The 1,123,624-nt window shown below is 43.5% G+C and overlaps 6 protein-coding genes, 8 long non-coding RNA genes and 1 pseudogene across 54 annotated transcripts; 8 read left to right on the top strand and 7 right to left on the bottom strand.

Moving 5' to 3' along the window:
* The first annotated feature begins 36,422 nt into the window (after window positions 1–36,422).
* Window positions 36,423–108,981, top strand: RANBP9 (RAN binding protein 9). The gene is made up of 14 exons (XM_025265889.3): window positions 36,423–37,323; window positions 51,276–51,387; window positions 76,036–76,088; window positions 77,005–77,172; window positions 81,361–81,383; window positions 86,404–86,588; window positions 89,075–89,187; window positions 90,468–90,576; window positions 92,297–92,487; window positions 93,609–93,753; window positions 96,643–96,764; window positions 98,380–98,531; window positions 105,668–105,779; window positions 107,989–108,981. Exons 1-14 carry the CDS (start codon window positions 36,732–36,734, stop codon window positions 108,117–108,119), a joined length of 2,208 nt encoding a protein of 735 aa, XP_025121674.3. The 5' UTR covers window positions 36,423–36,731; the 3' UTR covers window positions 108,120–108,981.
* A 569-nt stretch (window positions 108,982–109,550) lies between these two features.
* Window positions 109,551–113,787, bottom strand: NOL7 (nucleolar protein 7). Of its 2 annotated transcripts, XM_006057789.4 has the most exons (8): window positions 113,459–113,780; window positions 113,301–113,361; window positions 112,656–112,714; window positions 111,215–111,246; window positions 110,763–110,844; window positions 110,335–110,456; window positions 110,183–110,260; window positions 109,551–109,728 (listed from the first exon to the last, which is right to left on the bottom strand). In XM_006057789.4, the coding sequence occupies exons 1-8, from the start codon at window positions 113,719–113,721 to the stop codon at window positions 109,652–109,654; spliced, it is 774 nt and encodes a 257-aa protein (XP_006057851.3). In that variant the 5' UTR covers window positions 113,722–113,780; the 3' UTR covers window positions 109,551–109,651. The 2 variants fall into 2 exon arrangements, with proteins under 2 accessions (XP_006057851.3, XP_044783238.2); XM_044927303.2 differs by lacking the exon at window positions 110,183–110,260 and having other exon boundaries at window positions 113,459–113,787.
* A 4,084-nt stretch (window positions 113,788–117,871) lies between these two features.
* SIRT5 (sirtuin 5) lies at window positions 117,872–140,341 on the bottom strand. 5 transcript variants are annotated; one of them, XM_006057786.4, is made up of 9 exons: window positions 140,184–140,341; window positions 134,146–134,295; window positions 132,362–132,495; window positions 130,868–131,093; window positions 129,086–129,173; window positions 128,249–128,302; window positions 126,813–126,936; window positions 126,173–126,288; window positions 117,872–118,181 (listed from the first exon to the last, which is right to left on the bottom strand). In XM_006057786.4, exons 2-9 carry the CDS (start codon window positions 134,258–134,260, stop codon window positions 118,106–118,108), a joined length of 933 nt encoding a protein of 310 aa, XP_006057848.3. In that variant the 5' UTR covers window positions 134,261–134,295; window positions 140,184–140,341; the 3' UTR covers window positions 117,872–118,105. The 5 variants fall into 5 exon arrangements, with proteins under 5 accessions (XP_006057848.3, XP_006057849.3, XP_025121667.3 ...); XM_006057787.4 differs by having other exon boundaries at window positions 134,146–134,278; window positions 140,184–140,339; XM_025265882.3 differs by having other exon boundaries at window positions 140,103–140,338.
* Window positions 140,342–154,545: 14,204 nt separating this feature from the next.
* LOC112579428 lies at window positions 154,546–171,871 on the bottom strand. Of its 3 annotated transcripts, XR_006544063.2 has the most exons (4): window positions 171,776–171,871; window positions 170,748–170,833; window positions 167,220–167,351; window positions 154,546–154,823 (listed from the first exon to the last, which is right to left on the bottom strand). It is a non-coding gene; the product is annotated as an uncharacterized LOC112579428 (long non-coding RNA). The 3 variants fall into 3 exon arrangements; XR_006544061.2 differs by lacking the exon at window positions 171,776–171,871 and having other exon boundaries at window positions 170,748–171,095; XR_006544060.2 differs by lacking the exons at window positions 170,748–170,833; window positions 171,776–171,871 and adding an exon at window positions 167,743–168,418.
* Window positions 171,872–180,600: 8,729 nt separating this feature from the next.
* LOC123328234 lies at window positions 180,601–180,814 on the top strand (annotated as a pseudogene).
* Window positions 180,815–190,981: 10,167 nt separating this feature from the next.
* Window positions 190,982–288,146, top strand: GFOD1 (glucose-fructose oxidoreductase domain containing 1). Of its 3 annotated transcripts, XM_044927288.2 has the most exons (3): window positions 220,326–220,900; window positions 276,355–276,421; window positions 285,338–288,146. In XM_044927288.2, exon 3 carries the CDS (start codon window positions 285,394–285,396, stop codon window positions 286,255–286,257), a length of 864 nt encoding a protein of 287 aa, XP_044783223.1. In that variant the 5' UTR covers window positions 220,326–220,900; window positions 276,355–276,421; window positions 285,338–285,393; the 3' UTR covers window positions 286,258–288,146. The 3 variants fall into 3 exon arrangements, with proteins under 3 accessions (XP_025121651.2, XP_044783223.1, XP_044783220.1); XM_025265866.3 differs by lacking the exons at window positions 220,326–220,900; window positions 276,355–276,421 and adding an exon at window positions 190,982–191,957; XM_044927285.2 differs by lacking the exon at window positions 276,355–276,421.
* An 11,900-nt stretch (window positions 288,147–300,046) lies between these two features.
* LOC123328983 lies at window positions 300,047–302,371 on the bottom strand. Its single transcript, XR_006544051.2, has 4 exons — window positions 302,241–302,371; window positions 301,981–302,106; window positions 301,218–301,394; window positions 300,047–300,471 (listed from the first exon to the last, which is right to left on the bottom strand). It is a non-coding gene; the product is annotated as an uncharacterized LOC123328983 (long non-coding RNA).
* A 5,557-nt stretch (window positions 302,372–307,928) lies between these two features.
* On the top strand, window positions 307,929–337,705 carry TBC1D7 (TBC1 domain family member 7). Of its 15 annotated transcripts, none has more exons than XM_044927261.2 (12): window positions 307,932–308,229; window positions 310,473–310,598; window positions 310,750–310,829; window positions 311,127–311,194; window positions 312,022–312,169; window positions 314,287–314,406; window positions 315,686–315,766; window positions 323,020–323,207; window positions 326,860–326,997; window positions 334,417–334,562; window positions 335,764–335,893; window positions 336,914–337,705. In XM_044927261.2, the coding sequence occupies exons 6-12, from the start codon at window positions 314,295–314,297 to the stop codon at window positions 336,998–337,000; spliced, it is 882 nt and encodes a 293-aa protein (XP_044783196.1). In that variant the 5' UTR covers window positions 307,932–308,229; window positions 310,473–310,598; window positions 310,750–310,829; window positions 311,127–311,194; window positions 312,022–312,169; window positions 314,287–314,294; the 3' UTR covers window positions 337,001–337,705. The 15 variants fall into 15 exon arrangements, with proteins under 15 accessions (XP_044783216.1, XP_044783196.1, XP_044783183.1 ...); XM_044927248.2 differs by having other exon boundaries at window positions 307,933–308,229; window positions 310,483–310,598; window positions 314,250–314,406; XM_044927215.2 differs by having other exon boundaries at window positions 307,933–308,229; window positions 314,250–314,406.
* A 26,748-nt stretch (window positions 337,706–364,453) lies between these two features.
* Window positions 364,454–883,334, bottom strand: PHACTR1 (phosphatase and actin regulator 1). 18 transcript variants are annotated; one of them, XM_044927143.2, is made up of 15 exons: window positions 882,940–883,328; window positions 881,037–881,191; window positions 854,366–854,512; window positions 560,142–560,306; window positions 459,987–460,067; window positions 436,712–436,879; window positions 434,606–434,812; window positions 422,559–422,880; window positions 405,321–405,571; window positions 402,790–402,946; window positions 378,389–378,444; window positions 373,753–373,814; window positions 369,237–369,377; window positions 368,367–368,443; window positions 364,454–367,536 (listed from the first exon to the last, which is right to left on the bottom strand). In XM_044927143.2, exons 2-15 carry the CDS (start codon window positions 881,137–881,139, stop codon window positions 367,521–367,523), a joined length of 1,953 nt encoding a protein of 650 aa, XP_044783078.1. In that variant the 5' UTR covers window positions 881,140–881,191; window positions 882,940–883,328; the 3' UTR covers window positions 364,454–367,520. The 18 variants fall into 18 exon arrangements, with proteins under 18 accessions (XP_044783078.1, XP_044783082.1, XP_044783096.1 ...); XM_044927147.2 differs by lacking the exon at window positions 882,940–883,328 and adding an exon at window positions 882,649–882,803; XM_044927161.2 differs by lacking the exon at window positions 882,940–883,328 and adding an exon at window positions 882,301–882,438.
* On the top strand, window positions 369,318–372,199 carry LOC123328979. Its single transcript, XR_006544041.2, has 3 exons — window positions 369,318–369,451; window positions 371,398–371,595; window positions 371,802–372,199. It is a non-coding gene; the product is annotated as an uncharacterized LOC123328979 (long non-coding RNA).
* On the top strand, window positions 604,702–609,607 carry LOC123328978. Its single transcript, XR_006544040.2, has 3 exons — window positions 604,702–604,762; window positions 608,810–608,970; window positions 609,355–609,607. It is a non-coding gene; the product is annotated as an uncharacterized LOC123328978 (long non-coding RNA).
* On the top strand, window positions 674,536–680,514 carry LOC123328976. Its single transcript, XR_006544038.1, has 3 exons — window positions 674,536–674,675; window positions 677,713–677,855; window positions 680,392–680,514. It is a non-coding gene; the product is annotated as an uncharacterized LOC123328976 (long non-coding RNA).
* Window positions 847,013–880,581, top strand: LOC112579401. The gene is made up of 3 exons (XR_003103798.2): window positions 847,013–847,164; window positions 869,954–870,077; window positions 879,849–880,581. It is a non-coding gene; the product is annotated as an uncharacterized LOC112579401 (long non-coding RNA).
* Window positions 883,335–887,928: 4,594 nt separating the features above from the next.
* On the bottom strand, window positions 887,929–916,896 carry LOC123328956. The gene is made up of 3 exons (XR_006543991.2): window positions 915,643–916,896; window positions 889,448–889,480; window positions 887,929–889,235 (listed from the first exon to the last, which is right to left on the bottom strand). It is a non-coding gene; the product is annotated as an uncharacterized LOC123328956 (long non-coding RNA).
* Window positions 916,897–1,063,143: 146,247 nt separating this feature from the next.
* Window positions 1,063,144–1,075,274, bottom strand: LOC123328233. The gene is made up of 4 exons (XR_006543045.2): window positions 1,074,997–1,075,274; window positions 1,074,131–1,074,222; window positions 1,064,700–1,064,818; window positions 1,063,144–1,063,954 (listed from the first exon to the last, which is right to left on the bottom strand). It is a non-coding gene; the product is annotated as an uncharacterized LOC123328233 (long non-coding RNA).
* Window positions 1,075,275–1,123,624: the final 48,350 nt, after the last annotated feature.

The raw sequence follows: 1,123,624 nt of genomic DNA, 5'->3' as shown, positions 1-1,123,624 counted from the left end.
CCTCAATAATACTATTTTGCAAAAATGAGAAGATGGAGATCAAGGTAGCAGTTTGAAAATGAATGAAATACAATGTCTGGAAATGAATATAGGGGTTTCCTTAATGGCTCAGCAGGCAAAGAATCAGCCTGCAAGGCAGGAGACAGAGGAGATATGGGTTTGATTCCTGGGTCAGGAAAATCCCCTGGGGGAGAAAAATGGCAACCTACTCCAGTATACTTGCCTGAAAAATTCCACGGACAGAGGAGCCTGTGTGGTCCTGAGGAGCCTTGTGGTCCACAGTCTGTGTGGTCACAAGGACTCAGATACAACTGAGTGACTGACCCATGCTCATACAGAAATAAATATATAATATTTGGAAATATCTATGGAGGATCTACTATATGTTAGCAAGATGTTAGATGCTGTCGAAGAAGACAAAAATGGCAACCATAGAGTAGAAAAAGAGCTGGACTTAAAAAGCCAGAGTTGTAGCACCTGCCCAGCTCCCTGTGTCAGCAGGTCACCTTGTCTTTCCTCCTTGAGCTTCAGCTGCCTCGCCAGCAACATGCGGGGGATGGACTGGTTCACACCCAAAGGCTCTTCCGGTGCCAACACCCTCTGCTTTTATGTCCAGTGGGGATTTACTTTCTTACAGAGTAAGAGATGGGAAAATGAAGATCCAAAGCTTGGGTTAGACCGACGTAGGGCATTGCAGGTGGCGCTAGTGGTAAAGAACCTGCCTGCCAATGGAGAGGTAAGAGATTCTTCAGTCCCTGGGTCAGGAAGATCCCCTGGAGGAGGGCATGGCAACCCACTCCAGTATTCTTGCCTGGAGAACTGCATTGAGAAAGAAGCCTGGCAGGCGTTGGTCCGTAGGGTCGCAAAGAATCGGACACAACTGAAGCGACTTAGCACGCATGCCCAAAGAATGCTTTAAAGACGTGAACGATATTTGCATTCATGAAAAAAATAATTTGTCTTAAAGAAGTCATGCTAGTTTTTTTTCAATTAACTTTTATTAAGCACTCATGGTTTATCCCAGGCTTCTCTCTGTCTTTTCTCTGACTCTCTCTCTCCTGCCCTCCCTCCCTCTCTCTGATTTTCTTTCTTGTGACTCAAGTGTTAGCCGCTCAGTCGTGTCTAACTCTTTGAGACCCCATGGACTGTGGCCCACAAGGCTCCTCTGTCCATAGAATTCTCCAGGCAAGAATACTGGAGTGGGTTGCCATTTCCTTCTCCAGGGGATCTTCCCGACCCAGGAATCAAACCCGGGTCTCCTGCATTGCAGGCAGATTCTTTAGCATCTGAGCCACCAGGGAAGAATCAAACCTCCCCGAAACCTGCTCTACCAAAGGTCACAATGACCTGCTTCCTCATTGCCAATTCCAAAGCACTCTTAAATCTTTATTTTACCTGAGTTCTTGGCCAAACTCAACACTGATAACTCCTCCAATCTAATAAAACTATCTACTCCTGGCTTCTCAGCTGCCGGTCTGTCTGCATCTCCGCCTGTAACCCTGACAGCACTGTCTCAGCCTCCTCTTTTTCTCTTCATCCCAGATTTCAGGAATTGACAGATGTTTTCCATAAAAGGAATGATGGTTCATATTTTAGGTTTCATGGGCCACAGGGTCCCCACTGAACATTCTTTGTTTTTTTTTTTGTTTGTTTGTTTGTTTGCCTGCTGTTGTTTAAAACCCTGTCTAATGATAAAAGCCCTTCTTAGATAAGTGTTTCTGCTCTGTGTGGGCCCGCCCCCCCTCACTGAGGGTTCTTCGTGGACCACTCCACCCACTGCCATTGTTCCAACACCTGTAACCCAATGGCCTCAATAGCAATGCCTTTTAAATTCCATCTTCCCATTGAGGGATATTAAGGATGTCCCATTTTCTGCATTCCAATAAAAAATTACAGTTGTGCAAAAGAGAAAAGTACACGAACAGATGATTTTAAGCATATGAAGACTTTCAACCTACACGATAGAAGAAAGACAAAGTCAAACCACAATGAGATGTGGTTTTACAATCTTGCAGACTAACAGACATGGAAGAGTGATAAGGAAAGTTGTTGATGGGGTATTGGAGAGACAAGCATCATCCTTTTCAGTGGGAAGTTTAGCAATATCTTTCAAAATATGAAACGCACACCTCTTTGGACCCAGAAGGTGTATAGGTGTATAGGTGTATACCATGTATAGGTAGTTATATGAGAATGGCAGAATGGAGAATACCTGGGTGCAGGTTACTACTTGTATACGGAAGGTATGGGGACAACAAATGCATGTACAACAGATTGTTAACAGTGGTTTGGGTGGGGCAGAAACTGGAGTGGAGGAGTCAAGGGTGGGGGAGAAACTGACTTTTTCACTGCTGTAACTTTCTGTATTGTTAGAATATTTTGGTCTTAGGCATATAGCATTTTTGCCAAAAAATTAACATAAATAAGTGAGAGGATAGATAGAAGAATCTGATAAACAAGAAAAGGAATAGTTGAGTTAGAAGGGGCCTTTGTTGTTGTTGCTGTTCAGTTGCTAAGTCGTGTCTGATTCTTTGTAACTCCATGGACTACAGCATTCCAGGTTCCCCTGTCCTTCACCATCTCCCAGAGTTCACCCAAGTTCACGTCCATTGAGTCACTGATCCCATCCAACCATCTCATTCTCTGCTGCTATCTTCTCCTTTTGCCTTCATTCTTTCCTAGCTTCAGGGTCTTTTCCAATGAGTCAGCTTTTCATATCAGATGGCCAAGTATTGGAGCTTCAGCTTCAGCATCAGTCCTTTCAATGAGTACCCAGGGTTGATTTCCTTTTAAGATTGACTGGCTTGATCTCCTTACAGTCCAAGGGATTCTCAAGAGTCTTCTCCAACACCAGAGTTCAAAAGCATTGATTCTTCGGCATTCAACCTTCTTTATGGTCCAACTCTCACATCTGTACATGGCTACTGGAAAGACCATAACTTTGACTATGCAGAACTTTGTCAGCAAAGTGATATCTTTGCTTTTTAATATGTTTTCTAGGTTTGTCATAGAAGGGACCTTCAGTTCAGTTCAGTCACTCAGTTGTGTCCGACTCTTTGCGACCCCATGAATTGCAGCACCCTAGGCCTCCCTGTCCATCACCAACTCCCGGAGTTCACTCAAACTCATGTCCATTGAGTCAGTGATGCCATCCAGCCATCTCATTCTTTGTCGTCCCTTTCTCCTCCTGCCCCCAATCCCTCCCACCATCAGGGTCTTTTCCAATGAGTCAACTCTTCTCATGAGGTGGCCAAAGTACTGGAGTTCCTCAGTCCTTCCAATGAACACTCAGGACTGATATCCTTTAGAATGGACTGGTTGGATCTCCTTGCAGTCCAAGGGACTCTCAAGAGTCTTCTCCAACACCACAGTTCAAAAGCATCAATTCTTCGGTGCTCAGCTTTCTTCACAGTCCAACTCTCACATCTATACATGACCACAGGAAAAACCATAGCCTTGACTAGACGGACCTTTGTTGGCAAAGTAATGTCTCTGCTTTTGAATATGCTATCTAGGTTGGTCATAACTTTCCTTCCAAGGAGTAAGCGTCTTTTAATTTCATGGCTGCAATCACCGTCTGCAGTGATTTTGGAGCCCCCCAAAATAAAGTCTGACACTGTTTCCCCATCTATTTCCCATGAAGTGATGGGACCAGATACCATGATCTTAGTTTTCTGAATGTTGAGCTTCAAGCCAACTTTTTCACTCTCCACTTTCACTTTCATCAAGAGGCTCTTTAGTTCCTCTTCACTTTCTGTCATAAGGATGGTATCATCTGCATATCTGAGGTTATCGATATTTCTCCCGGCAATCTTGATTCCAGCTTGTACTTTTTCCAGCCCAGTGTTTCTCATGATGTACTCTGCATACAAGTTAAATAAGCAGGGTGACAATATACAGCCTTGACGAACTCCTTTTCCTATTTGGAACAAGTCTGTTGTTCCATGCCCAGTTCCTGACCTGCATATAGGTTTCTCAAGAGGCAGGTCAGGAGGCCTGGTATTCCCATCTCTTTCAGAATTTTCCACAGTTTATTGTGATCCACACAGTCAAAGGCTTTGGCATAGTCAATAAAGCAGAAGTAGATGTTTTTCTGGAACTCTCTTGCTTTTTCCATGATCCAGCGGATGTTGGCAATTTGATCTCTGGTTCCTCTGCCTTTTCTAAAACCAGCTTGAACATAGTTCACGGTTCATGGTTCATGTATTGCTGAAGCCCAGCTTGGAGAATTTTGAGTATTACTTTACTAGCGTGTGAGATGAGTGCAATTGTGCGGTAGTTTGTGCATTCTTTGGCATTGCCTTTCTTTGAGATTAGAATGAAAACTGACCTTTTCCAGTCCTGTGGCCACTGCTGAGTTTTCTAAATTTGCTGGCATATTGAGTGCAGCACTTTCACAGCATCATCTTTCAGGATTTGAAATAGCTCCACTGGAATTCCATCACCTCCACTAGCTTTGTTCGTAGTGATGCTTTCTAAGGCCCACTTGACTTCACATTCCAGGATGTCTGGCTCGAGGTCAGTGATCACACCATCGTGATTATCTGGGTCATGAAGATCTTTTTTGTACAGTTCTTCTGTATATTCTTGCCATCTCTTCTTAATATCTTCTGCTTCTGTTAGGTTCATACCATTTCTGTCCTTTATAGAGTCCATCTTTGCATGAAATGTTGCCTTAGTATCTCTAATTTTCTTGAAGAGATCTCTAGTCTTGCGCATTCTGTTGTTTTCTTCTATATCTTTGCATTGATCGCTGAGGAAGGCTTTCTTATCTCTCCTTGCTATTCTTTGGAACTCTGCATTCAGATTCTTATATCTTTCCTTTCCTCCTTTGCTTTTCGCTTCTCTTCTTTTCACAGCTATTTGTAAGGTCTCCCAGACAGCCATTTTGCTTTTTTGCATTTCTTTTTCTTGGGGATGGTCTTGATCCCTGTCTCCTGTACAATGTCACAAACCTCATTCCATAGTTCATCAGGCACTCTGTCTATCAGATCTAGTCCCTTAAATCTATTTCTCACTTCCACTGTATAATCATAAGGGATTTGATTTAGGTCATACCTGAATGGTCTAGTGATTTTCCCTCCTTTCTTCAATTTAACTCTGCATTTGGCAATAAGGAGTTCATGATCTATCTACTCCAACTGCACTTTTTGCAGATGAGGAAACTGAGCTCAGAGCAGTTCTGTGACTTTCCTAAGATCTTCCTGTTACTGGCCAAGCTTGAACTTGAGTCCAGGCCTCCAAATTCCAATCTGGCCCTGATCCTTCTACTCATACTGCATCACATTTCTAAGTTGATCCCCTTGATTCAGGAAGTTTATCTACATAATTTGAACATGACAGAGAAATCAGGCATTTATAAAATTAAACATTTGCAATGTATATTCTTTAGAAAGTCCATTCTTGTATTTTATGATTTTCAAAGTACAGTACTCATTTTATTGCCTTTTGCATGCTTGTGCTTCACAGATACTTGGGTGTGTGTGTGTTTTACAGATTGAAGGTTTGTGGCCACCCTGCATTGGTATTGGTGCCTTTTTTCCAACAGTATTCACTTGCTTCAAGTCTCTGTGTGACATTTTAGTAATTTTCACAATATTTTATGCTTTTTTGTTACTGTTATATTTGTAATGGTGATCTGTGACCAGTAATCTTGTACTATTGTGAAAAGATTGACTTGCTGAAGGCTCAGATGATGGATTTTTTAGTAATAAAGTATTTTTAAATTTATATTTAAATAAAGATTGAAGGCAAAAGGAGAGGGGGGTGGCAGAGGATAAGATGGTTATATAACATCACCGAATCAATGGACGTGAGTTTGAGAAAACCCCAGGAGACAGTGAAGGATGGGGAAGCCTGCTGGGCTGCAGTTCCTGGGGTCCCATAGAGTCAGACATGACTTAGCGACTAAACAACAACAACAATTTTTAAATTAAAGTATGTACATTGTTTTTAAAAGGCATAATCCTATGGCACACAATAAGACTACAATGTAGTGTAAACATAACTATTATAGGCACTGGGAAACCAAACATTCGTGCTTTATTGCAATATTCACTTTACTGCAGTAGTCTGAAACTGAACCTGTTGTATCAGTTCAGCATTCAGTCATGGCTCTATTAGATGATTTAGTATCTAGAAAACTGATAGAAAATTTAGATATTGCAGAAATATATTGTAGTGTTTCCTCAGCAAACATTCCAGCCCTTTCCCATCAAGTGGCAGCCATGAGTGATTTGCATGGGACTGACCCTACTCCCAATTCCAGGGGACACTCTGATTGATCTAGGCAAGCCTTCTTGCTACATTCATTTATTTAGAGTATATAGGCCTTAACCAATCAGCATTTGCCATTCCCCTGGCCACGGGAGTTCATTCAGGATTGGTCCAATCAGTGTCAAACCTGAAGAGCTTTACTGAGAATCATGGGACACAAATACATTCTTCTTGTGGATACCATGGTGTGTATACAACAAGCTTGGAACTGCTGCAAACTTTTTGCTATAATGAGGGAAGCTTGACTAAGAATTCAGAGGACACAACAGAAGGCAAAGTAGAGAGAAAGAAACCAACTCCTTGAAGACATTATTAAGTTGCTAAATCACACCAATCCCAGCATTGTCAACCAGCCAACTCACATCAGACCTCTGGAACTTGTTACATGAACAAAATTCCCCTGTGTATATTATAGCTAATTTGATTTCAGTTCAGTTCAGTTGAGTCAGACTCTTTGTGACCCCATGGATTGCAGCACACCAAGCTTCCCTGTCCTTCACCAACTCCCAGAGCCTGCTCAAACTCATGCCCATTGAGTTGGTGATGCCATCCAGCCATCTCATCCTCTGTTGTCCCTTCTCCTCCCACCTTCAATCTTTCTCAGCATCAGGGTCTTTTCTAGTGAGTCAGTTCTTTGCATCAGGTGGCCAAAATATTGGAGTTTCAGCTTCAGCATCACTCCTTCCAATGAATATTCAGGACTGACTTCCTTTAGGATAGACAGGTTGGATCTTCTTGCTATCCAAGGGACTCTCAAGAGTCTTCTCCAACACCACAGTTCCAAAGCATCAATTCTTTGATGCTCAGCTTTCTTTATAGTCCAACATTCACATCCATACATGACTACTAGAAAAACCATAGCTTTGACTAGACAGACCTTTGTTGGCAAAGTAATGTCTCTGATTTTTAATATGCTATCTAGGTTGGTCAGAGTTTTTCTTCCAAGAAGCAAGTCTCTTTTACTTTCATGGCTGCAGTCACCATCTGCAGTGATTTTGAAGTCCAAAATAATTCTCTCACTGTTTCCATTGTTTCCCCATCGATTTGCCATGAAGTAATGGGACTGGATGCCATGATCTTAGTTCTCTGAATGTTGAGCTCTATGCCAACTTTTTCCACTCTCCTCTTTCACTTTCATCAAGAGGCTCTTTAGTTTTTCTTCACTTTCTGCCATAAGGTGGTGTCATCTGTATATCTGAGGTTCTTGATGTCTCTCCTGGCAGTCTTGATGCCAGCTTGTCCTTCATCCATCCAGTACATCAGCATTTCTCATAATATACTCTGTATATAAGTTAAACTTTGTTAACAATATGCAGTTTTGACAAACTCCTTTCCTGATTTGGAAGCATTCTGTTGTTCCATGTCCACTTCTAACTGTTGCTTCCTGATCTGCATACAGATTTTGCAGAAGACACGTCAGGTGGTCTGCTATTCCCATCTCTTTAAGAATGTTCCTCATTCTGTTGTGGTTCACACAATCAAAAGCTTTGGCATAGTCAATAAAGCAGAAGTAGATGTTTTTCTGGAACTTTCTTGCTTTTTCATTGATCCAACGGATGTTGGCAATTTGATCTCTGGTTCCTCTGCCTTTTCTAAAACCAGCTTGAACATCTAGAAGTTCATGGTTCATGAACTGTTGAAGCCTGGCTTGGAGAATTTTGAGCATTACTTTGCTAGTGTGTGAGATGAGTGCAATTGTGTGGTAGTTTGAGCATTCTTTGGCATTGCCTTTCTTTGAGATTGGAATGAAAACTGACCTTTTCCAGTCCTGTGGCCACTGCTGAGTTTTCCAAATTTGCTGGCATATTGAGTGTAGCACTTTCACAGTATCATCTTTTAGGATTTGAAATAGCTCAACTGGAATTCTATCACCTCCACTAGCTTTGTTCGTAGTGATGTTTCCTAAGGCCCACTTGACTTCACATTCCAGGATGTCTGGCTCTAGGTCAGTGATCACACTATCGTGGTTATCTGGGACATGAAGATCTTTTTTGTATAGTTCTTCTGTGTATTCTTGCCAACTCTTCTTGATATCTTCTGCTTCTGTTAGGTCCATACCATTTCTATTCTTTATTGAGCCCATTTTGCATGAAATGTTCCCTTCTTATCTCTAATTTTCTTGAAGAGATGTCTGTTCTTTCCCATTCTATTGTTTTCCTCTATTTCTTTTCATTTATTGCTGAGGAAGGCTTTCTTATCTCTCCTTGCTATTCTTTGGAGCTCTGCATTCAAATGGGTATATCTTTCCTTTTCTCCTTTGCCTTTTGCTTCTCTTCTTTTCTCAGCTATTTGTAAGGCCTCCTCAGATAACTATTTTGCCTTTTTGCATTTCTTTTTCTTGGGGGTGGTCTTGATCACTGCCTCCTGTATAATGTCATGAACTTCCATCCATAGTTCTTCAGGCACTCTATCAGATCTAATCCCTTGAATCTATTTGTCACTTCCACTGTATAATCATAAGGGATTTGATTTAGGTCATACCTGAATGGTCTGGTGGTTTTCCCTACTTTCTTCGGTTTAAGTCTGAATTTGGTAATAAAGAGTTCATAATTGGAGCCACAGTCAACTCCTGGTCTTGTTTTTGCTGACTGTATAGAGCTTCTCCATCTTTGGCTGCAAAAAATAAAATCAATCTGATTTCAGTATTGACCATCTGGTGATGTCCATGTGTAGAGTCTTCTCTTGTGTTGTTGGAAGAGGGTGTTTGCTATAACCCGTGTGTTCTCTTGGCAAAACTCTGTTAACCTTTGCCCTGCTTCATTCCGTACTCCAAGGTCAAATTTGCCTGTTACTCTAGGTATCTCTTCACTTCCTATTTTTGCATTCCAGTCCCCTATAATGAAAAGGACATCTTTTTTGGGTGTTAGTTCTAGAAAGTCTTGTAGGTCTTCATAGAACCATTCAACTTCAGCTTCTTCAGCATTACTGGTCAGGGAATAGACTTGGATTACTGTGATATTGAATGGTTTGCCTTGGAAATGAACAGAGATCATTCCGTCATTTTTGAGACTGCATCCAAGTACTGCATTTCAGACTCTTTTGTTGACTGTGATGGCTACTCCATTTCTTCTAAGGGATTCTTGCCCACAGTAGTAGATATAATGGTCATCTGAATTAAATTCATCCATTCCATTCCTAATTGGTGATTTTAGGAATCACCAATTCCTAAAATGTCGATGTTCACTCTTGCCATCACCTGTTTGACCACTTCCAATTTGCCCTGATTCATGGACCTAACATTCCAGGTTCTTATGCCATATTGCTCTTTATAGCATTGGACTTTACTTCCATCACCAGTCACATTTGCAACTGGGTGTTGTTTTTGCTTTGGCTCCATCTCTTCATTCTTTCTGGAGTTAGATCTCCACTGATCTCCAGTAGCATACTGGGCACCTACCGACCTGGAGAATTTATCTTTCAGTGTCCTATCTTTTTGCCTTTTCATACTGTTCCTGGGGTTCTCAAGGCAAGAATACTGAAGTGGTTTGCTATTCCCTTCTCCAGTGGACCATGTTTTGTCAGAACTCTCCACCAGGACCCATCCATCTTGGGTGGCCCTAAACGGCATGACTCATAGTTTCATTGAGTTAGACAAGGCTCTGGTCCATGTGATCTGTTTGGTTAGTTTTCTGTGATTGTGGTTTTCATTCTGTCTTCCCTCTGATGGATAAGGATAAGAGGCTTATGGAAGCTTCCTGATGGGAGAGACTGACCAGGTGGAAACTGGAACTTGTTCTGATGGGTGGGGCCATGCTCAGTAAATCTTTAATCCAATTTTCCATTGATGGATGGAGATGTGTTCCCCCACTGTGGTTTGACCTGAGGCCAAACTATGGTGGAGGTAATGAAGATAATGACTTCAAAAGGTTCCACGCAGGCACTGCTGCACTCAGTGCCTCCAACCCACAGCAGGCCACCGCTGACCCAAACCTCTGCCAGAGACTCTTGGACACTCATGGGCAAGTCTTGGTCAGTCTCTAGTGGGGAGGCTCTATGGTGGGGTTAATGGTGACCTCCTCTGGTATGCTGCACCCAGAACTTCTGCCCCTGTGGCAGGCTACTGCTGACCCATACCTCTACAGGAGACACTCAAGCAGTTCTGGCTCAGTCTTTGTCGGGTCTCTGGGTCCTGGTTCGCACAAGGTTTGTTTGAGCCCACCGAGCGTCTCTGACAGGTCTGGCAGGTATGCAGTTTGATTCTAAACATGATTTCCCCCCTCTTACCATCTTACTGGGGCTTCACCTTTGCTCTTGGACATGGGGTATCTTTTTTTGGTGGGATCCAACATTCTCCTGTCGACAGTTGCTCAGCAGTGAATTGTAATTTTGGAGCTCTTGCAGGAGAAGATGAACACACGTCCTTCTACTCCACCATCTTGTGGTCCCAAGTCACCTAATTTGAGTTAGGTGTTCCATTACTTCTATGCAAAGAAATAGAGGAAAACAATAGAATAGAAATAGAATGGGAAAGATTAAAGATCTCCTCAAGAAAATTAGAGATACCAAGGGAATATTTCATGCAAAGATAGGCTCGATAAAGGACAGAAATTGTATGGACCTAACAGAAGCAGAAGATATTAAGAAGAGGTGACAAAAATACACAGAAGAACTGTACAAAAAAGATCTTCATGACCCAGATAATCACGATGGTGTAATCACTGACCTCGAGCCAGACATCCTGGAATGTGAAGTCAAGTGGGCCTTATAAAGCATCACTACGAACAAAGCTAGTGGAGGTGATAGAATTCCAGTTGAGCTATTCCAAATCCTGAAAGATGATACTGTGAAAGTGCTACACTCAATATGCCAGCAAATTTGGAAAACTCAGCAGTGGCCACAGGACTGGAAAAGGTCAGTTTTCATTCCAATCTCAAAGAAAGGCAATGCCAAAGAATGCTCAAACTACCGCACAATTGCACTCATCTCACACGCTAGCAAAGTAATGCTCAAAATTCTCCAAGTCAGGCTTCGACAGTTCGTGAACCGTGAACTTCTAGATGTTCAAGCTGGATTTAGAAAAGCAGAGGAACCAGAGATCAAATTGCCAACATCTGCTGGATCATCGAAAAAGCAAGAGAGTTCCAGAAAAATATCTGGTTTATTGACTACACCAAAGCCTTTGACTGTGTGGACCACAACAGACTGTGGAACATTCTTAAAGAGATGGGAATAGCAGACCACCTGACCTGCCTCCTGAGAAATCTGTATGCAGGTCAGGAAGCAACAGTTAGAACTGGACATGGAACAACAGAATGCTTCCAAATCGGTAAAGGAGTTCGTCAAGGCTGCATATTGTCACTCTGCTCATTTAACATATCCAGAGTACATCATGCGAAATACTGGGTTGGATGAAGTGCAAGCTGGAATCAAGATTGCTGGGATAAATATCAAGAACCTCAGATATGCAGATGATACTACATTTATGGCAGAAAGTGAAGAAGAACTAAAAGAGCCTCTTGATGAAAGTGAAAGAGGAGAGTGAAAAAGATGGCTTAAAACTCAACATTCAAGAAACTAAGGTCATGGCATCTGGTCCCATCACTTCATGGCAAATCGATGGGGAAACAATGGAAACTGTGACAGACTATTTTTGGGGGCTCCAAGATCCAAAGACCTTTTCACTGCAACATTTCACTGCAAATGGTGTCTGCAGCCATGAAAGTAAAAGACGCTTGCTTCTTGGAAGAAAAGCTATGATCAACCTAGACAGCATACTAAAAAGCAGAGACATTACTTTGCCAAGAAAGGTCCATCTAGTCAAAGCTATGGTTTTTTCAGTACTCATGTATGGATATAAGGGTTGGACTATAAAGAAAGCTGAGCACCGAAGAATTGATGCTTTTGAACTGTAGTGTTGGACAAGGCTCTTGAGAGTCCCTTGAACTGCAAGGAGATCCAGCCAGTCTATCCTAAAGGAAATCAGTCCTGAATATTCATTGGAAGGACTGATGTTGAAGCTGAAGCTCCAATACTCTGGCCACCTGATGCAAAGGACTGACTCATTGGAAAAGACCCTGATGCTGGGAAAGACTGAAGGTGGGAGGAGAAGGAGAAGAGGATGAGATGGCTGGATGGCATCACCAACTCGAAGGACATGAGTTTGGGTAAACTCCAGGAGTTGGTGATGGACAGGGAAGTCTGTGTCTTGCAGTCCATGGGGTCGCAAAGAGTCGGACAGGACTGAGAGACTGAACTAAACTGAGAAAGGCTTTATAGTGCCCATCCCTGGGGGTTTGTAACTGTGCCCACAGCTCCCCCTTCTGTGTGCCACAAGATCTCAACGTAGAACATGCCTAGGGCAGGGAGGATGTAGGTCTCCAGCCCTCAGTTAGTTCAGTATTTACTGAGCTACTGAGCGTGGTATTTAGCTGTGGAATACAGGAATAATACAGGATATGGAAACAATCAAGTTCCTGCCCCAAGGATGCCTGTATGGCAATGGAGGAAGTGACACACAAAATTCCTTTCCCTAATGTCTGATTAACCATCTACCTTCACAAAACATTTAAATATAGATACTGGGGCTTCCCAGGTGGCTCAGCAGTAAAGAGTCCGCCTGCCAACGCAGGAGACCAGGATTCAGTCCCTGGGTCAGGAAGATCCACTGGAGAAGGAAATGGCAACCTGCTACAGTATGCTTGCCTGGGAAATCCCATGGACTGAGAAGCCTGGCAGGCTATAGTCCATGGGGCTGCAAAAGAGTTGAACATGACTTAGCGACTAAATAACAACAGCAATAACAAATGAGGTTGACTAGGTAACTTTAGCATTCCAGAATTCTACCTTTAATTTCTCTTTGTATCCCACGCAGCACAATGTCTAACATGCAATGGTGTTCATGAACAAAGAAATAAATTTTTTTACAAGCATTCACTCTTAAAAATGACTACATGTGCTAAAAATAAATGTTTCTACTCTGAAACTTCTACTTTAGCTTCCCTGGTGGCTCAGACAGTAAAAAGTCTGCCTAGCAGTGTGGGAGACCCGGGTTCGATCCCTGGGTCAGGAACATCTCCTGGAGAAGTAAATGGCAACCCACTCCAGTATTCCTGCCTGGAAAATTCCATGGACGAAGGATCCTGGCAGGCTACAGACTATGGGGTCACAAAGAGTTGGACACGACTTCACTTTCACTTTCACTTTAAAACTTAGATGCAAGAAATAGCTAAGCTTGAAACAAAGAAAAACCCTGGACACATTTTTTACATCTGAGGATGCATATATTAAGAGAACCTTATGAGGACAAAATCATTGGCATTTGGTTAATCCTGAGCAGTAGATGCTATTAATTATGGTTGGTAAGAAATGTCACTGAACTTCCATATTTCTTGACCTTTCCTCTCTGTCTTGGTTCAAGGAAGGGAGTCTTATATTGGGTTCAGTTTAAGGGTTTAAAAAAATGTTAGAAGGAACTCTCCGGCCATCCAGTGGTTAGAACTCCAGTGTTTTTAAAACAGTATTCTGATTAATATAGGTAGAATTTAAGTAAATCTCATAACTGGAGAGTATGATATCTAGCCAAAATCTTGGCTAAACATAAAAACTCACCACAGAACCTCTCTTGAACAAAAGCTTCTCGTTTCTCCTTCAGTTTCCAGCTAGAGAACATTTTCAGCTGCACGTGCATCTGAGGAAGTTTGTGCTGCCTGCTAGGGTCCAGCCTCCTTTTTTCAAGGGGTCTCCTTCCCATCACGAGAGTGTGTTGATTTAAAATGGTAGTTAAACAAACAAAAGACTCAGAGAATCTCAAGAAAATGTTCCTTGGAGAGCTCACCCTCTCCTAAAACTGCAGCCTTTCCCTTTGTGCTTCTCAAGGAACAAGGACACTCAGAGGCCACCACTGTGGCCTCTGGTACCCAGAACAGAGTCAGAATGTGGGTTGCATTTCTTTAGACATCCCCTGGCCAACTACATGGGCAAGTGGGGGTGTGTGTGTGTGAACATGTGTATTCGATTACCTTATAAAACCAGAATCAAATGTTCTGTTTAAAAAAAAAACACTTTTGAATTTGCTGGGGAAAAACCTCTAAAAACAGTCATAACTAGCACATCTAAAAATTCTGTTTCTTTCTCCCCCGTGATGTCTCTTGTGTCTTGTTTTTGCCAAGGAGAAAGGGCTCTGTTTACATTTCGCATCTCCCTCTTCACGTGTTCGGGATCCTCTTCGCCAGGCTCATGGGTTCTGGCAGCCCGCAGGCATTCTGTCTTGCTCCCACCCCTTAAAGGAGCCTTGTGCAGCCGTGTGGAGTGGGGGCTGTCACCCCGGCAGGCAGCAGGAGGGTGTGCTCCATGTCCTGATTGCACAATGCTATTCTTTGGGTCTGTTTTGACTAGCTGAGTGCTAGATCAGGGTGATTAGGGAAGACTTGATAGTATCACTTGACTACCAAGTAAATACAACCCAAAGCCACTGTCTTATTCATGATGAACACCAATAAGGGAAAAAAATAGATGATGATATCCACAAGGCCTCTTGGAAGGTGTTCCGGTCACAAGGTCAAGATTTTCCAGGTCTGATGCTTTTCAGTGACTTGGGTCAAACCAGTTAACATTTCTGTGGTGGTGACTCATGTTCACCCCCTACACAGTTACTAGGGATTTTATTATAAGAAAACCTTCTGGTTTGTTATTATAAGTCTGAAAATCAAGTCATGTGCAGCTCCGAAGTCTCCACAGGAAGCAAGTGCCTTAAACCCCGTGGCTGTGACACGGTCAAGACTGAGGGTGCATGTCACGCCAGAAAATTGTTCTTATTACTTTTTAATCGCAATCAAAGCTGCTGCTTTTCTTAACTCAGACTGTGTCGGAAGATGATCTGACTCTTTGATCCCTCTCTTTCAGTGGTTTGCAAATGTAATTGTGCATCCATGTTCAGTGAGACTCTTTAAATTATGGTGCTCATGTTATATATGGGGTCCTGAAAACCGGGGATATGAATAAAACCATCCATCCAGTTTTATATGCATGTTACTGACCATAAAGAAGGCTGAGCACCAAAGAACTGATGTTTTTGAGCTGTGGTGCTTGAAGACTCTTGAGAGTCCCTTGGACTTCAAGGAGATCCAACTAGTGCATCCTAAAGGATATCAACCCTGAATATTCATTGGAAGGACTGATGCTGAAGCTGAAGCTCCAATACTTTGGCCACCTGATGCCAAGAGCCGCCTCATTGGAAAACACCCTGATGCTGGGAAAAATTGAGGGCAGGAGGGGAGGGGGACAACGGAGAATGAGATGCTTGGATGGCGTCACTGACTCAATAAACAGGAGTTTGAGCAAACTTTGGGAAATGGTGAAGGACAGAGAAGCCTGGTGTGCTGCAGTCTGTGGGGTCACAGGGAGTTGAACAAGATTTAGTGACAGAACAACAACAATACTGACCATTGTCCACCAACCACTGGGGTAGGTGAAATATAATGTATGTGGCTTCTGGGGTCCACATATTCTGTAGGGATAGTTACTGCATGTACTAAATTCTAATTCATATTTATTTAACTTTTTGATGCTGTGCTTGCCTTCAGCCTGGAGACAGAACTAAACAAAGGAATAAGAGATGAAAGAGCTAGTGGCCATTCTTCTGAAAAGATTCCCATCTTTCTCACGTCAGCCCAGTAGCATGTGCCTACCCAGGGCGGCTGGTATCAATCACTCAACAAGCATGTGAAAGACAGAACGAAGTAGATCTTTTAGTAACTTACTACCTAGTTTAGGAGAAAAGATTTGTCTACATAAAAGAGCTAGAGATCAATGCAACATCATACAGAATCAAGCAATGGAGCATGATGACAAGGACAGGAGCTGGATGGAATTTGAACACGGGATAAATTGGCTGGGCTCAGGTTAGGGAGCGTCTTCCATGGAAGACGGAGCCTTGGGAGCTGGCCCTTGAATGAAGTGAGGAATTGAACTAACACAAAGGACAGCAAAGTAGGCTTCTCTGGCTGGAAGAGAGATGAGCTCAGGGAAAGCCTAGAGCTCAAATGAAAGGGCCGAGCATCCTTGTTTACCTTTGTCCTTCTTTCATTTTTTTTTGTTTACTGCTTCACACATTAGAGTTCCTCCAACTCCAGCTAATAGGCTGCAGATTTATAGAATAGCCACCTGTATTTTACACCAGCTGTTCAGGGAATGTTTTGTACCTATTCTCCCACCTTTTGGGGGAAGAGAGGAGCATCACATCTGATGAGGAAATAAAGAATCATTGAAGAGAAGTGGCTCTTTTCCTGTCTGGCCCTTCCCTTCTCTTCCCAAATGATTCAGTCATCCTAAAGTATTAGATGGGGCAGAGAGAGGTGGACATTCACGGTACAGGAGAGAGTTACCTGTGGTGTGTTGGCACCCACCCTAGGTAAAGAGGGCCTCTGTGCCAGGGGGAAGTCTGATGGGGGGGTCAGAGCCCATGAGGGTGGGGGCATCCACAGACAGGGTGGCTCCACGTGTGTGTCAGAGTGTGAACACAATGACCAAGTCATCCTCGTGCGAGAGTGTTGGAGCCTGAGCAGAGAGGAAAGCATCCATAAGAGGGAGGGGTGGAGGTGAGCCCACGGAACTGATCGGATAAATAAATCTATGAAGGTCTCTCACGCTCGAGAAAGGAGTCACAAATATGGAAAGGGAGAGAGCCAGAATGGACATGGTGGTGTTGGACTGGAACTGGACGTATGAACATGAACCATGATTTTCCAGATAGAAAGACAAATGATAGACAGATAGAGAGACTAGATAGTTAGAAATACAGGCATAGCTGTACATATGCAAATATGCACTGTAGCTTCTGGACTCCCCAGTTGTGCACTTTAGGAGGCCTGGGCTTCCCCCTTGCCTTTGCCTCTTATTAAGGTGATTAAGGTTAATGACTCTAAGGTGGTCCCTAATGATCCACCCCTCCTGGAGCTCATGCCCTTGTGTAATTAATTCCCTCCCCTTGAGTGTGACATGACCAGTGACTTGCTCTCAACCAACAGAATACAAAACGATAGGATGTCATTTCTGTAATTATATTGCATAAGATCATGTCTGTCTTGCTTGGAGACTCTCTCCCTTGCCAGCTTTCATGAAGGACGCTGCTATGTTTGGTCACTTGTCCTGTGGAGAGGCCCACATGGATAAAAAAAATTGGAGGCAACTTTATTCTTTGTGTTCTTACCAAGAACTGAGGTCCTTGAGGGTCCTCAGAACAAGAGAGGGTCCTCTTTGACCCTCCCAATCCCATAACAGAAGGAAATGGCAACCTTCTTATCTGGAGAATCCCATGGACAGAGGAGCCTGGCGGGCCACACTCCATGGGGTCACAAGAGAGTCAGACTTGAGTGAGCAACTAAACGGCAACAACCTCTAGCCAACAGCCTCCAAGAAACTGAGGCTCTTTGTCCAACAAATCCACAAAGAACTGAATTCTGCCATCACATGAACTTGGAAATGGGTCCTTCCCCATTTGAGCCTGGAGACAAAAACACAGCCCCAGCTGACAGTTTTTGGGACCGTGATGCAGAGGAACAGCTAAGCCATGGCTGGACTCCTGACCTCAGAAACCAAATGATAATAACCGCGTGTTGTCGTAAGCTGCTAATGTGTGCAGCTATAGAGAACTGACGGAGGAGCCTGGCAGGCTACAGTCCACGAGGTTGCAAAGAGTCGGACACGACTGAGCGACTACTCCTCAACACTCAATAGAGAACCGGCACAGCAGTCTATGTACCTTAGTGCTCCCTGAGGATGCCTAGGGGCCAGCACTCCAGCAGCAGTGAGCACCCCTGGGCCCAAATTTGGACTTTAAGGCCACTTTCAACTGAAAGGAACCATGGCTCCTTAGAGAGATGGCTGATTCCAGGACTGCAGCAGAGAAAGTACAAAATGAACCTGGAGCATTTTGTTGTGCCAGAAAATAAGCAAATGCTCAAAGAATGACCAGGGCATGTCAAAAGGATATAGAGGTTGACTTGAAAGTGTTCCCACGAGCCAAGTCAGGGATAATTTGAACATCAGGGTAAATGATCATAGGAGCAGATTATGAATCTGTTGAATAAAACGAGAAGCCACGTGTCCATAGAGACACAGGTAAATAATACAATGAATAAATTGAAAATTTGACAAGAAGTGAGATATTTAGATCAGCTCAAAATACTTCTTCACATAATAACTATTAATGACAAAGAGAGAAACGTGGCAGATACCACCTTTATTACACAAAGGAAGTTCACCTTGTCATTAACAGGAGAGACTGAAATTGTGTAGCCTGAGAGGATACACTGAAAGGAACACAGAAGCATCCATTTGAGATTCCTGCTCAAGATACATAACTTGAACCTACTCATGAGGAAATAGCAGATCAATCCAAATTGGGGGTTGCTCCAAGAATAACGAGTCTGTGACCTTCAAAAGTGTCAGGGTCATGAAAGTCAAGGAGAGACTAGGAACTGTTCATGACTATGAGACATGACAAGTCACTGAAATGCATGATTTTGAACTGGATCCTTTGGCTGTAAACAATGTTATTCGAGCAGTTTGCAAAATTTGAGTAGTATGGAAAGACTGGGTGGTAGCAATGCATCAGTGTTCCTTTCCTGATCACAATGGTCATACTTTGGTGATGTAGCAGAATATCTTGGTTTGTAGGAATTCCACACTAAAGTTTTAGAAGGTGATAGGTTGTGATGTCAGCAACTTATTTTCAAATAGGTCAGTTTTTAAAAAGGCTTTTTGTCCAAATAAGCTGGAAATAATTCCAGCTTCTTTGTTGTTGTTCAGTCACTAAGTTGTGTCCAACTCTTTGTGACCCCATGGACTGCAGCATGCCAGGCTTCCCTGTCCTCAACATCTCCTGGAGTTTGCTCAAACTCATGTCCATTGATTCAGTGATGCTATCCACCCATCTCCTCCTCTGTTGTCCCCTTCTCCTCTTGCCTTCAATCTTTCCTAGCATAAAGATCTTTTCTAATGAGTTGGCTCTTCACATCAGGTGGCCAAAGTATTGGAGTTTCAGCTTCAATCCTTCCAATAAATGTAACTTCTTCGTAACTTCGTGATTGCTTCAAAAATTTTTTTAAATTCTTTAAAAAAGAAAAATTCCAGTCCAGGGATTCCCAGAATGTATTCCCCAGAATAGAAGCAGCAAGCCTACCTGGGAACTTGTTGGAACTGCAAATGTTGGGTCCCACCCTTTAGGTGATTCTGAAGCACTCTTAAAGTTTGAAAACCACTGTACTAAACAGCATTCAAAAAGCCAGTTTTTATCTGAGTATAACTCGAACTGTTGACTACAAGTAAGATTGGTCTTTTTGAATTCCTTTCTCTCTTTCTGGGCCTCCCTGTGGCTCAGATGATAAAGAATCTGTCTGCCATGTGGGAGATCCGGGTTCAATCCCTGGGTTGAGAAGATCTCCTAGAGAAGGGACTGGCAACCCACTCCAGTATTCTTGCCTGGAGAATTCCGTGGACAGCGGAGCCTGGTGGGCTACAGTACAAAGAGTTGGACATGACTGAGCAACTAATACTAACTAACCTCTCTTTCTGTTAATGATCCATTATGAAGCTGGCAAACTTGATACTAAGTAAGGAAAGTGGAATACTACAAATAGATTTTAAAGCTGTTTTGGAAAAGGAAGAAAGGAAGTACTATCTACTGAGAGGCTGCCACATGCCAGGTTGCATGCTAGGCTCTTTCCAGTAGGAAAGAAAATCCATATTTTCCAGGATAGCCTCCAGAAATTTTGAAAATTGATCAGAATCTCCTAACCCAATTCACTGAATATTCTAGGTTTTCAGAAGTCTACTCAAGATTTATTCATTAAGCATCTTTTGATCACCTACCATATACCTCAGAGTGAGCAAAGCATTTAAAGTTGTATTAGAGTTCATTCCTATGCACAAAACCCTCCCTAATACATATAATCTTCTTTTAAATTACAGCTTTATTGAGATATATTTCACATACCACAGAATTCATCTGTTGAAAGTGTACAATTCAATGGTTTTTAGTATATTCAAAAGTTGTACAACCATCACACGATCAATTTTAGAACATTTTCATCATCTCGAAAAGAAACCTTATACTATTACTAGTCACTCCCCAATCTCTCCTCCCCTCAGCTCCTGGCAACCACTCATCTACTTTCTGTCTCTATGGATTGGCCTACTTTGGACATTGCATATAAACAATCATAAAATACGTGGTCTTTTGTGACTGGCTTCTTCACTTAGCAGATTGTTTTCAAGGTTTATCCATGGTGTGGCATGTGTTAGAATTTCATTTCTTTTTACTGTTGAATGCTGTTCCATTGTATGGATGGACTTCCATTGTATGGATGTTCCATTGTATGGATATACTACTTTAGTCCATGGAGTTGCAAAAGTCAGACACAACTTAGTGACTAAACCATACCACCCCCACTACCTTATTCATTCTTCCATTGGTGGACATTGGGACTGTTTCCACCTTTTGACTATTATAAATAACGCTGCTATGATATCTGTGAACAAATCTTGTTGTTGTTTTCGCCACAGTGCTTGGCATGCAGGGTCATAGTTCCCACGGAAACACGAAGTCCTAAACACTGGACCATCAGGAAATTCTCTGGACACGTCCTTGTCATTATTCTCATCGTTCATAAAAGTATGGCTTAATCGTAAGTTCCATGGGCTATTGGAAAACCGTATATTATGTGTTAATTAAAGGAGCAAACATCAATTCAGATCCTTCTGGGCATAAGTGTATATTTTAAATTTTATAGTAAAACAAACATTCTTTTGAGTAAGATTTCTCCATATTTTCAAAAAGATACTGTTGAACAAATCTTATAGTGAATTTCACATGTGACCTTATTTTTCAGTAAATACAGTTGTGAAGATTGAGTCAGACTCTTTCTTTAAAAAATTCTCCCCTTAATACACACCACTGTGATTGGTCAAGACAATATGGCACATAAAGGCGGCAACATCTAGACATACGCTTTCTTTCCTTTTGGGAACAGAAGTGGGATTTCTGGGTCATATGATTACTCCATGTTTACCCACTGCATTCTTTTTCAGAGTGACTGCCTCATTTTTCATTTCCACCAGCAGTGCACGAGCGTTCCAACTTTCCACATCCTCACCAACACACTACCCGTACATGTAATCTTTGCATCATAATAGACTGAAAAACTTCATGCTTAAAATAAAAGCCACACGGTGGATTAAAGACGTGGAAGCAAGTATTATGAAACTAGCTTGTTCGCGCATCAGGAAGTTTTTAAGGAGGGCCTACTCAATGTAGGGCACTGTAATAGGAAATGGCTCTTTTGAGGTGTTTCTTGCAGCTTGTTAAGTAAATGGGACACCTATGACTCAGATTTCCCTGGCAAGCCAAGAAGTATCTCAAGATCACCTCTACATCTGGTTTTACAGGCAGAGAAGCGTGACTGAAAACGCTGGTTCTTCCAATCACCCATGGGGCAGTGGGCAGAGGCAAATGTAACAGTTTCCAAAAAAATGTTTAACTTTCATACAATTGTAAAGGTTACTTTCCATTTAGAGTTGTATAAAATACTGACTATATTCAACCTATGGTACAATAATACATCCTTGAGCCTGACTTATAGCTGATAGTTTGCACTGCCCCCTCCCCGGCCCTATATTGCCTCCTCCCCTCTGGTAACTGCTAATTTGTTCTCTATCTGTGAGTCAGCTTTTTTTATGTTATATCCACTAGTTTGTTGTAGTTTTTAGATTCCACACGTAAATGATGTCATACGGTATTTCTCTTTCTCTTTCTGACTTATTTCACTAAGCACAATGCCCTCCAGGTCTGCTCATGTTGCTCCAAATGGCAACATCTTGTTCTTTTTTATAGCTGAATAGTATTCCATCGTATATATGCACCACATCTTTTTTTAATCATTCAGCTGTCGGTGGACACTTAGGTTGCTTTCATGTCTCGGCAATTGTAAATAATGCTGCTATGAACATGGGGGTGCGTGTATCTTTTTGAACTGATATTTTTGTTTTTTCTGTTCATATACATAGGTGTGGAATTGCTAGGTCAGATGGTAGTTCTATTTTCATTTTTTAAAAGAAACCTCCATACTGTTTTCCACCGTGGGGGTGTCAATTTACAGTTCCACCAACCATTCACGTGGGTTCACTTTCCTCCACATCTTCGTCAACATTTGTCATTTGTGGACTTTTTGATGATAGCCGTTCTGACAGGGGTGGGGTGATATCTCATGCTGGTTTTGAAATAATAATAGTTTTTGACTCTTCAGGGAGCCAGACAAAAGTAAGACAGCAGAGCCCATCCAGGACATCTGTAATTGGCCTGATTTTCCAGCTCTGAGCTCCAATCAGCCTTTAGGCCACTAACTGGTGACATTTTAACCAGGTCTGAGCCACAGAAGTGTTTTGTTTGGCCCGTGTTGTGTTTCAAGCTTTCTGATTTGAATTCCTTTACAGTCTCTAGTCTGTGACAGCTCCCACTGATCTCTACTGCTTTATGCACCATTGGCTTCGCTCTTTTACACTGCCTGTCTGGTTCCTGGAATTGTTTGGTGTGGGCATCCTGCTTCGGAGGCTGTCTTAGTCACATGGTTAAAACCTGGGCAATTATTAAGTAGAAAAAAAAATTATTAAGTAGAACACTGTTGCCATCATCCCAAAGCAAATAGGGCTTCCTGGGTAGCTCAGTGGGTAAAGAAACTGCCTGCAGTGCAGTAGACCAGGGTTCAATCCCTGGGTCAGGAAGACTCCCTGGAGAAGGAAATGGCAACCCACGCCAGTATTCTTGCTTGGAGAACCTCATGGACAGAGGAGCCTGGCGGGATACAGTGCATAGGAGTCACAAGAGTCAGACATGACTTAGTGAGTAAAGAACCACCACCAAAGCAAATAGTCACATACCTACACTGTGTCATCAACAAGAAGCAGTAATTAACCAGATAATTGTGCAACACTAGAGAACGATACTGGAGAAGGCAATGGCAACCCACTCCAGTACTCTTGCCTGGAAAATCTCATGGGCAGAGGAGCCTGGTGGGCTGCAGTCCATGGCGTTGCTGGGAGTCGGACACGACTGAACGACTTCACTTGAAGGAAATGGCAACCCACTCCAGTGTTCTTGCCTGGAAAATCCCAGGGACGGTGGAGCCTGTTGGGCTGCCGTCTATGGGGTCGCACAGAGTCGGACACGACTGAAGTGACTCAGAGAACGATACATACATTGGGACCTGTCCCCACTAGGACCTTATAGACTAAAATAATCTACACTGACACAGACAGACATGCACGTGGCCGACAGACCATGAAAATAAACATGATGGAACTCAGCCCTGGCCATAGCAGCACAGCCAAACTTGTGACTGGGCTCCTGCTTACACGCGCGTTCTAACAACCGACTTCTTTACAAAAGACGCTCTTCCTACATTATTCCTATTAAGATTTGAAAATATGTGCTGATCGTGTCTCCATAACATGATTCAAAAGACTCATGAAATTCCAATAATCTTTCGTAATGCAAGCATTTTTTTTTTCTTTCAGTGAGTTCTCTGATAGCTGATGTGGCCACTAATATGATCAACCGTGTGATTAGAGACGCAATCTGAAGCAAAGTCCCTGCATCCTTGGACTTCCCAGTGGTAAAGAACTCACTGCCAATACAGGAGACTTAAGAGACTCGAGTTCGATCCCTGGGTCAGGAAGATCCCTGGAGGAGGGCATCGTAACCCACTCCAGTATTCTTGCCTGGAGAATCCCATGGACAGAGGAGCCTGGTGAGCTACAGTCCATGGGGTTACAAAGAGTTGGACATGACTAAAGCAACTTAACATGTACACACTCTGCATCCTTCGATGTAGCTGATACCCTGATCAGTTCCCCTTTACCTGCTGGTGTGCCCATCTCAGGCTGCCATGAACACTGGTTACCAATGACTCACACCACGTCCTTCTCCAGAAGGCACCTCCTTGCCCAGAGATGCTCAAGATGCTATGCTTTCCCTAGGAGGAAGGTAGTCTGCAGCTAATGAGTGATTAATACAGGTTACAAAAGTCCTGGACTCTTGCCGGGGGCGGGGCATGGAATTCTGTAGTGCTACTCCCACTCCAGCTCCTTAGACTGAAGCTAGACTTCCCCGAACTTTCATTTTTGCCTGACTTTTTCCCCTGCGTTCTCTTGCTTCCCTTATTCCCTAACACATTTCACTTGCGAGCATGCTCCTCCCAAAGTCACTTGATTCAGAAACTCCATCTCAGAGTCTGTTGCGGGAAACCTGATACAAGACCCCTGACCTATCCTATAAAGTTATCCTCATAAAGTCAGATGTTTAAATGGTTGTTAAAGGATAACACAGATGATATTTAGGCAGGTAATGGTTAAAAGGTAACAGCCCTGTTTCCCTGGTGGTCCACTGGTTAAGAATCTGCCTTGCAATGCAAGGGACACTGGTTTGATCCCTGGTCCAGGAAGATTCCACATGCCACAGAGCAGCTAAGCCCATGTGCCCCAGCTACGGAGCCCATGCACCTCATACCTGTGCTCCACTACAAAACAAGCCACCGTGACGAGGAGCCTGAGCACTGCAACAAAGAGAGGCCCCTTCTTGCAGCAACTAGAGAAAACCCACGTGCAGCGATGAAGACCCAGCACAGCCAAAAATAAAACAAATAAGTAAATCTCAAAAAAAGAAAAAGAAAAAGAAACAGCCCTGAACTTTGCAGCCATGGTGACCCACTAGCAGTGTTCCTAAGGTAGCATTATGGCATTTATGTTTCTGCTCAGTGGAAGAGTAATTTCAGCTCATATCCTAATCAAAAAATTACTTTTCCATCAAACCAGAGTGCTTATAACCCCCTTTTTACTGAAGAGTGGTCAGAACTCAGAGGGAGAGAAATCGAGAGAGAGAGAGAGTAAACTATAAAATTATGAAGACAAGTAGTGAATCTAGATTTGCCTTTATTGACGCATAAAATTTATATAACATATGAGCTCTGCATCTTATAAAAAAGTACATTCCAATAAAAAGCATTGCAGTTCTGATGGGGGAAGAGATGCAGTGCTATATCACTGTAGCTTCCACAATCCACTGGTACTGTTGATCTTTTTAACAACTTTGTACAACTCCTTTTCCCAAGACCTGAAAAATCTGAGCAGTATGTGTGTAATAGTTTCCTACAGCTGCTGTAACAAATGACCACAGTCTTGGTGGCTTAAAACAACAGAAGCTTATTCTCTCGAGTCCTGGAGGCCAGAAGTCCAAAATCAAGGTGGACTCCCCCCAGTTCTGTGGGGGAGGATCCAGTCTTTGTCTCTCCCAGCATCTTGTGGCTGTTGGCATTCCTTGGCTTGTGGTTCCATCTCTCTGCTCCATTTTCACACAGCCTCCTCCTCCTCATCTGGCTGTCTCAAATCCCCTTATTCTTCCCTTCATAAGCCCCTGGATTCAGGGCACACTGAGATAATCCATTATATCCACTACTGTGGGCAAGAATCCCTTAGAAGAAATGGAGTAGCCATCACAGTCAACAAGAGAGTCTGAAATGCAGTACTTGGATCCAATCTCAAGAACGACAGAATGATCTCTGTTCGTTTCCAAGGCAAACCATTCAGTATCACAGTAATCCAAGTCTGTGTCCTGACCAGTAATGCGGAAGAAGCTGAAGTTGAACGGTTCTATGAAGACCTACAAGACCTTTTAGAACTAATACCCAAAATAGATGTCCTTTTCATTATATGGACTGGAATGCAAAAGTGGGAAGTTAAGAAACACCTGGGGTAACAGGCAAATTTGGCCTTGAGTACAGAATGAAGCAGGGCAAAGGCTAATAGAGTTTTGCCAAGAGAATGCACTGGTCATAGCAAACACCCTCTTCCAACAACACAGGAGAAGACTCTACACATGGATATCACCAGATGGTCAACACTGAAATCAGATTGATTATATTCTTTGCAGCCAAAGATGGAGAGGCTCTATACAGTCAGCAAAAACAAGACTGGGAGCTGACTGTGGCTCAGACCATGAACTCCTTATTGCCAAATTCAGACTTGAAATGAAGAAAGTAGGGAAAACCACTAGACCATTTATGTATGACCTAAATCAAATCCCTTATGATTATACAGTGGAAGTGAAAATAGATTTAAGGGACTAGATCTGATAGATAGAGTGCCTGATGAACTATGGACGGAGATTTGTGACATTGTACAGGAGACAGGGATCAAGACCATCCCAGTGGAAAAGAAATGCAAAAAAGCAAAATGGCTGTCTGAGGAGGACTTACAAATAGCTGTGAATAGAAGAGAAACAAAAGGCAAAGGAGAAAAGAAAAGAACACCCATTTAAATACAGAGTTCCAAAGAATAGCAAGCAGAGATAAGAAAGTCTTCCTCAGCGATCAGCGCAAAGAAATAGAGGAAAACAATAGAATGGGAAAGTCTAGAGGTCTCTTCAAGAAAATTAGAGATACCAAGGGAACATTTCATGAAAAGATGGGCACAATAAAGGACAGAAATGGTATCGACCTAACAGAAGCAGAAGATATTAAGAAGAGGTGACAAGGATACACAGAAGAACTGTACAAAAGATCTTCACAACCCAGATAATCACGATGGTGTGATCACTCACCTAGAGCCAGACATCCTAGAATGCAAAGTCAAGTGGGCCTTAGGAAACATCACTACGAACAAAGCTAGTGGAGGTGATAGAATTCCAGTTGAGTTATTTCAAATTCTAAAAGATGATGCTGTGAAAGTGCTACACTCAATATGCCAGCAAATTTGGAAAACTCAGCAGTGGCCACAGGACTGGAAAAGGTCAGTTTTCATTCCAATCCCAAAGAAAGGCAATGCCAAAGAATGCTCAAACTACCGCACAATTGCACTCATCTCACACGCTAACAAAGTAATGCTCAAAATTCTCCAAGTCAGGCTTCAACAGTTCATGAACTGTGAACTTGCAGATGTTCAAGCTGATTTTAGAAAAGGCAGAGGAACCAGAGATCAAATTGTCAACATCTGTTGGATCAATGAAAAAGCAAGAGAGTTCCAGAAAAACATCTATTTCTGCTTTATTGACTATGCCAAAGCCATTGACTGTGTGGATCACAATAAACTGTGGAAAATTCTGAAAGAGGTGGGAATAGCAGACTACCTGACCTGCCTCTTGAGAAATCTGTATGCAGGTCAGGAAGCAACAGTTAGAACTGGACATGGAACAACAGACTGGTTCCAAATAGGAAAAGGAGTATGTCAAGGCTGTATATTTTCACCCTGCTTATTTAACTTATATGCAGAGTACATCATGAGAAATGCTGGGATGGATGAAGCATAAGCTGGAATCAAGATTGCCAGGAGAAATACCAATAACCTCAGATATGCAGATGACACCACCCTTATGGCAGAAAGTGAAGAGGAACTAAAAAGCCTCTTGATGAAAGTGAAAGCTGCTGCTACTGCTGCTAAGTCGCTTCAGTCGTGTCCGACTCTGTGCGACCCCATAGACGGAAGACCACCAGGCTCCCCCATCTCTGGGATTCTCCAGGCAAGAACACTGGAGTGGGTTGCCATTTCCTTCTCCAATGCAACTAAGTGAAAATGAAGTGAAAGAGGAGAGTGAAAAAGTTGGCTTAAAGCTCAACATTCAGAAAACTCAGCTCATGGCATCCGGTCCCATTATTTCATGGCAAATAGATGGGGAAACTGTGGAAACAGTGGAAACAGTGGCTGGCTTTATTTTTGGGGGCTCCAAAATCACTACATTTGGTGACTGTAGCTATGAAATTAAAAGACACTTACTCCTCGGAAGGAAAGTTATGACCAACCTAGACAGCATATTAAAAAGCAGAGACATTACTTTGCCAACAGATGTCTGTCTAGTCAAGGCTATGGTTTTTCCAGTAGTCACGTATAGATGTGAGAGTTGGACTATAAAGAAAGCTGAGTGCTGAAGAATTGATGCTTTTGAACTGTGGTGTTGGAGAAGACTCTTGAGAGTTCCTTGGACTGCAAGGAGCTCCAACCAGTCCATTCTGAAGGAGATCAGTCCTGGGTGTTCATTGGAAGGAGTGATGGTGAAGCTGAAACTCCAATACTTTGGCCACCTGATGTGAAGAGCTGACTCATTTGAAAAGACCCTGATGCTGGGAAAGATTGAAGGCAGGAGGAGAAGGGGACGACAGAGGATGAGATGGTTGGATGGCATCACTGACTTAATGGACATGAGTTTGGGTAAACTCCGGGAGTTGGTGAGGGCAGGGAGGCCTGGCGTTCTGCAGTCCATGGGGTCACAAAGAGTTGGACACAACTAAGCAACTGAACTGAACTGAACTGAACTAAGATAATCCAGGATTATCTCATTTCAAGATCCTTGATCACATTTGCAAAGACCCCCACTCCCAAGAAGGTCATGTGCACAGATCACAGGTGAATCTCTTGAAGGGGCAATTTTGGGTCTGTCACAGTGTGTACGTGTGTGCTGACACAATTACGCCGAGATAAAGAAAGACATTGGAAGTATCTGATCAGGGCAGAACTTGCACACTTATATATAAGTACTTACATACTATATTGAACACCCACAGTCTTTAGAAGCAGTCCAGAAAGTTCTTGATGTAATTCAGGTTCATAATTGTGCCCAAGCACAAACTGCATCACATGTGTGATGAGGTTAGTGCGTGACTTGGAAATACGCACTTGGTCATTGAGTGATTTAGCCAACACCACTCAGTGGCCACGTGTCAGTGTGACTTTGGTGTTCTCTAATCATGTAGATTAGTCTCATTATATTTATTCAATTTTATGGGGTGGCATAATACACTATGGTAGAATTAGGAGTTTGAGGATTTTGGAAAGGTCTTGGGCCTCTTAAGAACAGCCAAAGATCAATTACCTGTGTGCGATTCTCAGGTGGACAGTAGCATAAGGCATATTTGAGGGACTGAGACTGTTGATGACATTAGGAGACAGACAAGTAATTCCACAGCAAACGCGACTCCTCTTTAAACAATTGATATCTGTTTCTAATTTGAATATTCTTAGGATAATTGCAGTCGAAGCAGAAAAAGACTAAGAAGTCTTTGAAACAGTTTTCAAGATACAGATGTTCTGACATCTTTGAAATAGTAAAATTTTTAAAAGCTTCACATATTGCTGGGCATATTTTTCCTTGCATATCTTTAAAGGCAGTTAAGGGGAAAACTAGCAAAAATGCTTAAAAAATTAATTACCAGGCATAAAAGGACATAGAATCATGATGAAAGACAGTGAATTGTGAAATAAATCACTTCACTAAATTACTTTCTTCTTACATTTACTGAGGCTGCAAATTAGGCTTTGTACCTTCTTTGAGGACTATAATGATGAAATATATATATATATATGTATAATACTTTGGCCACCTTATGCGAAGAGTTGACTCATTGGAAAAGACCCTGATGCTGGAAGGGATTGGGGGCAGGAGGAGAAGGGGACGACAGAGGATGAGATGGCTGGAAGGCATCACTGACTCGATGGACATGAGTTTGGGTGAACTCCGGGAGTTCACCTCAGGGAGGCCTATGCTATACTATGCTAAGTCACTTCAATCGTGTCCGACTCTGTGCGACCCCATAGATGGCAGCCCACCAGGCTCCCCCATCCCCGGGATTCTCCAGGCAAGAACACTGGAGTGGGTTGCCATTTCCTCCTCCAGTGCATGAAAGTGAAAAGTGGTGTGCTGCAATTCATGGGGTCACAAAGAGTCAGACACGACTGAGTGACTGAACTGAACTGAACTGAATATATATAATATATATGTATAAAAATATATATATATACTGTAAAAAGTAAGTGTTAGTCGCTCAATCATGTCCAGCTCTTTGTGACTCTATGGACTATAGCCTGCCAGTCCATGGGATTCTCCAGGCAAAAATACTGGCATGGGTTGCCATGCCCTCCTCCAGGGCATCTTCCTGATCCGGGGATCGAACTCAGGTCTCCTGCATGGCAGGTAGATGCTTTACTGCCTTAGCCATCAGGGAAGCCCATATATACATATAGTTATCTCCATGCTATAACGGATACAAAGAAACTCACACTGGAAAATTCATTTTAGTGATTACGGGTTCGGCTGGAGAATTACTTTTCCTTCTCCTGGGATGTTAGAAAATAGCCCTGGTGAGCTTTGTCTCTATTGTGGCTCTTTTCATACTCCACCCTGAAAAACTGGTTGTGGAAGTAATGTTTTTTTCCACAAAACTCAAGGAGCTTAAGTTCTTTCTCTCTCTCTTTTTAATTTCCACATGCTGCCTGGCATTGTGTATTGCATAGAGGAGGCACTAAATAAATGATGACTGATGTACAGCCCACATGTCAGGAAATAGGTGCCTAACTCACAGAAGGAAGGCCAGTTATAGCCTCTGTTTCTAAAGAGCTTCCCCTGTTTCTCTAAGTGCTTGTTATTCAAAGGATGGTCCATGGACCAGTAGCAGGGACATCCCCCGGAAGCCTGTTAGAAATGTAGCATCTCGGCTGCCACTCAGCAAATGCCCACCTGCAGATTTGAGAAGCCCTGTTGTTAGTCAGGGGTACTACTCTTGCCTCTCCAACTAGATTCAGTTCACTGAAGGCACAGATTCCATATTGCTTTGTTTGTCTTTGTAATCCTTCTTCATTCTTTCCTGACTCTGTGCCCAGAACCTAACACAGGGTTCCAAACGTAATAGGTGCTCAATAAATGCTGACTGAGCATTACTCCAAAGCCCTTCCTGCAGCAGCTTCCTAGCATTGTTCTGCCGTTTGCCATCCAGTTCAATTCGCCACACATTTGTGGCAGAAACATCCCGACTCCGTTCATGTATGGCATCAGTCATGTCCAGGACCCGAGGGTGAAGCACAGGTCATTGGTCATAAAGTCAACTTGCTGCCTTCTGGGATTTCATTGCTAGTGGCTTGGTCTTGGCATTTAGTACTGAGGATAGTTTATCAGAGGTGTTTTCTAGAGCTGGGATCACAGTCTGTAGACCAAGTTCAGCCTGCTGCCTGTTTCTTGAAAGTGAAGTTTTATTGGAACACAGCCACGCCCATTGGTTTACGTATTGCCTGTGGCTTCTTTTCATCCACAAAGGCAAAGTTGAATAGTTTCAACAGGTGCACGGAATCTAAAATATTTACTACACAACCCGTTACAGAAAAAGTTGGCCAATTCCTGGTCTGAGAAGATATAGTTGATGTGTGTGTGGCAAGTGCAGTCTCCCTGGGTCACTGGAAGTTGTAACAGCCCCTTAAGAGGCAGTTTTCAAAGACACCCTACAAGGAAATTCCCTGCTGTCTGGTATCCATGCCGTTGTGTCAAACCCTCCCCTTAAAAGTAGGCTGGACCTAGTGACTTACTCTGAACAAAAAGATTGTGGCCAAGGTAATGGATGTCATTTCTGTGATGCAGTTACTAAAGGCTGTGACTTCTGTCCCTCGGCTAGTACTTCCTTGGCCGGCATATTTCAATGAAGCAAGCTGCCATGCTGGAGAGCCCCTTGTGGCAAAGAATAGAGGGCCAATATCCAGCAGGTAACCAAGGCCTTAGACCAATGGTCTCTAGAACAGAGTCCTGGAGAACAGAGACAGTCCTAGAACAGAGACAACCGTGTGAGTGAGCTTAGATCCTTCCCCATCGATCCTTCAGCCCCAGCTGGCACCATGAATCCCCATGAGGTTTCTTTCCCACCCTCCCACTGCACCTCTTGGCATGTGGGATTTTAGTTCCCAGATCAGGGATAGAAGGCATGCCCCTGTCATGGAAGCTAGAAGTCTTAACCACTGGATCTCCAGGGAAGCTCCTCCACCTCCCCCACCCCCCCACCTCATGAGCTTTCTGACCCACAGAAACTGTATGATAATATTTTAAGCCACTTAGTTGGGGGATAATTTGTTCAGCAGCAATGGATAACTAATACAGACCCTAAAACCACATGACAGATGGCACAGTCTGCCATTCCATTTTCCAGGGCCTAGAAGGATACTCTCATGGACATTTACGGAAACTGACGGGCCAGGGTCTGAACCTCTTTCTTGGTACTGGAAAATCCTCGACTGTGGACATCAGTGGTCCCTGTCCCATTAGGGCAGTGTATTCTAACCTCTCCATGTCATGTCAAGCAAAGAAAATGAATTAGATGTGTCAAGTTCTCTATGAACTCACATGACTGCTCACTGCCAGAAGGTGCCACAGCCTCTAGCCACTCCAGTCCCACCCTGAGTTGAAGGTCTCAGTAACTTAGCACCTCTATAAGCTAGAACTCTCTACTCATTGGTAGCCCTTGGCAGGAGGTTGCAACTTAGGTTTGGCCAACTTTGAACGTTGAGTGAGTGATGAAAAGATTGGGGGTCAGAAAGGTGGCAGAGGCAGCATCTGATGGTGGCTGATGGAACCAGTGGTGGGGCTACTCTATTTATGTTGCCTGGCCCCTCTTGGTCTTGTTTTAGGCCTGGTTGTCTAGCCTTCTGGTTAATCCTGAGACCCACCCAATATGTTTCCAATGAGTTCCTTCCACTTAAGACAGTCAGAATTGGCTCCTAATTGTTTACTACTGAGAACCTCAGCAGATATGTGTGTATCAGTATCATAGCAACACATGGGAAGGACTGAAAATATAGGTGTAAAATGATTGTGGACAGGTTCAAGGCTAATAGGTTTTTACCATCTAGGTCTCTAAATGAAAGTCTCATATTTTTGTAATAAAACTTTAAATTATGGCTTCCCTGGTGGCTCAGACGGTAAAGTGTCTGCCTGCAATGCGGGAGACCCGGGTTCAATCCCTGGGTTGGAAAAGATTCCCTGGAGAAGGGGATGGCAACCTCCCACTGCAGTGGGAAGTGGCAACCCACTCCAGTACTCTTGCCTGGAAAATTCCATGGACTGAGGAGCCTGGTAGGCTGCAGTCCATGGGGTCGCAAAGAGTCAGACATGACTAAGTGACTTCACTTTTACTTTAATTATGTATTATAATTGTGCATGGTAGAAGAATTTTGTGATTTTTTTTCCCTCCTGTCTTTCTGGTAATAATTTTGGCAAATTATTGTATAGCCTTTTTCCATTTAGAACATCAGAATCACTTTTCTGTGTCTTCATCTTTAATAATGTATATAGCTACTTCAGGCTGTGCTTATGCAAGAGGCCTGGAAGGACTGGGTACGAAACTGTGTCCTGTATCCACTGGCTGATTCAAGAGGAAGGCGTGCCTGTTCTCTCGTTAGCTGTCCACCTTCTTTTGGAGATTCCACTGCCCAGGCGGGATGCATTAAAAAATTTTTTAAAACAAATTTGCTAAATATGCTTCTGATTCCCTTGAGTGGAATCTCCTCAGCTAGTCCCTTCATGTTGGCCATTTAGCTTGCTCCCATGCTTGATCTAGCAGTATTTCCTGTTGAACTTTTTTAGGCCTTCATTTTTTCAACACTTCATGTTTTGCTACTTGGTTCTAATTTTTTGGTGGGAATATGTCAAAAGGCATGAACACCTTTATGTCTCTTTATAAATATGATGATGCTTCCCTGGTGGCTCAGCTGGTAAAGAATCCCCCTGAAATGTGGGAGACCTGGGCTTGATCCCTGGGTTGGGAAGATCCCCTGGAGAAGGAAATGGCTACCCACTCCAGTATTCTTGCCTGGAGAATTCTAAGGACGGAGGAGCCTGGCGGGCTGCAGTTCATGGGGTCGCGAAGAGTTGGAGACGACTGAAGCAACTAAGGATAGCACATAAACACGATGAATTTGTGGCTTTCTAAAATGATGTTGCTGTTTTCTGAAACTTTCAGGATAAGGAAGGGCCTGCTTTACAGAATCCTGAAATTTACACAACTGAAATCATTAATTTCTTGAGGCTGCCTGTTTGGTAAGTAACTAGTCACCCCTATAAAAAACTTCCAATATAATATCAGCTACTTTTCTTCTCTCAGTTGTTCCTAAGCATATGTAAACTTCTAAATGGTTTCTCAGTGTGCCGACAGGAGAAAATACACCTTCGTAAATAAAACCTTGCTGACTACTTTAAGCAAGTTGGATGAGACTTGGAGCTCACTTATTCTACCTTGGCTGTTGCTGCTGCTAAGTCACTTCAGTCGTGTCCAACTCTGTGTGACCCCATAGACAGCAGCCCACCAGGCTCCCCCGTCCCTGGGATTCTCCAGGCAAGAACACTGGAGTGGGTTGCCATTTCCTTCTCCAATGCATGAAAGTGAAAAGTGAAAGTGAAGTCTCTCTGTTGTGTCCGGACCCTCAGCGACCCCATGAACTGCAGCCTTCCAGGCTCCTCCGTCCATGGGATTTTCCAGGAAAGAGTACTGGAGTGGGATGCCATTGCCTTCTCTGCTACCTTGGCTAGCCAATATTTAAATAAAGCTTGGCTTACAATTAACTCCTTACTGTAATATAAATGACAATCTTGGAACAATTTAAATACAATGACTTCATGTAATTTAAAGTGCAGTGGCTTGAAAAAAGTCATCAAGTGTTAGGTTAGAATTATCAGATATTTTTATTAAAGAGCAACAGGGCATCTAGTGGCTGGGCAATTCAGGGAGAAATTAGACTGAATGACTATTAGTTCTGGCCAGCCCTTGAGGGCCTTCAATTAAGTCACCATTTATCTACTCTCTTCAAGACAAATAATTCTCTATTCAGCAAGGAATGTTCTTTGCTTATTTGGCCAAACAATTACCATCATATCTTTGGAAGCAAACAAAACACTATAATTTATATCGTGTAGATTACACACTGTAAAGCTCGATTTTGCCAGCTAAGTAAAGGATAATTTAAGGAGAAGTGGTGAAAACAAAATAGTAAGGTTGGGAGGGGTCGGAGAGCAACGCTTGACCAGTTGTGCCAATCAGTCGACCAACCAAAGCACTGTTGGGAATTGCAAAGTAGGAAGTCCTATTTTTGACTCTGCTGGCCTCAGTGAATAGTTCCTTGTTTTAAAAATGGGCATAATTCATTGCTACCTAATAAAGATGTTTGTTATGAAAATTAACGAGTCTGCAAAGTGTTTGGACGCCTCTAGAAGCCCTTCCTGGAGAAGGAAATGGCAACCCACTCCAGTATTCTTGCCTGGAGAATCCTGTGGACGGAGGAGCCTGGTGGGCTGCAGTCCATAGGGTGGCACAGAGTCGGACACGACTGAAGCGACTTAGCATCCATGCATGCATTGGAGAAGGAAATGGCAACCCACTCTAGTATTCTCGCCTGGAGAATCCCAGGGACAGAGGAGCCTGGTGGGCTGCCATCTATGGGGTCGCACAGAGTAGGACACGACTGAAGCGACTTAGCAGTAGCAGCAGCAGTAGCAGCATAAGCCCTTCCTAAATACAACTTGTAATTTCGTGTTCCTGCTCTCCGATGACATGCCACTCTTTATTAGCACTCCTAATAAATTAGTGACACCTTCTGCCACCAGAGGTTCACTTTTAAGGCCTCATAAAATTAATTAATAAGACGCTCCCTGGTTTAAGCGGGAGACTTTCCCTTTAGAAATGGGTATTAACATAACTGTGAAGGATGCGGAACAGTTGGGTCATCAAGAGGGAGGCGGCAAACAGGGCCCTGTCCCGGGGCACGAGCTCGAGCAGAACCCGGGCAAGCCCCGGACGGCTCACTCACGGACCCGATTTGGGCTCCGGGAGCCGGGGCGGTCCCGCTGGTCTCGGGGGTCCGCCGACCGGGCTCGCGGCTTTCCCAGCGGGGCTCGATTGCTTTCGCCTGGATGGGAAGCGGCCGGGCCGCGCCAGAGGCGACCCTACGGTGCCGGGGGCGGGGCGACGGCAACAAAAAGAAGTCAGGTAGGAGGAGAGTGTGCCGGGCGGGCGGGGCTCCCGGCAGAGGCGGGGACGCCAGCGGCCGGCCCGCCGGCAGCCCGGCGACCCTCCTCCGACCGCGCGCGTGCCCCTAGCAGCCCGAACCCGGCGCCTGGACCCGCACGGGCCCGCCCTCCGCCGCCCGCGCGGCCCCGCCCCTCTCCCGGCCCCGCCCCCTCGAGCTCCGGTCCCGCCCCTTCGCTGCACCGCCCGCGCGCTTCTTCTCGCGCTCCGGCCCTGCCCCCTCGCTCGGTCCCGCCTTCCGCGCCGCGCTCGCGCTCCGGCCCCGCCCCCTCGCAGCACCGCCCGCGCGCAGCGTCTCGCGCCGGCCGGGCCCGCCCGCAGGGAAACAGCCGCGAGAGCAGCGGCCGCGGCGGCCGGCACCGCGCTCTCATCCCCCGCCCCGCCTCGCTGCGGCCTCGGCGCCTTGTTCCGGGCCCGCGCTCCGGCTAACGTTCTCTCGGGGGCCCGGGGCCCGCCGCCCACCTACTGCCCCGGCTGCGAGCTCCCCAACCGTCGCGCTCCCTCCGTCTGGGCGCGCGGCCGGCCGCCTGCTTCCGGGGCGGGCGGACTGGGCGCCTGGTGCCGGCGGCCGCCGCCACAGCGCCCCCGGGAAGCGGAGGAGGAAGGAGAGAGGAGGCGGAGGCGGCCGCAGGCTGAGTCGCGGCCGGGATGTCCGGGCAGCCGCCGCCGCCGCCGCCGCCGCAGCCACAACAACAGCAGCAGCAGCAGCTCCCGCCGCCCCCGCCGGCGGCTGCGGCCCCCGTGCCCGGAGTCCTGCCGGCGCCCCCGGCCGTCAGCGCCGGCTCGTCTCCGGCCGGCTCTCCCGGCGGCGGCGGCGGCGGCGGCGGCGGCTTGGGGGCCGCGGCGGCCGCCCTGCTCCTGCACCCGCCGCCGCCGCCGCCGCCGCCGCCGCCCCCGGCCACAGCAGCCCCGCCGCCGCCGCCGCCCCCGCCGCCGCCGCCACCCGCTTCGGCGGCCGCCCCCGCCGGCGCGACCCCCGCTCCCCCGGGCCTCTCCGCGGGCTCCGGCCCGGCCGGAGGCGCCCCGGCCCCGGCCCCGGCGGCGGGCAGCAGCGCCGCGGCGCCCTTCCCGCACGGGGACTCGGCCCTGAACGAGCAGGAGAAGGAGCTGCAGCGGCGGCTGAAGCGCCTTTACCCGGCTGTGGACGAGCAGGAGACGCCGCTGCCGCGGTCCTGGAGCCCGAAGGACAAGTTCAGCTACATCGGCCTGTCTCAGAACAACCTGCGGGTGCACTACAAAGGTGCGGGGCGTGCGCCGGGAGCCGGGGCCCGCGGCTCGCCCGCCGCTCCGGGGCCGGGCTCGGGGTCCGCGGGGGGCGATCGAGGGAAGGGGTGGTGAGGGTTAAGGCTCCCTGCGTGTAGAGTGGGAGCTGGAAATCCCAGGCCGGGAGCAGGACACCTCGGGGGAATCCAGGATGACAGGACATAACTCGCTTTCTGATTGCCTTTTGAGATAAATCGTCGGGCCGGGATGGAGGAAATCTGTGGGTTCTCAGTTAGGTTTACATTGTTCTCCAGGTGGTGGTGGGTCAGGCGCTCTCTTACGTGGGGGGCGGTGGGAGGGGTGAAGAGAGGCACGATTCTGGGGTATTAATTTCTAATCAAGGGAGAGCAGGGATGTATAGGGGGGGAGGAGTGATCCGTGGGGGGGTTTGCCCCAAATTAGGCCAGAGATTTTCTAGGGGAGACGACAAAAGGACCGGCGACCGAAGTTTGTCGTCCGTGTTATGTCCATAAAAGCAACTGGAGGGTGAGAGAGGTTGAAACCTCAGGAAGACGTGTTGTCTTGGGGGAGCAGAAACGTACCACTACCGATTGGAAATGCCCTATATTTGTATGTTGGCGTTATATAAAGTCTCTTGGAAAACAGGATTTTTTTTTTTGTTTTTAAACACGTTTTTTAGTGTTTTAAAGAAAATTGGCTTCTGTTTTCCACCTGCAGTTAAAAAAAAAAAAGGCCTTAGGCTAGTGCTCTTGTGTCCCTCCTCCCCTCACCTATCTCTCCTATGTAAAACAAAGCTTTAAGCAGATTAGTTGTATATAAAATTATTAATTGCCATGGGAATTTTTGAAATGTAGCCCAAATTAATAGCATGCATCAAGTTTACATGTCTGGGGGGGGGGGTCGGAAATCAATCCATTATATCAGTCAATCTGAAAACAAATCCAGTTTTTTAGGCCCCAAACCTGCTGCTTTTACATTCAAAGCAGCCTCATTTTTGATTGGCTTCAAAGGGAGGGTCTTACTCAGATCCTAGTGACATGGATATAGAGGGTATAAACAACCATTGTGGTGAAATTCTTAAAGTTTACCGGACTGAAATTTGAGAAGAACCTTGATAAATAAGTTACTATTTAATCAGAAAGGAGAAATAGCCACAGAAATCTTCCAAATGATTTGGCAGCAAAGAATATGCACAAAAATAGGCCTTGTTGAATAGTTCTTCCTTTTATTCATAGATCCAGAGAACTTTCAATTTTAAATGCTATCTCTGGCTCTTAGTCTAAGTGACTGAAAATTTCAAAATACCAGACCTTTGTTTTTTTTATGTTAGGATGTTTTATTAATACCCTCCTCTGAAAGCTATTACTTTTGTGTTTTGTGTGAACATTGCTGTAACGAAGTGTTCGCTTCTGATCAGACTACCAGAATGCTTTTTGTTAGACTCGACAGAACTTGAAATTTTATGGTTGATGGTTGATAGTTAGCTTATAAAATCAGAGACAGAAGATACAGGGTATTATTGAACAAAGAATTCTAGCTTTCTGAATCCTGGCATCGTTTGTGATTTTAGGCATATTACCAGACAGGGCCTCAGTTTCTTCCTCTGAGTGATGAGACAGTTGAACTAGGGTTGGTAAGGAAATTTCCAGCTCTGAATTTCCATGGTATCTGAGATTTGTGATTATAGTTTATTTCGCACTGTAACATGCCTTGACTAGTTTGACTAACTCCTTTGACATAAAATTGTTGATTCAGGTCAGGGAAAAGTACAGCTTATGTGAAATTGGTTGGAGTTGGGAATATTTATGACACTGCTGTCTGGATTATTTTCCCTGTTGGCCTCTTGATTGCTTTCTGTTGTGTAATACTAAGATTCACTTTCTGAAACTTCACTGTTTTGTAAACATAAACCATTATTTTTGGAAAAAAAGATGTTGCTGTTGGTCATCTTTGCTCTCCCTTTCTCCTCCTCTCCTTTGTCCCTCCCTCCCCCTTGTCACAAGTGCAGTCCCTTCCCCGCTCTGCTTCGTCCTTGTTATTTTAATGTGTGCATGTGTGTTTTCCCTGTTGTTTTTCTGTGTGCCTTCTGAGTGGACCACGCGAGAAGTTACTGGGCATCTTAGCAGAGGAGAGAGGTGTCATAGGCAGTGGTAATCAAACTTCAAGGCACAAAATAACATTGAAAACTACTGTTCATAAAGTATTTTTTGCATGCTGTAAAATTTCAAAAGATTGAAGGTAGTTATTTTCCAGAATGGTGAGAATTTTCCCTACCTTTGAAAAAAGAGATCTCTTTTGCTCTGAATGTATTCTGGTTTGAAGATGTCGTTCTTCTCAGTAGGAATTAACTCTTTTTGGAAGCTGTGGGGTTCCTTAAGTGATTTGAGGGAATTGATGTTAAACAATGCCAGCCATGCAGACAAAGTTGATTAGATTGCAGGGGAATTGGGTGTGTTTACTCTTAAAATTTTTAAAAAGACTTCTTGTTTAGCAGTCATACCCCAACTGTTGAAATCCTTAAACATGGCCCCTTTTATTTTTAAAATTCTTGTTAGCTTTGAATAAATACAAATATGACAAGTTTAGACCTAGTTATAATGCTACGTTTATTCCAGCTAAAGCATTTTAACAAGTATGACAGAAGTTCTGACTGTTCTGGATGTTTCGGTTGCAGGTTGGATTTTTGTTTGTGACGTTACCACAGTCTGGATACTTTGCGAAGCTTTTTGATACATACACCAAGAGCATCTTACTGGATTTGGGTAGAGTGGTAGAGCTCTCGTTTAAGGCACGAGGCAGTGGGAGCACCTGGAAGCACCGCTCCCCACCACAGGCAGGCCGGGAGCGGAAGCTCGCGTTCAGACTCTGAACTCACTGTTCTTCAGTGTGTACGAGACGTAATTGTCTCAACTAGACAAAATCCAGTGATCACATTTAGAACTTTCTGGAGAACAGTTGACTTTGAAGAATAGTTGATGCTGAAAGTACTTCCTCTGGGGAAAGTGCTGCCGGGAGCACACTAATGCCATGGAAAAGTCCAGACACCTGGATTATACTGATTTAGGGCAGCTTAGAAGGAATGTGAAAGTTGGGAATGACAGGAAGAAGTAAATAGTGAGTGTCACCTTCTAATTGAAGCATTATTAACAGTAAGCAAATGGGTTGGACTTTTGGTTGCCCAGCTCCCCTCCCTCAGCATCACCAGGCAGCAGACCTCGAACACTCCCTAAATTTAATCGCCTAGCTAATTTCTTGCGCTTTAGGTAGAACAAATATCTCAACACATATTTGCTTGCTTACCAATACAAATGTCTTTTGAGATTTATGGGAGGTGATACAGAAAATGTTCTTTAAAAATCAAGGAATTTAAAAACTGAGTTTTTCTCTCCAAAAAAAAAAAACTTGCTTTGCCAAAATTTTGCTTTAAGAATGCTAGTTGAGGGGACTTCCCTTTCCATTGCAGAGTTGGATCCCTAATCTGGGAGCTAAGATCCCAGATGCCTTAGGGCCAAAAAGCCAAACCATAAAGAGAAGCAACATTGTAACAAATTCAATGAAGACTTTAAAAATAGGTCCACATCAAAGAAAATCTGTTTTGTTTTGTTTTTTTTAGGAGTACTTGTTGATAACTGCAAGAATTAAGTAATTCTGATAATCATATATATTTTTTTTTGTAGTGATGATTTATTAAGCAATTGATGTATATAGTGCTTGTTGAGAAGAAAATGGCACCCTACTCCAGTACTCTTGCCTGGAAAATCCCACGGACGGAGGAGCCTGGTGGGCTGCAGTCCATGGGGTTGCGAAAAGTCGGACACGACTGAAGTGACTTAGTAGCAGCAGCAGCAGCAGTGCTTGTCGTGTTTAGTCACTAAGTCATGTCTGGCTCTTTTGCGACCCTGTGGACTGTATAGCCCACCAGGCTCCTCTGTCCACAAGATTTCCAAGGCAAGAATACTGGAGTGGATTGTCATTTGTTTCTCCAGAACTACCCAACCCAGGGATTGAACCCACATCTCCTGTACTGCAGGCAGATTCTTTACCACCGACCCACCTGGGAAGCTCAACTGTCTATTTATTTAGCAAGCTTTTAGTGAGTATTTACTTTGTGCCAGGTTCTGAGCACTCAAAGGTGAGTAAGACACCGTCTTTGAATTCAAAGCGCTCAAAGGGCTTTGCGCAGTGTGCATATTGGGGAGGTGTGTTACCCAGTGCTGTGGAAGATGGGAGGGGGGTCCACTGCAGGCTGCGTGGGCAGGGGTGAAGCTGGTGGGTGAGGGACAGCCTCTTGAAGGGGATGAGGCCAGTGGTTAGTCTTAAAAGATGGATATGATAAGGGGAGGAGGAGGGGCTGCACATTACAAGGGAAAAGGCATAAACGACAGTGTAGAGGCGAGAATGATTCTAAATGTTTGGATCTGTAAGCAATATGGGGTTGTTGGAATGTAAGTGTGTGACAAGGAACAGCTGGGAAAAGATCCAGCAGGGCCTTACAGAATATTTCATTGAGCTTGGATCTTATTTTGTAGGAGATGAAGAATCATCAGAAGATTTTAAATAGGAAGTGACTGGCTCATTTTCATCTTTGTCAGATTACACAACTAATTGGAAGATGGATTCAGGGGCCATAAGACTGGAAGTAGCAGACTCATTCAGAAGGCTGTTGCAGACCATAGAAGAAATAAGGACCTGAATTGGTTAGTCAGTGTTGGGTGTAGAGAAAAAAAGACATACCTGTGATCTGTATTGAAATCACCCTGACAGGATACAATGGAGTGATTTAAAAAAAAAAAAGCCAGTGCTGGGTGTCTGGCCCTATTAGTTTTTTGCAGTGAATCGTGAAGTAAATGTTGATGGCAAGGAAATATTACAGTGTATTTAGAGATAAGTAAAAATGTGAACCTCAGCCATGTGATCTGACTTCGCGTAAACCAGCAGAAGCCAAAGAAACAGCATTAAAGAAAGAACAGCTAGTGGTCTTCTGGAGCCAGTGAGGCGCAGTATAAGCACGCAGCTGGAGCTCACGATTTCCCCTTGATTGTAATGTTAGGTGACTCAGCGACAGTGCTGGTTTCTGGTTGTTTTCTTCTCTTCCCTACTAGCTGGTTTATCCTTTTTCCTGTTTTAAACTCCCAAGAGCCTTTTCAGGTTGGCCTAGCTAATGGCCAACATTCCCAGTTGGACAGATCTTTTCATTATATGCTGTGGTGCGAATTGGTGGCCTTCTCGTGGGTGCTCGTCTGTGTTGAGTCACCTGCAGGGGTGTGATGTTGTTACGAAATGTCCTCCTGGCACAAGGGGAGTGTGGGCCCCCCTTGTTTCAGTAGGGACAGTGTGGGGGTCAGTTTCTCCTCGGAAGGGCAGGCATTACCACCATGGACGGGATCCTGGGGGAGAGGTCAAGGTCATGACCGACTTGGGAGTCACCGCTAGCTGGTGGTTGGAACTCAAGTGTCTGAGAGAGAAAGTAAAGTGAGAGGAGCAGTGGGCTGAGCGTGGAATCCTGAGCCAACAGCAACATTGAAAACTGGAGGGAGCCCAAGGAGGAGCAGTTAAGAGGCACCTGCACAGAGGGGAGGGTTGTGTCACAGAAGCTGAGCAGAGGAGTGGAGTGTCAGAAATGAGGAAGTGAACTTGAGCGTCAAAGGCAACAGACGGGTTTAGTGAAATAGGCACAGGAGAGTTTCCACTGGATTTGGAAGTTAGGTCACTGTGACCTTAGGCAGAGCAGTGTGAAGTGGGTGACAGGGGCAGAAATCAGGGTGAATAGAAGGGACCAAGCAGAAAGGATGGTGAATACAAATTATTCTTGAGGAATGTAGACGAGGAAGGAGATTAGGTGGTACCTGGAGGGGAATGGAGGATAGGGCCGATTTTTTGTTTTTTCTTTGATGTGGCTGGTATTGTGACTCACTGATATCTGAAAATGAGCTTGTAACGTCAGCATATACGATGAAAATCCACATAATCAAAATTATCCCCGAGAATCCTTTGGACAGAACTGTGTTAGAGACTACTGTATCATTTCTAAGTAGGTCTCATTTTACTCTGGTTGTGGGTATAAAACTGAAGTGACAAGTTAGGTGACAGTAGTAAATGTCTACAGGATTTAATGTGTTTTAACAAATAAGATAAATAGTAATGATACCTGGTTTTATTACCGTAAAGTTAGGGGAGAAAGGTCATTGTGCTCGCCACCAGCCCCCGTGCATCACTCACAGTGCTTTGTAACACAGAGGCATATGGTTTATGGAACGTGTATGCATTTTGGGGACACTGTGCCCTTATAGCTTGAAGGGAAGGAGAGTAAAGAGGAGAAAGGTGAAAATATGAGCTTGGGAGGCTGGCAGAGTGAGGACATGGAGGGAGGAAAGTGGTTCAGAAGCTGAAGATGCTTGGCCTTGAAGAAGGGAGAAATACGTACTGGCCCTTCGATAATAGTGAGAGAGGCCACCAGTTAGCAGTAAGGCAGCGGAGAGGAGAACGTAACCACGTATAACGGTGGAGCCCCACTTAAGTCCCGTTTTGTGAGACAGGAGGCGAGGCAGTTTGCTCACTGAATTCAGATAGAGGACTTAAAGCCTAAGGTGAACGGTGAGGGTGTGAGCCATGTCCCTCATTCTGAAGATGTCTGTGTGCTGTGGATATCGGTGGGGGTCCCTGCTGACATCATTTGTTCATAGAGGTGACTATTTGCAAGATGTTTGGACGTGTATTTGGCAAAGGCCAGCCGCCTGGTGCACAAGTGGGGAAGATGGCTTGTAACATTGATTTAGGCTGTGGTTTTGCTGCCTGTGATGGAAGGGTAGGCATGTGAGGGAAATCAAGACATTTGAGCGCTTTAAAATAATTACCATGTATATTGTCCTGAAAGAGGAAAAACAAACAAGAAAGAGTTCAGTGAGCCGAAGTTCCCTGGATTTTGAAGTGCAGAAGTGAGTTCTTTAGGAAGGGGAGAGGATAGGAGGCTGTGTCCTGGGGAAGACGTCGACCTTGCCGCTGTAATGCCAGAATTCAGTTGCTGGGAAAACCTCATGTTTTCCACAGAATTGCACACTAAAAGTAACAGGGCTTTTGGGGAAAATAGGGCTGGGGCAGACCACTTAAAACCTGTGGAACTTTGTAACCAGAGCACTACAAAAATAACAGTTCTAATAAAATACAAGCCTGGTTAAATTCCCACTCCCATGTGTGCCTGATATCACAGGCTGCTGATCCCTCCTGGCGTTCAACCCGTAGGCCTGGTCTTCCCTGTTAGCGATGTAAGTTCCTGTTTAATCAAAAGTAAGCAACTGGGGTTTCCCTGGTGGCTCAGTGGTGAGGAATCTGCCTGCCAATGCAGGAGACACGGGTTTGATCCCTGATCCAGGAAGACCCCACGTGCCTTGAAGTAACTAAGCCTGTGCACCCCAACTCCTGAGCCTGTGCTCTGGAGCCCGGGAGCTGCAGCTACTGGAGCCTGAAAGCTCTGGAGCCTGTGCTCAGCAGCAGGAGAAGCCACTGCGGTGAGAGGCCCTCTCACTGCCGTGAAGAGTGGCCCCTGCTCTCCGCAGCTACGGAAAGCCTGCGCAGCAATGCGGACCTGGCACAGCCAAAAATAAATAAATTAAAATTATTATTTTTTAAGGTGAACCTTAATACATGCATTCCCCCCCCAAACTTTCAACGTTTTATTTTGTACTGGGGTATAGCCAGTTGACAGTGTTGTGATCGTTTCAGGTGACTGGCAAAGGGACTCGGCCGTCCATACACATGTATCCATTCTCTCCCACCGCCCTCCCATCCAGGCTGGCACATAACATTGAGCAGAGGTCCACGTGCTGCACAGGAGGTTCTTACTGGTTATCCGTTTTAAGTATCGCAGTGTGTACATGAGCGTCCCAAAGTCCCTAACTATCCCACCCCTCATGCTGCAACCAGAAGTTTGTTTTCTCAGTCTTTCTGTTTTGTACGTAAGTTCGTTTGTATCATTTCTTTTTAGATTCCACATAAAGGGATATCATTCAGTATTTCTCCTTCTCTGTTTGACTTACCTCACTTGGTATGACGCTCTTTGGGTCCATCCATGTTGCTGCAGATGGCATTATTTCATTCTTTTTAATGGCAGAGTAATAGTCCATTGTATATGTGTTCCACATCTTCTTTATCCTTTCCTCTGTCGATGGGCATTTAGGTTGCTTCCATGTCTTGGCTGTTGTAAACAGCGCTACAATGAATACTGGGGTGCATGTTTTTCTTTTGGATCACAGTTTTCACTAGATCCATGCCCCTGAGTAGGGTTGTAGGTCATATGATAGCTCTATTTAAGGAACTTCCATATTATTCTCCACAGTGGCGATACCAATTTACATTCCCACACAGTAGCAGGAAGGTTCCCTTCTCTCCACACCCTCTCCAGCATTTGTTATTTGTGGATTTTTTGATGATAGCCATTCTGAGCAGTGTGATGTGATGTCTCATTGTAGTTTTGGTTTAGTACATATTTTTAAAAAATTACTTGAGAGAAAGGTTGGGGGGATCCCAGGATAGAATGTGAAATGTGACAAAGCAGTCTAACTATACTGCAAATATATGAAACAGTCTCAGGAAAGGAGGGAAAAGGTGCTGACAAGTTACTGGAAATCAGTGGAGTCTATAAAACTAAAAAAGGTAAATGAAAGTAGATAAGCGCCAAATTCTTGTTGATAAGCTGTACCTCAGGGGGATATGGGTTAACAGTTCTGATACTATTATCCACGTAAACTGGAATTTAACGATTAAATCAATGGATGGTGGACAGTAGGAGCTAGGTTTCTCAGCATTGAAGTGGTTAGAATGATCCATGTGGTAATGGATTAGAGTTGGTTGTTTAGTTTAATATTTACACAGATAATTACATAAATTATATAGATGTGTATAGCGTGTATACTGAAGTGAAAGTGTTAGTGTCCGACTCTGCGACTCTGTGGACTGTAGCCCGCCAGGCTCCTCGGTTCATGGGATTCTCCAGGCAAGAATACCAGAGTGGGTTGCCATTCCTTCTCCTGGCGTCTTCCCAGCCCAGAGATTGAACCCATGTCTCGTGTCTCCTGCATTGGCAGGTGGATTCTTTACAGCTGTGCCTGGGAAGCCCAACAGTGAGTGTACCTAGTATCTAGATCTCGGATTCTAATGCCATTTGTCCATAAAAGGAGCCAGGGCTGCTTAGAGAAATGACTGATTCTAGGACTGGGGCAGGAAATCAGCCAGATGAGCTTCCAGCATCTGCATAGCCAGAAAGTAACAAAAAATAAAAAAACACAAATGGAGGGGTATCAGAGCGCCAGAGCCGCCAACTGAAAAGCGCCCAGTGGCTGAACGGGGCACAGCTGAGGAGCAGGAGACACGAGCTGGCCTTGAACGGTAACCCGAAGTGTAAAACAAGTAGGCATGAGATGCATGAATCCATACGGATATAAACAGAGAAGTATTGCAGCACTTTTGGTCTGTGCTGCTGTTGAATTTTTCCCAGATGGCTTAATATGGTGGTTAGTATAGCAGTTTCTGAAGCCACCAAACACCAGGGACAATAGGAATACACTTCTGTAGGAATCCCAGCTCTTTTGATTTAGGTCCTTTTGTATATTGCTGAAATTTTCCCTTTAATTCATTAATGTACTGGGGAAAAGCTGTTATGAACCGAATGACTTCTTTATTCTGCAATCATTCCCGTATTTATCAAGTGCATGTGAGCTAATTTGTATTCAAGAAGTGTGTTCAGTAGCAAGATAGACTTTATTAGAATTTGATGTTTCTGCCGTGGAGTAGTTTCAGGTGATGTCTGAATCCAGAGCATGGCTCCAGGAAGAATGGTCAAAATTAGAGTGGAAGTCCATGGGGAAAAAAGAGGTCCAGGAATTGAAATGCAGAAACAATAAAATAATCACATATGAGTGTTATGTGTGTGAATGTTGTATGGAGGTCCTGTAAACAAGGTTAGACTGAGTCAGAGAGATTAGAGAAAGAACAGTTGAGGAAGTAAATCTTCAGCTGAGATAGAAAAGCTGAGAAGGAAGGGCACCGCTCTCCAGTTCGAGGGAGTTGCGTGGGCACTGCCTGGCCTGGCCAGGGTGGCTGGAGCCAAAAGGAAGAGGTGGGAAACGCAGAGGGAGGGAGAGGTCAGACGGGGTTTTCAGGAAGTTTATCTTTTTCTCGGCTGAAAGGGAGGACGTTAGTCGTACTGGAGGCTAGTGGTACAAGGAAGACTGAGGTATGTTTTCAGAACGGCACTTGGCTGCTCGTTGGAGAGCCGTGGGTTCTAGGGGTGGGGGCTTTATTCAGAACTGTCCAGTTAAATGCAGTCAGCAGATGGTGTGCAAGGGAGCCTTAGAATCCTGAAGCAACACATGTGTTTTCTTCTTGAACCATCTAGAAAACACTTAACCTTGAAGACTGTGGTTTTTAAAATGTGCACTTGGGTAATGTGAGGTTGTACTTTGGTTACCACAAAATTTAAGGTAATATACTTCCGGCCGACAAATGTTATTAGAAACAGGCCCTTTGCTATGATATTACTAGTCTCACCTAAAAATAGTATGCATCCTTTTAATCTTACATCTCGCCTTTCTCCTGGGTCTTTACCTTTTAAAGTTCATTTTAAAATGAAGCAAATCCTTTTAACCTTTACAGAATTTTTCTATAGTGTCTTGGTAAACCATAATATACTAGTCTTGGAGACCTAAGATTGTGTAATTCTTTACAGTTATTTTTGCACAGTAGTAAAATGTAGGGGATTTTAATTCAGACATGGATTTAATGCATGATTCTACCAATTTGGGGCAAGTTATATTACCTCTGTAAGAATTTCTTCATTTTTAAAAAATGAGGTTGTTGCTGCTGCTGCTAAGTCGCTTCAGTCGTGTCCGACTCTGTGCGACCCCATGGACGGCAGCCCACCAGGCTCCCCCGTCCCTGGGATTCTCCAGGCAAGAACACTGGAGTGGGTTGCCATTTCCTTCTCCAATGCATGAAAGTGGAAAGTGAAAGGGAAGTCGCTCAGTCGTGTCTGACTCTTAGCGACCCCATGGACTGCAGCCCACCAGGCTCCTCGGTCCATGGGATTTTCCAGGCAAGAGTAATTGGAGTGGGGTGCCATTGCCGTCTCCAAAAATGAGGTGAAATTATACCTATTTCACAGATGTTGAATGAGAAAAAATCTATACAAAAGCACCTAATGCTTTGAGAGATTGTTTACGCTCAAATATTAGTTTTCTTTTTCTTTTCTCATAGAAGTAGCTTAAATAGGAAGTGGGAGTACTTGTGAAGTGATCCCAGAATGCCATGGTAACTAAATCCTTCCTGTGGGTTCAGGGCTTGCTCTGGATCAGGCTGCTTGAGTTTAAATCCCGGCACAGATCCTGGTTTGGGACTCTCAGTCAGCAGTGAGACCTGAGTTTCTTCCTTTGGCTTCCTCAAGTGTGAAATGGTAATAAATAGTACCTACTTCATGGCTTGTTTTGAATATTAAATGAGCTAATAAACACAGTGCTTTTATTTGCTTATTTACCATTTTCAAAATCGAAGTACAGTTAGTTTACATTGTGTGTGTGTGTGTCAGATGCAGCATGGTAATTCAGTTACACATGCATATAGATTTTCTAGATTCTTTTCCATTGTAAGTTATTACAAGATATTGAATATAGTTCTCTGTGCTGTGCAGTAGGTCCTTGTTTGTCTGTATAGTAGTGTGTGTATGTTAATCTCAAACTCCTAATACATCCACCCCAGCCCCATCCCTTTTGGTAACTGTAAGTTTGTTTTCTATGTCAGTACAGTGCTTTTAGAATGGTGCCTTTCACGTAGTATTAAATATACGTCATCTGTTATCACATACTGTTAATAAGTATAGTTTCAGATTCCCTTATCCCTAAAAGTTTTGAGCACGTCTCTTCAGAAAAGCCAAAACCAAAATAAAGCCTGGTCGATTTAGGACTCCTGGGTTAATTGGGGTTTTCTTTAGATTTATTTTTAGCTGTCTCAATTCTAAAAATGGTTTTCCTTTACATGACCTTTTCCCAGGCAGCTCAATTATTTGAACATAATTTTACTGTAGAAGATGTTTTGCTGAAACCATAATTTATAAAATTTCAGTTTTTAAAAAGTGATTAGCATATCATTCTTCAGATTTGTGCTGTTATATTTTTGTTCCACTTCAGTTCAGTTCAGTCGCTCAGTCGTGTCCGACTCTTTGCGACCCCATGAATCGCAGCACACCAGGCCTCCCTGTCCATCACCAATTCCTGGAGTTCACTCAGACTCACGTCCATCGAGTCAGTGATGCCATCCAGCCATCTTATCCTCTGTCATCCCCTTCTCCTCCTGCCCCCAATCCCTCCCAGCATCAGGGTCTTTTCCAGTGAGTCAACTCTTCGCATGAGGTGGCCAAAGTACTGGAGTTTCAGCTTTAGCATCATTCCTTCCAAAGAAATCCCACGGCTGATCTCCTTCAGAATGGACTGGTTGTGCTGTTACATTTTACTTGCACTTAGCTCAGTGTAAATATTACCTACTTATGTTAAAGCAGTTATATCAGCATCTGTACATTGCCACTTCCATTGTTATCTTCCTAGCTAAGTTTATCACCTCTCAGTTGTCCTGGGCTGAAAACTTGTGTCCATAATATGTATACTTAAGACCTCTTTGAATGGTAGTAGACGAGAGTGGCTGAGCTCATTCTGCTTCTTTTAGGCCGTGTGACCATGTGCTAATTGCACTGCGAGTGCACACTCAACTGTTTAATGGTAGGATATGCATTGATATTTGACAGAGCATGTGGTAAGAAAAGATAGGATCTCATTGATGTGTGATGGTTATTGTATAGCCAGTATAGTTTTTGACTTAAAAGAAGGGTTTAGTTTTAAAACAATCATGTTAAATTTAAGAAGGGGAATTCTGCTACCCATGAAGGTAGTGGTATAGTATGACTGAAAGATTAATGACTGTACTGGGTGAAGCATATCTAACTGGAACACCTGAGTAATGACTTAGAGCTTTATTTCTCATCAGCTCTTTTGGGGATTGTGGGGCTTGTCTCATTCACTCTGAGTACTTTCTGACAGGCTGCTTCAGCTTCTGTCTTTACTCTTCTGGTGGTTTGTTTTTTTTTTTCTTCTGGTGGTTTTATGGGCATATTTGGGCATATTTTCTCTTGCTCACATGGTTTTGTTCACACGCTGGCTTTCAAGATAATTTGTGTCTTGGGTGATAGACATAGTGGGGGATGTGATATTAGTGAATAAAATTCTCTGCGATTAGATTGAGGAATAGCTAATATGTAAAAGTTTAAAAGCCATTGTCTGGTTTTGTCAGCAATAGTATGGTATATTCATTTCCTTTCTTAAAAAAGAAAAGACAACTGGAGGGCAGATATGCTTCTCAGTAGGCTGTGATTGACTACAGAGCTTTTATGGATCAGCCTCTGTATAGAATTAATGATCAAAGTATGTCAAAGAACAGCTTTGTAAATTCTTAAAGTAAGAAAGCTGTTTCACCAATTCAATCTAATTGTATATGTCAATGATATAGATGCTTCTGGTTTAAAAAGGTCATTTGGCAAAAATGTGTTGTTTAGGAATTTTACAAATTATATGCAAATTTAGATATAATAAAATGAATCTCATTCTCATCATGTTCTTAAAGTGTATCCTTTTGTCTCTTAAAAGTATTGTTTACCTTAAAATATTTTTTTAATTTGCAAAAAGGATTACTAGGTTCAACGTGCTTATTAGATTCTGAAATTTCACCAAAACTAGTAACTGTGAAGAGTTCCGTGTTTAACTTGTGCTGTTTTGCATATTGGATTAATTGTAATTAGAGTGTTACTAACTCTTTGATTATTTGTACTGATGAGAGTAGAAATGTATATATCATTCAAAAGCTGTGTTCGTTCCTGAGTTAAGATTTTCACTTGAATATCTGTCTTGATTGTCTTTCTTCCTGTTCCTGATGCAGGTCATGGCAAAACCCCAAAAGATGCGGCATCAGTTCGTGCTACGCATCCAATACCAGCAGCCTGTGGGATTTATTACTTTGAAGTAAAAATTGTCAGTAAGGGAAGAGATGGGTAAGTGTAAATTTTGGTGGGAAAAATCTGTTTACGGGTAATTATTTTTGTTTTCATTCATAACCGTTTATGATGTAATTGAGAAATTTGAATTTTTTGGAAAATTTTGGTAATTGAAAGAGTGGAATCTGAATATTCTAGTATAGCAGGTTTTATCTGGTTCTGCTTAAATAGTCATTGAAGTTAACACTTGAGTTGATAAAATTACCAGATTTTTCTGGTAGGTTTCTTGTTAAAACGGAGAATTGGAATAAAACAATAGAAAGTTAATGACTCATTTTCCATGCCTTTCTTACACTGCCATTTTCTGAATTCCACTGAAAAGTTAAATCCTCTCAAAGATAGTTAACCAAAACCAAAAGGTGATTCACAGATATTTTATAGGGGTAGAGACTCAGAATTTTAGGTTGAGGTCAGGGAAATGTATGTTAGTACACTCTCAGCTAGTTGCAAGGATTAAGATATAGTGTAGAAGGTTCCAGTTGACAACTTCATGTAGCTGCTGGAACTAACTTTTGTATCATTGCTTTTCAACTTGGGATCAGTGGTGTGTGGTGTGTACACAGCAGAGTACACACCTGTGATGTGTACACACAGTATACACACCACTCTGTGTGTGTATACACATCAGAGTCACTTAGGGGACTAATAAAAATATAGTAGTTTGAGTCTTACCCCCCAAATTCCTTAACCAGTATTTTCAGGTGTAGACCTTGGACATGATGGACACTTTGAGGACACTTCACAGGGAATTTCGGTGCTTACCTCTCTCTGAATGAGAGCTGATTATATAGACTCATTGGATCAGTCCTGTGGTATTTCCTGATAAATTCATTGTGGTATCAGAGATCCTTTAAAACATCTCTAGAGTTGTTTGTCCAGCTCTCAAGGTGAAGTTACTAGAATGTGTAACTTTACCTGTATTTGGAGTGAATCATTTCACCCCTTTTAGTGCTTCTTAGGGAGAAGGCAATGGCACCTCACTCCAGTACTCTTGCCTGGAAAATCCCATGGACCGAGGAGCCTGGTAGGCTGCAGTCCATGGGGTCGCTAAGAGTCGGAGATGACTGAGCGACTTCCCTTTCACTTTTCACTTGCATGCATTGGAAAAGGAAATGGCAACCCACTCCAGTGTTCTTGCCTGGAGAATCCCAGGGACGGGGGAGCCTGGAGGGCTGCCGTCTATGGGGGTCGCACAGAGTCAGACACGACTGAAGCGACTTAGCAGCAGCAGTACCCTGACGAGTCTCAAATCTGAAACTGCATCTCAGGATATTCCCTTGAGCTCTGGACCAGATGTTTGTATTTGAATGTCCCATAGGCATTTAAATTTAGCTTATTTAAAATCTTTTTCTCAACCGTAGCCTGGCTCATGGTTTCACTTTGCTAGAAACTTGCACATTTCCTGCCTTTAACTTTCTCTGTCCACGTCGACAGTGTCTGCCCGATCAGGTGTTGGTCCTTTGTGCCCTGAGTGACTGAGACCCCCCAGGGGCTCCCTGTTTCGCTCTCACTCCAGTCTATAAGGAAGGAGTCCACCTTCCTCCTGGTACAGAACTGAAGTGTCTGTCCCTCCTTTAAGATTGTTTAATACACTGGTTACTTTGAGAGTAAAATCTAAAACTTCTTAGGATCCTTCACGATGTATGACTAATGCCTTGCTGATTTTTTAGTCTCATCTTTCTGTGGCCAGAATTTCTTTCATTTTTAAAACTAGGTATATTTTACATGTAATAAATCTTAAACTGTTTTAGCGTGCACGTCGATGAGTTTTGACAGATCTGTACAGTCTTGTAACCATCACCACAATCAGTATAGAAAACATTTCCATCACCCACCAATACCCAGATTCCTCCATATCCCTTTTCAGGCAACCTTTGCCCATCTCCAGCCCCTGGCAACCACTGATTTGTTTTCTTCCTTTATAGTTTGCTGTTTCTAGGATGGTATATACATGGAGTCATGTAGTGTAAAGAGTATAGTATCCTTTAAAGCCCGACATCTTTCACTTAGTATACTGCATATGAAATTCATCCCTGTTGTTGTATGTATTGGTAGTTCAGTTCTTGTTATTGCTGGTTGTATGGAGGAACCAACCACAGTGTCCTTACTCACTCTTCAGTTGAAGGACATCAGATTATTTCCAGTTTTTTTGACAACTAGGAATATAGCCGCTAGAAACATTTATGTATCGGTTTTTGCATAAACGTGAGTTTTCACTTAACTTGGGTAAATACACAGGAATGGGATGGCTGGGTCGTTCGTTAAGTGTCTCTTTAACTTTATAAGAAACTGCCAAGCTGTTCTGCAGTGTGGCTGTGCTGGCTGCCGTGCCCACCAGCAGGGTGTGGGGCCCGGGGGCGTGCCTCCACAGAAGCCCTGGGTATTGTCAGGGTCGTTTTGTTTGTTTGTCTTTAATTTGCTGCCATTCTAATAGATACCTAGTGGTTTCTTGTGATTTTAACTGACATCTCCCTAAGGACCAATGATGTTGAAGAATCATTAATTTTCATCTGCCCTTTTTTTTTTTTTTTTAAATAAACTTAATAATTCTTTTAATTTTAAATTAATTTCTTGTCAACAACTAGGGACATGGTTAAGAAAGGACGTAACGTATATTTAAGAATACTGAACTGACGAGCACAATTGAATGCAGTGCTTCTTAGGGCAAGTCTCATTTTAGCCTTCACCCTGATTAAATTTAAGGTCCTTATTTCTCCTCTCTTTCCTGAGCTGCGGTGGCGGGGGGCTCAAAGTGGGGCACCCAGTTTCTCTCCATTCCCACTTTCCTGCCAGCTTGGGCTTGGAGAGGCAAGCCCCAGAAGACAGAAAGTAGGGTGTTAAACAGAGACGAATCAATATAAAGTGACTCGACAGGAGAGGGATGGGATACACTTTAGGTTAGAAAATGTTACCTAACCACACTGGGGTCCACTTGCCCAGCACCCAGCAATGCCAGACTGCCGACACCGGGTTGTGGTGAAGAGCAGTGATAAGTGCAAGCACCAAGCCAGGAGGATGGGCTGCTTACGCCCCAAGACCAAACTCCGCATTGGCTTCCGGGGAGGTTTTCTAAAGGCAACATTAGAGGTGAGGGCTGCAGGGTGTATGCTCAGCCTGTGGGCTTTCTTCAGTTGTGGTGAGATAACGGGTGATGCTTTGGGAATCTTAATCATCAGCCTTCTGGTTCCAGCCTGTCCAGGGTCAGCACATAGTCCCCATCCACCTCCTGGGAGGGGTGGGGGAGGTCTTAGTTTCCGCAGAACAACTCAGAGATACTCGTCAGATTGTTGTGTGTATCCCTTGAGGGAGATTGGGGCTGTTTTGTCACTGAACTAGCAAGCTGTCATTACTTTTTTTGAATGACCACTTTTTGTTTGTTTCTGCATTCCCTCACTTGCCGAATTAGTAACTGCTTGAATCTGCTCTTTGGAATTCAGGAAACATGGAAGGGCTTTCGTGCCCGGGAAGGCCTCACAAGGACCTCCTGGGTTTCAGTCTCCCTTTTTCTGATACGTCTCATTCTGGAGGGGAAGTGGGGAGAGAGGAGAAAGGGAATCAAGTTTTGGATAGAACGGTTAACCATCAACCTGGCGAGAAAGTAAAAAATGAATTTCTCTTGTCCCTTTCCCCATTTGCCAAGCTTATTAGCTAATTTAATACTCTTTCGTTGCTAGTTTCCAGGTACGTTATTTTGGTGGCACTTTCTCCTTCCCAACATAAGACCGTGCGTTTACCTTGCTCCTTCCCTTTGAGGCAGGCAAGTGGCGGTGCCTGCGCTGCTGCGGTCGTCACTCACGGACCCAAGGCTCAGGCACGGGGTATATTTCTGTATTCCAGGCCTTTATGTTTAGTCGGCCCTCATATGAATGAACGAATGGATAGATGAGAAATAGCACCTACCGCCTGTATCAGATGAGATCAGATTAGTCGCTCAGTCGTGTCCGACTCTTTGCGACCCCATGAATCGCAGCACACCAGGCCTCCCTGTCCATCACCAACTCCCAGAGTTCACTCAGACTCACGTCCATCGAGTCAGTGATGCCATCCAGCCATCTCATCCTCTGTCGTCCCCTTCTCCTCCTGCCCCCAATCCCTCCCAGCATCAGAGTCTTTTCCAATGAGTCAACTCTTCACATGAGGTGGCCGAAGTACTGGAGTTTCAGCTTTAGCATATTCCTTCCAAAGAAATCCCAGGGCTGATCTCCTTCAGAAAGGACTGGTTGGATCTCCTTGCAGTCCAAGGGACTCTCACGAGTCTTCTCCAACATCACAGTTCAGAAGCATCAATTCTTTGGCGCTCAGCCTTCTTCACAGTCCAACTCTCACAGCCATACATGACCACAGGAAAAACCATAGCCTTGACTAGAGGGACCTTTGTTGGCAAAGTAATGTCTCTGCTTTTGAATATGCTATCTAGGTTGGTCATAACGTTCCTTCCAAGGAGTAAGCATCTTTTAATTTCATGGCTGCAATCACCATCTGCAGTGATTTTGGAGCCCAAAAATATAAACTCTGACACTGTTTCCACTGTTTCCCCATCTATTTCCCATGAAGTGATGGGACCGGATGCCATGATCTTCGTTTTCTGAATGTTGAGCTTTAAGCCAACTTTTTCACTCTCCACTTTCACTTTCATCAAGAGGCTTTTGAGTTCCTCTTCACTTTCTGCCATAAGGGTGGTGTCATCTGCGTATCTGAGGCTATTGATGTTTCTCCCGGCAATCTTGATTCCAGCTTGTGTTTCTTCCAGTCCAGCGTTTCTCATGATGTACTCTGCATAGAAGTTAAATAAGCAGGGTGACAATATACAGCCTTGATGATCTCCTTTTCCTATTTGGAACCAGTGTGTTGTCCCATGTCCACTTCTAACTGTTGCTTCCTGACCTGCATACAGATTTCTCAAGAGGCAGGTGAGGTGGTCTGGTATTCCCATCTCTTTCAGAATTTCCCACAGTTTATTGTGATTACACAGTCAAAGGCTTTGGCATAGTCAATAAAGCAGAAATAGATGTTTTTCTGGAACTCTCTTGCTTTTTCCATGATCCAGCGGATGTTGGCAATTTGATCTCTGGTTCCTTTGCCTTTTCTAAAACCAGCTTGAACATCAGGAAGTTCACGGTTCACATATTGCTGAAGCCTGGCTTGGAGAATTTTGAGCATTACTTTGTTAGCGTGTGAGATGAGTGCAATTGTGCGGTAGTTTGAGCATTCTTTGGCATTGCCTTTCTTTGGGATTGGAATGAAAACTGACCTTTTCCAGTCCTGTGGCCACTGCTGAGTTTTCCAAATTTGCTGGCATATTGAGTGCAGCCCTTTCACAGCATCATCTTTCAGGATTTGGAATAGCTCAACTGGAATTCCATCATCTCCGCTAGCTTTGTTCATAGTGATGCTTTCCAAGGCCCACTTGACTTCACATTCCAGGATGTCTGGCTCTAGGTCAGTGATCACACCATCGTGATTATCTGGGTCGTGACGATCTTTGTTGTACAGTTCTTCTGTGTATTCTTGTCACCTCTTCTTAATATCTTCTGCTTCTGTTAGGTCCATACCATTTCTGTTCTTTATCGAGCCCATCTTTGCATGAAATGTTACTTTGGTATATCTGATTTTCTTGAAGAGATCTCTAGTCTTTCCCATTCTGTTGTTTTCCTCTATTTCTTTGCATTGATCTGATTTTGTTTATTTCTGGTAATCTTTCTGACTGCAGTTTTAGGTCCAACCCAGTGCTTTTGGAAGCGAAGAACAAACAGTTCATTTATGGAACAAAAGCAAGTCATGTAGCTTATTTTGGCCAAGTAAGGTCTTTCTGGAGATACATTGAACTGTTATCAAGAGATACAAGAACTCCTTCCTAAAATCCTAACATTGTTGTGAAGATTTAACCAGAAAGAGCAGCTGTCAGTTTTCTTTCGTTTGCAGTGATTTATGTTCATCTGAGAGTTTATTATATTTAATTAATTAATTAATTAATTTAATTATATTTAATTTAAAATTGACTTTTTTTAAAGCAATGTGTTTATCCAAGATAAATAAGTGTTTGGATCCAAGATGGCAGTTTTCTTCAGAGAAACTGTCGTTGTAGCAGGTTTTTCCTAAAGCGGCAGGAGTTGGGTATGAATTGCCCTTCGGTCTATTTGTAACATGCGTGGCTTCTGGGCTGCCTTGGAAAATTAGGAATATGCCTGTGATGATTATGACTTGTATTTCTTCACTGCCTAAGAAGTGAGGCTTGAAGGAAGCTCCTCTTATTGAATAAAACAATATGTTTTGCTTTCTGCCTTGGATTTTCATTTATTTTCAATTTCATTTAAATGTTTATTTTCATTTAACGTAATTTTTTTTTGTATGTTCAGCAAAATAAGCTTACTTTATTACGACAAAATCACCAGTCTAGATTGTTTAATTTAAAAATGAATTTCTAACACATGTTGCAACCAGAAAATTAAGTCATATTATCTGCATAAAATCATGTTTTAGGAGACATATTTAAAGGGTATATATTTACTTTATGTTCTTGTTAATTCTTATTGACAGTTAAGATGAATTTTAATAGACTTTGTCTCATGAATGTACTTTCAGTTCAGGAATTTCATTCAGGTTTTAAATTATGCATACTAATAGAGGCAGTGGAGATAAAGTTAATTATAAATGTGAGAGATAATAAAATTTTTATTTGGAAATTTTTAGAATAATTTATTATGAGTGTGATATTTTTAGCTCTTCAAACAAAATATTGATGCCATTCTGCCAGTGTGATTCAGGAGAAATCAGCAAGTAATCCAGTCTCTGTTCCTAAATTCTGCTGATAATAAAATGTAGTCTTCAGAACATTCCTTCTGTGCTTCCTCACTTTTCTGGATTATTTCCTGGGGGAGTAGAAAAGAAATCAAAGGTCTTTTTCCCCACCTAGCTTTAAAAGGTCTTTTCTTCTAGTTTCTGTCAGTGATAGCAGTAAAGGGAAACGCAGCCGGAAACTGTGAAAAAGACATCAAATGAGCGGTGTATCTATTAACGTAGTGAATTTAATGAATTGAACAAGAGTGATATGTGGTGTATCAGGCACTCTCAGCACCTGAGTGAGTTTAAATAAGAACTTATTTGTCTCTGCCTTCTCCCTGGATTCTAGTAGAGAGCCTGGCAGCAGAAGCCCAGTGAATGCCTTGAGTGAACCGAATGTGGGTTCCTGTCCTCAAGGAATACAGAGTTCAGTATATGGAGGGGACAGTGGTGCAGGGCAGGGAGCGGGTATGTGCGAATAACTCTAGATGAAGACATAATACATTAAGTACTTAAAGAATGAGCGACAGTATGGGAAAACTGAGGAGATGATGATTCTAGCTCCAGGAAACAGATTTATAAAGGAAATAGTATTTGATAGGCCTTAGAAAATGAGTTAGGATTTGAGACACTTTGTTGGGGAAGAATATTCCAGACTGTGCCAAGTGGGAGGAATGGAACCATTTGGTGTCTTTGGCTGAGGTACCTGACCCAGTATTGGTGGCGACTTGAGGGCTTATAGTGAAGAGTTTACAGAAGTGTGAGCGGAGTTGGAATCGGGTGTTGGAGAGCCTTGATGATAGCTCTGTGGGCGAATACTCTGTAGGTAGAAGGGGGCCTTCAGCCTTCTTGAATCAGGCAGTGATATTTTATCTGTTTAGAAAAACAGTACTGGGTGGGGAGGGGATACAATGTGGAAAAGAGCCAGAGATGGGAGTGAGGCTCTGAGGGTGTTGCCTAGGATTGAATTGTGATAGAGATTAAAAAAAATAGAGGAAGAAGAGGTAGTTCCCCTTGTTGGGCACCTCTTGTGTACCAGCTACTCTGCTAGGAACCTAGGGTTTTCAAGGATGTGTTGGCTGAGACTGGGTCCCTGCCTTCCAGACGTGTGTCGATAAGATGAGAAATGAGCATGGCAACACATTATAACATTATAATAATAGCTGTATGAACAAAGTAGAGAAGTGTGGTGGAGAAAGTGACCAGCTCTGTTGGAAGATGGGGTGGCAATCAAGGAAGCCTCTAGAAAGTGTGCATGTAGTTACGGAAGAGGAAGAAAGCCGAACACAAGTCTCTCTCACTTCCCTGTCCTTCAGCCACCTGCTCACCCTCCTTAGACCAATTTCCTAGGAATCCCTCCAGAGTTTGTTCCTGAGCAGAGTTTTCAAAGACAAATAGCTGCTTTAGAAGCTGATTTAGTTACGTTTGCTAAAATACAGTGAAGTACTTTGGGATTAGAAAGACGGAGATTTGGATATTGGCTCTGCCACTAACCGGGGCTTCCTTGGTGGCTCAGACAGTAAAGAATGCCTGCAATGTGGGAGGCCTGGGTTCGATCCCTGGGTAGGAAAGATCCCCTGGAGGAGGGCATGGCAGCCCACTCTGGCCTGGAGAATCCCATGGACAGAGGAGCCTGCTGGCCTACAGTTAATGGGGTACAGAGAGTTGGATTCACCTGAGCGACTACATCACTTTCGCTTTTCTGCCACTTACTAGTTCTGTGTCCTTGTACTTTTTGACAAACTTTTTTTCCCTTTTCTGTAAAATGGAAACAGTGCCAACCTCCTAGGATTGTAAATAGTTCAGGGAAAGCAGCTCTTGCAGTGCCTGCTGCAAATGCTTGATGCTGCTGTTGCCGATGGAGAAAGAGAAACACGAAGGTCTGTGGCAGCTTTAATGGGGAATGATAACAATTGGATTTGCATGTTGGGACAGTTCCTCTGATAAAGAAAAGAGAGGTCTGAGAGACACAGGATCAGTTGGGCCATTATGATTTTGAATTGGCTTAATCTGTGTGGTGGCTTTAGTGACAAAAATAAATGGATTTGTTAGCTCTTTAGGACTTTAAAGAAAACGAAAAGGCTTGATTAGGAAGTGGGAATAGTAAGGGTAGCTGTTAAAAAGCAAAGAATGAAGGGTGGTGACTGGGACAGTCAATTAGATAGATGGTGCTGTGACTGAATATAATAAAGAATACTGGAGGGAAATGGAGCTTTGAAATTGCAGATAATGGGAACAGTGTGAGACATCCAGATGATGAATTAATAGTAGGGCTTTGACTAAAAATAAATGGGATTTAGGAGAGAGAAAAGCTGTCAGTGGATTTTGGAGTTATCAGAATGTAGGTTGTTGAAGCCATGAGGATTGATATGATCATCCAAGTATGTGGCGTAAAAAAGAGGAGGCTGGAGGATGGACATCTGAATCACCACATTTATAGGAAATGTAGAAGGGTGTTAATAGCTAAGAATTCTGAGTAGGGATGGTCAGAGTCAGAACGAAGGTCGTGGAGAGTCCTGGGTGTTAGAAGCCAAGGAGGTCAGTTAAAAGGAGAACTGAAGTGTCTGCTGGTCGGTCACTGTGGAGGTGGTTAATCCTTGTTCTAGCAAATTCCTTAAAGTTGGGGTGGGAGTGAGTGCAGTGTGTTAGAAAGTTAGAGTATGGAACGGAGTTAATGGAGCCAGAGGGCTGCCTAGCTGTGTGGCTGTTATGGGAAATAGTCATTTTCTGTCCCTTCAGAAAAATAGGAAGAAAATTACATCTTGTATAAATTCTATTAATGATTCAGCTTGTTTCCTTCCAGTGTTTATATATACACTTTTATTACACAGCTCTACTCTTCCTTAAACAGTTTTATAGCCTATTTTTATTATTGACTTAACTTACTATGTATTTTTTAACCTACTTACAGGTGTAAGCCTTTTGCTATAAGATTAAAAGCTCTGGTCATCTTTCTTCTTTTTGCTTTGTTTTTTTTTTTTTTTTTCCCCCTGAAGTATCATCTGTTTTGAAGTAGAATTAATGTGTCAAAAGAAGGAGTATGTACACTTTTAGATACATGATGCAATGGCCAAATTACTCTCTAGAAAAATGAGTTCAACTTCTGCTTGGGCAGGAGAAGCTTGGTCATATGTGTAAATTAAGGAGAGGGAATCACCGGGGAATCCAAGGCAAGTTGAGGAAACAAGCTCCTTTGCTGATGGAGTGGGGTTGAGGGGTTAAATATAAGTTAGGAATGTGGGCTGGAATATGCAGTTGATTAGAACAGAAACATCTCTGCTTTGGGGAGCCTGTCTTGACAGCCTTTGCACCTCCAAACTAGGTTAGACTCCTCTTTTATCTGATTACATAGCACTCCTGTCCCCCGTCATAGCATTTCATCATATTCGTAATTATTTATGTAAGATCTGTCTTCCTTGTTAGAGTGTGAGCTCCACTAGAGCACAGACTTCTGTCTTTTTCACAACTTAATCCCTGTTGTCCCACACACGGTTACTTAGTAAATATACATTGATCAGGGAAGCGAAAATGTTGAACTGTGAGATCTAAAACCATGAATTTGTTGTGACAGCAATTTACATATGTAACATTATTTTTCACTCTGTACTCAGCTGGCCGGGGAGGAAAGTTGAATTGCATGATTGATGCAGAATGGAAAATTACAGTTTAGGAAGTTAGAACAGTTGTAGTAGTTGAGGCTTACTGGTGAAGGAACTTTCAAACGGACAGTTTTAGTTCAGGCTGGGTGAAGGAGAAATGAAATCAGTAAAGAGCCAGCAAAAAAGTAGGCAGGATGGAGACATTTGAGGATTGCTGCTTCTCGTGAAGTTTGAGAAGAGGCGTGGTGGGATTTCTGCGGTGGCGTTCCTGGAGCTGCCAGGCAGGGTGCGCCAGTGACAGAGGGCCTGCGTGAGGAGGGGGAGGAGGGCTTTGGGGACGGTTTTTTCACTCGTGCGTCTTCAGTGCTCAGAACAGTGTCGGGCACAGAACCAGGGGCCTGGGTGCAGGCGGCAGGAAGAACAGCTTTCCCTCTGCAGACTCCGGCCCTGTGGCACGCGCAGAGTACAGCTGTTGGTGTTTATAAAATGGGACAAGGGGAAGCTTGGGTTTTGGATACTTCTTTCCCTACATTTTGAAACCACCAAAGATGCTTGGGAGCTGCATTTTTGATGGTGAGGAGGAAAGTGTTATTTAACAAGTGCCTAGTGAATGTGGGAAAAGTGCCCTAGAGATATATAACCACCACGTTTCTTAGATTATTCTTGAGTTGGTTATCTGTCTTCAGTGTTGTTGAAATCCCAAGTCAACTCTATGCCTGCTCCATCTCTTATTTTATGTCCAGCAAATGCATGTGGATTTTTTTAAAGAACATTTTCTCCAGTTGTAAGGTAATGTATTCTTCCAAGGAATATATATATATATATGTGTGTGTGTGTGTGTCATCGCATGCAGCATGTGGGATCTTAATTTCCTGATCAGGAATCAAACCTCCTTCCCTTGCATTGGAGGCCTATTGGAGTCTTAACCAGTGGACCACCAAGGAAGTCCCCTGCTAGTGTATTCTTATGCAAAAGAGAAAATCAGACAAATCCTGTCAAGGAGAAAAAAGCATAACTACTTTAAAGAGCATTTTCAGTCCTACCACTCATACTAAACTACAGTTGATATTTGGGGATATATTCGGATATATTCTGCCTTTTTCCCTTCTATTTAAACAAATTTTAACATTAGTCTAAGAATGAAAATTTGGTTTAAGATATATGCGAATCATGTATACCACTACCTATACTTAATATGAGTTTAGTTAAAAATTTAGAGAAAAATCCCATTTTAATAACGTCTTGAAGATACCCACAATCTTTCAGTATAGCATTAAGGTTGTATTTGTTGTTGGTGTTTGGTCCCTAAATCGTGTCTGACTCTTTGTGGCTCCATGACTGTAGCTCTCCAGGCAAGAACACTGGAGTGGGTTGCCATTTCCTTCTGCAGGGGATCTTCCCTACCCAGGGATCAAACCCAAGTCACCTGCATTAACAGGCGGATTCTTGAGCACAGAGCCACCAGGGAAGCCTGTTAAGGTAGTATAGCTTTGCCGTAATGAGTATGTTATTATTTAGTCATATTTCAGTTATACAGAATCAGAAAACTGTTTGTAACCAGTCCATTTATGTTTATTTCAGATGTATTGCATGCTTGCTGTTTGCCTACTGCTGAAATCACTTACATAAAAGTAAATGTTCCAGAATAGAGAGACGTGATGTGTTAGTCCTGGACCTTCTGATTTTCTGTGGGTGATTTGGCACTTGGATAGGTTTTTCAGGAGGGCCAGTTGAGATGTTTAAAGTGATGACAGAGTAGTAACTGTTTGGGATAGAAGCAGAGGCTGCAAGGAATTGTCCCTCATCCTAGGGCTGCCCTCTCTATGATTTAGATGGTGCGGAATCTCAGCAGCTTTCTTTGTGTCAAGAAAAGTTAATACAGTGAACACCCACATGCCACCTTAATTTTAGAGTTAGGATTTTGCTCTATTTGCTTTATCCCAGATCTGTCCATCCAGGAATACTTTTTTTTTTTTTCCTGAGTGCACTTCAAGGTCAGAGTTTCCAAACCAGTTTTAATTCTCCAGTTTTACACTGAGTCTCTCTTTCCTTACTCTGAAAATCTTGTTTCTAATCCTATTGACATGATTTGCTTTGTCCTAGAGCATAACTATACATTTCTGAACGAACATACCGATACTGTTACTAAAAGAATGTTGAATACCACATGGATTTTTTACAGTTCCACACCAATTGACATTTTATTAGTTTCACTTGTTTACATTTATCTTCATTTATAGGGATTGCTTTTTTCTTTTTGATTTTGGTTTAAATAACACATCTGAACATTTACATTGTTCACAAATTAAAACTGTACAAGAAGGCCTTTCACAGAAGGCCCCCTTTACCCTGGTCTTCCCCCATAGGTAACCATTTTCACTGATTCTTGTTTTTTTCTATTATTTCTTTTTGAACTTACAAGCAAATATGCCAGAGAAGACGATGAACGGATCTCACAAGTCACTGGTGACACTAATTGCCTGTAGATACGGGGAAGTGGTTATAGGTGGGAATAGGAGCGAAAGGAAACTGGAAGCATTTTCGTCACGTTTGAATTTTGTTTTTTTTTAATATGATGTGGTCTGTTTGCCTTTTTTTTTTAAAGGTGGGGCATTAGTGTATTTTTACATTTAGAAAATTACTTTATAGTAATAGCTGTAGTCTCCTCTTTGAAGATATTCTCTGTTGTGAGCAGTGGTGAGCAGTAGTGGAATTAATTACTAACCTCTTTTGGATCTTCCCTTCCTGCTTTCCTAGAATCTTTTTGTTGAGTTTTTCGGATAACCAGCCTTTAGGTTTCTTTGCTGAGGGGCAGGGTGGGAATCTTTCCAGTCCTCCTCTTTATTGATTGAAGTATAGCTGCTTTACAGTATTGTATTAGTTTCAGATGTACAGCGTAGTGATTGAGTATTTTTATAGGTTATACTCCATTTAAAGTTACTATGAAATATTGGTTATACTTCCTCTGCTATACAGTATGTCCATGTAGCTTATTTATTGTATACATAGTAGTTTATACCTCTTAATCCTCTACCTTTTCTTGTTTTCTGTATCTGTGAGTCTGTTTATGTTTTGTTATATTTATTCCAATAACATTTATGCCAAAAAATGCTCAAACTACCGCACAATTGCACTCATCTCACACGCTAACAAAGTAATGCTCAAAATTCTCCAAGCCAGGCTTCAGCAATATGTGAACCGTGAACTTCCTGATGTTCAAGCTGGTTTTAGAAAAGGCAGAGGAGCCAGAGATCAAATTGCCAACATCCGCTGGATCATGGAAAAAGCAAGAGAGTTCCAGAAAAACATCTATTTCTGCTTTATCAACTATGCCAAAGCCTTTGTGTAATCACAGTAAACTGTGGGAAATTCTGAAAGAGATGGGAATACCAGACCACCTCACCTGCCTCTTGAGAAATCTGTATGCAGGTCAGGAAGCAACAGTTAGAAGTGGACATGGAACAACACACTGGTTCCAAATAGGAAAAGGAGTACGTCAAGGCTGTATATTGTCACCCTGTTTATTTAACTTATATGCAGAGTACATCATGAGAAATGCTGGACTGGAAGAAACACAAGCTGGAATCAAGATTGCCAGGAGAAATATCAATAACCTCAGATATGCAGATGACACCACCCTTATGGCAGAAGGTAAAGAGGAACTCAAAAGCCTCTTGATGAAAGTGAAAGTGGAGAGTGAAAAAGTTGGCTTAAAGCTCAACATTCAGAAAACGAAGATCATGGCATCCGGTCCCATCACTTCATGGGAAATAGATGGGGAAACAGTGGAAACAGTGTCAGACTTTATTTTTCTGGGCTCCAAAATCACTGCAGATGGTGACTGCAGCCATGAAATTAAAAGACGCTTACTCCTTGGAAGGAACGTTATGACCAACCTAGATAGCATATTCAAAAGCAGAGACATTACTTTGCCAACAAAGGTCCGTCTAGTCAAGGCTATGGTTTTTCCTGTGGTCATGTATGGCTGTGAGAGTTGGATTGTGAAGAAGGCTGAGCGCCAAAGAATTGATGCTTCTGAACTGTGATGTTGGAGAAGACTCTTGAGAGTCCCTTGGACTGCAAGGAGATCCAACCAGTCCTTTCTGAAGGAGATCAGCCCTGGGATTTCTTTGGAAGGAATGATGCTAAAGCTGAAACTCCAGTACTTCGGCCACCTCATGCGAAGAGTTGACTCATTGGAAAAGACTCTGACGCTGGGAGGGATTGGGGGCAAGAGGAGAAGGGGACGACGGAGGATGAGATGGCTGGATGGCATCACTGACTCGATGGACGTGAGTCTGAGTGAACTCTGGGAGTTGGTGATGGACAGGGAGGCCTGGTGTGCTGTGATTCATGGGGTCGCAAAGAGTCGGACACAACTGAGCAACTGATCTGATATTTATTCCTTTTATATTTTAGATTCCATATATAAGTGATAATATATAGTATTTGTTTTTCTTTGTCTGACTTATTTCGCTGAGCCTACTACTCCCCAAGTCCTCCATGTTGTTGCAAGGGGCAGAATTCTTGGCTGCATAGCGCTCTGTGTGTGTGTGTGAGATCACATCTTCTTTATCTGTTTGTGTGACACTTAAGTTGCTTCCATACCTTGGCTGTTGGAAATAATGCTGCCGTGAACACTAGGGTGCATGTATCTTTTAAAATCAGTGTTTTCATTGTCTTCAGGAGTGGAATTGCTGGATCACACGGTAGGCTGTTTTTAGAACTATTGTTTAATTGACTGCACCAATTTACATTCCCATGAACAGTGTACAAAGGTTCCCTTTGCTCCACGTCTTTGCCAGTATTTGTTATTTGGGGTCTTTGATGAGGGCTGTTCTGACAGGTGTGATGTGATAGCTCACTCTGGTTTTGATTGCTTTTCCCTGATGACTAACAGTATGAAGAACCAGCCTTTGGGTTTTTTATTTTCTCAGGTTTCCTGTTTTCAATTTCATTGATTTCTGCTCTGGTTTTTATTATTTCTTCTCTTCCTAGGCTTATATTTTTCTTAATTACTGATTTCCTAAGATAGAAGGATAAATTATTGATTTTAGATTATTATAATGTTCAGTAGTATAAATTTTCCTGTAAGTACCTTTTTTAAGCTGCATCCCACAAATTTTGATAGTTATGTTTTCATTTTTATTTAGTCTAAGATATTTAAAAATTTCTTTTGAGAAATCTTCTTTGTGGCTTTAGCAGTGTGATGCTTAATCATTAAATAATTGGAGATTTTTCAACTTTTGATATCTTGTTCAACTTCATTATTGGTTTCAGAGTGTCCCTTGTATTATTTCAGTTTTTAAAATATGAATCTGATCTTTCCTGGTCAATGTTTTTTGTGAACTTGAAAAGAATGTGTATTCTGATGTTTTTAGATGTGGATGTCAATGAAATCCAGTTGACTGATGGTGTTCTCTATATTCTTACTGGTTTTCCTCCTGCTGTCTGCCAGTTACAGATGTCTCCAGTTATAATAGTGGATTTGACTATTTTTCTGGGTAATTCTATCAGTTTTTGCCTCACATCTTTTGACATTTTGTTACTAGGTGCATCAACATTAAGAATTGTTATGCCTTCTTCAAGAATTGACACTTCACATAATGCTTCTCTTTATCCCTGATAATTTTCCTTGTTCTGAAATCTGCTTTGTTTGAAACTAGTATAACTAGTCCGGCTATCTTTTGATTAGTATTAGCACAGTGTACCTCTCTCCATCCCTTCATGTTAATCTATCTGTGTCTTTATTATAAAATAGGTTTCTCGTAGACAGCATTGGTGGGTCTTAGTCTCTTACTTTTGTTTCTTTTGGTTGTTGTATTTAGACCTCGCACATTGAAAATGACTTGTTATAGTTGGGGTGGTATCAGCCTTTACAGGTGGCGCAGATGCTTTCTGACAGATTATAACCAATCGCTCCTTCTCAGCAGTACCAGCTACGTCACCGCTGCTTTTCCGCTTGCTTCTGAGCACCCTTGACATAACGATACGGTACCCAGAAGCACGACCGTGTACGCCAGACACATGAACTAACGTACGTGCCTGGACGTGTGAACGCACGTTTGCATCTGAAAGTTCGCAGCTTGAAGATTCGTATGTAGGGGGCTTACTGCACATACTGCCACAGTAAGCTTCTTGTCCATCAAGTCTTCTCACTCTGTCACTGCTGTTGAGTTTGAGCTTGTATTTGTATGTCATGCAACACCTCAGACAGCTGCCAGCTGTCCTGGTTCACTCCTGGTTGTGAGCCACAGCCCTGCACATCTGGTGTTGCAAATCTCCCCTGTCCAATAACTCCTTCCACCATTCGCAACTCACAAGCTTCAGTTCTATTTCACCAACTTCCCCAAGTTACCTTTAGGTCTTTCTCAGTGTAAGGTGCCGTATTTATTATAGTATTTATGTATTTCTTGACAATTCAGCATGTGTAAAACCATTGTTACTGAATTTTGGTAGTTTTTAATTGGATTTTTACCTTTTTTAAAAAAGATAGGATGAAGTTTTTGAATGTTGTGCTCTTAAACCCATTTGCTCCTTAAGCGCTGTGGTTTTTATTGCATCATGTTGTATACTGCAATGATTTTAAGGAACTCGGATGTCATGATAATAGCAGAACTGACTGTAATTGCTGTATCCCATATCTACCCATTCCTCTGTCCACCCAGCCATCCATCTTATTTTTTAATGCATTTTGAAGTAAGCAGACTTACATCCTAATGATTATGGCATGCGTAGCGTTAACTAGAGTTTGGTAGTTGCTTACTGCTCTTTTAAAAATTATCATAAAAGTTACGTACTGTGAAGTCTGAAGTGTACCATTTGATGAGTACAAGTGTTTCCTCCTCCTCTTTCCCAGTTAGGCCATGTCCTCACTGTCTCACAAGTGCCATCACTTTCCTTTTGCCGGTTCCAGAGCTTCATATACAGGCAGACTTTAGAGAAACGGCCGGTTCAGTTTCAGACCACCACAGTGAAGCAAATACCACAGTAAAGCAAGTCACATGAAGTTTTTGTTTCCCAGTACAAATGAGTTATGTTAACATTACACTATCATCTGTTCATTGTGCAATACATAATGTCAAAAAAAAAAAGTATATCCCTTAATTTAAAAGTACTTAATTGCTAAAAATGCTAATAATAATGGAAATCGTTGAAATATTACAAGAATTCCCAAAACGTGATAGAGACGCAAAGTGAGCAGATGCTGCTTGGAAATCGGTGCTGACGGACCTTGTGGACGCAGGGTTGCCGCAGACCTTCACTTGGTTGTTTTAAAGCTGTATCTGTGAAGCTGAATAAAATGAGGTATGTCTGCAAAAGGCGTCACACAGCGTAGACCCTTTTGTAGATTTCTTTGATTCAGGATTGCATTTTTTAGGTCATCCATGTTGTGTGTATCAGTACTTCGTTTTCCATTTTATTTCTGAGTAGAACATGCCACAGTTTGTGAATCCGTTCACTTGTTGATAGATACGTGGGCTGTTTGAGTTTTTCCTCTTTTGTGAAGAAAGTTCTCAGGAGCGTGGTTAGACAAGTGTCTAGGCGCACGTGTTGCCTTCCTTTCTCTTCTGAGTGGAGCCGCAGGGTCTGGGGGTAAGCATCCACTCAGACGTACGAGAAACCGCCAGCCATGTTCCCAAGGAGTTGCCCCATTTTACGTTCCCACCGGCAGTGTGTGAAAGTTATTATTGTGCCAAGTTCTTGGCAGTGCTGGTGTGGCCAGTCTCGAACTGTCACCATCCTGCTGGATGTGTGGTGGTGCCCCGGGTGGTTTAATTTCCCTTCTGTGCTGACTAATAGTCACTGAAGTGCAGTGCTTCCACGTGCTTCGTATTTATTTGCAGTTTTCTATGATATTTTGTGAAGTGTCTATTGAAATCTTTTGTTCGTTTATAAAAATTAGATTGTCTTATGTCTTTGGGGCGGAGTTTAATTTTGCTGATGTCTGACTTACGAGTTTGTTATTTTATGTTTCTTGCTTTCTGTGTCCTAATAGGTATTTGCTTTATCCCCATGTAAGTAAGATACTTTTACATGTTTTCTTTTAGAAGCTTTATACATTTAATCTTTGTGTTTAGGACTGTGATCCATTTTCAGTTGAGTTTTGTATATCGTGTGAGGTAGAGATTAATGTCACTGTTGATAGAAAGACCTTCCTTACTCTTTTGGACTATTTTGGCAGTCTTGTAAAAATGTTAACTGATTGTCTAAGTGTGGAACTCTTTTGGGTCTCTTTCTGAATCCATTGCGTTGATTTGTTTGTTGATTCTTAATGCCAGTACCACACTGTCCTGATTACTCAGGTTTATGCTAGGTGAATCTTGAGGTCAAATGATGTAAGTCCTACGTCTGTATTCTCTTTCATACTTTCTTTTGCATATTTTAGATCCTGTTTATTTCAAACGTTAGAATAAGCCTCTCAGTTTTATAGAAACCTCCTAGCATGAGTATAATTGGATTGCATTGACTCTAGAGATCAATTTGGAGAGAATTGTAGCCTTAATAATATTGAGTCTTCTAGTCCATAAATGTGATGTATCTCTCCATTTATTTACATCTTCTTTAATTTCCCCATCATTGTTTGGTAATTTTCAGCTGAGAAATTCTACATGTCTTTTGTTCAGTTCTTAAATGTTTTATGCTTTCTGGTCCTTTTGTAGATGTAATTGTTTTTAAAATTTTATCTTTTTAGTGTTTGCTGCCAGTATATACAAATACAGTAGATACTTTTATACAGTAATTCTGTATCGTGCATCTGTATTTAAATTCACTTATTAACTTTACTGATTATTTTGTGTTTATCTTTTGTTAAAGTAGTGTTATTTACAAATAAAGTCAGATTTATTTCTTCCCCTTTTTCTTCAATAGGATGTTTTTATTAGATGAATATATTTATCTGTCTATATTTAGCTTTTAGCAATAAGCTATGCTGAACTCTAAAAATGTCATACCATTAATTATGCAATATTTTTTAGTCAAACTAACCATTCATTTATTCGTTCATTCGAAAATGTGTGTTGAGCACCTCCTCTGTGCCAGTCCTCCACTCTGCACGGAGAATAAAATGCTAATAGTCACAGTAACACAGTCCTTGTTATAAATTTGGCACACCTCTGAGTTGTTCCTTGCGTGTGAAAGCCAGTGAGGTAGGTTTCGTTATTATCAACATAATGTTAAAATGAGTAACTTGGCCAGTAAGTTCTCTTTACTCTTGACTAGGGTCATGTTATACTGTGTCTTTATATGTCAGGTAATTTTGAATTGCATGTTGTAACTGGATTATAATTTTTTAAATTAACAATATTTTTTCAGTAAGTTTAATGACATTTCATAATTTTCTTTGCTAATTGTCATTTCTTTGTCTCACACATTTCCTTCTGGTTTCACTGGACTTCCTCCTGAAGTCTGTTCTCAAATAGTTCTTTCGTGAGCATTTGTGGACAGTAGAGTATTAGCTTCATTATGCCATAGAATGCCTTGTTGTGCCCTCCTTCTTGGATGAGGCTTTACCTGGGGTGAAGTGCTGGGTTGACAGTTCTTCACTCTCAATGCTTTGTGCCGTTGTTTGCTGTCACCAGCCGCTGCTGGAGAGAAGTCGGCTTTCATTTTAATTGTCATTCCTTCTGACATGATCTGACTTTCTCTTTGGAAGCTTTTAGGATTTTGTTTGTATCGATAGTCTATAGTGTGTTTGTGTGTGGATCTATTTTTATCTTTCTCAGTGTGTGTGATGTGCACTTTCAACTTAACCAAAATATTTTTTAGTTGTGGAAAATCACTAGCTAAACTATCTCAGTAAATATTGGTGTTCCACTGTACTTTTTAATAATGGTGATTCCATTTTTTTTCTTTAACATAATCCTAAATGTATGTATTTTTTAAATGCTTCTTTTTTTTTAATCGTACTCTCCATTGATGTCTTCTAGAATGAATTCATGTTCCAATTCTGTATTTTGTTGGTCTTATGTACCTTTCTGGGGGGCTTCCTGTGTAGCTCAGCTGGTTAAGAACCTGCCGGCAATGCAGGGGACTCTGTTGGATTCCTGGGTTGGAAAGTTCCCCTGGAGAAGGGATAGGCTACCCACTCCAGTGTTCTTGGGCTTCCCAGGTGGCTCAGACAGTAAAGAATCTGCCTGCACAAGAATATACAATGGAGAAAAGACAGTCTCTTTAACAAGTGGTGCTGGGAAAACTGGTCAACCACTTGTAAAAGAATGAAAGTAGAACACTTTCTAACACCATACACAAAAATAAACTCAAAGTGGATTAAAGATCTAAATGTAAGACCAGAAACTATAAAACTCCTAGAGGAAAACATAGGCAAAACACTCTCTGACATAAATCACAGCAGGATCCACCTCCCAGAGTAATGGAAATGAAAGCAAAAATAAACACATTAAACTTAAAAACTTGTGCACAATGAAGGAAACTATAAGCAAGGTGAAAAGACAGCCTTCAGAATGGGAGAAAATAATAGCAAACGAAGCAACTGACAAAGAATTAATCTCAAAAATATACAAGCAGCTCATGCAGTTCAATTCCAGAAAAATAAATGACCCAATCAAAAAATGGGCCAAAGAACTAAACAGACATTTCTCCAAAGAAGACATACAGATGGCTAACAAACACATGAAAAGATGCTCAACATCACTCATTATCAGAGAAATGCAAATCAAAACCACAATGAGGTACCATCTCATGCCAGTCAGAATGGTTACTATCAAAAAGTCTACAAACAGTAAATGCTGGAGAGGGTGCAGGAGAAAAGGGAACCCTGTTACACTGTTGGTGGGAATGAAAACTAGTACAGCCACTATGGAGAACAGTGTGGAGACACCTTAAAAAACTGGAAATAGAACTGCCATACGACCCAGCAATCCCACTGCTGGGCATATACACCGAGGAAACCAGAATTGAAAGAGATGTGTATCCCAGTGTTCATCACAGCACTATTTATAATAGCCAGGACATGGAAGCAACCTAGATGTCCATCAGCAGACGGATGGATAAGAAAGCTGTGGTACATATACACAATGGAGTATTACTCAGCCATTAAAAAGAATACATTTGAATCAGTTCTAATGAAGTGGATGAAACTGGAGCCTATTATACAGAGTGAAGTAAGCCAGAAAGAGAAACACCAATACAGTATATTAACGCATATATTAGAAAGATGGTAATGATGACCCTATATGCAGGACAGCAAAAGAGACACAGATGTAAAGAACAGACTTTTGGACTCTGGGAGAAGGAGAGGGTGGGATGATTTGAGAGAACAGCGTTGAAACATGTATATTACCATATGTGAAACAGATCGCCAGTCCAGGTTTGATGCATGGAACAGGGCATTCAGGGCTGGTGCACTGGGATGACTCAGAGGGATGAGATGGGGAGGGAGGTGGGAGGGGGGTTCAGGATGGGGAACCCATGGCTGATTGATGTGAATGTATGGCAAAAATCACTACAGTATTGTAAAGTAATTAGCCTCCAATTAAATACATTTTTTTAAAAAAGAATCTGCCTGCATTGTGGGAGACCGGGGTTCAATCCCTGGGTTGGAAAGATCCCCTGGAGGAGGGCATGGCAACCCACTCCAGTATGCTTGCCTGGAGAATTCCCATGGACAGAGGAGCCTGGCGGGCTACAGTTCATGGGGTCGCAAAGAGTCGGACCCAGTTAAACATGGTACATTTTTGGTGTATTTTAGAATTTTGTTTTTGTGGCATTATTTTAATTAGGAAGGTAAACATTTTTCTTCATTTTGTTTATCTAGTTCTATACTTTTCTCTTTATTACAGTTTATAGTTGCTTTCTAACTCCTGGGCCCCCAGTCGAAAGCCTGGTCTGCATTAGGGTTTCCAGGTTCTTTATTCAGGGTGAGTGTTGCAGGCTGAGTCACAGATGGAGTCAGTAACTTTGTCCAGCTCTTAGCTGCTCCTTCTCCCTCCCCCTTAACTAGGCCACAGTGTCAGATGAGCTTTAGCCAAGGCCGCGGGTGGTATCTGTGTTTTCTTCCCTTCAGGAGGGGACCCTCTTCCCTGTGGGCTTTAAGCAGTGAGCAGAGCTGATGATCCATTGTGGAGCCCTGTTAGCCTTGGTGGCTCAGGAGGAGCTCCTCCCCGTTCATGGGTGTCCGCAGGCCCAGAGCTGTCCCTGCTTACTTTGTGCTTCTTCTTGGAGGCTCTCTTGTAACTCACTACTTTCTTTAAACATAAATAATTACATTATATGCTGTATTTTCAACAAAGGGGCTGAATCAGAACACCAACTTAACGAGTCTCGACTAGACATCCAACATGTTTCTTCTTGTTTTGTCATTGTTGTGTCCCTTGACACATAACTCTTGTTGGTCATATTGCACTTGTGAATTCCATTATCTGTGAATGTTAATATCTAGTAGGACAAACACTAAGTTATCTTTTATTTAACTTTGTCTTGATCAAAATTTTCTATTTTTACATAAGAACTTTAAAATCACCTTGTCTAGTTTTTAAAAGATAGACTCATTTGGAGTCTTGAACCTCAGTACACATATATATTGATTTTAGAAAAATTGCTATTCTTATGCTGTTATGTTATCCAGATACTAAAATACTCGTTTATTATCACTTTTAAGATACCATTTTTGAGCTTAACTTGAGCTCTTTATTCCTATTTTGTATACGTGCATGCTAAGTCACTTCAGTTGTGTCCGACTCTTTGCAACCTTATGGACTGTAGCCTGCTAGGCTCCTTTGTCCATTGGATTCTCCAGGCAAGAATACTAGAGTGGGTTGCCATTTCCTTCTCCAGGGAATATTCCTGACCCAGGGATCGATCCTGTGTCTCTTAAGTCTCTTGCTTTGGCAGGCGTGTTCTTTACCACCAGCATCACCTGGGAAGCCTCCATCCCTAATGATAGCCCTGTTTTCTAGTGTCTGTAGTTATTATGATTGGTATCTATAGATTCTACTTCCTTTCTCTAGCTGATTATTACTAGAAAAGAAATTAAAATATTTCTCTTACATTCAGTCATTTTCCAAAAGTGTATTAGTTGCTCAGTTGTGTCTAGCTCTTTGCGACCTCATGGACTGTAGCCTGTCAAGCTCCTCTATCCATGAAATTCTCCAGGCAAGAATACTGGAGTGGGTGTCTATTACCTTCTCCAGGGGGATCTTAAATTTTCCCAAAATACCTAGTTAATTCTAAAAACTTATATTCCGTAGTTTCCGAGGTATATAATCAGAGCAACTACAATTAATATAATTTTATATCTTGTAATATTTATACTTGTTATCTAGTTCTCTTATTAAACTAAAACCTCTAAAACAATGTTGAAAAGTTGTAGGCATCTCTAGGCCTGATTTTATTTGAAATGACTTAAGTGTTTCACTGTTGAATACCTTGCTTGTCGCATTCAGTTCAGTTCAGTTCAATCGCTCAGTTGTGTCCGACTCTTTGTGACCCCATGAATCGCAGCACGCCAGGCCTCCCTTCGATTTGGCAAAAAGTGTGTCTTATTTAGGTACTTCCCTTTTATTTTTATTTGAATTTTTATTAGGAGTGGTAGTTGAATTCATCAAATACCATTTTAAATCTTGCACAATTAGCAATTTAACTAATTGTTAAATAATGGACTCACTTTGCTTTTTAAAGTTTTTAAAATGAATTGCATACTTTAATGATTACCTTTTGCTCTAGTATTTCTTTTGTAGAGATAATTTTGTTCTTGTGTTTTATACATTAATAATTAAGGCTTTCATGTTTAAGTCCATATCGTCAATTTGCCTAAATACTTTCGGAAAACCAATACATAGTTACCCTGTAGCACATACTTTTTAGGATATTTAGGTATTGCAGATGCTCTTATCTGAATCGGATACTTTTTCAAATACGTCTCCATGTCTTTGTTGAGGGAGGGGAGGAACTAGATTTTTACTGTGTCCTTTTAAAAGCCACATGCCCCGCTGTACTTTTTGTTAGAATTCTTAATTCCAAATATGTATGTGTAGATAAGTTGGAAAGATTTTTATAATTGTAAGAATACATAAGTAATTCTTTGGGTATGTTTATGAATGATGCTATAGGAATGTACTGTGAGTCTGGGTTTTGTTGTTGCTTAATATTGCCCTTTTTGCTTTTTCATGAATTCTAAGAATTTTTTTGTAGCTACCCTGTGCATTTCATCTTGGGCTTAATTCTGATAATATTTGGGAGTGTTGGGTAATTTATACATATCTATAACTATAATCAGCTTTTCTTTCTTCCTTTTTTTTTTAAACAGTTACATGGGAATCGGTCTTTCTGCTCAAGGCGTGAACATGAACAGACTACCAGGTACACTTGTAATTGAATTACAGTGCGGTCTTATGGCTAACTCTGGCTAAAATGTCAAGTAATAACTCAAGATAGTTAAGTACATCAATCTTCTATATTTTTAATCGCTTTATGAGTTCAGAGTTGAAGCTAAATGGTTTTAATAAATTTTATGCTATTTTGCAAAATATGCCATGCCTCATTTTGTTTTGCTTGTTTTTGTTTTGTGTGTTGGTATTTTGAACTTGTAGTACATAGTGATATCAGCTACTTTAGATGTTTTAATTGGTTGGTTCTGTCTCCTAACCCAACACATTCCTGACTTTTAGGAATTCCCCATTTTCAGTTGTTTAATACTCTGGGTATCTGGACTGATGTTAAAAGTAAACTAAGGAGAAAAAAAGCAAAGGAAGGAAGGTGTGAAACACAGTGGTAGACTGTTTTCCTAAAACCATTAATTGTACCAAAGTGATTCTTCGATTATATTTTCTGATGTTCTGCTTACTAATGTTAAAAATTAACTTTAGAGGAAACTGCTTGAAAATTGAGAGAAAAATCTTGTGTGTTATTTTAAACTCTGTGTGTGTTTAAACCAAATCAAAGCAAAATTCCTTTGGTCTGTTAGCAAAGGAAATATGCAGGAGACTGCGTCTTGCTGTTTGTTTGCTTTTTCTGTTAAGAGTCCTCTCTGAGACATAGTTTAGCGTTCTGTGTGGCAGATTTATTTTTGTTAATGTTGTAAGCAGTGTTTTAATACAGAATTTATGTACTGTGATTGTTGAGAATTTAAATGTACTGTTGGAAATTTTACCTTTGTAAAGGGGAAATTTACAGAGATTGTACTATTCTTGCTTGTCTTGTTATAAATTTACTGAATAGTTCTAGTATGGGGGAACCTTACTTTTCACTGTAAATATACTGAAACTTTCTCTTTTAGGCTGGGATAAACATTCATATGGTTACCATGGTGATGATGGACATTCATTTTGTTCTTCTGGAACGGGACAACCTTATGGACCAACTTTTACAACTGGTGACGTCATTGGCTGTTGTGTCAACCTTATCAACAACACCTGCTTCTACACCAAGAATGGACATAGTTTAGGTACTAAAGTAACCAGATGTTATGGTTATGTACTTACAGCATGGTAGTAATGGTTATTATGTAATTCTCCTTTATGAGTAGATGCCTCTGGAGATTATTTCTTTGTTCTTTCTAGGTAGAAGCTGAGAAAATGGTGAAAATTTAAATCTGAAGTATTATGTAATGGGCACATATTCAATTAAAAATCTTAATTTTTTACATTGAAGGCCACATTATATCACACCTGTGGGACTAACTAGAAATAACTGCATGCTCAGATATTTATTCCAGTAGTGGAAATGCTACATGTTTTCTGCTCTGCTTTGAATAAAGCCCTTCACAGTATGATCCAGTTTTCTAGATACCGGGTGCCGAGAAAAAAGCCATCAGTTTTTAGTATAATATGAGGGTAATGACAGAGCATGGAAAAGCTTATGCTCCCAGCAAAATGAAGGGCATTGACATACTGAAAAATCAGGCCTGCTAACAAAAAATTAACAAAGATTGTAACTATAAGCTAGTTCTGCAAAAGGGAGCAGAACTAAAATGAGCAAATGATAACAAAACTTCTAAAAGACAGCTGGCAAATAGATAGATTAGTGAAAACATGAGAAAATCACTCCGCTGTAAGACTAACAGGAAATTAGGGGTTTTGGTTGAATATCTGTACTACTTCAGATTTAATAACTTTTATGCTCCCTTTTCTTAGATTTTTTTTTGTCTTTATTTTGTATTAAAGTAAGTATAAAGGATAGCAAGGTTGATGCTTTAAAAAAAGTTTCATATTTTTAACTGTTTAAAACATTCTTGATTTATAGCAGGTTATTTCTGATGAGATCAAGTGAAAGAAGGCATCAATTAATCCCCAAAGGCAGAAAATTCAGTTTGCTTATAAACAGTATTTAAAAATTAAACTGCAGATAGTATGCTTAGCCATATAATAAATATTCTTTAATATAATGCAAAAACTATTCTGTAATTTAATAGTAGAGAATTCTAAATTTTGGGCTATGTTGGTAATAGTTATTTGGGTTTTTTAGTGTCTCGACATACTCCTTATATAATGTTACTGTCTTAGTCATAGTTACATTTGGCTTAAAACTTTTCCTTCTGATTATTACTGTTGATTCTGAAGTTCTGTGTTGGCTAACTTAAAAGCTCTCACAAGTCCACAGAGACTCTTAACATTCTTTCAGTACAAGACCGTTGATAAAGGATGCCATGTATGGTGCGTGTATTTGTGATCTGATTGTTATTGGCAGACTGGTTTCCAGAAGGACACAGCCCTTCTGGTTTGTTGTTGCTCTTCAGGCTCTGTCTGACTTGTCAAAGCAGTTAACTGGGATAGTCTTCATTGGCTTGGCTGCTTAAGGTATTTAAGATCTTAAACCAGAAGTCTGCCTTCAGGTAGGACCTTTGGTTCAGTAATGCAAAGATGACATTTTTAAAACCAAAATGAATTTTTTTATAGTTTGCAAAAACTTTATTTCAGAGAAGAAATTTTATTTTGGGACTTGAGAAGATCATAGGTGATGTGATATTATTTTTTTTCCTATTAGATTTTCACAAGCATGTACATTGAGATTTTCTCTTGCGTAAGGAAGTTGTTTTTAAAACATGTTGTTGTTGTTCAGTCCCTAAGTTGTGTCCGACTCTTTGTGACCCCATGAACTGCAGCACGTGAGATGCTGTTTAAGAACAAGGGTACTTAATGGAATCATGTTCTAAAATTGTCAGTTTGAAACAGTTGGCATTATTCATTCATAAACCTAATATGTGTTTATCAAGCACATGGAGGGTCAGGATAGCAGTGGTCAGTATGGGAGTTCAGTTGTCTGGGTTTATCTCCTGGCTTGGGCTTGTGACCTTAGGTGAGTTACTTACACATCTGTGTGCCTCAGATCATAAAACCAGATCGCTGTAACATGTACCTGTTGAGGTTGCTGGGGCGGACTGAAATGATGCACGTGAAGCTAAGTGATTGCCATACACTTAGTGAGCGCTCAGTAGGTGGTGTTCATTGTCGTTTGCCAGACTCTGGCCCAGGTGCTGGGGATGCAGTGAGCAAAAAGTATTCCTCTGGAGCAGAGGTCAGCAAGCTATGATGGCCCACGGGCCAGATCAGTCTCGTGTCTGCTTTCTAAGTAAAGTGTCACTGAAACCCAGTCACCACCACCCCCACCCCTGGTTCATTTACTTTCTGTATGTGGCTGCTGTCCTGCTGCTGTAGCAGAATTAAGTAGTTGAAACAAGCCTAGAGAGCTGACCCCTTACAGAGTAATGTGTTTCTCTCTGGACCAGATTCTAGCATCTAGAAGGTAAAATATTACTCAGCTACTTTTCCCTTGTATTTCGCAAAGTGGATAATTTGTGCCCCAAAGCTTGGTACATCCTTAGTTTCTGTCTCATGGAGGTTTTCAAAATGTATAATTATTTACTGTATAAAGAGAAACGAAAAGGGTTTTGAGGAAATAATTAAAGGAGAAACATTTCAGTATGCAAGTTAATGCATTTGAATTTTTAAATTTTGTTATAATTCCTCAGTTGCCAGTTACTTTTCTAAAAGTCTCTTGATAATCAGATTAGGAAATACGGAAAAAATTGTTTTCTGTGTAAAACTTAAATAATTGTTCAGCTTGTTAAAGTGCCATTTTTGTGGTCTGAATATGTATAGGTTGTGTTTAATATATTTGACAGTGTTCAAAAGTGTTATTCTATAAAATTAAGTTGGATATTTTATTTGAGATTTCGGTAAAGTGAGGAAGGATCTCAGTAATTACTGACAAAAGTAAATTTTTGCTTAAATGATATAAATTTAGACATTTATATCTATATCGATAGACATTTTTGAGGGAAAGTGATTAGGCTGCTGTTTTATGAAAGGTGGTAAAATTATATATGGTCATGTTTTATTTATTCTTGTTGTTCTCTCTGTTCTTTTTAGTTTTCTGAAATTTTTAGGATAAATTCTCACATTTGTTTGGCCCACAATCACTTTACTTTCTGTTTATTAATGAAACTAAAGGTAATCTGAATGTTTTCACTTTTGACAAGTTAACATATGCGTTTACTGGTTTTTAAAAGTCATAAAAACAGTATTTTAATTACAAAGCACTATTTTTACATTTATTTCAAGGCATATATAGTAGAGATTTATAGTCAGTTTGCCTTTTAACTTTATTACTTTAATGAATAGAGTCAGATGTATTTTCTGGTGGTACAGCACAACTGTAGAGCCACAGACTCGCAACTGGGAAGAGATCTTAAAGATGATGTTTCAACAGGAGGGCCCTCATTATTTTAGGTGGTGGTCATCACCATAGAGGGAGGGATGCTGGCATGGTTTGACTTTGTCTTAGTGTGTGTTTAAACTGAAGAACTGCGATTAGCCAAGTCACCAGTACCACCCCCTCCCATTATTATAGAGCTCAGTCTTTTTAAACATATGACTGAGGTCCTATAGAAATATCTGGTTTGTGTATTATCTTATTTGCAGCTAAGTAATCTGTTTGGATGTTTAAAGGGTGGTCACATCATCACTTGGGGTGTCGGCGGATTTATCCCAGTGATGCTGCCATTGTTCAAGTGTATTTGGTACAACTGTTGAAGTTACTGTCAGAGGGCATTTAAGAGAAATCCTCAACTGTGTCTTTGTCCTTTGAAAGAGGAATTAATTTTGTTTTCTAGAGTGATCAAAACTTTGTATTTTTATGAGAATTTTTTAAAGTAAACAAAGCTACTATATTTTCTATTCACCCCTTTTTGTAACAGAAAATCTTTCCTTTTCCCTTAAAATTATTTAAAAGCTAAATCTAGGTAAGGAAGATTTAAATAACAAGGCCAGATAAAGCAGCTTAGGTGTCAGTCAGAAATTAAATGTAATTATTTTGCAACCGGTTTTCTTTTGTGGTTCCTCACATAGCTTTGAATATTTATCTGAAACCATTTCAGAAATCCTGGAGGCAGCTACCATACCCCAGAAATAAAATTGGCGTGTCCCTAACAAGGGTCATGAGCTTGAAACAGGATGGCATTCACTCAGACCTGCATAAGTGTTATTGAGAGAAAAATTAGTCTTGTTATTTTATATTTAGCTTTTTAATTTTTTTCTTCCTTTGCTGTGTTTTCCCTTCTTTTTGGTGAGAAATTCAGCTTGTCACCATACTCGGCCTGAAAACAACTTCTAATGCCATTTTCTTTTCCTTTTAGGTATCGCTTTCACCGACTTACCGGTAAGACAGACTTTCTTGTAAAAGTAGTTTTGTATTTTTAATTAAAAGAAGTATATAGAAACTAGTACTACTCACATTTAAAATGCAGTCTTATTGATGATTAAGTTTATACGCCATGCTGCACGTACACCAGAGCGCCTTTCTTGAGCTGCCATTGGTGCGGACCGTCGGAAAGGAAGCCCAAAATTGCACTGGGCACCATTGCCCAGGGGAACTTAGCTGTGGCTGAGAACCAAATCGGAAATGTTTATTTAGAAGACACTTTTTAGTATCACTGTGGATTCATTTGAAATATGTTTCTATTGTTGGGCTTTTTAGTAAGTGGCTGTATGACAGTCATTTACTAATTCAGCGTCTATCGAGGCCACTGTGTGGCGAGTTCTCTGCTTGCTTTTATTCAACAAAACAGATGGAGGCCTCTGTCCTTTCGGAGTATTCAAGTTGAAGACCTTAATAAATAATGCATTAAAAATATTTTTAAAAATTTAAATACTTTTTAAAGGAAGAAAAACAGTAGTGCTTGAGAGGACCAAAGACAGAACCCAGGTGGTACAGTTTGCTCACCGTTGTTCAAGGTAATTGCTGAGCAGAATCTTTGGAGGAAGCGAGGATACGAGGATACGGGGAACAAGAACGTTCCAGGCAGAGGGAGCAGTTAGGGGGCGGGCACTCAGGCAGGAGCGCGTGGGGCGTGTTTGAAGAGCATGCAGGGAGGTAGAGAGACTGAGGCGGGCCGAGTCAGACCGGAGGGTGGGGGCCGTTGCCAGCACCTGGGCGTTGACTCTGTGTGAAGGACACTGACAGTGCAGAGCCTTAGCTGTTGTGATGCACCGGATGGCAGACAGACGGCAGCGGGGGGAGTCAAGACAGAAACAAGCTGACTGTGAGGGGCTGTTGCAGAAACTCCGGCAGGAGATGCTGCTGACTCAGCCTCTGGAGACATAAGGAGTGGTTCCATTCTAGACACCTTACATCCCAAATCTAAGCCTCTGTCAGTTGTAACATGCATCATATATAGCCCTAAGGGGAGTGGGGACTAATAAACTCTGATACAGCGCTTTCTTATCATTTAGGACTGATAGTTTATATTCACTGATCTCTTCAGATATTTAAATCTATTAATAAACTTTTGATTGGTATCACTTATTGTATGCCTGAAACAGGACTTTAAGAAGCAGTGACCAGTGAGTGGGGCAGGAGGAGGACTAAGAATTGGGTGTCCTTCTTCAGAGCCAACTGAAGAAGATCTGTCCGGAAGGAAGGAGAAGCCAGCGTGTAGGATGCCGCTGTGATGTATCGCGTCACACGGGCTGAGGATTGACCAGCGGGCTTATTGTCAGGGTTAGCAGGGTGTCTGCTTGCTGTTGAGAATGATACAGTAGCAAGAAAAACAGAGGATGTTGTATATCCAGAAGGAAAGTAGCCGTGGACCTGCCCTTGAATGGACAGGGGGTGATCCCGTGGGTGAGTGGAAAGGAGAGGCTTTTGAGAAGAGTGTCTGGTGGGGGCAGCTGGGTGTTGGTCCAGGTGCAGGTACGAGGGCCCACGTAGCTCAGTCTTGTTGCAGACGTTTTGCTCAGACTCCGTGTCACATGGATTTGGTGAAAGGGCGTATGTAGCTGGTTTGATTTTTTTTTTTTTTTTTCTTTTTTTCTTCCCTCAGTTTTTGTGGCACTAAGCAAGTAAAATCAACTTGTCAGTTAGCAGATTTTGTTCCTTACTGATAGATAGTGGTGATCATTTTAAAAAGGCGTAGCTAGTTGTAGATATGTTGACTGTTTGGGGTTGCCTTCTGATCATTTTTTGTCCCATTTTAGAATCACCAGTTATATTTTTTGCCTTGTCTGTAATTAGCCAAGGGTGATGTTCATTTCTACCTCAGTGGGTAAAGTGGTGGTTAGGGTGGTGGTTGTAAGTTTTCTGTTAATAACACAGTGGTTCTGAGAGCTCTTTATTTTTGTGACTGTGAGATCTTCTGGGACTTCCACACACAACATATCATTCTTCTACTTAAAAAGGAAAGAAAAAGCCTTTCTCTTAGAGTCCCCACCACCTGTGATCCTTCACTAGCCAGTCATAGCAGTCAGCCTCCGTGGAGGGGATGTTTACAGAAAAAAAAGCTTACCTATTATGGAACCAGAGGGTGCTTTACATCTCTGAAAACTGGAGATGTTTTTCAAAATGACCATTCTTCCCCAATTCACCTCACCATCTTTAGATATAATGATTGTGTTGAGTGTATGCCCTTCTAGATCTGTTTTAAACTTACGTTAGCCAGTATGTCCGTAACAGTCGGCTGGAGGAAGATGGGTCATAGTTGAGGCACTGTTCTGGTAGCTTGCTTTCTTCATTTAGTAATGTGTATTGTGCCTCTTTCTGCGTCAGTATACACATTTTTAACGCTTTCTTTTTGCTTGTTTTTATAATATCTTATTGTAAGATGCACTGCAACGATTTAAAGATGTATATTTTTGCATATTTGACATTTATGAAATGGGGTGTATCCTAGAAATCCATGGCCTGTCACAGTTTAATGGACAGTGTTTCTTAGACATAAAATGATGGTAGATCTTATAGTCAGTGCGGGCTGAGCTTCCCTGATTGTGGTATATAATACCACCTGTGAATGGACATTCTTTTTAATTTTTTATTTGCTATTAAAAATAATGCTGCAGGACATATATCTTTGCACATGTTTGTTTTTCTGTAGGATTAATTTCTTACAGGAAAAAGACTTAATTACCAGCAAGGAAATTGAATCTGTAATTTCAAAATCAGACAAGAAAAAGAAATAAAAGCAATTCAAATTGGAAAGAAAGAAGTAAAGTAAAATTGTCTTGTCAGTTTTAATAGATTTTGCCAAATATCTTTCTTACAAGGTTATATTGGTTCATATTTCTGTATACAGTGAATGAGAGAGCTTATTTTCTCAGCCTTCATCAACACTGGGTATTCTCAGCTTTTAAAATCTTAATCTGTTGTGCAAAATAATCTGCTTATTTTAATTTGCATTTAAGAAATTCAATTCATATCTCTTTATATTTTTAATCATCATCTTATGTTTCTTCAAATTGCCTGTGTATCTATTGCCAATTAAATTGTTTTTAACTAGTAATTTTGTTTGTTAATTTTTTGTTTTGTATTGGGGTATATTGTGATAGTTTCAGGTACACAGCAGAAGGGACTCCGCCATACATATCCATGTATCCTTTCTCCCCCCAAACTCCCCTCAAATCCAGGCTGCCACGTAACATTGAGCAGACGAACTAGTAGTCTTTGTTTTCCTATATACTGAGATTATTTTTTCATATTTAGAATATTGGTCCTTATAATGTGTGGCAGATTTTTTTTTCTATAAATTTCATTTTTCTTGACATAAGAGTTTTTGGCTTAAAATACTTTTGTTTTAAACTATGTCGCAATTTTGTAATGGGCTTTAATGAAAAGAATACTGTGCTCAAAGTAGAGCCATGAGTTTCCCTTTCTGCGTGTCATTAACAAACTGGTGCTTTTGGAGACACTGTGCAAGCTCTTTAAATCTCCGTTTCTCATTGGTGAAACGAGAAGGTTATAATGAGCTTCTCACTTGTCTTCACCGTAATGATTATTAAGAATCAGTACACGTGTGTGTGTTGTGTTACCACTTGTTTCCCTCACCCAACGTGACTGTCTTTCTCAGTATATTACCACAGTACTCCTTCTGTTTCTGATTTGGGTCGCTTGATTGGTCACCTGAGTTTAAAAATACCTTCTTAGCTTTTTGCAGTGACATCTATCTAAGCATCTTATATTTACACACATTATATTCTCTTAATCTTTACCTGATTTTGTACTGAAAATACCTGTGATAATCATTAAAGCAAAGCAATAGGCATAAATACAGAGACTGAAGATGAAGTAGGGTTTGGAGTTACAGAAAGGTACACTGAGCTTAGATTTTGGTGTTAAATAAGCCTGTGTCCAGTCCCAGCTCTGCCGTGGTGTAGGACAACTGTGAGCACGTTAATTTACCCCAGTCCTCAGTTCCTCTGTCTTCATAATGCAGATAATCATAATGATGATGACTTAACAGGGTAATTATAATGATTAAACCCGGACCTTTAGAGGACACTCAGTAACTTATTCTCCCTTCAGATGTGACAACAGTGATGGAGCCGATAGAAGGACTTCTGTATTTTTTGTACAAATTTTTGAAGCTGTTGAACTTGTTTCACCCTCAAGTCTTAGAGTATATCTTAGAGGAAATGCATTTCTTTATGAATTTGAATGTTTAAATCCTTTCTGGAAATGTGTGCATTTTATTTTTATGTAAAGAATCTCTATTCTTAAAGGCACTGTTTTGCTTATAATTAAGTTCTTATACCATTCCTTAATAAAGGCATCCCAGATGTAGAGAGAATAGAAATTAGTAAACTTAAAATAGTGTATGCCCGGTTAGGATGTTCTTCTATGGTAATCAGCTTCCATGTGTACTTTCTAGAAGCACATCGCAGTATCATACTTCAGAGGATAAATATGAGTTATGCTTGAATCTCTCTATTGTATGACATAATCTTTTTTTTTCTTTAAATTTTTTAATTGAAGGATAATTGCTTTACAGAATTGTGTGGTTTTCTGTCATACATCAACAAGAGTCAGCCATAGGTACACCCATGTCCCCTCCCTCCCAGACCTTCGCCCATCTCCCTCTAGCCCACACTTCAGCCTGTCAAAGAGCCCCTGTTTTAGTTCCCTGCGTCTGTATGACATATTCCTAAGAGCAAGAATTTATTTATTAGAAGTACCTTCATTTATTAGAAGTATAATGCCCTATGGTCTGAATAAATAAGTAGCTTAGGTTGCTGTATATTTTTCTTGATCATTTGCTTTATTTCTTCCTCTATTAGTTTCTGATTGAGATCTAAAAATATTTGTGGAGCAAATTTGCAATTCTGTTATTTTAAAGGTAGCATTTGAAAGAATGAATTTTCTTTTTTAACATAAAAGGGATGGATATTTAGTGACCTGTGTTGTCTTACAGCCAAATTTATATCCTACGGTGGGGCTCCAGACACCAGGAGAAGTCGTCGATGCTAATTTTGGGCAGCACCCTTTCGTGTTCGATATAGAAGATTACATGCGGGAGTGGAGAACAAAGACACAGGCACAGATAGACCGCTTTCCTATCGGAGACCGAGAAGGAGAGTGGCAGACCATGATACAGAAGTGAGTGGGGAGATGCGCAGGGACGTCTTCAAAAGTGCGTTTTTTACAAAACATTTCAGCCTTTTGGTGTGAAAGACTGTTTATCTATTCATATGTGTCCTAATGATCTTAATGTATTAACAATGCTTGATTTGGTGACACACGTCCGGAATTGTATTTTAATCTGATTTATTGATTTGCTGGAGGAAATAAAGTGACACTAGATCGCGTAGGTTAATTCATTTGCCATCCTTAGTAATGGGACTTAACGGTTTCCATAAGTTACTTGATTCAACTGTTAATAGTGGCGGTGCAGAAGATAAATTCAGAAAGATAATTTAGATTGTAGAATTCACGTTGTGGTTTTGGCACATGAACTTCACTGTGTTGTTCAGCAGTGGTATAAACACTTAGGAGAAAAAATAATTACTGCTTAGTAAGAATAAACATCAGAATAATAGTGTGTTTTATATCCTGGAATACAGACATGATGTGCTCATTGCACCTTTCAGGATTTAGCTAAATTTTTCCAGTGAATGGGTAACTGTGTAAGAATAATATCAGCTATATTTGTTTACTTGGATCCCTTTTTTGTCTGACAAAAAATCTCCAGCCTAAAGAATTTTCAGAAGTCCATTTACTTATTGTATATTCTATTAGACATTTAAGAGGAGGTAAGGGGAATACAAATCAAGAGACAGTGAGTGCGGAGCTTGGATTCCTCAGTGCAGTGTAAATGCTTGCGAGTCAGTGTAACAGGCGGACAGGCAGCAGCAGAGCAGATGGCGGGCGTTAGTGAAAGCACTGTACGCGGATGACCTTTGTCTCAGCTCACTCTTTACCCCCAGTTTACAATTTGTTTTATTAGGCAGCTTTTTATGAAAAAGTAGAATTTCAACATGGGAGTCAGTAGGACAATACAAGCCCTGTGACAGTCACCTGTTTTAGACGACTCCTTTGTTTGAAAGGCTCGAGATGACATGTGAATGTCAGTCGTACTGAATAACAGGAGCTCTTAAAACTCCAAATAGTGCAGACTTCAAACTAAATACTGTTAAGTTTAAGTAGTCATTTTCACTATCATAATCGAACCCAAGAAAATTCAAGATACTCTCAGTCTGACACAGTTCATCTTAAATGTCTGTATAATTGAACAGTCTTAAATTTGCAAATCTCGTAAAACTTGTCATGTTTTTTGGAGGAGATAATTTGGGGCAGGATGATGATTCCGGGAACGAGCGTCGTCCCCGGAGCTGTTATCAGAGTCTCCACACTAGTGTTTCTGTCCTGCACAGTTGGAGGAGTAGTGGCTCTGACTCAGAATCCCCAGGTCACCGTGAGTTAACTGCGAGCTGGGCTGGACTGCTCTCTGGGGTCCCGTCCCTTAATGCTCTCCAGTGGTTCCCGCTGAGCATCGTGGCGGGTGGCTATAGAGGAAGCATTACCTATCTTAGTCCTGCAGCCAGGGCTCAGGGAGAGCACCCTCCCCTGCCCCATTCCTCACAAAATAGATCCTCACTGGGGGAAGTTCATGTTAAAATGTTCTCCCCTACCCTCTTAAATTAATCTAACATTTAGATGAAATAAAATGAAAAAAATCCGTTTGTTAGAAATTTCCCCGTGCCAGCCCGGTCCCCTTCCTGAACCACTGCTTCATACCATTTTCTGTTGGGCCCTTGGTAGCGCCAGATGGAGGCAGGTTCAAGAGTTGAATATTTATAGACATATTGGGTATTTCAGTTAATATTGTTTAGTCAACAGTTTTTCTAACATTTTGTCATTAGATCCGAATACCATACTTGTAAATACCACTTGGTTTTTAAACAATCAGTTTGCTCTTTGGAAGTGTCACTTACTCAGTCATATTTGAGGAATTCCTCTCCTGTGCGTGAACATACTACCTGATTTAGATTAGAAGGCTGACTCCTCACGGATTAATATTATCATCCTCATAGACTTTGTTCCGGAAGATTCTGTCTGTGGGGTCACCTTCGTGTTTTTTGTGTTCACACCTTGTGACCCGTTTTATGTAATTGGTGGACAGAACTGCAAAGAGTTAAACTACAGAACAGAAAGAGTTAATCTATTTTTAAACTTTTTATTTTACATAATGCCAGCACTTTACTAGGGTAAGTCATATGATAATAGTAAAATAGAAATTATGGTTAGTACGGTTGAGTAAGGGTGGGAAATAATAGGAAAGGACCTGGGGATAATGGAGTGCTAAGAATCAAAGTTATTTCGTGTCCTTGATTGTCTGGTAATACTTACTTTTAGTCGGAGTAGACTCACTATAGCATTTGAAGTTACCTTTTTGGAAATAACTCTGTGAATAAGACAAAATGATGTTTTGAACTGATTTTGAACCTGAGGTAATTAAAGCCTTCATTGTTCCCAGGGCATAGATTGGTTTTGTAACATCAGGGTAGACCTTGTGTATGTAAATTGTAGTATGAAGCATGTATTCTCTTGACTAAAAGCTGTGTGTTTCTTCTTTTTATTTTAAGAATGGTTTCATCTTATTTAGTCCACCATGGGTACTGTGCCACAGCAGAGGCCTTTGCCAGATCTACAGACCAGACCGTTCTAGAAGAATTAGCTTCCATTAAAAATAGACAAAGTAAGGACCCGTGGTGCATGGCTAACACGTGTTTTCAGATTATAGGTTTGGTTACATTGACTTTTAGAAACCTGATTTTTTCATGAAAGTTTTTTTTCAAATTTATTAATTTGAAATTATGCCTCTGAAATTGACTTTTACTGACATTTTTGAAGGTTACCTTAAAAAATTCACAGGACTGTAGTAGTATTCTGGATGTAGAAAGATGGAATTGTGGTGAAATTTTTGTTAAAATGTTTGCCACTTTTTCTTTAAAAATGTTTTCTTGAGCTTTCAGAAAGTAAACATTTAATAAGAAGTGTGTGTGTATATGTTTTTCAACAGGTAAAGTAGTCCCATGATTATTAGATGTTAGTGGAGATACTGTGTGAGATGTTTGCACTTAAATTGCTATCTAAATTGAAGATAGTACTGGTCTTAAGTATTTATTGCTTAGGTCCCAGTGCTAGTGACCAGAGCTGTGGGCCCTGTTCCAACAGGGGCAAATCCAGTTAGCCGTCCTCAAATCGGTGCCGTTAGTCCATCAGGGAGAGCGTGGCTTGATGAGGGTGTCAAGACAAAAACAAGACAAGAGGGATGCAAACAGAACTTTCATAGGTCAGGTTGTTAGAAAACACTGATGACGCTGTGCTGTAGCTGGTGGTGTGCTTGTCTTTTCTCACCACGTTGTACAGGCTGTAGCAGACAGGAGGTGTCGGCTTCCTCTTTCCCTGTCCTCATCGTCTACCCTTCGGGGCATGCTCATTCAGTGGCTGCTGAATTCAGATCTTACTCAAAGGCTAATTTTCATTTAGTACTGGGTTCAAAAGGCTATATAGTATTTGATAAGACATTCTGAATATTACTTCTTTCATATCTCCTATGATCTTTTCTTTAAAAACCACTTTATTGAGGTATGGTTGACATATGAAAAACTATGCCTATTTAGGATATACAGCCTGATGAGTTTGTATATATCCATGAGACCATCACCACAGTGTATATGGCATAACATACCCATCTTTTTCATCTTAGTGTTTAATACGTCAGTATTGCTTAACAGCTGTTTTTCCTATATTACTTATAAGTTTGAATTTTTTTAGTAGTTTATTAAAGTATTTGTTTTTATAATCGGTTATTTTGTCTGAAAATATTCCTTAAAATAGAAACTGAGTTAGAAAAATAAGTGCAGACTCATCACAATTTAAAGACTTTTTTTTTTTTACTAATTTTTTGAGGGTCTACTAAGTTTCCTTTTCCATTCTTATAAAATTTACCTTTTGCTTTCTCTTTCTAAATAGGAATTCAGAAATTGGTGTTAGCAGGAAGAATGGGAGAAGCCATTGAAACAACACAACAGTTATATCCAAGTTTACTTGAAAGAAATCCCAATCTCCTTTTCACATTAAAGTGAGTTTAATAAATGTTATATTAATTATATATGTGCATTACATAACCAAAATTATTTTCTTGCTTTAATAGTTTTAATTTTTGTTTTACCTCGTTTCAGGTATTTAGATATAATTTTGTAATGTAGCACATTTAAGCAGCGGGTTGAGGAATACGCTTTTGTGTTGAGGACTCTTAAGTAGAAGGCATTTTTCTACTTTCTGTTTGCTCTTCTGTCATTCTATCCCTGTATTTAAAAAATGTGAAACTCTTACTTAGAAGATGGGTATCTATTTTTTCTCTTGTAAAATACCTTATAGTAAGTTTGCATCATTTTTTAAAATTGTGGTAAAAATATATGTGAAAGTCGCTCAGTCGTGTCTGACTCTTTGTGACCCCATGGACTGTATAGTCCTGAATTCTCCAGGCCAGAATACCGGAGTGGGTAGCCTTTCCCTTCTCCAGGAATCGAAACGGGGTCTCCCGCATTGCAGGTGGATTCTTTACCAACTGAGCTAACAGGGAAGCCCGGTAAAAATACACATATCATAAAATCTGCCATTTTTACCTGTACATTTTTCTGATACTCACCTTGTTTCTGGTACACTCACAATGTTTCTCAGCCACCGCCAGCCATCTGTTTCTAGAGCCTTTTTCATGATCTCAGTCTGAAACTTGGTACCTGTTAAATAGTGACTCTGCATTTCTCTCTCTTCCTCAGCTCCTGGCAACCACCATTCCACTGTCTGTCTCTGTACACTTGAATTGGAGTACTCTGAGTACTTCATGTAAATGGAATCATAAAATGTTTGTCCTTTGTCACCGCCTTACTTCCCTTAGCATCATGGGTGTTCACATCTGTGTCGGAATTCCTGCTTTCATTCTTTTGCATATATGCTCAGAAGGGGATTGTTGAATGTAGGATAATTCTGTGCTTAATTTTTTGAAAATTAGTCCTCACAATTCCATAGCCCTGTACAGTTTTCCGTTCCTGCCAACAGTGGCAAGATTCTAGTGTTTCATCCTCACTTACACTTATTGTTTTCTGTGTCTTTCATTTTTAAAAAAATAAATAATAGCTATTTGGCTTTTTTTGTTGGTTGTATGAATCTTTGTTATCTTAAAATTCAGCTGTTATTAAGTTTAAGATTTAAACTTTTTAAGCATCAGAAATGCTAAAAAATGATCAGAAATGATCATAAAAATTGATCAGAAATGCTAAACCCGATGACAGAACTACTTTGCTTTAGAATAAAAGTTTAAATGTGGCCCGTTTGATTAAGAGGTTGCAGATGGGACTAGGGGTGAGGAAGTGTGGGGAGTAGGCTCTTATTTTGTGTGAAGGTAGGTGTGTACATAAAACTGCATCAGGTACTTCTTAGGTACTATTTGATTTGCGTCCAAGTGCAAATATAATTTTGATTATTTTAGGTTAAAAAAAAATGAGGTCCATTTTGGTTTACTATAGCTACAGACAGATTTTCAGTTTCTTAGTAAATCTTGATTAAAGGTGATACAATGTCTTTGCATTTTACTCTCATTTTTCAGGAAATTTTTAAATAATATTCTAAGCAGTACAGTATATGGAGCCATATTTAACATTTTTAGTATACTCTCTAAAGGCAAGACTTACTGATAAATACAAATTATTAACGTATTTCCTGGTAGAAGTCTGTTGCTATTAGGTAACTAAACAGTAATCTGGAGATGATGTAAATAAATTTTTGTTTTCTCTTTTTAGAGTGCGTCAGTTTATAGAAATGGTGAATGGTACAGATAGTGAAGTACGGTGTTTGGGAGGCCGAAGTCCGAAGTCTCAAGACAGTTACCCTGTTAGTCCTCGACCTTTCAGTAGTCCAAGTATGAGCCCCAGCCACGGGATGAATATCCACAGTTTAGCATCGGGCAAAGGAAGTACTGCACATTTTTCTGGTGAGATTCAGTCTTACATTATCTTACAATTTTTACCCTTCTTCATGATTTTGAACAAAAATAAATTAAAAAAAAAATGTAGACATTTCTACCAGCCATTTTGCACATTTGTAATTTGATCTCAAGAGATTCTAGAAGAAAAATTGTGGGCGAGTCAGATTCGTGTGTTTTTGGTACCAGAAAGTAACTTCAAGATGAGCTGTTTCTAAGAGTGGGTTACTAACAGATCTCCATAAATGAAGGGCAACATTCGAGTTTTGTCTCTAGAAGTCAAATCAGAGATATCTGGTAATGAGAAGGCAATGGTGTGTTTTAGTTAAGTATACATGTAAAGGCAGTGACGTGGCCATGGTGTCTGAAGCCCCCGACCCCACACCCGGCTCCCGGCCGGGCTGCCTCTCCCTCCTCCCTTCCCAGCCCGGCTGCTGGCAAGAGTCAGGTCTGCCTGTCCGCTTCCTCCTGGACTCACTGAGGCTTTTGGTGAGGCTTAATTAAAGTTCTCTCCCTTCTTGGCTTTTATGACATCTTCTACAGATTTATTTCTGGTCCTTCTCAGTCTTCTTGCTCTGCTTGTCTCTTTCTGTTTTTCCCGAGGTCTTACCTTTCCTCTGTATGTTTAACTTTGTAAAACCCAACTCAAATACTGTTTCCTGTGCTTTCACAGAGTAGAGCAACACCTTTGCTGTTTCTTCCTCAACACAACACCTTTCTGCGTTGCTGCCTGTCAGCTCGTTCACATCACCATCCTGCACAGTGTGTGGGGGTCTCCTGTTTGTGTCCTCAGTCGGCGCCCCTCGGACACCGTGTGTCCTGTCAGGCTGGGACAGATCCTTGGTCTTGCTGTGTGCTTACGTAAAACGGGGTTATGGTAACACTGGGCCTCATGGCAGGGATTAAATGAGATGCATAATTAAGCCTTCAATAAATACAAGAGGAGATTACAGCTCACAATTAAGTATCCTGATGTTCTTTCGAAGAAGTTATCCACTTGTTTTCTATTTAAGTAGTCCACTGACTTTCCTACATTATAAAAGGTTTAAGTACATCATCAGAACATGGTAGATCTGTTGCAGCCTGATGTTTCTTTTTTTAGAAAGTGTCTGTTCTTCTTTTCCCCCCAGGTTTTGACAGCTGTAGTAACGGTGTGATACCTAACAAAGCACATCAGGCCTACTGCCCCAGCAAGCACCAGCCGTGTGGCCTGAGTGTACCGGAGCTGAACAGCTTAAACTCGTCCAGGTCGCAGCAGGTCAGCAGCTTCACCAGGTAATGAGTCCCCTGGCGTTGGCATCACTGTGAGCAACCCCGGTTACGGGTGGCATCGTCTGAAATAATTTGGAAAAATGGAGTTAGATGGCCACAGTGGGGGTCTGCGGGAATGAAAGGGTGAGGAGTCAGTTCCCTGGTGCTGTCCCTTCCTCTTCCGCTGCACCCCTCTCCCTCTGGAGGGGTGACGAGGGCAGATCCAGGCTCTCTACTGCCTTCCTGCCACCGCAGACCCCTACGGTGGTCACAGAAACGTCATTTGTTAATGTTTCCAAGTTAAGTCACTATGGTGTATTTAAGCTCTGGAATTGACATATGATACATATACAACTATTTTTTTCTCTTTGTGTGGGTTTTTCAGTGTGAGGAGTGTTTCCTGAGTTGCAAATAACTAACTTTACAAAAAATATTTGTTGATGAGAACCTACCTTTAATTTGAATAGCTTGCATATAGCAGATAGTTAAGTCATTTAGTAAACATACAACACAAGGAGAGGATTGAAAACTTGCTGGGTGTCAAACACTCTGCTGCTAGTGTGGTCTCCACTCGAAGAGCTTTGAGAGGAGAGATGTTCCCGTCATGGTACTCTGACATACTCAAGTTTCTATTCATGAAACCTAAAGGTTCGTGAAATATAACCATTTGAATTAAATGCTAGTGTGTGAGGGCAAGTTCTTATGGATTTTTATCAATTTGATTGATGTTGGTTTGGTCTTAGAGCATGAATTGAATTGATGGGTCACACTGCGTTTTGGCTGAATATGCATCAGTGCAAAATTCCCCCATTGAAGGAGACAGCACCTAATGTTTACAGTGAGTCTCAGTGTAAATATGATTCTGGAGAAGTGCATGTAAAAAATCTGTATTTATAAATTTGGAGATTAATCAGAATTTCCAGGTTATCTATTACAAATGACAAATATGTACTGAAATAATGGTATTATGTGGTACAGTTGTGGAATCCACAAAAATGATCCAAGAACAGCAGTAGGAAAAGGGATTGTTTTGCTGAGGAGGTCAGGGTAGGCAGTGGAGACGACACACTAAAATATGAAATGAGAATATCGTAGTAAAAATTTTGTATGGAGATGTAAACAATTAAGCCTTTACATCATACTTTATAGTATTTATTAACAGTACTTAATGATTATTAGACGGTTCTACCATAGTTTGAAGGTAGGATTGCAGTTACTTTGTTGAGTTTTTCACTTAAATATTATGCTCATGGCAGGAAGTTGCTAAAGAGACCTGTAATTACCTGAGTTGAGGGAAGCAAGCTGAACGGAAGGGGTTGATGACACAGCATCCTCTTCTGGGTGCAGCTTAGAAGAAAGTAAGCTCTTAGACTGCCTTAAACTGTTAAGCAGTAAGTTATTTTCTAGTTGGTAATGGCTTTCCTTGTGACAGTGTTGTGAAGTAGGCAAAGATGGTATTAACCAACTCTGAAAACCATTTTACAGATGTAGAGCTGAGTGCCAGAGAAGTAAATGGCTTTTTTTTAAAGGTGAAAATTAGTAACTAGTAAGTTGCAGAACGATGACTACTTCCCAGGATGTCTGACCTCTAGACTCGCGCTTTCTTCATTAGCCTCCCCATGAGAAATGCTCTTCTCCCCACCTCCTTCTCCTCCATCCCAGATTCTACTCAAGCTGTAAAATTCTCCTTCAGTTGTTAACCTCTTCCAGGATGATTTCTTATCAATTCTCAAATCTCATGAAGATAACTACACCAGCTTTTCTAACTGACGGCGATGTGCTGGGGCCACGCCCTGTCCTTATAGACCTCTGTGTCCTGTACCTTGATGGTCTTACGGACGGAAGTGTGTATGCACCCACTCACCCAGGCTGGAAACCAGTGGTTGCCTTTGCTGGCATTATGCATAAAGTGCAATTTTTGCTTCTCTGCATTCGATTTTGTTGTTGTTGTTGTTTTCCTACAAATGAATATACATTGCTTTTTTAATGATAAATAATCGTTTTTATGTATTTAAATATTTTCTAAAGTTTCATCAAGTGTTTCCTTCTGGATTGTATAATCATTACCTAGATCTTCATAGGAGAAATCTGGAAGGTTAGATATTGTTGCTTGGGGTGTGGATGGTATGAAGGGCAAACGTTGGCAACCTCAGCGTGGCCACTTAGAGCTGTTGGCACGTGTTATTCATCCAGTCAGTGTGAAATGGGCGAGTTGGAAACACCTTAGGTATCTCCAAAACAGCATTTCAAAAATTCAGACTCTGCAGTAGGTTTAGAATCTTCAGCTAATAAGAAAGTCTGTCAGAGAAAAGTAGTGTTGGGTTCTGAAAAGGGCTGAGGGATGAGACTGAGTAGTTGTTTTTCGTGTTATCACTTACCTTTGAGAAGGAGTATAATTTTGAGTAGTAAGGACAAATGCCCAAACGCCAAGACTGTTAGAGAAAAAGTAGTCTAGAAGCAAGTTGAGTATGAGGGCAGGGAAGAGGCGAAATGGGGTGGGTCCCAGGAGCAGTTTGTTTCATCAGGGAGGTTTTTGCCTTACATGCTTGGGGCAGGGAGGGTGGTATTTTAGGGCAGGAGTTGATTAAATGAAGTGCAGATCTAATTCTGAAAGATAATGGGAAATATGTGCTGAAAAATGATTTCTCCATAGTGATAGGAAGTCTTAAAGCCACTGCATTTTAGTACATGTATCTTTTTCCTTCCTTATCTCCAGGACTACAAATTCGTTAAAAGTTAGCTGCATCTTTGGCTTTGAATACATTCAAGATTTAACTAAATACCTTTTTTCCAGATTGCTGTTGCCTTATGAAGTCAGTTTTATAAGTAGGCTCTGTAGTTGAGTACTAATTGATATTAAACTAAGCTGCAAGTGTGCTATTTCTAAAATTAGGTTTGTTTTTTCATTTTCAGTAATGATGTAGACATGGAAACAGATCACTACTCCAATGGAGTTGGAGAAACTTCATCCAATGGTTTCCTAAATGGTAGCTCTAAACATGACCACGAAATGGAAGATTGTGACACCGAAATGGGTCTGCAGTGATATTTCTTACGTTTTTAATAAAAAATGATGACTCAAGGTTATGTTTTTACTTGTACTGATTCACAGCTGATGAACATAAATCAGATTTAAAGATGTGTGTGCCATTGGATTTGATAGTAACATATTCTCTTAGGAGTCCCTGAGAGTGGATTGCTAGAGAGAGTAGAGTCTAATTTTTTAGTATCTGGCGTTTTCTTTGCTGAACTGTTTCTGCACAACTGCAGGGCTCTCAGTAGCACAGCAATGCGAACTTAACTAGCGCTCACTGTCCTTTGAAAGGATGGGTAAGGCTGGAGGTACAAAACATTTGTGTACCTATTTCAATATAGCCAATATAGATAGGCCACATGGGTAGAGATGATTTAATAAATTCTAATCAAATTTTCTTTAATTCATTTAACCTGAATATATGCGACTATTCATAGTTCAGTGCCTGGCAGGTAGTAGGTGCCTCTTTTGACACCCTCCCTTGGTTCCTTCCCCCTCAAAATTATATGGCTGAGAAACATATTAGCGTGCATAATTTTACTTTGTGGACAACTTGTGTAGTAAATTGTGCCATAAAGTTAAACAAGCAGCAAACGTCCCAATCAATTGGAGAGTGCAAATTACTGAAGCTTATAAATTTTTATTTGATTTTATAATATTTTGATATTAAAGGGAATTAAAATTGCTAGAAACTATTTTATAAATGCAAACTTAATATTACTTACACGACCACCTTGTTTAGGATCATGTGTTCCAATGTGTAATTCACTCTTTCAAGCAAGGAGTAGGACTGAAAGGCAGCCTCGTTTTATCCTATCAGATATTAGCAAGCAGCCTCAACATTCCAAGAATAGTTTGTGTCTAGGGATAAAGAGCAGGAGTTCTAGAGCCGGATCACCTGGATTTGAATTCTGCAACTGCCACTTACTAGCTGTGTAACCTTGGGTGAATTACTCAGGAGCTCTTTGCCTCAGTTTCTTCATCTGTAAAATGGGTGTAATGATAACTGCCTGTAAGTGCTTCATAAACATTAACTGTTACCGTCGTGATTAGTGATTTATATATTGTTAACTAGTGATGTACACTTTTTGCATTGTTGATCAGTGATTATTGTCAGTCAAGATATATAAACTGAAAAATTTTTTCCTAAAAGTAGTGTAATTAACCCTTTTGATTAGGTACAGTATCGCCTGTGTTTTTATTGGAGTCATTTATCTTACCTTCAGACTGCTCTATGTCAGTTAAAGTAGCCTGGGAAGTAGTTACTTTTTCCTTTTCTTTTTTTGCAATGTTGCTATATTTTTAGAAAATTGTGCTTAATTTTTCATAACATTTTCCTTGAGACATGTACATCATAACACTGAAAGCTTGTCACCTGACTTTCAACTCCAAGCTAGATAGATATTGGATCTTAGACTCTTGAGCCCTAGAGAAAGTATTCCTTGTAGCTACAAGGTTCTGTATTATAATAAATTAAAAAGAAACTGCATATTTAGGTAAAATATTAGGAAGTAGTTACTATATGAAATGTTCAGAATGTTGTCAGCAGCTTATGTTTGTTTCTCCACTGTCTCCCAGATGTAAGGTAGTGAAATGCCTGTCTGTTTCGCTTACAGAAGTTGATTCAAGCCAGTTAAGACGCCAGTTGTGTGGAGGAAGTCAAGCTGCCATAGAAAGAATGATTCACTTTGGAAGAGAGCTGCAAGCGATGAGTGAACAGCTGAGGAGAGAATGTGGCAAGAACACAGCAAATAAAAAAATGTTGAAGGTAAATTTGTTTTCCCTTGAAAAGTTATAAATGTGTGGATGAAACTAGAATGTCGTTTTGTGAAACACTGAGCAGTGCTGGGGTTACTGTTGGGAAGCTTGGACACGAGCTCCTCCCTGGCTTCCTGCCCAGTCGAGGGTGAAAACGTCCGACGGGGTGAGGTAGCCAGGCTCTGCTGGAGAAAGCGCTGGATTTCAGGAAAACACGTAGGTTAGACCCCGGTTCTGCACTTCCCAGTGTCATGCGCCTCTTATCAACTTGCTTTCTTAGTTTTATTTTCTCAGCTGTAAAATTGGCAGAGTTATTAGGAGAAATGTGAGTATGCTGATCAAACTATACATGTGAGATGTTTTGATTTTAGGAAACGTTGCTTGGGGTTGCAGCCAACTGAATGTACGATGTGTGGCCTTTGTTTTGATGGTGGTTGGCGAAGGCGTGGCTCGTCTTCCACGAAGAGTGAAGACACATTCTCAGGTCCCCTCTGGATTGATGCTGCGCCGGGTGGTGATAACGGGCAGAGTGGGAACACTTCAGGTAGTTAGCCGCAGCTCTGTGTAGCAGCTGAAGCTGGAGTTTTGCCTCCCTTAAGCCAGCCCTGCAGTCAGCCAGGGGTGAGTTTTTCCAGTCACAGCAGTGCCCCCAGCCCTGTCGGCTGTGAACAGGAACCTAGCCGTTGCGGCCCTGTGTTTTGTTTTGTTTGCCCTGCATCAGGTTGGGCTCGGTGTCAGTTTGTTAAAACACTTTCTTCTCAGTGTTTTAAAATAAGTCCAGAAACTGAAGGAGAAATGGCACATGGTGGCGTTGACACCGAGACTTTGGGAACTGAAGGAGAGGGCGAGACTCGGGACTCCCGCCATCCCTTCCCGAGCTGAACTGAGAGGGCCGGTGAGCAACCGACTAGCACTAAGTATGTGTCAAGTCAGGGGGAAATAACCGTCCCAGCTTCCTGCACCAAGAGCTTTAGTACAGCACCTGTGTAGGCAGAATGTACCTCTCTAGGAAGGTTCAAGAAGCCGCTTTTACACTTCCAGTAAAAAGGCACGCATAACTGGATTTATCCAGATTGCAAATTTTCATCATTCTATTAGATTGGTGCAAAAGTAATTGTGGTTTTTCATTGTTGAACTTTGCCATGTAATACTGGAATACATTCTTAAATAAATGTGATTGTTATACATCATTTTAATGCGCATTTCTCACTTTGGTTTTTTTGCTAATTAATGATGTTAGACAAAAAGAAAATGCGATCGATTTTTTTCTTTGAGTTCAAAATGGGTCATAAAGCAGTGGAGACAACTTGCAACACCAACAACCGCATTTGGCTCAGGAAGTGCTAACGAGCATACAATGCAGTGGTGGTTCAAGAAGCCTTGCAGAGAGGACAAGGGCCTTGAGGATGAGGAGTGCGGTGACCGGCCCCTGGAAGTTGACAACGGCCAGTTGCGAGCCATCGTTGAAGCTGTTCCTCTTAAACTACATGAGAAGTCGCCAAAGAACTCAGCATCGATCATTCTATGTTCATGTGGCATATGAAGCAGATTGGAAAGGTGGAAAAGCTTGAAAAGCAGGTGCCTCTTGAGCTGACCAATAATCATAAAAATTGTCATTTTGAACTGTTGTCTTCTCTTATTGTATTAAACAACAACGAACCATCTCTCGATCGAATTGTGACGTGACAAAAAGTGGATTTTATATAGACAGCTGGTGACAACCAGTTCAGTGCTTGGACCAAGAAGAAGCTCCAGAGCGCTTCCGAAAGCCAAACTTGCCCCAAATAAAGGTCCCGGTCACTCTTTGGTGGTCTGCTGCCCATCTGATCCACTGTGGCTTTCTGAGTCCTGGTGGAAACTGTTACATCTGAGAAGTATGCTCAGCCAATCGATGAGATGCCCCCAAAACTGCCATGCCTGCAGCTGACATCGGTCAACAGAATGGGCTCGGTTCTTCTCTGTGACAACGCCCGACCGCCCGTTGCACAACTTAACACTTAAAAAGTTGAACGAGTTTGGCTACAAAGTTTTGCCTCATCTGCCATCTTCACCTGACCTCTTGCCAACCAACCACCGCAGCAAGCACCGCAGCAGCTTTGTGCAGGGAGAAGGCTTCCACGGCCAGCAGGAGCAGAAGATGCTGTCCAAGAGTTTGCTGAATCCCAAAGCATGGATTTTATGCTGCAGGAACAAACAGGCTTAATTCTCGTTGGCAAAAATGTGTTGATTGTAGTGGTTCCTACTTTAATAAAGATGTGTTGGAGCCTCGTTATAATGATTTAAAATTCACCATCTGAACCAGCAGTTACTTTTGTATCAACCTAATACAACTTTGTAGAATCTTTTCAGCTATCAACAGTGCTAAGAAACTTAACTTCTTAGGCTTTATTATCGCTTCCTATATCCAAAGCTATCCATCTGGGAAACTTCCTTACTAGGTACTGGGTTGTTTTAGGGCAGTGGTTCTCATCCTTTTTGGTATCTAAACCCTTTAAAACCGATTAAAGATTCCTAAAGGGCTTTTGTTTGTATGAGTTATATTTATTGATTTTTATGTACTAGAAATTAATACTAAAATTATTAATTCACTTTAACAAATCATTACATGGGTATTTTTCATAAAAGTGTTACTTAATCTTTCTAAAATAAAACAATGAGAGAGCGGCATTGCTTTACATTTTTGTAAATCTCTTTAATGCCAGGTTTGATAAAAGGTAAGCTGGATTCTCGTCGCTACCTCTGCATTCAGTCTTGTATGAGCTCACACATTGTGTCGCCTCTGGAAGGCCCCACTGGGAGAGTTGTGAGGGAATAGGAGTGAGAAAAGAGCCAGTACAATCTTAGTTTAGTATCAGGAAAATAGTTTGGACCTCACTAGAGCCCATGAAAGGGTCTTGGACTCTGGTTGTCCCTGGAGAGAACTGATGTTTTAGGAGATATTTTGGAGATAGGAAATGTTTTTTTAAAAAGAACTCGTAGACATTTTTACACCAGGTCATCTGTTTTCTTGTTAAAACTTTATGCTAATTGAGTATCCTTTTATGTAGTCCCTTTGAAAATTTAACATTTCACTCCATGGCTTATTCTTGATTGTAATTTGTGTGAAGCACAGAAAAGGGCATTACATGGCCTGTTCTCAGAGATACTCTTTGATTATATGTTGAAAGAAGTAAAGAGGTAATTTATCATCTAAGGAACGTGGTTGGCTTTGATTTTGTACCTCTGACTTCCGTGCAGATGCTGACTACTGTCTCAGCATTCTGAGCTGCTTCTCACCCTCCCCAGGCGTAATCTCCTCCCAGGTAGACGTAGACCCGAGTGACTGACCCAGTGGTGTCTCAGCACCTAGGGGACAGAGCTGGAGGATTTGTGTTGGAGGTGGACACAGAGAGGACTTTTGTTTGCCTTGGTTAAGAAGGATTAGAAATTAGTGCTTTTTTCTTTTATTCTTCACTTCAGGTCATGGGTAGCTGAAGTGGGTTTTTTTATCTTTAATTTTTTTTTAATTTGCACAGACTTCTGAAGCGTATATACGTATGTAGAGAGAGACAGAGTTAGTAGAAGCTGAGGTGAGGTTTACCTAAGTGGCCATAGGGCCCCTGGTGTTCTGCTTCTCCTCAGTCGTGGAGTAGCAGGCATGCGGCAGACCCTTGGAGTAGCCCACTCCCCGGGGCTCGGGTTGGGGGTTCCTGCTGCACCAGGGCTCGCTTGACCTTTTCCTCATTTTCTCAGTCTTCCTTTCCTGTTTTCCTGTTGTCTTTGTTTTTCTTGCTTACCTGCCTGAGTCTGCCAGTGGCTCCCGAGAGAGTGCCCTGAATTGTTCAACAGCTGTGTATTGAACCTTGCAGAGCGGAGCGTCAAGCGGGAGGGCTGGGTGGGTCAGGTTAGAATACTCAGCCCCAGGCTGCAAGTAGCTCTTAAATCTCATAACTGAAGCAGAAATTGAATCATTTAGGCGCATGCTACTGAGAAACTGCTACTGATTTTAAGCCAAATATAAGTACAGTTTGAGAATCCTACCTAAATGTCGTATTTCCCTCAAATTATTTCCACTGAGGTAATTTTTTTTCTAAAATAAAAAGTAACCCATAATACCATGATATTTTACAGGTATTTTCCGTTGCCTGCCTTAAATGCATGGGCATATATTAATATTTTGTCTGGTTGGTACTTGTGGTTATCCTATTTCGTGTTGCACTTACTGTCATAAAATGTTTCCAGCTCCCAGGTGGTGCTAGTGGTAAAGAACCGGCCAGCCAGCGCAGGAGTCACGGGTTCAGGCCTTGGGTCAGGAAGAGGCCCTGGAGGAGGGCATGCAAGCCACTCCAGTGTTCTTGCCTGGAGAATCCCAGGGACAGGGAGCCTGGCAGGCTACAGCCCATGGGGCCCCAAAGAGTTGGGACACGACTGAGGGACTAACCAACTCCTATTGCTATACTGGAAAGAATTGAAGTTTTCTAGGGTGTTTTAGGGTCTAAGCTTAGACCCACGGCTCCCACCATCCAGGGCTTTTCTCTCCTCTCAGCCTGTGTCTGGCTGCTGCGTGTGACACAGCACACTCTGTTAGTAAGCAGTACCCCGTGCGTCACTGCTCACACATCTGCCTTCCTCCCAGGACTGTGAGTCCTTGGAACAGTGACGAGGCCCTGGTGATCCCTTGGTCCAGTAAATACTCATTCAACTGTACTGAAAATATGGGGCCAAAATCTTAGACTTTTTTGCTTGTAATATTTAGATTGGTAATTGAAAGAAACTGTTTTTACTAAAAGAAGTACAGGAAGTACTAGCTGTGTTGGTAACCTCTCACGGCCTCAGTTTGCTTCTAAGTGAAGTGAAGTGAAAGTCGTTCAGTCCGACTCTTTGCAACCCCATGGACTGACTATACACCTCGTGGAATTCTCCAGGCCAGAATACCAGAGTGGGTAGCCTTGCCCTTCTCCAGGGCATCTTCCCAACCCAGGGATCGAACCCAGGTTTCCCACGTTGCAGATGGATTGTTTACCAGCTGAGCCACAAGGGAAGCTTCTGAGCCACAGTTTGCTTCTAAGATAGGCATAAACATCTGGCTCCTAAGGTTACTGTGAGGATTAAATGAGATGGTACACGTTAGCCCTTGAAACACTGCCTTGCACAGTGTTAGCGCACAGTAAGTTACTACCATCATGATCTTTTTCTGTTAATGTTTTAAATACCAGGGGGTGTAGACAGAATGGTCTTGATGGGAGATTTGGGACTGCAGCATCCCGCCTTTCAGGGAGCAAGTCAGGATGTAGATTCAGGAGCATAGTCTTGTGCTTAAGTTTTATGTAGTGATTATTCCTTGGACAGACTCTTCAGTCTTTTAAAATTTATCTGCGCTATAGGGATCGCAAAGATTTAGACACAACTGAGCAACTGAACTGAGCTGAACTGCACTATAGGGGTGGCACTTCATGAGATGGATGTGGGTAGGGTGAATCAAGTCTTGAGCAAAGCTCAGTCTTTAGGAATAGTGATTGATCAGTTAGCTTCACAGGATAATCAGATATCAGTACTTTCTCCATGAATAAATTTGGATTGGGAGGGAACCAGAAACAATATAGTAGCTTTGTGGGATGCAAAAGATACTTAAGTACTGTGAAGCAGGCCTTGCAATCAACAGGTATGTGAAGTCTCTTCCCCCCCCCCCCCCCACCTGTGTATCCAGCACCTTGAGTACTGCAGGGGATCAGAATAGAATAAGTTCTTCAAAGAACTTTCATTAATAGCTGGGGCAAGAGGTCTAATGTGAATGAAATGCTCAGCCGTATAGAACAGTAGATGGGGGAGCCTGTGTATTCCTGTTGTCAACCCCAGACCACACAGCTCTGCTTAATGGGCAGTTCTTCTCTAGTCGCCACAACACAGAGGCCAACTCGGATGAGAAAGGACAAGGACAGACTTGACCAGGAAGCCTTCTCCCACTAGCAAGATGACTCAAGGGGTGCTGGAGCAGTTTCCCTGGAAGATAGTATTCTTCAGGAATTTGTCTTCCACGTTTCAGTGACCGGCGTTTTGAGTGTTGTTACCCAATTCACTGATTTAGTTTCCTCAGCACTTCTCCACGTACCCCATGTGAACCAGGAAAGTGTCCTATGTCTAACTGTCTATATCTGTATCATAATATTATTCTGGATTGGGCTGTTGATTTCTGGCAAAACAGTAATTTATCATTCATTGAAAGATTAGCGTGAACTGACATGGCTAATTTCTTTAGCTCAGTGAGTCCTCATAAACTGAAATAGGACCTCTTATAATCCGTGATGTGGGGGGGGGTGTGCTCAGTCGTGTCCGACTCTTTGCGACCCCATGGACCATAGCCCTCCAGGCTCCTGTCCTTGGAATTATCCCAGCAAGTATACAGGTTGCCATTTCCTCCAGGGGATCTTACTGACCCAGGGATTGAACCTGCAGCTTCTGTGGCTCCTGCGCTGGTTAGCGGATTCTTCACCACTGAGCCACCTGGGAAGCCCAATCCCCATTGTACAGATGATGAAACTGATACTTAGGAAGGTGGTTCTTGCCAAAGGCTACACTGGTGAGGCAGCTCCGCTCGAGGCCGGCGTCGGAAAGGTTGTAGTTCTGTCCTCCACAGAAGGACAGGAGCCGTCGGCAGAAAAGCATGCTGCATGTCAGTTACTTCAGGAGGGGCAGTCTAAAGATGGTTCCTGAAGGGGAGCTGGTGGTTTTTTTGATCACTGAGTTTGAGAAGACATCCAGTAAGATGTGTCCAGTTTCCCCCATCTGTTTTTTTAAAAATATATGGCAGGTCATATCCTTTTAACGTCACATTCGTATCAGTGGTCATTAATTGTAAGGCATCTGAATGTTTTGTCTTTAAACAGTAGTAGCCCATTCCACAAGACTGAGTTTTTTCCGTTTTATTTCTGTCCTATATGTTGTGTAGGTATAAGTGGTGGATGGTGAAAATGGGTGTTTGTAAAAAATAGGAAAACAGATTAGACTTTGCTGCATAATCTAGTTGTTAAAAAAGTCGCATATCACAGGGGTAAATGAGTTTAAGGGTTAATTCAATGCCTTAAGGTGTACTTGTAGTCTCTCAAGTTGAAGCCATAGTGAGCACAGACACTGAACTATCTGACTTAATCACATTGCTGTTTTCAACAGGATGCATTCAGTTTACTAGCCTATTCAGATCCTTGGAACAGCCCAGTTGGAAATCAGCTTGACCCAATTCAGAGAGAACCTGTGTGCTCAGCTCTTAACAGTGCAATATTAGGTAAGTGAAGCCAGAAAGCACAGCTTCAACCAGTCTCTTGAGTATTTGAGACAGTATTTGTGCTGGTATTTATCCTTTGGTAAAATCTTAAGGGAGATGTTTTCTACATTAAAAAAAAATTACCTCACAGTATAGAAAAATTCCTGTTGTCTCAGTCCCAGATTAAATGGATTCAAATGGAATAAAAACAGTACATTGGGGTGTATCTTGTGCTGTCTAGAAAACAAGTGTCTGTGTGAGTGTGGACTCAGCATTCCTGACCTCAACTGCCGTGCCCAGGCTCGCACCACGCTGAAGACGCTGGCTCGGGGCCTCCCGGGGGCTCTTCAGTCAGCCCCAGCTCTTGGAGACGCAGGCTGTGTGCAGTAAAGTTCAGATTTAACTACATGCCCTTACCAGGTGAAAGGGGGAGGGGGGAAGAGCAGCAATACGTAGGCTTAGCCAGGGGGAGCCCAAAGTGGGAAACGGGGACTTGCTGTCCCCTGACTCGTGGCCATTCCTGTGAGCAGAGTGTGGTGCTTATAAACTGAACAGATGCTCTTTAAGTGAATTCAGTGACTGCACATTTTATGCATTTATATATAAACTACATTGGGTTGATTATTTACATAAAAGGACATTTTAATATCTGGGCAATTTTCTCCAAAGGGAGTTTGGATGAGAGTGACTTTTCACCTTCCATTTTAGAGTGTAAGTCCTCCAGAAAAATGGTCTACCAGTTTGGTCTGTTGTGCTGTCTGGCCTTAGGCTTGGGAGCTTTGAGGAGCAGGTGAGGCACAGGTGAGGGCAGGTGAGGCACAGGTGAAGGCAGGTGAGGGCAGGTGAGGCACAGGTGAGGGCAGTGCGCACGCAGTCAGTGCAGGCAGGAGACTGGAGCGGAGGCCAGGGCTTAGATGGCTGGAATGCAAAGGGAGCGATTTCGAGTTCTGACATGGGGGCCTTAATCTGCTTCTTTGCCCTTATATAAAGTTCATTATTAATTAATTGTGTTGTGGCTTAATACTGAAGTTTCGGCGTAGGAATTGGTATTGTGTTATAATTTTCTCACATTTAGAATTTGTATGTAATACTGTGAACTTTCTTTGGTTAATATACAAAATTAATTTAGTTCTACCGGTAAAAAATAAGTATACTCAGTAGCACTGCTAGGATTGTAGGGCAAATTATAGTTTACTGTAACTGTCTTTTTGAAATGACTATATTATAGGTAATCATGAAGCCCTAATTGCTTTGTATCTGGGTAACACTCAGACCCGAAAAGAATTTTTGAAGAAAAGTGACCAGTTTTCATATGACAGTTAAGAATCGTGCATTCTCCAGGGGAATTAAAATTTCAAGTAGTCAATTGCTTAGGACCATTATCCAGGAGATAGATAGATAGATAGATAGATAGATATATTGCCCTAAATTATGTGGTTCAACTATAAATAGTGCTTGAAGTTATTAAATCTATATAATTCCTGCAAAAGAAATGACAGGACTTGAACTGCTGTGGGTGTATGTGTGCATGTTTATAAATACTATGCTGTATTATAGAGCTTCAAGTCTCAACAGTGCTTCAAGTTACATTACTGGTACGTAATGCCTGCAAGTTTTGTATTCCAAAAAAAATCTAAAGGACAGTTATAACTGATGTGCCTTCCTTGGCCAAAATAAAACTGTAACAATGTGCTTACCAACCCAAAGAGCATTCACCACCGTGCCCTGGAGAGGAGTAGGTGGCCTCTGTTGGGCCGTATCCCCAGAAAGAGGAAGAATCCATCAGTGAAACTTCACTGAAAGCCTGGTGCCCTTTTCTCTGACCTTGATCAAACCTTGATCAAACTTCTCTGACCTCTGGTGCCCTTTTCTGTTTGACCTTGATCAAGCAGAAGAGAGATACTAAATGTTCCTTACTCCCCAATGCAAACATTAGAAAGAAATTACATCATTCCCATCATAGTAAATATGAAAGTAAAGGTTTTTGAATATCTAACAAAGTCTTAATTCTGCAAGAATTTATTACTACTTGAAAACCCAGTGAGCACAGTACCTTGTCAAAGTAATGTCCAAGGCGTTGTTTGCTTAAAAACCACCTTTGCTACTTAGCTCGTTAAGTACAGTACAGGCATTGGTAATTTTGTAAGCAATGCAGTATTTTTGTGATTGAGAGATGCTGTTTAAAATGTCTTGCTAATTGCCGTTTCCACTTTTAATCATTTTTCCTCAGAAACCCACAATCTGCCAAAGCAACCTCCACTCGCCCTAGCCATGGGACAGGCCACCCAGTGTCTGGGACTGATGGCTCGATCAGGAATCGGATCCTGTGCTTTTGCCACAGTGGACGACTACCTACATTAGCTATGCATTTTCGGAGCTCACACTTACATTGTGGCATATAGACAACATGGAAGTAGACCAGCTCTGCTGATTTGAAACTTAGATTTTTTAATTATGTACTGGGGACAGGTTTTTGTCGCTTTACATTGCTTCCTAGTTTACAGCATGATGCAAATGATTTTCTAACTTAGTGTTAGGAGCAATTATTTTCCATCTTTAGCCTCTTAGTTGTCTAAGAGTTAAATATTACTGAATTCCAGACATTCAAATTGATCATCACAAATCCTCTAAAACAATTACCTAAAAGAAACCAAAAAGTCCTGCCTTCTTTGTTGGGGGGAGAGAGGGGGGAAGGAAACGGAACAAGTTGTGTTTGTGTTAGCATGTGGGTGATGTAAACTTCAAATTGGGAGGTATTCTGACCCCCGCTCCCATATAAGCATTCAATCAGTGTAACTTGCAAAATGCATAAACATCTGACAGTTTGAATTTATAGTGTTGGGAAGAAATCATTTTTAATGTGTACTGTAAAACTTGAAATACTCAGGAGCTGAGTGGATATGTTTGTTGCTACTTACAATCCCGACCTGTTAGTCCCAGTAGTTTTGTTTTAACATGGTCTTTCTCAACTTTGTTTCCTGTTTAACTACAGATGACTTCTGTTGTAGACTCACAAGTTGAACTGTTGTATTATAACAGTATTACATGTCAACAGTGTGGTTATGACCTTTATTTATATAAAAACCAAATATTTAGTCAATTTACTGTGTCTTAATTTAATCTTTGTACACCTTCCATTTTTAAGTGCTTAAAATGAGTACTATATTGCAATAAAAAATGTAGTGATATAATTAACCAGCCATTAAAAATTTACTTCTACAGATGCCAGAGTGTCAATTGAATTTATACATTAGGAACTTGCATACTTATGATTAATGTAAAGTTAGAACAAGTAAAATGAATGGTTGCTACTATAAATCTGAGCTCTGCAACCTAAGACTGCCTGGTATTTACTGGCCTCCCTGGATTAGGGCCAAACCTGATACTATAGGTGATACAGAAAGCAGGCAATTAATCTTATTTTCATAATCATCATGTGGCATGTGACTTGGCCACTTTTAAAGCGAACCCCCAAACTGGTTAAAAGTAAAACACAAACAAGCTCTGCAACAGAATGACCATATCCTTTGGTTTGGCAAAGGTGTCTGTTGGCTGTGCACCAAGTCTTAAGCCTTCTTTTAAAAGGACAGATTATCCACACTTGGACACTGTGCTCTTCCACGTATTCTGTGAAATCTCGTCAGTGGCACCAAAACACCGGAGACAAACACATCCAAGAGCTTCAGTGAGGCTTTTATTGCCACACCGAGGGGTTGGGTTATACGCCAGGTGGATGAAGTGTGACTAGGTACTGCCCCTAAGAGACTTGAGATTCTTATAATGACTCTTCAGAAGGATTTATAAGTGATTTATTTTTTTTCCCAGAAAAATTACATTCTTAAAATAACTAAGTTCTATACATACAAAGTACTTGTTCTTCATCTAGCTTTGATTTACGTCTTAGGAGTTTTCATCTTTCTGATCATCCAGCGTTTTGTAAACCTCTTGGCATTTTGTTTTCTCTGAGATGCTAGAATAAAAGGTTTTGTGCAGTTAAGAATAAAGAAATAAAATTCCCAAGAAACAATTCACAAATTTCCTATATCATTAAAAATTGTTATGTGTACACATATACTGGGCTTCCCTGGTGGCTCAATGGTAGAAGAATCTGACTGCAATGCCCGAGACACAAGTTCAATCCCTGGGTCAGGAAGATCCCCTAGAGGAGGGCATGGCAACCCACTCTGGTGTTCTTGCCTGGAGAGTCTCATGGAGAGAGGAGCCGGCTGGGCTACAGGCCCTGGGGTCACAGGAGGTGGACACAGCTGAGCACACTTGCACATATGTACTACACTGGCCTGCTCTCTGAGCAACTTTCAAACAGAAACAGAGCCACTGAAGGAAAAAAGATATACTATCTCCTTAACAAGAAACATTATTCAATAGATAAAACTCAGATTCAAGAGAATAAAGCCAAATCTTACCCCAAGTATTATTCAAAAACTGGGCTGCAGCCTTTTTCATCGGTAACCTCTTATTTTCAAGAGACAGGAACTTGTTTACTAGGAAAGAGGATTATCTGTCATTTTTTTTGTTTAATTCACAGAAAAGAAGAAAAACAGTCTAAGGAAATTACCAGTAGTTCTGTTGGTTCCAGGACCATATAAACAATTTTGTATGAAGGCTTTGGCAGCTTCTTGCCTTGAATCCCTCAAATCTTGATCTTTTAGCCTTACAGCCATGTAGCTTTTATTCTGGCTGGCGATCAATACAAAAAGAGAAAATGAGGCCATGCTTATTTTCAAAATAAAGTATTTCTGTTAGTTGATTCAAATAGTGGAGAAAAATCCCCCAATCCTAATTTTGTATAAGCACAGGTTAGATGATAAAACAAAATTATAGGGCTATTTTACAACTAATGTTTACATTTTAGTAGAGCAAATACTTTTTAATATAAATATCCAAAATGTTCCACAGAGGATCCAATCTGAAACCGCTACTAATTGAGGTAATACCCCCCTCAAAGGTCACCTTTACATCCTACACACAAAGAAGACTTCTTACCCAACAGTCTGTACTTTCTGCACTTTAGCTTTCTTAGAGTCACTTCCTTTCTCTCGTTCTTCATTTTTCTTTTGCAAATTAACTAAAAAATTGAGTTAATATTTCTCATTAGCATTTGTGCACAAATAAGACTATATACTGGAGTTTAAATATCCACTACACACCAATTTGTATGTGATTGTACAAAATAAGCTAAAATTTAAGGCTGTGCTCCCAGTGCAGGGGGCTCAGGTTCAATCCCTACTGGGAGAACAGATCCCACATGCCAGAACTAAAGGATGTGCATGCACAACTAAGACCCAGCACAGCCAGATAAATTATTTTTTTGAAAAAAAGAAACAAGCTAAAGCCCACCAGGCCTGTTTCCATGCTCCTTCTCAAGGTCAACAACATTTGCAAGTATCAGCAAATGCCCTTGACACTTAATGAGACGTTACGTAAATAGTTCATACCTTCTTTCAACTTTCCCGGTGATTTCTTCACACTAAGGGAAGAACAAGCAAAACACTGATTGGGATGGCCGAGAGCAACAAAGCCTCAGGTTATCACAAAATTTCAGCTGGTTTTACAAATAAGATAACCCCCTTTTACTACCACCATTCTCAATTTTTATCGAGCATCCTTAAAGACACTCCCCAATGCGCTGTCAACAACTCCCAATCAACAGACTGTACCAGGCTAGGAGGATCAGAATTTAAAATCTGAAAGTATATTAGTAGGCTTCCAAAGAAGCAGATTGTTGTGACTGATGGAGTTACAAGTATTTAAGAATTATGTAATACAGTATTTGAAATATGAAGTGAAAGGTGGTAGGCCTGCCTGCCTCACTTTATGTGGAGAGAGCTGAAAGGATTAATTGAACACTTCAGACACAAGAATGGAGACAGACAATGGTAGTCTCAAGAGGTGTGGTCTAATGGAGAGAGAGTCAAAGGCCAGAACACAATGAGATGTCTATACAGAAGTGGAAAAGCTAAACCTCGGGGGCAGTGATGGGATAGAGGGAATAAGAAGGGACAGGTGACAACTCGGTTTTCAAAGATGAAAGGGACTTTGCCACCATGATGTATTCAGAAACTGAGTAACTCTTTGGAAAAGTTCTTCTACGGAAAAAGAACGACTGTTCTAGCAGGGCTAAGCTAAATTTAAAGCAATAAGAGGAGACAAAGGGGAACAGGAAAAAAATAGCAAATATTTAAATTTAGTACAGTATAGAATCCTGATGCCATAGCACAGAGGAGAAAGAGGAGCTTTAAACATACGGTGGATGGCAAAGCTACTAAATGAAAAGGGGAACAAGGAGGGAAAAATTATGTGGCTCAGATGGTAAAGCGTCTGGCTACAATGCGGGAGTCCGGGGTTCGATCCCTGGGTCGGGAAGATACCCTGGAGAAGGAAATGGCAACCCACTCCAGTACTCTTGCCTGGAAAACCCCATGGAAACAGTCCACAGGGTCGCAAGGAGTTGGAGAGGACTGAGTGACTTCACTTTAACAAGGAGGGAGAACTAGGTAAGGCAAGCACGGGACAAGCTGAGTTTTAGGAGCCTATGGATAATAGACTAGTACTCCACACCCCACTAAAGATGAACTGCAAAACGCTTTCATTCACACCATCTATCCTGCCCCTAGTCCACTGACAGTGGCCACAGCTTACTGCAGGAACTCACTGAGATCAGCAACTCAGAAGCTAGAGCTACCCACGGGAACAACAAAAAGAAGAAACAGCCACAGACGGAAAATAAGCGGAACACTTCCCTCCACCTGTCCCACCAAATTCAAATATCTCCTAGGTAGCTTTTTAATTTAGACTTTAAAACTTGAGTTCAGACAAATGTACCAAGACAGCATTAAAACACTGTATGTAAACAATAAAACGACACCCACCACTTACCTAGTTTGTGAAGCTGTAGTTAACTTATCTAGAATAGTATCTGGAAGGAGTTTTCTTTTCTTTAAGACGTTAAAAAAAAAAAAAATTCAATAAAAAGTAAGCAACAGGAGAACACGCCTTGAAGTGCTTTTGAAATTACCATTTTAACAAATAAATGATCCGAACACTGCCCTCCACTACCTGTGAGCTGTGGGAAGACTGGGGCCCAAGCAACTCAGAACCTACTCCTACTTCACTTGGAAGACGTGAAGGCTGGAAAGGGTGCCCGCTTTATTCCAACCCTCGGGTCACGTTATACACCGAGGGCAGTTCACAGGCACGTCCACCTGCGGCCAATCTCCGGAACAGCAGAGCGCGCGAACCAAGCATCCTCTGCACGGCCCTCCGTTTACCCAGCGCTGCCTCCTCACAGAGACCCAGGTTCACATAAACCACCTCCGCCGCGCGTCAGAGGAGGGTCTGGCTCTACTTCACCTCTTCCCAACCCTATTCTAAACTGGTGGACAGCGAGGAGCACTAACACGCCGATGCCAGTGCTGTCGGAAGAGAGCACCACCGGGGCTCTCCTCCACCCCGGACCCCTGCAGCACTGAACTCTTCCCCGAGCCGGCCCGTGAAACGGCCCCCTCTTTGCAAACCTCTAACCTTCTGTTCGATGAACAGTTCCTCGCGCCGCTTCCTCTTCTCCTTCAGAAGCGCTTTGTCCCTGGAAGAGACCGCGACGAGTCAGGGCGGGCGGAAAAGAGAAGGGGGACGGTTAGGCGGCGCTTCTCCCCACCGGCTTGGCCCCCGGGGCTCCGAACCTGCGCACCGTCTCCCGAACTCGCCGCTCCTCCTCCTTCGCTTCGGCCTGGGCGCTGGCGAAAGTCAGCTCCTCCGGGGCCTCGTCGTCGAGCTCGTCGTCCCCCTCCTCGTCTTCCTCCAGCGGCTCGGCGGCCGCGCCACTGCTGGGCTGCCCGAGCAGGAGCCCGTGCCCAGCCTCCTCTTCGGAAGCGGGCTGGCCCTCGTCCACCATCGCCGAGGCCGACGCCGGGGCGCGGGACGCGCGCGGCCTGAGCTGCACCATGACCCGAGCTGCGGGGACCCGGCGGCCGTCTTGACCTCTGACCCGGAAGCCGCACGCACGCGGTCAGTGACGCAAAGGGCAGGCGCGGCCGGGGCTCTGCCGCCCTCTGCAGGTTCGGAGGCCCCACCGCGCGGTACGGAGGCGCATGCGCAGAGCCGGGAAGTGGGGCGTGGCCTAAGGAAAGCGCCGGGCGTTCCCTTCCACCCGGCCCGGAGCCAGGATGCCCGGTCCCCGCCCACGGTTACGAGAGCCGGTGGACTTGGGGGCTTGTGTCCAGGCAGGGCCGATCCGTGCTGCTGCCGCCTTAGCGGGGATGCCGAGAGCGTTGTTGCTTGGATCCCCGCGCTCCTCGGGGCGGGCTGGTGCGGGTCACGCCGCCCGGTGCCCAAGAACCCGGGGACCTCGAGCCCCTATCGCCCTGTCGCCGCCTCTTTCCGCTCAGTCGTATCCGACTCTGCGACCCCATGGACCGCAGCATGCCAGGCCTCCCTGTCCATCACCAGCTCCCGGAGTTTACTCAAACTCATGTCCATCGAGTCGGCGATGCCATCTAAACATCTCATCCTCTGTTGTCCCCTTCTCCTCCCGTCTTCAATCTTTCTCAGCATCAGGGTCTTTTCCAAGGAGTCAGTTCTTCGGATCGGGTGGCCAAGGGTGGCCAAAGTATTGAAGTTTCAGCTTCAGGATCAGTCCTTCCAATGAACACTCAGGACTGATTTCCTTTAGGATGGACTGGCTGGATCTCCTTGCAGTACAAGGGGCTCTCAAGAGTCTTCTCCAACACCACAGTTCAAAAGCATCAATTCTTCAGCGCTCAGCTTTCTTTGTGGTCCAACTCTCTCATCCATACACGACCCAGAGAGCCGCTGGGTCGATCTAATAAATTCGGCTTCCTCCACACCGCACTCCCCGTAAAAGTGCCATTTCTAAAGGAGGACGTGCGGCATAGCAGCGGGACCCCGTGCCTTGCAGTCCTGTTGTCACTGAGGAGAAACAAGGTGGACAGACCCACACGTACATCGATCTCGGCACCAAGCGTGCGGTGTGACAACCTCGGCCGCCCTGTCGCAGGCATCCCTGCCCAGCCCCCGGCCGCTGCCAGTTCTTTGTCCGCACAGACTCTCTCCCTCCAGACTGCCCCTCCCCGCCCCCCCTCCCCCCACCTCTCCCCCCCCCCCCACCTTTAGAACGTGAACTCAGTGAGAGCAGGGACCCCCGCTTCCCGGCTGTGACCCCAGGACCTTGCCCAGTGACTGCCCGTTGCACCTCCACTAAGTGACCAAAACCCGGGTACCGTGTATTTTTATGCCCCGCCCCGCCCCCACTACACCTATTTCATTTCTTAGCGTATGTGGCCATTCGGTAATCTTTGTGTTTATTTTCTCCCACCTGCTCAGCCAGTAAAGAAAACGCCTGCAATGCAGGAGACCCTGGTTTGATCCCTGGATTGGGAAGATCCCCTGGAGGAGGGCTTGGCAACCCACTCCAGTGTTCTTGCCTGGAGAATCCCATGGACAGAGAAGCCTGGTGGGCTACAGTCCATGGGGTCACAGAGTCGAACAGGACTGAGCAACTAAGCACACACCCATTATACAACAGCAAATGATTCATCATTCTCTGAACTGCCGCTGCTGCTGCTAAGTCACTTCAGTAGTGTCCGACTCTGCAACCCCATAAACGGCAGCCCACCAGGCTTCTCTGTCCATGGGATTCTCCAGGGAAGAGTACTGGAGTGGGGTGCCATTGCCTTCTCCGCATTCTCTGAACAAACCAAGCTACTTCATGCTTACCTTGCAGTTGGACATGCTCTTGTACACAGTCCTCACTTGGAACTCCTATTTATAACTGAAAAACCCGCACCCAGGCTGACTTCCTCTCAAAGCCTTTCAAGCACCTTAATGTCCACCCCATCCCCACCCTGCTGCTGCTGCTAAGTCGCTTCAGTCGTGTCCGACTCTGTGCGACCCCAGCAGGCTCCCCTGTCCCTGGGATTCTCCAGGCAAGAACACTGGAGTGGGTTGCCATTTCCTTCTCCAATGCATGAAAGTGAAAAGTGAAAGTGAAGTTGCTCAGTCATGTTCGAGTCCTAGCGACCCCATGGACTGCAGCCTACCAGTCTCCCTCCTGCTACTGCTACTGCTAAGTTGCTCAGTCATGTCTGACTCTTTGCGAGCCCATGGACCACAGCCTACCAGGCTCTTCCGTCCATGGGATTTTCCAGGCGAGAGTACTGGAGTGGGTGCCAGGGCCTTCTCCCAGGCTCCTCCCTACTCATCTCTAATTGCACTCTCCTGTGAATCTTTTTCTGTGACTGTAGCTTCCGTGATGTGTAACAGTTTCTGTGCCAGTGGTCCCAACCAAGTTCTTATGAACTCCTTGAAGGAAGGTCCAGGCCTCTTCTTAATCACTGTATTTCTAATGTCTATCATAGACTAGATGTTTGATAAATAGTAAATTGAATAATCCCTCAATGATTAAATGATCAAATATTAAATGAATAATCCCTACATAAATTTTGCAGTATTTTCAATTTGCTTTTCCTTTTCTCTTGGAAGCATCTCCTAGCTTAAAAACAAGAAGACCAAAACATGAACAAAAAGTATGAAACGGAACCAAAAAAAGCTACAGGAACCAATGGCTTAGTAGGAAGAGGTTTACAAAGGATAGTTCTGAAATATCTGGGCCTTGGTCAGATAGAAATTACAAATTAAAAATATAGTCAGGCTTCCTCCACCAGTGTACTGGCTTCCACCACTGCTAACACCAGGGCAGTGTATATAGAATGCTCTTTTGAAAAGCTCAACAACAAACCTATTAGAAGGGAATGATGGTATATTATGTACAAAGAAGTGTTAACTGTTAGTTGCTCAGTCGTGTCCAACTCTTTGTGACCCCATGGACTGTAGCCCACCAGGCTCCTCTGTCCATGGGATTCTCCAGGCAAGAATGCTGGAGTGGGTTGCCATTCCCTTCTCCAGGGAATCTCCCCAACATAGGGATTGAACCCAGGTTTCTTGTGTCTCCTGCATTGCAAGCAGATGGCAACCCACGCCAGTACTCTTACCTGGAAAATCCCATGGACAGAGGAGCCTGGTAGGCTACAGTCCATGGGGTTGCAAAGGGTGAGACACGACTGAGCAACTTCACTTCACTTCACTTCTCTACCATCTGAGTCACCAGAGAAGCCCCATTTTACATACCAAAACTACATTATAAGTATTATGAGTCCCCTCCTACCCATGCAAAGGATCCTTGGCATTTATTAAAAGGTGTGACTTGCAAATGCAGCACAAACCTTTATGTCACCATGTGGCTTCTCCGAAAGCCAAGAGTGTGAGAATAAATACACTTTTGTAAGGGCCGGAAGTGATGTCACCCAGCTGCATAATCCCTGGGGAGCCCACCTGGTCTAAGGGAGTTAGATCTGTCCGACCTACCCACACTGGGTACTGACAGCCACTCCCCACATCGGTCTCTGGTGCTTGCTGACAGCGGGCATCCCTGGGTCTGCGTTAGGTGGGGGGAGTTGAAGGGGGAGCTGTGTTCTCCCTACTTTACACAAAAGGTACTCTGAGCATAGACTTTGTAAGTCCCATGGGAAAAACTCCCTTCCAGGTTCCGTGTCTGGGGAAGCTTGGCAGACCCCGCAGGGTGTGTGTTTGTAACAGTGAGATGTGCTTCCGTGTATATGATGCTGAGAAGCAGCCCACCATCGTCTCTCCCTTTCCCCTTGGCTCTGCTCTGTTTTAGGCAGCTTTGTTTGATGCAGCTATATTAGCGTCATTCTTTTTTCTCTTCCTGATTTTCTACCTTGCTGCTCATTTTCTCTTCCATCCTTGCATGAGTTCTTATTGTAAGCTATCCCCGCCCCAAACTTGAGGTAAAGCAGTCAAACAGATAAACACTGAAAAGAAAATGTCCTAAACAAAGACAACTCTTGGGCTAACATTTTTGTACAATAAATTACCTGCATAGAGAGTGATTTTATTTTCCACCAAACCTTGCGCAACAATCAGAAATACCCACATTATACCCCTCTATTTCTGTCTTTGCCCAAATAGCAGAAACACAATCAGGAGAATCACTTTGTTTTAGACAATCTAATCACAAAGTTACCCAGTAACCAACCAAATGCATCAGACTTATGTTCAGGATCAAACAAAATAACAGGAACTGACTTCAGAAGTCCTGTGACTTCTCCTTCTAAACACGGTTACTACTGTTGCTTCCAAGTCCCCATCAACCATCAGCAGTTTGGATTCCAGCCCAGCAATCAAAAGATATTTTCAGACTTTCCAGTATTTGGCTCACCATCCACAAGACTGCCTCCCCTGCTGGTGGCTTGGTACTTAGATGCGCTGAGATTTCTTCTTCCCCAGGATGGCTATGAAACAGTTTCAGTTTCATGAGGAGCGAGGGCTTCGGGAAGAGTCGTCCCACACGGCCCCTGGAAATGAAACCTGAAACAGAAGGACGAACACAGCAAAGTTAAGAGCAAAATGAGCATTCTGCTTCAGCAAGTCAACTTTCTTAGTTACAGCCAGAATAAAATCCAGATTCTCACAGGAGTCTTAGGCATTTTGGAGCCCAGTTCTTTCATCGAGTTTCTGACAACGCCAAATGCAGACACTTCAGTATGGGTTGGCACCCTCATTCCCAAGGGAATTTTGGAAAGCAATTGCTTAGAATTTCAGTTCAGTTCCATCACTCTGTTGTGTCTGACCCTTTGCGACCCAATGGACTGCAACACTCCAGACTTCCCTGTCCTTTACTATCTCCCAGAGCTTGCTAAAATTCACGTCCATCAAGTCAGTGATGTCATTCAACCATCTCATCCTCTGTCGTCCCCTTCTCCTCCTGCCCTCAATCTTTCCCAGCATCAGGGTCTTTTCCAGTGAATCAGTTCTTTGCAACAGGTGGCCAAAGTATTGGAGTTTCAGCTTCAACATCAGTCCTTCCAATGAATATACAGGACTGATTTCCTTTAGGATGGACTGGTTGGATCTCCTTGCAGTCCAAGGGACTCTCAAGAGTCTTCTCCAACACCACACTTCAAAAGCATCAATTCTTCAGCACTCAGCTTTCTTTATATTCCAACTCTCACATCCATACATGACTACTGGAAAAACCATAGCTTTGACTAGACGGACCTTTGTTGGCTATGTAATGTCTCTGCTTTTTAATATGCTGTCTAGGTTGGTCATAACTTTCCTTCCAAGGAGTAAATGTCTTTTAATTTCATGGGTGCAGTCACCATCTGCAGTGATTTTGGAGCCCAGAAAAATAAAGTCTGCCACTGTTTCCACTGTTTCCCCATCTATTTCCCATGAAGCAATGGGACCGGATGCCATGATCTTAGTTTTCTGAATGTTGCGTTTAGAATTTAGGTGCCTATAAATGAGAATTTTATTTTAAGGAGGAAGGAGAGACATGATTGTATTTTGTGACTGTTTTGCCAAACCCATAATTGTAAGTTTTATAAACTCTTATACAACTACATAAAAGCACCTTCACTGGTACTAAGGACAAGAGAAAATGAACCTCATACACCATGCAGACCATAAGGATCTTAACTGAGTCAGCTGGCTCATGCCAATCACTGAAATTCACAACTAGCCCTGACTTGTAGTTAAAAAGTAGGAAAAAGAGAAAGATCAAAGAAAGAAGAGGGAGAGAAAAGAGGAAAAACCAATGATTTCTGCTTCCTTCAAGGGAAAACACTTATGACAGGAGGAAACAAAGAAACCAACTAATTCTACTGTGTTATTAATAAATGAAAACCAGCTGAGCACGATTTAAAATTAAAAAAAAAAAGCATCTGGTCATATTACTTATTCTTGATACAACACAGATCAAGAATGTTCCCTCTATGCCATGAATGGACGGCCCTGAGCAACTGGCATTTCTGATCCTTCTGCCTCCCCTCCTGCAGTCCCACCCCATCCCCACCACCCCCAGCACGAGGAAGGCTGCCCACTAGAAAGCTCCTCCCAGCACAGTCCCTTGAGGACTTACCAGGAAACACAACTAGGCAGAGAGCACTCAGGGACTTCCCTCGACTTGCACCTGTTCTTTTGTGCGCCCCTATCCACATTCATCCTCCTCCCGTTTACCAAAGCAAGCTGCACCTGACCTCACCCATCCCAAATCTTACATGGTGCCTCTTATCCCAGAATGTGAAAACTTAACCGGCTGCCAAACCAAGGGATGTTTGGAACACTGCTGTGGATCTGAGAAAACAAATGGTTTCTAAAGACTGGGTGATATATACAAACAGGGCCACTTCATTCTTGCTTCCAGTAAAACTGAAAGAGGCTCTTACAGAATTGCCAAACAGATCACTAAAGTCGATTCAGGAGGACTCTGGACATTTCAGCATATAAGATGGAAGGTGGTCCAAAATCTGAGTGGCCAGAACAAAATTCTTTCATGCCTGGGGTTTATGTGGCCCAGGTTTCTGAGTATTTTATGTATGGTATTGTTGTTGTTCATTGCCAAGTCGTGTCCAACTCTGCGACCCCATGGACTGCAGCCTGCCAGGCTTCCCTGTCCTTCACCATCTCCCAGAGCCTGCTCAAACTCATGTCCATTGAGTCAGTGATGCCATCCAACCATCTGGTCCTCTGTTGTCCCCTTCTCCTCCTGCCTTCAATCTTTCCCAGCATCAGGGTCTTTTCCAATGAGTCAGCTGTTTGCATCAGGTGGCCGAAGGACTGGAGTTTCAGCTTTAGCATTAGTCCTTCCAATGAATATTCAGGACTGATTTCCTTTAACATGGACTAGTTTGATCCCCTGGCAGTCCAAGGGACTCTCAAGAGTCTTCTCCACACCACAGTTTGAAAGCATCAATTCTTTGGTGCTCTGCCTTCTTTATGGTCCAACTCTCACATCTGTACATGACTACTTAGTTTTTGCTTTTCTCTATAAAAAGAAAAAACTAAGAATTACAGTTGACATTGAAAAGGTAAGTGTTTAGCTTGGAAAATCTGGGCTGCCACCCCTCAGACCGGAAATAGAGACACAGATACTCAAAACACAATTCCCCCCGCCCCACTCCAGGACAAGCTGCACAGGGTCACAGCAGCTCCCTTCTTTGAGCGACCACTGCTTTGATGCTCACTAAAGAAGTCTGTCCTCTCAAATCACACACTATCAGACACTTCACTGTTGGAAATGACGGCAGGAAAGAATGAAAGACTCCCATGCCTGCAGGACCTCAATCACTTGGCCACAGAGAAGCAGCCTGACTTCCAGCCCAGGTGCGGAACTCCAGGCGAGGGGTGTCCGGGCCCAGTGTTTCACGTCCACCTCCAAGGTCACAGGACCCTGCAACCACATTGCAGCCAGAGTGGATCTAACCCCTCTCCACACACACACACATGCACACACACAGTCCTGCTAGCTGCTGAGTTGATCAAAAACGGCTTCACTGAAATTTCACCTAAACTCAACCCTCCTTCCACATCCTACAGTAACTCCATCTTTTCCTCTGTTTGGAACACGCAGCAGGGCTCTCTGGGGTCCCCTGCGCTGCGGTGAGTCAGGAAATTTGATCTTCATAGGATACAGGTTTGTTTCCCGTGACCACAGGCCTATTAGGACTGCAGCATCATGAACTCTAACGGTGCGCAGTACTCAGATGGATGTGTGTGTCTCTGTTAGTCACTCAGTCATGTCCAGCTCTTTGCGACCCCGTGGACTGTAATGGTGCGCAGTACTCAGATGGATGTGTGTATGTCTCTGTTAGTCACTCAGTCATGTCCAGCTCTTTGCGACCCCGTGGACTGTAAGTCGCCGGGCTCCTCTGTCCACGAGATTTCCCAGGCAGGGATACTGGAGTGGGCCGCCATTCCTTTCTCCAGGGGATCTTCGCAACCCGGGAATCGAACCCAGGTCTCCTGCATTACCAGGCAGATTCTTTACTGTCTGAGCCACCAGGGAACCCAGTGGACACTTGAACTAATTAAAAAACCTCATGCTCCATGCATCTACTAAGAGATGCACTTCCCATAGTTTGACTTTTATGGAATTATTAACCGACAACTACAGACGATAAATTACTGCAGTGATAATTCCATCTAGAGGAGCTTTTCCGTGGAACAATTTCTAAGTTTTAAGGAAACTGAGAATAAATAATTCGTATACTTTGAAGCAGAAGTATAAAAGGATAGTCAACAAAATATTTTCAAGCATAAAAATACATTAGTAAAAATTTCTGTGGTAGAAATAGGATGGATGGGGATACAAGTTCAAAGAGAAAAAGAAAAAAATGTGAAGGTTCTCACTGTGAAAAACCCGCTTACACATTTGTTTTGTAAATAATGATGGTGGGTGTCAAGTTGCTGCGTCATTCAGATTCGACAGGATACAATTAAAACCAGGACAACAGCAGCTTTACTTTTAAATGTCGGTGTTCTATTTCTAGGGCTTCCTTGGTGGCTTAGTGGTAAAGAATCCACCTGCTAATGCAGGAGACTCAGGATAGACCTTTGGGCCAGGAAGATCCCCTGGAGGACGTAGCAACCCACTCCAGTGTTCCTGCCTGGAGAATCCCATGGACAGAGGAACCTAGTGGGCTACAGTCCATGGGGTCGCAGGAGTCAGACACGACTGAGCAACTAAACCACCACCACCAGGAGGATTAAGAGTATGATTTATGCAACAAAGGTGACCCCCAATATGCAGATTCCTACTCAAAGGCCTTTGGCTCTATCAAAAAAAAAAAAGTAAATGAATGCCCATTTATGCTTTAAATGAAAATGAGATGCTTATGTGTCCTTTTTTTACTCTTCTTGCTTTAAGTGACTTTTTTGGTTAAGGGACAACTGGGGCCCCACTGCATGGACTAACAGGGTCCTACCAGCTACCTGATGATCTAGGCAGAGCACTGGCCTTCCCTATCAAATGCGGCCAACCGTAAATTACAAGTAACCTCTGCACCCTCCTGAGGAGTACAAACATAAACAAGAAACCATCCATGAAGCTGTTTTCTAGCTAAGAGTTCCTGAGAGTTCTAAACTCCGCCTGCAGGGCGCTGTCTCTGGGGACACGTCCCCCGCACACAGGTTACGTGCCCTCCACACACACTACTGACCACTTCCACCTCCTGGAGCCCCCCTCCCCGCCCCTCTCCACACACACTGGCTCCTTGCTGTCCCTTGGGCCTCCCGGGCTGTCTGCTACCTTGGGGCCTTTGCCCAGGTGGTCCTGGCACCTGGCAGGCTCTTGGCCCAGAGATCTCCTCAGTGAACTGCTCCTCCTCCTCTAGTGTTGTCAGACCTCTTCTCTCTGAAGCCCCCCACCACCCCATGGATCCCGCACCCGCCTGCTCCCCCTGCCCGCTTCTACCTCTGCTTTTTCCCACAGCCCGATCCCACCTCTCATGGGCCACACAATTTGCATTTATTATCTTATCGTTCACTGTTTGCCCTTTGCGGCTAGGAGGCCATCTTCACGTGGTAGGATTTTTATTTTGTTTACTAATATATCCTATCCCAAGCACTCAGAACAGTATCAGTAGTAAAGAATCTTCCTGCCAATGCAGGAGACACAGGTTCAATCCCTGGGTGGGGAAGATCCCTTGGAGAAGGAAATGGCAACCCACTCTAGTATTCTTGCCTGGAAAATTTCATGAACAGAGGAGCCTGAGCCTGGTGGGCGACAGTCCATGGGGTTGCAAAAGAGTTGGACACATCTGAGTCACTAAACAACAACAAAGTCTAGGACATAGTAGGTGCTAAATAAACACTTGTGGACTTGGACTAAATTCCAAAGTTTAGAGAAATGGAAAGCTGCACGACTGGGGGTTGCACGGCGTGGGGAGCCCACTGTCTTTGGAAAGCCTTGCACACCAGTCCCTTGGGTACACTAATCCCATTTCTGCTTCAACAAATATACAGATCCTTGCATGCCAAAGACCCCTGGGGTTGAGAAACAGTCAAAACCCTGATGCCTAAATCCCCAAATACCTAGTCTAATGGTTTCTCAGAAAATCATCCAAGATAACCATCTGGGACAGGGGAAATGACAAAAAACAAAACAGGAACTAATTAACACCTTGAAAATATTAACACATTTCGATGGGAGGCAAATACCATGACTCTGTTTCTAAATTAGAATTGGGGCAAAGAATCCAAACAACTTGTGCAAGGTCGAAGGAGTCTTGCAAAATCCAAATTGAAAATGTAGGCAGAAATAAATAAATACATAAAATGTAGGCATCATTTCCTGCAACCTATTTAGGTAACAAAGAAATCAGGTGAAAAGGCAGTATTATTTCAATTTTCATTTTTGCTACTAACCTAGAGCTTGGGCTGGCAAAATGTTTTCTATAAAGAGTCAGAGACTTACTATTTCATCTTTGCAGGCCAGACAGTCTCTGCTGCAACTCATTACTTCCATTGTTTAAGTGCAAAAGCAGCCACAGACAATATAGGAACATGTGGCTGTGGCTGGGTGCCAATAAAACTTTATTTACAAAAATGTAGTGGGTGAGTTCGGAGAAGGCAAAGGCACCCCACTCCAGTACTCTTGCCTGGAAAATCCCATGGACAGAGGAGCCTGGTCAGCCACAGTCCACGACGTTGCAAAGAGTCGGACATGACTGAGCGACTTCACTTTCACTTTTCACTTTCATGCATTGGAGAAGGAAATGGCAACCCACTCCAGCGTTCTTGCCTGGAGAATCGCAGGGACGGCGGAGCCTGGTGGGCTGCCATCTGTGGGGTCGCACAGAGTTGGACACAACTGAAGCGACTTAGCAGCAGCAGTGGGTGAATTTGGCCTACAGGCAGTAATTTGCTGACCTCTGACCTAGGCTAGAGTTCAGCCAACATCCGTTACATGTGAGATGTGAGAAATTTCGGCCTTTGTTAAGACGCATGTTTAAACCAGCTTCTCAGTCACTCTGGGTTTGGTTCCCTGTTTGAAAACCCAAGTAGGATGAGAAGATGACCACCCACGCCTCTTCTAAATGTCAGCTTTGATGACGCCCAGATAAAAGCATCGCTAGCTTCACTGGTCAGTTACACTCATCTGGGAAAATTCCCAGACGTGGTGGTACAGAGGGTCTTGGCTTCCGAAAAGGTCACTGAGCATCTGTTGTGGGTCCTGCGGTTGGTGCTGTTCAGATCTGATCAAAGTCTCAGACCAGAAAGAGGCCTGTTTATTTGAACAGAGACACTGCAGGTTTTCAGGATGGGAAGCTGAAGAATTTTTGTTGAAGACGAGTAGCAGCTGAAGCAGGTTTGTGGTTTTGGGAGGCCCAACTTATGAAGTGATATCTTTACACTCCAAGAATTTCGTCTGAACTTGCAGGGAAAACTGCCAAGTTCATTATCCTTTCACGTGAAGAGTACACAATGGATGCATATCAGAATCACCCAGGAAGCGTATAAAAGAGGGGGCCCAGGCTATACCTCACACCAGTTACATCAGAATCTCCTGAGTGGTAGGTACCCAGTCATCAGATTTTAGAAAAAAAATTTTTTTAAGATTTTTTTTATGTGGATCATTCTTAAAGTCTTCATTGAATTTGTTACAATATTGCTTCTGTTATGTTCTGGTTTTATGGCCAAGAGGCATGTGTGATCTTAGCTCCCTGACCAGGGGTGGAACCCACACCCGCTGCACTGGAAGGCCAACTCTTAACCTCTGGACCACCAGGGAAGTTCCCAGTCATCAGATTTTTAAAAATACGTAGTTGAGGTAAAAGTCACTGACTTAAGTAATGACAAGATGCTTCAGTAACATTTTACATTTTACTTATTCATATTGATGTATTAGTTCATAGTCTACCTTATTCTGGGAAGGAAATTAGACTATTAAGAATATATAAACTACATTAAAAGGGAAGACAGAAAAGCAGGGGTGGAAAAAAAGCAAGCAAAACAAAGGAGATGTAAACTAGAGCCTAGACTGAGACAACATGTGAATATCCTACAATAATCTATACTTCCCACACAGATTTGCGGGGGCAGGATCAATATCATTACATGGCCACAGGTACAAACATTCTTGGCAATAAGACCAGAGAGGATTTGCCCAGGGAGCCCCACGGAGAATGGTGGGTGACGAGTTGTGTGTGGGTGTCTCCCTGGCTTGCGTGCTGAGTCTTCAGCTGACCGACATCTAAATGCCATTACTATACTTAGCTTCAACGCATGAATAAAAGTAAAGTCTAAAGCATCAAAGAAGAACTTTCAAAATGTGAAAAACAAAAGCCCTTTGGCAAACTCCCTGTAAAAAGACATTACCTCAGTCTACAGTTAATGTGCTTTCTTCCATCAATCTACAACTAACATGTTGTTTTATTCCATCAAAGCAACTGCAGACCAAATAAGAAAACACAAACTCTGTGTTACAAAACCAGGACAGCAGGTAAAAATCTGCTTGGATGACCACGTCTAAACCTGCTCAGCACTGTCCACCTCCCACCCTGGTAACCCCGTACCTGAATCTTTCGGTGGCCGGGGTGGTTTCCATGTTGAATTCGGCCACCGGCATGCCGCGGGCTGACACTTGGGGGGCAAACATGGCCGCGGGATAGACCACGGAGGAAGTCCCCACCTACCGAGCAACGAGACAGAAGCGGACAAGTGACCACACGGTGGAGAAGCAGCGTCTTTGCAGAAAACCTTACAGAAACTCAGACCAGTTTGTGGCTGCTGGTGTGAGGGAAGGTAAGCTGGGCGGGATAAATGGAGAATGTCTGGGGGACAAGAAGGGTGGGGGAGGCTCCCCTTTGGCTGATCCCTAGAATTTAGGAAGGATTTTTTTCATGTTTAGTCACCAAGTCATGTCTGATTCTTTGCAACCCCATGGACTGTAGCCCTCCTGTCTCCTCTGTCCATGGAATTTCCCAGCAAGAACACTGGAGTGGGTTGCCATTTCCTTCTCCAGGGGATCTTCCCAACTCAGGGATCAAACCCACATCTCCTGCCTTGGCAGGCAGGTTCTTTACCACCAGTTACCTGGTATGAAAAACAGAGCTGAGCTCGTGGCAAGAGTGGCAAAGAAATGATCTGATCATCACCCAAATTAGTTTTAGTTGTTTCTGCTCTTTGAAAAGATCAGGGAAGGCCGTGACTTACCACTAGACACAGGTCACAGAGGGCCAGCTCTTTGTCCACCTCCTCCAGGATGGCAGGGTCCAGGTTTTCTCCAAACCACACCACGTGAGGTCGAAGCAGGCCCCCACATCCTGCCTCTTCACACCTGTAAGAGTGTCATCCTTAACTCACTCCCAAGACCTACTCTTGGGAAGGCCTGCCTAGGTGGATCGGGGGAAATCATAAAGTCTCTATTGTGTCTGGATGCACTGGGGTGATTTGTTGGTGAATGTGTCTCAGCCAACCTTGAGAGAGATAGCTTTCTCTTTCCCAGTTACTTCCTTCCACTTAGGCACAGCCGTGCTCACGGTTAGCTGGACCCAGGAGGACTACTGGACTCAGACTTGCCTTCAACACACAAACCACTTGCTAATGTCATCAATGACCTCCCTCATCTTCTCTCAAATTCACCTCTCTCTTGCCTTGTCGGTAGCCAAGTTCTCCTGTGTCAATTTCCCAAAATCTCTCATCTTTCACTAGCTACTACCCTAGGTCATCTCTAGTTAACCTATTTATTTACGTTCTAAAATAATCTCCCTCAAACTCCATTTTCATCATATTAATTGCCTAATCAAGTTTATTTTAGATCAAAACTTTAGAATTTAGTCATGAAAACTTACTCTTTTAGGTCAAAACTCTGATTTTAGTAATGAAAATCCTTATTAAGAAAAATTCAAAAGGTTAAGTAAACCAGGGAAATGTTAGCATAATTGCTCCTTAGGGAGTAATAATGTACTTTCACACATTCAGTGCTCTGAGTAGCTCTGCAGCAAAGCAAGACGCTTCAAACTTGGTTCACTCTAGTGGTTCCATATTTATCTGGGCATGTGGCATCTTTTTTCTCCGAGTAGTGCCTATCAACATCACGTGGATCTACTGCCTTATGAAACACTTTGGGAAAGGCCTTTTTAAGGTCAAGTTTTGAAAAACTGACATAAAAATCTTTCCAGGGTTTTTTGCTATTGCTAATCTGCACAAATTTTGCTCGGTCCCATAACTTTACCTCTGTGAGACCTCCTACGGCCTCCATAGCCCTGGATTAGTAACACTGACGAGGAGGAGAAGGGGAGGAGGACAGTAGCTGAGGCTTCCTGACCAGTTAGGTCGGGATGCCAGCCACTATGCTCCACACACGCCGGGGGAATGTCTACAACACAGCAGCTTCTGAAACGTTCCAGACCTCAAATGATCCCACCACAACACAGAGGAGAAAGGGACAGGCTACTTCTCTTAAGCCTGGTTTGGTTCACCCTTTGTCCTTTCACCCTTGACCTCATGGGTCAGGGCTGGTTTCTGCATTGGCATGTTTTCAGAGGCATCTCACCAAGTGAACTTAGATTTTGACTCGTACTAATTTTCTTTCTTTTTTTTTTTTCCAAACTGGAGCACCAAACACAGATCAAAGTCTTTTTACTCACCGGGGCAGTTTCTCCACTGGGATTCCGGCATCTTGAGTTTGGGGGTCTGGAGCCCTGAAGTAAATAATATGAGAAAAGGAAGAATGTCACTGGTGTCATCAAAGAACATAGAAATAAAATAACCCAGTAAGATTGTCTCTTTGCCTGGCCATGTATGGCACAAAACTCCTGATGAATACACACTGGCTTATAAGAGGATGAGGAGGGTAGACACAAACAATTGATTATCAGTGGTTGTACCTCAAGAGAAGGAAGATGTATGGGAGAGGGGGGTGTAATACTGTTGTGCTAAGGAGAGTTTCATGATTTGCATCATATATGTCACTGCAATTTCAATCACCTGCAATGATATTAGATTAATAAGTTACTTGTATAACTTATACCAATGGCTAGGTAGAATTTTTCTCAATATTTTGAGTCTACTCTTAATTTTTCCCCCAATTGTAAATTTACAATAGTAAATGTTCATCATAGACATGTTGGAAAGTTCAGAAAGATATAAAAAAGAAATCAAAATTGCCATACTACTACTGTCCCTGTTAATATGTTGTTGATTTTCTTCTGGACGTTTATCTACATACAGATACATCAACATGGTGAGGGTGGATGTGTGTTTAAATACAAAGTTGGGATCATAATGTATAGAGTTAGAGCCTGTTATTTTCACTTATTTTAACCTGTGAGCAAAATATTTCCCTTACAATACAGCTGTACTGTCTCTAGCTTTATGTCTCATAAATATCCATGGGAGTCATAGATAAATGTTCAATTTCTTCATGTTTATAGTCAACTGAAGAGACAAAACAACACACCTATTCCAGAGTGCAGTATAATTACCCTTTTCCTGATAAGGCTGGACAAATTGGACTCTTATAGTTCTCAGCCACAACTCCACAAGAGGTACATCGAGTTTTAAATAAGCTACCTGAAAAACACAAGTTGAACAAGACCGAAATTCAGTATAATCGGGAACAACTGACTCCACGTCTAAAAGAGTACAAAATGATTTAGTTTCTACACATCACTTTAACAAATGCACCCATCCCAGCTTTCATGGGAAACATCAAGGCATGTAGTGAGATGGAAAAAGCCAGAACACATGCCCTCCTGGACTTCGTAATCTGGAGCAGGGGCAGGAAATAAGTTACTGCATGACCAAGGAGCTCTCTGATCACCCCAGTGTTCAGGTGGAATTCAAATGTGCACCAGGGCAGAAGAAGCCAACCTAAACCTACGGGCAGGATTTACTGAGAACATGCCTGATAGAGGCTCAGTAGCTTGGGATATGTTTTACAAAATCTTAATTTTGACTTAGTAAAGCTTGAATCTTTTCTACAAAAGCAGCTCAATAAATAATCAACTAATAAATGAAGAAAATAATCATTAAAACTAGCAAAGACTTACTGAGCTTCACCCATAAAAGGTGACCTCAGTTCACCGCATGGTCACCGTGTGCCCAGTGTTGAGCAGGTCACACAGCCGGGGACACATGCTGGTCCATTCTCTCCAGGGCTCCTTCTTTGAGAAACCACCCCCTCCTCCGTCCCACGCCAAGCTGATGGAGCTGTCAGTCACGTTCCCCAAATACAAGCTGGGGCACAAGTTCCAGACTGGTCTAATTGTGGCATCCTGTCCTCCAGCAGGAGTGTTTGGTCTAAAAGGATAATGATGGTCAGGCCATCCAGAGATTTATTTTCTGAGGAGATGGTTAAACTGGAGGAAGGGAGCGTGGAGCCCCACTGGGTCACTGCTTCTGGAAATTCTGCGATTTGAAATGCATTTCTTTGGACTGATTTTTTGTAGAGTATTAAATGGCTTCTATGGATGGCTCAGCAGTAAAGAATTTACCTGCAGTGCAGGAGATGCAGCTTCAGTCCCTGGGTCAGGATGATCCCCTAGAGAGGGAAATGGCAACCCATTCCAGTATTCTTGCCTGGGAGAGCCCACAGCCAGAGGAGCCTGGCGGGCTACAGTCCAAACGGTAGCAAAGAGTTGGACACAACTAAGCGGCTCAACACAGCATCACAGACTATCAAATGCCCTTGGGAAGAAATTCTGGCATACCCATTTATGCTCTTGTGTGAACAAATTTATTTGATTTTCAGTGAGAAGAGGGAAGAGGCAGGTGTCAGTGAAAGCAGAGAAGGGAAACCAGAGGGACCCCAGACAAGCTCCTCGGTGTCACAGACCTGGTGGGCTCCCAAGAGGGAAGGTCACTAAGCTGGCAGCCCCCTTAAGGCTCCAGGGTGGAGGAGGAACACAGCCAGAGCAGACAGTGCCCATGGTGCGGGGTGGGGCAGGGACAGTAAATGGATCTCCCAGGGATGCCAGGCCTTCGCAGCCTGAATCCTGCTAGAGCCCCAGCCGTTCAATGGCCCAAACCTCCCGCTTCCCAGCGCCCAGTGGGGGCCATCTGGGAGCACAGGGCCCCCTCAACAGGACCCCCAGGGAGGGGAAAGCACGCAGGGATGCAGACCTGCATGGCCAGGTGGTCTGCACACCAGACCCCAGGGTCCTGGCACCATGCTGCTCTGACTCGGTGGACCCAGCTGGGCCCCAGCAGAACGTGTGTTTTCAAGTCTGGTTTCCCCTTCCCATGGAAGACTGAGGGCCTCTCACCATGGATTTCCAGAAGGTTCTTGGTGCCAGCCTTGCGGTGCAGCTCGTCGATGTTCTGGGTGATGACCACCACCTGTCGGCCCTGCCTGTGCAGCCGGGCCTGGCACTCAGCGATGGCCAGGTGCCCGGCGTTGGGCTCCTTGCTCTGCACCACCTCCCGCCGGTAGTGGTAGAACTCCCACACCTGGGACGGGTTCCGGGCGAAGGCCTGCGGGGTGGCCAGGTCCTGGGGGGCAGGCAGGAAGCGGGGGTCAGGGGGGAAAGAAGGGCTGATGCTCCGGAAGCCGGGCCATGCGGGCACTGGACTTGGGTGGGAGGACACTCCCGGGCGCCCTTGGCTGTGGGCAGGCAGGCACACAGTTCCGGGGGGGTGTCAAGGGAACACACCCATGTAGGTTCACATGGGCGGGGCCCAGGGCTCCTGAGGGGCCCTGGAGAAATTAGGTTTAATTTCCCCAGCAAAATCGTAACCTGTCCCATCTTCCACTCAGGTGAGCTACGAACATAGAGCAACACATGGGAAGGTAACTTAGGCTGGAAGCCACGTTTTCCTGGAGCTCCACGTGACATGACAGCGATCTCATTTATCCAGGAAGAAAAGTAAAATGCAAAACACTCAACTGAGCTATAATGGCCATAGTGGGAAAACTCGGTTTTTATAACTACAATTATAGGCACGCACATACAACTACACATTAAAAAAATAGTGTATACATTATAGTAATAGGATATATAAAATATACATTTTTAAAAGTACGATTCCTCCAAACTTCCCTGATGGTACAGTGGATAAGAATCCACCTGCCAATGCAAGGGACATGGGTTTGATCCCTGATGAGGGAACAAAGATCCCGCCTGTGCACAGTGCAGCCAAGATAAATAAATAAAAATAAATACTTGACAAAATAAAGTAAAAAAAAAAAAAAGAAATGTTATACACCTTGACTGCGGTGGCGGTTGTACCACTATATATACATCTGTCAAAACTCACTGAAATCGCTTAAAATTGGTGATTTTTATTGCATGTATATCTCAATAAAAATTGAATTTTAAAAACCCCATGCCCCCAGAGAACTTATATTCTAATGACTTTTGTACAAAGTTTTGAGCATCAAGGCCTAAGCCTTTAACAACTCAAGACTGGTTTTCATTTGGAAAGTCCACAGGAACTCTTAAAAAATGTGTAATTCTTAATTTCAACATGAATAGAGAAGTAATGAATTATGCTAACCAAAGTGTCCCGGTTCCACTTTGGTTACTAGAGGAAATCCAATTGTTATCTGAATAAGGATAATCAATACACGCCGAGAAAGAAAGAAAAGAGGTGGCTTTGCTGAGGTTTTAACCCTATGGACTTTGTGTCTATGCCAAAAAGAACAGGATAAAAGGGTCACAGTAAATTTCAAAACGTTCCCCTCTGATAGAGATTCTGAGTCAAACTGTTAAAGGCTTCATTCAGGAAGAGCCTTTCAGAGTTCTGGAAACATTACCAACCTGGGCTTTCCATTTTCTCCAGTAACCTCCTGCTCCTCTGAACGTTGGAACCCCACTCTCAGCACTGATGCCAGCCCCGGAAATGACGACTATGTGCTTGGCTTTTGCAAAACACTTCCGGAAGTCAGCCATATCTAAACAGAGGAAAATCTTGGTCAATCCAGTGTTTCATTTGGACATTTACGTCCCAGTTCAAATGCCTATATTTTGAAACTTGACCTTGCGTGAAATTATACTTTTAAGATAACCAAATAAAAATCTTCCCATGCAATGAAGATGGCCCTGTGCACCTAATGTGTGAGAGTACGGTGTCTGCAGAAAGGGGCGGGGGTATGGGGTGAACAGCCTGAGCTCTGAGCCCCACGCTGCCCACTCCCCACCCCCCACCATCTCCCACGAGTGGGATCCTATGTGAACCGCTGACCCTCTGCTGTCTGGGTCTCCTTAGCTGTTTCACGTGCACAAGCGTGCTTTCCTGAGAGAGTGGTGCTGCTGTGAGGATTAAAAAAGGCTTCCCAGGTGGTGCAGAGGTAGAGAACCTGCCTGCCATGCAGGAGACGCAAGAGGCGTGGGTTCAATCCCTGGGTTGGGAAGATCCCCTGGAGAAGGAAATGGCAGCCTGCTCCAGTCTTCTTGGCTGGGAAATCCCATGGACAGAGGAGCCTGGCGGGCTACAGTCCATGGGGTCGCAGAGTTGAAACTCACTGAGCGCGCGCGCACGCGCACACACACACACACACACACACACACACACATACACACACAATGAGTGGGAATGTATCTTCCTTCTTAAAAGTAAAAGCAAGCTTGTGTGGTGTGAGGGCTGACCTCAGGCCCACTGGACCCCAAAAGCTGTCCCTTCCTCCCCAAATTCACTTCCCTTGGAGGATCCTGCTAATTCCAGCTTCCCTCAGCATCACTACCAGGGTGAGGATGAGAGCCCCTCCCCATGAACAAATGCTCCGTCCCACTCTGGACACACTCTGCTTTACAGCTCAAGGGAGACTTGGTCTTTTTAACAAGACGGCCCCGGAGACCTGGGGTAACAGAAGGAGACTGAATGCACAGAATGACACGGCAGCAGGGAGTCGTGGTCACAGCCTGAAGCTTGCGCCCCAGGACACAAGGGCTGGCCCTCCATCTCCAGGCATCCTCCTGCCCAAGCTCAGACCCACAGGGGCGGCAGCTAGCCTTCCATGAGGGCTCCCTGTGTCCAGGCTCTGTGCCAAGCACTTGGGCATCACAAGGTGGCCTGAGCCAAATATCATCATCCCAGGATAAGGATGAAGAGCCAGATTGGGAACTGCCATTGTCTCTCCTGGCAGCGGAGACTGGGTCCTGGCACAGCCTGTGGCTCCCGCTGTCCTGGGCACTGCAGCTCTGCAGCCCTTGTGCGCGGGATAAGGAAAGGTTGTGTCCCAACCAGCCAGGCCTGAGTGGTTCACAGGCTGTGGGAGTCCCCCTCCACTCCCTGCGCCAGGAGAAGCCAGTGTGGACCAGCATTGCCTCTGGCTGGCCCAGACCACCCAGTCAGGGTCTGCCAGGCACAGGCCATCTTCCGGGTGCAGCCAATCCGTGCTAAGGCACTGAAGGTTTGAACAAGACCAGAAGCAGGTTACTCGGTTGATGGAGCGGGCTCTCTGGTCTCCCCGGGAGACAGTGGCGACCAAGGCTAACTAACTCCTGGACGAATCAAGAGCCCCTCAGACATGAAACCAGTGATGGAGAAAAGGAAGAGAGTGGGCTGCAGAGGGAGGTCATGTCACCGTGTATGAAAGACCTACTTGAACTTGGACGAGCCATTGTTAGGCAAATCTTGGTTTGTGTGGAGATTGGAGACTTCAGTCCACAATACAGCTGGGAAAACAATCGGTTCCGGATGATCCAGAGAGGTGGCATCAGGTTTTCTGTGTTGCACTAACAATTGAGATGGACTTTAGAAAAATCACAAAACAAACAGAAACAATCAGAAAACACTCATATTTCTACAAATACACACACACACACACACACACACACACACACATGGGCTTCCCAGGTGGCACTAGTGGTAAAGAACAGGCCGGCCAATTCAGGAGCTATAAAGAGGTGTGGGTTTGATCCCTGGGTCCGGAAGATCCCTAGAGGAGGGCACAGCAACCCACTCTAGTATTCTTGCCTGGAGAATCCCCATGGACAGAGGAGCCTGGTGGGCTGCAGTCCAGTGGGTCACAAAGAGTCAGCCACAACTGAAGCGACTTAGCATGTGTAAAAACATACACATATATATAAAAGAATAGCCTTAACAAAAATCTTCAGTAGCAATCTTCATGGTGTTCACACAAACACCATCTAAACCGGCTATTTACAAAGTGTACTCTTAAGTGTTTTGGATCATGGAAAAAGGAAGAGAGTTCCAGAAAAACATCTATTTCTGCTTTATTGACTATGCCAAAGCCTTTGACTCTGTGGATCACAATAAACTGTGGAAAATTCTGAAAGAGATGGGAATACCAAACCACCTGACCTGCCTCTTGAGAAACCTATATGCAGGTCAGGAAGCAACAGTTAGAACTGGACATGGAACAACAGACTGGTTCCAAATAGGAAAAGGAGCACGTCAAGGCTGTATATTGTCACCCTGCTTATTTAACTTCTATGCAGAGTACATCATGAGAAACACTGGGCTGGAAGAACCACAAGCTGGAATCAAGATTTCTGGGAGAAATATCAATAACCTCAGATATGCAGATGACACCACCCTTATGGCAGAAAGTGAAGAGGAGCTAAAAAGCCTCTTGATGAAAGTGAAAGAGGAGAGTGAAAAAGTTGGCTTAAAGCTCAACATTCAGAAACGAGATCATGGCATCTGGTCCCATCGCTTCATGGGAAATAGATGGGGAAACAGTGGAAACAGTGTCAGAGTTTATATTTTGGGGCTCCAAAATCACTGCAGATGGTGATTGCAGCCATGAAATTAAAAGACACTTACTCCTTGGAAGGAAAATTATGACCAACCTAGATAGCATATTCAAAAGCAGAGATATTACTTTGCGAACAAAGGTCCATCTAGTCAAGGCTATGGTTTTTCCAGTGGTCATGTATGGATGTGAGAGTTGGACTGTGAAGAAAGGTGAGCGCCGAAGAATTGATGCTTTTGAACTGTGGTGTTGGAGAAGACTCTTGAGAGTCCCTTGGACTGCAAGGAGATCCAACCAGTCCATTGTAAAGGAGATCAGTCCTGGGTGTTCTTTGGAAGGACTGATGCTAAAGCTGAAACTCCAATCCTTTGGCCACCTCATGCGAAGAGTTGACTCATTGGAAAAGACTCTGATGCTGGGACGGATTGGGGGCAGGAGGAGAAGGGGACGACAGAGGATGAGATGGCTGGATGGCATCACTGACTCGATGGACGTGAGTTTGGGTGAACTCTGGGAGTTGGTGATGGACAGGGAGGCTTGGCGTGCTGCAATTTATGGGGTCGCAAAGAGTCGGACATGACTGAGCGACTGAACTGACTGACTGACTGACTGACTGACTCTCAAGTGCTCTGAGGTGCCTGGAACAGTGGTTTACAAAGTATGGTTCCCAGACCAGCATCATCCCAAGATCTCATCAGAAATGTAAAGTCATAGGCTCCACTCCAGACCCACTGAAACAGGAACTCTTCAGGCAGGGCCCCCATCTGTCTCCAGGTGATTTTGATGAACACTCAAGTTTGAGAACCACAGCCTTAGAGGTTTAGGAAGGAATTAGATGGGAGAATTCATTTGAAAAACAGGTTCTGATACTTTTAAAAAGATAGGAGAGCCATTGGCTTGACTTTGAGTCAAAATACAGTTTCTATGAGAATATAAATTCTAACTGAGAACTGAATGAGGCCAGAAAGGTATGTACCATAACAACAAATGGGATTAAGATGAGATCATGTCAAAGAAATCTGTGAGTCTTAAAGCACACTGACTAAATCTTTATCTATCCCTGAGGAGTTAGACAGGGATAATGGAGAAAGATAAAGACACAGAGAAAGGCAATATTCAGATCCATGACATCAAAAGGGTAACTGACATATCTGACTTTTACCTAGTGGAAGAACCCAAATTGTTGGAAGAATTCAGGATTAAAGGTCTGTAAGTATAGGAAAGGGAGAAGGCAATGGCACCCCACTCCAGTACTCTTGCCTGGAAAATCCCATGGATGGAGGAGCCTGGTGGGCTGCCGTCTATGAGGTCGCACAGAGTCGGACACGACTGAAGTGACTTAGCAGTAGCAGGTATAGGAAAAATAGAAAAATAACACATTTCCCAATATTTTACAATCCCTTTGGGGGACAACTTATCAAAAGTACAAATGCACTTTCCCTTTGACCTAGCAATCCTGTCTGGACATTTTTACAACAGTGAGACTTGCACACATCCAACATGACATATCTACAGGGTTGTTCTTTAGACTACTGTGATTAATAGGAAGAGACTAGAACAACCTACGTGACCATCTGCAGGGGATGAGTTCAATAAACAAGGACACATTCACAATGCACAGCATGGTTGCTGTAAAAAAAGAATGCATGTATGATTCTGCCTCTATGACATTCTAGAGTGCAAAGAGTACTTATTTGCATGTGTTTAAAAAAAAAAGGAAGAATTCCCAAGACATTAGTAACAAGAATGAGGATGAGAATCAGGATGTATGGAGACGAGAGCGGAAGCAAGGATTTTCAGTAGATGTGTTTCTGTGCTATGTGCATTGTCAGTGGTCTCCGGTGAAAGTCTAGGAACACACCTGCAGCTGAGCAAGTGCGAGGAGGGAGGAGCTCACGGTGAGGAGCTGCAGGCATATTGGTGACTTATTGGTGACGTTGGTGGTGGTGGCTTAGTTGATAAGTAGTGTGTCTCTTGCAACCCCATGGACTGTAGCCCGCCAGGCCCCCCTCTCTCCATGGGACTTCCTGGCAAGAATACTAGAGTGGGTTGCCATTTCCTCCTCCAGGGGATCTTTCCAACGTAGGGATTGAACCCGAATCTCCTGCATTGCAGGCAGATTCTTTACCAGGGAGTCACCAGGGAAGCCCATCTTGATGAAGTTAGGACTCAGAAAAGGATTTGGGCTTGTTTTGGGTCAGGCTAGGGAGAGTCATGGAAGGAGGCTCTGATCTATGCAGGATGTTGTCTGGGAAAAGTTTCCTTTTATTGGATATTTCAATGAACATGATCTAAAGAGGAGGGAGTGAAGTAAAGCTTGAGCTGGGATTGGTCAAGAGGCAACAGGCCCTCCTATTAGCCAGGATAGGAGGGTGTTTTGTCATTTTTGTGGTTTAGAGAAAGTTCGTATTTATATCTGGTTTCAGACCTAATTATGAAGTCTTATTTCTGTCCTGATTTATCATGATTACAGTGTAGCCTTGTTTGATGTTGATGTCTTGTGAAATTATTTACGTTCAAAAGACCTATCAGATAGTAGCAAGTCAAAAGCTAGAAGCAAAACAAAGGCCTATCAATTTATGAATGGATAAACAAACTGTGATTCATCCATAACAGATATAGCTCATCACTGGATGTATTTCATCCAGGGAAATACTATCCAGTCTTGTAGTTAAAAACTACAAATTTAGTTTAACTAAAAGTATAAGTTTTAGTTCTATAGTTAAAACTTAAAAAGGTACTAAAACGCTGGAGTATTTCAAACTGCTGCTGATTGCCAACTGGAAATTAGATAAAATTCTAAATTGTAATATTAAATAAAAAACATTTACAAGACAAAAAAATCACGAGTTTTTTTAATGAATGTGAGAATTGTTTTGCTAAATTTTCCATTCATTTACAAGATATTCTCCAAGTCTCTCAGTAAATGTGAAAACAAAGGAGAGGTTTAAAAAAAAAAAACTTAAAAAAATTTTTTTAAAAAATAAACACTGTTTCAGAACAGTGCCACCTGAAATTTATCTCCAGGGTTTGCAAATGCTCAGAACAGAAGTCTATTTTCAATATGCTTTGTTGCTGCTGTTTAGTTGCTCAGTTGTGTCTGACTCTTTGCAACCCCGTGTATAGCCAGCCAGACTCCTCTGTCCATGGAATTCTCCAGCCAAGTACTGGAATGGGCTGCCATTTCCTTCTCCAAGCGATCTTCCCGACCCAGGGATACAGCCAGCGTCTCCCGCATTGGCAGGCAGATTCTTTACCACTGTGCCACCTGAGAAACATTTTCAAGATGCTGCTGCAAAGTATTCATCAGAAGAATCCTGTGTCAATATTTATGTGCTTTTCTGGGGGATCAGAGTGGGCAGTTCTAGCTGCCACAAACTCACAACCCAATTCAAACGCCAAAGCAAATACCCGGAGGGTAAGAAGGCCCCCACTGTGCCAGTCAGAGGAGGAAGACATCAGTTTATCTGGTCCAAAAGCCCTCAGGGTGAAAACTGCCCTGGGTAAAGCCTCCAATTATCCTGTCCCAATTTGACTTTCAGGTGGCAAGTAAGGCCTCAGGGAAGACAATAAACTCATTCATCGCAGTCATTGGGAGCTTTCTGAGTGCAGAATAGGTTTCCAAACACTGATATTAGTCTCGGTGAATGGCAATCCTCACTTAACCAGGCTTTTTTCGGAAACCTGAAACTCACCTACCCAATTAGAAAATCAGAAAAATGTCTCTATGTTCCCTGTTGAGAAAGGGGGCACCCCACCAATTCTTAAAAATACAGTAATACAATAAATGTAAGGTTATATGAGGAATTCGAGAGAAAAAGCATTTACAAAACATTAATTTAAAGTACATCGCGAGAGAACTACAAAAACTCCCACGGGTGTTCAATAAATACTTTTTGAACACCTATGAGCCAAAGAAATGCAAAGTATCAGGTCCAGCTATCAACACTTGGAGACTCACTTCCTCTCGCCAGTCCACCGCTCGCTCTTATCTAGGTCACCATCCCGCTCCACCTTGCTAAACCCAGCGGTCCACCTGGATCAGGTCCAGCCTCTGACCCCTTGATCACCTCTCGGGGAACCACTCGCTGCTCCCGGTTTTCCTCCTACCTCGCTGGATCGCCCACCCTCCCGGGGCTTCACCACTGCATCCCGCCTCGGATGTCCAACACAAGGCTCCCAGCTCACAGTCGAGCTTCAACTCTTGAACGTTCCCCAAAAGCCTTAGGTCGCCATCCTCCTTGGCCCCCACTTCTCCCTTCGGCTCACGTCTCACACCCACACAACCCGATAAACCCCAGCAACTGTGTCCCAACCCGGCCGCGCCTCCCACGCCCATCACCCGGTCCAGGCCGCCCCATGTGCCACCCGGCCTCTACTCAACGGGGACACCCTGCCCCGAGTGCCCCGGGCCACCCCCTCCTTCACGGCGGCCTACCAGGCCCACCCGCCCCGGGCGCCTGACTTTCCAACCTCGTTTCTGGTCCCCTCCCTCGCCTCTCCGGCCGCAGCTAAGACCCCCGCGCTGTGCCGGGAAGACCCCCGACCTCCGGCCTCCGCACGCGTGTCTGCCGGCGGGGTGGGGGGCTGCCAGCTGGATCCACCCGAAGAAAAGGGGTCCGCACCCCTTCCCTTCCTCGCCCTCCCCCTCCCCCCTCGCCCTCCCCGTTCCCCATCCCACCTCCCCTTTCCCCTTCTCCCCTTCCCCTTGACCCCTTCGCCTCCCCCAACCCTGACGGACCCCGGAACCGGCCGAAGCAATTGATCCGCGCATGCGCGCCGCGGTGGGCCGCACCCACCACCCCTCGCCCGCCCCGGGAGCCCCCCTCCACGGCGCCCACCCGGCCCCGCTGTGCTCGACCGCGACCCTCGGAGTCCATGGAGGCGGCGGAGAGCAAGGCCCGGCCCCGGCGCCCACGCACCTGTAGGAGGCGGGGACCGCGGCGGATCCCCGGCGCGGGGGCTGGACAACGAGCCTGGGGGCGGAGCGGCTCGAACCACCTGCTCGGGGCTGCAGCGGCCCCTACCGGAGGCCCACACCTGATCTGGCTCCCGAGCCCTGGAGGCCCTTCCCTGGGCCTGCTCTTTGCACAAGATTGTTTCTTTGCATTTCTTTCTTGGAGGGGGGCGGGGCGGCGGGGGAAGGGACGGGCTGTTGCTTAGTCTTTGTGAGCTTCCCAGACGTGTCGTGAAAGACGTATGAGCTGCTTTCTTCTTTGAGACTGCAGCTGGACCGCACTACTTGGCCACAGAGCATATGAAATATTGGGGCGGCTTTCCCCGAAACGCTATTTCCAATGAAGGTTAGCAGGGGTTCCCAGGCCTGCCCACCAATGACGAGCGCTGATGCTGAGATCCTTTCCCTGCGTCGGAAGGGACCAGTTTCCAGGCCTCGAGTACTCTGTGATCTCCGTTGCTCCCCGGGTCTAATCGCCCTTAAAAGCAGTCGTCTTTCTTTGTCTTTGATTCTGTCTTACCGCCAGAACTAATTTTCCGAGAATAGAATTGTTTCTGGACTGGCCAGAATCCTAAAGGGAGGTGGTCTGAGAACTTGGGTGCATAGAATGTGATGTTAGCATTTGTTTTTCCAACTCTGACCTCAACCACCCCCCTCAGTTTGACTGGAAGTCCTGCCCGCTTTGGGACTCCTCTTGCTCCGGCAGGTTATATCAGTCTCCGGGGGCCCTATGGGGTCCAAGAAAATTGGAGAAGGGTCTTATGTCTGGCTGCTACTTTTTCTGTAACATGTATATGGCACTTTGTACCAGACACCTCTAAGTCTTAACCAGTTAAAATCTTCCCCACCCAATAAAAGATATACAGTTATTCCCACTTTATAAATAGGGAAACTGAGGCACAAGGCGGTCAAGTAACTAGTCAAGATAGGCTGTTGAATAGCGCAGCTGGGGTTTGAGCCTAAATGCTTTGGCTCCAGCCACAAGGGTCTGCGCCACACTCTGTACTGCCTCTCATTGACGTGTTAACCTGCTTTTTGTGGTTTTGATGTTAGTCATCAGGTGTCAATCCTTGTCTTCATTCAGACACTGTGGGGAGGGAGGGCACACTGTTGGGGAAGCCCTGTGCCTGTCACTGCAACCTTCCATGGCACCACCCACAGGTTGGATCCCTTCTGGGACATCACATTCTATCAAGGCCCAGGGGTCACCATCCACAGCTACCCACTACATATCCCTTAAAAACCACATACCTTCTTCCAAGCTTAGAAAAGCTGACTCTTCTGCCAATATCAGGCTGCTTTCTCTTCTTGAAACATCAACCACTATCCTTTCCATCCTTAGAGCAACTCAGGCTTAATTTCTTGATGGTCTTGTCCTTCCAAACCAAAGGCCCTCTTTCCAGAATATTCATTTTTCGTTCCCTCAGTAGTAATGTTGCAGGGAAAAGTTATTTCTTACTCCATGCTGAGACTGTTTCTTTGATTTGCTTTTCGTTGCTTTTGTAATTGTAATTATACATAATGGCCTGCCTCAGAGAATCCTGCCCCTCTGCTACTGCTAAGTCACTTCAGTCATGTCCGACTCTGTGCGACCCCAGGGACGGCAGCCCACCAGACTCCCCCATCCCTGGGATTCTCCAGGCAAGAACAACTGGAGTGGGTTGCCATTTCCTTCTCCAATGCATGAAAGTGAAAAGTGAAAGTGAAGTCTCTCAGGCGTGTCTGACCCTCAGGGACCCCATGGACTGCAGCCCACCAGGCTCCTCCATCCATGGGATTTACTGTAAACTAAAGTGCCTTTGTTTGGAACCCTGTCCACCTGTAGACTGCAGGATGGAAGAAATTAACACATCCCCTGCCTGAGGTTTGCCATTCTAGGAGATATTTGCTAGATAAATGGCCTTTTTACTTTGTTCATGCCTCTCCCCTCATCTCTGATCCATAAAAATACCTGGCATCCAGACCGCATAAAGATGATCATTTTGAAACATTAGTCTACCATCTTCTTGGTCAGCTGAATAAAGTTGTAATTCCTTGCCTCAACACCTCCTCTCCAATCCATTGGCCTGTCGTGCAGCAGGCAGAGCAACCCTGGACCTGGTAACAGTAACTCCTTTCTCACCCTTCCAGTCTCAGCTCAGTCGTCACTTCCTCAAGGGGCCTTCTCTGACCCCATCTCCCCCTGCCTCCACTAGGTAGATTCCTTGTCCTGATGCAGGCTCGTAAAGCACCATAGCAGTTATCCCAATGAAGACTTCAAATGTATTTCTGTTCATTTGATTAAACTTTATCTGCCCACCGTGCTGTGAGTTTCCCTGAAGATGACCCTTTTGTCTTTGTGTGCTCACAGTGGAATTTCCAGTGATATTTCCCTCACGGTGCCTGATAGGAGATGCTCTATTTATGAATTCATTCAATATGTATTCAATAAAAGAATGAGCAACCTCACAGGAAAAGCAGCCCAGAAGTGAGAGGATAACAGCTTGGCTATCTTTACCAAAATGAAGGTAAAGCAAATAAATTTTCTTCCACGCTGCTTATGGGTCCCTAGCAGGACAAAACAATTAAAAAAATACAGAAACAAAAATGTTTATTAATAACTCACCCTATCTACAGAGGGTCTCCTGGCATAACCAGGTAAGAGATGTAAGAGTTTAGGAGCACATATACTGGGAGTTGGTACTGCCTCCTTCCTTTAGTGAAATGCAGACAGGCCAAGCTTTACCTCTGGAAAGACAGTCTCCCCCACCCTGACTTTTCCCATCCTCTTGGGGCCACTTGCTTTGCTGGCTGTCATGCTGCCCCTCGGGGTTGGACTGTCCTCTTTAAGCCTCTGATACAAATATAAACTTGGACATAAACCCCTAGGCTTGATGTCTTTCATTGATTGATTGATTTTGACATACTAGGAGAAGGCTAAAACTTTCTAAGGGAGAATAAGAAGAAAATAAGGATCAAGATCATAAAACTGCAAGAGACACAACACAATCCAGAAATGTGCAAAAGCCCAGCCCCACTCGGTTCTATTCTATTTCCCAGCTCCAACTTGTGTTCACGAGACCATGCCAAGGTAACATCATCGCCACATGGCCACGCCCAACAACTTGTTGGGTCCTTCTTGAAGGAAGGCAAGAGACCAAGGCCCTCTCTGCACAGCCCCTCAGGTTCTTTGGGTTCCAGTATGAGTTCTGAGTGGGTAGCCAACACCAAGTGTGATCCTGTCCTAAGAGGGATCCATGCACACAGCACTGTGGCTTGTGGCTTTTACCCCCTGCAGCCGGTCGGTGCGTCTGCACAGGATGTGAATGCATATATTACAGCAACCAAGCACACAACTCAGGCTGAAGAAGTAACATTGACAGGAGGAGCTGAACTGAGTGGTGGTGGACAAGAAATGGGGTGGCAGGTGTTTGCAGGCTCTGCAGTAAGGAACACAAGGTAATGAGACCAAGGCTGCATCAGATAGTCTGGAGCAATGAGAAGAACAGTCTTTCAGGGCTGGAAGGTGGGCTGTGGAGGAGCTCATACCTGTATTCATAACACCCGAGAGTCTCGCCCTTTCTTTTGATGTTTAAAACATCCAACGTATTGTTGGTTTTTTGGTGGGTGCAATAATTTTTATCTTTCTTAAAAAATTGAAAGAGTGACCACACTCATGCAAAGAGAATTTCCCCATTGTGTCTTTTCCTTTCCACCTTTATCTTAAGATATAACTCTCCTTTATGCCTCCATCCATCCTCAATTAGATGTCTGAATTCTCCATACTCATGAGTGCTTACTGCCGAATGGAAGGCTGTTTACACTTGTTGAGTAGGGGGAGGAGAGAGTTGAGTGGAGAAGGTCCATGCTTGAGGACCCGTCTCTTCTGAGACCTCTCCACATTGCTACTTAGCCTTCTGATTCATTCTTTGTATCACTTCTTCAGTTTTCAAAGTCTGGTGTAGGTGCCTCTGCCTGCCATGCCTCCGTCCTGTAGTCGTCCTTTGGGAAACCAAGTAGCTTTGCATTTTCGCCTTCTAGAGCAAAAGCAAACTCTACCTTGCACCAAAGCCTCTAAGGCAGGAGGATTCCCCCAACATTGGAATGGGGAACAGACGCTGAGTGGCCAGAAAGAATGACATGTCCGCTGTGACAGTGGGTACCATCTCTTTCAAGTGTTGTCTTAAACTGGCCTCTTTTGGTCTAGAGATTCGTCACATCCCAGTACAGGAAATTCTCCACATTTACTTCACAAGGGTTTCAGTTCAGTTCAGTCACTCAGTCGTGTCCGACTCTTTGCGACCCCACGAATCGCAGCACGCCAGGCCTCCCTGTCCATCACCAATTCCCGGAGTTCACTCAGACTCACATCCATCGAGTCAGTGATGCCATCCAGCCATCTCATCCTCTGCCGTCCCCTTCTCCTCCTGTCCCCAATCCCTCCCAGCATCAGAGTCTTTTCCAATGAGTCAACTCTTCGCATGAGGTGGCCAAAGTACTGGAGTTTCAGATTTAGCATCACAAGTGTTTACTACACGTCAAAACACTAAGATGCTTGACAAGATATTCACTTGTCTGCCCATCTCTTCTTCCACATGCTCCACTACAGTTTCTAGACAAACCTTTGTATGCTCCAAACCTGTTAGCATTTTCTGTTCTGACGTGTTTGAGAATAAAGGCTCTGCGTTCTACCTAAACAACCAAAAGCAATGAGGAGGCCCCAGACTGTGTGGCACAGAAAAAAGTCTTTGGGTCACGCCAGATCATTACAGAACAGCCACAGGGAAATATGTAGAAACAAAGTTTACAAGTGTCCATTACTTTGATCTAATTTCCCTTTGGCAAAAACTTTGTGGTGGAAAAGGGCTATCTTCTTTTGTTTAAATGTCACAGAACACCAAAATGGCACCTAAGTGGTTCATTTCCACTCTGGCAACTGGCTCTCGTGCTTAGCTTATGCTATCCGTGTATTACTGCGGAAGGGATTTTTATAGTCTTTTATACGTCCTAAGTGCTCTCCAATCATTAATAAGTTATTCCTTCCTGAATCTTCAGGTCAATGTTAACATCTTCCGTTTTAAGAGCAGCCACCTGGGTGTAGAGAGTAAGTGCCTGGCCCAAGGTCAGGGGGTGAGGCACTGTCAAACCTGGGACTGTGTAATTTAATAGAAAAAGAATCCAACACTATATCATTCATCAGAAGAAGGCTACACTTAACCCAGGCCACTCTAACAGTCAAAAGAGAGATAAATTAAGTGCTGAGCTGGTTTGTTTCAAAGCTTGCTTAGGGGAGTACCAGCCAGGGAAGGGTCACTTTGCTGTGATAGGACTTCTAAATCAATCCAGTTCAGCGCCTTGACCGCAGACACTAAAACTGTCACTTGTGATGGCTCTCCCCGTGTTTTTAGGTATTCACAGTCATGTTCTAAAAATGACCTTCTGAGGGATTGATGGAAGAGCTGATTTAGATCCAAGGTCACTAAAATTGACAATAAAAGAGGGAATTTTAGCTTTATGTAGTAGTCATTTCTTAAAGGCTATGGGTAGCTGATATTCTATTTATTTTTTCTTACTAGTAGGGTCAATTTAAAATATATTTGGCAAGAATACTGTACTGTTTTGTAGGACTTTTCAGCAAGGGAAGGTTAAAAGCACTAAAAGGAATGCTCAGGCGTTGCCAGGCAAAATCGATAGCTGCTTCTTCTGGGCTTCAGCATCAGAGAATTGCCTGTCTTCCAATTTTCCCTTCTTACATTCCTCTGAAAGGCCGAAGGAAAGCTCTAGAAGCAAATTCAAACTCAGTTTCCTTGACTTTTCAGAGATCCCTATAATTAAGCAATTGTGATTTAGTGAGAGAATCTAAGAAAACGGATTCATTCTTCAGTCTCAGTAGAAAAAGCTTCTGCCTGAACTAACTTCTTTGTTCACTCTTGCCTCTGTCCTCGCAGGTACCTATGGATTGTCTCAGCTCTTCACTGTGAGTTATTTGTGAAGCAGCATGAAGCAGTTTTTCTAGAGAAAGCAAGTATGTGGCTATTTGATCCCGAGAAGGTGGAAACGGAGTCTGATAAGTGAATCACGGGGACCAGGGGGCTGGAAGAGGGTAGTCAGGCAGACTTGGGTCACATGTCCTCCCATGGCCCAGAGAGGTAGATCAGCCCATCTGAGTCACATGTAGTAAATAAGAATGGAGGAGGGTGACCACCAGCAGAAAATTAAAACGCTATTAGAAATCAAAGGAGAATTAGATGCTCGGCAGACAAAAACAACAGGTGGCACTACAGAAATTCATTTTATATATGAGGAAAATAAGGCTCAGAATGTTTAAGAAACTTAGTTAAGGCCATGTAGGTAGTGGTTCATCCAGGCTTCAAACAGCTTTGGAATCAGACATGTTGGCTATGTGGTCTTGGTTAAGTTACTTAATTTTCTCTGAGCCTTAGTTTTTTCTTCTCTAAAGTGGAAATAATAATACATGTTTCATAAAATTAAATAACACATAAAGAATTTGTCAGGGCACTTTGTACACAGAAGGCTGGTGGTAATAATACTAGTTACAATGTTATTACAATATTATAATTTTGGCCTATCTTCAGAGCCCATAACAATCACAAAATATGAGTAAAGTTTGACAAGAGTCATTAGTGAACTTAGAAATGTATAAATACTAATGTTTTAGGATTCCAAGACTTTAAAAATAAAGGTTAGAAGTTTAATTAATTCTGATTGCATTCTTTCTCCTGTTTTCTTGTGACCATCTTCTGGTGAAAATATTGCATATCTTTTTCCTGATTTCACTTTGAAACCTTTTAAAAACTAGGATCTTACTGCTGTGTTTATAAGCAGCCATAACCCCAGAGTGAAGGCATCAACTTCTTTTTGGCTTCTGTTGGGGATTCCTTTCACCTGTGACCAAGATTTCTGCACAGTTTCTAAGCTCGTTCAGTCTGCCTAGGTGGCTCAGTGGTAAAGAATCTGCTTGCCAATGTTGGAAATGTGGGTTGGATCCCTGGGTCTGGAAGATTCCCTAGAGATGGAAATGGCAACCCACTCCAGTATTCTTGCCGGGGAAATTCCATGGACAGAGGAGCCTGGTGGGCTACGGTCCATGGGGTCACGAAGAGTTGGACATGACTGAGCGACTAAACAACAACAACATTAGAAAGAGAAACTTCTGATGATTTAAAATTCAAACCATATACCATCCGTTTTGAAGTAAAACATTGGATGTCAGTCAAGACACATCTTTTTTCCAATCTGTAGCTCTTTTATTGCAAAATAGTAGTGATAACCTCCACCATCTGACTGTGCTGTGCTGTGCTTAGTTGCTCAGTCGTGTCTGACTCTTTGTGACTGTAAGAAGTGTAGCCAAGCTTCCCTGTCCATGAGGATTCTCCAGGCAGGAATACTGGAGCGGGTTGCCATGCCTTCCTCCAGGGGATCTTCCCAATGCAGTGGTCAAACCCAGGTCTCCCACATTGCGGGTGGGTTCTTTACCATCTGAGCCACAAGGGAAGCCCATCTGACTACTCAAATATAAAGTGACACAGAGACAAAGCTTATGACATGATCATTTTTATTAGTATGATTTTTTTTCTTGAGGATATTTTAAGGACGGGGAATGCATGCCAGTCTCAGAATATATTTTAATCATTTTGAGAGTTACATAGAGTCATTAGGACACTCTTTACTATATCATCTTGCATCCATGACAAATATTTTCACTGCTTATGACAATGTTATTGTTGAAACTGGCTAAAATTCAATTTAATGCCAGCTTGTGAGCCAGACATCCTGGAATGTGAAGTCAAGTGGGCCTTAGGAAGCATCACTATGAACAAAGCTAGTGGAGGTGATGGAATTCCAGTTGAGCTATTTCAAATCCTAAAAGATCATGCTGTGAAAGTGCTGCACTCAATATGCCAGCACATTTGGAAAACTCAGCAGTGGCCACAGGACTGGAAAAGGTCAGTTTTCATTCCAATCCCATAGAAAGGCAAGGCCAGAGAATGCTCAAACTACCACACAATTGCACTTATCTCACATGCTAGTAAAGTAATGCTCAAAATTCTCCAAGTCAGGCTTCAGCAATACATGAACCGTGAACTTCCAGATGTTCAAGCTGGTTTTAGAAAAGGCAGAGGAACCAGAGATCAAATTGCCAACATCTGTTAGATCATGGAAAAAGCAAGAGAGTTCCAGAAAAACATCTACTTCTGCTTTATTGACTGCCAAAGCCTTTGACTGTGTAAATCACCACAAACTGTGGAAAATTCTTCAAGAGGTGGGAATACCAGACCACCTGACCTGCCTCTTGAGAAATCTGTATGCAGGTTAGGAAGCAACAGTTAGAACTGGACATGGAACAACAGACTAGTTCCAAATAGGAAAAGGAGTACGTCAAGGCTGTATATTGTCACCCTGCTTATTTAACTTCTATGCAGAGTACATCATGAGAAACACTGGGCTGGATGAAGCACAAGCTGGAATCAAGATTGCCGGAAGAAATATCAAAACCTCAGATATGCAGATGACACTACCCTTATGGCAGAAAGTGAAGAAGAACTAACGAGCCTCTTGAGGAAAGTGAAAGAGGAGAGTGAAAAAGTTGGCTTAAAGCTCAACATTCAGAAAATGAAGGTCATGGCATCTGATCCTAACACTTCATGGCAAATAGATTGGGAAACACTGGAAACAGTGGCTGACTTTGTTTTTCTGGGCTCTAAAATCACTGCAGATGGTGATTGCAGCCATGAAATTAAAAGACACTTACTGCTTGGAAGGAAAGATATGACCAACCTAGATAGCATATTCAAAAGCAGAGACATTACTTTGCCAACAAAGGTTCGTCTAGTCAGGGCTATGGTTTTTCTAGTGGTCATGTACGGATGTGAGAGTTGGACTGTGAAGAAAGCTGAGTCCCGAAGAATTGATGCTTTTGAACTGTGGTGTTGGAGAAGACTCTTCAGAGTCCCTTGGACTGCAAGGAGATCCAACCTGTCCACCCTAAAGGAGATCAATCCTGTGTGTTCCTTGGAAGGACTGATGTTGAAGCTGAAACTCCAATACTTTGGTCACCTGATGCAAAGAGCTGACTCATTTGAAAAGACCCTGATGCTGGGAAAGATTGAGGGCAGGAGGAGAAGGGGACGACAGAGGATGAGATGGCTGGATGGCATCACCGACTCGATGGACATGAGTTTGAGTGAACTCTGGGAGCTGGTGATAGACAGGGAGGCCTGGTATGCTGCCATCCATGGGGTCTCAAAGAGTCGGACACGACTGAGCGACTGAAGTGAACTGTGAGCCACAGTTAATGATTGTTCATGCCCAGCTTTCTTGGACTCGAGGGCTCAGCTCTGTCCCCAGGCAGCCCTGTTCCTTCTGGCCTTACATCTTTGACTTAGCCTGCAACTATGCCAGGGCGGAAAATGTGCTTAAGGACCCACCACATCGCTGGGTGAGCCAAACTGCCAGTGAAAGTGCTAGCGGCTCTCAGCCCACCCCTGAGAGCTGTGGGGCAGGGGCGACCCAAGGACACAGACTTTTCTGTCTCAGCTTGGAGACTATGCTTCAAGAGGGCCGGGAGCTCCCAGAAGGAAGAGACGCAGAGATGCTACAAGGGGTTAAAAAAAAAAAAGTTATTAGCTCATTTAACTTGGACAAAGGAAGCCTGAGAACAGTTCTGATTCGTGATGTTAAATATCAGCTTTAACCCAGAAATATTTACCAAGAGCCCACCGCACAAGTGGGCTGGTGCTACTCACGAGGAATCCTTGCCTGAAACAATGTCCCGCTTGTTCTGTCTCCACTGAGGATGGAACAAAGGAAACGGACTGCGTGGAAGAAGAGTTTCAAAGTAGCTGTAATGGAGACTTTTTGACATCACATAATGCTGCTGCTGCTGCTAAGTCGCTTCAATCGTGTCCGACTCTGTGACCCCGTAGACGGGAGCCCACCGGGCTCCCCCATCCCTGAGATTCTCCAGGCAAGAACACTGGAGTGGGTTGCCATTTCCTTCTCCAATGCATGAAAGTGAAAAGTGAAAGTGAAGTCGCTCAGGCGTGTCTGACCCTCAGGGACCCCATGGACTGCAGCCTTCCAGGCTCCTCCATCCATGGAATTTTCCAGGCAAGAGTACTGGAGTGGGGTGCCATTGCCTTCTCTGGACATCACATAATGAGCGTCCATTAAACCCAAGCTGGCTTGCCAGGGGGATGGCAAAGCCCAAAGCATGCCTGGGGCTGGCTTGCACGAATCAGTTCTGGCTGGTTTGAGATGCGAAGTTTACAGCAATCAATTGTCCAAGTAAGGCTAGGGTTGAGATAGGATGGTGTTGTTTTCTCTCTGTGTTATTTTGAAACTTCATTTTTATAAATACTACCGAGAAACCTCTCAGAAGAGTTAAAAACAGGTTACTTGGAAAAAAGAGAAGTGAGTAGCTAAACTTTACATGAAGGATGTTACAATGGAAAACACCCAGAGGTTTAAATAAACATTTTCAAGTGTTATGAAAAAGGTATTCAAATGTTAAAGGAAATAGCAATCTGAGGACAATACTGAGACTATGACCAATGACAAAATATTTGCGGTCTAATTGTTCATTGCAATTGGTTAGAAAAACATTACAACCCCAATAGATAATTGGATTAAAAATTCATTAAAAAGGTTTATATCTGGCCAACAAATGAATGAAAAAAAAATTTTGACCTGATTCCTTATAAAGCAAAATTCAATATAAATAATGTACTATAAGTCAACTATAAAAATGTACAATGTACTATAAAAAATCAACTATTTTTTCAATAATAATTTCCATTGCTGATGAGAAATTAAGTAGCCCATTTGGACATCAAGGTGACTCTTATAGGCAAGAGCTCCTTTCAAAACATTTTTAGTAGTTTTATTTCCATTTTTGGAAGTCTATCCTTAAAAACATCTAAATCCAAAAATAGCTTTGCTCAAAGATATTCATTGCCTTATCCATAGTCACAAATAAAAGAAGTTCAACATTACCCATAACCACAAGAAACTGGACATAACCCAAATGTCCAGTGGTAGGTGAATGTTTCGTAAATTGGGATATAGCAACTCATAATACTGGACAACAATGGAAAAGAAATTTTAAGTAGAGTTTTAATATGGAAAAGATCATGCTCAATGTTAAGTGGAAACAGTAGGATATACCTTGTTTGGCTGCTTGCTATGTGGTGAGTAACAGACTCAGTTTCTCATCCATAAAAGAGTAAGTAACAACAGTTATCTTCTTTATCAGGTTTTTGACTGTTAAGTGGAATTATGTACATAAAGTACTTAGCCAAGTGACTAGCAAATAGTAAATGCTCCATAAATTATAGTTTTTATTTTTTGAACACAAGATATAACCTTGGGTTTAAAGAGTCATCATCACAAGATTTTAAGCCAAAATCTAAGGTTAGAATGAAACCTGGAAAGAAATAGGTAAAAAGCAAGGGTTATCTCTGTAAGTATTCAATTATGGGTCAAATATAATTCAATTATTATTTTCTCTCCTTTTTACTTTTTTTGTATTTTGGAGTTCCTCCCCTTGGATATTGCTCCTACTTTTATAATGGATTAAAAAGCCAGTTTTTTAAAAAACTAATAATTTAGTAATGGAATATTACTCAGTCATAAAAAAGAATGTAATATTGCCATTAGCGGCAACATGGATGGACCTAGAGAATATTATACTAGGTGAAGCAAATCAGACAAAGACAAATATTATACACTATCACATGTATGTGGAATCTAAAAATAATACAAATGAATCTCTATACAAGACAGAAACAGGCTCACAGATATAGAAAACAAACTTCTGGTTACCAAAGGGGAAAGGGACAGGGGTGGGATAGACTGGGAGTATAGGATTAGCAGACACAAGTGAAGTGAAGTCAAGTCACTCAGTCATGTCCGACTCTTTGCAACCCCATGGACTGTAGCCTACAAGGCTCCTCTGTCCATGGGATTTTCCAGGCAAGAGTACAGGAGTGGGTTTCCATTTCCTTCTTCAGAGACACAGACACAAACTACCATATATAAAATAGATCAGCAACAAGGATTTACTGTGTAGCACAGGGAACTATATTCAACATCTTATAATATACAATGGAAAATATTCTAAAATATATATGTATATACCATGTATAACTGAATCTCTTTTGCTGGACACCTAAAGCGAATGCAATATTGTTAATCAACTATACTTCAAATAAATAAATAATTTAGTTTGTAATACTTTCCAGAAAGAAATACAGTAAGTCACTAAAACTCGGAGAGAATTTACAGACATTAAATTTGGCTTTACTGGACCAAAACTGCATGAATGGCCAATGAGAACATCAGGTTGCCATTGCCTCCCACCCAGCCCTGACTCCTCAGTCTCCCCATTTTTTTGTTGAGACCATGCTAGGCCACATCTGAAGCTAACCGGGTATCTATAAAACTGTCTACCCGGCTCCTCTTCTTATGTTTTGTTTCTTGCATTCTTTTCTCCAGCAATCAGAGAACTGCAAAGACAGATTTTCCATAAAGAGCCAAGTTTTTATACAACCAAAAGCCTGATTCATCTTGCTTGACTTAATGAATACCCGAATGGAGTTTTATTTTTAAATTCTCAAAAAACCCTGTTCTCTCTCCTTGAGTCAGCAATTAGTGGCTTAAAAAAAAAAAAAAAAGTTTTTTCTATTCCTTAGGTTAAAAGTTAATCAAAGAACCTTCCAGCAGTTTTTTCCCTAGGGACATGGAAGTATGTAATTTGGATGGCTAAGTGTGCGTGTTCATTCTTTGGTAAATACACCAGCACGTGTGACACGTGGGTCCCTGGGGAGAGAAGGGAATGAGGGCTGGTTGTTGCAGAAGGAGCGATGACCCCTGAATGCTAATGCTCTGGTATTCATTTCAGGGACAACTGTGAATAGGACTTGGGATAAATATCCTCAGATAACCTCCCGCAAATTTATACACATCTCATAACCAGAACTTCCCCAACCCGTGTGCTTCCTTCCTCTCCTGCTCTTTTAAAAGCTGTTTGATTAACAGCCACGTCACACCATCCCCACCTTCTGCTGCCAGCTCCCTCCCATCCCCATCCCTGGGCCCTGCAAAGAAAGAGTCTCTTCATGAGACGTGCAGCTGCATGGCTCCCAGGCAGGAAGGTGCAAGTCTGGCCTGAATGAGATGGATCGGGGCCCTCGGCACCCCCACCCCCAGCTCCTCAGGGCTGCTTTGTGAGGCTGGCCCTGCACTGGGGCTTTCCCAAAAAGGGGCTCAAGGCACAGCCAGGCCCTCACACATCCCTGAACTGAACATAAATGCTGTCTTATCTTGGCTGGTGTGTCCTTGGTCTGCTTGTGCGCTATAGAAGAAAGCGAAGAGGAAAGAATGCTTGCGTCTCTGCTGTGAACGTGGGTAATTGGGTAATGGGTCATGCTGAGATGTTAAAAATAAATGAATGTGCTCCCACTCCGGGCACAAGATGTCAGGCAGGAGTCTTGAGCTTTATTTTCTGGGGAAGCTGAAAGGAAAAGGTTGGCCCTAGAGCAGGATTTCTCAGCCTTGGCACCACGGACTCTTTGGACCAGATAATTCTTTGTGGTGGGAGACTTTCCCGGGCATGTAGGATGTTTAACAGCATCCCTGGCCTCTACCCATCCCAGTTGTCACAACCAAAAACGTCTCTAGACATTGCCAGCACCATCCCCTGGGTGCCACCAGGTTACCAGATAAAATAGAATGCCCAGTGAAATGTGAATTTCAGATAAATAATGCAGTATTTGGAACTGACTTATACTGACAAATTATTTGTTGTTTATCCCGAAGTTCACATTTGACTGGGCACCCTGTGTGTTTTATTCACTAAATCTGGCAACCCTCCCTGGGGAACAAAAATCAAGCCCAGTTGAAAACCACTGCCTTGAAGATACCAGCCACTGGAGGCATGATCTTGAGGCTTGGGGTTTTCATCAGGAACTGATTACTTGATCAATCTGGGCGCCTGAGAAGGAAATAGAAATCAATTACCACAGCACTCTGTTTACTATGTCAGAGGATAGGGGAGAATTCCACTCTTTCTTTTCAAGAAGTAGCATTAAAAACATCCCTACTTTCTTGCAAAATTAATTTCTCAGTAGAAGCAGGTTCCCAAAGAAACATGCACACAACTCACAGATTCTTGGGATTAACTGGTTCTCTCCCCTGCTTAGGTTGACAACAAGAATTTCTCTGCCCTCTTTCAACACTCAGCGGTCGATGTCATTGGCAACATCAACACTATGTTTTCTTAAACATAATTTTTGCCTGGATAACTGCCCTAAGGACCACAGTTTTGCTTGGATTTTTTTGTGTGTTTATTTTTGCTTTGCCAGTGAGTAGGTGTGGGGCCAGGGCCACCCACAGCCTTGCCTCTGGTGAGCGCTTCTGAAAAGTGCTGTGATGGATGATGTTCCGGATATCCTGTAGGAACATAATCACTCCAGGCTGGCATTCCTAGGGAACAAATATCACTCCCAGTTGAAAACCACTGCCTTGAAGATACCAGCAACTGGAGGCATAGTCTTGAGGCTTGGAGTTTTCATCGTGGAACTGATTACTTGATCAATCTGAGAGCCTGAGAAAGGAATAGAAATTAATTACCATGGCAATCTGTTTACTATCCTAGGGGGTAGGGGAGAATTCCACTCTTTTTTTCAAGAAGTAACGTTAAAGGCATCCCTACTTTCTTTACACAAGAGCCATACCATTCCTTGGGTAGTCTGTCCATCTACCCAAGGCACCAAGATTCTCTCCAATTGGAACCGAGTAGAAGAAACTGGGGAAAGACTGTCATTTATTTTAAAATTAACCTAACGAATTTGAATTTTAGGCTTAACTTGAAAGGGCAAAAATATTTGATTAATTCCTTTGAACTTGAATTTTAAAATTTTAGATTTCAACTTTGAGATTTTAACCTTCAGACTTCAGATCCATGGTGGACATTATGATAGGAGGAATGTGTTATTGGCATGTTTTTATCATTATGATACCGTTTGAGCTCATGATGGAACCTCTAATAGATGACATTGAATGACCGGACTGATGACTTAGGATGGGAACTAGACCAGGGAAAGGAGTTTTTAGCTTTCCAGAATCTTGGAGTTAATTGGAGAGGGGAACAGGAAATGAATCTAAGTTTTATGAGATTCTAGGTTCAAAATCTAGGTTTTTTGATACTTATATAATATGTGACTCTTTTTAGAAAAAGAACAAAATTGTGAATATGAAATTATACGTGAAAGTATATATGTATTTAGAATGAGAAAAGAAATCATAAAAAAATTATAATTTTAAAAAGCTTACAGGTACCTCAAATATCACAAATCCAGAAATCAACATTATTTTTAATCAGTTGCTTGATCCTATATATATATATATAATTTTTTTTTTTTTGCTACCTACTCTTTGTTTTCTCCACAATGTTTTCTAATATTTTGTGTAGCAAGAACAGAAAAGTAATCCAGTCTTTCTTCTGGCATGGTTAATTAAATTTTCCTCAGTTGCACATTTTTCCTCAGCAGTGAAGCATCATTTGGAGATGTAGAGCTTGACCTTGAATTATATCTAAAAAGGAGAATGCTTTCTGCAGGAACTCGGTTTCCCAAAGAAAAAGGCAAAGGGATGACTTCTAGAGTCACCGATCTGATGAGTGACTGCTCCTCCCCTGAGGATGAATGGGTGAGGGGAGAAATGGAAAAATCCCTCCTCTTAGAACCAGAAAAAATGGCAGTGTAATGAACATTGTCCCCTACCTGCCTCAGCTTTTTATTCCTGTAACCTGGAGGGCTTAACCATTCAGTCTATGATCACAAAGAGTGGGGTTGGCCCCCTTCAAGGAGAAGACCCAACTGATCAGGGAAGACCCACTCCCACCTTCCTTCCAAACCAATCCCTCCTCTTCTGTAGCTCCTCTGAGCAATGCTAGTGAGCAGCCTTGATTTTGTCCTCAGAATAGTTTCCAAGTGGCTCAGAAGGGCAGAGGTGGACTGACCTTGAAGCTAACAAGATCTAAGCTCCAGGGTCCATAAGCTGTGCAGGTCTCTCTGGGGTCTCACATATTCTGTGGCGCCTGCAGTGGGATCTTTATTTGCCTTCTCAAAAACTAACAAAAATCTGGGCTTTGCATTACCCAAGGCATCTTTTTGCTTTGGGGAAATTGGAAGATGTTACAGAATTAATAGAAAGACAATGCTTCTGACATGCCAAGTAGGATTATGCTTCGAGATTTCAGCCCTGGGAAGCAGGCTAGGGTCTTAACGGTTGACTTTCTCAGGGCCTTTATCCACCACCCTCTCCCCTCATCCTATGTCTTCTTCCTGCTAAATTCCTAGTGCTTTCCTAGGTCCTGAGGTACCGGCTGGCACTCAGAGTGCAATTGCACATCAAAGGATACTATCAAGAGAAGGAAAAGACCACCCACAGAACGGGAGGAAATATTTGCAAATCATGTATCTGATAAGGGATGGACGTCAGAAGAATGTGTATAAATAATGTTCACAACACAAAAGCAAAAGCAAAAAGCGTGCAAATAACTCAGTTAAAAAACGGGCCAAGAGGGAATTCCTTGGCGGTCCAGGACCTTCCAATAAGGGAGTTTGGGTTCAGCTCCTGGTCAGGAGCTGAGATCCCACCTGCCTCAGAACCAAAAAAACCAAAACATAAAACAGAAGCAGTGTTGTAACAAATTCAATAAGGATTTTTAAAAAAAATGGTTCACATCAAAAAATCTCTAAAAAAAAAAAAATAGGCAAAAGACTCAAAAAGACCCTAAAGAAGATACAGAAATGGCCAATGAGCAATGAAAAGATGCTCAACATCATTAGCCATTAGGGAAACACAAATCAAAACTACAGTGAGACGTTACACCCATTGTGGTGACTATAACCAAAAAGCAAAATAACAAATCTTAGTACGGCGTGGCGCTATCAGAGCACTCACACAGTGCTGGTGGGAATGTGAAATGGTGCAGCCACTGGGGAAAACAAGTTTGCAGGTCTTCAAAGAGTTAAACACAGAATAATCACAGGACCCAGCAATTCCACTTCTGGGTAGATACCAAGAAAAAAAAAATGGAAAGAAGGGACTCAAATAGATATTATTATATCAATGTTCATTGGAGCATCATTCACAATATCCGAAAGATCAAAGCAAGTCAAGTGTTCATCCACAGAGGAATCAATAAATAGCACAGTGGTGTAAACATACCACGGAATAGTATTCATCCATAATTAGGAAATTCTGGCACATGCTACAGTTTGGATGAACCTTGAATATGTTATACTCAGCGAAACAAACCAGAAACACAAAGGACAAATACTGCCTGAATCCATCAATAGGAGTTATCCAGAACAGAGAAATTCCTAGAGACAGAAAGCCGAATACAGGTAATAAGGAGCTGAGGAAGAGGGCAACGGGAACTTGTTCCATGGATGTGGAGTTTCTGTCTGGTGATGATAAAGTTCTGGAGATGGACAGCAGTGATGATTTGACAACAATGTGAATGTACTTAATGCCAGAGACCTACCCACTTAAAATGGTTCAGTTCAGTTCAGTTCAGTCGCTCAGTCGTCTCCGACTCTTTGTGACCCCATGAATTGCAGTATGCCAGGCCTCCCTGTCCATCACCAACTCCCGGAGTTCACTCAGACTCACATCCTTCGAGTCAGTGATGCCATCCAGCCATCTCATCCTCTGTCGTCCCCTTCTCCTCCTGCCCCCAATCCCTCCCAGCATCAGAGTCTTTTCCAATGAGTCAACTCTTCACATGAGGTGGCCAAAGTACTGGAGTTTCAGCTTTAGCATCATTCCTTCCAAAGAAATCCCAGGACTGATCTCCTTTAGGATGGACTGGTTGGATCTCCTTGCAGTCCAAGGGACTCTCAAGAGTTTTCTCCAACACCACAGTTCAAAAGCATCAATTCTTCGGTGCTCGGCCTTCTTCACAGTCCAACTCTCACATCCATACATGACCACAGGAAAAACCATAGCCTTGACTAGACGGACCTTTGTTGGCAAAGTAATGTCTCTGCTTTTGAATATGCTATCTAGGTTGGTCATAACTTTCCTTCCAAGGAGTAAGTGTCTTTTAATTTCATGGCTGCAATCACCATCTGCAGTGATTTTGGAGCCCCAAAATATAAACTCTGACACTGTTTCCACTGTTTTCCCATCTATTTGCCATGAAGTGATGGGACCAGAAGCCATGATCTTCGTTTTCTGAATTTTGAGCTTTATGCCAACTTTTTCACTCTCCTCTTTCACTTTCATCAAGAGGCTTTTTAGTTCCTCTTCACTTTCTGCTATAAGGGTAGTGTCATCTGCATATCTGAGGTTATTGATATTTCTCTTGGCCATCTTGATTCCAGCTTGTACTTCTTCCAGCCCAGCGTTTCTCATGATGTACTCTGCATAGAAGTTAAATAAGCAGGGTGACAATATACAGTCTTGACGTACTCCTTTTCCTATTTGGAACCAGTCTGTTGTTCCATGTCCAGTTCTAACTGTTGCTTCCTGACCTGCATACAGATTTCTCAAGAGGCAGGTCAGGTGGCCTGGTATTCCCATCTCTTTCAGAATTTTCCACAGTTTATTGTGATCTACACAGTCAAAGGCTTCGGCATAGTCAATAAAGCAGAAATAGATGTTTTCTTGAACTCTCTTGCTTTTTCCATGATCCAGCGGATGTTGGCAATTTGATCTCTGGTTCCTCTGCCTTTTCTAAAACCCGCTTGAATGGTTAGTGGTAAATTTTATGTTATGTATGCATGCTAAGTCATTTCAGTCATGTCCGACTCTTTGCAACCCCATGAATTATAGCCCGTCAGGCTTCTCTGTCCAGGGGATTCTCCAGGCAAGAATACTGGAGTGGATAGCCATGCCCTCCTCCAGGGGATCTTCCCGGCCCAGGAATCAAACCAGCATCTCTTACGTCTCCCGAATTAGCAAGCAAGTTATTTACCCCTGAGCCATCTGGGAAGCCCATGTTATGTATATTATACCACAATTTAAAAATGAAAAATAAAAGATTCCGGAAGCCACCTGGAAACAAAAATCCAATCCTGTTGGTTCTATTTACACCTCTCTCAAGTAGATACCAGAGAAGGCAATGGCACCCCACACCAGTACTTTTGCCTGGAAAATCCTATGGACGGAGAAGCCTGGTAGGCTGCAGTCCATGGGGTCGCTAAGAGTCGGATACGACTGAGCAACTTGACTTTCACTTTTCACTTTCATGCATTGGAGAAGGAAATGGCAACCCACTCCAGTGTTCTTGCCTAGAGAATCCCAGGGACGGGGGAGCCTGGTGGGCTGCCGTCTATGGGGTCGCACAGAGTCGGACACGACTGAAGTGACTTAGCAGTAGCAGGAAGTAGATGTGCTTTTTCCTTCCTTAAGGCTGCTGGGAAAGTCCAGCTCCCCCTCGTGTTTACCTAGATTATTGTAGTAGCCTCCTTGTCTGTCGCCAGATGTTTATTCTTACTCTTTCTAATCTGCTCTCCAAGGAGCAGCCACTTCTCGTTTGTTGTTCAGTCGCTAAGTTGTGTCCGACTCTTTTGCAGCCCCATGGACTGTAGTCTGCCAGGCACCACTGTCCTTGGGATTTCCCAGGCAAGAATACTGAAGCGGGTTGCCAGAGGGGCCTTCAAAAGTATAAACCCAACTGGGTCAGCCCCCTGCCTACTAAGCCAGCACACGGGGGAAGGTTGGAGGATTTCAAGCAAAGGGGTACCATAACCACCTTTATACTGTTAAAAAACATTGGCTTCTGTGGCGGGGAAGCTGGATTTGTAAGAATTCAAGAGAAGAGGTTCTCAAACTTCAGGGTCACCAGCTGAAGGGCTTGTTAATACCCAGATAGCTGGGTCCCAGGGTTCTGATTCAGTAGGTCTGGTGTGGGGCATCCCAGGCTAGGGTGAGGAATCTGCATCTCTAATAAGCTCCCAGGTGATGCTCTGATCAAGTTGCTTCTGGTTGATTTCAAACCAGGGAACATACTTTGGTAGCCCCTGGCCTGGAGTGAACAAAGCAGGAGAACAAAGCTCTCTGTGGCCTGGCCCTTCTCTCCCTCAAAGAGACTGCTTATGGAAATTCTTCTATTTTCTTAGATGCCTCGTGTTCAGGACTTCATTCTCACAGTCCCATCTGCCTGGAACATTCTTCCTTTTCTTCCCTTTCCTTTCTCTCTGAACTCCCACTTTCTGCCTGGTTAACCATCATCCATCTTTCAAGAATCTGCTTATATAATGTGCTTTTTTTTTTTTTAAAGCAACTTTGAACTCTAATTCACATATTATCTAGTTCACTCACTTCACACACACAGTTCATCAGTTTTTAGTATAGTCACAGATATGTGCAACTATTACCACAGTCAATTTAATTTATTTAAGTAATTATTTTTTAACAGTAGAAGCATCCGTTTTACTGTATGACAATTACAAAATACAAAATAAAAGAATAAAAAACAAAAATTATTAACATAAAAGTCAGAATAATGACACTTCTGAGAAAGTATGAGACAGTGATCATAATGGATGCAAAGGAGTCCCTAAAGTCCTGATAATATTTCTTTCTTACTGAACTATAGTTGATTTACAATATGGCGTTAGTTTCAGATATATAGTACAGTGATTCAGTTATATATATACCTGAAATACATACAACCTATAAGGGAAAATGTTATAGCCTATTACCTATAGGTTATAAGTTATGACTTGTAAGGGAAAAAGATCTTCCCTGATAGCTCAGTTGGTAAAGAGTCTGCCTGCAATGCAGGAGATCCCCTGGAGAAGGGAAAGGCTACCCATTCCAGTATTCTGGCCTGGAGAATTCCATGGACTAGAGTCCATGGGGTCACAAAGAGTCAGACACGACTGAATGACTTTCTCTTTCACTATAAGGGAAAAGAATCAGAAAAAGAAATACATATTTATAAATATAAATATATATATAATAAAAATAAATATATATTTTTCTTTTTCAGATTCTTTTCCCTTATAGATTATAACAAAATATTGAGTATAGTTCCCTGTGCTATAGAATAGGTCCTTGTTTGTTATCTATTTTTATATATAGCAGTGTGTATATGTGAATCCCAAACTCCTAATTTATCCCTACCTCCTTCCTCTTTGGCAATCATAAGCATTTTTCTATGTCTGCGAGTCAGTTTTAGACTAAATAGAAATCTTGTACTCTTTAGCCACCTCCCTATCTCCCCTTCTTGCCCTCTAACCCCCAGTAGATCCAGGGAGGGGGGTCTGGTAATTTGCATTTCCCCTGGGTGATTCTGTTACACAGCAAGTTGAGATTCTCTATTTAAAATAGTCTGTGAAGGCAAGAACCACACTTGTCTTCCCAGTATTGTGTCCCTGCCCCCAGAAGGGCAGGGCAATGGTACTGTGCATGGATTAACAATCAATGAATTTTGTTGAATAAAGAAGTGATGCAATTTGACCAAGGTCACATAACCAGGAGATGAAATCTTAGAACCGTTGCGTTTTTGCCTTGTCTGGTTTATCGTGTGAGGTTGGTAAGACTATCCCAGTCCATTCAACAAGCATCTGTTGAGGAATTACTACCTACTCAGCATTTTTCAAAATTTGGCCAAATGTTCTAGCTTTGGTAATAATCTGTGAGGCATCCATGGATAGCTCTTAAAGATAATTAGAAGCACTTGGAGTCCAAAAAGAATTGGGGAAAACTGGACTTTATTAAACACCAGGGGGAGCTTTGTTAAGAAAGTACGGAATAGCAGACCACATTGAAGGGCAAGTCACCCCAGCATAAGGCACTTATTATTTTTAAGAATAAATTTGTTCAAAGTTGCCCATACTGAATTTTTTAATAGACAACCTTTTCCCCCACTAGACTTTATTATCAGGATATTTTCATTTCCTAGGCATAATAAAAATCACTTAAGATTGAAACAAGTTTTTAAAGAACACATTTATGGAAAAACAATTTTATAATTTCCTGAAATAATAAAATTCAGTTAATCACAAAACAAATGCATGGTAGCTAGGGCTACTTCCATTTTGCAGAATAGTTTCAAGTTCTAAAAGGGAAAAAGTGAAAGATGAAACAAACACACTGTTCTTCCAGAATTCTGAGTGGTTGTGTGGAGTTCAAGAATGTCTATGTCAAGAATTATTAGAACGGTGATGCTTTTCTGATAAATCTTTGAGAATGTTGGAAGTCTAATCTAAAAAAATATTAGGCACAGTAGAAGGAAACCACTCCTGTGAGTTTTATTAGCTTACTTTAGGGAAGGCGAAGGTTATCATTCTAGAGGAAATTGAGTTATGTGGAAGGGAGAACACACTTTTCATGGCCAAGTTCATCATCCACTCATAGAGCCTCATTACTAAGGAAAAGCCTTCCTCAGTCATCCAACTTGAATTCGACAACACTACTTTAGTAGAAGTTCACACTCTTCTGCTTTATTGGAAGTAGATCTAATTCTGGGAAAGTGCCAATACTTTGCAGATGTCCAACAAGCAGCAAATGAATATATGGAATCAGCCACAAGTTTTCTCTTGAACTTTCCAAGAGCTGTAACCGTGTTCAAAGGTTCAAAACCGTGTTCAAAACCTACCTGTTTTGCATGAATTGGTTGCTACTAAAGCAAGAAATGGACATGAGTCTGGGTGACCTCCAGGAGTTGGTGATGGATAGGGAGGCCTAGAGTGCTGCGATTCATGGGGTTGCAAAGAGTCAGACACGACTGAGCGACTGATCTGATCTGATCTGAAAGCAAGAAAGATAATACAAAGCGAACACAAATTTAAAGCTACAAACGATGGACTTTCAGATCTAAGCCCAGTGTCCAGCCAGTCATTCTGGAAATATTACACTATTCGATAAGAAAGGTTATTCTTGAAAAATTTAACTGTAAGTTGTTAATTAAAACAGAGACTGAATGAATGGATGGATGGACTAAAGTGATTTTAGGCAGATTACTTAGCCCACCCATGCCTGTTCTCTGATTCTGAGCATGCAGATAGTAATAATACTTACCTTGCAAAGTTTCTGAGAGAGTTATGCATGCCCAGAGCTTTGCAGACATGTGGCAAATATTCACTGTTCAACAAACGTTCGTTATTATGTACATACACTTATTTCCTTTGATGTTCCGCTCCACAATCCTTTATCTGCAACTCCCCCAAATGTCTGAAAACCCCAAATTTAGTGGTACAACCATGCCTGATGATGAAAGGCTGATCTGAGGCTTCTAGACCCATTTAGTGAAAATATTAATATGTTTTGCTGCTGCTACTATAATGTACATAAGTTTCTAAAATCTCGAAACTTCTCAATTCAAAGCTGCTTAGTCCCTCGAGGTTTCAAGTAAGTGACTATGAGCCTCAAACATGATGCTAACACAATTCAGAGAAAAACCAACCAACCTCTGATTCACAACCTGGCTTTGAATCCAGGATTGGTCATAACTTTGCATCCTCAGGACAGCTACTTGACTTCTTTAAATCCTCAGTGGTTGGTGGATGGATAATTCCTTTTATTGCACAAGATGTGAAACTCCTCAAATTCCTGCACCTCCCCACTCCACCATGTATCTTTCTCTTTATTCATCCTCATGAACAACCCATTTTTAGAGACTGCTGCATGCCTGAGTTGTTCAAGGCCATCCTCCCCCTACACGCCTCACCAACTGAACCACAGGTGGATGGCATATGAGCCAAATGAGAAAGTTCTATGGAATTTCAAGAATTAAGAGAATGGTTCAGATGAAGGATCTGGGTTGATTTGTCAGTGTTTTGTTTTTTTTTTTCTATTTGTCCTTCTCTGACCTTCTGCCATTAGCAATTGATGAGTTAACTTCCCAAAGGGCTGCTGAGCTACAGCATAATGCATAAGGGCATAAATGGTATAAATGCATAAAAGTATAAATGTCTAACAGTTTAAGGTGGTGCTGGTTTTAATTCACATATAAATTAGAAGGAGGAAAAAAAGTTTCACCTCCTATCATTATTAGCTACAGAAATCAGAAATAGAAAGTTGGAGGATGTGCAGGAGGCAAGATTCAAGATGGGTTCATTGCCAATCAACCAACCAACCAACAAGTTTGCCTGAGCTCCGTGTGTTCCACAGAAGCCAGTTCCCATCAGAGTTACAAGTGAGAGTTTAGTAGTGAGCTCCGGTATGTGCGAACAGAGGAGAGGGACATCTAATCCAGGTGGGGGTCCAGGGCTAGAAAAGTAGGCAAGAAGCCTTTCCAATAGAGGTCACCGTGAGCTGGGTCCCAAGGTTAAGTGGCAATGAACCACATGAGGGCCTGGGGCATACAAGACAGACATTCTCAGTTAAACACGAAACAACTAGATTGGGAGGGAGGGATGGCTTCTTCCAGGGATTGCAGAGCCTGAAATTCAAACCTTGGTTCCATTACTTCTTGACACAGGACCTTGAGAGGGGTAGGCGGGATCACGGCTCCCTAAAGACATCCCTGCTTAATATCTGTGTCCTGTGACTATGTTATCTTACCCGGCAAAAGGGACTTTGCAGATGTGATTAAGTTAAGGATCTTGAGACAGGAGATTATCCGGGATTATCCCGGGGTGCCCAATGTAATCACAAGGGTCCTTAGAAGGGGGAGCAGGAAATCAGAAAAGAGAGAAGGAAAGGTGATGATGGAAACACAGGTCAAGCAATAAGGTCAGGAAGCAAGGAACACCAGCAGCCTCTAAAAGGCAGAAGAGGTGAGAAAAAGCAGCACCTCTGGAAAAAACGCTCTGCTCCTGATGTCTTGATTTTAAAACTGATTTTGGACTTCTGTCCTCTAGAAGGGAGGGCAATGAATTTGTGTAGTTTAAACCACTAGGTTTGTGGTAGTGTATTACACAAACCAGTGTTTGATTAGCTCACCTATACCCTTAAGTTAAATAACATAACAGAAAGTGCTTAGAACACTGCCTTGCATGTGACAAATATTCAATGATTTTTTATCACACTAAAAGTTATTTTATTCAGTGTGAAATAAGGAGATACAGGAGCATTTTAACCAATAAAATGACATAAGCAGGTTCCTATTGTGCGTGCATGATCAGTTGCTTTAGACTCTTTGCAACCCCATGGACTATTGCCCATCAGGCTCCTCTGCCCATGGGATTCCCTAGACAAGAACAGTGGAGTGGGTTACCGTGCCTTTCTCCAGAGGATCTTCCTGACACAGGGATGGAACTCATGACTCCTCCAACTCCTGCATTGCAGGCTGATTCTTTACCGCTGAGCCACCATTGGGGAAGCCCAAGATTTGCATTGTAGGCAGATCCAATGGGACAATGTGAAGAATGGGTTCATGGAGTAGGTGGAGGAGAGGGAAGGTCAGTGGCTGGAGGTCCAGTTAGGAGGATACAACCATAACCCCAGCCAGTGCAAATAAGGTAATATCTAAGGCAGCCTTTCCTCACCCCTCTATCTTGTTACCCCATTTAATTCTGAAATGCTCTTTATATATTGTAATCAACACAGCTGGCTCCCAACCCAGAATTTGCTCCCCTACTCTTCCTTCCTGAAAAGAACCCGAATTTTGGTCCAATAGATCCTCCCACACATCCCTTTGGGGCAGAGACTCCCTCCTCTTTGATCTAAAGTTAATTCCATTCCTCTCTGCTAGTCTTGGTTCTGGAATAGGCTGGTGACCCAATTATAGCCAATGAGATATGAAGGAAGTTTAGAGGGTGGTGGTTCTAGTGAAGGGTCTCTCTCTCTCTGGAGTGTCACAGGAGAAGAGCCCTCTACTCCCTCTGGCTTTGGTAAAATCTGGATGTGATGCTTGGGGTTGCTAAAGTCATCTTGCTTCTGGCTTTAGGATAAAGCGAAACAAGGTGCTGGAGCAGAAAGATGGAAAAATCGCAGGTCCTTGATGACACTTTTGAACTGCCGATCCTAAGTCCCTGGAGACTTCTCCAGAACGGAAATTAAGCCAGTTTCTTATACCCAATAGACAAAAACAGTTTGACACACAGTCTGAGATGACTGTTTATATATTGATTACTGTCTCACCTGATAAGATGGCAAGCTTCTTAATGATGAAGTCCTTATGCCTGCAATCCCCTCCACTACCTCGATTGTGCTGGGCACATCATAGGTATACAATAAATATGTTTTATTTGACTTTTCAGTCAGACCCGGTGATTGTTGGACTATGAGATATTGGGGAAAGCAGTCCAAGATGACTTCTTGGTTTCAGGCCCATGTGACCAGGCCAAAAGCCCTGCCATGAATAGAGCAATACTGGAAATGGAGCAGCCCAGACTTCTGACACCACTGGGCATCTTTCTAGGGACTTTTTTGGCCTCTACCTCCACCACATCCCTGGCTGTTACCATGGATGCTTTGTGAAAACAGTAAGGGAAAATAGGTAGGACCCCCAAGACCAAAACAAAGAGACACGGCTTGGCTATTTACAGTCCCTTGTCCCTCCTTTCGCCACACCTGTACTTGGGACTTGAGTATGTTTCCGAATGGGTCTCGTCCTGACCTGCCATTTTGTAGAACCATCCTCCACTGGAGAGACGCTCTTATCAAAACTCATCAGGTTTCTGATCTTCCAGGTGCCATGGGAAAATCTAACAGGGGTAAGAAAACCTCCTTTTCCCACAATTTAAATAAAATCCATCTTCATCATCAAAAAAAGAGATACAATACAAAAACTCCCCTTCCAACCTGCCCTTTCCCATCACCACACAAAGGTTTCAAAGCAGTTGCCACTCAAGCTTTGAGATTCTGAAATCTCCAAAACAGCTGGACCAGGTACTGGGAGGGCCTTAGGGTCTGGCCCCAAGCACTCCCTCTAAAGTGGGTATTTTGAATTCAGGCCTTGGAGGTTGCTTTCTGCTTTGACGCTTGTTTCTCTCTCCCTTTTCCTGGTTATCAGGAGAAAGTGCCTCCTCTCCTCTTTCCCGGGTAACACTTAGAGCACTTCCCACCTTCCCCTCCCTCCCCTCCTTCTCACCAGGAATCCTTAGCAGACGCATGTGCCTTGCCCTGTCGCCTCTGTCCACAGAGGCAACCAGGGCCTGATGTCCCACGACGATGTAAACACAGCCAGTCTGGGAACTGATCTAGTCTCTGTTGCTTCCTTTCTCTTGAATTAAATTAAAAAAAAAAAAAGTGAGAGAGAAACCAAGGGTTAAGAGACATGCGCAGAGAAGAAAAACAGCTCTTAAATGCTGCTTCGCTCATCCTTGAGAAGGTGGGGGAGACCGGGAAGAACGCTCCTTTGTTTAGGGGAAGCTAGGCTGGAAGACTCTGCTGAATGAACCCCGCGGGCCTGTCCTCGACAGAAGAAACACAGGCGATGGTGATGCTCCCTTTAATATTTGGTCCACTTAAATAGGTGCGAGTTTTTGGCTGGGTTAAAGAGGCAGCCAACAGTCCCGGGGTGGGCGGGGCCAGACGAGAGTGGGCGGGGCCAGGATGAGACGAATGGGCGGGGTCAGGACTAGACGAGTGGGTGACTGGCTGATGCTCCTCACCTGCGTCCCCCGCCCCTTCGTCTTCTGCCCTCCTCTGCCGTGTGGTTGGGGGCATCTACAGGGCAGCCTCACCGAGGCCCCTCTGTCCCGGGGATTCCTGAATTTTCTGCTAAGGGGAGACACCAGCAGGAGATGGAAGGGACCAGGCCGTCCCATGGGTGGCCGCAGCCCCCTCCCTGGCCCAGCGCTCCCTGCCTTCTGTTGACCCGGTCCCTCCACCATCAGCCTGCCAGTCCTAGAGGTGGTGACCGCTTCCGGCATTTGTTGTTTCCGGGGCCTCATCGCCCCACGCTGCTTCCTTTCATCCGCCTGCCCTTCTGTAAATAGTCCCTCCATTACATTTTTTTCAGCTGAACACTCTGGATTGTGCCATCTGTTTCCTGCCAGGTCCTGGCTGATACTGTCAATAAACCTTCTCTCCCTTAGGCTTAAAATAAGTAGGTGTCGCCTGTGTACCCAGAGTCAGTAGCTAACACCTGTAGCAACTGACTGCTTGTGGGCTGAATATTTGGCTGTGCACCCCCTGTCTGGCTCTGCCTTTCCTATACTTCCTATTTGGGTCATTATCTGCTGATTAGGTAAAATTGTAGGTAGCTATAGGATAATGTGGTATGATGTTTGACCTTGGGCAATGATGCAACTCTTTGTGCCTCAGTTTCCCTCATTCCTAAAAATGGGTATAATAATAGCATTGTCTTATAGGGTTTTCATGAGAGTTAACTAAATTTAAGTGAGTATGGCACATACGATAGGGCACAGCACAGAGTAAGTGCTCAATAATTGGGAACTATTTTTATTACCTTATTAGAGAAAGGATTTTACTTGGAATTAAATCATGAGGTTTGAATTCCAGTTCTGTCACTAAGTGGGTGACTTTGAAATGACCACTTAAACTCCTCAAGTTCAAGTTTTGAGTTCAGAGCATGGGATTCACAAGAATTGCCTCACTCGATGGGAAAGGTTTTCGTAAATTTGAAAGAACTACACAGATATGAGGTAGCCTCACCACACGGTGGTAGAGGATTCCCTCTGTTATATGTGGGTCTTTGCTCTGGTCCATGGGTTACCGTCTTTCTAGGAGTGTCTCTCCAGAGAAAAATGTGTATTTGTTCCCCATCCAGTACTTGTGGGAACATAGTTTTATCCAGGGCTTCCTGCTGCTGCTGCTGCTGCTGCTGCTGCTAAGTCGCTTCAGTCGTGTCCAACTCTGTGTGACCCCATAGACAGCAGCCCACCCGTCCCTGGGGTTCTCCAGGCAAGAACACTGGAGTGGGTTGCCATTTCCTTCTCCAATGCATGAAAGTGAAAAGTGAAAGTGAAGTCGCTCAGTCGTGTCCGACTCTTCGAGACCCCATGGACTGCAGCCTACCAGGCTCCTCCGTCCATGTGATTTTCCAGGCAGGAGTACTGGAGTGGGGTGCCATTGCCTTCTCCGTCAGGGCTTCCTAGGAGGCCCTAATGATAAAGAACCCACCTGCCAATGCAGGAGACCTAAGAGATGTGGGTTCGATCCCCACGTTGGGAAGATCCCCTGCAGGAGGGCTGGCAACACACTCCAGTATTCTTGCCTGGAGAATCCCATGGACAAAAGAGCCTGGTTGGCTATAGTCCATGGGGTTGCAAAGAGTCGGACATGAGTTATATCTAAGGAAGAGAAGAGAAAGGCAGGGTGATGGTTATGGAGGGAATCTGTAAGGGGTATGGTGGGGTGTGTGTGTGTGTGTGTGTGTGTGTGCGCATGTACTCTTGTGGTACTTTTTCTGTTTTTCGAGGAGCCATATTCTTCAGGAGCCCAAGGCCAGCTCTCCTTGGCTAAGACTGAGGATGTGTCTGGAAACCTGAGTGACTAGGAAGGAAAAGACCCAGAAAAGACATGAAATATTTGGCCATCAGGAGAGAGAGGGTGCAGTCTGGCTGGAATGGATCAGGCTACAGGGACCACTGCTGGTTCCCCAAGAGTCCAGCCCAGTGGAACCCTGAGACCCCATGGGAGCCTCAGGTGGTCACATGACACTGGAGTCTGCACTTCCTCTTCTCTGGGCCTGTCTCTACCAACCAGTCCTGATTTTGGACTCTGCTTAGCAGATAGACCCTGGTGCTGGGAAAGACTGAAGGCAGGAGGAGGGGATGACAGAGGATGAGAGGGTTGGATGGCATCACCAACTCTATGGACATGAGTTTGAGTAAACTCCAGGAGTTGGTGATGGACAGGGAGGCCTGGCATGCTGCAGACTCTGGGGTTGCAAAGAGCTGGACATGACTGAGCGACTGAACTGAACTAGCAGATAGATCCTCCCCTCTTCTCCTCAGAGCGGTGCTTTCTTGGTCTCAGGCATTTCTGGTACAAAAGTGCAGAATGATAATGCTGTTACTTCGTCTGAGGTTGTCCCCCGACTGTGGGCCTGGACCACCTCCATGTAATATGTCCGGTGCTACTTGCTCTCGGTAGTTTCTGGAAAATCCTAGTAGCTCAGCGTCAGCAGAGCCTGCATGGCTCCCCTGTGACCTTGCCACTGCCTGTGGTTTTGCCTGAGGCCCGGCAAACTGCAGAGCTCACAGCCGGCCCTGCTGCCCTGACGCAAACGCTCCCCTGGCCGCAACCCAAAGGCTATTTCTGAGGCTCTCCCGGCATCTGTGTCCTGAGGGCTCATGTGCCAGCCATTGAAGGACCCGCATTTCTCCGTCTCCAGGCTCTGCTTCCCTCTCCCGTTGTCCTCTTTTTCTGGCAAATGCGCTCGTCTGTGACTTTGACTTGGTCGCCCTGCTGTGATGGGTGTTTCTCTGCCCGGACCTGGATATTTGTTGATGCTGTCAGACTGACCCACTCCTCCTTTGCAGAGGGTTTTGTTTTTGTTTATTCAGTTGGCAGAGACTCCCGCAGGCACTGGTGTCCTGTCTCCTCGCTTGTCACGCAGCCCTGTGAGTCTACAGTGTTTGGGCTTCTCTGGTCAGGCCTGGGAGACCCATGGTGCCCACGCCCCTCCCAGCAGCCCAGGTAGACTCACCTGGGACCTTGCGACATCTCAGGGGAAGCTTGACTTTCGCCTTGCCCAGCCCACACCTCTCAGCACAGATAAGGACAGTCAGAGGTCTGGAATTCAGGATTGAAACATCACATCAGGGCACCAGGTTGAAAAGGCTCTCGTTATCTGTCCAGATTTCCCACCAAACAACTTCCCTAAAAACGTGATTTCTACTTTCACTTAGAAATCATTTTGCTGAGTCCCGTCCCTTAAGCCTGCTTGGATCCCATTGATGAATTATTCAGGGAACAGAACAGATGGGAATTTCTTCCTTTCTGTCCACTTCAACAGGTTCTCTGACCTAGTTCTGCCTATACTGAAAAAAATATAATGAATTTTTTTGTTTGCATTTTCCAATATACAGTATGAGGTTTCTGAAAATGCCTATTCTTAAAGTATATTTATTATTAGGTGAAAAGGCTCCTGTTATTCTTCAAAAAAAAAAAAAGATCAAAGATCCTAAATACTTTGTTCTGGCGCTTTAAAAAAAAAAAACAGATGAAGCCACTTAGCATTCCTTAGCTGAAACAGATATATAGTCAGAGGAAGCAGGTTGCAAATATTTGCATTTATACACAATTTTAGTAGGAAGTATGTGGCTCAGCTGGTAAAGAATCTGCCAGCAATGCAGGAGAGCTGGGTTAGAACCCTAGGTTGGGAAGATCCCCTGGAGAAAGGGAAAGGCTACCCACTCCAGTATTCTGGCCTGGAGAATTCCATGGGTTGTATAGTCCATGGGGTCACAAAGAGTTGGACATGACTGAGTGACTTTAACTTCATTTTATTCTAAACTTTTCCAAAGTGTGAGAACTACAGAAGCATAACAACGATATTGAATACATTTCAAATTTGTAACAGGGATTTACATGATAATGTGGTACATTATCTAGATCATTAGAAGGCAAATCTGAAAAACCTTCTTCAGCTACTGGGCTTTTTCAGTTGCAGGAAACCCTGAATGACATGCTCTGCTGGAGACAGAGAATTTTTTTTGACAGCGTTCTACCCACCATGTGATATGATGATCATTTTAATGAACTCCATGTCCTTGAGTCATATCTTAATGAGAACTTGCTGGCTAAATACGAAAAAGGAAGCTACAGATTAGAGCTGGACAGAAGTACTTAAAGAATTTCATTATTAAAACATTCATCTTCCAAAGAATAAAGAGGGTGTGTGAATTCTTCCAGTCACTATTGGGTTGGGACTCAGTAGCCTCATGAATATTTCTTTTAAGTGGCTCGTGATAGAAAATTTCAGATAATAATATAATGAAATTCCACTTCTCCAGCACCTAGTTTCGACAGTTATCAACATTTTGCCAATCATATTTCATCTATCCTCCCTGGATTATTTTTTTAATTAAAAAAATTGCTTTCGAGTATTTTAAAGTAAACTCGTTAATATAAATGCTTGCATGATGATTAATTTTATGTGTCAGCTTAGATGGGTCACTGTATTAGTCTGCTAAGGGTACCATAAGAAAATACCAGAGTGGCTCAAACAGCAAAATTTATTCTCACAGTTGTGGAGGCTGAGTCCAAGATCAAGGTGCCAGCAACAGAGGTTTGATGCTGAGGCCTCTTTTCTTGGCTTGCAGGCAGCAACCATCCTCCTGTGTGCTCACGTGACCTCTCCTCTGTGTGCACTTCATAAGGCCTGTAATCCTATTGATCCAGGCTCCACCCTTAATTTAACCGTAATTACCTTCTACAGTCCCTATCTCCAAATCCAGTTATGTTGGGGGTTAGAGTTTCAACATATGAATTTGGAAGGTGGAGGATGGAGGACACAGTTCAGCTCCTAACAGCCACTGTACTCAGCACTTTGGTCAGATATTATTCCAGATGTTTCTGTGAATGTATTTTTCTAGACACAAATAGTATTTAAGTCTGCAGACTCAAAGTAAAGCAGATTGCCCTCCATAATGTAGACAGGCCTCATCCAATCAACTGAAGGCTTTAATAGAACAAAAACTGAATTAGAGCTCTTTGTTAAGCCCTGTGTTCTCATTTGGGGCTCAGACTATATGCTCATCTCTTAATAGAATATGGTGCATTGAATGGTCAGCTGGATCATTTGACAGTAGGCTTTGTTCCAATTCTCCTCACCCATTAAGCTTATGGGCATTTGCCTTCCTCTGTGGACCACTTTATAGGGAAGGGAGTACATTGACCAATAGACATGAATATTTCAATTCTCCAGGCAGTTGCATTACTGATAAAATTATATATAGGGATTTTGATTTATACATCTGTTTTCCATAACTTTGGTCAATGTGAGTCAATCCCCAGAATCTGATTGGCTGAATAAAATGAAAGAAACTGAATTGCTTGATATTCTCAGGTCGAACTCTGGATTAACAACTCCACCAAGATCCTGTCATTGAGGGAAGCCCTGCCTGCAAAGCCTGCCTACCTTTTTTCGAAGTAGCAAGTTATTTTTGTCCTCTTGGGAAGAGAACCTTTCACCATCAAGAACACTGAATGGAACATTAGCCTTGTTTTCTTTGATTCTAATCACTTTAACTTTTCCCCCTCAAAGGGCTCCGCTGTGTGTACTGTGCCTTGCATTCTTCAACCTCATCGCCCCATGGTTCCGCCTCAGAGACCCTGCCCTGCTGTTTCTTCAGTCTGGAGCCATCTACCACCTCAACACACCCGAACATAATTACCTTTTATTCATTTTTCAGATCTCAGCTCAATTATCACCTTCTCGGGGAAATCGTCCCCAGTCCTTAGACTAGGTGATATCCTTCTGTTATATGCTCTTATGGCACACAACACCTTTCTTCCCTAACACCTGTCACTGTTTGTAATTAAACACTTATTTGTATAATTATTAGATTAGCGTTGAGAGATAAGGACCACTTCTGTTGTGCTTACCTTTGCGTCTTCTGTGCCCATCACCGGCCCAGCACAACAGTAGGTGCTGATTACCGACATCAGTGACTAAATGAATGACTGATGTCTCCCCAGGAGAGGACAATGAACCCAGCACTCTAGGAATCCAACACACTTGGGCGCATATGATGGGTAACCTGCTTCACCCAGACTCCTTTCCTCACCTGCAGCTCAGCATTCCTCAAACCTGGACCAAGGCCAGACATCTACTAACATCCTCAGATTCACCAGTTGGCTTAACCATGGAGTGTAACTCTTCATCCTGGGTTAGTCAGGGGCTGTAGGCTGGTGTGGAGTGTGTTCTCAGGGGTACCCCTCCTCATGCAGTCTTGTATTCACGCCATATTGGTCCTGGTTTCTGACCAACTTCCCTCCTTAAACTCCAGTTTTCTTCTGTGATGAGTTCAGTTCATTTCAGTTGCTCAGTCGTGTCCTACTCTTTGTGACCCCATGGACTGCAGCACGCCAGGCCTCCCTGTCCATCACCAACTCCCAGAGTTGTCCATTGAGTCAGTGATGCCATCCAGCCATCTCATCCTCTGTCATCCCCTCCTTCTCCTGCCTTCAACTCTTCCCAGCATCAGGGTCTTTTCAAAAAAAGCACTCTGTGATGAGTGCTCTGCCCCAAATGCCAGCCCCCTTGATGCTCTGCTTAGCGTCCATAGTTCTGTCCCTCTAGGAGACTGGCCCACTGTCACAGGACTGGCCCATTGTCAAATCTGTCATGTACTGGCTCTGTGACCTTGAACATGCCATATCAGCTCTCTGAGCCTTAGTATCCTTAATGAAAATATGGGCCAACAGCCTGGTCTTCTACAGTGCTAGAGGAAATAATTAGAAGAATACAGATAGCAATGCTTCCTCACCGAAAGTAAAGAAGAGAACCTTGCAAGTCTGGATTTGGGGAGAGCACCTGTAAAAAGGAGACACTTGAGGTGAGATGGGAAGGACAAATAGGAGTTTCTGAAAGATATAAGGTAGCAATGATGACAGATTAATTCATTTCAATGAATATTTTGGGGAGCAATTGCTATTTCTCCAGAATTGGGTTATTAGTTTGGAGAATGCAAAAAAGGCATAATATGCTCCTGACTTTGTGTTGCTGACGATTATGTTATGGTGACCACATATTCACACAGACCAGGGACTCTCAACCACAGTATTTTGTCCCTTAAGGAGAAAAATCTGGAGACATTTTTGCTTGTCATGCCTGGAGGAAAGAGATGTGCTTATTGGATCTACTGGGTAGAGGTCAAGGGTGCTGACAGACACCCTATACTGAGTTCACATCCTCGCAAAGGCTCTTAAACAATGGGCCATAAGGCTGGTTCGGGACACCTGGGGGTGGCTTCAAGGCTGAGATGTGAGATGAATCTTGAAAAATAAGTTGGATTTTAAGAAGTGGAAATGTCTGTAGCCTCCACTTTGGCACCTAGTGATGTTTATCATCGTGTTTTGGATAATAGCTTTGGTGGGGTCAAACCAGGCACTCAACGCTATGAAGGTTTGTGGCAATGACTGATCTGGCAGTATAGGCTGGTTAGCAGCACCCTTGACCTTACTGATCTTGGCAAGAAATTGCTTAAGGAACCTAAGGGGCACTGGCGAGTCCATTCTCTTACAGTCCTGCCAGAGAGTGAATTCCAAAAGCCCTGGGAAGAAAGACAGCTCTACTCTGAATAATCAAGTTGGCAGGGGACAGCCCAGTGGGCCTTGTAGTGTCCTTTGAAAAACTTCTTTGGTTTCCAACTTCATTTGTCTGTTTCTGCATGTCTTCCATATCAGGGAGAACAAAAACTCCAAACTCAGAAACTTTTTTTTAATCTTCAAATCTGCCCCACTTCTTGGTGGGGCTATGGCTGTATTGAAAATGTTTGCTTATTTGCTTAAGTTCATGGATGTGATATTGGTTTTGTATGGGGATCCTAGTATCTATTGGTTTTGCTTATTTGTGGGATTTTCCAGGCAATGATACTGGAATGGGTTGCCATTTCCTACTCCAGGGGATCTTCCCAACTGAGAGATGGAACCCAGGTCTCCCGTGTCTCCTGCCTTGCTGGCAGGTTCTTTACCCACGGAGCATTCAGGGAAGCCTGTTTTATTGAAAACCCCAGGTCAATATCAGGTCAGAAGCTGGCCAGCCCAGCTGTGGGTGATTTTGAGTGAGCAGCTGGAATTACTTTTCAGATATTTTGGCAACAGGGAAATCCCAAATGTATTTTGCCCCAAGCACTTTTACACTTATTTAAAAAAAAAACATTTGTAGTGTAGAAATAAATTTAATCTCTGAACACTTAATTACTTTAAACTTGACTCATTCAAATAGTGTTTATGCTTAAAAAGATGTTTTGTTCCAAGAAACCTGTAAGACATTAAAAATCCTACCCACTCTACTGTTGCCAGAAATAGAAAAAGCGTGACTGCCAAGATTAAATGAAACTTTACAACCACTTCGTAAAACTGTTTGGCATTATTTCACAAAATTGAACATTCATATAACCTATGACCCAGCAATTTATTCTTAGGTGTATACCTAACAGAAATCCCTGAAGTATATGCATTAAAAAGACATGTACCAGAGTGTTCAGATGAGCACAATTTCTAACAACTCCAAACTGTAAGCAGACCCAAATATCCATGAATAGTACCGTGAGCAGATAAATGGTTGTATAGTCATTTAATGGAATATTACACAGCAATCAAATGAATGAACTACACCCTGGGTAACTCTCCAAGACAACATATTCAATAAAGGAAGTCATACCAAAAAATACACACTATATTATTCCTTTTATATAAAAAATTTTAAAACTAGCAAAACTAATCTTTGTTAGAGGTGAACTGTGGTTAGCTTTGGGGGGTGGGGGAGTGGTGATGGTGATAGAGAGGGTTAGCAGGGCCTTTCTGGGGTGCTGGTAACATTCTACTTATCAACCTGGCAGGTGTTACATAGACAAGAGTACCTTGGCTATGTTGAGGTACCCAAGAGTACCTCAGAGTACCTTGGGTAATGCACTACCCACTTTTGAGTAATGAACTTTTTAATAAGTTTTTTTTAAGTAAAAAAATGCATTCTAAATCTCATAACTTTTAATATCTTACGAACACAATCTAAATCTAAGAAAATATATTCTTTTCCCCCAAATCTTATTCCCATTGCTTTACCTAATTAGAAGGGTAGTCTCCATTATAAGTAACTAAAGAGCTTCTTGATGAAAGTGAAAGAGGAGAGTGAAAAAGCTGGCCTAAAACTCAACATTCAAAAAACTAAGATCGTGGCATCCGGTCCCATCACTTCATGGCAAATAGATGGGGAAATAATGGAAACAGTGAGAGACTTTATTTTGGGAGGCTCCAAAATCACTGCAGATGGTGACCGTAGCCATGAAATTAAAAGACGCTTGCTCCTTGGAAGAAAAGTTATGACCAACCTAGACAGCATATTAAAAAGCAGAGACATTACTTTGCCAACAAAGGTCTGTCTAGTCAAAGCTATGGTTTTTGCAGTAGTCATATATGGATGTGAGAGTTGGACTATAAAGAAAGCTGAGCACCGAAGAATTGATGCTTTTGAACTGTGGTGTTGCAGAAGACTCTGGAGAGTCCCTTGGACTGAAAGGAGATCCAACCAGTCCATCTTAAAGGAAATCAGTCCTGACTATTCGTTGGAAGGACTGATACTGAAGCTGAAACTCCAATACTTTGGCCAGCTGATGCAAAGAATTGACTCATTGGAAAAGACCCTGTTGCTGGGAAAGATTGAAGGCAGGAGAAGGAGACAACAGAGGATGAGATGGTTAGATGGCATCACTGACTTGATGGGCATGAGTTTGAGCAGGCGCTGGGAGTTGGTGAAGGACAGGGAAGCCTGGCGTGGTGTAGTCCATGAGGTTGCAAAGAGTCGAACATGGCTGAGTGACTGAACTGAACTGAACTCCATTATAAAGTACATAACTTGTATATTTGAATCATTTGGAATACCTAGAACGGATATCAGTATAACATTTTAGGTTAGAATGAAAATAATCAGTTGGTCTTCTAATTATACAGTAGATAAAGAATCCCATAGGTCTCTTTACAGATAAACCACAGTTTTCTTATAATTCACTAAAAATTTCCATGTCTCTATTAGCTAAAGGAGAAGGCGATGGCACCCCACTCCAGTACTCTTGCCTGGAAAATCCCATGGACAGAGGAGCCTGGTAGGCTGCAGTCCATGGGGTCGCGAAGAGTCGGACACGACTGAGCGACTTCACTTTCTTTTCACTTTTATGCATTGGAGAAGGAAATGGCAAGCTACTCCAGTGTTCTTGCCTGGAGAATCCCAGGGACGGGGTGGGCCTCGTGGGCTGCCGTCTCTGGGGTCGCACAGAGTCGGACACGACTAAAGCGACTTAGCAGCAGCAGCAGCAGCATTAGCTAAAAAGAAAAAAAGGAAAAATGTTTCACTTAAAGAGAGCTCAGCTCTTTTCTAGTGCAATATAGCTTTCTGAATCTTGAAACAATTTTGACATGGGATTGGAACTCAAGCATAGGAACAGAAAACTTTCAAGTATGCAAATGAGCAGGTCAGGAAGCAACAGTTAGAACTGGCATGGAACAACAGACTGGTTCCAAATAGGAAAAGGAGTACATCAAGGCTGTATATTATCACCCTGCTTATTTCACTTATATGCAGAGCACATCATGAGAAACGCTGGACTGGAAGAAGCACAAGCTGGAATCAAGATTGCTGGGAGAAATATCCATAACCTCAGATATGCAGATGACACCACCCTTATGGCAGAAAGTGAAGAGGAACTCAAAAGCCTCTTGATGAAAGTGAAAGTGGAGAGTGAAAAAGTTGGCTTAAAGCTCAACATTCAGAAAACGAAGATCATGGCTTCCGGTCCCATCACTTCATGGGAAATAGATGGGGAAACAGTGGAAACAGTGTCAGACTTTATGTTTTTGGGCTCCAAAATCACTGCAGATGGTGACTGCAGCCATGAAATTAAAAGACGCTTACTCCTTGGAAGGAAAGTTATGACCAAGCTAGATAGCATATTCAAAAGCAGAGACATTACTTTGCAAACAAAGGTTCATCTAGTCAAGGCTATGGTTTTTCCAGTGGTCATGTATGGATTTGAGAGTTGGACTGTGAAGAAGGCTGAGTGCCGAAGAACTGATGCTTTTGAACTGTGGTGTTGGAGAAGACTCTTGAGAGTCCCTTGGACTGCAAGGAGATCCAACCAGTCCATTCTGAAGGAGATCAGCCCTGGGATTTCTTTGGAAGGACTGATGCTAAAGCTGAAACTCCAGTACTTCGGCCACCTCATGCGAAGAGTTGACTCATTGGAAAAGACTCTGATGCTGGGAGGGATTGGGGGCAGGAGGAGAAGGGGACGACAGAGGATGAGATGGCTGGATGGCATCACTGACTCGATGGACGTAAGTGTGAGTGAACTCCGGGAGTTGGTGATGGACAGGGAGGCCTGGTGTGCTGCAATTCATGGGGTCGCAAAGAGTCAGACACGACTGAGAGACTGAACTGAGCTAAACTGAGCTACATGCTCCTGCTTAGAACTGTTTGAGTTCTTTTTGAAAAAAATTATTTTATTAAAGTATGGTTGATTTACAATGTTGTGTTAGTTTATTTGAGTTCTTGAAGGATTAAAACTACCCAAGTGTTCTTTTCAAAGCTCTATAGCATATCATGAATGTTAATGGGATTGGCATGGCATCCATTATGGGCATATTTGGATATTAGGTTTTCATGCAATGGATGTAACATTGTTCTCAGAGAAAAATGTGGTTGCCGAGTTTTGGAGGCAGTTTTCAAGGAGTGTTCTACTTTACAAAACCTACCCACAGGTATTATAAAGACCACGCTATAGTTAAAGGGAGTCACAGGGAATAAAAGAAAAGGCAGCCTCTGCCTTCTAGATCGGAGAAGGCAATGGCACCCCACTCCAGTACTCGTGCCTGGAAAATCCCATGGACAGAGGAGCCTGGTAGGCTGCAGTCCATGGGGTCTCGAAGAGTCGGACACGACTGAGCGACTTCACTTTCTTTTCACTTTTATGCATTGGAGAAGGAAATGGCAACCCACTCCAGTGTTCTGGCCTGGAGAATCCGAGGGATGGGGGAGCCTGGTGGGCTGCCGTCTATGGGGTCGCACAGAGTCGGACACGACTGAAGTGACTTAGCAGCAGCAGCAGCAGCCTTCTAGATCCTTCTAGATCCAGACTTGGACTGGTCTGTAGTTACACCCAAGTCTACTTACTTGTGTGGGCATTAAAAAAAAAAAAATTCTATTGGACCAGTTACTTTTCAGTTTCTCTTCTTTTCCCCTATGGCACAAGTACTTCTCCAACGGCCCAGGGCAGTACCTGACAGGCATTAACGGGCTCTTGGAATGAATGGGTACAAGATGACGAATACTATGCAAACTAGAGTGGGACCGTGGTCACTAACACATTCCTCACTTTTCAGAGGAGGCATCAGTGCGCCCTTGCTGATGGTGACAGGTGGAGAAGACTGCAGGTCCTTCTCCATCTTGTCCCCTCTTTCTTCCCCTCTGGCTGGTAAGATAGGGCTGCTCTTTGCTGCTCTGTGTTACAGAGCTTTGGGTAGGGAAGCTGATCTGAGAATTAGAGGCCATAACAGCAGCCTTCTTAAATCTTGTCACCCCACTGCCCACTTGTCCATGGTATAGCTGGCTTTTAAAATCTCTTACCTCCTCTTTCCATTCCCTAGGGCTCTACCTGAGCCTCTATTTCCAAAGCATGACGTTTAAGTTTCCTGAGAGGGAAACTTGTTGCCATCAGAGTCCCACGCTTGGGCTTCCCTGGTGGGCCAGTGGTTAAGAGTCTGCCTTTCGGAGGGACAACTTGGATTCTATTTGGAGGCTTCTTTGGGCTTGCCGGGTAGACATCACAAGCAACGCTCACCCTCCCAAGATGAAGAAATTTATGGACAAGATGTTATCATTGAAATTAAATGGTGGCAGACATGTCCAAGGGATATTGTGGGGACTTGACCCTTTTATGAATCTTATGACGTATGAATGTGTGGAGATGGCAACTCATGGGCAACAGAACAGTAGTGGAATGGTGAATACGAGGAAATAGTATCATCATGTTAGAAGCCTTGGGACGAGTATGAACCATGACTGTGTTCCCCAGAGAAATCAGCTGCTTCCATGTGTCCCCTCTTCACATTTTACTATGAGAAAAATTGGGTCGTGTACATTTTCTTACTGAACTTTTTGTTAAATAAACTTTTGAAATAGAAAAAAAAAAAAAAAGAAAGGGAATCTGTCTTGCAATGCAGGGGATATGGGTTCAATCCCTGGTCTGGAAAGATCCCACATGCCTCGGAGCAACTAAGCCCATGTGCCACAACTACTAAGCCCATGAGTTGCAAGTACTGAAACCTGAACGCCTAGGCCCCGTGCTCCGCAACAAGAGAAGCTGGCGCACCACAGCTAGAGAGCAGCTCCCGCTCTCTGCAAGTGGAGAAAACCCTTGTGCAGAGCAGTGAAGACCCAGTGCAGCCGTAACAAGAAAAAGTCCCACACTCATATTGCTACTGAGAGTCCTAAATAAACACTGGGGTTTCTATTTGACAGCTTATCTATCTCCATTCTTGTGTGTGTTTTCTCCCCAGTGTTGGACAGGTCCTAAGAGGCTTCAGCAGCTCCTCTGAACTATTCTGCTGCTGCTGCTGCTAAGCTACTTCAGTCGTGTCCGACTCTGTGCGACCCCATAGACGGCAGCCCACAAGGCTCCCCCGTCCCTGGGATTCTCCAGGCAAGAACACTGGAGTGGGTTGCCATTTCCTTCTCCAATGCATGAAAGTGAAAAGCGAAAGTGAAGTCACTCAGTCGTGTCCGACTCTTAGCGACCCCATGGACTGCAGCCCACCAGGCTCCTCCGTCCATGGGATTTTCCAGGCAAGAGTACTGGAGTGGGCTGCCACTGCTGGTTCTCTTTACAACATTCAACAAAAATGTGACCTCATTTATGTTTCTGCAGTGTAAGCAAGAAGAGGCAGGTTACCTCCTCAGCACTCAGCCCAGGCAAGAGTCCTTTGCAAGTGGAAAATAACTGAAAATAAGAGTTATCCACAAAAGGAAGAACAGGTGAACGCCAACTCATTAACAATGAAACTGGCGCCGCTACTTCTGGAGCCTCTTGAGTAACAGGGTAATGCCACCACTGGGTAGACCCTTGCCTCCAGCCTAGGTGCCCAGCAGTCACTGGTTGACGAATCCTGCAGAGGTGGGTCGTGGTAACTTACACTGATGCCACCTTCGAGTCCTGGAGCATCCCATGACTTCATGAATGCAGGTCTCACTTCATAAAGGGGCCAGAATCTGGTTAACAGTTCTGGGTATCATCACAGAATATTTGAAATTAAAATATGTGGCTCCCAAGAAAAGAGGAAATTCTGTTCATATAAGGTGAAATAGGACCTGAGGACCACCCATATATATATGGCTTCCCTGGTGGCTTCTCTGGTGGCTCAGACGGAAAAGAATTTGCCTGCGGTTCAGAAAACTTGGGTTCTATTCCTAGGTGGGGAAGATCCCCTGCAGAAGGAAATGGCAACCCACTCCAATATTCTTACCTGGAGAATTCCATGGACAGAGGAGTCTGGTGGGCTACAGTCCATGGGGTCGCAAAGAATCAGACACGACTGAGTAAATAACACGTTTACATTCATATACATATTAATGGTATTCTTGGATTGATCCCTTGATTATTAGGTAGTGTCCTTCCTTGTCTCTTGTAATAGTCTTTATTTTAAAGTCTATTTTGTCTGACATGAGTATTGCTACTCTAGCTTTCTTGTGATTTCCAAAACAAGAGGATTGGTTTGTGCCTATGATATACTAGATATTAAATAATTCTGTTGTCATCCCTGGGTGAGTGAATGGCCTTGGTTTCTCTCTACTCCCGTTGTGCTTGAGTTGCATGACATGTCCTTTCTGCCATGATTGTCCCAGGCCACACTTTGTCCCTCTGTCTCTCTACCCAAGAACAAGCCTTGGGTCTCCCAGCCCTTCAGGCCATGTACCTACAGGGCCAGAGTCTACATTATGGTATCTCTGTCCAGATATGCATTGTTCAAGGGCTTGATTTTGGGGTTCTATGCTCACTCACTAAGTCGTATTCAACTCTTTGTGACCCCATGGACTGTAGCCCACAAGGGTTATCTGCTCATGAGATTTTCCTGGCAAGTATACTGGAGTGGGTTGCCATTTCCTTCTCCATGTTGCCTGTAGTTCAGCTGGTAAAGAATCCACCTGCAATGCAGGTTCGATTCCTGGGTTGGGAAGATACCCTAGAGAAGGGATGGGTTACCTACTCCAGTATTTTTGGGCTTCCCTACTCCAGTAGAATTGCCCGGCAAATTCCATGGACAGAGAAGCCTGGCAGGCTACATACAGTCCATGGGGTCACAAAGAGTCAGATACCACTGAGAAACTTTCTCTTTCTTTGATTAACAAATAGGAGAGAGAGGGACGTCCCTGGTGCTCCAGTGGTTAAGACTCCAGACTTCCATAAGCAGGGGGCGTGAGTTCGATCCCTGGTCAGGGAACTAAGATCCCACATGTTGCATGATGCAACCAAAAAGTAAAAAATTAAAAAAAAAAAATAGGAAAGACTTATTTAAAATGGAGCATATATTGTTTTATGTGCTAACCCTTTAAACTAGAAACTGTTCCTAAAATTTGAGTTGCAAAGGCTACATCATTCTTTTCCCAATAGTATTTGCTTTCTGCCAGACTGTTACAAGGGTTATTTTTCTGGTGTGCTAATCTGCATATGTAAGCAGTGTGTTAATGATTTGGGATGATAAATAGTTTTCCTATGAACTTATTGATCTGTCTGGATAAAAGCACACTGCATTCTTTCTGTTTATTTATGGAGCAATTACACCACCTGCCCCCCATGCCTTCTCATGTTGACCGAGAGAGCAGAAAGTTACACAGAAGGGCATTATTCCAGAGAAATCATGGGTGTGAAGAAGCAAAGGGCCCTGAAGGTTTTTACACATCAAGAAGAAAAGTTCTGTATTTTTCCCTTAACCTTGTGATGCCTAGGCCCCTGGGCATTACTTGAAAGCCATTCCTACCCTTTAAAGCCATTTCCACCCTCCAAGAGACAGAGATTTGTTGATGGTGCTTTAAAGGGTGCCTGAGCTTCTCTTGCCTTGTTGAGAGACAAAAATAAGAAATCTGTTGTTTAATCACCTGAGTCAACTATGCTTTTTGGTATTTCAGAGCACTTGTAACTAATTAGACACGTTTAGTCACTTTCACTCACTTTTCAGGCTTCTTCCCTCAATGAGTTCACTTACTCAGAGTTGGACCTGGAGATGAAAGAAATTTCTGAGCGTGTGACCAGACCTGTTAGGTCATTGAAATGTTTACATTTTTTTCTTTTCTTTGTATTTTCCTTTTTTTCTTACATTTAAAATAGACAGTAAAAAGTAGCAGATTTCTTTTAACTTCATAGGTGATGTTTTCTTAAAAATATGTAGTTGAATGCACAACAATCTGAATGTATTTAATTCCATTGAATTGTATACTTAATGATGGAAATGGAAAATTTTATGTGCATTTTACCCCAATGAAGATGAAAAATATATATATTTGTAGTGCTACTATATATGCAATATTGTTTTGGCTTTTAAACATAACATTGTGCTATAATCATTTTTCCATGCCACTATATGATATAAGAACATTTTACTATCTATGTGGTTAATCTATTCACTCAACAAAAATTTCTTATGTATCAGTGAGGTACCAAGTACTGTTTTAGGTCATGAAAATATAGCAATAGATGAGACCACCAAGAGCCCTGGGCCCAAAGAGTTTATATTCCAGGCAGGAGAGTCACATAGTGGTCAAGAAAGCAAACTCCAGAAGACTGTGTAGTGGATGCATGGAATTAAGCACAGCAGTGTTGGAAAGCGGGCTTTCCCAAAGGCTCGGTGGTAAAGAATTCACCTGCAATTCAGGAGACACAGATGAGATGCGGGTTTGATCCAATTCAGGAATATCTCCTGGAGGAGGAAATGGCATCCCACTCCAGTATTCTCCCTGGGAAATCCCATGGACAGAGGAGCCTGGGGGGCTACAGTCCATGAGGCCGCAGAGTCAGATGCAACTGAACAAGGCCGTTCTTTTCTTTCTCTGATTACTTAACAGATCAGAGGTGTCAAGAGTGGGAGGTTTGGGCCTTCCTGGTGCTATTGTTAGTCACTAAGTAGTGTCTGACTCTTTGGCGACCCCACAGACTGTAGCCCGCCAGGCTCCTCTCTCCATGGGATTTCCCAGGCAAGAATACTGGAGTGGGTTGCCATTTCCTTCTCCAGAGGATCTTCCCAACCCAGGGATCAAACCTGCATCTCCTGCTTTGTAGGTGGATTCTTTACCGCTGAGGCACCTGGACCAGGTGGCTCAGCGGTAAAGAATCAACCTGCCATTTCAGGAGACATGGGTTCGATCCCTGATCCGGGAGAATCCCGCAGGCCTCAGGGCAACTGGATTGGTGCACCACAACTATTGAACCTGCGTTCTAGAGGCCGGGAACCACCACTAATGAGCCCCTGAACCCTAGAGCCCGAGCTCTGCAATAAGAGAAGCCAAGGCAGTGAGAAGCCCGTGCAACTAACAAGGAGCTCCCGCTTGCTGAAACTAGAGAAAAGCCCTGGCAGCAATGAAGACCCAGCACGGCCAAAGGGAAATATAAATAAATAAAAAAATTATTTCTTAAAGAAGAGGGGGAGAGTCAGTCCTGTTAGGAGGGGACTGTGGGCTTCCTGGGGTGGACAGTCCTGTCCCTGCCCTGCTCCCCAGGAGCAGCAGCGCCATGGGGCACCTCACTCCTGGGCTGGATGGCAGCACTAACAAAGCCCTTCTCGGGGATCACTGGCTCTCTTTTAGGGGAACAGAAGAAAGACATCACCATCCTCTGTAGAGGCCCAAGGGCCCCATTGTCGGGGGCAAAATAGAGACTGTTGTATTTAACCGTAGTTACAGCCCACCCAGGCTTAGAGGTTCCAATGCTATGATTTGTAGAATCAGGGGGTTTTAGTCAAATGCTCGCCTTTATGACCACACTCAGGCAAATTACTTTTTTATGTAGTGGTTTCTTTATTTGTAATAATGGGGATAATTTTACTTATCTGAAAAAGCTCTGAGGAGTAAATGCATACAGCATGCTTAGTTTATGCCTCATATATAACAAACACCCAATAAACGGTAGCTATTAACAGTAACAGTAGGACTTCCCTGGTGGTCCAGTGACTAAGATTCTCTGCTTCCAAAGCAGGAGGCCTGGATTTGATCCCTGGTCAGGGCACTAGATCCCATATGCTACAGCTAAGACCTGGCACAGCCAAATGAATAAAAATAAATATTTAAAACAATAACAATTCTCCCTCCCCTGAACTGAAAGTATAATGGTGACTAGGCATTTTAAGAGTTTACTAATGAAGATAAGTTTGGGAAAAACTTTCACCATGACACATATTAGAACTGTTTAGAATTGCTCTAGAATCGTTGGCAGTCATAACTATGCTAGTTTTTCAACTTGGCAAAGCTCTATTTCCACCAAGTGCAAAAGGATTTCATTCCACAAATACTAAGATTCATAAGGATATTGAGTATTTATGGATAACTCAGCTAAAAATAACCAAAGCCTGTTTCTACTTTGTATCAAAGAAATTAACAGATTTAAATAGCAAGGCTTTCTCTTTTTCATCAAAGTATTTCCAAAATTGTGGAAGTGAATAAACCAAATTATTTACAGGAGCTTTGTAAGGGTAGAGAGATTAAGGTGGATGTCATCCTGTTTTCTGAAATTTCTGTAATGTGTGTAAGTGATTTTTATAATGAAAACTATTTAAACTTATCATTAAAACTAAACTAATATGATAAAAATTCCATTTCATAATCATGTGAGGGCTATGAATAAAAAATAAATCCTTTCTATTTTTATTTCTAAAAGAAGGTTTAGGATGCTCTGTTTGGAGTCACATGACAATCACGTGAAATGGGCCTCAAATCTTCACCCAAATGCAAACAGTAGAGGCTGGCAGGTAATCCACAGATTGAGGGGAAAGAAAATTCTAGGTCTATTTTCAGAACTATATTAAAATGTCAGGTTGTGCTGGGATTCAGGATCGAAGTGCGAGAGGATTTTGCGAGCAGATATGGAATAGCCAGAAGATGTTTTGGAGGGTATCATGGGTATAAGCACGGAGGTTCAAAGGTCAAAGGTCTGTGTTATCAGAAGCTCAGAATCGATGTGTGACCCTCCCAGCTCAGTACTGATCAAGCCTGCCGAGCTGGTGAGAAACAAACGTCCACCCAGCCTCTCCACTCTCCCAGGACAGGAAGTTGCCCCAACTGCTTCTCACGTACTTCTGCATCCAGTTAGCAAGGACGCCCCGGAGATTTCATTCCCTAAGGAAACGGCAACCCACTCCAGTATTCTTGTGTGGGAAATCCCATGGACAGAGGAACCAGGCAGGCTACAGTCCATGGGGTCACAAAGGAGTCAGACACGACTTAGTGACTAAACAACAATGGCTCAAAGTGCCTGTTTTATCACAGGCACCCGTGGCCGCATCTCCAGCCCCCTGCCTGCTGCCTTCAGTTAATCCCTTCCTTCACTCGCTGATGACTGCAGTGGTCTCCTTGCAGGGCTGTGATGAGTACAATCTACCCTCCACTACAGAGCCTTGAGCAACGGTTCTCAAATGCAATGTGACTGAGCACTGTCTGCTCGAAGTCTTTCAGTACTTCCGCATCACATCTTGGCCTCCTCCACACACCCTCCCATGTTGAGTTAGCTTGTTTTCCACCTCCCTCTGTCTGGAATCTCCTCCCCTCTTTCTTCTAGCTAACTCCAGCAAGTCTTTCAAAGCCTGGGTCCAGCCCACTCCCCTCTCTGCAAGTCTTCCAAGGCTTCCCAATCTGATTTCAAAGCCTTTCTCTGCTCCCAAGTGATCCTCTGCAGGCCCTACCTTGGCCCGGGTGGTTATATTGCCATGTAATTCATGTTCCCAATCAACAGGCCACCAGGGGCAGGAGCATCATGGTCCTCAGCCTTACTTCCCCAGGGCCTGAACCATTCTTGCACATGGCACTTGGCACAGTTCTAAAGGGTTTATAAATACGAATTTACACAATCCTCATAATAGTACATGGTTATTAGAAGAACCATGAGTAAACATTTGTCCAACAAATATATATTGTCCAGCAGAAGCCAGATACAAATTTTAGGCACTGGGGGATTCAGCAATGAACAAGACACACAAGCTTCTAATCTCAGTGAGTTTAATAGTCTATTGAGACAAATGGATGATAAACAGATAAACAGGGATCTAATACAATGCGAGGTGGTGAGAGGAGCTATAAAGTAAAATACAGCCAGACAAAGGGATGAAACGTGACAGAGGTCATCTTAGATAGGATGGTCAGGCAAGGCGACTGAGGAGGGGACATCTGAGACGAGGCCTGGGTAAAGTCAGTGAGTGGGCCATACGGATATGTGGCGGAGTGGGGGGTGTGCGTGGGCAGAGGCATGGTGAATTCAAAGGCCTCGGGGAAGAGGACAGGCTGTCTGTGGAGAGCACAGTGGGGCAGCAAGTGTGCTAGGGTGTCGGGTGTGGGGCAGAAACTGGCAGGAGACAAATGGGGCAGGGGGGTTGGTAGGTGAGTCCGGTAGAGCTTTTCAGGTCATCCTGAGGCCATGCGAGATGTTGAGGCCATGGGAGATGTTAAGCCTGGTGGGAAATGATCTGACTCATCTTTTAAAAGATCACTCTGGCTGCTAAGCGAAGCATAAAATGAGGAGCAAGAGTAGAAACAGGTAGAGCATTGAGGAGGCAGATGGCGTGGTCCAGGTAGTGATGATGAGGAGGAATCAGGTTTCCCATGATGGCAGAGGTGTGGTCAGACTCTGGAAGTGCTGTGCAAGAAGGGCAGACATGTGCTGATGCTTGGCTGTAGAGCGTATAAGAGAGGAGTCCTGAATGGTTCCAAGGCTTTTGGCCAACTGGTGGGCTGGCAGCGCCATTTGTCGAGATGGGGATAATTGAAGGAGCAATAGTTTGGGAGGTGGGTTGGAAACGAAGCCTTCTGTTTTAGACCGTAAGCTTGAGTTGCCGCCAGGATTCAGTTTTATCTTCTGTGAAATGGGGGTCGTGTTTATTTTACATGTTTCTTATGAGAATCAAATGTGATCATTTTCTTTTCATTTCATGTAGATGGAAGGTTTATTTTTATTCACATGGCAGCTAGGGATAGACTTCCCTTTAAAAGAACAGAATCACAACTCTTTTTTATTGGCTAGATGTTGCTGCTCATGTACAAGCATCTCTCACATCACATCAAGGAACGATGTTGATAAAAGACCCACTCTCCACATTCATTTAACATTTATGTAGCACTAAGGACTTTATAAAACTAGCTCATATAATCCTCCCAAATCCTTAGCAGTCTATACCATGATTACTCCCATTTTACAGAATCTGGCCCAGAGAGGTGAATTCCTTTGCTTCATAGCTAATTAATAGCCCAGCCAAGTGCCAACCCCAGGTGCTCCAGTTCTGTTTCCAGCCCCAATGCCAAGCCCCATGTCCCCTGTTCCCTATAAGTGGTTCTATCTTTGATGAGTGACCTGGCCTCTGGGTACTGAGCTGCCAGGTCACTCAGTCTGTCTCCTGTCTAACCTCAATGCCTGCCTCCGTGGGCTGCCCCCCCACCTCCCCGGCATGCCTGCCTCTGTTCTTGGAAAACCTCTGCTCTCAAGAAGCCTGACAGTATTGATGGCCACACCGCTTTCTTCTCAGCCGCCCCAGCCCTGAGGCCTGCATGCATTTCTTCTAATGCCCTGAGGTCAGCCTCCTCCCTGCATTGTTACAAGCTTTTTTTTTTTTTTTTTTGGTATCCTGCTCTCTCCACTGCGCCCCGCCTCACTGCCAATTGTTACAAGCTGTTTTTAAAGCTTCCGAGTATTATGCTTTTCACTCATGCTTTCAGGCGGACCTTGTGCCACGTTGAGTGCTGAAGACGAAATTGACAGGATGCCCGACCTTTCCAGAGACTTTGAGCTAGAGGCCAGGTCCCATGCCTTTCAGCTTGAGTCAACCCTCCTAGGACCAGGTGGGCGCAAAGCGGGCATTCAGTGAGCATTCATTCATTCATTTACCAAATGTTTATGGAGCGCTTACTACGAGCCAGGCAGGCCGAGTGAGGGGTGTCGAAGACAGGGCAGGAAACCATACACGCGCAGGGTCCCCACCGCTCGTGGGACGCGGGATCAGCCTCGGCCTGCCCGCCACGGCTATTCCACGAGGGCTCGGGGAGGCAGCTGAGGGTTGAGGTGGGGGGACAAGCGAGTGGAGGGCCCGGAAAGTGATGGTGAAAGAGCCAAAGCGCGAGGCGAGAGGCTGACGAGTCCTCTGGCCGAGCGACCCCCTCTTGTCTCCAAACCCAGAAGCGACATACACGTGCCGCAGCTGTTTCGGGGACCCCTTTCTCCACGGTGGGCCGCTGGCCCCCCTGGGAAGCAGAACTTTTCAAGACGAGACTGTCTGGGAGGCAGGTGGCTGGACCTTGCGTGCGCGGCCCGGAGAGGGTGGTGCACGATCAGAGGCCCTCTTGGAGAGGGGAACGCCCCCGGCTCGCCGCCCAAGCTCCGGAGCCGGGATTCCAGCTCCAGGCCTGTGGTTTACCTGTTGTGCAACTTTGCGCGAGTCCCTGATTCTTTCCAGGACTCAGTTAGATCATCGGTTTTATGGGTTTCCCTATAACTTTAGGATTGGTGTGGGGATTAAGGGAGCATGCAAGGAGAGCTTGTCCAGCATCGTTCCCGGAGCGGAGGTGGTAATGACTCGCTGCTCACACCTGGCCGCCTCCCCTGGCCTCCCCCCGAGGCCCCGGCGCCCTCTGCTCTCTTCCAAGGCACCGACGACTAGCCTGATGGGGCGCGCCCTGCCTCGATACACTTATTTTGGCTTGTTCGGGGCGGGGTTTGGGAACAGGCGAGGATAGGATGAAGGAGGTGGCGGAGGGTGAAGAAAGGGGAGATGAACGAAGCTGGAGGCGAGCGAGGCGGGGCCGGGGAGGAGCCGCGCGTGTGCTGGCCGGGGCGCAGCGCGCACCCCGGGCCCCGGCGGCGCGGGGGCGGGGGCGGCGCGCGGCGGCCAATGGCGAGCGGCGCTGTAGCGGGGGCGGGGCAGGCACCCCCCGGGCCCCGCCTCCCCCGGCCGCTGACAGCCAAACTCACCAACTCCGCCCTCGCGCCCGCGGGAGCCGGGAGCCCGGAGCCCGGCCTCGGCGGCCCGGCGAGCGAACATGGCAGCAGCATGAGAAGGCTGGCGCCGGGTAGTGGCCGCCGCCGCTCTGCCGTTCCGCATCCGCGCCCGGCGCCCTCCGAGCCTCCTACTTAGCCGGCCTCCCGGTGGCCGCCGGTTTATTTCCTTTGAAGCGGCGGGCAGCGAGGACTGGGACCCCTATCCCCCCGCATCCTGGCCGGTCGGGTTGAGGCTTGTGCGTGCGACTCGCCGGCTGCGGTAAACGACGCGCGCGGGGGAGAGAGCCGGTCCCGGCTGCGGCGGCGCGGGCGCGCGGGGATGAGCCGGCCATGGAGCGGCCTCGGCGAGGCGCACGCAACCGGCCCGCGCTGCCGAGGGGGAGCTGCCTGAGCCCGGGTTCCGCGGGGCTTCGGGGCCTTGGGCTCCCCGGCGGGGTGCCTGCCGCCGCCTCTGGGAAGGACCGGAGCCTCGCGTGGCGGACACTGCAGCGGTCAGCGTGCTGAGACGCCCGAGCCCGCTGCTCCTGCAGCTCGGTGCGTTCTTGGGCACCCGGGCGCCCTGCCCAGTGCACGGTGGCTGGCGCACCGCGGCGAGCCGGGTGCCAGACTGTCTAGAGGGGTGTGTGTGTGTGTTTGTGTGTGGTGTGTGCGCGCGCGTGTTTGAGCGGAGATCCCGAGCTAACGCCGAACCAGGCGGATCGGAGCAGCCATGCTTCCCGGGGTAGGCGTGTTCGGCACTAGCCTCACGGCCCGTGTCATCATCCCGCTGCTGAAAGACGAGGGCTTCGCGGTGAAGGCGCTGTGGGGCCGCACGCAGGAGGAAGCGGAGGAGCTGGCCAAGGAGATGAGCGTCCCCTTCTACACCAGCCGCATTGACGAAGTGCTGCTGCATCAGGACGTGGATTTGGTGTGCATCAACCTTCCGCCGCCCCTCACCAGGCAGATCGCCGTCAAGACTCTGGGTGAGCGACCCGTTCCCACCTCCTCCCAGCCCCTTCTCGCCTTCCCTCCCCCGCTGCTTTTCTCCCCCTCGCCCCCTCTTCATCCCGGAAGCTTACATGGCACCTACGGCGCCCCCGGGGACCCGAGATCCCACATCCCACTCGGAGCTTTCGCCTCCGTCATCCCTGGCCTTCCCCACACCTACGCTTCCCTCCTCCCTTCTGGCACCACTCGGGCGCGCTTTCCCACGTGCGTGGCGCTGAGGCTGGAGGAGGCGCGGGTTCCGGGGAAGTCGATCAGGCGGAGGAAATGCTTAGGACTGGGGATGAGCCGCTCGCAGGAAGACAAAACTAAGTCGCCAGCTGTGTGTGTAGCGCCCGAGTGTGTGTGTGTGTGCGTGCGCGCCTGCGAGAGGCGGGTGCGCGCCCAGGAACGGCTGAATAAAGGGCCGCACACGTGTCTCGGTTTTTCCTGCGGGCAATAGATTACCTGATTGTCAGCAGCTGTGGCGCCCTGCTAGGATAGTTTGTTTCTTTCTGCGGCGTTGTTAGTTTAGAGGGAGATTAGAGATGTGACAATCAGAATTATTTCCTCTTTGCGAGTATGGTGGGAGTGGTGGGATGGGGGTGGGGCGCGTATCTTTTAGGAAGTCTGGGAGTTACTTGATAAAACCAAAAAGACTTAACTTTCAGGTGCTGCTGCCCAATAACTGACTTCTGCGCTGTTTTGGAGTAGGATCTTAGTAATTTAGGGCTTCCCAGCTGGCTCAGTGGTAAAGAATCCACCTACCTATGCAGGAGACTTGGGTTCCATGGAGGAGGAAATGGCACCCCACTCCAGTATTCTTGCCTGGAAAATCCTTTGGACAGAGGACCCTGGTAGGATGCAGTCAGTTCGGTTCAGTCGCTCAGTCGTGTCCTGCTCTTTGCGACCCCATGGACTGCAGCACGCCAGGCCTCCCTGTCCATCACCAACTCTCCGAGCTTGCTCAAATTCACGTCCATCCAGTCGGTGATGCCATCCGACCATCTCATCCTCTGTTGTCCCCTTCTTCTCCCACCTTCAATCTTTCCCAGCATCAGGGTCTTTTCTAGTGAGTCAGTTCTTCGCATCAGGTGGCCAAATCCACTGGATGGCAAAAGAGTCGGACAGGACTTAGCGACTCAACAGTAACAGCTTAGTAATTTAGGGATGAATGAATGCAGTAGTTCCAGAGGCTGCCAGTGTCACGTGGGAACATGCAATGGTCCCTCCTTAATTCCTGGCAAGAGTCGTTCCAGGACCTGGTGACAGGCATGTTGGGGATGAGTTTAACAGCCATCACCGCCGGTTTCCCCTACCTAATCCAGGCAGACTGGACCATCTCCGAGCAGAGTATCAGAGTCCCTGCCATGCCCAGAGGAAGCAGTGCATGTTTTGTTGTCTATCAGCAGTTCTTATATGCACCTGGATGGTTGCTCACTCCTTTGTTGTTCAGTGGTGTCCGACTCTGTGCTCGCTCCTTAGGGCCTAAGAAAATGTCATTGCCCTCCCTTAAAAGTTGGAATTTTTGTTGGCCAGGAAAAGAGACGCAGCTTAGGGCTCAGGACGCCACGTTAGGGAAGAGTTGGAGGAGAAGCCCTGGGAAGGAGCGGAGACAGCATCCAGAGACCAGTGGGAATTTATGCAATCTTGGAAAGAATGTTTTATTTTTAAAAACAGGCATGGACTTAGGGTTGGTGACATGTACATATATTTTAATTCTATCTTTCCAGAACTATGATCAGATGTAGAACACGCTCTCCCTAGAAAACCACTTTTATCAGGCCATTCTTTTGTTGACTCAGATGGGACATCTGATAGGATATCTAAGGAGGCTGTCCACGGCTGTCAGTTTTCACATAAATTTTATTAAGCTTCTGACTTTTGTTGCCTGGTTTCTTTGGTTTTGAATGTAATGTCATAGGGTTCTGGCCAATATTTCTTTTCTGTTTGATCTAATATATATGTTGGGTAGCTAGCCTCTGTGCTCATGATGGAGCTGTGCATATTCAATAGATGATAACTGTCTTATAGCATAAATCTATAGGGCAATGCATATAAAACAGATCCGTCTTGAGCCCTGTCTCTGCTCAAGGGCTTATGACTGATCACATCAGAAAGACCTTGTTGTAACACTGTTCCCCTGCCCCCCCACCCCATGGCAGCTCAGCCCTGAAGGTCAGGCCCACAGAGCAACTGCAGAGCATGGCTCCTGGAGGGCAGCAGTTTGGGGAACAGGGATGTTCCGGTTTTCTGGCTTTGAGAGAAGTGGCACAGATGATACATTTCTGGATACTTCTTCTGTTCTTATTTTTAAAAATCCCTGTGATTTTTTTTTTCCTCAACAAGACAGAGATGGGTTACCTTTTCAGAACGAAGTGTCAGAGGCGAAAGAAATAAGACCTGGTTTAATCATGCCTAAGGAATAGGGGTTTGTTCATATTTTCATGGTAAGTCTTGGCCATTTAAATTATTTAAAATTCCTGATTTCACAGGTAATCAGACCACCGGCTTTTGATTGTAGGCAATGTGGAGGCTCTGGATTTAGAGCTGACTGGACTTGGGCTCATTCGAGGCTTCATCTTCACCGGAAAATCGCTAGACCTGACTCTTCTTTCCATTGTACCTGCGCATGCCCGATGGGCTGGTCATCTCGGCTTGCTGTGCTGTCACAGTTAGAGGCTGAACGCAAGCAGCACAGGAAGTGACAAACCCCAAACAGTTATGGGGCCGGCCTGGCCATTGAGGGTTTGCAGATATTAGTGTTTGCCTGGAATTGAAACAAGCCAAGCTTGGTTGGTCCTGGCCTCCTCTTGTCCTTCTTTGAGTTGCTTGCCCAGCAATGGCAAGAGATCTGTGCCCTCCATCCATACTGGTCAGAGGTGAGGGGCGGTGGCCAGGATGGAGACGCAAAACTTGTGATCGATTGAACCACAGCATCCTCCACTGATTTCCAAAAATTGGCCTGAAATCCCTACCTTAGTGAACTTAGCATTTCTTTGTTGGAGACATTTTTCTACAATGTATAATTTCTACAGTGTCTGGGGCACAGCGTCTGGGGCTGCCTCTTGTCACATGCCTACTATGTGCAATGGGGTAGGTGCGGTCTATGACATGTTTTGTTTCATGACGAAAATAATCCTCTAGGATGACTATTGGCCCTATTTTACAGACGAGGGTGGAGTCGAATTTTTCAAGGACATACAGCTAGAGATGTGAACCTACCGCTGTGCTTCCCCCACCTCCCTGGAAATAGTCATGCCTTCCTCTCCCATCCCCTGAATTTGCTCCTTTGCCTCACTTCCTTCCTAGAGAGTGGCACCTTGTACCTCCATCAGGTGAGATGGTTGGCGTTATCCTTTATTTGTGTCTACCCCTCTGACGGAATCAGTTCCTAAATCTGGTTGATGCCGACTCCCCACTGTTCTCATGTCTGTTGCCTCGTCTACGTCATTGCTTCCCCCACAGAAGGAACTAGGCCCTTATCTCATCTGAATTAGGCTCCAGTCTGCCCACCTCCAGCCCTGCCTCTGTCCACCTTCCACACTGCTGCTGGAATTACCTTGAAGAGTTGCAAACCTGCTCATGTTACTGCTCCCCGCTTTCATCACTTCTAGGAAAAGCCCCAGCTTCTTGGCACAGCAGGCAAGACCTCGCCTCTGTCCAGCCTCATGTCCTGCTGGTGGTTCTGGAACCCCACGCCCTGCAACTAAACCAAACTGCAGGTGTTTCCTGGAAAGACCCTTTTTTGTTCCTGCATCCACACCTCTGTCAGGAACTCCCTTCTGCCTCGTGTATGTGATGGATGCCTGTTTCACCCTTCCAGGTTCAGCCCCAGTGGTACCTCCTCCTGAAATCCTGCGCCTTCCTCAATCTTGACCCAACCCCCAGTCCCCGAGTCTCAGCACCGTGTACCTCCATCTTTTCTTGCACTCACATTAAAGCATCTGTGTAAAAAGTAGATTTAATTCAGTTATTTTACGTAGGTTGTATATTCAGATGGTACAAATTTCAAAAGCTCTAACACATTCAAAATAGTACACAATGAGGAGGAAGTGTCCCCTAGTCCCTGTCAACTGGTGGTAATCATGGTTATAAGTTTTTATATCCCTTTTGAAGATTTTAAAAGTCTGTACTAGACTTCCCAGGTGGCTCAGTGGTAAAGAATCCACCTGCCAATGTAGAAGACACCAGTTCAGTCCCTGGGTGGGGAAGATCCCCTGGAGTAGGAAATGGCACCCCACTCCAGTATTCTTGCCTGGAAAATTCCAGGGACAGAGGAGCCTAGTGGGCCACAGTCCATGGAGTCGCAAAGAGTCAGACAGGACTGAGCAACTGAGTGTGCACACACACATACAGGTGTATATGGAAAACTCAGAAGGTAAAAGTCCTGTTCTTCCTGCTTTTGGCTGCATGGCATTTCACTGTATGGATAAGCCAGAATTTATTTAAGCAGTTCCCCATGACTCAACATTTCGGTTGTTTCCTACCTTTTGCTTATACAAATTTGTAATGAATAATCTAGCGCATAACGGCATTTTGCTTGCAGGCCAGTGTGCTCAAAGGATAAATCCATGGATTCTTTGTCAAAGGTGGTGATAATCTCTTTTATGTGTTTGCTTATTCTTCTATTTGCTACTTGTCTCCGCAGTTAGAATGTTAGTTCTTTGAGGTGGTAGGGCCTTTGTTTGCTTGACTCACCGGGTTGCCTTATCTCCCCTAGACAGTGCCAGGCACTGAGTCACATCATAGGCACGCTATAAATATTTCTTGATTGCCAAATGAATGCCTTTCATCGGATGAATGAATGCTCTGCTTATCAACAGGATGTGTCAGTAAATACAGAACATTTTTGTCCGGTGTGCAGTAGCCTGGTACCTTGCAAACATTAATTTGTGGTTGGGGATCTTGTCAAAATGCAGATTCCAGGGTGGGACCCAAGATGCAAAATTTCCATCCAGCTCTCAGGTGGCACGGATGCTGGAGCAGCCAGACACAGAGGTGTGACGGTTCTCTGCCTTTGGGAAAACAAGGCGTCCCCCACCATGAGTTGTTAAGCTGGCAGGGGAGCTGTGTTAAAATACCGGTTGCCTTTATGTGTCACAAGACAACATCTGTTCTCATGGTCCCTGCCCCGATTTTTAGAGAAAACAGTGCAGGCTTCCTTGGGGAGGTCTCCCCCTGGGATGGATGCTGCTTTGAATAAGGCTGTAGGGTTTCATTGAGCCTTGAACTTGCTCCACTCTGATCTTGCCCCAACTTGTTTGGCATCATTAGCTGTGGACTGGGAGCACTGTGTCCTTTTCTGCCCTACTTCACAGTGTCAGCAAATTGCTCAAGGTTGAGGAGGGCTGCGGGGACAGGCCTGAGAGAGCGGGGAGGAAACAGGGCCCCCTCGGTCACCGTTGCCACACGAGCAGAGATACGGCTGCAGATAACCACACGGTGTACTTGGAGTTGATAGTAACCGTTCTGAAACTCCAGCAAACCCTGCATTTCCTGTTCTTCCTTCAAGGTCTGTTCTCCGTCTATTCCTGTCTGAAGACTGTAGTAAAGGCAATTGCATTTTTCTCTGAGTGTCTGCCCCTGAGCACAGAGAGAAATTATTTCGGTCTATTGATTTGGTGTAGAGTTGAGAAAGCTCTGGGGCTTTATGTAAATGAAAGAAATGACTCTATTTACTGTTAGGAAAAGTCAAGCATCACCAGCCTCATTTCATCTAACTGAAATTAGGTTCAGGTGAATAATGGTTGATGGTATCTGGCTTTGCAAATGTACAGTTCTGCAGAAGTTTATTTTGGAGTGGGGAGAAGCCAAATGAAGAAGTTGGACATTTTGATACCTGAAACTGGGAAAGAACAACAACAACAAAAAAAAGTGAAAGTAAATAACGTGTTTTAAAGGTTTCACTGAGAAAGACATAGGCAATTAGTTCTCTGTTTTGATTCAAGGACATCCTGATCCATCAAAGAGCCTTATGATTTAAGATGTGGTGATACATAAAAGTAACCAATGTTGGGAAAGGTTGGCAGGTTACAACTGTGTGGCTTTGGCAGAGGTAACATCCTTTGTGAGCCTCAGTTTTTTCATCAATAAAATGGAGTTAAGGATACTATCATATACAGTTTAAATGTGGGAGGCAAGATAAAGACCTAGTCCATGCTCACTGCCCTCCCTCCCCACACCCTGCTTTGTCTGCATCAGCTCAGTAAATGTTGGTTCTACCTCTCCCCAGTGTGGTCAGTAATTTAAACAGTCCCAAGTGGTATTTCTGGAGATACTTTCCCCTTCATTTTCTGATGAGATGACTCCTTCCTGCTAGATTCAAAAAGTAGAGTTTGAAGTTTCCTTATTTTAAAAAGGGAATGTGCGTAAACTAGGCTTCTGATGGCGTCCGTGCTGAAAATCCAGTCCTGGCTTCATAGATACGCGGTCTCCAAAGTGCTGATGGTGTGTTTCCAGGTGCTCACCGTCCTCTGGGAAGATTTAGCATCACTTGTGGGAAGGATGCAGGGCACCTCATGGAGCTCGGGGCAGGGATGTTGCTGGGTCTCCGTAGGTACCTGGAACCCACGAACTCCCGGAATTTCACCATTTTGAGTTCTGCTTTTCTCCGCGCGTCGCCTCTATCAAGCATCTCTCTTTCAGGCAGCCTCCTCTGCCTCCTGCGCCCGTGTGGTGGGCGGAACATTGTCCACATGCAGCTCCCAAACAGAAAAATTACTTGTCTCGCCGCCTGGAAAGGGCAGTCCTCCCCGCCCCCAGGTGTTCCTGTTCCTGCCTGATGCTTTCTCATGACCCAGCCTTTTTGGAGGTTCTCTCACAATGTGGGAGATACATCACAAAATGCTGCAGGGACCAGTCTATTGCAGGGCAGAGGTGGAGGGATTAAGAGTGGTCATTCTGAGCCAGTCCACACTGCACACAGGTGCTGATTATAAGAACACAGACTTGGTTAAAGATTTTACAGCTGCGGATATTTCTTGATGATAGAGGTTCTTTATCTACTTTGTGAAATTACACGTTTGGCATTTTGGCACTGTTGCAAGGACCATGGTAAAACAGTAGAGAGAAAAACGTATACAGGGATCACATGATGCCAACCTTGTCATTATTACTACATTTAGGAATGCACATGGGTTTTAAGTAGGTAACGGGAGAGTAGATGAACATGACCATCTCCATGGAGTTTTATGTGGGTTTGCAGGTCTTTACGGAGCACCTGTTGCATGGTGTGTATCAGCAGAGGACCACCAGGAGGCAGAGACCCTTTGAGTTCAAGTATTAGCTTAAGGCCTCGAAGGAGTCAGGAAAGACTGAGGCCCCCGAGAAAGGAGCATTTCTGCTTTCAGACCGCTTTCCTATTGGAAATGGCAACATCAGCTCTTCTCCAGTTTCCAGCCTGCTGGCCTGTCCTATAAATTTTAGAACTTGCCAGTCCTCTTCATGGCATGAGCCAATTCCTTAAAATTAAACCTCGCTCTCTATTTATCCATATTCTATTGATCCTGTTTCTCTGGAGAATCCTGACAAGTACAGATTTCGTCTGGACCAAGGCCACCTGGCCAGGGGAGCTGGGCAAGGAGACGCCTGGCAGACCTGGCCAGGACTGTGGGTCTAGAAAGATGAGGAGAAGCCGCTCTGGGGGACTCAGCTGATAGGTGTGGGCCCCTGGGGGCTACCCAGGTGATGCTAGTGGTAAAGAACCTGTTTGCTAATGCAGGGGACATAAAAGATGCAGGTTTGATCCCTGGGTCGGGAAGATTCCCTGGAGGATGGCATGGCAACCCACTCCAGTATTCTTGCCTGGAGAGTCCCAGGGACAGAGGAGCCTGGCGGGCTACAGTCCATAGGGTCACAAAGAGTTGGACACGACTGAAGAGACTCAGCACACACGCATTCACTGAGCCTTGCTCGGAAGCTGGAAGATGTTGGGTGGGTGAGGGGGAGTTCCTTTGTGTTTCGGGCTCAACCCAAAGAGAGTGCTGTGAAAAGACTTTCCTGCACTCCCACCTGGGAGTCTCATGGACCCCTCTCCCTGACAGCCCTCGACCTGTCAGCAGGGCTGTGGGGGAACTGGTCTCTCAGGTTTGGGCAAGTCTGGGATGCCTTGGGGTTTAGACTTTATTTAAAAAAATGTTTATTTATTTGGCTGCACTAGGTCTTGGTTGCATCATGCAGGATCCAGTTCCCCAACCAGAGATCAAACCCAGGGCTCCCTGCATTGGGAGTATGGAATCTTAGCCACTGGATCACCAGGAAAGCCTCTAGACTTTCCCTGAGAATTGTTAATGAGTATGAAAAATTGTGGAAAAGTAACTTTACATTAAATGATACGAATTGTTTTTTAAATTTCCAATTCCTGACTAGAATAGCCCTTAGGGTACTGAGATGCTCTATTAGTTAGCTTTAATATCCATAAACTGAAACTATCCAGTTTTGAAGCCCCAAATTAAGTTGGTTTGCAGCTTTAGCATTATTCTTTACTGAGACATGCTTTATATTTAATCATAAATTCACCGTTGTATGTGATTTTTAGTAAACATAGGTGCTTGTGAAACTATCACCACCAAAAGCTTCAAACACTTCCAACATCCCCCACATTTCCTCATGCTTGTTTTTGGCCAATCCCCCTTTCCCATCCCTAGCACCAGGCAACCACTGATCTGCTAACAGTTTGCCTTTCCTAGGAATTTCATATAAATGGAATCATATAAATGTAGTCTTTTAAGCCTGGCTTCTTTCACCTTGCATGTTTTTGATATTCATCATTCTGTTGCATGTATCAGGAGTTCATTGTTTTTTCTAATTGCTGAATGATATTTTATTTTATACATAGAAAACATTTTGTTTTATCCATTCATCATTTGATGGGTATTTGTATTGGTTCTAGTTTTTAGCTATTATAAATAATGCTGCAATGAACATTTGCATACGAGTCTTTTATAGACCCATGTTTTCATTTCTTTTGACTAGATATCTAGGAGTGAAATTGATGGGTTACCTGGTGGCTCAGACAGTAAAGAATCTGCCTGCAATGCAGTAGACGTGGGTTCCACTCCTGGGTCAGAAATATGCCCCGGAGAAGGGAATGGCAACCCCCTCCAGTGTTCTTGCCTGGCAAATCCCATGGACAGAGGAACCTGAAGGGCTGCAGTCCATGGGGTCTCAAAGAGTCAGACACCACTGAGTGACCAGGCATGCATGCTTAGTACGTATATTTAACTTAAGAAACTGCCAAAGTATTTTCCAAAGTAGCTGCACTGTTTTATATTCCTACCAGCTATGTGGGAGAGTTCTAATTTCCGTACATCATCACCAACACTTGATATTGTCAGTCTTTCCACTTGTTGCTGTTACAGTCAGTGCATAACGGTATCTCGTGATTTTTGATTTGCATTTTCCTAATGACTAATAATGTCTGGCACCTTTTCATGTGCTTATTAGTCAGTCATATATCTTCTTTGGTGAAATGTCTATTCAGATCTCTTGACCATTTTTAAATTGGGTTGTTTGTCATCTTGTTATTGAGGTGGAAGCAATGGTTTTATGATTTTCTTGTTAACTTAGGGGTAGGTTTTGGGTTTTAAATGCTACTCTTTATTTTTGATTTTGAAACTAGATACAGCTGAACTAATTCTGCAACCCAAGTGAAATTAGCTTTGCCAAATATTCATTGAAATGGTTCATTATTTAAAACAGAGAGACAATCATGTGAGCAGATGCTGATGACGAGGGCTCCTGAGTTTCCCGGGGCCCTGATGGTACTCTAAACATCCTTTAAGGACCCTTCCCAATTCAAAGATTTTTTTTTTTTTTTTTGAGAGGTGCCCCAGGACCTTTCAATCATTTATTTTGCCCAGTGTCTGGAGAGAGAGTCCTTCCCCCTTCCCCATTTCTATTTAATAAATGCCTTTGAATGCCTGTAGGTGTGGTGAGCAATACTCTAGATAGTAAGATACAATCTTTGTTCTTGAGAGAAGATAAGCTTTCGCAAGGACACAGAAATGCAACGAAGTATGTGATTAAGTACAGAACGAATCGTTACCCTGCAGCAGCAGGAAGTGTTTGCTTCAGGCCCTTGAGTAACCCCAAAATATCAGCACGGGATTAAGGGCTGGCCACCTGGGTAGCTTGCCAGTGCCAGTCTATAAAGGGTGCTAGAAGAAAGGGGAAAAGTGGAGGAAGTGTTTGAAGAGGATTCTCTTCATAGAAAGTGTGGTGTGGGTGGAATGGGAGATGCAACAGTGAGACTTGGGAGGGACTTCCTCTCATCGGCGATGAAGTCCTGCTGTCTTCTAGAAGCGCTGGCCCCAGTTCACTGATGAGCTTTTGTTTGGCTGAGGGAGGAGCTTGAGTTTGAGGTTAGAGATCAAATGCACGGAGTGGTGAGAATAGACCACACTGGTCCCCAGTGCCCTTCCCCTTGGGCAGCCTGGGTCCCCAAGGAGGTGGCCTTGCAGATAATGGATGCTGCCTGAGAGCTGAGAACTGCAGATTATTCCTGAGGGTGAGATGGTTTGGAAGAACCTTTGGAGGAGGTGGGGCTTATACTGGACCAAGAAGAGGCTGTTAATTGCTCAGTTGTGTCTGACTCTTTGTGACCCCAAGGACTGTAGCCTGCCAGGCTTCTCTGTCTACGGGATTTCCCAGGCAAGAATGCTGGAGTGGGTTGCCATGCCCTCCTCCTTGGGTTCTTCCTGACCCAGGGATCAAACTGGACCTCCTGCATTGCAGGCAGATTCATTACCGTCCGATGTAAATAACTAAAAGGAAGTTGTAGAACGCTCCATGATGTAAAATCCTCTTCAAGGAACCTCTTCACTTGGCTCTGTAGCAGCACTCAAGCCTCTTCGCTTGGCTCTGTAGCAGCACTCTGGGAAAAATTGTTTTTTAAGTTAAATATACGAACTATGCATCTGAATCAATTGCCTCGGAGAAAGAGTGGTTTAAAAATGTCCAGAATTTAAAAAATTTTCTTACCTAGAATTAAATATACATATAGTCAGCAAGTCTTCCCCATGCACTGTCCGCAGTAAGTGCCTCTTGCCCTCGGATCCCAAATAGTGACAGTCAGGGATGATACAGCTCTGGGGGAGGCAGAGGAAGCAGCTTGGGGGGGCGTTGGGAAAAACCCCATTGAGAGAGACCCAAGGGGTCTTAAGGGGTGTGAAGCCCCCTTAAGGGGTGTGAAGCAGCTGGAAACCTTGTGAGGCCGGGTGCTCTCAGTGTAATGGGACTCTCTCTGTGATGGAGTGGGGCGGGGCCTTGCCGTGAGTGGGGGAGTGTCAGCAGAGGGGAAGATGGAGCTGGCCGAGCTTATCTTCTGGTTTTGTGCTTGTGTCGGATGGTGATGTCTTTCTTCTTCACTTTTTTTTTTTTAGCTCTAACTTGCTTTAGTTTTTATTTTTTTTAATATATATAATTGGTATATAATTGCTGTTACAATGTTCTGTTAATTTTCTGCTGTACAACCATGTGAATCAGCTGTATGTACACGTCTATCCCTTCCCTCTTGACCTTCCCATCCCACCCATGCCGGTGATCACAGCACCAGGCTGAGCTCCCTGCACTGTATAGCAGCTTTGCACTAGCTGTGTGTTACACACATGGCAGGTAGTATAGATGTCAGTGTTCTTTCTGCCCCTTATGGTTAAGAGCTTCCCTGGTGGCTCAGATGGTAAACCATCTGCCTACAATGCAGGAGACCCGGCTTCAATCCCTGGCTCGGGAAGATCCCCTGGAGAAGGCAATGGCACCACACTCCAGTACTCTTGTCTGGAAAATCCCATGGATGGAGGAGCCTGGTGGGCTACAGTCCATGGGGCTGCAAAAGAGTCGGACATGACTGAGCGACTTCACTTTCTTTCTTTATGGCCCAAGGGGTGAGGCAGGCCTGGGGCTGTGAGTCACTGGGTGAGAAGGGATGAGTGATCTCCTTGGAGAAGGACACTTCAGTGCCTGAGAGGTGGACAGGTGTCACAGGCTGTCACCTGTCAGCCTTAGGAGGTGAGAACCTCCTATGACGACCTACAGAATGACCAGGCGGCAACTGCAGAGGAGCCGGCTGTCATGGGAGTTGATTTTGCGGAGCAGCCCCAGTGGTGGGATGCACCGTTAATTCTTGACTGGGGACCCAGGAGGTCCTTGCTCAGTGGGTGCACTGTCTGGCTAGGCTCTTAAAAGATGCCCAAATGTGAAACACTGTATATTCATTGCTCCGTTTCAAAAGGAAAAATTCTTTCCTTTTCCAAGTTTCTAAAAAAAATTGTTGAATCTGGTGTCATACTGTAGAAATTAAAGTGAGGTATCGGAATGCTTTTGTCATCAGTGGAAAAGTTGACTAGTTTTTTAAGAGGCTGCCTGTCCTTCTGTGTGGGATTGAGTCTTGGCTTTTACTACATTTTACGTGGCTGGGGCTCCTGCACTTTTCTTAGCCTCCGTTTCTTTATCTGTAAAACAGAGATGATAAACATACCTAACTCAGAAGGTCGTAGACTTAAACAGGGATTTGTTTACAGTGGGTGCTCAAAAAGCATGGGAATCCTGCTTAATCAGGACTTAGGATGGTGAGTTAGTGTCCGTTCATTCTTCCCTTGAGCCAGTCTTTATTGAGCACCAGCTGTATATCAGATGGGGCTTCCCTGCTGGCTTCAGATGGTAAAGAATCAGCCTGCAATGCAGAAGGCTCAGGTTTGATCCCTGGGTTGGGAAGATCCTCTGGAGAAGGGAATGGCTACTGGCTCCAGTATTCTTGCCTGGAGAATCCCAGAGCTTGGTGGGCTCAGTCTATGGCGTTGCAGAGAGTCAGACATGACTGAGCGACTAACACTGTATACCAGGCACTCTCCAGATCTTTGCATTACTGTAGTCCCTAATTATACATGGCTCTTTAACTTTGTATAAATTAAAACTAAATAAAATAAAGAATCCGGGTCCTCAGTTGCTGCAGCCACGTTTCAAGTGCTCAAAGGCCACCAGTGGCGGGATGCACCGCTGGAGGCTACTGTATTGGACAGTGCAGCGTAGAACATTTCCATCATTGTAGAAACTTCTGTTGGACTGGGAAATTTGGCTGTGAGCAAAGCAGTCATTTATTCTTGATCTGAACAGGGGTTTTTGAGAAATCCAAACTTTTGCATGTGTTTCCTTTTCTCCCAGGAATGAGGTGCTAATGATTAGTGGATGTTTAATGATGTGTAGGTACCACCTCCTCTATTTGTTAGTAAGGACCCTGTTATTAATAAGAAGTACTGGGGTAAGTCTCCTAAAATCTTCTTTAGAGGTCAGAAATGGGCAACCAGAAGTAAGTGACATAACTCCCAGCCTTGGGGGTCCTCTCAGGGACTTTGGGTGGCAGGTGTCCCCAGAGGAGGCTGAGTGACACCAGGGCAGGAATGCAGGTTCCCCTCACAGGAGACGCTTCCTGAAGCCTCTCAGCAACCCTCTGAGGTTTTTCTCGCCTTTGGCCAATGAAGAGCCCAAAGCAGAAAGAAGCAAAGGGACTTGGGAGTTTGCATCTAGTGGTTGGGGAAAGGGCAAGATTGATGGCCCTCGATCTCATGAGAACCCTGCGGGCCGGCCTGGGACTGGGTTGGGGAGCATCCTGCCTTCCCCCTCCACAGCCTCTGCTCTGCAGCTCTGGTGGGGACGTGGTTTCTGACTGTTCCTCCTCTCCCTGCTCCCTCTGTCCTATCTCCATCCAAGGGCAAAGGCTACACAAACGCTCAAGCAGATACGCCTCCACGAATAGGTAATTGCTATTTCGGTAATTTTTATTGCTTTCTTCCCCTTTCAAGTCCCATTAACTTTGTGAAAGCAATACCCATCTGTGTGAGCGTTCCTTAGGGAACCGGGACTGTGAAATTCCAACTAATTGGAGCTTGGAGGCAGCAGTGGGTGGCTTTGTGATGTCTCTTGACTCAAGTCAAGGGCGGCATCAGGATTTCAGATGACTTGTCGTTTAAATTTGTCATTGGCAGTGCCTCTCTTCTCCTACCTGACTATGAATAATCAAAAGTGGGTGGTAGGAAATTAGATTGTTTCCCTGCCCTTTTCCAGAGGCACTAGAGGAGAAAACAGGAGCTGTAAACATTTTGGGGGAAAATCCCCCCATGCCACACAGTCCTGTTTGTCTGAACTGTTCTCCTTCCAGCATCACCCACATGGGACGTTTGTTTACACGCACAGTGCAGTCTCAGAGAAGCCTGGGGAGAGGTTGAGAGCCCCTGGGGACATGGCCTGTCTGACTTCGTTGCACAGCCGCTCGCATCCACGGCGCAGAGGCAGCCCAGCTTTCCCCGGGAGGCCGAGGTAGCACAAGTGCCGCGCTTGTCTGTGGACCTGAGATGTAGGCGCAAGAGCCAGCCCCCGTGCAGTGGGCTGCCGTCCACAGCCTGCCCGCGTGCGAGTTCCATGGGGGATGTGTACCTGCCATCTGCTCTTCTCCTTTCCAGCCCCCATGACCCAGGATGATACCGAGAGATGCGCTCGACCCTGACAGGTCCTGCGGGGGCCAGGGGACTTGCAGCGGCCACACCCTCCCACAGGGGTGCCGCACGTGGGCATACACCAGCTTTCAAACTAGTTTATGCTGTATTCACTATCCATCTATTGGATGCCTAGAATGTGTATGGCCTTGTTCTAGGTCATGGAGGGCGTTGAGAAGAGGCCGAAGACATGTGAGATATGCTCGCTGTTCTGAAAAGAACATATAAGGACTTTTCTAAGAACGTCTAAGAACGTCTAGACTCTATCTAGAACCTACCCTCCCCTTCTGGAACGAGAGGAGGAACTGACATTTTCTTTTATTGAAATTTAAAATGTTTTGTATTTTTTTTTAATTATGATAAAGTATGATAACAGATTTGCAGGAGACTTGGAAAATACAGGACAAAGTTACGTATGAGGAGCTAACATGTTCTCAAGTACTTTGGACCAGGTCCAGGGCACAAGCGTCACTTCATTCCCACCTTAAAACCAGGCTTTCCGGTCGGGCATGTAATGTCTCTGTCTTACAAGTGAGAAGTTGCACGGGAGAGAGCTTGAATATCATGCCTCGTTGACTTACCTAGGACTCATTTTTTTCCCCACACTTATCATCTAAAATAAGGAACTGACTTATAATTGATGTCAGGTCATAGTTTAATTGGCAGCAGCTTTTCTTTCTTGGTAATAATTAAAATCACCATTGGTCTTCACGGCAGTGTCTTCGAGTCCATGAAACAGGCTATTTTGTCAGGTTTCACCCAGCAGAGGAGAAGTGGAATCGCAATTCAGCGTGGGAGCGCCTGACTCCAAAGCTGGCGTATCTACCAACACAATATGCTGCCAAATCCACGTGCCGTATGCGCACAGGCCATAGGGCTTTCACAGACGAAGGATGAAAAGGGGGAAACGGTGACTAAATTGGAGCGCACGTCATCTGATTCCATCACTGGGGGGACAATAGCTGGGGAGCTGCAGGTGTTAAGCAGGATGCGGAGACCCTGAGAAATGCTGGTCTCATTGTCTTCCCTTCTCTCCTGGTTATTTTTTATTGTTTAAAGAGGACAGAAATAAATGCAAACTCTGGCGTAGACAAGATGCAAACAGGAGTGTGTGGTCCTCCGTCGGTTCCGCGTGCTCTGGGCTGAGGGCCATGTTTGCACCTGCATGGATCCCCTGGGGGTGTGACTAGGGCTCACAGTGGCCTCTGCTGTCCTCGAGAAGTCTGATAGGAGACTCGGGCCAGCTCCATCGCCTGCACGGCGGGATTCTGGGAAGCCCCCAAGTGCAGGCCTGTGTGTGTTTACCGTCGACACAGTGCCCTCTGGTCAGCACACTCAGGTATGAAACGAGGGCTGTCCGAGTCCACGGCTGACCTGGATTCAGCGCCAAGGACTCGGGGGCGGAGGGAGAAACCGACACTGCAGCTGCCACAGTTTGCAAGGCCTGGGCTTGGACTGCAAGGCCCCTGCCTGTTTAAACAATTCTGATGTCATGATGAGCGTAGACCAGGTCATTCTCCTGAGCAGCTGATGTGAAAAGCAGGGAGACAGGTGGGTGATTTGTTGTCTCCTGGGAGGCCGTGTGGAATGGTGGACGGAGACACTGATAGTCTTGGAGGGCCGATCCACTAACACCCAAGGGAAACTGAGTCTCAGAGGAGTTGAGCGGCTGGTTGCTAGTCTCACGGCTAATCGTTGACAGCTGAGTCAGGATGGAACTGGAGTCCCTAGAGGCTGTTCGTTTTACCTTATCAGACATTTAATCACTCCGCGCCTGTGTTTCTCCAACAATGAAAAAAAAATGGGAGATTGACTTCTGGTAAGCTCCCCGAAGGAAATAACTTCAAATAATAACTCTGCACGCACAATAGGGTTCAGAGAAGCCTTATTTGTGTCATGAAACACTAGGAACAAACATAAATGTCCCAAAGTAGGAGAGCAGTTAGGTAAATATAGTTGATTAAATACTAAATAGCCTTTGGAATTATGTATGGGAAGACTATAGCAGCATGGGGAATTTTTTTGATATAACCATAGGTAAAAGGATATGAAAATAATTGTATATGATGATGATAGCCTTGCTTAAAATACACACTGGCCCAGAAAATTAAAGCCTGGTAGGTAATCAGCCAAAATCCTAAGGATGGTTATTATGGGCCCATGGGATTGTGGATTTTTATTTCTTCTTTAAATTTTCAGTTTTTCAATGGTCTTAATAGAAAAAAATACATTGATTTTTTTTTTTTCTCCCCCCAGAGGAAAGAGACCATAACACGGGGAAGATGTTTGGCTGAATTGACTCTCTAGTTCTTATATTCTGTGATCCTTAAAATCTGGGACAGTTGTCCCCAGGCATGTGCAGACGTTTGTGATGTGTAAAAACTAGTCCAGCATTGCCCAAAGGGGAGAGATGGTCTTCCAGGAAGTGGAAGTGGATTGTTGAGGGCCTAAGAGCTCTACTGTTGTTCAGGAAGGTAATTGGAAGTGACTGTGAATCTGGGGAGAAGCCACAGGCTCTCGGTTGTAGGGTGATTTCTTTGTAATTCTAACCTTGTGCAGCCAAAGCCCAAACACTGCGGGAAAGAGCTGGGGCAGCTCCGTTGTTTTTGTCTTCCTGCTGACCTGGCCCCGGAGTGGGAAGTGAAGCTCCTGTTGGCTTCAGCCTTCCAGAGAAACACAGAGGTGGTGCGGTGGAAATATTTCCAGTTTTCACTTCCCTTTTCTTTGCAGAAGTCATGCCTTTTAGGCAAACCTGAGCTGGTGTAGCTGGTGCACAGCTTCAGAACCTTTGTTCTGGGAGCTTCATCAGGGTCTGTGGGAATCCCTTCCTGGGCTGTGGTTGGAGACGTGAGCAACCAGAGGGTGTTGGCCTGGGGGCCTGGACAGGTGATTCTTATCCCGACAGCACAACTAATTAGCTGTGACCTTAGGCAAGTGACGTCACCTCTCTAGACCTTTCATTACCTTCATGGTAAAATGCAGACGCTGGAGTCAGTTTATTAAATTCCCACCTGCAACACTTGCGTTCTAACAACTCACTTTAAAAGCTTGGCCCTGACCGGACAAAGTGATCTGTATCTGTGTTAGTTGCTCAGTCATGTCCAACTCTTTGTGACCCCATGGACTGCAGCCCTTCAGGTTCCTCTGTCCATGGGATTTCCCAGGCAAGAATACTGGAGTGGGTTGCCATTTCCTTCTCCAGGGGATCTTTCTGACCCAAGGTTCGAACCTGGGTCTCCTGCATTGCAGGCAGATTCTTTACCATCTGAGCCACCAGGGAAGCCCAGTGACTTCCTTGTGGAAGTGATCTGGGTCTGGTAGATATTTTTAAGTGCTGTTTTTATTCCTACTGTGGTCATGTGGTTGGTTACCCTGACCTGTTGTTGTTTTGTAATCTGTTAGACAAACACAGCTCTCTTTTATACCAGGAAGATAAAGTCTCCCCTTTATCTGCAAAGGAGGAAATGTGTTCTGGGGGGCAAAGTGGCCTGACTGGTGTGGCTTAGTGGGAAGGCTATTTGCCTAGGTTTGTGTGTGTGCACGCATGCGTGCCTGCCTGCCTGCCTGCCCTCCCGCCTGCCCACATGCATTGTGCCGTTAATGGTGTGGTTTTTTTTTTTTCCTTTAATACCACTGCTGAGAGCTCATCTGCAGGGGTGGCTGCCACTACCAGCTGTCAGGCTAGTAATGCAGTGGGGTTTGGTATGATTTCTGAGCACAAATTTATCGACACAGTGGGTGTTTGGGGTTAGCTTTGTCTGCAGGTGCCTCATTAAGCAGATTGTCCTCCATGGCACTAAGAAAAGATGTAGTTTTGTGCAAGAAGAACTCTTGCATTGTCAGCAACAGATCAAAGACATATTCCATACTCCATCAAGCAGATTCATGTCTCTTCTCCAAAGACATATTCACTCCAGGTCAGAACTTGTTCGGGGGACAGCTTATAGGAGGTGGTGACGGAGAACGTCACCCTGTCACACGTGAGCAGTCGTCTGGATGCAGCCACTTTTCACAGGAGGGTCTTCCTGGGTTGGCGCCCGCTGCATATTAGGCACCCTTCCTAAAACATAAAGCATATGATGGGAGTGACCGGGCGGAAAACCTGGTGTAACTGATCATAACCCTGGCAGGGGAGTTAGTGGGCTTTACCTGTTAGCGTAAAGGTAAATGCAGAGAGGGTTTGAAAGGAAAAGAACTCTGTTTACTCCTCCCATCTTTTCTCCCTGTTATCTCCTACCTTCAGATGAAAAATCTGTGCCATGGTAACACTAAGCAGCACAATAATATCAGCTTGTGCCTTCCACAGGAATTACATAAGCAAATAAGCAGGGGCCAGGAGAAGATCAAGGCACCAGTAAAGGCGGGATCTGTGTCTACATAGGACGTTTTTGGGTCACCCTAGCCCACGGTGGCTCCTGTCTTTCCCAGCACTAATTTTACACCTGGTTTCAGTGTTTGACAGTCATTAAAAATGGGAAGGGTTCCTAAGATCCAGCCTAGACTGAGTGGTTCTTTGTGTTCACAGAACCTGTTCCTACTGGTTTGCTTTATAGAGGAGACGCTTGGTGTCATGACAGTGTTGTGTGTTGGATGACCTAGGTTTCGTTTAAAATTTGCTGAGAGTGCCTATGGATTTTTTCCCCTCTCTCCTTAACATTTTTAGGGACACAGGAAACTTTGGTGGGGTCCGACATTAACTCACTTTGTAGCTTGACCTTCTCTTCACTGGTCTCATTTTCTCTTATAAAATGAGGGGTTCATTTACAATGGTTCTCAAGCTTAGCCACATGGTAAGAACCCTTGGGAAGATTTTCAGCATCCTGATACCCAGCCTGCATCCCAGACCAATTACATCAGAATCTCTGAGGGTGGCAACTGAGTGTTGATATTTTCACAAGCTCCTTGGAGTTCAGGAGCTTTGTTCAGAAACAGTGCTTCTCAAACTTTAATGTGATATGAACCACCTGAGTATCTTTTCAAACTTTCAGATTCCAGTTCCCTAGGTCTGGGATGGGGATTATGCATTTCTTTTTCGTTTTTTTAAACTTTTCAAATTTGTTTATATTTATTTTTGGCTGTGCTGGATCTTCATTGCTGTGCTTGGGCTTTCTCTAGTTGCTGTGACTGGGGGCTACTTTTCAATGCAGGCTTCTCATTGAGGTGGCTTCTCTTGTTGCAGAGCACAGGCTCTAGGCTCATAGGCTTCAGGATTTGTGAGTCATAGGCTCTAGAACACTGTCTCAGTTCAATTCAGTTGCTCATTCGTGTCTGACTCTTTGCGACCCCATGGACTGCAGCACACCAGGCCAACTCCTGGAGTTTACTCAAATTCATGTCCATTGAGTCAATGATGCCATCCAGCCATCTCATCCTCTGTCGTCCCCTCCTCCTCCTGCCTTCAATCTTTCCCACCATCAGGGTATTTGAAATGAGTCAGTTCTTCGCATCAGGTGGCCAAAGTATTGGAGCTTCAGCTTCAACATCATTCCTCCAATGAACATTCAGGACTGATCTCCTTTAGGATGGACTGATTGGATCTCCTTGCCGTCCAAGGGACTCTCAAGAGTCTTCTCCAACACCACAGTTCAAAGGCAAGAGCGCTGGCTCAGTCACGTGCTTAGTTGCCCCTCGGCATGTGGAATCTTTCTGGATCAGAAATCGAACCCGTGTCCCCTGCATTAGCGGGTGTATTCTTATCCAGGGGACCACCAGGGAAGCCTGGGAGTCTGCATTTCTAACAAGTTGCCAGAGGATGCTGATGCTGCCAGTTCGTGGACCAAACTTTGAATAACAAAATTCAGAACCTAAATCTTAATCATGGTACAAGGCACAAGAATTATGTTTGCAAAAATGTGGCACAAGGAATAGACTACAGAAACGAGCAAAGAAGCAGCAATCGTTTTGGCAGAAGAAATCGGGGGTTGCTGCACAGAGGAGGTGACATTTGAGAGACGAGAATGCCTGGAACCGTGAGGAGGCTTTCTTGGGATAGAATATGAGTGTATGTTCGTCTGAGCAACTTGTTTCTCTAGAGAAGCAAACAATAGGATGTGTGTTTGTGTGTATATGTGCAGTTGCCGCTTGAACATCATGGGGTTTAAGGATAAAACCTCTCCACAGAGTCAAAAAAATCTGCATATAACTTATAGTCGACCCTCCATATCCATGGTTCCTCTGTATCTACAGTTTTGTCTGCATGGATTCAGCCAACAGTGGATTGTGTGGTATTGTAGTAGTGAGTATTGGGGAAAAAACACAAAAACTGCCTGTAAGTGGACTCACACAGTTCAAACCTGTAATGATCAGGGGTCAACTGTATGTGTGTATGTATTTATGTATGTGTGTATGTTCACATATGTATATATGAATGAGAGAGATTGATTTTAAGAAATTATCTTCTGCAGTTGTGGACACTGGCGAGTCTGAAACCTGCAGGGCCGGAGAGCAGGCTGGAGACCCAGAGAAGAGCCAATGTTGCAGTTCAAGTCTGAAGGCCACCTGCTGGCAGAATTCCCTCTTTTTAAGGGGAGATCAGTCTTTTTCTAGTAAAGGTCTTCAACTGATTAGACAAGGCCCACCCACATTATGGAGAATATTGTGCTTTCCTCAGAGTCTGCTGATTTAAAATGTTAATCTCATCTAAAAAATACCTTCTCAGAAACGTTTAGAATAATGTTTGTTCAGATAACGGGGTGTCGTTTCCTAGCCAAGTTGATGCATAAAGTTCCCAGTAAGGGAAAGTGAGTCACCCAGTCATGTCTGACTCTTGGTGGCCCATGGACTGTAGCCCTCCAGGCTCCTCTGTCCATGGGATTCTCCAGGCCAGAATAATGGAGTGGGTTGCCATTTCCATTCTCCAGAGGATCTTCCCAACCCAGGGATTGAACCCAGGTCTCCTAAATTGTGGGCAGATTCTTTAACATCTGAGCCACCAGGGAAGCCCAATGAGGGAAAGGGTGTTCCAGTTTCCTTTGGCCTCTGGGGACAATAGAACTAACAGCTGAAGCAGGAAGAGTGCGTGGTCCAAGGCAGCAAGGGTGATTTCTGGGCATTTCTTCATCTTTACTCTGTTCGGCTCTAGATATAGCAGAGCCAGACTTCACAAGCCACAGAATCAGTGTTGGCCAGGCTGTGGGTCTGTCTGCCCAGCCTCCCCTCTGCCTCTGCCCGTGTGTGGGTCCTGGAGCCCAGACAAGTGTCTCGGTCCTTCCAGTTGCCTGGCTCTGTGCCCAGGGGTAATGAATTAACAGGGAAGAGCACACAGAGGAAACCAGGTGTGCAAGAAAACCCACGTATGACGCTATGGTGCAGACACTCGGCCTCACTCCCTCGTGATTTGAGTCATCCTGGAAGAAGGGAAGGTGAGCGGGGGCAAAGGCACACACACACACAGAGTATCTATAGGCCAGGAGCACGCTCTGGTGCAGAGGGTCTAAGTTTTTCTGACCCTGACAACAGAAAGAAATATGTTGTACATCATGGCCAAGTAGATACATAACTATGTTGTTCAGTTGCTCAGTCGTGTCCAACTCTTTGCGACCCCATGGACTGCAGCATGCCAGGCTTCCCTGTCCATCATCATCTCCTGGAGTTTACTCAAACTCATGTCCATCGAGTCAGTGATGCCATCCAACCATCTCGTCCTCTGTTGTCCCCTTAGATATGTAACTATAAATATATCGATATAGAGAACATGCATGTATGTGTCTCAACAAAGTGGAATCAAGTTGAAACAGTTTTATCCCATGACGCTTCCCCTTATGTCACTGGCACATGATATTTTCTATTCTCTGCTGTTTCATGAAGAAGAAAAGCTGGTCTGTCCCACTGACCCAGTTTTACAGCGCTCCATAGAGGCACCTGCAGTAAAAGTGAGACCGAAACCCGGGTGGAATGGAAAGAGCTTAGGGAGTCTTGTGACCCGAAGGGATGCCGTCCAGTAGAATTTCTGTGCTAATGGAAACATTACGTGCTGTCCCATGTGGCAGATGCTGGCCCCATGTGGCTTTTGAGCACGTCAGACGCAGCCAGTGCAAATGAGACACTGAATTTTACATTTTATTCCACTTTAATTAATTGAAATGAGAGTCTTCTCATGTAGCTGGTGGCTCTGGTGGTGGACAGCACAGATCTGGGGGACTGCCCTGCCCCTGCCTCTCACTAGCTCTGTAGCAGTGAGTCCTCATGATCACCGCGACCCCAGGACACCCACCCCCACAGGCTGGCCACCTGCACCTTTCTGGAGTCTGGTGGTTAGGAGAGGCCAGCTTGATGGGGGCACATGGTTAATTAAGTGCCCGGGGCGGTGTTACAGATAACATGCTTTGCATTTTTAAATGGTCCTTAAGAGACCTTTCCCTTCTTCCCTTTCAGTTGCTTGATTGCTCACCTGTGTGACTTGTTGGTTTGAAAAGAGAGATGCTTTCTGCTTAATGAAATCTTAGCCCATCTTCACCGACTTAGTGGCATTTGCGACCTGAACACAAGGTGCTTTTCTTTCATTGTTTGCTTGCTTGACTTTCTTCTTCCCAAACAGGTGTAATAGCCAAAGGAAGAGGCCAGTGGGAATTGGGAGGCAGAGGTTAACCATCAAACTGGGTTCTTTTGCTGTTGTTGTTGTATGTAGTTTGCAAAGCTGGTGATGACATTTGAGGTTTGGTGGACAGATTTTGTTTAAATTCTAGCAATTAGAATTGGAAAACATCCATTACTCCACTAACCTCAGGGCTCTGATGGAAAAGATTAGGGGACCCAGGAAAGGATAGGGGAAGGGTGACTTCATCCTCACTCTCCAAAAAGTTCTGGTAATAAGAATCAACCTTGACTGAGCTGGGGTTTGACAGGATACATATGTCAGCTTATTTTACTTCACAGAAACCAGTTTCTTCTCAAGCAGGGCCTCACAGTTGACCAGACTGATGGTGAGTTGGGTGAGAAGCTCAAGCCTGTTGCTTACTGTTGAACCCAGAAGTGAGCTGAGATGCTCTGCCAATTCATTTTGGCTCCAATGGGAGGGGTACAAAGAGGGATAGAAATTTAAGTGCTAGTTGCTCAGTCGTGTCTGACTCTCTGTGACCCTTTGGACTGTAGCCTGCCCTGCTCCTCTGTCCACGGGATTTCCTAGGCAAGAATCCTGGAGTGGATTGCCATTTTTTTCCTCCAGGAGATCTTACTGACTCAGGGATTGAACCCAGGTCTTCTGCATTGCAGGCTGATTCTTTACTGTGTGAGTCACCATGAGTATAGAAATTCTAGGAAGAGCCTTAACTAAGACATTCAAAGACTGGGGACAAAATAACCAGCCCCCGAGTTGGAATTATTGTAAATGGCCCAGGCCCCTAAGAGCCTTATTTACTTGTTGATAAATAATATAAATAATGTTTGCATTTTTAAATGGTCCTTAAGAGACCATTTATACAGAGACTCTCTGTATAAATAATGTTAAGAGTTAGTCGCTCAGTTATGTCCAACTCTTTGCGATCCCGTGGACTATTGCCCACAAGGCTCCTCTGTCCATGGAATCCTCCAGGCAAGAATACTGGAGTGGATTGCCATGCCCTCCTCCAGGGGATCTTCCTGACCCTGGGATTGAACCTGGGTCTCCCCCGCTGCACGCAGATTCTTTACCATCTGAGCCACCAGGGTGTAGATAATGAGAGGAGTTTTAAACAGGTCCAATGATAGCAGTGAAGATGAACGATGTCAGAAGCCACTGCACAGAAATGCAGCCCTTTTTGTTAAAAGTATGTTTGTCATATGCCAGGCATCTCACTTAATTCTTAGCACTGCGTTTTGAAGAAATGACGGTTTTCATTTATAGATGGAGAAACAGAGGGGTTAAGTCACTTGCCCGATGTTACACAGCTAGGAATCGGCATTCGGCACCTGGATCTGCTGTTGGGGCTTTAAGCTTCAGGCCTGACAGGCTGAAGGTGGCCCCGCTGTGTCCCAGAATTTTGGTGACTCATTGGTACACACGGATGCCCCGATGGTGTACAAGAGACTTCCTGGATGACCATCACTCCTGGAGCTGGGAAGACCGGTCCTCTGCTCGCTGGCTGTCTTGGTAGAGACAGCCCGGCTCCCATGTGTTTCTGAGAATAGCCGATTCTGGGGCGAGGTGGGGGTGATGGACTTCTCTCTAAAGTCAGAGAGAGGGAACGCATGGTGAAGAAGAGCGTGCACCCCATGCATACCAGATACGGTGGCGGGAGAGAGCCGCTGGCCCTCGCGGATTCAGCTGACAGGAAGCAACTGCTGAAGGAGGGCTGGCAGTTCGAGGGCAGAGTGGCACTGCCCTGCCCTGGAGGGTGGAAGGTGTGAGCTGACAGGGGATGGAAAAACAAGAGGGGGAGGCGGCCCTGGGTTGCTCACCGACCATGGCTGCGTTGGAGGAATCGCAGCTGTGGTGGCTGACTCAGGAGGCCCAGCGCGCTTTCCACGGCCTCGTGGCGAGGGTCTGTGCAGGGCCATGCCTGTGACGGCAGGTGCTTCCTGCCCCCTCGGAACCGGGGTGTCCTCCCCCCTCCCCAGCGGCTCTGGCTTGGTGACACAAAGAGATACCAGCCTTTGGGGCGGGGGGCGGGGGGCGAAGGGGGCTGCCTGTCGTCATCATCATGGGAGCGGCACTGAAGGAGCCTTCCATGTACCTACAAGCTACTCAGCCAGCGGCTGCAAAGGAGACTCAGAGTGTGATGAGATGGAGCCCCTGCTTCCAAAGAACCAAGTTGGGAGATGAAAAATAGACTCTCTACAAAAACAAAGGGCTTCCCTCATAGCTCAGTCGGTTGAGTCTGCCGGCAATGCAGGAGACCTGGGTTGGATTCCTGGGTGGGGAAGATCCCCTGGAGAAGGAAATGGCAACCCACTCCAGTATTTTTGCCCCGGAAATCCCATGGACAGAGGAGCCTGGTGGGCTACAGTCCATGGGGTCGCAAGAGTCGGACACAACTGAGTGATTAAACCACTAAAACCATCACATACAAAAACAGGACAGAAAAAAAAAGAACAAGACTGAAACTCAGAGACAAAATTTGAACTTGCCCTTTGGCCCCTAACACGGCTCTTCTGAGTTGCCTCTCAGCTTCAAGCATGACAGGTTTAAGGGGACTCGCTGTGCCCGATGGAATTTGTGACTCCTGGTGTACCCCTGATGTCCCTGGAACCCGTAGATGTGGGTGGCATCAGTGTCCCCCATCCAGAGAGGTGGGAAATGAAACCTAAGGTAGATTCTGGGTGAATTCCCAGGACTGATAGAATTCCCATTTTCTTTCCAAAAACTCTTCATTCAACACTGGTCATCTGTGGCCTCTGGGGAGGCCCACTGGAATTGCTGAAGTTCAGCTCAGCAATAACTCAACAAAGGTTTATTTTGAATCTATTGGAAGCAAGGGAGTGGGGTCCCTGTCCTCCAAGAGCTTGCAGTCTCTTGGCTTCCAGGACGGGGTAGGCTGCTGGGAAGGAGAGAAGCCACCCCCATTTCAACCACTCACCTCAGTCCGAGCTCCAGGAATCTCCTCTGGAGCCTCTGCTGTTGCCTGGATAGAAAATGCTCCTTGCTTTTGACTGAAGGCCATTGCTAAAGGAGCCCCGCAAAAGCTCCAAGCTCACTTTTCTAGCGACAGCCACTTCCAAAGAACACACGTTGTAGAGTCCAGTTTAGAACTACGTTGAGGATGTCTTGCTGACCTTGAATTACAGCCAGCTGCAAGCATTTGAGATGGTTGCTGACAGTGGGAAATACCTGCTCTCCATCAATAATCAATAATGCTCCTGGCATAAGGGAAGTATCAAGTGTAGCGTCATCCAGGCTCTAGTCCCAGCTCCAGCATTCCCTGGGCTTGTGCCTTTTTCTTTTTCTGCGTTAGTTTTTCAGAGTGTTTCTGTGGATCTGTTGGGGGTGCACGAAGGACTTGTTAAAAGTGGAGACCCTTGGGACTTCCCTGGTGGTTCAGTGGTTAAGAATCTGCCTGCAAATGCAGTTGGAGTTCAGTTGCTCAGTCGTGTTAGACTCTTTGTGACCCCGTGGACTGCTGCACACCACGCTTCCCTGTCCTTCACCATCTCCCGGAGCTTGCTCAAACTCATGTCCATTGAGTCAGTGATGCCATCCAACCATCTCATCCTCTGTCGTCCCCTTCTCCTCCTGCCTTCAGTCTTTCCCAGCATCAGGGTCTTTTCCAATGAGTTGACTCTTCGCCTCAGGTGGCCAAAGTATTGGAACTTCAGCTTCAGCATCAGTCCTTCCAATGAATATTCAGGACTGATTTCTTTAAGCATTGTCTGGTTGGATCTCCTTGAAGTCCAAGGAACTCTCAAGAGTCTTCTCCAACACCACAGTTCAAAAGCATCAATTCTTTGGCTCTCAGCCTTCTTTATAGTCCAACCCTCACATCTATATGTGACTATTGGATAAAGCATAGCTTTGACTATACGGACCAATGTGCCAATACAGGGCACACATGTTTGATCCCTAGTCTGGGAAGATCCCATATGCCAAGGAGCCACTAAACCCGAGAGTCCCATGGTGGCTGTCTGAAAATGTCTGCAGAAGGCTGACCAGGCAGATGTTACACGGTGACCATCTGGGGGAGCAGGTGAGGCTGCCTGGGAGAGTCAGCATCCCTTCCCCGTGAGAGCAGGTTCCAGCAGACGGGTGGACAGACGCAGATGTGCAGAAAGGCCACGGGGCAGTTTGACCTCCTGTGCTCCTCCTGATCGAATGTGGTGCTTTGTGTGGGTGTCTGTGCTGAACGCCGGAGAAGGCAATGGCAACCCACTCCAGTACTCTCGCCTGGACAATCCCAGGGACGGCGGAGCCTGGTGGGCTGCCATCTATGGGGTCACACAGAGTCGGACTCGACTGAAGTGACGTAGCAGCAGCAGCTGTGGTGAACGCAGCTGAGACCTTTCCGCACAGGCTTCCCTGCTTCCGGCAGGAGGCAAGGGGGCCCAGGCAGGGCCTTGACGACGGGCCGTTAGCGGGACCTCTGGTTTGTCTTGTTAGGGCTGAAGGAGACCTCTTTGTCTTCAGTTTCAGAAATTTCCCGTCAATCTGTGGGGCAGTATTATGAGGGTTTTCTCTTGACAAATAACCTGTGTTATCATCTCTGGCATTTCTACAACCATTTTCAGTCCAGAGACAAGGTTGCTTTCCCTACCTGTGGCAGCCTCCCTGCCTGGGACGATTCTCCATGGCTTCTGTGAGCTGGGGCCACAGGAAACAAAACCCTGATGGGCGTCTGGAATTACCACGGTGATGTAGTGATAGGGACCTCTGAGAGAACCAACCCTCAGCGTAAAACTCAGTCTGGATGGAGTCAGAAACCTGACCACCATCTCAGGGTGTACTTGCTCATTGCCAAGCTTCCAGAATCCCTAAGGATGCTGGCAGGGGCAGGGGCCTGGGCGGAAGGCGGGCTGGGGTGGGTGTGTGTGTGTGCAGGACCCCAGTGTGATGGGTGCACATGCCCAGAGATGCCGATCAGGGAGCCTCAGATGACTAAACCCTAAACTCCACTGGGAGCCGCAGTATCGGATGGTATAAAATCTCACCCCAGTGCATGGATACTCTACTCGAGGTTTCACGTCGGGGTAGCAGATAGGAGTAGCAACCAGAGGATGAAGCCAGGTTCTGGGGTCTCCCCATCTCCCTCTTCCCCCAACTCTACTCTGGTGTCCCATGTGGGGGCCACCTCTGTCTCTGCCAGGCAACCCCCAGAGGGACCAGGAGGTGTTGGCATCTGTCCCCAACTGTCATTTGTCACCTCTGAATCACCACAGGCCGAGCTCCGTGGGAGGTGGAGAGTGAGGCAGTGTCTTATGCAGTGGCTAGGGAAGAGCTGCTTTGTGGCGGGGGGTGGGTGCGTGGGTGTGTACAACTACATGTGCTCATGGACGGGGTGGGTGTGGGTGAAGGGGTGAGTGTGCTATTGCTCATTCTGGGGAGCAACTGGGTAGCACAGAAATGTCTTTTCTTGGTTTGATTTTAGAAGAAGTAGTCACTGAGTGGCCAGGAAATAGGATTTAGGGACATGCCTGTGAACAAGAAACCCCACAAGCATCCTGTATCTGTCACTCTCTGGTCCAGCATGCGTGCATCATGGTGTCAGTAACTGTTACTGCAGGACAGTCTCTGAGAACGAGACGTCAGCCTTGCTGGCTCCAGCCTCGTTTTATTAGCTTGATGGGCTTCTATTAGCTTCCCGGACCTGCCCTACCAAGGCTCAGCTGGGCGGTGTAAACAACAGAACGTAATTTTCTCACAGGCCTTAGAGGCTGGAAGGCTGAGATCAAAGGTGCCGGCAGGGCTGGTTGCTTCCAAGGGCCCCCGGGAGCACCATTCCAGCTTTGTCCCCCAGCTTCTGGTGGGTTGCTGGCCATCTTTGTCATTCCTTGGCTTGGCGAGCATCCACCCATCTCCGTGTTCATGTTCAGCGGTGTTCTCCCTGCATGTGAGTCTGTGTCTAAATGTCCCCCTTTTGATCAGGACGCCAGTCATGTTGGACTAGGGCCCCATTCAGTTACCCCATTTTAACCTGATGGTCTGTGAAGACCTCCCTTCCCAATAAAGTCACCTTCATAGGTACAGGGTTGGGACTGTGTCTTTTGTGGGTGGGGGTGGACACAGGTCAGCCCATAACAGGGGCAAAAGGGGTTTTGTGCTCACCTTACGGGCGAGGCCATGGGAATGTGTGTTATAGGATTTGATAGTCTGTGATTGACAGCTGCCACTTGGTAGCTGTGTGTTCCTGAGCAAGTTATTGGAGTTATTGGCTTGCTTCCTTTTAGTAAATTGGGCGACTTAAAAAAAAAATGGTTGATGGATCAGATAAGTTAATACACGTAAGGTTCTTTAAACAAGACTTGGCACATTTAGCTTTCACTAAATATAAGTTGCTTCTGCTATTACCTCTGCTATTCACTTGCTTGTTTTAAAGTTGCAAGCCTTTTGTGTTTTTGAAGATGTTTTCAAAAGGGTGAATTGAAAACGTTTCAGATGTTAGCACCTGAATTTCTAGGTTCTCACATCTTCAGATGATGAAGTAATTGTCCCCTCCGGGGAATTTGCAAGCATCCATTGTGTTTTGAATACTGAAAAAAAGCTGTCTTTGAAACTAGGTTTATTCACTTAACAAACATTTATTCAAGCCTTGCTATGCGCAGAACAATTTGCTACGTGCTAAGGTGGGTAAAAACATGACTAAGATGCTATCTCTGGGTTTTAAGGAGCTTGTAGCCAGTGAGAGAGAGACGGAGCAAGGTAGTCAGGCGGGTGGAGGCCTTCTGCAGAGCACTGTGCCTGGATTAACCAGGTTATCCTCCCAGTGAGCTGATGAGGTGGATTCAGGGCTACGGTCCCTAATCCTCAATTCTGGGGAAAAAAAACAAAACCAAAAACTCAACTCCAAAAATCGAATGTTTTCTTCTGTTGGTGTAAACTCTCTTGATTACAGTACCTGAGCTGAACGAGTGTGAAGCAATTCGTTTATTTTCTCACATCATGTGCATATTTGCATGTTTCGCTGCAGGAAAGCATGGGGGTGATATGTAACTTCCAGCAAACACATCATATTACCTTTTTAAAATCTGGGAATCTGGGACCGCAGATTTTGGGAAAGGACTGGTGGGCCTGTACAGTCAGACATTTTACAGACAAGGAATGCAGAGGGTTGGTTAACTGTGTGGTCAGGTCTGAAAACTCCGAAGGGATGCAGTCTGTCTTCAGCCTGGCTCCAGCACCCTGAGCTGCGGACCAGGCCCGGGGAGGTGCTGAGGGTAGATGTCTCACCCGACGGGCCCAGCCATCCCTGCCCCTGGGTCTCCAGACGCCTTTCATCTGGACCGTTCCCACAGCCTTCCTTTATCATAGTGAAGGAGCGAAGTCTGGTCAGCTACCTGCATTCCTTAAGCCTGTGTTTCTTGCAGGTCCCAGAAACCAGCTCCAGGAGTGGATATAACAGGGCTTGGGTGGCAGAGCTGTGATTTGGGGATACGGTGTCTGCGGAGCCCCAGACGGAGGGGCCGTGGCTCAGCCTTGGGAAGGATTCTAGCCAGGCCCCTAGGGTCTCTGTCTCATTTCCCATCAGAGCTTCTTCTTTGACTGTTGCTTTTCCTGTTTCCCAGTCTGCACATTAGAAAGCAGCTGCCACCACCCAAACCTGCCTTTGCTGTTGTGGTTTAGTCACTCCGTTGTGTCAGACTCTTTTTTTGACTTCATTAACTGTAGCCCACAGGGCTCCTGGGTCCATGGAATTTCCCAGGCAAGCATACTGGAGTGGATTGCCATTTCCTTCTTCAGGGGATCGTCCTGACCCAGGAATCTAACCCATGTCTCCTGCATCTCCTGCATTGCAGGCAGATTCTTTACCACTGAGCCACCATGCAAGTCCAAACCTGCCTTTCTATTACCTCCTCGATTTAAGAGAGTAGCCAGGCAGAGCTAGGGTCTCCTTAGTCTTCCTCACATTCCCATGTGTCTGCTTCTCTTCTGTGAGTGAGAATGAAGAATTGAGGTTTTAAGAAAACAGCATATAGGTGCCCTCCTTCCAGGTGGGTTTGATCTGGGATGATTATCAATGACCTTGGGGGACCACCCCCTGACCTTGCTCTTTACTGCTCCAGTCTGGTGTTGCTGGTCCCGTTGCTAATTCACATTTCAGCTGCTTTGGGATGACAGTCCATTTGCTTGGGGCCAAGGGACGCTGCTTGGCCTTTGGCTGCCCTTGACCCCCAAGCTCCTGGCCTCAAGCCGAGGAACCCCTGGAGCTGTCAAACCACTGCCTGCCTGATAGCTGCTCGGAAGGCTCCACTGATGAAATCTCAGGACACTTGCAGGCGGGCCTCATGTGGATGGGGATGCACTGGGCTCGATGAGCTGCATGCCCCGTGTTCACCAGGACTGAGCTGCTAGGCAGCCCTCCCCAGACCCCGTCACACAGCCAGGCCGCTCCCTGGGCCCAGCCCTCCACGTTGCTCATCTGTTTCTCATTTCTTCAGCCTGTGGGTCATGGCTGAAGGCTATGGATCAGGGCCTGCTCAGTGTCAGAGGCCGGGAGAGTCTGGCAGAAGAAGACAGGCTTTCAGAGGTAGGCTTATTCTGGGCACTTACCCTCCCTAAGGGTCCCTTTCCTCATCTGTATCCTGAGGGAAATGAAGCAGTGTTCTTTCAGGGCCCTTCTGGTTCTGAGAAATTTTGTGATGTCCATCAAGGACTCTGGCCAGAGCCGCCAAGGCTGCACAAAGAGTGACCGTCACAGCTGATGGAGGGGAAGTCCTGTGTGTGGAAGCAGCCAGCCTGCTGGTGTGAACCACACTGACATCAAGGCGGGTGGGAACCTTAGTAAGGAGGATACTGGGTTGCTGGGGTCTGGGATGCACGTCCCTTGGGCCGAGTCTTGGTTTACTCGCTGCACAGGCCTGAGTCTGCTCCGCTGAGAAGGGCTGGGTTGGGAGATTGACCCTTGGCCGGCATCTGGGAGCTTGACTGGTAAACAGTTCCCTGTGCTGTTATAAAACCTTCCCTAAGAAGTAATCAGAGCCCACTGCCTGTTTGTGCAAACAGTGTAGTTTATACTGAACACCAGCTTGTTCCTGGAAGTCTGAGATGTTGGCACGTGCCAGGCAGAGGGTGCCTATGTGACCGGTCTCCAATAAAACCCTGGACACCGAGTCTCTGCTGGGTTTTCCTGCCTGTGGTCACAGTTGGCTGCTGGAGGAATAAGGGCATCCCGTGTGGCTCCACTGGGAGAGGACTCTCGGAGGCTTGAGCCTGGTGTCCCCCAGACGTCACTCCACGTGCCTTTGCTTTTTGCTGGTTTTGCTTAGTACTCTTTCCCCGCAGCTGTGGGTATAACTATATGCTGAGTTCTGGGGATCTTCTACCAGTTCACCTCCTTCCAAGCCTGGGAGTGGCCTTGAGGAGTCCCGCACTCATAGACTTGAAAGTGATTGAAAGCCAGTGAAGGCAAGCCCCACATGGCAGTGTCGTCCCCAGTGTTAACTCATGGCATCTAGGTTCCGGGTTCCTCTGCTTGCCCTAAGAGGAGCTTCAGGTAAGTTAAAATCACTGAACATTGCCTCCCTAGCACTGATGTCCCCACCAGCCACACGGAGAATCTGGTCGTCGCCCTGTCCATGGAGAGGCCAGAGCACTTGTAGTCCAGGTGTAAAAAATCAGCTTGACTTTCCAGAATAAAGAGGGAATTTTCTGAAACAATTTGGCTGGCATGCCTGCTCATCAGGGCAACTCTGGCAGCAAGATTCTTTATCAAATAAGGTTATAGTTTCTCTGGAGCCAAGTCAGGACAGCCAGTTAGTCTGATATAAGTGAGAAAAAATTTATGGATGGGGGAAAGATCATTGGAGAGGAAATGCAAGGTCTTAACCTTAACATATTTAGACTGTTTATGTGAACTTTGAATAGAAGCCACATGGCTTTTCCTGAATGCTGTAGGAAAGCATTCTGTTGAGAATAGAGTTCTCTTCTGGGGAGGTCACGTCTTACACCCTTTGTGGCAAGAACCGTAAGTGGAGGAGAGTATGAACTCTTGTGTTTGGCTGTCGTATCTTTCACGGGCCGTGAGAACCCAAGTCACAGATTTGTTTGTCTAAACGTCTGTGTTTTCTGCTTGCAGGTGGCCTGGGTTGCCCGGGTGGTTGGGTATTTGGCTCCCTAAGGGCAGAAGATCACTCTACCACGTTTCATGTTCCAGCATTTAAAATTAGCCCCTGTGTCCAGAGCAGCCCTTTTGGCTCTGTCTCTAGAGGCAGAGTTGGAAGTCAGCAGCTGCAGGCACAGAGCTGTCTCAGGAGGGACTCCAGGCCTCCAGCCCCTGGAGGGCAGTTACTAGAAGCATGGCCATCAGAGGCTGTTCTGAGAGCCTGTAAATCCCCTGACAGTTCAGTGGGGTGAGATGCTGCCTTTACCTACATGTGGCCTAAGCGTGTTTCTCCTTATCCTTCAAGAGCCGCTGCCAGGCCCTGAATCCTGCAAAAGGCTGCCGCAAATAACATGCGAGGAGTAGGCAGACCTTCTGCTCCTCGTGGCTTTGGTGAGGAAGTCTGAGTGTTGCTATGGGATTTGGAAACTTTTGTTTTCTTTTCAGAATTGTTCACAAGATCCCTCTTTGGTAGAAGACCAATAAGAACACCCTTTCCTTGGGGCTAAAATGGCAGAAAAGAAGGGAACCCGCTGGCCAGTGCTTTTACTGAGCATCTCCTTTGAGTGGAGAACTGGCTGCGTCACGTGCCTGCTGGGCTGGGCGACGGGCTCTGGGGAGACCCGTCTTCTCCTCTGCCTTCTAGGGCTTCCCTTTGGGCTGAGTGAGGGGGCAGCCTTTACCTGAGTGCAACGATTGGGCACTTGCAAAGCAAAAGTATCAATTAATAGAAAATACCTGTGTATGTGAACGCGTTCCCCTGAGTAGGATGGCTTGTAGCCAGAGTCAGGGGTGGCCAATTAGAAAAGTTGTTAAGAAAGACGTTTTTGAAGGAACCATTAAAACACACTTTTATTCAGAGGCATCTCCTCTTTCCTGCTAGGCCAGCTTCCTTTCCTGCCTCTGTTCAGTTCAGTTCAGGCACTCAGTTGTGTCCGACTCTTTGTGACCCCATGGACCGCAGCATGCCAGGCTTCCCTGTCCATCACCAACTCCCGGAGTTTACCCAAACTCATGTCCATTGAGTCAGTGATGCCATCCAACCCACCGTCGTCCCCTTCTCCCACCTTCAATCTTTCCCAGCATCAGGGTCTTTTCACATGAGTCAGTTCTTCGCATCAGGTGGCCAAAGTATTGGAATTTCAGCTTCAATATCAGTCCTTTCAATGGCTGTTCAGGACTGATTTCCTTTAGGATGTACTGGTTGGATCTCTTTGCAGTCCAAGGGACTCTCAAGAGTCTTCTCCAACACCACAGTTCAAATGCATCAATCCTTCGGCACCACAAGCCCCTTGGGCTCACACTCTTGAGACTTGGAAGTCACCCTAGGTATCTCTCTCCCTTATCCCCCCATATCCTACCAGTCACCCCAGAGTTTACTCTTCTGTGTGCTTCATTCATTGCTGCCAGTGCTGCTCCAGTTCAGGCCCTCAGCATCACTTCCCTGACTTTTTACTTAGAATTAATTTCAAGCTTACAGAAGAGCTACAGGAATAAGAAAGAGTGCAAAGAACACCATTGATCTTTTACCCCAATTCATCTGCTGTTAACACTGATCACTTGTGTGTTCTTGCTTGTGCTCTTTGTCTACACACACGCCCATGCCTCTTTTTCTCTTTTTAATCGTATAAGGGTAAGTTGCATACATCATGGCCCTAACTTCCTAAATATTTCAGTATGTATTTCCTGAGAACTGGAGTGTTCTCTTCTGTAGCCACCACACGTGGATCAACTTTGGTGACTTTAATCATTGATACAGTGCTTTCATCTGCCTCCCGTATTCCAGTTCTGCCAGGGGATCTGGTCATGTCTCCTGTTTCCCCCACTAAACTGGATCCAGCTGAGGGTCAGGCACTGCGTTTAGTTGTTATATCTCTTTAGCCAATGTCAGTTGCAATGTCTGGAACATGGTCAAGCCTTTCTTGGCCTTTTGTGATGTGGCATTTTAGAAGAATATGGTTTCTTCATCTTTAAAAAGAATGTCTCTTGTGTGGGGTTTGACTGGGTCTTCTCGTTGTTAAATTCAGGTTACACATTCTCAGTGGAATCACATCAGCAGATCTCTGTCCAGCATTGGTGGTCTTAGTTTTGATCACCAGGTAAATGTGAACCCTGTGCGTTTCTTTGAATAAGGCCGCCATACTCGCCTGGGTCCCTGGAGTGGTGCTGTGTTAAGCGATCGGACCTCACTCTGGTGTCCAGCCCGAGAGGCTTAGGAGGGGCAAGGATGGACGTGCAGACCATGCGACTCAGCCAGACGGACTGTGTCATGTGTGGCCTAAGGCTGCTGGTCTCTTAAAGATGAGACATGTCGTCGTTACACTGGTGCATCCTCTGGGCTGCAGCATTAGAGTGTTTCCTACTGAGTACATCTCTTGATTCTGCTGGAATAAGGGAGAAATGTTACCTTTCTTTGGAAAGCAAACTTGTTAGGGATAACAGAGATGGCAGACCCAGCGGTCATTCCTGATGGTTCTGTAGGCAGAGGAGCTTCAGACTGTGGTTTTGAGAGGATCGAACCCAGGCACTGCCAGGGAACATGATCTGCTTGCTTGGCCTTTGAGAAAAATGTCAAAGGAGAGTTTTGTTTTCCTAAATCGTTTGAATTCTATGGCTATTCTGGCAGGGCAGGTGGGTTTGGAGCTTGGCCATCTTAAATTCAGGGCCTGGTACAAGCGCAGAGCATTACCATAGGGATCAAACAGGGGGTTGTGACCGGGCAGTCTTGAGATCTCATTGAGACGCATATTAGCTCCTCGATATTCACATATGAATAAAGTGGTGTTCCATGAACCTCAGGAGATCTGGCCCTTTAGAGGGATGGAGTGACAAGAGCTTGGATGGCTGCCGGCTGTCTCTTCCACCAGAATTCTGCTTCCCTCCCCAGTCTCCCTCCATTTCGCCTTCTGCCAGAGGCTGAACGGCTTCTCTGCTGTGTTTAGTCCCCTCGCCGTGTGCAGAAGACAGGATGTCAGCACACTGCTGGTGAGATAAATGGGCTGTTCCAGGAGGACTGTTGTTTGTGTTATTAACTTAGTGACCTTTGGGGGAGGGCCTCACTCAATAATTAGAGATTGCTTTCTATAGTGGAGCTGAGAAGATTCAAAGGTAAAGTCTGCCTAAAGTGTGAAATTGAAGAGAACTCTGAAACATTTGCCCCTTGGTCCTTGGAAACATGTGCGTCTGTGATGAGGGCTGAATTTCGTTTGAAAGACACCCATCGTTTACAGTGATCTCAGATTTGCTGTTTTCCAAGAAGCTTTTCACCAGAAGCCTCACTGGTTCAGAAAGAGGAGGTGGAAGCCTGTAGGATGTGGCGGCAACAGGCATGTCGGGTGGACACAGGAGGAGAGCAGACACCCACGCTGGTGCCCACGGACCGGCGGGGCTGGAGGGAGTCTCGGAGTGCTTCAGGAAACTTGGGCTTTGGGTTCTTAGGTAGCTTGAGGTCACAGCGGGTGGAAACCCACAATAGTTGGTGAGATAAACCTCCTGGCTTCTCAGCCCTGTGGAGTCCATGACACCATGGGCTTGGCTGGCTCCCCATGAACAGGGTGCAGCATATGAACCCAGGAATGGGCAGTACTGGTCTGGGCTACATCCCCAACTCACCTCCTCATCCAAGGAGCTGACATCAAATGTGTTTCTCTTCAACACTGAATGCACATTGCTGTCCTCACTCTGGAGGAGGAGGGCTTAACGCTAAACGCTTACCATGCAATGAAATAATATCAACACTGGCCGTTGTGGATCATGGAAGGACTTCCCTGTGATGGTCTGATTACTTTCTGAATAGCTGATGCAATCATCAGTGCATCAGGCCATATTCCACTCTTTATTCCTGTCTGTCTGAAAATCCAGAAGATTGCCGTGGTCCCCGTCGTCATATGGGGAAGATCTGTAGAGAGGAGAAGAGGAGAGAATGTTTTGAGAACAGGATGGACGGATGCTGGGACCGGTTTGGCAAAACTGAAGCTTTGTTAGAAGATGACATCAGCGCTTATTTTAAAGTTTTTAAAGGGCTTTGCATTTTTTTAAAAAACGAAGTAGAGTTGTATGGGTAATAACCCAAGGACTGTTGACATAGAAAGCTGTTCTCTAATTTAATAGGAAACAGATCTGGTTTTGATTTTGGAAAACATTTGTTGGTAGAATTGCTTCCAGAAGACCAAGCCAGTCCGGGGATGGGAAGAAGTCTGAGCTCTTGGATTTCTAGAAATGAGGAGAGCTGCCCAGGGAGAGCTCTGAGAGCAGATGTCTGAAGACTGATTGATTCCAGTCTAGGAGGGAGGCATGGTTCACAGGGAACCCATGTTAATCCTTCAGTTGGAAGGCCCAAAGCTGGATGGAAGACCTGGGCAGCCTGGATGGGAAGAGTCGATCTTGTTTAGATTTCTTGTGACGATTATTATTGTTACACATAATGGTCTTCATTTCACCATGGGGGCTTCCCTGGTGACTCAGATGGTAAAGAATCTGCAATGCAGGACACCCGGGTTCAATCCCTGGGTCAGGAAGATCCCCTGGAGAAGGGAATGGCTACCCACACCAGTATTCTTGCCTGGAGAATTACATGGACAGTGGAGCCTGATGGGCTACAGTCCATGGGGTCGCAAAGAGTTGGACACGACTGAGTGACAGACGCTTTCACCGTGGACAGTCCTATAGGAAAACAGGCTCTAGAATCAGAGAGAATGGGGTTTGGATCCTTCCTCCTCCATTTACTTGCCCTGGTGCTGTGGTTCTCAGTCTTGACTGCATGTTAGAATTGCCTGGGTAGCTCTTAAAACTCTGGATACCCAGGGTACATCCTAGATCATAAATGGGCATGGAACACAGGCACAGATTTTTTTTTTTCAAGTATTCTTCTTCTCCCTGTCGTGGGTAGCCTTGTTGAGAACCATGGCTCAAATAAGACCGTGGAGAAGTTTAGAGCTAAGGAGCTTTGTTTCCTTGCCTATGAAGTGGGGCTAACATTATCTAACATATGGCTCCTGGGAAGATAAAGAGAGATAACACAGCCCAGTGCCCAACATATCATTGGAGCTCAGTAAAGGACAACTTGTATCACTAGCTCAGCCATTCTGCTTGCCAAGAGTACTCTTGAGATGCCGATGTGACATTTCTCGAATCCATAGAGAAAGGCTCAGAATGACAGGTCTTGCATTTATTTGAGACAGGCAGGCGTCCTCTGAGCTGGCAGAGGTCGCTGGGGAGGGTTGAGCACCGGAGCCCCCTGGATTAGGTGTGCACAGGACAGCCGTACTTCCGTGGTCTGACTTTCTCAGACCTGCAGGCATACCAGCTCCATTTGAAATCACAGAAACCCATATTCTTCTTTTATTTCCCGTTGTTTATTCTCTTCCCTCTTCTCTGCCTCGGCATCGCGATGACTGCTTAAAAACCAATCCTATGATGTGTTTGACCAGTGTCAGTCTCCAGAAGGCCAAATATGAGGCGAACATCTTAACCTCTTTAAGCGTCAGCTTCCTTAAGTGTGTCAGTCAGGCTGTGACTGTTAAACAGAGTTAAGCTCATACAAGGTTATAGTGCAAGGACTGGAAGTAACTTTTTGAAAAAGTTGGAAATCGAGACTCCTTAGGGTGGATGTTCTGATGGGAGGGAGGGGTCCTCTTTGGAGAGGCGAAGGTGGCAGTGGTGGAGTTTGTAGCTATCCTGGAAGGTGATGAACTTAATACACAGGATAACTCTTTTCTGTTCTGCTCTTTGAAGAAAGATGCTCTGTACCAACCCACTCAGTCCATTTCATGACACACTATTGTGTTGTGCTCGGGTCTGGTTCTTCCAGAAAGTTCTGGGCAGAGAGCTGTTTTTAAGAAGCCCAGTGTCTGAGTTAGGGGCCCAGGGAAGCACCTGATTACATGTCTCGCCAAGCTTTTTGTATCAGCAGTATCTGAGTGACTCCAAGATCTTGGCCAGCAGGAAACACCCACCTTTCTGCTTGCTAGGACCATGGACTCTATCCCTTGTAGTGTCTGAAACCTTCCTCATTTGCATCCCAGAGGCAGTTGGGCAGTTTTTGAAATATCAGCAAGCTAGCTGAATGTCCTGGTTGATGGTATGCGAAGGGACCAGCTCCCGAATGCAGCCACCCTTTCGTGTCGGGGCCATGCAGCCCTTTGGGAGTGCAGCGCCTGCCATGGAGGGATCAGCTTTTCCCTACAGCCTTTTTGTCACTTCGCGGCCTAGGGCAGTGACTGGGAGGCGGGTTGTGGCCGGCCAGGGCCTCTCATTTTGCATGGAGATGCCCCTGCTTTTGTTTCTTTCCTGGAATGAACAGACCCTCCCTCCGCCTCAGTCCCTCCTGGGTCTTTCCTCCGTGTTTCATTTGTGAAGCACCCGTGAGCACTTCTTTGTAAGGTCACATCTGGGCTCATGTTCTTAGGATCTTGTCTGGGTTTCTACCAAGCTGGCATCCCACACTCTTTACCAACCCACTCAGTCCATTTCATGCTGCCCTATAGTGTTGTGCTCGGGTCTCATTCTTCCAGAAAGTTCTGGGCAGAGAGCTGTTTCTAAGAAGCCCAGTGTCTGAGTGAGGGGCCTAGGGCAGCACCTGACTACATTTCTCACCAAGCTTTTTGTATCGGCAGTACCCAAGTGACTCCACCAGGGACCCTGGTGCTCATTAGAATGATTGTCTCCACATTTGGGATGATCGAGAAGATGGATGTCTTAATGTGGTGCTTGTGAGCCACGTCAGGGAAAAAGCAGAGACGTGGACCTTGTGTATTAAGTAAATAATTGGAGAGTCCTCTGCTCCTGATGCTGGATGGCAGGGACCCTTTCAGCTCAGAGCTGTTGGAAGAGGCAGGCATAGACAGTGCAGATAATGGAGAGCAGGGCCCCTTTCCCTGCCCCAGGAGGAGGCCGGGGGATTCCCTCAGAGAAAGTTCTAGGTGCTTCTGTTGGCTATATAGAGAGAATTCTGCTGGTTAATCAGCTTCTTGATTTAAACACTTGAGTCTTTTTTTCCTTTTCCTTGAAGTGGTCTCACACGTACCGGGTGTGAAAGGCGGGGGAAAGAAGAAGCAGGCGCTGTCTCCCTGGGTGCCGGAGATCAGAAGGTGACAGGAACATGACAGTGTCAAGTTCACGTTTCCACCACTGGCCGCGGGCTCCCGCGGCACCTCCTCCCCCTCTGCTTTCGCATGCTCCCCACTTCCTCCCCAGCCCCCGGCTTTCACACCACTCACTGATGAGTGTCACCCCGGACCGGGGCTCACCTTCTAGCCCAGGAAGCACTGAAACCAGAGCCAGGACGTTCAGCCAGGCTCGGGAGCTGGGGAAGGGACAAGCCGTCTACAGAGGCAGGGTGGGCTGGTTGCCTTCTAGCACTAAGAAGAAAAGGGAGTTCAGCGCTAAAACTTGGCTGGTAGCAAGGGCAGCCTGTTTCCACCTGGGTTTCCCGCCTGTTTGGTGCCCCCAGGATTCCCCGCCCTGTGCGTGTAAATGTCGATCGTGCTGCTGTAGGTTCGTGTGCTCCCAGACCTCTGCGCTCGGCCCGGCCGGAAGCTGTCACCAGCTTTCCACTGGGGACTGGTCATTGTTCTCTCTGGGCAGAGCTGAGCTCCAAGTGTCGTGGTCCTTTCCCAGGCTTGGGGGCTGCAGCATCCTGAGGCTCATCTGGTGTCCAGAGATGGAGTGGTGCCCATCAAGGCCCCCAGCATCCCCAAGGTGCCTAGTCCAAGGGCTCCTGGCCCAGCAGGTGGTGGCACCTGCCTTCCTTTATTATCAAACGTGATGTGACATCTGTGAAATGCAAGTAGCTCATGCATGTGTCAACCGAGTGTCCCAAGGACATCGGAGGAGTTTGCTAAGGAACAGTACTTTTTGTGTCTGTTGGCATATCGCTGATTAACGATGTTGTGATAGTTTCAGGTGAGCAGCAAAGGGACTGAGCCGTACGTATACATGTACCCATTCTCCCCCAGACTCCCCTCCCATCCAGGCTGCCCCGTAACACTGAGCAGAGTTCCACGAGCTGTACAGTAGGTCCTGTTGGTTATCCATTTTAAACATAGCAGCGTGTACATGTCCATCCGAAACTCCCTACCTGTCCCTTCCCCTGTTTTTCCCCCGGCAACCACAAGTTCATTCTCTAAGTCTGTCTCTTTCTGGAGAAACAGTACTTTTAAAAATCGCGTTTTTAATCTTAATTCAGTCTGGTCTGTTCATCCCTTGAGCCTTGCAGGTTGTAATTTGGATTTTTTGCAGTTATCAGGTTTTCTGCATAAATGGCCAAAGCCGCCTCCTTCTACTTCCCAGGCCTGTTTTCTCTTCCAAGGCTTGAGGTTGTGGGAGACCCATGGCCTGGGTCCTGGGCGGCCCCCCAGAGTGTAATGTCAGGAAGATGAAGGCAAACTGGAGAAACTCCCTGTGCTGTGAGCCCCTGCAGTGTGAGTGTGTTCTTTGGGTTCCCACATCACAGGACGTCAGGGCCCTTTCCAGCTTGCTGTGGTTTCAAACCCTGCTTTCCCAGGGTCTGCTCATCACCACAACTGCACAAAGTAAATATTCTCGTCCTGCTTTGCAGGGGAGAAACCTGAGGCCCAGAGAGGGTAAATAACCTGCCCTGAGACACGGAATAAAAAGAAATTGTTGAACTTAAACCCCAGACCCTGGCACCAGTCTCCCCAAGAGACTCAGCCGCCATCCCCAGAGCAGGAGAAAGATCCAGAAAACTTGTTGCCTTCAGTGGAGGGCTCTCGGTCCCCCACTCGAGCTTACTTCCAGTCCCGTCAGGCTTGTCAGGTGGGGAGTGGTCCCTCCTGGGTCTGCCGTGCCCGTCCACCCGGAGCTTTGGGGGCTCTCTCCTGCCTGCTCTGGGCTCTGGCTGTGACCTGCCCTCTTGCATGCCTGCAGGACATGAGCTGAATGTTCATTTAGCATCAAGAGGGGCAGTACGCAGCTTCCCATGCTCTAAAGGGGCAGATGGTGCCCCCGCGATCCTTGGCTGCTTCAGGAAGCCGGAGGAAAGGTGGCAGTCATTTTACTGGGAGCTGGCGGGTCTGTGTCTTGCCCCTAGTTGGAGCTTCCATGCCACCTGTCACGCAGAGAACACAGTAGGAGCTGGGGAAGAGAGATCCAGGGTCTGTGGGACCCTGAGCCCCATCTGTGGCTGTTTCTGTGGCTTCCTGGTGGTCGTATCTCCTGTCTCGTAGGAGCAGGCAGGCCAGCCTGAGGCTTGCCTCTGTGTCGACTTCTTGGTCCGGAACCCTCACGCAGGAGGCAGGTGGGCGGGAGCCAGCCTGACTCAGCTGCCCCCCTCATCAGATGGCGCCCCTCAGACTCGGTGCCTATGCCCACAGCTGTGTGAGTGCGGTGGCCCAGACCCTTTTCCTCATTTCTGGGAAGGCGTGGTGAACACGGAGGTCTTTTTTATTTCAATTTCTAGAAGAGCCACACGGAGCCTCTTCCTGGTTGGCTTTCTGTTGGTAGGGGCCAGGGTGGGCGTGCTCAGGTTGGGTGTACTGGTCAGGAGGTTGCATGGCGTGGAGATCTGCAAGCTTTCAGACCCAAATGAGGACTGTAGCCTAGTTTCTCTCTCTTGGAGCAGCCCCACAGGCTCACAATCTTCAGATGGTTTTTATGCATTTTGATTTTTCCCCCCAGATATTTTAAAATTGTGGTAAAATATGCATAATGTAAAAATTACCATCTTTACCGATTTAAGTGTACTGTTCAGTGGTATTCACTAATTCATAATGTTGTACAACCATTACCACCAGCCATCTCCAGAACTCTTTCATCTTGTAAACCTAAAGCTCAGTTCAGTTCAGTCACTCAGTCATGTCCAACCCTTTGCAACCCCGTGGACTGCGGCACGCCAGGCTTCCCTGTCCATCACCAACTCCCGCAGCTTGCTCAAAGTCATATTCATTGAGTTGGTGATGCCATCCAACTATCTCATCCTCTGTCGTCCCCTTCTCCTCCCACCTTCAATCTTTCCCAGCATCAGGGTCTTTTCCAGTGAGTCAGTTCTTCACATCAGGTGGCCAAAGTGTTGGAATTTCAGCTTCAGCATCAGTCCTTCCAATGACTATTCAGGGCTGATTTCCTTTAGGATGGACTGTTTTGATCTCCTTGCAGTTCAAGGGACTCTCAAGAGTCTTCTCCAACACCATAGTTGAAAAACATCAATTCTTTGATGCTCAGCTTTCTTTATAGTCCAACTCTCACATGTGTACATGAAAACCATAGAAACTACTAGAAAAACCATAGCTTTGACTACACAGACCTTTGATAACCAAGTAATGTCTCTTTTAATATGCTGTCTAGGTTATTAAACTAAAGGTCTGCCCCTAGTAAGCAGTAACTCTCCATTTCCCTCTCTCTCCAGCCCCTGGCAACTACCAGTCTACTTTTTCTCTGGTTTTGCCTACTTTGAGCACCTCACATAAGTGGAATTATATAACGCTTGTGCTTTTGTGACAGGCTTACTTCACTTAGCAGGATGCCCTCCAGGCGCCTCCATGAGGGCAACTCATGCTTAGCATGTGTCAGAATTCCATCTCTTTTTCAGACTAAATAATATTTCAGTGTGTGTATGTGTGTATATCACATTTTTTAATCTATTCAGCTGTTGATAGGTATGTAGCTTGCTTGTACGTGCGAAATCAGTCTGTACAAGGCACTTCAGTCGTGTCCGACTCTTTGCGACCCTATAGACCACAGCCCGCCAGGCTCCTCTGTCCATGGGATTCTCCAGGCAAGGATACTGGAGTGGGTTGCCATTTCCTTCTCCTGAAGAGCAACAGGTTGCTTGTACCTCTTATGAATAATGCTGCAGTGAAAGTCAATGCGCAAATACCTCTTCAAGACCTGGTTTTCCATAAATTTGACTGTATACCCAGAAGTGGGTCAGATGAGCTTCTGAGCCATTTTCTGCTCCTCTGAATCCTATATTACCTCAGGTCTGGTGGAACATGAGCCTTAGAGTCATGGCCAACGGTCTGGCCCCTGACACCAGACTGCCTGCATTTTAATCTTGGCCCTGTCTCTTATGAGTTTTGGGGCTTTTGGCAAGTGACTTAATCTTTCCAACCTCACTTTTCCCATCTGTAACATGATGACAATGCTAATATGTAACTCAGAGGGTTGTGAAGAGGATTGAATGTGTTAATATGTATCAAGTCCCAAGAATGCTGCTTGGCCTGTGGTAAGTTATTTAAGTTTTAGAGCTGCTACATTATTGTTATTATGCTTGTTATTAATATTATAATCTTCATACGGGTGTGCTCACAGGTAGTTCCCTAGATTGGATGGTTACATCTAAAACATTTAAAAAAGAAAAACTTTGTAAAACTTCAAAATGCTGCACATATATAAAAGGAAGACATTTTTCTAATGCTCTCTGAATTAATCAGAGGTGATCACAATTTTCCAGCAGCTCAGTGGTAAAGAATCCACTTGCAATGCAGGAGACCCAGGTTTGATCCCTGGGTCAGGAAATACCCGACCTAAGAAATGTCAACCCACTCCAGTATTCTTGCCTGGAAAATCCCATGGACAGAGGAGCCTGGTGGGCTACAGTCCATGGGGTTGCAAAAGAGTCGAGCATGACTTAGGGACTAAAAACAAAAAAGGATCACATTTCTTCTTTGTATTTCCTTCTATACATTTTCAAGACTGCTTTCAGCAGACCTGCTGTGAGGGGAATGGTGGCCCCTTAGACACCACTTTTTTGTGAGAATCACATTTGTTCCCATGCATGTGCTTCATCTAGGAGAATCTATATTTTAAACGGCATTAGATGTAGGGCAAATAGCCAGTTAAAGCAAGTTGTATGTAAACTAGTTCCTTGGGTAAAATCTCCAGTCATACTCGTTCACACAGATCGCCCTGTGAGCTGACTGTCCGGAACTGTCAAATCAGGGAACAGTCTTCCCACCAGAGCACCTCCTGTTTCCACCAAGAAGAAAATTCTTGCTAAGAACCCTTGGCCTCTGGTTCTCTGAAGCTTTCAGGAAAGCCTTTTGTTTAAACAAAGGAACCAGCCCACTGGTATCTGGGTGAACACCTGCTTCCTTCTGAGATGGAAATGATCTGAATCGAAAGGAAGGTGGCTTTCTTTTCTCTTTCTGTGTTCACATCCACCTGGAGCAGCGCGTGACTTCCTTGTGGAAGGTTGCGGTGTAGATCTGGACATGTCGCTGCTTTTTGGGGAGCGTCTGCTTCTGTCCAGGGGAGCCATTTAAACTAAGTTCTGAGCCAGTAGGGAAGTGAGAGGATGAAGGGGGGTGTTTATTGGGTGGCTTCTGGGGTTGGAGCTGGGGAGGACATGGGGACTCTGTGATGTATCTTGGGGACACTGAGCATCACTTGCTAAACCTCAGCACCCTCCTCTGTGTTGGGGGGCGGTCTCTCCTGTCCCTTCTAGCTATGACATTCTCTGCTGTCTTTTACTCTTCAGAGCATCTCACCGGGTGGCATGAGTTCCATGGACCTCTGGTTCCACCTGGGCTTTTCACAGCATCACAAACCATAAAGATGAACTTAATGTTCTTTTTGTTGTCATTTCAACCTAAGGATTGAATCGCAGCCTTAAGTGCAGGAGGGCATGGTTAGTGAAAGTGAAGACTGTGCATGTGTGTCTGTGCACATTGTGCGTTCAGCTGTGTGCTTGTGTGTATGTTTGCCGGTGTGTGATTGGCATGTTGGTGAGTAGGTCTCTGTGTATGTGTGCACATGTTCCTGTGTGTATGTGCAGAGGTGACGGAGGAGGGTCCCAGCCAATCCCTAGTTTTCTGAAAGCCTATTGATTTGTGCCTTTCCTTCCTTGGGCAAGAATACTGGAGTAGGTAGCCATTCCCTTCTCCAGGGCGATCTTCCCAATCCAGGCATTGAACCCAGATCTCTCACATTGCAGATGTGTAGATGGACTATTTACCATCTGAACCACTAGGGAAGCCCATTTCTCCTCAAGGAAAGTATGCCTTATAATTTCAGATTTTGCCCCCTGATATTTCCCAGAGGAAGAAACCTGTCGTTGATTGTCTCACTGCAGGTTGCTATGTCTGATTGGTTGACAGCCCTGGAGAAAGGCTATACTTACCCAGCAGACCTTCTGGACTCTCACTGGAGACCCTCTGCAGACAGGAAGGGCTTCTGACCCAGTAACCTATTAGTCACTCCTGTGACTATTTCAGTGAAGGCACAAATGCGTTAGATGCTAAAAATGCCGATTGAATTGTGGAATGATTTTTTTTTTATCTGCCTCTCAGAGGGAAGGCTAACAAAGACTGATAAGGCAGCAGCACAGGTAGAAGGGACAGAGCTTGTGGGTGGACAGCCTTTTGTGCACTTGCAAATCCAGGGCTGGGGGAGGTAGGAGAAGATAGACGGGGCATCTCTGAAAACACAGATGCATAGACTGTCTCCTGCTGAAGGGTAATTGTCTAGTTTTCTTTTCCTTGGATTTTTATAGGCACGTGACTGCACCAATATGGGGAGGGAAAAGAAAGCTTAAAGTATTCATCCTATAGTGTACCACACTTTATTTACTCACAATAAGATGTTATATATATATATATATATATATATATATATATATTCCTTATGGAGCACTTCCTGTGTGCCAGGCACTGGGCTAAGAACTTTTGTTTTTATGATTTTTGAAAAATGTTTCTTTTATATTAGTTAATGGGTGTTTTTATGTGTATTTGGTCATGTCCAACTCTTTAGACCCTATGGACTGTGGCCTGCTCAGCAACTCTGTCCATGGGATTCTTCAGGCAAGAATACTGGCGTGGGTTGCCATTCCCTTCTCCAGGGGATCTTCCCAACCCAGGGATTAAACCCATGTCTCCTTTGGTCAATGCAGGAGCATTGTCTACCAGGGAGTCACCTGGGAAGCCCTATTTTGAATTAGAGTATCATTGATTTACAATGTTGTATTAGTTTCAGGAGTATAGCAGAGTGATTCAGTTAGACATAGATTGTATCTATTCTTTTTCACAAGCTTTCCCCATTTGAGTCATTACAGAATATTGAGCAGAGTTCGCTGTTGGGCTAAGAATTTTATGTGAGTTATCAGTCCTAGGTTGTTTCCAGCTTTTTTCTATTATAAATTGTACTTAGATGAATATCTAAGCAAAGAGCTTTTTGCCTGGTTTGTACATCCTGTTTAGAGTGAATTCTTCTAAACGCAATTACTGGGCATGGAATTTAAAAAAAGCTACTCTTAAAACATACTGCTGTGTTGCTGTAGTGCCGTGTCACACTTCCACGTGGAGGAGGGTGGCCCCGTGCCTGCTTCCTCCTAAAGACTCGGAAAGTCAGCCCCTTTGTTGAAGGAGAGGTATGTCAGCCTGCTGTGTAAACTCCTAAAAGTTTAGATACCTGACCAAGTTTATTCCAGAGACTTAGAGCGCGCAGCTCTTTAACTCCATTTCTATGTGATACAAATCAGTGGCACGCGCTTCTCTGGTGGCCCAGTGGTTAAGAAGCTGCCTGCCAGTACAGGAGATGCGGGTTCAGTCCCTGGGTTGTGAAGATTCCCTGGAGAAGGAAATGCAACCTACTCCAGTATGCTTGCCTGGGAAAATCTCATGGACCGAGGTGTCTAGCGGGCTACAGTCCATGGGGTCACAAAGAGTGGACACCACTGAGTGACTGAGCACAGCCACGTTGGAACGAGAAAACACACACACCCTTGCTCTCACGGAGTTGGGATGTTGAGCCCCGGAGGCCCTGCCCCTCCGGGAAGTCAAGGTCCGATCTCACCCCCTTGGCCTCTCCCCCAGGCCTTGCAGCCGTGTTCCCTGTGGCTTGGTTGTGACCCTTCAGATGCAGGGCTGTGTGGACAGACGGAAGGGTCTTTATTCGGAAACAGGTCTATGAACCTAGAGGATCCAACTGGCCTTGGGTTCTCCAGTAAAAAATGGTCTTTTCTTCATCCAGACCTAGTTTTTTTTTTTTTTTTTTTTTTAAAGATATGGATTCAGTTCCATGCAGGCCAATAAGCCTTCTGCATGCTGGTTGTTGTCACTGGAGACGAGACAGCGGACAGACCAAGTCCTGCCCACTTGGAGCTGAGAGCTGCCAGTGGGGGAGGAGGAACCCGGGGGAGGAGGAACCCCGAAGGGCTGATTGCAGCCCCTCAGCCGGGATGGGTGCCTTGTCTGAGATCAGAGCGGGGAGGGGTCAGTGATGGGGCCATGGGGATGCGGGTGGGGCTGGCTGCCTTGGGCCCTCTGACCCTCGAGTGGAGATCTGCAGGAAGCCAGACCGGCGACTGCCTGGGTACGTTCACAGGTTGGATGCCGCGGGTGGGGCACAGCCAGCACAGAGGGGTGGGAGCCAGTTTCAGATGCTCCATGACAGGGGAGCCCAGGGGGGCAACAAGGGAGTGAGCAGTGGGGAGAGTCAGAGGAGGGGGGTCGGCTCTGGGGGAGGGAGGTACCGTGGACGCCCGGGAAGCCATGGCAAGGACTCAGATTCCGTGTTAGACGCCCTGCAAAGCCGCCGGAGGGTCAGGATGGTGACATGACCTGGTGCCCTGCTTCACGCCCTGGGTTAGCCGACGGCAGGGGCGGAAGCAAGGAGAACGACCGCTCCTGCCACGGTCCTGGGGGCAGAGGATGGTGGCAGAGTGGGACGTGAGGAGTGGTCCCAGGCAGCACACCAAGGAGCGAGTTCAGACGTCACTTGCCTTCACTCCATCCCTCGGAGTAGACCTCCGGAAGCTTTCCCTCCCCGCCCCGGGGAAGAGCAGGAACTTCTAAAACTATCTGTTCCCTCTTCAGAATCATCATCTCCAAGCCTCAGCCACATCCCTTGCCTTTTGGAAGGACACCTTTCTCTCAAATTGTCACGAATCTTTCTTTCCAAGTTCTTTCTTCAACAGGAAATGCAGGAGAAGTCCAACATAGCAGCCCAGGCTTGAGTCTGAACCATCTGTCTGTTTCCCCCCATGCCAAGCCTTCTGCTGGATGGGAACTTAAGAAAACACCCCACAAAACCAGGAACCACCTGCCAGAGCTCCGTAACTATACAGTCCAGCCAGGAAACACACAACAGACAATCGTTGGGACGCATTTTGAATGCCCCGTGAGCTTCAGCACCTGTTGGGCTTCCTCCTAGGGCTCTGCATTATTGATGAGCTTAGTAGAAAGCGCTGAGAAACAGTTCCCGGTATTCAGGAAGATATCATAGAACAGGGCTCAGGAAACCTTGCTGTTCTTTCCAGCTCTGCCAGATGTGTGCCTTTCGAGCATCATCCTTGCCGGGTCTGCTCTTTCATCTTGAATAGGAGTCCTGGACAGCTTGGTTTCTAAGATACCTTTCGGCTTTAACATCTTTTGATTCCAAGGAAGCTTTGAATAAGAAACAAGAAGTGGTGGTGACTGATGAACCCAGTATTGTGGACTTTAGGAGAGAGAGTCCTTCCAGTGGTGGTATGGGTTTGAATTTAGGCAAACTTCTCTGTGCCACTTTTTAGGGCATCCACATTAATAATTTTCAAGATGTCAGGGGCTGCCTGACTTGGCTTATTCTGTTAAAGGAAGGATGAGCAAACTGAAGACAAGGGTTAAAAAAAAATTAAATTTCTTCTGTGCGAGGGGAATCATCCACATGGCTGCATATTCCACAGAAAGACCTAATTTGATCAGCTTTGTGTCAGTCAGACTCTGTGTCTGGGTTGGACTTCTGCATCTCAGAAGAGAAATTAATGAGACAGGGATAATTATCCACCAAGAAGTGACAGTTTCCTGCAGTTCCAGCCTTCATTTTTTTTAATTTTCTGTCCATTTCCCTATTTTCTTATTTATAGTCTTGCCTGTCTCCTGCAGTGGCTTTGGTGTAGATTTTAGAGTAGGTGAGTGGCTGGCTTCTAAAAATGACAGCCTTAGTCCAGGTCTGTGGCTGCCAGATCAGGGAAGCCCGATTGATGCCTTTCTCTCTCCTTGCCTACAAGTCAGACCATCCTGCCAGGCTCGAGAGGATGGGGGACCCAAGGCATTTGTAGGAAGTCCCTTTCTCTTCTCCCCTTTTTTTCATTTCCTCATTGTGCCTGCTGCTTACTGTTGTGAAATTAACCTGTATGTTGACAAGTGTGGTCCACCTCTTCCCAAATGCATCCTTAATAAAATGAGTGTGTGTGTGCTCCACTGAGGATGGGTTATACTCTTTCAACTTAATCATCTCCCAGCAGGCTCCCAAACCAGACACATGTTATTGTTTCAACAATGATGTGGTGATGGATGGCATTATTCAAGCTGTGCTGGAACTCCATGTCCCAGGATTTCTTTACCTGCTGCATTTATGAGAAGCCGTCCCTGGGCTGACGGCTTTGCTGCTGTTTTGAGCTGACCTTGTCCCGGGTCTTTGTCTGACGGGCTGAGTAACGCTGTCTGTATCAGTGGCATCGCTGCATTGGTAACAGCGCTCGTACTTTGTGCCTCTAGGTTTGTCTCCTGGCTTTGTTCTTGGTTGTTGTTGATCAGTCATTAAATCATGTCCAACTCTTTGTGACCCCACGAAATGCAGCATGCCAGGCTCCCCTGTCCTTCGCTATCTCCCAGAGTTTGCTCAAATTCACATCCATTGAGTTGGTGATGCTAACCATCTCATCCTCTGCTGCCCCCTTCTTCCTTTGCCTTCAATCTTTCCCAGCATCAGGGCCTTTTCTAATGAACTGGCTCTTTTCATGAGGTGGCCAAAGTATTGGAGCTTCAGCATCAGTCCTTTCAATGAATATTCAGGGGTTGGTTTCCTTTAGAATTGATTGGTTTGATCTCCTGGCACTCTCAAGAGTCTTCTCTAGCACTACAGTTTGAAAGCATCAATCCTTTGGCACTCAGCCTTCTTTGTGGTCCAACTCTCACATCCATACATGACTACTGAAAAAACAATAGCTTTGACTACATGGACCTTGGTAGACTTGCCCTTGGAGCTGCCTTAAATCAGTTGGACTACTGGGCAGTTGTCAGGTTGTTTTGGAGACTATTTCTAGTCTCGGCCATCGGCAGTAGGAATACCCAGCATGGAGTCCTAGAGTACGCTGGAGTGCAGGGTGACCTAGCCATGCTTCTTATTGAACACATTATCCTTCAGAGTGTCACGTCTATAGTTGGTGCTTTATAAACAAGTTGACTAATTGAGTTAATCTTGTCCTTTGGTGAAATGACAATCGTGGAGATGATAATTACAATCGGGTAAGTAGTTGGAGAACTACTGCATCGGCCGCGTCTGAGCTGGTTTCTCCCCTGGGCCCCATTCATCCTACCAGCGAAGCCTGACCGCTCTGGACTCTCACGTACATCTCCAGCCTGTCCACCTTTCTGTCCCCTAGTACCCATCATTGCCGTATTGCTTAGATAATGCATGTAAAACTCTTACTGCAAAGCCTGGCACATGTGGAGTACTCAATAATAGATAGATAGAAATGTTTGCTGTGAATAATTGAAGAAAGTATAACACAGCTATTAAAACCTTTCAGAGCCTTCCCATCGCCCTTAGGATCAGGACCAAACCTCCTCCTGAGGCCGACAGGTCTATCTGCCGCCCGCTCTCCCCCTTCACTTAGGGACACTTTTCCTCCCTGATGACTTAACTTACTGGGCAGATTGACCTTCTGTCATGCTGTGGACCCGCCACGCTTCCACACGCCCCAGGACCACCCTGTGTGCTGTCTGTCCTCTCTCTCTTTTTCTCATCCTTAAGACTTTAGCTTAAATGTCACTTCAGCGAGGGCTTCCCTGGCCTTGCTACTGACAGTATGTCCCCTCTCATTACTCTCTGTCACAAACTGCGTTTGACTACTTCCCAGACCTTCCACGACCTGAAATGCCATCTCTTTCTGTTTACTTGTTTCTCGACTGACTCCCCAGCGAGACCCTAAGTTCCAGGAGGAAGGACAGGCACATGTTTGCCTGGCACATGGTTGATGCTAGACACACAGGGTCAGTGTTTGTCGAATGAATGAATGAATAGAAAACTGAACACTGAGCCTAATAAACGTACAGATAACGACGCGAATGATGGGGTAGGCGAGCGGCCTTCATGTGCCAGACGCTAAACTGCGTGCTTTGCGTTCATCATCTCGTTTAGCCCTTTCTGTGGTCCCAAACAGAGCTTTCTTTGCCTGCTGAGGAAGTGAACCGTCAAAGTCAACTTTCTCAGATAGTGAAGCCAAACCACGCAGGTTCTGGTCTGTTACTTAAAGCCACATCCTCTCTACTCCATTGTGGTCCCAGACGTGGGCAGATGCCCCACCTCGAGGGAAGATGAGGATGGGAAGGTGTCCCAGGTCTGCATCTGCCTGCAGGGCTGGACCACCCCTGGTGGCATCCAGGTGCGGAGAGCTTTGTGTTGTGTTCTGAGCTTGGGTGGCCAACACAAGGTGGGTGGAGGGGGTGGCCTGACTCCACCATGCTGCCTTCATGTCCAGAGAGAGAACGCCCTCCCATGGGGGGGATGTCAGGGATGAAGGTTCTCAGTGGGTGGAAGGGCAGGGCAGACAGGCTGCAAAGAAGGTCACGTTTCCCGTAAGCAGGCATGTGCTAGAGCGATCTCGTGAGGAGACACGTGTGTTCAGGTTCTGGGAAGAGTGGAAGAGGGTTGGAGGATCAACTCTTAACAGGACATGAGAAGGGAGGGTGTCTGGGTCCAGCCCCTGAGGCGTATTTTAAGTGTCCTTCCCAAGAAGGGCCACAGCACGGGGGAGCAACCTAAATCCAGGCCATGAAGAGCGAGTCCTTGTAGTAGACAGGTGGGCTCCTTCCCTGCCGCTGGGTGTCCTGGGACATCATCCCAGTGCCCTTTCCCTTCAAGGCTGAGTCTGTTTCCTGCTTGGACACTGCAGCCGCTGGTCACCCGCGGGCACAGCAGGCGGCCTTCTGCTTCTAACCACGTGAGCTGGGGTGACAGTGGCCGACACTCTGAGTTACGGCCTTTTCCGGCTAACACCATATTCGTGGCATTCTAGGGCCTCTCCCTCCCTTGCCTTTTTATTAAAAAAAATGAAATGTAGTTAATTTACAATATTATGTTAGTTTCAGGTGTACGGCAAAGTGATTCAGTTATACATATATATTTATTCTTCTCCACTGTAGGTTATAGTAAGAGACTGAATATAGTTCCCTGTGCTATTCAGTAGGTCCTTGTTGTTTATTTGATACCTACTGGTGTGTATCTGTTAATCCCAAGCTCCCGGTTTATCCCTACCCGACTCCCTTTCCCCTCTGGTAACCCTGGTTTATCTTCTTGACTTGGTTTTCTATGTCTGTGAGTCTGTATCTGTTACATAAATAACCTCCCTCCCTTGTCTTGTTTAAAAATAAAATTCCTTGCTCTTACTGAATCTGTCTCCCACCTCAGACTGAATATCCTGATTGCTGGCATCAGCCGCGGGGCACCGTGTACAAGTCCAGGCCCATGGTCTTGACAGCTGACGTGTATCAGGCACTTCCTGCGTGCCAGGCCCTCTCCACGACCACCAGTGACGTGGATGCTGTTTATCCGTCTCCACGGACAGCTGGGGTTGTGGAGGCCCCAGGGATCCTGTGAGAAGGGCCTGAGGTTACGCACATAGCGAGTGGTGATTCTGGGGTTTCCTCTCAGACTCGCTTTCCCCGACCCCGTGCTGGGAAGGGTGTCCGGCCAGAGACAGCCGTGATCACCCTGGGCTGCCAAACACCCCTCCCACCCCGTTTCAGAGCAGCAGCTTGGCTGGTCGGCCTGTCCTGTCTCTGCTGGCTAGCTGTGTTTAGCTGGGTGGATATGCGGCGGGGCTGGCTGACTCGGGCGCTCTCCAAATTCTTAAGCACTGATGCCTGTGTCACGCGATCTGGGCCTCCATCCTGTGTGACCGCACTGCCATCTCCAGTCATTCCCAAATATGCACATGCCTTCTTCCCGTCCACAGGGCAAGATGCTAATGAACAGGGCCATGCTTTGTCTTTCTCTGCTGGTCTCCCCAGAGCCCCTGGCATATTAGGGCTTGCTTAGAAATGCTTCGGTGCCAGTTAGCCTGACCAGGGGACAGAGAAGACTCCTCTTAGGTGGAAGGCTTCTACAGGTAGACAAAAGTTGCATCGGACTGGTATTAACAAGTCCAGTGGTATTAACAAGTTTTGGGACTGGTATTAACAAGTCCTTCTCTGTTTGTAGAACAAATGTGGTTTGCTTTGGCAACTGTTAAGCAGAGGAAAACATCACCTGTAGAGCCCAGAACCTGATTTCTGGGATGTTTTAGGGGCTGATCCATCTCATGCCTTTTCTTTTTTTAATTAAAAAAAAAAAAAACAAAAAACTTATTTGGCCACACTGGGTCTTAGTTGTGGCATGTGAGATCTCATTCCCTGACTAGGGATGGAACCCTGGGCCCCTGCATTGGGAGCATGGAGTCTTAGCCACTGGACCACCAGGGAAGTCCCTCTTATACCTTTGCTACTGGCCTCTTTGTAGTCAGCATCTTTGTGCTGCATAATTCCCAAAGGCACTTCTGTTCTCAGTAATCTGTTCGAAAGACAGAGCCAAACTGAACTCTGAGATTGAACCTGGTTTGCTCAGCGGAGTCTTGGGGGCTGATCCTCCAGTTTGTTTGTTCGCTTCTGCAGTGGGTTGGTTCACCCATGTGGTTGTTTGAGGGGAGCGCAGGCTGTTGGACGGGCAGGGCGGTGGGAGCTGGTGTGGCCTTGATGGGAGGGGACAGTTGCATGCTTCAGAGCGGTGTTTTCCTTCCCACCCCCAGTTTGGCCAAAGAACGCTCAGACATTCTTTTCAGGTTGCCTCACCCTTGGCTTACTTTGGATAACGAGAGTAAAGAGCTGAATTCCGGCCATGTGGGAGCTCCCAGCGCTTCTGGACTCAATGCCTCTGTGGGTACTTCCATTAGAAAAGATTTTGATCATTTGTCTTGGACCAGACCTCTTCTTTTGATTATCCTTGGCTGATGAATGCATGGTTGTCACTCTTCATTGTCCTGGCAGATTCTGGCCAGGCTCATGTACCTTGATGGAAGGAGAGTGGAGACCACTGACAGCTAAACAGTCCCCAGCAAGCGGTGACCTACGCCCCCCGCCACCTGTCCCCGGGAAGATTTGTGAGCCTGAACGTTTGCCTCTGGTTCCCTTCTCCAGCTGCCCAAGGGAGTGTGAAAGGGTCAGGGCACCGCGGGCGAACGCCCCACCAAACCATGTGGCTGGAAACCTACAAGAGAGGGAGAGCATGCCAGGAGACAGCAGAACGTAGTCTCGGGGGCAGACTTTGGGGGGACGTGATGGCCAAGGCTAACGTGATGACAGAGCCTGGGGCGGGGGGGCCATCAGCCTGGGTGCGCTCTGTGCTCTGGTACAACTTCTTGCCCAGTTCAGATTTCCCTGGGATTCTTGTGCCTACGGTGGCTGCCACTGAGGCTGCCAGGACTGACCAGTGCCCAGCAAACAACGTGCTTGTCGTCATAGCAACTGTGTCACATCCCTCAGATGCTACACTCTTTGAGGCAGACAGGATCCCAAGGGCTTCTCAGATGTGGATTTGGTGGCGGCCTTGCTCGGAGGAGCCCCCTTCACCTCTTCACTGTTGCAACTTTCATGCTTCAAAGAAAGGAGGAAGACGTACTCAGATGTTGCAGGGCTCTGGGCTGTGTGAGCCCAGAAGAGGGGGTAGGATGAGGCGAGTGGAAAGCAGACACGTTCTCGTTGATTGTGCATCCAAAGGCTGATTCTCTCACCAAAGGACTGGCACCACTGGGATAAGACTAATAAGAGGTGGGGAGGGGCCGAATGTTAAAAAGGCTTTATATCTGATATCACCAATCAGATGCAGTACTGACTCTGCTCCCACGTGGGTTCACATGGGCTGAACATCAGTTCTGCTAAAATAATGGTCAACCCTTGTGTGTCTTAGTTTGCCGGGGTCGCCATGACAGAGTGCTGTAGATGGAGTTGCTTCAGCAACATTTATTTCCTCACGGTCTGACGGCTGTAAATCTGAGATCAAGGTGTTGGCATGGTTGGTTTCTTCTGAGGCCTCTGCCCTTGGCTTGTAGACAGCCACCTTCTCCCTGTGTCTTCATGTGGACTTCCTTCTTTACACGTCTGTGTCCTAATCGCTCCATCTTTTAAGGGCACCAGTCATGCTGGGTTAGGGCCCACCCTTGTGACTAATTACCTCTTGAAAGACCCTGTCTTCAAGTGCAGTCACATTCTGAGTCCTGGGGGTGAGGACGTCCACATCTGAATTTGCAGGGACACAGTTTGACCCATAACACGTGTTATGGGCTCCGTGATATTAGTGGTCTTTGTGGCCCTTCCTGGGTCCTGGAACTGTGCTCAGGACTCCTTGAGGACCTTCTCCTCTCATCCCTGCAATAGCTCTAAGGTAGCTATGAGTATTCGCCCCATTTTACAGAGGAGGAAACAAGGGCACGAAGAACTAGAGAACGCGGCAGAGCCAGAACTGGGCATCCTGGTTCTAAAGTCCGTATGCTGAGCATCTCTGTGCAGCCTCGGAAACAAAGGCTTAGCCCAGCTCTCTGACCAGAGGCTGTCGGGGGAAGTCTCACTTTAATTTGTTGGGAGAAGAAAACACCGAGATGCTCTTTCACCCGCAAGCGTGGTTCCTCCCGCAGGCTGGGAGGACAACCCTTTGTGCATGGGGCCATCTGCCGACCTTTCTGTGTGGCAGGAGGTCAGGGGAGAACCGGCAGCCGGGGTGTCTGTGCATCCTCACCCCGTGGAGGACGAGGCGGGCCGACGGCCAGAGGCCAGCCCGGAGCTGCTGCTTTCACAGCTGACTTCTCTGGTCCTAGGCGTCCCTTTGCCTGGAACCTTCTCTCTGTTGCTCCTTGTTCCTTCTGGCAGGGCTGGGAGGCAAGGCCAGTGGCTGAGAGGGCTACAGGTGAGCTTGGCTGTTGGGAGGGTCCTAGCTGTGCCTGGTGAGAGCTTGAGGCCTTACTGTGCTAGAGGGTACGAGGCCCTGGTTACTTTGAAAGCATTTCCGCTGTCACCTTCAAGTCAAGGTGCTTTGAAGAAAGATGAGCGCTTAGTTGCCCAGACAGAGGGTGATGGGTGGGGTTTCAGGGTAGGTAAGGTTTTGGTTCTCAGTGTCAGGGCAGCCAGACATGTCTTTTCTTCCCACCGTTCTCTTCCTCATTCGCTCTTTCTCTCCTTTTTCACCCAGACTGGTCAGACCTCCTCCAGCCTCTCCCGGGAGCCCCTGACACGAATCCTGAGCTTTCATACTATCCCCCACTTTCCTCCTGCCAGCATCCTCGGTGACCAGCACCCTCCTCTCCACCTTCCTTGTTACTGTCAGAGTTTACCAGCACTGCGTACATGCTCCCTTCTTCAGAGGTCAGCTAATCCACCCAAATGCAGGGTGAACCACCCTGGGTATTAGAGCCTAGCCCTGGGGAACTGAATCCAGAGCGCGCCTCCCTTATCTCGACCGAAGGGATGTCTCCAGAATGTCAGGGCAAAGAGTTCAGACCTCTTAGGCCCTGGGATTTTACTTCCCTGAGTTACCTACCTTTTTAAAGAAGTCCCTGATGGCTCAGTGGGTAAAGAATCCGCCTGCAATGCAGGAGACACAGTTTCGATCCCTGGGTCAGGAAGATCCCCTGGAGGAGGAAATGGCAACTCACTCCAGCATTGTTGTGTGGAGAATCTCTTGGATAGAGGATCCTGGCAGACTGTAGTCCAAAGGGTCACAAAGAGTCGGACATGACTGAGTGACTAACCACACACCTGCCTTTCTGATGTCACTTGCCTCAGTTGGCCTTGGACACCCATCCTGCCTTCAGAATCCTGCCAGGCTCAAAACGTGAATCTTTTCAGGAACTCAGCAGGTTCTGTTTCATTTCAGTTTCTTTCTTATCTGTCGAGTTCCAGTTCTGGAATCCTCTTTACTAAAGCTGCTGTATGGTAAACTCACTCTTAAGCTACTTCTTACCTATAAATCTACCCCTCTTCCTACATAAAAACACTGGATAGCGGTCACGTAACTTAGTGATGGGTGTTTGATGGGACTCAGAGTTTCATTTTCCTCTTAGGGTTTTTCTGGGTTGTTGACAAAAACAAATTAATAAATATGTGCCATTGCTCCAAAAGGCTTTAGAAAAGCCCCTGATGCTGGGAAAGATTGAAGGCAAGAGGCAATAAAGTCATCCCCAGATAAGCAAACATTTCAGTAAGTACATGTGTCAGCCCAACGGAGGTGGACACTGAAGACGCTGAAGGTGAAGAGCCCGAGGTCTGTGCCGGCCTCATGCTGTCTGCCGTTGATGACATCTCTCGTTTGCTTGTCGCAGGATTTCATTCCGACCCACTGTCCTACTTCCCTTCATTTCCTGAGTTACTCTTCTGAGCTCCTTCTCATGGCCGCCTTCTCTTTCCTCCCTGCCAGGTTCACATGGGCAGATTCTCACAGGCAAATATAAACCTTTACTGGAAGAAAAAGTAACAGTAGACAAAATACCTTCTCGTCACAATTAACAGTGGTTTTTCTTCTTTTTTTCATGTAAGCGAAATGTGCCCCTTATCAAACTTCTGCTTCAAACCAGAAGGAGAAACCAGAGGAAGCTGGCTTCGCTGCCCGAGATAAGGTGCTTGCTGTGTTGTGCAGCAGAAAATGTAATTAGGCACAAGCAGATGATGGGCCCTGCCTGCCTCCAGCCCAAGGAGGAAAGGCAGTTAACCTCCGCCTGCCTAACTGGGGCCCAAGGTCATGTTCAATTGTGTTCTGACCGGGCAGCTATTTCCCCAGCTGGAGAGCGAGAAACTGTCAGTTCAGAAACATTCTCTACCTGGAGACAAACGCTCCTGGGGGGCGCTTGGCGGCTCTCCCTTCTGTGGTGTCGGATAGCAAAGGGCACGCTTCTCGCATACCTTTGCTGGATCACAGTTTATCTGGGAGCGAAGCCAAGCACTCCATCCTTTGGGAGCTGACCCAAGAAGAGAGCTTCTGTGAACTTCTGCTCTCTGGTTGGGCAATCTTGGAGAGTCGGTTGGGAGGGTGTGAGGAGGGAGGGAGTCGAGTCAGAGTCACCCTATCTATTTCATCACCAGCCACGTTAGACAAAGGGTTTGTGTCTGCAGGTCTCTCCTGGTGGAGCTCAGTGACTCAGGAAAAGCTGTCTGACAAATCCTGTTGCAATAGCTTATCCTCTGAACCCCATTGGTTTCATCATAATTTTCCTCCAAATTAATGTCCCCCCAGTTTTCCTTTTGCTACATAGAGCCTCCTGGCTACACTGAAGGTATTTATACAAAACCCAACTTCTGCTTTGAGAAGGTTTTGATGCTAAGATAAGTCATCTGAACTTGGCCATCTTGGACAGTATTCTCAGCCATTGCAACAGGGTGTTGCAAAGATACTCCAAAGAGAGGAGACAAACGGCTTTGTTTTTAATATGATTCTTTATTCAAGTGTTTAAGTCAGTCTGGCCAAGAAGTGCTGCTCTGTGTCCAGCCTGGAGTAAGCAGCGTATAGAGGGAGGTGGAGACAAAAGTAAGTGAGGGAAAAAGATGTATCTCTGCATCCTAGGAGCCTGTAATCTTGTCAGGGATGTGGGATTCTTCAGCAGTAAGAGAGGTAGGAAGAGCCAGAGGCTGGCTTCTCAGAATGAGAGCCAAATAGTGGCTGTATGAGGGTTCTCTGGAGAATCAGAACTGATTGGAGATAGATTTATATCTGTGTCTATACCCATCTATATCTCATAGTATGGTTTAAGTAGACAACGCCTTGTCTGTTTCCCCATTGACAGGATCACTTATTACACACCACTTTTATCTCCAGCTTCTGGAGATAAAAGCCGTGTCTCAGCCCATGGGTCTCAGCACATATTATAGGTGTAGCACAGACCCCTGGTTATTCCTTCCCTCCCCCAAGTCAGTTCTCTCCTTCTTCTCTAGTCACAGAACCATAAACTTTTAGCCGGACCCATGGTTGCCAAGAGTTAAAAAAGAGATGGCTCATAGGAGATTAGGATACACAATTACAGAGGCTGAGTCCCAAAGCTGCAGTCAGTAAGCTGGAAACCCAGCAGAGCCAATGATGTAGTTCCAGTCCAAGTCCAGTGTAAGTTCTAGTCTGAAAGCCAACAGGCTTGAGACTCAAGAAAAGCTGATATGTGAGTCCAAAGGCAGGGAATGACTGAGGTCTCAGCTCGGAGAGTCAGGCAGGAGGAGATCCCTCTTACCCAGCATTCAGACTGAGGACTTCAGTTCATTAGGTGAGGCCCACGCACATTAGGGAGGACAATCTACTTTGCCCAGTCCAGTTTAGAGGTTAATCTCATCCAGAAACACCCTCCCAGATACCTCAGAATAAACTTTGACCTCATGTCTGGGTGCTCTGTGGCCCAGTCAAGTTGACACATAAAATAACCATTGCTGTGGGGTTCTCTGTTTTAGGGGTATTGTCCTTTCTTTTCTTCAACAAATCTAAGCATGTAATTTTAGCTGCTGCTGCTGCTGCTGCTAAGCCATTTCAGTCGTGTCCGACTCTGTGCGACCCCATAGATGGCAGCCCACTGGGCTCCCCCGTCCCTGGGATTCTCCAGGCAAGAGTACTGGAGTAGGGTGACATTGCCTTCTCTGGTAATTTTAGCTACCATAACCCAGTTTTCCAAAATAACAGTTTGTTCTTGCACAGCAGCCCCTCTGAAAGAGGTCTGATGCTCCACACTGCCTCTGTCTTTTTGCACCACCATCCCTGGGAGTTGTCTTTGGCTTCGTGGCCCAAGATGGCCTCACCTCTGTCAGTATTCACACAGGAAGGGGCGAGATGGAGAATTGCACCATGGGAAATTTACACTTTACTTCTACTCATATCCTGTTGGCTGGAACTTAGTCACATGGCCAAGTTCCAATTTAGTGCAAGGGATACTGGGAAACAGTTTTTATTCTTGGCAACAGAGGAGCCTGGTAGGCTACAGTCCATAGGGTCACAAAGAGTTGGACATGACTAAGCACTGCACACGGGTTTTGCTGAGACCCCTGCTTGGGGCTGGAGATAGACGGGTGAGTGAGATACAGTCCTGCCAGTGGTCAATGGGGAGATGGAGCATGTTGTGTATTAAGTCCTACCACAGGGGTAGACCCACGCAACCCAGCTAGAACATGGCAGTCGAAGAATGCTTCCTAGTGAGCCACTGCATGTCATTTTAAAGGGCAATTGTGTTAGGCCTGATGGGTTGAGAGTCCATTTTCTTAAACCCCAATTTCAGATGGATGTGTATTTTTCCCTTCTTTGCCAGTCAGAAGTCTGAATTCAGAAGGTGAGGTTCAGATCTTGGCATGTCATGTCAAATGAGGGGATCAGAAATATTCCTGGAAGTGTGAATCAAAAAGAAGTAGGATTCCTTCCTTTTTCCATCTGTCTCTGTCTCCTTGCTGCCTCCCCTGACCCCCCGCATTGGTTTAGTCTGGGATGAGGGAGTTCTGCAGTCCCAGAAGGAATGCGGGGGTCCTCTCTGTGCACGGGGGGCTCCTGCTGGCTTTGTGCAAGATGCCCTGTAAAGGGTTTCAAGGTGGGGGCTGGGGTAGGAGTGGTGGGAGTGAGAATTCTTACATAACGTGGTAAACAAACAGAAAGTGGACGTTTTGTTTTCCGTTAGCCAGGGAGGCATTTGTTTCCACTAGAAATGGGAGCAGACGTGAAAGCAATTAGTGTTCGTGGCTTTACTGTGATGTCCCTGGAGCCAGCACAATCCTGGGGCCAGATGTCTGTGTTTTCCTGATTCCTTGTTCAGAGAACATTCGTGAGTTATTTCCGCCCCTGCCCAGCCCACCTCCTGCCAAAAAGACCCAAAATATCACAGTTGGGAGAACATAATATTCCTTGAAGAGCAGAGGCAGAAGGGCTGCTTTTGGAGCTAGAGAAGGTACCTCAGAAGCTGGGGAGGGGAGGTCAGAATCAGTAGGAAGATCCTCACCCCCAGGCTGTTCAGGCCACTGCTGAGTGGGGCCCCAAGCTTGAAGCAGAGATGGATAATAGGAGTGGTGATCGCTCAGCCTCAGCTACTCTTCTTTGCTTTTCTTTCGACCCTGTCCCGTCCACCCCCGACATGCATGGAGTTGTTGTTTGTTTAGTTGCTAAGTCATCTGTGACTCTTCAGTGACCCCGTGGACTATAGCCCACCAGGCTCCTCTGTCCATGGGATTTCCCAGGCAAGAATACTGGGGTGGGTTACCATTTCCCTTCTCCAGGGGATCTTCCCAACCCAGGGATTGAACCCTGAGTTGGCAGGTGGATTTTTTGCCACTGGGTCACCTGGGAGTAGGGAGGATGGAAGTAGAAACCATAGCAGAAAAGAAAGCTCTGAATATCCTCTCTTCCCCTGTGCACTGGAATCATATGATCTCAGGTTCACTTCATCTCAAACTTCAACATGACCCTTGTCACCACTGTGACCACCAAAGACCCCGAATCTGCCACTTAAATAGTTTCTAATGTTGATGTTCTTTTCCTGTATAACCCCACTTCTTCCTTTAAGGTCTCACAGTGCATGGTTTGTCATTGGTTTTTCCAATTCGCAAGCCACTGACCATGTGTGGCTGCTGAGCACTTGAAATGAAGCCATTCCACATGAAGATGTACTATAAATGTAAAATACATACCAGATTTCAGGCACTTCATTTGGAAAAAGAATATAAAACATGTTTCTTTTAAACTTTTTTCATGAGACTATTAGAAAATTTAAAATTCCACAAGTGGCTTGCACTTATAACTTGTGTGATACTTCCATTGGGACAGGGCTGGTCTGTGTTATCTTTTAAAATATTTTAGAAACATATTTTTAAGTTATTGAAAGTATTAGAACTTTAAAGTCTTCCAAAACTTTAAAAGATGAGGCTTTCCAGACATTTGTAAGAAGAAAGTTGGACAGTCACCAAAAATTTCTCTGCATTTGAGATAGAGCATAGAAACTTAATCACCCTGAAGGACCAGACAGTGATGTAAACAAATGAGATATGCCTGAGGTTGTGCAATAAAGGAGGGCTTCCCAGTGGCGCAGTGGTAAAGACTCTCCCTGCCAATGCAGAGACGCAAGAGATATGGGTTCGATCCCTGGGTCGGGAAGATCCCCTGGAGAAGGGAATGGCAACCCACTCCAGTATTCTTGCCTGGGAAATCCCACGGACAGAGGAGCCTGGTGGGCTACAGTCCATGGGGTTGCAAAGAGTCAGACACAGCTGAGCGTGCGCACACACATGCATTAAGGAATGGTGGGGCTTGTGGTTCACTGGGATGAGGTACCTCATGTGAAAACATCCAGACTCAAAAATTTTAAGTGCTGGTTGCTCCATAGGCAATGTCTTCAGGTAGAATTTGACTCAGAGGACTCCAGGATGCTATTCTTGGGGCCTTTGAAACAAACTGTTTTACACTACAGATTCCATCAAAATTACCCATTGTGGAGAATTCAAACCAAGTTTTGTAAATTGGAATTTCTTTTTTAAATCTTGAAGTGGCCTTTTACATTTTGCACCCAAGTCCACACGTACACTCAGTAGGTTACATGTTCTTGTACCAAGAACATGGCTGACAGTGAACTCACATGGCCTGAGTTCATGTTTTGGGAGATGCCAGTGTTGCCTCATATAGTTTTTTTTAACAACCCCATGAGGCTGATTGTATCTTCATTTTCAGTGAAATTCAGCCAAATTAAGCCATCTGCTTGGCCATAACAAGGAAGTGACAGAACCGAGGTTTAAGTCCATGGAGTTTGAATGCCATGGTCATATCCTGCTAACATAAGGGTTAGTTTTAGCTTTTATACTTAGGGCTTTGATTCATTTTGAGTTAATTTTTGCATGAGGTTAAAGTCCAACTTCATTCTTTTGGATAAGTATATCTAGTTTCAACATCACTTGTTGAAAAGACTGTTCTTTCCCCATTGAATGGTTTTGGCACCATTGTTGAAAACCAGTTAACCATAAGTGTGAGGGTTTATTTCTGAATTCTCAATTCCATTTCATTGATCTGTTTGTCTGTCTTCATGACAGTACCACACCATCATCATTACAATAGTCTTAAGTTTAAAATCAGTGTATATCTTCCAACTCTTTTTTAAGATTGTTTTTGCTCTTCTGGGTGTATTTTCATATGAATTTTAGGATCGGCTTATAAATTTGTAAAAAAAAAAAAAGAGGGAGATTTTGATACAAATTGTGTTGAACCTGTACATCAGTTTGGGTAGTATTGCATCTCAGTAATATTAGGTCTTCTGATCCATGAACATAGGATATCTTTCTAATTACATAAGTAATTTCTAATTTCTTTTAGTGGTTTTTTGTTTGTTTGTTTTCAGAGTACAAGTTTTACATTTCTTAAATGTATTTCTAAGTATTTTATCCTTTTTGATACTATTATTAAGACTTGTTTTCCTAATATAATATTCAGATCGTTCATTTTTCAGTAAAATTTTAACTATTTAAGTAGCATCCAAAGTACTGATATGACAGTCTACCTATAAATACCTAAGTTAGCATCTGTTAGTTCCCTCCTTCCCTCACTTTCCAATTAGCCACCAGGCCACTATTGGACTGATAATAATTAACAAGAATTGCTTGCTCTCATTTACTACACAACCCAGATTGACATTTCTTTGATTCTGTCCAGAACGTCTCCTCATGGCTGGCCTTTTCAAATCAGGATTCAAACAAGTCCTCCCCTTAAGACTGGCAATCGTGTCTTTCAAGTTTCCTTCATTTTCTAATGGCTCCCCTTTTCTCTTTTTCTGGAATTGAGGATTTAAGTCTATCTAATTCACACAGTGAGTCTCTGACCTTATACAAGGCTAACGTCTACAGTCAGATTGTTGTTGTTTAGTCACTTAGTCACGTCTGACTCTTTGTGACCCCATGGACTGTAGCCCACCAGGCTCCTCAGTCCATGGGAATTTCCCAGGCAAGAATACTGGAGTGGGTTACCATTTCCTTCTCTGGGGAATCTTCTCCACACAGGGATCAAACCTGCATCTCCTGCATTGGCAGGTAGATTCTTTTCCACTGAGCCACCAGGGAAGCCTAACATCTTCAGTCAAATAATCCTCATTAAATGGAACCAGAACCCTCCTGCTTCATTGCAGATAAAGAAATTTGAAACAGAATTATTTCCTCTGGCAGTAGGTCCATGGGTCTTCACAAGTGTGCGATGTTGTTGTTGGCTCTCCAAGCACCTGTTGAGAAATAATCCCTACTGAAGATACTGGACATACCACCATTGTTTCCTACCCCTCCCCCCATACTTGAGCAACAAAGACTAACTGTTCTAGGGGGTGATACAGAAGGCTTTCGCTCATCTCACTTTACTTATTAGGATAGAGAGTTAGATTCCCTTGCCCTGGGAAAGAGTTTCTTGCTCAGGGCCTCTTGTGTTCCCACTTTTCCTCCCTGGCCTCCAGTTACCAAATGTGGTTTTCTCTCTGTTCTTCCAAGTTTCTTGCCTTTTCTCATCATTTAAAATATTGGTCTAGAAGGGATTTCCCTGGTGGTCCAGTGGTTAAGAATCTGTCTTCTGATGCAGGGAAGGTAGGTTCAATCCCTGGTCAGGGAACTAAGATCTCACGTGCTCTGTGGCGTGGCCAAAAAGTAAAAATTAAAATATTGATCTGGGAGTAAGACACAAGTCTGCATTTAGGGTCAAAGCAGGGCTCACAAGTGGAAAAATCCCTTAAGAGTATGGCATGTGGCTAAAAAAACAAAATCCTGCTTTTGTGTTTTTCCATTGGCAGCACTCCATTCTGACCAAATGTGTGTGCTTTTAATCATTGTATGTTGGTGGATTACTCCTGACTCATACCATTCCTGTGGGGGAGCCATTAAAATATTCCCCCATCCAGAGTAGTCAGGCACCAGTCCATCAGCACAGAAGCCACCTTGGAGTTTGGCTGTGGAGCTGCCAAGCCTTCCACTTGCTGGACCTTCGGAAGGTGGGAAAGGGTGTGGTTGGGGAGATACTCAGAAGGTGGGAAAGGCTACGGATGGGGAGATACTCAGAAATCTCAAGGCAGACGCTAAATTTGCGTGACTATGTGCTCAGTCATGTCCGACTCTTTGAGACCCCATGGACTGAAGCCCGCCAGGCTCCTCTGTCCAGGGAATTATCCAGGCAAGAATACTGGAGTGGGTTGCCTGGGGATCTTTCTGACCCAAAGGTCAAACCCTTGTCTCCTGTGTCTCCTGCATTGGTAGGTGGATTCTTTACCACCACACTACTTGGGAAGCCAACTGATAAATACATGTTTTAATTTTTTCCACCTCTAATTGGCTGTGTACTGGCAAAATATTGGCCCCGGCATCATGGCCACTTCTGTGTCCTAGCTTGCGCTGTGTCTGTTGTAGAGCCTCCACTTTCCATCACGTCTTCACACTCTCTGCAGTAGATTAGGAGACCAGAGGTCTCTCCTCTGCATGAAAATCTGCATTCTCATGGTTTCATAGATGATAATGCCTTTAGGGTGAAACTCAGCTTCTTAGTGATAACTTGATTTTCTGTGTAGAGGATTTTAGAAGAAAGAGAAATGATGCCTTGGCCTACCCAACAGGGAAAATGCCGAAGACATCACACACACATCCTTCTCTTTGTCCCTCTCTGTTTCTCTCTTTACTTAATGGATGTGTGCTTTACATACAATAAAATGCATTCATCTTCAGTGTGTAGTTTGAGTTTTAATAAATGTATGTGCCTATGTAACACCACCCCAGTCTCAGAATATAGAATATTTCCATCACTCCAGAAAGCTTCAAGTGACCTTGGAGTCCATATTCCACACTTCCAGCCCCAGCCTAGTGCCCATTGCTGTGCTTTCTGTCATGCCAGCTTACTTTGCCGATTGAACAGTCTCAGATAAATAGTCCTAGAGTGTGGACCCTTTTCCATCTAGCTTCTTCCACTCAGCCTAGTGTGTCTGACATTTCTCCATCTTTCTCCATGTCTCGGGAGCTCATTTGTTTTTTTTGCTGAGTGGATTCCATTTTATGGGTGTACCGCAATTTCTTTATCCATTCAGCCACTAATGGACATTGAGTCGTTTCCAGTTTGGGGCTTTTGTAAATAAAATTGCTATGAACGTTCATGTTCAGGTCTTTTGTGTTGCTAGATGGTTTTATTTCTCTTCGGTACATTCCTGGGAGTGGAGTTGCTGGGCTTTAGGATTGATGTATGTTTTACATTCTTAAAAAATCTGCTTGCTTTCCAAAGTGCCTGTGTAGACCTTTTCTTTCAAATGCCTGGCATTATTACTCACTGGCTCATGCTTTGCGCTAGAAGAAATAAAGAGAATGAGCAGAGTCGACTAATGTCTGCCGCCTTTTTGTCAATGGAGAGATTTTTTAAAAAGACTCTGAGTCTCTGAATGACCCTTGATGGTTCTTGTTCTGGGGCGCTGGTCTGAACTCTGGCTCCTCTGAACCCTGGCTGGCAGGAAAGTGAGAAGTTTCCATTAACTGAGAAGCTGAAGAGGGCTAATGTTTTATATAGATATATGTGTGTATGTATATTTATATATATATGTATATATAAATGCATACATATATAATGTATATTATATATAACATGTAATATGTAATATTTAATATTATGTGTTATATATACTGTATATATTGGTGTTGGAGAAGACTCTTGAGAGTCCCTTGGACTGCAAGGAGATCCAACCAGTCCATTCTAAAGGAGATCAGCCCTGGGATTTCTTTGGAAGGAATGATGCTAAAGCTGAAACTCCAGTACTTTGGCCACCTCATGCGAAGAGTTAACTCATTGGAAAAGTGATGCTGGGAGGGATTGGGGACAGGAGGAGAAGGGGATGACAGAGGATGAGATGGCTGGATGGCATCACTGACTCAATGGACATGAGTCTGAGTGAACTCCGGGAGTTGGTGATGGACAGGGAGGCCTGGCGTGCTGCGATTCATGGGGTCGCAAAGAGTCGGACACGACTGAACGACTGATCTGATCTGATCTGATATATACTATGTATAATAAATGTTATGTCACATAATTTATAACAATATAGTAGCTAGCATAATACAGCTAGTGGCTGCCTACGCCAGGAGTCAAACACAGCTGTGAAGACTCTAGCGCTGGCAGGTTTTCCTAAACCCAGCTTCTCGGACTTTCTTTTGAAATGTTTAAGAAAAGGGAATGCATCCTTAAGGAGACAGAGGGAGTATCTGGGGACATGGTTTCTAGGGAGACATTTCTTCTTCTAAAAATTAATACAAAATGTGTATTTGTTTCCACATGTCTGTGATTATTTTGATATAAGATATACTTAATATAAAAATGTTCATACCCCACCTCCCCCCACAAACGGTGCAGTCAGAACGCTCCAGGGAGAGGCACATGGGCCAGTGTGTCCTGGCACGTCCCCTGCGGGAGCCGCATCTTCTCGCAATGCGTCCCGCTCAGGCTGAGTTGTGCTTTGGCCAAGTGTGTTTCCTGTTCCCCACCTGCTCTCCTGGTCTGCCTTGTGGCTTCTGACGGGGCGGATGGAGGCGAACGTTTGCCCTGCCAGGTGCTGTCAAGGCCCGCAGTCTCTCCTGGGTCCTCTCTGGGTTTTATCATCTGTTCTGCCTCCCAGCCTGCAAGCTATGGCAGGGGCTGCCCCGAGATGATGGAGGGCCTGGGAAGTGAGGAAGTGAAAGCAGGCAGTGGCAGGGCGGGTGAATTTCTCACAACGGGCTGGCTATCCTCCGGTGGAGAGCAGAGAGGCCTGAAGCCGGACGCCCCTCTTTCCCTTTGAGGCCGGCTTCTGCGGGGCCCACAGTCCCCAGTCACTGCTGGCTTCTCCCCTGGAGAATTATTCCTGGTCCGTGCCCTGAGCTGGTGACGTGATGGTTGCAGGCACCCTGGTCCTTGTCTCAGCGCTTTTCTCAGCGGGCCTCTCTGTGCTCTGAAGGTGGGTCTCCCAGTGGATCACTGCACACCTGTGATCACTGCCCGTCCAGAGCATTTCCCCTCCTCCTGGGAGGTAACTGTCCCTCCCTCTGACATGAAACATCGGGCGTGTGCTTCCTAAGGCTGCTGTAACAAAGAGTTCCAGGGACTCAAAACAATACAGAGTTACTCTCAGAAGTGAGACATCTGAATTCAAGGTGCTGACAGGGCTGCATTCCTTCTAGAAGCTTCAGGGAGAATCCTTTTTTCCAGCTTCTAAATGCTGCCTTGGTCGTATTCTTTGGTAATGACTTTCTCACATCCCTCTGACCTCTTGATTCTGTGACATGTCTCCTACCACGCATTCTGATCTCTTTCCTCCTATGGATAAGGACCCTATAATGACATGAGGCCCACCTGGATAATCCAAGCTAGTTTCCCATCTCTAGATTCTTACCATTGTCCCGTCTGTCAAGTCCCTTTTGCCATCCTATAAGAGAATGGTCATAGATGCTGGGGATTCAGATGTTGACCTTCAACCTATCACAACAGGAGACAGCATCTTTGGTACTAATTCCTGGGAAAGGCTATGTGTCCTGTAGGAGACCATGCTCCTGGTACACCCTGCAGACTTGCAGTGTGGCATGCACTTTGAGAGGAGTGTTTGAAAGCAGGTGGCCACTCAGACCGGAGTTGACATCCTGACCTGTGACCTCTTGCAGGTGAAATAGACTATCTCTGAGCCTCCACTTGCTCATCTGTAAAATGGAGGCAGTCACCTAACTTTGCAGGGAAAAGTAAAGATAAACATCTTTACTGTGGCCAGCAAACAGTAGGTGCTCAATAAAAGATGCCTAAAATCATTTGGAGAATTTCTAGTGAACTGCCTAGAACAGGGACCGATGCTGCTCCTCAGCTTGGTTTCCATGTTGAGGAGTTTCATAGGTATGTCCGTCTGTGGTTGTGAAAAACGTACCAAACATATAAATGCTGTTCCCCAGGCTCCCGAATTCTAAATCCACTTCTGTACGTTTGAAGCAGGCAGGCGATGGTGACACCCTAGGATGACCTTCCTGCGTTCCCCTTACTCACCCTAGGGTCAGCAGCTGGCACATTTAGTCCCAGAGTCAGATTTTTCTAGAATAAATGAACCCCAAGCTCGACCTGGAATTGTCCCACCGCACCCCCGCCCCACCACCACCCCATGCCCAGATCCCAAGGGATAACGCAAGCCGGAGAGGGCCCACCCCAGGGAAGGTCCCCAGCTTCCCTGCTTGTGACTGTGCCCTTGCTCAGCTGGGAGTGGCGCTGGCTGGTATTTACACCCAGAAGTTTCTTTTGGGGGAGCACAGCCTAGGGACCTCAGGATGGCTCCCCGCCGCGGTGGTGGCTTCTGGGTTCTTTGTTGCTCATTCATGAGTGAAGACCGGCAGCCGGGCACTTTCCACGACTTATCTTTATTTGCTCCTCGGGGTATTACTGCCTGCATTTTACTGATGAGGAAGCTAAACTCCTGGGAGGCTGACGCTCTTATCTGAGTTTGCACAGCCACTAAAGGGCAGGCCTGGCATCTGCCCAATGCCTAAGCCCGTCAAGCCTGTAACACCGCTTGCAACCTGAATTTCTGGATAACTCCTGAATCTCTTCTATTACAGGGAAGGAAAAACAAAATTCCTCTATCAGAGGCCAGGCCATGATATGTGAGTTTTATCAAGTGATTTATAGGCTCCTTATCGCATGCCCCGTGCCTCTTGGCAGAGGGCCATGCCCAAGGCCACGGCTGTGCCAACTGCTGGGTGAGTCCCTATTGAATCTCTCCTGACCCTCCTTCTGGAGCTTAGGCCCCCACCTCCATCCAAAGGATATTGAAAGGGTTATTTTTTTTTTTCCTTTTCAAACAAAAATCCTGATTTTATCTAGTCCTCTTAAAATTTGTGATGCACTTAAAATTCAAAGAGAACAAAAGCCAATACTCTGAGAAGCCGCCCTCCCATTTCCTGCCCACAGGCCCCCAGTGTTACTGGTCAGGGTTCCCTTCCAGAGATATTTTACATAAATACAAGCAAATATATATAGTTATCTATGTCTTTCTATACAGATGATATTATACCAGGCATATTTTTCTGCATCTTGTCCTTTTTGTATAACTTTCCATATCCTGCATGAAGAGCTGTCTCATTTTTATGTGAAATATAAAATTTACATAAAAATTGTGAAAAAGATCATGTTTAATGATAAAGTAAGTCTTTTAAAAATAGGCTACATGTTTATCAGTTAGCCAGCTAGCAAAATACCTATATATTATTCCTTTAAGAAACTGGCCAAGGAAATTCATGTACTATTTTGTAGAGTCCAAATTAATTGAGTAAGTAATGATGCCCACAACACGAAAAGGTTGTTTTGAATCAATTTCTTAAAAAAATTTGAAATTCAAGCAGCACAACTTGGTGCTTATTATTAAAAAGAAATGCTTTAGTAAGTTTTAGTGTCATTAGATTCCAGAGAAACAAGAGAGGGAGAAGATGGTGTTTGGGGGAGCCCCATTCTCCACCTGGATGGAGAGCTGTGATGCAGCTGTGTTCCCGCAGGGCTGCACAGGACTGGTCCATGGGGGCCTTTCCACAAGGAAAGGGTTGCTGAGCCAGGGAGTATGGGCACAGAAAGCCCGTGTTGCTTCTTTTCTTGACTGAAAAGCTCTCTGACTTCTGTTCCTATTGGTGGCTCAGACGGTAAGAATCTGCTTGCAATGTAGGAGACCTAGGTTCGATCCCTGGGTCAGGAAGATCCCTTGGAGAAGGAAATGGCAACCCACTCCAGTATTCTGGCCTGGAGAATCCCATGGACAGAGGAGCCTGGCAGGCTACAGTCCACGGGATCACAAAGAGTCAGACATGACTGAGTGACGAACATGCTCACCATTTTATCTACTCACCCCCTCCCCAGTATGAAATGAGTCAATTATCTGAGAAAACCTGGGGCAAAGCGCACTGACCAATGTCCACGCAAACATTAATGGCTCATAGAAGTACTGAATCAGAGAAACCTTTTGCTGATGGAGAGGGTGATTGCAGCTTCTACTTATTGTGTGCGGTGCCTGGGTAACAGGGTGCTTAATGTTTTAAAACCATCAAAACAGATCCACACGGCAGCACACGGGATGAGGGGTGGTGACCGGCACACTGAACCTCTGCCAGGACAGTGGGCAGTGAGATCTAGGCTGGAGGTGAGGATGGAACACAGGGTTGAAACTGTTTTGTGTTTTTAACAAGCACTTCTTGCCCCTAGAATCCTTTTCTCTTGCTCAGCTCGGACATGAGGCTGAAGCCCCATCCCTCATTTTGTGGATGAGGAAGGAAATGCACAGGGGCTGGGCTGGGGTCTGGGAACAGGATCCACATGAAGTCTCCACCCACTCCTGTCCCCCACCTCGTACCCACAGACACTGACTACTCACCCCTGACAGCAAGGTGTGTGTGGAAGGGGACGCTGCCTGTGAAAGCCATCGGGCAGAGCAGCAGCAGGTGTTCGGCGAGAAGGGCTTTCTGGGGCTGGCACACTGGTGGGGGAGTGCGTGATAGCCCCCAAGCGTGGCTTCTGCCAGGTGAATGATGCTTCTGCTGGCTCTGGGTGGCAGGCGACAGCCCCGTGTCCCCCAAGGAGTACGAGGCTCCTCTGCAGTCTGGCTGGGGCCACTGCAAATCAGGTCTCCAGACAGTGGCCCTGGAACTGCTAATTCTCTCCAGCACAAAAACAATGCAAGTTTGTTTGTCTGAGCTTAAAAATGGGAATTGGGGTGAGATGGAGGTTCCCTGGACATCAATGTAATAACCTTTTTGGGCCTGGGAATAAAAGGAGGACAGAGGTCCATAAACACAAAGCTCTTGTTTGAAAAAATTAAAGGATAATTGCGCAAACTCACTACCCTAAGGTAACTGATAAGAGTAGAGGCTTATAAACTGCTGTTTGATGGAAATGGGGCATGAAAAAAAATCTAAAGGAGACATCAGCTGCACAGATAGGGCAGAGATGACTAAGGAGGGAATAGTTCATGACTTTATTCTTGCATATTATTGTTTATTGTTATATTTGTTATTTATTATCATTCTGCTCTATGAGTGCTTTAACTTCACAGAGACCATTCTTCAGGCTTTAAGCCTTTGAAGAGGCTGAGTGGCTCTTGTTTTAGACACGGTTCTTTCCCTGCCCCTCACCTATATGACTCTGCTTAATACAATTCTTCCCTCTCTCCTCTCACTCACCCCCAACAGAAATTGACCTGCTTTCAAAAGTCACTCACCTATTCAATGAGCTAACAGGACAGTTCACAAGTTCTACTCAGAAGCCCCTTGATGACTATTTAAACTTAATACACCTAAAGGAAAGAAAAATTCTGTTATTTCCTTTTCCAGCCTGGCAGGAATGCATGATTGGAGACTTCTCTGAGCCCCATCCCGCTATCTTCCTGTCTCTAGCGCCAAGCAGGACTTAGCCACCCTTCCTTGTTGCAGAGTGATCGGTCTTAACAGAAGGTCCCCACCATCACCACTTGCCAGTTTTGTTGTTGTTCAGTCACTAAGTTGTGTCCAGCTCTTTGTGACCCTATGGACTGCAGCATGCCAGGCTTCCCTGTTCTTCACTATTTCCTGGTTTTGCTCAAACTCATGTCCATTGAGTCGGTGATACCATCCAACCATCTTCCTTCTCTGTCTCCTCCTTCTCCTGCCCTCAGTCTTTCCCAACATCAGGGTCTTTTCCAGTGAGTCAGCTCTTTGCATCAGGTGGCCAAAGTATTGGAGCTTCAGCTTCAACATCTGCCCTTCTAATGAATATTCAGGGTTGATTTCCTTTAGGGTTGACTGGTCTGATCTCCTTGCAGTCCAAGTTTTAAAGACCATTTAAAGAGAGTTCCATGCGCTCCAAGAGGGCATTTTTAGCTTGCTGATGTCATCCACAGTTAGTTAGGACCAGAATCCTGTGGGAGTGAGTGCCTGGGTGGGTCCTCTCCTGCTGGGCCTCTCTGGAGATGCTGGCACGGGCCTGAGATGAGAATGTCAGCCTCACCATGGGCCCACGCCTCCTCTGCTCTACCCCCACCCCCTCCTGTGAAGCGGCTGCAGCTGTTGCTAAGCAACCAGTTTATCTGTGCTGTCCTGGTCAGCAGATACAGAAGCAACTCCTGCTAGAGAGTTCCATCTGGGAGACACCCAGGCGCGGGAACGTGAACTCTGCTAATGCCCACCACCTCTGACCCTCCCCTCTGTGCTGAGAGCCCCTCCTTCCTAGAGGTGTGAGTTTGCCTTTGGAGACTGGAAAAAAAAAATGATCTAGATCATTGATGTGCTAATAGATTCAGCTTAATCTCAGAAGTTTAAAGTGATTTATACCTAAAGTTTATATCTTCATGTGTCTTCAAAACCCTTAAGAGGCAATTGATTGTATTACTCTGCATCAGAGAGTTCAGAAAATTGTGTTTATTCTCTAAGATCAAGAAGGTGCCATGCACGACTCTGCCCGCCCCAGCTGGTGGGACCAGCTTGAAATATCCATAGCCCCCATTTCACTGTGCTTCGCTGGACCTCTGTGGACCTTTAAGGGCTTCTTCAGGTCAAGTCCAGATTCTTCAGATTCAAACTTTTATGAGGATCAGGTACTAAAAAGTATATACAACAAGCCACTTCTATGCCAAGGAGAAACCAAAGTAGTGATAAGATGGCTTCTGCCTTTAAAGAACTTTTTTTTTTTTCCTTTTTCAAACTTTAGACTTCTTATTTTGTATTTGGGTATAGGCGATTAATAATGTAGTGGTCATTTCAGGTGAACAGCAAAGGGACTCAGCCATGCATATGCGTGTATCCATTCTCCCCCAAGCCCCCCTCCCATCCAGGCTGCCACGTAATACTGAGCAGAGGTCCATGTGCTATCCAGTAGGTCCTTATTGGTTTTCCATTTTGAATATAGCAGAGAACTTCTAATCATGGGTTGAGGAGGGACTATACAGAATGCTCTAGAACAAAAGTTCCCCAACAACATTCTCCATTCATGGTGCCCTTAATGTGTCAGTAATTTTTTCATGGTGCTCCTAGCACTGCCTCCTGGCAATTCCATTTAGTAAGTCCAAATAATAAGACAGATTTGTCCCAGATACTTGAAAAAAATAGCACCTAAATTGAAGGAATAAAAATATTTGCACTTCATTCTTAAATGATCAGATTCAGTTACACTGAGATGTGAGTGCATCAGGTACCACAGAGCTTCTCAAACCACAGAAGCAGCTAGAACACTGCACCCTCGTTTCCCAGCCTGCCCTGAGTTTTGGCTGATGTTTTTGATTGTTTGTTTGGCTTTTATCACCACGACTGCTGAAAGCCAAGCTTCACAGAGGTGGGATGCCATCGAAAGGCAGATAGTGTAATTCAGGATTCAAACTGTGAACCTTCTGAGGAGTAGCTCCCGCAGCGTCCAACAGATGTCAAGTACCGTTATTATGTTTTCCTCAAAAATTAAAAATACACTGCCGTTCCCCTGCAAGTTCAGTCTGGGACCGCAGGATACCTTGGGTCCCGAGACATTCAGGCTGGGAACTATGGTTCTAAAGCACAGACAGTAGTCGTGGAAACTGCAAGACCAGGCAGAGCCTGGGCACTTCCTCCCATTGCTTCCTCAGGAAGGCCCTCAATAAGTGTTCTTGGGTTAAATGAATAATTACATGAAAATCCATGACGACAACTGGATTCCTCTGCAGTCGTGTTTTACTGCCTATGAAGTTGGCTTTAGAGTTATAATGTACTTTTGTTTTTCCTTTTTTTTCAGTTTATGAATTTTTTAATGTATTTTTTAATTGAAGGATCATTGCTTTACAATATTATGCTGGTTTCTGCCATGCATCAACATGAATCAGCCATAGGTATACATATGTCCCCTCCTTCTTGAAACTCCCTCCCGCTTCCCACCCCATCCCACCCTCTAGATTGTCAGAGAGCCCAGTTTGAGTCCTGAGTCACGCAGCCAGTTCCTGCTGGTTGTTTAATATGTGGTAGTGTGCGTGTTTCTGTGCTACTCGCTCCATTTGTCCCACCCTCCCCTCTCCCCCGCCCCCACCTGCCCCAGGCCCACAAGTCTGCTCTCTGTGTCTGTATCTCCTCTGCTGCCCTGAGAACAGGTTCATCAGTACCATCTTTCTAAATTCCATGTATATGCGCTGCTGCTGCTGCTAAGTCGCTTCAGTCATGTCCGACTCTGCGTAACCCCATAGACAGCAGCCCACCAGGCTCCCCCATCCCTGGGATTCTCCAGGCAAGAACACTGGAGTGGGTTGCCATTTCCTCCTCCAATGCATGAAAGTGAAAAGTGAAAGTGAAGTTGCTCAGTCATGTCCGACTCTTCGCGACCCCATGGACTGCAGCCCACCAGGCTCCTCCGTCCATGGGGTTTTCCAGGCAAGAGTGCTGGAGTGGGGTGCCACTGCCCTCTCCGTGCATATGCACTAATATACAATATTTGTTTTTCACCTTCTGACTTACTTCACTCTGTATGTTAGGCTCTAGGTTCATCCACCTCATTAGAACTGACTCAACTGCATTCCTTCTTATGGCTGAGTAATATTCCATTGTATGTATGTACCACAGCTTCTTTATCCATTCATCTGTCGATGGACATCTAAGTTGCTTCCATGTCCTAGCTATTGTAAATAGTGCTTCAATGAACATTGGGCTACACATGTCTTTTTCTGTTATACAGGGTATATGCCCTGTAAGTAATGGGATTGTTGGGTCATATGGTAGTTTTATTCCTAGTTTTTAAGGAATCTCCATACTGTCTTCCACAGTGGCTATATCAATTTACATTCCCACCAACAGTGCAAGAGTGTTCCCTTTTCTTTGCATCCTCTCCCAGCATTTATTGTTTGTAGATTTTTTGGTGATGGCCTTTCTGACAGGTGTGAGGTGATATCTCATGCAATGTACTTTTTCAAGATGAGTCACAGGCACGAGGAGGGAGCCAGAATATGGTTTGAATCCTGGCTTTACCACTTACTGGGGTGTGAATTTGGGCATCGACTCTTGAGGGTTTGGCTTTGTGGTTCGTGACACGGTGATGACAGTCACTCTCCAGGGCGTTGGGAGGAACTGACGAGCACAGCTCCACCTCACCAGGTGCTTTGTACCTCGTAATCCTTTCAATCAGTACGTGTAGTTGTTTCTATAGTCCTTCTTCCTGGGGTGGACAAGCAGACTTCAGTGTGATCAAGCATGACAAGCTTTTCTCAGGGTGAGGTGGGTGAGACTTGACTTGGAGGAGGGAAGGGAACAACCCACAGCTGTCTGCTCTCTAGAGGTCTTAACGACACCCTGCCCCACTGTGGAACAGAGCGAACCAAGCCTGGGTCTCTGTTCCTATTCTCTGTCTGCATCTGGCACATCTTTAGAGCTTCTGCTATGTCTTAGCATCTGGGCACCCCCCGCCCCCCCCGCAGTCCGGTACAAGTCTGCTGAGTGGCCAGGTGTTCAGGAGCCCCAGGCCAGGCTTATTCCAGCTCTGTGCCCTGCAGAACCCTCTCTGGGGGTCAGTGAGAGTCCCTTGCACTCAGGAGCATCCACAGGATTATGGAGAGCCTTCAGAGCCTTTATCACCTGTACCCCCGCCTCCTTCAGGGTCTCACAGTAGAAGAGAGAGTATTAAGACTTGACTCAGCCCACTCTTTCTTCTGTAAAGTGGGGTTTCCACCTGACATCACCAGGCAGCCCACGAAACTTCTAGCTTATCAGGCTTTCAACTAGCATTGCTCAGGCAGACACAGACCCAGACGCACCCATTTGGAAGTTGCTGCCAACTAGGTTTTTGCCTTTAAAAGAGTCTGCATTGTTTACAAGTTGTTGCCAAAACAAAACAACAAGACCTCCAAAGCTCTAAGACTCACCCTAGCCAGCACCTGGGCCTTTCAGCCATGGTTGGCTAAACCTGCTGAAAACTTCATGGGCTCAGTGCAGGGGGTTGTCGACTGGTCCAGAGATGAAAAATCGAACACTATCTCTTTAAGAGAAAAGGCTGGGGCAGGGAGGATGTGGCTGGCATCTGGGTTGCTCCAGGGTGGCCTGGATCTCTGTGCCCAATTAAAGGCATTGTAAACTTTCCCCTGCCACCCTCACCCTCTCCAAGTCTTGCCCATTTCTAAGGTTCTGAGCTCTGTGGACAAGACCCTTATCCTAGTGATGATGGGAGCACAGATGCGTCCAAACATCAGCAGCAACCAAGGGTGAGGGGCGGTTCTCGGGAAAGAGGGGTTCTGATCCACAGCCTAGATCACCGCTGAGCTTCAGTTATTTACAGGAGCAGCTGCTAAGGTGCTCAGCTGAATGTCTCACACTGGCTTTGCCTTTCCGTTTGCCTGTCCTTGCCTCCCTGGGCCTCACACATAGCCAGTAATGCCAGGGGTGTGCCCAGTGTCAAGTGAATCAGCACCCCAGCCGGTGCCTGTCGGCTCTGCCCTTTGTTTTCATTCACGAGAGCGCCTAGCATCCAGCCCCGGGATTCCAGGCAGAGAACGATGCAGCAGATTTGTTTTTTCAGGGGACACTTTTCTACTGCATCTCAGCAGTAACTTCATTCTTGAATTAGGTTTATTTCTTCCTGCAGACTTTCCTAAGTACTATTCATTTCCTATTCTCATCAGTCCTATCAAACTGGAAGGGCCAGATGATTGTTGTTGTTCAGTCACCAAGTCATGTCCGACTCTTTATGACCCCATGGTCTGCAGCATGCCAGGCCTCCCCATCCCTCACCATCTTCCGAAGTTTGCCCAAGTTCATGGCCATTGAATTGGTGATGCCGTCCAACCATCTCATCATCTGTCACCCTCTTCTCCGTCTGCCTTCAACGGGGCCAGATATCTGCCGCATTTCAAGATGGTTTGCACATGGCATCAGGGGCAAAGCCAGACTTAGGACCCATTTTGACTTCAAGTCTTGGCACCTTACCCACCCCCTTTGCTGCCCTGTACTTATCTCCCTGCCCACCCCATCTCTTTGAATTTTTGTTGCTTTCAGAGCTGACATGGGCAGCTTTTATCTGGATGCGTTATTAAATTCAGCTGACATTTATGAGCCCTTTTCATGTGTCAGGATAGTACCTATATGTCATTTCACACTTAAGGCAGCCTTGTGAAAAAGGCGTTATTATTCCAATTTCATAATAAGGGAACTGAGCTCACTCAGTGTCAGATGGCTTGGGTCACACCGTTCCAAATGCCAGAATCTGAACTTCAGTCTGCATCCCCTGACCCCCATTCCACTTCCTCACTCCAATAAATCACGTGGGATCTTGGGCTGCTTTATTTATAGACTCTCAGTGCTTCCTCTGCGCTGAAATCAATCTCAGAAAGAAGTCCAGAAAGCTTGTAAACCTGTTGTACTAGAGAAGCATGTTAACTGCCAACCACAGAAACTGCCTGGCTGATTTTATCAGAATGGAATTTTTCAAAAGGACGTTAATGCATCACAGAAATGTTCACGAGCCGGGGAGACAGCCTTGGAAAACAAGAAGAACAAAGACAGACTTTGGCAGCTGGAGTCGGGCCAGAGGACACAGAGGAGCCCCACCAATGTGGATGGACCTGGTTGCTCGCATTGATGCTGGCCCTGGGCTGCAGGGACCGTCATCGGTGTCACTGTCACTGCTTTGGAAGTTGAGGTTGCTGTCCCTCCTGCTGGCCTGGACTCTCCACACTTCAGCTTCTTTGGGTACCAGGCCCAGGTAGTGTCCCTGGCTGGCCAAACGCAAGTGTGCCTGTGCTTTTGCTGCAAAGGCTGCTGGGAAACAACCCCCGGCTTGGCTTCCATAATGGGAAGATGCTCTGCTTCCTGCCAAGACGCCCAAAGTGGGAAATTCCCACGTGGAGCAGGCTGATGTGGGTGCGTGACAGCCCCTGAACGTCACAAATCTGTACTACTCCGCCCTAAACGCACACAAACACCCTAGTTCATTCTAGATTACTTCTCTGTTTCTAATCCTCACTACCCTCCCCACCTCTTGTCACAGACTTGGTCTAAGACCTGGAGAGTGCTTTGGGAAGTGGTTTGTGAATGATTATGCTGACCTGCTAGTTCTCAGCCCTGGCTCTGGATTGCCTTCTGGCTGTGGGAGGGGTTTCTTATCATCGTCTGGTCCCACGAGTAGAAACAGGAGCTCTTGAATTAAAGATGGCCTACTTGTTCCCTCTGCTTCTGGCTGAAGAGTGAGATCCATTGTTTCAGGGTATTGAGCTGCTTTCCTTTCCTGGGCAGCTTTCTGGCTATATTTATTGTTTATTTCTGGAGGTGTTTATTCCTCCAAGGATCTGTGTTCCTGGGCTTCACAGCATGGCGGGAGTGTGGCCCCACAGTGGTTTGGCTGCTGCCTCTGTGTTTCTCAGGGCTGAAGTGTGTGGCAAGGCCGATTGCTGCCCAGTCCCTTCTGCCAAGATGTCAGGTGCCTGCGTGCAGAAGGCTGAGGCCCTTGAGGGCTTCCTTTGTTCAGTGTGGGAACCCAGTCACCATGTGGCCTGTTCCCTCAGCCTCTCTCCTCCTGATCATATTCCTTCAGTTGCTCTGCAAGTTCACTGCTGTCGACTAAAAAAAAATAAATAAATGTCCAACTCCAGAGTTGTGAGTTAAGCTTTGGGGCAAAATGAGGACTGCAGCCTGGGAGGCAGCATCTCAGAGAGCTCCGAGAGCCTGCTCCAAAGCGGCAGTGGGGGAAAGTCAATATATAAGGTTTTGGAGAAGGGGGAGTTCAATACCCTGAAGCACTCATTTTACAAAAGGGTTTCTGTCAGTCATGAGGGTCTGATGTCACCATGAAGGGATTTAGCGCTTCTCTAGACATGAGGAGATGCAAGGATTGAGATCACACATCCAACTATCTGAAGACCTGTGCTCTCAGATTCCCTGGAGCACCAGTGCTCCCCTCCACCCTGGACTCCCTCAGGGCTTGTCGAAGGTCAACAGCGATAGCAGCTGTTCAATCTCCGTAAAGGCAGATGGCAAATGCCTTTGTTGTTCAGTCGTTGGCAATGCTCTTGGTAAGTGCCACTTTGTAGTTGACACTGCCCAGGTGTATCTACCTGTCCAGGACGACAGTGGCTGTGGTCCTCCCAGGCGGAACCTCCAACCCGCCCCCTCCAAGCAGTAACTGGCTTCTGCCATCCCCCCATTGCCTTCCCTGATGGCTTCTCAGCTCTGTGCTGGGCTCTGGCTGGGCCCAGAGGGCTTGGGCTTCTTTTCTCAACCCACCTGGTGCTCTGAAGTTCAGTCCTATAAAGCTGCTCCCACCCTCCCATTAGTAGCAATTCCCAACATGGAAAATAGAAGACATAGAGCCTTGGGATCACAGAACTGAATTTGCAGGCAGACCAGCCGCCTTTCTATGGTCTTGGGCAATCCCTTTTAGCCTTGGTCCTCTATTCTGGACAAATGGGGATAATGATGCCCGTGTGATGCTTAACTGAGCTGACGGGAAGCCTGAGCACCTGGTGAGTTCATAACTGTTACAGCTCTCCTTTCCTTCCTTGTGCTTTTTCTGGCCCCCCAGAGGCCAAGTCTGCCACCTTCCTGGCACTGTTCCTATTACCGCTGTCTACAGGGAGCCCTGAATTGAGGACACCATCTCCGTGGTAATGAGCAGACTAATAATAGATTGTAAAAAGCCTAGAGTAGCTCACCAAGTCCTATTTGATGGAGTAAAAACTACTGCAAGAGCATAAAAGCAAAGGGAGGTCTGGAAGGAATGTGGGCACGTGTCTGAAGCCCTTTGCTTGGAAAATACTTGAGAATCTTTCTCTACTTGGGTCTTTCTCGGGCTCGCAGGCAAATGAAGGACCTGGGATGGGGACATTTGAGTATGACCTTTGCCCTGATCCGGGTGGACCTAATCTCATCATAGGAGTCCTTTAAGGACAGAGTTCCCTCTAGCTGGTGGCAGAAGGGGAAGCCAGAGAGATTCCAAGCGTGGGAAGAATTTCCTTCCACGTGATACTGTTCCTGGCCTGAAGATGGTGCCTCTAGAGGCTGCAAGGAAAGCAGCAGCGACCTCAGGCATGCAGCCCCAAGGAACTGAATTTGGCAGACAGTCTGAGCTGGGAAGCCTGTTCTTTCCAGGAGCAGCCTTGTGAAACCCTAAGTAGAGACCCAGCTGCGCCCGCCTGGACTTCTGATCTAGAAAACTGTGAGACAGTAAGTGGGTGCTGCTTTCCGCTGCCACGTGTGTGGTCGTTTTTAGGGCAGCAATAGAAAGCTAACATAGCCACGCTGTAGGGATTGGTAGGGACTGTGGCCTATTGCACGTGCATGACCACTGTTCAGCTCCAACTGCTTGTTGGTGTGCAGGAGACTCTGGGGGAAGAAATCCAGTGTTTCTGGATCTTTCTATCTTTAAAATAGTGTGAAGTATACTGTTTTTTTAAAGTAAAAAAATATCTGCTGGGTGAATATACCTATGATCCCTTCACTAAAGCATAACTCCTCTTAGATGGAAAACGTTTGCTACTTTTTTTTTTCCTTTGAGAAGTTGCCTAGTTTAAAGTCTTGTCTTCCGTTCATATACATATTACATATACAGTGAGGACAGTATTTCTCTGAAGAGTGTTGACTTGCTGTCGACAATTAGGGATTGAGGTTTTGTTGGGGACTCGGGGGGAGGTGGCTTTGGGAGCTAACAGGCATGTCCCACGCTTTTGGGTGTGTGGAGAGAACTCCTGCTATAATTAGGAGGAGGAAGTACAGATTTCTTTATTTCTCTGCAGCTATCCTGATCGCCATTCTAAGCCCCATCTTTAGGGAGGAAGGTAGGAAGTAGAATGATAGTGAATCTGGTCATCTCACCCAACCTGATCACTTATATTTTCTTTTAAGTACCTTGGTCTCTTTACATGAGTCTGGTGGCCCAGTAGTTCAGCACTCTGCCCTTTGCTCGCCACTAACTGCAGAATGTGACTGCTTCTATGGTGAAAGTGAGGCTTAGGTAACTGGCTGTATTCCCTGGATCCAGATGGTGCCTCTGACTCCTGGCTTGTCCACGTGTGTGGTGGTGGTGGTGGTATAGGCCACCCCCCAGAATAATAACCACTGATGTGCGGTACATGTCATTTGGCTCTTTGGGACCAACACAGCAGGACCCATGGTCCTGGCCGTTTCCCTTTGTCCCCAGGTCCTGACCATTGCAGCCACTGCATCCAGCCCCAGACCTCTGTCCCCCCAGGGACCCTCTTACCACCTCCCTGCCCCCCTCACTTGGGTGTCTGCATGTGCCACCTCTAGGCAGGGAGGTTGGGAAACTTGCCTCTAGCCTAGAAGGTCTCTGGCTCCCACCTACCTACCTGCTGTTTCTAAACCTCTCCTCTTGGTCCCCTTGGGCTAGAAGTGGTGAGCTTTTCTTTTCTCTCCTGGGGATGTCCAGGCTGGAAGGAGCTAGAAGGAGCTGGCTAGAAACTTCCCAAGATTATCTCCTCAACCTGTATTAGCCATAGTATTGGTGTACATGTTCATGCTCAGTCCTGACTGAGACCGAACTGATTGTGTCTGACTCTTTGTGACCCCATGGACTGTAGCCTACCAGGCTCCTCTGTACAGGGATTTCCCAGGCAAGAATACTGGAGTGGGTTGCCATTTCCTTCTCCAAGGGATCTTCCCAACCTAGGGATTGAACCCCCATCTCCGGAGTCTCCTGCATTCTCAGACGGATTCTTTGCCACTGCACCACCTGGGAAGAGATGTGTGCAACTGACCAATGAAAGTGAAAGTCGCTCGGTCATGTGCGACTCTGTGTGACCCCATGGACTATACAGTCCATGGAATTCTCCAGGCCAGAATACTGGAGCAGATAGCCATTCCCTTCTCCAGGGGATCTTCCCAACCCAGGGATTGAACCCACGTCTCCCACACTGCAGGCGGATTCTTTACCATGTGAGCCACCAAGGAAGCCCAAGAATACTGGAGTGGGTAGCCTAGTCCCTTCTCCAGTGGATCTTCCCAACCCAGGAATCAAACAGGGGTCTTCTGCATTGCAGGCGGATTCTTGACCAGCTGAGCTCCCAGGGGCCAATAAGGAAACCCCCAATTAGAAGTGTGTCAGGAGTGCTCTCCCTGTTGTGGATATTATAGGAGCTATAATTAGAATATACCATTGTATGCAAAACCATCTGGGAAAATCTAACCCCTGACGGGTTCCTGTGCAAGAGGAAGACTGACGACAAGCCAGAATAGTGGGGGAAAGTCCGTAAGAGGTTGGTGGAATGTGGGCTGGTCTGCAAGGGAAGGTTTTGTACAGAACAGCACTTGAACATCTAATTCAGTTCAGTATCAAGTCCCGTCCATATTAACCCACACTGACCTCCTTTCCTTGGCTTCCCCCCACTCTTTCAGAGCCCACTGACAGCATCCTTGACAAAAGGAGCTGAAGACGCATCACCCTGACCCATTTCCATCTCAGGTTTGAAATTAGAAGTTGCTGTGGGAGACTTTGCATCGTCACCCAGCTGGGCATTGGGCGCCCCTGGCACCCCCACCACTGTTTCCCAGTTTCTGGTGCTCCCCGCAGCCAGTTGCACCACCTCCTGGGAGCCCCCTCTGTGGTGCCCTGGGCATTGCCCCTCTGTGACAGGCACATTGGGCCAGCCAGAATGGGAGCACGTGTCTGGGGATCAGATCCCAGCTGTTCTCACCATTGAGTAGCGGTGCCGCAGGCAAGTAGCTTCCCCTTGCAGAGGCTCAGTTTTCGCATCCGTGAGGTGGGGACAATGTGCGTTTCTGCCTCGTGGGGTTGTGTCCATGAAAAAAAAAGGAAGGGTGTGTAAAATACGTAGCCTCTTCTGGCACAGAGCCAGTGTTCCGTGAATGGTGGAGGTTGCTGTTTTAAATTCTGTTGGGAGTATTGAGAATGCATCAGATTAGGGCTGTGAGTCAGGAAGTCGTTTGTCAGGAACTGTCATGGGGATTGAAGATGAAGGATTTAACCTCTCCAAGGAGGTTCTGCTCCCAATTTATATGGAGGAAGGCCCAGAGGGCAGAGTGGGGTTTAGATAGGTCATTTCTGCTGATATGCATTCTCAACGGAAAGAAAACGTGTGTGTGGGGTGAGGGGGAAGGAGATATGGCCATAGGATGGGAATAAGGAAGGAAGGGACTGAGCTGGACTAAGTGGAGTGTCCCAGTCAGAGGGTGGACCTGACCAAAGGCCCGTGTCTCTGGGTACAAGGAAGGTAGGATTTCAAGTAGCCCTGTCTGTTCAGATACCTAGTTCGGTTGAAACCAGAGATTTATCCTGATCTTTAAAAACTTTTTTCTTCACTATAAACGTTAGCTCTGCTTGATTTCCTTTGAATTAGAGACCCTTTTAAGACTCCACTGACCCTCTTATTCAGAAAATTTAACATCAGGATACACACAATTTTTTGTAAGTAGTCCAATTTTTGTGGTTTCTCAGACCCAGGTTAAACATATTTTATTTTTTTTAACAGTGAAAATCTTGTTTAATTCAAATTGCATCGCAAAAGAATTTTTTTTAAAAAACACTCTTATTTTAGACCATTTTCTAAATGAGACCCGAAGCTGCGGAACAAACAGGTGAACTCTTACATATGCTTCAGAACCCTGCCCAAATGTCCCCTCTCCAGCAGAGGTTTGTGTCATATCCAAGTCAGTTAGGTAGCCCCTCCTTCTGCTCTCATTGTTCATCCCTCTATTAGACCCTATACTCTATTAGATCCCATAATCACTCATTTCCTGGTTTGTTTCTTCTTCTAAACTGTGAGCTCCTTTTCATCTTTTTTACTCTTTTTTTTGTGTGTGCCTAACACAGAAATATTAATGGAATGGAATATAAAGGAAGAGAATGAGTTCCCCATTGGAAATGCAGGGAAAGCCCTCTCTTATCTTGTGTGAAGGGGAGAGAGAACTAGGAAGCCATATCCTATGGGACTTCTCGTGGGGGCTCTGCCAGCCTGTAGGACCAGCATCCACTCTGTCTTTCAGAAGATTAGGGGCTGTCAACAGAAGTGGAATCACCAGGAAGAACTGGTGGAAAAGGAGCACTGGCCTCAAAGATCAGATAAGATAAGGGAGTGTGTGATTGGAAATGTGCTGGGAGAGAGGGTTGTTTTGAAGTTCCAGGCTGATTGTGCTAAAGAAGGGCTCTAAGTGGCCGGGTGGCAGCGATTTTCGGGGCATCCAGGGATAACCTACCTGATCCAGGGCAGGAGAGCACAGCTGCTCGGTGGACAGAAGAAAGCATGTGTCTTTCCCCAGAAGTGTCAATGGGGAACCCCTTACCCCACTCCTGGGGGCAGGGTCCCTGGGATGGAGTATCAGCTCCCATAAAAACTCTGGTCTCTGGTCTATGGGTTCACAGCCATAGTGTGGAGACCCTGGGCTTGGAGGGTGTGATGGCGCAGCTGCCTGAATTCTACTTTAGGGTCCGTTGGTTGGAAACTCCTTCCCTGTGGCACTGAGTCTTCCCAGGGTGTGGATGTTTAGGATCAGTTACACAGCACACCTGGGGGCTTCCCAGGTGGCACTAGTGGTAAAGAATCCACCTTTGGATTCCATGCAAGGCAGGAGACGCAGGAGACTCGGGCTCGGTCCCTGATTCTGGAAGATTCCTTGGAGAAGGGCATGGCAACCCACTCCAGTATTCTTGTCTGGAGAATCCCATGGATAGGGAAGACTGGCCAGTTACAGTCCATAGGGTTGCAAAGAGTTGGCACGACTGAAGCGACTTAGCACACACGCACACAGCACACTCTCAGCAGAAAAACTCTCCGTCTCCCCACGAAGGACTTCAGGATGGTGGTAAAACTCCCGCAATGATTTCATGTAAAGGCTCCTAACAAAGAGCAGGCATACTGCCTTGCACATGGTACCTTCACCTTCCAGAAATTTACCATCATCTCATTTTCTCCCCAGCTTTAGCTCCGTGACTTGGGTGAGAAGGCATTAATCTCACCACTTTAAGCACTGGGAGCTCTTGCTTTATTTGCTGACAAGGGGACCTTGAACTTGATAAAGTAAGTTGGTTCCAATCCAAAGGCTTCCAAAAGACCCAACTTAAGATCTTTGTCCTCATGGAAAGGGGCAGATGGTTTTCGTGGAGGTGGGTTAGGAAGACTTTCCCACAACATCCGGGCCGGTTGCTGTGTGTTTTCTGCCACCCACCAGAGTCACGTTGTACCCCCTGACAAATACAGCAAGGTTCTTAGACAGCTGCTTTTGGTCACAGGGCCCCATGTGGAGTGGGCTGAGCATGGGGCCCTGGTATTGCTGGAGGGAACAGCAGGGTGACCACCGACTGCCATCGTCATGAGTGTCAAGAAAGCTCCCGCTGTTCCTCTACATCACTTTGAGCACAAATGTTGTTGTTCAGTCGTGTCTGACTCTGTGACCTCATGGACTGCAGCCCACCAGGCTTCCCTGTCCTTCACCATCTCCTGGAGCTTGTTCAAACTCATGTCCATCGAGTCAGTGATGCCATCCAACCATCTCATCCTCTGTGACCCCCTTCTCCTGCCCTCACTCTTTCCCAGCATCAGGGTCTTTTTCAATGAGTTGGCTCATCACATCAGGTGGCCAAAGTATTGGAGCTTCAGCTTCAGCATCAGTCCTTCCAGTGAGTATTCAGGGTTGAAACTCTTCCGCTGCTCGGCAAATGTCTGTGGTTTGGCCAAGTACACAGTGGTTTTCCTTGGGCACTTGGGATTGTCCCCAGTCCATTTCACACCGCCTGTTTATTCGGAGTGGAATCAGGTCCATGTGTTTCAAGTCCCTTTGTTTGATTCTCTGCTGCATGATTTTTTTTTTTATGTTTGTTTTTGTTGTGGTAAAGCTCAATATAAAACATATTATTTTAACCATATTTAACTGTACAGTTCATATTTAACTAAGTACATTCACATTATTGCACAACTCTCCTCATTATTCTCTCAAATTTTCCACTTTCTAAACCGAAACTCTGTCTCCAGTAAACACTGAGTCTTCATTCCCTCTCCCCACCCTTGGGGCCTCTGTCTGCTGCGTGATTTTTCCTAAGATTGTTTGAGGCCCTAAAGTTTTGGATGTTTTGCTTTAGAAGGACGCATCTCACCATAAGACAATAGGAACCCCAAACCTAAAGGAAGTGTGTGTGTGTGTGTTGCTCTCAGAGACGTGTGGATGCAGGGCTGTGGGGCCAGCCCTGCCGTCCTTCTGGTAAAGCTGTGTGCCCTGGAGTGCCAGGGCACAGGCTGTCCTCTTGAGGTTTACAAAGTGGAGACCAGGTGGGTGCTTTTCCTGTTAGGAGTCAGCCATGGCTGCCTTGGCGGCGGGCAGCCTTTGAGGGCAGGCAGCCCTCTGCCTTTCCCTGACCTCCTCAGTTCCTGTCTCCCTGGGAGAATCTACTTACTTTCACAGCAAAGGAAGGTCAGAGCCTTGGGCTTAGGGAGGTGCCTCTACTTATTATTTCCTTTCTAACACAAAATGGGGAAGGCTTTTCTCTCAAGAGCCCACCCCAGCACTTTCTCTGGGAGTGGCAAGAAAGTGAGGTGCTAAGTCATGAAAATCAGGAAGGCACCAGGGACCTACGGTATTTCCGGAGAACCAGACCCGAAGCCCAGGCTGACAAGGGTGATTTGGAGGGCAGGGACCTGTCTGCTTTCTTTGGGAAAAATCCCTACACAGTCAGTGGCATCTGACACACCAGACTGTGGGCTGTGCCACCCCTCTGCATAGATAACGCAGGCTCCCTTCACATGGCACATGATTCTGGGGGTGAGAGGAATGCTCTGCGCCACATGGATGCACACACACACACTACACAAACACAGAGTATATGATGACTGCAAGTCCACGGTTAGAATGGTATTCTTTCAGCCTGTGTCCTCAATTCTTGTTAAACTGTTAAGGACATTGGAGTTTCAGGTTCTGGGCATTTTGGAAGGGCAGACTTTGATGGGGAAGAAAAGAAGGCCAAGAAAGCCTAAGGACTTTGAAGGCGGGGTCCCAGAGTGGACTTTTTAAAAGCCCCACCAAGAAGTAGAGTTGAGGAAAGATTGTGTAAAAGAGAAAAAATAAACTGTGCTTTATAGATATGTGAGGGGTCTGCTAGCTCTGAGTTAGGGGTTCCCTTGAAGTTGGAAGCAATATCTTGTTTTTTTAAACAATACATTAATCCAGAAAAGAGCGGATATATGTATACATATAGCTGATGCCCTTTGTACAATAGAAACTAACACAACTCTGTAAAGCAACTATAGTCCAATAAAAAGAGCCCAGTACGTTATAAGGGTTTCCACAGGGCTTCCTGGGTAGCTTAGCTGGTAAAAAATCTGCCTGCAATGCAGGTTCAATCTCTGGGTCAGGATGATTCCCTGGAGAAGGGACTAGGCTACCCACTCCAGTATTCTTGGGCTTCCCTGGTGGCTCAGATGGTAAAGAATCCACCTGCAATGCAGGAGATCAGGGTTCAGTCCCTGGGTCGGAAAGATCCCCTGGAGGAGAGTGTGGCAACCCACTCCAATATTCTTGCCTGGAGAATCCCATGGGCAAAAGAGCCTGGTGGGCTATAGTCCATGGGGTCGCAAAGAGTCAGACACGACTAAGCAACTAAGCACAGCACAGGAGTTATCTTATAACTTACGATGGAGATACCTATCCTGCAGAACCCTAGGGGGCCATCCATGAGCTAGGGATGTGGGTACAGTTTTGTGAATTGATCTTATTGAGAAAGTACATAGCCATCACCAGGATCATGAAGTCTTGGGAAAATGGACAGGAAGACCTGGCAACGAAGCCTGAGCCTCCACAGCATCACAAGTTCAGGGTCGGTGGGGCTTCTCCCAGCTCTCTGGGCACAACCGGGGCAGGTCCGAGAGCTCTGGGACCTTGGCTTTGAAGGGCCCTTCTGCCATCACATGAAGTCTTTATGACTCCTTTGGCCCTAAAAAAACCTAATGTTTCTCTGACCATAAAAATACAAACTTAGAAAATGGTAGTGAAGAAAATAAAGATCAGTCTTGATGTATTAATTAATTAACCACCGTAAACATTTTGATGTATTCTCTTTTTTTTTTTGTCCTTTTAAGAGAGAGTTGAGATCATAGTATGTCTATGAATAGAGCCCTTTCACTTAACATGACCTCATAATCATCTTGCTTGTCATTAAAAAGTCTTTATGAGCATCGCTTTCAATGGTTGCACAATCTTCCATTATGCGGCTGTATTACAGCCTACTTACACATTCTTCTATCATTGGGCACTTGCATTGTTGTTAGCTTTTCACTTTAATAAATAATGCAGCGAGAGTCATCTTTGGGCAAGAAGCTGTTATCGCATTTTAGAAGATTTCTTTATGACAGATTCCTAGAAGTCTCTTCTGATTTTTGAAGATACAGTATTGTGTGCCAAGACGTTGCCAAGACCTATCTGTAAAGTGCGGACGTTGAAAAGGACGGTAGGCAGAGACATGGGGCCAGGCAGCAATGCTCACTGGTTTCCGGCACACATGTGCATGCCGCTCAAGTGCTGTGGGCATCGTGGAGACCTAAGAAATTAGAATGCCCAACCTTGTTCCTTGAGGAAGCTGCTGTCTCTTGTGGGACCACAATATACTTAAACAGGCAAAGGAAGAGATGCCTGTGTCTCAGAATCTTGGGAGACCCATGCATGCATTTTTCTGGAAAGGGAGTCAATAGCCTTCATCAGTATCTTTTCATCTACAGAGCCTCAAAGAATTACACATGAGTTGATTGCTTCGGGTATGTGGAGGGGAGTGGATTATTTTTCTCAATTTATGTTTTCTTTTACTATTTTATCTTATCATTCTTATAGTAGAAAAATCAGGTAAACTTCTTTTTTCATGTGTCATTAATATGACTGGTAGCTGAGAAGATGGCCATCGGGGATCCTGGTTTTGCAGACCATGAGGTAGGGTATAGGAGCGGCCACAGCCTGTACCCAACAGGTGTGAGGCAGATTTGGGCAACGTTTTGTCACCTGTACCTGTGTGGCCTACTAATCTGTTTACATAGAAATCTGCTCCTGCCAGCAGGAGTCCAGTGCCGATAGGATCATATTATCAGAACACGATGTCACACAAGTGCACAGGACTTTTGGTAACACAACCCAGTGTTTCCTTATCCCTCTGCTGGAGCCTCAGTCTTCACCTGGTTGCTCAGAGTTCAAGAAGCTTCTTACTGCTCATTCACAGTCATCAGGAAAGCCAGTCCAACTCGGCTAATGTAGAGGAGGCCAGGAGGTGGGGTTGGTGTATGGGCTCCATGCCTTTCACTAGGGGCCAGAATTTGATGTACGCTTGGAGACTGACAGCCACCGATTGTATTTATTTTCTCCAACCTGTGCCGGGCACTTCCATTGCTCCGCTTGCTCTTCCAATGGGAAAATGAGAGCCCCACGTGCCTATAGCCTTGCCCAGGCATTTCCACCGGACAGACACAGTTGTAGGTCTTCCACAGGACCCTCTTACCTCAGCTGGGGGGCAGTGTTCATGGATTTTGTCAAGTCAGGTTCCCATGGTCAAGACAACCGGATCTCATCGCGCCATCTCCCTTGTGGCCTGTCCCTTGTCTGTGGCTGGAGTGCTCCATAGTGGGGGTCTCTGTGCAGAACATGACTGCACAGCAGAGACCTCATAGGAGGCAAGGTGCCTTGTCTCAGAAGCTTCCCAATCTGGCTTGCTAACAAATCTGTATAATTTTTTAAATTATTACTTTGTTTTTTTGAGTCCCAGATGACTGTTTCTCCAGGTTCAGCTGAGTTTTTCTTCCCTGACCCTTGACTTTATCTTGGAGTAAATCCTCTTCTCCCTTCACTCTCCTAGCCTTTGATCCTTTGTCTTCTCTTGACCCAGAACAGCTTATGGATCTTACATACTCAGTATAGTCATGGTGCATGCACGCTAAGTCACTATAAGCATAATTCTTACTTGGTCTCAACTCCATTGTCAGAGGCGCCAACACCCCCAGTCTCCAGGGCTGAGTCACCGCCCATGTCTCAGATATAAGGAATATCCGCTCTTCCCATAAGGAACTGGAAAACATTAAACAAGCACATCTGTGACTGCTGCCAGCCCTAACCCATAATGCAAAATAAACAAGAAAACACACAAAACATAATCCTTTGTTGGTGGTTGTAGGGGAGACAGGTAAAAACTTAGACTTTTGAAGTATGCGATTAAGAAATTCTTCCTCATACTTTATCAGATTTACATTGGCCATGATTTCATCTTTATTCCAGTTCTGTCCAGATAAAAATACTATTCTCTTCACTACACATATTTTTAATAAAAATTATATTTTACAAATAAAAATATGTAAAACATTTCACATGTAAGATAACTTTTGACAAAATATATTTGATATGTAAAACCCATATTGTGTACTTTAATAGAACATTTTATATTTAAATATTTTAATTTTACAAATAAAACTATATATGAAATGTTACAGATTAATATAAATAAAATATTAAGTGAAACACCTGATATTGGCAAACATTTAAAAATATTTGTAAAATATAGGCTAGTTAAATGTATGAAAATAAATCTTAATATTTAAATCACTGTGATAGTTTAATACTAATTTGACTTGAACATTTAAAGTAATGCTGAAATATATAGAATGTTATTTTTGTATAAATAAAAGGTGTAATAAGATGTTTTAAAATTGTAATAAGAGTAGTTAGTCATACAGAGAGGTCAACCCCTAGGGGGTTGGGATGGAGTGGGAGGTGGGAGGGAGGTTCAAGAGGGAGGGGACATATGTATACCTATGGCTGATTCATGTTGATATTTGGCAGAAACCAACACAACTGCTGTAAAGCAATTCTCCGCCAATTAAAAATAATAAAAATTTTAAAAGATAAAAATTTTTAAAAGGATAATAGTAGTTGAGCTGGTAAAGAATCTGCCTGCAATGCAGGAGACCCCAGTTGGATTCCTGGGTGGGGAAGATCCCCAGTGATAGGCTACCCACTCCAGTATTCTTGGGCTTCCCTGGTGGCCCAGATGGTAAAGAATCCGCCTGCAATGCGGGAGACCTGGGCCCGATCCCTGGGTCAGGAAGATTCCCCTGGAGGAGAGGATGGCAACCCACTCCAGTATATTTGCCTGGAGAATTCCATGGATAGGGGAGCCTGGCGGGCTACAGTCCATAGGGTCGCAAAGAGCCAGACACGACTGGGCAACTAAGTGTGCACACACAATAGCAACTACCAAAAAAAAAAAAAAATAGTCCCATTGGCTTCCTGGTTCATGAACGGGGACTGGAGGTGGGGGGCGGGGTGGGGGTGGGGGGCGGCCACAGCGCCCCTGTCTGCCGCTCGGCGCCAGCGTCCTGATGTGCTGTTTGTCCTCCGCTTGCAGGCATCGGCAAGAACGTCATCTGCGACCGCGCGGCCACTCCGCTGGACGCCTTCCGCATGATGTCGGCCGCCCACTACTACCCGAAGCTCATGAGCGTCATGGGCAACGTGCTGCGCTTCCTGCCGGCCTTCGTGCGCATGAAGCAGCTCATCGAGGAGGGCTACGTGGGCGAGCTGCTGGTGTGCGAGGTGCAGGTGCACAGCGGCAGCCTGCTGGGCAAGAAGTACAACTGGAGCTGCGACGACCTGATGGGCGGCGGCGGGCTGCACTCGGTGGGCACCTACATCATCGACCTGCTGACCTTCCTCACTGGCCAGAAGGCCGTCAAGGTCCACGGGCTGCTCAAGACCTTTGTGAAGCAGACCGACCACATTAAGGGCATCCGCCAGATCACCAGCGACGACTTCTGCACCTTCCAGATGGTGCTGGAGGGTGGGGTGTGCTGTACCGTCACCCTCAACTTCAACGTGCCAGGCGAGTTCAAGCAGGACGTGACCGTGGTGGGCTCGGCCGGGCGCCTCCTGGCCGTGGGCACGGACCTGTACGGCCAGCGCAACAGCGCCCCCGAGCAGGAGCTGCTGGTGCAGGACGCCACGCCGGTCAGCAACTCCTTGCTGCCCGAGAAGGCCTTCAGCGACATCCCCTCGCCCTACCTGCGCGGCACCATCAAGATGATGCAGGCCGTGCGCCAAGCCTTCCAGGACCAGGACGATCGGCGCACGTGGGACGGCCGGCCGCTCACGATGGCTGCCACCTTCGACGACTGCCTGTATGCCCTGTGCGTGGTGGACACCATCAAACGGTCCAGCCAGACGGGCGAGTGGCAGAACATCGCGGTGATGACCGAGGAGCCCGAGCTGAGCCCCGCCTACCTGATCAGCGAGGCCATGCGGCGCAGCAGGATGTCCCTGTACTGCTAGCCCGGACTGGGGGAACCCGGACTGGGGTACCCGGACTGGGGACCCGGCGTGACCCAGGCCTCCAGCCAGAGGATGGGGGTGGGGAACAGGCTGGGGGGTGGGGGTGGGGGGAAGGGAGAGGTAGCCTCGAGGAGTCTGGGGGCCGGGAAGTGGAAAGGGGCAGTGTGTGGGAATGGGGTCCGGGAGGCCGAGCCCCTACCCGGATGAGGGGCCCCAGTCGAGACTGAGTTGGGAGGCTGCCTCTCCCTGCCCTTCAACTGTGAGCAGCCGGGAGGGATGGCTGGCCTCTGCACCACATCCATCGGGCCACCAGCCCCCGCCCCCCCCAACCCCGTCTTGGCCTTCTTTGCAAGCCAAATGCCCCTGTGCAATCAGGGCCCCTGAATCCAACAGGCGAGCGCAGCGGCAGGAGAAGGTGCATTGTTAGGTGGCCACGCCAGCCCCTTGGTCTGGGGAGAGGTGGGGATCGGTGGCTAAAGAGAAAGTTCTGATTCCAGGAAGCCACTTACAGGGTCTGCGGGGGATAAAGTACTTGGTAGCAAAGTATACAGCTTTCTTGAAGGTTGGGCCCCTGAAGCTGGAGGGAGGAGGTGTCTTCCTAATTGACTTATTGCCCTTTTCTTGGCCTGAGGCCAGGTCAAGGAGTGCCAGGAAGGGCCAGCCGAGAATCGCTTCCCTGGAGCCAAAAGGTGAGGGCAAGGGCACCAAAATAGACAAGGCGGAGAAGAAAATTTCCCTTTGGATGTGTCAGGATTAAAAGCCCACAAGGAGCCACCTTGTAACTATTTCCAGTGCAGTATTGACCGAGGAGACAGCAGGACGGAGGTGTAGGTCTGACCACAGGCTCCTGGGCTGTTGTCCAGGCCCCGGGGCAGCCGTGAACCCCAGGCTCGCAGGGGCAAGTCCCCAGCAGAAGGGAAAGTGAAACAGCCCTGCACCTGTCTCTCCTAGCAAGCTGGGGAAGGGCTCCTAGGAGAGTCCCCTGCTTTGTGGATTTTAAAAGGGAAGCCTTCAGGTTCACACAGATATAATCGTCTTCCCTTTGGGGGAGAAAAATGTCAAGGCTCTTTTCCTTAGTTTGGACCTTTGTTCTTATGCATCAAATAAGTGAAAACTTTTGACTAGGTATTAAAACAAAAGGACAATAAGGAACATTATCGTCAGTATTTCTAAATGGGGTTCAGAAGCCTGTGAGGTGTATACTTTGCTTAGGCTTGAGAAAGCTAATGTAGGAGAAAACATCTTCTCCCTCCCCTGGTCTCCTATCCCTCTTATCTTAACGCCCTCTGCTTACTGAGCTTTTACAGGAGATGGCAAATTGCAGGCTTGGAGCAGGCGGTGCCAGAGGGAACAACCAGAGACAGACAGACAGACAGACACGTTTATAAATGCTCTCTACCGCCACTGTCACTAAAATCCCTCTTGGGAATTCAGACCTGGTCTTGAAAGAAAACTTAAGTCAAATACATTTTGAAAATGAGGACTTATCCTATTGTTTCCTTTTCTTAATTCTTCACCACACATAGGATGTTTGTTGAGGTTGACCGTTGAGAGGGTTACTTGTAAGTCTACGGAGTCTGTTCACAGTCACAGAAACCCTCTGTTGTCTTTGGCACACAAGTAACATTTGGAGTCTTTTCAGATGGGCTGCAGTGGAACTGGAAGGGAATTTAAGGGGCTGAGAGTGCACCCCAGGCTCTGAGCAGGCAAAGTCTCAAAATGAACTAACTGTCCGATCAGTTGCCCCTCCATCCTCATATCCTATGCATCCCAGGCTGACCCTGGGTGCAGTGGCACCAGGTCCAAACATTCCCCGGGAATGTTGGTATTTTCTAGCACAGAGGAGTAGGAATCATCTTCCTAGAAAGAATTTCCCTGCTTCCCGGGCCTTCCTGCCATGTGGGAAGGTTAGTCGGCTACAACTCTCCATCACATGATTTGTTCCTTCTCCGTTGACAGAATCAGCATGCCAGCTTTTGTAGCTAACAGCTCAAAACTAGAAGTTTGGTAGCATGGAAGTCTTTCAGTGAGAGTTTGAGTGGAAAGCCATGCCATGGACTTTTGGGGTTCAGATTCTCCTAAATTCCTCTCTGGATAAATAGCTTTTGTAGAAGCTGAGTAGAAAGAATTTTTTTTTCCTAGCTGGCCCAAAGGGTTGGGATCGAGGATGAAAAGCAAGGAAACCAGTGACTCTATGGGTCTCGTTTTTCTAAGTCATTTATAATCTAAGTAGGGCTGTTCCTGGGGGTTCAGTTTTATTTCTGTACTTTAAATACTTGGAAGTTCTTTTCCCCCCAAAGATCTCTGAGCTCTGTGATGAATATTTAGTGTCTAAAACAAAAATTCTCATTTGAGGCTGGGGTATATGGAAGAATATATATTCTTAAAAAGCATCATGAAAAATAGTACGTGTACCCAAATTTTTATCTACTGAAATGCATGTAATAGGTAGATGCAGAAACAGGTGGAAGAAAAGGCCTAGATGGTTCATTTTGTTAATAGAAAAGCTACAGTAAAGGGCTTCATTAGTGCTCCTTTGACCCCAGTCCTGTCACTTGCAAAGACTTTATTAGGAGCCACAATATAAAGTTGAAATCTCCAGCTCTCAACAACATTCTCTAGGACTTTGTCCCAGCCCAGCACCCCCAGTAGTACCCTCAGGGGACTGGGTACCCTTGGCTGGATTGGAGCTTAGATGAAGCTTCTGGAGTCATCCAGCCCCTCTCTCTGCCTTGTTGAATGTGTTTCAAGGGTCCAGCATCATGGAGGCTCCGTTTCAGGGTCATCATAGTCCCCACTCGCCTGGTTTGTCCCCATCATTGTTTTGGGGGGCCTCTGATAATTGGATGTTTGGCTTGTGCCACTGCTGGCCTCAGAAGATGTTCCAGATTCTGAGAGAGGGTGTAAGGGGTGCTCACCTGGTGCCCACGACTGTTTGCGATTGCTTTGTGCTTATTTGGAAGGTTTGGGTTCTCTGAGTTTTCTCCTGGAAAGTTGGTGACGCCTGTCAGCTCCCCCTATGACTCCTCTTCACCCCCCTGGGAGCTGTGTGGCAGGGGACCACAGGGCCTCCTCAGCCCATCTTGGGCCTCTCAGGGCAGTCTTGGCCAACTCCAGCTGAAGCGGAAGTTCTCCAGGCCCTTTTTCCCTCTGCAGAGAGCCATCTCAGTCCGCCCTGTGTGCCCACATTTCCTGATCATCTGCTGTGTTTAGGGTATTTTAAGTGTGGTGGTTTAGTCGCTCAGTCGTATCTAACTTTTGCAACCCCACACACTGTAGCCCACCAGGCTCCTCTGTCCATGGGATTTTCCAAGCAAGAATACTGGAGTGGGTTGCCATTCCTTTCTCCAGGGGATCTTCCCGGCCCAGGGATTGAACCGGGGTCGCCTGCATTGCAGGTGGATTCTTTGCCAACTGAGCCAAGTACATCCTCTTACTTAATCCATAAAACCACCCTATAGTTTTGGGGATTGTTAGTCCCATTTTACACATGAGAAAATTGAGGCTGAGAGGATGAATCACCTGCCCAGGGTCACAAAACTGTGAAGTACAAGGGGGGGTCGCCTGAATCCAAAAACCTTCCTTCTCCTCCAAACCTCATGGCTTCCCACGAAGGAAGGTGTGCACCTCTGCAGTTCTTTGCCGGGCAAGAAAGCACTCTTTGTTGAACGCTGCTGGGGTCTGTGGGCCACAGTGATTCGACACTCTGCCCTGCGTGGGGCTCCCCTCTGCGGCTGTCAACACCTCCCCGTGGAGCCGGGTGTCACATTTGCTGTTCTGCCAGAAGTTTCCTTGTAGAGCTGCAAATAGAAGAGTTGATTTTTCTTCCTCTTCCAAACTGGAAATATCACTCAGCTTCTTTTAAAATTAACTTCCTAAGTTGATTCTGATGGCAGGCGATGCAGCCAACCTCAGAGCTGGAGATTTTTGAGAAGTTGTTAGCTGATTGTTACAACGGTGTGCTCTCGCTGGTCCTGATAACATAGGAAAATGTCTCTTCTCGGGGAGCGGGGCGTTGACAGTGCATCTGACTTGGATGTTAGCTGTGCGTGGCATTTGTACCTTTAGACTCTCTTAATTCTTGATCTTGTCTCATAGCCGCAGCTGTTGAATTGGACCTGTGGTCAAAGATGAGGTTTCTAATTGCATCGCTTTTATCCTGGTGGGTATGGCGGAATGGGGGAAATTCAGCATGGGTAAGGGTACCCTGGGGAGAAAGTAACTCCAGCTGCAGCTGAAGGGACTTCAGAGCCAATATATTCAGTAGTTCCTTTTGCATCCCCAAGAGGTTGTTGTCATTCAGTTGCTAAGTCATGTCCAACTCTTTGCAACCCCATGGACTGCAGCACACCAGGCATCCCTGTCCTTAGCTATCTCCCTAAGTTTGCTCAAACTCATGTCCATTGAGTTGATGATGCCATCCAATCATTTTGTCCTCAGGTCACCCACTTCTCCTTCTGCCCTCAGTCTTTCCCAGGATCAGGGTCTTATCCAATGAGTCAGCTCTTCACATCAGGTGGCTATAGTGTTGGAGCTTCAGCACCAGTCCTTCCAATGAATATTCAGGGTAGATTTCCTTTAGGATCAACTGGTTGATCTCCTTGCTGTCCAAGGGACTCCCAAGAGTCTTCTCTAGCACCCCCAGAGGCTAAGTAATGTAAAAAAAAAAAAAGGAACTGAATATGCCACTTCTCAGCCAGGACTGGGACCCCAGTTTTCTGACTCAGAGTCCCATCCTGCCTCCCGCAGCATTTCAGAGCTCTCAGGTGGGGAGAGGGAGGCCCACAACGGTGACGTGACTTGCCCGAGGTCCCAGGGCTCGTTGGTAGAAGAGTTGCAGTGAGAACTGGGGCCTTCAGCTGCCTGTATTCCCTGGGCTCTTAAGCTGAATTCACTTAAAAAAATTATGTCTCAAATGTAGTCCGAAGACTAGCTGTTTAGAATTTCCCATTGTGACTGTAATGTGAACAGTGGTCTAGAGTTTGTATTGTGTCTGGCGAGGGTGGGGAATGTACATTCAGATGGTCACCTCTGAGATTGCCTGAGGCCCTCTCTCCTAGGCCCCGCCCCATGGGTCCAGATCTAGGCCTTGACCAGCTTAGGACTCCTCTTCCACCACCGTCTCTCCGTTTTCAGGCTTCCAAAGCCTGCACGTCACGGGCCAGAGACCACGACCCTGGAGAGTTTCTTTTTTTGAAATCAACTCTCAGAGCCCCGCACTTCAGTTCCCTTCTGGGGACAGCGAGACAGGTAATGTGACAGTGCTTCTCTGCAGCCCCCAGGCGCCTGCCCAGCCTGCCGCAGCCCCGGCAGAGAAGTGTGCAGGGCCGCGCCCCAGGTTTGAGGGGACAACCCTGAACTGGCCTTTGGGACTTCTCCCAAGAGGCGTGCAAACCTTCAGTGCTGCTCTCAGAGGCGACGGGCTCCGTGGTGTCGTCAGTTTGGAGGTGAAGTCAGTAAGCACCGCGGACCTGAGTGACCACACCAGTTTTAGCAGCAGAAGGCGGTGGCCTTCTGACTGTCTCTCTGCTACATTGCTGTTCCTATTTGCTGGAGCCCTTGAGAGGGCCACCCGAGCGTCTGGCTCTCAGTCAGGCTGCTACAGCCCTGCACTACTGAATACTCTTGAATCCGTTGCCCTCGTCTGTTCACGGCAATAGTGAGTAGAGGGATGACCAGACCATGTCACGTGTAGGGGCTCCGTGCTTGGCGTGGCAGCCAAGCTTGCCGGGGTGGTGTGAACAGGGTCCCCAGAGCAACCCTGGTGTCCGCGGTCTTTCCCCATCTGGGTCTCTGCTGTCCCCTGCAGCCATCACAAGGGCTATGTTGTTGTTGGCGGAGCCCTGAGGTTTCTCCCCATAAACCCGATGACTGCTTGGTAATTCTTGTCCGCGGCTGGGAAACAAAACCCAAGCTGGCGACCTAACCCGTTCCTTTGCTGCCCTTTTCTCTGTCCGGCGTCCAGCCGTGTTTAGTATTCTGGCTCTGTGCCTTGCCCAGGGGAGGCAGAAGTTTCTAGTGATTATGGCTTTCTGTTTGTTGCCTGGTGCTTTTACTGTGTTTTATTTTTTAACCAAAATTGCATCTGTTTGGTTGTCAGTGTTGAGTATGTATTTATTGTGTTTTACAAACATGAGTATATATATGTATGTATATGTATAAAAAACTTATCTATGAAAAGTCAAGGCATGTAAACTAGATATTTTAAAGAGCTATTTATCAAGGGGAAAAAAGATGTGTGTTATAAAGTAAACAGAGTCTATATTTTATATATAATGTAGATAGCAAAACATAGCTTATAAATTATAGAAGGTTTGGGTTTTCTTTTTTTATTATTAAAGCAAAAAAAAAAAAAAAAAAGACAATGAATGCAACTGTTCTTAGTGTTTTACAAGCTGAACTGCTGTGGGTGGTGGCCTTCCCTCCCAGGCCCTCGGGTTGAACAGTCTGTGCTCTGAGCCTGATGCCTGTGTTATGTCTGCGATGCTCTGGGGGCCACGGCTTACCATCACCCCACCAGCTGGCATGTGCCACTTCAAATGTGGCTTCCTGCTGTCCTCCCCAATTGACGTTGGTGGGATGAAGGAATGGAAGTAGCAAATAAAGATTGAAGAGAAGATGTAACTCCAGCTGCTTTACTGTTTATTAGGCCCGGGTCCTCTAGCTGATGAGCTAGGTTCCTGGTCGAATTGTGGGATGTGAAGCAAGAATGGGGGTGGGAATCACTGGGGTGTGGGGGTGTATCTAGGTGGGGAGTCGGGGATCTGTTCTGGTGTCGGTACCCATGACGCTGAGCAGTGGAATCCACTCTGCTTTTTTGATGGTAGATGTATTGGAAGCTAGAACTGGAGGCACTTTGGAACATCTGGCTCAAATCCTGGTTCTAATTTTGAAAATGTGGACATGGAAGGGAAATAACCTGCCTAAAGCCACTCAGAGTGTGTGTGTGTGTGTGAGAAAGCCCAAACCAGGCAAACAAGATGACAACAGAGACCTTAGACTGGGGAGCAAATTTTAGGATTCTCTGGTATACCAAGATCTTAACACCTCCCACCAAGCTCTATAAGACACATTCAAACAGGCTCCATTGACTCTTTACAAGAGCATCTTTGCTTTGTTCTTAGCAGCATTTAAGGGCCACCATTGTGGACTGAGGTCAGCCAAATCTGAGATTTGTGTGGATGAGGTCTCTCGTGGATAGGCTGGTCTTTCCACCCTCTACTGTCTTAGAGACACAGGTAATTCTTCCGGTCCATGCTTTCCCTTCATGTAAAAACAGGAAATAGGAAGAAATATACAGAAGCCGAGATCTCATCGTTCATTTCTTCATGAGCAGGTCATGATGTTAATGCATTCAGAACACAGCCCATCCATTAAGACAAAAAGGTGCAGCAAATGCCTGTGTTCACATGGATCCTGACGATACACGTGTAACATCTCATACTTCGGACAGTGCAGTAAGTCTGAGATCGGTTCTGAAGAAGGCAGTGAGAAGGGCTTCTTTATCAAAGCTGCAAGTGCCATGTGCCCAACTGTAAAATATTGTGCCGTGGGGTCCAGTTCTCCAGTTCTTCTAGCCACGTGGCCTGGGAACCAGCCCCTGGTGAAAGACTCCACGCTCCTGAGCATTTATGTACGTTTTCAATCCAACAGCAGGTTGTTCCTTCACAGGTTTGGAATTTCTTTGTGATGCTGGTTTCTCTCAATATAAGCTTATTTCTTGTTACAGAAATGGGATTCTGCTGTGTCCTACTGAATCACAGGATGTGATCACAGTGCTTTCATAGTCTCTGGACTGTGGTTTAAAAAGAACAGTTGCAATTACATTGCAAGTCATTCAGGTTGTAGCTGATGGATCAAACAAAGAGCACTCTGTGTCCCCCTGTGCCTGTTGGCCTCCCCTCCCCCGCTGCCCCCCCCACCCCACTTTCTGTTTTTACCTCCTGCTTCTTTTGTGTATTTTTAGTGCCTGTTGTGACAAGTTTGTGTGATACAACCTGAAACACAGAATGACTGCTACAATTGTTATGAGAATAAAATGCACATCTACCAAGTATGCAGAAGTTTGTATAGAAATGAAAAAATAACAATTCCAGCTCACTCTAAGTTGTAGGCTCCCATTTTATCATCCTGTGTGCATGCTAAGTCACTTCAGTTGTGTCCGACTCTGTGCAACCCTATGGACTACAGCCCTCCAGGCTCCTCTGTCCATGGGGATTCTCCAGGCAAGAATACTGGAGTGGGTTGCCATGCCCTCCTCCAGGGGATCCTTCTGACCCAGGGATTGAACCCACATCCCTTACGTCTCCTGCATTGGCAGGCGTGTTCTTTACCAGTAGCGCCACCTGGGAAGCCCTTTATCAGCCCACACTTAACCTTAATCTTGCCTAAGCAGAAAAGATCCCTCTGCCTAGATAGATATTCCTAGCCAGTGCCTACATGCTCTGGTCAGTAGCAGCGCCCCCTGCTGGAAGGTTGGCCAGGAAGTGCAGGACTAGAAATGGAACCAGACACCACCTCATAGAGTTTGAGCCATGTCATGACCTATTAAGACAGCGTGACAGCTTACTTGAACCAAAACTTCGACAAAGAAGCTGATGCGAAACATTCAGAATTCTTTGGCTTGTTCATTCAAGCTCAGGTCTCCTTTTGAAGCCTATCTCTGAGTCTCCAGCTGCTGGTGAATTCCTGAGAGGTGACTTGCACTACGACAGCCTTTGCAGGTTTGCTGTGGTCCAAGCACAGCTCTCAGGATGAACTCACATCTAAGCTGGTGGTTGGACTTCCTCCAGAAACACCCCAATGAAGGGAGCACCTTTCTCTCCTAAAGTTACACAGATTGTGATCACCTGAGGTCCAACCAGACTCTCCCTTTTAGCCACAAGGGAGGATGAAGGACTAACTTTAGGAGTGACTTCTTGGGCAGTTACAGATTCATTCCTTTCTTGATTGATGGTGTGTACACGGATGGGGCTCAATCTCAGAATTACTGTCTGGGGTGTACACATTTGGAAGTCCCATTGTCTCTGACCCATTCATCATTGGCCATCAGCGCCTTGGAAGAAGAATGCCCTGGGGAGGAAGAACCCTAAGAGGGCTATGAGCAGCTGCAGTGGATGTGGAGATGATGTCTACAAGCCCACGAGGCCCCAGGGAGTCCCCAGTCTGGCAATTTGCCCCCTAAAGTCACTACCTCCCTTTTAGAGTGCACTGAGAGGTCTAAATCAGGCAGAAGCCAGACCAAAGCTGTTTGAAGCTGCCTGGGGAATGGTGACTCACTCCAGACTCTTCAAAACCAGAGACCAAGCAGGCATAATAGCTGGTGAAACTACAGGCAGGGAAGCAAGGTCAGAGGCCCTGCTGTCTTTCCAGACCTTCTGAGGCAGCTTGTCGGGGATGCGGTGGCTAACAGGCGAGCCTGGAGCACCGGTCCATTTAATGGTGCTGAACTCAGGGATCTGCCTTGGCACTCAGGTTCTGCCGTGAAGCAGAAGGAAGCCAGCCTGGGACAAGCAGGTCTGCGTAGGCTGTGAGATGCTAAAAAGCCTGGATCACTGAGGAAGCAAGGGGGTGGGGAAGTATGGGGAAAAAAGAGAAGGAACTGGGGTTATGGGATTGGCTGGGCAGCAGGGGGAATACAGGGCAGAAGCAAGAGTGGATACTGATGCCAAGGGTAAAAAGAGAGAAGAGGGAAGAACCGGAGACAGGTCAGAGGCATGCATTTGAGATATGGAAAGTTCTGGAGATAAGTAAAGGGTACATGAGATATCTGAAACGCGGTTGCTCTGTGGCTGACAGGCCTGATCTGTGCTCTGAGAACAGCTTGGATGAGGAGGAGGACAGCGGATGAGAAAGCATGAGGGCGGAATTCTTACAGAACTTGGCAGCGTCCGGCTGATTCACTTCTGGAGCTGTGCACGGCGATCCAACAGTCAGCATTTGCTGGAACAATTTCCATACCCGCCTCTGTTAAGTGAGCACCAGACCCCAAATGCACCCTGCATCCCTTCCTCCGCTCATGTTGCTTCTCCTGTTTGCAATCCCCACACCCCCCGCCTCAAACCTGAAGTTGTCAAGGATTCACTAGTTGCCATTTCACCCTGTCCTTTGACACATTCAGGAATCTTCCAGATAGCCTTTTTTTCTGAACACACAGAATCTCACATCCCTCTTCAGCTTTCAGAGACCCTGCGCACCAGGCCATCGCTACAACCTGCTTTCTCCTCTCCCGCTGGAGCTTTTCTGACGACAGTCTCCCGAGGGAGCAGGCTTGGTCCAGCAGGACTGATAGCCGTCAGCTGCACCCAGCCCTGGCCTCTGTTGTGAGCCCCACCTCAGTCCTCGGATCTGTCCCGGGTCTCGTCATGTGGACATCCAGGCAAAGGCTGATTCCTTTCCCTCCTCCGGCTGTGTCTCAGCCCTTCCCAGCCTGCTCTCATTCCCCAGCTGGACTCTCTCTCTGTCCACTGAGCTCTCCCTTCATCCTTCAGTTGGGCCAGAGTGTTTGAACTTGGATAGAAAGAAAAAAAACCCAAACCAAATCAGCAAAATGCATCTTTATCTTCACTAACTCTAACTGAAACTTGGCATCTTCTTCAATTGTGGCATCAAATTCCAGTCGGATGAGCAGTGTCTGTGACTTTACCCCCACTAAGAATCACATATATCTTCAGATCTCATCATTGGATTTTGCAGATATTTTGAAATACCATGTATACTTGTCACTTCTCTAAAACTATGGAAATCATTAGACTATCACCAGATCTTTTAATTTATTAATAATACTTCAATAAAAAGCCCATACATTGGCCTATCACAAGTTTTAAAAATTGGGGGGATAACTATGACAATGTAATTTGTTACTTTGTAGCCATAGGTACCTTATTTTATACATTCAAAAACATTATTCCGGGGGTTAAACACATTATCCCAAAAAGGGATCCATCGGCTTCACCAGATTGCCAAAGATATGCAAGACACGAAAATGCTGAGAACTCCTGCATGTGGCAGAAATAGCCTTGGCATGACCCTTATTCTTAACTATAAATTTTTTCCATGGTTATTGAATATGATTTAAACAATACACAATTAATTGAAAAGAGATGCCTGAAATCTGAAGACCCCTTCTGGGTGTCCAAACCCTTGTCTTTAGGAAGTTCTTGCTTCAAAGCCCTGTTTCCCAAACAAAGCAGAGCATCAGAACCAGAAGGGTGCCCTGCACCAAAAACCACCTGAACTGATCTGGGGGCAGAAGAGATTTTTAAAAATGTGAATGACGCAGGCATCTATTAAACAGCCCACTCTGTTCAAGGAGGTATTATACAATGAAAGTTAAAATCTGTTTCATCCCAGGCCCTCATTCCACTTTTTAGAGGTAACCCCATTCACAGGGCTCCCCCAGTAGCTCAGTGGTCAAGAATCTGCCTGCCAATGCAGGGGACATGGGTTTGATCCCTGGGTCTGGAAGATCCCCTGGAGAAGGAAATGGCAACCCTTGCCAGTAATCTTGCCTGGAGGATCCCATGGACAGAGGAGCCTGGCAGGCTACAGTCCACAGGTCTGCAGAAGAGTTAGTCACAACTTAGCAAGTAAACAACAACAACCCATTCACAATTTATACCTTTCCCTGAAATTATCCCAATACACACACCAATATTATGTGTGCTGTACACACGGTGGCATCTTGTTCTTTTTTTCTTAATGTATTTTTGACCTCTTTCCACAGTAGCCTGTATCATTGACTTCATTCTTTTTCATGGCTTTGTCGAAAAAATCTACATGAAAAATTCTAACTAAAAAATTTTAAGGCTCTGAAGACAGATGGTAATGGTTACATAATCATGCGAATTTCTGAGAACCACTGACCCACCCACTTAAAGATGGTACATTTTGTGTTTTGTTGGGGCTTCCCTGGTGGCTCAGTGGTAAAGTGTCCATCTGCCAATGCAAGGGACATGGGTTCAATCCCTGGGTCAGGAAGGTCGTGTGGAGGAGGAAATGGCTACCCGCTTCAGTATTCTTGCCTGAAAAAATCTCATGGAGAGAGGAGCCTGGGGTCCATGGGCTCACAAAGAGTCAGACATGCCTGAGTGACTGGGTATGGCATGTATATTTAACCACAATATATAAAAAGGTTAAGCTCTGCAGGTAATGTAGCCGCAGCCCCCCAGTTCCTCCCCAACCTCCCCTCAGGTCAGCTAGCTCGACATCTTGGAAACGCCTCCTCTTTTTTGCCTCTTTGCTGCCATCCAGAGTCCCCTTGTCCCTATTTCTTTTCAGAAACAAAAGCTCCCTTTTCCACAGGTGCCTGTTACCAGAGTGAAAGTGGATGAAAGTTTCTCTCCTAATCCTGTCAGAAGTCAGCAGACAGCTGGCATGGCCACGGACAGTCCAGGCTCTGGTGGGGACAGAATCCTTTTCAGCTCTGGAATGCCTTTCATCCTCGTGTTGAAAGCTTTGCGGAAATGAGGCCAGGGCTTGTGAAACAATTCAAGCCTGGTCGCAAACAACCCCCAGAGTCTACGCTAATGCTTCCTCGTATTTTTTTTTCAGTGGCGTTTTGACATCCTTCACCCAGCTAAAGGGTTCGGAAAAAGCCTTTTCACGAGGAGCCTATTCAGATAAGTTCAGTTCGGTACAGTCACTCAGTCGTGTCCGACTCTTTGCGATCCCATGGACTGCAGCACACCAGGCTTCCCTGTCCTTCACCAACTCCCGGAGCTTGCTCAAATTCATGTCCATTGAGTCAGTGATGCCATCCAACCAACTCATCCTCTGTCGTCCCCTTCTCCTCTTGCCTTCAATCTTTCCCAGCATCAGGGTCTTTTCCAACGAGCTGGTTCTTCGCATCAGGTGGCCAAAGTATCAGAGTTTCAGCTTTAGCATCAGTCCTTCCAGTGAATATTCAGGACTGATTTCCTTTAGGATGGACTGGTTGGATCTTCTTCCAGTCCAAGGGACTCTGAAGAGTCTTCTCCAACACCACAGTTCAAAAGCATCAATTCTTCGGCACTCAGCTTTCTTTATAGTCCAACTCTCACATCCATACATGACTAATGCAAAAACCATAGCCTTGACTAGATGGACCTTTGTTGGCAAAGTAATGTCTCTGCTTTTTAATATGCTGTCTAGGTTGGTCGTAGCTTTTCTTCCAAGGAGCAAGCGTCTTTTAATTTCATGGCTACAGTCACCATCTGCAGTGATTTTGGAGGCTCCCAAAATAATCTCTGTTTCATTGTTTCCCCATCTATTTGCCATGAAGTGATGGGACTGGATGCCATGATCTTAGTTTTACATGCCCTGAAATTCAGCACCATGTGGGGGATCTGTAGGGTTTAAGGCATTCCCATTGATCTGTGGACGCTGGAGCAGTTAAGATCAGAGGGAACAAGAGCTGGCCCAGAGCACAGCTTCATGGACCTGTCATTCCAGGCAGGTTCTCCCAGAGGGTCCGTCCATAGGTGTGACATCAAGTCCATGGGAAGTGTTGCCTTGGCTACAGATGGGCGTAGGGTACCAAGGTACACAACTTATTTTAGTCACCTGGAGGAGTTACTGAGGCACCAAATTCTTGTCTCTCCCTGTGCAGGGATCCCTTAAACTCCCATTTTTATTGTAAAAGCCTCCGTGCCTCCTTCCCACATTCAGGTGGCCTGGCTCTGGGAGTTTGACCCAGCCTCATCAGTAGGTCCTACTGTGAGGTGACCCTAGTGAAGAGGAGGGTTTTCCCACTGCTCTGTCCCTCCCTGGAGGGCTTAACCAAGTTGCTGCAGACACCAGCATTTCAACATTTTGGAGAAGGAGGTTTTGGTTTGGTGAGGCATGGCCCTGAACATGTAAGTTCATTGGAGATGCTTTTCAATTTTCAACTCCCTACGTCATTACTAACACCTGCTTCTCTGGAAGGTCTCATTGGGCGTCACTTGACCCGACCACCCCCCAATGCCCTCAGCACTGCCTGTCCATCTGTTCATGAACTCTGTTCCATGTGCCCCCTCTATCAGACTTTTACCAGCTCACACGTCCTTTCTATGAGCCACTGTGGCCTCAACTGGTCCGGGCAGAGATCATCTTCAAGACAGAGGATCCATGGAGCCGCAGAGGTCTGGCTGGAAGGCTGGCCCCACCCATGGTGTTTTCATCTCACTGATGCCTTTCCTCTGAGATCAGATGGTTCTCAGACCTCATTCTGTGACTGAGGTCCTGGCCATTACCCTACAAGGTGAAGTAAAGGAGTCAGGGCAAGCCCCACCAGAGGTCAAAAGACATCCTCCTGGCAAGCTGGGGTTTTTGAGATAAAGCCCTTGCTCCCGGTTGCTGGCTTGCCTGGGTGCCTGATAATAGACCATTTCTATCCATTTTAGGACTATCTCCTGAAAATTAAATAGTTCTAGGATGAGTTTCAAGAGACTTAATTTGCAGCTAAGGAAAGAAATATAAACAGCATTCGATTCTGCTTTGTATGTTCTGGGTTGCTAGTTGGCAGCATTTTTCTGCAGGACTCCTGAGAGATGATACCACTACGATGGGAGCTCTGTGATCATTTTTGTTGGGATTTTAAATCAGAACCACCCTGTCCATGTCCTGTGCTCCCTGAGCCCACTCTAGGGGGTACAACAGACTCTCTCAGGCTGGGGAGAGTTTGCAAAGTTACCTGTAGGGCAGTGGTTCTCAAAGTGTATTCCCTGACTCAGCAGCATCACAGGGTGGGAGGGGAGCTTGTTAAAAACACAACTCCTCAGTCCCATCCCAAACCCTAGAAACACTGGGCCCGAGCCCAGCAAGCCCTCCAGGCCAGCGTGAGGGCATGCTCACTGCATTGCAGTCCTTGGTGACTCTTTGTTTTCTATTATCTCCATTAAGAATCATGGTTCTGGACAATGGGTCTGAGCCCTGGCTGCATCTTAGAATTACCTCCTGCCCTGCCCAACCCATCATCCCGAGGTTCTGATTTAACTCACCTGCCGGAGGACCCAATCACAGCTCTTCGAGTGATTCTAATGGCCAGCTGGGCCTCAAGAACCATTCCTGCTGTTCTCCTTGTAGATTTCAGCAGCCTTGTGGGTGACCACCTGTTTATTCCTCACGCCCTCCTCCCAGCACAGAAGGAATTTATTCCTTGTAATTCATTGTGATCACTCATCAGCCAAAGAGACAACAGGAGGTAAGACAGAGCATTGCCAGAAGGGGACGCTTGGATTTCTAAGCCCTACTCCACCTCACTTGCTGCTGGACTTCAGTAAAGTTAAATCATTTTGTCTTTCTAGGGCTCAGTTCCCTCGTCTCTCAAACTAGATTCAAAATTCCTTCCTTTCTTCAAGTCAGAGAGCTAGCTGATAGTCTCTTAAAGTCTTTCCCAGCTCCTCCTCCCCAAATTATCTTAGATTCTAAGAGCTTTTAAAAGGTTGGAACGGCTCTTCAGCATAGAATTGCTAATATTAATGTTTTGATTTTACTTCCTCCAGGATGAACCAACTCCAGATTGTGAGCTAGTCAATTTTGTGTTTTTGTAGCATTCACAAATATGAGTCAAGTCTAAAAGAACCTGTTACTCAAACAGGTGCCAAAAAGGAAGCACTACAGTGATTTGCATTCTTTCTTTGCCCTGTAGTGCTCCAGTGGGCACTCAGAAGTCCATCTGGAGGGCAGTCCACTTGCAGGTTCAGCCCAGTGCCCCCACGTTCATGGATCTCTGATTCTTTTCACTTCTCCTCAGCTGCTCACCTTTCCTCCTGACTCCTTCTCTCAACCTCCACTTTTTTTTCCTGACTCTGCACAAATGGTACAACAACCAGGCTGCGATGAATCTTCACTGGGCTCGTCCACCCCACCATGCTGATGTAAAAACTCCTGTACAAAAGAACAAACAGCAGAGTGAGCCAGGGAGAGAGTGTTTCCTGAGTCAGTTGCTTATTTATTTACTTATTTTGGTATGCTCACTTTCTTCTTCCCAGAAAACAAGGTGTTTTCTCTCTCCCTCTCACCTTCCATCCTGAACAGTGAGTGATGAGATTAGGAGGCTGAAGGAAGATGGGGAAATGGTTGCCAGGTGATACCAGTATATCAGCAGTACTATGTAAACAGTGGCAGAGCTGCACAAAACGGCCCTGGAGAAAGCCATCCGTGAGGGGGTGTCTGGTGCCGCTGCCTGCCAGGTGCTGGCATTGGCTGTCATCCACTGCAGGAACCGAGCTCTGTAGATGGCATGCACAGGGCAAGTGACCGTTCAGAAATGCTCACCGAAATCAGGAGAAGAAACCCTTTTGTGTTGTTGTAGCGTCCTACCAGTGCTCTCTGCTAAGGATGCTCAGTATCATGCCAGAGAGCAAAATAAAAATGTTTACAGGGCTCAGCTCCATTGTCACAGAGCAGGCACTGAAAGGTGGATTTGGAGCTGAGAGGAGCTTCACTGACATCTCCAGACTTGTGACCAATCATCTACGTCACATTGCCGCTTGGATGTCTGAGAGACATCTCAGAATCACTAGGTCCAAAGTTGACCGGTGTCCAGATCCTCCTCCCAAGCCTCTACCTGCCCTCTTCCCCATTCTTGCCGGTGCTCAGGCTCAAACCTCCAAGTCATTGCTGACTCTCACTTCTTGCAATTAATATGACATGGATGGGTGTCTCTCTCTGCAAGTCCGGGCAAGTACTCCTGAGTCAAGGCAGAGCTGAGCATTTCCCCCCTTGATTTCCTTAAAGAAGGAAGACGTCTGCCAGTGAACAAAGGACATTGTGTTTTCTCCCTCTTCCCCTCTAACACACTCCATGGCTCCATTTAAAAGTGTTATGTCTGCCTTAACAAGCTCTTGTTTGTCTCTGTTTTTGTTTTCCTCTGAGAAATGCCACTTCTCCTAGAACTCTTCTCCCCCACATTCCTAGATAGCAACTTTTTGATGCTGAAGCTTGAAAGAGGCCAAGGGCTCTTCTTTCACCTGAAAAATCAAGTATTTTTCATGATAGGTGACTAGGAATAAATCAGTGTGAAACCTGGTTATTTCATGGATGTCTGGATCTTTTGCTGTATCAAATGTATGTGTGAAAGATGCTTCAGCAATACCTAAGGGCAGGTGTTGAACAAAAAGATTCCACACGCCATCTGTTTCTTTATAATTGTGTGTTTTTCCTGAGTCATTATCAGAAGTGGGGAGGATGCTGTTCTTCATTAATAAGACTTAATAATAAAAGTTTTATTGAGCTTTTTCCTCCCCCCTTCTCTCCATCTTCATTATTCTCCTCCCTCCTCTACTTCTACCTCCTCCTTCTTCATTATATTTTAATCATGACCATCAGGGGCGCTGTTGGAGCATTTACCGGGATAACGCCTCCATGTTTTAACCCTTGTGCTGTGTGTTCATATCCCCGGGTAAAAGGAACAGATCTAAAATCCTACAGACTTTTATGCCTGTGTTATGAACTCCACTGCTCTCATGCCGTCTTTTGGCAAAGAACCATTTTTTTTTAAATTCCTATCTGTTGTGGACTTATGTCTTCTCAAATGCAATAAATATGAGTTACTAGATAATGAAATAAATATGAAATATAAAATTGAAATTAAAAAGACATAAATACAAGCCCTCAATTTTTATTATTAGATTCAATAGGCATAAAATGACTCTCTCCAACTGGTGTCAGTGTCTGAGGGTATGCTCTAAATTTCTGTACTTACTGGGTTGCAGACCATCACACAGTCCACAGACCAGCACTAGAAGATCAAAAACACCTGCAAGTTCCTCACCTTACCCTAAATCTAAACAGCTGACAAAAGCTATGCACCAAAGAGTGCACACACACACACACACACAGGTTAACACAATGTAGGTTAAGTGTGCGGACTCTAGAGCCAGATAGCAACCATTTACAAGTTGCATCCACTTGAATTTATTTCCTATAAGATATGGAAGGTAATAATAACACCAATTGCTTCCTTTTTTAAAGATACTAGTTATTGGACATAGGATGCATACAGCTCTCAGAACATGAGGCACTCAATGCATTTAGCTATGATTCTTTTTACTTGAAGGAGTAAAGAGGTCTTTGTTGCCTTGCTCAACCTTTCCATCGACACAAAAATAGATCTGTGGTCTACCTGACAAGCGGGGGTCCATCTTGCCTTCCCCAGCCCCTGGAAAGCTAGACCTTGGTGGAAACCCAGCAGAATCCCAATAGCTGCTTAGGCATGAAGTTCCCCTCGGCTGAGTGAAAAGTATCCCAACCGCCTGCTCTTGCTGCCCTCTGCTGTTTCTACTGAGAATTGCACTGAGCAGAGTTTTCACTGCAGAAGACGAGCAACACCTCACCCCGAGTGGGGGGGAGTTGTCCTTCTGTACCTCGTGCAGGATTTGATTGAATGTCCTAAAGTTTGTTCTTCACGGTGCCTTTAACCTCATAGCTTTGCATTTTCATATGGCATGCAGCCCACTCCAGTATTCTTGCCTGGAGAATCCCATGGACAGAGGAGCCTGGCGGGCTATAGTCCTTGGGGTTTCAAGGAGTTGGACAAGACTGAACCGACTTAGCACGCACACATAGAGTCTATAACTGCTTCTGGACTTTCCATCAAATGCAGACTTGTGTTGCCTCAAGCTCTGCCGATTTTTAAGCAAGTGTGACCAGTTGGCCAACCTGCTCCTGGCTAACTCCCTCATTTTGCTTCTTCATGCCCCCGCATCCCAGGTTCGCTCTGGAGCCCCAGGCTAGCTGTGGCCTCTCTGATCCTCTCAGCTGCTCTGCACCTCCAGAGAGAGGCCCTCCTGCCTCCAACTCTCTCCCTCTCCAGGTCTCTGACACCCATGGTTACCAAGTCTTTCTCATCTGGTCACCACTCCACCAGCCACACTTGGTCCCAGCTCTTGGACCGTCTCCATCTGACCCTTCCTGCCCTCAAGCCATATCTCTTGTGACACCCACACAGCTACCTCAGGTGTTGAGTCCTGCCCCCAAGGCTACCTCTGAAGCTGACTTCTGAAGCTGACCCTTTGTACCCGCTGCCAAAGACCCCTGGTCATTACAAACTTCCTGACCCCCAATTAGGCAAAGATGCCCACTCCCGCAAACATTCTATAGTGCCCGAACCAAACAATCACCTAACGCCAACCTTCCAGCAGGAATTTTCTTTGTCTTGAGGCTTTAAAACTTGGCTATTAACCCACGAAAACTGTCGACCCTCCTTGGTCCGTTGGGAGATCGGCTCACTGTGCTCGCAGTGCCCACGTTATCTCTGCTCTTTGTTCTTAATAAACTCACTCCCTTCTGAAATGCTCTGTATCTGGAAATTCTTTTCCAACCTGCGCTGGGACTGACTCAACGTTAGGCCAGCTCCCATTCTCCACAGACACACTGTCATTTCCTTTGTGGTTAGCGGGTACTGTTTTGTTAAAAATACCCTCATTTCTACAAAAATACTACTCAGCTCAAATGTCCTTCCACCCACGGTGTCTTTACCTACCGCTGCACGCAGCAGTGCTCAGTGCTTCGGCCTTTCTTCCATGCTACTCAGGCTGCCCTTATCAAACCATGGTTACTTGGGTAAATTTCTTCTTAAACTAGTTTTCTAACAAAACTTTTTGTTGAAATTTGGAGACTTAATCAAGAAAGTGATAAGATTAAAAATAATTTTGGGCCCTTTGCCTCCAACTGAGACACGGAACAAGGAGGACAGGTTTATCTCCCAGCCACGATCTTTTCTGACCACAGTGGTATGGAACTAGAAATCAATAACAAGAAGAAAACAGAAAAAAAAAAGCACAGTTATATGGAAATTAAGCAACACACTCCTTAATAATCAATGAGTCAAAGAAGAACTCAAAAGGGAAATCAAGGAATATCTTGAAACACATGAAGATAAAAACAGCATACCAAAACCTATGAGATTCAGCAAAAGTAGTTCTAATAAAGTTTACACTGATGAAGGTCTACACTGAGAAAAAGAAAGATCTTAAATAAACAACCTAGTTTTACACCTAAGGGACTAGTGGGAAAAAAAAAAAAACACACACACACACCAAAAAACCAGACCAAATCCAAAGTTAACAGAAGAAAGGAAATAATAGAGATAAGAATAGAAATTAATGAAATGCTATGCTATGCTAAGTCACTTCAGTCGTGTCCGACTCTGTGTGACCCCATAGATGGCAGCCACCAGGCTCCCCCGTCCCTGGGATTCTCCAGGCAAGAACACTGGAGTGGGTTGCCATTTCCTTCTCCAATTAATGAAATAGAGACCAGAAAAACAGTAGAAAAGATCAATAAAACTAAGATCTATGTTTTTTTAAAGATAAAACTGCCAAAACTTTAGCTAGAATAACAGTAAAAGAGAAAAGACACAAATATTATAAAATCAGAAATGAAAGAGAATATTATGAACAATTATATGGCAACAAATTGGACAGCGTAGAAGAAATGAATTCCTAGAGATATACAACCTACCAACCTACTGAAGCATAAAGAAAAAGAAAATCTGACTTTATGTGCCATCTTGACACAAAAGGGCCAAAGATTTATGCAAAATATAAAAGAAGGCAAAGGCCAAATAATCACCAGTGGTTAATAGATTCATTATTTGTTAAATGAACCCATAGCAATATCTGACCTCTGACCAGGGATTTCCATATACCAGGACAGTACTGGAAGTCTATAATCAGGTCTATGTAATAATATGCTACATTTTGACAGGTAAAGTAATATCCCCTCCCTCTAACAGAACAGTTCTGTATACAGTTATATATCCAAAAAAAGGGTCGTGAAACCACACCACCAGTGCCAAATGATGCAAGAATAAGATAGGCAAAAAAGAACAAAAAAAATAAAGTAGGCTTTGTGTGTGTTAGTTGCTCAGTTGTGTCCGACTCTGCGAGCCCATGGACTGTAGCCACCAGGCTCCTCTGTCCATGGAATTCTCCAGGCAAGAATACTGGGGTGGTTTGCCATTTCCTACTCCAGGGGATCTTCCTGACCCAGGGATTGAACTCAGGTCTCCCGCATTGGCAGGTGGATTCTTTACTGTCTGAGCCACCAGTGAGGGAAAAGTAGACTTTATTAGAGGAAAATTTTACAAGTAGAAAATAGTGCAGTGTATGCAATTCTATTCCACAGTTTAGGTGAGGCTTAGAGGTGAACAGGCACTGTGGCCAAGATTGGAATCAAGTGAAGCGGGTGGGTGTGGGGAGCCGTGCCCTTAATTTTTCGCAGATTTATAGTGATGGGGTTGGGGTGAAGCACAGATCTGCTCTGATGCTAAGGGGAGCCCCCTGGTCAGATAGGGGAGCCTCCGGGCCCTTTAGCTGGTGTCTGCCTATGTGATTAGCTAACTCAGAACTGCTGAACAAATTCTCCACCCAATAGCCAAAATGAAGGCGAAAATGAGCCTCCAGAACCATCCAGATTTGTCCCTCTTCAGATGTTTTGGAGATGTAATTTGATTTGTCAATTACCTGAATTCATATGTTCCCCAATCATGCTTTAATGGACTTTTTTTTTTTACTATCTTAATGTTGGTTACTGCTCAAAATGAAGACAGTTGTCTTAGAGCTGTAACCTCACTGGGTCTCCATTGCCTTAGCTCTTAAAAAAAAGAAGGGGCAGGTGGTTGAGGTTGATGGTAACTGATAATTACTGCCCTACCACAGGTGAATTTAAAATGATGTGATGCCGTTCCTGAACACTTTCTGCTGCTTCCATACCCTGAAGTCTTAACTCTCAGGCCCATCATATTGAATGGAACAGGCTGACCTCCAAGTCCCTTTTGATCTTGAAGCTGGATTGTTCTGTGCAATTATTTTCATTGTTTTAGTAAGAACAATTAACCACCAGAGGGCAGTCAGGTTACAAGGCAGTAAGGGGTGAGGCTGGCAAGGGATCCATTTAAACGAAGTGCACCTGTGACTTTTAAAATTCTTCTTCCAATCCCACAAAATCTTACTGCGTTGCTTGTGAAGATTAAGATCAGTGCAGCAGAAGAAAGGAAGAGTGGAGGTGAGTGTGGGGAGCTTGAAATTCTGGTAATGGGTTTGCCATTTTGGGGTAGGGTGGTTGGCATGGGACTTTGGAGGGGATGTTTGATCAAAATTGAGGTGAGGGAACAGGCTGCTGTGGCTCTCTGGGGACACAGCATTTGCCCAAGGAAGAACGAATGCGAGAAGGTCCTGACACAGTAGGGTCCCCAGTATTCAATAGGGTAAGAGGAGGCAGATGCAGAGAAGACTGGTCTTTGCTCTGAGCCAAATGCGGACTAGCACAGGATACTGAGCAGAGGATGGTTGCTTTTAAAGGGTCACTCTGGCTGCCGGGTGAGAATAGCCTCCAAAAGACTTCATTCCTATGTATGTGTATATGGTCAGTTGCTCAGTCATGTCTGACTGAGGCCCCATGGACTGTAGCCCACCAGGCTCCTGTGTCCATGAAATTTTCCAAGCAATTAGACGGGAGTGGGTTGCCGTTTCCTATTCTAGGGGATCTTCCCAACCTAGGGACTGAACCCGCGTCTCCTGCAGCTCCTGCCTCAGCAGGCGGATTCTTTACCACTAGCGCCACCTGGGAAACCCATACATTCCGCTTATCAGCAAACAGCACAGCAAATAGACCGTTCAAGGCTGCCAGGTTCTGTCACCATTTAACTAATAGCAGATGATTCCCAGGCACCGTGCCAAGCATCTTACACACCTTCTTATTTCATCCTTTCAATACCTCTATGATGTCATCACCACTGTCAGCTCAATTTTAAAGGTAAGAAAAAGAAGATTGTAAAAGTTAGTGACAGGTCCAAGGTTGAGACGAAGTACACGGAATTCTTAAAAGCTAAGACTTGAAGGAGCAAAGCTCCTTCTACTTGCTAATGTGAAGAAGCACTGCCTAAGCAAGGCTTAGGACCCCAGAGCTGAAGAACTGAAGATGGTGATGGTGGAGGGTGGAGCATCAATGTTTGCATTCAATCATCACACGCTTCTTTAAAGTTCTGTGTAGCCCTTACACTACAAGCTGGCTGACCCTGTAACTGGACTGACTTTTGCATTGATGATTTCTAAGATGCCCTCTAGAGCTTCTAATCTAATATTTTATCTAATCTTCCCTCCTAGCTGTCAGTAAAGAATCTTCCTGCAATGCAGGAGACCTGGGTTTGATTCCTGGGTCAGGAAGATTGCCTGGAGAAGGGAATGGCAACCCACTCCAGTATTCTTGCCTAGAGAATCCCATGGACAGAGGAGGCTGGTGGGCTACAGTCCATGGGGTTGCAAAGAGTCAGGCATGACTTAGCGACCAAACCACCTCTAGAGGTTGGCCCCTGTGTGTTCTGCTGTGTACATATTTGGGCTCTTAGGGAAGCAGCTCCCTTCATGGGACTGACTCCTCTTTAGTAGTAATGAAGTCGCTCAGTTGTGTCCAACTCTTTGCGACCCCATGGACTGTAGCCTACCAGGCTCCTCAGTCCATGAAATTTTCCAGGCAAGAGTACTGGAGTGGGTTGCCATTTCCTTCTCCAGGGGATCTTCCCAACCCAGGGATTGAACCCAGGTCTCCTGCATTGCAGGCAGACACTTTACTGTCTGAGCCACCAGGGAAGCCTGACTCCTCTTTAGGTGGACTGAAATCATGGGTCAAATCTGTTTCACCTGTCTTCACTTTTCAAGGTCGTTTTAAGGCCTGTGCCTCCTCTGAGCATCACGTGGCCCAAATGATGACCTATTGGGGCCGGGCAGGCATGTGGTCCTTCGTGCATGCGCAAGACTGCCAGTGCGCGGCTGTTAGAGGTTCCGCTCTGCCAGCCGTCAGTATTGCGGTGGTCCCTGGGGCAGCGGTCACCCTGAGTCTCAGTCCACAGGACCAGGTCCCCTGTTTAGGGGTCCTGAGGAGTCTGAGGGCCGGCTGGGTGCTGGGCACCTGGCTCCCTCAGAGATGACGGCTGGGCAGGGCCTGGGGACCTCGTCATGGGGGCACAATCAGCTGAAAGCTTCCCCCTTAGCTAAGCCTGGGGACTGGCAGGAGGACCCAGACTGGGTGCTAGACAAATGCTCCCAGGCAGGGTACACAACCGCGCTGGGACCCCCTCCTGTTAGCCAGGACCTGGACTTCAGAGGGCGAAAGTGGAGCCTTGGGACCTTGAACAAGAAAAATGCAGGGTAATGATGCTGCTTTACTTACGGGTCTTGTTACCTTTAAAAGTGTTATACCTTTAGATAAAAAGTTGTAGGACAGGATAACTTTTGTTACCTACCTGATAGAGGTTTACAGGAACATCGAGACCTGACCTGCTTGGACAACTGCAGGAACAAAGGATCCTACACTAAGAAGTTTTCCACAACGAGCCGCGTCCCTCCCTCACCTTCCCTCTAAAAGCGCTTTTTAAGGTATGAGCCACCTGTGTCTTTGCATGCCCCTGCAATAAACCTTTCTCTGCTTCAAACACTACGATTTCTATATTGTCTGGCCTCACTGTGTACTGTTGGGCACACGGACTTGTGTTCTAACAGTAAGATGTTTGCCCGAGTTGTTTTGTAGGAACTTGGAGTCAGCTGTGTCTACTTCAAGCTGAGGTGGTTAAGATTGGATGGGACCACCGACCCTCCAACTGGGAATGTGTGAGTGTCTGCCCTGTGATCTTTTGAACGTGCAAAGGCTTATAGCTTAATTATACCTGGGCAGAATAACCGTCCCACACCTTTTCCCAATCACCTTTCCCTACGTTCCCCACGTCTCAGTCCACCTTGCCTCTATTTTTTAGCCCCTAGGCACCCCAAGCCTCTTGCTTTCAGGGAAGCAGTTTGAGACTGGTGCTCCCTCTCCCAGCTGCACACCTTGGTGTCTCAGCGTTTGGCTTGCTGAGTATTGAGCAAAACAAACCTGGCTCAGTAACAGTTCCTCTCAAACCCAAACAGTTAAAAAACCCACTCAGCGGGTGCTGCTTACAGGGGTGTCCCGTAAACCAGTGCTGGACTGTGACAAGGTAAGCAGAGAAAGTGTTTATGAACTTTAATAGCTATATTAAAGAGTAATTTTGTCTGTGGAGTCTAAAACGTTGGCGTTAGTTTACCTCGTTTGTTACCTTCATTTTTCATATAATTCACTTTTATAGTGTTTTATCTGAGAGCCAGAATATACAGACCGTGGTCCACCATATATAAAAGCAGAAGGAACCCACATCTGCCTAGAAAAACCAGCCCCTTAACTACAACAAACCTAGGAAGTCAGCCTAACTGGTAGCTTTCCTTACAAGCCAGGAAGCTTAACAATAACTACTGTTAACAACTGACCTGGACTTGATTAATAACTTACAGCTTCCCTAATCTGTATCCTTGCTTTCAATTTAGTACTAAACAGGGAAAGCTGGTCGGTAAAGAATCTGCCTGCAGTACAGGAGACCCGGGTTTGATCCCTGGGTTGGGGAGAGCCCCTGGAGAAGGAAATGGCAACCCACTCCAGTATCCTTGCCTGGAAAATCTCATGGACAGAGGAGCCTGGTGGGCTGCAGTCCATGGGGTCGCAAAGAGTTGAGCACGACTGAGCGACTAACACTTATTTAGGGAAAGCCAGGCATGGCTAACGGGGGATCACACAGGAGGCCCGGCTTCTCATCTACTTGCAGCTCCCCCGTGCCTACAGCTTCCGACGAGAGCGCACCTGGAGCCTTCCCCTTTTCCCACTATCAGCCTTTCCCCTCCTGCCTTTGTGTTTCTGCCAAAAGAGAAGCAGCAGTGGGGACGACTCTCTTGTACAGCAAATTCTCAGGAAGCTGCTTTGCACGTCTCATTTGGTGGGTCATTTTATTTCCAGATACAGGGAAGAAGGAAGTGACAACAAGGCAGGGGTCTGCCGCTGCAGACACATTAAGGGGCACCATCCTGGGGCTCTGCGATCACCTCCAGCGCAGGGTTGGAAAGAAGCATCCCCGGCACGCACCGACTGGCACAGCGGGAGGAAGGTAGACGACAGATTCTCCGGACTAGAAATGAGTTGGGGGAGCAGGGGGGTGCCGGGGCGGGGAACGGTGTAGCGGGCGAGGGGCTTGAGCTATTAGTCGGACTTGCACCTGCTCTTTTCCGGGTCTAGGGCGCAGGCTACTGCCCTAAGGCGTAGGAGGAGCGGCGCGGTGCTCTCGGCGCATGCGCGCCCTCGGCACCGCCCCCTGACGCCGAGGTAACGTCACGTCCGGAGCGGCGGCGGCGACCTCGGCTCACGCGCACTCTCGGCACCGCCCCCTGACGTCGAGGTGACGTCACGCCCGGCGGCGGCGGCGGCTGCGGGGGTTGGGGGTTTTGTCTCTCAGACGCAGGAGTTCCTGACGTCTCCCTCCGCTCGGCCCATCGGGGCCGGCCCCCTCAGGTCGCCGCTTGCCTGCCGGCCACTCAGCGGCCAGGCTTGGGTTCCGCGGCCTCCCCGGACCTCTTAAGTCTCAACCCGGGTGTGGTTTTCTACTCCTAGAGGTGAAGCATGTTAGGGAGAGTGGGACCCGGGGTCTTGGCCTAGGGTGTGTTTCTTTCATCTCCTGTCAGGTGGGCGCTCCTGGGCGGGAAGGAAACTTAAAAATTATTTCGTCCCGGAGGACGCGTTTGCTGTTGCATTGCAGTCGGAGGATGGGGGTCCTTAAATGGCAGGCACCGGATCGCCTTGCAGCTGTTTGGATGCTGCTTTTAAATAAATCCCACCTCGTATAGCGTTTTAATGCTTTGGAATTCTGCTCTTAAAAAACATTCATTTGATAATAAAAGCTCAGAACCATTTAGACTTCCTCAACTTGCGCGCATGCCAAGTTGCTTCAGCCTTGTCCGATTCTGTGCGACCCTGTGGCCTGTCGCCTGCCAGGTGATTCTCCAGGCAAGAACACTGGAGTGGGTTGCTGTTTCCCTCTGCAGGGGAGCTTCCCGACCCAGGGATCGAACCTTCGTCGCTTATATCTGCATTGGCAGGCGGGTTGGTTGGTTTGTTTAGTTTTTTTGAATAACCACTAGCGCCTCCTGGGAAGCCCAATTTAAACGAATTCTATTTTTTACTGTGCCCCAGGCGACTCAGTGGGTATCTTGTCAGTAAGGAAGAACTTGGCTGTCTAGCAATTCAACGCTCCCCTGGCCACATCTCAAAATTTCTAAAAACCTGAGGGTTATATTTTTGCGCCAGTGCTTTAAGCATTTGGGTCGTGCAGTGTTACACGTTTTGAAAACTGTTACATCCACTCTGTTCTTAAAACACAAACCTAATTTGACCATTTCTTGATGACTTCAATCGACTGAAGGTTATTGTGGAAAAACCTGGAGACCCCTGGACTTTTTTAGTTCTAATGTCAGATTTTAAGTTATTTTGTCTCTAACTGTGGAATCGCGTGTCAACCAGGCTACATTCCTGCCCCTCTTCTGGTTTATAATTTGATGCTTAATCTGTTGTGGGTTTTGAATTTTGACAGTTACATTTGATAGAATTGTGTTTAAAAGAAAAGTGAGTAAGGAACTTAGGTTTTTCCTTTTTTTTTTTTTTTTACTCTTTTTATAACTTAGATTCTTGTTTTACAAAACACCCATTTTAGAAAACACGGCTAAGCCAAAGAAAATTAAAATCATCTGGAATCCTGCTGCCTGAAGATAACCACTGTTAACATTTCAGAATAGTTTAATTTTTTTAAGTACATACTATTTTTAAAACATAAACCAATTGTGTATATTTGGTAGTACACTTTGTGTGACATTTTGTCTGTCTTCCTATTTCACTTTTTTCTTTGAACATGTTTAATGGCTGCAGAATATACCATTGTGCTAGGTTCTCTCCTAAGTCATGTAGGAATGCTAAGGCATGAACCTTGTACCATCTATTTGAGCAGCTCGGGGGACTTCTGTTTCATATCTTGGTTTTGGGCCAAGATGCATAGGTGAGGTCATATTAGGGTTGTGTAAACAGGAAGGTTTAATATTGGGTCCTATGCAAGGGCAGACCATTTATCATAGTGTATCAGATTCATGGAAGAGTTGGAGAAAATCATGGAATTTTTCTCAATTCTTATTTTTTGTTTCTAGGCTCACTTTTTTTTACTCCCTATTCTGTCTCTCCAAGAATGAAACATGACTGAGGACTCCCAGAGAAACTTTCGTTCAGTATATTATGAAAAAGTGGGTTTTCGTGGAGTTGAAGAGAAGAAATCATTAGAAATTCTCCTAAAAGATGACCGTCTAGGTGAGTTTTATAAGTTAAACCTATTGGTTCTCAGTCATCCCAGATGTTCTGAAGTATTCACTTAAAAAATGTCCAAGGACTTGAGTCCCTCGCCTTTTGTTGGCTTCCCCGGTGGCTTGCATGGTAGTCCAGTGCTTAAGATTTTGCCTTCCAATGCACCGGTTGTGGGTTTGATCTGTAGTTTGCAGGGGTTAGGATTCCATGTGCCTTGTGGCCAAAAAACCAAAACGTTTAAAAAAAAAAAAAAAAAAAACAGAAGCAATATTGTACCAAATTTAAGAAAGACTTAAAAAGTTAAAATTTCCAAAGGTATGTTACCTGCTGTATGTGTGTGTGTATATATATATATATATATGTATATTTATTTTAGTAATAGAATGATAGGAGAATGGTATATTTTGGGAGGAGCTAAGGACTTTTCAAGTTTATACTTGACTGAGTCGGAGTCAGACCTTTTTGAAAGTCCTCTTAAGTTAGTAATATTTTTTCTCTTATTAGACCCATATATTTTCTTAATTTTTATAGGTGTCATCCTAGCTTTTGGGTAAATTTGTAGCAACTCTTGCCGTAATTTTCTTTTATGGAAATACTGAGACTGCATGATGGATTAACATTTTTATTTCTACTAAGCCAATCATAATAAGGTCTTTAATGTGTCTAATTAAAGTAGGATAAACTGAACCATAGTTAAAAATAGTAGTTTAAATGCATAGTGTTTTTAAAGTTTCAAAAACATTTCCCACCTGATCTTTGATCCTCACTATTCAGTCTGTGCTTTTTAAGTATTACAATTCTCACTTGACAAGTAGGGGAATTGAGGTCCAAGATGTGGTTGAATGTGGTTAATTGGTGAATATGGGAGTTTGCAGGCTGGCTGTGCTCCTTGCCAGTGATGTTAACTCAGTCCTGTCCCTTAATCTGGTCTGAGCTTCAGTTTCTGCATCTTTAAAACAATAACTGCCCAACAAGCTTGCAGTGTGCATAAATGAAGTAAGTTCTATAAATAGTAAATACCACTGAGGTTATGGTGAATGTAGTAATAAGTATGCAAAATACATCTCCTCCGCTGTGAAACACTGATTGTTTTTGAATAGCTAGTTGGAACACCTGGGCTGGAAATCAGTCTAGTGTTGCCTTTTCTGGATTTGCTGACTATTCAGCAACCTTCCTCCGAAGAGATGTCTTTACTCTAATTTCAGTTTTAAAAGATAAAATGCGTTTTTACGTATCATGATCAGCATGAAAAGCATCTAATTTTTTTTTTTTTTCCTTCCTCCAGATATCGAGAAACTTTGTACTTTCAGTCAGAGGTTCCCTCTCCCATCCATGTACCGTGCGTTGGTCTGGAAGGTGTTACTCGGTATGATTCCCAAGAGTTGGGAACTTTTATCTTCAAAAATGTCGAATTGATGGGGTCATTGGTATCTTATCAGTCAGAAAAAGAATTTTTTTAGGATGTTTACTGGGCACTAACCTCAGAGCCTGAATCCCCACTCACTCTGAAAACTCTGGAAGAAGGTGACTTCAGCACAGAGCCCTGAGCGTCACTCTGAGAGCATCAGGGCAGCAGTTCCCAGCCTTTTTGGGACCAGGGACTAGTTTCATGGTTCTTTCCACAGACTGGGGTAGGAGGCTGGCCTCTTGATGATTCGGGTACGTTACTTTTATTGTGCGCTTTATTTCTAATCTGATGCCGCCGCTGATCTGACAGGAGGTATGGGTCCACGGCCTGGAGGTTGGGGACCCCTGATATAGGGGCGTTAGAAGAGACAGGCAGACTTGTTTCCTTGAAACAAGTTATGGGAAGAGCACTGAGCTGGGAGAAAGGAGAACTAGTCTGAGCTTTACTGTCAACTGGGTCACCTTGAAGACACCAGTAGGCCTCTCTCTCTCTCTCTTTTTTTTTTTTTTTGCATCTGTAAATAAGAATATTGAGTTAATTAACTCTTAGGGTTGAGCTCTTGATTTGTTATTCTGTGACTTCCAGCTGCAGAGGTATCACTTCCTAATGAGTGCTATCAGAGTCAAAAAAGGAAGTGTTTGCTTTGAGAGTGTTTACTTTGTTGAAGCACAAATAACTTCCAATGAGGATGGCTGAGAGAGAAGGAAAAAATGACCTTGCTCAGTTTCTTGTGAAAGAAAAAGTATATTAGGTGCCTGAAGTGACTGGCAGCATCCCTTCTGAGCCAAGGATCCTTTTTTTTTCCTGTTATCTCTGAGACTGTTAACACCAAAAATACCCATCTAGTACCACCCTCCTTTTCTTTCTTCAAAAAAAAAAAAAAAAATCCTGAAATTCCCTTGTGAGGCAAGTATTAATATTCCAATTTTACCGATGGGGGAAAAAGACTGAGGCTAAATAATTTTCCTGAGGCTTTTGTAGCCTGTAAATGGCAGAGCTCAGGTTTGTAGAAGCCTTTTGAAGTTAGGCTGGATTATAGACCTTGTTTTCTTTCCACAATGTACTGTATTTTCAGGACTTGAAAAATCCTTAGAACCAAGTCTGATTATGTAATGAGGAGGTAGTGAGGGAATGCATGCCATGCTAGAGACCACTGACTGCACGGTGCCTTTTCTGTTGTGTATCTTGGCCGTCTTTGTACACTTAATTTCTAATAGGTCACTGTGCAGTTAAAATATAGAGAATTTGTGAAAAAGATCGCAGTTTTTCCCAGAGCATTTCTTAAATCTTAGTGTTTCTAGTATCCAGCGAAATAAATGCCTTCTAAGTACTCTTGCCTGGAAAAATCCCATGGACGGAGGAGCCTGGTAGGCTGCAGTCCATGGGGTTGCTAAGAGTTGGACACGACTGAGCGACTTCACTTTCACTTTTCACTTTCATGCATCGGAGAAGGAAATGGCAACCCACCCCAGTGTTCTTGCCTGGAGAGTCCCAGGGATGGTGGAGCCTGATGGGCTGCCGTCTGTGGGGCCTCACAGAGTCAGACACGACTGAAGCGACTTAGCAGCAGCAGCAGCAAGGGTGCCTTTTAGGTGGCAGTGCCTGTAGTGTTTATTTCTGCTGGGAAATAGTGTGTCTTATTAACCAATAATGCCTGTGGATTCATGTGAGATGGACAGTAATACTTTGCAACTGAGCGCCAAGGCCTGTTGGGCTGCTCATCAACTCTTTTTTCCTGGCTTACTTTATTAGGTTCAGTTCAGTTTAGTCACTCAGTTGTGTCCGACTCTTTGCAACCCCATGGACTGCAGCACGCCAGGCCTCCCTGACCATCACCAACTCCCGGAGTTTACTCAAACTCATGTCCATTGAGTCGGTGATGCCATCCAAGCATCTCATCCTCTGTCGTCCCCTTCTTCTCCTGCCTTCAATCTTTCCCAGCATCAGGGTCTTTTCCAGTGAGTCAGCTCTTCGAATCAGGTGGCCAAAATACTGGAGTTTCAGCTTTAACATCAATCCTTCCAGTGAACACTCAGGACTGATCTCCTTTAGGATGGACTGGTTGGATCTCCTTGCAGTCCAAGGGACTCTCAAGAGGTTAAGTCTTCCTTATTCTTTAGTTATGGTGCATGGGTTTAGTTGCCCTGTGGCTTGTGGGATCTTAGTTCACCGACCAGGGATCAAACCCACATTCCTTGCATTGGAAAGCGATTCTTAACCTCTGGACCACCAGGGATGTCCCATCTTCTTTGTTCCTGAGGTTAATGCACTGGAGATTTAGAGCTGCCATGCTGTGTTGGAGTTCTGGTTCTAACATTAAACTGGCACCAAGCTCATCCAATTGTGTTTCCCAGAATGTTCTTTAGAATACTGGATCTGTAGCTGTTTGCAGCAAAAAGAGCTCCATGATTAAATATACTAGCTAACACTTACAATAGCTTAGTATGTGCTATGTACTGTGAGTGTTTTATGTATATTAATTTGTTTATTCATCATTACAACTGTGTGACATGGGTGTTACTCTTCCCATTCTTCGGGTGGAAAAAGTGAGGCACAGGAAGAGCAAGTAAGTTACTGAGGCTCACCCAGCCAGTTCACTCGAGATTCACACCTGGGAACTTTGACTCTGGAGCTTGTGCTGCAAAACAGTTTCTTTTTTTTTTTTTTTTTAATTTTATTTTATTTTTAAACTTAACATAACTGTATTAGATTTGCCAAATATCAAAATGAATCCGCCACAGGTATACGTGTGTTCCCGATCCTGAACCCTTCTCCCTCCTCCCTCCCCATTCCATCCCTCTGGGTCGTCCCAGTGCACCAGCCCCAAGCATCCAGTATCGTGCATCGAACCTGGACTGGCAACTCATTTCATACATGATATTTTACATGTTTCAATGCCATTCTCCCAAATCATCCCACCCTCTCCCTCTCCCACAGAGTCCATAAGACTGTTCTATACATCAGTGTCTGTTTTGCTGTCTCGTACACAGGGTTATTGTTACCATCTTTCTAAATTCCATATATATGCATTAGTATACTGTATTGGTGTTTTTCTTTCTGGCTTACTTCACTCTGTATAATAGGCTCCAGTTTCATCCACCTCATTAGAACTGATTCAAATGTATTCTTTTTAATGGCTGAATAATACTCCATTGTGTATATGTACCACAGCTTTCTTATCCATTCATCTGCTGATGGACATCTAGGTTGCTTCCATGTCCTGGCTATTATAAACAGTGCTGCGATGAACATTGGGGTACACGTGTCTCTTTCCCTTCTGGTTTTCTCAGTGTGTATGCCCAGCAGTGGGATTGCTGGATCATAAGGCATGTCTATTTCCAGTTTTTTAAGGAATCTCCACACTGTTCTCCATAGTGGCTGTACTAGTTTGCATTCCCACCAACAGTGTAAGAGGGTTCCCTTTTCTCCACACCGTCTCCAGCATTTATTGCTTGTAGACTTTTGGATCGCAGCCATTCTGACTGGTGTGAAATGGTACCTCATAGTGGTTTTGATTTGCATTTCTCTGATAATGAGTGATGTTGAGCATCTTTTCATGTGTTTGTTAGCCATCTGTATGTCTTCTTTGGAGAAATGTCTATTTAGTTCTTTGGCCCATTTTTTGATTGGGTCATTTATTTTTCTGGAGTTGAGCTGTAGAAGTTGCTTGTATATTCTCGAGATTAGTTGTTTGTCTGTTGCTTCATTTGCTATTATCTTCTCCCATTCTGAAGGCTGTCTTTTCACCTTGCTAATAGTTTCCTTTGATGTGCAGAAGCTTTTAAGGTTAATTAGGTCCCATTTGTTTATTTGCAAAACAGTTTCTTTAGGTTTAGTGAAGCCAGAATAAGTAAAGATGTTTTTCTTTAGAGCAAAACTTAAAGCCTTAAATTCATTGTTGCCACTTCACAAATCGGTTCAACTCTGGTACCCTTTTTATCATGGAGACCTCAAGGGCCCATGTTCTGTGGAGAACATTTGGGGAAATGCGTAACCATCCCATTTCCCGCCTCTGGCAGAGGAGGAGACAAGTGCCGGGAGAGATGTCTGAGAGAGTCTGGGTGTCCTAGTTGACTGAAGGCCCTTCCGCTGCTCTTTCCTCCATGTTTTCTCCATGCCTTTGTTTGTTCTTGCCCCAAAGTCTAAATGTATTAATGAATATAGAATGGCATTGAAATGTAAGGTCATTTCATCAGTGAAAATTGGAGGTTTTTGTTCTCGTAAAGGTAGGGTATTTTGTGACCAAGTTTTAGTTGTTGGCAAAGGAAAGGATTTGACCAGTTGGTGGTGGTTCTGAGATGAAGGGGGCTTGTTGTCAGCCAGGGCTGCCTTGAAACACCACAGACTGAGTGGCTTAAACAACAGTTTACATTCTCACAGTTGTGGAGGCTGGGAAGTCCAAGACCAAGGTGCTGGCTGATTTTGTTCCTGGTGAAGTGTCATCCCCTGGCTTGCAGGTGGCCATCTTCTTGCTATGTCTTTGCATGGCAGAGAGAGACAGCTCAGTTCAGTCACTCAGTCCTGTCCAACTCTTTGCAACCCCATGGACTGCAGCATGCCAGGCCTCCCTGTCCATCACCGACTCCTGGAGCTTACTCAAACGCATGTCCATGGAGTCAGTGATGCCATCCAAGCATCTCATCCTCTGTGGTCCCCTTCTCCTCCTGCTTTCAGTCTTTCCCAGCATCAGGGTCTTTTCCAATGAGTCAACTCTTCGTGTGAGGTGGCCAAAGTATTGGAGTTTCAGCTTTAGCATCAGTCCTTCCAAAGAACACCCAGGACTGATCTCCTTTAGGATGGACTGGCTGGATCTCCTTGCAGTCCAAGGGACTCTCAAGAGTCTTCTCCAACACCACAGTTCAAAACCATCAATTCTTTGGCACTCAGCTTTCTTTATTGTCCAACTCTCACATCCATACATGACTGCTAGAAAAACCGTAGGTTTGACTAGATGGATCTTGTTGGCAGAATAACGTCTCTGCTTTTTGACAGAGAGCATGCTAATTCCTGTGTTCTTCATTTTCCTGTAAGGACACCAGCCCTATTGTATTAGGGCCTCACCTTGTGACCCCATTTAACCTTAATCATGTCCTAAAGGCCCTGCCTTTGGGGATGAGGGCTTCAGCATATGAACTGTGGGTGGAGGGGGACAATTAGCGCACAAGCACAGAAACTGGAGATAGGCTTCTAGGAGCTAAGGGTGGCCCCAGGATGACAATCGTAAACTTGAATTAAACTATACTAGTTATAGTAATGATTTATCTTGAATTTATGTGGCATATTTATTCAAAGGCTTTATGATGTCATTTCATGCAAAGATGGGCACAATAAAAGGCAGAAATGGTATGGACCTAACAGAAGCAGAAGATAGAAGAAGAGGTAGCAAGAATACACAGAAGAACTATCCAAAAAAGATGTTCATGACCCAGATAACCATGATGGTGTGATCACTGACCTAGAGCCAGACATCCTCGGATGCGAAGTCAAGTGGGCCTTAAGAACCATCACTGCAAACAAAGCTAATGGAGGTGATGGAATTCCAGTTGAGCTATTTCAAATCCTGAAAGAGGATGCTGTGAAAGTACTGCACTTAATATGTCATCAAATTTGGAAAACTCAGCAGTGGCCACAGGATTGGAGAAAGTCAGTTTTAATTCCAATCCCAAAGAATGCTCAAACTACCACACAATGGCACTCATCTCACACGCTAGCAAAGTAATGCTCAAAATTCTCCAAGCCAGGCTTCAACAATATGTGAACCGAGAACTTCCAGATGTTTCAGCTGGATTTAGAAAAGGCAGAGAAACCCAGAGATCAAATTGCCAACATCCGTTAGATCATCGAAAAAGCAAGAGAGTTCCAGAAAAACATCTACTTCTGCTTTATTGACTATGCCAAAGCCTTTGACTGTGTGGATCACAGCAAACTGTGGACAATTCTTAAAGAGATGGGAATACCAGACCACCTGCCCTGCCTCCTGAGAAATCTGTATGTAGATCAAGAAGGAACAGTTAGAACTGGACATGGAACAATAGACTGGTTCCAAATAGGAAAAGGAGTATGTCAAGGCTGTGTATTGTCACCCTGCTTATTTAATTTATATGCAGAGTACATCATGAGAAATGCTGGGCTGGATGAAGCACAAGCTGGAATCAAGATTGCCGGTAGAAATACCAAGAACCTCAGATATACGGATGACACCACCCTTATGGCAGAAAGTGAAGAAGAACTAAAGAGCTTCTAGATGAAAGTGAAAGAGGTGAGTGAAAAAGTTGGCTTAAAACTCAGCATTCAGAAAACCAAGATCATGGCATCTGGTCCCATCACTTCATGGGAAATAGATGGGGAAACGATGGAAACAGTGAGACTTTATTTTTGGAGGCTCCAAAATCACTGCAGATAGTTACTGCAGCCATGAAATTAAAAGATGCTTGCTCCTTGGAAGAAAAGTTATGACCAACATAGACAACATATTGAAAAGCAGAGACGTTACTTTGTCAACAAAGGTCCGTCTAGTCAAGGCTGTGGTTTTTCCAATGGTCATGTATGGATGTGAGAGTTGGACTATAAAGCTGAGTGCCGAAGAATTGATGCTTTTGAACTGTGGTGTTGGAGAAGACTCTTGAGAGTCCTTTGAACTGCAAGAAGATGAAACCAGTCAGTCCTAAAGAAAATCAGTCCTGAATATTCATTGGAAGGACTGATGCTGAAACTGAAACGCCAATACTTTGACCACCTGATGCAAAGAACTGACTGATTGGAAAAGGCCCTGTTGCTGGGAAAGATTGAAGGTGGGAGGAGAAGGGGACGACAGAGGATGAGATGGTTGAATGGCATCACCAACTTGATGGACATGAGTTTGAGTAAGCTCTGGGAGTTGGTGATGGACAGGGAAGCCTGGCATTCTGCAGTCCGTGGGGTCGCATAGAGTCAGACTCAACTGAGTGACTGAACTGAATTGATGTCATTTCGTTTCTCATTGATTATCAGTGATGCAGTTGCCATCCAGATATTGATTATATTGATAGTTAAAATTTATTTTATAGAATAAATTTCTAAAACAATGTGTATAGTAACTAAATACTTGTGACTTCTACTCTAATTGTGGCAGGCAGCATCTGACAGGATTCTTTCATAGAGGAGGGGTTCAGATTGGTGCCTCTGTATTTTACTATCTTTATCCCCCCCCCCCCCCACCCGGGTCTCTATAGGAATCTTGCCTCCACACCATGAGTCCCACGCCCAGGTGATGATGTATCGCAAGGAGCAGTACTCTGATGTCCTTCACGCCTTGAAAGTCATCCGCTTCATCAGTGATGCCACCCCTCAGATTGAAGTCTATCTCTACATGCACCGGTTAGAGTCTGGGAAGTTGCCTCGAAGTCCCTCGTTTCCACTGGTCAGTGGTGCTTTTGTTTGACCCTTGGCTTGACTCTCGACTGCTCCGTTGGCCAGCCTTCGATCACGTCATGTTTTGCGTTTGAACCTTTCAGTGGCTCTTCTTTGTAGAATAAAAGCATAGCCCTGTACAATCTGACCCAGTATCCCTAATTTTTTAAAATTTTATTTTGAAGAAGTAATTTCAAATTTACAGAAAAGTTGCAAGATTACTACCAATAATTCCCATTTAACCTTTATCACAGTTCCCTAGTCATTAACATTTTACCACATTTGCTTTGTCATTTTTCCTATATATGTATACCTGTTTTCCCCCCAAAGTATTTGAGAATAAGATGTAAATGCGGCATCCCATTATTTCAGATTCTTGCAGTATATGCTTGCTAAAGATGAGAACACTTCCCTTGGTGACCGTAGTTCTGTCATCAACACCAAGAAGTTGACATTGATACAGTACTAACATCTAATCTTCACTCTATTTCCGCTTGACCAGTTGTCCCAATAATGCTCTTTATCATAAACAATAAAAGTCTTGGTTCAGAACTTATCAGACTTTCAGCCACTAGTTTTACCATTTGTTGATGATTTTTAAAAAATTTCCTTATGTTTGAACTCGTCAATTCAAAATCATTTTAGATGTAGAGAAAACTTACATAAAGAAAGAGTAGTGTTCCCATTTACCTTCACCTAGCATCCTTAAATGTTAGGTCTCAGTTGTACTCTGGTTATTGTCAAAACCAGAAAGCTAACATTCATACGATGCTGTGAACTAATCTGTAGCTGTTTTGGAAATTTTGCTGACTCTCACACCAGTGTCCTTTTTCTGGCCCTCGATCCAATCCGGGATCCTGCATTACACTTATTCTTAGCTGCCTTTAGCCTGGATCAGTCCCTCAGTCTTCGTCTGTCTTTCATGACGTTGACAGTTTTGAAGAGTACTGGCCAGTAGTGTTTCTCATTTATTTCCTCCTGATGGAAGTCTAGTTGTGAATTTTTGGAAGGAAAACCACAGAAGTTGTGATACTGCTTTTGCTGCTTTGATCACTGGGTTAAGGCAATGTCTGGGAGGCTTCTCCTACATGGTTGCTTTTTTTCTCTTTGTAATTAATAAGTAACTTGTCAGGAGGTACTTTGAGGCTGTGTAAATATCAATCCTTAAATAGTTTTCACTCTGCTGATTGCCAAATGGTGACCTTCTGACTCCTTCATTCCTTCTGCATTTATTAGATGGCTTTTTGATAAGGAAGAGTTTTCCCTTCTCTTTTATCCATATGAATTTATAGATTTCTCTTTTATTCAGTGGCCTATGTCATTACTGCCACTATTTTGATGTTAAAGTTGTCCCAGATTGGGCTAGTGGGAGCCACTTCAGGCTGACTTCTGTGTCGTCTGGACAAGTTCCCATCATTTTGAGCACTTCCTCACTTTTTGGAACAATAAGATACTCTAGGTTCATCTTACACTATTCCCCAAACCTGGAATAATCATCCTTTTATCCTTTTATTTTAATTTTTAAAAACTGTCATTAGAAACCAAGAACAGGGGGCTAGATGTGCTCATTGTGCTTGATGTGTCATTGCTTGCAGGCTCCCTCAGCAGACAGAGCTGGGAAATACACACACGCATGCTTATCACTGTATTAAACCCGTTAATGCTAGTTAATTAATGTTAGTTAATGCTAATACTGCCAGTAATCACAAGTTTATTCTCGCTGTCACCCTTTCTATACTTGCTGCTTCCTTCTCTGGCAGTTACAACGAAGCTAACGGAAACCTCTTATTTGTATTTATTTCTTTGCTCGTTCCTCTGTCTGTAACCAACATGGTCAGCCACATCTTTGGCCCTAGCCTGCAGGCCCCAGAGGCCTTGTGGTCATTGACTGCCTCTTGGCCTCAGTTTCACAGGCTTGATCTTTGACAGACTGCTCGCTCTAGTTACTAGAATTGCTTATTGTTTATAAAGGGAAGAGAAGGGGAAAGTGGAGGAGGGCAGGCAAAGTAATGACTACAGCTCTTGGGTTTTGGCTGCAATTCACATAGGCATTTTAACTTTTGGCTGAAACAGAGTGAATTGTTATGAATAGGGATTTGTCTGCAAACTATGCTATTCTATATTTTTTCATGGTGGTTGTAGATTTCAACCTGCTAACAGCAGTGTGAAGCTTTGACTTATTCTTTCTCTCTTTAAAACATTTATTTTTATTTATTTGGCTATGCTGAGTCTTGGTTGTGGCATGTAGGATCTAGTTCCCCAACCAGGGATTGAACCCGGGCCCCTTGCATCAGAAGGAAGGAGTCTTAGCCAGTGGACTACCAGGGAAGTCCCTTTTTCTTTAATTTTTTGAGATTGCTTTGGGTCCCATGGACAGATCTTAGGTTTTTCACTTTTATAAAGCTTATCAAGAAAGAACATCCCAGGAAATAGTTGGAACCCTTGAGTGTCTTTAGATTTTATTTCTCATTGACAAAATGCAGTTAGTTGATGGTACTACACAAGTTCCCAAACTATGAAGTTAGGTTAGATTATCCATTAGCTCGAGGTCTAAATGTTTCCATTGGCCTTGGGCAGACACGCTGTCCCAAGTATTCATTTTAGGTGCGTGTCTCCTTGGCCTCCAAGCCCCAGTCAGCTGTATTTTTCTTATCTTTTAATAAGACTGCATAGCAGTGCTGTACCCACGGCTGGGAACATAGAAGCCAACTTCAGCTGAAGGGCGCTGGTCCTCCCAGCTGCGTCTCAGAGAAGCTGGGCGCAGCATTGAGCTGCTGGATTGAGGAGCACAGAGCCCAGGGCCAGGCAGGAGTCCACGAAAGAAGCCTTTCTGCTGCTCTTGACATGTGGAAAGTTAGTGGAAAGGAGGCCTAAAATGCAGTTCTTCTATTAAAACAGGAAGTTTGATTTAACTTGGGACTTCTTAGAGGAGTAGAAAGAAACTTTTTCAATGTTAAAATCCTTTAGCTGTTAAATCCTAGATGAAAACGTAAAGCTTTTGGTATAAGGAGCAGTGATTGAAAACAGATTTTCCAAGTGGATTCCAGTTTTTATGAGACTTCTTTCGAAATTTTCTTGAAGGTTTACTTTCATGTTCTGAGTGTTGACAAAAGGCTTGAGAAATGCCATTCTTCTGATTCCTAAAATTCTGATTCTCGGAGCAGTTTTAGCTTTATAAGTGCTTAAAGATAGAGCAAAAATGTAAAGATCTGTATGAATGTTTTGAAATAAAGAAAATGCTTATTAGTCCTTTTGGGGTCATTTTTGCAAATTACCGTATTGACAATAATTGTCTCTAATTATTATTTGTGCTGTTTTATCACATCTGTTTGAAAGGAATTCTCTTCCAGCACTGAGAATACTTCTGGGTGGAGAGTCGTCCTTTGCTTCAGGTTTACGTTGACTCTTGGGGCTTAATGTTAGAAGCTGGGAAATCTGTGAATGTTTAGCCTGAAGCCTGAGTGTTCAGAAGCAACACTGCCTCAGATTCCCTGGTTACTCTTCATCTCCCCTCGGTTGTCTTTTTAGTGATGGACTGGGTGCTTTTGGTCCCACTTTGACTTATTTTGGCTCCTTCAGAATTTAGGGAGTAAGGCTTCATTTTTATTAAAGAATCCTCTGTTTTTCTCTCTTGCCTCCTTGAGTTGTTATTAATTTTTCAGGAGCCAGAAGATGAAGTATTTCTTGCCATTGCGAAGGCCATGGAAGAGATGGTGGAAGATAGTGTCGACTGTTACTGGATCACGCGATGCTTCGTGAACCAGCTGAATAGCAAGTACCGGGACACTCTGCCCCAGCTGGTGAGGGGTGACGTTATGGCTCTTGTGGGCTGGGGCTGAGCAGTGGTGGTGGGGGCCTCAGGAAATGCCTTTACCTCCCGGCGGCACTACAGTTACGAGCGGACCCTCTGGTGGGGGTCAGCAGTAAGAGGCCAGGTAGTGAAGATCTCCAGCTTGTTGGGCCAGGTGGTCTCTGTGTGCCTGCTGCAGTCACACAGCTTTCCAGGCGGCTCAGTGGTAAAGAATCCACCTGCTGATGCAGGAGATGCAAGAGGCTCTGGTTCAGTCTCTGGCTTGGGACGATCCCCTGGAGAAAGTGGTGGTCAACCCACTTCAGTAATTTTCCCTGGAAAATCCCATGGACAGAGAAGCCTGGAGGGCTACATACAGTCCACGGGGTCACAGAGTCAGACACGACTGAGTGACCGAGTGTATACACACACGCTGTTGTCACACAAAATAGTAACACATAAATGCTTGGTCATGGCTGGATTTGGCCACTGCAGGCTGTAGCTTGCCCACTCCAGCTCTATAGTATTCTCGATCTGATCTAGAATTATCACTCAGTACTAAGGTTTAAGTTTGGCTGTATATAATGGGAAGCCCAAACAGTAGACGCTTTACTGTCTTCTCTCATGTAAGCAGAAGTCCGGGGCAAGGCAGCCCAGGGCTGGGCCGTCCCCGTCCTCCTGCTCTAGCGCTCCTAGGGGCGACTGTCCTCTCGGGATCATGTGATGGTGCTGGAGAGACAGGCCTACATCTGTGCTCTGGGCAGGAAGGGAAGGTAGAGGAGGAAAAGTGCCAAGCCCGGCCAGCCTGCCTCCCTTTACAGACTTCCGTTCTGCATGACCGTTAGTGAGGAGGATGTCCCCACGTTGCCCTGGTCTGCAGGGGAGCCTGGGGAATGTGGTTGGTTGCTTTTGAGCCGGGCATGCTGTGGTCTCACATTGGAACAGGGACTCTGTTCCTGAGGAAGGAGAAGGGAGTGGACGTGAGCTGGGCAGCCGGTGGTCTGCCGCACTGACTGGGCAATCGGGAGAACCAGCACTTAGGTCATCCTCGTATCGGGTCCTTTGCTGTTCTCTCTCCTCAGCTTCCCCTCGCCCCCTCCGCCGCCATTTCTCTTTTTATAAAAACGAGTCTTTTTTCTTAAGTCATTGAACTGTCTCATTTAGAAATTCTGCTGAAAGCAGTATCCACGGTCCAGGGTGCAGGGTCAGGTGCGGGGCACAGGCTGGCCGTGCCCTGGGGAGCCCCGCAAACCCTGCGGCGGGCCAGACCCTTCAGCCCTCAGCTTCCCTGAGCCCTGAACAGGAGTGCTTTTTATGTGTTTCCATTAGGTAAAGTTCGATTCTTAGATTTTAAAACTTAACTTCACTTAATCTCAATAAAGCATGGCATTGGAGCATATGTGGATGGAATGTTAGCTGCCTAATTCAGTCAGGAGGTCCAAACTTGTACCGTGGTTTCATCAGCCTTTCTTAACATTGGAGTGAATGCAATCGCATAGTGATGGATTGTTTAAAAAATTCATTCTTTTTAAGAACACAAGTAACAGATACATTCTGGGAGGATTAAATGATCCAAATGAATCCACAGTCGTCAGCCCGCCCGCATGCTTCCCCGTCCCCCACGTTCTAAGGTGCAAGCTCTGTCACCAGCTTGGTGTGTGTTCGTCTGGTCTTCATGCTGTGCCTGGACTTGCTCTAGTTGTGGCGAGCAGAGGCTCCTCTCTAGTTGTGCTGGGGCGTCTCATCGTGGTGGCTTCTCTTGTTGTGGAGCGCAGGCTTCCGTGGTCGTGGCGCTTGGGCCCCATAGTGCTGGCTCAGCGGTTTTGTCACGAGCTCGGTTGCTCTGTGGCATGTGGAATCTTCGAGGACCAGGGATTGAACCTGTGTGCCCTGCCTTGGTGAGTGGATTCTTAGCCACTGAACCATCCAGAAGTCCCTTGTCTAAATCATTTTATGTGCATTAGAGTGGATGTGGGTGTGAATGCATACCCGTGGACACGTGTGTGTGTGTGTGTGTGTATACGTCTTATACATATTTTTACATATATAATTTTTTTAATGTATTATACTGTTCATACGGCCCTATGATTCTGTTTAAAACTTCATGTGGTGAAGTTTTTCCACGTCACTACACATGGGTGGTTTTCAACCCTGACTTCCTGTTAGTACCACCTGAGAGTTCTCAACAGTGACCAGAGCAGTGAAATCAGAGTCTCCCAGGGTGGGGCCTCAGAATTCTAATTTTTTAAAACTCAGTGATTCTGAAATGAGGTTAGGGTTGAGAGTCACTCATTTAGAACCACTTAAAAAATTCTCATGGGGTGGCAAAGAGTCGGACACAACTGAGCGACTGAACTGAACTGAAAAAGTTCTCATAGTCTTTCTTGTTAAGAATTTGCCCTAATTTAGTGTAATGGTTCCATGATGACAGCCCTCTCCGTGTACGTGACATGTTCCCGTGTGTGTGTGTGTGCGTGCGTGCGTGCGTGCTTCTCTAGGGTGGGTTACCTATATGTTAAATGCTCTAACGCAACAGACATATTTAAATGTGTTAGCTACCAGGTTACTCACCCAGAAGTTGGACCAATTTTGCTTCCCCCACCAGTTTGAGATTTCCTGTTTTCCACCCTTTTGCCAATAATAGTATCAATCTCTTAAAATTTTGCCGACCTGATACTGAAATGGTAGCCCGTTTTAATTTTCATTGCCTTAATTTTGAGTGAGGCTAAGCAGCTCTGGAGATATGTTTATTGGGCATGTTTGTCTACCTTTCTATTTTGTTTGCATCTTTCCTTTTTGGGTAAGAATTATTGCTATATGCTGAATGTTTATGTAAATTAAATATTTTCTCTGCAAATATTTCTTGCTGTTGTATAAAGATATGAAGGTAATACCATTGGTCTTATCAGTATTTCTTTTTTTTTCTCTTGTATCTTAGTTAGAAAGGCCTTTCTAACTCCAAGATTTTTGTTTTAGAAAGCTTCTAGCTTTTAAAAATTTTTGAACATTTAAAATTTTAGTACTTTAGCTGGTGAGGGGCTGAATCTTTGTGACTGGTATGAGATGCAGACATGACTCTGTTCCTTTTGTGGTGAACTGTGACGCAGTTTCAGCCAGCAACCACCCCACTGCTCCCTTCCCCCTCCCTGCTCTGGTTAAGCTCTAACAGTTTCACACAGTGATGTTAATCAGTTCAGTTGCTCAGTCGTGTCTGACCCTCTGCGACCCCATGAACTGCAGCACTCCAGGCTTCCCTGTCCTTCACCATCTCCCAGAGTTTGCTTAAACTCATGTCCATTGAGTCAGTGATGCCATCCAACCATCTCCTCCTCTGTCGTCCCCTTCTCCTCCTGCCCTCAATCTTTCCCAGCATCAGGGTCTTTTCCAGTGAGCTGACTCTTCACATCAGGTGACCAAAGTATTGGACGTTCTGATGAATATTCAGGGTAGATTTCCTTTAGGACTGACTGGTTTGATCTCCTTGCAGTCCACGGGACTCTCAAGAGTCTTCCCCAACACCACAGTTCTGTATCACTCTCTAAAAACGTATTGATATATCATATGTCAATAACGTTTGTGTAAGAAAAGATGTATTGGTGATATCTCCAATCAATAATGTGTAAAGAAAAGAATTTTAGAACCAGCAAGATACTCAGTGTCCTTATGTCCCCTAAACCTTAATTTCATCATCATCAAAGGATTTTTCACAGGTACATTATTGTGTCTAGGACATAGTTTTTAATAGTTGCAAAAGTTCTTTTTAAAAGTTCAGAACGTATTAATATAAGAAAAGCTACATATCCTTTGTGTTGCTATTTCATGTAGCCATCAAGTGACTTAAAAAAACTTTTAATATTTTTTAAAAATTTATTTATTTGGCTGTGCAGGGTCTTTAGTTGTGGGGTAATGGGGTCTTTTAGAACTTTTTAGGAGATATTTTCATACCATTTTTTTTCCTGTCCTTATTTAGGTGGTTATATCCTTTTTCTCCTTAGTTTGTTAACGTTATTGCATTGTTGCTATACATAAATTTTCTTTCATTTCTTTTTTAAAAAATTGTTTGGCTGTGCCAGGCGTTGTGACATGTGTGATTCTAGTTCCCTGACCAGGGATTGAACCCTGGCGCCTTGCATTGGAAGTGCAGTCTTAGCTGCTGGACCATCATGGAAGTCCCAACTTAAATGCTTAAAGTCAGGTTTTTTAAAAAAATCCTTTAGTTAAACCTTGTTAAATCTAGCTTAAAATTTTTGTTGCTGTAGTTGTATACTAGATCTCTTCTGCCCAGCTTTTTGTTAGTTTCTGAAATCTTGTCTGTCATCTTTTCACATTTTTGTGGTTTTTACCAAGTTTTTATCGCAAAGCATATGTTGTTTCATAATCCTAGGGAAATGTGCATGTGCTGCACAGTGATCGACTTTTGACATCCAAAGAATATTTCTGGCGATGACGCCTTTATGTTGTAGTGTTCTGATGTATAGGAGAGGGGAGCTTTTCTCTCCATCAAGCTTCTGGAAGGTCTTTTTGATGAGGCCCCTGATTGCCAACGAAAGTGGAGGCCAGCTTCAGTGGTGTGACGTGGGAAGCCTCTGTTAATCTCTCTTCAGATCAGACTGTCTTTAAGCCATCTCAGTCTTAACTGTGTTCAGTCATTAAAGCGTTCTTTTTTTTTTTCTTGCCATTGACACAATTTTTAAAAGCTGTCCTAAAGAGAGGGTGTTTTTTTCCTCTTAACACTATTAGCAGCCTCTTTCTAAGTTTAGTATAAATTCCTCAGTTAAATCTCTTTTGTCAGATTTTGCCTTTTGTTGAGGTGTGCTTTCTTGTCTTTTTTTTTTGAAAGATCTATTCATTTATGGCTGCGCCGGGTCTTGTTCCTGCACGCAGCTTTCACTAGCCGCAGTAAGCGGGGCCCGCTCTCTGCTGCGCTGTGCAGGTTCCACATTGTGGCGGCTTCTCTGGTTGCGGAGCACAGGCTGTAGGGTGCGTGGACTTCAGTAGTCACAGCACGCCGGCTCAGTCGTTGTGGTGCATGGGCTTAGTTGCCCCATGGCATGTGGAATCTTCCCAGACCAGGGATCGAACCGTGTCCCCCGCATTAGCAAGTGAATTCTTTACCACTGAGCAACCAGGGAAGGCCACTTTATTTTCTTAAAGTAAGAACTGAAGGTCATGGAAATATTGGAAATAACCTAAATGTTTTACAGTAAAGTATAAAATCGGCTGCTTCCCAGGTGGCGCTAGTGGTAAAGAACCTGCCTGCCCATATGTGAGAAACATGAATTCAGTCCCTGGGCCGGGAAAATCCCCTGGAGGGAGGGCATGGCAACCCACTCCAGTATTCTTGCCTGGAAAATCCCATGGACAGAGGAGCCTGGTGGGCTACAGTCCATGGGGTCACAAGGAGTCAGACACAACTGAAGCAACTTAGCATACACACAAAAATAATATCACATCTACCATTTGCTGTGTCCTCAAAATTTCATGTAAATGTCATCTTCCACTAAAAGAAAAAAAGCACACATGGATATGTATTTATACTCACCCTGTTAGATTTAGCACTAGCATCTGATACACATTTCTCTTCACCCTGCCTTTTTTTTTTAACCTGATACATGCTGGGGTTTCTTATGCCATGAGCAGTGTATAGAGACCTTCCTTATTCCTGTTCATGGCTGCATACCACTCCATCCTAGTTTCTTCAGCCCTTCCTTTAGTGTTGGCTGTTGGAGCTGTTTTCAGTCTTCTGCTGTTATACAGTGTTACAGGTGAAAAGCTTTGTGCATGTATCCTTTAGTGTATTTGGGGGATAGACTCTCTAGAAACGAATTGATGAGATCACATGTTACTAAGTAACACGTTACTTAGTAGGTCTTTTCCGATTCCCCTCTGCAGCACTCATACCACCCTTTGCATCCTCGTGACCGACAGCTGCGTACCTGTTTCCCTGTAGCCTCGCTGACCTGATGTGTTCTTGCCAGCCTGATAGGTGAGAAGAGATGCCTCAGGATAGTGTTAGGTTGCGTTTGTTTTGTTCTAGCCAGCTTGAGCATCTTTTTGTATGGGTTAGAGCCATTTGCATTTTCTCTTGTAGAGTTTTTGGATTTTTTCTTTTTTAGAAGCTCTTTATGTAGGGCTGTTGACCCTTGAAGCAGGATCAGATATTACTCTGTGGTCCTTTTTGCCCAGCCAAATTGTGTCCCTGCTCATCGTGGGCCAGCTCAATCGTCAGCTCTCCTGGGAAGCTGGTTCTGGGTTAAGATTTCCGCCTGGATGTTCCCAGCGTCTCGTGCTCATTCCCGTTGTAGCTTTATTGCAGCGTGTTGTCGTCAGCCTTTTGCAGGTCTGTCCCAACCAGGTTGGAAGCTCCTTGAAGGCAGGGATGCTGTCTTTACCTTTTACTCCCTTTCCTGTATGGAGCACAGTGTCTGGCTGCAGTGGACATTGTAAGGGTCATGAATTGCCTCTTTGGTGGAAGTAGAGGTGCAGATATTAGGTTGGCTGAAAAGTTTGGGTTTTTCCATAAGCCTGAACGAGCTTTTTGGCCAACCCAGTATTTAGTTAAAAACAACAAAATATTTGCATTTGCATGGGTGATACATTGATCTGGTTGTGTCCTTCTGGATGGAGAGTGCAGGCTTGAGGGCTTGACCTGTAGGGTCCATGCTTTGCCAGAGGACCCTGTAAGTACAGCAGTCCCGTCTGGGAGCCAGCTCTGGTAGCTCCCAGTCTTTCAGTGTGGGCTGCTGTGGAACCTTCCATGGGAGAGGCCTCCAAATGGGACCCCGGAGCTTTGTTCCCCTGTGTTCTTGCTGTCGGCCTGGAGTTCTCATGCACATCTTGTTAGGGACAGCGCTCCTCCTCCAGACGCTCCTGTTGGCTGACCCTCCCTGCCAAGTGCAGTGTGCTCCACGGGGTCAGCGGGGGTGTGACCGGTGACTGCTGGGCCCTGTTCACCTCCTCTTTCCCTAGTTCCCTCTCTGCACCTAGTCCCGCCCTGTGTCTTTGGTCTTAGCCTGCTCCTTTCTGTGAACCTATAATCTCCGGCCCTGGAGTAGCCAGCACATGGACCTTTCTTGGCTCCCCAGATCAACTGAATTTTGCTCTGGACTTTTGTCTTAGGTTGTTGAATCTGCTTAGCGCAATTAGGACTAACCAGCGTGACTGAAGCAACTTAGCAGCAGCAGTAGCGTGACTTAACTGTTCCATTTAGCCAGAGACTGCCCCAGAAAAACTGTTCCGTCCTGGACAGTTGGTTACTCTGGTTAGTGCTGACCTGGGAGACGGCAGCATCACCAGTGGCTTGAATGAATCTGAAGCTTTGTTTCCTACACTTCCTGCTTTCAGCACGTATACTTTTTCGTCATAGCCTGTAAGATATGGTAACATTAAGTCACAGGAAGTGAGTAACCTCTTCCCCTTTGATCATCAGCCAAAGGCTTTTGAACAATACTTGAATTTGGAAGATAGCCGACTGCTGAGTCACCTGAAGGCCTGCTGTGCGGTGTCCACACTTCCCTACGAGTTGTGGTTCAAGAAGTGTTTTGCCGGGTGCTTGCCCGAGTCCAGCTTACAGAGGCAAGTGTTTCTTTCAAATATGACTGAATGCACAGAGTCAGAAAAATCCCATTTTTGTTGTTGTTTTGTTTTTTTTAACGTGATCATCTCAGAATATAAATTTGCTTTAGAACCATGCAGTCATTTGATGCTAACTTCTCCAGGAGCTGACATAGCAACTGGTGATTCTGCTTATTATATATACAATTAGAAGTGTTAGAAATATTGAGTATTAAAATAAATATAAAAAATGTTAGGATATACGGTTAGAGAAATAGAAGGCCCTCAATGTGTTAGATGCTGTTGAATATTCACATCTGAAGTAGTCTCCAGGAGTATATATGGATGTGGACTTTTCCAGAAATGGAGCAGATCCTGGAGAAAAAAGTTTATTTCTTAGACCTCTTATGACATCATTAAACTAGCTGAAGGCTAGACTGGAGACTCAGACTCAGCTCTTCCATCAATTTCAGATGTGTTACGGGTATTTTGGAGTCCCGTCCTGCTCCCTCCAGGACTTAACACTTGAGGAAAAAGGCAGTACACACAGAGTATTATGGGACAGTGCTTAGTAAGCATAGTGAGAATGATACTGTAAGAGCTATTGAGGTTATCAGAACAATGATTTTAGAGTATATTTAATCTAGAGTATATTTAATAGCTCCTTAATTAAGGAATTTACTGGGAAATGAAACTGAATTTAATATTTCATTCCCCTTTTTGTTCTTGTTCTTTAGTCTGTAATGGTTATCTTAGCATTACAGAATGTTAGTAAACTTGAAGCTTTGGTTTTTAGGAACTTCCTGCCCTAAAATGTCAATTTTGAGAGATTAATTGGAGGACGTCTTCCTGGAGGACCATGTCCTCATTAGCTCTTGTCTGAAGCGTATGCAGTCAGCCATCTGTCTCCACAGTTGCACATCTCTAGAGTCGGCCGATCCCAGATCCTGGGCTGTGTTGACACTTGTGGCTGGTCGAATCCTTGGTTATGGAATCTGTGGCTGCAGGGGGCTGACTGCACCACCTCACTTTATATGAGGGACTTGAGCCTCCCCGGATCTTGGTATGCACAGCAAGTGAGCCCATGAACCACTTGCCTGGGGATACTGAGGGATGATGGTACCTAAAAGAAAATGTAATTTGATTTAATTTTGAAACTTGAGCTGTTTAGGTGTAAACATCAACTTCAGACTTGTAATTTGATTACATCTTTCTTTCTTAGGATTTGGGATAAAGTTGTAAGTGGATCCTGTAAGATACTAGTTTTTGTAGCTGTGGAAATTCTTTTAACCTTTAAAATAAAAGTAATGGCGCTGAACAGTGCAGAGAAGATAACGAAGTTTCTGGAAAACGTAAGTGTGCTTTGCTTCACTTGAACTTTGAATCTAGAAAGGAATTCAGTTTACCAAGCCAGATTTTTCTATGGCATTAAATTATTTCAGAGACAATATAGTATATTTTTACATTATAAGAAATGATTTTCCCCAGTATAAGTTTCAGCTTGGTCGGTGGATTATAGTCCACATCCTTTGTTTGGGGGTCACTGGTCTGAGCAGCAGGTCTGTCTCCATGAGTGTGTGTACCCGGGACCAGAGCGGCCACTAGGAGGCCGTCGGGAAACGAGGAGGTGAGATCTGTCACTTTAGGGCAAGCGAGGGATCCCTGTTAGTGGAAAAGGAACGTTTTTGTGGATTTTGCTCATAAGCCCTTTCATTTCTGTTCCTATATCTGGTGGAGTCCCAGCTGAATTTGTTAATGTGCTGAAGTGTAAACTTGAGCATGTTGAAAAAGGTCTGAATGAACCTGTTTTTCCCTATCTTTGTATCTTAGAATACCCTTAACCAGGCAAGAAGAGGTCAAAATAGACTTAGGCTTGACTGAATTTCCCTGGACCCCAAGTCTATTTTAATCAGTCAGTGTTAACAGCGGAACAGCGGCCTGGTAGATAAGTGCCCAGTGAGTGTGCGTCGGATCAGAGAGCCCTCTCGTTGTAATGAATAGTGGCACACACTGCCAGGGCCCCTGCTAAATACTTTTTTGTGAATTGCCTCCTGTAACCCTGTAAAGAGCCCTGTGAAGTGGGGCTATCATTTGCCCCATCTCAGATCTGGGGATCTGAACCCGGGGAGCTTAGGTAGCCTGCCCAGGGCTCCACAGGGAGTGGGCAGGGCAGGATCCAAACCCAGGTGGGTGACAGCGCACTCCTCACTGTGGCCGCGGTGCCACGTGGCCCATCTGGCAGCAGCCGCCTACGTGATCGCTTTCTGAAAAGCAGCAAAAACGCCGGTGGACACGAGTTTTATGCCACAGTGAATGAGAGAGAGGCTGAAGTCAGAATCATGCCTTTCAGAGCCTGGTCTGCTTGTTCACAGATCCCCCAGGACAGCTCGGACGCGATCGTGAGCAAGGCCATCGACTTATGGCACAAACACTGTGGGACCCCGGTCCACTCTGCCTGAACATTCCCGACGTTGTGGACAGCAGCCAGGCCTGCTCAGCGCCTTTTTTTCCCCCCTTGGGACGTGACCTACTGAATTGATAATGGGGTTCTTGCTTTGGTGCTCGAAGTGTAATTGTTTTTCCAGTAAAATTGCTTAAGATAATGTCACTGTGGAGTCACTGTGTTGTGGAATGGCATCTTCTGGTTACACAGAAATACAGGGCTCAACTCTGAATCGCATTTAGAAAAACGTTTATGGAGGTGTAGTCAACTTACAATGTTGTGCTCATTTCTGCCTTATAGCAAAGTGATTCGGTTGTATATACATATGTATCCTTTCTCGTAATCTTTTCCTTTATGATTTATCACACGATATTGAAGATAGTGCTACGCAATAGGACCTTGTTCTGGATAGTAGTTTAAAAGGGTTGTTGGAAATAGCTCCCAGCTTGGAAAGCAGTTGAGTCAGGGTGGGTGGGTGCGCCAGTGAGCTGTGTGTAACCAGGCCTGAACCCTGCAGCGCTTTAATTAGTACCAAGCTAGTTACTTGCTAAGGTCCATTTCTAGAACAAAGAACAACTTCCTTTTGTTGATGACTTTTGTTGTTGATGCAGTACCTGTCGAAATCTAAGCTGACTTTCTAAATCTTTTGAAATCTAAATCCACTTTCTGATACTTTTGCTAGATTGGTTTAAATAAAGGCCTTATTATGTTTTTTCCCCTCTTTGTGCCAGTTGGAATGAAATATTACTGAACATAAATGTGTCTGCATTTACCTGCTGAGAGAGGACTTGTTGATGCTTTGCTGAAACCATGCTTTCTCCTGATGGGTCATTAGATGTGGGGCGGGCGTCCGAGGACTCGGCCACCCCCGCAGGCACGGTGGAAAGGGCAGGTTCCGGTATATAGCTGGGTGGGCGTCAGAGAGGACTCTGCCATCCCCACAGGCACGGTGGAAAGGGCAGGCTCTGGTTAATAGCTTAACGCCTCCCCCACAGCCATGGTGTCCCCTGATGGTAACTTGTTGGTTGGACAGTTGCAGGCTTTGAGACGGGGCCCTTTGTCTGAGACTGACTCACTCAGCTGCCAGACCTGCAGGCACCCGAGTGGTGAGCTGCGTTCTCCACCCCCACAAGGAGGAGATGATGAAACTATGGGGCCATCACTCTGAGAGTTGAGTCCCTGCCTGACGTGTTCAGAGTGCACCAGAGTTGCTGAAACTGGGTGGCGGTTGTGACAGTAACATGTCCACGAGTATTTAATTTCTTCTCTTTTGAACTTTTTATTTAGTATTGGGGTATAGCCAGTTAGTATTATGTTGTGACCATTGCAGGTGAACAGCAAAGGGCCCCAGCCATACATACACGTGTATCGACTCCCCGCAACCTCTCTCCCCTCCAGGCTGCCATGTAACGCTCAGCAGAGTTCCCTGTGCTCTACACTAGGTCCTTGTTGGTCATCCAGTTCACATATAGCAGTGTGTGCATGTCCATCCCAAATACCATACCTATCCCTTCCTCCGTCCTTACTCGCCTGGCAACCGTAAGTTCGTTTTATAAGTCCATGAGTCTCAAGAGTATTTAATTTTCTAAAAACACTCATAAGAAAACTTCTTACAGCAAACTCTGCTTACAGCTAATACTTTACATTTATCCAGCGATCACCTCTGCCCCTGAAGAACTTTGACTCCAGTAGGGGACGTGAGCAAAAGTGCGTGAGAAGGAGTTCCCGCCACCGTCGTCTGCTGTCCAGTGAGTGAACGTGGGGCTTGAGTGAAACCCACGGAAAAGTCATAGACATTTCACTTCCGTCTCATTCATGAGCCACGTACCATTATGAACCATATAAGTTTGTACAACTTTTCGGTATAATAAAGATTATAAATAAAGTCGAGTGATATCAGTGAGTCCCGGCTCCAGAGAGGAGGAGGAGCGGTCTCCCCACAGGAGGGTGGTCAAGGTAAGTGCTCCTGCCGCCTCCCGCCGCCGCGCTGGGAGAAGGGGGCGCAGGCCCCGCAGAGCAGGGGGGCGGCGGGGAAGAGGGTGCCTGGGGCTCCTGGGGAGGAGGGGGCTCCAGGGGCTGGGGTTCCTCTGAAAATTCTGGTGAGGGTCTCAACGAGTGGAAAGGGAAGACAACGGCCCTACTGCTAAGGGGTCAAAATTAAATGCTCTGCAAGTATATTCTGTCTAACCCTGTTTGGTAAAGCCTTGCCTGCTATATAGGGTGTCGTTTTGGGCTGTGGGGTTTGTTTTTTTGAGTCAAACGGATTATCAAGAAGTTTTCCTTACTAGAAAGCAAAACGGCTCCCTCTGGAAACAGCAGAGTTTAAGACCGACTGGGGGGACACAGAGTTGGTGAGGATCCAACTTCCTTTTAATATCAGAATTTTATATTACTGAGAGCTCAGTATTTTGAAAATGTTTCTGTCTGCTGCATCCTGTGAGCATCACAGCCCCCAGTGAAAACACCCATTGAAAATATCCCTCTGTTCCCTTTTTTCAAGACGTTTTGTCGAGATCGTGCAGAAACCTGGGGTTTTGGTTGTGACTAATACGTGGGGTTTTCCCTCTGCCTTGGAAAACCGGGATTTAACGTTATTACTCTGAGTTCCTGCTTGGTCCCTCCTACAGTGTCGCCTGAACACCTGGAGGTATCCTCCAGGTCTGAGGGGGGGAACCGCTGGGGTGGGCATGTGTGGCTTTTGCCTGATGACAAGGGGAACTGACGGATGGTACCTACGCGGGCTTGTGTGTGTGTGTGTCTGAGACCACTTCAGGAAATGAGGTCAGGGTTCATGAGAATAAAGGGCTTTTTTTGTTGTTGTTGTTAACGGAAAGTTTGCCTGCAAACTGTCATAAACCCTCGAATCACATGGTGTGTGGAAGGCCTGCGTCCTCTTTCACTCCGGGTGTGAGAAGCTGGCCTGGTCTTGAGTTGCTGAGTGTCCGCCCTCGACTCTGACCGGCCCGGTCATGTGGTCAGCTGGTCCCCCTGGGACTGTGGTTCGGTCCCCACCCCCCCGAAAGTGTGGGACGTGGAAGGACATCCATGCAGGTGGGAGGGTAACGATGGAGCCTACGTGCCCAGGACTAGGTCCCAAGTGGCAGCCTCTGCGGGTGGGTGGGCACCACGAGGTCTGGGCAGGAGCGGGGAGGGGTGCCTCGGGGAGGGGCGGGGGGCGTGACAGCCCGCCAGAGGTCCCAGAGAAGTAATTTTTATCATCAGCTGGGTGTTCTGAAACTAGAAGGGCCAAAAGCCCCTTTTTTCTGCCTTGATGGGGAAGAGGGCGTTTTTGCAGCAGGACCTGGTGACTTTCCCTCCGGTGGATGGAACAAAGCCCTGTTCCTGCTTTAGAACCAGTGCCAAGTGAAACCGCCCGTGGCTGCTGGCCGGAGGCCAGCTGGAGGGGGTTGGTGAAGGCAGGGGCCAGGAGGGCAGAGGGGAGGAACTGTCCGGGAGGCCTGCAGGCCAGGGTGGGGCCGCGTCTCCGCCTTCCTCAGCAGACCCTCCCTTTCCTCTCTGGTCTGCCAGCCTTTCCTTCTGGAGGTTGTAGAGTGAGTGGACAGTTCGTCACTAGCTGAGGTGACAATTCCTCACTCCTGGGAGCTGGCCTTATTGCAGGGCCACCACCTGGGGTGGGGGTGGAAAATGTGTTTGAGAGGACATGGAAAAAAATCCTTCGAGAAGCTTGTCCTGACCAAAGAGAACTCCCAGTAGAATATCAGTGTTCTAGACCTCAAAATCACCCCTACAATGTAGGGATCACTTGGGAGTTTACCAGGAACTTATACACACATGCTCGGGCCTGCTGGAGCTCACGCTGACCTCTCACCTCCCGTTTGGACTCTCTGGTCATCTCTCCCATCACCCTTCTTTCCCTGGAGTGTTAACAAGGAGCAGCCGGGTGTTGCTGGAAAATGTTAGCACCTCTGCCTTAACCCCCTGCTGCCCTCTGGATTTAATGCCGAGAGGCTTGTGAGGGTGGCAGTGAGGAGGAGAGCTTTGGGTGGTTTGCTTCCCACTGTCAGAAGACAGCATCCTCACCTTCCATCTCTTCCCCCTTGTGTTCTGTGTGGTTCACTGGTTCTGTTTGTTCTCATTCGATCGTGAAGTCCATTTGAGCACCCTCCCAATTATGGCCCAAATACGAGCACCTTCCCAATTAGTGGCCCAGCTTAATTGCTGAGGAAGCCGTATCTGCTCCACTGGAGCTCGTAAGCCCACGGGAAAGACAAACATGGAACAATACATGTTTTGTCTTCTCCGTCTTGAGGCCCTCTCACTCCTGAGCTGCCACACAGGGTGGAGGTGGCCTGGGTTCGCCCAGAAGGTCCTGAGAAGTTACTCTGCGATGCATGGTTCTTCATTCCCTCCTCTTATTCGTAGACGAGGTAATGAAGGAGCCTTGGCAGGGATGGGTGTTGGGGAGGCTCTAAACCTCTGCCCCCAACTCATCAGTTCTGTGACCCAAGGAGACCACTCAGTCAGTGTCTGTATCCCCATCACCAAGCAGGAAAGTACTAGAATGGCTGAAGTCCTCACCTTGCTTGTGAGCATCAGATGAGTTTAATGTGAAAGCACTTCAAGAGGCACAGAGCTTTTTGACATTTTGAACAGCCTGGTTTATGAGAGTGTGGCTCAGGTTCCGCTTCCGTCTGCATCGGCTCTGTGCTTCCAGGCCTGTCTCCGCTCTGCCCGCTCTGAAACGCATCCTCTCGTCCGTGTCCTGGCTGCAGGTGTCTTTTTCTGCCTCTGAGCTTCTGTAGTCTTTCACGCGTGGTTGTTCAGAAGTCTTTGGTTAGGTCTCGAACTTAGATTCTGCTCCATGTGGTTTCTCTCTAAAAAGCTGGCTTCTTGCTTGCAAAAGGGCTGTGTTCCCTTCTGCCCACGTCTGCTTCACCTAGTAGAGTTCCTCACGGGTGTTTTCTCCCTGAGACCACGCTGTGTCCCCTCCCCCGAGTCCCCAGCAGCAGCAGGGCATGCTGCTGTCCTTGTGGTTGGGAACAGTCTCCCCACTGCAGGGCTGCATCCTCCCATGTCTGTGATCCAGCTCAAGCACCCCCTCCCCCAGGAAGCCCTCCTGGCTCTCTGCCCCTTGGCTTCTGCCCCAGGCTTGTTTCCTTCCATGGTACCCTGTGCCCTTTTCAGCACATTTAATACATTGATTTATTATAACCTGTGTATATCCCACACTTAGCTTCCCTAGTGGCTCAGTTGGTAAAGAATACGTCTGTAATACAGGAGACTGCCTGCAGGAGACCCAGGTTCAATCCCTGCGTCAGGAAGATCCCCTGGAGATGGAAATGGCACCATACTCCAGTATTCTTGCCTCGAGAATCCCCGGACAGAGGAGCCTGCTGGGCTACAGTCTATGGGGTCGCAAGAGTCGGACAGCACTGAGCAGCTAAACCACTGCCACATATCCCACACTAGCCCGTGAGCCCCTGGAGGGTACGGATTGTGTCTTTTCTTTTCCTTTGGTGCCAAGCACATCTCAGCCTGCCTGACCTTCCCCTGAGTGACCAGGTGAATACATGAATGCCTGGCTCCTCTGCTGACAAGTGACAGAATCTTGGTTCTGGAGCTAGCTCACTTAAGGGGACTTGATCACAAGGCACAGGGGTGAGGCCCAGAACCTGCTGGAGTGGGGCAGGGACCTGGGATGGGACTCCAGCACACACTGGCTATGTGTGTGCTCACTTCTCTCTCCGCAGTTGAGATTACTCTGGTGGAAGATGCCTCCCCCTGCGGTCCTAAGTGTGTGGTACCGTCCAGCCTTGGAGACGGGATCTTGGCCCTAGTTTATAAATCCCTGGGAAAGGGCCTGTCTCTGTCTTGGGTCTGGTGCTGGCTGTGGATCAGTCCTTTGTCACCAAGGAGACAGACTCATAGCCACCAGGAGCCTCGGGTGTCCATGGCAGTGCAGGGCTTGTGAGTGAGGGACGCTGCCCGGGGCCACTGTGACAGGGAGACACTCCTTGGCAAGTCTGCTGACCGGGCTGTGTGCCCTGCAGTGGTGCCAGGAGTGTACAGGCACCTTCCACTGTGAGCTGAGTCTGAGCGGTCTTCCTTCACTTCTTACTGCTGGGTTCTGCCAACCAGTCTGAGGGTGGCATGGTCAGCCCTCCCAGATGAGGTGGGTAGATTGGTAATAACCCCACAGGCAGCTTTGGGAAATAATGTCTGGCATGGCCAGGTGTTTCCTTGGGAACATCTATTAAGTCTAATTCCGGAGGTCTGCAGGAAGTCGGCTTTGCCTGCCTCCTTCCCCTGCACCTGAGTCCAGTTGGGGTGGGTGGTGAGCGTGGCTGGCAGCAACTGTGTTTATTTGCCTCTGATTGCTCAGGAGGAGGTATGTGGTTCTTTGGAGCATCTAGCATCTGGGTCTCTGGACCCAGATGGGCTCTGGCCAGACCTGGCGGCCCTTGGATGAACCTGATAAAGTCAGGGTTGGTGGCTGCTAAGGCCGACTGACTTCAGGATCGGGGTCGGGGAGGGGAGGGGGGGGCGTGTCATGCTTAGACTTGAGGAATGCCAGCTGGAGGAAAGCCTGCCGGTCATCCGGTCGACTCCCATCCCTGATACGCAGATAAGAAAAGTGAGGTTCTGGGTGGTGACGGGGTGGTGGGGTGGGGAGGGGCGCGTGTTATGCAAGGTCACCACTGGTAGCTGAGCAGCCTTTAGAAAGAAAGATCCCAGGCATCCGGGCTCCATCTCTGTCTAGAGTGTGCTCCACTGATGCAAGCTTCTCCCTCCTCCTAAACTCTGCCCCTGCCTGTCCTCTTAACACCCCTTCGGTGCCTTCCGGGTGGGCACCACGGGGCAGTCTCCTCCCATGCAACATGGTAGAGACAGCGGCCACCTTACAGAACTGTTCAGAGAAGTAAGTGCAGAAGGACGCACAGGCCCTCGCCTAGTGTCTGCACAGTAAGTGCTTACTAAATGATAGACGTTACTGCGTCATGACCATTAATAGTTAAAACGTGAGCTCTCGTTGGAGCGAGGTGACACTGTGACTCACAGTCTCACTAAACACTCAGCATCTTAGAGGCGATGCTTCCTGGGAAATGTTCTAGGAGATCAGAGGGCCCATTGCAAGATCTTTAAGTCATATGTTTGAGTGTGGCTTCTTAAACATGCATGGGAACCCCCTGGGGCCCCTGTTAAAATCCCGATTCTGCTTTAGTAGCTCCGGGGTGGGGCTTGGGTCATGTGTTTCTAATATGCTCCATGATGATACTGGTCCTTGGGGACCAGACCTTGAGTAGTAAGGACCCCAGGGAGTGTAGATTTCACGTTGCAGCTAGTCCGAGGCCTAACCCTGCTCGCTGAAGAAAGAAGCCACAGGCATGCTACCTGCCTGTGCCATTTCATCATTTTAGTCTGACTTCATTTCTAGGTGATGGGGATATTGCCAAAAGCTTATAAAGCACACGATCAAAATCTCAATATAATTAATTCATCAAAACCTGAATCTCAGTCCTGAGATGCAGATTTCCTCTGTGAATAGTTCCCTCTCCTTGCTGGGTCAGAAGTGGTTTCACTCTAACCTTACCACAAATCAGTACCAAGAATAGCTCTGTGGCAGCCAACCAACCATATCCATCCTCCCCTTCCTTACTAACCAAACCTTAATTTCATTTGAGGCAGGAGTATATTAGTAACACTTCATTTCCCAGTCTCTTGGGCAGAGAGGAATGCACAATAAGATAGACAAAGTCATTAGTTAGGACTTACATAAAAGGTTTTTATTTAAAGCGGATTTAAAAGGTAACCTGTCTCAGCTGGCAGGTTACCTTTTCTTTTACTTCTGCCTGGAATACATAAATAATGACTGGCACTCCAGCAGCTATCTTGGAACATGAGGCAACCTCAAGGATGGAAGTCACATGGTGAGGATGATGGTGCAAAAAAAATAGAGCTGTGCCACATCTCTGGTGCCACAAGCCCTTTCCTGCTTTACTCCAGACTTCCTTTATGTTAAAAAACCAACCAAACAAAAAAACCCAGTTGTTTCTATGACTATTCGGCAGGTTTCTTATTGTGTGAAGGCTGCTGAACCCAATGTTAACCGACCCCACCAGAGCAGGTGCAGTTTAGCAGAGCAGTGCTGAGTTGCTTCAGTCATGTTCAACCCTTTGCTACCCCATGGACTGTAGCCCACCAGGCTCCTCTGTCCATGGGTATTCTCCAGGCAAGAATACTGGAGTGGGTTGCCATGCTCTCCTCTAGGGGATCTTCCTGACCCAGAGATCAAGCCCACGTCTCTTATGTCTCCTGCATTGGCAGGCAGGTTTCTTTACCACTAGCGCCACCTGGGAAGTCCTTCGCAGGGCAGACATGTGTTTAAATCTGTCTACAGCTCTCATCCTGAGCACCCTTCATGGGATTCCCTAGTCATGTAGAGGCAAGGGAACTGGATTGAGGGTTAGAAACCCGGGGTGCTCAGCTTAGCTTTGCCATTTCCTAGTGGTTTGATCCTGTTCCTTCAACCTCAGTCCCCACACCTGTAAAATGGGATGACGGATTAGAGAGTCCAACTTAGTGCGAGGTGTGGAACTCATTCTGCTGGTGTTAGGGTAGAATGGGGCTCAAGGATGATGGGGAGGTTGCAGAGATGCTGGTGTGAGCAGCAAGAGGCCATGGGGGGTGAAGCTTGGAGACAGGCACCGATGCCCATTTCAGTGCTCCCATTAGAGGTGCCCCGAGGGTAGCAGAGCACCGCGGCTGCTTCTGGAACCAGAAGGGCTTGGACTCAGGGCTCGAGCAGCATCAGCGAGAGTCTGGTTTTGTTCACAGGAAGGGCGACAGCAGAAGTAGCTTTCAGCTGGGCCTTGAGAAGCCTGCCTCAGCCTTCCTCTGCCAGCTCATGACCCCTGAGCTGAGGCCTGCGAGGTGGCCCGGCAGCATCTCTGTGCCCCCACTGCTTTGCAGTTGAAACCCGGATGACTGCACCCCAGCTCCTAGCTTGGAGCAGCCGGATGGGCTGGGGGGTCAGCGGTCAGTGTGCGTTCTCTCTCCTGCTGCCTGGAACCTACAGGGAGGTGTTTCCAGCCACCGCACAGCTGTCCACTCCGCTTTCATCCGAATTGGAGCCCCTCTTTGCTGTGGATTTCTCTCAACCATCTTCCAGACCTGAAGCCAGCACTCTGTCTTCCCCATCCCGGTTCCCTAGTTCAGCACCTGCTCCGTGTCCACTCAGCGGGGCCAGCTGGTCCCGGGAGGGCACAGACCAGGTCCTGACAGTGAACGGAAACTATCAAAAGGCATCTTTTCTCCCAGCACGGAGAGCAGAGGTGCAAATAGGAGTGCTCAGGGGGAACCTCTCACTTCTGGGCCCTGGGGGCAGGGGGGTCCACTCCTCTGACCAGCTGCTGCTGCTGCTGCTAAGTCGCTTCAGTCATGTCCGACTCTGTGCAACCCCATAGACGGCAGCCCACCAGGCTCCCCTGTCCCTGGGATTCTCCAGGCAAGAACACTGCAGTGGGTTGCCATTTCCTTCTCCAATGCATGAAAAGTGAAAGTGAAGTCGCTCAGTCGTATCTGACTCTTAGCGACCCCAGGCACTGTAGCCTACCAGGCTCCTCCGTCCATGGGATTTTCCAGGCAAGAGTACTGGAGTGGGATGCCATGGTCTGAAATGCCTGCATTTCCTCACTGTGGCCTGTTCCTAGATTTTTTAATTTGATATGATTGAAATAAGGTCTGTCTGGGCGGATATGGTACTCATGGGTCAGTTCCCTTGATCTGGGATGAGAAAGGTAACCAGCACAGTATGTACTTAAAATCCCCTGCCCCTTTGTAAAACAATGTAATTGTAACTAAAGTGTTTAAGGGGACAGGGCTGTGTGCATGTGGGCATAGAAGGCAAGCAGGACAGGAAGGTATGGGACTCACAGCCAGTGTCCCCCATCCTAGCCCCAAGTCCCTTCTTCGGAAGCAGCTCAGACGTGAGTGTGGTGGTGCATGCATTTTCTGATGAAAGGGACACCACGGGGGTGAGTCCTGCCTGGCGTGGGGCTGTGATAACCAGGTTTGGGGGGGAGAACTGAGGAAGACCCAAGACATTTAACCTGTGATGAGGGGTATTTTTCCTCTGTTGCCCTGGCTGGGAGGGTCTGGAGCAGAGAGGTGAGGCGGGAGCTGGTGGAGGTGACAGGAAGCATGTAAATGCTGGCTTGGAACGGTGTCCCTGCCACCCAGCATCAAGGCAGCACATAGTGTGTGAACGAGGCCAGCCCCCAAGGCCTTTTTATCCTCTTTGTGTTGTGCGGGGAGTTTCTGAGATAATTAGCTCATGTGTAAAACATTTTTATTTGTGTAGCTGAAGAGACGGGCTTTCCCTCTCCTGGGTGGAGACGGCTGAATCACAGACCCTGTAAGGATGTACCCTCTTGGGGACCTGTGAGATGCCTGCTGGACAAGGTGTCAGTGACGACCATCCTGCTCCAGGCTGGTAGTATAAACAAACAGAAGGGAGTTTTCTCCCTCCCTTCCCTCATTTGGTCTTTGCTGTTTTTTTAATTTAACAACAACAGCAATGACATGGTATCACCATGTGGGAAACAGAACCTCTGAGATCATGAGATGTAAAGTCTATTTGGAGAAAAGCAACGGGCATGTGGAAGTCCGGCTCAGAGCAGCAGGTGTCTTAGCTGGTTGTCACAGCCTGGGAGGAGAGTCGGTAAAATTCTGCTTTTGGGGTTTACTCTCCCTTTCTCTGCAAACAGGATTCAGGTGTTCGGTGTTAACCTGCGGTGTTGCCCCACGAATGGATGATCATGGCTTCCTATTATGAAATGAGAGCATTTTTTGATCAGTGGCACGTAAAGAGCTGAACCGTTTTCTTTAAAATCAAGACTGGATGTCCATCAGCAGATGAATGGATAAGAAAGCTGTGGTACATATACACAATGGAGTATTATTCAGCCATTAAAAAGAATACATTTGAATCAGTTCTAATGAGGTGGATGAAACTGGAGCCTATTATACAGAGTGAAGTAAGCCAGAAAGAAAAACACCAATACAGTATACTAACGCATATATATGGAATTTAGAAAGATGGTAACAATAACCCTGTGTACGAGACAGCAAAAGAGACACTGATGTATAGAACAGTCTTATGGACTCTGTGGGAGAGGGAGAGGGTGGGAAGATTTGGGAGAATGGCATTGAAACATGTAAAATATCATGTATGAAATGAGATGCCAGTCCAGGTTCGATGCACGATACTGGATGCTTGGGGCTGGTGCACTGGGACGACCCAGAGGGATGGAATGGGGAGGGAGGAGGGAGGAGGGTTCAGGATGGGGAACACATGTATACCTGTGGCGGATTCATTTTGATATTTGGCAAATCTAATACAGTTATGTAAAGTTTAAAAATAAAATAAAATTTAAAAAAAAAAAAAATCAAGACTGGCACACAGGAGAGGGCCTGGCTGCCCACCCATGAGTGATTTAAGGGTCCGATGTGTTCTTCCTCTGTGGAGCAGGCAGCACGCTGATCTTGTCCTGCCTTCCCCGCAGCTCAAGGTGGACCCGTGCTGTGCAGGTGCAGGGGCCTCGTTAGATGTCAATTCCCTTGCAGGAAGTCATAAACGCTGGCTGACTGTCTCACCGGGGGAGGTCCCCACTGGTGGGCACGCAGGCAGTGCACAGCAGCAGGGAGGGAGGGGCCGCGTTAAGGAAACAGTGTCTCCCTACCTGGCGGCTGGGAGGCAGTTGCGTATCTTTCCTGGTCTGTGATGTCACCTGTGTCAGGGAACTGGGGTGATCGGATGGAAGCTGAGGAAGTGTGAACTCAGCAAAGTGGAGGCGAGGCGGTGTGTGCATTGGCCCAGCAGGGAGGGCGGATGATGCTTTCGAGTCAAACACACTCGGCTTTGGAAGCCGCGAGGCATCGTGAGGATTAAATAAAACCGTATGTGAACAGGGAGCTGAGCTCGGTGCTCTGTGACGATCTAGAGGGGAGGGATGGGGGTGGGAGGGAGGGGATATGCGTGTACCTATGGCTGATCCACGCTGTCGTACAGCAGAAACTAACATAAGTTGTAAAGGAGTTATATCCCAATAAGATGATAACACACAAAATTGTGCATGAAAATTGTGCAATGTGGTGGAGCCAGAGGTGTAGTGAGTGTATTTGGGAGCTGAGGGAGGCAGCGGCAATCAGGAATCAAGCGCCCAGACAGTTGGAAACGAGGTACCACAGGGCACAACTCGTGCTGCACACGGCTTGTTGTTCTGTTGGTGCTTATGCGTGAGTCGTCTGGCTCCTCGTTATGGTTCTGCAGTCACCAAAGTGAGACTTCTCTTGGACTTCATTCAGGGAAGCTTCAGTCCACATCAACACCTGCCTCAAAGGTGAGTCACACAACCCATGGGGGTCAGCTCGCAGACCCCTAAGCAGAAGAACTGGCCACGCTGACTCCGAGGATGGTGGGCTGGAGATCAGGACTTTATTGCTAAGACAGCAGGCCCCTGCAGACGTCAGACAGGAGAGTGGTGCCCAGAAGCTCGTGTTTGGCCAGGGGGCTGGCATCAGGACTGCAGACCGTGGCTGTGCACGCCCCGGCAGGTGAGGCCCTTAATCACAGAGCAGTGGAATAGCTTCTGGAACTAGTCAGCAGGTGTTCACGGTCCGCTGGAAGGTAATGCCATTCACTGAGAAAGGAAGGAACACAGGAGGATGTGGCCTGGGGCAGGGAGGGATGGGGTTTAGAAAGCAGGCAAACAGGAGTCTGGGACAAATGCAGTTAGAGGTGTTCTGAGATAGATGCCAAAAACAAGACCCGGAGCTGACTGTGGCTCAGATCATGAACTCCTTATTACCAAATTCAGACTTAAATTGAAGAAAGTAGGGAAAACCACTAGACCACTCAGGTATGACCTAAATCAAATTCCTTATGATTATACAGTGGAAGTGACAAATAGATTTAAGGGCCTAGATCTGATAGATTGCCTGATTAACTATGGAATGAGGTTCGTGACATTGTACAGGAGACAGGGATCAAGACCATCCCCATGGAAAAGAAATGCAAAAAAGCAAAATGGCTGTCTGGGGAGGCCTTACAAATAGCTGTGAAAAGAAGAGAAGCAAAAAGCAGAGGAGAAAAGGAAAGATATAAGCATCTGAATGCAGAGTTCCAAAGAATAGCAAGAAGAGATAAGAAAGCCTTCCTCAGCGATCAATGCAAAGAAATAGAGGAAAACAATAGAATGGGAAAGACTAGAGATCTCTTCAAGAAAATTAGAACATTTCATGCAAAGATGGGCTCGATAAAGGACAGAAATGGTATGGACCTAACAGAAGCAGAAGATATTAAGAAGAGGTGGCAAGAATACACAGAAGAACTGGACAAAAAAGATCTTCATGGCCCAGATAATCACGATGGTGTGATCACTGACCTAGAGCCAGACATCCTGGAATGTGAAGTCAAGTGGGCCTTGGAAAGCATCACTATGAACAAAGCTAGTGGAGGTGATGGAATTTCAGTTGAGCTATTTCAAATCCTGAAAGATGATGCTGTGAAAGTGCTGCACTCACTATGCCAACAAATTTGGAAAACTCAGCAGTGGCCACAGGACTGGAAAAGGTCAGTTTTCATTCCAATCCCAAAGAAAGGCAATGCCAAAGAATGCTCAAACTACCACACAATTGCACTCATCTCATATGCTAGTAAAGTAATGCTCAAAATTCTCCAAGCCAGGCTTCAGCAATACGTGAACCGTGAACTTCCTGATGTTCAAGCTGGTTTTAGAAAAGGCAGAGGAACCAGAGATCAAATTGCCAACATCTGCTGGATCATGGAAAAAGCAAGAGAGTTCCAGAAAAACATCTATTTCTGCTTTATCAGCTATGCCAAAGCCTTTGTGTGGATCACAGTAAACTGGAAAATTCTGAAAGAGATGGGAATACTAGACAACCTGACCTGCCTCTTGAGAAATCTGTATGCAAGTCAGGAAGCAACAGTTAGAACTGGACATAGAACAACAGACTGGTTCCAAATAGGAAAAGGAGTACGTCAAGGCTGTATATTGTCACCCTGCTTATTTAACTTCTATGCAGAGTACATCATGAGAAATGCTGGACTGGAAGAAACAGAAGCTGGAATCAAGATTGCCAGGAGAAATATCGGTAACCTCAGATATGCAGATGACACCACCCTTATGGCAGAAAGTGAAGAGGAACTCAAAAGCCTCTTGATGAAAGTGAAAGTGGAGAGTGAAAAGTTGGCTTAAAGCTCAACATTCAGAAATGAAGATCATGGCATCCGGTCCCATCACTTCATGGGAAATAGATGGGGAAACAGTGGAAACAGTGACAGACTTTATTTTTTTTGGGCTCTAAAATCACTGCGGATGGTGACTGCAGCCATGAAATTAAAAGACGCTTCCTCCTTGGAAGGAAAGTTATGACCAACCTAGATAGTATATTCAAAAGCAGAGACGTTACTTTGCCAACAAAGATTCGTCTAGTCAAGGCTATGGTTTTTCCTGTGGTCATGTATGGATGTGAGAGTTGGACTGTGAAGAAGGCTGAGTGCTGAAGAATCGATGCTTTTGAACTGTGGTGTTGGAGAAGACTCTTGAGAGTCCCTTGGACTGCAAGGAGATCCAACCAGTCCATTCTGAAGGAGATTGGCCTTGGGTGTTCTTTGGAAGGAATGATGCTAAAGCTGAAACTCCAGTACTTCAGCCACCTCATGCAAAGAGTTGACTCATTGGAAAAGACTCTGATGCTGGGAGGGATTGGGGGCAGGAGGAGAAGGGGACGACAGAGGATGAGATGGCTGGATGGCATCACTGACTTAATGGACGTGAGTTTGAGTGAACTCCGGGGGTTGGTGATGGACAGGGAGGCCTGGCGTGCTGCAATTCATAGGGTCACAAAGAGCTGGACATGACTGAGCGACTGAACTGAACTGAGACAGATGCAAGCAGTGAAAGTGAAAGTCACTCGGTTGTGTCCAACTCTCTGTGACCTCATGGACTATACAGTCCATGGAATTCTCTAGGCCAGAATACTGGAGTGGAGTAGCCTTTCCCTTCTCCAGGGGATCTTCCCAACTTGCAGGTGGGTTCTTTACCAGCTGAGCCACAAGGGAAGCCCCATGTCAAGATTAGAGCTAGCATTTAAAGTTTTTGGTGCTCTGTGCTAAGTTGCTTCAGTCCTGTCTGACTCTGGGCAGCCCTATGGACTAGAGCCTGCCAGGTCCCTCTGTCCATGGCATTCTCCAGGCGAGTATACTGGAGTAGGTTGCTCTGCCCTCTTCCGGGGGACCTTCCTGGGTCTTTTACGTCTACCTGCCTTGGCAGAAACGTCTACCAGTTTCTTTACCACTGGTGTCCCCTGGGAAGCCCCTTGAAGTTTTTTTATGGAATATCAATTCATTGGAAGATTATATAAGATGAAAAAATTAAACTGTTCACGTAAGAAGGCTCACTGGAAAAGTAGAATGTAAGTGTAAGCACATTGGAATTAATAGTTTTGAAAAATAGAGATGGTAGAATTTGGTAGACAATGAACCCCCCTACTATACTACAAAGCTACAGTCATCAAGACAATGTGGTACTGGCACAGAAACAGATACAGACCAATGGAACAAGACAGAGAACCCAGAGATAAACCCATGCACCTATGGGTACCTTATTTTTGACAAAGGAGGCAAGAATATACAACAGGGCAGAGACAGCCTCTTCAATAAGTGGTGCTGGGAAAACTGGACAGCTAAGTGCAAAGGAATGAAATTAGATCACTCATAATGCCATACGAAAAGATAAACTCAAAATGGATTAAAGACCTAAATGTAAGACCAGAAACTATTAAACTCTTAGAGGAGAACGTAGGCAGAACACTTGACAACATAAAGCAAGATCTTCTATGACCCACCTCCTAGAGTAATGGAAATAAAAACAAAAATAAACAAGTGGGACCTAATTAAAAGCTTTTGCACAGCAAAGGAAACTACAAACAAGGTGAAAAGACAGCCCTCAGAATGGGAGAAAATAATAGCAAGGGAAACAACTGACAAAGGATTAATTTCCAAATCATACAAGCAGCTTATACAACTTGATACCAGAAAAATAAACAACCCAATCAAAAAGTGGGAAAGGGACCTGAAGAGACATTTCTCCAGGGAAGACATACAGATGGCTAACAAGCACATGTAAAGATACTCAACATCACTCGTTATCAGAGAAATGCAAATCAAAACTACAATGAGATACCACCTCACACCAGTAAGAATGCTGCTGCTGCTGCTAAGTCACTTTAGTCGCGTCCGACTCTGTGCGACCCCCCAGACGGCCTCCTACCGGGCCCCTCTGTCCCTGGGATTCTCCAGGCAAGAACACTGGAGTGGGTTGCCATTTCCTTCTCCAATGCATGAAAGTGAAAAGTGAAAGTGAAGTCACTCAGTCGTGTCCAACTCTTAGCGACCCCATGGACTGCAGCCTACCAGGCTCTGCCATCCATGGGATTTTCCAGGCAAGAGTACTGGAGTGGGGTACCATTGCCTTCTCCAGTAAGAATGGCCATCATCAAAAAGTCTACAAACAGTGCTGGAGAGGGTGTGGAGAAAAGGGAACACTCTTGCATTGCTGGTGGGAATATAAACTGATACAGCCACTATGGAAGACGGTATGGAGACTCCTTAAAAAGCTAGGAATAGAACCACCATATGACCCAGCATTCCCACTCCTAGGCGTATACCCCGAGGAAATCAAACCTGAAAAGGACACGTGTACCCCAGTGTTCACTGCAGCAGTATTTACAATAGCCAGGACATGGAAGCAACCTAGATGTCCATCAGCAGATGAATATACAAAGAAGCTGTGGTGCATATATATGATGGAATACTAGTCAGCCATAAAAAGGAACACATCTGAATCTGTTCTAATGAGGTGGACGAAACTAGTGCCCATTATAAAGAATGAAGTAAGTCAGAAAGAGAAATATAAATACCGTATGCTGCTAAGTCGCTTCAGTCGTGTCCGACTCTGTGCGACCCCATAGATGGCAGCCCACCAGGCTCCCCCGTCCCTGGGATTCTCCAGGCAAGAACACTGGAGTAGGTTGCCATTTCCTTCTCCAACGCATGAAAGTGAAAAGTGAAAGGGAAGTTGCTCAGTCATGTCTGACTCTTAGCAACCCCATGGACTGCAGCCTATCAGGCTCCTCCATCCATGGGATTTTCCAGGCAAGAGTACTGGAGTAGGGTGCCATTGCCTTCTCCGAAATATCATATACTGACACATATATATATGGAATCTGAGAGATGGGGCTGATGAATTTATTTTCAGGGCAGCAATGGAGAAACAGAGAGAGCAGACCTATGGACAAGGTGGGAGGAGAGGAGAGAGAAGGGGAGATGTATGAAGAGAGTAATATAGAAATTTACAATACCATGTGTGAAACAGATAAGCAATGGGAATTTGCTGTATGACTCAGGGAACTCAAACAGGGGCTCTGTGACAGGCGGGGTGGGGAGGGAGGTGGGAAGGAGGGGACATGGGTGTACCTGCGGCTGATTCTTGTTGATGTATGACAGAAAACCACAAAATTCTGTAAAGCAATTATCCTTCAATTAAAAAAAAATCTGATGGGAAATTACAGATAATTGTTTTTTGGTAGGTTTGCTTAGTGTTAGAAATTTTACCTTATTTTGTAAGGAAGTCATAAACCACAGTTGCTAAATATAAAATCGTTTGAAATTTAAAATCTAAAGACTTTTTTCTTTTTATAGTCAAGAGACTCATGTCTTTGAAGATGGATTAACTTTTGGTACCTCTCAACCTCCCAGTCGCTCCTCTTCTCTCACCCCACTGGTAACTGCTGCTGCTAAGTCACTTTAGTCGTGTCCGACTCTGTGTGATCCCATAGATGGCAGCCCACCTAGTGTGCTTACTCACTTCTGTTAGCCTGTTCTCTATATCTGAGCCTGTTTGTGTTTTGTTATATATATATATATATATTTAAGATTTTACATTAAATCATAACATATATTTGTCTCTTATTTTATGTTACCTTTTGGGTCCATCCATCCATGTTGTTACAAATGGCAAAACTTCACTCTTTTTTATGGCTAAGTAATAGACTGAGGAGCCTGCTGGGCTGCAGTCCATGGAGTCGCTAAGCGTTGGACACGACTGAGCGACTTCACTTTCACTTTTCACTTTCATGCATTGGAGAAGGAAACGGCAACCCACTCCAGTGTTCTTGCCTGGAGAATCCCAGGGATGGGGGAGCCTGGTGGGCTGCCGTCTATGGGGTCACACAGAGTTGGACACGACTGAAGCGACTTAGCAGCAGCAGCAGCAGTAGTCTATTATATATGTATACATATATAAATATACATATATAATATAAGTATACATGTGTATATAAATATACACACATGTATGTATATACAAATATACATATATATACACATACATATACACACACATATTTACATATTATCTTTACCCATTCATGTATTGATGGGTATTTACATCGCTTCCATATCTTTGCTATTGTTAATGATGCTGCTGTGAACATTGATTGGGTTACATGGATCTTTTCAAATTGGCATTTTCATTTTCTTCATATAATTATTTCATATAATTTCATATATGATTTCAATTATTTTATATGATATCAATTATTCCATTTCAATCATAGAATAATTCCATTTCAATCATATAATTATTCAATCATATAATAATAATTATTCCATTTCAATCATATAATAATTTCATTTCAATCATATAATAATTTCAATTATTTCATATAATTCCCTACCTGGGAGTGGAATTGCTGTATCATATGGTAGTTACATTTTTAATTTTTTGAAGAACCTCCACACCACAACACAAAGTTATGGCATTTTTCCACAGTGGCTGCTGCTGCTGCTAAGTCGCTTCAGTTGTGTCCGACTCTGTGCGACCCCATAGATGGCAGCCCACCAGGCTCTCCTGTCCCTGGGATTCTCCAGGCAAGAACACCGGAGTTGGTACACCAATTTAAATTCCCACCAACCATGGACTAGGGTTCCCTTTCCTCTACATGCATGCCAACATTTGTTATTTGTGGCCTTTTTGATGATAGCCATTCTGATGTGTGTGAGGGGATATCTCATTGTGTTTTTTATTTGCATTTCTCTGAGGATTAGCAATGCTGAGCATCTTTTCTTGTGCCTGTTGGGCATTTGTATGTCTTATTTAGAAAAATGCCTATTCAGCTTGTTTGCTCATCTTTTACTCAGGTTGTTGCATTGATACTGAGCTGTATGGACTGTGTACATATTTTGGATATTAACCCTGTACCAGTCATATCATTTGCAAATGCCCTCTCCCATTCCTTGCTTAGGTTGCCTTTTGCTTTATCAGCGGTTTCCTTTGTTGTGTGAAAGCTTTTAAGCTTAATTGGGTCCCAGTGCTTTATCTTTGCTTTTGTTTCCTTTGCCGTAGGAGATAGATCCAAAAAATAATGCCCATTTTATATTAAAGAGTGTCATGCCTATGTTTTCTGCTAGTTTTACGGTTTCTGGTCTTACATTTAGGTTTTTTAATCGATTTTGAGTTTATTTTTGGAGGTAGTGTGAGAAAATGTTTTCATTTCATTCTTTTACATGCGGCCATCCTGTTTTCCCAGCACCGTTTACTGAAAGGACTGTCTTTTCCTTGTTGTATATTCTTGCCTCTTTTGTCAGAGATTGACCATAACGCATGGGTTTATTTCTGGGCTCTTTTCTGTGTCTGTTTTTGTGTCAGTCCCATGCTGTTTGGATTACTGTAGCTTTGTAGTTTATCCTGAGATCAGGGAGTGTGGTACCTCAAGCTCTGTTGTTCTCTCTCAAGATTTCTTGGATTATTCAGGCTCTTTAATATTTTCATTCAAATTTCAGATTTTTTTCCAGTTCTGTGAAAACTGTCTTTGGTATTTTGATAATGATTGTATTTGATCTGTAGATTACCTTGGGTACTTTAATTATTTTAACAATGTACTTCCAGTCCATGAACACAGGATAATCTTTCCATCTGTTTGTGTTTTCAGTTTCTTTTTTCAGTGTTTTATGATTTTCCAAGTACATGGGTTTTACTTCCTTAGATCAGTTTATTACTAGGTATTTTATTCTTTTGGATGCAATGGTAGATTGGATTGTTGTCTCAATTTCTCTTTGATAGGTTGTTGTTAGTGTATATAAATTCAGAAGATTTCTGTATATTAATCTTGTACCTTGTAGCTTTACTGAATTCATTGATGAGTTGTAGTCATTTTTTGTTTTGGTGGCATCTTTAGGATTTTCTAACTATAGTGTCCTGTCATCTGCAAAACAGTTTTAGTGCTTCCTTTCCAATTTGGATTTCTTTTATCTTTATTGTCTGATTGCTTGGCTAGGACTTTCAATACTATGTTGAATAAAAATAGTCAGAGTGGGCATTCTTGTCTTATTCCTGATCTTAGAGGAAATGCTTTCAGCTTTTTACTGTTGAGTATGATGTCAGCTGTGGATTTGTCATGTATATCCTTTATTATGTTGAGGTATGTTTCCTTTATACACACTTTGAGAGTTTTTAATAATAAATGGATGAAGAAGTAAATGGTGAATTTTATGCATCTATTGAGATCATATGATTTTTATTCAGTTTCTTGATTTTAGAATGAACAGTTTCCTGGTTGATTATAGGATCATCTATTGAGGTGATGATGTGGTTTTTATTCAGTTTTCTAAATTATTTTAGGATGTTGAACCATTCCTGCATTCTTGGGATTCTTGCAAATCCCACTTGATCATGATGTATGATCCTTTTAAGGTGTTATTGAATTAGTTTGCTAATATTTTGTTGAGAATTTTTTGCATCTGTGTTCATCAGTGATACTGGCCTGTACTTTTCTTTTTTGTATGTGATATTTCTGGCTTTCATATTGGGATGATGCTGGCCTAATAGAATGAGTTCAGAAGCATTCTTTCCTCTGCAATATTTTGGAAAATTTGAGAAGAATAGGTGTTAATTTTTCTCTAGGTATTTGTAGAGTTATCTGTTCCTGGACTTTTGTTCACTGGGAGTTTATTACTCAATTTCATTTCTAATAATTGTTCTGTTCCTATTTTCTATTTCTTGTTCATTATTAGAGTGTGTATTTCTAGGAATTTGTCCATTTCTTCTAGGTTGTTTTATTGTCATGTAGTTGCTTGTAGTAATCTCTAATGAGCATTTGCATTTTTGTCATATAGGTTGTAACTAATCCTTTTTCATTTCCGATTGTATAAGTTTGGCTAAAGGTTTAGCCATTTTATCTTTTCAAAGAACCAGCTGTTAGTTTCATTGGTCTTGTCTGTTGTTTTTAGTCTCTATTGATTTCTGCTCTGATCTTTGATTTTTTCCCCTTCTACCAGCTTTGGGTTTTCTTTGTTCTTTTTCTGGTTCCTTTGTGTGTAAGGCTAGGTTGTTTGAGATTTTTGTTTCTTAAGGTAGAGGTGTATCACTATAAACTTCCCTCTTATAACTGCTTTTGCTGTATCCCATAGATTTTGGATTGCTATATTTTATGTTTTGATTTGTCTTGGTAATTTTATTTGATTTTTTTCAGTGATCCATTGTTTGGTAGTGTATTGTTTTAGACTCCACATATTTGTGTTTTTTTTTGCATTTTTTTTCTTGTAGTTGATTTATTTCATAACATTATGGTCAGAAAAAAATGTTTGATATGAATTTCATTTTTCTTAAATTTATTGAAACTTATTTTGTGGCCAAGCATGTCATCTATCCTGGAAAATGGTCCATGTGCATTTGAAAAAAATGTGTATTCTGCTGCCTTTGGATGGCATCTATAAAGTCTTACCTGTTTTAATGTGTCATTTAAGGCCAGTGTTTCCTTATTTTCTTCTAAAAATTTTTTTATTGGAATATAATTGCTTTACAATGTTGAGTTTCTGCTGTACAATGAAGTGAATCACTATATGTATACATGTATCCCCTCCCCCTTGGACCTCCCTCCCACCCTTCACCCTATCCCACCTATGCAGCTCATCACAGAACACCGAGCTGAACTTCCTCTGCTTTATAGCAGCTTCCACTATCTGACACGTGGTAGTGTATATATGTCAATCCTAATCTCCCAGTTCCTCCCACTCTCCCTTTCCCCTCCTGTCCACATTGTTCTCTATGTCTGCATTGGTATTCCTGCCTTGGAAACAGGCTCATCTGTACAGTTTTAGTAGATTCCACATATATACATTAATGTACAATATTTGTTATTCTCTTTGACTTACCTCACTCTGTATGACAGACTCTGGCTCCACCCACATCTCTACAAATGACCGTTTCATTTCTCTTAGTGGCTGAGTATTATTCCATTCTGCATCTGTGTCACATCTTCTTGATCCATTCCTCTGTGGATGGACATTTAGGTTGTTTCTGTGTCCTGGCTACTGTCAACAGTGCAGCAGTGAGTATTGGGGTCCATGTGTCCTTTTGAATTACGGTTTTCTCAGGGTATATGCCCAGAAGTGGGATTGCTGGGTCATATGGTAGTACTGTTTTTGTGCCAATACCATACTGTCTTGATTACTGTACCTTTGTAGTATGGTTTGAAGTTGGGGGTGCCTGATTACTCCAGATTACTGCTCTGATTTTTATGATTTCTTTCCTTCTACTAACTTTGGGTGGGTATGTATTGTATTTATTGCTATTCTTTTAATCATTTTGAGGCATTTTTGTAGTTCTTTGTTCCTTCTTTTCCCTTGTGATTTGATGATTATCTTTAGAGTTATGTTTGGATTCCTTTCTCTTCTGTGTGTATCTGTTACAGAGTTTTGGTTTTTGGTTACCATGTGGTTTATATATAGCAATCTATATGTATGTAATTAAGTTGCTGATCTCTTAATTTCAAATACAGTTTAACAACCCGGCATTTTTACTCCCCTCTCCCACATTTGCTGTTTTTTGCATCATGTTTTACAACTTTTGTGTCCCCTTAACTACTTATTGTAAATATAGATGATTTTACTACACTTCTTTTAATCTTCCTACTAGTTTTATATGCGGTTGATTCACTGCCTTTACTATAAGTCACTGCCTTTACCAATGAGTTTTTCCTTTCTTAATTTTCATGTTTTTAGGTGTGGCTTTTTCGTTTTTGCTTAGAGAAGTCCTTTAACATTTCATGTAAGGTTGGTAGGGTGGTGCTGAACTCTAATCTTTTCTGTGTAACTTTTGATCTCTCCATCAAATCTGAATAAAAGCCTTGCTGGGTAGAGTATTCTTGGTTATAGATTTTTTTCCCTTTCATCACTTAAAAAATATTATGCCACTCTCTTCTGGCATGCAGAGTTTTTGCTGAAAATTTAGCCGATAGCCACATGGGAATTCCCTTGTACATAACCTGTTTAATTCCTCTCCTTTTATATTCTCTAATTTTTGCTGTTTTAATTACAACATATCTTGATATGATCCTCTTTGGTTCCGTTTGGAACTCTTTGTGCTTTTTGAAGGTAAGAGGCGTTTCCTTTCCAGGTTAGGGAAGTTTTTAGTTATTATGTCTTCAAATATGTTCTCTGCCTGCCCCGCCCCCTTCCTTCTGTCATACAAATGTTAGCTTATTACTGACTGGGGGGATTTTTGCAGAAACTAATGGCTGTGGCCGGTGAGTTTTATTTTGGCTGGCCTCAAATTCTGTCGTCTCAGTGATGTTTTGTGGGTTGTTACATTTGACAGTTACACCTGGCACAGCTGGAAAGTCTTCTCCAGCACTGTGAGTTTTTTACTTTCTATATCAGAATCAATCAACTTTTTTGAAGCCCACCAGGCTCCTCTGTCCGTGGGATTTCCCAGGTAAGAATACTTGTGTGGGTTGCTATTTCCTTCTCCAGGGGTTCTTCCCAACCCAGGGATTGAACCCACGTTAACTGCTTGGCAGGTGGATTCTTTGCCACTGAGCCACCTGGGAAGACCCTCTGGGGGTATGGGTCTTGACTAAACCAGACTCTGTCCCTCCTAACCATCTTGTGCTTCTTTCTTTATATTTTAGTTGTAGAAGATCTTTTCCTTTAGATTCCAGTCTTTCTCACCAATAGTGGCTCTGTACAGAGCTATAATTTTTGGTGTGCCCATGGGAGGTGGTCAGGGTCTTCCTATTCCACCATTTGGCCAAGTCCTCAAGAGCTAACGTTTAGTAAGGCCTCTTATGTCAGACACTGTGCTGAGCACTTTACACATTTTATTTAATCCTATCAGGCTTATAAAATAGGTGCCATTATTCCCATTTTAGAGATGAGAAAGCTGAGGCACAGTGAGATTAAGTAACTTGTCCGACGTTGCTCAACTGGTGAGCGCTGGAAGAGCCAGGGCTTCTGCCCAGGGCATCAGTTTGACCCCCACTGCTGCTTTGTGACACCTGGACCACCTGGGTCAGGAGCTCAGGGGGATCTGGGTTTTAACTGTAGATATGGAGTCATCTGAGGCTGGGATAGCACTGAGGCCTGGGGAGCCAGCCAGGGAGCATTCCGGGTGTCAAACTTGTCCTTGGGTGAATAATCAGGAGTAAGTGCCCACATCACTGAGGTGCCCTTGAACTTGGGGTGCTGTAGGGGACAACAGACTGTATCTGAGCATCACGGCTCAAAGCTCCAAGGCCCCTCCAGGGTCCTTGGCCCAGAGGAAGGGGGAAGCGGGACAGTGTAATATGGTTGAGAGCAGCTTTAGGATGAGCCCCCACGAAGACACCTGAGCACGCAGGTCCCAGTGCCAAGCAGGCCCCCAGGAGCCCAGCTCCAGGCAGGGAGGCATGGCAGGTGTGGTGTCCAAGCTGTTCCCCAAGAGCCTTCCCCAGCAGGACTTATGCAGAGCTCACTGGTCCCCTCTAAGGACTAAGCGCTGTAAAAATTCAGGTAACCCGAATCTTAGCTGATGTCCTTAAGGACACTACAGGACCTGTAGAGTTCAGTGTCCCCACTTTCCACATGAGGATATCGAGGCCCAGAGAAATTAAGTGACTCGGCCAAAACTGTTCAGTTAGAGGTAATGGTGGGTGTTGGGGGCCAGAGTGAGGCACTCGGCCCATTGCAAAGGTCATGAGGAAGGAGGCTCGACATATGCAAAGGCGGGATCGAGCCTCAGGAGTCCCCCTGGAAATCCTCGAGCATCTACCCCCATAACCAGAGCCTGCCTACTTTACTACTTTGTGCTCTCACCTACACCTCTGACTTTACGGGGGGCTGTCCCCCACCACCTCTTTCGGAGAAGGAGTTAACTTAGAGCTCCAGTTAATAAAAAACTCCTGGGCGTGACAAGAGTGTTTTAACCTACAAACTCCTCTGAAGGTTCTCTAGCCTGCCTGACAGGCTTGTCCGGCCACATGTGATTGCTCACAGCCTCCCAACTGTGAGAGGCACGAGATGCTTTAAACCTTCTAAAAACAGGTTCCTTAGAAAAGTTAGAAAACCATTAGTATAAGTATAGTGGGCTGATTAGAAATTGTATTGATGAAGGGTTTTTCATTTGTTGAGCCAATGTTTGTTGCTAAGTCTCCACATCCCCTGCCCTTACACACATTAATGAATATATAGAAGAAATAAGTATTAACCTTTGATATAAATCATATTGACCTTAGGCTAAGTAAATTCTTTCCTTAACTAAAACCCACTACACCCTCACCCTATAGGAATGTAACTTTATTTGGGTGGCGTCTGTTTTGAGAATAATCACCCCTGGAAAAATAAGTGTCCTGGTTGACTGACCGCTGTCACAAGGAGAGGGTCATAAATTGTCAGCAGGCCCCCTGGCCAGAAGATGACGTAACACCCCTAAGACCTCTGTATACATTTGTATGAAGCACCTGACTTTGGTAAAAGTCAGGACTGCTGACCCCTCCTGACTTTTGCATAACATCTCAGTGTATAAAAGTAGACCACGGAAAATAAAGAATTGGGATCAGTTCCTCAAAAGACTGGTCTCCCCATGTCTCTCTCTCTCTCAAATTCTGGTTGAGTCTCCATCTGGAGCACGGAACCCGCCATGCTTACTAATTATGCCTGGGCTTCTAAGATCCGACCAGGGAGGCCTCAGTGTCTCCTCTCCTTCGGGAGAACGGAAGGACGCCTGTGGCCTACGTAAGTGGTGCAAACTTCTTGTCTTTAAGTTTTATTGGTCTTCCGCGTAAACCAAGCTACTCAGCCTCTTTTCTCCACTGAATATTCCTACTGAGCTATCCTCATTCTATTACTCTTTACATCTCTAATTAATATCTAATTGAAGCTATTGTATCCTGATCCTCGCCAAAGCCGTCCCCGCTTTGAACTCCCTGGATCAGCCAGGGCTGGACCCCGGCAGGTGGGGCCATAATTTCTGTCCTATGATGACCAGAGGGTGGACACAGCAGGCCCTCTACCTATTGAGAATGTGTAGTCATGACCTTCTTTACTTTGTAAAGGGCCCTCTTCCTTCTGTCCTACAGGCCAAAGCTTGTTGGAGCTTTTCTTACTCTAGTCCTTTTGCTCCCCTAGGTAACTACCACCAAGTTCTGACTTGTTAAGATCAGAGAATTCTGGAGTGAGGAAAACAACAGAATGACAGAGAGGCTCTTGGCCTGCAGTCCTTTCTGTAGACGACTCAGCACCGCTGTCTGCCAGGGCCTTGGCGTTCCTCTTCCCACACAGGTGAGGGCTTGTCCAGACCCCTGCCATGATCCTGCTGACCTCCAGCAGGGCCTTGCCACTGCTGCTCAGCATAGAAACGAGCAGTGCCCCTGTTCCCCTGGCCCACTGAGGATGGAAGCTCCCAGGCAAAGGGAAGCTGGCTCCCTCTGGATGGATCTCTGAAGCCCTTGAAGTTGCTCAGAAGTGTGATGCCTAGGCCAGCGGCATCAGCATCTGCACTAGGAAAGGACACCCCAGTGATCCCTGGCAGTGGCACAGGGGGACGGCACCGTGCCAGGTCGTCTTCCCCAAACCACCTTCCTTTGTTAGCAGACCAAGGGCGCCTTTGGCGGTGTCAGCACCTAAAACGCAGCCGGCAAGCCCTGCAGCCCTTTGTGCTCCCCCAAAGCCTCCAGAAAGACACACTGGGACCAAAAGCTTAAGCGATAAAAGGCCTTGGCTTTTTTTACAGGATAAACACTCAGGCTGCTCAAGAAAGGAGATAGATGTATATACTCTCAAGAGCAAAGTCACCTGGGGCTTTTGCTTGGGGACAGTACTTTATCATTCCCAGATTACTAAAGGACAGAAAACTGGAAATACATTTAGATATTCTTTAAAAGATGTTTAGAAGAAAAAAAAAAACTTTTGTGTGCTAGAACTTACCTAGAAAGTTCATTTATGTACGTGCAGCATTCCTTCCCTTCCCCAGCAGTACCAGCTACATGAGGTGGTTCTGTGTTTTCATAACTCTTGCTCTTTTGCTGATGAGCTGACCTACCACTCCCCCCAACCAATCTAATAAATTTTCGGTGGTTCCTGCTGGTTGTCAGTAAAAACACACAGGAGTCAAGGAAATGTTTTTTTTTTTTTTTTTTTTGGTTTGTTTTTAAAGAAACTGCATACATCATCAGAGACAAACAATAATTTAAATACCATGCAGTTTCTGTCTGTACAAAACCTAGGCCATAGAGCTCCAGTTTAATTTGTATTCTATTTACATTGTCTTCCTCATACAGCCGTCGTCTGTTAAAGCAGAACACGGGAGTGTGCTCCGGTACAAAGACAGACTATGTACAGACACCCGGGAAGCAACCAGAGGAAAGCAACCATGTGGGGGATCAACAGACAAATGGGAGGAAAAAGTCGTCTAAGGTGACCTTCGCCCACTGACTCTGCACAGGGGGGCCTGAAGTTCCATTCACCGAAGCACACAGCACAGGTTTCACTCACCAAGTATAAATACACGTTCATAGGCAGGAGAAAAATAAGCTCGGAGGTTTTCATCACATCCACCGTCACATCGTTTGGTTTCTCTAACCTGACATAAAGGCTAAAGTTTTACAGAGCTTTGAGGGCCTTTGGGGAGGAATAGGTCAGCGATTTCCAAGGAGCAGGTAGGCCCATGGCAGTCTCCTCAGTCCTGGATAGGGTGGGGACCTCGGGCAGTGTTTGATTGATCAGAGGGAAACGTTTTGATTTGAGAAATCTCAGGTTGTTCTTGTGCTAATGCAAATGACACAAAGCTCAAACGGTAGCTTTTTCAGAAAAAGAGGCGCACTATAAACCAGCCAGCCTACCTTTTTCCCACCCCACCCCCACCATATCAAATTGTCATTTTGGAAAGAAACACATTTTTTTTCAGTTGTTTTCACAATGTGGCAAAAAGGAAATTTGGATAGATTTCTGTAAACACCTCAAGATTTCAAGAAAGGAAAGACAGCAGAAGGTCCATCCTGTGACCTACAGAGGTTGCTGAGCCGCTTCCAATGGGCTCGGGAGAGCCTAGCTTGGGGCAGTGACACGGGAGGGGCACCCTTCAATTTGTAGGGAGTTACTTCCGGAAAAAGCTACTCTGCAGGAGAAGCAGAAACTGTGTTCCGTTTCTTCCACATGCAAAGTGGCTGCAACAATGGGGCACTTTGGGTGGGAACCCGGAACCCCTGGCAGGCGGGCTGCAGGGAACTGGACTGAGGCATCATGTTCCCAAGAAACTGAAAGGCCTGGAACCCAGGCCAGCAGAGAAGCCCCTGGCCTGTGTGGGAGGCGTCCAGGCAGGGGAATGAGGTCCCTTAGGACTCGCTCTTGGGCCAGGAGAAGGCTGACCATCACAACACTAGAAGCCCAGGCTCAGACCCTGGCCAAGGTGGGCACCTCCAGGAAAACATGCCCACGTAGAGGAGTTACACGGAAGAGCCCCGTATCCTTCACCACACCATCTGCACATTCAAACGTCAGTAAGTCTTTTGGGAAGACACTGTTTACAGCCACGCTAAAATCCTGGCCACGTTTTCCCTGAACAATGCCTCTACCCACAGCGGTTAACTATCCGGATTCAACATTCAAAGAAGAGAGGAAGGGGGTGACGCGTCTTCCCAGGGCTGGGCGCCAGGCGCTGCAAGGAAAGCGTGTGCCAGCTTGGTACCGGCCGGCGGGCACCGCCTGGAACACCGCCGGAGCTCCCCTGCCAGGTGCATGGTGACACAGCCCCAGGGAGCCATGAGTGCCAGCGGAGAAGGAGCCTGCCCTCACCCATGGTGATGGCGGGGCAGCCCCAGGGTAATGTGATCCCATGCGGCTTGGGGTGGGAACTGGTTACCTCTTTTTTTTTTTTTTTTTTTTGGTGAAGGCTAAGCTGGCATCCTCCAAAAGCCTGGGCCTGTTTGGTAGGGCTTGAGCCATCACCGGGAGAGCTGGTGGACCAACCAAGATCACAGCAGGAGGCCAGGTGGAGCTTCACGGCCATAGCCCGGAGGGGAAGGAAACCGGAAGTAGCTCAGGTGGCCCCGTGCGGAGAGCGGTAGGGGTCTGGAGAGGTCCCCCCCGCCACACCCTGTCACCGCTCTCCTGTGATCACAGGTGAGGAGGATGGACAGAGATCCGACCTCTGTCACCCTCACCAGCCTCCAGAGGGAGAGGAGGGATGCTCCCTGGAGAAGCAGGTACCTCCCGGTGGGCGGGGCCGGTGCCTGCCCCCACCCTGGGGCTTCTGCACGGACACCTACGGGCGCGGCCAGCCTGGAAGGGCCTCGGGTGGTTGTGGAGGACCTGCTGGGGGAAGCCAGCCGTTCAGGAATGGATCCTGGCCTGGTCCTCAACTCAGAGGCGATTAAGGGCCCGGCCACCCGGTCCCCAGCCCTGGGGTACACGCAGAGAGAATGAACATCAGCCAGGCGGCTGGTCACCCCAGCCTGGGTACCTTCCACAGCGGCCTTACGCTCGCACACGTGATGCCACTGAGACAGCAGAGGCTGCTGGCATGCGTAAGATCCCCCGAGACTCTGGGCTCGTCTAACGACAGCCTTCCCCTGCGACACCAGAGCTTCCTGGAGGGCAGCCGGCTTGGCCCGAGGGGACAGGACAGGCACTCGTGCCAGCCTTCCACACCTGGAGCGCACGCACTCTGAGGCCAGCCCAGTGACCACAGGCTCCCCGGGGAAGGGCTCTCCCCGTAGTTCACCGCGTGGGTGGTGCGGCCTCCTTCAGCAGCCTCCTCCTGATCGGGCGCCACCCCTGGGCCGCCTGCTTCTGCACAGTCGTCCCACGACAGATCCACCGGCTCGGTATTCTCTGGACTCAGGTGACAGACACTTGGGCGGTACAGGCTCGAGGGAGCCTCAGCGAACGTGGTACCTGCCGGCCAGAGGCCCAGGGCTGCTCTGAGCACGGGCAAGTCTTCGGTGCCCCCGGCCCGGGACGGGGCACGGTCCCTTATCCTGGGCAGCGCTGGCAGCTGAGCCGTAACCATCACGTTTTTGCAAACAGAATCCTGTGTTTCCTTTTCTTTTTCTTCTTTTTAAAAAAAGGCAGTTCATAAGATTTACATCATAATGGGGAAGTGAATAAATACCAGCACTTATGGTTCTTATAAATTTATGTTTTGAAGACAGCATAGCACTCAAGAGGAATTCGACTGTTAAGGTCGGTGAAACCTAGGAATACAAAACAACTCAGTCAAGACCCAGCGGCTGCCCATGGTGTTGGACCTGACAAGGCCAAGCTCTCCAGCCTCCATCCTTGTTTGTGATAGCCACAGGGAGGCTTAAATCTCCAACCAAAGGCAAATAAATCTCCACAGGACCCCTGGAGAACTTGAGGCCCATCCAGTGCACCCCTGGTTTTGGAGAAGTTTAATCTGGAGCTCCCAAGGGGGGCCGCAGCCCAGGTAAGGACTCAGCAGCAAGGCGGGGACCCCCAAGCTCCTGTCCTGGAGTCAGGCACTCAACGTTCAACCAAGGAGAGAGGCAGGAGGAAGGAGCTGACGGCCTGTCGCTAACCAGCCCCATGACCTTGTGTAAGCCCCTCCAATCTCTGTCTGCTTCAGTTTCACCAAGAAGCACCACACAGGACTGTCTGGGAAAAGGACACCGAACCGCAGGCGTGACCCCCACATCGGAGTACCACGAGGATCTGGTACCCTGGCCAGGTTTGGTCTCTGCTGTAATCAGCAACGACCTTTCCTCCTCAGCTTATGTTTTCATAAATGCCCACTCCATCGTGGTCCGGCACTCAGCGGATCTTTAGGCTGCAGGCTCTGAGAAGCCTACATTCAGCCCAGACCTTGCACACACTCCTCTATTTTCAGTAACCACGGTGGAACCTGGATCCATCCATGTGGATCTTTCTTTTATCTTCCCCCCTCACCACACCCACCACTGCACAGCACTTGTCCTCCAGAAGTGGCGAGGATAGTTCAGTCCAGGGGTAAATATTATAATTTGAAGCGGGAAAGAAAAAAAAAAAGAAACCTCTTGACACTAACCTTGTTAAATGCCTACTCAATTCGTGAACTTCCATTTCAGTGCTTTTAAATTCATTCAGCTCCTTCCGAATGGCAGCCTAGAAGAAAGAGAAGCCCGTGGGTGTGCGGAGGAAGCAGACAGCTCACCTTCTATTTTATTCCTGAAAATGTCAGGAAACCTCTTCAACAAAGTCAGACAGGTGCGTAAAGTAGATTCTCGCCACTGGGAGAAACAGAGTCACCCTGAGATACTCTTTAAAAAGTGGAAGTGTTAGTTACTCGGTTGTGTCCAACTCTTTACACCCCTGTGGACTGTAGCCCACCAGGTTCCTCCTCGGTCCATGGGATTTTCCAGGTAGGAATACTGGAGTGGGTAACCATTCCCTTCTCCAGGGGATCTGCCTGACTTGGGGATCGAACCCGGGTCTCCTGCATTGCAGGCAGATTCTTTACCATCTGAGCCACCAGGGAAGCCTCTTTAGAACCTACAATCCCCTCCCCTCCAAATCTAAGATGCAAACAGTTTGATTTGGGGTTCTGCCTGGAGCTGTTCATCCGGGCAGCGAGAGGGCCCGTCCACCTGGCCCACATCCTGGGGTCCCTGGTGCACACTGAAAGGTCAGCCCCTGGTCTTGCTGCGGTGGATCTAAGCTCAGAATGCACAGTGACACCTCAGGATGGGTCCTTCCAGAGCTGGTGGGTCAGAATCCCCCAACCAAATTAAGGGAAGGAGAGCGGCCCGTCCCCGGAGCCTGCCCACCAGGCCATCTGCCTCCAGTGCCCACCCAGGCACCCCAGCTCTGCTCCCGGGCTCTGCGCAGGCTCTCAGCAGCGTGCTAGAGACCCAGCGCCTGGCTGCGAGGCCCGGGCATCCCTCCCCACCCCTCTTACTTTGTCGGCAGCGGTGAGGCGGGTCCAGGGCTTGTCGGCCCTGCGGTCATAGTCCTGAGCGTCGGCCACCTCCACGTAGTCGCTGAAGCGGATAAGGATCTTCCGTTCCCGAAGCTCCTCCACTGTGGGCCTCTGGCTGAGCTGCGGGAGAGAGAGACACAGATGCGGTCAACCAGCCACATTTTAGATCACTTGGTCCACCTGTGAGTGTACAGGTGAGAACCCGAGGGTCAGAGGCGCAGCTGATGCATCACACACCAGTGAGGGCAGGGTCCCGGGGACCCAGGGCTCCTGATTCCTGGACCTGGGGCTTCTCCAGACTCTGTGAAGGAGTTGACTGTCTCGTGAGCCGCCTCCAGGACTATTCAGACAAGCGGCCAGGCTGCTGAACAACACTGCAGCATGTCTCTCTGTGTGGGTGTGGTGGGTCTTCCCACATGTACCTGCCTTTCCCATCAGGCGAACCGAAACCTTACACAACAGGTTTGTATTATTTCTGGATTCGTGAACTGACCTGGTGTGTCAAATTTAGTGCTCTCTGCAAGATGGGTTTGTAATCTTTGTGTTTTAGACACAAAAAAGTACGTGCAAACTCTGGGGTGTGCAGGAATTAGGAGTATGTTGATTTATGCGATCATGGAGACCCTGCCCCTCACTAGCTCAGATGAAAGGTGCGCCCACAAAGGCAGAGCGAGGCCGCGCTGATGCCCAGGAAGACTTGGGACGGGTTCTCTAGAGAAGTCTGCGGTGAAGGAATGAAGCAACTGAGGCATTTCACCACCTCCCGTGTCACCTGCTGGCATCCTCCCTTTGTACTTTCACAACTCGAGGCCGACGTTTCTATTATCTCTTCCTGTCACTAGGTTTATTTCTTCTGGAGCAAACACAGTTGCTCTCTCTTTAGGATGCTGTCAATTCATGTTCAGCCAATGTTATTTAAAAGCAATTTTTCTCTAAGCCTTAGACTGTGTTTAATTCTATTAATAGAAGATGCAGTCAAATAGAATCTTAGCACAAAGGCCTATAAAACAAACACATGCAAGCAAATCCAAACCACCTCTGGCTGTTCTGACTCTATCTTATGCAGCTGCCATACACCTTAGGCTGGTGCCAGAATGTTCCAGCTTGCTACCAACTGGCCTACAATGGAAGAACATAATTAGATGACTGCCTGGCTGGCACCGAACAGAAAGAATGGTGACACTGACTGCCAGGCTCCAGATGGGACCCAAGCAGCCTGCTGCTACCCCTCAGCCAAGGGAGGAGAGCCCTGGGCATCACAGATGTGTGGGTGCGACTGGTCCCCGGTCTGGACACTGCAGCTCCCCCTCCGAGTGGCTCCTGTCTCTCCTGGTTTCCCAGGCATTTTGGTGTCGGCGGTGGCCTCTTGCAGGAAACCCAGAGGTTTCCCGGGCTCGATGGTCAGGGTTTGCTGTCAGCAAAAATGGGGGTCTATCCTGACTCAGAAATGAGTGCAGGGAGCTTCGTGGTGTCATTATAATACTAAGGGACATTTACCATAATATGCTCAGTTGTGTCCGACTCTTTGCAACCCCATGGACTGTAGCCCACCAGGCTCCTCTGACCATGGGATTCTCCGGGCAGAATACTGGAGTGGGTAGCCATGCCCTCCTCCAGGGGATCTCCCCGACCTAGAGATCTAACCGGGTCTCCTGCGTTGGCAGGCGGATTCTTTACCATCTGAGCCTTGAGTACTTCATTATCAAGGTAAATGCCTGTCTGCATTATAAAGACTCCTACTCACAGCCCCAGTTTGTTTCTAACCAGTAAGGTTTACCCTGGGGTGGCAGACAAACAGTACCGTTTGTTCAGTGTGCCATGCAAGCATGGAATTTCTAATTTAAATTTCTGGAAATCATGGGCTGGATTTTGCTCATAGCCTGTCTATGGTAGAGTCTGGAGTGAACAGAAATCTAGAGATTGGCTCTGAAGGTAAGGGACTCTTTTTCATGCCTGAATCTGATGGGGATGAGGAACTGGGCCCAGGTGCTACCAGGGAATGAGCGAGGAGGGCCCTGGGTTTTCCTGCTGGGAGAGTCTAACCAACCACCGGGATTCCGGCATGAGCAAGGGCTCACAAGCCTAGCCATGTGGGCTGAGGAGAGGCGCTTTTGGCTCACGACTGGCTCTCACCTTCCAGGTAAAGTGAACCCAGGTTACCTGCCTGGATGCTAAGGAAACAGTCTCTGCAGCCAGAGTTGGTTTTCCGGGAATGACGGGCTGCAGAGGTTGGCAGAATTATGTTTCCATCTACGGCAGCAAAAGTGTCAGTTGCAAACGCTCAACAAAAGGGTACACGTCAAGATCCGAATCCCACTACTAATACAACCTGACTGAGGTAAAGTTCTTCCCTGCCTGCCTTCCAGCCAGCCTCCCTCCCTTCTTCTCATCCATCCATCAGGCTAGCTAGCAATTTTTTGGAAGTGGGAAACAGGCACCTACTAAAAGATGAAGCAATGATTTTTTAGGTTCGTCTCAATTTGGCCGAAGAAAATGCCTGGTCTGTGGCGATCAGCATCCGCTACTGTGTTTTCTATTTCTCAGGTCTTGATGGAAGGATATGGAGGCAATGCTGGGGCTGAGGGAAGGTACGCCGGCCTGACCCTGCCCCCCGACCTCGGGCATCTGGTCTTGCTGCGATAAAGGCTCCTGAGGAGCAGAATGTGTCCAGGGCCAGGAGGTGGTACAGATTCCCTACCAGTTGCCAGGCCCCACACCTCTGTTCACAGAGCCAGATGTGAAAGCTACTTTTGGTCTCTCCCTTATAAAAAGCAGCCTAGCCCTTCCTTCAAGCTCATTATCTCTAATTCCCCGAGCCAGTCCCAGGGGATGGCAGATGCTGAAATTACAAGGCACTTTTCCTGGGAGAAGAGAGAGGTAACTGGGAGGAGGAAGAGGCATTTATCTTGAAGACTTGCAAGAACTATGGGTATTTGGGGACCCCACCCGCTCGCTCTCCCAGGGGAGATGGGTGTGGGAGGAAACCCTCTTCTCTCACCCCTTCCTGCCAAATTATGCAGTTAGTCAAGTTTTCCCCTGCAAGATCGTATACTTTTTTTTTTTTCCAAAGAGAATTAACTTCATGTCCACGTTTTTCCGTATTACTAGCTTTTAGCAAGAAACCCTCAAGTTTAGGAGAATTGGGGGTGGGTACCAGCCGTCAACTCCCATGAACGTTGCAAAAATCTGATTAAACGTTTGTTTCTGAAGGTCTAGACCTTTCTGTATCAGAAACATGGGGTCATTACCAGTCTCCTTTTGATACCCTCATCATTTCAAGGACCCACTTAGAACAATCTAATACACCTCCCCTGGTCCCCTTCGCTGCTCAGTCTCAGGAAACAGGGTGCCCTGCGTCCAAAGGCTAGGTGATCTTAGGGATGTAAGAACCAGACCTGGACCAGGGTGAGGGCACTTGGGTGAAGTGAGGGCCCGAGCTCTTGTTGTGGTTTCCCACCAGGGGACACCAGCTCGTCACCGGCTCTCAGGCCCTTGCTTATCTTACTCCTTTTAACTGGGATGGCCTTTGGCTTGTCACCAGATGTTTGGGGTGCTCTAAGGGGGAGAAAGCGTTGAGAAACAAATCATCACCTTAGTAACTGGTATGGTATTTCAGGATCTCTGAATTTCTTCTGTTGCATAAAATGTCCATGGAGAAAAACCATTAATAAAAACTTTAAAAATTAATTTTGATGTGCCTCTGAACTGTCTTTAAGCTTTGAGTATCTTTCTCTCAAGATGGTCACTGTAGGAGAGTGATTAAAAACACTCTAGTCAGACAGAATAAAGTGTTTTCTGTGCCATCAATTATTAAATTTCTCAACATCCCCCAAGAATAGCCTCAAATAAAGAGCTTCGTATCAAAGAGGTTACTCCAAATTAGATCTGCCTGTGGGTCTACACTGCATTGCCAAGCCATCTATTTTGGGGGTTTTTATGGAAAAATATATGAAAATTCTATCTTCCTGAATTTTATCTAAGTGCTTTTCAAACATCTCCATTAGTTTATCAATATATTTGACATTTTCCTAATTAATTGGATTTAGCATAATAAATAGTTCTTGGGTAGTAGGTCAGGAGCAGAATCAGGGGAGACAAGGAAAACGTGCATTTTCCAGGGTCATAGCAAATAACTGATACATTTTGAACTATTGATGTTGATAGTGAATTTCCAATTAAGAAATGGGATTACAGTGAATTTTTACCACAGAATATTTACTGTAACTGCAAATATAATACACCTGCCATCAAGTTGCTTGGAGGGGTAGGCCGCCGTCACAAAACGAAGCAACCTAGGATGTCACCAGCCACCAGGACCGAGGGTTGTGAAGCTGTGACCACTGGCCCCTGGAGAGTCGAGAGAGCCATGTGTCCTGACACCCGAGGAATGGAACCACTGACGTCACCTCCAACAGGCCAGGCAGCGGGCAAGGCCCACACCCGAGGGGCGGGCAGCCTCCTGTTCCAGCCCCGTTGGCACAGAGAACCCTCTCACCTTTCGAGTTAACCTCCTCTTGATCTCTCTCTTCTCCTCTTGTTCCTCTTGTTCATTCCGAGCTGAAAGAAACGAAGAAGCTTTAGGTTTTGGCTGCAGTGTCCCACAAGCATGTACTCTCTGAACCTCGGCAGGTTCTAGGCCAAGCAGCCCACAGTCTCAGGAGGAGAGTTCCCCGTCTGGACTGCAGCCACCCTTCTACTCCTGGGGACACTCTCCAAGTGCCCGCACTGCTTCAAACGGGTGAGCAGGTCGACCTTACTTTGCTTTCTTCATGTCACTCGGGATTCCGTCCGAGTCTGCAGGCAGAGATGCTGGATCAGGAGGTGGGTCCTGAAAGAGCGGGTGCTGCTCACAGTGACAGGCGCGTCCTCGGGGCGGGGAGGCGCCCTTCTCTGCACAAGACCTGGGCCTCGCTCAGCTCTGCCTCAGGCCTCACAGTGACCTAAGGGGTCTCATTGTGAGGTGGTCCGGGGCACCCAGTGCCCCGCCTGGAAGGAACAGAGGCCAGACCCCCACAGAAACAACACGAGGCGCGGCTGATGCCAAACACAGAGGCTGGATCTGCAAAACGCTCACTTTTCGCAAGCACTGATTCCATCAATTCTTTAACCCTTCCAAGAAGTCCACAGAGCACGTGGGAGGCCACAGTGTGGGGTACAACGGCCTGCATTTCGACTTTTAAGGAGCGTCTTAGAGCAGACTTGAGAGCTTAAACGTTCTCAGCGTAATATGGGGGGTGACTTAGCATTAGGTGTGTGCAGGTAAGAGGGTCTGGGGAAAGGAGCAGAGACGTGGCAGACAGAGAATGTGGGCACATCTAAGTAACCGGATGATGTGGGTACCTCACTTTCCTCCCAGGCCTTGGGATGGAAGGCCAGATCGCAGCCCAGTACTGTCTGACTCGAGGAAAACCATGAACGTCAGCCTGGGCCCAGTGCCCCTGCGTCTCGTCTACTGAATTGAGGATGACTTCAGACAGAGGCCACCACGGCGACTTGACTCTGGCACCATCTGCATCGGGAGGGCCCGTTTGAAAGCACTGATGTAAACGATGTTTCCATGACTCCACTGACTTATCATATCAGGACGCACTTGTCAGTCAGTGGTCTCAGTAGAGCCCAGATCTTTAAAAGTGTGACCCCCTAGTGCCTAGAAGTGGGGTTCCCCCACCCCTCCTTGCCAGCAACCGCAACCCTCAGCCAATTCACACTGCAAGGGGCAACGCCTCCCACCAGGAGGAAGAAGGATGAGTCAGAGCATGACTCAGGCCCTCGTGCGACACCCCCCAGGGACACGGTGTGGCCACGCTGACCACCTGTGAGGATCAGGATCGTGAACGGGGCAGCGCCAGAAACGCCCACATCCGGCCCTTGGCTGAGGTCCCCAGGGGTCCCCGTGGTCCCAAACCCCACACCAGAGCGCCTTCCTTTGAATTGAAAGGTCCTCCCTCCCCTTCCAGAGTTCCTTTGAAAAATGTGAATTTCTTCAGGATTAAAAACCCATTCAACTAGTCAGCCATTACCACCTTTGTATGAACGAATCTCTCCAAGATAAACTGGGAGGCAGCCAGTTAGACCCAGAAGAAGGGTGTCCCCACCCCCACCACCGACAGTGCATTTGTGGATGGGAAGGAGGACAGACGGAACGGTCTAGAGTGGATGGTGAGTGCCCAGGAGGCAGCTGGAGGGCACTGGGTTAAAATGGACAGACTCACAGCGTATTAGATCCCGCAGCGGCCCAGGAGACCACCTAGGCTACTGCTCTTTGGCTTGGAAGTTGACAGACAGGCCCAAGGGAACTGAGGGGCGGGCTGCACACTCCAGGGCTAATATGTTAGACACACGGTCCAGCTCTTTCTCTTGCTCAAACACACCGCCTCTTCCCAATCCGATTTTGCTTGGGGGCCAGCCCTTACTGGTTACTTGCCTCGGACTCCACTTGGGGGCCTCCTCATCCTACAGGCCCCCTCCTGGGCCATGAAAGTCAGCACCCTGCCCTCTCATCTCCTACATGTGTTCCTGAGGTCCCTCTGGTGGGTGGGGGCCCCAACCTATCACCAGTGGCATCTAGACCTTTAGTTCAAAGCCATTTACAAACTCAGGGTCATGAATTCTCAGGCAGTGGGTACCAAGACAACCCCATTAGGCAAGTGGAAAAAGGGAGACCAGGAAAAGCCCTCGCGGTCATCACTGCCGCGGCCACCAGACCGCTCACTGTGTGCTCAGACGGGCCTGATGTCTCACTGGCTGCCCCCAGTGCAGCTAGTACCACCCACAGGGCCGGGCAGGCGGGGGCTCTCAAAGCTCCAGCACCACCCCTCCACCCCAGGCCGCCCACGCTGGTGGCCCACCTCCTGCAACCTTAGAGACATGCTGCCTCCTGTGACTGAAAGCCCAGATGATAATTCTCAGAATACACCATTTGAGGGTACCTTCTGATGCCACAAAACATTTTTTGTTTCACAATCACAATAGATTTTAAAAAAGAAAAAACCCTATTTCAGAAAACAAAGTTTCAGAACGTGGGAGAAAGCAAAGAACCAGCAGGAAAAATAAATCTCCTTTCCAAAAAGTTTTGAAAGTGCAAAATGATGACCCTGTTTGAATTTGGCCAATGGTCCTTCAGTTTGCAGCTATTCAAACAGGACACGACGGAAGAGGCCAGAGAATGAAAGGGAACCATGGGAGCAGCTGGGTGCTCTTTGCTCCCCTGAACCTGAGCCCACAGGCTTACGCAACACAAGCAACCACCTCTAGGACCCCAGCATCTTTCTGGAGGGTGAGAAGAAAGCAACTTGAGGACCTGCTCATCGTCTATCAGGGATCTGGGCAGATGAGACTTGGGAGCTGGTGCCTCTAGGGAGCCAGGTGAGCTGGGGACTCCCTGCCTTCTCTTTCCAAAACCTCTGCCCCCGCCGACAGAAGCACGCATCTTCTGAAACCTGAACAAGTCCCCAGAAGGGTTCAGCTTCTTCACAAGTAAGAGTTGGGTTAGGGACCGAGGTACAGTGTAACCCGCCAAAGCACAGTCCTTCGGCTGACCACCGAGGCGTGTGAGGCGGGTGGCGGGGCAGAGGAAGGAGCAAGCATGCTCACTGGATCTCTGAGTTTAGAAATCAGTGGCCACCTGTTTGTTCTTCCCTCTGATGCGGACGATTTTTAGCGGGTCAGGTATCAAGTGGGGACAGAAAGGGAGACACAGAAGCCAAAAGTTTCCCCAACCAGGGAAGTCATCTGAAAGAGTTCTCAATCTGTTTCAGCTCAAAGTAAACTCTGGAGAAACTCTGAAAGGCACCCCTGTGTTAGGAAGAACATAATCATATACGCAACCTCCTAGAGATCTGGGGAATAGATTAGGTGCCCTGAGGCCCGAGGAAGGTCAGGGCTCAAGGTGCCACCCTGGAGGGGTGAGGGAGTGGCCATAGCCGAGAGCAAGGGGCAGGATGTGGGCTCAGGTACAGCGCGCAGAGGGGATGCTCTGGGCCACACCCCACACCCCAACAACACAGCCTTCCCAGGGGAAACTCAACAGCCAGCCACACGACACTGACCAAGTCACAGGACCACAATGAGGAAGGCAAGAAAAGTAAAATCAAGAACATTTTTGTTTGGTTGTGGTGGAAATACCCAGTCACTCATGCAGAGGCCTCACGTGACTCATGTGTGTGTGTGTGTGTGTGTGTGTGTGTGTGTGTGGTGTGTGTGTGCGCTTTGTAAAACTGCATAGCATATATTTCTCTTCTGGAGAGAGAAAGGGATGGGTGTGTGGGGAGAAAGGGTCTGAATTAAACTAAAAACATCTGTTGACCATCTAGAGGGCAGTGCTGATGAGAGTATCCTGCAATGAAGCAGAGAGGTTTTATTTTTCAACTATTGAATATCTCCCCCCCTAAATTGAGGAATGCTGGTTTGTGTCTGTGAGATGATTTCTTTTAGCATTTTTAAAACAAATATTTTAAGCACCACATAGATTTTCTCTACATACTCAAATTATCTCTGTGTCCTAAACCAAACAAGAAGCTCGTTCATTTTTTTTCTGTCCACAGATAAGAGTGACAGTGAGACTTTCTAGAAAGAGAGCTTCAGCAGCTACTCCAGCAGCTGGCTCTGGGAGGCCCAAGACGAGGCCAGAAAGGATTTCCACTGGGAAATGCTTTCTTAGACTTTCAACTGACTGCTCAGAGGGAGGGGGCATTTTATCAGCAGCAGCCAGCTGCAGCAGAAAGTCATATCCTCTGGTTCTAGTTTTCAAACGGCTATCTGCCCTATTCTAGCCATCAGTATCATATTTGCAGTTTTTAAGCCAATTTGGCTTTAAAGGCAACCCCAGCTCTCATTTAACAAGAAGTTATCTTGCTTGAACTTTCCAGCTTCTCTGACTCTGCAGCCCACTCAAGGGCAGGCTTTTTCTTGGAGACCCTGAGCTCCTCATGAACCAAGTGGATTCGAAGTTGCTTTCTCTGTGAGGAGGCTGTCTCGGGGGGTCTAACACACAGGGGTGAAGCCTCCAGCACCAGTGAGAGTCTCGATCCTTTCCACACAAACACATGGGAGAAGTCCAGTGGCTTGCTGTGATATACCATAACCAAAGCGATCATGAAACCTCAGCGTTTGCCACGGGCTCTGTCACTTACGTTTCAAAATGTTCCTCTGCTCCAGCTCCTCCGCAGTCGGCCTCTGGCTCAGTCGCCTGCGGAAAAAATCCAGGAAAAGTTTTTGGACCATGTCATAGCCTCCCTGGGTCATTAATCTCCCCGGCCGTCGCAGATGCAGGAGGCAGAGGCAGAGGCTGGGGTGCCTGTTCCATCCTGCGCTCTCAGAGACTGACGCTCACCACCAACGTCGCCTCAGTTCCTCAATTTCAAGCCCAGGAAAGCCACTCGATGTGATGTCACGTGGAGCTGACCCTCCTCCCTCCAGCGGCCCCTCCCCTGCCCTGCTCCCCCGGCCTCCAGGCCCGTGAACTCTCATCACAGAAGTCTCATTCTTTCGCTGGGGCCTCCTAACTTTGAGATCATGGCCTCTGCCTTTCTCCCCTGACCCTGAGGCTAGAGCTTGCCTCTTGCCATGTCTGTGCAGACTCAAAGTACAAAGAGGCTCATGGCCCCGGGGAGTCGGGAGAGAGCAAGTCTGTCTGCAGAGAACAATAGCTGGTCTTCTGGTCCCCACCCATCGCCACCAGAGCCTCATTAGACACGGGATGACAAATGAAGAGGAAAAGGGATGACACTTGGTGCCGGCATGTAATTTAGCCATAGCAAGTGAGGCATCACAGCCAGGATGTGAACTGGCTATGATGCAACAGCAGGGGGCGGGGTCGAGCAACAGGCGGGTACCACGCAGGACAGAGACTGGGAAGGACACCAGCGAGCAGACACTACATGTTGTTAGAGATGCTTTAGTGGATCTGACTCCAGAGGCAAGGGACACAAAAGCAAAACCAAGCGGGACTACCTCATCCTAGAAAGCTTCTGCACAGCCAAGGAAATCATCATCAAAACAAAAAGGCAACCTACTGAGAGGGAGAAGATAATTGCAGATCATATACCCGATAGGGGGTTAAAATCCAAAATATATCAAGATCTCATACACATCAACAACCAAAAAAACCAAACAACTTGATGAAAAAATGAGCAGAGGAGCTGAACAGATATTTTTCAAAGAAAACACAGGGATGGCCAGCAGGTGCATGAAAAGATGCTCAAATCAGTGGCTACCAGGGAAAGGCAAACGAGAACCACAGGGAGGTAACACCTCACACACGTCCGGATGGCTATCATCGGAGAGACCACACAAAGCACATGCTGGCAACCGTGTGGAGGAAAGGGGTGGTGGCACCCTGTTGGTGGGAATGTAAACCGGGGCAGCCGTTATGCCAAACAGTACGGAGATTCCTCAAAAAGTCAAGAATGGAACTACCATACGACCCAGCTGTTCCACTCATGGGTCTCTGAAGAACACGAAAACACAAACTCAAAAAGATATCTGAGCCCCTATGGTCTCTGCATTATTATTTACAGTAGCTAAGATATGGAGCCAACCTCAGCGTCCACTGATGGGCGACTGGATAAAGAAGATGTGGCGCATACACAGTGGAATATCATCCAACCATAAAAAGTATGAGACCCTGCATTCATGACATCATGAAGGCAGTATTCTAAGTGAAATGAGTCACACACACACTGTATGATTTCACTCCTATGTGGAATCTAAAAGACTCCCAAACAAATGAACACACACAGTAAAACAAAAACAAACAGATACAGAGATCAGAATAATGGTTACCGGGGGGAGGGGACTGGGGGCGGGTAGAATGGGGAAAGGGGGTCAACTGCACCATGACGGGTGGTCACTAGACTTGTGGTGGTGGTGGTCGCTCTGCACTATATACAGATGTTGAATTATAATGCCGTTTGCCTGAAACTTACATTAAAAAAAAAAAAGAAAGAGGAGGACTACATGTCCAGATGAAGTTCCAGGAAAGAACACACAATGGGCTTCAGCATCACAGATATGTTGGTATTTTTGAGACTCTTGGAAACTATTTAACAACCCTGCAATTAATTATTCAGTTTTCTGCTTCCCTCATCAGGATGAGGTGTGTGTGAGATGAGAGCACTGTGGAAGGAGTCTGAGGCCCCCTGAGTCCTTCCAGTAGAACTAAGGGGTAGAAAACAGCGCTGTTCTAGCAGCAGAGGTCATAGTCCCTCCCGAAACATCAGCAACCGGCGTCTAGAGTTGGCAAGATGTTTACACCACGGGGGCTTCCCTGGTGGCTCAGGCAGTAAAGAATCCACCTGCAATGGAGGAGCCCTAGGTTCGATCCCTAGGTGGGGAAGAACCCCTGGAGAAGGGCATGGCAACCCACTCCAGTATTCTTGCCTGGAGAATTCCAGGGACAGAGGAGCCTGGCAGGCTACGCTCCATGGGGTCGCAAAGAGTCAGACATGACTGAGCGACTAACATTTTCACTTACATCTTGAACACTAAGAGCGACACAGATTCAAAATAAAGTCCATGGAGTTGCCAAGTATAACTGTTTTAAACCCAGTGCTCACTGACAGCTGATTCTATGATGCTCCAATATCACTGCCATATAGGCTGCACACAGGGAATGGGCCTCAATGCCAAAGAAAGGAGTTTTGATCGGATATCTGTCTTCAAGGTGCTTGGGAGGACCTTGGAGACAGCTGGAAATGGTTAATCCCAAAGAGTTCTCAAGTTTATAAGAACATTTTCGCATCTATTCTTCATTTTCTAAAACATCCCATGAAGGTATTATTTATCTGCACTGATAAGGGCCAGCTCCTCGAGGTTCTAAATTTGGACTCAACAGTCTTCCCGTCCTTTCTAAAACAGCATTCTCCAACTGCAGGGGGGGAAGCTGAGATTACACAAGTGAGCACGTCGGTGTCATAGGGCTGGGATGTAACTCCTGACTCCACTTAGAATGAGCTTCTTAGAGGCTCTCCCTCACTTTTCTGTTTATCTCTCTGCCAAATACTAGTTTCTTTTGTAGGTACGCACAGCCATCTTTGTGGGACCGTTTTGGAAAACCAAGGTTTCACAGGAAGCTAGGATTTGGGGATAGTATGTTCTGAAGAAGCCCTTCCAGATTCAAGGTGGAGCTTGCACCTTAAAAGTGGGGGTCAGTGTTTTAGAATCTTACGCCCAGAAGTGTCTGCAGAAGGTTTGCTCACTGGCTTGTGCTACGCAGCCCATGGATCCCATGACCAGACGCCTTGCCTGGTTCTTTGATGGCCTTTCTGCTTTTGTTTTTCTTACGCGTCATGTTTGGTCGGGACGAAACAATGAGTGACTGAACTCTAACCAGAGAAAATTCTGCTATTAACTAGGCAGCCTTATCGTTAAATACACATGATTTCAAATGAGGCCCTCTATTCATATTTCATTTCTCTTGAAAGGGTCTGAGAATAATATCCAGGCTAATCACACACAGCTATAAAATGCAGCTAAGTCCTCCCAAAGGGCATGTGCTATAATCAGTTGTTTTGACTTTGAAAATGAGATTTGGTAGGAGAATGATATTGTGGCTTAATGACAAAGTGCTAAACAGCTCAGGAGTTAGGGGACCAGGGTTCTACTCCTGGCTCCGCACTGAACCCACCTGGACAAGGTAATGGACCCATTCAACTCTGTGTTTCTCCCTCTACAAACAATAGGAGTAACCGAATAAGCTAATGCTGACTTAACGCCTAAAATGTACAGGCAGGCTCTAAGAAGCACGCATACTAATTCATTTAATCTTCAGGTCAGCCCCTTGAGATAGCACCACCAGCATTTCCACTGTACAAAGCAGGAAACCAAGGCAGAGAGAGCTGCATAGCTTGCCCTGGCTGGGTGAGGGGATGACGTTTCAGATTTGCAATATATCACACTGTTTGTTGTATAGAGAATGGGTTGGGAGATGCAAGAGGCAGTCTGAGTAGGAGCCCTGGAGGCTACTGCACGCCTGGTATTGGATGATGGGCACTTGGGCTAGGCTATGGAGGTGGATGTGCAAGCTCTTTAGGAGTCGAGTTGACAGACCACAGAGACACAGCGTCTGTGGACACTGGGGAAGAAGGAGGTATACTGCCTAGCTCTCAAGTTCCGTAACTTACACGGCTCGATGGATGGTTATGCCATTCACTGAGAAGGTGGGGAACACTGGAAGGAAACCGGGGCATTTGAGGATGGGGGGAAGGATGGAAGGGGACCATGAATCTGACCTGAGACCTGTTGAGTCAGAATGATTGAGCAGCATCACAGTGGACGTGTCCACTAGGCAGCTGGGTCTACTGAGCTCGGCGGAGAGGAGAGGGTCAGGCCAGCGGCAGAAATTTCTGGCTAGTCTGCATAATAGATACTCTCTGAAGCCAGGGGAATGGGGAGAGCATAGCATGAGAAGAGGAGAGGGCCTGGGTTGAAGCCTTACGGAATTCCAATAATTTAATGCTCAGATGAAGGAAGACAAGCCTGCCAGGGAGTCTGAGGAGGGGCAATGCACAGACGCAGGATGCAAACTAGAAGCCTGGCACCGTGGAAGCAGAGGGAGGAGACGGGCATGGCCAACCGAGTGGCTGGCACGCCAAGAGGTCAGACGAGGCCGGAAGAGCCTGCCCTCGGGGCGGAGCCCCAGGGAAGCCACGAGCAAGCTCACCCAGAGCTCTTTCGGGGGCGGTGGGGACGGGAGCCAGGCTGCAGTGGGTGAGAAGAGCGGTGAGGAAATGGACCCAAGAGGCACGGGCGACTCTGCCACGAAGCCGGCTCTGAAGGGACCAGAGCTGGGAGGGGAAGCAGGCTCAGAGGAGGTTTATAGTTTCTAGTGACTAGAGACTGCCTGTGTTTAATGGAAAGAATCCAGGTTAAGAGGGAGTGGTGTTGACAGTGAGAAGCTAAGCAGGTAAGGAGGGAGAAGGCTCTATGGACAGCGCAGGAGTCCGGGAAGGCAGGAAGGGCTGGGGTTTTAGGGGCAGAAAAGACCTTATCTTTCAGGTGGAGGAGGGACAGCTCTCCACTGTGGCAGCAGGATGTGGGAAGGAGTGGGACGTACGGAGGTTTGTATGTTTCGTATCAGAATTAAGGGCATTGCCAATTGACAGCTTTGACTTACGCTTTCAAGTTGGACTATAATAAGGGTGACTCACAAGAGTTTAAAATATTACTTTTCCTTGAAAGGTTTGTCTTTGAACAGAGCCAAACTCACAAAGCAAAGGGATAAAGTCCTAGCTTCAGAATTCATCATCGGAATTTTAGGGGAGTCCCCCGGGCAGCCCACCATCTTTACCAAGTAAAGCACCCATCTGCTTGGTTCCTCTTAAGACCAAGCTTGTGTAGAAGTGTTGGTTAGTAGCAGAGCACAATTACTGTGCTAATGAAGAGGTCAATTTTATGAATAATCCCGAGGAGCTAATTTCAAGAAAAGCAGAGATGCCCTCTGAATGCACTGAGTCTCTTACACTAACCTCACCTTGAGAGTAGATTAAAGTAATTTTATCTGATTTTAGACTAATATTAAACTAAAATTCCTCCTGATATCTAGACATGACCCTTCATATGCTAGATGACACAGAAAAACTCCCATTTGGGAAGTTAAACTTTTATACAAAATGAATTATCCAAAAGTTAAACTTTAATGTCCTTTTCAGTGATCTATTTAATCAGCTCTATTATATAGGTGACCCTGGTTTATACAACATCTCTGAGCAGCGACATTGTTTCCACACCTCAGATGATTTCCTCTTTGCCATGGACCACAGCTTAGAGATCGCCACTTACCGTGAACTGAAAAATCACCAAAAGAAAGTGAAAGTGACTCAGTTGTGTCCGACTCTTTGCGACCCCATGGACTATACAGTCCATGGAATTCTCCAGGCCAGAATACTGGAGTGGGTAGCCTTTCCCTTCTCCAGGGGATCTTCCCAATTCAGGGATCGAACCCAGGTCTCTCGCATTGCAAGCAGATTCTTTACCAGCTGAGCCACAAGAGAAACCCACTTGAAAAACCACTGATTCCCATTTAAATGTCGCTTGCCATCCATTGCCATGTATGAGCCCTCTATTTTCCTTAGAAATATAAGAATGGATATTATTATTTTTTTATCAATCTGAACAATTCCATCTTTATCACCAACCACAAGAGAAGAGCAAGCAAACTAACATTTTTCTGTGAAATAAACACACCCATCCCCAAACAAACGGCATTCGGTGTTGGCCTTGGAAGGAGGACACTGCCAGCAAAGTGGCGAGATGCTTTAATACATGCAGAGCAGCATGACAGCGTTCCCCAGAGCAGTGACACGGGCCTTGGAGGTTTGGCCGGTCTGACGCCATCGAGGGTTTGTTCTGCGTCCCAGAGCTAATGAGTTTTCCACAGGCTTTGGAACGGCAAGGTCACAGCTTTCATTAGTCTTTATAACCGCTTATTGTTCTGCGGGCCCTGATTTTAAAGCCTGGATTTCGAAAACTGTATCTGCATTTCAGGGCTGGTGGGGAGCTGAACTGACTTTGGTTTCTTTGCTGCATCTCAGCAGCGGAGGGAGGCAGCTGCCTTTTCAGACAGATGGAAAGAGAAAAGGGCAGAGGTGCTTGTGGAGAAGGACAGAAAGCAGGGCCCTCTTTCCTGAGGCAGGAAGGAAGAGATGGGGTTTCCCAACAGAGGCCCAAGATGGGACACAGGACAAGTGGAGACAGGCGTGGTGGGGCCAGGGGCAGGGGAGAAGCTCTGAATCCTGTCCCCTCGGAATCTATGTCTCTCGAAATCTTTCTCTAGCACTTGTCAGCGCCATGTGGGCTGGGGCATTTCTGTCTGGGGCCTGGTCATCACTCCGTCCCCAGTTCCTAGGCGAGGACCGAGAACATATTAGGTGCTCATGTAGTCATTATTAAACCCAGATTCGCCCACACATGCTCCTGATGATGTCGTCAACACTCACGGCTTCACTTAGCATCCACACGCCACTGACTCCAGACCCGACGTCCCTAACCAGGTTTCTGAGCTCCAGATCACCTTTTAAATTGCCATTTTAGATTCCTACAGGCCGTCAAAAGTAACGGGTCCCCAAAGAATTAATTTATCTTCCTCTTCTGGGCAGGTAGTTTTGCCAGCTGGATAAATTATTTTGTCCACCAATAAAATCCCCCCTCCCGCCACAGTGAGCTACCCAGGAAACTAGCAACTATCCCCTCTCTGCACTTCACCCTTGGTGGCCACTCAAGCCCCAAGTCCAAACCATCCCTCATCCCATCCCAGCACCGGCCCCTCCGGAAAGCAGGCCACCAGCATCCGTCTCATGCCGCCAGCCTGTCGAGAATGGCCTTTGTGAGGGGTAAATCTGATCACCCCACTCCCCGCGTGAAAGCTAGGCACGCCTTCCTGGAGTCTAAAGGAAGGACTCAGAACACGCAACGTCCCATAACGTTCTTTGTGATCTTGCCACTTGTGGAGAATCTCCCCCATCCTGTCCTTTAGACGTAACCGCCTCCTCTTGGCTCCTTCCAGATTTGCATGCCTTTCCTTATGTTTGAACATTCTTTCTCTTCCTCTTTGTCTGGCTAACTGGCAGTAATCCCCAAGACTGCAGCTTAAACCTCAAATGTCTCTTCCTCTGTTCACCAGCCTTTCGGTTAAGGTGCTTCCACGGCGTGTGACAATAGTCTTGTGTCTCCTGCTGTACCCTGGTACTGTGATTCTTCCATTTATGCCCACCTTGTCTCCTGCAGGCCAGGGCTGAAGCCTTGGGAGGCGGGACCACGTGCCCCACTCACCAGCTGGACTGCGTCATGAGAGTATAACCTCGAAGGGGCACAGAAGCCCCCACTCAGAAGGGTCCTGTGCTAGACAAGACAGATATAAGAATACAGACTTCTTCATCCACTCATTCATTCACAAAATACTGTGGGTCCTGATTCCCCCAATGCTCTGCTTTGGTGGGCCTCAATATACAACATACACAACGCTTGGTTACTCTTCAAAGCGAGGTGATGGATGCAAAGCTGGAGGTCGGCCCAGGATGCCTCTGCTCGTGCCTGCTCTGATGAGACACCTGCGTGACTCCAGGACCCACAGGGGTCTGTGCAGCTCACGCTCTTTTCCTGTTCCCCCCAAAGGGCCCCCGTCATCTGCGGCACATCAGCACCTCCCGGGGGGAGGCTGAAGGGCCTGGCTGACACAGAAGCTGAGAGGCAGGTGCCAAGCACCCCCGACCTCCTCTCTCTTCCTTCTCCAGGACCACAGCTATTTTCCTACCTCTCGGGGCCCCCTCTGAGCTCCTATTTCTGGAAAAAATCACAACTTGAGTTCAGATGAGATTTCATGCTGTTTAGAAACCTGGAGATGGAAACACAAAAACTCCCCAGGGAATCTCAAACGTTCAAGTGGAGGGGATTTCAGTCACCTGATTCTGCCAAGCCTTTTCTAATTCCCCCTTTGTTAAAAGTCTCATTTCCATAATGTTTCCTGATCTGTGACGCTACAATTTAAATGTATAGCTTCATTTTAAACCAATAGCTCTGTTGAATTAAAGACTAGTAAAGAATGTAGGTATTCTTATTAAATTATAAGTGCTTTCCTAAGGCTTGACAGTATTTCACAAAATACATACAGCTTCCACATCTACCTATCTTTTTCGATCTATCATATATATATATATATATATATATATATATATATATATATTTATTTATTTAGAGAGAAGAGAGAGGTGATGTGACAAAAACATGCTCCCCAACCCTGTCTTTTTTCTCCCAGCAGCATGGTAGATTTCAGGAATGTCTAACCACTTTGGATTTGCCTTTTTGCACTTTTTGAAAATCTATTTGCTAATTCAGAAAGAATCAGAAAAGACGGAGTTCTAATCATATATATGCATGTTCAGTCGCTCAGTCGTGTTCAACTCTGCCACTCCATGGACTGTAGCCCACCAGGCTCCTCTCTCTGTCCATGGGATTTCCCAGGCAAGAATACTGGAGTAGGTTGCCATTTCCTACTCCAGGGGATCTTCCCGACCCAGGGGCTGAACCCATGTCTCCTGTCTCCTGCACTGGCAGGCGGGCTCTCTACCACTGCACCACTTGGGAAGCCCAAGTTCTAATCAAGGAATGGGTTTATTTTTCTAGGAATGGATCTACCAAATGGGAAAGGCAAAGAGGAAAGAGAATGCAAAAACGGAATGTGATATGGTTGCTTCAACAGGCTTGACCTTGACCATACAGGAAATGAATATCAATGCTTTTACTCATTTCTTGGCCTGATCTACACAGTGGATTGGGAGATAGATCACTTGTAAGAGAGTATATATATCCCATCTAGTATGTTCCCCAAAACAGACCATGAGTTCATAGCACATGTCGACCATAGCATCCTCAGCTCCCAGCCTGGGGGACAGCAGGCCTGTCTTTTCTCTCGCTCTCGTGTGTGTGTTACACACACATACACATGTCCTGTTTTTTTTTATTTCCTTGCATTCTGTCCACATCAGATATTCAGCATACACACACATCACCCACACATGCCCCTTCACTTGGACGTGTGAGAGCGGAGGGAAATCACAGGATCACAGAGGCACCAGCCCACAGGCAGGGAGGTCCTCAACACCAGCAGGCCCCGGGGGAAACCTGGACGGAATCCACCAGCAGCTTTGCCCATGACTGCAGGTCTGTCACCGGAAGTGCCAGCAAAACCAGCTCCTGGGGCACAGAAGCGGCTCCCACGTCCATCCCAAGGGAACTGGCTGACGACGACCCTTCCCCTCAGGGAGGCATGATTTTCTCCTCCCAGCAGAGCCAGACCATGGCCAGCAGCCTGACCATCATGTCTTTAAAGAGAGCTAGCTGTACTTTCTGAGCTTGTCTGGAAGCAGAATCCTATACACGGCGGACAGAAACACTCAGAGCCCTGAAAGCCATCCTTCCCAGCCAGACCAGTGTCCCCAGAGAAGCAGGTGGAAGGCTCTCAACCAGAGCCAACCACAGTACCCTCTCCAGAAGACAGACATTCCTGACGTTGTGTGTCTGTGTGTGTGCGTGTAGAATACAGATGTCTTTTCTTCATGCAGTAAGCGTTGTGTTTACATACGTCCCGCACATCCACAGTTCTGAAATCGGCTGGGACCGCGGCCACAATATCCCTTCACACATGCGTGATGCTCGGTTCGGGTACCACCCTGTCACCTGTCCTGAGGCTAGCGATGGGTGAGGCCGGTCCGGCAGCCCAGGAGTCTGTGCTACTAGTTGACTTTCACTGGGGTCCCTCTCACTAGCCCCCAGCTCCTCCTGTGGGGCTTGGAGTTTAGCTACAACAGCGGAAACAAGAAGACACTCATCAGCCCTGTTGACACTGATGTCCAAACTAGGCCGGCCTGGCAGGGCATGTGGCCTTCCTTTCTTGAGGCCAACACCCATCTTCTGCTATAAAATGATTCCCTCTGAACCCTGTGTGGGGCCAGCCCTTCCACGCTGGCCACCAGTGGAGCGACACTGCTTTCGATGCTACCTGGGTGTCCTGGAAGTAGCTTTTCTCCTTGTTCCAGTAGGAAGTAGAATTTAAAAGAAAGGACTTCATCCCTGGTATAATTTCTAGCATAATATGGTGCTTCAGGGGCTTCCCTTGTGGCTCAGCAGGTAAAGAATCCACCTGCAATGTGGGAGACCTGGGTTGGGAAGATCCCCTGGAGAAGGGAAAGGCTGCTCCACTCCAGTATTCTGGCCTGGAGAATTCCATAGACTGTATAGTCCACGCGGTCACAAAGAGTCGGACACAACTGACCGACTTTCACTTTCACGGTGCTTCAGACTTGGACAAGGTTGTATGAATTTACAGCTTCTTCATGGGAAACACCTGAGCATTCCGAGTGATGCTGTTGACTGTGGGGTGAGAATCAGATTTCACAGGCTGTGGCCCCAAATGGCTACTATGTGTGATTGAAAACTGTCAAGAGGGAGCACAACACGACAGAAATGAGATGGAATGACGCTCCGAGGACTCGGCAGGCTCCACCGCACTCAGCTCCCATGAACCTCAAGGAAGCACCTACCGGGTCACTCAAGACGGCGTGCCCAGGGCTTCCCTCGGATGCGACATTGCCTGGGCTGTGAGGGGTGGAATATGCAGATGGCAGACTCATTGGTTCAACCAAATTTGGGGAGGGCAGCTCTGCAGAGTCTCATTTTAATGAACCTGGCTCAACATCTTTCAAGAGGGAGCCTAATAAGTTATAACATGAAGATAAGCATCCCCCATGGCTCAGTGGTAAAGAATCCACCTGCCAATGCAGGAGACATGGGTCTGCTCCCTGGCCCAGGAAGATCCCCTGGAGAAGGAAATGGTAACTCCCTCTAGTATTCTTGCCTGGGAAATCCCATGAACAGAGCAGCCTGGTGGGCTACAGTCCACAGGGTCAAAAAGAGTTGGACACGACTCCAGAGACTAAACAACAACCACACAAGGAATCACCACTATCCAAAGCAGGGCTGCGCTCACTGCGGGCAGAATTCTCTCCAACATCCCGATTACCTGTCAGCACCCCGTGTTTATCCGTCTGCCTACTTTTTTTCCCCAAAGGCACTAACAAGGCTGCCCGTTTTGAAGAACTATTGTTTTAATGGTTCACTGGGCATAGAACATAAAATTTTCATGATCACACTTCCTAAAATAGAAGCGCATTCACTTGTATTTCAAAGGAATTGCCTTCAGAATCAGAGGGAAAAGTGATTTTCCAGGGTTTGGGTCTTTGGATGGTGATTTTTCCTGTTTATATTCTGTCAAAAATTACCATTTAGTTATTAGCATATATGCAATTTTCAAGGCTATTATAAAAAATCTTTGCATTCGAAACCAAGAAGAGGGAAATGGATATAATGAAGATAAATAAAATGAATTACTCTTATTAGCATTTTGCATGAGAGGGTTTTTTTTTTTTTTGCCAGTAAACAAAGACGGTGCGGGGACCCATGAAAAACTGGTATACTGCAAACATCTCAGTTGTAATCCGCTTCTGCTATTTAAATATTCAGGATTACGTGCCAGCACTAATAGGAGAGCTGCAGAAAAGTCACTGACAGCCAAACCGGTGGCCAGATTTGGTGGATGAGGCAGAAAGAGGGCTACACACCATGGAAATTATTCTGGAGACCAGAAATGCCAACTTCACCACTGAAGCAAAGAACAAAAAAATCTTCTTAAGTATAAATGACTAGAGCTTCATTTATCATCTGAATGCCAGAATCGCTAGAATAGACCAACCCCAAACTAAGGCATCAGATAGCGAGTCTTCTCAAGTGCCTGCTCAGCCTTCAAAGTTACTAATGAGACTTTCCCAGCTGTGAGTAACTATAAAGGCAGGGACCTCTCTCTCTCACATGGGCACTTTATTTAAATGTTCCTTTAGCAACATGGGACAGACCAGGAAATGATGCCTGTGAAAGAAACCACCCATGAGATAATTCAAGGATTCCTTACTCATGGGCTTTCTGATTTCTGAAGATGTTTCTTAAAGATTTAATCCAAAACTTTTGAGTCATTTCTCTTTCAGACAGGAATTGAGAAAATCAGCTAAGGCCTATGACTTGTTCTACTTTCCAACAAATAACTGGCTTGTTTCTTCCAGTGAGAAGTGAATTCATTTCTCCTCTTCCTGATGGTATTAATTTTAGCACTGGCTGGGGTCAGAGGTCTTGGTTTCAGATCCCAGTAAAACCAGATACCTATGTGAACTTGGCTAGCAGCTTAATTTCTTCTCAGTTTCTGTAACTGTAAAATGAAGGATGTTAGAGGTGGTGATATGTGAATGTCCGTGGCAGCTCTAAAGTGCTATAATTCTATATTTCTTCACATCCAGAAAATACAGTTGTGAAAGGAGTGAAGAAACTCACAAACAGGCTCCTTGTGATACAGGTACAAAGCCCATTGTGGGAAAAAAATGAGTCTTGTTCTGCTTATTGGACTAGGAGAAGTGATGGGTGTATTGACGATGCTGTCTTCCCTGGCTATGGAGATGCTGGAGCCATGGATTCTAGAAGCACGTGACGAATATATGGATAGAAGCTACCTGACCCATGTTAGGCTTTACTCCAGTGAAACATACACTTTTAATGGCTTAAACCACTGGAATTCAGGCTTTGTCTGTTAGGGCAGCTAGCATTACTTATTCTGAATAATAAGTCTAGCATAATACGGCATTCAACTTCACAATGAGAGAGAAGGGACTAGCATTCATTATCTACCACAGTGTGGAGAATTACTCATTTAGTGCTCCTAGATAACGGTGAGTGGAAAGTCAGTCTTACAGGGAGAGAAACTAAGGCTCGCCAGGAACCTGACTAGTTAAAAGATGGATGGAGCTGTCCCTCTCAGGCCTGGCTTCACAGTCTTTGATTGCTCTCTACTGCACCACTGCTTCCCAGACTGTGGTGTGCACCAGAACCAAGCTTGTTAAAAAGCAGATTTCTGGGCCCCATCCTCTGATTCAGAGTCTGGGTGGAACCTGAAAACCTGAATTTTACCAGGTGATGCTGGTGAGCCAGGGACCATGCTGTGGGAACCACGCACACTGCTTCTCACACTGCATCAGGTACCAGTGTCTTGAGAGCCAAACCTCAATGTCAAGTGTTTCAGGTCTTCCTACTCATTTCAGGGAAGCCCCAAGAATCCTGGAGTGGGTTGCCATTTCCCTCTCCAGGGGATCTTCCTGCCCAGGGATTGAACCTGAGTCTCCTGCATTGGCAGGCAGATTCTTTACCATCTGAGCCACCAAGGAAGCCACTTATTATGGACAGAGCTACTGAAATGCAAGACAAAGCCCAGTTCAATCCAAGATGGAAGAACATCTCCTATTCCTTCTTCTTTCCATGGCTTATCTCTCCCGTGAGCACGTTTGCTCCAATGAGCCTGAGCCACTGGTTCAGGACTCCACCTTACCACACAATCCCCAATCATAGGCACCCACCGCTACACAAAAACCAAACTAAACTAAATGTTGTTCTCACCATGTTGGCTTAAAATAGAAGGTTCTGGATTTGGAAGGTGTGTTTCTCTTTACTGCTCACTATCTCTAAAGTTCACAGCTCAGTTTCCTCACCTACAAGAACAGAGTCCCAACTGCAGCCACGTTGGCAGGGTTGGGGAGAAGGTGGTCAGATGAAGTGCAGCTGGGAGAGCATTTTCTCAACAGCAAAGGCTCCAAAGTCTTAGACGATGTTATGTCAGGACCATCACCCCGAGGGGTCGTCTCTAAACATACATATCTCTTTCTTAGCCAAATATTCTGAGAAACAGGGTCTTTCTATCTGACATTGGCTAAGATGAACAACAAACAAGAATCATCATTGCAGATGACCCCAGTCACGAGCAGGAGGAAAACTCATGGAGAACTAAAAGCCCTTCCTTTATCTAACTCTTCCAGGTGAAGAGAAACCTCTTAAAATGTGACCGTCAGCAGCCTATTTGAAATATCAACAAAATGCAAATGACACCACTCTAATGGCAGAAAGCGAAAAGGAACTAAAGAGCTTCTTGATAAAGGTGAAAGAGGAGAGTGAAAAAAGCTGGTTTAAAACTCAACATTCAAAAAACTAAGATCATGGCACCTGGTCTTATCACTTCATGGCAAATAGATGGAGAAAATGTGGAAACAGTGTCAGATTTAATTTTCTTGGGCTTCAAAATCAATGTGGATGGTGACTGCAGCCATGAAATTAAGACTCTTGCTCCTTGGAAGAATAGCTATGACAAACCTAGACAGTATATTAAAAAGCAGAGACATCACTTTGCTGACAAAGGTCCATACTATAGACAAAGCTACGGTTTTTCCGGTAGTCATGTATGGGTGTGAGAGCTGGACCATAAAGGCGGCTGAGTGTCAAAGAATTGATGCTTTTGAACTGTGGTGCTGGAGAAGACTCTTGAGAGTCCCTTGGACTGAGAAGAGATCAAACCAGTCAATCCTAAAGGAAATCAACCCTGAATATTCATTGGAAGGACTGATGCTGAAGCTGAAGCTCCAATCCTTTGGCCACCTGATGCAAAGAACTGACTCAATGGAAAAGACCCTGATGCTGGGAAAAATTGAGGGCAAGAGGAGAAGGGGATGACAGAAGATGGGATGGTTGGATGACATCACCGACTCAATGGACATGAATTTGAACAAACTCAGGGAAGTAATGAAGGACAGAGAAGCCTGGCGTGCTGCAGTTCCTGGGGTCGCAGAGTCAGACATGACTGAGCGACTGAACAACAACAAAGCAGGACGACTACTACTACTGAGTCCTACTCAGGACTCACCCCTTCTCTGCTTGGTCTGCAGCTGAAGACAGCTGTATTCTTCCTGCCCCTTTATGCCCTGAATTTGAAAAGCCGCTAGAATAATCAGCCATTTAAAAAACATATTAAAAAAAAACAACAACCAGGGACTTCCCTGGTGGTGCAGTGGTTAAGACTCTGAGCTTCCAATGCAATGACTCACACCTTCCAATGTGCAGGTTCAAGCCCTGGTCGGGGAACTAAGATCCCACATGGTGCATGGTGTGGCCAACACCACCCCCCACCCCCCCACCCCCCCCACAAAAAAAACAACAAAACAAACAGAAAAACCCAAGACTCCCCATCCTCCAACGATGGCCACCTTTTAAAAAAAAAACCCTCTGCAAGTTTTAAACACTAATTTGGATTCTATTTCTGCTGGACAAAAAGCAGCTCCTTGGTCCTACACACTTGCTGTATTGCTGGAAACTGCACAGGTGACCAGGGCAGCTGCGAGTCCTAAGTGCAGAGCACTGGAAGGGCCCTACAGACGTGGCTTTGTTTCTTGACATCCAGTGTGGAGCCTGCAAACTGACTCCTCCCCTACACACACACACAGAGGCACACTGTCAGGGCTCATCTCTGGCAACAGGATGGCAAGAACTCAGTCTTCACTGCATGTCTTAACAACTGGAGGCTGAGACAAGAGGGCAAGGCTGCAGATGTCTCTGCAAGGCTCTGAGACAGGTTCAGCAGCTGTGGGTCCCTGTGAGACCAGCTGGGACCTGCGACCCTGTAACCGAGCGCTTGCACTTACACCTGGACAAACATCTCCAGCAACAGCATACAAAGAAACTATCAGGGACTAAAAGTAACTGCACGCATGCTCAGTTGGGGCAACTGTGAACAAGATGCAAAAGGGTCATAAATCAACCTCCATCTCAGAGGCACTGGGAGCCCAAGCAGGATCCTGGGTGTGATCCCTGCACACAGGACCATCATGAGGGTAAGTAAACCACCTACATCACTCCTCTCGTCCAACCTACCCTCATCCCATTTAAGGAACCAGCTCGGCCCCACTTTGGCACCTGTTACTTGTTTTCGCTCCCGTGGGTGCAGCATGAGTCCCAGTAAAGCCTTGCCTGAGCCTCTCATCTGGCCTCTTAATCAGCTTCTATTGATTACAGAATTCAAGGACCCAAGTTGGCAATATTTATGATAGGTGTGGCTTCCCTAGTGGCTCAACTGGTAAAGAATGTGCCTGCAATGCAGGAGACCTGGGTTTGATCCCTGGGTTGGCAAGATCCCCTGGCAAAGGGAATGGCTACCCATTCCAGCATTCTGGCCTGGAGAATTCCATGGTCTATGGGGTTGCAAAGAGTCAGACAAGACAGAGTGACTTTCACTTTTCATGATGGGTGTGGCTCACGCCTCAATGCCACAACCTCTACCCACACGGTCCTGAAGTTTTATTCCACCTCCTCTCAACACACCTCACTTAAATCTTTCTCAGGACAATGTTTGAACCATTCATTGAAACAAACATAAAACCAATGTGTAGCTTCCCTTAACTTTCCATCGTCCGGTTGTGCTGTAGCCTTGACTCAATTCAGCACCTTTCAGAAGATGTCAGCCTTTCTGAAGGGCTTTTAGAGAAGATTTTCTACTTTGCACAGTGAGTTAATGGGAGGTGTCAAATGATCTGAAAGCAGCTGAGCTGCTCGAAGATTCCATGAGTTTGTTATGCAAATGCTGCAGGATTCAATAACTCCATTCCCATCATGTTTTGCCCAGATTTAGCTTATTCCAATTACTCAGTTGCAGCTTGGTGGCTGGTATCTAATTTCAGTTTTGTTTACAGGAGGGCTCAGAATCCACAGAAAAAGCCCACCAACCCGAGCCATTCCCACCCATGCATTGCGGATGTGAAGGCGAGCGGATATCCATGCCCTCTTCCCGCTCCCCTGTGGTCCCCTCTCCACTCTGTCCCTCATCACAGCCCAAGTGGTGAAGAGGAGGATGAGACTGCTGCTGCAAGGCTGCAAGGCCAGATGCATGAGGAAGCTCCTTCAAAACTTCACTCAAGTCTATTTTCCTCCCCTCTTTCTATCAAGTGATTCACAGGGATGTGTGTTTAGGGCACCCTCAAGTCAGCCAAAGTTGAACTGAATTCCTAGAGCCTTTGATTGTTATTCCTATTTTTAGAAAGTGTTTTTTTTTTTTTTTTTTTTGCAGCAATTACCTGGTCTGGGAAGGTACCAGCTTACACTCGGCATCAGCCCTTAGGTCTGGGGGAGATGCCATTTTCCACCTTGGAACTAGACTCCTAATGCTGATTTTCCCAAACCGTAAACAGTATGCAAGCTCCAGTCAGAAGGCAGGATTTAATACTGCTTTTATTGCCTGTGCTACGAGTATGAAAAATGGATTTCAAGTTTCTCCCTTGAACATTATATGACGATTTAAAGCTGCACATAATCCTCTGTATATATTATTTTATATTCTTCCTGTAGTGTGAACTACTTAGGAGCATAAAATACAGATTTAGAATACTCTCTTTCTAGCATATTAAATTCTACATGAGAGAAAATAACACATTAGGTTTCATGGGAATGATCAGGACATTATTCCCCACCTCCCCTATCTCATTCCCCACGCCCCTGTCAGTGTAAAGACAACAGCTTTTTAAAAGAGAGCAAGGATTTCGCTGGTGGTCCAGTGGCTAAGACTCCGTGCTCCCAGTGCATCGGGCCTGGGTTCAATCCCTGCTTCAGGGAACCAGACCCCACATGCCACAACTAAAGATTCTGCAACGGAGATCAAAGATTCTGCACACTGCAACCAAGACCTGGGGCAGCCAAATAAATAAATAAAAGGAAATAGTAAAAAAAAAATTAAAAAAGAGAGAGAAAGAGAGAGATGACAATGGTAAGTACCAAGCAGGAGGCAAGAGGGAGAATTCTGGTAATTTTCAGAGGGGGCTCCTACATCTGATGCCCCGTGATGCATGGTACTGGATCTCAGGCCGTAGGCACAGATTCAAACTGTCAACAATGACCAGTGCTTTACCCTTAAATCCTTCTGATTCTGAGACTCATACACATTAAGGAAAAAAAGCAGCTACAGCTATTTCAACCAATTTCTTCATTCATCTTAACGTATTCTTCCACAGTCAATGACAAATATTCTGAAAACCAACTGACTACAAAGTCCTGAAAGAGAGAGAGCTGGGTCAAAAGGTTTTTTAGGGATACAGTATATTTCTTTAATGATTAATCCTCATAACCCCATTCAAATTAATTGAGATCCTAGAAGATGCTAATTCCCAGTTGCTACAGATTTGGAACAATGAACTAGTTCATAACTGGGAAAGGAGTACGTCAAGGTTGTATATTGCCACCCTGTTTATTTAACTTATATGCAGAGTACATCATGTGAAATGCCGGGCAGGATGAAGCACAAGCTGGAATCAAGATTGCTGGGAGAAATATCAATAACCTCAGATATGCAGATGACACCACCTCAATGGCAGAAAGGAAGAGGAACTAAAGAGCCTCTTGATGAGGGTGAAAGAGGAGAGTGAAAAAGTCTGGTTTAAAACTCAACATTCAAAAAACTAAGATCACAGCATCCAGTCCTATCACTTCAAGGCAAAGAGATGGGCAAAAAATGGAAACAGACTATTTTCTTGGGCTCAAAAATCACTGTGGACAGTGTGGACTGCAGCTATGAAATTAAAAGACACTTGCTCCTTGGAAGAAAAGCTATGACAAAGCTAGACAGCATATTAAAAAGAAGTGAAAGTGAAAGTCACTCAGTCGAGTCTGACACTTTGCAACCTCATGGTCTATACAGTCCATGGAACTCTCCAGGCTAGAATACCGGAGTGGGTAGCCTTTCCCTTCTCCAGGGGATCTTCCCAACCCAGGGATTGAACCCAGGTCTCCCACATTGTAGGCAGATTCTTTACCCAGCTGAGCCACAAGGGAAGCCCAAGAATACTGGAGTGGGTAGCCTATCCCTTCTCCAGCAGATCCTTCTGACGAATCGGGGTCTCCTGCATTGCAGGTGGATTCTTTACCAACTGAGCTATCAGGGAAGCCCATTAAAAAGCAGAGACATCACTTTACTGACAAAGGTCCGTCTAGTCAAAGCTATGGCTTTTTCCAGTAGTTATGTACGGATGTCAGATTTGGATCATAAAGAAGGCTGAGCACCAAAGAATTGATGCTTTTGAACTGTGGTGCTGCAGAAGATTCTTGAGAGTCCCTTGTACTGCAAGACCAAACCAGTCAATCCTAAAAGAGGTGAGTGAAAGTCGCTCAGTTGCATCCAACTCTTTGTGACCCCATGGACTATACAGTCCATGACATTCTCCAGGCCAGAATACTGGAGTAGATAGCCTTTCCCTTCTCCAGGGGATCTTTCCAATCAAGGGATTACATCCAGGTCTTCTGCATTGCAGGCGGATTCTTTACCACTGAGCTATGAGGTAAGCCCATCCTCAAAGAAATCAGTCCTAAATCTTCATTGAAAGAACTGATGCTGAAGCTGAAGCACCAGTAGATTGGCCACCTGATTCGAAGAGCTAACTCATTGGAAAAGACTCTGATGCTGGGAAAGATTGAAGGCAGGAGAAGAAAGGAACAACAGAGGATGAGATGGTTGGATGGCATCTCTGATTCAATGGACATGAGTCTGTGCAAACTCTAGGACATAGCAAAGGACAGGGAGGCCTGGCATGCTGCAGTCATGGGGTTGGCAAGAGTTGGACATGACTGAGTGACTGAACAACACAGACACACACACACGTCCACATTTATCACACACTGAAGAATTCAATCTCATGTCATCAAAGTGTATAGTGCATGCCCATAGCATTTAGGACTATCCTGTAGACAGTAAAAACTATGATTTCCAGGTCAGAAATTAAATCCAGGGGCACAGGCTGAGACATGATACTGGGGCTAAATTTAATCCATGCTCAGTCTGTACAATGTTAAAAAAATTTGAAATTTTCATTTAAAAAAAAATTCAGATGTTTTTTCATAATATCAGATAAATGGTTCTTCATTTCTCCACAACAACCAGGGGCTGAAGCTGAAGAGTGGCAACCCCTTTTGATAAAGGGTGGACTTTTCATCTCACCCCAGTTTCCAGCACACCCTGATAATATTAGAACTGCCTGCTTTCCTTATGTTCAATACCTGCCTGGCTCTGGGCATGCATTTGAGTTTCTGGCCCCTTTTCTAGGTAGACACACTTGATGCTTCCCCAACTGGTATGGTTTGAATTGCATTTCCCCAAGATACAAATGCTGAGGTCCTGGGACTTCTCTAGTAGTCCAGTGGTTAAGATTCCACCCTGTAGTGCAGGGGACTCGGGTTCAATCCCTAGTCAGGGAACTAAGAGCCCACATGCTGTGTAGCAATTAAGTCCACAGGCTACAACTACAGAGCCCAAGCACTCTGGAGCCCAACTGTGCTGCAACTGCTGAACTACTGAGCCTACACACCACAACCAGAGACCGCAGGCTGCAGCTGGAGAGTCTGTGTGATGCAAGGAAAGATCCAGCACGAGGCAATGAAGATCCTGCACGCTGCGGCTGAGACCTAACACGGCCAGATAAATACACTGAAAACACAGCGTTGAGGTCCAGGTCCAATCTCCAACACCTCAGAGTGTGAGCTTATTTGGAGTCAGAGTCTTTTAAGAGGTAATCAAGTTAAAACAAGTTGATGAGGGTTAGGTCTGAATCTAAGATGACTGGTTTCCTTCTAAAAAGGCGAAATGTGGACAGACACACACAGCAAGGGAGAATGCTGATGGAAGATGAAGGCAGAGATCAGGATGATACATCTATAAGCCAAGGAAGGCTAAAGACTGTCTGTGAACCACCAGAACCAGGGAGGGGTCTGGAACAGATTCTCCCCCACAGCCCTTAGAAGGAACCAACCCTGCTGACACTCTGATTTCAGACATGTAGGCTCCAGACCGTGAGACCATACAGTTCTGATGGGTAAGCCACTCAGCCAGTGGTACTTTGTTACGGCGGCCCTAGAAAGTGAATACTCTCAGTGGCTGAAATAAAGTCAGTATCTCCTTTAATCATTGGGAAGAAGCATAGGTGAGTGGCCTGAATCACCAGCTACTCTGGTTTAGGAAAAGCACATCACAGGGAGAAACATCCTTTCCAAACCCAAGCAAGGTTTCCAAGGCTTCCCTAAAGGGATATTCCCTAACGGTGATATTTTAAGGGTGAAGAGATGTTTTAGGGGAACAAGTGTCAGAGAGGCAGATTGCTCAAATCTTCATTTATTCTTGAGGTTAATTTCGTGCCTACGTATACTGCAAGGCACCTCCCATTTTATTCTTCTTTCCAGGCTTTTTCTCCCCGTATATGATCCAAAGCTTGCAGAGGTGCTGGAGGGGACTGAGGAAGTGATCTCAGTTGGACAGCAATGGGCAGGTGGGTCTGAAAAGCTGGCTGTTCCCCAGAGGAGGCCCTGAGTAACTATGAACAGATCCTGTTTCAGAGTCTGAGCTCCTTTCTCTTAAAATCAGTAGTCCTTATACGAGGTACCTAGAACAGTCAAATTCACAGAGTCAGAAAGTACACTGGTAGACGCCCGGGGCAAGAGGGGAGGGGAGAATGGGGTATTCGTTTTTAAGGGGATCAGAGTTTCAGTTTAGGAGGGTGAAAAAGTCAGGAGATGGATGATGGAGAGAGTTATACAACAATGTGAATGTACTTAGTGCCAGTTAAATATGGTTAAAATAATATGTTATATACAAAGTGACTTGTACCATAATAAAAAAATTTTTTAAAAATAAGTAGTCTTGGTGACTTATGGAATGATTCACTTTCTAAAGTATGTTTCTGAAGCAAAACAATGACTCCTTCAGGCATCAAACTTCTATGTGGTCCCTCAAAATCCCGTTCCAATGGGCCGGAGAACCACCTTCTAGGTGGCAGACGAGGGGAAGTTTACTTCAGTCAATCAACGCTCCAAGCTGGGAAGTGAAGCAGGGCCAGATCAGCTGTCCTCTGGCTGATCAAGAGGTCACCCTCACTATGAACACGGAGAAGCATGGCTCCACGTCTCATTTTTTAAATTATGACTTTTTTTGGGGGGTGTGGAGTGAGGTAAGATGGATTTCAAATAAATAAAATGGAAGTATGTGGGCTGACTACTAATCTTAGGGGAGTAAAAAGCTTGGTAAATGAAGGGAACTAAAGGTGGACTGGATAGCCAAGATCACGCAGGCTGACCACGTCCTAGGGTTCAGGTTGAAGTGCCTAGACCAAGAGAGAAAGCAGTGGCACCGTGCATCTGGGGGCTCTGGAGGGGAGAGGGAGTGTCCTGAGGTCTCTACATTTCCACGGACTAGAGGTTCCTGGAGAAAAAAAGACCTGCTCATGTGGCTGTGAGACGGGACCCTCAGACCTGCGGATTTGAACCTTTTCAGTTCAGTTTAGTTCAGTCGCTCAGTCGTGTCCAACTCCCCATGAATCACAGCACACCAGGCCTCCCTGTCCATCACCAACTCCCGGAGTTCACTCAAACTCACGTCCATCGAGTCGGTGACGCCATCCAGCCATCTCATCCTCTGTTGTCCCCTTTTCCTCCTGCCCCCAATCCCTCCCAGCATCAGAGACTTTTCCAATGAGTCAACTCTTCGCATGAGGTGGCCAAAGTACTGGAGTTTCAGCTTTAGCATCATTCCTTCCAGAGAAATCCTACAGCTGATCTCCTTCAGAATGGTCTGGTTGGATCTCCTTGCAGTCCAAGGACTCTCAAGAGTCTTCTCCAACACCACAGTTCAAAAGCATCAATTCTTCGGTGCTCAGCTTTCTTCACAGTCCAACTCTTACATCCATACATGACCACTGGAAAAACCATAGCCTTGACTAGACGGACCTTTGTTGGCAAAGTAATGTCTCTGAACCTTTTGGAGAACTCAATTTAATTTTTAAAGCACATACCCCCACATATGCTATTTCTTTATCTATAAGTTATGTATAAGTACTCCTGCATGATATATACGGAGAAGGCAATGGCACCCGACTCCAGTACTCTTGCCTGGAAAATCCCACGGACAGAGGAGCCTGGTAGGCTGTAGTCCATGGGGTCGCGAAGAGTCTGACACGACTGAGCAACTTCACTTTCCCTTTTCACTTTCATGCATTGGAGAAGGAAATGGCAACCCACTCCAGTGTTCTTGCCTGGAGAATCCCAGGGACAGGGGAGCCTGGTGGGCTGCCGTCTATGGGGTCGCACAGAGTCGGCCACGACTGAAGTGACTTAGCAGCAGCATGGTATATATGTATAATACAGACACAACTGACTCAAAAGAAGAATGATGTAAAATAAATTTAGGTTCCAGCTCTATTTCATCTACCACATACCCCAGTGGATGGCCATGTTGTCCCCCTGGTTCTCTGCACCTGGCTCAAGTCTGTATACATAAGGCAGAGCAACACACACCCAGCTGACTGTGTTCACCTCTGAAGTGCAGCCCACACCTCTCAAATAACGGTTAGTTGAGATAGTTATTCATTATCAAAGCATTCAAATGACTGAGGTTTAGGAGAGTCTGCCCAATAGCATCAATGAGAAAACATTTTTAGAAGAACAGTATTTTTGCATTTTTAGGTAGAAACTCACATACAGATGTGAGAGTTGGACCATAAAGAAGGCTGAGTGCCAAAGAATTGATGCTTTTGAATTGTGGTGCTGGAGAAGACTCTAGAGAATCCCTTCAACTGCAAGGAGATCAAACCAGTCAATCCAAAGGAAATCATTCCTGAATATTCATTGGAAGGACTGAAGCTCCAGTGCTGTGGTCACCAGATGTGAAGAGACAACTCACTGGAAAAGACCCTGATGCTGGGAAAGACTGAGGGCAGGAGGAGAAGGGGACGACAGAGGATGAGATGGTTGGATGGCATCACCGACTCAATGGACATGAATTTGAGCAAGCTCTGGGAGACAGTGAAGGACTGGGCAGCCTGGCGGGCTGCAGTCCACCGGGTTGCAAAGAGTCACACATGACTTAGTGACTACACAACAGCCTTAACACTGGATATCATGTTATTTGTTTCTGCCCCCTTCTCCCAATTTGGGATTATTCTTGGAGTGCCACCTTATATTTTTATGCTATTAAAACTGTCAGGATAAAATTATGTTTTAAATCGTGCTCACTCCATGAGGACCGCAAACATGGCCACAGGCTTTTCAAAGAGAGTGAGATTTCGAGTGCACCTCAAACAGTCCAAGGGAGCCCCTGACCTACCTGGTGAGCTTGGTGCCAATCTGCTGCCGCAGCTCCAGTCGCTCCTCGTCTGTCTGCCGGGGAAGGATGTTCTTTTCTTCCAGCTCTCGCTTGGAGGGCCTGTTGCTGAGCTTGATGGCTAAGGAGTCCTTCCTGCATACCTTCATGGCCAGGGAGCCTGCAGGAGGGCAGAGATGAGTTAATAAAGCCATCGCCAACCTGGGCTCCGGGCTCCCCCAGAGTCAGCTGTGGCCCACAGGGTGCAAGACAGGGAGACGGATATAACAGCCCAACTCCTGAGGGTGGTCAAGACCTCAGTCAAAGGAGGAAAGTGACTGTATGTCACTTTCATGGTTTCTGCCATCAGCATGTCCTGTCTACCTCCCAGTGTGCTGAGCATGTGAGGAGCACATGGGCAACCTGTGACGGGATCTCTGCTTCCCCAGGAACTCCCCACCTGGTGGGAACATCACAAAGGAGGGTAGGACAGACTGTGGAGCATAAAACAGACCACGAAGGACGGAGGACGAGGGGCTGGCACGTGCAGGATAAATGAGACCTACAGGCAGCCGGCTGGAGTGCACCTGCCTGTATGAAGGCTCAGAGGTGATGTGTGATAAGCCAGGGAATCACAGGAGACAAGAGATCAGCTACAGCGGGGCTGGGGGTGCGGAACAAGGTAAGGCTGGGCAACATGGGTCAGTGTGGGGTGGGAGGGAGAACAAATTCATGGAAAGGCAATATTCAGGCACTGCTTTTCAACACAGGAGGTTCTGAGCACCTTCCATCTGGAATAAATCCATGCTTCTCAGCCAGGAGAGATTTTTGCCCCCCAGGGGACATTTGGCCAAGTCTAGAGACATTTTTGGTTGTCAAACTGGGGTCTGGTGGAGAGGCTGCTACTGGCATCCAGTGGGTAGAGGCTATTCAACATCCTACGATACACAGGGCAGCTGCCATGACAATCACTCATCTGGCCCAAGACGTCACGAGTGCTGAGGTTGGGAAACCCTGGTATAAATGCTCCATCATCTGGGCAGAAAGTGATGGGCAGAGGCTGGACAACATGGGCCTTTGGCTGCCCCTCCATGGTTCTTTCCGCAATAGCAGGACTATTTCTAGTGCTCAAGTTTATTTTGCTACCTGAAGCCCAGTATGTGAGGCAAGAGGAAAGGCCTGGGAAGCACCAAGTTTGGGGGATCCCTTTGGATTCTGCATAGTAAGTGCTTGTCTTCTTTTTTCTGCTGCTGGTTTTAGAACATGGGCTTTGGAGTAAGGCCCAGGCAGCTTCAGCTCTCAGCGCTGCCTCTTAGCAGATGTGAAGCTCTGGGCTGCTTCATTTCCTTCCCTGCCCCCCACCCTCATAAAATGGGGCAGGAATTTATGCCCCTGGGGGTTGTGAGATGTAGATAAGAATGAAATCTTAGCCTATTGTCAGGCACACAGTAAAAGTTTGCTATTATTTAAGTTCATGCATTAAAGGTTGATCAAATATCAGTCAATATTCATTCAATTGAAACATTCATTTTTTGTAACCAGAATGACAGATTTTGAACTATGCTTTCTTCATTTTTTCCCTTGTTTCTTAGCATACTGAAAGACCTTAAAGAAGAAATTTAAATTCAGGCCTTCTGAAGTGGTTGAGGTATGCTTAAAAATGAATTTGTTCCATATACAACAGTTAGTGCTTTAGTGTATTCTGTATACTGGAATTGAATTTTAAAGTGCTTCCTTCTCTTCACCTTTTTTTTTTTTTTTGGATGGGGGTTTCCCTGGTGGCTCAGATGGCAAAGATGGCAAAGAATCCGCCTGCAATGCAGGAGGCCTGGGTTCCATCTCTGGGTTGGGAAGATCTCCTGGAGGAGGGCATGGCCCACTCCAGTATTCTTGCCTGGGGAATCCCCATGGACAGAGGAGCCTGGTGGGCCACAGTCCATGGGTCGCAAAGAGTCCGACACGACCGAGCAACTAAGCACAGAACCGCACATGGCATCCCACAGGAAGCAATCAGAGAAAGAACGGACATCTAAAGAGGTAAGAGATGGCAGCATGATGCTGCAGTTTCTAGAGTTCTGATGTTGTTCAGAAGATCGTCACCCTTTCATTTTACTCATGAAAAAATAGTAACACTGGACCTCAGATTTGAATCCACAGAGGTGGGCAGCTCCTCGCTCCGGCCACGCCCCCACCATGCCCCCAGCGCCCGCCACGCCCCCGCCCCGGCCATGCCCCCCTGCGTCCGTCCCGCCCCGCCCCCAGCGCCCGCCACGCCCCCGCCCCGGCCATGCCCCCCGCGCCTGTCCCGCCCCGCCCCCAGCGCCCGCCACGCCCCCGCCCCGGCCATGCCCCCCTGCGTCCGTCCCGCCCCGCCCCCAGCGCCCGCCACGCCCCCGCCCCGGCCATGCCCCCCTGCGCCCGTCCCGCCCCGCCCCCAGCGCCCGCCACGCCCCGCCCCCAGCGCCCGCCACGCCCCCGCCCCGGCCATGCCCCCCTGCGTCCGTCCCGCCCCGCCCCCAGCGCCCGCCACGCCCCTAGAGTTTAGAAGTACCTACTGGTATACAATGAACTGTCGTCATCCTCATCCTCTTCCTCCTCCTCCTCCTCTTCTCTTGTGTACAGGCAAGAAGAGTCTTCGTAGTCTGACTCATGAGGCACATTTTCTTTATTGTCATCACATTCAATCACAACAGTTGGCACTTGTCTGATTTCCGGAAGGCCCAGAGGTCCTGCTTTCGTGACACTGTCACCCGAGTGCAAACCAGAGCTGTGGTAAGAAGTAGAACAGGGGACCCGCTGCTCAGAGCTGTTTAAAAAGAAAGAAAAGAGGACATTCCTTCCGGCTAAGGTGTCGTATAAATGCATGAGAACCTGTTAAAACCCTGGCCGTCCTGCACTCGGAAGCAAAAGGTCTACGGGGCAATCCGGGTCCCATTCCTCACCTACAGCTCGACGTGCCGGGACAGCAGAGTGACCTGGTGGTGGCGGCATCCGCTCTCTTCTGATGGTGGGCAGACTGTTCACTTTTCTGAGCCTCAGTTTCCTTGGATGAAACTGGGTAAATCCTATCTTTTCAGCAGGTCTGGTGCATGTGTGCCCCACCGGCAGGGCCTCAGAGGAGCCCCACACTTGTTATTTCTAGAAAGGGCCCTCCAAGTGGTTTCTGGACATTGTCCATATCAGTCTGTTCTCCAGGACAGCTTTTGGAAACTCAGATGTGGCTATCTCAACTGTTAGAACCCTGAGTGTCTTCCTAGTCTACAAAACCAGTGCTCCAAGACTGATACAGAAAAGTTGTCAAAAATCCACACTGCAGGCTATACCAGTCATAGCAAAGAACTAAATTAACTGAAACGTGGCTTCTTATTACATCTTGCCTCCACCTCTGATGGCCAAGGGTAGGAAGGGAAAGACCTTCTGGAATGGTGTGGTCACTTAGAAGACCTGCTCTAAATGAAAGGTCTCACTGCCAGAGGAGAGGGAAAACCATTAGCCTGGAAGCAGCAGTTTAAACACAGCCTGACGTGCAATACCTCGTATCATCTGCCCCAGCCTCGTCCCCCTACCTGTCCCCACACAAGTCACCTCGTTCACATGCAACAATGCACTGCACACTCCTGGCCTGGGGTATGCTCCCATCTCACCTTCACCTTGCTAATTTCTGTCGACCTTTCAATACTCGTCTTGGGCAACACTTTGCACAGGTTCTCGGGAGATTCCACAATTTTGAGAACTGGGAACATCCATTTGCTTACTATTTGGGGAGGAGTTGCCCCTGCCAGCCAAGTGCTAGATACCTCCAGGGGCAGGGACTGTGCCCTCTTCACATCTGCAGCAGGTGCCTGGCACCGTGGCTGACAGTAAATGGGCACTCAGTCCATGCTGATTGTCTTTGCTGGGCTGGAATCCCTGACATTTAGGTGCATTTAAAATGGGTGATGAGTCATACTCAAAAGTATTAGTGAAGAGATCAGTCTTCAATTTTCAGGGAGTATTTTTAGTGTACTGCAGAGCTATACATGCCCCTGACCTGACTGGCACTTTTGGTAACGGCTTAACGACCGAGTCAAATATGTGGAAGAACTGAGGTAGAAAAGCAAAAAGCGAACATTTATTGAATGTGTCACCCCCTGTGCTGCAAACTTCCATATCCAGTATCTCATCACATTGTTAATAACAACCCTGCAGGAGAGGTGTCAGATATCCTCATTTTAATAAGCAGGAAATGGAGGCTCTGAGAGGGTAATTAACAAGCCCATGATGGCACAGGTGGTCAAGGAGCCAGTTAGAATTTGAACTTGCTCTGTTTCAATATGCTGTATCCAAACACTGAATTGTGATACTTGTAAGATTGTGTATTTTGGTTAAACACAAACCCTACTAACCATGCACACATATGCATTCAAGGTGGAGAAAACATCATGCTTTGTCAACAACACATGTACCAAGCAGGCATCGTGACTCTGTAAATGTTTTAGATGTTACTAACCAGGGTAAGTAATAGTGTCCCCGCTCCTTCACGGTCAGGTCACAGGGCATTGAGTTTAAAGGATACGTCTTAAACGCTGGGTTTAGAATGGTCAGGATGGGGAAAGGACTCGAATGTTTACCTACTGTCACAACGACCTTTGCACCAGAATGGCAGTGTTGAGAAGCTGTAATAGAGCCTCAAATCTTCACTATCCATTCCCCACCGCCTTCCCACCCGCCATGGTTGTGCAGCATGTGAGATCTTAGTTCCCTGACCAGGAATCAAACCCATGCCCCCTGCACTGGAAGCATGAAGTCTCAACCCCTGGACCACCAGGGAAGTACCAACTGTTCAGTTCTTTACAGAAAAAGTTTCCTGACCCCTGATCCAAATGAATATTTCTAACCTCTATCATAAGGGGACGACAGAGGATGAGATGGTTGGATAGCATCACTGACTCGATGTACATGAGTCTGAGCAAGCTCTGGGAGTTGGTGATGGACAGGGAAGCCTGGCGTGCTGCAGTCCGTGGGGTCACAAAGAGTCGGACATGACTGAGTGACTGAACTGAACTGATCATCCCTCACCCCTTAGCTTTTCTGTGTGAGCTATATTTGAAGTCCACAAGTTTTATGTTGACTTCCCTCGTGGCTCAGACCCCGATGCTGGGAAAGACTGAAGACAGGAGGAGAAGGGGACGACAAAGGATGAGACGGTTGGATGGCATCACTGACTCAATGCACATGAATTTGAGCAAGCTCTGGGAGTTGGTGATGGACAGGGAAGCCTGGCATGCTACAGTCCATGGAGTCGCAAAGAGTCGGATAAGACTGAGCGACTGAACTGAACTGATGCTGAAGCTTCAATACTTTGGCCACCTGATGCGAAAAGCCAACTCACTGCAAAAGACAGTGATGCTGGGAAAGACTGAAGGCAAAAGGAGAAGGGGACGGCAGAGGATGAGATGGTTGGATAACACTGCCAACTCAATCGATGTGAATTTGAGCAAACTCCGGGAGATAGTGGAGGACAGAGGAGCCTGGTGGGCTATAGTCCATGGGGTCGCAGAGAGTTGGATGCGGCATAGTGACTGAACAAAAACAATAATAACAACAATTAAAACTTTTAAAAAGCTTGTCTTAAACTCCATTAAGGTACCACCAATGATGTGTGCATATATATATATATATATATATACACACACACACACACACACACATATATACACACACCATATTTTGATTAAATGTGTTGGGCTCGACCAGAGTCTCTCAACCTTGGCGTGGCTGACCTTTTGGACTGGGTCCTTCTTTGTGGTAGGGGGTTGTCCTGTGTGTTGTAGGATGTTGAGCAGCAAACCTGGTCTCTACCCACTAGATGCTAGTGGCATCTCCTCTGGTGGTGACAACCCCGAGTATCATCAGATATTGTCCAATGTCCTCTGGGGGGCAAAGCTGCCCATTTGGGAACTACTGGCCTAGAGTATAGGGCTTCCCCGGTGGCTCAGACAGTAAAGAATCTCCTGCAATGCAGGAGAGCCAGGTTCGACCCCTGCGTCTAGAGTATGCAGACAGCTCTGCAGCCTGCTGCATCCTCAGAGTTGTACCACGTGAGTCTCCTCTAATGCAGCCTGGGTATTAGTGCTCAGGAATCTGCAGTATTCGCTGAAGGGTGAACTGCTCAGATCCCTTGACCTGCTGTGTATCAGGCTGGCACTCTGGGGGCGGTACCAGCCCATCTGACATCGTGACAGTTCCGCTGAGCGCATTATCTCTGCTCCTGCTGTGGTCCCAAAGCAGTTACCCTGTTAACACAGGCGCTCTGAACCCGTCTGAGGGAAGCAGCTTGGCTTGTTATGTGGCCCAGATGGGTGAGTTACAAAATGACACTCCAGCAGCCTGAAAGAGTCACCACACCTTCCAGAGTACCTGTCAACGTCCCCGAGGCAAAGCTGACTCATGTAAGCAGATCTATTCTAGACCACTCAGGTCAACACTCTTTGGGGATTAAGCACTGAGTTTGCTCAGAAGTCAAACGGATCTCATTTTGAAATAGAAATGTGTATTTTAAGTGCTGCTGCTGCTAAGTTTGCTTTAGTCGTATCCGACTCTGTGCGGCCCCATAGACAGCAACCCACCAGGCTCCCCCGTCCCTGGGATTCTCCAAGCGAGAATACTGGAGTGGGTTGCCATTTCCTTCTCCAATGCATGAAAGTGAAAAGTGAAAGTGAAGTCGCTCTGTTGTGTCCGACCCTCAGCGACCCCATGGACTACAGCCTACCAGGCTCCTCCGTCCATGGGATTTTCCAGGCAGGAGTACTGGAGTGGGGTGCCATTGCCTTCTCCATTTTAAGTGCTAATGAAAGGTAAATGAAAAACACTTTTAAAATGTGTGCAGTATACTTATTTTCTCTAAAAGAATCATAATGGAAGTGATTTATGAGCAAGCTGGTTTGGTCAGACATTATACAGATTTTGGGCTTCCCCAGTGGCACAGATGGTAAAGAATCTGCCTGCAATGGGGGAGACCTGGGTTCGAACTCTGGGTGGGGAAGATCTGCTAGAGAAGGAATTGGTTACCCACTCCAGTATTCTTGCCTGGAGAATTCCATGGACAGAGGAGCCTGGCAGGCTACAGTCCATGGAATCGCACAGAATTGGACACAACTGGGCGACTAACACTTTATAGCAACTTTGATATACACAGAATGCTTTGTTCTTGTGGAATTCTCTCGTTTAACCTGAATTTACATTCCATGGTGATAACATGGTAAAGTCAAAGTGAAGTCGCTCAGTCGTGTCTGACTCTCTGTGACCCCATGGACTATAGCCTACCAGGCTCCTCTGTCCATGGGATTTTCCAGGCAAGAGTACTGGAGTGGATTGCCATTTCCTTCTCCAGGGGATCTTCCCAACCTAGGGATCGAACCCGGGTCTCCCGCATTGTAGACAGACGCTTTACCGTCTGAGCCACCAGGGAAGTCAACATGGTAAACACAGTATCATTAAAGTAGGTGAACACACACACAAGAAAAAAATCATCCCTGGGTTGTGTTCACTGTTTCTCCTCCAGGTGGGCGATTAGGAACTAACACTGGAGGTGACCATGGAGCCCTTCACCCTGACCTCATAGCGGGAGTCTCCCTAACTCTCCCTGGACCACTGCCTGTAACGGTGATGAGAGCTGATGCTTTCAATGCTCACACGGCACCAGCATAAATCCATGTAAGCCTCATAGCCACCCTGTGAGATCAGAATTACTGTTACACTCTCATTTTAGAGAGGGAACGTGAGGCCGCCAGGCACGGTCACAGTGAGAGGGGTGCAGGCATTACTGAACTCAGGCAGTAGGGCTCGTAGAGCCTGGTCTTGTACTGATGTCACCTGGGCAGCAGCAGAGCCCTACAATGGCTTCAAGATTTACTTTTTCCAGAACTTTCTCTCCTTCTCACCACCACCCACACAACTCTTTGCTGCTGTCAGACAGGTCTGAACATGACATTCCTCAATTAAAAGACCTTTCAAGGGTCTCATTGTCAACTGGACAAACCTCACCCTCTTTGGAATGGACGAGGAGGTGCCTTGCCATCTGCACCCCTCATTCCTTCCAATCTGATTTGTTATTGTTATTTACCATGCACCCCGATTTCCAGCCACAGAGGCCTTTTGGCTTCTGAAGCATACCGTCCGGTTCTAAATGTTGCTTCTCGACCGGTATACAGATTTCTCAGGAGGCAGGTCAGGTGGTCTGGTATTCCCATCTCTTTAAGAATTTCCCACAGTTTATTGTGATCCACACAGTGAAAGGCATTGGCATAATCAATAAAGAAGAGATAGCTGTTTTTCTGGAATTCTCTTGCTTTTTCTATTTTGTCAGTTAGAACGGGACATGGAACAATGGACTGGTTCTAAATTGAGAAAGGAGTATGTCAAGGCTGAATATTATCACCCTGCTTATTTAACTTACATGTAGAGTACATCATGTGAAATGCTGGGCTGGATGAAGCACAAACTGGAATCAAGATTGCTGGGAGAAATATCAATAATCTCAGATATGCAGATGACACCACCCTAATGGCAGAAAGGAAGAGGAACTAAAGAGCCTCTTGATGAAAGTGAAAGAGACTGAAAAAGTTGGCTTAAAGCTCAACATTCAAAAAACTAAGATCATGTCACCTGATCCCATCATTTCATGGCAAATAGATGGAGAAACAATGGAAACAGTGACAGATTTTATTTTCTTGGGCTCCAAAATCACTGCAGATGGTGACTGCAGCCATGAAATTAAAAGACGCTCCTTGGAAGAAAAGCTATGACCAACCTAGACAGCATATTCAAAAGCAGAGACATTACTTTGCCAACAAACGCCCATCTAGTCAAAGCTATGGTTTTTCCAGTAGTCATGTATGGATGTGAGAGTTCGACCATAAAGAAAGCTGAGCGCCAAAGAACTGATGCTTTTGAACTGTGGTGTAGGAGAAGACTCTTCAGAGTCCCTTGGTCTACAAGGAGAGCCAACCAATCAATTCTAAAGGAAATCAGTCCTGACTATTCATTGGAAGGACTGATGCTGTAGTTGAAGCTCCAATACTTTGGCCACCTGATGTGAAGAACTGACTCATTGGAAAAGACCCAGAAAATGGGAAAGGTTGAAGGTAGGAGGAGAAGGGGATGACAGAGGATGAGACGGTTGGATGGCATCATCGACTTGATGGACATGAGTTTGAGCAAGATCTGGGAACTGATGAAGGGCAGGGAGGCCTGGTGAGCTGCAGTCCATGGGGTCACAAAGAGTCGGAAAAGATTGAGCAACTGAACTGAACTGAAGCACACTTTGAGCTCTCCTGCCATCACTCCACCTCAGAACAAGCCCCTCAGAGTTTGGTTTCAGCAGCCCACGCAACCTCAGGGAGAGCCTTGATGCCATTCTTTTGAGCAGCCTTTCCTGATTTTTCAGTGGAAACCAGCCCCTTCTGCATCCACAGCCTCTGTTCCCACCTCTTTTCTAGCACCTGTCGGGTTATATTATAATCACATATCTAAGCATTTACTCCCTGCCCCCAAAGACTACAAGCCTTTCAAAGACAGAGGCTGATTATCATTCTCTTCATGTCCTAGCCTCATTTTTGTCCACATTTTAAGAACTGATGGAAAAGTCAATCAAATATTTGAAGTCTCTAGGAGTCACAGTAGTCAGAATACAGTTCCCATCATTTAATTCACTAAAATAATCATCCTCGACCCTTAGACAGTCTTCCTGTGTAGAGAAAGTGTCCTATGAACAGAGAATTACAGATGTGGAAATAGCGAACTAGGGTTCTTAAGAAGATAACGCAAAGAGATAAGGCAGAGAGATCTGTGCAAAGAAGGCGGCCAGGGTACCCAGGACAATGTGAGCATAGAAGCACAGAGAGCTTATGGCCACCACATTTTCCCCAACTCTACACTCACAGGTTCTCAGGCCCCTTCAGTAAGATTGTCCAGAGTCAGGCTGCGTTGTATGGTGAGCTAGTCGGGCTAGAAGGTTTCTTCTCATGTGACATTCTACAATGAATTTATATTAACACCTAAGGGCCTACACTATTCTCCAGGGGGGAAAAAAAGAGATTCTGTGCCCTCATCTTGAAGGCTCCAAATGATGTAACTTTTCTGAGATGTGTTACGAGTAAGAAGAGATGCAATGGGTTTCTCGGTGCCGCAGTGAGGATGCAGCTCCCGGAGGATGGAAGGGCATCACTATCGTAGGCGATGCTCACTCCCCCGCTTCGCGCCTCCTCCAGTGTATGGATGTAGGTACACAGCACCTAACACATTCACTGGCGTATCACCTGCCTCCTCCAGAGAAAGGCAAGCCTGGGAGGATGTCCACTGTTTTGTCCTCACTTTCTCCCCAGACGATGGAAGTGCCTGAGTACTTTCCTTCATGAAACAACTGAATAAGCCAGAAGGAACAAGCAGAAGTTTACCTAAAATAGGAGGCCTGCTATTCACAAGAGACACACGAAAATAGGATTCAGGAAGCTTGAGAGTAAAACAGCAGTCCTAAGTCAGTAAAAAGCAGGCACTGCAAATTCTCTTCGCCTTCTCTCTGTCCCCATGACATGTCAGGGAAGTCCAAAGCTGTTTCTTCTCCCTTTGGTGCTGTCTCCATCCAAAACAACACTTAGCCAGTCTTCTTTTTGGAAAATCCAACTCTCCGTGTGGGCTCTACTAAAAGAAGTAGGGGGCTTCCCTGGTGGCTCAGTGGTAAAGCATCTGCCTGCAAATGCAGGAGATGCGGGTTTGATCCCTGGGTCAGAAGATCCCCTGGAGAAGGAAACAACAACCCAGTCCAGTAAGTATTCTTGCCTGGGAAACCCCACAGAGGAGCCTGGTGGGCTATAGTCCATGGGGTCGCAAAGAGTCAGACATGATTTAGTGACTGAACAACAACAAACCAAATAGGAGACATGTAAATTTAGAACACAGGGAGCTTCCCTGATGGTCCAGTGGCTAAAACTTCATACTCCCAATACAGGGGGCCTGAGTTCAATCCCAGGTCAGGGAACTAAATCCCACATGCCACAGCCAAGAGTTCTCGTGATGCAAGTAAAGATCTCACATGGCGCAACGAAGACTGAAGACCCCGTGTGCCACAACCAAGACCTGCTGCAGCCAAATTAAAAAAAGACAAAGAACACAATGGCACCCCATCAGGCCCCCATCCCTCCTCACCACTTTTCCCTATCATTTAAACAGTCACATGTTTCCAAGAAATCCACAGACTTTGAAAACTGAGACTGTTTCACCTTTCCTGTTCATGACTGGGTGAAGGAGAGGCAGCTTATTTTTAATAATTCATTAAGAAATGCATGCCAAGACATCTGTGACAACCAGGGTCATTATGCAGTTAGCCCCCTTTCAAGGGAGCTTAATAACCATCACTGTATCTCCATCACATGATAATAGGGAGATGCATATACAGCACTGTGAATAATCCTGGGCATGGGATTACCCGTCATCAAGCACCTTTGATACTCTCCTAGGAAATCAGGGGCAGGTTTTGAAATTAAAAATCACTGACTATTTTAAATCCTTTATCTTCCCTGAGAATACCTGGGAATCATTTCACCACTATTTTTAAAGAAAAACGTGTCATAAAGGGACACTGCTTTCTGGCATCTGATTTCATATGAAACCATTGTTAAAATGCAAAAGGGAAAAAAAAAAAAAAAAGATGACATTAACCTCCTGAAAGGACAGAGAAAATTTATTCCCCTCCAACAGGATGCTGAAAATGACATTAAACTTCAACAGGAATGGCTTTTGTCATTCAGACCGCACAGACTCATAAAAGGGAGTTTTCAGAGAGAGTTTTCAGTAGGACGTTTCTCCTTGGAGCCCAAAAACGTGTGAGAAATTATGCTACAGATGGCAGTGCCTGAGGCTGGAAGATGACAGAAGTAACCACTAACACCCTCAGTTCAGTTCACTTCAGTTCAGTCGCTCAGTCGTGTCCGACTCTTCGTGACCCCATGAATCGCAGCACGCCAGGCCTCCCTGTCCATCACCAACTCCTGGAGTTCACTCAGACTCATGTCCATCAAGTCGGTGATGCCATCCAGCCATCTCATCCTCTGTCGTCCCCTTCTCCTCCTGCCCCCAATCCCTCCCAGCATCACAGGCTTTTCCAATGAGTCAACTCTTCGCATGAGGTGGCCAAAGTACTGGAGTTTCAGCTTTAGCATCATTCCTTCCAAAGAAATCCCGGGGCTGATCTCCTTCAGAATGGACTGGTTGGATCTCCTTGCAGTCCAAGGGACTCTCAAGAGTCTTCTCCAACACCACAGTTCAAAAGCATCAATTCTTTGGCGCTCAGCTTTCTTCACAGTTCAACTCACATCCATACATGACCACAGGAAAAACCATAGCCATGACTAGACGGACCTTTGTTGGCAAAGTAATGTGTAATGTCTCTGCTTTTGAATATGCTATCTAGGTTGGTCATAACTTTCCTTCCAAGGAGGAAGCGTCTTTTAATTTCATGGCTGCAGTCACCATCTACAGTGATTTTCGAGCCCAAAATATAACGTCTGACACTGTTTCCCCATCTATTTCCCAGGAAGTGATGGGACCGGATGCCATGATCTTTGTTTTCTGAATGTTGAGCTTTAAGCCAACTTTTTCACTCTCCTCTTTTACTTTCATCAAGAGGCTTTTTAGTTCCTCTTCACTTTCTGCCATAAGGGTGGTGTCATCTGCTTTTCAGAGGTTATTGATATTTCTCCCAGCAATCTTGATTCCAGCTTGTGCTTCTTCCAGCCCAGCATTTCTAGAAAACAGTTTAATCAGCTTCCCTGGAGGAAAGCAAGCAGGCATTGTGGTGCTTATCACAGCTTTCTAAGATAAGCAACTCCACTGGAGATCTTGTGTTTCTGTGGGACTTTAGTCAGCAGGAAACGATGCCATTCTATATATAGAGCAGGAGACTGAGATTTCCTGAGTGGAGAATGTGTTTTCAGTCTTTTTTTCCAGTGGTGGTAATGAATGCAAATGAATGCATTTACATCCCTTGTTCTGTCCTTCTAGGGACCAATGACTCACATTTCTGAGATGGTGTCTGGGGTCAGGATGTGGTGAATAGAACCATATGACACACCCAGAGTCTGACTGAGAGCATTCTCCATCTCTCACGGAGGAACCAGACAGCGGTGGTTCTTCCACATGACTTTGTCCCTAGACGTCAGCCCATGTCCCAGGTCATGCTTGTCTGGACATGGGGTCAGGAGGGCAGGACCTGGAGTGAGGACCACATTTGGGTCCCAGCTGAGCCACTCATTAGTACAACATCTTGCTTTTTCAGTTCCTCATCAGGTAAATGGAGAAATGCTTCTATCAAACTCACAGGCTGCTGCAAGATCAGAGAGTAATGACTCGTAAACATCAATATTGGTAGTTGCTGTTTCAGCAAGGGATGTACTTAAAGCTCAGCAATTTATCATAAACCAATCATTATGGATATTATCCATTAGTTTATTAAAATACTTCCTTTAGCCTTTTCAATATCTTTGGCCTGCACAGTCTTTCTAGATAAATGGTTTCCAAGAAGATCAAAGAATCGATACTTTTTCATCGGGCAAATGAGGGATTTCTACTGATGCACACATAGGAAAATTCAGTGGCAGATTCTCTTCTGAAAAATATACTTCCTTTTTTTAATCCCTTTAAGGCTTCGAAAGATGTTAATGAATCATCTAGTCTCATTTTAACCTTCCTCTGACCAGTTGGCTCACCAGCCTTGTAGGAAAGGATCTGTCTTGCTCAAAGTGACATTACCTTGCTCTGCAATCTCATCCTACCCCTGAAAATAGCAATTATACTGCAAGACATTATCTACATGCAGCCACTTACAGATGATAAATATATGCTGTAAAACTGAAGTACTGGCCTAAAGTAAGAGATTGATAACTCTGGCCTCAAAGGGTCAGAGACAAATGTCTCACCAGAATTGCAGAAGATTTTGAAGAGATGGTCATCAGTGTAAGAAAGAGATGCTTTCCCTGGAAACACATTTCATTTGAAAATATATGCCATTTGCTAAATGATGAGCAAAATACCAAACTGCTTCAAATAAATGCCACTTCACAAATCAGATAACATGGGTATTCAGAGGTTCATTTTTGCTTGGTATCACGGCATATCTGCTCACCATCACATGAACACTCTGACTTGCAGGTGGAAACACTGACAGAAATCAGTGCAGTAATTATGTCAGACTGATAAAGCTAGAAGAAACCCAAGGGCCCGTCTAGTTCAGGACCAAGAGTTACTCTTTTCCCATGACCCTGGAGGCCACATAAAGAAAAGTAATTGTCACCTCGAAATGTTTTAATACTAAGATTATAAATGAACTGTGATCTTTGAAGAGTCTATAGATAATGATAGAATAATAGAATTAATGAAGATTGAAGGGATTTTTTTTGGGGGGGGTGGTTACTGATCTCAATTTCTTCTGTCCAATATTGAAACTGTCCCTTTTTCAATAATCTGGACAGGTAGTAATGTAATCCCTAGCTAATGTATGCAGTACTCAGTATTTTACTGAGTAATAATTTTACATTATTATTGTCCTCATTAATAAGAGTTCAAGATGGTTCTGGAAGCCTTTTTGGGTCTGGTTGGTCATCGTTGGTCTGGACTATCTATATTAACACAGATAAACAACTCCTCTGGGAAAACCATTCTATTTCTAAAAATACTCACATTAGGGTTAATTTCATGACATGGAATTAGAGGGTTGACGGGGACATCAACAGACGATCTCACCTGAAGGGTTTTCCTTTATGAAGCACACGAGTAAACCACTTGGGACAGCGGCCGGCCTGATCTTTTAAAAAGATCTCCTGTATTCTCTGCAAAGGTTCCTAGGCTCTCCTTAAGACAGATGACAATCTTCTGTCATTTCCTTCATTCTTGATGATTGGTCCTCTAAGAACCTGCTGAATAACGGTCAACGTCCTGCCTTTTCTTATTAAAAATCTCATCGCCCAGCTTGGAGTATCACTCCTTCCTTTAATCTGCCTAGAACATTCATTTTCTCATTCCTTTCCCCTCTTCTCCCGGTTCTTTCAGTCTCTTAGATTTCAGTTTAAATGCAGCTCTCCAGAGAAGCCCACCTGCGGACCCCCTGCCCTGCTCCCCGGGACGCCCCCAGCTCCTGCAGGTACTGGCCGGCCAGTGTGTGCTCCCAGCAGACTCCAAGCCGCTGTGAGGGCAGCACCCTTTATGTTTTGTGCAGGGATGTACCACCAGCAGGGCAGCAAGCTCTGAAGATTCTGAGGGTAAGGAACTCAGGAACACTGGAGGTGGAGAACAGAGGGAAAGAGACCCAGAGGTCAGCCTCCCTCCCACCTCCTGCAGGACCACAGTCACCAGGGTCACCAGGGTCTGGATGCTCAGCGGCTCCTGGCTCCCAGGGCAGGATGGGGAGCTCCGAGCAGAGCTGGGCGTAGCGACGGTCTGCCGTCTCTGACTCACTGGGCAGGCGCACCACGTGCCCCAGCAGCACCTCTCCATCCCCGCCAGGGCAGGGGGAACACTGGTGGGCAGCAGCAGTGGGAGCGGGGCATCTCGTACCACATACACCTCCATCCCCCCCAGCTCCTCTGGGATGGGCTCAAGCTCTTTCCTTGGGGGGAGGAAAAGCAGCTGACAGTGAGGCTCCCAGCCAGGCTCACACCTCAGTCACTGTCGAAGAAAAAGGACTAGGACAGAAGGGGTGGACCTGGGAGGCAGCCACGCTGCTGTGGAAGGAGGCCCTGGGCCACCCTGTGGAGTCACCTTCAAAAACGATCTGACTCATCAGTGAAGAGAAAATAAACGAAGATGATCTAATGCTGGAAAACCAACCCAAAATTTCCAACAAGATTGGATCAATTTGCAATATGCCTTCTAGGGGCACTCAAGGTCGATTTTGTGTGTGGTAGAATTTTGCTTAACTTTCACCATCATTTATTTACAGACATTTACTGTATGCTGTGTAATAAGACAACTGATATGGACTGATCGTCATTTGTTCCTCATGAACAACCCTATCGAGGTTGGTGGTGGTATTATTAACCCTGTTCTAAAGATGAGGAATCAAAGGCAAAATGAAGTGTGATCTCTGAGACTGAAACCCTAGCGTTTAGATTCTGGAGCCCATGTACTTAGCCGTGATGCAGGGACTGCCTCCAGCCTGGCCACGCCTCCCAGCGACTTCGATAAACACAGAAGATGGTCTCCAGTTCCCTCCCCCAAATCTCATGAGCCAGCACCACATCACTTTGCTTACAAAGATCCATCTAGTCAAAGCTCTGGTTTTTCCAGTAGTCATGTATGGATGTGAGAGCTGGACCATAAAGAAAGCGGAGTGCTAAAGAATGGATACTTTTGAACTGTGGCGTTGAACAAGACTCTTGAGAGTCCCTTAGACTGAAAGGAGATCAAACTAGTCCATCCTAAAGGAAATCAACCCTAAATATTCACTGGAAGGACTGATGCCGAAGCTGAAGCTCCAATACTTTGGCCACCTGATCCCAATGAGCGGCTCAGTGGAAAAGACTGTGGGAAAGGCTGAGGGCAGGAGGAGAAAGAGGCGACAGAGGGTGAGAAGATCAGATACCATCACTGACTCAATGGATATGAGTTTGGGCAAACTCTGGGAGATAGTGGAGAACGAGGAAGCCTGGAATGCTCAGTCCATGGGGTCACAAAGAGTTGGACACGACTTAGTGACTGAACAACCACCAAGCGCTATAACTAAAGTGACTTTAGTCTCATCAGGCATAGGTTAGGGTAATGGTTAAGAATCTTCATTCAAATCAAAACAGATTTAGAGTAATTTTGGGAGAACAAGAATAAGATAGAAAAGGGTCTAGAAACCATCTCAATACATGATTGATGAAATTTTTAGCCTGAAAGGGACAAACTACGGATAAAGGGAATATTATCTATCTTCAAAGATTTAAAAGTCTCTCATAGGAAAGGAAGATGAGAAATAAGACTGGGACAAGGGAATTATAAGAAGGAAGAAATCTGCAGTAATCAGACCTTCTGGACAATGGGGTGAGTTACGCTGGAATGCATCCTTCTTCTGATCTCATCCACCTGCAAAACCCCAATATCTCCCTCCTTCCCCACTTGCTCTCTGATTCATTTCAATAAAGAACTTGATCTGGTGTAGGTCCAACAGACCTATTCATTGGGCTACATGCGACTGAAATATTCTACAAAGACACAGGGAAATCAGGAATGTCTCGTAACTTATTGGTTAGCACTTTTAATGGAGACTTTTTAAATGGCATGCTTTAAGTGGAAATGTACCTAGCGACATCCTACTAGTATGCTGGGTGAGCATCTTTTTCAGGTGGTCAGATCTTTCCGGAAGAGATGCAAAAATGTTCTCGGGGTTACAGGAGATATGAGGAAATTGCATTCACTGCCAGTGGTCGGGTTTTTTTGAATTTTTGGATGTGAGGCATTTTTAAAGTCTTTATTGAATTTGTTACAATAGTGGTTCTGTTTTACATGTTTTAGTTTTGACCCCAAGGCATGTGGGATCTTAACTCCCTGACCAGGAATCGAACCTGTACCTCCTGCACGCGAAGTCTCAACTACTGGATCACTTGTCTTCTTTACGAAAGCAGTTGGCAAATTGCTATGAAACTATCTACAAGTTTGGTCTCAATTTCTGTACAATTTCTGCAGATGGGCAGCAAGTTTGTGGACTACTCTTTTGAGTAGCTGGTATGGGGGAATCCAGCCTTCTTTAGGTTCTTTCCTGACTTAGTCTCCCTAAGTGGTGTGAGGGTTAAGATGATAATAAAGTATGTAATAGACTAAAAAATGCCATCCAAATTTTACAATATTATTGTCCTCATTAACAATAATAGCAGTAGTTGAGGGACTTCCCTGGTGGTCCAGTGGCTAAGACTCCACACTCCCAATGCAGGGGGCCCAGGTTCGATCCTTGGTCAGGGAGGTAGATTCCACTTGTCACAACTAAAGATCCTGCAGGCTGCAACTAAGACCCAGTGCAGCCAAATAAATAAGTAAATACTTTAAAAATATGAGACACATTCATTAAAAGAAAAGAGAGAGAACAGTAGTTGAAAATGCTGGCAATGGGCCAAATATAATTTTTTTCCCCAGTGAGGGGTGATATTAATGTGAACCAATCAAGTCAGAATTCTCAGTGATAACAACTTCCCTGGGAGTCATTAATATCCCAAATGTAGACTACTTGGCTGAGACAGAGGTAGGGAAAAAGCCACTGAGAGGCAGGAAAAACAGAAAAGTGAAAGTCGCTCAGTTGTGTCCGACTCTTTGAGACCCCATGGACTATGGCTCCCCAGGCTTCTCTGTCCAGGGAATTCTCCAGGCAAGAATACCAGAGTGGGTTGCCAGTCCCGCCCCTGGGGACCTTCCTGACCCAGGGACTGAACGGGGCTCTCCTGCACTGCAGGCAGACTCTTCACTGTCCAAGGTACCAGGGCAACTACAACAGAAAGCTCCCGACTGTGTCCATCTCGCCCCCAGCTCTCTGCCTGGCGATTGGCCGGGCTTTCGAGGCTGAGGCCCAGTTGCAGCCCATCTGCAGGACCTAGGTGACTAGCCTGGGGTGGGCACTCGGGGCCCCAGCCCAGACCAGCCTCACGCAAGAACGCAACACTTTCTTCTGGTCACGCCACAGAACAAAGTCAAGCAACACCTTGGAACCACACTGGGAAACAGCCACCTCTTGGGCACAAGCAAGGTGGTATTTGAACACATTGCAGCTACTGCTAAGTCGCTTCAGTCGTGTCCGACTCTGGGCGACTCCATAGATACCAGGCTCCCCCGTCCCTGGGATTCTCCAGGCAAGAACACTGGAGTGGGTTGCCATTTCCTTCTCCAATGCATCAAAGTGAAAAGTGAAAGTGAAGTCGCTCAGTCGTGTCCAACTCTTAGCGACCCCATGGACTGCAGCCTACCAGGCTCCTCCATCCATGGGATTTTCCAGGCAAGAGTACTGGAGTGGGGTGCCATCGCCTTCTCCGCACACACATGAGCAATTCAGATCCAGCAGGAGAGCTCTCCCTGGGTGGCGGAGGGTTAGGGTCGCTTCTACAGGCCTGTCCTTGGATTCCCCCTGGAGGCAGAATCTGATGACAGAGGAGACTTCCGTGGTTGCAGGTACTTATTCAAGGCTCAAGCTCGTATAATCAGACTTCATCTGCCGCTTCCTCTATCAGTGAAAACAAGGTATAGCTCTTCCCTTTCTTTGCTTTTCTAGCACTGCTCTAGCCGTGATCATCTTTTCTTATTCTATATCTGCATTGCTTTTCATATCATAAAAGTAATATACACAAAATCAAAAATTAAGCAGTACAGAAAGAGATGAAATATAAAAGATTTTCTCCCATCTCCCCGCCCTTGGGGTTACCACACTAATAATGATGTGTATATATTTCCAAAAGATGTTAATGCCTACAGAAGCACAATATGTACTATCCATCCATCCATGCATCTATTCACCTATCCACTCACACACACACACACACACACAACCTCTTGATAAATGTGATTGTTCTAGTCTGGCAACTGGCAAGATGGTTTTTTCCTCCAAACTTCTCTTGACATTCAGATTTTGGTCTGATTTCACTTTCAAGCCACCCTCCCCCTGACCTCCTGCCCTATGCTGGCAGGAGTGCCAGCCCTTGAGCTGGTCTTCCTACCCCTTGGCTGTGGTCAGATGCCCCAATCCCACTCGGCCACCCCAGAAAAGCCCTCCCCCTCCCACCCTCCCCCCTGCCCTCCCTCACCTTTCCAGCCTCTGCATGGTCATGGCCAGCGTTTTGTTCAACTCCTCGATCATCCTGCAGCCCGAGGGGTGCAGGGGCAGGGAGCCAGTGGTGGAGGGGAGGTGCTGGCCCAGGCTGCCATATTGCAGCTGATGCTGGATCTGGGAGGGCAGGACGGTGTGGTGGTGCTGGGCCCCACCCTGTGGGCCACTCTTCTGGGCAGCGTAGGATGCCAGGGAGAGCTCTGGCCCCCCTACAGGCATACAGATCATGACTTTCTTTGGAGGTAGCGGAGGCGACAGCTTCACTGGCAAGCAAGGCAATTTCACGGGGGCACCAGGATCTGCAGCGGAAGGAAGGCGAGAGGCAGACGTGAGTTCAGGGGCATCAGGACAAACCTAGAACACCACGGGTGCCCACCTGGGCCCGTGGCCCTCGGGATGGGGCCCTGAGATGAAGTGCATCAACTGAAGAACCCGCAGGTGAGTGTCACTCAGCGCACTGTGTGAGTGGCACTCAACCACCGGCTCTCACTTCCTGCTCAAAGCACACTGGGACCCAGGTGGGGGGGCATGTGCCACCCTGCTGTCAGACTGAGGCTCACCAGCAGGAAGTGGGGACATGCTCTTCTGTGTATGGAAACCCAAGGATCTTCAAAGAGACCTTTTTTCAGGATATGTGCAATGCCGACAATTTTGGCACTGTACTGGGAAAACAGCCTCTTGGCTGGCACTTTCTAATAGGCATGGGATTAGAAGCCAGGCTGAGGTTCAAGTCCACTAAGAGCATGTCCCTCCAGAGGTGATTGTAATGCTACCAACCTTAATTCCTGCCGCTGGGGACAATCAGCCCATGCTTTTTAGGGTTCAAGGTCACAGAGCATGGCCAAGAAGCCCTGCTGCTCTGCTAAGACATCCCCTGAGCCTCAGTTTTCCCACCCACAGAAAGAGAGTACTGTCCACCCTCTAGGTCCATTATGAGAAGTAAACAGATTCACGTCTACACCATCTCCACGTGAGGGGATGAGAGGGTTGAGTCATCCCAGAGGAAGGGGCAGCTCTGCTTAATCAATTACTCCAAAGGACACTTTTTAAGAATTTCACAAAACCCCCAAACAAGTTAGCAGAGGGCTGGAGTATCAAATACACCCAGTATAGCCCTTGATAGGTAATATCTACTTGCTTGCTTAGTCATGTCCGACTCTGCAACCCCATGGACTGTAGCCCACCAGGCTCCTCTGTCCATGGAATTTTCCAGGCAAGGATACTGGAATGGGTTGCCATGATAGGTAACACATGTTATCTTAATTCATCCTGAAAAAAATATATACTAGGCTTCTCCTATGGGTTGTTGTGAGAGTCAGACAAGATAATGTGGACATGCTTATAAACTGCAAAGCATGACATATATCTGAGTCCTATCATGAAAAGACTCATGGCCGCCCCTGTGAGAGTCCACCTGGCCTGATCCTTCCCAGCCTGGGAGGCAGAAGATAGAAGCTGAGAAAGCAACAGAGTGAGTGGTGTTTAATTATAAGTAGTTCAGTTCAGTTCAGTCGCTCAGTCGTGTCTGAGACTCCATGGACTGCAGCACACCAGGCGTCCCTGTCCATCACCATTATAAGTGACTTCCCGGACACCCACTGTAAGTAAGTGGGTGAAAAAAACCTGGTGACGGTGAATCAGGTAGCAGAGCACAGAGGTTTCCAAGGCACCATCCTACAAGTTTTCCAAGTCTGTAACATGGCCCTGTGGGAAGGGAAATGGCAAGGTCCTCCAGCTTCCAGTATGCTGTTCCAATGTGCACAGCCCTGCATTAGTACTGAGACCCCGTGGGAAGGCTGCAGAACCAGGAGTTAGAAAACCTGGATGCTCTGCTATTAACTGTGTGTGTGTGTGGCGGGGGGTAGTTGCTCAGTCATGTCTGACTCTTTTCGACCCCATAGACTGTAGCCCGCCAGGTTCCACTGTCCATGGGATTCTCCAGGCAAGAATACTGGAGTAGGTTGCCATGCCCTCCCCTCCAGGGGATCTTCCAGACCCAGGGATGGAACCCTGGTCTCCTGCACTGCAGGCAGATTCTTTACCATCTGAGCCACCAGGGAAGTGCTCTGCTATTGATTGGCTAAGAAATATATCTATACTTCTTGGGACCCAGGCACTTTTATATCTAAAAATCCAGGGGTTAAAAAATGCCTCCTTTATCTTGCCAGCATCTCCCTGAACACGACACTTTGCATCTCTCTGATGCATGATATTCATGGGTGATGATGGGAGGACACATAAGACCTCCTGCACTGGTAACAATAAATGGGGTACAGGCAAAGCTCTCTGCTTGCTGACTTAGAAATGGATGGGTCTTCTGCAGCCAGACTGATGGAGACGCAGTATATTCATAAATCTGTCTCCGCTGATGGAGTGGAAAGAGCAAAACCCAGTTCCAGAGAACAAGGAAAATAAACCCCAGCTATGTCACAGAGCTATAAAACCCAAGAGGACTGTATTTCCAAACCTGACACAGCTCTGGCTTATGACTTCAGATAAGAAAATGAAAACCCCAGATGACTTCTGTAGTGGAGCCTGGCGTCAGAGCACTGCAGTCTATGCACAGAACGAGTCTGCGCTAAATGGATCCACCCTGAGCCTCTCCCCTCACCTTTTCAGTTTGCACCAGCTGTAGCACCTACAGAGGCATTTGTAACCGCTTCTGTATCAGACAGCGTCATCAATGATAGTAGCACTTAGCATCCTAATGAACAAAAGGGATGCAAGAATTTCTCAGTCATTTGCCACCTGGTTCCAGTGACTCAGAATCTCCGACCTCCTTTCGTGCATACAGGCATCCATTCAAAAACACGAAGAGTTTATAAGAAGCATATTTAAGTTGATAAGAAGTGTTCAGAGTCCACTATCACAAACCAAAAGGCAGAGCACCAAAGAACTGATGCTTTCGAATTGTGGTGCTGGAGAAGACTCTTGAGTCCCTTGGACTGCAAGGAGATCCAACCAGTCCATCCTAAAGGAAATCAGTCCTGAATATTCATTGGAAGGACTGAGGCTGAAGCTCCAATACTTTGGCCACCTGATGTGAAGAATTGACTCACTGGAAAAGACCCTGATGCTGGGAAAGATTGAGGAGAGAAGGAGAAGGGGGCGACAGAGGATGAGATGGTTGATGACATAGCTAATGATTCAATGAACATGAGTTTGAGCACACACCAGGAGATAGAGAGGGACAGGGAGGCCCGGCGTGCTGCAGTCCATGGGTTTGCAAATGGTCAGACATGACTGAGCAACTGAACAACATCACCAACTACTGAATCAGATTCCCTGGGCTGCAAGAACGGCTCCACTAATTCTTTTGGGCCACCTTAGGGATTGTAAGGTAGTCTGGCCCTTTTTTGGTCAAATGCCTGGAAAGGCCAAAATGTGTTGACTGACCCCTCATGGTGAGAGGGACAGAAGAGTAACAAGTGATGAGGTTTAAATGCCATCAGCCTGCATAGGTCTCCTGAACCAGCCTAGCAGATGGACAGCACAGTGGGCACCTGACATGGTGAGGACCAAGTCCAGAACCTGCCAAAATCCTAAAAGAAGGGCCATTATCACATAGGCACCCCCAGCCCCTGACTTTGTTTCAGAGCCACTTTGCAAAGATACAATTTTGTTTTTAAGTGGATCCTTCCTGTCATCTCCCCAGGTGGCCTCCCTGAGATGCTGGTGGCACTGGGCAGTGGAGGGGCTGCTCACTAGCCACCTGGGTCACTTGGCACATCGGCTCTCCTGCAGCTATACTCGATCTTGTAAAAGTCATGTTACACATCAGGAAAGTGCTCTCAAAGAGTCAGAACTGCAGATGTCTCTATAATCATGAGAACACACATTTGTTCCTAAGATCAGTATTTTGTTGGAAATGATTTTTAAGTTATGGATAAAAACACATCCTCTGGTTTATTTTGGCACCAATGCTGACTTGTGCTATTGCTCCCAGGGAGACCAGGCAACGAGAGGGCCAGGGAATTGCCATGTGGGTGGTTGAACCCGAGCTTTCCACATGACAGGTGTAAAGGAAGGAGAGAGGGTCCGGAGGTGGGCAGCAGAAAGGAGCCTGCATTGGATGTGCCCGCCAGGGAGGACTGCTGTTTGTGACCATCCAGGCAAAGGCTAGGAGGGAGTCAAATCAAAATCACAAAGTCCTGGAAGCAAACACACATATGCTGGTCTGGTCTCAGAACCCTGGAACCAGGGGCTCTCTCTGTGAGGTTCAAAGGCAGTAAATTTAGATCACAGACAACAAAAAACTACATAGACTATCTCCCTATTAAGAGGTAGTACAGCAGAAAGTAACCCCATTCCCTGACGGCTCAGATGGTAAAGAATCCGCTTGCAATGCAGGAGACACAGGTTCGATCCTTGGGGCAGGAAGATCCCCTGGAGAAAGGAATAGCAACCCAGTCCAGTATTCTCGTCTGGGAAATCCCATGTACAGAGGAGCCTGGTGCACCATAGTCCATGGGATCTCAAAGAGTCGGACATGACTGAACAACTGACTACACACTACACATCAGAAACTAACATAACATTGTGAATCAATTATACTCCCATTAAAAAATATGTATTTGTGGATGGAAGATAGGATATCTGGGGTTTGATTCAAAATAATCCCATGGGAGAAGACTGTCAGAGGGTTAAAAATGAAACAAGACTGGTCTAACCAAGGGGTACACAGAGGTTAACCATAATAATCTCTTTACCCATGTACATGTTTGGAAGTTTCCATTACAGAAAAATTTTTAATAAAGAAAAAATAAACACTGCTTGAAACATGAAAAAAAAAAGAGGTAGTATATTCAGGGTTGAACTAAGAAGTTCAAGCTAGATCCATGTTTTAAGAAGGAGAGATGGGGATGGCCACAGTTCATCTCTAACTCTCCATCCATCTGATGTACGATATTTATTCACCGTCGAAGGACATGCTCAGATTTCTTGCATTTATAGTGATCGCGGTGGCTGGTCTAACCATCTGCAGAGCATCCCCACTCCCCCATGCGATTCCCAGTGTACTTGCTGACACCTAAGGCTGGACCGCAGGTTTGCCTGATGGATGACTCTGATGTTTAACTGCTGCTCTCAAGAGGGGTGGCTTTTCTACCTATGCTATCACATTTCCTTTAAATACTACAGAACGCATGAGAATTAGATTTCATTTTCAGCAGCACTCAGAGATGGAGAACAATGTGCACCGATTCTCCTGAAGAAGAAAATAACCTGCTATGAACTCTTCGGCAAACGATCATCGAGCTCCTCCTTCAACACCTCTGCAATGGGCCGCTGTGCCTCTCACAGCCTCCTGTCCTGCTGCTGAGGGGCAATGGCCAAGGACCCTCAGGGAACACAGCAGACCAAATGCCCACTCGGAAGGGAAACCTGCCGCTGGGACATTTGAACAATGTCCAAGAGGAAGATCCAAGGGCAGCAACTCTGTGTCCTCTTCATTTTCAGGGAGACACTGGATAGCCTCAGTCACATTCATCCATCCAGTTGTAAATCCACCCAACAGCAGCAGCATCCATTTTATCCAAGCAACGTCAAGGAGACAGGCTTGGATGAAATCAAGCAATTGCAGCTAACCGTCCTCAAAAGATGTCCACTTCTTCCTCCAAAAAGTTACATCCCTCACCACAGCTTTCAAGGTTCTCCAGTTTCCTTTCAACCCACTGCTGGCCTGATCTTTCTTGATTTCCCTAGCAGAATCGCACTTTCCGGCCAAGCTGAGCCATTTGCCATGTCATGAACACCCTATGCCTCGTATGCACGAGCCTCTCTGAACCCTGCTTCCTACTTCCTGGCAACGTCCCCTCCGATCCCTACTTGTCTTGTTCATCTCTAAGGCCTGTCTTCAATACATCCTTTTCTACCATGCTTTTCCTGACTCTTTCAAAAGGATTTGATCTCTTACTATTTGAATTTCTTTAGAACCATGTTTATACATCTTTAGATTAAACATTTTCTGTAGCTTACAACCATCTACAACTCTGAGAGCTGATTAGAGAACACTTTTTGTAAACTGTGTCAGGGTTGGAAGAGTATTTTGCTCATAGTGCAAAAAACACACAAAGTATAAGCACCATTCAGACTTAACAAAAGACAGAAATCCACGAGAGCCACAACGTGGATGAACCCTGAGGATAACACGCTAAATGGAAAAAGCCAGCCACAGAAAGACAAATTGGGCTTCCGTGGTAGCTCAGACGGTAAAGAATTTGCCTGCAAGGCAGGCGACCTGGGTTCGATCCCTGGGTGAGGAAGATCCCCTGGAGAAGGAAATGGCAACCCACTCCAGTATTCTTGCCTGGAGAATCCCATGGACAGAAGCGCCTAGTAGGCTACAGTCCATGGGGTTGCAAAGTATCGGACACAACTGAGCAACTAACCGCAGTGAAATTCATATAAACAAGGAGTAAAAAGGTGGTTACCAGGGTTAAGGAGAGATAAAGGGGAGACTGTTTAATAGGCAGAATTTCAATTTCGCAAGATGAAGAAGTCCTGGAAATCCACTACACAATGTGATTATACATAACATTACTGACTGTACATTTTAAAATGGTTAAGGTGGTAAATTTTATATGCTTTCACCACAAAAAGAAAAGTGCCAAGTGAATTAAATCTGTACCCTAACAGCATTACCAAAAAACAAAAGGTACTCTGCTGCAATCTTTGCCTTGATCACAGAGGTCAGAGCAGAAAGCATCCTTTTAAACATGTTTCATCAAAAGACAGTCCTTAGATTCACTAAGAAAATAATTTCTGTATTTTGAGAAAAGACAACCAGGACCAGAATACTAGGGAGAAATGGGTATAAAGATTAAACTCAGGTAAATTTCCCATTTCTTCAAAGTATCAGTTATCCAGAGACGGTGAACCCTAACCTTCTTTAGGAGGCTTCTGAGTTACTATCCATTTTTTTCTGTTTAAAAGCACAGTTGAGGTCCAGGGTCCCGATGCTCTAATCATTCATTTTCTTGCACTTTCTGAATAGAAAGCCAGGAAGGAAGGCAGGGACAGACATGAAAGGAGCTGGATGATTTGGGAGAGCTGGAGAGGAAGCTGAAAGAGGAGAACAAGGAGGGTGGGATGGGATATTCTGGGGGAGAAACGGGGCCAGAGGGTCAGACAGCGACAGAGACATACGATGAACTGTCGGATCAGAGTGTGATTGTAGAAAACCCACGGTGGACACTCTCCTCAAAACGAGAGAGGCAGGCTCTAAATAGAAACACTGGTTCTACCTTGACAAGCCCTGGATAGAGGATTCTCATTAGACACCTGCTGGGGCTGAAAAAATACCACAGGGCCTGGATGCTGTCTGGCAGGGAAATCTGCAGCTACAAGTACTTCGTAACATTGAAACTAGCAATCAACCAGTTCTGGTTATACAGTTAAGTTTCCCTGTATTTCAGGCTCTAAAGACAGTGCTACAAAGTCACATTAGCAGAAGGACTTGTTTTTGAGGATCAGGAGGAGTTCCCTTTCTTTGCTGAATTGTGTGTTTCCAACGGTGGTCCAGTGCTTCCCACGCGATCGGCCCCATTCTTGATCCTCAGACTGTCTCGTTCTAGCACCTGCTTTGAAACCCAACTCGACTACTTTTTCTCTTTATAGTCAACTGCCTTTTAAAAGTTATTTTCAAAGGGCTGAATTTTTTTTTGTCTTTGAGTTATACAAAAAAAGCACATTTTCTAATTTGTTAAATAGATTAAAAAGCAAGGGAGCCAAAAAAGCCAACCAAAACAAACAAAACCCGAAGAAGACTAATGACTTCATTGTCACAAATGTTAAGAATAGGTATCTTAGTGGAGATAGCGTAAACTAACGGTGACAAGTGAGGACTCTGGGATAAAACGAAACAGAGTCTATCTAGCTATGTCACCATGACTAAGTTATTTAACTTCTCTGAATTTCATTTTCCTCCTCTATAAAAAAGAAAGAATAAAGATGCTAGTATTGTAAATTTTTCCAAAAATGGCACCTGCCATTATTACCTAAGTGTGATTGTCAGACTGTGAAGCTCAGCTAGCACATAAATTGATTATCCTTCATTGCAATGGCTCCTGTAGGGTACCTAATCGCAGGTACCTTATGCAGAAGGAATAGATTATTCAGGCAATGTTTAGCATTTGATTTCTGGAGCCAGGATGGCTGAAGAGGTGACTGACAAAGAAAAGTAGGAGACAATATTTTTTGCTTCTACCCCTCTTTTTTCCTGGGGTCAGCCATCCTTCTAAGAAGGATACATTTGGAAAATTATTCATCTCAGATCATATTGGTTACGCAACGAGCTCTGCTGGGCACTGTGTCCTTCCAGAAAGGAAAGGAAGTTAATGCCCAGCAATTCCTGATCCTATATTACATCCTCTGTGTGCATACTGATGTTGGAGATAAGCTGGATGAGGATAACAACAAGAGAAGAAGAAAGTTTGGGAGAGCGAGCGGGCTTCTATCTACTGGCTGAAGAACAGAGAAAATGCATGAGACAATCTCCAAGTTAATTATGGTTTTCTGGATTAAATGGAAGCAAATGCCAAAGCAGAGGAATTTCTGCATGTCTTTCCCTGCATGTTCCCAGCTGTAGTCCAAGTCCAGGTTCACGCTTCCTCCAGCATCCACCGGATCATTAACCACTGTCACTTCCTATTAATCACGCATGGTGTCTTTCAAACTGTTGTCTGTTTCCTTTTAAAAATGTCAACAGAACAATAGATACTGAGAACACGCTAAAACTCCTAAGTCTCAATTTAGAGTTCTGCTAGAATTCTCAGTTTATTAATTCCTTCTGACACAGCCCAGATGTCTCTAGAGTAATTAGTAACAGAACAGGGTTAATGTGGCTGCTTCGTGGTGATGCAGATTCACTGTGACGGATGGTTCACTTACAAAAATGAAGCAAGTTCAGTCAAGTTTAATCCTGAAGGGGAAGCACCACACTTGCCCCCTGTACACATCTGTGCCTATCTTGTCATCATCGTATTTAAGTGGCTACCAGGTACAGTACGGTCAGAGATCATCAGCTTTCACACATTTTTTTAATCCATTTGCCCTAAGCTCTATAGAAGTGAGATGTGCAGATAATGGGTAAAATTCACTCTCTTGGGGAAAGAACAAGGGGGAGCCAGAGAGACAAGGCTAACAGAGCAAGAGAGCCCTGTAAATGCCAGGCTTGTGGCTGAAGTTCTTAATTAGGCAAATAAATTATAGGGCAGTGTTTGTTTTTAAAAAAAATACTGCCAATTCTTTTTATTTTTTTTTTAAGTCTTCTGGTGTGGGCCATGTTTAAAGTCTTTACTGAATTTGTTACAATATGACTTCTGTTTTTCATGTTTTGGTTTTTTGGCCAAGAGGCATGTGGGATCTTAGTTCCCTAACCAGGGATTGAACTCACACCCTGTGCCCTGGAAGGCAAAGTCTCAACCACTGGACCACCAGAGAAGTCCCTGTTAATTCTTCTTTTAAAATGTCTTATCTACTCATCCATTCTCTCTCTTCCCACTGCCATCAGCTGATAATTTTAGCTTCTGTTTCAACAAATGGAGCGGCCTCTCAAAGTGTCTCCCTGCCTTAAATTGTTCGATTTAATTCAACTAATGCTTCTGGAGAATGAGGCATACAGGTGGCTTCACTGGCTTCTCGGTTCGGCTGTCAACCTCCTCTTCTTCTGGTTCATTTTACACAATGACCCAGGAATGTATTTTAAAGTCCAGTTTTCACCCTATCACTCACTCCCCAGCTCAAAATCCTCCAAAGGCCTCCACTGCCTAAAATCGAAATTCTCACATGGTAGGTAGGAGTAAACCCTCTCTCTCAACACAGCCCAAGAAGGCCCCTCCATCCCAGCTTCGCCTCCTTGTCACTGGCCTGAAGCAGGGCCACCACTGAGCCTTTCCTCATTTTCTTTAAGTCCTTCATGCCTTAAGGGTGGGCTCAAGTTTCAGGCTCTCCAGGAGCCTTTTTAGCAGACTGTGCTAAACGGCAAGGATTACACCTGATGGTAGTTATTCTGGCATTCTACTTCTGGAAATTTAATGAGGATATATTCACAATTGTATATATATCATGTACATATATACTGAGCTGTCATATTTTGATACCTAGCACAGTATTCTGCCTACAGTTAGGTGTGCTGAATAAATATGTACTATATACAGGAGTTTACTTTTTTCAATATTTAAGCTTTCTCAAGGGAAACTTGGCCTCTCAGTCTTAAAATGTACACAGACCTTAAAGGTACATAATTTAGTTCTAGAATCAGAATGAGCAATTCTCATACCAGGAATAAGTGAGGAAAAACTCAGAAATGCTTATAAAAATACATGCACATTGTGGAGATATTGAGTTTTTTATAATAAGGAAGATAGAAACCCCTGAAGGGGTCCCTCATTTAATTGGGATCCCCTACAATGTAGCTAACAAAATCACTTTGTGGAATATTTTAGTAACATGAGGACCAGTTCATAAGACATAAGTGAGGGCAAAGAAAAAGTAAACTAGTATTTCACTTTTTCTGTTAGATAAATGACAGACAGTGGTTATCTTTTCAGGGAGGCTTAAGAAGGCTCTTTTCCTTTGTGGTTTTCTCTGCATTTAAATTTGGGAACAGTAAAGTGTTACTATTGTGTTGAGCAGTTTCTTTAATTGGAAACTTGCTCTTTTGAACCACAAACACTGACTTGGATGGGTATGTACTTTGATAGAGGAGCTTGACACAAACTTCTATTTGAATTGTAATCTAATAAGCCTCCTCATCATGTGAGAGACGTCCTGCGACCATGGAAACAACAGTGATTGATTTAGGAATAGGGAAACACAGGGTCTAATGTTGGCTTTACTGCAGAATTCCCACCAGCCCTGGAAAAGTCACTTCTTTCCTTGAATCCCAGTTTTTTAATGATAAAATAAATGGATATTCTTGCATCCTCCTTCCATCTTACAAAAATGTATAGGGATCAATTAGAAACTATTTATCAAAATAGCAAACATATAAAAAGGAAATCAGTCAGTATCATGTGGGATTATTGTCAAGGTTGGAGAAACATCCCTCTGAAATCTTGAACCTCTGATTATACCACAACTTTAAACCACTAAGTGGTACCCGGTTCACGTGCTAATGTACAGCAGTGCAATTCCCTAAATGCCCAATGGACGATTCACGTGCTAATGTACAGCAGTGCGATCCCCCTAAATGCCCAATGGACGATTCACGTGCTAATGCACAGCAGTGCAATCCCCTAAATGCCCAGTGGAATAACTGTAGGTGCGTGTGTTAGCTAACAGTGAACAATGAATTTTAAAGTCATGTCAGGTTATTACAAAATATTGAACACAGTCCCCTGTGCTATATAGTAAATCCTTGATGCTTATCAAGCTTATCTATTTTCTGTAGAGGTTTGTATCTGTTAATCCCACGGATAATCTGAAAAAATATATATAACTGAGTCATTTTGCCATACACCCGATTAAAACAGTATCATAAATCAACCACACTTCAATTAAAAAGCAGTCATTTTAGGACAACATTCCTCTTAAAAGTATTTTCCACAATATTTTGCAAATTACTATCGTTGCCTTTTTTTCCCCCCCAAAGAGAACAGTACAGGTATACAATTTAAAAGAAGAAATACACTGGGTTTCAGATGAAGTATTCGGAGACAAAAAATTGAATGCTTTAGCAAACTCATGATGAAGAGAACGGGTGCTCCTCTATCTCCACGAAGATTTGGATGGTGAATCTAACCCACCTAGACAGGCAAACACTCTTAGCCACATCAATGCCAACGGACATACTTACCGGTGCACACGACTGGAGGCTCTGAGCACGTGGCTGGCAGGTGTATACTGCATGCCTCGGAACACACACATACAAACCCAGGTCACAACGGCGTGTACCAAGACACACACAGAAACACCGAAGTGTCCCACAGGGCGACCTCGCCAAAGGTTCTCAGGTAAAAAGCAAGAAAGGATCCCGTGAAGGGAAGGCAGGGCAGCGGGTCCCCAGAAGGCGTGCTGACTCACCTGGTAAGTGGTTGCCAATCCTGGCAGTGGGTTTGGGAGGCAGGGCGGGGGGCTGCTTGAGGAGAGAGAGCTGCTTCACGGGGGTGTCCTCGTGGTCTCCAGGGGAAGCAGCAGGTTTTTTGGGGGGCAGGAACAGGACTGGTTTGGCTGAAGGATCTTGGGACAGGAGGGCTCCAGACTCACTGGCAGAGGGACTCTCTTCGGACACTGAGGGGACAACCACATGACACACGAGGACATTACACACACGCAGCGCGGGTGGGGCTGGTGGCAGCCGCGGGGGCGCAGCGCAGGCCAGCGACACGGCAGAGCATACAGTGCGCACTCCACGGGCGCGCCAACACCGAGTCACGGACCATGGCGACAAGCAACAGATGGGCAGGCACAGAGGAGCAAGGACCAGGAGCCCCTCTGAGCCTCCTTGGGGTGTGTTTGCCCTTTGCTCCTGGGTCTGAGGGCAGCCTAAGGGCTGACACTGGGCAAGCAACCCCCATATCCTGGGGCGGCTGCTCCTCCAGGTTCCGGGCCGTCCAAGCTGTGTCTTAGTGTTCAGGGGGCGCTCTGCAGTTTCAGGGGCACTGGCTCCTATTGGCTCCTATACACCTGGACAAGGTGAAGGATGCTCCAAATTAACATCCTTTTTGTTTTCTCTGCTCCTGTCTCCTACCCTCACCAGAAGCATGGTTTTCTTGTTTGGATTCTGCCCATTCCTTATTGTTCCAGGCCTGCCTCTTCCTCTCCCCCTGGGGGTGGGGGGGCAGGACCCAGACCAGCTCCAGTTAAGAGCTGTCCTGGGTGGTAGCAGAGGTCCTCCCATCAGACTGGTGACCTAGCCGAAGACTGAAGGAGACTCTACGACTTTCCAAGGGCGACAGATCTCAGGACAACAAATCAAATCTGTCTGATCCCAAGGAAGGGGAAAGCTGGAGAGAAATCTCAATTTACGGCTTTAGTTGGAACAATCTCTCCAGCTGGGAGTGGGGGAGGTTGGGAGAGAAATGCAACTCAGATGCGTACTCCCCTCTACCATCACTGCTCCAGTAAGAAAGCCTGTACAAGAGTGCTCCCCTGCCTCCTCCTTCCTCCCTAATCTGGGCAGCAGTGTTCCTGGCAGCATCAAAGCCTTGCACATCATCCGCAGGAGAACCAGGTTCTCCCCTGGCTCAAGGGACACCGGTGTTACCAGTGCGGACATTGATGGAGCAGCGACTCACAGGGTCCCAAAGTGAAGCAGGGCACCGACTCTCTGAACCGCCATCACTCCCGCCTCCCGCCTGAGCTCCGTGTTGCAGACTTTGCACACGGTGTAGACAGAGGAAGGACGTGGCCTCCCTCCCCAGACTCCAGACATTCCCAGAGGTCCCTCCCGGGAGGCTGGTCTCCTGATAGCAAGGGCCTCTTCTTACTGGCTGTCGGGAGCGCGCCACCATCTGGCTAAAGAGGACCACTCTGCAGTCCTTCTGAGGGACTGAATATTGGCGACTCTGGACCAAAGAGGGAGTGACGGTCAGATGGCATCACAAATCATCTGTCAGCAGGATACAACTTAACCGGTTAAGTTGTAGACAATTAATACATCAATTTTATACGGTAAATTGGTACAGTTCGCTAAAGTGATGTAACAGTTCACTGTTATATTGGGATGAGGATTCAAAGGCATACCAGGGCTTTGTGACCAGGTGACTTAGACAGACATCCTACAGAAGCATGGGGCTCAGCGTTAGCAGGAACGAATGTTAGAAAACAAAACAATGACGTTTTAAATCATCTATATTATAAAACAAGATGTATCTTCTTTAAAGAGATTAAGGTTTTAAAAGTGTTTTTAAAGATTGTAGAAAAATAAATGGATATTTCCTCCATATTTTTACACTCAGCATGTACTGGGTTGGCTGAAAACCTTGTTCAAGTTTTCTGTAACATTTTATGGAAAAACCCAAAGGAACTTTCATGACCAACCTGATACTAAACTGGTCACTTCCATCCTCATTTCCAGGAGATCCTTATGTTCAGGGGGCTTCAGAACAGAAGCCCAAGTCCATCCAGGCTGAAGGCCCGCCACACCGCATGCTGGGGACCAATTCAATGTCTGTCAGGGGGCATTACCTGTCCCATCCATGATGTCAGCAGGCTGGAGCACCTCATATGAGCAGGGATCCCTGGGCATCGGGACTGGCTCCATTTCGGACAGGGCAGGCAGAGACAGCTGGCTGGAGCTCAGGGACTGCCCGTTTTCCAGGGAGTCATCTTCATTTGATATGGAGAGCTCCCCATCTGTTGGAGCGAGAAAGAGACCGCAGAGTTAGATATGCCTGCCTTGCAGGAAAGAGTGACATTTATAGCCTGCTACCTGAGTCTGGATGCTTTTGAACAATCTTCATCAAGACCAGACACAAAGTCTGCACTTGTTATTTTGCTTTTAAGGCATCTAACCATCAGGGAAACTATTTCCAATGATCTTCAGTAATGTGCCTGTTTTCTCTCCATCTTTCTAATCATCGACAGATGAATGGATAAAAAAGATGTGCTGTGTGTATGTATGTATGTATGTATGTGTATATACATATATATGGAATATTGTGAAAGTGAAAAGTCACTCAGTCATGTCTGACTCTTTGCAACTCCATGAACTGTAGCCTGCCAGACTCCTCTGTCCATGGAATTTTCCAGGCCAGAATACTGGAGTGGGTAATTGTTCCCTTCTCTAGGGTATCTTCCCAACCCAGGGATCGAACCCAGATCTCCTGCATTACAGACAGATTCTTTACTGTCTGAACCACCAGGAAGCCCATATGGAATATTACTCAGCCATAAAAAAGAATGCGGGAACGCCAGACACAGCAACGTGAACCTAGAAAAAAACCCTAGAAATCATCACACTAGTTCAGTGAGCCAGACTGGGAAAGACAAGTATCATATGATATTGCTTATGTGGAATTAAAAAGAAAAAGATATGAATGAACTTTTTTTTTTTTTAATAAAACAGAGACTCACAGACATAGAATGCAAACTTATCGTTACCAAAAGAGAAAGGGAGCAGGGAGGAATACATTAGGAGGTTAGTATTAACATATACATTCTACTATATATAAAATATGTAAATAACAAAAAAGAACCTACAGTATAGCACAGGCAACTATATTTTTGCAGTAAACTATAAGGGAAAAGAATCTGAAAAAGAGTATACACACACTCACACACACACATATATATGTATAACTGAGTATCTGTGCTATATACCTGAAACTTACACAATATTGTTAATCAACTATACTTTAATTAAAAATTTAAAAACATTTACAAAAGTTTTAACATTTTAAAAGTGCTAAAAAAAATCATAATATACCATGTTTTATATTTGTTCTTTAAACAAAAATAAAAATCAAATTTTCTTCATAATTTTTGAAAACCTGGAAACACTGAGCAGGACTCAGAGATGGAAAACGAGGTCAGAATTCCTACTTCTGGGAGCCAAAGGCTTCAAGCGCTCAACAAGCATGGGGACCTGGGACGTCAAGGCATTAGGAAAGACTCACCCTGTCTTCTCGGCACCTCTGCCCACATCCAATGTCTCCAAGTAGACACGTTTAGGGGTCTCTGAGCTCCAGCTGCAAGGCTGCAGCAGCCCAGAGTCGCTGGGAGGTGCCAGGATTCTCCTGGTGCCCATCAGTGATTCTGCCGGGCAGGGTGTACACTTTGATCTTGTCAAAGCTCAGCAAGACAAGGAGCAGCCAGTTAACACCACGGTGGAGGATCAAAGTCTCCTACACAACGGCCGTTTGTCAAATCAAAACTCCCTGGGTGTGATTTCCTCCTAGCCCAGGGGAGTCCTAGATAGCTAGACATTAAAGTCAAATTAATTTTTAAAGAGGACTGAAAGCTGTTCCAGCCAGATGAATAAATATCCAGATGAAAGGCTCTAAGTTATGTTTGGGCAGAAACACAGAAACCAGCAAAGCAATTACCTGCCTTACAACGAGAAGATAGATGATTTACTTGAAGAAATACAACAGTGAAATGGCTCCATGGTTAATCATGGATAAACAAGCTTTTCCTTTTGCTGTGTTCCTCCCAAGGCTTTAATTTTCTATACAATGATGATACGGCAGCAAAAGATTCCTCTACCTACCCCCTTTCCTCCTCATTTAGAACTGGCCTGATGAAACGCATGCTCAACAGAGCAATTTATAAACTGACAGGCTTTAGGTAGCATATGGTTCAAGGACTTAGGATATTTGACCTGAAATTTTATACACATAGAAAAAAAAAATATAATGTACACCAAAAAGTCATTTGAAGCAGATAATTTAAAGCACTAATTTTTGAAGACTGTGGGTTTATTTTTTCTTTCTTTTCACTTGGCCTTAAAAAAATTTTTTTTTAATTGGGCTTTTGTTTGCTGTTGGTCATGCTGCTTAGCATGTGCGATGTTAGTTCCCCAACCAGGGATGGAACCCATGCCGTGTGCAGTGGAAGTGCAGAGTCTTAGCCCCTAGATGGCCAGGAAAGCCCCTCACGTGGCCTTTTTATATGTCTCGAATGGAAGCAGTAGTCACTATAATCGTGATTAACAATATGGCTATGACGTCTCATTCCTAAGAGCAGAGCAGACTGCCAGGCCAAGGCTACTTGGGAAACACTCAGCTGAACTGAGAGTACCCAGGATGGGAAGAGCCGAGATTGTGAGCGTTAACGCAGCACCATCCCGTAATGGACAGTCCCGGGTCCTTTACTTCGTCTTGTTCAAACCGACAACATGGGAAGCACCTCTGCCTCGGGTTCCCAGGTGGTGGGATAATGATCGCACTGCCGTCAGGTTTACTGCATCTCTGGGAAACCATTCTGATTTTGGATGTTCTGGCACCCCACTCCAGTACTCTTACCTGGAAAATCCCATGGACGGAGGAGCCTGCTAGGCTGCAGTCCATGGGGTCGCGAAGAGTCGGACACGACTGAGCGACCTCACTTTCACCTTTCACTTTCATGCACTGGAGAGGGAAATGGCAAACCACTCCAGTGTCCTTGCCTGGAGAATCCCAGGGACGGGGGAGCCTGGTGGGCTGCCGTCTACGGGGTCGCACAGAGTCGGACACGACTGAAGCGACTTAGCAGCAGCAGCAGCAGTATAGTAAAAGTACTGGCTTAAAACAGCCAGAGGAGGAGGGGTTTCAGGGTTGTTGCCATATTTTGCTTCTTTGGGGCAAAGATGTGATGGAATGATCGCTACATATTTTAGCTACTTAGACTACTTACGTCTAAGAACTGCAGATGCAACATTAAGGGGAAGAAAAGACACCACAGCAGGAGCGCTAGAGGTCTTGGTGGTTACGGGGAAGCAGTATTGCTCACTCCTCTTGGGACAAATCAACTCTCAAAAAATTTAGCTCCCTACGGGTTAAAAAGTACCTTTGCTAAATCACAAAGGCCCAAATCATTTGGGAGAGGAAACAATCTGGTGAATTCCACCACTGCAACTCCTAAACACACATCTCATTTAAAAACGAAATTAGAAAAAAGGAGAAATATGACACGAATCATATTTCTACCCTAACAGAAAAGTTCTTTTTCCATACGTAGTTGTGTGTATCAAATTTTATTTCGTCTTGTTTTTTTAAAAATTTTATAAGCATTATAATTTGCATAGTTATCATCTTAATGATTATCTCTCTGTAGTTGGTCACAAAGGGATTTCGAATGTTTTATGCTGTACTCTTGCCTGGAAAATCCCATGGACGGAGGAGCCTGGTAGGCTGCAGTCCATGGGGTCGCTAGGAGTCGGACACAACTGAGCGACTTCACTTTATTCACTTTTCTCTTTCATGCATTGGAGAAGGAAATGGCAACCCACTCCAGTGTTCTTGCCTGGAGAATCCCAGGGACGGTGGGGCCTGGTGGGCTGCCGTCTGTGGGGTCGCACAGAGTCAGACACGACCGAAGCAATTTAGCAGCAGCAGCAGCAGCATGCTATTATGAAAACAGAAATCTCTGCCAATTACCTTCTGGTATAAAACCTTCTCTGCAATTAGAATTCTCCCCCTTTAGAAGAGAGTCCGATAAAGACATTTATGTGTATTAATATTTTAATGTCTACTGACACAGACCTGGATATCGTTAAGTTGTTTTTCTATAGGGTTTGTCAATTTACACAGCAGCAGATTTCTGGGCTTTTGGTCATTTCTTCAATATTAACATTGATAACCATGTTTTAGCTATCGACATACCTACTTACCTACATATATATGCACACATCTGGTAGAAATAAATTAAAACCATGCAATAAGTACACATTCATTATTGATATCACTTATGACTAAGATAGATGATGACAAAAATAAAATCTGATTTGGATTCATATAATACGGGGATTAAAAAGATGCTGCTGTTAAAGTAACTGTTATTTTTAAAATTCTTATGTTTTCAAATGTACACAAAAGGTAGAAGCATGAAGGTAATGAACTCAATGTTCTCATCATCAAGCTATGAGGAATTAGCTGGGAATGCCTAATGCTTAGTAACTTCAAGTTTGATTCATCTAAAGACTAATTTATTGATGAATAGTTGATTCACAAGGTTGTATTAATTTCTACTGTAAAGTGATTCAGTTATTATATCTAATATACATGCACATGTGCATATATACACATATATGCGTGGATATATACACACACGTATGTGTATATACACACATATGTATATATACACATACACAGGTATATATACACACACATTCCTTTTTCATATTCTTTTCCATTATGGCTTAGCACAGAATACTGAATATAGTTCCCTGTGCTATTATACAGTAGGACCCTGTTGTCTATACATCTTATACATAATAGCTTGTATCTCTGAAGACTGTTTAGGCTCTCCATGTCTTTTTACTATTTACCAGTTCTGTTACCAGCACATTACTGCTGCTGCTGCTAAGTCGCTTCAGTCGTGTCTGACTCTGTGCGACCCCAGAGACGGCAGCGCAGCAGGCTCCCCCATCCCTGGGATTCTCCAGGCAAGAACACTGGAGTGGGGTGCCATTTCCTTCTCCAATGCATGAAAGTGTAAAGTGAAAGTGAAGTCGCTCAGTCGTGCCCGACTCTGTGCGACTCCATGGACTGCAGCCCACCAGGCTCCTCCGTCCATGGGATTTTCCAGGCAAGAGTACTGGAGTGGGGTGCCATTGCCTTCTCCACAGCACATTACTACCATTTTTAAAATAAGCATCATTAGAAAAAACTGTTTTCCCTCCCAGGAAGAATTTAACTCTCCTGAATAAAGTGAGTCTTATGGAATATTTCTACTTTCATCTATCAAGATCATCACAGTTTCTTAGGTATTTGCTCTTTTTGATACAATGGTAAGTGGAATTGCTTCCTGAATGTCTCTTTCTGATCCTTCATTGCACAGTCTCTTGTTACTATAACGAGCAAAAGCTCATTGAGTATTGGAAATCATTTTGATGTTTCACATACTGTAATTTTCAAAATGGTACAATTATCTCCAGGTATTAAGACATTTCCTACTAGAATTAGTAAAGTGTGGAAAGGAGGAAGGGAGAAGGCAGGAGGAGACGAGACAGGCTAAGGCAGTGGTTCTCAAACTTTCATGGGCATCACAATTTCCTGGCAGGCAGTTAAAACACAGATGACAGGGCCTCACTCCCCGAGTCTCTGACCCAGGAGGTTTGGGGTGGAACTGAGAACACACGTGTCTAATAAATTCTTGGGTGATGCCAAAGCTGCTTTTGCTGGTCAGGGTTCCACACTTTGAGAACTACTGGACTGGAGGGAAGGAACTGGACAAGCAAGAGAACCCAGAATAGCAACAGTGCCTTTTCATGATGAGGTTTAGGGCAGGAAATGTCGTTCATGGGGCTAACACGGAACAGAGGCGGTTGGTTTAAATCTCAAAGAGAAAGCAGGAGGTTGCGTGGTCTAACCATGGATTATGAACTTGTCACGAAGGGCGATGGGACTGGAGAGAGCACCAGGGTGGGGAAGAAAAGTAAAAGATGAGCCAGGTGCAGACATGCCTAACGGGAGCATCCGGTCACAGAAGCGAAGAGAAAAGAATGCAGAAGAGAGTGCAAGTCGGAGTCAAGACAAATGGTGAGACGTAGAAAGCAATGGATTGAGAGGGAGACCTGGCCAGTCACTGTCTTTTCTTCCTTGTGAGGCACAAGAATTGAAGATGCTGATAAGTCAGGCTTATATCAAGTTAAGGAGAGTGAAGGGAGAGGTGCTGCTGCTGCTGCTGCTGCTAAGTCGCTTCAGTCGTGGCCGACTCTGTGCGACCCCATAGACGGCAGCCCAGCAGGCTCCCCCGTCCCTGGGATTCTCCAGGCAAGAACACTGCAGTGGGTTGCCATTTCCTTCTCCAATGCATCAAAGTGAAAAGTGAAAGTGAAGTAGCTCAGTCATGTCTGACTCTTAGCGACCCCATGGACTGCAGCCCACCAGGCTCCTCCGTCCATGGGATTTTCCAGGCAAGAGTACTGGAGTGGGGTGCCACTGCCTTCTCCCAAAGGAGAGGTGAAGAGTGAATGAATTCATTTGACTGACAAACACCTACTGAGACCCTATCATGAACAATGTGGGGTCACACCCACCGAGCCTCACAAACAGATCTGCTGTTGGCTCCTTAGGATACCTGGAGAAATGACTGTTAGGGCGGCTGCCTCCAAAGGCCTGGAGCTGAACCATATTCTGCCCTGCCCCTGCTGCCACAGGCCAGGCATTGTGCTAAATGCTGAGGAGGAAACAGACATCCCCTGTGGAAAGAGTGAGGCAAGACAGGGTGCAGAAATGCAGACAGGGAGGAATTTGGTGTACACGAGCTGGGGTGAAAGATGAGGAAAAGAAGCGTGAGAAGTTAAGCCCTGAGAAACAGAAGAAAAATGAGAGGCGAAGGAAGGGAGTAGATATATGTTCGGAACAGATGGAGAGTCACCTCTTGTCTTGCATAAAATTTTTCTTAATGTTCTAAGAGTACAATCTACTGGTTGGTCAAAAAGTTCATTTGGGTTTTCCCATAAGATGGTACGAGAAACTGGGATGAACTCTGTGGCTAACCCAATATATAAAAGCTGTGTTCCAGAGAGTTGGCTTGAAAGATGTTTTAAAAATATATATTTTTGTTCTAATATAGTTTATTTAGGAATGACATCTACCTATAACCAGAGGTCACCTATGCGACAATATTAAAAAAATTTTGTTGTTGTTGTTTGTTTTGCTTTAAGATACCCTCTGGTTTTAGGGTGATTGACATATATACATACTCACAGACATATTTATTTATTTAGGGTGCATAAGAAGGAAGCCAGAAATGTATTAACTTACTCATAAACTTTTAGGTTTTTAATTTGCAAAATAAAACACTGTACAACCAGTATAAGGGAGAAAAACCAACATGATGGGGAAATATGAACCACACATAGCTATAAAAGAATGGCTATTCCAAGTATGCGGAGTATTTGTACAAATAAATAAAAATTCAGTTCCAGGTGCTCCTTGTGAAATGCACAGCCTGGCTGGGAACGAAAGAAATGCAAGTGAAATGACCCTGAGGGTGACGCTGACCCCTAACCGTGTGCTTGAAGCAACGTCAAGTGCAAAAGCAGGAACGGAGAACGAGAGGCACGGGTTGCTTACCATGCCCTCGAGAGGAAATACGCAGGCACGCTGCAAAGTGCTAAAGTGAGCTTGGTATGATATGAGTAGAGCTTGCTGCTGCTGCTGCTGCTAAGTCGCTTCAGTCTTGTCCGACTCTGCGCGACCCCATAGACGGCAGCCCACCAGGCTCCCCCGTCCCTGGGATTCTCCAGGCAAGAACACTGGAGTGGGTTGCCATTTCCTCCAATGCACGGCAGTGAAAAGTGAAAGTGAAGTCGCTAGTCGTGTCCGACTTTTCGCGACTCCATGGACCCACGGAGGACCCACCAGGCTCCTCCGTCCATGGGATTTTCCAGGCAAGAGGAGTGGAGTGGGGTGCCATTGCCTTGCCACTGTTTAGTAACCCACATAGGTGTCATTTCCACAACAATATAGACAGCTTTGAAAAGCTTCTATTAATCCCAGTAATCTTCTAAATCGCTGTCCTCAAAGCCAGTGGCTGCTCTCATTGTCAGCCAAGTGATGTGCCAGCAACCGCAGCTCTAAGGATTTCACTGAAAGATGAAAAGCTCTCAATCTAAGCTGGAAATGGCTCCATGGTCATTAGGGTTTGCTTGAATTCAAGGAGTTGAAGTCATTAAACTAAATGGTGCTACAGATATCATCGTGTAGAATTTTAAACATATATTGAAAGCAATACATTTCTATTAACACTGCAGATTTACTCACAATACCTAATGTTTTTGAATCTCGGGCATTGAAAAAGACAAACTGAGAGTCTTATTCACAAAAACTAAAACTACACTGTGTGTGTGTGTCTCTCTCTCTCATGTCTGGTACATTTTCTTTTCCAGTGAAGAAAAGTCATTGTCAGTGGGTGATCGTGTGTCTAAAAGTATCTATATGCCACCAGAATTGTGAGCGGACATCGCAGGACTTTATAGGATCACTAAACCTATATTTTTGGAATCCACATGTCAGAGATTCTTCTAGTTTATCTTTCGTGTCTATCTGCGGCCAGAAGTCTCTGGATTATTCAGACTAGTTTATATGGAAGAACAAATGTGCAAGAGGCATGAGGTTTCTTTGCATCTGACACAGGCATCTCGGTAACTCACAGAATCCTTTCGACCCTAATAGCTTGAAACCTAAGCAAGATGGATTTCAATCTCAGAATCTAACTGATTCCGTGATACTGAGACTGGATGACTTTAAACACAGAATGGAATGGTACATGTTTTCCTGCTTGGAGAATCACCTTACTTTTTAAAAAAATAGCTGCTATTGCTCTGGATTTAATATTTCCTGTCTTGTACAGAGGACTTTGCCGAAAACCCTGCAGTGTGTGAGTTGCAGTGACTTCCTATCACAAAAGTGGCGTTGACTAAAACAAGCACGTAGCTTGTTTCAGTTGCACTTCCCTGTTGCTGTTCCCTGATGGATTTATCAGCGTTTTCTGCCTTTTACTGGACCGCACAGTCAGCAAACCACAGCTCACATGGCTTCTTGGTGGCTTCCTCATCGCAAACACCTCCTCGTATCAAACCGTGGTGTCTGTCTCCCAGAGGTGTTTCTTTCATCTGCCTGGGTACAGTTATGCCTCCTCAGCAGTCTTTATACCCGAGCCCATCGGTTCTTTACATCATCTATCCTGATGAGGTACGATGGTTCTGACCACTATTTCCAGATAATGACTCTTGACTCCAAGGTCTGCAGCAGAAAGAGGATTTACCATCTTGCTATTCCTAGGCATTCTGATATCAAAAATGCAACTGGGGCAGAGACTGAATATAAAATGAATGGGATGACACAGTTTCTCTCCTATGCTATTACACAAGAGTGGAACTCTCACAGAATCATATATCGTTGTGTGGTGGGCCCTTCACAGTTAATAGAGAATCCAAGATTTTTAAAAAAATCTTTAATGGCTAGAGAAGGAAAGTCATAGGGACTTGTCATTGCAAAATTTAAGCAGTTCTGTTTCTCTAGCTGAGCTGCTCTCCAACATATGGTTATGGTTTAAGTTAGTTAAAACTAAATAAAACCTAAAACGCAGTTCCTCGGTCAGCCTAACCACATCGGAGGTGCTTGATGACCACACGTGGCTGATGGCTGCAATGTTGGCTGGCAAAGATGATGGAACGTTCCTGTTATCGCTGAAAATTCTACTGGACAGCCCCGCTCGAAATAGACTTAAAACTCACAATAACGGGCCTAGTGGAGTGAAGTGAAGTCGCTCAGTTGTGTTCGACTCTTTGCGACCCCATAGACTGTAGCCTACCAGGCTCCTCCGTCCACGGGATTTTCCAGGCAAGCGTACTGGAGTGGGTTGCCATTTCCTTCTCCAGAGGATCTTCCCGACCCAGGGATCGAACCCTGGTCTCCCGCATTGTAGGCAAATGCTTTACCATCTGAGCCACCAGGGAAGCCTAATGAATATGCAAAAATGAACCCATTACTGGAACTGGGAGATTCAGACAGATGGCTTTGCTAACCTGGTCCATATCACAACAAATGGTCAGTTCAGTGGATATTTGCTTTAAAGAAGCTGCAGTGGTAGGAAGGAAGAGGCACAGGGAAGAAAGATATCTCTGGGGCACGTGTGGATGGTGGGACCCAGACAGCAGCAAGACACAGCTCCAGAAGTGGGCGTGGCCTGTGGAGGAGTCCTAAAGCCTCCTGATAGAATCTCAGCTCTTCTGGGTGGAAGCAGACAGTCTAGACTTGGGTGAAGGGGAACCGGGAAAGGGAGACAGGCATCAAAGAAGAGCAGAGAAGTCCAGGTCACATGTCTGGTGGAGACCCTTGCTGACATTTACTGAGCGCTTTCTCTGGGCAGAAAAGGCCGTAAAGCCCAAACTGGATTACGTCCCCTGATCCTCCAGCAACCCTCTGGGAGGACAAGCAAGGGCAGAATGGAATTGAAGAGTACACATCCAGGGGGGGTTCCCAGAGCCTCCAGGAGGACCAGCTGCTTGGTAACAGACTGTCTTCAAGCGAGCAGGCTGGAGGCTGGGAGCGATGAGAGAGGATGGAAGGCAAGCATGGCTTTGCTGGCTGGAGCCAACTAGGATCCTGGGGGTTCACTGAAGCAGAAAGCAGAGTCTAGGGAGATAAGAAGCTGCCCTGTACCTTCTACAGACAGAAGACGAGGGAGCTGGGACCAGCACTTAGGGATCCGAGGAGAATGTGGTTGTTTTACAGATATTTGTGTGGGGTTTAAGGCTTCAATACACCTGCAACGCAGGAGACCCAGGTTTGATCCCTGGGTCGGGAAGATCCCCTAGAGAAGGGAATGGCTGCCCACTTGAGTACTGTTGCCTGAAGAATTCTATGAATTGCCTGGTGGGCTACAGTCCATAGGGTGGCAAAGAGTCAGATGCGACTAACACTTTCACCTAAGGCTTCAGTGCTCCACCGACCTAACTCTACATGAATCCTAGGCAAATGTATGAAGTCAGGAAAGCTTTTCTAAGTGTGACTAGCGTCCCTTCTATTAGCTGTTACCTTCCAGAGTTTGACTTGTCTCCTCATTACAAGTGCAGGTCAGCGGCTGAGACATGATCAGGCATCAAAAGTGGGCAGGGATGCTCGTCATGCCCAGGGTACTGTGCCCTGCCCTGGCTTCATTGGTGGGGTCTAAGATAGGCAGTTGGAAGGGCGGTATTGTGGTGGGTCTTCCAAGGATAACTTATACTAGGTAGCAGCCGGAAACATCTGTCAAAATTAGGGGAAAAGGTGAGTAGTTATCTCTTAAGAATTCTGGTCCATGAGAAATGAGAGGAATTCTGGAGAACCTCTGGGGCAAGGTTTTCTTGCTCTTAGAAAGCAACACCAAGAAGGGAAACAGGCTTGTCCCTCCCCTCTGGACGTTGCGCCTGCATGTAATGCTGGACCTGCTGCAGCCACCTTGTTAGCATGAGGGCTGAGAGCCTGAGGATGGCTTCCTTTTGCCAGGTTGTTGAGTTATTGAACTAACAAGTCCTGGTGCTGCTCCACCACTGGATTTTATGATGTGGAATTCATTCATTCACTCACTCACTCATTTATGCAATAAATAGTCAATGAGCACTGACAAACGCCAAGCATTGCTCAAAAGGCATGTGGGATAGTTTAGAGGATAAAACACAGGAAGATCTTTGGCCTAAATTTTCTTACTAGTTTAGCCTCCTTGAATTAAGTTTTTTGTTTTCTGAAACCTTAAGAAACTTATGGTTTAAGAACCATTAGTTCTTAAGAGCCATGTTAACTTACACCCTGATGACTGCACACTGGTTTCACAGGGAGCTAAAGAGCCTACAATTAATAGCGTAAAAATAATCAAAAGGACATGCCTTATGTGATGTGTCTGTAATTGATGCTTTGGAATCATTTTTCTCCCTGATCTGAACCACTGTCTCTTGGCTGCCATAATGCTACACATTTCTGGCTTACTTCCTATGTTCCTGTCCACTTCTGAGTTCTTGAGTGCTTTCTTATTCCCAGATCATTTTGTTTTAACTTCCAGATCGCTCAGTGCTGCAGTACCGAGGGGTTTTCTATCAGGGACGCTTACTTTCTCATGCTACATCTTCTCGGAGAAATACCATCAATCCACATGTCTTCATGACCATGTATCCATGGACAATTCCTAACCTGCCATCTCCAACCCAGCTCTCCCTCTTGAGTTTCAAATCTGTACAGTGAGCACTCTGCTTAGACATCTGGATATCTCACACTCAGTGTGGTCAAACCATCGTGATATTCCCTTCTCTATACTTGCTTCTCTTCCACTCCCAGCTTAGCAGACAGGCACCTGCCCTTCATCCCTGTCCACCAAGCCTCCAAGCCAGAGTGCTGAGTGTTGGCCGTGCCTTCACTGCCCAAAGCTAAGCTGTCACGGGCCCTCCTGACTCCATCTCCTGTAATTCTCCAGCCTCTCCTCCCCTCTCTCGCATTCTTACCACCCTCATTCCTGCCCACCTGCCATCACATCATCCAAATCCCAGCGACAGTCCACTAGCTGGACTCCCTGACTCATGCCTTGGTCTCCCTCCAAGTCCTTCTCCCCTGTAGGCACAGTGATGAGGCTGCATATCTGATCATGCAGAAAACCCTTCCAGAACTCCTCACTGCTCTTGGGACAGAGAACAAACAGCTAACATCATTTTCCTGCCTGTAAGCTCTGCCCCGACTCTCCCGATCATACAGACATGCTCTCTCTTGCATTATCCCCAACCTGTGCCTCCCCATGTGTGGGTCCCTCTACTTAGAACATTCCCCCAACCCATCCCACCTTCTCCATGACAATCCTCACCATCCTTCAGGTTTCCTCGAAGACACCATGCCTTCCAAGATGCTATCCCTGAGTCTCCAGGCCTGGATAATGCGTCCAAGACACCCCACCCCCGAAACATCTTGTACTTTCCTCGTTGCATCCATCAAGCACCTGAACTCATTCTGGGACTATAAGTTCTATTAGTTAGGGGAGCTCACTTGCCCCTCCTGGTATTCATGACACCCAGAATGATGCCTTCAACATAACAAGCATTCATTCAACAAACACACAAGAGATGAATCCACTTGCTGGGGAACGTCTGCTCACAGCTATAATAAAAACTACTTTATTAATTTTTTTTCACTTGGGATAGTGATTTCCCGAAAGAACAGTGATATCTGAAGGAGAATCTAGAGCACAATTTCTCTTCATTCTTGACCATTTAATCTGCTTTCCATTTACCCCACTGGGGCTATCCACTGCATTAGGTGCCAAGGTGCTACATAAATGATTTTATGTCACTGAGGCCAAAGTAAACATTCTTTTCATTTTCACACAGTTACTCCAAATCACAGCTTCCAGAAGATGCCATTTTTAGGTGAGACATCAGAAACAGCTAAAAATTGACAAAATACCAGTGCCTCGGAAAGGCTGTGAAAAGCACTTCTTCCCATAAACCTCACGGCTTTATAAGTCTATGCACCTGGGACGCCAGAGAGACAACAAGACTTAAACGGCGCAAACTGACGAATCCGTCTCCTCTGATACAGGAGAGAATTGTTATTTTTATTTTTAAAAGACGACGACCTTTTCATTTAAATACCAGGCTTTTTTGTCATGATTGTCTGAGAGTTGGGGGAAGAATATAGACTCCGCATAAAAGAGTCATCCATTTCAAGGAGGTTCTGTTTGTGTTGATAATTAAAAATAACACCTTCCAAAATGTTGCTCCAACTCGATGAAGGGAAAAAAAGCACCTCAATGCACTTTATTATGTGCCGTGAAATGTTATCGCTAATTCCCAGCACACAGGGGAAAGGGAAGACTCTCATTGGCACATGGTCACTACTCCCTCTACACCGCATCCCAACCTTCTTTCTGCGCTGGTGGGATTATGTATCTCCTCCCCCAGGTCTTGGTGTGACTGTAGCGAGCGGTCGCCTAGTGACCAGGGACTGACTGCATCGGCCTCAACTCCATCCTTGCACACAGCCGCACATCCCAGCTCCCTGCTCCTGTTTGGGGACTGGATGCATGTAATATACGGGGATAAGAGTATGTCATTTCGTGGAGAGAGAGGGTCTTCTTTCCCTCTCCTCCCCTCCTGATCAGTGATACAAACTCACTGATTGCGTGAGTGAAACACACTCACCCATTACGAAGCATGTGACAGGACTGTGATAGAACTGAGGTTTCATCGCAAAACCCAGGGTTGAAAAATACAGAACATTTGCCACTGTTATCCTGAATGTTCTTTATATACAGCAGCATGCTTATTTGTAGAGATCATCTGCAATAACCACTAGGAGCAGTATTTATCAGTATCCTCTGATAACCAATAGGTAATATATTACAGTTTTGTGTGTGTTCCTATAAATTCCAAGTGCTTCCCAAGAGGCTCAGTGGTAAAGAATCCGCCTGCCAATGCAGGAGATGCAGGTTCGATCTCTGGGGTTGGGAAGGTCTCCTGGAGAAGGAAATGGTGATCCATTCCAGAATTCTTGCTTGGGAAATCCCAGAGACAGTGGAGCCTGGTGGGCTATAGTCCATCGGGTTGCAAAGAGTTGGACATGACTTAGTGACTAAATAACAACAACAACATAAATTCCAAACGAAGGACAGAAGGTCTTAGTAGAGTTTTTCAGAGTCTACATTCACTGGCTGTGAGCCCTTAGGCAAGGCTGTAACCTCACTGGGCCACAGCTGCTTCATTTCCACATTAGAAAAACAACAGAGGCCAGGCCAGGTGACCTCATGAGATCCTTGCTAAGTCTGAGAAAAATCAGCGCTATTTCACTAATGGCCAAACAGCTCACTGTTTTCAGGATATTCTTCTCCGTAACATTTAGAAGGCACTATTTGTATGTAGAGTGTTTGGCATCCATATATATGAATATAGGAGCTTCCTTGGTAGCTCAGATGATAAAGAATCAGCCTGCAATGCAGGAGACTTCAGTTGGATCCCTGGGTGGGGAAGATCCCCTGGAGGAGGGCATGGCAACCCAAACCAGTATTCTTGCCTAGAGAATCCCACGGTCACAAAGAATCAGATAATCAGACACGACTGAGAGACTAACACTTTCTTTCTATACATGAATATACACCCAAGATAGTGTTTCCTATTTAAATAATTGGCAATAAAGTTTCATGTATCATCAGTTCAGTTGTGTCCAACTCTTTGCAACCCCATGGACTGCAGTACTCCAGGGCTCCCTGTCCATCACCAACTCCTGGAGTTTACCCAAACTCAGGTCCACCGAATTAGTGATACCATCCAACCATCTCATTCTCTGTCGTCCCCTTCTCCTCCCTCCTTCCATCTTTCCCAGCATCAGGGCCTTTTCAAATGAGTCAGTTCTTCGCATTAGGTGGCCAAGGTATTGGAGTTTCAGCTTCAACATCAGTCCTTCCAATGAATAACAAGGGGGATCAGACCTCTAGGGCTCTGGATTTTGCCAACACAGGTGAACAGACCAAGTCACATATATATGCAGACAGTCTCAAGCTGGCATTTGTTGTTCTTTTCAGCAAACATGTACCGAGCATTGACTACGTCCCAGCACTGCTGCGGGCAGCAGGATGCCTATAAGGTCCATGAACAAATCAGACAGAGATCCTGTCCTGCCTGGTGGAGCTCACATTTCAGTGTGGAGAGACCGATGAGGAAAAGGCTAACACAATATATATGTAATTTATAGACTGCAGGTGATAATAGACAGAAGGAAAAAAAGAGAGAAAGAAAGAAAGAACACAGTGGCGCAAGGTCAGGGGACTATGGACCTATGGGAGGAGGCGACAATTTAAAATCCAGAGCTTCCAAGGAAGGTTCGTTGAGAAGGTGGCATCTGAGCCAAGAATTAAAAGAGCAGTGAACCACGTGGATGGATGTCTCGGGGAAGAGAGTGCTGGGAAGACAGCGCAGCCAATGCCAGTGCCAGGGGCTGGAAGCAGGCGAGATGTCACAAGAGGAAGTTATAAGGAGGTACCCCAGGAACTGAAGCAAACTTAGGGGCTGGAGGGCAGATCACAGAGGGTTTGGGAGGCTGCTAGAGAAACCTGGAACTTCTCTGAGTAGGGGATGACATGTTTGGATTTACAGAGAGAAGCAAATGCAGCCCAGAGGCTTTAATGAACATACCAAGACAACTTAAGGGCTCAAGAATTCGGTTACACGTCGTTTAGAGTTAGTAGTAGGACCAATGCGCCTGTTTCACGGCATTTAGGTCTCTGTGTAAAACATCACCTCCTCCAGAGGGCCTCCATGATTGCGTTTATATAAAATCATGCCCCACCCTGAGTTTATCTCCTTACACTACTGCTTTGTTTGCCTTCATAGTATTCATCACTCCTTGACAGTATATCATCAGTTCAGTTCAGTCACTCAGTCGTGTCTGACTCTTTGCGACCCCATGAATCGCAGCACACCAGGCCTCCCTGTCCATCGCCAACTCCCAGAGTTCACCCAGACTCACGTCCATTGAGTCGGTGATGCCATCCAGCCATCTTATCCTCTGTCGTCCCCTTCTCCTCCTGCCCCCAATCCCTCCCAGAATCAGAGTCTTTATCATATGCTTATTTAATTATCTCCTGACTCCTTTGGAAGAATGTAAACTGAGGGTGAGGGTTTTACTCTTTTGGTTATCACTATAGCTTGATACCTGACCACCTGGCTCAGGATGGGGAGTCAGTACCAATTTTTTGAATGAATGAACATTCTAAGAGTCTAGGAGAACCCTTAAGTTCTCATTCAAAAAAAAAAAAATAGATTACGAAATTGGTGAATAGTTAAAAATAAGCTGTCTACAAAATGACAGGTTATTTTCCATCATTAGTTGGTTTCACATTTTTATTCCTCAGATTGATGATGGTTCACTGCAATGTTTACGTTGTGCTTTTCACAAAATTGCTATATCCATATTGTGAGAAATGTGGGAAATGGAGGAAAAGGCATTTAACATTTTATGTTCCTACTCCATCATGATTAAACGGTTTAAAATTTTCTTCATAGTTTTCAAAGTTTGCTGCATTTTTTATATGGCCTTGATAAATCCAGAGATCAAACATTTTTTTGATTTTTAAAGTTTTATCTAAACTTTCTTCTGAACTCTATACTTCCATGATTCGATAGGGAAACCAATAAAAAATATGAGCCATCCAGTAGCTCCTGCTCGTCACACCTGCATTCCATTAAATGAAGGATTCCTGAGCTAGTTTCTACAGATATTGAGAAAATCTCTGCTCTTCAATCCAAGCTCTCATTTTGTCTGACTTAAATTTAGTGACCAGTTTGGAATTTTAGACTTCCCCAGCGGCTCAGACGGTAAAGCATCTGCCTACAACGCGGGAGACCTGGGTTTGATCCCTGGGTTGGGAAGATCTCCTGGAGAAGGAAATGGCAACCCACTCCAGTATTCTTGCCTGGAAAATCCCATGGACGGAGGCTACAGTCCATGGGGTCGCAAAGAGTCGGACACGACTGAGGGACATTTACTTTATTTACTTTTACTTGGGATTTTAACCTGCTAAGAAAAATATACTCCAGTATTATATATGCAGTATAAAAAGAACACTCCAGTATTCTTGCCTGGAAAATCCTATGGACAGAGGAGCCTGGTGGGCTGCAGTCCATGGGGTCGCAATAGTCAGACACGATTTAGCGACTAAACCAAGAAAGAATAAGATAAGGAATTTCTAGGAGAACTGTCAGAATAATCCAAAGTGTTAGTTGCTCAGTTGTGTTCAATTCTTTGTGACCTCATGGACCCCCTGCTAGGCTCCTCTATCCATGGAATTCTCCAGGCAAGAATACTGGACTGGACTGCTATTCCCTTTTCCAGGAGATCTTCCTGATCCAGGGATAGACCTGGGTCTTCTGCATTGCAGGCGGATTCTTAACCATCTGAGCCACCAGGGAAGCCATAACAAAACCTCAGTAATTCTGAGTTCCCTCTGCCCAAACAGGTGCACTTCTCACAGTTTATCTTTACACTTTCTATAGACAAGTAAGGTGTTATTAAGCAAAATCAATAACAAAGAGTTGGAAGAGACAAGCTCAGCTACTAAAGACAAACCGCTTTCCGCATTAGCAATGCTGCTGCTGCTGCTGCTAAGTCGCTTCAGTCGTGTCCGACTCTGTGCGACCCCATAGACAGCAGCCCACCAGGCTCCCCTGTCCCTGGGATTCTCCAGGCAAGAATACTGGAGTGGGTTGCCATCCAATATCATATCCAAAACAATGTAACTGCAGCGTGAACCCAGGCCGGCCCTGGCAGACGTGCTGGCAGTCACTTCAAACCACTGGGCAGCTGTAGGGGACTGAATCTCTGGTGGACAGCGCTTTGCTGCCAGATGACCAGACCCAGGTGCTAACACAGGAGGCAGTGCCAAATGAGGACTGACCAGCCAGGCGACGAGGAAGGACGGCTGAACATCTATGAAATTAATCTCTGAAACGAACAACTTGGAAAAGGATGAGAGGCTCTTGGCCCCTTGCTGTTCACTCAGGTTGTGGCAATCAAAGTTTGTCTGTCCTACTCCCTAGGCTCTCAGACACAGCCGCTGAGTGATGCTGTAGGAAAGGGAAGGCTGATGACAAGCAAACGACGTGTTTAGAGGCTAAGAGGACGAAAGGGGAAGGATGAGAAGGCAATGAATCAGACATCGAGGGCCTGGGTTCTCGGCTACCCACATGGTAAGACAGTCGTGAAGGGGGCTGAAGATTCCTGAACATAAAAGGGGACAACGATGTCCCTTCGTAACACTGAAGGGGGCCTGAGCTAGGAAGAGGCATGTCAAGGGTATCAAAAAATACAAAGGGTGATGACGATGAGATTATTACCAATAGAGGTTAACAATTTCTCAAGGATTTATGGAATGACAGCCGCCAGTGCACTCTGCACGTTGTTACAGATGGAACTGCATCCGTCCCCGCCGACGGTCCACATTTACATGTGAAGCCCAAACATCCAATGGGACTGTATTTGGAGATGAGGCTTTTAAGGAAGTAATGAGGTTAAATGAGGTCCGAAGAATGGGCCTTGGTCCAACAGGACTGATTTTCTTGTGAAAAGAGGAAGGCACGCCAGGACTGTGCACGCACAGAAGAAAGACCACGTGAGGTCACAGGGAGCTGGCAGCCATCTGCAAGCTGACAGTCGGGCACACCAGAAACCAGCCCTGCTGGCACCTGGATCCTGGACTTCCAGCCTCCAAAACCATGGGGAAACGCATTTCTCTTGTGTAAGTTACCCAGCCTCTGGTTATTTTGTTATGGCAGCTTTGACAATCTAATGCAGATATGTGATCTCATGTCATCCACATTATATTATCATCCACACTTTCAAATACAGAGACAGAAGCACCAGAGACGTTCAGCAAGTTGACTAAAGTTGCACAGCTCTTGGGAAGTGGAACTAGAACTGAATCCAAGCAATGATTTCAGGACTCACATTCCTAACAGCTGATGAAACACAATAAAAGGTCATGTGATTAATATCTACAGTGACAAAAAAAAAAGAAAAATAACACTTTTATCAGAAAAATCTACAGTAAATACAATTTACTTGGCAATTTTACTTCTCTCCTTCGCATTGTCCAAACAGTAAGTATTCTGGTGAGTAAGCCTGTCTCAAGCTTCTCTATCTGAGGCTCGGGAGGTCTGGCAGCAAGCCTATGAGGTCCATGTTCTCCTGGAGTTTACGTGCCAGTGAGGAAGGCCAGTCAACCACCGAACGGAAAAAAGCAGACACTGATAAGCGCAAAGACAAAAATGAAACCGGAAGTTGTGATGACAGATGGGGGCCAGACCGGCCCTTTTCTCCACAGCCAGTGACTGAACGTGTGCCATGAGATGACCTCAAACAGGCCTCAGCTCCTAATTCTGGGGCAGCTCCTAGTGTGGGCTGGCAGCCCCCAGACTCAATGCACCCCCCATTTCTTCCTCTATAAAGTGGGCCTTTTGCTCTAATGGTCTCAGTTCAGTTCAGTCGCTCAGTTGTGTCCGACTCTTTGCGACCCCATGGACTGCAGCATGCCAGGCCTCCATGTCCATCACCAACTCCTGGAGTTCACTCAGACTCATGTCCTTTGAGTCAGTGATGCCATCCAACCATCTCATCCTCTGTCGTCCCCTTCTCCTCCCGCCTTACATCTTTCCCAGCATCAGGGTCTTCTCTAATGGCCTATGGTTTCCTTGATTAAGTCAGGAAGTTATTCAGGCAATATTTACCCTAACTCAGTTATTAAGCAGGAGAAGGCAATGGCAACCCACTCCAGTACTCTTGCTTGGAAAATCCCATGGATGGAGGAGCCTGGTAGGCTGCAGTCCATGGGGTTGCTGAGAGTTGGACATGACTGAGCGACTTCACTTTCACTTTTCACTTTCATGCACTGGAGAAGGAAATGGCAAACTACTCCAGTGTTCTTGCCTGGAGAATCCCAGGGACGGGGGAGCCTGGTGGCCTGCTGTCTATGGGGTCGCACAGAGTCGGACACGACTGAAGCGACTTAGCAGCAGCAGCAGCAGTTATTAAGCATAATGGAAATTATAAAGACTATAATAAAATGTATTCTCTCCTTTAGAGGATTCCTGAAGTCTTCTAGGGAGAGACATAAAGGTTGCAGGAACAACGGAGGGAAGGATCACTGAACTGGATTGAACAGGCTTTATTGCTGACAGTATTAGCCCTTGGATGCTGACTGTGGAATACCAGACCTGTAGTCAGACACTTCTCATCTTCACTGGGGAGGGAATGTGGAGAAAGGAGTTTGAGATGAAAGAGGGAAAGTTAAGATCAACAAAAGGGTGGGTTTGGGGGACCTTAAAGAAGGCTGTGCACTGAAGATTTGATGTTTTCAAATTGTGCTATTGGAGAAGACTCTTGAGAGTCCCTTGGACTGCAAGGAGATCAAACCAATCAATCCTAAAGGAAATCAACCCTGAATATTCATTGCAAAGACTGATGCTGAAGCTCCAATACTTTGGCCACCTGATGCAAAGAGCCAACTCATTGGAAAAGACCCTGATGTTGGGAAAGACTGAGGGCAAAACAAGAGGGTGACAGAGGATGAGATGGTTAGATAGCATCACCGACTCTACGGACATGAGTTTGAGCAAACTCCTGGAGATAGTGAAGGACAGGGAAGGCTGGAGTGCTGCAGTCCATAGGGTTGCAAAGAGTTGGACATGACTGAGCGACTGAACAATAACAAAGTAAGACATAGGATAAAAGTGACAAAGTTATGGATTCTTTTTCTCTGGAGAGCCTAATCAGCCAAAGAAACTATCTCTTGGCATGGCTTGCTCAGAAGTAGAAGGCTAGCATGGCTCATCCAGGAGGTGCCAGAAGGCTATGATAATTAATGAAGAATTAGTCACTCAGTCAAGTCCAACTCTTTGCTACCCCATGGATGGTAGCCTGTCAGGCTTCTCTGTCCATGGAATTATCCAGGCAAATATACTAGAGTGGGTTGCCACTTCCTATGCCAGGGGATTGTCCTGACCCAGGGATTGAACCTGGGTCTTCTGCACTGCAGGCAGATTCTTTACCATCTGAGGCACCAACTAATCCAGGAAACATGAAATAATACAACTTCACACCCTACCAGTGAGCGGTGGTGCAGATTTCTTGTGTATTTAGTAAAATATATGTGGGAAGATCATGTGTGTGTTTGGGGGTGTGGGTATGATTGTTGATAGGGTACACTTGAACTCCTGGTTTGCCTGAATGAAAATATTCCAGAGGCCTTTCCAATATATTCATGATATATGACAACTTAGTTTTATTCAATAAACTTTACTAATTCAGATTCACTTTTAAAAACCCTTAGATTTAGCTAATAATAAAGACTGAACTTTAAAATGTGTTAAAAATAGACGGGGTTTTATTTCATTAGTTTTAGAACACTCTAAATTGACACAGATTTTTCACTCTAATTGTTGCCTAGGAGATCTTATTATTACATACAAGGCCCTTACGACTTGCAGCATTTCAGAGTGGCAAAGTGTTCTAAAAATACTTTACAAGCGCCGTCAGGATGCTCCATGACAGGGGTGAATGAGGTGAGTTGTACCAGAGGAATAAGGACCAACTCACTGAGGACAGCAGAATCAGAGAAAAACACCCAGGTTAGAAACACACCTGCCTTTTGGTGTCAGGACACCAACTCAGCACGCAGAAGACCTACGAAAATGTGTGAACTGTAAGAATTACAAGATCGCTGTGATGATTAGGGTGGATCTTTAAAGGAGAGCGTGTGATTTAATAATGTGGCCCAACAAACAACGCTGGCGTCAAACAGTAAGACCTGAAGAGTATGGACGACCGTAACAAAGCTGGAATAAGAGTTTGTCATTTCTCCTAAAGGACTTCCCTGGTGGCTCAGAGGTAAAGAATCTACTTGCCAATGCGGGAGATGCAGGTTTGATTCCTGGGTGGGGAGGATACCCAGGAGAAGGAAACAGCAACCTACTCCAGTATTCTTGCCTAGGAAATCCCACAGAGGGACCTGGTGGGCATCAGTCCATGCAGTCGCAAAGAGTCAGACACGACTGAGCGACTAAGCACACAGCACAGAGACTAAACAACGTTTCTCGTAAAGCTTTAAGTGAAGGGTGATGAGGGGAAGGGTGGAGAGGGAGGAGAAGGGTTGGCGGGGGGCTGGTGATGACTAGTAAATATGCTATGTAAACCACTGTGTACCTTTGTCTCTAAAGGCAGTAGTTCAACCAGCAAAAGACACGTGATAAATCACTGGCGAACGCTTGTGGACGCATTCACAGAGCATTTGTAATCATTGTAAATATTATCGTTTGAAATCTCTTACGTGTGCATTTATATTTTATCATTTTCTCCACTTTGATTCTCCTAATGCTGGGAGATGGACTGCCCAAAAAAAGCTCTTCAGGATATTCTAGACGCTTGTGGATTTTTAACATTTGTCTTGGGAATCCCTGGTGCCTGAAAGAACTGAAGCAATTAAATTTACCCCAGCTGTGTGTGTTCAGACACCAACAGGCTCACCCCCAGTACTGACACCATTCCTGGGGCCCCATCACTTTTCTTAGCATCCCGTGGTTTGATTGCAAAGCTGAGAAAAAGGGAGGGTTCACCTTCACGACAACACCAATCACTTCAGCGCTGTCAGCTCCATTCTCTGATCTCTCCAGAAGTGTCTGGACTTCTACACATTCAGACTCTGACAAAGCAATGCAGAGAACGAAATCCTACTCTGGGAAACACACACACACAGATTCCAAGCATGGCTTCTTTCTGGCCCGTGGAGCCGGGAGTGGTCCCCTTACCTTTATCATAGATTTCCTTCAAGACCCCTCGTTTTATCAGCTCCTCTCTGCTTTGCCTCATGGATATTTTCCTTTCCAGGGCTGCAAGCAAAACACAGAGAAGCAGGTGTGAGTCGGTAACAAAGACGATTTAAAAAAAAAAAAGCATATTTTAAGATGTGCTAAAATATAACGTATGGAAAGCGTCTGTAAATCATACTTGACTAATGTCAGCTAATGACACCAGTGAACAGCTACTATGATCGGCATCTTAACCTGCTTATTTCATTTCATCTTCAAGACAATCAAATTACCTATGGTGTAGGCATTTTCACTTTATTTAATTGTGATATATGGTTGAGGAAACTGTACCGCAGGGCAGCTCAACCACCTCTCAGAACCACACTGGGAAGAGGATCTAGGATTCGAAGCCAGAAATGCTAACTTCATCCTTGGCTTAACTTCTGCATCACATAGCATCTTCTAGAGTGTGACCTTTCCTCAGAAAGGGATTCCTCAAAAGGGATTCCTCTTTGAATTACCTAGTTCATACAGATCATGTCTTATTGTCTTATTGAAGATTTAGTCACTTCTCAACTATTAAAAAATGGTATGAAAACATCTCTTCTAAAGGTCCCTGGATTGGTACCCAGGTTCCTGAGGAGAGACTGAGGGGGTGGGGGGAGACCTCCGTAGGACACCCACCCATCTCTCTCGGCTCCCAGTGAGGAACGAAGGAATGGTTCAGTTCCCAAACGTCCCTCTACAAGGACCCAGCCTCTCACCTGAGCCAGCTGCTCAGGCAGGTAGGGGCTGGAGGAGGGAAGAGGAAGCATTTCCTTGGATCAGTGGTGTGATGGAGGGCAAGTCAAGTGGGAACAGAGCCCGCGAGTGGGGAAGGGGGGCGCAGCACACAGGGCAGGCCGGTGGCTCCAGGCAGGACGGGGTGGGGGGCAGGGGGGATTGGCGGAGCCCGTAGAGGAAACAAAGCTCTTCCAGCGCTGACATCCAGGAAGCACTGAGAGGAGGAGGTGAGAAGTGGTTGTGGTCCCTTTGGTCAGTTTGAGATTCTTTGCATGCTTTGGTTACACAGTCATCCGGGAGCGGTGGGTGGGGGGGCGGTGGAAACATCATTTATAAAATATGAAAACAATTTCATGCAGATAAATTTAGGTACAGATAATTAAACACACACAAGTCTCAATTGAATTTAATGCAAAAAAATTATATGAGTAAGAACTAGAAAGAAAGCAAGGAAACAAGAATTGTGATTGAACTCTGTTACCCACTAGCTGTCCGATCTTCACCAAGTCACTCTGCAGGTCTGGAAAGACACTGATGCCTCCCCTGCCGCCATTTAAGAGGTCCAGCCTGGGACCCGACAACTGTATGACAGTAAAAAGCCCTCTGGGTTATTCTCAAGCATATCAGGACTGAAAATCCCTGATTATCCATTTTGAAACTTATTATTTTAGAGATGTATTCTAACACCCTCCCTTAGATTACAATGAATTCAGTGGTATGAGAAGGAAAAATAAATGTTAGCTCTGGCAGATAGCTTACTGAGAACATATTAATAAGAAGATGGATGTATATAAACCTACAGCCCCCAGAAGTGAGGGCAGGAAGTCTGTATGGAAGGACAAGGGTTAGAGGTGCGTGGGGAAACTATTGAGCAGTGTTCGCTTTGGGAGGTGAAGGAGTTTTATGTCCTGAACCAAAGGACAAGATATGGTGGGAAGAGGGCAGAAAGTGCTCTCGTGCAGAAAGGGGATACCCGGGGAAGGGGAAGAGAAGTGTGTGCCATTAGGTCAGAAAGTTCTGCCTGATTTTAAAAAACATTTGCTCAGCAGCACAGTAGGAAAGACTGAATAGGCAAGATGAAGTGGGGGTTTCAAGGTAAAAGTTTATTAGCCACCTTCTGGATGAATAAAGAAGTGTTACCCTGGCCTGAACCATGTAAATGAACAGATTTCCCTTCAACAAAACAAGTTTCCCAGGGGCTTTTCAAAACCCTGGAGTAAAGTGGGTGAACCAGAGCCACAGACGGAAAGGAAGGTTCTGCAGGCAGGCGGGCAGAGCCCTGGACACAGAGGTCCGAGAGCTCCAGCACCAGCAGAATATGGATGCTCTCAGGCCAACCGCTGTTATCTGGACTTCAGCTGTCTCTCCACACTCAGTCAACAACTGAGGACCAGCTGCCCACAGCGTAAGGGACTCCATCAGGGGCTGGGGATAATGGTAAGCAGAGCCCCTCCCTCCCAGAGATCACAGGCTAAGGTGCGATTCAGTCATCAAAGGAGATGCCACCTCATCCATGATTGCAAATTGAGATGGGCCTCAAAAGAAGACATGCTTCCATCAGAGCAGATGCTAAATAACCTCCTCCATGGGGGAGTTGGGGCTTCCCTGGTGGCTCAGCGGTAAAGAACCCGCCTGCCAATGCAGGAGACTCGGGTTCAATCCTGAGTTGAGAAGATCCCCTGGAGAAGAAAATGGCAACCCACTCCAGTATTCTTGCCTAGGAAATCCCATGGACAGAAGAGCCTGGCGGGTTACAGTCCATGGGGCTGCAAAAGAGTCGGACATGACTAAGTGCCTGAACAACAGCAACAACTGGCGAATAAGTGGAGGGTTTTCTGAGGAAGAGACCCCCGAGTTGGGTCTGGAAGCTGAATGTATGTTATCTTAGCTTAGGGCAGTCGGGGAGGAAGTGGAAAACACTCCAGACAGAGCAAGCTGGGGGGATCAGGGTGCCGTGGACAAGCAGAGAGGAAGCCGGTGTGACTGCACAGCCAACACCAGTTTGGAGGATGATGGTTTGAGATGCAGTCAGAGGGGCAGGGGGCGCTGGGCCACGCAGGGCTTTCCTGACCACGTTCTTCTAAGGGAAATGTGAAGAAACCGATCGGGTTTGAGTTATTTGACAGACCAATGTCCGCTTCAGCCTGGAGGATGGACTGGACGGAGGCCAGTTACTGGATGATTGCAGAAGCCTGAGCAGAAGATGAAGGCAGATACACAAGAACGCTGAAGATAAACATGGAGTTGTTAAGAAATGAAAAAAAATAGCGACCACAAGAGCAAAAACATCAGTTAAAAACAAAAATAGTAAATCTAAGCAGATGATGATTAAACTTTAGGCCACAGTGAACAAGAGGGCAGCATTAAAATACAAAGATTAGATATACAGCATATGTCTAAAGATATATGGCGAAGATATCTAAAGATATAAAGGTGAACGGGCTTCCCCAGTGGCTCAGTGGTAAAGATTCTGCCTGGAACACAGGAGATGCGGGTGTGATCCCTGGGTTGGGAAGATTCCCTGGAGGAGGAAATGGCAATCCACTCCAGTATTCCTGCCAGAAAATCTCACGGACAGAGGAGCCTGGTGGACTACAGTTCCCAGTGTTACAAAGAGTCAGATATGACTGAGCAAGTGAGCATGAGCACGGGCACATAAAGGTGAATTTCTAAAACCAATTATTTTAACCTCTAACACAAAAGAACCAAAAAGAAAAAGCAGGAAGCTGACTTCCCCCATCAAAATGAAAATACAGGTTGCTGATGCTGCTGCTTCTGCTAAGTCACTTCAGTCGTGTCCGACTCTGTGTGACCCCATAGACGGCAGCCCACAGGCTCCCCCGTCCCTGGGATTCTCCAGGCAAGAACACTGGAGTGGGTTGCCATTTCCTTCTCCAATGCATGAAAGTGAAAAGTGAAAGGGAAGTCGCTCAGTCGTGTCCGACTCTTAGCAACCCCATGGACTGCAGCCCACCAGGCTCCCCCGTCCCTGGGATTCTCCAGGCAGGAGTATGGAGTGGGGGGCCATCGCCCTAGGTGGCAACAATACAGTTCCTTGGGTCTTCAGAAAAGAATCCAATTTCTGGGCTGCAGTAATGCAGTAAATGCAAAACACTGTAAAAGGCTTTCAACATAGTCCTGTGGCAACTGAAACACCAAATAAAGTTGCATAAACAAAAAAATGTGCAAATGCTAAAGCAGCGACATCCAGTCTAAAATTCCACACCAACATATGAAACAGCCTAAAGAGGAAAAGGGGGGAAATGACTGATTGGCTTTTATAGACCAACAAAGAACGAGAAGAGTAGATCCAAACACCTTTTAAAAAGCTTCACATATCCCCTGTTTCTTGCCTGAAATGAGTGAGAGAAGGACTTCTCAGTTACTGTACCCAATACAGCTCCCAAAAACATATTAAAAGGTTAGCCCATCTAAGGAAGGCTCTCTAAGCTTGTCATTAAACAAAATATTAATGTAAAAGTCATCCAGGAAACCTTGAAGTGCATAGTTATCCTTGCATCTTTATCAACATCTATTGATCACATCTTTTTATTTTCCATTTCTTTGATCTGTTGATGTCTTGGGGCCACGCTGATCCTAGAGTTGGCCCCTTGCAGGGAGCCTGCCTTTCCTGTGCAAACTGACCAATCCAGAGCCCCACCCTCAACCACCTCCTTCACAGAGTTCTTACAGAAAATAGGCCACTCTTTCTCTGCCCTAATCACCACAGGGCTAGGTACCAGACAACCGGAGACACTCCTTAAGCCCCAGAGTCCACTACAACGATTCAAACCAGCTAGGTAAGCCCATTTATCCTGTCCTGCCCATTGCTTCTTGTGGAAACCACGAAAAAGGCTCTTGCCCACGTTTTCCTCCCATTCTTTCTGTCTCCTGAATAACCCGCTTTGGCCCTCCATGGCCTGGCACGCCCTTTCCCTTGCAAGCTGTGAGGATAACAAACTTTTCTTTTTTTTTATTTTTAAACTTTACACTATTGTATTGGTTTTGCCAAATATCGAAATGAATCCGCCACAGGTATACATGTGTTCCCCATCCTGAACCCACCTCCATCCTCCCTCCCCATACCATCCCTGTGTGTCATCCCAGCGCACCAGCCCCAAGCATCCAGTATTGTGCATCGAACCTGGACTGGCGACTCATTCCATATATGATATTATACGTATTTCAATGCCATTCTCCCAAATCATCCCACCCTCTCCCTCTCCCACAGAGTCCAAAAGACTGTTCTATACATCAGTGTCTCTTTTGCTGTCTCGTATACAGGGTTATTGTTACCGTCTTTCTAAATTCCATATATATGTGTTAGTATACCGTATTGGTGTTTTTCTTTCTGGCTTACTTCACTCTGTATAATACAAAAAACCTCGAATAGCCAAAGCTATCTTGAGAAAGAAGAATGGAACTGGAGGAATCAACCTACCTGACTTCAGGCTCTACTACAAAGCCACAGTCATCAAGACAGTATGGTACTGGCACAAAGACAGAAATATAGATCAATGGAACAAAATAGAAAGCCTAGAGATAAATGCATGCACATATGGACACCTTATCTTTGACAAAGGAGGCAAGAATATACAATGGATTAAAGACAATCTCTTTAACAAGTGGTGCTGGGAAAACTGGTCAACCACTTGTAAAAGAATGGAACTAGAGCACTTTCTAACACCATACACAAAAATAAACTCAAAATGGATTAAAGATCTAAACGTAAGACCAGAAACTATAAAACTCCTAGAGGAGAACATAGGCAAAACACTCTTCGACATACATCACAGCAGGATCCTCTATAACCCACCTCCCAGAATATTGGAAATAAAAGCAAAAATAAACAAACTCTTTTCAATGGCAATCGTCTCTTGATCTGTTGGCTTCACCATATCGGAATAATAAGAAAACCTACATTTAAAAACATACCTATCATTGCACTGGTTTGTAAACAAAGGTAAAAAACTAAGGTTATTATTTTCCACAGCTTTATGTTCCATTCTATTGCTTGGAAGTCTGTTTACAATTGAGTGAAAGATTTATAAATAGGAAATCTGGTGAAAGAAAGACTCTCAACAGTCAATTCCATGAAAGCCCAGAGACCAGCTCTGGGCACGGAAGGACAGCAGCTTTAATCGCTTTTGTAAACTTTTTTGAGCCAGTTACTGCAGTCTATGCCATGTTTACTAAAAGCCAGTTCCCCATCACCTCCAATTAATTTCTTCAGTTTCCCTATACATTCGGATTTGTGCTAAGCCAAGGAATCCTATGCTTCTTTGACATAGAAGAATTAAAACTGGCATCTTGGAAGGGCTTGTTCTTGCTTAGTGAATGCCTGGGCTGGATCAATTTGTTAAAAATAGCTTGAACATTCTCTTTTTATTTTCCGCATGTGCACACATGCATGCTTTTTTTTTAATTTATGGAAATAGATGAAGCATTTTAACAGTAAATAATTTAAGAAATAGAAAACAAACTTATTTTTCATCGTCCCTCCTTCCAAACACCCAGCTCATCACCTCTCACCACTGCCTTTCTTTGGTAACGTCCTTCTCTCTTTCTGCCGTCTCTCTCTGCTCCTTTCCCACACACTCCCACACTATATAAATACAGTTTTTAAAACCACAAATGGGCTCATTTAGCTCACATTATTCCACAATTCTTTTTTTCCTCCTCTCATTTGTGAATATGTTTTGGAAATCTTCCAGTTGGTACATACAGAAAACACCTCATTCTTTTTGAGTACCGCCTACCATTACATGGATCTAAGTGCCAAATTCAGACTTAAATTGAAGAAAGTAGGGAAAACCACTAGACCATTCAGGTATGACCTAAATTAAATCCCTTACGATTATACAGTGGAAGCGACAAATAGATTCAAGGGATTAGATCTGATAGAGTGTCTGAAGAACTATGGATGGAGGTTTGTGACATTGTACAAGAGGCAGGGATCAAGATCATCCCCAAGGAAAAGAAATGTAAAAAGGCAAAATGGTTGTCTTAGGAGGCCTTACAAATAGCTGTGAATAGAAAGGAAGTGAAAAGCAAAGGAGGAAAGCAAAGATATACCCATTTGAATACAGAGTTCCAAAGAATAGCAAGGAGAGATAAGAAAGCCTTTCTCAGCGATCAATGCAAAGAAATAGAGGAAAACAATAGAATGGGAAAGTCTAGAGATCTCTTCAAGAAAATTAGAGATACCAAGGGAACATTTCACGCAAAGATAGGCACAATAAAGGACAGAAATGGTATGGACCTAACAGAAGCAGAAGATATTAAGAGGTGGCAAGACTACACAGAAGAACTATACAAAAAAGCTCTTCACGATCCAGATAATCGCGATGGTGTGATCACCAACCTAGAGCCAGACATACTGGAATGTGAAGTCAAGTGGGCCTTAGGAAGCATCACTACCAACGAAGCTAGTGGAGGTGATGGAATTCCAGTTAAGCCATTTCAAATCCTAAAAGATGATGCTGTGAAAGTGCTGCACTCAATATGCCAGCAAATTTGGAAAACTCAGCAGTGGCCACAGGACTGGAAAAGGTCAGTTTTCAGTCCAATCCCAAAGAAAGGCAATGCCAAAGAATGCTCAAACTACTGCACAATTACACTCATCTCACGGCAACCCACTCCAGTGTTTTTGCCTGGAGAATCCCAGGGACGGGGGAGCCTGGTGGGCTGCCGTCTATGGGGTCGCACAGAGTCAGACACGACTGAAGTGACTTAGCAGTAGCAGTAGCAGCACATGCTAGCAATGTAATGCTCAAAATTCTCCAAGCCAGGCTTCAACAGTACATGAACTGTGAACTTCCAGATGTTCAAGCTGGTTTTAAAAAAGGCAGAGGAACCAGAGATCAAATTGCCAACATCCACTGTATCACAGAAAAAGCAAAAGAACTCCAGAAAAATATCTATTTCTGCTTTATTGACTATGCCAAAGCCTTTGACTGTGTGGACCACAACAAACTGGACAATTCTTAAAGAGATGGGAATACCAGAAGAATACTCGAGAAATCTGTATGCATGTCAGGAAGCAACAGTGAGAACTGGACATGGAATAACAAACTGGTTCCAAATAGGGAAAGGAGCACATCAAGCCTGTATACTGTCACCCTGCTTATTTAACTTATATGCAGAGTATACCATGAGAAACACTGGGCTGAATGAAGCACAAGCTGGAACCAAGATTGCCAAGAGAAATACCAATAACCTCAGACATGCGGATGACACCACCTTTATGACAGAAAGCGAGGAACTAAAGAGCCTCTTGATGAAAGTGAAAGAGGAGAGTGAAAAAGTTGGCTTAAAACTCAACATTCAGAAAACTAAGATCATGGCATCTGGTCCCATCACTTTGTGGCAAATAAATGGGGAAACAGTGACAGACTTTATTTTTTGGTCTCCAAAATCACTGCAGAGGGTGACTATAGTCATGAAATCAAAAGACTCTTGCTCCTTTTGAAGAAAAGCTATGACCAACCTAGACAGCATATTGAAAAGCAGAGACTTTACTTTGCCAACAAAGGTCTGTCTAGTCAAAGCTATGGTTTTTCCAGTGGTCATGTATGGATGTGAGAGTTGGACTACAAAGAAAGCTGAGCGCCAGAGAATTGATGCTTTTGAACTAGGGTGTTGAAGCAGACTCTTGAGAATCCCTTGGACTGCAAGGAGATCCAACCAGTCCATCCTAAAGGAAATCAGTCCTGAATATTCATTGTAAAGACTGATGTTGAAGCTAAGACTTCAATACTTTGGCCACCTAGTGCAAAGAACTGACTCATTGGAAAAGACCCAGAAAATGGATAAGATTGAAGGCAAGAGGAGAAGGGGATGACAGAGGATGAGATGGTTGGATGGCATCACCAACTTGATGGACATGAGTTTGAGCAAGCTCCGGGAATTGGTGAAGTACAGGGAGGCCTGGCGTGCTGCAGTCCACGGGGTTGCAAAGAGTCGAACATGACTTAGTGACTGAACTGAAGTGGCAGAACTTATTTCACCATCTGAAACTGAAGAAGTTTAAGTTGCTTCACCTTTTGAGCCCATAAACATTGCCACTGTGATTATATCTGTTCAGGCACCCACATGAACAGGCATAAGAATTTTTCTAGTATGTATCACTAGACTTACTGGGCAGAGGGTGTTTTTGATGTGCTCCAGTACTGATGGAAGAAAGAAACTCTTATATTTCGTAAAATGAGGAAATGGGGGAAAAAGCAATATCAATTCTTTGTAGTCATCTGCTTCTTCTCAGAGTACCAGGGCAGGGAGCTATTCGTATAGTTCTCTAGGATAATTTATCTTTGTTGAATTCTCTGCGCAACTGCTTTAAATTACACTCTGTATGGGACAGAAATTTGAAGGGGAAAAAACAATTGATAAATGATAAAATCTATAGTAGCTTACTGTGGAGCCTTATGCCTTCAGTGGTTAAAACAGTCAGTCTGCAAGTACTGGGTTGGCCAAAAAGTTCATTTGGGTTTTTCCGTAAGATGGTGTGGGGAAACCTGACTGAACTTTTTGGTTAATCCAGTAAAATCTGCAGCCTTTATCCCTTTAAAATTTGACAATTTCAGTGAAAGTGAATTTAGGCTAGAGATCTACAAGTAACAAACAGAATGAGCCTCCGGAACCTGGAATCTACCTCTACTTCCCATATGACATCATAAAAAGGAGGATTATTAATATGATGCAACAACTACAGCCTAGAAAAACCCAACATGAAACAATCAACCCACACTTATATTATTTCAATCTTCTTTAAGATGAAGAGACTCTCCAAGTTAAGTGTATACAAACAATATATAAAAGAGGAGAAAGAGAAGCAAAGATTTGGAGGAACAGAATAAACCCAGAGGTCTTCCATTTTGAAAGATTAGAGAGCCAATGCCAGTTATCTCTTATTTCATAAGAAAATAAATGAGAAAAGCAACAACACTGTTGATCTAAGTGGAGTAGGAAATGGCAACCCACTCCAGTATTCTTGCCTGAAAAATTCCATGGTATACAGTGTGGTATACAGTCCATGGGTGGCAAGGAGTTGGATACAACTGAGCACGCATGTCAATCTAAATGCCGTGTTGAAGAAAGAATTAAAAAAAAATTTGATCCTAAATGCTTAGTTTTAGACAGAATGGTATGATAAACACACTCAAGAAGTTCTGTTAATCTAGAAGCAATCTGTGTAAGCACCAAATTTTTACCAACTCAGATGATTTCAGGAGTCCTATGCATATCTAGTACTTTGGCCACCTCATGCGAAGAGTTGACTCATTGGAAAAGACTCTGATGCTGGGAGGGATTGGAGGCAAGAGGAGAAGGGGACGACAGAGGATGAGATGGCTGGATGGCATCATTGACTCGATGGACGTGAGTCTCTGTGAACTCCGGGAGTTGCTGATGGACAGGGAGGCCTGGTGTGCTTCAATTCATGGGGTCGAAAAGAGTCAGACATGTCTGAGTGACTGATCTGATCTGATGCATATCTAAACATTTTGCTAAGTGTAGAGTCACTAGGCAAGAAGGTTTTTCCATTGATTATCCATTGATTATCCAAAGAAAAGCTTACTGAACCTAATTCAAGATGAAAAACATCTTTTAAAATATTTCATAATTAACATCAAATGATCCTCAAAATCAGAGACTGAACAACAAGGTCTTACTGTAAAGCACACGGAAGTAAATTCAATACCCTGTGATAAACCACAGAGGAAAAGAACACAAAAAAGAAGGTGTGTGTATATATATATAAATAAATGAATATATATAGTATATATATATATATAAATGAATCACTTTGTTGTACAGCAGAAATCAACACAACATTGTAAATCAATTACACTTCAAAAAATTAAAAACAAAACAAAACAGAGGCACTATTGAAACTCTTTTCCCTCTAAAATCTAAAGCATGGGAAATTCTACCTAAAGGGTAGAAACTAACATTTCAGTGTCTTCATCACGTAAGCACAGCTCCATATTTCCCCCCATTGTTACAATATGAACTTCAGCGACAGTGCAAGGGGAGTGAGTACGTGAATGAAGTTCCTCGTTTCCAGTACGGCAACCCACCCACTGTACTTGGCCAACACTGGTAGCTAGCTTAGATAAACTCTTCACAGCCCGTGAGGCAGGAGATGAGATTGTTTGTTTACTGTTGCTTGTGATCACACCCAAGTCATAGTGTGTATAGTAACCCCCAGAGATGCTCTGTGGAAAGGGTTTGGGGACAGTAATTTTGCTAAATGCCATGTACCACTAGAGAACCATTGTATTCATTAGCAGGAGAGGACCTAAAGAAACCAGTTTAACCCAGTGTTTCTCTCAAATTCATTTGACAATATAACCCTTTCATAGAGGACCACAGGGACTTTTATTCTGAGGAAAATCTTTTGGGAAACACTGATCTAAATGTCAGGCTGGGACTTTCCTGGTGGTCCAGTGGTTAAGAATCCGCCTTCCAAGGCAGCGGACGTGGGTTTGATCCCTAGTCAGGAAACTAAGGGGTTTCCCAGGTGGCTTAGTGGTAAAGATTTCGCCTGCCAATGCAGGAGCCATAGGTGCCGATCCCTGGGTCAGGAAGATCCTCTAGAGGAGGAAATAGCAACCCCCTCCAGTATTCTTGGTGGGATAATCCTGTAGACAGAGGAGCCTGGGCAGCTACAGTCCATGGGGTCACAAAGAGTCAGACACGACTGAGCATGCATGCAGGGAACTAAGATCCCACATGCCAAGAGGCAACTGAGCCTGTGTGCCATAACTAGAGAGTCTGAACCACAGCGAAGGATCACCCACGATACAATGAAGATCCTTCGTGCCACAGCTGGGACCCAATGCAGCCAAATAAATAAATATTAAAAAAAATAAAATAGATGCCAGGTTGCAGGAAGCGTATGTTGTAAAAAGGAGCCAGGGAGGTCAGCTCTTCCAACACAGCAGGGACACAGAGTGGCCAAGATCTTTTACAAAGACCTTTCTGATCAAAGTTTGAGTCAAACAGAACTGAAAACCCGAAGTCCTGCCATATTAAATGAGCAAGGCGTGACCAACCAGAAAGATCCGAACAGAGCAGAGTGACCAGCCATCCACCTGTTTGTCCTGCAGTCCTGGTGGGAATTTCAGTTGGGAGACATCCGTATTCCAGCGGTCTCCCTGGATGGGCAGCCCACTATCCATCTCCCAAATAAGTAAAGACTAGACATAGCCTTGATCAGCTCAATACTACAGAGTATATGTCCAAAGTAACAGCTTGGCTTTGGATATAATTGGTTTTCTGACAGTAATGCAGACAGTATAATTTCCTCTGGAGTCAAGGAGCATGAAAGTTGGACATGTCATTAGCATAGACGAGGCGATTTATTCTCCTCTTACTGTGGGAGAAGTGCCTGCAGCCAGGCCCCACCAGAGCCTTATCTACTGATGAAGTGTGGGAGAAAAAGGATCACAGACTTGTTTTTAAACTGTAAGTTGTGTTTCTAACAGCACGTTTCTCATGGATCTTGATTTGGATCCTGGTTTGAACAAACTAGTTGTAAAAGTGTTTGGGGGAGCCAGTTGGGAAAATATAAATATTAGATGATATTGTGTTGTACTTAGTCGCTCAGTTGTGTCCGACTCTTTGTGACCCCCATGGACTGTAGCCCACCAGGCTCCTCTGTCCATGGGATTCTCCAGGCAAGAATACTGGAGTGGGTTGCCATGGCCTCCTCCAGGTGATCTCCCCAACCCCAGGGAGTGAACCCAGGTCTCCCCCCTTGCAGGGGGATTCTTCACCATCTGAGCCACCAGGGAAGTTCTAGATGCTATTAGGGAATTACTATTAGTTTTGCTACCTACGATAATGGTCTTGGAGTGATACGGGACATTTTCCTGAGTTTTTAGTTTTGCTACCTACGATAATGGTCTTGGAGTGATACGGGACATTTTCCTGAGTTTTTAGAGATGAATGATTAGAGATGTCTGTCATTTATTTTGATTAAAAAAAAAAAACCATGAATATGGCCATATCTTAGTAACTCTTAGGTGATGGCTATATAACTACACAATTGTACAATGATATATGATTCTCTCATGTTTGAAAATTCTCAAAATAAAAAGTTAACACACAACAATGAACGAATCCTACAAGTAATGCTGAGTTAAAAGAGCAAGACAAATGAACATACATACTTTGATTCCATTTACTCAAATGCTGGAAAAACTAAATGTAAGGTTTAGAGATGTATGTCTCTAAACTTCAAAACTACAAAGAAAGGCATGATGAAAATACAGGACAGTGACCACCTTTGATGGGGAGGGAGACTGCAATCAGAAGGCACATTAAGGGATTCCCAGATGCTGTCTCTCTAGCTTTCTCTCTCTCTCTCTATATATATATGTATATACACAAACACACACAGAGAGACTTGGCAGCAGTTATATGATGTTCGCTTTAAAACCATCTGTTAAACTATATATTGAGGTTTAATGAATTTTCTCAATGTATGTTTTATTTTCCAAAGCAAAAACATTCAAAGGACCTTCTTACTAACTCTGCTTCTCTTTTTACTGATTCAATAGTCTCTGAAGGGGAATAATAACCCTAGCCACCATATAATGCAATTATACAGCTGGTCAGAAGACTAGAAAGAAAAGGTGATCATAAGACAATAAAAGCCACAAGTTCTTTCCTGGTCATTTCTTTAAATAGTTCAGATATCAACAGAGAATGATTGCTCTTAATGCCTTCCAGTATCTGGATAGCAGGAGAGAGACCTTTAGTTTTGGGGGGAAGAAAACTGATAGAAAGTTTTAGAGCTGAGTAGTTTTGCAGAACTTAGAATTCAGATTTTTGAAAATAGGGTAGAGAGTTCCAGAAAAACATCTATTTCTGCTTTATTGACTATGCCAAAGCCTTTGACTGTGTGGATCACAATAAACTGTGGAAAATTCTGAAAGAGATGGGAATACCAGACCACCTGACCTGCCTCTTGAGAAACCTATATGCAGGTCAGGAAGCAACAGTTAGAATTGGACATGGAACAACAGTCTGGTTCCAAATAGGAAAAGGAGTACGTCAAGGCTGTATATTGTCACCTTGCTTATTTAACTTATATGCAGAGTACATCATGAGAAACGCTGGGCTAGAAGAAGCACAAGCTGGAGTCAAGATTGCCAGAAGAAATATCAATAACCTCAGATATGCAGATGACACCACCCTTATGGCAGAAAGTGAAGAGGAACTCAAAAGCCTCTTGATGAAAGTGAAAGTGGAGAGTGAAAAAGTTGGCATAAAGCTCAACATTCAGAAAACAAAGATCATGGCATCTGGTCCCATCACTTCCTGGGAAATAGATGGGGAAACAGTGGAAACAGTGTCAGACATTATCTTTTTGGGCTTCAAAATCACTGCAGATGGTGACTGCAGCCATGAAATTAAAAGACGCTTCCTCCTTGGAAGGAAAGTTATGACCAACCTAGATAGCATATTCAAAAGCAGAGACATTACTTTGCCAACAAAGGTCCGTCTAGTCAAGGCTATGGTTTTTCCAGTGGTCATGTATGGATGTGAGAGTTGGACTGTGAAGAAAGCTGAGCACCTAAGAATTGATGCTTTTGAACTGTGGTGTTGGAGAAGACTCTTGAGAGTCCCTTGGACTGCCAGGAGATCCAACCAGTCCATTCTGAAGGAGATCAGCCCTGGGATTTCTTTGGAGGGAATGATGCTAAAGCTGAAACTCCAGTACTTTGGCCACCTCATGCGAAGAGTTGACTCCTTGGAAAAGACTGATGCTGGGAGGGATTGGGGGCAGGAGAAGGGGACAGAGGATGAGATGGCTGGATGGCATCACTGACTCGATGGACGTGAGTCTGAGTGAACTCTAGGAGTTGGTGTTGGACAGGGAGGCCTGGCATGCTGCGATTCATGGGGTTGCAAAGAGTCAGACACGACTGAGTGACTGAACTTAACTGATTCTTGAGGTCCATCCTGGAAGCAACATGTAAGAAGCAATTTAGGGGAGTGTTGCAAGGCTCAGGCTCAAAGCTCTGGGGAGGGCGCTAAGGAAAGTTTGTTACAGTTTGCAGATTCCATGGGCTCTCTCTAGCTCTACTCCAATTTACAGAGAAAAAGTTCAGACCAAATTATAACAGAATAACCATCAGTTTTGTCTTCTGAGATTTATAAGACACAGCAGAAATAATTCTTTCTCCATTTAAAACTAAGATCTGAAAAATAATGTATGTTAAGCCCTGTTTACAAGCTTCACTTCATCCTTTCACCTATAGATCACCCACTATAAGGGATCTTTTTCATTAAATGTGGAAGAGGTGGCCCAACAGTGATCGAGAATGCAGTGGAATGAAAGTATTTATGTTAGAAATAAAGGTTTGATGCTTTAGGGTTTGTTTCTATTACTCAGAGGGAAATATGTCAGAGGGAAATACGTCCCAACATCTAATTTTTTTTGATTGTGTACAAAGCTACAATTCACATTTCCACCGGGTTCTCTGCTACCTCTAATACCTCCCTGGCCCTCCCAGGAATAAAAAGAAAATTCATTGATTTTGAGTTAGTTAAGTGAGTTTCTCTTCCAGATGTAGGGAGCATAATGCTGCACTATATTTCATTCCAGACACCTAATTATTATTGATCGCTTTATGATTGAAGAGTACTGCCCAACGCACTGAAGACGGAAATCTGAAATTCTGCCCAGAATAGTTTAATACCCCCAGCAACCACCTGTTACCTAAAAGATAAGAGGGCACTTGTTCAAAGGGCTGTGTGGCGCCAAGTTAATGGAAATAGGTTTGCCTACTTCCCTGCTTGTTTTTCCACTCATGGTCTGATCAACTCTGATGCAATGAAGTTTCCAGAAGGCAGTGCTGAGATGTAAATCTTCCTTCTCTAATACTTTCTAAGACAGAGATGACGGTGTTAGATTGAAGGCTTTTATTTGTTCTTATTATCTAGTCAGAACTAAAGTCAACATTTTTGAACAAAAATTATGAAAATACTATGTATAGTTATGTCAAATGTCTATTCAGATGAATATTTTGCCTGAAAGGGATATTTTTATGAAGACTCGATTTCTCCTTTCCATTGCCATGGTAACACTCATACTGTATAATATTAGGAACTACTCATTTCCATGTAGTACTTCATTGTCAGTCTCAAAAGAACTCTAGAGACGTGGGACCATTATCACTATTTTGCAGATAAAGAAGACGTTAAGCAACTTGCCCAAGGTGCAAAACTGCACTCGACCCCAAGCTGCACGGTTCCAGCGTGTGAAAGCTTAAGTGTGGTATTACACTGCCCATCCCAGGCTCTCAAAGCCAGGATATGCCTGTCAACTTACCCAGACTATCCATAAACAAACAACTGTGTACAGACAGGCTACAGTGCATACATAAAAGAACAAAAGATGTAACATTTGCTCACTTCTGGCCAAAACTTTGTCGCTTGTAAGATCATTTCTCGAATCATCTTATTAAAGCTTAGCTGTGATTTAATTGTCATCAAATGAGGTTTCACAAAAGAAGACAAAAGCATCCTGTCTTGCACATAAAACTCAATAAACTATGATTGTTTTTAGGATCCCGTTGAACTTTAGGAAAAAGTTAAACATGCCAAAGGAAATACAGGGTCACACAAAAATTTATCATTTCACTCTTTTCTTTGATATGAGTACGATAAACGATGTTCATGTTTAGGAAAGTCAGCATCTACTCAGTTACTTCTCATTGGTCACTTCTGATGGAGAGAACTATACAGGTAAGAAATGTGTGGATTTGCTATGTCCTTGAAAAACTGAGTTACATAAAGACTTTTATGCCAAAGCAAAACAGAAATGCTCATGAAGAAGAAATGCATAATAATCACATGTATTAAATAAACAAAACCTTGCAAATATAAGAGAAAGTTGAAGTAACTTAGGACTCTCCCTTCCTATTCTGCACACCAAACGTACTTTCTCATTTCCATTTCAATCTTTTGCTCTTGCAAGGTAAGTTGCTTCACCCAGAAACAAACTGGGTTTGGCTACCCTTTTTCCAAGCATTCACCAGCTAATGATAAAAACAATATGGCCAAATAGCCATGACCTTCAAATAGGAGAAGAGAATTATTCATCTGTATTAGGAGGGGGGAAAAAAAATCAACCTTCAGTACCTAGATACTATTCCCTTAAAAAAAAAAAAATACCAGACTATCTGAATAGCAGGTGTGTGAACTGAACATTTACCCAGCAGCAATTGGAAAAACTGAAAAACATAAACACTGCCAAAAGAAGAAATCTCAAAATAAATGCAATGAAGAAGAAAGGTCCAGAAGCATGGGGCCATTCAGAGTTTTCCCTGAGGCTCTGCTTCTTACAGACACTGTTAGTGCCCCCCCGTAATGACAAGCCAGTGAGATGTGACGAGCAGCATGGTGCGCCCTTAAATGAATGCTCAGCCTTCTCCATTCATCTTTTGTGGTTCCAACTTCTGAGTTTTGTTTCTGATGGGTATTTTTGCACTCCTTTTGAAGCAACTGTTACATGAACAGTGAAAGCTGACAAACGAGCAACCTCTAATTCACCAATGAAAATAGCAGAATTCAATTTCCTTCTTTGCTTGGGACTGATTCTTTATGACATCATACGTGGATCTTTTTTCCCACATAACACTGTCTAGCAGTTTCTCATTTCTAGGGATTGACAGTCAATGATGAGATGATTTGAGGAAATGTCTGGGCCAGGGCAGCAATTTATTTTTTATTATTTATTTTTATTTTATTAATTGGCTGCCCCAGGTCTTAGTCGTGCCATGCAAACTCTTAGTTGCGGCATGAGGGATCTAGTTCCCTGACCAGGGATCAAACCCTGGCCCCCTGCATTAGAAGTGTGGAGTCTTAGCTCCTGGACCGCCAGGGAAGTCCCCTAATAGTCAGATTTAATGATTGTTAGTTCCATCTCGGGCTTCCCAGGTGGTGCTAGTGGTGAAGAACCCGTCTGCCAGAGCCAGAGACGTAAGAGATGCCGGTTCGATCCCTGGGTCAGGAAGATCCCCTGGAGGAGGGTTCCAGTATTTTTTGCCTGGAGAATTCCATGGACAGAGGAGCCTGGTGGGCTACAGTCCATAGGGTTGCAAAAAGTTGGACACGACTGAAATGACTTAGGATGCATTTACGCAGCACCATGTCAGCTTGAGTAAGTGAGCGGATGAAGTGTTTGATCGCCGTGGTCCTGCCAGGAATCCAGCTGACCTCAACCGTGCTCACAGGCCAAGTAAATCATCACCCCCTTTTTCTTTCTCCCTCACAAACCCACAAAGTGGTTTCCCTGGCCTTGTCAGCAAGTTAATAGCAAATCTTGCTCAACGTTGTGTCTATACAATATTACAGGAGTGAGCGCTGAAAACAGGTCAGTCAGCTTGATTTGATTTCTTTCCCTATTAAAACATCCTGTCACCTGACAGAGCTAACGCGATAAATTAACCGCTGTGAAAGCACGAAGACAGAGCCGGAACAGAAACAGTCTGGACTTTGTCACACTTCTGTCAGAACTCTTAGCTCAGGGACTCCATCAGCTTAGCCTTATTTAAATTGCGGTAACATACATGTTACATACAATCGACCATCATAACCACTTTCAAGGGTACAGTTCGGTAGTGTTAAGTATATTCACATGGCTGTGTAACCGATATTGTCATCTTGTGGAACCGAAACTCTATACCCATTAAACAGTAACTCCCCTTTCTTCTCCCTGCTGCACAGCCCTTAGCAGCCACCATTCTACTTTCTGTATCTGTCAATCTGACTCCTCTGGGTACCTCGTATACATGAAATCAGACAATATGTCTTTTCTCTGTGACTGGTTTGTTTCACTTAGCAAGGTCCATCCATGTTGTAGCATCTGACAGGACTTCTTTCTTACAGCTGAAAAAATATTCCATTTTATTTGTATATGCAGTGCATTCTGTTTATCCATTCATCTGTCGACAGGCCCTTGGAGTTGCTTCCACTTCTTGGCTATGGTGAATAGCCCTGCCGTGAGCATGTGTGTGCAAATATCCTTTGAGATCTTGCTTTAGTTCTTGTGGGTGCATATCCAGAAGTGAATGCCGCGCCATGTATGTGGTGGTTCTGTTTACTATTTTTAGGAACCACCATACTGTTTTCCAGAGTCACTGCACCATTTTACATCCCCACCCAAAGTGCACAGGGCTCCAATCTTTCCACATTCTCACCATTTTTGCTTTTTTAAATGTAGCCATCCGAAGGGGTGTGAGGAGATGAGCTTAGTTTGAAGAGGTCAAAACTCAGGGGCAGGAAAATTATAAGAATCTAGTATCTAATATCTGGCTATGAGCTTAAATGCTTTTAAAAGCTACCATTTATTCACCTCAGGGCACAGAAATATTACAAGCTAAAGGCCTCCTTTGACCCTCTGGGATTATAAGGCTTGATTTCGTTATAGAGGAAATGTAAGGATACATTTTATGGAAAGGATGAATAAGAAGGAAGGTTATATTTTTCAGAGACAGAGATAAAGGTTTCATTGTTATTGTCATCTTTATTTTCAAAATAGAAACTTATCCAGAAATTTCTTCACAATTCACGAAGGACAGTAACTTCACTGCAAATTCTTATCGCTCTCCACTGTGTGTGATGAAAGTCTTTATACAGAGTCAACATTTCCAGTTTATGAGGAAACCTGGCTACTTGGTATGCACTTATTCTCTTTCTTTGAAACTTCTATGGGCCTTGAAACAATGCTGTCCACTCAACCTGAGTTCCTCAAATAAAAATTTAGGAGGAAATACAATTGCGTCCAAAGGTAGCAAGTATAGATTTTGTAAGGTTTTCAACTCTACGCCTCAAACAGATGGAGAATATATTTATAATGAAAAAAGAATCTGTGACTATGTAAAACAGGTATTGACCAACTTTTTCTGTAAAGGGCCACAGAGCCACTGTCTTTATGGAAACTATGATACTCAACTCTGTCACAGCGGCTCTAGACAGTATACAAATGAATAAGGCGGCTGTGTTCCAGTAAAGCTTTATCTACAAACACAGGACTGGAGATGGATTTTCCCTGTGGGTCATAGTTTGTTAACCCCTGCTCTAGAAGACCCAAGAAAAGGAACTTTACAGTTCTCCTGTCCGTTGAAAGAGGAAGAACAAATCTTCAAGCACTGTGGCAAAAAAAAAAAAGGACAAACAGCAAAAGAAACCTTGACAACATTTCTTTCAAAACTAAGTACAAAACTGTGGCTTTCCCATAAAAAATGTACCTCAGGGCTCCAATGTTACTTTCACACCTTTGATCCTTGATCTAAAGAAGCTTATCATACATGAGAATCGACATAACCTCAGATGTAGAAACCTGAAATCCTAAGTTGCTCAAAAGCTAGAGTTTAACTTTACAAAGAAGAAATGGTCCGATTCATCACAAGTCACTTAAATTCTTGCTGTCAGGAGAAGGAAATGCCATTTTCCTCATGAAATACGATTGGAGGCTCCCAGGTAACCACTGGAAGGGAATGTTGGACCATTCCTGCCGGCTTAACTGGAGCTGTAAGCTAACTCTTTTTTCAGAGAGAGGTAGTGGGGAACAGCCCCCCGTAAAGTCAGAGGTGTAGGCGAGAGCAGAAAGTAGGCAGGCTCTGGTTTTGGGGGTAGATGCTACAGAATTTCCAGGGAGACTCCTGAGGCTTGATCCCGCCTTTGCGTATGCCAAGCCTCCTTCCTCATGACCTTTGCCACGGGCGGAGTTCCTCACGCTGGCTCCCAGCAGTGATAGAATTCCAGTTGAGCTATTCCAGATCCTAAAAGATGATGCTGTGTAAAGTGCTGCACTCAATATGCAATATGCACTCAATATGCAATATGCTGGCTCCTGGCACATTCCCTCTCAGGTCCACCCATTTTCCCCTTGCAGTTGGCCCAAAGTGGTGACAAAGACTCTCTCCTTGACCGAACCCAAGTCTTAGTCTAGAGGTTTTCTCTGAACCTCTTGCTGACCTGGGCTCCACCTTGGCCTGTGTGTTAGTTACTCAGTTGTGTCCAGCTCTTTGCGACCCCTGTGGACTGTAGCCCGCCAGGCTCCTCTGTCCATGGGATTTCCCAGGCAAGAATACTGAGGTGGGTTGCCATTTCCTTCTCCAGGGGATCTTCCCCACCCAGCGATCGAACTGGGTACCCCTTATTGCAGGCGGATTCGTCACTGTCTGAGCCTCCAGGGAAGCCCCACCTTGGCCTGGAAGAACTCAATTTTCAACACAAACGATTTTGTCCACCCCGCCGCCCCCTCACACTAGGAGACTTGAAGAAACACACAGTTTCCAGCAGCTCAAGGCGTTGTCCTTGGGGTGATGACTCTAGGCCCCCAGAAGTGCCTGACTGAAGCTCAATGCTGCCAAACGAAGGGACTGCTTGTTCCAGGCAAAACCCGACACAGGCTCCTGGCTCCCTTTTCTTAGGGCATTTACTTTAGGAAACTGGCAGGAGTAGGTCTTTCTCTGCGCCTTCAAGACAGACACAGATGTACATGTGCCGCCTTCTACAACCCAGGAGCGTCTTTCTCAGGGATGTGGAAGCCAGGCCTTTGAAGCCTAATCATGAAACATGACAGAACCCCTGTCTCCGAGGCTCTGTGGGAGGCTGGGAGCCAAACTTCAATAACAGCCTGCGAATAGACACAGACGGCCTGCTCACAGCGCTGACCAGCTCCAGGGCCTTTAGCAAACCCCGTGTTTAAAGGCCTCCAGCCTTTTGTTTGCATGAAGCTGAGCTCAGGTCACACTGGGTGCTACCACTGCAATAGAAAGGACTAACATCTGTCTCACTGCCTGTAACTAATGTCCAGCTTTCTCTGTGGCTATGGCTACTGCTCCACATTGCCTTCAAGAGACACGGTTCCATCTTTAATGCTCAGGCCCCAAGAAGGACAGGCCTCCTCTTCTTTTTGTTAGCAGGTGGGAGACACAAGGGGCCCAACCAGCTTCACAGGCGAATCCAAGAGACGTATTTTCCTCTCCCGCCACCTGGAGCCTGCTCTCCCCGTTTCAGGTTTCTAGAGAGACCGGCCTCCTTGTCCAGGTGGATGACAACAGGAACAGACTCACCAGTCCCCGTCCCCACGTGCAGGGACCACCTGTGCAATATAACCATATCTCAGTACAATACAGCATCGTAGAAGTCAAACCACAGGAATTACCAAATACAGAAACCAGACTTGCTTTATTTGTATTTTGGACAAATAAGAGGAGGGGGAAAGGAATATGGATGACTTAATCCCAACGATGTAAACCTACCAGCGAGACAACTTTTGCAAGTACCGCTGTATGCAACACCTCTGAATTCAGATGGCTTGTGCTCAAATCTAGTTCACACGGTTATTCATTTATTCAGTCACCAAAAACTGAGTATCTTTATAGTTAAGGCACTGGACTAGCTTCAGATGGTAGGCGCATTCCATTAACTTTCCTCAGTACACCCTGAAAAATTAATTTTTGTCTTCTGTACTTTCTAAAGAAAAAACAAGAGTATATACACTGGGGTGCAGACACAGGCACCCCAATGCCAATGAAGCAGTATTTACAATAGCCAAGACATGAAAGCAACCTAAATGTCCATCAACAGATGAATGGATGAAGAAAATGTGGTACAAATACACAACAGAATATTGCTCAGCCATAAAAAAAAGAATGAAATAATGCCATTTGTAGCAACATGGATGGAACGAGAAGTATCATGTTAAGCGAAGTAAGCCAGAAGGAGAAAGACAAATACCATGTGACATCACTTAAATGTAGAATCTAAAAAATAATACAAAAGAACTTATTTACAAAACAGAAGCAGATTCACAGACATGGAAAACAGACTTATGGTTACCAAAGGGGAAAACTGGAAGGGGAGGGATAAATTAGGAATTTGGGATTAACATAGACACACTACTATATATAAAATAGATGATCAACAAGGATCTACTGTATAACACAGGGAAGTATACTCAATATTTAGTAATAACCTATTACTGGAAAAAATCTGAAAAAGAATATTTATATATATATAAGAATACATATAAAACGGAATCATTTTGCTGCACAGCTGAAACTAACACAACATTGTAAATCAACTATACTTCAAAAAAAAAAGGCTCAGGGAACTCAAACCGGGGCTCTGTGACAACGTAGAGGGTTGGGATGGGGTGGGAGGTTCAAGAATGAGGGGACATATGTATACCTATGGCTGATTCATGTTGATGTATGGCAGACACCAACATAATATTGAAAAACAATTATTTCTCAATTAAAAATAAATTAAGAAAAAAGAAAAAAGAGAGCAGGACAAAACCAAGCCAAAATCTAACATCCCATACTTCCAGACTTTGCAAAGAAGATTTCACATCTAGAATGCCAAAGAGTATCCACTGATTACCTTGGCAGCCTCAACTGCTAATTTTCTGTAGTGCTTCCAGAAGACAGTGATTCCCTTTTAATAAAATAGATTGTAATCACCATTACTACATCATCAGCCATGATGTCATGGACACCTGTCAATATTACTACGCGTGGGCTGTGGAGGGTAGTGGGAGGCCTCAGTGTCTGCAGAACGTGCAGGGCAGATGAGGGCACAGGTCTCTGGGCAGAGTTTTCAAGCTCAGGGCCGAGTGAGGGGGGGAGACAGCAGGGGATGCTGTGCGTTCAGAGGAAGGACGAGTCACCGGGTAGGCGAGCCAGGTGGGACCCTGGCTGGGATCGGACGGGAAGGCAGAAGTCAGTTCTGTGAGAACCCGAGCTGGGAAGGTCCGCTTGTTAATCAGAACTAGAACAGAGATCTCAACCAGTTCGCCCACCAACTGATTGTAACCTCTTCTGAGTTAATGATTCAGAGAGGTTCTTTTCAGAAGGTTACCCACACGAACCTCTACTTTAATAGAAGAAATTGATGCATGTGATGAGGGGCCATTTGAATTTATTTTCTAGTTTCTAATTGAAGTATAGTTGATTTACACTGTTGTGTTAGTTTCAAGTGTACAGCAAAATGATACAGTTGTACATATCCATATCTACTTCTTCAGATTCCTTTCCCTTATAGATTATTACAAAATATTGAGTCTAGTTCCCTGTGATACACAGTAGGACTTTGTCGGTTATCTATCTTATATTGAATTTCCTTCCTTAAAAGGGAGTCTAGTGTACTATCTTACTTATAGTGGTTCTTGGAAAGGATATTAGAAAGAAAGGAGATTAGGGAATTTCAAGAAACTCAAATTTTGAATGACATCTGAGTTTAAGCTTCTTTTTCTAAACTTCTTGCTTTTTAAAAGCTCCTTCCAATATTACTAAAACAACATGGGAAAGTTGTATGTTTGTATTTGAGGTTCAGTCACATAACTGAAATGAATCCCTAAAAAAAACAAAAACACAGGTCTACACAACAGATCTAACAAGCCAAGGAAGCTTTTAAACTATTTTATCATTTTAAAAGCAGAGTGCTACATGTTACCAAATTAAATGAAGTTAAAATTCCACAAACATTTGAATAGGCTTTTGAAATGGAGATATTAACTGCAAGGATTTTAAAATAAACCTTGTTCTTGACTTAACTGAGAGTTATAGGAATTAAATGTAGCATCTACACAGCTTGTAACTAATGTCATTTTTAGAGAAATGCAAGGTGAAATACATCTCACTGAATGGGCTCAATCTCAATGGAAGATTCACCCCAACCAGAAGGCAGATTCTGCTTGGCCTTCCGTGCCCAGAGACTTCACAGGATTCTATACTAACAGGAAGGACTGCCAAACCTCAACTGTCTGCTCTTCTTCAAGTCAATGAACAATTTTTGAATATTTTATCTGTGGATTTCATTCATCTTTTTTTCCAATAATGTTTCTTGTTATGTTTTGATTTTAGCCGATCCTATGTTCCAGGCATACAGGCAGGCACTGGAAACAGGGTGGAGAATAAGGCATCTAACCTGGTCTTAAGAATCGTGGCTGATCCTGCTCTGCCCAGGTATTCTGATTTTGGAACCCCAGTGTTAGTAACTGAGTCCTTTTCTCAGTTTCATCTTAGAACTCTGTTCTAAGGGACTAAGAGTCTGTTTCTTCCACTTTGGCTAAGTTGTTGTTTTTCCCCTGAGTATTTCTGCTTGGGAATGCAATCCTGAGTTTGAATCAACAGGCCTGTTCCTATCTAACTGTATTCAGATAACTTTCCATTACCTTTTCATTCTCCAAGTGATGTAAGCGCCTAATTTCTTATATCAAATCCCTTCCTGCACTGAACTCAACTGATGCCCCAATCCTGATGGGGAGGTAAGGAAGGGGTCTGACTTTGGGCTGGGGGTGAGACAGGTTCGTCTTTTGAATGAGTTAGGATATCCCAATGATATATCATGTATATCATTTTGATGTACATGATATACAAAATGATTTGACATACATTTGATATGTATGTCAAATGAAACATATGCAAACTGGAGAACTGACAAGAAATCTGAAGCAAAGGGACAACCAAACAAGTCTCAGTATAAAATCAAGGGAGAGAACGGGCTTCACGGGGAAATGAAATTGGACAAGAAACCACAAAAGAACAATGAGTGAGCCTTAGAGACAGACACAGGGATGCAGTGGAAAGAGACACATTCAGAGAAGTGAGAGGGAAAAAGCAAAGCTGCTGGAAAGTGGGCAGTAACAAATTTTAGGTATTTTGAAAGTTATATGTAAGAAGTAGTATTACTCTATTTCCCAGAGGTCCTCTATTTCATGTAGGGGTTGTGTAACTATTGTTTGAACAATACCTTAAGGATTTCCTATGTCAATCATAATCAAAGTAGAATTTTTACCATCTTAAATATTCATGATAAAGTTACCCTCATTTCCTAATTTGCATAGCTGAGAGAAAAGCACTTTAACTTTACAAATAAGAAAATTACACCTTCAAAACTGATATGTATCCACCTATGAATGGGTTTCCCTTGTGGCTCAGATGTTAAAAAATCTGCCTGCAATGCAGGAGACCTGGCTTCAATCCCTGGGTCGGAACGATCCCCTGGAGAAGGGAATGGCTACCCACTCCAGTCAATCCTAAAGGAAATCATTGGAACGATTCCTGAATATTCATTGGAAGGACTGATGCTGAAGCTGAAGCTCCAATACTTTGGCCACCTGATGTGAAGAGCTGACTTAACAGGAAAAGACCCTGATGCTGGGAAATACTGAGAGCAGGAGGAGTTGGGGGGCGATAGAGGATGAGATGGTTAGATGGTATTAGCGACTGAATGGACCGGAGTCTGGGCAAACTCTGGAAGATACTAAAGGACAGGGAAGACTTGTGTGCTGCAGTCCATGGGGTCATACTTAGGGGCTAAACAACAACCTGAAATTGTTTTAATCACTAAGTTGTGTTAGACTTTGCACCCCCATGCACTGTAGCCTGCCAGGCTCCTCTGACCATGGCATTCTCCAGGCAAATACTGGAGTGGGTTGCTATTTATTTCTCTAGGGGATCTTCCCGACCTAGAGATTGAACCCGGGTTTCCCGCACTGCCGGCAGATTCTTCACCATCTGTGCCACTGAGTATTAGCCTACAACTGATTTATTCAGTTACAGAGAAAATTCAGAGTTGCATTCTCCTACCAAGACCCCCCCACAATAAGAAACTCACTTGAAGAGTAAAAAAGGTTAAAAAAAAATCTAAGTCTCAGCTTACAAATTTGAGGTGGGAATTTTATAGAACTAGCTTAGAGCATACCAGGCTTTGGTCATTTAGAATACACCTAAAAGGTTATTTTCAAATGCACCTATCTAAAATCACAGGTTGGATGAATTTCCTAATGAGGTCATTAAACTATTTTCAAGTCTCATGTTGCCAGTTTATGAGAAGGTTCAGCTAAAATTTTAACTTGCCTCAATGGAATTGCAAAAGTTATACTGGGCTCATGGTTGGCTCAGCAAAAATATGCAAGAAGAACAAGGCTTTCACGTTGTGAGCTGAAGCTGAATCTTCCATACCTGTCAATTCCTTCCCAGTTTAAAAAAACCACTGGAATAGCAGGCGAGCCAATTAAATGAGTATGAATCTGAAACTCAGGTAATACTTGTTTCTTTATACTGATGTATTTTAACTTAGAGAACTTTCACCTTTACTAATGATTTGAAACAAATTCAACGAACTGTCCTCCTCTTGAGAATCCAGGCATTACTTTGAAAGAGTTGTTAGCATTTTAAGTCACCACAGCATTCACAAATCTAAATTGAAGTCAACTTTCCAGCCAGCAAGAAGCCAAAAAAGCAATGCAGCCAGCAGAAAGGATGGCACAAATCCATGCATTAAAATTCATGCAGTTAAATCATTCTGAGGGCTCCCCAAGCTCCGACTCCCAGCTAGTTTACTTTAATTTTAGTTACAATCTGAATGGGCTTGGTAGTCTGGTTTCTTAGACCATAGAAACATAAATCAGAAAGCAAGCAGCAGCCAGATAGAAGTAGCATTATAGAGAGATGGAGATGGGGGAGGGGATTTTAAAGAAAAAAGACCAAATGGTTCTACACCGTTTAATAGCCCCTGTGAGCATCATTATTCAGGGCATGCATAGTAAGAAATGTTTTAATAAGGACCCTGAAGCATCCTGAAAGTATAAAATTAGGCTTACTGTACTCTGAGGAGAAATGGGAAAGCACATATTTCAAAGAGAAATTGATTTTTTAAATTCTTTAAGGCATTGAAGAGAGACTCTTTTGGTAAAATGACTAATACAGAACAATAATTTCCTAATGCTTAACGAAGTGTTACATTATTTCCATAATGATGTCAACTGACATAAATCACATGGAGACAGGGTTATGTACACAGCTCAATAAGGCTGTGGGCCTGTACTTGGCTAAAAATACTGAAGAAATTAATAATGTAATAAAGGCATACTGATGTTATTGTTTTCTAAGCACTTCAACAACCTTAATCTGTATTTCTGAAGTTCAGAAAACACACATTACACCTTCAAAGTGACAAAGCCATGACACGGTTCTAATTCTATAGTATAACGCTTATCAAGCCTGCTGCTGCTGCTAAGTCGCTTCAGTCGTGTCCGACTCTGTGCGACCCCATAGACGGCAGCCCACCAGGCTCCCCCGTCCCTAGGATTCTCCAGGCAAGAACACTGGAGTGGGTTGCCATTTCCTTCTCCAATGCATGAAAGTGAAAAGTGAAAGTGAAGTCGCTCAGTTGTGTCCGACTCTAGCAACCCCATGGACTGCAGCCTACCAGGCTCCTCCGTCCATGGGATTTTCCAGGCAAGAGTACTGGAGTGGGGTGCCATCGCCTTTCAAGCCTAGTTTGTTTAAATCTAGATTCCTAGAGGCCAGTGGGAATTAAAATTTCTGGGTGCTGTCACTAAAGCCATCTACCATTTAGAAAGTAAGAAGATACTTTGGGGGGATCCCACTGGTCTCTGATTCTGAGGAATATCTTCTTTGGTCAAACACAAAAGAATGCAAAAATGGCTCCAAATAAGCCATAATTTGTATAAGCCATTCAACCCAAAGACGGGACAAAGTCTAGCACAGGAAAAAAAACAACAACCCTAAAACCATCGCCTTCAAGCATAACGAATCATCCACACAATACATCAGGGGTACATCTACATTTATATTCTCATACACATACGTTACTTTCAATTTTTTCTATAGGTTATAAACTAGCGTATGTATTTTCAAGTTGTATGCTGCTGCTGCTAAGTCGCTTCAGTCGTGTCCAACTCTGTGCGACCCCATAGATGGCAGCCCACCAGGCTCCCCTGTCCCTGGGATTCTCCAGCCAAGAACCCTGGAGTGGGTTGCCATTTCCTTCTCCAATGCATGAAAGTGAAAAGTGAAAGTGAAGTCGCTCAGTCGTGTCTGACTCTTCACGACCCCATGGACTGGCAGCCTACCAGGCTCCTCCATTCATGGGATTTTCCAGGCAAGAGTACTGGAGTGGGTCAAGTTGTATGAATATATGACAAATATCAAAGAACTAAGGAATCAAATATTTTTACAAATGGATGAGAAGTCAAGGACTTTCTAATCTTCTAAGAGACAGAAGCCGGAAGAGATTCCAGTGATATATGCACTCAACGCTCACAGTAAGTAACTAAATCCAAAAGCTGAACTCTCAGATACTTTCAGTCACATGGAGAATCAATGTCAGGAAGATCAGATGCATGTCATACACTAACCTCTCTTACTTTGCATTTTCATTCCTTGAGTCTTATTCCCTCAAAACAGCCAGATACACACTTCATATTGACCTTCTATCAAGGAGTCAGGTGGGAGAAATGGAAAAGGAAGGATTTCCCAACGGTTAACAGTTAAAATTTCTGCAGGTAGTCAATATCTGCCAAAATTTAAAAACTTCTGGTCAGACGATTCACAGCTATAGTCAACTTCTATATGATTCTTTAGAAATAGTGTCAATTGTTTGCACTGTATAGAACATTAAAAAGTATATACATCAATTTATACTTCAGCACCTACTAGAGAGATAAAAGGCAAATAAGAATATTGACACTTATCTCCAACAATTCAAACTCAAATCCACAAATACAGGTTGATACATAAAGTTTTAACATTTGGTAAGGAATACAGATTTTGGAGTTCAACAGACCTGAGTTCAAACTGCATTTCCACCGTTTACTAGCTGTGTGACCCTAGACAAGTTACTGGGCCTCTCTGAGCCTCAGTTTCCTTGTTGGTAGATCAGAAACGATGATGTGTGCCACATAACGTGGCTTTGATGTTTAATGAGCAGGGAGATACCAAACACACGCTGGACATTTAGCTTAGATACTACAGTGGGTTACACATTTTGGTTCTAGGGCTAAAAGGCTTATTCAAGGCCATTCCAATCTTTAGTGGGAACCAGGCTTCAGTCTCTTGGTATAATCCAGTCACCCATTCTCTTACCTTGAAATCTAACCAGCATTTAACACACTTAAAATTAGCAAGTAGTCTTTTATAGGCATCTGTGGTTATTTTCTTTCCTGCTCATTTGAAGAATTGAGTAGTTTCATTCCCTTTTTTTTCTCTCCCTTTGCCTTTTTTTTTTTTTAACCTCCCCCACCCTGCCCAAAACACTGATCTGGTACTTACTAGATTCAGGATACATTGATACTTATTATTACTTAAACATAAACACAATAATGTATCTTTACCATTTAGTAAATTGAGATAATTTCTAATTCACATACACATATAAACAGAACTCAGTCATAGCATTATGTTCCTTTTGTGTCTTTTTTTTCTTCCTGCATGGTTATATGGTGGTATGAATCTCGAGAAGGAGGTCTTACTTGAATAAGAAAAATGTTTCTTAAACATTATTAAATTCATAATATTAGACATTAACCAGACACAGATGCAGAATCTGGACATTTTCCACATGGAAATATCTTCACACGAAAAGCATTTATTTAACCTGGCCTATGTTCAATGCAGTATTTTTTAAAATACAAGAACTATGCCTCTAAATATTGGGATTTTTCTCTTTTAAATCCTTAGCCACAGACTCAAATTTTGATGAACTTTTAGGAATGATATATTTCTCCCTTTGTTGGATGGAGATAGTCCTATGAATCCATAGGACTAGCAATTACAAATGATTTTTCAGTGGGTTACTTCCATTGACAGATGGAGAGAGAAGATGAAGCCATAGGACTAGCCATTATAAATGATTTTTCAGTGGGTTTCTTCCATTGACAGTAACATTAAAAACGACTGAAAGGTGGATTTCCCTGGTGGTCCGGTCATGAACAATCTGCCTGCCAATGCGGAGGACTCGGGTTCAACCCCTGGTCTGGGAAGATTCACATGCTATGAGGCAACTAAGCCTGTGCACCACAGCTACTGAAGCCCACCTGCCTGGAGCCCGTGCTCCACAACGAGAGAGGCCCCTGCAAGGAGAAGCCGGGACACCACCGCAAGAGGCAGTCCCCGCTCGCTGCAAGCTAAGAAACCGCAGACAGCAACAAAGACCCAGCACAGCAAAAATAAATAATAACAGTTTTAAAGAAAACTGCAAGGTAAACTGGAACACCTCAAAAAGCTGCCAGCCTTGAAAACAAGATAAAATCAAGGTATGAAGGTAATCATAACAGAAAGACTGCCACTGAGGTTACTAGTTACTAAGAATACAAATCAGAGCAGAGCAAGTACATAAGAATGTTCAAGAAGATTATGCCTAAAAGTACCTAAAACTACAACGGCAGCAGGAAGCAATTACAGTCAATGCCCACTATTTGCTATGTTCTCTAACACTGGTAAGAATACCAGATTAACGAACACTCAACCATTTCTCCCAGGGGAAACACAGGGTTAGGTTCCTTCGAGCCTCGGGTCACAGTACTTTTGTCAAGGGATCAACACGTAATTTTGTTTCACATGTGTTTCTGTTCTTTTTTTTTTCTTCCCCAGTTTTATGGAGGTGTAATTGACAAATAAAATTTTAAGATATTTAAAGTACACAAAGCGGTTGATAACATATACAGATAGTGAGAAGATTTCTCCATTACATTAATTAACACATCTATCACCTCACATATTTATTTCATGTTGTTGACTCATTAACCTTGAACTCTGCCAACAGCACCATGACTCCTGCCTGAACAAAAGCTTATCAAACACATGCATTTCCTTCATATGGCACAGCACAACCTTCCTGCAGTAAGAAACACCAGACAGCGATTCAACACTGTGTGTGGGCATCATTTTAAAAGGAGAAACCACCAACAAAAAAACCTGAAAACAGAAAAGACACGGCACTACGTAGACTGCAAAAGGGCACTGAGTCACCATATGAGAACCGAAACAAGAGGGCCGATGATTGCCTTGTTTCGTCTCAGCAAGGAAGGTGCACTTTGTCAGCGAGCTCAAATTTTTCACTGCTCTGCAGATGTCTGCAGATGACTGCAGAAGTGTCCCAACGCTGATGTTGGGGTTACAAGTAAATGGTAGCGAGCAGGTGAATTCGGAGACATCAAATCTGTGAACAGTTCTTAACTCTATTCTTGTTACAAATGAAGCCACGGTAGATTGATAATCAAATTGCCCTAGTGCCTTAGGAATAAGATTTGGAAGGAATTGTGCCTTTTTTTTGTGTAAGACGAAGCCCAAATCTATACCCACATAAATATGAACACATGGCATCGGCAACCCAGATGTAGGATTACTTACTCATGGACGGTGTTACACTGATGCAAAAATATGGAAATCCAGCTGTGGAGGCCAGGGTTTGAACATACGGAATTAGAATAAGATCAGTGACCTACACAGTAAGTGTCTGTCTGGCAGAAAGAAAATTCCTCAGGAATTGTCTGGTGGGTATAAAACTTAATACCACTGCTTCAGTGAAAATTGAGGCCAGAACCTTTAGAAAAACAAAATCAAATTCTCAGTTTTCCTGGCTCATGCTGTCCATTATGGTAGCCCCTACCCACCCACCCCCAACCCCACGTAACTTTTTAAGTTCATAAAGTGAAGTGAAAGTCGCTCAGTCATGTCTGACTCTTTGTGACCCCATGTTCTATACAGTCCAAGGAATTCTCCAGGCCAGAATACCAGAGTGGGTAGCCTATCCCTTCTCCAGGGGATCTTCCCAACCCAGGGATTGAACCCAGGTCTCCTGCATTGCAGGCAGATTCTTTACCAGCTGAGCCACCAGGGGAGCCCAAGTTCATTAAAGTCAAACACAAATACAAACCCAGCTCCTCAGTCTTACCACCCACATCTCCAGTGCTCTGTGGCTGGGGTCACTGTACTGAATGGTGCACAGTGAGGGGAGTATCAGGTGAGGGGCTTCAGGTGGAGACCCCTCTGTTTAGTGGAGGATCCCAGACTGTCCATATCTGGGAGCTTTCCCAAGGCCTGAACACATTCCCTAGTTAAGAGTCCTCTAGTCTCCTTGGGAAACACAAGCCTTGGCTGCTGGCATGCCTAGCTCTCAGGGCAGGGGTGGGAGAAAAGATGGGCCTCATCACAGGTCAGCAAGCAGTCATACATTATTCATTATGGAGTCCCATGACCCCAGTGGGCATGGCCCACGTGGCCATAACCACATTGGTTCAAGCTCCACAATGGCTGAGCTCCACTTCTTTTGCCAGGATTTGAAGCAGGGAGCAGTTGCTTCTCTGCATGGGGTGCATAAGGGGATCCAGAGATCCAACTGCTTCTTACATGATCTTTTAAAGCACCTACCTTTTCCAGCCCCACCTGCACCCCCAACCCTGTCTTTAGAGCTGCCTGAAGCCTCTGGCTCCTGAAACTTACTGGGTTTCTGTAGCATGAATTTTCTGGCCCATGGCTCCCAAAATGTGAAGAGTTAGTTTTCACCTTTCTCTGGTCTGTTCAATCTGTTCATCCACTTTTCAGCTTTGAAAGTGTTGTTGAATTTTATTTCTATTATTCTGCTGTTATTTTCTTTGTCCTAGCAGCTTCATATGTCTGTTGTCCCTTAATATCACTCACCGCTGTCTCAGGAGGGCGTGGTGACAGTCACGGATTCAGTCCACCATATTACCTGAACGCCCTTAAGGTGCGCTTCAAGATCTGGGTCTTGACGTGGACGAATATTTGTATCCCCTCCATCCCTCCGCAAGTTTGTCAATGTGATGGTTTTCGGAGGTAGGCCTCTGGGAGGTAATGAGGAGTAGATGAGGTCATGTGGGCAGGGACGGTCCCCATGATGGAGTTAATGTCCTTACAAAAAGAGGCACCAGGAACTTTGTCGTGCTCTCTCCACCACGTGAGGACCCACCGAGAAGGTGGCCGTCTGCAAGCCAGGAAGACAGTCCTCCTCAGAACCCAACCATGCTGGTACCCGGATCTCAGACTTCCAGCCTGCGGAACTGTGAGAAAATAAATTTCTGTCCGAGTCACCCAGTGTGTGACATTTTGTTATAGCAGCCAGAGCTGCCAAATACAAGATCCTGTCTTTAATCAAAAGGCCTCTCTAGACATACATGAGACAGTATTTGACTAAAAACTGAACTGCAGTAGTGCCACGAGGCACAGAGGAAACTGGGGTCCCAGCGACAATAAACTGACCAAGAGACCGAGTCATAAAGAGCCTGCACGCTGGGCTCGCACGGACGTGTGCTTGAATGGCCTCAAGCGGTTTCGTTTCATAGAGAACACACAACTATTTCATCAAGAAAATACATGGTAACAGGCATTACAACTGCCTCTAATGAACTGAACCCCAGGGAATACTACTGGTCAGGGAATTCCATGGGATGGGGAGCCATGCTCTGATTCTTCCAAGTCGGCTGGAGAAACCCCTGCCCAGCCATGCACACCACCAGGTCCCAGTGGTAATGTGTCTGGTTAAAACTTGGGGAGAGGGAGACCTCACAGATGCTCACAAATGAGCTCTCCGTGGCTCAACACCCCCAGACCCTTTGACGAAAACCCTGCTCAGCCTTTAAAATCCTGGGGCATTTCCTTGGGTTGTTTGAAGATGGGAGGACCGGTTCCCCTTCTTGAACCTGAGACAGGAAGCTTTCTTGCCCCTTTGAGACTTGGGCTGTCTGACCTTCAAGCACTGCCTTCATTGGCAAATCAGCAATTTACAACACTGCCCCTCAGGGCTGTCTGAGCCCCCCAGTCCCTGACCACATGTCACTGTGATGGCCTGAATACAAAGTGACCTCTACCCAGCGTGGGATGCAAGTAACGAAGAGGGTGTGATGAGGGCCAGCATTTCTAGCAACACATACAGATGTCATTCATAACTATTTTCTTGATTTCAACTTGATATTCTTTTATCTGTTTTAGAGGAATGCCTAGGGATGCTGGAACTCTTGTCAAAACTTCAGCGATGAACAACGAAACACCCCACCTAGATCCAACCAACCCTCCTCAAACCAGCAAGGACAGACAGAGGTCGGCCAATGTGATGTTTCCCCACCAGAGCTGGCTGTAGGATTTAAATTTAAGTGGCCTTCCAGTTCTCATTTTAAGAGACATGCACCCATTATAAGCGCCTAAATGTTTCCTGCTTTGCACCTGGGGAGAGAGAGGCACGAGCTATTAAGCTTCTCTCTCCTTGTCTTTCATTTATTTTCTGGTGACAGCCCCCTCCAGGGCTCACTATTCTTCCAATCTTGAGAATATGCAGATTTGGATTCTCCCAACATCTTTAGCATGTTCCCACTACTAAATCTGATCCCTTGGGAGCTCAGCTGTACTCTGGCCACTCAAGAAAAAGGCAGTAAAGCTCTGTTCTAAATCATTATCCACACCCGGGAGCTGGGGACAGGCTGAGTTGGCTTTAGGTGAAATTAAGTATCAAAACTACCTTTAGGTCCTTTTTTTCTCCTTCCAAGATCTGGGAGCCACCGTCATCGGGCAGCTTGCTAAGTTCTTTATCTTTAGGTCACTTTTTCAATGTTCATCCCATGAGTTTTTTCTTGAGAGGCCTAAACGTCACACCTCTGGCTTCTAAAGGAATCTGTTCATTAAACAAATGAAACAAACCAAAGCAAACTGCTGCTGTCTAATGAATACTTCTGGAACACTGGGTAACTCACAGGTTCATTTTCAAAAGGGCTCAAGGCATGACCTTCACTGATGGAGTTGCTCAGCCTGGTGGGGACATCATTAGGCTGAAAGGATAAACGGTCTTCTCCAGTGGCCTTAAATCATGCCATATTCTGTCTTAAGAATGGTTCCTAACAGCATCTTCTAATTCCTCTCAGTGTAATTCTCCTTAGAAACCAAAGAAAAAATAAGAGATTTTAAAGGCATTTTAAAGTGGAGAAATTAGTACCATGTAGCCCCATCTGGACTTCCCTGGTGGCTCAGGCGATAAAGCGCCTGCCTACAATGCCGGAGACCCGTGTTCAATCCCTGGGTTGGGAAGATCTCCTGGAGAAGGAAATGGCAACCCACTCAAGTATTCTTGCCTGGAAAATTCTATGGACAGAGGAGCCTGGTGGGCTACAGTCCATGGGGTCGCAGAGAGTCAGACACAACTGAGCGACTTCACTCACTCACTGAGCCCCATCTATGCATTCCCTGTGTTCAACAAGTGGCACTAAAATTCTTACCAGGTTGATAAACAAGTCAGCACATCTCTGGAGTAAAAGCCCCATACTTGAGTAGAGCAATAGTTTAACACTGTCAGGATGTCTTAACCTGTAAGTGCTATGTTGATGTACATGAGCGTACAAGTTGTTAAAGCTTGCCTGCTTTCTTCTGACAATTATAAAGTTCTTTTTAGATCAGGTGTGGAGGAAGCTCATCACACCTTCTCTTCATTAGTCTAATTAGAGACGGAACTGGAATATGTATTTGGGGGTTAAATCAGTCACAAGTCATGCAACTCTAATGAAAAGTAACTCATAAACACACAAGGCACCGAGACGCGAAAAACAAGTCCTTATGCGCTGAAACTCTTCAAAGGGATTTTTAAGGCATCATTTTAATTGTCACTGGATTTTTCTTTTTCTTTACTATTTAGAAAATGCTGGCAAACACTTGGACGGGAGATGAGTTCTTACAGAAGAGGGCTGGCCCCAGGGCTCTGGAACAGGCTGCTCCTCTATCACACTGAAGCAAACACACGACCACACCATAGACACACGGCAGGCCGTACCACTGCCTATAACTTCTCTTACAACACTGCCTCTGTATATGGACACATATACACACAGACACAAATGCAGATACATTCATAGATGCCCATGGGCTTCCCAGGTTGCATTAGTGGTAAAAAACCCACCTGCCAATTAGGTAGATGGAAGGGACTCGAGTCCAATCCCGGAGTCGGGAAGATCCCCTGGAGGAGGGCACGGCAACCCACTCCAGTATTCTTGCCTGAGCATCCCATGGATAGAGGAGCTTGGTGGGCTACAGTCCATGGGGTTTCACAGAGTCAGACACGACTTATGTGACTGAGCATACATGCACACAGAGGCACATACACACATATAGGTGTGTGTGTGTGTTAGTCACTCAGTTGTGTCTAACTCTTTGTGACCCCATGGACTGCGGCCCGCCAGGCTTCTCCATCCATGGGATTTTCCAGGCAAAAAGACTGGAGTGGGTTGCCATTTCCTTCTCCAATGTAGGCATTTAAATATACATATTTAAAGCCCAGAGTTGCCTTGAACTTCATGCTGCTGGATATAAATCTGAATCCACTAAGTTCCCCACCACCCGCTTCCCTCATCTGCTCACTGTGGAATCCTGTTTCTATGATCTCCATCACTTTATCCATAGCCTCATTCCAGGCAGCTCTGATTACCATCGTTTTCACACCCTGTCTGGACAGAAAGAGACATCTGACGTGTCTTCCTGTTCCCAGTCTCACCCATTCTCACCCTCACACTGCTGCCAGAATTATCTTTTAAAAATCATGTCAGACCACATAAAATACACCTCGAGCCCCTTTTGAATCTCCCCACTGCTTACAGAATAAATCGACATGCATCAGATTGGCATATTAGGCCCTGTGCCATGGAACCTAAAGTTATAACTACAAACTGTTATACTATATGTGAGGAGGGCAACCCACTCCAGTATTCTTGCCTTGGAGAGTCCCCATGGACAGAGGAGCCTGTGGGCTACAGTTCAGGGGGTCATAAAGAGTTGGACACGACTGAATGACTCAGCACAGCACATACTATAGGTGCATTACATAAAATTATAATTATTACATATCATATGATCAGTAAAGTAAGATCCATGATACATTAGAGTGCAGACTCTACAACAACTCTATGAAGGAGGTACTATTATGTCCATCTTACTGATGGGGAAACAAGCACAGAGAGGTTAAGTAACTTTCCGAAGGTCACCCAGCTATGAAGTGACAGAGCCGGGAGCTGAGCCCAGGCCATCCAGCTCTGGAGTCCGGGCTCTAACCACCACTCTCTCCTGGCTCCCCACCCCCCCTAGGTCTTCCTCTCGGCGCCTCCACCCCTAAGCCAGTCATTCTCTCTGAGCACAAGGATCTTCTCTGTTGGCACTGCCTCCCTCACCTGGGAAAACATCCAGTGTGAGTAAAATTTCTTTGGCCAGGCTCCCCCAGACCTGAGTTAGCCTCATCCTCTCCCACTGAGAGCTCCCCAGCTCCTCTGAACCTTCTCTGCTTCTGTCCTGCATTGCCATCCACTGCACAACTGTCTGAACACCCCACAACGATCCGTCCTTTAGTCTGGGGGGAGCTTGACTTATTCTTTATCACTTGGAAGACTGGCTCTCGACTACTGGTTACTAATTTCAATTATAAAAAGGGGAAGAAATGGGATGACCTCACAGGCCACAATGCTGGGTAAGTTTTCTCCCAAAGCAGCAAATGCAGACTTTAAAGTCATGTGGATAACAAGGACTACATCAGTCCTGACAGAATGTGTCTTATCTTTCCTCCAGCCCTGACTGCCCCACAAATGACTGGATGGTGCCAGGAAGACAGGCCGGGCAGCATGTCCTGAGCTACCAAGGCCATCTGTGTCCTGCAGGGTTAAACAAGAGACGCACACAAGAAGGCCACGCCACCCTCCCACGTCCCTACCCCATGAGGACAGAAGCCAGCCAGCAGTCCCAACTCTGCGCTGAGCACACTTCACGTCAGCATTTTCCTATGAACCCCCTACATGAAGGAGCATCTCTTGTCTCTCAGAGGCGTGGGTGCAGCTTGCCCCAGTGGGGACACCTCATCACTCAGCTTTGCCGGGTTTCCCGTTCCCCTAGTTTGTGTAAATGGATTAATTTCCTTTCAGGAAAGGAGGCCAGAATAGAGGGAGGGAGGAAGAGGTTCTTTGAAAGCACTGGACTGTAGACCGAGAGAGGAGCCCTTTATTCTGTTTCTGCATTTACCCTTTATATGTGCGAACAATTCTTGAAAGATCTGTACAGCCCTGAGGCACTGCCGGGGGCAAGTGCTTCCCCCACGGGAACGGCAGAAAGAACCAAAACTAAACAGGAGCTAGGATTAGAGACGGGTCACGCGCCCTGGACCCCAAGCCGGTGTTAGCTGCGGACCGTGTGCACTGTCACTAAGCAACCTCCTCATCAAACGGAGGTGGGGTTTGACTTGGGTGCCTCCGTACAAGGAAGACCCTTCAGCACACTTTCCCACTTGGGGTTTCTGTCTCTGAGTCTAGATTCCTGAGATGACACGGGCAATAGTGAGAGGGGAAATGAAAAGCACAGGTCAGCTTTTCAGGGAAATGTCAGTTCTGCTGGAAGCGTTCCCGTAGCTCAGGGTGTGGTATTTGAGGTCACCGGTGCTAAAACTCGAGCACACGCAGGCATCTGAGACTTCTCTGTGGGAAGCAGAGACAAGAACGCAGCCAACCATGTGCTCCAAGCTGTTGCTCCTGCCTTGATCCAGGGGACCAGAGGAGCCACCATGTGCATCAGACAGCATTAACTTCCTCTGATTTCAGGACCATTCACTTTAGCATAAGATACGCAGGACTCTCCAGGAGCCTTCCAGCGTTAGGAGAAAAATGACAGATGATCGTGAAACTGCTCATCTTTATCACTGAAAAAGCTCAAGTCATTTCCAAAGTCAACCGGTGTTTTCCAACAGCATCTCAAGCTAAACCCAGTTTCCCAACCAGCAACCCATCTCTAATCCCATCAGGTTATCACAGACACACTGCAGGACACTGGGCTTTCACTGCAAGAGACGTTCTTCCTCCCACGCACAAGGCCCCATCTGCTGTCTTCTCCTATATGGATAATAAGCTGTGGAAGAATAAGGGATGTTGAAAAGAAGCACCTCACTTTGTTCCCAGTGAGTCAGAAAAAAAACAAAACAAAACAAAACAAAGAGAAAGCCTGAAAAGGGAAAGGAAGTTTCTTATAAACTCTCCAATAAGGGGAGAAGAACAATTTGTTCAGAGCCTATTTATGCTCTGTGTGTGTGTGTGTGTGTGTGTGCACGCGTGCTTAGTCATGTTTGCCTCTTTGCGACCCTATGGGCTGTAGCCGGCCAGACTCCTCTGGCCATGGAATTTTCCAGGGAAGAATACTGGAGTGGGTTGCCATTTCCTTCTCCAGAGGATCTTCCCCACCCAGGGATGGAGCCTGCATCTCTTGCGTCTCCTGCGTTGGCAGGCGGATTCGTTACCGCTGAGCCACCTGGGAAGCCCTATTTTGGGCCAGGTGCCTTTAGTTCACAGGTACCCTCACTACCACCATTATAAGTGCTCTAGCTCCCACTCTATGGACGGGGCATCTGAGGCTCAGCACTGCAGGAAAGGTGGCAGAAGACTGAGTCTCGAATGTGTCTGGCCAGAGGGGCAACCCTGGTGGTTCCAGCGCCAGTGTGTGGGTTCTTTACTCTGTACCACTGTCCTCTCTGAGAATGGGCCCTGCTGGGGCATGTATCTGAGCAATGGCCTCCTGGAGAAGTACGAAAAGCCACCAGGACTTGGGTAAAAAACCCAGGCAAGTGGCTTCATGGGTTGTTGCTTCCATGAGGCCAAATGCCTCAGTTCCGGCCTTCCAAAAGAATGGAAAGGAGCCGCAGTGCTTGAGTGTAACTGATGGAGAATATGTAACTCTTCATCCACATTCAGGAAGCCTAGGTGCTTCAGGGCAATAAAAATGGACAGAACAGAACAATCTATCATATCTTCAGTTCATTTTTTATTTTCCATGTTAGAAAAGTTTAAAATACTTCTCTGAAGTTCTGATTCATAGAAACTGACTGAATATTGAATTTGATTCCGTCCAGCTTCTAGGGCCAGCACTGAGGGCTGCATCCTGATTTAAGGAAGAGGGTAATATGAGAGTCTACACACAATATCAATATTCAAAATTCTCCTCCCGTTCATAAAAAAATCAAGCACTGAGTGGAGAGGCTCTGGTGTGCACTAATTTATTTGAGACATCTGTTGAGTGCTTACCAGGTGCAAAGCTCTGTGTGAGCTGTTAAAAGGGTGAGGAGAAAAGGTAGGGAAAAAGAAAGTTGCTAAAAATGATTACAATACCCAAAGGGTGACAGAGGGTTAAAGTGCTAGAATCATCGATGAAAACAATCGAGAAGTGCTGTGATGTGCGTGGGCTAAGATTACAAGGTGAATTATGGAAAATTATGTTATATGTCAATTTCAAAGCCCACCCCGGTAGGATTTCAAATACATTTGCACATTCACACATACCCCATCCTCCCGACTAAAGACCACATTTTTGTTAAACTCACACACTAACTAGTCACCAAACAGATGCCAAATACAAGCTTGCTTGATTGCATCAAGCATGTCAGATGTGACTGGCATTCAAATTTTAGCCCTTTAAGAGCTAAGGATGTATTTTAATTTGATATTTAAACTGCCCTTTATTAACAGTCATCTGAGATTATTCAGATACCCATTTCACAAACACAGCCACGTGACATCAGTATGAAAGAAGAGATCATCTGAAAAAAATGATCAGACCTGACACAAGATGGAAAGGTTACTAACTGAAACCAAACCCCAGACCCATTCAATATGGCACCCTGCTCCGGAAGGGGGTCAAGTCTGGAGAAACTAGATTAAGGGGTCTCTTGTCTTTGCAACTACAATTAACTAGTAACTTTTAATTTAAAGGAAACCCAAGAGATGGAGAAGAGTGGCTGGTTTCTGCAGAAAAATGTCAGCTGCTCTGAAAGAACATGGTGACCAACTTCTTCCATGGGGCACTGGGGCCCTTTGCTCTTGTCCCAGTGGAGCTTTGAACACAAGCTACCTGCTCTCCTTGCTTGGTCCTGCAATAAACCTTTCTCTGCTCCAAACCCTGTCTCAGTTTGCTTGACTTCACTGCGCTTTGGGCACATGAACCGTATTCAGCAGTGTGACTTGGGACAAGTAATTTGATCTTTGTGCGCCTCGGTTTTCTTACTGGACAGGTAAAATAATAGTGTCACCTAGTTCAGAGGGTGTTCCAAGGATGAAGTGAGATAATGCAAACAGCAGCCTTACCTGTTTCTTACTATTATTCTCTCCTCCACAGAAGCTATAATTTTTGTATCTAGTCATTAAACAAATGTTTAATATTTTAACCTTCTTTCAATTGCAAAAGGTCATGCAATTTTAATAAAAGGTACATACAGCATGAATGTACTGCATATTACGCAGAGCACATCTCTGTAACCACCACTTGGAAATAAGAAATAGAACCTTGTCAGCTCCACAGGAGATCCTCCATGGCTCTCCCCCAGCCCAAGTGCCTCTATGCTCCCTGAATATACATTTTCTAACTTACTACCATACTCTCTCAAGGTGGCCTTAACAGACTTAATGCACAGTAACTGCTCAATACATGTTGGTCGCTGGTTTTTAAAGAAAATACAAGGTACGCTCAAGCAGATTTCTGCTTCCTTCTATCTCATTCCAAAGTCGCACTATGTAATGCCTCTCGCCCAGCCTGTCTCAGGACATAGCCAGGCTGCATCTGTCATTCTGAATATGGCTTTCAGACTTCACAGCACGCCGGGTTTGTAAAACTGTATTAATTTAAAGCACATCCCTCCAATTTCGGTCTAGTTAAGTACTATCCTCAAGAGCAGCCACAAGGAAATGGAGTCTTAATGACTGCCTCTTGTTCATTGGATTTGTCCAGAACTTTTTCAGAAAAACCAGATAATTCCAGCAGCATTTTGAAAGAAAAAGGAGAAGAGATAATGTATCCAGAAGAAAGTCTGCCTGCAGTACACCAACCACACAGGGACCCATCTGATCACATACCCTGAGAGCTCCATGGTACACCAGCAGGCCTTTTTCTATTTATCGGAAGCAGAAGAATAATCAGGACTTAGTGGAGAGATTACTGTGCCTCTGCTGCTCTGTCACCGTGCTTGGTGAGCCTTTCAGACGAAGTGGGTTCATAGCCTTGGGCCCAATTCTGAATTCAGCTGTAGCTGCAGAGTACAGTTCCATGTGAACTCGGGCCCAATGTCACCGAAACAATCCCTTCTCAAGGGTACACACTCATCTGCATCACCACACTCTGTCCCAAGCCATTTATGTTCAGCCCAAGTGCAAGGGCAGCTTGAAATGGGTGGACCTAAAGCAATGGGCACAGGAGCTCCCAGTGCCCACACTGGCAACCCAGTTCAGTTCATTTGCTGAGTTGTGTCCAACTATTTGCAACCCCACAAACTGCAACATACCAGGCCTCCCTGTCCTTCACCAACTCCTGGAGTTTACCCAAACTCATGTCCATTGAGTCAGTGATGCCATCCAACCATCTCATCCTCTGTTGTCCCCTTCTCCCCCTGCCTTCAATCTTTCCCAGCATCAGGGTCTTTTCCACTGAGTCAGTTCTTCACATCAGGTGGCCACAGTATTGCAGTTTCAGCTTCAGCATCAGTCCTTCCAATGAATATTTAGGACTGATTTCCTTCAGGATGGACTTGTTGGATCTCCTTGCAGGCCAAGGGACTCTCAAGAGTCGTCTCCAACACCACAGTTCAAAAGCATCAATTCTTCGGCGCTCAGCTTTCTTTCACAGTCCAACTCTCACATCCATACACGACTACTGGAAAAACCACAGCTTTGACTAGATGGACCTTTGTTGGCAAAGTAATGTCTCTGCTTTTGAATATGCTGTCTAGGTTGGTCATAGCTTTTCTTCCAAGGAGCAAGCATCTTTTAATTTCATGGCTGCAGTCACCATTTGCAGTGATTCTGGAGCCCCCAAAGAAATGAAGTCTGTCACTGTTTCCCCATCTATTTGCCATGAAGTGATGGGACCGGATATGGGACCAGATGCCTTAGTTTTCTGAATGTTGACTTTTAAGCCAACTTTTTCACTCTCCTCTTTCATCTTCATCAAGAGGCTCTTCAGTTCTTCTTCAGTTTCTGCCATAAGGGTGGTGTCATCTGCATATCTGAGGTTATTGATATTTCTCCTGGCAATCTTGATTCCAGCTTGTGATCCAGTAGCATTTCTCATGATGTACTCTGCATATAAGTTAAATAAGCAGGGTGACAACATACAGCCTCGACGTACTCCTTGGCACCCCAGTAACGTGCCTTAATATTGGCTTTTCTTCCTCTCTGACTTTGCCTCATTTCTGAGCCCACCTCCCAAATAGAATACCTGCACCCAAACCCCTGCCTCAGGTTCTGCCTTCAGGTTATCCCAAACTAATAAACGGGTGGAAAGGGAAAGGAGAAAAAGCTTCAAAGATATTCCTTTGTGGTGACGGAATCAAGTGCCATACAGATGGATACTTGGGCATGTGCGATGGGGTGGGGGAACTTTCTCAGTTCCACCTTTAACCAGCCTCACGGCCTTACAGGGGTCACTGTAGGTTAAGTCAAGTATTAGGACAACAAGATCTTCCACCAAACAGATCTCCGGCAGCACACAAAAAAACAACTCCAGGTAAACCTGTCCAGTGTCATGAGAACATTTAACTACAAGGACTGACCAAGGAGCAAGCTTACATTAGAATCCCACACTGGCCCTAACCCAGGAGGCAAGCAAGCCTCCTTAGAAGTTCTGGCCAGAGGGTTAGACACATCAGTCTGAATTTCAACTTTATCTTTTAGTCATTGGGTAATCTTAAAAAAATTATTAAATCTCTTTAAGCTTCAGTTTTCTCATATGTAAAACAGGAATAGCATCTTCCTCACAGGACTAGCTGCAGAAGTTCCACGAGAATATACACAGGATTTACTTAGCCAGTGTCTGGGATACAGTAAGTGGTTACTACACGTTCACAGTTATTATGGTGATGATGGTTTAGATTTATAACTTTTGGAGGAATTGAATTATAGCAGGGTTTCTCAACCTCAGCACTACTGACATTTTGAGGAACATCACTGCTTGTCAAGGGCTTGTGTTGTAGGATGTTTAGCAAGATTCCTGGCCTCTACCCATCAGATGCCAGACGCACCAACGCCTACGGCCACCACCCTCTTGAACCGTGACAGCTAACAGTGTCTGCAGACGTTGCCAAGTGTCCCCTGGGGGCAAGAATGCCTCAGTTGAGAACCAGAGCTAGAGAAATTAGATTCTAATTCTAAGTCTGTTGATTGGACTTCCCTGATGGTCCACTGGTTGGGAATCCGCCCGCCAATGCAGGAGATAGGGGATCGATCCCTGATGTAGGGAGATTCCACGTGCGGCGGGGCAGCGAAGCCCATGCACCACAACTACTGAGCCTGCTTGTTGCAGCCACTGAAGCCCACGTGCCCTAGAGCCCGCGCTCTGCAACAAGAGAGGCCACCGCGATGGGAAGCCTGTGCACCGCAACTAGAGAGTAACCGCCACTCGCTGAACTAGAGGAAGTCCAGCGCAGCAATAAAGACCCAGCACAGCCAAAAGTACATTTAAAAAATAAACCTGTTGACTACTGATTATGAAATTTATCATGTAACAAAATGTCTTCTTGCTGTGTGTGGGTGTATATATATATATGTTTATTTCTTAACACTTTAGTATTCCGCTTTCCAAATACTGTACAAATGTCAATTTTTATTGAAATATAGCTGACATAAAACACTGTATAAGTAACAACATATAGATTTGATTATTCAGATTGCAATGTGACTGCCCTTGTAGCCTCAGCTAACAACACTATCGAGTCACATCATTTCATTTGTTCTTGAAGTTGTTGTTGTTTAGTCACTAAGTCATGTCTGACTCTGTGACCCTATGGACTGCAGCCCGCCAGGCTCCTCTGTCCATGGGATTCTCCAGGCAACAATACTGGAGTGGGTTGCCATGCCTTCCTCCAGGGGATCTTCCCAACCCAGGGGTCAAACCCGGGTCTCTTATGTCTCCCACACTGGCAGGCGGGTTCTTTACCACTAGTGCCCCCTGGGAACAACTAAGATCTAGTCTCTTGCATGTGCGTGAAGTCCTATCAGTTGTGTCCGACTCTTGGCAATCCCATGGTCCATACTCTTAGCAAGCTTAATGTTTATAATACATTTTAATACTTATAGTACCTTGATTCTCTCATCCTCTAATAGAATATCATTTCCAGGGGCAAGGGATTTAAGTAGATGCTCTAGATCAAGTCAGAAAGGAGCATCTGAGTCTGGAAAGACCGAGCAATTACTCTTATGTACATATCAATACCAGGAGCTTTAGGGATGAACACAGACCAGATGCTTTCCCCACTCCAGAGACTGCTATGAGATGTCTCAAGGGAGCAAGAGGTTTTGGAAAGAACTGTAGTCTTTCCTGTTCTTGAGCGAATCCACAAGAGTAGCTAGAACAGGTCCTGGAAGAGGGAAGAGAAACTGAAGCCATCTTAGCTTCAGTTCCAATAGCTGATGGAACTATTGGGGCCTTCCTGGTGGCTTAGATGGTAAAGAATCTGCCCGCAATGCAGGAGACCCAGGTTTGATCCCTGGGTCCCAAAGACCTCCTGGAGAAGAGAATGGCAACCCACTCTGGTATTCTTGCCTGGAGAATCCCATGGACAGAGGAGCCTGGCGGGCTACTCATGGGGTCGCAAAGAGTCAGACATGACTGAGTGACTAACAGTTTCACTTTAATGGAACTACAGGGCACAAAAGCCAAGCCTGGTGGTACCAGTTACCTCTGCCTGGGCTCAGCTACCTTCAGGATCAGACATTTGAGCTGTGTGTGGCTGTTAGTGAAATGTTTTTGTATATCTTTTTATTTCCATTCTGGATTTCCTTAATATTTTTGTTTTTCTAAAATTAACGGAGTTTTAAATTGCTTTTTATCTAGCTGAAACCGGGGTACTTACAGCTTCTCGTGCTCAAAACTTTTATAATTTCTAGTAATTAGTCTAGAAACTTCATGTCTGTATGTGTGCTTACCTAAACTATCGTATAATCTGCAAGTAATGACAGTTTGCAGCCTTCTTATCCTCATAATTTTAATATAATATTCTTACTACAGTGACTGAGGCCACTGGCACTGATGAAATAGAAGCCTGAACAGTGGGCACCCTTGCCTTTTTCCTGATTTTAAATGCTTTTTAACATTTCAGCAAAGGAGAAGCACATAATTGAATATGCAGAGAGTGGCTGTTTTCATTGTAAGACCTTCTCCACTATTTGATGCTTTAAAACATGTAAGAGAATGTAACTTGATGGCATTTAAATTAATAAATGGCCAATAGGTATTATGCAAATTCAAGCATAGTAATAATAAAATAATGAATGTCCAGATGAATGACTTTTCAATAATAAGATATCAATTTTTATTTAAATTGAAGATTTTTTTAAAAAATTTTAATACCCAGCACTAACAAGGTCATGGGGATATGCACAATCTCATATAAGGGTGCTGGGTTTAAGCTAAAATAACCTTTCTGGATGGCAATTACATAATCCATGCAAAGAACCATGAAAATATCTACTTCTTTTCACATAATTTCATTTTATCCTATGGAAATAAAATATGTGCATTAAGTACCACAATTGGGGCCAATGTTCTTATGTAAATTATGGGGGATTCTTATGTAAATGATGGTATATCCACTAGAAAAACTGTTCTCCAGTCATTCAAAAGAGAATTTCTGAAAAGCATGGAAAATATTTCAAAATATAAAGGGAGAGAGAGAAAAAAATAGGATACAAAACTCTGCAGAAAGGGCAGAATTTCAGCTTTTAGTTAGACAAGACAGAAAAATCTAACTTGACCTTTGACAGTAAAAAAACAGAAATCTGCATGGAATTTATAAAATAAATGTTTCAGATAGTTAAAACACACTGACTGGGATCTATGAGAAAAGGCAAAAAATCCCAATGAGATGAGCCCTGTGATCTCCCCCAGCTTCCTGTCTGGAAGCATTTTACATATGTGGTACTGAGATGTGGTATCAAGTATTGCTCAGCAGTCCTGCTGAGTTGAAGAGACAGAAATTGAGGCAGCTGGAATACGGAATTAGAGTACCAGAGATGAAAGAGCTACAGAGTAGAGGTGCAGAAATTTTCTTGAGTTTTTAGCTGATATTCAAAGCTTTGAGCAAACCACAATTTCTGGGGCAAGAAAAATTACTAGAAAACCAGATTCATTTAAATTCTGATTATTAAGAATAGGGAAAATTCATCGAACACTGGCAGCATTCTGTATATACTACATATATATGTATGTATGCAGAAGGGCTAAACTAGCCCTGGAGGGGGAAAAAACACCCTAGAATCAACCAAAGCAAACTGTGAAAACAAGCCATGGAAAAACTGTGCAAATGACTGCGAGCTAGGACAAAATTCAATACTCTGTAACGGAGTAAAACAAAATCCAGAGTCTACAATGTGATAACACAATGCTCAGTATTCAATCAAAAATTACTGGGCAAAAGAAAAAGTGGGAAAAAGTAAAGTAAGGCCAGGAGAACAATCAACAGACACAGACCTAGAAATACTGGAGATAATGGGATTTACAGACAAGTGCCCAGGTGATACTACTTGTAAAGAAGCCACCTGTCAATGCAGGAGACACAAAAGACACAGGTTCGATTCCTGGGTTGAGAAGATCCTGCAGAGGAGGGCATAGCAACCCCCTCCAGGATTCCTGCCTGGAGAATCCCATGGATAGAGGAGCCTGGTGGGTTACAGTCCATAGGGTCACAAAGAGGCAGACATGCCTGAAGGACTGAGCACACGTGCACAAACTTAAAACAACTATTTTATTTACACCAAGAATTGAAAATTAACTATGAATATAAAAGAAACTGAGAAAAGAAAACTTGAGATCTAAAAAAGCACCAATAAAAACTTGTAAGTTAAAAATACTATATCTGAATGAAAAGTTTCACTGAGTGGCTTTAACATAAGATTGAACAAATGCAGAAGAAAACATTAGTAAACTTGAAGACACAGAAATAGAAATTAGCCAAACTGAAGAAAAGAAAAGAGATTAAAAAAAAACTTGAACAGAGATTAGAAGTCCTACAGAGCGATTTGAAATGTCCTAGTATACATAAGAATTCCAAAAGACAAAAATAAAGGAGAAGGCAGAGACAGTTTTTATAAAAATAGGGTTAAATTCTTCCACATTTGATTTTAAAAACTATAAAATATTAAAAAACTCAACAGCCCAAGCAGGGTAAAATAAGGTAACACCAATATACATTACAATCAAATTATTGAAAATTAATTATCAGGATAAAGTCTTTTAAAAGTAGCCAACTAAGGAGATATATCAGATACAGGCAAACAAAAATAAGAATAACCTCTTAACTTCTTACCAGAAACAATGCCATCTAGAATTAGACAATGGATTAATACCTTTAAATTAAAAAAAAGAAAAATATTCTACAGAACTGAAGGTAAAATACATTTTCAGATAAGTAAAAGCTGTATAAATTCATTGCACACAGGCCTCCACTATAAAACATATTAAAGGAAATTCTTCAGGATGAAGGAAATTGATATCAGACAAAAATTTAGATTTACACAAAAGAACAGAATGGAAAAATGGAAAAGATTTCTTGTTCTCAGTTTTAAATTATTTAAAAGGTAAATACCTATGAAAAAGTAATAAAAATATATTGTGAGGTTTATAATATATATAAGATTAAAATGTACTTCAACAATAGCATTGTTGGAGGATTGAGGTGAGAAATGACAATTTACTGTTTTAAGGTTCTTACATTACACATAAAGTGGCATAAAGGTAGTTTGTAAATATACTAAATCCCAGAGCAGTCAAAAATAATAAAACAAGGGAATATAGCTAGTCAGCAAAATTAATGTTAGAAACAAACTCAATCCAAAAAAAGGGCATAAAAATGGGACAGAGAACAGATGGGAAATAAACAGCAAGAATGGTAGATTAAATCCAACCATAATGATAATTCCACTAAAATAACATGCTAATTAAGAGGCAGAGACCCACTATACGCCATCAACTACAAACAAAACACACTTTAAACATAAAGACAAAGATTGGCCAAAAGTAAAAAAATGAAAGAAAGATATATTATTCAGACACAAATAGTAGGAAGCTGGAACAGCTACACTGCATCAGACAAATAACATCCATGACAAGGAAGAATGTCAGATATAAAGAATGCCATTACATTACAATACAAGTCAACTTTTGAAGATGACATATTTAACAATCCTAAACAGCAGAGTTCCAAACTACATTCATCAAAAGTTGACACTATGATAGACAAATCCATAATTTTTTTGAAAATTTCAAAACTCTGGTGGCCTTATTTGCTAGAATAGATTTACAAAACAAGCAAAATATGAACAACACCATCAACCAGTTTGACCTGTCATTTATAAGATGTTTTACCCCAGACTGCAAAATGCATTCTTTTCAAGAGTATGTGAAACATTCTGCAAGATATTCTATATATGGTACTATAAAGCAAGTCTCAGTAAATGTAAATCAGCTGAACTCCGACAGAATGTGTTCTGTGATCACAATGAAACTAAATTTTCAGTCAAAACAAAAAATATTTTAAAGTAGTTTTTATACAAAATTAATACCAATATATATAACTGATAGGCCCAAGGAAAAAATCATAAGGAAAACCAGGAAACATTAGAAACTGGGTAACGATGAAAATATAGCCTATCAATCTTGTGGGATGCAGCTGACACAGTGCTTAAAGGGAAAATAATAAAACTTAAAAAACTTAAATTATAGGAAAAAAATCAATGACATAAACTTCACATTTTAAAGGAACTGGGGGGGGCAAAACTGAACTGAAAAAGTAGAGGAAAGGAAATAATAAAGACTGAAAATCAGTGAGGAAAAAAATGAACAACAGACAAAAATCAAAACTAAAATCCAAATCTTTGAATAGACTGGTAAAATTGGTAAGTCTCTAGTAAAACTGATTAAGAATAAAAGAGAATTTTATAAGTTATCAATATCAGGGATGAAAGAAAAATTAAGGGACATCAGTACAGATACTATAGACATTAAAATACCCAAAGAATATTGTGACCAATTTTAGGCCAATAAATTCAACAACTTACATGAAACAGATAAACTGCTTTAAAGACCAGTCATAACATATAAGAAGAAAGGAAAAAATGCAAACAGCCCTATATCTATTAAAGATTGAAATTGAAACTGAAATCTTTCCTACAAAGAAAACTCTGGTCCAAATAGCTTTACTGCTGAATTCTCTAAGACATTTAAAAAGGAAATTAATAGCAATTAAAAAAAATTATAAAATAGAGAAGGAAACCTTTTTCAACTCATTTTATAAGATCAGCTCGACCCTGATAATAAAACCAGACAAAGACATTTCAGGAAAATTACAGGCTAACATCTCTCAGGAACATAAACATGAAGATCCTTAGTAAGTACAGGAGTATCTAAAAAGTACAAGACAGCATGACCAAGTGATATTTATCCTAGGAAATGTGAGGCTGCTCTAACATTCAAAAGCCTTTAAACTGCAGTCTATCATATTAACAGAACAAAGAATAAAAATCAAATAATTATCTCAAAAGATGAAAAAAAAAGTGACAAGAAGAAACATCCCTTAATGATATTTTTAAAAAGCTCACACAAAATTATGGATAGAAGGAAACTTCCCTAATAAAGGGCATTTTCTTGCCTGGAGAATCCCAGGGACGGGGAAGCCTGGTGTGCTGCTGTCTATGGGGTCGCACAGAGTTGGATACGACTGAAGCGACTTAACAGCAGGAATAACTTACAGCTAACATCCGAGTTAATAAAGACTAAACATATCTCGTCTAGGATCGGAAACAGACAAGGATGTCCACTGTCACTATTTCTATTTAACACTGTATTGTATTATAAAATGTGCTTCAAAATATCCTAGGTAGCCAGTACCACAGAGGACAAAAAACTAAAAGGAGTACAGACTGGAAAGGAAGAAATAAACCTCATTTGCAGGTAATATGATTGTATATTTAGAATATCCCAAGGACAAGGTCAACATGTAGAAATTATTTGCATTTCTGGCTTCCCTGGTGGCTCAGAGGTTAAAGCGTCTGCCTGCGATGTGGGAGACCTGAGTTCGATCCCTGGGTAGGGAAGATGCCCTGGAGAAGGAAATGGCAACCCACTCCAGTATTCTTGCCTGGAGAATCCCATAGACGGAGGAGCCTGGTGGGCTACAGTCCACGGGGTCACACAGAATCAGACATGACTGAGTGACTTCACTTTCACTTTCATACTAAAAATAAATGGTTGGGAAATGAAGTTTCAAAAACATGATTTGCAACAGCATCAACATTAAGTACTTGGGGTAACTTAACAAACTATTAAAAAAAAACTATAAATTAAGCTCCAATACTGTATGTATACAAGAATATTTAGTGGTATTGTCATTGTGTGAGCAGGACCCTGTGGGGCTCCTGGGCATGGAAGCCTTTCTGTGTCCCCTGTTTCTTGTCTGCAGGGAATAGACTTCAGCCTCCATGACGTTCCTGGAGTTCCAAAGAGCAGGTTCAAACAGCTGTTATCAAGGAAGAGAGGATGCAGAGACGAGGGAGGAGCAATGACAGCAAGGAGATCCAACCAGTCCATCCTAAAGGAAATCAACCCTGACTATTTGTTGGAAGAACTGATGCTGAAGCTGAAGCTCCAGTACTCTGGCCACCTGATGCAAAGAGCTGACTCATTGGAAAAGACCCTGATGCTGGGAAAGTCTGAAGGCAGGAGGAGACGGGGACAACAGAGCATGAGATGATTGGGTGGCATCTCCAACTCAATGCACATGAGTTTGAGATCCTGAAGGACAGGGCAGCCTGGCGTGCTGCAGTCCATGGGGTTGCAGAGAGTCGGACATGACTGAGTGAATGAACAGCAACACGGGTGCCTGTGTGCTCAGTTGCTGAGTCACGTCCGACACTTTGCAGTCCCATGGACTGTAGCCCGCCAGGCTCCTCTGCTCGTGGGATTTCCCAGGCAAGAATACTGGAGTGGGTTGCCACTTCCTACTCCAGGGGATCTTCCTGGTCCAGGGATCAAACACATGTCTCCTGCATTGGTAGGTGGGTTCTTCACCACTGCACCACCTGGGAAGCCCTAACCCTCATAGAACCGTAGTCCTAAGTGCTTTCCTGAGTTCTGTGAATCCTTCAAGAAAATTACTGAACTACAAAGGGGAACCCCTGGATTTGCAGGCACTCGGTAAAAAGTACAGGTGGTGGGTCCCACTTGCTGCTGGCCTCTGAAGTCAGGCCAACCGGGTGGATGGTGCCCTTAATTTGTGAGGTCAGAAGTAAGTTTGGGGGGTTAATTCAGACCCGAACTGGAGTACCCTCAGTTCGTATCAGAATAGTTCAAACAGAATGGAAGAATCAAACAATGTCTGTGGAACTGGGGTGTGTGTGTATCTCCGTTCCACAGCTGTTTACTAGAAGAGGCAGAATTCCTCCAAGTTTACCGACTGGGCTGTGTTCATGACCCTCGTGCATGCAGTGGCTGTGGTGGGGGCAGACAGGCTAGGCTAAGAGGAACAGATCACTTTAGGAATGGTCCAGCTGCTCTCCAAAATCGTACTTTAGTAACGACTTTAACCTTCTCATACAATAAAAACCTATTAATTTGAATCACTAATTTGAAATTTGTAGAATATGAGCAAGATTTTGCTGTGATTTATCTTCGCTTAGCCAACACTTTTTTTTACAATTAAAAAAAGGTAAGATACATCTTAGGGAGAATATTTAATAAAAAAGTTATTTTTTGAAGCTGAAGTAATCTACTACAGTTATGCTAATTATAAATTAGCCTTTCCTGTAATAAAAAGATCCCCTAGACAACAATTAGAATGAAAAATTTGTATCAATTTAGAGCTTTCTAAAACTAGTGAAATAAAACCCAATCTATCTTTAATATATTTTAAAATTAAAATACAATCTTTATTTTTAGCCAAACCTTAGTGGGTTTTTAAAAAATTAATCTGAATCAGTAAAGTTTATTGCATAAAACTAAGTTATCATATCATTAACATTTTGGAAAGGTCCCTGGAATATTTTTGTTCAAGCAAAACAGAAGTTCAAGTGTTTCCTACTCAATGATCACATCCACCATCGAAAGAAAACACACACATGATCTTCTTATGTATATGTCACTAAATACACAAAAAAATCTGCTTTAAGATACATTTTTATGAGAAAGACAAATGAATGCTATAGAATACAGGAGACTAAAAGAGAAATATCAACTCAATTCAACTTGATGGCCTAGACAAAATCCAGAAAAGAAAATCAAATTAATGGAGAAGTAGCTGAACTTCAATAAACTGTAGGTTGATTAATAACATGACACCAATGTTAATATCCTCTCCCTGACTGTGTACTATGGTTATATAGAAAGTGAGTGAAAGTATTATTCTCTTAGTTGTGTCTGACTCTCTGTGACCCTGTGGATTGTAGCCTGCCAGGCTCCTCTGTCCATGGAGTGGGTAAGCCATTCCCTTCTCTGGGGATCTTCCTGACCCAGAGATTGAACCTGCGTCTCCCACATTGCGGGCAGATTCTTTACTGTCCGAGCCACTAGGGAAGCTCCATGGTTATATAAGATCCCAACAGTAAGTAAAGTGAGGAAGGATAAGATATAAGGAACTGCTGTGTGTGCTCTTTTTGCAACTTTTCTAGAAGCCTAAAATTAGTTAAAAATTAAAAGTTCAAAGCAAAGAAGCATTTCCACCCCATATTAACATTTTTTACAGCTTAAAATGTTCAGTTGGTCTGGAATGAGAAAAATCCATTTTAGGAAGCTACTATAGGTCCTGGGGGTGTCAGAAAAATAACAGTAGTCCTATAAATTGTATCACTTGCTATTTCTACCATGATTTATTATGAAAGTCATATAATCACCCTTCCAACTTAGTGAAAAGTATTTGTAAGTTCTCGCAACAATTAACCAACCACTGCTAGGGTTGTGCTTGCATCCCTCCAGTTTTTCTTTGGAAAAGAACTCAGACACTACCTCTAGTCTAAAGCTGGTATAGATCTCGGGTTCACAGTGGTCACATCTAAACTATAATATGCAGCTAATTAGGTCTACTGCTTAACACTAATACGTTTGCCAGAAAAGTAATAAAATTAACAGCATGGAACTTTTTCCCAACAGGGCAAAATAATTTACATAGAATGTTTCCAAGCCATATGTGTGATAAACCTTAATAGGCAGAGTTAAGTAGAAATTAATGTTTTTTTTTGTTGTGTTGATGGTGTCAAAAATGAATTCCAACCACATTTGAGCCTGGGCAGACTGAGCCGCTCCATGAAGACATAATATAGCACAGTATGGACTGGCCTGCTAAGTTAAGGTCATGAGCTCGTTTAGCGATACCCTTCTTGGATAGAGGTTGACTGGCCAAAAACTAGGCAGTGGGTGTCCGCCCATCTGTCACTTTAGAGATTGCTTTAAAAGGCACGGTTTGCTTATGAGTCATGTATAATGAAACATCAATTACATTCTCTGGGTAGTATACACTGCTATTGTATCAGGATGTTGTGTGAATTTTTCAAAATAGGTTTTTGCTGCTAAATGCAAATATACATATGGAAACTTTATTTTTTCCCCTCCAACCCAATTCTGTACAAACTCAAGGTTGCACTCAGTCTATCCAGACATCTACAACGCATGTGGCAACAGCTTTGGTTGCTCTGCAATGTTCTTAAGCCAAAAAAAAAACGAAAAAGAAAACATACATACTTCTCCATGTAAACACGGTGAATGAATAGGCTATGCTGTTAAATACTAAAATTCTCCCTGCTTATCCATTTTAATTACAAAACTTACTGCAGAGATTACAATTTTTATTCAGTCCATTTTTGATCCTTTGAGAATAAGAAAATATTCCAAATTGCTGAACCATGGTTTTTCACACTGTAGATGACCCTCACCACCAAACCCAGAAACTCCCATACTCCAAGCCAAGGAGAGCAGTTTTAATGAATCACTGGAACAATTCAGTCAATGTTGAATTCTGATGATTAGTTTGAGGCTTAATTGTACTTGCTTTTTCCTCCAGCCCAATCAATAGCTCCTTGCATGGGGCTTGTTAGAGGCTGCTTGTTAAAGACTTGGCAACTGTTTCACCCCCAGGGAAAACAAAGGAAAGTGCTAGTCTGATTGCAGAGGTGCAGGTCTGGGTCAATGAGCAATACCAATGTTTCCCCAGCTAGCCCGAGTTTGACAAGCATCCTCTAGCTGGTGTGGAAAGCCTTTGCAAAGGCTCTCTGGGGTATCAAGGGAGTGGACATCCACCTCTCTGAAACATGGTGGTTATTAACCCATGGGCAGCAGGGAACCCCCTCCCCAAGAAAACTGAGCATTCTAAGCATCTGACTTTACCCAAGGAAGACCCTTCAAGGATAGGGTGGGCCTCCAGTGGGTTCAGAACTCTTTGTTGATTTTAAGCATCATCATTGAGCCTTACCATGGAGTTTGTGATTGGCATTCTTATTGCAAAAGTCAAGCGACATTTTTTTTTTAAATCTCTTCAGAGATATCTTGTGCTTTCCCAGCTACTCAGATTTCTGGCAATATACTTTCTGCATCTGGATATACAAGTAGTTTCCTAGAGATCACCAGGAAATAGCATTGTTATTCAATGAAGTGAAAGTGAACATGTAAGTCGCTCAGTCGTGTCTGACTTTTTGTGACCCCATGGACTATAGGCCAAGAGGCTCCTCTGTCCATGGGGATTCTCCAGGCAAGAAAACTGAAGTGGGTCTGCCATTTCTTTCTCCAGGGGATCTTCCCGACTCAGGGATCGAACCCGGGCTTCCTGCATGACAGGCAGATTCTTTACCATCTGAGCCACTGACAAACTCATCGCTATTCAATACACTGTTTTAAATTCCATGTCCCCATATTCTGAGCACACAACTCTGTGAGTTATATAACTGGAGGTTCTCTTAAGTTTTCTCAGCTCTTCCTCTTCCTCTTTTTAACACAAATGGATTGCAAAGGTAGCCAAAAGAATGGATAGAGTGCAGTGGTATTGCCAGTGGCTTCAGTCGCCTCCCTTAGTGTGTGTGTGTGTGTGTGTGTGTGTGTGTGTGTGTGTGTGTCTGCGTGTGTGCATGCGTGCGTGTGTATGCGTGCACTAAGATGCTTCAGTCATGTCCAACTCTTTAGAACCCTGTGAAATGTAGCATGCCAGGCTCCTCTGTGCATGGGATTCTCCAGGCAAGAATACTGCAGTGGGTTGCCATGTCCTCCTCCAGAGGATCTTCCCGACCCAGGGATGGTACCCGCGTCTCTTATGTCTCCTGCATTGGCAGGCAGATTCTTTACCACGAGCTCCATCTGGGAAATCCTGCATTACTGTAGCCTCCTTTTATTAATTTTATTTCTAGTCCCTCATCATCAGGATTTTATAGCACAATGTTCACTTGTTTAAATATAGTTGGTTATTAGATAGAGTAAAACTGACCCTGGTTGTGACATTAAATCAGCCACCCTTCCTAATGTACCATCTTCTGAAAGACTAAGAAATTACAGGAGACATTCACTGGGGCAGGTGCTAATTTTCAAATGTCTGTTTTATTTCTTTTCCCAATTGAAAAAAAAAACTATCATGATAAACTAAAAACTGAAAAATGTGTTTACGCATGAATAGCTTTTGTGGAAAGCTATTGCCATTTTACTGGGTCAATATACGTATGTTTGGATTTCAGCAGATAAGTTATCTTGCATGCCTATTTAGAAATCCTTAAACACTCTTCAGAGGCAGAAGGTAAAAGGGTTCGCATGTAATATATAAACAGATTATCTCTATCAGGAGTGATTTTTGATGAGAAGCAGGAACTCTCATGACTATACCTCAGACACAGCATCATGGGAACAGGACTTGTTCCGTCACCAGCAGCGTCAAAGGCTCCAGTGTGAACCCCTGGTGTCTAGGTCACTTCCGTGGGGATGTTTCTATTCATCACTCACTGATTCATTCAACAACTACCATTGGGCACCCATTACATGCCAGGAACATCTAGGACTGAAGAGACAGAGGGCCTATAGCTTGTAGTCTACTGGGGGTGGCAACTGTTAGGTTATTAGAAGGGCAGACATGGCAGCAAACTGAGAAAGCTCCCTTGAAACAAAAAGCTCTGATGAAGAGTCGTGACGGGGTGCCTGATGCAAGCTGGAGGGTATCTGAGCGAGGCACACGAGACAAGACTAAAGGGATACCTCAGAGCTCACTTGGATGAAGACCAGGACGACGTGTGCCAAGGTGATGGCAGAGAAACCAAGAGCACAGGGTAGGCTGTGTGGCCGCCGTGATCGAGTGAAGGGGCGCAGAAGGCTTGCGGGCATGGCGAGCTCAAGCAGGGCCTTCTGGCCACACCAGGACTTGGGTCTCTATAAGTGTATTAGAAGCTACCAAGATGTATTAAAGAGGGAATCTGACCATATTTTTACTTTTATATCATCGCTGTAGTTAGAGGGCAGAGTTGTTGTTGTTTAGTCACTAAGTCTTATCCCATTCTTTGAGGACCCCATGAACTGCAGCATGTCAGGCTCTTCTGTCCTTCACCATCTCCTGGAGTTTGCTCAAACTCATGTCCATTGAGTTGGTGATGCCATCCAACCATCTCATCCTCTGTCAGCCCCTTCTCCTCCTGCCCTCAGTCTTTCCCAGCATGAGTCTTTTCCAGTGAACTGGCTCTTTGCATCAGGTGACCCAAGTACCGGAGCTTCACCTTCAGGGTCAGTCTTTCTAATGAATATTCAGGCTTGATTTCCTTCAGGGTTGACTGGTTTGGTCTCCGTGCCATCCGAGGGACTCTCAAGAGTCTTCTCCAACACAATTAGAAAGTATCAATTTCTCGGCGCTTAGCCTTCTTTATGGTCCAACTCTCACATCTGTATGTGACTACTGAAAAAAATCATGGCTTTGACTACATGGACCTGACTACTGAGTGCCAAAGTGTACGCAGAAATAGACCATAGGAGGCTATTGTGAAATTCCAGACAGAGAACACAGTGGTTGGCCTAGGAAGCAGGCACTGGAACTAGATAAAAGTGAACATGACCTTCAAATAAATAGGAGCTGAAATCAACCGGATTTACAGACTGACAACGTGAGAGCATTGTACGTATTAATTCCCATCAACCTGGATACAATTTTCTTAGAAACAAATCCATCTGTAATAGGTACAATGCTGCCCATTCTCTATGGAAAACATAAAAAGAAATCCAGTAGAACATTTGGAGATTTAGAAACAGCATTCCTTGGCTAGAATCCCAGCAGAGCTCAGGGGAACTCAAATTGACCCCATCTGCAACCTTGTGGATTGCAAGGAGTTAATACCTTTGTTCTGGAAAAATGGTGTGTATGCCTCACTTGTCTAAATTTGCATTGATAGGAAACACAGTTTCGAAGTATGAATGCTAATGACAATGCAGAGGCTTTCTTTTCTACTGCATAATATCACATTAGTTCTTCCCTGTGCATCTAAAACGTATGCTATCCTGCCTTTATCTGCCATCCCTGCTTTTTCCTTTGGAGCACAAATGCAAGAAAGGGTCTTTTCACTCTTCCAGAGGTCTTCCAGAGGTCACCCGTGACATCAGGGAGAAACCACATGCCTCTTGAAACTATTCACAGAAGAGATCCAACCTCCTTGTTATGTTTCCTGGCACCTCTACCTCTGCACCCCTTCCCTAAAAGTAACATAAAATCTACACTTAATAAACAAATCTGTCACAACACTGACTTATACCCCAGATCAGAATATTTTAGGAACAAGTAAAAATGAACAAGCTGTACAAGCTTCAATTCTCTCGGTTTCGACACGTCCTCATATCTTTGTACTTGTTCTTTTCCATGCAGTGATCATCTGTTTTTTTTTTTTCTTTTACAATGTCCACAACCTCACAAGTCTAATTACTAACATTAATTTACACCCACGGTGTCATCATTTGATTTGTTTTCCCAAGAAACTTCCTAAACAGGATCTGCCTATGTTAAAGAGTAAAAATGATGATACATACGTAGGCAGCCTTCCCTCCTCAGGCTCTGCTTTCTAAGGGCTGTCTAACGATTTCTAATAACCTGTGTACTCGAAGGATCTGACACATCAATCTCCAGCCAGAAGAGGAATTTTTACTTTAGATTCTTGTGAAGGAGCCCATCACTTATTTTCTCTTAGGCTAACAGCATTAATATCAGGGGAGTGGAAAAGACATGGCTATATTTATTTCTTTAACTTATCAATTGATTTCTATCCAGAAAAGCATGTTGGTAGAAAGAGAGGGAAATAAAAGTGTGGGTCAGAAACACTCTCATTTTAACCTCTGGAGGTAGCCTAATCCCCTGGCTGACTGTGGAGTGGCATAAAAAAAACTCAAATGTTCACATCATTTGTGGGGATGAGTTTTAAAACAGAGAGGGCACAAAGGAAAAGAATGTCACCTGCCTCTGTGATTATTTCAGACACTGGCTATCAGAAGGCACACGGTTCAAAGAAAGGACATGCAGATCAGAAGATTTGGCCCTTCTATTTACCTTTTGAGTTTCAAAAACTGATTGTTCCTACCCACTCAATTTCTTGTACTTACATGACTTAACGCACAGACATGAAAGAAGATATGCCAATAGATAAGACCTAATTCTTCTTGATAAGTCATCCAGTTATGTTTTAAGTCTTTGATCTAACAGAAAGCTTCAATATGATCCGTTTGAACTGTTGACGTTTAGTATCAAGCATATTTCCAAGTTAAGTTCAAGGTCAGATCTTTTCCTCTACTCTTCACCTGCATCCTCCATGCACAGAAATCTTTGGATGACCTTCCCCCTTGGGGGTAGGTTTATTTATTTATTTATTAGTCTCTCTATTCCTGCATAGGAATGCCACAAAGTCAGGATATTCTGGAGACCCTGTACCTAGGATCTCCTGTTTATTCAATGACTAAAATAAACCAAAACCCAAAGAAGGCAGAGCCCATGCCTGATTTAACTTACACCCTGTAGACTTACCAGAGCATCACCCAAACTGAGCCAGAGTGTCGAGGGTGGTATTAGACCACTCATGCTGAAATACGGTCAGTTCTTTGTTTGCTTATTTAAGGACTTCAACATATGAATTTGGAGGGACACAACATTCAGTCCACACGGAGAAGGGATGAAACAACGCTGCAGACCTCTGTGGTACATGATTATCATCAGATGCATATAACTTTATACTCTCATCTGTGTCAAAACTTCGCAGTTGATTTGTGTTCTCCAATACACGTATCAATTTGGTGCTTAATCTCTCTTATCTTTAGCCTTTTTTTTCTGGGCTCCTTACCTCATCCTGATCCCTTCTCTAAACCACAAAGCTACATTACCATTTAAAAAATATAATCATGGGAAAAAGTATGATGCAATTAACATGTTTTAATTTTAAAATTAAAAGCTTGCTCAGCTAACTTGAATCTAAAATAAAAACAGCAGACCCTGCTGGAAGAATGGCTCTTCAAAATCAGATTCCGCCTTGCCCCCAAGCCTATTTACTGGGGCATTTTAATTTCCATTCTGGTTTTCTGTCCATGGTTTGTCCTTGCCTCACAGAAGTGCTATTCATCAATGTAACATTAACAGAAGAACCTGACTGTTACAGACTACAGTCAGGATACTGACTGGAACACAGTCAGTGTTACAGACTGGAACACAGTTTAGCCACAACTGAATTAATCTGAGGCATAGAGACCCCTGTTTTCAGTCTGTTAGTTTAATGTCTTATTTCCACTAAGTTGGACAAATTAGCATTGAGGGTATAAAGTGAAGTCGCTCAGTTGTGTCCGACTCTTGTGACCCCATGGACAGTAGCCTACCAGGCTCCTCTGTCCATGGGATTTTCCAGGCAAGAATATTGGAGTGGGTTGCCATTTCCTTCTCCAGGGGATCTTCCTGACCCAGGGATCGAACCCAGGTCTCCTGGATTGCAGGCAGATGCTTTACCCTCTAAGCCAGAGTAAACTCTTCACCATTGAGGGTGTAACTGCTAATAACTAAACTGACCTAAAACATGCACGTAACTGTGATTTCCCTGTCATAGTGCTTGGTGTGCTGTGCTGGCTGGAAGGGCAATAACAGGGATGTGTGTGCGTGTTGGTCCCTCAGTCAGGTCCGACTCTTTGTGACCCCATGGACTCTAGCCACCAGGCTCCTCTGTCCATGGGATTCTCCAGGCAAGAATGCTGAAGTGGCTTGCCAGTTCCTTCTCCAGGGGATCTTCCCAACCCAGAGATCTAACCTGGGTATCCCACACTGCAGGCAGATTCTTTACCATCTGAGCCACCGAGATAAGGTGAATAAATGATTGTAATAATCGGGTATGGACCATTTCTAATAACTGGAAAGACAATTTGTTCACATAACTTTTAGCTTCACTGTCTATTTATGGACTTGGATACATTTGGTATTTTTCTGGCTAAATATACCTAGATACTAAACATTTCCTTAAGCTGTTGCAGAAAATATATAAACATAAGACCACATGGCTGGCTCAGAAAATACCTTGTCTTTGTAATTCATATGAATATACTATGAAGTAAGTGTAATACAAGTGAGCTGCTTTTGATTTACCTATTAATATATTTCACCCAGAGTTCCACAAAAATCTCACAACATTGTTCACCACTGTACCACCAGTTTCTAAATAACAAAGTAGATGCATATTGCTCAGTATCACCAAGCACTGTCAATCATAAAAAGGTAATCAAGCTCGGACAGACCCTGAGGGGTTCCCTAAGTTTATCACTCAGAGATACGAACAAGATCCTGGCTAAACCACCTTAGGCTAAAGGGTCTATTTTAAAGCTCAGCAGCTTTAAAAATAGGAGACTATTCCATAATTTCCTCTAGATTTCTATTTCTAAAGCCTTTTAAATATGGAAATGTTACTTCTCATGTGAGTCTTCAGGCTGCAGTTCACCATTTTCTCAATGAAGGCAGAAACCGTTGGCCGTATGCAGTGACCAAGCATCCAGCATCTCCACCGTGGTTTGCTAACCAGTAGCGTTCATTTGTTCACTCAGTCATTCCTTTCCTTTCTCTCTCTACAACTTTATTAAAGTACAGTTGGTTTACAATGCTGTGTTAGTTTCAGGTATACAGCTCCAGACTCTTTTCCACTACAGACGGTTAAAGATACTAGTTTCCCATGTGCTATACAGTAAATAGCACATTTTTATTTATTTGTATTTGTCGGAGAAGGCAACGGCACCCCACTCCAGTTCTCTTGCCTGGAAAATCCCATGGATGGAGGAGCCTTGATAGGCTGCAGTCCATGGGGTCGCTGAGTCAGATATGACAGCGACTTCACTTTCACTTTTCACTTTCATGCATTGGAGAAGGAAATGGCAACCCACTCCAGTGTTCTTGCCTGGAGAATCCCAGGGATGGCGGAGCCTTGTGGGCTGCCATCTATGGGGTCGCACAGAGTCGGACACGACTGACGTGACTTAGCAGCAGCAGCAGCATTTGTATTTATTACAGTAAATATGTGTTGTTTATTTTATACTGTGGTGTGTAATAATTCCATAATCCTAATTTATCCTTCTTCCTTCCCTTCCCCCTTTGGTAATCACAAGACATGGAAGTAATCTAAATGTCCATCAACAGATGAATGGAGAAAGTAATATTCTACTGCATGTGTACACACACACACACTGGAATACTACTCAGCCATAAAAAAGAATGAAATATGCCATCTGCACAACAAGGATGGACATAGAGATTATCATACTAAATGAAGTCAGTCAGGTAGAGAAAGACAAATATCTGTTATCACTAATATGTGGAATCTAAAAAAGTAATACAAATCAACTTATTTACAAAATAGACACAGACTCAAAGACATAGAGTTCCTTTTTGTTTCTTGCTCTACCAGGGGCTTCCTAGATCTCAGTTCAGTTTTTTCACACACCTCCCTACCCTCTCGAAGGTCTCATATAATTCTCCCCAGTAGACTGGAAGCTACTTAAGAGCAGGGACTGTATCTGCCTTGTTTACCTCTCTATTGCTAGCTCCTAACACAGGACCTAGCATATACCAAATTATTCAATAAATACTTGGTGTAAGAACAATCAATATAAAATGAAAAGAGATTCAAGCTATCTTCCTCCTCCTCTTCTCACTTGGCTAAAAATACACTCAGTGAAATACAGCTATAGCTTTGAAGAAGGAGCAATGGCTGGTCTGTGATGCCAAGTTGGATCCAGTATAGGATCCATGGGGGATGTTACTCTGGAGGGCTCTCTGAAGGGATAGGATGGATTTTAAAAGAAGTCAACAATGCAAAGCTATTTCCTTCCACTGTATTACTTGGTTTCTGGCATTTCAACCCATCTGATAGTCCACTGGTGCCCACTTCTGATTCTAAAAGACATAACCCATTCATCGCATGGGAATTTATTATTTCACAATTAGGAGAAACTTAAATTATGTAGATGCTGCAGAGCATATGGGTGCATTTTCCTCTGCCTTTCCCACATGAGTCCCTTCCACTGTGGCTATAATATACAAATTTTATTCACTAGCAACATAGTTTTTGCTAAAAGCCAAACTATTTGGAAAGCATTCAGAAACTATACTGATAGGCACTGAACACAGAGCTAGAAGGACAGGAATGAGAAATACACCATCTGGTCTCTGGAGAAAGACCTGGTTTTCTAATACGTGTTTAATGCTGACTACTGGCAAGTCAGTTCATTTCTCTGGCCTTGGTTTCCTCAGTTAATGAAAAGTCTGGATAAGAAGGTCTCTTCAAGTTCTTACATGTTATGATTATACCTAAAAAGATGGCAGTGCATTGAGTCAGAATTCTTCAGGAAACTAGTTGATGGATGCTTGTTGCAGGAAGCAGAGAACGCCTGTCCTAAGCCTGGTGCCCAAGAAGAACAACTCTGCTCCTCCCAGGTAAGCTGTCTGGGCCAAGGGAGTATGTCCACCTGAAACCTGCATCACCATTTAAACCACACTCTGGATACTGGGTACTTGGGAGCATTTATTTCCTTGTCCAGATGGCCAAGATCTTCTAGAGGATGGGTCTTGAACAGGTGTGCTGGTGGGTGTCCACACATGTGCCTCAGAGGCTCCTTGTGGTTGGGGGGATGGGCCTTAAGTAGGACGAGGAGTCAAACTCAGGGCCAAGGGGGAGGGCGGCTGCATTTGCAGTCTTATCCAGTCCTGGCAAATTTCAGTGGAGGGCCTACTGGAGGTCACTTTATGATTGAACAGTGACCGCGAAGGGAAAACAGATAGAAGGGATAAAGCAGCACCTTCCCTACCTGCTTGTGGAGAACCTAAAATAAATCACTCTGTTTTCTGGTCCTCTGAAGTTCTGTATAATCTGCTTAAAAATATAATTGGCACCGTGTTTTCACAAGACTCTCTGTTAGGCTCAAGCGATGCAGAGTTGAATGGTGTCACGCTGCCCTGGCTCTGCGAGCACATGAGGAAGTATTTTATTATCTATTGTGTTGTGTCCTCTGTCCTCCTGCAGACAAGGCAGTCATTTAAACGTTGAGTTGAGCTTAGAGGCCTTTTTCAGGATTACTGTGGGGACAATATTATGATATCCAAAAGGCTCAGAATCAAAGGTGGGCAAAGTTTGGGAGGAAAGACTGTTACACATAGAAAGTGGGGTCACAACAATGACTATTTGATCCATGTTTAGAAGACTCTGGAGAACAGACGTAGAGAGGAACTTTTCTAGATCTAAAAAGGCGAACTTGTTAAATAGGTGCTAGACAAAAGTAAGTAACATAGTGAAAGTGAAGTCGCTCAGTCACGTCCGACTCTTTGCGACCCTGTGGACAGCAGCCTACCAGGCTCCTCCATCCATAGGATTTTCCAGGCAAGAGTACTGGAGTGGGGTGCCATTTCCTTCTCCAGGGGATATTCCCAACCCAGGGATCGAACCCGGGTCTCCCACATTGTAGGCAGACGCTTTATTATCTGAGCCACCAGGGAAGTCATGAGTAACATAGTAATTACTTTATAAAGGTTTGGGGATAAAATCAAAGGAGTCAATATATCCACATACAGGGCACAGAACCTGGAAACAAGTTATTTGTAAAGTCAGAAGATTCAGGTCCTTTAGGGGTGAACTAGAGAAGCAACTACAGAAACCAGAATCACAGGTCCCAGTGGTTTTGAACCTTGCAAAGAATAGAATCTTTTTAAAAATTATCATTGTATTCTCTTACTACTTTTAGCTGGTATGTATGACCTCTATTGATTACATAGTAATATTATATGACCTCTATTAAATACACACCTTATTAATCTTATATTCAGCAATCTTGCCAAATCTTCCAATCAGTTCTGAGTTCTCTACAGAGTCTCTTGCACATAGATTCTCTGTAGAAATCATCATCTCATTTCTCTAGGTAGGACCCCAAGGCTAGGTTAAATAGAAGCAGTGAGAGTGAACAGTCTTCTCTTTCAGCCATTATCATAAAAAAGTTCTTTCGGTGTTTCACCATTAGCATGGTGTGTTCTGTAGGTGCGTTTACCAGGTTAAAGAAGTCAGCTTTTATTTGTAACATGCTACCTTTTTTCTTTCTTTAATATCATGAATAGATATTAAATTTCATCAAATGTTTTGCTTCTTCTTTTGAGATAATTATAAGATTTTCTTTTTAATATGGTCATATGACAAATTACATTAATACATGTTAACCAATGTATCTAATGTTAACCCATCCTGGGATAGATAAACCCTAGGATGTGATTTTTTCCCTCAATTACTGGATTTAGTTTGGTAATATTTATACCAAACTTTAGTCTGGTAATATTTATTCCAAATAAAGTAAATTTAGTTACTTTAGTTTGCAAGTAAAGGTGACCTACAAATTTTCCTTTCTTACTTACAATGTGTTCTTAGCTCTGTTCATGATTATACTATGAAATGATTGGGAGCTTTCTCTCCTTTCTGTGTTCTAGAATAATTTGCAGTTGTTTCTTGAGAGTTTGGTAGAATTTATGTAAATAACCATCTAGGTCTAAAGATCTTTTCTATATTTTAAAGAAAGGTAACTATAAACTACTATATGTAACCTTTGAATTGTAACAAATTCAATAAAGACTTTAAAAATGGTCTACATAAAAAAATCTTTAAAGAACAAATCATTCTGTATCCTCAGCAGTCAAAAGAAGGTTACTGCCATCTAACTTTCTTTTTTAACTTTTAATTTTGTATTGGGGTATAGCCAATTAACAAACAATATTGCGACAGTCTCAGGTGAACAGCAAAAGGCCTCAGCCATACACATACATGTGTTCATTCTCCCCCAGACTACTGCCTGAAATTTCTATCCAGAATATATAAAGCAATCTGAAAATTCAGTAATAGAAAAACAAACAGCACAAATGGTTAAAAGATTTGAACAAAGATATAAAAATGGTAAATAAGAAGATGCTTAACATCATTAATCAGGGAAATGCAAATCTAAACCACAGTGAGATGTCATTCATGCCTATTAGAATGGCTTAAGCAAGAGAAGGGCTTCCCTGGAGGTTCAGACCATAAAGTATCTGCCTGCAGTGTAGGAGACTCAGGTTTGATCCCTGGGTGGGGAAGATCCCCTGGAGAAGGAAATGGCAACCCACTCCAGTATTCTTGCTTGGAGAATCCCATGGATAGAGGAGCCTGTTGGGGCTACAGTCCATGGGGTACAAAGAGTTGGACAGGACTGAGCGACTACCAAACAAAAGAAGGGACAATACCAAGTGTCAGTGACAATGCAAAGCAACCAGAACTCATTACTTTGCAAATGGTTAAGGCAAAATGGCACAGCCCCTTTAGAAAACAGGGTGGCAGTATCATATGACATTAAACACACCCTTAGCATACGGTCCAGCAGCCTCACATCCAGTGATTAGAAACATGTTTATATGTAATTGTCAAAAACTAGTAAAACAAACCCAAAAGCCCTCCAATTGGTTCAGTGAATAAAGTGTGGCAAAACCATGTAATGGAATACTGCTAATAAGAAAAAAGAAACAAATCACTAGTACACAGCACAACAGAAATGAATCCAAATGCATTTTAAAAAAGCTACAAACTTTCTATTTATGTAACATTCTGGAAAGGACAAAACCATGAGGACAGAAAACAAATCAACAGTTACTGGGCCTGGGGTGGGAGAGAGAGTCGTCTAAAAAAGGGCAGGAGGAAAATTGTTAACAGCAATAAAGCTGCTCTATGTCTTCATTGTGATGGGGTTTATATTTCTATACACAGTTAACTGAACTCATTGACCTGTACATAAAAAAGGGTGAAACTTACTCTATGTAAACTATATCTCAATAAAAAAGTTTTAGAAAAGGATGATTTTTAAACCACTGATTTAATTTGGATACTGGTTATTTTGATAGTTTATTCAGATTTTCTATTTCTACTAGCTCCCATTTTGGTAATACATATTATCTTCTAGGAAGTCTCTTTAATTTAGGTTTAAAATTTTTGGTATGAAATAGTTAATTTTTTCTTCTGAATAAAAAGCTCTGTAGTTATGTTCTTTGTATTTCTGATATTTAAAAAAATGTGTGTCTTTATTTTTATACAATTACTTTTGTTAGATTTTTATCTATTTCAGAGGTCTTTTGTTTTTAGGTTTTATAGATCTTTTTACTGTTTCATTGTTTTCTGATTCATTAACTTTGGCTCTTTTCAACCTTTCTTCTTTTCTAAAGTTTGCAATTAAGGTTATATATTTCCCTTTACTGCTTTAGCAATGTTTCACATATATCTGTCATGCAATATATTTTCAGTCAATTCTAAATATCTGGGATTCCCTGGTGGCTAGGATGGTAAAGAATCTGCCTGCAATGCAGGAGACCTGGGTTCAATCCCTTGGTCGGGAGATCCCCTGGAGAAGGGAATATGGCTACCCACTCCAGTATTCTTGCCTGGGAAATCTCATGGACAGAGGAGCCTGGTGGGCTACAGTCCATGGGTTTGCAAAGAGTCGGACACAACTGAGCAACTAATACAAATATTTAATAGAGGATAATTTATTCTTTCATCTATAAAACAAAATTTTATTTAATCCAAAAAATATAAAACATCTAATCCATAAAATAATCCATGAAATATATTAAATTTCAATTTCTAAACTTAAGATGGGCTTTGGCCATCTTACAGCTTGTTAATAGTGTATTTTTGTCTTCTACATCCTTCTTTTTCGTTGGCCTAACCTATCAATTACTGATATACATTAATAAGTTTATTCATCTATCTTTGTGTTTGACCAACTTTTACTGTATATACTTTGCGACTATGAGGTTAGATATATATTTTGAATTGCTATATCTTCCTAATGAACAGTTCCTTTCATCAATACATAATGATCCAACTTTATACATGTTTCTTGACTTAAAATATTTTTGCCTGATATTAATGTATATAAATAAGCAGGGTGAAAATATACAGCCTTGACGTACTCCTTTTCCTATTTGGAACCAGTCTGTTGTTCCATGTCCAGTTCTAACTGTTGCTTCCTGACCTGCATATAGGTTTCTCAAGAGGCAGGTTAGGTGGTCCGGTATGCCCATCTCTCGAAGAATTTTCCACAGTTTATTGTGATCCACACAGTCAAAGGCTTTGGCATAGTCAATAAAGCAGAAATACATGTTTTTCTGGAACTCGCTTGCTTTTTCCATGATCCAGCGGATGTTGGCAATTTGATCTCTGGTTCCTCTGCCTTTTCTAAAACCAGCTTGAACATCTAGAAGTTCACCGTTCACGTATTGCTGAAGCCTGGCTTGGAGAATTTTGAGCATTACTTTACTAGCGTGTGAGATGAGTGCAATTGTGCAGTAGTTTGAGCATTCTTTGGCATTGCCTTTCTTTGGGATTAGAATGAAAACTGACCTTTTCCAGTCCTGTGGCCACTGCTGAGTTTTCCAAATTTGCTGGCATACTGAGTGCAGCACTTTCACAGCATCATCTTCCAGGATTTGGAATAGCTCAACTGGAATTCCATCACCTCCACTAGCTTTGTTCGTAGTGATGCTTTCTAAGGCCCACTCAATAACCTCAGATATGCACATGACACCACCCTTATGACAGAAAGTAAAGAGGAACTAAAAAGCCTCTTGATGAAAGTGAAAGAGGAGAGTGAAAAAGTTGGCTTAAGGCTCAACATTCAGAAAACTAAGATCATGGCATCTGGTCCCATCACTTCATGGGAAATAGATGGGATAACAGTGGAAACAGTGTCTAACTTTATTTTTTTGGTCTCCAAAATCACTGCAGATGGTGATTGCAGCCATGAAATTAAAAGACGCTTACTCCTTGGGAAAAAAGTTATGACCAACCTAGATAGCATATTAAAAAGTAGAGATATTACTTTTTAACAAAGGTCCATCTAGTCAAGGCTATGGTTTTTCCACTGGTCATGTATGGATGTGAAAGTTGGACTGTGAAGAAAGCTGAGTGCTGAAGAATTGATGCTTTTGAACTATGGTGTTGGAGAAGGCTCTTGAGAGTCCCTTGGACTGCAAGGAGATCCAACCAGTCCATCCTAAAGGAGATCAGTCCTGGGTGTTCTTTGGAAGGACTGATGCTAAAGCTGAAACTCCAATCCTTTGGCCACCTCATGCGAAGAGTTGACTCATTGGAAAAGACCCTGATGCTGGGAAGGATTGGGGGCAGGAGGAGAAGGGGACGACAGAGGATGAGATGGCTGGATGGCATCACTGACTCGATGGACGTGAGTTTGGGTGAACTCCGGGAGTTGGTGATGGACAGGGAGGCCTGGCGTGCTGCAGATCATGGGGTTGCAAAGAGTCGGACACGACTGAGTGACTGAATTGAACTGAATGCATATAAGGGCTTCCTAGTGGCTCAGACAGTAAAGCGTCTGTCTGGAATGCAGGAGACCCGGGTTAAACATTCTTCTTAAAAAATAACTGATTGGTGTGTCTTTTTGTTTCCTTTTATTATAAACTCTTTCATATTCTTATGTTTGAGGTATGTTTCATAAAGAACTTATATCTTGATTTTGCTATATACTTTTTAGCAATCCCAATCTTTTAACTAGTATATATAGACCATTAACACAACTGAAGCGACTTAGCAGCAGCAGCAAGCATAGACCATTAATGTTTACTATAATCACTGATATTTGGGCTTATTTCTACTCTTATTTGTACTAATTATCATGATTTTTCATTTTTCCTTCTTTATAACCTTCTTTTAGACCATGAGGTTTCTTTTCTTTTTCATTTTCCCTCTAAACTACTTTAAGCTATGTATCTACTTCTATTCTTTTAATGGCTAGCCTTGAATATTTAATATGCTTACTTGACTTTGAAAGTTCAAAATAAATCCTTATCCTCGCCTTCCAAATAATATAGTGAGGTTAGACATCTTTACTCAGGTCTTATCATTCTGCTTTATATGCTGTTATCTAATATACAAGATACAGTAGACAGATTTTATTTTCTTGGGTTCCAAAATCACTGCCGATGGTGACTCTAGCCATAAAATTAAAAGACACTTGCTCCTTGGAAGGAAAGCTATGATAAACCTAGACAGTGTGTTAAAATACAGAGATATCACTTTGCCAACAAAGATCCAGAGAGTCAAAAGCTATGGTTTTTCCAGTAATCATGTACGGACGTTGAGAGCTGGACCATAAAGAAGTCTGAGCGCCAAAGTACAGATGTTTTCAAACTGTGGTGTTGGAGAAGACTCTTGAGAGTCCTTTGGACTGCAAGGAGATCAAACCATTCAATCCTAAAGGAAATCAAACCAAATACTGGAAGGACTGATCTGAAGCTGAAGCTCCAATATGTTGGCCACCTGATGCAAAGAACTGACTCATTGGAAATGACCCTGTTGCTGGGAAAGATTGAAGGCAAAGCGAGAATGGGGCAGCAGAGGATGAGATAACATCACTGACTCAATGGACGTGAATCTGAGCCAACTCCAGGAGACAGTGAAGGACAGGGAAGCCTGGCATGCTGTGGCCCATAGGTGTGCGAAGAGTCAAACACAACTCAGTGACTGAACAACACCAGCAACCTAGTATACTAGTTCTGCCTTTATCTAATTAACCCTCCAATGATTAATAATTTTTACTATTTTATAAACAATAGGCACTTAAAAGTGTTACCAATTTATTTGATCATTATTGCTTCCAACATTCTATTCTTTTACTTTCTTTTTCCTAAATTATATTTTTTTCATTTCTTTTGGGATTATCTGTTTGTGGTAAACTTTTTTAGATTTTTCTCGCTCAAAATATTTTAATTTCACTAGTTTACCCAAGTACAAAATTGCTGGTTAACAGTATTCCTCCTCAGGACTCTAAAGATACCATTGAAAACTTTATACTCTTAAGATACGATTTGCAATAGTCAGACATTTCCAGCATGTTGACATAAAGCAAATTGATGCTTTCTGAGAGCCATCGGTGACTGGTGGAGGAGAAGGAAAAAGTGGAGAGGATGGCAGATGAAGAGGGAGGGAGGGAGGGAAAGAAGGGCAACCTTAGGACAAACAGGGACAAGAGGCAGAATAATGTGGGGTGCATGACAGAGGGCTGTCGGCGGCATCCCCACAAGTCTGTGCCTGGGCCTAAAACAACTCTTTCTTGGCTCCTAAGGGTTCTTTTAAAATAACGTCTGCTGTGGCTCAAAAGACAAGGTGGTAAGAATGATCTTACCTGCAATTCTCTATGAATTGTTAGTTACTCTAGAAAAGAACTGCGAGTGAAGCGGGTCTTCAGGTGTCATCATTTCCCTGCATTCCCTGTAAGGGGAGCTACAGGGCCAAACCACGCTTCTTTTCGGCTTATTTACAGAAGTCTTCAGATAACATCATATACAGCCTTTTCCAGCAATTATAGCCTGAAACAGTGGCTGGGGAGGGCGTTGTGCAGGAGAGAAATTTTGCTAACAGAACGGGTAAATCCTCTGTTCATCATTTTTCCTGTTACTATATTTGACTGCAACAGAAAACTTCATAAACTTTGACATGTTGTTTCCGTATGTGCTGATTTAAAACCAAAAAACATGAGGGCTGGCAGGGGCCTCAGGGACCATCTATTCTGAACCCTTCACTTTATGAACTCTTTCATCCAGGAAAAAAAAAATCTAATTCAGGAAGGAAAATGGGGATACACCAAGGACATCAAATGCTGGCACAGCTTCACTCAGAATAATCACTGCTATATATATATTTTTAATTTTCAACACTTTTGGGGTACATGAAAAGAGCGACACTCAGGACTTTCTGACCCAGCTATTTTAAATACTGCACGCTATACCTACCCTCTCCTCGGGGGGAGAAATAATCCATTGCTATTCAACACATTCTGATTTAATGTTGATGTAACAAATTGTCTGTACTCCCAGTGCTTGCTGTATTTTTCTAAAAATATTCTCATTTTTAGCTCAGCTTGAAAACTCCTCTGGTTTTCTATTAGTCCGGGAAGCAAGCCATCAAAAACTTTTTTCCTTTCATAAAAAGTTCTAACCTAAGAGGACATAAAATTTAAGTGGAGACAGTTCTAACATCACTGAGCTACCCAATCCCTAATCCTTCCTCAGCCTCTTTCTACCAGGTTTTCTGTTGATGTTTTCTCTCTCGTGACACATTGTTGATTCTCCTCAAGGACAATATAAGGGAATTTGTTTTCAGACAGCATTTCTGGCTCCTGATCAAAGGTTTATTCCCAAGATAATTACTTCTAGACATCAGATATAGGCAGTGCACGGTGACGAAAATAGTGGGGGAAAAAAAGCAGTTATCCTATTTCATTCACCGAGCATTTGAATTGTTAGTTCTTAGAGGACTACCTGTATATTCAGAAGGTTATCTCATTTTAGAGGACTTCGCAGAAAGAAACCACAAGCACTAGACTTAGTTTCGCATCCTGAAAGGCTTATCCGTTTGGACCCTGAACACACCCCAGTTCCAACGAAGACCGTTGGTGAAATTTCCAATAAGGTTAATTTTACCAGTGTAGCAGGTTTGTGCTTACTAAGACTGCAGGCTTATTACAGAGGTCTCTGGCCCACTCTTGTCCCACAGAACCTTAAATTCTAGCATTTTATCTACCTTTTAAAAAGGTCCCTAAAGAAAAGTGTTCAGTCTTCTAAATCAGGAGGGAAGGCTGTGTGGGCTCCAGGAGGGAGGAGGGCAGGGAAGGTCAGGATTCTCTGTGCAACGTCAAGACAGCTGGCGATGGAGCTGTTCTAACAGGACGGTTTCCATGGGTCACGTTTCTTACATAAAGCTGGATGCCAGAGAATATTTTAGCCTTCCAACACATAGATTCTGTTCTTGGCTAGAGTAATGGTGACAGGGAGAGAAACTGGTGAAATGATTTTCTTTATACTCAGAGAGAAGAATGCCCAGCTGCTGTCAAAATGGGAGAAGGCTTAGATGTAACAGACGCCTGGATGTGGTCCAATCTAAGCCTCACATGTTGAAGACGAAGAGATAAGGTTCAGAGAGGTGAAGTCACTTGTCTATGGTCACACAGTTAGTAACAGTTGCTAATACAGGGCATTGCTACTCTTTTTTTAACTTTTTATTTTGTATTGGGTTATAGCTGATCGACAATATTGTGATAGTTTCACATGAACAGTAAAGAGACTTGGCTATACATATACATGTATCCATTTCCCTCTAAGCTCCCCTCCCATCCAAACTGCCATATAACATTGAGCCGAGTTCCCTGTGCTAATATACACTAGGTCCTTGTTGGCTATCCATTCAGCACTGTTACCCTTAACAATCAATGTTTTTAAAAAGAGCAAATTAGTGCACACCATAATACTGGGATATAGTGCAACTTTCCCAAGGACTAATGGGAACCCCATAATTAGAGTACCACCAGGTCCTGGGCATTTCACTTGTCAAAAGTCTCTGGAGGTATGTTGCTGAAACCTACTGCTGGTGCAGAAGGAACTCGCCAAGCATTCGCTGGCTTGCAACCCCAGTGCTGTGTATCTGTGCGTCTCCCGCAGGGAGAGGAGTGAAAAATCAATGAGGAGCTCAGAAAAGCTCATTTTCAGGGCTACAGATATTGGAAGGGTAATGAAAATTGGAAGTGAAGGGAAAGGTTTAAGCTATCAGCCTCAAGCTCTGGCAAATCATACAAATGGAGAGTAAATGTAAATATACCAACAGAAAAATGGAAAACCACCAAAGAGTCATTTAGGGAAGGACTGGATTGGAATTACAAACACCCAGGGCAGAGCTCTTTGAGATTCATTCCTGGGTGTCCATCCATCTGAGATGCCCAAACTCATGGCCATTGGACATACAGGCACAGCCCTGGTCTCCTTGGGTCGGCGTTTCATGAGGAAGGACCATGCGTGTTGATCCAAAGGTGTTTTTCCTCTCATCCTGCTTGGGCACAACAGCCTATAAGCCCGATGAGGATGAAGGTGAACTTGGGAAAACCAGGTACCTTAAAAACTTTTTGGAGGATTTTTTTTTTCCTAACAATGTGATATAATTCATTTTCCAAGGAGAAGAAAATCTGAGTTAAAACCTATATGTGATTTTGTTGACAAAGTTTGATGTCCAAAGCAGAACAAAATGGGCAGAAACCACTTCCTATTGGGACTGACTGTGGGGCTCTCTTTACACCTGAACACCCCAAGTCCTCCCAGCTGGGGCTCTGGTTCTCACCCGTCCTTTTTCTGGAGCAGTTTATTCCCAAGTGAGAATACTGCAGCTATCAGTCTTGTGCTCCTTACGATGAACTACTCTTCCTGGAGAAGGACTTGGAAGAAGGGCTGTCACTGCTCAGAAGGGCTTTAGAGCTGAGAAACCAGGAGGATGCTAGTTCATGGGAATAACTAACATTCTTCTGCTGAATAGAAATATTTGCAAGCCCAGTAAGGAGTCACCACGAGACCTCAGCTCTGATTGACATGGCCAAAAATAAAAAAGTTCACGCCAGTAATAACTTGCTCACAGACCTCCAGAAGAAGAGAAACCTGGTTATCCTTTGAGAGCAAGAAGGCCTTCATCTTATGCACTGTTGGTGTGGGTTTAATTGTTAATCCCGTCCCCTACTCCAACCAAATTCACATGTCGAAGTCCTAACTCAGTATCTCAGAATGTGACATTATTTGGAAATAAGTCCATTAAAGATGTAACGAGTTAGATTAGGATGAGGAGATGCTGGAGGCAGGATGGGCCTCTAATCCCATCTACCCAGAGTCCTTGTAAATAGAGGAAATTTGGACACACACACAGAGACAGCATCACGTGAGGATGAAGTCGAGAACAGGGTGATGTATCTGTAAGCCAAGGAATGACAAAGGTTGCCAGCAAACCACCAGGCCTAGAGGACAGGCAACGGGCCAGAGCCTCTTTCACGGCCTTGGAAGGAACCGACCTTGTTGGTTGTGTTGACACCTTGATCTCGGTCTTCCAACCCCTAGAACTGTAGGACCATAATTCTGTCCTTTAAACTCACTTTGTTGTGCAAGCGCTAGTAAACACACACCACTGCCTCGTGCAATTAGAACTGTGCTCTCTTTCGAGACACAACAGAACCCAGCCTGGGCTCCGCACAGTCCCTGGAGATGGCCCCTGCTTCCTTGTGTGACGGAGGCCTCGAGGAGTCTGTCGAAAACAGAACGCCCGGGACTTCCTTGGTGGTCCAGTGGCTAAGACTCTGTATTCCAAAAGCAGGGGACCCAGATTTGATCCCTGGTCAGGGAACTAGATGCCACATGCTGCGACTAAGACCCAGTGCAGCCAAATGAATAAATATTAAAAAATAAAAAAAAGTAATTGTTAACAAAACAAAACAAAAAACAGAATGCCCCATCTCTCATCTCCTAAACTGAACTCTTACCCATTCCTGTTAAAAAAACAAAAGAAAACAAACAATGTAGTCATGAGTCACCCAGGGTCAAAGCTTCAGTGCTGCCTGTGGTCGCTCCTCTCCCTCTCCCCCACATCCTGTCTCCCAAGTCTTGTCATTTCTACCTCCTCCGTGTCTCTCAAATCCCTCCTCTCCTTTTACCTCCTGATGCCACCAGCCCATGCAGGCTCCAATTATCTCTTGACTAGCCTGTTACTAACTGGCCAGCCCTCACCAGGCTCCCGACTGTCCTGATTGGTTATATCTGTAACTGCCAGGGAGTCACTCAAAGGCCAGCTGTGACTGTGTCACCTCCTTGCTCAAAAGTCTGCAAGGGAATAAAAGCTCAGCTCTGCAGTCTTGACTCTTTTCCACAATCTAATCTTAGCTACGTCCCAGCACCTGCCTATTAGAAGCCCATGCTCCAACTAAGTCAGACTTCCAGAATGCACTTCTGATTTTCCACTGCAGTGCCTCTGTTTAATCCCATTTGCTCTGTTTGGAATATTCTCTCCCTTCATTCCCTCTATCCAGAGTCTAGCCACTGTTGAAGGGCTGTGGCTGCAGTGCCACGGTTACGTTTTCAGGCTCTGCAGGGTGAAGAGCCAGCTCGATCTTGGCCCCATACACACGGAGATACGACATCAGCAAGATACTCAACTTCCTCCTGCTTCCCTTTCCACAAATCCAAAATGAGGAATGTAATGCCTCGTGGGGCTACATCGAGAACTAAACAAGAAAGTGCACAAACCACATCTAGAATAGTAGCTAGCAGATTAAGCACCCACTGAAGTTCATCTAGGATTCACACTTTGGTGGGAGTTAACGGCAACAGCATTCTCCCCTGACCTCGCCGAGCATTCCACCTCTTCTGCTCCTGGGACACTGAAGTTTCTTTTATCGTTTCTTTCGGACCTGCCTCTCCACAACTTTGCAGCATTTCTTCCTGTATCTGGAAAATCTCTTCTCTCTTACAGAACTTCCACGCCAGTTCCAAAGTCCTTGAAGAATCTCTCTGTCTTCTTGGCTCCTCTGTGTTCATTATAATTTCTCCTCCTGTACCAGTGGGGCGAGGCCTGAGTCTCTAGGGGTAGGAACCAGATTTTTCCATCTTTCTGTCCAAGTCAGCACTTCACAGTAAGTACAAAATAAATGCGCACAAAACAAACACAAGACCAGATGTTGGGCGCCTTGAAGAGTGAACATCCCAGTGGGCTGTTCTCTATCATACTCTTCTCGTGTAGCTCTCAGTGCTTACATTTTTACATGTTACATAAGTGTTTGCTGCATACGTGCACACAGAGGTAAAGGGCTGAAATCACCCAAGTATTTCCCAATGGAAACTTCTGGTCATTTCCCCAAGCAGTAATTCTCAACTGGAACTAAATTAAGAGTCAAGGAACTACTTTTTTTGTGCTTCCAAACACTGTGTATATCTCATGATCACTAATCTGGCAGCCTTGGAATTACTGGTTGCCAATTCTCTTTCTTCCACAGGGTATGTTCAGCGTGGGCAGATTTTTGTCTTATTTAACTCTCAATTTTCTATGCCTGGCATTTAGGAGATCTTAGGTAAGTATTTGTTGAACAAAGGAATTTTCAGGAGAAACCTTAGCTACACAACAATGGGGCACCGTGAGCCATTGAGTGAAAGTGAAAGTCACTCAGTCATGTCCGACTCTTTGTGACCCCATGGACTATACAGTCTATGGAATTCTCCAGGCCAGAATACTGGAGGGGGTAGCCTTTCACTTCTCCAGGGGATCTTCCCAATCCAGGGATCAAACCCAGATCTCCCACATTGCAGGCAGATTGCTTACCAGCTGAGCCACAAGGGAAGCCCAAGAATACTGGAGTGGGTAGCCTACACCTTTTCCAGCAGATCTTCCTGACCCAGGAATCGAACCAGGGTCTCCTGCATTGTAGGCGGATTCTTTACCAATTGAGCTATCAGGGAGGCCTAAGCCATTAAGTAGCACTGGACAGTCAAAAAAGAAAAATGACCCCATCCTTGTTTTCTTAAATACTCTATTGCTAAGAAGCTATACCTGGTCAGATACTTCTGTGATTTCCGTGACACAATTTTGAAAAGAGTGAAACTCTTAAGATTTATTTTTCTTATCTCGCTGGCCCTGGACCTAGCTTAACTTACAGTATTTTGTTTTCTAAGCTTGAAGTAGGCAGTCAGAGAGCGGAAAGACCCTTTGGCATGTGACCTTGAGTTTATAAAGCTATGGGGCAGCCAGGAAGCTGAGGCTGGGAGCCTGCAGCATGAGATGATAGAAGACAGATGTGAATGTGTCCTAGCCCATCTGTTGCTGGGGACTCACAGCATGTCTGGAGGGGATAACTCTGTGGATTTCCCTTTCAGAGAGCAAAACCAGGCTTGATAAAGAGGAAGGAGGGGATTCCCACCTTATGTGGTGGCCTCAGTGCGGCAGATGAAGGCTGAACAAATTCTGCATCTGAAAAAGAGGTACTTGTTGGAACAGAGGCCAGAAATGACTTCAATCTCTTAACAAATAAAACTGTTTATAGGGACTGAACAAAAAGAATTTCAATTTGGTAACCATCAATGGTATCTATGGGTTCCCAGGGGCTCAGTGGTAGAAGAATCCGCCTGTCAATGTAGGACTTGGTAGGAATTTGGTAGGAATATATCCTTTGTAATTATTCTCTGTAAAAGTAACACATACCTGTGGCAATCAATCAAATGCAAAAAAAGGAATACAACGAAATGCCAAGCTCGCCTCCTTCATCTAGCCACAATATCCAGTTCTATTCCCCAAAGTCCATTACACTTCTGCTCCTTCCGTATTTTTGGCAGAAAAAATTTTTATTCAGAAACCAACCTGTCTACATATAATCTATCCCTTAACAATACTGTATTGAATACTGAAAATTTGCTCACAGTAAATTTTTGGCACTCTTATCACACAAACAAAAAAATGGTAACTATGTGAGACAAGTTAACTAGCCTGATTGAAATAATCACCTCATTACATGCGAATCATGTCGTACACCTTAAATATGTATAATTTTAAATCTTAAAAATAAAATCAAGATGAAATGTAGGGGCTTCCCAGGTGACGTTAGTAGTAAAGAAACTGCCTGCCAACGCAGGAGACGTAGACACAGGTTTGATCTCTGGGATCCGGAAGATCCCCGGAGGAGGAAATGGCAATCCACTTTCAGTATTCTTGCATGGGAAATCCCATGGACAGAGGCTCTGATGGCCCACGGTCCACAGAGTCGCAGAGTCAGACACAACGAAACAACTTAGCGAGCATGCAAGACAAAATCTAGAAGTAAAAAAACACAATAATCATGAATAAGATAATACACCTATTGTTTGCATCTCACATGGCTTTCTGAACTTACCTGTACATCCTAAGGTTCCCTTCATATCTCTTCAGAGATGTGTTTGTGTGTGTGTGTGGCGCATTGGCACGTTTTGTAAAAAGACCACGATTTATATAACCAGCCGTCCACTGCAGGCTTTTGTCTTATTTCCGGTTTTCTGATATTATAAACAATCTGTAACGAACAACCTTACATATCCATCTTACTGCAAGCATACATGTGGGTTAAGCCCTTGGAAAAGTACAATTCCTCCTGTGCCTGCCCCTCCTCAGATCTGTAACTCTGTAGCATCTTCTGTCTGCAGTGTTCTTCCTTGCTTCACCATCCTCTGGTAGGATGATGAATTGTAAGGTCTAGGGTAAGTGTGTTTAAAATGTTGACTACTGTTGCCAAACTGTCCTCTTAAAAGCTTGCACTGATTCATCCTTTCACCCACAGCGCATGGGAGTGTCTGTTTCATACTCTACTCTTGCATCAGCTGACTCAGCGTGGTTCTCAATTTCTTCTCTCTGCCAAAATTATAAGTGAAAAAATGGTAGCATCTCACTCATTTCAATGTGTGTTTCTTCAATTATGAATGAGAGTGATATGCTTTTATATTTATGGGACATTTATACTCTTCTTTGATTTGCGAGTGACTTCCTTTGCCTAGTTTGTTAAGTTGAAAATACAAACTGTGTTTGAAACCCTGATTAAACCCTTTAATGGTGACCCACTGCCTACAGGACAAAGTCTGGAATCCCTATTATAACACAGAAGAGCCTGTGTTCTGATCCCTCAGAAGCCGCCTCTCTCACGTACTTGCTTCTCTTGCCTAAAAATTGAAGATCTAGTAACACCCAGTTGCTTGTGGGTCCAAACCCATATCATATCTTCTTTGGTAAAGACTCCTGTGACTGGCTGAAGGAATTCCCCTTTTCATACAATTCACCTTAGATAAAGAACTATTACAAAACATCCAACTATTTCCTGGAGCATTATTTTTTTCCTTATTAATCCCATTATCAGAGACCATTTGTAAATACTGTGCCTGTCACGGTTTCTGCTGTTTATACTGGTAATATCTAGATATCTTCCAGCCGGCTCTCACTAGATTCTCACCAAAGTCCCATCATTCTGATGGGAAGACATGCAAGGCATGCACTCCACACACGAGTGCAATGCAACATTCACACCAGGAGTGTAAAATTAGCCACAAAAGAAACTGGTCCAAACGGAGGCCAAAGATCCCAACAGCTCACCCAAGGGCCACTCTGGACACACTGTCCCGTGCTGGAATATCCTAGATACACACCCTAGCCTACTCTTCCCTGCCTGATTTCTCCCTGGCCACACTTAGAACTTAACACCCCTACACATCCTTGTATTCCAGCCCTGCTGAGGGCAAAGTCATTACCCTCCACACCACATTACAACCTTTCTGGAATGCAAGAGACAAAAAATATTTACCCACAACACATTGAGCCCCAGAACCAATTCTCTACCCTAAAGAAAAAAGTACAAAATACAGAAATGCTACACAAACAGATATCGGTGGCAGGGTTATTTGTAACGGCACACACTCAGGGAAATATCTTACAGTCATTAGGAAGCTGTCATAGCTATGAGCAAGAGTTCTATGATGACCCAACATTAAGTTTAAAAATTAAAATGAGAGTGAGATAAAAATTAACTCCATATTAGATTTTTTTTCTTTAACCTTCGCATTCTATTGTTTTTTGCTTTAAGGATGTTGCCTGAAATACACATAACATTTTTTTCCATTCATATAGAGATTAAAAAGTTCAGCACAGAGAATAACATTTGTCTTGTTGGAAGTTTACAGGACCTATGTGGACAGCTGCAAGAACAAAGGATTCCCACACCAAGAAGTTTGGGACAACCAACCACAGCCCTCCCTCACCTTGCCTTTAAAAATGCTTTGCTGAAACCCTAAAAGAGTGTGAGGTTTGGGGGGGCATGAGCCACCCATTCTCCTTGAATGGCCCTGCAATAAACCTTCCTGTGCTCCAAAATCGTATGTTTCAGTTTGTCTGGCCTCACTGTGCGTCAGGCACATGAAATTGAGTTCGGTAACATTTATATTTTGATTTCATCTTTGTGAAGTTACTTTGAATGAATGTGAGCAGATATATATGTAAATGAACATAACTGATAAGCACGTAGGATACAGGGTGAATTTTCAATTTTCAAACTTTAATGGAAATTTTTATTGAAAAAAAACTCTCAAGCTTATTTAGAATTCAGACACAAAATTATGACACTAATTTCCTTACATGGGGAGACAGTTTGTGATAATACCATAAGTCGACTCTTTTTAGAGATATTTATGTGTCTTCCATTAGCATTCAACACACAAGAGCCCACTGGTCTTTACAGAACAACCAGCAACGGATGTGGCCATCAGGAAGGCCCGTTATCATGAGCACCTCTGTAAATACTGACCTGACCCAAATCTATCAAGTGAAGTTTTAGTCATTCATGCAGCAGGCAAGAAAGATCCTCATCGTAATGGCAAATTTTCTGTTAATAAATCTTTCCAGTTGTCCATGCATGAAATAAGAGTTTTGTGCCACGGTGGAGAAATTGTATAATTTTTTTTTCCCCACTTAGGAATACATTATTGTAAAATGATATTGTAAAATGCCAGTTCATAATCGCTTCATAGAATCTTCACAGAAACACCTGGAAATGTAATTAGCATGCTGTTCAAACTACTGCATTATACAAGCCCTTCCTGGAGGCTGGGAAGCATTCAAAGACCCTTTCTACGGGCGCCCTTGACAGCCAGGTGCAGGGGTAGCAGGCAGCTTCCTACAATTGCGGAGCCTCTCACGGCTCCCAAGAAGTCAGGCACTATAAACCCCAGACCAACGAACAGAGCAGCCTTTCCAAGGACACAGCAAGGCTGCTACGACCACAGAAGGGATATTCATTCTCTTTAGAAGCTCACACTGGGCTAACTGGAGGACAAAAATAGACGAAATGTTACAATAGTCTTCTTCTGTGCTGATAGGACATCTGCATCTGAACATCATCGGCTCTCTTCCCTGACTTCTACCCCACAAAGCCCTCTCAGAGCGCTGCTGACTAATAACTCACTGGGACTAGACAGGGAAGTCCTCTGTGGCATCTGAGGTTATCACCCACAGCCTCCTTCCCCAGGTCAGACTCAAGGCAGGTTCTTGGAACACACTGCTTCCTTTCATTCACAGGATTTCATGAATAGTTAATACATGTTATAGTCTTGCAATGCCCCCACCCCAACTCACCCCTGAGATAACAGAGAGAAGGAAGACCTTTAAAACTGACCTTCAGAAACGATTCAATTCATGCGTGGGCTCACCATCTATTTTCCTATTAAGGTTATTTGAAATTTGTTTTAGTCAAACGAGCCCCAAATCATAATTGATCCACTGCCTAATGTCATTCCTCTATTTCCTCTAACTGTACAAGGAAAACCAACGCCAGTACAAATCAACCAACACATAAGAAGTCATGTTCTTTTGAGACAAGTAAATATATATCATATAAGTATCATTCTCTGCTTAGGAACGCCAGCATTAATCACTGAATCACCAAGTCTTCTTTTTCATATTATTTTGTTTTCTTAATGGGTCCTGCTTCCTGAATTCAAGTGTGTTTAACACATCTACCTAGATATACGCACATCTCAACCTTTTCACTCTTGACTGCTTCAAGTCACCTGTAACAGTGATATTTCTGAGCAAAGAAAGCCTAGGTGACTTCGGCATTAGACGGACTTGCATTCAAACCCTTTCAGTTCAGTTCAGTCGCTCAGTCGTGTCTGACTCTTTGCAACCCCATGAATTGCAGCACGCCAGGCCTCCCTGTCCATCACCAACTTCCAGAGCTTACTCAAATTCATGTCCATCGAGTCAGTGATGCCATCCAACCATCTCATCCTCTGTCGTCCCCTTCTCCTCCCACCTTCAATCTTTCCCAGCATCAGGGTCTTTTCAAATTAGTCAGTTCTTCGCATCAGGTGGCCAAAGGATTTGAGTTTCAGCTTCAGCATCATATCCAAAGAATATTCAGGACTGACTTCCTTTAGGGTAGGCTGGTTGGATCTCCTTGCAGTCCAAGAGACTCTCAAGAGTCTTCTCCAACACCCTTTAGGGCTTTACCATTAATCAGCCAAGTGACCAGGGGAAGTCACTGACCCTAGGCCTCATATTATCTTTATCTATAAAACAAGTATTAGCAGTAACTGCTCAGTAAGTGCTCAAACAGATATTAGGAGTAACTATTGAGGCTTTAAGAGCTGTATCACAGCTCGTTGAGTATTTGCCATGCAGTGGGCACTCAACTATTCTCTGCTACCACTGTTATTGCTAGTGCTAATACATTATTACTATGTTTATAGTGAATAAAAGTCCAAGGGGAAAAGGTTAAAGAATTCTGGGGAAACACAGAAGATGAATATCTACAGGCAGACCTCAGAGACATTGTGGGTTTGGTTCCACACTACCGCAATCAAGGGACTATCACAATAAAGCAAGCCACATGAATTTTTTTGGTTTCCAAATGCACATAAAAGTTATGTTTACACTATCTTGTGGTCTATTAAGTATCCGATACCATTCTGTCTAGGAAACAACCTACATACCTTAAAGATACTTTATTGCTAATAAAATGCTATCATCTGAGTCTTCAGCAAGTTGTAGCATAACATCGAAGATTCCTGATCACTATAACAGATAAAAAAAAGTTTGAAATACTGCACAAATGAGCAAAGTGTGACACAGAGATACAAAATGAGCAAATGCTATCAGAAAAATGGCTTCAATAAGACTTGCTCGATGCAGGGCTACCACAAACCTTCAATCTGCAGAAAATGCATCATCCTCAATGCACAATAAAGCAAAGCATGATGAAATGAGGCATATATTAAAGCGATGGTGCAGAAAGGAGACACGCATTGTAATTGGAACGGATAAGGAACTAACATACAGGCTGGATGCAAAGTGTCCCCAAACTGAATGGTGATTCATCGCATAGTCAAGGTACTTCTGGACTGGAAGCCTGTTAGGGAAGAAATGAGGCATCTGGTGCCCACGTACTTATTTGGGAGTAAAAGTGGGATGGTCCAGCTGAGGGCTGGCCTCATCAGGGTGGAGGATGGACCTGCCAATGGAAATGTGAGTCCATGGAGCCAGCAAATGTCTGAGAATGTAAGTGAACTTAAGAGGCATCAGAGCTTCAGAGGGGACAAATGAGAGCTTCCAGAGGAAAGGATGAGGAGGGAATAGAGCTGAGGAAGGGGAATAAAGAAAGAAGAATGTTCTGAGCACAGAGGGGAAGTGCTCGGGGCCAGTGGAGCACGCTGTCTGGTCCAGAGAGAGGCTGCAGCAGAGCGTGAGATGCCTGGAGGGGCTGGAGGTGGGAAAAGCGTCCTTGAGCCTGCTGGCCCAGGAGCTGACGACAGGCACAGTCCAGCACTGCGGGGAGAGGCGCTGAAGGACGAGAGAATCCGTGATTAGTGGAAAAAACTGGCCCTGGGACAAAATTTCCAATCAAGACATTCAGAAGCGCCGAAGAAAAGAGACACAGTTGAGGGCTGCAGACAGACACTGAACTCTGCAAAGATGCGGAGACTCCGTGACCACTGACGAATTCAACTGAAGTGGCAGACAATGAGGGCCGTGTGCGTGTTCTAAAGAGTTTCAGTCCCAGTGGCCCCTTCCACTCTCCCTTCAAGTTAACTGGCACGTCTGCTGTGTTTGCACGGCAGAACCGGTCTCAGGGCCTGTAGCTTCTGTCCAGGTGGCTTTGCACAGAGTCACTATGCTCCCCAACTTGCCTGGCACAGACCCACTTCATGCTTGCTGTCCTGGCTGAAGTAGTAATGACATCTCATTTTACTGTCAAAGGTGTCCAGGTTTGGAAAATAAAGTACACGGTCGGTATTCCTTCCTATGTCTTTGTCTACTTTTGAGTGTCTAGACTTGCCACAGAGATCTGATTTTCAGGAGATTACACCTTCATTGTTTTTCCCCCAAGAGTACCTCATTATAATCAGTATTTCTGCCTGTGATGTAGCAGAGGAGAAACCGGATGAAGCACTTCCTCGGGGGCCATTGTGTGTGTTCACTTAATTGTAAATTCACAGAGAAGAGGAAATACTTGAGTGAACTAACCTATGGGCACCTAGGAAAACGCGGGGTAAACTTCAGCTGTGTGGAACTGTACAAGGTGTCTGAAAGCAAACTCTTACACCCAGTACCCAGATAAACATTCCCTGGTGGTTCATCGGTAAAGAATCCTCCTGCCAATGCAGGGGATGAAAGAGATGTGGCTTCGATCACTAGGTGGGGAAGATATCCTGGAGAAGGAAATGGCAATCCACTCCAGTATTCTTGCCTGGGAAAACTCATGGACAGAGGAGCCTGGCAGGTTACAATCCATGGGGTCGCCGAAGTTCAGACACGACTGAACACACACACACACATGTCTAAGAGGAGCTCATCACAACTGTCGTCTGACACATACATCGTTCAAAAGCTGAAACTATGAAATAACTATTTCATTACTCTTGGATGTTTCTTTGCTTTCTAAAGCACTTCTAGGAAAAAAAAAATAATGGCAGATAAAACTTACAAAATACTTACTATGTTCAAGATATTAGCCTAAGAGCTTCCACAACTCCCTTTTTCAATCTTCACAGCTTTATGAAGTGTTGGGTTTATTCCTATTTTAGCTGAGGAAACTGAGGTCAGAGACTGCAAAGTACTTTGCTGAGACACCTAAGCAGAGAGGCTACAGGGTCCGTGCCTTAACCACTGGTTCACACCACCTCGTCACAGGGACCTTCTGATTACCTTGGAAGGCAGTGCCGGGCAGACGCCTTATCACAAATGCTGTAAAGCTTGTGTCCTTCCAGAATCAGTTCTGTGGATGTCCAGCCCTCAAACAAGCACTTGCTCCAGAAGCTGGGCTGTCAACGACTGCTTACCTAATCCAGGATCTTTTGTTTCTAAGTGCCCTATAGCAGAAAGATGCCATGTTCCAGGGCAAAAAGAAATGCGATGGTTTTGAATGGTATTTTCTTGGAGCCAGTTCATTTTTTTAGTCAATAAACAAACCATCTGCCATGTACATGACACTGAGCTAGATACTGTGCGATGCAAAGATGGGTAAGTTGTTAACCCCTGCCTCTAAGGGCATTCAAGAAAGAAATCATGATTTCCAGTGTCAGTGTTTACTGATGAGATTCTCTTCGTTCACATTTCAGCTTTCTAGAGATAAGTAGGAAAAGGAAAGGATCCTGTAACATCACTTTAGTGCAAATGAATGGTATGTTTTAGCATCTAAATTATGAGTTCCCATATTCATGGACCCAAAATGCAACATAAGTGACAAGACGCCAGGCTTAAGTTGCTACCCTGCCATTTCTAACTGAAAAATATTTAGCTGCTTTAAGCATCACTTTCTCCACCTGCCAAATGGGCCTAATAACACCATGCAGGTCTGTTGTGAGAGTAAAGTAATACGGCATGAAAAGGGTCGTGCATATTTCACATTCACAGAAAACCCAATAGATTATAACAATTTCCCCTGTTATCAACAAAACTGTTACAGCCCATTATACATGGAAAGAAGGGAATAAGCAGCACTTGCAGTTTTCTTACACCTTGACAATGGAGGTTGCTGGCTTGCAAAAACGGCACCCCATGAACCATGCTCCTGGTACTCACACTCTTGTTTGGTTTGCTTCAACAAAGAGTCTGGGCTGCTCCGGTGACTTGTTTTTAAGCAACAGAACCCTGCAAATGAGATACTGGGCCAACTCTGGACAAGAGTCTTAACTGGCCTGGCAGCTTTTACTTTTGCATTCTTGGGGGCCCTGAGTCATCCTGCTGGACAAACCATAGGAAGAGACCTCGTAGAATGGCTCTGAGAGGACCCGGAGAAGGAGGGAGGCCCCGGGATCCTCCAGTCCCATCTGTCTGCAAACATGTGAGAGGCCCTGGGGGAGACCGGCTGAAGAACCATCCAGCTGAGCCCAGTCACAGGATGTAATACAACTGAGTTTGTTGCTTTAAGCCACTAAGTTTTGGGGTGTTTCATTCCAAGCAACAGATAACCCAAGCAACAGTATTGCCCAGATAACCTGACCTATGAACTCTGATAAACTGAAAAGAAATCATGGAAGTCCTTCCAAGGCGGGGACCTTCTGGCTTATGCTTCAGTCACTGCCCTCACCTCTCCACTTTCAGACTATTAGAGGACCTCAACAATTCAGTTGGCCAACCACTGCACTTGGGTACCCAGTATGTCAGGTGCTCTACCTAATGCTGGGGATCAGAGGGGCAAAGGCAGGCAGGACTGCCATCATCAAGGACTTCACAGTCTTGACATGTAAGCAAAGCGCGCTGCATAAAGTTCACTTCAACAGGAAACAATGATTTCTATACAGTCTCCACTCCAGATGGGGGCTGATTTTCACAACCTTTAGCCTGTCCCTCCTAGAGTTGTCCTTTAAAGATAGGACCACTAAGTCTACTTTGCCTTCTAACCCCTAGATGTTCCCTCTCTGGGCCATCATGGGTATGCAGGAAAGAAGATTCTGTACCTGTCCATGCTCAGCCTTTGTTGTTGTTGTTGTTGAAGAAACTGAATTTTCCAGTCATACAAGGAGAACTGTGATCCAGCCAGGTGCTGAGAGCTACGCAACTTGATGATTTCTTATTAAAATCAGATGCTCAATAGTGCTCTGATTATTTGCATGTTTGTTTTTCCTCGTCAGGAGACTTGTCATCACTGAAAAATGTGTGGAGACACACTTAATCTGCCTCCACAGTCACTGCGCTGATGTTTCTGTTTCCCCTGGAATGCTAAAGCCACGTGAAGGCGAACTCTGCATCTTGACACAATCCAATCAATCTGAAAACACGCTTCCCTTAAGCTCATACCCCTTCTGGTGATTACTCTGTAGTTCTCCTTCTCCCTTCTAGCCAAACTCCTTAAAAGAAGTCGGCTTCCTCAATGCTCATTTACACCTTAACCATATGCTTTCTAAACTCCAAGCCATATGGATTTTCTGAAACTGTTCTTCCCAAAGACACCAGTGATGAGCTGTCACTGAACACAACAGGCACTTTTCAGCCCTGACTATCTCGTCAGGTCCTGGCAGACCGGAGCCCCCTCCTGTCTTGAGATCTGGACAAGGAAGCCAAGACCCCTCCTGGTTTTCCTCCTAACTCTAGCGGGCCTTGTCTACCTTCTCCGTAGACTCCTCTGTCTGTGTTCCTGACTTACAGGTCAGGGGACCTCAGGGGGCTCTGAAAGCCCCTCTTTGCTTCCCATGGAACATTCTCCTTTGGACTTTTCATTCCATGGCTTCAACGAATATCTAGGTCCCACAACTTGCAGATCAGCATTTCCAGCCAGACCTCTCTTGATTCCAGTCCTCTGTATTCAGTATCTTCCATCTATTTTTAATATCCCTCCAGCATGCCTCCAAATATATGCTCAATTTTCCCCATAAACCCGATGTAGTAAGTGGTACCCCCATCCACCTGACTGGCATGGTACTGCTCAAGAGAGAAACCAAAGCATGCTCTTTACTCTTTCCTTACTCTTCCCATCCAAGCTGTAATCAAGTCCTGCTCATTCTGTCTCCTAAATATCTCCAGCAACTGTCTTGGTTATCTTCATTTCTTGCTCACAGTATAATCAACCACCTGCTAACCAGTTTCCTTGTTACCAGAACCAGAGACACTTCATATTCCTTTGGTTGTGACAGCAATGAGGTATCTTGATTCTCTCACAAGCAAATCTTCTCTCATTACAAACACAAATACATAGAAGAAGCTACATTAACAGCATTGGGTACTCCTGCAAACTTTCCCCATCATATAGAAAAGGAGCTTTCAAAAAGGCGGGTCTTCCGACAGCTTCCTTAGGACAACGCATCGGGAAAAAGCCTGATGAGAACTCCATGATGTTCTCATGAGGACCTCTAAGAGCAGACCCTTGCCCACCTCTTCTTCCTCATCTCTCACATGCTCTGAACACCTCTCAGCCAACAGTCCTTTCCCAACCACCACCTCTCTGCAAGCTGTAGACAGCCAATCTCTCCTGTCCTCTTTTCCAGGCTTCCTTCCACTGGGAGAGAAGATTCCTTCACCCCCATTGCCTAACTCCTTAGCTAAATGCCCCTTTCTCTAGGATACCTTTCCTGGCAAGTTAAGAGTGCAGTTGGCTTTGTCTCCTTTGAGTTCCTGGAGCTCTTGTGTGTCTCCCATCACCTTCACTGGGCTGACCAAAAAGTTCATTTGGATTTTCCCATACCATTTAATGCAAAAACCGGAATGGACTTTTTGGCCAACCCAATGCTTTGTTGTAACTATTGACTTCATTATTTGGTTTTCCCTTAAGGCCATAACCTTTGGGAGATAGGGGGACTTGTCTGTCGTCACTGTTCCTTTTTTAGGCACAGTGGCAGTGCTTGGTACATATACATAGGTGCAACATGCCAAGCTGGTATTATTTCTAGACTTGCTATGGTTTACAGAAGTCTGAAATTCTAACCTCTGGCCAGGTGGATAATATCACTTTGTCAGCTGGGAAAGCGCGGCTACAAGAGAACATTAAAGTTAGGGCACAAAGTCCTAAACCAGCTCTCTTCCAAGCACACATGTGTCTATTCATGATCACTGATGTTTTCAATCTATCAGTTTCAGCTCTCTGCCTGAATGGGAAGAAAAAAAACTTCCAACTCAAGAGTGCCAGTGATGATCCAGAGGGTCTTCGTAGTGAACACAGCCAGTCTTGTGCTGGATCTGAGGCAATGATTCCACTTGTGAAAGGGATTTTCAGTTCTATGCCAGAAAAGGATGTCACGGTAAGCCTGGAAGAAAAGTTTAGAGTTTCATTCTCTCTTCCAGGAATTGCAGGTGACCTAAGTCTTCCCTGGAGACTCAGATGGGAAAGAATCTGCCTACAACTCAGGAGACTGGGCTTCGATCCCTGGGTCAGGAAGATTCCCTGGAGAAGGGAATGGCAACCCACTCCAGTATTCTTGCCTGGAGAATTTCATGGACAGGGGAGCCTGGCAGGCTACAGTCCATGGGGTTGCAGAAGAGTCAGACACGACTGAGCAACTAACACTTTACCTCAATCACAGAGCATGCTAGGGATCCCTAATAGACAGGAATCAGCAAAGTGGGGCTAGCAGGGGGGCCAACTGTCCTGGATATCAGTGACAGACTCTCCCTTCAGAGCCAGGAAGCCAACACACCAGGTCCAAAGGCAGAATCCAGTTTACACTGTCTTCACTATCTTCCCTGGTGGCTCAGAGGTTAAAGCGTCTGCCTACAATGCAGGAGACCTGGGTTCGATCCCTGGGTCGGGAAGATTCCCCTGGAGATGGAAATGGCAACCCACTCCAGTATTCTTGCCTGGAGAATCCCATGGACAGAGGAGCCTGGTGGGTTACAGTCCACGGGGTCGCAAAGAGTCGGTCATGACTGAGCGACTAACACTTTCCCTCAATCACACAGCATGCTGCTGCTGCTGCTAAGTCGCTTCAGTCGTGTCTGACTCTGTGCGACCCCAGAGACAGCAGCCCACCAGGCTCCTCTGTCCCTGGGATTCTCCAGGCAAGAACACTGGAATGGGTTGCCATTTCCTTCTCCAATACATGAAAGTGAAAAGTGAAAGTGAAGTCGCTCAGTTGTGTCTGACTCCTAGCGACCCCATGGACTGCAGCCTACCAGGCTCCTCCGTCCATGGGATTTTCCAGGCAAGAGTACTGGAGTGGGGTGCCATTACCTTCTCCGACACAGCATGCTAGGGATCACTAATAGACAGCAATCAGCAAGGTGGAGCTAGCAGAGGGGGCCAACTGTCCTGGATATCAGTGACAGACTCTCCCTTCAGAGCCAGGAAGCCAACACACCAGGTCCAAAGGCAGAATCCAGTTTACACTGTCTTCACTATCTAAGCGGTTTTATTTGAAGAAGAACAATTCTAGAGACATGGGTTACCCAGGAAGGGACTCCTTGAAGCTAGCGGTTGCTAAAGATATCAGTAACTCTGCATGAATGGATGGAAGAAATAAAGGAAGTAGAGTCTGGCCCTGAGGGAAAGGGGCGACTAGAAAGCTGCTGAAGTAGGTACAAGCCAGGGTTCAGGGTTGGCTCCTGCTCTGGGGAGGGGCGGTATGAGATAAGCAAAATCTACAGCTGAAGGGCAATCAGTCCGGGGACCTAATGAGAAGGCTGGAGCTCCGTGCTCGTGTGAGTCCCTAAGCATCTCCTACCCACAGTTGTATTCATGTCATGCTATACAGAAAAACACTGGGCAAATCATGCAGACTGTTCTCGGACCCTCTTATTAATATGAACGGAGCTCCCAACACATTTCAGGCCTGGCCCTTCATCCCTGCTGGCAGTTGGATGGGGCTGGAGCCAAGTAAGCCAGCGCTAGGGGTGAAAAAAACCCGTCTGCCAGGAGACATAAGAGACGTGGGTTCAATCCCTGGGTTGGGAAGATTACCTGAAGAAGGAAATGGCAACCCACTCCAGTATTCTTGCCTGGAGAATCCCATGGACAGAGGAGCCTGGCGGGCTTACAGTCCATGGGGTTGCAGAAGAGTCGGACACGACTTAACGACTTAGCACTCACAGAGCAAACAAAACTCAGGGGTTGGTGCTCAGGCTCCCAACTGTGTGCCAGGCGGACGGACCGCCCATCACTCCTGCTTGAAAGTCGCTGCCTTGTTGCGACACAACTTGACCTGCGCTGGATGAGGGTTTGTTAATAGCTGGAGTAAACGTTTAAAAAGCAACCTTTGATTTTCTATGAATTCAACTGCAGTACTTTACTGGCCTGAAATTATTATGGGCTGAATCATCTCAACTGGAATAAAAGAAACAGAATCTTTCCAAGAACATATCAATGAGCAATTAGTTGAACAGCAGAATCAAAGGACAGTTCCTTCCATTACTTGATTGAAAATAGGAAATTAAATCAGCACAAGATTTTGCGATAAGAGAGATACATAGGGTGTTTGCCCTACGTATGGGACAGGATCATTTCTCACATTCTAAATAACTTCCTGACCTATTCCTCCACCTCAGCCACCCACTTCCAAAGCTTTGGTCTGCATTTTGTCTCCATAACTTTGAAGATCGCAAGTTCAACAACGTGGTTCTGAACCCATGAGCTCCTGTCCTGCCAGCTTGCTTCTGGCAACCGATCCCATTGACTGTCTTAAAATTCTTTGACTTCTTTGGAACTTAAAGTCACTTTTTATTAGAATTATTTTGATATTTGGCAAAACTAATACAATATTGTAAAGTTTAAAAATAAAATAAAATTATAAAAAAAGAAAGAAAAGAATTATTTCTTTTGTTTAAATTACACAAATTTCAAATATACAGAAAACTGTAGAGAATAACATTCACAAACCCACCACCCAGGATACACAGTAATACTGGACCTTTTTGCCTCATATTATTTAAAAGAAATAAAATGTTACAGTTTCTGTTGAAGTTATCAGGAATCCCTCCCATCCCCATTCACTGTCTTCAGGGCATAAATAATGCCATAAAAACTACAACGTATCTCACTCTGTACATCCTTCTACAATTTGCTTCCTTCACTCATCAATGTCTTCAAGATTGATTTTTTAAAATTCCTTTCAACCCACTGGACCTCTCCTTTCCTATCCAATGTAAATTCCAGGAGCACATTGGGATGAATTGTATTCCCTCAAAAGATGTTCAAGACCTAACCTTCATCAATGAACCTTACTGGGAAATATGGTCTTTGCACACGTACTAAGTTAAGGATCTCTGGATGTGGTCATCTGTCTCAGACAGCTGAAAGCATCAGTTCTTCCGCGCTCAGCCTTTTTATGGTCACACTTTCATATCCATACATGACTACAGGAAAAACCACAGCTTTGACTATGTGAACCTTTGTTGATGAAGTGATGTCTCTGCTTGTTAATATGCTGTCTAGGTTGGTCATAGCTTTTCTTCCATGCAGCAAGCATCTTTTAATTTTATGGCTACAGTCGATGCTTTTGAACTGTGATGTTGGAGAAGACCCTTGACAGTCCCTTGGACTGTAAGGAGATCAAACCAATCAATACTAAAGGAAATCAACCCTGAATACTCATTGGAAGGACTGATGCTGAAGATCCAACAATTTGGTCACCTGATGTGAAGAGCTGATTCACTGCAAAAGATCCTGATGCTGAGAAAGATTGAGGGCAGGAGGAAAAAGGGAATGACAGAGGATAAGATGGCTGGATGGCATCACCGACTCAATGGACATGAGTTTGAGCAAGCTCCAGGAGATAGTGAAGGACAGGGAAACCTGGTGTGCTGCGGTCCATGGGGTTGCAAAGAGTTGGACATGACTGAGCGACTGAACAACAATCCTGGATATGGAATGGATTCTTCATGCAATGTCTCCTCTTTCCTCCTAAGAGAGAGGAGACTGAGATTTGAGACAGAGAAATCAGGTGGGATGAGGACCATGTGAAGACTGAGATTCGAGTCTGGCAGCTACAAGTCAGGAAACACTTAGGGCTGCCCAGTAGCCACCAGAAGCTACGAGAGGCATGGGATAATTCTCCCTCCAAGCTTCTGGGAAGAACCAACCTGCCAACACCTTGATATTGCACCTCTGGCTTCCAGAATTATGAGAGAAGAACTTTCTGCTCTTCTCAGCCTCCAAACTTGCAGTGATTTGTTACAGCAGCTGCAGGAAACTGACATAAATAATCCCCTTTGTCTATCTTGCCTTTTTATCCATCTGGCAGAACTCCAGCCATGGACAGACCCAGCTATCTGCTTTATCCATAGCTGTGCTCAGACAGCCATGCAGACTCATCACCATCGACCTGAAGTGGGCCTAACTCTGCACATCTTCCTCATCTCCTCCCTGGTAGGAGATGATTTTATTTATCACCTAGGAAGACTCAGGGTCACTTCCAACTTCCTACCTGACCAGGAAACCAGGCCCTCTGATTCCCTTGCTTCACCGGAGGAGGCTGTTTAGCCCTTTGCGGATGCTAACTCTCCCATCGGTGCTCTATATCCAACTACCCCTGTCATCTCAGCCCTCTTACCCTTTTGGTTTCATATTTTCTAACTCTTTCTACTGGATTCCTCACACTGGCTCCTCCTGCTTCTGCCCCCTTCAGCATAAACCACCAGCAACAAATTAGAAGGCACACACACAGTCCCTCCCAAGCAAAATGTACACGTACAAGCCCCTGAAGACACATTCGTGTCCTCCACCATCCATTCTGGTCTTGTCTCTCTTCTCCACTTGACAGCCAGACATTTTGAGAACTTATTCTTCCTTATTTCCTGCTAAATTCTCACTCCACACTCATTTGGCACCTACTCCCAAAGAATCCACCTCTGGCTAAGTTAATCAGTGAACTCTAGACGACCAGAATCACTGACGCCAACAGGCATTTTTCTGTACCTCTTTCACTTGACTTCTTCATGGCAATGAACACAGGTCATCATTCCCCACACCTTGAAACATTTCTTGTCTCTTGGCTCCTGTCTTCACATCCTTCTGGTTTTCCTCCTACATCTTTCTTCCTCCTTCACAGGTTCAGGCCACTCTGTCCAGTCACTAGCGATGACATTCTTCCTCTGTCTACAAGACAGTCTTCAGCCCAGTTTTCTTCCCTTTCCCTACTCACTCCCTCACCAAGCTCATATATGGTCATCGCTCTAATCAACACACGATCCCAAAGTAAATCCAGAGCAGACCTCTTCTCTGCCTTCTGTATATTCAACGCCAACACTGGGTATCACAAAGTTGACTCTAACAGAGACTTAAAATTAGAACCATTTCCCCTGCACTTCCCTGCCCTGCCTCCGCTCCTCCAAACCTGTCACTCTCCCAAAGGACTCATTTTTAAGGCCACGCCATATACCCTAGGATCAACATTAGAGTGTCAAATGTGACACTTCTCTCTTCTTCCGCCAACTGATCTGTTGCTAATTCCTGTCACTAGTTTCTTATGACATCTCCTAAATCCACCCATTATTCTATCACCAAATATTAGTCCAACCTACCAGCACCTGCACAGCGACCTCCTAACTGGTCTTCCTGCAGCCACGCCCACTCTTGTCTAATTTTTCCTACAGGATACAGGACCAGCGAGGCTCCGGTCTCTGGTAACCATTCCAGCCTCCGTCCATCCCATATGCCTTGCTTTCCATTCTCTAGCCACTGATTTTTGCTTTCCTAGCTTGCTCACTCCTGCTCTGTCCACCACAGGACCTTTGCACATGTCATTTCTGCTACCTGGAATGCTAATTTTATAAATTTTGACTTCTCCTTCAGATCCCAGCTCACATTTCTCTTTCTCAGGAAAGTCTCCTTGCTCCCTCAAGCTCCCCCTTCTCCACCATTCTTTTGAGTACCTTCCCTTCGCTGTCCTATCACAGGTGTGATCTTAACTGTAACTGTGACCTTAACCTTTACTCTTGCAATTTGATCGTCTGCCTCTTCAGCGACACCACGCATGCCAAACCCACAAGGTCTGGTTTCCGCTCACGCTCATACCCCACGGCCAGTGTCAGTATGTGGATGGCACTCAGGACAAGGTTTGTATTATTTTTTTTTATTGTTGTTCAAGCCCTAGGGATGCAGGAAAGCTTTAGAAGCACAAAGGGAATTTTGGCACATGGTAGATTTCCAGGGCCAACTCCTGCAGCTTATGATTTTCTGTCAAGAGGAAACAAAAGCGTAATTCGGTGGCATCTTCACAGTTTATTCCTGCCAGTTCTGCTTTTCTATAAATACAGTCCTCATTTTCAAGGGATCTGGAGAAGATGGCTGCGGTTGACTACTCTGGGGGAGGCCCTCTCGATTTCGGAAGGGATGCTGTCACCTGTCTCTGCCCCTGGGGCAGGGGTGGGGTGTGTGCTGGACACCTGTTGCTGATTCTACAGAAGCTGGACCTGTCGGGCTGAGTGCATCACAGGACCTGGGCAGGGCACCTGAGGGCAGGCCTAAGGGCATGTCAGGATCATCTCCACGAGGACCCGTGATGTGGTGTTCTATCCATTCCTGTTTTATTCCTACCCTCGTGTAACCCCGGATGCTTCTGAGAGAAGCTCCCTGTCCTGTTGGGCTTTCCCCACCATCCAAAGTTCAGTGCTTTAGACCTTTTAAGGACATCAGCCTTCAGCTTGGAATACAAAGATGTTTGAGCAGCATGGAACGTGGAGCTAGGTCTTTGATAAACTCATGTAATTGTTGATGCCAAGACTGAGGAAAATGTTGAGCTCATCATTTTCCAATGTGGTTCTCTTATTGCTAATACGGCTTACAAAGCCATATTTCTGGATGCACCTTTGAAAATGCTGTATACACAGACACATGCATTCTGTAACTTGAGTTACAGGGAAACTACAGTATAGCTAATTCTGGCAAATTAGAAATGTAACTCACCGTGGAAATAACAATAGGCCAAGTATCCATTGTATTAATGTCCTTTGGTGTAATCAAGAAAGCACACAAATTTAAATGCAAATACATAATATAAATATAATATCTGGGCTTATTCTGTGTATTTAAAATTGTGGAAATTGTTTTACATTACACATATGTACACACACACACACACACACACGACAAATATTTGCATAACAGTTAAAACTGATCAACCAATTAACAGTCCCACAATCAGTCAATTCTCTTGTACATTTAATACTTGACGCTTAGCCACGCATAGGAAAGTCTGTACTTCAAAGTACTATTTGATCATACACACAATTTATCATATTAAACATCCTTCAGTTGTCATTTTTTTCTCTGTGAAGCTAAGAACTAGCACAGGAAGTCTCTCCTTATTTACAAAAATCAGAAATAATATTTCTGAATCCAGTTAAGAACAAAATATACTACAGTGCATGCCACTGACTTAAACTAAAAACCAGATTAGCTGGTTACAGCATATAACCCATCCATTTATCATGGTTTACAGAGAGCCCACAGCCTAGCTTCCGTTTTCTCTAACTCAGGAGCTGACTGGCCTTTAAAATAAAGCCACACAGGGACTTCATTGGTAGTCCAGTGGCTAAGACGCCACGCTCCCAATTCAGTGGGGCGGGGGTCGATCCCTGGCCAGGGAACAAGATCTCACATGCCACAACTAAGATCCCATACACTGCAATGAAGACAGAAGGTCTCACGTGCCATGACCAAAACTTGGCACAGCCAAATAATAAATATATTTTTAAAAAATAAATAAAACACATGGAAATATTATATTCATCTGCCAAATGAATCAGTCTGGCCACTGAGGTCATGATAACTTGCTAAGAAGAGCTAATACTAAGAAAGATTAAAGTTGCAATTTTGCCTATCTCAGGTCTTAATTCTCTCTAAAGTTTTAAACGAAAAAATTTTCAGACTTTAATGGTTCATGAGTAGTCTGATGCCACTGGATTTGCATCCATCAAAGCACGGGTTCTCTGACACCTTAAAGAAGTCAGCACAACGGTTCAGGTGCCTTTTTGCACAAGAAGCATCGGAGCTTCGCCCCATGGTCTTGCCAAATGGACCAAGCCAAGCTCATGACTGTCCACAGGAAATGCATCCGCTACAGCATCGTTCAGGAGTTCATGCTGATACATGGCAATTATTTATTTATTTTTTTTTCATGGCAATTATTTAAATGTATTATATAGGATTGTTTCATTATAAGCTGTTTTCATAGCACAGTCAGGAGGACCACAAAGGAACCTGTGGAATCTTATTTTTTTCCAGTGCTTCCAGAACATTCCCTGTTTCTTTCCTGTTCACATCTGACCCCTCACTTTGCCTGAGAATATATTTCATTTAGATTTCTCTTCTCCAAGGCAATGCTCTAAGTGCCCTTTTCTGTTGCACTCTGGGGGGATATAGGAGAGTCATCCCTTTAGAGTTCTGCTTGCATGAAAATCTCTCAGAAGTGTTGAGAGATATGTAAATGACCTACACGCTTTATGACACCTCAACAAGCCTGTGTAATGATCAAAAGCCAGGGAGAACGCATTCAGGTGGAGAGACTGTCAGCGGGGTGACAGTTTAGAGACTCATGCAATTCACAGGTTCACTCTAATCTCAGGACTGAACAAGTGATGGCAACAGGACGTGGAGGCTCCGCCTCAGAAACAAGCAGCGCCTGGGGATGGCTACACGGAAACTGGTACAGATTTCCAGACTTGGCAACTTCCCTATCTCCTTTCTCTTTCATTCCTCAAAGCAACCAGCATGAAAATTCTCAGATCTGTAGACAAGGTACGAGAGGCAGATTGCCTATTTCACACTTTGGGAGTGAGCCACAGCGGGAAGAAGACCAAGAAAGCGAGAAGGTGATGATTCTGAGGAGGAGGGAGAACAGGACATGGGGTAAGAAGGAACTAAAAGCCCCAGAGTGGCCCTGGATGACCTGTATACTTACGTATCAAAATCAGAATGAATCTGCATGGCTCCTCCATCATCTCATCTCAAACCCAACACAGTGAAACCAGAACTCTTAGCATCTTTCCCTACGCATTTCTCTCTGTAATACTCTTACTTATTAAAAAAAATACACACATAAAGTGCCACCAGGAACATCCTACTAATACTTAGTCATGTAAGGTACCATTCTCACCCCATCTCACAAATGAGAAAATTGGGGTGCAAGGTTCAATCAACCAAGGTCATGCAACTAACAAGTTTCAGAGCTGAACTTGAAGCTAGGTCATCTGACTCCAGAGCCAGGGCTCGTTAGACCCCAGCCACGCTGAGTGTCCCCAGATCCCCTGCTGTCGACTACGCTATGAACTAGACTTACCTTTGTCCTTTTACAATGATGCTTCACTTATTTAAGATTTTTCCTCCATAAAAAAAACCTATTCCTATCTGCCAACAACCATATACAACCTACTTCCTGCTCTGTGTCGATTTTTAACCAGAGAAGGGAAAATAAGGATGAAAAATAAGAAATGGATTGTCAACACTGGAATGAAAGCATTCAAGTATGGGCAAGGTGGAGTGCTAAGTTCAGATATTTATAGATCAAATCAAAGTGGTGGTTGTATAAACTGAAAAGCAACAACAAAAAACCCGAGACTCGTGAAAACACATAGGATCTAAAAGCCATTTTCAATCACACTGAAGAATTATTCCACACGAGAGCAATTCCAAGGCTTGATTTTTTTTTCCCTTTGGTTCAGGCAGCCAACTGTAATTAAATTCTACTAACAAACCTGCCGAGTTGAAGTCAACAGATGCCCAATGAAAAATCAAGGCAAACAAATAACCTTACCTGCAGACGTGTGTTTGAACTTTTCGCTTTTCTTCTTCCTCCATTTCCAAGGCTTGAAGATCCTCCCCAGGTTGGCAAACTTACTTCTCCTCCGGATGGGTGGGGTGTGGGTACCTGGGACGAGGGAGTCAGAACGCATGGCCGCCAGCCTCTCCACTTCCTCAGCTTGTTTTCCCGAGGAGGAGATGGAAAAAGGAGAAAGAAAAGTGTTAAAACGGGAGCCTCACAGATGGCCAACGTTTTCCATGGTTACAGATAACAGAAACCACATGACCGAACTTCCGTTTCTCTTTTTGCCTTTTGGAATGGGAGTCATACCAACATGTTCTAAAGGCTGGTGACAGTCAGCCAAAGACTAGGGGATCTGGAGCACCCAAAACGGATTTGGCCAACCTTAACCTAGGCTCGAGAAGGAGGACGAGGAGGAGCAGAGCCCTCCTGACACAGAGACTCCCAACAAGGCGAGGACAGGCCGTGAGAATAGTCAGATGACAGTTAGTGTAACTACTGGTCCAGCACTTTCTCAAGTAAGACTTGGCAGACGCTATCACTATAACACCGTCTGCTGAGAAAAGAGGGAGAAAACATTTACCAACCGTCCATTCCAATGCCAACACGTTCCACCACCCACAATGCTCTTTCCTAGGATGATGCTTCACCCAGACGGGCAGAAGCACTAGACTCTACTGAATGAGTGGCTCCACCTTAAAATCCAATTGACTGTTTTCAGAATCACACTTCAGTAGATCTTATCATTGCTTTAATTCCTCTAGGTCTTTTTGTTCCTGGTACTTTGCTTTAATAAAAAATTCTTAGAAACTGAGAGTTGAGAGTGACATTAGGTACCATCTAGACTCATCCCACGGAGAAGGCAATGGCAACCCACTCCAGTACTCTTGCCTGGAAAATCCCATGGACAGAGGAGCCTGGTGGGCTGCCGTCTATGGGGTCGCATAGAGTCGGACATGACTGAGCGACTTCACTTTCACTTTTCACTGTTCATGCTTGGAGAAGGCAACGGCAACCCACTCCAGTGTTCTTGCCTGGAGAATCCCAGGGACGGCAGAGCCTGGTGGGCTGCCGTCTATGGGGTCGCACAGAGTCGGACACGACTGAAGCGCCTTAGCAGCAGCAGCAGACTCATCCCAACAACTTGACATTTGAGGACATGAAGACCTTCAAACTCATAATGCCTCGGGGACCCTTTCTTAAGGGCCACAATCTCTCTGATCCCTTTTACCACTTGGGACAAAACTCTTTTCCAGTGTACTTGAACATCCATAGATCTCAGGGAGGTAAAGAGAAAGTAACCTTGTAGGCAAAATCAAGGCAGGAGGGAGGGGCCTGCCTTTCCAGAAAGTCCAGTTACATCTAGAGCTGAGGCAAACGCAGAACCACTCTGCTGAGCCTCTAACATAATCCTTCAGAAAAACTCCTGGACTTCGCAACACAGGCTGATCTCTGAAGCTCGGTCTTACAGCCTGATGTTTTACCTGCTGTCATCCAGTATGGATTGAACTCAGGAGATTCAATTATTCAACAGAAAGAGAAAGAACAGCATTGAAACATACACACTGCCATGTGTGAAGCAGATACCCAGTGGGAATTGGCCGTATGAGGCAAGGAGCTCAAAGGGGACATACGTATGCCTATGGCGGATTCATGTTGATGTATGGCAGAAACCAATACAATATTGTAAAGCAATTATCCTCCAATTTAAATAAATTAAAAAAAAAACAGACCTATATATGGGACCTCAACCATGTGCCAGGCAGTGTTCAACAGTGACAGATGATGGCAGGTTGGTAAAGGCTGTGGGCAAGGCTGAAAGGAAGTAGATGAATTTTAGAGACATCTGGGAAGCCAAGTCAACAGGACCCAGGACTGACTGGGTGGTTGAGGGGGAGGAGGCAGATCATTCCTGATGCCCCATGGATCATGTCAGTGGAATGGCCCCCTCCATTCATGGAATCAGGGAACACTGTGGGGCCATCAGTTTGGGGGATGGTGGTGAGCACTCAACAACTTGAACACGTTGCATGGTGAAAGCACTTAACCCTTTGATTACAGGGTTCAGTGCATGGGGACCCTCTCTTCCATCACTGTCTTACGTGACCACTTAATAGTGAGCCAGACACTGATCTTTCCTGGAACAGATACACTGAAGAACTGGACATGGTTGGGCAGAGTCTAGAGGAGGAGACAGTGGCATCAGTGTAGAAAATTCCACTGTCAGAGGGAAACTGCCAAATTCAACAGAGGCAAAGAGGACAGAGGGGTGGACTCTTCTTTATCACTGGAGAAGACCCCAGGGTGTGCCATTTGGGGCTGGATTTTAGAGAAGGAACTGTTCTCCCTACATGGGGAAGAGGAGAAGTGGATCTCTGGAAGGAGAAAGAGACCCAAAAGGAACAGAGTAGGCTGAAAGAATACAGCATTGCCTGGGAGCTGTAAGAAACCCAGGAAACCAGCGGAGTCAGCTACGCTGGGTGAGACGGGGAGTCAGTGCTGAGAGGCGGGCATGGGTCCAGAGTCAGACTCCGCAAGCCTTTGGAAAACTGGGTGTTTGGGTTTCATCCTATTTGCAGAGGGAAATGGATGGGAATCTGAAAATGGGAATTGACATTACTATGTTCAACGAATACTTCCGGAATGCTCACTGCGTACCAGACACTTGGGCAATGTCAGTTAACAGAAGATAAAAATACCAACTGATGGAGCTTACACTGGGGGTAGGGTGGAGAGCAGACAACGCACAGCAAAACCAAGTAAACCGCACTGCATGCTGGGAGACAGCCGCTTGAGGGAGAAAAGAAAAGGTAAGTACGACAAGTAAATGACATCAAGAGTGTCTAGGTGGGGGAGGGACTCAGCCTTAAATAGTCTGATTGAGAAGACATACGACCAGGACACAATCAGATTTGTTTCCGAGAAATATTATAGTGACAGGCAAAGGCATCTTGAACTGGAGTGTGAACAGACAGGTGGTGGAGCGTAACAAAGGAGGCCTCCAGACACATCTGGAGGGTAGTGACAGAAGGGACACGGAGAAAAGACGTGATCCAGCAGAGAGAGAATCAGCACATCATGGTAATTTTCTAGATCCACATGGGGGAGGACAAGAAAGCAAGAACGAAGTTTTCGCGTCCCACGACCAGGGAGATAATGAAGACTTTACATGTTTTAATGAACTCTGACTAGAAAGGAAAGAAGCAGAAAAGAATGGCTGCTCAAGGACAAGGGCTTGAAACCAAGTAATGAAGTCTTTTTTTTTGTTTTTTTCTTTAGGGGGTTGGATTTTATTTTATTTTATTTTTTTGGATTTTATTTCTTAAGCTCATGGAGAATTACTGAAGAAAGTTTGTCAGGAAGGGATGGAAGACAGGATCACATTACTAGGCTGAGCAGCAAGCGCCAGTGGAGAGCAATAGACTGAAGATGCAGGGAAGAGATTGAGAAGTTTGTGAAACAGGGTTCTTAGGGAGAAGAGGTGGGATCAAAAGTACTTACAGAAATCAGTCATCAAAGACTTTACTCTGAGTTACGAACATCTGAACAGAGGTCTGTGATCACAAATGGCATGGATCAGATGTGAGCCTCAGGAAGATGAATCTGGCAGCAACGGATAAAGTGGATTACTGGGGACTGAAGAGACAAAGATAAAGATGGAGGAGACTTTAAGTAAGTCTGGGCTACAGAGAGGCTGAGCAGACTGGTTTTAAAAAAAAACAACTGCAATGAGGAAATAGAAGCCGAATGGAGCAAGTAAACAGCCTCTGGAGCAATACTGATTTTGGAAATTATTCTCTTTAAAGGGTACCAGCTGCTTGAGTTGGTACCCTCTTGAGTGTGCTAAGTTGCTTCTATCATGTCCGACTGTTTGCAACCCCCTGGACTGTAGCCCACCAGGCTTCTTGTCCATGGGATTCTCCAGGCAAGAATACTGGAGTGGGTTGCCATGCCCTCCCTCCTCCAAGGGATCTTCCCGACCCAGGGATCCAACTGGAGTCTCATGTCTCCTGCACTGCAGGTGGATTCTTTACCACTAGAACCATCTGAATGCAGCTCAGCAATGCCCAACAGCTGGGAAGAGGCACACGCTGACAACTGTGGGAAGCCGCAGCAAGGAGGGTGAGAATCCAGGATGGGAAGCAGCTCCCGACAGTGTGGTGACCTCCTCCCACAAGGTCACTTTCTCTTTTGTAGCTATCACCTTTTAAAACTTCTTACCTTAGCTGATAATCTCAGTGTGTCCCGACTTTCCACCTATCTTCCTAACCTAGTCTCCTGCCTTCAAACTTACATGTTACACTGTTGCTAGATTACTTTTCTCAGAAATTTCCAATGGCTCCCCATAACTTAGAGTAGAAAGTTCTAGTTTCCTGCTTTGCCCTTCAGGAATCTCCATCTGAGTTCCTGCCCAGAATGATCTTCCAGTACTCCTCTAAACAGACTTTGCAGCCCAAATGAAACGCTGCCTGGACCCAACAGACTTGGGGAGTGGGAATCAAACCACTGAAATTATATGCAAAATTTCATGTCTATTTGAGTATCTGCATTTGGCTTGGAGGAGTTCCCATCGTTTGAGTCTCCAAACAGTCTAAGACACAAAAGGTAAAAAATTTAAAGCATCCAGGGGCTTTCCTGGTGGCTCAGAAGTCCCTGGTCTGGGAAGATCCCACATGATTCAGAGCAACTAAGCCAATGCACCACGATTACTGAGCTTGTGCTCTAGAGCTCGGGAGCTCCAACTACTGAGCCCACATACCACAGTTACTAGAGCCCTGGAGTCTGTGCTCTGAAACAAGAGAAGACACTGCAAAGAGAAGCCCGCTCCCCGCAACTAGAGAAAAGCCTGCGCAGCGACTAGGACCCAGCACAATTCAGTTGCTCAGTCATGTCCGACTCTTTGCGACCCCATGATCTGCAGCACGCCAGGCCTCCCTGTCCATCACCAACTCCCAGAATTCACTCAGACTCACGTCCATCAAGTCAGTGATGCCATCCAGCCATCTCATCCTCTGTCGTCCCCTTCTCCTCCTGCCCCCAATTCCTCCTAGCATCAGAGTCTTTTCCAATGAGTCAACTCTTCACATGAGGTGGCCAAAGTACTGGAGTTTCAGCTTTAGCATCATTATTTCCAAAGGAATCCCAGGGCTGATCTCCTTCAGAATGGACTGGTTGGATCTCCTGGCAGTCCAAGGGACTCTCAAGAGTCTTCTCCAACACCACAGTTCAAAGCACAGCCAAAGATAAATAAACAAAATTATTATTTTTTTTAATTAAAGCATCCAGGTTGAGGCCTTTATGAGTTTAGCCAACTTAAATCATCTTCTGCTAAGGAGTAAAGGGAGAGGGTATACACTGAAGCCAAAAAAAAAAAAAACAAAGCAAAAAAACCCAGATACGAGTTATTCAGGATTGCCACGGAGTTCGCTCTCATAGTTGGTGCTTTCTAATGGTCTGTTCAGCCAGTAAATATATGAGGGCACTGATCCCACTCATTCACACCATCTTGAGAGGTATGAAACTCAGCATCCCTACTCGACTCAGAAAAATGCACCGCGAGGACCAAAAAGCTCTTTCACAATCACAACTTCCAGAAATGAATAAAAATCATTCTGAAATTACCATGCTAAAATAATTATAAGAAATTAGGAGTGCCTTTGAAAAATTTAGAGTGGAAAAGAGCTGACAAAACATTACAAAGGCCTAATTATAACTCCATCATTAAATGAATCCTTATGAAGTATATTATTAAACCCAAGATGTTTAGTCCTTAAGTCTAGATTTTTTGAACAGATGGATTACTTTAACTGTTTATGTTCTAATCATCACACGACTTCTTCCCCCCGTTCATCTGATGGAAGGGGCTAGCTCTCAACCTGTTTTGCCCCTAGACAATGACCCTGGAAGGCTTGAAAGTGAAGAAAGAGACCAACTCTGAACACAGTTTGAGGAGGAAGAAAAACAAGAAAACAGAACACGGCTCAGAATACAGTGGCCTCTGTCCAGCCAACCCCAGGGACAGGAGCAAACAGGATGGAGCCGAGTAGGTGAGAAAGGCCTGTTTACGAAAACAGCCTTCTTTTGAAGCACATCAAGAAAAGGCTGCTTTGCCCAAGCCCGCTGCTCTCAAAGGTGGTTTCCTCTTGCTGCTGAGAGAGGAGACAGCTGTCTGGAGAAAGTGCTCCACTGAGACACAAATCAGCTCGAATGTCAATGGCCAGAACTGAGAACACTGACCCCCGCAAGGCGGGAAGCTGGGCAGCTGAGCCCATTCAGAGGGAGGAGGGGAGGCCTGGATCTCTGGGGTCTTCCCTGCGCATCTATCAAAGACCCCCTCCTAATAGACCAGGTGGGCTGGGCTCCCTTTCAGGACATGACTGGGATGGACTGGCTTTATCAGACAGTGGGGCCTGTCTGAGGAGGTGGCTTTTCATTCTCTTTAGCAAAGCAGGAGACAAAACACTGATGGATGCATGATTTTAACACATTATTGACCAGGGGATTTTTGCAGAAGCTAATGCCTGTGGCTGGTGATTTGTTATGTAAGTGAATATTGATACAGTCCAGTCAAAAACGTTCAGGGTAACAAATACTTGAGCATTAACACCTCTCTGGTCAATAAGTTGTTAATTACCAAGAACCCAAAGAGCTGTGTCTGTGTGTGCTCTGGAGTCACACACCACCGCCCCCACCAGCTCTCCGGGGTGGCCAGGCTGCTCCTGGTGGGCTCTTAGAGCCTGTGGTGGGTGGGGCACAGCAGGGCACTTCAGCGGGCATTCCCTTACGTTGGTTATTTCTTATGGTGGCTCAGCTTTCAAAAGGCTTATCCAAAGGAAACACCAGCTTTGGCATCCTGCTGGCCAGGAATGTGTTAGTCATTCAGGGTCCCCCTGAGAAGTCTGGACAGAAGGGAGCCACAGCGTCTGTGTTGTCTGATGTCTAGTCAACGGACGAGGCAGAGGGGCCTGGACATCTGGGGCCTCCACTCTAGATCTCTCTACGTGCCAAGTGCTCTTGGAATTTCTGAACAACTTGAGAGGCTCCCAGGTTGGACTCTTGCTTCTCAACCCAAAGCGAACCCCAGAAGAGAATGCTTATGTAGCAGGATCCGGGAACATTCACTTCCCCTTCCAATAAGATTGCGAGGGGTTCTGTTTTCATGACATCTCCCCAGCCTAGGAATGGGAGCCCAAGATGGGGGTGGAGAGCTGTCAGTCAAGTACACTGAGCTGCCCAGGGCACAAAACTGCCGCCGTTCTGCCTCAGGCAGGATGACCTTTGCTTACAGCTGCAAAACAAGGTCACACAGGTCCCTGGCCAGTTAGGAAGTGCTCAACAACGATCGCTTTCCCCTTTTAAAAATGCAATTTCAGTTCCAAGAGACACCTTATCACAGGGACATGGAGAATGGTTATGAAGCACCAGGCATAAGAGGGCCGAGGTTTCCCTTTTTCACTCAACTATCATAGCACAGTCTCCTTTAGAGGCCAGATCTCTTTCGAAGAGTTTCTGTCTAACCTAGGACTGATCTGTGTTAACTACCAGGTGTGTTTAAAAAAAAAACAAGAGTGATGCATTTTTATTCTAAAAATCAGGACCCACTGCCTAGTTCCAGGAGGTGCTGAACGGGAGGGCTGGACATTAGAGGGGGCGGCCATGAGGGTGAATGGAGGCTCCAATGCCCAGAAAAGGTTTAGGGAACACACAGGAGCCTGTAAGGGCTGGGAGGCAAAGCAGAACTGCCACATTGCCCCCCGAGAGCCTAAAGGGTTCAGTGCAAACACAAATGTGATTCCTGAAAACACGCCGGTGTTAACATCGCTGAGGACAAAGATCTGTGGTGTTCACACCTCTTCTCGCTCTAGCCTTCCCTTGACCTTCACTGTCCTTACATGTTCTTCCACCCTCTATGTACCACCTGCCTCTTCCTCATCCCTCACCAGCAAGTCAAAAATGGATTCAACATTAGAATTAAGGTGCGAGCACTGATTCAGGCATGTGCTGTGTGTTTAGTCTCTCAGTCGTGTCTGACTCTTTGCAATCCCATGGACTGTAGCCCTGCTGGCTCCTCTGTCCATGGGGGTTCTCCAGGCAAGAATACTGGAATGGGTTGCCATGCCCTCCTCCCAGGCATCTTCCCAACCCTGGGATCGAACCCAGGTCTCCTGCACTGCAGGCGTATTCTTTACCATCTGAGCCACCAGGGAAGCCCATGAACACTGGAGTGGGGAGACTATTCCTTCTCCAGGGGATCTTCCTGATCCAGGAATCCATCTGGGGTCTCCTGCATTGCAGGCAGATTCTTAACCCGCTAAGCTACTAGGGATACTACTAAGCTTCACTGAACAAAGGCTTTCTCTGTCTTAATCCAAAGGCTGGTTAATCTGAGGGATGCAGGCTCCAGTGAGGAGGGGACGGAGCTCTGGAGCCCCTTGGCTACTTAGACACATAGGTGGCTGCCTTTTTTACCTGGGACTCCCCAAAGGAAAAGCCAATCACATGGCCACAAACTTCACCCCAACTCCAGATGCAACCATCACACACCGCTCAGCCACTGTGCCTCTGGAGAGATAGAAAAATGTTCATATTCAGAAAGCAGCTAATCAATAATCCTGTTACAGGAAGGGTATTCCTCCCAAGGGAAGAACCAATAGGGGGTGCGCCTTACAGTCCTGAGGGCTAGAAGCAGATAGAAAAAGTCAATTAGGCTGCATGTGCTGCTGCTGCTGCTAAGTCACTTCAGTCGTGTCCAACTCTGTGTGATCCCATAGATGGCAGCCCACCAGGCTCCCCCGTCCCTGGGATTCTCCAGGCAAGAACACTGGAGTGGGTTGCCATTTCCTTCTCCAATGCAGGAAAGTGGAAAGTGAAAGTGAAGTCATTCAGTCGTGTCTGACTCTTAGCGACCCCATGGACTGCAGCCTACCAGGATCCTCCATCCATGGGATTTTCCAGGCAAGAGTACTGGAGTGGGGTGCCATAGCCTTCTCCGAGGCTGCATGTACCCAGGCCAATAAAAAAAAAAAAGTGAAAGCCTGTTGCTAAACCGTGTCCAACTCCGTGTGATCCCATGGACTGCAGCCCACCAGGCTCCTTTGTTCATGGAATTTCCCAGGCCAGAATACTGGAGTGGGTTGCCACTTCCTTCAACCCAGAGTTTGAACCTAGATCTCTAGCTTGGGAGGTGGATTCTTTACCACTGAGCCAGCGCCAGGCACTGGCCAACTTCCTTTCTGGCTCCAGAGATTTCTGCCTGGCAGGGGGCTGTGCCACCCACTGGCGGGAGCTGGTCTTAAAGGGCTTTCCCAGGCTTGCCACTGTCTTCAGCACTCTGAACAACCACCCTTTACTGGCACCTTGGCAAAGGCACACCAGGACGCTATGACAACAGGAGGAAGAGAGAGGAGAATTGATGGATCTCGTGGGACCAAAGACGACCCAAGACATGTTTGTGTTAATCTGCTCTTGAAGCAGTAGTTGAAATCCAAGAGGAAAAGGAGACTATCCCTAAATCCTAGGCCCTAAATGTACTTTTGAAGATGAAAAGAGGGTAGCTTTACTGGTTCTGAACTTTAGAGGTCATTGTATAAGCAGCTATATGACTAACATGAACTCTGCAGACTCTGAACAGGATACGAGTTCCTTGTAACAGGAAGAGAGATTTTAATCAGGAGGTGCTTCCGTAAGTATTGATGTGAATGACGACCATGATGATGATGGTAATAGTATTATAACAGTGACCAGTTTTTAGACACAAACTCAGCCAGGCACTTAACCTAAGCACTCGATACATAACACCTTACACAATCTTCACATTAATCTTATGAGTTACTGTTATTATTCAGTCTCCACTTCACAGGTGGGAAAATTCAGAAACTGATGAATAGGAAGATGTGATTCTCAGCAAAGAGAAAAAACCCAGGCTTTAAATGAAGATTTGTCTATTTTCAAGAATACCTTCCCACACTATGAAAATCTGGCTCTTCAAATCTCTATGTTAGTGACTAATATAATAGGGATTCAGTGATGAGGGAGAAAACAAGCCTCTTTTTGAAAAGGCTACAAAACAGATGCCAGTATAAGTTAATCTATACAGCATATTAAAAAGCAGACATTACTTTGCCAACAAAGGTCCGTCGAGTCAAAGCTATGGTTTTTCCAGGAGTCATGAGGAGTGAGAGCTGCACCATAAAGAAAGCTGAGTGCTGAAGAATTGATGCTTTAGTCCCTTGGACTACAATATCAAACCAGTCCATCCTAAAGGAAATCAGTCCTGAATACTCACTGGAAGGACTGATGCTGAAGCTGAAACTTCAATACTTTGGTCACCCGATCCCAAAGAACTGACTCACTGGGAAAGACCCTGATGCTGGGAAAGACTGAAGGCAGGAGAAGAAGGGGACGACAGAGGATGAGATGGCATCACTGACTCGACAGACATGAATTTGAGCAAGTTCCAAGAGTTGGTGATGGACAGGGAAACCTGGAGTGCTGCAATCCATGGGGTCACAAAAAAGTCGGACACAACTGAGCGACTGAGCTGAGCAAAAGAAAAGTGGTGTCATTGGTCTTATCCTAAAATGTCATAAAACGTACACATATATAAAATGCACATGTATATAATATAAGCAAACATGCCCTGGAGGATACCCACCCAAAGTCATTAGGACACACAGAACCAGTAGGATGTTCTCCATGAAGCCCTTGTGCCCCAGGCTACAATTAGGAGCTCAGCAGGTGCCAGTGTGGCCTGAAATAGGCTCAGATCTGCTTTACTTAGAAAAGGCTATACACGTGTATGGTGGCAAGAATCTCAGTTTTGAAACCAGGAGGATGTGGGTTCAGATCTGGAATCTACTGCCTACTAGCTGTAAGATAAGGGTTCTTTTTGGCTTCTGGGCAGGAGGTCTGGGTTTCCTGATTTTCCTCCGGAGAATCACCTCTCCTCCACTTCCAGTCCTGGCAACTCAGGAAAGTGCTATCTCACTCCTGAGGCCAGAGGCGGGCATGTGACCCAGCGCCAGCCAATCAGAACACTGCATTCTCCACCCACCCTCCTACCCATAGTCATTCATTCAGGGATGAGGAAGTTAGCCCTGCCAGGCAATGAGACTAAATTATGGATTTTGTTGGGGCTATTGATAGGCATGTGCTCTCAACTGGGATTGCCTATTAAGCCTTAAGCCTGGTCAAAGCAGGGACCATAAATTTTAAAACCTTCTCTCAGACTTGGTTAAAAAAAAAAAAAAATTTCTAGGGCACAATGGTAATTCACATGCTTTGGAAGAAAACAATTCTATTAAGTCGAGTACTTTCTATTTTCAGAGTTCTGTGCTGAGAGGATATTCACATTCCAGGGCCACAGACAGTCAATGGACAAAGAACATTGCTAACAGACTAGACAGGAGGGGAATTTAAATTTATAGAGGTGTTTCTATTCATTGAGATAGTAGATGTTATCCACAAAATTCTTCCTGAGATAGTCGAAACAAAGTTCCTGTTTCATCTCCAAGGAATCTAACCTTCAACCACCAAAGAATATAACAACTACAAAAATTTATAACACATTCTATTGTTCCTTTAATCTACAAATTTGTGCTGGGAATGGAGCCTTTGCACTTAAATCTTAGAAGAACTCTCAAGTCTTTTGTTAATCCAAAGGGACAATCTAAATAATGTAAGTTCTGTGCTCATCCTAAAACCTCAGATCCTTGAGTCCCATGCTCTTGAATAACTACATAATGCCTCTCACAGCTTTAAATTAGACCTCAACGAAACCTGGTTTCTCCTGCAGGGGTCAGCAAACTCTTTCTGTAAAGCCAAATCATAAATATGTATGTTCAGTTGCTCAGTCTGTCACGACTCCTTGTGACCCCAGGGACTCCAGCCCGCCAGGGTCCTCTCTCTGTCCATGGGATTCTCCAGGCAGGAATACTGGAGTGGGTTGCCATGCCCTCCTCCAAGGGATCTTCCCAACCCAGGGACTAAACCTACATCCTCTGTGTCTCCTGCACTGGCAGGAGGGTTCTTTACCACTGTGCCACCTGGGAAGCTCCAATATGGGCCATTCACTTCTGCTGCAAATACTCAATTCTGCTGCTGCAGCATGAAAGCAGCCTCAAACAAATGTACACAAATGGACATGGCTGTGTTTCAAAGACTCTTATTTACCCAAACAGGCAGCCAGCCTTTGGGACCATGTCAACCCTTGCCCTATAGCATGGAGTTGCTGGTAATCTTTCTGCCATCTCGAAGGAAGAGCCCGCCTGAGAATTGGCTCAATTCTCAGCCAACAGAGAAGAAAATAAAAGGTTGAGGGTGGTATTGCTCAGGTTAGCCCCTGAATCATTTGAGGCCCTGGATCCAGCCATGCCTGAAACCATTCTAAACCCAGACCAATGAATTATATGAACCAATGAATTATCCTTTTCACTTAAGCCAGGGTGGGTTGGGTTCACTTTCACTGGCAACCACAAGAGTTCTAACAAATTAACTGTGTGATCACCAGCTTGCTCTCCTATAAAACAAGGACAATATTGACTTGCAAGGATTAATAGGTATGTATTTAAAAGTCAGGCAGACCACCTGGCCAATGAGGGTTCTTCTAGGGGTACAATTCCTTACATCTTCACCCTAGGATGTTCCTTAAGGAATTAGATGGGTTTTTTGTTTGTTTGTTTGTTTTTGTTGAGTTTTGGAGGCTCTGAACTATGCTGAAACACTCCAGGCTGATGTAAGAATCAACTGAAGTACCAGTGCAATTTTTTAAATCGCTGGTTTGCATCTTAAACCTGTTAAACCAGAATGTGAATGTACAATAAGCAGCCCAGGGATTTCTGATGCCAGAGTTCTGAGAATCACATGTGGAGAAACAGACTAGACACGGAATTCCTACAGAAACCTAGAATCCTACTCCCATCTCCCCAGTTAAATCTATAGCCTTCAGGAGGCTGGCTAAGGAGGACCATCCCTAGTGCAGAAAACTAAGTCATGCTTCAGTACTACCAGCCAGCCCCCAAATCCTCAAATCACTAGAATTTTTTGCTTGCATACTAAGTCATGTCCAATTCTTTCTGACCCTATAAACCACAGTCTGCCAAGCTCCTCTGTCCATGGGATTCTCCAGGCAAGAATACTTGAGTGGGTTGCCATGCTCTCCTCCAGGGGATCTTCCTAACCTAGGGGTGAAACTCATGTCTCTTATATCTCCTGCATTGGCAGGCAGCTTCTTTACTACCAGAACCACCTGGGAAGCCCAAGATGCTTAATGTTCATAGAGTGCTTTATTCTTTCCAAGTGCTTGTACCTCTGTCATCTCATTAGAATTTCAAAACCTCCTTTTTATGCAGGTAGGGCACCAAATTTCTTAACTTTGTTTCCCTACAATGATGATTAAAATCCTATTTTCTCAAATATCACAATTTAGCCTTTCTGAGACCTAAGAAGGTCCACAACAAACATTTTAATCCTTTATTTCCCAAGCTTAATTTAATCACAAATATCACTGTTTGGTGTTTCCTGGTGGATCATGATTTCGGTCTCATCAGAGACTAATGTTCACAAGAACAAAATTTGCAAAATGCCAAGGCAGTGTCTTTTAAATGTCCCCTTTTATTGTTGCATGAAGTTAAGACATTGAGGGGTCAACTGACTTGCCCAGAATGCACCAGCTCAGAGGAATGAAAGTGGTCCAGGGCTTCTGAGTCTAGAGATGGTCAATTGTCTTGTACATCTCTTATCTACTGGATGGCTCGAGAATGCTCAAGACCAGGATGTGTAGGTTGTTGATGTCTTTCCGTCCATTAATACTGTCAAGGTTCACACACTTCTCGACATTTTTCCTCCCTAGAGCTCATTCTAAGATTGCATAAGAATAGTCACTCAGTTATTACTGAATACAGGATGACAGACAGCCTTAGAAACCCTCACATTCCACTGAAAAGAACCATTTCTTGAGTCTACTTTCTCTTACGCTCAGATTTCTCATTCTCTTCCTCTGATGATGTTAGCTTCCTTATTTGCCTCCCATTAGTTCACAGACCAGCCTCTCAGTACCGTTTGTCATTTGGGCAGTGATTGTGTGAAACCTACACGTTCCTCTGGAAAACACATTTTTGCAAGAATGTTGCTTCCTTGCTAAAATATGTTTTCATTCCCTTTCCCTGTGTGTGTAATTCCATCAGTAGCTCTAACTTGGGCCTTGACCGTTACTCAGAAAGTAAGAAATTTTGCTTATATATTTTTTGAGACTTTCACAGGGAATTCTTTCTTTCACTTGCTTCAGAAAACAGACAGTAAGCGCCGTTAGTCTTTTTTTCACAGGTAAACGTCCTATTTTGCTTGTCCTCAGTAACTTCTTTGGGGCTCTTTTATTCTTCTTCTCCAAGAAAGACGTTCCATTTTTAAAGAGATCTCAGCAAGAAAAGTCACTGGTTCATTTTCCCCCATAAGGTCAGAATTCACATTTAATTTAGTTTATTTTAAAATTCTTATTGTTTCATATGACTACATATATTGACCTCAGAGCCCTAGAATTTGGACTCTGAAACCACAGTCTAAGTGCCAGATGTCAGTTTGCTCTGGGACAATGGCAAGTTAATTAACCTCTCATAATTACATTTCCTTCATTGCAAAATGGGGATAATACCTACCTCTCTGGTTATACAATCGTTATATTGATACATATAATGAGTTTAACGTATTAGACTCTAGAATAATAACTGGCACTTACTGTGTGTTCATTACATACTTCTTAACTTCAAGTCTAGGGGTTTGAATGATTTCAAATGATTTGGTCTGCGACTCTCTGAATTCATTCGTGGCTCCATTTGAAACTCATCTGAAGGTGAGGAAAGGTGGAAGGCTGCTAGGTCTTAGCTGGAGGGTAGCAGAAAGCCGAGTTAATGACTATCAAACAGGACTCCTGATCCAGAACAAGGAAACTAACTGGACAGAGCCAGGTCTAAGGGGGAAGCCTCAAGTTCCTCAAGTTGAATCATTAGAATTTTGACCTAGACTATGTCAACCATTCTCTCCCCCACCCCCACTCTACTTGCAATAAGTGATTTTAATTGATAAGCTTCTTTTCAGTTTGCCTTTGAGGTTATATAATAAAACTTATCATCACTAAATTAACTCTAATGGTGCTAGTCTCTCTCCACTTTCCAAAGCTGTCTAGGCATTGAAGGAAAAGCATCAGATCCGGGAAAGGAAAAAAGGGATGTCATAAGATACAGACCGAGCTCAGGCCTCTCTCCTGTCTGTCCCTTCTGGCACCTGAAGAAGCACCAAGGCCCGTGAGCATGTGAAGTTACGATGCATTAACTCAGCAAACATTCGTTACACATGCATCACACAACTCAAGTCGTGGGATGGGGATTTAAGGAACAAGAAGATGAAGTTCCTACTCATTAACACCCTAAAATGAAAAGTAGTCCACAAAAGCAAACCCTATTCCATTTTTAGAGGAATCTGAAATTGATATGGACATATTAAAGCACATACAGAATCAGAGATAATAGAAATTCCTTGCTTCGTGTGACAGAATCATCTTAAAGGTCATTATTTCGTGCAAAAGTGTCATCTATTTCTGGACTCAAACTCAAAATATAAAAAGCAGAGCAACACTCACAGATAATTTCTGACCACCCTAGATTTTAACAGGAAAAAGGACTTACTTGCTTTTATCTGTACCTGAATCTCTGGGTACAAAAAGCTACAGTATCATAGCCCTGCTATTTTTGCATTCGGTTTCTTATATGATCATGGCAACTAGTATCTGAATGATAGAGCCATTCCCTTAAATGCATGAGGCACCTCGGGCGGAATCCTCATTATATTACAAATAAGTCAAAATAGGGAGGACCAGGCAGGTTAATGACATGAACTGCTGTCCCCACCGATCACTCTGATTTATCAGACAGCATTCCTGGATAGAATGTCCAAGCATTCCCTGGACAGTGCATGAATTCAGCAGATACCAGGCAACACTGATAAGACATTTTGCTGCAGAGCTAATCAAATATCAGTCTTGCATAGTCTGAAATTGATTCTGAAAGCAAAGGAAAGCTTTGCCATTGGAATGCAAGATGTGTAGAAAAATTCACACTTCCTGCTTCTGAAACTAACAAAGCAGCGGAAAATCTTAACTGGTTTCAAGATTTTCTCATCCAAAACACAAAAATCTACTGTGTGCAAGAGGAGTTAATGGTCATTCTCACAGCAACAATTTGAACAATGTTTTATCATTTATTAAGCACTTGCCTTTTATCACATCATATCCCTACAACAAGCCAACAAGAGGTAAAGTGAATATTTTATTGCCATTTCACAAAAGAGCAAATTGACAGTGGCAGAGATGGCTGGCTGCCTGGTTTCCCTTCCTCTTTAGTGAAAGCGTCTTGGGGTTTTGCCCAGCTGAAGACTGTTTCCTAGGCTCCTCTGAGGATAGGTGTCGCTACATTATCAAGCTTTGACTTGAGCTATAAGCTAAAGTCGGAGAAGGCAATGGCACCCCACTCCAGTACTCTTGCCTGGAAAATCCCATGGATGGAGGAGCCTGGTGGGCTGCAGTCCATGGGGTCGCTAGGAGTCGGACATGACTGAGCGACTTCACTTTCTCTTTTCACTTTCATGCATTGGAGAAGGAAATGGCAACCCACTGCAGTGTTCTTGCCTGGAGAATCCCAGGGACGGAGGAGCCTGGTAGGCTGCCGTCTATGGGGTCGCACAGAGTCGGACACGACTGAAGTGACTTAGCATAGCATAGCATAAGCTAAAGTGTTGCGAGCAACTTCTGGGAAATCTGCTTGAAGGGAAGGGATGTGCCATTTCTTTGGTCCACTTTTCTCTTCATCCAATTTCATGAAGCAAAGATGTGATGACTGGAGCTTGGCAGCCGCTATGAAGACAAAGGCCACCTCCTCATAGTAATGAAGGAGCAGTAAGCTAGGTGGCACCATGGGCCTTAAAATCTCTGCAGAGCCATCATACATAGTAGCTGTGAACTGATTGCCTCTGCACTTTTCTGTAAGAGATACATAAGACCCGATCTTGTTTAGTCACTACCACACCCCACTCCAGTACTCTTGCCTGGAAAGTCCCATGGACGGAGGAGCCTGGTAGGCTGCAGTCCACGGGGTCGCTAAGAGTCAGACACAACTGAGCGACTTCACTTTCACTTTTCACTTTCCTGCATTGGAGAAGGAAATGGCAACCCACTCCAGTGTTTTTGCCTGGAGAATCCCAGGGACGGGGGAGCCTGGTGGGCTGCCGTCTATGGGGTCGCACAGAGTCGGACATGACTGAAGTGACTTAGCAGCAGCAGCATTGAGTTTGTGTGTTTTATGCAGCTGAATCTAATCCCAATACAAAGAATAGCTTGCAGATGTTTATACAAACTATAGTGTTAAGTGGCAGAACATCAAGTGCTTACATACATGTTCTCATTCCACACTCTCTGGTGGACCAATCTTAGAACCTTTTATAACTTGTTTCTTGATTTATAAAGGAACCAAATCCTTTCACGATTTTTAACACTAATACTCATTTTCCAAAGCCAAACTAGGGACTTCCCTGGCAGTCCAGTGGCTAAGACTCCATGCTCCCAATGCAGAGGGCATAGGTTCAATCCCTAGTCAGGGAACTATGATCCCACATGCCACCCAGTGTGGTCAAAAATAAATAAATGAATAAAAAATAAAAAGCCAAAGTATAGGAAGATGTTCCTCCTCCCTGCCCCCTTTCCTCTCTCTTCTATTGTATTTTTGTGTCTCTCAGATTTTTTGATTTAAATCATTAGATTTCCCCAGGGCTCAGCTCTCCCTAGACAATGTCACTTACTCTCGTGGCTTTAATTAGCATTGATAAGCTGAATATTTCTAAATTTATATTGCATCTGAGAAGGCTCTTCTAACAGACACCACATGTACTAGCTGTGTACCTCTGGCCAAGTTACTTAACTTCTCCGGGTCTCAGTTACCACATCTGTAAAATGGGGATAACGGCATCTACTTCACTGGGTTATTGGGAAAACTCAATTATTTTACACAAATAAAAGGTCGTGAATGGCTCCTGAAGCTACCCTCTATTGTTACTACTCTTCCTCTCCAAATAATATTTCACAGGACTTTATTTAAGATGAATGATTTTCATCCTTGGTCTGATCATTCTTCAGTAATGGCAATGCCAGTCACCTAACTGCTCAGGGAGAAATCCATGAGTCAGCCTTGACACCAATGCTTCCGTCACCTTCCCCAGATCTAATTCATCACCAAAACAGGTCAAAACTACCTCTTAAATTACGTCTCAACTCTCCCCACCTCTCTCCTCAGGTCAGCCCATTTTCCACATCACCAGTTTCTGTGTTCTAATTCCTGCCCATCACCATCAGAGGTCCTTCACACAGCAGCCTGGGAAGCGCTCATAAACATCAATTAAAGCATGACACGGCTTTGCTCTAACCCCCAGTGAGTCATCCTGCTCTCAGGACAAGGCCCCAGTGTCTTCACATCAGCTCAGAGGGACCGTCCGCCCAGCTCACTACGGGCTCCAATCCTGCTCATCTTTTGTTTTCTTCAAACACAAGAAACACATCATTTCTGCAGCAAGGCCTTTACACAGGCCATTGCCTCTGCCTGGATGGTTACCTGCTGCACTTCTGAATGCCAGTTTCCCCTTTAACAGGGAAGGTTGCACCCCTTTCTGCCCATCTTCCCTCCTAACAGAACCCAGATCATCAAGCTCACCTGTCTATTCCTCTTCCACAAGATCACAAGCTTCCTGGAGGCTGGCCCCGCTCCCAGCATTAGTGGCTGGATCTCTGATCAGTTATTAAAGCGTGGGTAGCCCACCCGTATCTGGCCATTGAGCTATGTAAGGGGTGCCGGTAAGGTGGTCAGGCTTCTAAGAACCGCTTCTTTTCTCCTAGAGAAAGACACCAGGAGGCGGTCCTGTTTCTACCTCTCATCATCGTGGGGTCAGAATGTAAGGCCTGAATAGTAATAAGCATCTCACAACCAGCCTGGGAATGGAGTCCTGAAGCAAAAGACAGCAGGGGAGAGAACCTCAGGGCAATGGATTCGGGCTTGAGCCTGCCTCATTTAAGGATTTATGATGTTAGACAATAAATGATCTAATTATTTAAGGCCAAGATGTCCAGGGTCTTCCCTTATACTGCAGCCAGAAGCATCATAATTGACCTGTCCATACTAGAATCCTGGAGACCCGGGTTCAATCCCTGGATCTGGAAAAATCCCCTGGAGAAGGGAACAGCTACCCATTCCAGTATTCTTGCCTGGAGAATCCCATGGACAGAGGAGCCTGGCAGGCTACAGTTCCTGAGGTTGCAGCGAGTCCAACACAACTGAGCAACTAACATTTTCACTTTCACTTTTCCATACTAGATTGAGAGCAGGGACCATTTATGACACATAGGAAATGATCAATGAATATTTTTGAGTGCATAAATGAATGAATGTTTCTCAGGAAAAGATAAGATAGGAAATATATATACCCAAACCAGAGTGTTTCCTGAAATGTTCAGAGTCAGGAAAAACAACTGTGGTTGAGACTCCTTCTTTCGTTACTTGTAGGCACAGCCGTGGCTGGAGGCGCGGCTGTTGGTGCAGGAGACCGTCCACCTCTAGGATGTAAGAAAGAAGTGACCTGGTGAATTCTCACATTTTCAGCAACTGAGAGAAGAGAGGTTTTCTTGTCTCTTAGAAGAGTTGTTTAGTCCTTCAGTGTTCTCCCAAATCTTCCTGAACTGAGACTTGGTTTCAACTCAGTCACTGCTTTTCACAAAAGTTTGTCCCATAGGCCAAATATAAATAAGAGATTTGCTGACCTAGATTGAGTTTCATACATTTTTGAAGGGTGACATCACAAGCTAAACTCCGTTTCTCCATTTGCAACTCAACAGCATTACAAACACAGTAACTCAAATGGTCCAACCAAGAGGGATTAACTAAATTAAGGGATAATCATTGACCAAACAACTGTGTGGCCATTAAATACAATGATGGACATCTCTAACTATCAACATGAAAATTGCCATAGTTTCTTGTTCAGTGGAAAATAAATTGCCAAATATTTTATGTGGTATAATTCGATTTTTCTAAAAGAGAAGTTTTCTACTGAAAAATGGAAGTACAGTCTTTATAGACTAATAAAAATCAAAAAACACACTAGCTGGTTAATAATACATAGTTAAAACAAACTTTTGTCTTGGGGAAAATAATGTGAGTTTTTAATCTTAGCACTAAATTGACCACAAAAGCAAAGAGTAATTCAAATATATTCTAACTGTTATGCAAGGCTCAAAGCAAGCACTGCATGCATCCTTGGAAGGCTATAGGGGTGTATATGTAAATAGGAATTGCCTGAGACCTGGGGCAGATTCACTAAGCCGAAAGAAATCTGACACCATGAAGTCAATATTTTCACAGGCTTTCTAACATTATTTGCTATTTGTTGAACTATCCTTCAAGAAACATTGAGGGTAATTTCTTCATCTATTTCCTGTCTCTTTGCTTCCCAGAAAAGTAAATGTTTTTGCCATTCATACTGGCTCAAATGCAAATGTAACTGTTCCCTTTTATGCTTATTTAAAAATTCGATGCAGTTACAGAATTGAACGGATCTGAGAAAGTCAACTCAGGAGGACAAGCCAGGTGAAAACAATACTTATTTGCAAACGGAGAAGACTTAGGATATTTAAGTCTCACAAAGAAATCCTCTCTGTAACACTCAAGATACTCACAAGCACAACCCCAAAGCCAATAACAGGATTTTTTAAAAATATTATCAGGAGAACTCAGCTACATACCCACTGGGGGAAAAAACAACTGTTTATTTTTAGCTCTTTCTCAGCAATAACTGAACTTGTAAGATAAAATATGAGGGGAAGTGGTTTAGAGGGGAAAAATTCTATTTTAAGGACTTTAACAAAAATTGGTTTCCCCATCAAACCACCTTTTATGAATTCAATTCACCAACATTTATCAAAAATCTGCACTCTCTGCAGCTTTGTGAATTAGACCAAGAGGAGTCTCTGCTCTTCAGACATACTTACAATACTGTAAAACGCACAGGGTCATCTAATGACTTAGACAAGACATGGAGAAAACAATTTTCAGGTTTTCTTGAAGATAGGATCATGCAGAAATGTCAGCAGAAACATTTCTTGGGAGCATTTTTGCTCTCATATTCAGTATAAGGTACACACAATTTTATTAAAAAACAAACTATTAATACCACTTTGTTGGACATGAGGCAGGCATGAGCTCTATCTTTATAGCACCAAGAAAGTTCTTTTCTCAACAATTCAAACAGGACAAGTTGAAGAAGAATAAAAGTCAGATTTATATGAATTAAGCTTCAAAACTTCTGACAGATTGAACCAATACCATATACAGGATTTTTCTGTCTGGTTCTGGGCTTGACCAACGGTGTTCAGTGCAGAATGTATCTCTTTAATAAGTGGTAAATATAGGTGGTGCCAGTAGTAAAGAAGGCAACGGCACCCCACTCCAGTACTCGTGCCTGGAAAATCCCATGGACGGAGGAGCCTGGTGGGCTGCAGCCCATGGGGTGGCTAAGAGTTGGACATGACTGAGCGACTTCACTTTCACTTTTCACTTTCATGCATTGGAGAAGGAAATGGCAACCCACTCCAGTGTTCTTGCCTGGAGAATCCCAGGGACGGGGGAGCCTGGTGGGCTGCCATCTCGGGTGGCACAGAGTTGGACACGACTGAAGCGACTTAGCAGCAGCAGTAGTAAAGAACACGCCTGCCAATGCAGGGGACACAAGAAATGCAAGCTTGGTCCCTGGATCAGGAAGATCCCCTGGAGGAGGGCATGGCAACCCACTCCACATTCTTGTATGGAGAATCCTATGGACAGAGGCGGCTAGCGGCTGCAGTCCATGGGGTCGCAAAGAGTTGGACATGACTGAAGCGACTCAGCACAGCACAAACATAGATTAGGCCAGGAAAAATTTTACAAAATTATTCCCAAGCTATATAATGTCAGAAAAATTAATTCATGGGTAATTATTCTACAGTATTAGGTAAAAATAATGTATTCCTGAATTCCTTTAACCTGATGCTGAAATCTGATATTGCATTAAACTAGTAGACTATTCCATAGGTCTCAGAATAGCAGTACAGAAAACTATATACATGTTCTATCATAAATATTTTCAAGCCACAATCTTAAAACTGACACCTTTCTCAACATCCCCCTATAACATCCTATTACAGGTTAAACAACCTCATAATCATGTAGAACTTGGTGTAAGATTAAGAAGTGCAAACAATGATTTCGTTTTTCTTGCCACCTTTGCTTGGGCAATGGTGAGTTAAAAAGAAAGCCGGTAGTTTTTGAAACTTATTTTAAAGGCATGAGTAATGTCCACACATGGTATGCACCCTAAAAATAAATGAACCTGCTTCAGGTGATATAACCAACGTGCCAGAAATTACCTGGAAAGGTATCTTGGTAGACAGGTAAAACAATCCTTTTCTCACACACTCCAAAAGACTGTCCCCTCCCAGCCGCACATAAATCGGACTAAACCTTAGCTTTAAGGCTTTACCTCAAAAGCTAGCACCAACATGGGGTGGGGGAGAGACCAAAACATTGTACTGCTCTGCTTCTTTAAATGTCTAAATGAAATCTGTTACAATTAAACTAACAGTGGACTTCTATCACTCCAGGATACAGTAACATTCTATGTCCTTCACCTGTACAAAGTGCATGGATTTGCCAAAGCAGAAGACTGAATAACAGTCTTCAGGGGAAACAATAAACCTGTTCAAACTTTGTGTGTGCTCAGTCGAGTCAGACTCTTTGCGGCCCTGTGGACTGTAGCCCTCCAGGCTCCTCTGTCCATGGAATTTTCCAGGCAAGAATATTGGAATAACTGCCACTTCCCACTCCAGGGATTGTCCTGACCCAGATATCGAAGCGAAGGCTCTTGTGTCTTCTGCATTGCCAGTCTGATTCTTTACCACTAGGGCCACCTGGGAAGCCCCATTCCAACGTTAAGGGCCAAATGAGACAAACATCCGTAGGGACCATCACCGTATTTCCAAATTTAACATAATTTGCTGACGTGAGAATATTTGAAATTTAGGCTATCCTGAGAAATCAGGCCTGTATAGGAATAGGTTATTACTGCCTCGGTATGTTGGCCTTGATGTCTCTAGGCGCTGTTTGACCATCAGTCTACACTCGTGGTTCTCAGCTGGGGTGAGGGAGGGAGGGACTTGGGGGAAGACACTGGTAATATCTGGGAGCTTTCTGGTTGTGGCACTGGGGTGGGGCGGGGGGGTGCTACTGGCATCCAGTGGGTAGAGGCCAAGACGCTGCTAAACACCCTCCAATGCACAGGGTAAGCGCCCATAATGAAGAATTATGCGGCCCTAAGTATCAGTGGTGCCAAGGTGGAGAAGCCCTGTTCCCTATAATTCAGAACACATGACTCAGAAGGAGCCAGGCCTGTCAACAAGCTCTGCCTTCACCTCTTGTACGTATTACTGTTGGGTTATTGGCTCAGCACATCTGTGCCTGTTCACTGGGACTGCCCCCAATATGTAAAACAGACTGTGCTGCAGGACCAACAGACAGCCGTTTTGCTTGTTGTGACCTACCTTGTTTGGCTATAATATAAACAGATTGTTTGGAAAAGCAAATGCCTTGACTGGTTTTAAAGTTCCTAGTTTATGAACAATGGATTCCACTTTAGGAAATCATTGATTAACAGAGCCAAGCAATTAATTGGCTCCAAATGTAAAAAAAAAGAAGTCATTTACGTATGCAGAATGCTAAGATCTCCCCCATCAGAATTCCTATTTAACTGAGATTCAGCATGATTCCTAAGTAATTAGTGAGTTATTTTATATTCTTTTTCCTTCTTTTAATTTAAAATTTTATTTTAAAACCTTACATTTTCAACTTTTCTTCCTATTAGCTACAACATATCGAGTGCCACATCCCAGACACTGTGTAAATTATCACTACACGTGAAGTCTGTACTTACAACAATCATTGTAGGTAGAAACTGCAGATACCATTATTATTATTATTAAACTCCAGAAGTCTACAGACAGAAAAAGAGGGCTGCAAATAAAACATGTGACCATAGCACTCACAAGCATGAATTCATTTCTTACAATGCAGAGCAAAAAGAAAAAACCAGGAGGATATAAAGAATAGTATAATAATTGCAATAATGGACACTACATATTGAGTGCTTGCTTACTGTATCTAGGATCAGTGCCAAATGCTTTACTTATACTATCTCATTGACCCTCCCTCCAGTCCTAAGTAGTGGATGCTACCGGAGTCACCATTTTAGAGACGTAGAAATTGAGGCTCAATCAGACCCTCAGGAAGTGGCCCAGCTGGGAACTGGGCCCAGTCACGCTTGAGAGTCTACACCAGGGGTTGGAAAACCATAACCCTTGGTTTAAGTCTGGGTTGCTGCCTGTCTTTTTCAATAAAATGCGACTTTTCGTTTATACATTGCCTATGACTTCACTTTCACTTTTCACTTTCATGCATTGGAGAAGGAAATGGCAACCCACTCCAGTGTTCTTGCCTGGAGAATCCCAGGGACGGGGGAGCCTGGTGGGCTGCCATCTGTGGGGTCACACAGAGTCAGACACGACTGAAGCAACTTAGCAGCAGCAGCAGCATGGCTGCTCTGGGACGACCACAGCAGAGGCGAGGGGTTGCAACAGAGATCGTATGATGAAAGCCTAAAATGTTTACTGCCTGGCCCTTTATGGGAAAAGTTTGCCAACACCATCTAAACTCTTCAACAGTAAGTCACATCAACTCAACATTTGTGCTCATACTCTGAGGCATGGAAGCCCTCTGCTTTCTACTGTCTACGTAAGAAGCTTCCCTTCCTTTCGATAGGACCTTCTAGATCTGTTTTTGTAGCCATCCTGAAGGCTCAAACTATGCTTTTCTTCGGGAAAAGAGTTTACTCGAATCATGGTAATGTTATGCCAAATGCAACTTATGAAATCTGATTTTCTCAGTCTGAAGTCATTAAAAAACAAAAACAAAACAAAATTATTGATCTTTTACTGGGAACACATTATGTGCCAGGAATACAAAAACATATAAAACAGCATCTTGCCCTCAAGGAGCTCAGAGATGCGGGGAAAGAGAGAGCAGAGTGGCTTCCTGTGCCTGGGACTTCAAGGAGAGGGTCTCTCTTCCTGGGCCAACCAAGGTCTCAAAAGGAAAACATTTGAAAACCCATTTCTTTTAAAGAATAAAGGTCTCCATTATAATAAATAACAGAACTAGGTCTGATTTGCCTAATAAGTAGAACTATCGTTCAGACACAGTGTGACAGAGATAAACAGGATGTATAAGCTTAGCCTCTGCAGGTCACAGGTGAGAAAACCAAGAAGTACATAAGTGTACCCAGTGATGAGAGGAGATAATGATGCCAAAAGGCCTAGCAGCTGAGTGTCGATAATGTGCTCCAGGAGCTGCAAAGCTGAGTACTTGGTGACTGGCACACATTTGCCATATTTGTGGCAAGATAATGAATCTTTCTAAGCCGCAGTTTCCTCATCTGGAAAATGGTGACTGCATTCAGAGGTCACCATGGGGAATGAGCTGATGTATGGAAAGTGCAGAGAGCAGAGCCTGGATCGTTGTCAGTATAACAGAAGTATGCACTATTATGAAAACTAAAAATGAGGCATGGAGAAGTGTCAGTCGCTCAGTTGTGCCCAACTCTTTGTGACCCCGTGGACTGCAGCCTGCCAGGCTCCTCTGTTCATGGAATTCTCCAGGCAAGAATACTGGAGTGGGTTGCCATTTCCTCCTCCAGGGGATCTTCCTGACCCAGGGATTAAACCCATGTCTCCTGCATTGCCGGCATATTCTTTACCATCTGAGCCACCAAGAAAACCATGGAAATGAACGAAATGAACCAAAATCTTTAAATGGGCCCATATTCTACCCTGTTCCTAAGAGCCCAGCCTGACTTTCTTTTACACCCAATGCCCTTCTCTGTTGCAGAGAAGGCCATGGGAAGGGAGCACCGGTTTTCCAAGCTTTGTGTTGGACACTGTGGAGTAACTCTCTTCTTTATCCCTTCAGCCTTTATTTGCTACTGTCAAGAAACATCTCTGCACCCCTTTCTGCTCCAGTCCTATTGCGACTACCCTTGGCCAAGTACAGATCATCACAACTGTATTGTTCGATCCTGTTCAGCACCACCCCACCCCACCTGCAACCCATTTGCTCATGCCTGCTGCAGAGCTGCAGAGAAGGAAATGGCAACCCACTCCAGTGTTCTTGCCTGGAGAATTCCAGAGACAGAGGAGCCTGTTGGGCTCCTGTCTATGGGGTCGCACAGAATCGGACACGACTTGATGCGACTTAGCAGCAGCAACGTATATACTCACGCTTCCTTCCCCTCCTTGTTCCTGCTCTCTGAATCCTCCCACTTAGGATTTCTGCCTTCCTGACTTCTGCCAATCCACCAGCCCCCTTCACACAGATGCCCCTCCTGGGCTTTAGTCCACGCTGATCTCGAGCTTTGGTGACCCCACTCAGGCTTGGTACCCCTCACACCCTGGCCCTTCATCAGTGATTCCTTTTTATTAAGATTTTTTACATGTGGACCATTTTTAAAGTCTCTATTGAATTTGTTACAATATTGCTTTTTTTTTTTTTGCCTCTTAGGCATGTAAGGGTCCTAGGTCCCTGAACAGGGGAGCCCCCTGAATTACTGGAAGGCCACGTCTAAACCACTAGATCGCCAGAGAAGTCTCCTTAATCAGTGACTCTTAACCCAGGAGCAACTTTGCCCTCTTTCCCCCGGGGCTGGGGGGCAGACATTTGGCACTGTCTGGAAACATTTTTGGTTGTCACAAGTGGGAAGTGGGTGTATGAAGGCTGTGTTTAAATATTTTCTGTATTTGATGATGCTCTGCCATCCTGGGGCCTGGAGAGACCGCCCCTCCCAGAACTAGCTAATTCCTAGAGATAGTAAGCAATTTGCCTGCAAGAGCACTTTTCCGAGGCAAACCTAGTAATCAAAAGCTTATCCCCCAACCCTCTCCTGGATCTAACTCTCACACACCAAGTGAATATTTCCTCTGCCCTCAATCACCCCAGGGCCAGGTACTGAACAACTAGAGACCATGGTTATAACCATGAGCCAGTCAAAATCATTCAAACGAACCAATCCTAAACTCGCTCAAATTCACCTACCTTGATTCGCCCGTTCTTTTCCAGCAAAAAGCACGATAAAAACTCTGGGCTGTAGTATCTCTGGGTCCTGCCTCCTGGCCCTCCCTGTGCGTCCCCGGGGACACCCTGCATGGTGCGTGGCATGCTGCTTGCTTTCAGCAACTCTAATACTCCGTTCTCTCAAAGGCAGTTACCTTCTTGTCTGTCCTCCTACCAAATTAAAAGTCCCAGGTGCATCTGAAGATGTTAGTGATGGATGCTACTGGTACTTAGTGGACAGAGGCCAGCGTGTGTGTGCTCAGTCGTGTCCAACTCTTTGCAATCCCATGGACTGTAGCCGGCCGGGCTCCTCTGTCCATGGAATTCTCCAGGCAAGAATACTGGAGTGGGTTGCCATTTCCTTCTCTAGGGGAACTTCCCGACCCAGGGATTGAACCCACGCCTCCTGCTTGGCAGGCGGATTCTTTACCACTGAGCCACCTGGGAAGCCAGAACAGAGGTCAGGAATGCTGCTAAATATTCTACAGTGTACAGAATACCACTCCCCGCCGCCAACAAAGGCATATCCAGTCCAAAATGTCAGTAATCATGAGGCTGAACAACATGGACCTGAAATGTTCCACATATGGAGACCCAGATCTCTAGAAGCTCCAGCCCTGCTGCACAGTTCAACCTTCTAGCCTAACTTGGGAAACTGAAAAAGTACCTAATTGCTGGACTCACTGAAACGAAGGTATAATAACTTGCATTCATAGCTCTTTTAGTCAAAAATCACTGAATAATACATGTTCAGCAAAAGTGAAAGTATTTCTTTGCAGTTAACATGAAGCTTAATGCCAGTAGCTTCCGGTCAGAAAGAAAAATTCATGACCGAAACTCATTGTTCTGTAGGATTCTGTATCTTTCGCAAGAGGGAAGCAATCCATCAATGTAGCATTTCTATGGGAAAATTCTGAAGCCACACATGAATTCTTCTCTAGGACATTCATCACCTGTGATCCTCCCCACCCCCCAAGGAAAAAAACAAAACAAAACAAAACAAAACAAAACACTGTGTATGATGAAATCAATCTGGGTAAATAAGTATAAACACTCTGTTCTTGAAGTTTCTCTAAGCACGTGGGCACACCAAGGCTCAGAGATTAAACCAATCTACTTAACTTTGTTCAGCTCAGTTTTTTTCCAAATTAGCTTGGTCTTGAAATTTTTTACATACCATCTATTACCATCCCATGGAGCATGTGTTCTGTGGAACACATTCTGGAAAACATCTCATTAAAACTGACAACAATTCCTAACACTGAAGGTCAGGACTTGAGTGCTAAAGTTTCTCACGCTGTAATCAGAGCTGCTTTGAGAAGTTCAATAGCAGAGGTGCGTGAGGCAGCCTCCTTTACAGGCGGAGGTCTTTGGCAGGAAGTTCAGTGGTTCTGCGGGTCTCGGTTGGAAGGGCACAGACCCTGGAATCTGGATGGACCGTAATTTCCAAATGGCAAGGGAGACCTTGTCTTTTCTGCCTTATTACCGTCTAAAAAGGATGGACCTCAGTATGCGTGTGCGCCAGGCAGAAAATGTATTATTTTCCCACAAGCGATACAGGTAATTTAAACTTTTGTGTGTCAGAAAAAGTGAATAAAATGGACCCTGCATATCCATAAGGAAGGAAAGGGAGTAAATTAAGAGCCAAGGCGGAGGTACCAAGCACCCTGATTAACCCATCTACTTCCTGACTAGTCCATAATCCCCACTCTGACCGCTTTTTATCCCCAAGTCACAGGCATATTTGTGCACTTAAAAGTCTGTGATACCTACGGATTCAGCGGGACAGCAGAGGACTGCATTCTGAAGAGGCTCCTTCTCCCTAGGGGCCTTGGCCCACCCCTCTGGCCTGATGGGAGAGCCTTAGTCTTTTGGGGGGACCAGCCGTGGGTAAGGTGCTGGGTCTACGGATTCAGCGGGACAGGAGAGGACTGCATTCTGAAGAGGCTCCTTCTCCCTAGGGGCCTTGGCCCACCCCTCTGGCCTGATGGGAGAGCCTTAGTCTTTTGGGGGGACCAGCCGTGGGTAAGGTGCTGGGGTCTCTGGCCTAGCCTTCAGGAGCCTGCTCTTCTGAAAGCACACTGCTCTGTGACCTGCAAGTCTGCAGAGGGCCCGGCTGGGTGTGCGGGAGGCCACGCACAGCCGGAAGCAGATGGCAGAGTCATCTGTTCATGGAGCTCAGGGAAGCCCTCTGCTCTTTCACCTTGAGAGAACGTGACAATGGTTCTCCCCGTCCCGCAAGCTCCTCAGCCTGTCTGGCTCCGCATCCTTCCACCAACCATCACCACGGACCCCAGAGAGAATACAAGGAGAAAAGACAGACGCAGGCCCTTCATCCCTTTTGAATGTGGGAGCTGGCACCACAGACTGAAAACCACAACACCGCCCCCCACCCCTGCCGTGTTTTCTATTCTTGAAAAATTTCCAAAAGCCTTCTAAAGATTCTCAAGACCCTCTGGAAGAGCAAGCATGATCCACCTCTCCTTTCCCCGCTTTCACAAGGAGCGAAACCGAGGTCAAGACTGAATTTGTTTGAGGCCAGTTTGTATCGAGGCTACTGGCACCAGGACTTAGGAGCTGGGTTCCCAGAGGGTGCTTTGTTTTCCTAACCCTCCCCTGGAGGCTGCTAATTCCTGCTGTCTGGAAAACACTGCCAGGAATTGCACTCTTAGGATTCTGCAATAAAAATAAGCCGTGTTTGCTTTCTAAAAGCATAGTGGAAACACTCCCAGTTAAATCTCACAATAATTTATGGCTATGATATTTTCAAAGTAACTTTGTGTCATTTCATTCATGGTGAACTATGTACTTTGAGCGAGTCACACACTGACCCATCTACTTACGGTTTAAATGCTAAGTGTCATTCCTATTTGGTCCTCAACATTTGCTTATAAATCTAATGGTGAATTTCAACAAGTTTCCATCAACAGTGTTAGAGACAGATACGTGCTCAGTCGTGTCCAGCTGTCTGCGACTCCATGCACTGTAGCCTGCCAGGCTCCTCTGTCTATAGGATTTTTCAGGCAAGAATACTGGAATGAGATGCCATTTCCTCCTCCAGGGGATATTCCCAACCCAGGAATCAAACCCATGTCTCCTGAGCCTCCTGCATTGGCAGGAAGATTATTTACCACTGAGCCACCTGTTAGTTCAGTTCAGTTGCTCAGTCGTGTCCAACTCTTTGCAACCCCATGGTTTGCAGCACTCCAGGCCTCCTGGAGTTCACTCACACTCATGTCCATTGAGTTGGTGATGCCATCCAACCATCTCATCCTGTCCTCCCCTTCTCCTCCCGCCTTCCATCTTTCCCAGCATCAGAGTCTTTTCAAATGAGTCAGTTCTTCACATCAGGTGGCCAGAGTACTGGAGCTGCCTGTTAGAGAGGAAGCAAAAAGGACTGGCCACCTGGTCCAATTTCATTTTCAGCAGTTGTCTTTTTTACAGAGGTGACTATTAATGTCGACATGAAATTAAACATTCCTCTTGAAATAATCTGAAGCTAAAGAGTTTCTATTAGAACCCATTTATACATGATGCCATGCAAATCTTCACCAAATATATACATCTTCCCCCAAATTAACTCTACTTTAGGGTGGACCATACACATACACACACGAAAGAAACCGATACCTTATCTGGTTATACCTTATTTATGTCAGAAGCTGCTCTATTAGCTGTTTCATCATCTTTATAAGATAAAGTTGAGCATATATAATGTCCCCAGTTATGAGTTGATGTTTATATTCTAAAAATGCAGTAATCGCTCTACACTGTATCTCATCTAAACGGAGCAGAGAACAACTTTTAAACGGGAAAGCTTGGAGATCCCCTGGTGGTCCAGTTGTTGAGACCTTCCCTTTCAGTGCAGGGGGTGTGAGTTCCATCCCTGGTTGGGGACCTAAGATCCCACATGCCTTGGGGTCAAAAAACCAAAACATAAGACAGAAGCAATACTGTCGCAAATTCAATAAAGACTTAAAAAATGGTCACTATCAAAAAAATCTTAAAAAAAAAAAAAGTCAACTGGAAAGCTTTAGGACTCTAGGACACTCTGAGAGGGTAGCCCTGCGCAAACCAGAGCCATCCCCCCTTTTATCTGGTTTATACATGAGGGTCTTCTAAGATACTCACAAGTTTCTTCTTCCAAAGGGTAACTCTCGTCCTTATGTCCCTGGTCTTTATTTTTAGCTCTTGAACACAGATGCTCCTTTTCCTACGTATTCCCTCTTCTGTATTCTTGGAAAACGCTGAAAAACTGACCGAGGCACACAGCCCAATGACTACAACACTCGCCAGTAACCCAAGTTACATCTGTCGTCTGACCACAAGACACTTGCATTCCTGTTCACGATTCCGCCTCAAAGACAGGGAAGAAGGATGGGAGGGGTCCCGTGGCTCATTACTTCTGCTCCCACTGCAAAGGGCGCTGTCGGCTGCAAATATGAAAACCTGCTCCTCTGTCTTCCGTTTTACTTCAGGCGGTGGCGTTCTGACCACAGGCTGCTTCTAGGGCATGAATAATTCATACCATGGCTAACTGGAAATTGTAGCGTACTCTTCAATGTGGATACGCAAATAACAGGGCTCTGGGCCAGCAGAAAGGTTCACTGTGTGTTCATCTGGGGGGACGATAAGCTTCTGTCTGGGGACTGTTTGGCTTCTTTAGGGACTCACGGATCAGTGACTCACTGAGATTTGGAGAGGGCGAGTCTTGAATATGTAGCAAATCCATCCTAGCACCCATAGCCAAGATCAGCTTCTGGAAACAGCCTTTCATCATGGGGAGTAGCCGAGTTCATCAGATGAGTAAGTTTCCAAACATATAAACATTAACCCCAGTATCTGCTGCATATGGCAGACAAACACTTGCCCATAAACAGACTTAAGTCTCTCAAGAAATAACCCCCAGTTCTGCTCTGTGGCCAGCTTGTCAGTGATGGACGGTCATTAACTATGTGGCAGATTGCATTCCTCGCTCTGTGCCAGGGAATCCTGGTGCCAACTCTCACTGAGAGCACCTTCAGAATCTGGAGGTCTCACTACAGAGCAGCTCCCCAAAATTCCAGCCCAAACCAGGTATGGAGTGTGGTAGGCTGTGACACCCTTTTAAAAGTGGATTTCCTACCACTGGAAGGATTAAACCAGCCTTCACTTTTCCCTGTTCTTGCTTGCTCCTCTTTCTGCTCATAACCTTGGAGCAATACTACTGTTTAAGAAAGCCACCTCAAGGGCAGCTGGTGCGTCACTGAAGACTGAACTTGACGTAGCAGTCAAGACTGAACTTGACATAACACAAAAACTGAGGTAAATGGGCAAGAGAGGTAGACGGTGACAGTCCTAAAAATGAAAACTGAAGAACGGAGCTTCATTCCCCTCCCAAGAGTCATCGCTGGGGTTACAGCTTGTTTAGAAGCTAATTATTTGATTTTATAATTACTTTTGTGGGTTGCAAAATAATTACCGTGGAGGCAAGTCTCCATGTGCCAAAATAGCAGAGGCGATTGTTCTAAAGTTCACACCGAAACAATAACAGCGTCAAGACAGCATGCTGTTAGGTGGGGATTAGAAATACATCCCCTTTGTCACATGCGCTTGCCTGAAGCCCACATAAAGGTCACGGTGGGGGTGGGGAGCGCAAAGATACTCCACGAACCCAATTCGGATGAGTTGTTTCTTTTTAGGTTGATTTTCATTTTAAACCTGTCCCTCTGCCTACACCAGGACATCACGGAGCCTTTGAAAAAGAGTAACACTGCAGTTCTGGTGAATGATATAGACAAGTGATTGAGTCCCTTTCAATCCTAAGATTAGACATGTTGTTAAGATGGTCAATAGCAGTACTTCCTAATTACAGGAACGGTGATGTATCAGGCATTGGCAACATTCTTCTGATAAAGGCCAGAGCAAATATTTCAGGGTCTGCAGATCTCTGCTGCAGCTCCTCAACCCAGCAGCTGTGCGACAAAAGCCATGCACAATCACGCATGGATGAGCTCCAACAAAATTTTATTTATGGACACCGACATCTGAATTTAGTGTAAGTGTCTTACATCATGGAATAGTCTTTTTCTTCTGATTTCTGTCAGTTGTTGTAATTGTAAAGAAAAAAAAAAAACCCTTCCTTCTCTGCTGTGAAAACAGAGGGCTCACAGACCACAGTTTACTAATCCCTGATGTAGTTGGGTTTCAGACAACTCAGCATCTTCAGGGAGGAGAAATAATGATCTCACAGGTGGAAGAAACCCAGGTCAGAGGTGACTCAAGAGCAGGTAGAGCACAGATATAATTATCTCTCTTAATAATCCTCCAGGGCGACTATCATCCAAAACACACATAACTTCCTCTTTTGCTTTTCAATGAATTCAGTTTGTTTTCCATGTTCTTTTTCTTCCTGAATTTTCCAGAAGCAATCACTTTCACATTTCATTAATCACTTTAAGAAGTGAAACTTCACTGGCTAGAACAGTAGCCTCGTGTGTGTGTGTGTGTGTTTCTGTTAGTCACTCAGTTATGCCTGACTCTTCGACCACATGGACTGTGGCCCACCAGGCTCCTCTGTCCATGGGATTTCCCAAGCAAGAATACTGGAATGGGTTGCTATTCCCTTCTGCAGGGGATCTTCCCGACCCAGGGACTGAACCCGCATCTCCTCCATCGGTAGGTGGGTTCTTTACCACTGAGCCACCAGGGAAGCCCAGTCTCCTCTTAGAAGTTCACATCTCAGAAGGAGCCAACCAAGGCTGCAGAGGTGGAAGCAGAGGGCTAGCCCAAGTACAGCAGCATCAGCAGGTGACGTGGAGGAAGACATGACCACTGCTGCTGTTTCCTCTTCCCTAAGATGGGCACAACAGGATTTCCAACCCTAAAATGTTCCCATGATTACAAGAAAATAACATGCGCAAACTTTAAAGTGTAACATAATGTATGTAAGTGTCTAGGTTTTCTCAACTTACTGGCTTTAGCTGACTGAATCAACACTCTTCTTGACCACCGAATCTCACTTCCTCTCTTAGTAATCCTCCCGAGTGACTATAATCCAAAACACAGATAACAGCAACCATTGGAAAGATGTAGTGGAATAGGACTTTATCTTCACTGCTGTCGGAATGTACAAGGGTGCAGTCACTTTGAAAAAGAAACGGGCAGTTCCTCAAATGGCTAAATAAGGTGTTAACATATGATCCAGCAATTCTAGTCTCAGGCATATACTCAGAAGAAACGAAAACAGACGTCCACACCAAAACATGTGTGTAATGTTCGAAGCAGAAGTTTTGATCACAGCCAAAAAATGGAGAGAACACAAATCACCATCCACGGACTGGTGAATAAGCAAAACGTGTCATATCCATATAATAATTCGGTGATAAAAAGAAATGAAGTGCTTATGCATGTTCCAGCATGGATGAACATGAAAATGTTATGCTACGTGAAAGAAGTCAGTCAAAGAACTACATATTGCCTGATTCCATTCATATGAAATGTCCAGAATAGGGAAAGCTATAGAAACAAAAATAGATTAGTAGTTGCCTAAGGCTAGGGGAGACAAAATGACTGGAGAGATTCACTGAGGGGAGCAGGCTTTCTCTTGGCGGTAATGAAGATGTCTCAACACTGCCTGTGGTGACCGAGAACCACCTTGTGAATCTGCTGCTGCTGCCGAGTCGCTCCAGTCGTGCCCGACTCTGTGCGACCCCACAGACGGCAGCCCACCAGGCTCCCCCGTCCCTGGGACTCTCCAGGCAAGAACACTGGAGTGGGTTGCCATTTCCTTCTCCAATGCATGAAAGTGAAAAGTGAAAGTGAAGTCGCTCAGTCGTGTCCGACTCCCAGCGACCCCAAGGACTGCAGCCCACCAGGCTCCTCCGCCTGTGGGATTTTCCAGGCAAGAGTACTGGAGTGGGGTGCCATTGCCTTTTCCAAAAAGCCATCAAATTGTACACTTTAAATGGGTGAACTTTATGGTGTGTGAATCATATCTCAATAAAGTAACTAATACTCCAATGACCTTTTTCACAGAAATGAAAAAAAAAAAATCCTGAAACATGTATGGGACCACAAAAGACCCCAAATAGCCAAAGCAATCTTGAGAAAGAGGAGCAGAATTGAAGGGACACTTCGTGATTTAAAGCGTATTACAAAGCTATGGTAATCAGAACAGTACAGTACTGTCACAAAACAGACACAGATCAGTGGGACAGAACAGACAGCCAAGAAATAAATGCATGCATATTTGGTCAGTTAGCTCACGACAAAGGAGCCAAGAGTATACGAGGAGGAAAGGGCAGTCTCTTCAATAAGTAGAAAACCGAACAGCTACATGCAAAAGAATGAAACTGAATCCCTGTTTTACGACCTACACAAAAATGAAATCTTCATGCCCCCTCTCTGCCATGTCTTAAAACTCTAAACACCTATTCATGCCCGAAAACATTCTCACCATTAATATCAACTACAGAAATGAATGTTGGGGACTAGCAAATAGGTTCTGAACCTTGCCCTCTCAATAAAGTCATATGTATATATTTTATCTATTGATCTTTTTAAAATCTCCTTTAGATATATGGGTATATTTTAAGCTATGCTGCTGCTGCTAAGTCGCTTCAGTCATGTCCGACTCTGTGCGACCTCAGAGACGGCAGCCCACCAGGCTCCCCCGTCCCTGGGATTCTCCAGGCAAGGACACTGGAGTGGGTTGCCATTTCCTTCTACAATGCATGAAAGTGAAAAGTGAAAGGGAAGCCGCTCAGTCGGTCCGACTCTTAGCAACCCCATGGACTGCAGCCAACCAGGCTCCTCCGCCCATGGGATTTTCCAGGCAAGAGTACTGGAGTGGGGTGCCATTGCCTTCTCCAATTTTAAGCTATAGATTTTTACAAATATTTTAAAAATATCTTCTAAGCTGAGTGAATATTTATAGATGTCTGTGAGTCAGAAAGATATTAGAGCAGGAGAAATTAGCAAAACTACTTACAAGTTCAAAGTCATGCTGAAACGAAGGCAAACTGAATTGCTGGTACTTGAAACGTTTACGGGGCCTTTGTATGCATATACCAGAATAGCAGAGTCTTGGTCTTTTGACACTTGCTGCTCAAGGTCCTGAAATGGCCATTCTTGGTTATGAGCGTCGGACCCAGGTCCCTTCTCAACCAGTCCCTGCTTAACCTCTGCCGGCAACACCCTCATAAAACGTATACAAATTTGCTTCAGTATAATGCAGGACTGGGGGAATACATGAGGAATCTATACAGATCATTATCCTCTTCTGTCCACACTTGTATGTGTGCAGTTTTTCATAATCGTTTTTAAAAAGGTAACTCCATCATGCTACCTCTGCTTAAAAATCCCTGTACTACCTTCGGTGTTGCTGACCTAAAACAAATAGACTGCTGGTAACTTCTCCAGCAAAAAGATAGATTCAGTCAGGATCAGCAGAGAAATTCAACTGGAAGTCTACAACCCGTGAAAGTCCCAGAAAGGGGGCCACTTTTACAAAAGGGAAAAGGAAGTTGGGAGGACTTAGCCAACAAAGAGTCCATGGCTTTTCACTGGCTGAATCCCCGCCAGGAAAGAGTCTGTTTTCTCCCTGTTGGGCTCTGCTATCCTCCCAGGGTGTGACAACGCCCCAGTTTGGTCTCCCAACTCTATGTCATTGAGACTTCTGTTTATTAATAAATATTTTTACAGTGCTCCCTGGATGAAATCTGAACTCCTTCGTAAATTGTACGAAGATTTTCCAGATTTCTCTCTTGCCCAAGTCAGGCCTGACACCCTCTACTTTCTGCCTCCAAAACAACACCTGCCCTTCACATACACTTTTAAAAACTTCTTTGCATCTGTCTGTCTACCTATTGGAGAAGGCAATGGCACCCCACTCCAGTACTCTTGCCTGGAAAATCCCACGGATGGAGGAGCCTGGTAGGCTGCAGTCCATGGGGTTGCTAAGAGTCGGACACGACTGAGCGACTTCACTTTCACTTTCCACTTTCATGCATTGGAGAAGGAAATGGCAGCCCACTCCAGTGTTCTTGCCTGGAGAATCCCAGGGACGGGGGAGCCTGGTGGGCTTCCATCTATGGGGTCACACAGAGTCGGACACGACTGAAGCGACTTAGCAGCAGCAGCAGTCTACCTATCTCCCTGTGCTACATTATAAGGTCTTTGACCACAAAGACCATACTGTCTCACTGACTTTTATATTCCCAATGCTTAACCTGGCACATAAAAATGCTGCACAAATATATCACTGGGAAAAAATGAACTGCCCCAACATATGTTTCTGGACTACTGCATGTCATTTCTGCCACATTCCACTAATTCTACCTGTTGAACCTCTCCCTGTTTCTGAGTTAAGTTATGCATGCATGTGTGCTAAGTCACGTCAGTCGTGTCCAACCCTATGGACTGTATGTAGCCTGGCAGGCTCCCTTGTCCATGGGATTCTCCAGGCAAGAGTACTGGAGTGGATTGTGCTCTTCTGTAGTTTAAATCATTTGCACATTGTTTTCCTCACCGACATGCCCTTCCTTCTTTACCTGAGAAAACGCCTCCATTAGGTTCTTGTCCAAATATCACCTCCTCCAGGAAGCCCGCCTGCCTTACTTACACAGTTAATGGCTTCCTCCAACTTAGCCGTTTATTTTCCTGTTGCAATATTTGGTTATTGTACCTATTGGTATCTGAAAGGGTCTATCACTTTCAACACACATATGCTGCTAATTTCATAACAAATGTTTAAGAGAATCAATCAATAGTTCAGTTGGAGGAATTCAGTCCACCCTCTGTATCACAGATGTAAAACCCACAGGTGTGGAAAGCAGATTGCATTTTTTGCCCTAGGCCATTTTATACAAGGTACTTGAGCATCCCTGGATTGTGGTACCCATGGAGGGTACCTGAAACCAATCCCCTGCAGATACTGAAGGATGACTGTATATGATACTTTTAACAGGATTTTAACAGCCCACCTTTGTTAGAATTTCCCTGCTTTGTACACCCCTTCCTAACACCCCACTAAGTCCTTTTTCACTTCTCTTCACTACTGTCTCAGCACGTGCCTTTCTTTTCAGGATTCCAGCCTTTATATAACCTGCCCAAGTTAGAGCCTTTTCCAGGCCCTCCCGACTTTAAGGAGGCAGATTCCCAACTCTACCCCTTGCTTCAGGCCATCCCATAGCTCTCCCTTTGCCTCTGAGCGTCCTTCCAGCCCATGTCAATAGAATTCTGCAATAACTACTTCATCCCGCTGTTCACGTTTCCTCTTCAAGATCTCACCTTGCCTATTTTTTTTGATTACTCTACTGACCAAAAAGTGCTCAGTCATTGTAAATTTAGACATAGGCATGAGCCCTTTCATCTAGAACGAGCGGGTCATGATTGTTAAAACTCTAAAACCACCACAGCAGAATAATTTTGAAGTGCACAACGCTGAAGGGGGCTCTTCTCCAATCTCACTTTTCCTTGCTTTTATTAGAAAGATACGTTTTCACTGTTAAATACAGAGTAGAAATGATGCTTTCATCTTGGACCCAATCCAGGGATGTTTAATTACAGAAGAGACCAAGGAATGCACAATAGCAGGAGGAAAAATACAAGACAAAATTGAACTTGGCGGTAACAATACAGATGATAGTAATCACAGCTAATATTTTTCCAGCACCTTCTCTCGCCAGGCACCATGCTAAATGCTTCATACCAATTATCTCATTTAATCCTCACAACTCCATGCAGTAGATAGTATCATGGCATCCTAAAGTCACCCAGCTAGCAAGGGGAGGAGCCATTATTTGAAAACAGGCAATGAGGTTCCACGAGTCAGCTCTGGACCACTATTAGAAATTTCGTGCTTCATCAAGGGACAGGTACTGTTAGCAACCCCAACACCAAATGGTTGGATCTCGGGGGACTGCTCACCTCATCTTTATGCACCTCAGTTTCCTCATCTGCAAAAGGAAGGATTTGACCCACAGAAACTAGTAAAGCACTGCTTTCCAAAAGGCTGTCTTACGGAATGAAACTTACAGAGTAACTCAGAAGTATTAGGACAAATTGTTTTTGTTCTAAAAGTTCACACTAGAAGCCATTAGAAGACATGTTAAATATTTCTAATCCCCAAAATAAAGTTTGGAAATTCATCTAGTAAGTGACTGGATTAGTGATTTTATGTACAAATATTTGAAGAATGGAAATCATATTTAGTGAAGTGAAAACAACCTTGAAATATTGATCCATCACATGCAAAAGGCACGGAGTAGCAGTTACAATCAATGTCTTGTTTCCAAATCTACTATTTATCATTTGATTGCTTTGTAAATAGGCCACTATAAGACAGAAGTTTCAAAATATTTTTAAAAACTCTTCAAAATGTTTTATTTCTATTGAAATTATATCTTAATACACAATTATTAATGGCATAATTCTATAATTCCTCACTAACAAACTCAAAAGGAATTCAAAGGAGAAAAGAAAACATGTATGAAATTATATAGTATAGATCCTAGATTTCCCCCCAGAGTTTTTACCTATTTGTAAAATCAAATTCTCCTACTGACTTCCAATAAAAGTTCAGTGATAAGGTAGCTATGTCTCTTGGAGCTTTACAAAATACAAAACTTATAATATACTCATCTAAAAACTTCTCCCCCTCTATTCCTACTAATGGCAGCCTAAGTAGGAAAAGCAGGTAAAATTAAATATGCTAGGGAACTATACAATTCCTTTCAGCTCAGTATCTTAATAAACCTGGCTTATCGGGACTGTACATGTATATAACACAGGCACACACACATCACGGTACTTAATTTCCTACATTCGGTATAGGTGCCATTAAAAAAATAATCAACTTGAAGGCACAGTGGGAAGCATTCCAGTTTCAAAGACAGACAAGAAATTTGAATTTTTTCCTACCATTCACCCACTTTTGGCCTTTACACCAAAGTACTATGGTAGCTTGTTTCCACATCTGAAAAATGGCTTCAGTATTGAACCAAAACAGCAAGAATGAAAGAAACACAAAATACCTTGGGCCATTAAAGGTGAACTACATTCTACAATTTTTAAAGTCATTTTCTATTTAATAATAAAGTCAGCCAAACATCTTTAGTTCTAGTCAGTGGATACCAGGAGCTTAAAAAAAAAAAGACAAACTCTTTTAAGTAAAAGGGCAAGTGCTGAAATGCAATTTCACTTTTTATATATGTTCACTGAGCCAGGGATCTTTTTTTCTTTTAAAGTTTATTCTCTATCAGCCAAATAGTTTTATAGATTGTCTTTAGACTGAGTTATAAAAATGTTTAAATATATCTTATATATGAGGAAGTTAAGATTGAGCCTCAGTAGGCAATATCTCTATAAAATTCTCCCTGTGTAAAATTTCAGGTAAGGACTTTCCACTTGGACCAGAACTTTCCTTGGTGGCTACTAAATGACCTCCGTGGCGCTGGAGGAGAAACCAAACACATATAGAGTGCTGGCCACAACACAGGCACACTCCACCATAAGAAATGTCCTCCTCTGTCAAGTCCTACCAAATCTGCTGGCCTCACTACAGTCTTTACTACACACTTCCGTTAAAATAGCTGGCTCTTCCTGGCATACACAAATAGATGACTCAAACTGAGAAACAGCTGCTGGAGAACTTCACTCGCAGAACCTCCACTCATGACGACGGATGATTCAAGGTCAGTCTCAGCAGAAAGTGAAATGTATCTGAACTTCTTTCCTTCACGGTGGGCAGCGCTGCTTTGGGTTCTGGCACTTAAAGGAGAAGGGTGAGGCTCCTGACCTCATTTTCTCAGTGACTAAAGAAGCACACCACACACACTGGAAGGCAGGATTAGCCGGGGGAGAACTTGGCAGAAATTAAGCACCCACACATGAGGCTCCCCCTGCACAAGAATCCTTCAAAATGAAAGGCTTTAGTCCCATCAGGTGACGTGTGAACATCCACAAAGACAGCTCCGTAACACATTCTGGAGCATTTGAGGTTGTGGAGATGACGCATATTGTAAGCAGAAGCATCGTGTTCATAATTACACACATGAACCCATATCCTTGAGTGTGGGTACAGACCTTTCCTTACTGCAGTAACATTCAGAGATCCCAATTTAAATCAATTCCCCAAGGTTGTGGAAGTAGCCCATTTGGGAAGCAATTCAGTCAACAGAATGACTCATTTAATAAATATTTTAGCCTGCATCTCATGCTCTATTATAGTAGACAGTAAAAGACCGGCTTTAGATCATCTCACTAATCCATTTATATATCCCATAGGTGTCATCAGCTTATAGAGTAACCAAAGGACCAAACACATGTCAGTGTGTGGATATCCTCCCGCAGACCTACCAGGAGTGCTGCCTCCTGTGCTGTGTGCCCGCCTTTCTCCAGCATGGTTTTCCTCCTGGATGCCTACTGCCATCCGGCACAGCCTCTCTTGCAGTTTCATCAAAGAAAAGTATAATTATGTTAGCAGACTCTTAATTTTGATAAGACGTTAGCCAAGCCAGTCACTTCATTACGCTGCACTTCAGAGGCCAGCAAGAAACCAGAGAAGGCCCTAAGTAATGAGTGTTCTTACAAAGGGAACAAGCGAACCCCGCTTGGGGTTGGTAGCAGAAATCTGCCTGCCCAAGCAGGTGTGTGCAGCACCAGGCGATGAGCTTCAGCCTGGCCAATAGCTAATGCTTTCCCTGCAAAACCCCGCTGCCTGAAACTTTTTCCAGACCCTCTGGAGTCAGCTCTGTGAGCTGCTTCCAACTGCCTGGGAGATGCTGGACCGTTACACAGGCGCGCCCACAACTGCAGAGCTTTCTGCCCGTGCAGGGCTGTCCCTCCTGCTTGGCTCCTTCTGCCCAGAGTCGCTGAGGCCCGGTACCCTTTCACCGCCCCGCTCGGATCGGTTTGGGGGGCGCTCTTTAGCTCGAACAGGCTCACCTGGAGGAAGCCGCTGCCGTCTCTTCCCCACCTCCCACATTTGGCCACTAGGCATCATTCCAGGAGGGACCACCAGCGGCACTCCAAAAACCACGGCCATGTTTTACTCCGAACGGACATCATTCCACAACTCCACAAGTCTCCAGGGCGCAGGGCGCTGGGGCCGAGGCCAAAGCACCTCTCCAGAGTCAACCCACCCGACGCCCACATCTGTAACGCTGCCCAGCAGAGCTCACATCCTATCATCACGCAAGGGTGAGAGAACCCTAAGAAGCCCAGAAAGCAGGGAGAGCAGGTGGAATCGTCTCTTGAAAGCTAATAATGTTGCCCCTGATGAACCCCCTAAAGCCCCACCTTCCCCCAGAGTTGCCCCTTTAACGGTTTCAAACCCCTCGTTTGGGGGGAGCGTTTCCATCAATGGTCTAAGCACGGATGCGGTCCGGGTTTGGCTCTGGGCAGCGCTCCGCAAAGTGCCGGCTGGGCGGGCGTCACGCCCGGTTAGAAGGCGGATGTCCCCGCAGTTCTCCGGGTAGAGCCGCCCGCGGCGCCCCCAAACTGGGACCGGCAGGGCCGCCTCCTCTCCTCCCGCGTTCGCCGCCGCCCCGACGCGCCCCGACACTCACCGTCCCGGGCGTCCTCCCCACGACTGCAGTTGCTGCAAATGTGTTTGATCTCCTTGCCCAGTTGACAATGGATCACAAAGGACACGTTGTTGTTGTTGTTGGGGGCGGGCTCCTTCAGGGGCTTCATCCTCAGCAAATAAAAAGCTTTCCTTTTGGGTCTCTGGGCGTTCGCGCCTGGCACCGCGCCCTCCCTGCAGCGCGGCGAGCGGAGCGCAAACCTCCCCGGCTCCGCGGCGCGCGTGGGCTCCGCCATCCGGTCCCCGGGCGCCCCGGGCCGGGCGCCGCTCCGGCCCCCGCGCGCTGCCCTTCGCGCCCCGCCGCCTGGCCAGCATGCCCCCGCCACGCCCCGCAACCCGCGTCTCGACAGCCGCTCAACCGCGGCAGGGCGGATCAGAAGAAGGCGCCGAGGGGGTCTTGACCTTGCCGACCTCCCCGCCCGAGCCAATCGGGATCCCGAGGCCGAAGGAGGGTTTCCGGAAAGCACTCCCCCGTCCCACCTGGGATGCTGCGCCCCCGCCTCCCTCGGGGCCTCACGCGCTCATCCTCGCCGGGCAGCCCCACCCCTCCGCGCGTCTCAGCACCAGCCTCTGGAGCCTGCCGGGTTTTGCAGCTACCTTCACTCTCTCGAACTGCAGGGCAGAACGCCAACCTCCCCCGCCCCCCGTTTCCTCCAGCCTCTTGCTGCCTATTGAAAGCAAGATGGGCCACACCGAAGACCGCTGTGTTGGGAACCCTCGAGGTGCACGCACCTCTCTGGGGCCAGAACACGTTACCATTCTCGGGCGGATCCGCCCCCACCAAGCCCTTGACTTTTCACTGGAGTCGACAACCTGTTACAACGAATTGATGTTTTCTCGTTCGATAGAAATTCCCCGACCTGAAGAAGGCCTTACACCCATGTCATCAAAACTTAAAGAGCGAAAAGGAACAGGAAAGGTTGCTTTTATCAATCCTCAGAAACAACAACTTGCAACTTTGGGGACAAGGGCTAATTTGGGTGAAGATTCTCCAGCTGAGTTAACACAGTTAATAAGGCTCAGCAAGGCAAATGACATCAACTTGAGATCTCTAAAGAAAAGAACAGTATCTTCAAGAAGGCAAATCCATGGCTCAAGAATAGTAACAGCTACAAGTTTATACAGCCTTTGTTTGATCTACCTGTTTGTTGTTGCTGTTTTTTAAATGACATTATATGGATACCATAATCCTGACTCCAGGTATCATGAATCCTACCTCACCTTTTACAGAGCTAACGCTAAGAGAAGCCTCACAGCACAGTCACCTTGTGTGTTTATTTTAAAAAGAGCCTTTTGACCCCCAGCGGAGAGATCCTGGTTTAGTAGCTCAGTGAAAGGACCGGGAATCTGAACTTTTAACAAGCTCCCAGGTGATCTCGATACAAAGCCTAAGTGGGCAAATGTTTTTACAGCCAGGTGTGTCTGACTCCAAGCTTGTTTTTCCCTCCACGCCCCATTCCCTGTGAGCCCTTGTCCTCTTTTCTGGCCAGTGAAAACAGTATCAGCTAAAGGATTCGTTACCACCACCCATTGTTTCCAAGAACTTCTCCAAAGTGAATTTCATAATACCCTGTGTCTTGCATGCATGCTCAGTCACTTCGGTTGTGTCCGACTCTTGGCGACCCTATGGACTGTAACTCACCAGGCTCCTCTGTCCATGGGATTCTCCCGGCAAGAATACTGGAGTGGGCTGCCATGCCCTCCTCCAAGGGATCTTCCCCAACCCAGGCAGGAATCAAACCCATGTGCTTCCTGTGGCTCCTGAACTGCAGGTGGGTTCTTTACCACTGGGCCACTGGGGAAGTCCCGCCCTGTTGTCTTACACCACCGCAAAAGACAGGTCACTGGGCAAATTCTCGCCACATACAGCTCACCTCATGGGGAATAGGGTCCACCACCCACTGGGGATATTAAATTATTGTGTTATAAATATGCTTCTGATCACACCAGCTCTCCCACTCATTTATACTACTTCTCACATGCAAAGCGTTCTGTCCGAGTCAGCATATTCCGAGCCTCATTTGCATTCTGTACTTAGGAACACCAGGTGTCCAGCTGCCATGGTCTGCTCTAGAAGGAGATCTCAGGGAATCCTCAGTTGGAGTTCTGTTCTCTTTAATTATATCACAACCCAGGCTTCCCTAGTGCCCACTGAGGCTTTCAGGGACCCCTCCCTTCTCACCTGGATTACCAGTCAAGTCAGCTACAGGTAAATCCTAGTTTCTTTTCCTGTCATATTCACATCACGTGGTCCCTGGCTGACTAATAGCCTTATCTTGCTGCTGCTGCTAAGTCACTTCAGTCGTGTCCGACTCTGTGCGACCCCATAGACGGCAGCCCAACAGGCCCTGCCGTCCCTGGGATTCTCCAGGGAAGAATACTGGAGTGGGTTGCCATTTCCTTCTCCAATGCATGAAAGTGAAAAGTCAAAGTGAAGTCGCTCAGTTGTGTCCAACTCTTAGCGACCTCATGAATTGCAGCCTACCAGGCTCCTCCGTCCATGGGATTTTCCAGGCAAGAGTACTGGAGTGGGGTGCCATTGCCTTCTCCGAGGTGGCCAAAGGCTTTTCAGGTGGCTCAAAGACTGAAGGCTGAAAGCGTTAGTCGCTCAGTCATGCCTGACTCTTTGCAACTCCATGGACTGTAGCCTACCAGGCTCCTCTGTCCATGGGATTTTCCAGGCAAAGTCACTGGAGTGGGTTGCCATTTTCTTCTCCAGGGGATCTTCCCAACCCAAGGATGGAACCCAGGTCTCCTGCACTGCAGGCAGATTCTTTATCAACTGAGCTCCAAGGGAAGCTCTTCCCAGGTGGCGCTAGTGGCAAAAAACAAGAACAAAAAACCCACCTGCCAATGCAGGAGACATAAGAGACATGGGTTTTATCCCTGGGTTGGGAAGATCCCCTGGAGGAGAGCATGGCAACCCCCTCCAGTATTCTTGCCTGGAGAATCCCACAGACAGAGGAGCCTGGGCTACAGTACATGAGGCTGCAAAGAGTCGGACACGACTGACGTGACTAAATATGCACAGAGGTGGCCAAGGAGCCATTTGCTCTGCTGGAGGAGTGTATGAAGGAATTTATTGCATTGTGTTATGGGTCAATATTTGTTATTCCCTTTTTCAAATACTAGATCCCTCTCCCAAACTGTGTCACCTCTCTAAGTATCTTCTGAGCAAAAAACACAGCTTTTTAAAAAAATAAATTTTAAAAATTGCAAGCCTTTTCCACCTTACTCTCTGCCCACAGATCAGAATAACAGAACTGCACAAACTCTACATGGTCTTATTAAAACAGTGAAGCCCACAGCAAACTTTTATTTGCCCACTGAATATGAAACCAGACCCAAGAGCTCAAGTGTCTCTGTCTTAATTGACCAAGTTATCAATACATTGTAATAGAGAGAATACCGACATGACCGCCAGCTTAGTCTCAGGGTGATGCCCTGCAGCTGTGGGGGCTCTTTTTTCAGGTTTAGTGTGCAGAGGCCTAAGGGGAACCTCAGACAGCTATTCCCTTGTTCAGTGGTTCCTTTTCCTAAACAGTCTACCCTGAGTTTGAGCTTCTAACTGTGCTGGCCAATAATGGTATCAACTAGCTGCACATGGCTATTTACACGTAAATAAATGAAATGAGATTAATTTTGGTGCCTCGGTTGCACTAGCCACACTTCAAGTGCCCGACAGTCACGTGCGCACGGTGGCTACTGTATGAACAGTGGTAGAACACTTTCATCTGTGCTGAAAGTTCCACCAGACCTTACTCTTCTCAGCAGTTCCCCGATGGCTCAGTGGGTGAAGAATCCGCCTGTAATGCAGGGGAGATGAAGGAAACGCGGGTTCGATTCCTGGGTAGGGAAGATCCCCTGGAGGAGGGCATGGCAACCCACTCGAGTATTCCTGCAGAGAATCCCATGGACAGAGGAGCCTGGTGAGCTACATACAGTCCATGGGGTCGCAAAGAGTTGGACAGGACTGAAGAGACTGAGCACGCACTCCTCTTAGAAGATATATGAATATTTGTGTCTCAGGCTGAATATGGAAGCTGAGACGCACAGTCATTTATTGTTAGAAGGTGGGTAGAGAGGGGACTGGGATGGAATACACCTCGGTGCTGGCTGGAAGAAGATGCTGAGTGTGATGTCTGCTGGCACCCCCTTTCCTCTGGCCCCTGGCAGACAGCAGAACAGGTGTGCACACCCATCTGGCACTTTTCTAGATCCTGCTCTGTGCCCTGAATGCCACATCCATGAAGCCGCCTTCTGACACCCATTACTCTAATATCCCTACAGCTCTCGATGCCAGGACACGTCTTATACAGAGTCTGTGTTTGCCTCATCCCATAAGATGAACCTGTGTTTCATTATGATCCTTGTAATTATGGCTCAGCTCTGTTGCTGCCTTTGATAATCATCTCCCTGCATTGTCAATGAGAGAAAATGATCATGCTATGGCATTCTTGGAAAAATAGATAGTATTGTGGGACTTTATTTTCTTACCCACTTTTAAGAGGAAGGAAAGAACCACTGAAGGGAAAGATAGTCCTGAGCATTTCTATCACTTACATCAGGGTATCTCAACACAGATCCAGTGCAGCTTGAGTGAGATGTTCACCTAGATGATCTAAATGGGAAAGAAGAAATGCAGCCTGTCATGCTGTACCCCAGAATCTGCATTTGAACAGGACTGCCAGGTGATTTGGGGGCACTTTAATGTTTGAGGAGCAGCAGCCTGGGAAGAGTATTAACTGCCTACCAGTAGAGAACACACTTTGGTTTTGAAGAGAGCACCAGACAGGACCCTTGACCTTGCAGGGCTTAGAAGAGAAAGAAAAGTGAAAGTGTCAGTCGCTCAGTCCTGTCCGACTCTATGCGATCCCATGGACTGTAGCCCACAAGGCTCCTCTGTCCATGGGATTCTCCAGGGAAGAATACTGGAGTGCATTGCCATTCCCTTCTCCAGGGGTCTTCCTGACACCAGGGATCGAACCTGGATCTCCTGCATTGCAGGCAGATTCTTTACTGTCTGAGCCACCTGGGAAGCCCTAAGAGAAGAGAGGATGCTCTCAAAACACAGGCAGCTGAAAACACCTGTGTAAACTTGTAATTCGGAGTAGCCATAGAGAAATATGCATTTGCTATCTGAGTGGGAGCCGTGTGTAAAGGTAGTTCTGCAGTGATGAACGTGGCAGAGATGGGCCTGACGAGAGAGAATTTCCCTGGGAAAGTTGATCTGCAGCCGCTGGGGGCAGAGAGGGGGTGGGAGAGGTTGTGGCAGTGAGGAGAAAACAAGCTCATAGGCTAGAAGGAGTTCACGGTCAGCATGGGGATGGTCATCAGGCTGGTGGGAGAGTTACACCCAGCAAGGCAGGGCCTGAGGACTGAGCTTTCCAGGAGACGTCACCAGAATGATGATATGACGCAACTGCAGACATTGAAATTCCATGGCGTCACTTGGAGCTGAGATTTTGTTCCGATCCTACTTTGAACACTTAACAGCTCTTAGGCTCAAAGGAAGTCTGAATCAAAGTTAAGGGTAGAAATTTGGAAATGCTCATATAGTGCTTTAACTCTTATAAAAAAGAGAATCAAAATACAAAACAGTAACATTGATACAAGGCAAAGTGGCAGAATCATTCAGAGAGAGGTGTACTTAGAAAAATCAGATCAGATCAGATCAGTCATGTCCGACTCTTTCAGTACTACACATATTTGATGTAAGAAAAGATTAAAATTTTTTTCTTCCTCAATTTTTTTTCTTTGATTTAAACTCAACCTATTTGTTAAATTTTCTTCCTTTCTTGTTCCTATCGTCCCTATAGTGGGTTGAATGGTGGCCCCCAGAAGATATGTCCATGTCAAGTTCCTGGAACCCGTGAATTGATGTTATTTGGAAAAAAGGTTCTTTGCAGATGTCATTAAGTTAAGGATCTCAGGCTAAGGATATCTTTTTGAATTACCTGGGTGAATCCTAAGTCCAATGGTAAGTGTCCTTATAAAAGACACACAGAGGAGAGACAGAACTCTTTTCCCAAACAACAACAGGACAAATGTCTGTTGTATGCAACTAACTTTCTGACAATTTATTACAGCGGCCCTAGAAATCTAATGCACTCCCTAATTGTTCACTCACATGTAAGAAGAGCCTCTATTATTTTTCTCACAGAACGGCATCTATTTTTTCTAAGTTTGATCTAAATGTGTACTATGTTAAAGTCAGAATTGTAGGCTAATCTACAAAGTACACATTTAAGAACAGCATTAGAAATTACTTCCAAATGGTTCACCAACCCAGAATTGTGCGGCACTACTTCCGTGTTTGCGTGTGTGTTGTTTTTGCTCATGTGTTTTGTTTTCATTTTGGCAGATGCTGGAATGGAGGCATGAAATGGAATGTGTCATTTCAGAGAGGGATACAGCTTCCAGGCTTTCTTATATTTAGCATGAAGCATTTATATTCTGAGCAAGAAGACGTGATCAGAGCTTGCTGTGGGAGGCTGTGGAAATTCTTTAGGCAATTCAGTCATGTATCAGCAGAGCTCACATGCAGCTCTTGTGCGCTGGCACAGCTGTATGGATTGTTTATGGCTGGCATCTGTTCTAATAGGCCTTTCTGACTCTTGCAACTCTAGTTATTAAATATTTTGAATGTCATTCCTGCAGATAAAGGTTAGAAACCAGCTGTACAATTGGCAAGCCTTGATTCTCCTCGTAGAAAGGCTTTCTACCACATGTTTTCCTTCAAAATGTGTTTTAGAACCCATAGCAAAAGTTATTTTGCCCCAAGCTTTTATCTTATTATTTCTTAATCCAACCTGACAGGTTTTTGGTAGAAGAGCCAGGGAGTGGTCATTGGACAGTAGGTTTGAAGAAACAATTTCACAGCTGTTTTTAGAACTAACGTTCTTAAAAATATAGTTGAGACATCTGAATGATGTGAGCCGGTTTTTGGTGTGTTTTTTATTTTAATTTTAGCTAAGAATTTGCTTTTTTCTTCCTCCTAAAACTTTGACTAGAAAGCAATTTTACTTTTAGGTTATGCTTACTAAGGGTTTGTTCTGTGCAAATTGTAAAAACACTTGGCAGATAACAATGTGATGGGAAGGGGTGATTGGAAGCAGTTACACAAAACAGGTAGAGAAAGAGGTGACTGAGGGAAACCATCTGAGCAAACTCCTGTAGTTTCTTGATAGCACTTTTGTTCTGGAATGTTTCTTTTCCTGCGTTACCATGAATGGGAAGAGGACTGGAGTGCTCCAGTTCTTTTGCCCAAATAACAGAATCTTCTCCATAACAGGCCGTGCTTTGTGGCCCGTGAATATAATTTTTGTGACTGTGATTAAAGACGGCAGGAAGTTTTCTGCAAAGTCTTGTCTATGTCAAGCATCTTTAAAATCTCTATTGCCAATGGTCAAGGAAGGCTCTTGGTATAAATTTCAAAATTTGGGATTGAATATTCCAGCTTATATCCATGGTAAAAGAGAGGATAGATTTGGTAGAGGTTGTGGGTCATTAAAGATTAATAAATGAGAGGTCTGTTGTTCCAAACTATTTAGTTTCTTTACATTTTGCCTCAAATGACAAATCCCATTTAAATTGAGGTTTATAGCCTTATACACATATCCTTTGGAGAAGGAAATGGCAACCCACTCCAGTATTCTTGCTTGGAAAGTCCCATGGACGGAGGAGCCTGGTAGGCTACAGTCTGTGGGGTTGCAAAGAGTCAGACACGACTGAGCGACTTCACTTTCACTTCACGCATATCCTTATGATTTCCTTTCTGAACCAGGTGAATCCTGGCATATTTAGATATTTCTGGATATTTATTTTATAGTAATAAAAGCCCTAGAGAATAAAGACATTATAAATATAACATGGGTGTGTTTATATTTCAATGAAATAAAGTCCAGCAATAAAGAAATGACTGCCTAAATTATAGTAGGTATATAGTACAATGCCACTGAAGTAATGAGTTATATTTAAACAAGTTGACTTGGAAGGATTTCCACAATGCACTGTTAATAAGAAAATTAACATTCAGAGAACTGACATAATACTGTCTCATTTTTGTAAAACAGATATTGTAGGCATTAATATTGTTCTCCAAATATTTCTGATCTCCTATCTTCAGGTACGTGGTAGAGCTGCAGTCTGTACGTCTAGATCCCCTGGAGGTGGGTGGAACCAGGTGACCAACTCTGATCTATGTGTGATAAACTGAAGTTCAAGGTGATGGCTGCTGCTTCCCTTTGGGTTCTGGAGTGAGCCAAATCCACCTGCTGACACACCAGGCTCATGTAGTTCGTGAAATGAACTTGTGTTGGTTTAAGCCACCAAAATCTTGGGGTTGTTTTTTATTTTTACTGAAGATTAATCTAGACTATCAAGACTAATACATCAATGACAAATGTGTGTGTAGCTGTGTGGGGATGCATTTGTATATTATAGATCACCTTATTTAATCATCACAGCAACTCCATAAGATGGAACTATTATTTCCATTTTATGCTTCAGGAAACAGAAGCACAATACAATTAAGTAAATTCCCCGGGTTACGCAATTAGCATTCTGCCAAGTAGAAATCAGATCCAAAGTATGTTTAATGGCCAAGCGCACCTCTCCTCCAACCATCCCACTGACATGCAGAGAACTGCTAGGCAGTTTTTCTTCAGAGGACCCTCAATACTATTTTAGGACAGAAGCATATGGCATCATGAAATCCAACCAAGAAAGGTTATGAGACTGTGGGCACAGGACACAGAAACCTTGCCTGCCGTGCAGAGCTTAGCTGCTGGTGGTAAAGAGAACAGGGGTAAAAATAGGATGCACAGAATCTTATCTATCATTTCTACTGGCACATTCGTGCCCTTTCAATCTTGAAAACAGACGGCAGCTGATACTCACTGTTATCCTTTTAGGGCAGGATGGTATTAACAGTGTAGTGAGCCCCTCCGGGCTGTTTAACAAAAGCTCACGATCAGCTTAATGATAATTGGCCATTAGGACAGAGTCACAGTTGTGTTTCTACAGAGCAGGTGCAGGAACAAGGTAACAGGATAACGTACCACTGGCAAGAAATGCAGGTTGGCCCTTTATCCAAGTGGGAGAGCTTCAGTGATACATGAAACATCACTGAGTGTGCGGGGGTAGCTGTGAGTAGCCAGCGATGGGGAGCTTGTAAGTGGGTATCACGGGTGTATAACTGTGTGACATGCAAATTACTTCTCCCACGGAAAAGAAGATGGCCTAATTCACTGAGGGAAGCATTACAATACGCACTAAGATTAGTGAAGTGAATGATCAAAGGGATATCTTTGCTTCTAACAAGCCAGTTTGTACTCATCTTCCCAGTACGCCAGGATCATGTTATCTCAGGAGTTCCAAAACAGTTTTTTTTTTTTTTTTTTAGTAGTAGAGAAGCCTGCTGAAGAGGAATTCTATTTATTTCTATACATTTTATATCAATAGAGCTTTTTCTTTTGTGATGCATATTTTATCCATACAAATTATTGTATAATAACAACAGTTTGTTGCCATCTTACATGTAAGAGGGAATTTATTTACAGGAATGAAAGGGGAAATTAAAAAACTAAGAAGAGTCTAAAGAAAGGATCATATTACAGTGTGCTATTGGAACTTACTGGAGGAGGGCATGGCAACCCATGCCAGCATTCTTGCCTGGAGAATCCCTGCGGACAGAGGAGCCTGGCGGGCTACAGTCCGTAGGGTTGCAAACAGTGGGACATGACTAAGTGACTAAGCTCAGCAGAGCACAGCATTGGGACTTAAGAATAGAATAGATGCACAGTATATATAGATAAAGATATGCTTTAAAACCCATTCACTCAGTGTCACAATGATTATTTTGCCAGGGAAGACAGTCCATTGCAGGCAGGGAGGCAGAGAGGGACATATCACTTGGTGAGCTTCCAGTGTGTTTAAGAAACTCTGCTGGGCTTTTTACTGATGGGTATATTAAATGTTTATAAATATGCATTTATTTGTAGAAACTCCAGTATTCTTGGCTGGAAAACTCCATGGACAGAGGAGCCTGGCAGGCTGTACAGTCCATGGGGTCGCCAAGAGTTCGACACGACTGAGCAACTGAGCACACAAATATATTAAATATTATCTATGAAAATTATAGGTCACATAAATTATATATATGTATTTTTAACTAAAAAATTAGCATTGAGTGCTGACAATAATTCTAAAAGTTGAGGTGTTCTGACCACCACCTGACAAGAAGGCAGAGAGAGAAAGAAGTGGCCCAAAGCTGTCGGATGTGGACCAGGAAGAGTCCAGACCTGAAATGAAGGCAGACTGCCCCATTCAGAGCCCAGTCACACACCACGATTTCATGCTACTGTCCAGAAATTTGCACACAGGAGAGAGGCTATATTGAAGGTAAAAATATCTTTCCAAGCCAACCTTGGAAGAAATTCCTGGAGGACTGCTTAAAGGGTGAAGGGCAAACCTGTAACATTTACTAGGATCTACTGATTTACAAAGGAAGTAAATCTATCTTTCCATTTTATGGGTTAAAAAAGAATTGCTGAAATGAACATTCTTTCATTTTCCAATCTGTAAGTAATTTATTTTTAAGACCATGTAAAAATCATGCCTTTTTTTCCCTTTGAAACTCCACAGGTGAAAAAAACAGAATTAAACATACCTTGACAAAAATGATTAGTGTTAAGCAAACATGTGAGTTATGATAAAAAAAAATCAAGGAGATATTCAGAATCTATGAATATTAAGTCAGTATATTTTTATATTTTACTAAACCTAATGAATAGAAATTATTTAAAATGAATTTTGCAAAAATTTTAAGTACATGAATTCCTTTTTTTTCCCCCACTCCCTTTCTCTTCCTTTTCCAAAATTGACAATACGTCAAGGGAGCCCTGGAGCTCCCAAGTTAGTTTTCCCTGATTTCAAGAAAACAATGACAGGGACTTTTCTGGAGGTTCAGTGGCTAAGTCTCTGCACTCCCTATGCAGGGAGGCCTGGGTTTGATTCCTGGTCAGGGAACTGGATCCCACCTGCCACTGCTAAGAGTTCACATGCTGCGTGCCGTGTCCAGTCGCTCAGTCATGTCTGACTCTGTGACCCCATGGACTGTAGCCCACCAGGCTCTCTGTCCATTGGAATTCTCCAGGCAAGAATACTGGAGTGGGTTGCCATGCCCTTCTCCAGGGGATCTTCCCGCCCCAGGGATTGAACCCATGTCTCCTGTCTGCATTTCTTGCATTGGCAGGTGGACTCTTTACTACTGGAGTTCGCATGCCACAACTAAAAGAGTAAAGATCCCCCATGCTGCAACTATGACCCGGTACAGCCAAATCAATAAATACTTTTTAAAAAGAAAAATGGGCTTCCCTCATAGCTCAGTTGGTAAAGAATCCACCTGCATTGCAGGAGACCCTGGTTTGATTCCTGGGTCAGAAAGATCCCCTGGAAAAGGGATAGGCTACCCACTCCAGTATTCTTGGGCTTCCCTTGTGGCTCAAGCTGGTAAAGAATCTGCCCACAATACGGGAGACCTGAGTTTGATCCCTGGGTTGGGAAGATCCCCTGGAGAAGGGATAGGCTACCCACTCCAGTATTATGGCCTAGAGAATTCCATGGACTACACAGTGCAGCCAAATAAATAAATATTTTTCAAAAAGAAGAAGACAAGAAAATAACCATGTCTTCTCATACTTGTCCACCCTACCCCCCAAATCTGTCAATTCCTTAAAGGCAAAGAAGCCTTCTGCTCTTCTAAATCCTGACCTCAACTTTACCTTAAAAATAAAACACTCTTGCTTTGCTTGCAAGAGAATGGTAAAGACATTGCTCTATAGCCTACTTGATGTTCTAAAATTCTCAGAAAAGCTCAAAGGTATCTAATGCATATGAATTGCAAACTTCAATCATACAGCTTTCCTGCTAATATATTCCTGAGCTTGTCATACAGAGCACACTAGCATATTTGTATATTAGCATCTGATAATTTTGTTTTAAATGGTGCATATTAAGTCAACCCGTGTTCTTCAGAACATTTTGCATACAGTTAGGGAACTATTACCCATCATTCATTTAGAGTGAACGCCCAAGGCAAGCACTGGCAACCCTAAGGTTAGTTTCAGTCTTTTTTTACTTAGTTTTTGACAGCTGCACATGATGAACCAATACCCAACATAGCTTCAGTCTTAGGGATCCTTTCCATCAGAGATAGGCTTTGTGATTTGTCTCACTGTGTTTTTAAGAATGAACATGAAACACACAAGGCTCGCAGGAAATACTTTCTGCTCTAATTTCCCTTCAAGTTTTGATAATAAGGAGACATACAGATATTTCCACAAGTAATATTGGAATCAAAAGAGAGCTGAGCTTTTTTTTCCTACAAATAAATATTGGCAACTAACAAGGAAAGTTAATAGAAATGTATAGAATGCTTTGTAGTGAATGGGGGCATTCTGCTAAGCCAAGACAGAAACTGGATCGCTAACTAAAGCAGTGAGCATTTTTCCTTGATCTGAGACACTGTGTTGGTTTGCTAAAGATGAGCAGCGTGCTGCTGTGTCCACCAAAATGACCTTAGCTCAAAATTGTATCAAAGAGGAGAGAGATCGGTAACCCAGGAAGGAGTGGGTCCATTATCCACAAATGTATAGTTTTGGACGTTAGTTATAAATACAAGCGTAAATTTGATAATGTGAAGAGACAACCCAGATTGCTGAGATCACTAACTGTTGGGGCAAAGAAGGAATGAGTCAATAAAATCTTCATCTCAAACCAAGATTCATGCTACTCTCCACATTAATCACCTGTCAGGGTCACCTGGGAAAGACCCTGATGCTGGGAAAGGTTGAAGGCAAGAGAAGGGGATGACAGAGGATGAGATGGTTGGATGGCATCACTGACTCAATGGATGTGAGTTTGACCAAGCTCCTAGAGATGATGAAGAACAGGGAAGCCTGGTGTGCTGCAGTCCATGGGGTCGCAAGGAGTTGGACACAACTGAGCAACTGAACAGGTGTCCCCTGGACCACTTCTTCCGTGATGGTAGTTTTATAAATTAGAGAAATTCTGCACAGACATTTTGATTTATATATGGCTCGGGCATGACATTAAGGATTAGAAAACAAAGATTTCAGACCAAAGTCTGAGAGAAGACCAGAAACAAGAGTGCACTTCCCGGAAGTGAGGATTTCCTATTTAATGGATTTCACTAGACTGCCAAATTTTTCTTGAGAGACAGAATCTGAATCAAGAAAAGGAAGTGATTGTCCTTTTATGGCAGAAATCGTATTTCAGAACATTACAGATAATCCTTGAGAAAGACCTGATGATGTTTATCTGAGCTATTGTAAGCTGTAGTGCTGGGGAAGGGGTATGAATCATTGGGGTGTACAGTCATATTCTGAAATTCAATAGCCTGAACTCAAACCATTCTTGTTGCCAACTCATGCAAACTGCAGCTCCTTCCCAGGTCCCCTGCTCCTCACAGTGACCTGAACTGGAATCCTCTGTGTGATCTACGATCTTCATATTCTACATAGAGTGACCAAGGCTTACATTCTTTGTCTTAATTCTCTCATCTATGATAAAAAAAAAAAATCCCCAAAGTTGGGAGTAGAATGAAATGTACCCCACCTCATTCTTCAGCAAATGAATTAAAGAGACTTTTTATTAATTTTCATAATTAAGAACCCATCAAAATAATTTATTAAGCATGCAGCTTAGACAGTATATTAAAAAGTAGAGACATCACTTTGCTGACAAACGTCTGTATCGTCAAAGCTATGTTTTTCCAGTAGTTATGTATGGATGTGAGAGTTGGACCATAAAGAAAGCTGAAGGCTGAAGAATTGATGCATTTGAACTGTGATGCTGGAGAAGACTCTTGAGAGTCCCTTAGACTGTAAGGAGATCAAACCAGCCAATCCTAAAGGAAATCAACCCTGAATATTCATTGGAAGGACTGATGTTGAAGCTCCAATACTTTGGCCACCTGATGCAAGGAGCTGACTCATTGGAAAACACCCTGATGTTGGGAAAGACTGATGGCAGGAAAGGGGGGGTGACAGAGGATGAGATGGTTAGATAGCATCACCAACTCAATGGATATGAGTCTGAGCAAACTCTGGGACATAGTAAAGGACTGGGAAGCCTGGTGTGCTGCAGTCTGTGGGGTCACAAAGAGTCGGACGTGACTTAGTGACTGAATAACAGCATTCAGCACACATCTATATATATCACAGTATGACTTTCATGAAATCTTCTACCAATGAACAACTTCTCTGGACACAGCCTTTCCCCAGATTCTTCCCTAAATCTGCCCTAGGAATAAGTTCTTCCAAAAAGCCAACTGAGTTAACTTGGGTTGCAAAGATGAAAACTTTCAGAGTGGTTTGTCCTCCAAGAGATCAATACATTCTTTGGTGGATAAAACGAAAGGATTGGACTAGTAGATGATTGCTAAGGTCATCGAAAAATGCGGTTCTTGTACTCTGCTACTGCTACTGCTAAGTCACTTGAGTCGTGTCCGACTCTGTGTGACCCCATAGACGTCAGCCCACCAGGTTCTCCTGCCCCTGGGATTCTCCAGGCAAGAACACTGGAGTGGGTTGCCATTTCCTTCTCCAATGCATGAAAGTGAAAAAGTGAAAGTGAAATCACTCAGTTGTGTCCGACTCTTAGTGACCCCATGGACTGCAGCCCACCAGGCTCCTCCGTCCATGGGATTTTCCAGGCAAAAGTACTGGAGTGGGGTGCCATTGCCTTCTCCGTCTTGTAGTCTGTTGCTGCTGCTGCTGCTAAGTCGCTCAGTCATGTCCGACTCTGTGTGACCCCAGAGACGGCAGCCCACCAGGCTCTGCCGTCCCTGGGATTCTCCAGGCAAGAACACTGGGGTGGGTTGCCATTAAATTGCAACAACCAGAAGAGTGTCTTGAGGAGGAAAGAAACATAAAGAACCGATTATGTTCTTGATATAGAAGTAAGAGCTTTTAGTGAACATTTAAGCTTTCTAAGATATCAAATCTCAGCTGACAGCTAAGACAGGTCTGATCTGTAGGCACATCTTCTGTCGCCTTGTGTATCTCCTGCCACTTCGTGGTCAGCTACTCCAGGGCACTCACAGCTCCTACAGTTCCATGCTGTCTCCTCCTGCTCCTGGACCTTGCCCTCCCCCTCCAAGGAGCCTCTTTCTCATTCTCCGCATCACAGCATTAACAATGCTCAGCACTCGGCCAGACAGAACTACCTGCTCATCGCTCAGTGCTTCCTCGGAAGCTACTGCTGATTGAATTCTCACTGTAATATCCAATAAATGTAAGTTCTTACTTGTGATGTAGTTCAAAGGTACAGAAAAAGATAGTGGGTACTATACTGTCCAAGTGTGCATCATTCAGGGTTTAAAATGTTAACACTCTATCCCAGGTGTCTTAGTGCTTTAAAAAGACTATAAAGGGATAAAAATTAGAGATATTGCAAAGACCATCAATCTTCCTCCCCACTCCTTTTTCCCAGAGGCAACTACTATCCTGAAATTGATGTTTGTGTATCCCATCTGTTTTTTATATTTTCACCATACATTTGCAAGTATTTTGCAATACTGATTTATGGGTTTCCAGGGTACATAAGGGGTTATCTCATTTTAAGAAGCATTTTGTAATATTCTATATTTAACTCAACATTATGTTTTAGGATTGTTGCATGTGGACTCATGTACATCTAGTCCATTCATATTTCCTGCTGGTATTCCAATGTTAAGATTATAGTTTATGAATCCCTCATGAAAGATTATTTAGCTGGTATCTAAACTTTTGGCAATTACAACAATTACAAACAATTGTTTGAATTACAAACAATTCTCCATTGGGCATCCTGATAAAGTTCTCTTTTGTGCTCTTGTGCAAGTTTCTCTAGGAAATATAACTACAATTGGAATAGCTGTGTCATAGGATATGCACATCCTTAGCTCAACTAGATATTAACAGGTAACTCTCAAGATGATTGTAACAATTACCATCTCACCAACAGTATATGAGAGCTTCCATTTCCACATCATTGTCACTTGGTATTACCAATCTTTTGTTTTTCAGTATGCTGGTTGTGATTTAATCACTATATCCTGACTACCTGCTATGTATTCAGATTTCTTCTTCTGCAAATTGCTTGCTCATATTTTTGTCCATTTTGATCAGTGGTTTATGTTTTTTTTCCTGTTTTTGGAGTTTTAAAGAAATTATTTCCTATGAGGTTGTACAACTGTAACCTGTGTTCTCTTTAAAATTCATATTATTTGGGCTTTCTACTTGTCTTTGTACTTCTTGGTCTCTGATTGATAGATTTTTCTTTATTCTTCTCCCTTTCTTTGGTTTGGAAGTTGTATGCTTTATTTCTATTTTCTTTATAGCAACCATTAAATATTTAATATATTCTGGTTTTACCTATCAGGCCAATATATCTATCAGGTTGATATATCCAGATGGCTCAGCAGGTAAAGAATCTGCCTGTAATGCAGGAGACACAGGAGATGCGACTGCCATCCCTAGAAGATCTCCTGGAGTCGGAAGTGGCAACCCATTCCGATATTCTTGCTTGGGAAATCCCCTGGACAGAGGAGCCTGGCGGGCTCCAGTCCCAAAAGAATAGGACACAACTTAGCAACTAAATAACAGCAACAAACTGAAAAAATATCCAAAGGCTTGACTCTGATCACCCCTCTCCATCTTCCATGTTATTAAAGCCTTGCTTTTACCTTGTTTATAATCCCCCTTATTTAAAACACATTCAGACATTCCAGCATTTTTGTTTTTGTTTCACTTTTACAAACATACTGTCAACTTCACATCTGCTTCTTGAATTTCATTCTTTCTATCTTGGTTCAATTTCTTTCCTTCTGAATAATATGTGATTAGTTCATTTAGTAAAGGTCTGTGAATAGTACACTCAGGGTCTGTCTGAAAACATCTTTAGTTCAACATCAATCTTGTATAATTGAATTATAATTATCCAAGAAATGCATGTAAATAGCTTACATTTTTAATGGTGCTAAATGCAGTCATCTCATTTCCCTGGAAATAACCATTTTCAACTTTTGAAAGTGAAAGTCGCTTAGTCATGTCCAGCTCTTTGCAACCCCATGGACTGTAGCCTGCCAGGCTCCCCTGTCCATGGGATTCTCCAGGCCAGAATACTGGAGTGGGTAGCCGTTCCCTTCTCCAGGGGATCTTCCCAACCCAGGGAGCAAACCCTGGTCTCCCACATCACTGGTGGATTCTTTACCATCTGAACCACTAGGGAAATTTGGGGGGAGAATTATCCCTTATGGTATTTACCTCCATGTTTTTAAATAGTGTGCTTATAATACTCTTTTAATTCACTATAATATTTTTTATTAATGACCTACTATGGTAGACATCAATTAAATACTAATGGTTTATCTCAAAGATACAAAACCAGGGTTCTAAGAGTGAGAAAAGGGAGGAATAAGGCAAAGAAGGATGGGAAGTGGTGTTAAATAATGCATTACCACACTGGCTACTGCTTCCCAATAAGCCAAAGATAGTGCAGGTGGATCCCAGGTGAGTATGGAGAAATGGGGCTTTGGAACACTTCTTTGGGAAGAAGATGCCTGGTTCCCTCCTCTCCCAATTCCCATCTCTCAACTTTGCAAGAATTTTCTCATCTGTAAAATCGGGGCTAGTAATAGTACCTACCACAGAGAGTCATTATGAACCTTGGAAGAATTAAAAGATAGATAGAAAGATGGAAGTCGCTCAGTTGTGTCCAACTCTTTGCGACCCCATGAAATAGTCCATGGAATTCTCCAGGCCGGAATACTGGAGTGGGTATCCGTTCCCTTCTTCAGGGGAATCTTCCCAACCCAGGGATTGAAGTCAGGTCTCCCACATTGCAGGCAGATTCTTTACCAGCTGAGTAACCGGGAAGAGAAGCAATATGAAGTGAGCCTGGTATACAGTAAGGACTTAATAACAATTAGGTATTATTGCTATTTTCCATGTCTCTTAATATCATATTTTTCTTATTCCTCTGGGCTTCCTTCTGAGTGATTTCCTCAGATCCTTCAGTTTTTTAATTTTCTCTCTGGCTGTGTCCACTCTGCTGTTTAATCCAAACACTCAGGGCTTACTGTCAGTGACTATATTGATCATTCACTTCTAGATGTTTTATTTCCTTTTCTAGTCTGTCTTCTGTTTGCTTGTTTTTCATAGGGGTCTCTTCTTCCATGATGGCTTCTATTATTTAATTTTCTTATTGTAAGCATCTATATGCAGAGTACAACATGAGAAATGCTGGACTGGAAGAAACACAAGCTGGAATCAAGATTGCCGGGAGAAATATCAATAACCTCAGATATGCAGATGACACCACCTTTATGTCAGAAAGTGAAGAGGAACTCAAAAGCCTCTTGATGAAAGTGAAAATGGAGAGTGAAAAAGTTGGTTTAAAGCTCAATATTCAGAAAACGAAGATCATGGCATCCGGTCCCATTACTTCATGGGAAATAGATGGGGAAACAGTGGAAACAGTGTCAGACTTTATTTTTCTGGGCTCCAAAATCACTGCAGATGGTGACTGCAGCCATGAAATTAAAAGACGCTTACTCCTTGGAAGGAAAGTTATGACGAACCTGGATAGCATATTCAAAAGCAGAGACATTACTTTGCCAACAAAGGTCCGTCTAGTCAAGGCTATGGTTTTTCCAGTGGTCATGTATGGATGTGAGAGTTGGACTGTGAAGAAAGCTGAGCACCGAAGAATTGATGCTTTTGAACTGTGGTGTTGGAGAAGACTCCTGAGAGTCCCTTGGACTGCAAGGAGATCCAACCAGTCCATTCTGAAGGAGATCAGCCCTGGGATTTCTTTGGAAGGAATGATGCTGAGGCTGAAACTCCAGTACTTTGGCCACCTGATGCAAAGAGTTGACTCACTGGAAAAGACTCTGATGCTGGGAGGCACTGGGGGCAAGAGGAGAAGGGGACGACAGAGGATGAGATGGCTGGATGGCATCACTGACTTGATGGACATGAGTCTGAGTGAACTCTGGGAGTTGGTGATGGACAAGGAGGCCTGGCGTGCTGCGATTCATGGGGTCGCAAAGAGTCGGACACGACTGAGTGACTGATCTGATCTGATCTGATCTGATATTTTATAATAACCTTTAGATTTTTCTCTTATTTCTAGCTCTGCCTTTGCTGCATCTGCTGGTTTTCCTTACTGTGGTCTCTTTCTTCATGTGATTTGGAACTTGTCATTGTGAATTTATGCTCAACAGAATGGGTTTTCATTCCCTACAGAGTGGTTTTTCATTTGCTTCTATCAATATCTCAGTGATTCCAACAGTCCAGGGAAAAAATGTTACATTCACTTTTGGTGCTGGGTTTCCTGAACCCTATCAGCAGGATATATTTGAATCCCACATAAACAGTGGCACAGGCTTGCCACCTGAATTTCTCCCAGGGTCCTTCCTCTCTCTACTCACATCCTAAGGATGTAATTTTCTCACTACCTACCTGCCCTTACAGGCAGAGTTTCCTTGTCTTTGTTTCCCTATTCCCAGTTTAAGTGAGGCCAGACCCTTCACTTCCCTTCCCTTCAGCAGAGCCTTCCCTTCAGCAGAGTCTTAGCTCATTGCTTCAAGCAAAGCAAGGACACTTCTCATGTCCCTGAATTGGGCATTGAGACTCCAATCCTCAGCATCTAGGGTGTACATCCAGGTCAGACATCCCAGAGGAACATCAGTGTGGCCAACTGTGCTGCTAGAAGTTCCAGTTAATTCTCTACATCTTGTCTCCCTCACTGGTCAATAAGCATCTCTCAGGCAAGGACCACAGTTTATCTCCCAATCCCTTTGCTCTGCTCTGCTCTCTCAGCTTCTAGCATAGTTTTGGCACTTGGTAAACAGGAGCTTGGTAAATATGGGATGGGTAAATGAGTGAATGAATGAATGGCTGTAATTTAGGTCAGTTTAACAGCTACATAAACATTTCGTACAACTTGTCTCTTGAAGCACAAGGTAGACTATTTCCAACACACAGATAAGAGACGTATCTGAGAATTCGGAGGACTGGAGACACTTGGAAATGTATGTGGCACTTCTTTGTCCTGATGGGATCTTCAACTAGCTGTCTTCCTCACTGTTTGAAACATTACTGAAATTAAATAACTGAAACTGTATTAAAACCCAAGAATGGCACTCAGGCACTAGATATATCTTCTGGCTACCTAGTTACATAGTGCACTGAAATGAGGCAAGAAGCTTTTTGGCAATTTAATTAACATCTTTCCAGATCTTCAGTTTCTTTAAAATACCAGGATGCTTCATTTTTGAGCTGCTTACAGTGCAAGAGGAAGACACTCTGATTAGTCTTTCCATATCTATCATTGAGAGGTTGAGGCAGGGAATTGGAAAAGGGAGAAAGAGGGAAGAAAAGCCTTGTCCTTTATTAACGCAGAACATGTCTTTTTCTTGAATTTACATTTTGAATATGGTAAATAAAAATTCATGTGTTGTCAGCTAATTTTGGATGGCAAAAAAAATAGCAAAAGTAATTAGGATCAAAAGACCTTTAATGATAGCAACACACACACACACACAGGAACATATGTGTGTTCCTGTTTCTTTCATGAGAAAGACCATGCATTCTGCTGTGAAATTTGCAAGGTTTATCACGTTAGTGTCAATACTTGATGTTTTTATTATCTGAGATCCTGAGCAAGCTTTTAATGAAGTATGTGTAGAAAATATTGTTCTTGTGATTCCCTTCCCTTGGCTCCAATATGATAGTTTAATCTAATTAAACTAAGTTCATTTCCTTCTCAGGCTCACCCTAGAGTGCTGGCCACTTTTGATAATATGCCTTGTCATCCAAGTCTCGGATTATTCCTCTGAGGCCCAGCCAGCTCCATATGGCAACAAAATGCTGATGAAGTAGTTTGAATTCTTTCGTTATAGTTGTTTTTTTGTTTCTGTTTTTTAGAAGAAGAAAAAGATGTACAAACAGGACTGTGTCAGAGAATAAACCAAAGAGCCAAACAGAATATTCGTAATGAGATCAGAAGATTACTTTTCTGGATTGTTGGCCTCTTCAGAAAGTATTCTGTTGGGCAAGTATTTTTGTCATAATGGAAAGAGCTGTTGTAATTACTGGGCGCTGACTTACTGGTCAGCTCTGTAAGTGGATGATTTTCCCGTGTGGGGCAGGCGTGTGAAGACAAATGCTATTGTCTTGCAAACCATGGCCATCTCTAGAGCATGCAGGGTCCTTGTCTTAGAATCTATTGGAGTCACTCCAAATCAGCATGTCAGCACTGGTCTCATCTGATTCACAAAAGAAATAGCTGGCCAGGGGGAGTGATCTGCTAGATAGGCCACCCTCCTGGAACAAGGGACAAGCCACAGGGCCTACCACCCACCCATGAATGGGAGTTTTGAGCTCCTTGGGACATCTGGTCAACCTCACATGCCAGGCATATGGTGGGATGGAGTTTGAGGATTGGAAAATATACCAAAAAGGAAAAACAGGTATCTAGGGCCACATGGATTCTGGTCTAGGCTCAGGGCTCCCCATTCAGATAGCTGCTACCCCTCCAGTCCCAGTTACCTAGTGAGGTCTTAGAAAACATCAATAAAAATGCTCCAAGGAGGGGATCATGGGATAGGGGACTGAGGGGATTCTCCTAGGATGGAGGACGTGAGTCAAGAACCAGGAATTTCATCTCTGTAAAAAGTCCACACTCCTAATATTCCATCTAGCTGTTCTCGCAGACACTGGCATGACCGGCAGCTCAGAGGTCATCTCCCAGCTGAGACTTTCCTGCCCAGGTAGACAGTGATTCATTCTTTCCTCTGTGTTCCCACAGCATCTTCTTCATGCCTCAGCTATCAGTTGGCTCTGTGATATGTGGTTCTCTCTCCCTCTCCCCTTGTAGGCTTGGAGACTCTGTGGAGAATAATTACATATTGTGTTTCTTTATGTCTGCAGGGCCTGGACACCTGGATGAGCAGGGATGTTTGGAAAATGAAGGAATGAATGCCTTGCCCACCTGCCAGTCACCTCATGTAGTGTGTATTCCATGTGCTGATTGCGAATTATGTATAGACACAAAACTATGGCAGGCATTGTGATGCTATGTTAAATATTCATACTAAGTGATTAAAAACAGGAGTTTCCTTTTTAGTCTTTACTGCAGCAGAAGGCTGAGCCACAAGCACATTGTTCTAGGGTATCAATATTCCTCAGTGGGCTGTGGGGAAGTTCAAACATGTATATGGGAGCTTTCCATACTAGTCACACTGATGGTGTCTTGAATTTGAGCCCTGCTTTCACCTCCATTATCTCCGTGATCCTCACAAAACCCTGTGAGATGGGTAGGCTCTTTTATTTCACAGGAGAAGAAAGCAAGACAGACTGATTAACTGATGCATCTCTGGTCCCCAAAATTTCCGACATGACTGTCTTGACCAACTTAGATCTTTTTCCCCACTATGCATTTGCTGTCCTGATGCTGGCCAAATCATTTAACCTCTCATTAATCTTTTTAGACTTCTTATCTAAAAAGAGGGAAAATGTACTCTGTATAGTGGGGAGGTAAGATCAAGGAATTAAAGGGATGCTTAAATACTTTGTAGATATTATTTTGTATCTTAGTGGTGGTGGTGGTTGTTTAGTGCTAAGTTGTGTCCAACTCTTTGCAACCCTGTGGGCTGTAGCCTGCCAGGCTCCTCTGTCCATGGGGTTTTCCAGGCAAGAATACTAGAGTGAGGCGCCATGTCCTTTCAAAGGGATCTCCCCAACCCAGTGATTGAGCCATGTCTCCTGCTTCGCAGATGGATTCTTTCTGAGCCACCAGGGAAGCCTATCTTGGTGGTAGTTTTCTACAACTGTTTCATGGACATGAGATCCCAGGTGCCACAACTAAGATCTTCTGCTGCTCAGGTGCTTCAGTCGTGTCCGACTCTGTGCGACCCCATAGACGGCAGCCCACCAGGCTCCCCCGTCCCTGGGATTCTCCAGGCAAGAACAATGGAATGGGTTGCCATTTCCTTCTCCAATGCATGAAAGTGAAAAGTGAAAGTGAAGTCGCTCAGTCATGTCTGACTCTTAGTGACCCCATGGACTGCAGCCTACCAGGCTCCTCCGCCTATGGGATTTTCCAGGCAAGAGTACTGGAGTGGGGTGCCATTGCCTTCTCTGACCTGGTGCAGACAAATAAATAAGTATTTAAAAAAAAGAAAAAGACTAGACTTGGAGATATGCCCTGTTATCATATAGGTTTGCACTTTCCCATGGTCATAGGCTGAGTGACGCTTTGCACCCTGGGCCACCAAAGGGCCTCAGCAGGAGAAAGAGTGGCTGACCCGATCCAGCACAATTGCTGAAAACATCCAGGACATTCAGGCTCACATTCTGGGGATGGGTGTTGCCCCTTTCATGTGACTGGGACACTATGACAATTTCTAGCGATCTTCAGGACTCGAGCATTCTGTTCTCCAGCGACAGCGCCGTGAGCCCTCTGCTCGCGTTCAATCTCTAGCCAGTCTCCACCCATTCAATTGATTTTTAATTTTAAAACATGCTGTCTCTGCTGCTCCGTTCCTACTGCCGCCACTGTCATCACCCGCGTGGAGATTATCTGTGCTTCTCCCACCCCTTCTCCCTGAACACTGCTGCCGAATGAGCCTTATTTGTTCAAGGACTATTTTTATCCCATCCTTCTCCTGCTTTAAAATCTCCCTTGGCTTACCCAATCAAGTCCAAACCCTGCCTTCTGGAACTAGAAGCTGTCTTAATCTGCCGTGAGTTCACCTATGTAGCCCAGATCTCATTATTTCCAAACAGAAACATTTGTCCTCATCACTTTGCTTTTGCTCACACTTCACCTTAGCCTAAAATGTCCTCTCCCCTGTTTTTTTTCCTCTGTCTAAACATTACAAATCTTTTCAAGATGAGCTCTGATTCCCTGACTTTCCATAAAGCCCATCATTCTGGTCCGCAATGCTCTTCTCTTATCTATATCATACGTGGATATAACACACTTTGAAGTTGAATCAAATACTGTTCTGAATCATTCTCCGTTTGTTTCACTTTACTTCCCTAGTGGCTCAGATGTTAAGGAGTCTGCCTGTAATGCGGGAGACCTCAGTTCAATCCCTGGGTTGGGAATATCCTCTGGAGAAGGAAATGACAACCCACTCTAGTATTCTTGCCTGGAAAATCCAATGGATGGAGGAGCCTGGCGGGCTACAGTCCATGGGGTTTCCTTTGATAATTTGCTCTTCTTAAAAGGGCCTTTCTCATTTCTTATTTCCCTATAGAATAAAATCCAAATCTTTAGGAGTATGGATCCTTCTTAACCCAGTTACAACAGATCACTGACTGTGATCCAATATTCCAAACCACATTCCCTTAAAAATCATATATACAGATCAATTTTTTTTTCCAAATGTGAAAACAGTACATTCTTATTATAGAAAATATGTAAAGGATGTGTATGTGCCTGCTAAGCTACTTCAGTCGTGTCCAACTCTTTGCAACTCTGGACTATAGCCCACCAGGCTCCTCTCTCCATGGGATTCTCCAGGCAAGAATACTGGAATGGGTTGCTGTGCCATCTGCCAGGGGACCTTTCCAACCCAGGGACCGAACCTGCATCTCCTGCAGCTCCTGGCTTGCAGGCAGATTCTTTACTGCTGAACCACTGGGGAAGCCCTTGTAAAGAATAGTCTTAAATAAAGAAGTAGGAAAAATCAACCCCTCCAAACCAGCCCCGTTTAGCACTTCCTCTGAAAGATACAGTCCTGCTAGGTCCTCTCAAATGAGCGTGACTCAAGAACTGTCCAAATACCACCTCACCTGTGAAGCTTTCCTTAAGTCTTATCCTCACAGGCAAGACTAACCCTGCTTCCCCACCTCGATCTCCCACGGGTTTCTAACATACTGGCATTATGTTGTTCAACTCAAAGTGACTTGGCAGTTACTTGAACCCCATCTTTGGCCACCAGATATGAAGAACAGACTCACTGGAAAAGATCCTGATTCTGGGGAAGACTGAGGGCAGGAGGAGAAGAGGACGACAGAGGATGAGATGGTTGGATGGCATCACCAACTCAATGGACATGAGTTTGAGCAAACTCCAGGAGATAGTGAAGGACAGGGCAGCCTGGTGTGCTGCAATCCATGGGGTCGCAGAGTCAGACATGACTGAGTGACTGAACAATGACAAAATTGTTGGCATCCCTGGAATCCACTTTCCTGCATCTATTGGTCTCTTTTATCTTCCCAAATCTCAGTAAGCCTCTTTTCCTGATGGTCTTTGAAAAGAGATTAAATGTTGCTTATTAACTTTCAATATGATCGCTACTTTTGATTTTTTCATTCTCATAGACACTAACCAGGTTATACCCTTCATTTATAGAATATTAGCTAAAATTAGTTTCTAAATATGCTTGTATATCTCTATGGAGGTGATTAGCATATTGAAAGATACTTTTTTGGAACACTGGGAGGACAGATCAGATGGGAGCAATGACATGTTTCTAAGGTTAGATCTATGAACTTACATTCAATCCTGACATGGCATGGTCCTAACATTTGCCCTCCTCTCTCCATTACCACTATCTATACCCTTTGGCCATTTCAATCCAACCTAGACCAAATTTTTAGGTATTAAATTATCTCATATCCCCAGCCTCTTTCAGTATCCGAAATGCCTGTCCATTTACCTAAAAGGCCAAAACTCTTGATGATTTGGCTCCAAACTGTTTATGTTTTTAATCTAGAATTTAGACATATTTCCGTAGAAATTCTAGGTTCTACTTAACACTAGTCTCTTTTATGGGCTTCCCTGGTAGCTCAGAAGGTAAAGAATCTGCCTGCAATGTAAGAGACCAGTTCACCCCATGCACTTTCAAGGCTGTGGTTTTACTTTGGGATGTACCCACTGTCCCCTTCTTCTCCATGTATCCAAACTTTTCAAAACATCAAGACCCCATTGACATACCATCGCCTCCTTGAGTTAGGATGCTATGCTATGCTATGCTAAGTCACTTCAGTCGTGTCCGACTCGGTGCAACCCCATAGACGGCAGCCCACCAGGCTCCCCTGTCCCTGGGATTCTCCAGGCAAGAACACTGGAGTGGGCTGCCATTTCCTTCTCCAATGCATGAAAGTGAAAAGTGAAAGTGAAGTCACTCAGTCGTGTCCGACTCTTAGCGACCCCATGGATTGCAGCCTAACAGGCTCCTCTGTCCATGGGATTTTCCAAGCAAGAGTACTGGAGTGGGGTGCCATTGCCTTCTCCGTGAGTTAGGATAACTATACGCAAATGTTTCCCTTATTTAGCACTTCCTTCATCCTGCCTTGTGTGAGTTAGCTGGTGACATATTTGTCTCCCCTATTTGTTCATGATCTTTTTCAGAGCAGAAACCAGGCTTTCTTTCTCTCTGCTCAGTGCCTAAGTTGGTTCCTTGCTGTGAGCACTAAATAAATTTGTATTTATTTGAAACCTCAAACTTGGAATATTGTTGAGGAAAAAACCCAACGGACTGGAGATTCGGGGGCATGAATTTTGTTCTTAGCTTCAGTAGTAACTGTCTTCTGATTGTGGGATCTTGGGACACCATTTTTCTCAGCTGTAAAATCAAGAAATTGGTCTTCATGTTTCCCCAGTGGCTCATCGGGTAAGAAATCCACCTGCAATGCAGGAGACGTAGGAGACAATGGGTTCAATTCCTGGGTCGAGAAGATCCCCTGGAGGAGGAAATGGCAAGCCACTCAGTATTCTCACCTGGGAAATCCCATCGGCAGAGGAGCCTGGTGGGCTATAGTCCATGGGGTCACAAAGACTTGGACACAACTGAGTGAGCACGTGCACGCACACACACACACACACACACACACACACACACACATATCTTTAGGGGTCCTAACTTTAGTGATCAAAGAAGAAATTTGAAACTCCTCATTTACACTGAATTTAAGCTCTTCACTTACACTGTTCCTGGGAATATACCCTTAATTTGCTGCAGAGAGGAAGGAAGAACGTCTTTTGAGAGTCATGAGTTGAGCCACTGGACAGATGAGAAAATAAAGGCTCTAACGGGTAAAATCTGGAGTTTGGGCCCAAACTGGTTGATTTCAATTCTACTGTTTTTTATGCAGGTAAACTCTCCCTTGAGACCAAACCTAAAAAAGGAACCTAGATAAATTAATATTTGAAATGAATAAATAACTGACAGGCCGTAGGAAAGTCATCATTCATGCCTCAGAGGAAAGAACTAAAAATAGATTTAAGCAGTGGTTGGAAAAAGTTGTGTTGGGGAATGAAATCTACTCATTCCAGGAAGGAGAATATAAGGTGTGTGGTTTGCAAAAGCAGCAACATATAGCGAGAAGAGGCCAGATTCCTGAGGGGAAGATGCACAAGGAAAAGGCTTAAGAATAAGGATGCTGGGGGAACCTAGACACACAATATAGAGAATAGATAACCAACAAAGACCTACTATATAGCACAGGGAACTACACTCAATCTTTTGCAATAGCCTACAAGAGAGAAGAATCTGAAAACAATAGATATATGTGGACGTATAACCGAATCACTTTTCTGTACACTGAAACGAACACGACATTGTAAATCAACTATATTTTAATTAAAACAAAAGAAAAAAATAAGAATAGGGATGTTTGGACCTGCCACTTAGATGAAATATGCCTTTTCAGTCACCTCAATTTCAAGTCAATATGCTATCATTTAACCTCATTTCAAAGACAATCAAGGAAAGAGGCTTATTGACATTTGGAAAGAGAGAGGAGAGGCCAATTATACGTAGGAACATGAATGCCAAGGATGCCCACAATTTGATGGGGGTCAAATAACTGCCAGATTGTTCTGACCTGGACAGGGCCCTGGGAGTAAAACACACAGAACTAAAAACTATGTAGATAAACATATGTCAAGACAAGTTGAGGTCCACGATAGAGCTACCTGCTAACTGTCTATTTACATGTGGTTTACAAATAGCTGTGAAAAGAAGAGAAGCGAAAAGCAAGGAGAAAAGGAAAGATATAAACATCTGAATGCAGAGTTCCAAAGAATAGCAAGAAGAGATAAGAAAGCCTTCTTTAGCAATCAATGCAAAGAAATAGAGGAAAACAACAGAATGGGAAAGACTAGGGATCTCTTTAAGAAAATCAGAGATACCAAGGCAACATTTCATGCAAAGGTGGGCTTGATAAAGGACAGAAATGGTATGGACCTAACAGAAGCAGAAGATATTAAGAAGAGATGGCAAGAATACACAGAAAAACTGTACAAAAAAGATCTTCACGACCCAGATAATCATGATGGTGTGATCACTGACCTAGAGACAGACATCCTGGAATGTGAAGTCAAGTGGGCCTTGGAAAGCATCACTATGAACAAAGCTAGTGAAGGTGATGGAATTTCAGTTGAGCTATTCCAAATCCTGAAAGATGATGCTGTGAGAGTGCTGCACTCAATATGCCAGCAAATTTGAAAAACTCAGCAGTGGCCACAGGACTGGAAAAGGTCAGTTTTCATTCCAATCCCAAAGAAAGGCAATGCCAAAGAATGTTCAAACTACCGCACGATTGCACTCATCTCACACACTAGTAAAGTAATGCTCAAAATTCTCCAAGCCAGGCTTCAGCAATATGTGAACCGTGAACTTCCTGATGTTCAAGCTGGTTTTAGAAAAGGCAGAGGACCCAGAGATCAAATTGCCAACATCTGCTGGATCATGGAAAAAGCAAGAGAGTTCCAGAAAAACATCTATTTCTGCTTTATTGACTATGCCAAAGCCTTTGACTGTGTGGATCACAATAAACTGTGGAAAATTCTGAAAGAGATGGGAATACCAGACCACCTGATCTGCCTCTTGAGAAATCTGTATGCAGGTCAGGAAGCAACAGTTAGAACTGGACATGGAACAACAGACTGGTTCCAAATAGGAAAAGGAGTTCGTCAAGGCTGTATATTGTCACCCTGTTTATCTAACTTATATGCAGAGTACATCATGAGAAACGCTGGACTGGAAGAAACAGAATCTGGAATCAAGATTGCCGGGAGAAATATCAATAACCTCAGATATGCAGATGACACCACCCTTATGGCAGAAAGTGAAGAGGAACTCAAAAGCCTCTTGATGAAAGTGAAAATGGAGAGTGAAAAAGTTGGCTTAAAGCTCAACATTCAGAAAACGAAGATCATGGCATCTGGTCCCATCACTTCATGGGAAATAGATGGGGAAACAGTGGAAACAGTGTCACACTTTATTTTTCTGGGCTCCAAAATCACTGCAGATGGTGACTGCAGCCATGAAATTAAAAGACGCTTCCTCCTTGGAAGGAAAGTTATGACCAACCTAGATAGCATATTCAAAAGCAGAGACATTACTTTGCCAACAAAGGTCCATCTAGTCAAGGCTATGGTTTTTCCTGTGGTCATGTATGGATGTGGAGTTGGATTGTGAAGAAGGCTGAGCACCGAAGAATTGATGCTTTTGAACTGTGGTGTTGGAGAAGACTCTTGAGAGTCCCTTGGACTGCAAGAAGATCCAACCAGTCCATTTTGAAGGAGATCAGCCCTGGGATTTCTTTGGAAGGAATGATGCTAAAGCTGAAACTCCAATCCTTTGGCCACCTCATGCGAAGAGTTGACTCATTGGAAAAGACTCTGATGCTGGGAGGGATTGGGGGCAAGAGGAGAAGGGGACGACAGAGGATGAGATGGCTGGATGGCATCACTGACTCGATGGATGTGAGTCTGAGTGAACTCTGGGAGTTAGTGATGGACAGGGAGGCCTGGCGTGCTGCGATTCATGGGGTCGCAAAGAGTCGGACACGACTGAGTGACTGATCTGATCTGTACTCTGAAGTTCCCTCCTTCTGTAGTTCAGGAACTTTCTGGTTCAATCAGTTCACTGGTCATGAAATTCCCGAATGAGGACTGGAAGTGAACTTGGGTCAAGCCAGTTATCCAACAGCAAGATTCTAAACCGGAGAACTCCTAACCCTTTAATTGGGAGCATAATGTCTAGATGTTAAATAATATGTGAAGAGAAGCATCTATGCCTGGAGATGCTTTGAATAATTTTTCCTACATAACCAAAAGAGCAATCTTTCCAAGGTGAGTTTTTTCCAGATGGCTTAGATTCTGTCAGGAGAAAGAAGGGATACATAAATCATTTCTTTTAGTCTAGAGGTTTTCCTCCTCTTCAAGGGAAGAACCAGGAAGAGCCAAATCATGGAACAATAATAAGGCGTGGCTGAACAACTCGTCTTCGTCTGCTTTGCAAGGGAGGCTGAGGCGGGGAGTAGCCTTGATGGTACAGTCTTTAGAATCCTCATTCAGATTACTTTTTTTATGAGTACTTTATGCAGTTAGAGTCACAAAACCTGCTTGAAAAATCACAGAGTTCTTGGCAATTCCAAAATTAGCCATGGAAAATGCCAAATATTGACACTATTTTCTAAATGTAGCTCTTATGCAGGCCCCACTGTTGCAGGTTGTGGCTGAGGACTCCCAGTGTGTAACCCTGCTGGGTCAGCATTCCCACCAGTAACCTCAGGGGAAGCTGGCCAGGTTTCCGTCAAAAAGAATGGAAGCACTTCCCCAGACATCTGTATAACCTGCCCACAGCTCAGAAAAACGGGAGGAGGAGTAGGTGGAGCTATGAATACTGATGCGCAAGTTTAATTTTAAAGAAACTGTGTAGGCAGATTCAGTCCTACATGGGAATTTCTGAAAAATTAAAATAAGACTAAGGAAAACTATTTTAAAGCATATAAATGACAGTAAGACGATCTCCTGGCCACCTTTATCTTTGGTCTGTACCATGTCTCTAGGAAACAGTGAAAAGAATTTGTGTAAGACTTAGGAGACGGGAGTCTCAAATAGACAGCTTTCACAGAAAGAGACTCACAGACTTAGAGAATGAACTTACGGTTGCTGCGGGGGAAGGATGGGTGGAAGGGATAGTTAGGGATTTGGGGATGGATATGAGAAGGAAATGGCAACCCACTCCAGTGTTCTTGCCTGGAGAATCCCAGGGACGGCAGAGCCTGGTGGGCTGCCGTCTATGGGGTCGCACAGAGTTGGACACGACTGAAGCGACTTAGCAGCAGCAGCATGTGTACTCTGCTGTATTTAAAATGAATAACCAACAAGGACCTCCTGTATAGCACAGGGAACTCTGCTCAATGTTATGTGGCAGCCTGGATAGGAGGGGAGTTTGGGGGAGAATGGATACATGCATATGAATGACTGAGTCCTTTCTCTGTTCATCTGAAACTATCACAACACTGTTAATCAGCTACACCCCAGTAGAAAATAAAAAGTTTAAAAAAATAGGCAATTTTCATCCACTCCAGTATTCTTGCCTGGGAAATCCCATGGACAGAGGACCCTGGTGGGCTGCAGCTGGTGGGGGCTCAAGAGTTGGACACAACCTAGCCACTAAACCACCACCACCACCCGCAGACAGGTGGTGAGTATTTTTTTTTTCCAATCTGCCCACTTCATCCCATCCCCCTACCACCAGCACACCTAGAAGTCATTCTGTTTAGGACTCAGAAATGGCAAGTCCAAACTCACCACAGTTTCAGCCCCTAATGCCTAACTACACGCTCCGTCTAATGTTTCCAGCGCACAACTAGATATATACCAGGCACGGCATCGTGCTCTCTGGTGGCAGAACCTGGGAAGGCTCATTCCCTCCCAGAGTGTACAATATTAAAATGATAAAGCAACCAGTAGAATAACCGCAGTGCAAAGAATGGCTATGATTAATTAGCATTGTAAGAAAGACCCGAACTGACTGTTACTAGAGGGAAAAGCCTCTGGCTTGGAGCACATAATCCACGGGGAAGGTCACACTTGGACCTGGGCCGGCAGCATGGGAAGGAGGGCAAGGGGATTCTAAGTGTGGAGCAAAGAGTAAGCAAAAGTAGAGAGGTCGCCAGGCACAAGATATCCCCTTCTATCAGTTCACTCGCTCAGTCATGTCTGACTCTGTGACCCCACGGACTGCAACACACCAGGCCTCCCTGTCCATCACCAACTCCCGGAGTTTACTCAAACTCATGTCCATCGAGTCAGTGATGCCATCCAGCCATCTCATCCTCTGTCGTCCCCTTCTCCCGCCTTCAATCTTTCCCAGCATCAGGCTCTTTTCCAATGAGTCAGTTCTTCACATCAGGCGGCCAAAATATTGGAGTTTCAGCTTCAACATCAGTCCTTCCAATGAATATTCAGGACTGATTTCCTTTAGGATGGACTTAGGTTTGATCTCCTGGCAGTCCAAGTTACCACCCGGCTACGGTCAGTACCTGGCTCTGCTGCCCGGGGTACCGGGGTTAGAGGGAGGGTGAGACGGAGGAGATGATGAACGGTCCGCTCAGCCTGCTCACCGTAAGGCCTCTGAGGGGAAGGACATGACAGAGCAAAGAAAGTGAAAGAGGAAAAATGATGGACCCTTCTAGTCTTTATCTCACTTGCGCATGCACACACACACAATTTATGTTTTTTTTCTATAAGCTTGTAGAGTCCCCAGTGTTTTCACACTGTAACAAGAAACTCTGTTACAACAAGGACTTCTCCCACCTTCCTTTTGTTGTGACACAAAGCAACTCTCCATCATCTGACCAGGATACCATAATCATATTACCATTTTACCAGCAGTCCACTGAACACTTCTTTCTATCTCGCCGCTCGCGGCTAAGGAATCAAGCTAACTGAAAATCATTTCACTCCTGGGCAAACAGAAAGGAACCACTTGGAAAGTTCTCCTCGGAAGGAGAAACAAGTCTGAAGTCAGTCATTTCCAGATCAGCTGTATTATTTAGCAAGGATTTGCTATATAGGATGGGCGAACTTTCACCCTTTGATTTGTCTTGGAGAGATTCAGAGTGTCTTACAGAACTGGCAGAATACACTAACATGAGTTGGTGGGCTTTTTTGGTGGGGGTCATTTACTTGAAAGGACAACTGGCCGTCTTGGACCTCCTCCATGCACAAACATAGAAAGGGAATGTTTCTTCAAACAACAATGCCTTGTGTGAGGCTCCCAATGCTGCTTAACTTAAGTCAGCACAACACAGCGTAAGCAAGGAATGCGTGCAGGTGTAGCCAGGCTGGATCCACTGCCGGTCTCTGGGCAGGCGGGTGGGCAGAGTCTCTCCCCACGTCCGAGGACCGACCGCCAGCTGCACAGCAGAGCTCAGGAGGGCCCCTGGACCCCGATGACTTCTCTCTCAAACACATGTGCACTCTGAGCTCCCAGGGGTAAGATCCACGAGCTGCTCTGGGTTCTTAGTTTGTGCCTAGCGCAGCATCGCCACCTTGAGAGAGAGGCACTTATTGGATTCAGAAACACATTTGATGATTATCAGAGTGATTAGAAGGAACCAGGGCAAAGGGAGAAACTCAGGGGCAAGGAGAATTGCTCAAGTAGCAAAAAAAAAAAAAAAAAAAAAAAAAGGCTCAATCTCCGTCTTCGCCCACCTGCAGAAAAAGAAATACAGCATCCTTGGCCATGGCAGACCCCGGTCACCCAGGAACAAGGAGCTCCATGGCCGGGCTGGAGGTGGGGAGGGGAGATGGCCCTCTGTCTCACCGTTCAGGTGAGATATCTCCAGGCCACTGTCTACTTCAGCTTAACTCCTGTCCTTGAGCTTTGCAGGGGGTGAGATGGCGAAGCTCATGGGAGCATTCAGGTGTCCCAGAGCGAAGACCCGTGTGTGTAAAGGTGAGGGCAGGAGAGGCCACCTCTACTGGGGGGGAGGTCCTGGAGAGCCTCCACCAGCAGGTGATGTGGGAACAGGACAGGCAGGTATGGAAGAGAAGCTCCAGAACCCGACAGGCATGGAGGCAAGAGAGCCTGACCTGCTTCAGGAAGAGCGGACACTGCGGATGGCTGGAGAAAGTACAGGAGAGGCACGTGAGACGGGCTGGGACCTGGGACCCTTTGCTGCAGGGCCTGCATCTGGACAAACATCTCCTCCAGCAACCGAATGCAAGGAACCTACAAGGGACTAAAAATTATGGCATGCATGTGCAGTTGGGGCCCATTATGAATGCCAAGATACAAAAAGACCAAAAATCCAACTGTCACTTCTGGTGGGGTTTGGGGAGCAAAAGCAGGGTCCTGTGCATGATCCCTGGCACAGCACCACTGAGGGGGTGGGCAGACCAACTAAGCCACCTCTCCACCCCTACCGTCACCCCATTTAAGGGGCAAACTCACCCCCGTCTCAGGGAGCAAGCATGGGAAACTACTGTTGGCTTTTGCTCCCTGGTGTGGCAGCATGAGTCTCAATACAGCCTTGCCTGAATGCCTCATTTTGATCTCTTTCTTATCAATTTCTATTGTCTAAGAACCTGGGTCAGTAACACAAGGGCTGGCTCCTTTTGAGGGCCTCGGTGCCTTTAAGGAATTGTGGCTTGTCTTTAAGAAACTGGGGAGTCAGGGGAACTTCACAGGAGAGTGTGACACGATTTGATTTAGATTTTGTAGACTTACTCAGGCAGCCAGTGGGAGAAGGACCCCTGAGTGGATGCCAGGAGGGGACCAGGCAGGGCTGCTGGCATCAACCAGTAAGGCAGAATATGGACAGATTTCCTGGAGTAGAGGGGAACATCTTGGAGGATACCGGGACATATGGGCAGATATATCCTGAAGGTGATGATACGCTTAAATTAGGCACAGGCCCCTTCTGCAGCCCTGGGAAGGGACCCAGCAATGTGTTCACAGGGACATAGCATCTCCTCCATTTCCCAAGTCAAACATTTTAGCATTTTTTTCTAAGAAATACCCCTTCAAAACAAGAGGTATCATTCAGACACAGGGAGACTGAGGTTCAAAGATGTTGAGGACAATGACATTGGAGCAGGTCAGGGAAAGAGAAGCAGGATAGACGATACAGAAATATCATTTTTTTAAAACTAAATGTTGTATGGTATACAGTGGAGATCAAACAGAGACAAGGTCTAGAGAAGACGGTTTCGGTGAAACCAGCCCCTTCATCGATCTTAGCCGCATGCTCCTTCAATCTCTGTCCTTACGTAACCGTCAATTATTTTGTTCTCAGGGTTAAACAGATTCCACAGCACAAATCCTTGCAGACCTTATCTGACTAGAGATTTCAGTGTTTGAGGTTTATCACCATAAAGCCAAGGGCAACTTTATAACTTTCTTGGGGTGTGGGTGTGAAGCTATTAAATGTGGGGGTAAGGTAAAAGAAAGAAATCCTAGATAGCTGTCCTTTCAAGTTAAGCGTTTTGTTGTTTGAATGAACTTCGTGTGCGTGTGTGCGTGTGTGTGTGTGTGTGTGTGTGTGTGTGTGTGCATGTAAGAGAGAGAAGGGGGGAGGCGGAGAGAGAGAGAGAGGCATGTGGTAGAATGGAAAGAACACTGGATGAAGTATCAGAATTTTGTTGTCCTTCAGTCCCTAAGTTGTATCCAATTCTTTGTGACCCCATGGACTGCAGCACGCCAGACTTCCCTGTCCATCACCACCTTCCCAGAGTTTGCTCAAACTCATGTCCATCGAGTCGGCGATGCTCCAACCATCTCATCCTCTGTCACCCCCTTCTCTTCCTGCCCTCATCCTTGCCAGCATCAGGGTCTTTTCCAGAGCTGGCTCTTCACATCAGGTGGCCACAGTATTGCTGATGCAGCATCAGTCCTTCAGAATACTTGGGTCCATAGGCTCGGTAATCCTGACGATGAATCTCGGAACTTTCAAGGTCTTGGCTTCTTCTTGAGTCAAATGAGAGGTTTGAATTAGATGCTCTAGAAGGTCTGTTCTTATTCTAAGATTCTAAGTTTCATGCAAGTCAAATTTTATCTAATATTCACGCAAGGAGTTCCACTTTTTAACCAGATTGACTATTTCCTTAAAGGGTTACACCTATACTTGGCTTTATCAGAATATTCAATATGCCGCTTGCATACTGCCTCTCAAAGGAAATCTAACAGTCAGCAATCCTGCTCTCTTGTGCTGAAATACAAAATGACTGAAGCTTAGGGATGCTTGGCCAGCCTCCCTCTTCCATCACCTCCTCCCCTCATGATTGATTGCTCAGCCTCCTCTATATTTCATAGATGTTGGCAAGTCAGGTTCTCAGAAATAAAGTTCAGAAGGGGAAGAATGAATTAAATTCTCCTATTCCTCCCATCCCACATATTTCTAAGAGCATGTCTGAATGCTGCAGGTCTTTAGGAAGCAATGGATGATCCCAGAACCAACTGGCCCATTTTACATAGAACACTGGCTTCACACTAAAGGAAAGACCCACAATACAGAAGGGAAGGCTCTTGGTCGCTGAACCTTTGATACTAAGTAAGTAAAAACGAGTTCCTTGTTAGTTACGTTGTCACAGTACTATAAGGCTTTAACGTGTTTTCCTTAAAAATGGGTAGGAGAGGAAATGTCACTGCAGATTTTCTATGTAAATAATATTAAAGCATCCATAATTTACTAACATACACCCTTTTCACTCTGGGTAGTATTCTGATGAGCTGTTCTTGAATGTTTCTGACTCTGTCACCCCAGGGACTGTAGCCCACCAGGCTCCTCTGTCCATGGAATTTTCCAGGCAAGAACACTAGAGCAGGTTGCTCCTTCCTTCTCCAGGGGATCTTCCTGACCCAGGGATCGAACCAGCATCTCGAGTCTCCTGTATTGGCAGGTGGATTCTTTACCACTGTGCCATCTGGGAAGCCCTCTTTAACGTTTAGCTCCAAATTTATTCTCTGGTCCATGCCCGCCTTGAAGGACATAGCACGCACACACTGCTAAACATTACAGAAACAATGGCTTGGAATCTCTGAAATCTTCACGGCAAGTTTAAAAGGAACCAAAATATCAGACCGGTGCTTTCTCTTTTCCCAGTTGACCGTTTCTTTCCCATGCTACCCCACATCTCTCACACGCATTGTGACGTAGTCAGCACCCCACCCATATCCTATTTCCATAATAAGAAAGCTTTCTGGGCACTGGGAATGCCAGCAACTGTACACAGAGGATGTTTTTTCTGAATAAAGGAAAAAAGGAGCAAGAAGTGCTGCAGAGACAAGACCTCAGACCGATGATGGAGACGGAGTCCACGAATATGCAGGTTCCACATCTCTCAACTGGAATAACTTGAAGCTGTGTTGCATACGGCTGGAGAAGGCAATGGCACCCCACTCCAGTACTCTTGCCTGGAAAATCCCATGGATGGAGGAGCCTGGGAGGCTTCAGTCCATGGGGTCGCTGAGGGTCGGACACGACTGAGCGACTTCACTTTCACTTTTCACTTTGATGCATTGGAGAAGGACATGGCAACCCACTCCAGTGTTCTTGCCTGGAGAATCCCAGGGACGGGGGAGCCTGGTGGGCTGCCGTCTATGGGGTCGCACAGAGTCGGACACGACTGAAGCGACTTAGCAGCAGCAGCAGCAGCAGCGTTGCATACGGCAGTAACTGGCTTGACAGTAACTTTCATTGCCTTCCTTCTCTTTTCTGTCTTATTTCCCCACACCTCTACCAGTATTTCCTGAGCACACCTCTCAAACTACTGGTACTCAAAATCTTGTCTCTGGGTCAACTTCTTGGAGCCCCCAAACCACTATCTAACCCATGGCTCCCATAACTACTAAATGTTCTGAGCTTCTGAGATATTAGAACTGAAAGGCACCTCACATCCTATTAGACTACCCTGATAGGTTTGGCTTTCATAAAAACAAAAACAAAAAAACTGAGGTGATCCAAGGTCACCTAAGCAGTCAATGGCAAATGGCAAATACCTTGAGTGCCCCAGGATTCTATCAGAGAGTGAGGCTTAAACCTGGCTAAGGATTCAGGACAGTTTGGAACCAAAATACTACTTTTAGCAGAAGTCTGTCATGGGATTTGAATTGAAGAGTAGAAAAAGTCCATGGTGATATGCTGACTATAAGAGACTAAAAAATTAAGATAATATATTCTGTGAAGATGACAGGAGTTATAGAGAAAGGCATCATTATTAGTCAAAGAGAGATGAGAATATATAGGAAAATCTTTCTAAAGCGCTAAAGGAACAACCCTACCCTCTTCAACTCCCAAATTCCTACCATTCAATATTTTGAATTTACATTGAAAATATGATAAGATTTCCCACCTTCGGGAGAACAACCCCTCCAAGCTCTGGACCATTGGGTAATAGTAGATAAAGCCCCTTTTCTATACTCTGCTTTTGATCAGTGGGGGGAAGGTTTTGCTCTTTATCTTCTGTTGTAATTTGATCCTTGACTTTGACAATTTCAGATGTTGCTGTAGGAAGTAAAAACTAGAGCAACATAGATACACAAAACCTTTAAAAAACAAGACCCTGACCTTTTAAAAAAGTGCCTTATGAAGCACATAGTTGTCTTAAATGACACCGTAGAAGACAAAGCATGCCTCAGAAAAGTTTATGAGCAAGATAAATACTCTCCTACACGTGCGTTTGTTCTCATTTGTCCAAACATCCACATTCCTTTAAAGTGAAATCTCTCTGAGGGCTTGACATATTAAAGTAATACTGCAATTTATCGACTAATAATACAGCTTCAAAGGAAAGTAATATTCTTAATGGCACCTCATCAAGTCTATTATTTATTTTATTCCTCTAAAGTTTCAAGAGACAAATTGGAGACATACAATGAGTACTATTTGATTCAAGTCTTGATTTTGGTTGTTATGAATAAAGAGCAGCTTTTATGTTCAAGGTCAAAATATGGAAGGCTACATTTATTCCAAGACTTCTTTCAAACATAGGCTTCTAGAGTGGGAGTATGGTAGGCAGAATAATGCCCCTCCCAACTAAATTCACATTCTAGTCCCCCAGCCTGTGGATATATTACCTTATACATAGAAGGGACTAGGGCTCTTGAGTTGAAGAGATTATCCTGGGTTATCCAGATGGGCAATGGAATCACAAGAGAGGGAAGCAAGAGGGTGAAGTCGGAGAGGAAGATGAGGTGCCGACAAGCAGAAGTTGCAGGGATCCCATTGCAACGAAAGAACCAGGGGCCAAAAACACTGGTCTCCAGAAGCCAGAAAACACAAGAGCCTGGATTCTCCCCAAGAGCTTCTAGAAGGAACCAAGCCTAACTTTAACCTATTGAGATTGATTTTGGTCCTCTGATCTCCAGAACTAGAAAAGTATAAATTTGTGTTTCTTTAAGCCACTAAATCTGTGGTGATTTGTTACAACTGCAACAAGAGACTAATCCAAGGGGTGTGTGAAAGTATTAATGCTGGCCAGTCTACCGGGGGCTTCAATCCCAAGCATCCTAACTGTCCCCATCTCAGGGCAGCAGGGGAGAACAGAAAGAGCAAAGGCTCAGATGCGTCAGACAGCCCTTGAGTTCCGACCCTGGCTCTGCCACTTACTGTCTGTGTGCTTTGGGGAAGTTATTTCCCCTCTCTGAGCCATAACTGTTTCAGAGGTAAAGCAGTGGTTGTCTGCATTTCAGATCCGATCGAATTACATCTCTATAGCAACAGCAATAAATCATCCAGCTAGAGTAAAGGTATCAGTAGGTTGCCATGAGGTTTAAATGAAATGATGTGTCTAAAGTGTCTGTGCAGCGTTTATCGCCCAGCAGACGCTCAGCAGAGGCTAGTTTTCTTAACCTCACCCCATCTTGCACAGCAGCGGTGTGTATAATCCTGCAGGGAGCTTGCTAAAATGCAGGTGGTGCACGAATCTACACCATCAATACCTTCCTGCCTCACCTGGGAAAGCATCAAATCTTCTTAGCAGGGTTTGTAAGATGCCTTTTTAACGGCTTTATTGAGACATAATTTATATACCCTAAAATCCATGCATTTTAAGCATACAATTCAGTGACTTTCAGTGTATTTACAGAGTTGTACAACCATCACCACAATCTAATTTTTTAACATTTTCAACATCCTAAAAAGCAAACAAGTGTCCCTGTACCATCATTCCTTGTTCTCGCCCTGCCCTATACAACCACAACCTGTATTTCCTCAGATGGATTCCAAATGCAGTTCGCCCTTGCTTCAAGAAAATACAAAATTTTAACAAATAGACACCCGTGAGCTTACTGACCATCACGTCAAAATTCCACGTCAGCTTTTCTTTTCTCAAAAATGAAAACAGGGTCTACCTAAACAGTTTCCCTGAAGGGAACTGGGTTTTATTGGTCAGAAACTCCAGTATTACCGGAAAACTGAAATTTAAAGGGTACACTTTCAAATCATGATTTTTAAGGATGTACAAATTTAAATGCTCCCCTTCTCCTCCTCAATCCCCACTCCAAACCTCCAGTCTCGGTGGTGAGAAGACCCACTGTTATAGAGATGCATATCAGTTCAGTTCAGTTCAGTCGCTCAGTCGTGTCCGACTCTTTGCGACCCCATGTATCACAGCACGCCAGGCCTTCCTGTCCATCACCAACTCCCGGAGTTCACTCAGACTCACGTCCATCGAGTCAGTGATGCCATCCAGCCATCTCATCCTCTGTCGTCCCCTTCTCCCCCTGCCCCCAATCCCTCCCAGCATCAGAGTCTTTTCCAATGAGTCAACTCTTCGCATGAGGTGGCCATACAAATGGACCCAAAGTCTGGGGCAGGGTGACAGGTGGGGCGGGAATCGGCTCCCCTAGTCTATGGAAGCTGACTCCCAGCCCCCTTTCCCTTCCCTCCATACTGCCTGGGTGTCTTCAGTGATCTGAGTGCCAGATCCTTTCCATTTTGCTTACCCCAGGCTTCCCTGGTGGCTCAGATGGTAAAGAGTCTGCCCGCAGTGTGGGAGACTCAGGTTCGATCCCTGGGTTGGGAAGATCCCCTGGAGAAGGAAATGGCAACCCACTCCAGGATTCTTGCCTGAAGAATTCTATGGATGGAGGAGCCTGGTGGGCTACAGTCCATGGGGTCATGAAGAGTCGGACACGACTGAGCGACTTCACTTCACTTCACTTCTTCCACCCAGGCTTCTAAGTGGTCTGGTGCATTGTTGCTGATGGGCGGCTAAAGCTGTCACCATGGGAGTGGGATCCTTGGGGATAAAGTTGGGCAGGAAGTTTCTCACCAGGACTGTAGGGTGTGTCATAAGTGATAGGGTGGCCAACCCTGCGTCTGTGACAGACTCTGAAATCTAAGTACTGACAGGAACACAGGTTAAGTGTGGTTGTGCAAAGAGGCCAAGAGATGAGTTTCAGGCCCCAGCTACTGGGAGCTGCAGGTGAGCACTGGAAATGCTATTGGAAATTAATGAACTCAGAAAAGAAACAAGTGAAAGTGAGACAGGCTGAGACCTACCTGAGACCCTTGGATGCAATGCTTCCAGGAGCAACAAAATACCAAGAAACTTTAAGGGACTAAAAAATAACTGCTTGCATGGGCAGTTGGGTGGAATTATGGACAAAAAGAGGAAAAACCCAACTGCCACTTCTGAAAAGCCATACAAAAGCAGGTAAGGAATGAGGTTGCCCTCCCTTCCAGAAGCAAGCAAGCAAGGGAAACTGTTACTTGTTCTCGAGCTCTCCTGATCAATTTCTGTTGATTGAGGAAGCCGAGAACCCTAGTCAGTAACAAAAGGTTTCCCAAAATACTTCCTCTCGCACTAGCTGGTTAGTGCTGCTCACCCAGGAACATGAGCGCATTGAGTTAACTCCAAGGGAAGAGCCCCTGGAGGAGGGCATGGCAACCCGCTCCAGGATTCTTGCCTGGAGAATCCCACGGACAGAGGAGCCCGGCGGGCTTCAGTCCATGAGGCCACAGAGAGTCGGACATGAGTGAAGCATCTGAGCGCACGCGCACACGGGCCAGGGTGGAGAGCACAGGGGCTCACGTCAGCGGATGCGCTGCACCAAAGAGCGTGAAGCATCTCTTCCTGCCTGTTCCAGCCACCTCCTTTCTGTTCCTTCTACTGATTGTTACCACACAGTTTCAATTCATGGAGATACGGTTAAGAAGACAAGTTTTGCAATGATCATTGTTTCCTTCATTCTTAGATTCATGCCCATGAACTACTCACAGCATATAAAGGGCAACATTTACACGGCATCCAAAATCTTCATGCTTTATAAGCCTGTCATCATAATACTGCTGGCCAAAAAACTGAGGTGGGAGAAGCATGGCTTTGGGGAGGATTAATTTGACTTCTAAAACAGGCTGGGCACTTAGGTTCCCTTCTTTTGGGTTTAACATATAAGTAGCTTGATACAGTTATTGGGCAAATTGCTTCTGTATCCATCTACCACAATAAACAAAGATATATCCATTTCTATCTTGCCATAGTTTTTTTTTATTTTTAATCATAAATAAGAGAACTTCAGAAGAAACAGCACCTGTTGGCTAATTACTGTGAGGAAGAGAAGTTCAGCATCAACTAGGCTACAACTGAAATAATTGTATCTGGCAGACAGTCTCCAACGTTTAAGTATACAAAATTTAATTACCCAACCACAGATAGCACATTCAGCTACTTACGGGCACACTTTGAAAGTGACTCATCCAAAAAGATCCACTGGGGTGCAGTTATAACCAGAATCAGATGTTCCACAGAAGTCAGATTATGTTTATTTTATGCTGGGAGACAAGTGGATGGTAACATCTGCTCTTGACATCTTTAAAGCAAAATTTTCTCTGTGTGTGTGTGTGTGTGTGTGTGTGTGTGTGTGTGTGTGCAGGGTTCTGAGTTCTCAAAGATATGTCTAAGTACTCAAGCATTTTTGTGGTGTATCAATGCTGGTTGTACCCCTAGTTATATGTTATATCTGTAGCTCACTTATAAGAGTAAATGAGGAAGCTAAACATTTTTTTAAATTGGAAAAAAAAAAAACAACCTGTGTGGAAGAAAAGACAGTAAGAATGGAGAACCTCTGTGGCGGGGGCGGGGGGGAGGAGAGAATACAAGAGCAGTTGCTAAATTTTCAGAGCTAGATGCTAACTCTGTCTGTAGTCAACACAACAGGAATGTAAAGCATTTGGCTCTTTCTTTTATCAGCAACATAGAAACAGGCACTTCAGCCTCTTACTAGAGAAGTCAAGTATGAATTCACCGCAGTCTGATACTCACCAAAGACTCCAGCAAGGCATCTGACTTTGAGAGAGGTGGCCTAGAAATAGAACTCTGCTTTTCCAGGTGAGAGCATCTCAACGCTGGCTACAAATCTGAATCACCTGGGGTGCTTTAAAAACAACTATGCCTGAGTCCTAGCCAGCACATCTGATTTAGAATTTTTCAAAGGCTTCCCTTGGTCGTGAACCACTACTCTAGAACCTTGCTTTTCAAGCATTAGCATCTTCTGGAGGACTGTTAGAAACGCAGTACCTTGAGCCCCACTCTAGACCTGCCCAATCAGCGTCGGCTCTTAGTAAGATTCCCAGGTGATTCTAATGTATGGTGAAGCTCGAGAACCCCTTCTAACAAGGAGGTTCTATGAGTTCTTCGTATTGTCAGCTCATCACAGAGTAGCACACCTCTCTGCTGAAATGCCTTCACTGAACCCAGCTTCTTGATTTGCCTGAAGATCAGTATAGTCAGTCTCCATTACACAATTCTCACTGAAGACATTTTCCCCATGATACGCTCAATATACTTTAACCAATTGCATTTAACTATGCAATGAAAGTTCTCTTACATTTTAATGACAGAAAAAGTTCACATCACCAGATGCGTTTAGTTCCTACTTACATATCATTTTAAAGCCTGAAGACATTCTAATCCACGAAAATCTCTGAAAACTGTAGGTATTCTATATATGTTGGCTTGGTGGTACTCCTATTTTATAAACTAAATCTTGTGGAGGCCAATTACATAAACTACTTCATTTCTTCAGCCATGAACAATGATCTACAGGAATTTATGTAGATAGTATCCTTGTTAAGTCCTTGAAACACATCCTCAAGTGACCATTACTGGATGCACCTGGAATGGGCTCCACTTTCACCTCTGCTTTAATCTCTCCTTTCTACTCAACACTCTTGGGCTCCAAAATCACTGCAGATGGTGACTGCAGTCATGAAATTAAAAGATACTTGCTCCTTGGAAGAAAAGCTAGGATAAACCTAGACATCATATTTAAAAGCAGAGACCCTACTTTGCCAACAAAGGTCTGTCTAGTCAAGGCTATGGTTTTTCCAGTAGTCATGTATGGATGTGAGAGTTGGACAATGAAGAAAGCTGAGTGCCAAAGAATTGATGCTTTTGAACTGTGGTGCTGGAAAAGACTCTTGAGAGTCCCTTGGACTGCAAGGAGATCCAACCAGTCCATCCTAAAGGAAACCAGTCCTGAATATTCATTGGAAGGACTGATGTTGAAGCTGAAACTTTGATACTTTGGCCACCTGATGTGAAGAACTGACTCATTGGAAAAGAGCCTGATGCTGGGAAAGATTGAAAGCAGGAAGAGAAGGGGATGACAGAGGATGAGACAGCTGGATGGCATCACCGACTCGATGGACATGAGTTTGAGTAAGCTCTGGGAGTTGATGATGGACAGGGAAGCCTGGCGTGCCGCAGTCCATGGGGTTGGAAAGAGTCAGACATGACTGAGCGACTGAACTGAATTGAACTTCCACTCAATGGTGAGCCAGTGGTGAGGACTGGGAAGAGTGTAATGGTTCTCCAAGTGGGGTCCCAAGACCAGCAGCATCAACTGGGCACTTGTAAGAAATACAAGTTGTCAGGTCACACACCCAGACAGACTGAATCAGAGACTCTAGGGCTGGAGCTCAGCGGGAAATCACTGAGACCCTCAGTGACTCTGACATATGGGTAGTCTGAGAACCACTGGGAGCAGTCAGTGTGAGGTGGGCTCAGAGAATCTTCATTTCTAACAATTTCCCACGTTAAACTGATCGGGAAACTTACTTTAAAAAACCACTGAGGAAGAGCAATGAGAGGAAAAAACCAGCATAAACATTATGTAAAGCCCCTCTAGGAGGCTTTAAAAAAAAATTCTTGAGAATTTTAGTTTTTTTTTTTAAAAACTTCAAAATGAAGAGAAAAAGTGTTTTCCTATTAGTACATACAATGGCTCCTTTGAAGCTGCTGTTTTCTAAGAAATTCGACCTTCGGTTTTTAAAGACGAAGATCCTAATATAATTTTGGTAGAGAAGTTACCTCCTGAATTATTTAGCAAATGGGCTTCCCTGGTGGCTCAGACAGTAAAGAATCTGCCTGCAATGTAGGAGACCCAGGTTCGATTCCTGGGTCAGGAAGATCCCCGGGAGAAGGGAATGGCAACCCACTCCAGTACTCTTGCCTGGAGAATCCCATGGACAGAGGAGCCTGGTGGGCTACAGTGTCTGGGATTGCAAAGAGTCGGACACGACTGAGCGCCTAACACACAAATGGCATACGGTGAAAAGGGCGTGAAAGAGAAAGAGTTTGAGTGGAAATCATGGAAGCCTACAGTCCCCTTCCCTCTTCCCCTTGGGTTATCACCCCTGAAGGATTTCTTTATTTCTAGTGAGTGGAGACACCACACAGCACAGACTCCACAGAGGCAATATGGAGAGCTCTGCTCAGGCATCTGCTAGTTCTTGGCAAAACAGGGCTTCCTGTTTTCAAGATCATGTTTTAAAATGGCTCATAAAAGGTTTCTTGGACATAACCAGTCCCTGCAAAGCAATATTTTGATGATTAAACTATAAATAAATCAGAAACATATGGAGCTAATTTCCCTGGGGTTTGGCAAAATACTTTGGACTTTATTCCATCCAGAATATTTGAAGGATGGTTCAAAGTGTTCGTGGAATCAAACATGGCTTCATGTTTCCCCAGTTCCCTTTCACGCCCTGGCAGTTTAAGGACAGGACCAAGATTCCTTAAGGTTTCTTTGTCTTTGCCTTTGTTCCGAAATTACCAGATCTCAATACAAACACAGAATTTGCTCACCTAAGCGTCACAGTTGACTGCGTATATAGCACAGTTCGCCATTAGCATTGCAACTCGCTCTCTCTGGGTTTCAGAACAGTTCAGGAGGTTTGTTTCTAATTTACAAAGGAAGGGTTTCAGACTTGAGTTATTTCAAAGAATAGCAGCTCCTTTGTAGGTGAACTCTTTCCCACTTACCTACAGAGATTCAAGCTATCTGTTCTTACAACCTCCAGCCTTTGAACTCTGAGCACAAATGTTTTGATGGAGTTCACAGCCCTAGGGGGCATCTTCCGTGTGGCCAGAGAGAAAGCCCACCTTCTGGATATCTGAGGGTGCATTTTAGAAAGAGAGAATGAGCCCGAAGATTCTGACAGGAGTTTTTTTCCCTATTAGATGCTGTTAATATGTTTGCTTGTTTGTTTTTTAACATAATAAACAGCTCTGGCACTTTTTAAAAGAAAGATTCTGTTTTTGGAAACTATTCTATCTCCAGGCACAGTACTACTAGGAGTCCTGTGGAAATAACGCTTAACACCTAAGTGTTAAGGGAAGGGTATAATTTCTTAATATCACAAGGACATAGGCAAGTGAGTCTTGGTGATACAGATTTGGGAAACTTAATGAGAGACTCTGTGTCTTTAAAAATGCTCAAAGGTATCTGATATCCAAGATGAAACGCAAAATAAGGAGTATGTCATTTTATGTCAGGTTAATCAAATCTAATACACAAACAGCATAATCATATTTCCCTATTAATGAGAACATCTGTAAATAAACCATAACACTATTAGTGTGAAATGAAAAGAGTGATTAGAAGAACAATTCTTCCTTTTTAAATGGAAGTATAATTGACTTACAATATTATATTAGCTTCAGATGTACAGCATAGTGATTCAATATTTTTATACATTGCAAAATAACCACCAGGATAAGTCTGGTTACCATCTGTCACCATGCAATGTCATGACAATATCATTGACTATATGCCCCATGACTTATTTGGTTTATAATTGAAAGGTTGTACATTTCATCTTCCTCACCTTTTTCCCTCACCGCCCCACTGCTCTGGCAACCACCAGTTTGTTCTCTGTATCTAGGAATCTGTTTCTGTTTTGTTGTGTCTGTTCATTTGTTTTTTAGATTCTACATGTAAGTGAAACCATGGGATATCTGTCTTTGTCTGACATTTCACTCAGCATAGTACCCTCTAGACCTACCCATGTTGTTACAGATGGCAAGATTTGATTCTTTTTTATGCCTGAGTAATATTCAGAGAATAATTCTTAAGTAACATATATTACATTCTAGGAAACCTTGAAATGTTAAAACTTTTAAAATTAAACAGCGCAATATAACATAAAGCGTTCAATTCCTGCACCTACCAAATAACTTGACCTCCTTGCAACATTAAAAACAAAGAAGAAGAAAGAAAGAAATCTAAAAGCTTGGAGAGAAGAAGAGCATTCTTGGGGGAGAGAAGAATTTGAGCAAAAAAACATGGAAAGTAGGAAACCACGCAGTGTAAAGATGGGATATTGGAAAAATTAAAATTAAAAAGAAGAAACTAGAGAACAAGATAAGTACTATTAACATTAATGGAGCTCTTTCTCCAAGATCTTAAACTACAAAACTTGTCTCTGTAATTACAACTTCCAGGGTCACTCTGCCTGGCTCTGAAACCTCTGCTCTGTTTTTTATAAGCAGGGTGTCCTCGGGCAAGTGACTTTCCTTCTTTGAGCCTCACTGTACTTATCTGTTAAATGGGCATAATAATCTCTGTCTTATAAGGCTGTTGTAAGGATTCAATGAGATCATTTAGCTAGACCCTCTTAACAGTATCTGGAAAATAGTGAGTGCTTCAAACATAATTGGCATGTCTGTTTTCAAGCCCGATCTTTAATCCCAGCTCGAGAGATAGCAAAAGATAGGGAAGCCTGGTATGCTGCAGTCCACGGGGTCACGAAGAGTCGGACGCAACTTAGCGACTGAACAACCACAATAATCACCACATTATTGTGAACTGGTTTTGTGCCGGCTACTACATAGCCTCGGACAAGGTCGTTATCTCGTCCAACCCCAGTTTGCACCTCTGTGGAAAAGTGATTCCCAGTGTCTTTCTGATGTGTACAGTAGATCTATGAAGTCACTGTACATACCGAATTAGTGAAACGCTAAACTGCTGCTCCTAGGGGCGTACAGGGTTAGGTTCCTGAGAGGCTCCGGTTCCAATGTTTTCATCAACTGATCATTTATTCCTTGTCTTAGGTGTGTTTCTGTTTAAAGACCTCTTGTGTGTGTGCAAAGCCACTTCAGTCGTGTCTGACTCTTTGCGACCCTATGGACTACAGCACATCAGGCACCTCTGTCCATGGGATTATCCAAGCAAGAATACTAGAGTGGGTTGCCATTTCCTCCTCCAGGGGATCTTCCTGACCTAGAGATAGAACTGATGTCTCTTATGTGTCTCCTGCAATGGCAGGCAGGCTCTTTACCACTAGCACCACCTATATTGTTGATCCATTAACTTTGAACTTGTGGCCAACACCACTATGACACGTCTGAACAAGGCATATGTAACACACAGACTGTCTCCACAAAGCACATCACAGCCCTCGTGCACTTAGGAACACTAGACACACTTCAATACTACACATGGGGACTATTTTAAATAGCAAGATCCCCCAAAAAACCAACAAAACCAACAACAAAAAGCGTAGAGCATGAGCCTAAAGAGACCACAAAAATGACACTTGTTAACAGTATGAGCTGAAAAAAATGGCAGCTAAAGGGGCCACTGCAAATGGGGAGGGGGTGCGATGGGAAGGGGCACGCCCACCCTTATCTGTGTACATCTGTGGATCACCCACTCTTCCCTGACTTTCTGCTTCAAGCCTTTTCAGGCCTGAGAATTCAGAAAAGGCATCAGTTCCCATATGAGCTGGGCTCCATATCGCTTTCTCTGAAATCAAGGATCTGAAATTCAGAAAGGAAGTAATGTGTACATATCACTTACAAATCATCTTCCTCTCTACTCACAAATTCTGTTTGTAGGATAAATAAAGGTGTGTGTGTATGCACATCTGTGTACACTTCAGGCAATCATGTCACTGAATATCATGGTTCCTACTGAATGGGACCTGGGAAAGTTGGAGACTGATTAGGGAAATAGTGAAAAGTACACATGACCAGCTGGGCATAGTAGAAACCCAGGTGGTGGGATAAAGCTTTGATTTCCTTAAAGAGACAGAACATTGAAAGGAAGTAGGATGCTGAGACCATGAAATGCCATAATACTTTTGACCTCAGAGGAGCATCCAATCCCAAACAATGTTAAATCCATCCTCCAAGAACAGCTGTCACTGTAGACATGTAGCCCTGCCAGCGACAATCCGCTAGTTCTTTACAGAACACTCAGGTGGAAGTGAACAACACAAGGTCCTCGTTCTCCCTCTTAGTTGAAATATGCCAGGGAGGGCCAGCTTCTCTTGACTCTTGGCTCCGGTCTACCAGGCTGTCTTCCAAGGCATGGTCCCCCTATGGCAATTAAGACATCATTTTCCTTTTGAGAGATGCCATCTTCTTTTATAAACCTGACAAATTCCTAGAACAAGAATATACCTTTTAATTGATAGGTGTTATGCAGATGATGATTGCAGCCATGAAATTAAAAGACGCTTACTCCTTGGAAGGAAAGTTATGACCAACCTAGATAGCACATTCAAAAGCAGGGACATTACTTTGCCAACAAAGGTCTGTCTAGTCAAGGCTATGGTTTTTCCAGTGGTCATGTATGGATGTGAGAGTTGGACAGTGAAGAAAGCTGAGCACTGAAGAATTGACGCTTTTGAACTGTGGTGTTGGAGAAGACTCTTGAGAGTCCCTTGGACTGCAAGGAGATCCAACCAGTCCATTCTAAAGCAGATTGGTCCTGGGTGTTCTTTGGAAGGAATGATGCTGAAGCTGAAACTCCAGTACTTTGGCCACCTCATGAGAAGAGTTGACTCATTGGAAAAAACTGATGCTGGGAGGGATTGGGGGCAGGAGGAGAAGGGGACGACAGAGGATGAGATGGCTGGATGGCATCACCGACTCAATAGACATGAGTTTGAGTGAACTCCTGGGAGTTGGTGATGGACAGGGAGGCCTGGCATGCTGCAATTCATGGGGTTGCAAAGAGTCGGACATGACTGAGTGACTGAACTGAACTGAACTGAACTGATGGGGATGAATCATGTTCCCCCCAAGTTAATATGTTGAAGCCCTAATCCCCAGTACCTTAGAATGTGACTGTATTTGGAGATGGGGCCTAGAAAGAGATAATCAAAACTAAATGAGGTGAGAAGTCGTCTCTGGTGGTCCAGTAGTTAAAAATCTGCCTGCTAATGCCAGGTACACGGGTTCAATCCTTGGTCAGGGAACTAAGATCCCATACGCCTCGGGGCAACTAAGGCTGTGTCCTTAATCTGAGTCATCAATCAATCAGGTCATATGGGTGGGGTCCAAATCCAATAGGATGCTGAGCGGGGGCTGGGGGGGGTGGTGGCAGGGGGAGCTTCCCAGGTGGCTCAGATGGTAAAGCGTCTGCCTGCAATGCAGGAGACCTGGGTTCAATCCCTGGGTCGGGAAGATCCCCTGGAGAAGGAAATGGCAACCCACTCCAGTACTCTTGCCTGGAAAATTCCATGGACGGAGGAGCCTGGTAGGCTACAGCCCATAGGGTCGCAAAGAGTCGGACACGACTGAGCAACTTCACTTTCACTTTTTCACTTTCCTGATAAGAGGAAAAGACACATGGGTGTTCACAGAGAGGAAAGGCTGCGTAAGGACCCAGCGAGACAGTGACCATTTTCAAGCCAAGGAGCAAGGTCTCAGGAAAAAACAACTCTGCCAACATCTCGATGTTGGGCACTAGCCTCCAGGGCCGTGAGAAAATAAATTTCTGTTGTTTAAGCCATCCCAGCTAGTGGTATTTTGTTACAGAAGCCCTAGCAGACAAATATAATGGTTACCGGTTATTCATTAGCTATGGATTATCTAAAGTGATTTTTCTTCTGCATTATTGAGAAGGAAACTCTGTTTCTTAGTAACACAGAAACTATATTAGGTGCTGCTCTATTCACATATTATTTTATTTAGTTCCATACAACCTCCTAGGAAAGTGCTTCAGTATCCCATTTTACAGAGGAAGAAACTAAACCTTAGAAAAGTCAAGAAACTGGCCCAGGCTCACTCATTGAACAGGTGACAGAAATGGAATGAGACCCAAGTCAATCTGAACACAAAAGTCTTATTCTTTTAACCAAAGCATCTATATTTCTTTGAGGACGAGATTTTCAAGAGCTTTCCAATTTTACATCTTCTGACCAGCTGTCCCATAAACTATTGAACTGTCCCAGAAGTGGACATCTGAACTGCAACTTGGCATCTGAACTGCATTTTCCAAACTGTCCTTATACTGAAAGCACTTTCTTACAAAAGTCCTTTGTAAGACTACAAGCCCTGGTTCTTGGTGTGGAAAATGTTGTTTGTTGTTTAGTCAGTCATGTCCGACTCTTTGTGATCCCATGGACTGTAGCCCACCAGCCTCCTCTGTCCATGGGATTTCTCAGGCAAGAATACTGGAGTGGGTTGCCATTTCCTTCACCAAGGGATCTTCCACCCAGGGACTGAACTTGAGTCTCTTGCTTGGCAGGCAGATTCTAGCCTGTGAAAAAGTAGGCACTACAATTTAGGCAGATTACCAAATTTTAAAGAATTAGAGAAGAAGAAAAATGCACTCAAAACTGAAACTATTCAGAGCATGCTGTTCTCTTCTGTGATTTGGAAGGCGCTGATGGCTCTTGCAGTGTCTGGAGGTCATCCTTAGCAAATTCCACCCTCATTATATTATTGAAGTGCAGAAATGCAGATTTCCAGCAAGTTTCAACCAAGAGAAATCTTGATAAAAAAGAACTCAGCGTGCTGACATTAATTATTTAAGTGGTGCTTTCTTGAGGGACTGCCATGGCTTGCAAAAGTGGCTCCATAAGTTGTTTTCTTCTATTGTGAATATTTATAATATTATGCTATCGATCATATTTCCAAAGTGGGCTTTAATTAGAAACCTCATTATGCTACGCCGTTTGGCTTTGTTGTCATTGTTCAGTCTTGTTTGTTGAGCATCAGAAGATGGGTGTCAGGGCCACAACAGAGAGAGGAGTCTAGAAATTCATCATCAACTAAGTCTTTTCAATTCCCAAATATGGTACATAATGTCAAAGATTTAAGAACCACTGGCTTGGGAAGGATGGTGTGGGATGAACTGAGAGAGGAACATTGAAACATACACATTACCATATGTAAAACAGCGTCAGTGGGAATTTGCTGTATGATGCAGGGAGCTCAAATCTAGTGCCCGGTGACAACTTAGAGGGGTGGGTGGGGTTGGAGGAGGTTGGGGTTCAAGAGGGAGGGGACATATGTATACTTATGGCTGATTCATGTTGATGTATGGCAGAAACCAACACAATATTGTAATTTCCTCCAATTAAAAATAAATTTAAAAAAGAAACCACTGGCTCAAGATCATTTTTATTCTAGTACCCGAATATCCTTTTGCAGTGATAATTGTATCAGTCAGGGCTGCCGTCTCTGGGGTCACACAGAGTCGGACACAACTGAAGTGACTTAGCAGCAGCAGCAAGGAGTTTTTATATGATACATTCAAATCATATAATCTGCCCCAAACTGGGAGTAGGATGGAGAACTGGGGAAGGACAACAGAAACTTGATAACATCTCTATAGGCATTATTCTAAGCACACTTTCCCTTTGGTTCTGACATCCCCATATTTGGCTTAGCGCATCTCCTGTGGTCAAACAAAATAGCAATTAGTGATGAACTCTTCCAAATTCACACCCTGCCTATTACTCAGGTTCTCTAGAAGTCAGTGGGGTGTGGGGGGAGAAGATCTATTGTAGCATTTCTTATTCATAACAAGTGAGCTGTTATCAGTTTGCTTATTGATTTTTATCTCTATGCTGCAAACCTCAAAATGCCACAGCCCAAACTGGGATCCCACCAAACCTGTTCCTATACTCATCATTTCATTTTCCCAGTCATCCTTCTTTTTGATCCTTGACAACCCTGCACCCACCTTCCTGGAATTAACTGCCGGTTCGATTTTTTTTTTTCCTTTCCTGTCTCTTTAAATCAGAAACTTCCTGAGGTTCCTAAGAGCTGGCTACCTCCGCAGGCATCCAGGTCTCCCAGCAAGTCTCCATGGCAGTGAGATTTGCAAATGAATCCCCCCAGATCTGAGAAAACAGCAGCAGTTGTCTAATCAATCTCTGATTTCCAGGCATCTACCAGGGCACCAGTGGGTTCCAAGAGAGCCAATGAACCAAAGTCCGAGGATTGAAAAGCCCAATCAACTGATACTGGCAGCTCCAGAAAGGAGGAAGTCCCCAAACTGAACAAAATATAAAACCAATACTAAATCCAATTAACAAACACACAAACGGCAATTAAATTATTTATGATTCAAATGCCTACCTTGCAGATTTCCCAAGCTCTCTGCTCACACATGTATCTTCCTCTGCTCTCTGCCTCCCCAAAGGCTGTGCTTTCTCAGCCTGAACAACAGCCTTCTCAAGAGTCAGGCTCTGAAATACACATGCTACACACGCCCAGACAGCCTTTCGGTGCCAGGCAGCCCCTTCTCCATTCTTCCCAGCCCCAGGCCAGCTCATGCCAGCTCCCAGACAGGCAGACCAACTCCTCCATGGGATGGAACTGGGGCAGGGGAAAAGATCAGACAGGAGTTGGGGATGAATTTAACTCATCAAGGACCGGGTGGCCACCCATCCAGGCGGGAAGGGTCCATCTTCATCCCTTTCCTAACCTTAAAACCCTCACAGACGGTTTCTCCAATCTCCTTCAGATCCCAGAACAAGTTATCAGACTCCTCCTGGCTGGTTTCCTGCTCGCACCCAGACCGCTCCCAGGAGGCAGCCCCCAGCCCGTCGCAGATAGCTTCTTACCTTCGCAAAGCCCCGGTTCTTAAAAGCCTGGCTGGCGTCTCCAAGGAGTCCTGCGTTTTCCTTGACATGGGGAGCCACCAGTTTCAGAAACAGGGCACATTTCGAAATGAAACAGAAAGTAACCCGGTGATCCAGACCGGAGCCCCCGACCTGCACTTGGCTTTGGCTCTCCGCAGCCTTGGGAGGCCTGGGACTCTGCCAGCTCGCCCAGCTGTTTCAGCTCAGAGAGAATTCAGAGGAAGCTGAAGCTTGGAAGTCTGGAACTCACAGCCTGGGCTCTGCTTTTTTGTTTTTTTCTTTTTTCAGAGTATTTGTTGAGCTTTTTAACATGCAGTTTGTCTCCTTCTGCAGGGAATTACTCAGTGAGCCTGTCACCTGACTCCCAGCGGCTCCATTATATAATTCAAACAGTGCCATTTGAGTTGTGATCAGAAATCCACACTCCTTCCTACCCCCATGACCTCCCTCTCCCTTCCTTGGAGCGGAGGGCAAGACACTCAAAACACCAAACAAAGACGATCACCCTTTCTTGCAACTTCAGCAGAGCCACTGTATTTCTGTAGTGTATTTTTTTATTTCCCCTGAGGTTTGAGTTTTCTTGGGCAGTGTGCGTGCTAAGTCGCTTCAGTTTCGTTCAACTCCTTGTGACCCCCTGGACTGTAGCCCGCCAGGCTCCTCTATCCATGGGATTATCCAGGCAAGAATACTGGAATGGGTTGCCATTTCCTTCTCCAGGTTTAGGACCTTCTGAATGTCAATGCTGAGTTAGGGGATTTCTCAAAATGTAACATCTTGAGATGTAGCTGTAACAGTATCCTTGATTTTCATTTAGGGTGGTGGTTTGTAGATTAGATGAATCAGTGAATGGATTTGCAAATGACAGAGCTCATCATCAGTTGAACAGCTTCACACAGATTTAATGACACCTGTGCAAATGAAATCCAAAACCTAGAATGTTTATTACTTTAGCCACAATATCTAAGTTCCTTGAAATCTCAAAGGGGTAGATTGAGTGGAGAGGTCTTTAGCGTCTTCAGCCAAAACCCTGCCCCGACCCTGATCATCAACATCCCTCCTCCAGCTACCTCAAAGAAGCATGACATCCAACTGAAAACTGCAAGCTTGATGTGCAAACACCACTTCATGGCCAAACCCCCAGCCTCTGCTATCAAGCGCGTGGAAATTCTTAAAGCCAGTCTATAGAAATATTTGGAGACAGCACTGTCCTGGGTGAAGGTAATAAAGATCGGTCCTAATTTCTCTTTCTTAGCATCAGTCATCTCTGTTCAGATGATGTCTATTGAGTGGCAAGTACGTTAAGACAGAATTGACCCAGGAATGAGAGATCTTTGTTAAACTTGGGGGGCATAAATGAGTATAACACTTCAAGTGTTCATTGCTCAGTCATGTCCGAGTCTTTGCAACCCTATGGACTGTACCCCGCCAGCCTCCTCTGTCCATGGGATTTTCCAGGTGAGCATACTGGAGTGGGATGCCATGCCCTTCTCCAACGGAGCTTCCCGACCCGATCAAACCTGGGTCTCCTGCATTGCACGCAAATTCTTTATCGTCTGAGTCACCAAATGATCAACATTAAAAAAATAATAAATACTCCAACCTGTTTGCTTTTTCCTTGTCAAAGCCAGATGAACTGTATACAGTGGTGGCTCTGGGCTCCTAGTCTCCCAGCCAGTGGAGACTTGTTGCTGAAGATGGGAAATGCTCCAAAAAGACTGTTAAAGTCTAGGGAACAAACGCTAACATTGGCCACCTCCTTTTGGCTTTTCTTGGTCTGACCTCTTTTCTTTCTTTTGCATTTCCTCACTCCTATCGGCCAAAGGAACCTCCCCTGCCCTTCTTGCCTGCCTGCAACAGTGTATTAATAGTTGATACCATGGCTATACTAAACTATGTGACATTAGACTGATTCTCTGCCCTAAGAATGGGACTTTCCCAGGTGGCACAGTGGTAAAAGAATCCACCTGCCAATGCAGGAGACAGAAGAGATGCAGGTTTGATCCCTGGGTTGGGAAGATACTCTGGAGAAGGAAATGGCAACCCACTCACTCCAGTATTCCTGCCTGGGAAATCCCATGGACAAAGGAGCCTGGTGGGCTACAGTTCCCGGGGTCGCAAAGAGCTGGACACGACTGAGCATGCTCCTGCCCTAAGAATAGTTTGCAAAATTCTTTGTAACTACCCACATATCCCTCTGAAGTGGGCATGGGGTAATTATTCTTCTTATCCAGACCCAAAGAAAGCCAGTGACACAGATGGAAATTAGAAGTCAATTTTCCTACACTCAGAGCTCTGTTTTGCAAAGGAAGACCCAGATATACATTAAAAAACATAACTGTATAAACATGAATGACAGATTGATGTCTGTTTATATCTCTCCCTCCAGGTGTGGTAAATACAGAGTGTTGTGGCCATTGCTATGGTAACTACTTGTTTATTAATGAGAATAAGGCTACATAGTAAAATATTAGAAAACATCAGGTGGTGAGGAAGAAGCAATAATGCAAAATAAATACTTGGTCTCTGTACACTCCCTCAACACTGACACCACAAAACTCCAACTTCCTAGACCAGTGTTGTCCAACAGGAAAACAACGTGAGCCACATATGTAATTTAAAATTTTCTAGTTGTTGCATTTAAAAAGAAAAAAAAACTAGTGAAACTGATTTTGATAATATTATCAGCTTGACAAACACCAGCTGTCCAGCTGAGAGGCTCATTCTACCTCCTACTTCAAATCCAATATATTCAAAATATTATTTCAGCATGTAATATTATAAAATTATTAACAGAGCATTTATGTTATTTACTTCAGACTAAGTCTCTGAAGTCTGATATGAATTGTACGTATTTTACACTCACATCACATCTCAATTAAGAGTAGTATCTACATCTCAAATGTTCAATAGCCACAAAGAGTCAGTGGTTAACCACATTAGATGGCCAAACTTCAGACGATATTTGGTCATTTTGGCTTGAAATTTGTTCTCTGAGTACACATTTGTCTGTCCCTACTTGGGACTTTTAGAAAAACGAACTGAATTCATTTGGCTCTAGCTTTATGGCATAATTCAAGTGGTGTTCTCTTGGGTGGAGCAAGAAAATATCAAATAAGCTTGAAACTGAAGTATTAAAGATTCAGCTTCTTTCATGCCACCAGAGGATCATGAAGATTAAAAAAAATAAATCTCAGGTTTATAAAAATTCCTTTCTTGGTTTGTCCCATTCGCCCAAATTACCAAGAACCATGCTTGACTACACTTTCTGTGTGCCCCTCTCTTTCTGCCCTCTCCTCTCAGCACCCCTAACAGACCGCTCAGTCATAACAAGCCTACCTGTCACCTCTTCTTGAGTCTGGGGACCTCTGCCTGGTCTCCCTGCCTCCACTCTCCACCCATTACATTCATGTTGTCTCCTGCCTTCAGCACGAGCATGCGTTGAAAGCAGACGTTAATCATGGAGCTTCTCGACTTAAAGCTTTTAATAGCAACCTATTACCTTTTGAATAAAATCCATACTCCTTGTCCTTACACACTAGGCAATCATCAGCTGGCCTTTGGGGAACTTTCTGGCCCATCTCCTGGCTACCTGATCTTTGATTTTACATTCTTGACTATACCATCATCTCCATGACTTTGTTTAAAGTCTGTTCCCTCTGCCTGGAATGTCCTTCCTTAAAATACCCACCCCTCACCAAACAGCAAAATCCTTCCAACCTAGTTCCAATATTTACTGTAGCTTTTTTTTTGGTGGGGGGGAGGGTGCCCTATAGACATATAGGATCTTAGTTCCTCAACCAGGGGTCAAACCTGTGCCCACTGTGGTGGAAGTGTGGAGTCTTAACCACTGGACCACCAGGGAAGCCCCGATTGCAGCTTTTCTTGCTCTTGTAAGCTTAACAGCCAACTCATCTATGTTCTCAGGCCACTTTTATAAATAGATGTGCTATAACATTTATCATGTTCGATTATAATTATACGATAATGCTAGAAAAGGATTTCCCCAAGAAGGGGAACCACATACCATTTACTTTTGAGTTCACCTTAGGACATAACAGGATCTCAAGAAATGCCTGAGGAATTCCAATACTCTTTTCTTTCCAGCTCTCTTTCTTCTAATTGTTTAACCACTTGGTACAATTGGAACCAAGCCTCAATTTTTTAATAGCTATGGTATCTCAAATGCCATTTCATTCAACAGGTGTTTTAAGGTCATTCTTATAAACTCTGGTTATGACAAGTAGATATACAGGTATGCCTCTAAAGAATCAAGATTACATACTTGTTTGTTAACTCCTTTGTCAACAGGCTAATGTCTGTGTCTTTGGTTTTACAGTTTCAGTCTCTCCATCTCTTCAAAGCTTTCAGTTGTTAGCAGGTGGGGGAAACAGAACACCTGTGTTTTGTGCAGAATAAGAGTACAGTGGCTTTGAGTAAGGGCATAAGAAACACTGCCCCATCGATCACAGGATGTGGCATTCAGTTTTGTTGCTCAGAGAGTCATTTTTGGCTTTATGTCTGGCTCTTTAATGGTTTCCACACAATTAAATAAAGTTGTGGTTTAAAAAGTAGAGGAATCAACACCAAATGCTGCTAAGGACGTGGAGCCACCGGAACTCTCGTTCATTGCTCCTGGGACTGCGAAGTAGCACAGACACTTTGGAAGAGGGAGTTTAATGGTTGCTTTCAAAACTAAACATAGTCTTGCCTTCATCTCAGTTCAGTTCAGTTGCTCAGTTGTGTTCAACTCTTTGCGACCCCATGGAATGCAGCACACCAGGCTTCCCTGTCCGTCACCAACTCCCAGAGTTTACTCAAACTCACGTCTGTTGCGTTGGTGATGCCATCCAACCATCTCATCTTCTGTCATCCCCTTCTCCTCCTTCCTTCAATCTTTCCCAGCATCAGGGTCTTTTCCAATGAGTCAGTTCTTCGCATCAGGTGACCAAAGTATTGGAGTTTCAATGTCAGCATCAGTCCTTCCAATGAATATTCAGGACTGATTTCCCTTAGGATGGACTGATTGGATCTTCTTGCAGTCCAGGGGACTCTCAAGTGTCTTCTCCAATACTGCAGTTCAAAAGCATCAGTTCTTTGGCACTCAGTTTTCTTTATAGTCCAACTCTCACATCCATACAGGACTACTGGAAAAACCATAGCTTTGACTAGACAGACCTTTGTTGACAAAGTAATGTCTCTGCTTTTTAATATGCTGTCTAGGTTGGTCATAGCTTTTCTTCCAAGGAGCAAGTAACTTGTAATTTCATGGCTGCAGTCACCATCTGCAGCGATTTTGGAGCCCAAGAAAATAAAGTCTGTCACTGTTTCCACTGTTTCCCCATCTAGTTGCCATGAAGTGATGGGACCGAATGCCATGATCTTAGTTTTCTGAATGTTGAGTCAAATGCTGCTAAGGACGTGGAGCCACCGGAACTCTCATTCATTGCTGCTGGGACTGCAAAGTGGCACAGACACTTTGGAAGACAGTTTGGTGGCTGCTTTCAAAACTAACATACTCTTGCCTTATAACCCAGCAATTACACTCCGAGGCATTTACCCAAATGGACTGAAACCAAATCCACACAAAAACCTGCACATGGATGCTTAGAGTAATTTTATTCATAATTTCCAGAACTTGAAAGCAACCAAGATGTTCTTTGGGAGGTGAATGAATAAACTGTGGTGCATCCAGGTAATGGAATATTGTGCCATGCTAAAAAAGAATGAGCTGTGAAGCCACAAAAAGACAGGGAAGACCCTTAAACGTCCATGACTAAGTGAAAGCAGTCAGTCCGAAAGACTCACACGGCATGATTCCAGCTATATGGCTTTCTGGGAAAGGCACAAGAATGATGACAGTAAGATCAGTGGTTGCCAGCAGCTGGGAGGGATGAGTAAGTGGAGCGTGGGGAGATTTTTCAGGCAGTGAGACTGCTCCATATAATACGATAATGTAGGTCATTATACATTTGTCCCGACCCACAGAGCGGACAGCGCCAAGGATGAAACTTTATGTAAACTAGTGACTTTGGTGACAGAGATGTATCGACAGTGTAGTACTGTGTCAATGTGGAGTCACATAGTTGTAACACGTGTAGCAGTGTGGTTCCTGATGCCAATTGTGGGGGAGGCTGTGTGTGTGGGAGGCAGGGAGTATATGGGAATTCTCTACTTCCTGCTCGATTGTGCTGTGAGCTAAAACTGCTCTAAAATATAAATCTCTCTCTCTCTTTTTTTTTTTTTTAATTGGAGGGACTAGAGAGTGGCTTGCCCGTGGGTGCCCAGGGACTCTGCTCACTGGCTTCTGGCTTGATGTACAAGTTGTTTTCCTGCTAGGTTGTCAGTTGCTCAGATTTATTCATTGCTTTCTCCACTTTGTTACCAACACATCACTAAATAAACGGCATGTACTTAGGGACTAATACATTCTCATTTAGATGAAATGAAGGGAAAACACACTTAAGGCTTCGAATAATAAACACATATTTCCACCCACAGACACAGCATAATGGCCTTAGTGTCAACAGAAAAACTCTCACTGAGACGGTTTCTGGAGGCTCTGGAGCCTGGGACAGTCTCAGGCTTGGACGAGGGGTTTCCTTGGGAGGCCTGCTGGGGCTAGAAGAGCCGCTGAGATGGGAAAATTTAACTCTCTCACTTTGACTCAAGCCTGGACGTGCTTTCTGTGCCCCCAGGGACCAGCCCTTGGTCACACAACCTGGCGGATTTGCCAAGACGCTGCTCAGAGCAGGGCTAACACCATTGTGCAAAGCACTTGCCCCAGCGAGCCTGTCTCCTCATCTGTAGGGGGGACGAGGATATTGGGGGTTATTGCGGGAGGCCATGTCTATAGCCACCCTGACGCGGGGTGATAGTCTCACCTGCTGGGCTGTGCTTATTCTTAGTATTACATATTACTAGATATCACACGATACTGGTAAAGCATTGGCGAGGCCACGAGGGAGCTCAAATCATGACAGTGCCCATGTGAACCCCTCTTCTGCTATCTCACCACACTTTCGTTCTACTTCATTTGCTGTTGGCACATATGAAGATGGTGACTTTACTGGCTTTTATGACCTCTGTCTTCCTCCCTTCTTTGTTTCTTTTTTCTTCCTCTCCCACCTCTTCTCTTTCTTTCTCTTTTTCCCTTTATTATTTTTAAAGTGAGTTTATTTGGTCCCTTGCTATTCTTGGCCAGACAACTAAGACTCTTTGTATCGAGGTCTTCTTGCCAAAGCCACATTAGGCTCCCCAGGTTGCTAAACTTAGGCCAGCCTGTCTCTGCTCTCTTGGAAGGCCTGGGATGCCATAAATAAGAGAGGGAGCAGGTCAAAGGGTGCTTGTTCACAGCAAAGGGGGCTGCTTCACACAGAGCTTCCCAGAAGGAAGACAGAGCCTGACAGGAAGAAGAGCTCAGACCTCAGGCATCATCTATATAACAGAGCAGTTAATACCCCGCTCCCTGCCAAGTCACGGCGACTGCCGATCTCAGAAGCCATCATTCAAATTGCTTTTTGGCCAGTTCAGCATTAGCGTCCCCATGAGAGCTCTACTCTGGGAGAACAAGAGAAAAAGGCAGTTTCCCAGAGGAGAAGGCGGCTTCCTTTTCTTTCTATGAGACACATAGCCTTTATTTCTCTCCAAAGCACATGTGGAAGTTATGTGATGACCTGTGTCCAAGAAAGACACAAGAGGGGAGATGGGGAAACACAAATGGCCCTAATAATGGGCAAGTGAGCAAAGTTTTGAAAGGCGGAGAATGCAGCGGAGACCAGCCCTGGGACTGAAATCTGGTCCTGCCCACTGCTCACTGGAGGCAAGTTAATTGGCCTCAGCTCTTCCTGCATGATATGCTAATAGTAATATTAAACTGGGGAGGGGGGAGTCTGGGGTGACTTTGTTAGCATCTGTCAGGTGGCCTGGTGTACAGCAGGTGGAGAATGACCTGGCCAGGTGAGTAGAGCCTCCATTCTTCATGCCCAGAGTGTAAAGAGACTCCAATGTCCCCTTTGCTAAAGTTCTTTGATGGAAGTTAAATGAAACCTCCAGCAAAGGGTAAAGACCAAGTGTCTTCCCACTTACAGCCCCACCCCCGGCCCCCCAGTCCTCCATGCTGCAGACATTTTCCCCAAAGATGGACACAAGTGTGTCTCCCATCCCCCATACTTGTTTAGAGCCTCGCCACTCCCCTGTCAAGTGGTGGGATCAAATTCCTCTCCCTCCGAACCTGGGTGAGCTTGGAACCTGCTTGCAGCCTCTGCAGCAGAAGTCATTCTGTGGACCCCAGAGGCTAGGTCATAAAAGGCAACGTATTAGCTGGAATCCTTGCTCTTGAAGCTGGCAGGTAAGCAGCTGACTGCACTGGGGCTGCCATGTTAACAAGGAGGCCTGACCTGGTCCATGTAGAAAGACCACAGAGAGAGTTCCCAGACACCACCCCCCACGTCCATGTCACTGTCTGTCTGCAACCTCAAGAGAGACTTGGAGCCAAAACCACTCATCTGAGCCCTTGCTCAACTGCTGATCTATGTCAGTGAAATGTAGATGATGAAACACGACAAAACCCAGTTGGGGGGCTTCCCCAGCAGTCCTGCAGTCAAGTCTCTACCCTTCCACTGCAGGTGGCATAAGTTCGATCCCTGGTCAGGGAACTAAGATCCCACATGCCTCATGGTGCAGCCAAACAAAAACAAAAAACCAACTGGAAGAGAATCATAGCCTCTGTTACCTTCTGCTAGAGCACCATAAATGGGGTTTAAGGCTCAGACCTGGGGAACCAAGGAGAACCAGGGTTTAAATCAACCCTACTGCTTCAGCTTGTGACCCTAACAAATCCACATGTCTAAAAAAGTGATAAATATAATGCATAGGTCATAGGATTATTATCAGGGTAAATGAGGTGGTTCATGTCGAGTACTTCGCATCGTGACTGGCACAGAGCACACACATCTTAGACAGTCGTTTGTCGGCACCCTTATCACCACCACCAACTCTGTTTCAATCATTACGATGGGTTTTGCTTCCAAGACATCCTAGCTGGCTGGAATATACCCCCCTTTTCTTTAATCACACTTCCTTCTATTTAGACAAGTTTCCTTCAACCCATAATCTGTGTTTGTCAGCCTTCAGGCTAATGTCACAATCATGAGCAATTGTTTCAAAAAATCCAATCAGTCTTAGCTGCTTCATCCGGCTCACCCACAATCAGCCATCACTTTGCCCTCAACATGTTTGGCTGTCTTACTCATCATCACGTACGAAAGGCCAAATATTCTGCAGCAGAAAGTCTGCTTTGACTAAGGATACAGAACCATCTATCTAAGTCTGTTGGGCCATTCAACTCAGCTTTTCCTTTAGTGATGTGGAAGGGCTCCTCAAGTACCTACAATGAGCCAACAGAGGAGAAAATTAAGGCTCAAGAAGATTGGAAACAACATTATAGCTTCATTGTTCATTCACTAACCTGAGTATTCATTTCATCATTCAACAAATAGCTATTTAAAAAAAACCAAACAGCTATTAACAGCTTACTCTGTGCCAGCCTCTGGACATACAAACATGAACAGTCACACTACTTCTGATTTTTATTTTCTCCCAAATCATTAATTCATCACTCATTCAAAAGTAAACATTTTGTTTTTCCATGTGTTTTCCCCCTCCATAGTCTCTGCTGCTATGAAGCTTATAGTTTTGCCTGAAGGGCAGCCTAAAAACATGCAACATGCAACAACAGTAGCGTGTGCTAAGAGCTATGTGAGGGGAAACAGAAAGCTGTGCTTACTGATAGGACTTAGTTTGAGGGAAAGCTTAGGGAGGGCTTCCTGGAGGAAGTGGTTTTATATGGGGACTGAAGGAAAGGTGGGAATTAGCCAGATGGAAGGTGGGCAGAAAAGGAGAGTGATGTAGGCAGGGTCAACTGCTTATGTGGAAGTCCTGAAACCAGAGTGAGTGTGGAAATGACTGACGAACTAGAAAAAAAATCTCAACCCAATATCCACCAGGAAGTCTTCAATATGGCTTTGAAATCCACTCCCAGAATTTTCGTCTGTCCTCCAACTCTATCTGGCTTACAAAGTGCACGTTTAATAAATGCTTGGTGAATTGATATTTCCCTTATCATAATCCTTTTTTAAAATCTTTACTGAATTTGCTACAATATTGCTTCCATCTTATGTGACAGTTTTTTGGCTGTCAGGTATGTGGGATCTTAGTTCCCCAACCAGGGATTAAACCGGCACTCCCTGTGTTGGAAGGCGAAGTCTTAACCACTGGACCTCCAGGGAAGTCCCACCCTTACAGTAAACTGATAGAACTATTATTTTAGGGAGACAGATATTATTATTTTAGGGAGACACACACCCCAACACTTTTAATAAATTCAAAATATGGGAGTTATTATCAGTTCATATAGTTTTTAAAAGCTCATGTTTATAGATGTTGTTATCTTAATTCTACTCTACTTTTTAATTAAAAAATAATTTTCTTAATTAACTCCTTTTCTGTTTAATCCTCTTTAGTATGTTTTCCATTTCCAGGCAGCCTGCTTTTGTGCTTTTGTCACTGAGCAAATAGGTAAAACTGTAATTGGGCAGATTGAACTAGACGCTTAGAACTGAGTGTGTCTAAGAGCTCAGAAGTTGGCATCAGCCTGTCTTCTTAAAGCCACTACATTGGGACTTCTGCTCTCTATCGCTACCTTAATTCCTAGACACTGTGATGTCTACCTTTCTGTGGCTGCTCTCTGGTAATAAAAGAAGAGATATCCCCTTTGTCATCTATAGAACAGAGGGTAATATCCCTTAATTAACGAAAGGAAGTGGTGCAATGTACTGAGAACACTGCAATTGTTTCCAATTAATCCCACATGCAGTTTGGCAAAGTTAATAATCCATAAAATGACCTAGGATCTAAATGTGGAGAACAATCAGCTTTTATCAGTCATTTTTCTATATTTCCAGCACCAGCAAGAAAATTCCAAGGCCAGATGCATAGCAGGTCTACAGATTTACAATACCATATGTTCCTGAATATAATCTCAAATAGAAAAGAAACTTACACTTGCCATTCAGATCTTAAAAATTCCCCAATGTTTTGCAATCTCAGTAATTCACCACATATTGACAGATGCCAGCTCAATTACCAATGGAGCAGTTATTTGACTGTTTATATCATAGGCACCAAGGCAAACGAAAACATGAAGGTCATAGTCATGGAAGAGCGTGGTATTTTTCCATCTGATACTTTTCCATCTGATATTTCTAAAACCTTCTAGGACAGAGAAGGCATCACATGTACCTACGAACACCTAAAAAATGTCTCATGGAGCATCTTACCCCAGCTCCAGATCTTTTTTAAAGAAACTGGGGTAAAATACACATAACATCAAACTTACCATTTTAACCTCTTGAAGGTGAATACCTCAGTGCCTTTTAGTACATTCTTAAAGCTGTGCTACCATGACCTCTATTTCAGTACTGCTGAAATAGTTTAATCAACCAAAAGGAAACCCTGTACCCGATAATCACTCACTCCTCATTCCTCCCCCCCACCCCGCCTAGTCCCTGGCAAGCACTGATCTACCTTTTGTCTTTATGGACTTCTCCACTCTGGACATCCCATGTAAATAGAGCCATACACTGTGTGGCCACTTGCGTCTGGCTTCTTTCCCTTAGGATAAAGTTTTCAAGGTTCACCCATGCTGCAGCTTGTATTAGTGTCTTTTCTTTTTATGGGGGAGTAATACTCCATCACATGGCTATACTACATTTTGTTTATCCATTCGTCAGTTGATGAGTACCTGAAGCATTTCCAGAATTTGGCTGTTGTGAATAACATTCACAGCCTTCAATGAGAATGCTGTTATTGAACATTCTCATACAAGTTTTTGTTTGAACACTTATTTTCCATTCTTTTGGGTCTCTACTTTGGAGTAGAACTGGGAAGTCATATAAAAATTCTGTGTGTAACGTACTGCCACCTTACCTGCCTCCTGAGAAATCTGGATGCAGGTCAAGAAGCGATAGTTAGAACTGGACATGGAACAACAGGCTGGTTCCAAATCAGGAAAGAAGTATGTCAAGGTTGTATATTGTCACCCTGCTTATTTAACTTATATGCAGAGTATATCATGAGAAATGCTGGACTGGATGAAGCATAAGCTGGAATCAAGATTGCCAGGAGAAATATCAATAACCTCAGATATGCAGATGACACCACCCTTATGGCAGAAAGCGAAGAAGAACTAAAGGGCCTCTTGATGAAAGTGAAAGAGGAGATTGAAAAAGCTGGCTTAAAACTCAACATTCAAAAAACTAAGATCATAGCATCCAGTCCCATCACTTCATGGTAAGTAGATGGGGAAACAATGGAAACAGTGACAAGACTTTATTTTCTTGGGCTCCAAAATCACTGCAGATGGTGACTGCAGCCATGAAATTAAAAGTCACTTGCTTCTTGGAAGAAAATCTATGACCAACCTAGATAGCATATTAAAAAGCAGAGACGTTACTTTGACAGCAAAGGTCCGTCTAGTCAAGGCTATGGTTTTTCCAGTGGTCGTGTATGGATGTGAGAGTTGGACCATAAAGAAAGCTGAGCGCAGCAGCGCTGATGCTTTTGAACTGTGCTGTTGGAGAAGACTCTTGAGAGTCCCTTGAACAGCAAGGAGATCAATTAGTCCATCCTAAAGGAAATCTGTCCTGAATATTCATTGGAAGGACTGATGCTGAAGCTGAAGCTCCAATACTTTGGCCATCTGATGTAAAGAACTGACTCATTGGAATAGACCCTGATGCTGGGAAAGATTGAAGACAGGAGGAAAAGGGGACGGGGGAAGATGAAATGGTTAGATGGCATCACTGACTCGATGGATATGAGCTTGAGAAAGCTCCGGGAGTTGGTGAAGGACAGTGAAGCCTGGGGCTGCAGTCCATGGGGTAACAGAGTCAGACACAACTGAGCGACCGAACTGAACTGAACTTACTGAGGAACCCATAATAATTTTTTTGTGAATACTATCAGAATTCTACAAAGGTTGAATCGGGTTGGAAGGGAAAATTCACCCCTGATGAAATGCCCTGATGGAAGTGCAACAGGGCATTGGAACATACATGCTTACATCACAATGGGTCAGGAAGACGTCTGTGGGTATCTCATCTCTGTGCTGGCCCACAAGCTGCTTTTTTTTCAGTCAAGTTTTGTTGACAGGCCCTTGGGCACTGGAGTTGGTATGTCTCTTTCAGTGCCAGGCATGTATGACCTAAACTAGTTCCTTAAACTCTAAGAGTTTCATCATTTGTAAGTGGAAGTAGGTGTAATCTACAATAGGATTATGATAACTTTATTTCCCCCTCCCCCATTTCTCTTTTTTTAATAATATGTATCAAAAATATTGTATAAATATAATAATATAGTATTTAACATTTAGGGATTGACATAACCATTGACATGGTTATGATAACTTTAAATAAGGAGGTATATTTAAAAGACTTAGTATGGTGGTGGTTTAGTTGCTAAGTCATGTCCGACTCTTGTGACCCCATGGACTATATAGCCTCTGTCCATGGGATTCTCGAGGCAAGAATACTGGAGTGGAACGAAATACTGCCATTTCCTTCTCCAGGGGATCTTCTGAGCCAGGGCATGTGTAGCATGTGTATTTCAGAGCCTGACTCTTGGGAAGGCTGTTGTTCAGGCTGAGAAAGCACAGCCTTTGGGGAGGCAGAGAGCAGAGGAAGATACATGTGTGAGCAGAGAGCTTGGGAAATCTGCGAGGTAGGCATTTGAATCATAAATAATTTAATTGCCGTTTGTGTGTTTGTTAATTGGATTTAGTATTGGTTTTATATTTTGTTCAGTTTGGGGACTTCCTCCTTTCTGGAGCTGCCAGTATCAGTTGACTGGGTTTTTCAATCCTTGGACTTTGGTTCGTTGGCTCTCTTGGAACCCACTGGTGCCCTGGTAGATGCCTGGAAATCAGAGATTGATTAGACAACTGCTGCTGTTTTCTCAGATCTGGGGGGATTCATTTGCAAATCTCACTGCCATGGAGACTTGCTGGGAGACCTGGATGCCTGCGGAGGTAGCCAGCTCTTAGGAACCTCAGGAAGTTTCTGATTTAAAGAGACAGGAAAGGAAAAAAAAAAAAATCGAACCAGCAGTTAATTCCAGGAAGGTGGGTGCAGGGAAACGTTGTCAAGGATCAAAAAGAAGCATGACTGAGAAAATGAAAGGATGAGTAAAGGAACAGGTTTGGTGGCAAGATACCTAAGGTATCTTGATTGCAACCTTATTACCAACAGTTCAAGTGTATATCACGAATATCAAGCAGAGAGATAGAAAGTGGTGAGAGAGCAGAAGCAGCATCCAGGTCTCTGGCAACTCTAAAACTCACCTCTCCTTCTGTTTAAGGTCGGAAGTGCATCATGAATTCTAAACTGAGTTCAGATAAGCCATCTCTAAAGCAATTTTATCTCTACTGAATATTTCATCATCCGAAATAGAAACTCTTCCTGCCTATTACTCTGTTATTTAAATTGTTACTAAAGAAAAGTCGGGTGTTCCCAGGCGGTGGTAGTGGTCAAGAACCCGCCTGCTAATACAAGAGATGCAGGTTCGATCTCTGGGTCAGGAAATTCCCTCAGAGGAGGGCACAGCAACCCACTCCAGTATTCTTGCCTGGAGAATCCCATGGACAGAGGAGCCTGGCAGGCTACAGTCCATGGGATCACACAGAGTCAGATGTGACTGAAGCAACTTAGCACACACACACACAAAGTCACTCCAAAACATATATATTGAGGCTTCCAGGAGTTAGAATGCAAACCTCTTACAACTGTATTCTGTATGAGAAATTCATCTTTTATCACCAAAAGATGAAAAAGGCAGTTTTATGAAGCCCAAACAGTTCCATCCTACACTATGAGTTACTTACTTGTGGTAGGAGCACATGTACCCAGAATCACTCCTTAATTAGTCTCAGCATAAAACAGCACTTGTTACATGTGAGACTTGAGTTGATGCAGTGGGGTGAGCTTATGCCATCATGTGGCAGAGACAGCCAGGCTTCTCAGGCTTTATTTTTAAAGTTCCGGTAATTATAAATTTAAACCAACAGCAGAGGGGAAGTGAATCATTGATTTGTCTCTCTTAAACAGTTTCTTTCCCACCAAAGTGTTTCCTTTTTTGTAGCATTTACCTAGCTTGCGAGGTGTTACTCTGTGTCCTGAGGACTTCAGCATCTGCACTTTGATCACAAATTGTATAGTAAATGTTCCAGGACAATATTGCCAGTCTAATTCATAATAAAATGGGAAAAGAAACCACACTCCTTTCATCTGGTACTTTGTTTATATAAAACTTGAACAGGGAACAAGCAGCAGTTTGGGGTAGAAGAAACAGTTCTGCACCCAACGTCAGGACACCAACTCGGGCCACCCCGCCTCTCACTCCCTGGGCCTTGGGTTTCTTCCATGCTTTCTCTGGTTGCACACCGCTCTGAGATGCTGAAGCAGGACATAGATGGGCCCCAGGCTGAGCAGCTGGAGTTGTCTGCTATGGACAGATACTCCAAGATGAACCACATATTTCTCATTCTTGAAATCAAGGAGACCTTCTCAATATACATGTGCAGAAAGGCTCCTTGAAAATGGGGAGTGACGTCAAATGGGGAGTGACGTCCACCTGCTTGGGCTTCCCAGGTGGTGCTAGTGGGAAAGAACCCATCTGCCAATGCAGGAAACATAAGAGACACGGGTTCAATCCCTGGGTTGGGAAGATCCCCTGGAGGAGGGCATGGCAACCCACTCCAGTATTCTTGCCTGGAGAATCCCACAGACAGAGGAGCCTGGTGGGCTACAGTCCATAGGGTCACAAAGAGTTGGACATGACTGAGCACGCACACACACACAAGTCCATTAACAGGTGAATGGAGAGACAAATTGGGGTGTATCCAATACAACAAAACAGCACTCAGCAAGAACAGAGAACTGTCCGGACCTGTGACGTGGATGAATCCCAAACTAATTACGCTGAGTATAATTAGAAGCTAGACAAAAAAGAGTTCATACTGTAGGATTCCATTTGTACAAGATTGGAGCAAACGCAAGCTAATCTATAATGTCAGCAATCTGGTTGCTTGGAAATGGGAGTGTGGAGAGGGGTGGATGAGGGGGAGGTTAAAAGAAGGCACGAGGAAACTTAGGGCAGTGAGACTCACGTTCGTTATCTTGACCATATGATGGTTCTGTGCATATACACATATGCCAAAGATTCTCAAGTTGTATGCTTCAAATACGTGCAGTTTATTGTATACCAATTATAAACTCAATTCAGCTATTGCAAAAAAAAAAAAATAAACCCCTCAAAACCTCAGGGGGCCTGGAGTTGAAACCCAACTTCATGATCTACTAACTGTGTAACCCTGAGTGAGTTACTAACCTCATCTCTAGGAGGAGGGTGATAATCATTTCTACCTCACAAGGCTGCTGTGAGGATTAAATGAGTTAATCTTTGGAAGGTACTTAATACAAACTAGCTCTTAGTGTTGTTTTCTGAGAACCACCAAGAAAGGATTCTGTTTTATCTTTAGCATCTCATTCCCATAAGATTTGAATTCATTAGTCTACTTAAGGTATATTAAAGGCAGGCTCATTCATGCAAATTTTTCAGATCTCTATTCAGCACTCGTTGGGGAGCTTTTTCCAGACCACATTCTAATAAAAACACACCCCTTCCCCAGTCACTCCTGAGACCCTCCCCTGGATTTCTTCTCCTTCCTGACACTTATCATCGTCTGACTCTACCTGATACACTTCTTTGTTTATCTGTTTACTCTGTCTCCCTCCACTGGAACACAAGTTCCCTGAGACCAGGCACTTCTTTTGGGTTTTTGACACAAAAGTCACTCAATAATTATGTGTTGAGTGTTGAATAAGTGAATGAGTGCATTATCTCCAAGTGCCTTCGCAGATGATGGTAGCAGGGAGGTGGGAGCTGGCCCCGTCACCACGGCACTGGGGATACTTGCAGTGGGCACACAGGTCCATGTCCCCTGTGACCGGTGCAGCGGGTCTAACCCCCAGAGAGAGCTGGGTCCAGGGAAGGTCTGAACTTGGTCAGATCAGCGAGGTCCTCATCTCATGTCATTCCTGGCTCTGCAGGCATAAGAGACTGCAGAGACCGATGAGGGTATTTGAAAAAAATAAGATCAGGGCCTGGGACTGTTACTAAAATGATAAAGAATAGAAATCTAAAGCTTTAGAAAGTCACGAACATGTAGGCTTTGATGGGATCCATCCCTAGACTGTTTCTTGATTGTCAATAAGAAGACAAATTGGATTAAAATTGGGTCCAAGGTACAAAGTCACTCCCCTGCCTTCCAGGTGCCCTGTAAAGTGAAACCAACTGGGTTTCCCGAAGTGAAATCAGCTGGCTTCACTTTGGGAACTCAAGACCTGCCCAGACTGTCTTTCGTCCCCCTTCTTTAGAACTCCATGAACGCAAGTAATATAGCTAAGCCTCAGAGAAGTCAAGGGTTGACTGGCTTCCGTTTGCCTCTCTTGTCCTCCTGCTGCTGTGTGTCCTGAAAATGCTATTTCTGCAAGTTGGACACTTTCAGGGAGGTGTCAACATGGCATTAATATCAGTTCGTGTAGCATCTTCTAAAAAGACTCATCTAAACAACACTGAGGATGGTATGCTTGGACCTGCAATTGTGCTGCAGTCCATCCTCATGTGGGTACGTTTATTTGCTGCCTTTGTGTAAGTAGATCACGGAATGTATTCTGCTGTGAACTCTCTCCTTAGGAAATCTCCAAACAAGGCCTCATAAATAAGGAGCACACGTTTCAATGCATACAAAAGACTTCTTGAATTAGCATTTGTCATCTTTTATGTTTTAATTATCTCATTTGATCTCTTTATTGTTGCAATTACATTCTAATTTTGTGTGCAGACACTCAAGTGCCTTGGGCTAGATTAATCAATTAATATTATAATAATTATGATAGCAATAGAAATATAAGTGGATAGGTCACTCCAGTAGTTCCAGATCCACTTCTTGAACTCTGAATAAAGGGAATCTGGCTGTGAGAAATTTTTTCAGACTATTTTGAAGTCAAAAAAGCGAGATTTTTCCTTAAATTGTAAAGGCACAGTAGAGGTCTGGATTATTTTTCTGGTTTTGTTTTAGTTCTAAGCCAACACTTTTTTTTTTTTTTTTTTTTGGCTGCAAATATGCATAGTTCTTTAAGGAACAACACCACTGTCTCTTTGTCCTGTTTTCTACAACCCTGAGTCTGAATCACAAGGCAGAGGCTTTGACCAATGGCTCTCAAGGAACAGGGAGTTTGAGCAGGTGGTCAGACTTTGTGGTTGTTCAGTTGTGAAGTCATGACAGACTCTGCGACCCCACGGACTGCAGGATGCCAAGCTTCCTTTCCTTCACCATCTCCCAGAGTTTGCTCAAACTCATGCCCATTGAGGCGGTGATGCCATCCAACCATCTCATCCTTTGTCATCCCCTTCTCCTCCTAATACTGGGCTTCCCTGGTGGCTCAGAGGTTAAAGCATCTGCCTGCAATGCAGGAGATTTGGGTTCGGGAAGATCCCCTGGAGAAGGAAATGGCAACCCACTCCAGTATTCTTGCCTGGAGAATCCCAATTCCCATAGACGGAGGAGCCTGGTGGGCTATAGTCCATGGGGTCTCAAAGAGTCGGACATGACTGAGCGACTTCACTTTCTTTCTTTCTTTCTCCTCCTAAAGTCAGGAATTTAGGGTCTAGGAATAACTTATCACAACCATGGGGTGACCTTTCGGCTCAGGGTATAATTCTAAGAGATTTCCAGAAGCCCATTGCCTCTCATCAAGGCACACAGGCTGGCAGACACCATGAGTGCAGGGCCCAACACAGAACTGAGTTCATTCTTGCAGCTTTGCAGGAACCCTATGGTTAGATTCAAGCAAAAGGAGGAAGACAGGGTCCTACGATCTTTTTCCATCCCAAGAAAGATTTCATCCTCCAGATTACTGCTCCTCTGTCAAACTACCCCCAAACCAAACACACACATACAGAGTTACCACATCTACACATTTACATGCAAATACATACATGCCATAAATCAGATAAGAAATCAGTATCAGAGGCTCCTTTGCCTCTGTCTGAAATTCTACAAGATCAATATATAGCATGCTGTGCTTTTGGTTATTATTTGTTCTCTAAACCATGGATGCATTTTGTTCACACATTGGATTGAAGTCACAGGTAACATTTACTGAGTCTTTGCTATGGTCCACACAGTGACTCTTATCTCATTTAATCCTTGTAGCAACCCTGTGAGGAAGCTGCTGCAGATAGGGAAACTGGGGGACAAGAGGGGTAGGTAACCTGGTGAGGTACGGACGGGTTTTGTACATCTTGAGGGTCCCGCAAAGAGCAGTCCAGACACACACAAGGTGACCAGCAGGAGACCATTGACTATAGGAAGCCATGTAACTACAGATATAATCAAGTTAAAATGAGGTCATTAGAGTGGGTCCTAATCCAATCTGGTGTCCTAAAGGGAAGAGAAGAAAGCCAAAACAGGCATGTGCAGCGGAGAGAGAACTCGAGACCCACAGGGAGAAGGCCATGTGATCATGGAGTCAGAGATGGCAGTGATCCACCTACAAGCCAAGGAACACCAAGAGCAGCAATTTGCCACCGGCAGCTAGAAGAGGCAAGAAAATTTTCATCCTTAAATTCTTCAGTCAGAGAGCAAGGCCTTTCTGGCACCTTGATTTTGAACTTCAAGCCTCCAGAACTATGAGAATAAATTTCTGTGGTTTTAAGCCACCTAGTTTGTGGAAACCAATATATACACCAACCCATATTTTCACTTTTTATATAAGATCAAAGAGTAAAAGTGCTCTCTGACTTCTAAAATCTCCTTTACAGGGCTCATGCTGAGTAAAGAATTGCTCAGCTGCAGCTGGGGCCCCAGCAGGTGTGGGCTAATGTAGTTTATGTAGGAGCTCTCTTGAGGAGTCCATGGTTTCCAGGGAATGCAACTCTAGTTGAAGGATCCATTCAAGGTTTGGCACTGTTGATCCTGAAACTGAGCAGGAACCTGTGTGGCTCCTGGGCACAAAACCTTTCTGTATCCACATGTCTTGATTACAGGAAGTAGGCTTCATCCAGCCTCCCTTACCTTCCTGAGTTCCACTGAGCAAGTTCAATTAGCAGTTGTTAATTAGGAGCACCAAAGAATTTATGCTTTTGAACTGAAGTGTTGGAGAAGACTCTTGAGAGTCCCTTGGACTGCAAGGAGATCCAACCTAAAAGAAATCAGTCCTGAATCTTCATTGGAAGGACTGATGCTGAAGCTGAAGCTGCAATACCTTGGCCACCTGATGTGAAGAACCAACTCATTGGAAAGGACCCTGATGCTGGGAAAGATTGAAGGCAGGAGGAGAAGGGGAAAACAGAGGATGAGATGGTTGGATGGAATCACCGACTCGATGGACATGAGTTTGAGTAGGCTCTGGGAGTTGGTGATGGACAGGGAAGCCTGGTGTGTTGCGATTCATGGGGTCGCAGAGTCAGACATGACTGAGTGACTGAACTGAACTGAAATAGGGAAGGCAGGGGATGCAGAGACAAGGAGCAGTCCAGAAACAATAGTGCAGCCTTGGGGCAGGAGCCTCCCTCCCCTGAGGGATATACAGAACAATACCTTTGAGCTGTTTTACAGAAACCCCCATCACGTGGGTGAAATTAACCTTATCTATCCACAGCACATAAATCCCAGGACAGTTGGAACCAGGAGGTTGATGATGCTGACTCCTGATTACCTCACCACCAGCCAATCAGAAGAATGTCCATGAGCTCATCACATCTCTGAACCATCCCTCTCAAACTCCTCACTACACCTCTCCAGGTGGGGCACACAGTTCTGAGTGCATTAACTGGCTGAGGCTGTCTTTGTCTTGCAGAGCAATAAAGTTATTCTTTTCTATCAATACTTCACCCCAAACTCTGTCCCCAAGATTTAATTTGCTGTCTGAGTACAGAGGCTGGATTTGGCTTTAGTCCCCTCCTTGCTTCATACATGTTCTCCAAAAGGGAAAAGTCTGGACCTTGTGAGAACTTGAAGATATTAAGGTGTGAATCTTGATCAGGGGGAGAGAAGTTATCCCAAGGTGTAGTCAAGTATGGAAGATCCTAGCATGAACTTCATTTGTTGGCTCTTTCTGATTTGACTCAGGAGTTCCAGACATTGGCTTGTGCTGGTTCCTTAACAATCTTTACAGACCTTTAAGAAAAACAGCCCCTTGTGGAAAATAATTTTTTTTCATTCTGAGATTATGCCCTATTTTTATTTTTTTTTAATTTATTTTTTATATTTTTGTCTTGTCATCTCTTAACTGATTTTTTTAAAATTTATTTTATTTTTAAACTTTACAATATTGTATTAGTTTTGTCAAATATCAAAATGAATCTGCCACAGGTATACATATGTTCCCCATCCTGAACCCTCCTCCCTCCTCCCTCCCCATACCATCCCTCTGGGTCGTCCCAGCGCACCAGACCCAAGCATCCAGTATTGTGCATTGAACCTGGACTGGCAACTCATTTCATACATGATATTATACATGTTTCAATGCCATTTTCTCAAATCTTCCCACCCTCTCCCTCTCCAACAGAGTCCATAAGACTGTTCTATACATCAGTGCCTCTTTTGCTGTCTCGTACACAGGGTTATTGTTACCATCTTTCTAAATTCCATATATATTCTGAGATTATGCCCTATTTTTAAAATATTAATGTGTCATTTGTTTTGTGAAGTGAAGGTGAATCTAAATAGTAAGGTTTTCTTTTTTCTTTTAATATCCTTCCTGAACAAAATTAAGTTGGCATTTCTATGTCAATCCCTGTTTTGGTTCTCAGACTTGAGCATGAATCAGAATTTTCTGGAAGAAAAGTTAGCACAGATTTCTGGGCCCCTATCCCCAGAATTCATGATTCATTAGTTCTAGGGGTCAGGCCTGGGATTGGCTTTTCTCAAAGTTTGCAGAGGACGCTGATACAGCTGGTATGGGGACCAGAGAAAGGGATTCCAAGAGGGGAAGATGCCTATTGTCTGAGTGATGTCTGAATGCCAGGGTAGTGGCCTGGGTCCCAGCTCACTGAATCTCTCAGTGATGAGAGGCTGTGGTCGCCATCGAAATGAGTGAGCAGCCCTCTCCTCTCTGTCCTTGGCACACCCCTGCCCACCTCTGCTGGCCTGCGCTTGGCAGGAAGTATACCAGGGCAAGCCAGGATGCACACTCCTACATCTTGGTGCTTATGTGAATCCATCTGTGTGGGATTCTACTTTGTGAATATCACCCCTATTTAACAGAGTCTCTGGATGCTCACAGGAGCGTTTCATTTCATTCATCCCTTTACTCATTCACCCATCAATCCAGCCTTTAAACATGTCCTCAGTGTTTACAATGTGCGTAGTTCTATGCTGTGTTGATTTAGATTCCACTTCCAGTCTTCTCCTGGATTTATCTGGGGTCTCTGGACATTTATACTAACTTGCTATGGTAGACACCGCTGAGCCCTTTCTTTAAGTAAGAGAATCCCCTGAGTTTAGTAGGACATATAGCCATTGTGCTCAACACCAAGTTTGCCAACCTTCCATGTAGCTAGGTTTGACCATGAGACTAAATTCAGGCCAAAAGAGGGATGAGTCAGAGTAATGTGTGTGGCTGTGAGGTTATCCTCTCTAATGAGAAAAGTGCTTGTCCAAACTTCCTCTCTCCTGCCCCACTGTCTGAAAAGTAACAGTGGCTAGAACAGCTCTGGAAGCCACAGATCGAAGACGGCAGAGCCACTCCCCCAGCCCTGGGCCACTCCTTCCTAGGCTGTTATGTTGTTGTTGTTGTTCAGTCGCTAGGTCGTGTACAACTCTTTGCAACCCCACAAATGCAGCACACCAGGCTTCCCTGTCCTTCACTATCTCCCTCGGCTTGCTCAAACTCATGTCCATTGAGTCGGTGATGCCATCCAACCATCTCATCCTCTGTCATCCCCTTCTCCTCCTGCCTTCAATCCTTCCCAGCATCAGGGTCTTTTCCAATGAGCTGGCTCTTCACATTAGGTGGCCAAAGTATTGGAGCTTCAGCTTCAGCATGAGTCCTTCCAATGAAGATTCAGGGTTGATTTGTTAAAAACAGATTTCTATCTTGCTTAAGCCATTGTGTTTCGGGACCTCTTCGTTATAGCAGCTTAGCCTTTACCTTAACTAATACAATGGTGTTCATGACTGTCTTTAGCATTTGTCTGGATTCAAGATTCAGCTCAAACTTCTAGAGTCATGATACTGATACATCCTTTCTAATACCTAGTACTGGCCTTAAATTGGTATTTGTTTCCACTCCTTCCCATCAGAGTCCCAGATTGAGTTTTTTGTGTCTCCTCTGCAGTGACTTACAACCTAGAGGATTTGTCTGAGGGAAAAATAAATGTTGAAGGACAGATGTGTCTGGCAATCCTGATACACAAAAGCTTCTATAAAAATCCAAGCAGACAATGATTACCAAGTACTTGAGTAACTGAGGCCCGATCATCAGCTCTCTTTCTTTTTGTATAATCCTATAGAAGCCCTCCAGACACACAAAGAAGCTCCATCTGAAGGGAGTGTTTGGAGTTTCACCCATTGATTAGAAAGTCTTTTATACTTGCAGCATTTTGGAGATAAAATATTTTATTTAAAAAACAAAAGGCTGTGCAAAAAAAAAAAAAAAATTAAAGGGCGGCAAGAGACATGCTGGTGACTCAAACGTCATTGTCCTCTGTATCAACATTTTAAAACAATGATCACTCAGCCAAGAAGTGTCATGAAGGCATCTGTAGAAAATTAAAATGATTACTGCTGACAAGCTTGAATGAAGGAGCAATCTCAGTAGAGGCTGATCCGTCAGAAACTATTCAAGAATATCATCTGGGGATCCTCGATATGTTTTCCTAAACTAAGACTAGTGAAGGAGTTGAAGAAGGCTCTGGCTGTGAATAAACAGTCCTCAAAAGAGGTGTGCTTGGCAGGTGTTTATGTGGTGTGACATGAGTCACCAGTCCTTCAGATGTGCCTGTCTCACACGGGAGAGTCACTGTGTTGCCTCGGTCTTTCTCGGATGAAGCTGCTGTCCTCCACTTCCTTCCAATACAGGGACAGGGCATCCTTTGCAGATAATATTTTGGGTCCATACGTCCTCTGGCTGGGAAATTTTATCAACACCACCCTCGCTACCAGTAAATCCACACTGAGTGTTATAGTGGATATTGGAAGGATTGGAAGATCAGGAGTCAGGGACCCCACAGCAGAGCCCAAGTGGGGTTTCAGGCATGGGCGACTTGCTAGGTGAATGCTCTCAGAAGAAAGATGGTGAGCAGGGGCTTGCCTGGTGGCTCAGATGGTAAAGAACCTGCCTGCAATGTGGGAGACCTGGGTTCGATCCCTGGGTCAGGAAGATCCCCTGGAGAAGGGAGTGACAAGCCACTCCAGTTCATGGACAGAGGAGCCTGGTGGGCTACGGTCCATGGGGGTCACAAAGAGTCAGACACCACTGAGTGACTGAGGGGCAGGTTAGGGCTGGGAAAGGGTTAAATGCAAGGCTATGACCTCAGCCAGAGGGCAGTGCCATCCTGACCCATGACCCAGGAAGCTCTGAAGCATGGATTGCTCTGCAGAGTTGGTCCCACTTTTAGGCCAGGGGGCCAGCCCTTTGTCCCCTGGGCTAGTCATTCATTCACTGGCTGCCAGCTGCTCTGGGTAGGACATGACTGGAGGGTGAGTGGGCATAACCTCCCAGATGAAGCCTGTCTGCATGGTTTAGGGTGGGTCTCCAGAGCACTGCTTCTCACACTTTGCTACACATTGGACACTCCTGGAGATCTTTAAAAAAATAACCACTGTACTTCTTTCATAATCAGACCTCATGATTTAAAGCACTTCCGCCTGAAACTCCCTGATGTCCCCCTCTGTTCCTGCAAGCCTCACGCACCTTCCTTTGGGCAGCGGTTCTGCAGCCCTGCCTCAGACGGGGAAGACACATCAACTCCGCTCTCTTCCAGCCCCTCCGCCTCTCCTTGTTACAGGATCCATCACCCTCTATGGAAGAGGTCTTTCTACCCATCCACCTTGCCCACTGGGCCGGGCTCTCCCTGAAGGATGTGGACAGTTTTAATGTGTCTCTCTCATGGCTCCTATCCCACTGCCTAGCACAGAGGACAGTGTTAGCATTTGTTACGTGAATGAATGGATGGGCACAACTGCAGCGCTTCAGATGGGTGGTACCGACACAAATGCTCCAGGGTCTCCGAGCCGGAAGTAATCCTTCAGGGATGGAGCAGGCTTTGAGGGAAAGGGGGAAATTAAACCAGGATTCTGAAGAAAAAAGAAAACCAAATCCCTGTAATTTCCTAGTTCTCCATCATTCTAGGACCCTGGGGGCTAATTTCGAGTCAGCTTTGGGGGTAGGTTGCAGGAAGGAAGGTGAAAGAACCAGGCATTTCAGTGCTGCTCTCTGCTGCCTGGCCGAAGCACTAACCATGGTTTTCAACACACGGAGAGAAAAGTGCTTTGGAAAGAGATCTTGTCCTTTCCCCATGGTCACCTGAAGACGATCACTCACCCATCAGTGGGCCTTCCTCTCAGGAGGCATCTGTCCTTCTCTTGCTCAACATATTAAAGAATTCTGGGTGAAACAGTGGTGTGTGTGGGCACGGAGCCATCCCCCCCAGCAATGATCAATGGCTCTGCGGTCCCTCCTCATCTGAGCCTGACAGAGGGGCTCTGAAGCGTCCACAGAGCCTGCAGGTGGCCAGGACTTGAATGAGAGCCAACATCCCTGCTGAGGTTCACGACTGGCGAGAGAGAGATGATGCTCAAGGCAGGGACAGAGCAAGAGACACCTGCCGGCAGCATCAGAGGTCTCACTCTCTTAACCGGGAGATTTGCTAACCTGCCGGGATCACGTTCCCTGGAGACGGCAGAGGCTGTGCAGAAAGGTTACATCTGCCTTCTTACAGGTGGGCTTCTGGATGTCGCTGGGTTTGCTTTTCATCACACTGCTCTCCACAAACACACTTTACATTCTCCAATGGTCCTGAGTCCCAGGCTTTGTCATCAGGGCATTTGGTGTGTGCATGCCAAGCTGTGATACAAGGTGATGTTAGTGGTAAAGAACCCACCTACCAATGCAGGAGACATAAGAGACATGGGTTTGATCCCTGGGTTGGGAAGATAGCCTGGAGGAGAAAATGGCAACCCCACTCCAGTATTCTTGCCTGGGAAATCCCATGGACAGAGGAGCCTGGCAGGCTACAGCCCATGGGGTTGCAAAGAGCTGGACCCTACTGAGCACAGAATGGCACATCCATGATACAGTATAAATGCATGCACCTGTTCTATCCACTGTGGCATTTAGGTCTAGAAGCAAGCCTGGACTCAAATCCTGGCTGTGTGACTAAGCAAACACTGAGTTTCTTTGAGTCCCAGTTTTATGGTCTCTATAATGGAAGTAATAATAGTATCTTCTTCATACTAAAAAGTGTGTTAACTAAGTGAGATTATCAAAGCGAAAACATTTAGAGTTGTTCCTACAACAGAAGAAGGGATTTAAAATGCCGATGAGTGGGACTTCCCTGGTGGTCCAGTGGCTAAGACTCTGTGCTGCCAGTGCAGGGGGCCTGGGTTCAATCCCTGGTCAGGGAACTAGATCCCACGTGCCACAACTGAAGATTCCACATGCTGCAACTAAGAATTTGCATGTTATAACTAAAGAATGCCCGAATGCCACAACTAAGACCCGACACAGCCAAATAAATAAAAAAACTTTAAATGTTCATAGTATTTTTGTTATTGTTATGATTAACCTTACAAAATTGACAGCCTTTAAAAGTCTATGCAAGAGATTGGACTATGCATTGAGGACAAAAATCAAAGTCTTGAGACCTAGTTCTAAAGAACTCACAGTCTAAAGGGGCAGACATATTGCAGAGCACTAAACAGAAGTTCCTGTTTGACGCGGGGTCACCACTAGCCTATATTGCACCTTTATGTGAATTAGAAAAATGGATGCTCCTTCCTGCCAGGTGACTGGATTTTAGACCCTTGCCCTCTTGACCAGGTGCCCTTGCTCAATGAGCAACCTTAACAACTGTCCATAATGATTATGTATATATATATATACAGACTGGCTCCAAATAGGAAAAGAAGTACATCAAGGCTATATATTGTCACCCTGCTTATTTAACTTCTATGCACAGTACATCATGAGAAACTCTGGGCTGGAAGAAGCACAAGCTGGAATCAAGATTGCTGGGAGAAATATCAAGAACCTCAGATATGCAGATGACACTACCCTTATGGCAGAAAGTGCTGCTGCTGCTAAGTCACTTCACTCGTGTCCGACTCTGTGTGACCCCATAGATGGCAGCCACCAGGCTCCTCCATCTCAGGGATTCTCCAGGCAAGAACACTGGAGTGGGTTGCCATTTCCTTCTCCAGTGCATGAAAGTGAAAAGTGAAAGTGAAGTCTCTCAGTCATGTCTGACTGTTAGAGACCCCATGGACTGCAGCCTACCAGACTCCTACATCCATGGGATTTTCCAGGCAAAGTACTGGAGTGGGGTGCCATTGCCTTCTCCGATGGCAGAAAGTGAAGAGGAACTAAAAAGCCTCTTGATGAAAGTGAAAGAGGAGAGTGAAAAAGTTGGCTTAAAGCTCAACATTCAGAAAACAAAGATCTTGGCATCCGGTCCCATCACTTCATGGGAAATAGATGGGGAAACAGTGTCAGACTTTATTTTTTGGGGCTCCAAAATCACTGCAGATGGTGACTGCAGCCATGAAATTAAAAGACGCTTACTCCTTGGAAGGAAAGTTATGACGAACCTGGATAGCATATTCAAAAGCAGAGACATTACTTTGCCAACAAAGGTCCATCTAGTCAAGGCTATGGTTTTTCCAGTGGTCATGTATGGATGTGAGAGTTGGACTGTGAAGAAAGCTGAGCGCCAAAGAATTGATGCTTTTGAACTGTGGTGTTGGAGAAGACTCTTGAGAGTCCCTTGGACTGCAAGGAGATCCAACCAGTCCATTCTAAAGGAGATCAGCCCTGGGTGTTCTTTGGAAGGAATGATGCTAAAGCTGAAACTCCAGTACTTTGGCCACCTCATGCGAAGAGATGACTCATTGGAAAAGACTCTGATGCTGGGAGGGATTGGGGGCAGGAGGAGAAGGGGACGACAGAGGATGAGATGGCTGGATGGCATCACCAACTCAATGGATGTGAGTTTGAGTGAACTCCAGGAGATGGTGATGGACAGGGAGGCCTGGCGTGCTGCGATTCATGGGGTCGCAAAGAGTCGGACACGACTGAGCGACTGAACTGAACTGCACTGATATATATATGAACTATATATATATAGTTGACATATATATATGAACTGCACTGATATATGATATATATATATATATATATATATATATATATATATATATAGGCTTTGCCAGCAGCATTAGCAAAACTCTGATTATTAGATTTGGGGGTGGGAAAAATAAAATAAATTTTCACAGGCATGGTGGTATCTGAGCTGCATCTTAAACAATGAGTAGATTTAACAGGGCTTGCAAAATTTGCTAGAAAGAGCAGGGAAATAACAGCATAGAGGCATAGAGGACGTTGGTGACTTCCTAGGCTAGAAAGCCTCATGGGACCAGAGTGTGAAGAGACTTGAATTCCACGAAAAAGAAAGGTTTGTCTTTTGTCTCTAAGCACTGTGAGCTCATGATCAGCTCCGTGTGAGCGCAGTGCCTGCTGGGTATTTGTGATATGGATTTGTGAACAGAGAGTAGAGAAGCCACTCTACAAATCCTGATAGGAGGAATGATGGCCCAAAGCAGGTTGTGATGGAGAAGTAACCAAAGCTGGAAATGCTGAAAAGGAAGAATCTTCAGGATTTGGTAAGCAAATTTCTTTGGTGATAATGAATATGAGTCTAGGGTGAGTCTAAGTCATCTAATCCAGAAGACTTGATGGATGCAGGACAGGGCAGGAAGCAGGGGGTGCATGGATTAGGGGCAGGCAAGGACTTGGGTCTGGAGGAGTATAAAGTTTGAGGCACCTGTAGTAAATCCAAATGCAGATAGCGATCTGGAAATTAGGTGAAGATCAGGGCATAGATTTGGAAGTCATCAGTTCATGGGGCAGAACTGAAGCAATGGGAATAAATGAGATTCAACAGGGACAGTATACAATGAAAAGAGAAGATGATCCAAGACAATATCTTGGAAACAGGAATAAAGGACTAGAAGGGAAGAAAAGAGACAAAGTTGGGGAGGAAGTGGATCCAAAATGGTAGAGAAGATCCAGGAGAGAGATCAGAGGGATGAAAGACATCAAAGTGGACTTGAAGCTGGTTCACTGGGACAACCCAGAGGGATGGGATGGGGAGGCAGGTGGGAGGTGGGTTCAGGACGAGGGGACACATGTACACCCGTGGCTGATTCATGTCAATGAATGGCAAAAACCACCACAATATTGTAAAGTAATTAGTTTCCACTTAAAATAATAATAAAAAAGACTAGAATTTTTTTTTTTTAAATGAAAGTGTTAGTCACTCAGTCATGTCCAACTCTTCGCAACCCCATGGACTGTAGCCCACTAGACTCCTCTGTCAATGGGATTCTCCATGTAAGAATACTGGAGTGGATAGCCATACCCTTCTCCAAGGGATCTTACCAACCCAGGGATTGAACTCTGGTCTTCTCCATTGCAGATGGATTCCTTATCATCTAAGCCACCAGGGAAGCCCAGGGAAACTTTAATTCTAGAAGAAATTAGGCTGATAGGGTTAATAGCTGCAGAGTCCTAGCAGTATGGGGTCAGATAGCATTTAGAAATTCATGGGGACCCAACCAAAGATGCTTCAGGAATGAAGTAAGTCAGAAGCCACACTGCAGAGGGGATGACATGAACTTAAGAGAAGAAAGTGGAGGAAGCAATACAGATGGTCTTTTCAAAGATATTAGTGAAGAAAGGAAAAAGAGACAGGCGACAATAGCTAGAAGGAAGGTAAGGTTTCTTAGGATGTCTTTGAAGATAGAGACAGAGTGTCTCCTAGAAATGGATTATATATTTCTGCTCTGGGTGGCAGAGAAATGGGAGACCTTTTACTGGAAAGTGGAGAAACAGGTCGTTTTTTGGTTTACCTTTGGATTTCAAGTCTAGGCTTCTGTAATTCCCATGCAATTGCAAGACAGGATGCTATTTTCATGTGTTTTTCGAGTGGGAACAGTTGTCAGCCAACTCTAGGACTTTCAAAATCAACTATGAATTCTAAATTTTAAGGAGATTAGGGAAAATATACCAATATTTATTGAATATATGCTAAATCCTACTCCATGGGCTAGAATTTTTATGCACATTATCTAATATAGTCTTCAGAATCAAAATCTTCTATGGGGTAGGAATTTTCCTCTTAGAACAGGAGTTCATAACTTACAGATACATTTCATTAAACTTTCTGTGGACATGTATATGGTACTCAGAAGAATGCTCATAGCATTCACGAGATGACCAACAGGGTCCAGAAAACTAGAAACTGTTGACTTATCCCAGAGTATAACATAGTAATGAACATCATTTCTTCTTGTTTACATTGATATTCTTCTAGAGTAGCTACTATATCCTATACTCCCTTCGGTACCCTGCCTTCCACAGTCATGAGCAATCAATACACTCTCACTGCTTACTGATTAATTAATAGACTCTCATGTTTACTCAAATATATTTATAATCTGTAGGAAAAAGAGAAAAATTTCACTGTTAACCTACAGCGGATATCACAATTTAACTGTGGTATATCAATGGGTTAGTTGAGGCCTCAATTGAAGGGTAATAAAGTTGTTGGGAGCTATCTGTGTTTGAAATTTGCATCACAAATTTCCTATGAGATATTTGACTGTATATAAAATAAAAATGACATCTGCCATGCATCTGTATTAGTAGCTACCACTAAGAAACCATATGCCAAGATAAATAAGCAACTTAGATGATGGATCTTAAAGAGAATAAAACCCAGAGAAACAACTCATGCTGGCATAATGAGCTTCTCACAGATGACTTCATCATAAATGGTACATTTTGAAGGGTAATACAAGAAAGAAATGGCTTGAAAATGTCTATTTCCATTGTGATCATCAACTTGTAATATAAATACATAATAAAAAGCACTTTTGCATTTTAAATATGGGTCCAAATGAGTGTAAGCAACTGCTAAACATGATGACTTACTATAATTTAAGAATTTTCATTTCACTTTGTATCTCATTAAGAATTTATGGAAATTGGTGCATTGTCAAAAGCTTGGCAAATCAGTGTTAATGAGAAATTTAACAAGTTGAGTGTGGTTGTTTATAGAAACACACAATAAAACCAATAATGAAAACTTATATTTTTATTTGTATATGGCTTAAATAACCTAAGTATGAATGTACACAGGTTGGTATATATGTGTGTATACTCATATACACATCTGTATCTATCCAAATCCATAAAAATATGTGTATATATATGTTTATATACATACACATAATCTAGAACATATAGTTTCAATAATCTACATTATTGGTCAATTTAACCTGAAGGATAAATCTTTTATATATTCTAAAATACTTCCAAGAAAATAGAAACCATAATTTTTATTTGGTGATTATATCTTTCAAGATTGAATTAATAAATTAAAGAGGTGCTCCTTATTTAAGACATCTGGGGTGTAAAATTTCAGGAGGAACTCACTCTCCAATGGCAACTGACACAAACCTGAGAACTGGTGCCTCCTTAAATTTTGCACCTGAGGCACCTCATCTGCCCCTGCTTAGTCCTGGTTTGGACCTTGGACAAATCCTTCATTTCTCTAAGCCTCTTCTGTAAAATTAGCCAAACTCAAAATGCCAAACTCGATGTCAAACTCAAGGAGACACCAAGTATTAAGGAGTTTCTCCGCTTTAAGGAAAAAACACTGTTACCCCAAATTGGTAACAGTTAGTATTAGGGATACTATTTTCAGGTTCCTTGGACTTGAAAACATAATTCTTCCCTCCTTAGATTTCATAACACGTCCAACAGGAAATCAACCCTGAATATTCACTGGAAGGACCGATGTTAAAGCTGAAGCTCCAATACTTGGCCACCTGATGCGACTCATTGGAAAAGATCCTGATGCTGGGAAAGACTGAGGGCAGAGAAAAAGGGGGAAACAAGAGATGGTTGGCTGGCATCACCACCTCAATGGACGTGAGTTTGAGCAAACTCCGGGAGACAATGGAGGCCAGGGAAGCCTGGCATGCTGTAGCCCGTGGAGTCACAAAGAGCTGGGCGTGACTTAGCAATTGAACAACCCATATGTTTTAGGCACTGGCCAGTCAGGATCTAGGGAGCCTGCTCGCTGATGACACTGGAGCATGCTGTCTTATGCTCAGAATGACATCACATAAAATTAATAAAATCTTAAAGTACAGTCAGACACCCTCTACATGCCAATGGAGTCATGATAGATAAGCTGTGAGAGCTCTCATAAAACACGGCTAATTTTACGTACAATAGCAGAGCAGTGTCAACAAACAATTATAAAAGCGCTGCCAAAATCTCACTCAACTCCTTTCACTAAGTGCAGGTGTAATTATGCATAAAACAAATAGTGTTTGCAATTTAATGTTATGGATTTGTGCGCGTGAGGACAATGGCTACGGCGTGAAAAGTCCTTCTGGGCTGTTCAGCAGGATGATGGGGCATTTTCAAACATCAACCCTGTGTTTCCTTAGCGCCGTCTGACAGTTCCTAGATGAGGAGAGGAGAGGATTCTTGGCTGGGTCAAAAAGACAGCCTTCCCACTGAGACCCTGAACAAGTGCTGTCTGGTGGAAGCCACTCTGGTTTCTGGTAGAAGCGATTTTCCTGGACTGACTTATAAAAGTGATCTACTGTGCAGTGCACCCATTTGGCTGGGGGTAACAGGGCACACAGCGAGAACATGGAAGGAAAGCTCTGAGCAGATGTGCTGTTCTCCTCTTGCACCTGATCCTATCACAATGGGTGATGCTAAGCTTCATGCCCCACAAGGCGAGATCATGTTTTTGTAGTTTTTTTGCTTCCCCATCAAGCACAAAATTGAATTCTATTTTTAGTGCTGCCATCAGAATAGTGACGCCTGGATTGCCGGTCACCTCCGCGTCCCTGAGGTCTGGGTTCCTGAACACTGGCTCAGTGGGTGAGGGTCGGTGTTGAAATGAGGGGCAACTGTCTTTCATTTGTGGCTCTGTCCTTGGAGTTGACCAAAGGCAGCAAGTTCACAACGAGCATGGATGAGTCTGCCGTGGCTCAGTCCCTCCTTAGGGTCGATCTGAAGGGCTGTAGGTCTGAAGGTGGGCTCCAACCTATCCTGCGCGGTGGCATTGACCGAGAAAAACCCAGCCCTACCACCCATCTCCAGGAGACAAGTTCACTCAAGAGACTTATGAGCACTCTCATTCATAGGGAGGCTGATCTGAAAATAATACACTGGCATGCTACCTGAAGAACTATCCCTGGTCATGGATAAGGGGCTGATTAAACCAATGTGAGGGTTAAGGAGGGAATCCATGTACAGCACCACGTTCTCGGCACACATTTTTATAAACTGAAGTCTAGTTTATTTTCAGTGTTGCGCTAGTTTCCGGTTACAGCAGAGGGATTCAGTCACACTCTCCAGGCAAGAATCCTGGAGCAGGTGGCCGTGCCCTCCTCCAGGGGGTCTGCCCGACCCAGGGATGGAACCCACGTCTCTTGCGTCTCTTGCCCTGGCAGGCGGGTTCTTTACCACTAGCACCACCTGGGAAGCCCCATACTTATATACATATGTATTTATCTATATTCTTTTTAAAAGTTACTTTCCTTTATAGGTTGTTACAAGATAGTGAATATAGCTCCTATGCTGTATAGTAAACCCTTGCTGTTTATCCAGTTTGTATATGGTAGGGCGTATCTGTTAATCCCATACTCCCAATTTATCCCTCCCCTGTCCCTTACCCTTTGGAAACCATAAGTTTGTTTTCTATGTCGGTGCATCTGTTTCTGTTCTGTAAATAAGTTCATTGGTACTACATATTTTTTAGATTCCACATCTGAGTGATATTATATAATATTTATCTTTCCTGTCTGACTTCACTTAGTATGATAATCTCTAGGTCCATATATGTTGCTGCAAATGGCATTATTTTATTCTTTTTATGGCTGAGTAATATTCATTATACACACACACACACACACACACACATATATATATATACTCACACACACATCTTTATACATATATACCACATCTTTATCCATTCATCTATTGATTGACACTTAGGTTGCATCCATCCCTTGGCTATTGTAAGCCTCTGGCACCCTTATTATCAGTGGAAGTTAGAATTATAATTACAATTGTACGTACATTCTGCTGCTCATTGTCCCCTAAACTGAAAAAGGTAATAGAACTAAAACCACACCGTGGGGAAGTGTTGCCGCAGCCTCTAAAGCTGAGACGTTGAAAGTAAAAACCACGAGTCGCTTTATCACTTTGACAATTTATTCTACTCAAGAGCCCAGGAACAGACGTATCCAAGTCTCCAGAGATTTATGAGTTATTAATCATTTTGAGTTAATAATTGTAAACTGACTGACTGACCATCAACATTATACTTTTATTAAGGGTGCATAGACAGGAATGCCTAGCACTTTGATTTGGGCCTGTTATATCCCCCCCAAGATACATATCCTGACTCCATAAATGATATCGCTCTCCCAACTGCACAGACAGGGCAATGAACTTGTCATGCAGACTCTTGATGCTCTTCTCATCATCTATTCATTCCCCATTCATCATTCTACAAACATTTATTGAGTGGTCACTCTGCCCCAGTCACTGTGATAGGTGCCAGAGATAAAGAGCTGAATAAGAAACAGTCCCTGCCCTCTGGTTTGGAAACAGACGACAAAGGCTGACATGTAAATGGATAATTTAAAATACTGCCTGTGAAGAAATAAAAGGAGAGCAGAGGGAAATAAACAACTGGATGGCCCTGTTGTCTGGAAAGGTTTTTCTGAGAGTTGACATCTGAGCTGAAACTTAGAAGGATGAGTAGAAATTTTCCAGGGGAAGGAAGCAGGAGAGGAAATCCACACAGAGGTGGTGCCCTGTTTTGAAGGAGAGCTGGGGAGATTCAGGGCTTGGTATGGAAAACTCAGTCTGATGAGAGCGGAAACATGAGGCTGCCTGACATGAAGGCTGGGGATGACCTGATGACAAGAGAAGGAGTTTGGCAAAGGAGGGCCACGGGGGTAGTTTTTTTGGGGTGGGGTGGGGTGGGGTTACTATTTTATTAACATTTAAAGTTCAAGAGTTCAAGTATATGTTAGCCTTATGTTCAGATTTTTTTTTTTTTATGTTCAGATTTTTTAAACGAAGATTAAAACAAAGCTTTAAGGGTGCGATGTATTGGACCAATGTATATTAGCCAGCTAGACAACCCAAGCGGTGGAGTAACTGTTTAGGAGCACACGTACACGGAACTGGAGGGAAAACCTGCCGTCAGTTCCTGGCTGTTGACAGAATCTTCCCTTGACTTCAGAGGTGACTTCAGAGTTGAGATGAACCCAGGAAGTCTGTCTGTGTACAAAACCCACTGAATTCAGGACCAACAGTAGCAGGATAGATTGGCCAAAGCCGATTCGGATTGTGGGGGCCCAGGGTTGGCTGGAGACTGGGAAATGTTGCAATCAGAAGTCCAGGATCAGTAGAGAGCAGCCATCTTCTGAAAATCACTGATTTCAAACAAGTTCCTGAGATGCTTTTCAGAAACAGGGCACAGAGGTAGTTTTTTTTTTAAAGTTATTTGTTGCAGTTTTAGTAAACTGAGTAAAAAGTACAGCAAATCTTCATATCCCCACCCCAGCACTTTTTCCTGTTTTTAATATCTGGCATCAGCCAATTAGCTGCAGAAGGGATAGGCTACCCACTCCAGTATTCTTGGGCTTCCCTTGTGGCTCAGCTGGTAAAGAATCTGCCTGCCATGTAGGAGATCTGGGTTCAATCCCTGGGTTGGGAAGATCCCCTAGAGAAAGGAAAGGCTACCCACTCCAGTATTCTGGCCTAGAGAATTCCATGGGCTATACAGTCCATAGGGTCGCAAAGACTCGGACATGACTCAGCGACTTTCACTTCACTCTCTATCAGCCAATTAGGCACCAGAGGTTTGGAAGCAAGAGCGTAAGGATGCTTTTGTGATTTTAGGAAGACACCTTGTATCTGTGTGCTGATGGGACTGGAGATAGGATGTACCAGTGGTAGGAACACCAGTCACAAGGCCATGACCAAGGTCCATGTAGGGTGAGGAGAGGATGAATCCAGGTGGAAGTGTCAGGGGTAAGAAGGAGGATGGATTTTATCCTGGAGACTTTTACCTGCTAAGCAGCTAGCAAGATGTGCCACCTGAATGTGAAGGAGTGAGTGGGAGGGGGGAGTCCAGTTCAGGCAACCATTCCAGCCATCCATGCATTCCAGTCATCCATGCATCGCCTCTGTGCTCCAGGTTCACCTCCAGTACTGGCCGCGGCAGAAGGAACTGGCCTCTGTCTGCACTGCTCCTTTAGCATGTGAGTGGAGGGTGCCGGATCGACACTGCAGGAAGAAGGAAGCTACTCTTCCTGATGTGATACGCTGAGCTGTGCTTTTTCTTCCTCTTGTCACATGGCTGAGCCATGGTACAGAGATATGGGGACATGCAATGGCTCCCTGCCTGAGATACACGCCCGAGATATGCAGTCCCTGGCTTGATCTGGTATCATATTGCTGTGGTCCTCCCTATGCACGCATGACCATGCTCCGGGTCTCATGCTAGTCATGGTCTCCTGAATCTCTGTGATCTGCCATCAGATGGGGCACCCCCACACCCCAGAGGGTGGATTCCTGCTGCCCAGTGACTGTCAACAAGCTCTGCCATGGACACCTAGTCAACTTCTCCATCACCCAGTGGGCTGCAACCACACCTTCTCCAGTGAGATCTGAAACCCAACCTAGGGAGGAAGACCTACTTCCAAATGTGTCCTTCTGTGCATACTCCACCCGCCCCTCCCCACATGCCCCAGCCTTAAGTGCAATTCAGAGTCCTCTTTACATTTTATAATTGCTCAGAAGACCGCCTGCAATACAGCGGATGCAGGTTCGGTCCCTGGGTCGGGAAGATCCCCTGGAGAAGGAAATGGCAACTCACTCCAGTATTCTTACCTGGAGAATCCCATGGACAGAGGAGCCTGGTGGGCTACAGTCCATGGGGTCACAAGAGTCAGACACGACTTAGTGACTAAACTACCACCACCTCTACCCGAGTTTAATAATTCTTATATCAAGCTTCCTCCCTTCAGTTACTCTGAGGATTTGTCTCGTGACTGGAATCCACCAGTGGAGCCACTGAGCGGATGGTGGCCCTAAGGAGACCGAGGAAGAAGAACACCTTTTGGTAGTAAAGACAGTGAAGTCATATTTGCAGTTGCTGCATTTCAGGCGCTTGTGGGACTACCAGGTGGAAAAATCAAATGGCTGATTGGGACAGGAATCTGGAACTCAGGCAGATGTCTTGAGCACATATACAGTGGATGAAGTGAAATCATCCAAGACATGGAGAGTCTCAAAGGTCAGAAAGACCAAGAGTGGAATCCTTAATTTTCCCAACATCCAAGGAAGAGGCAGAGCCAAAGAAGACTGAGGACCGGTCCTAGAGGAGGGAGAAGAACTAGCAGAAGCCAAGGAAGAAGGCTGTGATAAGATAATTCAGACCACTTAACAGAACCAGCTCGTTTTCAGAGTTTGCTTGGAAGTTCAGGATGTTCTCAGGAACAGCATCCCCGAGAGGGTCACAATGTATAGCATGTAAACCTGTCGCCTCCGTGAACACCTCCCGCTTGCTAAGAGTGAAATGGCATCAAGAAATGCTGGTGTGTGGCTGCCTTTGCTTCACTGGGAACGCACCCACAGGCTCACAGGTCGCAGTGTCTCTGGACTCTAAACGTCATTCAGATCCCTTAGGGCCCGACACCCTGAAAGCCCCTCTGACACTGAGAAGGCAGAGGAAGGCGAAGCATTTTGCTCCTGCAGAGGTGGAGTTTAACAAGGACACCAGAAAGATAATTCCACCCCTTAGGAGTTTCCTTGGACTTGAGGGCATGCAGGCTGGATCTGGAGCCAGTTGGGGGCCCCTGGCATGATCTGAGAACCGTCTGATCGTTCAGACATTTCCTGGGGAGATGCAGCCTTAGATGGAAGCTGTTGGCATTTGATCAATCGCACCAAGTTCTAAGCTGCCTGGTGCCTAAGTGGCAAACGGCTCTTGGATTTGTAACAAGAGGGTCTTGGCACTTTGAATGCTAAAATTTGCATGCAGTTTTTGACATTTTATGTGCCCGTGGGACACAGTAAGAATTCATGGTCCATTCGCCTGGCAGGCTTGAGGCATACCTAAATCACCTGACAAGTCTCTGGATCTAGCGCTGGTCTGTATTTCATATGATCTCTTTCCATTGACAGCTAGGAAATCATCTTCTGTGCTCTTATGAGATGGGGCCATCTGATTTTTATGTTTTGGTCATATGTCTGCATCGGGTTTTTCTGTAGGATGTTCAGTACCTAACCTGATATGACAAACTGTGCTTCCCAGGGACTGGGTGGATAGATATGAAGCCTTTTGAAGTAGGATGGATCCATCCTATGAAACATATTTAAGATGACTCTAAATGCCATTTAAAAAAAACTGTCATTTCTTGACACACAAGGACTAAACAGAAACTATCTAGTAGAGAAAGCCAGTTATTGGGCTGGGGGAGGTTGAAGGTGTGGCCGAGATGAGCTGGGCATGGACACTGTCTTCTTCCCTAGAGTTTTCTTTCTTATATGGGCATTTCCTAACTTTATAGACACACGTAGAAACACACGTAGAAATTACAGCCGCTCTTGCTTGTGCTCCAAAATCACTGCAGCCATGAAATTAAAAGATGCTTGCTCCTTGGAAGGAAAGCTATGACAAGTCCAGACAGCATACTAAAAAGCAGAGACGTCATTTTACTAACAAAGGTCTGTATAGTCAAACCTACGGTTTTTCTGGTAGTCACATATAGATGTGAGAGTTGGATCATAAAGAAGGCTGAGTGCCAAAGAACTGATGCTTTTCAACTGTGGTGTTGAAGAAGACTCTTGAGAGTCCCTTGGATGGCAAGGAAATCAAACTACTCAATCCTAAAGGAAATCAACCCTGAATATTCATCTGAAGAGCTAAGGCTAAAGCCGAAACTTCAATACTTTGGCCACTTGATGCAAAGAACTGACTCATTGGAAAAGACCTTGATGCTGGGAAAGATTGAGGAAAGAAGGAGAAGAGGGGGAAAGAAGATAAGATGGTAGGACAGCATCACCAACTCAGTGGACATGAATTTGAGCAAACTCTGAGAGAGTGCAGGACAGAGGAGCCTGGCGTGCTACAGTCCATGGGGTCGCAAAGAGTCAGACACAACTTAGTGACTGAACAACAACAACAACAAAAATTACAGCTGACAAAACCCTTTTCAAAACCAAACAACAGATTCTCTCTTTGGATAACACAATCTATGTATGTACCACAAATAATGAAATAAAATCACTCACAGGGAACCTCTGATTAGTTTTAGAAATGAGGTCCCCTAAAAGCCTACCCTTGTCAACTCTTGAGAGTAAATGCTTGTTGGGGAAACACAAGACTCATAAAATGTCTCTTTGCCCTCACCGTACGCTTTCCTTTGACCTTCCTCTCTCATCTGTTGGTGTTCAGGCCGTTGAGTTAATAGAGCTTTGAGGTGAGCATTTCACAGCTGGGGGTGGAGAAGGTGAGGTGCCTTGAATCCTGTTGAGGTTACTGTGTGAACATGTTTGCAAAAGGGACAAAAACAGTAATAAAGGTGTCCACTGAGAAATGGCAAAACACCAAAGGCTACTGTTTTTCAACTGGGATCCTGATGGGCTTCATGGATCTGTTTTTTAAACAACAACCTATTTGACCATCTCAGAGGCTCTGGCCCTTGCATTTGAACTAAAATCAAACCAACCCACCAACCAAAAAAACAATATAAAAGCAAATTTGTGTCATTTCCCAGAAAAATAACCACATTATTATTTAACATACACTGCCCTCTAGTAGATGATTCAGTATTGCAAGCATTTTACTCAGAATGTTTTTCCTTACCAGCTCTCTGGCATACATATTACATCTGTATTGTAGACCTCGAGCTGGTCTAGGAAGAAGTGCAGAAGAGCATCTGCCCTTTTAGCTAGCCTGGGCTCCCAAGTGCTCGGTACAAAGGCTGGACTGGGCTCTAATCCACGCAGAACTGAAGAGCAGATGGGCACATGCTAAGGATGCAGGCCAAGTGAGATTAAGCAGTTCCATTCTACAGAACTCACTGCCATGACCCGTGTAAGGGCAGCACAGCTTGCCAGGGCAGGGCTGGATGGATGCTGAAGAAAACTGGCATCTTAGGATGAAGGACTGGGAAGGATCACAAACAGTTGCTTGCTTTGTTAGAAGTGGGGGGCTTCACGGGGGTCCTGACAATGGGCATGCGTGAGTGGTGAGGTTAGATGCTACCGAGCCTAACTCCTGGGGAAATTTCACGTATGTTCTGGGGATGTCTGAGGGAGTGCCCCCAAGTCTCAGCAGGTCGACCAAGATGCCCTCTTGCTTTGGGCATTGGTCCATTTTCAAAGTGACTCTCATGAAGACTCCACATGGCCAATGCACTGAACAGTCACTGAACCTGGAGGCAATGCATGGGTTATTGTACCTACATCGCACTATTACAGGTGAGCAAGGTTCATTTCAGTTACTGGTAATACTAATTTCTTCAATCTACTGATTCTGAAGATACTGCATCAGGCTCAATGCCATGCCCTTCATATTTTTCAATCCACTTCCATGTTCAATTAACATGATTACAAAAGTAAATTTAAAACTAATTATGCCTGCATATAATTCCATCACTTACAACTCAGCATTTGCAGATACTGGAAGCCATAGCTATTATGACAATAGTTCCTAACAGTCTGGAAATGTGACTTAATTGCCGTTTAAGTTGACACCGTGATATGAGTAGCGACACTGCTATCATTTCGGGATCATTACTCTGTGAGGAAGAACAGGGTGCAATCAAGTTATGGTGGAAGGGTCACGAGGTTGCATCAATATCAAGACAGTAATGGAAGTTGGTGAGGAGATGGGAAACAGTATGGTGTGGAGCGGTTGAAACGGCTGCAGTCTAAGACATGAAAATCTTTCTGAAAATGCATTTTCCTGACATCCAGTTGGTACTGGGTCCCCAGGATTTTACCTGTGTGATAAGCTGGGCCCTGCCTTGCCTCTCCATCCCCATTGCCTGGGTACTGCCATCTACAGATCCTCCTGCCTTTCTCCCAGCCCTCCATTCCTTCTCTCTACACAACCATCTGTCACATTTTACTAAAGTGCAAATCTCACAGCATCATTTCTCTGCTAAAAGTCATTCAGCAGCTCTTTGTGACTTGAAAGATAAGAGATTCTCAGGTCGTCAAGCAAACCTATCAGGACCTTGGAGACGCTGCTTCCTTTGTATCGTGTAGCATGTCTTTCCTCCCTTTCCTACCACTCAGGTGCGGACTTGCAGCTGCATGAAAGCACTATCCTTAACCCCACCTGCCCCGACCTGGGACTGCATTTGCCTGTGCACCCTCTCTGTGGAGAGGCGTGTGTGCTGAGTCACTCAGTCATGTCCCACTCTTTGTGACCCCATGGACTGCAGCCCCCCAGGCTCCTCTGTCCATGGGATTACCAGGCAAGAATACTGGAGTGGGTTGCCATGCCCTGCTCCAGGGCATCTTCCCAACCCAGGGATTGAACCCATGTCTCTTATGTCTCCTGCATTAGCAGTTGGGTTCTTTACCACGAGCACCACCTGGGAAGCCACGTGGAAAGGCAGCCAGACTCTTTTCCCAGCCAACCTCCAGCCCATAGTCACCTGCCCAATTCTTATCTGCCTTTCAAGACTCAGTTCAAACTCATCTCCTTGCTGATGTCTTGCTTGACTCCTCCAGGAAGCGTTATCTCCTCCGTCTTACTATCACAAAGCATCCTGTTTTTAATCTCTGCAGTTGCACTTATCATATTTTTAATTCATTTAAATTATGCATTATGTCCTTCACTAAACTATACACTGTTAAATACAGTCACCAATCTTTATGCCAGAACTCAGCTCACTGCTTGATCTATAGGCAGTCTCTATAGGATGTTCAATTCTATTTTTGATAAATAAAAACTCTTGCCTAAAGAAGAGATGGTCGAGGACCTGATAACTCTCTTGCAGTATCTGAAGGGTTGTCTTATAAAGAAGGATTTGGGCTCATTCTACCTGGTCCTGTGTGTGAAGCTTGGTCAATGCATGGAAGATACCATGAGACAGACAGTGGATCAATATAAAGAAGAATATCCTGAATGTCACCTGCTCAAAGAGAGAATCAGCTATCTCTTGCGACGGGGAATGAATACCTGACAGCTAAGACATTTAGGCTAAACTGGAAATTTTGTAAAAAGTACTCAAGCACCAAGTGGATGAGCACACTTGCTGTGTTTTTATTTTTTGATATAACGATCAAAACACGGCATGGACGTTCCATTATCCAAGTTGTCTTTATCTCAAAGATAATAAAGCCATAAATGAAATTGTTGGGACCCAGATCTGTCTATGCCATTCACCTGAGATGCTTGATACTAATTACTGAATATTAAAGATATCAGTACTTGTTTTTACCAGGATATTCACTGACTACATGATGCCAATCCAGAAAGGTTTGTAACATACTTTAACATTTAAGATTTTGACTTTTTCAAAGGACATTTCTTGTTTACTGGGGGGTGGTCTACTGATTCTTGAAGATGGAAGTGAAAAGAAAGTTTTAACTCTCCTAACTTGATTCCAAAATAGCATCAAGATTGTGGTTACAGTTTTTATTTTCAATTAATAGCCTGAATTCATTCAAATGTTATGAGTTCACGTGTATATTTTGAGAAATAATACTAATTTATACCATGAAGTTTCCAAAGACTTCATTACAGTTGTGAAAGATCCATTACTATGCAAGATTTCTTGTATTGCATCATTTTATGCTGCTTTTATTTTTTTCTGCAGCAGTATGAAATGGATAAAATCATTATGGTGAATCTGAGATGCTGGATCATAATGGTAGTACGAAGCTAATTGATCATTTTTCCTCTTTTTATAAACTCCAGTTTTATTGCAGCAGCCAAACCTTATCCAGTCCCAAATTAAGCTTCTTTATATTATTACAACCACATAAGAACAAATTTCTATTACCTAAATAAAGCCCCAGAGGAAACTTGACTCACACTAGTTGGAAAGTATCCTTTTAAAGATGCCTATGGCTGCTTGAAACCTGATGTGCCTGAAAATTCATTTTGCCTGCAAATTATGCAAAGTCCTTCAAATTAAGCTCAGGACAAAGAAACTGGCTTTCTGAATGAAGTTTGTTGCATTATTGAACAGAACACTAATTGTGTCTTCCCGTTCTCTAGTCAATCTAGTAATATACCACCATACTAGAGAAACATCTCTCAAGAATCTGAATCTGCCAGATCACCAACTGGGCACCAGCCAGATGGTGGCATTTGATGTTTACTTCACACCTCCTGACCTCTAGGAACACATGATTCCTTTGTGCCACCACTGATGAGTCTGACCACAGTCCAACCAGCAAGAGAGATGCCCATCTCAAGTTCAGGGCAAGTACTCAACAGAAATGTATGAAAGTGGCAGGATGTTAAGGCTTATTTTAGGGCTTCCCTGGTAGCTCAGCTGGTAAAGAATTGACCTGCAATCAGGAGACCCTTGTTTGATTCCTGGGTCAGGAAGATCCCCTGGAGAAGGGATAGGCTATCCATTCCAGTATTCTTGGGCTTCCCTGGTGGCTCACATGGTAAAGAATCTGCCTGCAATGCAGGAGACCTGGGTTTGATCCCTGGGTTGGGAAGATTCCCTGGAGGAGGGCATGGCAACCCACTCCAGTATTCTTGCCTGGAGAATTCCATGGACAGAGGAGCCTGGTGGGCTACAGTTCATGGGGTCACAAAGAGTCAGACACTCCTGAGTGACTAAGCACAACAAGGCTTATTTTAGGAAAGGTTACTATGAAGATGTATCAGGATAGCTTGTGATTTTGGTAGGTATGTGAAGTGTTAAGTCCTTTTCACCTGTTTCTCAGTTTCTGTAAGGTTCTATGTGTCACTCATAAATCTATTGTCTCATGAAGTGATTTGCAGTTCTTTGTACTTGCTTCTCCATCATGCCACCATTAAAAAATATTTATGCAACAAAGTCCAGATGCTATTTTAAGTTGTATAACAGAAAGGTTTCACTGGGTCAACTAGTTAACTAGGTGAAATCCATACATGAAGAACGGAATCAGATGTATATATTTTGCATGTAGCTCAGTTGGTAAAGAATCTGCTTGCAATGCAGGAGACCTGGGTTTGATTCCTTGGTCGGGAAGATCCCCTGGAGAAGGAAATGGAAACCCGCTCCAGTATTCTTGCCTGGAGAATCTCACGGACAGAGGAGCCTGGCGGGCTATAGTCCATGAGATCACAAGAGTCCGACACGACTTAGTGACTAAACCACCACCACCACATATATTTTAAAGGTTACTCTCTGTCTAGCATCTATCACCTATCTATAGTCTAATCTCCTTAAAAATGATCTTTTAAGGCTAAAATTGGAAAAATAGTGTCCAATTGGTTCCATTATCATTTCTAAAGAAGAACACACCAGCAGAAGGGATATAGTAGATGTGAACCTTAAAAAAAAAAAGAATTAAGAAAAGGAGAAATTGAGAGTTAAAGAAGGTTCCCTAACTAGATGGCTTAATGATCCAATGGATCTACAAAGAGGATAGAGAAGTATCAAACTGGTCTAGACTGACACTACTGACCATCAGGATTATCCTGGGAGTAGGTCTTGCTAATGTTTCATGCCCTCCGAGTGACACTGAAATTAAAATTCGGCTTCTCCTAGAAATTTCCTCCGAGAGAAATCACTGACTATCCTTTCTCTTTGAAGGACCACTGCAGACAGCAGTACTGTTTCAAACATTAATTGAGGACTCACTTAACTCTGTACCAGTTTCCCAGGCTAGAAGTTCATTTTAGATTGACATTTTGAATGTGGATATTGACTTATCTACTTCAGTATGAAGAACGGGTTAAATAAGGAGGAAGGGCTGAGTCAGGATATCAGAAAATAGAACCATGGTCTGGATTAGAGATCATGAGAGTCTGTATACAGTAGAGGCAAAAAAGAGAGGATGAAACTGCAGGGTGGGGGGAGAAGGGTGGGGGCAAGTATTAAGAAGACAGAATTAGGAGGACTTGATCAACATGGATATACACATGAATCAGGGTTTCAAGAAGACTCTCAGGTTTCTTCTGTGAGTTTGGTATTACCCAGATTTGGAGATACTGATAATGCTTGAATGTATTGGGGGAAAACAAAATTTGTGGATCCTCAAAGCTGAAGACTATACTTGGACCAAATTTGACTTTCCCAAGGTAGTTCTATCACGTTAGACATGAATGATTTTTAAACCGCAATAATTATGTGTTAGCTGCTCAGTCATGTCCAACTCTTTTTGACCCCATGGACTGTAGCCCACAGGCCCCTGTCCGTGGAATTCTCCAGGCAAGAATACTGGAGTGGGTTGCCATTTCCTACTCCAGGGGATCTTCCTGACCCAGGGATTGAACCTGGGTCTCCTGTATTGCAGGCAGATTCTTCACTTTCTGAGCCACCAGGGAATACAAATACAAATATATTAACAACCTTTCATAGAAGTTTTATATAATGAAGAGCACAAAAATAAAACTGTTTATAAGTTTCAACTTTATCTCTTTCCTTCCCACAGGTAATTAGGTTTGGTTTATTTTTAATTTATAAAACCATAATTCTTTTTTTCTGATATATCAGTTCTATGAACTACTAAGAATGTTCTCATTAAATAAATAACCAAAGAGTTTGTCATGTTATAGAAAAAAGCCTATTGTTCACTGAAAACAAATGTGTCAGTAGCTGAAAGGATTTTCAAAAGGGAAGAAGTCCCACTAAGTGTAGGAAATTTTTTTATTGGATCTTTGTTTTTTACTTAGTGGAAATATTAACATTTTGGAGGCAGAACAAGAGAAACACTATAATACCATGGTCACCAGTAATGGTCATCTGTCAACTTGTCTTTCCCCAAGTCATTTCTCAAGGGAATTACCCTTTCCCCTTCATTCTGGTTCTGGCAGGCGGGTCCATCAACGATCCTATTTCATCACAGTGGTGGAGCCAAGGATAAGTCTGAAAACCTAATTTCCCTAGACACTGTGATTGGTTCAGAGTAGGCACATGACCTAACCAGGGCCAATCAGGGTTCTTTTTGGGACTTGGAAGTTTTCTGGAGAGAGTTTCTCTTTCAGAGACTATGAACTGTTTTTATCTAAGGGCTTTGGACCAGGCTTCCCTGGTGGCTCAGGCAGTGAAGAATGTACCTGCAATGTGGGAGACCCAGGTTCAGTCCCAGGGTCTGGCAGATCCCCTAGAGAAGGAAATGACAACTCATTCCAGTATTCTTGCCTGGGAAATCCCATGGACAGAGGAGCCTGGAGGGCTACAGTCCATGGGGTTGCAAAGAGTCGGACACGACTGAGTGACTAGCACACCAACAACTCTCCCTCTGTGTAGACATACATGGCTAGGGAATAAAAGAAACTGAGAGATGAAGTGACCCAGACAGCCTTAATGATATCAATTCAGGGCCTGCATTCATCTTTGCCTGAACTATTACTGTCTCCTGGGCCAACAAATTCTCCCATTTTTTACAGTTTAGTTTGAATTTCAAAGCAAAGCATACTGGATACGTGCGCACCCTGCACTGAATCGTGTTTTTCAGCTCTCGAAGTTATAACATACAGATTATCCGAGGGAAGGAAAGGTCTTAGTTTATTACCAATAGCACTTCTAATTTACAGATCTGAAAGCATCGTCAAACATGGGAGGGAGTAAAAAGGACCCCTGAGTAACCTAACAATGTGATAAAAGGAAAAGAGAACGTGGAAACAGAATTTATGTGGATTTTAAGTTGAGTACTAATTCTGCAATGCTTTGATGTCCTTCCCAATTCCTAAGTTCAATGATTTATGGTCAAACACCACTGAGCATGGGAAGTAATAAATATTTTTTAAATCATTCTGACTAAATGGTTAAAACCAGAGCTGTCAATAGGCCAACTGTCTGGGAATTGATTTTATGCTCAGGACACAACTGACCTTTCCCCTCTTCTGTGTCATATACAATCAATGAATTCTTGGCACATAAACGCTGTCTTCATTTGTCTATCAGATAAACAAAAGTATGGGAATAGAGTAAGAAAAAACAGTTTGCAAAGTCACTCTACCTGTGTTCTAGGACTTTGAAAGTTAGAAACAATAGAGTATAATAAGACTGCATAAGAGTGTTAGTCACTCAGTCGTGTCCGACTCCTTACGACCCCATGGACTGTAACCCGCCAGGTTCCTCTGTCCATGGGATCGCCCAGGCAAGAATACTGGAGTGGGTTGCCATTCCCTTCTCCAGGGGATCTTCCCAGCCAACAGATTGAACCTGGGTCTCCTGCATTGCAGGCAGATTCTTTACCATCTGAGCCACCTGGGAAGCCCCAGAAACAATATTAGGAATCATTTGTTCAACTTTTAAAAACTATGTCAGGATATTGTCACACATATTTCCTAGGAAATTGAGTTAATGGGATGTTGTTGGGTAGGGACTTTCTAAATCCTTATTTTTCTACTGCTATCCCAAATGTATAACAGGTGTCCACAGAATTACATGAAAAACTTTAAAACAAAGCAATATTAATCTGTGGTTGTGATATGAAAACAACCGACTCTCCTTCCCACCTGTGCCACCAACATCCTGTCTTTGGACCTCTCCTACCCGTTCAGATGACTTCCATTCATCCCTATCGTCTCCTCTGGATATGCTCTCAGAGCCTCCCCTTCCCTAGTTCTGGGTCGGTGGTCCTTCCCCAGAGCTCACTGATGTGGGGACATTATCACACACAACTCTCACTGTCCTTGGCTTTCTCTGCTAGGCTGGAAGCCACACGAGCCAAAGATTGTGTCAGACTGAGTTCTGGATCCCAGAAGAACAGCACAGTTCCTGGTACATACATTCAATGAATTATGTGTTTGAATGAACACATGAACGATGACTCTGGCTCTAAAATCATCACTGAAGTTCTTACTTAAAAGATATTCAACACGCTACGTGCAAATGGATCTCACCATGAAACTGTGCTTAAATGGCTGTTTACCACCAAATCTCTGACTTAACAGAGTGTGAGGACATTAGGTCTTGATCACCTGTTAATTCTGTAGTTATTAGCCCTGAATGGTCATTAGAATCCCCTGGGGAAACTTTAGAAACGTTAGAAACGTATAGATCCATTGTACTCATTTACACCAGGCTCCCTGGGGGTGAATGCCAGGCATCAGAATTTTTCAACAGGTGGCTAAGTGATGTTAACCTTTAGCCAAGGGTTGAGACATGCTGAATTAGCTAGTAGGTGGGAAGGCTCCCTACTATCCAATCTGCTTTCCTGTGACATTCCTGCTGTTTCTCTGGAGGTTACTGGGATCAGGGCCTAACAAAGGGCATGGACTGAGGGCTCACCATGTGCCAGGCACTTTCCATACATTATCTTCACCAAATCCCAACTGCTTCCATTTATATTAAGTAAATGAGGCTCAGGGGGTTACGGAGGAACAGAGCCTGAATTGGGATACCCTTTTCTCAGAAGCCAGACTATGTCCTTTATATAATAGTACATCATGCAGCTTGGATGGTATTCTGATTATGCTCGACAGAACTGGTCGCTGACCTCAGGTATATAATTGGTTCACCCTATAGGTAATGAGCTATTTATTCTTCCCTGGGTCAAAGAGGTGTCAGAAAAATGAAGATAGAAAGTTTGATGTTCAATGTGATTCTCATGCCAGCAAAACTACGCTGATGGGCAGGTTCTTTAAAAGAGGCTAGCTGAAAAAGCACAGCACCAGCAAAATAAAACCCAAGCTATGGCTTTTCTTCTTGACTTGCTAATTCCTGTGTATGTTTTATTCATTCAACAAACATAAATGAAATGTGTTCTTTGTTGCAGATGCCGTAATACGTGCTGAGAATATAAAAAAAGAATAGCTTGATTATCTCCTCAGTCTTAAAATAAATGTAGGTATTCTATTACTTAACAAACTTTCCTTTTTTAAAAATACCTATCTGAAGGTTGAAAGCAAGATTTTATTCTTAAAAGTCTGAAGGCAGTTACCTCCTTCAAAAGATGTTAAATTATGAAAACATGTGGTATCATCAGGAAATGAGAAGAAAACAAAAGTCCATAGATATGACAACTGAATTCTTGACCTATTTAGAACTGTTAAGGAATGCTAATAGGCTGAAATCTCTCTTCATTCACTCCAGGCTTTTCACGCATTCTAAAACCCAGCTGGGGGAAAAATATCACAGTGGCCAAAGATTTTAAAACTCTTTTGTTTTATATGAACTTTGGGGATAGCCGAATTTCTTTCCATTAATAAAATAATTAGAATTTTCATTTGTGGTTCAGAAAAACAGATGTGCTGAGTTAGAAGGGGGAAGCCACGTGCTCCCCTGGGGCCAAGGGAGTCGGTGCTTTAGAAAAAGGCATTGGGAAGCTTAGTGTACACAGTGTCCTTGTCCTTAAATAGCAAAAAGGAAGCAGAATCGACGGGAAGTAGGGAAGAGTCCAGTCCCATTACCCTTGTGAGGAAGTGAAACTCTCAGCTTTGCACTTGACCTTGGAGAGGGGTAACCTTTCATCGTGCTGAGCCATTCGTAATGATGCTGCCCAAAGGAGGTACTGGCGACAAGAACGCTCACTTCCTGGCTACTGGCTCGTGGCACAGCCTCCGCCTTGACCCAGCTCTCCAGGCAGTGGTCGTGACTGCCCTGTTCTAAGCTCCGCCTGGTCCTGACTCACTGGAGCCTCATGGGGACCATGCAAGAAGTCTCCACTTTACATACAATGACGCCGAGGCACAGATGGGCAAAGGAATGTGCCCAAGAGCTGGGCGAGGATGGCAGGTGTTCTAGCTTCAGAGCCCACATACTTCACTCCAGCCTCCATCTCTTCCCACTAGGATCTCTGCTTCCTCGCATGCATGGTCCCTTAGCCAACTTTGCCTCAAACCTGTGAACTGAGTGCATAGAAGCTGGGGCTCTTCAGAGCTGGTGGAAGAAAGTAGTCACAGAAGACCTACTCGGTCTGGAAAAACGGAGCCATGGTCCTTAGGAAGCTCAGGGTTCTCCAGGGCTGGGCTGCTGGGGACAGACCCACTGGGATGGGCAGTGGGTTTATTGGGCTCTCGTCAAAGCACAGAGGGTCCGTTCTGTGCGGTGAGAAGACTCTGTGTTCCCCAGGAACACAGTGAGAATAGGTTGATTGGACTATGTATGTCTTGAGAGGAAGAAGCTGATGCTGGGCAGAGAAGGTTGGGGTCTAAGCTCCTTGGCCTGGGCAGGCATGTGGAGAAATAATCTGTAGAGAAATAAGAGGGGCCCTGGGGCATTCGAGACATGGCTGGGTGATGGAGCCGACACTGTGTTCACTAGAGGGGACTTAGAGGGGTGGGGGCGGTGGGAAGCCGTCAAATGGGAGTGAGGACAAGTCCTGCAAGATGGGAAGAAGATCGTTAGTTAAACTGGCTTTTGTGTGAGGTTTCCCAGCCTCGAATCTACTGGCATTTGGGGTGGGGTGATTTTCTCTGTGTGTGGGGAATGTCCTGTGAAGTGTAGGGGATTTAACAGCACCCTGGGCTTCTCCCACCACCAAAAATGTCCCTGGATATTGCCAAATGTCCCCTGGGGGGAGTTCCATTCATGTCCCCCTCCCCACTTGTTGAAAACCACTTCCTTCCAGCCTAGACACTGGAGTGTAGTTTCCGGGGACTAGGTCCATCTGAGGTCCTGACAGTCTTTTTTCTCTCTTAGGCTGCGCAATAAGAAGCTTGATATAAAAATTCTTGAAACTTCATCTTTATTTTTTCCCCTCCCTTCAATCCTTCATTCTTCCTTCCTTTGCATTGGGCCACCTCCCCCATCTCATTTAACATATTATCATCTCTGGGGGAAGATTATAAGAGTAGATTCTTGTCCTTAGCCCTGGAGAGGGAAAGGGCAACCCACTCCAGGACTCTTGCCTGAAAAACCCCACAAACAGCCCTGCAGGCTACAGTCCACGAGGCACAAAGAGTCAGACATGATTGAGCGACTGAGCTTACTTGCCCTTAGGTCTCCTCGACTTTCTTCACTTCCTATGAAGACAAGGTGCAGGGCTCTAAACCGAAATTACCTATATTCATGTTCTTGGTCCTGATGTGTAGATATTATTGCAAAGTGAAAGTGAAAGTTGCTCAGTCATGTCTGAATCTTTACGACCCCATGGACTATACAGTCCATGGAATTCTCCAGGCCAGAACACTGGAGTGGGTAGCCTTTCCCTTCTCCAGGGGATCTTCCCGACCAGAGATTGAACCCAGGTCTCCCTCAGTGCAGGCGGATTCTTAACCAGTTGAGCCACAAGGGAAACCCAAAACTTCTCTTATAAACAGAAAACAGAACCTCCATTAGTTAGCTTCCCAGCTCGGAGTGTCGGGGTCTCCGAGAGCCCCTTCTTTGCCTCACTCCTGACTCAACAACCTTTCTGTCTTTATTCATGTGAAAAACGAAGTGAAGGGGAGACGCTGGCCTGGACTCCTGCTGCCCTTCCCTCTGCCTGGGAGAGGGCAAGCACTGCGCTTCCTCTGCTTCCAAGCGCAGGGCAGCCTTCCGATGGCCGACTTAATCACCACGTCTCTTGTATTGCTCTTTGTAAAATAAGAGGAAAAAAAATAACAGTTTAAAAATAAAAGCAGGGGCTTCCTTGGCAGTCTAGTGGTTAAGACTCCGTGCTTTCACCGTGGGAAGTGCAGGTTTGACCCCTGCTCAGGGAACTAAGACCCTGCATGCCCCGTGGTGTGGCCAAAACAACAACAGAAAGATATGAATATATAAGTAAATAAAAATAGAAGATAATGCTTGTCTGAACAGTATAAGAAAAACACAGGAAAGCAGACTTACGGGTCAAGTTGGCAAGTAAAATGTTGAATTACAATGAAAAACACAGACAAGAGTTAGGAATGATTAACGAGAAGTAGACAAAGTAAGAACAAGGTGAAGAGGCCATTTTTGGAGTCAAACATGAAAAACTGGCCTTCAACTGAAAAAAATCGATAAAATAGTAATAATGTGAGTAACAGGAAATCTAAAGGATGAAAGCCTTGTAGGTGAAAAGATGAGAAGTCAAAATAAGGTTAAAATGATAAGTCACTAGATAAAGTGATCAGAAACAAACAAACAAAACGGAAGAAATAAAGAATGAGGGGAAAGGAGTGCCCCAAAACAATTAATAGAAAGTAGAACGAGGACTTCCTTGGTGGTCCAGTGGCTAAGGCTGCACTCCAATGCAGGGGCCTGGGTTCAATTCCCAGGCAGGGAACTAGATGCCACACGCCTCAACTCAGACTTCACATGACAACGAAGACCTGGCACAGCCGAATAAATACATATTTCAAAAATGAAAGTAAAAAAATGAACTAAGAGCAAAGAAAGGGGGAGGGATTAAAACAACACATTTTCAAAGGTCCAAGCAATTTAAGAGACTAGCAGTGAACTTTAAGAGAAAAAAAATCAAGTGGGTTGAAAACTTGAAGCCAGGCAGCATCAGGTGACCAGAAGGTGGTCCCGCTGAGTCTGTCAGAGATGCGGCGGCCAGATCAAATATTTCCCAGAGAGTTGCTAGATCGAGCAACCAGTCCTCTAAGAGGGCCAGCCAAGGAGAGGCCCCCGACTTGATTTTTCAGCTGCCAAGGCAGAGGCCACTGTGATGAGAGGGTGAGGACTGTGTGCCCAGGGACAAGGGCTGTGTAGGGCCCCCTGGAAGCCCACACCTCTCAGCTGGAGGGACAGGTGAGCTCTGGGGTGCAGACCAGGGAGGGGGCTTCCTGCACAAAGAGCTCGCTGGATGCCACAGGGCAGCAAGGTCTCCTGACTAAGGGTGACATTGCACACTTTCCTCCCCCAGTTTTCAGCCACTCCTTCTCATCTAGAAAGTCAGAGTTGATGTGAACCTAGAACCATGCTTTTCGGTGGGTCCTAGCCGTTCCTTTGTTGTTTTCAGTCGCGCAGTCATGTCTGACTCTTGTGACTCCATGGATTGTAGCCCTCCAGGTTCCTCTGTCCATGCGATTTTCCAGGCAAGAATACTGGAGTGGGTTGCTATTTCCTTCTTCATGGGATCTTCCTGACCCAGGGAGTAAACACACGTCTCCTGCTTTGCAGGCGGATTCTTTACCACGGAGCCACCTGGGAAGCCCCAGGGAAGCCACCAATCAATCATTCCTTTTGGAGTCTTTTCCACACTTAAGCTATTCTCAGTCCATCCAGAAGAGGGCGCAGTCGTACACGCGTTTATCCCTAAGAAACACTAGCCCGCCTCCTTCCCCCACTTGGTTATCAACTGTAGTGTCAGAATTTTATGACGAGTTGCAAGTATCTACATAGAGAAACACCTTTAATTACAATCTCACCCACTTGGGCAAATTAAATGAAACATATTCGTTTGGCTATTTTAGCAGTTAATGGCATACAGACAAGATGAAAAACTACATTAGGGTAACAGGAGAAGGACTGATTTGTCATCTCTTTCATTTTTGTCTTTAAAATGATCGTTTCCATCAGGATTCCTCACACTATCCCAGCACTAGGAAAGTAAAATAATGCTGCATTTATTCGTATGATATTTATCCAGCATTTACTGTACATCAGTCAGAGGACAGACTTTGTGCGTGAATGAGATTAAGATTCTACCTTGGGACTTCCCTGGCAGTCCAGTGGTTAAGACTCTGCACTCCCAACGCAGGAGGTGGGGGGGCCGGGTTTGATCCCTGGTCAGGGAACTAGATCCCAAGGGCTGTGACTAAGACCCAGCACAGCCAAAGAAATAAATAAATAACAATAAATATTCAAAAGTCAAGTGAAGGAAATTAAAAAAAAAGACTCTATGGAATTTACAGTCTTGTTGAAGTAAGAAGACGCAGAAAAAGAGCCCATTTCAGCTCAGTGTAATAGATGATGTGGTAGAATGGCGCATGCGCACGCGGGGTGAACACAGCAGGTGAAGATCACAGCCTTGGGGAGGAGGGGAGGCTTCACTGGGGAGGCTACAGGTGAGGATATGTAGCCTGCAAGTAGGCAAAGCCTAGGATGGATGGGGAGCTCTGCTGGAGGAGGTGTTTCAGGTCCAGGAATAGCAAATGCAAAGGGCTTGAGACGAAACACAGCAGGCAAGCGCCTGAGTCCCCAGCAGGAGGCAGAAGAGACGCAGGTACGATCCCTGGGTCGGGAAGATCCCCTGGAGGAGGAAACAGCAACCCACTCCAGTATCCTTGCTGGAGAATCCCATGGACACTGGACCCTGGCGGGCTACAGTCCACGGGGTTACAGTCACACATGACTGATGTGACTTAGCCCGTGCACGCACATGAGATCCCAGAGAGCTCCTTCATCCCTTCCATCATGTGAAGTTGTTCTGAAAAGATGGCCATGCTGAGACCTGGGAGCAGGCTTCCACTAGATATGGAATCTGCCATCAGACTTGATCTTGAACTTCCCACCCTCCAAAGCTGTGAGAAATAAATTTCTGTTGTCTTATAAGCCATCCAACCTTAGTATTCTGTTATAGAGGGATGAATGGACTAAGATAGGAGCTAAAATGAAGAGAGGAGTTGTGTCTGAGACATTTAGGAAGTAGGCTTGACAGGAAGGGTGGTTTTGTCCTCAAGAATGATTGCCAGGTTTCTAGTGTGGCAAGTGGGATCTTGGGGTCGTCCACTCACAGAGACATGGGATGTGGAAGTGAGCAGGCAAGTCGAGTTTGGGACCTGCTGAGATCGTGGGGTCCAGCGGATACACGGCTGTGGGGCACAGGAAGATGATGAGGGCTGAAGGAGAGTTTGAAAGACATCAGCTCCCAGCTGGTATTTGGAGGTGTGGGGTGTAGTGGGGAATGGAGCCCCCAGGCAGAGACCCTGCAGAGAGAAGACAGAAGCATGGAGGACCAGTCATTGAGGAACCACACGATGCAGGGGGCATAAGGAGGCACAGGGGGCAACAGAGGAAAGTGGGAAGGAAGGTCCTCAGAGAATGGCCTGAAGTTCAGGAAAGTGCTGTTTCAAGGGGAGAGCGGTCCACAGCGCTCGATGCACTGGAAAGTCAAGCAGTAAAGACCCCACAGCGCCTGCTACATTTTGGAACAGGGACAGAAGGGGTGGTTTGGGTGGAGACGACTTAGAGGAATGATAAAGCCCGAAGCCAGATTGAGGGTGTAGCTGATGAAGGGTGTAAGTGATGAAGGATGTAAGGGGGGGAGGTGGGCACAAAAAATTAGGTGAAGTGTGTGTGGAGAAGGAAATGGCAACCCACTCCAGTGTTCTTGCCTGGAGAATCCCAGGGACGGGGGAGCCTGGTTGGCTGCTGTCTATGGGGTCGCACAGAGTCAGACACGACTGAAGTGACTTAGCAGCAGCTGCAGTGCGTGTGTGTGGGTGTGTGTCTGTCTTGGGTAGGGGTAGTTAGGCTGATAGCCCATGGCATTAGTAATAAGAGGATGGGGGGTTGAAGGGGGCTTTATATTTAGCATAGGAGGGACCGGGCAAGTTTAATGCAAATCTTCTAGAAGAAAGGAGTCAAAGGAGAGGTTGTGAAATATTTTCCGAGTCCACTGTGTAGCAAAGGGACATGGCTGGCATGACTTTCATTTATCATTCAGTTCAGTTAGAGGCTGTTCTCAGAAATGGCTCCTTTAAGAAGAATATACGTGATCATCTTGATTTGAGGACTTGTATCTGAATCCAGCTTTTCCACATCTGCTGCTCATCCAAGTGACTGGATTTAGGTGAAATTCACCGTGACAGCCCAGTGCTCAGGAAGGCATGGTGGGGCCTTACCGTTCAACGTCAAGAAGGCATCAATAGAACTTTCCGCTACTTCCCTTTGAATTCTACCCTTAGCCCCCAGACAGGCTCAAAACTGACCTTTCCAATTCTCTAGAGTGATCTTCCCATCACTCCCCCAAAACACAGGAGCGGTTAAAAGACAAGAAAGAACTGCAGAGATCAAAACCAACTGTGTAGCCACAAAAACATATACAGAGCTATCGGTTTGCTGGAGTTTTAAAAATCGAGACTTTTATTCCCTAAAGAAATACGGTTAGAACTGTTTTCAGCACTGAAGAATGTTTCTCCACTGTTTGCTTTTATTTTTAACTACAGTCTCCCAGGGAGTACAGACTACCTCCAATGCCTTTATCTCGTTTTGTCCCAGGGGACTCTCTGGCATTCTGTTGCCCTGTGAAGTGTTCATTGGACCTTGGGTGGAGCTGGGGGTGGGGTAGGTGACCTGGGCCTGCTCAGTTCAGAAAGGGATGCTCAGAAGTCTGGTACATGTAAAATAAGAACAAATAGTAATCAGGCCAAGAGAATTGTGCAAGGAATATGTGGTCCCTATTTCTAAGGAATCAGAGAGGAGAAATTTCCTCATAAATCTACCAAACGGTTCTAAACCAATTACAACCTATGTGCCGCGTGCAGTTTCAGGGTAATTTCCTCTGCCTTGAGACTGCAGCCTGCGTTAATACTCATGTTGAGTTACATGGATGACGTCTGTGGATGGGTTTACTACATCACAGTGGAGAGATGCAGTCTACATCTTTACCTACACAAGGGTCATGACTGCGGCACGTGAAATCATTGTGGTATTGGAGGTTATCTAAGACATATGTACTCATCTTGCATCATTAATATTCTGTTAATTCCCTTAAATAGCTCTGAATGGCTCCAATTAACATGAGGATGTAGAACTTGCTGCCTTGTCTCTGAGGAATGATAAACGTCACGCCAGGTGGTCTGGGTTCATCTTCAGACACACACTTACGGAGGGCTTCTTTTTATTAGGCCGTCTCCCCTCTCATGAAGTCTCCCTGACATGAACTCTGCGGGTAACTCCATTTAAAGTAGAGTTTTTCTCCACCCTGGCTGCACATTAGAATTACCTTGGAGTTTTGGAACATATATGAATAAGATCCACCTGAGACCAATTAAATCACCATCTCTGGGGACTGGGACCTGGGCATTCTGAGACTTGAAAATCAAGGATTAAAGTTGAGAAAAGGATGCTCTCATGTTGATGGGGAGAGCTGCATGAACACAGACTCTCCTGAACTTGTATTTTAACAAGGAAACAGTCACCACCATGATGGAGGCTGGTTGGCTGAAGGAACCTTTTATCACCATCAAGTAAAACTCAAAACTCCACTGCTCCTGCTTATTATGGTTGTGCTCATAATAAAAAGACACATTATTAGATGAGAGTAAATAAATAGAGGGTAGCCCCAAAGTGGAAGGTTATACAGGTGTTAAAAGTAATTATACAAATTGCTTATTGATTTTCACTTATTTAACAACTACTTTTGAGACCCTATTTTGTGTCAGATATTGTTCTAGGCTCTAGCTATTATAGTGAGCAAGAAAGAGGCATTAATAATTTTTAAAAAGGAGTATAAAAACAGCATTCATGTTGTGATTCTATTGTGGCATACAGGCATAAAAATACTGGAGATCTACATTAAAATGCTAATTGAGATAGCTATCTCCATGTCATGGGATTAAAGATGATTTTAATTTTCTTTCAGGTTTTGGATTTTTTTCTATGTTGGGGATTTATCTCTTATGTAATTTATGTATATCAGGTATATTCCATTCTGTTTCTCAGCCCACAAATCTAATGGGAGCACGTTAATGACTTGTCACACAGCAAGACTTGTTCTGTCAAGTTGACAACGTGGCTGGGCTGAGGTCAGTTGGAGTTTACAGAATTTTGATATCTCTTTAAACCTGATCATGCAAACCTGACTGCTGAGGTTTAAAGCATATTAAACAATAATTTCAATAATAATCATAGGCTTTCTGACTCTTTACCTTTATCAGCTTGCTTTTCTGTGCAAATGTCTGAGATACTAGAGGCTTAAAGTACCTGTAATCTGCAATATTAAAAGGAGCCACGAGATGGCGATAACATTTAAAAAGTAAAAACTCAAGGGTTTTTCAGTGGAAATTCTGCAAGTCAGGAGTGGGAGATGTGTTCCCAGGCAAATTGCCATCAACATGAGCTAATTGTCCCATGTACTACCTTTCTGTCTGGGGTCTTCCCTCCCTTGCTCCAAGCTGGGCAGAGGGCACAGCTGGCCTCAAGTAACTAGGAAGGTGGGTTCTTGAATCTTCTCTGCCTGGAGCAAGGGAGTTGCTTTGAGGAATCTGGAGGGTCTTGTGACCTGATTTGGAAAGGGGTTTTAGCCTCGAGTGAGCTGGCTGTGTAGAGAGGACCTCAGCTATTTTGTCCCCAAGGCTGGAGAAGGTGGAAAGATTTCTCTGATCAGCCTGAGGCTGGAAAAAAGAGGCTGACACTGGGTTGAAAGCTACCGGTGTTCTCATCACACAGGCTGCAGAGGCCCTGGGCACGGCAGGTCACAAGCAGGAGGGATGAGGGAGACCCCAAAACAGTTAAAAATCATGTACATAACAATGAAGGGTTCCAAGGGCCATCTTGACATAACTACAACCTGTCCAGGGATCAGCAGACCAGTTTATGACATATCTCTCTACTTATATATCTTACATATCTCTTAACTTTGGAGCCATTCTGTTGTTCATATCATCCTGGTAGCCATTCCTATGGAGAATCTGGAAAGGTAGGGAGAACCTAAAAGCAGCCGTTTTCTACAGCTGATGAATCCAAGTTTGTTGAAAGATAACAGCAAAGTCACTGTATATCCCTGAGATAGACATAGATAGAAATACAGGTGTAGCCTCATCCATCTAGCCAAATGGGCTTACTGACAGCCTGGGAGTTCAGAAAACCTTCCTTTCCTCCTCCTTGTCCCCTTACCGGTGGGAAGAGGACATTCCCACCCCACGGATTTTAACCTTGATGTTGCAACCTGCCTGGGACAATGAAATGTGCCTATGGCACGCACCTCGTGGAGGCACTTCAAGAGGCATTGCGTGTTTCTACTAGTCCTCTTTCTCTCTCTCAAAAGATCAGCAAAGCCCAGACACTTTCACCATGGGTTCTGCAATCAGAAGACACGGGGAACAGAGCTACAGCTTATAAGAGAGCCCACACGTAGCATGAGTGAGAAATAACTGTTTCAAGCCACTGAGATCTTGGCATTACTTGTTACTGCAGCCAGACTGACTAATACAAAGTCATTCTGGAGGAGTTCATTTTCTAGATAGCTAAAGGGTTTATTTCTTAGAGTGAAAACCTAATTAAAAACACACGTTTTATTCACAGCCTTCAAAAGGTGTCAAAGGGCTGAGTTAAAGAAAACTCCTTTTGTGAAAGCTTTGGGTTTTTAAACTAACTTTATGATTAATTATAATGTGCTAACCTAGATATAGTTGATTAAAATTTTGATTTCTGTTCAAAACTTTCTATTAAATGAGAGATTTCTTGAGATTAGGAGTAGGGTAAGAGCCATCTGTGTCTCTCTGGCATCTAATTTAATGCCTGGCACATACTGGACCCCATACATGTTAGTTAAAAGCACGAGCAAATGGATGAAAGAATAATAATAAAGAGCTGACGTCACGCTTTCAGTGCTGGAGAACTGCTTCACTTTCAACTAGAAAGGACGGTGAGAATCCTTTCAACTAGCCATACAGGACGATGAGAGTCGAGAGTCGGTGACGTAGTGGAGGAGAGAGGGCGGGGGTGCTGAGCTTTGCTGGTGGGTTTTGGATTAACAGAAAGACTTGGGGCGAGGAAGAACACAGCATGTAACTGCAGTGCGCAGTTCTAAGGACTGAGCGGCTCCACTGTCTGCAGGCACTGGGCATTCTGGCATGGCAGTCTCTTCCTTCTTCCTGTTGGTGCATGGTCAAAGAGCCCAGAAGTCCAAGAGGAGAGGGACAGGTGGACATGAGCTTAGGGAGCCCAGAAGATGGCTTGATTTCCCAAACTTGGAAGGAAGGAACGATTAAACCACAGGAAAACCCTGGGGAAATGATTCACGAGACAAACCCCATAGGAGGAGAGGCAAAGAGACAAGGAAAATGCATCCCGGCCATTTATAAAGCCAGACTACAATTTTAAGCCTTCAAGTGAAACAAAAAGGCAAAGCCCCAAACACTCCCATCCCAGCTTACTAGGAAACCAATTTCCCAGATAATAGGAATCCTGTGATCAAAGGCAAACAGGCATTTCCCATCAAATGGGTCAAACTGCTTACATGAAACACCCAGATTCATAATTCTTCAGCATTCTGAGAGTCAGGAAGGGATTTGGACAGCTTGAAGGCAATCGTCCCCTAAATACTCCCCCAAACAGCACCAGATGAAATAGGCTACTTGAGAGCAGGATGAAAGCATTTCTTTAGCACAGGGCTGTGTGGTCCTGACACGAGGAGATTCCAAGGAACCTCCCTGAACTCCACAGGGACGTGTGGTTCTCTCGTGCCGTCTGTGGCACTAGCGGTCACTGCAGATTTGCATTGTCCCCAGGTGAGTTGAAGGATGCTCCTGTTCATCCCTCAGGACCAATGCTTAGGTATCAAGGGAAACCCAGTGGCTCCTTTATCCACCACTTTTGTTAGAATATGTCAAATCATCCTGTAATTAATTATGTATGATTAGTCTTTTCTTGGGCTTCCCTGCTAGTTCAGCTGGGAAGAATCCACCTACAATGTGGGAGACCTGGGTTGGATCCCTGGGTCAGGAAGATCCCCCGGAGGAGGGCATGGCAACCCACTCCAGTATTCTTGCCTGGAGAAGCCCATGGACAGAGGAGCCTGGCGGGCTACAGTCCATGGGGTCGCTGAGAGTTGGACATGACTGAAGTAACTAAGCACAGCACAGCAGAGTCTTTTTTAAAAAAAATGAAACCGAGTTACTAGAGAACAGGGATGTGTGTGTGTGTGTGTGTGTGTGTGTGTGTGTGTGTTGGTGGGTGTGTGTCTGTCTGTACTCGTGTAATGTGCAGTCTAATGTGTAGTGTGCACAGCGCCTGGAGATAAGAGGTACTCAGTGACGTTGAATGAATGAATGATACATTGGTGCCATTTTGAGGTATACGAATTTCCAAGAATTTAACAATCTAATTCTGTAACTTTCTGGAATGAGTCATGAGGCTCATCTCTGTGTGCATATGATCCCTTTAATGAGTGTTGTGCTAATTCACAAATGTATAAAAAGAAATGGAAATAAGATCCATAACGATTTCTATCTGTCTGGGCATAGCACTGTGCCAGGTCCCGGAAGGTAAAGATGTCTGGCATAGGTCCCTGCCTGGAAATGCTCACGATCAGCCATGAGAATATGTGCAGCTGAAAACAGAGACAGTGACCTTACAAGACAGGGCATGATGGGGCCAAAGGACGGGTACAAATGAAGAAATAAAGATGAGATTTAGGGGGAAAGCGAAGGGAGGAGGAGAAGATATGGAAGCAGAGAGGAAGAGTGGGACAGGCTCGCCATCAAGATGCCACAATCCACCAGGCCTAATGCCCCAGCTTCATCAACCTGAGCCAGGGCTATCCTTGTGGTGGGGGAGGGGCAGCAGGAAATGGACCACCCTCCAGAGCGGGGAACTCTGAGAACTCAAATCCCTTGCGGTCTGGAGTTTGGGGCACTTTTTTTCTCTGTTGCGCACATTTTTTAAAAAAGATTCTGTACTTAAAAAAAAAAAAAAAAAGCCTGACATTCTTGTTTTGGTTTATCTGAGAATGCAAGCTCCTGAGCTGGCTCTCCCTCGGGCAAGTGCTGGAGTGGGTGTCCTCGGTCAGGCTCCGTCTCCGTAACTGATCTGGGTAACCTGGGAGGACCCGGCGGCCTGCGGAGCTGGATCCCTGCCCCCGGGGCAGCAGCCTCCCGCAGGAGTCATTAATGCTCCCGCTGGTCCAGCGCCTCTCCAAGCAGGTGCTTTCAGAGTTCTTTGCAGGAGGCTGCTGGGGAGCCATCAATCACCTCTCAGAGGGCGCTCACAAAGCTGTCCTGGTACTCCTGGGATAAGAAATCGCTTCTAGGCTTTTCTGCACCAGCTCGCATCCACTTAGAACATAACGCTAAGGGCCTGACAGTGCCTTACGGCGTATTATTTTTCCACTGAACCTATGTAAAAACCTTTCAAGGAAGGTAAGAGACCGGAAACCATCCTGTTTTCCAGAACGGATGGCCACAGCTCCGGGAGCCTGAGGAGCTTGCATCCACCAGGAAATGCTGGCAAGAGTCCTGGTATTTTTCTTTCCTTTCTTTATTTTGATTATTTTCTTTTGTCTTGAATTGTTTTCTCTGTTCCTGAAGCCTGATTTTGTTCCCTAATTTTAAGCAGGTGAAAATGTTGCTTTCCACACAGCAAAGGCTGTGGTTAGCATTTGCTTTTATGTATCTTCATATTTCTTTTCAGAGGTCTGACTCTATGGTAACGGGACCAATCTCCACAAGTCATAAACAGGTCACGACGTGGGTTTTGGTAGTCAGTTTCATGGACCTGCTCAGTCTGTCTGCCTCCCCCGTGGGGAGACATCCTCTTCTTATCGCTGTCCCTTCCTCTTAAGCATCTTCAGTCTGTGGGGAGACATCCTCTTCTTATCGCTGTCCCTTTCTCTTAAGCATCTTCAGTCTGTCCCCTTTGATGCCTGATTCTCTCCTGTCTAGGAACTTCTGCTTTCTCTTACAGTTTTCTCCCACAAAGCTACTATCTATCTTTTCAACCCTGTTTCCCATTCAAGGATTCCCAGGGATTGGCAAGTAGCAGGACCTGCCTCCCTTCATCACACTTGTCTCCCCCCAACTCAGGTGTGTGCACCAGTCAGTGGGGCCCCAGCCCCCAGGAAATGCCTTGTTCTTACAATTCATTTTCTGTGACACCTCTGCAGCATTTGACCATGTTGAATTTTGTATCTAGTTGGTGGAGAGGGGGAACATACTGGGTCCTTGGTCTGCAGGACACTTCTGTATCTTGCTTCTTTTCCTCTCTCTCTGATGTTCGACTCTGTTCGGACCTCATCTCTGCCTCCCGCATCGCATCATGGATATTTCCAAGGGATTGGGTTGTAACCATCTGCTATTCCCTCTCTTCCCCCTCTGCCTTCACCCAACACTGTAGTTACATATACTCATTTACTCACATGTTTGTTGTTGCTGTTCAGTCACTCAGTTGTGTCCAAGTTTTTGTGACCCCATGGACTGCAGCAAGCCAGGCTTCCCTGTCCTTCACATCTCCCGGAGCTTGTTCAAACTCATGTCCATTGAGTCAGTGATGCCATCCAACCATTTCATCTTTTGTCGTCCCCTTCTCCTCCTGCTTTCAATCTTTCCCAGCATCAGGGTCTTTTCCAATGAGTCGGTTCTTCACATCAAGTGGCCAAAATATTGGAGCTTCAGCTTCAGCATCTGTCCTTCCAATGAATACTCAGGATTGATTTCCTTTAGGATTGACTGGTTTGATATCCTTGCTGTCCAAAGGACTCTCAAGAGTCTTCTCCAACACCACAGTTCAAAAGCATCAATTCTTCGGCACTTAGTCTTCTTTATGGTCCAGCTGTCATATCCATATACGACTACTGGAAAAACCAGAGCTTTGACTATATGGAATTTGTCAGCAAAGTGAAGTCTCTCCTTTTTAATCTGCTGTCTAGGTTTAACAGTGTTTAATATTGTTTACACTCACAATTACACAATTACACTCACATTTACACAATTGCACTCATCTCACATGCTAGCAAAGAAATGCTCAAAATTCTCCAAGCCAGGCTTCAACAGTACGTGAACCATGAACTTCCAGACGTTCAAGCTGGATTTAGAAAAGGCAGAGAAACCAGAGATCAAATTGCCAACATTCATTGGATCATCAAAAAAGCAAGAGAGTTCCAAAAAAACCTCTACTTCTGTTTTATTGACTATGCTAAGCCTTTGACTGTGTGGATCACAACAAACTGTGGAAAATTCTTCAAGAGTTGGGAGCACCAGACCACTTGACCTGCTTCCTGAGAAATCTGTATGCAGGTCAAGAAGCAACAGTTAGAACTGGACATGGAACAACTGACTGGTTCCAAATCGAGAAAGGAGTACATTAAGGCTGTATATTGTCTCCCTGCTTATTTAACTTATATGTAGAGTACATCATGAGAAATGCTGGGCTGGAGGAAGCACAAGCTGGAATCAAGATTGCTGGGAGAAATATCAATAACCTCAGGTATGCAGATGACACCACCCTTATGGCAGAAAGTGAAGAAGAACTAAAGAGCCTCTTGATGAAAGTGAAAGAGGAGAGTGAAAAAGTTGGCTTAAAGCTCAACATTCAGAAAACAAAGATTGTGGCATCTGGTCCCGTCACTTCATGGTAAATAGATGGGGAAACAGTAGAAACAGTGTCAGACTTTATTTTTGGGGGCTCCAAAATCACTGCAGATGGTGACTGCATCCATGAAATTAAAAGACGCTTGCTCCTTGGAAGAAAAGCTATGACCAACCTAGACAGCATATTAAAAAGCAGAGACATTACTTTGAAAACAAATGTCTGTCCAGTCAAAGCTATGGTTTTTCCAGTAGTCATGTATAGATGTGAGAGTTGGACTATAAAGAAAGCTGTGTGCCAAAGAATTGATGCTTTTGAACTGTGGTGTTGGAGAAGACTTTTGAGAGTCCCTTGGACTGCAAGGAGATCCAACCAGTCCATTCTAAAGGAGATCAGTCCTGAATATTCATTGGAAGAACTGATACTGAAGCTGAAACTCCAATACTGTGGCCACCTGATACGAAGAACTGACTCATTTGAAAAGACCCTGATGCTGGGAAAGATTGAAGTTGGGAGGAGAAGAGAACGACAGAGGATGAGATGGTTGGATGGCATCACCAACTCAATGGACATGAGTTTGAGTGAACTCCGGGAGTTGGTGATGGACAGGGAGGCCTGGCGTGCTGCAGTCCATAGGGTCACAAAGAGTCGGACACGACTGAATGACTGAACTGAACTGAATACTATTTACTAAGAATCCTGAGTCTCGTTGCCTCCCAGACTCCTCTCTAGGCCCTGGATGCAGTGGGGATGGGACTGAGCCTGCTGCATGGAGCTCACACCCTCCTGGGGCCGCAGACTGTGAACAAGTAAACAAACACATGGCAGCCGGCAAGAGTCCTGAGCTACGTAAAGCAGGTTACGGGGTAGAGAGAGAAGGGACTGCTCTCCCACCTTCAGGCCAGGGAGGGCTCCTCACATCTGAGCTGAGCCACGAGTGATAAAGGAGCTGTGGGCATCTCCAGGGGAAGGAGGTAGAGCAAGGACAGACGACATCTGTACAGATGAGCCCGAACCAGGGCCACGGTTCATTCCCTCCCTCCGCGCCTCCCGCTGCCTCTCGGCTGTCCCTGCTGTCACTGCACGTGCCGCTTGTCTGGGACCAAGTCAACTCTGCACAAGAACGGGCGCTCTCTCTCCTGATTCCTGTGTCTCTTCTTCTAGAGCCAGTCCGGCTGGTCGCTGAGGAGTCACCCAGCAGAGACCACCGCCCTCTCTCTAGTATTCAGTGTCAGTAAGCGTCCCCAGTGCCCTCTGCTTCCTCACCCTCCACCCGTCCATGCAGTCCCCTGACGTCAGGTTCCTTCCTACACAGCTCGGCCCGCGACCACAGGCAGACGAGTAAGCACCGTCTACCGTGAACTCAACAGTATTCCAGGCATGGGTGGGCACTTTGCACACACTGGCTCATACCACCCACAAGGTAGTCTGAACAGCTCTCTTTTACAGATGGAGAAACTGAGGCTTAATAGCCCCTAGATCACGGCCTTCTCTACGTCTTGTCTTTTCTTTTTTTTAAAAAATAATCCTCGTGGAAAAGACCACATTTCCTAGCTGACAAATAAAGGCCCCCAATTCCCTATTGAACCACAGCTCTCCCACTCTTCTCAACATGAAATCTCTGACCCTCCTAATCAATAAATCTATTTCTTTTTCTTCTGTCATGTTTTCTTGCTGTGCCTTCCGTGTCTGACACGCTTTGCCCTTCTCACTTTGCTTGTTCACATCTTTCCTCCTCTTCCCTCCTCTCCTCAGTGATACTTTCTCCACTCACTTAGGCCACAAAAAGGGGAACCAGTTTTATCAGTTGTTGATTGCACATAAATTTCCTCACAGTACCTGTGAGCAGACAGGTCAAGACAGAGCATGATGCGTGGAAATGTGAACTCTGCAGACAGTCTCGGGGTTTGAATCCCAGATCTGTCCCTGAGGAGCCGCACGATCTCTGGGCTCCACTTCCTCATCTATAACCTAGAGCTGATGCTGGCAGTCCCGCCTCAAAGGGTGCGATCAGGTTAAATCGGCGAATGCACAGAACCGTGTGGTTAGTCTGGCATAGAGCGCGTGCTCAGTGTTTGCATCCCAGACTAGCGTGGTATTTGGGGGATAATGTGGCCTCAATGAATATCTTTTCAATATTGATTCATTCAAATCAATAAATATATGCTTGTGTGTGTGTTTTGTTGCTTAGTCGTGTTCGCCTCTTTGCAGCCCCATAGACTGTAGCTCTCCAGGCTCCTCTGTCCATGGGATTTCCCAGGCAAGAAGTGGGTTGCCATGCCGTCCTCCAAGGGATCTTTCCAACCCAGGGGTTGTCCCAGCATCTCTTATGTCTCCTGCATTGGCAGATGGGTTCTTTACCCCTAGTGCCCCCTGGGGCAGTCTTCTAACTATTAGTACTATGAAAATGGAGAGAAGTATAAGAACAGAAGAATTGACGCAGGGGACCAGAGTCATCACCCACTATTCATGGATGAAGTGGGAGAGTAATGTGGGGATTGTGGGTTCTAATCCTGATGCTTTACCTCTGTGTCGCTTGGTTTTCCCATCTGAAAATTGGGGACAATAATAGTATCTGCTTCAGAGAGTTCCTGTGAGGACCTTGTGACAATGATAAGTGTAAAATACTTCGTGCTCACTGATCGCTGGTTCTCGGTATCACTGTGGTTGAGCCAGCCCTGCACACGTCTCTGACACGGAGGTTCTGAGGTCAGGGTCACAGGTCAGACTTGAAGGAAGTCAGGAGGAAGGAAAGAATTAGAAGCTTCTGGAGGAACCCAGGGGGTTCTGGGAACCTGGGAAAAGTGAGGGGAGGATGCAGGAAGGAGCCTCCCCGTCACTTGACTCAGAGGCTTCCTTGCATGTCTTACATTCAAGTGTGCTGGGAAGCCTTGGACAAGGACGCTCCTCTCAACCCCGCCCTCCTGCTCAATTTCCACATTCAACTGGATGAAAGAGACTTGGGCTCTCTCCCCAGAGAACTTAACCCTCTCCAGGTCTCTCCTCTACCACCTGCCCACCGCCACGGCCTTGTTTCTGATCCATAGTTCAAGTTTCTTGTTCAGACGATCACTCCAGATCCCGACTCTCTATGGCCTCCAGCCACGCCTCTGTAATCCTCTCTGCACTTGAGTAAAGTTAACCTGCACGAAAACCATGACTGCAAGCAAGAACTGTATTAAAATACTGAAACCGTGAACCACCGCATGGCGTCTCCAGACTGTTATTAATAACAACCCCCAGCTGTTGATGATGACTCATGTCATCTCAATGCTGTCGACACAAGAAGAGGCAGAGGTGAAATTTCAAGTGGATGAAAGACTGATTGCACGGAGCCATAAATTCCAAATGAGTCCATGGAAAACCGCGCATCTGAATCTGTCTCAAACCTCTTTAACCACCACCTCCTGTTTTAGACAGTGGTTCTAAAGGATAATATATAATACTTTCAGGACCCAGGGAAGTTAAAAGGGAGAGAAGACTGTGAAATGAAGCTGAGCAGTACCCGTGTGGTTTAAATATTTCTGAAGTGATTCAGTTCTCAGGGGTTCCCTCTAACATCCCCAGGGCAACCACGTTACCAGGCTGAATTCCAACTGCACTCGTACGTGTTGGCTCCCCACTCAGCCCCTGGTTACACACAGTATTCCACGTGTAAGTCAGCTCGAGTCCTGTCCCTGCAAGATGGTAAGTTCCCCAAGGACGGGAGACTTACTTTCTTGTTCTGCCTCTCCTGTCCAGTGCCCTATGACCCTGGAAATAATTTCAATTTCCCTTATATTTCTTAGATACAGGGGTTGAATTATCTCTATAAGCCCCTGGTAAATAGCAGTGCATGCTAAGTCACTTCAGTCATATCTGACTCTGTGCGACTCTATGGACTACAGCCTACTAGGCTCCTCTGTCCATGGGATTCTCCAGGCAAGAATACTGGAGTGGGTTGCCATGCCCTCCTCCAGGGGATCTTCCCAATCTAGGGACTGAACCTGAGTCTCTTATCTAACCTGCATTGGCAGGTGGGTTCCTTACCACTAGCACCACCTGGGAAGCCCATGGTAAATAGCAGAGGTCTTTCATAAATCTCTATAATGGTGATTTCCAATCTCAGCCCAGAAAACAGAAGAGCAACTGAACAACACTAGGGGATGTATTTAAAGGTCAAGTTGGACCAGGCTGCTCCTGTTACTGACCAGTCAAGCACAAGATAATAAATAGATGGTTTCTATTCGTTGGGGCAGCACAGAACATTGAAAAAAGCCCTTGACTTGGGATCAGAAGGCTGAGTTTGACCCTTGGCTCTGTGTGGCTCTGGGTGATCTTGGCTAAATCCACCAGATTCTGCTCTTAGAGCTAGAAGGGGCCTCAGCAGTCATGGTGCGGGTATTGAGGTGGTGAGTTGAGGTGACTTGCCAGACATAACTGACTTAGTGACAGAGTGGGGACTCTCACTCTTGGCTCTTGGCTCAGGGCTCTTGGAAAACCAAGAACCATTTGGAGTCTTGACAAGGGATAAATAATTTTTCCAGATAAATTGTAACATGCACTGAGCACACTAAAGTCCATGTGTAAACGTTTGTGGGAATTCAGTCCTTATGCTTCTGAGTCATTTGGTGTTAAATCATCTACATGCTATTCTTCTGAGAGCTATTGATGTCCAAAGTGCCCTTTAAGCTTGGTTCTTTACTTAAGTCTTTTTTTTTCTTTCTTTTTTGATGAGAAAATAGGAAGCTCTCTGCCAGGAATAAACACATTTGAATGCCAGATGATTTAAATTTTTCTTTCAGAATTAATATCTGCCAAATCTGAGTTAGTTCTAATGCTCTATTTTAAAACACGAGGAGGGTAGGGGTTGTTCCCAACTTCAACCATCAGAACATCAAGCTGAAATTAGTAAAGCATAACTCAAGTCATTCGAGTAAATGTTCTTATTTTAGTGTAATGTTTATAAGGATTTTGGAAAGGGGCATGCCTGGAGAATCCCCAAGGACAGAGGAGCCTGGTGGGCTACAGACAATAGGGTCGCAGAGAGTCGGACACGACTGAGTGACTAAGCACAACACAGGTAGATATAAGCATTGTAATTCTGCTTGTTATGGTTCAAAGTAGAGACCCACTGGATTTGCTTTTCTACTGGTTTACAAGAGGTCCTTTTACTTTGATACTACATTTGGGGAAACGTTTGGGCACCATATTATTGCAGCCAAGAGAGGGATGTAGATGGGTGGTCCAGTGGGGATGAAGTGCATCTGTGGGGTGGGGGCTTATGTGACCCACAAATGAGATCTTTAGCCAAAAAGGAACAGAAGTGGAAAGAATGGATGCAGGCACAGGGTACTCCAGCGTAGCTTTGTTTTCAGCATGAAGAAAGACATGATTAATGACCACTGCTTTCTAAAACTCTTCTTCTAATAGTTTAAACTGTAGTTACTGAAACAGAGCTTTGCATCTCAGTGAACTGCAGTGAGTCAGTTGTATCCAGAACTGAGGCCAGCTCTGTCCATAGCCTCAACTCTCAGATGCTTTCTGATGGACTGTCCTTCCAGAAGAATAAGCCCTGAGAATCCTGAGCCTCTCTAGACCTTTGCTACTCAGAGTGTCTCCAATTGTCTAGCAATGTTGGCATCACCTGGAAGCTTCTTAGAAATTCAGAGTTTTAGGTCCACTAAATGTCCATCTAGTCAAGGCTATGGTTTTTCCTGTGGTCATGTATGGATGTGAGAGTTGGACTGCGAAGAAGGCTGAGCACCTAAGAATTGATGCTTTTGAACTGTGGTGTTGGAGAAGACTCTTGAGAGTCCCTGGGACTGCAAGGAGATCCAACCAGTCCATTCTGAAGGAGATCAGCCCTGGGATTTCTTTGGAAGGAATGATGCTAAAGCTGAAACTCCAGTACTTTGGCCACCTCATGCGAAGAGTTGACTCATTGGAAAAGACTCTAATGCTGGGAGGGATTGAGGGCAGGAGGAAAAGGGGATGACAGAGGATGAGATGGCTGGATGGCATCACTGACTCGATGGACGTGAGTCTGAGTGAACTCCGGGAGTTGGTGATGGACAGGGAGGCCTGGCGTGCTGCAATTCATGGGGTGGCAAAGAGTTGGACACGACTGAGCGACTGAACTGAACTGAACTGAGCGCTATTGAATCAGAATCTGCATTTAGACAAGATTGCCAAGTGATTTGGGCTTCTCTCATTGGAAAAGACTCTGATGCTGGGAAGGACAGAAGGCAAAAGGAGAAGAGGGTGGCAGAGGAAGAGATGGTTAGATAGCATCACTGACTCAATGGACATGAATTTGCACAAACTCCAGGAGATAGTGAAGGACAGACAGGGAATCCTGGCATGCCGCAGTCCATGGCATTGTAGAGTTGGACACAATTTAGCAACTGAACAACAAAAAAACAACCCAAGTGATTTATATGCACATTAAAGTTGGAGAAATACTATCCGGAAAAGAGGTGGGGAAACTATTTCTGTAAAGGCCCAGATAGTAAACATTTCAGGCTTTGCACCCCAGAAGGTCTCTGATGCAAATGCTCAACTCTGTCATCACAGTACAAACAAACTGCAGTGGCTTTGTCCCATCCACGTTATTTACAACACCAGGTGGGGCTGGATTTGGCCTGGGGGACTGAGAGTCACAGGCATATGCTGTTACAAGCAAAACAGAAAAGCACGTCTCTTCCCCTCTTTGTCTGTTCTTTCTCTCTGCCTATGCGGCCCCACTTCCCTCTCCCTAAATAACCCCCTCCTCTTCCCTTGATTCCATTCCCTTTCACTGACTGGGGAATTCCCACCCATGTTCAAGGCTCATGCCACACACTACCTGTTCTCTAGGCTTCTATTCTGTGCTTCCTCAGAATTAACTGGTCCTCCTTTATGTTTCAAAAACTCTTTACAGGAGCTTCCAATGCTGTACTTGTACTTAACATAGAAACTTTTTTTCCCCTTCCACTAGCTTCCAAGCTACTTAAATACTGTGTGCATCTATTGGTTTACTTGCCTTTCCTTCCCCCGAAATGTACTCTCTTTGAACAGGCACTGTGTTGTGTTTCTGTTTGCACATCTGGTGCCTACCACAGTGATACGTGTGCTCGGTCGTTAAGTCGTGTCTGACTCTTTGTGGCCCATGGACTGTAACATGCCAGGCTCCTCTGTCCAGGGAACTCTCCAGGCAAGAATACTGGACTGGGCTGCCATGCCTTCTCCCAGGGGATCTTACCCACCCAGGGATCAAACCTGAGTCTCCTGTGTTTCCTTCTTGGCCGGCAGACTCTTTACCACTAGCAGCACCTGGGAAGCCCACAGTGATATAATGTGTACCAAATAAATATGAACTACTTTCTTATCTCTGACCTACACTGGTCTTACTTTAAGAAATGTATTTAGAATTAAAGAGAAAAACTGACCTAGAAGAACTGCACAATCATGGGAGTGCCGAGCCCTGAAGATGCAAAGCCGTGTATCTTCACAGCCCACCTCGAGAAAGCTGTGGTCCTGCCCACCTCGAGGCTGATGGATTGCGATTTTTCCATCAGCCATTATGGGAAAATCCAAACGAACTTTTTGGCCAACCCAATACTTGGATCCAGCACATCTAAAGAACCACAGTGAAGAACAAGAATGATAAAGGACTTCAGAGGCATCTTCATAGCATCAGGGAAAGAAGTTGAACTAATAGAGTCATAGGATTGAAACAAATCAGGCTCACAATTCATTAGTGTATAATAGCGGCTTCTCCTTCGTAAGGATTAAAATACATCTTGTGTCCCCCTACTCTCTTCCTTGTATCAAGATCCTGGGAGAACTGAGTAACTAAGATGCTCCATGGACATGAAATGAGAAAGAAAAGTGAAAAGGCAGGGGTGTGGGTGTGTGTAATATAACCTCTTTACAAAACTTTTTATCATGGAGGTGTTCAAACATCCAGTAAAAGTGGAATAAATAGTATAAAAAGCATGCCCATCATTCACTTACAACAATGCTTTCCAAACTTTTTTTCATCCCTCTACTTACCTGTGGCGGATTCATTTTGATATTTGGCAAAACTAATACAGTTATGTAAAGTTTAAAAATAAAATAAAATTTTAAAAATTTTAAAAAAAATAAAAAAATAAAAAAAATAAAAAGATTTAGGATCCTTAAATCCTAGCTACCATGTCACATATCACTAATATTAATACTACAGTGAGAACCTTTAACAGATAAGTTTTCTCTTATTAATAATGTACCCACAACACCCTTATGTATCTCCTAGCTCTGTCCAATGATAAAGCTTAGAAACAATGAAGATCCAGTGGTAACAAGCACCCCTAGCATCCAGATTGTGGTTTTTAAAATCACTTCCCACTTAAAACGGGGTGAGGGCTCCTTGGAGAGATGGATGACACTGGGCCCAAGATGGGAAATGTACAAACGAGCTATGAACATCTTATCGTGCCAGAAAGCAAGGATGCTATCAGACTACCGGAGCCAATTCAAAAAGCACACGAGCTAACCTGAAGGGCTTCCTACCGGCCAAACATGACACAGTTTGAGCCTCAAAAGGAATGATGACGGCAGTGAATTAAAACACGCTTGGTATGTTAAAACTCATGCGATCATAATGGTACAAAACCCACTGGTCACCAGCTCATTATTCTGACTACTTCCCTAGTAGCTCAGCTGGTGAAGAATCCACCTGCAATGCAGGGGACCGTGGTTTGATTCCTGGGTCAGGAAGATCTGCTGGAGAAGGGATAGGCTACCCACTTCAGTATTCTTGGGCTTGCCTGGTGGCTTAGTTGGTAAAGAATCTGCCTGCAATGAGGGAGATCTGGGTTTGATCCCTGGGTTGGGAAGATCCCCCTGAAGAAGGGAATGGCTACCCACTCCAGTGTTCTGGCCTGGAGAATTCCATGGACTATTCCATGGGGTTGCAAAGAGTCAGACATGACTGAGCAACTTTCACTTTCATAAATGAAAAATAATGAATCATATCACCTGCCTTTCATACATCCTGAAATTATATTTTGGAGTAACCAAATGTTTGATGAGGGAACAAGAATCATTAATGGCTGTTAAAATATTTAGATGTAAGTTTGATGAATAACTTCAGAATGGATGACAATACCTAATAATACCTGACAACATCAGGCTGACAGTACCTGAGCCGATTAATCAATCTTAACATCAGTAGAAGTGGGACAAGCAAGTATTCTATGACTACCCATGAAGTCCTCTTTGGCAAAGGACTGAGCCTAAATCTAATCGAGCCTGTTTACAGGAGATGTGGGGAACAAAGCAACATGTTAACTGATACTATGGGGCTGAAATGAACTAAATCTAGCATGTGGGGAATTCTACAGATGAAATGACCTGATTAGTTCCACAATGAATGCAATGATAAAGAGGGGATCTTATGGGTGCAATGGGACTTATACACCAAAGGCAATGAGAGATTTTTTTTTTTTTATCTTTTTCTTTGTTTGTTTTGGGTGTTTTTTTTTTTTTAAGAATAAATCAACAGCAAAAACAAAATTTGTAAGGCAGTTAGGACATTTAAACACAGTGAAGAGTTTGAGGCATTTTGCTGGGGGAGGCCCGAGGCATGAAAATGCTGGAGTCCGGTGGTGTCAGATCTATCGACTCACGGGCAGACGTGCACTGGAGCTGAGTGAACGCTGACCAATTCTTCATCTGTCCCCTTTCGCTTGAATCTGGCTTCCCACCCTCTGTCAGGACGCTGTTCTTCTTTGTCAGGCTTCAGCTTTGGCGGTGGCTGTCATGTGTCTTTGACTCCTCTCTGGAATGAGTCAATGTGGGTCTCTGCATTTCAACCACATATTTACTGACAGTCTCGGGTGACTTTTGGGACCTCTTCACAAACCTAAGTTCATTTCTTATGGATGATAATTACAGTTCTGTTCCTAAGATGGCAATTTTATTTCCTGAGTCTAAGAACTCCTTTTCCTCAGGTTCAGATATTAGCAGTGGGTTTGATAATGAATTGGTAAAGAAAATCACTTCAATAAAGATCTTTAGAAGCTGATAAAAGCCACCTTCCAACTCTCCCATCATGAAATGAACACACGTTGCTCTTTACTTTCAGACAGAAAGGAATGTGTGTGTGAGGAGGTTGTAGGTGTTATGAGGATGGGGTTCTGAAGCCTTGATGTACTCAGAAGGGGAGGCCTTGTGCTTCCCCATGCAAAGAAGGAGAAAGAGAAGGATGCATGTGTGTGTGTGTGTGAATTACAGAGGTACCTGCTGTAGACCCTCCAAGTAAAATTCCCAAGGAATCAGGCTCCAGCGTGTTTTCTGGATGATCATCACTTTAAACTTTCCAGAGGCTGACATTTTCTAATAAAAATCATTCTACCAATTCCCTCTCCAAAAAGGGGATTGATAAAACCCTATTGATGAAACATGTAATCATACAATAACGAATCTTCCATTTAGATGAATTGAATCAGGCTGAACGGCAACACGCTGAATAAAAAGGGGGAAAAAGAAAGTGCAAAGCATTCCAAACAAGATACATATTTCTCTGAAAGCAGTGTGTCAACGAATCTCTTTGAATTGATAGAGCAATGTGTTATTACACCTACACACGCTGCCACAGTCTCTGACATCTTATTGAAGAAAATGTGTATGTTTTCTTTGAGCCAATTAGGGATGCTGTTGATGCATGGGACGTGTTAGAGTTTTTGCTATGCCTCTCTTCAGCTACAGCGATCATTCAGCCAGCTAATTTGCTTTCCCCCTTTCATTCTATCCAACAAAATGTCCTGAGGATCTGTTACTGGCACTGGCCAGATGCTCCAGGGGCGTATAAATTATCAGACTATAAAATAAGGTCATACATGGCCATGTCTTAGTCATCTTATAGTCCCAGCCCCTAGGACAATCCTTAGCACAGAGGAGGAGCTCAGGGACTTTTTGTTAGATGAATCTGAGGCATTGCGGCCATGTTCCCCTTTCCCACTTACCCACTCCAGTATTCTGGCCTAGAAAATTCCATGGACTGTATAGTCCATGGGATCGCAAAGAGTCAGACACGACTGAGCGACTTTCACTACTCCTACTACTTGTGTATGTGCGGAAGAGATACAAGAATGCATAAAATGAGAAAAATAGAATATACTAAATCCTCCAAGCAAATAAGTAAGAAGAGCCACAGATAGAGAAGGTGAAAGGGGAAATTTTGATCCTAAAGAACTCATGCACATGGTAAAATTTCGAGAACAGAAGGTGTGAAGGGCATTTTAACGGAGTAAACATTATTAACAAAGGCACCATAGCTGGCAGGAAGGAGGAGGACAGGTTTGCTATACAGCGAAGAGTCCAGTTTAGTTGTCCTGAAGGCATAGGGCTGAAACTCAGGTAGAGTTTCAGGGGATGGGAGTTAGGACCAACAGGTGGAATTGAGGTAGGACCATCACTGTGGTATAAGAGGAGGAGGTGGGGCTAAGCAAGAAGAGAGAGCAACAGGAGTGGGAGGTGGGCTGGGCTCTGGGGCAGAGGTGCAGGGGGCTGCAGACAGGGCTGGATTATCGGAGAAATGTGCAAAGGATGGAAATAGCGCTGGACCACCAGGGAGAGGTACAAGGGCTTGAGATGGGGCTGGGACATTAGGGGGAGGAGATAAGGTGTAGGGGGTGGGAAACAGGACTAGGTGATTAGGTAGAGGTCCTGAGAATATGAGACTGGCCTGGACTATTAGGCATATGGCTCAGGGCTGGGAAATAGGGCTGGGAAATTAGTAGTAGTAGTAGTGAAAGTCGCTCAGTTGTGTCTGACTCTTTGCAATCCCATGGACTATATAGTCCATGGAATTCTCTAGGCCAGAATACTGGAGTGGGTAGCCTTTTCCTTCTCTGTGGGATCTTCCCAAACCAGGGATCAAACCCAGGTCTCCCACATTGCAGGCAGATTCATTACCAACTGAGCCACAAGGGAAGCCCGCTGGGAAATTAGGTGGAGAGAGATAAGAGAAGGACCTGAAGGTCACAGTAAATTTGCTCCTCATTCTGGACGCCCTGGGAAAGTGCTGTCAGCTGCAGATCGGGACTAGATCATACCCTGTGAGTCTCTCTCCTGGCTCAGAGTGATGACAGCTGAACCCCAGTCACGGCTTCAGATCTAAAGGAGGTGGATGTGGATCTGAAGGAGATGTGGGTGGCGCTGGGAAGGGGCTTGCATGAAGAAGGGAGTAGGCTGGACCCTTCTATGACTATATCATGAATTCATGGCACCTGTTACTCGAGACCTGGATCTTAATAGGAGGCACATTCTAGGCTACTTTTACTTTAGAGAGGTTCTAGATAGTCTGTGGGCAGGATTGAGGTGCCTGGCCTTCAGTGAGGGGCCACTGAGAGATGCTTATTTCTCACTGCTCTAAATGGACGGGATGCCTGCCTGGGGTCTGGATCCTGGGCACGTCTTACACTGTCCTTGTGTTTCCATCCACCGTTTCTAACTCTCTGCGTGGTCCTCCGGGGACAGAGCAGGACATGTGCTTCTTGCTATTTTTAGGATGGTAAGAAAGAACGTGATAGCTTTCTTCTCTTTTTCCTCCCCTGCTTCTTTCTCTCCCTTTCAAGCTTTATTTCTATTCCGTGCATCCATTATCTGCCCTGGTGCTATGTTGGTGAAAACTGGTGAGAACGTCCTCACCCACATGTCTTGTTGACTACAGACTGCCCCCACTCCCTCAGGGTTTCATGGCTCCTCTTCTCCACCTCTCTACTGAGTTTGCCATATCCAGAAATGTCTTTTCATACAGAATACAACTTCAGAATGTAGATTCTGTTAGCAGCATGAAAAAAAAAGAAAAAAAAAAAAGATGGTTATCATTCTTTGAAGAATTATAGAGATGAGGAAATGTTCCAGGGGTCCTCTCTTGCACATGGGCAGCATATAAACTTATTCCCACCAAATCTGTCATCTGAGATGGGAGCATTTGCTGCTGTGGGCTGTGTGAAAATGTTAGTCTGAAAACAAGAGGGCCTGGCATACAGACTCTGCCCTGCCTTCAATTCCACGTGAATCATGGGCCAGTTCTTCGTCCTCCTCCTTCTTCTTTAATTCCTCTAATAATCTAGCTAAATCAAGCAAGAAACAAAAGGAGTGGAAAAAACAAAACCAAACCCTGTATCTCTGTTTTTCCCTTTTTGCAATGCAGGTAACTATGACTCCAAAGCTCTTACTGTGGATAATGACTGTGAATTCAAGTTTTGTGAGGAGCTCCTCTGTGCCAGGCATTGGAAAAGGGCTGAGATAACTGGGTGTCTTGACGGATCTTGCTGAGGTTAAAATTCTAACTCCTCCATTTCCTAGTAGCTTGTTCAACAACACAGTAATTAACCTCTGGTACTGGTCAGTTGCCCTCTTTGTACCTCAGTGTCCTCATCTATGAAGTGGGGACAATGACCGAGCTGGAATCATTACTGTTCCCATGAGGATAAGTGACTTAATGCATGTTAAGCACTTAGAATTGATGCTTTCGAATTGTGGTGCTGGAGAAGACTCTTGAGAGTCCCTTGGACTGCAAGGAGATCAAATTAGCCAATCCTAAAGGAAATCAACCCCGAATACTCTTTGGGAGGACGGATGCTGAAGTTGAAGCTTCAATACTTTGGCCACCTGATGTGAAGAACTGACTCATTGGAAAAGACCCTGATGCTGGGAAAGATTGAAGGCAAAAAAGGAGAAGGGGGTGGCAGAGGATAGGATGGTTGGATGGCATCACTAACTCAATGGACGTGAGTTTGAGCAAACTCCAGGAGATAGTGAAGGACAGTGGAGCCTGGCGTGCTGCAGTCCATGGGATTGCAAAGATTCTGACACAACTTAGTGACTGAACAACAACAAGCACTTCGAAGAGAGCATGGCAAAATGGAAGGCTCAGTAAGTATCTGCTAAATGACTTTTCATCTAATCCTCGAAAGAGCCTGACCTGTTAGGTATTGTTACTTCCGGTTTGCAATGAGCCTGGGGAGATTTGGCTTTCCTCTGGCCCCTGGAAGAAGCCAGCACCACAGACCCCAGCAGACATATGGGGTAGAGCATGCCCATATGAGTGGAGAGCTGCACACAGGATATGTGAACTACATTTGGATCTTGTCCTCCAGACTGAAGACCAGAGGGCCACCAGTACAAATGCCCAGACTGATGGCCAGAGGGAGCCCTGGACCAAACATGCTGCAAACTGCCCCCTCCTGGAGGTCTGGTTTTGATTTTGTTTTTCCACCAGTTAGTAGCTTAGTAGCCTTGCAGTTGCTCTGTTGGTAATATGTGAGTCCAGACAAGCCGTGAAATCATCCCTAGATTCTCCTCTCATTTCACGTATAAAAGCTGGTGGTTAAACTAGATTACTGTTGTTTGAGATGTGTCCATCTCTCTGTCTTTACAGACCCCATGGACTGTAGCCCACCAGGCTCCTCTGTCCATGAGATTCTGCGGGCAAGAATATTCAAGTAGGTTGCCATTTCAAGAACTCTCCCCCTATAGAATTCTCTCCCAGGGATCTTCCTGGCCCAGGGAGCGAACTAGATTACCTTCCTCCAGCCTGTTACTTACGTAAGTCAAGGTTAGTACTTCCTTCCGGTTTACATCCTGTCTACCCTGCCCAGAAGGGCTGTCCCCACAGAGGTCATCCGTCATCCCCAGAAGAGAGGACATTTGTGTCCAGGTCTCGTTCGCTCTCCTTTCTTCTCTCTCTTATATTTTTCTCTTTTTATCTCTACATCTCTTTCTTTCTCTCTATCACTCTCTGTATCTTTATTTTCCCTGTCTCTACCCCTTTTTTGTTCTCTCTCTGTGTATCTTTCTCTTTTGCTGTTTTCCCTCTCTGTATCTCCATGTTTCTCTTCTCTCTCTCTGTATCTCCTCCTGTGTCCCTCTCTCTTTTTCCTGATATCTCTATATCTGTATCCTATGTTCTCTCTCTCCGCTACCAGTCCCTAACCATTAGCTACACTCAAGATTCATTAAACACCACAGACAGTGGTGGGGGTGGTGGGGAGAGGAGAAACAATAGCCTTCTGCAAAGTGGGACTGAAGCCCAGGAACCCGTGAGGGACCATATGTTTCCTTTGAAAGCTCTATTTTAGCTCAACAGCAATGAAAAGCAGAAAGACTAGTTCGGTACCCACGACCACTTGACTCCCAAGCATACAAGGCTGCAGAAAACACCTCCATCTATTGTTGGTGGCTCGTGTCTGTCACCAAAGCTCAGAATCTCTTCTCAGCAAGGCAACTTGCAGAATGTTTTATTTGCAGAGGGAAGTTAGGTGCCCTGCGGGGGCTCCTTAGCCTCCGTGAACACAAATGGAACATTCCGAATGTGCCTCTTCAATTGCCCCAGCTCAACCTGCAGAAAAGTGGCAGGTGTGTGGGAGGCGAGAAGCTGAACAGGCTGAGCCTTTCAGGCAGCAATTCTTTCAGCAAGAAAGAATAGCAGTCCTGGGCTGTAGGGGGAGAATTCTTGAAACTTTTCCACTCTCTCTTGGGGAGAAAGGAACTGATGAGAGAACTTCAGAGTTGCAGGGAACCAATCCTTCACGGAGGATGAGGGTGAGAGAGAGTGGAAGAGGTTAAAATAGCCCAAGAGTGAACACTGAAACGCAAGCAAAATATTTTTCTAATTTCTTTCCTTCCTAGGAAAAGCTCAGGTTTCACAACACATGAAATCTGCTGGCCTGATACACCATTTGTTCTAGATGAGAAGAAGTGGAAGCTTTGAAGTCTGCGGTCACGAGCCCCACCCTCAGCTTGAATTACTCAGACATAGCAAGAGTATACACTCCTGGTGTATTTATCACAAGGTTTCTTCCCCCAAACAGTTGCTTAGGCTGAAACTTGCTGGGTACAGTGCCTATTCACAGATGACATAAAGCAGAATTGAAAGAGCTGTGTATCTCCTTCATTCAATCGGAAAGAGAGTAACTCAGAGCCCCCAACCCCGCCCTGCCTCAATTTTCCCGAGAGTGCCTTTCTTAGGGTGACGCTAGAGGAGAGAAGGGGCAAAAACTAAAGGACCGAAGGAAGGACCCGGAGTTCAAGTTCTCCCACTGAACTTCATTACTGGGTCATTTGCATTCCTTAGGCAATAGGATCATAAGGTTTTATAGCTGCAGGAAAACAAAATAGCAAACTTCCCATGCCCAAAATTGCTCCCCCACAATGTAACCCTGCAAGGCTATTTGTGGGGACAACTTAACAAGGTCTATGAAAGTGGAACCATCCTGGGAAATCAAGGAGTCAAAAACTTGAATTTTATATCTTTGCAAACTATGATATTTTAATTGTACTGATAATCAGAGAACGAGGACTCTGCTTTCACAATGCGCTTCACAACAGCTAAGACTACCAAGCAACAACTGCCTGCAGAACAGCATGCGGAGGTGCCCATTAGAGACAGCAAAAACCCAGGGGGCTGAAAGTGAGAAAGACCCGGAGACGAGGGGCTGTCGATTCACACGTGGACCCATTAAGCAACTGCATGGTATTGCAACAATAGCATCACCCTGGAGTCCAGTCGGAAGGCAGCAGGCATGACCTTGCTGGTATTTGTCAAATCAGTTCATCGGTGCTGAAGGATATTGTCCTGCTGCCATGACACCATCGTCAAAGGGTTTCACCAGTCCACAGCAGCAATACTGGTATAATGGTGGGATCAGTCATCATTATCTTCCCTTTTCCCCACCCTCCCCAAGGTCACTGGCAAGCTTCTGTTAGTATGACCAACCGTCCTAGTCTGCCTGGGCTGAGGGGTTTCCTGGGATGGGTGCAGTCTGAAAAGCCTCCAGAACTGTAAGCAGCAAATGTCTGTTGTTTGATGCACTGATCTGTGTGCCAGCCCTGAGATGACGGACACACACGCAGCCTCCAGACCAGCTCAGGTTCGTCTGTTCTCTTCTGTGGAGAACAGGATGTCCAGTTGTCTTGCAGATATGGCAGAGCCAAAACTGCAAGTGGTAAGCGGGGTATGGCCGGAGGAGGGAAGCTTCAAGTAACACTCAGAATCCACAGTTCGTGCCCACGGAACCAGGAAAACTGGAGCAAGACCCTGAACGCTTTCAGAAACTAGGCTCTATTATCCAGAAGATCCAGGGCTGAAATCCACCATCCCATACCTCACTGGCCAGATTTAAAGCCCTCCATTCAAAACTTGCCCCGTGTATCTGCATTCCAGCCTGTCCTCCCTAACTCATAAATACATGACTGAATACCAGATCCAAAAGACAGATTTGAGCCCTGCCTCCTGTTTCCTTGCCAGGCAACCTTGCCATAAAACTTCTTCTTTTCCTAAAAGCCAATGCAATAGGGTTGGCATCTAAGTGATTTGAATGCAAGCCCTTGCTGGGTAACCCATACGGTATAGGTTCCACATTCATAACTTCTCTACCTACACTGGATGTTAGTAAATGACGCTGACAGTGTTAAAACTTTAGACTTCATGAAGCCCTTTCATGGATTATTAAGAGTCTCCATTTAATGGTTAAAAAAATGGGGTTCTTAGAGCTGAATGACTTGATCAAGGACACAGATGATAAGGGGTAGCTCTAGGGTGGAACCCATGACTTTAGAAGCAAAGGTCACTGTTTCATCCACCACAAGAGCTGTTTCAGTTGCATATGGTAAAAAATATATATTAGTGTCTATTATATACTAGTATTGATATGATTGATATGTATATATATGTGTGTAGCATTTATGTAAAGTATAATTATATATACATTCATATATATTTACAAATGTGTATTTGTATGCACATATTACATATTTTGGAGAAGGCAATGGCACCCCACTCTAGTACTCTTGCCTGGAAAATCCCATGGATGGAGGAGCCTGGTGGGCTGCAGTCCATGGGGTCGCTAAGAGATGGACACGACTGAGCAACTTCACTGTCACTTTTCACTTTCATGCATTGGAGAAGGAAATGGCAACCCAGTCCAGTGTTCTTGCCTGGAGAATCCCAGGGATGGGGGAACCTGTTGGGCTGCTGTCTATGGGGTCACATAGAGTCGGACATGACTGAAGCGACTTAGCATTACATATTTATTTCAAATTGATTTAATCAAAGTTAGCTATTATGGTATAGGGCCAGTTTTTGGCTCTGGTCAAAATGTGCATTTGAATTCTGGCTTGCCATGAAAGATGATGTTAGTTCTCATACTTATTATGTGTACATCGAAGAGGATGGTTAATTGTGGGTTTAAAGACAAGGTAAAGAAAACAACTGGGAAGGAAAGCTTTTATAAACTGCACTTTTATAACTGACTTAATAAAACAAGGGCTTCCCTGTGGCTCAGATGGTAAAAAGTCTGCCTGCAATGCAGGAGACCCGGGTTCGATCCCTGGGTCGGGAAGATCCCCTGGAGAAGGAAATGGCAACCCAGTCCAGTACTCTTGCCTGGAGAATTCCATGGACTGAGGAGCCTAGTGGGCTACCGTCTATGGAGTCGCAGAGTCGTACACGACTGAGTGACTTCACTTTCACTTTTAATTATCAAAAAGGGCAACTGTATGTATGTTCTTTGCATACAGCACAGATCCCCTATTTTCTTTCAATGCTCTTATTCCATTCACAGCAAAATAGCTCATTTGTCTAGAACAGTGCAGCGAGGGGAACTCACTGGGTAAAATGCTTGCTCAGCTTCTCTGCTTTTTCATTTCATCTCCATGTATATTTTACTACAAGTGGCTAAAATGCTTCTTTCAACTTGAGGTTTGTGCATCAGCCGTTCTAGGCTCAGGAAGACTGGAAGTTGGCCTTATTATCATTGTTTTCCTGTGTTGGTTTAACAGGAGCCGTGAGCAGTCCAAATGAGATCCCCATCAGCAGGTCACAAAGCACGCTGCATTTCCTCTCCTGCACACAAGAGCTCGGTGACCATTTTTCAGCCTCTACATGAGGGACTCATCTCTAAAGAAGTCAGAGCCACAACATTTACTCAATGGGCAGGTTCCTGAAGCTCAAGAAGTTCAATGTGAGACAGACTGTGCCCACCAACTTTATTTTTAAACTCCTTGTTGCTATTTAGTCACTCAGTCATGTCTGGTTCTGTGACCCCATGGACTATAGCACACTAGACTTCCCTGTCCTTCACCATCTCTCGGAATTTGTTCAAACTCATGTTCATTGATTCGGTGATGCCATCCAACCATCTTATCCTCTGTTGTCCCCTTCTCCTGCCTTCAATCTTTCCCAGCATCAGGGTCTTTTCCAACGAGTCAGCTCTTCGCATCAGTTGGCCAAAGTACTGGAGCTTCAGCTTCAACATCAGTCCTTCCAATGAATATTCAGGGTTAATTTCCTTTTGTTTTGATGAGTTTGATCTCCTTGCTGTCCAAGGGACTCTCAAGAGTCTTCTTCAGCACCACCATTTGAAAGCATCGATTCTTTGGCACTCAGTCTTCTTTATGGTCCAACTCTCACATCTGTGCATGACTCCTGGAAAAACCATGGCTTTGACTTTACACGATCAAAAATGTTGATGTTTTGAAAATTCATTTCTAATAAGTTGGGGAGGTAGCTTTCAGTCACCAGAATGTCAAAAGTATGCGTCATGTTTGGGGAAGAGAGGCATGGCCCCCTGTGATGGGCTTCTGTGGACCACATGTGCAGGGCAACTCTTTGTGAGTGACCTGGAACTATAAATGTACTTTATAATGCTACCTTCCTTGTCCAACAAAGCTGGTATCCTTTATGTAATGCATCAACATCTGATCTTGTAATTGTCAAGCAATCCTTATATCATAACCTTGGGAGAATGGTGCACTTAAGATACGATTCCTAGCCCACAGTCAAGAATTTTTATAGCAAACTCAATGGTGCCTTAGTGATTGTTGATATCTCCTAGCTCTCAAAGCTGGATCTAATAATACCAGTAACTTTTAAAAGGGTCCGTCGAGAATTACTATCTGTTGTCCTCATGTATTAGACTCTGTGTTAGCTAATAATGGTGAACACATTGGTTCTGGGCAAGGGTACAGAGAAATGGTTGATGGGAAACCATCCATAAACAAGAGGAGAGCTCAATCAGCATTTGTGGGGCAAGCAGGCTACTTGGGTGATGCTCTAATTCAAAGCCCTGCTCCCTAAGAATGAACACTGCACCCATGGTTCTTAAAGTATGTTGGTTGCTGCTGTAAACCCTAGATTGCTATTGTCTCACTGCCCCTGGACTTCATGCCTACATAAAACCCACCATAGCATTGGATTCAGATACCATTTAGTATAACACTGCTACTGAATTCCTAAAGTATGCTTGAAATATACAAGCCATGGCAATGCCTCACCAATATATATCAAGCAGGAAGGAAAAGCTCCAAATCACAATATAAACTGTATGTGTGTGTGTGTATTCGGTTGTGTCCAACTCTTTGGGACCCCATGGACTGTAGCCTGCCAGGCTCCTCTGTCCATGGGATTCTCCAGGCAAGAATACTGGAGTGGGTTGCCATTTCTTTCTCCAATATAAACAGTGTAGATTCACCATATACAATACATATATTGGCTGTAGATACTATTCACTGATGTAAAGCAGGCATGGGACAGCTTTTTAATGGTTATATCTCAAGTGCTATATATTTCTGTAGGCAAAAAAGTAGGTGCAAGAGCCAAAAAAATAATAGCCAATAATTATGACAGTATTCTTGCCACCTCTTCTTAATATCTTCTGCTTCTGTTAGGTTCATACCATTTCTGTCCTTTATTGAGCCCATTTTTGCATGAAATGTTCCCTTGGTATCTCTAATTTTCTTGAAGAGATCTCTAGTCTTTCCCATTCTATTGTTTTCCTCTATTTCTTTGCATTGATTGCTGAGGAAGGCTTTCTTATCTCTCCTTGCTATTTTTGGAACTCTGCATTCAAATGGGTATATCTTTCCTTTTCTCCTTTGCTTTTCACTTCCTTTCTTTTCACAGCTATTTGTAAGTCCTACTCAGACAGTCATTTTGCTTTTTTGCATTTCTTTTTCTTGGGGATGGTCTTGATTCCTGTCTCCTGTACAATGTCACAAACCTCCATCCATAGTTTATCAGGCACTCTGTCTATCAGATCTAGTCCCTTAACTCTATTTCTCACTTCTACGTATAGTCATAAGGGATTTGATTTAGGTCATACCTGAATGGTGTAGTGGTTTTCTCCACTGTCTTCAATTTCAGTCTGAATTTGGCAATAAGGAGTTGATAATCCAAATAAGAATAAGAAGAGGTAGCAAGAATACACAGAAGAACTGTACAAAAAAGATCTTCACGACCCAGATAATCATGATGGTGTGATCACTCACTTAGAGCCAGACATCCTGGAATGTGAAATCAAGTGGGCCTTAGAAAGCATCACTATGAACAAAGCTAGTGGAGGTGATGGAATTTCAGTTGAGCTATTTCAAATCCTGAAACACGATGTTATGAAAGTGCGGCACTCAATATGTTAGCAAATTTGGAAAACACAGCAGTGGCCACAGGATTGGAAAAGGTCAGTTTTCATTTCAATCCCAAAGAAAGGCAATGCAAAGAATGCTCAAACTACGGCACAATTGCACTCATCTCACACGCTAGTAAAGCAATGCTTAAAATTCTCCAAGCCAGGCTTCAGCAATACGTGAACTTGCAGATGTTCAAGCTGGTTTTAGAAAAGGCAGAGGAACCAGAGATCAAATTGCCAACATCCGCTGGATCATCAAAAAAGAAAGAGAGTTCCAGAAAAACATCTATTTCTACTTTATTGACTATGCCAAAGCCTTTGACTGTGTGGATCCCAATAAACTGTGGAAAATTCTGAAAGAGATGGGAATACCAGACCACCTGACCTGCCTCTTGAGAAACCTATATGCAGGTCAGGGAGCAACAGTTAGAACTGGACATAGAACAACAGACTGGATCCAAATAGGAAAAGGAATACGTCAAGGCTGTATATTGTCACCCTGTTTATTTAACTTATATGCAGAGTACATCATGAGAAACACTGGGCTGGAGAAAGCACAAGCTGGAATCAAGATTGCCGGGAGAAATATCAATAACCTCACATATACAGATGACACCACCCTTATGGAAGAAAGTGAAGAACTAAAGAGCCTCTTGATGAAAGTGAAAGAGGAGAGTGAAAAAGTTGGCTTAAAGCTCAACATTCAGAAAATGAAGATCATGTCATCCAGTCCCAACACTGCATGGCAGATCGATGGGGAAACAGTGGAAACAGTGTCAGACTTTATTTTTCTGGGCTCCAAAATCACTGCCTATGGTGACTGCAGCCATGAAATTAAAAGATGCTTACTCCTTGGAAGGAAAGTTATGACCAACCTAGACAGTATATTAAAAAGCAGAGACATTACTTTGCCAACAAAGGTCCGTCTAGTCAAGGCTATGGTTTTTCTAGTGGTCCTGTAGGGATGTGAGAATTGGACTATAAAGAAAGCTGAGTGTTGAAGAATTGATGCTTTTGAACTGTGGTATTGGAGAAGACTCCTTAGAGTCTCTTGGACTGCAAGGAGATCCAACCAGTATATCCTAAAGGAGACCAGTCCTGGGTGTTCATTGGAAGGACTGATGCTGAAGCTGAGACTCCAATACTTTGGCCACCTCATGCAAAGAGCTGACTCATATTAAAAGACCCTGATGCTGGGAAAGATTGAGTGCAGGAGGAGAAGGGGAAGACAGAGGATGAGATGGTTGGATGGCATCACAGACTCAATGGACATGAGTTTGGGTAAACTCCAGGAGTTGGTGATGGACAGGGAGGCTTAGAGTGCTGCGGTTCATGGGGCCGCAAAGAGTCGGACACGACTGAGCAACTAAACTGAACTGAACTGTGAGAGTAGTGTCTAAAACCAGCAATTATTTTCCTCAGTGTTCCTGTCTCTTGCCACATCCTATTAAGTCATTCTTGTAAAGGTGTTTGCAGTTAATAAAGTTCTCGCAGCATGTTTTAATTATTTCGTGGGACACTGTACACTTTGTCTGTAACACCATGGGTTTTAGAGTAGCCACCCCATAAAATTGTCTGCGAAGCTGATTTGTTGTGTGATCTTGAATAAATTATTAAAATTTTCTATGCCTCGGTTCCCTCTTTTATAAAATTGGGAAAATACTATCTGCATTTTAACCCAGAAGAAACGAACGAACTACATAAAGACACTGAGTAAAAGGGTGCACATCTAGGACTTCCCTGTCAGTCCCGTGGTTAGGATGGTGCGCTTCCAGTGCAAGGGGTATGTGTTCGATCCCTGCTCAGGGAACTATGATCCCACATACCTTGCGCTGTGGCCAAACACTTTTTTAAAAAAGGATGCATGACAAGCACTTAGTTCATATCTTGATAGCTAGACTTGGATTTCCAAACCTAGCCGCATACTTAAGAGGCATAGAGGGGCTGTATTGTTATCATTATTATTGCTATGCTGATGGATAAGAAATTAAGGTGTCAGGTGCGATTATCCAGTTCTTTAGGCAGTTACTGGTTTATGTGTAAAATAACACATAATTTTTGTGATTCATATACTTCAGCCTTCTCAGAGTACAAACAGCAGGTATCAGTTTCCCGGACTCTGATGGGAATAAGGACTGTGACCAGAGAGAATTTCTAAGCCTGTAATGGTAACAGTGACATGCAGACTGTTGGCGAATTTACCAGTATTGTTGTTGCCTTCTAAGGCCCTTTAGAAACTCCTCCCAGACTTCCTAAGCTCACTATGTGTCTCCCATGCCAACTTCTATAACCTCTGTTATTTTAACTCTCATATTGCAGGGTAATTGCATATCTGCATCTTCGCTCTACTGTATATGCATTGAGAAAAGCCTATATCTTTTCATCTTTGCCTCTCAAATGCCTAGAACAGCAGCTGCAGGGAAGAAGCACTCAGTACTTGTCTGTTGAATGACTGAAACGACCTGACCAAGATTACAGAGAATAAATGACAAATTCAGGACTTAAACCCGTATCTTGTGACTACAAATCCCTTATATTGTTTCCGTGGACTTTAGCTAAAGCAGGGTGATTGAGTCTCATGTCTTAAGAGTGGGAGATTCTACCTACTCCTCATAGAAATTAATCCCAGTAAAGGACAGAAAGATACAGCCTAGGCTTGACAATATTAAAACCCCCAAAGTACAAACTCATATTGTTAGCAGATTCAGTATGATTTTTTTTTATATCACCAGCTGAGTACTATTCTTGCCTAGGAAAATGCCAGTGTGTAAGAGTGTGTGTGTGTGTGCGCGCATGTGTGTGTGCGCATGTGTGTGCATGTATGTGTGTGCATGTGTGTGTGCATGTGCGTGCGTGTGTACATGCTTGCACGCATGCACATGCGCAACTACACTAATCTGGCTCCAAGCGCTTTAAGTGTAATTTATAATTCTTTCTCTTATGATAACATTTGACCTAATTTTTGTCTAAGCAATAAATTGCGAACTAACAGTGGCCCTATAGGCAGGAAATAGCTAACAGAGCAAAGAAATACATTTTTTGAATAAAATCAGCCTGTCATCTTCCTCATACACAGAACTACTCATTGAGAATAGGAGACTGTTTCCAGGTTCTGTGTTTCAGAAACATACTTTGCTCAGTTGGCTCCTAGGTCTGTCTGAAAAACAATATTCCTCAAACAGGCGCATTCTCAGTTTCAACAGAGAATAAAAACGGCTCAGTTTTCATAGGCTGAGAAGGACTGTGAGGTTTCATTACTCCCACCGGGCCCTTTCCTGAGGTCCCACTGCTTAGGAGAGCAAGTTCTCTGGTTACTAGTGAAGATGAGACTGCTCACGGCCCTTGGGGCTTATTTCTCATATAAACACAGCATTCTGTTGAGAGCTTGTCCAACCGTGTGCCCTGCTCTTTCCTAGATGCTCCCATGAACTGGTCGAGGCAAACAGCCAAAGCAGGTGGAAGGTGGGGTCGATAGAATAAAAACCCAGCAGGAGACGGGATCTTGGTAGTCACAGGAACATCTCTTGCACATCTGGGCAATCGGAAAGGAAGACTTGCATTTGGTTGTGCGGGTTTCTTTTTAAGATAATTCAAGAATGAGTGAACTTTTGAATTAAACCTAAGTAAATGGCGACTTAATGAGTTGAAAATACTGAGCAGTTATACTCCCCTGGGGATCCAAGAAGATAGGGCAGTAGTTGAACTCAGATTAGCTGAGCTTTTCCACTAATAGCTTCGCATCAAACCCTCATCATTAGGGATATATATTACCTTTAGTCACACTCTTAATCCAGTTTAGCAGCTTTTGATTGTGACTATTCATTCCACGCTTTACTAAGTGCTGGTCTGTAAGGCTCTGGAATTCGGAGAAATCAAGAATCTACCGTAAACCACTCTGCCAGGAAGCAACCAAAGTGATAAATGTGTAACTTGTATCTTCATTATCATGTCACCTTTGTTCTCGTGTCACTTTCAGATTCTGAGCCAAACTTTAAAAAATTAGGTATTCAGGAAGCCCTTGGACAGATGCCATCCATCACACAGCGACGCTTGCACAGGTTCACAACAAAGCCCTCTATCACGATTCGATAGAAAGAAGGAAAATGATAACAGGGCACAAATAGCCTTTGAGACAAACAGGTCAACCCAAAATACATCCTACTAGCCTGACCTACAACCCTACATCTGCGGAAATGAAATTAAAAAAAAAAAAAAAAAGAAGCATACACTCTTCCATGGCAAAACTTTAGGTAGATTTTGGAGGATCCTTGCATTTGATTGCTCTTTGGAGAAATGGGTTATTCTGATATTTATGGTCCTATTTTAAATGAATTGATTAAAGTAATATGTTGTTATATTCCCTCAAAACACTGCCATTATTTCAGAAAAAAAAAAAAGTTAAAACTCCTAAGACACTAAAGGTCTTCCATGGCATGACTCTAAGTTACTTTTGGGTTTCTACTATATCTTTATATTGGAGAAGGACCCTCTCCAGTATTCTTGCCTGGGAAATTCCATGGAGAGAGGAGCTAGGCAGGCTACTGTCTCTGGGTTCACAACAAGTCGGACATGGCTTAATGACTAAACAACAACAATATATGTTTATATGCACCCAGTCTTATGGAGAAGTCAATGTACCTAGTTCCATACACATGCCCTATAAGCTTTGGTTCCTGATGTCATCCCAAGCTCGAATGTTCATGTACCAAACATCTGTCCACGGACATCATACTCATTCTGGAAAGTCTTAAACACTTTCTCTTATTTGAAATTAATCTCAACTTAGCATTAAAAAAAAGTCATCTTGGAGACTTCTCTGATGGTTCAGTGGCTAAGACTCCATCCTACCAATACAAGGGGCCCAGGGTTTGATTCCTGGTCGGGGAATTAGATCCCACATGCCACAACTAGGAGTTCACATGCCTCATCTAAAGCTCCCACATGCAGCAACAAAGATCAAAGATCCTGCGTGCTGCAACGAAGACCCGAGAAAACTAGGTAAATATAAAAAAAGAAGTCATCATGAGTCATTACTGGTGATACCCAATAGCAGTTAACAAGTAGATCTTATCTCCTACGGCAAATCTATCAACGTCTTTTGCCTGCCTAGATGTTGTGTTGGGGATTCTGAAACTGCCCACCAGTGGGAAAAAAAACAAAGTTAGTGGTTAATTAATAATGTCTGCAAGGGACACTGGCGCAGGGCAGCCATAGTCTTGCCATTTCTGCAAAAGACAAATCCTGAAAGATGATGCTGTGAAAGGGCTGCACTCAATATGCCAGCAAATTTGGAAAACTCAGCAGTGGCCACAGGACTGGAAAAGGTCAGTTTTCATTCCAATCCCAAAGAAAGGCAATGCCAAAGAATGCTCAAACTACCGCACAATTGCACTCATCTCACATGCTAGTAAAGTAATGCTCAAAATTCTCCAAGTCAGACTTCAGCAATACATTAACCGTGAACTTGCAGATGTTCAAGCTGGTTTTAGAAAAGGCAGAGGAACCAGAGATCAAATTGCCAACATCCGCTGGATCATGGAAAAAGCAAGAGTTCCAGAGAAACATCTATTTCTGCTGTATTGACTATGCCAAAGCCTTTGACTGTGTGGATCACAATAAACTGTGGAAAATTCTTCAAGAGTTGGGAATACCAGACCACCTGACCTGCCTCCTGAGAAATCTGTATGCAGGTCAAGAAGCAACAGTTAGAACTGGACATGGAACAACAGACTGGTTCCAAATCAAGAAAGGAGTACATCGAGGCTGTATATTGTCTCCCTGCTTATTTAACTTACATGCAGAGTACATCATGAGAAATGCTGGACTGGATGAAGAACAAGCTGGAATCAAGATTGCCGGGAGCAATATCAATAACCTCAGGTATGCAGATGACACCATCCTTGTGGCAGAAAGTGAAGACGAACTAAAAAGCCTCTTGTTGAAAGTGAAAGAGGAGGGTGAAAAAGTTGGCTTAAAGCTCAACATTCAGAAAACTAAGATCATGGCATCTGGTCCCACCACTTCATGGCAAATAGATGGGGAAACAGTGGAATCAGTGGCTGACTTTATTTTTCTGGGCTCCAGAATCACTGCAGGTGGTGACTGCAGCCATGAAATTAAAAGATGCTTGCTCCTTGGAAGAAAAGTTATGATCAACCTAAACAGTGTATTAAAAAGCAGAGACATTACTTTGCCATCAAATGTCTGTCTAGTCAAGGCTATGTTTTTTCCAGTAGTCATGTATGGATGTGAGAGTTGGACTGTAAAGAAAGCTGAGCATTGAAGAATTGATGCTTTTGAACTGTGGTGTTGGAGAAGACTCTTGAGAGTCCCTTGGACTGCAAGGAGATCCAACCAGACCCTCCTACAGGAGATCAGTCCTGAGTGTTCATTGGAAGGACTGATGCTAAAGCTGAAACTCCAATATTTTGGCCACTTGATGCGAAGAGCTGACTCATTTGAAAAGACTCTGATGCTGGGAAAGATTGAAGGCAGGAGGAGAAGGGGATGACAGAGGATGAGATGGTTGGATGGCATCATCAACTCAATGGACAGAGTTTGCGTAAACTCTGAGAATTGGTGATGGACAGGGAGGCGTGGCGTGCTGCAGTCCATGGGGTCACAAAGAGTTGAACACGACTGAGTGACTCAACTTAACTGAACATTGTAGGCACCATCTACAAAGTGATGTGAGTTGTAGTAAAGAAGCATATTCCCTGTCTTGGAAATCCTAGCCAGAACAGTCACTGATAATTGGGGGGCAGTTAGATTAAATGTGCTTTGAGACATAAAAAAAAAAAATCTCCATTTCCTTGGCATTTTAGTGGTTTTAGTGAATGTGTTTTGACTTATCCTTTAGCTATTAATCCAGAATCTTATTGCACTTTTTTTACAAAACATTTTTTTTTTGCTTCCTTTAAATTGGGTGGATTTCTTTCTCATGAGAGTTCATAAAAGTGTTTTCTGATAGAAAGCAGAAAGCCATTTGAAAATAAGTTTGGAAGCAGAAATCTAGCTATTTTCCTCATTTCTGCTGAACTTCACAGGTTTGGTTTTCAGAGTGATCTGTTACACGGAATGTTTATAAGGATGTAGAAAAGAAAGCTATTAAACATCATTTAAAGTGAGATAATCCTCAGGCGTGTGGCAAACCAATTGTCTTAAGAGACCTTTTATTAAACTCCACCATCACTCTCCTTTCGAAATGAACTGCTATTAAATTTCCAAATCAATGTCTCTACCAGTTGCATTACATTTTTAATGGAAATGAATTGACACCTTGATTCAGTCCAATGGAGCCTGAACTAGCTTGGGGAAAGGAGATGGTAGAAGAAAAGAAAAACGAGACTGCTCTTATGTGTGTTTGTGTAGTGGCTCAGCTGGTAAAGAATCCGCTGGCAATGCAGGAGACCTTGGTTCAATTTCTGGGTCGGGAAGATCCCCTGGAGTAGGGAATAGCTACCCACTCCAGTTTTCTGGCCTGAAGAATTCCATGGACTATGTAGTCCATGGGGTCGCAAAGAGTCGAACATGACTGAGCGACTTTCACTTTCAAAATTTTATATGAGACAGTTAGATAGCATCACTGACTCAATGGACATGAATCTGAGCAAACTGTGGGAGGTGGTGAAGGACAGAGAAGCCTGGTGTGCTGCAGCCCATGGGGTCACAACGAGTTGGACACGACTTAGTGACTGAACAACAACAAAATCTTATGTATTTAAAACACATGTATGTACATCTATGTATAAGACCACACAGAGAAAATGGACACAGCATTATCTTCATCAGTGAGAGATTACAGTTATAGATAAACATGTGAACACACAAGCCTGATATCTGTGTGAGTGGGTAGCTCTACACTGTTTATAACCAATATGTGCTATTGGTTTAGCTTAAAGTTGAAAGTGAAAGTGAAAGTCACCCAGTCGTGTCTGGCTCTTTGTGACTCCATGGACTATACAGTTCATGGAATTCTCCAGGCCAGAATACTTGAATGGGTAACCTTTCCCTTCTCCAGGGTATCTTCCCAACCCAGGGACCAAACCCAGGTCTCCTGCATTGCAGGTGGATTCTGTACCAGCTGAGCCACAAGGAAAGCCCAGCTTAAAGTTATGAGTGGATTAATGAAAATACAGGTGTGCTGTAATAATTATTAAGGATAATTTATTGTACTTTTCTTCCTTTTGTATATAATGTATGTATAATAGCATCACCCAATGATTAGCTGTTATTCCCGGGAAGTGTTCTCCTATCCCCATTAGGATGAGGAGATATATCAAAGTTCAAATAAAAGGTAATATATAGAAAATAGTGAATACTATTTTCAAAACCTCAGATAAATGTTGTTATAGAGGAATATTGAAGAATGCAACTTTGTTCCTTTAAAACCTCACTTCAGTTATTTAAAATCAATTTTAGAAGGAAATATCTCCAAATATATTAGCTATTTCCATGCCTTTGAAAACAGAATACACATCCTGAATATAAAATAGTGCCTTAAAAACAGTTTCTTACCGTGATAATCTGCCACTGAAACATCTTGGGACAGACTTCGTAATTTTTCCTCTTACACTACATGCTCTCAGATTGATGTTCTCATTGAGGTTTTATGCTTGTTTTCATCATTTTACTGTTTCTTTCTTGCCAGGCTAGTAAACCCTGGCCATTATCAATATCAATACTAACACTGATACCAATAACCAAGTCTGTTAGAACCGTACATAAAATAAAAGTAATATATCATGATGGAGTACTGAGAAGTACTTAATATGACTAAGATACATGAGCTTTGTGTCACCGAGTTTGGCTATTAAAAGCTCTTTATTCTTTTCTTGGTTTTTGACTCATCAATTTGTCATAGATAAGGTTGCTGTATGTTTGATTTCCAAACAGTTGAGGGGATATTATTTTTTCATAGCTCTTTACCTATATTTGTTAATATACACACATATATCTTTGTGACCCAGTGGACTGTAGCCCACCATGCTCCTCTGTCCATGGGATTTTCCAGGCAAGAGTACTGGAGTGGGTTGCCATTTCCTTTGCCAGAGGATCTTCCCGACCCAGGGATTGAACCCAGGTCTCCTGCATTGTAAGCAAGATGCTTTACTGTTTGAGCCACCTGGAAATCCTATACATGTATATAGCTGAAGTTAAAAATGACATCACTTAACGTGATTATACCAGAATTCTCTACAACTGTGCAGATTATGCAGCAACATAAAATGCTTATGATGGAACATTATCTTAAAAAAAGAAAGCCAGATGCTGAGTGGTATATAAACTATAACAGGAATTATCAAAAATTCTCTAAGGCTGTGTAAAAAAGGCCAAAGAGAAATAAGTGAAAAGAGGCATCCATTATTAGGTTAGGGTGATGGCATTATACTTTTCTATATTTCCAAAATTTCTGCAGGGTTGTATGTTCAGTCACTCAGTCATGTTTGCATCTTGTGACCCCATGGACTATAGCCTGCCAGGCTCCTCTGTCCATGAGATTCTCCAGACAAGAAGACTGGCATTAGCATTGCTAAATTAATTAAAGAAGGAGGTCATCAGCGTGAGGTGGTTCTCATACCTTAGCAGTCTAACTAAACAAATTAAACCTAAGCCCAAAGTGCATCACTGGGATGCTCAAAAAAAAAAAAAAAAAAAAAACTCTTAAAATTTTTCAGAGGCTTCAGTTTATCTTTCAAGAATATCATTTCAAAAGTTAACAAGCAATGGTATAACAGAAAAGCCCAGCAAGGGGCCCACAGTTCTGCCACACCCCCCTCACGGGACATTTGGTTTTCATCAGGAAGCAGCAGTTCATGCCTCGCAGCTCTGAATCTTGGACCCGAGGTCTACGCAAGGCTTTGTTAGAGAAAGCATCCTCCCATTAGGTTCATTTACCTAGCAACAGGGATCCCTACAATGTGAAAGGAAATTGGACTTATTAGAGAACAGAGTCCTTAGCACTCTTTTTTTTAATTTTAAATTTTGGCAGTTACTGAGGGATCTCTTTAGGGAGAAACCTATATGCAGGTCAGGAAGCAACAGTTAGAATTGGACATGGAACAACAGACTGATTCCAAATAGGATAAGGAGTACGTCAAGGCTGTATATCGTCACCCTGCTTATTTAACTTCTATGCAGAGTACATCATGAGAAACGCTGGGCTGGAGGAAGCACAAGCTGGAATCAAGATTGCCGGGAGAAATATCAATAGCCTCAGATATGCAGATGACACCACCCTTATGGCAGAAAGTGAAGAGGAACTAAAAAGCCTCTTGATGAAAGTGAAAGAGGAGAGTGAAAAAGTTGGCTTAAAGCTCAACATTCAGAAAACTAACATCATGGCATCCAGTCCCATCACTTCATGGGAAATAGATGGGGAAACAGTGTCAGACTTTATTTTTTTGGGCTCAAAAATCACTGCAGATGGTGACTGTAGCCATGAAATTAAAAGACGCTTACTCCTTGGAAGGAAAGTTATGACCAAGCTAGATAGCATATTCAAAAGCAAAGACATTACTTTGCCAACAAAGGTCTGTCTAGTCAAGGCTATGGTTTTTCCTGTGGTCATGTATGGATATGAGAGTTGGACTGTGAAGAAAGCTGAGCACTGAAGAATTGATGCTTTTGAACTGTGGCGTTAGAGAAGACTCTTGGACTGCAAGGAAGTCCAACCAGTCCATCCTAAAGGAGATCAGTCCTGGGTGTTCATTGGAAGGCATGATGCTAAAGCTGAAACTCCAATACTTTGGCCACCTCATGCAAAGAGTTGACTCATTGGAAAAGACCCTGATGCTGAGAGGGATTGAGGGCAGGAGGAGAAGGGGACGACAGAGGATGAGATGGCTGGATGGCATCACCAACTCGATGGACGTGAGTCTGAGTGAACTCTGGGACTTGGTGATGGACAGGGAGGCCTGGCGTGCTACAATTCATGGGGTTGCAAAGAGTAGGACTTGACTGAGTGACTGAACTGAACTGAACTGAACTGAGGGATCTTAGTTCTCCCACCAGCGATGGAACCCAGGCCACAGCTGTGTAAACACCAAGTCCTAACCACTAGATTGTCAGGGAATTCCCAACTATCACTATTTTTGAAGAATATTTGCAATATAATCCCAAGTGGAGTATTTCCTGGCACCAAATTAAAACTTTGCATTTCCATAACATTTAAGAATACATTTTGCATTTAATATCTTAACCATTTAAGATCCCCATCTCAGTTTTGAACATTTATCAGTCCATTCCAACAGATCAGATCAGTTGCTCAGTCATGTCCGACTCTTTGCGACCCCATGAATCTCAGCACGCCAGGCCTCTCTGTCCCTCACCAACTCCCAGAGTTCACTCAGACTCATGTCCATCGAGTCAGTGATGCCATCCAGCCATCTCATCCTCCGTCGTCCCCTTCTCCTCCTGCCCCCAATCCCTCACAGCATCAGAGTCTTTTCCAATGAGTCAACTCTTTGCATGAGGTGGCCAAAGTATTGGAGTTTCAGCTTTAGCATCATTCCTTCCAAAGAAATCCCAGGGCTGATCTCCTTCGGAATGGACTGGTTGGATCTTCTTGCAGTCCAAGGGACTCTCAAGAGTCTTCTCCAACACCACAGTTCAAAAGCATCAATTCTTCGGCACTCAGCTTTCTTCACAGTCCAACTCTCATATCCATACATGACCACAGGAAAAACCATAGCCTTGACTAGACAGTCCTTTGTTGGCAAAGTAATGTCTCTGCTTTTGAATATGCTATCTAGGTTGGTCATAACTTTCCTTCCAAGGAGTAAGCGTCTTTTAATTTCATGGCTGCAGTCACCATCTGTAGTGATTTTGGAGCCCAGAAAAATAAAGTCTGACACTGTTTCCACTGTTTCCCCATCTATTTCCCATGAAGTGGTGGGACCGGATGCCATGATCTTCGTTTTCTGAATGTTGAGCTTTAAGCCAACTTTTTCACTCTCCACCTCCACTTTCATCAAGAGGTTTTTGAGTTCCTCTTCACTTTCTGCCATAAGGGTGGTGTCATCTGCATATCTGAGGTTATTGATATTTCTCCCAGCAATCTTGATTCCAGCTTGTGTTTCTTCCAGTCCAGCGTTTCTCATGATGTACTCTGCATATAAGTTAAATAAACAGGGTGACAATATACAGCCTTGATGAACTCCTTAGTCCATTCCCTTAGCATGCATTAATTAAGGTCTTACTGTGTGCCAGGCAGTACAGCACACACACTGAACAATACTCAAATAGCAACATGGGGCTAAATTCATCCTTCTGTATAAAAGTCTTCATTCCACAGTTTAGGCCTCAGTTTTGTTTTGTAAAAAATAGCTTCAATGTGGGCTTCGGTCCTCTCCTTTCCATAGTTCTCCCTTTTGCTATCTGCTAACAAGTTACATTTTGGAGAAGGCGATGGCACCCCACTCCAGTACTCTTGCCTGGAAAATCCCATGGATGGAGGAGCCTGGTGGGCTGCAGTCCATGGGGTCGCTAGAGTCAGACACAACTGAGCGATTCCGCTTTGACTTTTCACTTTCATGCATTGGAGAAAGAAATGGCAACCCACTCCAGTGTTCTTGCCTGGAGAATCCCAGGGACGGGGGAGCCTGGTGGGCTGCCGTCTCTGGGGTCACACAGAGTCAGATACGACTGAAGCAACTTAGCAGCAGCAGCAGCAGCAGTAGCAAGTTACATTTAAACTCTTCACCTGTGGACTTGATTTTGGAACACAGTAGAAGAGAGAGAGACAGACTTTCCACAGACAGATGAGGTCTGCTCACAATTAATTGCTTACTTTGTTGGATGAAATTTTAAGGACAATACAAGTGCTCTCTTAAAGAAGTCAAAGTGACTCTTACAGACTAAGAGAACTCTGCCTTCTGGTGAAGCAAATGGCCTATTAAAAGGAATAAGATAACGTTTATTCCAAGGATGCATGTGAACAATTCCATATCAGAGCCAAGAGAAAGAACTCAGTAAGTTGCAAAGATCTAGTATTCAGGCATGAGGAGAGCATGCTAAACAGATGCATTAACCTCAGCAATTATCTTCCTTTCAGAAGCATTTTTTTTTTTTGGTAAACAGTACAAAAAAGCCATATATATGATAATAATCTCAGCACACTAGACCTTCTCCATGCTGAATAGAAATACTAATTCCCGAGGTGAAATAGCTGCTGGGCTGTGGATGACAATACGGCCATCTGATGCTACAAAGCCGCAGAAGTGATGCTCAGCATTAAGGGGGATTTGTCACACTGATAGCTTTGCACTCCACTCCATTTTCCCTGCAAAAGGATGAGCAAGCACCTGGCAGCAGAGACTCAACTGCAAAGGAGAGAGTGGGGAACAACCTAGAAAAGATCTGAGGGCATATGTGATGGGAAGAGCTATGCAGCATGGGAGCTGGTCAAGAAGAAAGGAGACTAAAATAACTTGGGGTATTTCTGCGCTTTCCCTCATAGAGATCATGCAAAGATGTATAAACACATCAAGCACAAACTGTAAATAAAAAACCACAGTTTTGAGAAAGACTCCCAGATGCAGCTGTATGTAAATATGCAAACACACACACACACGTCACACATACAATATTATGGTTTTATTTAATGTTTTTTTCTTAAAAATCTTATCCTAGGAGAGAATTGAGACAAAACAGGTGTCCCCTTTTCTGTAACCGTTTGTGGTTGCCTGGCAGGGGAAGGGGCTCAAGTCTTGAGTGTAGTTACTTTTTTCCACCAATAGAGGGCTAACCATTTCCCCTCTGGTGCCTTAACTGTGGTCCCAATGCCCTCATCAAGCCACTTCCCCCCTGGTTTTTCCAGGAGTACCTTCTGCTGCGTTTTTTTCCTCTCTTTCACATTGCTTCTTTCCTCAAGTATTTATTGAACCATCTCAGGCTCCAGAAGGCTGATATATAGTATTGTACATCGCTCTACATTGGGGTTTTGCATATATTAATAAATTCTATCATTTGTTGAACCTGCTTATCAATGTATAAACTAAGGGGAAGGGACTGGTCTATACGCTTCACCTCTGCCCTCAGTGTTTAGAACAACGTCTGGAACGACGTAAAGGGCACTAAGACCTGTTGCTTTTGTTGTTGTATCAGTCTCTTGGCAACCTCATGGACTGGAGCCCACCAGCGTTCCCTGTCCTTCATTATCTGCTCCAGAAATGATGAAGCAGCTGGGCCAAAGCAGAAACAACATTCAGCTGTGGCTGTGTCTGGTGGTGAAAGTAAGTCCAATGCTATAAAGAACAACATTCCTAACCTGGAATGTTAGGTCTGTGAATCGAGGCAAACTGGATGTGGTCAAGCAGCAGATGGTAAGATTGAACATCAACATTTTAGGAAGCAGTGAACGGGACTGGAATGGGCAAATTTAATTCAGGTGACCGTTATATCTACTACTGTGGACAAGAATCCCTTAGAAGAAATGGAGTAGCCCTCACAGTCAACGAAAGAATTGGAAATGCAGTACTTGAGTGCAACTTCAAAAACAACAAAATGATCTCGGTTTGTACCCAAAGCAAACCATTCAACATCACAGTAATGCAAGCCTGTGCCCCAACCACTGACACCAAAGAGGCTAAAGTTGATCAGTTCTATGAAGACCTACGACATCTTTTAGAACTAACACCAAAAAAAAAAAAAAAAAAAAAAAAAAGTCCTTTTCATCACAGGTGATTGGAATGCAAAAGTAGAATGTCAAGAGATACCTGGAATAACAGGCAGATTTTGCCCTGGAGCACAGAATGAAGCAGGGCAAAGGCTAGTAGAGTTTTGTCAAGAGAACACACTGGTCATAGCAAATACCCTTTACCAACAACCCAAGAGACAACTCTACACATGCACATCACCAGATGGTAAAGAGCAAAATCAGATTGGTTATGTTCTTTGCAGCCAAAGAAGGAGAAACTCTATACAGTCAGTAAAAACAAGACCTGGAGCTGACTGTGGCTCAGTCATAAGCTCCTTATTGCAAAATTCAGGCTTAAATTGAAGAAAGCAGGGAAAACCAATAGGCCATTTTGGTATGATCTAAGTCAGATCCCTGATGATTATACAGTGGAGGTGACGAATAGGTTCAAGAGATTAGATCTGGTAGACAGAGTGCCTGAAGAACTATGGATGGAGATTCATAACACTGTACAGGAGGCAGTGACCAAAACCATCCACAAGAAAAGCAAATGGAAGAAGGAAAAGTGATTGAAGAGGCTTTACAAATAGCTGAGGAAAGAAGAGAAGTTAAGGAAGAAAGGAAAAGATACACCCAAGTGAATACAGAGTTCTAGAGTATAGCATGGAGAGATAAGAAGGTCTTCTTAAATGAACAATGCAAAGAAATAAAGGAAAACAATAGAATGGGAAAGACTAGAAATCTCTAAGAAAATTGGAGATACCAAAGGAACATTTAATGCAAGGACGGGCACTATAAAGGACAGAAATGTTAAGGACCTAACAGAAGCAAAAGAGATTAAGAAGAGGTGGCAAGAATACACAGAAGAAAGAGTTCTCAATGACCCGGATAACCATGATGGTGTGGTCATTCACCTAGAGCTAGATGTCCTGGAGTGTGAAGTCAAGCGGGTCTTAGGAAGTGTTACTACAAACAAAGCTAGTGGAGGTGATAGAATTCCAGCTGAGCTATTTAAAATCCTAAAAGATGATGCTGTTAAAGTGCTGCACTCAAAATGTCAGCAGATTTGGAAAACTCGAAGTGGCCACAGGACTGGAAAAGATCAGTTTTCATTCAGTCTCAAAGAAGGGCAATGCCAAAGAATGTTCGTACTACCATACAATTGCGCTCATTTCACATGCTAGAAAGGTTATGTTCAAAATCCTTCAAGATAGGCTTTAGCAGTACGTGAACCAAGACCTATGCATTTGCCTATATGATTGTATGATCACTAATCCTCATAGATGCAGAGTTGATTTTTATAGTCAGATTTTTAATCTCATTTTACATACAAGGAATCTGGAATTCAGAGACACCAACAACTTTGCACAGGGTCACACAGCTATTGAGGATAGAACTGATTTTCAGACATACATCTCTTTGACTTTGAAATATGTTTAATTTCTACTACAATATACTTATTCAAAGGAAGAAGGGGCTTTTATGACCATAGAATATTTTATACAAATATAAATATCGAGTTGCCCTCTTAATGAAGGACAAAGGGAACTTTGCCTATTGGTTGTCTTACAGCTATCATAGCCAGTATGGAACCTGTCACCTATATTACCTCCTCCACTCAGTGTCAGGTCTTTGTTAACCATCTTCTGAATGTCTGCAAATCTCAGATGCTCTGGTAGGACTGAAATCCTTAATTTTATTCTCATTGGCATTGGAAAGTAGTTGTGAATTTATGATGCATGGTTTAAGACATCACCTATAAGGAATCAATGGTTTCCCAGCAACTCCTCAGGCTTCAAAAGATGTAGGTGTTTCTAAATAAATCCCGCTGAATGTGAGTCTATACGTGTGTGTGTGTGTGTGTGTGTAAGTAACTGCTGTCCTCCATTCTCCTTGCCCTGCTCTCCCCACCTGCTACCTACCCACCTTACAGCATCTTCACCAAATTCTATGGCTTTGCATTTGTGCTCCCTCTTTTCTTCTAGGCATCCCTAAAATTGCCATTGGAACAGAAGCAGTGAAAATAAGATGAACCAAAAGACTAGCAAAATCAAACTTTGCTGTCCAAATTCCCAGAGCTAAAATTCCTAAGAGCTACAGAACAGACTTTTATTGTAATGTCTTCAAAGACTCAAACTAATTTTGCTCTTGGCGAGTAACAGGGAAGTTTTGAATATTCTTTTTGCTATAGGGGATTTTTAACAAAAGAAAGGGTGCCACCAGCTCCAACTTCAAGATATGTGGACCATCAAAACATCACCTTAAACTCTTTCTACATTTCAGTGACCAAAAGCCCCTGAAAACGTTTATTTGCGATCGCATATAAAGAGGAGCTGCTGCTGCTGCTAAGTCGCTTCGGTCATGTCTGACTCAGTGCGACCCCATAGACGGCAGCCCACCAGGCTCCCCCGTCCCTGGGATTCTCCAGGCAAGAACACTGGAGTGGGTTGCCATTTCCTTCTCCAATGCATGGAAGTGAAAAGTGAAAGCGAAGTTGCTCAGTCGTGTCCGACTCTTCACGACCCCATGGACTGCAGCCTACCAGGCTCCTCCGTCCAGGGGATTTTCCAGGCAAGAGTACTGGAGCGGGTTGCCACCACCTTCTCCAATATAAAGAGGAGAAGATACATCAAATTGTAACCCAGAAAACATATACAACTATGTGCTAGTTGTACACCTTATGGTACACTGTGAAAGTTGCTCAGTCCTGTCTGACTCTTTGCAAACCCATGAACTGTCGCCGGCCAGGCTCCTCTGTCCACGGAATTCTCCAGGCCAGAATACTGGAGTGGGTAGCCATCCAGGGGATCTTCTTAACCCAGGGATTGAACCCAGGTCTACACTGCAGGCAGATTCTTTACGGTCTGAGCCACCAGGAAAGCCCTATGGTACACTGAAGTTCCTTAAATTATCAGTAAGTACAGTACATTAATGTTGACTTTTGAAAAATTCAGAGAAATACCTTTACTGTTTAAATGCACTTATTAAAATGTGTTTTACTATTTAAAATTATCTCAAAGATTTAAAAGTAGATCCCTTCCATTTAACAGACCATCGTTAATTAATGACAATGAACCACTGTCAGCCTCAAATAGCCCCCTCCTGGCAACAGTGTCCTTACAAGAAAATGGGACACAGTTCTTATGATCTACTTCCCTCAATAACATGGGCAAGGCTGAAGCCTATTTGTGTAGTATATAATACTAAGAAACGTGATGTTCATATGTCATGACATTATGCTTTAAATAATCAACTAAACCTGAATAAAGAAAATTGATTATCGGCTTATTTTCAGAAATTTTTCAATTACACAATTACATTTAAGGGTAGAACACTGAACAAACAGCATTTTTCCTAGTCAAATATAGTTTTTCTTGCTGTTATTTTACATACGTGCTTTTATTTTTTATTTGTATATCTTTCTTGTTAAAGGGTAGAAAAAGAGTTGTCAGACACCATTGATGGAGCACACAGCCTACACACATGCTTATCACAGAATAAAACTTATTTCTAGTAGCATAAAAATAACCACTCATGATTGCTTAGATGCCAGATATATGAAGTAGACGGTCAATAATGGTGGTGGTGGTTTAGTCGCTAACTTGTGTCTGAGTCTTGTGACCTCATGGACTGTAGCCTGCTGGGCTCCTCTGTCTGTGGGATTTCTCGGGCAAGAATACTGGAGTGGGTTGCCCTTTCCTTCTCCAGGGGATCTTCCGGACCCAGGGATTGAGTCTGTATCTCCTGCATTGCAGGCAGATTCTTTACCTACTGAGCCACCAGGAAATAATAAGAGATTCTTAAGAGAACTTTTTTATTTTTAAAATAAAGGTTTAAGAAGCCCTCAGGCAACTGAAATAAGCTGCTTAATTAAGTGATAATATCAGGGAAAATAACAGGGTCAGAGTCTAATGACTCCCACAAGAGATTCACCAGGTACAGCCAGATAATTCCCAAAATGAATTTTGGTATAAAATTGAGCTGTTTACAGGACTCCTTCTTGGCCATTTCTATTTAATTCTTTAAATAGAGTACTTATTTTTAAAACCATCATTTTGAGTTTCCCTTTTTGGGAGTTGGATGGCTACAGTAAACAATGAAATGCTAAATCATCCCTCTTGGTTAACACGTCTTCCCAAGCATGATGGAAATTCGATTTTAATCTCGTCATCAGCAGATCAAAATTAATCTTATTAGCCTAGTCCTATAACAAAATTTTGATATCTGATGCTCTCATATATATCATGCTCTGCTTGTAAGGAAAGCGTGCAGAGATGTGAAACTGTGAAGTTGAGCCTGTTTTAATTTTAATGATAGTCTCCTAGAAGTTGGCAAGTTCAAAGTAAGTAGCCTCTCCTATCATTCTAGGAAAATATTGCAGGGGTGCGTTCTTGATCTTCAGTAGGATGACAGCGTGCAGCGAAGGAGAACATCAAGGAGGTAACACACTGGCCTCACACAAAGTGGGGTCAGTGCCTCATCTGACAACATATGAGATGTCTGACCTTGACTGTGTCACGTAACTTCTCCAAATCTCAGTTTCCTTCTCTCACACCCCAAAGACTTGTAAGAATTAAATGACGCAACTACATTTAAGAGCTTAACACAGAGCCAACTATGCAAGACAGTAAAACAACAAAGTTAGTTCTCATCATATTTCTCAGTATAATTCACTCTAGCGAAGCCAGGGTACCCTCACCTAAGTGTCACCTGTTGAAGGTCCTGTCTGAGCATGGCTGAGCGAAGGACCATGCCATCCACTCAGTAAGTTCAGCTGCAGAGCCTGCAGCATTATTTCCTTAGCAACTCAATGCAACAGCATTTATTAAATGCTTTCTGCATGCACAGTGCTCTTTTCATAGCATAGAGAACACCTCTGGAAAATTTTTTTTAAGGCCAAAAAAAAATGGTCACTGCCTTTGAAGATACATAAACTTGTGAGTGGAGGGTACAGACTTCTGTATTTTATTTTTTGGCAGAAATAGTGATATAGAAAATATAAGCAAGGGTATAGAAAACCCATGCCTATATTACTCATTGTGTGTGTGTGTGCTAAGTTGCATTAGTCGTGCCCAACTCCTTGTGACCCTTGGGGCCATAGCCAGCCAGGCTCCTCTTTCCATGTGGTTCTCCAGGAAAGAATACTGAAGTGGGAAGCCATGCCTTTCTCCAGGGGATCTTCTCAATGCAGGAACTGAACTCACATCTCTTATGTCTCCTGCATTGGCAGGCAGATTCTTTACCACTAGCGCCACCTGGGAAGCCCATATGACTCATTAATATAGAGGATTTCTCTCAACTCTGCATTCTAAGGGAGTACAGAAAGTTCCCTTGCTGCTGATACACTATTGTTTCTCTCTGTGGCTGAGGAAGCAGGTCCAAGCAGCAGTGCGGAGACCTCTTTGCATGTTCAGCTGTCTGAAAGTCTGCTTCTGCAAGGCAGTCCCTGGACATAAGCTTTCCTGGCCCCTTTCTCATGCACAAAAGCTTCTTCTCTGTTAGGCTTAGATTGTGAGCATGATGGAGCAAGTTCATGGAATGAACAGCCAGTATTTAAAGAAAACAGATTAGACATGCCAAAATAATCGCTTGACTAAAATCAGTTCTTCTGCATTTTTAGATCAATTTCTATAAAGGTCTATACCATGCATTCATGAAGGAATTAACAACAAAAAGAACAGAACACAAGCGTTTAAAAATAATGTTTTAAGTTAGTGAGACAGAACCGGATCTCCGTGAAGTCTCCTACAGGACACCCACACAGAAACTGTGTGTGTGATTTCTCATCAATATATATACATAACTCCTCTACTTTGGGGCTGGGAGTAAACTCTGGTAACAAAAGTCTCAGGTAATGATCCCTTGTTCTTGCTTGGTAGTTGAACTGCACCTACATTTTTGCCAAAGCCCTTTAATGTTTCCTTTTGCACAGCCTGCCCTCACCACACCTGACTGAGGTGAACCGCCCGGGATACTGCCAGCTGGTCTTACTTCTTTCATTTCCGTTTCATGAGATGAGCATCATGTGACAGGGGTTGCTCAGTAGTAAGGAACCCACCTACCAATGCAGGAGACACAAGAGGCGAGGATGTAATCCCTGGGTCGGGAAGATCCCCTGGAGAAGGAAATGGTAACCCACTCCAGTATTCTTGCCTGGGAAGTCCTGTGGACAGAGGGGCCTGGCAGGCTTTTGTCAACTGTACCCGACTTTGGTTTCAGGTGGGGAGGCTGAGGCCAGGTCTAAGTGTAACCTGAGTACACACCCTTTGGGCCACTGGGACAAGGTAGAAGAGCCCATAGGACCCATGAAGTATCAGTCAGTTCAGTTCAGTCGCTCAGTTGTGTTTGACTCTTTGTGACCCCATGGACTGCAGCATGCCAGGCTTCCCTATCTATTACCACCTCCCGGAGCTTACTCAAACTCATGTCCATGGAATCAGTGATGCCATCCAATCATCTCATCCTCTGTCATCCCCTTCTCCTCCCACCTTCAATCTTTCCCAGCATCAGGGTCTTTTCCAATGAGTCAGTTCTTCACATCAGGTGGCCAAAGTATTGGAGTTTCAGCTTCAGCATCAGTCCTTCCAATGAATATTCAGGACTGACTTCCTTTAGGATGGACTGGTTGGATCTCCTTGCAGTCCAAGAGACTCTCAAGAATCTTCTCCAACACCACAGTTCAAAAGCATCAATTCTTTGGCTCTCAGCTTGCTTTATTCATGAAGTATTGAGAGGGGCCAAAAAGGGCCCTGGTTACTCTGCTTGCTGACTCTTACTGAATCCTACTAAGGACTTCAGATGCAGTCCTGGCCCATTCCCTACTGGCTGACTCTGACAGAAGGGGTACCAGCTTGCTTGCAGATGCCAGGGGTCACATTCTCAGCAGCCAGGATGGGGTGAGAGTCAGAGCAAGGGTTGACATCATTCCTCAGTCACAGGCACAACTCTTATCCACTTTCAACAAGACAGTCCTATAACATTTTGAAGAGAATATTTGGGTCCACCTTCAATCTTCTTGATTGTATCTTAAAGCTCTTGGTTTTTCACAGCCAGTTCAGAGGTTCTGAGATTGGACTTTTCTATGGTTAGAATCCAGGCCCTGGCATTTCCTCGACACATGATCTTAATCTCTCTAAGGTTCCTTTTCTGCATTTGTGAAATAGGGTTCATGAGAGTCCTTTCTCACAGGGTTGTATTAAGTTGCATATACAAGCAATGCAGATTAACTGGCATGTGATAAATACACAGGAAATGCTAGCCATCACTGTCAGCAGCAGCAGCCTCATAATCATTAAAATCCCTACCATCTTTGGATGACTCCAGTGCCCAGAGACTGCAAAGACCGGAGATGAAGGTAGGCCTCACCAAACATGGCCAAGCCACCCAGGACTGCTAATCCCTGCACTGATGCCATTCTGCCTTACGCTGGAGTTTGTGGTTACTTTTAACCACATTTAGGAGAATTAAATCCACAGCCGTTTCTAGGCTATTGAGTAGAATTATTTTTCTAGTGCCCATGTTTCATGAGCGCTTTTGTACTCATTGATTTAGACTTGCAATTATTTTCTGAACACACTCCAGCAAAATGGCATCAAAAGCATAAACAAACAGGAGAAAACAAAAGGCCTTTTGTTTTATGAAATTTTACTTAACTATTCATTTTACTGAATACAATTTCACTTGTTAGAAAACACTGATTTTAATATTTTCCATTGCAGGTTGTCTTTTTCTATCTCATTTCTATGAAATCCTAAAGTACTGTCTAGTTACTTAGACAAAGAAGGTTTTGATGAGCTGCCAGAAGTCATGGTCTCCTCACCTAAGAATCAAAAAAAGGAAGAAATGCTATGATAGGCAAGGAGGAATTGGGTATTGCACACTGTGGTAGGCAAACCCTGATTCATGCCTTCTTGTTTTCACACCCTGTGTGATCCCTTCCCCTGGAGTGTGGGCAGGAACTGTGACTTGTTTTCCTCAATAGAACATAGCTGAGGTGACGGGATGTCATTTCTGTGATTGGGAAACAGGGAGATTCTCACCCTTGCTTGTTCGATAAAGTATATAAACTTTGTTGGGGTGGCCCACATGGCAAAGAACTGGGGGTGCCCTCTGGGAACTAGGAACTGAGGATCTGTCCGTCAATAGCTAGTAAAGATCTGAGCCTTTCAGTTGTACGACTACAAGGAACTGAGCTCTGCTAACAACCACATGAGCTTGGAAGTGGATCCTTCCATGGTCAAGCCTTCAGATGAGACTGTGGCCTTGGCCAACACAGCTTTTGCTGTGTTTGATTGCAGCTTTCTGAAACCCTGCAGCAGAGGACCCAGCTAAGCCAGGCCTGGACTCCTGACCTCAGAAACTGTGAGATAATAAGTGTGTGGAGTTTTTTAAATTCAGTTTTATTGTTTATGGGAGTATCATTGATTTACAATGCTGTGTTAGTTTCAGATGTACAGCAAAGTGATTTAGTCATGGCTGACTCTATGCAACCCTATGAACTGTAGCCCTCCACACTCCTCATCCATAGGATTCTCCAGCCAAGAACACTGGAGTGGGTTGCCAAGCCACTCAATTATACATATACATATATCCACTCTTTTTCAGATTCTTTTCTCATACAGGTTATTACAGAATATTGATTAGAGTTCCCTGTGCTATACAGTAGGTCCTTGTTGATTTTTAATTCACACTAAAAGTTGTGTTACTTTGCCCACCTGAAGCAAAGAACTGACTCCTTAGAAAAGCCCCTGATGCTGGGAAAGATTGAAAGCAGGAGGAGAAGGGGATGACAGAAGATGAGATGGTTGGATGGCATCACCAACTCATGGACATGAGTTTGAGCAAGCTCTGGGAGTTGGTGATGGACAGGGAAGGCTGGCTTGCATGGGGTCACCAAGAGTCAGACACAATTTGGTCCATGGGGTCACCAAGAGCCAGACACAACTTGGTCCATGGGGTTACCAAGAGTCAGACACAACTGAGCGACTGAACTGAAAAGTTGTGTTACAGCTTAACTTGAAATTTTTCTTTTTAAAATTTCGTTAATTTCTATTTCTTTCTTTTTTTAAATTGGAGTACAATTGCTTTACAAAGTTGCTAGTTTCTATTGTAGAATACCATGAATCAGCTTGATTGGATTGGGATTGATGGGATTGATTGGATTGGATTGGATTTAATTTTTTATTTAAGTTGACTGATTTCATTTGGTTTGGTTTAGTTTGATTTGGTTTGATTTTATGTATTCAGTTTGATTTGACTGGATAGTAAATAGGCCTTTAGTGATGTGCTGGTGAGTTGTGGGGGAGGGGAGGCATTCTGTGGGCCTATGATGAGGACTCAGTCTTTAGAGAGCTCAAGCCTTTGGACTGTGAATTTCACAAGTTTCTGTGTTTTTCCCCTCCACTTTCAGGTGAGACAGGATGGCTAGATTACACTGGCTTTGGGAACAGGCATACGTACCTCAGAGACATTATGGGTTTGGTTGCAGACCACTGCAATAGAGCAGATATTTTAATAAAATAGTCACATGAATTCTTTTGGCTTCTCAGTGCATATGAAAGTTATATACACATATCCCATCCCTGTGTGTTCTTTTAAGCCACTAAGTTTGAGATAATATTGCTATGCAGCTCCAGGTGACTAAGACTGACATCTATTAGTGCCAGTCACTGGATTGTTACTTTCACATATATAGCTTCACGGTACTCCCGATAATTCTGCAAAGATGGCTTATTCATAATTTTAGAGAGAGAAAATTGATGTTTAGGGATGTTAAATAACTTTCCTAGGGCTATTCAGCTATACTGAGCTAGGGTTATAATTCATAGAGAGAAAGAGATTTGTGTGATTTGTTTGTCTTTTTTATTTTGATCAAAATGTGCTAAGTTAGGTAAGGGGTGTCTCTTACTTTTATTCTTCATAAGTAAAATGAAAAGGATTTTAAAATATCTGTTCCATTAGAACTAGTAGGACTGATGAGATAATGCTTTCAAGAAACTCCTTGCTCCTTGGAGTAAAACTTGTAAATGCAGTTAAAATATTTGAAATAACTTTAAAAATGCTAAATTATAAGTGAACTACTGAGGAAGTACTTGCTTTCTGAGAACATTTATTTCTTCTTTGTAACTAAAAGATGGTGACTTAACAAGAATGTAATTTAGACTCTAGCAATATTACACAGAAAGTATTTCAACTATCATTTCTAGGAATGGACATGGAAGGTAAATGAGTCCTTTTCTGACACACACAGAACTTCTTTTTATCGTTCTTTATGGCATTTGCTCTGGAAAATTTGCAAAAATGATTGCTTATTTAGTACTTGAGGATACTTCTTTACCTTTCCATTCTCTAAATATTGTTGGAGACTTTCTACTCTTATATTTAGCCTAAAATCTTGCACATTGAGCTAACATTATTGGGTTCCAATAGAGGGACAGAGAAATAGATAAGAGCCAGACAACTAGGACTCAAAAGAAAAAAAGGTTTTGACTTTGCTTTTTAAAATTCACCAAACTGTGCTGCCGGAAGTATCCAGATAAATCATCTGGTCAATGGAGGAAAGTAAGATATGAATAGAATCATTCAGTAGAATGTAAATATAATATTTATCCTATCTGCCTTACAGGGTGTTGATATCATAACAAGAAGCTATGTTAAAGAATAAAAAAGTAAAGTGAAAATGTTAGTCACCTAGTCATGTATGACTCTTTGTGACCCCGTGGACTATAGCCCACCATGTCCATGGGATTCTCCAGGCAAGAATACGGGAGTGGGTAGCCAGTCCCTCCTCCACGGGACCTTCTCTGACCGAGGGAGGAACCCAGGTCTCCTGTAGTGCAGGCAGATTCTTTTCTGTCTGAGCCACCAGGGAAGCCCATGGTAAAGAATAAACCACTATACAAAACATAGTGTGTTTTAAATATTCAATCTCTCCCCAATCATGTATCTTTAAAGTGGGGAATCTATAAAATTTTTATATCATTAGTTGGCTGGAAGAGATTTTTTTCATCTTCATAGCCTTTTGAAACTTTTGAATTTTGAATGATAAGAATGTCAGGTCTGTTCAAAAATAAGTAAACAGCGTCCCAATGTTCACTGCAGCACCGTTTGTACAACAGCCAGGACATGGAAGCCACGTGCCACATAAACGTCCGCCAGCAGAGGAATATACACGATGGAATATTATGTATTGTTTGTGTGCATGCTCAGCTGTTTATGGACTGTAGCCCATCAGGCTCCTCTGTCCATGGAATTTTCCAGGCAAGAATATAGGAGTGGGTTTCCATTTCCTCCTCCAAGGGAGCTTCCTGACCTAGGGATCCCATTCAAGTCTCTTGCATCTCCTGCATTGGCAGGAGAATTCTTTAGCACTGTGCAACCTGAATATTACTCAGCCATAAAATGGAACAAAACTGTGCCATTTGCAGAGAGATGGGTAGACCTAGAGACTGTCACACAGAGTGAAGTAATTCAAAAAGAGAAAAACAAATATCGTATGTTGTTGTTATTTAGTCACTAAGTCTTGTTTGACTCTTTGAAACCCCATGAACTGCAGCATGCTAGGCTTCCCTGTCCTTGACTATCTCTTGGAGTTTGCTCAAACTCATGTCCATTGAGTCAGTGATGTTATCTAACCATCTCATCTTCTGTGTATTGACACATATATGTGGAATCTAGAAAAATGGTACAGATGAACCTATTTGCAAAGCAAAAATAGGGACACAGACATAGAGAACAAATATATGGACACCAAGGAACCCAGGAAGGGAGATGGAGGTTAGATGAATTGAGAGATTGGGATTGACATATAGGCACTAACGGGCTTCCCTGGTGGCTCAGAGGTTAAAGCGTCTGCCTCCAATGCGGGAGACCTGGGTTCGATCCCTGGGTTGGGAAGATCCCCTGGAGAAGGAAATGGTAGCCCATTCCAGTATTCTCGCCTGGAGAATCCCATGGACAGAGAAGCCTGGTAGGCTACAGTCCACAGGGTCACAAACAGTCGGACATGACTGAGCAACTTACTTTCACTTTCATGTATAAAATAGATAATTAAGGAGAACTTACTGTACCGCAAAGGGAACTCTACTCAATGCTCCGTGGTGACAAAGAGGGGATATATGTATAGATATAACTGATTTACTTTGCTGTACAGCAGAAACTAACCTGACATTATAAAGCAAATAAACTCCAATAAAAAATAAGTTAAGCAAAATGAAAGCCAATAAAAGTTTAAAAGAATGTTTCCTCCAGTTCCTTCCTTGAGGCTTGGCAGGCTGCAATAGTCACCTCCTAGATAGAGGGTAAGATAACCTAGCAGTGCAAACCTCCTCTACCTTATACTTGCCTGTCCCCAGAGTCTCATGCCTCTTGCTCTGACACCAGCATCTCCAGAACTGTTTCATTTTCCTTTGGCCAGATTCCCTCGATCGGTTGAAAAGAAGAAACGTCTTCATCATTTGGCCTGACCTGCTCTACCCAGCCCAACTTCTCACTCCTCTAACAGGCGTACTCTTCCTTCCAGCACCCACTCCAATCAGGCTCTCCTCTGCCCACAGATTCTCTCCACTGAGTTTGCTCACCTACCCGCCCCACCCCCAACTCCCAGCTCTTCACATGTCCTCTAGACCCAAGCTTCATGTCATCCACAGAGCTTTTCCCCCTAACTCACCACTCCCTATTTCTGAATTCCCTTGATTGCTAGCTAGTAATGAGGCAACGGGAAATCATTTCACCTTTTTGAGGATCAAGATTTTTGGGAAGCTGGTATTTGAAGAAATGGAGATGCTTCCTCTGCTGATAGCCCATCATTCTGTACTAGGATGCTCTGAGTTGTCCTAGCAACCGATTAGAAACCAGTCACTGTCAGGAGCTTGATTCAATCTATTTGCTTCCAAGTGGAAAACTTTATGACTAGGACATTCTGACTCATTCTGTGGTCTTATGTATTATCCATTGTGCCAATGGCCCCTTAATTGTTCTGACTCATTCTGAAAACAATATTAAGATAACCATTTATTTTGACTTCTGATTTTATAATCTCATTTCCTCATGGCTCTGACCATCATATTCCTAAAGCAAGAATAAGCTCTGAACTATGTTAGTATTATGTTTTGCTTGAATTACTAATGTTTTTGTTTCCATCCATTATTCTAGTTATCTGGATTTAAGAGTGTACTGACAATGTTTTTTTACATCTGTGTGAATTCTCTGTCTGAATCAGATGCCATTTGCATCTGGTCTGTTCCTGGGTGCTTGAGAGGTATGCGTACATACTGTCTCTCAGTCATGTCCAACTCTTGAGAACCTGTGGACTGTAGCCTGCCAGGCCCCTCTGTCCAGGCCCCTCTGCCTGGGTTTCCCAGTCAAGAATACTGGAGTGTGTTGCCATTTCCTTCTCCAGAGGATCTTCCTGACCCAGGCATGGAACCTGCATCTTTTCTGTCTCCTTGACTGGCAAGCGGATTCTTTACCACTGAGTCCCCTGGGAAGTCCCTAATTTGCAGATAGCTATATGTGATCTAAAGGTGTAAGTTACATTATAACACCTTATGACCTCTATTTTAACTTCTGGCTTAACACAATCCCATCTCTCCATGATTTTAAACCCACGTAACTCTGCCCAATCTGCAGAGGGTTCAATTTATAGAACCAGATGTCACTAGGTCAGGCCTCTTCCGGGAAGAAGGTTGAGATGTTTCTTCTAGTATCTATGGTTCTACTACACCAATCAATTCCCAGAGCTGTCTAAAATAAATTAATTCAGCCAAAGGGAGCATATTTTATTCTCTCAAGTGCTTAAAAAATACTAATAGAGCAACTGCTATGTGCTAGGCACTGTTCTAGTCATACATCAGTGGAAAACAAAAAAGCAAATACTTCATTTCTGGGTAGATGAGAATAAAAGAGGCAAACAAGTGGATACATACAAAAATATGATGCTAAAGCTGTGGTGGAACTAAAGCCAGATGACCAAGTGGACAGTGACTAGGGGATACAGTCAGGATGCGTGGATTAAGAAAGGCTCTTTGAGGAGAGTGAGCAGAATTCAGGCTGTGACCTGAGACACAAGATGGACCCAGGCATGTGATGTTCGGGGAAGATTATTCCAGATAGAAGAAGCCATTCCTGAAAAAGCTCTAAGCTGAGGATGAGCGCAGTGTGTTTGAGAAAAAAACAGAAAAAAAGCCAGAACAACCAGGCCAGGTGAAAAAGGGCAGGAGAACAGGAGGAGAGGGAGGCAGGGAGCCGGTCGCGTAGTATCTTTTAGGCAGTCTAAGGGGTTGGGACTTTATCTCAAGTTAGCAAGAGGTCATTAGAGGATCTTTACATAAAAGTGCTCACTCTAGTTAACATATAGTGAATAGATTGTGTGTAAAGTTGTGTCTCTGGGTGCGTGTATGTGCAAGAGTAGAGGCAGAAGATCAGTAAATAATTCAGAGGAGACAGGTGGTATTTTCAAACACAATGATAATGGTGAAGATGGAGAGAAGAAGACACATTGAGATGTTGTTATTCAAGTAAGAGAAGTTCCTAGAATAGGGATTAGCTGGTATATCAAAAGGCATCTTAGATGTGCCCAGCTTTAACACACATAAAAGGAAGCAGAAAACCAAAGAGCATGTGGAGGGTTACTTTAAAGCAGCATTTTCAAGGTAGAAGAGATCTCAAGGCACTTAACAGATGAAAATACTTCGATCCTTATACATAGACAACTTCCTCAAGGACATACAATTAAGTGACTCCAGAACAAAGACTACATCTCTTCATAATCTCTCTTTCTCACCGTATACAGGCTCATTGCTAATTTGGAATTCTTCATTTGTATCACTATACAGAAGTTGATATTATAAAGCTGCAAGTTACTTAAAATCTCGGAAAGACCATTTATATATAAGCACCTCATATGTTCTAAGACCTTGATCAGTTGTGATCGAAAATAAGCCAAATTTCTTTGCTCGGAGAGAGAAAGTACTTTAGCATTTAGCATAGTCAGAGATCTGCCTATCTTTCTACATCCCTGAGTCTATTTCTGGTACTTCCGTGTGCCTGAAAACAAAAGAATTTTATTGGTCTAATAAAATGAATTTTGTGTATTCTCTTCAACTTTATAGAAGCATTTGAGAAGGATTAATATTAATTCTTCTTTACATGTATGGTAGAATTCACTGACTCAATGAACACGAGCTTGAGCAAGCTCCAGGAGTTGGTGACAGACAGGGAAGCCTGGCGTGCTGCAGTCCATCGGGTCACAAAGAGTTGGACACGACTGAGCGACTGAACTGAGAACTCACCAGTGAAACCATCTAGTTCTGGGCTTTTCTTTGTTCAGAAGTTTTAATTACTGATTCAATCTCCATCTCCTCATTCATTAATTTTAGATTTAATGAATCTGTTTAGGTTTTTTATTTCTTCATGATTCAGTCTTGGTAGGCTGCATATTTCTAGGAATGTACCCATTTCTTCTAGGTTTTCCAGTTTGCTAGGAGGATTACATGTAATTACTGTGAGAACATTAAATATTGATGGTTTTAGATCATATGGTGGTTGCCAATCTTATGTTAAAGGATACGATAGAACATAGAATAAATCCAGACCCTAAGAGATGAGAAACACTTCAAAGCACATGTGGAGCAGCCAATGTGAATTTAAACAAGGGGCAGACATCTGATCTATGTCTCTGTACCCAATTATGGATATAAAGTTAGTTTTGAGATGACAGACAAAAACTTCCTCCTATTTTAAGGATCTCATCACCAAAGTGCAAGCCATGTAAATATGTATGTGAACTTTCTGGATGATTCTCCTCATTTTGGTACCATGACACTCTCTATTCCCTAACAAACTTCATGTTTAAAAATTGCAAAGATTGCATTCCTAAGTGTTCACATAGTTTTAAAAAATGCACCATAACTTTATTTGCTCATTTATCGAGTTATTCGGTGGATATTTGCTGAGCACCTACTATGTGCAGTGTAATAGATTTTTAATCAGAATATATGGAAAAACATTTCAACTTTATTTCCTTTCTCTGGAGGAAACTCATATATAACAGTTCTTTTATATCTTCATAAGATGGCCTCCTGGCCACCTCTGTCTCCTTCCTCCCTCTTCTCTTCTCTGTATAACTCTGTGAACATCTCTGAGCGGTCCAGTTGTGGAGTGCACATAAGGAAGTGATTACTGGCTAGCCCACTCTCTCCACTATTGATTCCACCTCATCTCATTCGGGTCACCTCTAACTCCATCCTCCCTCTTCTCTTCTCCATTTAATGCTGTGAACCTCTCTGGGTGACCCTCATGGTGGAGAAACTTTTCATCTTTAACCTAGATGTTTTATCAATGGTGCTGTATAGAAGGAGAAGTTTTGAGACTACTGTAAAAATAAGACTGAAAACCGGAAGCAGGAGGCTTAAGTCCAAACCCTGACTCCAGGGAACTCCTGACTCCAGGGAACATTAATTGACAGGAGCTCATCAAACGCCTCCATACCTACACTGAAACCAAGCACCACACAAGGGCCAACAAGTTCCAGGGCAAGACATACCAAGCAAATTCTCCAGCAACACAGGAACACAGCCCTGAGCTCCAATATACAGGCTGCCCAAAGTCACACCAAAACCATAGACAACTCATAACTCATTACTGGACATGTCATTGCACTCCAGAGAGAAGAAATCCAGCTCCACCCAGCAGAACACTGACACAAGCTTCCCTAGCCAGGAAACCTTGACAAGCCACCTGTACAAACCCACACACAGCGAGGAAATGCCACAATAAAGAGAACCCCACAAACTGCCAGAATACAGAAAGGATACCCCAAACTCAGCAATATAAACCAGATGAAGAGACAGAGGAATACCCAGCAAGTAAAGGAACAGGATAAATGCCCACCAAGCCAAACAAAAGAGGAAGAGATATGGAATCTACCTGATAAAGAATTCCGAATAATGATAGTGAAATTGATCCAAAATCTTGAAATCAAAATGGAATCACAGATAAATAATCTGGAGACAAGGATTGAGAAGATGCAAGAAAGGTTTAACAAGGACCTAAAAGAAATAAAAAACAGTCAATGTGTAATGAATAATGCAATAAATGAGATCAAAAACACTCTGGAGGCAACAAATAGTAGAATAACAGAGGCAGAAGATAGGATTAGTGAATTAGAGGATAGAATGGTAGAAGTAAATGAGTCAGAGAGAAAAAAAGAAAAACGAATTAAAAGAAATGAGGACAATCTCAGAGACCTCCAGGACAATATTAAATGATACAACATTCGAATCATAGGAGTCCCAGAAGAAAAAGACAAAAAGAAAGACCATGAGAAAATACTTGAGGAGATAATAGTTGAAAAATTTAAACTTTTTAAACTGCTGTTTATGCCTTAGAAGAAATAAGTGATCAGTTAGTATATACTGCTACTAGGTGATAATATTTGGTGGCCTAAAATCCATGCGTTTCGTTTTTTAGTTTTTGTCCTTTCTCTTTGTGTGTCTCTATCTCTGTTTCTCCATCAATTCATTATTTTTATTTACATATTCAATACAGAAATGATCAATGTCAGCTTTAAATATGTTGATCCCCCAAAGCAGAAATTTAAAGAAGCAAGTATCTTACTATCAATACCTTTTTCACAGATTCTTTTTTTCTAAGACCAGTGAATTCTGTTTTAAGGACAATCTACAAACAGAATAAGATTCTAGGAAACCTGGTCAGGAATGTATCAAACTTAGAGTTTTTAGTTTATTTCCAGTTTTTAGATTCAGTCAGTTCTGAAGTAAATAAATGGTGTGTCTTAGATTGAATGAATTAAGGACACCTTTAATTTTCTTTTATAATCTTTTATTCATCTCACTCACACCACTCATAAAACTAGAGCCCAAATCAAGATCTCTTCTGGGCCATTGTAAAGAGTCTCTACACTTTAAACTCATTCTTCTATTACTTCATCCCCCAAGCCATTAACCCAGGCTTGCAGATTAATTTTTCTAAAGTATAGCACTAATATTATCACCCATCTACTCAAACACTTCCAAATTCATTCTCATTACCTCCTAAATCAGCACAAAACTCCTTGGTCTTGTACTTAAAGCTATAATATAGTCCCAAATTCTTCTATTAAACCTGCTAAGAGTCTCTCAAAGCTATATTAGGCCAAAATTCAACTGCATGTAAATAGTTCTCTCCACTCCAAGAAAGGCACCACCAGAAGAGCTTTTTCTCCAATCCCTAAATTTGTGCTTTACCTTTTTTTTTTCCAGAAGCCCATCTCATACTCCTTTAAATCAGGCATCGTCTTGCCTGGCCTCTGTAATGACTCCCCCTAGCTAAGGGCTGCCATGTAGGTCTTGCCTCTATTCCAAATTGCTTTTTAAAAGGACTAGCACCTTTTACAATAGAGCATTATTTTATCCCCCAAATGAAGTTTCTTTTGTTGCTCTTTTGCTCATTACAAAAGCAATGCATTTCCATTACAGTAAAACTGGAAAACAAAGATAAAGGAACACTGGGAAATAGAAATCACCCATAACCCTACTTTTCCAGAGATAGCTACAGTTGAATTCTCCTGTATTTCCTTCTCCTTTTGTAAGAATATTACTCTTTACAAAGTTCTCAAATGTAGATTTAAGGTAATACTAAGACACCAATGGTTACAAATAAAAGAAACAAAAATGAACAGGAATTCCAGCATAGAGTACCCATGATTATCTACTTCTCCTGGCTATTTTCTTATAAAAAGAACACATCCCCATAATTTTACATCTTTTTATGCAAACTAAATATACTTCAATCTCTAGGTTTTCTCAAGTGCAATGGTTTTGTGCTGAATACTTACAAATATGCTACAGAAAATGTACATCAGTTCTAATAACATGTAAGTAGGTAACTGCAAAAACTCAGTGGCAAATCTTAATGAGTAGGAGAATAGAGAAACATAATGTTCTACTTTAAGCTGAGAATTTCATGATGTTCTATAAATAAATCTTTGGGACTCACTGGCATCATATGTAGCAAAATCAGAATGGCAACTCTATTGCCTACCACTCAGTCAGCAGCGATTGGCTAAAAAGTAACGGAAGCCCACAGCTGGTTACTTCTTTGTATAGATAATTCTAGCTCTGATTAACCTGACAAGCACATTCCAAAATGAAGTTTTCTGCTGGAAAAAAAGACATTAAACAATTGTTTGAAACCAAAATGACTGACGAGTACCAAAAACGTCTGATTATTACATCATAATAGATCCTAACTATTCTATTTATTGCAAGACCTGCTCCCTCACAGAAGACAGAAAATAGAGATCTTTTTACTTTGATATTGTCATACAGTGTGGATGGAAGGTTATATTAGAATCCACTTCTGCCTCTTTTATATCCTTGGTATGCTTGCTGAGGGCTAGTCTTCTCAGGAAGGGTGGACAGTTTTAAGCTGGCTTTTGCTTCCATGAAAATACTGTATTTTGGCAGCTTCAGGATTATTTCAGTCATAAAAATGAGGTTCTGTTAATTCCAGTAAATCGGATCTTCATCTATGAAGGTATTTATGTTGCGTTTCATGTGAACGAAAGTACCTTTACTGTCTGACTATTGACACTGACATGCAGTCATTTCCAATTAATTCCAACAGCAAGATTTTCCTCATGGATGCTCTCATTTCTGTGCACATATCTTAAATAATCAGAGCTAAGTTAGAACAAATGGAATCTTTGAGTTAGAGGGCCTTTGTGTAAGCTCTAGGAGGATCCACAAAAATCTCCAAAATCACAAATAAAATTTAATGTTAAGAATCTTGTGTGCTGTTCTTGAGAAGGGGTCTATAGCTTTCATCAATTTCTCGAGTCTGTAACCCCAAAATATCTAAGAACCTTTGCAATACATTAAATACAAGTGACTGAGTCTGCTTTCATGTTTATGTAGTAAAGTTACAGCAGCTATTTGGATAGTACTTTCTAAAGTGATTAATCAAAAGATATAGGAAAAGTTTTTCAAGAAAAAATGTAGGAATTTTAGCCTATAACATTATTTCAAGATGTGGCAGTTTCCTACATAATTGATAGCTTAGTTGCCATCAGTTTTATGACCATAAAGAGTTAAGACAGATGACAAGTGGTGAAATGTAGGTGTCCCACAGAACTGCCTTTAAATAGGTGTTTATTAGAATATTATTGGGCTTCCCTGTTGGTTCAGTGGTAAAGAGTCTGCCTGCCAATGCAGGGGACGTGAGTTCCATCCCCTAGAGAGGGAGATGGCAACCCACTTCAGTATTCTTGCCTGGGAAATCCCATGGAAAGAGGAGCCTGGCAGGTTACAGTCCATGGGGTTGCAAAAGAGTCGGACAAGACTTAGTGACTCAGCACAGCACTTATATATTTACATATATAGTGAAATGATCGCCGCAGTAAGTCTAGTTAACCTCCATCACTATACATAATTACAATATTTTTTCTTGTAATGAGAATTTTTAAGAGCTACATTCTTAGCAACTTTCAAACATACAATACAGTACGGTGAACTACAGTCAGCATGACGTACATTGCATTCCCAGGCCATATTTATTTATAACTGGAAGGTTATACCCTTTGACTACCTTCACCCACCTCCCATCCCTACCACTGGTAACCACCAATCTGTTCTCTGTATCTATGAGGCTGGTTTTGTTTTGTTATTTTAGATTCCACAGCATGCCATTTTTAAGGTTGTTAAAATAATTAGTCCAAAGGAACTTCTTGATACTTATGTTACGATGTCATGGAGAAAGCTAGTCACTGCATCAGAGTGAGTTCATTTCAATGAAAAGCCCCAGGAGAAATTCCCACTTGACCTTTGTTTCAAGATTAATTTTCCTTAACTGAGTCACTATTTCCTTCATATTGATTTATGAACACTGAGAATTGTGCAAACCTGGAAGTTCTCTAGCACAGTATGTTTAAGATGTATTGCAGGTGATTTTGATTAGTAATATTAATGTAATTAAGTTTATAAATTATGTACTTAATAAATAAATTAGAGAAGATTTAATGATATCCCATATCACAGTCATGTAAAATTCCTATATATTTTCTTCTTGAGTGACAGAGAGAATAAATAACAAATAGCAAACCGGCTACCACGGGGTCCATCTTTCCTATAAGTGGGGCTTCCCGGCTGGCGCTAGTGGTAAAGAACATGACTGTCAGTGCAGGAGACATAAGAGACGTGGGTTCGACCCCTGGGTCAGGAAGATCCCCTGGAGAAGGGCACGGCAACCCACCCCAGTATTCTTCCCTGGGAAATCCCATGGACATGAAGCCTGGCGGGCTACAGTCCACAGGGTTGCAAAGAGTTGACACAACTGAAGCGATTTACCTTGCTCTGTAAGTCAATGCAGAGAATACATTGGGAATGTTACTAAATCTGATCAATTTCCCATTTTTCTAGCCAAATACATAAAGTCACCAGCTGAGGTCACAGAGGTAGTAAGTGGGAATGGAGCCCAGATTCAAGCCCTGGTACCCTGGTTCCCGAGCTTGTGCTTTCATAATCACTATGGTATGTGATTTATTGAAATACACATGGACACATGTATATTAATGCTAATACTCTGAAATATCAAAACTCAAGTATATTAACAGACTGCCTTATTACATGACCAAGAAGGGATTCAGTGTGCAATGAAAATAGGGCCAGGAAACAGGACAGTGTCATCTATTTCCTGTCCAGCCTCCATGTCTGCATTCACTACCCCTCCAAACCTTCTGAATTCCATCCATAAAACCTTCTTCTTCCAGAGAAGTAGACTGAGAATGAAAAGTATTTTATATGGTTTATTTCTTCTTTAATAGTATGCAAATATATAATCCCATTAGGGATACCAGGCAGGCAGCAGAATTTTCCTTTCCCTGGAAGGAAAAATGAATAACTTTTGCTCAAGTTATATTCTGCGGGTTCACTTTTCACTTCCTTTTCCTTGGAAAGAAAATCTGACAAAGGTATTTCAGGAATGCATCAAATGAATAGTCATGCCCCAACGAAGCAGCAAATGACCCCAGTAGGTAATGGATTTAGCTTGTATTTGTCTGCAAAATAAGGAAAGAAAACAGATATGATGAATGAACATTAAGTAAAAGCTTCTAAAGTAGTGAGAAACGATTTTGATGTATTGTAATAGCAGTCAAAAGCCTTGTCAGAACCAAAATAGAGAATGAACCTTGAAGTTTCAGCTGAGAAAGAGATTTTATAAAACTCAATTACTGTAAGTCAATACAACACCGTGATCTGCAAATGAAAGTGGGTCAGCCTGCTTCCAGGAAGTCCACACACATCTCCAGTCTTTCAAAAACCAGCAGGACAGATTCGTCCAAATCCAGAGGTGCACTCACCATGCCCATAGTAACTAACAAAATAAGTTAACTCAATTTTTTTCCCCCCAGGTTACTCAAAAACTTCCATGCTTCTTATTGGTATTTGAACTAGTGGAACATTTCTTATATTTTATTATTTTTAAACTCATTGCTGACTTAAGGAATGGATGCTTTCAAAATTAACTTATTGGGTTCACTGTGCTGATTTTGGGATTCCCAGGTGTTTCAGTGGTAAAAGTTTACCTGCCAACGCAGGAGACACAGGAGATGTGAATTCGATCCTGGGGTTGGGAAGATCACCTGGAGAAGGACATGGCAAGCCATTCCAGTATTCTTACTGAAAAAATCCCATGGACAAAGGAGCCTGGCAGGCTACAGTCCATGGGGTCACAGAGGCAGACATGACTGAGCATGCACACAACTTGCTAATTGTAATTAAGTTCACTTAAAATACCAAGTGCTTCACATGTGTCATCAACTCTTCTAAGCACTTTAAATGTTTGAACTTATTCCTCTCCCAAATCTTATGAAAAAGTGACATTATTCCTTCCATTTTGTAAAATGAACAATCTAAGCCTAGAAAACATAAATAACTTGCCCAAGGTCATATCAAAGCCAGTAGGTGACAGAACCTGTACAATCAGGTAGTGTCCTAATTGTGATCAGATATGAGGTGATCTGTATGCAGGTCAGGGAGCAACAGTTAGAACTGGACATGGAACAACAGACTGGTTCCAAATTGAGAAAGGAGTACATCAAGGCTGTATATTGTCACCCTGCTTATTTAACTTCTATGCAGAGTACATCATGAGAAACGCTGGGCTGGAAGAAGCACAAGCTGGAATCAAGATTGCCGGGAGAAATATCAATAACCTCAGATATGCAGATGACACCACCCAGAAAGTGAAGAAAGTGAAGAAAGAACTAAAGAGCCTCTTGATGAAAGTGAAAGATGGAGTGAAAAAGTTGGCTTAAAGCTCAACATTCAGAAAACTAACATCATGGTGTCCGGTCCTATCACTTCATGGCAAATAGATGGGAAAACAGTGGAAACAGTGGCTGACTATTTTTGGGGGCTCCAAAATCACTGCAGATGGTGATTGCAGCCATGAAATTAAAAGATGCTTACTCCTTGGAAGGAAAGTTATGACCAACCTAGATAGCATATTCAAAAGCAGAGACATTACTTTGCCAACAAAGGTCCATCTAGTCAAGGCTATGGTTTTTCCAATAGTCATGTATGGATGTGAGAGTTGGACTATACAGAAAGCTGAGCACTGAAGAATTGATGCTTTGAACTGTAGTGTTAGAGAAGACTCTTGAGAGTCCCTTGGACTGCAAGAAGATCAGTCCTGAGTGTTCACTGGAAGGACTGATGCTGAAGCTGAAGCTCCAATACTTTGGCCACCTGATGCAAAGAGCCGACTCATTTGAAAAGAGTCAAATGAGTCTTTCCCTGATGCTGGAAAAGATTGAAGGCAGGAGGAGAAGGGGACAACAGAGGATAAGACGGTTGGATGGCATCACCAACTCAATGGACATGAGTTTGGGTAAACTCCAGGATTTGGTGATGGACAGGGAGGCCTGGTGTGCTGTAGTCCATGGGGTCGCTAAGAGTCGGACACGACTGAGTGACTGAACTGATAAGGCAATCAGATATAAGCCTATCTGATGGGACTCAGAGATGCCCATTACCATAATATTGTTCAGTAAATCCACTGCCAAGTCACCATGAGGTTTCTTTGTTGATGAGCCACTCCTATCCCTGACCGAAATGTTATTGTTAAAGAAGGACTTGAGGGAGGACTCAAGGGTGACATCAAGGCGCTCCCCTCCCCACCCCACAATCGCTCTTGCAAATGTTCTCTGTGGATTCATGCTCATCTACCTCCTCAGAGGTAACGAACAAAGCAAACATATCTTTTTCTCACTTAAACCTTGAAATAGTCTCTATTCTAGAATTAGAATGTCTGGTCTGGTCTATTATCCACACGCTGAACATTAGTTGAAGTCAAAGCTATGGGCCAGGGCTGTTGCAGACGAGAAGCCTATCCTGGGGAACAGAGGCTTATCTATTTTTCTTTTCTGAGTTGAGTTTTTGGTGATGATAATCATTTTTTCATAGACAGTTTATACAGGTAGTTATCATATTGTAGCATTTCATTTCCTATTCTTAATTGAAAGAAGTACATAAGAATATATTTTTAAGTTTAAAAAAATAAAGAATTCAAATATTAAATGAAGTGTTTAGATCTTTGAATGGGCTTCCCTCATAGCTCAGCTGGTAAAGAATCTAACTGCAATGCAGGAGACCCCAGTTCAATTCCTGGGTAGGGAAGATCCCCCAGAGAAGGGATAGGCTACCCAGTCCAGTATTCTTGGGCTTCCCCTGTGGCTCAGCTGGTAAAGAATCCACCTGCAATGAAGGAGACCTGGGTTCGATCCCTGGGTTGGGAAGACCCCCCGGAGATTGGAAAGGCTACCCATTCCAGTTTTCTGGCCTGGAGAATTCCATGGACTGAATAGTCAGTCGGACATGACTGAGTGACTTTCACTTTCACTTTGTAGATCTTTGATCTCAAATTAATTTCAATTTTCCCCTGCCAAAGTGGAAGCTGTTCCTTTGGAAATCTCTCTGGCAAGCAACCCTTCTGTAAGGGTATGGTACTCAAAGATTGAAGTGGAGGTAGGGGAAGGAATGGAGGAAAGGAAAAGCATAGGTATGAGGATTAGAGGGGTATTGTATAAAATGTCTCTTTGTTCTGAAACAGATTTTTATTGTCTTTGGAAACATTAAGAATACTTGTTTGCTGATGACATCCTGACAGAGTGAACTTGATCCTGTGTGCCAAAAGGGTAGGGAGATATAACGGGTAATTTACCCTCACAGGAAATACTCATCCCTGCCCCATCCCCTCAGATATTTAGGTTCTCATTGCTTGCTTGCTTTCCCATCTCTGAAACAAGTACGACCAACATGTAGAGTGGTTACCCAAGAAACAAGCTGCTGCAAGTTTAGGCAGCAACTGAAAGCAAGTAATCCGTCATCTGGATAATTAGTCTCTAAATAAACCGAAAGTTCTGGCACTATGAAAATCCCAAGAATACACTGAAAATACCAAAAGGCAGTAATGGTGTGTGAAAAATCATCATCTTTAGACCACTACACGAGTATGTCTAAACTTCTCCTTCTCTGTCGATAAGAGAAATCACATTACCACCATATTTTAGGCATACACACATACATACACACAAGGACACACACACACACACACACACACGTGCTTGCCTCACTTCTTCTTTCTCTTCCTTCTTCAGTATAAATTATGAGTGTCTCCTGAGTCACTGTGGTTTTTGTTTTTGTATTTTCTCATGGCTAAACCCAGTGGGAACGCCCGAAGCCCTTTGACACTTTGGTAACACACCCTTCTGACTACCCTTGTTTGTTAACAGGATTGGGATGATTTTTAAAAACAGCAACAACAACAAATCAAACCCTCTTTGGGGGCTGTGGCTATGGCAATCTATAAAGACAAAAACAGGTTAATTGCTTCTGAAAAATTGTACAATAGAGTTGTGAGGCTAGAAAAAAGCTGTCAGACATGATTTCCCTGGACAATGACACACAGAGATGTCTCTAAATCACGATGTAATATAACGCAAGGACCCAGGAACAAACGTGTCCTGTCTAAGAGTGCTCACTCTCCCCTGGGGAGCTAGCTTAATCAGGCTTTATCTCTCCTGGACAGGAAACCCAAGGCACACACCCACAGAGTTTAATTATATAAGTCTAGAAGACTAAAGAGAATGACTGAATTTACCTTAGAGAGAACTCCAGACTAAGAGAGGGATAAAATGTTTAAGCGATGACATCCATTCTTTGAAAAGAATGGTCTGATGAGACATCTCTCATAAGACAGTAAGTGTTTCATCTCTCTTTTGAATATAGCAAGTGCTATCAAGTATATTAAGAAGTTGACAGCTTCTTCATGTAAATGCCAATGTTCATGAATCTCTAAGTTAGAAACCATTTAGTTGCAATTCTGCATTGATATGGAGCCATTTAAGGTAGCATTGGTGGAAGGTTCTAGAATATAATAATATTTAGGTTGTTTACATTCCCAATAGGGCCCACTCTCAGGGGTGAAGAGATGTGCTCGCTCAACTTTCTTTTGTCCTAGCCACACTGGAGAGATTCTTCCCCTTGGACATTGAGCACTGGCTCATGACAACTGATATACACAAGGAGAAGGGAGCTAACTTTATTCATGGAAACCTTACATTCTTGAGGAAAGGCTCTGTGTACTGTTAGGTAATAGAAGTAGGCTCAGCCAGAAAAGAGACAAAGGGACAAAAGAGACAAGAAGACAAATGAAGAAAAATAAATAAATGAAGGACAATTAAAGGAATTTCTCATTTATTACTTCCCCTAAAGACTGGTATCCTGTTTGGGATGTGAGCTGAAGTTTCTGGAATTTGAAGGCTGAGCGCGGAAGAATTGATGCTTTTGAACTACGGTGTTGGAGAAGACTCTTGAGAATCCCTTGGACTGCAAGGAGATCCAACCAGTCCATTCTGAAGGAGATCAGCCCTGGGATTTCTTCGGAAAGAATGATGCTAAAGCTGAAACTCCAGTACTTTGGCCACCTCATGTGAAGAGTTGACTCCTTGGAAAAGACTCTGATGCTGGGAGGGATTGGGGGCAGGAGGAGAAGGGGACGACAGAGGATGAGATGGCTGGATGGCATCACTGACTCGATGGACGTGAGTCTGAGTGAACTCCGGGAGTTGGTGATGGACAGGGAGGCCTGGAGTGCTGCAATTCATGGGGTCGCAAAGAGTCGGACATGACTGAGCGACTGATCTGATCTGATCTGATCTGGGAGAAGGTGAAGTTGAGTAGATTGTTTCTGCATCTCTGCCTCCTCCTTCCCACACAACTGCCAACCTACACTCAGCAAAAAGGAGAGAATTATTTTCTTTCTTTTCTAAACCACAAGGAGTTAAGAGCAATTTCACTAAACCTGGGAACAGATTAATTTGTCACATTCGCTGTTCAGTAGCAGTGACCTGGCTTTAGAGAGAATGATCAGAATAGGTACGTTCTCTCAAGGTGCAGGAAGATCCAAGTGGAGAAAATTCCAGAAAGTACATACAGTTTTCAATGGGTTTCCCTGGTGTCTTAGTGGTAAAGAATCTGCCTGCCAGTGCAGGAGATGCAGATTCAACCCATGGGTAAGGAAGCTCCCCTGGAGAAGGAAATAGCACCCACTCCAGTATTGTTGCCTGGGAAATCCCATGGACAGAGGAGCCTGGTGGGTTATAGTCTATGGGGTCGCAAAGAGTCAGACACGACTGAGTGACTAAGCAACAGCAACAACAAAACAGTTCTCAGTTGAGAAGGGACTCTTGGATAGTATGAGGGGAGAGGCAACCCTGGGGCATATGAATAGAGAAAAAAGAAATTCTGGTCACTAAGGAACGCTACTCTTTAAATCTCCCTTGAGAGGCTTTGGAGAGAAAAAGCAGTGTCTGTAGGTTGTTAAAATTTTTCTGACATTGCAAACAAAGCGTGGTGGCCCTCCTATTGCATGGGTGATGTGTCTGTGTTGAATTATAATTCAAAGCAAGGCAATTAGAACAGATTCCTTGAGCACGATTTTTAATTGTCTGCATGGGAGACTGTATCATTACAATGACAGTTGGTACCATGACGGATAAACAAAAAGTACTGAAGCTCAAAGTTAATCTTTTCATTTTGTCACAGAGGAATTTGCAACTATGCTCAATGCATGTTAAGTGCGTTGTGTTTTGAGACAACTTAATGGTGGGTATCTCACAAAGGGCCAAGGATTTGGGCTCTGGGTTACATAAAGCAGCCATGGCAACTCAGATCACTAACAGAAGGGGATTAGTATGCTCGGAAGTGGAACGATGCAAGTATATTTGTCTCAAGGGACACCCTTCAAGAGTTTGACTAATTCTGCACAAGATGGCTTTTTTTTTCACCATTTGTAGACCATCTGGGGGGTGACAGCTTCCTCTGGGAGGCAATACACAAAATGACAGAGTCAAAGAGAGTCTTGAAGAGCTCAGTTGTGTCCGTCTCTTTGAGACCCCATGGACTAGCCTGCCAGGCTCCACTGTCCATGGGATTTCCCAGGCAAGAACACTGGACTGAGTTGCCATTTTCTTCTCCAGGGAATCATCCTGACCCAAGGATCAAACCCAGGTCTCCTGCACCTCCTGCGTGGGCAGGCAGATTCTTTACCACTGCGCCACTTGGGATGCCCATGGTGGTCAAAGACTCATTTATAGGTTGGGAAACTGAGGGGGAAGGGACTTAACCAAGTTCACACAAAACTATGCAAAGCCTGAATTGTACCAAAAAACCAAATCCAACAGCTCCCAATTCAGCCCCCTTTCCAGAATTGAATAAGGATGCAAAACTTCAGTTACACAAGATAAATAAGATGTGTAAGTTCTAGAGATCTACTGTTCAGACTGGTACCCACAGCTATCCACACTGTAACTTTGAATAGTTACTAGTAGAGGAACTCTATAGTGGGAAGAAGAAAAACAAACATGAATCTGGTTCATGACCCCAAGGTTAAGAAGGCCACCCTTCAGCTCTCAGAACTTGTGTTTGGAACCCATATCTCAGAACAAATACAGACAGCACACATCTATAAAAAATAAAACCAAGTTTCACTGACGTGCAGTTTATAACTATTTAGCCATTTATTGAAAAACAAAATAATCAGGGCCCTCCTGTCTGTTTTCATCTCTGCGCACTGTTAATACCCAAACTCCACCAAGTTTTACATTTTTTAAATACACGTAATTATTTTTACTATTTCCTAGTTGACAAAGCTTCACAACCAATTAGAGAAATAAATCAGCCTAATGAATTAATGATTAAAATCCACCTCAGATACAGTGGCCTTTGTGAAGCTTGAGCATATTTAAAGCACCCCTTTTCCAATAGTTTAAAGGGAGTCGGACACAACTGAGCGACTTCGCTTTCACTTTTCACTTTCATACACTGGAGAAGGAAATGGCAACCCACTCCAGTGTTCTTGCCTGGAGAATCCCAGGGACAGAGGAGCCTAGTGGGCTGCCGTCTATGGGGTCGCACAGAGTCGGACACAACTGAAGCGACTTAGCAGCAGCAGCAGCAGTTCATTTATTCCATATTTCATCTCTTGGTATTAGGGTCCCAGACCACTTTCTTTCCATGGGTGAGGTCTTGGACTTGAATACCAAGAAGATAAGAATTATTTTAATATATTCTTACCATTAGTCAGAAGAATAATCATCATACTGTTGACTAGCCATGAAAAACAATGTTTGATAAACTTCATTATTTTGTGAGGATGGAGGAAAAATTCTAATCCATAGGCCTTTCCATCTGTATCTGATCTTATAAGAACAATTGAGGTATAAAGCTTATTTAAAGCATTTTTTTTCCTCCAGGAAAGACATCTGTCCTCATATCTACCATCTGATTTGTCTATATTACTTCCCTGGAAGTAAAGAGAAGTTTTTACAAATGGAGAAATTAAAATGTTCCATTGTATAAAAAATTGAATGTAAAGAAGATAAATCTCAGTTCCTGGAACAGTTTTGTTTTGAGTAGGGTTGACACACATGTTTTATGTCTCATGCCAACTTGGATTAATGGACAACGGCTGCCAGGAGTATTGTGTGGAGGAAAATTGGGGTTTCATCAAGGTTACTCAGGGCAAACTGCTGAGATTCGGGAGCGGTGCCTGCTTGGGTGTGGAATATATATTGTTCCTACACAGGGAGGGGGTTTTCCTTCTTTTCATGTGAAAGAATCTAATTATCAATGAAAGCTTTTATTTTCTTATTGCTAATGCAATCCCTGTTCATTGTGGAAAGTTAGAAAATACAGACAACTAAGACAGCAGAAATCGTCATTCCATCACCTAGAGGTATGACACAACACAGATAGATATCCTCTCCCCTTTTTCTGTCTACACATTATTTTCTAAAAAAGAGGTTGTGGTCATGTAGTTCTGCAGCCTCATGTTTTAGCCTTGATCATACCTCATGATAGCTCAGTTGGTAAAGAATCCACCTCCAATGCAGGAGACCATGGTTCAATTCCTGGGTTGGGAAGATCCCCTGGAGAAGGGAAAGGCTATCCACTCCAGTATTCTGGCCTGGGGAATTCCATGGACTGTATAGTCCATGGGGTCGCAGAGTCGGACACGACTGAGTGACTTTCACTTTCACTATACCTCATGAAAATCTTTCCATGTCATTTAAAATATCCTCCCTGTTTTCTATCGTATCAGTTAACCACTCTTATTGTATATTATGATGGTCTCTAATATTAATAATCCCAACTCCATGAAATTTATGTAGCTACATCTTTATTACATCAGGATAAATTTTCATGAATGGAATTACTATATTAAAGAGAGTGCAAATTGGTTTTGATATATATTGATGAATAGCCCTCCTGAAATGCTATAAAAATGTATTCTCCATCAACATTTTAAAAGCCGAAGGTATAGTTTAAATGTGCCCAAAGACTGGATAAGAATACTAAGATTTAAGAGACTGACAAAGAATTGTGTCATATAGCAATTAGCTGTCTAAAAACTGGTTTCTGTATACGTGGTTACAATGAATCATTTTAATGTCATGTTTGGAAATATGTGGGTAACAAAATACTTTTTTAAAAAACACAAAGATATAATGGAGGAGTTAGTTGCTTGTCATGAATCTTTGGACTCTTTAGGTGGGTCAGGACTTGGTACTGAGCTCCACTTTGAGATGTCTCAGAGAAAGTAACAAAAATTTCCTACAAATAGGAAAGGCAGAGCTCTGTATTGAGACCCCTGCTTTCAATATGACCTGGTATATAAATTAAAACCAAACTAAACCTACTAAAATTATGGAAACAATTCCGCAGCCTCAATGGAAAATTCAGTCACTGAAGATTATACTTGTAGACTATAAATCTCCTTAAAATAACTGAGGCTGAAGTGTAAATATCTACCATATTTACCCTTCCCAGAACAATTCAACAAACTCCACTGGGCATCCAAATTATGCCCAACACAGTGGATGTTCAAACATGTGGACTCTTCAAACATGGTCTCACCCATTAAAGCTTATCACAAGGCTACTGGGAGAACATTCCTTGGTGGCTCAGACCACCAAGATCTTTACCATCAGGTAAAGATCTGCCTGCAATGTGAGAGACCTGGATTCTATCCCTGAGTCGGGAAGATCCTCTGTAGAAGGGCATGGCAACCCACTCCGGTATTCTTGCCTGGAGAATTCCATGGACAGAGGAATCTGGTGGACTCCAGTCCGTGGGGTCTCAGAGAGTCAGACACAACCGAGCAACTAACACTTCACATAAATATTTGGGGACTCAGAGTAACAAGTACAAGAACAGATGTAAAATACAAGATACAGGGATGAATGGAAACATGCTAAAACCCGTGGATCGTTAGTGAAGGCTTTATAAAGGACAGATGGTTTAAGACAGATTCCCGAGGAAGACTGTGCTGGTATGAGATTTTTGATCAGAGTTTTTGCCTGTTCTTTGTAAGGATTTCACATGTCTCTGTTCTAGCCAGTCTGCTGACAAAGTAAAATATCTGAAATCACACAGATCAGTGGCATCTGGCTACACAGTATCCATTTTTTCTCAGCTCCTTGTGTTTCCCTGGGTTGACACAAAAGTTAACATGGAGAATCAAGCTCTCCAATGCACACCAGTATCTTTCTTGGTTTGAAATTCTCCAGAGAAACACTATTCTACCTCTTTCATGTTATCAGCCTGGGAGAAGAAAAGAAACTGGCATCAATAAATATTCTGATTTTTCTCTTCTAGTTGCTATCACACATACACAATCACTTTTAAAAGATACGGTTAAAAATCCAAATGTTAAAGTTCACTCATCCATTCATGGGCCACACATTGGGTACCCACTCTGTGTGAAATTTTTTAAAAAGCCCATGTCTACAGGATAATTAAGCTTTGGAAAATCTATGACAGCACACATGAGCTACAACATCATCTTTCAGAATCAGACTCTTCATGTTTTGAGAAAAAAGAGATTTGTTTGCCAAAATACTGTAGCATAGAAGAAAAAAACAAGAATCTTTGTGTTTTTAACCACAACAGCTGCTTTGAAAAAAAAGTCATCATAAAAATAGTTAAGCAGGGGATGGTAATTACTCAACTTGTCATCTGATTGCTAGATTAAAAAACTCCAGATTTGTAATTGCAGTTACCATGCAAACAAATTCACAGTTCTGAAAATATGTCCCACTGGCTATGTTTTTTAAGGACAGTCACGTTGCTCAGGGAATTTGATGTGTGGGAAGTATTTGAATCATCCTAAAGATTGAATTTATAGTTATTATTTGTTCAAATGTATAATGCAGACCTGACTTACAGGATTTGTTGACTAAATAACACTCTATGAAAGTAAGATTTCTAGTATTAAAATATGGTGTGTGTGTGTGTGTATATATATATATACACACACAGACACATATATATACACACAACACACACCATTAAAAAAATCCTTTTGGCATGCTGCACAGCATGTGGGATCTTAGTTCTCCAACCAGGAAGCAAACCTGTGGTCCCTGCATTGGCAGCAGAAAGTCTTACCACTGGACCATGAGGAAAGTCCCCACAAGTCATATTTTTAAAAAGACTTATAAAAATCCAATTAGCATCATTTAAAATATTCCATTAGCCACATTTCTGCTATATAACAGAGCATATGTCTATATTCCATTATACAAACATTCAGAAGATGTGAGGTGATGTCTTCCAGGGGTCCTCAATGTTGAGGACCAGTTCTGAGCTTCGAGGATCCGTAAAAAGTGGACAGGAGGAGAGTGCAGTGAATGTCAAGCTGCATCTCAGAAAACTGCTCTCACTGGAGTGCTGAGATTAGCGTCTTGGATCTAAGGGTGCAGCTCTATTCAGTACCCACAGGACCCAGAGGGGAGTAACTCATGGATAAAAGGAGAGCTGAGGATGCTTGCGTAAACACTCGGCCACTGCCTTCTGGGGACAAGTTCGCGCTGCGGTGAGTGTTGACCTGAGCTATTCTGAGTCTGTGCCTGTGTGCTAAGTCACTTCAGTCGTGTCCGACTCTGTCTGACCCCACAGAATGTAGCCCACCAGGCTCCTCTGTCCATGGTATTCTTCAGGCAAGAATACTGGACAGGGTTGTCATGCCTTCCTCCAGGGAGTCTTCCCAACCCAGGGATTGAACCCACGTCTCTTACATCTCCTGCATTGGCAGGTGGGTTCTTTACCACTAGTGCCGCCTGGGAAGCCATTCTCCGTCCTTGAATTTCTTTAAGTGAACTGCCAGCATGTCTAGAATTCAAAAGCGCTGCAAACACAAGAAGGGTGAGCACCAGTGAAGCTAATCTTTTAAGGGGGTCACAGGAGGTTTATGTTGAAGGGTGGGTGAGTTTCATCAGTGCAGCCTGCAGAACCTGAACGAGGGTCTTGACCTCCCTTTGGTCAGGCATCTTCATTTGCTAGATGGTGATTTGTATCTCCTGTCTCAGAGCTTTTAAAAATTAAAGCGCTATTTCTAAAGTGCTGGATATAGAGTACATACTCTGTGACTTTTCTAATTTAGAACTCATTATCTTGAATTCTTTTTGATCAATCATTAGAAAAGCCAATTTGCCACTACTTTAACAGCCCAGTCAATCTCCAACAAAGAAACAAACCAAAGCAAAATTTTCAGCAACTTATGGCTTCATTTGAAATTATGGAGTGGTTATCATCACCTGTGTGACATTGTTAGATCCTACTACCTTCTGCCTTTTATTTTTCTATCCCCCCCAATTCTTCTCCCCAGCTGAGAAAACTGGGCCTGTATTAGCTTATGTTAAACACGCAGGCACAGTCATAGTGACTCAGCCTTATGAGTGAACAGCACTTTAAGTGAATCAGTAAATATTAACTGTACAAAATGGAATAGTAAGAGTTTGAATCACAGATGTAGACAATTGGATTAATTTAGATGTACTAGTTTTAATATTTAAATTTCATGCCTGTCAGGGAAATTTTCTGCCTCCAGACACCCCTCTGGATAAAACAACTGTGAAAATAGCAACAGTACCTGTGGACTTCGTGTGGAATAAGGCACATTCTGAAAACACAGCTTCTTGTCTCTGACTCAACTGTGCAGTGGAATTTTTTTTCCCCAGAGATCAAACAGTCCAAATGGTCTGAAGTCAATACCCCAGTAATAGACAGGCCTCTCATAATTGAATAAGCATGTGAGATTAAAGACTGGATTTATTTTATTAGAAAATTAAAGCTACCCTGCCAAATTTTAAGTGGTATTTCATTTCTCCTGATGCTCTTCCAGATTCTGATGAATTATATCATTCACTAATTAGAAAAGGTTTATTCATTGCTTTCAATTCTATTTTTAAAAAACAGAAAACAAATGACAAAATAACTAGGCAAGGCAAAGTAGAAAACACACACAGAGACGCACACAGGCACACACACGAGCTCTCTCTATCCTTGAGCTCAGACTCTGCCAGAGGAGACCCAACAGGTGCACAGGACTGAGAACAAGGAAAGGTGTAGAAAATGATACACTAGAGATACAAGAGGCGGCTGTGCGAGCAGGGCAGAGAATCAGAGACAACTTCATAGAAGAGTTCATATTTCAGCAATTTTTCGAAAGACAGAACATTTTAGCCAGGAGAGGAGGAAACGGCATTTCATGTTTTAAAAATGTTAGCAGACATCAGAATCACCTGGAGTGCTTATTAAAGCACAGATGGCTGGACCTTATCCTCAGAGTTTCTGACCCAGCAAGTGTGAGGTCGGCCTGAGAATCTGCATCTGCAACAGGTTCTCAGGGGGCTGCTGGAGCTGCTGGTGCTGACACAGCACTGGGGGACCACAGTGTAGGCAGAAGCACCGCGATGGCTCGGGTGGAAAATACTCGGGGAATGGTGAGTTGTCTGTGTTAGCTGGTGTGGGGCATAGTACATGCAGATAGTTGAGGTCAGAAGGTTAAAGGCATTGGGACTTCCCTGGTGGTCCAGTGGCTAAGACTCCAAGCTCCCAATGCAGGGGGCCCAGGTTCGATCCCTGTTAGGGAAATAAAGATTCCTGCCCCAACTAAAAGTCCCCATATGCCTCAACTAGAGATTCTAAATGCTGCAACTAAAGATCTCACATGCCGCAGGTAAGAGCCAGCACAGCCAAATAAATATTGTTAAAAATCTTTAAAAAAAAAAAAAAAAAAAAAAAAAGTAGAAGGCATTGAATGCTCTGAGGGCCCACTGAAGGTTTTTGAGCATGGGATAGGTATGGCCATCTTCCATTTCTTATAAAGGAAGAGAGAGCCATTCTTTATATATGGTAGGTTCTAGAAAGAGCCTATAGGAGAGATTAAAGGGAGAAAGAGGGGGACAGAGGCTTGAACTAGGAGCTGGAGACTGAAGGAAAAAGGAAAGGGGTATCAGAGACATGACAGAGCATCTCCTACCTGTTTGGCTACTGATATAATATGTGGCATGAAAGAAAAAAGGGGCATTAAGACTTCCTTCTAGACGTAGCGTCTGAATGATGGCAAGACAATGGAGCTCTTGTGAGACTAGAACAGGAGTGTCTACAATAGAGAGGACGGCAGACCTGGGTAAACAGCTGGAGAAGACTGAGCCCCACATAGCTTATAAAATGCAGACAGGGAACTCCAGAGATATATATTTGGGAGGCAGGTTCTAGAGCCTTGAGACTGGACAAAATTGCGAATAAAGGAAATATACATGGGGAATAGGGCCAAATAAACACCTGGAGATGTATTTAGAATCCCATGAAGAATCCCACGGACAGCGGAGCCTGGCAGGCTACAGTCCATGGGGTCGCAGAGTCGGACACAACTCAGCGACTTCACTTTCACTTTCAGATGTATTTAGAAGGAGGCAGGGATAGGAGACTGGGAAACTGGGATTTGGGAAGCAGGAGATGGAGAGGAACACAGCATTACAAAGCCAAGAAGTGGAACTGTAGTCAATAAATGCTGCTAATCTTCAGTTCAGTTCAGTCACTCAGTGGTGTCCGACTCTTTGCGACCCCATGGACTGCAGCATGCCAGGCTTCCCTGTCCATCACCACCTCCTGGAGCTCACTCAAACTCATGTCCATCTCGTTGGTGATTAGAGAGAAGCAAAGGAGAGGCCATTCACGTTGACAGTCAGTCACTGGTGTCTCTCAGAGAATGGTACCGTGGGTCAGAACCTGGGGACTGAGGTACAGACGGGAGGTGAACACGGGGCACTGCTGAGGGCTGCAGAGGGCTGTTTGAGAGAACGTGAGCCAGAATTTCAAGCGACACAAGCGTTTCATGCTTTCAGAAAAGTGAAAGTTTGAGGCCTTCTGACCTCAAGCAGATCAGATCACCTAAGAAGAGATTTATTCAGAAAAGAAGTTGAAGAGTTCGACACCCCCAAAAGCACTGTTAAATAACTTCCCTATAATGTGTTAATTGAATTCCACGTGTCATAATTTCAAGAGCACAGATGAGTCATTTTCTTCTTCAAGATAACATTTTCTGACTTAACAAGATAGCTTAATAGATTTACCCTCAAATTTCCCCTAAAATGTTAAAAAAAAAACACCCAAACAATCCATGAGTAACCAAAAGGAAAAATTCTTTTTCCATACATCAGTTGAGGATAAGAGGGGTGATACTGTGAATAGCATATGATGTAGTGATTGTTGTTACTGTCCAATGCTTAAGCAGTAATCGCATAAATTAGGGTAATATTTTTGGATAAATGTTCTGTGAAGGTGGTGGGCCTGGTCAGAGTTAGTAGCACAGGTGCAAGGGAGGAAGGGAAGACATGGGAAGACATGGGAAGTCAGGCCAACCCTGTAAATCCCACCGCACCCCTCCCAGCTCTGAGGTTCCACTCCTGGCTCCAGGTACCAGAGTTCCGTGATCAAATAATGGGACCCAACAAGCTCAACGGAGCACAGATAAGACAGCGCAGCTTGTCAACAATTCACAATACAGAAGCTTTGAAAGGACAGCCTGATATTTAACATGTGTGCTCATCTTTAAAACATTATGGAATGTCTCTACCTCCCTAAAAAAAGCCACATATATAAGATATCTTCACATACTTTTTATTTTGTCACTTATCATCCAAGAGCAGAGAATGGATGTAACTGATTTTCTTTTTGAGAAGGGCGTCGGGGGTGGGGTGGGGAGGGGTGGGCGGGAAATTTGTGGTCACTTAAAAAATTTCTCCTCTCAGAATAGAGACATGAAAATCTCATGTGTGATGGGGCTTCTTACTGGGGAGGTCATCAAGTTTAGAGAAGTCGTCAATTCCTGTGTGGTCAAACATAAGATCTCATATTTCATTGATTTTACTATATGCAGTTAAAAAAAAAAACATTTTAACATTTGAGAAAGTAGGATCCATCTTATAACTGAGCTGATTAAGAAGCTTTGTGTCATGGTTTAATTGCTTTTTTTCCTTTCTTTTTTTGGTGCACATAAAATAATGGTACATCCTACAGCTGATGGCATTGTAGATTGAGTGAAACAAAATAAATGTTTTCCAAATTTCCTGGAATCATCTGGATCAGGCAGGTCATCTCTACTATTGCTCCTTTTTTGATGCTTGTGGGAACATTTCTTTAACAATTTTTTTTGCTTCTTGTTCAGCTTCTATTTTAGCCTAGTTATATATTCCATTTTCCAGCACATAAAAATGATTAATTTTGTGTGTGCTTTTGGTTCCTAAGACTGTTTTTTTTTTTCATTTATATTATCGTAAATTGCTAATGAGGACTACAAACTAATGAGCACTATAAATAATGAGCACTGAAAATATTTATGTTTTTCAATAAATCAGTTGGCTGGAAATAGAAGAGTAGGGGTAGAAGTTTGCATCTACTCATTAATGTTGGCATTGTGTTTGTTGTTTAGTCGCTCAGTCATGTCTGACTCTTTTGAGACCCCGTGGACTGGAGCCCACCGGGCTCCTTCTGTCCATGGGATTTTGCAGGCAAGAATATCAGAGTGGGTTGCCATTCCCTTCTCTAGAGGATCTTCCAGACCCAGGCATTGAACCCCCGTCTCCTTCATTGGCAGGTGGATTCTTTACCTCTGAGCCACCAGGGAATCCCATTAACTGGCTATATACATTTTACCATAATTACATAAAATAATGCATAACTCAATTTTCCCATGATTTTAAGGGTTGTATATATCCAAAGGGTTGCATGAGGTTAAAGTCACACCAGAACCTAGAAATGCTATTATCTCTACCCAGTTCCATCAAGTTGAATCCAGTGAGGCTACCAATATGGTATAAGCAACACTAAGCCAGGATATCAAAAGACTGGATTGACAGTTTATGAAGTCACTTCTTGGAAGCTAGTTCTTGATTTATATAAGTACAGATACTGGCTTAAGTGTTGCAAAAGAATCTTCTAGTCTAGCATTCTAGGATATTAGGAAAGAACTGAGGCAGACTTTCTACTTTGCTCAATAAGTGAAAGTCGTTTAGTTGTGTCCAACTCTTTGAGACCCCAAGGACAATACAGTCCGTGCAATTCTCCAGGCCAGGGTACTGGAGTGGGTAGCTGTTCCCTTCTCTAGAGAATCTTCACAACCCAGGGATCAAACCCAGATCTTGCACATTGCAGGTGGTTTCTTTACCAGCTGAGCCACAAGGGAAGCCCAAAAATACTGAAGTGGGTAGCCTATCCCTTCTTAAACAGATCTTCCCGACCCAGGGTCTCCTGCATTGTAGGTAGATTCTTTACCAACTGAGCTATCAAGGACAATAAAGTTTTATTAAATAGTCCATTCACAGGAGGTTTTTCTTGTTTTTTTTTTTTTTCTCATTTCCCCAGTTTAATTTAGCCTTATTAATTCCAGCTGAATCTCCAGATGATCTCTAAGATGCCTTACAGTTTTAAAACTCCAGGATTCTGCTAAGTGCTTCCTTCCTAAACTTCTACAGACTTCTTAGCTCCTATTTTGCTATTCATTCTTCCCTCTTCTGCCATCCATGCCCTGGCACAGCTGCCAGCCAAGCAGGGTGGATACCCTGTTTTCTTTTATTTTTCTTTCTCACGTGTGAACCCCATAAGTACTTTTGTGGCCTCACGCTGACCTCCTTCTCCTTTGCCTACATTCTCACACACGCCTGGGAAGGCGGAATCTGCCACCATCTAGTCCAAGAGGGTGTCGGCTCCAACCTGCACACACTTGTTGTTAGGTTCAGTATCTTGAATACAACATTCAAAGGCCCTAACGAATCCCAATACATAATTACTCTAGGTTATCTTCCCAGGAGTTTCACCTTATTTTTTAAAACGAATACACTCAAAACTGAATTGTGGTGGAAGCCACCCGAGGAAATGAACTACTCTAATTGACTTTTAAGCTTTAACTCAGTATTTTCTAGATCGAAAAGTACCTTTTGTTATGACTGCCCTAATGAGTTACAATATAAAAATTAGGAATCACTCTGTTGACATTAAGAGGAAAAAAAAAATGGCACACAATGAGACATAAAATCAATTTGTTCATCTTCAACCTAAGAAATGTTTGCACAAAATACCAAAAGGGTAAAGTCAGTCTCCCTGCACGTATTACCCACTAGACAGGGAAGCCATGGGGTTGCAAAGAGTCAGACACAACTTAGTGACTGAACAGCAACAACATCCTTCTTAGGTTGTAGCTTTTTGCTGAGATGTCCAGACTATGAGGTTTATCTCTTGCACACATTGAATGATGATCTCTGGATTTAAAAAATTGATGCCAGGAAATTATATCTCTTAAAACTCATTCCAAACAAAGAAAAGAATAAACAACCAGCCTGGAGATGGTAAAGTTAAGGAGTTTAATTTTTTATTTCTCACTGCTTCTTTCTTCCTTCTCGATGGAGTAATGGAAAGAACATAGGGTTGGAGAAGAAACATAGGGTTGGGTCAGAAGACTATTGGGTCTATTGTTTATTTATTTTGCCATCAAGGTTTTCATAGATTACATGGAAATAAGAATATTTGAAAACTTGCACACAGTGTTGATGGAAACAGTAAAGGCAATATTGTATGTGGAAAATTTTGGTCAACTGCAAAATAGTATACCATGCTCTATTATAGCATTAGAACATAATAAGCTCTGAATTATTATTACTGTTATTACTAGAATCATCTTCAGCTACCTTTCTTCTATGCCTTTGACTATAAATGGCCACTTGGATAAAAGTCTGCCCACAAGCAATTCTATCAAAACCCCTTTCCTTTATTATTTTCAAGATCATATTAACATCAGGTTAACCTGATGACAAAAACATTGACACTAGATGGTCATAAGATCTAACTACACAGCTGTACAGCCTGGCCAGGACCATCAAGATAACTGACACATCAGAAATCTGTATCTTGTCCATTTCTAGTAAAAGCAAAATGGCTGTCTGGGGAGGCCTTACAAATAGCTGTGAAAAGAAGAGAAGTGAAAAGCAAAGGAGAAAAGGAAAGATACAAACATCTGAATGCAGAGTTCCAAAGAATAGCAAGAAGAGATAAGAAAGCCTTCTTCAGCGATCAGTGCAAAGAAATAGAGGAAAACAACAGAATGGGAAAGACTAAAGATCTCTTCAAGAAAATCAGAGATACCAAAGGAACATTTCATGCAAAGATGGGCTCGATAGAGGACAGAAATGGTATGGACCTAACAGAAGCAGAAGATATTAAGAAGAGATGGCAAGAATACACAGAAGAACTGTACAAAAAAGATCTTCACGACCCAGATAATCACGATGGTGTGATCACTCACCTAGAGCCAGACATCCTGGAATGTGAAGTCAAGTGGGCCTTAGAAAGCATCCCTACGAATAAAGCTAGTGGAGGTGATGGAATTCCAGTTGAGCTATTCCAAATCCTGAAAGATGATGCTGTGAAAGTGCTGCACTCAATATGCCAGCAAATTTGGAAAACTCAGCAGTGGCCACAGGACTGGAAAAGGTCAGTTTTCATTCCAATCCCAAAGAAAGGCAATGCCAAAGAATGCTCAAACTACTGCACAATTGCACTCATCTCACACGCTAGTAAAGTAATGCTCAAAATTCTCCAAGGCAGGCTTCAGCAATATGTGAACCGTGAACTTCCTGATGTTCAAGCTGGTTTTAGAAAAGGCAGAGGAACCAGAGATCAAATTGCCAACATCCGCTGGATCATCGAAAAAGCAAGAGAGTTCCAGAAAAGCATCTATTTCTGCTTTGTTGACTATGCCAAAGCCTTTGACTGTGTGGATCACAATAAACTGTGGAAAATTCTGAAAGAGATGGGAATACCAGACCACCTGATCTGCCTCTTGAGAAATTTGTATGCAGGTCAGGAAGCAACAGTTAGAACTGGACATGGAACAACAGACTGGTTCCAAATAGGAAAAGGAGTTCGTCAAGGCTGTATATTGTCACCCTGTTTATTTAACTTATATGCAGAGTACATCATGAGAAACGCTGGACTGGAAGAAACACAAGTTGGAATCAAGATTGCCGGGAGAAATATCAATAACCTCAGATATGCAGATGACACCACCCTTATGGCAGAAAGTGAAGAGGAACTCAAAAACCTCTTGATGAAAGTGGAGGTGGAGAGTGAAAAAGTTGGCTTAAAGCTCAACATTCAGAAAATGAAGATCATGGCATCCGGTCCCATCACTTCATGGGAAATAGATGGGGAAACAGCGTCAGACTTTATTTTTCTGGGCTCCAAAATCACTACAGATGGTGACTGCAGCCATGAAATTAAAAGACGCTTACTCCTTGGAAGGAAAGTTATGACCCACCTAGATAGCATATTCAAAAGCAGAGACATTACTTTGCCAACAAAGTTCCATCTAGTCAAGGCTATGGTTTTTCCAGTGGTCATGTATGGATGTGAGAGTTGGACTGTGAGGAAGGCTGAGTGCTGAAGAATTGATGCTTTTGAACTATGGTGTTGGAGAAGACTCTTGAGAGTCCCTTGGACTGCAAGGATATCCAACCAGTCCATCTGAAGGAGATCAGCCCTGGGATTTCTTTGGAAGGAATGATGCTAAAGCTGAAACTCCAGTACTTTGGCCACCTCATGTGAAGAGTTGACTCACTGGAAAAGACTGATGCTGGGAGGGATTGGGGGCAGGGGGAGAAGGGGACGACGGAGGATGAGATGGCTGGATGGCATCACTGACTCGATGAACGTGAGTCTGAGTGAACTCTGGGAGTTGGTGGTGGACAGGGAGGCCTGATGTGCTGAGATTCATGGGTAGCAAAGAGTCAAACACGACTGAGCGACTGATCTGATCTGAGTAATGAATCTGAGTTACATGATGTAGGTGCTTCTTTATGGGTCTCTTTACCACTCCCAGAAGAAATACAGTCAGGTTTTTTCCCTTCCTGTGGAATCCCACAGAAGTATTAGGGCACGTAGGATTATGAAATGCCTTTTTTATTATGGGCTTCCCTGGTGGCTTCAGATGGTAGGAAATCTGCCTGCAATGTGGGAGACCAGGGTTCAATCCCTGCATTGGGAAGATCCCCTGAAGAAGGGAATGCAACCCACTCCAGCATTCTTCCCTGGAGAATTCCATGGACAGAGGAGCCTGGTAGGCTACAGTCCATGGGGTCGCAAAGAGTTGGACACAATTGAGGGACTAACACTTCCAATTTTTTTTATACAGCAAGAAGACAACACAGTTATTTTTCACCCAGAAAAAAAATTATGAAAAAATCTAATGTTTTGTATATCCAGTAATTGGTTCTAGCTTTGAAGGCAGACAATTGTCCCATTTGCATCTGTCTTTTGATTTTGGTGGTATTACATAAGACATTACATGAAAAGATGTGAAGGTGTATTCTTTCCAGATGAGTGTCATCTATAGCGTAACTCCAGCTTAATGCTTGGCCTCAGCTTTCACCACACTCCAACATTTGGAAAACATGCTTTCCATGCATCATGATGAAATACTGCACTGGTGGAGATCCTTTTATAAATCTTTTATGCAATTGACTTAATGAAGTGAATCACACGTACCAAACATGTTCCCAAGAAAGGTCAAATTTAAAAATGGATATTGTTTTTCCCAAAGTAACTATGGTAGAATATGACATTTAGAAGGTGTCACTCAGCCTTTTCACACAATTTGACATAATCTTAAATCAGTGAAATGCTCCAAGTTGCTACCTGGAGACCTTCACAAAGGAAAGAAAAGAGAACAATTTTAGAGCAGAAAGAAATTGAATAATTTTCTGAGTGGGACTGGAGGAATTTATTTTTGGAAAGAAGAACCAACCAGAATAAAAGAACAAAGAGATCAAAGACTGCCACTCTACAGATTCAGGAAAGGGTCATAATCTGTTGACATTTTGAGACCACGTGAATTTGTTCTAAACACTGTGCATGATACATTTGCTAATCAGGTATCAAAAATTACAAGAGAAAGGTATCCTTTGAAAATTAGCCCAGCATTAAAAACATCTTCCTTAGTTTTACACTGATCTTTTAGGTGACCACCCAGAGTGTACAGGACAAGTCTCCACTCCATTAGTTAGATAGCAGGATATGTAATCTTTATGAAAAACCTAGAGATGTGAACAATCAGTGTGGTCACCTCAGCACTGGCTTTAAGTTGGTCATTTGCGATATAATGCTTTATGTACTTTAGAGTTAAGGAGTGATATGCTTGCCTGGTGGCTCAGTGGTAAAGAATCCACCTGCCAATACAAGGGATGAGGGTTTGATCCCTGGGTCAGGAAGATCCCCTGGAAAAGGAAATGGCAACCCACTCCCGTATTCTTGCCTGGGAAACCCCATGGACAGAGGAGCTTGGCGGGCTACCACCCATGGGGTCACAGAGTCAGACATGCTGTTCAGTCTCTCAGTTGTGTCCGACTCTTTGCGACCCCACGGGCTGCAGCATGCCAGGCTTCCCTGTCCTTTACCATCTCCCGGAGTCAGACATGACTTAGCAACTAAACACCACCACCAACAATCTGGAGGGTGACCCAAGCCTAGAATGCCAATATTCCAATTACTTTCCAATATTCAGTGACTTTGTTTTGACCACGCTGCTGGCATGTGGGATCTTGATTACCTGACCAGGATGGAACAATTTTAGATGAAAAGAATCTGGAAATTAGAATAGAAAGGTATGTTTCTCAAGTAGAATCTTCAACCTCATCTACTTCATTGTATCACTTGCATCCCTTATATATGGCAGCTCTCCCTGATCCCCTCGCTTGCTTTTTTCAAAAAACATCCACTGAAACCTCACAACGATTAAGTAAACTATGCATTTTAAATCTTTAGATTCCCAAGGAATAGATGTACATATATTGGAATTCTTCTAATTTAAAATATTCTTTATTGAATTAAGTTTACAGAATGGCCAAGAAGCATTTGGAAATCTTTAATGAATTTTAAAAACAATAATTTGTGTTTCTTCATAAATGTGAAGATTCATTTTTCTAAAATATAAGTTCTGGCTAAGAGAAGACAAGCTTTCTATCAAGAATTTTCCCTGAAGAAAATTCTCACTCTTTTACTGAGAGAAAAAAAAAAAAAAAATTCAATACAATGGGCTAATTTAGTTTGCCCTTTTGAAAATGGAGGAATAAAAATATATAAAATAAACTTCAGAAATCATGATGTAACTCTCCATACCAATCAACTGACCTCCCGTATTATTTACTTTATAGGGACACAGCGAAAAATTGACAAGCTATGTTGCTACCTCCCCTCTCATCACCCACATCAAGTATGAGGACCCATTAATCACACTTCCCACTTTTACATGGGCAATTTTGTTACAGTCCTGTGATTTCCAATTCATTTGTGAATCAAATTGTCCTGCCCCAAGAGTGCTAAATCACAGGCAGTTTGTGCTCAAAATGTCTTTATCCTTTTAACATGAGTTAATGTTTCCTGGAAAGGTTAACAAAACTGAAATGCAAGATAACAGTCATCATTAGCATCCCTAATTGACAGCTAGTTACCTGGGAATGGAGATCAGCGCTAAGTAGTTCGTTCTGGGCTGTAAAGTAGTAGTCTCATTTGTTTACATTTTGATTGTTTTTTTAAAGATTTTTTTTTTTAATGTGACCATTTTTAAAGTCTTTGTTGAGTTTGTTACAGCATTGCTTCTGTTTCATGTTTTGGTTTTTTGGCCAGGAGGCATATGGGATCCAAGCTCCCCAACCAGGGATTGAACCCGCACCCCCACACTGGAAGGCGAAATCTTAACCACTGGACCACCAGCCATGTCCTTACATCTTGACTATTAACTAGGGTTTCTCTGTTCTAAGTAAAATAATCCTTTACATTATTGTCTACTTTGTATTCTTGATCCTTGCTACGCAAAAGAGGAGTTTCAATAGACAGTGGTACTAATATCTCGTAGCAGCTTGTTAGAAATGCAGAATCTCAGGCCCCACCTCAGACCGAGAAAGTTAGAATCTGCATTTAAACAAGATCTTCAGGTTATCTGTGTGCTTGTGAAAATTTGCGAAGCAAAAGTCTACCTAGAGCTTTTGTGACAGGCTCCTAAGTGATGGCCCTTCCTTCACAAGCCTCCTGCACAGTGATCTTTGTAAATTACAGGTCTGGTTACATAATTCTCCTGCTTAAACATGCCAAGCCCATTTCCATAGCCTGCTTACACTTCTGGTCCCTGCCTTCCTCACTTATCCTTCCTTTCTCTCTCCCCCACCATCCCTCTCCTTCACACCCAAACCCAATTACTCAAGGGTCCAGTAGGGTAGCCACCAGCCACATACGGCTATTGAGCATGAGTGTAAAATGAGAGGTGCTGTATGTAAAGTGGGAAATACACACTGATTTCAAAAGCTTAGTATGGGGAAAACAATGTAAAGTAGCACTTTAAACTTTTACATTGATGACGTGTTGATATGATACAACTGTAGATATATATCTACATAAAATACAGCATCAAAATTAATTTCCACTGTTCCTTTTGCTTTTTAAAAATGTGGCTTCTAGAAAATTTAAAATGTCACTCATTTCTACTGAACAGCACTGCTCTATGCCCAACACACTCAGGCTTGTGACCTGCACGGACAACTCTCCTGATATGGAATTTCCTCCCTGACCCTGTCTGCCTGGAAAATGCCTTCCTGTTTAAATCCTCCTCTGAGTTCCCTGACACTTCATTTCAGGATAAATCAAGGAGGCACTCAGCACTTCTGCAGTAACTCACTGTAGCTGCTAAGTCACTTCAGTCGTGTCCGACTCTGTGCGACCCCATAGACGGCAGCCCACCAGGCTCCCCCGTCCCTGGAATTCTCCAGGCAAGAACACTGGAGTGGGTTGCAATGCATGAAAGTGAAAAGTGAAAGGGAAGTCATTTAGTCATGTCTGACTCTTCGTGACCCCATGGACTGCAGCCCACCAGGCTCCTCCATCCATGGGATTTTCCAGGCAAGAGTACTGGAGTGGGGTGCCATTGCCTTCTCCAACTCACTGTAGGGTTTTATCAAATTGTATAAAATCACTAACATCTCTTCACAGTGTGGTCTCTCTTACCAGACTGGTTGATCTCTGAATTAAAGGAGAGGGGTGTCTCATGTTTGAGGGCCTACTATGTGTGAAGGGAACTAGGCATTTTACAAAGTGTCATGTTCCATTTTGTCCTCACAAGTAGGCTAAGTGGAGTGAGGCTCAGAGAGCTTAAGCTATTTTTCTAAGGTCATACAGCTAGGATTCAAGCCCAAGGCTCTCAACTTCAAATTGCACCCTTTCCATCTTATATCTCTCTGTACCTCCAGGACTTAGGACAGTACCCAGCATTTTGTTGGTGGACAGAAAATACTTTTGGGATTAAGTTTATTTCTAGTTCACATGAATTCACACATCCTATCCTTACTCGATTCATAGAACCGTTCAACTTCTATGAACCACTCCTTTAGGATGCTAAAGGAGATCAGTCCTGGGTGTTCATCGGAAGGACTGATGCTGAAGCTGAAACTCCAATACTTTGGCCACCTCATGCAAAGAGTTGACTCATTGGAAAAGACCCTAATGCTGGGAAGGATTGGGGGCAGGAGGAGAAGGGGACAACAGAGGATGAGATGGCTGGATGGCATCACTGACTCGATGGACATGGGTTTCGGTGAACTCCGGGAGTTGGTGATGGACAGGGAGGCCTGGCGAGCTGTGATTCATGGGTCACAAAGAGTCGGACACGACTGAGTGACTGAACTAAACTGAACTGATCATTACTCAAATTACTAACTGCAATAGGTTAGTTTGGGAGGAAGCTTTGGGAAAATGATATTGACTATATAGGAAATTTGATGATTCGTTACAGAAAACAGAAATATATTTCTGAATATACCTTAGAAAAGCTGAGTATACCTGAGTATACCTTAGAAAAGCTGATTTACACTATTCATTTCTTTTTCCTTTGCCTTTGGAAAATAGAGTATTATGGTTGAAACACCACTAAGTTGGTAATCACATATCCTGGATTCTGATGTGGCTGCTAATTTAACTTTAAAGTTAGTTGTGTGTGTGTGTGTGTGTATGCACGCGCGTGTGTTCAGTCGTGTCCGATTCTTTGCAACCCCAAGGATTGCAGCCCGCCAGGCTCCTCTGTCCATGGGATTCTCCAGGCAAGAATACTGGAGTGGGTTGCCATTTCCTACTCCAGGGGATCTTCCTGACCCTGGTTTCGAATCCATGTCTCTTGTGTCTCCTGCATTTGCAGTCGGATTCTTTCCCACTGGTGCCCTCTGGGAAGTCCCTTAAGTTGTATACCACTAACTTAACTTTGAAAAGCCATCCACCTAATGGGTTTGGGTTCTTACATGATACAATCAGAGTTTGGAGCACTAGGTATCTTCCAGCCCAAAAGTTCATAAAAATTTTATTTTCCCTGTGAGTTTGTATTTTTCTTGAATCCTGAAGCATACAAATGACATTATATTGAATTTGCTTGTGTTCACCTGTTACACAAAAAGGATAAAGAAAAAGATACAAGAACCAAAAATTTGCAATATCTCATTGAGGTAAGCCTTGTCCCTTACCAAATAGCTTTCTTCAAAAAATACCAATGACAGAAAAAAAAAAAATAACAAATCTGAATAATGGAAAAATTGCAGGCAAAACCTTGAAGTTACAAGATTTTTTAACTCAACAAAACTCTAGAGTCAGTATTGGTGGGAAAGGATGCCAACTCTCACATAAGAGTTGCCAACTTGACATATGTTCAATTTTGATTATAAAACACTCATAAAACACTGATTAATAATCTCTTATCAGAGAACTTAAGAAATAGCACAACAGAGAATGAAGCACCCTGTGGGAATGATACCTGATAACTGTCCTTTCATTTATTTTTAATATGGGCAAGAGTCAGTTGATAATGACCTTGATCATGACCTCAGGGTAGAAACACAAGTTTAAAGATAAAATGACAAATCTCACAGATTTGTCTAGCAGCAAGAAAAGTCTAAAATCTAAGCAACATCTTTGACTAGGAGGGAGCTTGCCAAAAATAGCAAACATGTAGGTGTAAAGATAGAAAAGCTTCAGAATTCCTTTGATTACTCCTTGAGGAGGGGGGGAAGCTTTTTGAGATACAAATAAAGTAGGAATATCAAGCTTTGGGAATGCACAGCTCTATTTAACATCCCTAATTCTTGAATTCCATTTTAATGAAGTCTAAAAAGCCTCAGAGTCCAAAAGAATCCTCGCTTGAGTTACACATTCAGGATACTAAACAGAAATCGGAACAGTATGATTACAAGAGGCTAATTTCGAAGACACAAAAACATTGACATTTTCACAACCATAGATATAGCTTGAAATATATGGGCATAAGTGCCTGCAGCACTGTATTTACGTTTTCTTGGTAATAAAAACGATTCCGTGGATTTATATTTTTTCAGGATGATGGCAGAATTCTTCATTCTTCTATTTCTAACCTTAACCTATGATGCAAATATATTCATACTTGTAGTTAAACGTGTAAATATACACATTTATATATATATGTCTACCTCCACTTTCATATGCACATATACATTTACACATGTATATTATTTATCTTTTCGTGACACTTACCACCACCAGCACAATATGGAGCATATTCTGCTTTTCCTACTGTGGTGTAACTCCCAGGAGAGGAGCAGGTTTTTTGGTCTTGGTCATCACTACACCCAGAACAGAAGGTGGACACAGAGGTCTTCAACAAACATCCACTGAAGGAATGAATACGGAATGCTGCTTATTTTGTGTGTGATGTTATGCTAGTTGTTCTACACAACAACTTTTGGTTTTATTTAATCTTCTGAAAAGATTATGACCTTGACATGTTATTACCTTCTTTTTAGAAGTGATAAAAAGAGGAAGGAACTTTCCCAAGCACATCCCACTGGCCAGTGCATTCAACCACTCAGCTCTTCTGCATCCTTCCTCGGCCCCTTTGCTAAGGCCACGTGCGTGCACCTTCCACATGAAAGGGTCCAGGACGGGACAAGGACTATGAAAGGAGAATGGGGTTAAGTCATCAGTGACTTTGGAGGGAAACCAGAAGAGACAGTCCTGCAGGCCAGGCACTTGGGGGGAGTTTGCCAATGGAAGGTGGGGAGGCGGAGAATGGCGGGCTCCTAGTGTCTGAGACAGTGCTGACAGGTCTAGAAAAACTGGAGGTAGGAACTGACCTTTATTTAGGTTCAGTAAGATGGAAGGTCTTGGTGGTCTCGGCAAAAGCAAAATCTAGGAGATGTGAAGGCAAGAATGTTCACCAGGTGACTCAGGAGGAAATGAGAACAGAGGAACTGGGGACTTAAGTATGAATGAAGACGAGGCAAGGAGCGATTGTTCGTATCATCCAGAGAACGTTGACAGAAAACTAACACAGCCATTCAGTTCCCGACTTCTTCCTTTCTACTCCAGACACTCACTTGTACACTTAAAATTGTGAACTTTACTGTATATAAATCATAACTCAGTAAGTCTGACCCCTCACAAAAACAAACCATATAAAGTATGAGACTTAACTATCCACATGGCATTTAAAATCTGAACATCTGCTCTGTTCTTACTAACGAAAACAGAGATGCTCTTGCTGGTGAAAAATACTTAGCTCTAAGGCAGGCACAGCATTAGAGGGTGTATAATTGAATGTGGAAAATAAAATGATTTGAAAATTACATTACTCATTTTGTAAGGATTAAGAATAAAGTTCGATTGCAATATTTCTGAAAATCCAAAGAACTGTATAAAAATAATTGCTCTGTATGCATCAAAAATACTAAGATCAAGGAAGGCAAGGAAAAGCAGGAAAAAACCCAAAAACAAAACCCCTTCGGATTAAAGGAGACTATAGAGACAAGGAAACTAAAAATATCTGATTTGGCCACATTCGAATTTTCAGTATAGATTAGATAAAGAGTATAGTATCAATGTTATATTTTCTGGATTTTGATAATTGCATTGTGATCATGTAAGTGAATTTTCTGGTTCTCAGGGGAAAAAAAGTGGAAAAAAGAAATATTTTGTAAAAAAATACTCTCCAGTTTCTATCTTTTCAAAGGCCAACTCATGTTGCCCCTTTTGTCCCTGAAGATGTGTTTCTGCATTTTTTCCTATGCCCTCAAAGCAGCATTTAATCAAATTCTACTTCACCATTGTTACTTTACTCTTTTCTCATATGTCTTATCTGTCTCCAAAATTATTAGCTCCTGAAAGGCTGAAGGAAGGTTTAAATACTTTTGGTGTTCTTATAAATGAGTACTAGCATATTATCAACACAATGGGCACCTGTCAAGGCCTTGGCTGCTGTTCTCTGCCACATTAGTTTATATTCCCTGATAAGTTAACCAATTCCTCACTTTATTAGCATTTTGCTAGGTAAGAATAATACGTACAGAATTAATATTGGTATCTCATTCCATGTCAAAATCAGAACAGTGTATCGGCATGAAGTAAAATTTCATAAATAATCAGAGCCTGATATATCCTTAGTGTCTTGATGGAATTCTCTCACTCGTTATATTTTCTTCCTCTCCTTTGACCGTAAAGTTCTCACTAAAAATATGAAATTGCATACATCATTGCCAGGTCAATGAGGGGCCTCCCAGGTGGCTCAGTGGTAAAGAATTTGCCTGCCAATTGCAGGAGACACAGGAAACGCCGGTTTGATCTCTGGGTTGGAAAGATCCCCTGGAGAAGGAAATGGCAACCCCCTCCAGTATTCTTGGAGAATCCCATGGACAGAGGAGCCTGGTGGGCTGCAGTCCATGGGGTCGCAGAGGCGGACACAACTGAGCACACGCACATGCATGCATGCAAACCTGCGTGCGCGCACACACACACACACACACACAATCCCTAACACATGCATGCATGCACACCTGCACTCATGCGCGCGCGCACACACACACACACACAATCCCTAACAGTAGCTCTGATAAGATAATAGTCCTCTCTTGCCCATCCTTTCTAGATTTTTCTTCTAAAAACAAGCAGGAGCTTCATTCCTGCAAAGTCCACATCTTGCTAAATGGTGCAAATTTTCAAAAGAATCACCGGTACTAATCAACCTACCTGACTTCAGGCTGTACTACAAAGCCACAGTTATCAAGACAGTATGGTACTGGCACAAAGACAGAAATATAGATCAATGGAACAAAATAGAAAGCCCAGAGATAAATCCACGCACATATGGACACCTTATCTTTGACAAAGGAGGCAAGAATATACAATGGATTAAAGACAATCTCTTTAACAAGTGGTGCTGGGAAAACTGGTCAACCACTTGTAAAAGAATGAAACTAGAACACTTTCTAACACCATGCACAAAAATAAACTCAAAATGGATTAAAGATCTAAACGTAAGACCAGAAACTATAAAACTCCTAGAGGAGAACATAGGCAAAACACTCTCCGACATACATCACAGCAGGATCCTCTATGACCCACCTCCCAGAATATTGGAAATAAAAGCAAAAATAAACAGATGGGACCTAATTAACCTTAAAAGCTTCTGCACATCAAAGGAAACTATTAGCAAGGTGAAAAGACAGCCTTCAGAATGGGAGAAGATAATAGCAAATGAAGCAACTGACAAACAACTAATCTCAAGAATATACAAGCAACTCCTACAGCTCAACTCCAGAAAAATAAATGACCCAATCAAAAAATGGGCCAAAGAACTAAATAGACATTTCTCCAAAGAAGACATACAGATGGCTAACAAACACATGAAAAGATGCTCAACATCACTCATTATCAGAGAAATGCAAATCAAAACCACTATGAGGTACCATTTCACACCAGTCAGAATGGCTGCGATTCAAAAGTCTACAAGTAATAAATGCTGGAGAGGGTGTGGAGAAAAGGGAACCCTCTTACACTGTTGGTGGGAATGCAAACTAGTACAGCCACTATGGAGAACAGTGTGGAGATTCCTTAAAAAACTGGAAACAGACCTGCCTTATGATCCAGCAATCCCACTGCTGGGCATACACACTGAGGAAACCAGAAGGGAAAGAGACACGTGTACCCCAATGTTCATCGCAGCACTGTTTATAATAGCCAGGACATGGAAGCAACCTAGATGTCCATCAGCAGATGAATGGATAAGAAAGCTGTGGTACATATACACAATGGAGTATTATTCAGCCATTAAAAAGAATACACTTGAATCAGTTCTAATGAGGTGGATGAAACTGGAGCCTATTATACAGAGTGAAGTAAGCCAAAAAGAAAAACACCAATATAGTATACTAACGCATATATATGGAATTTAGAAAGATGGTAACAATAACCCTGTGTACGAGACAGCAAAAGAGACACTGATGTATAGAACAGTCTTATGGACTCTGTTGGAGAGGGAGAGGGCGGGAAGATTTGGGAGAATGGCATTGAAACATGTAAAATATCATGTATGAAACGAGTTGCCAGTCCAGGTTCGATGCACGATACTGGATGCTTGGGGCTGGTGCACTGGGACGACCCAGAGGGATGGAATGGTGAGGGAGGAGGGAGGAGGGTTCAGGATGGGGAACACATGTATACCTGTGGCGGATTCATTTTGATATTTGGCAAAACTAATACAGTTATGTAAAGTTTAAAAATAAAATAAAATTTAAAAAAAAAAAAAAAAGAATCACCGGTACTTACACCAGTGGATGTAGCAGGGAAGGCGGGGAAGTAAGACTTGGCTGTAACACTGAGGAGTTTCTCTCGTTTGTTTTGTTTCATCTGCCGTTAATGGACCCAGATGCCCTCTTGAAACCCCAGGCTAGGCCAGGGCAGAGGTGGCAGTCGTGGGCTCTGAAGTTTGCTCCCTTATTCATCCTGAGGTTCCGGTCTAGAAAAGTCACTCCGGGTACAGAACTGCAATTGATGAAAGCCCTGGGACCCTCAAAAGGGACAACAACCCAGCCTTGTTCCTGCTGTGATATAGTATCTGACCCCAGCCTGATGGGCCATTGAGTCTGAGCAACATTTGCCGGCCTAGTGATAAATCACAAATAAACTGAGCTTTTGCTCACGGCCTTCTGAACCTTTGTGTAAAAGCAAGTTGTAATAAACTCCCCAAATACATCTCTGTTCTTTGCTTCAGTATTCTGGGAAACTATTTACTCAGGAAATAGTGTATCTTTTCCATCTTCATCTTAGATATTTAAGATTCATTCCACCTAAGACCTTTTTGCTTTTCACATTCAAGTCATGGGAGAATACTGGTGTCTTTTTCAAAGAAAGTCTTTTTTGGGACTTCCCTGGCAGTCCAGTGGTTAAGACTCAGCACTTTACTGCATGGAGCATGGATCTTTAGGGAACTAAAGATCCCGCATGCTGCACTGTGCAACCAAAAAAAGTCTTTTTCTACAAAGTTTAACTGCACTGAATTGAAGTAAAAATTACACTTTACAACTGCTTTTAATCTCATACCTGAATTCTAAACTATAATAATAGTAACAAATTCTAACTTAAAAATTCAAGGTCATTAGTAGAGTGAAACTGACAAATTGTTCCAGTCTTGCATCTAAAGTTGGCTGAACCCTTGATTCATGGCTTCCCAAGTGGCTCAGTGGTAAAGAATCTGCCTGCCAATGCAAGAGATGCAGGTTTGATTTCTGGGTTGGCAAGATCCCCTGGAGGAGGAAATGGCAACCCACTCCAGTATTCTTGCCTGGAAAATCCCATGGACAGAGGAGCCTGGTAGTCTCCAGTCCACAGGGTCACAAAAAGTCAGACACAACTTAGCAACTAAGCACCCAGGCAAGTACAAACCCTTGATTCAACCTTGTATTTTCTCATATCACAGTCTCCTCAGCTGTAAAATAAAAGCGTGATCTCTAAGCTCCCATTGATAAGGACTCTCCACCAAATTACCTCTTTTTCAGTAAACTGAAAAATCATCCTGATTTTCAATGGTTCAGTTCAATTCAGTTCAATCAGTCATGTCCGACTCCCCCAGACCCCATGAACCGCAGCACGCCAGGCTTCCCTGTCCATCACCAACTCCCAGAGCTTGCTCAAACTCATGTCCATTGAGTTGGTGATGCCATCCAACCGTCTCATAATGGAAATATTTTCCTTGGTAGTGGTACTTGCTCATAACAGCTGATTTCCTAACTTTTCTGAATTTATATAAAACTTATAATTTTCCTGCAGTTGTAAAGTTAGTGCGTAGAGTCTGTCCCACCCTGTTTCCCTAAACTCACTGCCATGGGTGATTTGACTTGACAGATTCAAAACATGTAATTTCATAGATGGAATATTTTTATACATGGCCATCATTTTGAGTGTGGCCTTTTTCTGTCACTGGGGCTTAGCTAAGTGCTTCTAAAGTAGGAGGAAAAAACAAACAAAATGACTACTTTTATCAAGACTGATGATGGTGGGCACCGACGGGCATGCTCTTCTGCTCAGGAACCGGCTGTCACTTTGAACTCAGCTCCAGAATAACAATTTCCAGACCAGTGACTTCCAGGATACTTCAGTATTCCACATACCGTGGCAGGGGAGTCTGACAGCGAACACTAGTCCCAACAAACCTGAAGCACGTGTGCACAACCACTAACAATTAACACTTTCCAGAAACAGGGAGTTCAGTTTTTCCCCTTTTTACTCTTCTTTGTGCTCAGTTGTTAAGTCGTATCCGACTCTTTGTGACCCCAAGGACTGCAGCCCACCAGGCACCTCTATCCATGGGATTTCCCAGGCAAGAATAGTGGAGTGGGTTGCCATTTCCTCCTCTAGGAGATCTTACCGACCCAGGGATTGAACTGTGTCTCCTGCACTGTAGGTAGATTCTTTACTGTTAAGCCACCGGTATTCTCCCTACTTGAATACTGATTTCCGAACCTTAGACCGGATCTTGTTGCAAACTCACACTCTGGACTGTTTCAAGCCTTATATTTGATGTTTTGAAATTAATTATTAACAAACACCAGAATTTATATTAAGAATTATTTTATTATTCAGGAGTCACTTTAACCTGTAACTTATATAATATTGTATATGATGACACCACCCTTATGGCAGAAAGTGAAGAGGAACTAAAAAGCCTCTTGATGAAAGTGAAAGAGGAGAGTGAAAAAGTTGGCTTAAAGCTCAACATTCAGAAAACTAAGATCATGGCATCTGGTCCCATCACTTCATGGGAAATAGATGGGGAAACAGTAGAAACAGTGTCAGACTTTATTTTTGGGGGGCTCCAAAATCACTGCAGATGGTGATTGCAGCCATGAAATTAAAAGACACTTACTCCTTGGAAGGAAAGTTATGACCAACCTAGATGGCATATTCAAAAACAGAGAGATTACCTTGCCAACAAAGGTCCATCTAGTTAAGGCTACGGTTTTTCCAATAGTCATGTATGGATGTGAGAGTTGGACTGGGAAGAAAGCTGAGGGCCAAAGAATTGATGCTTTTGAACTGTGGTGTTGGAGAAGACTCTTGAGAGTCCCTTGGACTGCAAGGAGATCCAACCAGTCCATTCTAAAGGAGATCAGTCCTGGGTGTTCTTTGGAAGGACTGATGCTGAAGCTGAAACTCCAGTACTTTGGCCACCTCATGCGAAGAGTTGACTCATTAGAAAAGACTCTGATGCTGGGAGGGATTGAGGGCAGGAGGAAAGGGGACGACAGAGGATGAGATGGCTGGATGGCATCACCGACTTGATGGATGTGAGTTTGAGTGAACTCTGGGAGTTGGTGATGGACAGGGAGGCCTGGCGTGCTGCGATTCATGGGGTCGCAAAGAGTCGGACATGACTGAGCGACTGAACTAAACTGAACTGATACGTCAGTTAAAGATATTAATAAAGTATATTTGTAGAACAAAAAGAGACACCTTAGAAAACTATATTTATAATGCTGGCAAACACACACACACACACAAAATAGAAGCTCTTGGTTTTGGGAGACCATCAGCTTAAGGGTAGCATAAGAAGATCAGTCACATTCCTTAATGATAGAAGCTTGTGTTAAGACACTAAAGGCCATATGCTCAGAACATTATGACAAAGGTCCTATTTATTGGAAGAATATGTAGTCTCTCTCATCACCATGTTGATATGCTAATACTTTGAGTTCCCATAGGTAAAGGCAAAAATTGCATTAAGAAGAAAAGGTTTTAATTGCCCTTCAACTAGTGGTTTTGAAATCTCAAAACTACTATGCTGTTATGAGCACAACACAACCCTTGACTTTGGAAGGGCTGTTTTGTTAAGAAAGAACTACTTTCAGGAATGTGAGAATAGACATCAGCAATAGAATGAGTACAATCAGTGAAATATACCCCCACTACATGCAGAATATGTTTCATGAGAAACGCTGGGCTGGAAGTTGCACAAGCTGGAATCAAGATTGTTGGGAGAAATATCAATAACCTCAGATATGCAGATGACACCACCCTTATGGCAGAAAGTGAAGAGGAACTAAAAAGCCTCTTGATGAAAGTGAAAGAGGAGAGTGAAAAAGTTGGCTTAAAGCTCAACATTCAGAAAACCAAGATCATGGCATCTGGTCCCAACACTTCATGGGAAATAGATGGGGAAACAGTGGGAACAGTGTCAGATTTTATTTTTTGGGGCTCCAAAATCACTGCAGATGGTGATTGCAGCCATGAAATTAAAAGACGCTTACTCCTTGGGAGGAAAGTTATGACCAAGCTAGATAGCATATTAAAACGCAGAGACATTACTTTGCCAACAAAGGTCCATCTAGTCAAGGCTATGGTTTTTCCAGTGGTCATGTATGGATGTGAGAGTTGGACTGTGAAGAAAGCTGAGTGCCAAAGAATTGATGCCTTTGAATTGTGGTGTTGGAGAAGACTCTTGAGAGTCCCTTGGACTGCAAGGATGTCCAACCAGTCCATCCTAAAGGAGATTAGTCCTGGGTGTTCATTGGAAGGACTGATGCTGAAACTCCAATATTTTGGCCACCTCATGCAAAGAGTTGACTCATTGGAAAAGACCCTGATGCTGGGAGGGATTGGGGGCAGGAGGAGAAGGGGATGACAGAGGATGAGATGGCTGGATGGCATCACTGACTCGATTGACATGAGTTTGGGTAAACTCCAGGAGTTGGTGATGGACAGGGAGGCCTGGCGTGCTGCATTTCGTGGGGTCGCAAAGAGTCAGACACGACTGAGCAACTGAACTGAACTGATCCTGCACAGAATAGAAACTCAATGGATATTTGTTGAATGAATGAGTCAATAAATAAAGCCATGAAGAATGACTAGTGGATAAAAAACATAAACGAAAATGGTATAAATAATATGTTATGTAAAGATATGTACTCAGTTGTGTCCAACTCTTTGCATCCCCATGGACTGGAGCCCACCAGGCTCCTCTGTCCATGGAATTTTCCAGGCAAGAATGCTGGAGTGGGTTGCCATTTCCTTCTTCATGTATACCTATACATATAATATAAATGAATAAAACCATATTGGCAAATGTAAAAACAATTTACTCAGGAAAAAAAAAAAGTGTATTAAGACCTAGGCAATCAGGTCTGCTTTAAGGACTTTTTCTCTTGATGTCCACATCCTGAAAAACTTCCAAGTGAGTTCTGCAGTGTCATAGAGTCTTGGCTCAATAGTAAATGTACCGTTGTTTCAAACACAAGGGAAGAAACCTGAATCTCCCCCCTTTTTCTGCTGCATACAGAGACCAGCCCAGCAGGTGTGCAGTGATCTCGTCAACCCTGTACTGCCACTCTATGTTGCTTCGAGAAAGCCAGGAATAAGACATAACTGTGATCAAAGGTTTTCTTCCTGAGCAAAACAGAGAAAAAACTACCCTTATATGTTAGTCTAATACACACACATATGTATTATGCTGCTTAACACCTCTCTATGGAATAGCAGTTGAGACAAAGGGAGGGGGTGGATCCTGCAGCCTCTGCTATTTAATGGCAACATACTCAGTTATACTTGGTGAGGTTCAGTACTTGTCTCTGTATCAGCTCTGGTTAAAATACATTTTTTTTTTCATGGGTATGTACTATATTTTTTCTTTGAACATAAACTCTAGGAGGAATTTTTGTTTTCTCTTTTTCTTTATAAATATATGAATGTGTGTATGTTTACATCATAATAATGGGTATTTGTATGTGTCATTTATGTGTGTGTATATATGTGTGTATATATGTACATGTCATCATGTATATGTGTATGTATATAAATATGTGTATATATAGCCTTGCGTATGTGTTTGTGTCCTATAAAAGATATCAAGCAAATACAACACTAATTGATCTCCTGTTGATTTTTCCTTTTTCTGATTTTCTAGGGTAATTGCCCATACAACTGCTATTTATTATTAGATTATTTTATTTATTTAACATGATATAGTAGAAAAAGGTGGACTAAAAGTCAGATAACCTGAATTTGAGTCCTATGTCTGGCTTTTGGGCTTGTCATTTAATCCTGTTGACTCTTTAATTTCTTCCTTGTGAGAAATGAGATAGTAATTTACAATGTTTGCATACAGTTAGAAATGCATGTAAAGCATTTGGCACGCAATAAATGTTCATTGTGATGCAACTGTGTTTCTATGATTGCCTTTCTCCACGATTTGCTCAAAAGCTCCTTGAGGATAAAAAATGCAATTCTGAAATCCACTATGGATTTGTTTACCAAAGCAGGAAGCACATGCTGGTACTCTATAAGTATGAGTGTATTACCCTGAACTACAAGGTAAGTGTAAAGATAAAGCACTGTCCCAAGAACACACTCAAAGCCCATTCCCACTCTCTATGACTTTGTTATCTCACATTTTCACCTTCTGAGCACGAGAGCAAATAAGTATGTCTTTAACAACGGCAGCCATGAAATTAAAAGATGCTTGCTGCTTGGAAGAAAAGCTATGACCAACCAAGACAGCATATTAAAAAGCAGAGACATTACTTTGCCAACAAAGGTCCATCTAGTCAAGGCTATGGTTTTTCCAGTAGTCATGTATGGATGTGAGAGTTGGACCATAAAGAAAGCTGAATGCTGAAGAATTGATGCTTTTGAACTGTGGTGCTGGAGAAGACTCTTGCGAGTCCCTTGGACTGCAAGGAGATCCAACCAGTCCATTCTAAAGGAGATCAGTCCTGAATATTCATTGGAAGGACTGATGCTGAAGCTGAAGCTCCAATACTTGGCCACCGGATGCGAAGAGCCAACTTGTTGGAAAAGAACTAGATGCTGGGAAAGATTAAAGGCAAGAAGAGAAGGGGACAACAGAGGATAAGATGGTTGGATGGCCTCACTGACTCGATGGACATGAGTTTGAGCAAGCTCTGGGAGTTGGTGATGAACAGGGAAGCCTGGTGTACTGCAGTCCATAGGGTTGCAAAGAGTTGGACATGACCGAGGGACTGAATTGAACTGAAGCACACTGAAAAATTATTGTTACTACATATAATTCTCATACTTTGAACCTACACTAATCAAAAGGTGGATTTGATCTCTGTAAATGTGAGGCATTGATCCACACACACTTTGATCAGTGTCTTCCTAATTACGTGCCAGGATGCACAACATGAAAAAAATCTGCATTTGGTATAACCTACCAGAGCAATGGATGCAAAGAGATAACAAGACAACACCGTGACCTGAAACCAGGCTTCCTGACATTAAAAAGTAATAATATCCAAGCAAAGCAACAGGCTTTAACAGCCTTTGCTTTTCAGTCCACAGCTCAGACATTCTCATAAGTCATGTAAACTCTGTGTTTCATCTACTTCACCTAAAACACGGCTTCCCCTGGTGGCTCAGATAGTAAAGAATCCGTCTGTAATGCAGGATTTGATCCCTGGGTCAGAAGATCCCCTGGAGAAGGGAATGGCAACCCACTCCAGTATTCTTGTCTGGAAAATTCCATGTACAGAGGAGCCTGGCTGGCTACAGTCGATGGGGTCACAAAGAGTTGGACACAACTGAGAGACAAACACTTTAAAACATGGCTACAGTAAGTATCAGAGAAGGCCCTGGCACCCCACTCCAGTACTCTTGCCTGGAAAATCCCATGGACGGAGGAGCCTGGTGGGCTGCAGTCCGTGGGGTCGCTAGGAGTCAGACACGACTGAGAGACTTCACTTTCACTTTTCACTTTCATGCATTGGAGAAGGAAATGGCAACCCACTCCAGTGTTCTTGCCTGGAGAATCCCAGGGATGGAGGAGCCTGGTGAGCTGCCGTCTATGGGGTTGCACAGAGTCGGACATGACTGAGGTGACTTAGCACAGTAAATATGGGGGAGCCACAGTTCATATGAAACATTGAGAGCTGATTTTTTGCAAATATTTACTATGACTTGACTCCAAAAATGAAACAAGTTGAGCACAAATATTTATTTTTCCCTCTCTATCTCCCAGTTGAGTTTCCAGCTGGCTATACATCTCATAAAAGAATAGACACTAAGATAATTACAATGTCTATTGAATAATTTTTCTTTTGGATAGCTACATGGCCCCTCATTTCCTGTCATCAGGGTGCCATCCAGAATCATTATTTTCTGTTTTCGGATACTCTGCCTGTCTAATTAATAGTACTTCTCTTTGTAAATTCTACTGCTGGCCACTCTCCAGCCTTGTGGAACATTCCCTAAGGCTACACACATCTCCTCTCAGTTCTAGTAAATTGTTATTACTGCTTTTCCTGTAATTATCCCATGTGCATCACAGTTCAAGAAAAGCAAAATATGCTAGATTTACAGATTCAGGTGGAAAAAATTTGTGTCTGTCAATATTTTTAGGAAAAACCTTAGCCATATCCTCAAATAGATATCACAAATCCATATGCAAACACTAGAAACAGTCTTAGAAACTGGATTAGACACACATGCTGATTGTATTTCGTCCTTATGAATACAGTCATCCTATGGTTTGACACTTTACTGGACGGGTCAGTCATGGCACTTGCCGCATCTAATGTGCTTTCTGAGGACATCAGTTGCTTCCCTACCCTGCTGGGAAAAGCAGCCGTAGGCAGTAGCCTGCGCAGGAGTTCACATTTGGTGCCATGTTTCAACCCTCCAGATCTAATGAATTGGACCAAGAAGAGGCACTTGATGGCCAAATCCTAGGTTGACCAGAAACCTATGAGATGGAGTCAGTTTGCACTCCAGTATCTCAGAGTTTATCCATTTAAATTCATATATCTTTTTAGAGTTTTGGGGATCCCTTTCCAAAACTTTTGTTTAGATGTGTTTAGATGACTTTAAGATAGCTTCAACGGATGCATGCAAACTCCAGGAAGGCAGCAACATAAAAGTGTGTGCCTTGAGTGTGCAGGAGTGTGTGGTTGTTTATTTGCTTGACCCAAGCAAGTCACTATGCATGCAACTGAAAGTATTTGGAATATAGTTAAGGCTTTGACTCTAGGTAGAAGGCAGCTCCTAGTGCTCTGCACTCTTGCAGGGATCTGAAAGATTTACCCTGTGATAAATGGCTATAATCCACTAAGTAAAATTGAGTCCACATAATTCAGCTGGGTCTGAAGCTCTGAGAAGAGAGGATTTACTATATAAACTCACAATCACATAACAGCAATTATCTGTTTCTGTTTATCAGGCCCTGATGCTCATATATAAAGCTGCCACTGAAGGATGTTTAAGTACGTGCTCGCACCACACAAAATGAAGTGGTTTCTCTCTCTCTCTCTCCTCTCTCTCCCCATCACCCCTCCCCCATTCAAAATGGAATGCTTTCACTGCTCTATCTTCTAGATATTGGGCTCTTATTAGGAATATGCCTATTCAATATGTTAAATATTTAAATAACATTTTTAAATTTTTAATATTTAAAAAATACTTCTACAGTCAGCTTCTTGAAATCCTTAATCTTCCTAAACTTCCTGATTTCTACTTCCCAGTGTCATTGGAGGGTTCTCTGCCATACCTTTTTAATACATTTCTCTTTTCCCTCTTCACTGGGCTGGAGCAGGCTGGGAACACAAGTGGGCTTGCACATTGAGAACTGAGCTGTAAATCTCTCTTTAAAGCTCAGTGAGTAACAGTCAAGATAACAGTATTACATAATTCTCCATGAAGTATTCCTGTTTGAAATGCAGTGTCCCAGGTGGCTCAGTTGAAAAGAACCCACCTGCCAACGCAGGAGACATGGGTTCAATCCCTGGGCCAGGAAGATCCCCTGGAGAAGGAAATGGCAACCCACTCCAGTATTCTTGCCAGGAAAATCCCACGGATAGAGGAGCCTGGCAGGCTACAGTCCATGAGGTTGCAAAGAGTTGGACATAGCTGAATGACTGAGCACAGCACATTTGTATAAAGAGGACTTTAAATTTCCCAGTGGCTCCTCAGGTAAGGAACCTGCCTGCAATCCAGGAGACACAGGAGACATGAATTTGATCCCAGGGTCGGGAAGACCATCTAGAGGAGGGTGTGGCAACCCACTCCAGTATTCTTGCCTGGAGAATCCCATGGACAGAAGAGCCTAGTGGGCTATGGTCCATGGGGTTGCAAAGAGTTGGACACGACTGAAGTGACTGAGCGCACACACACATGTGTATATATATACATAGAGAGAGAATGCATGCGCAAATGAGAGAAAAATATATATATCTTTATTGCTTCTGGGAAACACTGTCATAGAAGATAGTAAAACATTAGTTTCTAGACCCGATTATATAGTAAATTCCAATGTGTGGAAGGGGGTTCCCCCACACCAACAAGCAATGCTTGGATACCAGCTGGGTGCTGGGTGTCCTACAATTCACTCCAGGGAGGAATATCAGATCCCATGAGCTAAGGGCTCAGACTTACAAGACTGTCCCTCCTCCCCTGTGTCCCACCAACTTCAGAGGGAGTTGTAAGGCCAGGTTGTCACCTGTGTGTCGGACTGACCGGCTACAGATTGGAGTCCAACAACCCCCTCTTTGGGTTCAATTAATTTGCTAGAGAGGGTCACAGAATTTAGAAGTATTTTACTTACTGGATTACCAGTTTATTATAAAAGGTGGTTATAGGGCTTCCCTGGTGGCTCAGGGGTAAAGAATCTGCCTGCCAGCGCAGGAGACAGGTTCGATCCCTGATCCAGGAAGATCACGCATGCTCGGAGTGACTAAGCTCATGCACCACAAATACTGAGCCTGTGTTCTAGAGCCAGGGAACTGCAACTCCTAAAGCCCGAGTACCCTAGAGCCTGTGCTCTGCAACAGGAGACTGCCCACTGCAACAAAGAGTAGCTCCCACTCACCGCAACCAGAGAACAGCCCGCACGGCAACAAAGCCCCCGCACAGCCAAAAATAGCCAAATAAAATTATAAAATAAAAAGGGACGTGATAAAGGATGCAGATGAACATTCAGATGAAGAGACTAAAGGGCAAGGTATGTGGGAAAGGGTATGGAGCTCCCAAGCTCCATCTGAGTTTGCCAGTCTTCCCAAAATCTCCACCCTCCCCAAGTCTCCTCCAACCTGGAAGCTCTCTGACCTCTTTCCTTTTGAATTTTTTTGTTTGTTTGTTTTTTGATAGGCAGAGTGAGTTTGTTAGCATAGGATGCTTGTGAGAGAAACAGGTGGGCTAACATGGAGTACAGCAGCCACAAAAACCAAAGGGGTTATCCTTTTGAGTTTTTACAGAGGCTTCATTGCCTGCTGCTGCAGCTAAGTCACTTCAGTCGTGTCCAACTCTGTGTGAGCCCATAGACAGCAGCCCACCAGGCTCCCCCATCCCTGGGATTCTCCAGGCAAGAACACTGGAGTGGGTTGCCATTTCCTTCTCCAAAGCAGGAAAGTGAAAAGTAAAAGTGAAGTTGCTCAGTCGTGTCTGACTCTTAGCGAACCCATGGACTGCAGCCTACCAGGCTCCTCCATCCATGGGATTTTCCAGGCAAGAGTACTGGAGTGGGGTGCCATTGCCTACTCCGCTTCATTGCCTAGGCTTGATTGACTCAATTTTTGGCCACTGATGGATTCAACACGTCTCCAACCCTTCTCCCACCCTTCTCCCACCCTTCTCCCCTTCCCAGAAATGGGACTGAAAGTTCCAACCCTCTAAATGCATGGTTCTCTTGGCAACCAGCCCCCACCTTTAGGTTAAAGACTTTCCAGAAGTCACCTAATTAACATAACAGTATAACAAAAAATATATTTATTACTTTTATCATAGGAAATTTCAAGGGTTTTAGCAGCTATGAACCAGAAATCCTAAACAAAGACTAAATATATATATATGAGAAATATATTTTGGCCATCTGAATGGCTGAATATATATTTCTTATAAATCATAAGATAACAGATATCAAGGAAATAGTCTCTTCAATAAATAAAAAGCAACCATGAAGGTGTGGGGGACTTAAAATTAGGGTTGGTCAATTATATCAAAGGGGAAAAAATGGGAAGAATGCAATGAAATTAGGGAAATTAGCAGAAATGAAAATCATGGTTAGAGGTGTCTTTATTTAAGATGAGGCTCTGTGCGTGCTAAGTCGCTTCCATCACGTCCAACTCTTCGCGACGCCATGGACTATAGAGCACCAGGCTCCCTTGTCCATGGGATTTCCCAGGCAAGAATACTGGAGTGGATTGCCACTTCCTTCTCCAGGGGATCTTCCAGACCCAGGGATCGAACCCATGTCTCTGGCATCTCCTGCATTAGCAGGTAGGTTCTTTACCACTAGCCCCACCTGGGAAGCTAGATGAGGTTACCAGGAATAATTTCCTGAGGGAAACTGCATGGATTATCTCCCAGGGCATTTGCTTTAATTAACTGAAGTAAATACAACATTACAAAGAAGGTTTAGCTTAGCTGATGAGTCAATCTGAGAGTCAGGATTTCTTTCTTTGGAAAAGAAAAAGAGGATTCTGGCTTCCTTAGGTTTCTAATATACTGGGTCTGCCATGTACAGTTTGCAGGTTGCTGGAGCATGAAGGCAGGGAGCCAGAGGGCAGATCCTGGTGAAATCCTGCCTGGCCCCTGGGGCTAAGGCCCTGCTTGAGGGTGTGTCGGCTGGAAGGGGCATCTAGTTCTAATTTGCACAAAGGAACAATATGGGTTAGTAGTGAACCTACAATACACTATGTGGAAAAATCAAATTGCATTTAAATGCTTTATAATATGACACTGAATTTCAAACATTTATGCTATTTTTACAGAGACTATCCTTTCACACAGTACAGGTTCAAAAAAAAAAACAAAACAGGCCCAAAGTGGAATCACTTCTGCTAAGCCCCACGTCAGCAAACCAAGACTTAACACCTAATCTAACTGCAATTTCAACTTCTCCCAGAAATGGAAGCTTTAACCAGACAGTCTTGAATTTTCTGGTCTGCACTAGTGAGGTAATCTTCCTGACTGACCCCCTTCTTGTCCCCCAAAGAAAGATGAGGGAATCTACTCTTTCCCTGCCCCTTTGTGGCGATAAAAGTCTCCATTTTTAAACAGCTTTTTAGAGCTCCCTTTGCTAGATGGGATGTGCCTGACTCACAAATTGTTGAATAAAGCCAATTAGATCTTCAAACTTACTCAGTGGAATTTTGTATTTTTAACACTATCTTCTAGGTAACTGGTTTCAGTCAGGTGTCTGTGCTCATGGGGAATGGGAATTAGGGAGCTCTTGGACATGTTTTTAAGATTCTGCAAATTTTCTGCAGGAACTGGTTTGATTTCATGGTGGCTCAGACAGTAAAGAATCTGCCTGCAAAACAGGAGACCGGTTTGATCCCTGGGTTGGGAAGATTCCCTGGAGAAGGAAATGGCGACCTACTCTAGTATTCTTGCCTGGAAAATCCCATGGCCAGAGGAGCCTGGCAGTCTACAGTCCATGAGATCACAAAGAGTCAGACACGACTGAACGATAATACTTTCACTTTAACACTTTGACTCAGGTGACAGTCTAAAAAATAATATTCTCTCTTTTGCAATAGGAACAAGTAATGACTTTGAGATGAACCCAATAAACCAATGGCTTATGTGTACCAAGTGAATCCAAAGAAGAAAAGGAGGTTTTACTTTGTTATATCAAAAAACTATCACCTGGCCCTTGCAATAACTGCTGCTGCTAAGTCGCTTCAGTCGTGTCCGACTCTGTGCGACCCCAGAGACGGCAGCCCACCAGGATCCCCCATCCCTGGGATTCTCCAGGCAAGAGTACTGGAGTGGGTTGCCATTTCCTTCTCCAATGCATGAAAGTGAAAAGTGAAAGGGAAGTCGCTCAGTCGTGTCCGACCCTCAACGACCCCATGGATGCAGCCTACCAGGCTCCTCTATCCATGGGATTTCCCAGGCAAGAATACTGGAGTGGGGTGCCATTGCCTTCTCCTTGCAATACCTAGGGATGCTGAAATCAAAATTCCCATTGCCATAAGAGTTGATACCATATTCACATTTTGAGTGGTAATTTAATTTCAGCCCAACAACATGTTTTGCCACATTAAATTAGTTTTGTTAATTTGCTTTTAATTGATTTTGTAACCTCTACTTGATTATTAATTTGTTTTGATTTTATGGTTAGACAAGGGCTCTGAGTGTAAGGAGTTTATAACCAGGTTTGCATTATGTACAGATTTAACATGGTATTATGTTGCATGGGTACATAATAAAAATAATTTAAGTCATTTTCAGGGGTCCAGTAATATTTTTTTCTTTTAAAATGATCTATACATTACTCAACCCAGAGAAACCCCTTTACACCTTCAATACTCCTCCCAATGGGAACACAGAGTTACGACAGACAGTCATCCCATCCATGTGTGTGTACCAGGCATTAACTGTAGTCTGAATAAATCTCAGAGATGTCCTTGTTATTATTCCTCAGATATGTGCAAATACCGCTGTTTTGAATGAAGTACAAAAAAGTTTGAGTATCACTCAATTCTTCATCATTTCCACTGATCAATGGATACTGAACACAAATCTTATATACAGCTTTACAGTGGTGGCAGGGGAGACTTTGAAAATTTCTAACTTTAAAAGTGAGTGTTTCTATTAAAATGAAAATTATTATTTTGGGAGCCCATTGGCTATTTTGTGGAAAGAGCATGGGTCATAATTTTATTTTCCAATAAAGGTGATATTTTCCAACAGGCTGTATCATGTAAATGACCCATCCTGGTTTTCTTCCTTTTCTAAAGAATCTAGGAATCTTTGATATTATTCTACACTCCAACATCTTATTGCCTTAATCTATGAGTGAGCAGGAAGAAGGAGGTAAAGACCAATTTGCTGATATAACTAGTGCTTGACATTTCTTATGCTCTTAAGTTAGTGAAGACAGTGTGAATGATTAATGAAAATAAAAACAAACTTTAAAATAATATGTCCATTTTGTTAAAATAACTCTATTTAATGGTTGGGCAGGATTTTATTCACACGGTGTGAAAATGGAGCAGAAGAACTGATTTTAATATACACAAAGCATCTCTGATTTTCCCTAGACCCGGAGCTGACACCTGCCCAGTGGCAACTGCTGTTTGATGCTTTTCAGAACTGAGTGCGGATCTTTCCGGGATGGGGGTGTGGACATGCCAGGACCACTGGGGGGGTCAGGGGACAAGATCCAGCACCTGCTTTATCAGAGGCTGCTGAAGGCAGCGATTCAGGTTTTTCAGAGTAAGCTTTTTCAGCTCAAGTAGAAAGATTGTTTTCTTATTTCAGACTAACTGAAATCTGTAAATGGTAATGAGGCATTTGTTAAGACAACAGAAGAAATTCTCACTTTTTCCTTCAATCTATAAGTAAACAGGAAAAGGAAAATAAAGACAGTGTTGGCTATATAACCAATATTGTCTTCTGTTGATGGGGATGTGCATAGCCAAAATAAGTAAACATTTATAGCCAAATTTGGAGAAAAGTACTCTTTTTTGGTTAAAATACTGCATATGCATTTTAAAGAAAAAGATCTTTAGGTAACAGCCCTTTTAAAAAACAATTTGCATGCATCACTTGAGTGTTTTGACTAAGGTGACCTTTAAAATTTTTAGAGCCATTAGAACAGAGAATATGAATGTCTTTCTACCTTCTAGAATAATGCCTGGCATAGACTGAGCATGCAATAAATAACTGTTGAAGTAATTATTTTTAATTATTTATTTTTAATTGATTTAACATAAAAATTGATGAATGGTTTCTTGTCCCAAGAATCTATGAAAATAGTTGAAAATCTCTTGTCTTCTTTCAGATCTAGAGGTAGGTCAGCCTGGTGATACAGTATATTCTAGTCAAAACCATTGGCAGGAGAAAATCTTAGACTCTGAGATCTTAAAATACCAAGCTTCTAAAAAATTTGCTAGAGTAAGAGCAAAAGAAAACCACCTGCTCCTGAACTCCCACATGTACAAACTACATTCCATCCCGCTTTGCATCTCACACGAACCTGCATATTTTCTCCAGCACAGAAGATTTAAAAAAATCCCACACATTGAATTTTATTTTAATTTGTCATTTGGCAATCACAAAAAAGCAACATATCCCAGAACTAGCCTTTATTATCATAATGCAAATTTATGCTGTGAGTGGTACTATGAAGTCACATTAGATCCCATGCAGTCACATTAATCATGCATGATTAATGAATTCACTGAACAGAAATAGATTTATGTCCTCATATTGTATTTGCTACATTACTAGTTACCTATGTGGCAACAGATGGCCAACACCAACTTCCTCTAAATAAATGGTGTGTTTTTTTTTTTTTAATTTAAAAAAAGACCACTAACTTGGAAAGATTTTGTGCATTCCAATGTTCACAGCAGCATTATTTACAATTACAAGATAAGGAAACAAGCTAAATGTCCATCAAAGGATGAATAAAGAAGGTATGGGGGGTGTGTGTGTGTGTGTATACACACATATAATGGAATATTACTCAGTTGTAAAAAAAAAAAGAACAAAATTTTGTCATAGCAACATGGACAGACCTGGAAGTAACATAAATCAGACAGAGAAAAAGCAATACTGTATGATATCACTTATTTGGGGCTTCCCTGGTGGCTCAGATGGTAAAGAATCCACCTGCAATGCAGGAGACCTGGCTTCGATCCCTGGGTCGGGAAGATCCCCTGGAGGAGGGCATGGCAACCCACTCCAGTATTCTTGCCTGGAGAATCCCCGTGGACAAAGGAAGCTGGCGGGCTACAGTCCATAGTGTCGCAAAGAGCCAGACACGACTGAGTGACTAAGCACACATCACTTATATGTAGAATCTAAAAAATACAGCAAACTAGTGAGTATAATAAAAAAGTAGCAGACCCACTGATACAGAGGAAAAAACAGTGGTTACCAGTCGGGGTGGGGAACAATACAGAGGTGGGGAAGTAGGAGGTATAAACTACTGGATGTAAAACAGGCTTAGGGATATAAGGGATTAGTACAACACAGGAATTAGCCAATATTTTGTGATAACTGTACATTTAAAATTTTAATTTATAATTATAATTAAATATTATATACTTAAATATAATATAAATATATAATTAAATATAATTATAATTAAATATATTTATAATTTAAAAATTATATAAAATTAAAATTTTTTTTTAAGTTTTAAAAATTAAGGTATTTATTGTAACTTTTCAAAATAGGAAGCATCATTTCATTAGGGGTGTTTTTTGGGAGCAGAACATTGATTTACCCTAGGGTTACAAACATTAGGAAACTGGTTTTTGAAAAGTTGAATAAGATGTGATATATGATAGTATGGGGGTTCCTGGGTAAATAATGTATCAAAAAGTTTAAGAGACTAGGTTTGTCCTGGAGAGGACACTGAATGAAATCCCTGAACACTTCTCTTGCTCATTGTTTTTTTTTTTTTTTTTTTTTTTTTTACCACACCAGCGTGGCATCCTAACCACTGGACCACCAGGAAATTTTCTCTTGTTCATCTTTTTAACAGGCTACCTGGGCTAGTGAGGACCTTAGAGGCTCTTGCCTGGCACTCTCATCCCTTCAGCATGCCCTAAGGGAAAAGTCTCCTTGGAGAAAGTCATGGGTCCTTCAGTTGTAGACAGACTCTAACAGTGACTCAGGAACTTAGCAACACTGCCCTCACTGGGAAAAGACTTTGATTTTGACGTCAAGGCCAGCACCTCTCTCTAGGAGCCTCCACTAAAACGGACTATATGTCTGTGTCTGCAGGTGAGATGTTGCATTTCAATACGCCACAGATACCTAACTGCTCAAAGAATTATCAGTTTGATTATATTCAAATCTCTGTGAAGTGTCAGGGAACTACAGACATGCCCCGGGGTCTCCAGGAGTTTACAGAGCAGTAGATAAGATAATAGAATAAAATAGGATAAGATCTGACAGTGCTTTGTTAAGTGTAGGGGGTTATGCTGACATTCATCATGAATGTTACATAAAAGGTAGCTAATAATACCAAATATATAGGTAAATATAAGACAGAGTATTTCCAGTACAAAAATATATATCCAACCTCATCTAGAAGAAATGATGCTGTCTCAAATATTAAATTTTATTAATTCTCTCACCTTCCAGTTGAATCTTTTTCTTTTTACCCACCACTGCTTTCTCTTGTCCTTTACTTCTATCTATACACTTTAATTTCCCAGAGTAATGAAAGTCTTGAGCAAAAATTCTGAGAGGAAAACGGTTTTTGTGTTTAGCATGCAATTATCCAATCAATGCAAAATGAATGACAAGTATGTTCTAGCCTAGAAATGGAAAGAAGAAAAATGAACTCCCCAAACAAAAAGATAACTGACTCTCAGAATGGGATAAAATTAGATGTTTTAGTTAAAGTTTGCTATTTTTAAGTATTGTATGAGAAGTAGATATTCTGGCAAAGTGAAAAGTCCATGTGGTCTAAAGATTTTTTAAAATGTCAAGTTGATGCCTGAAGCAAATATTCATAGCTCAGATATTATGAGATCTGTGAAATCTGAGGTTTTATATTAGAATTAAGATAAGAGTTTAACTGACAGCCTTCTGGTTCTACTGCACATGGTTCTTAGGGCTAGTTTGAAATGTGCTGTTTTTCAAGTATCTGATTTAAACTAGGTAATAGAATTAATCCCTGGGTCGGGAAGATCCACTGGAGAAAGAAATGGTCCACTCCAGTATTCTTGCCTGGGAAACCCCTGTGCAGAGGAGCCTGGAGGCCCACAGTCCATGGGGTTGCAAAAGTGTAGGACACAACATACTGACTAAAGAACAACACAGAATTAATAAAATTGTATTCTTTGTTCCTCTAAAAAGGTGAAAAAATTGTGTAAGTCTGAAAAACACACTAGTGATTGAAATGAACCTAAGTGGCACAAGTTATGTTAACCAGAAGTTAATTGGGGAAAGTAGAACTATTTTTCACAGCACTCAAGTATTAGCTGATGCAGAGTATACAAATATATATACAAGGGTCAACTCCTAGATACAAAACACCATTAAGAAATCTTAGCATAAAACAGAATTTGGCTGAGATAACCAGTCTTTTTATTTGCAGATTTAAGCACCTTTTAATACTTACCCCCAGCTTCATTTCAGGAAAATGTAAACAGAAACCACCACACACGAAAGACTGCTGCTGCCGCTAAGTCGCTCAGTCATGTCCAACTCTTAGTGACCCCATGGGCTGCAGCCCACCAGGCTCCTCCGTCCATGGGATTTTCCAGGCAAGAGTACTGGAGTAAGGTGCCATTGCCTTCTCCAACATGAAAGACTATGTACTTTCAAAATCTACTAACAAGAGGCTTCCGAGAGGCTTCCGCTGTATTCAATCAGTTCACCAGATATTAAAGCTCTTTTTATTACTTTGAAGTGAAGTGAAGTAAAGTGAAAGTCGCTCAGTCGTGTCCGACTCTTTGTGACCCTATGGACTATACAGTCCATGGAATTCTCCAGCCCAGAATACTGGAGTGGGTAGCCTTCTCCAGGGGATATTTCCAACCCAGGGATCAAACCCAGGTCTCCCACATTGCAGGTGGATTCTTTACCAACTGAGCTATCAGGGAAGCCCAGGGCAGATTTTCTTACCCAAAGGTCTCTTTCTTATCACAGCCATACTGTATCATTATATAAATGTCTGGAAATCTTACTAGGTTTGGTACAAGTTTAAATTAAAAATGGGACTTGAAAATAGAGTCCATTTGCTATGATCTGTAATCAGTTTTAACACTTTTCTGAGCTTAAATGACACATCCGAGTACACATAGAGCTTTAAATACGTTGGGGGGGGGGCATGCTTTACCCAGTATAAACCAATATATACCTTTTAATTTAAGAGTAAAGGTAGGATGTTATTTTTGATCAACAAATAGTTACCCAGGAAGAGTTGATTTCACACTTAAGTCTAATTAGTATATTTACTTGGTATTTGAGAATGATGAGACCACCCTCAAGCACCATTTACTCCACTGAAAATAAGTCAAAACACTACAGAAGGAGAGCATATGGTCCAAGTACCATGGTAGAGAAAATGTTACTTAACAGACGAATGCAGGAGAAAGGCCAGTGAGTAGAGAAAACTGGGCACAAAATACTTGTTACACTTTCAAGTAAATCCAGATAAAAGAAGAGAAGGAATATATCTATTGAATCACAATACTTTTAATAGGTTCATTATTGTTAGATTCACTTCACAAAATCTGCTTTCTCCCCTAATGAAATGTGTCTATACGCCTATTTGCAAATGTATTCAGAAATTAGATCTGAAGTTGATGCACACATAATTAATGTTGTTTGAATAATTCTGTGACAAAAATCAGCATGTGAACCTGCATATCGTGAATTAGCATCTGGACTATGCTCTGCGCTGTGGGAACACAGTTGCTTCTTTGGGGAGCTTGTAACCTAACCAGGGAAATCAGATTAGCTACACCTCTATGCATAAATGGAAAATGAAACCAAACCTCTCTGACGTTCACCCCACTCTAGCTAGCTAGGGGACTTGTTCTCACCTTTCTTTATTGACTAATACCCTTGAATGATGAAATCAGTGTCCAGTGCCTCCAGATTTCTACTCTGTTCACTCTTACAGTAACTGGGCTTCTACCTCTTGATCAACAACCTCTGATAAAGGAAGCAAAGGAAAGAACCAGTCAGTCCTCCCTGGGTCACTCTGCTACTGCATGTGAACCTGTTGGCCATTGTATTTCCCTAGAAAACCCTCTCTCCCCTGGCTTCCTCTTGATGCCCCTCTGCCTCAGTCCTCCGGTCCTCCTCAAATGCTAGTCTGGCTCCTATTTTCTCTGCGCCCCTTTGAAAATGGATGTTCCTTGGGGGTGTGTTGCCAAGTCTCTTCTGTCTCTAACTGCAGTTTCCCTAGCATAAGGCTCCCTTATGTTCTGCCAGGTCATACAGAAAAGGTATGTTCTGCCAGGTCAATACAGAAAAGGCTGGTAATGGAAGTAACTAAACTTATGGTGCTGATCAATTCACAATATATACATGTATCAGATCATTGCGTTGTACACCTGAAACTAATACAATGGAGTTGTTGTTCAGTCGATAAGTTGTGTTCAACTCTTTGCGACCCCATGGACTACAGCACACCAGACTTCCCTGTCCACTATCTCCCAGAATTTGCTCAAATTCATGTGCACTGAGTCAGTGATGCCATTCAACCATCTCGTCCTCTGTCATCCCCTTATTATTCTGCCCTCAATCTTTCCAAGCATCAGGGTCTTTTCCAGTGAGTCAGCTCTTTGCATTAGGTACCCAAAGTATTGGAGCTTCAGCTTCAGTATCAGTCTTTCCAGTGAATATTCAGTCCAGAGTGGTGAGGGTACCCAGATTTTGGCACAACGCAATCACTGAGGAGACAATGAATAAGAATCTTTGACCTGGGAGTTCTTTTCCACCTATGACTTTAGTAAATATGAACACTTCTCTCTAGCTCCTGATCAGTGCATTCGCTTCTTAAGGGGTCATCCACTAGGGTGTCATACAGGCACCCTCCCCGCTCCCCCCATGTATGCAAAAGCCCCTTAGCCTGTCCCATGAGTGTCTGCCCAATGTCTGTTCCCTGAACTGGTGAACAGAACTTAGTAGGTCAAGGGAGAAACTTAAAAGGGTCTCCATCCCTCTTCCTATAGTTCTGTAGTCAACTGGTTACTAAGGTCTGGCTATTCTATCTTTTAAAATATCTTGATTGTAAAATTAGTGTTCCATCCCTGCTATTACTGCCCCAGCTCAGGCCTCTATCATATTCTGCCAAACTTTTAAGATAAACTAAGTACCTCCCAGCCTCCAGTATTCACCTTTGCCAGCCCATTGTCCTCACTGTGTTTGAGTATCACAGGGAGCGCAGCATTCTTTGACCCTACCCAGGTTCCCCTCAGCAATTTCCTGCTCACACAACGTGCTCCCGTCCCATCTGTTTTCTTGCTCTTAGTGGTGTGAGCACACAATGTGCCTTCATGCCGCCACACTCATTCTTTCCTCTGTCTTCCTGGGGGACACTGCTCTTGAGCCCTATTCAAGCACCACCTTCTCCGTGAGCCCCGCTGGGTCCCAAGGCTCTGCCAGCTGAGATCCCTATTCCTGCTGACCGTTAGGGCACTTGTTACTTCACAGTCTCCTCCCACAGCTGCCTTCTCTCTAGTCTGTTGTCTGTAATAGCAGAGATACCCTGTTCAACACTGCAAATCATATATCGTCATTTAAAGATGGAACCTAAAAAGCAAATGCGCTTTGTAGAGATGGATTGCTCTGATTAGAAGCTCTTCAGTTCCTGAAACCTTTCCCCAGATGCCTTCAAGCTTTCATCCATGAAAAATCCTCCTCCTCCTCCGAGGATCAGCCCAAGTGATCTCCTCAATAAGGGTTCCCCAACTCTCCCAGGCAGGGCTGGTCTTCACTGTCTGTGTCTAAACTGTGACACTGCCCTTTGCATTGAAACCATCTGTTTACTACTCCTCTACCCAAGCAGACTTGAGCTCCTAAGAGCTAGGAGTTTGTTCCTAACTATCTTTTTGTTCCAAGTGTTCAGCCCAGGGTCCGGGGGTGGGGGATGCTAAACAGAGGTAGGGTGGAAAATAGCTGTATTAACACCTGGAACACTGGCTCCACTATCACCCCTCTGGGATAATTGTGAAACCAAGTTTAAGAGTCTCCACAGTGGGAGGACACACCAAGGAGGCTTTCCAAATGAAAGGGCAAGAGGACTAAGTCGTCACTGACTCATACCCTGCTTCCCACGTCTTGTGACATTTCAAATTGCATAATCATCTCAAGCAGTTAGAATTATAAGTGACTAAACACTGGTATATCACATTTTTTACCTGCCTACTGAGTTAAATACTTAGCCCCATAAATTGCTTAAGTTACCTAAAAGAGGCTTGAATCTTGAATCTCCTTAGTCACAGCCTGCGCAATGGCTTGGGGCAGGTTGCCTTAGCCGAGAGACTCAAACTAGGGGGTTAAAGAGGTTTTCCTCTGAGCCTCTAAGCAGATCTGTGCAGAACAGGGAGCAAAGCAAAAGCAGCAACTCACAGAGGGATCTCACAGCTGAGCCAGCTGGCTCTGTGTGCCTCTCCCAGCAGGTGCGGAGTCTCTCCCAGCAGGTGCAAAGCTTATTTGCATCCTGGGCTGACTGGGCCTGCAGTCCCTACTAATAATACCAGTGAACATCTGCCAAGTGCTTACTAGGTATCAGAAACTCTTTCAGAACTTTACTCCTATTGCCTTATCTAATCCTCACAACTGTAAAAATAGATGCTATAATTATCATCTCTGATTTACTGAAAAGCAAGAAAGGCATAGACGGGTTCAGCAACTAACTCCAGTGTTAGTCATTCAGTCGTGCCCAGCTCTATATGACCCCAAGGACTGTAGCCTGCCAGGCTCCTCTCTGTCCATGGAATTTTCCAGGCAAGAATACTGGAGTGGGTACCCATTCCCTTCTGCAAGGGATCTTCTCAACCCAAGAATCGAACCCGGGTCTCCTGTATTGCAGGCAGATTCTTTACCATCTGAGCCACCAGGGAAGCCCCAACTAACTCAAGGTCCCATTCTTAGTAAGGGCTAGAATGGAAGGCACACTCAGGGAGTCCCACTCCACAGCCTGTGATCTAAGCCAATGACGCCAACCAAGACCAAGATGGGAACTCATTGCTTTCTCAAAGAGAAGGCGAAAAGAAAGTTTTTGGCCATCCATACAAATTCATCCTGCCAAGATCTTAAACAAGGAAAAATCCTCTCTTCTCAGGATATTTTTCCCAGAAGGGTTTGATGGTGATAGTTGTTCTTCCCAGGATCTGTTCCCTAAAAGGGGTCTGATAGCATTCTAAGTAATTTGTTCCTATAGAAAGAAACTCTATTTTACCAAGTCACATAAAATGTCAAAAATAAGGTAATTACAGTTCCCACTTGATGTATATATTGTTCAAACCCACCAGGTCTCCCTCTTTATATCAAAGAAAAATGCTAAGCCCATTTATGTGATAATTTTTGTCCACATAACATTTACATTTTCTGCTTGATTTATGTATTCAGCTAGAATATGTTTAAGTAATTCAAATAGGATTTCTTAATGCTTTTTAAGTTTGTCTTATCATTTTTCCTGGAATCTTCCATCCTTTGGCCACTTTCCTAATTAATAACCTCTCGTTTCAAATCCCTTTATACATTTTCTTCTATATATCAGAATGGTCAGAAATGACCCAGAGAGCCTTAAAACACACCAAGAGAGCAAATGTTCTCATTTATTACCATATACTCGGAGAAGGTGATGGCACCCCACTCCAGTATTCTTGCCTGGAAAATCCCATGGATGGAGGAGCCTGGTGGGCTGCAGTCCATGGGGTCGCTAAGAGTCGGACACGATTGAGCGACTTAACTTCCACTTTTCACTTCCATGCATTGGAGAAGGAAATGGCAACCCACTCCAGTGTTCTTGTCTGGAAAATCCCAGGGACAGGGGAGCCTGGTGGGCTGCCGTCTATGGGGTCGCACAGAGTCGGACACAACTGAAGTGACTTAGCAGCAGCAGCAGCAGCATTACCATATACTGCCCTGATGCATAGATTCCAAGGTTCTGCTTTGGGTTCTTAGTGTATGTATGCATATTCCTTTATGACTGTCATTGAATCACACTGTAAAAAGAAGCATGTAAAGGGGTTTCTCAAGTCCCTACCACAAGACAGGTGCTCCTCTGGGAGGTTCATTTCATTTACAGCTGCATTTACTATCCATTAACAACTATTACAAAAACAATAAAAAAGCTTTATCTCCACTGCTTGAAAAATACATGTGAGCTGCAGAAACCAAAATACAATTTTAAAAGTGTCTCTTTGGAAAGCCTGCATGCGATGACTTAAAAAAATTTTTTTTGTTGTAGTTTAGAAATTGTGCTAAGGACAGTAAGGCTGGGAGAATTCTAAATAGCTGCTGCCTCTTGCTTCAAGATGCACCTTTCCAGTTGGCAAGGCTAGTATGAGGACATTATAACTGATTCACCACTAATTTAATTGAGATTAGATTCCCAATCTAATGTATTATAGTAACTGTGAAAATGCTGCATTGCTGACCACTTGATCTTACTATTAAGTGGACTGCAAAAAGAAATCCACTTTCTTCTTCGTAAGTGTCCAAATGACAAAGTGATAAAATATGTTCTTTGAAAAACTGTTAAATTGTATCATAAATATATCTATTTTAAAGATGAAAGCATATTTTCAGCAGACATATCTATAGCTCTCATCTTAGCCATATCGATTTTTCTATATTAAAATAACAGTGAAGCAATAATATAGTAATTTCACCTATCAACATGTTCCTAGAGCCCCTGAAGTAAATAAATATTTGAATGTTAAGTTGTCAGATTAAACTGAGCAAGCAAAACCAGCCTGATACTTTTCCTTTGATATTTTTAGCATTTAATAAAACATGCCTCAACCACTTATATATTATACCTAGATGGTACATGCCTCAACCACTTATATATTATACCTAGATGGTACTTAAAGTATGCCAATCAAATATTAGGCTCAACTCTGTGAACTGAACAGTGGTGTGCTTGTTTAGCATCTGTGTAAATGTTTAACAACCGGCTCTCTCAAGAAAGTTCCTTAGAGAGAACTTTTTCTTAATTAATGTCCTTAGTAATTTGTAGTAATGCTTGCTGATTTCCAATACTCCCTCCAGGGTTGATTTCAAATTATAGATATGATGTCACTGAACACGGAGTTGAGAAGGGTGTCCCCCAGTTGGCTCTTACAACCCTATATGAGCTGGAACTAAGTTACTAGTTTTAAATGTCTAGATTTCAATGAATTTCCCTTTCTCTGTCTTTTTTTTCCTCTCTCTGGGGACCACAGAGTTCTCTGGGACATAATTTTCCCAACTTCAAGATATATTAATTAAAACAAACAATCTCTAAACTAAGCCCAACGCTAAACAGCAAGGATTCAGGTGCAAATAAGGGAGACACAGTTCCTCCTCTTAGGAAGCTTGGAGGCTGGTGGATGTCAATGTTCCTACAGATGGACCGAGCTGTTGATGAAACTGTTCAATCTATATTGAGCCTGTGATGAATGTTTGTCATATTGCTGTTTAACGAAACAAGTTACAATAAACCATAACCAGCCATCCGTTCTTTTTCTAAAATTTTGTCCAGGTTTGAGAAGGGGGCTTTGTAAATCTAATAAAATATCTATCACTGTGATACAACATAGAGATTTTATGTTAATTAAACTGAGAGTGTTTCTTGCTTGAAATGTTTGAGAGGTGTTTACTGAGTACCTACTGTGCCAGGCACTTGGCTTTATATCCCCCTTTCATGTAGTTTTCACATAATTTCTCAGTCATTCTGAGAAATCAGTATTCCTGTTGTATAGGTGGAAATGGCAACCCACTCCAGCGTTCTTGCCTGGGAAGTTCATGGACAGGAGAGCCTGGCAGGCTGCAGTCTATGGGGCTGCAAAGAAGTGAAGTTCATAAACATAATAAATTTGCCCTAAAAATGCCCAGCAGAGTCCGAATTCATACCCAGGTCTGTCTGACACAAGTCCATGGTTATTCCTCTACACACAGTGTTTCCAGAGCTGTCAGAAGGGTCGTGACCTCTGACCTGACCAGAGATTTTCCCACAGGAGCCAATACTCCTCAGACGTTTTTCTCCTTCCACGTTTGATGATGTGTTACAAATCTGTAGGTCCTCAGGGAGATTTATCCCTGGGAAGATCAGAGCTCTGCTTTTTCCTTGCCACCATATTTCCTCATCTGCCCCTAACTATATGACCTCTAGACCTTCATCCCAGGGACATATTTTAACACTAGACAGAGCGAGGAATGTAATGGGTGAAATTATGTGAACCTACAGGCTTGAAACTGTTTTTCTCTGGGGAAGAAGATAATGAACCCCAGCAACAGATTTGCGGAAACTGGGGCTTCATGGGGAAAAAAAAAATGTATGTTTTTATGAACTCATATAAATAACACAATCGTTTTTCCTTTTGCACGGAAGAGCAAGCACGAGAGATGAAAGGAGTTATAATTTTAAAAAGACACTGGCATGCACTCAAGATTCACTGGTGTTAGTGGACTGGAGTTGAGGTTTCGAGAGATTGACAGAGAACAAAGTCCACTAAGAACCAGCAACTGGAAAGAGAATTACACCACCTTTAATATACAACAGTGCTGAGTGTTTTTGCCCAATTGCAGTGAACGTGCTACATATTTGATTCAAATCCCGGGGACAGAGGAGCCTGGTGGGCTACAGTCCATGGGTTCGCAGAGACTCAGACACAGGGGACCAGCTGGCACTTTCACTTTTCAATAGCAGCCATAACCTGCTTCTCATTTTCCCCCAGTTTCGAATGATGCATCGTGGCTGCAGGAAACTTTTCATTTGACCATTACATCTGTTTCTCTACTTGATCCCTTTCTAGCTTTTATTATAAGTGATTTCTTCTCAAAACCAGTATCACCACTTGAACTTGTCTGAGATAATAAAGTTAATATGAATCCTTACTGGTTTGAGTCTTGGTATAAAGTTAAAGGGCTTCCCAGGTGGCTCAGTGGTAAAGAATACGCCTGCCAATGCAGATGCTGCAGGAGACAAGGGTTTTATCCCTAGCTCAGGAAGATACCATGGAGAAGGAAATGGCAACCCAGTATTCTGGGTAACTCCAGTATTCCTGCCTGGACAATCCCATGGACAGAGAAGCCTGGTAGGCTGCAGTCCATAGGGCCTCAAAGAGTTGGACACGACTGAGCGACTGAGCACACACACGTGAAGCTAAAAGGAATCACATCTTTCACAATTGGACTTTTTTCTCCCAACAATATATTTTTATCTATTATTAATTAATGATATATTTTTATGCATTGTATTCTTTTTTCCACTCTCTGGGCCTTGCCACCAAATATCTTAGCTATCAAAGTACTACGATGGTTGAATTTAAATGAAATAGCCAACTAATACTTTTGAATGAATCATGCACAATTTTTGCAAATAAGTCAGTGATACATTGAAAATGTATTCATATTTGTGTACAAAGTGCCTGCTTACAGTTTCTCTTTAGACAAATCACCTATGATAAATGAAGTTGACAACCCAGCACTAAGAGAGAACTAACAGTGTGCCTGGTTGAGTGATTATACCAGCCTTTCCTGTGTTGGCTAAATTCAGTCATTGTTTCTTTCCACTTCAATATTTCCACTTCAGTGTCTTTAATAAGTGGAATCAAGGAGGAGAGAGAATGCAGATCCTAGCAGCTATAACTCTGCTGAATTGTTCCTGTAATTGGGTTTATGAAAGGACTCTGTACATGATATATTTCTTTACGAGGTAACTTTACAGCAGAAATTGTTCATACAGATCATATTATATGAGCTGTAACCGAGAGGCCAATGAAGTGAGTTTAAGGCTGATTTGAGCTTACTTTGGCTTGACCTGGTATTATTTTTATGGATGGTTCTAGTTGGTCTGAGGCTTAACACACACTTCTGTTTATGTGGTTTTGCCATTCACAAGACAAGCGGTTGACATGGTTTGACTCAGACCTGGGGATGAGAAAAATAAGAGTATCTTTTCTATTTTGAAAAATGTAAGTGTTCTTAAGATACCCAAAAGGAATATGATCTGAACTATAGATTCAAGCATATGAATAAACTGAAAAACAAAGAAGAATTTTTGAATTAACTAAACAAACCAAGCGTTAATTACAGTGACTGTTGACCATGCTGTCTCATGTTTGCCTCATAAAATAGGGAGGGTTTTGTGGTGAGAACTGAGTGGCACATGGGGTAATAAGGACCATTTTGGTTAAAACATCAGAATCCACACTCGTGATTTATTCCTGCATATTTAGAATGAACTACTTACATGAACAGATAAAAGAAAAGTATTTTGCAACTTGAAGAAAAGATTTAGTCACTGGGAAGTTTTACAGAATTGTAATAATGTATCAAGCATTTAATTTGCTTAAATCTATTAGCTAAATATCTTTCATGTCAAAATACAGTAAAATACACTCATCAAAGTCACGTGGTATCATAAATTACATATAAAGGGAAATCTATGATTAACCAAACTTTGGTGTGCTCTGCATTACCCATCATAGCTCCAGACCCAGATATGAGCTGAAAAACTTTGCTTCTATATGAATAAAATCCATAGCTTAGACAGAGCCCCCAAGCAGCAAAAGTTGAAGACAAAAACAAATAAAAAAAGCCTTGTCACTCCTAATTTTGTTTCTGCCTGTTCTGTTTGCATCGAACAAACTGAACTCGGAGAAATTGTTTCCAGAACAATCTGAGAAGTTTCCTAATATGTAGGGCAGCTCTGAGCCGTATGCCAAAACTGCTGGTAGAAGTCACTTTTCCTATTGAAAATTTGCTTCTTAGCTGATTACCATCAGCGTCATGACCAGATATAGCAAGGATGTTGCTGGAAAGCAGTGTGATGTGAGGTCTGTAGTGAACGCAGGGCAGCTGGCTCCACAGCTGTGCAAACTGTAATTGTATGGTTGGAGTGGGAGGTAATGAATTGCCCTCGACTTCCACAGATACGCTGGGGACATTTAACCCTCTCTCTCTGAGATGAGGGTTCTTCCTTGAAACCTCTGGTTCTGTTTTTTAAGGCCAAAACACAGAAGTAGGACATTTAGTTGGGAGAAGAGTGGGAACGTAAAGAAGAGGGGAGAGGAGATTGTGAAAGAAGAGCTGTTTGAGAGTTGAAGGCTGAAGGCTGGGGCTTGCTGAATGGTAAAGAACCTCCCTGTCACGCAGAAGATACGAGTTCGATCCCTGGGTCAGGAAGATCCCTTGGAGGAAGGAATGGCAACCCACTCCATTATTCTGGCCTGGAAAATCCCATGAACAGAGAAGACTGGTGGGCTACAGACCACGGGGTCACAAAGAATCAGACATGACTTAGCAACTGAACAACTGCTGAAGGCTGAGTCTGCTGAATGCTCCGCCTGGCATTGGCTAGTACAGCTAGTGTGCAGTACAGTTACTTGTAGCTTGAATATGATAAGTACCTTCTCGAGGACTGTGGTCAAGTAGAACGTTGAAGTTAGCCTTGAACTACACTAAGACGTACTGCATTTCGGACTCTTCTGTTGACTATGATGGCTAGTCCGTTTCTTCTAAGGGATCCTTGCCCACAGTAGTAGATATAATGGTCATCTGAGTTAAATTCACCCATTCCAGTCCATTTTAGTTCACTGATTCCTAGAATGTCGACGTTCACTCTTGCCATCTCCTGTTTCATCACTTCCAATTTGCCTTGATTCATGGGCCTAACATTCCAGGTTCCTATGCAATATTGCTCTTTACGGCATCGGACCTTGCTTCTATCACCAGTCACATCCACTGGGTGTTGTTTTTGCTTTGGCTCTGTCTCTTCATTCTTTCTGGAGTTATTTCTCTACTGATCTCCAGTAGCATATTGGGCACCTACCAACCTGGGGAGTTCATCTTTCAGTGTCCTATCTTTTTGCCTTTTCATACTGTTCATGGGGTTCTCAAGGCAGAAATACTTAAGTGGTTTGCCATTCCCTTCTCCAGTGGACCACATTTTGTCTGAACTCTTCACCATGACACATCCGACTTGGGTGGCCCTACACAACATGGCTCATAGTTTCATTGAATTAGACAAGGCAGTTTTCTGTGATTGTGGTTTTCAGTCTGTCTGCCCTCTGATGGAAAAGGATAAGAGGCTTTTGAAAGCTTCCTGATGGCATAGACTGGGGATACTGGGTCTTGTTCTGATGGGTGGGGCCATGCTCAGTAAATCTTTAATCCAATTTTCTGTTGATGGGTGGAGCTGTGTTCCCTCCCTGCTATTTGAAGTGAAGTGAAGTGAAGTCACTCAGTCCTGTCTGACTCTTTGCAACCCCATGGACAGTAGCCAACCAGGTTCCTCCATCCATGGAATTTTCCAGGCAAGAATACTGGAGTGGGTTGCCATTTCCTGCTATTTACCTGGGGCCAAACTATGGTTGAGGTAATGAAGATAATGGTGCCCTCCCTCAAAAGATCCCATCTGCTACAGTCCGTGCCCCCAACCCTGCAGCAGGCCACCACCGACCCATGGCTTCGCTGGAGACTCCCAGACACCTACAGGCAAGTCCGGGACAGTTTCCTGTAGGGTCACGGTTCCTTTCTCCTGGGTCCTGGTACACAAGGTTCTGTTGTGCTCTCCAAGAGTCTATTTCCTAGTCCTGTGTAAGTTCTGGCAGCTCTATGGTATGGGTTAATGGCAACCTCCTCCAAGACCCTGATGCTGGGAAAGGTTGAAAGCGGGAGGAGAAGGGGATGACAGAGGATGAAATGGTTGGATGGCATCACGGACTCAATGGACATGAGTTCGAGTAAACTCTGGGGGTTGGTGATGGACAGGGAGGCCTGGTGTGCTGCAGTTCATGGGGTCACAAAGAGTCGGACACAACTGAGCTACTGAACTGAACCGAACCTTAAGAAATGAAGAACTCTTGCAATTCACAAACGCTTGTAAAAATTCAAGCGCTTTGTTTCTTATGAATGGATAATAATATCCTAGGGAGACCACATTTCATACAATAATGAGATTGACAGTGGAGGCATGAACATAATAGCCTCCGTTTATAAACAGGTAGATGCTGTATTCAGTTCCTCTAGACCAAGAGGCTGTAGTAGTTGAATATTTGGCCATGACAGAGGCAACATTTTAGATTAGAATTAGTCTATTTCTCGCATTTCTATTCCTGCGCTAGAGCTAGACATTTAAACTGTCCCATTCACCCAGACTTCATCTGCTTCTTGCCTTTTTATAGCATAGAGCTACTGGCAAGGCATTTTCACATTTGGTCCTCAAAGTAACAATGAAAATTAGACAGAGTGTTACCCCTGTCTTACAGGTCTTGACGATTCAGCTCATAAGTAGCAGACCAGATACTGAAACAAACAAATCAAACCCATCACAACACCCTTGTGTTGATTACTCAGATGAGAAGGTTTTCCTCTGACTCTCAAAAGTCAAGATTCTATGATTTTTGATGTACTCCACTGACCTACATGGGTGGCTTTTTCAAAATGAGTAGTTTTGTTTTCTCTCTCTCCCTCTCTGTCTCACTCCTTTTTCCCCATGTATATCTTTCTCTGCTCTTCTTTTTTCTCTTTCCCTCACAACATCTCCTCCAAGTTCAGAGGATTCTTGGAGAGTCCAGTAGGTTTTTCCTAGGTGACCATTTCCATGTGGTCATTTGTAAAATACATTTCAAAGATGATCCATTCAACTCTACTCAGAGGATAGACTATTTTTAATGAAATTTCCTTAACTTTCAGAGTTTGAGGGTGACATTTTTTCTCATCTAGGGCAAGTCCCATTAATTCTGTAGTGTAACCAAGAAGGAATGAATGGACTAAAATTTAGTTAGGAAAATTTGTTCCTTATGTGAGACTTTCTGAATCTGTAGCTCATCTGGTCTTCTAAGATGTGGTACCTAAAGGGGCATCTGGTCTTTTACAATGTGGTACCTAGAGAGGCATCTTTTTTTTTTTTTTGGTAGTATTTTAGAAGACTAGAACACAGGTAAGGCAGAACAGAGAAACGTATGGAATAAAGGAGCTCATTCTTCACTTTGTGCAGTGAATAATCACTATGCAGCAGGAATTATTCTGTTCTTCCACGTTTAATAAGTTAAATACTCTTTAAAACAAACCTCCCATGTGGTCAACATTGTTAGTCCCATTTCACAGGTGAGAAAATTGAGGCAGGGTGAGGTTAAATGTCTTGCTCAAGGCCACACAACTAGTAGGTAATAAGTAGGGATTTGAATCCCAAAATTCTAGTTCCAGAATATAGCCCAGTTGCTGCTGCTGCTGCTAAGTCGCTTCAGTCGTGTCCGACTCTGTGCAACCCCACAGACGGCAGCCCACCAAGCTCCCCCGTCCCTGGGATTCTCCAGGCAAGAACACTGGAGTGGGTTGCCATTTCCTTCTCCAATGCAGGAAAGTGAAAAGTGAAAGTGAAGTCGCTCAGTCGTGTCCGACCTAGCAACCCCATGGACTGCAGCCCACCAGGCTCCTCCGTCCATGGGATTTTCCAGGCAAGAGTACTGGAGTGGGCTGCCATTGCCTTCTCCATATAGCCCCAGAGCCACTACTAAATATTTTTTGTCTCACTGCTTCTCTCTCTACCTTTGTAGAGCTCCATTGTGACTTTCGTAGTTCCTAGACATGAGTTTGAGAAACTCCAGGAGAAGGTGAAGAACAGGGAAGCCTGGTGTGCTGCAGTCCATATGGTCACAAAGAGCTGGACACAACTGAGTGACTGAATAACAAAAGCATGTTTGTCTTTGCAGGCTCCTTTTACCACAAAAAAATTTTAAACTATATTTTAATAAATATTACAAAATATTTATATGTATTGGTATAAAAAAGTGAAAGTGAAGTGTCTTAGTTGTGTCTGACTCTTTGCCACCCTATGGACTGTAGCCTACCAGGCTCCTCCGTCCATGGACTTTTCCAGGCAAGAGTACTGGAGTGGGTTGCCATTTCCTTCTCCAGGGGATTTTCCTGACCCAGGGATCGAACCCAGGTCTTCGGCATTGCAGGCAGACACTTTATCATCTGAGCTACCTGGGAATAAAGACATATGTAAAACAGCCTAGATTAAATTTACTTTTTCTTCTGAGTTTAAAAGAAATTAAAACATTTTCAAGGGCCTCTAAATGTATCTTGAGTCTGAGCTCTGTGTCTACAGTGTCCAAGAGCTAAGTTGGTACTGACCTTGGGAGTTTTCTTGTTTACCTTGACATACCTCCAGGTAAGAGAATGAATTGCCCATACTCTTAGCAGGATAGTGGAAATACTAAAGAGGGATTTCCTTGCAAAAGCTTTTTCTGAGTTCAGAGATCACTCCTAGAAAACGATCAATCAAGGAATTTTTTAAAACTGAAGGTTATATTATACAATCATTTAGGTGGATTAAAAGGAGCATTTTCATAACAATAATAAGTTAGAATAAAAAGGCATGGGAAGGGATGAAACAGAAAACATCCATCAGAGTATGGGATGTTATATATGGGACTTATAAGGTACTTTGAAGAACATTTTGGAGCTTCCCTGGTGTCTCAGAGAGTAAAGAATCCATTTGCAATGCAGGAGATCTGGGATCAATCCCTGGGTTGGGAAGATCCCCTGGAGAAGGGAACAGCTACCCACTCCCGTATTCTGGCCTGGAGAATTCCATGGACAGAGGAGCTTGGCAGGCTACAGTCCACGGGGTCACAAAGAGTAGGACATGACTGAGTGACTTTCACTTTCTTTCTTTAAGGACCATTTTATTCCAATTTTTGATATGTATATGAGGCGTTATGAAGTACACTTCTTATAGTGAATTCCAGCCAAACATTTTTTAAAATACTGAGCTAGGATGCATGCCTAGTTCCACTTCTTCCTTTCCCTTAGCCATATTCAGCTTTCAATGGAACCTCAAAGCAAAGCTGATAACATAAGCTTGCTCTCTTGTAATAAATCATGGCCATTAAAAATATAGATTTTGATGCCATATAAAACATGATCTGAATTCCAATTCTTCCTCTTATTCCTCATATTAGCTTCATTACCTTTGCTAAGTTATTTAAGCTCTTTGTGACTTAGTTCCTACATGGATAAAATAAGAAGAGCAATAATCATGCCAATCTCATAGGGTTATTATAAAAAGATAAGTGAGAAAATGCTGATAAAGTCCTCTGCAAGGGCTCTATGTACGTTGACAACTCAATTATTTATTTCTGGACTAGACCTTATTTGAACCTTAGGCTTGTATAACTGCTTATTGGATCCCTCCACTTGGATGTCTGGTTGACATCTCACACTTGCCAAGTCTGTCTCTGAATTCTCAATCACCACCCACCCACTTGCTACCTGCCACAACCATGCCCCTAAATGGTCCTTCTATCCTTCTGGTTGCTCAAGCCAAACCTTGAGGTACTCTTTGCTCCTCTCCTCTCACAGCCCACATTCAATCCACCATGGAAGCCTATAGGCTGTACCTTCAAATACATACAGAATCCGACTGTTTCTCACTGCTTCTGCTGTACCATGCTGCTGAGACGGCACCATCTCTGGATTGCCGCAGAGCTTCCAAACCAGCTCCCTGTGTCCTCCTTGCCCCACTGCAGCCTATCCTTAACACAGCAGCCCCAGGGAACCTTCTAAAATCTATTTCAGATCATGTTACTCTTGTGCTCAAATCCCTGCCTTGTACCACATTTCAGCAAGAGAGGGCAGTGGCCCACAGGACCCTCTGTAATCTGCTCCCCATTCGTTCCCTCAGACCGCTTGATTCACTCCTCTGCAGCCACACTGGGCCCCTTGCCAGGTCCTAAACACACTTGATTTAGGGCTTTAACACTGGCTTTCCCTCCGCTCTCTCTGCCTTGTCTTCTACCCCATATTCACACTGCTCATGTTCCTCCTCTTTGGAGAACTTTGTTCGCATTTCCTCTTCTCAATGTTGCTTATCCTGCAATCCAGCCCTTTCTTTGCTCCCATGTGCCTAACACTCTTATTCTGCTGTATTAATTTTTGCCTTATCAGTTAACCTATGAAATACTATACAATGTACTTACCTATTGTACTGTTTATTGTCCATAACTCACTTTTATAAGTTAAAATTCATGAGGATAAGAAGTTTCTGTTTTAATCAATAATGTATCCCAAGGGTCTAAAATATTGTCTTAACTTCTAAATTAATACTTGTCAAATGAATGAATACTATATATTATTATTTCATCTCACCTTCCTCCATCCTCGCCCCCACCCCCCAACCTCTAAAACATGGCCCAGATGGAATAAGGGATAAATTCAAACATAGTAAAGTTTCTTTTATATTTTTAATTAAGCCATGATGGCATCTTAAACCAACTTGTTGTCCTCTGACTGATAAACATTCAGAAATAACGAGCTCTCTATGTCTCCGAGTGTGTGCTCAGTTGCTCAGTCCTGACCAACTCTTTTGTGACCCCATGGACTGTAGCGCACTAGGCTCCTCCGTCCATAGGATTTTTCAGGCAAGAATACTGGAGTGTGTTGCCATTTCCTATTCCAGAGGATCTTATCAACCCAGGGATTGAACCTGCCTCTCCACATCTGTGGTTGGTTGAATCCATCAGATGCAAAACCATGGATACAAAAGGTCAACTATATACGGAATCCTCACATCTACAATTACAGCCCAGGTATTTACTATTCAAAGATTATGTTACTGTGTTGTAAGTAGAAGGTATACAAATGTGAAAAGATCAATAGGAAACCTACAGGCTTTTACACAAGACTTGCCATCATAAATGTTAAATAACCACGAGCATGAAATTATTCCTGGTGCCCTCTGATAACTTGAATAGAAAATCATGTGAATGAATCCATCATCATTCAAAAGGCCATAAAACTGATTTTGTCTTTTATTTTAACCATCCTTCATTATATAAAAGACTTATAAATTAAAGCAATTAAAATGTCAAAATGGCCCCAACCCCCCACCAATCATATTCACTTTATCACTGACTAAAGTGGATGGGGAGAGTTATGAAACAAAATATAAAAATTCTAGAATTTTTCTTGTATCATGCAATGAGGAAAAACTGATATCTATTATTTGTTCCTTCAGGCCCTCTTCCACTGGCTATAATGTATGTCTCCTTTTTTGTCTTATTAAGTCAAAGAGGAAAAATAGCTCTATAACTTATCATCTCTCTCTACTTGATTTTAGTTGTTTTACTTGTACAATAAATAATGATGATGAATTAAAGTTGCATATATTAAAGAATAATTTTATAAGTAACTTTAAAATATCTTTAATCAGTATGAAAAGGCATGCATAAAATCTGTCGGTGCACATATTCTGACCAATAGTTTATCTGCCCCTGTCAGCTTACATGCCTGTGAAGAAAAACAAAACAAAGTTCTTCATAGTTCATGGTCAAGTTTGATAACAATGCTGAGCAGTTAGGAATTCCAAAAGGGTACATTTCACCTTGACTGAATCCTGCCATTTAGCTAGTCTGCATATATATTTCCCTTCCCTGGTAATTTAAAAGGATAAAGGGAAAATATAGATCTTATAGGTATACTCATCATTTTAATTACAAAACAACAGGCTACAAGACTTAAAATGCCAACTGGGAACTGGGTTAATATTTAGTTTGCTGACTGTCCATTTATTGTTAAGATTTCTCAAATTCTATATTCAATCATACAACAAATACTTATAGAGAATCAATTCTGTTAAGGATTCTAATCCCTGAATATTCAAATTAAAAATATTTTATTAATATGGTGCATGTAAATATGCCTTCTGGCAATTCTTAGTTATTACCAAAAAGTTATTTTAAATGTTTATAATATATACTATTATTTTAGTTAAACTTATTTTAATAACTTAGCTTTGATCAAATGTTTTAATTCATATTGAAAATTGTGCTCTTCTATATGTTTTATACCTTGGAGAAGGAAATAGCAACCTGCTCCAGTATTCTTGCTGGGAAAATACCATGGACAGAAAATACCATGGTGGGCTACAGTCCATGGGGTTGCAAAGAGTCAGACATGACTTAGTGACTAAACCACTACCACCATATGTTTCATACCATAAATAAGACTATACATAAAATCAGTGCCATAGTATGTATTCATTAGTACAGACAGAGGTACTAGTTAGTACACACAATTTTTTAAGATAGGATGGGACTCCTGAGATTTAAGTCTCAGTTCAGTTCAGTCGCTCAGTCATGTCCAACTCTTTGCAACCCCATGGACTGTAGCACGCCAGGCTTCCCTGTCCATCACCAACTCCAGGAGCTTAAACTCATGTCCATTGAGTCGGTGATGCCATCCAACCACCTCATCCTCTGTTATCCCCTTCTCCTCCTGCTTTCAATCTTTCCCAGCATCAGGGGCTTTTCCAATGATCAGTTCTTTGCATCAGGTGGCCAAAGTATTGGAATTTTAGCTTCAGTATCAGTCCTTCCAATGAATATTTAGGACTGATTTCCTTTACGATTGGCTGGTTTGATCTCCTTGCAGTCCAAGGAGTCTAGCTTTAAGTCTAGTTTAGTCTAGATTTAGAGTTGAGTGAGTCAAACTCAGAAAGGTTAAATGACTTGCCTACAGTTTTAGAGGAAGAGAGGCAGTAGAATCAAGTTCTTCTGACTCTTGATTCTAATTTTTCATATAAAACACAACTCCATCACCTTCCATGAAATTTAAATAAATAGGCATATACAGATAAACCAAACAAGAAACTTAGAATTCAGTGCTAATAGCAAATACAATATTAAGATGTTAAAAAAAAATTTTTTAAACAATGCCCAGATCAAAAGATCCTAAGATAATTTAACCATGCAACTCATATTCTGTATATGAGTTATCTCATAAATGTATGAATTGCTGTTGAAACAATTATTTGGTAAGCAGCCAAGCTCAATATTTACGGCAAAGAGTTTCCCATTTCCTCTTGGCATTAATTACTCACTTTTCTGTGCTTTGTATATTTTATTTATGTTACCTGGAGTGGTCTTCATTAGTACCACCTTAATGCATGACATAGTGAGATTACCAGGTTAGCTAGTTTTCCCAATGACGCAGAAAGAGGGCAGACACTCAGAAAGCCCCACAATCGAGGCCACTGGTCAGTTATTTGGTTAGCCACTTGGATTCTGGCTGTGAAGTGAAGTAAGTGTTAGTCGATCAGTTATGTCTGACTCTTTGCAACTGCATGGACTGCAGACCGGGTTCCTCTGTCCATGGGATTCTCCAGGCAAGAATACTGGAGTGGGTAGCCATTACCTTCTCCAGGGGATCTCCCTGATCCAGGGATTAAACCCCGGTCTCCTTCATTGCAGGTGGATTCTTTACCATCTGACCCACAAGGGAAGCCCCTAATGAATGCTAGAAGCAATATTTTAAAGGAGATTTTGGGCCTACCAAATAAAAGTCAGGCCCATATGATCTGCTTTCAGTTTGGAATCAGTAAGAGAAATAATGTGAGGGATACATACATCGTCATTCTTCAGGGAAAGCTTGAAGGGGATGTCTACTAAGACCTTTACACTGGTGGAATAATCTTGGTTCAGCATGGCAATATTCACAATTTTGCCTAGAGATAGTCCTCATGGCTAAAGGATAATAGCACATTCTGGGATGCCACTTCTCAATATCAAAGACATTTATAATTCAGCTAAAGGATAAAGGTTCTTCCTCCTCAAGAAAGGTAGAAAAGGGATCTCAGCTTAAACTGTAACATACTGACCCATCCCCTCCTGTAGGTAGTCAGAAAAAGCTAAGTTTGATTGCAGTTTTCTTCTGGGCCTGAAATAATGGAGGAGATCAATGGAAGTCAAAAACGACTGTCCCTGGCTTTAGTTCCTAACATCAGAAACTAGAACAGATCTCAGCCTTCCAAAGAGGATAAGCATTCTGAGGTTGCCCATGCGATTAATTTAAAATCTCCTCCATACATACAAAGCAATTCTGCAATGTCAACAGAGGTTAAACGTACTTATGATTAGAGAAGTACTTATTTCCTAAAATACTGGCTTTGTGTTTTAAACAATCCTAAATCATCAGGATGACTAGCTTTCCTTCTTTTGACATCCTTTATAGAAGTTTTAGATGTGGTTAAATCTTTTATTTATCATAATATTTTCATTCATTTTGGTGTGTAATTATGGAGAACCTTTCCATTTCAGTATCTTCTATGTATCAAAGATTCTTTTATATATTGCTAATACAGAGATAAATACAATAGAATAAACTGGCCCAAAGAAAAATATCTGCCAGATGAGCTGCAACTCTACATTGCATTCATTTCATTGCAGTGAATCAATGACTTCACAAGGCAGAGCAAGTTCTTACAAGCTAAATGTCAGTAATGTTCATTGCTGAGTGAGAACACAATTAGAAATACTTGCTACTAATAGTGTGAACATACTCTTCTGTTACACGATGTCCTTTTAACACATTTTAATTTCTCAGGAAAAAACTTCTTCCAGGGTTTTAAATGAGGTCTAATGTGTCTGGGTTACTTTCAGCAAATACATTGGCTTAATTCTCTCTAACATACTATCTTCAGCAAACAAGCATCTATCAAGGTTTGTGTAATATACTAAATGCTAAATAGAAGTTAAAACCTACAAAAGGGGCTCTTTTAGAGAAATAAAGTCATGGTTCAGAAAAATTTTTGTTCTCTACACTCTCAATTTAGGCTGAATCTTGAAATTAGCATCTTCATAAAGTGCTGAAAGACCCACATTTTGGTGCTATTCTTTGACTGACTTGGGACTGTAGGTGAGGGATTATATCTTTCACTCATGCTGTGAAGTTATTTCTGAAATGATATTATTAAGTACCATCAGGGACAAGGTGTAGTTGAAGGAATGCTTAAGAATTTAATCAGTATTTAAAATGCCCCAGTCTACTTTATCTGGCAAGTGTACACATTAGTTTTAAGGGATTTGGTCCCCAAATGATTTCATGATATCCAAGTAAAATGAATATGTGTATATTTATTTCCTTGAGTGATTACTAAACCTCTCAAATATTAAATGTGGACTTATATAAAATGAGTAGGTGTAAGAAGGCGAATCCTAAAGATAAATAGTTTAAACCAATAAAGAATTTCTCTGGAAAGAATAAAGAGTAAGTGACTAGGGGTAGGAGAGGAGCAGGAAGAAAAGGCGGATGAAAGCTTCCTCACCTAATCGTTTATAAATTGTTGTTAAGAGACAAAATTCTCTCTATGCCTAGATTATGTAATTTATCCAAAGTGTGCAGGCTCTTCTGTTCAGCAGTGCTGATAACGACGCTAATAGTTTAATTACAACTTGCTGCTCAAGGAGATAAACAAGGCTGTTTGCTTTTTAAGCCAGGGGTTACAATTACTTTTAAGGGAGGGGGAAAGGAGCATCTGAGAGTAGATCTTATTGTGTCAGGAAAGCAACCTCAAACCAGCTGGAAAACAAAGCCCTGGGAGTGAGCAGCCGCCACAAAATTAGAGCAAAACCTCCCTATCTAAGCAGTGGAGCAGTAGGCGGGAGGCGTAGTAAACAGGCGTTGCACGTAGGTGGGCAGGGATAGAAAAGTTTTTGGAGGCCAGTCAGTGAGCACTTTCCCTGGGATTCCATCACCAAAGGACTGAGCACCGCCACCCTCCACCCCCCTCAGCTGTCCAGCTCATTGTCAGGTGTCTGTCACACAGCCCTCAGCTTCAGCACCACCAAGAGGACAGCTCCCCAACCAAAGAACACAGCCCTCAGCAACTGCCCTCCCTCATTGACAAACATCCTTCCCACCACATTTCTTTCTTACTGTTGTCTTTCTTGACACTGTGCTTTTAAGGGTATTTCTAAAGGACATTTGGAAGGGACTGGGAGCTTGTTTGGCTTGTTTATTTCCAGATGAAAAGGAGACGAGTCCTCTCTGAAAAGTCCAATCTTTTCATTGGCCTCCAGAGCAATTTAACCAGAATAAAAGACTGCAAGTCACTGGCTTGAATCTGGTGGCAGAATGGTTCAGCCTAAGCCAGCACTAACAGAAACTTGAAACTCTTTTTTCAAGCTTTATTTTGTTTTGTTGTAAAAGCACCAGTAGTAGGTGAACAACCTTTATTAAGTGTCTCCTTAGCCCCTTTCCTTCTCTGCTAAGCCAAAGATGTTCAGGGAATATACTGGTTTGGTAAAAAAAAAAAAAAAAAAAAGGAGTGATCCTTAATATCGCTGGGTTGGAAACAACCTTGATCCTAAAAGGAACTCTTCTCAGTCCTTTCCAAGAACTCTCACAGTCATATTCTGAATCTAGAACATACAAGTGAAGGATTAATAGTTCCAATGGAGACCACAGGCTACTACTGTATGTCACAAAAACTATCAAAGCTTCCTCCAATGAAGTCTTCTTTCCCCCAGTCACAAATCCATAGGCAAACATTCCAGAAGTGACAAGAAAACAAAGGGTTAAAAAAAAAAAACAAAACCCAAAATCACCAAAATAGGAAAAGTTACACTCCAAAGAAGTTGGCTACTTTGGCACACTCAGTTACCATCCCACCAGTCATAGGATATGGTTCTTTAGCAAATACATCTCATTTCTCTATGTAGAGCTTTCTCCTTCATTCAGACTTCTCAGTAGTGAGTAAAATAGTCATTATTTGAAGTTTCTCTTTGCTCCAGCATGCACATACACACATATACTTTGCTTGATTCAGTTCCATTTTCAAGGGTTTAGTTTCCCAAAGAAAAAGATGTCCTTTTCTTCTTAAACTTATTTTGAAGGAGGATTTTCAGGAAAATGCCCACTCTTTTTGCATTGGAGTTGCTAGAATAGTAAGGAATTCTAGAAAGGAAGAGACACAAACTTGGGGGGCGGGAGGCAGGGGGACTTAGCAGTCTTTTAGAAAAGTTAGTGGTGAACGACTTCCTCCTGGTGACAGGGACCCTGTACTAGGATCAGGAGGGGGCAGGGGCGGTCTGCCCCTGAATCTGGAGCAACAGCAGCATCAGTGGAGACAGCGGACACCGATGCGTCCTTTCAGGCAACCCTGACAGGTCTCAGCGGACACAGTTTGACTCCCTGAATCCCTCAGTCCTTTCTGTGGCTCCATTCTTCCTTCTTTCCTCCTTCCTCCCTTCCTTTTCCTTCCCATCCTTTCTGTATCCGCCTCTCTTCTCCTCCCCGATGCTTCTTTCCCTCCCTCCTCCGCCTCAGTTGCCCTTTTCAGTTAATCCCATCTGGGCCACCTTGGGTACCAGTCCCACTGACAGCTTCCCATCACCGCACGTGTATCCCACAGACCATCTTATTACTATCATCACGATGGTTGCTTGCCAACTGCTGGGTCCGGTTCCCAGCTGTTAAACCCCACCCCCTCTTCTCTCCTCACTCCAAAGCCGCAGCAGTGGTATCAACCCAGCAGAATCACCAGAGTCTGAATGTCACCAAGTTCCACCCGCGGTAGCAGCCCCACCAGCAAACCACACCGGCGGAGCCTTGCCAGCCCCCTCCGCCCACAGCCGGCGGCGCTGGGGCAGGCTGACCCCGAGCTCCAGGCTACGCCTACGATCATTGTTATCGGTGACAGCACTCTCTTCTCTTCAAGGAAGGGGGAAGCCCGGCGTGTGATTTCCCGGCGGATGCAGGGATCCACGCGCTACCCTCCCCCACCTCCGCAAAACACACACACACATACACACACACACACACACACCCCCCTCCTCACCCGGCACACAAAGAGAGCGAGTGCGCGCCGGGGACCAGCTGGGTAGGAAGTGGGGCGGGATGGGGGCGGGGGGCGGGGTGGGGTACCAAAGGAGGGGCTGGGGGCTGAGCCAGCCGGGGAGGAGGGAAGGAAGCGGGGTGGGGGAGAGAGCGGGGCACGCGCTCCGTCCTCACCTGCCCCCAGGTTAAAGGAGATCCTGGCCTCGGCGAGGTACGGCGTGTCGCTCTTGGAGCGGACTCTTCTGATGGGCCGCCGGTCTATATCGTCCTCCGAAGATGCCGCCATTAAGGTGGGAGGCAGGAGCAGGGTCGCCCGGCGAGCTGAGAGGGAGAAGGAGATGGAGAGAGAGAGGGAGAGAGGCGGAAAAGGGGAGGGGGGGAAGGAAGAGGCTCGCACACAGGGAAGGGGGGAGGGGAGAGGGGGATGGGAGAGGGAGGGAAAGGGGACGGGGAGGAAGGGGGGAAGAGAGGGAAAAAGGAAAAAAGAAAAAAGAAAAAAAAAGGAGAGAAAAGAAAGAGAGCAAAAGAGAGAAAAGGGTGAAGGGAGAGAAAGAAAACCCGTTAAGGATTTATGGACTGGAGCAGAGATCATGCTCTCCCTGGCTGGCCCTCGCCCCCACCCCGCCCCCCCTCACCCCCAGCTCCTCTCCCAGACCCAGGGCCAGCGGGTTGGTGCTGCAGACGGACGGCCACCCCGCCTCCTGCCTGCAGCCCCGGGTTGCAGCTCTTGGCCCAGAGAGGCGGATGCGAAAGGGAGGACTCCAAAGATGCCCAGTCAGCACTGTGTCCTCTCCCGCCAAATGCACTTACTCATGCTTCTCAAGTGCACACGAGGGTCTCCTTAACCCCCAGGATCGTCTGGTCCAAGGATGCCCAACCAGACAGCCCAGCTTCAGCTTCCCTTGCATGCCATTATTAGTCCTGGGGTGCAAGCCTAGTCCCAGTTGGTCAGGGAAGAGAACAGGCTAGAGTACCCCTGTGCACCCTTTTCCCCAACTCTGGAGCTCAGATAGAGATGGAACCAGATGTGGAAGCATGTACAACTCTAGGGGCAGGTTGCCTGTAAAGTTTCTAGATTTGCTATTTTGAATGTAGACTAGTATGTGCTTAGGTGCTCAGTGGTGTCCAACTCTTTGCGACCCCATGGACTGCAGCCTGCCAGACTCCTCTGTCAATGGGATTCTCCAGGCAAAAATACTGGCGTGGGTTGCCATGCCCTTCTCCAGGGGATCTTCCCAACCCAGGGATCCAACCATGTCACCCACACTGCAGTTGAATTCTTTACCATCTGAGCCACCAGGGAAGACTAGGTATATTCACCAAGAATTGAGTGGCTTTTCTTTTTTTTTTTAATGTGGGCCATTTTTAAAGTCTTTAATGAATTTGTTATAATATTGCTTCTGTTTTATGTTTTGGCTTTTTGGCTGCCTGGAATTTGGGATCTTAGCTCTCCCACCAGGGACCAAATCTGCACCCTGTACCTTGGTAGGCAAAGTCTTAACCACTGGCTTGCCAGTGAAGTCCCCCAGCGGCTTTCTTAGCACTACTGATTTTTAGGATATGTTTATCTCTATGGAAGTACCCATTCATTTTCACCTTCAAGTTTTGATTTGGTGATTTACAGCATGCATAGTGGTCTTTGGATTGGACCTGTAGTCTCTGTAACTCTGTATCGTTGTTTCTGAAGGACAGGCTGAAGATCAAGGGCACCTCACATTTCTTTGAATGTCTGCACTGCAACCTTCCCATGTTATATAGTAGGAACAGCTAGAAAGGTTTCTGGAGTGTGTGTCAGAATGGTTTTGATGCTCCTACTGAACCTATTGATGGGCTCAATTCTTTGATGTTTGTCTTCTGGCAGCTTCAGTCACCTGGTCTTTTGTATCCAGATGTTGCCACATTTCTTTCTAACAGGAGCCCACCTGGAGTACACAGATAAATGTTACCTTCATTCCCTTCCTGCTACAAAGGAAATCTCAGTGTCAAGTCATGCCCTTCAGTCTCAGAGGATGAAGTGCCGCTTCAGCTCTGCAAAACTTCCCTCTCCACTTCAGCTGTCAGTTCTAACTCTCATCCTGTATCCTTGCGCCCACCCTAGACTCTTCAGTCTCTTCACATTGGTCTCTTACTTCACACATAGGTAGTAACTCTTCATCTGCTGTCTCCTTGATGCTTCTTCAGTCTCCACCATACGGTTTCTCTCCCCGTCTATTTAACCTTCCCATGGAACTCTTGGCCCCAGAGTCTCCATTTTTCACTCCTAATCCCCTCCTTGTATCCCTACCTCTACTTTTTATTCCCACCACTCAGTCACCGTTACTTTAAAGGTCATCAATAGCCTTACAACAGTTAGGTCCATTTCTTTCTTGAGTAATGTATCCTTCTTGAAATAATCCTTTCCTTTGGCCTCCCTGTACTAGACTACCTTCCTAATCACTGAATTTCTCATAGTTAGCCAACTTCCAGCATTTAATTTTAAATTACTTATCCTGGCTTTCAGGGCCCTTTACAACCTGATTCCCATCTGTCTTTCCTAACTCATCTCCCATTGTTTCCCTCCAGTCTGTTGTCCCCCCGTCTGACTCATTTCTTCATCTGCACCTTTCCTTGTGTTGTGCACCACAAATTTCTTCCCAATAAGCCTTCCATGTTCTCCCTCAGGAATGTGAGATGACTGGCCCACTAGTCTTTGGCATGAATCCAGTACAGAGTAAATGCTCAAAAGGAGAGAAGAGGGAAGCAAAGAGTAAAGGAGAGTTGTACAACTAATGGATCAATGAGTAGCTGAAATGGGGACAAAATCCATTTCTACCTGGTTTCAAATCCTGTACTTTAATCAGTATATTGATTTGCTAAGTGTATGTATGTGTGTGTGTGTGTATATATATATATATATATATATTTTGGTTGACTGTCCACATTTTAAATTCATTTTTCTATGATATTTGTCTCCTTATTATGTCCCATTTGTCTCTGTTAAACATAGACTAAAAATGGATGCCTCCCATCCCAGGAGGCACAACAAGGGTGTTTGGCTCATGAAATGAACAATGAAGGTTAATGCTTTTAGATGACTAATCAGGCTGCAAACCCATATCATGATCACAACATTTAGGTTCAAGCTCTTGAGAAAGTGCAAAAGTAAGGAAACACACTATGTGAACTACACACTGTATAAACTATGCATGCATGCAGAGTTGCTTCAGTTGTGTCCGATTTTTTGCAACCTTATGGACTGTAGCCCGCCAGGCTCCTCAGCCCATGGAATTCTCCAGGCAAGAATACTGGAGTGGGCTGCCATTTTCTACTCCAGGGGATCTTCTCAACCCATACCTCTCTTTGTATGAATGCAGTGCTATTATTATTATTATTATTATTATTATTATTATTATTATTATTTTGCCTGCGCCACATGGCATGAGAGGGGCCTTAGTTCCTTAACCAGGGATGGAACCTGTGCCCCCTGCAGTAGAAGCCCTGAATCTTAACCACTGGACCACCAGGGAAATCCCTAATGCAGAGCTGTTTGATTATTCAAAAAGTTTGGGATTCCCCATGCTCTCGACTTTTCATTGATCAGCGTTGCCTTTATCAAAAAACAATAAAGTCATCTTTAGCTTTCTAGTCTTTTCTAGTCTTAGCTGTCTCTGTTTCTTAGATATTACTTAATAATGGTTCTTGACATCAAGAAATACATCTTTGAATTTCTGCTTCTTATTCGTTCGATGTTTCAGAGGATTAGGAATGTAATATTGCTACTATCTTAAGTTTACTTTTCTTCACAAGAGTTTAAATGTACTTTTATATTATCTCTATCATGTGGACCAGTATTATTAAAATAATTCTAGATAGATATACTTTTTACAAAAGGGACATTAAAATGCTACATCCATCTACATGCGCATGTTCTTCAATTATTTTATGACATTTTCATTTCTGACTATTTTCTTCCATTGTTTGGCTTCCAAAGTTTGCTGTCTTCTTTGTCTCGTCTATGTTTTCCCATTATCTTTTTTTCACTTTGCCTCTTTTATTTCCTCCCATGTTTTGAGGGAGGAAATCCTTTTCACAAGTCCCTTACAAAGTCAATCCCAGCTCATGTATCTCTCTCTTATACTGTATGAAGGATTCACTCCTCTATGAGGGCTCATTCCAGTGTTTCCACAGTTTTCGTTCTCTGTGAATCCTTTCACAAACATGGCTCTTGTCATAAAATATCTGACTGCCTAACGTCAGGGGAAGAGCCCTGGGGTGTGCACTGGGGGTGGTGGGTGTCGCTCCCAGTCTGGCCACTACTGCAGTGAGTACCACTGGGCATTCACTGTCACCTCAGCCACAGAAGTGCAAGCGTCGTCCGGCACAAAAACAGACACGTAGGTCGATGGAACAGAATAGAGCCCCAGAAATGGACCCACACTTACACAGTCAATTAATCTGTGACAAAAGAGGCAAGAGTATACAATGAGGGAAAGCCAGCCCCTTTAGGCACTGCTGCTGGGAAAACTTGAGAGCACCTGCAAAAGAATCAAACTGGACTACTTTCTCATATTATCTACAATAATAAACTCAAGTGGATTAAAGGCTTAAATCTAAGACCTGAAACCATAAAACTCCCAGAATAAAACATAGGAGGTATGGCCTTTGACATGTCTCAGCAATATTTTTTTAGATATGTCTCCTCAGGCAAGGGAATGAAAGCAGAAATAAACAAATGGGATGGCACTGAACCAAAAAGCATTTGCACAGTGAAGGAAACTATCAACAAAATGAAAGGCAGGCTACTGAATGGGAAAAGACATTTGCAAATGATATGTTTGATAATGGTCCCAAATATACAAAAAGCTCATATATCTCAACATAAAAAATAATCAACTCAATTAAAAAATAAGCAGAAGATGTAAACAGGTATTTTTCCAAAGTCATACAAATGGCCAATAGGCCCATGGAAAGATGCTTAGTATTACCAATCATTATGGCAATGCAAGTCCAAATCACAGTGGGATATCACTTCACGCCTGGCAGAGTGGTTTTTACTGGGGAGACAACAAATAGCAAGTTTTAGGAGAGGATATGGAACAGTGTGAAGGTTCCTTAGAAAACCGTAAATAGAACCAGCGCACAACACAGCAATTCCACTCCCGGGCATTTGTCTGAAGAAGACAAAAACATAGATTTGAGGAGATATGTCCAACCTTATGTTCACGGCAGCGTTGTTTACAGTGTCAAGAATATGGGAACAATCTGGGTGCCCATCAGTGGATGAATGGATGGAGAAAATGTGGTATATATATTTAGTGGAATTCCACCCAGTCATGAAAAAGAACAAGCCCTTCCCATCTGTGACAACGTGGACGGACCCTGGCAGGGATGAAGAAAGATAGAGACCATGTGATCTCACTTACATGTGGAATCTAAAAAGCAGAAGAAATGAACAAACTTAAAAAAATGGAAGTGGAGATGTGGATGCTGAGAACAGAGAGGTCATGGCTTGTGGAAAGGGATGGGGGGTGAGAGAGGTGGGTGAGGAGATTAAGAGGTAAAAACTTCCAGTCACAAAATAAATGAGTCAGAGTAAGAAATGTGCATTGCGGGGACTATAGTCAGTAACTGTGTAATACCTTCATATGGTGACATACCGTGAACAGACTTATCCGTGGTAACCATTTTGAAATGTACAGAAACATGGAATCACTATGCTACACACCAGGAACTAACGGTGTTGTGAGAGTGAAGTCACTCAGTCGTGTCCGACTCTTCGCGACCCCTTGGACTGTAGCCTACCAGGCTCCTCCGTCCAGGGGATTTTCCAGGCAAGAGTCCTGGAGTGGGTTGCCATTTCCTTCTCCAACAGTGTTGTAGGTTAACTATATTTCACAAATAAACAAATGAACTCATAGAAAAAGAGATCAGATTTGTGGTTACCAGCAGTGGGAGTGGGAGAGGGAATTGAATGGAGGTAGGCAGAAGACACATTTCAAGTCATAAGATAAAAAGTACTAGGGATGTAATAGACAACATGAGAAATATAATTAACATTGCTATAGCTCATATATAAAAGTTGTAAAGAAGTAAAGTCTAAGAGTTCCCATCACAAGGAAAAAAATTCTTTTTAACATATATACTTTTGTACTCCTCTCTGGATAGAGCAATCGATCCTTCTGTCAATAAACAGATAGGTTAGGGACTTTAGAGATAGGATAGCAAATGATAATCAAATGAGGTCAACAGGTGAATCTGCATAAAAGTACATAAATATTCTTTGTACTATTTTATTTTTGCAAATTTTCCATAAGTTTTACATCATTTCTAATAAAAGTTTAAAAGTACTAGTAAAAATGTTTCCTTCTTTCTATTTGCAAGTTTCCAAGGATTAGAGATGACATCCCATCATTACTTTAATCTTTCTGAAAAATTATCATGTCAGCCATTCCCACAGGCTGCAGATGAATACAGTAATGATCTTAAGGGTAATCGATTCTACATTTATGCTAGAGGTGTTTGAATTTTTGTTAAAAAATTTATTCTAGAATAGCATTGTCAAACAGATTAAAGAATCGGGGCTGTATAGATTAAGTATACATGTTACACTATTTTGTGTATCTAACACAAGTTAGATATATAAGAACCTTTATACCTCGCAATTAAACCCAGTTAAAATCAGTGTGATGTCACTAAGTAGAGTGATGGTACTGAAAATCATTTATGTAGAAAATGCAAAATGCCAATAATGAAGATGAATGTTATTAACTACAATATCAAGCCAACAAGATTGCAGCAGTAACTTGCATAGGTTTTAAATAGGCTTAACACAAATGTACCAAAAAGGCTTTTGTGCTTTTTACTGAAGCTAAATTTAGTATGTAGCTGCTTAGATATTTTTTCTTTTCTATACATATGTATGCTTTGCTAGATAACCAAGAATCTGAGGCGCTGTTATTGGCACATCTTAGAGCTCTCCGCTTAAACCTGTAATTAAAGGAGCTGTCCATTCTGCATAGTTCTGCTATTTATTCCGATTTCTATGTGGCTAATTTTGTGGGGCCCACAAAGGAGAGGGTACGGGCGCCTAGTTTTTCCCACTGCTTCCCAGCATTCTATCTCCTTGGTATTCAGTGTTGTGCAACTTCGAGCAGGGGTACACTATTCACATCACAGCCCATCTAAGTAGAATTATGGAACTGTGAAGGGCACAGCTTGTGTGGCCATACCCCAACGGTGCTACTGCTGCTGCTAAGTCACTTCAGTCGTGTCCGACTCTGTGCGACCCCAGAGACGGCAGCCCACCAGGCTCCCCCGTCCCTGGGATTCTCCAGGCAAGGACACTGGAGTGGGTTGCCATTTCCTTCTCCAATGCATGAAAGTGAAAAGTGAAAGTGAAGTCGCTCAGTCATGTCTGACTCTTAGCGACCCCATGGACTGCAGCCTACCAGGCTCCTCCATCCATGGGATTTTCCAGGCAAGAGAACTGGAGTGGGGTGCCATCGCCTTCTCCGACGGTGGTGGCTTCCCAAAGAGATGGTTCCATGTCCGGGCATTCAGACCAGCCCTGTTCCCTGTAGCCTCATGGGTCTCACATTGACTTTGCTCTGACTCTTCCTTTAGGGCTTCAGTACCTGGGTCTGATGTCTGGATAAAGATGAATACAATACTATTTAATACTATTGAATAGCTACCATAACATTGCATAGTGGTTTCTCCCCTGGAAGGACTAATATTTTGGTTTATATAAAATTGTGCCTTGTTCTAAAACTACTTAAAAGATATCAGATCATATCAGTCGCTCAGTCGTGTCCGACTCTTTGCGACCCCATGAATCGCAGCACACCAGGCCTCCCTGTCCATCACCAACTCCCGGAGTTCACTCAGACTCACGTCCATCGAGTCAGTGATGCCATCCAGCCATCTCATCCTCTGTCATCCCCTTCTCCTCTTGCCCCCAGTCCCTCCCAGCATCAGTCTTTTCCAATGAGTCAACTCTTCGCATGAGGTGGCCAAAGTACTGGAGTTTCAGCTTTAGCATCATTCCTTCCAAAGAAATCCCAGGGCTGATCTCCTTCAAATGGACTGGTTGGATGTCCTTGCAGTCCAAGGGACTCTCAAGAGTCTTCTCCAACACCACAGTTCAAACGCATCAATTCTTCGGCGCTCAGCCTTCTTTGCAGTCCAACTCTCACATCCATACATGACCACAGGAAAAACCATAGCCTTGACTATATGGACCTTTGTTGGCAAAGTAATGTCTCTGCTTTTGAGTATGCTATCTAGGTGGGCCATAACTTTCCTTCCAAGGAGTAAGCGTCTTTTAATTTCATGGCTGCAGTCACCATCTGCAGTGATTTTGGAGCCCAGAAAAATAAAGTCTGACATTGTTTCCAACGTTTCCCCATCTATTCCCCATGAAGTGATGGGACTGGATGCCATGATCTTCATTTTCTGAATGTTGAGCTTTAAGCCAACTTTTTCACTCTCCTCTTTCACTTTCATCAAGAGGCTTTTGAGTTCCTCTTCACTTTCTGCCATAAGGGTGGTGTCATCTGCATATCTGAGGTTATTGATATTGCTCCCAGCAATCTTGATTCCAGCTTGTGTTTCTTCCAGTCCAGCATTTCTCATGATGTACTCTGCATATAAGTTAAATAAGCAGGGTGACAATATACAGCCTTGATGTACTCCTTTTCCTATTTGGAACCAGTCTGTTGTTCCATGTCCAGTTCTAACTGTTGCTTCCTGACCTGCATACAGGTTTCTCAAGAGGCAGGTCAGGTGGTCTGGTATTCCCATCTCTTTCAGAATTTTCCACAGTTTATTGTGATCCACACAGTCAAAGGCTTTGGCATAGTCAATACAGCAGAAATAGATGTTTTTCTGGAACTCTCTTGCTTTTTCGATGATCCAGCGGATGTTGGCAATTCCTCTGCCTTTTCTAAAACCAGCTTGAACATCAGGAAGTTCATGGTTCATATATTGCTGAAGCCTGCCTTGGAGAATTTTGAGCATTACTTTACTAGCATGTGAGATGAGTGCAATTGTGCGGTAGTTTGAGCATTCTTTGGCATTGCCTTTCTTTGGGATTGGAATGAAAACTGACCTTTTCCAGTCCTGTGGCCACTGCTGAGTTTTCCAAATTTGCTGGCATATTGACAACAAAAGAGTCCGAAATGCAGTACTTGGATGCAATCTCAAAAACGACAGAATGATCTCTGTTCGTTTCCAAGGCAAACCATTCAATATCAGTAATCCAAGGCTATTCCCCACGCAGTAACGCTGAAGAAGCTGAAGTTGAATGGTTCTGTGAAGACCTACAAGACCTTTTAGAACTAACACCCAAAAAAGGTGTCCTTTTCATTATAGGTGACTGGAATGCAAAAGTAGGAAGTCAAGAAACACCTGGAGTAACAGGCAAATTTGGCCTTGGAATATGGAATGAAGCAGGGCAAAGACTAATAGAGTTTTGCCAAGAAAATGCACTGGTCATAACAAATACCCTCTTCCAACAACACAAGAGAAGACTCTATATATGGACATCACCAGATGGTCAACACCAAAATCAGATGGATTATATTCTTTTAAGCCAAAGATAGAGAAGCTCTATACAGTCAGCAAAAACAAGACCAGGAGCTGACTGTAGCTCAGATCATGAACTCCTTATTGCCAAATTCAGACTTAAATTGAAGAAAGTAAGGAAAACCATTCAGGTATGACCTAAATCAAATCTCTTATGATTATACAGTGTAAGTGAGAAATAGATTTAAGGGCTGATAGATAGAGTGGCTGATGAACTATGGAATGAGGTTCATGACATTGTACAGGAGACAGGGATCAAGACCATCCCCATGGAAAAGAAATGCAAAAAAGCAAAATGGCTGTCTGGGGAGGACTTACAAATAGCTGTGAAAAGAAGAGAAGCGATAAACAAAGGAGAAAAGGAACAATATAAACATCTGAATGCAGAGTTCCAAAGAATAGCAAGAAGAGATAAGAAAGCCTTCTTCAGCGATCAGTGCAAAGAAATAGAGGAAAACAACAGAATGGGAAAGACTAGAGATCCCTTCAAGAAAATCAGAGATACCAAAGGAACATTTCATGCAAAGATGGGCTCGATAAAGGACAGAAATGGTATGGACCTAACAGAAGCAGAAGATATTAAGAAGAGATGGCAAGAATACACAGAAGAACTGTATAAAAAAGATCTTCACGACCCAGATAATCATGATGGTGTGATCACGGACCTAGAGCCAGACATCCTGGAATGTGAAGTCAAGTGGGCCTTAGAAAGCATCACTACGAACAAAGCTAGTGGAGGTGATGGAATTCCAGTTGAGCTATTCCAAATCCTGAAAGATGATGCTGTGAAAGTGCTTAAAAGATATAAGATATACTAAATAAAAACTGTTCGAGTATAGGAACCATGTCCTCTGTGTTTTGGAGAAGTTTTCTGCTTCCCTGAATACATGTATGTTGTGATAGCCAGCCTCCAGATGGCTCCTAGGGATCCCCAACGCTTGGCATTCACATCCATGCCCTCCCACACTCAATCAGTGCTGGTCTCTGTGACCATTAGAATATGGTGGAAGCGATGGTGTATCAGGAAATGCATTGCAACTTCTGTCTTGCTTTCTTTTGGAGTCTTGGGAGAAGCCAGGTACAGTGTCACAGGGACACCCAAAAAGCCAGCGAAGAGGCTCATGTGGCAAGAAACTGAGGCCTCCTGCCAAGTGCCATCTGCATGAGCCATCTTCAAAGCCCCAGAGAAGCCCTGGGACTGATGATGTCTGCAGCCCTGACCAGCATCCTGACTCCGAGCCACCTCAGACTCTGAGCCACAACAACCCAACTAAGACATTCTTGAGTTTCTGACCTACAGAAACTATGAGATAATAAATGTTTGCTGTTTTAAGTCACTACATTTTGGGGTAACTTCATATGCAGCACTAGATAAGTAATACACATGGGTTCTCAGTGGACTGAGAGCACCATTCATGAGTGCTTCGATGCCATCTGTGGCTACCAGAAATCCCAAACCTTAACCAGTTTGATGGATTAATTGGCAAATTGTAAGACAGAAGATTCAACCAGAAATTAGGAAAACAGTATCAAATGACAGTTCAAACTTTCCCACTGGAAAGCCTTTCTTTTCCTTCTCTTCAATCATCGCCGGTCTAAACTCTGCCCATCTTTTACAGCTCAAATGTTTTTATTTCCACCCCAAATCTAGCAGCAATGTGAGAATCTGGCATTTTCCACTCTATCTCTACCTGTGGCACTTTGTAATTTGCATGACTGTGCAAATAATGTGGATGCTATTTTCCTTCCAGATAGTATGAAATAAAAGTTAACTAGCTACACAGGCTTTGAGGTTTATACCCCAATTCCATACTTAATAGTTGAATGATTTCATGTAAGTCACTTGTCCCCTGTACATCTGTAAGATGGGCCTTACATAGTACCTACATCTTAGGGTTGCTATGAGGATTTAAACATGTAATCTATGTAAAGTCTTCAGCAAAAGAAATTCCCAATAAACATTCATTATATTAAAACTATTATTCCTAGCCAGCTCCAAGTAAAGCTTGTCACTGTGAAATTAAACCTTGGCATAATTCCCAGGCTGAATGCTTATTAGATCGTGGAAAAAAGTTAGTGAGCTCTCCAAGCTTTACTTTCCTTATATGTAAACTAGAAATAAAATAAACTCTCTCACTGGGCCTTGGGAGGATAAAACATTATATAACAAATGTAAAACACCGAACACAGAGCCTGACAAATGGTAGGCGGGCAACAAATGTTCATTGCTTCCTTTCCTCTCAGTTTCTTAAAGTAGATACTGTGCAGGGTGGCTGGGGGCTGGCTACTAAAACATGCTAGATGTAAAAAGGAAAATGTGTTTCAGGCCTGGTATGTTGAATTGAGTCGGACATAAACCTAAACAGCTTTGTGTTGTTGAACATGCCTGGTTAAGACATACAAGTCACTTTCCCCATCTTATTTAATAGCACAGGTAATGTTAAACCTTATTTATTTTTACGCTACTTTCACTTATTTATATTTCCTACATGGTCAGTTTTCAGTAGTTGCTGTAATTAATGACATAATCTGAGATCTAAAGATTCTAATATTTCTAATTCATGTTCAGTGAATGAAAGGGTGACATACACTTGGACATACCTTTGTGTGGAAACTACTGGCCTTGGTCACTTGCAAAGTGATCTTAGGGGCAAAGACAATGGGTCTGAGTTCCACTGGAGCCCCACGCACAGTAACAGGATGTAGATGTACAGGCGTCAGACTAGCCAGTAGGAGACCAGGTTCTAGCCCCAAATGTGCCACCATCTTGCTGTCTGTTTTAGATAAATTACTTTTTTCTGGAAGGGCAGGCTGTTGCAGGGGAAAGTGAGTCAGTGTTCACATTTGAATCCTCACTCTGCCTCTTCAGATTTGATAATTCCACTGAGCTTTAGTTTCTAAGAAATTGGGGGCAGTCATGTCTAACTCATAGCTTTGTGATTTTGAATGAAATAAACGCATGTAGCTTCTAGTACACGGTAGGTATTTAATAAACAAATGCTTGCTTTTCTTTTCTTCTCTGACCCTCAGTTTCATCATCTGTAAAATGGGCCAGTTGAATTAAGTTACTGCTGGTTCTAATGTTCTGTTACTGTAGGAACTACACTATTAAATGGCACTTGCTATTTGAATGCAATGAAGTGCTTTATCTAGCTATAATAAGAACAAAAGCATATTGTCGTGGTGTGGAGAAGGGAAAACCCCAAAATTCCTAAATGTATGTGTCTAAGAAGGCCTGCCCAGTACAGATTCAGTAATTATTTAATTTGCATTCTGTTGTGTCTACAGATGGGCAGATGATAGCAATCAAATCATAGGGTATTAGTCAGAGACTCTGTATAGTAAACAGTAGCAGAACAGATCCAGTAACATCAAGCCAGTTGGCAAAGTCCCCCTTTGGGCAAAAACAATGTGTGGCTGGTTGACCTTTTCCTCTTTTTTTCCCCCAAATCATGTCCTGATTATTTCCTAAGTTAGTTAGAATCAACCACCCCAAGACATAAATTATTTACTTATTTTAAATTAAGATAGAGAAAATGAAAGGTAATCAATTCAAGGAGCTTGATTTAGGTTGAAAAAATATGTGTGTGCATGAGTCTGTGTGCCCATGTATATAAAAAGAGTGTAAGAACATTCAGTCTTATACAGGTTATAAAGAGGACTTATTTTTATTAGTAGATGATGGGCTAATTGAGTTTTTTGTGTGTGTTTTGTTGTTCACCTAACTTTTCTGTAATTATTATATGCTACGGGTTGCAGTCCATAGGGTGGCAAAGAGTCAGACATGACTGAAGTGACTCAGCATGCAAGCACCTTGGTAGTAGAGGGAAAATGAGTTCTAAGTACAACAAGAAGCTTAGGAGACTTAGGGGACTTAGGCGGGCTCCCCAGGTGGTACTACTGGTGAAGAATCCGCCTGCCAATGCGGGAGACCTAAGAGGTGTAGTTTCCATCCCTGGGTGGGGAAGATCCCCTGGAAAAGTGAATGGCACCCCACTTTAGTATTCTTGCCTGGGAAATCCCATGGACAGAGGAGCCCGGAGGCCCATAGTCCATGGGGCCACGAAGGGTCGGACACGACTGAAGCGACTTAGCATATGGGGACTTAGGCAGATTTCCTCCCTCTCCTCCACCCACCCCTGCAATTCAACCTAAAGGTCAGAGGACCTCACCATCCCCTTGTGACAATTCCCCAAGTAAATAAGGCAAAAATTCACTTTAAGAAACTGAACCTAAGGGTGTAGGTTCACAGAATGTTGCCACATTTGTATCTTGGAACACTGATGCATTCTACCATTTGAAATCCATGAACATCTTTGCATCTTTGTACCACTGCTCCTGGAAGTCTTCCCAACTGCTGCCGTGGACACCAGTATCCTACAGGATGTAGTAGGAAGAGTCACAAGGCTCAGGATTATCATTCTAGCTCCATTCCTAGTAGCTGTGTGGGTTTGGGAAGTGACTTGATGATTGGAAACATGGGTTACTTCACCAGTAACATGGGGATAATAACAAGTATGTCACAAGTTTCCTATTCCAGGAGTAACTGAGACCATAAATACCAAGTCCCTGGCACTGAAAATGTGGGTCTTCTTTTCACTGTCGTTTCCTCTTGTAACTTCTGGGTACACGTGTGTCCAGATTACTGAGGAAGCATAGGATATGGGGCTAGTGTAAAAAATCAGCTGTCTGGGATGATGTGTGAAGTGGGACCTTGCTTTCCAAAGATAAGGATTAAGCTGGACTAAGCCAAGTAATATTTTCTCCACTTGTGACCTATCAAATTTAGTCATCAAATAATGCATAATCAACTAAATGGAACAGAAGATCTTACTGTGTAGGTTCAAAAGAAAAGTAAGGTCTGTTTTTAACTAACTGTAGCTGAATCTCTTTTTTTTCTTCCTTTGCAACATTCTGTGACAGCCTATATTTCTCTAAAATGATTGAGCTGCATTGAGACATTTTTTTAACAAACTTGTTTTCTTTAGATGCTCTCATACATGTTAACTCGGAATTTTCTTCTTATAAAAACACAAGCCTGAATTTGAATAATATTGCTAACTTCAGACATTTGGTTCATGTAAATATTTCAGATGGACTATTAGTTTTAAGTACTAGGGAGAAAATATTGTATTTACAGGGAAAACTTCTAATTTAGAAAATAAATGTTTCCTTTAAATAACCTCCCAATCCTTCAAATAATATGAAAGGAAAATTAAAGGCCTAAAAGAACTACACATTCTGAGGCAGTTGTAAAACATGTTAGTGAAATTATTTTAGGAATTACCTAGGTACATAAAATGTTTTAGATGGTTTTCCAAACTTTATAGAACCACCCTGGAATCCCTCCCTCTCCATCTTTACACTCTTCCCTTATCTTCTTTCTTAGTGAACAGGTTCATTATCCATCCAATGAGATGACAGTTAATCTGCCTTTGCATGCTTAGGAATTCCAAACCTGATATCGAATCCCTTAGGATATCTAATGCAGAGGAGATCTGTTGTCAGATCTGTTTTTATCTTTTCTTGGACACTAACTTAGAATCACATCTTTCTCCCCACGCATGCGCGCACACGCGCGCGCACACACACACACACACACACACACACAGCCCTCTCATTTGGATACCCTCATCTGTGCTAACAAAACTCCCAGTGTTCAGATTCTCTTAGCATTTATCTTTCGGGACTGAAATCATTGCTTTATCTGCCTCTGTATTAGCTAACTACATGAGGCCAGGGGATGTGTCTGTTGAGCTTGAATCCCCAGCTATAGTTAGTGTTCCCAAAACAGTGAATTTTGGATAAATATAATCGAATTTTTATTGCATTTCATTCATTTACCTCTCTAGGCTCCATTTTCCTTATTTATGAAAGTAAAGAATTAGACTAGTCAAATTCTATACCCCATAATGTCTGTATTAAAAGCATCTGAGAGCTGCCAAAACAAAACAAAACCACCCCTTAAAATAGGAAAACTCATATTATCTCACTTGACTCTCAAAGATTCTGATCTGTATACTTGGGCAAGGGCTGTAGAATTTGCTTCTGAAATGTAACAAGGTTTGGAATCTGGAAGCTCTTTGAGCTCTAGACATCATTCAAATGGTCTGTGCTTGCTACAGAAGAGATGCTAAATTTCTGAATCTGTTGTTTAAGGTCTCTGTCTTTGAACTCTACTTTGTTTTCCACTCTCAGGTATCACCTTCACCTTGCATCTTCTGATCCAGTTGCGCTGAATTGCTTACAGGAAGACCTGTCCCTGCTGGCTTTTTGTGCAAGGAATGCACCGCTGTTGTGCTGACTGAAGCATGAAGTTCAGGTACAAACTCTTCCAAAAACATTTCTCTGATACTTTCTCTTCCCTTTTAGACCCTTTATTTTGCTTCTATAAAGGTATTTTTTATTGTACTATATTGTCTTTGAGTTCCTTGAAGACACAGAACAGTTATTCAACTGGTGCTCTTTCCTTATTGTGGCAAATTATTCCTTAAACAAGTATTCACTGAAAATCTGTTATCTAAATTTACATCATTTTATACTCATACTAATAATATTGCAAGCATTGTTAATATCTTGCAAATGGGGAAACAAAGGCTTATAGAGGTTCAGTCACTTGAATAACCAGCCTCATGGCTGTTTACTAGTTGGAATTGAATTAGCTTCCAGGACTTTCTGATGTCACTTTCTTCACATTACCATGTTTTCTTAAGGGAACAAAAAATGAAGAGAAATATGATTTGAAGCAGATTCTCTCAAATCTATTTCCTTATTCCTAAGTAAATGCCGACTCATTTTTTCAAGAGGTGACATTGGTTCATAACATTATATAAGTTTTGTGGCTGCAATATTATATTTCCACTTCTTTATACACTCTAGCGTGTTCACCACGAAAAGTTTTGTTTCCATTTATCACCATACAGTCAACACGCTTTACGCATTTCAGCCTCCCTAAAATTGATTCATTCAGATCACCTCTTAGAAGCCACATTTGGATAAACTAGAGTTTCCTGTAAACTCAGAGGAAATCAGTACAGTTTAGCCAATGTTGTTTTTCTTTTTTAATTAATTTATTTTAATTGGAGGCTAATTACTTTTTACGATACTGTGGTGCTTTTTGCCATACTTTGATATTAATCAGCCATGGGTGTACATGTGTGCTCCATCCCGAAACCCCCTCCCACCTTCCTTCCTATCTCATCCCTCTAGCCAATGTTTTAAGAGAGTTTGCAGGAAGAAAATTCTCAGTAGTAAAATCATAAAGAGGATTCCTTTGGGATTTGTTAGCAACTCAATTTAAAAATTGAAGTTTTATGCTTTTCTTGTTCTTGTGTTTTAAGGCTGTTCCACCCTGCCAAGGGGGCTTCCCTGGTGGCTCATATGGTAAAGAAACTGCCTGCAATGCAGGCAACCCTGGGTCAGGAATATCCCCTGGAGAAGGGAATAGCTACTCACTCGTCTTCTTGTCTGGAGAATTACATGGACAGAGGAGCCTGGTGAGCTACAGTTCTCGGTGTTGCAAAGAGCCAGACACAACCAGCGACTAATACTTTCACTTCTTTCATCTCAGGTTCACTTTGCCAAGGGCTTGGAAATTTGAATTAGGAATAAATGGTGGTAGAGAAGATCAGAGATGGCGTGAAGGTTTTTCTTGGGGAGCTTGAGGCCCTGCCACTTTCCTCTAAGGCTTGACAAGACGAAAAGATAATTAACATAAGAGCTAATATTTATTAAATGCATATTAGGTACTTGACATTTTGCTTAGTGTTTTATATTTATTTGTTGAGGGTTTCCAAATGTTAGTCATTTCTATATCACTTGCATGGATTTTGCAAGCTCTAAGTGTCATCTACACTATTATTTATTTAATGTTTTTCCTTCAGTGGATTTTACTCATTTTTCCCCCCTTTTGTTCTAAGCCATGGCTCAGTGATGTCAGTAACGTTTGACTCTTGCAACCCCACGGACTGTAGCCCACCAGGCTCCTCTGTCCATGGAATCTTTCAGGCAAGAACACTGGTGTGGGTTGCCATTCCCTCCTCCAGGGGATCTTCCTGACTTAGGGATCGAACATTCACCTCCTCTATCTCTGGCATTGCAGGCAGATTCTTTATTGCTGAGACACCTGGGAAGCCCTTTATTCTAAGCAGTGGTCCATAAATATGAAGTCTGTTACATATTTCTATATTCAATTAGTTTTCAATTTTCATCTTTTCTAAAACAATAAAATGAATTTTAAAAAGTGCAAATGTTACCTGAAAAGCATATTGGACCATAGTTTGGGAAACACTTTGTTTCATTTAAACCCTCAAAAGAACCCTTTGCGTTGAGAACTTATTATCATTTGCATTCAAAAGGGAAAAGTGAGGCAAAAAGAGTAAATAATTTGCCTAATATTATAAGCTGAAAAGTGAAAATCACAGTCTGAACTCAGATCTGTGTTATTCCACAACCCAAGCCCTAAAATATTATGACATTCTTCTCCAGCCTTGGGAAAGATTTCAGTCATACCTCCAATTTTGCATATGCCATGACTGTAATTTTGTAAAACTATGAATGTGCTTGAAATCGAAAGTAAAATAAAAAATTAAAATAGATGTGTAGGGTTGATTTTCCTTTCCATTTCCCCCCAAACACCTTAATATTTTACCCTTGCTTTGATTTTGGGTTTCCCAGGTGGTGCTGGTAGCAAAGAACCCACCTGCAGGTGCAGGAGATGCAAGAGACGTGGGTCTGATCTTCCTGTGGGAAGATCCCCTGGAGGAGGAAGTGGTAACCCATTCTAGGATTCTTGCCTGGAGAATCCCATGAACAGAGGAGCCTGACAGGCTACAGTCCACAGGGTCACAAAGAGTTGGACACGACTGAGCGTCTGAGTACGTTTTGCTTTTATGATTGAAAAAAGGTACAGAGATCTCTAAGACAATCTCTCTGATCAGTCCTAACATTTCAGAGGTCCGATTTAATACCAATATTCATCCAGCAGGAGTAGTAGTTGCTCAGTCGTGTTGGACTATTTGTGACCCCATGGACTGTAGCTCACCAGGCTCCTCAATCCACGTATAATTGTGTGGGTCTGATTGTTTATTAAAATATTCTCAAAAATATTAAAAATGGTATTTATTGTCCATGAGCTGATTTTGATGCTTTAGGCTCTCTGTCCTTGCTTCTGCTGGCTCAGTTAGAGAGGGTGGTACTGAAAGTTTTTAGGAACAGATTTGTTTGAGTAATGAGGAGTGAGAATTTTTTCCAAGCACCTGTGAATTGTTTATGCTAATTGGGTCATAACTGATGCTGCCTGTGTGTGGGCTGCGTCTGTAGTCCACTCTATATGCTGTATGTGAAAGCAGGCGTTATTAATCGAGCAGAGTTGTTTTATTTTATTTTCGTATGATTTTATTCCTCTCTGTGTCTCATCCTCTCATCTTTTCTCTCTTGCCTCTTGTCCTTATGCCCTACTTACGAGCCCTGAATCACAGTATGTGACAAAGCAGGCGCTTGCTGGGGACAAAGGCACAGAAAGCGATGGAAAGCCATGTGCATGTAAACGGATGGCACCAAGAAGGCTACTTTGTGTGCAGAGAAATGTCCTGTTCAAGGGCACATCCAGAAACGGAAGCTTGGGCTTCATGGTCATCTATATATGCACAGAATTGGCAGGCTGGCTATCTCCACAATATCTTCCTTCTCGATCTGCGTTCACCCTCTCCTTCATAATGTTCCCTGCATTAAACACAAGTTTGGAGAGCCTGAATGCGAGCAATTAGAGGTCTAAAATGGAGTGTGTGGGAGGTTAAGAGGGAAGGCTTGGTAGTTAGCTTGTCACCCATGAGTGAAGCACAGCGGGCTGCTTCCTGGCTAGAGCTACAGAGAGAAAAAAAACAACCAGAAAAATGCCCCAAAGTGAGTATTTGTTGAGGGCAATGACTTCAGCATCATAAAAACAAGGCTGGAAACTACATAAGAAAAGTGTCACCTGAAGCACCTCTCAGAGACAAGGGTCTGAAAAGTAGTCTGATGACATGTTAACTACTTGGTTAAGGACATCACCATGAAGACACAGAAAAGATGCAGCCCGTTTTGCTGTGCTGGTCCTAGCAGAGCTCTGAGGGGCAGATGGGCGAATGGAAACAGTTAAATCCAGCTGGCAACTGTGCCCTCATCGAGGACACATTTGCTTTAGAATCACTGTTTTTGCCTCAGTCCTTAAAGAGCGAATTATGAGCTACGTGTAAGAAAGTTTCAGGGGACAGACGTGGAGAAGGAAGATAACCCGCTCAGGTGTGTGGCTCCCATGTAGGGCTTAGGTGGATATCCACGGCCACCTTCCAGGAGTGTGAACGGTAGCCAGCTTGAGGATTAAGCATTCCCAGGTATAAGGACTTGCCTAGGTAGTAAAGGTCTGAAGAAGGAAGGAGAAAGGAATCTCAACTAAAGGACAGCCCAGAGCTAGTTTCTGGAACGTGTTCAGAGCAGCTTTTGACTTGATCTCAAGTAAGTTCATCAGAGTAAATGTTGAGGGGCTCAAGCCTTCCAGAATTCTACTTTTTAGGCAAAATAAAAACTCAGCCTTCACAGACTATTGTATATTAAAAAGTCCTTCTAAGAAGGGTACTATTCAGAAACCCCTGGAAATCGATTTTAAAAGGTTAATTCTTTTCAATAGTGTACCAACTCCCTCCTGCTGTATTTGCTTTTTGCTTTTGCTTTTTTTCCCCCTGCTCTATAGAAGGTACATCAGAGTTGATGACTTTCTTCCATTTCCTGCTTCTCTATGTATTTGAAAATTAATTTTGCCTGTCCCTCCCCTCAGCCTTAAGCAGAGTCTCTATTTCCAACTAAAGATTTTAATTATTTAAAGGTCTTAGGGAGTTTTTATTTTCTCTATCATGAATTGTCAAAAGTCCTTTCCTTGAATCCCAAGTTTCTCTTTGTAATGCAGATTTAAGCATTTTCATTCCTTTAGTTCCACCGTGACCTTTAGTAAATCTTAATACTTCCACTGTATATCAAGGATGGTACTAGGCATCCAGAATATGGTATTTAAGATCACCACCATCTATGTAGGTAACAGGCACCTAATAACAAAACAAGAGCTTCAGTAACTAATCAATAATAACAATGTACCAAGCACTTCATAAGCACACCTCCTTCATTCTCAGAACCCCTATGAATGTGGATCTAGTATTATATGCATTTTGATTAGGACCCTGAGGCTTAGAGAAGTAAAGCCATCTACATGAACTCGTGCATCTAGTAAGTGGTGGAAGCAGAATAATATAATATACTAGTGGCTAGAATACAAGCTAATCAGAATATTATGGGAGAAAGTCCTGGAAATGTCAGGCAAGACATCACAGAGGAGGCGACGTTGGAGCTGGGTCATAAACACCAGGAAAGAAAATAGCAGGCACTGGGGAATTCCCTGGCTGTCCAGTGGTTAGGACTCTTATGCTTTCTCTGCCAAGGGTGCATGTTCAATCCCTGGTCAGGGAACTAAGATCCCACAAAAAAAAAGAGAAAGAAAGAAAGAAAAGAAAATAGCATGAACACTTTGTGTGCAGATGACTGTTGTTAACAATTTGCAAACAACTGAGTGCAACCAAATGTCTTTTGTCTCTTGGGGCCACGTGAAGAAGTCCCAGGGGTTTAGACTTTAGGTTTACAGTACATTAAACTCAAAGCTAAAGACTGAAAAAGACTTCCCTCATAGCTCAGTTGGTAAAGAATCCACCTGCAATGCAGGAGACCTGGGTTTAATCCTTGGGTCGGAAGATCCCCTGAAGAAGGGAATGGCAACCCACTCCAGTATCCTTGCCTGGAGAATCCCATGGACAGAGGAGCCTGGCGGGCTACAGTCCATGGGGTCGCTCAGAGTTGGACACGACTGAGCGACTAAACCACCAAAGACTGAAAAACCAGCTGTTCTGGCAGATTTCACAGGGTGGAGAAAAGAGGAGCTGAAAGCTAGTTGGGGTGGGGGACAGGGCAGGAAATGGTGGAGAGAGAGGGTTTTAGACGAGTTTCTGACTTAGCTGCTCACTGGGGCATTCATCAGTTGTCAAAACTGGCATTTTCCTTTGTCGAACAAGACAATGTAGATGACAGAAAAGACGCATTAGGATGAAGTAACAACTACAGCACCTGGTTCCAGTGCCAAGAGTGATTTAAAATGATAAAAGAGGGGGAAATTGTGAGCAGGAGTCATAAATTTGATCGTCTAGTAACATTAGACAAATGGCTGCCTTTTGATGTATTTTCCCTTTTGAATGTCATTTAAACACCCAAAGATATTGATGGTCTTGGAGGAAGGAACCTGAACACAGTAGAGAGGGCATGATTGGTGTGGTAAAAAGAGACCTACTGCTCCATCCAGGAGGTCTTTGGTCTCCTCCACCTTCTCAGGATGAGCTCTGTGATCTGGGCATGTGGCTGAACCACTCAGCTTCCCCATCTTCAGAGGTGTGATTGGGTCACAAACGTTAAGTTTACTGCCTGTGGGGTTATTGGAGTCAGATATCCTTGAATTCAGCTTCTGACTACACTATGATTTACATGTATGAACGTCAAAGTGTTAGTTGCTTAGTCAGGTCCAACTCTTTTCGACACTATGGACTGTAGCCCCCCAGGCTCCTCTGTCCTTGGCATTCTCCAGGCAAGAATACTGAAGTGGGTTTTTTTGGGGGGATTCACAGATACAATGAATATGCAGAGTGCAGCACTGACGTGTAGTCCGGTCTTTAAAAAAAAAAGCCCACTTGCACCTTTCCAATGGTTTGGATTTCTTTAAAGGGAAAGACATAGATAAAGATACTCAGGCAAGAATAGCTGCATGATTGTGCTGAAACCTCCTTTCCTGTAAAATGGGAGGTCAAAAGTTCATAGCCCCGGTTGCACATTTGAATCACCCGGCATAATTTGATAGATTCCCAAATGTGGGACTCACACCAAGGATTCTGACTTAATTGGTTTTGTCCCAGGACTCCAGCCTTGAGGCCACAGAAGCTTACCAGGTGTTTCTAATGTGCTCCAGGTTCAATCATTGCCTCTCACACTTTAGCATAAATTGCCTCACTATCTTGTTAACTTTAGATTCCGATTCTCTAGGTCTAGGATGTCTGAAATTCTGGCATTCTTAACAAGTTCCCTGATGACACAGAGGCTGCTAGTCTGGAGCTGAGCTGAGTGATTAATGCTTTATAACGCTAGTTCTCAACCTTCAGGGTCCACCAGAATAACCCAGCGGCTTGTGTAAAATGTGGCACCGGGACCTGGGTCGGGCCCTTACCAATTCTGGATTACTTGGTTTAGGGCGAGGGTAGAGAAAAATCACTGAACTATAGTGTTCATTTCAACCTAAAATCCTGTGATGCCAATTTTGTGATTTTATGATTTCCCTCCCAGCTTAGGTTAAAAAAAAGTATGACTCTGAAGCTGAGTGTGTGGGAGATCATTGTCAGAAGCATGAAAGACGGATGATCGCAAGTTACGTGATGTCAAGACGTGGCTGGTCTTTATATCATGTGCATCTTCAGCCTCCACAATTCTCCCTTTGCATTAATGGGGACTTTTGCAGGACTCCCTGTGTGAGCCGTATTTACTGTTGAAGAAGCATCACAGGTGAACCGGGAGGGCATCCTTCACTGGCGGGAGATGAACAGGATGACTCTGGACTTTTTTTCTGCTCCTTGTTAACACATCATGCTTTCTACAGCAGAATCCGTCAGGAGAAGCGGGCTCATCTTCCCTACCTCGAGATCAAACCAAGGGAAAATGGAGATGGGGGGAAATAATAAGCCTGCTTTATTCAGCAGAGCAGAGGACTGGGTTTTTAAAAACTCTCTGGGAATTTCAGCAGAATCTGTCCCAGAACAGATCTTAGATCACTTTTTTCTTTTTCTTATCTTTCTGGATTCCTCTTGCTTTTAGTAGCTCAAAATATCCTCTACCCAGGGACAGACTTTTTGCCACTTTCCAAGAGAAAGTGAAAAACAACCATGATGGGGTCACAAACATTGCAATTCTCACTGTTGCTTTGGATAACCATTCTTCATGTAATTAATATAGATGGGCTGTTTCCCCCAAAAGTTTATGAATTTGTACCCCAACTGATGCAAGGAAAGTAATGTGTGGAAAATGAAATTATTTTCTTGATTTCCCCTTTAAAATACTTACACCTGTCCTTGACAAGCCTGCATTGCCTCAAGAATGCACAACCCAGTAAAAGGCAATAATCATACATCAGTTTAGCCAACCAAATCCTAGGTCATCCACATTCCAGGTACTTAATACAGTATTTCCATGTGGGCCTTCTTTATAGAAGAGGGTATCCAGTGGGGGCTACTCGACCTCACTAACATTGCCCTGAGGCTGGGCTGGGCTGGGCTGGCCGTGGAGAAAGCTGCTGTGTGTTGCATTGTAGCAGCAGCAAAAGGCCCTGGTTGCTCCACACGCCTTTCTCAAGAGCCAGCCACCGTCCTGCCCTCCTTCCCCTGGTCCTGCGGGCCTTGCCATTGGCTTTAGACATCCACTCTACCACCTGTGCATTTGGTTCAGAAAGGGAAGGTGTAAGCCACGGTCCTCAGCCCTCTGCACATTCATTGGAGTCCCTTCTTCGGGCTGAGGGCCTTGTGGTCCAGGGAGGTGGTGTCTGTGCTGAGTGGAAGGAAGCTGCTGTGAGGGAGCTGGAAAAATGCAGTGACAAGTCACAGTGGCAGCAAGTCACTCCCCAGCCAGGAAACCCTGGGGGTGACTAGTCCTAGGCGATGGGGCTCTGGGGAAGCTGTTGGGAGAGGGGTTCTCAGTTTTAAAGTGAGAGGAAGGATAGAAGTTTCTCTTGGTACTCCGTTTTTCAGTTTTGCCCCAAAATTTACTTAAAATTGACTTTTTGTGTGTGTGCTAAAAAATAGGAGGTTCAGTCTTATCAGGTAGCACTTTTGTTTGTAAGGCAGTGGCTTCCTTTCAAATCTCAGAGAAGGGACAGCCTTTTGCAAAGATGTTTATTTTATGGCTTTGCTCATGTATGGTGTTTCCCATGTGGCAGTTGAAAGCATTTTCAAATCTTACCTCATTAGTGCTCTTAACAACTCATGACTTGGGCCTATGCATGACTGAAGGGCTGAACAACAACACTGTTCCCATTTTTCAGGGGAGGACATTGAAAGTCAAAGAGGTTAGTTTTCCCAGGTTGACTGTGGCAGACCCAGGGTTTGAACCTCGGCAGTCAGGGTCTGGTTGTAACCACTGTGTCATCCTGCCTCTAATGGTGAGGAAAGTGACCCCGTTCTGGGGTGGAAGGAGAAAAATCAGACAGAATGGACTGGTTCTTAAATGTTGGTCCTCAGAATAGTGGGATATCTGGGTAATCATCATTGGACCTCTTACTTAAAATGCAAAGTCCTAGGTCTAATACTCAGATTTCTGATTCAAGAAGTCAGGGGGTTTATGAAAAACCCACCTGGATGTTGTTTAGGGAGCCCCCACTCTTACTACAGATCCACGACTCCTTCATTGGAACATCATTCTGATTTATCCCCAAATGAACGTCCTATCAGGGAGCCGAGGCAGCTTACGCTACTACCTCCCATGCACTTTGCAGCCTTTCCAGCTCTGGTGTCTAAAGCACAGTCACCGATGGTGACAGTTCTGACCACTCCACCCCCGGCTCCATCTGCCCACAACCACCAGGCTGCCTTGAGTCCTCTGAGCCTCCCACACCCTGACTGCTTTCCTTCCGTCAATGCCTGGAGCCCACGGCTCTTAAAGGCTTAAACCGTGGCTCCTGCAAGGCAAAATGGGCATCTTTAGTATCTGTGATTCGCTCCCTTTCTCTGCTCTGTTAACAGAAGTGCAGCTCAGGTGCATGACCCCCAAGCACCAGCATTATTCTCCTGTTCAAATGGAGTGGACAGATGCAGCAGTGTTTCAACACAGAACCGGAGATGGCATGGAGCCCTGCCTCAGCGCCCCCGTTTCTTCTGGCCTCCGTCTGCATCTGCTCCTAGCAGCTTCTTCCAGACCCAGAAGGCACTGGAGGATCTGGCCAGCGCCTCAGGCTTCTGCTAACTCAGTAACATTCTCATGTCTCTTTCAGTGGCTGAGAGGAGCGATGCTGACTACACGCACCCACAGGGATGAGAAGAATTAGCTGTTGCTGATGTGCATACTGACCCAAGCCCATCAACCAGATAATTACCAGTCTCTGTTGCCTTTAAGACTGGATCCTATCCAGGAAAATGGAAGCAGAGAAGGAGGAGGCTTGCAAGCCACTGAAGTTGCCATGAAAATTTGGCGAGAGAGCCAGGCAAAACCAAATCAGAAGAGACAACTGGGAAACCCAAGGCAGAAGTCAGCAGGGCCCTGTGTGAAGCGCACATTAGCACGTAGCAGTGAAACATGCCAGCTTTGTCAAAACAGCATCTATCCTTTTTCGTTCTCCCTCGTGATTTCCAAGAATTCAACTACTTCTGTATTTAAGGACATGGACATTTCCTTTCTCTCTGTGTTACTTGTACCATTTGGGATATGCCCATGCTCAGGTTTCCTGACTACCTTAAATAGTCCACGGAAAAGGGAAAATAGGCTTTAAAAAACTCTCCTGCCTGTCGGGAAAGCCCATGTAATACCCCAGCCTCATTCTGTACTTCAGTGTGCACACACAAGTTTCTAAGTGCACTGTGGAACAGAAGAATAAGCAAACTGGAGCCTAATTGACCATCTTAAAATCTATAATTTAAATGTATACATCAGCCACACTTCACAACAGGCAAGTTCCTTTGTGCTCCCCAAGGACACTGCTGATTCCTCGAGTCTGTGATTGAATTCAACTAAAATAGATAAGGCTGCTGTTTGTAGGAGTTCAAAGCCTCTCTCAGGAGCCTCTCATCCAGCTGGATTTCAGACAGAGAGGTCAGGGTGCCCTGGGTCTTCTCCAGTTCAGAGGCTGAAAACTCCACCTTTTCCTGGGGCTAAAAGCATCCTTGAAGTCTTTCAATCTTACACTTTGGTTGCAACGAGGTGGGGGCATCATTTTCTAACATAGCTTTCCAAGGGGTATTTGCACAAAAGCTGGGTAGGTTGCTTTTGAACCAAATCAAGAAGTTTAGGTTAATTCATTTTGCTGTATGCCTGCCTCCATGCCAGAAACAGCTCGGTAGGGGTTACCAACTGAGAAATCCCAGTTGTTGAATTCCTGCAGCAGAGCTTACACTGCTACAGGCCACAGGGCATTGTTAATATAAAACCAACATGCAAATGAGAGGAGTTTCCTGTCTTTAATTACCTTGAGCTCCTTGGCTGTAGAAGAATCTCTGAGCCGACTCAACATCCAAGAGTCTAGGAGCAGACTCCACATCCAGAAAATAATCCATTTTGGGATAATCCATGCTTGATGTTCCAGAAACAAGAGTTTTAAGGCAAAATAGTCACTTGTATTGCCTATGGGAGAGAAAAAAAAAAATCCACAATACTTTAGACTGTCAAATATGATTTGGGGATAAGAAATATCCCATTAAATATGCCATTATTTGACTGACATTTCCAGTTTTAAATCCATCTGTCAACAGAGCTTTCCTACTGTATAAGAAAATGAAGCATTTCACCAACATTTATTAAAAGTAATATATTCTACTCAGAAAATACAGGTGATCCAGGCTAAAGAGAGATAACATACCAGTTTTTCTTTGCTGTGTATTAACTGGAAAATAAGCTTTTAAATTTTCATGCTGTTTTCAAAAAGTCTGATAAATGACATCATTAAGAATCAGCTGTTCTGAACATTGATCCTTAATTGATTCGGGGAGTTACAATCCCCCTTGAGCAGTGAGCACTAACCTGGGAACCAGAGCTTCCACTTAGAGATGCCTTGCATTTATGACACATGCTAACATGTTTGCTGTAAAAATGCCTCGCGTTCCTTCCTTGTAGTGATTTCCTCCAGCACATTTTATAAAGTGCTAAGGACCATCACCTGCTTGCCTCTGACACAGGCTGCTTGTGAGAAAGAAATCTGGTTTGCCAAGCACCAGCAATTATTTCCGAATTGCAATGATCCCCATAATATTACCATGCCTGTCAGGAAGCTAATATATTTCATTAAAAACAAACAAACAAACAGCCTGTTAGGTTCTTTCTAGCATATGTAGTCTTTCTCAAATACTTGCACAAATGTAGTATCTATTTCTGCAGGATGTTTTTGGAAAGAAGTAACAAGACCAAGTCATTAAAATCAAACTCAGAAGGATAATCTAATTCGTTTTTCTTTCTAACAGTGCATATTTTAAGAAGCCAAGTCTGCTAGAAGGAAACTTTTAAAAATATCCAAAAGCTACCCCAACAGCAAATCATACTTACTGCAAAAAAAAGAGGAAAAAAATAAAATCAAGGGTTAACTGCCGGCAGTAAGAGCAATTTCAGTCATTGTCTTTGATCTCACTAAATATTCCGGTGAAAGTAAACAATTTTGATTGTTTGATGAGCTCGGCGATGAATAACATATACCCGTCTGCTGGACTTCTTTATCAGATAAAATGGCCAGAGCATGTTACCTTAGCAACGGAAGGTGACGCCAGCCCCGGCCTCTTTGTATCCTCCACTGCGAAGGAAGAAAATGACCAGCTTCCCGTGTAAAACTTTGGCAGAAAACCATCACCATCCAAATCTACATGTCACCATCACACGGGTCCAATACCCCATCTCTCCCTCCCCATCTCCACCCCCGGCCACCCCCGGCCACCGCCACTCATCCTCAGGCAGAGAGCTGTCATATCATTTAAAAAATGGTTTTGGTTTAATTATTTTTAGAGCTTCAAGCTCCAGTTTTATTTGCAATTACAACAGGAATACAGGTTAAACAGTTAATATGGTAGAAAAGTTGTCGGGGTACCAGTCCTTACCCTAATGCTGGCTGAGGGTGGTGGGGACAGGCCATCTTAGCTGGCATCTGTTAAACATTCCCCTGTTATAATTAATACACGGATCAGTCACCAGCATCTAGGCTGAAAATAACTCTCTCTTCCTTCTTCGCATCAGTCACTGCAAGAGGCTTGAAAAGCTGTCTGAAATTTCCTAGGTTTTGCAAGCTGCATTGTAATGTAAATCTTTTGGGAGATTTCCCCCCTCCAAAAGGTAAATGAAACCCCGAAAGATAAATGAAAGGAAGAGGCTTGAAGTTAGCAGATACTCACCAGCACTTGTTGGCCCCTTTCGACAGGACACAGCTGAGCATAAAACGAAGCTGTGCAACGCTGCTGAGCCCAGAAGCCCAAATGAACAGCTTCTAATTTTCCCTTCAATCTCAATTCAAGAGCACCGAGCAGAGGCAAGTGACGGATCTGCCCGTTTTATATTGTGATGAAATGCAACCCCTAAGACGAGATCTGAGGGGAGCTGCTCTTTAGAACACATTAGACTGCTAATTTAAGAAAACTGAAAGGTTTTTTTTACTGTCTTTTATGTGTTCTCTCTGCTACCCCCTCAGTTTAATTTGCATTTAAAATTGCGCTCACTCGCGTCTCCTCGGTTCTCCAAGGTGTGGAGTACTTTCTAATCAGGACAGGCTGCTTGGGTAGGGTTTGGTGCAACGTCACTTTTATTCTGAGCTCCAGAACAAGGTGGGTAATTATAATTGCGGGCTGTTTTCTGGGGTAAAATAGAGAGTGAATGCTTTATTTCACCCCCCTCCCTCTTTCCTGGCCTTTCTTCCTCTTCCACTTCTGATTGTTTGGTCAGATTTCCCACTGGCATCATGTCAGTTTGCCTAAATGCAATCTTTTCTGTCTGAATGTAACAAAATAAACCTAACAGCAAAAAGAAACTTTGTTTTGATACCTGAGCTTATTCTGGTGATACAGCCTCCCTACCAAACCTCAGTAAGGATTTTTAGGCACAACACTTTGAGATCTGTTCATCAAAGCCATAATGGTAGTCAAATACAAGATCTCTAGTGGGTTTTCCATGACCCTCTTGTACCCTTTGTTGACAAGCAGAATTAGCAATAAGTGTGATGTGGTATGTACATATTGGATTGAGAAAAGAGAAGCTGCATTTAAGAAGTTACTTCAGGTTTAATAAAATGGGTATTCCCACAAATTTAAAACAAATCAAACAAGAAAAGAAGCCTTTGGAGGATGACCACCAGATTCCCTTCTCCCATACCCACAGTTCCATGGGCTACTCCTAAGACAAACCTGAACCTCTCCTTCGGTATGTCTTATGGGTTTTCCCACTCAATGAGAGCAAGTCAGACACCAACCTGGTGCTGCAGAGTTAAGTCTGATGATGAGAGAGGAAGCTGAAGCTACCAATCATACACCCTTACAGAGAAAGCAGACTTCGGACTCAGAATTCTCAGAGCTTTGCCCAGACCCAAAGACTGATTTCCCTTAGGTTATATTTCTGTTCAGCCCCCAGTGGAGGCATGCTGAACACTTGACATTTACAAGAGGAGAAAGCTGTCTTCTGGCTCCTTAGCTCCCAGTGAGATGTGGGCGACAGGTTCTGAACTCTATTGTGAGTCTACAGAAACTGTGATGACTCAGGGGTGAGAGTGTGTGTGTGTGTGTGTGTGTGTGTGTGTGTGTGTGTGCGCGCGCGCGCACGCACACAATCCACTGCTGGTGAGCACAAATGAATACGTGATTGAAAAGGAGATGATAAACTGGAAACTTGAAAAACAGAGTTGAACCCTGGGGGTTGGAGGATGGGTTTGGAATCAGTCGTTTCTAGAGAGTGGACCAAGAAAGGGAATTTGAAGTCTTACAAAATGGACATATAGTGTGAAAGGACCATGCTTTAAGAAAACTCTGAAAATTTTGACTTAAATGTATTTGGGAAGGGATGATTGATTATTCACTTGCAAAAGGGACTTCATTTTACTAGGTTGACTAGAGAACGACTGAGTTCTCTAACATGCCATGACCAGGTTCTGAAATAGGTTTTCAAAAAATGATTTTACTCTCTGGGGAGCATAGCTGCAGATCATGTGTAAGAATAGCTGTGCAAGGCATTATTTTTAAAGGTGGGGAAGTACTGTAATGTTCAAAAGTCAATGTCAAAATCCGATCGGCTCAGGTCTGTTTTATAACTTTCATCTGCTCAAAAGAAGCACTTACAATGGTCCATTGTTCTGAGACATAATAGAACCAGACAGAGAAGAAGGCAAGGTTAGAGCAAGTATTCAGAATAACTCTTATGTAGCACTGAATGATTCAACCTAAAACATCCTTGAGATGTCAACTCTAGAAGTTAACTCAGACAATACTAACAAATCTTGGTGAGCTAGAGATAAAAAATTATATTAAAAAAAAAAGCTAGAGTTGGGACTACCCTGGTGGTCCAGTGGTTAAGAAAATATGCTTCTAATGCTAGGAGCAGGGGTCGATTCTTCTTTGGGGAACTAAGATCCCACATACTGCTTGGTGTGGCCAAAAAAATTAAAAAATAAAAAACCAGAGTTACATCTTTTACACTGATGGCATTGCAATATGAAGTTTTAGCACTGTAAGGCTGAAATAAATAATATAGTGTTATTTAAAATACTGATTTGGCAGAGATGTTTATACTTCTCTATTGAGTAGGTGGTAAGAATAGGTGTGGACATGTTCTATACACAAAAGAAGTGTTTGATTAAAAAGGGAGGCGTATTTCAAGATGGAATCTGATCAGTAAAGGTATCAGCTGGTATCAATTTACCTCTGAGGTGTACTTATTTATACGATTGGATAGCATAAGATCCAAACAATCTAGGAGAGAAGTTCACATGATCTGCAGTTAGACAGTTTGTTCCTTTCATATCATCCAAATAATGTGCATCAGTGTCAGCCTGGGTTTACTCTGTTTGCTAAGAAATAAAGAAGTTTGTGTTATTGACAATTTTATAATTTTTCATTTTTGTTTAATTGCTTTACCATATTCCAGTTCAGTTCAGTTCAGTCGCTCAGTCGTGTCCGACTCTTCGCGACCCCATGAATCACAGCACGCCAGGCCTCCCTGTCCATCACCAACTCCCGGAGTTCACTCAGACTCACGTCCATCGAGTCAGTGATGCCATCCAGCCATCTCATCCTCTGTCATCCCCTTCTCCTCCTGCCCCCAGTCCCTCCCAGCATCAGTCTTTTCCAATGAGTCAACTCTTTGCATGAGGTGGCCAAGGTACTGGAGTTTCAGCTTCAGCATCATTCCTTCCAAAGAAATCCCAGGGCTGATCTCCTTCAGAATTGACTGATTGGATGTCCTTGCAGTCCAAGGGACTCTCAAGAGTCTTCTCCAACACCACAGTTCAAAAGCATCAATTCTTCGGCGCTCAGCCTTCTTCACAGTCCAACTCTCACATCCATACATGACCACAGCAAAAACCATAGCCCTCCAGAGATCTCCAGAAAACTCTGTTTTTATTTATGTTGGACTGCACGAAATTCTGCCTGCTACCTGCATGAAATCTTGGCAAAGTTTCTCTTTTCCCAACAGACCCAACTAACTTTAAAAATACTAGAAGCTGTCAAAGTGTGGGGATATTTTGGATCCCTTGGGGGTGCTAGTCTGAAGATCTTTGGTTAAGCACTAGCTCACTAAACAAAGGAAGCCTGTTCAGTCGCTTCAATCCTGGCTGACTCCAGCAATCTATGGACTGTTGTCCACCAGGCTCCTCTGTCCATGGGATTCTTCAGGCAAGAATCCTGAAGTGGGTTGCCTACAGGAAGGAGACATAGGAGACTAAGGGTCCAATTTCTGGGTCAGGAAGATCCCCTGGAGGAGGAAATGGCAGCACACTCCAGGATTCTTGCCTGGAGAATCCCATGGACAGAGGAGCCTGGCGGGCTACAGTCCATGAGGTCACAAAAGAGTTGGACACAAGTAAAGTGACTGAAGTACTTTAGTACTGAAGTACTCGTCACTAAATAAATATATGTAAGAAATAATATATTCACTTATCTTGCAGATAGTTGACCTGAGAATAATATATTCAATAGCAGTGTTTTCTCTTTGCTTGGCAAGTCACTCTCATCTCCTCATCCAACACTCAAAAGAAATCTTTCCTTCTCTCCTCAATAAAGCTTGTCATTAGATGGTAGGAGTACTGCAAACACTATCTGGGGCTTTGTTTTTATTCAGATCTCTCTGGGGAAGGAAGCACTTTCAGCCATCATCAAGTACTTTTATTGATACTTTAGTATAAATTAATTTCAAATCTTTTCTTGTGAGAAGGTTTTGATGATAGTTGGAAAGCTAAAGAAAACTGGGAGGGTTGGAAAAGCAGACTGAGGTGGGATAAAAAGTCTTACAGGGAGGAGGAGCCTAATTTTATTTCATATAGTCATGTAGTCATGTTTTGAGGGCTTACTTATATATAAGATGCCAGGTATTCGGCTGGAAAAAAGGAACATTAAATCTGTAAACATTTCAATTTGGACCAGGGCTTGAAACTGCCTTAAAGGACCAGAGGCAGACTCTAAAATCTTATTTCAAGAACATCAGGTGAAAGGAGTTTCCCCTTTGGCCCATCCTTGGCTAGCAAGAAAATTCTTCAAAACAAAATCCTGCAAGCTTCTGCTTCTGAAACTGCATTCAAGAGAGAGACCCCAGGAGAGAGCCCACACTGGCCAACATGGTGAAGGCTGGAGCCAAGAGGAGTGTAGGAGCCTTTGGTTCTACTAGCTGCCCGCTTCTGAAAATGTCCTTTCCCCTCTTTTAACACTTTGTACAAGGGTCAATTCACAGAGTGAAGAACAAGAGTTCAAAATGTCATCCTTCCCTCTGCCAACTGGATTCTAGTAAGCTGACCTTGCTTATAATGTGGAAATATCTTGGTTTGGCAGAAAGAATACTCATAAATTATGTCTCTATCTCAGTGTTTATCTAATTGACCTGGAAATAGGAAAAATGAAGAAATGCTGAGTTGGGGGATGAGGGGTTCTCAAGCAATGCTCTGCTGCGTATAATTCTCAAAATCCCTAAATATGAAGATGGGAAAATGGCCAACTAATGATGGAGAAATGAGCTGACAGTGGCAGCTCCTTTTTAAAAAAGCTCAAGTGTGATGATGTCTAATAATGATATTTGACTTCATTCCCTCTGGTGAGAAAATCACATTGCCCTCAATTCTTTGTGTGTGTGTACTTGTGCAGTTTGTTTCAGCTTTCCTGGAGGGAGCTGAAAAAATTAATCCCAATTTCAACTGCATTTTCCTAGTCCTCCTAAAAATCCAGATTGCTGCTGTTGTTTAGTCGCTAAGTCATGTCTGACTCTTTCTGACCCCATGGACTGCAACCCACCAGGTTCACTGTCCATGGAATTTTCCAGGCAAGAATACTGGAGGGGGTTGCCATTTGCTTCTCCAGGGGATCTTCCTCACCGAGGGATTGAACCTGTGTCTTACCAAGTGCCTGTTATAAACTGAAGTAAATTTTACTTATTGACATGAAGTATCTCCCTGATAAATTATCCAACGAAACAGTAAGCTGGAAAGTCATCGGGTATCGTAAGGTGCCATCAATACAAAACTGTGTATTTATATATGTAATAAGATTGCCCAGAAAGACAGAGCTTCAAAGTCGTGGTAGCAGTATCTCTAAATGCTTTCCTCTTTAGATATGTTTAAACTCCTTGAATTTTCTATAGGCGTCACATGGCATTATCTTAGAAGAAATAACAAACAAAAACAAAATGAATGAAGACAGGTCCAGCCACCTTCTTCCCCTGGGTATATCGCAACCTGAAAAATACCCCAAAAATGTTCAAGAAAGAAAGAATGATTTCTGAGGGCCATAGTCTTATAGACCTTACACAGAAGATATGACCCCTGAACTTCCAGAACACATTTAGGAAAATAGATTGGCTATAGCAGTGGGAACCCTCAGGCAGTGAATTGTATCAAAAGAGTATAAGTTATTTGTAGGCCTTTGTGAGACCATCTTTACAACCCCACATTACTGTGCACAGTGAAGTCTGACAATAGATACATTAGGGAGATAAGCGTAGAGGTAGATACAGAGATTAGAAAGAGACAGAGATGGAGACAAGGATAGGGCTTAGAGCTATATGGAAGAAAACGACCAAAATCAATTCAGGCTTAGTGGTGACTTTGAACTACCTTTGTCCTGTTCCCAAATGTGAAGGTCAAAAAACCAGTTTTAGTCAGAGGAAATTTGGTAACAGTTTCATTCCTTTCAGGTCTTGAATACACTCATAAATTCTACAGCCAGGTCTGTGTGCTTAAATATTAATACTAAAGGTTTTCCTTATGCATGGGGCATTTGATGTATATCTTTGTATAAAAATATTATTCATGATAGTCTCTGGGATAATTTGAGAGTTAAATTTCTTTAGTCTCTGTATCACCTGAAGTCACTGAGGAGCATCATAGTTTCAGTATCAAGTTTCCAAGTCAGCATTCACTGCTGCTCCTAGTGAACAGAGGACAATAGAAACTCACCTGCTCCGTGATGCTCTTAAAAGAGGCATGATGGAGGGTAGGGGCTTGCTTCTGAAACAAAGAGAATCTTATTGGTATTCACTGAGTTATAATTTCTCACAGGCATTAATAATATATGGGGAAATGTCATATTCAGCCTCACAACACTCATTGCTGCATGATAAACACCAAAGAAATGTTATACAGGAGATGATGCAGTGAAAGAGCAGTGAAAGGATTGGCTTGGAAATCCAGGTTTTGCTGCTTCCAAGCTGCAAGCTCACCTCTTTAGTCCTCAGGTTCCAGCTCTGTAGAACCTGGAATAAAAATAAGAATCAAAGGAGAAAATCTATGTAGACAACACAGTACCTAACACACAAGAAGTATTTAGCTTAGGTATTATTTTTAAATCTGTTTAACAGCTTACAAATGCAAGGAATTATGGGAGTAAGATACTCCACCCTGACTGCATCTGTTGCACATATCAGTTGAAATATTACCTCTGTCATTTTGATTGCAAGTAAGCTCCTGATCCTATGAGATCCCATGGTATTTTTTCTAGATTTCCAACTTGCATTACAGTTATTTGTGTATATGTGACGATTGTTTTTTTAAATCAATAAATAAATTTATTTAAAAGAATATGTTAACTGGCTGTTCATTGGAAGGACTGATGCTAAAGCTGAAACTCCAGTACTTTGGCCACCTCATGCGAAGAGTTGACTCATTGGAAAAGACCCTGATGCTGGGAGGGATTGGGAGCAGGAGGAGAAGGGGATGACAGAGGATGAGATGGCTGGATGGCATCACCAACTCGATGGACATGAGTTTGGGTGAACTCCGGGAGTTGGTGATGGACAGGGAGGCCTGGCATGCTGCGATTCATGGGGTCACAAAGAGTCGGACACGACTGAACGACTGAACTGAACTGCACTGAAGTGGCATTACCAACAGTTTTAGAGTGGTTAGCTCTAGAACCAGGAATGAAACACTGTTAGCCATTATGTGTGTCTGTGTATTTTCTTTTCACATTTCTTAAATCACAAATAAAAACATACAAGATACTACAGTGAGAATACAATTAGAGTTTCTCTCAAATAAATTAAAAGAGTGCACGGTCTGGGGAAAACTGAAGTCCCGCCTACTGGCTTACAAAGGGGGCGTGTTAAAAAACTGGCGTCCAAGCTTAGCAGTTGGCCAGTGTCTCCACCCACCCCACTTCACTGCCCTCTTTGATTGTGTTCTTCCCCAGAGCCCTGAGCTTCTCACCCACCCTATTAGTTATTAGGGTTAATGTCTAAAATGGTTTAGATTAATGTCGAAAATAGTACGTACCCCCCCCCCCCCAGAGTATTAGCTATTATAATTATTTTCCCTCACAGAGAGCTGATGGCTCTTCGTGAGCTCTTTAATGCGTGTTCTTTTTCTGGACAGTCATGCAAAGTAGGGAGCCTTGAAGACCCATGTCAAGACAGCATTTATTATTCTTTTTACCCCTCTGCTTTCCTTAGAGAAGTTTGCAGCAGGAATTACAAACTAGGATAGAACTTTGTCTACTGGTTTTCATAAGCTCATCTTCGCTTTCCTCAGCCAAATGAAGCGTGGATGCCGGGCGCAGGTCATACACTTTGTCCACTAGGTACTTCAGAGCCCAGCAAACGCTTCTGTTCTTCCAGGAATGGGTCACAGTTGTCGTCTGATCCAAGCGTTCAGCACTCTGTGTTTATTCACAACTGTTTATCAGCAGATAATTATTAATCATTCACTACATGCCAGGCATTGCATGAGTTGCTGGGGGTACAGTAGTAGACTAGACCAACTTCTCAAGGAGATTACAAGTTAGCTGAACTTAAATTCTCCCAGCTTTTCTCGTATTAAAGTGTGTACTGAAATGATCATGTTCGTAATTGAACAGGTGTGTCCAGAGGCAGCATCAGGGGCCCAACATGGTATGCCAGTTGGAAAGCTTTATGTAAGATGCTCAACTTAAATAAAAGATTATTGGGGTATAGTTGAGTTACAGTGTTGTGTTAGTTTCTGCTGTATAGCAAAGTGAACCAGTTATGCATATACATATGTCCCCCTTTTTAAAAAGATTATTTTCCCGTACAGGTCATTACGGAGTATTGAATAGAGTTCCCTGTATTATACAGTAGATTCCTATTAGTTAACTATTTTATATATAGTAGTATGTATATTGGGCTTCCCTGGAGGCTCAGCAGTAAAGAATTTGCCTGCAATGCAGGAGACACAGGAGACATGGGCTTGATCCCTGGGTCAGGATGATTGCTTGGAGGAGCAAATGGCAACCCACTCCTGTATTCTTCCCAGGAAATTCCCATGGACAGAGGAGCCTGGTGGGCTACAGTCCAAAGTGTCACGAAGAGTCGGACATGACTGACGACTGAGCGCCCAGTTTCAATCCCAATCTTGCAATTTGTCTCCCCCACTGTATCCCTTGGTAACCAGGTTTGTTTTCTATGTCTGTCTGTTTCTGTTTTGTAAATAAGTTCATTTGTAACCTTTTTATTTATGTTCCACATACATGTAATATCATGATATTTGTCTGTGTCTGACTTACTTCACTCACTGTGACAATCTGTAGTTCCATCCATGTTGCTGCAAATGGTATTATTTTGTTCTTTTTTTTATAATCTTTCCTTGTATACATGTACCACATCTTCTTTATCCATTCCTATGATGATGGACTTTTAGGTTGCTTCCATGTCCTGGCTGTTGTAAACAGTGCTGCAATGAACGTTGGGGGGCATCTGTCTTTTTCAGTTATGATTTTCTCCAGGTCAACTTTTAATGTATTTAATTTCTCCATAGTTTTTTGACTTAGGTGAATAGTACAATACAGTGTCTCATTGGAGGTAGGGGGAAGGGAGGAGTAGATACTTAAACTTGGTGCAGTGTTGAAAGCTGAATCTGCAGGTTGGTACTTGCTGTCAGAACTTTGAATTAGCAAAGAAAAGCATTAGAGGGCTAACTGGTAGAGGAAACATAAGTGGCAGGGATGGGGGTGCCCCTTGTTGTAAACAATCTCTAAAATGGTTTCAAGACTCACTAGTTTTAAACCAATTATTTGGTTTTTAAATATTCTCCCACCACAGTTTAATGATAATTAACTTGGTTGAGTTACACCTGTTACAGACTCTTATATATTTCACAAATCCCTTCTGGAGAAGAAAATATCAAAACTACATTGTGTTTCCCTGGTTTGGAAGTTGTGGGGCCCAAGACAATGGAGAAGTCCATGTTCTTTAGTTGTTTGGGCCTTGAAAGTGACATTTTTTTTTTCAGGTTACTGTAACCTCCTTTGGCAGAGTAAACATTTGGTTGCATTTTTAAAAGAGCCCTGATTTACAAAGCTGGTAGCGGTGAACAGCAAGAATCCAGTCACATTTTTTAACGTAGCTCCAGAGGAACTATGGTTTAAAATCGAAAGTCTTCTCATTCCTATGGCAACCACCAGAAGTGTTCAGCTAATGCTACGTGCTGTGTACATTAAGCCACGCACTGTGCACCTCCCCCACCTTCTGCTGCCTCCTCCCCCTGCGAATTCATCCTGAACTTCACTAAACTGTCTACCTTGAAAAAGGCTCTTTTCCAGACTCAGAGCTGCTTTCCAACATGCAAGCAATCAAGCCCATGAAATCTAAAAGGGAAGACTCCTCCCAGAGGAAACCTTTACAAACCCAGAGGGGAAATGTACCCCAAAATAGAGACACCGTCTGCTTGCCTGATTTGACAGGTTTGAGAGCTCCTTGTTTGAAAGCCAGACGTGAATCTGTGAAGAGATTCCCTTGAGTTACAACCCTTTTTTGGGAGCAGCTACCATGAAGATAACATATGTGGTGAGACAGAGCCAAAATGCACCCACTGGGCAGCCGCACAGTTCTGGGAGTGTTTCTAACACGTTCTCAGGAAGCTGGAGCGGTTAGTCACGGGGACGGAGGAAGAGCCCCTCTGTGGCGCCTGTCTCATGGAGCAGGGGCCTGACACCATTACTGCCTGCTCTCCAAGGAGGACTCCAGGGGTTCTGCTCTCCTGAAGGGCTTGTTCTTCTAAAGAGTGAGAACCCAAAGCTGGGGATTCAAAGATGCAAAGGTCAAGTAAAGGCAGGCTGAAACTTGGCTGAGTGCTTTTAAAATTTGAAGAGAAAAAAAACATTTTTAGGCAGAAATGGCCTGGGATGTCTTGCATACAGTCTTAGAGTCTAAGATATGGACCAAATATGGACGAGTCATTCACTTCTATTCCTTGGGGAAGGTTCAGAGGGACATTCTGGATCAGAATGAAGCATGAGGCCCCGATTGGCTTCCCTCTAAAGGCCATCGTTGTCCCTCTGCCTCCCATGTTTCCTCATTTAGGATGCTTGCTTAGTGGGGAGTTGGGTTAAGGCTCTGTGGGGCACTCAGATGTTGATACCGGATCGGCTGCTCTGAGATGTCAGATGTGGTGCTTATCAGCTCCAGGCTGTTCTTCCCCTCACTTGAAGATGGAGATGCTCAACTATTTAGTCTCTAAGTCGCAAGTATCATATTGCTTAAAAAGTGTAGTATTTCCAGAGCTAAAGTCAATAGAACTGGGGTCTGATTAAAGCTGACTTTTTTGTTTGGTAAAGAGGAACCAAGATATTTAGAAGTGGGGACATAACGGTGAGTCTTGCTCCTCAAAGTGTGTCTTTACATGAGCAGCATCAGCAGTACCTGAGCCTCCGGGAAGTGTAGAATCTTGGCCTCCACTCTAGAGCAACCGTTTCAGAATCTCCGTTTTAACAAGATCGTCCTTTGGGGCTGTTGAGAACCACTGCCACAGAGTACTTAAGAGGCTGTGTTTCTAGTGATTAATATGATGACAGCAAGGTGAACTGTTTCCAGTTCCATGATCCACCCTCTTCTCACCTCTGTTTCTTAGTCCCACTTAACAGATGAGAAAACCAAGATGCAAAGAGATTATGTAACTTGCCTTTTTTGTTGTTGTTGCTCAGTCACTCAGTCGTGTCTGACTCTTTGCAACCCCATGGACTGCAGCATGCCAGGCTTCCCTGTCCTTCACCATCTCCTAGAGTTTGCTCAAACTCACATCCATCGAGTCAGTGATGCCATCCAGCTATCTCGTCCTCTGTGGTCCCCTTCTCCTGCCTTCAATCTTTCCTACCATCAGAGTCTTTTCCAACTTGCCTACAGTCACACAATAAATAAGCTATTAAGTGATGAAACCAAGACAAATTTAAGGTACACTTGCCTGTATAGCCAGTCAGCTAAGAGGGGGATGGAGTGTCCACTAGACCTTCTTCAATGGTCTACCTTAAATATCCCTTGTTTATTAACAGACTCTCCTGGTATAGAAACCCTTTGTCAGATCTTACTCATCTTCCAACTTGACAATAGCATTTTTCAGTTTAAAAATCATCACAAATGATTTTTATGACAGCAACACCCAGAAATCAGAGGTGAGATTATTACTTAATTTTACAGAAGGGATCAGACTCAAAGCCTAGAGAACTAAACTGACTTGTTTGAGCTAATAAGTCACAGAGCCCATGGACATTTGGGTGCCGTGCCCAGTGTTACAGTATTGCCTTCAGATTGTGCTTGATTTAGAATATTTACTGTCTTGCTTACTTGCTTATCTGTGTTTGTGCTAACTTCAAAGATGAGAACAATAGATAGTGCCTTCTTGGTGATGTTCTTTTAAAATTAAATATCAATTGTGATATACATAAAATAGGGCTTCCCTGGTTGGCCCAGACCAGGTTAAGAATCTGACTGCAATGTAGGAGACCTGGGTTTGATCCCTGGGTCAGGAAGATCCCCTGGAAAGGGGAATGGATACTTACTCCAGTATTTCTGCCTGGAGAATCCCAGGGACAGAGGAGCCTGGCGGGCTACAGCCCATGTGTCACAAAGAGACGGACATGACTGAGCAACTAACACACACACACATTGTAAAACATGAAATTCATGGAATAAGTGCTGGCTTTCCTTTCAAAAATTCCAGCACTCTTAAATGGGATGTTAATGTGAATTAATCTATTGAGTATTCACTCATTAAATATTGAACTATCATTAGGTTAAACAATATGAAATTGATGATATTGAACCTCTTTAGATCTGTGAAAGCATCAGGCATTGGTGAGTTACCTTGAGAAATGATTAAAAGATCATTGCATTCAAAGAATTCATAGCCTATTGAAGTGAACTGACTCAAAAATGTGATTAATATGATTGTTCCATGGTACAGACAGGTACATGGTACTTTGGGGGCAAACAGAATGGAGGGATTAACTTTGCTTCAGGAGGAATTTTACTGACTGCTACTCATCAGTAGGGGTACATGTTTTGACAGAATAATCTACATATTCTTTTCTGGGCTCTCAAATTCATTTTGAAGGTGACACCTGATGCAAAGAGAGCTGACTCATTGGAAAAGACCCTGATGCTGGGAAACATTGAGGGCAAGAGAAGGGGGCAACATGGGATGAGATGGTTGGATGGTTATCACCGACTCAGTGAACATGAGTTTGAGTAAACTCGGAGATAGTGAAGGACAGGGAAGCCCGGCGTGCTGCTGTCCATAGGTCACAAAAAGTCAGACACAACTTAACGACTGAACAATAACAGAATTCATTTTGAAGATGGTATCATCAACAACCTTATGCAGAATGATAGAGGAGAATTACCTAGGAATGTTTTCATCATTTTCTCATCAAAAACTTTATTCTTCTGTCCTTTTAAAAAAAATTCATTTGGAAGTCCTTCAGTTTTCAGCAAGGAGACTGTCATCTAATGGTTCATGAAGAACCAAACAATGATGTGCTGTGGCGATCAGCTCTGTAGAGGCACACCCAGATCCAAGGTGCAGAGGCCTCTTCTAATTACCTGGGATTATTATAATAACTCCCAGATTATATTTCTTGGGAGATAACTATAGCCTTTCTTTATGCCCCTATTTTAGCCATGCACAGGGTTTTACCTTTGTTGGTGCCAACAGGTCTTTTAATTCTTGCAAAGAACTTCCCTCTTGTAAAATTACATGAAGAAAAATAAGCTGCAGAGAATATATCCTAAACATTGAAAAGTTTTAAACACCTACTCACCTTTTAAAAAAAAGAAGGCAATTACACAGCAAACCTGCTGATGTCACTTTTCATGAATGTTGACGCATTTAGGTTGTCAATTCTATTTCTGTTCACTTAACCATAGCCTCCAATTTCCACTTATAGAATTTAGCTTGGAAATTGGGCTTTGTTCAAACTGTGATGGCTGAAAAGCCATGGAAAGCATGATACACTAAAAATACTCTTGAAACCACCTCACCTTTTTTGGACAGATCTTGAGCTGCTTTTATGATGATAAGCATGGCACTTTTATCTGTGGCTAATTGTGGAATGAAGGCTACAGAGACAAGCAACTATATTACTTAAAAAAAAAAACACCCCACCATTTGTGCATTAGAATTCATCCTAATGTACAAGTATTTATTTTTTTCTATTTGCCAAATTGACATCTCTTAACTCTTTTGCTCTCTAGGGCAGCTAAGCAATCAGTTCAAGTTTAAACAAATGTTTATTGAATGAAGCAAATAAAAACTGAATTCTTTGAGTCAAAGAAGGCAACATTAATGACCATTTAATGTTACCCTTTCATTTTACAATTTCTGTAGTTGATTCAAGGATTTGTGTTTAACTAACAAACTAGAGAGTTCTTAGTGCAGAGGTAGGTAGGGGACTCTAGGTCCATTAAAAAAAAAAAAAGCTTCCTAAAACAATAATGGCAATTCAAAATTTAAAGGGATTTAGCAGAGACATGGAAGAGGAAATTTGACCAACTAACCTTGGCCTTTCTCTCTGAGTCACTCAGCTATGTCCGACTCTTTACAACCAGAGGGATTGTAGCCCAGCCAGGCTCCTCTGTTTATAGAGTTCTCCTGACATGAATACTTTTGTGACCCCATGAATTATTGCCCACCAGGCTCCTCTGTTCATGGAGTTCTCCAGTGAGAATACTGGACTGGGTTGCCACTCTCTTCCCCAGGTTATCTTCCTGACACAGGAATCGAATCCAGGTATCCTACAATGCAGGCAGATTCATTACCATTCTGAGCCACAAGGGAAGCTCATCTTGGGCTTTAGAGAGTGTTTAAGAGCAGGTGATGTTTGACCTAAGTTAACAACTGAGCAGGAATTAAGTGGGGAGATAAAGAGAAAAGGGTTGTAAGGCAGAGGGGGAAGCCTGAGAAGGGCCTGGGAACAAGGACGAGCCTAGCGAATTTCAGGAAGAATAAGAGGGAGTGAGACTCCACCAGAGGACAGGTTCAGGTCTCAGTAGAGAAGGACGAAGAGAGGCAAGCAGAAGCTGCACCCTGAAGGATGGTCTTCATTCTCCAGCCCAGAGGCAGGGAATCCTGCTAAGAGGCAGTTGACAAAGTCCAGGCAAACCCTGATGAGGACTTGACTTAGAGAATTCAGTTGGAATCACTTTGAAATTCAAGTCTGAAATTCAAGAGTAGGCATTTAAAACGGAAAGAAGAAATCTGGTTCTAAAGGGAGAGGTCACAGCTATAGATATGGATTCTCACTCAGCATCTTTGGAAGATGAAGCAGTGAGAATGAGGGGTTCACTTAGGAGATGAAGTGTTGCACAGCCCAGGCCTTGAATCCCCCAACACTGGTTGGAAATGTAGAATCAGGCCCCACCCCAGACCGACTGCATTAGAACCTGCATTTCACTTTGATTCACATATGAGATCCACGCATGTAAAGTTTAAGATTCTGTTTCGTAAGTTAGTTGACCAAGATCCTGCCATTGCACAGATCATGGATCATTTTTAGAAGATAATTGGGCAGATCTGGACAAACCTAACCCCAGTATTCCCTAAATTGCACAAACAGTAGTTTAAACCCTGGCTGCACATTAAAGGAAACCTCATGACTTAGAAATATACTGAAGCTCAGACTTCTCCCCTAGAGATTCTGATTTGTTCTGGGGTGAGGCCCAGGTATTAGTAGTTTAAAACTCCCCAGGTGGTTCTAACGTATAACTAGGGAAAAGCATACTCATGCTAAGAAGTCTTAAAGGGAAGCAAAAATCTAAATTCAATCAATAGGATTTTTTAAAATAATGAGATATAATGCTAGGAATGTATTATTAATAGAAGCCTTAGTTGCTCTGCAGTGGGTGGTATGAAGGTAATTTCTGGAAGGTATGACTGATGACATAAAAGATAGCATATTCTTTAAGAAATCTTTTCAGTTCTTATCAAGCTCTTGCAAGAGTTGACTTAGAAAACTTACACACTTTTTTAAAGTTACTAGAGACAGAATAAAAACTTGTTAAAGTAGTTTGGGAGACAGGGAAGGAGTAAGAAATCATGAGGAGGGGTATTTTTCTCTTACTGGTAAAGAGCTGTATGCCTCAATTTGCTAAACCTTGAAATGATGGCATTTTGTAAGACTGAAAGACTTCATGTAGGTGTAAGTAGAATGTCAAGGATGAGTCAAAGATTAATACCTAAATTATAGAGTATGATGCGAATTTTATGCCTCTGCCTTGGAAATCAAGTTGGGGGAGAAGGAAGTATTGACTGATTTTGAAAGTACTACTTCTCTTGGGTTATAATTTAATCAGATGGATCATACTCAATTCTGAGAATGGAGAAAGACTTAAGCATGTATTTTTAAATAGTTCTGCAAGTTCTGTCAAGCATATAGCTTATCCACTGGCAGGATAGCTCCAACTGTGCAAAAAGATTTCAAAAGTTTGGAAGTTCCTTATCTCAGAATGCATTGCTCACTAATCAGGATAAGATTTTTCCAAATGCCCAAATCATGCTTTGATTATAGTGGTAATCTCAAAAGTGACCTACTAGTATGATGATTCCTTATGAAATGCTTTATAGAATATCTGCAATTTTTTGTTAAGAACTGCTTGTTAAATCCTTCAAATTACCCTGGGTACCTTTGGATGGTATGAAAGAATTTCAAGAACACTCTCTCTGTCCTTAAGGAGCTTAAACATTCAATAAAAACTATCAAGAGTTGTGCATCTAGGGAAAATAGTTTATTTTCAAGGTACAATAAAATTGCACTTAAAAGCTGAGAATCTGTAAAGTCATAAAGTACAAGGTTCTGAAAACTGAGTGGCAGCAATAATACTGGGAATGCAAAATAGCTCCAGATGGTGCAATATTTTAAAGAAATCATTATATCAGCTTAAGGACACAGAATACTGGCTTGAGAAGTTATATTATCCTATAATTCTCTTTAACTTAGAACATAGGCATAATTACCTGCTCACTCCAATTCTTGTAATAGGGTAGATACAATCATTGTTGTTTTTCTCACCTGAATCATTTAATTTTGCAAAGATCTAAAGGGAGCCAATTCTGTAATATCAACCCTGCACCCTCTCTGTTCCCTGGTATTTTGTGAGGGTGAATGCTGCTGCTAAGTCGCCTCAGTCGTGTCCGACTCTGTGTGACCCCATAGACGGCAGCCCACCAGGCTCCCCTGTCCCTGGGATTCTCCAGGCAAGAACACTGGAGTGGGTTGCCATTTCCTTCTCCAATGCATGAAAGTGAAAAGTGAAAGTGAACTTGCTCAGTCATGTCCGATTCTTAGTGATCCCATGGACTGCAGCCCACCAGGCTCCTACTTCCATGTGATTTTCCAGGAAAGAGTACTGGAGTGGGGTGCCATTGCCTTCTCCATTGTGAGGGTGAGTAGGAGTGAATTTATTTACTTTAGAAGTGAATAGGCTATTGCAAACGGAAGAGAGTTAAATGTATAATAGACATATATTCTATCATATGATATGTATGATAGACTAAAATTGCATAATCACTCTGTGCTCCACTTTCAAATAAATCCATTTCATTTCATTCTCAGAAAAATCCTTTTGGGTGATTTACAGGTCAGACTTGACAGGTTAAAAAAAAAATGAAGCTCAGAGAGATAAAATTACTTGCCTAAAACCACTCAGGGGAGACTTTTAAAACCTGAATTCCATAAAGGAGATAACATTTGCTCCCTGGGTTGTAGAACATTGCTACATGATTGAAATGCAAAAAAGTGAATCAGCTTTCAAAGGAACCCAAGTGTGGTTCAGGGTTCTCATCTTAGCAACTCTCCTTGGGTCTTCCATCTCAAGTTTTAAGAGTCATGATGGTGGTCCCTGATTCAGATTTTGGCTTGGCCATTTATTGGTTCTGTGACTTTGGGCGAGTCAAATAATATTTCTTATTTAACCTCTTTTTACTTCCTTATGAAAAGAATTAATGATATTAATAGCGTCAACCTCAAATGTATGTTGTAAGAATTAAGTGAGCAATATACAGGAAGTGCTTAGAACAGTACCAGGCATGCGGCAAATGATAAATATTAGTTGTTTTTATCTTCATGATTCTCAAATTTTGATCTCCAAACCAACTAGCTCTCCTAAGCTGTACACTCATATATCTTCCTGGTGCTGCTAGGGAGGGCGTTTTCCTGGATAGTCACAGACCTCTCAAACTCATCATGTCCAAAATAGAACTCACCTTTGACTTAATACAAAGAGGTTGTCACAATGAGTGGTGAATAAGCACTGAATAAATTTTAGTGGTTATCATTATGTATTCCCAAGCTATTCTCTCCCCTGTATTCTTTTTGTAAAGGGCACATCATCATCCAGGGAATCTCATCCAGAAAGTTGAGAGGAATCCTAAATTCCTGAATTATCTCTTTTATACTTTCTGTTCCCAATGCCACATCTTTTTTGCTTATTTGAACAGATTTCTAATGATCTCTGGGAATTAAAGCATCTCTCCCTCAACATAAATTCTTAAAATTCAAACAGCAGGCCATTCACTTGCTTGAAATCCATCACTAATATGTATCCAATCTGCAGGGTGTGTCTGTCACTCCTTTCTCACCATGGTTAACAAAGCCACCTGCTGCTCCAGCCTCACTTCTCAAATGTACCAGATGTTGTAGCCACATGGTCTTCTTCTGAAATTTTCTGTAGATTCTCTTTCCTGAGGGCCATTGCAAATGTTTTTCAACTCAGAATAGGCTTTCCTCCTCATCATGGTGAAGAAAGATTTTCATCCAAAAGGTTGAGAAACAATGATTATTTGAATACATTTTTTAAAATTCAAGAATATGAAATCAAATTCAATATAATGACTTTTGGAGGAGCTAAAGATTTGCCAATAGTGGGTGTACATAATTCACATAGGAGACGCTTTGCAAATAGAGTAGAAATTGTTATTACTAACAGCTTTCTAAGTAGAAACTAGTATAATCCTTTGGATGATAAGAAAACAATAATCAGACAAAGTCTCTTTGTCAAAGAATTATGAACCCTGAAACAAACCCAAACCTTAAGCATTAAACTGATGTCACTACCATGGAAAGGACAAAACATTCATGCATAACTGAAATGTCAGTCTCTCCTTTTCACCTAGGTGTCTTGCAAAACCTGATATTAGTTTTTACACTGGTTTCACTGGCATTGATTCAAACTACATGAATGTCTATGAGCACCCTCCTAGAAAATTACCCCTAGTCTCTAGAGAGGGACCACTTGGATTTGATCTGAAAGAGACTATTAGGGAAAATGACAATTGACACATCAACAGGAGAAAAAGAAAAATTGTTTTTAAAAAAATCCAGAAAAGAGTGATTATACCAAAAATTTTGAGGAAGAGAAGAAGCAAAGTTCTAAGCATTCCAGTAAGTGGTTGAGTAAAATATTTTGCATGCACAAATTCAGTAACAGGTCATCTGTGCTGGGTCAGTCTGTCTTTTCATACACAGCTTCTGAGTGTAAACCTAAGCCATTCAAAATGTGCTTCCTTTCAGAGTCTTCTGTCTTAAACAACCCCCAATTAAGAAGTCATCTGAAACCTTCAAAACAAAGATTTGGGCCTTGCTTAGGACAGTGATCTTTGGCGAGTCCTTTCTTCAGGATGCAGTTCACACTTGCTAGTATGGCATGCAGGACCTCTAGATTATTTCCTTTTAGAGTTTTCCTATGTCATTGCATCTCCACAAACATCACCCTTGTACTCAGAGCAATATCTCTGGTTTCTAGAGCCATATTGTTCTTCCTGCCTGCCTGCCTTTGTATGTGCTTTTCTTCTGCCCAGAGTACTCTTCTCTCCTCAAATCTTTTTCATCCTTACACACTCTTACGATTCTTAAAGACTGAGTTAACCTCCTGCTGTGTTTCCATCTCTGATCCCCCACATAGTAATAGTCCATGTTTCCATCGTGCATAGACTCTACTGTAATGATGAAGATGATGATGGTGATGTTAGCAAGTATTTCGTCCTAAACTGTGGGCTTTTTGCGATGAGGACTTTCCATTCTTTTCTTTATTCTCAATTTCTAATTCAAGATCTCAGCCATAAAACTGTCTATAGAATGAATGAATAAAGAAAGCATCATGGTATTTGCTGCATATTTGCCTTTTAGATGGCCTATATTAAGAATGGCCTTTAAGATATATGGTAGGCTTTCAAGTGTTATTCACTTACGATGGTCATCAATCCAAATACATGTCTGATAGCATGGTTATAGCACGTCTGATGCATTATCTTGTCTGTCGTGTGCAATTTATGCTGGGTCCCAATGTTTGGCTAAAGCTCCTGTCATCATGGTGCAAGCTTTCCTGTGGTTTGCACCTTTCTTTTCCATCTCTCCATCAGCACTGAACACAATGGTATAAAGATGCCTTCTCCTCCACAGCCAGGCTCTGCACAACCTCTGGGGAGCCAAGGTTCAGCTGTGTGGGGTCACTTGTCAAACTTTTAGGGTAATTTCCACAGAGGATTGGAAATAAAAGGGACTCATGGACTGCCACCCAAGACAGGATCCCCAGATTCCGCTGACCTAATATAACTTATATAATCAGATGAGCTAGAAAAATATTGATAAGTTTGTTATTAGAACTATATGGAAACAAAATCTTATAGCAAGAAGAATACATACAAAAAGGAAAATAGCTTTGCTGCAGTGATGCAGTAGTTATTTACAGATGACTGTGAAACAGCATATTTGTTTTTTAAGCTGGTTAACCTTTAACAGAAAGTAAGAAAGATGTTCACAGTTGTAGCATCACACAATACACTAGAGCTTCCAAGAGGGGAGATGCAGCCTTCTTCCCTCCGGGCCTTACGAAGCACTCTCCCCTCTTACCTCCCCATCTGAAGCCTAAGCAATCTTTGTAGCCATTTAAGCAAGCAAGCAAACAAAAAAAGGAGTGAAAAGTTTCCCTGAGGGCAAGGTAACGAGAGATGCAATCATTCTGATCTAATTTTTCAGACATTTTAAGTCTTCCCTGGTGGGTCAGATGGTAAAGAATTTGCCTGCAATGTGGGAGATCTGGGTTCAATCCTTGGGTTGGGAAGATCCCCTAGAGAAGGAAATGACAACCCACTGCAGTATTCTTCCCATGGACAGAGGAGTCCGGCAGGCTACAGTCCACGGGACCGCAAGAGTCGGACGTGACTTAGCAACTAACCACTGCTGCTGCTGCTAAGTCGCTTCAGTCGTGTCCCACTCTGTGTGACCCCACAGCCCACCAGGCTCCCCCGTCCCTGGGATTCGCCAGGCAAGAACACTGGAGTGGGTTGCCATTTCCTTCTCCAATGCATGAAAGTGAAAAGGGAAAATGAAGTTGCTCAGTTGTGTCTGACTCTTCGCGACCCCATGCACTGCAGCTTACCAGGCTCCTCTGCCCATGGGATTTTCCAGGCAAGACCATTATAAAGATGAAAGACCATTATAAAGATAAAAGATCTGGAGGCCAAATTTATGTTTATTTTTAAGTCTTTATAGTGCATCTTGCTATTGATCAAATCTTTGCTCTAACAAGCTGAAGAGAAATAATGGTGAAAATTTTGAGCCATAAGAAGGAAGAAAAACACACTTTTCAGTGAAAGTATATCACATCTGTCCTGGCTACTGGTCTCTTTGGGGCATTTTAGTAGAATATCACATAAGTAATGCTGTTCTGTACTTACAGTGATGGGTTTATAACTTGAACGTTTCACTATTTGTTGTAAAATTTCATCTTTCTGCAAATAGGTTTTAGATTTGAGCAATGACTAAGGCAAATGGATACATGAACAATTTGCAGGTAGATCACATTTTATGTCTTAGTTTAAAAATCACCAAAAGGCTCTTTCTATGAAAAGTGTCTTTAGTGGCAATCAGAAGCACAAACTGGACTGGCATCCTAGCTTAGGTGCTGATTGACGGTAAGTTACTGTCTTACTACCTTCTGAACCACTTTCTCTTCAGTTACAGGGAGAATGAGGTTCTCCAGCATTATTTGTTCTCTCCTCTCACCCCACCCCAACCTCTGTCCCGTGTACTCAAGAGTGGGCTTGTGCCATGGGCTTACTTAGACTCAAATCATCCTTTGTACACCCAAAGATTCATTAAAACCTTCTGCTAAGTAGTGGTCCCTCTGCTCCAGGCTCATCATGCTTGCTCCTTCCTTCAATTTTTAAAAGTGGAAGAGAGTAATATAAACATTTATTTCCTAGCTAATAAGATTATTAAAAACCAATCCTTTCCTTCTTCCACTCAACCAACACAGGAAAATGGATGTCAGAACCCTCTTTTCCCCATTCCCTTCTCTTACAGTGGATGAAGTGCCCCTCCTCTAATCTAGGCTTTTCTCTCTCAATCCTGTCCCCTTTCATCTCCCCAGTGACTTCAATCTGTCAGTCATCCCTCTTCTCTGCTCTAGCTTCTCTTCTGATATACTTTCAAATTTATAGAAATGTGGTAGGAACAGTATGCAATTGTTTACATTTTGCCCCATCTGCTCCTCTCTCTCTTTTCATAAGGAGTCTCAATTCATCAGGAATCATTTCAGTTACACTGGAGCAATACCATACTTCTTTTCTCCTAAATACTGCAGGGTATATTTCCTCAGACATTCTCTGACTTAACCACAGCTTGATGATCAAAATCATGAAGTCTAACACTGAGAACACCACCATTACTTAATCCATGACCCATATTCACATTCCATCAGTTTTCCTAATAAAATTCTTTATCAGTTCAGTCCAATTCAGTTGCTCAGTCATGTCTGACTCTTTGCAACCCCATGAATCGCAGCACGCCAGGCCTCCCTGTCCATCACCAACTCCCGGAGTTCACTCAGACTCACGTCCATCGAGTCAGTGATGCCATCCAGCCATCTCATCCTCTGTCATCCCCTTCTCCTCTTGCCCCCAATCCCTCCCAGCATCAGTCTTTTCCAATGAGTCAACTCTTCGCATGAGGTGGCCAAGGTACTGGAGTTTCAGCTTTAGCATCATTCCTTCCAAAGAAATCCCAGGGCTGATCTCCTTCAGAATGGACTGGTTGGATGTCCTTGCAGTCCAAGGGACTCTCAAGAGTCTTCTCCAACACCACAGTTCAAAGGCATCAATTCTTCGGCGCTCAGCCTTCTTCACAGTCCAACTCTCACATCCATACATGACCACAGGAAAAACCATAGCCTTGACTAGACGAACCTTTGTTGGCAAAGTCATATCTCTGCTTTTGAATACACTATCTAGGTTGGTCATAACTTTCCTTCCAAGGAATAAGTGTCTTTTAATTTCATGGCTGCAGTCACCATCTGCAGTGATTTTGGAGCCCAGAAAAATCAAGTCTGACACTGTTTCCACTGTTTCCCCATCTATTTCCCAAATCCTTTATAGCTATATTCTTTTCCTGGTCTAGGATCCAATCTCAGATGACTTTCACATTTAGTTGTCATACCTCTTTAGTCTCCTTAACCTGGAACAGTTCCTCACCCATTTTTATTTTTCTTGAGCTTGACAGTTTCATAAAATAAGCATCAGTTTTTAGAATGTCCTTTAATTTGAATTTGTCAGTTATTTCCATATTATTTGAAATCAGTTTATCAGGAGGTCCATGATATTGGTTGGTCCCAATATTGGTAGTATTAACTTGGCTAAAGTGGTATTTGCCATATTTCTCCACTGTAAAGGTATTACTTGTTCCTTTGTAATTTATAAGTTATCTGTGGGGAGACAGTTTGAGAGCACGCTATATTTGACTCATGAATTTTAGCATCCTGTTATTTCCATTCCATAGAAAATTGCCTATTTTCTCACTCTTATTTTCTATCCATGTGGACTTATGGATTTTACTTTTAAAAATGGTTTACTATTTCTATCATGATTTATTTTAATGCTCAAATTTTCAAGACTTGGTCACTGGCAGTCTCTTCCTTATATCTTTAACCCTTTCTGCTTACCGTTTTCCACCAGCATTTAAACCTACTTAACTCTTTCTAGACATACTTCTCTCTCTTTTACCATGTCTGTGTTTGCTTTCCCCATTTCTTTCTTTCTCATTCACTCTTCACCCTACTACAGTCTATCATTCCACTGAAACTTAAGGAAAAAATGACTAAGTTGAGAAAATTTAGAAATACTCATTTTCAATAACACCTCTTCTCCTCTCTCTCTCTCTCCACCACTTTCCGCTTTTTTGGCCATGCCATGCAGCATGTGGGATCTTAGTTCATTCCCCAGGGATCAAATCTGTACCCCTTGCAGCAGAAGCTCTGAGTCTTAACCACTGGACTTGGCGACTAAGCAACAGTAACAAATATAAACAGTAATTTAGACAGTGTTATGGATCTTTGTGGACTGCCTGGTGGTTCAGATGGTAAAGAATCTGTCTGCAATGCAGGAGACCCACCAGGTTCAATCCCTGGGTCGGTAAGATCCCTGGGGAATGAAATGGCAACCCATTCCAGTATTCTTGCCTGGAAAAATCCATGGACAAAGGAGCCTGGTGGGCTACAGTCCATGGGGTTGCAAACAGTTGGACACTACTGAGCAAATAACATTCTTACTCACCTTTTTAGTGTTATGAGCTCCTTTTTCTACCAGTCCCTTAAGTGTTGGAGTTTCTCATAGCCCTTTGCTCTCCTAACTTTATGGATTCTCTAGGTCCCTGTAGAAGTTTGTATACAATTTTAGTATATGTGCTGCTAAAGCAAGCACAGGAGCTTGTATACAGTCTCACATCTTTCATTACCACCTGCTGCTGCTGCTAAGTCACTTCAGTCGTGTCTGACTCTGTGCAATCCCGTAGACGGCAGCCCACTAGGCTCCCCCTGTCCCTGGGATTCTCCAGGCAAGAACACTGGAGTGGGTTGCCATTTCCTTCTCCAACGCATGAAACTGAAAAGTGAAAGTGAAGCCGCTCAGTCATGTCTGACTCCTATCGACCCTATGGACTGCAGCCTACCAGGCTCCTCCATCCATGGGATTTTCCAGGCAAGAGTACTGGAGTGGGGTGCCATTGCCTTCTCCTCATTACCACCTAGATTCTGCTTACTCCAAATTTTGTATTTCCAATAATGACCTGCTTCTTGAGCCTCAGATGTATGTATATCCACTTTCCAGGTGGATAGACCCTTGGGGCATCTTCCAGGCCCTTCACATTCAAAATATTCAGAATGAAGCTGAATCTTGCTTCTGTACATTGACACCAAATTAAATCTCAGAGACAGAATTTTGTGTAAAGTAGAAAAGAACAGCTTTATTGCTTTGTCAGGCAAAGGGGCCACAGCTGGCTGGTGGCGGTTTGGTTGTTAAGTTGTATCTGACTCTTGTTACTCCATGGACTGTAGCCTGCCAGGCTTCTCTGTCCATGGAATTCTCCAGGCAAGAATACTGGAGTAGGTTGCCATTTCCTTCTCCAGAGGATCTTCCTGACCCAGGAATCGAACCCAGATCTCCTGCATTGCAGGCAGATTCTTTACCCACTGAGCTACGAGGGAAGCTATGCCCTCAAAACTGTGTCCCAACCTGGAGGGAGTTGTGAGGAGCTCTATAGTAATGTTTCAAAGAGGACATGATCAGCTAGTGGACATTATTCTGACTGGCTGGTGGTGAGGTAAGTGGAAGTCAGGATCACCAACCATCCTACTGTTAACTTCTCCCACCTGGAGGGGGCTTCAGTAGCTACAAAACAACTCAAAGAGATTGTTATTGTATTCCTTGAGGAGGAACCAGGGCACTGCCCCAAGGCTGCTCTATTGTTTCTTTTGACTGCTCCTATCTATTCTCCACATTCCTTCCCTTCCCTAGTTAGCAGCTGTTTGAACCTCTGGTTGGAACTCAGGAAAGACCCTGGAAGCTGAATGAAGCCTATTTCCCGTAATCAAGAAATGGGGGACACAAAGGTTTTTGTGTCCAGGAGCCCCACAGGGTCCTGCTTGTTATCAAGAATAAAATTAATCATCCCACTGCATAAACAACTTCCTTCCCCTTGTACCCTGGTCAATAACAAGTACCATACTTATCGGTTTGCTCAAGCCATAAGTCTCTTGTTTCTTCTTTCTTATCTAAAGCAAACTAGTCCTTATCCCCTAAGTATTTATCAAGTTTTCAATTTCTCTCTGCTCCATTTTCTATCCTAAAACAGACCGTCATCATCTATTTCCTTTTTTGGTCGCTTCAGTCGTGTATGACTTTTTGCGACCCTATGGACTGTAGCCTGCCAGGATCCACTGCCTGGGAATTTCCTGGGAAGAATACAGGAGTGGGTTGCCATGATCTTCCTGACCCAGGAATTGAACCTATATCTCCTGTGTCTCCTGCATTGCAGGCAGATTCTTTACACAGATGGCCTTCCCAGAAAGCCATCTGTTTCCTAGAATACTGCACTATCTTCCCCAAGCCATTCCCCTCATCTCTGGAATTGCTCTCTACACACATGTATTGGAATTGTGATAGGTAAGATAGAAGCATTTGTTCCTGTTTCTCCCTTTCCTTCCTTTTATTCTCTGAGACTGAGGACTAGATCCGGGTTGGAAGGAAGTTTGAAACACAGGTGGAGCTGCAGTTTTATGAAATTATGTCACCAGAGGAGCATATCTTTAAGTTAAAGTAAGTCAGCTTAACTTAAAAAAAAAATGTTTTCAGAAGCTGTGGAGAAAAAAATTTACAAATGGGCTATATTATATATTGGCCTCATTTGCTTTTAGGACAATAATTAAATCTGTTTTAAGTACATTAATTGTTGACTAATAGATCAACAGTGGTAGACTTGAACAGCTGGGTGACATTCAGGTCACTGTTACCAAGCCCAAGCTTGTTCTGCTCGCCACACCACACACCAATAAACCTTAAGTTGTTGGAAGAAGGAATAACGACTTTATAATCAGAAAGCTAGCAGGTCGAAAAGATGACAAACTAGCTTCTCAAAAAACCTTCTCTCCTTCAGAATTTGGGCTTTTATATACAAGGAGGGGGAGGGGTCCACTGTGGCACCAACCAAAGGCTGAGCAGGACGGTTAACGGTCGCTGGTGGACCGTTGCTCACTAACGGTTGCTTGCTTGGGGGAGGGTCCCCGGGAGTGGCCCCCTGTGGTACCAATCGATGGCGGAGCGGCAGCTCCTGCCTGCATCGCCCCTATTACACCCTGAGTAGAAAGGTGCGACAAGGCTTCCCAGGTGGCGCAGTGGTAAAGGGTCTGCCGGCCAATGCGAGAGGCAGACAAGACTTGGGTTTGATCCCTGGGTTGGGAAGATCCCCTGGAGGAGGAAATGGCAACCCACCCCAGTATTCTTGTCTGGAGAAGCCCATGGACAGAGGAGCCTGGTGGGCTACAGTCCATGGGGTAGAGAAGAGTAGGTCAAGAAGACTTCAGGTCAGAAGTGACTGAACGCAGACACACACGCACACGCACACACACGCTGAAAGGTAACACCAGAGAGCTGTGGAATCTGAAGAGGTACTGGGTGCTCTAGCAACTTCATCCTCTAGCTCTTCTTTTCTTCCAGTTTACTGCCGTATTTTAAGTTTTTTTTTTTTAAGGCAAAGTTACAATTAGCTAACTATTCTCCATCATTAATTCATTAACCATGTTCATGAGATTTGACTATCATAAATCAGGGACTTTCTTCTCAAAGTTGTCCTCTGTATTTCTTTTGTCAACTTAAAAAAAAAAAAAGTGCACAGCATGAGATTTAGGTTTTATTTGGGGCAAAACTGAAGACCATATCCTGGGAGACAGCATTTCAGAATAGCTCTGAGAACATGCTCCAAGGAGGTAGTGGGGGGGAGGTTAATAATATCTGGTTTTGGTGAAGGGGGAATACATGCAATCAAGCACATATTTTTGCAGGATTCTGCTAGTCATGAGGAGCAGACGTCACCATGAAGGAATTTAGTGCTTTTCTAGAGGTAAGGAGATGTAAGAATTGGACTCATAGAATCAGCTCCTGATAATGTCTAACTATATGAAGACCTATCCTTCAAGTTTTTCCAAAGCCCGGAGTGCCTCATTTCTGCTCTCCACCCACCCTGAACTCTCTTCAGGGGATGTTGAAGGTCAGCAATTGCAGAAGCTCATGAGTTAATCCTTGTAGAGGGAGATGGCAGGTGCCCTTGTGAAAGTGAAAGTCGCTCAGTCATGTCCGACTCTTTGTGACCCCATGGTCTGTCCATGGAATTCTCCAGCCCAGAATACTGCAGCTGGTTGCCATTCCCTTCTCCAGGGGATTTTCCTGACTCGGGAATCAAACTGGGGTCTCCTTCATTGCAGGCAGATTCTTTACCATCTGAGCTACCAGGGAAACCTGGCAAATACCCTTGGTAAGTACCAAGTTGAAGTTGACACGTTCCCACTCTTTGCCCTTCTTCCATGAATACCACCTTCCTTCCATTTCTGCCTCTTCTTTCCCTTGGTTTCAATTTCTCCTCTTCTTTCCCTTGGTTTCAATTTCTCCTCTTCTTTCCTCTTACCTCAGCTCTCTTTCACCTCACATTCTTCACTATGCATTGGATTGGCCACAAAATTCATTTGGGTTTTTCTGTCAGCTCTTAAGGAAAAACTTGAATGAACTTTATAGGCAACCCAATATTTCTTGATTTTTTTTCAATTTATCTCCAGAGTACTAGATTTTCTCATATTTAAAAAATGTTCAGGGCTTCCCTGGTGGCTCAGTGCTGAAGAGTCTGCCTGCCAGTGCAGAAGACACAGGTTCAACCCCTCATCTGGAAAGATCCCACATCGAGCCTGTGCTCTAGAGCCTGGAAGCCACAACCACTGAAGTCTGGAAGCCTGGACCCTGTGCTCCACAACAAGAGAAACCACCATGAGAAGCCTGCACATCACCACTAGAGAGTGGCCCCTGCTCGCTGCAACTAGAGAAAGAAGTCCACGCACCAAGACCCCACACAGCCAAAAAATAAACTTTTAGAAATTATAAAAAACTTTCACCATTCACAGCCCTTTTGTTCTTATTGCCTATCATATCTTTCCTAATCCCCACTCCTATTCCTTCCCCTGCCTCATATTCCACTCAAGTTGTTCTCACTAAAATCCCCATAGAAGCGGAATTCATGGCTTAACTGCTTTATGGTCCACTTTAACTCTTCCGCACTTCCACTCCATTTGGGGGTGTTTTCCTAGGGTTGCTGCTATGACTATTGCTGCTTCCTCTGACGGGACACTCAACAGACGGGCCCATCACCTTCCAACACTCTGGCCGCCCTCTTACGTTTGTGTGCCAGGAAGGGAAGAAGGCCTTCAAGACAGGGCTACGCTTCCACGTTTTACAGTTGAAGGGGAAATCACAGTCCTCTTAAACCTCGGTGGAGGACGATACTCTACTCTATTTGCCTTGTTCATCCTTCCTCTGCACAGTGTTTCCAGCCTCTTTTAAACCACCCTGTGGACGCAGTGCCTGAATTCACCATTGAGCAGAGACCTCCCCCTCTTTCCTAGACTGGACACTGGGGGACCAAAGTCCTGTCACTTCTGGAACTGTGGGTTGGCATGGCCTCCTGGCACTTAGTCATCCGATCTGGGCTTCCCACAGTTGGAAGACAGCAGGGATTAGGGTGGAAGTTGGGGAGGTGTGTGTGTGTGAGGGAATGATCATGATTTAATTGCTGCCTGGAACACCCGCACTGGTGGTGGGATTGCTCTGAGTCTCTACACAGCTTGATCTTGTGCCAGGAGATCCCACTGGGCACCATGCTGCTCTTTGCTGTACCAGCAAAGAATACCAGAGGGGTTGATATTTCTTCTCCTTCTTAACCCACTAGGACCTGAGCCAAGAAAGTGGGGGGCAAAAAAAACAAATTTAGAAACATTTTTTTTTTCTCCCTGGGGACATTCATTTCACGTATAAATTTTTCTGCATTTCTTAATCAAGTGGCATATGATGTCCATTTAGAGTTGCCCCTTGCTCAGTTTGCAATCTCATGCAATTCCTGACAGAGGAGAACAAGTCTACAAACCAGATGGAGAAATAGAAGAATGCTGTCCTGAAGCCAGGGGGTGTGCTGAGCATCAGGAGAATAAAGTTTGGGACTTCCCTGGTGGTGCAGGGGTTAAGCTTCCATGCTTCCAATACAGGGGGCATGAGCTTGATCTCTGATCAGGGAACTAAGATTCCTACATGCTATACGTGGCCAGGAAAAACAAATAAACACAAATAAAAGAAAATAAATTTCAACATAGGAGCAAAACACTGAGAAGCTGCCTGTGCTATGTAATTTTGTCAGGACTCCCAGAAAGACAGCAAGAGGGGTCCCGGCTGGACTGTCCCACACAGTCCTTAAGAGTTCACCCTACACTGTCCTGGCATCCAAGAAGGGAAAACAATTTTTTTAATCACCAAATTCCTCAAATAGCATCTTCGCCTTTGTTTCAGGATTTTAAAATCCTGGGTTTCAAGGTCAATAGATTAATAGTCCCAACTAATGTGCTGCAAATCTGCAATTAAAAAAAAAAATTATCCGTCTCCTGTGACTGGTGTCTACTAGCCTATCACTTAGTATCCTTCCCTGGCTTTTTCACTGGAGATCCAAATGTTTATTTTGAATGCTGCTCAGAAAGAGAGGGCAGAAGTGAAGATGACTCTTACTGTCAAACATCAGTTGGTGTGAGAGCATCTGTAAATCTCGCTCAAAACATAAAGTGAAGAAAAAGTACAGGAGTGTGAGGCATCCGAATGTATCTTATGTGTAATATTGATAGAAAAAGGGATGTTTGCTTCTGTTAATTTCTTGTCAAACACACTTCTCTCTCCTCCCTTTTACTCTAGCTTCTTAATTCATGTTTATACGGTGTATCTGGGACCATAATCTGAGTTCTTTGCAAGTTCCAAAATATTTGTTGTCCTTATACAGGAAAGACAGCTTAGGTGGGTCTGTAATTCTTGGGTCATGCTCTTAGGTAGGCGGAGAGTATGCAAAGCAATTAAACATAGCAGGATATGCTATGTTTATATGAGACTTTTTATATGGCCTGGGTTTTCTGTAACTGCCTCTTTGCCTGGGTTTCATGGAAAACTCTCTACGGGAGATGTCTTAGTAGAGAACCAAAGGCCACTGGCCCAGTGATCTGCTTCATAGCAATGCTGACTGCAGAAATCAGAGTGGACACATGGCTGGCCGCTGTATTTTAATCAACCTTGTGAGGCACTTGCTTAACCATCCACATCGGTCGGCCAGCTTGATCTATCTTAAGAACACCTGCTACTGGCCGGGTCTCATTATCTGAGGGAAGGTGAAGGTCAGGGATCACGGGATGGCTCTGATGGGGCTGCAGACAGCTGGCAGACAGGACATTGCCAACTCTGTGAAGGTGGTTTTACATCAGCTCCCAAGACTGGTCCTGCTCAATCATCCACGTGCTCTCCACCCCCACCAGCCCAGCTCCTTGGAAGAACTGACTTTACCCTTGCAGGCAGTGCTCAGTTTTCTGAAGGTTTGCTTCTAGCCTTCTTCCCCACACACTGACGCACTGTCATATTCAGTGACTGTTTTCCATTTTTCTGATCGGCTATATCATATATACCCTCATTTTAAACCTCATACATTCCTGAATGTTTTACCTGGGGGTCCTGTATGGTTTTGTTGTTCAGTCTCTAAGTCGTGTCTGACTCATTCTTTCGTGACCCCATGGACTGTAGCCCGCCAGATTCCTCTGTCTGTGGAATTTTCCAGGCAAGAACACTGGAGTGGATTGCCATTTCCTTCTCCAGGGCATCTTCCTGACTCAGGGATCGAATCCACATGCCCTGCATTATAGGTGGACCCAGACCTGCCCAGCACAGAATGTTCAGGCACTTAACTCTTGATGCACCTGAGCTCCACCCAGGTATTGGCTCCATTACAGTTCAACTCCGCAGGTCCCACACTGACATCATCTTCTTTGGCACCCTGTATTTTCCCTAGGTTGACAGTATCTCCTAGGCAACAAAACGTGGGAGCTTCCTTAACTGCTCCATCCTCTAAGTCTCCCACAGAAAATAAATCTCTAAACCCCATCAGTTTTTCACTTTATAACTGTTTCTCATGCCATCACATTTTGTCACCTGACCAGCCCTATCCTAGGACAGATACACTCTGGCAGGGAATATCGTACCAGCCCCACAATCACTTTGCAAGTCTTGGGCATTCTTCCCTCGCAAATTCATCTTTTGCAAAGCCAGTGGGGTGATCTATCCAAAATATTAAGCTGACCGTGTCATTCCACACCTTGGAGTCTTTTGCTGGGTTCCCAGGACCTGCAGGTGAATCCAGAGCTCCTTAAGGTAAAACAGGTGCCCCACTGCATCCGGCCCCATGCTCCCTCCAGCATCTGCTTCTGTATCTCATACTGAAATGACACTGGTGTTTCTGAACTCACAGACCACGCCTCGCTTTCCCGGGTTTGCTCACGCTATTCATCTGCCTGCACGGTTTTCTTCCTTATTCTCCTCATCCTTTAAGAGAGGCTTCAAGTCCTACCTCCTTGGGAAGTCTACACAAATTCACCCTCGCTGCTGCTCATATCCACTCTGGTAGGTGATGGGATCTCTTGCATGCGTGCCTGCTAAGTCGCTTCAGTCGTGTCTGATTCTGTGCAACCCTGTGGACTGTGGCCCGCCAGGCTCCTCTATCCATGGGATTCTCCAGGCAAGAATGCTGCAGTGGGTCGCTCTGCCCTCCTCCAGAGGATCTTCCCAACCCAGAATCAGAGCCTCTTATGTGTCCTGCATTGGGAGGCAAGTTCTTTACCACTAGCGCCACCTGGGAAGCCCCATGAGATTTCTGGGGTTCCCATAACTTGTTTTCTCCCCTCTACTTAAACTGACAATAAGGCTTTGGGCCATTTACGTCTCTCCTCCACTAGGCTTTGCGTTCCCTGAGGTCAGATTCTGTTACTTTCATCTTTGCACAACCAAGCACAGTGCCTAAGGGAGCACGCTCTCTGCTGATGGTTGAAAGACCAGCTTACTCAGTATCTCTAGCTTTTAGTTTTCTTGGGTAAATCAAGATGTAGGAAAGAATAGGAAAGACAGAAAAGAAGAATTTCACTGGAACTGTCTCGTCCTGCCTGACCCACAGCAAGCCAAAATGCTGAGACCCCGAGGCTTACAACAAAGAGCTCGATTCCTAAGGCAGCTAAACTAGAAGACTTAGATTATTACTTACCTCATTCTCATTACTTAGGAGACCATTCCTCCAATCCACTTCATGGAAGGTAAGGGGCTGGGGGTATTTACAGATGAATAATAAAGGAGCTGGGCAGTCTCAGACGTGGACAGCTTGGGGAATGTGGGGACTGTGGGGAAGTGTGATGGCAAAAAGGTATGGTCATCCTAGTTCTATGCAGGCATAATTGGGCCACGGGCCTCTCCACGTTCTTAGGGTGGAGTTTTTGGCCCTCTGATGGAGAAAATCTGACCTTCATGCGTGCCCGGTTGGAGAGTCTGTGATCCTATCCAGTCTGAACTGGCTCAGCCTGAACTAGATGCAGCTGACTCCAAGTTCTTAGAAAACACTTGGGGAAAACATGCCATTTGAAGGGCATGCGAGTCTTAAAAAAAAACAAAAAAACGACCTTGATTACTCAGGTGAAATGCGTTTGACTAATTATTACCCACGGTTTCAAGAACGCATCATTTATATTTGCTACACCTGACTATAAGTGTAATTGCTTAAGAGAAACACAAGTGAGGGGGTAACACAAGATTGAAAGCAGGAGGAAAGGGGACGACAGAGGATGAGCTGGTTGGATGGCATCACCGACTGGATGGACATGAGCTTGAGGAAGCTCTGGGAGTAGGTGATGGACAGGGAAGCCTGGCATGTTGCAGTCCATGGGGTCGCAACGAGTCAGACACGACTGAGTGGCTGAACTGAACACAAGGCGGGTATTGAAGGTAGCAGGGATGGGAGATGGGCAGGGGAGAGGTCAGGATAAAGCTCTAGGAGGACCTAACATTTAAGCGGGGGCTTGAGGAAAGGGAGCAAGAGGTCTGGCTAGTAAAAATGGGCTCTGGAGCACCATCTAATGGTGCTCTTTTGTTTATAATAAAACAAGCAGCGTTACAGACATAGTTAAAACAACAACAAAACCCACTGAGTCCTTGCTTATTCCAGCAGTGGTCATGTATCAGCCAGTGAAGTACTGGGTTCTTATCTAGGGCAGGCAATTTAGAGAGGGAATTACCATGAAAGGAGAGCGAAAAATGGTAGCAAAGTGCCCTAGGAAGAGAGTCACACTCTTAGATGGAAGGCTGTCCCTACCAGTCATTACTCGGTAGGGAACAAGCTCGCTCACTTCAGGCCATAAGCCAGTCCTGCTTGCTCTCTGGATGGTGTCAGTGACTCAGCACCTTGCAATAAGCAAGGAGCCACACACCCATCAGAAGTACAAAATGAGATTCTCTCCAGGGAACCTATGCAGTCCTCTCACAGCCCATGGACCCCGAGGCCATCAGCTCCCCTGGCTTAGTTCTGTTAAGAAGTTTTCCAAAAGCAGAAGTCATTGGAAAAGAAGGGAAATCTTATTCCAAGCAAGGAATATCAGGGGGCTTGAAACTGAAAGAAGGTAGGTAACAAGCCAATAGTGGAGTGTAAGAATAATGGGAGATGCAACTGAAACCTTATGTTAAGTGAACTGGTATGATATTTGAACTCTGGGTTTTTCCTCCCATGCTATGTGTGGGTAAAAGCTGTCTGGGTAAAAGGCCAGAACTGGGTGCTGAAGTCTCACTGCAGTTGAGTCAGATAAGGACATGGCTATCACCACCAATAAAGCAATCTATGCCACAGGTTGGGTACCTGCTGGCCCAGCGCTGTGACCAGTGCCCCTCTGCGCGTTAGCGGTGGTCCCTGCAAATGCAAAGCAACTGCTGCCACCGCCAGAGGCGCCCTGTGTGGACATCTTTTCATCTTTAGCGCCTCATTCCTGCTTGAGTGGGTGCCTTTGATGGTTCAAGCTTTGGGTGTGTGACAGGCTTTCTGCCAAGGGAGCCTGGCAAAACAAACATTGCCCATTTTCAGCTTTTACTTTGCCTCTCAGAGAGCTTATCTGGTGGGGGTTTCCCCAAACACAGACGGAACTAGGCAGCTTAAATTTTTTTTTTAAAGACAAATTCCAACATACTATTATTTGAATCAAACTTTTCAGTTGTAATTTTTCATTTCCTTACTAAAGTAAGATTAGAATTGAAAGTAATACATATCAATTACACACTAACTCAATAATATTACAAGCTAATTTTAGTTTTACAGTCAAGGCAATTGCTAACCTCAGAATAGATTTTTTTTTCCTACAAATTTTCACTTAAAAATCAGTTTGGAGCTCTTATGTTCCCCAAAGAAATATTTTTTTTCACATATAGTTTTCTGGGCCAGGAAACAGACTTCAGTTTAACTCCACATGTATCAAGGGTAACAGAATGAGGGAGGGATGTAACAATGAACTTACATGTCCATTGTTTTTTCAAATGCACATTTCCTTCTCTTTTTTGCAGTAGCTTCTGAATGCATTTTATGCAATATGATTGGGGCTGCTGCTGCTGCTAAGTCGCTTCAGTCATGTCCGACTCTGTGCGACCCCAGGCAAGAACACTGGAGTGGGTTGCCATTTCCTTCTCCAATGCATGAAAGTAAAAAGTGAAAGGGAAGTCACTCAGTTGTGTCCGACTCCTAGCAACCCTACCAGGCTCCTCCATCCATGGGATTTTCCAGGCAAGAGTACTGGAGTGGGGTGCCATTGCCTTCTCCGTGATTGGGGCTAGAATCCTCAAATTCATTGCATGTTACAAGATACTTGTCTTTATACAGAAAGACAGCTTAGCAGGGTCTACAATTCTTAAGTCATACTTTTTTCCTTTGAGGACTTTAGCGCAGAACTCCGTGTTCTAACTCTGTAGCAAAGTTTGAGACCAGTCTAATTCTTTTTCTCTTAACATTTTTACTTGCATGTTAAAAGATTCTTTATCTTTGAGGTCCAGTAATATTACCAATTGTTTATCCAGTGTTGGCTACATCAACTTTCTTCCTTCACCCTCAAATTACCTTCCACATTTTCCTCCTCTTCTTCAGAAGGAAAAGTGAAGCTAAGTTGTGGGTATCCAGCCCTGTCCCCTTCACCTACTCTTGGACCTTGTCCGTTTAGTTACGCTCACCTGACTTGTCCATATCCTCTTCTCTGTGGGGGCCCCTTTCTCCTGAGTCATCAGGCTGTCTTCTCCACATCATTAAAAATGACATTTTCTCTGACCCGATAAACCTGCAAGCTTCTGCCTTTTCCCCTCCCTTTGCATCACCACCAAACTCATTAGAAGAAAAATGTACCATCGTTATCTAAATAATGAGACCTTGCAACTCATTTATCCAATCCATAAATGACGAACATATGAAGAAGGAAAAAACCCAATATGTTGCAGAGGAAGGACTGTTTTGCTTCAGAAGCATCCTTCAGCATTTACATTTGTAAAATCTGTTGGAGAACATGGAAGGTAACTCAAAAAATAACCAGTTAAATTAAGGCCGCCAAACACCTTACGTTCTACTTTTACACCTTTCTCCCCTGCATGACTGAAAATTTCTTCATTAAACTGGAGCTTCCTTAAAGTTCAGGATTCCCCAAGCTCCTAACACGCTGCTCGCTCTACTTGTGTAGGATTTTGTGTCTGAATCGTCACAGATATTTATTCAAAATTCAGACCTACCCCAGAATTCTCTGTGGTCAATCCACTTCAATTAGCTTGAAGTCAGCTGACCTACTAGGTGAAGAATAAACAATGAGTATGAGGATGGAAAAGCCCCGCTTTGCTACAAAAACATCCTCCAGTAATTACATTGGTAAAATCTGTTGGGGAATGTGGAAGATAAATGAAAAAATAAGCAGTTATTTATTTGGAGTTATCCAACTCCATTCTACCCCATCTCCACTTGCTTTTCCACTTTCCTCCTCCAGGACAAGTCAACCCCAGCGGTTGTCATCTTGTTCCAGGCAGGTGACTCCCAGAGTCCCATCTCTGACCTTTCACACAACACCTTCTCTATTTTTCGGCCTGATATCCTTATATGGGGGTCCTAAATTTCAATATGTCAAAATTTCAACCTCAAACTCATACAAAACCAGTTTCTACCTTCCTGCTTTTTTTTTTTAATACTTTTAAGTCAAATATAGTTGAATTACCATGTGTTAATTACTGCTGTACAGGAAAGTGACTCAATTAAACATACATATATATCTCTACCTATATATGTATATATTATTTTTCTTTCTTTGGGGGCTTCCCAGGTGGCGCAGTGGTAAACAAACCCACCTGCCAATGCAGGAGATGGAGATGCAGGTTCAACCCCTGGCTCAGGAAGGTTCCCTGGAATAGGAAATGGCAACCCACTCCAATATTCTTGCCTGGAAAATACCATGGACAGAGGAGCCTGGTGGGCTACAGTCCATGGGGTTGCAAAGAGTCAGACACAACTGAGCATGCAGGGCACTACATCTTTATCCATTCATCTGTTGTCTGTCTCCCTCTTGACTCCTCTATTTTCATGACCATTTTTACTAGCCTCATGATTATGCAAGCCCCTGCCTTCTTCCAGTGTGTCTCTTAATACAGTCACTTGCCAGGTTATTATCTTCCACTTTTGTAATAGCCCTCAAATCACTTTCCTCCCTCCTATTCTCCTAGACATCATGAGGCTTTAGGTCCTTATTTCTCCTTGGCTTAGATATTAAAGCAGCATCTCCTGCCAATCCATCTTCCCAACATTGCATATACATTGCTGTCAGAATAATCTTCTCAAAAACACTGTGGCTCTCTATTGCCACCAAATGAAAAAGAAAAAAAAAGCAGAAAACAAAAGCAACAACAAAATGAAAGCTTTCTCTGGTTTTTAAGGGATATTGCAATATATTCTTTTATTGTTCTATTTATCATGCACTCCAAACCAAACTATATTCAGTGTTCCTGCTCCTACCCTGAGCAAGGGTCTGTGTCAGGAATGCATTCTATGGACTGTTTAGAGAGAAAATGCTCTTCAGTGCTCAAGACTAACATCACCTTATCAAAACCTTTCTTGATCTCAGCTGGATGTGTGAGCTTTTCCTTTGAGCTGTCTTAGAACATTATTAGGACTCTTCTTGTGACATTATTCTGTTCAAAATGTATTCTGGTAATGAAAGGAACTGTGATGTCTCCCACAGGGGGCTGCTATTACTGAACCCAGGAGTCACATCTGATATATGCCTACATTGGCCATGATACTTCTCCCTGAGTACACATATGTGTCTGTTAGAACCCAAGTGAGAAAACACACATCTCTCTTCAAACCATTGTTTTTAAAGAAACAAAAATACTACATACTCAAGGTCATTTTTAAAAAGATTGTTACCTAGTATTTTAAAGAGATTGTTCCAGTTTCCTTTGAGAGTTACACTTGGACTATTTAAGGATATTTTTTGTTTGTTTCTGTCTTCTCTGTGTGAATTGTGAAATCAAAGACAGGTGGAATGGAGGAAGCCAAAGCGAGCTAACTCAGCCAACACTGGCAGCTGTCTGTCACTGGAGCTTGTTGCCTTGAAAGAGGAAGTTGTTTTTCCGCATTGCACCAGAAAAATAGCAATGCAAACACACTCGATGGGAGGGCTATCCCAGACATAGGAAATTACTAGAGGGAATATTTTTCCTTTGCATCCTTTCCTGATGGTCCTAAGAATAATGAGATCATTTGAAAAGAGAATGAAAGAGAAATTTCTGTAATTATTTGAAAATAAAATATTTTAGAAATGTCTATTCAGTTGCTGACAACAAGGGTAGTAATGAAATTCATTAATATTCAGGTATCCCAAACACAAGACATACTTCTCAGATTTCCAGAGAACAAACCTCAGCTTTCATTTTAGTAAGGTTAGAGTACAATTTGGACAAACCCACATTTTCCCAATAAATACAATAAAGCTCCAAATGCCCCTCTTTGTTGTTGAGTTGTTAAGTGTTCAGCTGTGACCCTGTGGACTGTAGCACATCAGGGTTCCCTGTCCTTTGTTATCTCCCAGAGTTTGCTCAAATGCCATGTCCATTGAGTCAGTGATGCCATCCAACCATCTCATCCTCTGTCAACCGCTTCTCCGCCTGCCTTCAATCTTTCCCAGCATCAGGGTCTTTTCCAATGAGTTGGCTCTTCACATCAGGTGGCCAAAGTATTGGATCTTCAGCTTCAATATCAGTCCTTCCAATGAATATTCAGGGTTTATTTGCTTTAGGGTTGTCTCTATAGAATATAATTTTGTAAACAATCTTTCAGATTGTTTCTCAAGTAGATATAGGCTATTTGTACACCTAGACATGGGCTTCTAACATAAATTGGATTAAAACTCCATTTAAAAGAATTTACTTTTTTTTTGACACAAAACTTTAGTTTTATAACATGTAGGACATTTTTGAACATTTCAACTTTCTGAAAAAATTGAAAGAATTTTGCAACAAATGCTGATATGCATCAAGACTCTACCATTAACTTACTATATTCACTTTATCACCTATCCATTCTTCTGAAAAATGGATCCTTGGAAGAAAAGCTGTGACAAACTTAGCATATTAAAAAGCAGAGACATGATCTCCAAATAGACTTGATTATTAATATAAAATGGGCTTCTCTGATAGCTCAGTTGGTAAAGAATCTGCCTGCAATGTGGGAGACCCCGGTTCGATTCCTGGGTAAGGAAGATCCGCTGGAGAAGGGATAGACTACCTACTCCAGTATTCTGGAGTTTCCAGTATTCCATCCAGTTTGCTGCAAATGGCATTATTTCATTCTATTTCATAGCTGAGTAATACTCCATTGTATCCATATACCATATCTTTATGCATTCATCTGTTGGTGGATATTTAGCTTGCTTCTATGTCTTGGCTATTGTGAATGGTGCTGCTATGAATATTGGGGTGCATGTATCTCTTCAAATTAAAGTTTTCTCTGGGTATATGTCTAGGAATGGGATAGCAGGATCCTATGGTATTGCACTAATGTACCTTCCTACCAAGAGTGTGGGATGGTTCCATTTTCTCCACACTCTCTCCAGGATTTGTTAGTTATATACCTTTTGAAAATGTGTTTGTTTATTTATTTGCGCTGTACTGGGTCTTTGATGCTGTGCCCAGGCTTTCTCCAGTTGCAGCAAGCAGGGGCTGCTTTCTAGTTTCAGTGCACAATCTTCCCCTTGCAGTGCTTCTCTTGTTGCAGAGTGCAGGCTCTAGAGCACACAGCCTTCGATAGTTATGGCTCATGGGCTCTAGACTGTGGGTTCCGTAGTTGAGGTGCACAGGCTTGGTCACCTCGCAACATGTGGAATCTTCCCAGACCAGGAAATCAAACCCATGTCCCCTGCATTGGCAGGCGGATTCTTAACCACTGGACCGCTAAGGGAAGTCCTGTTACTTATATACTTTTTAATGATGGCCATTCTGACTGGTGTGAGGTAATCCCTCATTGTGGTTTAGATTTGCATTTCTCTTGTGGTTAGCGATGTTGAACATCTCTTCATGTGCCTTTGGTCATCTGTATGTCTTCTTTGCAGAAATGTCTATTTAGATGTTCTGTTCATTTTTCTGTTGTTGGGTTGTTTGGATTTTTGATATTGAGTTGTAAGAGAGCCCTCTTCCTGGCTTGAGAAGGTCCCTTCTTGCTGTGTCTTTATATAATAGAAACAGAGGTATCGCTCTCTTTCTGTAAAGAACCTAATCTCATAAGGAGAGCCCCAACCTCATGACCTCACTTGACCCTAATTACTTGCCAAATGCTTCATCTCCAAATACCATCACATTAGGGGTTTGGGCTTTCAACCCATGAATTTTGGGGTACACAATTCAGTCCATGACACTAAATTTTCTGGGAGAGGGCAATAACTAATCTTCTGTGACTCTCATCAGTATCTTTCTCATCTCAGACACTGTAGTTTTTATTTCCAAAGTTTGATTTGTACCTTCTTAAATATCTCATGTCTTTATATCTTCCAGGTGCAATCTTTTCTCTAGTTTCTTGAACATGTAGAATACAGTCATAATAACCCTGCCATCTGGTTGCTTCCAGGTTAAGATAAAATTTTTAATTTTTTTTATCATTAAGGTTCTATTTTCTTGCTACTTAGCATTCCTTAATTAATGAATAAAAATTGTGATTTTTAAAAAAAAAAAAAAAAAAAAAAAAAAAAAAATAAAAAGCAGAGACATTATTTTGCCAACAAAGGTCCATATAGTCAAAGCTATGATTCTTCCAGTATTCATGTATGGATGTGAGAGTTGGACCATAAAGAAGGCTGAATGCCAAAGAATTGATGCTTTTGAACTATAGTGTTGGAGAAGACTCTTGAGAGTCCCTTCGACTGCCAGGAGATCCAACCAGTCCATCCTAAAGGAAATCAATCCTGAATATTCATTGGAAGGACTGATGCTGAAGCTCCAATACTTTGGTCACCTGATGTGAAAAGCTGATTCATTAGAAAAGACCCTGATACTGGGAAAGATTGAAGACAGAAGGGACGACAGAGGATGAGATGGTTGGATGGCATCACTGACTCAGTGGACATGTGTTTGAACAAGCTCCAGGAAATGGTGAAGGACAAGGAAGCCTGATGTGCTACAGTCCATGGGGTTGCAAAGAGTCGGATACAACTGAGCAACTGAACAACAATCCATTCTTCTAACCTTCTAGAATACCCACCCCCCCATAGAAAGCTCCTTCTTGCCTTTTCTTGTGCATCCCACCCCCTCTCCACAAAGGCAGACTTTAGAGTTTCACCCACTTTAGATTTAAAATTCACATTTAAATGTCTCTTAAGTACTTCTTGACTGCTTACATCATTTTGAAGTAGTTAGAAATTCACATGAGCCCTTTAATTTTAAAGTTAATCTGTGTAATGAATATTCTGCTTTCTAGACAAAAAAATTCAGAACCCACATTTCATGAAGAATCATGTCTTTAGATAGAACATGTCTGGGTGACATTTAGCATCATCATTTTGGGTGAGTTCATCTCTTTAGGGGTCAGGTCTTCATTTGTTCAATGGAGTTACAAATACCAACTCTACACTCACCTCAGAACTGTTGTGAAGGTGAGAAGCAGCAGCAGTTAAAATTTCCATAGAGATATACAGTATTCATACCTGTGTAATCAGACGAGTTGTACTTTGCAGGTGCAGCCTTGGAGAGCCATGCTTTTCTAAATAAGCATTGCGAGCCTTATTTCTGGGAAATTTTGGTAGAATCCCATCATTGGCCCAGTGTGCTATAGTTCCATTTTTCTCATTAAAGACATTCAAATTCTCACACTGACAAAGCATGTCACTATTTTCGGCAGTGGCCTTTAATAATAATATGCTTATTTTTAGTGCACTCCATTCAAGTCGATTTTATTTTTTATTGTTAGATGGGGATTCAAGAATAAAAGAACGTTAAGGCTTTTCCCCTATATCCTAGTTACAGGCCATTTTTGAATTCTTGCTTCAATGCCAACAAAAAGAAATGACAGCTGATCTTTGTGATTCAAAGCAATTTCCACCCTGCTAAATTATTCTGGGTGTCAAGCACATGAAGCATCTCAGATAAAAGTTGTTAGAAAATGAGTAATATAGTCATTTTGTGTAAATATCTAAATAAGTAGCTTTGATTAATTTTTTATTTCTCAAGTGAATATTCTGTTGGTGGTCCATATCTACGTATAATTATGAATTCTACAGCAGTGATTTCAATCTTGAGATCTTCAACATGAAAGTTAAATTAACCCAGATGAAAACTTAATGAATTTTACTGTTTGAAGATCATAGAGTTCATTAGGATGGAGAAAACGGAAAACAACCGAAATACCCGGCCGTGGAGAAGGATGGAGTAATTTATGGCGTATCACACAATAGGCTATGCTATTGCCAGCACACTCAGAGTTGCCCACCTATGTGTAATTTTCTTACAAGTTAGTGCAGAAAAAGATAGAGAATATGCATCGTAATATTAACACCGGTTAGGGCAGGATCATGGTATTATAGTGTATTAAGATAGTTGATGATCAAATTTCTTTCTTAAACTGGAAGCAGTGACAGACTTTATTTTTGTGGGCTCCAAAATCACTGCAGATGGTGACTGCAGCTATGAAATTAAAGAACGCTTGCTCTTTGGAAGAAAAGTTATGACCAACCTAGACAGCATATTGAAAAGCAGAAACATTACTTTGCTAACAAAGGTCTGTTTAGTCAAAGCTATGCTTTCCTCCAGGAGTCATGTATGGATGTGAGAGTTGGATTATAAAGAAAGCTGAGTGCTGAAGAATTGATGCTTTTGAACTGTGATGTTGGAGAAGACTCTTGAGAGTCCCTTGGACTGCAAGGAGATCCAACCAGTCCATCCCAAAGGAATCAGTTGTGAATATTCATTGGAAGGACCGATGCTGAAGCTGAAGCTCTAATACTTGGGCCACCTGATGTGAAGAACTGACTCATTTGAAAAGTCCCTGATGCTGGGAAAGATTGAAGGCAGGAGGAGAAGGGGACAACAGAGGATGAGATGATTGGATGGCATCACCGACTCAATGGACATGAGTTTGAGTAAACTCTGGGAGTTGGTGATGTGTCTGGCGGGCTGCAGTCCATGGGGTCGAGAAGAGTCGGACACGACTGAGAGACTGAACTGAACTGAACTGAAGATATTTGATGATCAAATTTCTTTCTTAAACTACTTTATTTCTCTCAAGTTAACTACAATGCTTGCAATAAACTGTGCTTTGTACAAGAAATATTCCGGTATTTTTTTCCTTAAACTATGAGCTCTTATTTAAAAACACAAACATTATAGACATGCATAACTTAGAAAATCTGAGAAGGCGATGGCACCCCACTCCAGTACTCTTGCCTGGAAAATCCCATGGACAGAGAAGCCTGGTAGGCTGCAGTCCATGAGGTCGCGAAGAGTCGGACACGACTGAAGCGACTTAGCAGCAGCAACTTAGAAAATAAAAAAATCTTATAATCTGGTATTTCAGAGACAATGGCTATGTTTTTCATACACACACACACACATCACATCACATAAAGGTTAAGAGTATGGAATTAGTCATACCTGAGTTTGATTCCAACTATGCTGTGTGGTCTTAGGAAAATTATGTAATCACTTTAGGCCTTATTTTTTTCATGTGCGAAATAAAGATAATGATAGTAAGACATTTCATAAACTGCCTAACATTATTTATTTAACAAATATTAGTTTGCATATACATATATACATTTTTGCTTTGGCTCCATCCCTTCATTCTTTCTGGAGCTATTTCTCCACTGATCTCCAGTAGCATATTGGGCACCTACTGACCTGGGGAGTTTCTCTTTCAGTATCCTATCATTTTGCCTTTTCATACTGTTTATGGAGTTCTCAAGGCAAGAATACTGAAGTGGTTTGCCATTCCCTTCTCCAGTGGACCACATTCTGTCAGATCTCTCCACCATGACCTGCCCATCTTGGGTTGCCCCACGGGCTTGGCTTAGTTGCATTGAGTTAGACAAGGCTGTGGTCCTAGTGTGATTAGATTGACTAGTTTTCTGTGAGTATGGTTTCAGTGTGTTTGCCCTCTGATGCCCTCTTGCAACATCTACTGTCTTACTTGGGTTTCTCTTACCTTGGGCATGGGACATCTCTTCATGGCTGCTCCAGCAAACTATGCCAAAGCCTTTGACTGTGTGGATCACAATAAACTGTGGAAAATTCTGAAAGAGATGGGAATACCAGACCACCTGACCTGCCTCTTGAGAAATTTGTATGCAGGTCAGGAAGCAACAGTTAGAACTGGACATGGAACAACAGACTGGTTCCAAATAGGAAAAGGAGTATGTCAAGGCTGTATATTGTTGCCCTGTTTATTTAACTTATATGCAGAGTACATCATGAGAAATGCTGGACTGGAAGAAACACAAGCTGGAATCAAGATTGCCGGGAGAAATATCAATAACCTCAGATATGCAGATGACACCACCCTTATGGCAGAAAGTGAAGAGCAACTCAAAAGCCTCTTGATGAAAGTGAAAGTGGAGAGTGAAAAAGTTGGCTTAAAGCTCAACATTCAGAAAACGAAGATCATGGCATCCGGTCCCATCCCTTCATGGGAAATAGATGGGGGAACAGTGGAAACAGTGTCAGACTTTATTTTTCTGGGCTCCAAAATCACTGCAGATGGTGACTGCAGCCATGAAATTAAAAGACGCTTACTCCTTGGAAGGAAAGTTATGACCAACCTAGATAGCATATTCAAAAGCAGAGACATTACTTTGCCAACAAAGGTTTGTCTAGTCAAGGCTATGGTTTTTCCTGTGGTCGTGTATGGATGTGAGAGTTGGACTGCGAAGAAGGCTGAGTGCCAAAGAATTGATGCTTTTGAACTGTGGTGTTGGAGAAGACTCTTGAGAGTCCCTTGGACTGCAAGGAGATCCAACCAGTCCATTCTGAAGGAGATCAGCCCTGGGATTTCTTTGGAAGGAATGATGCTAAAGCTGAAACTCCAGTACTTTGGCCACCTCATGTGAAGAGTTGACTCACTGGAAAAGACTGATGCTGGGAGGGATTGGGGGCAGGGGGAGAAGGGGACGCCAGAGGATGAGATGGCTGGATGGCATCACTGACTCGATGGACGTGAGTCTGAGTGAACTCCGGGAGTTGGTGATGGACAGGGAGGCCTGGTGTGCTGTGATTCATGGGGTCGCAAAGTGTCGGATATGACTGAGCGACTGATCTGATCTGATCTGATATACATTTTTAAAATAGAGATGGAATATTTCACATACTGTTTTTTTAAAATCTTCTTCTCCTATACAATATATCTTGGACAATCAGTTCAGCTCAGTTGCTCAGTCGCTCAGTCGTGTCTGACTCTTTGTGACCTCATGGACTGCAGCACACCAGGCTTCCCCGTCCACCATCTCCCAGAGCTTGCTCAAACTCATGTCCACTGATTCCATTACACCACCCAACCATCTCATCCTCTGTCATCCCCTTCTCCTCCTGACCTCAATCTTTCCCCGCCAGCATCAGGTTCTTGCTCAATGAGTCTGCTCTTCGAATCAGGTGGCCAAAGTATTGGAACTTCAGCTACAGGTAGAGGAGAAATAAAAGAAAATCAAATAGAAAAGCAAGATCAGGTCAGGGAGGAAGAAGAATGGTGAACAGGAATCAAAAGACTTAATGTAAATGCTGGATTTACCTTTAACTAGCATTGGCCTTGGGCTGATTTGTCACATTCTGTCTCAATTTTCTTTCAGCTTTAAGATCCTGTAATTTATTCTTTATTAGGTTAAAAACCTAGGATTCATGTATTTATGAATACTTGTTGAGATGTTATTTTCAAATGTGCCTGGCACTTCTTGGAAATCCCCACCCTGAAGTGGTAACACAGAACTTTCAAGTAAGGTGGTCTTTAGACATCCTAACTAGAGCTGGCTGTTTGCATCTCTGAATTGGAACTTCGTATGTTCTGGAGGATGGATTTGTCCAGGGCATGGTTTGCAGCAAGGAGTTTGGGTTAGTTCTAAGTCAACTCCTTCTCAGCCCCTCATTTCTCCTCTGAATGTGGATCTTTTCTGTTTAACCTTCTGTGATTCTCTAAACCTCCATTCGGTTTCACATTTAATCAATCAGCAGAGAAAATCAGGAACATAGCATTCTCCAGGTCAGTGATTTGCAAGCTTTAATGCATCTAAAAATCACCTGAGATCTTAGTAACAGCAGGTCTGAAGTGGGACCCATACCTCTGCATTTCTAATAAGCTTCAGGTAAGAACTAGGCTGCTGTCTCACAAACCACTTTAAGTAACAAGGAGCTAAGTCAGTCTAGAAAGGAAGTGAGAACAAGGTGTTCCTTAAGCAGAATAGCCTACCGGGGCATTCTCGCCAAAACTGGTAAAATTCAACTAAGTGAGCAGTAACAGGTCAAAAATATAATCAGTTCCTTTCTTGTCCTTCACCTTGCCCTGGAGCATTTTTCCCTCTCCCAGGCAAAATGACTCAATACTCAAAGGCTCCTGCAGTCTTAAATCTCAAGGTGGGTAATCAAGAATGAGGTTTTAAGCAATCAGCAGTAGAGAGAAAAAATAGAGGAAAAAACGAAACACCCACACATTGAGAACAGAGAAATCAAGAAATCACTCTGAGGGACCAAAAAAAACAAAATGTATCCTTTGCTTCTACAGTTCCCAAACTTTAATTTTTAAATTTCTCCCCAATTTTAGTTAAATTAATAACATGCTTATCATTAATAATTTGACCAGCAATGAAAATGATAACATAAAAATTACCTAAAATCCTTATTTTCACATATAACTACTGCTAATATATTGGAAAGCATACTTCTATGTCAGTCTGACTGTACACACACACACCCTATTTAATTTTACATAATTAAATGTTGTATTACAAATTGTCTATTTTTACAAAATAAATTTACCTATTACTGTCTTACTGCTAGTACTTTATTGAATAAATTTGAAGTATAACATTGGGTAAATTTAAGCTGAACACATATTACTTTGATATTTATATATTATAATAATTACTGATGTAGCAATACTTATCACATTACATAATTATAGTACAATATTATCTATATTCATTAGAGTGTGCATTAGACCTCTACAGCTTATTCACCACACATTAAAAGTCAGTTTGTACCCCTAAATACCATCACTTTTACTACTGTCCCCCCTCCACTCGCCATCCCCTAGTACCATGTTACTCTGTTTTTTATAGATTTAACTTTTTGATATTCCACATGTAAGTGATGTCATACAGTACTTGTCTTTCTCTGTCTGAATTATCTTGTTTAGCATAATGTGCACAAGCTTCATCTGTGATGTGGCAAATGGGAGAATATCTTCCTTTCTCAAGGCTGAATGATATTCCTTTGTATACACATTCCACATCGTTTTTATCCATTGATTCACTGATAGATTTGGGTTGTTTCATATTTTGCCTATTGTGAATAATATTGTGATAAACATAGATGTGTATATATCTCATCGAAATCCTGTTTCCATTTGCTTTGGGTATATAGAAGTGGAATTGCTGAGGAATCTTCACATTGTTTTCCATAGTGATTGGGCCAACTTACATCTCCACTGACAATGTATAAGGGTGTCTGTTTGATCACATCTTCGACAAGGACCTGTTGTCTCTTTCTTCTTGATAATAGTCATCCTAATAGTCAGCAATAATACTTTAAATCAGTTCAGTTCAGTTCAGTCGCTCAGTCATGTACGACTCTTTGTGACCCCATGGACTGCAGCATGCCAGGCTTCCCTGTCCATCACCAACTCCTGGAGCTTGCTGAAACTTGCGTCCATTGAGTTGGTGATGCTATCCAAACATCTCACACTCTGTTGTCTCCTTCTCCTGCCTTCAATCTTTCTTTAAATAGCTGTTTTAAATAGTTGTTTAGTACTTTAAATAGCTGTTTTAAAATTCCTAGTATTGATGCAAGCGGAGAAGACAATGGCAACCCACTCCAGTACTCTTGCCTGGAAAATCCCATGGATGGAGGAGCCTGGTAGGCTGCAGTCCATGGAGTCGTGAAGAGTCAGACACGACTGAGTGATTTCACTTTCACTTTCCACTTGCATGCATTGGAGAAGGAAATGGCAACCCACTCCAGTGTTCTTGCCTGGAGAATCCCAGAGACAGGGGAGCCTGGTGGGCTGCCGTCTATGGGGTCGCACAGAGTTGGACACGACTGAAGCGACTTAGCAGTAGCAGCAGCACTGATGCAAGAGAAGCATGTTTTTCTTTTTTTAAATTAGGATATACTTTAAAAGAATATTTTATTAATGTTATAACCTTACTAATTACATATGTTCAAACAATATCGGTCATCACAGAGCAGAGAGCAAGCTATCACTCCAAATTTGACTGTCTGGAGTACCTTCTTTAATATTAGGTGAGTAGCATTCCTGAACATTTTTCTATGTGTATATGCACAGTTTAAAACATAGCCAAATAAAAAAATAATTTTTATAAAAATGAGATTATGATATGTATACTATTTTAATTAGAACATTCCAAGTTGAATTATAATATAATAGGGGTGAAACAAACTGAAGTCAAAGTTATGGAACCAATTCTATAGACTCTAATTTCACAACCCATTGCAATATTCTTGCCTAGGAAATCCCATGGAAGAGGAGCCTGGTGGGATACAGTCCATGGGGTCAAAAAAGAGTTGGACATAACTTATTGACTAAACAACAATCCAGTATCTACTACTTAAGTTTCTATAGGAACTTGGGCAAGTTACGTAGTATTTCTGTGTCTCAGATTTCTGATCTGTAAAACAGGACTTTTGGTCCCGAAATCACATGACATTATCAGGATAAAAAGATAATATAAATAAAACATTCTGAATGGTTCCTAGAATATAGTGATTCATAAATATCAGTTATTTTTATATTAGCTCAACTACATAGATTTATTTTATGAAAAACTGGTTAATGAATATCAGAGATAGTAATCATGTTTTTGGGTTAGGTTCCATTAAAAAAAAATTTCATAGCTTTTTCCTATGAAATGTGGAGAAATGTATCATTTTTTTTCCTTCCTTCCAATCACATTCTGACCTCCATTTTATTATAGTTATTTAGCTAATAGTTTTAACATCTGGATTCTGTTCTACATGCATAACTCTAATAGTTGTCTCTCTTTCTGAGAACTTTATTTTGACTCATCTTCTGATTGCATGAACTTCACTTTGGAGTAATTGCTTTTAGCAAAGTCGTATAGGTCCACTGTCCCCTTATGAAAGTGGCAGTGTTAGCTGCTCAGTCGTTTCCAACTCTTGCGACCCCATGGACTATAACCCGCCAGGTTCCTCTGTCCATGGGATTCTCCAGGCAAGAATACTGGAGTGGGTAGCCATTCCCTTTTCCAGGGGATCTTGCTGACCCAGGGATCAAACCTGGGTCTCCTGCTTTATAGGTGGATTCTATACTGTCTGAAAGAATGCCTGTCTCTTAGTTTAATTCTTCAGCAAAAATGTAGGCTGAGTAGTATATTCTTCAGTAATACTTATCCTCTGATTTTTTTTTTTAATTTTTATTTATTTATTTAGGCTGTGCTGGGTCCTCGTTGCTTTGCTCGGGTTTTCTCTAGTTGTGGCAAGTGGGGGTTCCTGTTCCTCGTGGTGTTCAGGCTTCTCATTGTGGTGACTTCTCTTGTTGCGGAGCACAGGCTTTAGGGTGCACGGGCTTCAGCAGTTGGGGCGTGTGTGGTCAGTAGTGGCGGCTCGCAGGCTCTAGAGCACAGGTACAGGAGTTGGGGTGCACAGGCTTAGTTGCCATGCAGCATGTGGGATCTTCCCGGATCAGGGATTGACCCCGTGTCCCCTGTACTGGCAGGCAGATTCTTATCTACTGTGCCACCAGGGAAGTCCTCTGATTTTTAGAAATGTTTTTATATCATCCTCTGGAATTTAATAGCAGTGAAGCCAACAGCTTCCATCTTCCTAGACAGTTTTTATGTTTTAAACATACACACTTTTTCTCGAATCCATTGTTACTGGGTGTTCCTATTACATGCAGACAAAACTGTCCTATACAAGGTTAAATCACTTTTTCTATCCACCAGCATTTTATGAGCGCCCATTTCCCCACAGTATTGCTGACACCGAATATTGTCAGTCTTCTAAACATTTTTTCAATCTAGAGGACAAAATTGGTATCTCATTGTTTTAAATTTTATTTTTAATTGTTGATGAGGTTGACCCACTTTGCATACACTCATATCATTTTTTGGTTTTGACTTAATGATTGATATCTATTCAAATTCTAGGAGATAGTGAAGGACAGGGAAGCCTAGCATGCTGAGGTCCATGGGGTTGCAAAGAGTTGGCCATGACTGAGCAACTAAACAGCAACAACCATCAATTACATATTTTCTATTGGGTTGTCTTTAGGGCCTAGCAAACACTAGGATTTTCAGGAGCAGTCTACATTGGTTCTTTTTCTCTTTTTGTGTTTCTTAAGGCTGTAGCAAGCATATGGTAATTTTGGTGTTCATTAACACCTTTACCAGCCAGTAGATTGAAGGAAGAAGAGAAGATGAACTCCAGTCCATCCATCTGTGGTCTTGTTGCACGAATCTCACCACCCTCGCATGCATTGCTAAAGAACTTTTTGAATTCATAGTGCAAAGTAGAATTGCTTCTCAAATGGTTCTGAAAAATGGTTCTTATGCAATCCAAGTGTAATGCTCAAGTGAAAAGAGTAGAGACCAAAAGTAAGATAACGTATCCCTCTCACTGAGTAAACACAGTGCATGTGTGTGCTTGTTACAGCTACAAGCGTGTTTAAAAACAATACATACTTAAAAAATACGTACTAGAAAGCACTGCTTTCTAATGCTATGTGCAGTGGGTAATACATTTGATGCTAATGAATGTATACAGGCTTTGTTATTCAGTTGGTAAGTCATGTCTGACTCTTTGTGACCCCATGGACTGTAGCACACCAGGCTCCTCTGTCCTCCACCATCCCCCCGGAGTCTGATCAAATTCATGACCACGGAGTGAGTGATGCTATCTAACCACCTCATCCTCTGCCTCCCCCTTCTGTTTTTGTCCTCAATCTTTCCCAGCATCAGGGTCTTTTCCAATGAGTTGGCTCTTGGTATCAGGTGGCCAAAGTATTGGAGCTTCAGCTTCAGCATCAGTCTTTCCAATGAATATTCAGAATAGATTTCCTTTAGGATTGACTGGTTTGATCTCCTTATAGTCCAAGGGACTCTCAAGAGTCTTCTCCGGCACCACAGTTTGAAAGCAATGATTCTTTGGCACTTAGCCTTCTTTATGGACCAACTCTCACAAAGTAATAAATATGGTTCTTTGTATTCTAAAGTTCCTATTTATAGTCTAACTTCCTTATTCATGGCCTCTTTCCCCTCCAGCCTTAGCTGCTGCTGCTGCTGCTGCTAAGTCACTTCAGTCGTGTCCAACTCTGTGCGACCCCATAGACGGCAGCCCACCAGGCTCCCCTGTCCCTGGGATAGAATCCCAGCCTTAGCTAGACCTAGTTAATTCAATTTTCAGAGCAAAGAGATACACCTCTTTTCTTCAAGCTGTTATATCTTTTTATTTTTATTATGTTGAACCAGGGGAGGATGGGGAAGGCACTCAGTACTTCAGAGTCTGTGAGGCTGTCTTTTCATTTATAGAGAAAACAAAAAAAGTGAAGTTTTATTCTTTTTTAATTTTGGTATTTAAATTTGTGATGAAGATGGCTATTCATAGGCTATTTTGGCTTTAGAAACTGTGAATTTTTCTATTATGTAAGTTTTTCAAGTATCTACTGAGTTCTTGCAAGGTTTCTATAGAATCATAGCACTGCAGAGCTGGAAGGGATTTTTACAGTCCCTCTAGAAAAATTCATTACCCATTGTAAGAATCCTTTATGTGTACATACTTCAGTCAACTTTATGGACTGTAGCCTGCCAGGCTCCTCAGTCCATGGGAATCTCCAGGCATGAATACTAGAATGGGTTGCCGTTTCCTTCTCCGGGGATCTTCCTGACCCAGAGATTGAACCCTTGTCTCTTGCATTTCCTGTATTGGCAGGTGGGTTCTTTACCACTAGCACCACCTGGGAAACCCTACAAATCCTTCATAGAACATCACTATTAGGTGATGATCTGACTTTGGCTTGAACACCTGCAGTGGTGGGAGCTCATTTTAGCTAAAAGCAGATGGTTTCACCATCTCACACTGGTCAGAATGGCTGCTATCAAAAAGTCTACAAACAATAAATGCTGGAGAGGGTGTGGAGAAAAGGGAACCCTCTTACACTGTTGGAAAGCAAACTAGTATAGCCACTATGGGGAACAGTGTGGAGATTCCTTAAAAAACTGAAAATGGAACTGCCATATGACCCAGCAATCCCACTGCTGGGCATACACACTGAGGAGACCAGAATAGAAAGAGACTTTTGTATCCCAGTGTTCATCAGAGAACTTTTTACAATAGCTAGGATGTGGAAGCAACCTAGATGTCCATCAGCAGATGAATGGATAAGAAAGTTGTGGCACATATACTCAATGAATATTACTCAGTTAATAAAAAGAACACATTTGAATCAGTTCTAATGAGGTGGATGAAACTGGAGCCTATTATACAGGGTGAAGTAAGTCAGAAAGAAAAGCACCGATACGGTATATTAATGCATGTATACAGAATTTAGAAAGATGGTAATGATGACCCTACATGTGAGACAGCAAAAGAGACACAGATATAAAGAACAGACTTCTGGACTCTGTAGGAGAGGGCAAGGGTGGGATGATTTGACAGAATAACATTGAAACATGTATATTATCATATGTGAAATAAATGACCAGTCCGAATTTGATGCATGAAACAGGGGACTCAAAGCCCGTGCACTGGGACAACCCAGAAGGATGGGATGGGGAGGGAGTTGGGAAGGGGTTTTAGGATGGAGGACACATGTATACCTGTGGCTGATTCATGTCAATGTATGGCAAAAACCACCACAATATTGTAAAGTAATTACCCTGAGAAACACTGGGCTGGAGGAAGCATAGGCTAGAGTAACGATTGCCAGGAGAAATATCAATAACCTCAGATATACAGATGACACCACCCTTATGGCAGAAAGTGAAGAAGAACTAAAGAGTCTCTTGATGAAGGTGAAAGAGGAGAATGAAAAAATTGGCTTAAAGCTCAATATTCAGAAAACTAAGACCATGGCATACAGTCCCATCACGTCATGGCAAATAGATGGAGAAACAGTGGAAACAGTGGCTGACTTTATTTTTCTGGGCTCCAAAATCACTGCAGATAGTGACTGCAACCATAAAATTAAAAGATACTTATTCCTTGGAAGGAAAGTTATGACCAACCTGGACAGCATATTTAAAAGCAGAGACATTACTTTGTCAACAAAGGTCAGTCTAGTCAAGGCTATGGTTTTTCCAGTGGTCATGTATAGATGTGAGAGTTGGACTGTGAAGACAGCTGAGCGCCGAATGATGCTTTTGAACTGTGGTGTTGGAGAAGACTCTTGAGAATCCCTTGGACTGCAAGGAGATCCAACCAGTCCATCCTAAAGGAGATCAGTCCTGGGTGTTCATTGGAAGGACTGATGTTGAAGCTGAAACTCCAATACTTTGGCTACCTCATGCGAAGAGCTGACTCATCTGAAAAGACCCTGATGCTGGGAAAGATTGAGGGCAGGAGGAGAAGGGGATGACAGAGGATGAGATGGTTGGATGGCATCACCGACTCAATGCACATGGGTTTGAGTGAACTCTGGGAGTTGGTGACGGACAGGGAGGCCTGGCGTGCTTCAGTCCATGGGGTCGCGAAGAGTCAGACATGACTGAGCGACTGAACTGAACTGAATAAAATAAATAATTAAAAAAATAAAAGCAGATGATTTTATAAAATGAACAAATGTACATTATAGCAATTTATTTTTCCTTCCAGTAATATTCCTTGTTGGATCCTAATATTACCCTCTGGAGCAACTAATCTGTTCACTCTTTCAACATGTTGCTGTTGTTCAGTTGCTAAGATGTGTCCAACTCTTTGTGGCCTCATGGACTCTAGCCCACCAAGCTCCTCTGTCCACGGGATTTCTCAAGTACAGATACTGGAGTGGGTTGCTGTGCCATCCTCCAGGGGATCTTCCTGACCCAGGGATCGAACCTGTGACTCCTACATTGCAGGCATATTCTTTACTGCTGAGCCACCGGGGAAGCCCCCTGCCAACATGACAGATGGTCAAAATTTTGAAGCTCATTATTGCATATCCATTCAGTCTTTCATTTCCAAGGTTAATTACTACAAGCTTGTTCTGTCAGTCCTCATGAGCTCTGGCTTCCAGATTGCACTATTCTGGCAATGATACTTTATATGCACTTCTTTTATTAATGTCATCTTACAGAGAACTATCCTATTCTGAGACCCATGCCCCCAGACACAACCTAAAGAGCACAAAATCTTGAAATACTAAGACCTTGTCTAGAATCCTGGTGGTTAGAGATGGAAGATGGAAGTAGCTGTAGAGAATGATTAATGACCTAATGTTTCAAAGGAAGACATTGCGATCCAGAGAAATTATACTACTTGTCAAAGGGTCATCAAATAGTTAAGCGGCAGAATCAAAGTGACGATCGGATGACTGGAAGTGCAAAATTAAGCCTAGAGATCCCAATGGTAAGTGCATTCTTTTGTTTTTAAATTGAAGTATGGTTGCTCGGGGCTTCCCAGGTGGCAGTAGTAGTAAATAGCCTGCCTGCCAATGCAGGAGACTTTAGAAATGCTGGTTCGATACCTGGGTTGGGAAGATTCCCTGGAGAAGGGAATGGCTACCCACTCCAGTATTCTTGCCTGGAGAATCCCATGGACAGAGGAGCCTGGCGGGCTAGAGTCCAAAGGGTTGCAAAGAGTTGGACACGACTGAGGCAACTTCGCACAGCACATAGATGATTTACAATGCTTTGTTAGTTTGAGGTGTTACAGCAAAGTAATTCAAATATTTCTGTACATACGTATGTATATTCTTTTTTGAATTTTTTTCTTTTATAGGTTGTGCTTCTGTAAATTCTGCTCAAGTTCCATGTCCTTTTTTCTTTTTCTTTTAATATTTTTAATAGACACATACCAGCTCTTTATCACTTAACATCACTTTGGGGAAATCATATTTGTTGTAAATATTTTTCTCAAAAAAATTTTCTGATATTTTGGATATTCAAACATTTAAATTTTGTGTAGTCATACTTTTCAGTGTTTCCATTTGAATTCTGTTTTTCAGCAACCAAACCATAGAGGAGTCAGAAATGTTCTTATATTAAACACAGGTAGACAGGAGAAGCTTTCACCTGCCTTAGCTGAAAATATTTGCCGTGACAAATATTTTAGTCACCTTTTGAATAAGATATGAGTGATAGTTTTTAAAAAGAGAAATGTGGAAAAGAAAAGATGTTAAATGGTATTTTGGCATAAACCACTCCTTATAAACAAGGAATACAGATAAGGAGGTGGGAGGCTAAGGTTGGAGCATACCTGTTTAAGATCAGATGCTTGAAAACTCACCTGAATGGGTCCTAGGGAACTATTACCAGTGTATATGGACCTCGTCATCAGAGTGATATTTGGATATTGCTAACATTACGCCTTCCAAGAAGCTAATATGAGAAGAATAACAGTGAACCTGAATTTCAGAGATTATTGAGCAAACCATGACCTAAGTTTGAGCAAGCAGCCCATGATGTGTTGTTCAGGAATTGAAGATGATATATTAATGGTGCCGAGCGCGTTAGAGTGAATGTGACCACTGAGATCTTTCTAATCTGTGTGTGAGCACCGCCTACTGGCCACGGTTGGACAGCTGGACCCTGGAAGAGGATGAAGGCGTCAGTCCACACTCAGAATAGCATAGTCTTTAAAGTTGTAGGGCTTTCTGCAGATCACAGTGATGCCTCACTGATGTAAGAGATTTTCTCTTTGAAAGTGTCTTGAAATACAAGGTTTTAGGAATCATTTTTGTAAAGTGCAGCAAGTGTAGAGAAAAGTTATTCTCATGAACTGTTTGCAGGAGCATAGATTGGTTTTATCTTTAGGAAGTACACTTTAGTAATGTACATCAAAGGTGGAACTCCCAAATTCTATTGTTAGGAATTTATCCTAAATAAGTGATCAGAAAATTGAATAGAGATATATTGGTCTTCTTCGGAGCATTCAGAAGTAAAAATGATGAGGGGAAAAACCAAACTACACCCCATCTCTGTGAAGAGATCAGTTATAATATCTATGGAACACTATGCAGCCATAAAAAGGATGTATGTGTTTTTACGTGTATTAATATAAAAAGATACCTATGATTTTTCACTAGGTGACCAACGCTAATCTTTAACAGCCCCTAATGTGCTGCAGACTTGGAGTCAGGCCACCTCATTTCACATGCTGACTCTGCCACCTCTTAGCATTTGGCTTTGGGAAAGCTGAGGTTTGTTTTTTCTTGTTATTGTTGTTTTCAAAATTTCTTCATCTCTAAATTGGAAATAATAACAGTACTTACCTTTTGAATGGCTTTTAGAGTTAGAAGCTTTTAGAGTTAAAATTCTGAAGCACACTGCACCTAAGATAAAGTCAGTTATTCTCATTGTACTTTTGTGTTCATATATAAAGTTCATGTTTACATGTCTAACTATAAACAGAAGCCCAGAAGGATATACCAACATAATGGTAAAACATACTTCACAATGTTAGGATTAAATGTAACTTTTCTACATTTTCTTTTTACCTTTTTATACCTTTTAATTTTTACTTTGAATATGAATTACATATAAAATAATCAAAGCTATTTCTATACCAAAAAAGAAAAGTAATCTTCTTTTACTGCAAGAACAGTAGGATATTGTTAACAGCATGCTTGTTTACCTGAAAATGATCCAGTTGGAAATTCCATATTGTATTTAGGATATCATATCATAATAGGCTTGGTCAATGGCCTTTGTGTTTACTGAAAATCTTACTTTTCTACTGAAATTCTTATTTTTCTAGCATGAAGTAGCCATAACAATTGGGGAAACAAATTGAGTTCTCCAAAGGAATACTTTCCTTGTAATCTGTATGTTTTATAACAAGAGTAAAACATGTATTGTTGATGTGCATATGATTATTATAACAGTGAAACCCAATTGAATGCTATTTATACATATTCTTCTGTCATCTGCCATTCACGGAGAGGAAAAGATAAAGGAAGAGAAGGAAAGAGGTCATACATGCTTAGATGACTTGATTAAAAAAAATTTTTTTTTATTGTGGTAAAAGTCACATAATATAAAACATGCTATTTTAACCATATTTAATTGTACAGTTTAGTGGTGCTAAGTACACTCATATTGCTGTGATTATACTTAAAACTCTCATCCTTATCCATCTCCCCAGTTTTTCACTTTCCTAAATGAAGCTCTGTTCCCATTAAACACTAAGTCTCCATTCCCTCACCCCTCACCCCTGGCCCCTGGCACCTACTAGTGTATTTTTCTGACTGTGAATTTGACCATTCTAGGTACCTCATAGCAATGAAATCAAACAGTATTTGTCTGCACCTAACGCATATTGAAATTTAAATGACTGATTTTTATCCTCAGTGTTATCTCATTTGGATTTTGATGTCAGAGTGTTGACATAAGAAATTATTTTAACATGAAGTTCCCAAGGTTTCATCTGTGTTTCTCTAAAATGTCCTATTTCACAATACTCACTTAGCAAATCTTACTGTCTGCACATTCCTCACACTCAAACTTGGCAGCAAGAAGCAATTTCTTCCAAGATTACCCTTTGTAAAAACTCTGTGCTTTTACAACCCGCAGGACAATCCATTCATAAAATTATTAACCATCTTAAGGATCAGTATCACAATTGGGTTTCTATGATTATTAAAGTTCACGGTGGAACATGAACTTACCCATTTGACCGTATGCAAGAATTCATTTTGTTTCCCATCAAGCAAATTATCCTGACTATCCAGGTTAGGTGGCAAAATGACTGTCTAAGTCATCTAATAGTCTCCTTCCCTGAGCCCCTTTAAATAATTAATAGGAGCTTGCATGGCCACTGGGAACTACAGATTTGGTATAAGATCTGAAGAATTTATGTGAGAGGTGGTGAAATAGACCCAGACTGATGAGAGCTATAAAGAGTGATCCACACCACTCCTCCCATAAAAGGGCAATGTTCCCAGGTGTGAGTAGAAGAGATCCTGACAAACACTGGCTAGCCTCCAAAAAACTCAGAGAAGCAAGGCTTGGAGACAAGCACGATCTATTTGGCAGGATTTGCATCCCACCAGTTAAGCGCCATTGTAAGATGTCAAATGGACATCATCAGCTCATGTGTCAGCTCCATTTATACTGACTGCCCCTTTGAGAAAAGCTTAGAGCTGTTACTGGGATGAGCAGTAGGTTTGGCAGATAAAATACAGGAGACACAATTAAAACTGAATTTCAGATAAACAATGAATGGTGTTTTAGTATAAGTCAGTTCCAAATTTACTCAGGACATAGTAATGTTGCAAAATTATGTGTTCTTTGTTCAGATTTAACTGGGCATCTTCTATTATTTTATTTCCGTATCTGGAAACCATATGGAGTAGCAAAGAATACACTAATCATTGGTTTTGTCTGCCATGATTATTGAAAACTAAGCACTCGTAAGGAGATGCAGGGTTTCCTACTGTGTAGTATCTATCCATAACACATGGAGAAATGACATGGACAAAAGCGATGGCTGGGGCTGTTGTGGTGTGCACATTTTGCACCCCCGCTGCCCAGCCACTACTCAGGACAGCTCAACCAACAGTGTAAATTTATTCGAAAAACCTTACTTACTCTCCTTGTTTACCAGAACCCAAAGAATTATTAACAAGGACACACAACATCTCTCACAAGCCCATCTTCATGTTGGCCTGACTATAACTCACATGGGCAGCAATAAGGTGCTTCTGGACAATTTGTATATCACATATCCTGGCAAAGATAAAACATTCATTTTAGGTTAAGCCATATAAAACTGCCATGTTCATACATTTCAAAATGGTTAGAATCAGGGTCTTCATTGGTGGTCCAGTGGCTAAGACTCCGTGCTCCAGACGCGAGAGGCCTGGGTTAGGTCCCTGGTCAGAGAACTGGATTCCACACGTGTTCACGCATGCACAGTCAAATAAATGTCAAATAATAAAGACCTGGCAGTGTCAAATAAATAAATCGTTTTTTTTTTTTTAATGGCTAGAATCCTAGCAATTTTAAATGTGAACAGCTCTGAAGAATCAAAGTGAATGCTTCCCTCTGAAACAGACTTGCCTCAGGAGACAGTAGGGGAAAAAAGTTCAATGGTTCCTACTGTGCTTTGTGAGCCTCAAGATAATTTGCATTATGAATTCAAAATAAGTAGTCATGAAGTTCTAAAATCAGAGTGGTATATATAGAGATGTAAAACACAAGTGTTTAATAAAAACCATGATTCTACAATGAATAGTAGATTGGATATGGAAAAAATAAGCTTTCTGAACTGGAAAAGAAACTCAAGAATTTTTCCTGAAATTAGATATTAAGACTATTCCTGGAAGTATAGAGATAAAAATGGAAGGGAGGAGGAAAAGGAAAAGGGGAGCAAGGCAAAGCATAATTAGGATGCTTCTGCTCTCACATAGATGCAGAACTGAATTTCTGAGGAGAGGCTGCTGCTGCTGAACCCGAAGGGGTGATCAAAGAAGAGAAAAGAACATTTTCCAGAACGCTGGAGCCTGCAGATGAGAAGAACTCACCACGTACCGATGATAAACAATGCAGACCCCTACTGGTATTTTATGCACAAAGGTGATGAAAGATGCACTTGAGTCCCTGTCAGGCTAGCCAACTGAGCAAGAAATCAACATAGAGAATTGGAAAATGTGCAAGAAACAAGAAATGGCAATGTCCGCACGCACTGAAACTATCTAATCCTAGAGATACCTCTACCTTACAGAAGTATGTGCATACAAGGTAATAAAAAAGGTCAGAAGTTCCTAACAGGGGAACTATATATTATTAAAACATTAATAATTAAATAACTTATTGAATAACAATTGCATAAAAGTAAGGCTGGGTCTAAAATTCCAGATTATATCAAGGATAGGAGGAGGTAACTTTCATATTTTTCATCTCAACCAGGAGTAATTGAAAGATTTTTTTTTCCTTTTCAATGTTAACTTTACAGTGTAGAGAAAAAAAAATTAAATGTGGTCACTAAGAAAACACAAATAAGCAATATAAAGATAAAGTACAAGAGAGAGAGAGACAGAAACAGTCCATTTGGTAAAAGACTAAAACAGAAAAAGAAATAGCAATGGGGAAACAGGCTAGAAGGGTAAATGGTTTTAATGCCTTGTTAAGTCTCTCAAATTAGAGGGGAAATAAAATCCAGAATCAAATTATGTGGAGCATTGAAGCCATAGATTTAAAGTAGTAGGATATGGCTAAGTCAAAAATAAAAGTAATGGACAATAATATGGGGGGGTAAATGTCCGTCTAGTCAAGGCTATGGTTTTTCCTGTGGTCATGTATGGATGTGAGAGTTGGACTGTGAAGAAGGCTGAGTGCCAAAGAATTGATGCTTTTGAACTGTGGTATTGGAGAAGACTCTTGAGAGTCCCTTGGACTGCGAGGAGATCCAACCACTCCATTCTGAAGGAGATCAGCCCTGGGATTTCTTTGGAAGGACTGATGCTAAAGCTGAAACTCCAGTACTTTGGCCACCTGTTGCAAAGAGTTGACTCACTGGAAAAGACTCTGATGCTGGGAGGGATTGGGGGCAGGAGGAGAAGGGGACGACAGAGGATGAGATGGCTGGATGGCATCACTGACTCGATGGACGTGAGTCTGAGTGAACTCTGGGAGTTGGTGATGGACAGGGAGGCCTGGTGTGCTGCGATTCATGGGGTCGCAAAGAGTCGGACACGACTGAGCGACTGATCTGATCTGATCTGATGCACATATGGAGCTTCCCAGGTGGCTCAGTGGTAAAGAATCAGCCTGCCAATGCAAGAGATGCAGGTGGGAAAGATCGCCTGAAGTAGAAAATGGCAACCCACTCCAGGATTCTTGCCTGAAGAATCTCATGGAGAGGAGCCTGGCGGGCTATAGTTCATAGAGTTGCTAAGAGTTGGGCATAACTGAGCGCATGCACACACACACACACATACACCCCCACACACTCTTGCACATATAGATACATATATTAGGAAAGATACAAGCCAGGTATTATTAGTGGTTATCTCAGGGTGTAGATTAATGTGAGCTTTTCTTCTGCAACATTTCTTCTTTATATTTATTGATATTTGCTGATTTTTTCCACAGTGACATGTTCTCTTTTATCATTCAAAACAATTATGGTTACCTCTACTTAAAAAATTAATGAATTTAAAGAATTAGAATAAGCCAATCTCAACATTGCCACATTTGTAAGGTGTTACTTTCTTTAATATATAAGTTAAATTTTCAAATCAGAGAGAAAAAAAGATGAATGGTTGTTTGAAAATTTGGGTAAATGGATAGTTTAAAGCAGAAATGCAAATGTTCAATGATTTTGTGTATTATGATTTTGGTTTTTAAACACATGCATGTCGTGGTGGTATAGTCACTAAGTCATGTACGACCTCTTGCGACCCCATGGACTGCAGCCCTCCAGGCTCCTCTGTCCATGGGGATTCTCCAAGCAGGAATACTGGAGTGGGTTGCCATTTCCTTCTCTAGGGGAACTTCCTATTCCAGGAATTGAACCTGGGTCTCCTACATTACAGATGGATTCTTTACCGACGGAGCTACGAGGGAACATTCATATATATGCATTGCTAAAAGCCTTGAAAGGAATGTTTTAAGATGTTCACAATGGTTCTGTTAATTAGCCTCTGTATATCTATCTGTGTTCTCTAGAAATGAGCATGTATTATCTGTATAATCATAAAATACTGTGAAAGAAAATAATCCCTCAAAGGACAAGAGAAAAAAAATAAGAGCAATGTGTCCTACAACTGAAAGTAAGTTTGTGGAATTTGAACAAACTTGCTCAAAGCTAGAGAAAGATTAGATCTGGGATTGCTCCCATTCCTTTAGGATGTTCATCCGCCTTTCCCATCCCAGCCAAAGCCTCCATGAATGCCAGCTGGGCAGGAGCCTGGCTTCGTCTACCAGTTGAACAATTAGCAGTAGAAGTGAGATTAGAGGCCTGATGTGCTCTGAAACTTAAGCAGAATAGATCAGATCGTATTATTTGGAAGAATCTCTAGGAAGGCACATTCAATTTCTGAGGCCTTCCTGAGAGGTACTCTTCTTGGAGCTTTAAAATGATCATGCATTTTGCATCTCTTTTTAAAATCTTTTAATAATGTCTCTATTCAGAGACACCCTGGAGAAGAAAGTGGCAACCCACTCCAGTATTCTTGCCTGGAGAATTCCATAGACAGAGGAGCCTGGCAGACTACAGTCCATGGGGTCGCAAAGGGTTGGACACGACTAAGCAGCTAACACATTCAGAGACAAGATTATCATCGGCATCTCTCCCTAGGGCTGACTGAAGTTCTCAGGTGTCTATACACCAATGAGAATGCAGTAGCAATTGAAAGGAAAATCGTTCTTATCAAACCGTGGCACTGGGTCTATCTTTTAGGAGTGGCAGACCCTGCGTGACCCTTCTCTGCATGTACGTGCCTTTCACCATGGGATGCGGCAGGCCCTATATCCAAACCCACTACCAGGAATTCCAGGTTCAGATGAAGACATTTTTCTGTTTTTATAAATAGCTAATTGAGAGCCTCAAATCTAGAGCTGTATATCTGTCTCTCCCCCAAAAGATTCACCAGCACAGATGGCAAATAAGCCAAAGATAGATGTATCTGAGTCCTAAAGAAAGAAATGAGATTTCTTGAGCTACTTCCATTTCTGCAGTAGGCATTACTAGAACCAGTTCTGTATTCCCTGCAAGCTCCTACAGAACCTGGAGGTAGAGGAGGACATGAGCAAAAGTCATGCACAGATTCTTTAAAATGGACACTGCTTTTTTCTAGGTCTCTGTAAAAATCTCAATACACAACATGGATAATTAGGTAATCAAATTTGGACACTCTATCCTAGGCAGTTCTCAGTTTGGAGCACAGATGTCCAGATGTGCCTCCGACCAGAACAGGAGGCCAGTCGTCTGTCAGCAGCCAGACGGGACAGCCAGAAGGGCAGAAAGACAACATCCCAGGTTTCGGAGAAGGTCGGGAAACATTTCCACAAGAGCAACAGTTGGGTAAAAAACAGAAGCAGGTGTAACTCAGCATTTAAGGAGCACTTTGTAATTCATAATATTTCACAGATATATTTCAGCTCCACCAGTACTTGTGAAGAAGGCTGAACTGGAAGTCTTCATTTCCAATCTGCAGATATGAAAATTTACTTGGAGAGGTTAAGTGACTTGCCCAATGTCACACAGTTAGTATATGTTGGAACTTCAACTTCTTTCTGTTACCTGAGAGTCATCATTCCTTTGCTAATTTTTGGTCTCTCTCCAGCTGGAAGATACTGAAATTGCTCATTAGGATTTCATCACTTTAGCTGGAGACTGCTGCTGCTTAAATACCTCTACAGACGCCTATATGATTGCACAGGGACATGATATCAAATAACAGAAGAATAAGACCTTTTGGGGGCTTTAGCTTAGATATCCTACCACGATTATAAAGATTTCTTTTCAGATTTGTGTTTTGTCTTTACAGTTCTTAGTTTCTTTGCAATCTCAATTTATAAAGCCATGCTTGTTTTAAATATGAATACAAATTCATAATTACATTCAAGAAGATGTACCGTATTTTATCCCAAGACTGCATACTCTGGCAGACCAAATATGCCCATAGGATTGAAGGTACCCACACATGAGAAGCTCAGGCATTGTTTTCTTGTTAAAATTCAGCTATCACTTTATGGGGACTACACTCAGATAAAAGGAGGTTGGGATTAATACACCAATTTCAGTAGTTATTTCTAAAGCAGACTTGGATGGGTTAAATCAGGTAGGTGTACAGACACAGTTTTCTCTGTAAGACTGGACAGAAGATGGGAGGTGGGATGGAGGATGCTAAGAAACAGATTGGGTAACTGGACTCATGATTTTCTCTAAAGCCAACCCTGAGTACAAGTCCCTGGTAAGCATGACTCAAGAGAAAAAGGTGTTCAAACACCTTGATCCATGTAAAAATAACTTTACCTACAAGTTACAGAAAGATGAAAAAATGAAATCACATCCTCAAGCATTTAAAAGAAATTATAGTATTAAGATACATAAAACCTGTGCAGCCTTATCTGTGGCAACCCACTCCAGTACTCTTGCCTGGAAAATCCCATGGACGGAGGAGCCTGGTGGGCTGCAGTCCACGGGGTCGCTAAGAGTTGGACACAACTGAGTGACTTCACTCTCACTTTTCACTTTCCTGCATTGGAGAAGGAAATGGCAACCCACTCCAGTGTTCTTGCCTGGAGAATCCCAGGGATGGGGGAGCCTCGTGGGCTGCTGTCTATGGGGTCACACAGAGTTGGACACGACTGAAGTGACTTAGCAGCAGTAGCAGCCTTATCTGTAGTAACAGGTGTAAGAGACAGGCATATATTAATTCATAATTTATACTATAACTGTTCCCTTGACTGAAACTGATTGTTGCTAGCATATTTGAAATAATCATGACAACCAAGACAAATAAAAATCAGACTACTTAGACTTTTATTGTATAAAGTATATATTTTTAAAAAAAATTACAGTCTCAGTATTACTTTGTTGTTATTTAGTTGCTCAGTTGTGTCCAACTCTCTGAGACCACATGAACTGTAGCACTCCAGGCTTCCCTGTCTTTCACCATCTCCCAGAGCTTGCTCAAACTCACGTCCACTGAGCTGGTGATGCCATCCACCAATCTCATCCTCTGTCATCCCCTTCTTCTCTTGCCTTCAATCTTTCCCAGCATCAGGGTCTTGTCCAATGAGTTGGATCTTTGCTTCGGATGGCCAAAGTATTGGAGCTTCAACCTCAGCATCAGTCCTTCCAATGAATATTCAGGATTGATTTCCTTTATGATTGACTGGTTTGATCTCTGTGCAGTCCAAGGGACTCTCAAGAGTCTTCTCCAACACCACAGTTCAAAAGCACCAGTTCTTCAGCATTCAGCCTTCTTTATGGTCCAACTCTCACATCCATACATGACTACTGGAAAAACCAGAACTTTGACTAGATGGACCTTTGTTGGCAAAGTAATGTCTCTGCTTTTTAATATGCTGTCTAGTTTTGTCATAGATTTTCTTCCAAGGAGTAAGCGTCTTTTAATTTCATGGCTGCAGTCACCATCTGCAGTAATTTTGGAGCCCAAGAAAATAAAGTCTGACACTGTTTCTACTGTTTCCCTATCTATTTGCCATGAAGTAATGGGACCAGATGCCATGATCTTAGTTTTTTGAATGTTGAATTTTAAGTCAGCTTTTTCACTCTCCTCTTTCACCTTCATCAAGAGGCTCTCTAGTTCCTCTTCACTTTCTGCCATAAGGGTGGTGTCATCTGAGGTTATTGATATTTCTCCTGGCCATCTTGATTCCAGCTTGTGCTTCATCCAGCCCAGCATTTCACATGATGTACTCTGCTTAGAAGTTAAATAAGCAGTATACAGTATCACTTAGAAGCCTACAAGAAGCTACTGTAGTTAGCCCTAGGGTTCTCTTTTTCTTGTTGATACCATAGGATTAGAGCAATAAAACATTATTTTGTCATTATGCATGGATTTTATATTTGGGTTTTAAAAGTACCAAAAATCTCATCCTTTGGAAGGTGAACATATCTTTTTCTGACAACAGTGATCTAGGGCAAAAAATAGCGCCACCATATTGTAACAAAATACTGCCCCTTTTACTCTTCACAAGTCGTCTCCTCTCCTCTCTCATAACTCCCACCGACGTGGGAATCCTCAGAGCAGTGATCACCCCTCAAACTCAGTGTTCTGATGACCCACCCTAAGACTTGTCTGGTCTGCGAAGAGTGAGGCAGGACACAGACTCCACAGAGTCAGAACACAGCGGGCATCCTCCCATCTCCTCATTTCCTACTCTCTTGCTGCCCATGACAAAAGCGGCACCTGTGCCATAGATGCCGACTCAAGACCCTGCTGGGCTGTTGATTCCTGTCTAAGGTGTCCACCCTGAACCCTGAAACTGCCTTTTCTCAAGAAAGTTGATGCCTGACAGCAGAGGCCACTGATGGCCACCCTCAGCTACATGAATGAAGTGATAGCAGTAACAATAATAATAACAGAGATAACTAGCGTGTATAAAGCATGGGCTGTACTGGGCACTGTTATGCCCGCTTTATATTATCAACTGTTTAGTCTTTGTGATAACCCAGTATGGTGGTCCTCGTGTTTCTTGTTTCTCTGGCATCATTGGTTCCAATACTGCTGATAACTTTCTCCTTCATTTTGGAGGGAAATTTTGCAGCAATTGCTCTCTTGGGTTTTGTTATCTTCATTTCAGTCCCTCTGTTCTAAGGGAATGGAGTTCGAAGATAATTTTATCCCTCTTAGACTCAGAATTTTCTCTCCACTTCTCATGAATCAAAGTTGTCTGCCTGGAATTTAAGAGTGGAATATCCCCTCCAGGGTTTTTCACAGATCCTGAACCCCAGTACTCCTGCTACATAGTAATAAGGAAGGAAAACTGTAGTACTAGCTGGAGAAGGTGTTGGTGCTTATTCAAGAACAAGGAACCTCCTATAATTCCCCATCTTGAGACTCATCACGCTTTTATAGTAATTACTTGCTTAGTGTATACTTTACTGTTGGACTGAAAGTACTGCCACATGAATGAAAGAATAGTAATAACATAATAACAGAGATAACTAGCATTTATACAGCATGGGCTGTACTGGATACTGTTATGCCTACTTTATATTAACAACTTGTTTTGTCTTTGTAATAACTCAATGTTGCCCATTGCAAATGAGGAAACTGAGGCACAGAGCGATTCAATTAGTAAGTGCTACAGCCAGAGCCAGAGTCTCAGTTTAATCAAATGAAAATAAGTTGTTAGCTGAAACCTTAACCTTCCCAGGGTAAAAGTCACATTATTTCTTGATTTCTTATCATTCTAAAGAACAACATAGTAAAAATGTCCACACATAGAGGTCAATTAATTTAAAAATTGCTTAAAAAATATGAATTCTTTCATTCAAACCCTAGCTGATTGGGACTTTTTGTTCATTATTGTTTGATTGCATTAAATGTGATATATTTAATTTTCATAAATGTGTATATATGTAAATTTCTGAATCCTTCTTTGGGTAGATGCAATCCAAATCCATTGCAATTGACCTCATGCTGCTAACATCTTCCTATTATGGTCACGATGGCCACTATTACAGATTGTCTTATACCGCATGCTTACAGAGAATGGTGTATATTTATGCTATAGAATCACTTCCACATTTTCCCAAATCAATTCAACATTCATTTGTTGAGAGTTCACTGGGCCCAAGAATTACTGTCAGGCACCTCTTTGTGCGAGGTGCATTTGTATGCCATGCAGGCTGGCTGGCTGCAATTTAAGCTGAATCCTCCCAGAGTCTGCAGGCTGTGTTGCTATTGTCAGGATGCAAAAGGCAAGCTCATTCTCAAATTATTTCTTGGACCATTTGTCTCGAGTAGATAAAGGTTAAAATGTTCTTACATCTCAGTTGGAAAGCCTCTTTTTCTTTGATTTCCTCAGATGTGGAATAGTTTTCTACCAGTCCCCACCTCCTGTCCCCCTGCTGGGGTTCTGAACTCCGTCAGATAATATTTGTAAAGCACTTTGTGCTCAGAAGAAAGGCCACACTTAGAACGGTAAGCATTATCCACCTGACTGCGCCCAGGGCAAATGTTGTCATCGGCCAAGCTTTCTTCTGCCCTCATACGCCATGGACCAAAGGCATACGTAATAATGAGAAACTCACTTTTCAAGCTCAAGCACAAAGGAATAAAGCAACCGTTGTGCCCAATGGAGCCTTGGAAGGCATGTGAAATAAAGCAGAAAGCAGAGGTTAGTTTTGCAAATTGTTAGAAAAAATCATCAGACCACAATATTCATGATAGGCAGTAAATTGCATTGGCCTTATCCAGGCTGACAAAGTATGCTTCTAACTCTTCACATGTTGCCTTTGCAAACAGTTTCCCTTTCTCTGCTCTGTTGAACTGGAGATTAAAAGAATCAATAAGATAACTGTTCAACCTCTCTTTGGATTTTAATGAATGACAATCACAAGACCATCATAACGCTACATCATTAACCACTTTTGAGAGTTCAACACATTATTATCATGAACGATATTTTTATTATCGTTCATCGCATACGTTCCTGAGAAACAGACGTGAATAAAACAATGAGTGACTTCATTTATTAAATAGACATCAACTGAGCAATTTAATGACTTCAATTATTTTCATAGCCGAGCAATATTATCTGTAGCATGAGAAATGGGTTTTCATTTGGCCATTAGTACAACTTTAAAACTATGTGCGGTGCTTTCTGTGGTGTCTGGCACATAGAACATGTTCCAAAACGCTAACTTCTTTGGTTTCTTCTAAAAAATTGGAATCTTTGTCATGAGCTCTCTGAGCAGACTTTCTTTTAAATCATTCTACCTCCAGCATTCAGCACAATTTCTGGCAAGAGGTAGATGATCCATAATATTTGCAGACTGAGTGAGCCTGTCACAGAGTGGTCAATGGACATTCAAGTGGTTTCTTAGCGCAGCTTACAGTGAGAGCCTAACCAGTAAGGGAAAGCACAGGAAAGCAAAATATATGGGATTTCTTTTAGTTCTGAGCCATCTTGTTATTATTTTTCAGTTATTATTATTATTTTTTGTTATTTTTCAGTTATTATTTTATGGCTGTGGTTGCTAATGGATATTTCATCTCTTTTTAATGTTGATGAAATAAATCTAAATTTTCTTTAAAATGAGTACCAACAAAGGCATATTGTAACAGCTTTATTGAAATATAATTCATATTCCATACCATTCACACATTTATAGTGCACAATTCCATGTCTTTTAGTGTATTTAAAGCATTCTATAGCCATCACCAAAGTCAGTTGTGAAACCTTGTCATCACTCCAAAAAAGACATCACAGGCCTCTCAGCCATCACTGCAGGGCTATCTCCCCTAGCTCTGTGCACCCACGATTCTGCTTTCTGTACCTATAGATTTGACTCTTCTAGACATTTCATATACATGGAATTTATTCTGTGCCTGACTCCTTCTATTAATACTGAGCATAATATTTCCAAAGTTTATCCTTGTGGTAGCATGTGCTGGTACCTCATTTCTTTTTATTGCTGAATAATATTCCATTGCATGAATATGCCACATTAAAAAAAAATCCATTCATCAGCTGATGGGCAGTTGGATTGTTTCCACTTTTTGGTTATTAGAATAGACAATGCCACTGTGAACATTAGTGTATGAGTGTTGTGTGGACATACTTTATTTTCTCACCCAGGAGTGGAAGGCATACTTATAAATACGAAGAAGGTGAAACAAGTGAAACAAATGCCACATCCATTCATTTACTAGAGGAGATGGGAGAATTTTAGGCATAGGAGAAGCTGCATTGACTAGGAGTCGGCAGGAGCCCAGGCACTAACTCTAATGAGGCACATGACTCACTAATGAGGCACGTGACCGGAAGGAAAGACATCACCTCCGCTTTCTCGTGCGTAGGTGGTTGGGCCCTTACCCTTATCTCAAACGTCAGCTTGCATTGCAGGGATTCAAAAAATCTAATGTAACAGTGGCCTGGACTTAGATTTAGTTGAAATTTAAGGCAAAATCCAAAAGTACTAGGTCAAGAAAAATGAAAAAAAAAATAGTGAATATGAAGAATGTAACAGATAAAAATACTCCCTCCTTGCCTTTAGGAATAAATAAAGGTTTTATAAGAAAGAAGGAAGAAAGTATATTCTGATCATCTTAATAAGGGCTACCCAAGTGGTTTAGTGCTAAAGAATTCACCTGCAATGCAGGAGACACAGGTTCAATCCCTGGGTCAGGAAGATCCTCCAGAATAGGAAATGGCAATCCATTCCAGTGTTCTTGCCTGGGAAATCCCATGGACATGGGAACCTGGCAGGCTACAGTCCATGGGGTCACAAAGAGTTGAACATGACTGAGTGATAGCATGCACGCATGCATCTTTATAAAGCAGTGATAAATGACTAGAGAATTAAGTAAATATTGATGCATAAAAATAAAAGTCTTGCTTGTTAAACAGCACTATAAGAAATGCAGATAAAAATTGTATTTGCAAACCTACCTTTTTTTAATCTAACAAAACTCTTTCTTTAATTACAAAGAAAAAAGAACACTTTATGAAAACAATTGAATATATAATAACTATCTCTAAGAAGGGGCTATTCAAGAAGTGTCTTACGATTTTATGAGGAAATGTCGAGAATTTAAAAACATCCACGCGTAATATTTCCTTTGTTCACATTATGTAGAGACTATATCCAAGATCCCAGCAAAAGAGGGCAAACAAATGGACTATCCATGCCTTTCTTACTCTTTCCTCTTAATTAAAAGCTGTCTTCACCCAGGGGTTTCCCCTCACCCTTTCTATTCTTCAATTTCACTTAATATTTTTTAACTTATTAAAATGTGGATAAGCAGAAATATAATGGAACCTGTATTTATTAGATGAGAATATAGAAAAGTGGTTAGACAGATTTCTGTTTAAAAAAATTATGCTTAGTCAATGGCATAAATTAACATCCTCATGCCTACAGCATATGCCTTTTTTTTCCCATGTGCTCAGAAATAGGCCATCTTTGGAAGGTATGGGGGTGCTTTTCTTTCCCATATAGGTTCCAGGCATTGCCTAAGTGACTTGCCTATCAGTCTAGTAAGAAGAGAGTGAGATGGTCTCACTGGCATATTTATCCAAGCCTTAATGCTTCCCTGTCTTTAACACTCATACACACACACACACACGCGCGCGCGTGCACACACACACACACACACACACACACACACACACACCTTCTGGGTAAAAAGAAGTGGCAGATGGGGAACGTGAAGAAGAGGGTTGAAGAGGGTGAAGGTAATTCCACCCCACTGCCTGTGTGCTCACCCCAGGTCGTCTCAGTCTTGATTTTCGCAGTTCACGAGTCTCACCTTCTTTGCTTTCGCTTTTCCCTCTCCCATCACCCAGCGGCCTCCGTGGGTCATTGCCTCAAGCTGTCTGGTCACTTGAGACAGTCAAGTTAAGGTAGATGGGAAGTGGGGCTGGGAAAGCTGATCCAAATCCAGAGTGCTTTAAGCATAATTTTTGGGACTACTTTTTTTCATTTTTTAACACCAAAACATATGGCATTAGTTTTCTGAGAAACCAGGCATTTGGAAAGAATGATTTTGATATGAGGTTTTTAGCCTATCCAGAATAAATTTCAGTCTTTTTCAAGCTTTCTTTCTATTCAAAACACATATTTTTTTAAAAACTGAAAAAAGTGAAAAATATTCATGTTAATCAACAGTGGGATGGATAGATAATGGTATATTTTTATAACTGAAAGCTATTGCAATGAAAATGTGACATTGAGTCAAAGAATTCAGACACAAATAACACATACTGATGATTGTACTTAAATAAAATAAAAAAAAAAACTTGTAATGCATACTTAGATGGTTAAGCTATAATGAAAAACCAGGAAAGTGATTGCCCTAAATCCCAGGATGATGGTTTCCTTTGCAGAGGAGAAAGTGGACAGTGATTGGAAAGTGGTATGAAGGTGCTTTCTAGGGTTTTAAAATCTTCTCTATTTTGACTAAGGAGGTAGTAACATAAGTATTTGTTGTGATAATTCCTTGAAGGTATAAGGAAGTTATAATTCCTTGGGGGTATAAGATAAGAAAGAAAACAAAACATGCATTCACTACTATTTGGAATAGGGTGTGTGTGTGTGTGCACGCGTGTGCTCACATGCTCTCACTCAGTTGTGTCCGACTCCTTGTGACACCATGGACTGTAGCCCACCAGGCTCCTCTGTCCATGGGATCTTCCAGACAAGAATACTGGAGTGGGTTGTCATTTCCTTCTCCAGGGGATCTTCCTGATCCAGGGATCTAACCTGCGTCTCCTGCATTGCAGGCAGATTCTCTACCACTGAGCCACCAGGGAAGCCCATTTTATATGTTACAGGTACACAAATAATTCACAATTTTGAAAAGTTATATTCCACTTATTATTATTAGAAAATGTTGGCTGTATTCGCTGTGTGTGGTACAATATATCCTTATTTTATACCCAATCCTTATTTTATCCTAATCCTAATTTTATCCTTATTTTATACCTAATAGTTGGTACCCTTGAAAGAGAAGTTGAGATTGCCTTTGAAAATTGGTAGGTTTTCAAAATAAGGTGATAGAGAACAAAAGAGACTTTTAGCTAATGGAACAGAATGAGGAAAAGCCTGAAATAGGAAAACTTCAGTTATCTCTTGGGTCAAAGTGATAGTGTAGCTTATGTGGAACATAGGTTAGGAAGCAATAGGAGATAAGATTGAATACCTATACAAAGAGTTTGGAGTTTATTCTGAGACTGAGGTTCTCACACGGTAAGGTGTACCAGAATCCCCAGTAGGGCTGTTAAAACAGATTCTTGGGCCCAAGCTCCTGAGTGTTAGATTCAGTAGGTCTGGGGTAGGGCCTGAGGACCTGCATCTCTAGCAAGGTCTCAGGTAGTGTTGAGCTGCTGGTTCAGGGACTGAATCCGAGAGGATAATGGGAAGCTGGAACTAGACCCAGCGTGAGCAAATGAGGGTAAACAAGGGGATGGTAACAAATGTGCAAAGGATGAAACCGACAGAAGACCCTTCATGGGGGTGAGATGAACGCGAGCTAACCGAGAAAATTGATGTACAGTGTGGGATACTGTTTCTGTCACTTTCTCTCTGGCTATTTCCTCCATCCCTTCCCTGCTTCTCTCTGTGTTTCTATTTCTCTCATATTTATTGGTTAAATCATAGTCACCTTTCTAAGTCCTCTAGCTGAACTACCTTATGAAAGGTGATTGCATGTCTTCGGGCTTCAATTTTCTTGACTTTAAAATGTGGGAGTTGAATTAAACCCATGCTTTCCATTCCTTTTATTTTTTAAAAGAAACAGAATAAGTTGGACTGTTTGTTTAAATTGGCTTAGGCCTTCTCTGTATGTGTTTAAGATGTAAAGGGCTTCCAGGAGCAGAGTTTGGAAACCACTGTGGTTTTCAGGCCTTGCATAAATATAATTTCTGAATTATACTTATGAACTGATAGAATTCTTACCTAAAAAAAGACTATAAGTCAGAGATTCTGGGTGCTCAGATAAAAGCTTCAGAAAAAACTGGCCTAGTGTATTAATTATAAAATAAACAGATTGCAGCATTTCCTAAAATAGATATTGCTTTGGTGTTATTTATACCTATGGAGAGTTAGAAAGAAAGGGGGGAATATTTAGGTCAGAGCCACACTGATAGTTAATTTCCAAAAGGTTAAGTAACTGATCATCAGTTCATCTCTACTTGATCAGAAAATTAGTCTAAACTAGGTTTTATATTTTTTAAACGGAGATTTAGGTTAACTTTTAGATTTACTTTGAAAACAACTTTCTGCACCGTGTCTTTGGAAATGAGAGGCTTTTTAAAAGCCTTCATTTATTTTTTAACTGAAGGATAATTGCTTCACAATATTGTGTTGAGAGCTTCTTAATACTTACTTGTATGTTTTAATTAGCAATTGAATATTTGACTCTTTTTACCAGTGTCTTGATCTTTGGTTTTTGTTCTGCTATCATAGCTTGATATAATTTAGCTGTTTGTCTTCAAAAAGAAATACTGAAAAATTAGTGTAATATTTGTTACTTTATTTTTGATTAATAGAAAGCACTGGTCTCCTGGGCACACTGACGGCAGTTATCGTAGTAAATGCCCAGGAAAGCAGTTACTGAACACAAGTTAATTGCCTCTAACACCAAAGCTGAGTTTGGGTGCCAATCGTCTCTTTTAGAACTGTAGCTCTTTTCATGATAGAAAAGTACTTTAGCAATAACAAGTTTCAACAGAAGCAGTGGATGCGTGGGAGGAAATTGAAAACAGGGAGAGGAATAACATTTTATTGTGGGTGGTTTTTTCCCTTTCCCCCTACATGATGTCAGTTCTGTACGAACTTAATGGCAGCACATTACCTTTCCTTTGCGGGTTTTCATATCTTTTAAAATCCACCTGCTTGCTAATGTCAGTGCTCCTTTTTTTAAAAAAGAACACTTGTGAAGACTTTGTGATGCTTACTTGAAAATGTTCAAGTTCGCTAAGTTCATATGGGGGCAACTGAAACTTGATCCTAGACTTTGGCCAAAGAGATCATCTCAAACTGGGTACATCTTGCATCATGAGAGAATTCTTAGAAATGTAGGATTATTATCCTTTTCAAAAGAGCCCAGTGATGACAATTATTAGCCACAAAGGGGATTTTAAGGAGCAGTTCTTTACTTAAAACTATTCATGTTGTAAAGAAGAAGCTGAGTGTTGAGTAACTTTTAGGGGTCACTTACAGTCACACAACTAATTAATGACAGAAGTAGAACACTAACCTTCTAACCAGAATTCTCTGTCATCATACGCCAAAAGCAGCTGAACGATGGGGCACGTGCTTACCCTTTTAACATGCGCTCATGCTGATAAGATACAGATCACCGAGAAAAGATGGGGAAGGACTGTTGCGTATGGCACAGTGTTTCATAAATATGACATTTACCCAGTTTTGTTTCCTTTGTCTAAGTGTCACCCATCTTCCAGTATCTGTCAGACTTAATTGCTCTCTAATGCCTTCAGGTAGTTGCGTTTTGCGTTTTGTTCAGAGTTGATAGTTACTGTCCCTGCGTGGAATAGGCTGGTAGGAGCAACGTGGCTGTTACCAAAAGTGGAACCCTCTCGGTCCCTGAGGTTTTTTATGTACACTCGTTACCGTTCATCTGAAACAAGATATAGAGAACTTCCGACTACACAGAGCTTTTCTTTCTGTCAATTCTGTTCAGTTCAGTTGCTCCGTTGTGTCCGACTCTCTGCGACCCCATGGACTGCAGCACACAAGACCTCCCTGTCCATCACCAACTCCAGGAGTTTACTCAAACTCATGTGCGTTGAGTTGGTGATGCTATCCAACCATCTCATCCTCTGTCGTCCCCTTCTCCTCCTGCTCTCAACCTTTCCCTGCATCAGGGTCTTTTCAAATGAGTCAGCTCTTCGCATGAGGTGGCCAAAGGACTGGAGTTTCAGCTTCAACATCAGTCCTTCCAATGAACACTCAAGACTGATCTCCTTTAGGATGGAGTGGTTGGATCTCCTTGCAGTCCAAGGGACTCTCAAGAGTCTTTTCCAACACCATAGTTCAAAAGCATCAATTCTTCGGAGCTCAGCTTTCTTTATAGTCCAACTCTCACATCCATACACAACTACTGGAAAAACCATAGCCTTGATTAGACAGACCTTTGTCTCTGCTCTTTAATATGCTATCTAGGTTGGTCATAACTTTCCTTTCAAGGAGTAAGTGTCTTTTAATTTCAGGGTTGCAGTCACCATCTGCAGTGATTTTGGAGCCCCCCAAAATAAAGACAGCCACGGTTTCCACTGTTTCCCCATCTATTTCCTATGAAGTGATGGGACCAGATGCCATGATCTTCGTTTTTTGAATGTTGAGCTTTAAGCCAACTTTTTCACTCTCCTCTTTCACTTTCATCAAGAGGCTCTTTAGTTCCTCTTCACTTTCTGCCATAAGGGTGGTGTCATCTGCATATCTGAAGTTATTGATATTTCTCCCGGAAATCTTGATTCCAGCTTGTGCTTCATCCAGCGTTTCTCATGGTGTACTCTGCATATAAGTTAAATAAGCAGGGTGACAATATACAGCCTTGACATACTCCTTTTCCTATTTGGAACCAGTCTGTTGTTCCATGTCCGGTTCTAACTGTTGCTTCCTGACCTGCATACAGGTTTCTCAAGAGGCAGGTCAGGTGGTCTGGTATTCCCATCTCTTTCAGAATTTTCCACAGTTTATTGTGATCCACACAGTCAAAGGCTTTGGTATAGTCAACAAAGCAGAAATAGATGTTTTTCTGGAACTCTCTTGCTTTTTTGATTCTTTCTTTGCAAGTTCACCTCTCCTCTCCAGCATTATCTCCTTTCTGGAGCCCTTGAGTAGTTATGTCTGAGTATGAATCTCTTATACATGGAGACACAGCACCCGTAGTTGTTCCTGCCCAGCTTCATTCAGTAAGACACTGAGGTCCATCCAGGCTGCTGTGTGCATCAGCAGCTCTTTTCTTTTTGTGCTAATTACTGTTCTGTTATATGGGTGTGCCACAGTCTGTGTGTCCATTTCCTTGTTAAGGAGCACTTGGGTTGTTTTCAGGTTTTGGCTCTTATGACTAAAACTTCTATGATTATTCTTATACAAGTCAGTCTTTATCTGGGCATAGTTTTCATTTCTCTTATGTAAGTACATAGGATAGGAGTTGCTGTTTGTCAAAGTACCACTTATTAAACACTCCATCAGCACTTGATGAGCAGTCCAGAGGCTCTGCAACCTTGCCAGCACCTCGTGTTATCGGAGTTTAATTTTAGCTATTCTAATGAGTGTGAAATGAGGCTCTATTGATTCTAAACTACATCTTACTGATGGCTAATGATGATGGAAATTTTTTCATGTGCTTATGGTCTACTTGTATATCTTCTTGGAAAAGATGTCTATTCAAAACTTTTACCAGTATTCATTGCGTTTTTAAAATTAGTTATTTGTAGTCATTTAAAAATATATTTTGTATATGTGCCCTTGGTCAGATGTGTTTTACAAGCACTTTTCCCTCAGTCTGTGGTGTGTCTATTTTCTTAATGGAGTTTTCAAGTAATAAAATATTTTCAATTTTAATAAAAAGTCCAATTTATCAGTTTTTTTCTTTCATGGTAATGCTTTTTAAATTCTATTAAAAAATTTGCGTAAGATTCATTTCTAATCATACCATTGAAGATTGGTAGGCTTTAAAATATTTTTTTCCTTCCTTGAAGCTTTGAAACTTTGCATGTTGTCTTTTTAACCAGTGAAGATGTTTTTTGAGATAACATAGAATATGTTTTTTTTGCAGATTTTTAGGGTTTTGGGCGAGACAACTGAAAAATTAAATGATGTTTATGCAGTGACTTGCATGAAAAGATATTTAATAGATGCTACTTACACTCCCAATAGCAAACCTCATCCAGTGGATTTAACATTTTTGACTTATCGCTGCACAACTGCGTGTTGATGTACTTAGACTAATCCAGGAGCACTGATGTGTGCAGCTCTCGTGCCAAGGCCTGCAGGGCTTAGCACCGAATCTTACAGACACACCAACTCTGCCAAAACATACGCAGAGGTACCTCACATTTGCTCTTGCTTAAAAGATAACAACACTTTTGCATCAATGACATTAGTGTCAAAATAAAATAGCAGTCCCTAACTTTATATTCTTACTGAATAATTAGCCTCTTAACCCAATAAAGTAGCCAAACAACGTCCAATTAAAAGTACTTGATGGGATAAGCCGTGGGAAAAAAAAGTACCTTCTGGTATAGTTAGGGAGTTGGGGATGGACATGTACACACTGCTGTATTTAAAATGAATAACCGAGGACCTACCGTATGGTGCCTGAAACTCTGCTCGATGTCATGCGGCAGCTTGGATGGGAGGGAGGTTTGGGGGATGGTTACATATGTGTGTATGGCTGAGTCCCTCTGCTGTTCACCTGCAACTCCTGTACACTGCCAGTTGGCTGCATCCCAACACAAAACGAAAAGTTTAAAGTTTGAAGAAAAGTACCTCATGTAGATTGAATAATAGATGAAATTCTAAATGTGCCAAATTGGGATATGCCCAGTGGGTGATGCAAATTCTCATTTGCCAAGACTGCACTGTAGTTCACAAGGTTGATTTCAAGCACGATTCTTGCAGACTGAATTCGTCCCCATGAGCTCTGCTTTCTACAGTGCCTATGTGACTCACATGTGCGCGCGCGCGCACACACACACACACTCTCCACCAGGGCCATTTGGAAATGTACCTGAGATGCGATGCACTACAGCAGAGTCACTCTGGTTTAGGACAGTGTCGACCTTCGCAAAGCCTCAGTCCCATGGTTTCCTGGCCTCACTGTGCCAGCTGGATTTGAAAGAAGCATTTTGCTCTTGAAGTATTTGATTCATTATAATTCTCAGTCTTTTTCTACTTGTGTTTTCAGCAAAATCTTCTCCTAGTCTATCTTCTGTAGTCTCATAACATTCTCAGTAATGGTTAAAAATGTAGTCTCAGTACTTCTTGCAAATTATCTCTAGATTCCCATGCAGTAATGCTAGGTATAGATTCTTATACCCATTTTACAATTAAGAGTTTAGATTCAATATTCTATAATAACCTAAATGGGAAAAGAATTTGAAAAAGGATGGATATGTGTATTTGTATAACTGAATCACCTTGCTGTACCCCTGAAACTATTAATAATACAATGTTGTCAATCGGCTGTGTGTATGTGCACTCATTTGCTAAATCGTGTCTGACTCTTGCGACTCCACGGACTGTAGCCTGCCAGGCTCTTCTGTCCAGGGGATTTTCCAGGCAAGAATACTGGAGTGGGTTGCATTTCCTCCTCCAGAGTAAAATAAAAATTTAAAAAAGAACTTACCAAAGCTACCCAGCTGTTAAGTGGCTGTTTGGGAATACACACTTTAGTTTGTCTGTCTGCAAAGCATATGTCTTTCCCACTGCACACCATGCTATTTCCCTGGTTCAAGGGCAACATAACATTTACTACAGTGGAAGGAAATTCCAGAGTTTAAACTATTGTCAAGATAAGTCACTTATGTAGTCTTATATTAGTCAACTTGACAAGTTGTAAACAACTTCATAGATACTTCCTGTTGTCTCTCTATGGTAAACTTTGACATACACATTTGTAATTTGTCTTTCGGGACAATACCATGTCTCTTCTCCAAGGAGAGATTTAGATATGTCACTAAGTCCTTTCCAGTGAAACAATGAAGAAAGTCACTTTTAGTTTGATTTATGCAGGGTTGGATTGAAAATATTGGGCAAAGGGCTGGCTTTTCTTTGTTTAGGCTATCTTTGGTTGCGCATGTAGGGACAGAAATTTAAAAATACACAGACACACACATACATAAAAACCCAGAAATGGCTAGAAGAAACAAGAATGTCTTCTAGTTTGGTTTCTTTTCTCAAGTTGATTATTTGTGACTAGCAGTCTACAGATGAAGAATTTTAATGATCAGAACCTAGAAGTATGCGCTGTGCTATTCTGAACCCGTTTCATTAAAATACAAGCTTGCTGGAGGTACGAAGAAAACGTTTTTGTTGTTTAAGATAGCATACAATATTGATCATCTCTTCAAAGGCACTCAAAATTACCATTTAACTCAGGGAATTTTATATCCTGATACCAGAAGATATGGTGATGCTTTTCTCTTTTATTTTATTTTAATTTTTTACAAATAAAACACAACAACACACACTGTCCATGTGTCCTTTCTTTCTGCGCCCTGGCAGGAAATTAGCTAACGTTCTTGGAATGTGCAGTCTTTCACTGCTCAAGGTTTTTGTTTTCCATCCTTTTACAGAAAGGATTGTTCTTAACATCCTACCAGGGGCACATCAATAGAGTCACCAACACAACTGGTGGATATTTTCTGTTATGTTGGCGGAACAGTGTGCCCCAAAATTCTCCGGCTTCTTCGTGTAATACTGCAGGTGTCAATATCTACGTTTTAAACATGAAATAGATATTTCATTATCATCAGGCTTGTTATGAATACCAACAACTGGTAACTCAAGTTCTGCCCCAGGAAACTATATTTCGGGGTGACTTTCTCACACAAAGTGTTTTTCTTTGCTTAATATTTAAATCAAGATTCTTGTTCCTGGCGTTAGTACCTCTGTAATATATATTTGCATTATTGTTTATCATTTAAGTATTTAAAGAATCCACCTGCAATGCAGGATACCCTGTTTCTGTCACTAGGTTGGGAAGATCCCCTGGAGAAGGGATAGGCTACCCACTCCAGTTTTCTTGGGCTTGCCTGCTGGCTCAGATGGTAAAGAATCTGCCTGCAATGTGGGAGACCTGGGTTCAATCCCTGGGTTGGGAAGATCCCCTGGAGAAGGGAAAGGCTACCCACTCCAGTATTCTTGCCTGGAGAATTCCATGGACAGAGGAGCTTGCCAGGTTACAGTCCATGGTGTCACAAAGAATTAGATATGACTGAGTGACTTTCACTTTTCACATCATAGGTTTAGCAAGCTATCCTTATTGAGAATGTCATCAGATACCTAGGGACACAAAAGAGCCTGTAGATCAGAATAAATTCTTCATCCAAAATCCAGTCTTGCTTCAGCTAGCCCAATACTTAATGATCCTTCCCTTTCCTAGCCAAACTTGGTGAGGCGGTTAAATAAAAATATTCAAAATCATAAAAATAAACATAAACTTTATGTTTGTTCTGTTCACAGATCATCTGTGCTACACTCCAGCATTTTAAGTCTATATCCATGTAGGAAATGGGTGAGGAAGATGGGCAGTCAACTGGGAAATTTAATGACTAGAAATAAAACGTATAACTGTAGGTTTAAAAATAATTCAGTGGTTGTTCTGCTACCAGGAGAATGATTCTGGGACATATATTTCTTTCTTTTTTAAAAAATAATAAAGCGTTCCCTCACTTTTCCCCTTCACTCTTCAGAGATAGCCCCCATTACCAGATCAACCTGTATTTGAATTCTGTTTTTAGGGAAGAATCATTCTGCTGCATGTCTGTCCTGTTGATATGAGGATGATTAAAAGCTTGGCAACTGGACACACACGGCAAGGACAAATTGATGAGGGCTCCGATGGAGAACATGTGTTGAAATGCATTCTCTTCTTGGTGGAGTCACAAGATGCTCCTTCGTCCTTTGCCTAAACCAGTGGGGCATATATTTCTTGTGGAAAATAAAGAGGAGAAGTAAATATGTGTATTTATTTCTGATCTGTGTATAAATGGATATGTATACGAACTGTGACAGAATCAGGAGAGAGGGGGCTTCCCTGGTGGCTCAGTGATAAAGAATCCACCTGCCATGCGGAAGGCCAGGGTGTGATCCCTGGGTTGGGAAGATCCCCTGGAGAAGGAAATGGCAACCCACTCTAGTATTCTAGCCTGGAGAATCCCATGGACAGAGGAGCCTGGTGGGCTACTGTCCATGGGGTTGCAAAGAGTCAGACATGACTGAAATGATTAAGCAGCAGCAGCAGCAGGAGAGATGAAAGGGCCAGATGAGAAGGGAGACAGGTGTTAGTATGACCAAAGCAGTGAAGCTGAATTTTTTCTTTCTCTTTCTTGTTGCCTTAGCTCGTTCTTGGCTCTGAGTTGCTGAGGCCCTTGTTTCGTGAGTTCTAATATTGTGATATTTCAGTAGAGTGTGGCATATGACAAACACGTCTTGGCTTGTGACTAGATGGATTCCTGAAGAGGACTTCTGATAAGGGGCTTTCCCGCATTCTGAGAAAGTCAGCACTGCCCATCAGCACGGCCAAGGTTCTCAAGGACACTGGCCTCGGCTCATGGGATCTAAAGTAGAGGCTGGTGCTTCCAACCCATCCTTAGTCAGAGCAGGCAATTCTGTCCTCCCACCTTTTTTTTTTTTTTTACTGATAATACATTCCTTCCCCTTCAAACACTTCATCTGCAGATTTTGAGAACTTCTGCCCACTTTAACTTCCATCAATCAGATGTTACATAACAGCACCGTGTTCTCTTCCCAAAATGAAATCTATTCTTCAGAACAGCTATAAGTGGATCAGGCTCAGAAAGAAAGTGGATGTTAAATGCGATTTGTCATATCCTAGGAACAACTAGACTTTCCAAAGGAATAATTGTTGCTGGATGTAAATGGAAGATTGAAGTGGAGGAAGTCTACAATTTCGTAGACAAAAGAAAGAGAAATTGCCCTTCTTCTGGGAACTCATATTCAAAAGGATCCTTAAAAATGGAAGACCTCATGAGAAAATGCAAATCCCTGCGAAATTCTACCAGATCTTTTGTAGTTCTGTTAATTAAACTCATGTGGTAGGGCTGAGGCTATGAGAATTCTCATAATTAACTTCAAGCGCTTTGAACTTCGGATGCTTGAAAATGTGTAAGGTGGTTTTCTAAGTTAATTTGAAAATGGAACTGTCCCCCTCCTCCACCCCTCAATTCCTATTGTGAGATATGTATTAATGAGAGTTGAATCTTAAATGATGGCATTATTGCGTCATCCCAGATGGCGCTAGTGGTAAAGAACCCATCTGCCAATGCCGAAGATAGAAGAGACACAGGTTCAATCTGTGGGTTGAGAAGATCCCCTGGAGGAAGAAAATTGCAACCCACTCCAGGATTCTTGCCTGGGAAATCCCACGGAAGAGGAGCCTGGCGGGAGACAGTCTATGGGGACAGTCTATGGGGTCACAAAGGGTCAGACACAGCTGAAGCAACTCAGCATGCCTGTGGGAATCATTATCATGTGACCCATGCATGTTGGTTTTTGCGAGGTGTGCCGTCTGGTAAGTAGTGCCCAGTTTGTTCTTTGGTCACCAACCGTGATTGAATAGAAGACAGTTTTTACTGGACACTAGGTGGCAGCAAACTGTTGAGCTAAACAATTAGCCAAAGGACAAGGATGCTCAAACCTCTTCACTGTTTTCAAAGGTAGGTGATGCAAATGGCTATGGATGAAACTGAATGGTATGGAAGAACAAGCTTGCTTGCAAGTTTCAAAGACGTAACTCTCACTGTTGTCTCTCCCAGTATTTTCTGAAGCTTCTTGAAGCTTCATCAACTTACCTTCACACTATATGTGTGTATGCAAGGGTTAGTGTGTTAAGTGTTAGTCACTGAGTTGTGTCCCACTCTGGGTGACCCCATGGACTGTAGCGCACAAGGCTCCTCTGTCCCTGGGATTCTCCAGGCAAGAACACTGGAGTGGGTAGCCATTCCCTTCTCCAGGGGTCACACTATTTAGGGCAAAATTATACACCCAAAAGACTAACCCTAATGAAGGCCACATTCAGTTTCATTATTTCTCTGGAGTCAAAAATAGATATCCATGAAATTAAAAGATGCTTGTTCCTTGGAAGAAAAGCTATGACCAACCTAGACAGCATATTATAAAGCAGAGACATTACTTTGCCAACAAGAGTCCGTCTAATCAAAGCTGTGGTTTTCCTAGTAGTCATGTGGATGTGAGAGTTGGACTATAAAGAAAGCTGAGTGCCAAAAAATTGTTGCTTTTGAACTGTGGTGCTGGAGAAGACTCTTGAGAGTCCCTTGGACTGCAAGGAGATCCAACCAGTCCATCCTAAAGGAAATCAGTCCTGAATATTCATTGGAAGGACTGACGCTGAAGCTGAAGCTCCAATATTTTGGCCACATGATGCAAAGATCTAACTCATTGGACAAGGCCCCGATGCTGGGAAATATTGAAAACAGGAGGAGAAGGAGATGACAGAGGATGAGATGGTTGGATTGCATCGCCGACTCGATGGACATGAGTTTGAGCAACTTCAGGAGTTGGTGATGAACAGGGAAGCCTGGAATGCTACAGTCCATGGGGTTGCAAAGAGTTGGACATGACTGAGCAACTGAACTGAACTGAACTGTAATATCTTAGCTTCTGTCTGTCATGAGAAGTTGTCTTTAAATCTGTGTCACCAGTTAATCTCTTTTAGTTGTTTTAAGTGGTAATATTTAAATAATTACTAGAAATATAGAAAAAAAATGTCAGCCCAATGCTTAGTACAAATGTTTAAAAAAATAAATATAACCTGTTCAACTGTGTACAAATCACCACTCAATGATGGCTAAAAATATTAATTGCCTGTGAAAGATGATTAGATTGTCAATAGAGTTTTAAATATAAAACAAATAAAAATTGAATCAATAAAATTTGACAATGAGAAATCAGACTCTACAGAAGTAGATAACATTCTAATTATCAACTTGTGTTTTTGTAATATTTTTGTATTATTTCTTTGTAAATTGTCCCATTCTATTTTATATGCTCATAATTGGCTTCTAGTGGTCCATTCTGTACTCCAAGAATAAGAATGGACATGCTGCTGCTGCTAAGTCGCTTCAGTCATGTCCAACTCTGTGCGACCCCATAGACGGCAGCCCATCAGGCTTCTCTGTCCATGGGATTCTCCAGGCAAGAACACTGGAGTGGGTTGCCATTTCCTTCTCCAATGCATGAAAGTGAAAAGTCAAAGTGAAGTTGCTCAGTAGTATCCGACTCTTCGAGACCCCATGGACTGCAGCCTACCAGGCTCCTCCGTCCATGGGATTTTCCAGGCCAGAGTACTGGAGTGGGGTGCCATTGCCTTCTCCAAAGAATGGACATAAATGATGCTAAATATAAACCCTAAAAAGAAACAAAATTCTCAATGATGGAACCCAATGTTTCAGGAAAATTCCAGTGACATTGTATTTATAGTGATTCCTCTATGTACTATTACCAAAGCAAGTTGTTATAAAAAGAAATTTGAAGTTTTATGAATTGATTTTGAGGCTTTTAGATTGAATTAGGCTTGAAGAATTTCTAAATTTCTGCCAAGTATCAGTAGTTCTTTGTGGTAAGGTCATTAGCTTGTCAACTAGACACCATTAAAAGTCTTCACAAGAAGAGAAACAAGAGATAATTATACTTTGCATGGGAAGCTAGATGTATTCTCTAGTCATGAAATAAAAACGATCAAAGGATGGATGTTGTATCAGAGTGCTAACATTCTCTTTGGAAATCTTACTTCTTTAGACTAGACTTATATTGCCAATCTTCTACAAGACAAAATGGGATCTGACAAAATATTTTTCTGACTTGTGAACTTAGTTATATGAAAATTTATGTAAAGGCATAAAAATTATCATTTGACTTGCTTATTTAATGCCTTGCTTTCTAGAAAGCGGTAAGTTTGAGAGTCGAATTACCCAGAAAATGAGTGAGATATGGCTGCTGAATTAAACAAAGCAAATCTTAAATGACTGCTTTAGACAATTTTGAAGTCTGAAATTTGCTTTAACATTGATTTTTTTTAATCATAGGAGAGTACTTTTCTCTTTCAATACTGGGATCTACTCTTGGCTAATATCTTCCAGCCCATGAGTGAGAATTCTTTTGTATCTTAAGAGATATACATGCCTTATTCTGCTTTAGTGTAAGAGGGTCTGTTTCTTCTGCTATCAGAAAAGGAAAGGTTATCTATAAAGCCAGAAAACACTAAATAGTGGAAATTCTTTGTACTCACATCTACTTTAGTATTCTTCTTTTAGGACATTTGTCCCTCCTCAAATCCCCAACCAAATAAGAAGCTCCTTGAGGGCAGGGACCTCGCTGTCCTTCATCTCGTCATGTCCCTTTCTGTTTAGCACAGAGTCTGACACTCAGACCATTTTAATTAAATGTGAGTGAATGACTCCCATGGCTCAGTGGTAACAGACAGAAACCCAGTTGGAAGTGAGAGTGTGCTGGTATTCATAAGGGATTATTGAAATCATCAGGAGGGTAAGTTCCTATTGGGCTTCCCAGATGGCTCAGGGATAGAGGATCCACCTGAGGTGCAAGACACATGGGTCCAATATCTGGGTTGGGAAGATCAGCAGGAATAGGGAATGGCAACCTGCTCCAATACGCTTGCCTGGAGAATCCCATGGAGAGAGAAGCCTGGCAGGCTACAGTCCAGGGGTCACAAGCAGAATCGGATATGACTTGGCGATTGAACAACAACAAAAACAATGAAGTTCCCAGTAATCAATCAGTTGATTCAACTGAACTCTACATTTTTTCCCATTTAGTCAACTTCTTTATTTTGAGTTTACAAGCAAAATGGTAAGATGGTGCTAGTCGTGGCCTTGAATTTGTTTTTGTTTTTTTTTTTCCCCCAGGATGGAAAATCTGATGCCACTAGAGGTCACTCCAGTCATTAGCAACAGAATGATTAGCATGGTCTTTGTCTACGGGTAAGGCAGCTCTTGTAAAGCCCTTAACATTTACCGTCAGCAGGAGTTGAGTAAAAATTAAACACTTACAAATGGTCAGGGCAAACATAATGATTTGTTCTGTCTCTCTTCCCCATCACGGTTTACCTTCCTCTGTATCATTTCTTTTGGCTCCAGCTGGAGACTGGCTAGCCAATAATAACCAGGTTGTTTATTGCGTGCATATTACGTGTCAGGCAATGTTTTAAGCACGCTGCAACACTTAACAGCAATCCCATGAGGTCCTTACTGTTACTGTCACCAATTTACAGAAGGTAAGATCGGGACTGAGAGATGTCATTTATCTCATGAGAGGCAGAGCTGGGATTCAAACAAATGCCCATACATTTAACAATAATCGGATGCCATTGGCAGCAGCGGAGTATGTCTGCCTCTCCTTTCCACTTAAACAACAGGTTTCAATGTCAGAACAGGAGAAAAGCTTCGGAATACATATATGTGGCAGCAGAAATATATTGACAGCATAGCAGCATATATTCTGACAATATATTCAACATATATTCTAGCATTCTTCAAATTATTCTATAGGTCAGGCAAATAACTAGTGTGAGGAGGTATTGTGTGTGTGTGTGTGTGTGTGTGTGTGTGTGCGCACGCGCGCTTGGGAGGGAAGTTGATTTAGGGGAGAGCATGAGAAACAAATCTTTCAAGTTAAAGGTAGGATTTGCTGTTCAACATAGTAGAAAAGACCAGCCCAGCAGATCCATGAGTTTATCATTTCAGAGTGATTTATCAAAAAGAAAAATAGGGCTTTCCCTGGTGGTCCAGTGGCTAAGAGTCCACACTCCCAATGCAGGGGTTCAATTCCTGATTGGGGGAACTAAGATCCAGCATGCTGCACTAAGATCTGATGCAGTTAAATAGGTAAATAAATAATGTTTTAGAAAGGAAAAAGAAAACAGGTTTTTTCCAATCTGCCATTGAAGGAAATATCCCTGGTTCTGAGCTGCAGCTGGGACTGTATCAAAAGCTAAAGAAAGTACCTTTTCAGAATATCTTTGACAATTTGGAGTGAGACCTGGGACTCTGATTTATGCCCTGTCCTACACAAAAGAGTACCCTGTAGGCTAAACAAGGCATTTAATCGTCAAGAATGATGATATCTATGTGTTTATATAATACCTGTCCCCATGGCATACCCAACTCAATAGATGAAGACATGGAGACAGAGGGAGTTTAAAGACACTTTCCTCAGCTCCCAAAGCAAATGAACACAGAGTGTAGAATCCCCAGTCCTTGAATTTCCACTCAATTCTTGGGTTAATGGGACCCTGTTTTATGCTCGTTCGCACTGAGCTTGGAAATCTTCCTTGTTGAATTTTCTTACAGGATCCCTTTTTACCCAAGGTGACAAAGGCTTCCAGTTTACCCTAACCAGGCAGATATCTTAACCTCATAATGCAATCTTCAGGAAACCCCCCTTTGCTTTCACTCGGAGCCCCATAAAAATCAGTAATCAGGAATGCTCCTCATTTAGGCAGTTGCCGCAGTTGGCACCTGTACTGGCGTGTGCCTTTGGAATGGAAAGTCAGGATGGTTTCAAAGTTCCATATACAATAACAGGAAAAAAATTAAACAAAGGAACATTTTAAGCAGCAGTCCCCACCTCTGAGCTGTTTCTTTCCTATCTCAGCCAAAGCGCTGCATACTTAAATTCCCCTGAGAGTAGACAAGACTATAAAACCGACATTTGAGGTTTTCTTTGCCCCACAGCTGAGGAAATACAAATTGTTATAAACTTTCTCTTCTAGCATAACTTGCTGCCTTCCAAAACACTCTATAATGGCAAGTAGAGACAGTTGAAAAGGAGGAAAAAACTGAGCTCCAATCTATTTATCTCACACCCTTTAGTATGAGAAGTGATGTTTTCTGAAAATATTTTAAAACAGCATTTGCATTTCTGGTCAGCCATCACATTTTAGCTTTAACACATAAGGGACAGTAAAAGTAGCAGGTTAAAAACTATTTCTAACTTCATGGATGGAGAAGTAGGATTTAAGGAGGAAGAAGCCTGGTAATACATTGTGTCGTGAAGGACTGTAGCCCACCAGATTCCTCTGTCCATGGAATTTTCCAGACAAGAATACTGGAGTGGGTGGCCATTTCCTCCTCCAGGGAATCTTTCCGACCCTGGAGTCAATCCCAAGTCTCTTGCATTGCAAGCTGATTATGGCAATCTATTAGATGAGTGGTTTATTTGTTGTTAAAACTCCAGAGCCTTTCTCTAAAAAATCACTACTCTTATTATGAAAGTACCATGACTGGAGCTTACTGTGGTCAAACAGTCACTGTTTATGATAGAAATTTCTCTGGAGAGGAAATTGTAAGGACCTGAACTTAGCTGCATGACAACTTCTCCAGGCATTGGTTTCTTCATTTGTAAAACCTAGGTAATAATACCATATTAATTGTCCCTTTCTCATAAAACATTTCATCTCATAGCTATTTTGTCAGGATGAAGTGAGCATTTTAAAGTAATATAAGATGCAAATTTTTAATTATATCCTTCAATGAAAGCCTTTAAAAATTCTCTATTTGTATATACCATTTGGAAATACGTATTCGAATGCAGAAGAAGAGATCATGTTACATTATTTGCCTTAAGTTCCCCACAAGTATCATACCAGTTGAATTATAACTGCCAGTACATTCTTCGGTTTGCCACAGCAAAAGCCACACTCTTAACTTTGATTGCTTTCTCTCTTTCATCACCCAAGTTCATGCCAATAGGAAATCCTGTGGGCACTCCTTACAAAAGGTACCCAGAGTCCAACCACTGCTCACTGCTTCCATTGCTACCTGCTTAAGGCACTACCTGCATTATTGCACCTTTTAAACCACAAGCCTATAGAAAAGTCACAAGTGCATTGCAAAGACTTTTGTTCCCTGGTGCTATTTGAGAATCTGTTGCTGACCTCATGCCTGACAACCCTAGAATAATTTAGTGTATCTTTTCTACAAACAATACATTTTCCTATGTAACCACAATATAACCATCCAAACCAGGAGATGACCCTCAGTACATTACTGCCACCATTGGTTCTAAATGCCTCTACATGGGCAGATTCTCTACTGACTGATCTGCGAGGGAAGCCCCTCTACAGGGGCATGCCCTCAAAAATCTATCCTCAACAACAGCCAGAGGGATACCTTTAAGATGGAAGTCTGATCACGTTCCTCTTCTGCTTGAAGTTCCCCAGTCCCTCCCCATCACCCTCAAAGAAACAGATCTTTTCAATGGGTTGGTTACAAGGCTCTGTGCATCTGGCTTCCTGCTAACTCCATGACCTTCTTCTGCCCACTGGCCTCCCTGGCCTTTTGCTGTTCCTTGAATGCACAGTTGGGCTCCCACCTCATGTCCTTCACAACCTGAGCCCTCTGCCTGGATGTTCTTCCTCCAAGCATCCTCATGTTCACACCTCATCTCTTCCACCTTCTCAAGCGTTTTTCCAAATGCCACTCCCTCTGTGAGGTCTTCTCTGAGCATCCTCTTCGAAATAGGAATCCACCTCTCACCTTTCTTCCCTCCTTATTTATTTTCACTACCAGCCTACTGCCTTCTCATCTTCTAATATACCCTTTACTTCCTTCTTTTGTTTGCTTGCTTTTCTCTCCCTGCCATCAACTGTCAGCTCTTAAAAGGAAGACTTTTTTTTCTCTGTGCTCTCTGCTCATCCTTGTACTTAGAATAGTGCTCCCCTCATAGTAGGTATTCAATCACTGTTTGCTGAATGAATGAATAACACAGGACCGGTGCAAATACCCTGACCTCACACTGGTGTGGCTTCTCCTAAGAACCAAAGCAACCACTGTTTCACTTACCACACTTAATCCACAGTCTCTTTATGAGGCAGATGTTTTTTACCCTGTGTTATTGGAGAATATGAAGGCCAGGTGGCTGTCTTCCTCTAAGTCACATAAGCAGTTATAGAGGAACTCCGATGAGAGACCTAAGCTCCTTCCAACTTTCTCCACATCCTTCATTCCACCATCTCCCCAAAAGAACAGGGTAATTTTTCAAGTTGAGCTGGTACCTTTTTGTGTGCATCACATTCTTTTCCCATGAAAGCTACAGCTTCCACACTATATTATAAAACAAGCACTTAAAGGAATTTTATCCATAATTAATCCAGGAAATTTAAATTCTTTATAAATCAGTGTTATTTGCACAGGCACGTGTCTTACTATACTTTTCTTAACTGCTGCTGCTGCTGCTAAGTTGCTTCAGTTGTGTCCGACTCTGTGCGACCCCTTAGACGGCAGCCCACCAGGCTCCCCCGTCCCTGGGATTCTCCAGGCAAGAACACTGGAGTGGGTTGCCGTTTCCTTCTCCAATGCATGAAAGTGAAAAGTGAAAGGGAAGTCGCTCAGTCGTGTCCGACTCTTCGCGATCCCATGGACTGCAGCCTACCAGGCTCCTCCGTCCATGGGATTTTCCAGTCAAGAGTACTGGAGTGGGTTGCCACTGCCTTCTCCCTTTCTTAACTGATACATAGTAAATGCTCAGTTGGGTTTTCCAATGCCTGCAATTAGAGCAAAATAGATCTCCCTGGGTTTGTAGCTATATCTTCATTTCAATTTCCATTTTAGGAAAGAGAAAGTTCTTTAGATCTCATAAGAACCTTCGTATTTGGATTGATCTTCAGAAAGATCTTTTGATTGAACAAGTCCATGAAGTGCAATAAATTCATTATTATTTTGTATGCCACAATAAATCACCTCTCAGGAAGCCAACCACTCAGGTAACTGTGGCCCTTTTTAAAATGTTGCAGTTTATGGGACAGCCCTAAAGATATTCTGTTTATCCAGCTTTGAGAATGATAGTAAGACTGAACACTGTGAAGACGTCCAGGAATGGTGCCTATCATGAGGTAAAAGAGATGCTGTTTTTTCCTGCTGCAATTCCCAGGGCAGCTTTTAGAAAACAAAGGCATCAGCTGTGTGGATTCTGTGGTGAAGCAACGGTGAAAGAAATTATTCACAGAGTGGTGGTGGGACAGACAGAGACTTTCAGAATTTATCAGATTTCTCTTTCCCTTCCTGCAGGATGATAACAGTTCTTACTACATGGTATAGAGGACGGCTCACTGGCTCTAAGTGTTCTAGGTCATGGTTTTTCCAGTTGTGGCATGAACTATGCATGCCATGCAGGGTTAGGACCTTAATTTCCCCGGAGGAATCATATGACAATGAAACAATCTGGTAAGGGCTGTAGGTAGTGGAATGAGTTAAGTATTGTAGAGAAGGAACTGTAATTAACTTGTCTGGAGTTAAGTTTTTATAGGGTGAGAATCTGGAGGAATATCAGGAAATGTTTTAGAGAGGATGTATTTTTTTTTTTTTTTTTGTATTTTGCAGAGCAAGTATAATTTTTCCAGGTTGAGAAATTCAAGACAGATATTCTAGGTTCAAATTTAAGCAGAAGTAAAGGCATGAGGTGTGAAAATCATGGCATAGTTGAAAAACTTCACCAAGTTTTTGGAAGATAAAAAGGGGAAGAGACATTAGAAAAATAGATTGGGACAGATCTCAAAAGATTTTCTGTGTGACAAGGAGAACTTTCAAAGGGAACAAAATAAGATTTATCACTTAGAAAGATCACTCTGGCAAAGTGTGGAAGAAGAATTAGAGGGTCGTCAGAATAGAGACAAAGAGATGCATTAAGAGGTTTTCATTCTAACTCAGGTGAGAAACAAGACTGGCATACACTGAACAGTGACAATAAGTTGGATGTTGAGAGGTTAGAATTGATAAATACCAGGAAGGAAGATCTAACAGGGACTTCACTGGTGGTCCAGGGGATAAGACTTCTCTTCCAAGGCAGGGGACAAGGATTTGATCCCTGGTCAGGGAGCTAAGATTCTGCGTGCCTCCAGGCCAAAAACTCAAAACATAAAACAGAAGCAATATTGTAACAAATTCAATAAAAACTGAAAAAGAAAGATCTAACAACTTTCTGTTGCTTGAGCATGGGAATTCAGAGACAATAAACCCTAAAAGTAAATAAAATTACTTGGAAAGCTAATGGAATTAGAAACAAGTCAAGAGCTGAACTCCAGAGTCTACAAACTTTTAAAGGGGCAAAGAATGATCATACATCTAGAAGAAATATTTAGATGGAGAAGAGAACTAGTAAGGAATTAATATTTTAGAAGAAAGAGCATTGCAAGAGGGAAGAGATGATTGCATTTTGAGAAGAGTTCATTGACTCATCAATGAGGAGATTAATAAAACAGTTTAAGAACAAGTAGAGGCTGCTGTCCACAGGGTCGCAAAGAGTTGGACATGACTGAGCGACTGAACTGAACTGAGAGGAACAACAGACTGGAATTGCTTTTAAAATGTGTGTGTGTGTGTGTGTGTTTGCTTTCTAAGAGGGAGAAGAGCTGAACTTTTTTCATGCTAAACTAGGGTGAGGGGGGAAGATGGAGATACATGAGAAAATAGTATCTGTCATATGTTCCAGATGAGGTATGAAGGGTCCAGGTCTTAGTGGTTTACAGAAAGCTTTGGAGAGATTAATACCTTTTTATATAAGACAACATGACAGGGTGGAAGTGGGAAGGAATTGATAGTAATAGACAGAAACTGAAGAATTTCCTGAATGATGGCCTTATTTCTTCAGAAAAAGCAGACTAGGTCATGTCCTGACAATCAGTAGCTATGGCGCAGTGTTGAAGGCTCCAGGAGACCAAAAGCAAGGAGCTACTCTGAGGAAGCGTCAAAGAACTGCAAGCAGTACTTGAGCATCTATTGGACTGGACTGACCACAAATAACCGTATTTGGCTACACGCTACTGCTGCTCTTGTGAATTCTTATTTACTCCTCAAAGCTCAGTTTTGATGTAATTTCCTCTGGGATATCATTTGTGTTAAAGGCCATCCATAGGTCTTGTTCATTTGAAACCCTAGATTTCAGTTCAGTGCTTGGAACATAATAGGTGTTTAATAAGGGTTTGTTAGGTGAATGGGTATTGTATGGCCTTGCATGAGCTCATGCCTAGAATGACCTGAGCCAGTTCAGATCAAAGTTATTTATATTTTTTAAAATTAGTACTTACTGGTGCACAATTGCTTTACAATGTTGTGTTGGTTTCTACTGTACAGCAAAGCGAATTGGTTGGGTGTATACCTATATCCCCTCTTTTTTTGGATTCCCTTCCCATTTACATCACCACGGAATACTGAGTAGGGTTCCTTGGGCTGCACAATGGGTTCTGATTAATTATCTATTTTATACATAGTATTAATAGATCAGATGTCAGATCAAAGTTTTCGATCAGTGAAATTAATCTTCATGTTCTCATCTTCCCACTTCTCTACTATCATCTTCTGCCTCCTGACATCTTTGCCTCTCTTCCTCCTCTACCTCTCACACTCATCAGTAGCTGTCTACTCTTCTGGAAAAGTCACCCTTGCTCTCAGGTGACTATATACTCATTTCTACCAAGACACCACTTCAAAATTAATCCAGATGTCAACAACACTTAAAATGAAGAGTCCTCCCAAGTGCATTTGCTTTAAAAAGGGGAAACAGTGACTGTTGTCTAGAGAAGCAAATAAGCTGGAATATTAAAGAGAAAACCCAGTCCCAACGCGTGGAAGCCTTCTCTCTGGGTGACTCCTCTTTGGCCTCTCTGCTAATAGGCTCAGCTAGTTTCTTCAGAGGAAAGTCACCATCACCACCTTTTCCATTCTGGGAACGAGCCAACCTCACCCATCATTTGGAAAAGGAATGGAAAAGATAGACACTTGGCACACTGCCTTAATACAGATCGAACAAGTATGCATATCGTGGACATCCATCCTGTAAAACACAGACTGTACACCTCTCTTCCCTGATCCAAGTTAAACTCTGTCATTACCTTTTATCTTACTGAAAAGTTTCCACTTCCCAAGTTATTAATAATTACTATGACATTTATTAGAGTCTGTGTGACAGGGAGAAATTCTTATAGGTTTCCCTGTTTTTCTCCTTGATGTTCATAAGTTTGAATACTGGTAAATATTCTTTTTTCATGAAATAGCAAGGGGTAGCCTAGGAGAAGGAAATGGCAACCCACTCCAGTGTTCTTGCCTGGAGAATCCCAGGGACGGGGAGGCCTGGTGGGCTGCTGTCTCAGGGGTCGCACAGAGTCGGACACGACTGAAGTGACTTAGCAGCAGCAGCAGCAGCAGCAGCATCCTAATATACGGAGAAGGTGATGGCACCCCACTCCAGTACTCTTGCCTGGAAAATCCCATGGACGGAGGAGCCTGGTGGAATGCAGTCCATGGGGTCGCGAAGTCCATGGGGTTGCTAAGAGTCAGACATGACTGAGCGACTTCACTTTCACTTTTCAGTTTCATGCGTTGGAGAAGGAAATGGAAACCTACTCCAGTGTTCTTGCCTGGAGAATCCCAGGGACAGCAGAGCCTGGTGGGCTGCCATCTATGGGGTCGCACAGAGTCGGACACAACTGAAGCGACTTAGCAGCAGCAGCCTTATCTATGACTTCATGATTCTCATCTCTTTCTGAGCTGGGATTAAAAGGAAGAATGGAATTCCTTATGAAGAAAAATGACAGCCGTAAAACCAAGAAAAATGAAGACATCATTGATACTGTTCAGAGAGCCATTAGAGTTGGCAAGAATTTGCTTGAACTTGGGTGGTATGAGTCTTTTTGCTGCCAAAGATGTTTCTTGGATATAAAAGCAGAATTTTAGAATATTTGAGTGATCCTCCTATGCCCAGAGTTTAAAATACCTGGAGCTAGTAAATCAATTCTCCCTTTTATAGCGAAACCATAATTTCATTGCAGTTATTCATTTTGACTCCCATGAATAAATTAACAAATACCATTCTTTTTTTTCTCGCCTAGGACTGTCTGATTCCAAAGTTGGGAAACTGGGCATTTCTTCCTATTTATTATCTTGAGTAAAGTTAGATTGCTTCTCTCCTAGTGACTCCCACATTCATGCTTCTCCTAGGATGTTGAGATATACCCAAGGTTGGGTTTGCCTGAGCAACACTGAAACCAGATCATTTGAATCCTATTTTTCCCCAAGCATTTCCTACCTGGTCCCATTCCTTACCTCCTCATCCACAAATCCACAAATAAACTGCACCTGCAGACCCCAGTCAGAGCTTACCCATACCAATTCAGGCACTGTTGGGAAAGAAAAAGTGCAAGAAGAAAAATGAAACAACCACCTCAATAACTTGTAGTTTTCCAGTTTCTGTGGGATCTTCTTCCTCTGTTTTATCTCTCTGTCCTTTCCCTGTTTTTCTATAAGCTATTATTTACTACAGGGTTATATGCAAATTGAGATTTTTGAAAGAAAAAGATAAACAAAAGCTTTGTCACTTGGTCCTCTTAGGACAGGGTTTGCGAAACAATGACTTAAGAGCTGAGACCACGTAGGAGAAAGAGCCTCTAGGGACCACTTTGCAGAATTGCAACATGCTGGGGATGGTCTGGGTTTCGCCTTCTGTGGTCATCACACCTAAAAATAGTTTTCTTTTGTTAATAAAATTGGAGAATGTTGACAAATTCAGTTGAAAGTGTCAAAAGAGGAAGGCTCATGAATTAGAGCATTCCATTTACTACCAAAGCCACAGGAATGCATGTTGGGAAATAGCAAGAACTAAGGTCTGTGATGAGAAATAGTAAGCCCTAAGGTCTGTGATGAAAAAGGAAGCTTCCAACTTCCTCTCCACAGATAAGGCAGAGGGCTCCACATGGACCCCTCTTAATGTCCAAATCAACCCTGATAATCCAGCTCCCAGGTCTCTTTATTTTACTCATAAAAGGGAACTGATGTGAAAGAAATCCCAGGTACATACTTTAGAAGCTCAGAACAGAAGAAAAATCGGTCAACGAAATCATTGCTGCCCACACTCTATTTCTTTTTTGATCTAAACGAACACACAAATCATTCTCCTCCTCCTCCTTTTTCACTTCTCTTCCATCCCCTTCCTCCTTCCTTCTCCCCCTGCTCCTTCGTCTGTTTCTGTCTGTCTCTCTCTGATGGTTTAACTTTTTCCTCCATTCCAAGCCCCAGAGTCTTCCATTTCACAATGTCTTTCTGGATGAGCCCTCCAACTCTCACAGCATCATGAGATCTTTTCCTTTATGTATAGAGTGACCATATATTTTATTGTCAAATTGGGACACTTCTGGGAGCAAGAGGGGGTGCCACGACTAGTTACTCTGGAACAGAAGACATGGCTGAGGCTCTAGCAGGCCCAGTGGGGCGCAGTCACCCTACTTTCAGGGGTCTATTTAGGTGATATGCTGTTTTACATTTGCTGACAGGCTGCTTTTGGAATCTTTCTCAAGTTGCTTCTTGCGGGCCGATTGGTCGCAAACTTGGTGGCTCGTCTTCTGCTAGTATTCCTTTCCTTTCTCACTGAACTCATAGTATCACAGCCAAGGCATGTCATTTGTCCAGGTCAGGGGAAAGCATTTAAAACATCTCTCCTGAAAGATGTGTATGCAGAAAGGCTGAAATCTGAAAAAACGGATAGGTGTACATAAAAAGAAATCTCTCACACACTGGCCTGCTTGATTCTGGTACTGCTCTTTTTAGGGGGGGGTCCTCTGAAATTGGAGGATTCTCGCTGCTCTTCTGTGTATCTAGATAGAACTTCAGATAACGTAAGTCGATTGAAGCTGCATTGTGGTGCTGCTGCTGCTGCTGCTAAGTCGCTCCAGTCATGTCCGACTCTGTGCGACCCCATAGACGGCAGCCCACCAGGCTCCCCCGTCCCTGGGATTCTCCAGGCAAGAATACTGGAGTGGCTTGCCATTTCCTTCTCCAATGCATGAAAGTGAAAAGTGAAAGTGAAGTCGCTCAGTCATGTCCGACTCTTCGCAACCCTATGGACTGCAGCCTACAAGGCTCCTCCATCCATGGGATTTTCCAGGCAAGAGTGCGGGAGCGGGGTGCCATCGCCTTCTCCAGTGGTGGCGCTAGTGATGAAGAATCCACCTGCTCATGCTAAAGCAGGAGATACAAGACATGCAGATACGATCCCTGGGTTGGGAAGATCCCTGGGAGGAGGAAATGGCAACCCACTCCAGCATTCTTGCCAGGAGAATTCCATAGACAGAGGACTCAGTCCATGGGGTTGCAGTTAGTCAGACATGACTGAGCACATGTGAAATATACAGCATGCACAAAAGGGGTATAAAAGTTTTAGGTTCAGTTTAAAGAATAACAAAAGGAGTGGCCATGTACCTATCAACTATAGCATGAAATAAAATACCACCAGTATTTGAAAACTACCCCCTTCATCCAGTATATCTCAGGGATCGTGTCTTCCCCCATCCCCTTCGACTGCGCTCTTTGCTTTCCTGTTTATTATTTCCAGCTTCGTTTTATAGTTTTACACATGTGTATGCATCCCTAAACAAAATCTCTCTTGTTTGGTGTCAGATGGTACTTTCATGTCATAAGGAAAGAAAACACTATCATTCTTCCTAGTATGGGGACAAACTGTACTTTTTAGGGGGAAAAACTGAAATATGATGTGCTTTCCAAATACTTAACCGAGGAGAATGTCAACACATGTGGAAGGGAAGACATTCAGGGAGAAACCCCAGCACTTGCCTTCCCCTTCCCAGGCTGCCTTTGTGTTCCATTTCCTTCTATTTTGTGATTAAAATCCAGCCTTCCATTATTCAGAATTTGCATGAACAACTAATGTCACCAGGGAAGTGGTGACTGTTGTGGGATTTCCAACCCGTGGCAATCGTGCAGGCGGGGCAGGACTTGGAGAACTCACCCGCCAAGTGAAGCATGTGGACAATGGTGCCCACTAAATTTCTGTCCTCTTACCCCCAAGACCTCCCTGGGCAGCTAATGGCCTCTGTCAGTCTGTATCATCTCATCATACCAAAACTTTAAACTCATCATTTGCATTGATTAACTTTAAGACAGGGCTTTTAACCATTTCCTACTGTAATGGTCCTGTGGCTAAGAATAAGGTATCTGGGGAGTCTTTGGACATGAACAAGCTGAAGTAAGCATAGATTTACTTACTTTTATTGTGAATAGTATCTCATATACACAGAAGTGTCTCAAATACATCTGTATGATAGAGGATATCAATAAAGTGAATTTCTGCCTGCATACCACTCAGCTTTAAAAATAGAGCATAACCTATAGCTTAAATCTTTCTACAGAGGCCTCAAAAATTGCTTCTGCAACATTTTATCCTAAATCTGCTGCTTCTTTTCACAGTTTTGCCTGCATATGTGCATAGTCACTAATTGTGTCTGACTCTTTGCAACCCCCTAGATTATAGCCCACCAGGCTCCTCTGTCCATGGGATTTCCCAGGCAAGAATACTAGAGTGGGTTGCCATGTCCTTTAACAGAGAATCTTCCCAATCAGGGATCAAACCTGTGTCTCCTGCATTGGCAGATGGATTCTTTACCCCTGCGCCATTCCTAAGCAAACTATAGTTTGATTTTACTTTGGGGGGAGTTTATATAAATAAGCTATTATATTTTCCTAGAATTTAATCCTTTTGCTCAAAACTATGTTTTAAGAATTCATCCACAATAATGCTGTGTCTGTAGCTCATGATTTTTGCTCTTTGTACTGTTTCATTACATAGATTTATTTACTCTGCTTTTGACAGACAATTGAATTTATCCATTCTGCTTTATTCATTCTAATTTTGATCGACAGTTTTTTTTTTTTTCCTAGTTTGGGACTACTGCAAAGAGCACTGATATGATTATGGGAACTTGTCTTCTGGTGTACATGTGTATGAGTCTCTGAACTCGAATTCCACCTAGAAATGAAATTACAGTCATAAGCCATAGTATTCAAATTTCTAGGCAATTCCAAAGGGTTTCCCAAAGTAGTGGTACACATTTAAATCCCGACCGGATGTGGATGAGAGTTCTCATTGCTCAACATCCTCTTTTAACATGCTATTTCCCCATTTTCCCCCCAATCTGATGCATTGTGATCTTATCTTCTTATTTCAGTGATTACTGAAGAAACTGAGCATCCTCTCATTTATTATTATAAGCTTTATGTGTTTCCTTTTCTTTGTAATTTCTTTTTGGGTCTTTTGTCTATTTTTCTATTGGGTTGTTTCTCTTTTTCTTATTGATTGGAGCTCTTAAATATCGAAGTTGGTGTAGTGATAAGCAATAATTTTAGCTATTAATATATAGTTTATTTTTATAAATTATATGAAAGGTAATTATCTTTCCTTACTCCATATCTAATTATTTTACTCTTTTTGGTGGGCTCATTTGACAAAGAACAGTTCTTAATTTTTTTTTCTTTTTTTTTTTTAATTTTATTTTTAAACTTTACAATATTGTATTAGCTCCGCCAAACATCGAAATGAATCCGCCACAGGTACACCCGTGCCCCCCATCCTGAAACCCCCTCCCTCCCCCCTCCCCACACCCTCCCCCTGGGTCGTCCCAGTGCACCAGCCCCAAGCATCCAGTATCGTGTATCGAACCTGGACTGGTGACTCGTTTCATACATGATATTATACATGTTTCAATGCCATTCTCCCAAATCTTCCCACCCTCTCCCTCTCCCACAGAGTCCATAAGACTGATCTATACATCAGTGTCTCTTTTGCTGTCTTGTACACAGGGTTATTGTTACCATCTTTCTAAATTCCATATATATGCCTTAGTATACTGTATTGGTGTTTTCCTTTCTTGCTTACTTCACTCTGTATAATAGGCTCCAGTTTCATCCACCTCATTAGAACTGATTCAAATGTATTCTTTTTAATGGCTGAGTAATACTCCATTGTGTATATGTACTACAGCTTTCTTATCCATTCATCTGCTGATGGGCATCTAGGTTGCTTCCATGTCCTGGCTATTATAAACAGTGCTTCGATGAACATTGGGGTACACGTGTCTCTTTCCCTTCTGGTTTCCTCAGTGTGTATGCCCAGCAGTGGGATTGCTAGATCATAAGGCAGTTCTATTTCCAATTTTTTAAGGAATCTCCACACTAAGAACAGTTCTTAATTTTAAAGTCACTAAATTCTTCAACCTTTTTCTTTAGAGTTTGTGCATTTTGAGTTTAGTTTCTAGATAACTCTTATAGTCTCTTCTTGGAACCTGCATAGTTCTGACTCCCACATTTATTTACTTATTCCTTTTTCAATTTGAGTTTTGTAGATAGTGTAAAGAGGGGGTGAATTTCAATTTATAAAATTTGAATGTAGCAGATATTGAACAGTTCACCTTTTCCTCACTTATTTCAAATACAATCTCTGTCATAAATCTAGTGTCCAAATCCAAGTGACTGTATTTCTAAATTCTCTGTTCTATCCTTTTGTCTATTTATCAATTAATGTGCAGTATCACACTAATCACATGATTAGTATCATGTCAATTATTATAGTAAAATAAGTCTTGATATCTAATAAGACAAGTTCCTTCTTACTTTGTTTCCTTTGGAGTATATTGGCTATCTATTACCTTTTTATTCTTTTGTATGAATTTTGAAATCAGCTTGCCATATTTCATGAATAACATTTCGAAACTGGTATTCTATTTACCGCTTAGATCTACGTGAGTAGAATTGACAACTTTATGATATGACTCTTCTTATCCAAGATATAGTGTATTTTTCCATTCGTCGAGTTCTTTAATGAACTTAAAAAGCTTTCTAATTATGCCTGCCTTGTATAACTTTTGTTAGATTTATTCCCATGTGTTTATGCACTTTATACACCTTGTTGCTTTTGCAAGACACATTTTAAATTAAATTTTGTTTCCAAACTTTTTCAATATCTAAAAACGCAGTGGATTTTGTTTGCCAATTGATTCGTTGCTAATTTTTAGAATAAATGTAAATAATGCATCTTTTGATATTTTGGGTTTCTCTGTTGATAATATCATCTATAAATAATGAGAGATTGGCTCCTGTCTTTGAAATTCTTGAAATATTTATTTGTTTTCATTTTACTCCGATGATTGGGACTTCCACTACAATGTGGAAAAAATGTGACGATAGTGCTCATTCCTGTCTTATTCATGATTAAAAAAAAATATTTTCAAGCTTATACTATTTTGAATGATGTTTGCGCTAGAGGTTTATAGGTCTTCTTTATCAAGTTGAAAACATTCTATTTTTACTTTGCAGAAAGTTTTATCATGAATGGTTATTGAATTTTACTGCATCATTTTGCTATCATGGGTATAATTATGTGGTTTGTCTCCTTTCACTTGGTAATGTAGTGAATTACAACAGTTCTGACCTGTAATTTTCCTATTTTATTTTGCCCTTAGCTAAATTTTATATCGAGGCTGTGTAGTCTTGTGAAATATTTTGGAAATTATTCCATCTTTTTCTATTCCCTAGAAAAGTGGGTGTGAGAAATTTTTGATAGAATTCACAGGTAAAATAATCTTGCATGTTATTTCTTTTGTACTACAGATTTAATTACATTTTTTAATTTGTAGGGAATTTCTATTTCATCTTGAGTCATTTTTATACATTATGTTTCTTAAAACTTTATATATTTCATCAATTTATAAACTTATTGGCCTAAAGTTGTTTGTAGTATTTTCTTATTTCTTTTTCCATGTCTGTGGGAAAAGTATTTATTTCCCCCTTTTAATGCTATCTGTTTGCATATTCTCTTCTTATGTTTCTTAACAAATCTGTCTTTTTAACAACTTTTATCTTTTTGAGTATTTATATGAAATTTTACCTTCTGTTTCTATACTTATTTTGTTTATCTGTTTTTCTCCTTTCTTTGGGTTTATTCTGTTTCTTTTCTAATTTCTAAGAATGAATAGTGAACTCATTTAATTTTAAGCCTTCTTTAAAAAAAAATCCTTTTCCTCTTTTCTAATGTAAGAATTGTAGACTATATTTTTCCTTGTAAAAACTTTTTTGCACTCCACATATTTTGTATTAGTTTATATAATGTATAGTGTTTTTGTTAACTGCATAAATACTGAATAAATAGAGCAATTACCTGACATTTTATTTACATGATCTGACAATGTGTTGAGAGCATTTCGGGCACAGAACACGGCTTTCATAATTTCTGATGTATATGTTTGTCTTAACCAAGATAAATAAGATAACCTACCCCAAATAAATCACTCCATAATTTCCTTCCTCTTTTAAGTATGCATATCTTAACAGGGTGAAAAATAAAATTACACAGTTAAAAGCAGAAAATGTTTCTACAAACGGCCAGTGGTCTTTTGCATTTTTGCCACCTAAAACATAGAAAACTGAAGGTTTTCTTCCCCATTGGGCACCACTACCCTTGCCTTCAGGCTCTTCAAGGAGTCATATTCTTAGAGCCCAAGAGCTTGATTTGTTATCTTGTCCCTTTAAAATTTGTTTTAGTACTTAAGCCTTCATGGCTCTGTACCTTCAGCAAGTCTCAGTTTCCTTATTTGTGAAATAAACATCATAATATCAGACCCGGTATTTTTCTGAGGATTTAATGAATGTGGAAGCACATTTTAAAAAGTGCTAAGCAAGTGTAAGTCACTATTTCTCTTCCTATGGCAGGATGAATCTTCAAATTTTTATCCCTCAGTTCTTTATTCATCTGTGCCTTTTCCTACTTCTCTAGGAAGCCTTCAAGCTCTCTATAGAATCTTCTGTTCTAGAAGCCACATGTTACAGAGCTTATCTTTAAAGATGTGAAATCCCTTAGAGGCCATATATTCAAAGCTCCTCCATTTGCAGATGAAAAAACAAAGACGTTTTAGTCCAGGGAATGCTTATCCCAGTGCCTGTAAACAGCAGAGGTGAAATTCCCTAGTGACTCGTGCCAGAACCAAAACCAGAATGAAGATCTCAAGACTTCTGGTCTTGTGTTTCCTATTATATTCTCACCTGATGAGTGCCACTTCTCATTTTTATTTAGTTTTGAGTGTTTCCACCAGTAATTAGCCACCACTTAAGAGGCAGTTATGCTCTCCCCACAATATCTGATAATGGCCCTCTAGGAACTACTTGAAAAAAATCAGTTTTACCAAAAGACTTAAAGATAGCTGTGTGATTTTTGCCCAAAGCATACTCATTTATTTAAAGATGAATCTCAAGCTGCCTATTTAAAAATAAAGTGAAATTTATTTCAACAAAGTACAACTCTCCATTGGGAAACCAGATATCTAAAACGAGTATCGCCATCCATAACATGGGGCTGGATGAGAAGTGCCTCAGTGCGGTCCATTTGTTTTCCTACCCTGGATGAAACAAGCCCTGTGGCAAGTCACTTAACATACACACTTCAAGGCCTCATTAACTGGCTTCGCAGGTAGGAGATGCAGGACATGCAGGTTCAGATCCCTGGGTCTGGAAGATCCTTGGGGGAGGAAATGGCAGCCCACTCCAGTATTCTTGCCTGGAAAATCCCATAGACAGAGGAGCCTGGCAGGCTACAGTCCATGGGGGTTGCAGAGACGGACAAAACTTAGTGACTTAGCAAACACTCAGGCTTCATTGCGTTTATACTGATTGATTTGACAGAGACAATCACCCACCGAGGTTCACTCGGTCCTTGTGTGTAAGAACATCAGTGCTCTCATGTTTCCCCTTAAGGTGCCATGACATTGGTGCACAGCATGTGACTCGCTCCAGAACGTTCATTGAGCCTGGAGAGCAGTGGGTGCTCCTAGTTGAAAGGATGCAGTCCAGACATGATAGCGACAGCATCCTTAACAACAGGGGCTATGGATTATCACGTGTTCAACGGGCTTCAGCATCCTTCACCGAGAGGGAGCTAGAGGCGGTCTGGTCAGGCTTGTCTAGTTGGGCGGCTGCAGTGAGATGTGGTGGGGTTGTGGGTGAGGGTGACCAGCCACACGGCTGCCTCTGCACTGGGCGTCCTGAGCAGCGTGGGCGGCCTCTGTCCCCTCCTGCAGCCCTGAGCCCAGCAGCACCAGGAATCTCTATTCGCTGCAAAGAAATCAAAGAATTCCAGAGCGAGGCCCTGGAATGCCTGGCTGCCTCCCAGCTCTCTCACGAAGAAGTAAATCCCATTGTTGTCTCCCTCTCCTTTCCGCACTCTGGGAATCGGCATTAGCGTAGCCCAGCACCTTTCTCCCTCCAAGGAGACAGCTCGGCTGTATCAGGAAGCACAGCAAATCTTATAACATCAACTCAGAGCGCTGCCCACATTCATCTTCCACCCTCGCACCCGTCTCTCCCATGGCGGCGGGGGTGGGGGTGGGGTGGGGGGCTGTGGGCTTCGTGACTTTCTCCACGCGCTGGCCTGCCGCTTGGTCCCTGCTGTCGGGGACTCTTTGAACCGAGCCCAAGCCCGTGTCCGAGAAGGGCTTGTGATGGATCCCCAGTGCCGTCCTGAGCAGACCGGGATATCGCACCTCTAACTGGAGGGCCTGGTAAACAATACAGCGTGTACTCGGCTTCATAAACACTCGGCGTTGTTACAAAGGGCCTTGCAAACTCTGTGTGATAGGACTTGACCTTAAAAGCTATAGACAATCTCGCGGAGCACAGACGGTTTCATAAAGTACAATCACTTCCTGGAATTCTTGGGCCAGTGCAGTCGGAGCCGTGCAAATCCTGTTTTGCTTGCATTGCTTCCTGCATGTGAATATCATCAGTCTAGCAGGACCGTAACCATGGCACTTGTAAATAGCCGAGGGGCGACTTCTGATAACGGGCGTACAGTTTTAAGAAGTTTTTTTTTTTTTTTTTAAGACAAGCCTGAATCGTACCTCACAAATGCCATATGGCAACAACAAAGTTGACAAATTGCCATTTCAAAAATGTATGGGTTCAGACCCAGATATGTGTTTAAATCACCAAAGGAAGCAAACTAGATTCCCATAGTATTGAGAGTATATCATGGGTTGTTTTCATCTGTTATAATATGTGCTAAATCACTTCAGTTGTGTCCGACTCTTTGTGACCCTATGGACCATAGCCAGCAGGCTCCTCTGTCCATGGGATTCTCCAGGCAAAAATACTGGAGTGGGTTGCCATTTCCTCCTCCAGGGGATCTTCCCGACCCAGGGACTGAACCCACGCCTTTTAATGTCTCTTGCATTGGCAGGTGGGTTCTTTACACTAGAGCCAGCTGGGAAGCCCTTTGTTACAAGGTAAATTTATATAAATCCTTACATGGTGAGCAGAGATGGACACTGACCAGAATCATAACTGATCCTTTCCACAGTACGGTTCCTTTTTCTAGTGAACCGGTTTGTAAATTTTAACTGTTTGGCTCTTAGTTTCTCAAATCAGTACTAAGAAGGAAAAACATTGATGCTACCCCTTGAAATGCTCATTTTGAAACTCTGACTCTTCAGAAACTTGACACCACTGCTGGGCAGTTCTGCTCCGACTTTGTTTGGTATCAACGTGTATGTGCGTGTGCACGTGCACACTCATGCTCAGCCGTCCGACTCTTTGTGACCCATAGGCTGTAGCCCGCCAGGCTCCTCTGTCCGTGGGATTTTCCAGGGAAGAATACTGGAGTGGGGTGCCATTTCGTTTTCCAGGGGATCTTTCCCACCCAGGGATGGAACCCATGTCTCTTGTGTCTTCTGCATTGGCAGGCGGATTCTTTACCATTGCACCACTTGTGAAGCCCGCTTTTACACCATCTCAATCCATGGAGACGGTATAAAAGTAGAGAGAGACCAAAGCAGGCTACTTTAACTTCCACAGAAAATCCAAAGTTATATTTGCTGTAAATGCCTCAGTATTTAAAATGGGGACCTGCTGAACCAATCTTGATTCTTTAGCCTTTGTTACATGATTGAAATGTTTATTGAGCTACCATTGTTAAGTTAAATTTTTAACAGATACAAAACATGATGGGTATTGGACAAATGTTGACAAAAGTGTTTAAGTTTCCAACAAAGATTTCCAACAAAGAGAGAAATAAAGAGAAGAGGAGCTTGTAAGACTCTCAGTTATGTTTTCATAGATGCTGTTTGATTTTTTTAATACCTAAAATTCTAAATTATTTCTAAAATAAGTCATGGATGTAATAATGTACAGCATGGGGACTATAGTTGAGAATATGGTATTGTACAATACAGTTGAAAGTTGCTAAGAGAGCAGATCTTAAAAGGTTTCATCACAAGAAGAAAAAAGCTTTAGTAAGGATGTGTAGTGATGGATGTTAATTAAATTTACCATGGGGATGATTTCATAAAATATATAAATATCATTATGTTGTGCATTTGAAACTAATGTAATGCTGTATGTCGATTAACCTCATGGAGGAGCAACAAAAATTTTAATTATTTCTATTTCTAAATTTCAAATTAAAATCAGTAATAGCTGACCAATATTTTCACATAAGTATTAAGGATTGTTTGACGTCTTTAGATAAAAATAAAATCTTTATTTTTCTTATGCATTATACATAGTAAGTGCTAAAAATCTTAGGATGGTAATTAACAAAATACTTCCATTTTAATCCTTCATCTTAAAAAAAATTAGCACCAGGATTTTCAATGTGTTGATTTGCTCAAGATATATCTTAGAATAATGATCTGCTTTCATACCCTCAGTTTCTCTGAAGTTATTCTGGACTTCTGGTGTTATCTTATAAAATCTTTCATAAGTTGCTTCTATAAAGTAAACAAGACTCAGAAAGCTCTTGTCTAAAGCCACACAGCTCACAAGCAGCAGAGTCAGGATTTGAGTCCAGGTGTTCATGGCTTCAAAACAATTTTATTTAACCCAACAATGCAACTGTACTGACGACAGTCATCAGACAAAAATATTCTGAAGAATTTGGAGAAATAGGAAAGAGCCAGACAAAACTGATGCACGTGGGGGAAGAGGCTGTGAGTTCGGAACAGGAAATGCATGGGATGCTTTCGTCATGAAGCAATACAATTTCAGCTTGACTTTCCTTCTTCATTGTCCTTCCTCATTGTCTAGCTTATAATGTGGTCATGGTTATGTCCAGTGGCTACATTCCTGAATATGTATTCGGTTTCCTCATGGGAGGCAAGTCATTCCTGATTGATTTAGATGGAGAAATAAATGCCAAAGCTTCTCCAAACGTCAGTACCATGGAGACAAGAACCCATTTTTATTCATTTATTTCTTAAACTTTTTATTTTGGAGCATAGCCAATTAACAATGTTATGATACTTAAGAAAAGGGTGTTAGTTTTAGGTGATATATTGTGATATATTACAATAACTATATTGTAATCATTTTAGGTAGACAGCAAAGGGACTCAGCTGTACATAAACACCTATCCATTCTCCCCCAAACTCCCCTTCCATCCAGGCTGCCACATAATATTGAGCAGAGTTCCCTGTGCTACATAGTAGGACCTCGTTGGTTATCCATTTTAAATATAGCAGGGTGTACACGTCAATCCCAAACTCCCCTAAACTATCCTTCGCCCTCTTCTCCCCACCCACCAGGCAACCATAAGTTCATTCTCTAAGCTTGTGAGTCTGTTTCAGAACATTTTAAAATGGATGTATCTAACGGTGTCACGTACATGAGCTGGTGATCTGATGCTAGTTCTCAACGGATCTGACTTCTCTTTATGCTATTAGAAGCTCCCCCTGCCTTACCGGCCAGGTAAAGAATACTTTCCCAGCAGCCAGAGGGCTGGGACACCGTGTCTTGGTACATCCTGTTGGTAAAATCCACTCAATGGAGTCTTGTTACCATGTTGCCTGCCGCCCAATAATGGCATACCAAATTTGGTCCTCTGATAAGCATGAGTAACTTCCTCTATGGCCAAAGGGAGGTACATAACATGACTTTGGAGCCAGGCTTGGCTTTATATATTGTATTTACTTTGCAGAATTCATTTACGGGCATAGGCAGGGAGACAAAACACCTCCTTTTCATGAGGGTCCCAGAGGGAGAGCAGGCGCACAATGTCGCTTCATACCACGCAAACAATACAGCACAGAAGACTCCTTCTAGCATAATAAACAGCCCACAGTCTACAGTCTCCGTGTTTTTGGTATTGACAATGCTTTTTAAAGTTAGATCAAAAAGGTACTTGGGCTTTTTTTTTTTTTAAACTTGGTGTCTGTCTGAACAGGGCAAAAATTCTGCCCAACTGTTGGATGAAACAGACCTGAAAAATCTGATGATCAAAAGGAGTTGTACTTCCAGCATTTTGAGGGCAATTCTCCTTGAGAGCTATGAGGTAGAAAGAAATTTTAGGTTTTCATTGTATCCATTGGGTTATACGACATCACTTTTCTTTTGGCGATTTCACTATGCTTGGTAAGAATAGAGACCAATTCAACAAAGAAATGAAAGTTTTCAGAGTATCCCTGGAGAGATCTCAGATTTGCAGTCTCAATTAACTATTAACTCATAATAAACTATACATAATACTTTTAATAGGATTTTTAAGATTTTTTTTGAAAGATGAGAAGTGATTGGCTCTTCTCTTTGAAAAGAAAACAAGCATCAAGAGGAAATGAAAGCCAGATATGAGAGAAATATCAATGTTTTTAAAAGTCAGTCTGTCTCACTTTTTTTGTCTGTCCCTGTTTATGAAATTTTTTGAAAATCTATGATAGAAAAATTTCCCTAAAATTTAAATATCATTGAATTCAGAAATAGGAACAAGGGCATTCCCAGTCCTAAGGGTTCATCTACAATTGTCAATGTGTAGACATGTGTCTTTCTATTTAGAAAAAAAAAAAAAAAGAAACATTCTTAAAACAGGATCTATTTATACTTATTAAAAATTCATTTACCAAAAGTATGCGCTATTACTCCTAGAGTAGTAATGAGTAAGGGAAAGTAATTTGGGTCAGGTACAGTCAACATGGAGATCACTGTCTGGAAAAAAAAGTTAGGGCATAAGCACATGCATGCTGCTGCTGCTGCTAAGTCACTTCAGTCGTGTCCGACTCTGTGCGACCCCATAGACGGCAGCCCACCAGGCTCCCCCGTCCCTGGGATTCTCCAGGCAAGAACACTGGAGTGGGTTGCCATTTCCTTCTCCAATGTGTGAAAGTGAAAAGTGAAAATGAAGTCGCTCAGTCGACTCTTAGCAACCCCATGGACTGCAGCCTACCAGGCTCCTCCGTCCATGGGATTTTCCAGGTAAGAGTACTGGAGTGGGGTGCCATTGCCTTTTCCGAAGCACATGCATGACCTGGACACAAATCCAAAGAGATAAATTCCAAATGACATATATGAAGTGCTAAGGGAGGTCCCATTTGAATATTAATAGACCTAAATGAGGCTACCAACACACAGTTTCCTCAGATGTCAAAGTGTTTCAATCCATCAGTATCTCTTGCACAGAATTCCCATGATACTTGCTTTAGTAAGTTCAGTTCAGTTCAGTTCAGTCACTCAGTCGTGTCTGACTCTTTGCGACCCCACGATCTGCAGCAGGCCAGGCCTCCCTATTCATCACCAACTCCAGGAGTTTACTCAAACTCATGTCCAGTGAGTCGGTGATGCCATCCAACCATCTCATCCTCTGTCATCCCCTTCTCCTCCTGCCTTCAATCTTTTCCTGCATCAGGGTCTTTTCCAATGAGTCAGCTCTTCGCATCAGGTGGCCAAAGTATTGGAGTTTCAGCTTCAACATCAGTCCTTCCAATGAACATTCAGGACTGATTTCCTTTAGGATGAACTGGTTGGATCTCCTTGCAGTCCGAGGGACTCTCAAGAGTCTTCTCCAATACCACAGTTCAAAAGCATCAATTCTTTGGCACTCAGCTTTCTTTATAGTCCAACTCTCACATCCTGCTTGCAAAAACAACCAAGATTCATTTTAAATATGGCTTCTTTCCTCATTCATAATTGGCAATGTGGAGCTTTTTACATAGACTGCTTCTGAGAAATCCATTTTGCCCCAATTCAAGGAAGATGGAGTCCATGTTGTAGGCAAATCGTGTCTGGATAAGCTCGATGAGTTTTCATGCAAATACATTGTTCCCAAAAGGCTCATAATAGGAAATCTCTTATTTCAGCTGCCAGAAATACTTCATTGATATCATGGTTGTTAAAGAACCATTTGGACAGCTGTGATCCTGACCCATAAAGGTCACTAATATCCAAGTACCTTGCAAGAGTCGTTTCCAGTCATCCTTATGATCAGCCAGAGCATCATCGCAGTTCCCCGAGATGGATGACTGAAGTTCAGAGGCAGATCCAGGCCTTCTGAAGAAAGCTAACCTCAGCACGGTGTTTCTCCTAAGGTAGGTGGGGAAGAAGCGTTATCTGGTTTTCCCACAACATTGATCAACTCAACCCACACAAAAACAAAAACTTTCCACTGTTTACAATCTGTGGCATATTTTATCAATGTGTCTGCCCTCAGTAATTTTTTCCAAGGGGTAGGGAAAAAACACAAAGAGAGTTTCTTTCTTCTTTCTTTCCTTCTTCCTTCCCTCCTTCCCCTCTCTCTTTCTTCCTTTTACAATTTTTCTGAAGGCAAAGGCAAACAGTCTGTGAAAATCATAGTTGGGCCTTGTTAACATCATTTCACTGCAGAAATAGAGACTGTGTTACCTTCCAAGGTGAGGAGCAGTCAGCACGAAGAAGCTGCTCCACCACCTGTCTTCTAAGAGGTTTCATCCCCTCGGGGGCAAGATCTTTCTTAGAAAGTCAAAGCATGAGATGGCAATCTCTACAGATGTTAGAATTTGGGGGAAAAAACAATAGTAGTTGGACCTCAAAACATATGTGTAAATTTTAATTCTGAGATTTTGAAGAAGAAAGGGAATGTTTCCAAATTTTCAACATTTATTGCTCCCCAAATGGTAATTATAGAATAAGTGATGATTTATCAGTGCTAAGATTAGAGTCACCCCAAGCAAGTGCAAAAAATTAGATGGAGATTCATAAGACAGATGTTCTTTGAGATAATTCCTACCAATGACCACAGATTTGGGCTTAATCCAAAGGGCAGTCATAAACAGACTCGGAATTAGATAACTGAAACTGGGGACAATGGAAGGATTATGAATATTCTGGCGTATCATCTTTTATCTGAAAGGCTTTAGATAGTACTAATTTTTTCTTTAAGAACAATAGATAATAATGGTGACTCACTTGATTCTCTTGGTCACTTCAAATAAATGTAGCAGTCAAAAATAGCTCTTGTAATTTCATGGTGACCAAGTCTATTCTATATGCTTTCATTAATGCAATTGCTATTTGCAGGCTAACAAATTGTACCCAGCTCCCCTGGGCTTTGTTTTTCTTTGAACAACATTCAGAACAAGAAAAAACAAATATCACTGCCGAGTGATGGACTGGATTTAGTCTGGGCTGATTCAGGCCTGGGCAATGGCTCTAAAATTCTTGCCTTTGAGTCTGAACTTGTGAGTCACTGAAAATCAGCATTGCTAGGATGCTATATGCTGGCAAACTCAAAGCCATTCTATGACCCAGAGCAAGAAAATATTATGCTCTAGGTTGCCTGGGAAATGAGTACACTTCAAAATGCCTAGACATATACCTAAAAAGGGGAGGGGTCTTCAAGCTTCTTAATACCGCCAACTCTTCTGCTGCTATTTTTAAACATTTAATGGAAGTTGTGTTTTATATTTTCAACTTTTTATTTTGCACTAGTTGCTAAGTCACTTCAGTCGTGTCCGACTCTGTGCGACCCCAGAGACGGCAGCCCACCAGGCTCCCCCATCCCCGGGATTCTCCAGGCAAGAACACTGGAGTGGGTTGCCATTTCCTTCTCCAATGCATGAAAGGGAAAAGTGAAAGTGAAGTCGCTCAGTCGTGACTCTTCGCGACCCCATGGTCTGCAGCCTACCAGGCTCCTCCGTCCATGGGATTTTCCAGGCAAGAGTACTGGAGTGGGGTGCCATTGCCTTCTCCATTTTGCACTAGAGTATAGCCAAATAACATTGTTTGATAGTTTCAGGGGGACAGCAAAGGGACCCAGCCATACGAATACTTGTATCCATTCTCTCCCAAACTCCCCTCCTATCCAGGCTACCACCCTGAGCAGAGTTCCCTGCGCTCTACAATAGGTCCAAACTGGTCACCCATTTAAAATGTAGAAGTGTGTGCATTTATTGCTGGTGAGAAATGAAAATTGATGGATATTTCTGTTTGTTTTTTTTTTTAATCAAATTGACAGCTGATTTTTAGTTTAATAGCAATAGAGTGAGAATTGCCATGAAGATAAAATATTGGACTCAAAGTATAGTTTAGGTAATTAATTTGAATTCTCTTGACTTCATTTTTTAAAATCGGAGGTAATTTTGTCATTTTTACTTAACAGACATCTTAGAAGTTTGTGGTATATGGTATAAGTTACACTTGAATAACCTTACCTACACCATCAAAACCTTGCATGTACATATTTCAGAAATATTCAAGAGTTTGGTGTCAACTGTATGTGGTTTTTTTTGTTTGTTTGTTTAGCAGCAGTTCTTACCAAGAAACATATCAAGCATGAATTTTACTTCTAAAAAGTTCAATTCCTTGTTCAGTCAATGAATCATTAGATTAAGTCACCTATATGAGGCAGATATGCTCAGAAATTACTTACTCCACAGGGTCCTGGAGAAGGAAGCATAACATAGGTTTGCCTTGAAAAAAGGATGCACCTCAATTTGTCAGCCTAGCATCCTGCACAAATTTTACACTAAATGAATGTGCACATGGATAAGGTTTCATTCTTTCTCTGTTGAATCGGTTTCTCCTGTACTGTGCTTAGTTGCTCAGCTGTGTCTGAGCCCGCCAGGCTCCTCTGTCCATGGGGATTCTCCAGGCAAGAATACTGGAGTGAATTGTCATGCCCTCCTCCAGGGGACCTTCCCAACCCAGGGATTGAACCCAGGTCTCCCACGTTGCAGGCAGATTCTGTACCATCTGAGCCACCAGGGAAGCCCAGCATTAAAAACCAACCCTGAATATCCAGGACGACCTAACAGCCTATGTTATTCAGTGCCACCTCTCATTATAGAATACACAGTATTTTGTGACCTTAGGGAGATTACAGAGCTATTTTTTTGTCCTCCTTCTTATCTTCTTCCTTCCTTTAGTTTTTTTTTTTGGTGGGGGGAGTGGCGGTGGGGGCAGTTAACTGAATGGTGATATAAAGATGGGGCAATTTTAAGACATTTTCAGATCCTTTTTCTCTTAGTATCTGAGGCAAAGAAGCAGCCCTGTTTTTGTCTAAAGAGTGTGGGTTAGCAGCTCCAACCTGCCCCAGGGCAAGGTATGAAGGACGAGAGACTGGCAGCTGCAGAGAGCACTTGGACTCACCCAGGAGGGGCAAAATGCTCCTGTGAATTCCTTCAGATCACTGAAGCTGCCTGTCAGATTGAATCTGAGTGCTCTGGCTCATCAATCAGAGCCTCAGGGCAGCCCCTGTTGCCAGAGTCCTGCGTCACCCAGAGCCACAGCACCAGGGAAGCCAGGCCCCCGACTGTGAAGAGTGTTGGTGGGTCTCAGTCCCCAAAAGTCGAGCATGCCCTGCGGTGGACAGCCTCCTGGAAGGGGAGACTCTGGGAGGTAACGGGCATTCAATAAAGAGAAAGGAAAGAGGCAGCTGAGAAAGGAGGAGGAGAGGGGTGTGAGCAGAGGAGATTAAAAAAAATAGCTGGACATTTTGTCTTAGGAATGAAACCCATTCTCATGCCAGCCCTCTAAGACTTTTTTTTTTCCAAACTTTAAACTTTTTATTTTGTATTGGGGTAGAGAAGGAAATGGCAACCCACTCCAGTATTCCTGCCTGGAGAATCCCATGAACAGAGGACCCTGGTGGGCTACAGTCCATGGGGTCACAAAGAGTCAGACATGGCTTAGCGACTAAGCAGCAGAATCGCTGATCAACAATGTTGTGGCAGCTTCAGGTGAGCAGCGAAAGGGCTCAGCCACACGTATACATGCATCCATTCTCCTCCAAACCCTGGTCCCAACCAGGCTGACACATAACACTGAGCAAAGTTCCGTGTGCTATGCAATAGGTCCTTGTTGATTATCTGTTTTACATATAGCAGTGTGTACATGACCTTCCCAAACTCTCTGACGGTCCCTTTCCCCCGGCAACCATAAGTTTGTTTTCTAAGTCTGTGTGTCTCTTCCTGTTTTGTAAGTTCATTTGTATCCTCTCTTTTTAGATTCCACATATAAGGGATGTCATGTGACATTTCTCCTTCTCTGTCTGGCCAGTCCCCTAAGATTCATTCATTTAAGTATCACGGTACTTCTGCCGCCAAAGCAGAGCTTCTGCAAACAGTTATATAATGTATGTCTTGATCTGGGGGTCTGCATTGGAAGGCAGGGGGTGTATTACCCAGAGTAATTCTCCCCATGACTTGCCCATGAAAGTGCTTGTTCTTAAAAGTTGCATCTTGAACAAGTGCTCATGAGGATTAAAGAAATACGTTTATGTCTCCTGAGGACCGGGCCAACAAAGGTTCGTCTAGTCAAGGCTATGATTTTTCCTGTGGTCATGTATGGATGTGAGAGTTGGACTGTGAAGAAAGCTGAGCGCCGAAGAATTGATGCTTTTGAACTGTGGTGTTGGAGAAGACTCTTGAGAGTCCCTTGGACTGCAAGGAAATCAAACCAGTCCATCCTTAAGGAAATCAGTCCTGAATATTCATTGGAGCGACTGATGCTGAAGCTGAAACTCCAGTACTTTGGCCACCTCAGGCGAAGAGTTGACTCATTGGAAGACCTTGATGCTGGGAGGGATTGGGGGCAGGAGGAGAAGGGGACGCCAGAGGATGAGATGGCTGGATGGCATCACCGACTCGATGGACATGAGTTTGGGTAAACTCTGGGAGTTGGTGATGGACAGAGAGGCCTGGCGTGCTGGGGTTCATGGGGTCGCAAAGAGTTGGACACGACTGAACGACTGAACTGAACTGAGGACTGGGATGGCCATTCCCATGGGAAAGGAGAGCAGCACACACAAGCTTGTTTTTAAAAAGAACTTAATAATTTTAAGGGCTTCCCTGGAGGTCCAGTGGTTAAGAATCTGCCTTGCAATCCAGGGGATGCAGGTTCAATCCCTGGGTGGGGAACTAAGATCCCACATGTTGTAATGTAACAATTAGAGGAGCATCACGAAGAAGACCCAGCACAGCTAAATGAGTAATTAAAGTTCATTTGTTTAAAAGAAAATACAGTATTTATAACAGAAGGTAATGAATGATATTTATTTTAAAAAATAGAACTTAATAATTTTAAAAAGGGTAAAGATCTCAGTCAAGGTTAGTCATCTAAATTGTGGGAGCCTGAAACCAACACCAACAACATAATGTTGATAATGATTTATCTGCATAATGCTGATAACAATCCACACTTATATCTACACATTCACGTAGTATACATTATGAACATATATACATATACACATGTGTATATATATATGCACATGTAGTATATATAGATATACTGCTGCTGCTAAGTCACTTCAGTCGTGTCTGATTCTGTGCGACCCCATAGACAGCAGCCCACCAGGCTTCGCCGTCCCTGGGATTCTCCAGGCAAGAACACTGGAGTGGGTTGCCATTTCCTTCTCCAATGCATGAAAGGGAAAAGTGAAAGTGAAGTCACTCAGTCGTGTCTGACTCTGTGCGACCCCATGGACTGCTGCCTACCAGGTTCCTCCGTCCATGGGATTCTATACACATACATGCATATATATGCACATACATATATAATACACATAATCTACTTACTTAACCAGAATCATGACATTTTTCTTCTTATTAAAATCTTTGAGATAGATGAAAAATTGAGTAATATATTATTAAGAGCTCCAGGTCTGGTAACTTCTTGAAACTAGTGTGTAAAAATATGTAATCAGGCATGTTTTTTCAATCACACATCCCTTCTATCCCCATTTAATAATAAAAATAGATCAAGACTAAATTCTATTAGCAAATCATGGTTATTTATTTTCATTTGTGTGTTACATGTACTAGTCAGAAGAATAATAAGATTTCAGGAGATTTGGTAGAATATTCTTCAAAATTTTTGAAATCACCAATTCAGTTAGAGAATTCCACAAGCATGAGTTCTTACACGAACCTGAAAGTACAAAGATTAATGACCTAAGCATTTCAGTTTTAGCTTTAAGTCTAAAAGTGGAAAGAGACCCACCCATAATTAATGAAGTAATGGTGACTTAGAGAAAAGAACTACATCAGTTTTAAAAACATAACTCAGGATTCACCTATTCAAGAAAACTTGGTATACGAAATCCAAATGTTAAAAAACAAAACAAAACATCAGAGCTTGATGTTTCACCAATCAGATTCCTTAACTTTATAAATAGTTTCAACATGGGATTAAAATAAATATTAACTGATCTCACTCATTTACTTAGAAAATGATTCAATTTTCAGAAATGATCTACTCTCAAACCCGAGGAATATCACAACTCTGTGGTACAAGTTCTATCCAGAAATGCTGAAAATTCAGTTTTCCGAAAGATGCAATATAATCAGTCTTTGAAGTTATCCTAGAATAGAAGATAGCAAAACTTTCAAAATTTAAAGATGGAAGCCAATTTCTAACCCCTTTTATATAACGAATATAGAATTAGGGCAGGGAAGAATTATATCAGCTTTTTTAATAGAAGAGGCAAGAGGGAATAATTTGAATCTTATTTTAATTCTGTGCCATCTATGTGCTGATGACCACCATTTAAATATTTTTGGCCATTTTTTTTTCTGAGTTTGACCTTGTATATACAAAGGCCAACTTTCATTTATCTCCACTTGGATGTCTCATAGGAATTTCACATGTAATATCCCCAAATTATTGAATTCTTACTTATCCAGAATGCTGCAAGAGCTTCCTAAATAGTATTCTTATTTTTAATTTAATTCTCTCATTTTCTGTTTTCCAGGTAGCAACCAGAGAGATCTCAAAAATCCTTGAGTAACTTCATATTTTACTTGACATAAGCCTTATCACCTTCCACGCTCAGTCCCTTCAGCCATGTCTGACTTTTTGTGACCCTCTGGACTATAGCCAGCTCTGCTCCTCTGTCCATGGGATTCTCCAGACAAGAATAATAGAATGGGTTGCCATGCCCTCTTCCAGGGGATCTTCCTAACCCAAGGATTGAACCTGTGTTCCCTGTGTCTCCCAATTGCATGCAGATTCTTTACCCACTGAGACACCTAGGTAACCCTTATCACCTTAAAATGACTTATATACAGGGTGACCATCTGTCTTGGTTTGCCAAACACAATTCTGTTCATATCAGTTGGCTATGTTTTTGTAAAGACCATTCACTTCATTCCAAAGTGTCCCTGTTTGGATGATAAGTTTTGACGACTTTAAGGTCCTGCATGATTTGGCATCTGCCCCCTCTTCAACTTTAAGTCAGACTATCCTGGCCCTTGCTCATGCTACTCCAGCCACATGAATCATCATCTATCAGCCCCTCAAATATGACAAGGGCCTCACTAACTCCAGGGCTTCCCAGGTGGCGCTAGTGGTAAAGAACCCACCTGCCAATGCAGGAGACATAGGAGATATGAGTTCAATCCCTGGGTTGGGAAGATACTCTGGAGAACGAAATGACAACCCACTCCTTTATTCTTGCCTGGAGAGTCCCATGGACAGAGGAGCCTGGTGGGCTACAGTCCATGGGGTCGTGAAAGAGTCAGACAAGACTGAAGCGACTTAGCATGTTTTTACTAACTCAAGGTCTACACGCTTCACTTTTTCTTTTCATTTTTTCAGTTTCAGCTTAAATACCATACTTGAAGGGACTCCTTCCCTGATTATCCAACCTATCAAAAGAAGATTGTCCCCTCCTAAACACCTCTGACCTCTGTTCTTTTCCCCTAGTAACACACATGAATATTTACAAGTATACATTTATCTGCGTATTTTTTCAGTCTTTTTCAGTACAACAGAGTTTTCTTTATAGAAAAGTTTCTCCAAATGGGAAGAGAACATGTCTGTTTTCTTTCATCTTTGAAAACTGTATCTAGTCCATTGCCTGAGACACATTGAGCTCTCAGTATTTGTTTTAATGGATGATTGGGTGAATAAGTACAAGAAATGGATGGTCTGTGATCATCACTTAGGAGAAGTTAAGACTGATTCAACTTTGCGGGCAATGGGAACAAATCCATACACATAAAATGAAAGCTTCTTAAAAATCAGTCATAGACTTACCTTTGATTTGTGAACAATAACCAATTATCTTGAAGCACTGAGGTAGGGACTGAGGTTCAGTTCAGTTCAGTTCAGTCGCTCAGTCGTGTCCGACTCTTTGCAACCCCATGAATCACAGCACACCAGGCCTCCCTGTCCATCACCAACTCCTGGAGTTCACTCAAACGCATGTCCATCGAGTTGGTGATGCCATCCAGCCATCTCATCCTCTGTTGTCCCCTTCTCCTCCTGCCCCCAATCCCTCCCAGCATCAGAGTCTTTTCCAATGAGTCAACTCTTCGCATGAGGTGGCCAAAGTATTGGAGTTTCAGCTTTAGCATCATTCCTTCCAAGGAAATCCCAGGGCTGATCTCCTTCAGAATGGACTGGTTGGATCTCCTTGCAACCCAAGGGACTCACAAGAGTCTTCTCCAACACCACAGTTCAAAAGCATCAGTTCTTCGGTGCTCAGCTTTCTTCACAGTCCAACTCTCACATGACCACTGGAAAAACCATAGCCTTGACTAGACGGACCTTTGTTGGCAAAGTAATGTCTCTGCTTACAAAAGTGAATAAAATATAGTATCTTCTTCAGGAGTTGACAAGCCTTTTGAAGAGATAAACACAATAAGTTAGTTCAGCACAATTTGGAGCACAGAAAAGAAATAACCTAATACTGACTAGAATTTGAGGAATCCTTTCTCAAGGAGGTGGCTCCAGAATTGATCGGGTCAGATGTAGATCAAATGTAACACTATTATTTTTAAAATAAATCATGAATGAATAGATGCTTTAAATATGTGAGTGAACATCTGTGTGGTAAGGAGATAGCATTATAACCTTTAGATGGAAAGTTTACAAAGTTTCTGGTCTCAGGACCACTTTACACTGTTAAAACTGATTGTGGGTCCCTAACAACTTTAGATTATACAGGGTACTTCAGTCTGTATCTTCTATTAGAAATTACAGCTCAGGCATCTAAACTATTCACCCATTCACTTAAGAAAAACAATAAATGTATTATATGTCAACACAGATAACCTATTTTTATGAAAAACAGCTGTATGTTTCAAAACAAGAATCAAATTCGCTAAGAATGTGGCGTTGCTTTACATTTTTGCAGGTCTTTTCTCTGGCTTAAGAGAAGACAGCTGGGTTCTCACAGATGTTTCTGCATTCCATCTGCTGGATTAGGTTGATTTTTTGAAGTGTATAAAGAAATTCCAGCCTTACAGAGATAAATCTTTGAAAAGGTGAGGACTTCACAAACCACCTGAAAGAGAACTGGTTCTGAGACTATAGCCTCCCTTTGGATTTTGGCTGGTAAGCGTGAAACAAAGAAGTGACTTGACCTGATTTGTGTTTTAGATAAATTAGTTTAGAAGCTGTGTGGCCAATAAACTTGAATGAGTGAGGCCAGGTATTCGGAGACTAGTCCATGGAGAAGTGTAATGGACATGAAAGGGTCAAGTCGCTCTCAGTTGTAAGTGAGGGAAAGAAGAGGCTGAGCACATGGAGGTGGAGCACAGATTTCTTTGGGGAATGACAGAGATTTTAATGTTGCCACCAGCTGACTAAAGATGGTGTTTGGAAGATGAAATCTTTGTGAGGTGGAGGAAGGAGTGAAAGGGAGGAATAAGGAGACAGGGATTGACACATATTCATTGACTGATCCTATGGATAAAACAGCTACCTATGAAAACTTATGGGATAGCACAGGAAAGTCTACTTGATACCCTGTGGTGGCCTGAATGGGAAGGAAGTCCAAAAGGGAGCGGGTGTAGGTGCAAGCTTAACCGATTCATTTCATTGTGAGCAGAAACGAACACAACATTGCGAGGCAACTATACTCCAATAAAAACTAATTTACAAAAGTACTTTGTGAATGTGCTGAGTGTAAGGTTGTGTGGAGCATCCAGATAAAGGTGTTGGGAAGACATTGTATCATGTGAGTCTGAAATACAGGCGAAATGCTCCTGGTGGAGACAGGCAACTGCAAATGGTCAGTTAATAAGTGGAGGCTAAGTATTAGAGGATGGAGTGATTTTTCTAGGAAAAAAAAAAAACAGATTGGGAGGAGTGAGCAAGAACGGACACCAGGAAATTAGCAAGGTTAAGGCAATGGCACCCCACTCCAGTACTCTTGCCTGGAAAATCCCATGGATGGAGGAGCCTGGTAGGCTGCAGTCCATGGGGTCGCTAGAGTCAGACATGACTGAGCGACTTCACTTTCACTTTTCACTCTCATGCATTGGAGAAGGAAATGGCAACCCAGTCCAGTGTTCTTGCCTGGAGAATCCCAGGGACGGGAAGCCTGGTGGGCTGCCACCTATGGGGTCACACAGAGTTGGACACGACTGAAGCGACGCAGCAGCAGCAGGGTTGGTTGGGCATAGAGAATCTCACACAGTGTCCAAGAATGAGAATCGTCAGGCAGGTGTGGTGTAACTAAAACTGTGAGAGTGGAAAGTTCATGAAAGCCCTGACAATAAGTCAACTACAGTGGAAAGATTGAGGTAATAACAGAGACATGGTTATTGGTGTTCTGAGGACAGAGTTAGTGGAGTGGGTTGGAGAACAGTGTCATTTTAGATCTCAGCTGTTTGAAGAGAAAATTGGGGTGCAAGTAGAATGAGCTTACATACAGAAGAATGTAACCTTTCTTAAGACTTTGGTTGAGAATAAAATGAAGAACAATGCTATCAGAGAGCCAAGAGAGTCCATCTGATTAGTATAGAAGATATTGTATTTGCTTATGGGATGAGGCAATGAAGCTAGTTGAGGCAAATGTTGCAGACATGTGCCATTAATCATTATAGAATATTCAGGAGGATAAAGAAAAATATATTATCAAGAGATCAAGGAGAATATCTTTCCATTTCTCACTTTCTCTAAGACATCACAGAATATGGATGTTTCAGAGAAAATACAAAGTCGTGAGGACTAAGAAATTCAGCAATAAGTTATTTGTGTAGTTACCAACAGTTAATAACTTTTCTACATTTACTAACATGGGATGAGAAACAAGAAATATATACTCCACCCCAAAAAGGATGGACAAGACCAGTGAATAGAATAGAGAAGAAAAGATAAAGATAGGATAGATTAGAAACTCTTTCCGTGCCCCACTGATTACAAGGCACTTTTTAGAAAAGAGAAGTTAGCCGTGATACAAGGTGGTGCTAGTGGTAAAGAATCTGCCTGCCAATTCAGGAGATGCAAGAGATGCAGGTTCGACCCCTGGGTTGGGAAGATCCCCTGGAGGAGGAAATGGCAACCCACTCCAATATTCTTGCCTGGGAAATTCCAATGACAGAGAAGCCTGGCAGCCTGCAGTCCATGGAGCCACAAAGAGTTGGACATGACTGAGCACAAAATGGCACAGCCGTAATACAACGCACCTATGTAGAGTCAGCTGCATACAGTTCTCATGACAGAAAGCAAGTGTGATTTTTCTCAACGAATCCTTTCATTGTCCTCAAAAAGAACTGAGTTTAAACAAAAAACTTTTTAGGGAATTTTTCTATATTGTGTTCCTTGGAACATTAGTGTTGTTTGAAATGTTAATAAATCATTAAAAATAAAAGAGGGTGGTGGTCTTCAGGCAAATCCATTTGGAAAACATCTAGTTAAAGCCAAGCAGATTTCTTAACAGAAAGACTTCTCAGAATCATTACTATAGTTACATGCATTGGGAATTATTCAAGTGAGGGATACAGTAGACACCATTTCCCAAATGTAATCATTGTTTTCATTGAACTATTGTTTTCATTGAACACTTACTGACTTCTTGCCAGAAACTGGTGTGTTTGGGAAACACTGCTCTAAGGTATTGTTAAAGTCAGTAGTGTCTACCTGATTAATTGGGGTCATGATTCTTGCGTCTAGAATAGTTAAATTGATAAGATACCCTTTTTAAACTTTTTATTTTATATTCAAGCATAGCCAGTTAACAATGTTGTGATAATTTCAGATGGACAGCAGAGGGACTTAGCCATACAAAGATTTGGAGAAGGAAATGGCAACCCACTCCAGTATTCTTGCCTGGAGAATCCCATGGACAGAGGAGCCTGGCAGGCCATGGTCCATGGGGTTGCAGAGAGTCAGACACGACTGAAGCGATTAAGCACGCATGCAGACATGTACACACTGCTGTATTTAAAACGGATCATTGACAAGGATCTACTGTATGGCACAGGGAACTCCGCTCAGTGTTATGTAGAATGGATACCCCCTTTTTTTTAAAAAGCCATTAACACAGCCCTGTGATTTCTAGATTTGGTGTTATTGATGTTCTGGTTTTGATTTTATAACACCTACCCACTTCTGAAAAATAGTCCATGGGCAGAGTGGACTCAAAACAATGTTTTGATTGATGGCTTTCTATTTTAGAGTTTTAAAGTAATTTTGCTTTTGACATCCAATGGGGAGAGAAACCAGAAGAAGGCATCATCAGTGTTTGTGGCCCAGGAAAACATGCGTCCACGAAGATCCACGGACAGACCGACGATTGCATTGCTCGTCCAATGAGTGTTTTGTTATTTGATTCCAATAAGAACCAGATGAATTTGTGGAAAATGCTGCATCTTGATTTTTCTTAAGCTCATGATAGCCCTTTATAAGAAGAATATCACAGGGCTTTTGTTCATTCAGAATGTTTTGGAATTCCAATTCAGTCTAGATGCTGTGGAAATTGCCGAGTAAAAGGCATGGTCCCGGCTTGCATAAGGTTACAGCTGGCTTCAGTAGATGAGAGAATAAATGAAAAAAGTAAAATAATGTAAGAATTAAAATATGTTGCACTTTAAATATAAAGAATCATAGGAGAGCATATGATTAGTTGAAATCAAAAGATAGTAGACAAGGAGACAAGGTAGTATGTAAGTGCATATATGTGCATGAATTGAATTATCACCCACACATATATGTCTTCCGAGGAACATGTGATACTCAGTATGACGTCAGCTTCTACTGTTCTAGGATGCTAAAGAGAGTGTTGAAACACATTCTTTTTCCACAAGTCAAGTAACGGCTGAGAGCACAGCAGTACACCCCAACCTCCACCTCCATTGACTTGGATCTCAAAAAGTTTAAGTTCAGGTCTGGACTACTAATGGAGAGGCTCCATCCTGCAACCTGGATCTCAAGAATCTGATCTGACACCCAAACCAGACATTTGGTAAGAGCCAGGCATTCCTGACATGATTGCTTGATGAATCATTTTCAGAACTCTCAGATTTGTGAAGGGCATTGCTTTATTTTCATTCTCATTTTTTTTTCCAGCTAGAAAAGCTTCCTGGCATTGCTCTTCCTGTAAAAACATGATTAATATTCAGACCTAGATTAGATCCGAATTTCTATAGAGGGCAATGAACAGGTTGTTTTGTTCTTTCTCTCCAGCTGAGAACTCAGGGAAAAAACGTCATTTAATGATTCTTAGTGGCTTTGTCCACTGTGTTACAGACTTCACAGGGATGTGCCCTATGCTTTCAATGCAAACTCGCACTCTAAATCCCTTATGAAATGAGCCAGTAAGAATATATATTACAGAAATTTTGGGCTAGTGAGAGTTGAAAGATTGTAGTTTTCAACCAGCAGCTCAATTTGATAGCTCTTCACCCTACACAAGCTGCTAGCATTTATTAAAATGTATAAAAATTTGGGATGGAGAGTTTATAATTGGGCTAAAATTCCTAGATATATTAGAATTATATATGCAGGGTATTGAGGCATATTCAGGACATGATGGATCTAGACAAAAGTGAAAAACTAAAAGGAACTGATATACAAAAGAATACTGTTCACTGATGTATATGTCAGGCATCTACTTTCAATAAAATATTATCTATTGTGATTTTAGTAGCAAATCTCATTCCATCCTGAGAAATCTGTATGCAGGTCAAGAAACAACAGTTAGAACTGGACATGGAACAACAGACTGGTTCCAGATAGGAAAAGGAGTACTACGTCAAGGCTGTATATTGTCACCCTGCTTATTTAATTTATATGCAGAGTACATCATGAGAAATGCTGGACTGGATGAAGCACAAGCTGGAATCAAGATTGCCGGGAGAAATATCAATAACCTCAGATATGCAAATGACACCACCCATATGGCAGAAAGTGAAGAAGAACTAAAGAGTCTCTTGATGAAAGTGAAAGAGGAGAGTGAAAAAGGTGGCTTAAAACTCAACATTCAGAAAACTAAGATCATGGCATCCAGTCCTATCACTTCATGGCAAATAGATGGAGAAACAATGGAAACAGTGAGAGATTTTATTTTGGGGGGCTCCAAAACCACTGCAGATGGTGACTGCAGCCATGAAATTAAAAGAGGCTTGCTTCTTGGAATAAAAGCTATGGCCAACCTAGAGAGCATATTAAAAAGCAGAGACATTACTTAGCCAACAAAGGTCTGTCTAATCAAAGCTATGGTTTTTCCAGTAGTCATATATGGATGTGAGAGTTGGACTATAAAGAAAGCTGAATGCCGAAGAATTGATGCTTTTGAACTGTGGTGTTGGAGAAGACTCTTGAGAATCCCTTGGACTGTAAGGAGATCCAACCAGTCCATCCTAAAGGAAATCAGTCATGAATATTCACTGGAAGGACTGATGCTGAAGCTGAAACTCCAATACTTTGGTCACCTGATGAGAAGAACTGATTTCTTGGAAAAGACTCTGACGCTGGGAAAGATTGAAGGCAGGAGGAGAAGGGATGACAGAGGAGGAGATGGTTGGATGGCATCACTGACTCTATGGACATGAACTTGAGTAATCTCTGGGAGTTGGTGATGGACAGGGAAGCCTGGTATGCTGAAGTCCATGGGGTCACAAAGAGTTGGACACGACTGAGCGACTGAACTGAACTGAACTCATCATTCCCTGACCACAGTGAAGCTATATCCTATAGATATATAGCACTTTATTGTGATTCATATTTTATTTCTTGGGTTTCTTTTCATGTACTCTTGCCTGGAAAATTCCATGGACAGAGGAGGCTGGTGAGCTAGAGTCCAGGAGGTGGCAAAGAGTCAGACATGACTGAGCCTACATGCACACACAATCAGGATAGGTTGCCCACCAGCTACACAGCTGCCTTCTTGATTATTAGCTTGTCAAAAACCAGATCCATTTTACCATTACTGGAAGGAAGATGATATGGGACTGGGGGTTAGGAAAATTCAATTGCAGAACATTAGCTGCTTCTAATATTAAGTACCCTGCTTTAAACAATGAAATCACACAATGGTTTCTTGATTTTTAAGGTTGTCCATTAGGTATTGACAATTTTTTTCTCTGGAAATAAAGATTTAACATTTGTACATGCTTCCCTACCTTTTTATTTTACTTTGCCAACAAAGGTCTGCATAATCAAAGCTATGGTTTTTCCAATAGTCATGTATGGATGTTGAACCATAAAGAAGGCTGAGAGCTGAAGAATTGATGCTTTTGAACTGTGGTGTTGGAGAAGTCTCTTGAGAGTCCTTTGGGCTGCAAAGAGATCAAACCAGTCCATCCTAAAGGAAATCAGTCCTGAATATTCATTGGAAGGACTGATGCTGAAGCTCCAATACTTTGGCCACCTGGTGCGAAGAGCCAACTCATTAGAAAGCAACCTGATGCTGGGAAAAATTGAAGGCAGGAGGAGAAGGGGACAATAGAGGACAAGACGGTTGGGTGGCATCACCAACTCAATGGACATGAGTTTGAGCAAGCTCCAGGAGATGGTGATGGACTGGGAAGCCTGGTGTGCTGCAGTCCATGGGGTCCCAAAGAGTTGGACACAACTGAGCAACTGAACAATAACCACCCTTTTAATATGTTGTCTAGGTTTGTCATAGCTTTTCTTCCACAGTATATTAATTCCTGCCCTCTTCCTACTTATCAGTAACTGAACTATGTAGAGTATTATGAATGTACTTTTGTTTTTTGTATATCTGATCATTTTTACTGGAGTTCATTATTGTTTTACTTTTTGGTTATCTATGCAGGTAATACAAATTCATCGCCAAACACACCCATTAAAAGAGTAAAACCCCTTTTCATGTACTCAGATAATCAGTTGAGCCTCTCAGTTCCATCTTTTTCTTTGAGTCAGTGCTTTTGAAACCTCCTTCTTCTTGCTTCATTCTGGACAGATTGCCCTCCAGGTCTGCTGCAAAACCGTGTACTTGGAATATTCTTCCTTTGTGATAAGAATATCTTTCCTTTATCTTATATGTTGGAATCCCTGTTTCCTAGATCCCACATCTTCCTCCCTCCTTGGATACCTGCTTCTTTAGTAATTCCTCTAATGAGTTTCTATGAATCACTCTAGAAAGTTCAGCCTAGAATAGAACCTGGCATACTATAGCCTGTAGACCAAATTCATGGCCTGTTTTGTATAATCCATGAGCTAAAAATGTTTTTTTTTTTTTGCATACAAAAAATGTGGCTAAAAATTCAAACAGAAAACCAACAAAGAATAGTACATGGCAGAGATGACATATGAGCCATAGAGTCTAAAATATTTACTATCCTATCCTTTGTAAGTGTGGGTGGGCATCGTTTGATTCACTGATGGCCCAGATGTATCAATGATACAGAGAAAGGGTAAATTTGCTCTCTCTATTGGAGCAGAGACCTCCATCTTCTTTTGCCCTGGGACACGAACATGCCTTAGTTTTCAAGCCTTAAGACTCAAACTGAGACTTTCGCCATCAGCTCCTTTGGTTTCCGGGACTTTGGACTTGGACTGAATGATGTCACCAACTCTTCTGGTTCTCCAGTTTGCAGACAGCAGTTTGGAAACTTCTCATCTTTCATAATTGTGTAAGCCAATTCCTGTAATAAATATCCTATTGGGTCTGTTTCTCAAGAACCCTGACAGATGCGTAAAGTTATTCACTGCCTTTGCCGTGTTACCTAACATTATAGAACCTTGTCCTCTGTAATCCCAAACTACTCCTCCTTGCTTATATGCCATTTACCCTCATCACATTATATTTTTGTTCTTTCTTGTGTATTTTAACAAAATTAGAAATTATTATTGTTATTTCATGCAAGATCACTGCTTGTGTAAGTTGCTCTTACACTTTATCAATTTCTTTACTCGTCCTTTCTCTCTTCCATATATGATTGCTTCCTCTTGCCTAGAACTTTCTCGATATTTTATTAAATATTATTAACGGAAAACGCTCTCGGTTTAGTTTTGCCTACAAATATCATTACTAGATAGTTTTTCTGGGTATACAGTTTTAGATCAATAATTGTATTTGCATAGCACTTCAATACCATTCAAGCTGTTTAGGCCTCTATCATTGCCAATAAGATATTAGTTGTTTATTTGTCAATATTGTGTTTTCTCTTAGACAAAATTTCAGATTATTACTTAGTCTCCAGTGTTTGTCAGTTTTACTATGGTGAGTATAATTGCAGATGTTTTTTTTTATCTTACATAGGATTCTTTGGACTAAGCTGGAAGTGCAAAATTGGGTAGCAAACATACATATGTGCCAGAATGTGGTTATGAATTCTTCAGGGAGATTTTTTTTTCCCTTCTGTCCAATGCCAAGTTCAGAACAGACACATTTCCTCAATGTCTCCTTTTATATGGGAATGAATATGCCTTGATATGTCAGGTTCCAGTACTTATTCGCTGACTATTGGCTACTTCATTTATGTATAAAAGTCATCTTTTTCTTCAATGTTGGGACGTGCACTCCAGTACCAGAAATGGTTGTTTTGTTGTTAGTAGCAAGCTCCTTGAAAATTAGAGCACAAGACCTTTGAAAGCTGATCTGAGGCACATGTAGCTCAGGAAAGTATTAGCTTTGCCAGACGACATTCACTCACATCCTTCCCCATGGAAATGACCTTCCTTTTTTTCGTTGGGTGTTTTATGAAACATGAAACAACCGGGTCACAAGGACAGTTCTAGAGAGCGTTGTCATCAGTTTGAGCTATCGCTATTGAAACAGCTTCCAACCACCAACATCTTCGAGGTGAGACGTGTGAGGACAGTGGGCCAGGCTTTCCTTTTTTCCTGCTGGTATTTGTTTTTGCCTCTGATGGTATTCCCTGCTCAGTAATATATGCTTTGACTTTATGACCTGTCTTCCTGCAATAATTCTTTGGTGGAAAAATCCAGTAATACAGCCAAGAGTTAGTTCTTCCTCTGGCCCCACGTGCCTGGCCCAGAGATCACAGTTTTTTGGGTTAACAGACACGTCTAGCTGGGTTACTGTGTTAGTCATGCAGGACGTTCTTCCCCAATGCTGGGTTGGTGGGGCATCATTCTGTTTCCAAGTTCAAGAATTTGGTTAATTTATGCATAGTGGAGGATGAATATAACCTGACATGAATAACAACCAAAGAGCTGGTATACCAACTTCTACATTTTTGCAGTACAAGGCAAGGTAGTGGTGCTGTGCAAAAGCAAAAGCAGAATTGAAGAACCCAAGAAGATTTATTCTTTCAAGGGGTAGAGAAATCTTTTGGCTAAAATTATCACAGAGACTCTAACAGAGATAATCAAATATTGCGAAGGCACGATACTGGATGCTTGGGGCTGGTGCACTGGGACAACCCAGAGGGATGGAATGGGGAGGGAGGAGGGAGGAGGGTTCAGGATGGGGAACACATGTATACCTGTGCTGGATTCATTTTGATATTTGGCAAAACTAATACAATTATGTAAAGTTTAAAAATAAAATAAAATTTAAAAAAATTGCTCTTGCTTGTTTGCTTTACTTGGGACTTTTGATGTAGTATATAGAATGATATAAGGCATTAGACTGTGTCAAGAAGATCCATGGGCATGTTCCTATTTGGTTTTGTATTATCTATGAGTCTTCAGCATATGTCTTGGTTCCTGCATATATAATATTATCAATTTTAGAGTATTTAAGAATTAAGTTTGACCTTCATGCACTGACACCTTTATGGGAATCTAAAATGTAAAGTGGTGCAACTATTATTAAAAACAATATTATAGTTCTTTAAAAATGAAAAATGAAACTGCCATATGATCCGGTACTCTTACTTCTGGGTGTACATCCAGAATAATTGAAAGCAAGGTCTTGAAGAGACAGATGTATACCCATATTATAGTATCACTATTCACAATAGCTCAGAATGGAAGTAACCCAGCACTTACCAACGAATGAACAGAAACACAATGTGAGGGACTTCCCTGGTGGTCCAGCATAATATTAGTCATGTGTCAGCCAAGCTTAGGCAGGACTAGGACATTCGACATTCCAGCAGAGGTTAAAATGTTCTTTCTTGTTTCCAGTTCATCTTCCGTCTTTGGATTTAACGAGATGGGGAGCAAGTTTTCAGTATGAAAGTTCTTAGGTTTTCCCTAACCTCCAGAGCTTGAAAGAGAGCACGTGCTTTAGAGGACTTTGGGAAGTCTGGCTCCTAACTCACTGCTCTTAGTGGCTCCTAACTCACTGCTCTTAGTAACTCCTAAAACATCCCATAGCAATTGGCTGCTATGCCTATCCCATGGTTGTCCCAGAAACGTTAACTCTTGCACAATAGATGTGTTCCTGAAAAGCTGCATGTAATCTAAACCACATTTACATGCTAGACCAAAATTTAAAGGAATCTTATGGTGAATCCGTCATTACTGCAAAGAATTGGCCTCTCCTGCAATGTATATATTTTGAAAACAGATTTTCTGATATGAGAATTTACATATAGTGAGATTTACCTGCCTATGGCTTATGGTACTTTAACCTTCCTTTTACTAAATGATAAGGTAAAAGAGTTCCCTCAGTCTGGGGAATGACAATACTTTTTATAAATAGTAAAGGGAGGGCTTCCCAGGTGGTGCTAGTGGTAAAGAATCTGCCTGCCAATGTAGGGGAGGCAGGAGACTAGGATTCCATCTCTGAGTCGGGAAAATTCCCTGGAGGAAGAAAGGGCAACCCACGCCAGTATTCTTGCCTGAAAAATTCCACGGAGAGAGATCCTGGCCTTCTCAGTCCATGGTGTTGCAAAGAGTTGGACATGACTGAGCACTCACAGTGGTGAAACCAAAGAATCAAAACACCAAAAATTTAGTAAGATGATGCTTTTTCCTTAACAAAAGGCTGAATCTGGTGATCACAATACAGCATCTGTGAAGGGCTCATTTAGCCATACTTTTTTTGTGTTTGAAAACAGAATTAAGTCAAACCACATCACTGCATACTAGAAATTTTTGAAAACACAGTGGAACATTCCAAGATAAAATATTAGGTCATTTCAGGGCTTGACATGGGGTGCAGTGAGCTACATTGGTCCTCAGATGATTCTTTTTTTGAGAGCTAAAATATATGTTTGAGTAGGAAGAACATGAGAAACTGTATCAGGAATCCATAGATCAGTCATTCAATAAGTACTGTGTGCCTACTGTATGCTTGACACTGTGTTAAATCTGGAGATAATGGTAGAAAAAAACAGACAAATATCCTGCCTGCATGGAGCCCACAATCTTGACTGTAAACCTTGCTCTGATCTCCTAAGAGAAGTGAAGTGAAAGTCGCTCAGTGGTGTCCAACCCTTTGCAACCCCATGGACTATATAGTCCATGGAATTCTCCAGGCCAGAGTACTGGAGTGGGTAGCCTTTCCCTTCTCCAGGGGATCTTCCCAACCCAGGGATTGAACCCAGGTCTCCCACATTGCAGGTGGATTCTTTACCAGCTGAGCCGCAAGGGAACTGATCTAAACTAGGGGAGGGTGATTTTGATCTAGTCATTGATCTGTCTGGTCCTTGGTTTGCTCGTTTGTAAAATGAAGTTGTTAGATTAGATGACCTTTCTCTGTCTTTTACAGCTCAAGATTCTTTGTCTTTGATTATTTAATCACAGACTCTTTCTTTGATAATGCAAAAGATCTAGAAGGTCCAGAGCTTCTAGTTTTAGGGTACCAGACTACTTGCAAGGGGAAGACTGAGAAATTGATGGTAGCACTACATTTCTACAGGCAAGACAGTGTTTAATTGCGGTTGAGTTATTAATATAATATTAATATAATAAATAATATCTTATTATTTAAGATAATACACAAACGGAACACAAACCAAGGCTGGAGTCCCCATCTTCTTAGCACTGCTGTCTCTTTCTACCCTCCTTTTCTTTATTCCCATTTAGTACATGAAACAACTAAATTTGAGAAGATTAACACTAGCAAAGTCAGAGCTACTTTGGAGCAGGAGAAAAATGAACTCGTTCAGCTCCATTTGGGGGATAGGGTGGGAAGAAATGGGGGTGTGCTCCAACTTCATAGTCCATTAGCGTAAAGAGAGGGAAAGCCAACACACCCCGACTCTGTGTGATCTCAAGAACCGTTCCAACCCAGGACAAGAGCAGGAGGTCTAGGAAATTTCAAACAGGGACAGCACTTTTCCTTCCTGATGTCCACAGTAACATCAAGCTAAAGAGACCGGAAAGAATCTTCTGAACCTAGACGCCCTTTATGTTGGTAGTCATAATGCCGTCCAATTTTATCCTAGTTGGAGGAGAACTTCTCTGGTTTTTTAAAGACTGCAGAAAGGTGATAATGAGGATGGTAATTATATCCTTAACCATTTATTTTTGGTGTTGGGAAAGGCTCCCTGTTTCAAATCTCCTCCTCTTTTGTTGATTCCCATTCTGTAATTCCCTTCTATTTTCTCCTTCTGCCATTTGCTTTACTGCCTGAAGAAAAAGGAACCCACCATACCCTTCCTCTCTAGTTAAGCATTGGACATGGTTCTTTGGAAAAAGTACCACAGCTGTGCATTGTTAACCTAGAGACAGCATGGAATTCATTGTAAACTCCAAATGATTTTCTCCTATCCTGTGATTTTTCTCTTTGTGTGCGTTGCCTGGAACACGTCCGTAAATTCTTCACTAAATTCCTCTCCCACATTGAATAAAGTCATCCTGAATTTTAATTTTCTCTGGGTCAGCCTGGGGTCATCTATTAACTTAATGAACTCAAATATGTTCTTGGTGCCATCCCTGAGTTGTTGCTGAAAATATGAAACCCCTACAGACCTAGGACCTACCCAATAGATATCACTCCTTCACATTATCACATTTCCTTCCTGGACTCATTTGCACTTTATAGCTCTCTTGTTTAGGAATTACATTGCTAGTCCCTAAGGCTCTGGACATCTGTTTTCTTAACATTAATTTCATGTTCCTTTCCTTGTCCCCCAGGTCCTTCTTGCAAAGTATACGCCTTGACACCAGGGAGCACAGTCCTTAGGATGGGTGTGATGGTTTGAAAACGCTTATTTTTAATTCTTTCAAAGGTTTTGTGCAAACTTCTTTAAATCTGTGCAAATATCACTGGTTTGCAGAGATTCGCTTGGGACTTGTTATGGAGCCTGCTAACGGTTTCTGCATAGAAAAAGAACATTACGTTATGTTTGTGTCTCTTAAAATCCAAAAGGATGAATCAGCTCTACATAATATTTAATAAAAACAGCAACTCACTAAAGAGTGGTTACTTCTAGGCAATACTGTCTGGAAAATCATTTTGCCTTTTGCCAATTGAAACAAAATGCTTTGTTTTAGACAGTGGCTCCATTCTGTCCCTTTGGTCAAAGCTTAGCAAGCTGACAAGTATCAGACAGGGTCAAAAGACAACAGTAAATTATCTAGTTCCCAGTTGGGCAGATGGTGCTTTGAATGACTTGAATGGGCTCCCTAACCTGTGAATACCTGCTGCCCATTTTGATAGCAATGGAGAGATTTCTGATGAATTCCTCTCAATTTCATGCCAGATTTAGAACTCAAATAGAAGTCCTACATTTACTTCAGCTGGTACTTCTTTAAAGGTTGTTCGAAACCAGTTTATAGGAAACTTGCATGCAGACTTGAAGGTATGGGAACCAAGGCACAAAGAAACTAAACAATGATTTAAGTACATCCAATGAGTTATCAGGTAACCTAGGAAATAATGGGCTTCCCTGGTGGCTCAGATGGTAAAGAATCTGCCTGCAGTGTAAGAGACCCAGGTTCATGCCCTGGGTCGGGAAGATCCCCTGGAGAAGAGAATGGCTATCTGTTCCAATATTCTTGCCTGGAGAATCCCATGGACAGAAGAGCTTGGCCAACTATAGTCCATGGGGTCACAAAGAGTCGGACACGACTGATTGACTAACACTAGGAAATAAATACGGAGAAGGCAATGGCACCCCAGTCCAGTACTCTTGCCTGGAAAATCCCATGGACAGAGGAGCCTGGTAGGCTGCAGTCCATGGGGTCGCTAGGAGTCGGACACGACTGAGCGACTTCACTTTCACTCTTCACTTTCATGCATTGGAGAAGGAAATGGCAACCCACTCCAGTGTTCTTGCCTGGAGAATCCCAGGGACAGGGGAGCCTGGTGGGCTGCCGTCTCTGGGGTCGCACAGAGTCGGACACGACTGAAGCGACTTAGCAGTAGAAGCAGCAGGAAATAAATACAAGTTTCTTGCCTCATAATCCACGGTTTACCATATCACTGACTTAGGGTGTCAGTGAGAGAGGTATATCAGGGTTCAGATCCCAACTATCACTTGAAGATAACGTGACCTTAGATAACACATTTCTCTGAATTTCTGTTTCCTTATCAATTAAATTGTAATTAACCCTCCCTCAGAGAGTTGGCATGGAGACCAACAAAGAAATGATGTACCTTGAGGACAGTGTGTGGAACACAGCTGGGTGCACAAAAATGGTAGCGATTCCATCAGTACTCTTTTTTACATATTTTTTCAGTGATTTCCTTTAAAAATTAAATATATAAATAAAGAAACTCCAAGCATCACTAATTTATAGGTGTCTAATGCTACATACCGGAGAAGGCAATGGCACCCCACTCCAGTACTCTTGCCTGGAAAATCCCATGGACGGAGGAGCCTGGTAGGCTGCAGTCCATGGGGTCGCTAGAGTTGGACATGACTGAGCGACTTCACTTTCACTTTTCACTTTCATGCATTGGAGAAGGAAATGGCAACCCACTCCAGTGTTCTTGCCTGGAGAATCCCAGGGACGGGGGAGCCTGGTGGGCTGCCAGCTATGGGGTTGCACAGAGTCAGACACGACTGAAGCAACTTAGCAGCAGCAATGCTACATACACCGAAGAGACGGGGGCTATTGAGCTGGGGACCTTGCAGTGAGAAACGGAGACCTTGATCTTAGACCCAAATGCGAGCCTAATTCAGAGTAGATGTGAGAAAGCAAAGCCTCCATTGTCTCCCTCTTTCTCTGTCTTTGTCTTTTTGTCTTTTCCCTCATATTCTTATATCCTAAGTTTCCAGTCACTACTCACTGCTGATATTATATTGTCATACTTAGTTTTCTTGATTTTTTTCTCCCATCATATATATTCATTATATATGCTTTTCATGTCTGAACTCTTTTCCAGTTTTTGTTCATTCTCTGTAAATATATTAAGCCATAAATGGTGAGATCATGATACTGGGATTCCATATCCTAGAAAAACATTTCACACTTTCTTGATATAAAGAATCATCTTATTAGCAATTTGTATTCCTGGGCTCTAATCCATATTGAATGAGTCAATCTGAAGTGAGGGATAGGTGAGCAAGTGTGAGAATTTTTACTTAAAAAAAAATGCCCCCAAATAATCCTTCTGATCTAATAGACTTGTGGCCAGGTGACTTTACACAGTTTCCTGGACCCAGGCAGCCATCACTAACATCACGAGCCAGAAAGAGCTGGGTGAGAAAGTGTGTTCTTTAATGCATACCCTATGGTTTTTTGTTTGGAGGAATCATCTTATTTTTTGTACAGTATGTTATGAAAGCTTTACAATATACACCTGGTAATACTCAAAAGAATTTATTTTTACACTTGAAATTTTTTTAGATTCGTATTAAAGAAGGTGCATTTAAACCATAAAAGCCAACCAAGTATTTTTCTTACATTCTGATTGGTCCTTTACTTGTTGCTATAGTTGTTCAATTTAAGACGGTTTTTCCAATTGCTGGCTTCCATCTCGGTCTCTGTCTCCTTTAGGGAAGACACAAGTTAAAACGCGGTGGGTCCCAGTACAATTTACGACTTCATTGTCCTTTAGCTTTGTGACTGAAAATCCACTGGATAATGATGATTTTCATAAAGAGACACTATCTCCTTAGAGGTGTATTCAAAGATCTTTTGAGAACTTATCCATCACCTTTTTTTTCAGGCACATAAAAGATCCTGAATATTTTGTAAAGTTAGTTTCCTTGCTTCATGACAGATCCAAAATTTTCACACCCAACTTTGAGGGGGAAAAATGATAACTCCAATTTAAATCAGTTAGAGTGGATTTTGAGAGACAGCCTGCACTATGTGAAACCTGTTTTCACCCTAAATAAGCACCTTCAATGGTTGACTAAAGCTCATCTTGTCAGTGAGAGGTACTGAACCTCAAAAAGGAAGCCCCCACTCAGCTGCTTTTGACGACGGATAATTAAGAAGAGTGCATTAAAGGCCATTGTTGGTAAATTGATAAGGGTCAGTGCAGAGAAGCAGCCGCACATGGAAGCAAGCCAGCCTGTTTAGCCAACATGAGCTATGTTAACCAAATACTGTTCTGCTGGGAGAGCCAGAACAATAGAGGCGCCCGCCCCGTGGGGCCGACCACACACACCTGGGATGCCCTGTCGGCAGCTCAAGGAGATTCCATTCACACGTGTCACCCAAGAAAGAGCTTTAACTTCTGAACATTTCTAGAAGTCAGCGCATGCCATTTACTCCAGCGGGAATGGCAGTCAGCCATACTGGAGAATATTAAACAGTTCTTTCCAGTCTCAACAGTGCCTTATTGTCTCAGCATAAAAACATTCATTTAAATATTAAACAGTGAAATCTCGCCTGGTCATTAAAACCCGTAAGGAAAAAGAACACGACGGAAACTGGTTAATATAATAATCTTAGACTTTGGCCAAGTGAGTGGCTAGAATGTCATTTGTCTTGGTGGCATGTCACCCACCCAGAGGAAGCTCTGGGCATCACAATCCCAGTTTCATTCTCAGACAATGTTTACAACACTCTTGTGATACGTGCCTTTCTTCGCATAAAACGTGCAGATGCTGAGCACAATTATTTTCAGTTTTCTCAAAGGCTGCCTTAAGGAACAGTGAGACAGGATTCTTAATTTCCTTTTTTTTTGAATAACATTGTGATCTCTAATGCAATTAATTATTTAGCAAATTGCTACCAACTTAATTTTTTTTTAACTAATTTTTATTGGAGTTTAGGGCTCCCCTGGTCGCTCAGATGGTAAAGAATCTGCCTACAGTGCAGGAGACCAGGGTTCAGTCTTTCAGTTGGGAATATACCCCGGACAAAGAAATGGCAACTCACTCCAGTATTCTTGCCTGGAGAATTCTATGGACAAAGGAGCCTGGCAGACTACAGTCCATGGGGTGGCAGAGTCAGACACGACTGAACAGCTAACACACACAGTTGCTTAACAATGTTGTGTTAGTTTCTACTGTACAGCAAAATGAACCGGCTACACATACATGTGTGTCCCCTCTTTTCTGGATTTTCTTCCCCTTCAGGTCATCACAGAGGATCGAGTAGCCTCCAGTGTTATACAGTAGGCTCTCATTAGTTGGGATTCTTAATTTCTATTGACCAGGCACAGTGTTTGATCTGGGAAAGAGAGAATAAAAGTGCTTCTTAAATCATATGTAACTCAGTCAAAAGTTATCAGGATGATTTTAATGGAAAATTCAATTCCATTCCAAAGTATTAGTGGATATCCACAACGAGCTTATCTTCTGCTTAACAGGGAGTAGGGAAGGGAAGGTACGGAAGAAGTGTTCTCTAACACACATGCCACATATTATCTGACCAGAGGAGATGACGCCTTGGTTAATGTGTCATCCTAATCCTAATGAGTTTTTCCTGAAATGGCTTTACTAACATGGCTTTCCTGTACTCATCCCTGCACATTCCTGAGTCTTTCAACCGCTTCTGTCAAATACAATGTTGGAAAGAAAGATGCCAGGCTGTGCTTTTCAATCAATGACCTACCCAGATTTCTGACTCTTTCCCCCAGATTTGTGGTACTCTCTGTAGAATGAGATACTGTCACCAGTTTCCTGGTAAAAACTTGATGGTTTCTTTAAACACCTCAAAAGTAGTCATTCAGTGGATAGTATATAGAGGGGATGGTTATTTTGTTAAAATCCTTGATAGTTTTGCATTGGAATGTGATTGTTTGGATTTAATATGAACATATTTTTCTAGCGAGCTGTCAAATTACATTTGATAATAGACTGTCTGCAGTGGTGTGAATTTATTTTGTGATGTAAATGAGGTTTGATGCCCCAGTCTCCTTCATTTAAGCAGTGATTTACGGAGTACCTGCCATGTGACAGGCACAGTCCCAGGAATGAACTCTGACAAAAACCAGAGGTCTCAGGAGAGTGTGGCATCATGGAAACCAAAGGAAGAAGGAATGTCAAAGAGGATAGAGCAAGTATCAGTACACCAGATGCGGCTGCTAGTAAGTCATGGAGTGTGAGGATTAAGAGTTGAATATGGACTTAATGACAAGGTTATTGCTGTTCCTTTGAGAACAACTTTAGTAGGACAAGCAGTTGGAGTGGCAGTTGGGAGGGTGAAGACCTGATGTGAAAAAATTTAAAAGGGAACAGAAAAGAGAAATTGAAGAAAGTTCTGAAGGCATTTTACTTTAAGGAGACATTAAGAAGCAGGGCCGTAAAGAGAAGGTTTAGTCAAGAAAACAGATTTTTTTGTGTGTGTGATAAAGTTTAAAAATAAAATAAAAAAAAAAAAAAAAAGAAAACAGATTTGTGTGTGTGTGTTTTTGTTTTGTTTGTTTTAAGATGAGAGGAAATAAAAGCATGTTTGTAAGCTGATGGAAATTAATCAGTAGAAAAAGAAAGATGGTGCAGGAGAGGAACAATTGACGCTTATTCCTTGTATGATTGCTTGCAGATTCAGATGGAGAAAAATGCAAAAGTGATCTAATAAACTAAGAAGGAGAGATACAGTGCTTATCATAAAACCATAGCAAGCAACTGAAGTTGTACAAACAGAGGATTGTAAAGCAAAATTAAAACGTAAACCATGTTTTATTATGAATAAATCTGAGTCCACAACCAGTATGTAGCTTTTAACTGCGACAAACGGAGCTATGCTCTAGAGATTGTATGGAACACAATAGATTACAATACAGTACAATATTCTCACAAGATTTTATTTATCCAGGATGTTTGGGGAATGGGATGTTTTGGCTAAGAGAATTGTACTAAGTTTACCCAAAGTGGATTTGAATGGTGTGAAAGATACTTAATTCTAACACATCACCAAATAGACTTGAATCTTTTATGATTTAGATGATACCTTAAGAAGTTGCAGTGGGTCTCAGGGTTAATATTATGAACACCTTGATATATTGAGTGTGTATAATACAGAGGCAGACAGATTAATTTACACTAACACTTTTATACTAATCTGTAAAAGGCCAGATAGTAGATAATTTCAGCTTTGCAGGACACGGGGTCTCCATCATTATAGCTTGAATGTAACCGTAGACAATACACAAAGGAATGAGTGTATTCTGATAAAATTTTATATACAAAGGCAGATAAAGACTGGACTTGGACCATGGGCTGTAGTTTTCCAACCCCTGCTCTGGAAGATGACAAAAAAAATTCCTTAATGTTCAGTTCAGTTCAGTTCAGTTGCTCAGTCATGTCCGACTCTTTGTGGCCCCATGAATCGCAGCATGCCAGGCCTCTCTGTCCATCACCAACTCCTGGAGTTTACTCAAACTTATGTGCATCGAGTTGGTGATGCCATCCAGCCATCTCATCCTCTGTCGTCCCCTTCTCCTCCTGCCCCCAATCCCTCCCAGCATCAGAGTCTTTTCCAATGAGTCAACTCTTTGCATGAGGTGGCCAAAGTATTGGAGTTTCAGCCTCAGCATCAGTCATTCCAATGAACACCCAGGACTGATCTCCTTTAGGATGGACTGGTTGAATCTCCTTGCAGTCCAAGGGACTCTTGAGAAGACTCTCAAGAGTCTTCTCCAACACCCCAGCTCAAAAGCGTCAATTCTTTGGCACTCAGCTTTCTTCACAGTCCAACTCTCACATCCATACATGACCACTGGAAAAACCATAGCCTTGACTAGACAGACCTTTGTTGGCAAAGTAATGTCTCTGCTTTTCAGTATGCTATCTAGGTTGGTCATAACTTTCCTTTCAAGGAGTAAGCATCTTTTAATTTCATGGCTGTAATCACCATCTGCAGTGATTCTGGAGCCCCCCAAAATAAAGTCTGACCCTGTTTCCACTGTTTCCCCATCTATTTCCCATGAAATGATGGGACCAGATGCCATGATCTTTGTTTTTTGAATGTTGAGCTTTAAGCCAACTTTTTCACTCTCCTCTTTCACTTTCATCAAGAGGCTTTTTAGTGCCTCTTCACTTTCTGCCATAAGGGTGGTGTCATCTGCATATCTGAAGTTATTGATATTTCTCCCAGCAATATTGATTCCAGCTTGTGCTTCTTCCAGCCCAGCATTTCTCATGATGTACTCTGCATAGAACTTAAATAAGCAGGGTGACAATATACAGCCTTGATGTACTCCTCTTTCTATTTGGAACCAGTCTGTTGTTCCATGTCCAGTTCTAACTGTTGCTTCCTGACCTGCATACAGGTTTCTCAAGAGTTCTAACTGTTGCTTCCTGACCTGCATACAGGTTTCTCAAGAGGCAGGTCAAGTGGTCTGGTATTCCCATCTCTTTCAGAATTTTCCACAGTTTACTGTGATCCACACAGTCAAAGGCTTTGGCATAGTCAATAAAGCAGAAATAGATGTTTTTCTGGAACTCTCTTGCTTTTTTGATGATCCAGTGGATGTTGGCAATTTGATCTCTAGTTCCTCTGCCTTTTCTAAAACCAGCTTGAACATCTGCAAGTTCATGGTTCATGTATTGCTGAAGCCTATGTTATATTATGGTTAAAGCTTCACATCCTTGGGGAGCCTTTGGCGTCACACCTATCTGGAAGTTGTACATCTGACGTAAGTAAACCCCTGACATGAAAGAGTGAGTAAGTGAAAGTGTTAGTCACTCAGTAGTGTCCAACTCTTTGCAACTCCATGGACTATAGCCCACCAGGCTCCTCTGTTCATGGAATTCTTAAGAATACTGGAGAGGGTAGCCATTCCTTTCTCCAGGAGATCTTCCTGACCCAGGGATTGAACCTGGGTCTCCCACTTTGTAGACGGATTTCTTTTACTGTCTGAGACACCAAGGAAGAGTATTATAGGTTTTAGGGCCAGTGAAAGGTGATTTGGGATGATCTCAAGCAAGTTGCTTAATCTCTTTAGGTCTTAGGTTTCTCATCTGTAAAATGGGGATTAAGATCTCTTTCATGAGGTGTTTTGAAGAGTTTGAGGGTTTTTTTTGGTCATTGTTGAATGTTTATTTTACCTACATCACCTTGTTTTCCTGGATGCTGGCTCTTTGCCATTCATGTTGAACATGAAATTTTTCTCTTAGAATTTTTCTAATGTCGGTTACTTGGATGCCACAGAGGTGGAGGTTTATTGCAGATCTCTTAGAAAAGATATATCACTCCAACTTCCATCTCCCCAAACCTCTTCATTTTATCTTGATCATCTAGATCTAATGAAAAATTTTAGTCTTAGTGTGGAAGTTTCTCACAGTTAGTGACAATGTCTCTGAAAGAGTTTGGTCAGCTTGAGTTCTTGGGTTCACCTGCATGGCAAACTATTAAAATCAAAATCCACATTCAGGGTCTTCCTTTGGGCCACTGTGTTGAGATGTGGCAACTTGAGATGGAGCCAAGGGGTAGGGGAGCCTGTTTGTAAAAGTGACACTGGTAAGTTGTGTGAATTATGCTGTCTTCTTTGCACTTGGATCTGTCTGGACATAAAACACTAGACAAATGAATGTTCACATTCTCATGGCTTCTAGAGTATCTGGAGATTGGGTGAGCCACATGTTGCCCAGCTGGAGAGGACCTGACACATCTTGGTCTAACTTAACCCTACCAAGCGCTGGAGGCCATGGGAATCAGTCCCAATAGGGAAAACCCAACTTCCCTTTCATTTCTATGTCAGGTACCCACCCCATTCAGCACTGGGAGTCCCTGCCACTTAGGGAACAAACGGGTAATCCCCTTGAACTCACTGGGCCCATAATGAGTCATATCTAGAAAACAGTTACTTTAAGCCAGGATACAATTTATAAGATGCTATAGAAAATGCTATTTTTTTCTCCATGTTACACATAAGGGAACTGAAGTACAGAGACATTCATTATCTTACCATGTTAAGGAACACTTTGATTACCTCCTGTTTATGATCACACCTAGTGGGTCAGTTGCTTCCTCTTGAATTCTGTTGTGATTGAGATTTCATTATAACTGACTGTTACCTTGGGTTTAGTATAGTGTCTGGTGCTTGTTAAGGGTTCTGTCAACTTTTGATGAGTACATGTAAGAATTGTTTAGTCGCTAAGTCATGTCTGACACTTTTTTGACCCCATGGACTCTAGCCCACCAGGCTCCTCTGTCCATGGGATTTCCCAGGCAAGACTACTAAAGTAGGTTGCCATTTCCTTCACCAGGGGAATCTTCCCAACTCAGGGATCCCTCTCCAGCTGGGCAACATGTGGCTCACCCAATCTCCAGATACTCTAGAAGCCATGAGAATGTGAACATTCATTTATCTAGTGTTTTATGTCCAGACAGATCCAAGTGCAAAGAAGACAGCATAATTCACACAACTTACCCGTGTCACTTTTACAAACAGGCTCCCCTACCCCTTGGCTCCATCTCAAGTTGCCACATCTCAACACAGTGGCCCAAAGGAAGACCCTGAATGTGCATTGGCAAGCAGATTCTTTACCACTGGGCCACCTGTGAAGCTCCATATATAAGAATAAATGTCATCAATGATATTAAGTAAAAGTACCCATGCAAGAAGAGGTGGCTGAGATCATATTTAAAATAAAGAAGAATACTTAAACTCATCAAGATGCGTACATTAAGTGTACAGATTTTTGGCATGCTCACCATACCTCAATAAAAATAAAGAGGAGCCATTTCCCCAAGGAGACTCATTGGTAAACAGTACATTTTATTTCAGTTGTGTTCAGCACTTCACAATCCCACCCATGGCAAAACTCTATTACAAAATAAACAAACTCAGAAAATGGCAAAAAATAGCAAGAAGAGAGGCTAGTAGGGACAGAGGGAAGAAATCACCCCAAGCCTTTTTGTGTTGTTCTTTCCTCTTTAATTCACTCATTTTTTCCAAGTTATTTCTCCTTCTAAGCAAATGAACAAAGAGGCTCATCGCATTTCCCTCCTGTTGTTACTTATCTATATGGGTGGTAAGTCCATTGGATAGAGGTCCTGTCTACACTCTACAAACCTTTCAAAAATATTTACATTATAAGTGGAGGCCAATCCCTGTTCACAAGCCTGACCCACCAGAGGAAAAAATGCAGAGTCTGTAAGAACCAACCAGCCTCCTCCACATGTGCTCAGGTTAGACTTTTCATCCTGACGCCAGACCACAAAGGACAGAGCGCCCAGAAGCTTCCTGGAAATTGGGCAGCACTGAGATGACCTTGAGTGTTGCCTTGGAGACCGTTGCAATGTGTTGGAATCAGCTGTGGGGCTGCTCTCTGCTGGGGGTTGACCTTGCCAAAGGGAAGGGCAAGGTCAAAAGGCTCAAAAGAAACATTTCTGTGTGGCATATTAATTTGGGAAAATATGTTTACACATTAAGCCTCTTTTTTTTTTGGTGTTTCCATTTTCCAACTAAATGATCTCTTCTAAGTTACAGCACAGTTACTTCTGCTCTCGAGAAGTTTTATATTATGCCAGATGGGAAGGGCAGCTGTGACTGAAAACAATATTTCCATGTCTGTGAGTTAGGCATTAGAGATACGATCAGATGTCAAGGAGAGAACTTAGCTTGCCTTTCATGCCAAGCCAAGACGGATGTTTTCTATCCTTTCCTTCTACACCATGAAAAGAAGACTGGGGACGTCCTTGGTGGTCCAGTGGTTAAGACTTCATCTTCCAATGCAGGGGATGCAGGTTCGATCCCTGGTCAGGGAGTGCTAAGATCCCACATGCCAAAAAAAACAAAACATAAAAGAGAAACAATATTTTAACAAATTCAGTAAAGAACTTCAAAAACTGTCCACATCAAGAAAAAAAAAAGAAAACCAAACTGAATCTCAGCACAGTCATACTGCTGTTGGATCTAACATTCTATTTCCTGTTCCCCTGCCTCAAATGAAACCTTGGAAATCGCAGTCTCGCTAGTTGTGAGTGGATACTTGGATGCTTATTATTTATTCTTAAACATCATTCTTACTCTAAGAGGAGCACTTTGCCTCCCAGTCATTGCAGATGGAATTCCTGAAGGGGACATTCTTCCACTCTTCTCTTCCTACAGGCGTAAACATTCAGCATTTTAAACTTGAAACATACAATGTTATCTACTCCTGGTGTCTTATGTAACTTTTCAGGAATGTTGCAAGACTTTCCGGGCTTCAGTGAGGTTGGGATGGGGAAAGGAGAGAAAGGGGGAAGGTATGGGGGGAGAAAAAAAAAATCAAATGTTTCCATACATCATGGCACTGGCTGTTTGTGACAAGAAGTTATTGCAATTAAGATACAAGCCGGATGTGTGGGCTAAACACTCAGCTGATATCACAGGCATTTATTGATAATGAAGACTTGGAGGAAGGGAACTGGAAAATTGCTGTCTTTAGTGGTTTCCGAGGCAAGAGGACAAACCATATGGATTAATCAAAAAATTACTTCACCTTATCTAGGAGAAGAGAAAACTGTTTATTTTACTGCAAAAGGAATGTTTCTGTCAAGTTTGAAGTGTCAATCTTCTAGGTTTGGGCTTTACATTGTACAGTTCACTGCATAAGCACATTGTCCAGCTTTAAACAATTTGGAGTTGCTGAATGACCTGGCAAACAGTCCCAGCTATAAGCAACAGGAGAAAAACATTCCAGTGAGCTTACATCCAGAAAGTCTTGGCTACCTGGGCCACTTTAACCCAACTAAACCTGAATTTACCTATCAGGAGAATAGGTAAATATTCCCCGAGACTTAACTCAAGCAAAATGGGTTTCACTTGAAATCATGCTACTTTCATGCAAGACATTGTCAGGGAAAAGCCTAAAGAAAAATGTTCCAGAATGTCCTTTGGAAATGCAGTGCTAAGTTAATGGAATAATTAGTAAAAATCAGAACCCTTAGGAGACTAATTTAAAAGTGAAATATAAGAATAGAGTATCTTAGATAGACGCTCAGCAGAGAGTAAAAAAATATCTGGAAATATTAACATCATGTACAGAAAAACATAACACAGAGTTGAGAAAGAGCGTGAAACTTTCCAGAGGGCTAAACTTCAAGATCTTTTATAAAAAATACTAAATGGTGCATGTGAAATGGACTTTCATAATTAAACCATATCTTCTTTGCCTTCCTAAAGAAGGCACTTTGGAAATTTCCACATTTCAGATTTTCCTTGGCTGAGCATGTCGGTCTGTTCAGTATATCATCATTTATGGCATGAATAAGAAAATCAGGTTACTTATCACCAATGAAACAAAAATTGGATGAAGATGGTTCCTTCAAGGGTGCTGACGTTTATGAAAAATGTTGGCCTTCTGGGTTATTGAATTATTCCACACATGGTTTCATGATTAGAAGAACGGGGCAATATCTCATTGGGATTTTTATCAAACTCTAAATAGCCCAAATCTAGTATGCATCAGCTCAAATACTCTTTAGAAATCACTCAAGTAGCTTGTTTGGGTTAGAACAAATCCAAAGTTACAGACAGAATTTCAGAAAGACCTTCTAAACTAACTGAAGATCAGGGAATTTAGATGAGTGGTCCCAGCTCTAAAGATTTATAAAATTTTAATATCAATTCTGGGGCTTCTCTGGTAGTAAAGAATCTGCCTGCAATATAGGAGGCCTGGGTTCAATCCCTGGGTCAGGAAGATACCCTGGAAAAGGAAATGGCAACCCACTCCTGTATTCTTGCCTAGAGATTTCCATGGACAGTGGAATGTCAATTCTACTTGCAGTAAAGCCTATGTTAAATTTACCCGAGTCAGAAAAGTATGATGCCAGCTTAGAATATGAAATACATATCTATCAGAAATAAATAGTTAAGCTCTCTAGGTGTCTGGAGAACTCACAGGAAGGTACTCAGGAGAGAGGACCTGTTAATGCCACCTGCTCTTTGTGAAGGATGGATTGTTCTCCTCCAGCATTGCTTTCCCTCTTTCCATCAACAAGTTCTCATCAGGTAACCAGATATGGTATTCTATATCTGACAAACAATCAGCAAACAGGTTTGTGCAATAGACGCATATGAAGAAAATAACTTTCTTGGATATAAAGAGATGCATGTGTGTTGTAGACCAATCAAAAGACCCGATAAGTGGGACACAGAATCTTAATGCAGCTGCATTCTGTGAGGCCCTCTGTTTCCCTGGCAACAGCAGCTCTGCAGATACCAACCTTAGGTTCCCTTTAACGTTACAGAGAAGAACACATAAGCGACCGCAGAGGGGCTTTTATCTGAGTGTTTACAAAAATCTTCCTATAGTTGCCCTCTTTCAGGGGAAGAAAGAGAACAAGATTGATAACATTTCCTAGATATGGAACACATAATGACAGAGTTTAGAGGCTATTATCCCACTGTGTCTCTTCTCGTATTCCTAGAGTGTCTTCAGAGAGTTCTTATGGAAGTTTCCAAAATTAAATTACCATTAAATGGGCTAACCCACTAGTGAAACCCATGCCACTGGCCATTTACACATGTGTATGTGGTAAAGAATCTGTCTGAAAATGCAGGAGATGAAGGAGATGTGGGTTCAATCCCTGGATCAGGAAGATCCCCTGGAGGAGGAAATGGCAATCCAATCCAGTATTCTTGCCTGGAGAATCCCACGGACAAAGGAGCCTGGTGGGCTACAGTCCATGGGGTCACAAAGAGTCGGACATGACTGACCATCCATGAATGTATGCAGACTGGCCCAGAGATAGAATATACGGACTTCTTGGGTGGAGTTAGTGGAAAAGACTCCTCCTGCCAATACAGGAGACATGAGACGTGGGTTCGATCTCTGAGTCAGAAAGATCCTCTGGAGGAGGGTATGGCAGCCCATTCCAGTGTTCTAGCCTGGAAAATCCTGTGGACAGAGAAGCCTGGTAGGCTACACTCTGTGGGGTCAAAAGAGTGTCAGACGTGACAGAGACTGAACACAGGACATGCTCTTCAAGAAATAGAGGGCAGGGAAGATTCTGCAGCTGTCCAATCAGTGTGCTACTTCCTCTTTTATACTTAACACAATTTCCAGAAAAGAAGCTAATGTCATTAATGTGCTCTCCTTCAATTCTTCCCACTCAACCTCACCTTACTGGGCAAATGCCACTACTCAGAATCACACCAGTTTCATGTGCTTTGAGGAGAAGGCAATGGCACCCCACTCCAGTACTCTTGCCTGGAAAATCCCATGGATGGAGGAGCCTGTTGGGCTGCAGTCCATGGGATCGCTAAGAGTTGGACATGACTGAGTGACTTAGCAGCAGCAGCAGCAGCATGTGCTTTGCTTGCCTTCTTAACCCCTAGTCTGGGGTAATCTGTCCTCTTGCCTTTCGTTTATTCTCTGCAGAATAAATTACACCTGTGGTTATTTGTTTACTTTTTTTGTGGCTCACAGAATAGCAGAATAGGAAGTAGCCTTAGATACTATCTACTCCAATATTGTAACCTAACTATGCTATAACTCCTTTACCATCAATCACTCTGGGTAGACATAGAACTGTAGCATGTTCCTACCAATGACAGGGAGACCATTTCTACATTTAGCAATTTTAATTTTAAGAGAGGTCTTCCGTGTATCTAAGCTCGATCCTCTGAAACTACTCTTTCTTTCAGAGCAGATTTTTAAAAATTAATTTTTATTGGCGTATAGTCGATTTACAATGTTGTGTTATTTTCTGCTATACAGCGCAGTGAATCAATTATACACATATCCATTCTTTTTTAGATTCTTTTCCCATATAGGCTATTGTAAAGTACTGAATAGAGTTCTCTGTGCTATGCGGTAGATTTTTATTAGTTATCTATAATAGTGTATATATGCCAGTCTCAGTCTCCCAATTTATCCCTCCCTCCTCACTTCCCCCTTGGTAATCTTGTTTTCTACATCTGTGACTTTATTTGTGTTTTGTAGATAGGTTCATTTGTACAATACTTTTAGTATTACATGTAAGTGATATCATATGGTGTTTGTCTTTGTATGACTTACTTCACTCAACATGACAATCTCTAGGTTCATCTGTGGAAAGTCAAAGTGTTAGTCACTCGGTAGTGGGACTAACTGCTGGACCCCATGGACTGTAGCCTGCCAGGCTCCTCTGTCCATGGGATTTCCCAGGCAAGAATACTGGAGTGGGTTGACATTTCCTTCTGCAGGGGATCTTTCTGACCCAGGACTGAACCTGTGTCTCCTGCATTGGCAGCTGAATTCTTTACCACTGAGCCAGCTGGGAAGCCCTGTCTACAGTTAGTAGCATTCAAATGTTTACATTATTTAACATGCCTTGAAAGAGGGCGTAATGGATCAACATCTTGTTTTTTCTCCATATGAAATACATCAGGAGGAAAAACAAAGGTTGATGTCTACAAAGCGTGAAATCCTTAGTAACAAACATTTTATACTAAGAATATATGGACCTCTGATGTGGAGATACAATTAAGAACTAAAAGGTCAAATGTATAAGAATGAGCTGACTCCCTAAAGTAGAGCAGAAAAACTAGAAACCTCAGCAGATATCCAAGATTGGAATCAGAGCGATTCTACTCCATTTCTGTGTAGTCTGGGCTTGAAGCCAAACTCAAAACAATTGTAATCTCAGAAAGTCCCACCCTGAAAGAAAGGTCGAATTTTCCTCTGGAGAATGACTAAGTCTGAAGATGTGGGAGGATTGACAGGCCATTTAAAAATAGATCTTGTTGGTTTGGTCACCCCATCTTTATAGGCATCAATGGTCTTTGTAATTCCAATGAAAATTCCACATAGTAGCCAAACTGGACAATGTATTGTCCAAAAAAAGCTTCCAGAAATGAATTGTGGGTATGCAATCTCTCCCACATCTTATGGGAAAGTTTAACAACGTTACCTTTGCATCTTTACCTGAGTCACTGACTCAAGCAGAGAGGCCCCCCAGCAAGGACATGCATGCACAGGGATACACACAGGAAGATACACATGTCTATTCATGTCCAAAACAGAAGACAGCATGATGGAAAACAATGCCTTCCAGGGATGCCTGTTTTTTATTTTGATTTTTTATTTTGATTTTGTATTTATTTTATTTATTTGCATTTATTATTATTTTCATTTCTGGTTATAGTTTATGAGAATTTTTTTTTTTTCATTTAAGCATTTGTTATGCAGAATTGCATAGGGGGCTTCCCAGGTGGTGTTAGTGGTAAAGAACCTGCCTGCCTGCAGGTTAGATCCCTGGATTGGGAGGATCCCCTGGAGTAGGAAGTGGCAACCCATTTCAGTATTTTTGCGGGGAAAATTTCTTGGACAGAGGAGCCTGGTAGGCATATAGTTCTTGGGACTGCAAAGAGTCGGACATGGCTGAGCAATTGAGCACATGGAGAATTGCTATTTACCAAAGATAAAAGAAAAAAATGGAAACATTCATTAAAAAAAATCTTTATGATGACCTTAGATTGGAGGATTTATTTTTGATGATTTTTAAGAATAGACATTGCACCTATCTTGGTTTGGTTTCTAAGAAACCAAATCTACAAAATCATGAGAAAGAAGTCAGAAGAACAGTTAAGTGGGTATTCTTACTTTGTGAAATTGTGGTTATTTATTTAGTAGTTAACATCTGTCTTACAATTTTCCCAGGATGGTTGTTAATATGAAATCAGATGACATATGAAAAGCACCTTTGCAAATTAAAAGTGCTATAAAAATGTGCTATTATGGAAGCTTCCCTTTAACAGGCTATTAATTTGACATGGTATAAAAGTGAAGTTTACTACAAAACAGAAATTTGAATAGCAATCTTTGAAACCCATTTCCAGAATGATCATGAGACCAGACTTTCAAAATCCTTTCAGGTGGAAATGTATTAAAGAAAAAATACATTTTCTATTATAACATAAAAATACATGTTCAGTTATGTTCTTCTTTCCCATCTTTATTTCACGGGCAAAGTTAGAATATCTCTGAAGGTTTACCAGTACAAAAGTCACAAATGGATAGCCACTAAAATTGAATTGATAAAGACCAATCTCTCTTAGAGTGATAGTATTAGTGTGGATTTCCAACCTATTCCCCTCTCCATTTGTCATTCATTCATTCAGAAATATTTTTATTTCATAGAATTGATTTCCTTGTAAGTCCTCAAGCAATCAACATTAAATATTATCTCCTTTCACTTAGGAAAGAGGAAATACAGTGTCCTCTGCCAACAGATAGTTACACAATAAAAATTCAACTTTAAAAAAAATCAACAAGGCATTGGTAACAGGGGGAAAAATGGATCTCTAGATGTTTTGAGAATGTAATGGGATTCAGTGAAGGAAACATTTTTTTCCTGTGTCATTTTTTACTTTTTAAAGCTATTTTAAAGAAAAATTGAACTTAAAGAACAGAGAATTTCAATAACCTCCCTCTCACCTGTACTCATTTCCCCCTATTATTCACATTTTTGATTATTGTGGTGCATTTGTTATAACTGATGACAATATTGACACATTCTTATTAAGTCCACTGTTTACATTCGCGTCACTCTTTGTGTTTATTGTTGACAAACGTATAATGACACATACCCACCATTACAATATGACGCAGAATAGATTCACTGATGCCCAAATTTTCTCCATGTTCCAACTTTTCATCCTTCTTTCCCCACTAACCCCAGGCAACCACATCTTTATATCATCGCCATAGTTTTTATTTTCCATAATGTCATAGAGTTGGAATTGTGTAGTATGTTGCCTTTTTAGACTGACTTTTTCACTTAGGAATATGCATTTAAATTTCCACTGTGTCTATCCAGGGTTTGATAACATTAATTTTCATCACTGAACAATATTGCATTATATGGATATAACATGGTTTATTTTTCCATTTGCCATCTTGGCTATTTCCAATTTTTAGCAATTATGAATAAAGTTACTATAGACATTTGTGTACAGGTTTTTATGTGGACATAAGTTTTCAATTCATTTGAGTAAACACTTAGGAGTAAGATTGTTGAATCATATGATAAGACTGTGTTTAGATTTGTGAGATACTGTCTAACTGTCTTCTAAAGTGGCTGTATGGGGAAAATATTTTTAAACTATTTTTGAAAGCAGCAAAATAATGTACATCACACGATAGGAACTCATTTATCATTAATATATTATACGATATTAGAAATAAATTATATAATAGAAAAGAGCTTGATTTTTTCCTTATATTAAAGGAAAGCCTAGTACTATTCACATATGAAAAAGAGACAAATATATATTATCTTAATTTGTTACATAATCTTCAATTTAACCAATAGTTTCCATTGCATTTCTAGTCCTAGAATGGTGCCTGACACAAAGCTAGCAAACGATAAGTGACTGTATTTGCAATACACATATATTATTAAAATATATGTATATAAATATATTATCCTATGTCCTTCCTGAATCTCAAAGTCCTTTAGCCTCAAATAAAAGCCTCCCAAAGAGCCCCCTTCCATTGTCATGACATCAGCACTGTCTCTGCCAGAAAGCCAGGAGAATGCTGCGTGTACAGGTGATGCACGCTATGCTGTTCATCTGTGGTTTGGCTGGATCCGGATGCTTGACCTCAGGTAACATCACTCATGGGACTGATTCCGTTGTTGCTGTAGGGATCAGTCTTTTGAGTTGTCACAGTGGGTAGCAGCCTCCGCTGCTTTCCAAACTCAACTACTGTACTATCCGCTCTATAACCACCCCCCCTTCCACACTTCTTGGGAGTAGAACTTCCTTTCTTTCTCCATTTCTTCCATCTTGACTTCTTTCTTAGTCAGTTGAATGGAGCTTAGTAGGATGCTGCTGCTGCTGCTATTGCTAATGGAGCTTAGTAAGATGCTGCTGCTGCTAGAAATAAATAAGACACTGCTGTGTCATAGAGAAGGATAAACACATAGCTAGAAAAGTGCAAGACCATGTGTGAAGTGAGATATGTGACCAAAATACATTCAGATCACACATGAAGGTGGGGCAAGATGGAGTTGAGCCTGGGGCTGTGGAAGGTAAGAGTGAGTAAAAAGTGAGTCCTTCTGATTAGCGTATCCTGCAGCAGTAGTTAAAAGTAGCCGAAAGATGTAGTGATGTGAAGTGAAGAACATTTTAGAATGTTCTCACATGGCCGTCCCAAAAGTGAGCACAGATGGAGCCCACTAAGGCTGGCAGGATGTCTGCTGGTGACCCTCATACCTTGAGATGTGCAACTGTCCACGTGTGAGGGTAACTTACTCTCTATCTTTCTAAATAGCTATTTAGCTATTCTGAATAGCTCAGAACACTGGATTGTGGCAATCAATGGCTGGAAATCTAAACTAAAAAGAAATAGTCTTGGTTCTTCAAATGAAAGAATCAAATCAGTGCTTTAGATTCCTGGACCAGCACAAATAACATCACTAGGACCTCGTTATAAATGCAAATAGGTGGGCTCCACCCCGGATTTTCTGGATCTGAGACTCGGAGGTAGGGCCCAGCAACATATGGTTGAACAAGTTCCCCAGGGACTTCTGACACCTGCTAAAAGTTTTGGAATTGCTGCCTTAGACAACTGTAGTTGTCCATGTGGGGAAGACTGAAATATTAAACAAGGCTTTATTTATAACGTTAATAAACCAGATTCTAGCTAAAGAAGAAACATATGTAAATCTATGCACGCACACTTTCAGGATTTTAACTCAACTGGTGCTAAGTAATATATTGATAGTTAAACTAAACTAATGCTAAGGCTTCACTTTGTTGAGATAAAGCAAATCCTCTGGACCTATGCAAGAGTATAAAAAGCATAATAAAGGTGACTGTTCTGTAAAAATTTACAGTGCTTTATTTACCCATGCTGACACGTCAGTTGTAAATGTTTATAGCTCTTTAGAGACCGCATGAGAAAGTACACCGTTCTGCGTGACATAACAGTCATCAAGGCTTGAGAAATGCTGGCTGGCAGGGGCTAGGGACTCACTGCAATAAAGGCAGTTGGGGCGGGGGTGGGGGAGGCTCGGGGCCAGGCCGTATTGATAAATATTTACAAGCAAATCACTGAAGAATGAGAGGGGGTCTATTATAGTCGAAAGGCGACAGGTCACTTTTGAATAGTGGCATCTGAAACTGGAAACAAATTTGTTGCTGAAATACAAATTGGAGGAAATTGCTTTTGTGGGAAAACATTTCCTCTCCTCAGTGGGTTTCTCTTTTGTGTTCTGCCTGTTCTACTCGTGGAATTTCAGAGGCAACTGGAATCTCCTGATAGGGGACTGGCTACTGTTCAAGCTCCACACTGTGGCCTTAAGAGAGGTGCTTTGCCCCCCGGGTCTGCTTTTTCCCATTAGAGATGGTTACTTTACCACCCAACTCTCTCTCAAGATCTTCAGTAAGAGATCTGTAAGATTTAGTACGAGAGCTCTCTCTCTTAAAATCTGTTGTAAGATCTTAAGTTGATTGTTTCTAAACACAGAGCATTAGAAAAAAGTTCAGCCTGATGAGTTCACGACAGTCCTCCCAATCTTCTCCTTCTCCCCTCGTGATGAGCTCAAAATTCTGAGGATTTTAAATCCTGTCTCTGAAGTTGGTGAGGTCAGGAATATTTTTCATCACGTAAGAGAGTTTGTGTCTCTGAAAAGTATGAACAACAGCAAACAAAGACAGCTGTCCTTTTCTTGAAATAATATGAGCACAGGTTGGTATCTTGCATGGGGACTTTTGAAAAAATACCCACTGAGTTCAGCTCCTTGGAAGTTATCATTCGAGGTCACTGGAGCAGAGCTTGGAGTGACATCTCAGGGTGAGGAGGAATGGAAAGGTGGGAGACCATTGTCTTCACCTTGTATGCAGGGCGGTGGCTGTCTGCAGGGGTAGACCATCCACCATTGCAGTCAATGCCCTGAGGGATCTCAGCACACACACATGGAAAGTTGGGGTCTTTGGGGAGGTTCAAGACAACAGAGTTTACTGCCCAGGCCTGACAATGACATGCCATGTTGTTAGGAGATGGCAAGAGACAGGGGCCCATCCTGTACGAACATGGAGGTTGCAACCCCTTGGAGACTGTCCATCAGCTGTGGGTTGGAGAAGTGGGAAGGAGATTGATTTCCCCACCCTAGTCCAGGCTCACATTTTCACTTTGTCCTGGTTTCCAAAAGTTATGCAACCCACATGCACAGGACTAGTAAGTGACAGATTAGACTTTGAATCCAAGTCTGTCTTATTCCAAGTATTAGTCACTCAGTCGTGTCTGACTCTTTGTGATTCCATGGACTCTAGCCCACCAGGCTCCTCTGTCTGTGGGATTTCCCAGGCAAGAATACTGGCGTGGGTAGACATTTCTTTCTCTAGGGGATCTTCCCAACCCACGAATTGAACCCAGGTCTCCTGCATTGCAGGCAGACTTTTTACCATCTGAGCCACCAGGGAAGCCCTGCCTTACTCCAAAGCTCCTGCTTTTAACAACAGTTATATTTAAGGCATTGTATTGGATTCTAGAAAGTATACAGGTAAGAACAAATTGTAGTTCCTTACATTAGAGAGCTTAAAATGATGAACAAATTACAACCTCTGCCAATCACATAAAATATAGGTGGAAGAGGTAAAAGAAAGTAAAAAGCAATACAGTGTAACAAAGGCAAGTAAATTTCCATGCTGTGTGACAAATGCCCAGACAGAAATAAGCATTGGGTACTGTGGAAGAATAAATGTGGGGGCATCTAAGCTTTTGGAAGTCAGGGAAGGCTTCTTGGCGCTACTCTAACTGATAAAATGGATAAAACTAACTAGTATAAGGGGTAACAGAAACAAGGACTGGTGACATAGAGTGTGTTTGGGGAACACAAGTAGTTCAGCGTGTCTCCAGCTTGGAAATGAGATCTGGGTTTTGAGGAAAGGATGGTAAAAAAAGCTGGACACAGCATGAATGGCCCTAGAGAGTGCCATACTGCGTGAAGTGAGTCACACAGAGAAGGAGAAATGTTTTTTGACATCCCTTACATGTGTAATCTAAAAAGAAATGATACAAATACACTTACAAAGCAGAAAGAGACTCACAGACTTGGAAAATGAATTTATGGTTACTGGAGTGGGGGGCAGGAAGGGATAGTCAGGGAGCTGGGGATGGACATGTTCACACTGCTATATTTAAAATGGATAACCAAAAAGGACTTATTTGTACAGCACATGGAACTCTGCTCAGTGTCCTGGCAGCCTGGATAAGAGGGGAGTTGTGGGGAGAATGGATACATGCATATGCATGGCTGAGTCCCATAGTGTCTGCTTGAAACTGCTACATTGTTAATTGGCGATAGCTCAGTGAAAATAGAAGGTTTAATGTTTGGAAACAAAAGAACAGCTGGACAAGTGGCAATCACTGTTTGAAACAGAGGAAAGAGAATCACTGAGACATTTTAAGGAGGAAAATGATACAATAAGGTTTACCCCTGGAGGAAATCATTCTGATAATCAGCATAGCAAACTGAATTCAGCTTCTATTTATCTGCCAGTCTCCAAATCCATGAACCAGCCAGAAAGATGATAGAAGGAGAATAGATCGATAATAACATTAGGAAACAAAGAACAGTATCACTTGTAGACCTGAGAGTTTGAGAAATTCATAGACAGTAGAAAGTGTCAGGAAAACGTACTTTCCTAGAGAAGCTGGAGCAGCTTTGGGGAACTCCTGAGTCAAAGGACCCAGGGAGACAGCCTCACAGAGCTCACCTAAGAGCTGTGATCAAGGCCTCTGAGACTTGGTCCCCGACCTGGTCCTTTCTCATTTGGGCAGCAGGTGAACAGTCATGGCGTGTTCGCCATGCTAAACCAGTGGAGGCGGTCCCTGCAGGCAGGAAGATGGAGACCTTGACCTCTCAAAGGGGCAGGACTCTTTCTCTTCCTGGCTTACTTCACTTAGCAAAACGCCTCCAGATTCATCCACACTGTCACAAAGGATTTCTTTCTTTTTTATGGCTGCATAATGTTCGTGTGTGTGTGTGTGTGTGTGTTTATGGCTGAATAATATTTCACTGTACACACACACACACACACGTATACATAGATACATACTACATTTTCTTTATCTGCTCATTCATTAAAGACAGATTGTTTCCATAGCTAGGTTTTATGAAAAATCCCACAATGAACATAGGGGTGCAGATATTTCTTCAAGATTCTGACTTCAGGTATATATTCAACAGTGGGATTGCTAGGTCTTATGGTAGTTCAATTTTTAATTTTTTTTTTAGGAAACACCATACTGCTTTTCATAATGACTGTAGTTAATTATATGATGTAGAGTACTTGAAGGTTGTTAAGATTACATCTTAAGCATTCTCATCACACACAAAAAAAGTGTTACAAAAAAGTAATAAAGTAAATAAATTTTAAAAAATTATGATGTTAACTATTGAGGTGATGGCTATGTTAATTATTTTGATCTTTGTAATCATTTTACAGTGTACATGTATCAAATCATCACACCATACATTTTCAGTTCAGTTCAGTCACTCAGTCGCGTCCGACTCTTTGAGACCCCATGAAGCATGCCAGGCCTCCCTGTCCATCACCAACTCCCGGAGTTTACCAAAACTCATGTCCATTGAGTGGATGATGCCATCCAGCCATCTCATCCTCTGTTGTCTCCTTCTCCTCCTGACCCTAATCCCTCCCAGCATCAGGGTCTTTTCCAATGAGTCAGCTCTTCGCATGAGGTGGCCAAAGTATTGGAGTTTCAGCTTCAGCATCAGTCCTTCCAATGAACACCCAGGACTGATCTCCTTTAGGATGGACTGGTTGGACATCCTTGCAGTCCAAGGGACTCTCAAGAGTCTTCTTCAACACCACAGTTCCAAAGCATCAATTCTTCTGGGCTCAGCTTTCTTCACAGTCCAACTCTCACATGCATACCTGACCACAGGAAAAACCATAGCCTTGACTAGATGGACCTTTGTTGGGAAAGTAATGTCTCTGATTTTTAGTATGCTGTCTAGGTTGGTCATAACTTTCCTTACAAGAAGTAAGCATTTTTTAATTTCATGGCTGCAATCACCATCTGCAGTGATTCTGGAGCCCCCCAAAATAAAGTCTGACCCTGTTTCCACTGTTTTCCCATCTATTTCCCATGAAGTGATGGGACCAGATGCCATGATTTTCATTTTCTGAATGTTGAGTTTTAAGCCAAATTTTTCACTCTCCTCTTTCACTTTCATCAAGAGGCTTTTTAGTTCTTCTTCACTTTCTGCCATAAGGGTGGTGTCATCTGCATATCTGAGGTTATTGAGATTTCTCCCGGCAATCTTGATTCCAGCTTGTGCTTCTTCCAGCCCACCGTTTCTCATGATGTACTCTGCATAGAAGTTAAATAAGCAGGGTGACAATATACAGCCTTGACGTACTCCTTTTCCTATTTGGAACCAGTCTGTTGTTCCATGTCCAGTTCTAACTGTTGCTTCCTGACCTGCATATAGGTTTCTCAAGAGGCAGGTCAGGTGGTCTTGTATTCCTATCTCTTTCAGAATTTACCACAGTTTATTGTGATCCACACAGTCAAGGGCTTTGGCATAGTCAATAAAGCAGAAATAGATGTTTTTCTGGAACTCTCTTGCTTTTTCGATGATCCAGCGGACGTTGGCAATTTGATCTCTGGTTCCTCTGCCTTTTCTAAAACCAGCTTGAACATCTGCAAGTTCATGGTTCACGTATTGCTGAAGCCTGGCTTGGAGAATTTTAAACATTACTTTACTAGCGTGTGAGATGAGTGCAATTGTGCGGTAGTTTGCGCATTCTTTGGCATTGCCTTTCTTACCATACATTTTAAATATATACAATTTTATTTGTGAATTATTCCTCAAGAAAAGATAGGGTTCTTCAACACATTTTTGTAGTTAACATTATTCTTCCCCCTTTTCCCTTTCTTAATTTCTTTTTCCTTCATTTATTTTTTCAGCACACTTTAACCGTGATGCACTTTTTGCCATCGTCCTGTCCTCACCAAAATCAGCTGCTGATAGCTGAAAAGGAGCCAAGCAGGGACTCTCAAACACAAAGCATAAAACATTAAGCTATTTGGAAAGAAACAATAAAGATCTAAGATTTAAAAATAGACTAAATATTAAAACATAAACTTAAAAACTTTCCCAAACAGCAAAAATGACTAATTAGAAAATGTTTTGAAAGAAAAAAATTCCATGTGTAATAACAAAAACAAAACCAGAAGACTGAGTAATATATCCAAGAAGTGTCCAAGAAACCATATAAAACAAAAACATAAAAATGTAGGAAGGGGTATTTAAAAAGACCTAAATAAAATCAAATCGTGTTTGAAAAAGTGAACAATTTTAAATTAGAAGCCAATACATAATGTTTGTCTCCCAGAAAAGCCCTGAATATAAGATAACTTTTAGTTACTTTGTCTTTTATTAGCAATGTTTGGGCACTTTCATTTTATCTTTTTTAAATGCTATTTTTAAAGCAACAACAGAGATAAGAAAATATCCTTTACTCTTGCAAATATTTTTAGCATGGTCTTGTTTAGTTACTAAGTCTGACTCTTTGCCACCCCATGAACTGTAGCCCACAACGCTCCTCTGCCCAAGGGATTTTCCAGGCAAGAATACTGGAATTTCCTTCTCCAGGGAACCTTTCCAAACCAAGACTCGAACCCACCTCTTCTGCATTTGCAGGCAGATTCTCTACCACTGAACCACCTGGGAAGCCCTAAAGAATCTTAAAATGGACAAAAAAAGTATGTATTGTCCAAATACAGAAATAGAGATACTGTCAATAATATAGCATGTTTAATATCTCTGAAATTACTAGTTAAAACAATAAATGTCACAGTTTACCATCATAATTCAAAGCATTTAAAAGATAAATGGGCTTCTCAGGTGGTGCTAGTGGTAAAGAACATGCCTGCCAATGCAGGAGACATGAGATGTGGGTTCCATCCCTGGGTCAGGAAGATCCCCTAGAGAGGCAGGGCATAGCAACCCATTCCAGTATTCTTGTCTGGAGAATCCCATGGGCAAAGGAGCCTAATGGGCTACAGTCCTTAGGGTTGCAAAAAGTCTCACACAACTGAAGCAACTTAGCACGCATACATGCAAAATATAAACAAAATTGGTTGCAGAAACAGGCAGTTTTGATGAAATTTCTAACAGGTAAAGAATTTTTATAATATTGTTGTTCAGTCGCTCAGTCATGTCCAACTCTATACAACCCCATGGACTGCAGCACACCAGGCTTCCCTGTCTTTCACTATCTCCAGGAGTTTGCTCAAACTCATGTCTGCTGAATCGATGATGTCATCTAACCATCTCACCCTCTGTTGCCCCCTTCTCCTTCTGCCCTTAATCTTTCCCAGCATTAGGGTCTATTCCAGTGAGTCAGCTCTTTGCATCAGGTGATCAAAGTATTGGAGTTTTAGCTTCAGCATCAGTCCTTCCAATGAATATTCAGGGTTGATTTCCTTTAGGATTGACTGGTTGGATCTCCTTGCAGTCTGAGGGACTCTCAAGAATCTCCTATCAAATGAGAGGATTCATACTCTTTCCTCAGCATTCTACTTTTAGGCAGTCTACTCTATAGGAAAAGGTCAGCTACACAAATGCAGCATTTTTAAATTTTAATTTAAAATTTTATCTATTTATTTTTCTGGCTATGCCACACACTTGTGAGATCTTAGTTCCCCAACCAGAGATTGAACCTGGGCCTATGCAGTGAAAGCATGGAGTCCTAAACACTGGACTACCAAGGAATTCCCACTGCTGCATTTTTTAAAATAGCAAAGAACTATAAAAAGGTTTAATGTCTATTGATAAGTGAATCACAGTCTATTCCTTCTACGAAATATTTTACAATAGTTAAACAAGATAAGGTAGACTTTACATACCTAAATGGAAAATTCTCCAGAACACATTTTTAGGGGGAAAACAAAGCTGCAGGATAATACACGTGGTATAATCATGTTTTTGTGAGCAATAACAAAGGAAGAGATGTATGGAGGTGTGTGTGTCTGTGTGCATTAGGAGACTAGAGGGAAACTAGAAATTTAGTCTAGAGAAAATGTAGGGAAGTGACATTGGAAGGAGGGCAGGAAGGAGATGTTTGGATAATTTGATACCTGAATTTTCTACATTAAAATATAAATTTATATATTTATACATAATATTGGGTTGGCCAAAAGTTTCGTTTGAGTTTTTCCATAACATCTTAAAGAAAAACTCAAATGAACCTTTTGGCCAACCCAGTATATAATACCTAACTGTAAAACTAAATGATTTTAATGAAGAATCATGGTCAAGGCATTTGTATGGATTGGGGGTTGCAGTGGGGTGATATGGGTAAGCAAAACCAGAAGCAAGGAGACCATTTAGAAAAGTAGCTCAAAGCTGAATTGAGAGAGAGTTTCCCCTAGGCTGGGAAGGTTGGTTGGGGAAGGTCATTTCTCAAAACAGACAAATTCTAAAGTCAGGATGAAGGCAATATTGAAAGGCAGAGGCAGAGGATGAGATGGTTAGATAGCATCACAGACTCTATGGACGTGAATTTGAACAAACGCCAGGCTATATCCGAGGACAGAAGAGCCTGGCATGCTGCAGTCCATGGGGTTGCAAAGAGTCAGACATGACTTAGCGACTGAAGAGCAACAACAATATTGAAAGGACTTGGTGATTATTGTATCCAGGTGGACTCGGGGTCGTTTGATTCCAGCTTTCTTGAACCTCCCTCTGTGCCACCTGACGACCTCACACATTCCCCATCCTAGGTTCCCTCCCCAGGGGTAATACTATTAATGGTTTATTATGAACCTCTGCAGACTTTCACTTTAATTTCTCCGCATTTTAACACAAACACACACCATTTTATTCCCTTCTTTCTTCCCTCTTTATTTTCCCTTCCTCTCTTCCTCTATTTTCTTGTTTATTTTCATTCTCTTTTTTCTTAATGAGGTTTATACTTCATGTGTTATCCTGCAAACTGATTTTTCACTTAACAAGATGTTTTGGAAAATGCTATCTATCTATCCATCCATCCATCCATTTATGCTTTGAGTTCAGAGAAGAAGGCCAAAACAAGCACCGCCGCCACCACCTATGAATACTTGCTGCCATGGATCCAGCAAGGACCCTTGCCTTGGAATTTACTGCGAAGCGAGGAAGGGAGGAGCAGCTAAAACTCACAAATATGATTTAGTGGCCACACCAAGAAGCCTGTGTGAAAGAGTTGTGGGAAATTTTGAATGTGGTTTATCATTTGTTGTCAGGGGATTATTTTCACTGTCAGAAAATGCAAAACACTCAACAACTGTGTCCCCACACCACACAATCTTCTAAGCTGTCTGCAGAAGTACTTTATTTCCCATTTACTCAACTAGAGAATTATTACACAGGATTTTCCAGTGTTAGTTCAGCTTCCCTTGATGATGGTGGGAAGAAGACACATTTGATTCCCTCTGGGAGTGTTCATTTGCTCTAAGGGTGATCTATTTTAATTTTAAGGAAATCACAGTACTTCACTGATCTCACACCATTTGTGGAGTAAGTTATTTTTTCATCTCATTGCATCATATACTTTTGATCTCCAAAATGATAACAATCTTTATATTTTATGTTTGAGTATAGTTTATCTTTCTTTGACTGTCTCTGCATTTATAATTTGAATGTTATTAAGGGTAATATGATGTCATATACCCTTCTGATTTCTTTCCATTTATGATGTTTCAATCTTCTAAATTTTTGTGCTTGCCTTTTTCAATCTTTCCTACATATTTCTAGTTTTTGATCAAGTTAATGAGAAATTATAATTTCCAATTTGTTTGAATTTCATGTTAATGAGTTGTCAATACCCTGAGCAGTTAACCAAATGAGAGCACAAAAAATGAGATCTTATGAGAATTATTTGGGTGCTGTTCAAAGTCTCTTGTATCCCCAAATCCTGAAATGAGGAGCTATAAGCAGGACAGTTGATGATAAGAAGGAGTTGATCACTGAATACTGGAGTTGGCTGTATTTACCAATATTGATGTAGTATGTACAAGTTTCATGCCTAATATACATTGATAATGATAAGAAAGTGAAAGTCACTCAGTCATGCCCGACTCTTTATGATCTGTTTATACAGTCCATGGAATTCTCCTGGCCAGAACACTGGAGTGAGTAGCCTTTCCCTTCTCCAGGGGATCTTCCCAACCCAGGGATCAAACCCAGGTCTCCCACATTAGAGGTGGATTCTTGATCAGCTGAGCCACAAGGGAAGCCCAAGAATACTGGAGTGGGTAGCCTATCCCTTACTCCAGCAGATCTTCCTGACCCAGGAATCAAACTGTGTCTCCTGTATTGCAGGCAGATTCTTTACCAACTGAGCTATCAGGGAAGCCCCAATAATGATAAAGTAAAGTTATATTTCCTAAGGAAGATACTTCTAAATATTCTCTCATGAATTGGTTGGGGAAAAGGGCATATGAATTATGCAAAGACTGAAAAATAAAATCATTATGTACATTTTGAGTTGAGAAGCCCTACCATATCTTCTTTTTCCTTGTATGTCATATCTTTTTATAAAATCTTCTTACCAATGAAATTGATACGCACTAGAATCTAATGAAGTGTTAAGTATTATATCATTGAGAAAACAATACTATTAAAGCATATTTAATCTAATGCCTTTGATGATGGTTATAATAAATATATTTATATTTTTCATAAGTAACTTTAAACATCCTTTGATGATTAAATCCACTAATAATAGGTAAAGTTGGTTACCAAGGTAACAAAGAAGCTTAAAATCTAGATGGGGTTGAATGGGTTTGGGGGAACTAATATTGAACATCTGCTCTAATCTAGGCATCACAAATTTATATAATTTATCCAATTTAGCCCTCATGGCTGCCTTGGATGGTCGGAACCACTAGCCTCATTTGTATTTATGAAGAAACTAAGGTTAGAGAATTGAAATACCATCCCCAAGATTACATAGCTATGATGAGAGGTCAGCCCTAGGCTTACATCACTTGAGAAACTAAAGTCATCCTTTTCTTAGCATCCTAGAAAATTATTAGGAATAAATTCTATATCAAAGATATTTTAGCATCTTAGTTATCAGGAGAGCATTTCTCAAAGTAAATTCTAATCTAGTCAAGTTAATTCTATTTCACACAAAAACATGTACTTTTTGTAGATAATGTGGAAATAAAGTCTTGAGGGGAGGGAAAGGAAGACAGTTATCTGCCTTGAAATGTTGATGAAGCCAGTATTTTATAGCCCTAAAAAAAATGTGTATCTAGCTACTTCAATTAATTTAGTTGCTTCATGTTATACAATCCCTCCATTAAGCTCTATCTTAGTACACTTAAGAGACTCAATCTGGAAGTCACATAGTTGCTTTTAAAATTAGAGTGTAGGATTCCTCCACAAGGGTTTAGGGAAGACTGGGTGTGTGACATTCTTTACCGAGGTGTCCTTCCCTTCTCCCTAATCTTTTCATCCTGCCCCTGTGGTAACATGTGAAATGATTAAATACTATCTGTGCTCTCAATACCATAAATCTTCAGATAAATAGCACTGAGCTTAGCAAAGACAAATAGCAGCATTCTTGAGTAGTTTTTTAGTAATGGTCCTACTGTTGCTAAACCATTTGCTTGTAATTCTTTTTGCTCAAAGGCATAATTTAATTGAAATACAGAGTCAATGAGTGAACTTAGTGAATGCATCTTTAACTGGAAGAATTGTGGTCCTATAACCAGCTTCCTGCGTCCCATTGGGCAAGAATTTTACAGTCTTTTGTAACTCACTCAGTGTTCTTGATAGGGCCTTATTTCATTGCTGTAGGAATCAAGGGTTCTTAAGGAACAATGGCTCACTATTTGAAGGACATAAAAAGGCAACTTTGTGACATCTTTACGATGAAATGTGAATGTCTCTTGTAGACTGTAAGCTATACAATTAGATTTACTCCAAGGAAAGCAACTTTACACTGTTTCCAATTTATCATTTATGACCTCTAATAATATTCTTTCTTAAAAGGATGTGTCCTTGAATCCTTGAATAGTCACCATCTGTATTTCAAAAACACATATAGGTGGAATCTAGAATAATGGCACAGATAAAACTATTAGCAGGATAGAAATAGAGACGCAGACGTGGACAACAGATGTGTGGACACACTTGGGGTGGGGGGTGGCGCCTGGGATGAACTGGGAGACTGAGATGGACACACACACCCAACTCAGTTCAGTCCAGTTGCTCAGTCGTGTCTGACTCTTTGCGACCCCAAGGACCACAGCACACCAGGCCTCCCTGTCCATCACCAACTCCCGGAGTTTACTCAGACTCATGTCCATTGAGTCGGTGATGCCATCCAGCCATTTCATCCTCTGTAGTCCCCTTCTCCTCCCACCTTGAATCTTTCCCAGCATCAGGGTCTTTTCAAATGAGTCAGCTCTTTGCATCAGGTGGCCAAAGTAATGGAATTTCAGCTTCAACATAAGTCCTTCCAATGAACACTCAGGACCGATCTCCTTTAGGATGGATTGGTTGGATCTCCTTGCAGTCCAAGGGACTCTCAAGAGTCTTCTCCAACACCACAGTTCAAAAGCATCAATTCTTCGGCGCTAGGGTTTCTTTATAGTTCAACTCTCACATCCATCTATGACTACTGGAAAAACCATAGCCTTGACTAGACAGACCTTTGTTGGCAAAGTAATGTCTCTGCTTTTGAATATGCTGTCTAGGTTGGTCATAACTTTCCTTCCAAGGAGTATGAGTCTTTTAGTTTCATGGCCGCAGTCACCATCTGCAGTGATTTTGGAGCCCCCCCAAATAAAGTCAGCCGCTGTTTCCACTGTTTCCCCATCTATTTGCCATGAAATGATGGGACTGGATGCCACGATCTTAATTTTCTGAATGTTGAGCTTTAAGCCAACTTTTTCACTCTCCTCTTTCATTTTCATCAAGAGGCTCTTTATATACATACTGCTGCTGCTGCTAAGTCGTTTCAATCGTGTCCGACTCTGTGCAACCCCATAGACGGCAGCTCACCAGGCTCCTCCATCCCTGGGATTCTCCAGGCAAGGACACTGGAGTGGGTTGCCATTTCCTTCTCCAATGCATGAAAGTGAAGTCGCTCAGTCGTGTCTGACTCTTAGTGACCCCATGGACTGCAGCCTACCAGGCTCCTCTGCCCATGGGATTTTCCAGGCAAGAGTACTGGAGTGGGGTGCCACTGCCTTCTCCGTATATACATACTACCATGTGTAAGACAGATAGCTACTGGGAAGCTGCTGTGTAGCGCAGGGGGCTCAGTTCCATGGTGACCTAGAGGGGTGAGGTGGGCTGGGTGGGTGGGAGGAAGGTACAGGAAAGAGGGGGTATATGTACACATGTAGCAGGATCATATTCTGCTGATTCACTTTGTTGTACAGCAGAAACTAACACAGTATTATGTAGCAACTCTACCACAGTCAAAAATTTTAAAAATAAAAACAAATAAAAACTCTACTGTAAACAATTTGGGTTTAAAAATATAATAAAGCTCCATGGATGTTCATTATTGTGTATAACTATAAATGTCCACTGAGGCCTCCTGAGCAAGAAGTTCATGGCAGAATACAGGGAAGAAGTTGGGTTTTAGGAGCTTTCTTTTTTTTTTTTTTCTCCTAAGTGTGTGTGAATATGCTTTAATAGTCCATCATCCTGGCGGGCAGAGCTTATAACGTTCATGACATCCCCGAGTGACCTCAGCTCACACAGATATTATACATTCCACAAGCAGCTAGGAAGTGGCAGTCCCATTGATAAGCTTCCCCAGTTCACAGAAATCGAGCCATAACATTCCCATTAACTTTGTTTGGAGCAATGATTAATGATAAAGGGTAGAGACAAATCCAAGTTAATATAGATAGGGAACTGTTATTTTCCTCATCCTCCGAAATTTGGCTATCATTGGATAAACATTCCTCTGTGGAAGCTTTTCTTTTTCCCTCAGGCTGGCATGCCAGCAATGCGGTGGACACTCTATAGAAGGATAAATCCGGAGTTTGGGATTAACATGGACACCACTATACATAAAATAATCAACAAGGACCTAATGTAGAGCAGAGGGAACTGTACTCAATATTCTGTAATAACTTATTTGGGAAAGGAATCTGAAAGAGAATGGATATATGTGTTTGTACAACAGAATCACTTCACTGTATACCGGAAATTAATGCCGCTTCATGGCCTTCCCAGGTGGCTCTAGTGGAAAAGAACCTGCCTGCACAGGAGACCTAAGAGATGTAGGTTTGATCCCTGGGTCGGGAAGATCCTCTGGAGGAGGGCATGGCAACCCACTTCAGTTTTCATGCCTGGAGCATCCCATGGACAGAGTCCATGGGGTCACAAAGAGTCGAACGTGATTTGAAGCGACTTAGCCCACAGATAGTGTAATGTTATAAATCCACTCTACTCCAATATGAGATAAAAATTTAATTAAACATTTTAAAAAGAATGATAAATAATAGTATGATCGGAGTTTTTAAGAGACAGATATAGAATCTATCTTCGCCTGACTCGATGCTCTCAACCCTCCAAAACAGTCTCTCCTCTGCAAAAGGATCACCTCAATTTCCCCAATATCCACCTTCAATTTCAAATACTTTGAACTCACACAGTTTCTTAGCTTCTCTAGAATAAAAATACAAAGAGGATGGTAGGAATTTATAACAGTTCCCACATGGTGATATCCTAAAATTGCCTCCAAGGGAGCAGACCAGCCCAAAGACTGGCCAGAAGTGCCCCAGAGAAATCACCTACCAGGGACCCCCAGCCTGACTTTTAGCCATGAGGACTCTGACATCAGGTTTTATTAATGCAGTGACAGCAGGCAGATTTGGACGAACCAAGGCAGAATATCATCCATGTTTTCAGTGTGTTAATTTGCAGTGAGAAATAATCTGTCATAGACCTGAAATACTCATGCTGGCATCTTTACTGAAATTACTCCCTGAAGTCAGACCTACATGGGGAGACAAATCACAATCAGCATTCTCTTGGACTCAGAACATGAGGCACTCAAAGCACTGTGGGTTAAAATATATCAAGCTCTCAATAAGGTGGTGGGGGAGAGTCTGAGCTTAGTAAGGACGTCAGTATTTGATGATACACTTATTGAGAAGACTCCCTAGTTTTGCTGAGGCATAAAACTTGAATTACATTTAATTGGGCAATTGCTTTCTGGTTATAGCACATAGAATGTTGTCAAGACTCAGTTTCAACTAAAAGATAATTCCCGTGCAAATAGAAAGGTTTTCAAATTGTCCACAGTTAGATAGGAAAAAAAAAATAAAAATATAAATCAAATCTACGAGGCTCCGACAAATCAGAAGTTCACTCCAAAAGGTAGGTCAAGCCAGTTGACTGAGCGCTGCCCTCACAAGAGCAGAGCATCGAGTGTAATTCCCTACTTTATAGCCTCCTGACTCTGCATAAAGGAGAGACAATATCATCGGATCTCCATTCCCCTGTTGACTGGAGAGACCAAGTCCTAGAAATGCAACATGCCAATGCAAATAAATATAATAATAAATAAAAATCATGGTTTTCATGCTCTATTGCTTCTTTCCCCACGTACCCTCACCATTATGGGATTTGATGGGTACGTGCGTGCTCAGTTGCTCAGTTGTCTCCAACTCTTGCGACCCCATGTACTGCAGCCCACCAGACTCCTCTGTCCATGGGATCTTCCAGGCAAGGATCCTGGGTTGGGTTGCCACTTCCTTCTCTGGGGGATCTTCCTGACCCAGTAAATGAAATTGAGTCTTCCATGTCTCCTGCATTGGCAGGTGGGTTCTTTACCACTGAGCCACCTGGGAAGCCCCACAGGATCTGATAGATGGTCTCAATAGGTATATTCATCTTGCCAACTAATATAGGGAAATAACAGAAAATGTTTAGCCTAAAGGGCACTACCCCAGAAGGTAATGACCTAGAGGTAAACTTTAGCATTGCTCTTGCACTTTACATCATGTGTAACTCATGTTAAAAATAAAAAAGCTTGCTCCCTGAAGATGTTGTGTAGAACAAGTAACTGCAGGCAGTCCAATCGTGGGTACTTCTTTCTAAGGTAAGATCAGGCACATGAAGTGTCAGAAGCTGGAAATGGGTTTTATGTTCATTCTCTCCACATGCTTATTCACATATATGGAAAATTCTCCTTAGCCACTGCCAAAAGACTTTTCTAAAATGTTTAGTAATGCCTGGTTGCTTAGAGACATTTTATTTCAAAATAAATACTTCTGCCTTGTCCAAAATGTATACACAGTGCACTCAACATCGATTTTTGGCATCCTACAAACCTCCAAGCTTGACATTGCAAGGCCTGCTTCAAATGCATTTTGGCAAAACCACATCTTAATTATTTTTGAAAGAGTGACATGTGAGTAATGCACATTCTGTCTAAAAAATACCCTAAGAATATAAAGACCTTTCTCCTGACACTATTCTAGGACTGCTAGTTTGAACTGGAGGAGGTGTGTAAGAACTCTGAACCATACACAGCAATGAACCACCCTTCAGGGTCTCACTCCCCCTGTTGCTTACAGGACTTGTCCAACACGTATACACACCGCACTCATGTGCCAAAGGAGGAAAATTTCCTGTTCTTTCTTGTAATCAGCATTGCCACTGATAATAACCTGGGATTATTGTACCCCTCTGTCACTGTATGAAAAGGTGCCCGAGGAGCCCTGCATAGAACTGACAAGTCTTTGTGTCTTGACAACCAGAAACAGATTTTAAAATAAACACAGAATGTCTGAAGAGAAGCCATATAAGTCAGTCTGGGGATGGGACAGTGTCTGGGAACATTTATCATGGTTTGGACACAAGAAAATACCAATTTGAATATTTCTACCAATTCCTCTTTTGGTTCATCTATGGAAGGACAGTGTGGGGCATTAAAACAGCAGTTATGCAAAGCAAACTGAGCTGGATGGACTCACAGTTCAGTCTTTAAGTCACCCCTGCCACTCCTGTTTATCTCACATATGATGCCGGATGAAAAGCAGAGAGACTGTTTACAACTTATCTCAGCTGAGATAATTTGTCTTGACACCAAATGCAATTTTACAATTGTGATGCTTCTCAGGCATCTCCTCTGGGTTTTTTCATCACTTTTGCCCATCCCTTTTTGGAAATCTTTTTTGGGGATTGAGACTAAAGATCTCATTAGCTTCAAACATGATTTCTCTGTTTGCTGCAGACTTTTTTCTTCTTTCACTTCCAATGAAATATAAATTTCAAGGATAGCAAAAATCTGAGTACTCTGTGTTCATCTCTGAGCCCCATGGTCTCATGTTGTTAGACTTCAAAATAGCCTAAAAAATTACATAATATGAAATCTCTGGCTGATTCAGAAACCAAATAAGCTTATCTCCCAAACAGAAAAGGCACATCAATTTGTCATCACGGATGGTTGCCTGACTCTCTGGGATTTCTACCTTCAAGGCTCATGCCTGGTTAACTAACAGTGGAGACCTATAATTTATCTGATGCTCAATTTTTCTTTTCTCATCTTCTGTTCTGAAAGTTTCCCAGTTTTCTTTTTGACAAAAAGAGAATAGTTTTAGAGTTCATGCTTGTATCAATGTGTTTCTAATTTACTGATTTTAATTTGATTCTCTCTTTTTTAACCTCTGTAACTTAAGCATGCTATTTCTATGTTTTAAACAATAGCCTTCCTTTCATTTGCCTGCTTACATCACAAATGTCAGAAAGAAAAAGTCACTGGTAACACCAAGCCATGGCTAAACAGAGTTCATGTAACCAGTTTGTTTTACATTCACAAAATGCAAACTTATTTCAAATTTACTTTCCACTTGAGTTTGAGTGTTCAACAATTCTGGAAGTATTGCTGTGTTATGGTCTTCTTGTCTCTGTGTGAAATAATTATAATCAAATTAGGTGATGGGGGAATACTTGAAGTGAGGTGGTGATATGATCAGCCTCCTGAATCGGGTTGAACAGAATTAGGATACCTGCTCTTGTATTTATTCTCTACATGACCTTGTGCAAGTCACTGAACTCCAAGCCTCAGCTTCCTCCTCTGATCAATGGATAAAATCATGTGTTCTGTATCTGTTAAAGAGCATTGGCAGGAATCATCATCTTCACATAGTGACACTGTGTGTTAATGTAAAAGGATAAAGGCATCTTTTGGATAATGCTTGATGAAATTCAAATACACGATTAAGGTCAAATTAAAGTTGAACAGCCTTCTTTATTGCAGAACTTCTTGCTATGTTGATACAATAACATGAATCTCCAGAGGAGGTGTGGAGAACACAGCATTATCCTGACTTAGGGCTTCCCTGGTGACCTAGACAGTAAAGAATCCACCTGCAATGCAGGAGACATGGGTTTGATCCTTGGGTTGGGAAGATCCCGTGGAGAAGGAAATGGCAACCCACTCCAATATTCTTACCTGGAGAGTCCCACAGACAGAGGAGCCCGGTAGGCTACAGTCCACGGGCTCATAAAGAGTCAGACACAGCTGAACGACAAACACTATTACTTTTCATCCTGACTTATTTGGAGACCCACAGGGTCTATATTCAGAAGAGTGTATCCCCCTTCCTAATGTGGCTGTGGCTGTGATAATGAAAGTGAAGTGAAGTCGCTCGGTCATGTCCCACTCTTTTCGACCCCATGGACTGTAGCCCACCAGGCTCCTCCATCCATGGAATTTTCCAGGCAAGAGTACTGGAGTGGGTTGCCATTTCCTTCTCCAGGGGATCTTCCCAACCCAGGGATCAAACCTGGGTCTCCCGCATTGTGGGCAGACGCTTTACTGTCTGAGCCACCAGGGAATGATAATGAACCATAACAATGTACATCAAACGTTTAGCTCAGCATCTCCTGCGTAATAAGGGCTAACAATTAACTGATCATCACAGCAATCCTCAGAGGTAGGAGGTATCCCACTCTTCTCTAGAACCTAGAGATATTGACCAACTGCCCAGGGTTATATGCCAGGAAATTGACAAGCGTGGGGTTTTTTGACACCAAAGATTCTGTCTGATCACACTATAATACACGCCGTTTCCCTGGCTCCTCTGTCTCTTTAGCTGGCCCTGTGACCAATGCTGTGCCATCATTTGAGCTTTGGCCAGGGTTGGCATCAAAGTCAAGGTCCCCTGGAAGAGCATTGTGTTTTTTTAGACTTTATCCAGAAACGTTATTAGACAACTCCAGGCCCCGCATTCACTCAGGCATCTTTTACCCTTCAACAAATACATATTAAGTGCTTACTGGATACCAAGTGCTCTAGGTAATGTGGATACACACAGCAGAGAATAAAGACAAAACTCCTGAGCTCATGGAGCTTATACTCTACTGTGAGCAGGCCCAAACACGTAATAAGTAAAATACACAAAATCACAGTAATAGGTTCTATGTAGAAAAAGGAAGTGGGGAAAAGGTACAGAGTGCTTTTTCGGGGGGTGGGGGAGTGGTGGTGGTTGCCATTCTACGTAGGATTGTAACAGGGAAGCCCAGGTGAGACTTGTGCAAAGATCTGCAGGGACAGAGCGGGGGCCGTGATATCATTTAGAGGCGGAACTCAGGGCTGAGGGAACCATCAGTCGAAAGATTCTGAGGTGGGAGCAAGCACAGTGTGTTCAGTTCAGTTCAGTTCAGTCACTCAGTTGTGTCCAACTCTTTGAGACCCCATGGACCGCAGCACGCCAGGCCTCCCTGTCCATCACCAACTCCCGAAGTTTGCTCAAACTCATCTCTGTGGAGTTGGTGATGCTATCCAACCATCTCATCCTCTATCACCCCATTCTCCTCCTGCCTTCAATCAATGTGTTCCAGCATCAGGGTCTTTTCAAATGAGTCAGCTCTTCACATCAGATGGCCTAAGTATTGGAGTTTCAGCTTCAACATCAGTCCTTCCAATGAACACTTAAGGAGCTGCAAATTTCTCTTCCTAATTCGATTTCAAAGTGATGCAAAAACATGTGGTCAGGCAGATACTGTTCAGCCCAGCTCATAAACCTACCTTCTGCTTGAAAGTGAAAGAACCACGCCATCACATTTATTCTTTACCTAGAGGAGAGATCTTGCTTAGAAACATAAGTTTTACAGCTAATGAAAAAAATTCTAAATGCAAAACAATTGTAATTTTTTTTTTAATGTGGCTGTATTTCAGGGTTTCTGGTATGCTCAAATACCACAGAATTCTCCAAAGTTCACAGTGATTAATATCACTTATGAAAGTATTTGCAAACTGTTATGTAAATGTTCAATATAAGGGATTATTTTTATTCTTAAAGAATGAACTCTAAAAAATTGCCTGCAATGTTACTGTGGCTATAAATTCGAATATTTTTAAAGTCCTAGCATTTATTAGTAAAGATGTCATTCTCCATTTTGTCTTACAAATTTATCTCAATAGTTTGTCTTTAACACATGGTCTCTTTCAGTTCAGTTCAGCTCAGTTCAGTCGCTCAGTCATGTCCGACTGTTTGCCGCCCCATGAACCACAGCACGCCAGGCCTCCCTGTCCATCACCAACTCCCGGAGTCCACCCAAACCCATGTCCATTGAGTCAGTGATGCCATCCAGCCATCTCATCCTCTGTCGTCCCCTTCTCCTCCTGCCTTCAATCTTTCCCAGCATCAGGGTCTTTTCAAATGAGTCAGCTCTTCGTATCAGGTGGCCAAAGTATTTACCATAGTATAAATTTTCATAGGACAATGTTCCAATTAAAGAAAACTAAGTACATTCTCTTGTTTACTTTCATAAACTTCTGTTGGGGTATAAATTGGTACAACTTTCTATTAAACAGTTTGGCAATATACATCAAGAATTCTCAAAAAATGTATTTCTTTGACCTCGTAATTTCACTACTAAGGATCTTGAGAATATCATAAGTCTAATAAGGAGAGACACATTTGCAAGGGCATTTTACCCAGAATTTTAAAAAAACTGCAAACAACCTTGATGGGCCAATTATGATATATTCATATAAAATGGATCCATTTGTGAAAATAATCTTTGCATAGTATTTTAATAGCATAGGAACTTGCTTATAACAAAGTTAAGAGGAATAAAAACAGGATGCAAAATTGTGGCTAAATGTTGTCTGATGTAGGTAAAACATAAAAGGCAAATACAGCTAAATGTTAGCAGTGGCTGAACCTGAGTTTGGGGATTTGAGGGCATGACTTTGCATCTTTGCAGTTCCCTAATGTTTATAACAATAATGCATTCAGCGATTTCACCCTCTGGTATTCAGGCTCAGTAACATTTCACAACTGTTGACATAACCACATATTAAAAATTCTTTTCTCTGTGCATGGTCAACAATGGATGACATCAGTGATGTCTTAGCAAACAAGGAAACTTCTAGTCACTTGTCATGATTAAAAAGATGAAAACCATCCGCAGAAAAGAACCTTCTCCTTACAACCTAAAGAATCCCTCAATATACTTATTTTGATACCAATATGTGCTATGAAGATGTGTTTTGAGACTTTTGTGTTTCAAATGACTTACTGGCTTTCCGACCTCACTCTCCTGTCTCTTTCAAAGCTACTAAAGAAGATCAACTTTAAAATGAAACATATGCACTCTCTCTGTTGGCTGTTACAACATAACTTGAGAAAGTTTGGGGAAGTATATTGAAATAGGTCAGCTAGCTCTTGTAATTGAACTATAAAATATGTGATAAGCAAATATGCCTTGGATTAAACTTAGAAAGGGATCTCCTTGCATGTTCAAAGGAAAGATCCCATAGAAGGCTACTGGCTGCTCTTTTATCTTCTAGTCTTTGAGAGCATATGAACTGCAGTATCTCAGTGTCTGCTGGAAATTACCTCCAACTGCTTGTAGCCTGGCCCTTGCCTTGTTTCAAATTCATTCTCTAGAATGTTCTTAGAGAGAAGTGTCTCCACATGACCAAGGCTGAATGGCTACACTCTTAGCAATAATGTCTCTTCTGTTAACTTGTCATTTTTTTTTACCATTTTCTGGAATAATGACAGATTGCCTCTCTTGCCAGAAATAGAAGCAACAATGTAAGTCACTCAGTCAAGACCATGCAATAGACAGTAATTTATATGTCTTTAACAGTATGTGCTACATGCCTTCAAAAAAAATCTACTATTCAGTTCTTATCTGGCAGACTACAGAAATAGGAGTTTCGTTTCCTGTTATTGCAGTACTTGTGGAGTTGGAGAAATGCTCTTGATTTCCTTTCATAAAGTTTTCTTTCTGAAACAATCAGGATTGTAGTAAACACTGACCCAGAAAAGAGGGTTCATTTCATGGATTTCCAGTAATACTCTGAGTATTGTTTTTGTCATACAAGATATGAAATTTTAATTATTAATGTCACAGGGATGTTTCATTTGTTCCTAGTATTTTCATCGAATATTTCCCATATCCCGAGCACTGGTGTGTTCTTGGAAAAACGGGTGGGCAATGCCACACTTTCTGAGCCCACTGCCTCCATGATGAAGTTAATCAGTTTAGAAAAGACTTAACTAAATTGCCTTACACTGTGAAGTAATCCTGAGGTACAGCTTCCTACAATCTGAAGGTGCTGAAGAGTTTTAGGCTTTCCCTACTAAGCACGAGCATTGTGTTTATTCTTGATGGGGTTACACCCACCTGATCATTGTTTGTTTTCCTTGGCACTCAGAGTTTTCCCTTTTAGTCTCTTAAGTCTCTCAAAAAGTTATAGGAATCCTACTGGAAAGCTTGAGCCACCTCTTGGTTTTAGTCTTAACATCCTTGACGTCTCTTAGTAGACCTGGCAGGTTTCCACGGTTCTATGAGATTTCAGATCTGTTAACCAGCTGCAGAGGCTGAAACTCCCTCATGATCTACCTGATCTGGTTTGAAGTTGTATCATCCCCAATTGCATTTCTCCCTCTGCTTGTGCTTTTTAAAAAAAAAAAATTATATATTTATGTTTTGGCTGTGCTGGGATCTCCATCGCTTCCAGTGGGCTTTCTCGAGTTGCAGAGAGTGGGGGCAGCTCTCTAGTTGTGGTGTGAGGGCTTCTCACTGCGGTGGCTTCTCTTGCTGCAGAGCCTGGGCCTAGGATGCACAGGCTTTAGTCGCTGTGCTTTGTGGACTCGGTAGCTGTGGATCCCGGACTCCAGAGCACAGGCTCAGTGGTGGTGGCACAAGGGTTTAGTTTCATGTGGAATCTTCCAGGACCAGGGATCAAACCCGTGCCTCCTGCATTGGCAGGCAGATTCTTCCCCACTGAACCACCAGAGAAACCCTCTGCTTGTACTTAATGTTGAGATTTTTATGAGTACTTTGCCAAAGCTTTGCCACTCTGCTTTCAGCTAATTTCTCTTTTCCTTTTTACATTCCTTACAATTTCACCATCTTATACAAATATCCCCTCAGCCAAGGGACCACATCTTTTCTAACACGATGTTTGGTGTGTGTTTTCTTTGATGGCAGTAGAGCTCAGGTAACAGGAAAATATTAAAGATAATACTCATTTTACTGGGGGGGAAAAATCCATGAGATTTCTTCCCTCCAAATCATACCTTTACAATGTAGAACCTCCCTTTTGCTGCTAATGTTCCAATCGTCATATCAGAATTAGTGCCATCCACTGGTTTGAAATTCAAGCCAGTCACATCTGTCTTGCTACTGCTGCTGTTCCTCTAACCCTTGTTTTCTAGAGCTCCCGTCCTGACTTTCTTTCTGGGGTGCAGTGGGGGGTGGGGGGTGGGGTGGATAATCAAATTCCCATCTTGATAACCAGTCTGTTAATCCTAGGGTTTCTGAGAAGAGGGTCTTGCCTAGACTTCATGGATCCTGACAGGAAATAGCCATGTCCTTTTCATGGTCTCAAGCCCCAGACCTAACCACACAAATGGGTCCCAGGGGCCAGCCTGGGATCCTTGCCTGAATGGCACCCTCTTTTGCTACAGGGCTCCACCTGCTGGTCTGCACTGCTTCCTGTCACCTGTGGCCATCCCTGCCCACTTTCCACGTGGGCCCATCTGTGGACACGTCCAGCCATCAGGTTCGGATTCTCCTCTCGGAGTGCCAGCTGAGTCTGGATGTCTGAAAGCCCTGCCGTGGCTGTGGGAGTCACTCTCAGAGTGTGGTGGTGGTTCAGTCACTAAGTGGTATCTGATTCTTGCAACCCCAAAGACCGTAGTCTGCCAGGCTCCTCTGTCCATGGGATTTTCCAGGCAAGAATACTGGAGTGGGTTGCCATTTCCTTCTCCAGGGGATCTTCCCCACCCAGGGATCGAACCTGGGTCTCCTGCACTGCAGGCAGATTCCGGAGCTACCAGGGAAGATAGTGCTACCAGGAAGAAAGAGCTACCAGGAAAGTCCAAAGTACATGATTTATCTTTGTGGTATGAAGGTAAGCCTGGCCCTAAAACTCTCCCACTGATGAACTACTGCCCCCAGATTCACACCATTAAAGTCTTTGGGGGTAACACATGCATGCTCAGTCACGTTGGACTTTTTGCAACTCCATGGACTACAGCTTCCCAGGCTCCTCTGTCCATGGGATTTTTCAGGCGACGATACTGGAGTGGGTTGCCATTTTGTTCTCCAGGGGAATCTTCCCAATCAGGGGATCGAACTGGTGTCCTCTGAGTCCCATGCATTGGCAGGGTGTGTTCTTTACCACTGAGTCACCTGGGAAGCTGAGATCCTCAAATATTAATCTTTAGAAATGGCTGTTTTGGGATGAAGTATTAAATGAGCTCTGATTAATTCAGGCCATTAGAATGAGTTTTCAATAAAAAAGTGTAATTTTTAAAATTTAAAGAATTTTCTTTGAATATGAAACTAAAACCTTTCCAATATTTTATCTTAAAATATCCTTTTTGTAAAAGTTTGGTGATACTGGTATTTTGAAAGGTTCTTAACCGATCAAAATAAAATGTTTAAAAACCCTAAACCAGCCTTTATTTGTTCTCTTCTCTTTTCTCTTCTCTCCCCTTCTCCCCTCCACTTCCTTCATCACTCACACCTTCCACTCCCCTCTCCTCTCTCAAGCGTCTGCTCTTTCACTTGCCAGTCTATAAAACCTCAAAGTCTGAAAGCCACAAGATTAAGGGATATCTTTTTTGAAACATCATTAGTGTCTTGTCTGTTAACAAATAATGCTCAGATTAGCTCATATTAGTCATCAGTTCTCCTGAAGGTCTTTAGAGTTTAAAGCATAGTGTAGACCATTTTGGAAAGGAGAGAGGGGAAGACGCTTCATGTCATTACTCAGGCGCAGGACATCAGGGCCAGACGGCTAGGGATGCATATGCGTTTTGGTGGACAGTGGGTAGAAAGGGAAAGAAAACAGGACCACAGAAAAAAGAGATAGAGCCCCCAAATGCAATGTACCTGAGTTCACAATCTTATCCAGGACCAGACCAACTGGAAAAGTATGATGAAATTACTCGAAATTGAGTGTGTTCAAAATCCAATCCATAGCTCCTCTTTCCAATTCACATTATGACTCATGCCAGCCACATTCAGGACTGTCAACTTCTTCGTTTTAGAGAAGCTAATGTCTCCTTCAATGAAGTCCCTATGAGAGTCTTCCCATGTACAGTGAATGCCCATTTGTCTGTATCTCTAATACCCCCATAGGAAATTGCCGACCCCCCCACCCTGATCTTTAATGGTACTTTTCAGTCCAAGTCATTTAGGGGAGCCCCAAGTCTCTATCTTTGCCTAACTACCCACTAGCCTTAGAACTGGACACTTGACTCAGTTCTGACCACACAGAAGCAATCAATCTTGCCAGCCACAAAGATGGATGGGTGTGTGATCCAATCCAAGCTCATCTGAGCCCTCCCTTGAGCCTTCCGGAGCTCTTGAATGAGATGGTATCTCTTTCTCTGAGATCACGAGTTCAGAGGTCTGTGTAGACTCAGGCTTGCTGGGGACCTGTCTGTGACCGTACACGTAGACCAGGGTGGTGCGCTGGTGAGGACAGCCTTCAAATCCAGAGTTCAGTCATGTCTAGACATCTAGGAAATTCTTTTTCTCTTATTAAGCCAGACTGAGTTAGGCTTCCGCCCCTTGTTACCAAAGGCCACAGAGGAATGTCCAGTTTTGGTATGAGGGCCTTTCCTCTGAGAGAAAGGGAAGTATGCCTGACATGTTTGGGATCTCGGGGAAGACGGTCGATTCAGATTCTTTCATCTGTTTCTTCAGCACACTCACCTCCTTAGAGTCCCATGAAGAGAGAGACTAGGAAGCAGAGTGGAGAGAAACAGGTCTCTCCCTAGGGACACCTTCCATTTTTCACTGGTGTCTGGTTTAATCATAATGGAGAATCGTATTAAGGCCAGTAACTCGGAGGACCTGTTAGAAAGCTGGCCATGTACAAAGCTCATGACAAAGACTAGACAGGGACTGTTACTGTTTTCTTCTGCTCCTCTCTAGATTATTTATACTTCACTGAGGGCTGAGAGGCTATACTCTCCTTGCTAATTTCCAAATCCCGTACTGGAATGTACCCAGCCTGCTGTTGGAGATTTCCCTGGGAAGGCCGAGGAGCCATCGTCAGAGACAAGATCCTGTTCTAATAGAATTCAGAGTTGGAACAGTTCTCTTCCCACTGACAGTTGTCTCTCAGTAAATAGGCAGGACAGCTCCAGACTGCAGACGCCTTGGTGGCTTGAAACTTGGAACGCATGTTACTGCTGTTTGACTGAAACATTCCGGTGAATCTTTATGGGCTCTACCATCCCCAGAAAGAATAAGTCTTAACCACAATAAAATGTATCCTCACATCAAAAATTTCTCAAATGCTTTACCCAAGATCAAAAGTGAAAACAGGGCTTCCCTGCTGACTCAGTGGTAAAGAATCTGCCTGCCAATGCAGGAGACGTGGGTTCAATCCTTGGTCCAGGAAGATCCCACATGCCACAGAGCATGTGAACCTGAGAACCACAACAGCTGAGCCTGTGCAGCAGAGCCTGGGAGCCGCAACTACTGATGCCTATACATGCCTAGAGCCTGTGCTCCTCAACAAGAAAATCCACTGCAATGAGAAGCCTGAGCATCACAACTGGAGAGGAGCCCCCACTTTCTGCAACTAGAGAAAAGCCTGCACAGCAACAAAGACGCAGCACAAAAATAAATAATAAAAAAAAATTTTTAAGTGAAAACAAAAAAACATCCCTGAAGTAAAAGGTGAATCATATGGCCTAACATGAGGATATTGTTTCTTGGTGTCCACCTCCAACATATGGTAATTTTCAATGACTAACAAATGAAATGACTAAGAAGGAGATGGAAAATTGTTTACTCCTGGTAGCAGGGGACAGAGCTCTGTTTACTAAAATTCTTTAAAAAGGACATCAGGCTGTTTTCGCAATGAGAAAAACTTCACTTGGAAAGCAGCTATAATTCTGAAATCTAGAACGTAAACACAAATGCACAATCAAAACAGAACATTAAAATAAAATGTATAAATGGCTTCCCAAAGAGAACCTAGCCTTCTACTCATTCATGCAAGAAAATCTTTGCTTGAATCTGACATTATTTAGCGACCTGCTAACAAGGTGGTGATGGGAAGAGGAAGAAGTTGGAGGGGAAGATAAAAATGAGGAAAAACTTCAGAACTCTTAGTATTATTGACTATGGAGACCATTTTTGTTAATACAAGATAATATATTTATCTAGAAATTAAAAGCTTGAAAGTGTAATCCTCAAAATATTACCTTGATTCACTCTGCTGCTAATAATGCCTAGAAAACATTTCAATGATAGAAATAAATTAGAAGTAATAATAACAGATCTGGACTGATTTGGACTCAGGTTTGTTTGTTTATTTGGCTATACAATATTTTTTCTATTTAAAAGTTTCAGGTGTACAGCATTATAATTCAGCATCTGTATATACAACAAAGTAACCATTCCCACAAGTCTAGTTACCATCCACACAATAACGTTGACTCCCTTCACCCATTTAGTTCACCCCTCAACCCTCCCCTTGTGGTAACCACTAATCTTTTCTCTATATCTATGAATTTGCTTTTGTTTTATATTAATTCTTCTTATGTTTCACACATGAGTGAAATCATAATGGTATTTGTCTTTGTCTGACTTATTTCACTAAACATTATACCTTCAATATCCATTCATGTTGTTGCAAATGGCAGGATTTCATCATTTTTATGGTTGAATAATATTCCCTGGCATATAGACCACATCTTCTTTATCCACTGATGAATGTTTAGGTTGTTTCTATATCTTGGCTCTTTTTAATGATATTACAACGAACATAGGGCTGCACATGTCTTTTCAAATTAGTGTTTTCAAGTTCTTTGGACAAATACCCGAAAGAGAATTGCAGGGTCATATCTTATTTCTCAGAGAAGGCAATGGCACCCCACTCCAGTACTCTTGCCTGGAAAATCCCATGGACGGAGAAGCCTGGTGGGCTGCAGTCCATGGGGTTGCGAAGAGTCGGACACGACTGAGCGACTTTACTTTCACTTTTCACTTTCATGCATTGGAGAAGGAAATAGCAATTCTTGCCTGGAGAATCCCAGGGACTGGGGAGCCTGGTAGGCTGCCCTCTATGGGGTCGCACAGAGTTGGACACGACTGAAGTGACTGAGCAGCATCGTATTTCTAAATTTTCTGACTCATCTCCGTACTGTTTTCCATAACAGCTGTACCAATTTACAGTTTCACCAATAGTGTTTTAGGGGTTCCTTTTCTCCACTTCCTCTCTAATACTTACTATTTCTTGTCTTTTCGATCATAGCCATTTTAACAAGTGTGAGGTGATATCTCATTGTAGTTTTGATCTACATTTCCCTAATAATTAGTGATGTTGAACATCTTTTCATGTGCCTGTTGGCCATTTGTATGTCTTCTTTGGAAAAATAGCTATTCAGATTCTGCCAATTTTTGATCCAGTTGCTTACTTTTTTTGTTGTTATTGAATTGTGTGCATTCTTTATTTATTCTTGATATTAACCCGTATCAGGGATATATTCGCAAATATCTTCTCCTATTCCATAGGTTACCTTTTTGTTTTGATGATGGTTTCTTTCACCGAAACCAGAAAGAAAAAAAACAAACAACTGGGTCTCCCAGGGCTCCCTCTAACTTGAATTGCATCTTTGGTAAATAGCACCATTACTGAAATCTAACATCTGGGCCTTGAAAAGTCCAAATCTTCATAGTGAATGTCTGACTTCAGTACATACCTATTTTCATTTCACAGGCTTCAACTTTAACATTATAGACAGTATCTCACACTTATCTCTCTGCCAATCTTCTTTTTCCAAACTAATTATTTTTTTCCAAGCCCTTTTCATGAGCAGCTTATTTTCTGCTGAAGCTCCTTAAAAAGACAGGGTTGTGTCTTCTCATCATGGAACCACAACACTGTGATAGGAGAAAACAGAAAATTCAGTCATTGTGTTTCCCTTGTCAGATTTCTTCCTGTGTTACATTTGTTAAAACTCTGGGAGTCAGTAACCATTCCCTTTCCCAACAAATGGCCCCTTTAAAATACAACAAAACAAAGCTATAATTCAAGCTAAGACAGTTACAGAGATGAAAATGAGAAAGCATGTTTGAGGATTGATATAAAGAATTACTCTATTTCTTAAGCTCTCAGAGGAGAGATGTATGTAGGTTCCTCCTTGTTTATTTCTTTGCCACGGAATTTTCAATGTCTGTACAAAGTCTAGAAATATTTTTCTTCCATTCTCAATCATCTTGCGCTTCTGATTCTTCAAAATCTGTTGCCCCTGACTGCTCTGTAGACATCAGAATTGTGCCCCTGGCTATGAGAGTGTATCTACATACACCAAATTCAAGATTGAGATTAGAGGAAAAGGAAAGACTGAAGATTCCTCCAGCACTGTCGACAGAGTTTGAGGGAAGGAGGTGGTTGGTGTGTGTAGGTAGATGTAGTCTTCTTTATCTTTAATCATGCATTTTCATGGCTATCACACTGTCGGGAAAGAGAATCTGTTGATGTTGCCTTTGACGGTAGGAGAAATGGAAATACAGGAAGATAAAGTTATTTGGCTCAGTTTCATAAAGCAAATTTACCATGGCATGCTTCTCAGCTAAACTTGTTTTCAAAGTCCCCATACTCTTTTTTTTTTTTTTTTTTTTTTACCTGCATCAATAGAAAATGATCATATGTTCCTTTTGGCTTGGGAAATGTAGTGGAATTTGATGAGGAAGAAAGCTGACATAATTGTGCATGGTTATCAAGCTTCCAAAGTAAATGAAACCCTGCAAGTAAATAAAAAGTTAACTCAGAACAAACTTAAAAGGGTTTGGGTTTTATAACTTCACTGACCAGCTTGGACGGTCACCTGAGTGCCTAAAGAACTGCTTACTTTTCGGAATATTTTCATACTTGTAAAAATTGATAATGTATCACTGTTGGGTCTAATTTTCTTTTCTGTTCTAATAGGAAAGGTCAGTCCCCTCCTCCTTATTAAATTTGAAAAATAAATAACCACAGCAGTATCTCAACAGACATAATGTGTTAGCTGCTGTTGCTGCTGCTGCTAAGTCACTTCAGTCGTGTCCGACTCTGTGTGATCCCATAGACAGCAGCCCACCAGGCTCCCCAGTCCCTGGGATTCTCCAGGCAAGAACACTGGAGTGGGTTGCCATTTCCTTCTCCAATGCATGAAAGTGTAATGTGAAAGTGAAGTCGCTCAGTTTTGTCAGACTCCTAGCGACCCCATGGACTGCAGCCTACCAGGCTCCTCCGCCATGGGATTTTCCAGGCAAGAACACTGGAGTGGATTGCCATTTTCTTCTCCAATGCATGAAAGTGAAACGTGAAAGTGAAGTCGCTCAGTCGTGTCTGACTCTTCATGACCCCATGGACTGCAGCCCACCAGGCTCCTGCGTCCATGAGATTTTCCAGGCAAGAGCACTTGGCACTAAAGAATGTGAAATTACTGAGCAACACACCATGGTGGGGAGGGAAAGACCAGTTTGTTTTGTTTGATAAACTAACTTCTACTCTATCTGCTGAAAAGATGGTTATGACAGTTGTGTATCTTGGTCATGAGCACAGACCTAAAACTTTATCAGGACGAAATAAAACTACTTAGAGTTGTAGTTGATGAAATAACTTTTACCTGCGTAGGGCGATTGCTTCAAAGAAAAAGTCAAATGTTTGAACTTCCCATCCTTTTGTTATTAGGGAAGAAGGAAACATTTCACAGAGAGAAATTGCTCTGTTGAACATTGAAAGAATTTAAAACAAAAATATCTGTATTGACAGAATTATAGATACAGAATTATAGATTAGAAAATATTTACCCCTTTTTTTCATAGTTTAAGGGAAAAAATCATTTTTCCAATATCAGTGATTCAAATGCATTAAACATAAGATAGGAAAAGTTATTTCTATGCCCTTCAAAAGCTAAGAATTTTTTTTTTAAATGCAGCCTAGGATAGTGGCTGCCAGGGCCTGGAGAGTGCGGGAAATAGGGAGATTTGGGGCAAAAAAAATGCAACAAAAAGTTGTAGTTATGCAAAATCAGTAAGTTCTGGAGACCTAAGATGCAGGTTCAACCCTTGAGTTGGGAAGATTCCCTAGAGAATGGCATGGCAACCTACTTCAGTATTCTTGCCTGAAGAATTCCATGGACAGGGCACCTGGCGGGTAACAGTCCATGGACTTGTGAAAAGTTGGACATGACTGAGCAACTAACACTTCCACTTTCACTCTTGATTTCCTACTTTTGTATTCTAATCCCCTGTAACAAAAAGGGCATCTTTCTGTTGGTGTTAGTTCTAGACGTTCTTGTAGGTATTCACAGAACCGTTTAACTTCAGCTTCTTCGGCATTAATGGTTGGGGCATAGACTTGTATTACTGTGATGTTGACTGTCATTAACAATACTCTATTATATTCTTGAATGGGTTGCCATTTCCTTCTCTGGGGGATCTTCCCGACTGAGGGACTGAACCCATATCTCTTACATCTCCTGCATTGGCAGGTGGGTTCTTTACCACTACTGACACCTGGGGAGCCCCTGAAATTTGCTGAGCGATCATAAATGTTCTCACCCCCCCCCGACACACACACAAATGGTAACTATGTGAGGTGATGGATATGTTAGTTAGCTTGATTGCAATGTCTACATATCACAATATCTACATATAGCAAAACATGACATTGTCCACATTAAATAGATATAAATTTGTTTGTCAGTTTGAAAAAGCTGAAAAAATTTAAAAATAATAAAAAATAAGATGCAACTTGACCTTTTATGATGAATGAGACTGAGTAAGGAAATGTTAAGGCAGAACTTCGAAACAAATTATTCCTGAATTTCTAATGTATAGATGACTCATCTGTAATGAAAGTTAATTACTATTATTAATTATAATTATGACTTTGAGGCAGTGTTTTGAGAATCTTCCAGGGCTTTCTGATTCTGACAGCACCTGTCAGAGGGAAGTACTGGGGAGGAACTTGTCTCCAAGGCAGAAAGAATTTCTGGGATTTGTCAGAGGTCACACAGTCCCAGAGGAAACTGGAAGGTCATCCATAATTTCTCTCCAAGCCACCCTCAACTCATCTGTGGACGTAGATTTGGTCGCGGAGGAGAGGTGAGGTCAGCGGACTAGAGCTGCAATAGGATTCCTACAGATACCAGACCTACGACCCAGAATGCAGTTTTCTGCCAAAAATATCAGCTTGTAGATGCATTATCTCAAAGGAGAGCTGATGTCTGCGGGTGACCTGTGGCTTGAAGATGAAACTGGAAAGTTGAACTATTGCATTAAGAAAAAGAACCTAAGAACTCATGTGGGTTTCCCTGACGAGGAAGCTCCCTGATTTCAGTCCCAATCCATAAAACACAAGGGAAGCCTGAATATGTTTTTTTTTTTTTCCCAGTCTGACATGATTGATTATTATGAAGTTCAGGTTCTGTGAATTAAAGGACAACCAACTGTAGTGTTGATGGTGGGCTTGGTCCACCACCAATCATTGTGCTCCCAATAAAATGCTCTTATCAAAATACTGTTGCATTTAAAGCATTTTCACCAAAATAAAACTGTGCCTTTCTCAGTCTCCCATAAAGACAAAGAGACTTAAAGTTACAACAGGCCAAACCAAAAGACAAGCCTGAGACTCTACCTCTTTCCATCTTAGCCCAGGAAAAAGGTAAGAAATATCACATGCCCATGCTCATGGCAGAGTAGTGATGTAATAATAACAACAAAAGCAATAACAGCAATAATATCTATCATTTAGTATCAATACTGAGACCAGAATGGAAGCTTTCTTGTAAGCCTCATGAGTAGAGCCTCATTTGTACAGAGGTGGAAGGTGTGTAGCTTTGCTAAGCTACAAAATTACAAAGCTCAGAACATGACCCACCCAGGTCTTCTGTACCTGATTTGATCCCCTTCCTCTTTTCATCCCGTAGACTGATACTGGAAACAAACCTTTAGAGAGAAGAGGAATCTTTGTGATGCTTGTCTGGATATGAAAGGTTGGGAAATATACTGCTGATGCTTGGACAGCAAGAGTTTGAACTGCATGGGTTCAAAACTCCACTTACATGTGGATTTTTTTCAATAAATATATTAGAACATTTTTTGGAGATTTGCAACAATCTGAAAAAAACACAGATGAATGGAATAGCCTAGGAATATAAAAAAATTAAGATAAAGTTGGATATTACATGAATACATAAAATATCTGTACTAGACACTAGTATAGTCTAACTTACTTGTTCCTTTGAGACACATTCTGAAGATATCTGCTAAAATAATTTTCAACAAATGTAATTCATGTCTTATCAGATTCTTACTCCAAGGACAACCCTGGCCTCCTACTCCCCATAAGAATAAAGCCAAGGTCTAGGTCATGAAGCTGTCTCTTTCCCTGCCTTTTCCCCAGTTCTCACTTCCCTCTATGATCTGAATGCTTTTTCCAACAAAGCTTCCTTCAAAAGCCACTCTCATGAAGCTCTAGTCCAATGACTAATATGGAGCAAAATGTTAATAATTAGACTTTAATTCTCACTATCCCTTCCTACCCCTAATCAGTTAACATGCTAATGATTAGCAGAGCTTCTCCATGAAACACCATCCTCAATAAAACTATGACTTGCTCTCTTTCATTGTCTTCAAAATTCAAACATTTCCATCAGTTCTTACTTCAATTAGAGTAAAATGTTTACCGCTTGCCAGGGTTTTGGAGCCCTCCATGGTTTTAATGGGCTTCCCTGATGGCTCAGAAGTTAAAGAATCTGCCTGCAGTGCAGGAGATGCAGGTTCAACCCTTGAGTTGGGAAGACTCCCTAGAGAAGGGCATGGCAACCCACTTCAGTATTCTTGCCTGAAGAATTCCATGGACGGGGGCACCTGGAGGGTAACAGTCCATGGACTTGTGAAAAGTTGGACATGACTGAGCAACTAACACTTCCACTTTCACTCCTGATTTCCTACTTTTGTATTCTAATCCCCTATAACGAAAAGGACATCTTTCTGTTGGCGTTAGTTCTAGACGTTCTTGTAGGTATTCACAGAACCGTTTAACTTCAGCTTCTTCGGCATTAATGGTTGGGGCATAGACTTGTATTACTGTGATGTTGAAGGGTTTGCTTTGGAAACAAACCCTGATCATTCTGTCATAGAATGGATTACATAGGTCAAGGGCAATACCAAATGGCAATCCATTGGAGTTTTATTCTGATGAAAAGATTAAAAGGATGTGGTATTAGAATACTACTTAGAATGGATTTGGTATTTTGAAGCTCTGAAAGCATTCCTTTTGCAGCACTGTTTATTCTGTCCACTTTGCCAGATATTTTCTTCTAAGGGGAAGTAAAATTGCCTGCAGTGGACTCCTTGTCCAAATAACGCCAAGTGTCAATGAGGGAGGAAGAGAACAGTGAGGTTTCTTTAGGTCAGGAAGAGTAGAAAGAACTTCTTCTGTTGGGTGAAGCATTCACCCATTGTGATAGAATTTGTAGTAACCCTGATTGATTTTCATAGTCAAGACAAATTCCTTCTGCCTCCAGCAGCTAGTCAAATTACATTAATATTTTTAAAGTTCATGGCTCTAAAGAATTAACCTACAACAGGAACAACCAAAGGTGTTTTCTCCAATGTGCAAAGGGCTCCAATTTTGCAAACTGTTACTCTTCTTGTCCCTAATACAGATACTGCATTTTCTACCTCTTTGCTCTTATCTGAGATGTGGTGGTGGTGGTGGTGATTTAGTCACTCAATCGTGTCTGACTGTTGTGACCCCATGAACTGTAGCCCATCCGGCTCCTCTGTCCATGGGATTCTCCATGCAAGAATACTGGAGTGGGTTGCCATTTCCTTCTCCAGGGGATCTTCCTGACCTGTATCTGTCTTTTATGCATTTCCAGTCTTCACTCAACTTTCAAAGAGTAAATTGATTTCACCTTCTTCCATGACCACCCCAGGTTCAGGGGTCTCGCCTTCTACAAGTTTTACAGCCCTCATTCTTTTGAATATCCACTCAAATATTCAAATATTCACTCAAATATTTACTCACCCCCTGGTTGTATTTCTGTGTGTATTCCATGAACCTCCCTCTAAATATCTGTAAGCTCCTTCAGGAAGCAGAACTCCTTTGCTTTCTTTTTCTGGAATCACTAATTACTTATTAGAATTTTTTTCTGTGGGCTAGAGTCATATTTTTAAAAGGTAGCAAAGTCCCACTGGTGACCCCAAGGACCTGGCAGTCTGTTTTAGAGATGGATAAATTGAGGCTCAGTATGTGGACTATGATCATGCAAAATTCAATAGAAGAGTCTTGAGTGTGCAAACATTGCCCTTCTCATCTTTATCTTAACTTTCCACCCTCCGCATGACCCTCATGACAGTTTGAGTCACAGTTTTTCTGCCTCTAAATGTCTTTAGTCTCTGGTCTCTGCATTAGTTTGCTAAATCCGCTGTAACTAATTACGGCAAATGGAATGGCTAAAACAACAGAACCGTATATTCTCAGTTCTGGAGGCTAGAAGTCCAAGATCAAGGTGCTGGCAGGGTTGCCTTCTTCTGAGGCCTCTCTCCTCAGTTTGTAAACAATGGCCTTCTCTCTCTGTTTTCTCATCCCCTGTCTTTAAGTGTCTTGTGTCTGACTTTCCTCCTCTTACAAGGACACTTGGGCTTCCCTTGTGGCTCAGCAGGTAAAGAATCCGCCTGCAATGCGGAAGACCTGGGTTCGATCCCTGGGTTGGGAAGATCCCCTGGAGAAGGGAAAGGCTACCCAGTCCAGTATTCTGGCCTGGAGAATCCCATGGACTGGATAGTCCATGGGGTCATAAAGAGTCAGACACGACTGAGCGACTTGCACTATAAGAACACCAGTCGTACTGGATTAGATTAGCTCCCCTACCCCACCCCAAAAGCCTCATTTTAACTTAATTTCTTCTGGGAAGATACTGTCTCCTAATGTGGTCACATTCTGGGATACTGAGCTTCCCTGGTGGCTCAGATGGTAAAGAATCTGCCTGCCATGCAGGAGACCAAAGTTCAGTCCCAGGGTCAGGAAGATCCCCTGGAAAAGGGAATGGCTTCCCACCCTAGTATTCTTGACTGGAGAATCCCAGGGAAGGAGGAGCCTGGTGGGCTGCAGTCCTTGGGGTCACAAAGAGTCAGACACGACTGAGTGACTAACACTAGATACTAACCCAGAGCTGCAGTGCATAAACTGAGGGGTGGGGCTGGGAACCACTGTGCTCATAATAGTCCCCTTTCTTCTTTTCTTTTTGCTTCCACTTTGTGGTGGAGGCTTCCTACAGCTATTAAAATTAATCTAAACTACACACACTAGGCCCTCTCCTTTGAAGTCAGATCAGTATCAATACTCAATACTCTGTTATAACCTATGTGTGATGAGACTCTAAAAAGGAGTAGATATATGTGTCTACATAACTGATTCACTTTGCTGTACAGCAGAAAATAACATTGGAAATCAACTATATGCCAATAAAAAGTAATTAGGAAAAGCCAACCTGTGAAAGTTCTGCCCGTGTAATTGTCCTATGTCTCTTCTGTCTTGCTAAAGCCCCTTTAAACATTTATATTGACTAAAAATTTGTTTAAATCATTCGAGCCTAGAACCTAATGTACTTTCACAGAGAAACCAGTATTTTTGCAAGATTTGAATGAACCATTTTTAGCAAAAAAAAAAAAAAAAAGAGAGAGAGAGAAATAAACAGAAAAAAAGAGTTAACTTTCTCAACAAATTGAATTTTTAAAAAAAGAGAGAGAAAGAAAATGGGTTCTTCACAATCTATTAGAAACAGCAGTGCCATGACAGCTTTGTAAAGTTCTCTGACATTTTTCATTTCTACTGAGGCTCCACCCACTCTCTTATTCAGAGTTCTCAATGCCAAGGAGCTACGCCACGGCAATTCCCAATACTGGGTCTGGCCCCAAAGGAGATCAAGTTACACTTGGTTTTTCTTCATAGCTAAGTTTTTGGTGAGGCATCAGGCAATTGCCAAGACATGTCAGAAAATATCTGTCTGGTTACCTAAGCCTACACTTGATCAGGTAGTGAAATAGAACATCTAGAGTAGCTACGTGGAATTAAAAATAAGACATACCCTGGAGACAGCCCTTTCTACTCAAGAGCTTTCTGATGAAATGATGCAACAAATAGATTTCACCCAAAGGTGACGGAGGGTAAAATCTGTGGATCAAAATAGGCGGAACGCATGACTCTGAGTCTTAAATATTAGACCTTTGAGCAATTAAGTTGCATTTAGTTATATTTTTCACCCCGTATAACCTCAAAGGACATTATTGTAACTGGGTGCATTTTACTTTCCATCTTAATTATCCTTCCTTGCTTAGTGCATGGAGCTGTCTTGTTCTATCCAGAAGGCCACCATGATAGTTGGGCAGGCAGTTTTTGACACGTGGAACACGTAAAATAATTTTACTTTGATGGGTACTCTTAGTAATGGGTCAAACAAAAAATATTTCCTCTGAAATCTTATCTGTAAGTGACATCAATTATTTTTTTTCAAATCGTATTTCCAAGAAGAATGAATTACACCAGTTTCACAGCTGACTTTTCATCCTAAAAGATCACTAGTAAAATATTCTTGAAACTATGAAGTTATTTTTGGAGGTAATAGAGGGAAGCAGGGAGATGACACACACTCTGAAAATCCCTTCTGCGCGTTGGCTTTCATCTTCTTATGATGAATATTCCCTAAGCAAGTAACCTGCCAGCAGAAGACCACTCCAGGCATTCTCAAGCTTGAGAAAGTGATGCAAAATAGGAGAGGACTAGCTGTTGACCTTTTTTTCAGGTTCCTGATCATTGTATAAAAACAAGGAGGCTTGGGATCCAACATCAGATAACAGAAAAGGGTGGAGATCGCAAGCCTGCATATTAAGAAGGTGAAACCTTTCTTTGCTGGATGATATCCTGCTTGGGAGAAGTTCGCTTCATGGCAGAGTTTGTAGTTACAAGCAAGGGACGTCACTGGGGGTCCAGCGGTTAAGACTTCACCTTCCAATGCAGAAGGTTTGGGTTTGATCTCTGGGAGGGGACCTAAGATTCCATAGGCCACACGGCCAAAAAACCAAAACATGAAAGAGAAGCAATTCTGTAACAAGTTCAATAAAGACTAAAAATGGTGCACATCAAAAAAAATTAAAATAGTTAGGAGTGACCAGTATTAACTGAGCCTCTCCTTTGTAACTTGTGTTGTTCATATAGCCATCAACCAGTTCCCCTTTGTCTTCCTGAGCCAGCAGCAGAGAGGCGGTAAACAGAGAGTGTGTGTGGTCCTGGGGAGAGTCCCTTCTGGTTAAATCCAGGGCTTCGTGTGGGAGCCATATTCCACTTAAGCAATGTCATTAGGGCTTCCCAAGTGGGGAAGTGGTAAAGAATCTGCCTGCCTATGCAGAAGACGTGAGTTCTATCCCTGGGTCGGGAAGATCCCCTGGAGGAGGAAATGGCAACCCACACCAGTACTCTTGCCTGGAGAATCCCATGGACACAGGAGCCTGGCGGGCTACAGTCTACAGGGTCGCAGAGAGTCAGATATGACTGAGCACAGCACAGCAGTGATGTTACCTAACCTCCATTAGAATGCTTCCTTCTACTCCTATTTATCAGTGCTCCGAGGTCCTATTTACAACCCTCTGCAGTTGTTTCATGACCAAAATCTTCTAATGAGGGGAGAGAGAGGAAAAAATGGCATTCACATAATTCACTGCACTTTTCAGGACTGAATGGGACTCTCTTTCTACCCAGCCTGCTTCTCTGAATTGCCTTAAGAACTGTCTCACCAACACTCTCTTCATCCATGTGGGAGAGGCTCCAAAAAACCAGATCAGGAAAATAGCCTCCAACATGTGGCTACAAATAAGGTAACGCTGAGGCACAGGCGTATTTACTGGCTCATTGCGCCGACTTACCACGGAGGCCCTCACCCACCAAGCCCCTAAGCCCCTCCCAGTTATCTCTGGGATTCCCCTGGTGCTTCTCGTCTGTTCTCAGCCGCCAAGGGACCTCTTCTGTTTGTCCACACAGGCCTGGGCGATGTCTCCACCTACCTCTGCATTCGGATCCACCGCCAGGGTATAAATCCCGAGCTTCTCCCGGCTGCGGGCCTGTGGGCACCCAAACCGTGGTGTTTGTGTCCCGCCTGTAAACAAGGAGAGGCCTCTCCTTACTCTGTGCTATGTGCCGTGCTCAGTCACTTCAGTCGTGTCCAGCTCTTTTTGACCCTGTGGACTATAGCCCACTCCATGGACTGTAGGCCATTAGGCTCCTCTGTCCATGAGATTCTTCAGGCAAGCATACTGAAGTGGGTTGCCCTGCCTCCTCCAGGGACTCTTCCAGACCCAGGGATAGAACCTGCATCTCTTATGTCTCCTGCCTTGGCAGGTGGGTTCTTTACCACGGGGGCCACCTGGGAAGCCCCCTCCTCATTCTGTTTCTGCCCTAACATGTGCTGTCCTTTGTCACCGAGGGGCTTCCCTTGTAGCTCAGCTGGTAAAGGATCCCCTGCAATGCAGGAGACCTGGGTTCAATCCCTGGGTTGGGAAGATCCCCTGGAGAAGGGAAAGGCTACCCACTCCAGTATTCTGGCCTGGAGAATTCCATGGACTACAGCCCACGGGGCCACAAAGAGTCAGACACAACTGAGCAACTTTTACTTTGTCGCTGAGGCCTCGAAGCACTTCTACAAGAGCATCCGTTTCTCTCAATTCCCCTTTCAGTTTCTGTATTCAGTTCCTCTTTTTTTAAATAATAAATAAATAAATAAAATTCAGTTCCTTTTGTGAGAAAGGGCTTACCTACTCCTCAGGCCCCAGGCTCCTGCCACCAGCTTTTCCCTCACCTCTAACTCTAGGCTTTTTTGTGCAAATCTCCTCAAACATCCTTCCTTCCCATGCAAATCAATATGCAAACAGACCTGGAGGCTTCTTCTCCACCAGCAGTTCGACATTGCTGGTGGTGATCATTTGAGTACAGCATCCCTGGAACCTGAAATGGTGTTTGGTAATTAATTCTTGAGTCTTTCACAATCACCACCACAGAGCTGGGAATGGCAGTCAAACAGGAGACCTAGAAAATGCCTGTTGACTGATGGTGGGTCACAGTCACTCAGTCGTGTCCGACGCTTTGCGACCCCATGGACTATAGCCTGCCAGGCTCCTCTGTCCATGGATTTCTCCAGCAAGGATACTAGAGTGGGTTGCCAACCCCTTATCCAGGGGAACTTCCTGACCCAAGGATCAAACCCAGGTATCCTTCATCACAGGTGGATTCTTTACCATCTGAGCCTCCAGGGAAGCCGTTGATTGATTATGTTTTTCAATTAATGCCTCTCTTGCTATGAATGGCCAGCTGTGGAAGCTGGAGGCCAGATCTCAGTTATAAAACTCTACACACCTAACTTAAATGCTGATGGAACAAAACGTATCAGGTCATTTCACTGTTTCTGGAGAACAGAGTGAACTTGCCTGAATCAATGTGACACAGAAGAGCTCTCAGTCACTGATATGAATCCTGGGTTGCTGGCTGGTGTATAGCATCTTAGCTAGTGTTTCTCCCCCAGTCCAAGTCATCTGAGTCATTGCGGTTGTACTGGGTATGGCATCCCGATTTGGAGATGCCTGCTTGCCTCTTCATGTACAGGCAAGCAGTCACTAGTCTCATCTCCCTCAGAAAAAGCATTTCAGTTGGGCGTTGGGACTAAATATGAGCCAGAGGGAGCCTTCTGACAGCAGTTACATGGGCTTCAGCTGTCTGAGGACTTTGGGAGCAGCTAATTGTCAATGAGTCAGGAGGTTGCCAGGGCAACCAGCAAACTGCTCTTTCTGGTAAGCTCTACCTCAAGTCCAAGAGGGGTTATGAAAGAGTTGCAGCTTAGAGAAGGAAGGTTTTCCCCTTTCCCTGATGTTTATAGAAAAGCTTTATGATGTTAAAGCTTTTCTACTCATCCAAGGAGAGAAATCTGAGATAGCTAAAGAGTTCTACTCTGAATTATTTGGAAATAAGAGAAATGGAAGCAGAACATATTAAACAAGATGATACAGGATAGGAAAAAGTTAGGCCAAAGACAAAAAGAAACATTCCGTTCATGTGGAGCCTTTAGGAACACATGGCCATGAATTCATAGGAGTGAAAAGAATTTATTTGAAAGCTTTTTGTAGCTACTTAGTTCAATCTAGGAGATGACTACAATTCTGTTGAATAAGTGTAATACAGTAAAGAATATTAGAATAAAGTATGAAGAGATCTCTTGAGTCTCCATCTGATTGTGTAAACAGAATGCTAAGAGGAAATCCAACTTTCCCAGTAGTCAGCAAAGAACGTCATCCAGTGACAGGCGTCAAAAGAATCAGTGCTCTGTGTGGCTTTTGAACACTTTGTTTTGTTTGTCAGTGTATGGAAAGATGCAAAATATATGTGAGAGTGAGGTTTCTTTTAAAAAATGTTTTAGAACTATGCTGCTTAAGATTGTTGAATATTAAGTTACAGTCTTTTATGGCATTTAACAAGCCAGGAAGTCTGTCTTATTGCTAAGGTGTTAACTAAACATGCAGGGTATTTATTTACTGTCACAGACAACACACACACTCAGAGATGATTCTCTGAGTTATTAATGGGCCATGACTTCTTTTGCTTCTCCTTCTTCATCCCACGTTTGACCATTTAGATCTCAGCAGCCCCCTTCCTGAGGCAGAGGCCGATGGGCAAGTCTGCACAGACAGGTATGAGAGGCAGGTGGCATCTTCCGCAGATGGAGCTTCCATTGAAAATGTCCCCTGAAGGAGGTGCTGGCTTTTCTGTCAATTGTGTGTCTTCCTCACTTCTATTCTCTGGTTTGATAATTTCACCTCTGTGCTCCTTAGTCAGTTGAAGCAAGAGATACAACCTAAAAGAGTTCGAGAGTAATTTATAAAGCACATGCTATATACCAGACACTATTGCTGGTCCTGGGGATACACTAATGAACAACACAGCTTAGATATCACTTATTAAATTATCTTAATTTATTACCTATTTAGCCATACAATTAAAGGTATGCATGCATGCATGCTAAGTCGCTTCAGTCGGGTCCGACTCTGTGCAACTCCATAGACAGCAGCCCACCAGGCTCCTCTGTCCACAGGATTCTCCAGGCAAGAACACTGGAGTGGGTTGCCATTTCCTTCTCCAATGCATGAAAGTGAAAAGTCAAAGTGAAGTCGCTCAGTCGTGTCCGACTCTTAGCGACCCCATGGACTGCAGCCCACCAGGCTCCTCCATCCATGGGATTTTCCAGGCATTAAAAGTATACACATGTATAAAAATGAGTGTATATTCAGCAAATTGCAAGGCAGAAAAAATTCACAAAGGTTAGGATGATAGAAAAAAATTAGAAAGGACAAGATTGATAGATCTGACTATATAAAAAATTTAAAATTCTCTTCGTACAAAAATTAATCAAAATTTAGCCATATTTCAAATTCAGTTATTCAATAAATAAGTGGTGAATTTCATTATTTTATAAAGACTTCACATAAATTTTATAAGAAATATCAATGAAAATTCAATGAAAACATGCAAAGAATATGAACAACACTTTAAAAGATAGAACTATTACCAGTTCACAAATGTGGGAAACCACTTCCTTTCACTATAAAGAGAGGAATTGAAAAAAGAAAGGAATTAAATATTTTTCACCTATAAAATTAAGTCTTTTATGGTAATACTGACAAATACTAGCAAGGATACATAAGAAAGAACAGTTTAACTTTTGTCGTTGTTGTTAGTTATGCAGCTTATTATTGTCTATATTCCAGCTGTAATTGCTCCTTGGCAAAGGCTTTTGCTTTTGCATTAAATGGAATTCAAAGTGGCTGTTTTTGTACCCAAGAATTTTGGCCGTGCATGGCAAAATCAGCACAGTGTAATGAAGGGCACCTGGAGCTCCTGGAAGGCCTTTTACTGCCTTTCGCTTATTTTTGAATAGGCTTATTTCCTCTTCACAGAAATGTACACGCACATGGAAGAGATCCTGAAGATAATGCATTCCTGAAGATAAAAGAAAACGATATATTCACAATCCACATTTTGTGTTTCTGAAGATTTCTATTTCATGTTCGGCTGGAGACCGAAGAAAGAAGAGCCTTTAACCTGTCACTGATGGTTAGCAATTTCTAGGTAGGGGGATCCCAATCTCGATGTCTGTAAGCGCTCTGCTACCAGTGCCTAGGGGCTACCAGTGCCTGGGGGCTCCTCAGTCTGCACATGCGTGACTTTCCTGCTCACCCAGCCTCCTCCTGGTCTGGAGAGTGATGCCTTGGAAGATCACATGGCATGTTCCAAGCAGGATGTGTCCTGAGAGTCCCATTGGAAATACCACCTCCTAGCCCCTGCCAAAAGACTTTTGCCCGTATAAGATCTGCTATATGTTTCTCATTTGCACATAAGAATGATTTTTTAAGAGTGGTTTTGAAACGTCATTTGAAATATCTGCTTTATTCTGATGAAAGTTGTTAAGAGCTTTGCTGGATACCATTTAGTGAGAGGCAAGTTGACTTTGGCCAAGAGTTAGGATTGGACTGGTTGGGAAGTGGTATTTCCTGGAAACTTCTACAATGATCCATTTGGTCTTCATAATAAACAAGAGAGACCAATTTACTTACCTAAGAAGATTGTACAGTGCCGTATAAAATATACATTCAGCATATGGAGAACAATTCTTTTACTAGGAAACAAAAATACCTACCAGATGTAAAGTTCCATCATTTCCCTTTCGGATTTCTCTTTCCATCTGCCATCAAACTTGGATGGCCAATGATCTTTGCATTTTCAGCTAGGGAGACAATTTCTGTACATGATGTGAATGTGTTGTCCCTTGAGGGAAATTTATATGTTTAGCAGTTATTCCTAGAGAGAAGAGGCAAAGCTGCTTCTGGACGGTCAGTGTGAGCATCAGGTGTACCATTTCTAGCCATGGGACTTACATTGAGTCATTTAACTGCTCTGAACCATGCACTTTCAGTTGTAAATTGGGAAGAATCATCTCTGCCTTACAGAGTTACTATAAAGGTTAGAGACAGCACATAAAAAGCACCGTTGTGGGTATTCCAGACATTCTTATTGCTTTCCTTATCATTAAATGTGACTGAAACCAAAAGAATATCTCTTATGGGAAATGGCACAGTATCATGATATGTGTATGAGGGAGATTCTTTGAAGCAGGTAACATCTCAAGTTTCTTCCAATTCTGCTGCACAAAGGGGTTTGTTGGCAGGAATCTGAGATCTACAGTCCCTATTTTTTCAGGTGTAGGACTCTGGATAAGTCACTTACTCTCTTTGAGCCTCAATTTTATTGCCTGCAACAACAGAAACCAGTGTTACAAAAGTGCTTTGTAAACCATGAAATAGAATGATGACCATGAGCGGGAGAAGATTATGGCAAGTTTATTAACAATTAACATCTAGTGTCAGGGATCACCTGTGTCCTTCTAGTTCCTGAAGCATCTAACATAGTGAATTTGCACACACGAGATGAAATTATTACTGAAGATGTCCTCCGGCATCTCTGAGTGAGCCTTATTTTTAGATCCTTGGATTTTATCAGTCAGTCAGTTGTCCCTGCCTGAAGGGAATGCTCCATCTTATTCTTTTGCTGACTGTGTATAACTTTTTTTTAGATAAAGAGAATACTGTACATATTTCAAATTCACATACTTTCACTGTTTTAGCTGTAAGGCATTTGGCTAATGTTTTGCAGCACGGTTTATGGTGTGTAAGCAACTTCACTTGCTCTTATCTTTTGAGTTTCCATGACTAACACTAGGTATGTGTTAAAACTTTGCATTTTTCATCAAAACTGGTGCTGCCAACATTTAATACCAGGCCAGTTCTGTTCACAGAAGTGTCTGTATCTGCAGAGCGCAAAACTAATTCAGCTGGCATGGACACTGGAAAAGCAAACACTATACCTTTCCACTAAGTTGAATTTTATATTTCAAATCATCTTTATTTTACTGCAACCTGAGACTTTTGTCTACTCTAGTTGAATTGCCCACAGAAAATACTCCTTTAAAAAGTAGCCCTGAGCATTTAAGTTCTGGTTTCTCGGCTCACCTTAAGCCTAGTGTAAGCCTAAGGTGCTCGCAGAGAATTGGGAAGTTAATTCAAGTGGAAAAAAGAATTTGAAGATGGAACAGATAAAGTGGGTGAAAAAGTACCATGAAGAACTTGGCGTATCTAGTTAAGACAGTAAATTCTTGAAGATTATTTACTTCCCAGTAAGAAGCAGCCGTATTCTTTTATTCTCTTTTCTTATTGACATAAATTTCCAAGAAACTCTAATGTGGTTTTTGCATGCTTTTCTCTAATATTGCATGTTTGTGAAATTTTTGGCTCTCATTTGAGAGAACAATATTAATACTTTCAGTTTCTAAAAATCACCCCTATGAAGTTGTGCCTCATAGTGTTATACACTATAGTGAAAGCAAGCTAAAAGAAAATACATAATGGTATTTTGGTGAAGCAGGATGTTGCCTCCTCATTTAAAATATGTTTACAAAGAATAAATGATTACATCAGAAAACATTTATATTGAATAAAAATAGATGGATGGGAAAGGAGTAGTATAAAATCATCTGAATTTTCTATATATAAGTGTGTGTATATATACACACAGTGAGAGTGCACATTCTACATATGTGTATACATTTGTGTATATATGTTTATGTATAATAGGAATACATATATAGAAAAAAGTTTAGAGGAAAATCAGTACAAATAACATTATAGTTGTTTTTGCTGAGCTGTATTAGATCTGTGTTTATCTACACATTTCTAGATGGTTAAGGCAATGGCACCCCACTCCAGTACTTTTGCTTAGAAAATCCCATGGACGGAGGAGCCTGGTAGGCTGCAGTCCATGGGGTCGCTAAGAGCCGGAAATGACTGAGCGACTTCACTTTCACTTTTCACTTTGATGCATTGGAGAAGGAAATGGCAACCCACTCCAGCGTTCTTGCCTGGAGAATCCCGGGTACGGGGGAGCCTGGTGGGCTGCCGTCTCTGGGGTTGCACACGACTGAAGCGACTTAGCAGCAGCAGCAAGCCTATACAGAGATTGTAAATGTGTTATTTTATTCATTTATATGTGCCTGCATTTATTCTGCTTTACTGTGAAAAGGATTCAAAGTGGCTAGTTTTAGGTCACTAAAATAATCTAAAATTGAGCAAATTGAGCACTAAAAAACTAAAATGTTTCACAAACTAAAAAAAAAATTTCAGAGTTTCAATGACCACCATCTAAATCCCATCCTTCAGCACACACACACACACACAGAGCACACACACACACGTGCGTGCAATGCACATACGCACACGTGTGCACACACATGCACACACACATGCACATGTACACACAGCATACACAATCACATGTACTTTCAAGGAACAAGCAATCCTCCATTCTACCACTGATAGATGGAGAATGAATATAAGTTCAAATATGAATTACAGAAACATTTTTGTGGTCTATGATGACCTAAATGGAAAGGAAATCCAAAAAAGAGGAGATACATATGTATATATAGCTGGGTTTCCCTGGTGGCTTAGCAGAAAAGAATCCACCTGCAAAACAGGAGGATGTGGGTTCTATCCCTGGGTTGGGAAGATCCCCTGGAGAAAGAAATGGCAACCCATTCCAGTATTCTTGCCTGGGAAATCCCATGGACAGAGGAACCTGGGTAATCCCATGGACAGAGGAACCTGGGTGGGCTACCGTCCATAGGGTTGCAAGTGTCGGACACGACTTGGCAACTAAACCACCAAGCACAGCTGATTCACTCTGCTGTGTGGTAGAAAGTAACACAATGTCGTAAAGCAGCTATACTTCCATAAACAAGTAAAAAAAAATTTAAATAAAAAAAACAAGATAACAACAAAACAAAGAAACCCTAAAATGTATTTTATTATTTTCATGTATATAAAGAAATGCAGGCAAATTTAGCAAAATATTTCCAGGTAGATGTTTTATTCTTGTTGAAAGAAAATCAGACCAGTTTAGCAGGATTTATTCGCTTTCAAACAACGGCTGTGTCTTCAAAATTCTTCCTTTAAGTAAATTCACTATTTCTTTATCTTACTCTTAAAGTCTATTTAGCAAACCTTCTATTCATGGAGTGAAAAGTTAAACTCCAGCGAGACCTGAATTTTCATAATCGCCAAATAACTGAAATTCAACACAGAGACCCACACAGAAAATGTTATACAAAGAAGCAGACAACGTAATCACCGCTATGACTGAGAAGAAAGAAAGCACGCATGGCATACAAAGTACTGGGGTGACAATTTGAATTACAAAATTGTACTACAGATTGAAAAAGCAAATGGCAAAACAAACAACCAGGCACCACTCTTCTCAGCATGAGGAACACTAGGCTCTGAGCTAGAAGCGGAAAACACACAGCAGAGAGAGATTATCTGCAACGTATTAAGACTAAGATGTCTTCATTGACTCCTGCACTGAAATGACAGATGAGAACACAGCCTGTGTACAAACGATGAAATGTCCTTGATCCCTGTCTCGCAAAACGATCACCTCACTAGAACTGCCAGGTTGACAGACAAGGTCTTGGACTTCCCTAGTGAAAGAAAACTTTCCCAACCCACAGCTGAGGAAAAGAAAACCATAGATTCTAGTCCCTCTAAATACTCACAGAAAACTATGGAAAACTTAAACAAGAGCAGAGACTAATTAATTAATGAAATCCAAAGGTATCCAGGAATATGTCAGTATGATTCTTTGCAACCCCACGGTCTTTCCAAGAGATTTTCCAGGCAAGAATACTGGAGTGGGTTGCCATTCCCTTCTCCAGGGGATCTTCCTGACCCAGGGATCGAACCTGGGTCTTCTGCATTGCAGGCAGATTCTTTACCATTGGAGCCACCAGGGAAGCCCATGATTAAGCAATAGTATTGGAAATAGCAAAATCATATATTAGGAAATGCAACAGGTCCTCCTGACAGTACTCTACCATGGAGACCCTTGTGTGTGTTCGTCACTCAGTCATGTCTGACTCTTTGTGCCCCTGTGGGCTGTAGCCTGCCAGGTTCCTCTGTTCATGGGATTCTTCAGGCAAGAATACTAGAGTGGGTTGCCATTCTCTTCTCCAGTGGATTCTTCATACCCAGGGATCAGACCCAGGTCTCCTGCATTGCAGGCAAATTCTTTACGATCTGAGCCACCAGGCTAGGTCTGTGTATAATATACCACCGTTTATCACTTTGGATTCTGACCCATGCTCTTGTTTAACATATGAGTGCATGAGTGCAGTGGCAAATTGATTGGAGATTGATTTATCATTCATCTCGCCGACCATTCAGTGGAAATGAATTTACTTATACATTTTTGACAATTCTAATTGCATACTTTTAATTGTACAAGGCGATGAGTTGATATACATTAGGGAAAGATTACCAAGATCAATATAATTAACACATCCATCATCTCACTTACCTAGTTTTTTGTGTGTGTGTGTATTTGATGAGAATGCTTAAGATCTATTCTCAGCAACTTTCCTTTTCTTTTTTGGCCTTGCAGCATGCAGAATCTTCCCCAACTAGGGGTCGAACCTGTGCCTCCTGCATTGGGAGTGCAGAGTCTTAACCCCTGGACCACTAGGAAAGTCCCAACTCTCAGAAACTTTCAGGGTTTCATTCCTGGTCAGGGAAGCAGATACCACATGTTGAAACTAAGAACCTGGTACAGCCAAATAAATAAATAAATGTGCTGTGCTGTGCTTAGACACTCAGTTGTGTGGATTTGTTGTGTCTTCATGGACTGCAGCCTCCAGGCTCCTCTGTCCATGGGGATTCTCAGGGAAGAATACTGGAGTGGGTAGCCTATCCCTTCTCCAGGGGACCTTCCCCACCCAGGGATCAAAATGGGGTCTCCTGCATTGCAGGCAGATTCTTTACCAGCTAAGCTGCCAGGAGAGCCCAAATTTTTAAATTTTAATTTTAATTAAAAAAACAACTTTCAGGTTTACAGTATCATGTTAACTATAGTCACCATACTGTACATTAGATCCTCAGAACTTATTCTTATAACTGGAAATGTGTGCCCTTTGACCCGTATCACTCCATGTCCCCATCCCCCAGTCTTTATCTTTCTGGCTTATTTCATTGAGCATGTGAATGTAGTGTCCTCCATTTTATAGTAAGTGGCAAGATTCCTTTTCTTTTACTGAATAATATTCCACCGTGTGGGTGTGTGTTCATGTTTTTCTTTATCATTTAGGTAATTTCCATATCTTGGCTATTGTGAATAATGTTGCAGTGAACATGCGTGTGCAGATATCTTGTCTGACTCTTTGTGACTCTGTACAGTCCATGTAATTCTCCAGGCAAGAATGCTGGAGTGGGTTGCCATTCCCTTCTCCAGGGGCTCTTCCCTACCCAGGGATCAAACGCAGGTCAATTATCCATTCCCATTATAATGGCTTTCCAAACTAGACTGAATTAAAACTTATCAAAATAAGAATCTATGCATGAGTCTTGTCCCACAGCAGGCAAGAAAGAGTGCAAGAGTTCTGCTGCAGATCCGACTAGCAGACCAGGTTCCATGGAAGAGTCTGTGTATCCGGTTTTGGAGAAGCATTTGAAAAATCGGGAGCAGGAAAAGACTCGAGTGAGAACCTATGCTTCCCTGGAGAGTAAGTCTTCATGCTGTCTGACCATCAACAAGTGATTTATTTCTGCTCAGACCACAGGACAAGACAAATAGCCCTTCTGGCTTACTGAGAGCAGTCAAAGGAGCCACAGAAAAGACCACAGAGATCTGAACATCAGTACGTGGCTGCCAAGTACCCGAGGTCAAGCTGCTTAGTACAGACTCTGCTCAGGCAGCTTGTGGAGCCAGGGTCTGCTCAGTGGGGCTGGGGACTAGAAAAAAAAAAAAGACAGACTAAAAGTAATGAGGATGGACCTGGGGAGAATTAGGAATTTGATGAGTGAAGTCATAAGCTGTGTTCCAGGGTGGAATTCCTCAGAGGCTGTTAAGTTAGGAACCTCCCTTTTCAGGGCCAAAAAAATAAGAGTAGCTTCAGTGAGGACTGGAATGCTGGCTGTGGCAGAATCAGGACTAACACGGAACAACACAGCGTTCACGGAATGGCACCAGGTAACAACATAGCACTGTTCCTGAGGAGGAGAGTGCGTGACGATGCTGAAAGCATCACATTTCCAGCCTGTTCAGAGGGTGCAGAGAGCTTCGACATCAAGACGGTAAGAACTAGACAAGTACCCCAGAGGTTCAGTTCAGTTCAGCCATGTTTGATTCTTTGTGACCCCATGAACTGCAGCACACCAGGCTTCCCTGTCCATCACCAACTCCTGGAGCTTGCTCAAACTCATGTCCATCGAGTCGGTGATGCCATCCAACCATCTCATCCTCTGTTGTCCCCTTCTCCTCCTGCCTTCAATCTTTCCCAGCATCAGGGTCTTTTCAAATGAATCAGTTCTTTTCATCAGGTAGCCAAGGTATTGGAGCTTCAGCTTCAGCATCAGTCCTTCCAATGAATATTCAGGACTGATTTTCTTTAGGATTGACTGGTTGGATCTCCTCGCAGTCCAAAGGACTCTCAAGAGCCTTCTCCAACACCACAGTTCAAAGCATCAATTCTTCGCACCTCAGTTTTCTTTATGGTCCAACTCTCACATCTATCCATACATGACTACTGGAAAAAACATAGGTTTGATTAAACGGACCTTTGTTGGCAAAGTAATGTCTCTGCTTTTTGAATATGCTGTCTAGGTTTGTCATAGCTTTTCTTCCAAGGAGTAAACTTCTTTTAATTTCATGGCTTCTGTCATCATCTGCAGCGATTTTGGAGCCCAAGAAAATGAAGTAGAGGTATGGAGGCAAAATCAAAGCTCTGTCATCAAAGAAACACATTAGCGACTCCAACATCTTGGTGTGCTTGCCAGAAGGACTCCCTTCCTTAGTGAGAAGAGATGGTATGTGGGAAGGAGAAAAGGAAGGAACAGCGGGGGATATGAGATGAAAGCCACATGTAAGTAGCTGGCATTATATACAATGACTATAACCCAGCGCTGTAAGAGGAAAGGTTCCTGAGTTGAGAACACCCTGTGCGGTCCAGCAGTTAGAGCACTGATGCTTCCTGGCAGGTTGCCATGGAAACGACACCTGATAGGAGGATGGACCCGTGGAGCCCGAGAAGATGCTACCACCAATCTGGGATTTCCAGTTCCACAAACCAGAAATCTGCAAATCCCGTTCCAGAGTTGCTGTCCCCTAAAATTACACCCAATGCTCACCCTCTCAGGATCTCACCTTCTTCTTTATGAAAAATGCAAGTCCAGGGTAACGATGAGACTCACACAAGCAATGGGGTTTCATTAAGAGGAAAAGTAAAGCATACAACCTTTATAATCAGGTTAGTATTTAAAGAAAACCTCTTGAAATGGGTCAACTGATCTATTACAATCCAGGGAGGCCAAAGACATTTTATTTGCTACAGGTCCGATTTGGTCCAATGCTTCACGTGCAGAGATTCTAATGTTAGAATCTCCTTACTTTTAACTAATTGACTCGGGAGATTGAAATACTATATTATTTTTCATTTCCAATGCACGATTCACATTGGCTCCTCATTACATCTAATCACACAACGAATTAAGTAAGGAAAAGAGTCTCCAAGCACAGACAACAGCTGATGGGAGAGATAATGGACTAAGAGACCAGAAAGGCAGCTTCGGTGAGGGTAGAAGTTTTAGTATTTTCCAAATCTGTCAGCCTCACAATAACGGTTGAGTCATGACTTCACTTCAATTACTTCACAAAAGAAAGAAAATCATACGTGACAGTTGACCACGAACACCCTAGAGCTGCTAAATCTGCAAAAAGAAAGGGCAGGGATTGTACACTTTATCCGTAATGTGAAGAGCACCCTGTTGTTTGAAAGGCAGGTGTGAGGTGTGTTCTGTGTGTGTGTGTGTGTGTGAGAGAGAGAGAGAGAGAAAGAGAGAGACAGACAGACAGGGAAAGAGAGAGGGAGAAGACATGGAAAGAGAGAGAAGAGAGAAGAGACGAAAGGGATAAACAGAGAACGGATAGAACCAAGAGAGGGACGCGGAAGTAAAAACAGTCAATTCTAGTGACATCGAAACACTCTGATGGTCACTAATGGTTGCTATGTCGTCCTGCTAATTCAGGGGAAATGTTGGTAATGGTAACAATGATAATTATTATTACATGAACAGACAAATGGCTGGACGTTGGATAAATAGAAGTCTGAGATGGTAGGTGTTTGCCTCTCTGGCAAGGTGAATAAAGTGCTGAAGGAATTCGGGTGTCCACAGTCTGCAAACTATGGAGCAGTTAGTCTTCCTTTTGGAAGAATGAATATCTAGTTCAGGCAAACTCAGTTACACAAGCAAGAGTTCCCATTTCTGTGACAATGCCTGCTACCAACTCGTGGCTCGATAAATACCTTCTATCATGAATCCCTAAACTATAGGGAGGCTTCAGCCTGATTCTTCCCAATCTGGTGGGAGGGCTCTTAGCCCAGTGACAGGCTTGATGCTTACTCACTTGCCCTGTTCTTTCTTTAGCATCCAGCTTAAAATCACCCAAGGGCAGACTTGCTCTTCCCAAGCCAGGAATGACAGAGCTCATGTTAGTTAGGTGAAGTGAAATGTGTCAAGGGCCTTATTCAGGCTCCAAGAAAATCCCTGAAGAGCCTCTCAGATTTTAAGAGCAAAATATCCTTCCAGGTCAGGAATGTGCACTGGGACCAGTGGAGGGCGGTGGGGGCGGGGGCGGGGGGAGTTTTCCTCTTGATCTCTAAGTTCTCCCAAGGCTTTTGTTTCTGTTCCAGGCATCTGACAGCCAGCTCCTATGGTGAAAATAGACAAATATTCACTCCTTCAATGGATGTACTTTCCTTCCATTTACTGCTTGACTGTTTTGTTTTTGTTTTGCCAATTTCAGACTCAATTGACTCAACTGAAAAATAAAGGAATCCATATGAGAGCGCTGAATATTCAATTACAGGAAAAGTAATGAGCTTAAAATACTTGATTACTAATTTGATGTTGGGCAATGTGTCTTTTCCCCACTCTTCAAGTGTACAACCTTGTGTCACACAGATGTAAACTGCCTCATACTCAGTTGTAGACATGGATGAAAGTTAGGACCATGATGAACACCACAGTAGACAGGAGGATTCTAATTTAGGGACATCTTAGAAATGATGACAAGCTGCTGCTGCTGCTGCTAAGTCACTTCAGTTGTGTCCGACTCTGTGCGACCCCATAGATGACAGCCAATCAGGCTCCCCCATCCCTGGGATTCTCCAGGCAGGAACACTGGAGTGGGTGATGACAAGCTAACCTGAAGGAAAGACAGCTATAACGCTCTTCGAAAGGAAGGAATTTCTTTGCCTAGAAATAATGGGAAAAGTCACAAAGAAGGGTGAGATCTGACATGGTGAAAAATTTGAAAAAATAAAACCCATAACAAAATCAATAAACAAACAGTAGACTGTAAAATGTGTAATAGCATGACAAGGAGCTAATATCAATATCCTTAATACATAAAATATGCTTAAAATAAATTTTAATAAGTAACTGAGAAGGCAGAGGCATGTGTGTATGTGTGTGTTTGTGAGCGTTTGTAACTATCATTGGTTGGTAACATGGAATTCAAAACGCTGCTGCTGCTGCTAAGTCGCTTCAGTCGTGTCTGACTCTGTGCGATTTTACATATTGACACGCTTTTAGTATTTTCATTTTCCCACTCTGCAAATTTCCTTTCACACCTTCACCCCTCCAGTCATGTCACCTACACCCCTGTTCTCGCCTCACTCTCACGAATGGCTTTGCCTCACACATTACAGAGGAAATTCAATAAACCCCCATTAGCAAATTCTAACATATTTGTTTTCCAGAAAGGAATTTAAATATTTTCTCCTTTAGGTTTCAATGACTCCTAACCTCAGCTATGTTTTATTTTTTATTTTTAAATCAATTTTTATTGAAGTATGGTTGCTTTACAAAGTTGTGTTAGTTTCTCTTAAACAACAAAAATGAATCAACTATGCTCTAGAATCTTCCTTCATATTGGATTTTAAGAGCTGATAAAGCACCTAAAAAAGCACCATGTTGCCTCTTCCTAGTCTATTAGTTAGAAACATGCTTTAATTTATTAATATGTATTGAATAATAATATGAGCTGCCAACTGTAGATGATATATGCACATTAATTTTTATACACAGGATCTCAATTCTCATGATAGTTTTCATTATGCACCCAGGGCGGTTTTCAAAAGCCAGCAAAAAATATAGTTTATCTATGTAGAGACACCAGCAATTTACTTTTTCATATTAATGAAATTCATATAAGTATCATTAGTGATGAGTAAATTATACCAGCATTCCTTCATGGTGCCATAGCTAAGATCTAATGTTCCACTGGGACTTTCTGTGCTTTATAGAGGGTCATTTATCTGTTTTTTTCAGGGACTATATATGTAAGCTGAGGGTTCATCTTGTCTCTGAAAATAGAAAATGATGCATTGCTGCATTTCAGTTTTATTCCCTTTAGAGATGGTAATCCCCCACTGGAAAACAGTGTGTGTTTGGTTTGGAGCAATTAAAACTGATTTCTGAGTTCCAAGTTTAAGAGAATGAACAATTTTTTAAGCCTATAGTCATTTGAATTGGTGGAAGTAACTGACATTGTGTTAAAAGATATAATTTTTCAGGTATAACTGGCTAAAATAAATGAACACAGCCAAGTTAGAAATAAATGAACAAATTCTTTTGAGAAGATTGAATTACAAACCCATGAAGTAGATCAGAAGTAGGGATACTTTTCTTTAAATGAACCTCCCTTTTGTGAGGTTTCTTACTCACTTGTGCCTTGACTCTCCAGGAGACCACACAGGTGGAACCAATACAAGATGGGTGGCAAGGTTACACAAATCAGCCAGGTCACCATACAGGTCGCATCCTTCAGCCAGAAGGAATTCACGCCCCTGCTATCTTGTTAGGATGCTCTGATACAAGAAATTCCTTCTTCATAGTGAGGCAGAGCTTCCACCCGGGACCTTCTAGATATTCCCTCAAAGTCTCTGAAATAATGGTACCTACTCTCTTAGCTCAAGCTGCTGGGAAAAAATACCATAGACTGGGTGGTTTAAACAACAGACTTCTATTTTCTCACAATTCTGGAATTTAAGACATCCAAGGTCAAGGCACCAGCAGATTGAGTTCTCCGTGAAGACTTTCTTCCTGGCTTACAGACGGCCACCTTCTCACCATGTCCTCACGTGACCTTTCCTTGGCGGGCACTTGGGAAAGAGGGCTCACGTGTCTTCCTCTTTCTGTTTATTGTTCAGTTGCTCAGTCATCTTCAATCTTTTGTGACCCCATGGACGTACACCAGGCTGCTCTGTCCATGAGATTTCCCAGGCAAGAATACTGGAGTGGGTTGCCATTTCCTTCTCCAGGGGATCTTCCCAACTCAGGGATCAAACCCACATCTCCTGAATACCCTGCATTGGCAGGCAGATTCTTTACTGTTGTGCCACCAGGGAAGCCCTTCTTTCTCTTTTTATAAGGGCACTAATCCCATGACGAGAGCGCCACACTCATGACCTCATCTAACCCAGTTACCAAAAAGGTGTACTTCCCCAGTGGTCCAGTGGTTGAGAACTCATCCCTGGTTGGGGAATTAAAATTCCATGGACAGCTAACCCTGCACACCACAACTATTGAGCCCTCCTACTCGAGAATCCACGCTCTGCAACGTGACAAAGCAGCGAATCTCAATAGAGAGTCCATGCAGTGCAGCGAAGAGCCAGCACAGCCAAAATAAATAAACCCAATTACCTCCTGAAGGTCCCACCACCCAGTACCATCACATTGAGGGCTAGGGCTTCAACTTACGAATTTGAGGGGACATAAACATTTAGTCCCAGAGAAGGTAATGGCACCCCACTCCAGTACTCTTGCCTGGAAAATCCCATGGACGGAGGAGCCTGTGGGCTGCAGTCCATGGGGTTGCTATGAGTCGGGCACGACTGAGCAACTTCACTTTCACTTTTCACTTTCCTGCATTGGAGAAGGAAATGGCAACCCACTCCAGTGTTCTTGCCTGAAGAATCCCAGGGATGGAGGAGCCTGGTGGGCTGCTGTCTATGGGGTCGCACAGAGTCGGACACAACTGAAGCGACTTAGCAGCAGGAGGAGCAGCAGCAGCAAACATTTAGTCCATAAACCTATCATCTGCCAGATAATTTTCATACCAGTCTGTTAATCCCCTTAGGGCATAGGATTATTCTTATTTTATATACATTGTAAATTATTATTCTCCCTTTATATATCATGAAATTAAAATTCTGATAAGGTAAAAGATTATTCAGTTCCACACAGCTAGAAAATGATGTGACAAATCCAGTTCTGATTGCTAAACTAAATGTTCTAAATTAAATTAAAACTTCACCATTCCAGTTTCTCTTCTCTAAATGCACTTCATGTGGTCAACGTCCCCTTAAAACATCCTACCAGGAATTGAGCACACAACTCCAAGAAAGCTCTGACTAAGATCTGGATGGGACCAAAATGTATCTTGTTACAAATATTATACCTCTTTTAATAGAAGATAAATGTGACTGGCTAAGAGGGCATCAGAGGATGAGATGGCGGGATGGTATCACTGACGTAATGGACGTGAACTTGGGCAAAATTTGGGAGATGCTGAGGGACAGAGAGGTCTGGTGTGTTGCAGTCCTTGGGTTTGCAAAGAGTCGGACATGACTGGGCATCTGAAAAACACCAACAAAATGTGAATGAGTTGTGCAGCAGGCAGTATGCAGCTGTCCATAAGCATATTACATGATTTTGCCAAATGCCTTGCTAAAATTTGATATCCAAATTTTATAAGAATCTTCTAGGTATCTACACTAAGCTTATTGGCTAACTCTATCATTATCAAGGCTTCCCTGCTGGTTCAGTGGTAAAGAATCCATCTGTCAATGCAGGAGATTCAGGAGATGTGGGTTTGATCCCTGGGTCAGGGAGATCCCCTGGAGAAGGAAATGGCAACCCACTCCAATATTCTTGCCTGGGAAATCCCATGGACAGAGGAGCCTAGTGGGCTATAGCCTATGGGATCACAAGAGTCAGATATAACTTAGCGACTAAAACAACATTATCAAACAAAGTTAAGTTCGTTTTTCATTTTTTTGGTAGTTAGGCAAGATTCATTTTATTATCTGTCTCATCTCAGAACTCAAACTGTGTCACTATACACAAATCGTTTCCCCCCTGGGAAGAGTCATCTTTCTAACACTAGAAATAGTATACATTCTGCTGCTCATCTTCATAAACAGGAGTGATCAAACAGGGGGAGATGTAGGTGACAAAAACATTTCAACAGTTGAGTCAACAACGCAAAGGTTTTTGAGCAGAAAAAAAAATGTCACGGTGTTTTGTTTTAGAAAGATGACTGATAAAAACAAAAATTACTGCTTTTAAGTTGTCATGAGCCTTTGGCTTAATCCAAAAGCTACAATCCTACGTCAAAAGAGTAACTTCATACTCAAAGAAGAACCATAAGGATCATTTTCTCAAATAAGTCATTTGTTCACTGGAAAACTATTTTGGCAAGAAAACAGAAATTATTGCACTTATTCACAGAGGCCTGAAGAAAAGTCCTAACTAGTGGACTAACATCTCACAAGTTAAAACCAGCATCTGCAAGATACTCCCTATTTCAATTAGTGACAGTGAAATTAATCTTGAGGTAAAGTTCATGGGTTCAATGTAGATATTTGCAAATTATCAAAACAAAATAAATGAATCCTACAGGAGTTCTCACTGTGTATCAGATTCTAATAAATCAGTGCCTTGACATGAGAGCTACTCCAGTGAAGTCAATCTGTCTATATAATGTAATTACACCAAAAAAAAAAAAAAAGAAAGAAAAAATATATTGTACTTACGTGCCAGTCCCAAAATTCACTCCAGAAAAATCGATCTCACAAAGTTAACCCCAGGGACATCTTGTGCATTCACGTGACATAGACAATGTGCTTTGAAATCTACAAGGGGATGACAATGGGATAAAGATCAGTCCCTTAAAAAGAGAATGAAAACAATCCAAGAATTAGATGTCATGTTGCCAATCGTGCAAATGACTCCTTCGGAGTTAACGTGCCGCCTGTCAGCATCATTGACCCAGAGTGCATTGTCTGAAAACTCAGTCTGGCTGTTCCGTTCTGAAGGAACAGGAAGCTCTTCAGCAGTTTGCCCTATAGGGTATCTTGATAACATCGGCACACAGAACATCGAGCACACGCCTCCCGGTCACATACACACACCCCAGATGAAAAGGTGACGAAGGCAGGCATTCTTCTGTGTTCTCATCAACAACAAAGAGACATGCATAAGCAGCAGCAGCAGAAGGATAACTCTGGCCACGGGATTTTACAGGGCAGTGGGAGAAAGCAGCCTGTTTTCACTACAGTCAGAAGAAACCAAGTCACGAGGAGCCTTGACAAGTTGCAAAGCCCGGTCTATCCACCATGCCGCCCTCTCTCCCTGGCTGCTTCTTCACAATTCTTTCCTCTAGTGAAAAAAGAAAGGCCATAAAATAGACATTTTGAGGGTAATTCCCATTCTTTCTCTAATAAAATAGTAAGGAGACACTGCTAATGTTCAGAGAAATACATAAGAAGTGAAGATCTAAAAAAGAAAAGCATAAAATAAAAACCTCTATAAATTACCTACAGATCACCACTAACTTTGAATAATATGGGGCGTCTGTTGTATTCCCTTAAGTGAAAGACATCCTTGCCCTGCTGCCTGAACTGAAGCAGAAACAGAGCAGTATCGTGGGAGGCAGACTCTTTGTGTTCCTTAAACTACAGATGCATTATACAACCTCTGATTCTGTTTTCACATGAAATTCCCCATGCTTGTGTTCAAATGTTCCTCTTGTTTCAATGATGTCAGTTAAGCCAGTATTAGCTTATCTTATGGAGAAGGCAAGGGCAACCCACTCTAGTACTCTTGTCTGGAAAATCACATGGACGGAGGAGCCTGCTAGGCTGCAGTCCATGGGTTCGCAAAGAGTTGGACATGACTGAGCGACTTCACTTTCACTTTTAACTTTCCTGCATTGGAGAAGGAAATGGCAACCCACTCCAGTGTTCTTGCCTGGAGAATCTCAGGGATGGGGGAGCCTGGTGGGCTGCCGTCTATGGGGTCGTACAGAGTCGGACACGACTGAAGCAACTCAGCAGCAGCAGCAGCTTATCTTGATTACATCTGCAAAGACCCTATTTCCAAATAAGGTTATGTTCACAGGTTCTAGAGGTTAGGACTTCAATATGCTCTTTGGAGGGTGGACACAATTCAACCCATATCAATATTCATTTAAATCACTCAAAAGCCAGTTAGCAGTATTGATATAACTCTTCGCAAGCTTACCAGAGTATGTATTTTTGTATCAGGACCATGGACAGTAGCTCATGTTCCTTCCACCACCTCCCCTATCCCACCCCAATATTAATTGTACATATACCTATGGAGAGAAATGCCTTGCACTAAGCAAACTTTATCAAGGGACTATTATATTGCTCATTTAACTACTTCTCAACTTGTATTCTGTAAATCAATTTATCTCACTGTAACTTTGCCTGGTATGGTGTAAAGATTATAGTCGTGGAGAACAGTTTGTTGGCTTATAAAGGCTGCTACTATCTTTCTTTAATCTTTAAAGTTCTATCTTCACTGTAAAATGAACCTAAATGCTCAGCTTAGTGAATGATGATATGATAGGGGAAAATGGAACTTACGATGTAAACTTATTCAGAACATAGTTGTTCCAGAAAAATCATGAAATTATCATATGACACCTAAGCTATAAAACTTAAATTTATGTTGCTTTTCTAGGATGAAGTGTGTTAAAGCAATGCGTAAAGAAATATAAAGGGATCAGAATCAATATCATATTAAAGCAGAATGGGAGGATGGGAATAGGAAGGGAAAAGGAAGTGGGTACAGTGCCCATATCAAAGGGGGCTAGGTCTCTTCTGAGGAGCCTAGACTTTGGAGAAACCTTTAGGCAGAAGGGTGATCTGGTTAAATTTGCATTTTACTGAGATAATCTGTTGATTGTGAAAAGGATGAATACGAGGTTGGTAAGATGAGAGGCAGACAGAGACATGTAATTAGGACAATGATTACAAAAACAGGAGAATGAAGTGGATTAAAAAAAAAATGTTTAGAAGATGGAACCCGTGAGGCCTAGTTACTTAGGCACCAGAGCTTCCAATATGACTTGAGTGACTTAAAATAGGAATTGGCTTTGCTGGGGGAGAGGAGGGCAGCAAATGTTCTTCTGATAAGTTAAATTTGAATTGCTGTTTGGAATTCGAAGTCTGTATCCCCGTAGGCTGGGCTCCAAATGTATTGCCTCTTTCCTAAATCCCTCATATCAGTGCTTCACACTGTTCTTTCACTGTTCCATTATGAACTCTGTGAAGGTTATCTGCCCAGGTCCAACCGTGGATTACTTAGAGCCTGAGAAAGTGCTTGCTTGCAAACCATTTCTGGTGCCAGCCCCCATCCCTAACTGCTTTAGATAGAAGGGTTGAAGAATTCATTTTTAACACTGGTGGATTCTCATTGTTTTCATTAAGAGGAACTTGCAGATCTAGGACAAGGACTTTCTTCTAAGGGCTGCAGACAAAGAGGAAGGCTGAGGGCACTGGGCTTCCTACACTTACCAAGTTACTGTTACTGATGGCATTTAAATGCATGTTTCCTTGACACTCTATATGCATGTTGTGATCGCAGGTTGTTTGGTTTGCTCTGAATGTTGGAGATGAGGGTGCCCCTGACAGAGTAGCGCAGGGTCTGGTGCCTCTCTAAGGAGGACGTAACAGCTTAAAATGGCAACCTACGCATTATGAGATTTACATTTGACAGCCGTGTGTTATCCTGGAAATGCCCACCCAGGCAGACACCTAACGCTCAGATACAAACAATCAAGGTTGCCATGACGAGACAGATGGCTGTGTAGGTGGAGATCAGGCTTCCTGGTGATTCACATTCCCACCCTCTCATCTCCACGTATTGGTGGGGAGAATGGAAATTATAAGTAGAGACCATCTCTATTTTTAGATCTTCCCATTCTAAGAGCGAAAGCAAAAAAAGGGTCTTTCATGCATTTTACTATTAGAAGATATGACGGAAACCATCTGGTTTTATACCTTTATTTTAAATATGGAGAATCTGAACCAAAAAAACAGAATGAAGTTCAAGGTAGAAACAAGGTTCTAATCAGAATCCAATTCCTTTGGTTTATAGAACATATCTCCTTCCACTTTACCCGATTATTGATACTTCTTATGACTTCTATCCTCTCATAGTTGGATACAGGGCAATATTAGTCAGGAGGACCTCATCTGGTTATTTTAATAAGCAATTACATGCTATATTAAGGAAGATCATTGCAATGAATCCTTAGTTTAGGGAATTCCTCAATGACTTAAGTTTTTATTATTAAAATCCAGTTTTCCAGATAACTAAAGCTATGCCTCATTTTAACACTTTAACATTTTCCTTTTGGATCATTTTAATATGTAAATCTAGATTCAATTTAATTGTAATACATATTTTCATGTCTTCTTGTTGGATTTAAAACATTATTCCCTGTAAAACACTTAGTTTATGAACCATTTACCCATATATGGCTTTTTTTTTTTACCACTGGTATTGCACAAATAATTTTACTCTCAAGATAACTAGAAAACAAATATTAAGAGTTTAAGTGGCTTGTCCCAAGTGATATTGTTAGGACTTAAACTCCCAACTGTCATTCTTTGAGAAAGTCCTGCTTCTATATGATGGACACTTTGGTTTTTTTCCCTGAGAGAATCAGTTATAACTGATAATTGATATGTGTACATTTTAAGTTGCTTCAGTTCAGTTCAGTTCAGTTCAGTCACTCAGTCGTGTCCAACTCTTTGCAACCCCAAGAATAGCAGCATGCCAGGCCTCCCTGTCCATCACCAACTCCCGGAGTTTATCCAAACTCATGTTCATCGAGTTGGTGATGCCATCCAGCCATCCCATCCTCTGTCGTCCCCTTCTCCTCCTGCCCCCAATCCCTCCCAGCATCAGGGTCTTTTCCAATGAGTCAACTCTTCTCATGAGGTGGCCAAAGTATTGGAGTTTATCAGTCCTTAATATCAGCCTAATTATCAGTCCTTCCAATGAACTCCCAGGACTGGTTTCCTTTAGGGTGGACTGGTTGGATCTCCTTGCAGTCCAAGGGATTCTCAAGAGTCTGATCCAATACCACAGTTCAAAAGCATCAATTCTTTGGTGCTCAGCTTTCTTCACAGTCCAACTCTCACATCCATACGTGACCACTGGAAAAACCATAGCCTTGACTAGATGGACCTTTGTTGGCAAAGTAATATTTCTGCTTTTGAATATGCTATCTAGGTTGGTCATAACTTTCCTTCCAAGGAGTAAGCATCTTTTAATTTCATGGCTGCAGTCACCATCTGCAGTGATTTTGGAGCCCAAAAAAAATAAAGTCTGACACTGTTTCCACTGCTTCCCCATCTATTTCCCATGAAATGATGGGACCAGATGCCATGATCTTCGTTTTCTGAATGTTGAACTTTTTCACTCTCCTCTTTCACTTTCATCAAGAGGCTTTTTAGTTCCTCTTCACTTTCTGCCATAAGGGTGGTGTCATCTGCATATCTGAGGTTATTGAGATTTCTCCCAGCAATCTTGATTCCAGCTTGTGCTTCTTCCAGCCCAGCATTTCTCATGATGTACTCTGCATGTAAGTTAAATAAGCAGGGTGACAATATACAGCCTTGATGTACTCCTTTTCCTATTTGGAACCAGTCTGTTGTTCCATGTCCAATTCTAACTGTTGCTTCCTGACCTGCCTACAGATTTCTCAGGAGGCAGGTCAGGTGGTCTGGTATTCCCATCACTTTCAGAATTTGCCACAGTTTATTGTGATCCACACAGTCAAAGGCTTTGGCATAGTCAATAAAGCAGAAATAGATGTTTTTCTGGAACTCTCTTGCTTTTTCCATGATCCAGTGAATGTTGGCAATTTGATCTCTGGTTCCTCTGCCTTTCCTAAAACCAGCTTGAATATCTGGAAGTTCACGTATTGCTGAATCCTGGCTTGGAGAATTTTGAGCATTACTTTACTAGTGTGTGAAATGAGTGCAATTGTGCGGTATTTTAAGCATTCTTTGGCATTGCCCTTCTTTGGGATTGGAATGAAAACTGACCTTTTCCAGTCCTGTGGCCACTGCTGAGTTTTCCAAATTTGCTGGCATATTGAGTGCAGCACTTTCACAGCATCATCTTTCAGGATTTGAAATAGCTCACCTGGAATTCCATCACGTCCACTAGCTTTGTTTGTATTGATGCTTCCTAAGGCCCACTTGACTTCACATTCCAGGATGTCTGGCTCTAGGTGAGTGATCAAACTATCGTGATTATCTGGGTCATGAAGATCTTTTTTGTACAGTTCTTCTGTATATTCTTGCCACCTCTTCTTAATATCTTCTGCTTCTGTTAGGTCCATACCATTTGTGTCCTTTATTGTGCCTATCTTTGCATGAAATGTTCCTTTGCTATCTCTAATTTTCTTGAAGAGATCTCTAGTCTTTCCCATTCTGTTGTTTTCCTCTGTTTCTTTGCATTGATCACTGAGGAAGGCTTTCTTATCTCTCCTTGCTATTCTTTGGAACTCTGCATTCAGATGCTTATATCTTTCCTTTGCTCCTTTGCTTTTCGCTTCTCTTCTTTTCTTTTTTTTTTTTTTAAATTTTATTTTATTTTTAAACTTTACATAACTGTATTAGTTTTGACAAATATCAAAATGAATCCGCCACAGGTATACATGTGGTCCCCATCCTGAACCCTCCTCCCCATTCCATCCCTCTGGGTCGTCCCAGTGCACCAGCCCCAAGCATCCAGTATCGTGCATCGAACCTGGACTGGCAACTCATTTCATACATGATATTTTACATGTTTCAATGCCATTCTCCCAAATCTTCCCACCCTCTCCCTCTCCCACAGAGTCCATAAGACTGTTCTATACATCAGTGTCTCTTTTGCTGTCTCATACACAGGGTTATTGTTACCATCTTTCTAAATTCCATATATATGCGTTAGTATACTGTATTGGTGTTTTTCTTTCTGGCTTACTTCACTCTGTATAATAGGCTCCAGTTTCATCCACCTCATTAGAACTGATTCAAATGTATTCTTTTTAATGGCTGAATAATACTCCATTGTGTATATGTACCACAGCTTTCTTATCCATTCATCTGCTGATGGGCATCTAGGTTGCTTCCATGTCCTGGCTATTATAAACAGTGCTGCGATGAACATTGGGGTACTTGTGTCTCTTTCCCTTCTGGTTTCCTCAGTGTGTATGCCCAGCAGTGGGATTGCTGGATCATAAGGCAGGTCTATTTCCAGTTTTTTAAGGAATCTCCACACTGTTCTCCATAGTGGCTGTACTAGTTTGCATTCCCACCAACAGTGCAAGAGGGTTCCCTTTTCTCCACACCCTCTCCAGCATTTATTACTTGTAGACTTTTGGATCGCAGCCATTCTGACTGGTGTGAAATGGTACCTCATAGTGGTTTTGATTTGCATTTCTCTGATAATGAGTGATGTTGAGCATCTTTTCGTGTGTTTGTTAGCCATCTGTATGTCTTCTTTGGAGAAATGTCTATTTAGTTCTTTGGCCCATTTTTTGATTGGGTCATTTATTTTTCTGGAGTTGAGCTGTAGGAGTTGCTTGTATATTCTCGAGATTAGTTGTTTGTCAGTTGCTTCATTTGCTATTATCTTCTCCCATTCTGAAGGCTGTCTTTTCACCTTGCTAATAGTTTCCTTTGATGTGCAGAAGCTTTTAAGGTTAATTAGGTCCCATTTGTTTATTTTTGCTTTTATTTCCAATATTCTGGGAGGTGGGTCGTAGAGGATCCTGCTGTGATGTATGTCAGAGAGTGTTTTGCCTATGTTCTCCTCTAGGAGTTTTATAGTTTCTGGTCTTACATTGAGATCTTTAATCCATTTTGAGTTTATTTTTGTGTATGGTGTTAGAAAGTGTTCTAGTTTCATTCTTTTACAAGTGGTTGACCAGTTTTCCCAGCACCACTTGTTAAAGAGATTGTCTTTAATCCATTGTATATTCTTGCCTCCTTTGTCAAAGATAAGGTGTCCATATGTGCGTGGATTTATCTCTGGGCTTTCTATTTTGTTCCATTGATCTATATTTCTGTCTTTGTGCCAGTACCATACTGTCTTGATAACTGTGGCTTTGTAGTAGAGCCTGAAGTCAGGTAGGTTGATTCCTCCAGTTCCATTCTTCTTTCTCAAGATCGCTTTGGCTATTCGAGGTTTTTGTTTTTCCATACAAATTGTGAAATTATTTGTTCTAGCTCTGTGAAGAATGCTGTTGGTAGCTTGATAGGGATTGCATTGAATCTATAGATTGCTTTGGGTAGTATACTCATTTTCACTATATTGATTCTTCCAATCCATGAACATGGTATATTTCTCCATCTGTTAGTGTCCTCTTTGATTTCTTTCACCAGTGTTTTATAGTTTTCTATATATAGGTCTTTAGATTCCTTAGGTAGACATATTCCTAAGTATTTTATTCTTTCCGTTGCAATGGTGAATGGAATTGTTTCCTAATTTCTCTTTCTGTTTTCTCATTATTAGTGTATAGGAATGCAAGGGATTTCTGTGTGTTGATTTTATATCCTGCAACTTTACTATAGTCATTGATTAGTTCTAGTAATTTTCTGGTGGAGTCTTTAGGGTTTTCTATGTAGAGGATCATGTCATCTGCAAACAGTGAGAGCTTTACTTCTTCTTTTCCAATTTGGATTCCTTTTATTTCTTTTTCTGTTCTGATTGCTGTGGCCAAAACTTCCAAAACTATGTTGAATAGTAATGGTGAAAGTGGGCACCCTTGTCTTGTTCCTGACTTTAGAGGAAATGCTTTCAATTTTTCACCATTGAGGATAATGTTTGCTGTGGGTTTGTCATATATAGTTTTGATTATGTTGAGGTATGTTCCTTCTATTCCTGCTTTCTGGAGAGTTTTGATCGTAAATGGATGTTGAATTTTGTCAAAGGCTTTCTCCGCTTCTCTTCTTTTCACAGCTATTTGTAGGGCCTCCTCAGACAGCCATTTTGCATTTTTGCATTTCTTTTCCATGGGGATGGTCTTGATCCCTGTCTCCTGTACAATGTCATGAACCTCCGTCCATAATTCATCAGGCACTCTGTCTATCAGATCTAGTCCCTTAAATCTATTTCTCATTTCCACAGTATAATCATAAGGGATTTGATTTAGGTCATACCTGAATGGTCTAGTGGTTTTCCCTACTTTCTTCAAATAAGTCTGAATTTGGCAATAAGGAGCTCATGATGTGAGCCACAGTCAGATCCTGGTCTTGTTTTTGCTGACTGTATAGAGCTTCTCCATCTTTGGCTGCAAAGAATATAATCAATCTGATTTCGGTGTTGGTGTTGACCATCTGGTGATGTCCATGTGTAGAATCTTCTCTTGTGTTTTTGGAAGAGAGTGTTTGCTATGACCAGTGCATTCTCTTGGCAAAACTCTATTAGCCTTTGCCCTGCTTCATTCCATATTCCAAGGCCAAATTTGCCTGTTACTCCAGGTATTTCTTGACTTCCTACTTTTGCATTCCAGTCCCCTATAATGAAAAGCACATCTGTTTTGGGTGTTAGTCTAAAAGGTCTTTTAGGTCCTCATAGAACCATTCAACTTCAGCCTCTTCAGCATTACTGGTTGGAGCATAGACTTGGATCACTGTGATATTGAATGGTTTGCCTTGGAAATGAACAGAGATCATTCTGTCGTTTTTGAGATTGCATCCAAGCACTGCATTTCAGACTCTTTTGTTGACCATGATTGCTACTCCATTTCTTCTAAGGAATTCCTGCCCGCAGTAGTAGATATAATGGTCATCTGAGTTAAATTCACCCATTCCAGTCCATTTTTGTTCGCTGATTCCCTGAATCATTCACATTCACTCTTGCCATCTCCTGTTTGACCACTTCCTATTTGCTTTGATTCATGGACCTAACATTCCAGGTTCCTATGCAATATTGCTCTTTACAGCATTGGACCTTGCTTCTATCACCAGTCACATCCACAGCTGGGTATTGTTTTTGCTTTGGCTCCATTCCTTCATTCTTTCTGGAGTTATTTCTCCACTGATCTCCAGTAGCATATTGGGCACGTACCAACCTGGGGTGTTCATCTTTCAGCATTCTATCATTTTGCCTTTTCATACTGTTCATGGGGTTCTCAAGGCAAGAATATTGAAGTGGTTTGCCATTCCCTTCTCCAGTGGACCACATCCTGTCAGACCTCTCCACCATGACCCATCCATCTTGGGTGGCCCCACCCAAGACACCCCACAACTGAGTTGCCTCAGTTGTGTCCAATTCTGCAACCCCTTCTCTCAGCCAGTCTTCTCTGAACATGGGATTCTCCAAGCAACAATAGTGGAGTGGGTTGCTCTGTCCCTCTCCAGGGAATTTCCCTGACCCAGGATCAAACCCACATCTCTATGTCTTCTGCATTGGCAGGCATATCTTTACCACTAGCGCCACCTAGGATGCCCTGATAATTGATATAACTTGATAAAATTCTGCAGTATATCAAGATGATCCAGGACTTGCTCAGAGATATAAGGATATTTACACCAGACTTTTGTGCTTTTTGATATACTTATATGCACTTTTAAAATAAATTTGCTATCTTCTTACCTTAGGGTATGGCTTATGCAATTAAGTAAGCATTGATTGCTTATCCAAGCAATCAATTGTAAAGAATCTTCTTGCCAATGCAAGAGATGTGGGTTCAATCTCCCCACTTCACAGCTGCTGTGAATAATGTTATGGGCTGAATTATAGCACCTAAAATTTATATATTGAAGTCCTAACCCATAGTACCTCAGAACATGATTATATTTGAACATAAGGTCTTTAAAGAGGTGATTAAATTAAATGAGGTCCTAAGGGTGAGCGCTAATCCATTATGACTGGTGTTCTTATAAAAAGAGGAAATTTACCCAGGCATGCACACACACACCCTGAGGAAAGACCATGTATGGACAAAGAAAAAAGACAGCCATCTGCAAGCCGAAGGAAAAATTCTCAGAATGAATGAAATCAGCTCTGATCTTGGACTTTACAGCTTCCAGAATCAGGCAAATACATTTCTTTTGCTTAATTCATCTTTTGTTTAATCAGTCGGTAGTACTTGTTATGGCAGCCCTAGCTCACTAATATGAACAAGAAACAGAAAATCGGTAATTTTTAGAATAAACTACAAACAACTAGATCTTGAAGGGGGGCTTGTCACTGAGTGGTGCTCTTGAGTTTAGTGCATGAACATGGTGATATCGATTTTTAGCTGGAGGTTACACACTTGTTTTGTGAATTCAAGCTATTTCTTGAGTGGGGGGAGTTACAGGAGACGTGACTATCAAATAGGTGCATTCATAGTTCCCCAAACAAGGAGTTATAAAGTGTATACCAAGTGGTTCTTTTTTTTAAAAACTCTCCATTTAATTTTCAGAGACATATAGAACAAAATGCAATTATTGGAGGACAATTGCTCTATAATATTGTGTTGGCCTCTGCCATACATCAACATGAATCAGCCACAGGTTTACATAAGTCCTGTTGCTCCTAAATACCCTCCCATTTCCCAACCCTCGAGGTTGTCGCAGAGCACTGGGCTGAGCTCCTTGCGTTGTACAGCGAATGCCCACTGGTTATGTTTTACATATGGTCATGTATACGTTTCCATGCTGCTCTCAATTCATCCCGCCCTCTTCTTCCCCCAGCGTGTCCACAAGTCTGTTCCCTATGTCTGTGTCTCCACTGCTGCCCTGCAAATAGTTCATTGGTGCCATCTTTCTAGATTCCATACACACGCATTCATATACAATATTTGTCTTTCTCTTTCTGACTTACTTCACTTTGTAGAATAGGCTCTAGGTTCATCCACCTCATTAGGACTGACTCAAAAGCACTCTTTTTCTTTTTAATAGCTGAGTAGTATTCCATTGTCCAAATAGTTCTTTAAATAAAAAATATTTTTTAGCTTAATTAGACTGTTGTTTTGATATGATCTCCTGGTCCCTTTAAAACACAGTTTAATATCCCAAACCTTAACCTTCTCACACTCTTTCAAGAACATAGCGGTGGTAGATATAGCACCTGCATAGATTTTATTTTTTCTTTCCTTCTCCCAGACTTCACAGGTAGTTGCAAGCATCACCCTCTCACGATTCCTGATGCCTGAGGTTCCAGTGATTGTAGAAATGAAATCTTCGGAAGTTCAGAAATGCTGACTGAAGTTCACTTGCCAGGGAGCTCGCACTTCCTTTCCGCCCCAGGACTGCTTCAGTATTTTGGATGGAAATCAGAGCCGTTTATGCAGCAAGGGAAGAACAAATGCAGTAAGTGTATTTCTGTGGTAGTAACGTCGACCATTAAATAGACCATAGCAGACAGGAAAGTCTATATGGATTTCAAAAATAGCACCCATCTGTTGGTGAGCTGCTAAAAAAAAAAATGGATGTTAGACCTTGGAACATAGCCCTGGAAGCAAAATCTGACTTAAATTCTGGAAAAGTTATAGAGGAGCTCCACAGAGAATTACCAAAACATGTACCTTTTGCATTCCAAGAATAATAACCGGGACAGAGAGACACTCAGTGCCAAGTTTCACATTTAAAACAAGCAGCAAGCATAGAGTTGAGAGTTGAACTTTGGCCCTTCCCAGGTGGAATGCTGGTAAAACATCATTTCTAGGTTCAAAGGGCAGCGCTTACAAAGGCATCTTGACAAGACAAGCCAGGCACGCAACCATCTGTTCGGGACAAATAAATTAAGCATAAATGAATAAAGGAAATAGTTTAGATGTCTCTATCTCTATATCTATCTACTTCAGCATATTGATATACATGCACATGCATTGTGGAATATGAAAATCAAGGGTAAAACCCTAAGAAAACATATTGACTAGGTTTGACTAAGTCAAAGGCATTCTTTGGGGGGAAATAGATAACCCTGTGATGTTTTATCAGAAATGAATTGCCATCATATTCCTATTCCTGGCAATTTAGAAAAAGGATTTCATTTAATGTCTGTTTTGTAAAGGACATGTGGCAAAAAAAATAGTGTTCAAGATGTGGGTCCAAGTAATTTGCAAATCCAAACTTCCTTCAATTTTGTTATCTCTCACCTCCATATACAGAAAAAGGAAGCACCGTATCTATTTTATGAAGTGTAAAGATGGCTGAGGATAAAATATCAGAATTTGCATGTTTATGCCTAATTATTCAAAGCTTTTTGCTGTGGCAGACATCCAGGTAAAAATTATTTGGCTGTTTTACCATGCAATGGAAAACTAGGATGAAGTATTAATATCATTTTCTAATGGAATAACATGTCAGGTTGAGAGAATACCTTTAAAAGCAAATTCACAAAAGAAATTCTCATGTCTCCCACGTGGGCACAACATGTATGAGAAGTTACAGCAAAGTAGAGCATAATGCATACAGTTCTTGCTTTTGAAAACTTCACAGATAGGTATGAACATTCTGTACAGGAGTACATAATAGAAAAGGGATAATGATCAGGCTTAAGATGTAAGACAATCAGGTATTATGGTCTGAATATCTAAACTCTCTCATCACAGGCAGTCTGGACTATTGGGACTTTGTACATCTTGGTAAAAATCCAATTATGATATTTATCAGCTGAGAGAAATACAGACCATATTTATTCTGTTCACTATAGTGTCTTCCGCTCTTGGCACATATCCTGGCACTGGAAAGATTCACAATAAATATCATTGGAATGAATGGAAATAGATCCTGGGACATAAAATATACAGCTGAATTACTGATACCATTGGTTAGAAAATGTGGACTGAAAAAGTAGAATAGCTCATGAGATGCTATCTCTGTTGGGAGACAATTTTCCATAGGTCTCTCACATGAGAACAGAGGCCTTCATTCTAAACTCTCTCTTCAAGAATCCACACAACAAAAGAGAAAGAAATAGTATTTCCCTCCACAGAAAAAGGCAAATATACTTACTGCTCATGATAAAAGTTTTGGTTTTCTTAAGCTCAGGGTTGGCCTAAAACACAACCCCCTGCTTATGTAGGTATCATCAGGCCCTGTTTATTGCCCTATAAGAACTGAGGTGTGGAGGGCTTCTTTGGTGGTCCAGCGGTTAAGGATCTGCCTGCTAATGCAGGGAACACTGGTTCAATCCCTGGTCTGGGAAGATAACACGTGCCGTGGAGCAACTAAGACCGTGCGCCACAGCCACGGAGCCTGTGTGCTGCACCTGCTGAAGCGACTACTGCAGCCTGAGCGCCCAGAAGCCACAGAAACGAGAAGCCCACGCGCCACAGTGAGAGAGTAGCCCTCAGCTGCTGCAACCGGAGAAAGCCCGGGCGCATCAACAAAGGCCCAGTGCAGCCAATCAAAATTTTTTGTTTAATTTAAAAAAGAATTGGTGTGTGGGGAATGAGCACTAAAAGGATGATACCCCAGGAGCAGCAAATTAACCTTTGTCTGACTCAGAAGTCTCAGATCTCCGGTCAGTATCCATGAAACAAAGGCAAACTACCTACCTAGTTAACCTGCAAGTAGGTAAAATCTCAAACTCTTCACAGCTTTGACAGTTTCCTATGCAAAGAAGATAATGAAGTTTCCTATTCACAGGAAGAGAATTTCACTTCCTTCTAGGAAACAATGACAATAAGAAAAAACTCTGACAAGAAGAGGAAAAAAAAAACCTGGATAAACTATAATAACAGAAATTTCCTTGTGGTCCTGAGGGAGCTAAAGGTTCAAGGCAACCTGACGTCTAAGTAGAAACAGACCCTCCAAAGAGACAGAATATGGACATTGGCTAAGAAACTTATGGCTGAAAAAATTTCCAACATACAAAAAGTTATCAAACCACAAATCCAGGAATCTCAAAGAACCTTAAGCAAAATAGCCACTGAGCATCCTACACATACACACATACCTAAATACATCAGCTGCAAACTTCTGGAAGCCAAGGCAAGCAGCAAGCCAGAGAAAAAGATGCATTCCAAACAGAGGAGCAAGGACAAGAAACACCAAACACTTCTTGTCAGAAACAGGGCAAACCCAAGATGTGGAGTAAGATCTCTGAATGCTTGAAAGAAAAAAACAAACAACTGTCAATCTAGAATTCTTTACCAAGTGAAAATGTCTTTCAAAAATGAAGGCAAAGTGAAGATTTTTCAAGCAAGCAAAAACAGAGAATTCATTTTCAGCAAACCTGGAAAATAAGACATGTTAAAAAATGCTATTCAATAACCTATATGGGAAGAGAATCTGAAAAACAACGTATGTATGTATGTATATAGGCTTCCCAGGTGGTGCTAGTGGTAAAGAACCTGCCTGCCAATGAAGGGGATATAAGGACACAGGTTCGGTCCCTGCATCGAGAAGATCCCCTGGAGGAGGGCATGGCAGCCCACTCCAGTATTCTTACCTGGAGAATGCCATGGACAGAGGAGTCTGGTGGGCTACAGTCCATGGGGTCACAAAGAGTCAGACATGACTGAAGCAACTTAGCATGTACATACATACACTCATTTTGCTTAGACCTGAAACTAACAAAATGTTGTAAATCAATTATGCTTTGATAAAATTTTTAAAAAGAATGTTATTCAAGTAAAATAAATATGATAGCAGACAGAAATTTAGGTTAAAATAGAAACTTTAAGATTTCCAGGAACTGTTAAAATGGAAGCTAATGTCAGCCCGTCTAATCTAATTGCCATCTATAGAACATCCTCTCCAACAACAGAAGAATGTAAATTATTTTCAAAGACATAAATATAGATCATATTATAAGCTATAAAGCACATTTAAAGGACAAGAAGGCATACTGAATATGTTTTTTTTACACAATGGAATTAAACTAGAAATTAAAAATAGAAAAATTCCCAATTGTTTGAAAGTTAAACAACACCAGTAGGTAGCTAATGGGTCAATGAAGAATTTATAAGGGAAAATAGAAAATATTTTGAATTGAATGAGCATGACAACACAATATATTAAAATATAGGTATTACAACTAAAGCAGTGCTTAAGGGGAATTTGAGGTGCATTCCATCCCTATTGGAGAAGGCAATGGCACCCCACTCCAGTACTCTTACCTGGAAAATCCCATGGACGGAGGAGCCTGGTAAGCTGCAGTCCCTGGGGTAGCTGCAAGTCGGACATGACTGAGCAGCTTCACTTTCACTTTCCACTTTCATGCATTGGAGAAGGCAATGGCAACCCATTCCAGTGTTCTAGCCTGGAGAATCCCAGGGACAGGGGAGCCTGGTGGGCTGTCGCCTATAGGGTTGCACAGAGTCGGACACTACTGAAGCGACTTAGCAGCAGCAGCAGCTATCCCTATTAGAAAACAAGAAAGGTTTTTAAATCAATAATCTAAGCTTTCATCAAATAACAATGAAGTCAGAGTATTTTAAGGCATTTTAACTTTTAATTGTTAAGTCTTTATAGAGGTATAACTTACAAATATAGCATACCAATCTTAAATATACATACAGCTCAACAAAACTTTTATGTAAGTACTCACCCATGTAAATGCTGCCAACATCAAGAGATACTTAATGTATCTCCCCACCTAGATACTGACAGACACAGAAATGTAATCAATACAAAGTCAGAGCATTCAAACATCAATTTGAAAAGATTTATACAGTCATTGCACCACGTGTCTTAATTCTTCAGTTTTATTAGGTAGTACTGAAACATTTTCTTCAAAGTAAACAGACTACTTGAAATTATATGGAGTCATTTGTTATCAAAGACTCAGCTTCCAAAACATTGACCATTTCAAGAAATATCCTCATTTAGGCAATACAAAATTTGTCCTAAGAAACTTTGGAGCTAGTGAAACCTGGGTTCAAATAACATCCCTGACTGAGTAATATTCCATTGTATATATGTAACATATCTTCTTTATCCATTTTTCTGTTGCTGGACATTTAGCTTGCTTCCATGTCCTGGCTATTGTAAATGTGTTGCTATGAACATTGAGGTACATGTGTCTTTTGGAGCTATGTTTTTCTCTGCGTATATGCCCAGGAGTGGAGTTGTTGGATCAAATGGTAGTTCTGGGCTTCCCTGGTGGCTCAGATGGTAAAGAATCTGCCTGCCAATGCAGAAGAACTGGGTTCGATCCCTGGGTCAGGAAGATCCCCTGGAGAAGGGAATGGCAAACCACTTCAGTAGTCTTGCCCAGAGAACCCCATGGTGGATCTTTAAGGAACCTCTATATTGCTTTCCATAGTGGCTGGACAGTAGACACTAACACAATATTATAAAGCAACTATACTCCAAGAAAAATAATTTAAAAAATAACATCCCTGACGTTTAATTGCTAGGTCTCTTACCAAGCCTCCGATGGTCTTCCACCTACCTAGTAGACTTGCTATGAAAATAGAATGAGACAGCAGATACAAAATGCTCAGGGAGTGTTCCACACATACAGCTGTTACCAGCATTAATATAAACCCTATTTTTATGGAGTTATTGATCCACCAGTGTTATTTTTGTTGCTTCTCCATCTAGCAGATACTTACTGATCATATGCGTGCATGCTCAGTTGTGTCTGACTCTTCTGCCATCCCATGGACTATAGCCCACTAGACTCCTCTATCCATGGAGTTCTCCAGACAAGAATACTGGAATGGGTTGCCATTTCCTTCTCCAGGGGATCTTCCTGACCCAGAGATCGAGTTGGCGTCGCCTGCACTGGCAGGTGGATTCTTTACCACTGACCCACTGGAGAAGCCCAGTACTGATCGTGAGTCTGTGCTTGGGTGTCAGGTATGACAAGGCATGGGTGTCACCATGCCTTGGTCATCATGCCACCAAATCAAGGCATAGGTGTCAGGAATCTAAGATTTGATCAGGCTGAATAACATGGCCTTGGAAGCAGGGGATGAAGCCTTTCTGTTCAAGTTTCTTAGTGTATGCATCAAAATGTCCTCAGATGGCCTTGGGCTCTTTGAAATGACTGTAGAATCTCATTATGGAACAAATCTCCGAAGCATGTCAAGAACAGCCTCCTTTATCCCTGCTGGGCGATGCGAGCCCGGCCCAGGGTACCACTGTCAACACTGAAGCAGTGGTTGAGGAAGGGGTTTCTGTAATGTGTTCGGACAGAAAGACTGAGTTACTGCTGGCCACCTACACCTTATAATAGGATTACTTATAATACATTAAAATGGAAATAAATAATGAGGCAAGTTAAGGCTCTTCTAGGAATGCATCTCTCTCTGTCTCTTTTTTTTCAGCCAGGCCATGCAGCATGTGGGGTCTTAGTTCCCTAACCAGGGATCGAACCCATACCCCCTGCATTGGAAGCACAGAGTTTTAACCACTGGACTACCAGGGAAGTCTCTGAATGTATCTCATTTCAAACTAATAAAATCTATGTAAACTCAGATCAAATTTGCCAGTTGAGGAAAAAGCAGGCTGTTTCTAGGGATTGTTTAAAATATATTTTATGTATTATTCCAAGTGAGACTTGCTCTTGCTAGATCTTGTTTTCTTCTACACCCACTCTGAGTGCTTCCTCCAAAAAGGAAGCAGTTGCAAGTTGTGAACATAGCAACCAGATTTCACATCCTCTGCATTTATCTACATCAGACCTACTCAGAGGAACATGGTGCTGGTAATGGCTTGACGGGTGCATTTTCGACGTGGCCTCAAGGGGCCCAGTTGGCTGGAGGGGGTTGTGATGTTTATACAGAGGAGGAGAGATACCCATGACTTCACGGTGTTCATCTAACACAACAGTCAGCATGGCAATGGTCCCTTTTCCACACTGCAAGTTAAATTGAAAACATAAACCTGGTGGGCTGTTATTTGCAAAATTCTGTTCTACATGCTCAAGGAATATGAAGACATATTTGTGCTCAAGAAGCCCAAACAGTTTAGCTGAGTAGACTGAACATGTAAACATAAAAAACTTAACTAACAAGGCAGAGCAGTTCATAGCAAACCCTAGATTCGCAATCAAGACAATAGAAGTTGTAGATATCTTCAAAAGGAAAGAGAACTCTGAGTTGTAAAAAGATATCCCCCAAATATCAAGGCCAGAGTTGGACTTTATAGATGGGATGACAGAGAGGGTTAAGATGAGAATTCAGAAGGAAGTAGCAGTTTTAATTCAGGCAAAGGTTAGCAATGAACTAGCCTGATTTATGTCCACTCTTCACATACATTCCATAAACTTGCATAGCTTCCAGGTGCTTTGCATATATTCCATTTGTTTGCACACATTCCAAGCTCATTTTTAACATTCCATTCACAAGACTTCATTTAATTGATACATTTTATTTACATACAGACTCATTCCAATAGGGACTTGAAGTAGCTAATATTTATTTTATATGAATAACAACACTAGACAGAATTGTTACTCCCTAGTTCCTAAAGATGAAGAAAGGGTAAGTTACTTGTTCCAGGTCACACAGAGCTGGAATTGGAAACTAGACTTTAAGGTGAACTGGGTCTGTGAAAGACCGTCTTCTCTTTTTTTGCACTCCTCTCATCTCTGCATACTAAGCTTCAAATGGAAGCTAAAGAACAGATCAAGTTTGCCCTCCCTAGGTCACACAAGACTGTGGAGGATCTTGAAAGACAAGTAGAACACTTCTTCTTATAAATGAAAGGAAATAGCTACCATCATAGACCCTCAGCAGGAGGGACATGATTAAAGTGTTTAAGAAGATGGTGAGGATGAACTGGAAAGCTGTAAAAAAGAGTAATTGGCAGGCAGATGGGAGACTCGGAGAGGGCTATGAAAAGGCTGGTAGTAATAATAATGCCCAGTGCTGATAACATTGTAAAGGTGACAGGACTACTCTAAGTGTTTACATGTGTCAACTCGTTTAATTCTCTAAGTCTGTAAGACAGATATATCTCTACCTGCCTGATGAGGTAAAGGAGACACAGAGAGATGGTGTGAGTTAGTCAAAGGCACATAGTAAAGAGCAGAGCTCAAATCGAAAGATAGGTGGCCCACCTCCAGAGTCTGTACTGTCATCTCCATTGTGTGCTAACACACAATACTGGCGAGTAAAGGCCTGGCCAAAGTGGCAGCAATGGAAAAAAAAAAAAGAGAGATAGACACGAGAGGCATTGCAAAAAGGACATATGCAGTTGGTTGCATAAATAATAGTAGTTGAGAGAAAGAATGAAAACTTAAAGATAGTGCTGTGGTTCATCACGTTTCCCAATGACAAAAATGCTAAGTCCAGAAAAGGAGCCAGGATTGTGAACAAAGATGGTGAGGTCCATTTCAGAATATGTCCAGGGTCACAGTGGTGAAGTATGACATCCAAGTGGAGCTATTCAGAAGGCTGTTGGAAACAATTAAGCTCAGAATACCAGTGGGGATAGTGGAGGGAGAAGCATGGTCAGACGTGGTCACAGATTTGGGGATTGTGAGGCTGTGAATGTTTGACTGAGATCCCAGAGAGAAAGCATAAATCAGAACAACTGAAGACCAAGGTTTAAAATATGGAAAGAGCCCATAGGGAAAGATGCAGAACCAGGGAAAGAAAAAAAAAAAAATGACCAAAATTAACTTCGTACAGACAGGAGAGAGCTTCACAACAGAGGATGTCACCAACAGTCAAATGTCAGAAATGGCAAAGAGGATGAGAGGGTGGCAAGCACACCAAGTGTATTATGTCTGTGTTACTAAAGGCTTCAGAATAATAGCTCCAGAAAGGTAGAATCTGAAGTCACGTATTAGGGGGATTATAGAAGTGAAGGGGCCAAGAATTAAACAGAGAAATTGTCATAATAATAATGAGGGATTGAGACTCAGAGAATGAACTTGTGGTTGCCGGGGGAAGGATGGGGGAAAGGATAGTTAGGGAGTTTGGGATGCACATGTACACACTCAGTTCAGTTCAGTTCAGTCGCTCAGTCGTGTCCAACTCTTTGCAACCCCATGAATCACAGCACACCAGGCCTCCCTGTCCATCACCAACTCCCAGAGTTCACTCAAACTCATGTCCATTGAGTTGGTGATGCCATCCAGCCATCTCCTCCTCTGTCGTCCCCTTCTCCTCCTGCCCCCAATCCCTCCCAGCATCAGAATCTTTTCCAATGAGTCAACTCTTCACATGAGGTGGCCAAAGTATTGGAGTTTTCAGCTTTAGCATCATTCCTTCCAAAGAAACCCCAGGGCTGATCTCCTTCAGAATGGACTGGTTGGATCTCCTTGCAGTCCAAGGGACTCTCTGCTATATTTAAAATGGATAACCAACAAGGACCTACTGTAGAGCACAGGGAACTCTGCTCGATATTGTGTGGCAGCCTGGATGGGAGGGCTTTGGGGAGAATGGATGAATGTGTAGGTATGACTGAGTCCTTTTGCTGTTCACCTGAAACTACCACAGCATTGTTGATCAGCTGTGTGTTTGTGTGTGTGTGTTAGTCACTTCTTTGTGTCCAACACTTTGCGACCCCATGGACTGTAGCCCACCAGTCTCCTCTGTCTATGAAATTCTCCAGGCAAGAATATTGGAGGGGGTTGTCAGTTCCTGCTCCAAATCAGCTATACCTCAATACAAAATGAAAATAAATTAATTGTTAAAAAGATAATGAGTAATTGTTCTCTTGTGCATCACAAAGTAAAATAGCAGAGTACTTGGCCATCATGTCAGGTGGAAAGAAGCATAAATGTGAGGACTTTCTGAGGATATGAGGTTACTAGATAATTCTAAAGGTAAAAGGTAACCCACTACCACCATCAATTAACTCAAACTGAATCTACGTTCATGCTGTTACATTCGGCTGGGGGTGAGATTGATGCCAACACAGAGCACTATCCAAAGCAGTGGGGATGGGTGACTTCAAGCTCAAGGATGTAGCTATTGCATTTTCCCGTCTCACTCCTGGGCTCCCTACAGAATGAACCCATTTTCCTCCATGATCCCAGCTACTACCTGTAATCATCGAGCTCTCAAATCCCCTCTCCCCTGGTCCAGGTACTTGTTCTCACGTGCTTATCAGGCACCTCAAACTGGAGGCACCTCTGGCACTTTGCCAGGGTCCAGCCCCGGTGGATCCAGGGAATTCGAAGCGGGGACGGCGTCGGTGAGGATCAGGAAACAATTGCTTAATTAAACATTAATTAAGGATATAAAGAGTGGTTAAATAAGGATAGCTCAGTGAGGAAATTCAGTGGAGAAAAGAGGCTGAAATAAGGATAGCTCAGTGAGGAAATTCAGTGGAGAAAAGAGGCTGAATAATTCAGCCAGAAGGTGAGAGAAAGAACGACATGGAGAGACCAAGTTTCGGTGAACAAGGCCCGCACTTTATTTTCCAAAGTAGTTTTTATACCTTAAGTTATGCATAGAGGATAATGGGGGAAGGGGTAGAGTCATGCAGTAAGCCAGGCTTTCTTCTGGCAAACTTATCATATGCAAAAGTTTAGGTGATTTGCAACATCTTCTGGCCCAGAGGCCTGTTAACATTTTAAGAAACTTATTTTTCTCTATAGGTGATTATTCTAAAGTCAGGCACCACCCTCCAAAAGCATTAGATAAAGTTGCATTCCTATAGGGCAAAGGTGTGGTGGACTGTAACAAGAAAAAGAATTAACTCAAGGGTCCAAGGTTACAAACATTAAAGCTACTACTTACATCAATTATATTAATCAATACACTGCCAGGGACACAGCAGGTAAGGGATATGGAGACTTAGCAGCAAACATTGGCCCAACAAGTGAAAAACCCTTCACCAATACAATTTCTAATCAATCTTTTAACTGCTCAAAGGAATCTGTATTCAGACAGTTTAGAACATCTCATGCCTCTCACAGTTGGGAGGCTCTGAGCAATCACATGTGGCTGGAAAAACCTATTCAGGCAGGCTAGAGGACTTCCAGAGGAGTTTGTAGGTTGAAACACTGTCACACCCAGGAACTTTATTAACTGGAGCTGTAAGTTAACTCTTTTTTTTTTCAGAGAGAGGTAGTGGGGGACAGCCCCCCATAAAGTCAGACGTGTAGGTGAGAGCACAAAGCAGAAAGTAGGCAGACTCTGGTTTTGGGGGTAGATGCTCGAGAATTTCCAGGGGGACTCCTGAGGCTCGATCCTGCCTTTGCGTATGCCGAGCCTCCTTCCTCATGACCTTTGTCATGGGTGGAGCTCCTGCTCCCGGCATCTCCTCCTTTTTTATTTCTTAAAACAGCCAGATGCAACTCATCATTCAGACGCGAGCTTCTGAATGTTCTGCTGAAGAATTCTGACAATACAAGGAAGAATTCGGGATCGAGCCTCCTTCCTCATGACCTTTGTCATGGGTGGAGCTCCTGCTCCCGGCAGCACTTCAAATTCAAAATGTCCAGAACTGAACTAACCATTTTACCTCTAAACCTGCGCCCCATGTCATTTCTCCCATCAAATGGAATGACAGTCAGCAGTGCCCCAGGCAGAAAGCTTCCTCTCCCCTACAGTGATCACCACATCCTGAGCCTGCTTCTGCCATTTGTCCCCATGGCCTCTGCTTTGGTCCTGGCATTGCTCATGCCCTGCCCATGTCTATTCAGCCTCTAGGCACACCCTGATTGAGCACTTACTATGCCAGGCACTCTGCTATGACTTAAGAGATACAGGGAAGAAAAAAACCTCTGCTATGACTTAAGAGATACAGGGAAGAAAAAAACCAAAGCTCCTGACTTCATGGAGTTTAACATTCTAATAAGGAGACAGGTACTAAACAAAATAATATAAAATATTAAGTAGGACTTCCCTGGTGGTGGTTGAGAACCTGCCAGTGCAGGAGACATGGGTTTAATCCCTGGTCAAGAAAAGATTCTACAGGCTGTGGGGCAGCTAACCCTGTGTGCCACACCTACCAAGCCTGTGGTCTACAGCCCATGAGCTGCAGCTACTGAGCTCATGTGATGCAACTGCTGAAGTGTACACACCCTTGAGCCCGTGCTCTGCACCAAGTGAAGTCACTGAAATGAGAAGCCCTCTCGGCACAACTCGGCACAACTCGGCAAAACTAGAGAAAGGCCATGGGCAACAGTGAAGACCAGTGCAGCCATGAAGCGAAGGGAAGTGTAAGTTGCTCAGTCATCTCCGACTCTTTGCAACCCCATGGACCATACAGTCCATGGAATTCTCCAGGCCAGAATACTGGAGTGGGTAGCCATTTCCTTCTCCAGGGGATTTTCCTAACCCAGGGATTGAACCCAGTTCTCCTGCATTGCAGGCAGATCCTTTACCAGCTGAGCCACAAGGGGAGCCCAAGAATACTGGAGTCAGGTAGCCTATTCCTTCTCCAGGGGATCTTCCCGACCCAGGAATTGAACCAGGGTCTCTTGCATTGCAGGCAGATTCTTTACCAGCTGAGCTATCAGGCAAGCCCAGTGTAGCCATAAATAAGATTTTTAAATATATATATGTATTATATATTTTATATTATAAAATATTATATATATATATGTGCTTAAGAGACAAAACAGGGGGTGGTAAGAGGGAAAAATAATGGCCAGGGGAAATTGTGAAGCCTGAATAAAATAGAGAGACATGTTACTGACTGGTGGTAAAGCATTATAACCAAAAGGTAAGCAACATGGATGTCCTGAGGCAGGGAACCAATGGGTGAGTTTAGACCAACAAGAAGGTCAGTGTGGACAGAGGAGACAGGGAGGAGAGGAAGGTCAGAAAGAATCTGGAAGGCAGCCAGGGACTTTGCTGTGGATAGCCTTGGGCCATGATGGGGAATTAGAGCATGAAGGAAAACCATCAGAATATCCTAAGAAAAATCAATCATAAATGTAGAGTTTTAAAGGGCAACTCCAGATGATGAGTGTAAAACAGACTCCAGAAAGGCAGGGAGCATGGGATAATCAGTTAGGAAGCTATTCTAATAGTCAAGGCAAAAGATACGGAGCTTTTGACTAAAGGTAAAGGTTGTAAGAAGTGCTCTGATTCTGGCTGTTTGGAAAGCAGATTAGTAGGATGCGCAGATGGAGTGGATGGAGAGTGGGAGAGGAAGAAGGTTCTAGACTAATTCCTAGGTTCAGTCTGAGCTTCTAGGTGAAGTGGGTGCTCTTTACTGAGATGGGCGTTTAGGAGGATGAAGACAAGGAACCCATGGTTAGGTGTGGTGGCGGTGAAGACGCTGAGACCCCGGCAGGTGTCATTTCAGTGGAGCGGGAGGAAAGCCTGGCTGGGATTGAATAAATAGAGCCCAGACGTCTCTTCCTCTGGAAAGTTCTGCCAACATCAGAAACGTCACTTTTCCCTGCACCAGGCACACAAGGAGTGCACACACCTGACATACCTATACACATTTATATCATGCCCACTCATTCCATACCTATACACTTCATTCACACACACAGCTCATAACACAAACCCAACCACACTCACATACATGGACAGCACATACATGCTTACGTATATATCATATGCAACCACACCATGCGTGTGCGCACACACACACACACATTTCACTCCCTATGAACTAGACCCCCTTCTATCACGCTACCTGAGCTCTTGGGGTTTTTTTTTTTTTTGCCTTGTGGTTGTTCTTCAGTTGCTAAGTCGTGTCTGACTTTGCAACCCCATAAACTGCAGCACGCCAGGCTTTCCTGTCCTTCACCATCTCCTGGAGTTTGCTCAGACTCATGTCCATTGAGTCAGTGATGCCATCCAAGCAGTTTTGCCTTAAGTCACTTAATTTACTATTGGTCGCCCACCCTCAAGGTGGCTGTGGTCTATTGCTCTAGGAAGCTCCATTCACACAAACTGGAGTGGTACCTTTGGGACCCAGCGGTGCAAGTCTCTGCCTCCGTATGCCCATCTGCAAATTGAAGAGAGAGCCGCGTGTTATTCACTGATATGCTCACCTCCTGGCCAATGTGGGAACCTAGGAGATGTTTGTAAATGATTGTTAAAGAAAAGATTATTAGACAGACGTGCCACAGTCCATATTCCTCCCTCTACCCCCTCAGTTCAGTTCAGTTCAGTTCAGTCGCTCAGTCGTGTCCGACTCTTTGCAACCCCATGCATCGCAGCACGCCAGGCCTCCCTGTCCATCACCAACTCCCAGAGTTCACTCAGACCCACGTCTACCCCCTCAACATTCTCTAAATGTGGATCCTAAAGTGCAAACAATAATATCATATTGATGAAAAGTGAAAGTTGCTCAATGGTGTCCGACTTTTTGCGGCCCCATGGACCATACAGTCCATGGAATTCTCCAGGCCAGAATACTAGAGTGGGTAGCCTTTCCCTTCTCCAGGGGATCTTCCCAACCCAGGGATCGAATGCAGGTCTCCCACATTGCAGGCAGATTCCTTACCAGCTGAGCCACAAGGGAAGTCCAAAAACACTGGGGTGGGTAGCCTATCCCTTCTTTGGGGGATCTTCCCAACCCAGGGATTGAGCCCAAATCTCCTGTATTGCAGGCAGATCATATTGATGTATACACTGCTATATTTAAAATAAAATGCTTTTCCATAAAAACCAATAATATAAAATTCATCAAGCAAAAATATTCACAGCACCTTTTTTTTTTTTTTTTTTTGCCTATTATAGGCACCAAAAAACATGCTTTCACATCGTTCATTCATTGACTTTACAAGTTGGAGCAGTACTTGAGGATCAATAAGATTTTAGAAATTCAGTTATAAATTTCAATCCAAATCTAACCAGAGAGGACAAATAATTCAGTGAAATATCCACCAGTGCTCAAAGCGGATGCATTCAAATGTATTCACTATAAATCCAGCATTAGTAGACCAACCTACACTTTAAAAAATATATTTATTTATTTATTATCTGTTTTTGGCTATGTTGGGCCTTAGGTGCCCAGGGGCAGGTGGGATCTTAGTTCCCTGACCAGGGATTGGACCAGCGTTTTCTGCACTGAGAGGTGGATTCTCAACCACTGGACCACCAGGGAAGTCCTCACCCTACGCTTTTGAATAATAAAAAAGTGGGGTTGGGGGAGTGCACTTTTGGTCACTGAAATTCTACAGGCACTTCATTTCTGGTATAAAAGAAATGGCAAGAACATATACTCTGGCAAAGAATGACTTAAGAGCACCCATAACAGATGTGACTATGTGATAGACGGCAGTCCCCAGTTAGTCTTCTGAAGTCTCAACATGCACACACATCTCCAGAGGCTCTTGTTAAAATTCAGATTTCTGTTCAGTAGGTCTGGAGTGGAGCCTGAGATTCTGCATTTTTAACAAATTCCAAGGTGATATTGATGATGCTGGTCTACGGGCCACAAGACTTCACAGAAAAAGCTCTAAGTAAAGTTCGTTCTTACTCCCTATCTACACTGAATTGCCATGTTTATTACACACAGAATCTGCTTTAACAAACTGGTGTTAGTTTTTACACATGACATCACTTTAAAACCACCAACCTGAAGGGCGTGTGTGTGCAAGGGACAGATTTCACCAAGTTAGCACAAATGAGGCAAAGAGATCTCCTCTAAGGAAGCACATTTGTTAGGGTAAAGTGACTCCAATTCCTCCAGAGTCAGAGGCACTGTCTTTGTAAAAGTTGTCCCTGGCCAGGACCGACTAATCACATTTCATGCCTAACACTATAAGCATTTTTTCCTTAATAAGTGAACTTGGCAATGAAGACAGCATCCTCAGTGTGATTTCCAGAGCTCCTTGGCTTAAGCCAAGCTAAAGTCAGCTCTGATGTGTTGTTACATTCCCTACTGAATTAAAATAGAATTTAACAAGGGATGGGTAGAGATCGACTCGGGCAGAAACATGAAGCAAAGAAAGAATCTGAACCGTAAGTAAGAACCGTAAGACCTATTAGTCCATGATGGCAGAATTACAGAGTCAAGTAGCAGTAGTGGTTGAGAAAGAAGTGAAGGGAAATGACAGTAACTCTGTACCATAGAGATATTAACAATACCTACCTTACTGAGCTGCTCTGAGAATCAAGCTGGATGAAGTTATTGAAAAATGCATCAACCATTTTAAAGAACTAGACTGATGTTTACACGTTTGGTAAGATCATTATCATTTACAAATTCTTCTTTTATATTCAGGGTACTTCAAGGCATAAAGCTTGATCATAGATATGCAATTGGGTTTCCCAGGTGGCTCAGTGGTGAAGACTCCACCTGCCAATGCAGGAGATGAGGTTCGATTCCTAGGTTGGGAAGATCATCTGGAGAAGAAAATGGCAACCTGCTCCAGTTTCTTGCCTGGGAAATCCCATGGACAGAGGAGGTTGGTGGGCTACGGTCCATGGGGTTGCAAAAAGTTGGATACACTTAACACATACATGCATGGCTCCTATAAACTTCATTCTAGCTCCTCCTGGAATACCTACCTGCATAGCTGCCTGCAGCGGGGCTGGTGTTTGGGAAGTGGTAGAAGCTACTATCGGAGAAGGCAATGGCACCCTACTCCAGTACTTTTGCCTAGAAAATCCCATGGACGGGGGAGCCTGGTAGGCTGCAGTCCATGGGGTCGCTAGAGTCGGACTCGACTGAGCGACTTCACTTTCACTTCTCACTTTCCTGCATTGGAGAAGGAAATGGCAACCCACTCCAGTGTTCTTGCCTGGAGAATTCCAGGGACGGGGGAGCCTGGTGGGCTGCCGTCTTTGGGGTCGCACAGAGTCAGACACGACTGAAGCAACTTAGCAGCAGCAGCAGCAGCTACTATGCTAAGAGCTAAAATTGACTGACATTAACCACAATTTACCATCTAAGTCTTCCTCTGGAAGTTCCGAGCCTTCAGTAGACGCCACAGTTCCAAAACAGTTACATCAGACTGATTCTGCCAGTACAGCTATTGTCTAGCTGGGGAGAGAATGTCCTCGCAGAACTCCAGGAATAACGATTCTTAACAACCACAGAGTCCGAATCTCCAAGTTCCCACATATATTTCTTGGCAAGTGAAAGCCTTACTTTATGGAAAAGGGGACTGAGAAACAAATTGAATTAAGGTTAGCCATCGAGAGAAAATATTCAAAATCTTCCCTTAAAACGTCTAATTTTTCTTCCTCATTAATAAAAAAAGTTGCTATACATTCTTCAAGAGATAACTGCAGTTTACATTAATCACAGGCATTTTAAGAGCCTGGCCCTGAGATAAAATATCTGCACAGGTAAAATAAAAAGAAAATATGCTTGCATTTTTATCAAATAGTAAATCATTATGGGGAATGGTTTTCATAACATTCACTTTAAAACTTGATCACTATACTAGAAGTGTTTTGATCCAACTGGGTATATTAAGTAGATAGAGTGGGTATGAACCTTGTTATAGAGAACAGACCCAAGCCACCAATAAGAGTTATTAAAGTATGTCTTTCTCCACTGTAAAGTTCAATTTGATCTTCTCTTTATATGTCAAATTAGGGACTACTTGTACAAAATAGGATGATTTTGATTATGTCATTAAAAAAAGAGAATCTTTATTGTGTGAAAAATTATACCTGTTTTCACCAGGGCTTGGTGGCAGTCAGTGTGCTCAAAGTGTCTTAGATCTGGCTATTCAGCCTCTGCCGACATTCAGTCCTCGTCACCTCCCCAAGCACTGGGTAGCTTGAACATCTGTCATTGCTATGGGTTAATCTTTTGTTTTTGTGATTTATTGTTTGGTAGTAAAATTTTATAAACTCTCATAATTGTAAGTTCTTCAAGAATAAGAATTATGACTTCCACTTCCTGTACAAAAGTCCCACAATACCAAATAACAATCAACATAAAAGATGGTGTTGACCAAATTACTCACCTGGGGATGAAATTAGATACCAGGTTACTGCATCTATGAAAATAATATTTATTTCAGCTTCTTGATAATAGTTCATTACAACTTTCTTGTGCTTTATTTCTTCCTCTTTCTGATGACTTAAATCAAGCATCTATAATTAAAATGTTAGTAAAAGAAAAAGAAAGCATTCCAAGTAACAGAGCATGCAGCATTATGTAGATAAACATATTGGAATAACCGACTAGAATTTATTTAGTTTTTATTAGGTGATTTGCATCATTTTAACACAGCTTTGGCTCAGTCTGATTAATATGATCGGTTCCCCTTTCCCTTCATTCTAAGGAAGAGAGGTTATAAAACAGAGACACCTAACTAGTTTTCTTAAGGGACATATGAGAAAACAGTTATTGAAGTCCTAATGGCCCATTTGGCTTGCTTTCAAGTCCATACAGTCTCCTTTTACGTTCTTACATTTTTCTTATTTCCACAAATCAGTTGCTGAACTCATCATGGGTTATATGGAAGCTAATGTTGTCATAGTTTTGTGCTCATGTTTGCAAGTCAGTTTTGAGATCCTTGATAAAAGGTACCATCACAAGCTCAAAATATTTTTCTTTCATTACTAGGCAACACAAATAAAAATTGTTTCAGAGTCACAAAGATGATAACATAAATGAGGTATTAATAAGCTCCACAATAGGGGGAAAAAGAATCGATGGAAGGGCAAATCTGTGGCCTTCAGGTTTCACTGAGAGTCTCACATTCAATTTCAAAAGGGATTTGCATATTAAAAACAAGCAGGAAGTCACATTTTTGGCAAATGTGAAGAAATTCAAATCCCAAACAGTGGTCAAAATTCTGCATTCACAAAAGCTGAGTGGGCTCTCAACTTGGCAAACATGTGATTTCAGCCCCTTTCAAAGAGAGAAAAAAAATGCTTTAAAAGGCTAAAAAGCAAAAGCATCTTGGACATTAAATAGTTTTTTTCCCCAAAATAAAGACTCTGATGAGTTATGTGTGAAGGAATCAGAAACACATGGATAAAGCTTTACTTAAAACAAACATAGGTTTAAGCGTGGAGAGAAAGCCATAAGCAAAGTCTGCTAAGAGCTTCTTTCAATCACAAATATTTGCAAACAGGGTTGACTTTTCCAGCACATCACAGATTTTCTATGTCTAGTGTGATGGCATCATTCACTGGAAATTGCCATTTACCTCGTATTTTTCTGGCCCCAATATGGCTGCCATTCGCTCTCTATTGCTCATCTTCCCCAAATTGCAATTGTCTAGGCCACACAAATGCAGCCTCACACAGAGCAGGCAGGCAGCCCCATGCTTTTGAATTTGAGGAATGTTCTGTGCCTGAACAATACCTAGAAACTTTACCAGGTGCATCTTAATAAGCACTGTTTCCAGAATGGCCATCTCAGGATGCTTTCTGATCCTTCTCCAGCCACTTTGGCTAAATTGGTTTCATGTGCCATTCACTCTAGATTTGTGGCAGGCTGGTTTTTCTCTGGCCGTGGGTGACATTTTCCTGGCCCGGCAATCACATGCCTAGGAGGTTTCTACTCTTGCATGAAGGCAAATTCC

Source organism: Bubalus bubalis, chromosome 2 (genome assembly GCF_019923935.1).
Source record: "Bubalus bubalis isolate 160015118507 breed Murrah chromosome 2, NDDB_SH_1, whole genome shotgun sequence".
Classification (NCBI taxonomy): Eukaryota; Metazoa; Chordata; class Mammalia; order Artiodactyla; family Bovidae; genus Bubalus; species Bubalus bubalis.
This window is presented reverse-complemented; position numbering and strand designations above follow the sequence as displayed.

Excerpts from the sequence above, each read along its gene's own strand:
- PHACTR1 (XM_044927128.2), bottom strand. The coding sequence starts at position 603,226 with ATGGCGGAGCCCACGCGCGCCGCGGAGCCGGGGAGGTTTGCGCTCCGC. Across the intron at positions 560,307-601,762 it reads CACAGGAGGCAGCACTCCTG|CTGAGGAAGTGGAGAGGCTG; the intron begins GTAGGTCTGCGG and ends CGGGAAAACAAG. Across the intron at positions 434,813-436,711 it reads TGACATCATGGATGGGACAG|TGTCCGAAGAGAGTCCCTCT; the intron begins GTAATGCCCCCT and ends TTGTCCCCTCAG.
- NOL7 (XM_006057789.4), bottom strand. The coding sequence starts at position 113,721 with ATGGTGCAGCTCAGGCCGCGCGCGTCCCGCGCCCCGGCGTCGGCCTCG. Across the intron at positions 113,362-113,458 it reads GTTCGGGAGACGGTGCGCAG|GGACAAAGCGCTTCTGAAGG; the intron begins GTTCGGAGCCCC and ends GGTCTCTTCCAG. Across the intron at positions 110,845-111,214 it reads ACCGGGAAAGTTGAAAGAAG|TTAATTTGCAAAAGAAAAAT; the intron begins GTATGAACTATT and ends TCAATTTTTTAG.
- GFOD1 (XM_025265866.3), top strand. The coding sequence starts at position 191,705 with ATGCTTCCCGGGGTAGGCGTGTTCGGCACTAGCCTCACGGCCCGTGTC. Across the intron at positions 191,958-285,337 it reads GATCGCCGTCAAGACTCTGG|GCATCGGCAAGAACGTCATC; the intron begins GTGAGCGACCCG and ends CTCCGCTTGCAG.
- SIRT5 (XM_025265886.3), bottom strand. The coding sequence starts at position 140,141 with ATGGACTCCGAGGGTCGCGGTCGAGCACAGCGGGGCCGG. Across the intron at positions 134,279-140,102 it reads GTCGAGCACAGCGGGGCCGG|TGCAACACAGAAAACCTGAT; the intron begins GTGGGCGCCGTG and ends CTCAATTGTTAG. Across the intron at positions 118,182-126,172 it reads CCGGCCACCGAAAGATTCAG|GTTTCATTTCCAGGGGCCGT; the intron begins GTACGGGGTTAC and ends CTTCTGTTTCAG.
- RANBP9 (XM_025265889.3), top strand. The coding sequence starts at position 36,732 with ATGTCCGGGCAGCCGCCGCCGCCGCCGCCGCCGCAGCCACAACAACAG. Across the intron at positions 81,384-86,403 it reads TCGCTTTCACCGACTTACCG|CCAAATTTATATCCTACGGT; the intron begins GTAAGACAGACT and ends GTTGTCTTACAG. Across the intron at positions 86,589-89,074 it reads TGGCAGACCATGATACAGAA|AATGGTTTCATCTTATTTAG; the intron begins GTGAGTGGGGAG and ends TTTTATTTTAAG.
- TBC1D7 (XM_044927261.2), top strand. The coding sequence starts at position 314,295 with ATGACTGAGGACTCCCAGAGAAACTTTCGTTCAGTATATTATGAAAAA. Across the intron at positions 326,998-334,416 it reads GGGACACTCTGCCCCAGCTG|CCAAAGGCTTTTGAACAATA; the intron begins GTGAGGGGTGAC and ends TTTGATCATCAG. Across the intron at positions 334,563-335,763 it reads CCCGAGTCCAGCTTACAGAG|GATTTGGGATAAAGTTGTAA; the intron begins GCAAGTGTTTCT and ends TTTCTTTCTTAG.